Source organism: Corythoichthys intestinalis, chromosome 17, assembly GCF_030265065.1.
Source record: "Corythoichthys intestinalis isolate RoL2023-P3 chromosome 17, ASM3026506v1, whole genome shotgun sequence".
NCBI lineage: Eukaryota > Metazoa > Chordata > Actinopteri > Syngnathiformes > Syngnathidae > Corythoichthys > Corythoichthys intestinalis.
In genome coordinates, this window is record NC_080411.1 from 17,713,187 (window position 1) to 18,714,487 (window position 1,001,301).

General features: G+C 41.9%; 44 protein-coding genes, 1 long non-coding RNA gene and 2 other non-coding genes across 78 annotated transcripts in view; 22 read left to right on the forward strand and 25 right to left on the reverse strand.

The window, feature by feature from the left end:
• The window catches only part of LOC130905580 (zinc finger protein 382-like), an 8,676-nt gene extending 1,737 nt beyond the window's left edge, over window positions 1–6,939 (forward strand). The window contains exons 2-4 of one of the 2 annotated variants that reach the window (XM_057819117.1): window positions 24–377; window positions 4,586–4,990; window positions 6,472–6,939. In XM_057819117.1, coding sequence (XP_057675100.1) covers window positions 24–377; window positions 4,586–4,990; window positions 6,472–6,509 — 797 coding nt within the window. In that variant the 3' untranslated portion in view covers window positions 6,510–6,939. Of the gene's footprint in view, window positions 1–23; window positions 378–4,585; window positions 6,005–6,471 lie in introns of those variants that run through there. The other variant, XM_057819116.1, reaches the window with a different exon arrangement.
• Window positions 6,940–10,239: 3,300 nt separating this feature from the next.
• LOC130905578 (gastrula zinc finger protein XlCGF57.1-like) lies at window positions 10,240–14,111 on the forward strand. Of its 2 annotated transcripts, none has more exons than XM_057819114.1 (2): window positions 10,240–10,533; window positions 11,505–14,111. In XM_057819114.1, the coding sequence occupies exon 2, from the start codon at window positions 11,521–11,523 to the stop codon at window positions 12,940–12,942; it is 1,422 nt and encodes a 473-aa protein (XP_057675097.1). In that variant the 5' UTR covers window positions 10,240–10,533; window positions 11,505–11,520; the 3' UTR covers window positions 12,943–14,111. The 2 variants fall into 2 exon arrangements, with proteins under 2 accessions (XP_057675097.1, XP_057675096.1); XM_057819113.1 differs by having other exon boundaries at window positions 11,546–14,111.
• Window positions 14,112–62,216: 48,105 nt separating this feature from the next.
• On the forward strand, window positions 62,217–198,891 carry LOC130905559 (collagen alpha-1(XXVII) chain B-like). 2 transcript variants are annotated; one of them, XM_057819088.1, is made up of 61 exons: window positions 62,217–62,695; window positions 67,529–67,599; window positions 84,402–85,876; window positions 88,429–88,482; window positions 107,500–107,553; window positions 109,901–109,954; window positions 110,023–110,076; window positions 118,007–118,051; window positions 121,166–121,219; window positions 121,445–121,489; window positions 128,008–128,061; window positions 129,586–129,630; window positions 142,883–142,936; window positions 144,228–144,272; window positions 147,234–147,287; window positions 147,364–147,408; window positions 151,467–151,520; window positions 151,602–151,655; window positions 156,013–156,066; window positions 156,131–156,184; window positions 156,253–156,306; window positions 156,371–156,415; window positions 156,595–156,648; window positions 156,719–156,763; window positions 158,962–159,015; window positions 159,091–159,144; window positions 160,960–161,013; window positions 163,917–163,970; window positions 167,976–168,029; window positions 168,093–168,137; window positions 168,208–168,252; window positions 168,324–168,377; window positions 170,458–170,511; window positions 173,779–173,832; window positions 173,923–173,976; window positions 177,136–177,189; window positions 177,258–177,365; window positions 177,924–177,977; window positions 181,892–181,999; window positions 182,081–182,134; window positions 182,207–182,260; window positions 183,790–183,846; window positions 183,907–183,960; window positions 184,027–184,080; window positions 184,150–184,203; window positions 184,292–184,345; window positions 184,426–184,533; window positions 186,359–186,466; window positions 187,721–187,828; window positions 187,898–187,951; window positions 188,019–188,081; window positions 188,162–188,215; window positions 190,814–190,849; window positions 190,936–190,953; window positions 191,033–191,068; window positions 191,139–191,165; window positions 191,224–191,274; window positions 191,342–191,510; window positions 191,581–191,690; window positions 191,808–192,029; window positions 197,233–198,891. In XM_057819088.1, the coding sequence occupies exons 1-61, from the start codon at window positions 62,643–62,645 to the stop codon at window positions 197,365–197,367; spliced, it is 5,250 nt and encodes a 1,749-aa protein (XP_057675071.1). In that variant the 5' UTR covers window positions 62,217–62,642; the 3' UTR covers window positions 197,368–198,891. The 2 variants fall into 2 exon arrangements, with proteins under 2 accessions (XP_057675071.1, XP_057675070.1); XM_057819087.1 differs by having other exon boundaries at window positions 181,892–182,134.
• A 3,643-nt stretch (window positions 198,892–202,534) lies between these two features.
• Window positions 202,535–288,649, forward strand: cdk5rap2 (CDK5 regulatory subunit associated protein 2). 5 transcript variants are annotated; one of them, XM_057819077.1, is made up of 49 exons: window positions 202,535–202,727; window positions 209,781–209,839; window positions 213,351–213,412; window positions 215,434–215,544; window positions 217,875–217,951; window positions 218,025–218,148; window positions 218,301–218,449; window positions 218,515–218,641; window positions 218,719–218,766; window positions 223,014–223,130; window positions 225,937–226,056; window positions 226,136–226,228; window positions 226,298–226,516; window positions 226,589–226,759; window positions 228,904–229,014; window positions 229,080–229,217; window positions 230,612–230,791; window positions 230,859–231,053; window positions 233,223–233,396; window positions 233,553–233,661; window positions 236,237–236,376; window positions 236,447–236,563; window positions 237,558–237,680; window positions 237,754–237,866; window positions 240,059–240,198; window positions 242,323–242,463; window positions 242,545–242,633; window positions 242,874–243,002; window positions 245,131–245,202; window positions 245,314–245,444; window positions 247,533–247,770; window positions 253,591–254,569; window positions 255,696–255,797; window positions 258,454–258,611; window positions 258,675–258,928; window positions 260,323–260,558; window positions 261,218–261,269; window positions 266,400–266,551; window positions 266,816–267,001; window positions 267,229–267,354; window positions 272,372–272,488; window positions 272,549–272,717; window positions 276,772–276,884; window positions 276,969–277,276; window positions 283,260–283,373; window positions 283,431–283,566; window positions 283,969–284,015; window positions 284,101–284,140; window positions 287,542–288,638. In XM_057819077.1, exons 1-49 carry the CDS (start codon window positions 202,675–202,677, stop codon window positions 287,598–287,600), a joined length of 7,218 nt encoding a protein of 2,405 aa, XP_057675060.1. In that variant the 5' UTR covers window positions 202,535–202,674; the 3' UTR covers window positions 287,601–288,638. The 5 variants fall into 5 exon arrangements, with proteins under 5 accessions (XP_057675060.1, XP_057675055.1, XP_057675056.1 ...); XM_057819072.1 differs by lacking the exons at window positions 202,535–202,727; window positions 209,781–209,839; window positions 213,351–213,412; ... (4 more) ...; window positions 218,515–218,641; window positions 218,719–218,766 and adding an exon at window positions 221,303–222,902 and having other exon boundaries at window positions 287,542–288,649; XM_057819073.1 differs by lacking the exons at window positions 202,535–202,727; window positions 209,781–209,839; window positions 213,351–213,412; ... (4 more) ...; window positions 218,515–218,641; window positions 218,719–218,766 and adding an exon at window positions 221,303–222,902 and having other exon boundaries at window positions 245,134–245,202; window positions 287,542–288,649.
• Window positions 287,715–333,710, reverse strand: nup188 (nucleoporin 188). The gene is made up of 43 exons (XM_057819090.1): window positions 333,110–333,710; window positions 332,608–332,662; window positions 331,108–331,181; window positions 330,954–331,038; window positions 330,812–330,892; window positions 330,699–330,743; window positions 327,550–327,642; window positions 327,341–327,460; window positions 325,888–326,099; window positions 325,197–325,311; window positions 324,926–325,126; window positions 324,768–324,848; window positions 323,335–323,427; window positions 323,150–323,269; window positions 322,607–322,733; window positions 322,379–322,537; window positions 322,178–322,304; window positions 320,039–320,126; window positions 319,882–319,958; window positions 318,987–319,101; window positions 316,980–317,100; window positions 316,847–316,916; window positions 315,753–315,878; window positions 315,438–315,678; window positions 314,103–314,309; window positions 312,524–312,693; window positions 312,377–312,446; window positions 312,247–312,314; window positions 309,620–309,818; window positions 309,465–309,542; window positions 309,304–309,389; window positions 306,039–306,184; window positions 305,787–305,968; window positions 304,324–304,524; window positions 302,041–302,133; window positions 301,824–301,976; window positions 301,251–301,388; window positions 298,143–298,217; window positions 295,648–295,866; window positions 295,446–295,577; window positions 295,302–295,375; window positions 288,056–288,185; window positions 287,715–287,994 (listed from the first exon to the last, which is right to left on the reverse strand). The coding sequence occupies exons 1-43, from the start codon at window positions 333,133–333,135 to the stop codon at window positions 287,836–287,838; spliced, it is 5,232 nt and encodes a 1,743-aa protein (XP_057675073.1). The 5' UTR covers window positions 333,136–333,710; the 3' UTR covers window positions 287,715–287,835.
• A 664-nt stretch (window positions 333,711–334,374) lies between these two features.
• Window positions 334,375–341,863, forward strand: slc25a46 (solute carrier family 25 member 46). The gene is made up of 8 exons (XM_057819123.1): window positions 334,375–334,777; window positions 335,461–335,503; window positions 335,565–335,622; window positions 335,686–335,763; window positions 340,052–340,152; window positions 340,221–340,277; window positions 340,349–340,406; window positions 340,643–341,863. Exons 1-8 carry the CDS (start codon window positions 334,537–334,539, stop codon window positions 341,255–341,257), a joined length of 1,251 nt encoding a protein of 416 aa, XP_057675106.1. The 5' UTR covers window positions 334,375–334,536; the 3' UTR covers window positions 341,258–341,863.
• Window positions 341,049–359,013, reverse strand: ugcg (UDP-glucose ceramide glucosyltransferase). 3 transcript variants are annotated; one of them, XM_057819126.1, is made up of 10 exons: window positions 358,264–358,989; window positions 357,652–357,784; window positions 350,504–350,606; window positions 350,339–350,440; window positions 350,170–350,282; window positions 349,916–350,094; window positions 346,926–347,012; window positions 346,750–346,857; window positions 346,589–346,667; window positions 341,054–346,517 (listed from the first exon to the last, which is right to left on the reverse strand). In XM_057819126.1, exons 1-10 carry the CDS (start codon window positions 358,359–358,361, stop codon window positions 346,347–346,349), a joined length of 1,173 nt encoding a protein of 390 aa, XP_057675109.1. In that variant the 5' UTR covers window positions 358,362–358,989; the 3' UTR covers window positions 341,054–346,346. The 3 variants fall into 3 exon arrangements, 2 of the variants coding, with proteins under 2 accessions (XP_057675107.1, XP_057675109.1); XR_009061119.1 differs by having other exon boundaries at window positions 341,056–343,847; window positions 345,951–346,517; window positions 350,339–350,606; window positions 358,264–359,013; XM_057819124.1 differs by having other exon boundaries at window positions 341,049–346,517; window positions 350,339–350,606; window positions 358,264–359,013.
• Window positions 359,014–359,359: 346 nt separating this feature from the next.
• Window positions 359,360–364,371, reverse strand: LOC130905606 (molybdopterin synthase catalytic subunit). Its single transcript, XM_057819162.1, has 5 exons — window positions 364,256–364,371; window positions 360,175–360,427; window positions 359,953–360,109; window positions 359,760–359,883; window positions 359,360–359,700 (listed from the first exon to the last, which is right to left on the reverse strand). Exons 2-5 carry the CDS (start codon window positions 360,299–360,301, stop codon window positions 359,596–359,598), a joined length of 513 nt encoding a protein of 170 aa, XP_057675145.1. The 5' UTR covers window positions 360,302–360,427; window positions 364,256–364,371; the 3' UTR covers window positions 359,360–359,595.
• Window positions 364,372–368,179: 3,808 nt separating this feature from the next.
• On the reverse strand, window positions 368,180–383,993 carry wu:fi75a02 (uncharacterized). The gene is made up of 9 exons (XM_057819121.1): window positions 383,845–383,993; window positions 377,571–377,967; window positions 377,229–377,480; window positions 377,128–377,151; window positions 375,177–375,303; window positions 375,020–375,108; window positions 374,887–374,958; window positions 372,741–372,871; window positions 368,180–372,681 (listed from the first exon to the last, which is right to left on the reverse strand). Exons 1-9 carry the CDS (start codon window positions 383,927–383,929, stop codon window positions 372,530–372,532), a joined length of 1,329 nt encoding a protein of 442 aa, XP_057675104.1. The 5' UTR covers window positions 383,930–383,993; the 3' UTR covers window positions 368,180–372,529.
• A 213-nt stretch (window positions 383,994–384,206) lies between these two features.
• apc (APC regulator of WNT signaling pathway) lies at window positions 384,207–416,382 on the reverse strand. Of its 3 annotated transcripts, none has more exons than XM_057819079.1 (18): window positions 416,174–416,382; window positions 409,068–409,226; window positions 407,706–407,793; window positions 401,895–402,075; window positions 401,710–401,818; window positions 401,515–401,628; window positions 401,391–401,453; window positions 401,269–401,325; window positions 400,022–400,108; window positions 399,781–399,958; window positions 399,514–399,714; window positions 399,353–399,448; window positions 397,892–398,031; window positions 397,749–397,826; window positions 393,921–394,037; window positions 393,629–393,843; window positions 384,454–392,386; window positions 384,207–384,348 (listed from the first exon to the last, which is right to left on the reverse strand). In XM_057819079.1, exons 2-17 carry the CDS (start codon window positions 409,203–409,205, stop codon window positions 388,174–388,176), a joined length of 6,075 nt encoding a protein of 2,024 aa, XP_057675062.1. In that variant the 5' UTR covers window positions 409,206–409,226; window positions 416,174–416,382; the 3' UTR covers window positions 384,207–384,348; window positions 384,454–388,173. The 3 variants fall into 3 exon arrangements, with proteins under 3 accessions (XP_057675062.1, XP_057675061.1, XP_057675063.1); XM_057819078.1 differs by lacking the exon at window positions 416,174–416,382 and adding an exon at window positions 412,064–416,129; XM_057819080.1 differs by lacking the exon at window positions 416,174–416,382 and adding an exon at window positions 411,603–411,937.
• A 112-nt stretch (window positions 416,383–416,494) lies between these two features.
• On the forward strand, window positions 416,495–428,477 carry fktn (fukutin). Its single transcript, XM_057819120.1, has 10 exons — window positions 416,495–416,842; window positions 417,430–417,480; window positions 419,247–419,435; window positions 419,493–419,639; window positions 419,724–419,854; window positions 420,156–420,288; window positions 420,351–420,480; window positions 422,697–422,830; window positions 422,969–423,093; window positions 423,702–428,477. Exons 1-10 carry the CDS (start codon window positions 416,741–416,743, stop codon window positions 423,913–423,915), a joined length of 1,356 nt encoding a protein of 451 aa, XP_057675103.1. The 5' UTR covers window positions 416,495–416,740; the 3' UTR covers window positions 423,916–428,477.
• On the reverse strand, window positions 425,191–431,532 carry pbdc1 (polysaccharide biosynthesis domain containing 1). The gene is made up of 6 exons (XM_057819163.1): window positions 431,411–431,532; window positions 430,520–430,585; window positions 430,395–430,454; window positions 430,180–430,320; window positions 425,422–425,533; window positions 425,191–425,356 (listed from the first exon to the last, which is right to left on the reverse strand). The coding sequence occupies exons 1-6, from the start codon at window positions 431,438–431,440 to the stop codon at window positions 425,265–425,267; spliced, it is 501 nt and encodes a 166-aa protein (XP_057675146.1). The 5' UTR covers window positions 431,441–431,532; the 3' UTR covers window positions 425,191–425,264.
• Window positions 431,533–435,388: 3,856 nt separating this feature from the next.
• On the forward strand, window positions 435,389–455,496 carry dmtn (dematin actin binding protein). 5 transcript variants are annotated; one of them, XR_009061120.1, is made up of 17 exons: window positions 435,389–435,463; window positions 440,215–440,249; window positions 440,358–440,442; window positions 442,729–442,756; window positions 442,840–442,905; window positions 442,973–443,116; window positions 443,174–443,218; window positions 443,280–443,391; window positions 443,464–443,508; window positions 443,565–443,693; window positions 446,872–446,975; window positions 447,048–447,156; window positions 447,226–447,281; window positions 447,439–447,469; window positions 447,543–447,680; window positions 451,683–451,763; window positions 451,830–451,894. XR_009061120.1 is itself a non-coding variant. In XM_057819134.1 (17 exons), exons 4-17 carry the CDS (start codon window positions 442,748–442,750, stop codon window positions 451,941–451,943), a joined length of 1,143 nt encoding a protein of 380 aa, XP_057675117.1. In that variant the 5' UTR covers window positions 435,389–435,463; window positions 440,215–440,249; window positions 440,358–440,442; window positions 442,729–442,747; the 3' UTR covers window positions 451,944–455,496. The 5 variants fall into 5 exon arrangements, 4 of the variants coding, with proteins under 4 accessions (XP_057675117.1, XP_057675113.1, XP_057675115.1 ...); XM_057819134.1 differs by having other exon boundaries at window positions 447,583–447,680; window positions 451,830–455,496; XM_057819130.1 differs by lacking the exons at window positions 451,683–451,763; window positions 451,830–451,894 and having other exon boundaries at window positions 447,226–447,469; window positions 447,543–447,664.
• A 5,217-nt stretch (window positions 455,497–460,713) lies between these two features.
• LOC130905868 (mucin-17-like) lies at window positions 460,714–498,032 on the forward strand. The gene is made up of 6 exons (XM_057819616.1): window positions 460,714–460,982; window positions 461,051–461,161; window positions 461,245–461,354; window positions 477,840–478,112; window positions 478,186–496,996; window positions 497,198–498,032. The coding sequence occupies exons 1-6, from the start codon at window positions 460,829–460,831 to the stop codon at window positions 497,977–497,979; spliced, it is 20,241 nt and encodes a 6,746-aa protein (XP_057675599.1). The 5' UTR covers window positions 460,714–460,828; the 3' UTR covers window positions 497,980–498,032.
• Window positions 498,033–506,283: 8,251 nt separating this feature from the next.
• On the forward strand, window positions 506,284–525,510 carry cfap53 (cilia and flagella associated protein 53). The gene is made up of 8 exons (XM_057819107.1): window positions 506,284–506,584; window positions 506,882–506,954; window positions 510,926–511,169; window positions 515,396–515,569; window positions 515,635–515,938; window positions 518,932–519,150; window positions 519,581–519,797; window positions 524,219–525,510. Exons 3-8 carry the CDS (start codon window positions 510,958–510,960, stop codon window positions 524,587–524,589), a joined length of 1,497 nt encoding a protein of 498 aa, XP_057675090.1. The 5' UTR covers window positions 506,284–506,584; window positions 506,882–506,954; window positions 510,926–510,957; the 3' UTR covers window positions 524,590–525,510.
• Window positions 525,511–526,072: 562 nt separating this feature from the next.
• myo5b (myosin VB) lies at window positions 526,073–561,165 on the forward strand. Of its 4 annotated transcripts, none has more exons than XM_057819085.1 (37): window positions 526,073–526,133; window positions 533,793–533,903; window positions 533,966–534,137; window positions 536,705–536,849; window positions 536,919–537,075; window positions 538,623–538,766; window positions 538,826–538,907; window positions 538,984–539,091; window positions 539,437–539,546; window positions 539,620–539,967; window positions 540,557–540,697; window positions 540,775–540,897; window positions 540,988–541,071; window positions 543,261–543,392; window positions 543,465–543,562; window positions 543,636–543,722; window positions 544,699–544,810; window positions 544,876–545,087; window positions 545,694–545,850; window positions 549,235–549,474; window positions 549,533–549,781; window positions 551,334–551,427; window positions 551,498–551,628; window positions 551,707–551,826; window positions 551,892–552,026; window positions 554,616–554,699; window positions 554,761–554,994; window positions 555,073–555,173; window positions 555,328–555,526; window positions 555,607–555,700; window positions 555,764–555,895; window positions 556,242–556,393; window positions 556,462–556,548; window positions 556,609–556,759; window positions 557,538–558,007; window positions 560,221–560,301; window positions 560,374–561,164. In XM_057819085.1, the coding sequence occupies exons 1-37, from the start codon at window positions 526,104–526,106 to the stop codon at window positions 560,545–560,547; spliced, it is 5,481 nt and encodes a 1,826-aa protein (XP_057675068.1). In that variant the 5' UTR covers window positions 526,073–526,103; the 3' UTR covers window positions 560,548–561,164. The 4 variants fall into 4 exon arrangements, with proteins under 4 accessions (XP_057675068.1, XP_057675066.1, XP_057675069.1 ...); XM_057819086.1 differs by lacking the exon at window positions 526,073–526,133 and adding an exon at window positions 528,362–528,642 and having other exon boundaries at window positions 560,374–561,163; XM_057819083.1 differs by having other exon boundaries at window positions 555,607–555,895; window positions 560,374–561,165.
• capslb (calcyphosine-like b) lies at window positions 560,929–564,586 on the reverse strand. 3 transcript variants are annotated; one of them, XM_057819152.1, is made up of 5 exons: window positions 564,418–564,586; window positions 563,852–563,988; window positions 563,610–563,787; window positions 563,348–563,542; window positions 560,929–563,239 (listed from the first exon to the last, which is right to left on the reverse strand). In XM_057819152.1, exons 2-5 carry the CDS (start codon window positions 563,986–563,988, stop codon window positions 563,087–563,089), a joined length of 663 nt encoding a protein of 220 aa, XP_057675135.1. In that variant the 5' UTR covers window positions 564,418–564,586; the 3' UTR covers window positions 560,929–563,086. The 3 variants fall into 3 exon arrangements, with proteins under 3 accessions (XP_057675135.1, XP_057675134.1, XP_057675136.1); XM_057819151.1 differs by having other exon boundaries at window positions 562,085–563,239; window positions 563,348–563,557; window positions 564,418–564,580; XM_057819153.1 differs by having other exon boundaries at window positions 562,186–563,211; window positions 563,348–563,557; window positions 564,418–564,580.
• A 324-nt stretch (window positions 564,587–564,910) lies between these two features.
• Window positions 564,911–584,084, forward strand: lmbrd2b (LMBR1 domain containing 2b). Of its 2 annotated transcripts, XM_057819102.1 has the most exons (17): window positions 564,911–565,074; window positions 566,767–566,990; window positions 567,079–567,170; window positions 567,234–567,332; window positions 569,705–569,872; window positions 569,943–570,153; window positions 570,396–570,470; window positions 570,529–570,639; window positions 570,693–570,876; window positions 577,223–577,404; window positions 577,830–577,963; window positions 578,034–578,139; window positions 578,195–578,292; window positions 582,590–582,693; window positions 582,758–582,804; window positions 582,884–583,107; window positions 583,316–584,084. In XM_057819102.1, the coding sequence occupies exons 2-17, from the start codon at window positions 566,817–566,819 to the stop codon at window positions 583,380–583,382; spliced, it is 2,076 nt and encodes a 691-aa protein (XP_057675085.1). In that variant the 5' UTR covers window positions 564,911–565,074; window positions 566,767–566,816; the 3' UTR covers window positions 583,383–584,084. The 2 variants fall into 2 exon arrangements, with proteins under 2 accessions (XP_057675085.1, XP_057675083.1); XM_057819100.1 differs by having other exon boundaries at window positions 567,079–567,332.
• Window positions 584,085–584,289: 205 nt separating this feature from the next.
• LOC130905599 (protein phosphatase 1 regulatory subunit 3B-like) lies at window positions 584,290–594,091 on the forward strand. 2 transcript variants are annotated; one of them, XM_057819148.1, is made up of 3 exons: window positions 584,290–588,636; window positions 591,486–591,554; window positions 592,018–594,091. In XM_057819148.1, exons 2-3 carry the CDS (start codon window positions 591,545–591,547, stop codon window positions 592,686–592,688), a joined length of 681 nt encoding a protein of 226 aa, XP_057675131.1. In that variant the 5' UTR covers window positions 584,290–588,636; window positions 591,486–591,544; the 3' UTR covers window positions 592,689–594,091. The 2 variants fall into 2 exon arrangements, with proteins under 2 accessions (XP_057675131.1, XP_057675132.1); XM_057819149.1 differs by lacking the exon at window positions 591,486–591,554.
• Window positions 594,092–595,649: 1,558 nt separating this feature from the next.
• On the forward strand, window positions 595,650–607,692 carry mfhas1 (multifunctional ROCO family signaling regulator 1). The gene is made up of 3 exons (XM_057819095.1): window positions 595,650–598,765; window positions 599,013–599,175; window positions 606,936–607,692. The coding sequence occupies exons 1-2, from the start codon at window positions 595,837–595,839 to the stop codon at window positions 599,165–599,167; spliced, it is 3,084 nt and encodes a 1,027-aa protein (XP_057675078.1). The 5' UTR covers window positions 595,650–595,836; the 3' UTR covers window positions 599,168–599,175; window positions 606,936–607,692.
• Window positions 607,693–609,733: 2,041 nt separating this feature from the next.
• On the reverse strand, window positions 609,734–614,901 carry rpl17 (ribosomal protein L17). Its single transcript, XM_057819158.1, has 7 exons — window positions 614,834–614,901; window positions 614,379–614,428; window positions 613,941–613,981; window positions 613,736–613,870; window positions 613,564–613,662; window positions 610,001–610,192; window positions 609,734–609,811 (listed from the first exon to the last, which is right to left on the reverse strand). The coding sequence occupies exons 2-7, from the start codon at window positions 614,416–614,418 to the stop codon at window positions 609,764–609,766; spliced, it is 555 nt and encodes a 184-aa protein (XP_057675141.1). The 5' UTR covers window positions 614,419–614,428; window positions 614,834–614,901; the 3' UTR covers window positions 609,734–609,763.
• LOC130906066 (small nucleolar RNA SNORD58) lies at window positions 609,885–609,952 on the reverse strand. The gene has a single exon (XR_009061205.1). It is a non-coding gene; the product is annotated as a small nucleolar RNA SNORD58 (small nucleolar RNA).
• LOC130906060 (small nucleolar RNA SNORD58) lies at window positions 614,055–614,120 on the reverse strand. Its single transcript, XR_009061200.1, has one exon. It is a non-coding gene; the product is annotated as a small nucleolar RNA SNORD58 (small nucleolar RNA).
• A 3,626-nt stretch (window positions 614,902–618,527) lies between the features above and the next one.
• On the forward strand, window positions 618,528–622,347 carry LOC130905869 (homeobox protein Nkx-6.1-like). Its single transcript, XM_057819617.1, has 3 exons — window positions 618,528–619,125; window positions 619,820–619,995; window positions 621,944–622,347. Exons 1-3 carry the CDS (start codon window positions 618,528–618,530, stop codon window positions 622,190–622,192), a joined length of 1,023 nt encoding a protein of 340 aa, XP_057675600.1. The 3' UTR covers window positions 622,193–622,347.
• A 59,279-nt stretch (window positions 622,348–681,626) lies between these two features.
• Window positions 681,627–683,076, reverse strand: LOC130905592 (radial spoke head protein 3 homolog). The gene has a single exon (XM_057819135.1). It carries the CDS (start codon window positions 682,867–682,869, stop codon window positions 681,883–681,885), a length of 987 nt encoding a protein of 328 aa, XP_057675118.1. The 5' UTR covers window positions 682,870–683,076; the 3' UTR covers window positions 681,627–681,882.
• Window positions 683,077–684,182: 1,106 nt separating this feature from the next.
• On the reverse strand, window positions 684,183–691,410 carry actr1b (actin related protein 1B). The gene is made up of 11 exons (XM_057819127.1): window positions 691,185–691,410; window positions 689,575–689,639; window positions 689,426–689,501; window positions 689,233–689,358; window positions 688,977–689,101; window positions 688,569–688,785; window positions 688,411–688,503; window positions 688,169–688,343; window positions 688,045–688,106; window positions 687,876–687,916; window positions 684,183–686,048 (listed from the first exon to the last, which is right to left on the reverse strand). Exons 1-11 carry the CDS (start codon window positions 691,230–691,232, stop codon window positions 685,946–685,948), a joined length of 1,131 nt encoding a protein of 376 aa, XP_057675110.1. The 5' UTR covers window positions 691,233–691,410; the 3' UTR covers window positions 684,183–685,945.
• Window positions 691,411–692,046: 636 nt separating this feature from the next.
• Window positions 692,047–694,793, forward strand: LOC130905596 (E3 ubiquitin-protein ligase MARCHF5-like). The gene is made up of 6 exons (XM_057819142.1): window positions 692,047–692,195; window positions 692,989–693,080; window positions 693,154–693,356; window positions 693,546–693,842; window positions 693,904–694,064; window positions 694,239–694,793. Exons 2-6 carry the CDS (start codon window positions 693,046–693,048, stop codon window positions 694,365–694,367), a joined length of 825 nt encoding a protein of 274 aa, XP_057675125.1. The 5' UTR covers window positions 692,047–692,195; window positions 692,989–693,045; the 3' UTR covers window positions 694,368–694,793.
• Window positions 694,794–698,147: 3,354 nt separating this feature from the next.
• LOC130905567 (volume-regulated anion channel subunit LRRC8A-like) lies at window positions 698,148–708,769 on the forward strand. The gene is made up of 3 exons (XM_057819098.1): window positions 698,148–698,281; window positions 702,331–704,440; window positions 707,865–708,769. Exons 2-3 carry the CDS (start codon window positions 702,338–702,340, stop codon window positions 708,138–708,140), a joined length of 2,379 nt encoding a protein of 792 aa, XP_057675081.1. The 5' UTR covers window positions 698,148–698,281; window positions 702,331–702,337; the 3' UTR covers window positions 708,141–708,769.
• A 1,162-nt stretch (window positions 708,770–709,931) lies between these two features.
• On the forward strand, window positions 709,932–735,316 carry phyhd1 (phytanoyl-CoA dioxygenase domain containing 1). Of its 2 annotated transcripts, none has more exons than XM_057819139.1 (10): window positions 709,932–710,050; window positions 718,670–718,828; window positions 725,190–725,265; window positions 725,331–725,434; window positions 725,510–725,572; window positions 729,480–729,501; window positions 729,568–729,696; window positions 729,764–729,880; window positions 730,218–730,344; window positions 735,083–735,291. In XM_057819139.1, exons 1-10 carry the CDS (start codon window positions 710,018–710,020, stop codon window positions 735,129–735,131), a joined length of 879 nt encoding a protein of 292 aa, XP_057675122.1. In that variant the 5' UTR covers window positions 709,932–710,017; the 3' UTR covers window positions 735,132–735,291. The 2 variants fall into 2 exon arrangements, with proteins under 2 accessions (XP_057675122.1, XP_057675123.1); XM_057819140.1 differs by having other exon boundaries at window positions 709,991–710,050; window positions 718,583–718,828; window positions 735,083–735,316.
• On the reverse strand, window positions 735,081–742,435 carry dolk (dolichol kinase). Its single transcript, XM_057819106.1, has 2 exons — window positions 742,321–742,435; window positions 735,081–737,609 (listed from the first exon to the last, which is right to left on the reverse strand). The coding sequence occupies exon 2, from the start codon at window positions 737,545–737,547 to the stop codon at window positions 735,982–735,984; it is 1,566 nt and encodes a 521-aa protein (XP_057675089.1). The 5' UTR covers window positions 737,548–737,609; window positions 742,321–742,435; the 3' UTR covers window positions 735,081–735,981.
• Window positions 742,436–747,206: 4,771 nt separating this feature from the next.
• Window positions 747,207–752,275, reverse strand: atp6v1g1 (ATPase H+ transporting V1 subunit G1). Its single transcript, XM_057819161.1, has 3 exons — window positions 752,075–752,275; window positions 747,645–747,745; window positions 747,207–747,559 (listed from the first exon to the last, which is right to left on the reverse strand). The coding sequence occupies exons 1-3, from the start codon at window positions 752,154–752,156 to the stop codon at window positions 747,386–747,388; spliced, it is 357 nt and encodes a 118-aa protein (XP_057675144.1). The 5' UTR covers window positions 752,157–752,275; the 3' UTR covers window positions 747,207–747,385.
• A 2,782-nt stretch (window positions 752,276–755,057) lies between these two features.
• Window positions 755,058–779,810, reverse strand: xpo7 (exportin 7). The gene is made up of 26 exons (XM_057819094.1): window positions 779,663–779,810; window positions 777,997–778,143; window positions 777,775–777,868; window positions 777,306–777,538; window positions 777,143–777,247; window positions 776,551–776,716; window positions 776,400–776,473; window positions 776,217–776,336; window positions 776,005–776,151; window positions 775,763–775,935; window positions 773,335–773,528; window positions 773,164–773,269; window positions 772,722–772,857; window positions 772,562–772,635; window positions 772,407–772,487; window positions 768,261–768,324; window positions 768,084–768,192; window positions 764,979–765,085; window positions 764,811–764,899; window positions 764,437–764,544; window positions 764,271–764,353; window positions 763,532–763,885; window positions 760,741–760,898; window positions 760,581–760,679; window positions 755,797–755,924; window positions 755,058–755,736 (listed from the first exon to the last, which is right to left on the reverse strand). The coding sequence occupies exons 1-26, from the start codon at window positions 779,693–779,695 to the stop codon at window positions 755,643–755,645; spliced, it is 3,276 nt and encodes a 1,091-aa protein (XP_057675077.1). The 5' UTR covers window positions 779,696–779,810; the 3' UTR covers window positions 755,058–755,642.
• Window positions 779,811–782,940: 3,130 nt separating this feature from the next.
• dusp11 (dual specificity phosphatase 11 (RNA/RNP complex 1-interacting)) lies at window positions 782,941–791,118 on the reverse strand. 2 transcript variants are annotated; one of them, XM_057819138.1, is made up of 9 exons: window positions 790,465–791,118; window positions 789,084–789,159; window positions 788,763–789,018; window positions 785,379–785,439; window positions 785,240–785,286; window positions 784,404–784,479; window positions 784,160–784,267; window positions 784,019–784,090; window positions 782,941–783,591 (listed from the first exon to the last, which is right to left on the reverse strand). In XM_057819138.1, exons 2-9 carry the CDS (start codon window positions 789,138–789,140, stop codon window positions 783,381–783,383), a joined length of 888 nt encoding a protein of 295 aa, XP_057675121.1. In that variant the 5' UTR covers window positions 789,141–789,159; window positions 790,465–791,118; the 3' UTR covers window positions 782,941–783,380. The 2 variants fall into 2 exon arrangements, with proteins under 2 accessions (XP_057675121.1, XP_057675120.1); XM_057819137.1 differs by having other exon boundaries at window positions 783,030–783,591; window positions 790,353–791,115.
• Window positions 790,570–799,336, forward strand: LOC130905575 (protein phosphatase 3 catalytic subunit alpha-like). The gene is made up of 14 exons (XM_057819110.1): window positions 790,570–791,075; window positions 792,966–793,166; window positions 793,230–793,354; window positions 793,422–793,533; window positions 793,599–793,744; window positions 793,816–793,955; window positions 794,014–794,091; window positions 794,165–794,259; window positions 795,378–795,503; window positions 795,570–795,647; window positions 795,728–795,812; window positions 795,883–795,980; window positions 796,050–796,076; window positions 798,199–799,336. Exons 1-14 carry the CDS (start codon window positions 791,027–791,029, stop codon window positions 798,309–798,311), a joined length of 1,473 nt encoding a protein of 490 aa, XP_057675093.1. The 5' UTR covers window positions 790,570–791,026; the 3' UTR covers window positions 798,312–799,336.
• On the reverse strand, window positions 798,353–805,034 carry hsdl2 (hydroxysteroid dehydrogenase like 2). Its single transcript, XM_057819122.1, has 10 exons — window positions 804,871–805,034; window positions 801,829–801,992; window positions 801,668–801,766; window positions 800,957–801,071; window positions 800,795–800,898; window positions 800,623–800,721; window positions 800,300–800,566; window positions 798,792–798,938; window positions 798,603–798,731; window positions 798,353–798,493 (listed from the first exon to the last, which is right to left on the reverse strand). Exons 1-10 carry the CDS (start codon window positions 804,885–804,887, stop codon window positions 798,384–798,386), a joined length of 1,251 nt encoding a protein of 416 aa, XP_057675105.1. The 5' UTR covers window positions 804,888–805,034; the 3' UTR covers window positions 798,353–798,383.
• Window positions 805,035–807,132: 2,098 nt separating this feature from the next.
• Window positions 807,133–814,636, reverse strand: LOC130905582 (transcription factor 7-like 1-A). The gene is made up of 11 exons (XM_057819119.1): window positions 813,161–814,636; window positions 813,024–813,096; window positions 810,115–810,230; window positions 809,792–810,017; window positions 809,683–809,728; window positions 809,551–809,616; window positions 809,389–809,466; window positions 808,902–809,076; window positions 808,729–808,836; window positions 808,593–808,644; window positions 807,133–808,040 (listed from the first exon to the last, which is right to left on the reverse strand). The coding sequence occupies exons 1-11, from the start codon at window positions 813,317–813,319 to the stop codon at window positions 807,781–807,783; spliced, it is 1,359 nt and encodes a 452-aa protein (XP_057675102.1). The 5' UTR covers window positions 813,320–814,636; the 3' UTR covers window positions 807,133–807,780.
• On the forward strand, window positions 812,735–821,809 carry LOC130905571 (drebrin-like protein B). The gene is made up of 14 exons (XM_057819105.1): window positions 812,735–814,984; window positions 815,059–815,114; window positions 815,176–815,288; window positions 815,361–815,435; window positions 815,518–815,664; window positions 815,741–815,818; window positions 816,179–816,330; window positions 817,195–817,249; window positions 817,377–817,442; window positions 817,517–817,622; window positions 817,689–818,045; window positions 818,872–819,050; window positions 819,121–819,193; window positions 819,260–821,809. Exons 1-14 carry the CDS (start codon window positions 814,902–814,904, stop codon window positions 819,394–819,396), a joined length of 1,677 nt encoding a protein of 558 aa, XP_057675088.1. The 5' UTR covers window positions 812,735–814,901; the 3' UTR covers window positions 819,397–821,809.
• Window positions 821,810–821,891: 82 nt separating this feature from the next.
• LOC130905562 (electrogenic sodium bicarbonate cotransporter 4-like) lies at window positions 821,892–862,905 on the forward strand. 2 transcript variants are annotated; one of them, XM_057819092.1, is made up of 27 exons: window positions 821,892–822,011; window positions 823,185–823,252; window positions 826,887–827,093; window positions 836,947–837,076; window positions 837,147–837,307; window positions 837,432–837,584; window positions 837,682–837,786; window positions 838,436–838,491; window positions 840,456–840,613; window positions 842,158–842,245; window positions 842,317–842,471; window positions 842,546–842,671; window positions 842,745–842,919; window positions 842,993–843,126; window positions 843,199–843,379; window positions 845,874–845,964; window positions 849,028–849,080; window positions 849,138–849,329; window positions 849,603–849,716; window positions 850,349–850,510; window positions 850,582–850,760; window positions 850,839–850,911; window positions 850,990–851,058; window positions 851,127–851,300; window positions 851,377–851,544; window positions 857,580–857,632; window positions 860,863–862,905. In XM_057819092.1, the coding sequence occupies exons 2-27, from the start codon at window positions 823,186–823,188 to the stop codon at window positions 861,017–861,019; spliced, it is 3,381 nt and encodes a 1,126-aa protein (XP_057675075.1). In that variant the 5' UTR covers window positions 821,892–822,011; window position 823,185; the 3' UTR covers window positions 861,020–862,905. The 2 variants fall into 2 exon arrangements, with proteins under 2 accessions (XP_057675075.1, XP_057675076.1); XM_057819093.1 differs by lacking the exon at window positions 849,603–849,716 and adding an exon at window positions 849,865–849,978.
• Window positions 860,486–882,081, reverse strand: LOC130905565 (seizure 6-like protein). 2 transcript variants are annotated; one of them, XM_057819097.1, is made up of 17 exons: window positions 881,837–882,081; window positions 870,677–870,787; window positions 870,447–870,580; window positions 870,182–870,380; window positions 868,442–868,627; window positions 868,206–868,377; window positions 867,981–868,147; window positions 867,519–867,713; window positions 867,239–867,377; window positions 866,876–867,072; window positions 866,210–866,410; window positions 865,742–865,933; window positions 865,322–865,516; window positions 862,178–862,213; window positions 862,005–862,113; window positions 861,825–861,933; window positions 860,486–861,752 (listed from the first exon to the last, which is right to left on the reverse strand). In XM_057819097.1, the coding sequence occupies exons 1-17, from the start codon at window positions 882,072–882,074 to the stop codon at window positions 861,723–861,725; spliced, it is 2,610 nt and encodes an 869-aa protein (XP_057675080.1). In that variant the 5' UTR covers window positions 882,075–882,081; the 3' UTR covers window positions 860,486–861,722. The 2 variants fall into 2 exon arrangements, with proteins under 2 accessions (XP_057675080.1, XP_057675079.1); XM_057819096.1 differs by having other exon boundaries at window positions 870,447–870,787.
• Window positions 882,082–890,537: 8,456 nt separating this feature from the next.
• On the reverse strand, window positions 890,538–917,200 carry LOC130905556 (unconventional myosin-XVIIIb-like). 2 transcript variants are annotated; one of them, XM_057819082.1, is made up of 42 exons: window positions 916,967–917,200; window positions 911,885–911,985; window positions 910,664–910,807; window positions 910,246–910,563; window positions 910,111–910,174; window positions 909,939–910,051; window positions 909,713–909,877; window positions 907,107–907,320; window positions 906,860–907,002; window positions 906,692–906,792; window positions 906,491–906,560; window positions 906,279–906,423; window positions 906,041–906,199; window positions 905,887–905,977; window positions 905,631–905,823; window positions 905,479–905,559; window positions 905,302–905,419; window positions 905,099–905,246; window positions 904,859–905,036; window positions 904,644–904,797; window positions 904,470–904,579; window positions 904,342–904,407; window positions 904,136–904,264; window positions 900,550–900,693; window positions 900,379–900,468; window positions 900,199–900,318; window positions 899,963–900,074; window positions 896,768–896,892; window positions 896,546–896,700; window positions 896,367–896,490; window positions 896,111–896,305; window positions 895,880–895,990; window positions 895,694–895,798; window positions 895,458–895,628; window positions 895,284–895,397; window positions 893,993–894,109; window positions 893,846–893,929; window positions 893,626–893,763; window positions 893,210–893,395; window positions 892,997–893,130; window positions 891,494–891,616; window positions 890,538–891,422 (listed from the first exon to the last, which is right to left on the reverse strand). In XM_057819082.1, exons 2-42 carry the CDS (start codon window positions 911,921–911,923, stop codon window positions 890,570–890,572), a joined length of 6,144 nt encoding a protein of 2,047 aa, XP_057675065.1. In that variant the 5' UTR covers window positions 911,924–911,985; window positions 916,967–917,200; the 3' UTR covers window positions 890,538–890,569. The 2 variants fall into 2 exon arrangements, with proteins under 2 accessions (XP_057675065.1, XP_057675064.1); XM_057819081.1 differs by having other exon boundaries at window positions 910,246–910,566.
• Window positions 917,201–923,473: 6,273 nt separating this feature from the next.
• On the reverse strand, window positions 923,474–956,197 carry grk3 (G protein-coupled receptor kinase 3). Of its 2 annotated transcripts, XM_057819103.1 has the most exons (22): window positions 954,831–956,197; window positions 953,135–953,211; window positions 950,861–950,934; window positions 950,682–950,783; window positions 945,497–945,571; window positions 945,362–945,423; window positions 945,242–945,293; window positions 944,943–945,034; window positions 944,768–944,867; window positions 944,616–944,694; window positions 935,295–935,425; window positions 935,136–935,230; window positions 934,942–935,049; window positions 930,192–930,258; window positions 929,644–929,744; window positions 929,125–929,191; window positions 928,962–929,057; window positions 928,730–928,892; window positions 928,424–928,560; window positions 928,290–928,331; window positions 926,438–926,551; window positions 923,474–926,302 (listed from the first exon to the last, which is right to left on the reverse strand). In XM_057819103.1, exons 1-22 carry the CDS (start codon window positions 954,941–954,943, stop codon window positions 926,138–926,140), a joined length of 2,112 nt encoding a protein of 703 aa, XP_057675086.1. In that variant the 5' UTR covers window positions 954,944–956,197; the 3' UTR covers window positions 923,474–926,137. The 2 variants fall into 2 exon arrangements, with proteins under 2 accessions (XP_057675086.1, XP_057675087.1); XM_057819104.1 differs by lacking the exon at window positions 928,290–928,331 and having other exon boundaries at window positions 923,477–926,302; window positions 954,831–956,195.
• crybb1 (crystallin, beta B1) lies at window positions 952,483–967,308 on the forward strand. 2 transcript variants are annotated; one of them, XM_057819146.1, is made up of 7 exons: window positions 954,473–961,075; window positions 961,367–961,439; window positions 962,858–962,992; window positions 963,748–963,866; window positions 963,989–964,121; window positions 964,259–964,401; window positions 966,942–967,308. In XM_057819146.1, the coding sequence occupies exons 2-7, from the start codon at window positions 961,374–961,376 to the stop codon at window positions 967,123–967,125; spliced, it is 780 nt and encodes a 259-aa protein (XP_057675129.1). In that variant the 5' UTR covers window positions 954,473–961,075; window positions 961,367–961,373; the 3' UTR covers window positions 967,126–967,308. The 2 variants fall into 2 exon arrangements, with proteins under 2 accessions (XP_057675130.1, XP_057675129.1); XM_057819147.1 differs by lacking the exons at window positions 954,473–961,075; window positions 961,367–961,439 and adding an exon at window positions 952,483–952,487 and having other exon boundaries at window positions 966,942–967,307.
• Window positions 957,363–972,199, reverse strand: cryba4 (crystallin, beta A4). Of its 2 annotated transcripts, none has more exons than XM_057819156.1 (6): window positions 970,768–972,199; window positions 959,516–959,559; window positions 959,316–959,434; window positions 959,086–959,227; window positions 958,809–958,951; window positions 957,363–958,710 (listed from the first exon to the last, which is right to left on the reverse strand). In XM_057819156.1, exons 2-6 carry the CDS (start codon window positions 959,552–959,554, stop codon window positions 958,563–958,565), a joined length of 591 nt encoding a protein of 196 aa, XP_057675139.1. In that variant the 5' UTR covers window positions 959,555–959,559; window positions 970,768–972,199; the 3' UTR covers window positions 957,363–958,562. The 2 variants fall into 2 exon arrangements, with proteins under 2 accessions (XP_057675139.1, XP_057675140.1); XM_057819157.1 differs by lacking the exon at window positions 970,768–972,199 and adding an exon at window positions 959,993–960,620 and having other exon boundaries at window positions 957,364–958,710.
• A 177-nt stretch (window positions 972,200–972,376) lies between these two features.
• Window positions 972,377–976,414, reverse strand: LOC130905608 (cytochrome c oxidase subunit 5B, mitochondrial). Of its 2 annotated transcripts, XM_057819165.1 has the most exons (5): window positions 976,231–976,414; window positions 972,968–973,038; window positions 972,799–972,898; window positions 972,597–972,737; window positions 972,377–972,475 (listed from the first exon to the last, which is right to left on the reverse strand). In XM_057819165.1, the coding sequence occupies exons 1-4, from the start codon at window positions 976,370–976,372 to the stop codon at window positions 972,625–972,627; spliced, it is 426 nt and encodes a 141-aa protein (XP_057675148.1). In that variant the 5' UTR covers window positions 976,373–976,414; the 3' UTR covers window positions 972,377–972,475; window positions 972,597–972,624. The 2 variants fall into 2 exon arrangements, with proteins under 2 accessions (XP_057675148.1, XP_057675147.1); XM_057819164.1 differs by having other exon boundaries at window positions 972,419–972,737; window positions 976,231–976,413.
• Window positions 975,089–976,211, reverse strand: LOC130905616 (uncharacterized). Its single transcript, XR_009061122.1, has 2 exons — window positions 975,433–976,211; window positions 975,089–975,300 (listed from the first exon to the last, which is right to left on the reverse strand). It is a non-coding gene; the product is annotated as an uncharacterized LOC130905616 (long non-coding RNA).
• Window position 976,415: 1 nt separating the features above from the next.
• On the forward strand, window positions 976,416–978,133 carry prpf38a (pre-mRNA processing factor 38A). Its single transcript, XM_057819136.1, has one exon. The coding sequence runs from the start codon at window positions 976,873–976,875 to the stop codon at window positions 977,848–977,850; it is 978 nt and encodes a 325-aa protein (XP_057675119.1). The 5' UTR covers window positions 976,416–976,872; the 3' UTR covers window positions 977,851–978,133.
• A 1,520-nt stretch (window positions 978,134–979,653) lies between these two features.
• On the reverse strand, window positions 979,654–998,886 carry scarb1 (scavenger receptor class B, member 1). The gene is made up of 13 exons (XM_057819111.1): window positions 998,527–998,886; window positions 988,608–988,768; window positions 986,694–986,835; window positions 986,414–986,617; window positions 986,254–986,349; window positions 986,064–986,179; window positions 985,829–985,995; window positions 981,652–981,770; window positions 980,724–980,797; window positions 980,586–980,637; window positions 980,357–980,506; window positions 980,230–980,293; window positions 979,654–979,894 (listed from the first exon to the last, which is right to left on the reverse strand). Exons 1-13 carry the CDS (start codon window positions 998,644–998,646, stop codon window positions 979,887–979,889), a joined length of 1,473 nt encoding a protein of 490 aa, XP_057675094.1. The 5' UTR covers window positions 998,647–998,886; the 3' UTR covers window positions 979,654–979,886.
• Window positions 998,887–1,001,301: the final 2,415 nt, after the last annotated feature.

A 1,001,301-nucleotide genomic window follows, 5' to 3' on the forward strand; every position in this document is an offset into this window, starting at 1 on the left:
GTGTGTGTGTGGGTGTTTTGCAGACAATGGAGAAAAATATGATCCTGAGCAGCAGGAGCCACATTCTCCAGACATTAAAAAAGAGGAGGTTCCCCTTCAAATTAAAGAGGAGAAGGACACGGAGCTCCTTTGCGTTAAAGAAGAGCAGCAGCCGCCTTCCTTCAACATCAAAGAAGAAGCACAGCTCTCATACATTAAAAAGGAAGACGATTTCACAGAATTGCCGGTGACTGATGTCCCTTCGAAGGCTGAAGATTCTTCAAATCACCACCTGAAAGTAAAAGACAATGAACTATTGCTCTCCGATAGCGACCGTACCATGTCCAACTCATCTGACTTGGACAACAGGGAGAAATCTTTTTCCTGCACATATTGCGGTAAAAAATTTTACCGTAAATGCCGCTTAGAAAGCCACACCCGAATGCATACCGGCGAGAAACCTTTCGCCTGTTCAGTTTGCGGTAAACGATTCTCGACCAAAGGGTTCTCCAAATTCCACACCCACAAAGACGAGAAAGCGTTCGCCTGCCTGGCGTGTGGTCGCCGGTTCTTTCAAAAATCGCACCTCTTAGCCCACACGAAAATGCACAACGGCGTCAGACCTTTCGCCTGCTCATTTTGCGATTGTCGATTCACCACAAACTGGAATTTGAGCAGGCACACGAGGGTACACACCGGTGAGAAACCATTCGTCTGCGGCGTTTGCGGTACGAGCTTCTCGGAGAAGAGCGTTTTAACCGCGCACGTCAGAACGCACACCGGAGAGAAACCGTTCACCTGTTCCGACTGCGGGAAAGCCTTCTCAAATAGGACAAACTTAAAGATACACACGCAAAGGCACACCGGTGTGAAACCATACGCCTGCTCCGACTGCGGGAAACGCTACTCGTCAAAGAGAAGCTTAAAAAAGCACACGCCAATGCACGCTGTTGATAAACCGTTTGCCTGCTCTCAATAGGAGCACCTTGACAATGAACGCACACTGGTTAGAAACTGTTTCCTTGTTTAGTGTGCAGTCAACGATCCTCACAGGTGGGAAACTTAGCCACACCCAGCAGGGTTTTTTTTAAACCAAGGATCCTGCCCTTATACGTTTGGAAAAAATAACTACTGCTACACCACCACGTTTGTGGGGGGAAAAAGCATCCACAGCCAACGGCATTCATTTGTTTTTAAGTACATTCATAACAATGCCAGACCTAAAGGTGCCAGCAGTTTCCCAAATCCCACCTAATCAGAGTAAGCCTCCATCTTGCGATGTCACTTCCTCAAATTGTTAAAAAAAGAATTACTTCTAAACTTAGTTTTTCAGAATATTTCGACTGAGTTAAAAAAAAAAAAAAAAAAAAAGGACTACAAGATTAAAGTCGTACTATTGCTACGAGAGAAAAAAAGTCGTACTATTACGAAGGGGTAATGTAACTGTAAGCCGCTACGCGCGTTACGTGCATGTACCTTCGCTGGGAGCTGGAAGCATTAGCTCCCTCTATCGATTATAATTTGATGTAGATGAGTCAAAATATTAAGGATTTTCCTTATTTGTAAAATTGATAATAATACACAAGATGCTTTCAATATTGTTGATTTTAACAGAGGGGGCAACGCGCTGTAATAATGACTTTTATTCTTGTAGCAATAGTTTCCCTTTTTTCTCGTACTTTTACTATTGCCCACGAGAATAAAAGTCATAGTATTGCGTACTTGGCGCGTTGCGGCCTCCATTAAAATCAACAATTTTGCAGGTATCTTGTGTTTTAGAATTGGTTTTACAAATAAGGAAATCGGTAATATTTTGCCTCATTTACATCAAATTATAACCAATACAAGGATTTATGCTAATGCTTCGTTGTGGCTTTCAGCTAAGGTAGATGTACATAAAGTTCATATTACGTAATAATATGACTTTTTTTACTTTTTTTTATTTCGTAACAATTGTTCAACTGTAATTTTTCCTCTTTTCTTGTTTTGGCACTAGTACTCCGTCATAGAATATAAAACCAACAACACAAGCAAAAATGCCGACTAAATCCACTGCGAAGGTATCCATGTTGACTCCAAATGTTAACATTGGTCTCGTGTGACGGAGGAACAACATTTGTCGCAGACAGTGACATTTCCACAGTTATAATAATCTTAGGTTATGAGTGTCTATATGATGGCGCTAGGACCGCAGAATTCACATATTTTAACTTTTTTTCAATTTTTAAAAAAAAATCCTCTCCTGTAATAATGCAATGACTAACTGAAAGTGTTTTTGTTGCACCACTTTTGTGTAAAAAAAAAAAAAAGTGACTTTCCCAAAAAACGTTTGACAATGTATTTATATAGCCTTTGCCGTGTATAGGACTCTGCCAGGGACTTAAACAAATACATAAATAAATTGTTGACTTTGAAAGTGTCGTTGTTAGTCCTTTTACGGAAAAAGGAACACGCAAGGAACCCAGAGGATTAAAGTGTTAACAGGACATTTAAAACACAGGTTCCTTTAATAACAATGTTGACATGGCTTTTTAATTTGATTATTTTCTTATTTTTTTTTTGTTTTTATTTTTTTGACCAAAACTATATGTCTGACTTCAGTTTTACAAAAGTGTTTCAATGTTGATATGGCTATTTATATACTGTATATAACAATTGACTGCATCTTCAGTGAAAAAAACTCAAATATTTTATATAACTATAAAAACGAAATACTTTTCAAAGTGTATTTTTTTGCTCAAATTATTTTTTAATGAAACAAATATATTTCTATTAAAACAATTTACAAATTACCTTTTTTGTTGAAAATAAAAACATTTTCTGTATTTTAATAATAAATATAATTTAGATACTGCTTATTGTGTTTAAAACTCACTAACTTTTGTAAAATGACTTCTGGACATTTATTTGATCAAAAATTGTTTCGAGTTGAGTAGCCGTACATAGTTTGTGTATACTTTTGCACAATAGGTGGCGGTATACACCTAATAGTTGCTTGCAACCCCGCCATTCAATCAAAAGAAGAAGCTGTAGCTCTCCTTACTTGTGCATGTTTTGGGCGTTATTGAACGCGCTTTTGTAAATATGTCCTCCTTATGAATGCATAACTATTATTATTATTGAGCACACTGAAGCAGTGACACGTTACGTCCGTTAAATGAAGCAAAACTTTGTCTTCCTGCAGAGAAGGACGGCCTCTAGCTTCTCGGCCTAGCCTAGCTTAGCTTCGCTTAGCTCGCCGCTAACAAACGAGCTCATGTTCAAGGGATTTAAGTGATTGTCGGCTGAAAATGTCTGCAAGAAGGACACCCAGGCAGAAGGAGGGGCAACGAGTTGTGCTACATGATGCAGGTTAGGTCACGTTTATGTTCATTCTGGTTTTGTTTTCAACAAAATTTATTTTGTGAATAGCCTCTACTACAGCCGCCTTGCCCGGTGTTCGGCCATTCCTCCTTACTTACTACGCGGCACGCTTGCGCATGCATCCATACGCATGCGCACATCGGTTAGAAGCGGCGAGTACTCACTATTTTTGTTTTTATTTAGTTATTTAGAACCTTTTCACTGCCTCAAAGATACTTTTTGCATGTATTATCATCTCATACTTTTAACCATTGTGTTTTTTTGTGTTAGCTTTGAAGCAGTTGACCACATTAGTCACCGTCCTTATTTGATACAACTACATTTAAGTATTTTCTGCAGGCAATTTTTTTTAGTACGTTATTCCTGTATGCAGCTAAACAAAACAAGTTTAGAGCGCACGGTAATACTTTGGGTGTCAAATTCGACTAATGTAGACGTTCCGCCGATGTAGCAGATTTTGGCAGAACACTGGCGCATTAGTGTCACTGGACCCATCACTACTAAACCCCAAGTTGCTCCTGGTGCTGCGTCACAAGTAGGTACATGAGCATCTAGTGTGAAGTGTCTTAAGGGCCTTAAAAAGGTGGAAAGGCGCAACGCAATTGTAACTCCATTTATCATTACCATTTAACCAGTCAGAGGACTGGGTGAATACTAATGCAGGAGACAGCAGGCAGGAGGGAGAGCCGAAATAACCCAGTTTTATTTTTATTTTTTTGGTCAGATTTAAAACAAACCAAAAAAAAAGCAGATACCGATATTCGTCAAATTTCCAAATATCGGTGCTGATAATCGGCCTGGCTGGTAATCGGTCTGTCTCTAGAAAGAACAAAAAGAAAACCGGTCTAATTCCCCTGATGAGACATATACCATAAGGTTAGCTGCTGTTAGCTGTGGGCAGGGCGGCACACTCCTGCAATGGCGTACGGGATACTTCAGGTCATTTTGCTCGGATTAGTCTATACGTCAAATTTAAATGGCATCTTCCTCCTGGTACGATCCAATGTTACGTTGCTTAACCAATTATTTTCCACTGCTGGACATTAGTTTTTGGATTTGAAGCGGGTTCTCGCTAGCTAGTTAGCTTTCAGTGGGTGGACAAACTTTTAAAAATGTATTTTCATCAAGATCAACTGTCGAATAGTCGCTACTATAGTGACCGCTTGCCTTGAAAGTGTTAAGGAAAAAATGCGCCTAGTCATATTTAATTCACACTCCGTATTTGTGTGTGTGTGTTTTGCAGACAACGGAGAAAAATATGATCCCGAGCAGCAGGAGCCACATTCTCCGGACATTAAAAAAGAGGAGGTTCCCCTTCAAATTAAAGTGGAGGATACAGAGCTCCTTTGCGTTAAAGAAGAGCAGCAGCCGCATTCCTTCGACATCAAAGAAGAAGCGCAGTTCTCATACATTAAAAAGGAGGACAATTTCACAGAATTGTCGGTGACTGGTGTCCCTTCAAAGGCTGAAGATTCTCCAAATCACAACCTGAAAGTAGAAGACAATGAACTATTGCTCTCTGATAGCGACCATACCAGGTCCAACTCATCTGACTTTGACAACAGGGAGAAATCTTTTTCCTGCACGTATTGCGGTAAAAGATTCTCCCGTAAGAGCCGCTTAGAAAGCCACACCAGAACACATACTGGTGAGAAACCTTTCGCCTGTTCAGTTTGCGGTAAACGATTCTTGACCAAAGCGTTCGCCAGATTCCACACCCACAAAGACGAGAAAGCGTTCGCCTGCCTGGCGTGCGGTCGCCGGTTCTTGCAAAAAGCGCACCTCGTAGCCCACACGAAAATGCACAACGGCGTCAGACCTTTCGCCTGCTCGTTTTGCGATTGTCGGTTCACCACAAACGGGAATTTGAGCAGGCACACGAGGGTACACACCGGCGAGAAACCATTTGTCTGCGGCGTTTGCGGTACAAGCTTCTCAGAGAAGGGCGTTTTAACCGCACATGTCAGAACGCACACCGGAGAGAAACCATTCACCTGTTCCGAATGCGGGAAAGCTTTCTCGACAAAGACCAACTTAAAGATGCACGCGCAAACACACACTGGTGTGAAACCGTATGCCTGCTCCGACTGCGGGAAACGCTACTCGTCAAAGACCAACTTAAAGAAGCACGTGCGAACACACACCGTTGAGAAACCGTTTGCCTGCTCCCGGTAGGAGCGCCTTGACAACGTACGCAAGAACGCACACTGGTTAGAAACTGTTTCCCTGTTTAGTGTGCAGTCAACAATCCTCACAGGTGGGAAACTTAGCCACACCCAGCAGTTTTTTTTTTTAAAAACAGATGATCCTGCTCTCATACGTCTAAAAAAAATAACTATGGCTACACCACCACGTTTGTGGGGGGGGGAAAAGCATCCACAGCCAACTGCATTCATTCGTTTTTAAGTACATTCATAACAATGCCAGACCTTAAGGAGGCACCAGTTTCCCAAATCCCATCCAATCAGAGAAAACTTCAATCTAGCGACGTCTCTTCTTCAAATTGGAGAAAAAAATTACTTCTAACGCACTTCACGTACATGTACCTTAGCTGGGAGCTACGACGAAGCAGTAGTATAAATCCCTCTATTGATTATAATTTGATGTTGTTGAGTCAAAATATAAAGGATTTCCTTATTTGTAAAACTGATTTTAAAACACAAGATGCTTTCAATATTGTTGATTTTAACAGAGGGGGCAACGCACTGTAATAATATGACTTTTATTCTCGTACTATTAATTCGACATTTATTTTTGTAGCAATAGTTTTGACCTTTTTTTCTTGTACTATTACTACTAGAATAAAAGTCATATTATTACGTCCGCGTTGCCGCCTCCATTAAAATAAACAATATTGCAGGTATCTTGTGTTTTAGAATCGGTTTTACAAATAAGGATATCCTTAATATTTTGCCTCATCTATATCAAATCATAATCAATACAAAGATTTACACCAATGCTTTGTCGTGGCTTCTAGGTAAGATACATGTACATAAAGTTCATAGTGGCGTACAGGTACATTATTTCTACGCGATAATATGACTTTTTCTTTGTAACAATTGAACAACTTTAATCTCATCCTTTTTTTCCCCTCTCTTTTCTTTATTTGGCACTAATACTCCATCATAGAATATAAAACCAACAAGGCAAGCAAAAATGCTGACTAAACCCACTGTAAAGGTAAGCATGTTGACTCCAAATGTTAACATTGGTCTCATGTGTGACGGAGGAACAATGTTTTGACGTTTCCACAGTTAAATCTTCGGTTATGAGTGTCCATATGATGGCGCTAAAAACGCAGAATTCGCATATTTTCACTTTGGTCTGAGTTTTTAAAAACCCTTGTTTTTAGCACCCAAAATGTGCGTCTGCGTTTGGATGATAGGCAGAACTGTAGAAAAAGTTATTTTTGCCAAATACCCTGCTACGTGTAGACATGCCCTTAGTGTCACACATAGTTGAGAGAAATACGGTTGCTAAGTGTTAACTTACAGAAGCCAAACTGGGGGCCGTAATAATAACAAATCAGTAAATTTTTGGTTTTTTACTTCAAAACAAATTTAAAAAATAATAAAATGTAAATATATATATATATATATATATATATATATATATATATATATATATATATATATATATATATACACACACACATACAGTTGTGGTCAAAAGTATACATACACTTGTGAAGAACATAATGTCATGACTCTCTTGAGTTTCCAGTTATTACTACAAATCTTATTTTTCTCCGATAGAGTGATTGGAACAGATACTTCTTTGTCACAAAAAACATTCATGAAGTTTGGTTCTCTTATGACTTTATTATGGGTTAACAGAAAAAGTGATCAAATCTGCTGGGTCAAAAATATACATACAGCAACACATACATTCAGTATGGATCTGAAAAAGTGAATCATTGACTTGAACAAGTCAGGAAAGTCACTTGGAGCCATTTCAAAGCAGCTGCAGGTCCCAAGAGCAACAGTGCAAACAATTGTTTGTAAGTATAAAGTGCATGGCACTTTTTTGTCACTGCCACGATCAGGAAGAAAACGCAAGCTATCACCTGCTGCTGAGAGAAAATTGGTCAGGAGGGTGAAGATTCAACCGAGAATCACCAAAAAGCAGATCTGTCAAGAATTAGAAGCTGCTGGAACACAGGTGTCAGTGTCCACAGTCATGCGTGATTTGCATCTCCATGGACTGAGAGGCTGCCGTGCAAGAAGGAAGCCCTTGCTCCAAAAGCGGCACCTGAAGGCTCGACTGAAGTTTGCTGCTGATCACATGGACAAAGATAAGACCGTCTGGAAAGTTCTGTGGTCAGACGAAACAAAAATCGAGCTGTTTGGCCACAATGCCCAGCAATATGTTTGGAGGAGAAAAGGTGAGGCCTTTAACCCCAAGTACACCATGCCTACCGTCAGTTACGTTAGTGGTAGTATTATGCTGTGGGGCTGTTTTTCTGCCAATGGAACTGGTGCTTTACAGAGAGTAAATGGGATAATGAAGAAGGAGGATTACCTTCAAATTCTTCAAGATAACCTAACGTCATCAGCCCGAAGATTGGGTCTTGGGCGCAGATGGGTGTTCCAACCGGACAATGACCCCAAACACACATCAAAAGTGGTAATGGAATGGCTAAATCAGGCTAGATTTAAGGTTTTCGAATGGCCTTCCCAAAGTACTGACTTAAACCCCATTGAGAACTTGTGGACAATGCTGAAGAAACAAGTCCATGTCAGAAAGCCATCAAATTTAACTGAACTGCACCAATTCTGTCAAGAGGAGTGGTCAAAGATTCAACCAAAAGGTTGCCAGAAGCTTGTGGATGGCTACCAAAAGCGCCTAATTGAAGTGAAAATGGCCAAGGGACATGTTCCCAAATATTAGCGCTGCTGTATGTATATTTTTGACCCAGCAGATTTGATCACTTTTTCTGTTCACCCATAATAAAGTCATAAAAGAACCAAACTTCATGAATGTTTTTTGTGACAAAGAAGTATCTGTTCCAATCACTCTATCAGAGAAAAATCAGAGTTGTAGAAATATCTGGAAACTCAAGAGAGCCATGACATTATGTTCTTCACATGTGTATGTAAACTTTTGACCACAACTGTGTGTATATATGTATATATATATATATATATATATATATATATATATATATATATATATATATATATTGGACTTAAAAATGAATTTGAGGAAGAAGAACTCTAACTTTATAGCAACACTTGGTAACTTTTCAGTTTTGGTCGATTTTGGCAACGCCGGTGAACAATATCGGTAGTGTTTTGCCTTAAGGAAGACTTCGTTTCCCATGAGGACCAGCGCTGCTTTTCCCATGAGGACCGGCGCACACCGGCATGGTGTGGTAAAATCATCAGTCAAAAATCAATCTCCCGGTCGTCTGAAGATGGATTAAACAACATTTCTGTTTCCAGCGGCTGTGTGAAGGATAAATAGTAATAAGGCAATGAATACAGTTGTGGGTAAACAATAGCATATGACGGTTAACAACTGTGTGGTTTAGTGTGGCTAACCCATCCCACCCGAACTGGTCATCGCTGACGAGTTCGGTTGGGCAGGGCTGATGCTGACGATTTCGGTTGGTGGTGGGGTGGCGTCACACCACCAGTGAGTAAAAGCCGGGCCAATGTTTATTCTGTATATCCTGATAGCCTCCCACTTTTTTCCTCCTGAGACTAAACTTTATGTCTCTTTTGTTGCTCTGCCATCATTGCAGAATTCACCCAAAAGCGTTCACATCGACTTCCGTCTTTATAATAAATAGGAAAAGGGGGGAGTGACATTAGCCGTAAAGCAGTCAGCACATTTGTAGTTTTTTTTGTGTGTGTCAGGGTTCTTGCTACCCTCTTCATAGTTAATTAGTGCCGGTGAAAGTGATACAGACTCCTGCAAGATATAAAAGAGGTGTCATTCAACTAGTTGTCAGTTGAATTATCACAAATATTATGGAAATATTTCATAAAGGTTGAAAAGTTACCTAGTGTTACTTTAAAGTGAGAATTTTGACTGTTGTTTTTGTTTTTGTATTTTTAATTGTCTCCTGTAATAAGGTAATGACTAACTGACAGTGATGTTATTGTACCACTTTTGTGAAACAAATGTGAATCTCCCCAAAAACGTGTGACGATGTATTTATATAGCCTTTACTGTGTATACTACTCTGCCAGGAACTTAAATAAATAAATTGCTGACTTTGACCGTGTCGTTGTAATTAAAGTCCTTTTACGAAAAAGAACACTCAAAGAACCCAGAGGATTAAAGTGTTAACAGATTATTTTAAAACAAAGGTTCCTTTAATAATAATGTTGATATGGTTTTTTGATTTGGCTATTTTGTGTGTGTGTGGGGGAGGGGGGGTTTTCTAGAAATAATTTTGACCAAAACTAAGAAACATTGTTGAAACATCTTTGTGTAAATTTAAAAAAATAATAATAATGTTGATATGGCTTTTTTATATACAGAATATAACAATTGACTACATTTTTACTGAAAAAACCTAAATGTGTTTTATAACTGTATAAAATCAAAACACTATTCTCAAAAAAGAAGTGTATTTTTCTTTGCCCAATGTATTTTTAATGAAACATATTTCTATACAAAAACAAATAACCTTTTTTGACGAAAATCAAAACATTTTTTTCTAGTTTAATAGTAAATATAATGCAGATAATGCTTTTTGTGTTTTAAACTCACTATAACTTTTGTAAAATGACTTCTGGACATTTGATCAGAAATTGTTTTGAGTTGCCGTACATAGTTTCTGCACACTCTTGCACAATAGGTGGCGGTATACACCTAATAGTGGCTTGCAACCTGCCATTCAATCAAAAGAAGAAGCTGTAGCTCTACTTGGACATGTTTTCGGCGTAACTGAACGCGCTTTTGTAAATATGTCCTCCTTATAAATAAATTACTATTATTATTATTGAGCGCACTGAATCCGCGACACGTTACGTCCATTAAATGAAGCAAAACTTTGTTTTCCTGCTGGGAAGGACGGCCTGTAGCTTCTCGGCCTAGCCTAGCCTAGCTTAGCTTCGTTTAGCTCGCGCTGACAAAGGAGATCATGTTTAAGGGATTGAAGTGATTGTCGGCTGAATATGTCTGCAAAAAGGACACCCAAGCAGACGAAGGGGCAACGAGTTGTGCTACATGATGCAGGTTAGCTCACTTTTATGTTCATTCCGGTTTTGTTTAAAAAAAAAAAATGTGAATAGCCTCTAGTTGAGTGGTTCTTAACCCTACTAAAGATACCGAACCCCTCGAGTTTCACAGGTGTATTCACCGAACCCTTTAAAATTTCAATGTTGAAGCCATTTTTTAACGAATTCAAAACCTAGAAAGCTAACATCTAAGTCACAGGTGTCAAACCGATTCCAGAAAGGGCCTAGTGGTTGCCGGATTTTGTTCCAACTGATAACGCGCAGAGAGTTTAACCAACGAATTTCCTGCTGAAACAAGCAGCACCTGACAAAGTTTAACTGATTACACATGTAAAAGATCTAATTGATGAAAAGGTGTCCTCTTCATTGGTTGGAAAGCAAGCCTGCACCCACAAGGCCCTTTCTGGAATCGGTTTGACACCTGTGATCTAAGTGAATTCCTGTTAAAATTTCTTCCAGATTTCAAATTTACTACAAATAACAGGTGGGTGATACGGGAGGATGCAGGTATAAACAAGGAGCAGTCACAACAGGTGAAATCAATGGGCAATCACAGGGACAATTCACAGTAGGAGGAAAAAAACAAACAAACCCTAACAGCATTTTAAAGAGATGTAGTAAAAAAAAGTGAAACAAAAACAAAAACAAAAAAAACTGTAAATTGAGGGCAAACCAAACCAGGTCCAAAACCTGGTCTAAAATGCCACTTTGCCTAGATTGAGTCAGCGTACAAAATAGGGCTGTGTGTTTCTCAACCTTCACTCAACCCCTGAGGCTTACTCACCAAATCCCTGGGGTTCGATCGACCCCCAGTTAAGAACCACTGCTCTAGTTAGTACATCCGCCCGGCCCGGTCACTGTATTAGTGTTGCCTTCACATACTCAGGGTAAGACGAGCGAAAGCATCCCAAAGTTATGATGAAAAGAAAACTTGATCACCACTTTAAATAAATGTTGAAACTTTCTTAGCTTTTCCTAACCCTGAATGTTGGCCGGCTTGTGTGTCGCAGACTTGAGTGAAAGCTATTTCCCTCCTTCCATCAAAGAAGAGGAAGTGGACCTGGAAGTCTTTCACATTAAAGAGGAAGATCATCCGCAACGTTCTCATGTCCTAAAGGAGGAGGAGCCTTTAATCCCGAGTAAAAAGGAGGCAGATTCAACCGAGTCGCCGGTGACTTTTGTCCCTTTCAAAACCCAATGCGAGGAGAAAGTGGCGAAAACAGAAGGCGACGCGGACGGCCTCCTTGCGCCGCTTTCAGATAGCGACGACGTAACGTCTCGCTCTCCCTACACGGATGAGGACGAACTGTCTGACGACAAACGCTGGAAATGCTTCCGCTGCGGGAAAAGTTTCGCCTACAAATCTCTCTGGAAAACGCACATGACGGTCCACACCGGAGAGAAAGCCTTCGTCTGCTCTGTCTGCGGTCGAAGATTCTCTCAAAAAGGAAGCTTGAGAAGACACGCCGCCACGCACGCGGGGAAGAAAGCCTTCGACTGCTCCGTTTGCGGCCAGCGTTTCTCGCAAAAGGGAAGCTTGAGACGACACGCCGTCTCGCACACGGGGGAGAAAGCGTTTGCTTGCTCCGTTTGTGGCTTGCGATTCTCTTACAAACACACGTTGGCCAACCACTCGCTGACACACACGGGGGAGAAGGCGTTCGCCTGCGCCGTGTGCGGTCGCCGATTCTTCCAAAAGGTCCACTTGATATCCCACTCCAGAACTCACACGGGAGAAAAACCTTTCGCCTGCTCGTTTTGCAATCGCCGCTTCTCCATCAAAGCCAATTTAAGAATACACACGCGAATTCACACAGGGGAAAAACCCTTCGCCTGCTCCGTGTGCGGCCAACGCTTTGCAGAGAGCCGCACGCTGACCACGCACGCCATGAGGCACAGCGGAGAGAGACCGTTTGCTTGCTCGGACTGCGGGAAAAGCTTTTCGACTCGAGCCAATATGAAAACGCACACCCGGACGCACACTGGTGAGAAACCCTTCGCCTGCTCAGTTTGCGGTCAGAAATTCTCCGCCAGGCGCACTTTGATTACGCACGCTAGACGACACACCGGAGAGAAACCCTTCCCCTGTTCCCTATGCGGCAAGAAATTCTCCTCGCAGAGGTACTTCAAGTCTCACATGAGGACGCACACGGGCGAGAAACCCTTCACCTGCTCCGTGTGCGGTCAAAAATTTGCACACCAGGGCAACTTAAAGCGTCACATCAGAGCACACAGCGGCGATAAACCTTTCACCTGCTCCGTTTGCGGTAAAAGATTTCCAAGAAAGGAAACATTTAGAGCGCACGCTAAAACGCACACTTCCTGTTTGGTTTGTGGGCAAAATTTCTTTCGCAAGGATCAGGTGAAAAGACATATTTGTCCTGGGGAGAAAAGTAGAGACCAGTAACATTTGAATGGAGTTATTACAGTTGTGTTCAAAAGTTTACACTTGTAAAGAACATAATGTCATTGCCCTCTTGAGTTTCCAGTCATTTCTACAACTCTGATATTTCTCTGATATTGATTGAAACGGATACGTTCTTGTCACAAAAAATATTTATGAAGTTTGGTTCTTTTATGATTTAATTATGGGTTAACAGAAAAAGTGACAAAATCTCCTGGGTCAAAAATATACATACAGCAACACTAATATTTGGTTACATGTCCCTTGGCCATTTTCACTCCAATTTTGCGCTTTTGGTAGCAATGTACAAGCTTCTGGTTGAATCTTTGACCACTCCTCTTGACAAAATTGATGCAGTTCAGTTAAATTTGTTGGCTTTGTGACATGGATTTGTTTCTTCAGGATTGTCCCACATGTTCTCAATGAGGTTTAAGTCAGGACTTTAGAAAGGCCATTCTAAAACCCGAATTTTAGCCAGATTTAAACATTCCATTACCACTTTTTTATGTGTGTTTGGGGTCATTGTCGTGTTAGAACACCCAACTGCGCCCAAGACCCAACCTTCGGGTTTATGATTTTAGGTTATTTTGAAGAAATTGAAGGTAATCCTCTTCCTTCATTTTCCAATTTACTCTTTATAAAGCTCCAGTTCCACTGACAGCAAAACAGCCCTACAAATTTGAAAATAATGCCAGAAAACAGTGGATAGGCTGTAGAGTGAGACACCTTTTGTATAACCTTTACCAGTTGGCGGTGACGTAAGGAAAAATGCAGAATAAACCTTAGGCATCAGTCGATCTCGCGTCTCGTCACTCAGAGGGGCTGCTGCACTCATTGGCTGCCATTGACAACGATATACGTCAAATCCAATTCAGCGTATGTGGAGAAAATGGGTTGGACACTTACTGCCGCAATGGGTGCTTTTTTGTTGTTGTTGTTCAGTAATAATTAAAACTAACTTACACATACTCTGGGATGGCAGTGAATGAGTCAAAGACTGCGATAGACGTCCAATCCATCTGATCTGTGAGGGCTGAAAGTCAGTTATCATGTTGCTGACCCAGAGGGGGACAAATAACGTTACCAGATGGACATGAGGTATTCCATTTCCAGAGAAGGGTGCAGGGTAGGTGGCTGGCCACATAGGGGCGCTGTCGGCACACATTTAAATCTATTAAAAAAAAAAAAAATTTTTTTTTTTTAAATGCTTTGAAATAAGATTCATACAATGTACATACTAGTAGTACATGTATAGATAAATATAATGTTGGAGTTAATTACTTTTTTTACCAATATATTATACATTTAAATATTGCTCTCAGAAATCGTAATACCTTATATTTATTATTCAATGAAGAAAGTTATTTTACCAGTTTTAATTTTTCCCCCTCAATTTCATATACTATATATATAATATATATAATGTGGCATGGCAAAAATTATTTGTATAGGACAATTTAACACGGTGATTCTAATGTGATTCAATATACTTATGTATGTATGTGTGTATAAGTAAATATATATGAATACACTGCTAAAAAAATAAAGGGAACATTAACGTAACACATTGTAGATGTAAATGAATAAAATATTTTTATTAAATACTTTGTCCGTTCCATAGTTGAATGTGCTGACAACAAAATCACACAAAAATTGTCAATGAAAATCAAATGTATCAACCCATGGAGGTCTGGATTTGGAGTTATACTCAAAATGAAAGTGGACAGGCTGATTCAACTTTCATGTAAACGAGTCAAAATGAGGCACAGTCGTGTGTGTGGCCTCCAAGTGCCTGGATGACTTCCCTACAACGCCTGGGCATGCTGCTAATGAGACGACGGAGGGTGTCCTTCGGAATCTCCTCCCAGATCTGGACCAGGGCATCACTGAGCTCCTGGACAGTCTGAGGAGCAACCTGGCTCTGCCAGATAGACCTAAACACAATGTCCCAGAGGTGTTCTATTGGATTTAGGTCAGGCGAGTGTGGGGGTCAGTCAATGTTATCAATTCTTTCTTCATTCAGGAACTGTTGCATACTACAGCCACATGACGTTGGGCATTGTCATGGACCAGGAGGAACCCAGGTCCCACTGGATAAGCATAGCTTATGGCAATGAGTCGAAGGATTTCATCCCAATACCTAATAGCAGTCAGGGTGGCATCATCTAACCTGTAGAGGTGTGTGTGTCCTTCCAGGGATATGTCTCCCCTGACCATCACTGACCCACCACCACACCGGTCATGCTGAATGATTTTGCAGGCAGCATAAAGTTCTCCATGGGATCTCTCGACCCTTTCACGTCTATCGCATCTGCTCAGATTGAACTTGCTTTCTTCCGCATAGTTGCAAATTCTGGTGGTCTATGGCAAATGCCTCTTAAGCTCTACAGTGATTGCCAGTGAGCAGAGGGCTCTCTACAGGATGTCTGGCCCTCAGACCATCCTCATTGAGCCCATTTCTGATTATCTGGTCAGAAACATTGACGCCAGTGGCCGGCTGAAGGTCATTTTGTTGGGCTCTGGCAGTGTTCATCCTATTCCTCCTTGAACAAAGGAGTGGATACCGATCCTGCTGAGGGTTTAAGGATCTTCTATGGCCCTGTCCAGCTCTCCTGGAGTAACTACCTGTCTCCTGGAATCTCTTACAGGTTGGTCCTCAGACTGTCCAGGAACTCGGTGATGTGCTGGTCCAGATCTGGGTGGAAATTCCTCAGGAGAACATCCGCCTCCTCATCAGGAGCATGCCCAGGTGTTACAGGGAGGTCATACAAGCATGCAGAGGCCAAACACACCACTAAGCTTCATTTTGACTTGTTTAAAGGAATCAAAGTTCATCAAAGTTGGATCAGCCTGTAGTGTGTTTTTCCACTTTCATTTTGAGTATAAATCCAAATCCAGACCTCCATGGGTTGAAACATTTCATTTTCATGGATAATTTTTGTCTGACTTTGTTGTCAGCACGTTCAACTATGTAAAGAACAAAGTATTTAATAAAAATATTTCATTCATTCAGATCTACAACGTGTTATGTTAGGGATCCCTTTATTTTTTGGAGCAGTATATATTTGCAGTGGCGTTCCTAGCCTACATGGTGCCCTGGGCGATCACCCGACCGTGGCAGGAACCGCCATTGTAAATTAGCTCCTCAATCTGAATTGATGGGACATCAAGCACCGTCAATAGCAGCCACTGAGTTAACAAGGGATTGACCCGAAAATGCCATAAAATGAGTAGAAAATCACTCATGGGAGAGCAAAAGCTCCCTAATCAACTTTTCTTTTGAAATGGATTTTTTTGCCATAAGGCAGGCGCTCAGTGTGTTTCCTTTCGCCTTCCTAAAACATGCATGTTAGCTTCTCTGAAGACTCAAAATAGTCTACAGTTGCGAATTTGAGCACGAATGCGACTTTTTCTATATGTGTCTCGCCATTTGCCCATGAGTAGTCCGGGGTTAGCGTGCCTTCATTTCACAAGTGTGTGCGTGTCAACAACGCTGCTCTCTAACCTCCAAATGTTCTTATGTGAATGTCGGTGTCAGTTCGTAAACTACAATCTGGCCTAGTTGTGCACGCACACATGCATGTGAATGCATCCGTTGGCAACTAAATGTTTCTCAGTATAATGGGGGAGGGGGGAAAAGTTTGTTCTTGGTTTCCGATAAATTAAGAAAGCCCCCCACCTCACATCACTAACCTTATTACTCCAGTGCAACTTAATTTTTACCTCTTTATTACACTTTTTTGGGGGGGCTGGTAGTATTTATACTCAGGCGCGACCTATATAAAATACGGTAAATAAAGGTATATTTGTTCATGATTAAACAAACCATGTATCAATACAAATCTAATAAATAAAATTAATGAAATGTAATATGTAAAATAAAGAGGAAAAATGTAACGACTAGTGTCGCACACGCATGCTGGATAGTTTACATACTACTAGGCTACTACAAAGACAGCGTTCTATTTTACTTTTTTATTTTTTTGTATTGGAAATAAAAGCGCCCATGTATTATAATGCAAATCCTCGCAGCTAGACTGCGCAACGACACCCAAAAAAATCTGAAAAGTAAAAGGTCCAATAAGCCTCAGTTTAACACCCACTTTTCACAACACTCAAATATTAATTGCACATGAATGTCCAACAGTGCTGTGCACGGTTGCAGCTCAACAGCAACAACATACAATATCTTGGCTACAATACAAGCCATTTGAAGTTCTACACCAGGGGTCCCCAAACTTTTTTCTGTGAGGGCCACATAACTTTTCCCTTCCCTGATGAGGGGCCGGGGTCAGTTTGTAACAGAAAAGGTGTGACGATTGCAGGAGTGCCTAAATGTAAACATTTATTGTTTTTCAGAAAGCCACATTCAAATAACCCTTTCTGGATTCTTCACGGAACAAAAGTTAAAAATATATACATATAATATAATATGATATAATAACACTATTATATAAATAGATAATAACCAAATAACCCTCTCTGGGTTCGTCACAGAAAAAAAGCCAGGAAATAAATAACACAACTGAGAAAAAAAAAGGGGGGGGGAAATCAAAATGGTCTCTGGTATTGTTCAGGGGGCCGGACCAAATGTGGAGGCCGGCCCACGGGCCGTAGTTTGGGAACCCCTGTTCTACACGGTCTAAATCTGCAGCTAACTTTTCCTCACTAGGCACTATTATAATCTATTGTAATAATCTTCATTTTCGACCTAAAATTTATTTTTAGAAAATTTCGCAGTTTTTTTTTTTTTTAAAGGAAAAAAAAAAAGTGAATTCCTTTTTGCGCCATGTGCGTGTCTTCTGTCAACAGTTGAATTTTCCGTTCCAATAGTGCCTTCTTCAATGTGACCTGGCTGCAAGCGAGGTGTCAGGTGGTGACGTTATCAACAACAACAACAAAACTTTTTCAACATATATATTTAATCTCCAATGTTAAATACACTTCTGTTTCAAATTGTTTAATTTATTGATTAAAAAAAAAAAAAGAATCTACCAAAACTTTTTTCTCCCCAACACCAGGGGGTGCTGCAGCACTTTCACCATTCCTGCGCCACTGCACAAGCTTTAGCACTGTGTGCAGAGGACCACAAATTTGGAAAGAATTTCATCTCCATTTTCAAAAAAAAATTCAAACCTCAACACCAAGCAATGTCTGTCTAATGTGCTGATTCTCTGGATAACACTACGTCTGTACCTCGCATCGAATCCACTTTAACCTGAATGCTGAAACTGACGATAATCAATTGTGTGTATCTGTATGCGGTCCATATTTCCAAAAAATATTTGTCCAATATCTTATATATCTGGAAAAATGGGGCCCCTACTAAAAGCTTTAAATAGCTTCCTTGGAGTGTCATTTTCGTGCATCTAATTCTATAAACATATAGTGTATCTGTTTGTATATACCATGTATTTTATACTTAAATGATGTGTGAATAAAACTGGTCAAAAGTAGCCCAAATTTGATCAACCCATTTTTCTCCCCTAACCTGCTCAATCTCGCAACACTGGACGTGAAAGCTCTAGAAGAGATCCAGGACAATCGAAATGGATCGAACATCGATCGCCGTCAATGCCACCGAAAACACGATGGCCGACTGACCGACGAGCTGTTTTGAATGATGCCTTTTCTCCCAAAAAGTCCCAGCTCACGATATGCTCTAACTCCGCTTCCTGCGCAAATCCAAACAGGTCGCAAAGAGACACACGGACTTTTGAGCATGAGAACAGCGGACCTGTGTCGGCACCAGAGCCCCGAGTCTCGGCCCGTGACTGAGGCCCGTTTGACTGGCGTGCTCATCAAAAGGCTTCATTTAAGCGTGACATGAAAGCGTGGCCTTTTAACTCCTTCCTCTGGCCAAAATCTGTTTGCGTCGTTCCCAAAAGCACCTACTGTGCCATCGCTGGTAGACGCCGCGAAGTCCTCGCACGAGTAATGAAAAGAAAATCATCTACTGCCGTCAATTTGCGCTCCTTAAGCCAGGGGTGACCAAACTTTTTCTCCGAGGGAGGGCCGCTTTCAGACAAATCAAAGGAGGCGACTTGAAATCCTTCCATTTTTATTTGTTATACAGAGGAATGGAATCGGGCTTTTAAAACGTGTATATTTTTTATGTACTGTATTATCTCTAGGGCTTATAATCGATTAATCGGGCAAGTATCTGAACGATTGATAGATACATTGGATGAATGTCACTTTTTTCAATGACCTTCACAATTGAAGTTGTTTTAGGCATGTTGTAAGTAGCAATGAACACAAAATGGATGACTATTTCCTTCAAAATCTTTTATTACAGCTTCCTGATTTAACTGTAGTCTACAACTGTACAGTTTTAAGTACATAAAACTTTTAAAAGTTTTTGATAAAGATTCTGAGCAAAAAACAATTTCTCAATACACAAATAAGACAAAAGTACTGTTCATTTAAATTTTGTGTTGAAAGGACACTGCTATGTGAATGGGTTTATGTGTGTGGTTTCTTTAATTAAAAAAAAAAGAAATGGGAGAACTTTACTATCTAGCAATAAGTCAAGTGCTAATATGTTTCTCCAAATCACAATACAAACGGAAACTTAAGACACTGATTAGCATAATTGCGAACTCACTTAGCGCTCCGTGCTAAGTAGTAACGTCTCATCAACAAAGAAAACAAACAATTGGCTTCACTTACTCACCTATAACAGACGCACACTGATCTAACAACGCAAAAGACAATCTAACTCTCGACACTTCATAAAGTTAATGATACAGCAATCCAACCTGAGTGTAGCAGTGAACTCTCTCTCTCTCCTGCTCTAACACTGGCGTGCGCAGCCTCACATTGCACACAAAGAAAGACCCAAACAGGGCTGCTCATAGCTACTGGCAAAAATCAATTATCAAATTCCTTAGCAATTAATTTATTAATCAGTTTCTATCGATTTAATTAATTAATTCTTGCAGCCTTATTTATCTCATTGGCTGGCATGACAGCCCCCCCCCCCCAGTCAAAATGGATGGGACACCATCAATAGCAGTGTATCATGATCGCTCAATGTCCTTCTATTATTTTCCTTTCGGCTTTTCCCTTGTATATATATTTCTATTTGCACTACTACAAAACTTTTAAAAAAGTGTTCAGAGACAGCAAAAAATGCAGAAAATCACAATCAAGATGGCTCCATTCATCACATTGCATAATTTTTTAGACTTCTGTCAAATGAAATACTGAAATTCTACAGTTTCCTACATTTATTTCACCAAATTGTCAGGTTTTGAGCTAATGGAAAGGCACTGTTTAAGTGACTGGCTTTATCTAGTGTTGAGGCTGAGATGTGCAACAGAATGTAGGCTAAACTCAAGTTTCTTGTGTGGGCTTTATTCAATCGCATTTGCCGCAGGCCAATAAAAACTGTGCAGTAGTTTGGACTAGAAGTCAACCGATATAGGATTTCAAAGGCCGATAATGATATCTAAAAATATTTTCAGCCGATTGCCGATATTTAAAGCCTATTTTGTAAGCAGATATACTTTTTTCGTAAAGCACGTAGCTTATCAAGGCAATTTTTACAAAATTGCTTTGTGTAAAAAAGGCTTACACCATAGCGAGGAGAGTGCCACCTGTTGTTGTAGATGTGGAATTACAGTGTTACCTTTACTCACGAACATTTCTACAAACTTTATTTTCAGGTCACGACACATTTACAGGAGAAAAATAATTGCTTCTTGTTCAGAAAGAAATTTCAGGTCACGAGAGGCAAAAAAACTGTACAATACTGTAAAAGATACGAATGTTCTTCTTGCTTTTAAATGCCGCACCATAAGGTCCTGCTGTCTTATTGCTCATAATATATCCCATCATACCTCCGTAAAGGAATTTTGCTCTTCTAATTTCCTCTTGTTGATGTCGTTTTAATTTGGGTGTTGTAGTATGATGACATGCACAGGCGCAACGTTGTTATTGTTGCTACAGCGGGTGGATGTCTGAGCCAAATGAGCACAAGTCTCCTCGCGATTTTGTCTCACAAAGAGTTCTATCAAGCCTACAGACAGTTCATCACATTAGTAGCACATTAGAGCATAGGTCTCCTCGCGTTTTTGTGTCACAAGAGTGAGCTACGCGATAGGCACCATCGATCTCATGAAAGAGGACATTGCCTCACTCGACAGGTAAGATACTGTATGTTTTTTTCTTTGCATTTTGTTCTACTATCTCCTTCATTACAGGTATTAACTGTGAGGTTAGGTATATGGAATGATTCAAATGTGTTTGGCTGTTGTTTTATTCCATTTTTACCCCAAATATAAAAATTAATTTGGTGTGTCACGAGTGCTTGGAATGGATTAGGGCAGGGTTGGCCAAGTCCGGTCCTCAAGATCCCCCATCCAGCTTGTTTTTCATGACACCCTCCTTTGAAACACCTGCATCAAAATATCGTCAGCAAGCTCTGCAGGAGCCTAATAACGATCCTGATTATTTGATTCAGGTGTGTTGGAGGAGGGAGACATGGAAAACAAGCTGGATCGGGGCTCTCCAGGACTGGACTTTGGCAAAACTGGATTAGGGCATTTACATATAAAACACGTCTCTATTTACTAAATTTTTATGTTACGAGACAACTTCCAGAACCAATTAAGGTCGTAAGTAGAGGTATTTGTTCAGGACCATCCTTCCCAGCTCAAATGGATTTGACGTCTAGAACCTGTAATGGCAGTCAATGACTTAAATAACTGATCTGTTTTGCAATAATGATGCTATTTAATTGTTGATTTTATATATGTATATATGGCGGAAAACACTCAGGTGACTTGAAGTTCCCCTATGAGACCTCAATTTGGCCAAATTTGTGATATGTGGTACATCTTTGAAAAGCTTAAAATCTCAATTTTATGAGGGAAGAAAAATTTTGAGCAGGAAGGCATTTTAAAAAAAAAAACATTTAAACAGCAAAATCCTAACTGGAGGTGAGAGCATGCCAGAGGATAATTAAAGAAAACATGATTTTAACGAGATATTATTGCGCACTTAACACTTTTCGATCCAAAAACTCCATGTAGCATGTATCACCGAGTGTCAAGGCACAGCTGTGAATGGCCACAGCCGGATTTGGGGGGATTTTATTGGTGAAACATGGTAATATAACAAGGGTCACAATGTAGAAATCGCAGACATCAAGGAGTGGTCGAGATTTGATTTTGATATATTTACCCTTTAAAATGTTTTTTTTCTCTTTCAATTTTTCTTTGTTTGGATTGATTATTTATCATCTAAAAAATTGGGGAAAATGCGACAGTAACAAAAAAAAAATACAATTACAAGCAATAGTTATGAGGCAGATATCCGTGACTTATTTACAGACAATTTTTTTTGTTTGTGAGGTAAATTGTTCAAAGTTTAAAAAATGCGAGTGAAAATTGTTTTAAGTTATTTTTTTTAAACTAAATATTAGACATCAATTAATGATTCTGAGCTGAAAAATGACAGACATTTTGAATAATAAATAAAAATACTTACCTTCTTTTTATGGCTTGATTGAAACAAAAGCGGTTGCGCGACATCTGTAAATGCGGTCTCTCGGGTAAAACGGACAAATTAAAAATAGTTTGGGGGTTTAATACGCCATTAACCTGCTATGGCAGCATATAGACATATTGTTCTATAAAACACAACAGTTGTTTTAGCTTAAAATACAGCAGTTTCTTATAAAGAGGAGTGCAAGAGCAGAAACAGCTTTTTCAGTCTTGTCTGTGTTTTCCCCCCTATATATATATGGACAACAAACAACTGTTGTGTTTGATTGAACAATATGTCTAAATGCTGCCATAGCAGATTCGTGGCACATTAAGCTCCCGAACTATTTTTAATTTGCCCGTTTTACCCTGAAAACCCCCGTTTATAGACATCGCACAACCGTTTTTGTTTCAACCCAGCAATGAAAACAAGTAATCATATTTATTATTCAAAATGTCTGTCATTTTTAGCTTAGAATCATTAATTGATGTCTAATATTTCGTTAAAAAAAAAAAAAAACGACTTAAAAAAAATTATTCACTCGCATATTTTAAACTTTTACAAAAATTACGTCACAATGAAAAAATTGGTGTCTGTAAAAAAGTCACGGATATCTTCCTCATAACTATCGCTTAATTGTATTTTTATTGTTACTATCGCATTTTCTCCGATATGTTAGATGATAGATAATCGATCCAAACAAAGAAAAATTGAAAAACAACATTTAAAAAGGTAAATATATGAAAAATAACATCTCAATTACTCCTTGATGTCTGCGATTTCTGCATCGCGACCCTTGTTAGATTACCATGTTTCACACATAAAATCCCCCAAAAATCCAGCTTTGGCCATTCACAGCTGTGTCTTGACACTCAGTGATACATGCTACGTGGAGTTTTCGGATCAAAACAAGATAAATACGCGATAATATCTCGTTAAAGTCATGGCGTCTGTAATTCTGCTCTCGCGTGTCCTCACCACCAGATAGGGTTTTGCTGTTTAAAATTGTTTTTTTTTTTAAATGCCCGCCTGTTCAAAAATTTTCTTCCCCAAGAAAATTGAGATTTTAAGCTTTCCAAAAATGTATCACACGTGCATATCGGACAATTTTGAATTCTGGTCAAATTGGGGGTCTCAGAGCTGAACTTCAAGTCACCTGACTGTTTTCCGCCATATATACAGTATATATATGTATATGTGTATATATATATATATATATATATATATATATATAATATTATATATACTATAGTATAGTATAGTCGATACAATATTTACAAAATTAGCGAGTCTGACGCTTACCTGTAGCAGCTGTGGTGTCTTGCATTCAGTCAGCGACAGCCGCCGTTACCCTCACTGATGCTTGATCAAAATCATTTTTTGTCGACTTTTTTTTTTGTTTGTTAATCGGCCAATGGCAGATGTTGGGGAAAAGTCCATATATCGGCCCGATATATCGGTCGACCTCTAGTTTGGACATCACTGGTCTATTGTTTCATTTGCTAGTCTCCGTGCTTACATTATCACAAACTGCATTGGCTGCCATTGACCGCAAGGATTGGACGTCTGTCGCCGTCAATGGCAGTGAATGAGTTAAGGAGTTCCAGGCGCAGCTAACCTCAAACTCGAACTTTAGACAAGCTTGTCATTAAGGTTGTCTTTCGTGGCCCGAGTGAGGCGCTCAGGAATCGGACGTCTTTGTGCAGCTGCTGGCACCCGAAATATACAGCTGGGGAATGCCACGAGAAACACACAAGTGAAGTAGAGCTCCAAGTAGGAGAGGTGGTTTGTCATCAAAATTCTACCTCCGGCACTTCCGCAGAGGCAAACGTTGCTTCAAACACTGAATATACACTATTTAAACAGCTTGTATATACAACACATACTGCATATACAGTATATATACACACACACACACATTTCATATTTATAAACTAATTATTGTACATGCTGAGAGAAAAATACAGGACGCATGTCTAGAGCTACTAATTTTCCTTCCGTCCTTTGACAGAAGTTCTGCTTTGCTCTGCCGGTTTGCATGGAAATACAGACCGCTTAAAAGTTTTCGTGCATGGCAGCCACAACTTTTATGTTTTTTTTCTAATAATTTGTGTGATCACCAAGGTCTTTGGTGTCTGCGCCCTGCCTGTACTACAGCACACATCCACCAGAGAGAGTATTATTACTTCCTCAGAGCTCTGAAGTGACGATTTGTTGTTTTTTCTTCCTTTTTTTTTTAGGGACATCTGAATGTTTCCCTTGGGTGAACGCCCTCTTGCCTCGTGCCTTCCTCACTATTACTCTTTCAGCCAAATCAGGGATATTCAACATGTCAAAAAAAAGTGCTCATGCTGATTTAGTTAACATAATGTTGGAAAGTTGTGGGTGAATAGTACAGAAACCATTTTAAAGTCATACATTATAATACTAATGTGAAAAAAAAGTCGCTATATTACGAGAAAAAGTCGTAATAACACCAGATTAAGGTCACATTACATGAAATGTAATAATAATAATATGTAAGGATTAGGGGTGTAACGGTACACAAAAATCTCGATTCGGTACGTACATCAGTTTTGAGGTCATGGTTCGGTTCATTTTCGGTACAGTTAGAAAACAAAATGCAAAATATAAATGTGCTAGTTGTTTATCACACACCTTTGCGCTTTCAACGATAGGAACATTATCCTATACAAAGCTAGAATTCTGCTCAAAAAGTAGCGGGCATTTAAAGATAATCCTACAACAATTTGCCTTTCAGACCCCGCGTATTGGTCAGCTTTCTTTCTGAAAGAAAGAAGAAAAAAGCAGTCCTGCGCTAAAGAGAAAAGCAATCCCAATGACAAAGATTTTAACATGTATTTTACAAATGAAATGCCTCAATGAATTTTTTTTTTTTCTTATGAACGATTTTCAAAAGCTTTATTGGTGGATTTTCTCAAGTTAAAGCGCCACACAGCAATTAATAAACTTAATTGTTTAAGCAGGATCTGTGTATTATTCTTATTATTTAATTACAGATGTTTTAGCTCATTTTATTTAATTTAAATGGGCTATTATTTATTTTATAGTGTGTTTATATTTTACAAATGTGATGTAGTATTCATTTATATTGTATATTTTATATTGTATAACTTTAGTTCCTATGTGAATATTAGTTCCTACTTGTTTTGTTGTGGTAGGAGGGTTTTGTATTGAACACGGGGCCGTGTTGGTTATTAATATAGCAGAGAAGACAGCAGTAAATCAACAAAGACAAGTCAATTGTGCCCCGATCTACCACTCAAGAGATCTGATGGACTCAAAAAGTGGGTTACGATTGCATATTAGTTTGAAAATCGACCGGCTCCACCGTATTTTTACACGAGTGACTTCCGGTTTGCCCGATCCTAGCTACCGGTAGTAGTATTGACGCAGGAGGGTCGAGTCTCGCGTCAAATAATAAACTCTGCCGTTCTTTTCGCGTGCGTCGTGTTGAGCCGCTTCTGGGACGCGTCTAACACTCGGCCGCACTGCGACTGGTGTGCATTGGCTGATTGACCTTAACGCCCGTGTTTCACTGCGTTCTCACGGCAGCCACGTTGTCGCGCCGTTGACGTTTCTGGGTTATACTGTCGTACTGTGTTGGTCCTCATTATAGTAGAGAAGACGGAGTAAATATAATCTACACAAAGAAACTGTAACCCGATCGACTCACAGCCTCGAAAAGTAAGGGTTACAATACGTCAGAAACTCGTTCGGTATGCCTCCGTTCCGAACCGAGCACCACGTACCGAAATGGTTCAATACAAATACACGTACTGTTACACCCTTAGTAAGGATGAAGTACGGCTAATTTAGTTGAATTACATACATTTGGACAAAGTGTAAGTATAAATCGTTATATTAATTATAATTTGATGTTGATGTGCGAAAAGATTAAGCATTTCTTTATTTGTGAAATTAATTGTAGCCTCACCAGATTGCTTCGAAACGCTACGCTAAGTACGTAGCAGCAAAATTAGCCGCAATGCATCCATACACATTATGTAAAGATACGGAATATAACGACTTTTATCTTTTAATTTTATGTATCGTCACGACTTCTTTCTTGTAGTATTAAAATATTTGACTTAGATAGATATTCATAAGACTCAGACTATCTATATCTATATCTATATATATATATATATATATATATATATATACAGTATATATATATATATATATAGATAGATAGATAGATAGATAGATAGATAGATAGATAGAGAGAGAGTTATTGTATATAAGAATATATCAATGTAATCTTGTAATTGTATGACTTGATTCTTGTAGTCCTGTTTTTTTTTTGTTTGTTTTTTTTTTTTTTGGCTCTAATACTCCATCGCGAAATACAACTCGGACACCATAAAAATGTCTTTAGAGAAATTTAAACCATCATAACATCAAACAGTCACCATCGGCTTGAACGCTTTCTAGAAATTGCACGGGAACGCTTTGTAGTTGATGGGAGCTTTGCATGTAATGCAAAAATTACATTGTTATTGTTTTTTTTTTCTTCTTCTTCTTCTCCATCCACTGACACTGTTGAAATACATCAGAATGAGCGGAATTTTCATGCGACACAGGCTCTCTTTCGTTTGGCACCCAAAAAACGTCCAATCGCCCCAAAAAATTTTTTTGGGGGGGGTTCTTGTTTTTTAAAAGTCTTGTTTCAAAACTTGTCCGACAAAGTTTGTCCAAATCACATCATTTATATATAAAAAAAAATCAGGGCGCTAAGATGCACAAAAATTCTAAGTTTTTGCTAAATGCTAAAAAAAAAAAAAAAAAAGTACACTTCGGCTCAGATTTGCCAAAAACATGCCCTTTTAGTTCTAATGGGCAAAATTTCCCATTGATTTCCAATGGCCTTATTCGCCATTCATTTCAATAGCACAAAAACTTCCATTCAATCTTATTGATTTTCCAAACCAAGTGACTGAATTATCAACAGGAATCGACCCAACATCTACAGGAAGTCCTCAAAGCCAACAGGAAGTTACCCGTAAATGCCCCAAAATCAACAGGAAGTGATCGTATATGAAGAGGAAGTGACCCTGAAATGCCCCAAATCAAAATGAAGTGACCCCGACATCCCAGCATATCAACAGGAAGTGACCCAATAGAAACGGGAAGTTAACCCAAATTGCCCAAAAGTCAATAGGAAGTAACCTGATTTCTACAGAAAGTCCAACATGTCTCAAAATCAACAGAAAGTGACCCTGAAATGCCACCAAATCAACAGGAAGTGACCCCGAAGTCCCCTCATATTAACAGGAAGTGACCAAATATTAACAGAAAGTGAACCCGAAATGTCCCAAAATCAACAGGAAGTGACCTGATATATCAACCATCATGGTAAAGCTACCTTCGCAATTTCTCCAGAAATTATATTTCCTAGTTCGTATATGATATCAAGGTTTGATGGTGTTTGAGTGGTTTGTACGTCTGCCTCACAACTCTGAGATCAAGGGTTCAATCCCGTGCTCTGGAAGTGCGTCAACAAAAATTGCATTCTACAGTGTCATTCGGAGAACTTCACCCCCACCCAACAGTCAGAAATGCTCTTGCAATCGCTGCGCCTCTTAAATTTTGCATTCATCGTACCTCACAATTTTGCTGCCCCCTTCATTTTCCATTGGAGAGCGCACTTTCGCTCTATTGTGCTTTTGAAAGCTGCGGTGTCACAAGGCAGCAGCCGCAGTAGCCACACTGGGCTTTGAGCGCCACCTGATAGCGCAGAGTAGGGGGTAGATAGGCGGAAAGTAAGGGTTCTAAAAAATGAGGAGGCGGAAAAGGAGCGCTTGAAGCAGGCCAGACAAAATGGCTCGAAATGAAAGATGAAGTGTGAAAGGAAGCCACGCTTGAAAATAGAAGGAAGAGCACAAGAGTAGCTTCCATGTGGCCCCTTTCGGATGGGCTTAGCATGAATCCTGCTTTTGTGACGTAACGGGAGGCGGGGTGGGGGTGGCTGAACTCGAACATGCAAGACGGTTGAAATGTTTGGGCTCTGCTTGTTGAGCGCCACTGGAAATGGCACCGAAATAGACGGCCTTTACTGGCCGGGTTCCGCCGGCCGGCCGCAGAAATAACACAGGCGCATAGAGGCTGCATTCAAAGCGAACGATGAGCCGGCCTCACGCAGCACAACGTGGCCCCCCCGAGCGGCCTCTGTGAAGAGCGATTCTTCCATTCCCTTTAGGCGGCAGATTGTTAGACCTTAGCGAGTGGCGCGTTGAACTCCCATTAATCATGGCGGATATATTTCCAAAGCCAAATAGGTGAAAATCCACCATACAGAGAGAGAGATTGTTCCCGTCTTGAATAATCCTCCGAAATGAATCGTTTTCAGAGGCGGAAAAATCTGCCATCTTGCTTGAGTTACCAAACACCATATCGTTCAAATCACGGTTTTAGCAAGTTTGGCGATCGTTCATTGACATTTATTGCTGTCAGTGGCAGTCAATTAGTTCATTATCATGTAAACCAGGTCTGTCAAATGTAAATTCTTTTGCCAGATAGGCACCTTGTAGCTCATTCGTACTGTACACCAGTGTTGGTATTCCTTTATCATGTCCAAATTCAAGCACTTTTTAAGGACTTTCAAGACCAATTTTCCAGTTTTTCCAGTAACTTTTTAAACACTATTCCAGTGTTTTGTTTTGGTTTTTTTTTACAATGAGGCAGAAAAAAATATGGTAAACATCTTCCAAAATGTTCTATGACCCCCGGAGGCTCGAGAAATTTATTTGAAAGGCAGAACACATTGCGTATCTAACACTTCCAAGTACATATTATCAAGGACTTGACGCAAAATTCAAACCCTGAAAACACGACCAGTCATTCCAATTGATCAATCCAATCATTTTCAAGGATTTCAAAGACCTATATGAACCCTGTGTACATACTGTGGGGCAAATAAGTATTTAGTCAACCACCAATTGTGCAAGTTCTCCTCCTTGAAAAGATTGGAGAGGCCTGTAATTGTCAACATGAGTAAACCTCAACCATGAGGGACAGAATGTGGAAAAAAAAAAACAGAAAATCACATTGTTTGATTTTTAAAGAATTTATTTCCAAATTAGAGTGGAAAATAAGTATTTGCTCACCTACAAAAAAGCAAGATTTCTGGCTGTCAAAGAGCTCTAACTTCTTCTAACGAGGTCTAACGAGGCTCAACACCTGTATTAATGGCACTTGTTTTAACTCATTATCGGTATAAAAGACACCTGTCCACAATCTCAGTCAGTCACACTCCAAACTCCACTATGGCCAAGACCAAAGAGCTGTCGAAGGACACCAGAAACAAAATTGTAGAGCTGCACCAGGCTGGGAAGACAGATTCTGCAATAGGTAAAATGCTTGGTGTAAAGAAATCAACTGTGGGAGCAATTATTAGAAAATGGAAGACATACAAGACCACTGATAATCTCCCTTGATCTAGGGCTCCAAGCAAGATCTCACCCCGTGGCGTCAAAATGATAACAAGAACAGTGAGCAAAAATCCCAGAACCACACGGGGGACCTAGTGAATGACCTACAGAGAGCTGGGACCACAGTAACAAAGGCTACTATCAGTAACAAAATGCGCCGCCAGGGACTCAAATCCTGCACTGCCAGACGTGTCCCCCTGCTGAAGTCAGTACACGTCCAGGCCCGTCTGCGGTTCGCTAGAGAGCATTTGGATGCTCTTCAAGAGGACTGGGAGAATGTGTTATGGTCAGATGAAACCAAAATAGAACTTTTTGGTAGAAATGAGGTTCTCGTGTTTGGAGGAGAAAGAATACTGAATTGCATCTGAAGAACACCATACCCACTGAGAAGCATGAGGGTGGAAACATCATGCTTTGGGGCTGTTTTTCTGCAACGGGACCAGGACGACTGATCTGTGTAAAGGAAAGAATGAATGGGGCCATGTATCGAGAGATTTTGAGTGAAAATCTCCTTCCATCAGCAAGGGCATTGAAGATCAGACATGGCTGGGTCTTTCAGCATGACAATGATGCCAAACACATAGCCAGGGCAACAAAGGAGTGGCTTCATAAGAAGCATTTCAAGCTTCTGGAGTGGCCTAGCCAGTCTCCAGATCTCAACCCATTAGAAAATCTGTGGAGGGAGTTGAAAGTCCATGTTGCCAAACAACAGCCCCGAAACATCATTGTATTGAGATGAACTTTTGGTATTGACCAAATACTTATTTTCCACCATGATTTGCAAACAAATTCTTTAAAAATCAAACAATGTGATTTTTTTTTTTCCCCACATCATGTCTCTAGTGGTTGAGGTTTACCCATGTTGACATTTACAAGCCTCTCTAATATTTTCAAGAGGGAGAACTTGCACAATTAGTGGTTGACTAAATACTGCCCCACTGTACAAAATCACATTTGTGCCGTAAAACCGTAGAATTGGGTGATCGAGGCCGTGCACTACAGCACTTGGCTCATTTTCGTGTCTGCAGTTACAGTACATTTGCCCCCTTCCAGTTAAAATGTAATGGACGTCTAACACCGTCAAAGGCAGCCAATGTGATAACAAGAAAGTCACCCAAAGCCCGTAAATGCCCAACAGGAACTGATCCAAAGCTTACAGGCAGTTTGCCTGTAAGTATCTTAAAATCACATGAGTGAGCCAACATTTACTAATTGCCTGGCATTGACAACTATAGACGTCCAATTCACTTATACTGGAAGGACTGGCCTTGAATGCTCATCTTTCAGTGCCATTGCCAATCCATTTTGACTGGGAGGGGGCCAATAAGCGAACATTCACTGGCCCCTCTCAGTAAAAATGGATCGAACGTTGAGTTCTGTCAATGGTCGCCAGTGAGTTCACTTATTTGGGCAAAAATAAACTAGTCCGTCCTACATGAGATCTAATTAGCATAAATGTGGCCCGCCAACCAAAATGAGTTGGATACCCTTGATGGAAACATTTAGAAACCCTCAATTAAAGATTAGATCGCCTTCTTTTTTAATTGAACTCATTGTCTTCCAATGACGGTGATGGATGTCCAATCCATTTTGATTGAGAGGGGCCAATGAATGAACATTCCCAGTCAAAATGAATTGGCAATGGCACTGAAAGATGAATATTTTACAGCCAGTCCTCCCAGACCATCACAAAATATGTGTTGGCAACACTAATACTACAATGGAAGCTGGAACATATTTGGTTTTGAGACCCATGTCCTATATGGATGAAATAAACTCATTTAAGAAGGAAAAAAAAAAATCATCAATGGTGAATGAAAGGGATCATGTGGTTCCGTTTGACGGCTCCTATAATTGTGACGTTAGGAGGTGGATTAAGTCTGCTCTCAAAGCCCGAGTACCAAATGCACCGCTAGCCACCGAGCGGCTAAATTTAATCCACTTGGACCTTAGCTGTTTTGAACTAACAGTTGGCGATTATGAACAAACGCTCCCATTTTCCAATCATTAACTCATTCACTGCCACTGATGTACGGCTCGCCCATCCGGCCCCCTGAGGGGGTTCTGCCTGACAGGTACATTGTAGCTCATTCATACTGTCCATACAAAATTACATGCTTTTTTTTTTACATTGGCGTCATAAAAGTGTAGATTTGTGTGATCGAGTGCGTGCATAACTGCACTTGGCTCTCGTTCGTGTCCATAGTGACATTCAGTTCTTTTAATCGCCCCCTCCCAGTCAAAATGAATTGGACGTCTAGCACCATCAATGGCAGCCAATGAGTTAACAAGGAAGTGACCCAAAAATGCCCCAAAACCAGCGGCATGGGGGGTGGGGTACTAAGGGTGCCGCAGCACCCCCTGATGTTAGGGAGGGAAACAAAAGTGCATTGGTTGAATTTTTTTGTTTGGTTGGTTGGTTGGTTGTTAAAAATAAATCAATAAATAAAACACATTGAAACAATCGCATATTTAACTTAGGGATTAAATATATATGTTGATATACCGTAATGGCCCGAATATAAGACGGCCCTGATTATAAAACGACCCCCTCTTTTTCGAGACTCAAGTTTGAAAAAAAGACTTTTTGAACACCAAATTAATTTTTATACAGAAAATAATTGTTTTATTGTTTTTATTATCATCATCGGTATCATTGATAGTTACAAGATAGCAGTGTGATAAGATTAACCCGAAGAAAACCGAAGAAAAGACCAGGGCTGACGGGAGAAGCTTAGGCTTATTAAATCCCGTCCCCATTAGACCAAGGACACACATCATTACATGATAGAGTAGGCAATTACAGTACATCTGAAACAAATATTATAACAATATATTTGAGAGAAAAAGCATGTTATTTTGCCTCATTCAAATCTTAATATCTGAACATTTAAATATTTAAACTAAAGTGCAATCACATTTGTAAATGAATGGCTTCTGGTTTTTGAAATGTAAATAAACCAATCTATTGTGATAAAACAACAGAATTGCAATAACTGCATTAACCATCAAAGTGAAGTCTAACTGTAACTGTAGTCTTGAAACAAATCTGAATAAGGAAAAACATTGCAATAAAATAATGCAAACTGGTTAAACTTGAGAGTAGCTGAGATCTGTCATGACAGAACCTCGCTTCTATGATATCTGGCGCCATCTAGCGTCGTGAATGGGTATAACGTCTAGACCACGAATATAAGACGACCCCCACTTTTTCAGTCTTATTTCAATGCAAAAAAACACAGACTTTATGAGGGCCAATACGGATGTTGAAAAAGTTTTGTTGTTGTTGTTGATAACATGGTCACCACCTGACACCTTGCTTGCTACCAGATAACATTGAATAAGGTGCAATTGGAACTGAAAAGTTAACTGTTGACATATGAGGTGTTAACATGGCGCAAGAACGAATTAGCGAGTTGTTTTTTTTCTACCCAAAAAAGCTACATTTCCTAAAATTCAATTCGCGGTCCAAATGAAGATGATTTTGATAGTTTATAATAGTGTCCAGTGAGGAAATTAGTTTTAGACCGTGTAGAACTTCAAATAGCTTGCGCTGCAGCCAAATTATTGTTTGTTGTTGCTGTTGAGTTGCAGCTGTGCTGAGCGCTGTTGGCTATTCGTAAACCGAAGCTTATTGGACCTTTTAGTTTTCAAATGTGTTTGTGTGTCATTCCACTGTCTAGGTGCGGGGGTTTATTATAATATATACATTATATTATAATTAGGGCTGTCAAAATTAATGCGTTAACGAGCAGTAATTATTTTTTTTAAATTAATCCCGTTAAAATATTTGACGCAATTAACGCACAAATGCCCCGCTCAAACATATTAAAAGGACAGCAAAGTGAAAGGTGTACTTGTTGTGTTTTTCGGAGTTTTGCCACCCTCTGCTGGTGCTTCGGTGCGACTGATTTTATAGGCTTCAGCATCCATGAGCATTGGGTAAGTAATTATTGACATCAACAATGGCGGGCTACTAGTTTATTTTTTGATTGAAAATTTTACAAATTTTATTAAAATGAAAACATGAAGAGGGGTTTTAATATAAAATTTCTATAACTTGTACTAGTTATTATCTTTTATTTATTTTCTATATTTTTTAAAAATAAATATTTATATATTTATTTATATATTTTATTCATTATTTTTATTTATCTTTTAAGACCTACAAGTCTTTCTATCCATGGATTGCTTTAACAGAATGTTAATAATGGTAATGCCATCTTGTTGATTTATTGTTATAATAAAGAAATACAGTACTTATGTACCGTATGTTGAATGTATATATCCATCTCGGTCTTATCTTTCCATTCCAACAATAATTTACAGAAAAATATGGCATATTTTATAGATGATTTGAATTGCGATTAATTGCGATTATTTACGATTAATTCATTTTTGAGCTGTAATTAACTCGATTAAAAAATTTAATCGTTTGACACCCCTAATTATAATATATTATAATACGTGGCGCTTTTATTTCAAATACAAAAACTCCAACACACACTGTAGGTGAAATAGAACTCTGCCTTTTTATCAGTCTAGTATGTACATAAACTATCCAGCATGCGTGTGTACTGCCATTGTGCATGCCATGTATGGAGAAAAAGCGCGAGCATGACAAATTCGGACAGAAACAGCTGTTGAATGGGAAAAACAAAATAAGATCCTCAGCACCCCCTGCTGTGAGTGACTTCCAGTGCTCCTGCACAAAACCAACGGGAAGTGACACTAAATAAACAGGAAGTTGCCTGGAAATGCCCCAAAATCAACAGGAAATGATCCAAAATTGACAGGAAGTTACCTGTAAGTATCTTAAAATGACATGGAAGTGACCCAACATTTACTCGTTGCCAGCCATTGACAACAGTAGACGCATAAATATGGCCCACAAACCATAATGAGTTTGACACTCCGGTCTATTGCATATCAATAGCAGCCATTGCGTTCATTTATGACATAACATACAGGCAGTGAGCACAGTTGGAAGGTTGTTGGAGTGTTTTCTTTGAGTGTTTTAAGTTTGTATTATATATCATTAAGTGGTAAAATGCTAACGTTACAGTGTGGTCAACGAAAAAAAAAAACATTCATTTTTAGGGCAACTCACAGTTTATGTCCTCGAGTCTGATGCAGTCAACTTTGCTGTTAGATCATATATACAGTATGTACATAAATAAACTTTGGTTGGATTTTTTTTTTTCTTTCCTCGGCTCTGAAGAAGTAACGCTGAATGACGAGCATTTTTCCGTCCCTGCTTCTGCTCCTTTTTAACATCACAGAGGCCTTCCTATCAGCCAGAGGAAATGAAATGTTTATTGTGAAGTCCTGTGGGCTTTCGCTGAGGGACTGCAGTGTTTTTAGTCTTACGGCGGGCGGGGACGACCCCAAACGTGGCGATGGTAGAATGATGAAAATGGTGCGAAAGGCCTACGTGTCGGTCGGGTCAGGTTGGGGTGCGTATTGGTCCTCATTGGTTTCTGGGTCCGGACGAGAATCGCCAGTGTGGATGGATGTCGTCTTGCCAGATGACTTCTGTCAAAAGGGAAATTCTACCAATTTCCTGCAGTGGGATGTCCCCACAATCTGGACCATCTGAAAGTCATTCCCAGGCAAAGGGACCTGGCACTCCAAACTGGAGCTAGCACTAGACATACGAGCACACGACTGTTTGATAGATAGTGTTGTGCTTTAGACCAGGTATACCCAAACTGGGGATTCCGACCCCAAGGATCCACGGGGGTTCGCAAAGCACTCTCGATTTTAAAGGTTATAATTTTACTATATTGGCACATTTATTCAGATTAAAAACATGATTTGAAGAAAAATGCTTTGTAGAATATTCTCTTCAAATCAAACCCGTTACAATCAAGATTTTATTCCAAACAAGAGGGGTTGTTTATGTCTGTTTATAATCCAGTCTGCTTGCATCAAAACAGTCATTGCCAAGTAACGGAACGACCTTCTTTACCACGCAAGTCTATGACGTCAGTATATGCGTCTGTTACTACAAGAAGCTAGACACTAGTAACACACTGAGCGGAAGACCGAACGGGTGCAAGACTGAATTGCTGTGTATCCGAGACGAACACATTATTGGAGATATTTAATTGATATTACAAATGTTGAAAGATCTGACTGTAGAAAAACGGGAACAAAGTTTGAAATAACGCTAAAATTTAAGTAGAAAGGGACGAGCAGAAGTTTTGTTGATACGTAAGTTGCTACGGTTTCTTCTTCTTCTACTATTTCCAGTACATTTAGTGAAATCTACGCACAGAATAATTTGTCCTGCATGTCTGAGTGTCAGCGCTCTCATTAATGGCGGAGTTGCCTGTCCTTTGTGTGGACAACTTAGGCAATATACAGTGTGGTAAATAAGTATTTAGTCAACCACCAATTGTGCAAGTTCTCCTACTTGAAATGATTAGGGAGGCCTGTAATTGTCAACATGGGTAAACTTCAACCATGAGAGACATAATGTGGGGGAAAAAAACAGAAAATCACATTGTTTGATTTTTTAAGAATTTATTACCAAATTAGAATGAAAAATATGTATTTGGTCACCTACAAACAAACGAGATTTCTGGCTGTCAAAGAGGTGTAACTTCTTCTAACGAGGCTCCACTCGTTACCTGTGTTAATGGCACCCGTTTTAACTCATTATCGGTATAAAAAACACCTGTCCACAATCCCAGTCAGTCACACTCCAAACTCCACAATGGCCAAGACCAAAGAGCTGTCGAAGGACACCAGAGACAAAATTGTAGACCTGCACCAGGCTGGGAAGACTGCAATAGGTAAAACGTTTGGTGTAAAGAAATCAACTGTGGGAGCAATTATTAGAAAATGGAAGACATACAAGACCACTGATAATCTCCCTCGATCTGGGGTTCCATGCAAGATCTCACCTGGTGGCGTCAAAATGATAAGAACGGTGAGCAAAAATCCCAGAACCACACGGTGATGGGGGGCTCAAATCCTGCACTGCCAGACGTGTCCTCCTGCTGAAGAAAGTACACGTCCAGGCCCGTCTGCGGTTCGCTACAGAGCATTTGGATGATTCAAAAGAGAACCAGGAGAATGTGTTATGGTCAGATGAAACCAAAATAGAACTTTTTGGTAGAAACACAGGTTCTCGTGTTTGGAGGAGAAAGAATACTGAATTGCATCCGAAGAATACCATACTCACTTTGAAGCATGGGGGTGGAAACATCATGCTTTGGGGCTGTTTTTTCTGCAAAGGGACCAGGACGACTGATCTGTGTAAAGGAAAGAATGAATGGGGCCATGTATCGAGAGATTTTGAGTGAAAATCTCCTTCCATCAGCAAGGGCATTGAAGATGAGACGTGGCTGGGTCTTTCAGCATGACAATGATCCCAAACACACAGCCAGGGCAACAAAGGAGTGGCTTCGTAGGAAGCATTTCAAGGTCCTGGAGTGGCCTAGCCAGTCTCCAGATCTCAACCCCATAGAAAATCTGTAGAGGGAGTTGGAAGTCTGTGTTGCCCAATGACAGCCCCAAAACATCACTGCTCCATAGGAGATCTGCATGGAGGAATGGGCCAAAATACCAGCAACAGTGTGTGAAAAGCTTGTGAAGAGTTACAGAAAACGTTTGGCCTCCGTTATTGCCAACAAAGGGTACATAACAAAGTACTGAGAGGAACTTTTGGAATTGACAAAATACTTATTTTCCACCAATATTTGCAAATAAATTCTTTAAAAATCAAACAATGTGATTTTCTGTTTTTTTTTTTTATCCACATTCTGTCTTTCATGGTAGAGGTTTATCCATGTTGACACTTACAGGGCTCTCTAATATTTTCAAGAACTTGCACAATTAGTGGTTAAATAAATACGTATTTACCCCACTGTAATAAAATATAGAGAAAAATGTACATGGGGGGGGGGGGGGCAAGTTTACAATGGTCATTTTGATACGCGGGTCCACTTTCATGGCAATTAGTTCTTATGTGGGCTGGATGACTTCATTTATGGCCAAATAAGTTAACTGGCTCTCTAGCTGCAATTGAGCCTGATAAGCGTCCTATCCATTTTGTCTGGGCTCCCCCTCAAAATAGATTGGATGTCTAACACCGTCAATGGCACTGAAATATGAACAATCACAGCTAGGCCACCCACGCAGTATACTTTAATTGGACGTCTATCCTTGTCAATTGAAGCCAAATTGCCAAATCTGATGACTTCTGTTTTTAGGGTCACTTTCCGGGGTGACACCCTGCATTTTTGGGATCATTTCCTGTTGATTTAAGGGCATTTACGGGCCAGGTGAAGTCGTGCACACACTTAACCAGACAAATGACAAATCTCCGGTGTTATGGTGCCCGCCGATGTCAAAATGAAAGCATGTAATCTTTATGTACAGTATGAATGAGCTACAGCGTGGCTGTCAGGCAGAACAACCCTGCTAGAGGGCAGGACAAGTGATTGACACCACAGCATCCTCCCGATACGATTTGCCATACGAGGCTCGCGATGATCTCACAATATGGCGATACAATTATTTATAAGTGGTCCGGCAAATCAATCTACGAGAAAAACAAGCAACCTTGAGATCCGAAAGCTTCGGTACATGAAAAATTCTCTTTACGAAGAGTTTTTCAAAGCCTTTTTTTGCTTCATATTATGACAAATTATTCATCCTACGAAAGATAATACTTATCGTAATACATCATTCCCGCTCGCAGCAATTAAGTACCATATTGGCCGAAATATAAGACGGCCCTGATTATCAGATGATCCCCTCTTTTTCAAAACTCAAGTTTGAAAAAATACTTTTTGAACACCAAATTAATTTTTATATAGAAAATAATTACAGTACATCCGAAACAAATGATTATAACAATATATTTTAGAGAAAAAGCATGTTATTTTGCCTCATTCAAATCTAAATATCTGAACATTTAAATATGTAAACTAAAGTGCAATCACATTCGTAAATGAATGGCTTCTGGTTTTTGAAATGTAAATAAACCAATCTATTGTGATAAAACAACAAAATTGCAATAACTGCATTAACCATCAAAGTGAAGTCTAATTGTAACTCTAGTCTGGAAACAAATCTGAATAAGGAAAAACATTGCAATAAAATAATGCAAACTGGTTAAACTAAAAGAGTAGCTGAGATCTGTCATGACAGAACATCGCCTCAATGATATCTGGCGCCATCTAGCGTCATGAATGGGTATAATGTCTAGACCGCGAATTTAAGACGACCCCCTCTTTTTCAGTGTTATTTCAATGCAAAAAACACCATATTATATTCGGGCCAATGTGGTAACTATGTTTGACTGTAAGTGTAAACGAAATATACACACCACAATGTGCCACACAATGTTCATGTACGTATATGAATCAAAAGAATATGTTGGCTAAAGTGAGCTGGTCATTTAGCACGCCGTGTTTGCTATGAACTCGAGTAGTCATGTGATAACGTCTGTTGAATGAGCCTAACAAACTGGTTACACTTAAGCGCCACTAGGGAGAGACAAAGTCTTGCAAATAAAGAGGACATGACTGCAATTTTTATGTGGTGTTTCAGTGGAGTGTGGGACGACGAATTAGGCCATTCACGTGTAAAACTCGATTCAATATATGAAAAAAATCATGATACCAAAGCCATTCCGAAACAAATTAATTTCGTATCCAGAGCTACCAATGTATTTCTAAAGGGAAAAATAAAAAAACGAGTAAGAACAGTTGATTTGTAGAGCAACTCTGGTTCTTCTATCAGTGTCAATGGCACCCAATGAGTTGAACAAAACATTTGAACTTGATAACTTCCCAACACTGACAAAACCTTGACGTATACGTTTACCGAGGATGGGGGGGTGCTTTTTAGTTATATACAAAGCCCTCCTCATGAAGGGGGGAAAAAGTGTCTCACTGGTTATTGGTGGAATGCGCACTAGTTGTGTGTAGAGGAAGGTGGGAGTGAGGGCAGTATATGAGACATCCGAATGAAAGACCATCTGTTTGGAGGGATGTGGGGGTCTGAGGGACTCGCACTTCCTGACCACTTCTGAATTATGTCAGAACCACGGCAGCGCGCGAGCGACCCCGCGTCCCCAGAGGGCAAAGCCTTCTGTGCCGACACCCTGCCGGTATTGCCGTAAATCTCCATTTTGAATGCTGCGATAAATTGGACGGATTAGTTCGCATTTCTCCAGAGGCCCGGGCTTCCTCTCTTTCTGCGAGAGGGGGCGGGGGGGCGAAGGCAGAACACTGAGCCCGGTGTAGGACCACGGGGGAGTGGATACGGCATCATAATGACCAAGCCAAATATTTGTCTAGTCTATATTCTGAGAGCATAATGAAGTCCTTTTACACAAGGCATCGCTGGAATCTGGACGCGGATTTTCAGGCGCAGGGAGGAGCAGGTTTCACTCTGCAACGTAACCGCGTACAAATACTTTGTGCTACTCAAATCATCATCGTTTTCTGTGTTTTTCCATCCAAAACAGGTGATTTCGATGAATCTGAAAAACTTTTTTGTGTGATGAAAGAAGAGTTTAATCTTTCGTTTGGTAATTATCGTGTTTGCATAATCTTAGTCTTTGGATGCCATTGGCAGCGATTGACGTCCGATTAATTTGGAATGGGAGAGAGAATCTAAGTTGCTACCCCATGTATGAGATACAGTTTAGTCATTTTCTAAAGGAAAAAAAATGCTTTTGGGGAGAATATTCACTAGATTGACGTTGTGTCGTTCCATTTGGTTTAACTAATTCAGTGGGGCAAATAAGTATTTAGTCAACCACCAATTATGCAAGTTCTCCTACTTGAAAAGATTAGATAGGCCTGTAATTGTCAACATGGGTAAACCTCAACCATGAGAGACAGAATGTGGGAAAAAAAACTGATAATCACATTGTTTGATTTTTATTAAATTAAATTAGAATGGAAAATAAGTATTTGGTCACCCACAGACAAGAAAGATTTCTGGCTGACGAATAGGTCTAACTTCTTCTAACTTGGTCTAACGAGGCTCCACTTGTTACCTGTATTAATGGCACCTGTTTTAACTCATTATCGGTATAAAAGACACCTGTCCACAAACTCAGTCAGTCACACTCCAAACTCCACTATGGCCAAGACCAAAGAGCTGTCAAAGGACACCAGAGACAAAATTGTAGACCTGCACCAGGAATGAATCTGCAATAGGTAAAACGCTTGGTGTAAAGAAATCAACTGTGGGAGCAATTATTAGAGAATGGAAGACATACAAGACCACTGATAATCTCCCTCGATCTGGGGCTCCGTGCAAGATCTCACCCCGTGGCGTCAAAATGATAACAAGAACGGTGAGCAAAAATCCCAGAACCACACGGGGGGACCTAGTCAATGACCTACAGAGAGTAGTAATCAGTAACACAATGCGCCGCCAGGGACTCAAATCCTGCACTGCCAGACGTGTCCCCCTGCTAAAGCCAGTACACGTCCAGGCCCGTCTGCGGTTCGCTAGAGAGCATTTGGATGATCCAGAAGAGGACTGGGAGAATGCGTTATGGTCAGATGAAACCAAAATAGAACTTTTTGGTAGAAACACAGGTTCTCTTGTTTGGAGGAAAAAGAATACTGATTTGCACCATACCTACTATGAAGCATGGGGGTGGAAACATCATGCTTTGGGGCTGTTTTTCTGCAAAGGGACTAGGACGACTGATCTGTGTAAAGGAAAGAATGAATGGGGCCATGTATCGAGAGATTTTGAGTGAAAATCTCCTTCCATCAGCAAGGGCATTGAAGATGAGACATGGCTGGGTCTTTCAGCATGACAATGATCCCAAACACACAGCCAAGGCAAAGGAGTGGCTTCGTAAGAAGCATTTCAAGGTCCTGGAGTGGCCTAGCCAGTCTCCAGATCTCAACCCCATAGAAAATCTGAGGAGGGAGCAGAAGTCCGTGTTGCCCAATGACAGCCCCAAAACATCACTGCTCTAGAGGAGATCTGCATGGAGGAATAGGCCAAAATACCAGCAACAATGTGTGAAAAGCTTGTGAACAGTTAAAGAAAACGTTTGACCTCCGTTATTGCCAACAAAGGGTACATAACACAGTATTGAGATAAGTATTTGGTCAATACCAAAAGTTCATTTTCCACCATGATTTGCAAATAAATTCTTTAAAAATCAAACAATGTGATTTTCTGTTTTTTTTCCCCACATTCTGTCTCTCATGGTTGAGGTTTACCCATGTTGACAATTACAGGCCTCTCTAATATTTTCAAGTGGGAGAACTTGCACAATTAGTGGTTGACTAAATAGTTATTTGCCCCACTGTAGAACATTTCCGAAAAAGAACACCGCAGTGAGTTAGCAACGGTCAAACATGCTGCTATGATGCTGCAGGACGTGGACAACTAACCACGGTAGACGTATAACTCAGTATGTGACCCCAAAGAGAGAGTAATTGAAGCTTCTTTGACAGAGGATTTCAGCTCATCAAAGTGTTTCAATAACTAGCCTTAGTTTTGCAAGTTGGTTCCATTTCTAAGCTTTGCGGTGCCATTTCTGATGGGATTTTTCCAAATCCGCTTGAATATGTTCGAGCAAAGCAGTAGAGAGGGGGTGCGGAGTTGCCAGAGTAGACACATTTTTGGCTGGCGTTAAAGAGTACTGACAAATGACCAAGTTGGCAGAATCTAAAAGGGAAAACATGCGGAAGTTAACTTGTACCTGTACAGGAGATGTACTGTGTTCACACAGCGGACGTCTGTGCACGTGTAGGTATGTGTGGATGGAGAACTATTGCATGTATAGAGCCGTGAAAAAGTATTTGCATAGTTGTTCGATAAAAGCATTTAAAATAATATCGCGGTATTGGTTTTTCCGCAGTATGTATGCTGGGTTATAAATTAAAGTACAAGCCTGCAGCCTTTGTGAATGGGCTGGTCAAATCATAGCAAATCAGCTATGCTAAGAGTAACCTCTAGATGTCTGCAAACTAAGATGCTTGGCATTTGTTTTGTCAAGCGGCAGAGGCGAGGTGGAACCAAACGCAGGAAAATAACAGGGAGGCGAGGCATGGTGGCGGAAAACTCAAAAATGTTTTAATGATCGTAACAAAAAAGAAAGTTCAAACACAAGCTCAGGGAATCCAAAAACACAGAGGCAAACAAAACTCAGTGTACTAATAAACAGTGTTATAAATAACGCCGTTATTTTTTCAGTAACGGGGTAATCTAACTAATTACTTTTTCCGCCGTTACAACGCCGTTACCGTTACTGACAGTCAAAAGCGGTGCGTTACTTACTCTGAATAAATTGAAGAAACTACCAGCCGTGTCGAGTCGACTCTCTGCTCTGTTGATTTGTCATCCAAGACTTGGGGTGCGTTCATGTTCGAGAATAGCTCACGTACTTCTGACTCCAAGCTGTTTGTCCCTGCTCATTCAATTAGACAATGCTTTCCAAAGTTTGGTAACGTTTCTGTGTTTGCTACACCTGATGCTAGCCTTGTTCCCATCTCCCACTGTCAGCCAGCAATAATTCTGCTTCCATCTTGAGGACGGCAGACGCTTTGAAGGTGACGTGAATTGTCGGGAAACGAGCTACCTGAATGCAGCCCCTCGAGAGATGCGATGGAAGTGATTGTGATTGGCTGAGGGTTAGAGTCATGTGTCGTGGAAAGCCAATCAGAGCCGGTGATTTCACAAGCAAACCGGAACAGCGCGTGCAGCAAACACACACGCAAAACAGATGCACAGGGTCGGGATGGCAGAGCATTCAGAAGAAAAATTGTCCTTTAAGAGGTGGAGATATAGACACTATTTCAAGTTTGTCGAAATTAAAGGAAAGAACCTGCATGTAATGTGTAATTTATGTCCCGGGGCAAAGCTTTTGTCGACATCTGTGGTAAGCAATTCAAATCTGCTGAAGCACCTAACAAGTTAACTACCTGTCTTTTCTTCTCTATTTCACTGACTTGAATACTGATCAGAAAATTTCAAATTTTTTGACATACAACAAGTTCTTTTTAAAGTAACGGAAATAGTTACTTTCCCTGGTAACTAGTTACTTTTACTATAGAGGAATTCAGTTACTAACTCAGGTATTTTTTGGAAGTAGTAGTGAGTAATGTAATTAATTACTTTTTTAAAGTAACGTGCCCAACACTGCTAATAAAACACTGAGTATAAAAACTTTTCTTAGTCGAAGAGACAGGAACACGAGGGCTTGGACGCAGAATTAGACAGTGAAGGAACAAGGACTGACAGCACATAAGGTAATGAGACAATGAGGCACAGGTGGGTAACACAATAGGCAGCAGATTGGTCAACACAGAAAGAGCAGGCACAACAGGTGAAATCAATGGGTAATCACAAGGACAAGAAACATGAGGGCAAATGTGATAAGACTTAACTCAAGGCATGACATGTTAAATGAGGGAAAGACCCTAAACACTCATGGTGCACATAAAAATTAACAATAAATGAATGAATAATAAACTCATCAAATATAACTACTGCATGATCAAATAGAAACAGTAACTAAGAAAAGTAATGAAACACATACTTATAATTAAAAATCTGTGCAAAATCCCAGAAAAATGCATCTTGAGAATCGTCACTGCATTGGCATGACCTATCATGCCCTGCCTGTATTTGTTGATTGCTTTGTCACCCCCTAGAGGCTCTTTTGGGTAATTAGTTTAAACGTGATTAGTTGTTCTCTTATTTTTCACAGAATGTTTATTTTATTTGCAAAATCTTGAAGTTGTTACATTTACCATTATTAAAGCATCCAGTGGGGCATTGCAATCCAATTAGCAAAAATATGTTAAGTCCACGAACCCGTATATTGGTATCGGTTTGATATCGGTATCGGATTTTGGGAGTTGGACAACATCGGATTATCGGTTGTCAATTAAAAATTCATTATCGAACAACTCCTGTATGTACCTCTTTTTGAGTTTATTTGTTTGCATAGTTTGCCCACTTTTGATGTTTAAGATGAACAAACAGCTATACACAGTATTAGACATAGATATTGTGATCCAAGTATACCAGGCAGTGGTGTCCAAACTTTTTTCTCTGAGGATCAAAATCAGGTAAGAAAAAGATCAGGCTTAAAATAATGTTTAAGTACAACGTCATTGACGACGATAGACGTCCAATCCGTTTTGATTGGGAAGTCTGGCAGCGATCGTTGGACACCACTGATCTAAATATTGGTGTTAATAAATTTATCGGAAAGTTTCGATGGGTTATTTTTGGGTCAAGACTGTTCTTTTTTTTTGTTCTTTTTTTTTTTTTGTTATCAACAGGAAATGTCCCAGAAATGTCCCCAAATCAACAGGAAGTGACCTGATATCAACAGGAAGTCAAGTGTCCAAATAAAGAGGAAGTGACCTGATGTTAACAGGAAGTGTCCCCGATATGTCCCAAAATCCACAGAATGACCTAACATCAACAGGACCTAAGTATGTCCATGCCATTGACGGTCATGTATGTCGATTCTAATGATGCCGATATACCGTATTGGCCCAAATATAAGACGGTGTTTTTCGCATTGAAATAACACTGAAAAAGAGGGGGTCGTCTTATATTCGCAGTCTAGACATTATACCCATTCACGACGCTAGATGGCGCCAGATATCATTGAAGTGATGTTCTGTCATGACAGATCTCAGCTACTCTTTAACCAGTTTAACCAGTTTGCATTATTTCATTGAAATGTTTTTCCTTATTCAGATTTGAAGACTACAGTTACAGTTAGCCTTCACTTTGATGGTTAATGCAGTTATTGCTATTTTGTTGTTTTATCACAATAGATAGGTTTATTTACATTTCAAAAACCAGAAGCCAATCATTTACGAATGTGATTGCACTTTAGTTTACATATTTAAATGTTCAGATATTAAGATTTGAATGAGGCAAAATAACATGCTTTTTCTCTCAAATATGTTGTTATAATCATTTGTTTCGGATGTACTGTACTTATTTTCTGTATAAAAACTAATTTGGGGGTTCAAAAAGTCTTTTCTCAAACTTGAGTCTTGAAAAAGGGGGTCTTCTTATAATCAGGGCCGTCTTATATTCAAGCCAATACGGTACTTGGATTCCATTGACACATATGTAAGTCGATGCCATTGACAGCCATGTACGCCGAAATATCAACAGGAGCTCCGAGATATCTCAAAACCAACAGGAAGTTACCTGCAAATGCCCCAAAATCAACAGGAAGTGACCGTATATGAAGAGGAAGTGACCCAGAAATGCCCCCAAATCAACAGGAACTGACTCCAAAATGCCTCAAAATCAACTGGGCGGGTCTTATATTTAAGTATCAACAGATTCTGCCACTGAAAACTAGGGGTGTCAAACGATTAAAATTTTTAATTGAGTTAATTACAGCTTAAAAATTAATTAATCGCAATTAATCGCAATTCAAACATCTATAAAATATGCCATATTTTTCTGTAAATTATTGTTGGAATGGAAAGATAAGACACAAGATGGATATATACATTCAACATACGGTACATAAGTACTGTATTTCTTTATTATAACAATAAAACAACAAGATGGCATTACCATTATTAACGTTCTGTTAAAGCGATCCATGGATAGAAAGACTTGTAGTTCTTAAAAGATAAATGTTAGTACAAGTTATAGAAATTTTATATTAAAACCCCTCTTAGTGTTTTCGTTTTAATAAAATTTGTAAAAATTTCAATCAAAAAAATAAACTGATAGCCCGCCGTTGTTGATGTCAATAATTACACAATGCTCATGGGTGCTGAAGCCTATAAAATCAGTCGCACCCAAGCGCCAGCAGAGGGCGACAAAACTACAAAAAAATTACAAAAAAAAATACAAGTACACATTTCACTGTGCTGTCATTTTAATCTGTTTGAGCGGGGCATTTGTGCGTTAATTGCGTCAAATATTTTAACGTGACTAATTTAAAAAATTAATTACCATCAGTTAACGCGATAATTTTGACAGCCCTACTGAAAACAAATGGGATTGTTTGATCAAAAATGGGGAAAATGGCAAATCTACCAAAAAATATATCAATGGGAATAGTTCCGCGTAGGCATGTGCCGGTATGATATTTTGACGGTACGATAACCGTGAGCAAAAATACCGTGGTTTCACGGTATCACGGTATTGCAATTATAGCTCAAAAAATTTTTGAGATGCATGGGATAAAAAAAAAAAATACTTTTTTCCATTGAATAGGATTTTTTTTTCAGACCATAGTTGCAAATTGGAACATGAATATATTGTTAAAATAAATAAATTATCAATAAAAAAATATTTTAAATAAAATTAAACTAAATATAACTTATAGACTATACTCACAGCCACAGCTCAAGTTGCTCAAGATTAGAGCAAGAACAAAATAATTTCTATAAAAAAGGAAAAACACTTCTGAGTATTTTTTTTTTTTTAATTTATACTGCATGACTTTTTTTTTGAGGGTGGAAAAGCTTAAGTGAAGTTTCGCCATTTTCAGCCACTGTGTCAACTCTAGTCTACATGATGTCATGCCTTTGTATTAAAAAGAACATAAAGATTTCATAAGTTAGTTAAAAATGTATAAGTTAGTTAAAATGTCAATATTGTTGTGGAAAGATTTCATCAAAAAAAAAAAAAGAAAAAAAAAACATTTGGAGTAAGACCTCTCCTTGATCCAGCGAACGTGGATTTGTGCTTAGGGCAAGATCTATTTTCTCAATTAGCGATCTTTGACGCTATCACTTTTTCCCCTTCATTCAAGCGAATCAAGCTTGTTTTCTCACTCTGCGGCTGTCACACTCAACGAAGTTGCTCTCCCAGCTACACCTAGGCTAATATTCATCTTTGTAAGCTTTTAGTTAGTTTGTATATTGAATTTGAAAGGAAAATGTGTGTTTTGTTTTTGGCGAACTTTTTCCATGGTGCTAATCTGTTGAAGCTACTCACATGGAAAAATCTAATTGTACAACATTGTAAATGTATTCATTTTGTATATTACACTTACCACGATTTAAGAGCTCAATAAATTGAAGAACAGTACGCCTTATGTTTGGAGTATTTGTTTTGGGGTTAGTTGGCTGGCTAGCCGATAGCGTCACTTTCACGAAGAGCAACAAACGGGAGGGGTTGAGCGCTGCTGCGCCAAGCCGCTTCTGGCTGCATTTTTGACACAAGAAAAATAGCGAATACCGTACTACGGTCTGACGGAAAATTTTAGTGGTTTTGAAACCGCGACTTTTTCACACCACGGTAAACCGTGAAACCGGTAACCGGCACATGCCTAGTTCCGCGTGAATTTTTGGAACATGTTGAAATTGGAAAAGGGTCGAGATATAAAATAGGGACGCAATAAAGTCAAATTACTGTGGGAATGACGGCACTGATGCAACATTCAAACACTGCGGAAAACAAACAGCAGAAAATGCACACACTTTACTGTAACTCCACGCAAGCGCAACTTGTTTGGCTTCAGTGTTGTCAGGTTTGAGAGCCCCAGCCCTGAACGTGCTCATCTTTTTTTCCCCCCCCGGTATTATTATGAGAAATGAACATACTCATTATGGTTGTGGCACTGCCGCTGGGTGGCTTTGGGCTCTGGTGTGTCAGCACTGGAAATGTTTGTGGTGGAAGAATGACAGGGCTCCTGAGAAGACAGAGGCGGAAGGAGGAGCCGGGAAGGATTTAGCATACAAACACGGCCCAGAGCCCGAGAAAAAAGCGCTAGCTAAAAGCGTAGGGGCGCGTGTCGTCGTCTTCATTGAGGAGGGCGTACACATTGCCACTTTCTTGCTATGAACGCTCTACTTGTGCACCCAGAGAGACGCCACTGTCTGCTTGAGCGCCACCACCCCTCTGGCATGAAAACACATCCACACACACTGAGCGTGACTGTCTTTTACCGTCTGTGTTTATTTGTCCTGTGACGGCAGCTTGTTTTACGTCAACACTCGGCAGCTAATCTGAAATTTGGCTTTGATGCGTAGGTGAAAGTTTCCAGTGGGGTCGCCGTGTGCCATACGGACAGATTTGGTATCAAAAGTTAGCCGATAGACAGACGCTATGGTGGACGCGTCATTCAGTAGAAGCAATAGTCCGGGGCTGCTTCGATGCTTCACAACCTGGACAACCTGCTGTGATTGAGGGATCGCAGTCACTCTCTTTGATGATTGACACTGGTACAAGGTACCTTGGAGGCGATACCGAAGGTTTTACTATCGTTTAAATACCACGACAATACATGGAGAGTATTGCAAATATACTTACTATGGTATCAAATTGCTAAAACTGAACTAGGAGTTGACAGGAAGTGATTATTTTTCAGGGCTATTGAGTTAAATGTGCACAATGTAGGAGTGATGGCCAAAAATAGTACTTCAACTCGAAACAAAGCATTGACGAGCACAGAATACTGCTTCACACTGAAGAACCTGCAGGAAAAGAATAAGTGGCAAGTGATGAGTCCTCTGCAGAAGGTATATGGCGGAAAACACTCAGGTGACTTGAAGTTCCACTGTGAGACCCCCAATTTAGCCAACTTTCAAAATTGTCCTTTTGAGCAAGAGGGCTTTTTTTTTTTTTTTTTTAATATATATTTTTTAAACTGCAAAACCCTATCTGGAGGTGAGAGCACGCGAGAACAGAATTACAGACGCCATGACTTTAACGAGATATTATCGCGTACCTGCTTTGTTTCGATCCAAAAACTCCATGTAGCATGTATCACTAAGTGTCAAGACACAGCTGTGAATGGCCACAGCTGGATTTTGGGGGGGATTATATGGCTGAAACATGGTAATATAACAAGGGTTGTGATGCAGAAATCGCAGACATCAAGCAGTGGTCGAGATTTTCTTTTTCATATATTTACCCTTTTACACGTTTTTTCCAACTTTTTTTTTTGTTTGGATCAATTATTTATCATTAACATATCGGAGAAAATGCGACAGTAACAAAAAAAAAAAAAAAAAAACAATTAAGCGATACTTAGGAGGTAGATATCCGTGACTTTTTTACAGGCGCCATTATTTTCATTGTGACATAATTTGTTAAAAAGTTTAAAATATGTGAGTAAATAATTTTTTGAAGTCTTTTATTTATTTATTTTTTAAAACAAAATATGAGACATCAATGAATGATTCTAAGCTAAAAACGACATTTTGAAGAATATAATTACTTACAGTACCTTCATTTTATGGCTGGGTTGAAAGAAAAGCGGTTGCGCGACGTCTGTAAACGGGGGTTTTCAGGGTAAAACAGACAAATTAAAAATAGTTTGGGGGCTTAATGTGCCATGAATCTGCTATGGCAGCATATAAACATATTGTTCAAGTTGTTTTAGCTTAAAATACAGCAGTTTCTTTCAAAGACGAGTACAAGAGCAGAAACTGCTTTTTCAGTATTGTGTGTTTTCCGCCATATCTATATTTTTATTTTCATGCAAGACGTTTGAAATGTAATAATGCCAACATTTAATAATGACAATTAAACGAGTCATGATACGAGGTCCTAGTTAGTTTATGTCACCACGACCGAAGTGAGGGAGGGCTATTTTTCCTCAATGTATAAGCACACTGGCAAAGAAATACATCATTTCATAACAGCATCCACATAACTGATTTAATTGCCCCATCCTTTTAAATTTCAATTACTGACTAAATATACCACGCTAAATGAATGCATATCCTTGTTTTGCTTCTCTTGTTGTGTTGAATCATTTGAGATTGGTAACAACGGTTTTTGCTTGAGTGGTGGACATAATTCAGACTGTAGACACCCGTAGTTTAAAGGGCGAAGACTGGAAACTGCTCTTGTGATTGGTGGATGATAAACTCGGAAGCAAAACAGGAACACATTTGCGATGCGTAACTCGTCTTTTAACCCCTTCAGACCTGAGCATGCTGCTGAAGGACATGACATGTTTGATCAAATCAATAAATACACTCAATTTAGTTGGTATTGCCACTTTTGGGAGATGATTAGACGAGACTTTACCCATCGAAATCAAATAATCTTTACTATTTTTAGGGTTGTCAAAATTATCGCGTTAACGGGCGGTAATTAATTTTTAAAATTAATCACGTTAAAATATTTGACGCAATTAAAGCACATGCCCCGCTCAGACAGATTTAAATGACAGTACAGTGAACTGCCCACTTGTTAATTGTGTTTTATGGAGTTTTGCTGCCCTCTGCTGGCGCTTGGGTGCGACTGATTTAATAGGCTTCAGCACCCATGAGCATTGTGTAAGTAATTATTGACGTCAACAATGGCGGCCAGTAGTTTATTTTTTGATTGAAAATTCTACAAATTTTATTAAAACGAAAACATTAAGAGGGGTTTTAATATGAAATTTCTATAACTTGTACTAATATTTATCTTTTAAGAACTACAAGTCTTTCTATCCATGGATCGCTTTAACAGAATGTTAATAATGTTAATGCCATCTTGTTGATTTATTGTTATAATTAACAAATACAGTATTTATGTACCGTATGTTGAATGTATATATCCATTTTGTGTCTCATCTTTCCATTCCAACAATAATTTACAGAAAAATATGGCATATTTTATAGATGGTTTGAATTGCGATTAATTACGATTAATTAATTTTTAAGCCGTAATTAACTCGATTAAAAATTTTAATTGTTTGACACCCCTAATATATAACATTAACATCAACCAATAAATGCATTAAATATCCCTGGTATTTGAGTAAAAATATTTAGTAAAGATTTTTTTTTTTTTTTTTTGCCCAGCAGACAAAATTCGGGTCTGAAGGGATTAAAAAGGGTAAAATCTCCACTTAACCATTGAGATTCGGTGTAGAAGTATTTTGAAAAAACATGTGTTTTTAAAAAAAAAAATTTTTTTTATTGAAATATGGCCATTTCATGAATAATCGAAGTGCAAATCCAACATTGTGCACTTTTAAGGGGCAACACAAAAAGAAGTTCATTGTTGGACATTTTGAAACTTTTTAAAAATCACAATAATTCCCCTCCTGTTTGTCCCCAGATCCCAAAAATTGGAGAACCCCCCAGAACCTGGTGCCACTCCTTTAAATGGTGTCTAATTTTGATGAAATGTCACATTTTATTCTGCCACAATTTCCCTCACTTAAAGGATTAGGCGCATGGGAACAATTTGAAACATGCTACTTATGTAATGGCAGTGACAGCCAGATAAATATAAACCATGAGAAACACGGTTGCACCCAAAGCCAAAAATTGCGTCTCGGTAGCACCATGTTGGTTGGCAGTTTATGAGCATGTAGAACAGGGGTGACCAAACTACAGCTCGCAGGCCAACTGTGACCAGCTGCCCAGTTTTGTTACAATGTGAATGTTAAGAAATGTCACATTCTGCTGCTATTCTGATTGTGTTTTGTTTCAGAGCTGTGAGCGGAGTTCCCGGCGTTGCACTTGCATCCCGTCCCAGCTCATCAGCAGTATATTTAAACACAGGCGATACAGGGCAGAATTGCCAAGATATTGACTTGCTGGTCTGGAGCCCTTTATTACACAGGGTGGGGCAGAGCAACTTGCTTATTTAAATTTGGCGCCCTGAAGCAATAGTTGCTCTGAGGATGGTAGGGATGAACTTATTTGAGAGAGCAGGGCTTAAAGTTTGGTTTCTAACGTGCGTTATTTATTTTGAGTTTATTTTCCAGGAACCCCAGTGAGCATCATGTAGTGGACGAAGTTTTCAAGCGGTCGCTCAATCGTCGCAAAGTAATGTGCATTCTTCATGGAGGATTTGTCTCACAGAACAAGCAGATAACCCAAGAGCAGATGCGTGTTTGGAGGCAGACCGTCGGGAAGATCTCAAAACAGATTTTCTCACCACGTCAATGTTTTGGGGGCGTCTTTGCTGTTCGTGGGAGGCCAGGTTTCTTTTACTTTACATCACACGTTTCCCTGAAGTTGTTTACCCATGAAACAATCGACTGCCGGACAGGAACACGACAATAGGGGGCAATATTGAAATGTCTATGGAATGCACGTTGCATTGCGACGATTGAGTGACCGCTTGAGAAAAATCCCTCAAGAGTGAAAGCGCTTTCCAACTTCCGCTCCATGATGCTCACTGGGGTTCCTGAAAAATAAACCCAAAATAAATAACGCACGTTTGCAACCAAACTTTAAGCCCCACCCCTCAAATAAGTCCATCCATAACATCCTCAGAGCAACCATCGCTTCAGGGCGCCAAATTTAAATAAGCAAGTTGCTCTGCCCCACCCTGTATTTAGCTACTTGCCTTGGTTTTGTTTGTCTAGCCCCCTCGTTTTGGAATCCTCTACCTTGGGCAGGTATGCGTTTTATTGATCCACATCGACCTGCAGTCACCGACCTTTTTTCCTATCACTGTTTTCGCGACTGCGTGCTTTTTTTGTGTGTGTTTAAATAGACCTTTGGACGCAATCCCTCGGTTGTTGTTGTTGTGTGTTTTGGGGTCCAACCTAGCTTCTGCATTCATGGACCGTAACAAAAATATCACTGAATATGGCCCACACAAGAAGCTTAAATTCAGCCTGCTTGTTTCACTAATATCAATCGGAGGCCCTTGAATTGAAATTGAATTGTGTTCGACTTTGTAATATCAGCTAATATCGTACTGGCGCCATGACAAAGCGATATCTTAGGGTCTTGACTAAGGGTGGGAACCTCTTGGTAGCTCACGATACGATTTGCGATACAAAGCTCATGATAATGAGGATCTCACAATAAGGCGATACAACGATTATCGATACATTGATCAGGAAATCATTTTACGATACAACTAATAAACATAAATACAAACAATTTTCATCCTTCTGCTGTGAATTTAATTGAGTTTATCACTGATAGACGTCAAATTTGTTTGAAGAGGGAGGGATCATTCTCTGCCATCCCTCCCACTTCAAACGGATTGGAACTCTATGGCGGTAAATGCATACCTGTCAACCCAAGGCCGTTGGCAATCTTACAAATAGTGACGTATGCCCTTACAAATTGGAGACTAATCTTACAACGTTGTATATAGCGTGCAATATGAAACAAAAATAAAACTTAATTTTTAAAATAATATTAATTTATTGGTAATATTGTAACATATAACCTGGTGCAATCAAAGAACAATATCTTCAGCTACATCATGATTACTAAAATTTAACAGTGACTTTTGTAATAATTGTATGTAGCACTTTTGGTCATTTCTAGAGATGTCCCGATCGATCGGGTCCGATCACGTCATTTTCAAAGTATCGGAATCAGCAAAAAAATATCGTCCGTGCCTTTTTTAAATATATATATATATATATATATATATATATATATATATATATATATATATATATATATATATATATATATATATATATATATATATATATATATATATATTTTTTTTAAATTAAGTCGTTTTCTAATTGTATTTAACGTTACAGACATAATGCATTACACTCATCCAGAGTCTTTAGTTTAGGCTTAAGGTAGGGTTATCAAATTTATCCCGATAACGGCGGTAGTTAATTTAAAAAAAAAAAAAGTATCACATTAAAATATTTAACGCATTTATTGCATGCTTTGCACGACCCACTCATGCATTGTCACGCTCAATCTGTAATGGCGCCGTTTTACCTATATAGAGAGATAAAAAACAGCGTAAAATGAGTAGAGTGAATTTTGGCAGCCTTTGGAGCCTTTTTTTAATTGGCTAAAGCCTTACAATCCCTCTCCCTACGATTAGAAATATCTTGGGAAGCAATGTGGGGAAGCAAGGTAGCAACTGATCTTTTTCTTAACACCTTCCCATCTTAACCACTTCCCATCATGCATTTGGGCATGGCTACAGTATCATTTACTGAAAGCTCAACAAATACACTAGATGGCAATATTTAGTCACAATATACAAAGTCACAAGTCTTTCTATCCGTGGATCCCTCTCACAGAAAGAATGTTAATAATGTAAATGCCATCTTGAGGATTTATTGTCATAATAAACAAATACAGTACTTATGTACTGTACGTTGAATGTATATATATTCGTCCGAGTTTTATTCATTTTTTTCTTAATGCATTGCCAAAATGTATATGATCGGGAAAAATTATCGGGAATGATTGGAATTGAATCGGGAGGGAAAAAAAGCAATCGGATCGGGAAATATCGGGATCAGCAGATACTCAAACTAAAACGATCGGGATCGGATCGGGAGCAAAAAAACATGATCGGAACAACCCTAGTAATTTCTATCATGTCTTAATGGCTGCACTTCATGGCACTTCAGCTCGCAATTCAGTTTGCCTTGAAGGTAGTTCGTTAGTGTGTCCAATAATAAATTTAAAAGATCAATTGATAGAATTAGCTCACCGATGCAATCTTTCAGTCAGGAAACATTTCTTTTGCTAATTCTGAGAAGTGATCAGCAATACTTGCAGGCAAATTGTGTTCGGCAACAAATTGGCAGTATAAAATCTCCGTTTTCGTTACAGCATTGCTTTTCATTCTGCAGACTGCATCTTTATGATCAGTGTTTTTAATCTTACTTTTAAAAAGTAATTTGTTACAAATTACTTCTCCCAAAAAGTAATTGAATTAGAAACTCAGTTACCTGAAGGTAAGAGTAATTAGTTACTTAGCAAAGTAACTGGTGTTACCTTTCATGTTTTTTTTTCATGTGAAAAAAATTAATACATAAATAAAACATAGTAACCTTTGCTATGTTTGGAAATCATTTAATGTTGTGAATCAACTGTTAAAGTTGTTAAAATTGCTACCGTTTTTGCATTAGTACCCTTCCGTCTACTTTCGACATGTTAAAGTTTTAAAACTGTTTCATCATTTAAAGATAGATTCAAGTCAAGATTTTGCCTATTTAGGAGTATTTTAGATAAAAAGTTACTTAAATTCGCTAGGAAGGTTCACTACAATAGAACCTTTCTGAGAAGTATAAGCATTTGACATCTAGGCGTAGATTGTAGGCTGTCGGCTACAATCAGGAAATATTGGAGTCACCTAGCCTAGCATCGCGTTTGCTACAGCTTCACATCACTCTTCTATCTCAGTGTCTCTGACTTTTCTCGCGTCATTCAGCCAACGTAGTAACGCAAACTGTCTCGTTGCCGAAACGGTGACAAAATCCGAACGGAGAAAGAAAAACGTAATGTACGAAAAACATACAGATTTTACACATTTAAAAATCAGTGCTCACTTGTACAAATTACACCGAAACCGTACAACTTGACAGGTATGTAAATGGCAACCAATGAGTTTAATTTTGGGGGCATTTCAGGTTAACTGCTGTTGATTTTGGGACATTTCAGTGTCACTTCCTGTTGATTTTGGGTTAGAGAATAGCAAGTGCTCCGGGGATATCCCCATATTAATAGGTAGTGACTCAAACTCAACAAGGAGTGACCTATAAATGCCCTAAAATGAACAAAAACTGACCTATATATGCCCCAAAAATCAGGAATGACTGGGTGCGAAGGCTCTTTCGAATTAATGAACGTTCATTCGCCCCTCCTAGGCTATAAGGATTGGGCGTCTAGCGCCGGAAGGAGCAGCCATAGATTTAACAAAGACACTATTATAGTGGAAGATTTTGGTAGCAACTTGTTGGATCCTTTTTTTTTCCCAAAGATTTAAACTAGGGTTGTTCCGATCATGTTTTTTTGCTCCCGATCCGATCCCGATCGTTTTAGTTTGAGTATCTGCAGATCCCGATATTTCCCGATCCGATTGCTTTTTTTTTGCTCCCGATTCAATTCCAATCATTCCCGATAATTTTTCCCGATCATTTACATTTTGGCAATACATTAAGAAAAAAATGAATAAAACTCGGACGAATATATACATTCAACATACAGTACATAAGTACTGTATTTGTTTATTATGACAATAAATCCTCAAGAAGGCATTTACATTATTAACATTCTTTCTGTGAGAGGGCTCCACGGATAGAAAGACTTGTGACTTTGTATATTGTGACTAAATATTGCCATCTAGTGTATTTGTTGAGCTTTCAGTAAATGATACTGTAGCCATGCCCAAAGGCATGATGGGAAGTGGAACCATGACTGTGCGTAGTGCTACCAGTTGATATATCTTCTCTGCGTTGGGAAATAACATAAGGTGTTAAGAAAAAAATCAATTGCTACTTTGCTTCCCCACATTGCTTCCCATGATATTTCTGATTGTAGGGAGAGGTATTGTAAGGCTTTAGCCAATTAAAAAAAGGCTCCAAAGGCTGCCAAAATTCTCTCTACTCATTTTACGCTGCCTTTTATCTCTCTATATAGGTAGAACGGCGCCATTACAGATTGAGCGCGACAACGCGTGAATGGGTCGTGCAGCGCATGCATTAATTGCTTTAAATATTGCAATGTGATACATTTTTTTAAAAAATTAATTACCGCCATTATCGGGATAAATTTGATAACCCTACCTTAAGCCTAAACTAAAGACTCTTCATGAGTGTAACATATTATGTCTGTAACGTTAAATAAAATTAGAAAACGATTTAATTTAAAAAAATATATATTTATATATATTTAAAAAAAGGCTTGGCCGATATTTTTTTGCCGATTCCGATACCTTGAAAATGACGTGATCGGACCCGATCGATCGGGATATCGATTGGGAAATCTCTAATTTAAACCTGTTTCAAACAACATATCGTAGTATCACGATATATCACTATTTCGATATTATGTCACAACACAAGGTCGTAATATATACAACCACTGGTCCTAATATACCAATTTATTAGCACGTCAACAGAACGTTTTTAAAAACCCGAATATTGGCTACCTGCAAACACATATTGATCCAGTATCAATAGGAAATATTTCAAAATCAACAGGAAGTGACCCGTTATTGCCCTGACATCAACGGGAAGTGACCCCAAATCAAATGGTTAGAAAGAGCGTTTCAGCAGCGCGTGTGAGAACGCTCGAGTAGTGCACGAGATGTAATCCTGAATGACGACCCTTCATAAAAGAGCATGCTTGTTTCCACCTCTCTCGGCCCAGTCTGCAATTTAGTCTCTAGGCGTGGCCGTGTCCCCATTGGGTTGTGTCCGCCCTGCGCTCCAGTAATGACCCCTTCCCCGTAGGGATCGTTTGATCTGGGCTGCCCGTGTGCCTCGGCTGGGCCTATTTCTGGAGGTGGGAAGGTGGGATAAAGGGAGCTTTCAGACTCTGTGCCAACGACCATAATTAAGCAGCTCCAATGGGTGGCAGCGAGCGCAGCGGCCAGTGCGGACTTTGTAATTTGGACCAAAGGAGGCAGAGTCGGCCCCGCTCATCCCTGCTACCAAACACAAGGCAAGAGCGTGCAGGTAGGGGCGCAGGTCGTAAAAGGACGTTAATGACTTGTGTCCATTAGGGCTGGATTGACCTGGCGTGGCCTCGGGCTTTAACTGCACAGTGGACACACGACCGAAATGAGTCATCTCTCCGCGGACCTTTACTAGCATCTCTTATGTTGACGCATGGCAGTGTGTATGCTCAACTCTGTCACAAGGTCGAAATGTGAATGTCCCATGGTTGAAGTGTGTTACTGCGTCGTTTCTTTTAATTTGATTGCAATTACATTTGCAAATGAAATTGTTCTGTTAAGTTGGGCACTGTGGGACGTCACACCGTGCCCGATTATGCAAGTGCCTGCCCTTTTTGTTCTTCCTTCTCAATCACTACTATCAAAAGCGCTGAGCAACGAGAAAGCCATCTGGAGGTAGCCACTTCCTGGTTCGAAAATGTGACGGATTAAGCGTCGATAAATAAAGCTTTATTTAAATCTATTACATGTGCGTTCGCTGTTGTTTAGTTCCATTTTTTTGTCGGACTATCAGTTTCTGTCTTTCCTGCCACCTTTCAGCTTGCTTGCAGCCTGCTCGCCTGGTTCTCAGTCGACTTTTTTTTCTTCCCTCTAGGTCCTGTGTGTCACCTCTAGTTGCCTGCAATATGACCTCCAGCCTTGATGCACCAATTGAGGGAGTGAATGTTTTCTTGAAGAAGAAATATTAAAGGAATATCTAAACATTTTGGAACCAGGAAGTCCTAGCAAAAAAGCATTCTGGCAGCTGAAAAGCTAATGTATCTTTATGGATGCTCATTACTAAACTTCAAGACAAATTAAAAACAAATTTTGTTATGTGATTCATTTTTTTGTTTACTTTTTTTTAATTTAAAAAAAAAAAATCTGATCCTAACAACTTTAGAATTAAAAATAATCTTCAACTTTTCAATTTATGTCTAGATTTTGGCAGGTAAAAATTACTTTTGCGTGTTGAATTTTCTGCAAATGTAGCAAAGGCTTGACTTTGAGATATGGAAATAAATGCCCCAACTTAAGACTCTTTTAGCAAGGTCAGCTGTCTAAATCCAGCCTGAAAGCTAGCTATCACACTAACTAGATTTCCCTATAGAATGAAAACAAAAAACGGTTACCAAGATAAGAAAAAAAGCCCTATCATTTGTCACTTGGCGAGAAATGAGTGTCAACACTCAAATGTCAGCCTGTTAAACCGCTAAAATGGGCCTTTTTTGCCAGCCATTTTGTCTTCATTTCCCGCAGTTGGGCCCACAGTGGCGCCCCCCCACCCCCACCCCAGGACAGGGGTGTCGAAACTTTTTTTCCTACGTGGGCCGCTTTCAGGCAAATCAATGGGTGCGAGGGCCAACATGAACATTTTCCACTTTCTTCTGGAATCGGGTATTTTTGAAATGTATTTATTGGTTTTCATTTTGAAGTATTTACGATCGTTCACTCATTCTTTATTGGCAGACAGTAAGTAATGAAAATATCATTGGAGGGATCACCAGTGGCCCTCACATCAACTCGCCCCAAGTAATTGATAAACAGTTCAAAAAATTTTAGTCAATGCCCCTGGAAGCTTCAAAAGCCCGCAAACAGTTTGCTGAAGACATGTCAACAAAGTACATTGATTACTGGAACCATGTCCTATGGTCTGATGAGACGGGCGGGCTTTCTTGTGTACCGTCTTCAGAAGAGACTTCCTCACGGGGTGACAGCAGATTTGATGTAGAGTACGGCGTATAGTCTGAGCACTAACAGGCTGACCCCCCCACCTCTTCAATCTCTGCAGCAATGCTGACAGAACTCCTGTAATGAGTCACATGACATTTTGGAGGGAAAATGACAAGCAGTACTCAATTTGGACATTTAGGGATGTACGTAGTTTCTAAGGGTTGTACTCACTTTTGTTGCCAGGGGTTTAGATATTAATGGCTATATTTTGAGTTATTTTGAGGGGAAAATAAATAAACTCTATTATATATGCTGCTCACGGACTACTTTTCATTGTGTGAAAGTGTCATTTTGTCAGTGTTGTCCCATGAAAAGATATACTTAAATATCTGCAGAAATGCGAGGAGTGTACTCACTTTTGTGATACACTGTATATTTAGAGTGTGACAATATCTCAATACAGCGATATATCGCGATATTTTGCAACCCGATTGGTTATCGATATGCTGCTGCCAAGTGTCGATACTTTTATTTGACATATTGGCCATTGGATACTGTAAACTGCTCAATGTTTGTTGAACAATTCCTTGGCGGTCCACTAGGGGCGCTCAAGAATGGCGGTGAAGGTAAAGTCCGCACAAGTCGTCTAGAGAAGAAGAGAGGAAGCTCCAAGTGGGTTGAAAATAAAAAAGCTTCGTGGGAATGGTGGAGAAAAAGTGACAAAAATATTGCTACAAATCACACATGTGGACACACTTTAGATTTTACACCAACAAGAAAGGAAGTAAGGTGAACAAGGACTTTGCTGTTTGCAAGAATTGTCTAACAAAAAATAAGGTTCACTGGCAGCTGGTGACTAAGTGGACGCGGATTTCTTCACTGCTTCGCTTTCATCACTTGAGGTAAGAAAGTTTTGCAATGTAATTGATTTTTTAATTTACATGTATAATTTTGATGATATTTGGTGTTGAGTGACATAAAATAAACCAGGACCCTAAACTGGATGAAAATGAATATCGAACAAGCCTACGTGAATTTACTGATTTGATATTATTTGAAAACCACTTTCCATCTAGTTTACTACACAAACTGTTATTACTGCCATTTTGATGCAATAAGCTATAAAAACGGTTTGAATAGCTTCCAAAATATATAAGGTTATGTGTATGATAATTAATGTAGCCTACATTTAAAAATAGATAATTATTGCATTTTTAATTTCTATACATTCAATTCATATATATTTTTTAATTCACTCAATACTTCCAACACAAAAAAATCAGGATTTCAACTCATAAGCTATTAAGTAACTAATATTTTTTGTTTTATTTTGTTGTTTTTAAGGTGAGGAAAATTGTGAGTCCGACATCTCAAATGCTGAAGCAGATGGTGGAAGTGCTCAAACCAATGCTTTTGGCAACAGATTTGGTGTGGTAAAAATGTGGGGGGCTACCTTGGCTGATTTACGTAGAACAATATATTTAAACACATTTTAGCAAGCCTTTCTGTGTGTCACATTTGCTTTATTATAATTTTTTTAATTCATAATTTCAACAATCTCGCCTTTGTGGCGTTCTCTTTCGACACTTGGGCTCTTGCGAAATACTGCTGCTGTGAAAACTAGCTTCAAGTTGCTATAATTTCTCGCTGCGTATCTTCCCTGTAATGTACATGTCAGCGTGTCTTGTTTGGTAATATTGCGTTACATCGAACTCTTTGAAAACAGCGACTGTCTCTTTGCAAATGAGGCAGACACAGTTGTTGCGTATTTTATTGAAAAAATAGTCCAATATCCACCTATCCTTGAAGTGTCGGCCATCGCAGTCAACTTTTTTTTTTTTTGATTGTCGCCATTTTAGAAAATTGGAAGTAAAGGGTTACACGGGGTAATGTTGCTTAGAGTGCTGCTCTTAAAGTTTTTCAAATAGGCTGAGTTTCTGTGGACAAGATAGTTGTAGATATCAGGGTAGCAGATGTCAGGCAGAGACGGCGAAGACAGCGGGTCGAAAAATATCGATTTAGGCATCAAATATGGACCTGGCGAATGGCTAGACTGAAGTTTTTCCACATAAAGCCTTTTATGCAACGCATCCAATGAGTTTACAGCGTCTGAAAGCACCGGGGCTTCCATGAATTGCACTATAAATTGCATGACAAATTGAAACCATTGAGAATACGGATAAAAAATGACGGACAATATGGCGGCACAATACAGCGATCACGTGATTGTGTGACGTTGGTGTTGGGGTCTATATTTTCAACATTTTCTTCGGGTCGCAGTTGGCCCGCGGGCCATATTTTGGACACCGCTTGGGCCTAAGAGGAGGAGGAGGAGGCGGCAGGCAGGCAGGCGCGCAGTTGCATCTTGCCACCGCTGGGCCGTGAAACTCGACACCTCGGCGGCGGCCGGAGCTACGCGGACGAGCCCCCGTTTAAAAGGGAAAGCGACGGGAGGAAGGCTCCTTACTCCGAGCGAACCCCCGGCAGGCAGGCAAGCAGGCAGGGCGGAGCAGCCTCAATGAATGAAACACTGGGGGAATATCCGCACGCACGTACGCACGCACGCCAGTTTGGAGTCTCTTGCGTCCACACGGATTGTACATCGGCCTTGACAGGCTCTAGTCAACATGCTTGTTGTTTTCCTTCCCGGAACTCCAACCCAGTGTCAAGTGCCAAGTGCCAGCATGTGTGAGTGACTTGAGTGACCGGCCGCCGGTGTGTCTTCTTCATGCCAAGCAAGTCACGCTGTGATTGACGGATCCGGTTTTTGACTGCCAGGACAAATGAATACAAATGAATTTAGGCACCCAAAGGAGAGATTGCAAAACCTCTCATCCAGACACAAGGTGAGTTTGCCTACATGTGGTCTACACCTGGCTGGCATGGGGATGGGACTGGACTGGATTGGACCACCACAGATGTGGCAAAAGTACTCACAACTACTTCACTACCTGTAGGAAACAATACTAAATCGAAAATGTTTTTGTGTTGAGCCAGGTGCAACTGCAAGCTGTTTTTTCTCTCTCAAAATAGGACAATAGTCAATAGGCGGAAAATGACAAAAATTGGCAGTGATTAAGTAATTAATATGTTTATTTAAAAAAAAAAAAAAAAATCCCAGAAACTCAAAATTGTCAATTTTGCCAAATAAAACATCAAAATCGATTTTGTTTTTTAAATTGGGCACTTTATTATGACAACGTGCAATCTTTTGTCTACCTATTCAACGCCTTTTTAATCTGTATAGACCATTATTTCATAATCATTTTTAAAAAAAAATCAGAATAGTATAACTATTTTAATTCTACACTTAATCTTACAATGACAGTCTACTAAGGTCGTCAAATCCGTGCCAGACGTGCTTTGACGTCTTCCCCCACAAGTATGCTTTTGAAACAGGGTATCCGCGGGGTCTTAAAAAGTCAAGAAAAGTCTTAAATCCAATAATTTGTATTTAAGGCCTTAAAATGTGTAAAATTCTCTTAAAATCTCAATAACGTCCTAAATACAATTTTGGCCTCCAATTTTCCTTTAAATATTTGTACGTTTTTTGCCAGTATTGATGTGAAATGTGTCTTAAATTTTATTCATTATGATCTTTAAAAAGTCTTTGAAAGTCATAAATTTAGCTTGTTGAACCCTGCAAAGACTGTGGAATCGGTTAACCCATTGGCTGTCATTGACAGGGATAGACATCTGAGCCATGATGATCACTGCCAACTCTCCCAGTTAAATTGGATTGGACTAGGGCTGCAGCTATCGATTATTTTGGTAGTCGATTAATCGATGAACTAGTTAGTTCGAATAATCGAGTAATTGGATAAGGAACATAAAAAAATTAAAATACCTGAGCTGAGCCTCAAACGGTATAAAAAAAAAAAAAAGAGGATGTATGTAGAACAAAAGAATATTTAGCTAACTTACATAGCAAAAGGCCGCTATCTTAAATGCTATAAAACGCTAATGTTTTTTTTTTTTTTTTTTTTTTTACTATGTTCTTAATAGTTCAGACACATATTCCCACAAAAAAACGGCTAAATATACCTATAAACTACTTTACGAATGCATTAAAAAAACATTAGCTCAAACAAAAACTTAGCTTATGTTGGTCTTAACAAGGAGCAGCAGGATTCACTTAAAATGAGGCAGACTACAGGGCAGTGTATCCACCCAAATCAATAAAACTAAATGCAAACACTTTCAAAACAAACCATTAGAATGCCACTTTAATTAAACGAATACTTAGAGCAGCAAAATTTTATCCGAATATTTTTTTCTAATCGAATACTCGAGTTAATCGATTAATCGTTGCAGCGCTAGATTGGACATTTATCCCTGGCAATGCGTGTTTTTATTATAAATGTCCTCCTGTTGCTAACTACAACAAGACATACTGTGTAAATATTGTACATATACACGATTTAAAGACACTGACACTGCATCGTGAATGACCATTACCCCAAAATATTGATTTAACATCCATCGCCGTCAATGGTGCTGAAACATGATATTTCTTTGCTAAGGCGGACACTGTTGTTGTTGTTTTTTTTTTTCCGGGATCGTACAGTAATGGCAAAAACACTCGGCGTCCGCAGAGGGGGGAGAATGTAGGAAGTGAATCAAAGATGCTGATTGCACAATGAGGATGTTATCATCATTACATTCTCAGTTGACTGGCCGTCAGTCATCCCTTTGCGCCTTTTTTCCTCCCCGGCGTTCTGTAGTTTTGCTAATGTCATACGCAGTATATGTTAGGACACTGATTTCTAACCAATTTGCAGTTTTCTGACACTGAGAACTGCCAGTGTTTCATTGTGGTTGGCAAAATCTTGATTGTGATTACAAATTGACTGATTGCACTTCCGCCAGCCAGCACTGGAAGGCTTTGGGTTTACTTTTTTTTTCTGGAGTGGCGAAAGAAAATACCAACTGTACACATGCAGGTTTCTTGTGATGGATGAAATATTGTTAGGGGATGCTCTCGGCCAAGGGTGTAGATTTGCATAGGGACGGTAGGGACATAACACCACCAACTTTTCAGGATGCTCAAATTGTCCCCACCAACTTATAAGCAACCTTATTTCATTATATAAACAGTTCAGTTATTTAGGTAATTTAGATTGTCTTCCCATATGTTGTAATGATAGAATATATGCTACCATTATTAAGTGAATTATTTTCAGACTTACATTTATTCCTTTTCACTTGCTGAATGTGCCGGTCCATTTTTTTCCCTCCTCATACGAACGTTTGATTGGCTGATGACTTCAAGCCCTCCATCCCGCCACAAAGACACACACACATACTCACACAGCCCCGACAGATTCATGTCGACAATAAACCACCTCCTCCGCCTCCTTCAGAGAGGAGAGATATTAAAGTTTTTTATCGGCCAGCAGGAGCCACTGTAAGTCACGTAAAAAAGACGTCAATGTCGTAGAAGTGGGGGAAACACACCTAATTTTGCTACTGAAAGTCCGACCTGCATCAGAGTTAGCATAATATTAAACTTGCTAACTTGCAAAACTACTGCGGTCAGGCCAGCCTCCACAAGGAACAAGGAAGTTCAAGCTAGCCGTCCCTTATTTGGATCATTGGATCATATCGTCCCTACCAATGCTGAGACCAAACGTACGCCCTTGCTCTCAGCTGAACACATTGATGATCAAAGTCGGCCACAACTATTTTTGATAGTCCGTCAAATGTTTAGAGACATTGTTGATTGAAAAACTGCCCTCAACCTCTTTTTTTGAGCCTGTGAAACTCTCTTAATTTTGATATATATTAGGGCTGTCAAAATTATCACGTTAACGGGCGGTAATTAATTTTTTAAATTAATCACGTTAAAATATTTGACGTAATTAACGCACAAATGCCCCTCTCAAACAGATTAAAATGACAGGACAGTGAAATGTGTACTTGTTGTGTTTTACGGAGTTTTGTCGCCCTCTGCTGGCGCTTGGGTGCGACTGATTTTATAGGCTTCAGCACCCATGAGCATTGTGTAAGTAATTATAGTAATTATTATATCAACAATGGCGGACTACTAGTTTATTTTTTGATTGAAAATTTTACAAATTTTATCAAAATGAGAACATTAAGAGGGGTTTTAATATAACATTTCTATAACTTGTACTAACATTTACCTTTTAAGAACTACAAGTCTTTCTGTCCATGGATCGCTTTAACAGAATATTAATAATGGTAATGCCATCTTGTTGATTTATTGTTATAATAAACAAATACAGTACTTATGTACCGTATGTTGAATGTATATATCCATCTTGTGTCTTATCTTTCCACTCCAACATTAATTTGCAGAAAAATATGGCATATTTTATAGATGGTTTGAATTGCGATTAATTACGATTAATTAATTTTTAAGCTGTAATTAACTCGATTAAAAATTTTAATCGTTTGACACCCCTAATATATACAGTATATATATTTTTTTAAATAAGAAAAGTGAGTGGTTTTAATATTTAAATAAATAAATAATAACAAAAAGGCAAATAACACTAAACATTCTATTATTAATTGAAAACTGAAATCTTTACTTCTGCGGGCCACGCAAAATGATGCAGCAGACCGGATCTGACCCTCGGGCCATGAGTTGAACACCTGTGCACAAGCTCATCATTGGCTACCATGAAATTCAATAGGTCCTCTCGATATCTTTTTTTCCCTTTGATTCACTATCACGGCACTTACTTTATAAGTCCTACACCAGTGGTGTCAAATGTACGACACAGGGCCACTACAAGCGGCCCGCCTGGGGGACCATTTTGGCTTGCGGGGTTGTCTTGCCTGATAGGCATGTTGCCATTCATACTGTACGCAGGGTTTGTACACATTTTGATGTCCAAATTCAAGCACTTTTTAAGGACTTTTAAGACCAGTTTTCCAGTTTTTTTCCCCAGTACCTTTTTAAACATTATTCCAATGTTTTTTTTGTTGTTGTTGTTTTTTTTTCACGATGAAGCATTTTCAACGACTTTATGCAAAATTCAAGCATTTTTCCAAACCTTGAAAACACGACCGTAAAATCCAAGCGTTTTTTTAAGGATTTCAAAGACCCGTATGAACCCTGTGTATATACAAAATCACATTGGTGCCGTAAAACTGTAGGTTTGCATGATCGAGGGCGTGCACTACCGCACTTGGCTCACTGTCGTGTCTGCAGTTACATTCGTTCACCGCCCCCTTACAGTTAAAATGGATTGGACGTCTAGCTCCGTCAGTGGCAGCCAATGTGTTCACAAGAAAGTGACAACAGGAAGTAGCCCGGAAATGCCCAACATATAACAGGAACTGATCCAAAGTTTCCAGGAAATGTGCCTGTAAGTATCTTAAAAAGACATGGAAGTGAGCCAACATTTACTCATTGCCTGCCATTGACAACTTTAGACGTCCAACTCACGTATACTGGAAGGACTGACTGTTAATGCTTGTCTTTTGGGTCATTGACGGCGCAGCCAGTGAGTTCACTTATTTAGCAAAAAAAAAAAAAACTAGTCCGGCTGGCATGAGTTCAAATTAGCATAAATGTGGCCCGGCAACCAAAATGAGTTTGACACCCCTGTCCTACACATATATTTTACCTGGTCTACACATACGTAAAAGTCATGATTTGCTTGGAAGGGATCTGACTGAACCTGCCTCTTTTCTTTCATCCGTAGGAGAGCCCTACTGCTCTGCACCATTTTCTTCTGTACTTGTTACCTGGGACTTACACAAGTACACTCTGAAGGTAAGACCTCGTAACAAGACCAGAGCAGCTCGAGTGGTTGCACAACGCACATTGCGACGGGAATTGGGGCAGAGGTTGCCGAGCGCAAAAATCGCTTTCTATTTTCAGGCCCCAAAATGATACGCTGTTGTTTTTGCAAGAAGTACAGTCGGAGAACTCCGTTTATGTGACTGCTGCAGAATGAAGCGGATGACTCCCAATTTTGCGTGAAGGCCCACAAAATAATGGGTTATCCTAACGACGGTCCGCGGGCCGACTGCTACTTTTAAATCTTTTCCTCGTGACCTGCGGATTTTGCTGCTGCTTTTGATAGAAATACTTTTCCCTGAATGCACTTTGGAATCTGCTTTGGAAAACATTGTCAAAGTTGTACCAATGCAGTCATTTCTAATGACAAACATATCAACCATACAGCCCTCCCAACTAGGCATGTGCCCAAGTGTATGACTCGTATCATTATTTACACATTATACGCACACCCACCCTCTTTCAATACAGAAAGTCGCCAGAGAGAAAAAACACCACTGGCTGTATTATAAAAATGTTATTTTGAAGAGATGGCGGAAGACTTTACAAAAGTAGGCTAATGGAAGAAAGAAAACTAGTTAGCCGTCTTGGCATGCTAACCAGTCACGTTATCGTTAACAAGCTTACGCTATAGTACTTGTTTTACCATCGCTAGACACACGAAACACGCTGGAGTGAACTCTCGTAGCTGGTGGAAAACTTGACTCATGACAGCATTTACTTACCTTAAATTGTGTGTAAAGTCATGTAAATGTGAAATCATGTTGGAGGTGTTGCCTGCACGTCAGCTGTCCTTCCTCATCTAAGCCGCGGCTGTCTGTTTCTTTGGTAGCCGAAATACTCCCATAGTGTACTAGACTTTTTTGAGGGGGTTTTAAAGTAGTTTGGTGTAGTTTTAGGTGTAGTTTTAACAGCATCAATAGTGCCACCGACAGAGCAAAAACCGAAGGGGGGAGGGGGGAGCGCTGCCGCTCCGATCCATTTCTCGCTGCATTTTTGGGACATAAAAATGGCTAATACCGTACTATAACGTTATGGTATGACAGTAAATTTTAGTGGTTATGAAACCGTGACGTTTTCATAACACGGTAAACCTTGAAACCGGTAACTGGCACATGCCCACTCCCAACCACTTCAAATGGATTGAGTGTCGAGCGCCATCAATGGCAGAAAATGCCTTAACATGGACCCGCATTTTGCTAGCAACCACATTGGTTCCTTTCATTTAACAGTGACACCTTTTTAAAAGGATATATGTAGAGTTGTCCGATAATGACTTTTTTTACCGGTATCCCGATATTTTCCAACTCCAACGATCCGTTACCGATATCAAACCGATATATGCGGTCGTGGTCTTAACATATTATGGATAACGGTATTGTGATGCTGCACTAGGTACTTTAATAATGATAATGCTCAGATAACAAATCCAAAACATCTTCGTTTGGAGACAGCTAATGGTCAATAAGCATAACTGCTGTTGTTAGATGCGACCAGCCCTTGTACAAAGGCAGAAGGCTTCTACATTCACTTTAAAGGCAACATGCATTATGGCTCAAAACCGATGTTGATATTATCGGATATCATTTTAAAATCCTTTTATCGGCCAATATTATCTGCTAACCGATAATATTGGACATCTCTAGATATTTGGATTCTTGGCGGGAGCATGTTGAAAACCTATTGGGATCACCATTTCGTTATGTTGTCATCACCTCTAATTTTTTTGGCAAACATGTATTTTTTTACATTTAATAAATGAAAAAGTACACAGTTATTTTTTCAAATGTTGTGTTTATTGAAAGGAAAATAATACAATACCTTTTCTAATTGGCGAAATGGCAACGATTCCACTACAATGAGTCCACCACTGCTGGCTTATTTTTTTCTGGTTATAGTAATACGAAAAATATACATAAGAATAAGAGTTACTGATTAAAAAAGGGAAACATCTTATCTTGAACGTGATTACCATGTTATTGGGCTGGATATTGTCCAACTTTGCCCATGTACTAAGGCCTTGTTCAGACTAGCAGCCAAAATCCGATTTTTAGCCCATCCATCCTTTGTGTGGATTGAACAGTCATAAAGCACAGAAATCCTTTTTTTTGCAAGACTGATTGAAACCCCATAAAAGAAGTAGTTTCATATCTGATATGGACAAGATGCTTCTCACACTGCAAATTTTTTATGTCTTTGTCAGAGTCTTAAATCTAGTCAAATAAATTTTCTCCTTCTGGTTTTGAGTGTTAAAGACTTAATAGATTTATGCGTCAGCTTATTCCACCTATTTTAAGTAAATATTCCTGTAGCCCCTTTCACCTTCACTTGAACACCGTTTAAATCCCAGGATTTAAACAGGCAGGCCTTGTTGTGACAGCAATTTCGCGGGTCAACTGACATGAAGATTACGCGGACATTTAGCGGGTCGTGACTTAGTATAATGTCCGGGACTTTCCTGCGACGAGGCATATGAGAAAGCAAGCGTTAAATTCCCAGGTCCTAGCACGATGGCTGATGACGTAAATATCATGGCGGGCCGATCGTCAAAATCCTCTTTCTTCGCAGTAAGACGAAAAGCGGTAAACAAACATCGCAATTATCAGCATAGCAAGCTGGAAAAAGCTATTAATTAAGTTAAACTAAAACATAACTGAATTAAATTGCTACTGGTTCGAAGAACCGAGGAAAAGAGTCCATTGTCCATATTTGGAAATGTGTGGTTTATTTCGTTGCCGATGTTAGGGTCCGCAACTGCAGAAACAAGGTTATACCTCAAAGCAGAAAACAACGGAGGGAAGCGTTCAAGGGTTTATTAAATACAAGCAAAAATACACGCGATCGCGGAAAATTGGGAATAACACAATGGGTCCGTGACAGTAGGTCTACGAGGATCACTAATACTAACCTAAGCATAGGCAGAGAGCCGATAAGACAGCTAAACAAATACACTCAAATAAACAACAAAAAACAAGGGCGGCAGACAAACAAGCTAGCAAAGGCACGAAATTCTAGAGTACAAGGTATTGAATGGTTCCCAGCAAGTTAATATCTCGGCACCCTTCTCTTGGATCACCTGGGCGTAAATACAGTCTTAATGAGCTTGAATTGGCTACAGTTACGATGTTGGGAACGCGAGTAAATCCCACGTCACCTTACACGGGAATTTACCCGGATATGTTTGTTAAAGGGGCTTATTTGTTTTTATTAAGCCCAGACATCTAAGAATGCTTTCAAATAATGTTTTGAACAATATCTATTCTTGAATTGAGAGCATTTCTGACAAACAAGCTTTTTACAATCAAATATAGTCATTCATTGCTTAAAATAAGTCTGTAAAACCCATTTTCAACTATGGTAGCTATTTTTCTTATTTCAAGAAATCCGAGTTAAATTTACTTGAAGCACTGGCAGATAATTTCACTTATTTCTAGTAGACTTACACTGAAAACAAGGGAATTTAGCTAGTTTTCAGGAGGTGTGTTTTTGCAGTGCAGTCTGAACAGCTCAGATGGGTTTTGACTTGTCAGTGACATCAACATACATTGAATGACAGACGCCTTCCTTGCCACAGTGACCTGTCAGATGGGTCAGCAATGTGGCCCAGTCTGAACAGGCCCAGATCCGATTTGGTTACTTGCTAAAAAATGGTGTGAACAGTCAGCCCTAAAAATCGGGTTTGAGGAAGAATCCCGTTGCAATGGGATGTACCTGCAGTCTGAACGCAGCGTATGACCCACGGGGTGTTACAATGGAGAAAAACCCGTAGGAAGCACGGGCGATTCCACCAGCAAGAGCGCCGACCCTAGCGTCATTCCGAGTTGATCTCTCAAACCCACTGTGCGTGGGTGTGCGTTGTCACATCTGCGCAACACACCGTACGTCTGAATCCATATGGCTAATGCACATCCCAGTCATAATAATAGCAAGTCAAATAAAGACAACAGAAGTCGTATGTGCAGCGCAGATACAGTACGTGTAATGCGACCGCTGTATTCGTGCCAAAGGCAGTTGTCTTAAACCGCAGGGGCGACCACACAGACAGGAGAATGTGGATTGGTATATATTATACTCCAACTAAATCTCACTACGTCTATTTCATAAAGCCGCACAGTTTTTGGTAAGCGTTAAGGCTGTCTTTAGAAAGTGGAAAAAACATAAATAGCAGCCGATGGAGAGGCGCAATCTTACTCCCAAACATTTTCTTAAGTTCTCAAGTTAGTAAAGAATCATTTAGTATGACTCCCTTGATTAACCGTATTTTGTCATCATTTGGATAGACTTGCAACTTAGAAATGCGGCAAATACTGTATATCTGGGGTGTGACAAAATATCGAAATGTTGATATATCGTGTTACTTTGTATGCCAAAAGGTAATCGATACGCTCCTGCCAAGAATCGATATATCGTTTTTAAAAGATGCCAATGTTTAGAAAAAGAAAACCACTCCATGTTAACTCCATGGCTGCCATTGACGGCGCTAGATGCCCAATCCATTTAGACTGCGACGGTCAAATGAACGTTCATTCAAAACCGGAGTGTTCGCAGTCAGTTTTTCCGATTTCTGGGGCATTTACTGGTCATTTTTTATTTATTTTAGGGCATTTACAGGTTACTTCTTCAATCTGTAACTCAAAATCAACATGAGGTGAGCCACAAATGCCCCAAAATCAACAGGAAGTGACCCTGAAATGCACCCAAAATCGACAGGAAGGGGCTGAAAATCAACAGCAGATGACCTAAAATGCCCCAAATATAACTCATTGCTTCCCATTGACTGTCATAGACGTCCAGTCTGTTTGAAGTGGGATGGATTGGACATCTTCTAGTGATGAACTCACAGCAGAAGGATGAATAGCTTGTTTTTCTGTTTATTTGTTGTTTCATAGAATATCCTAGAATGATTTCCTGACCAATGTATTGATAGGCGTTGTATCGCCATAGCGTGAGATCACCGTTATCGTGAGCTTTGTATCTCAAATCGTATTGAATCGTGAGGTACCTACAGGTTCCTCTGATATATATACTGTACTTTATCTATTTTCCACTCTGATGTGCCCTCTACTTCTAGAGCTGTTCAGAAGTGAGAATGAAGATGAAGACTTCATTGGATTAGTAGCGATGAGAAGTCTGACTGAAAGTTTGATTTAAAAAAAGTTATGCTGTGTTGTATAGGCTAGAGTTATTAGAATAACTGTCGCTGATAAAATCAAATTTGACCTAGAAATGCGATTTATCATTGTACCAGAAGCTGTGACCCCCTGTGATCTCACTCCGGGTGGTCACGTAGGCCTGCATAGCTCCAAAAGTGGCGCCTCCAGAAATTTTTTATCGGGGTGTTCAGCTGGGGCCACTTAAAATCTTGGGGTGGCACACCAAAATTAAAAGCCATAATTTTAGGTGTAACATTATATTATTGCAGTAAAAAGGTCAGGGAAACCAATCAGAAAGACTTAAGGACTCGTGATGGGATGAAATGCATAACTGATGCTATAACAATCTAACGATAGACTGGCAAGCGGGGTGGCCAGTGGAGTGGCCAACAAATTTATAGGGGGGGCCGCGGCCACCCCTAGCGACCCTCTGGGGGCGCCACTGAGCTCCAAGCAGCGCTGTAATGGTTGTCGATGGAACTGTCAGTGGTAATAGCAGCATTTCTGGTAAAAATTGATAAAATCACACATCTAAGTACAGGTAGTGCCCGTGTTACGACGTACCCAACTTAGGGGAAGTTTACATGGCGACTCTGCAACACGAAGACGCAATGACTGTGTTGCGGAGTGGCCACGCGTGCATATGGTGTCGGCGAAGACGAAAAATTCTGAATCCTGCCTTCAAAGTGGAAGAATTCGATTGCGGGTGATTGAAGGGGGCTTCCTTGGCATGCATACCAAAGGCTCCCGCCGCGCGAGACCGCGCCGATAACGTCAGCACTCGCACACGTCACATTGGACGTGTGCAGCGGTGCTACTAAATGTTAAAAACGGCAAATATGATGGCTTTAATTTACCGTTTTAATAATATTTTGAAATTAAATATGTTGAATGTTTCCATTTTTGTGCCTTTTTGAACAAAAGAAAAATGCCATTGCTTCGAGTGGGCGGGCATATTTTTTTCCGGGTTGAGGGAGCTTGTTGGGGTCAAAAAACATCATTCTCTGTCGCCCTGTAAATCTGCACTGCCCTCGAGATCCTGGCATGAATACTACATCGTTTTCATGCGGAATTGCGACATTGTTCGGATGGAGACGCAAATGCAAATGCAAATTTGAAATTTTTCGTATTCTCGGAGAGTCACCATGTAAACGGCCCCTTACATGATTTTGACTTTACGACACCGGAGTCTCGTCCGCCACTTTGTCTCTAGTAGTTTTTTCTTTTCTTTTTAATAATGTTGACTTTTGTTTTGCAATGAATGCTTTTATTTTGCTGCAGGAAGCATAGAGCAGTTAGTACTTTCACTCGCGAGTAAGAGGGCATGTACACACGAAGAAGAAAGTATTTGCTCCAACGAAGAAGTCGCGCAGCCGAGTGAGAGAGAGAAAGAGGGGAGGGAGGGGATGACAGCTGCAAGCCTGTTCGCACATTAGTTGCTTGTGCAGCATCCATAGAGGCAACACCTGCATATAACACCTTTTGTACTGTTTATTGTGCGTTTTCAATTGTGGTGAAATACTTACAGCGAGTTTATTTGATTGATAAATGATGATGTGCGGATGCTAACTGATACATGCTAATCATTTGTGTGGATTGTTATTGCTCTATCAGCAGCTAGTTATTAAGTTAACGCAAATTTGAATTCCGGTTATTGAAGATGAAAGGGATTTAATTTCATTTTTCTTTAGTTTCATTCTGCAAGTGTTGATGTCATGAGCAGCTGAATAAAGTCAGCAAACCACACGGACATCTGACATCGTCATTTTGGAGCTTAGCTCGCTGTCTAGCTAGGACGTAGCTCCAGTGTCTTGGCGAGGACAGTACAATAAAGTCTAATACATGTTTTTGGGTATAGTTTTTTTAGATTTTGGGGTATTTAGGGGTGTTTAAAGGGTTAATTATGATTTACGCGGAAATTTGGGTTATGTCGCCAGTGTGGGAACGGAACTCATACTTAACCCATGAACTGCCTGTACTTGTTTGATTATCGGATTGGGGTCGGTCCTCGTCGAAATGATGTTTGGAACTATTCGAGGATCTATTACCCGGATGCCCCTGGAAGTAAAATTGTATAATCAATCCCTATGGGAGTGTCGCAACTCTCTGGGCAAGGGATGCTCATAGTTTTTTGCTCCAAGGTCTACTTTTCAGGGAAACAACCTCCCGCGATCTACCTTAACAGGGGGAGGGTGTTGCATAACCACATATGTTGCTCACACAACATAATTAACAACGTACATTTATAATAAATAAATGACTACATATATATATTAATGCTGTGATTAACCCACACAGCCCAGCGCTAGCCCAGCGCTAGCCCAGCGCTAGCCCAGCGCTAGCCCAGCGCTAGCCCAGCGCTAGCAGCGCTGCCCAGCGCTAATGAGCTCTGGGCTGTACTAAATGCAGCCACACAAACTCAATATACACATATGCATACACACACAAAACTCCGGTTGAACGAACACTAACACGCTACAATGGAGCAACTTTTGTTTTGAAGTTCTTAAAAATAGAGATGCCTGTCCAAATTTGTGTGTGTTTTATTGTTCCATTACATTTCATAGTGTTAGGAGGGAGTTGTCTTTTGTCTTACTATTCGACAACAGCAAAAACACTTTTTGAATTGTTTAAGTCATGTGCCTGGCCCTTCTCTACTAATTGTCAGCAATATTCCATCACACTCATGCGTCACAAAGACTGCGTCACAAAGACAGTGTGCTCCTTAATGCGTCACAAAGAACAACTGAGAACACAAACATGTCATAGAGAATAACTGAGAACAAAAACATGACAGTTACCAGCTGTGTATCTAAGGCACGGACGCATAGCATTCAGTGTCAGGTCGTCAGCGAATCAGCACACTCCTGCATGTCGACTGTCCATTAGCGCTTGACCTGATTGTTTACTTTGCCTGTCAACTTCAATCAATCAATCAATCCTGTGTTCGCGATACACAACTGGTTCCTCCGTCTCGTACCTGATATATATGGCGGAAAACACTCAGCTGACTTGACGTTCCGCTCTGAGACCCCCAATTTGGCCAATTTTCAAAATTGTCCGATATACATGTGTGGTACTTCATTGGAAAGCTTAAAATCTCAATTTTCTGGGCGAAGAAAAATTTTGAACAGGGGGGCGTTATTTTTTTTTTTTTAATGTTTTTTAAACAGCAAAACCTATCTAAGCTATCTGGAGGTGAGAGCACGTGAGAGCAGAATTACAGACGCCATGACTTTAACGAGATATTATCCTGTACTTACCTTGTTACGATCCAAAAACTCCATGTAGCATGTATCACTCAGTGTCAAGACACAGCTGTGAATGGCCAGAGCTGGATTTTTTGGGGATTTTATGGGTGAAACATGGTAATATAACAAGGGTCGCAATGCAGAAATCACAGACATCAAGGAGTGGTCGAGATTTTCTTTTTCATATACAGTATTTACCCTTTTAAATGTTTTTTTTGCAATTTTTTTTGTTTGGATCGATTATTTATTATCTAACATATCAGAGAAAATGAGACGGTAACAAAAAAAATACAATTAAGCTATTGTTATGAGGTAGATATCCGTGACGTATTTACAGACGCCATTTTTTAAATTGTGACATAATTTGTTTAAAAGTATAAAATATGTAACTGAATAATTTTTTAAAGTCGTTTTTCTTTTAAAACGAAATATGAGACACTAATTAATGATTCTAAGCTAAAAACAACAGACATTTTGAATAATGGATATAATTAATTCCCTTTGTTTTATTGCTGGGTTGAAGCAAAAGCGGTTGCGCGACGTCTGTAAACTGGGTTTTCCAGGGTAAAACGGACAAATTAAAAATAGTTTGGGGGCTTAATGCGCCATGAATCTGCTATGGCAGCATACAGACATACTGTTCTATCAAACACAAAAGTTGTTTTGGCCTAAACTACAGCAGTTTCTTTTAAAGAGAAGTGCAAGAGCAGAAACTACTTTTGCAGTCTTGTCTATGTTTTCCGCCATATATATATTTTAAGTAGATACTTTCATAACTGAATAACTCGTAAAGTAATTAGTTACTTTTTCAGAGAGGAACTATAACTCTTTACTTTTCAAAAGTAACTCGAACAACACTGTACAGTATATATATGACATTGTCCTTTAATGGTTCCACTGGAAGAAAAAAAAGCCCCCTGAAAATCAATAATTTTTATTCATACGTCAGGTCACAACACTCACAGATGTTTTTTTTGTCCTGTTAGCTAATCTGTGGAATGTGTGGAACTGATTGTAGGTTTTTCCATCCAATGTGATATGTTTAGCTTTATATGACGAATGAGTATGCCTTATTTGAAACTTTTGGTGCTACTGAAACATTCGAGAACCCTTTACAATTATAGAAAATAATTTGAGGACCCTTCACTGCATACTGCAAGCGTTTTTATCTTCTGGCATCGCGTCAACAATGACCACCAGGTTCTCAGTCTTTTTAAAAAACAAATCTTCCATACACATGTCCCTGTTAGACACAGTCAAACGATCACAGGTCAGGTCAGACCAAGACAAAAAGCTGCGCAGGGGCCAGGCTGTGACATCGGAGTTGACGCCGAATGAGCGCCGTGACCCTCGGCGACCAAACTTTGAATACAGTCACAGCGGAGTGCAATTACGCTTTACTCGCTGGAGACGTGATGATGGAAGTTCTGTACGCTTTACCGAGTAGAGGGTCGTTTCAGAGGGAAAATGGGGGAAAGGTGATGTTGATTGTTAACCTCTGCTCAAAGAGACTGCTTATTGAGTTCAATTTGCAAGTAGCCAATCATATTGCAGACCGTAGATTCCAATGTAGCTCAACTAAGGCCAATTTCAGCAGTATCTGATAGCTGGACTTGAACTTGAGATTTTAAAATCACCAATTAAACAAAGATATGACATCAAATATTTGAACAACAATACAATATTTGCCACAATTTTGATTCGATTGAAGGTCCTTCGGTCGATTTATTATGATGTACAAAGCTAGCACTAAGGTTGTCCGATAATGACTTCTTAACCGATGACCAATATCCCGATAATGTCCAACCCCAAAAATCTGATACTGATATCAAACTGAGACCAATATATGCGATTGTGGACTTAACAAATTTTTATTTTTCAATCATTTATTGTTCATTTAATTTTTGCACCATGAATGCAAATGGTCTGCTCACATAACAAATCCCAAGCATCTTTGTTTATAGACCTCTAATGGTCAATAAGCATACAGTAACTGCTGTGCTAAGCTTTGACCAGCCCTTGTGCAAAGGCAGAAGGCCTCTACATTCACTTTGAAAGCGACATGTATATTGGCACTAAACCGGTCTAGAAAAACTAATGTCGATATTATACGATATCATTTTAAAATGCTTTTATCAGCTACCCAATAATATCGGTCAACTCTAGTTAACACCAGCATTTAGTTCCATCTCGCCCAAAGCAGGGGTGTTGGAACTATGGCCCATGTTCCAAATAGCCTGAACATTTTGCACAATCTGCCTTATTTTGCACTTTTTGTATTTCTCGCTTATTTTGCACACTGCATACTAAGCCTGTCGCAATATGCAATAATTCCATTTATCGCACGATAAATAAAAATGAAGGCGGTAATTTTTCCACTGCGATTTATCGCCACGCGTCTCCGGCGTGCCGGTGTTGTTGACGTGTGGGCGCTCCCGTCAGGGGTGACATTTCACGCGGGGCGGCTATTTTTCGGCACAACACCGGATATTTGAGTGGCAAATTAAGAGCGCTGTGCTTTAAACTCGTCCTGTTTATGAAAGTCGATTGTCATATGCTGCTGTTGTGCAGTAATGAGCAGACGTGACTTCTGTGGCGTTTGCTAACTTTTTTAATGCGCGCACACACTAGATATCATGAAATAGCAAACTAGATGTGCTACGTCTCATGCTATTGGCTACGTGAGCCAAGAGTGATTATGGGACACGTAGTCCATATACTACATGGATGAATTATAAACTGCCATAACTGAATGGAAGTTAAGAAGGCCAAATCAATCCATACCAGTGACTATAGATAATGCTGCAAATATTGTTAATTCAGTACGTGACACAGATGGATTCGGACCACAAATAGGATGTCTTGCTCATGTAGTAAACCTAGCTGCTGAGAGAGCTGTAGCAATCAACAGTCTGCCCCGCCTCACTTTACAAACAGTAAAGATTGTTCTTCAGCACTTTTATACTAAATTTCTTCAGATCGGAAGAAGCACATAGATATTATGCACTAAAATGCATGTTTGTATGATGGCAATTTAATTTTTGCTCGATTGCAAAAAAAAATAAATAAATACAGTTGTTATTATTTTTTTTCAGAGCATCAAATGTGTTAAATCAGATCAAAAATCGTGTCCCCTGTATCGAAAATCGTACCGAACCGTGACTTAACTGTATCCTTGCATCCGTATGGAACACCATTGCAGAAGCTATGACAGGAAAAGTTTTCATTTGCCTAAATGCTTAAGTTATTACTGCAATTGTATTTTTTTTTTCTTGAAAAACACATTTTATTTATTCCGTGTTTCTATGCGGTATTAATATTGTTGTCTTTTACTTAAGAGGCATGGTCTATTGTTGTGATTTCTTATCGCGTTTAAATGGGTGTACTTGATCTATTAATATATACTGTATTCTCACTGTGTTATTGTTAATTGGTTTAAAAAAAAAAGTTGGGGGGCGCAATATCGCAATAATTTATGAGATAAATTACCGCACACTAAAATTTGTTATCGCGACAGGCCTACTGCATACCACGTGTACTTGTATGTTTTACTAATTTACATTTTAGGCTGTATACATTGTATGTACATTCATATTTTTATTTCTATTTGAGATAAGTACTAGTATTCTTTTTCTATTTTTATCTTGATTGTGGTGTGTTCCTTTTGCACTGTTATTGGGATTGAGCGATACACTGCCAAGTTGCTTCATGTCAATTTTAGAATGTGACAATAAAACTCTTGAATCTTGAACTGCAGCATATAGTTTTTATTGGCGCAACAAATGTTGAAAATAAATGTAAACATCTGCACAAGAAGCTTCAATTCAGCCGACATTCAGTGGCACTTCTGAGTTTTAACTGAAGATCGACTGATATATCGGTAAGCTGATATATCGGGCCAATATGTAGACTTTTTTTCAAGATCGGCTAATATTTAGCCGATATAATAGAAGAACTTGTATTAGCTGTTTGGGTGCTAATCTATCCGATATGCTGTATCGGTCAGCCGATATATCGGGCCGATACATAGACTTTTTTTCAAGATCGGCCAATATATAGCAAATATAATTTTAAAAAAAACTTGTGTTACCTGTTTGGGTGCTGATCTTTCTTATAAAGGTTGACCGATATGTTGATAGGTTGATAATATATCGGGCTGATATATGGAGGTTTTTTTTGGTTTGTTTTTTGTTTTTTCAAGATTGCCCGATATCAGCCGATATAATAGGATAACTATTGTGTTCACTGTTTGGGTAATAATCTTTCGTATAAAGGCCGACCGATATATCGAGCCGATAGACTTTTTGCAAGATCAGCAGATATCAGCTGATGGATAGCTAAAATAATAGAATAACTGTTATGTTCACTATTTGGGTGATGATCTTTGTTAATTGTAATTTTGCACCTCCTAGTGGTCAGTGTTACAAAAGGAATCAGCAGAAGAAAAATTCAACCTCTATTATAGACTAGGGCTGTCAAAAGATTAAAATTTTTAATCGAGTTAATCACAGCTTAAAAATTAATTAATCGCAATTCAAGCCATCTCTAAAATATGCCATATTTTTCTGTAAATTATTGTTGGAATGAAAAGATAAGACACAAGACGGACATAAACATTCAACATACGTACATAAGAACTGTATTTGTTTATTATAACAATAAATCCACAAGATGGCATTAACATTATTAACATTCTCGGATCCACGGATAGAAAGACTTGTACTCAAAATTATCTTTTAAGAACTACAAGTTAGAATAATTTTATATTAAAACCCCTCTTAATGTTTTCGTTTTAATAAAATTTGTAAAACTTTCAAACAAAAAAAAAATAGCTCGCCATTGTTGACGTCGCCGAGCGGGACGACACATGGGCTCCCTGCCGTTCTTCCACAGTGTCTTTAACTACGTAAGGTAGTGATTGAAATACACCACAAGGTGTCAATGGCAAGTTTTAAATTAATTAGAGATCAAGCCAAGGCAAAGTCTGAGTAAGTTTTATGTGTATTTTGCATAGCTATTTTGATTGGGAATGCCAGACATTATTTTTTTGAGAGATAGGAATATTATTTTTGTTGTGCTTTCACGAAATAATACTGTAGCGACTTAACTGTTCCGCCCAAATGCATGATGGGAAGTTGGGCAACCATGACTGTCAGTGGTGAATGCAAATGTTATACAATATGTTCTGTGTTGTGTCAATTAAGTGTGATAAGAAAAAGATCGTCTCCTGTGAGAGATAGAAATATTATTTTTGTTGTGCTTTCACTAAATGATACTGTAGCGACTTAACTGTTATGCCCAAATGCATGATGGGAAGTTGGGCAACCATGATTGACAGTGGTGGCTGCAAGTGGTATACAGCATGTTCTGCGTTGTGTTCAATTAAGCGTGTTAAGAAAAAGATCGTCTCCTGTCATTCTTCCCCACGTCTTTCGGACTTATATTTGTTGTTAAAGAGTTGCCAAAGCTTAAGCCAATAAAAGGCGCGGTCCAATGAACGCCTGTGTCTACTCGCATTTCTCTGCCTTTTCGCTCTCCATGTGCTAAAACGGCATCAACTGTTTGAGGCAACGCATGAACGGGTCATTCCTTGCATGCGTTAATTGCGTCAAATATTTTAACGTGATTAATTTATTAACCGCCCGTTAACGCGATAAATTTGACAGCACTATTATAGATTTATAGAATGAGTGTTTCAATTACTTTTCATTATCAACCTATTTTTGTTTGTTTGTTTGTATGTGTAAAAGCATATTGGCCTCAGATATCAGCTTACAAAATTGGCTATAGACATCGGCAATCGGCTGAATTAATTTTTTTAGGAATCTGCATCGGCCTTTGCAAATCCCATATCGGTTGACCTCTAGTTTTAACACTAGATGGAGCTTAAACAGTGCCTCTCCATTAGCTCAGGGGTCAAAACAAAAAAATGTGTCGCTCTCGCTAGACATTTTCAAATTATTCTGCAAAGTTTGTTTTAGTAGTGTAAATACTTGTATAAATATATTATTGCAAAAATATTGGATTGTGTTGACCGGGAGGGCTGCGAGCCCTGCCAATCAAATTGGATTGTATGTCTATCGTCATCCGTCAATGGCAGCCAACGAGTTAATACGTTTTGACAACCTGACCTTTTTGCCCTTGGCCCTTTCATCCTGTGATTTGTCTGGAAGTGGCCCTCGGAGAAAAAGTTGAGACACCCCTGACCTACAATCATTACAAATTGCAAGCCATTTAGAACAATTTTGTTGCTGTAACATTACAAAACTTTGATTGAAAAGCATTCTTTTCAACAAAACGTCATATCTAAAAGATGACTGTGTTGCTCCAGATCGGTTTATTGTTAGACAATTTCAGAATTTCCTGAATACTGTACAAAGCTATATTTAAATAAAAAAACATCCCTTGAAATATTGACTCTAAAGCGGGTGTACAGATTTGTCATTGTCCACAAAATATATCCAAGGGGATCAATGTTGCATGGTTGTATACTTCTTGTTTGCTTAGCTGCTTAAATTAGAGGCTGTTGAAAGCTGGCACTGGCAAAAATGTCTATTAGTGCAGGATCACTGCAGGAGAAGCATGAACACGAGCAACCAACCGAGGCCACCCATCCACCACCGGTGTAGATATTTTTCTCTTAGTCATTTGGTTTGGCTCGGAATCCTAGCGGACTTCGACTGCTGACCAACACTTTATTTTGGTCTCTTGCAAATACATTTGTCTTCAAACTGCACTGTTTACAAAGCGCTTTACAAAGTAGCCACATCTACACTCTTGTATGCCCGTTCTGTCATTTGTCCATATTGAAGCTTCAAAGAAATGAGATGTACAAAGGAGGCGACCAGATGATAACAAATACAGAAAACTCCTCTTTGTCATGGGCCACATTGTGGGTTTTTTTTCTTTTACAGCTGCTTAAACACGGAGAAACTGGATCTGGGTGTCCTTATTGTCTTAAAAGTTTTAATGTACCACATGGGAGTTTGATATACTCCCATTGTGGTTGTTTATTATGTTTTATTCATTAGGAGAAAACAGCGAAAGGGAAGGAATTTGCTATGGGGGACAGAAAGGAAGGAAGCAGACAGAAGAGGGGAAAACCAAATAACAAGAAATACATTCTTACATGCTTATACTTCCTATGAATATAGTGGTGCTATCGTTAGCTATATTTACCCGTGGACACCATGTGGGTGGCCTGATAACCGGGGAGAAAGAGGAGGGGAGGTAAGTCAAAGGGGACGTGATTAGGTGGGGTGGAGCGTACACAAATTATTAAAGTGAGGTGTGGAACTCCGCATTATGTGAATCACATGCAATTGTGGATATATTGGCAACCTATTCTATGCTACCTGATCGCTAATCCTGGCACCCACAATCTTTACCTGAGTGTGTTGAATTGCACCCAGTCGTGCATGAACCCACTCAGTGTGATAATCCTACAGAAAAAAGGAAGTGCTTCGCGGGGGCCGCCCATTAATTGCTAGTTCTCATATTTGGTAACACTTTATTTGACATTGGCGCCAGAAGAATGTCATGACACAATCATAATTATGACATGACACTGTCATGAGCGTTACTGAACGCTTATAAGAGATGTCATTTAGTCTTATCTGGCAAAACATCACTTTTGAATGGATGTAAAAAGGACCGAGCTTAACATAAATGGAGTGACTTAATATGCCGGTCTTATGACGCTACTGTCAAATAAAGTGTTACCCTATAACCCAAATAAATCAACAAATAAGCCGCATCAACAAATAAGCCGCACTGGACTATAAACCGCAGGATTCAAAATGAAGGAAAAAAATTAACGGCTTTTAGTCCGAAAATTACGGTACTGTATAGATTTATATAAAAAGATAAATAAATAAATATTCGCTTCATAATTTTTGGGAATTGAAAAAGCCAAAACGTAAATATTCTCTGATGCTGCATTTACAAGCCAAATATTATATGCAAACCATGTTCAACCTATATTCAGTTCAATACACTGCAGAGACAATATATTTCATGTTCAAACTGATAAACCTTATTGATTTAAGCAAATAATTATGTACCTGGTATTTTATGGCTGCAACATGTTACAAAAGGGCTTATGTTGAAATCCCCTTTTCTATTGGGAAAAATCTTTGGGAACTGATGTGAATCATTTTTGATGCTTTCTAGATGGAATTCTTTTCCATTCTTGCTTTAGCTGTTAAACAGTCCGGGGTCTCTATTGTCATATTTGAACAATTCCTAAAATTTCACTTACTCCAGATGGAGTTGAAATACATACTTGGCGAATAAAAGGGTTTCCGAGGAATGTTATTAATTTTTATGCTGTTTTGGATACGACACTAAACATGTCTTTTCATCTGTGCAGATGTGGACATCCTCCAAAAGTTGGGGCTTAAGGGAGACAAGCCATCACGCTCCGCACCAGCAGGGGTCATTCCCTTTAGATCTGGAATCATCCTCAACCAACTGGCACACGTCGAGGGTCCGCTGCGCTCCGTCTGGCCGACGGCCGTCTGGAACGACACGGTGCTGGTTCTGAGCGTGCGCTCGCACAGAGTGAACAGCGCCTTCCTCTTTAGCGTGCTCTCGGAGAAGAAGAAACTTCTCCTGGGGCTGCAGCTTGTACCGGGCAACCTAGTCCTCCACGCGGGACCCAACACCTCTGCGGTGCTGCCCTACGAACCCCACGATGGCCACTGGCACCAGCTGGCGGTGGGAATTAAAGGACAGAAAGTGACTCTATATGCCTCCTGCGGAGAGCAGAGTGTTCATGTGGACTTTGGGTGGGACAATGAGGAGGGATTGTCCTCGGAGCGGCGGGGCTCCTTCCTGCTGGGCCGGTCGAGCCAACAACAATCTTGGGCTCGCTTTGAAGGAGCCATTTGCCAGTTTGACCTGATCCCGTCTGCCCAGGCAGCTCACAACTACTGCGAGTACATTAAGAAACAGTGCAGGGAAGCCGACACGTACAGGCCTAAACTTGCGCCCTTACTGCCAGTCTTGGCGCGACAAACCCACGTATTGTCTACGGCTGCTCCAAAACACGGCAGGCTGACAATAACTAGGAAGGCCACCGGACAGAGTCTGGCCCGGAGTGTGGCGGCCGCCGCTTCCGCTGTCAGATATGTAGCCTCAACCCAAAAAATAAAGCTCCCCCTTGGGACCACTCCTACACCTTTGCCGGAAACCGCGACGCCGGTCGCCGCTCAGCTCGGCCCGGCTTCCCCTCCTCCGACCAAGACCGTGACTGAAACCGTCACCGTTCCGCTCAGGACGGCGGCATCCCCGACCAAACCACCTGCTACCAGATCGTTCACTTCTAAAACATTACTTCCGAAAATTCAGACGGCATCCAGACTAAATCCTCCAAAACCAACTTGGCAAAGCAAAAAGACCATGGCGGTGACGGAACAGAAGAAGAAGAAAGCCACTCCCACGGCAAACCCTTCCAAGAAAAAAATGGACTCTCCATTTTCTGATCAAGTTCCAGCACCAAGGAAACCGCAAGTGACCATCGCTACGAAAACCCCCGCTAAGACCAAAGTCATACCATCCAAAGCCACTCTTTCAAAGTTCAATCCCTCTAAACCTGCTGTATCCAAAGTGAACCCCTTAAAACCGAGCATCCGTAGCAGCGTCAAGCCTAACACGAAACAGGTCGTTAAGCCAACGAAGCGAGCCCAAACCACCGAGATCCCGTCAGTCCTGCGACTTAGCACGCCTCGCTACAACGTTGTAACATCACCTGCGACCGACAGCTTCCAGAGCTGGGAGGTGGCACCCACTCAATTCTCCCTGCTAGCCGGACCCGGAGGACTAAAAGGAGAACCTGGCCCTGCGGTAAGAACTTTTTTTTTTGGGTCTCGATTTGAATCTGTGGCTTTCTTGTCCTCGGGCCTACAAATCATAGTTAGCATATTGAAGTTGGTTGTAGACACACCCCATTTCCCACACAGGTTAGAAATCCTCTCCCGCCATTTTCTACTTGCTGAGTGCCCTCCGGGCTGGGCGTGACATGTCAGTTCTGCCTTGCCGTCTTCACACCAGATTCCTCTGTCTTAGGAGGAGAAGGGAGGTCAGGCGGCCTGCCTTCAAAGCCGGGTCGAGGGTCGAGGCAGTTAGTAAACACCGTCACTGTGTAGCTTCTCGATGCATGTGGGAAAGGTGGCAAAAGGCTCGTATCACTATGAGCACAAATACCGAAGCGGACTGATGACTTTACGCCTTGTCCTGCTGGCTTGATGCTAAGGTTAAGGTTAGGCCCATCTCCAAGGATTTCCATCAAATCACTGGGGAATCACATGTCCTTGTCCCAAGGGCCGCCAAAAGAGCAAACCGCTTCCATTAACTCATTCACTCCAGCCATTTGCACCGGAGCAAGGCCCTTCGCTCCCGGCCGTTTTACTGGATTTTGACTGATTTTGCGAGGCCCACAGAAAAATCTGTTCTATTGCTATATAAACATGGAACCCACCAAAAGAGAGATTAGACCAGACATGTCCAAAGTCCGGCCCGGGGGCCAAATGCGGCGCGTGGACAAATTTCATCCGGCCCCCAGCATCTGTCATAAAATCAATAACGTCTGGCCACACACAGACTTAATAAATTGGTCAGCAGTACTGCTACCAGCATATGAAGTATCTTACACACTAAATGCTGCTCCTCATTTACCCACAAAAAGGCAGTAGCACTCTAAGCAACATTACCCCATGTGATCTTTACTCCCAATTTTCTAAAATGGTGACAATCAACAAAAAAAAAGAACGTTGACTGCGACGGCCGACGCTTCAAGGATAGGTGGAAATTGGACTGTTTCTTCACTAAAATACGCAACAACTGTCTGCCTCATTTGCAAAAAGACAGTTGCTGTTTTTAAAGAGTTCAATGTGAGGCGATATTACCAAACAAGACACGCTGACATGTACGACAAGATTACAGGGAAGATCCGTAGTGAGAAATTGAAGCAACTTGAAGCTAGTTTAATTTCACAGTAGCAGTATTTCGCAAAAGCCCGAGAGTCGAAAGAGAACTTGGCATTAGTTAGGTTAGGTTAGTTGCGAGATTGTTGAGATTATTAATTAAAAAAATAATAAAGCAAATGTGACACACAGAATGGATTGCTAAAATTAGCTTAAATATATTGTTCGACATAAAGGACGTCAGTCAACGTCGGCCTTTGGACACCCCTGGATTAGACTCTATTGTTTCAGCAGGGAAAAAAAGTAAATTCATATCGTTTTCCATTCTTTAGAAATCAGCATTAGAAAGTAGCTTAGCTTGAGCAATTTTCCAATTTCTAATGAAAAAACAGAGAAATAGAGCTTTTTGTGAAAGCATACATTTCAAACATAACTTTAACACAGCTGTTTTTTGCGTTAGTTACGTCCCCAACATCTGAATGTTTTTATTTTACAAAATAACATAAACAACAAGACAAATAGAGCTTTTGATAGCAAAGTAACAATTTATTTACACATATCTAACTGAGAGATGACGCTGTTGTCGCCGAGATGACACTGTTGTAAACTTTTCCCTCATCGCTGCCTGTCTCATAAAGATGTATTTTTTTGAGTCTCTGCGGGGTCTGCTCGGTGAGCAGCATGGACTCAACGGCATCTTCCGCTGCATTGATGGTCCCGGTTGTTCTGCTTGGTCGCCCAGCGCCTGGCATCCCGGGCGTCCTCTCGGGTGTTCTGCTCGGTCGTCCGCCGCCTGGCAGCCTTCCGCCGGCGCGCTGACCGTGCGGCCCGGCCGTTCGTTGCCGTTAAATCGGAATTGGGTTGCAGGTCTTACCAAATGTGCTACTGTCCTCCAGTGGCCAGTTTTATTGCTTTAAAATGTAAAGCTTTGTGCTTTGGAGCTCAGTTGAATCAGAACCCAGAGATGTCTCTTATGAAAAAAAAAACGTAAAAGATGTATATACGTCTTTGGGACGCTGAAACAATTGAATATAGAGCGTATTTATACGTTTTTGGGAGCAAATGAGTTAATAAGGGTGGTCTCGAGCCTAGAAGGCAATTAGAACCATCAGAGTGACTCAAGAAGCGGGAAAACGGACATTTCAGATATGGCAAGAAGCTCAGCATTGTTTTAAGTGTCTTGAAATGAAAAGATTTCCTGACTGTTTATGCCAAGCCTTTCGAAAATTTGCCGAACAAAAGCTGGCATTGAGAGCCTGTCGTTGATTTCCCTGACCTCCTCTTTTGATGAAAAGAAAACCATCGGGCATGATAACGCCACACAGGCGCATTCAGTGGCACAGGAAATGATATGTTATTTCTAACGTTTCCTGCTCAGAATAATCCGACGAATACGCCTCAGCTCTCATCACTTTCAACAGGCATTAGCTCAGCCTTCAATGCATTTGTGGCAACACTTTCCTTTTTCTGCAGGGACTTCAAGGACTTCCGGGGAAGCCAGGCCTGCCGGGCAAGAGAGGCGCTCGGGTGAGTCTTTTGACGACCTCTAGCTTTGATAAACCCAACGCGTGCTTTATGGAGACATATAATGCATCGTGTCTTGTATTACATGGGACGCGGTTCCGTTCCATTCGGCTGTTTTTACCGAGGCGACCATTTAGCGTAGCAATGACTACCGAGCAGTGGCGGATGCTGATCTTTCAATGAGGAGACGCTCAAAGTGTGTCCGCTTGTGAGCGCTTTGTGACGGTAGAGTGGCTGCTTGGTAGGGAAAGAAATTAGAGTGCCAGAAGTCAAGTCTCCAAACACGAGCAGCTACAACAGAAAGAAAATGATTTTTCGCTAGCCGTTTTTAGCAAATGCTTATGAAAGTCTTCAGTTCAACAGAATGAAAATTGAAATATAATACGACAAGCTACCTGATTCTTCTGTCATTTTGCTGTCAATCTAAAAGGGATTCAACGTCAAACAGATCATCCAATTATCATGCAGCGAAGCAAATTGCCAGCCGAGCCCCGCCCACTGCCCGTAGACCCCCAGAGATGCACAGCGTCCGATGGGCGGGAGAAACCCAGCTTTTATCTAATGACTCGTCCCGTTTCGCTGTCGTGAAACAACACACGCTCGACTGTTGAGGAGCACAGCTTCCATGCTGTTTAAAAGGCCGTAAAGCTGTGCGAATGAATGTGAGCAAGTGATAAGCTAATTCTGAACAAAAGTTGTAGCGCATATTTCCTCAATTCAAGACCATACATTTGATCACTTATTTTTGGACATTTTAGGGGAAGCTGAGCTTCCCTCGCAGTCTTACCAGGGGTCCCCAACCTTTTTGCACCACGGACCAGTGTGATTTGGGTCTTTTTTTCACGGACCGGTGTTCCGTCAAATTTTGCACCCTTATGAAATTTTGCTCCCAAAGCTTTTGTGGCAGTGAAAAAAGCCCTCTTTTACTGTATATTCAGTTGGACTCTCAATGTTATCCAACGGTGCTAAAAAACTATTTACATCATAAACATACATGTGCAACACGAAAATGGCATATATTAATGCTAACGACACGACAAGGTTGTTAACTGAGAAAGCTGCGTGCAGTTGTTGTGTGCAGCTAACATGGCAAATGTAAGTTAATATTCCTTTCTTTAAAGAAAGTTTGTAGTGTGTACTTTGGAATCACTGCATTCGCGGTCATTTTTAACGTTACGCGGATGCCAAATTTGTCAGAACACCGGCAATGTGCGGCAGAAAAATATAGCAATATAAAATAACATTTGTTTTTAGCCTCGTGGTGTTAAGTGCAGGGAAAATACAACTCACCCGCTGAATCAGTGGGAGGCCTGAGCTTGTTTCGTTGAGACAAGATGCTCCCGAGATGGGAGAGTAGGAGAAGCCCGCTTCACAAAGATACGATGTTGGAAATTGTTGCACAGTTTTCAGTGGCTTCCTAGCGATGTCAGGATATTCCGAAATGACTTTAATCCAGAAACTCAGTAGAGTCTCAAATGTACGTTTAATGTCGTCGTGATTTGCGATCTCTACAAGCTTATATTCCTGTTGCACATACATGCTCGAATCACTCGGTTTATTCACATACGGGTCACGAATTCACTCCTTCGCAGTTCATGGGTCTTTAGTGATTGGGAAGTAGCATAGATTTTGTTTTCTTCGAGGTTGTAGGCTCGTCAGATTCCCTTTTCCCCGTCAAAAATCTGTCCAGAGACGTCCGTTTTTCAGTCATTCTCATGTGGGGCTAATTATTTCTGGAAACAAATGTGATGGGCGAGGACCCGAGGACCTACGTCATACGTTATTATCGAGGCCAAGCGCACATAGATATACAAAACAAGATGTACTGCTAACAGTCCAATCAATGCATTTCTATCACTAACTCCTATCCTGTAGTTGTATATCAAGAGTAGACAGGGATATTGGTGTGTTAAGCGACACAGGCCAAAGTCAATCGGCCAGAACGCAGTCGTTAATAAATTATTTATTATTTCTGCGCGGCCCGGTACCAAATGCGCCACGGACCGGTCCGCAGCCCGGTCGTTGGGGACCCCTGTTTTAGAGCAATCGCCTCTGCTACCTAGTGGCTGAGAACTCTGTAACAGAGAAGCCTCTGTCCCGTTCCACTCGATTAAGAAGTTAAACTCCCGGATTGTCGTCAAAATAATAACCTATAAAGCCCGAATCCTCACCAATTCCTCGCAACTGACACGCAAGGTTTCCTATGAAGGCAAATTCAGCATGGGGCTGCCAGTGCTGACCTTCCTCCCCCCTTCCCTCCCACCCACCTACCCAGTCACCGCTAAGCATAAACAGGAAAGCTCCCATAAAGACGGCCTTTCAAAAGCTGCCTGTGCCACAGGATGCCTAATAAAAGCACTGTAAACAGACAGAGAACACATGGCTGTGCCGGACCTTTCTCTGCCGCCTCAGCTTATGCTTATGCCGAGCGGCCTCTTTGCGTTTTAAAGGGATTCCCTTTCCGACCGGAGAGGTGAAATAATTAGAATTTGCAACTTCGTGATTAGCATTTAAGTCGAAGGAATGAATCTCATTTTTTTTTGTCCATTATCAGGGAGGAAAAACTTAACGTGATAGGGAGTTTGTGTTCTAGTAAGTCGCAAAAAGTGAGAGGTGTGCATCAATATTCATGTATTGAAAATGAACACAAAACAAAGAGAATGTTTACTGTATGTTTACTGAAATCTCGAATTTGCGTCCTGTACATAATGGGTCACTTCCTGTTGATTTTGAGGCATTCCAGGGTCACTTTCTGTTGATTTGGGGGCATTTCAAGTTCACTTCCTGGTTATATTGGGTCACTTCCTGTTGATTCGGGGGCATTTAGGGTTCACTTCCTATTCGTATTGGGTCACTTACAGGTGATTTGGGGGCATTTAGGGTTCAACTCTTGTTGATATCGGGTCAATTTCTATTGATTTTGGGGCATTTCAGGGTCACTTTGTTGGTTTGGGACTCAGCATTCAGGGTTACTTCCTGTCCATATCGGGTCACTTGGGTTGGAAATTAATAGGATTTTGGCACATTTTGGCCGAACCGTACCTAACTATATAGAAATTAGGGCTGTCCCAAACGACTAATTTTCTCCCGATTAGTCAGCCGACTATTTTTACGATTAGTCGACTAATCTTATAATAAAAAATTTATTTATTTTTTTTTTACTAATTTAGCAATGACATTTTTTTTTACGCTTGTCAACTCACAAAAACATTTTGGAACACTTAAATTTTTGATTAAAGTACAAATAAACAGATAAGTAACAATAATAAATCACAAATAAACAATGAGTTCAAATGCTGATAGAATTAAATTGTGCAAAAGAGTGGAATGTAAACAGATTCAGAACACTGACTTCACCTTTACTATACTATATACAGTGCCTTGCAAAAGTATTCGGCCCCCTTGAACCTTGCAACCTTTCGCCACATTTCAGGCTTCAAACATAAAGATATAAAATTTTAATTTTTTGTCAAGAATCAACAACAAGTGGGACACAATCGTGAAGTGGAACAAAATTTATTGGATAATTTAAACTTTTTTAACAAATAAAAAACTGAAAAGTGGGGCGTGCAATATTATTCGGCCCTCTTGCATTAATACTTTGTAGCGCCACCTTTTGCTCCAATTACAGCTGCAAGTCGCTTGGGGTATGTTTCTATCAGTTTTGCACATCGAGAGACTGACATTCTTGCCCATTCTTCCTTGCAAAACAGCTCGAGCTCAGTGAGGTTGGATGGAGAGTGTTTGTGAACAGCAGTCTTCAGCTCTTTCCACAGATTCTCGATTGGATTCAGGTCTGGACTTTGACTTGGCCATTCTAACACCTGGATACGTTTATTTTTGAACCATTCCATTGTAGATTTGGCTTTATGTTTTGGATCATTGTCCTGTTGGAAGATAAATCTCCGTCCCAGTCTCAGGTCTTGTGCAGATAACAGGTTTTCTTCCAGAATGTTCCTGTATTTGGCTGCATCCATCTTCCCGTCAGTTTTAACCATCTTCCCTGTCCCTGCTGAAGAAAAGCAGGCCCAAACCATGATGCTGCCACCACCATGTTTGACAGTGGGGATGGTGTGTTCAGGTTGATGAGCTGTGTTGCTTTTACGCCAAACATATCGTTTTGCATCGTGGCCAAAAAGTTCAATTTTGGTTTCATCTGACCAGAGCACCTTCTTCCACATGTTTGGTGAGTCTCCCAGGTGGCTTGTGGCAAACTTTAAACGAGACTTTTTATGGATATCTTTGAGAAATGGCTTTCTTCTTGCCACTCTTCCAAAAGGCCAGATTTGTGCAGTGTACGACTGATTGTTGTCCTATGGACAGACTCTCCCACCTCAGCTGTAGATCTCTGCAGTTCATCCAGAGTGATCATGGGCCTCTTGGCTGCATCTCCGATCAGTTTTCTCCTTGTTTGAGAAGAAAGTTTGGAAGGACGGCCGGGTCTTGGTAGATTTGCAGTGGTCTGATGCTCCTTCTATTTCAATATGATGGCTTGCACAGTGCTCCTTGAGATGTTTAAAGCTTGGGAAATCTTTTTGTATCCAAATCCGGCTTTAAACTCCACAACAGTATCTCGGACCTGCCTGGTGTGTTCCTTGGTTTTCATAATGCTCTCTGCACTTTAAACAGAACCCTGAGACTATCACAGAGCAGGTGCATTTATACGGTGACTTGATTACACACAGGTGGATTCTATTTATCATCATCGGTCATTTAGGACAACATTGGATCATTCAGAGATCCTCACTGAACTTCTGGAGTGAGTTTGCTGCACTGAAAGTAAAGGGGCCGAATAATATTGCATGCCCCACTTTTCAGTTTTTTATTTGTTAAAAAAGTTTAAATTATCCAATAAATGTTGTTCCACTTCACGATTGTGTCCCACTTGTTGTTGATTCTTGACAAAAAAAATTAAATTTCATATCTTTATGTTTGAAGCCTGAAATGTGGCGAAAGGTTGCAAGATTCAAGGGGGCCGAATACTTTTGCAAGGAACTATTACTATTATTCATTGCCAATCAGAATTTTCATAAAGGGTGTCATTTTAAAGGTATTCTTAGTGTAGAATCTGAAGTATGGGGGATTAACTCCAGAAATCGTTATTTATATGACGAACATTACATGCTTTTATTTTGAAATGTTCACCGGAAGTACGTTCGCTAAACCGCTAATTTAAGCTTTACACTCCGCAAAAAAGCAGTTTTTGTCATTGCATGTGTTGTCAGTAATAGATTTTTTTTCCTTTTGCAAATGCTGTTAACCAGCGATTTTTCATGTTTGAAGTGTCACCTTTTAACTGCAAGTTTTGGAGCAGGCTGCCTGTTTTATAGCCGGCTAAAGTAGGTCGTCTTTTTTCCCCATTCACCTCACTGTAGCAATGCTAACGTATATAGTGTTTAATATAGATGTGTTTTCTTATTTTGTATTTCTGAACTTTAAGTCTGTAGCGTGTTGATGAGAGAAAAGAACTGGAGTCTCATATGCCGTCAGCACGCACGCACAAATGTACGCACGCACTCGCGCGCAGCGATAAAACGCAGCCGTGAAAATGACCGCCCTCATTTTTATTTACCATGCGATAAATGGACTGATTGCATTTCGCGACAGGCTTAGCAACTTCAATAAAACATGTCATTAGTTAGTTAGACTGACTTACAATCTCGTGTCGTTATCATTCACGGCCAACGTGCAGCCAAGCTTGGCATTGAAGAGACAGGACAGTGTACCCTCCTTTGTTTCTTTAAAAATAAGTCAATGTTTTGAACTCTGGTGCGCTTTTTTGGCTTTGTGCCGCTTTCCCCGCTTGCATACCAAGCGACTGACATTCTGAATTTTCCACACATATATTTTTTTAACCCTCCACTAACCGTCGACGGGATGTTGTGCTCGTCGACGGATTTACGTCATCGATGACGTCGAGTCGACGTCATCGATGACGTCGACTATGTCGACTAGTCGGGACAGCTCTAATAGGAATTGTGTGCCCCTTAGCGTCCTGAATTTTTTGATGTGAAGATGATGTGTTTTAAATAAAATTATAGGACAAGTAGCCTTTTGAAAACCAGTGTTTTATGGCAAATGGTCAATTTTGGGGTATTAAACGAAAGAAAGCCCGCGTCGCATGAGAATTCCGGTCGTTTTGGTGCATCAATGGTTCCAGTGGCTCAAACGCTTTTGAGATTATTTGGTAAAAGACTAAAGGAATATGTGATCATTCATTACGCGTTTAAAAATGCTGCATGAAACCAAATAAATGAAGCTGTCACTTACAGAAATGAGATTCTGCTGGGGATTTTTCAGCCAAAGCATGCCCAATATTGCCAAAAATCATTTGTAAAAACCCACAGTGGCTAGAAATCAATGAAACGTGATATACATACACTACTGGGGAAATTGAGTGACATCCACTGCTAGCTTGCAACATACTTCAATCTCATTTCTTGAGTTTCCTGCTGCAGACTGGCTTTTTTTTATTTTTATTTTTTTATCCTCGCATTACGGGAAACGCACGTGATGACACACAGAGCGCCATTGAGCCCGGCCGACAGACACCCGCGTAGCTCGACCCTTGACCTCCCACACGTGAGTGCGAGACGCCGTCGCCAGGGCGACCCATCTCCGCACAGACGCATCCGTTTGAGGGCGTGTGATGAAGGCGGCGCAAAGAGTGAACCCGTTTGTTCGGAGAGCTGCCCCTGAAGGAGCCTGTTTCAGTGCCGTTGACTGCAGTAGACGTCCAATCCAATTTTTCCCAGTTGGACATCTAGCGCAACCACTGATAAATGGTTAAATAAAAGCCGGGGAAGGGTTAAACATAAATAAATCATAATTCATACATGAAACTAGGGTTAGTTAAAGAACAGAATTATTTTTAAAAAAACGTACTATAAATTGATCTTGAGTGAATGTCACACCAGCCAATGAATGCACAACTTAGAGGGGAACAAAGTATATATATCGCACTGGAGTACAGTAATCCATTATTTTTCGCGGTTAATGGGGACCAAAACCTGCCGCGAAAAGTGGAAAAACTGTGAAGTAGGATTTGCTCCCCCATCCCTAAAATAAATAAATAAAAAACCTCAAACAGTATTTATTTACTTGTATTTACATATTGTATACTTCACAGATACTGTAAAGTACGGTATTTAAATCTATTTACAGTAATTATTCGAGTTGTCCGATAGTGACTTTTTAACCGATTTTCCGATATTGTCCAACTCCGAAAATCAAATACCAGTATAAAACCGATTCCAATATATGCGGTCGTGCACTCAACGTGTTATTGCTAATTGTATTTTGATGCCCCACCGGATGCTTTAATAATGATAAATGTAACAACTTCAAGGTTTTCCAAATAAAACATTCTGTGAAAATTAAGAGAACAACTTCAACTGAAATTTTAGAAAATAAATGTCCCATATGAATAATATAAATTGAAATGAGCCAAAATGTCCATCATTAAATAAAAGGAATCATTCACTATTAAATTACGTTCACAGTAGTTACCCCAAAAAGCCACTGAGGGCAACCAAAGCATTACAAATACAGGCAGACAATCATAGGACATGCCAATGCAATGACAATTCCCAAGATGCATTTTGCTTGGCTTTTCTACAGATTTTTGTATGTTATCATATTTCTAGTTTTCTTAGTGACTATTTCTTTCTGGTAACGCAGTAATACAGTGGGGCAAATAGGTATTTAGTCAACCACTAATTGTGCAAGTTCTCCCACTTGAAAATATTAGAGAGGCCTGTAATTGTCAACATGGGTAAACCTCAACCATGAGAGACAGAATGTGGAAAAAAAAACAGAAAATCACATTGTTTGATTTTTAAAGAATTTATTTGGAAATCATGGTGGAAAATAAGTATTTGCTCAATACCAATAGTTCACAATACTTTGTTATGTACCCTTTGTTGGCAGTAACTCTTCACAAGCTTTTCACACACTGTTGCTGGTATTTTGGCCCATTCCTCCATGCAGATCTCCTCTAGAGCAGTGATGTTTTGTTTCTGTTTTTGGGGCTGTTGTTGGGCAACACGGACTTTCAACTCCCTCCGTAGATTTTCTATGGGGTTGAGACCTGGAGACTGGCGAGGCCACTCCAGGACCTTGAAATGCTTCTTACAAAGCCACTCCTTTGTTGCCCTGGCTGTGTGTGTGGGATTATTGTCATGCTGAAAGACCCAGCCACGTCTCATCTTCAGTGCTCTTGCTGATGGAAGGAGATTTTCACTCAAAATCTCCTGATACATGGCCCCATTCATTCTTTCCTTTATACAAATCATTCGTCCTGGTCCCTTTGCAGAAAAACAGCCCCAAAGCATGATGTTTCCACCCCCATGCTTCACAGTGGGTATGGTGCAATTCAGTATTCTTTTTCCTCCAAACAAGAGAACCTGTGTTTCTACCAAAAAGTTCTATTTTGGTTTGATCTGACCATAACACATTCTCCCAGTCCTCTTCTGGATCATCCAAATGCTCTCTAGCGAACCACAGACGGGCCTGGACATGTACTTTCTTCAGCAGGGGGACACGTTTGGCAGTGCAGGATTTGAGTCCCTGGCGGCGCATTGTGTTACTGATAGTAGCCTTTGTTACTGCGGTCCCAGCTCTCTGTAGGTCATTCACTAGGTCCCCCCGTGTGGTTCTGGGATTTTTGCTCTTGTTATCATTTTGACGCCACGGGGTGAGATCTTGCATGGAGCCCTAGATCGAGGGAGATTATCAGTGGTCTTGTATGTCTTCCATTTTCTAATAATTGCTCCCACAGTTGATTTCTTTACACCAAGCGTTTTACCTATTGCAGATTCAGTCTTCCCATCCTGGTGCAGGTCTACAATTTTGTATCTAGTGTCCTTCGACAGCTCTTTGGTCTTGGCCATAGTGGAGTTTGGAGTGTCACTGACTGAGGTTGTGGACAGGTATCTTTTATACCGATAATGAGTTAAAACAGGTGCCATTAATACAGGTAACGAGTGGAGCCTCGTTAAACCTCGTTAGAAGAAGTTAACCTCTTTGACAGCCAGAAATCTTGCTTGTTTGTAGGTGACCAAATACTTATTTTCCACTCTAATTTGGAAATAATTTCTTTAAAAATAAAACAATGTGATTTTCTGTTTTTTTTCCCCCACATTCTGTCTCTCATGGTTGAGGTCTACCCATGCTGACAATTACAGGCCTCTCTAATCTTTTCAAGTAGGAGAACTTGCACAATTGGTGGTTGACTAAATACTTATTTGCCCCGCTGTATGTAATGAGTTTATAATTCATTATTTTTCATTTATTGTTCATATGTTTTTTGCACAATGAATGCAGATTGTCTGCTCACATAACCACTACCAAGCTTTTTAGTTCGTAGTCATCTAATGGTCAATTAGCATAACTGCTGTTAAATGTTGACCAACCCATGTATAAAGGTAGAAGGCAGAATTCACTTTGAAGGCAACATGCATATTGGCCCAAACCTGATAATGAAAAACCGTGATCAATATTATCCGACATCATTCAAAAATGCTTATATCGGCCGATATTATTGGCTACCCGTTAGTTTCGGACAACTCTACTATTTACTGTAATTAATAGAGATCGGGATGCCGATCACGTCATTTTCAAAGTATCGGAATCGGCAAAAAAATATCGGCCATGCCTTTAAAATTTTTTTTTTTTTTTTTTTTTTTTAATTAAATCGTTTTCTAATTGTATTTAACGTTACAAACATAATATGTAACACTCATCCAGAGTATTTAGTTTAGGCTTAAGGTAGGGTTATCAAATTTATCCCGATAACGGCGGTAATTAATTTTTAAAAAAATGTATCATGTTAAAATATTTAACGCAATTAATGCATGCGCTGCACGACCCACCCACGCATTGTCGCGCTCAATCTGTAATGGCGCAGTCTTACCTTTATAGAGAGATATAAGGCAGCGTAAAATGAGTAGAGTGAAATTTGGCAGCCTTTGGAGCCTTTTTTTAATTGGCTAAAGCCTTACAAAATCCCTCTCCCTATGATTAGAAATATAAAGGGGAAGCAATGTGGGGAAGCAAGGTAGCAATTGATCTTTTTCTTAACACCTTATGTTATTTCCCAAGCATAGAAAATATATCATTTGGTAGCACTACGCACAGTCATGGTTCCACTTCCCATCATGCATTTGGGCATGGCTACAGTATCATTTACTGAAAGCTCAACAAATACACTAGTTGGCAATATTTAGTCACAATATACAAAGTCACAAGTCTTTCTATCCGTGGATCCCTCTCACAGAAAGAATGTTAATTTTGTAAATGCCATCTCAAGGATTTATTGTCATAATAAACAAATACAGTACTTATGTACTGTATGTTGAATGTATATATTCGTCCGAGTTTTATTCATTCATTCATTCATTTTCCATGCCGCTTATTCATTTTTTTCTTAATGCTTTGCCAAAATTTATATGATCAGGAAAAATTATCGGGAATGATTGGAATTGAATCGGGAGCAAAAAAAAGCAATCGGATCGGGAAATATTGGGATCGGCAGATACTCAAACTAAAACGATCGGGATCGGATCGGGAGCAAAAAAACGTGATCGGAACAACCGTAGAAATTACTGTGTTTATGCAGACACGCTGGGATGCGTGGGGGAAACTTGGCACACTTCCTGGTTTGCCACTAACGAACATGCAGTGGGCATATGATGGTTCATTTGCTGGTAGTAAAAAAAAAAGTTAAAATTTCCCTAGAGATTTTGGAGCTTTGGGTGCTGTCAAAGCAGGTAAAAATGATATACGCTAGGTATGTCATTGAAAGGGAGCCACAATCATCCGTCTTACGGGGCCCCCCTTCAGCAGTCTCCAGCCCAGCCGCGGTGAAACCAAATTTGTGTTAGTAGCAAATTGAAGCGGACCGTCGGTTCCGCAGGGTGGAAATAAGGCTTTGAAATCCTTCCCTCCGGCTCCCATCTGGCTCAACATGATGAATCAAATGCGTTTTGAGGGAGACTGTATATTAAGTGGCTTTTACAAGCCAGCGCTTCAAAGTCCGACGCTAGTTTACGCCCATAATGGAGCTCGTCAAAAATATTCGACATGTCATGTAATGTCCGGCAACCGCGTTTCACCAGCGCATATGGAGACAAGATGCAATTTGCTCGATATTTATATACCTGAGCGTGACGTGCCGTCGCCATAACAACCAACCAAAAACGCAACAGTTCTTTCAATCCATATGATTTGGGCCCGAGCTGAGGTAGGACCGCAGTGACGCCCTGCCAAGCCGCCGCCTGCCGTTAAGGGGCCCCCGCGTGCGCCCCGCCCTCCCTCGCCTTCTCTAATTAGGCACCTGCTTCGGGCAAGGTCGCCGTACCCAAAAACAAAACCGATATAAAAAAATAAAAATAAAAAAAAACGTTCTGTGCCAACCCATGTCTGCAAGTTTACTCCCCAAACCACACGTCGAAACATGTAATTCAGACATGCCTGCTGCTGTGCGTCGGTGTATTTTGGGCACGGCAGCATCCAAAGAACACTGTTCGAATGTGCGCAAACACAGCAAAAGACTGCGTGCAGGGCGGCAACGACATCTTAAAATTTGAGAATCCCTGGAGGAAAAATGCTTTACAAGCGTTCTCTATGTGAGCGTGTGCTACTCCAGGGGTGTAAAACTCATTTATGGTCACATTCATGGCAATTGCATCTCATGTTAAGTCACTGGCTGCCATTGACAGCGCTTGACATCCAATCCATTTGGACTGAGAGGAGCCCCTCGCAGTATAAATGGATTGGAACATATACTTCATAATGATATTGACGGGACACTAGGTGCGGGGCCGATTAATAGGGGGCCTCCGTCAAAGCTGACCAAGTGGAAACACAGACAAAGAGCTTTTTACGTTGCAAATTCTTGTGAATAAATGCTTAAATCCCTAAATTCTATATAGATATAGACGTAAACAGTCTCGATTATTGGTTAAAAGCAAAAAAAAAAAAAAAAAACAGGCCGTTAGCATTTATCTTACGTAAGTAAATATAGCGAATGTGCTGCTAGTCTTGAAGCCACTGTGGCGCCGCCTAAACACAACAAAGAGGTTTTTACGTTGAATTTTTTGGGAATAGATGCTTAAGTCCCTGAATTCTTCATAGATATGGACGTAAACAGTCTCGATTCCTGGTTAAAAGCAAAAAAAACGGGCAATTAGCATTTATGTTACGTAAATATGGCAAATGTGCTGCTAGTATTTAAGTCACTGTCGCGCCGCATTCTCACATCAAAGAGCTTTCTACGTTGAAATTTTTAGGAACAAATGCTTAAATCCCTGAATTCTTTATAAATACGGACATAAAATAGTCTAGATTCTTGGTTAAAGGCAAAAAAATGGGCAGTTAGCATTTATCTTACCTAAATATGGCGAATGAGCTGCTAGTCTTGAAGCCACTGTGGCGCAATCCCTGAATTATTTATAGATATGGACGTAAAACAGTCTTGATTCTTGGTTGAAAACAACAACAAAAAACGGGCAGTTAGCATTTATTTTACGTAAATATTTTCAATTTGCTGCTAGTCTTTAAGCCACCGTGGCGCCGCCTAAACACAACAAAGAGCTTTTTACTTTGAAATTTTTGGGAATAGATGCTTAAATCCCTGAATTCTTCATAGATATGGATGTAAAACAGTCTCGATTCTAGGTTAAAAGCAAAAAAAACGGGCAGTTAGCATTTATCTTACGTGAGTAAATATGGCAAATGTACTGCTAGTCTTTAAGTCACTGTGGCGCCGCATTATCACAACAAAGAGCTTTCTACGTTGAAATTTTTGGGAACAAATGCTTAAATATCTTAGTTCTTTATAGATATGGACGTTAACATCAGAGAAAACAAAATCGCTTGTATAGGAATACTTCGGTTACAGAAACGTTGCAGATGGCCGCGGCTTTGAGGAGGAGGGGCAACCGACATGTAAAACATGTATGCGGAGGGTGGCTGCCGAGGAGGCAATAAAGCCAATATGATTTCTTATTTATTCAAAATTAAAGGTTAGGAAACACTGCCATGAACGTTTCCCACCAGCTATGAGAGTTAACTCCAGCATGTTTAGTGTGTCTAGCGGTGGTAAAACGTGTTTTTTTCTCTCTGGCAACTTCCTGTGTTGAGGAAGAGAGTGTGTGTTTAATGTCAACATGATACCAATCATACACACGTGCTTTTTATGGAAAATAATTAAATTCTTTTTGTTCTGATGGTAATAATGTTGAGCTGTGGCTGTTGGTTTCGGTGCACCTAAAGGACTGCATTTATTTTAATTATTTCGATTTTTTTATTATTCTTTCTCAATAAATTAAACATTGTAGTTTTGTTACAATTTGCTAATATGTTTTGAAAAATAAAAATCCTGTTCAATGGATTTTTTGAATTTTTTTTTTTTTTAAACCCAGATATCTCAAAGTAACACATTTTAGAGCTGTTATTGCACTACCGTGAAACCGTGATATTTTGGCTTAAGGTTATCATACAGTCAAAATATCATACCGGCACATGCTTACATTCCCGGGTCACTTCCTATTCTGTAACCCAAAATCAACAGGAAGTGACCCATAAATATCCCAAAATCATCAGGAAATGACCCAGAAATGCCCTAAAATCAACAGGAAGCGATTGAAAATCAACAGTAAATGACCTGAAATGCCCTAAAACTAAACTCATTGGTTGCCGTTGACCGCCATAGACTTCTAATCCGTTTGAAGTGGGAGGGATGGCAGCAAAGGAAGTAAAGATTATTTCGAACCCAGAGCCAGTTTTCCCGATTTTCCGGACACTTTTTGTTCATTTTTGGGAATTTACAGGTCACTTCCTGTTAAGTTTGCGTCACTGCCTAGTCATTCCCGGTTCAGTTCCTGTTCTGTAACCTAAAATTAACAGTAACTGACCCATAAATATCCCAAAATCATCAGTAAGTGACCCAGAAAAGACCCAAAATCAGCAGGAAGTGACTGAAAATCAACAGCAAATGACCTGAAATGCCCCAAAATTAAACTCATTGCCAGAAACGTCTCATCCGTTTGAAGTGAATGTTCATTCGCTGCCACCTTCCCAGTTCAAACGAATTGGACGTCTATTAGTGATTAACGCAATTATAATTTTTTTCCTGACCCGATACCGATAATTGTCATATCGCCATATCGTTGGATCATCGTTATCGTGAGCCTTGTATTGCAAATCGTATCATCTCGTGAGCTACCCAGAGGTTCCCACTCCTAAGTGAAAAAAGAATATTCACAGCCACTCCTTCCAGTTCAAGTGAATTGGACGTCGATGATTGTCAATGGCAGGCAATGAGTTCATTTGGCATCACTTCCTTGTCATTTTAAGATACTTAGTAAATTTTGGATCAATTCCTGATGATTTCTCGGGTATTTCCAAGCTGCTTCCTGTTGATTTCTGGGCACTTCCTGTTGGTTTTGGGGCATTTTTGGCTCACTTCTGTGTGATGAACTCATTGGCTGCCATTGACAGTGCTAGATGTCCAGTCCGTTTTGTCTGGGCAAATGAGCAGCCCACACGAAAGCGGGCGAAGTGCAGTTAGCTATGGTTTTATGGCACCAATGTCAAAATAAAAGTACTGTATGTGATTTTGTACGTACAGTAAGGTTGAGCTACAGCGTGTCCGGCAAGCAGAACGAATGCTTCCGGCCCGCGGGCCAAACATTTGAAATCCATGTGGTGCGCCATGGATGTTTAGTATGTCCAATAAGCCTGTACCGTACTTTTTTGGACACAACAAACTATAGCGAGACGCTTTCAGCACCTGAAATGTAAATCTGTCACTGTGCAGTGTACATTTAATCTCCGTGACGGATGTAGGACACATGTTGAAAAGCAAGAATGGACAGGGAGCTTAAAGGAAAGTCAATGTTCATAAATGATTCATGTAAAAAAAAAAGTTTTTTTAAAAAGTTTTTTAATAAACCCGAGAAATTTGTGAAATTCATGAAATATTTTGCTCACTATATTGAATAATGTGGAAAAATAAGGCCGGTCTACATTTTTCCAACCCGCCCAATCTATTTTTTTCTCGCTCCAGTCTATGAAAATAGCCAATTTGAGTGGAAACACTGCCAATCTGGCAATACTGCACGGATGTACTTTGTTCAAATGTGTCTTCGGAACTCATCTAGCATGCCAGCGAGGTTTTGTGAACAACGCAGCTCTAATGTCGGTACATGAATACTACCGTGCGTACTGAGTACTGAAGTACAATTAGTAGGGGTATAGCAGTACACTAAAATGTCATTTTGTTTGAACTGAAGCTAGGTTTATGTACACATAGCTTGACTAAAAAGAACACGCAGGAAGTCGACGTAGCTTTTGTGGAGGTTGTTAGCTGTTCTCCCAGTTGCTGTAATGGCAACTCTTTTATTTAGGGGAAAACAAAAGGATGGGAGGGGCAGGAAAGCAACATAGAACATAGAATAGAATACATAGACAACGTCGGGGCCACATGGCCCTGGGCAGAGGAAAGGCTCACTAGACAGAAGTTATCCTATCTGGTGACTTAAATATGGAAAGCGTAGACGTTAACTGTTTGCACAACAATTCTAACACATTTCCATTGAGTTTGGTTCATTTTCAAAAGAAAAAAAAATACTGAAAATGCTTTTGTTTTTACAAATGTGAACAATAGAATTTGTGTAAATAAATTTTTAAAAAAGTGACCCTTTTATGTGATTTGAAAGTAATAAGTATGATTAAAACATTAATAAAACAATTGTTAACAATTATGAAATCTTAAATTACAATTGTAATTTGTAATGGCCAAATTTTCCTCTTCATGTTTAATGGCAGGAAAACATAGGTGCTTGTGATCTTTGACCACTTACCATTACAGCCCATTGACATTCAACTGGTGCCCATGTAAGTCAATGTCATTGACAGCCATGTAAGTCCAAATTTCCCATTCATTTTCAATGGCAGAAAAACATGTGTGGTTGTGATTTTTGACCAAAAAATTACCATTACAGCCCATTGACATTAACTGGTGCCCAAATAAGTCGATGCCATTGACGGCCATGCACGTCCATGCCATTGACGGCCATGTACGTCCATGCCATTGATTAACTTAAGTGAAGCGTTATGCCCTTAAAGGCAAAGTTCGGAATTTAGCGAGGGTTTAATTAGTTGGTGGAATTGGTCTCAAAAAAAGTTTTTTTAGTTATTTGTTAGTTGGAGTGGCTAAGCTAGCGTGAGTCAATGGTGCTTGCTAGCATGCCAATAAAAAATAATATTAACAGATCTAACTGTTCAAGCAAAACTGTAAGCTTTGAATTCTTTGCAGCAACAACCTGAACTGTTTTTTGCTAGCGAGATGAACATTTTCTCCAAAAAGATATCTGGTTGCAGTGACAATATCTAGCTGATTTTCTTACATGTCGATTCGGCATGCATTTTCTGATTTATTTACTTGCCTTCGTCCATCTGTAAGTTTAACGAAAAAAAGCCAAAGATGTTCAACAGCGCCAGCCGCACTGCTCAAGGCTAGCTCAAGCTTCTCGCTCACGTGATGATGCCATCATTATACACGCCCGCAAACAATAATTTTCAGTGCCCCGAGTGTTCGACATTTAAATCGTCCGTGCGGGGTTCAGCGCTTAGCTTGTGCTAATAAGTAGTTTTATGGGGAAAAAAATGCACAAAACAAAACTGAAACGGTACACAAGTGGAAAACAGAACACGTAAAACCGAAATAGTTCACGTGAAGCGGTACACCCTTAACAATTTGTATTACCGTAATTTTTGGACTATAAGGCACACCTGACTATAAACCGCAACCCAACAAATTTGACATGAAAACGGCGTTTGTTCATAGATAAGCCGCACTGGACTATAAACCACAGCTCTCCTTACCATATTATGGGGTATTTACACCAAAAGATATTAACCGGGAACACTATATTTGACAGCGACGTCATAAGACCACCATGAAGCTTTGAACCAGTTGGCTTCAAAGCTTATCTGCTTCAAGAAGCTACATTTGACCATCACTGTTCCCTTGGGGGAGACAGTCAACCTCTGCTGCCACCTGCTGTCAACAGTGTTGTCATCCAACATGCCTCCTAACATGCATTGCAGCGCAACGGATGTAAATAACAATCAAAATGCATCTTTTGTGCGAATTATTTCTTCAGTTACTGTTCCAGTTGTTTTATTATTTGCTAGTTATGGTATTTGGTAACACTTTATTTGCCAGTAGTGCCATAACACTATCATAATTATGACATGACTGTGCTATGAACATTAATGAATGCTTATGACGTATGTCATTTTGTGTCATCTGGCAAATTTTCTCACTTTTGAATGGATGTAAAGATCCGAGCTGAACATCAATGGAGTTAGTGATATAAATCAAAATGTCATCACTGCCCATGAGTGTCATGTCATAAATATGATGGTCTTATGGCAGCCTTATGACGCCACTGTCAAAGAAAGCATTACCTATTAACCCAAATAAATCGATAAATAAGCCGCGCTGAACTACAGAGTGACCCAAAAAAAAGTTTACACTCAGTTGACTGCTTGTTTAACTGCCATTGAAACATATCTAAATAGGTTGTCATGCTTAAGTGATTCATTAAGGTCAGTCAATGCAGCTGGTAATCTCTCGTCTCTACAATTCCTGTGCTTCTGCTGAAAATGAAGAAAACTTTAGCTGTACCTGAATTGTTGCGTGCCGGTCTGACACCTACTGAGATTGCAGCAAATCTGAGAAAATCCAGATGTGCAGTCTACAAAGTTAAAAAGAAGCTGAAAGATACTGGAACAGCCTCACGAAAACCTGGGTCTGGAAGTGCCGATCTGTGCGGACCAAAAAGTTGATTGACAAGGTGATATGTGGCCACCCCAGAGTCCAGATCTAAATCCCCTGGATTATAGCATATGGGCAACTGTGGAGGACAGTGCCTGTAAGAAGCCACAAACTTCTGTGGCAGCCTTGGAGAGGTCCATTGTTAGATCTTGGGAAAAGATGACAGTATCCTACATAAAGAAGACCTGTCAAGCGTTCCGCAGGCGCCTGGAGGCTGTTGTGACACTTAAGGGAGGACACATTGAAAAATAGAGTGTTCTGTACATGTTCTTTACAATAATGTATAATTTGTGATTCAATTCTAATTCTAAACTGAATAAACATGGCATTTAAGTTGTATTATGGCAGTGTGAACTTTTTTTGGGGTCACCCTGTATAATCCGCAGGATTCAAAATGAGGGGGGGAAAAAAGTAGCGCCTTATAGTCTGAAAATTACGGTAAATGTCACTGAAATCGGAGGTCCATAGCCGTCAATGGCAGCTAACGAGTTAAAGCACCAGCCACCGAAAGAAGGCCGGCTTGTTCCGACTGACCTCAGTGAACCTTGCACGGCAGGCCTCTTTAAAGGCAATTTTTTTGCTCTCTCTGACTCGCCCGACCCTTAACCTTCAACCGGGGCGGCGGTGGGGGTAGGTGGGACGAGGCGAGAGATGCCCCACCACGTGGAGAACCAGCCCCTAGGTCACACACACGCACACACAAAAAAAAAAATTCCCTTGGCGAGACGAGAAAGCCAAAAAATACTCACGTCAAAGCCTATAAATTAGAAACAAATTGTTTAGTCTTCGCGCTTCCGGTGAGCCAATCAATCCCGTGGCTACTACTGCTACGACAAGAACAGCTGATCCAGACATAAGCACTTGGCAGAGGAATCCACAATGTTTTGCAACGAGGTGATCTGGATTACTCGTTTAGATTCTTGACAAATGTGTGTGTTGGGGTCCGTGGAGTTTAAGGTAACAGGAAAACCACATCCATATGGCTGCGCAGCCCCATTTTCCATACGACCCCCACCACACACACACTTGGAAAAATGGGTTAAAATAGCATGACGTTTACTCCAGACAGTGTGACCCCCTTCACCGCTACTATCACAGTGTGGTTGCAGCAGCAGTAGCTAAAGTGCTGTGGTGTGTGGCATTTTAGTCACTTTGCTCTTTTTTTGGCACAGGGTCCACAGGGTCCCCATGGAAACCCTGGCCGACCCGGTCCGGCCGGCCTCAAGGTACCGTAAAGTTCACACAACAGAGCGCACCTGGATATAAGCCGCACCACCCCAATTTCAGCAAATTTAAGAGAAAATACACAAGACGGAAAACACAGACAAGACTGAAAAAGCAGTTCCTGCTCATGCACTTCTCTTCAAAATAAACTGCTGTATTTTAAGCCAAAAGAATTGTTGTGTTTGATAGAACAATATGTCTATATGCTGCCATAGCAGATTCATGGTGCATTAAGCCCCCGAACTATTTTTAATTTGTCCGTTTTACCCTGGAAAACCCCGTTTACAGACATCGCGCAACCACTTTTGTTTCAACCCAGACATAAAACGAAGGTAATTAATTATATTTATTATTAAAAATTAGGGCTGTCAAACGATTAAAAATTTTAATCGAGTTAATCGCAGCTTAAAAATTAATCATAATTAATCAGAATTCAAACCATCTAAATATGCCATATTTTTCTGTAAATTGTTGGAATGGAAAGATAAGAAACAAGACGGATATATGCATTCAACATACTGTACATAAGTACTGTATTTGTTATAACAATAAATCAACAAGATGGCATTAACATTATTAACATTCTGTTAAAGTGATCCATGGATAGAAAGACTTGTAGTTCTTAAAAGATAAATGTTAGTACAAGTTATAGAAATTTTATATTAAAACTAGGGCTGTCAAAATTATCGCGTTAACGGGCGGTAATTAATTTTGCTAATTAATCACATTTAAATATTTGACGCAATTAACGCACAAATGCATATATATATATATATATATATATATATATATATGGCAGAAAACACTCAGGTGACTTGAAGTTCTGAGACCCCCAATTTGGCCAAATTTCAAAATTGTCCTATATGCATGTGTGATACATCATTGGAAAGCTTAAAATCTCAATTTTCTGGAGGAAGAAAAATTTTGAGCAGGAGGGCATTTTTTTTTTTAAACTTTTTTTTTTTAAACAGCAAAACCCTATTTGGAGGTGAGAGCACGGGAGAGCATAATTAAAGACACCATGATTTTGACGAGATATTATTTAGTACTTACCTTGTTTCGATCAAAAACAAACAGTTGTGAATGGCCACAGCCAGACTTTTGGGGGATTTTATGGGTGAAACACGGTTTTATAACAAGGGTCGCTCGCAATGCAGAAATCCCAGACATCAAGGATTTTCTTTTTCAAATATTTACCCTTAAACAATTTTTAATTCAATTTTTCTTCTTTGAATCAATTATTTATCATCTAAAATATTGGAGAAAATGTGTATCAGTAACAAAAAAATACAAATAAATTAGTTATGAGGTAGGTATCCTTGACCTTTTTGCAGACAGTTTTTTTCCATTGTGATGTAATTTGTTTAAAAGTTTAAAATATGCAAGTGAATAATTTTTATAAAGTCTTTTTTTTTTAAACTAAATATTAGACATCAATTAATAATACTAAGCTAAAAATGATCGACATTTCGAATAATAAATATAATTACAGTACTTGCCTTCTTTTTATGGCTGGGTTGAAACAAAAGCGGTTGTGCGGCGTCTGTAAATGGGGGTCTCCAGAGTAAAACGGACAAATTAAAAAAAAGTTTGGGGGCTTAATGCGCCATGAAACTGTTATGGCAGCATATATACACATTGTTCTATCAAATACAACAGTTCTTTTAGCTTAAAATACATCCATTTATTTTAAAGAGGGGTGCGCAGAACAGAAACTGCTTTTTCTGCCTTGTTTGTGTTTTCCGCCATATACCGGTACTGTATATATTAGCAATTATTATTGTATTATATTTTTATGACTAATCATTATTGTCTTTATGATTTTTATAAATTATAAATATATATATATATATATATATATATATATATATATATATATATATATACGTAAATTAATACAATGGTAACAAAAACTAAATTAAATTGAAATCAGTACACACTGGTATGAATGATTGTCTCCTTGTGACCTGTGATTGGCTGGCAACCACGTCAGGATTGGTACCGGCACGAAAGATGAATACACACTTGTCGAGGCCCCAAGTAACATTCTAAAGTTGTTGTTATTGTTTTGGTTTGTTTTTTTTTCTGTAATTTCATAGTATTGAACTAATTGCCTGCCATTGTCAACGATAGACAGCCATTTCATTTTAACTGGAAGGATTGGCATTAATGAGTGCCCTGTAAGGGTTAAAAAAACAAATTCATCATTCGGCATTCTTCTTTCTCAAGTAAATGCATTTGAGCAAGTTGTAAAGAACAGGGAGTTCATTTCCAGGTGACGGTCGCAAGGTCTTTGTTCTTCTAATCTCGGTCCAGGTTATCCGAGTGACATTTTCTTTATCCCCTTAGGGTCACAAAGGAGACCCCGGCATCTCACCTGGGCCAGCCCCTAAAGGCGAGAAGGTACCTTCCGCACTGTGCAACGGTCGGACATTTTTGCCATTCTTAACTTTTACCACCATGTCTTCAAGGGCGACCCGGGAATCCTCGGCCCGGCCGGCATGGGAGGTCAAGAAGGACGAAAGGTAAATTATTTGAGTCTAAAAGAACATCCAGATGGATAGAATGCTTTTGATGACTACATAGGGAGCTTGTTAAAAGGACCGACCACAAGAACTTGCAAAGCACTTATTAACCCCTCTGCATCCTGCTGTAAATGATGTACTGTACATAGTTCTCAGCTGGTGGTAGCGCCATCTTTTAGCCTAGCATGGTGCAGTCTGATGAAACATGAACTCGTTGATAACATAAGATGAGTTTAATGGGGGGCCAGGGGGGCGAGGCTCCCCTTGGTGATCGAAAAGTGTCATTGCATGTAATTGAATTTCCTATATATAAAAGCTGTAAAGCAAGAAAACAAACAACAAAAATGAATGAAATGAACAAAAAAAGACATTTTTATAGTGGGTCAAAATTGTTTTTCGAACAGATCATGTCACAAACACCTTAGGCGTTCATTTGCTTTGCACGCTATTTTCAAAAATAAAAAAGAGAGGAGGGCAATTTTATTTTTCAAATGATTTTTTTTCTTTGATTGAAAATACATATATTTTTTTATTCAAGCAACTTTTTGGGGGATTAAGTGATTTAGACACAAATGTCCTACCCATAATATGGCCCAAACACAAAAAGGACTGCGAAATTCAAAGAAAACTTTTTAAATAAAAAAATTAAGTGTTCAAATGCAAATTTTTGAGTCTCAAATATTTTTTTCGCATTCAAAAACTTTTTTTTCTATGATTCAAATTTTTCTTTTTTTGATTGAAGTGATTTTTCTTTTGAAAATATATATTTTTTGTATCGAGCAACTTACTTTCTGATTGAATAATAAAGACAAAAATGTCCAAGCCAAAATGTGGCCCAAACATAAAACAACATTACTTCAATCAAAAAAAAAAAAAAAAATGTCAACAAAAAAATCAAAATTCTAATAAAAATAGCTTTCAAATGCATTTTTTGAGTTTCGAAATTATTTTTGCATTCACTTTTTTTTTTTTTTTGATTGAAGTGACTTTTTTTACTGAAAATATATATTTTGATTGAAACTTTTTTTTTTTGATTGAAGCAACTTTTTTTTGATTGAATAATTTTGATCGAATAATGACGACAAATCAGGGGAAACAATTTTTGACTGAGGGTAACTACATTGGCACGACAACGGCGGGCGTACCATATTCAATGGATGATTATCTTGGTTAAAACTATAGCTGTCCTGCCAGCAGCCTGATTTATAATTCCCCTCAGGAATAATGGGAAACAAAAAAAAAAAAAAAAAACGCTCATTTTCAACTTATTATTATAAATATTCTTGTAAGTTAATTTTATTGCTGACACTGCGTTTCGGGGTCATCAACATGTTGTGCACCCCCCCCGACGCAAAAGTCAAACTGTCCACACGGCACTCCCTAAATATCCATATACCTCTGGATTATTTTGAAGCTCGTAGCGCTATTAAATGGTGACCATGTCAAAAATGAGTGCATTCATTTTAAAAATCTGGCTGTTTTTTTGCCATTTCCTAGTTAGCAAAACTAAAACGATCAAGCATAAGGGAACGCCCACTTTTTAACAGCATTTTTGGTTGTGACATCACAATCAGAATTGATGATTTTGTCTAGCTTTCTAGCTAGCAACGTTGACTGTATGACAGAACTGTCACACAGCGGGCAAGAGAATAGCACGCCTATGGATAGCACGCTAGGCCAAGTTAGCTGAGAAAGGAAGACCAATTAGAATCAAATTTGAAGCTCAAGTCTTTTCTTGTCACTTTTTTCTGATGTATTTGTGTCCAAACTATGTTCTGCTCTCATTTTGAAGTGACTTGTCTTAGCATTTCACTCTTTACCTCACCCTTACCTCAACGGCTGCCATTAACGGTGATAAACCTCCAGTCCAGCCCTTTTTCTTGTCTGCCGTTGACAATTATAGACATTAAATTCATTTTATCTGGGAACATTGAGTGATCATTATCTCAAAAACCCGATCTTTGACCCTCGGAGTAAAACGTTTTGTCATAGGCTATGTCTACACGTAGCATGGTATTTCGCAAAAAAAAGAACGGTTTGGCCTACCATCCACACGCAGACGCACATTTTGGGCATTAAAAACGAGGGGTTAATAAAAGCTCCGACCAAAGTGAAGATTTGCGAATTCTGCGTTTGATGTGTCGTCATGTGTACATTAATAACCGGAGATTTGTGTTTTTTTTAAGTTGAAATGTCACTAAAACCTGCTTCTTTTGACAAAAAATGTCGAAATGTCATATGTGCGTACATCACGAATGTAAAAGAAATAAGACATATCTAACGGACATATATAAACACATAAGCGACCGCGCGCACGATAGTGACTTGTGCTAGCATGCTAATGGTTCGAGAAGACAAAATACGATCGTTAAACCATCTTATTAGTGCTGCAACGATTAATCGATTAACTCGAGTATTCGATAAGATATTCGATAAGAAAAAAAGATTCAAATTAAATTTTGCTGCCTCGGGTATTCGTTTAATTAAAGTGGCGTTGTATTGGTTTGTTTTGAAATTATTTGCATTTAGTTTTATTGATCTGGGTGGATATACTGCCCTCTCGTATGCCTCGTTTTACATGGCTGAATCCAACTGCTCCCTGTTAAGATCAACATAAGCTAAGTTTTTGTTTGAGCTAATGTTTTTATAATGCATTCGTAATTTACTTTATAGGTATACTTCACTTCATGCTTGAATGCACATCAAGAAATATGCAAAAAAAACAAAAAACATTGCACTTAAGCGGTTGGGTGTAGATGATATTTTTCCTACAAACGAGGTAGCATGGACAATTAGTTGTTTTTTTTGTGATGGATGGGGCAAAATACTTGTTTTTAAATAGCCCTTCCAAGGGGTAACAACTGGTTTTCCGAATGACGTTCAGCCACCCCCAAACACAATCGCTCCGTCTCGGTCAGGTCGGGTCGTGTCTGCTCGTCACGTGCCGGCCAGCGGCGGTTTAGGAAAACTAGAGAGCTGCTCACCACCTTCCTCGTCAGGAACACCTAAGCACACACAGACGTGCAACACGCACACTCTAAATCAACCTCTGACTGACACTTCCATCCGGAAATTTTGGCCGGGCCGCCTATCTACGGCCGCCGACACAAAGGCAAGCCCAGCATGTTTGAGTTCTCAGTGCGATATTTGTTCTCTCGAGCAGCCGCCGAATGGCTTTTCAGTATGTTGGGCCGGGTCACGGTGAGGCCAAACCTCACCGAGGCATTACGAGCCGTCCGTCTCACCTTTCCGACGCCGTCCGCTCCTTCCCACCGTCACCGTTTCCGTTTTATGTCGGCGCCGGCTGGATTTGTCTCTGTGAAAAAAAACATTCAGTGGTTTCCTGATGTACACCTTTGTCTGGAACGAACAGATTTCCAACAGTTTCGTGATTTATTTCTGTCAAAGAGTGTTCCAGAGCATGCTACAGATATTGCACACTTCAGTTTTTCTTCTGTGCTACTTACGTTGTATGACTGGCCACTGGATGGTGCTAAATCGCAATTAACAAAGATATAATACAGTGGTAACTCGACAGACGGTATTTTACACACGATCTTTTCGACATCCGACGTAAAATTTGAGTCGCCATTTGTTTCTACATCTAACAAAATGCTCGAAATCCGATGATTTATGACAGCGTCGCAATTTTGCACACATGGCGGATTTTCTTGTGAGAGAAATCAACGTGGGTTCCAAGAATGTTAAAGCAGGTGGCGAAAAAAAAGGAAAAAGGTAAGGCTTACCAATGGATAAATATGAGCGTGGGGTGCGCGTCCGAGAACTGCTTGACAATCCTCCTCAGACAACTGTTTGCCAGTCTTTATAAGTAAAGATGACAACCATCGCCAAAGAGATCGCCAGATTTGTCAGGTTTTTAATTATTTATTTCAGAACTTGTGCAACACAACACGGCAACTGCCCACAACAATAAGACGTTAAAAGTGAAAGGAATATCTAAACTGCACTCTCTTACTCTGCCGTCAGCCCCGCGGTGCGTTCAGGTACATCACACAAAATACGACTGCCACATTAGAACCCGATTTGTTACGCTATTACAGGTATTATTATTATTATTATTACTATTACAGTATTAGATTATTTTTCTGATTTTTATACATAATGTATTTGTTTTGCTCTTTGTAATTGCTATTTGCAATAGTAATAGCAGTATATATTAAGGATTTAGTGTAGGTTTTCGTGCTGTGGAACGAATCCATGGAATTATAATGTATTCTTATGGGAAAATCCTGCTCGACATACGACCATTTCGACTTACAAACAAGGTCCTGGAACGAATTAACTTCGTGTGTAGAGGTACCACTATATATCGGCTGACATCAGCCGATCTTGAAAAAATTTGGCCCGATATATCGGCCGGCCATTACATTCCGGTCGTAAAGAAAGATCATCACCGAAGCGCGAACATAAGTAATCCTATTATATCGGCCAATCTTGAAAAAATTCCATATATCAGTCCGCTATATCAGTCGACCTTTATAAAGATCATCACCCAAACAGTTAATATACCCGTCATTCTATTATATGGGCTATTCATCAACCGGTGGCCGATCTTTAAAAAAGTCCATATATTGGCCCGACGTATATTGGCCGACCGACATATTGATCGACCTTTAATATGTACAGTATATTTGTAGTATGCAAAACAAACAAACAAAAGAATGCACACACAAATTAACACAAAACAAAATGGCAACATGGGGAGTGTTTTATTTCATTTCTTAACAACCTGTGAACTGTGTTTTTGATCATTTTCCAATATATTTTTAAATATTTATTAATTATTTTAGACTTCATTGTTTTTTTGGGTTTTTTTTTTGCGAGTAATGACCATTAATCCGAGCGTGCCTCCACAGAGACTTCCCTAATGACGGCGTCGTTTCCCACCCGTCTACGCGTGTTTACGACGCATACTTCACAAACACGTGTGTTCAATCAGTTCCAATAGCCAGAAGCTCGCTAGCACCCTTTAACCTGCCATCGGACCCTTTTTCAAGCTAAACCCATGGCCTAGGGACTCAGAATTAAAGGCCCATTTGATAGGCGGTCATACAAATGAGCACGTATGGCTCTTCAGAATGCGGTCAGGTGCTCTTCGGCTTGCCCGGAGCGGTCGTCTGGCCGCACGCACACACGTCTTGGGCACAACATGTCGGCCATACTTCAAGTATTTCCTGTTATTCCTTGTGTTGAGTTTTTTTTGTGTAATTGGAGCGATGGCTCTGTAAAGTTTGACTGCAACAACTACGCTAATGAATTTCCAGCACTGCCTCGATAGCATATTGACATTGTGCTAGAGGAACGTTCTTAAAATGAAATTCAACGTTTTAGTGATTGAATAGGCAATGATCAATTGTCGTTTCTCGTTGACTTCCATTGACGGTAGCAGTGTTGTTTCTAGCGGCTCTTTTAATTTCCGTCTTCGTCTATTGGACAACATACTTGTTCATCTTCGTCGTACTTTAGTCATTTAGTCAAAAAGGCTTAGTTTTCGTCGACGAAAACTCAAGTTGTTTCCGTCTGCAAAAATTCAAAGGTTTTGACAGCATATGTTTTGAAAAAAGAGGAAAATCAAAACCAGGTTCATATCAGCACTAAATCAGAAGCAGGGCTGTTGAAAACTACGACCTTTGGTGGGGTGAGGGTGTCATTGAAAGACCGGCCCACTTCATAGACGGTGTTGGAAGCCATTCAGCCAGCAACACAGAGAAGTCCACTACGAATATTCACTAACCTTGGCCAGAAGCTATTCATAACTGTGGATTTACAGTTCCGCAAAAATAACTGTAACCTGATCAAAGTATGCAGGTTGGACTTTTAATACAAATTTTCGTCTCGTAAAAATGCATAGTTTTGAGTATGTGAGTAGTCTGAGAGCTCCACTACTAAGATTCACCAACCTTTGCCAGATCTTATTCAATATAATGTATTTACAGTTCAACAAAAATGAGAACTGTAACCTGTAACCAAATCAAAATTCACATGTAAGAATTTTAATTCTAAATTACAAAATATTTTTACAGTAAAAATGCATAATTTTGAGTATGTGAGTAGTTCGAGAAGTCCACTACTAAGATTCACCAACTTTGGACAGAACTTATTGAGTAAGGTGGATTTACAGTTCCACAAAAATGAGAACGGTAACCTGTAACCAAATTAAAATACACATGCAAGACTTTTAATTCAAAATTACTAAATATTTGCACAGTAAAAATGCATAGTTTTGAGTATGGGAGTAGTGAGAGAGGTCCACTACTAATATTTACCAGCCTTGGTCAGAACTTATTTAGAATTGTGGATTTACAGTAGCATAAAAAGTACAACTGTACCCTGATCGAAGTTCACATGCAGGACTTTGAATTCATTTTCCAAAATATTGGTACAGTAAAAATGCATAGTTTTGAGTATAGAAGTAGTCAGAAAGTTCCACTGCTAATATTTACCCTCCAGTACTTATTCAGATTTGTGGATTTATAGTGTCACAAAAATGACAACTGTAACCTACCATCTACTAAAACGACCGTAATATTGTACTGACGTGACAGCGCAAGTAACGCACGTGTAGATGGAGCAGTTTTAAGATCAGGCGACTATATTTCCTTTTTAAATGATGACAGTGGTGGCGTGATATACTATATTTCAGAGTGTTGAGTGTTTTTAAGAGTTTGGAACAACACCAGCACCCTGAAGTCAACTGCCTAGCTGCTTGGTTGGAATACATTTACCGTAATGCTTGGATTACGTGGGTGCACTAATTTTAGGCTCCGCTCATTTGACCACGGGTCCACTGGCCCACAAGTATCTCCATATGCCAGTCCGCCCATGACCATTATTACAAACCAAATGTAAACTGCTACCAAGATGTCCAAACTACCAAGAGCAGCAATTCTTCCTATGTTAAAACACACTCAGCAGGAAAACATGACATCATTTTCAACTCATTATACCCACTTGGACGCCACGGAACGCAAAGATTACGCACATCAAGCTGAAGTTAATGATAATGCAAATGTGAATGCTATGCTAACGCTACGAGTTACATTTAGTGTGTTATGATCGCTCCGCACAGACCTTTAAAGGCTAAAGCGACATTGCAAGATAAGAAAGCAAATCTTACCATGTGTTTCAAAAGAAGCAAGCCTGGAGGTGAAGCCTAGCTTGAAGGACAATATTCAGTGTGGGGAGTCGGTGAAGCAAGTCACATGGGTGACATAACCAAACACTGCTACGATGCAGGCTAACTACACATATAATAGGATAATGGCACACATTGTAAACATACACCGAAACGGGTTGTCGTCTTTTCAGACAAAATTGGCCTTTGTCTCGTTATATTTTAGTCTCCAGAGTCACGTTTTCAGCTCGTTATCATCTTATCATCATGAAAAAAAAGCTTTGTCGATGAAATATTTTCGTTCACGTCATCATTGACAAAAAAAAAAAAAAAAACAATGGACAAAAGCCGTCAATGGCAGTGAACGAGTTATCCAATTTCCACTTTTCCATAAAGCAAACATCTCTCGAGTGAGTGATTTGTACTTCCTTACTTCTGAGCACTATTCCAGATCAAGATGCAAATCCAGGAATTTACAAGAAGCTACATGAAGCTTTTTTTCCCCATGTTCTGTATTTGGTTGTATATTCCGATTGTTTGGCCGCCGAAGCCAACGCTCCTGTTTTTATGCCGTCATGGGAAATTCTGATTCCTTGACAGCAGCGTGGGATTTGGACTCCTCACACATAGCTCCAAACTGCTTTGACAGGCCTGCCGGCGAACAAGAACAAACTCTTTGCTCGTCATCCGTGCATGCGTGCGCGTTTTCTTCCACTTTCCTTTTTCCACTCCTGTGTTTACGCTTCAATGTCTGGATCTCATTCATGTCTTTTTTTTCTTTTTTTTTGTCTTCAGGGACAGAAAGGTCACCCGGGTCCACCTGGACTCCCTGGAGAATCTGTGAGTCAATTTCTTTGTGTAACCCTTTATAGGGCACTAATTGAGCTCATTGACTACCATTCACTGCGCTAGACGTCCAATCAGTCGCTGCCAGCCTCTCTTTCTCCCACCCACGTCTATCGTCAGTGGCGGGAAATTTTGGTTAATTAGTTCAAGTTAATTTTGGGTCACTTCCTTGCAGTGCTGCAACGAGTAATGGATTAACTCAAGTAATTCGATTAGAAAAGAGCTTCTAATCAAATTTTCCCACTTGGAGGATTCGTTTATTTAGGGTGAATCCCATTTCATCCCTTGGCCCTCCCCCTTACCCCTTCCCCCTACCACTTGGCCCTTCAAACGGAGCAATAAGGGGTAGGGGCTTGAAACGTTAGCCCTACGAATTGGGACACCCCTTCACACTCACGTACGTCATAAGTCCATTCCGCCAGTTGTGACGTCATCAAAAAGCGACAGAACCAAACAGACACGCCTACATCAGTTATCACAACTTAAAACTGTTAAAATAGTTAAATTAGGGATAAACAGAGCTACTTACATTTGTGTACTTCTTTCCTTGGCTCCGCCATTTTGGAAATGATTCTCGGGGTAATCGCTTTGCACCCTGGGAAATTTCGCGTAACCCTCCGTTTGGAGTGAGGGTAGTCATGGCCCTCCGTTTGGAGGGGTGGAAAGCCCTCCCCCTTACCCCTACCCCTGCACATTAGCGTGAATTGGGACAGCCCTACCCCTACACGTGAACGCGCAAAACGGAGGGGAAGGGGTAAGGGGTAGGGCCAAGGGGTGAAATGGGATTCACCCTTAGAGTGATGGTTTGTTTTGAAAGTGTTGCATTTAGTTTTATTGATTTGGGTGGATATGTTTTTGCTTGAGCTAGCATGTTTGTTTATGCATTCGGTATTTAGTTTAGACATATATTTAGCTGTTTTTTGTGGGAGTGTGTGTTTGAATGATTTGTAAAGAGCATTGAAAAAAAATCGTTAGCATTTTTTAGCTTTGAAGCTAGCGGACTATTGCTATGCAAGTCAGCCAATTGTTCTTTTGCCGTACTTTGATCCTCATTCTTTTTTTTTTTATTAATATCGTTCGAGGCTTAGTTATTTTAATTTATTTTTAAATGCATTTTTTGCTCTTGTGAAATGAAAGTGCAATTCTGCATAGTTTGAAGGAAAACACCGGAATTTTATTTTGTAATCTGCCTTTAATGTTCTTTTGAAAGTGTAATCTTAGCAAGGCAAAATCATAGACTTCATAATGATATTGACGGGGCGAGGGGCATATTAATAGGGGGGCTGCATTGTTGGCGTGGCCGTCAAAGCTGACCGAGTGGAATCACAGACAAAGAGCTTTTCCGGTGAAAATTCTTGTGAATAAATGCTTAAGTCCCTGAATTCTTAATAGCCACGGACGTCAAACAGTCTCGATTCTTGGTTAAAAGCAAAAAAAAAACAAAAAACGTGCAGGTAGCATTTATTTTACGTAAATATTGTGAACTATGAGGCTACTCAGTAAGGAAATTAGTGGCCGCCATAAGTAAACAAAGAGCTTTTTCTGTTGAAACTTTTTTTGAATAAATGCTTAAATCCCTGAATTCTTTATAGATATGGATGTAAAAGAGTCTCGATTCTTGGTTAAAAAAAAACGTGCAGGTAGCATTCATTTTACGTAAATATTGCGAACTATGAGGCTAGTCAGTAAGGAAATTAGCAGCCGCCATATGTAAACAAAGAGCTTTTTCCGTTGAAAATTCTCGTCAATAAATGCTTAAATCCCTGAATTCTTTATAGATATGGACGTAAAAGAGTCTCGATTCTTGGTTAAAAGCAAAAATAAAAAAAGTGCAGTTACCATTTATATTACGTAAATATTGCGAACTATGAGGCTAGTCATTAAGGAAATTAGCGGCCGCCATATGTAAACAAAAAGCTTTTTCTGTTGAAATTCTTGTGAAGAAATACTTAAATCCTTGAATTCTTTATAGATATGGATGTAAACAGTCTCGATTCTTGGTTAAAAGCAAAAAAAAATGTGCAGGTGGCATTAATTTACGTAAATATTGCCAAGTTAATGCCAATGCTGTAGCGGCTAATTTCTCCCATTGATTTTTTTCCCCAAAGTTTCAAAATGCATGCATGGTACGAAAAATATAGTAATTACCTTGAACCCTCGAACAAATCACTCCTGAGGCAATCGTTCCTGTTTGTATGCGGTACAGCTTTCGTACTTTTTCAACATAAATCCAGCGTTGGATCGCTGCATGTGTCGCTGTAACCGACAGCGAATAACTGAAGTGGATTGTGGGATGGCCCCGTTCTTGAAGGCCTGGCGCACTGAAGGTGGAATCTGACCTGTCAATATCATTATGAAGTCTATGGCAAAATAAATATTATTGCAAGCATAAACACTTGTTTGTTTTACAAATCCTAAAATTGATTCTGCAACACATTAAATGTTTGTAATCCGACTGTTCGAACTAACTAGTTGATTGATTAATCGATTACCTCAATAATCGATAGCTGCAACCCAACTAGTTAACTTTAGGGTATTTTCAGGTCACTACCTGTTGTTTTTGTGTCACTTGCTGTACATTTCGGATCTTTTCCTGTTGAATTGACAGCATTTCCAATTCATTTCTTGTTGATTTTTCAGGTCATTTTTTTCCCCATTGGAAATGCGTGGTTCCATTGGAAACTTAAAATTTTGATGTTTATGTCAAATTTTGGTGGACCCATACGTTTTTGGCCAAAATTATACAACTTTTGTTAGTTTGATTTTTTTTTTTTTTTTTAATTTTTAATGTTTAAATAATGTGTAAAAAAAAAAAAAAGGATGACATACATTTTGAAAATGTTTTAGCCATTAGAAATGATTGTCAAAAGCTGTCAGGGGCAAATCTAACCAAACGCTGTCTCGTGTGAATTTTTGGAACTTTTCCCCTTTGTCATGGTGTGAATCAGAAATAATACCAATGTTATACTGCATGCTTTGCAAAGCAAACCCCTACGAGGTCGTCGAGTCTGTGCCGGTGTTGGATTTTTCAGTTGAACAGACAAGTTGGCAGACGTGTCATCACAACAATCCTTCTGACTCCCCTGTCTTTTTCTCCCTCCCCTGCAGGGGGAGCAAGGTCCAGTCGGGAGCCAGGGTGCCAAAGGTTATCCTGGCAGGCAGGTGCAGTAAATCCTCTGCTGTTGCTGTGACTGGTACAGTTGTAGTCAAAGCCAAGTGCAATTAGCTTGTGTTGAACAGCTGAGCCTCTATGCGCGTGTGTAAATAGCACATAGCGCCAAAAAACACAACACAAGCTAGGTTATTCCTCGCATTGACATAACATTTTGTTGGATACGAGCAAACGGCAATTGTTTGAGGACTAAAATGCCAATCTTCTGTTTTCAGGGTTTACCTGGCCCAATAGGACCGATGGGGCCCAAAGGCGTGCGGGTGAGTCAGTGAGTCCAATGACTATGTATATGGCGGAAAACACTCAGGTGACTTGAAGTTCCGCTCTGAGACCCCCAATTTGGCCAAATTTCATAATTGTCCGATATGCACGTGTGATACATCATTGGAAAGCTTAAAATCTCAATTTTCTGGGGTAAGAAAATTGTTGAACAGGAGGGCATTTTAGAAAATAAAATAAAATTGCAAAACCCTATCTGGAGGTGAGAGCACGCGAGAGCAGAATTACAGACGCCATGACTTTAACGAGATATTATTGCGTACTTACCTTGTTTTTATCCCAAAACTCAAAAAGCATGTATCACTGAGTGTCAAGACACAGCTGTGAATGGCCACAGCTGGATTTTTGGGGGGATTTTATGGGTGAAACATGGTCATATAACCAGGGTCGCGATGCAGAAATAGCAAAGAGTGGTCTAGATTTTGTTTTTCATATATTTACCCTTTTAAACGTTTTTTTCCCCCCCATTTTTTCTTTTGTCTTGATCGATCATCATATAAAATATTGGGGAAAATGCGACAGTATCGAAAAAATACAATCCAGCGATAGTTATGAGGTAGATATCCGTGACATCAATGAATGATTCTAAGCTAAAAATGACAGACATTTTGAATAATAAATATTAGGGTTGTTCCGATCATGTTTTTTTGCTCCCGATCCGATCCCGATGGTTTTAGTTTGAGTATCTGCCGATCCCGATATTTCCCGATCTGATTGCTTTTTTTTTTTTTTTTGCTCCCGATTCAATTCCAATCATTGCCGATAATTTTTCCCGATCATATACACTTTGGCAATGCATTAAGAAAAAAATGAATAAAACTCGGACGAATATATACATTCAACACACAGTACATAAGTACTGTATTTGTTTATTATGACAATAAATCCTCAAGATGGCATTTACATTATTAACATTCTTTCTGTGAGAGGGATCCACAGATAGAAAGACTTGTAATTCTTAAAGGATAAATGTGACTTTGTATATTGTGACTAAATATTGCCATCTAGTGTATTTGTTGAGCTTTCAGTAAATGAAACTGCAGCCATTTACCTTCTGCCCAAATGCATGATGGGAAGTGTAACCATGACTGTGCGTAGGGCTACCAATTGATATATCTTCTCTGCGTTGGGAAAGAACATAGGGTGTTAAGAAAATGGTCAACTACTACTGTTCTTGCCCACATTCCCACGTTATATTTAATTGCTGAGAGAGGTATTGTAAGGCTTTAGCCTCTTAAAAAATGGCTCCAAAGGCTGTCAAAATTTTCTCCACTCATTATATGCTGCCTTTTAGCGCTATCTATAGGTATAACGGCATCTTTATAGATTGAACGCGACAATGCGTGAGTGGGTCGTGCAGCGCATGTGTTAATTACGTAACGTGATTAACTTTAAAAAATTAATTACCGTCGTTAACGCAATAAATTTGATAGCCCTACTTTAAGCCAAAACTACTCTGGATGAGTGTAAGACATTTTGTCTGTAATGTTAAATACAACTAGAAAACGATTTAAATTAAAAATATATATATTTTTTTTTAAAAAGGCATGTCCGATATTTTTTTGCCGATTCCGATACTTTGAAAATGACGTGATCGGACCCGAACGATCGGGATGCCGATCGATTGGGACATCTTTAATAAATATAATTGCTTACCTTCTGAAACAAAAGCGGTTGCGCGACGTCTGTAAACGGGGGTTTTCAGGGTAAAACGGACAAATTAAAAATAGTTTGGCGCCGTGGATCTGCTATGGCAGCATACAGAAATATTGTTCCATCAGACACAACAGTTCTTTTGGCTTAAAATACAGCAGTTTATTTTATAGAAGGGTGCGAGAGCAGAAACTGCTTTTTCAGCCTTGTCTGTGTTTTCCGCCATATGCATTCGCGTGACTGTCTCTGGAGACTTTTACTGCAGTGTTGATCAAGCACAGGTGTCTAACTCGAGGGCCCTGGGGGCCAGATCCAGCCCGCCGCATCATTTTGTGTGGCCCGCGGCAGGAAACCATGTGCTGTGTTGATTTCATTTTCCTTGCTACAGAAATTGGGAATATTTACTTTTTCCATCCCCATCGTTTTTTTTTTAAACAAACATAATAATAAGTTCAATTTCTTTTTTTGTGAACGTTCATTGGCCCCTTCCAGTATAAATGGATTGCACGTGGAGTGCCGTCAATTGCGCAAAAGCTTGAGCATTGAGAGCCAGTCCTTCCAGTCTGAATGACTTGAGTATCTATTAGGGTTATAAAGGTGATATATCGCGATACTTTACAGCTCAACAGTTTATCAATATGCTCCCACCAAGAATCAATATATCGTTTTAAAATTATGTCACTGTTTAAAAAACAAACAGAACCAACGGGTTGCTAGCAAAATCTCCCATTACAAGAATAGTGTGTACATTAGCTAAACATCCAATTTATTTGGATTGGATTGGATTGGATTGGATTGGATTGGATTGGATTGGATTGGATTGGATTGGATTGGACGTCGACCTCCGTCAATGGCACACAAACCAGAGCACATTGTGGGCATTTACATGGTCACTTCCTGTTCATTTTAGGGCATTTACCGGTTACTTCCTGTTCATTTTGAGTCACTTCTATTCATTTTGGGGACATTCTTGAGTCACTTCCTTTTAGGTAACCCAAAATCAACAGGAAGTGACGTGTAAATGCCGCAAAATCAACAGGAAGTGACTCGTAAATGCCACAAAGGATAAAGAAAATGACCAATGATCAACAGGAAATGATGTGAAATGCCCAAAATGAACTCGTTGCCTGGCATTGGCTGCCACTGATGGCCTTAGACGTCCAATTTATTTGAAGTGGGGGAGGGTGGCAGCAAACCACCCTCCGACTTCAAATGGGTTGGACGTCTATTAGTGACAAAAGCATTCCATTACACAGCAAAAGGATGAAAAAACGCTTGTTTTTCTGTGTCTTGGTTGTCGTAGAATAATTTCCTGACCAATATATTAATATTTGTTGCATCGCCATATCGTGAAATTATTGTATTGTATCATAAGGTATCCAGAGGCTCCCACCCCTAATGTCTATCATTGTCAATGTTAAATCTATGGTTAAATACCATACAGAAAAAAAAAACAATTTCATATGTTGTGGGTATTTGTTTCTATTCCTTTAAATTCTAGTCATTTATAACAATATTAATTGCCTTTTTTTTTTTTTTATTGCCCAAAAATAGTCACTTGCTGTATAAAGTGTTGGAGTGTCAACTGTCCACTGTAGTGACCGCTGTCCCTAAAAGGGTTAAAATACATGTCAATTCATTTGATAACCGACGAGTAACCCTAACTATAATGGAAAGGAACCCTAACTATAATGCGACAAAAATGAGTTTGTTATACAGTAGAGGGAGGCTGTAAAAAATGCCCAGCTATGGTAGCTTTCCATACAGAGGTTATGTAATGCACCTCTGCACACAAAAAGCACATTCTATTGACACACGCCCGGCATGGAACTAAGGTATTAATAGCGTCGTCAACATTGTGCTGCTATTTTGAGGCCTCGGTCCATTGTAAATAACGGCGCTCGTCCAATCCGGCCAATAAGACAAACAGCCAGTTGGACGTTTCGCTAAAACGTCTTTATCAGCTCCTCTCGGTGGCTCCGCCCCCCCCGCCCCCACCGGATGGAATTTCCTGTTTGAGGCCCGGCTGTCTTAAGGAGGCATTTTAGTCCTCTTTTTTTCTCACCTACGAATTTTATCCACTGGGATTGCCGCAAACCATTATTCTGACCGTGGATGAATCACTTATTTTTTGCCACGATTCGACGCGTCGGTTCATATAAATCTGAGATTATTGATTGTTTAGCTTTACACTTGAACTGGAAATGTGCATTGGAACCAAAAACCATGCATTGAGAAAAGCGTTTTTTTCAAGAAAAATCTGATATTTGTGAATATTTTATTTGGACAATTAATCAGCTTTCATGAAAAACTAGACAAATTGGACAATAGCTACATTTTGTTTAAATTTTGTGATAGCATTTCATGGCAAAAAAAATTCAATTTAAAACATAAATACAAATAATATTTATTGTTTCAAAACAAATTTTGGACAAAATTTCAATAAATTGAAGAGAGATTTTTTTTTTTTAAATTGAAAACATTTTTCAAAAAGAATAAATCAATTAAAAAGTCGACAATATTTCTGAAGGATTATTTGATCATCAATTAGTTCTCAATTCAATGGTCAATAGCGGCCTCTCTAATATCTACTAGATATGGGCTACTACTACCAGATGGTACAGGGATGATAAACATAAGCACACCATGTCACGGTACTGTATTTTATTTTGAAATGTTTAGCTAAGGAAATACAACTTGCTTACCATGTATGTGGAAATGAACTGGCAACAAATCCAATTATAGTACAAGATTTCATGACCTCTTAGCGGTATTACAGAAAGAAGCTGATGTACGCTTCAGTGGCGATGCCTTGCAATAGGAATAACTCGACCTAGATTTTCGAAATTCAGACCGTCGTCTGAACAATTTTATACCTGGAAGTTTGACTGAAAGTAGGAGGTGTGAGCACTTATAGCGGCGGTGAACTTAACTACTGTAATTTTCGCACTATAAGGCACACTTGACTATAAGCCGCCACCCACCAAATTTTCACTAAACGGCATTTGTTCATACATAAGCCGCACTGGATTATAAGCCGCAGCTGTCCTCACTGTAGTATGGGATATTTACACCAAAAGATATGAACTGGAAACACTTTATTTCACAGCGGCATCATACGACTGTCATAAAACCAAATGAACCACCAAGAAGCTTTGAACCATTTGGCTGCAAAGCTTAATTTGGCCATCACTGCTCCTTTAGGGGAGATAGTCAACCTCTGCTGCCACCTGCTGTCAACACTATTGTTGTACAACATGCCTCCTAGCATGCATTGCAGTGCCACAGATGTAAATAACAATCAAAATTAATGTTCTGTGCTAATTATGTCTTCAGTTACTGTTCTAGTTGTTTCTTTAAGTGATAGTTATGGTATTTGGTAACAATTTATTTAACAGTGGCGCCATAAGACTGTCATTAGACAATCATAATTATTGTACGACCTGACAACGTCATAAACAGTAATGAGTACTTATGACAGTTGTCATTTAGTGTTATCCGGATCTCACTTTTGAATGGATGTAAAAGATCCAAGCTGGACAAACCGTATTGGCCCGAATATAAGATGGCCCTGATTATAAGACGACCCCCTTTTTTTCAAGACTCAAGTTTGAAAAAAGACTTTTTGAACACCAAATTCATTTTTATACAGAAAATAATTACAGTACATCTGAAACAAATGATTATAACAATATGTTTGAGAGAAAAAGCATGTTATTTTGCCTCATTCAAATCTTAATATCTGAGCATTTAAATATGTAAACTAAAATGCAGTCACATTAGTAAATGAATGGCTTCTGATTTTTGAAATGTAAATAAACCAATCTATTGTGATAAAACAACATAAGTGCAATAACTGCATTAACCATCAAAGTGAGGTCTAACTATAACTGTAGTCTTGATACACATCTGAATAAGGAAAAACAATGCAATAAAATAATGCAAACTGGTTAAACTTGAGAGTAGCTGAGATCTATCATGACAGAACATTACTCAAATTCAGCATTCGCTTCAATGATATCTGGCGCTATCTAGCGTCTTGAATGGGTATAATATCTAGACCCCGAATATAAGACGACTCCCACTTTTTCAGTCTTATTTCAATGCAAAAAACACCGTCTTATATTCAGGCCAATACGGTAAATGGAGCTAGTGACATAATTTGCCAGATGACACTTAATTACATCTGACATAAGCATTCAGTAATGCCTACGATTGCTTCGTGTCACAATTATGACGGTGTTATGACAGTCTTATGACACCGCTGTCAAATAAAGTGTTACCTATTAACCCAAATAAATCAACAAATAAGCCGCACTGGACTACCAGCCACAGGATTCAAAATGATGGAAAAAAGTAGCGGCTTATAGTCCAAAAATTACACTATACAATTTGACAAAAGCTGTCCCTCAAAAACACATAAAAAAACAGCAACCTGCTAATATCACGCTAATTCTTAATCCACAGACTGAACTGAAAGTCACATATTCTTTAAGCCATGCATAGATGGTGTCGTAATGATGAGCATAAAGAGGCGTGAACGTCTCAATGAAGTTCTTCCGAACCCCTGTTTGCGTTGTGGTGTTTGTGTCTCTGTCCCCTTGCACAGTGCGACATCCTGCCCGACCGTCTTCAGAGATCCCTGGCGTGAGGGTATGTGCCCTTGGACTACATCGTGGAAGCCAGCACCATGCAGTCCATGGGCATATACACTTGCCTCATGGCTTGGTTCTTCACGGAGTCCTTCCCAGTGGAGCCGCTCAAATCAAAGCCTTTATCGTGTTGAAATAACTCACTGGCTTTTTTTTTTTGTCTTCTCTCCTCTCGCCTCTCTCTTCTCCTGCAGGGTTTCATTGGAATCCCCGGGCTTTTTGGTCTCCCTGGGCCTGATGGAGAACGAGTGAGTGCTAGCCAGTTTAAATTAAAACAATAAACAAAACCATCATCAATAGGTGAAACGGCAACTTTATATAACACTTCTTTCCAATAGTTTTAAACCTTCCGTATTTATCACAATACACTTTTTAAAATGTTTCATAGTTGTGACTCTTCCGCCACTATGAAATAGGACAATTTGGCATATCGTGGCTTCGAGGAAACGAAAGTCGCTCACAATGCTCTTTGTATACAAAAAGTTTACAATAATCAGTGTTGTCACAGATCACTTGAAAAGGTAATTTAATTACTGATTATGCCTCAAAAAAGTAATCTAGTTAATTTACTGATTACTTTATGATCAAAGTAACTAAGTTACTTTAAAAGTAATTTATCGGTTACTTTTTACACATTTTTCTTCCTTTGCTGCCTCGACATAAGAATGACAACAGAAAAATGTCATCGCATGTAATTGACTTTCCGATAATTTAAAGGGGAAGATCAGAATTTTTCACATAAGACTTAATCTTCGAGTTAGCGGGGGTGTAATTAATGGATAGAGTTGATTTCAACCACCAGTGACTCACGCTAGCTTAGCCACTCTGGAACCCAGAAAATAATAAATAACTGACAAACTGCATGGAATTTGTTGAAATCAACTCCAACGATTAATTAAACCCCCACTAAATCGAAGATGAATCTTGATGTCAAAAACTCTCCTGAAATTCGGGTTAGGGTTGCGGGGTTAGGGTTAACAGCATATCAGTACCAATGTAAAACTATGCAAATTGACTGCACAATAATCAATAATACACAAACACAAAAGTGGGGGCGGGCACGAATGCACGCGCACAACCTGAAGTACGCCGTTCACACGCGCCGTCAATTCGGCCAAAAAACATGGAGGCAATTAAGCACTTTACACTCAATCAGCCTAACAACACATCCCAAAGATGCTAAACGAACACTTCACCGCACAGCATAAATGTACAACAAAAATATGATGTAAACAATGCTCGCCTACATAGCGAAGACAAGCAGGAGCAATGACTACCCGCATGTAGCAGCTCCAACCTATTGCTGGAACCCTCCAGAATGAAGGAAAAATACTCACGTACATTCATGGACACACAGAGATCAACATCTCACCAGGTGGCTGCACTTGACTCAAATGTTCACCCGCGATCCTCACGCCTTTCTCAGTCCCAAAACACTGAGCGCGTGTGACTCGAGACCAAAACAGGAAGTAACTATGAGCGGTTACCATGGAAACGAATGCATAGTTGGAAACTTTCTAGCATTTTCTATTCAAAATGCTCTTCGTACAGGACTACAATATTCTTCATTAAACATACATTATGAGGGAATAACAAAATAATAACGCAGACACTTAGGAACCTAATCAGATTACTAAAAGGTACTGTATGTACTAAATCTATTTGCCGTAATGTTACACTCTGTCCACAGATACCTATTTTTTGTTTTCTTTCAAATGAAGAGTGTTAAAATGAAGTAAAATCTTCCACCGTGTTTTGTCTCTCTTTTTCAGGGTATTCCAGGCGAACCAGGCAAGAGGGGCAAGATGGGTAGGCCGGTAAAGTTTTTTCTCAACATACTTTACAAACAATATGCCGTACGAGCAAATGTGTTTAGGCGAGTTGGCCGACGGTCTCGCGCGACCGTTCAAAGCCGCCTGCAATCAGCATTGCCAGATTTTCAATGACTTTGGGCGAGAGAAATGCATAAAATTTGTGCAACGTTTGACAAAATTGGGCAGTTTTCAGAAAGAAGTGTTTTGATTAGTTTTAACAGGTGAACACTAAAGTTGGGCATTGTTTGAATTTGAACAGTTCCGATTCCACGTTTCGATTCCGGTTCCAAACGATTCTCGATTCCAATTATTTTAATAGGCAGGGTCAAAAAAATTACATAGTTTATATTAATTGCGTAACTTTCCTTTTTTAATGAACTTTCAATTAACTATGAATTTCTCACATGGCTATTTTTAACTTGTATATAAATATCGGTCTTTGAACTTGAATATGATGAAGTTTCTTTCCACAGGAGTGCACTTTCACAAAGATGTTTATTTTTCAAAAGCTCACGGAGAAAACATTTACACATATTCTTTTGCCTATGTTTTAGAGTGTCTTATGCTGCAGGCATTTTTACATGTTATTGAACTCCCACTAATAGGCTAACCTGGTGCAGAATATCAAACAAACATACAAAAAAACCAACCCAGTCCAGAATAGCAGCGGGTACAGTTTCAAATCAGAAACAGTTTTTGTTGAGGAAAATGATCATATCTGCCTTCGCAGGCAGTAAGCGTGAGCATTCTGGACAGATAGTGTCTCCAGCACATACGTTCATTGGGGGAAGATGAAGCTTGAATGCATAAATATGAGAAAGCAAGAAAAAGTTGCAAATATGAAATAGGGGCAAAATAGCTGTGAGCCGCTACGCGCTTTACATACATGTACCGTAGCTGGGAGCTGCTACGAAGCATTAGTATAAATTCTTGTATTGATTATAATTTGATGATCTTTTAATACTGTTGATTTTAACGGAGGCGGCAACGCGCTACATAAAGTACATACTGTAGCTGCCAATATAGGCTTTACAGACTGAGAAGTCTACTGCTTTAAGATGGTGGCTGTTTACTAATGCATTTCACATCTAATTCTATATACATGTTATATCTAACATAGCTCGACGGAATAATAAATCGATTTATCCTCATAGTATTCATCCATCCATTCATCCATCCATCCATCATCTACTGCATAATCAGGGGTTGGGCCGTAGGGACAGCAGAACACAAGCGTAATTTATTGTTCTACTTACCTAGTTCTGACTGGTTAGAGGACTGGCGCAGCGTGTCAAATACGCGGCACTCAGCTATGCACTACTCGGCATTCGTATTCCATGAAACCAGAGGTATTTAATCATATTGTTCATGCAGCCACCTTTGCATGATGTAGCTGTGTTACAAATGTTGCACTGAGCTGACTGGTCATTTTTCTTTGTGAAGTTGCTGAACCAAACCTTTGAGCACCGCCACGCCGGGTCCATGGTTGAAATCAAGATCAATGCACAAACACACACTTCATGCGGCTTCTTCGTCGTGGTTTTCGGCAGCTGTTTTTTTTCCTATCGGCAGTCAGGGCACCGAAACATGGAATCGAAATTTTAAAATTCGAACGGTTCCAGGAGCATCGGAATGTTAGTCCCGGATCCCATCGATGCGCGATGCCCAACCCTAGTTAACACCTTGAAGTTCAGGTTGAACTAGCATTTTAGCACCTCGCAACACATGATCTGTGAACAGGCATGTCTTTCCTGGTTTGTGGCTACAGGGTCAAATTCAATGAAATAATTCCATTACTCCCAAAATGACGTGATACTAAAATACGTTTTTTGGGGGGATTCGCTTCTGCACCAATCTTAATAGAAATAATTTTCCCAGAATGCCCTTCGGAAGCTGTTCTGGAAAAAGTTATACATCGGCAGTGATTTCTATTGTCAAACATGTTTTTGACATTAGATAATGAATAAATATATGGTTAATTTTTAATGAGTTGGGTTATCAAAACAAAATACAAGTTTGCATCTTCTCCTTGGAGAACTACATCTACCCATGATGCTTATCGGCAAAACATTCAACTATAATGTGTCCACCACTATTGACTTATATTTTTCTGCATATAATACAAAATTATACCTAGGATTTAAAAGGGAAACATCTTGTCTTGAATGGGAGCTTGTCATTTGGGCTGATTTTGAGTGAATGGAGCGGGTTTTACATTGTGATCGTCTTTCCCATCTGGCAACCCTGCCTGGGATGTGCTTTTATTGTACAGTCCCTGACAAAAGTCTTGTCGCTTATCCATTTTGTAGAAACAATTGCTAATAACCTGGCTTTTAATGATTCAATTGGTTTCAGAAATGGCTCATATGAAAGCTAAGACCCTCCCAAATGATGTTGAATTTACAAAAATTATTTGTTTCACTGAAAAAAGATTTATCATTAAATGAAGACATAAAGGTCAAATTTTGGCAAGACAAAAGTTTTGTCGCTTACAGAAAGTAGTGTGAAAATTGAACAAAAAATACACTTCAAATAGAAAAATATATTACATAACAAACAAATTAAGTAGTGGTGCTGTGAGATCCAAATTCAATATTTTGTATGACTTCCATGGGCTTGTAGGACTGCATTCATGCAGTTTGGCAAGGATCCACACAATTTATTGATGAAGTCATCAGGAACATCAAAGAAAGCAGTCTTGCATGCCTCCCAGAGTTCATCAACATTCTTGGGTTTCGTCTTCCATGCTTCCTCTTTCCTCCTGTTCATGTCTGGTGACTGGGCTGGCCAGTCCTGGAGGATCTTGATCTTCTTTGCCTTGAGGAACTTTGAGGTAGAGATTGAAGTATGCAATGGAGCACCATCCTGCTGCAGAATTAGTCCCTTTTTATGGTTAGGAATGTAAGAGGCAGCTAAGATTTGTTGATATTTCAGACTATTTATGTTACTTTCCACCCTGCAGATCTCTTGCACACCCCGATACTGGATGTAACCCCAGACCATGATTTTGCCACCACCAAACTTAACTGTTTTGTGGCAAAAGGTGGATTTTTCAGATAAATCTTCCATTGAGTTACACCACAGTCACCGCAAATATTGCGGGAGACCTACTGGAGCCCGCATGGATCTGAGAGTCACTCAGAAAACAGTGAAGTTTGTTGGTGGCAAAATCATGGTCTGGGGTTACATCCAGGGGGTGTGCGATAGATCTGTAGGGTGGAAGGCAACATAAATAGTCTGAAATATCAACAAATCTTAGCTGCCTCTTACATTCCTAACCATAAAAAGGGACACATTCTGCAGCAGGATGGTGCTCCATCGCATACTTCAAACTCTACCCCAAAGTTCCTCAAGGCAAAGAAGATCAAGTTTCTCCAGGACTGGCCAGCCCAGTCACCAGACATGAACAGGATGAAAGAGGAAGCATGGAAGACGAAACCCAAGAATGTTGATGAACTCTGGGAGGCATGCAAGACTGCTTTCTTTGATGTCCCTGATGACTTCATCAATAAATTGTATGAATCCTTGCCGAACCGCATGGATGCAGTCCTTCAAGCCCATGAAAGTCATACAGAATATTAAATTTGGATCTCACAGCACCACTACCTAATTCACTTATGTTATGTAACATATTTTTCTATTTCAAGTATATTTTTTGTTCAATTTTCACACTACTTTCTGTAGGCGACAAAACTTTTGTCTTGCCAAAATTTGACCTTTATATCTTCATTAAATGATAAATCTTTTTTCAGTGAAACAAATATATTTTTGTACATTCAACATAATTTGGGAGGGGCTTAGCTTTCATATGAGCCATTTCTGAAACCAATTGAATAATTAAAAGTCAGGTTATTAGCAATTGTTTCTACAAAATGGATAAGCGACAAGACTTTAATCAGGGACTGTACGTCGAAAGATACAAAGTCTGCGCGCTACGTCATTGTTTCAGCCTGTCGGGTGGCTTAAGCGGGGTCGAGTCCCAGCAGCCATGCGGCTCGCGTCAAGAAAAAAAGACTTTTGTGGGGAGTATAGGGACTCCACTGTGTGTGTACGTCGCTCAGATAGATCACTTTGACAGCGGCTTTCAAAAGGTTTTGAACCCTTAAACAAACGCCGTCAGATGTTTTCACTTAAAACCAACATTTATGGAGCAAAACGTTGACTCACGATGGCTGCGTCCCCCCTCGTTCGCATTTTTATTTGGATCCTGCTCAAATTTGGTGCGTCTGGAACCGTACTTGAGAGCTACTCATGGGCCAAAAATGGTGGCTCTTGCTTAAGTTTTGTTGGTGTTTTACTCAGAGAATTAATGGAAGACAGTGAGTGCTGCTTGAGTCATCTGTTGTACGGTACAAATCACAGGTAGCAAAATTACTCTGCTGCCACAAACAGGGTTAGCAGCCACATGTAAAGTGGCCATACGTAGTGGGAAATGTCCCAATTTTTCATCAACGAACAATTTTTGTTTTCATGACGATGAGGAAACCATTACGAGCTAAAAACGTGATTCGGGATACTAAAACCTAACCTACGGTAGCTGGCTTGTTTTGAAACACATGGTAAGATGTGCTTTCTTATCTTGGCAGTACAAACTATACAATGTTGCTTTTCAGTGCATAGGTATCATCACACACTAAACTCATAGCGTTAGCATAGCATTCGTGGTCGAATTAGGATTAGCTCTGAAAGTTTATAGTCTGTGGCCACCAGGTGGGCTTAATTATTTGAAAATAATGTACTGCTTTCCTGCTAAGTGTAAACTGTCATAGGGAGAAGTGCTGCACCCTAACTTGGTAGCAGTTTACATCTGTTTTTTAATAATGGTAGTATTTTAGACGTGCTCTTGATTTAGTGCTGGTATGAACCTGGTTTTGATTTTCATCGTTTGCATATTTTTTTCAAAACGTATGCTGTCGAAATTGTTTGAGCACTTTATTATTTTAGACTAAAACTTTTGGTTTTTGCAGATGAAAAAGGCTTGAATATGAGCAAATGTTCATTCACTGCCAGCCTTCCACTTAAACTTGTGATAAACTCATTTCAATTCACAGCAGAGAGAGGAAACAGCTTTTTGTTTTCTCTGTTTCTTAGTTGTATCATAGAACATTTTACCGTATCGTTAATTGCTTTACGGCCACATTGTGAGATCGTTATTATTGCGCGTCTTGTACCGCATATCGTATCGTGAGGTTCCTTCCTCTTGTCACCAGATCCCAGAACCAATTTTCCAAAACGTTAACGGCATTCTCTTGTATGGCGTGGCGAGAAGCTTCCACTACATGGGAATCAATCTTTGACCCACATTTTTTATGAGGTTGTCTGCTGACTTGATGTAAAAGCAGAGATGCACTTAATCCCCGCTGGACCATGTTCAACTAATAGTTTCAAGCGCAGTTCTTGGAAGCGTCTCTTTTTTTCCGCCACCTCTTTTTTACAGCGGCAGTGACAGCTACGTGAGGTTTTTTTTTTGTGCGGGTGAACTATGCGTCATCTACATCAGCCCGCAGATGTTTGGTCTGTACGACGGCCGTTAGCGCTGACGCGACCTTGATAGCTTGTTGGAAAACTCCCACGTAGTCATGAAAAGTACAAGAGATCATTCAAAATGGTTGCATAACATTATTCCGTTGAAGTATAGTCAACTCCCGTCATGACCAAATGAAGCTCCTGTCTTTACTTCAACATAGCTCCAGACGCTAGCTTAATATTTTCAGAGTTGCAGACAGCATGGCTAATAACTAGGGTTGTTCCGATCATGTTTTTTTGCTCCCGATCCGATCCCGATCGTTTTAGTTTGAGTATCTGCCGATCCCGATATTTCCCGATCCGATTGCTTTTTTTGCTCCCGATTCAATTCCAATCATTCCCGATAATTTTTCCCGATCATATACATTTTGGCAATGCATTAAGAAAAAAATGAATAAAACTCGGAAGAATATATACATTCAACATACAGTACATAAGTACTGTATTTGTTTATTATGACAATAAATCCTAAAGATGGCATTTACATTATTAACATTCTTTCTGTGAGAGGGATCCACGGATAGAAAGACTTGTGACTTTGTGTATTGTGACTAAATATTGCCATCTAGTGTATTTGTTGAGCTTTCAGTAAATGATACTGTAGCCAAGCCCCAATGCATGATGGGAAGTGGAACCATGATGGGAAGTAAAACCATGACTGTGCGTCGTGGTACCAAGGGATATATCTTCTCTGCTTTGGGAAATAAATTGAGGGGTTAAGACAAAGATCAATTGCCACCTTGCTTTCCTACATTGCTTCCCATGATGTTTGTAATCCCAGGGAGAGGGATTGCATGGCTAAATCTAATCGGAGAAAGACTCCAAAGGCTGCCAAAATTCCTTCTACTCATATTGCGATGCCTTTTATCTCTCTATATACAGTGGGGAGAACAAGTATTTGATACACTGCCAATGGGTTTTCCCATTGGCAGTGTATCAAATAACTTGCTCTCCCCACTGTAGGTAAAACGGAGTCATTACAGATTGTGTGCGACAATGTGTGAGAGGGCCGTGCAGCGCATATATTAATAGCAATAAATATTTTAACGTGACACATATTTAAATAAATTAATTGCTGCCGATATCGGGATATTTTTGATAACCCTACCTTAAGCCTAAATTAAAGACTCTGGATGAGTGTAGCATATTATGTCTGTAATGTTAAATACAATTAGAAAACGATTTAATTAAAATATATGTATATTTAAAAAAGGCACTGCTGATATTTTTTTGCCGATTCCGATACTTTGTAAATGACGTGATCGGACCCGATTGATCGGGATGCCGATCGATCGGGACATCTCTACTAATAACAAAAGCAAAAATGAAATTCTTGAGAAAAAAAAAATGAAAAACTTTGAAATTCCACCTACATTTTCAGAATAAGTACGTCACGAGGATTTTATTATTAAAACCCGTACGAAAAGGGACTCCATCGAAAAGTCACGTCCTCCAAAATCAAAGTCAAAAACTTGTACAAGTGAATCCACAAGATACAACTTGCAAACACTGTCAAATGTCTGTTTTTAGTCTGACATGATTCCGAAATTTGCGCATCGAGGCAAAAACCCGTGCGGGTCAAAATTTGACCTTCATTTGGCAAAAAATGTCGCCCAGTGTGACCTTTTGTGGCATTCTGACATATTCCGACCAGCACAAAGGTGCATGGTGAGGTAATATCTGACAGCAGGTTTTGTCTCATTTGAGCTTTTCATTTCTGTGTTCGAACACTATTTTCTTCTGCCTTATGTTGCCTTCACGTGGTGTCGTTGTGATGGTAAATACGACTCTTCGAGTCGAAAATTGCATGTAAACGCCCCCTCAAGTTGTATTTTCTACCGGAGAACTGGGATTGGGCCTGTATCCATGGGGCTAGGCCGGGCACAGCCCGAAAAGGCACCATGGGTCCCCTTAACATGGGCTTTCTGCCTGTGGGAGGGGCCAAAGGAGTCTGGTGCGGAGCGAGTTGGGCGGCAGCCAAAGGCAGTCCGACCCTCAGCTACAGAAGCCAACTCTTGGGACATCACGGACTCTGTACCCGTACATTGAAGTGAAAAAGGAGCTGAGCCAAAAGGCGATGCTCTCGATTTACCAGTCGATCTATGTTCCTACCCTCACCCATGGTCACGAGCTGTGAGTCGTTACCGAAAGAACAAGATCCCAGGTACAAGCGACCGAAAAGGGTGTCCGACCTCTCCCTTAGAGAAAGAGACTCAGGGTCGAGCCGCTACTCCTCTGCGTTGAGAGGAGCCAGCTGAGGTGACTCGGGCATCTGGTTTAGATGCCTCCTGGACGCCTCCCTGCAGAAGTGTTCTGGGCACGTCCCACCAGTGGGAGGCCCCGGGGACGACCCAGGACACGCTGGTGAAACTGTCACTCGGCTGGCTTGGGGACACCTTGGGATCCCGCAAGAGGAGCTGGTTGAAGTGGCTGGGGAGGGGGAAGTCTTTGCTTCCCTGCTACAGCTGCTGCCTCTGCGACCCAACCCCAGATTAAGCAGTAGAAAATGGATGGATGGCAGTTAGGCCGTGTACAGGGTTACTACTTCAAGACATGTTTTAATGTCCACGTGCACTGATGTCATCAGTATCTTCACCCCCTTCACTGACAAATGTTGGAGCATTGTTGTCACCTACTTTTCCGGAGTACGGAAGTCCGTTGTCTCCCAAAATTCACTTTTGTGTCGTCAACTGTTTAGACGGCGACAACAGGGGGGAGCATTTTCAAGATTTCTAGAAGCTATTTTCAGCCCCTCAAAACGCTGTTGCCATATAAACGGCAGCTATGTTTTTAAAGAAGATTTCTCGTCAATTTGCACTTTTGCGCATCGTAACGTAGTGTACACATTTAACACAACAATCATTTTTGAACCAAGTGTTTGCTAAAATTTTCTGTTGCAAACAAAAATCTTACCGTTTGCATTTTGATGAATTCTCTTCTTGTATAAGTAGTTTTTTTAGACCGTTTCGCCCATGCAACAAACCAAAATGACTTCCGTGTCTGCTGTTTTTAACAGCACATGAACAGGACGTGCTGGTAATCGCCAATTAGCAAGTGGTCATCGGTCATCTTTCCCAGAGTATGTGAAGGCAGTAATAATATGTGATTTGCATGTTTTGATTCTTTGAGCAACCTTTTTTCACATGAAAGGCGTGTATACAAGGGCGTAGGTTTGCATAGGTGCGGTCACTACCAAATCACTACACACTTTTCAGGGTTTGCTGAAATTGTCCCCACCAACTTTTAAGCAAACCTATTTGCATTATATAATTTCAATTATATAGGTGATTTGCATTGTCTTCCCCTGTGTTGGAAAGATAGAATTGACCCTACCATTATGAAGTGAAATCTTTTCATTATGTTAAGGGGCAGTTTACATGGCGACTCTGCGACACAAAGACGCAATGACTGAGTAGCGGACTTGCCTCGCGTGCATATGGTGTCGGCGAAGACGAAAAATTCTGAATCCTGCCTCCAAAGTGGAAGAATCCGATTGCGGGAGGTTGAGGGGGGCTTCCTCGGCATGCATATCAAAGGCTCCTGCGGCGCGAGACCGCGCCGTTAATGTCAGCACTCGTACACGTCACATTGGGCGTGCGCAGCGGTGCTACTAAACATTAAAAACAGCAAATATGGCGGAATGTCAGCTTTGATTTAATGTTTTAATAATATTTTGAAATTAAATATGTTGAACATTTCAATTTTTGTGCCTTTTTGATTAAAAGAAAAATGACATTGCTTCGAGTGGGCGGGCATTTTTTTTTCCGGGCTGAGGGAGCTTGGTGGGGTCAAAATGCATCATTCTCTGGCGCCCTGTAAATCTGCACTGCCCCCTAGGGCCTGGCATGAATACTACATCGTTTTCATGCCGAATTGCGACATTGTTCAAATGGAGACGCAAATGCAAATGCAAATTTGAAATTTTTCGTATTCTCGGAGAGTCACCATGTAAACGGCCCCTAAGACTTACATTTATCCCTATTTACTTGCTGAAGGTGCCGTTCCATTTCCCCCCCCTCAATTGCAAGTTTGATTGGCTGATGACTTGACTCTGCCCCCTGCCACACAGAGACACACTCGCACTGCCCCGACAGATACATGTTGACAACATACCGCCTCCTCCACCCTCTTCGAAGAGAAGGGATATTAGAAGTTTTTTTTTCGGGCAGCAGCAGCCACTGTAAGTAATATAAAAAGACGTCAATGTTGTGTGGCGGTGGGAGAAACACCACTAATTTTGCAACTGAAAGTCTGAGCTGCATCAGAGTTAGCATAACATTAAGCTGTGTGAACTTGCCAGCCTGCAAAACTACTGTGGTCAAGCCAGCCTCCACAAGGAAAAACAAAGTAAAGCTAGCCGTCCCTCATTTGGATTATTGTGTGCATTATGTTTATTACAGTAATGCACTTTAAAATGTTCATAGTTTTTGAAAACAAACCTTTGAATCGAACGTTGTATCACCTTAATCAATGCACATGAAAGTTAGTGTAAGTCAATACAGATTTATTTTGCATTGATCATTTAGCATATTAATTAATTAGGTTAATATTCGTGAGAAATGTAGCCCTGAAACCCGTTCAATAGTCTGTTTGGTCTTACTAATGTCTCGTCCCCAGCAAGTGTACAATTAGGTTAGGCTGTTACAGTATATCGTTCCTACCAATGTCGAGACCAAACCTACGCCCTTGCGTGTATACTAAACCTAATGACCCTTTCTTTCCTATAAGGTAGCACTTCAGATCAAACACACTGCAATGAGTTTGGATGTTAAACTGTACACTTCTGAACACCATCATCTGAGGTTTTTATATAGAAAGATGATAGATGATTTGAAGTTGAAAACCTCTATTGTTACAATAAGCTGCCACTTTTCGCGACTATTGACGGTAATTAGCATTTTTTTGTAACAATATGCGAGGCTCCAAATAGCCCAGCTCGGCCATAATGAGCCTCTTTGGACTTTCTGCTGTGAGAAGGCATTGTTTCTTTTTGTATGAAGCATGGTGGAGATTAGCCTGCATTTAGTGCTAAATGGACGCAGTCATGCTGGAAAAGTATAATAAACCTCAATGGGGTTGTGCATGCTTGAGTGGCGCTTGCTTACTTTGTCCCGTGACCAGAAGGCCAACTCTCCTTCAGTGACAAACCAGTATTTGTCGTTTTTTTCCCTTCAACTTACTGCGCTGTCAGGTCTGAAGTCAAAATAGATTAGACAGCAGTCACTGTCAATGGCAGTCAATGACTTCATGCCTGTTTTACTAACTACTACAGCACAGCAGTGAATGAGTTAACCCTTTCATGGACGAATTATGTTTTTTTTTTTCTTCAGTGATTTTTTTGACATTCTTATATGACAAGGGACTCAATTTTAGGGCCCAATGGTGGCCCACAGGACAATATTTTGCGGCCCATGTTTAACATCCAATTCCAGTTAAATTAATTTAAAATATGTATCTATACACGGTGATCATTGGCGCTTCAAACATTGCGACCTCAGTCCATCGTGGATTTTTTAATTCAAGTTAAAAAGAAAAATACAATATTTTTTAGAGATGTCCTGATCCAATCATGTACAGCCGCTAACTCTCCCTCCTGCTGCTTTTTCTTTCTCAGCAGGCAGCTGCAGCTTGTTAAAGTTAACGATGAGTGTCAAGGGTGCTGCTTTGATCTTATCAGAGAAGCTCAGGAGCGCTGCCTTTCAAAGGCGCCGAGTTGTATAGCTTGTTAAACACTAGCGATAGTGTGTTGTGTGCTGTTCTGAGCAGTGTGAGTTGATTTGAAAGGACTCACTCAATTAAGCATTTAATAAAGAATTATACTTTGGGGAGAAAAGGGAAAAACATGTCTTATATGTCTCTATTTCCAATGCTAAATCTGAATAAATACATTGAACAAAACAAAAATTCTCTCTTTAATGTAAATTGGCTCCGGCTGTACTTCACGAATGTTTAATTATTTATTACAAAACATGACATTTTTTTATTTCTTTTGACAATATTGTCCATCTTGAATACTTTGTTGCTTTGTAGCCATGAAAAAAAATCCTTTTTCCACTCGATAATGATCTTCTAAAAATGTTGCATGGTACAAAACACTTTTTTTTTTTTTTGGTTTCTTTCTTTTGACAAATTCTTTGTACATCTTATTTTGTTGTTTTTTAGTCCTTAAATTTCAAAAATATGAAAACCCAATCTTTTTCCACCCCAAATTACGTGCACAAGCCCGATTTCCGATCACATGATTGGATCGGGTATATCCCTAATCGTTATTCCTCTAGATTACTTTTGTTGCTTGTAGCCCTCAACTGATTCACTGCCATTGACAGCGATAGACGTTAAATTTATTTGAACTGGGAGGGCTGAAATTGAAGGCTAAAGTGTTCATGTTTAACTCCCACTGATGGCGATAGATGCCAACCCTCCCTGTCAAAACGGGTTGGACGCCTTTCGCTGTCAATGGCAGCCAATGAGTTAATACTTCAAAATAAAAATTAAAAATACATTTTAAAACCCATCTTTTTTGCCCATTTCCAATCTTTTCAAAAAATGACGTGACCAGGCCCGATTTCCGATCACGTGATCGGAAAGGGGACATCCCTGATATTATGTAATTATAAATACACTATATAATATTAATAAAATTGTAAATGAAATAAACTTTAAAAAAGCAGAAAAAATTGTAATAAATTGAAAAAAGAAGAAGAAATACATAAATTCAAATCAGCATGACCTAGCCCGTGTGTATTTTGGCTTTTTTTTTGTATGATTGTTTTTTGTTTTATAAAGCTCTTGTGTCCTCACACAGCTTAACTTTTTGGGTGCCGTTGACTGGAATAGATGTCCAATCCATTTAAACATGGAGGGGCTCAAAGCGATCGTTCGATCCCAGTCAAAATAGATCTGACGTGTATTGCCGTCGGTAGTTGTTTTCCATGTCAATTTCCCTCTATTGCTAACTACCACAACACCTACTCTAATGCTATTTACAGTAAGGTTTATGTTTCTGTTCCTTTGAAAAATGGATTTGCTCCAGCAGAACATGGAGACAAATGAGCAGAGGTGGGTAGGGTAGCCAAAAATTGGACTCAAGTAGTGTTACTTCAAAATTAATTTTAAAAGTAGTCATCAAAAATGCGCTTGATTACAAGTAAAAAAGTATTTGTTGAAAATAGTACTCAAGTAATGAGTAACATTGCGAGTAACTGCTTACAATGTCTGATTTTTACAATAACAGTATATTTTTTTTTGTCAGCACAACTTCATCTATATGAACTATTATCACACTGTACTATAACCTATGACATGACCATATTAAGCCAAAAAGATGACATAAAAAAATCATTGAATTCAGACCATAATGACACTATAAATAAAACGTCACCCGTCCAAAGAGCATTAGTGGCCTCTAGTGGAGAAAAAAATGTTACCTCTAATTGGTATCATGGAGTCATGTGGTTATTGTTGCGACATCTCATTTGTGAAACTGAGACAGCCCCTGTCGGCATATTTCCCAAAAATAAAGTATGTATTTAAGAATAAAGAGGAAAAATGTAACGACTGTAGCCCAAAGTAGAGGAGTAAGAGTACTGTTTCTTCTTCACAAATCTACTCAAGTAAAAGATAAAAGTATTGTTTGGTTAAACTACTCTAATAAGTACTACCCACCTCTGCAAATGAGTTGGAGTCCTGCTGTTTGTGTGCATCCATCATCTGTGTGTGTGCGCTTTAGGGCTTTCCGGGGGATTTTGGAGAACGGGGACCACCTGGAGCAGACGGAGAACCGGTAGGTCACCCGCACAAAGACAACGACGCTGCTGTTTTGCTTGGAACACACTATTTTCATATTTGTTTGAGTCAAACAGCGGTGTCAAATGTACGGCCTGCAGGTCAGAAGCTGCCCGCTAGGGAGTCCAGTCCGGCCTCCTGGCGGGGTTGTTTGTTGTTGCTTTACAGGCACCTTGTATCTCATTCATGCAGTAAATGCACCAAAATTAACAGGAAGTGACAACTGAGCCGTAAATGTCCCTCGAATCAACATTATTTAACCCAAAATAAACAGCAATGGACCCAGAAATGCCCCAAAATCAACAGTAAGCGACAAGTGACCTGTAAATGCCCCAAATCAACAGTAAGTGACCCAAAACCAACAGAAAGTATCTGAAAACAGTAACTGACCCGGAAATGTCCCCAAATCAAAAGTAAGTGACCCTTAAATGCACCAAAATAAACAGAAAGTAACCAGGAAATAGCCGCAAAATCAACAGGAAATGTTTCAGAATTTACTGGAAGTGACCTGTAAGTACCCTTTGATTAAAAGGAATTGACCCAAAATTAAAATTTGGCTTCCACTGACAACGATAGATGTCCAATTCCCTTAACCTAGAAGGACTGGCTCTGAAGGCTCCTGCTATTGACAGCGTTCGACGGATTGGACGTGAAGCGTCGTCAATGGCAGCGAGCGACTTCACTTATTTAGCCAAAAATAAACTAGTCTGGCCCAAATTTCCAATTATAGTTTTTCCGCAGCCTCCCCAAATATATATGCTAACTTTGCTAACGTGCTAATCTACCGTCAGACCTTTGTCACAAAGCAATTTTATTTTCAATAAGAGTTTTAATTATCACTTCTTTGGAATAGTGTCACCATGGTACCACGTATTTCTTTAAAAAAAAAAAAAAAAAAAAAAAAAAGTTTTAATCCAAGTAGATTTGAGGACTGGCACTGAATGGTCATATTTTAGTGCCACTGACAGTCATACACGTCCAATCTATTTGTTCTAGGCGGCTTCCCCAAATTCAAATGGATTAGAAGGTGACATCCAACACTTCATTTGGAGTCACTTTTTAATCATTGTGCACTTATTAAAGACTTAACAAAAAAGTGACAATAGTGCCAAAATCCAATCAATCGACTTCACGAACGTTGAAATGAGTTTTTGGAACTCGCCTCACCAACACACAGCCACAAGTGTCCCTCAACACTGAGCCACTATTCTGGGCATGTTTGTGTTGAAAAAAAAAATAGAAAAAGGCTCCTTCACGTTTCAACTCACTTGCTCTTTCTGTGTTTTTAGGGCCAGATGGGCGCCCCCGGTCCAAATGGAGTTCTCGGACTAATTGTGAGTCGTTTTTGTAAATGCCGGATTGAAATGAAACGGGAAATGCGTAAATAGAATATAACTTCCAGAGGTTTACATGCGTTCAACCCACCCACCCACCGACCAATAGCCACATAATACAAGAGCGTGATCATCTCTTGTCGCGAGCGGTCGCTCCTCCCGGTTTATTCTGGGCAGGCCTGTAATTGGAGGCGCGTGATTATAGCTCTCTTTCCAGGACTTTTTGTCCACGGCGACATTGGTGTGACCAGATCGAGTCTGCGCATTTAAATATATGCAAAACAAAATTTGGATTAACTCATTGCAGGGTGTCTACAGGTATCAGCAAATCACATTTATTGTTTTTTAATGCCACTAATTTAATGCCCATGTCCAATTACAGATAGTTTCACACACACAAATTGTAAGTACAGTTGTTCGATAATGACTTTTTAACCGATATCCCAATATAATCCAACTCTGATACTTATATGTCGTTGACTTAACATATTATGGCTAATTGTATTGTGATGCCCCACTGGATTCTTTAATAATGATAAATATAACAACTTCAAGGTCTTCCAATTAGCATTCTGTGAAAACGGAACGACTCTGGAACGACTTCAACTGAAATTATGGAAAAAGTACCTATATCGCACCACTGTATTTATTGTTGAAATCAAAATAGTGCAAACATCAGTTTTTTGGATCCAGTGCAAAGGGCCAGTAAGGCACTGCCATATCACATATGGCTCACTTAGTGCTTCTGGCTCAAAATAACAACAAAGGCACACAGCTTCAGTACATTGAATGAGGTGCAGTATGTAATGAGTTAATAATTCATTATTTTTCAATCATTTATTGTTCATTTAATTTAGCTCCATGAGTGCAAATGGTATGCTCAAATAACAAATCCCATGCATCTTAGTTTGGAAACATATAATAGTCAATAAGCATAACTACTGTGCTAAGCTATGACCAGTCCTTGTACAAAGGCAGAAGGCCTCTACATTCACTTTGAAGGCAACATGCATATCGGCCCAAAACCAATGTCGAAATAATTTTAAAATGTGTTTATCGGGTAGCCATTTAAGACAATGTAAACATTGGCCTTTATTCTTAATCATTATTGTATTTTTAAAAACAATAATTATAAATACACACTATAAGGCAGTGGTCCCCAACCACGTGGCGCATTTGCTACCAGACTGCAGAGAAATAAATTAAATTATTAAAGACTACAATCTGGCCTCTTGACACATCAATATCCGTCTACTCTATAGACTAATCTGAGTAAAGATTTGTATAGGTCGCCATCTAGTGGTTGGAAGCAATTACTATGATGTTTGCACATCTATGGTAGCCCAGCGCCAGTCAATGTAAACAGTAACTTAAGCTGCTGTTGGCTGTGTGACGACGTCTTTGGACAGCTTTTTTACAGGGAAAAGGCCACCTGCTGAGCCAAGTCCATTCTGCATAATATGTGGCTAAAAGCTAGCAAACGAATCAACAAAAGCGAATGCACTGAGAGCATCATACCTCATGGCAAACCGTGTTGCTAAAGCTAAGAAACCTTTCACGAATAGAGAAAAACTCATTATGCTTCCTAGCGCAGATATTTGCCAACAAGTTTTAGGAGAGGCCTTTTTAAAAAAAAAAGGTTGATTCAGTGTATGGCGAGTGACATTTTCCCTGCACTTAATATTCGTTTTTAGCCTCGACGTGTTATTTCAAATTTACGGTGCCACACATTGCCGGTCCGTGAAAAAAAGGCCAACATTACACCGGTCCGTGGTGCAAAAAAGGTTGGGGACCACAGCTATAAGGCACATCGGAGTATAAGACGCACCTTGAGTTCAATGGCTTATTTTAACACAGTTTTTACATACAGTGATCCCTTGCTATATCGTGCATCAAACTTCACGCACTCAGTCCATCGCGAAATTTTTTTCAATTTAAAAGAAAAAAAAAGACTATTTTATTTCTGATTTATTTATTTACATGAATACATATACAAATCATTGTTTTCTTTTATATATATATGTCTCCTTTATATCATATCATATATATATTTCGTTTGCAGTGCTTAAAAAAACATTTATTAAAATACACATATAGAGATAAGATATAAAGATATATATCTCTTTACAATGCTGTTAAAGCTGAATAAATACTACACTGAGCACACCCCCATTTTTTTATTTTTTATTTAAATAGGCTACGCCTATACTTCGCAGATTTTCACAGTTCCCCATTAACCGCGAAAAACGAGGGATCACTGTATAAGGCACAATAATAGTAGTAGTAGTAGTAGTGATTGATGTTGCGTTATGCGTCCACTAGACGGAGATGCACTAAAGAGAATGTCATACCGCGATTAACCAACATTGATCCATATATGTATATGTATATATATATATATATATATATATATATATACTGTATATAAGGCGCACTAATGACTCAATTAATAGAATAAAAATGGGGGGGGGGGGGACACATGGCAAGTAATGCTCTAAAGTTGACCCCCACACACAGTATTTAACTCATTGCATGCCATTGATGACGAAGAACGTCCAATTCATTTGAAGAGGGACTACTGGCTGTGAATGCTCATGTTGCAGTGCCATTGACGGTGTTTGACGTCCAACCCGTTTTGACTGGAAGGAGCGAATGAAGGAACATTCATTCGTTCCTCCCAGTTGCAATGAACGGATGTCTCACGCTGTCAGTGGCAGCCAGTGAGTTAAATGAGTGCCCTGTAAGGGTTATATATATATATATATTTTTTAAATTATAATTAGTCGAAAAGTTAACGACAACAGTTTTCTGTTTCATTACAGTACTTCACTTACATTGGCAAAAATAGACTTGGCCCACTATTGTTCTCAGTGGCTCAATTCAAAACTATTACGCAATTGATCTTTGCTAGCTAGCGATTTGCGGATATTCTGACTATTATGTTGTGTCTGTTTGCGAAAGGGTGACATGGGACCTGTTGGCGAGATGGGCCTTCCTGGACCCAACGGACTGAAGGTAATCTTCATGCTATTGACAAAAAAAGAGCAACAAAAACAGAGCCTCTCAATCCTTGGCTTTGTGTTTCTCTCAGGGGGTGCCTGGAAATCCCGGCGAACCAGGACTGAAAGGTGATAAGGTGATCTGAATATTCCTGTTATTGCATGTCTTCCGAGCATGCTTTCTCTCAATGTTTCGTCACGCGAATAAAAATACACAAGGACATCACCGTTAAATGCGGTTGTGTAATAACACTGTGAGCTAGGGTTTTCATTCATTAGTAAAACCGTAAATACCACGTGGCTCATCACCAAATTGAGTTTGACAGACACCCTTGCCAAAACAAACAGAAATTTGACATAAGCCGTTAAATCCCTGTTTTGATGCAAAAAATAATAATTATCGTCATCGGAGCACTTAACTTCACTGACGTCAATTCCATTTGAACTGGTTTTTCAGTGCTGCTGACGGCGATAAACAGTCAATCAATCTATCTGGATTGGATGTTTCTCACTGTCAATGGCAGCCGTTGAGTTGGAGTTGGAAAGAAATGCTGCAACAAGTGACTTTACAATGGTAGCAGAGCATGGTTTAGACAAAAAAATTGACAGAAAGAAGGAGTAGTGAAAGTACATCCTAATAAGTCTGCTTTTCTCAGCTAACCCACTCAAAAAAATTTCCAAAAAGAGGACGATGTCACGCCGAAAATGAGCGGCAGATTTTCTGCTAGCTTGCTATGGGGGGCCAGCCCCACCCCCACCCCCGGTGGCCGAAAAGTGTCATTGCATGTAATTGATTTTTCTATATACCGTATTGGCCCGAATGTAAGACGGTGTTTTTTGCATTGAAATAAGACTGAAAAAGAGGAGGTCGTCTTATATTCGCGGTCTCGACATTATACCCATTCACGATGCTAGATGGCGCCAGATATCATTGAAGCGATGTTCTGTCATGACAGATCTCAGCTACTCTCAAGTTTAACCAGTTTGCATTATTGTATTGCAATGTTTTTTCTTATTCAGATTTGTTTGAAGACTACAGTTACAGTTAGACTCCACTTTGCTGGTTAATGGAGTTATTGCAATTTTGTTGTTTTATCACAATAGATTGGTTTATTTACATTTCAAAAACCAGAAGCCATTCATTTACGAATGTGATTGCACTTTTGTTCACATATCTATATGTTCAGATATTAAGATTTGAATGAGGCAAAATAACATGCTTTTTCTCTCAAATAATTTGCAAAAATCATTTGTTTTGGATTTGTTTTATGAATGAAGCAACTCTTTAAGGGAATTGAATGATTTAGGCACAAATGCCCTACCCATGATATGGCCCAAACACAAAGAGGATTGATAAAATCAAAAAAACATTTTTTTAAATGAAAAATTAAGTGTTCAAATGCAAATTTTTGAGTCTCAAATATTTTTCTTTTTCTTTTTTGATTGAAATTATTGTTGTTTTGAAAAAATATATATTTTTTGTATGAAGCAACTTATTTTTTGATTGATTAATAATGACACAAATGTCCTAGACAAAATGTGGCCTAAACGCAAAACAACATTACTTCAATCAAAAAAGTTGCTTCAATCAAAAAAAAAAAAAAAAAAAATCAAACTCAAATTAAAAAAAAAGCTTTCAAATGCATTTTTTTGAATTTCAAATTTATTTTTGCATTTAAACACATTTTTTTGATTGAAGTGACTTTTTTTTATTTTTATTGAAAATATATATTTTGATTGGAGCAACTTTTTTGGGGGGATCGAATCATAAAGACATAAATCTACTTCCATATGGCTCCGCCCAAGGGATACAATTTTTGACTGAGGTAACTACATTGGCACGACACCGGCGGGCATACCATATTCAATGGAGGATGATCTTGGTGAAAAGTATAGCTGTCTTGCCAGCAGCCTGAGTTGGAATTCCCCTCAAGAATAATGGGAAACAAAAAAACGCTAATTTTCAACCTATTATTATAAATATTCTTGTAAGTTAATTTTATAGCTGACACTGCGTTTCGGGGTCATCAACATGTTGTGCTACCCCTGCCCCAAAAGTCAAACTCCGTCTATGATCCATAGTCGCGCTATTCTCTTGTTGCTGTATGGCCGTTTTGTCAACATGTAGAATTGGAAAATGACTTTAATGAAATCTTTTTTGACACGTTCGCTATTTTGTCGGGCCTTTAATGGTGGAAAAACTTTTCCGTCGTTTGTTAATACAACAAAATTCAAGAGAGACCATGACTGCCCTCATCAGACCATAGGACATGGTTCCGGTAATCCATGTGCTTTGTTGAGATGTCTTCAGCAAACTGTTTGCGGGCTTTCTTGTGTACCGTCTTCAGAAGAGGCTTCCTCCTGGGGTGACAGCCATGCACACCAATTTGATGTAGAGTGCAGCGTATGGTCTGAGTGATAACAGGCTGACCCCCCCACTTCTTCAATCTCTGCAGCAATGCTGACAGCACTCCTGTAACGAGTCACATGACCTTTTGGAGGGAAAATGACAAGCAGAACTCAATTTGGACATTTAGGGATTTACGTAGTTTCTAAGGGGTGTACTCTCTTTTGTTGCCAGGGGTTTAGATATTAATGGCTATATTTTTAGTTATTTTGAGGCGAAAATAAATTAACTGTATTATATAAGCTGCACACAGACTATTTTTCATTGTGTCAAAGTGTAATTTTGTCAGTGTTGTCCCATGAAAAGATATACTTAAATATCTGCAAAAATGTGATACACTGTACATAGATGTTACACAGAAATATTTGATTGATCAAATATACATTTATTAACTAGATAAACACGCATCAACGTCACCAACTCGTGTTGTCTGAATGCTAAAAAATAAACTAACTTTAAAAAACAGGTCACTACATTTGCAAAGATATATAACCCACTTTACCTTGCCTCATAAACTTGAGGTGGATGAAATCCTCTTAAAAACGTTTAACTGCTAGCCTTAGCCTTTATATAGCAGCTCTGTTGTAGCACACTGTGGCAATAAAGTTCTCCAAGTGCTATTTGAAAATGGTTAATCAACGCTAGCATCACATTCTTTTGTCGTAGCCAATAGTGGATGCCCATACAATTAAATTTGTTCTTTGGTAGCAGCCTATATTGCAGATGGAGCCATATTCATCTATAAAATCCTGAGTTTCTGAGTATGCCTGACGAGTTTCTGGCAAGCTTTATCGGTGCTTGTGTAGAGACTGAGAGTTATGTCATGGTAAAATTTGGAAAGCCATTCTTTAAACTATGTCTAATTACCCATTTTTTTAAAAAAAATTAGCAGGAAAATATAAATCTCGTTTGTAAAAAAAATAAAATAAAATAATAATAATAATAATAATAATAATAAAAATCCATAAATAGCCGCTTCCATATACCGTATTGGCCCGAATATAAGACGGTCCTGATTATAAGACGAACCCCTCTTTTTCAAGACTTTTTGAACACCAAATTAATTTTTATACAGAAAATAATTACAGTACATCCGAAACAAATGATTATAACAATATATTTGAGAGAAAAAGCATGTTATTTTGCCTCATTCAAATCTTAATATCTGAACATTTAAATATGTAAACTAAAGTGCAATCACATTCTTAAACGAATGGCTTCTGGTTTTTAAAATGTGAATAAACCAATCTATTGTGATAAAACAACAAAATTACAATAACTGCATTAACCATCAAAGTGAATAACTAACTGTAGTCTATAAACAAATCTGAATAAGGAAAAACATTGCAATAAAATAATACAAACTAGTTAAACTTGACAGTAGCTAAAATCTGTCATGACAGAACATCGCTTCAATGATATCTGGCGCCATCTAGTGTTGTGAATTGGTATACCATCTAGACCGTGAATATAAGACGACCCCCTCTTTTTCAGTATAATTTCTATGCAAAAAACACAGTCTTATATTCGGGCCAATACGGTAATAGCCGCAGGGTAGAAACGGTGAGAAAAAGCTACTCATAGTCCGGAAAATACGGTAGTAATATGCTACTTACTTAGTTACACAGTAACTTAATAGTTACTGTGTGCTCAGCGTAAAAACGTTCCGTTTTAGAACAGAGCTGGATTGTCTATTGGCAGCCAATGAAATTGCGTTTCTGATGACGCGCCGAATGTTCATTGTGTCACTTTGGTCATATTTCCTGCTGTTTCTCTCCATTTAATCAGGGTGATATCGGGCTTCCTGGTGAGCAAGGCGAGATCGGGTTCAAAGGAGATAAGGCGAGTGCTTACTATCATTCACTCACAAACAAAACAAAAAACACACAAGGTTGTTTTGACATGCTTCTGTTTGTTTTTCAGGGCATCCAAGGTGCTTCAGGACCACCTGGCCTCCAAGGGAAACCAGGTCCACAGGTTAGTTTAGAATTATGATCACTATTTTGTATTTTATTATCAGAAACTTTTACAAGTTAACCTTCCATTAGTCTCTTATTTTCTGAACTATAATTTATTTTGCATGCATTATTTTGCATGCATTTCGTTAGCCTAATTACGGAGCACTAAGGGGACACGAGATAAGAAAAAAAAGAAACGGGGGGGAAGTTGAAGTTGGGGAAAAAAAAAAAAGTGCCCCAATAGGGACACGGGGAAAAAAAAGTGCTCCTCAAAAAAAAAAAAAAGTCAAAAAATAAATAAATAAATAAATCTTGGAAGCAAAAGTATTTAAAATTTAAAAGGTAAATAAAATAAATTTAAACCATCTGTTGCGCACCAGATAGTATGTGATGCGCACTAGAAACTATCTGATAAACATCAGCATTATATAGCATTTAAGCTAGGAGACTTTTGCTATGCAAGTTAGCCAATTGTTCTTTTGTAAGATCCTCTTTTTTTTTTTTATATATATATATCGTTTGAGGCTAAGCTCAGGCGTGCATGGGACACCAGCAATTACGGCGGGCTAAAAATGATAATACAGGATTTAATTGAGCTTTATTTCAATCTTGAACTCAACTAGCGCCTGAGCTTAGCCTCAAACGATATAAGATAAATAAATAAATAATAAAATAAAGGATCTGAGTTAGGTGAACATATTTTACTTTCCAAAAAAGAGGACACTTGTCCCGACCTCATGGTACTTGCATTTTTCAACTTTTTCTTTGCTTCTGTAGACTTTTCTTTTACTTCAATGTAAAAAAAACAGGTTTTTTGTAAACTTTTTTAAATTATGTTTTTTGCGCTTCCGAATCATTTTTTTTTTCCCTGAGGCATTTTTTTTTTTTTCTTCGACAGAAAAAAAAAAAGTTCCTTGAAAGGGACACGGACCATTTTTTTCCCAACGTCAACTTTTTTTGTCCTGTCTTTTTTTTTCCTCTATGTTTTTTTTCTTTCAACTATGTCACCTTAGGGGCTCCGTAGCCTAACAGCATCATTGCCTAACTCGTATTTGAACATTTTTGGATGAATGGTAAAAACATTTTATTTTTATTTTTATTTTTTGCAATTCACATTGATATTTTGATGACAAAGGCAGAAAGTAATTTTGAACAGTTCTGATTAGGGGTGGAGCTAGAAAAATATTTTCACGGTGCCAAGAAGGAGGCAGGAGCTTTTTGAGGATGGCAAATATTCTTTGGGCAATGATAAGACGATTCCATTCAAAGGCCTTCGATTTATTTAATACAAAATGATGACGATATCTAACATAATCAGTTCCAATTTAGCAAAAGCAATAAAAAATACAAATTAGTTTTATGTTAAGCTAATGCTATGCTAAGGCTATGAATTACATTTAGTGTGTAATGATCATTCAGCACAGACCTTTAAAGGATAAAGCAACATTCCATATTCTCTCTTGCCAAAATAAGAGAACAAATCTTACCATTTGTTTCAAAACGAGCTTGAAAGAAGCCATACTAGTCACCGGGGGGGGGATGAGGCGCAGGACAATGAGAATTTTTTTTTACATTTTATTGTAAAATGCATTAATTTCGTGCACTTTGAGAGAAAAATGAAGCGGCTATGAAGAACTACACATAGCATTATTATACATTTTAACTTGAATACTCACTGAGAAATCAACTCAACACTCTCAGGATCTCTATGTAGAACCAGAAAAAGGCAGGAGAAAATATTTCTTCTGAATTAATATTGCTACTGCGTGTGTATACATTGTTTTACAGCTAAAATATTTTTTCTTAGGAGAGGGATAGTAGGACTAGCATACTGTAACTTGACACAATAGCAAACGTAGACATGGACTAGCTGGCACTAACCCTTTAATTGCCATTTATTTCAATTAAAATGTACAGTAGCTACCTGGTGCATAACAATTGCCAATATACCTAGCAAGTAACCCTCTTCATCCCTACTTACTTGCCCTGCGCTTGTCTGTGGAACCAGCTCATTACCCTCTCCCTCGTCTGTTGTTTCTCCCTGCACCGGCTGCACGTGAGAGTGGCTGCCGCTCCCACTCTCACCATCGCCGGGGGCTGGGCTGTTGCTAGCCGGCATGGGCATTGCAGCCAGACTGCTGCTTGCGAACATGTGTGTCAGCTAGGGATGGGAATCGAAATCCGATTCCAATTCCGAGTGTTTCGAGGCCTCGACATCACAATGAAAAAGCCTTAACGATCCCTTTAATGATCCCTAAAGACGCATATTGCGTCGTGACGTGTCTTGTTGTCCAGACGCATCAAACTAGCATGGCGCCAAGAACCACTCGCTCCAAAGTTTGGCTACACTTCACCAGGAAAAAGGGTGAAAATGAAAGGTTACGATAGTTTAGCACGAGCGTTGACGCCGTAAACATAACAATGACGTAGGGTCGATCGCTCGAAAGTGTGTCTTCACTTCACGAGGAAAATTTACAACAAAGCTACTTGCAGTCATTGCGAGATAGAAATAACTGCATCGGGAGGGAATAGACTGCACTGTCCTCACCGAGACGCAAAGGCTCAGTCCTAGCTATACAGCTAGCTAAACTCCCAAATGACGATGCAGAAGACGTTGGTATAATTTGCTGACTTTATTCAACCATCACTTGAAGAGTGAAACTAAAAATAGAAATGAAACAAATCAATTTCGTCCCCAATAACAAACAGGTTTGCATCAACGTAAATCAGCAATGATTAGCTGCTAACACAGTCATAACAAACAGTTAGCATGCGTTCGCTAGCATTAGCACATCGTTTAAACCACTACACAACTGGATTTAAGTGTCCGATCGCGAGTGGAAACACACAACAACAACACAGAAGATGATGCATACAGGCGTTGGCTCTGTGGATATTTTACAAACATTAACAAAGAACGTAGGCTCGTGGCAGTGTTTCCCTTTCTCACTAACTCGCTCACTGGCTTGGATGCGGCATTTCTTCTTCTTCGCGCTCTTCTTCGCGTGAGGGAGCGCAAGGGCGCCACCACTTGAGCGTGAAAGCGCCATAAAAACTAAAAGGCATGCATTTCAATATACTGGTAAATAAAAACAGGGGTCCCCAAACTACGGCCCGCGGCTCCATATTTGGTCCGGCCCCCTGAACAATTCCAGAGAGCATTTTGAATTTTTTTTGTTTTTTTTCTCCCTCAATAGTGTTATTTATTTCCTGGCCTTTTTCAGTGAATAACTCAGAGAGGGTTATTTGGTTATTATCTATTTAATTAATAGTGCTATTATTATTTATTATTATTATATTATATTATTATTTTTATTTTATTTACTTTTGTTCCGTGAAGAATCCACAGAGGGTTATTTGATTGTGGCTTTCTGAAAAACAATTTTTTTTTTTTACATTTCGCACTCCTGCAATCGTCACACTTTTTCTGTTACAAACTGACCCCGGCCTCTCATCAGAGAAGGGAAAAGTTATTTGGCCCTCACAGGAAAAAGTTTGGGGACATTGCCAAAGGCAGAACAACGACCTATATGCCAAAATATACCAATATTTTTTTATTTCTATTAGAAAAATGTTTCAGTAAAATGTTACACATTCTTGTGCATTTGCCACTTATTGCCACAGTTAACATTGAGGCTTTGGGCCTCTTTTGACCTCGTTGTGAGTTTGTAAGGTTGTGACTTCTGATTAAACAAACTTGATGCCAATCAAAATGTTTGTTATTCTTTTTCCCGAAATTAGAATCGATAAGAGAATCGATAAAGAATCGAATCGTTAAGCAATATCGATAATGGAATCGGAATCGTAAAAATCCTATCAATTCCCATCCCTAGTGTCAGCATGTGACATTTCGATGCTTCGCTCTCGAGTTTCTTGAGTTTTTTCTCTCTAACCTTCTCCGCGCCACCCTTTTCTTTTTTTGCCACCATCATCCATATTATCTATCCACGCTCGTCGCTATTTTGCTTCCACAAGGAGTAAGGCTTTACCAAAATAGGCTACTCTGTGGTTTCCTCGTTCTTCTCCTATCAGATTGGCGGTTAACAGCCAGGCGCATTGCTGCCACCTGTCGGATTGGATGCAAACTGTAGATAATTATAGAGGATAGGGGGGATACAAACAGTGATCTAAGTATGGCGGCCGCCGGCCGTCCAGAGCACCAGCCGTTATGTGATCCTCCAGAAGCTACAGATTACCAGTCCGCCCCTGCACCAGACCAATACTGGGATTCATCTCGTTATGTTTTAGTCCCCCAAGGCCCATTTTTAGCTCGTTATCGTCATGAAAAAAATGTTCGTCGACAAGATATTTTCATTATCATCATGGTTTGGAAGGAATCCGTCATTGATGCATGGATTGTTGTCCCCCTTTGCCAGGGCAGTCCGGGGGACAAAGGCCCCGATGGTGCACAAGGACCGTTAGGCCCCGAGGTTTGTGTTTACCGATGGCGCCTGACAGAATTGCAGAAATTTATCTAATCATGGACCGTCGTAGGGGTTCCCCGGCGACATGGGACCACCTGGAGAGAATGGCCTTGAAGGACCAAAGGTATGAGCGGTCATTTTGTGAAGATGGTGAATAGAGAAAGCTTATCAGCTATGTTTTTTCTCGCAAAGGGAAAACTGGGCGCCAGAGGTTTACCGGGACCGCAGGGCTTGCCTGGCTTGGAGGTGGGTGAGACGATCGTTTTTCAAAAAGGACTGAAAGCAGAAGAGCAAAATTGTCTTCTTTCAGGGAGACGAGGGCCCGATCGGACCTCCGGGACCGACGGGATTTGAGGTGAGTTGTGATCACCGTGTCGCTTTTTTGCTATTTCCCTTATGGAGCGTTCTCAACGGACTGGAACAATGCATTTGTAACAGCATGACAACAAACATAGGTGGTCCTGTCTGGCTCATGGGGTTGTCCTGACTGACCTTGTAGCTCATTCATGTATGGATAACGTGTATCCCGTCTAGGGTCAAATGGGCAGGAAAGGATTCCCTGGGAAGGTCGGGCCTGAAGGAGTGAAGGTGTGTTTTTTTGTCTTTTTGAAGCCATGAGCTTTACTCATGTTAACGGAGAGTTTTTCGCTCTGCGCAGGGAGAAACGGGAATCACGGGAAAGGTCGGCGCCATGGGAGAAAGGGTAAGTAACTTTGGCCCTTTTTTGCTTTGACTTGAAAGTGAACTCATTGCGAAAAACATTGCGAAACAGCAAGCATTAATTATTGCTGTAACGTTTTATGCAAAGGTTATTTCAGATAGGCCTGCGACAAACCTTTATTTCGATAGGCAACGCGTTATCTTTGTGACGAGCAGTGTTGTCAATCTTACTTTAAAAAAGTAATTAATTACAGTTACAAACTACTTCTCCCAAAAAGTAATTGCGTTAGTAACTCAGTTACCTGAATATAAGAGTAATTAGTTACTTGGCAAAGTGACAATTTTCATGTTTTTTTCTCAAAAAATACAAAAAAAAACATAAAACAGGCTACACAATGTGAAGTTTAAAGGGTTTTTATGACAATTGGCCCTAGCCCAATTCTTTACAGTAAACTTAGACACAGGGGTATTGTGGATATTGCGATAACTAGATAGTAACCTTTGCTATATGTGGAAGTCATTTAATGTTGTGAATCAACCGTTAAAGTTGTTAAAATTGCTCCCGTTATTGCATTAGTTCCCTTCTGTCTATTTTCGACATGTGTAAGTTTTAAAACTGTTTCATCATTTAAAAATAGATTTAAGTTAAGTTTTGCAAATTTAGGAGCATTTGAGATAAAAAGTTACTTAGATTCGCTAGGAAGGTTCTCTACAACAGAGCCTTCCAGAGAAGTCTACTGCTTTAAGATGGCGGCTGTTTACTACCGCATTGAATTCTTTATTATACATGTTGATAATGCAGCTGTGTCTGTCATTTGCATCTAGTTCTGTATATATGTGATATCTACTGTTGAAATTGATTCCCCCCCCCCCCCCCCCCCCCCCGGCCAAGACGCACGGAAACAGTGACAGCCAAAACAAGAGCCGCTCGGCCGATGCTGCCTCGCGTGCGCCAACCGGGAAGGCGGAACTTCGCGCGTTCACCTCTGATATTAACCCTTTGTACTGACTCCATGTTCCAAAAGTTTGAAAAAGACTCGCCAAAAGCAGGTTGACAATTTATTCGTCGACAATGGTCAAAAACAAGGCAAAAACAGACGACGGAGGGACAATTCTGGATCCAAAACAAGGCTACATGTTTCTGAGCAGCAAAAATCTGTGTTATCTCAGTGTCCAGTCTTTTTAAAGTCCGTGGTGAAGCGGGCCGTGCCGAAGGTGTGTCCGAAGGTGTGTCTGGGCGTTGCTTTTGGGTCTTGCCCTCTGTGGCCGGTTTTGGGCGGTTTAGGTTCGTGCGCGGATGGGACGCCAGCTATCAACTTTGTTGTCCGGGCTGTCTCTACTTGTTTTAGGACAAAGCGCTTTGTCGTTGGAGTTTGCTGGGAGAGCTGATTGCAAGAGTTGGTGCGTCAATCTTGTTCCTGACGCACGCGTTGGGCTTCTGTGATAAGACGGCATTGTGTATCTCTTCTATTTCTTCTCATTAAACTATGGTGTGCTATTTATTTTATATTAGTAGTGCAGTCATACCGTAAATATGAAAATGATACTATTTCCTGATTAATTATATTACGTGTGTTAGAGTAATGCAAACAGTTAAACGGTGCCTATGAGAAACTGTACCATTTTTCTCATCTCTATGAGAAACTGTTCCATTTTTCTCATCTCCCCCTCATTAGCCCGGATAAGGTGATTCACTTTACTGTGTCAAAGGGCATGTAGTGGAGTCTGCTTAAACAAAAGTTAGATGAATGTGTTAGACTAATGCAAACAATTATATGGTGTGTGCGATGACGGTACCGTTTCCCTTCAATACCGAAGCATCATGTGGGCGTAGTTTGTAGGCTATCGGCTACAGTCAGGTATTATTGGAGCCACCTAGCATAGTAGCATCGCGTTTACAACGGCGTCACACTCCCTTGCCTCCTCCCCACTCCTCCTCTTCTCTCTCGTCTTCGTGAGTCTCTTTTTTTCAGATTTTTCTCGTGTCAGTCAACCAACATCGTAACGCATAGTAACGCACGCCTTTCCCGGCTCAGTAACGGCGTTGCCAAGATGAGAAAAGTACTTAATTAGTTTCTCACTACTGAAGAAAATAACGCCGTTAGTAACGCCGTTATATTCTAACGCCGTTATTAACAACACTGGTGACGAGTCAACTCATCGGCTCCTGTGTACAGTCGGGAACTTATGGAACTTCGTAACTGTGGTATTGTTTTCTAAAGCAAAATGTGTTTATTTCAGGGCTTAGTCGGTTTCATTGGACCAGTTGGCGAGGTGGGAATGGCAGGAGAGAAGGTGATTTCCCTCTCGGACAAAAAAAAAATTCTCTCATCACAAAGGTAGCTTATCTAAACTCTGTGCTTTTTTTAGGGGGACCGAGGGACGATGGGTCTTCCCGGACCACCTGGGGAAAAAGGCTCAGACGTGAGTTACAAGGATGGGGAAGAGTCATTTTGTATGCATAGGGCTCAAAGGCAAGCCTCACTTGTAGTATAAGGAGGGTATTCCCATGGGAATACTGTACCTTGACATTTGTTGATGAGTGTCCACTCAAGATCTACTTGCTGGAAAACTCTCAAATATCCGTGACTGATCACTTCCAATGAGTTTTCCTCATGGATGCTACTTATAGGAGCATTAAGCAGTCATTGGAAAGAGAATTCCGCACCTGACTAAAAGTCACACTGACCAAATTTAGAACAAAAACATAGCCACAAGTTAAAAGTCAATAAACATCAAAAACACGACGAGTGGCATCTTCCTCATTCGTATGTCGTGTCCCAAACATGTTTACGTGGACTTATTTATTCGGATTCAAATCCTGATTGGAATAAATAGAATATCATTTGTTCTGACTGCAAGTGTGACGCCTGAACAATCGGATCCATATTTTTAGTGTCTCCGAAAACCAGTCAGCATTTTGTAACTTTGATCCGGATTAAAGAAATTTTGTCCACGTCAACGTAGCCAGTGTCAGAAGTCCACGGGTGTATTCACAGCCCGAAGCAATTCACTTTAAAAAACAGGTCGCAACAAATACCAGCAAGTAAGAATTTAGAGGTCAAACGATATGTTGGATTTTCTATGGCCGATACCGAGTTTTAAAAAATAATTTCAGCCGATTCCCAATGTCTAAATTCGATATGGCAAGCTGAAATTTGAGGCCCATATGCTTTCTTGTTTAAAAAGTTGATTATGAATGATAATTGAAACACTTATATCAGGTTAAATTTGTCTTCTGCTACTTTCCTAACTTTGACCACTAGGTGGTGCAAAATCACAATTAACAAAGATCATCGCCCAAACAGATAACATATTACTTATTCTATTCTATTGGCTACATATCAGTTTATATAAGCCGATCTTCAAAAAAGTGTCTATCAGCCGGCCAATATATCGGTCAGTGGACATAACAGTTATTCTATTATATCAGCTGATATCTGGCAATCTTGAAAAAAGTCCATATATCGGCCCGATGTATTAGCCGGCCAACATATCTGTCAACTTTTATAAGACAGAACGGCACCCAAACATTTAACATACTGTATGTTCTTCTATTATATCGGCTGTATATTGGCCGATGACCAATCTTGAAAAAAACGCCCGATATATTGGTTTACCCATGTATCGGGCCGATATATCAGCTTGCCTGTATATCGGCTTACCGATATGTCAGCTCAATATATCGGCTTGCCCATATATCGGCCCAATATGTTGGTTTACCAAGATGTCGGTTTACCAATAGGTCAGCTTACCCATATGTCGGCGTACCAATATGTCAGCTTACCCATATATCGGCTCACCAATATGTCGTCTTACCCATATGTCGGCTCACCGATATGTCATTTTACCCATTTATCGGCTTACCGATATGTCGTCTTACCCATATATCGGCTTACCGATTTGTCGTTTTACTGATATGTCGTCTTACCGATATGTCGGGTCACCCGTATATAGGCATACCGATATGTCGGCTCGCCCGTATATCGACTTACCGATATGTCGGCTTGCCCGTATATCGGCTTACTTATATATCAACCTTTAAATCAAATCCATTCGACATGAATCAACCCTGATGCAAAAGGTTTTTTTTTAAATCTCAAAAAATAGGGGAATAGATCTTTTTTTTTTTTTTTTTTTTTCCCCAAGTGTACATACTCCCCAAAAACAACATCATCACCACCTCATTTGTTGTTCATCAGTAAAGGTGATTAGAATACTCTGAACTCTGTTGCACAGGGTCACCCAGGCACACCAGGGGAGACCGGGCCTCCAGGACCAATAGGAAGACCAGTAAGTCGCCAACTGTTCAAGTACTCGCGTCAACTCATTGAATTTTATTGTGTAAAAAAAACTGTTTATTTTATTATTTTTCATTTTCTTTTTTAAATGACCCAAAATAGTCACTTGCTTTATAAATGGTTAAGTATCTTGAATAGCTGTTCACTGTACCTGAAAGGGTTATAAAGGCAGTGTTAAAAAATGAGTTACTAATTTAGTTACTAAGTTGTTACAGCCCCAAATAACACTCTAAAGTTGAGGTCATTGCATTCCGTTGACGGCAGAGGTTGCGCTAGACTTTTTCGTTGTCTGTCATTTTGACTGACAGTGTCATAAAAATCCGGTCATAATCTATTTTTACCCGTCACTTACATTTTTAAAATGATAGTAATGACATATTCAATATTATTTAGTTTTCGTTCATTTTTAATTAATATTCTGTCCGAACAAGCTTAACAAGAGGCAAACAGACAGCGGAGTGCACCAATCAGCGACGGGCAGACGTGCCGTTAGCGACGAGGGCAGGACGAGGGACTTGCGCGCGGAAGTAAACATACGAGGAGAACGGAGTTTATTCAACATGGCTAGCGCGAGACAGACTGTTGTCAATGTCTCGTGTCGATGTGTTGTAGCTAATTTAAAACTGAATTTACCGCGGATTGGAACATATTGTCGGCTCTCCCGCCATCGGTGTTGTTGTAGAGACGACTTTCGGCGCGCAAGAGTGACGTTGCTCGTGAAGAACACGTCACGCAAATAAACAAATCTGATTTGTCGATTAATTTTGTACCTACTCGAGAGGCTGTGTCCCAGACTTTTCTCTCAGTGTTTGAAAAATACAGGGAGAACAGTCTGGCCCTGCCAGGCAAACACTCAGTTGCCTTGACATTTTTCCGAGTAAGGCCAACGACGTCATGCATCAAGAGAGACAATGGCTAATTAATATGCTCACTCGCCCCCCTGTGGTCTGGGGTGTGAATTGCAACCTGTCAAAATGACGGATGGACTTCAGTTTTTTCCGTCACCGTTTTAAAAAACCGGTCAACGACGGAAAATATTCGGTTAACGCGACCCCTGGTTGACGGTAATAGACATTGGAGAAGAAAAAGTCGATTTTCTCTTTTTACATGTTCTTTTATTCTCTTACTGAACAGGAGATGACGACACACAGTTCAGGAAGAAAAACAAAGCAATCATCACAGATAAATACATTTATTTAGAAAAAAAATATTCAAAGGCAAGGACAAATGTCCCCAAGAGCCCCCTTCGAGGATCGTACTGTTTACATTTATCGTTATAGCATGCGGCAGACTACTGCCAGCCCCTTCATGGGAAAACAGTAGAAAAACACTAGTGAATAAAATGCGGACATAAGGGAAAAGAACGAAAACAGAAACTCACCGTCCATCTCTATTAGAGCTGCAACGTTTAATTGATTAACTTGATTAGAAAAAAATTTCGAATCAATTTTTTCTGCTTCGAGGATTCGTTTAATTAGAGTCGCGTTGCAATGCTTTGTTTTGAAAATGTTTGCATTTAGTTCCATTGATTTGGGTGGATACACTGCCCTCAAGTGGCAAGAGTGAATATTACACTCATGTAACCAGGCTGGATCCAGCTGCTCCCTGTTAAGACCAACATATGGTTGTGAGGTTTTTTTTAGCTAGTATGATTGTTTATGCATTCTTAATTTAGTTTAGAGGTATATTTAGCAGTTTTGTGGGGGAATATGGGTTGTTAAAAAAAAAAAAAAAATTGCGCTTTATAGCATTTAAGCTAGCGGGCATTTGCTATGCAAGTTAGCCAATTGTTCTTTTGTTGATCCTCATTTACTGATTTTTTTTTTTTTTATACCGTTTGAGGTTAAACTCAGGTATTTCAATTATTGCTCTTGTGAAATGAAAGTGCAATTCTGCATGGTTTGAAAAATCTTGGGAACTTTTATTTTTTATTTGCATTTTGAAAGCGCAATCTTAGCAAGCCTTTATTTTACATTTGCCAAAATGTATTCTGCCACTCATTAAATGTTCCCAATTTGATTACTATAACTAATTGATCGAATAATCGATTACTTAAATAATCGATAGCTGCAGCCCTAATCTCTATCAATAACCTTGAACAAGAAAGACACCTTGTAAGCAAAACAGTACTTGTCCCCAGTATCCATAAAGTAGACAAAACATAATGCTAGGGGAATAATAAATGATTATGTGTGACGAAGTGAAAATGAATAAATATACATTTATGTGAATAAAAGGAAATATATCTATGTACAACGTCCAATTCATTGGGACCATTTGAACGTTCCTCATTCATCAAGCACCAGCAAATACCGCCAGTAAGTTCAAGGGGGGGAAAAAACAATAAATTGTGCACGAAAGGGTTAAGCGAGAAAATAATCGATTTTTTTTCACCTAAAATGAGTTTGAAAAATGAAAGTGAGGTAGTTTGAATTGACGAGACTTGATTCAATTGAGTGATTTTACAATGTTTTCATTCAATACGATTCTCAAATCGGAAGCAGAAGCTTGCTAATCCCTCTGAAGTGATTGTTTTGATTGCCCCTGTCCCCAAACATCTTTACTGAGGGTCTACAGCCAAACTGCTGAACCCACCTTGACCTCCTGTCACTCCAAATCCAAACACCCAAAACTAATTAGAAGCCCCCCGGCCCCCCGTCACTGCGACCTTGGCTCAGGCCAACCGGGAGCTCGCCCGCGAGCATCGGCTGCAGCCGCCGAAGTGAACGTAAACAAAGAGTGCGCAGCATTTGAACCAGTGCGAGTGACACATTTCACAACAAACCCCGAGGTCATGCTTTCATCCCTCAGGGTCAACGTAAACGCCGGAAGGAGGGGCGCTCTTTGCTGTGGGTTGTTCTCTTATTCTCCTTTTCTGTGTCTTTTGTGTCTCAGGGACCCCCTGGGGCGTCGGGGCCCGCAGGTACCAGAGGAACCAAAGGCTTGCGGGTACGTTTTTTTGGAATGCTCAACTTCAATCTTTTCCAGATCAACTCACGGCTCCCAAGTGGCTACGTTTACATCACAAAAATCGTCCGATGCCCAATTTTGATTGGCAAATGATGAAAATCGCATTGAATTTGGCCCGCACAGGAAACTGCAATTCATTCTGATGCACTTCTCAGGTTCAACACTAGATGAAGCTAGTCACTTAAACAGGGCCTCTCCATGAGCTCAGGTGTCGAAACCTGACAAATTCAAATGTAGGATTTCAGTATTTTCTTTTACATGAATATAAGACATAATCCAATATGATAATTGAGCTATCTTGGTTGCGATTTTCTTGATTTTTGTTGTTGTCGTCGCTGTACACTTTCTCTTCCTTTTGCAATGTTTGTTTCTGTAGTGTAAAATAGAAATATATATTTGCAATATCGGTATACCTATTAATTATTTTGTTGCTTGTAAGACTTAACTCATTCAAAGCCATTGACAGTTGTAGACGTCTAATCCATTTCACCAAGGAAGGATCACGTTTCACTGTCATTTGCGGCGATAGACTTCTAATCCTATTGGACCGGGAGGCTGGCGGTGATCAAACGATCGCTCCGTGAATTTATGTCTTTATTCTTTTTCTTTTGTTTTCAATTGATTCCAATTTGATTTCATTCATATTTTTGTCTATTTATTCATTTATTTGGTACTGGCGTTTCTTCAGCGCGCCGCCCAGCCAAACCCATTTGACCCCCGGCACCGTTCATACACCAAAAATGACTGGGATTCTCATGTGACGGTGGCTCTCTTTTGTTTGATACCCCATAAATGATTGGTCAACCAAAAATGCAGGTTTTTCGGGGAAAAAAGAGTGACATTTCAAAACACTACATGTCCTACAATTTTTGTCCAAATCATGTAATTTATACATTACAAAAATCAGGGCGCTAAAGAGCACAAAAGTTATGTTTATTTTTTTGCTAAAAACATACGGTTTGGCCAAAATTATGTTCATTCATTACTAATGGCCCAAATTTCCCATTCATTTCCTATGGCCCTCTTCGCTATTCATTTCAGTTACACAAAAACTTCCATTCTCTCCTATTGATTTCCAGCCCAAGTGACACAAAATCAACAGGAATTGACCTCAAAATGCCCCCATATCAACAGGAAGTTACACCGAAATGCCCCAAAATCAACCGGAAGTGACCTGACATCAATAGAAAGTTATCTGATATGAACTGGAAGTTTCCCGTCACCCCTAAATTCCTGTAAATCAACAGGAAGTGACCCAATATGAACAGGGAGTGACCCTAAAATGCCCCCAAATCAACCAGATGTGACCTGATATCAACAGAGAGTGATTTGATATCAAATGGAAGTTTCCCCCGAATGCTACAAAAATGAACAGGACGTGACCTAATATGGACAGGAAGTGATGCCGAAATGCCCACAAATCAACCGGAAGTGATCTGATAACAATAGGAAGTGACGCCGAAATGCCCTCAAATCAACCGAAAGTGACCCGATATCAACAGAAAGCGACCCCGAAATGCTCCGAATTAAAAGGATGTCACTTTTTTACTCATCTTTTTTAAAAATCATGGCACAAACACTTATTCTTTTTTCTGTTTGTTTACTAATATTTTTCAATGTATTTTTTTCCATTATGGATCCTTGAATTTATTCATTGATTTTATAAGAGCCCGAGTACCAACTGGCACGAGACACCTATTGGAATGCAAAGCATTATTATTATTATTTCTACATGGTAAATGAAAATAGCCAATGTGGAGGCCTTAACATGCACGATAACTGACCAAAAGTTATTGGACCAATTAGAAGATTAATTTTCATTTTGAATAAGGGCCTGACTGCACAGCTCAGAAGCACCTCCTTTTTTGTAGGACCTTTCTTCAATAGGGTTTTTTTCTCTTAGGTGTGTGAATGTATTTCTAATCCCCCAAAAAAGAGGCGAGTTTCGGGGAAGTTAGGTTCACATGAGATGATGAGAGGAGGACGATCTGGTACTAGCTGCTGTAGGACCCTTCTTCAATAGTATTTTTTTCTCCTAGGTGTATGAATGTTTTTCTAATCCCAAAAAAAGAGGCGGGTTTCGGGCAAGTTAGGTTCTCATGAAATGATGAGAGTGGGCCGATCTGCTACTGCCCCGACCTGACTTGCGCCAAACTGCGATGTCCCGTTAAGTCCTGCTTGCAGGCCTAGTTTAAATTATTTCTAAAAAAAATTTTTTTAATTGCCCTTTGCAAAATATGTGCACGTAACACTAAGGCTACAATTGAAGGTCAAATGAGAGCCACAAAATATCATCCCGAATGATACCTTAACTCATTCACTCTCAGCCATTTTCACCAGAGCAAGCAAGGCCCTTCGCTCCTGGCCGTTTTGCTGGATTTTGACTGATTTTGCAAGGCCCACAGAAAGTTCTGTTCTATTGCTATATAAACATGGAACCCACCAAAGGAAAGAATAGACTCTTTTCTTTCAGCAGAGAAAAAGTTAGCTCATATCTTTTTCCATTCTTTAGAAATCAGCATTAGAAAATAGCTTAGTTTGAGCAATTTTCCAATTTCCGATGAAAAAACGGAGAAATTGATCTTTTTGTGAAAGCATACGTTTCAAACATAACTTTGACTTATACACAGCTATTTTTTGCTTTAGTTACATCCCAAACATCTGTATAATGTTTTCCTTTTACAAAATAAGATAAACAACAAGACAAATAGAGCTTTTGATAGCAAAGTAACAATTTATTTACACATAACTAACTGATAGATGACGCTCTTCTGGCCACGACAGCCGGTTAAACTTTTCCCTCATCGCTGTCTCATAAAGATGATTTTTTTTTTTGTCTCTGCGGGCTCTGCTCGCGAGCAACTCTGACTCAAAGGCATTGTCCGCTGCACTAGTGGTCCCGGTCGTTCTGCTCGGTCGTCCAGCGCCTGGCATCCCTGGCGTCCTATCGGTTGTTCTGCTTGGTCGTCCGCCGCCTGCCATCCATTCGGTCGTCTTCCGCCGGTGCCCAGCCGTGTGGCTTGGCCGTTCGTTGCCGTTGAATCGGGTTGCGGGTCTTACTAAATGCACTACTGCCCTCCAGTGGCCAGTTTTATTGCTTTAAAATGGACTTTCAGCTTTGTGCTTTGGAGCTAAATTGAATCAGAACCCAGAGATGACTTTATTGGAAAAAAAAACGTAAAATACGTATAAATACATCTTTGGAACACTGAAATAATTAAAAATAAAACGTATTTATATGTTTTTGGAAGCAAATGAATTAAATTAATGGGCCCCTGGGCTGCAGGTTTGACACCCCTGTCCTATGTGAATGTCGTCAAAACATTTCTGACTAAAAAAAAAAAATCGTAATTTGTGCTTGAAAGGGTTGGAGGTTTGTCACTGCTAGTGACAGCTTACCGCATTAAAAAGACTTTTTCCTTTTTTGTAGCTGTGCCAACGCCTTACTTAATGTCTCCAGATGATATTAACTGACTGGAGCGCATGACGTGCCAAAACCCACTAAATCAGCCGTTCGGCAGGCAGGCATCCAACAGCGCGCGCGTGCCAGCTACTGTACGGAACCTGACTTTTGCAGTCATGTGGGAATTGTAACCACAGAGCGTGTAGAACAAGACACCTAGATAATTTGTTATGTTTTGGAGAAGATCCAAAATGTGCTCAAAGCCTCGCAACGTTTTCTTTTGTCCGGTAATCGGGCTCTTGTATCTAGTCATACAATTTTGACTCAAATCACATAATTCATACTTTAAAAAAGGTCAACCTTCTTGTCTGGGCCAGATTCAGTGATATTTTCTTCTTTTGCTGCAGGCCAAACAAAAACTGGGCAGCTTGCACACCACTGATATACATACATATTCTTCTTTTACCAACGAGCTACTATGCTTGAATACTATCTAATTCATATTAAAACGTCAGGCACCTTTCATCGGCCGGCTGCCTTGGATGCCGATTGACGTCTGATCCATTTGAACTTGTTTTCAGGGCACCCTGGGACCCGACGGTCCATCGGGAGAGACTGGGTCAGAGGGCAAGAAGGTAAAGTTCGCCCAGTTATGAGTTGGAACGCGCCCTAAATCATGTCGCCTCTCTTGTTCGCAGGGTCCAGACGGTCCTCCGGGAAAAATGGGCTTCCCCGGACCTCAGGTGAGAATGGATAGACGCTCGTCCTGATTTTTCACTTGTCTTACTCCCTCTTTGCTCTGTCACCCTCCAGGGGAAAATTGGGGAGTCTGGGGACAGCGGGCCGAAAGGTTTTCCCGTGAGTTTTGACCACACTTCAGAGCGTGCGGACCGAAAACCTGTTTCACAATTTTGCTCTTTCGTCAAAAGGGGATCCAAGGGCCTTCCGGGGCACCAGGCGACAAGGGACTGGCGGGTGAGCAGGTAACTGCTTCTTCTACGTGATATCAATTCATCGGCTGCCATCAATGGCGAAAGATTAACTTTAAAGGCCACGTATTTGGAAAATCATCAAAATATATGACATTGTCCCAAGGGCGTAGGTTTGGTCTCAACATTGGTAAGGACAATATAATAGCATAACTTGCGTCCCGTCCCCAGCAAGACCAAACACATTGGATGAACAGGTATCAGGGCCACATTTCTCACAGATGTGAACCTAATTAATTGATTGGCTAAATCAGGGGTATCCAAACTTTTTGCAAAAGGGGCCAGATTTGGTGTGGTAAAAATGTGGGGGGCCGACCTTGGCTGATGTCCTTTACGTAGAACGATATATTTAAGCAAATTTTAGCAAGCCAATTCTGTGTGTCACATTTGCTTTATTTTTATTTATTTTTTTATTACCGGTAATAATTTCAACAGTCTCGCAACTAGCCTTTGTGGCGTTCTCTTTCAACTCTCGGGTTCTTGCGAAATACTGCTGCTGTGAAATTAAACTAGCTTCTTGCTGCGTATCTTCCCTGTAATTTTGTTGTACAGGTCAGCGTGGCTTGTTTAGTAATATCTCCTCACATTGAACTCTTTAAAAACAGCGATTGTCTCTTTGCAAATGAGGCAGACACAGTTGTTGCGTATTTTAGTGAAAAAATAGTCCAATTTCCACCTATCCTTGAAGCGTCGGCCGTCGCAGTCAACTTTTTTTTTGTTGTTGTCGCCATTTTAGAAAATTGGGAGTAAAGGGTCACACGGGGTAAAGTAGCTTAGAGTGCTGCTGCCTTTTTATGGTAAATGAGGAGCAGCATTTGGTGTGTAAGCTACTTCATGTGCTGGTGGCAGTACTGCTGACCAATTTATGAAGTCTGTGTGCGGGTCAGATGTTATTGATTTTATGACAGAGGCTGAGGCCAGATGAAATTTGACCAAGGGCTGCATTTGGCCCCCGGGCCGGACTTTGGACATGTCTGGGCTAAATGATCAATGCAAATTAAATCTGTATTGACTTATAACGCAAATATAATAGGCAAAGAAAGGCAAATAAATTTCTATTGTACATTTGAAGACAAGGTCATTTAAAGTGCTTTACATCACATGAAATCCACAAACACTAATAAAAATGATACACAAAAGTCACATTAAATCAATAGAAGGAATAGAAATAAAACAAAAAAATCATTAAAAGCAAAAGGGCAGTTACTAATACGCTTTGGTAAACAATAGTGTTTTTAGTATACAGTAGTATAATTGTGGAAATTGCACCCAATGATGAGCCAGACTTGAGGAGCATTCTCTGATTTACCAGCCAATTTCTTTTGATTTTCCCATTCTATCTAACAAGAAGGAAGAGCGTTTGGGCCTTTGTAGCCTTAAAAACCTGCAGTATCTGACTTCCCTATGTTCTCGAAAGACATGGTACCTAAGCTAAATTCAGCTCAAATTTCCAAAATTTCAGACTTATAAAAGGACTAATCCTAGCAACCACTAGAGGGCGACGTATACAAATCTCTACTAGAATTAGTCTAATGTTGTTGTTATTTCAGCTGACTGTGAGGTAACGCTTCTTTATGCTGCTAACTACTGGACGGGAGTAGAAGTGCAGCCACTGAATTGTTTATTTTCACCAAAAACACGAGTGTAAGGATCGATACAAATGGATTTTGAATCAATACGAGAATTGCGTGACATTATATTGATATATCGCAGAATCGATTTCTTTAACACCCCTACAGCTGATATTACCCAGAGCAAAAATAAAAAAATGTATTAATTTTTAAAATGGTTTGGCATGGTGTACTCTGAGTTAATGTTGCTAATCAATTTGAATGTATTATTTATTAATTTTATTCCATTTTATTTTTCAGTATCACATGGTCAAAAATGTACCTTGAGTGTATGTTTACAGTTTGAATTAGACTTTTTTTAAAAATTCAGGCAAATTGATGCGCTGTAAGACTTTTCTGTTACAAACAAACGTTTACGTATTCCTGGGGTGTGGGGGCGGAACAGGAAAAAAATATTTGAGAAGCACTGTACTATACTAAAGCACTGTGTGTGTCGTCCACAGGGGCCACCCGGGCCGCCCGGAACTCCGGGATTGTTGGGAGAAATTGGTCCAAAGGTGAGACACTTTTGCCACATTTGTAATCATAAGTGGAGAAAATACTGGCAATGTATTTTTCCACAAGAATGTACTGATTCAGAGTTGTTTCCTCATTTTTAATGAAGCAGTCCTTCTGGCAACCTATCTGTGTCTGTTTTCAAATGTAAATGCAAAAGGTCGTCAGATGACATGATGAATGGACAATTGTTTAGAGCAGGGTTGTTTTTGCCAATTTTTGTTTTAGTCGTAGTCTTTTGGATGAAAATATTTATTAGTCTAACTCATATTTTAGTCATTTCAAAATGTGTTCGTCTAGTTTTAGTCGACAAAATCGCACACAAATTTCGTCTAATTTTATTCGATAGTTTCTAAAAATGTTTTCGTCTGTAAAATTCAAAAGTTGAAGTCCAAGAATACATAAAATTTCGAATGAACATAGACAGATGAGCACATATTGTAGCGTCTACAAGGACAATTCTCAACTAGGTGATGATGAAACACACTCAGCAGGAAAAGCAGTACACTATTTTGAATTAAATCCTAGAAGCCACGAACTGTTTGTAAAAAAAGTTGTCCAAGCGTTTAAGAGGATGCTCGCCACGTTAAATTTGATCATGACAAGTTACATTTAGTGTGTGATGATCACTCAGCAAAGACCTTTAAAGGCTACAGCAATATTGCAAGATAAGAAAACAAATCTTACCATGTGTAGGGTGACCATGTATTGATTTCCAAAAAAAAGGACACTCGGCCCGGCCTGGAGATACTTGAATTTTACTCGAAGTTCACTCAAAGATGCCTATATCACTATATTTAAAGTGTGCCTCCTCCGTCTGGATAGACAAATTCATAAGAAAAAAAATATAGTATATCATATATATTGCCATATAGTATGTTTTATACACTATATGGAAATATTTTGTTACTCAACAGGTTACAGGTTACTCAACAGGCTTCATTCTTTCTAAAAAAAAAAACAAAAAAAATCAAACAATAAAAACACACAAAAACAAACAAACAAAAAATTAAATAATGACAAAAATAACATAATGCAGACTACACGCACATAGTAGGATATTTGCCAACCAAACATTTTTTATAAATTACTATCAGGACAATTGTCGTTGACAAATTGTTATTCCTACTCAATTGTTATTCTCATTCAATGTTCTAGATTGTACGCAAACAATAACCGAAACAAACAAACAAACTATTCAACCAGCATGTTTCCAAACGCAGCAATTCAAAACTACATTTCCCATTATGCCCAGCACGACTTAGCTCACTGATAGCTACCCTATTAGCGAGCACCGGTAGCCGAGAGAAAATCAAACATTGCTATAAAAGTTTACAATCATCGGCAGCGCAACATTGCGACACCATTCGGGATTTTACAGATCACGCCAGTAAAAGCTCCGACAGAAGTCAACAGTTGCCATTATATGCTTATTGATCGTAAAAAACTCTTAACAACTGGGCAGGCTCTCTGGAAACACGTCACAGACAGCACAGTACCATAGTATTCTGTGCGAAGTGTCAATTTCAACACACACTAATTGTGAAGAAATACTCCTCCGTGTCAATTTGGAATTTCCTTTTATTAACATAGATGACGGGACACTGAGGTATTAGAAACACATCTTCTTAGAATATAATACTTACATTCAACCAAATACACAAACGCAGAACAATTAATACAAGATTAATACAATATATTGTATCTCCGTGTACACATATAACCCAATATACAACAGAAGACACATGATCGACATTAACAGGAGATAAACTTACAGAAAGGTGTATGGAGCACTATGAACACAATACAACAGCATAAACGTTTGTTAGAACTACTCCTTGTCCCCCTACTAGTAGGAGCCACCTCAACGCAGGCAGACGCTGCCCCCAAGCGGCCGGAGGGATTCTATTAAAATTGGTCCCGTGAAAAATCATGAAAACCGGACATTTTTATGAATTTATAAAACCCGGCCGGACGCCATGTAGAGGACGTGAAAAGTGAACTTGTCCGGGCAAAAGAGGACGTTTGGTCACCCTAACCATGTGTTTCCGAACAAGCAAGATGGACTGCAGCCTCGCTTGAAACACATCATAAATTCCAGTGTGGAGAGTGAGGGAGAGGTGCATCACATGACAAATGAGCAGTGTTGGGAGTAACGCCGTTATTAATAACGCCGTTACGTAACGGCGTTATTTTTTCAGTAACGGGGTAATCTAACTAATTACTTTTTCCGCCGTTACAACGCCGTTACCGTTACTGACGGTCAAAAGCGGTGCGTTACTTACTCTGAATAAATTGAAGAAACTACCAGCCGTGTAGAGTCGACTCTCTGCTCTGTTGATTTGTCATCCAAGACTTGGGGTGCGTTCAGGTTCGAGAATAGCGCAGGTATTTCTGACTCCAAACTGTTTGTCCATGCTCATTCAATTAGACAGTGCTTTCCAAAGTTTGGTAACGTTTCTGTGTTTACTACACCTGATGCTAGCCTCGTTCCCATCTCCCACTGTCAGCCAGCAATAAATTTGCTTCCATCTTGAGGACGGCAGACGCTTTGTAGGTGACGTGAATTGTCGAGAAACGAGCCTACCTGAATGCACCCCCTCGAGAGATGCGATGGAAGTGATTGTGATTGGCTGAGGGTTAGAGTCATGTGTCGTGGTAAGCCAATCAGAGCCGGTGATTTCACAAGCAAACCGGAACAGCGCGTGCGGCAAACACGCACACGCAAAACAGATGCACAGGGTCGGGATGGCAGAGCATTCGGAAGAAAAATTGTCCTTTAAGAGGTGGAGATACTATAGATAGACACTATTTCAAGTTTGTCAAAATTAAAGGAAAGAACCTGCTGAAGCACCTAACAAGTTAACTACCTGTCTGTTCTTCTCTATTCCACTGACTCGAATACTGCTCAGAAAATTTCAAATTCTTTGACATACAAGAAGTTCTTTTTAAAGTAACGGAAATAGTTACTTTCCCTGGTAACTAGTTACTTTTACTATAGAGTAATTCAGTTACTAACTCAGTTACTTTTTGGAAGAAGTAGTGAGTAATGTAACTAATTACTTTTTCAAAGTAACGTGCCCAACACTGCGCATGAGTGACACGACCATAATACTGCTACGACGCGAACTAACGTATTCCACGTACAATATGGAAATGTCACGCATTGTGAACATATGACAGAAACGATGTCGCATTTTCATCTCGTTAGACATTAAAAAGCATTAGATTGTGTGTGTGAAAAGCTCCATCACTTTTGTGTCCATCAGGGTCCTCCAGGCAGTTTGGGAGAACCAGGACTGCCAGGAGAGCCAGGAAACAAGGTACTCTTGTCGCACATCCTTTTTTTCACCCCCTCGGTTCTTACGAGTCTGACAAGGGAAAAAAAAATCCCACTTGTCCATGCGTCACAGGGAGCCATCGGAGCAGACGGGAACATCGGAGAACAGGGACTCATCGGTCCTCGGGTATGTAAACGAGCAAACGCCGGTTAATCCCATAAAAAGGATTTCATTTTGGAACATTTCACTCATTTAAAGCAACATTAGGTAACTTTTCAACCTTGTTATGTTATTATATTTTCATAACATTTGTGATGATAAGTCGACTGACAACTAGTTGAATGACACCTCTTGTATATCTTGAAAGGGTCTGTATCACTTTCACCGGCACTAATTAACAGTGAGGAGGATAGCAGGAACCCTTCCACACCCAAAAAAAAAAAAAGATGTGTGCCGACTGCGACGAAATGTGCCGACTGCTTTACGGCAGTGTTTTTCAATTGGTGTGCTGCGAGAGATCGTCAGGTGTGCCGCGAGAAATTATCCAATATCGCTTTTTTTTTTTTTTTTACGTTGTTGGGCGGAGTTGCAGTAGGAAGGAAGGAGGAGGTAGAAGGTTGTGGACGTGTGCAGATGAGCGAGATATTGCTCATGTCACGTTCAATAACTGATCGGATTTCTAGCCATCAGCTACCTTGCTGTCAGCGACAATGGGGACCCTAGCACGTCTACTGTACATCATTTGTCATTTAGTCACAAAAGTGTCCTTTTCATTTTATCCATATGTGACGACAGTCAATCCTCCCACTGTGTTTTATTCCAACACATTGTCAAGGGCAGCAACGTGGCTGACGGCTAGAAATCTGAGCAGTTCTTGAACGCGACACGAGCAGCTATCCTAAACGTCATCCCCAAACGAAACACCCGCCGCTTCAAAGTCGATGGACTATTTTGTTCGCCTTAGTGAAAACACAGGGAAAAAGGCAACTTTTATGAGAAAAGCTAAAAAGGTAAATGAGAAAGCCCTCAAAGCCAGTTACCTTGTTGGTGAACTTGTTGCTAAATCTAAAGTCCCACACTGTGGCAGAGACCTTAATACTACCTGTTAATACTACCGCTATTGTCAGCGAGCTGCTCAGCCCTGATGCGGTTAAAGACATTGCTAAAGTTCGTCTGTCTGATAATTCTGAGCTTTTCAAGCCTAACTGCTATAAAAAATAAAAACAGAGACTAAGAGCTGCTGATGAAGATTCCTGCCAGGATATCAGCTTTGGGTTCATCTAAACAGGCTCGAGTTTTACACTGTGCAAGTAAAAATATTGAGAAACTATTTTATAAATAAATATACTGTACAGAAAGAAATTTTGGAACAGTTTTGGTTTGTCGTGTGCCACGAGATTATTTCCAATGTAAAAACATGCCGTGACTCAGAAAAGGTTGAAAAACACTGCTTTACGGCCAGTGTTGTTAATAATGGCGGTACACTATAACGGCGTTACTAACGGCGTTATTTTTTTCAGTAGTGAGAAATCTGATTAATTACTTTTCTCATCTTGGCAACGCCGTTACCGTTACTGAGGATGGAAGGGCGTGCATTACTATGCGTTACTATATCGGTTGAATGACATGAGAAAAGTCTGAGGGAGACGGACTCACCGAGACGAGATGATGCGTTAGTAAACAGCCGCCATCTTAAAGCAGTAGACTTCTTAGGAAGGCTCTATTGTAGAGAACCTTCCTAGCGAACGCAAGTAACTTTTTATCTAAAATACTCCTAAATCGGCAAAATCTTGACTTGAATCTATCTTGATGAAACAGTTTTAAAACTTACACATGTCAAAAGTAGAGCAATTTTAACAACTTTTAACTGTTTATTCGGGGTAAAGGGTAAATTAGGGTAAAGATTTGGGCTAGGGCCAATTGTCCCAAAAACCTTTTAAACTTCACATAGTGTGACCTATGTTTTTTGTTTTTTTTGTGTGTGTGGGGGGGGGACAAAACATGAAAATTATCATCAGTTACTTTGCCAAGTAACTAATAACTCGTACATTCAGGTAACTGAATTACTAACGCAATTACTTTTTGGGAGAAGTAATTTGTAACTGTAATTAATTTTTTAAAGTAAGATTAACTACACTGTTTACGGCATACGTCACTTTCCCCTTTCTCCGTTCATTATAAACACGGAAGTCGATGCTAACTCTTTTGTGCGAATTCTGTAAAGATGGCAGCGCAACTGAGACAAAAAATTTTGTCAGAGGAGGAAAAAGAACGGGAGTCTAACAGGATATACAGAATAAACATTGGCCCGGCTTTCACTCGCTGGTGTAGCGCCCCAACTGAACTCGGGGTAGGGGGCTTAGCCACATTAAGCCATGCAGTTGCTAACCGTCATATGCTATTGTTTAGCCACAAATGGATTCATTAGCTTATTAGTTTTCATCCTTTACACAGCCGCTGGAAACAAAAGTGTTGTTTAATCCATCCGCAGACGACCATCATGACTTTACGACACTATGCAGGTGTGCGCTGATCTTCATGGGAAACACACGTCTTCCTTAAGGCAAAACACTACCGCTTTTGTCCACCAGCGTCGCTAAAATTGACCAAAACCGAAAAGTTACCAAGTGTTGCTTTAAATAGGATATCAAATATAAAACAAAATCAGCTTTGGTGTTTTTCGGGGCCAAAATCAACAGGAAATGTCCCGAAAATAATCCAAAATCAACAGGAAGTGACCTGGTTGATCGCTGCCATCCCTCCAGTCATATTGAATTGGATGTCTAATAACATAAATGGCAGGCAATGAAACATGCCTTGTCAGTTTAAATGAATTTTGATTTGTCTATCACTGTCATTGCTAGTGAATGAGTTGATCATCTTAAAGGGTTTTTTTGGTAACAATTTATTTGCCAGTCATACTTATGACATGACCTTGTCATGAGCTTGAATGAACGCTTTTGACAGATGTCATGAAGTGTCAAATTTTGTCACTAATTCCATTTATGTCCTGTCCGCCTCATTTACATTCATTCAAAACTGAAATCATTGACACTTAATGACATCTGTCATCAGCATTCATTCATGCTCGTGACAGTGTCATGTCATCATTATGAACCCACTGTCAGAGTGTTAACCTTTTTGTGTGTGTGTGTTTTTTAAATATATTTATATTTATTTTTATTCATTTATTTATTTATTTATTTATATATTACCAAAATACCAAACTTACCCGATGAAAGATTAATAGAGACCTTGACTTATTGTGAAATTCAGGGATATTTGGATTTCCTGAAAAGTGATGGATTTGGAGACAATTTTCTGAGAGTGCTCTTGTCTGAACAGGGCGAGCCAGGTTTAGAAGGGGAGGCCGGTCCTGCCGGTCCTGATGGAATGAAGGTGACCGACTGACTGGCATACGCGACACCTGCAGTGGACTCCTAAATAATGTCCTGTGTGGACGGCAGGGTGAAAAGGGCGACTTGGGGCCAGAGGGCGACGACGGTGAAAAGGGCCAAAGCGGATTAAAGGGAAAGGAGGGCCCACCCGGAAGTCCCGGAATCCCCGGCGTTCGAGTAAGCGACATCCCTCACCCACTCATTCCCTGCCGTTGACGGCTAACAAACCATCACTGTCCAGATGGTTTGGACATCTATAGCCGTCAATGGCAGCCAATTACTAGATAGTAAATATTCACTTATTTATATGTTTATTATTTTTAAAACTTTTTCAGAATAATGTCTTAGCAGCCAATTAGTTTATTGTATGTATCTACAGTATATTTTCTCTTTTATACTTTATTTAATAATATAGTTTAAATCATGGACAAAAACAAGAAAATAAAAAGTAAATAGATGGCTAGAGGGGTTTAAAAAATCATAAATTGTGCAAGAAAGTGTTCATTTTTAATTTGCATTTATTTTAAGAATGATAAAAAGCAACTGTAAATCTTTGTCTCATATTCATTGTATTTATTGTAAAAATAAATGTTTAATTTTAAACACGAGGCAAAATAATGAAACATTCTTTTGTTCCCCCCCCCTCCCCCTTTAAAAAACAAAAAGAGTGTTTTCAAGATCACTTTTCTTCTTCTTTTACTAACTAACACTTTTTTTTATTTGTTTGCTTTTCAGGGCCAGGAAGGGAAATGCGGTAAAATTGGAGAAAAAGGCAAACTGGGACCAAAGGTTAGTCGTCCGGCATGCATTCATTCACTAAAGGTCGACCGATATATCGCGCCGGTATACAGACTTTTTCCAAGATCGGCCGATATAATAGGATAACTCTACTGTATTGTAAACTTGTCTGATAACTTTATTGTTTGGGAGATAACCTTGTCATTTTGCACCACCTGGTGGCCAGTGTTTCAAAAGTAAGTAGCAGGCAAAAAATGTCACTTCTAACACCTCGACATACAAAATGAATCCCGTTCCAGAGTTGCTTTTGTATCATGATTTTTTTTCTCCATATTTTGAACCGCATTTTACATGTAATTGGTTCCAAGCACTCCATGAAATTATATTATCAGGATTAAACCAGAATAAAAGAATTTGAATCATTCAATATACTGTTATTTACCTAACCATTAATACATACAGTGAGGATCAGACGTATTTGCACCTCTTGTGACTTTGCAAGTTTACCCACTTACAAAATAGGTAGAGGTCTAAAATTTCAATCATAGATGCATTTCCACTTATAGAGACATAATCTAAAAAAAAATTTTAAAAATTTAAAAAAACGGAACTCTCATTGTATGAATTTTCAATAATTTAGTTGTAATTTACTGTCGTTAATAAGTAATTGTACCCCTGAGAAAATCAGTGCTAATATTTAGTGCAGAAGCCTTTGTTTGCAATTACAGAGGCCAGACGCTTTCTGTAGTTCTTCACCAGGTTTTCACATATAAAAACAGGAAATTTGGCCAATTCCTCCACACAAATCTTCTCTAGATCTGTCAGGTTTCGGGGCTGTCGTTGAGGAACACAGAGTTTCAGCTCCATCCAAAGAGTTTCTTTTGGTTGTGGTTGTGACTCAAAATCTGATGATACATTTCACCATTCATCCTTTGCTTTATAGAGTCGTCCTGTCCCCTTTGTTGAAAAGAAACCCCATACTTCACAGTAGGGATGGTGTTCTTGGGATTGTATTCATCCTTCTTTTACCTCCACACACTACGAGTAAAGTTTGCACCAAAAAGTTCTGCTTTGGTCTCATCTGACCACATCACTTTCTCCCATGATGCCTCTGCTTCATTCAGATGGTCCCTGGTAAACTTCAGACGGACCTTTACGTGTACTGGCCTTGACAGGGGAACCTTCTGAGCAATGCATGATTTTAAACCATTGCACCGTATTGTTGTACTGACAGTAGCCTTTGAAACAGTGCATCCAGCTCTATTCAGGTCATTGACCAGCTCCTGCCATGTAGTTACTGGCTGAGCCCTCACTTACATAGAGCCTCATTCTCAGTCATGTTTAGCTTTTTCCATTTTCTAACAATTGCTGCAATTGTTGGTCTATTCTCACCTAGCTGCTTTCCAATTGTCCCATAGCCTTTTCCAGCTTTGTAGACCGCAACATTTTTTTTTTCTCTCGTGTCTTTCGAAAGCTCTCTGGTCTTGTGCATGGTAGCAGTTGGATTATGACTGACTGTTGGGTGAACAGGTGACGATAAAGAACTCAAATAGGTGATGGGTGGGTGGTTACTCATGGAGTAAAGGTGGACTTTTTTTTTAAGGTAGACTGACAACTCTTTGAGTGTCATAATTATTGCTGATTCTCGGGGGTGCAAAAACCCCAGTAAGTTACAAATAAATTTATGAAAAATCTAGTCTATGATGGTCAATGGCAACCAATGAGTTCAATTTTGGAGCATTTCAGGTCATTTGCTGTTGATCTTCAGTCACTTCCTATTGGATTTTGGGACATGTTTGGGTCACTTCCTGTTGATTTTACGCAAGGCAAGGCAAATTTATTTATATAGCACAATTCAACACAAGGCAATTCAAAGGGCTTTACATCACATGAAGATCATAAAAATCACATTTAAATCAATACAACGTAAAAACCAAGACAATCAAAACAGGAAATAAAATTATACATAAAAATCGCATTTAATCACAAATAGAATAAAAATAAATAAATAAAGATAAAACAAAAACTACTACAATAATAATAATTTAAATCAGCAATGGAGGAGCAAGAGGAATAGAAAGCAAGTATATAGACAGTTATGGATATGCAGTGCTAAACAAAAACATTTTTAGCCCTGATTTAAAGGAGCTAACAGTTTGAGCATACTTCAGACGTTCACGTAACTTGTTCCAGAGGTGAGGAGCATAATAACTAAATGCTGCCTCACCCTGCTTGGTTCTTGTTCTTGGAACATGCAGGAGACTGGTTCCAGACGACCTTAGGGGTCTAGATGTCTCATAGGAATCTAACAAATCAAGCATGTATTTTGGTCCAAGGCCATTAAGTGTTTTGTAGACGAGCAGTAGTATTTTATAGTCTATCCTTTGACTCACTGGAAGCCAGTGTAGCGATTCCCGAACCGGTGTAATGTGGTCCAGCTTCCTTGTATTTGTGAGGACTCTGGCTGAAGCATTCTGTACTAGCTGCAGCTTCCTGACTGATTTTTTTTATCAAGACCCGTAAATATACCGTTGCAATAGTCCAATCTGCTGAAAATGAATGCATGCATATGTTTTTCCATGTCTTGTTGAGTCAGAAGCCCCTTAATTCTGGTGATATTTTTTAGGTGGTAATAAGCAGATTTAGTGACGGACTTTAGATGGCTATCAAATTTTAGGTCTGAGTCAATAATTACGCCAAGGTTTCTGACTTGATTTGTAGCTGTAAGTGAGGTTACAAAACAGGAATGAACAGACGGCGACTCAAACTCAACAGGAAGTGACTTGTAAATGCCCCGAAAATCAGAAAGACTGGCCGCGAATTCATTCGCCCTTCTCCGTCTAAATGGATTGGGCGTTTAGGGCTGTCAATGGCAGCCATTGAGTTAAAAGAGACACTATTCTAGCGGAAGATTTTGGTAGCAACCTCTTTCTTTTATTTTTATTTTTATTCTTTTAACAGTGCACCTTTTTTAAACACTTTTCGATTCTTGGCAGGCGAATGTCGATAACCTTTTGGGATACTAAGCATCACAATATATAGCAATTTCGATATTTTGTCATACGTAGGGGTGTGACAAAAATCGAAATGGTGATATATCATGATATTTTGTATCCCCAAAGGTTATCGATATGCTCCTGCAAAGAATCGAGATAACGTTTTAAAAAGGCGTCAATGTCTAAAAAAAATACATAAAAAGGAACCAAGTAGTTGCTACCAAAATCTTCCACTATAATAGTGTCTTACTTAACTCTAAGGTTGCATTGACGTTGCTCGACGCCCAATCCATTTAGACTAGAAACGTTCGTTCATTCGAAACCAGAGCATTTACAGTCATTCTGTCCGATTTTCAGGACATTTACAGGTCACTTGCTCTTCATTTTAGGGCATTAACAGGTCATTTCCTGTTGAGTTTGAGTCCATGTCTATTCATTTCGGTGATTCCCAGGTCACTTCCTGTTCTGTGACTTAAAATTAACAAGAAATGACCCATAAAATACCCCAAAATCAACAGGAAGTAACTGAAAATCAACAGGTAAATGACCTTAAATGGCCCAAAATTACCTCATTGCCTGGCATTGGGTGCCACTGACGGCAATAGACGTTCACTCCGTTTGAAGTGGGAGGGATGGCAGCGAATGAACGAATGTTCATTCGTTGCCACCCTCACAGTTCAAATGGATTGATTGAACGTCTAGTAGTGATAAACTCATTCCAATTCACAGCAGAAGCTTGTTTTTCTGTTTATTAGCCGTTTGTAGAATATCATTGAATGATTTCCTAACCAATGTATCGATAATCGTTGTATGCCATATCGTCAGATCATCGTTATCGTGAGCTTTGTATCGCAAATCGTATCGTATCGTGAGGTACATTAGCAATTGGGTAGAATTTTTTATTAAAATCTGAATCGACCTTTGCAAATCCCATATCAGTGGACTTCTAATCGTCACTGCGTATTTTAGGGCGCCAAAGGCCAGCAAGGTCACCTGGGGGAAACCGGGACCGTGGGCAAGACGGGACAGCAGGGCAGCGTGGGGCCCAAGGGCTCCAGAGGCACCATCGGACATGTGGTATTGCTTCATCGGGACATTTCTGACCATTTCTGCTTAACTTTTTGTTCATGGATCTACGGGCTGTTGTGTTTCTCGAAGGGAGCTCCGGGGCGAATGGGTCAACAGGGGGAAACGGGCCTTTCGGGATATGAGGTAACACTTGCAGCCAACGATTTCAAAATTGATGAAAAGTGTTCTAGCCGTCGCATTTTCTTGTCACGACAGGGTCACCAAGGACCTTCCGGCCCAATGGGACGTCCAGGACCAAAAGGCGAAAAGGTACTGTAATTTTTGCACTATAATGCGCACAGGAGTATAAGCCGCCATTCAACAAATTTGACACGAAAACAGCATTTGTTCATAGATAAGCCGCACTTGACTATAAGCCGCAGCTGTCCTCACTGTATTATTGGATATTTACACAAAAGATGTTAACCGGTAACACTTTATTTGACAGCGGCATCATACGACTGTCATTAGACCAAATGAACCACCATGAAGCTTTGAACCAATTGGCTGCAAAGCTTTGGACTAGGGCTATCAAAATTATCACGTTAACGGGCGGTAATTATTTTTCTTAATTAATCACGTTAAAATATTTGACGCATTTAACGCACATGCCCCGCTCAAACAGATTAAAATGCCCGCACAGTGTCATGTCCACTTGTTACTTGTGTTGTTTGGTGTTTTGTCGCCCTCTGCTGGCGCTTGGGTGCGACTGATTTTATGGGGTTCAGCACCATGAGCATTGTGTAATTATTGACATCAACAATGGCGAGCTACTAGTTTATTTTTTGCTTGAAATTTTTACAAATTTTATTAAAACGAAAACATTAAGAGGGGTTTTAATATAAAATTTCTATAACTTGTACTAACATTTATCTTTTAAGAACTACAAGTCTTTCTATCCATGGATCGCTTTAACAGAATGTTAATAATGTTAATGCCATCTTGTTGATTTATTGTCATAATAAACAAATACAGTACTTATGTACCGTATGTTGAATGTATAAATCCGTCTTGTGTCTCATCTTTCCATTCCAACAATAATTTACCGAAAAATATAGCATATTTTATAAATGGTTTAAATTGCGATTAATTACGATTAATTAATTTTTATGCTGTAATGAACTCGATTAAAATTTTTAATCGTTTGACAGCCCTACTTTGGACATCACTGCTGCCACCTGCTGTTAACACTGTTGTTGTCCAACCTGCCTCCTAGCATGCATTGCAGCGCTACGGATGTAAAAACAATCAAAATTCATGTTCTGTGCTAATTATTTCTTCAGTTATTGTTCCAGTTTTTCATTAATTTCTAGTTATGGTATTTGGTAACACTTTATTTGACAGTGGTGCCATAAGACTGTCATGAGACAATCATATTTGTGACATGACACTGTCATGAGCATTAATGAATGCTTATAACAGATGTCATTAAGTGTTATTTGGCAAATTATCTCACTTTTGAATGGATGTAAAAGATCCGAACTGGACATAAATGGAGTTAGTGACATAATTTGCTGGGTGACACTTAATGACATCTGTCATAAGCATTCAGCAATGCCTATGATAGTGTCATGTCATAGTTATGACGGTCTTATGACGCTGCTGTCAAATAAAGGGTTATCTATTAACACAAATAAATCAACAAATAGGCCGCACTGGACTATAAACCGCAGGATTCGAAATGAAGGGGGAAAAGTAGCGGCTTATGTCAGAAAATTTCGGTACACTTCAGGGCTCACTGTCCAGCGGCGACGACAGCAGCACTCGGCTTAGCGTTTGTCGGTCTTGTGTTCACGCAGGGCGAGCAAGGCGATGACAGCAAAAAGGAGGGTCCCGTGGGTCCCCAGGGTGAAATTGTAAGTAAATTGGGTTGGGGTCGCCATTTTTTCTCTGCTCCCACGTTACGCTTCTCTTAGGGTCCTCCCGGCGACAGGGGAGAGAGGGGCGAACCGGGCGACCCAGGTTACAAAGTAAGTACGCTATACTGCCACAAAATGTATTCCTAATGACGGTACATCAGCGGCTGGTTTTGACAGGGTCAAGTCGGCGTGGACGGTGAACGAGGCCAAGCGGGCGCTCCCGGACTTCCCGTGAGTGTGTCGTCGTGCATTCTGCCTCAAACGGTGAGCAGTTTTTAACATGTCGGCCGTTCCACGCAGGGCCATCCCGGACCGCGAGGCTTTCGGGGACCCAAAGGCGCCAAAGGAGATCAGGTAAGACCAGATTCGCAGCAGGGCTGGCCCGGCCCACTACAAAGCTTTATTTTTCAGAAACTTCTCAAACAAAACTTTCTCTGTCAAGGGTCAAAAAGGCAAAAGAGGTCAGGTGGGAGCAAAAGGCGCCCGAGGAACCGAAGTGAGTCTGATCCGCCGTTTCAATACAAATCATGGTGTCAAAGTCATTGAAAGCAAAACCTGATCCGTTCTGCTCCGCAGGGGACAGCCGGGCCTATCGGGCCCAGAGGCGTGGTTGGCAGAGAAGGACAGGAGGGAGTGCCCGGAATGGACGGAGCTCTTGGAAAGGACGGAAGCAAAGGCACGCCGGTAAGTGGGTATTGGATATTGATCGACCTTTTTATGCACTTGTATTGTTTTTTTTTTTCTGGCATTGAAGTCATCGGCTGCCATTGACAGTGGATTGAAACAGGCATTGACATCTATCACCCTCAATGGCATGCAATGAGTTCAGTACTCTGAAAAAATGTATATTTTTTAGAGCCTTTACCACAGTGTATTTCTATTTTTATTCTTTTTGCTTTGATTTATTTAGGTTTTAATAATATTGTTTTCATTTATAAATGTATAAATAGAATAACAATGACCGTATTTTCCGCACTATAAGGCGCATCGGCGTATAAGGCGCACATTCAACTTATAGCCTATTTTAAAACTGATTTCATATATATATATATATATATATATATATATATATATATACACAGTACTGTGCAAAAGTTTTAGGCAGGACACCTGCCTAAAACTTTTGCACATTACTGTATATTTTTATTATATTATGTATATACAGGATATACTGTATGTATATATTTTCCCCAAGTGGAAGCTTCCATGATCCTAATAAATTAAAAAAAAATATATATATATATATATATGGCGCAGTAGTAGTACTAGTGGTAGTGGTTGCGTTATGCATCCACTACATAGAGCTCTGCCAAAGGAAATGTCACACCATGATTAAACAATATCGATCCATATACAGTGATCCATTGATACTGCACGCTTCAAACTTTGCGCCCTCAGTGTCCGTCGCAAATTTTTTTCAGTTAATAAAATATATATACAGTGATCCCTCGTTTTTCGATGCCAATCCAACCCCCTGCGATAATCGAAATCCACAAAGTAGAGTTGTAGCTTTTTTACATTAAAAAAATAATAATAATAATTAACGGCACACAACACAATGAGTTACTATAGCACACTACAACCAATGTTTAACAAGTTAAACAAGTCGGTGCCTTTGAAAGGTAGTAGTCTCAAGCTCCTCTGGCAAGTTCAAAGTACCTCCCTTGTCACTCATCGTTAACGTTAACAAGCTGCACTTGCCTGGTGAGAAAGAAAAGCATCAGGAGGGAGAGCGAGAGGCTGTCCGTGAACCGATGGGACATCTGTAAAAAATCCTGTATTTATTTATTTTTATATTGAAAAAAAATCCACGATGGACTGCAGGCGCGATGTCTGAAGAGCGAAGTAGCGGGGATATCTGTATATATTCCTAAAAAATTTAAAAGTTAAGAAAATATAGAGTAAAAGCTGCCCATTAGCGAGCAAAAAAAACTGGAAAAAAAATGGGCCGTGGGGGCGAAAAACAAGGGATCACGGTATAATACGCATCGGATTTTTGTCTTATGAGACAATTGAAGGCTTTTGGGTACGACTTATACAATGGAAAATACTCTATATGTACTGTCCACAAAAGTTATTATCCGTGTCCAAGCAGCTGGACACGACTGATAAAAAAAAAAAAAAAAATTTTTAAATGGGCTGTGGGGGCGCTTCTTCGTAGTGCTTCACTTTTCACAAGGGGTTCTGGTCCCCATTAACCGGGAAAAACGAGGGATCACGGTATAAGACGCATTGGATTTTTGTCTTTTGAGATAATTGAAGGATTTTAGGTACGACATATTGTGGAAAATATGCTATATATAGCTAATATTAAAAAAAAAAATGAATGACCAAAAATAATCACTTGCTAAAGGTCTTAAGTGCCAACTCTTGAATGACTGTCAACTTTTTTATGTTGATGTTTTCATAAAAATGAGCAGCAACTATAATTCTTCAAAGCACCTTTTTTCCTGTTGGATGCAGTGGAGCACTGTCACACTTGCCCTTAACTCATTGAAATTGTGTCCAGGGAGAACAGGGAAACGACGGCGAGACGGGCATCCCGGGTAAAGCTGGTTCTCGTGGCAAAACCGGTGTTACGGGACTCCCGGGAAATCAGGGAGCCTTTGGACCTAAGGTAAGACACTTCGACTATAGCTGTAAAGATAATTTTAAAGATGAACATTAAACGTACAACATTAACATTAAACATAAAATTCTATTGTTGTTTAGAAACAGGCTGTCAAAATCGAGAACAAATTTGAACGGGAATATGCTTACATTAGCTGGTTAGCTTAGCTACATGGGTTTTAAATTTGAAAAAAAAAAAAAAGATTATCTACTGCCGGAGGGTTGAATTTGGTGAATCCACATTTGAAAGTCCTGGGTTTCAGTGGAGAACCACTCTAAGGCTACGTTCAAACTACAGGTCTTAATGCACGAATCCGATTTTTTCGTGTTTTTCCGACTCGAGTGAGGCATTAACTTGACGGTCTGAACGTGACAAGTCGCATAGAACAGGACCATTTCAAATCCGATCTGGGTCACTTTCGTATGTGGTCTAAATCCGATCTGGGCCACATTTTTCCAGACTGTCGCGGCGGTCTGTACTGTCCAGTCCCGCAAATCGGATTTCATGCAGCAATTACGTCATCAAATAGCGAGAGAGTCGTTACCGTAGCGATGCACCTGTGCGTTATTAGCGCCTAGCTTGCAGTGAACAGGGCTTTTGAGGAAGGGCTGAGCTTGACAACAGTCATAAAAAATAAAAATGGGTTGAGGATAAGCCTGAGAATGCTCAGTTTTCTCTCTGTTCCAAGTGAGCAATATTTCAACATTGCCTCCACGGCCGAGAGTCGGGACAAACTGCCCGTATGTGTGTGTGACGTGCACGGACAGTGCGTGCATGCTATCGATCCATATAAACTTTGAATATAAGCCTAAACGGGGATTATTTATGTCTGTTATTTGTGTCCACCTTTTGAAAAGCAAAATATGATATCCCTGGAATGACGGATGACGTCTGTCATTTGTTTTGATGCTTCTGCGCATGCGGGTCTTCTTGCTTAGCGCGTGTCGGACTGCGAATTAGTGCGCATGCGTAATACTTGAACGGTCTCAATGGATAAAGGCAGTCTGAACGGGCACGCCAAAAAAACGGATATGACAAAAAATCGGATTCGTGCATTAAGACCTGTAGTATGAACGTAGCCTAATAGAGGTCTGTCACTCTCAACGAGCGCATCTGTCTCCACATTTCAGTATTTACGTGATGAGATGTTGATCGGATTGATGTGATTGAACAAAAATGAGTTGTTCACAGCCAGTCTGAAACCACAAAGGCACTTTACGTCCAAATTAAAAGTTCAACATGCTGGTCTTTTATGTCCAGGGGGAACGAGGTCTTCGCGGACAGAGCGGACCTCCAGGCAAAAGAGGCTTTCGGGGTGGAATGGGACTTCCCGGGACGCCGGGAGAAGCCGGTCCCAAAGGACAACCTGTGAGTCTCATCGCAGAAAATGGATTAAGTACAACTACCGATTTATAAAAATACTGAATTCTCATCCAGGGTGACGTCGGGGAATCCGGTTTTCCTGGAGTTTTCGGAGTTTTTGGTCCAAAGGTATGGGGGATATCACGTTTGTGGTTCAGCGTGAAATTTTAACTGCTTATCTCTTTGTTGTTTTCAGGGTCCTCCTGGAGACTTGGGTCCCAAGGGCATACGAGGACCAAAAGGGCCTCAAGGCGCGACGGTAGGAAGATGAGAACAAGATGAAATGGAAGTCTTCCTCTGTCTTTTAGTCTTTGGTTGAACGCATTTTCTCCACTTCAGGGAAGGAGTGGTGTCGTGGGCCCAGCGGGAATTATCGGCCCTAGCGGAAACGCGGTACGTAAGACGCAAAATCATCATCCGATCAAAGACAATTTAGTATTTTGTCGCATCTTTCGTAAACAATCATTTACCAGGCAATTGTATGAGTCACTATGATCCAAGTCACAAGTACCGTATTTTCGCGACCGTAGGGCGCACAGTGTTAAAAGGTGCAGGCTCATTTTTGGGTGATATTTTTATATTTAACACACACACAAGGCACACCGCATTAATGAGCGCATGAATAACCTAAGCTAGCATGTGCGCTAACATGCATGTTCTTTTTATTAAAAGGCAGTGGGAGCAAAAAGAATTTAACAAAGTACTCCAATGAATCTCAATCAATACACAAATCCATCAAAGTCCTCATCTTCTTTATCTGAATTGAACAGCTGGGCTAGGTCTGCATCAAACACGGCAGGTTCGCTTCCCATGTTGTTCACCATAACGCGCATACTCGATCTCTATAGCTACTGGGGGCACACCCCCTATCACATGCAGCCTTATCCCTTTAAGGTTCTCATGCCGCTCTAACTTACGTCCACCTTTTCAAAAACTGGTCAGTCAGACAGAAATATTTCAATACTTGGTCCACACAATAGGGGCACAACATTATTAGGCACACTGTCCAGGTAAGTCCCAAGTCTTACCTGTTGTTGTGGAGTCTAGTCACAAAGTTATGTCGAGTCGAGTCGAGTCACGAGGTTGTGGTCGAGTCGAGTCACGAGGTTGTGGGCGAGTCGAGTCAAGATGGTGTGGGCGAGTCGAGTCACGAGGTTGTGGGCGAGTCACGAGATTGTGGGCGAGTCGAGTCATGAGGTTGTGAGCGAGTCGAGTCGAGGTCGTGGTCGAATCGAGTCACGAGGTTGTGGGCGAGTTGAGTCACAAGGTTCTGGGCGAGTCGAGTTGAGTCACAAGGTTGTGGGCAAGTCGAGTTGAATCACAAGGTTGCAGGCGAGTCAAGTCACGAGGTTGCGGGCAAGTCAAGTCGAGTCACGAGGTTGCGGACAAGTCGAGTCGAGTCACGAGTAGGGTTGTTCCGATCATGTTTTTTTGCTCCCGATCCGATCCCGATCGTTTTAGTTTGAGTATCTGCTAATCCCGATATTTCCTGATCCGATTGCTTTTTTTTGCTCCCGATTCAATTCCAATCATTCCCGATAATTTTTCCCGATCATATACATTTTGGCAATGCATTAAGATAAAAATGAATAAAACTCGGACGAATATATACATTCAACATACAATGCCTAAGTACTGTATTTGTTTATTATGACAATAAATCCTCAAGATGGCATTTACATTATTAATATTCTTTCTGTGAGAGGGATCCACGGATAGAAAGACTTGTGACTTTGTATATTGTGACTAAATATTGCCATCTAGTGTATTTGTTGAGCTTTCAGTAAATGATACTGTAGCCATGCCCAAATGCATGATGGGAAGTGGAACCATGACTGTGCGTAGTGTTACCAATTGATATATCTTCTCTGCGTTGGGAAATAAAATAAGGTGTTAAGAAAAAGATCAATTGCTACCTTGCTTCCCCACATTGCTTCCCATGATATTTCTAATCGTAGGGAGAGGGATTGTAAGGCTTTAGCCAATTAAAAAAAGGCTCCAAAGGCTGCCAAAATTCACTCTACTCATTTTACGCTGCCTTTTATCTCTCTATATAGGTAAAACGGCGCCATTACAGATTGAGCGCGACAATGCGTGAGTGGGTCGTGCAGTGCATGCATTAGTTGCGTTAACTAGTTTAACGTGATACATTTTTTTTTAAATTAATTACTGCCGTTATCGAGATAAATTTGATAACCCTACCTTAAGCTTAACTAAAGACTCTGGATGAGTGTAACATATTATGTCTGTAACGTTAAATACAATTAGAAAATGATTTAATTAAAAAAATATATATATATTTAAAAAAGGTATGGCCGATATTTTTTTGCCGATTCCGATACTTTGAAAACGACGTGATCGGACCCGATCGGGATGCCGATCGATCGGGACCTCTCCAGTCACGAGGTTGCGGGTAAGTCGAGTCGAGTCACGGGATTGTGGGCGAGTCGAGTCACGGGGTTGGTTCAAGTCGAGTCGAGTTTCGAGCTCAAGTCGAGCCGTGCCGAGTCAGAAGGTTGTAAAGACGAGTCGTGTCAAGTCAAAAGGTTGTCAAGTTGAGTCACAGGTTAGTCAAGGCCTTCACCATTGTTCCTCAGCCCACCCACAAAGCACTCAGGTTTATCTTTGAGGAAAACCTTACTGTCAATGTAAAAAAAAAAAACAATGCAGTATAGTCTACAGGAAAATAACTAGCATTAAGGTGTTCATTTATCTATTCCAACGTTACATATCATCTTCAGACCGAGGTATATAGGAAAGATTCAAGAAATAACTCAAGTTTCGAGTCATTGTCTTACGAGGCAAGTCGAGTATCGAGTTATTGCCTCACAAGTCTAGTGGAGTCTGGTATCGAGTTATTCCCCCACTAGTCGATTCTAGTTCGAGTCTGTGTTTTTTTTCTGTGTCGAGTTGGAAGTCATCAAATTTGCGACTCGACTCGAGTCCAATTTTTTATCATTTACACTCAACAAATATCATGTTTGTTTCCAGGGCCCTAGAGGAGAGAAAGGCAACCGTGGTGCAATGGTAATGATCTTTCTCACGAAACCGTCCTACTTCGTGTTCTAAAAAGTCACCTCTGACATTTTTTTTCTTGTATTTCCCCCACGTAGGGAGTCCAAGGACCTCGGGTATGTTCTACTTACTTTTCAGTTGATATTTCATGTTCACTTTGAGGATCAAACCTTATGTGGTTGTTGTCTCTGTCAGGGAGCTCCCGGACCTCGCGGACGTCGCGGACCACCGGTGAGCTGTTTAAATTCATTTCAAACCAATGATTTTGGTCTTCATTTTGGGTGTTTTTGCTTCCTTCTAGGGTCCCATTCGAGTCCCTCCATCCTTTGTAAGTCAACATTCTGACAAGTGATAAGCAAAGGAAACTTGACTGCTTTTCTCTTTAGAAAGAGGACGGTCTTTTGTATATGGATTCACACAGCCATTTGAGGAATGAGGTTCGTGAGTAATATCGAGCGTGTGAAATTTCCAGAGCCTAACAGGCCGACTATTTCTTGTGGTTAGAATAAGCTAGTGATGGACCTGCCCATGCTGGACCAGGGCGCAGAGATCTTCAAGACCCTCCACTACCTCACTAACCTGATCCAGAGCCTTAAGAACCCATTGGGCACCAGGGACAATCCTGCCCGCATCTGCAGGGACCTGCACAGCTGTGAACACAAGTTAAAAGACGGTATGTGAGGTCGTTCCTCAAAGACGAGGAAATGTTCCACAACTTGTTGTTCTCCGCGTCACCATTTCAGGCACTTACTGGATCGACCCCAACCTCGGCTGCACATCCGACACCGTTGAAGTCTCCTGCAACTTTACGGGTGGCGGACAGACTTGCCTGAAACCAATAACTGTTTCCAAGGTACAGGAAGACATTCCACAGTTGAATGTACTGTAGAGCAGGGTTGTCAAAAATGCGAAAAATACAGCACTTGATTTACTGGGAGTATTTCTCCCTATTTTGGTTGTTTATTTGCAGCCGGCAGTCAACGTAGGCCGCGTGCAGATGAACTTTCTCCACCTGCTGAGTGCCGAGGCAGTCCAGCACGTGACCATCCACTGCCTGAACGTCTCCGTCTGGACCACCTTCCAACATTCGCCGGTTTCCCGGGAATCCTCGGTGGCATTCAAGGCATGGACCGGCGAGGTGTTTGAGGTCGGCGGAGAGCTGGAGCCCTACGTGGAAGAGGATTCTTGCTGGGTATGTTCACATTTGTCACCTGGCATTAGCAAAAAAAAAACGGAGAGGTTCCCTGATAAAAGGCAAAAGAAAAATGGTGAACCTCTTTTATCCATGAAAAGTTACATCAGCATGTAAATTGAATTTTGCCAAAGGTACAACACTGAACAACAGAAATCACCCCAGAAGCAATCACTCATTTCTTCAGTGTTTTCGAAAATAAACTATTCTGAAAATGTCCATGGTAAGGTTAACCCTCCCAGTCAAAACAGATTGGTCCCCCGTTAGATTTAGGACAGAATATCTCAGTACGAAACGTCACGATACACATCAAGTTCGGATAAAAAATGGATCTTGAGATATACACTGGAAGCACTGCTACATGACTTGGGCGAAATAGCTCATGAATATTTTAGTCAACATAAGTTTATTTGGATTTGTAGTGTAGTGGTGGTTCATTTGCTCTATGGCGCTATCAAGCCCAAGAGGCCAACAGTGTTAAGAATTCTATGGTTATTTGTTTAACAAAAATAAATGAATGTGCTTGTGTTAACTATAAGAACAAAGTGCAACAAGTGACATAAGAATCATTTGTTATTCATTTTTATTTGTGTCAAATTTGCGGCCTGCAGGTCAGACGCAGCCCACCAGGGGTTACAATTTGGCCCGCGGGGTTTTTCTGCCTGACGGGCACGTTGTAGCTCATTCAGTACAGTACATACAGAATCACATGCTTATATTTTGACTAGGGCTGTCAAATGAATAAAATTTTTAATTGAGTTAATCACAGCTTAAAAATTAATTAATCGTAACTAATCGCAATTCAAACCATCTCTAAAATATGCCATATTTTGTATTAACATTCTTTCTGTGAAAGTGATCCACGGATAGAAACACTTGTAATTCTTAAAGGATAAATGTGAGTTTGTATATCTTGACTAAATATTGCCATCTAGTGTATTTGTTGAGCTTTCAGTAAATGATACTGTAGCGACTTAACGGTTTGGCCCAAATGCATGATGGGAAGTGGTGCAACCATGACTGTGTGTGGTGACTGCAAATGCTATATCTTCTCTGCGTTAGATTCAATACAGGGTGTTAAGAAAAAGACCAATTCCTAATATTCCTCCCCATGTCGCTTCCCCCAGTAATTACAGTTGTTGTGGGAAAGATGTCAAAGGTTTTGCCAATTAAAAGCACGGCCCTAATGAATGCTTGTATCTACTCCACTCGTGTGATGCTGCCTTTTAGCTTTGTATATAAGTAAAACGGCGCCATTGTAGGCTGTTTGCGGCAATGCGTGAGTGGCTCGTCCCGCGCATGCGTTAATTGCGTTAAATATTTTAACGTGATTAATTTAAGAAATTAATTACCGGCCATTAACTCGATAAAATTGACAGCCCTAATTTTGACATTGCCACCGCAAAACCGGAGATTTGAGCACCACTGTATTTGACTCCCTTTTGTGTCCTCAGTCACATGCGTTCATTTGTCCCTCCCCTGTCAAAATTGAATTGACATCTAACGTGAATGCTCATATTTCAGTGCCGTTGAAGGCGCTAATAATCCAATCCATTTTGTTCATTTCTTCATTCATTGCTTCCCGTCTAAATGCAATTGAAATCAATTCAAATCAATGAATCATAGGCAGAATTTGACTTTTGGGGCAGGGGGGCACAACATGCTGATGACCCCAAAACGCAGTGTAAGCAATAAAATTAACTTACAAGAATATTTATAATAATAATAAGTTGACAATGAGCGTTTTTTTTGGTTTCCCATTATTCTTGAGGGGAATTCTAAATCAGGCTGCTTAGGCAACACTTTTTGCCAAGATTGTCATCCATTGATTATGATACGCCTGCCGGTGTCGTGCCAATGTAGTTACCCCAGTCAAAAATAGTATCCCCTGGGCAAAAAAAAAAATTTCAATCAAAAGAAAAAAAATCATTTGAAAAGTAAGACTGCCCTCCCCTAATTTTTTTTTTTTTTTTTTTTTTTGGAAAAATATATGCAAAGCAAATGCCCGTCTATGGTGCTAGTCACATGATCTGTTCGAAAAATAATTTTGACCCATTATAAAAAATATTTTTTTTGTTCATTTTATTCATTTTTGTTGCAATTTTATTGCTTTACAACTTATATATATATATATATATATATATATACAGTGCCTTGCAAAAGTATTCGGCCCCCTTGAACCTTGCAACCTTTCGCCACATTTCAGGCTTCAAACATAAAGATATAAAATTTTAACTTTTTGTCAAGAATCAACAACAAGTGGGACACAATCGTGAAGTGGAACTAAATTTATTGGATAATTTAAACTTTTTTAACAAATAAAAAACTGAAAAGTGTGGCGTGCAATATTATTCGGCCCCCTTGCGTTAATACTTTGTAGCACCACCTTTTGCTCCAATTACAGCTGCAAGTCGCTTGGGGTATGTTTCTATCAGTTTTGCACATCAAGAGACTGACATTCTTGCCCATTCTTCCTTGCAAAACAGCTCGAGCTCAGTGAGGTTGGATGGAGAGTGTTTGTGAACAGCAGTCTTCAGCTCTTTTCACAGATTCTCGATTGGATTCAGGTCTGGACTTTGACTTGGCCATTCTAACACCTGGATACATTTATTTTTGAACCATTGTATTGTAGATTTGGCTTTATGTTTTGGATCATTGTCCTGTTGGAAGATAAATCTCCATCCCAGTCTCAGGTCTTGTGCAGATACCAACAGGTTTTCTTCCAGAATGTTCCTGTATTTGGCTGCATCCATCTTCCCGTCAATTTTAACCATCTTCCCTGTCCCTGCTGAAGAAAAGCAGGCCCAAACCATGATGCTGCCACCACCATGTTTGACAGTGGGGATGGTGTGTTCAGGGTGATGAGCTGTGTTGCTTTTACGCCAAACATATCGTTTTGCATTGTGGCCAAAAAGTTCAATTTTGGTTTCATCTGACCAGAGCACCTTGTTCCACATGTTTGGTGTGTCTCCCAGGTGGCTTGTGGCAAACTTTAAACGAGACTTTTTATGGATATCTTTGAGAAATGGCTTTCTTCTTGCCACTCTTCCGTAAAGGCCAGATTTGTGCAGTGTACGACTGATTGTTGTCCTATGGACAGACTCTCCTACCTCAGCTGTAGATCTCTGCAGTTCATCCAGAGTGATCATGGGCCTCTTGGCTGCATCTCTGATCAGTTTTCTCCTTGTTTGAGAAGAAAGTTTGGAAGGACGGCCGGGTCTTGGTAGATTTGCAGTGGTCTGATGCTCCTTCCATTTCAATATGAAGGCTTGCACAGTGCTCCTTGAGATGTTTAAAGCTTGGGAAATCTTTTTGTATCCAAATCCGGCTTTAAACTTCTCCACAACAGTATCTCGGACCTGCCTGGTGTGTTCCTTGGTTTTCATAATGCTCTCTGCACTTTAAACAGAACCCTGAGACTATCACAGAGCAGGTGCATTTATACGGAGACTTGATTACACACAGGTGGATTCTATTTATCATCATCGGTCATTTAGGACAACATTGGATCATTCAGAGATCCTCACTGAACTTCTGGAGTGAGTTTGCTGCACTGAAAGTAAAGGGGCCGAATAATATTGCACGCCCCACTTTTCAGTTTTTTATTTGTTAAAAAAGTTTGAATTATCCAATTAATGTTGTTCCACTTCACGATTGTGTCCCACTTGTTGTTGATTCTTGACAAAAAAATTAAATTTCATATCTTTATGTTTGAAGCCTGAAATGTGGCGAAAGGTTGCAAGATTCAAGGGGGCCGAATACTTTTGCAAGGCACTGTATATATATATATATATATGTAGGAAAGTCAATTTCATGCAATGACACTTTTCGGCCACCAAGGGGGGTTGCCCCCCCCTTAAAATCCGCTTATGCAATGAGTTAAAAGAAGTGACCCAAAAATCCCCCAAAACCAACAGGAAGTGACCCAAAATCAACATGAAGTAACCTGGAAATGCCCCTAAATCAACAGGAAGTGACCAATGAACAGGAAGTGGCCTGAAAATACCTTAAAATCAACAGCAAATAATTAATAATGATACATTTTATTTCTAGAGTGCTTTTCATGACATGCAAAGACGCTTCACAAGAAAGATGGGAACACAATAGCTCAACAACAGTGACAAAAAAACAATCATAAAATTATATTAAAAGCAGGATAAAAGTTAATGAAAAATTAAGAGGTCAAGAAAGGAACTGAGATAAGGATCATGGTGGGTAAGAAAGCGTAAACAGGTGTGTTTTGAATCTGGATTTGAAAAGTGAGAGGGTAGATATATTGCGAAGATTGAGGCGTAGGGAGTTCCAGAGCTGGGGGGCACAGTGACTAAAAGCTCTGGAACAGAAGGTGACGAGACGGACACAGGGGACCCAAAGGTGGAGGATAGAGGACGAGCGAAGTGAAGTGGGGGGTGGTCAATACAGAGGGGATTGCATAGGTCGGGAGGGGCCAGGCCATGAAGTGCTTTGAATGTTACAAGGATCTTGTAGTTGATTCTTTGTTTGACTGGGAGCCAGTGAAGTTGACGGAAGATGGGGGTGATGTGGTGTGTGGTGGGGGTCTGAGTGATGAGGGTCCGAGTGATAAGGCGTGCTGCTAAGTTGTGGAGGAGCTGCAGTTTCTGGAGGGACTTATTTGGGAGACCGAAGAAAAGTTAGTTACAGTAATCAAGCCGGGAAGTGACTAGACTACAGGCAAATTATCCAAAATGTATAGGAAGTGACACTGATATGCCCTAAAATAACAAGGAAGTGACCCAAAATGAACTCTTAGGCTTACACTGACAACGACAGAAGTCCAATTGGCGTAAACTAGGAGGCCTGGCTGTGAATGCTTATATTTCAATTGCATTGAAGACGCTACACGTCAGATCCATTTGGACTGGGAGGATAATTCTTTCACAGCCAGAAATCATGACGACAGGCAATCGCCATCGCGTTTTGTGCCCACTTCATACTGTCGTGTGTACTACACTTGCATGTGCAACTGATACAAAAAACAAGTTTTAATTTGTTTCATTTATTTATTTAATTTTATTATTTTTTTATATCGTATCGTACTGTGACTCTGGCATTGTATCGTGAGTTTAAGCGTATCGTCCCATTCCTAATGTCTCCCGCCATCAATGGGATGTGAAGCTGATTTCTGACTGACTGCCATCACAGGTCAAATAGATTTGACAAAATACAACCCACGTGCTTGCAGATGAAAGACGGGCGCTGGCACCAAGCCCGATTTGTGCTCCGCTCCACGGACCCGTCCCTGCTCCCCGTCACCGACGTGCTGCGGCTCCCGGACACCGGCTACCACTTGGAGATGGGTCCCGTCTGCTTCAAGTGAGCCGGCCGGCATTCCCGCTTCTCACAAAGGGAGAGCAGGCAGAGTTCTTGCACTAATATCCTCTCAATAGCTTCTTCCTGCTCCTCCGTTCAACAAAAAGTCAAATGATTAGGCACACACCATTTCCCTGGAACATTTCCAAGTGAAGGGACGACTGGTGGGCCAATCCATTGGATTCTCCAGATTCGAAACGTAACTTATTTTTGCATTCCAAATCCATTTTGAAATCATACTAGAAAAAAAAAATAGAGAACAATGTATATATGTCTTGTTATTCATTGATATATGTTTATCCCATCTTCAAGTGCAATAGAAAAGGAGAAAATAATATTGCAGGTTGAATTTGATTTGATTTTGGTGCTCATCTCCTTCCAATAGGGGTTTATTTTTATGTTTTTTTTTTTTTTCTTGTTCAGGCTGAAATTACGTGTATTTATTATTAGTGTGGGCTCCGAAAGGGAGATTGTAAAACTCAGTGGTGTAAGAAAAGACTTATTATAGATGCCACTGATGTGAATATCTGCAGCTTTAGACAGAAAAAAAATATCCCAAAATATATGGAGCGTTTGTTGATATACATACGTATATATATATATAAATATAAATATTTAAAATAAAATAAAATAAAAAACATATTTGGGGGCGTGGGGTCATTTTTTTTCCATACAAATCCTTGTGGGCTGGCAGCGCCCACGCAATTTTAATGACTTAAACGTCTATTGCCGTCAATGAGTTAAGAAACAAATGAAATTAAGGTGCTAATCATATTGCTGTAATTACACCACTCTGCTCGCGTGCGTATTCTGTGGTTCATAGTGCAGGCTCGCTTGGATTCATTTCAAATTTTTTTTTTTTTTAAAGTATCCTTACACAGTCATTACAGGTTCAAATATTGTATTTTTGTTTTTGTACAAAGTTCCCCTTTCAGCAGCTGTGTATGTAATAGTCACCAAATAAACATGTTTGTTTGTGTATCGTGGATCCCTCTTTTTGCTAATTTAATTTTATTTAATTTGTTGAGCAGCAAATATATTTGTCAGATTTTGCAGAATATCTATACCATTATATATATATATATATATATATATATAAATACATATATAAATATATATATGTATGTTAGTTGGCCCAACTGGTCTTGGAGTATATATATAAATATATATATTTTTTTCTTTTTCATATGTGTACATTTTGGGTCGCCAGAGAACAAATTTATTGCAATATAAAAATGAAAATGTTTCTCTATAATAATCCACCGAGTACTGTATCAGGAAAAACAAAATGCCATTATGTGAATTGTGTTTGTGTTTCGCTTTTGTAATTGTGTTGTAACCATGAAAGCCAGTTGCCAAAACCTGACATTTTTGTGCACGACCATCAAGCAAAGGGTGAATATGGTTTTCCTTTTTGAATGCATATTTTGGGAATATATTAATATGGAGTGAAACTGTCTCACGCTGCAAACGTTATTGGTCTCTGCTCTCGACTTGGTGTTGCATTTGTTCAATAAATACTTTCAATTCACGCATTGCTGTCTATTTGAGGCATTTCTGACATAAAAGGTCTTCACAGCCCTGTTCAGATCACGTTTTCAGTGTTCAACAAAAAATTTGGAAGAAAATCCTTTCCCATCATTAATTTGACCCAACTTATTTAAGTTATTTGTAAAAAAAAAAAAAAAAATGAAGACAATATGTACATATACTGTAATTTTCAGACTATAAATCGCTACCTTTTTCCCCTCATTTTGAATCCTGCGGTTTATAGTCAGGTGCAGCTTATTTGTTAATTTATTTGGGTTAATAGCTGACACTTTATCTGACAGCGGTGTCATAAGACTGCCATAACACTGTCATAATTATATGACATTATCATGGGCATTAATGGATGGTTATGAAGGTGTCATTAAGTGTCATCCGGCAAATTATGACACTAACTCCCATTTATGTCCAGCTCGAAACTTTTACATCCATTCAAAAGGGAGATAATTTGTTGGATGACACAAAATGACATCTATCATAAGTATTCATTAATGCCCATGGCAGTGTCATGTCATAATAATGATGGCAGTCTGATGACGCCTCTGTCAAAGTGTTACCAAATTCTCTAACTAGCAATTAATGAAACAACTAGAACAGTAACTGAGGAAATAATTAGCACAGAACATGAATTTACATCTGTAGCGCTGCAATGCATGCTAGGAGGCACGTTGGATGACAACAGTGTTGACAGCAGGGGTAGACTGTCTCCTCTAAGAGAACAGTAATTGGTGTAAATATCCCATAATACAGTGAGGACAGCTGCGGTTTATAGTCCAGTGCGGCTTATCTATGACCAAATGCCGTTTTCGTGTCAAATTTGGTGGCTGGCAGAAATGCAAAGAAAACTGCTTTTGGCAGTTATACATATAACACACAATAAAACATAACAGGTTTTTACAAATGCATTGCTCTACTGCATTACACTTACTGTAACAAGGCATACATGAGATACTAATTTTCATTCAAAATTGTATTTTTTTCAATGATGTGCAAAATAACAGTTAACAAAAACACCATAGTTACCCCAACCTCCATCTCTTCATTTTCATTTTCTCTCATTTCCTCACATCTAAATGCAAAACCTCAATTTTATCTACAGTACTTATAGGATGTACAGTACATTAAAATTGAAGATAATGTAAACATTGACTTATATATTATTTTTAAAGAAGTAACACTAACAAAAATAAGTAAAAATGACTTACATTATGCACAGTGAAATGGAATTATTTTCAAGATAATGCGAACATTGGCCTTTTTATATTATAAATGGTAATGGTAAATAGAGTTATAATTGAATAGCGCAGTCCATCTTTAAGGCCCTCAAAGCGCTTAACACTTTAAGGAAATAAATAAGGAGCCTAACATAGGTAAATGAACAAAAATAAGTCCAAATTAATTGACTATATTTCCAAATGCATCACATTTGAGACAAGCATTTCTGGACCTCATTGCTGTAAAACAATTTTGTTTAAAACCTTACTGTGTTAAATCTCACTTTAGTTATATTTGTTTTACCACAAGAACTGCGTGTAATGCTTAGCGTATCATTTATGATAAAAATTAGATAACATACTGTATATACAAATTATTATTTGTCAAAAAAAGTAAGGACCACATAAAGCCTTAAAAAAAAAAAATATATATATATATATATATATGTTCATTATTTCTGAGGTCAGGCCTTATAGGGCAAACTTATGGATGTTCTGAACTTTCCAATCAGAGCAAAAATAAAATAATAAAATAAATCTCTTCAACTCTTTCCTTTCTCATAAAAAGCTGATCAATTTTCGATTGCTTTGCCCTTTTTTTATCGCATTAATTCAACAAGCTTGTTCTTTTATTTATTTTGTTGTTGTCCTCAGAAACATGTGCATTTGAACCAATCAGAGCTAACTATCCATGCTGATCACATGTAAGTATGTCAGCCAATTCAACAGACAACTGGAGTCCAGGGTGGTTTGCGAGTCAACTGTCTCGTCGGACTCAGATACACACGCTGGGAATAATCCGTGGAATAAATAAATAACAAATATCAGTGGAAACGGATGACACTACACAATCACTTTATTAGACTTGTTGTGAACACTTGTGTATGTAAATCTGACGTAAGTAGATTGTTTTCTTCTTGGAGATGCATGTGCAATTAATAACATTTCAACTCTTGTTTTTGATATATTTAGTATTCACAGAGTATTTGTTGTAATTAGTTTATCTCAGGGCTGTCAAACGATTAAAATTTTTAATCGAGTTAATTACAGCTTAAAAATTAATTAATCGTAATTAATCGCAATTAATCGCAATTCAAACCATCTATAAAATATGCCATATTTTTCTGTAAATTATTGTTGGAATGGAAAAATAAGACACAAGATGGATATATACTGTACATTCAACATACGGTACATAAGGACTGTATTTGTTTATTATAACAATAAATCAACAAGATAGCATTAACATTATTAACATTCTGTTAAAGCGATCCATGGATAGAAAGACTTGTAGTTCTTAAAAGAAAAATGTGAGTACAAGTTATAGAAATTTTATATTAAAACCCCTCTTAATGTTTTTGTTTTAATAAAATTTGTAAAATATTCAATCAAAAAATAAACTAGTAGCCCGCCATTGTTGATGTCAATAATTACTTACACAATGCTCATGGGCGCTGAAGCCTATAAAATCAGTCGCACCCAAGCGCCAGCAGAGGGCGGCAAAACTCCATAAACACAACAAGTGAGCGTTTCACTGTACTGTCATTTAAATCTGTCTGAGCGGGACATCTGCGTTAATTGTGTCAAATATTTCAACATAATTAATTTTTTTAAATTAATTAATGCCCGTTAACGCGATAATTTTGACAGCCCTAATATATATATTATATAAGTTAAAAATGAACAATCACCCAGCTCGTTCCCTAAACGTCTCATCGGCATCTGCAAGAGTTTGCATGCCTTCTACTGGCTAACTCGGAACCTAAATCAGTAATTAATTTATGTAAGTAATCAGCCCTGAGACAAAAAAAAAATTTTTTTAATGAGATATCAGTCTCTGAGGATAAATGCATGTACATCCTCAGAATATACCTTCCAAATTTCATTATGATCCGTCCACGAAGAACGAAGGAGTAGCAATTTTAGTAGAAATGACAACAGGAACGAAGTAAGCGAGGTTTTGAGACCTCCCTACAGGCTGGTCTGGGAAGAAAATCTTGGGTTTATGCAATAACCTGGATTGAAAAGGGTGCACAGACATTCAGACTTTTGCAGCCTGACAGTGACGATAATTTAATGTAAGTCAAATTATTTATCTGACAGTTTGTTTTTCACTCGGTCGGCCACGACCGCCCAGACTTGTTTGTTTGAGCCAATAATTCGTTGCTAGTTACACGACGCTTTCCAGTGCCCACGAAAATTTGTGTTTTCTAAACTTGTACCTCTACTTATCATTAAATGTTCAAGAAAATATCATATCAAGGGTGGTTTTTTCCTTCCCTATAAAACATAAAATTTCGTTAAATCATTCTAATTCTATTTGATCGCCATGAAGTTCACCTTAAATTTTGTGCGGTTCAACAAAATCCGACGTTCTATGAACGCACCGCCAGTCTCCAACGTACACAACGGTGACGTTATCGTAGCATGATGGCGGTAGCCTGGAGTATTTTGAATCCCGTTGCGCTTTTCCTTCTTTAACGGGAACATTTCCCACAACATTAATGCCACGCAGCGGCTCGGGGAACGCAAACTAGCCAGCAAATACTGCCATGGATTCGGTAGTGGGCGAAGACCAGACGCTCCCCGTTGACTTCAACGGAAGGTAAGAAAAAAAAACAGGAAAAAAAGTCTGGAGCTTAGCTGCTAACGATTAGCACGTCTGGGCTCTGCCTTACTTTTGGGAGGCTTGTGAAGGGAACGCTAATATTGTGTAATCGAGTTGACAGGGCGCCGTCTATCAACTGGAGACATTGTGTATTTACTATGCCATGTATATTGAGCTATGATTCGTGCGCCACGTATGATCGATAGATACAGACAGTGCTTTTTATCAAATATAGCTTACCAGCCTGTAAATAACATATAGTGACTCAACATATAGCGTGTGTGCAGTGCATAATACTAACATTTCGTATGTTTTTCTTACTGCTGTTTTAAAGTGGAGCAATGCAGTTATTACTATGTGCCAAAAAGAAAATGTCAATCATACTGGGCCGGATACTGATTGGCTGGCGCCCTTGTGCATGACAGCGGAAGTAAGGCAAGGGCAGCGAGCTGCCACTATGTGCGCCAATTCATACGTCTTCCTAGCCGCCATATTGGATGTGATAGCGTGGTACGATCTGCTGGGGTTTGTTTTTTATTTTGCTATTCTCTTCACTCGAAGAAAAAATAAAGATGAGCTGTCCCAAGCCGGTCTCATAGTCTCACGCTCCCTCCCTCCCTCTCCCTGCTCTTTGTTCTTAAGAGAGTGAACTGGAGTTGCTTATTAAAGTAACCAATGACTTACAGACGGTTCAGCTTTGATCTTGCCAGAGAATCGACCTTCAAAGGGGCGCATAGGTCAATCATCGTTTAACTTGTTAAACAGTTGCTGTGGCAACTCATTGTGTGTAAGTGAGCAGCTGGAGCGGATTTGAGTGGAAACTCAATGAAGCATTTAATAAAGACAAGCCATAGACATCATAATTCTATTGACAGGTCAATTCGCCAAGCCACTGCACAAGTCCTTCAAGCAGGGGGCCACCCCACAATCCGCTTCAGTTATTCGCAGTCAGTCGCAGCAACACATGCAGCGATTCAACGCCGGATTTCGGATAAAAGTACAAAAGCTGTACCGCATACAAACAGGAAGGATTATCTTAGAAGTGATTTGTTCGCGTATTCAAGGTAATTAGTATATTTTTCATATCATGCATGCATTTTGAAACGTAAAAAAATCAAATGCTAAGTGTACTTTTTTTTTTTTTTTTTTTTTTTTTTTTTTTTTTTGCTTGTAACCAATAATCGAGACTTTTACGTCCATATCTATAAAGAATTCAGGGATTTAATCATTTATTCATAAGAATTTCAACGTAAAAAGCACTTTGTTGTAGTAAGGCGGCGCAACAGTGACTTGAAGAGGAGCAGCACATTCGACATATTTACGTAAAATAAATGCTAAATGCCGGTGTTTTTTTTTTTTTTTTTTTTGCTTTTAACCAAGAATCAAAACCGTTTTAAGTCCATTTTTATAAAGAATTCAGGGATTTAAGCATTTATTCACAAATTTCTCTACGTAAAAACCTCTTTTTTGTGGTTAGGCGGCGCCACAGTGACTTAAAGAGGAGCAGGACATTCGACATATTTATATAAAATAAATACTAAATGTCCGTTTTTTGTTGTTGTTTTTTTTCTGTGCTTTTCACCAAGAATAAGAGAAAGAGTGTTTTATGTCTATATCTATATAGAATTTAGGGATTGAAGCATTTATTCACAAAAATTTCTACGTAATAAGTAGGGCTGTCACAATTATCGTGTTAACGGGCGGTAATTAATTTTTTAAATTAATCACGTTAAAATATTTGATGCAATTAACGCACATGCCCCGCTCAAACAGAATAAAATGACAGCACAGTGTCATGTGCACTTGTTACTTGTGTTTTTTGGAGTTTTGTTGCCCTCGGTGGTGCTTGGGTGCGACTGATTTTATGGCTTTCAGCACCATGAGAATTGTGTAATTATTGACATCAACAATGGCGAGCTACTAGTTTATTTTTTGATTGAAAATTTTACAAGTTTTATTAAAATGAAAACATTAAGAGGGGTTTTAATATAAAATTTCTATAACTTGTACTAACATTTATCTTTTAAGAACTACAAGTCTTTCTATCCATGGATCGCTTTAACAGAATGTTAATGTTAATGCCATCTTGTTGATTTGTTGTTATAATAAACAAATACAGTACTTATGTACAGTATGTTGAATGTATATATCCGTCTTGTGTCTTATCTTTCCATTCCAAAAATAATTTACAGAAAAATATGGCATATTTTATAGATGGTTTGAATTGCGATTAATTACGATTAGCACATTCGACATATTTATGTAAAATAAATACTAAATGTCCGTTTTTTTTTTTTTTTTTTTTTTTTTTTTTTTTTGCTTTTAACCAAAAACCGAGACTGTTTTACGTCCATATCTATAAATAATTTAGGGATTTAAGCATTCATTCACAAGAATTTCAACGTAAAAAAGGTCCTTGTTGTGGTAAGGCGGCACCAGAGTGACTTAAAGAGGAGCAGCACATTCGACATATTTATGTAAAATAAAAGCTGAATGCCCGTTTTTTTTTTTGCCTTTAACCAAGAATCAAGACTGTTTTACTTCTATATCTATAAATAATTCAGGGATTTAAGCATTTATTCACAAGAATTTTCAATGTAAAAAGCTCTTTGTGTGTTTCCACTCGGTCAGCGTTGACGGAGAATGGCCCCGTGTCCCATCAATACCATTAAGTAGTCTATGGACAAGTATTTTTTTAAAATCCTTTTTTAAATGGATTCTTGTTTTAAAATAATTCTGTGGGACAGTGACATGTTTAAAACTTATAATTATTACATTTAAAGTGCTTAAAAACATTTATTAAAGTATATATCTACATAAGTTTTTTTAATTTTACTTTGGGGGAAAAAGGTAAAAAAAAAAAAAAAAACATGTCTGATATGTATCTCTTTCCAATGGAATAAATACATTGAACAAAAAAAATAGTAATTTTTTTTTTGGGGGGGCGCTACTTCGTGGTTTTTCACTTATCATTGGAAGCTCTGGTTCCCATTTACCGCAAAAAACGAAGGATCACTGAACTTTTCATCCCGGCTGCTAGATGTCACGGTATTGTTGCGGCCGCCACTGTAGCGTAGGCCAGCATCTATCGGTGCTGTGGTCTGATACTTTCTTTTTTTTGGGGGGGGGGGTCGTCAGGGTTGATAAATTAATTAATTGCAGACTTAATTTTTGAAGCTGCGGAATGAAGAATTGCTCTCTGCAGAATCAGGAATCTTCTCTGTGAAATCGGCGCTTTTTTGCCATCAATTTTTGGGGGAGACTAGTAATTTGATATTTGGAAATTCATCATAACTATTGCATTAAGAGCGGTAAACACTGGAAAAGGGTCTTCGGTTAACGAGTAAACAAGCAACTGCGGTTCTCCTACAGCTGATAGTCCAATCCTGACTGTTCTCTGCCCCACTCAATATGGAGGATAGGGTCCTTTAAGACAGGGCTGTCTATGTTTGTATGTCTACGCCTGCCGTCACAGTAACATCCACTGTGGTGCACTGGCTTGTCATGTTGCTTGTCAGCTTCCCGCTTACTCGCAACAACATGGGGAGTGTGTGCATTCCTGGTAGGTGAAATTGCCTTATTAGGCCTGCTGTAGTACTAAACTGATGCTGTTGTACTAGCTTATTGTCTTCTTTATAGCCTCAAAGATCCCTCCTACTGTAATCTAGTACAAGCATCCTTAACCTTGGCCTTAGGAGGACATCCAGGTGGCGAGCGCTTCGCCGGAGTAATCCAAGATGTTAGCCGATAGGCAAGACTTGAATTACGACAAATTGCCTCACATTGTGAACCGCTGGTGGAGATTCGGATAGGACAGCCGACTAGTTGTCAGTAGCCAGATGAAAAAGAGGAAGTCAGTGTTTTGCAGTTTCTTGTTTGCAGGGGTGTTTCTGCCAAAATGTGTCAATAACTGTGCATGTGCTGGGTCTGTTTTGCATTGGTGGTCTTTAATATGCAAGTGTGTATTTGTCAATGTTCTTTTTAGGTCTTTTTTTGTGTTTTTTAACCAGATGTGTCACATGCACTGGCACGCTTCCTCTACATCTGCTCAGGAAGTGTGTGACAGCTGACTTTTTTCAAAAGAGATCTAAGTAGTGCATTGAAATTTGATGGTAAATACCTGTAAGGTTTCTCTCAGAAGTTAAGCTGGGTGCAGCAACAACATGTGCACTGACAGTATACAGCAGATCATGAAATCTACAACTCGACAAAACTGCATTGGAACCAGGGTTTTATTTATTATTTTAATTTTGTCTTAGTCTTTTGGACGGAAATACTCATTAGAGTTATTTCAAAATGTGTTTGAGAAATTTAGTCTGGTTTTACGTAGTGCTGCAACGATTAATCGAGTAATTCGATTAGAAAAACGCTTAGAATCAAAGTATGCTGCTTTGAGGATTTGATTAATTAGTGGTGTTGCAATGGTTCATTTTGAAAGTGTTTGCATTTAATTTTATTCATTTGGGTGGATATGACCCAACTTCTCTAACATGGCTGGATCCAGCTTCTCCCTATTAAGACCAACATAAGGTTGTAAGTTTTTCTTTGAGCTAATGATTGTTTATGCATTTGTAGTTTAGTTTAGAGGTATATTCTGCAATCTTTTTGTGGAAATATGTGTTTGAACAATATAAAGTTAGCTTTTTATAGCATTTAAGCGCGCAGTCGTTTGCTATGCAAGTTAGCCAATTGTTCTTTTGTTTTACTTCAATCTCATTAATGAATTTTTTTTTACCGTTTGAGGCTAAGCTCAGGTATTTTAATTTATTTTTGAATGCATTTATTGCTCTTGTGAAATGAAAGGGCAATTCTGCATAGTTTGAAAAAAAAACTCAGGAATTGTATTTTGTATTCGCATTTAATGCTCTTTTGAAAGTGCAATCTTAGCAAGCTTTTGTTTTACGTCTCCTAAAATTTATTCAATCAATCAATCAAATTTATTTCTATAGCCCTTTATTTAAAAAAAAAAAAAAAAAAAAAAAAAACGAAAGGTCCTCAAAATGCTTTACAACAAAGACAAACATGGTTTGTGATAAATTAAAGCCAGGAAAGTACTATATTATGACATTAACAAAAACAACGCATCGCGATAAAAGTCAAAGTCTGCAACACATTAAATGTTCCTAATCCGATAACTCGATTATTCAAACTAACTAATGGCTAGATTAATCAAATACTTAAATAATCGATAGCTGCAGCCCCAGTTTTAGACAATGCGTACGCAAAATGTTTTTGTCCCCCAAAATTCTGAAGTTTTAGTCAAGAATAAATCAATAAATAAAGTTTTCCAACAATACAAGGACAAAACCGACTGGGTGATGATAATGTACACACTCGGCAAGAAAACAGTACATTTTCAATGAATTATACCCATCTGGATGCCACGAGCTGTATGTAAAAAAAAAAAAAAAGTCAGAGATTAAGATGACGCTCGCCACGCTAAATGCTAAAGCTAACGTGATTGTTTTGATAACGCTATGAGTTACATTTAGTGTGTGATGATCGCTCAGCACAGCCCTTTAAAGGTTAATGCAACATTGCATATTCTGTCATGCCAAGCTAAGAAAACAAGTCAATGTGTTTCAAAACAAACCAGCATGGAGCTAATCCCAAACATCCTAAACACCGTTGAGGATGAGGGGGTGCAGCAAATACTACATGAGTGACACGACCAAAACACTGCTAAAATGCAGGTTGACGTACCACATGTACAATAAAAAAATGTATTATAAATGTGCGCATTGTGAACATATGACGGAAACTATGTCACATTTTTGTCTCGTTGTCGTCTCGTCGGACAAAAACTGTCTTTCCTCTCGCGATGTTTTAGTCTCCCGAGACGCGTTTTTGGCCCGTCACGTCATCGTCATGAAAAATCGACAAAATATTTTCGTTATCGTCATGGTTGACAAAAACAACGATAAAAGTAACCAATTGTGTTCCATTGCTTGAGGGACACCATCATTTTATCATTTCTTCAGGGGTCAAGGGTCACGAGCGTGAAAGCAAACACTTGAGCCGAAACCAGTCTAACCGGATAAAAATAAAACAAAGGAAAATGAAAGCAAATGGTGTTGTTGTAGTTGTGTCGTCCCAGTGTAGTCAATTCATGAGATGAGCTCATGTATGAATCACATTATTGACTGTTCTAATTACATCCGAGGTGGACATCAAAATGGGTGTCAATTAATTTGATAATTGATTAGTGGATTCGTCGCTCAGCACTGCCCCGTTGTGAAGTGACACCCTCACAGTGGTCTTCTTGTTCGCTCAACAAAGCCATGCCCGTGTCTTGAATTTGATGGCGAGGCTGCCACTGGCACATGCTGTGTCTGTCACACACAAACAACGAGAGAGCGAGAGCGCTCTCGCGTCAAAGAAGCGGAGAGTCGTTCCGGAGCTATTTCTGGAGTGTCCGGAGGGCTCTGCGCAAGAGGTCCGCGTGAGTAATGCGTAAACATCGCTGGGCTGGGATGTCTTTTCAAAGAAAATGACTCTAAGCGCGGTGGGCGGACGCAGCTGTGATGACTTTTGATTAGTTGCTCAATGACTCATGAGTAGGGGTGTGACAAAATATCAAAATGGTTATTATATCGTGATACTTTGTATCCCAAAAGGTTCGATATATCGTTTTGAAAAGCTGTCACTGTCTTTCTGTTCATTTTACGGCATTTACAGGTCACTTCCTGTTGAGTTTGGGTCAAGGCCTATTCATTTGGGAGATTTTAGGGTCATTTGCTGTACTGTAACCTAAAATCAACAGAAGGTGACCCAGAAATTCCCTCAAATTAACAGGAAGTGACCAAAAATCAAGAGCAAATGACCTGAAGTGCTATGGGTGTCCAATCCGTTTGAATTCCTAGTTCAAACAGATTGCACGTCTACTAGTGATAAACTCACAGCAGAATGATGAAAATAGTTTGTTTTTCTGTTTATTAGTTGTTTTTTAGAATATCCTAGAATCCATGTACCAGTATTGATGATTGTTGTATCCTATCATGATTTACGCAGAGGTTCCCACCACTATTTTATTTGTGATTTTCTCCTCAGCTGTTGCCTTCCCGACTCGCTGAACTGTGGCGATCGCTCCGCCCCGGACGTCATGACAGGTACAGTACTCGGTTCTTTTTTGTTTGGCGGTCTCTTGTGCGCTCATTAACGCCAATGCGGTTGTCATGTTTTGCAAGCAACACCAGAGTTGAATTCAACAGTCCCGCTGGTATTTCTCTCATCGGGCTGCAAATATGACAAGGAAGCATTGGGACTTTTTGTACTAATTGCCACTAGGGCTGTCCCAAACGACTAATTTTCTCCCGATTAATCAGCCGACTATTTTTACGATTAGTCGACTAATCTTTTAATTAATTTTTTTTTTTTTTACTAATTTAGCAATGAAATTTTTGTTGACGCTTATCAAGTCACAAAAACATTTTGGAACAAATTCTTTATTAAAAAGTACAAATAAACAGATAAATAACAATAATAAATCACAAACAATGAGTTCAAGTGCTGATGGAATTAACTTGTGCAAAAGAATGGAATGTAAACAGATTCAGAACACTGACTTCACCTTTCCAGCATGATTCAAAACAATTCTTAAAAAAATACCTAGCATTAATATTATAGTATACTGTAGTACTATATATAATAGTATTATAATAATTATTCATTGCCAATCAGACTTTTCATAAAGGGTGTCATTTTAAATGTATTCTTAGTGTAGAATCGGAAGTATGTGGGATTAACTCCAGAAATCGTTATTTATATGACGAACATGAAATGCTTTTATTTTGAAATGTTCACCGGAAGTACGCTCGCTAAACCGCTAACCCTAACCCTGCTTTACATTCCACAAAAAAAGCACTTTTTGTCATTGCATTTGGTGTCACTAATAGATTTTTTGTCCTTTTGCAAATGCTGTTAACCAGCGATTTTTCATGTTTGAAGTGTCACCTTTTAACTGCAAGTTTTGGACAAGGCTGCCTGTTTTATAGCCAGCTAAAGTAGGTCGTCTTTTTTCCCATTCACCTCAATGTAGCAATGCAAACGTATATAGTGTTTAATATAGATGTGTTTTCTTATTTTGTATGCCTGAACTTTAATTCTACAGCGTGTTGATGACAGAAAAGAAATGGAGTCTCATATGCTAGCAGCACGCACGCACAAATGTACGCACGCATGCGCGCGCAACGATAAAACGCAGCGACAGAGAGACAGGGCACAACAGTGTACCCTCCTTTGTTTCTTTAAAAATAAGTCAAGATTTTGGACTCTCTGGTGCGCTTTTTTGGCTTTGTGCCGATTTCCCTGCTTGCATACCAAGCGTCCGACATTCTGAACTTTCCAAGCATATTTTTTTTTAACCCTTCATTAACCGTCGACGGGATGTGCTCGTCGACAGATTTACGTCATTGATGACGTCGACAATGTCGACTAGTCGGGACAGCTCTAATTGCCACCCACAGCACATACTCAATTGTCTATGATGTTGAGTTTCAGTGAATTCTCCAAATGTTTTTTAGATGTGTACAAAAAACTTTTTTTTTTTTTTTTAAATGCCAAAACTACAAACCAACCAGTTTGCAGATGTAAAACATAACTATAAATCAGTTACAATATGATCTTACCATACTGAAACCTAGAAAGACATTAAAAAATGATTTTATATATATGCATTTTTTCCAACAATATTTAAAGATTAATAATTGTAAAAAAACAAAAAAAAATACAAATAATAATTTAATTAAAAAACGGTCATAATCGTTTTCACATCCGATCGTCAAAACAAGATTTAGCACTAATGGGGCAACCGTAAAGCAAATTAGTCACATTTTCACGTTCAGTCTTACAAGTAGGACAATTATTTTTTTTTGTCAACATCCCTAAAACCTTCCAGGTATACATTACGTGTGTATATATTTTGCAGAATCGTCAAATGCATTTGCCTTACTTTGTTTGAAACAAAAGGAGCAAGTTACACCTCATTCCATTTGAAAATGGCTTTCCAGGTTTAAGAAGGGGAAAAAAATGGTACCTTGGAATCTTTCACGAGTCAAATCTTGGTTGTTTTTTTTTACACAACAAGTCACATTTGTGTTTTCTGGGGCAGTCTGAAACCTTAAAAAAAAAAAAAAAAAGTCGAAGAAAAGATAAAATCCACTATACATTGGCTTCTGAGATCGAATCGGACAAAGTCCTCTGAAAAATCCTAGCCCTAGCACAGAGGTCGGCAAAACGTGTTTTAAGAGCCGGATGCGGCTCTTTAGCGCTGCCCTAGTGGCTCCCTGGAGCATTTTCAAAAATGTTTAAAATGGAAAAAGATGGGGGAGAGAAATATATATATTTTGTTTTGATATGGTTCCTGTAGGAGGACAAACATGACACAAACATTCTTAACGTTTTCCAATGCTGTAAAAATGTGTAGAATAAATATTAAATTTTAACATTTCTGTCAACGAAAATTTGCGTCATAGCCTGCGACACACGTTTCTATCAGTAGAGCGAAATGCCATGCAAGTGGCTATTGTAAACAAACTGGCAGCCTAGTACCAAGTTGGGAGTGAGAGAAAAAGTGTGATCCCATTACTTCTGAAGAACTTAGAGAGCGCAAAAATATAATTTAGAAGTGGATTTCATCGCCAAACTCCACTACTGCTGCAGTAGAGTACAGTTTTGTTGTAACCAGGGAGATAATAAAGTGTGGAAAACCGTTCACAGATGGTGAGTACATGAAGGAGACATTAATCAACATTTCAGAACACCTATTTGCAGACTTCAAAAACAAAACCGAGATAATACAGAAAATCAAAGACATGCCCAGATAAGGGGCATGTTCCGTACATTCCATTTTGTTGTTTTTCAAAAACCTCAAAATAAAAATGACATCAAAAATCGGATTTCTTGATTGCATTTCTTTAATTTCGTAAAAGCAAAGAAACAATTTATCAATATTGTAATGAAGTTAAAACTTGAGGTGGCATCATACAACATAGCAGTCACATGGTGCGTTGGATGCACTGCAGGGAAAATAAACATTAAATCATGGATGATCATTATGTATTTTTAACCAACTTAGTCATTTTGGTAGTAGGCTAATATATCTACCGGTAATACAGATACATACAGCATGTGTTACCTTCATTATAAGGCATAGGAAGGCTTTTAATTTTTTGCGGCTGCAGACATATTTCTTTTTTGTTTGTTTTTTGGTCCGATAGGGCTTTTTCAACATTTTGGGTTGCCGACCCCTGCCCTAGCATCTGATGTACAAAGGGCTAACAGCTATCAGTGCTAGCCCAAGCATAGCAGCTGTGTGGCAGCCCATTGTGGCAATCCGTCCTCTTGATGTTTTTTTTTTTTTTAATAAATACGTTTATTAATTGTTAATAAAAACAAAATTACTTAAAGTGTTATAATATTGTAAAGTTGATTTAGTTTTGTTGTTGTTGTTTTTTTTTTTTTTTTTTTTTTTATTTTATAGGATTTAACTCACTGTCTGTCACTGACCTGGCTGTGAACGCTTATCTTTCATTGCTAAAAAGGGCTAAAAGAAGATGACAGATGACTTTGTGTTAAATTAACTTTACAATCCACGATGTGACTAATGTGTTGCTGTTACAGCGCCATCCTTTCCCGGCAAGATGTCCCCCTCAAAAGCCCTCACTATGAAGGACTATGAAAACGTGAGTGCTTTCTATTTGACTGCTTTATACGATCTACTCATCCCAGATTATTTTTGCCATGATCTAACTAGTCGCCTCACCTCAAAATTAATATAAATCCTTTTATTAAAAAGGAAAATACAGATAATAATCTTTATATTTCTTTGATCAGATTTATTTTTCTTTATTAATTAATTTCAAAATAATATTAAAAAAACAAATATTTTTTAAAATTGTTTTTCTTCAAATAAACAAACAAAACAAAAGGGAAAAAATAGCAATTTCTTTTTTAATTTTAGGGAAAGTTAATTTATATATTTTTTTCAATAAAAAAGGGGGGGTCGTAAATATTCAAATTTCTGTATTCTTGATCTTTTATTGAGGGCTACAGAAACGTATTTACATTTGCTCTGAGTGAAAATTCAGATGATTTACTTTGACAAAATGGCATGGCCTCAAGTTTGACATCTGAAAAGCACACGAAAGGAAATGGGTGATTCTCATCAAAGCTATGCATTACAGTAATGAGCGCATAGCTTCAAATAGCAAGCAGATGCTATGATAACTCGGTCATTTTTTGGAGCTCCCTAATGTTTTACTGACAGTCAAATATCTCAAATATCTCATTAATTCATGTCATGTCATATTAAACAAAGACATGCCCAGATAAGGGGCATGTTATGCACATTCCGTTTGTTGTTTTTCGAAACCTCCAAAATAAATGACATCCAAAATCGGATTTCTTTATTGCATTTCTTTAATTTCATAAAAGCAATGAAACAATTTATTAATGTTGTAATGAAGTTTAACTTCATCACTTAATCATCACCTATGGAGCGTGAGGAAGTAGGCGTATGCAGTATAAAAACATAAAGCTAAGAGTCAACAATATCAAAAAAATTCCCAACAATCTCTGTCTTGCTTTCTTTGGTGCATAATGGGTCAGAAGAACTTTGGAAAAAAAAAAAAAAAAACACTTTGATTATGATGAAGCAATGCAACAGTCATTAAAGCTGCGTGCTTTAATTCAAAGCAGGAAACTATGATAACATCATCTGCGAAATGTTATTGTTTCAAACAAATGTACATATTTTTGATGAAATGGATTGAATATTTTTGATGCCGTATTGCGTTGAAAACATCCAAGCTTTTCATGGATATTGACGCATTACGGTCATGAATTTACGACTCTTAAATCACTTAATAAACATACAAAATACTATTTTGGTAACAAATGGGCCACACGATAGACAAAACCATCTTTCAACTGAAAATGAACGATTTCAGGTTTGCATGACTGTACCCCTAAAATGTTCAAGAAGATGGTATAGGTTATGAGAATCACCCATTTAGCTTTTTTAATTTGTTAAATTAAGCAAATTTAAAATGAGGGTGGCGAGTAAGTGTGAGGCAGACGTGTGCCAGTACAACGTGATGACCCATTTCACGTTATGCTAGTGTCCAGAGTACGGCATCCTCCTCTGTGCCCTGCCCACTCTTCCAGATGGGCGCTGCTCACAGCCCCGTGGCACAGTGATGCACAGTTGGGCTCACTCTCACAATGAAAGCCTTCATTCACTTAAACAACGAACGCACGCCAGAATCATTGATGGCGTTAATAATGTACACACAAAATCACATGATTTTATTTTACATTGGATTTTACATACAAGGAAGTGACCCAAAATGAACTCTGTGGCTTCCACTGACAACGTCCAATTGACTAAGACTGGGAGGATGGGCTATGAATGCTCATATTTCAGTGCCATTGGCACTCATATTCCAATCAATTTGAACTGGGATTCTAAATTGATTGGACATCTAGCACACAATGGCAGCTGTAAGTTAACTTATTTGGCGACAAATAAACTGGTCCAGCCCACATGAGATATAATTGCCAAAAATGTGGCAACACCACTGCCTACAGTACATGATTCCCAACTTGTAGTGACATTGTTAGCGTTTCATGGTCAAATCAAGACAATTTGATTGGGAACAACTACAACAGGACATTTTTGTGATCGCTACTGTTTCTTTCGCAGCAAATCACCGCCTTGAAGAAGGAGAACTTCAACCTGAAATTGCGCATTTACTACATGGAGGAGCGTATGCAGCAGAAATGCGACGATTCAACGGAGGACATCTTCAAAACGGTGGCATATTTATTAACTTCTACTTTCATACTGTGTGGTAATGAGAAATTATACTCCTAGAAACATTATTTCAATAAAGAAAAAGTCCACTCTGAAACTAAAGAAAGAAATCCGAGGTCGACGGATATGGGATTTTCAAAGGCTGATGCCAATTTAAACAAACAAAATTCAGCCGATTCTCGATGTCTTAAGCCCATTTTATAAGCTTTTTGAGGCTGATATACTTTTTTTGAAACGCACATTGATTACAAAAGGCAATTAAAACACACACTGATTACAAAAGGCAAAACACACACTATATAAATGTATCTCTATCTACTGGGTGGAGAAACTGGTTTGCTCAGTGGAAGGTTGACCCGCACTTGGTATGAAGAAGTATAACATACCTACAATAACTGTGCAGATATTTGCGTCACACTTTATGCCATGAAAATTGTACGTGATGCAAGGATGCAACAATAAAATGAGAACGTAGACATGAAAACAAAAAAAGGAACCACGTGAAATGGAGTGAATGTTTCATTTTCCAATGTGAAAATCAACAGAAAAGGGCAAATTATTGTAATAAATTTGAAGAAATTTGAATGGGAATTCACTTCGATATTAGCTTCGGTGAATGAACATGTAAAACTTGGGGTGGCTAAGAACCAATGGTCTAGTGTGACTTCTTTCTTAAAAATACAGTACTCCTCTTTTAATTGCGTATGTTGAAACTCAGTATAGCTCAGCACTGCCTGGTAGAGGTGGGAATCTTGGGGCACCTAACTATTCGATTACGATTCAGAGGCTACAATTCGATTATAAATCAATTTTTGGTGCATACTATTTCAGTATCAAGTTAATGGTTCAAAACTGTAAATAAAATACTCAAGTCCCCATTCTGTATCAGCAGCTTTAAGCTACATTCAATTAATTTAATATTATGAATCAACTGTTAAAGTTGTTAAAATTGCTCCCGTTATCACATAATTTCCCTTCTGTCTCCTTTCAACATGTGAACGTTTTAAAACTTTCATCATTTAAAGATAGATTCAAGTAAAAATTTTGCCGATTTTAGGAGTATTTTAAATAAAAGGTTAATTAGGTTCGCTCGGAAGGTTTGCTACAACAGCCTTCCAGAGAAGTCTACTGCTTTAAGATGGCAGCCGTTTACTAACGCCGTTGTAGGTACACTATCCACTCGCCCTCACTATCCCCTCGGGGGGCCTGCGCTTGACAGTGACGCAGGTGACGTTCTGTTATTCTTGCTATGTGATTGGCCAAAGAGTCGAAATGCCATAAAATGTCTGTTTAAAAATGAAACATCGGTCACAACAACGCTTGCACAAACTGTTGGGTTCTTTTTTTTCTATAACCATGGACGATTTTGAGGACATTTTCCTCTACTTAAAGACACGAGAATATAGCATCAGGCCACATTCGAGAGAGACAGATGTTTGCGCACATTTTTATATAACTTTAACATTTGTTAACAATACTCTCTGTGTGTGATATCGGCACGGTGGCCGAGTGGCTAGCACATCCGCCTCACAGTTCTGAGGTCAAGGATTCAATCCCAGGCTCTGGCCTTCCTGCGTGAGTTTCCTCCGGGGAGTCCAGTTTTCTCCCACATGCGTGGTAGGCTAAATGAACGCTGTTGTCCGTGGGTGAGTGTGTGCATAAATGGTTGTATGTCTCATTGCTAGCAACCAATTCAGGGTGTACCCAGCAGAGTTAACTGGGATAGGCTCCAGCACCCTCCGCAACCCTCGTGAGGAAAAGCGGCACGGAAAACTAATGAATGAATGCGCGTGATATCATCACTCGCTTTACATACTCATTTTTAAATTGGCACTTTTAAGCGAATGCATTCATGAACAACAACGACCATTTTTAACCCTTTCGACTCTTTGGACAATCATATAGCAAGAATAACGGAACGTCATTGTCGAGCACAGGCCCCCCGAGGGGATAGTGAGGGTGAGTAGACAGTGTACCAGCACCGGGGAGTCTGTCATTTTGCATCTAGTTCTTTATACATGTGCTATCTACCGTAGCATTATGTGACCGTAGTTTGCATCGGCTGTCGGCCGCAGTCAGGTATTATTGTTTTTCATTTAGTGGCATGAGTTGAGCCAGAGCCATGAGTTGAGCATGATGTTTGCTCTCGGTCCGTTCCTCATTGCGTTCTGAAGATCACGCTGACTGTGTTTTAGTTCCGCTTTACTTGGCATATTTCAATAATCGGAATTTTGATGTTTGTGAATCGTTCTCGAATCATCCACGGCCGAATCGTGAATAATCTAAGAATCGGAAATTTCGGAAATAGATGGCACGTCTTTTCTTGACAGAACATCGAGCTGAAAGTGGAGCTGGAGTCGATGAAGAGGGACCTGGCCGAGAAACAGGAGCTGCTCGTCTCGGCGTCGTAAGCACTTCTCTGCCATCAGAGTTTGCAAACACCGCTTCGAGCTAAGTCACTTCGGCGATTGTTTTGGCAGCAAAGCACTGGAGAGCCTGGCCGGTCGAGACACTGCAGAGCCGCAGCGCATCAGAGAGCAAGCGCAGCGGGACATGGACGCACTTCGCCACTCGTTCAACACCAGGATCGCCCAACTAGAAGAAGTGAGAAGCGTACTGTCATGTACAGAAGGGGTGTCAAATGCAGGCCACATTTATGGTGACCCCATAGCAGGCCGCACATTTGACACTGCTGAACTACAGTACTGAAGACAGATTAAAGTTGATTTTGGTTGTCGTCGTTTGTCTCGCGTCAGTGCCTGCGAACGAGTGAAGAAGAGGTGGAAAAGATGGCGACCATCGCCGAGCAAGAGAAACTCAAAAACATCCAGTTGGAGAAACGGCTCCAGTCGGTCGCTGTCACCCCATCGTCAAGCAACACTTTGCAAGACCCACAGAATGACAAGTAAGCTCGAGAAACTGACATTTCCCAGTTTGTAGATATCTCCATTTTGTTTTTTTTGCCAATAGCATCATTGAGCAGTTGAAGGTCACGTTAAAGAAGCGGGAAGCGGAGATCAGTCAGAGAGACGACAGGCACCGAGAAATGGAAGAGCTGTCGTCTGAACGAGTCAAGCAGTTGACAAACGAACTTGAGGTTCTTACGACGGGCCCGTGTCGCTGCACTTCTTCCACCATTTGCCATACAGCCAATTTTGTTTGTTTTGACGGCAGGCCTTGAAGGACCGACTACTCCGAGAAGAAGAACAACCTGACCACCAGGTTGGTGTCTTTTTTAATGTATATTTGTTCTATCCATTTTGTATTAGGCCATATTTTCAAGCATTCTTTTCTTTTTTATTATTATTGTTTTTTTTTTAGATTTGTTTTGGTCTCAGGACAAGTAAAAGTGTTTTTGAAGTACAGTGTTTTTCAACCTTTTTTGTGCCACGGCACACTTTTTTTCTTTGAATAAAATACAAAAGCACATTGCCTGCATTAACAATACAAGGTTGTGTATTTAATAAGAATCAAACAGCACATTATATGGTCATATTTTTACTCACTCATAGTGTGATACCTTTGCTTTTTGTATTGGAGTAGGTATCATTGCATTCCTCATTCAAATGAATCCCACAATGGCCGGTTCTTCTTCATAGTCTAGCGTAATTCCACTGAAAGATGGCTTTTGCTTATTGCCTCGCACCAGAGATTCTCCGAAAAGAACAGGTTTTTGCTTCCTTTTGACAGCCTGAATATTTGTTCTGAGTTAACATTGTTCCTTTTAAAAACCTTTCCCATCGCATTCACCGTTATAGTTTCACTAGCTAGTCGCAAGCCCCAATGCTAGCTGATAGCTTCTTAGCTCTTAAGGCTAAGTTATGCTTCTGCGGCAGACCTACGGCGTCAAGGCAGACCCGATTTACGACCCACCACTGTAGCTAGACGTGCAGCTCCACAAAATGCTGACTACGCGACGCGTCAATGTGTGGTGACGTGACGCAAATGGACTGTGATTGGTCAGCTCAGACTGTTGTTTCCGGTTCAGCGCAAAATCACTGCCATTTACAAATATTCTTGCGCTAACAACCACCTCCGCAACAGTCTTCTACGTTGCCTGCGCCTCAACATTTGTATGATCAACATTTGTTGTTCAATGTTGATGAGCTGAAGATCCACATTCAAATGTTCCATATCCGTTGGCATCGTTGTGTAAGTGGAAGAAAACTAGAGGAAGTCGAAAAGAGTCCCCCAAAACCGTGCAAACACAACGCCACACCCCTCTAGTGGCTAGGCGGTGAATTATAGAGCAACGCGTTCCCTTGCCACAGAACTATCGAATGCTCATTGACGCCGTAGTCGCTATGCCGTCACTGCAACGCAGAAGCATAACTCAGGCTTTACACGTCACTAAACAATTAGCTATCCATCGACACTTACTGATATTGAAGAGTATTGCATGATGGCTACCATTAAACAGAACAAACACCAGATTTTGCGCATTTGCGGATTCATTTTCCAAAAACATTTTGACATCTATTAGGTGTAAGTTAATGATTTTCTACGGCACACCAGACACTCACTATGCCATGTCACAGTAGTTGAAAAACACAGTTTTAGCATATTGCATGTGGATTATTTCAAATTCGAAGGGTAGTTTGTAAAATGTTCTGGTGTGACCCATGTGATGAGCTTTAAAGACAGCGGTGAACGGCCGGACACACAAAACGGCCAATCCCTTGTCCTGCTGGGAGAGCATTCGCTCTTTAAAAAAAAAATCCACTTAAGAGAGCTGTCTTTGGGCAATCACTGTTGTCACAGATCCCATTACACCTCAATCCCAAGGAGGCAACCAGATGAGCCTCCCACGACTGCATCTCACTTATAACCACCATCAAAAAGTCAAGGTAGACGACAGGAACGCCCAAGTGTTCTTAGTTGTGAGCTGGGCTGCTTTTCATAAATGGTCGACCATAAATAACTAACTCCAGACAGCTTGGTAATCTGGTTTTAACTCTCTGGCTGTGGACCCGCTGCCAAGACCTAACAAGGGGCCGTGAACTCTGAGTTCACCATGCCAAGTGGTGACAAGTTGTTGCAGGGAGTGCGTAGCTAACAAAGCTAGAATTTCTTATATGATATTCAGGGGGTTTCTGGTCGCTTTTTGGCATGCCGTACAGCCCTTGAACTTTGACCAACCGATCATCCTGGCTGGCTAGCTAGGGCTAACCCTAACCCACTGAAAAATATGGGTTGGTTAACCTAAAAGTGGAAAGATTTCAAGTCGACTCTATAATCCTTTGATTTCTCTGAAAGCGGCCCTCGTCATGAGGATATCATAAAGGCAGTATTGTTTCTCCTAAGGTTATGTTGACCTCATAACAGACAGACAGAAATGAGAGAAAATCATTTAGTTAAATGTCATTCAAACCTGTGGGTTTAAAACAAAGCTAAGATGATCACATAACAAACTAGCATAACTAGCAAGTGATGAAACAACTTGAACAGTAACTGAAGACATAATGATCACAGAACATGAACTCTGAACGGTACTTTTACAATATTATTGACATATTTTGCTTTGCAGTGAATTGGGGTAAAGCTTCATGGTGGTTCATTTGCTGTTTGGCACCATCAAGTGGTTTTGAAGCCAAAGAGGTCAACGATATTGAGAAGATAATGATGTTACTTTATGAACAAAATGCAATAAGTCCTTTTTTTTTTTTTTTTTTTTTTTTTAGAAATGATAGCTTTACAAAAGTGTTTGGCTTTAAATGGTTTCTTTTTTTGAGGGGGGGCATCTTTCACTATCAAAGATATTTGACTAATATTATCTACATGCATGCACTTGTTTATCTATGTCACAATTAAGAATGAGAAAAGTGAGGAGAGAACAGTCATAGTATGCTGTTTTTTTTCTCATCAAATGATTCAAAAATACATACTATCGTGGCATATCGCTATCGTGATATAAAATAGCCCATAATGTGATAAGGGATTTTACCCATATCGCACACCACTACCCCTGAAATAGCACAAAACCAGAGAAGTGAAACATTGAAGCTGAAATGTTCTCCGATTCTGGACCGGCACACATATACTTGCTTTGCTACACCCGGGAGGAGCCGCTCAAGAAGTGGGTGGGCGGGCAACAGCCATAACAAAGATTACTACAGTAGCCTCAGAGGATTTGACCTGATCGGTTGCGTCGGATGCGAGTGGAACAGAGGCAGGAGCGGGGATTATTTAAGGTTTAGGATTTACAGCGCTCTGTAATCATTCATTCTCTGCTTTGCTTCGCCAAATGATGGGACGGGATCTTTAGGAATGACTCTTTTGGGCCTCTTTTACGCGGACCAACCTGATTCGCGTCAACCGAAGGCGGCATGAAGGACTGTTGCCGTGTATGTGGCGGGCGTCTGATCGGGAACCAGTGTCGCTGGATATTCAGCTCGTCCGCCAAGAGGAAGCTACAGATCATTTTGTCACACGTGCTCGGCCGGGAGGTGACCCGCGACGGTCGCGGCGAGTTCCTCTGCGGGAAATGCGTCTTCCAGCTAGAGAAGGTGATACAGTGCGACGTGAACCTCAGCCAGCTGCAGGAACAGCACAACCACCAGGTGCAGAAACTACAAGCGGAGAAAGCGCACCTGATTCAATGCATCATCCACGTCTACAAAAAACACAACCCCGAAGAGGAAAGGAGCGATGAGGAGAGTGTCCCTTCCAAGACTCCGCTTAGATCGTCCGGGGCGGGCAGTTTCGACGACGAGGTCACGAGCCTCCTGCCAGATGACGCGCAATCGCCGAGAGAGAGCGGTGGCGGTCACCGCATGAGAAGATGCGTTAGTCTGGATAGACTTGCGGGCAAAGGAGTGTTCCCGGTACGTTCCAGTCTCAAGAAATGGAGGGCGGGATCGGCCGTGGGACTGGACAGTCCCATGAAGAACTTTACCTTGCGAGGATCGCGTGGCAGCTCTCAGAGCATGTATCTAGACCTTGTACACTACAAGGGCACCTTTCCTCGATCCGGATTCAAGGGCCGATCTGCATCCCTGCAGTCTCTCAATCGAGACTTTGAAACTCCGGAATCCACGCCGCTTAAGAAAAAAAGCAGAGAAGCCACGGTCCTCAGGAACGCCGCCGTTGACGATCCCATCGGAAAGGGGCGAGCCAAAATGCTCCTCCGCAGTTCCTCGTGCCAGCCCTCCGTGATCTTTGACTTGATACAGCTCCTGCGGTGCCTCGGCAGGAGGGGGCTTTCTGTCTCGGCCGGGAGCCGCATCCCCGTCCTGAAGAAGTTCAGTGTCGTTCATCCTCTCGTATGTACCAAGCGTGTACGCAAAGATGCTCGTTGGAAGTCTCTGCACGACCTAACGGAGGAATTTGACGACCAATACGCGCCCGCCACGGCGGAGGTAGTTTGAAACTGTGGCGGAACTGGACACGCTGTCACTGGTACTATATGTTAGTGAAGGTTAATGATCATAGTTTCTTTCCCTTTCTGTCTTTTGTGAACTGTTGCACAGAGCAAGATTCATCGACTGGAGTCTGTAAACAAGCTGCTCACTGAAGAACTTGCACAAGCAAAAAGCACCCGCGAGAATCTGACAAAGATGCTGGAAGAAACGCAGAATGAAAGCAAGGTATTCGTCAACTCCCCAGACACGCATGTAATTGGTAAAAAATAGGAAATAGACCAGGTGTGCTCATGACGTCCATCGCGACGCTAGTGTGGGTTGAGCGCGTCATAAAAAAATACATAAATAATTATGGTATGTGTGCAACATGTTGTTATGCAACATACATCGCGGTAAGTTGTAAGAATGCAGATCATTTGAACCTGGTCATTTCATTAGGAGCTGTACAAATAAAGTTGAATTAAAAAAAAAATAGATACAAGCCATTCACCCATCATATCACTTGTTTGATACACAGTCAAAAGCAGAGGTGGGTAGAGTAGCCCAATTTTACTATGGAAGAGTAACATTACTTCAAAATAATATTACTAAAGTAAAAGTGATCACCTAAAAAAAAGCGCAAAGACCGATGATGTATAAATATCATGGCAGGCCGACCGTCATTTCCTTTTTCTTCGTAGTAAGACGAAAAGCGATAAACAAGCATCTGCATTTTAACCATGGCAAAGTGATAATGGCTAAATTAATCTGGAAACATAACTAAATTAAATTGCTACTGGATTTAGAGCCGAGGAAGAGACAGTTCATCCTCCATCTGTGGAAATGTGTGGTTTATTTTGTTGCCGATGCCGACCAAAAATGACGTAATGTCCGGGTTATAAAATCCCGCTCCCGCCCTCCCTGCGCAGAGAGTGTCGAATCACCAACACAGGACAAGTCTGAAAGTGTCCAACCCGGGTAATTCCCGGGCCATCTCCCCATGTTTGAAAGCCATGACACGGGTAAATCCCACGTCACCTTACACATGAATTTACAGGGATATACTGTAAGTCTGAAAGGGGCTTTAGAAGTACATTTTTCTCAAAAAGTTACTCAAGTAAATGTAATGCATAACTACCCACCTCTGGTCAAAAGTCTATAAATATTATATATACATACAGTGGGGCAAATAAGTATTTAGTCAACCACTAATTGTGCAAGTTCTCCCACTTGAAAAGATTAGAGAGGCCTGTAATTGTCAACATGGGTAAACCCCAACCATGAGAGACAGAATGTGGGGGAAAAAAAACAGAAAATCACATTGTTTGATTTTTAAAGAATATATTCGCAAATCATGGTGGAAAACAAGCATTTGGTCAATACCAAAAGTTCATCTCAATACTTTGTTGTGTACCCTTTGTTGGCAATAACGGAGGCCAAACGTTTTCTGTAACTCTTCACAAGCTTTTCACACACTGTTGCTGGTATTTTGGCCCATTCCTCCATGCAGATCTCCTCGAGAGCAGTGATGTTTTGGGGCTGTCGTTGGGCAACACGGGCTTTCAACTCCCTCCACAGATTTTCTATGGGGTTGAGATCTGGAGACTGGCTAGGCCACTCCAGGACCTTGAAATGCTCTTACGAAGCCACTCATTTGTTGCCCTGGCTGTGTGTTTGGGATCATTGTCATACTCAAAGACCCAGCCACGTCTCATCTTCAATGCCCTTGCTGATGGAAGGAGATTTTCCCTCAAAATCTCTCGATACATGGCCCCAGTCATTCTTTTCTTTACACAGATCATTTTTCCTGGTCCCTTTGCAGAAAAACAGCCCCAAAGCATGATTTTTTTCACCCCCATGCTTCACAGTGGGTATGGTGTTCTTCGGATGCAATTCAGTATTTTTTCTCCTCCAAACACGAGAACCTGTGTTTCTACCAAAAATTTCTATTTTGGTTTCATCTGACCATCACACATTCTCTCAGTCCTCTTCTGGATCATTCAAATCCTCTCTAGCGAACCGCATATGGGCCTGGACTTGTACTTTCTTCAGCAGAGGGACACGTCTGGCAGTGCAGGGTTTGAGTCCCTGGTGGCGCATTGTGTTACTGATAGCAGCCTTTGTTACTCTGGTCCCAGCTCTCTGTAAGTCATTCACTAGGTCCCCCCGTGTGGTTCTTGGATTTTTGCTCACCGTTCTTGTTATCGTTTTGACGCCACGGGGTGAGATCTTGCATGGAGCCCCAGATCATTTTCTAATAATTGCTGCCACAGTTGATTTCTTTACATCAAGCATTTCACCTATTGCAGATTCAGTCTTCCCAGCCTGGTGCAGGTCTACAATTTTGTCTCTGGTGTCCTTCGACAGCTCTTTGGTCTTGGCTATAGTGGAGTTTGGAGTGTGACTGACTGAGGTTGTGGACAGGTGTCTTTCATACCGATAATGAGTTAAAACAGGTGTTATTAATACAGGTAACAAGTGGAGCCTCGTTAGACCTTGTTAGACCTCGTTAGAAGAAGTTAGACCTCTTTGACAGCCAGAAATCTTGCTTGTTTGTAGGTGACCAAATACTTATTTTTCACTCTAATTTGGAAATAAATTCTTTAAAAATCAAACAATGTGATTTTCTGTTTTTTTCCCACATTCTGTCTCTCATGGTTGAGGTTTACCCATGTTGACAATTATAGGCCTCTCTAATCTTTTCAAGTAGGAGAACTTGCACAATTGGTGCTTGACTAAATACTTATTTGCCCCACTGTATATAAATAAATCAAGTCTAATTTTTATCTATTAATCATTTCATTAGTAGCTCGCAACATAGTTTGCTGCTGAGCTTTCTAGCAATTAAAAAAATAGGTAGATCATGGTATGTTGTCTCCTTGAAAAGTAGATCTCGGAGCAATAAATTGTGACAAACACAGAAATAGACGTTATTAAAAAAAAAAAAAAAAAACGCTTTTTAAATGCTTTTAAACACACTACAACTTAATACGCAGGATTTGAATATTTCTTTAGCACCTTCCTAACACTAGCTTTAACTGTTTGTCCATAGATGCTGTCAGAAAGGCTGGATGAGAAAGAGGGTGAACTCCTCGCAGAGAAGAAAAACGGCCTTAAAAGGGACAAAACCATCCAAGGGCTCACACAGGTTCTCAAGGAAAAAGAGAAAGAGGCGAGTCTATAAAAAACAACTTGTACCTTCTTTGGAGGTCCGACTATGTTTTTATTTTTATTGTTTTTGCTTCACGCAGATTTCGGAGTTATGTCATGAGATCGAAGACCGAGATGATGCGCTCTCCAAAGCTCGTGAGACAGCGCACAAAGCCCAGATGCAGAAATATCAGGCAAGCTGTGTACTTACTTGCCATTCAGGTCTTTGCAGGACCATTGAAACCTTGCATTTTCTCCCACAGGGAGCAGAAGAGCACCAAACTCTATTGATGGCCAAGCAAATGGAGCTAGTCCAGCTGCAGGGTGAGCACCACGGGAAGGTACTGGAAGCTCAAAAGCTGCAGCGGGCCCTGGAAAGGAGAGAACAGGAACTGGCTGACTTACAGCAGTCAAAGGAGCAGCTGGAGGTCGAGCTGGAGGATCTTCAACAACAGAAAAAGAAGGGAGACAAAGCCCTAAATGTGAGACTGTCCATCTCAAAAGAAAAAACTATACCTCATATCACTGGATTTCAATGTTGTCATCTCTGCCAGGATCTGAACAACCAACTGAAAAAGCTCAGTGGCGAGATCGCAGAGCGGGAAAGTTCTCTTGAGCAGCAGTACCAGGATCTGTTAGACCAAACCCAAAGAAAAGTCTTGGCGCACGAAGTCACCATCCAGCGGTTAACATCCACACTGGCTGACAAAGAGCAGCAGTTACTGGTAAAAACAGATCTAGTGTCACAAGTAAGGAGCAATGAAATGTCATTCGAGTTCCAAGAGTGCAGTAATGACAAGTAGTGCTGCAACGATTATTCGATTAACTGGAGTATTTGATTAGAAAAAAAGATTCGAATTAAATTTTGCTGCTTCGAGTATTCGTTTAATATAAAGTGGCGATGTAATTGTTTATTTTGAATGTTTTTGCATTCAGTTTTATTTATTTGGGTGGATACACTGCCTCTGGTCTGCCTCATTTCACATGGCTGAATCCAGCTGCTCCATGTTAAGACCAACATAAGCCAAGTTTTCGTTTGCGCTAATTTTTAATTTTTTTTTAATGTATTCGTAATTTATTTATAGGTATATTTAGCCGTTTTTTTTTTTTTTTTTTTTTTTTTTGGTAATATGTGTCTGAACCATTTGTTAAAAGCATTGTAAAAATTAAAAAAAGTTTGTGTTTTATAGCATTTAAGCTAGCGGACTTTTGCAATGTAATTTAGCCGATTGTTCTTTTGTTGTACATAGATCCTTATTTATTTATTTATTTTCATATCGTTTGAGGCTCAGCTCAGGTATTTGAATTTTTCGTGCTCCTCATCCGATTACTCGATTATTCGAACTAACTAGTTTATCGATTCATCGACTACTAAAATAATCGATAGCTGCATTCCTAATGACAAGCACGTACTTGGGAGGACGGGACAGGAAGCCTGCTGGGTCAGTCATGAAGGTGCCCCAAAATGTTAGGTGGGGGCGGGAATTGTGCAAGGATGGGGGAAGAATGAGGAGGAAGGGAAAAAAGCTTAATCATGTCACTGTCGTGACAGAAAAGTGTGAAATCCCGAAAAAAAACCTGAGTCATATTTTAGCTGTGATGGATTAAGTACAGTGATCCCTCGTTTTTCACGGTTGATGGGGACCGCCCCCCCCAAAAAATTGAAAATATTATTACATTTAAAAGAAAAATGTTTTTTTTTTTCCCCAAATTAAAAACAAAAAAAACCTTATATGTATATTTTAATAAATGTTTTTAAGAACTGCAAATGTAATCATTTTGATATAAATGAGATATATGTAAAAGAAAACTATGATTTGCACGTGTATACATGTGCAAATTTTTAAATGAAATACTGTGGGGGGGAGGGGGGGGGGTTATTGAAAAACAATCCGCCATGGACTGAGGGTGCGAAGTTGAAGCGCGGTATAGCGAGGGATCACTGTCATCACTTTTTTTTTTTACTTCAGTAAAAGTACAGATGCAGGTGCAAAAAATTACTTAAGTAAAAGCACAAGTATCTAAGAAAATAAATACACAAGTAAATGTACAAATATACTTACTTTTCGTCAACGAATACTCAAGCAATTTTATTTGACGAATATTCAAGATGTTTTCATCAAAGGTTTTTGTCTTACTAAACAAAGTTTTCGATTATATATTTGTATATGTGTGCATGTATATATGTATGCACATTTTCCTCCTTATTTTATAGAATCAGTTTGACCTGAAACACAAAGAAATGACATTTAACAAATATTTTCTGCATAACTAGGACGTAAAATCGGAAACTTTGAATATAGCCTCTAATTTTTGCAATCTTTTACCTTTTTATTGGCAGTTTTTCCATTTACTGTAGTTTGGACCCAAGAAACACAAACAAAATGATTACATGCAAAGAACAATTTATATTCTGTAACATGGTGTAATCAAACCAGGTTCATACCAGTACTAAATCTGGAGCAGGTCTCTCCAAACTACTACCATTAATAAAAAACAGATGTTCGCTATTACCAAGTTATGTCAAAACCACCAAACGCGTGCTGCACCTCTTCTTATGATAATACACATTCATAGGCAAAACAGTACAATATTTTTAATTAATTATACCCACATGGATGCCACAGACTTTTAACTTTTAGAGGATGCTCGTCGCTTGCCATAGTGAAGCTAATGCTAACACGAATGCTATGCTAACAGCGCGAGTTACATTTAGAATGTGATGATCACTCAGCACGGGCACATTTTCGTCGTGTTTGGTCATGTTACAGTCACCCAAGACCCGTTTTTTGATTGTCGGTCAACAAAATGTTTTAGTCACCGTTGACGAAAACAACAACGGCCCTAATCATTTGCGCTTCTTCTTTAGGAGTACATGAACACACTGAAAGATTTGGAGCAAAACAAGACTCCGGCAGGAAATGACGGCATGCTCGCCAAGCTGCGCCAAAGGCTGAAAGAAAAGGAGCGAGCGCTGGAGGTGAGCAAAGTCATTTCCATTACATTTCGAGGGATGGAGAGGATTTGAGCCGACTCTACCCTCAGCGAGCGCTGGACGAGAGGTTCGCGGCCATCGAGGAGAAAGACAACCTAATCCACCAGCTGCAGCTGTCGCTCAGGGAGAAAGAGAGAGACATGGAGAGGCTCCAGAACTTGCTATCGCACAACGAGGAAACTATCAGCGTGAGTAGATGAAAGTGGAAAATCAAAGCTAAAATGCTAAATTTCAGAACATAATACAAATCAGTGGTAAACTTTTTATTGCGTGCTTTGAAAAAAAAAAAACAGCATTTCTTCGTATTCAGAGATCTTCACACCTAAAGACTACTCTTGTCACAATACTGACAATAACTCGATATCAATACTCCCAAAAATTCTCGGGACCATTTTCAATACAGTGATCCCTCGCTTCTTTGTGTTTCAAACTTTGTGTCTTCAGTCCATCGTAGATTTTTTTGAATTTAAAAAAAAAAAAAAGTACAGGACTTTATTTAAGAATGTTAAGATATTTGCAGGTATACATGTACAAATCATTTTTTTTCTTTTATATCTATACACCTCATATATGTCATAATTATTACATTTGCGGTGCTTAAAAAACATTTATGAAATTATACATATATGGTAAATGGTGTTATACTTATATAGCGCTTTTCTTACCTTTCAAGTTTTTTTTGTTTATTTTTTAATTATACTTTTGAGGGAAAAAGTGATAACACGTGTTATACTAGTACATCTCAATAGTACATTGAACACACCCGTTTTTTAAAAAAAATGTAAATAAGCTCCACCTATACTTTGTGGATATTTTATTTTCGTCAGTGGTGCGGTCCCCATTAACCGTGAAAAACGAAGGATCACTGCACTATTTTTTTTTTTTTTAAATCAACTTTAGTATATTATATACTCTAAGTAATTTCTTTTTATTAACAATGTATAAACATTCTTACGGTATTTGGGGAAAAAAATCAAGAGGACAGATTGCCTTAGTGTGGTACTACAAAGTTGCTATGCTTGGGCTAGCGCTGATAGCTGTTAGCCCTTCATACAAATGCTATTTTTTTTCCTGAATGTAAATAAGCTCCGCCTCTACTTCGCAGATTTTCAAATATCTTTTCAACGATGCTACGAAAAACGAGGGATAACTGTACTGTACTACATCAATAAAACACCCAAAATTAAATGTTATATTTTTTCTTTCAGTGCCCTTGACGATGATAGACGTCCAACAGACTTAATTCAAACTCTTTAAATGAGTTTATCACTCGTAGACGACCAATCCATTTGAACTGGGGTGCTAGCATTAAATGAAAGACCCTCCCACTTGAAATGGTTTGGGCATCTAGAACGGTCAGTGGCAGCCAGTTTAAGAAAAATAACTTCCTCTCTCCCTCCGAGCAATTGGTTTATCACTGGTAGACGTTCATCACTAGTAGACTGGGTGGGTGGCAGCGAATGAACATTCCAATTGCAAGAAATATTTTCAAGTATTCATTTTTTTTTTTTTTTTTTTTTTTTGTGGACAAGTCAATTGACCACTCAGAAGAGGGATGTTTCTTTTCAATTTTGCGTTCCAGAGTTTTGATAGCCTCATTAAAGAGAAGGACGTGGAAGTGGAGCACCTCACCAACACGCTGAAGAACCTGCAAAGGGCCAAGCAAGATGCGGAGGACAACCTGAACAGGTCGCTGCGGGAAAAAGACTCCATCATCAGCCAGCTGCGGCACTCTCTAGACACCAAGACCAAAGATTTGGAGGTAGCAATGCGTCAACGTGTTTTATCATCCGTCCTCTCGTCGTAACGCCAACATTCCCTCTGCTCAGGAAATGTCCGAATCGGTGCTGAGCCAGTCGCAGAGTCAAGCGCGCGATTTGGCTGAGCAGATGAGCCAGAGGTTAAAGGTGAACGAGGCCATGCTGGCCGAGGCGGTGAAAGCCAGGGAAAGGCTCGTTGCCGACAACGAGGGCGCCGTGGAAGGACTGCTGGCTACCATTAGCAGCAAGGACCAGCTTATTAAGGTCAACTTCTGATAAAGTCGCCAAAAAACTCCCATTCATTTGTAATGGGATGCCATTGACGGCCATGTATGTCGTTCCATTCATTTCTAATGGCCATAATTTCCCCTTTATTTTCAATAGCAGAAAACTGCGGAAAATACGGTATCTTGATGCCATTTACAACCATGTACAGTATATCCTTGCCATTGACGGCCATGCTTGTTGATTCTGTTGATGCCAATGTACTTGATTCCATATACGTATATGTAAGTCGATGCCATTGATGGCCGTGTACGTTAAAATAGCAACAGGACGTGACCTTGAAATGTCCCCTAATCAACAGGAAGTGACCTGGTATCAACAGGAGTGACCCTGAAATGTTCCCAAATCAACAGGAAGTGACCCTGACATGTCCTCAAATCAACAGGAAGTAACTCCAAAATGCCCCAAATTAAACTGCAAGTCTTATGTCTGTCTGTACCAACCACAGCAAAGCTCCCATCGCAATTTCTCCACAAATTGCAGTTTCTTGTATTACTGACACTACGGCCCCCGCGGGAGAAAATGAATGAATATTATAGATGACCTAAATGAAATTACATCAATAATAATAGAGTAACCAGATGTGAAGTTCTAGAAATAAATAGCCTTCTAGAATGCAATTTATTTGCAAGTAAGGTATTGTATGTCCCTCTTGGGAAAAAAAAGAAAATAATTAGTTGGTTTTTTTTTTAAAGCTTTATGGGGCAATTGACAATTGGCAATTCGCGAATTTAAAAAAAAAAAAAAAAAAAAAAAAGCAAATTTTGGGTCATGTCGATCACGCGGCTCCACCAAATGTGAATATTTTGGCCTACGTGACTCAAAATGTTATGTACACAATGTGGACACCAGGTCTCAATTATGACTATAAATATACTATTTTTAATGAAATTTAAAAGAAATAATCAATTTTAAAAAACTTCAAATTTTGTTAAATCTTGGCTGTGCGGCATTTAGTCAGGTGCACTCCTTAAAATATATATATATATATATATATATATATATATATATATATATATATATATATATATATATATATTATTTGTCTCCTGACTAGGCATGTGCCGGTATAAGATGCTGACGGTATGATACCCTTAAGCAAAAATATCACGGTTTCACAATATCACAGTATTGCAATTACAGTTCTAAAATGCTATATGTTGAGATATCTGGGTTTAAAAAAAAATCCATTGAATATGATTTTTATTTTTCAAAACATATTAGCAAATTGGAACATAAGTATAATAAGTTAAAATAAATAAATTACTGAAATATTCTCAATAAATTAAAATAAATTCAGTGCTCTAGGTGAGCGTAAACCCACAGCTCAACATTATTACGGTCAGAAAAATAATTTAATTAGTTTCCATAAAAAGAATGTGTATATGACTCGTATCAGGTTTACATTATACCATACACATACTCTCTTTCTTAACACAGACAGTTGCCAGCGAGAAAAAAATACATGTTTTACTACCGCTAGACACACTAAACACGCTGGAGTTAACTCTCGTAGCTGGTAGGAAACGTTCATGACAGTGTTGCAAAATCATATTAGAGATATTGCCTCCTCTAAGCCACAGCCGTCTGTAACATTTCTGTTGCCGAAGTATTCCCATACCAGTGATTTTGTTTTCTTCGATGGGGGAAAAAGTTAAGGAGTCTCACCTCCTCCAGCCATCGTGTAGCACAGCTGACTCACTGACACTGAGCAACAACCGGTGGGGCCTAGCAGCTGCAAGCGAGGGATTCCTCATTCATTTTTGGGACATAAAAGATAGCTAATACCCTAGGGACGGTATAACGGAAAATGTTTGCAGTTTTGAAACCTTGACGTTTTTATACCACGGTATACCTTGAAACCGGTATTCGGCACATGTCTACTCATGACAATGATGACTTTTCAATTGCTAAGAAAAATTCGCTTTATTTAGAAATGACAATAAAAATGTACATAAAATGCTCATATGAGACAAAATAATTTACGAACAACGCAAGAAATGGTTTTCGTACTTATGCATGTATGTGCATGTCCCTTACAAAAACAAGATCCCCCCCTCTTTCAAAAAACTTTTTTTTCTTTACATCCTTTTAGAAAATATTTTTTTCTTATTTTAAAAAAAAAAAAAATCAAAAAATTGTCTCCAGGAGTCCGCCGAGCACTACAACCGCATGCTCTCCGAACGTTCCCGTGAGATTCAGGAGCTGAAGAGGCAGCTGTCTGAGCGGCAGCTCGAGCTTGTCGCCACGGCGGCCCAGAAGGACTCCTCGGAAAGCGACGAGCTTCGAAAGCTCCTGGATAAAAAAGACAGCCTCATTGACGTAAGACCCCCGCGGGGAACAAATTTGCTTGACTCAAAAGTCTAAGGAATTTAGAACACCAACAGTGCCAGTAATCCTGTCCTACATTTGGACTCTCTTGCCTCTGTGGTTACAAGTTTGTAGTTTGATTACTTGTGTTGTGGTTGATTTTTACAGCAGCTTCTCCAGCGCGGGCAGGAGACGGAGCACCATAAGGAACCAGATTACGTGCTGGATCTCAGACAAACCATCCAGATCATGCAGGAGAAGTTAGACGAGCGAGAAGGTGAGTTTTTTTTTTTGTTACTTGACATTGTTGGCGACTGACTTCTAAGCCAAACGCAATGAGTTCGTATTGTTGTAACTAGGAGTGGAACCTCTGTGTACCTCACGATACGACTTGAGATACAAGGCTCACAATAACAATAATCTCACTATATGGCGGAATGACAATTATCGATATTTAGTCAGGTAATAATTATAATTGCGTTTATCACTAGTGGACCTCCAATTTGTGTGAACTGGGAGGTCTGCTCCCACGTCAAACAATTTGGACGTCTATGGAGGTCAACGGCAACCAATGAGTTAAATTTTGGGGCATTTCGGGTCATTTGCTGTTGATTTTGGGACATTTTAGAGTCACTTCATGTTGATTTTGGGTTACAGAACAGGAAGAGACCCAGGAATGACTAGGCATTGACTCAAACTCAAAAGGAAGTGACCTGTAAATGCCCTAAAATGAACCGAAAGTGTCCAGAAAATTGGAAAACTGGCTGCGAATGCCCTGGTTTCAAATAACCTTTTGTTCATTCGCTGGCATCCCTCCCACTTCAGATTCGATGTCTATGAAGGTCAACGGCAACCAATGAGTTTAATTTTGGGGCATTTCAGGTCATTTGCTGTTGATTTTCAGTCACTTCCTATTGATTTTGAGGCATTTCTGGGTTACTTCAAGTTGATTTGGGGACATTTTAGAGTTACTTCCAGTTGATTTTGGGTTACAGAACAGGAAGTGACAAAGGAATGACTAGGCATTGACTCAAACTCAACAGGAAGTGACCTGTAAATGCCTTAACATAATCGAAAGTGTCCCGAAAATCGGAAAACTGGCTGCCAATGCCCAGGTTTTGAATGAATGTTCATTCGATGGCATCCCTCCCACTTCAAAAAGATTGGACTTCTACGGCGGTCAATGACAATCAATGAGTTTCAATTTGGGGCATTTCATTTAATTTGTTGTGATGATTTTTTTGGTACTACCTGTTGATTTTGGGGCATTTTGTGGGTCACTTCCTGTTGATTTTGGGTTACGGAATAGGAACTGACCCGGGCATGAAAAGGCAGTGACTCAAACTCGACAATAAGTTGCCTCTAAATGCCCTAAAATGAACAGAAAGTGACCCGCAAATGCCCCAAAAATCGGAAAGACTAGCTGCGAATTCTTTCGCCCCTCTCTGTCTAAATGGATTGGTCGTTTAGAGCTGTCAATGGCAGCCATTGAGTTAACAGAGACATTGTTCTACAGTAGTGGAAGATTTTGGTAACAACTTGTTGGGTTTTTTTGTGACAACTTTTTAAAACGATTCGTGATTCTTGGCAGGAGCATATCGATAACCTTTTGGGATACAAAGTTTGATATTTTGTCACACCCCTTGTTGTAACCATAATCTCACTCCAAGAATGCTAACGTTGATCATCTGAAGAAAAGTTCTAATGGTGACTTTCCAAAACGTTGACAATTTATCCATAAAAAAGTCAAAACAACGAAGATCAAGCAAGGGAAACTGACAGGCTATCAGAGGAAAAGAAAAAACTAGGCCCAGGGTCCTTTCTAGCAGCATGCCCCTTGGCATTCACAGAAGTGATGACGTCCGGAGAAATTGTTCAGTTTATTTAAAGGGGGCATTGTCCGAAGGTGGCGTCAGTCTCGGAAAAGAGTTTGTGTGTCTCTGCGGTTAAGGCAACGCTGATTATCTTCCGTAAGCGTGGGCACGACTGGTTGACTGGCTGCACGATGTCAGCTCAGAATGTTATGTCCGGGGGCTGCAGCTATCGATTATTTTAGTAGTCGATTAATCGATGAAGTATCTAGTTCGAATAATAATCAGATAAGGAACATAACAAAATACCTCAGCTGAGCCTCAAACGGTATAAAAAAATTAATGAGGATCTAAGTACAACAAAAGAACAATTGGCTAACTTAAATAGCAAAAGTAGGCTAGCCTAAATGCTATAAAATGCTAACATTTTTTACAATGCTCTTAACAAATGGTTCAAACACATATTCCTTACAAAAAACATTTAAAAAAAACATTAGCTCAAAACAAAAACTTAGCTTATGTTGGTCTTAACAGGAAGCAGCTGGATTTAGTCATGTGAAAAGAGTTATATCATATTCACTGTTGCCAGTAGAGGCAAACACTTTCAAAACAAATCATTACAACACCACTTTAATGAAACGAATACTCAAAGCAGCAAAACTTAATTCAAATCTTTTTTTTCTAATCGAATTACTCAAGTTAATTGATTAATCATTGCAGCACTAATTATGTCCGTCAATTATCACATTTTTATGAATGCATTCATATTTTAGATGTATGCTATTGTTGGTTGCTCAGTGTTTTTAATATCTTCATTATGTTCTAAAACGATAGAAGTAGGCATGTGGTTATATATGAGCATTTTAGCAAAAATACGGTTTCCCTTTACAGCTTAATCAAACTAAATCCAAAACTTTACAGGAAATAAGAGTCTGGGCTGTATCAGCACCGTCCTCTGGTGTTCAGCATGAATGAAGTAGAACTAAGTTTTAAAAGAGTTAGCAGTGACTCGTGTGACTCTTCTTCTTCCCCATCCCGTAGGCTCACTTTCCAGGAGGAACAGCGACGACAGCATGGAGAACATTCCACTCTCCAAGAAGACTTTTGTGGTCCTTAAGAAAGAATTGGCACAGAAAACAGAAGCTCTCAACAAGGCACTGAAACGGGAAAATGAACTGAAGGTGTCGTTCCGCGCCACGGGACACTCTTATTCGTTCCTGTTTTATAGCCACTGCCACTTTATCCATTTAGATGGCTTTGGCCGAGCTTCAGTCGTCACTATCGGAGCTGGAGGGGCGCAGCGAAGGTCAGGCCGCCAATATTGAGTCCCTGACTGCCACTCTGGAGACCAAAGATGAAATTATCCATGTAGGTTTTGCACAGATAAAACATTTTCTTATGAATTTTATCTTATGAATCTAGATTTGCTGGTAACACTTTACAATAATGGTCCCTTAATTAACATTAGTTAATGCATTTTTAGACAGAAACTCATGTTTAAGTAACATGACAATAATTCATTTAATCCCTAATCTAACATTTATTAATATATTAATTAACATGAGTTAACGCATTAGTTAATGCATTTTAAGACAATAACTAATGTTTAAATGACATTACAATAATTAATATAATTGCTTATCTAACATGTATTAATATGTTCATTAACATGAGTTAATGCATTAGTTAATCCATTACTTATTGCATTCGTTAATGCATAACCAGACATTAACTAAAAGTTTGGTAAAATTAAAAAAAATATATAGGCCTATATAGAGTTAGGGTTAGGGTTTGTTAACTTAAGCATTTATAATTTCTCAGTTAAAGGACACATGTGGTACACTTTACAATAACGGTCTAAAAAGCATTCAGTAATGGTTAATAAAGGTTAAGGGGGTAACTTAAGCATTTATAATTTCTTAGTTAAGGGATACGTGTGCCACACTTTACAATAAGGGTCCAAAAAACATTCAGTAATGGTTAATTAAGGTTAAGTAATACTTAACTAAGAAATTATAAATGCTAAGTTAACCAGCCCTAACCCTGAACCCTAACCATATATAAGCCTATACTCTATATATTTTTAATTTTACCAAACCATTAGTTACTGTCTGGTTATGCATTAACTAATGCATTACCTAATGCATTAGCTAATGCATTAACTCATGTTAATATATTAATAAATGTGATGTTACTTAAACATTAGTTATTGTCTAAAGATGCATTAACTAATGTTAATTAAGGGACCCTTATTGTAGAATGTTACCGATTTGCTGGTTTTTCGTCAGCTTATTCTCGCCAGTTCCCACGCAAAGTTTGCAACCCTCCGAGCAAAATCATTTGCTTCCCGTTGTCTGAGCAGGATCTCCAGCAACGCCTCGGCCAGCCGGGACACCAGGTCCGAGATGGCGGCAGTACGGACCGATCGCCTTCAGGACTTCCTCAAAGAGAGAGGACCGTGATCGGTGGGGACAGCCAGCCAGAGGTAAAATTTAAAAATAGAAGGCACTATTGTGCTTGACGGGAATATCAAATTTAATTGTCTTCCTGGCTTTCAGGTGTTCCCCGGCTTGACGGCTTTGCAGCAAGAGCACGAGGCGCTGAACAAAGCTCTGAGGGCCGAGCAGCAGCTCTACTCCAGTCTGGTCAGGACTGTGAAAGAACAGGACAGGTGCAAAATAGCATTAAGATGAATGTTTCTAATAGCGACACACTATGCTCTCTACCCTACTATTTGGAGTGGGAGCTTCCTTTTAGCCAGTGTTGTTTTTGGCAGCCCTTTTAATTTTCAAGTTAGCCTTTTAGACTACAATGCTTATTAGTTTTAGTCATATTTTAGCAGGGGTGAAAGTGGTCCGGTAGAAGATTCGGGACTGGAACGGTGGTTTGATCCCGAAAATATGACGGCAACTATCAAAACCCTATGTTAAAAAAACCAAAAACAAAAAAAACTGCCAGGCTGCCACGTACACATCTCCAAGATTAAAAATTTGGCAGATTTACCTAAGATTTACATACACACGTGTTAACAACAAGCCTAATTAAGTGCTTGTGTTGCGTCATTCGTTTCCACCGATATTATTTATTTATTCCAAGTAGTTCTTCTCTGTCTCAGAATGAGTGTGACGAGTTGAGTCGATATGCACATACGCGCAGCAAACCACCCTGGATTCTGCTGTCTGTTCAATTGACTGACATGTGATCAGCATGGATTGCTAGCTCTGATTGGATAAATGCACGTTTTTGTTTTTTTTTTTTTTGTTTGTTTTTTTTTTGAAACAACAAATAGAGGGGGTGGAAAATTGATCAGATCTTTAAGAGAAAGGAAAGAGTTGAAGAGGCTTATTTTTATTTTATTTGCCCTTACTTGGAGGTTCAGAGCATCTTCCATGTTTATGTGCACTTTGGACATGTTTTTGTTCATTTATGTTAGGCTACTCATTTATTTCTTTATCATTTAAAAAAAAAAAGTCAATGTTTGCATTATCTTCAAATATATCTTCATTGTGCATAATATACAATATTAACAGTAAGTAATTTGTACTTATTTTTGTTAATGTATGTTACTTATATCTTTAATAATGTACAGATTGACTTTTAACAGTAAGTAATTTGTACTTATTTTTGTTAATGTATGTTACTTATATCTTTAATAATGTACAGATTGACTTTTTAAATTATCTTTAATTTTAATGTACATCCTACGTTCTTAAACAGTTAAAAATTCAGGTTTTGCATTTAGATTTGAGGAAAAGAGGAAAAATAAAAAGTTTTAGATGGAATTTTGCAAATCAGTGGAAAAAAATAAAATTTTGAATTAATCTGCCTCGTTTCAGTGTAATGCAGTAGCCTAATGCATGTGTAAAACCTGTTGTGTTTTATTGTGTGTTATATGTTTAACTGTGCCAAAAGCAGTTTTTGCATTTCGGTGGTTTTAGGAGGTTTAAACCCCAACACTCAAAAAAAAAAAATCAGGCTCCGTGCCAACCTTTATGTCAGGGAGTTCTTGCAATAAATTCTAGTCGCTTTCACCCCTGTATTTTAGTCATCTCAAAATGTGTTAGCCTTCGTCTAGTTTTTGTTGACGTTTACTAAAAAATGTTTTGTCTGTAAAATAATTATTCCGTAAATAAATAAAGGTTTACAACTATTTAGAATGAACATGGACAGATGAGCACATATTTTAGCGTCTTTAAGGAAAATGCCAACTTGGTGATAATACACACTCGGCAGGAACACAGTACATTTTCAATGACTTATACCTGCCAGAACCCAGCAAACTATGTAAAAGGAAAAAAAAAAGTTGACTGCGAGTTTAAGAGGGCACTTGCTGTTAGCATTGGCCTAATGCTAATGTAAATGCTATGCTAATGCTACGAGTTACATTTAGTGTATGATGAACACTCAGCACAGACCTTTAAAGGCTAAAGCAACATTGTATATGCTCTCTGGTCAAGATAAAAAAAAACAATCTTACCCTGTGTGCAATCTGGATTGACTGCAGACGACACTGGTGAGTCGGAGGGGGGGTGGGGCGCAGCGCGTCACGAAAGACACAACCAGACACTGCTACGATGCAGGGTAACAACACATAAAATGTCACACATTGTGAACATGTGACAGAAACTATTGCGCATTTTCGTCTCGTTCTCGCTTCATTAGACGAAAACTGGCATTCAGCTCATTATGTTTTAGTCTCTCAAAACACGTTTTTAGCTCATTATCATCTCGTCATCTTCATGAAAAAGCGTTCGTTGATGAAATATTTTCGTTATCGTTGACGAAAACAACACTGCTTTCAGCCAATTTGGCCTTTAAGACATGATATAGAAAGAAAAAGGTGTTTTTGTTTTCTGTTTGCAGCGCCCAACGTCTCCATGCGCTGCAGCTGGAACTGACGGCGGTGCAGCTTCTCCGGCAGCAGCTGGAGGACGGCGTGAAAGCCAACGAGGAACTCAGGGATGACTTGGATAGAGAACTAGACAGAGCCAAAGCCAGAGAAGGTGCAGTGCCAATGCATGAGGGTCACACATAATCTTCAGGATTGTCTAACGCGCGGTTTGGAAATTTAGAATCCAGTAAAAACATTCACTCCATTTATTTCAAATGGCAGTATAGTTGCAAAAATGACAACAATCTGAAAACTTTTTGGTGAGAAACATGAAGTCACACAAAATCGTGTGGCAGACCAGACATCTGCAATCTAAGAGGTTAGCTAATGCACCAAAACCGAAGATCTGTTAGAAAATGAGTTTAGCGACCAACTGGAAATTACGAATAAACCCGTCTTCTTTGCCCTCTGTCTTTCCTAGCTGTGTTTGCTCTTGCTAAAAAAAAGCCATTTTATGCTCATTTTCATGCCGACTTTCTCTTTGTTTTGTCTTTCTCTCACCTGTGTCACTCATTCTCTGCATGTAACCATCCCCCTGACTTGTCTTTATGTTCAAAATGTGAATAAAGTCTTTGTTTCATCTATCTTTTCATTTTGCTTGTCCACATTTCCCATGCAACCACTCGTCTTTGTCAGTGACGCCACAACGGACGGCGGGTATTAATCGGGCCGCCACGCTCAGTTGGTTTAATCTCGACTGGCGTCAACGTGTTGTTATGTAACGAACCAAACTGCTCGCTATGTTTAAGTAAAACCACTTTCCACTTGTCTAATCTCGGGTCAGGTCAGGGCACCATGTTGAGACGGATTGAAAGTGGCTCTGTCTGTACCTGCATGTACTTCTGTATTCACAGTAAGAGAAAAATTACAGTGAGTTCTGGTTCGCCATTTTGTAGAGGAGCTTGCAAACGGTACTGTTGTAGGCGTTCCTTTCATCTGCGTCTATCATATCTGCTTTAATCAGAGGACTGGATGTCTACAATTTGAATGGCAGCCACAAGGAGCAGTACAACTATAGAACTGAAGGAAAAAGTGTGACATGGATTTAGATTCAATTAAATTTTGACAGCACTGCTGCCATTTCCCTCATTAGAACACAATTATTAACATTATTAATTTACATTTAATATTTTTGGTCATTTTTGATTGTTTTTTTTTTTTAAACATTTGAACGCAAAATTGTGTTTAATTTTGTCATCGCTATCACCATTTGTTTTTATATAAATATTATTTTTATATATATAATTTACATATTATCTGAAATATTTTTTTCTAATTGTTTTGGATAGTTTTTTTTGTTTTTTTGTTTTTTTGTTTTTTGGTCCAAAATATTGCGTTACATTTTTTTCATCACGAACATCATTTTGGACCGCAATTGTGGCTTATCAAACAAACAAATCCTTTTTTTTTTTTTTTTTAAATAGTTGTTCAGTAATGGCTTTTTAACCAATATCCAGATATTGTCCAACGCCAAAAATTGGCTGCCGATATAAAACCGATTCCGATATATATGGTCGTGCACCTAACGTGTTATTGCTAATTGTATTGTGATGCCCCACTGGATGCTTTAATAATGATAAATGTAACAACTTCAAGGTTTTCAAAATAAACATTCTGTCAAAATTAAGAGAACAACTTCAACTGAAATTTTAGAAAATAAATGTCCACTATGAATAATGTAAATCAAATGAAATTAACAGTTAACAATTAAATCACGTTTACAGTAGTTACCCTAAAGAGCAACTAGGGGCGACCAAAGAATTATAAATATAGGCAGGCAATCATAGGACATGCCAATGCAATGGCAATTCCCAAGATGCATTTCGCGGGGCTTTTCCACACAACTTTTTAATTTTATTACATTTCTAGTTTTCTTGGTAACTATTTCTTTCTGGTAACATAGTAGTTATCTAAAATGACTTTATAATTTATTATTTTTCATTTAATTTTAGCACCCTGAATGCAAATGGTCTGTAACATAACAAATCCCAAGCATCTTAGTTTGGAGACCTGTAGTAGTCAATTAGCATAACTGCTGTGTTAAACTGTGACCAGCCATTGTACAATGGCCTTCACTTTGAAGGCATGCATATTGGCCCAAAAACCGATCATGAAAAATTTATGTTGACATTATTCGATATCATTAAAAATGCTCTGATGATATCGAACAACTTTTGTATTATAAACTTGTAAAGCAGCACAATCCAAGCCTGTAACACTCAATGTTTGTGTTTAGGTGCCAGTGGCGTCGACCCCAAAGAACTGGAGAGCGTGCGGCACCAGCTGGAAGATACCCAGCGCTGGAATGCCTCTCTACAAGCCCGCTTGGGGGCCATCCAGAACCGCGGCGGCGGCGTGGGCGGGACCAACGACTGCGGTATGAACTGCAAGGTTGCGTTTCTACCACTTTTCATTGGGAGGAATTTTTAGTTCAACATTGGCTTTTTTTTGGTTCTAGGTGACACTCTAAGTTTCATCGGAGACCAGACCTCATACATGAGTATCTGTGTGGGCGAGGGGCACGATGATGAGATTTCTCCGCAGAAGGTCCGTTCGTTTGAAAAATTGACCGTAAATTCTGAACTGTCGAATGCACTTGACGCGGCCACAATGTGGATTAAGTCTTCCTCATTCATATGCAGTCTGTTTGTTTTTCCACTGCTGTGTTCACAGACAGTTTGAATGGGTTGATTCAATCCACAGGGAGAGAAAAAACAGATTCACGTTTCAAAAACAGACTACTCTTGCAGTGGCGTTAAAGACCAACTGCGACATTTTTTCTGCTAGGTACTCGAGCTGCGGGACTGTATCAGCAGGCTCCAAGCTCTCAACATGGAGCTCCAAAGCAAAGTGGCAGCACTGGAGAAGGCCGACCAAGAAGACAAAAACACAGCCCTCGCTCGTCCATGGAAACAGGTTGGAGGCCACAAAAACACAGTGGTTTTGCACTTGTCTTTTTGGTTTCATCAACTGAAGCGGGGGTGTCCAAACTATGGCCCGCTGCCCACTTTTTATTTGCCTGTAGCAAACATGATTCAATATAGAACGCTCAAGAAGCTTGACTTCTAAAGCACTTCTCATCTTTAACACTAGATAGAGCTAGTCACTCAAACAGTGCCTCTCCATTCGCTTAGGGTTAAAACCTTTTAACATGTTGAAATTAATGTAGGAAACTTTCAAATTTTCAGGATTTTGTTATATATGAATAAACATATATACATTTCCAGTGGTACCTCCACATACGATCGCCTCGACACATGATCTTCTTGACATCCAACGTAAAATTTGATGCGCCATTTGGTTCTACATCCGACGATATGCTCGAAATACGACGATTTATGGCAGCACCGCAGTTGGTTTTCCCGCAAGACGGACACACGGCAGACTTTCTTGTGAGAGAAATCAACATAGGTTCCAACAATGTAAGTGCAGGTGGTGGAAAAAAAATAATAAAAGGTGAGGATTAGCATTGAAATGAAGCTGGAAATGATAAAAAAATATATATATACTAGTATATGAGCGTGGTGCGCGCATCTATGAACTGGCTCAACAATACAGCAGTAGACAGTCTATGATCTCCGCGGTCCTTTTCCGTTCGCCAGTCTTTTAGAAGTTAAGGTGACAATTATTAATATTGTGACATCGTCAAAGAATGTCAGGTTTTTAATCATTTATTTCAGAACTTGTGCAACACAACATGCCTAGTGTCTGCGCAGCTGAACAAGTGAAGTGAAAGTAAAAAGTCCTCCCTCACTCTGACACGGCAGCCACGCGGTGCGTTCAGGTACACCATTCAAAAATACATCTGCCACATTACAACCCGATTCGTTACATTATTACAGGTATTATTATTATTATTACTATTATATTATTATTCCAATTTTAATTCATAATGTATTTGTTTTGCTCTGTGTAATTGCTATTTGCAATAGTACCAGCTGTATTTATTAAGGATTTAGTGTAGGTTTTCGGGCTGTGGAACAAATTCATGGAATTATAATGTATTCTTATGGGAAAATTCTGCTCGACATACGACCATTTCGACTTACAAACAAGGTCCTGGAACGAATTAACTTCGTATGTAGAGGTACCACTATATATATATACAATATTTTTAAAAATCCAAAGTGATAGACTGACATTGGCTGTGATTTTCTTGACTTTTTTTTAAGTCGTTGGACATTTTCTCTTTGTTTTGCAATGTTTGTTTCAGTATTGTAAATACATATATCATTACTATTAATTATTTTGGATTATTTTGTTGCTTGTAGTCCTTAACTCATTCACTGCCAATGACAGTTGTAGATATCCATTTGGAACGATCGCTGCCTTCCCCGGCAAACTGGATTAGACGTCTATCACCGGCAATGGCAGCCAATGAGTTTATACTTAAATACATTTTTGGGGAAAAAACAATCTTAAGTTAGCCGATTCCGCTTCTCTGTTTAACAAATGGAAGTGGAAGAAATAAAACAATATGAATAACCACAAACGTCCATTTGGCAAATTAAAACGTTTCAGTCCATCGGACACTCTTATTCCCATTCTCCATGTGTAAGCAGCGAAACAGGACAGGGGGATAAAAAATATTCGATTTTTCTAAAAGCAGCCATTCCTCGGAGAAAAAAAGTTTGGACACCCCAGAGCGAAAGTGTGTTCACGTCTAGCGAAAAACAACCATCATAACAGTCGCTTTAGTTGTTTCCGTCTAACCTTTGAACCCGACTTAACCTCTGCCGTGTCATATAATGCTGCTTTGGAGAAATTGTGAGTTTTTTTCCAATAGTCTACAATGCAGCATGGTTGATTTCTTTAATGTGTCTTTTGTAGATGAAATCCTCCTGACTCTTTTCCTCCATTGTTCCTAACCAAGTCCGTCCGTCTCTCTTATTTCTGTGTCCCATGAAACGGTCTCATGCCACATTAGACACGTCACGCCATCCCGCTGTCGCTTTGCACACTTTTTTGGCTTCTGTTGCCTCATTGAATTTTGTTTTTGGAGTCCCGTATGTCATACTCGCCGCCTCACATCCCATTACTCTAGCAGCCGGACACCGACTGCCGGACGCCAAACTCTCAAGACCGAGCCTGCCAGACGGACGTCCCGCCAGGGCAGGTAAGTCACTTCTCGGTTTGGACGGCGATACGCTTCAATCCGTGTGAAAGTTTAAACCGCGTGACCCGTCGGTCATTGTTCAACGATGACGTTTCCTTTCCTGCCTTCCAGTCCGGAGGTAACGATAGTGTGGACAGTGGTCTGGGCCAAAGCCGAGAGCACGCTCAGTGTGCCATTGCAGAGGTCGAGTCTTTGAAATGTCTGCTGGCTGACACTAGTGCTGCTTCACTCCTACGCCTCAGGTGGGACCCCCCCCCCCCTTTAAATTTGATATATAATTATTTCCACATACACCAGAACGTACAACATTAGGGCAAGTGACTATTTATAAAAAAAAAAAATTTTTTTTAAACACTCAAGCGCTGTAGTATTTTTGCCTTACTTTTAAAGGATAAATACATTGAAAAGTGAAGGAATGTTTATAAAAAACAAAGTTATTCAGATGAAAATGAATAAAATCAAATACTGGTTAGGCCATATTAAGACTATAAAGTTGATTTTAATAAATATAAAATTATACATACAATGATATCTCCTTTTCGCGGTTAATGGGGACACCACCCACCTCCCCGCGAAAATCCACATTAAAAAAAGTCTATATAGACTTTTTTTTTCTTGTTGTGTTCAATGTATTTATTCAGATTTAACAGCATTGGAAAGACATACATATAAGACATGTTTTTCCCTTTTTCCCCCTCCAAAGTGCTTATATGTATATTTTTACACTGCAAATGTAATAGTTATGATATAAATTAGATGTATATAAAAGAAAACAATGATTTGAACATGTATACATGGCAGCATATATCTTAACTTTCTTAAATAAAATAATGTATTTATTTACAGTATTTTAACATTTTTAAATGAAATACTGCATTTATATATTTTATTTTATTAAAAAAAAATCCGCCATGGACTGGGCAGGGAAGTATGAAGCGCAAAGTAGGGAGGAATCACTGTATATGAAGAAAAAATTGATTCAGAATAAAATATTTATAAATTTTAAAAATGTTAATTAAAACAAATAAATAAAATCCAAATGGGAAAAAACTCTGGATAATTCCCCCAATAACATTCTAAAGTTGCTTTTAAAGAATAATAAAATAAATCAAAATGACTGACTTCAAAACATGTATAAAATGGTAATAAAAATCAAATAAATCATATCAAAATGAATGATAACAGAAGTACACTCTGTTTATGGCCCCTAATGACACTCTAAAGTTGATTTTTTTTTTTTCTTTTCAGAAATTCAGATGTATTGATGTATCCTTTTACAAAAACCTGAGATGTCCTCAAAGTGCTTAACAACAAGGCAAAATACACTACATGATAAATAAAAAGTACTTTACAGTAAAAATTTGGGAGGGGGTGGGTTGCATCACACTAAAAATCATTATAACTAATAAAACCTAAAATCCGAACACATTAAAACTAGGGCTGTAGCTATTGATTATTTAAGTAATAGATTAATTTGTTGATTAGTTAGTTCAATTAATCGAGTATTCGGATTATGAACAAGTTATGCCTTGTAGAATACATTTTAGGAGATGTAAAACAAAGAACAAATGTTTATGCTTGCAATAATAATTATTGCACTTTACAAGTGCAATAAATGCATTTAAAAATAAATGAAAATACCTGAACTTAGCCTCAAAGTATATATTAAAAAATATCTAAATAAGGATCTAAATAAAACAAAAGAACAATAGGTTAACTTGCATAGCAAAAGTCCGCAAGCTTAAATGCTATAAAAAGCTAACTTTTTTTATTTATTTTTTTTACACAAAGCTCTTCACAAATTGTTCAATCACATATTCCCACAAAAACTGCTAAATATACTTCTAAACTAAATAACGAATGCATAAATAAACATATTAGCTCAAACAAAAACTTACCTTATGTTGGTTTTAACAGGGAGCAGCTGGATTCAGCCATGTTCGTTATGGCGTATTCACCGTTTCCACGAGAGGGCAGTATATCCACCCAAGTCAATAAAACTGAATGAAAACACTTTCAAAACAAACCATTACAACGCCACTCTAATTAAACGAATCCTCGAAGCAGCAAAATTTGATTCAAAGCTTTTGTCTAATCGACTTACTCGAGTTAATCGATCAATCATTGCACCCTAAAAACCAGGCTACCCTAGTCAGTGGTGTTCATTCATAGTATTTAACTCATTGCCTGCCATTGATGGCGCTAGACATTCAATCCATTTTGCTGCATGCCAATCAAAATGAATTGGACATCTTAGCATCTTTAGTGGCAGTCAGCCAGCCAATGAGTGTCTTATAAAAGGTTAATTGATAACAATCCCCTTGCGACAGAGAGGCGGTCCTCAAGCTACTGATGGAAAACGGTCAACTGCCAAAGGAAGAAAAGTCCAGTGGCCAGTGCAAAGAGAAGGGAAGCACAGAAGCGTCCGGGAACGGCAGCGTTCAGTCGGGACGCAGCCGGGAAACTGGAGAAAAGCGCAAAGACGCTACAGATCGGACTTTCCTGGCCAACGCATCGGAAGCAGAATTGCTTGAAAACGGGCAGCGCAGCAAGATTTCAAAGCGCAGGGTATGTTTTGTAACACAGGAAAGAATGTTTCATGTGAGCATTGAAGCGTGTATGGTGCAAGTACCACCAGGGCTATGCAAAGACTGACTGAAATGTTCAAACAACCTTTTTCAATCCACTGCCATCCTTAAATACATTCTGAACACGAATGTCCGTGACCAAATGCTAGCGGGCTAATGTGACTAGGTGACTCTAGATGCGCTCGGCGGAGAAGATGGGTAATATTTCTGATGATGGACTGGTCTTCCAAAATGGATGAAATCCACTCCTATCGATGGGTGCGCCTTAAAACTGGACTGTAAGAGACGTCCAGTCCCTCTGGACTATTCCAGACAAATTGGATCAAATGTCTAATTGGTTTAGTTTGAAACAAATGTATATATTTTTGAATGAAATTGAATTATGATGGTGTATTAAGGTAAAAACAACAAAATTTTCATGGACACATTACAACAGAGCGATCCCTCGTTTTACATGTTTACAGTACAGTACACACTGAAGGTGGGCTCTACGACCTTTGTAGCGGAAGTTACGCCCGAAAATGCCCCTAATTCCCCCGAAATGGCTGAAACACACTCTTCTGGTGGTCGGACGGAGTCTTTCGCGGCAGCAGACAACGCGGGAGAGTCAACTTTCATTCAGAAGTGTCGTCGGAATTCATCCGCGATCCTCCCTTCCCCAGTTACTTCCGCTTGAAGCGTGGGCTTCAGTGTGCTTGGGGACTCCAATGTGTGCTCTGTACTTTTGGGCTCCTCATTCAAAATCTGTATACTTCTCGGCGAGAGGTTTCCCGAATGCATATTTCGACGCCCAAGACGCTGAAAGCGGTCCCGAGTCTGTACGACCTCCCGTTCTCGAGTTATTCCCACTTACGTCAAAACCGCTTGGAATGGAATTGTGCTTATGTGCCCCTAAGGCTAGGTTCATACTACAGTTCTTAATGGACAAATCTGATTTTTTGCCATATCTGTTTTTTTGGCGTGCCCGTTCAGACTGCCTTTGTCCATTTAGGGGCCTCCTCCCACGTCCATTTAGACCAGGGTTCACTAAATCCGGACCTCGGTGCCACTTTTCCTGTCGTGTTTTCCATGTCTCCCTCCTCCAACACACCTAAATCAAAATAATCAGGATCATTATCAGGCTTCTGGAGAGGTTGCTGATGACATAATCATTTGATTCAGGTGCGTTAGGGGAGAGAAACGTGGAAAACACGACAGGAAAAGTGGCACCGAGGTCCGGATTTAGTGAACCCTGATTTAGACCGTTCAAGTATCACGTACGCACACTAATTCGCAGTCCATGATGCGCTTAGCAAAGAGATCCGCATGCGCAGAAGCATCAAAACTAAGTACACATGCTGGCTGTATGTCATTACAGAGTGATCATATTTCGATTTCCAAAAGAAGGACACAAATAACAGACATTAATAATCCCCGTTTAGTCTTATATTCAAAGTTTATATGGACTGATAGAACGCATACACGCACACACATGAGCCTTGCTTGACATGTGTACGTGAAATGACGTGGGTGCGTCAGTTTGCCCCGACTCGGCCATGTGTGCAATAATGAAATATTGCTCATTCGGCGCACAGAATGAAAATCGAAAATTGTAAGGCTTAGAGGCGTGCGAAATTTCCGATTCTTAGATTATTCGCGATTCGTCCGTGGAAGATTCGAGAATGATTCACAAATATCCAAATGAATTATACGAGGTAAAGCGGAAGTAAAACACAGTCAACGCGGGCTTTGGGACGCAATGAGGAACGGACCGAGAGTAAATATCATGTTCACCTCATGCCGCTAGATAAAAAAAACAATCATACCTGACTGGGGCTGACAAACAACGCCCAGTTGCTAGTTGCTACAGACAGACGGCTACAGTAAATATCATATACAGTGGTACCTCTACATACGATCGCTTCGACACACGAACTTTTCGACATCCGACGTAAAATTTGACTCGCCATTTGTTTCTACATCCGACGACATGCTCGAAATACGACGACAATGGCAGCACCGCAGACGAATGCACGGCGGATTTTCTTGTGTGACAAATCAACACAGGTTTCAGAAAAGGTTGGTACAGGTGGTGAAACAAGGAAAAAGTTGATGCTTACCTTCGAAATGAAGATGCAAATGACAGAAAAATATGAGCGTGGGGTGGGCATCCGTGAAATGGCTCAACAATACATCTCCACGGTCCTCCTCCGACCATCGTTCGCCAGTCTTTATAAATTAAGCTGACAATTCTTATTGTCTCCAAAGAAATCGCCAGCTTCGCCACGTTTTCATCATTTCTTTTACAACTTATTCAACACAAAACGCCTGCTGTCTGCCTCAAATGATGGTGTTCTCAAGAGAACATTCAAAGTGAAAGTGAAACTCAAGCTCACCGGTCTGTTTCTGGCACGTGAGCCCCGCGGTGCGTTCAGGTACACAAAAAAACGTCCGCCTTATTAGAACCCGATTCATTACACTATTACAGGAATTATTATTATTCTTTTTATTACATTATTCCAATTTTGATTTATAATTTATTTGTTTTGCTACGTGTAATTGCCATTTGTAATAGCACCAGCAGTATTTTTTAAGGATTTAGTGCAGGTTTTTGGGCTGTGGAACGAATTAATGGAATTATAATGTATTCCTATGGGAAAATCCTGCTCGACATACGACCATTTCGACTTACAAACAAGGTCCTGGAACGGATTAACTTCGTATGTAGAGGTACCACTGTATATGTAGAACTACATGCAATTAGTGATGCACGATAATGCATTTTTCAGCCGATACCGATAACCGATAATTTCCTCCTCGTTCCAACCGATAACCGATAATGTCAAGCCGATAATTTTATTTAAAAATTTATGTAAAATTTTAAAGTATACACAAGAGAAAATATTACTGTGCAAATATATTATTGCTCTTTTTTTCCAACATCAAATGTGAACAAGTAGTAAATTCCAACATCTAAATAAAGACAGATTGTCTGACATTGTGTAATGGTAAACTTTTGGCAACAATTACTTACAGAGTAAATACATAAGTTGCACAAAAATGGCTTTAAAAGTAAGCCATTCCTAACGTATAACATTATTACACAGCAAAAACACAACTTTTCAAAACTAGCTAAATTCCCTTGCTTTCAGAGTAAATCTATTGGAAATAAGTGAAATTAACTGCCAGCACTTAAAGTATATTTCACTCAGATTTCTTGAAGAAAAATAGCCAGCTGAAAATAAGCTTAACAGTCTTATTTTAAGCAATAAATTATCATAAATAATCCTAAGGGAAAAAAAACTTGTCAGAAATGTTCTTTATTCAAGAATATGTATGGTTCAAAACATTATTTGAAAGCAATTTTTTCTTGATTTAGGTGAAAAATTACATTTTTTAGATGTTTGGGCTTAATAAGAACAAATAGCAATATTTAGTTCAAGTAAGTGGAATAATCTGGCGCATTCATCTGTTAGTCTTCAACACTCAAACAAGCGGGGGGAAATTATTTGACTAGATTTAAGAAGAATGATCTGATTAAGACGTCATAAATTTAAAGCGTACTGAATGCAATACTGACTGGATGACTTCTTTGTGTGCATGTTAAAATTATCGACTAACCACTGCGCCGTCATGATAAACATGCTTTCTTGACATCACTTGTGTAAATGTCCTTGGTAAAACTGATGTGATCGGCATGTCTTTCACGAAGAATCGTGGTCGTATAAACTGCATTATTTTTTCATCCAGGGGTTTGGCTATCGGGTCATTTCGGGAATTTCCTCCCGCTTGTGCCCTTCAGTCCGCCCGGCTGCCAAATTAGCACCCACGCCAGGCCTCTGTCTTGAACCGGAGTGGCGGCGGGAGCTAAATTCGTACCGGATATCCGCCCGCCCCGGCCGGCTCGCTGCGGCGTATTCGGTGCATGGCTCTTCTCTGCCCGTCAAGGGCGAGGCGGCAGCGGCGGCCTGCGTGACCGGACCGGCGGGCTCTGTCGAAAGACAGCTATTTGTCGACTATCGGTCTCGTGAGGTGTTTAGCCATAGATGGGAGTTTACCACCCGCTTTGGGCTGCATTCCCAAACAACCCGACTCCGGGAGGACCGCAGCGTCTCTGTATCGTCACTAGCCCCGTAGCTTCCTTTATAGTTTATTTGTGTTTACAATAGCTTTAGCATTCGCGCTAGCAGCAGCCTCGTATTCGTTCCAAAAATCCTTGTGATGCAGTTTTAAATGGCTGCTGGGTTAGTGGTAGTGGTGTTCAATGAGGACGCTTTCTTTACGCCTCGTGGAACTGTTTTGTAGATGGCGAGAGCATTGTTTATTTCATTTCACACACGGGAAGAGCAACACACGCTAGTGAGAGCGCCTCAACACTGATGTGTCACCGCCTCCTCTATGACGCCGTACTCCTCAACCCCTCCTCCCACAGGGGCTTCAGAGAGGGGAGGGGTTGAGCAGGCGGCGGTGGAGAAGTGGAGAAAACTGCTTGGTTGCGCACATTTGGAGGCTAAATCAAGTATATAATTATCGGATTGCATTATCGGTTGATTTTTTTTTTATCTGTATTATCTGTGTGACGTCATAATTGCCATTATCGGCCGATAATTATCGGTAACCGATATTATCGTGTATCTTTACATGCAATATAACAGACGACGTTGGTGTTAGAACATGTAGTATTGAACAGAGATGTGAAATGACAGACTTTCCGGTGTAAGTAAACAGCCGCCATCTTAAAGCATTAGACTTCTCTAGAAGACTCTTTTGTAGCGAACCTAATTAACTTTTTATCTAAAATACTCCTAAATCGGCAAAATCTTGTCTTGAATCTATCTTTAAATGATGAAATTGTTTTAAAACTTTGACAAAAGTAGACAGAAGGGAAATTATGAAATAACGGGAGCGATTTTAACAAGTGTAACAGTTGATTCACAACATTAAATTAATTGAATGTAGTTTGAAGCTGCTGATACAGAATGGGGACTGGAGTTTTTTATTTACTGTTATTTTTGTATATTTGTTTACTGGTATATGTTAACTTGATACTGAAATAGTAGTTTGGTTTAGCCTGAGAGGATTTTTGAACAATTTTGGAACTAATGTACAAAACAAAACAAAAAAAAGGGAGAGGGGTGCATCAATAATCGTTTTATAATCGAATCGAAGCCTCTGAATCGTAATCGAATCGTTAGGTGCCCAAAGATTAGTAAGGCTTATTCTTTTCTTCATTTTATTTTTTTATGACTGTGGTGAAGCCCGCTTTGTGCTTAAAAGCAGAGTTCAAGCTAGGCTTCAAGCTAGGCGCTAATGCCTCCATGGCTGCCGTCCTCCGTGCCTCTTGCTCTTTGCTGAAGTAATTGCTGCACGAATTCCGATTGGGGAGTCTTGACAGTTCAGACAGCCAGTCACGTTCTGAAAAAATGTGGCTCAGATCGGATTTGAACCACATACGAAAGTGACTCAAATCGGATTTGAAATGGTCCACTTCTATGCGACTTGTCCCGTTCAGACCGTCAAGTTAATGCCTGACTCGAATCGTAAAAACACGAAAAAATCGGATTCGTGCATTAAGACCTGTAGTATGAACCTAGCCTAATTCAGAAACTGTACACATTTTTACGAGGGCGTGGGGTTCCCCGGAACGGTCTTTCCATGACTGCGACAAATCAGAGATTTAACCGTCTTTCAAGTCAAAATGAACTACTTCAGCTTTTCATGACTATATTCCTAAAGTCTTCAAAGACATTGTTTAGCTTAGCTTCATGAAAATCACCCGGGTATTCTACTTAAGTATTTTAAACGTTTGTTTCTTTTGTAGGCCTCCGCCGTCCGGTCCCGCTTGCCTGTTCCAATCGGGCTGAGAACGGAAGCTTGTCGCGCGGGCCTGGCCCAATCTGCTCTTTTGACCCAGCTGGAGCTCCTCCACCAGGAATGCCAGGAGAAGGAGGAATTGATCAACAAGCTAAGTGAGCGCTTGGCTGACCTGGAAGAACTCCAGAACAAAGAGCCACTCGACAGCGAGTGCACGGACGCTGCTGAGTCCACCGTCGCACAGTCTGCTTCTGTGGACTGCCGAAGCAGATTTGTTTGTTTGCAGAAAGAGGATCTCAAAAAGCAACTTGGGCAGATTTTCAAGTTGGCAGAGAAGCACTTCCAAGAGGCAGAAATCAAAGATCTGCTTCTGGAAATAGATGCGGTGAACGCTGCATTACACAGAAGAGGTTCAGAGGACGCACGGAACATCTCTACGCAGACGGCGTTGGAATCTCTCGCTGAGAAACGAAAGAATCCGCAAGGGGAAGAAGGAACTTCGGATCTCGTCTCAACTCTGGAGATGACCAAAGTTCTTGCTCGATGCCTGAACTCGGCGGAATCTCTCATTGCTTCTCTGGCAGCGGCCTGTAAGAGTAGCGACTCATTCGCCGACCTCGACTTACGGGAACATTTGGACAATCTCCAAGGAGCGCTGCGAGAGCGACGAGAGTTGGAGCGTTGGTCTCAAACCTCTCGGCAGAGTGATCGCTGTGAGGAGATTCCCCGCTCAGATCTACGTGGCGATCTGGGATTCCTCTGTGAGGTCCTCGCCGAGCGCTCTCGGAAAATTTGCGAGCTCCGAGCCTCCCTGTGGGAGGAGAGGGAGGCCCGTGCCGCGCTACCGGACGCTCAGGGATTAGCACCGAGTGTTCAGGCTCAGCTGGAGGCTCTGCACAAGGCGCTGAGGGAGAAGAAAAAAGCCTGCGAAAACCCAGAAGAGAAACCCGCCGCCGCCGCGTCGCCGAACGACACGGCTCGCAAAGGTAAGAGCGTCATCTTGTACGCTTGTTTGACGTTGTGTGCAAAGCTTTGCAATGGTACCTTGACTCAGGAGTGTTCAACAGGAATTGGGCTGTTTTTTTTTTCTTTCTAGAGTTGTCCGATAATTACTTTTTAACCGATATATCCCGATGTTGTCCAAAAGTCCAAAAATCCAACACCGATATCAAACCGATATATTCGGTCGTGGACTTAACATATGATGGTTACCTGTATTGTGATGCCCCACTAAATCTTTAATCATGATAAATGTAACAACTTCAGGGTTTTCCAAGTAAACATTCTGTAAAAAATAAGAATAACTTTAACCAACTATATTTATTATTCAACTCCAAATAGTGCTTACATCCATATTTTTTGGATAATGTTTTCTCTGAAATCATCCTGGCAATTGCAATGGTTCAATAAGGCACTGCCATGTCACATATGGCTCACACAGGCAAGCAAGCATAGGAACAGAGTCCAGACGATGCCAATGAATGACAATTCCCAAGATGCAGTTTGCTGGGCTTTTGCGCAGATTTTAAATGATAAATTATGTGTTTCGTGGCTTTTCTTAGTCACTATTTCTTTCTGATGAAGCAGTAGTTATATGTGATGAGTTTACAATTCATTATTGTTCATTTTATTTGTGCACCATGAGTGATGAGGGTCTTTCCCTCAATTGACAAATCCCAAGCATCTTATTTTAGAGACATCACTCTGTGGCCAGCCCATGCACAAAGTCTCCAGGCTTGTACAGTTAATAACCCAGCATACATACAAAACCGATACGGTGCAAAACCGATACTGATATTTTAGTTTAAATGCTTTTATCAGCCGATATTATCGGACAACTCTACTAAAAAAAAAAAAAAAAAAAAAAGAAATTTTTTAATGTTTTAGAAACGCCATTTCAAATTCAAAAAATGGGGTAAATCATCAGTAAATCTTTCTGCAATCTTTCATTGAGAACTACAGACATGAAATCAATACATACGATTTACACAAAACGGTGGACGCCCGTATAGTTGAATAGAGTTACCGATTTGGAATTCAAGTCAAGGTGCCAATGTGCTCGGGCGTTTCACATTGAGACGGATCTAACGTGAACGTTGCCTCCAATCCCAGCTCTGGATCAGGATGACAAAGGCGTGCAGGTGGATTTGCAAGACCTGGGTTACGAAACCACGTGCAAGAGTGAGAACGATAGGGAAGAGAGCAGTAGCACAGGTCAGACGCCTTCCAGACGGATGCTGCACGTCCGTCCGCTGAGTGGAGATTAATCTCACACGGCTACGGAGATTAATCTCGCGTGGCTTGGGTTGGAGTATAACACAGTCTCCACGTTTGGGTCTTCTAACCTCACAGCGTCACAGATTTCCTCTTCTGGTTCTTACTAGACATATTGCAGACATCCCAAGTTTTCCCTCATATTGATAGTGGTTCCCTGATGCCAGTGTGTCAGATAAAATATCACAGATTTTGCGACTATGTGAGAGAGAGCTCAACTCTGCAAGACAGAGAGCTCACTGACTGGTTTAGTCTGCAAAATTTGCCAATAAGCTTTACAGTGTGCATGGGGCGGGATTTGATTTATTCTCCCATTTTCACACAGTCACGGGAGCTCGCGAGATGGCAGAGGTCGAATCCTCCAGTAAGAAATAAAAATATCAAACTTGCTTCACAGGGTGGTATTTATGTCAGTTACAGACTGCCATAAAGCGTAGGCTAAAATTAATAATATACCTTTAGTTAAATCATAATGCCTTTCTTCATTCATTCAATCATAAAACGAAATCAGATGGCCTTCAATGTGTATGTATGGGGCACAAGGGGGTCAGTTGTTGGAACGGATGGATGGAAAGACTGATGTGTGTGTTTGCGTGTTGTTGGTTGGATAGGGTCGATAAACATCTCCCTGAAATGAGTTTTTGGAACTTGGGATGTCTGACTTTGACTGCCATGGATGGATTCTTTGCATGTCTTTTCAGCACCTAACAATCTTTACCGGTCATTCTTCATCTTGTAAAGGTCTCGTTTCCACCAAGTCAGTGATAGTTTGACAAACAAACATCAAATACTGTCATTTCCGGACTGTAATGCGAACCTGATTACTAGCCACCCGGCCCAAATTTTGAGAAGAAAATCGATATACCGTATTTTGGCGACCTTAGGGCGCACTGGATTAAAAGGTGCAGGCTCAATTTCGGGGTTTATTTTTGTATTTAACACACAAGGCGCACCGTATTATTGGGCGCATAAAAGCTAGCATGCGCGCTACCGTATTTTGTAAAATAATGCAGTGGGAGCAGAGTACTCACGTCAATCTTAGGCCATGTCTACACCTAGCAGGGATTTTTAACACCGAGGATCCTGCCCAATACTTCATGAAAGAATAATTACGTCCACACTAGCACGTTTGTAGAAAAAAGAAAGAAAAAAAACTTCCACAGCCAGTCGCATTCATTCCTTTTTAAGTACATTCATAACAATGTGTGAAAATGTTCTTGAATATGAAGCACTGTAAGAGTTTATTAATAAGTATAAGCAAAAAAAGCACCTGTCACAAAGTTTGTCACATTCAGTGACATTTCCACAGTTAAATCTTCGGTTATCAGTCCCCACATGATGGAGCCACAAACGCAGAATTCGTACATCTTCACTTTGGACAGTGTCTTGAAGAACCCTTGTTTGAATGTGAGTGTTGTGTGGATGATAGGCCTAAATTTAGAAAAAGTTCTTTTTGCAAAATGTCCTGCTACGTGTAGACATTGCCTTAATCAATCCGCCGCGTTGTGCCTATCGCTACCATGCTGGTTCCCTTCTTTTCTACAGTGTTGCTCGACAGGGTTTCAAAGTGAGCGGCACCTTATCCATGTGGTGATGTGTTCGGAGGCTATCTTTTTACTGTTGTAGGAGCGGAAGATGGCTAGCTTTTCCTTGTAATCCACTGGAATTTTCTGCACCACGTTGGTCTTTGCCCGGATGGATAGATGTCGCAGTTTCATGAAATGGAAGCACCACGACAGACTTCCTCGAAAATGTTCAATTTTCATCTCTTCTGCAAGCATGTTTGCCTTTAGTCGAATGGTGATGGTAGAGACTCTTCTCCCGGCTGTTCTCTGATCGTGAATCAGTTGCTCGAGTTTGTCTTCTAGCTCGGGCCACCTCGCTTTATTTCCGCGGAAACTAAGCTTGGTTTTCTTAACTTGGCGAAGCTCGTTTTCCTGCTTTCTCCACTTGCGAACCATCAACTCGTTTATATGCAATTCTCTCGCAGCAGCTCGATTCCCATGTTGCTTCGCGTAGGTGATAGCCTGAAGTTTGAACTGGGCTTTGCAAGCATGTATCTTCGCAGTAGATGCCATTTTCGGGGTACCTTCACCGAACTGATGTTGTTTTGCCCAATGCACAAACTCTTAACTTTATAACTACTTTATAAGTAAGTAATAACTTTTTTTACTTTAACTGGGCGCACGCCTCCTATCACATGCAACCATCTCCCTTTAAGGTTCACCTGTGGCTCTCACTTACTTGGTATTCGGTCCACACAATAGGCGCACCGCACTATTAGGCGCTCCGTCCATTTGGAGAAAATATTTGACTTCTAGGTCGTGAAAATACGGTACATGCACACTTGAGTGGAGGTGTGCATGTCTCAATATAGCATATCTACATTGAGAGGTGATGTAAACTGTTGATTTTTAGGGTAACTCTGGTTAGTTAGCCTCTCCTTAAAAACAGCCAAATCAATCTGGGCTGGTACAACTGGTGGAGACATGGCTTTTATAAATCTTCTGATTATGATTAGGATTAGTTTTGTCCTCACTGGCCATGTTTCAATCTTGCTGGTTTTATTTTCCTTTCCCTCCACGGCTGGATCCAGACCTTGACGTTTGCGTCAAAGCGAGCGGAAGCGCTTCCGATATCCCTTCACTGCCGATTCACGAGCAGGCGCGCTTTTCCCCCGGTGCCGGTGAACATCTGGACTCCTCCAGCTCCGGCACTCCGTACCCGAGTTCCCCCACCTTGAGCTCAGCCAAGGTATTCGGTGGCACCCGCTCCCATCGAGTCCCGGACGAGTCTCACGAGGCGCCGTGTTTTCAGGTCAGTCTGAGAAGCCCGCAGACTTCTGAGGAATACGGTCTCTCCGAGGACCGGGCGAGAGCGCGGGTGCCGAAGGTCCAGATCCAAAGAAACCGTATGGACCCGGCGGCTGGCCACCCGTCGAGCATCGGAGACGGGACGCAAAGACGTCACACTCGAGAGAAAGAAGACGAGGGAGAGGACGGTGATGTGAGGAGTGAGGCGGAAAGGATTCAGTTACAGCACGCTCGCAGCCGTTCTACATCGCCTGCCAGGTCTGAATTCATTGCAGACACTGTTTCATTGCTGCTGTCAAAGAGTTTGTCAGCACCCACCCACCATGGGACTTCGGTGAAGCGCTTAGCAGTGTTGTTTTTGCCAGCCCTTTTCATTTTCGTCTTAGTCTTTTGGACAAAATATTTATTGGTCATATTTTAGTCAGTTCATAATGTGTTTACTTTTCTTCGCCGAATACTCAAAAAATTTTCGTCTGCAAAAATTCAAAGGTTTTACTCCAAAAATTGTTTCCAACAATTTGGAATCAATATTGAGAGATGAGCACATATTGTAGCATCTACAAGGACAACAGCAATTTGGTAAGGATTGTCCAATGCTTGTATTTTCAACCAGAAGCACGGACCACGACTACCGTAAGCCGTAGCCGACGCCGACAAAACCAAAATAAGGGAAGCTCGCTATGCTAAAGTTATTGCTAATCCTAACGTGAATTGTTTGCTAACGCTATGGGTTAAGTTTAATGTGCGATGATCAGTCAGCACAGATCTTTTATAGGCTAAAGCAACATTGAATATTCTTTCTTGACAAGATAAGAAAACAAATCATATAAACGTTGACCTATATATCAGTCAGCTGATATATGGCTTTTTTTCAAGATCGGTCATAGGCCAATACATAGCCGATATAATAGAGGAACTTAGGTTACCTGTTTGGGTGCCGATCTTCCTTATGAAGGTCGACACATATGTTGGCTGGCTAATTTATCAGGCCATTATATGGACTTTTTTCAAGATCGCCCGATATCAGCTGATATTATGGGATAACTGTTATGTCCACTATTTGGGTAATGATCTTCCTTATATTTGCACCACCTAGTGGCCAGTGTTAGAAAAGTAGCATAAGAAAAAAAATAATCTTATATGAGTGTTTCAATTACTATTCAAAATCAACCTACTTTAAAAATAAATAAATAAATAAACATTTCGGCCTCAAATATCAGCTTGGAAAATCAGCTTTAGACATTGGGAATCGGCTGAATTTATTTTTTTTACATACGGTTTCGGCATCTGCCGCAGAAAACCCCATATCGGGTGACCTCTAAAACCGGACCATGTGACCAACAAGTAAGCCTGGAGGCCCGAGAAGACACTGCTTGGATGCGGGCTTACTTACACATACAATTAAAAAAAAATGTCACCGCTTGGAAACTATGGCACAGTTCCGTCTCGTCAGACAAAAACTGGCATTTGTCTCGTTATGCTTTAGTCTCCTAAGACATATTTTTAGCTCTTTCATCTCGCCATCGCCACGAAAAAATTGTGACATAGTTTCATGATCATCATTGTCGACGAAAACAACAATGCCATTTACAGTGCCGGGAAGGATTTCGAAAGGAAATTAGAATTGAGTCATCAATCTGTCCGTCCCGCAGTTTGGACTCCCTCGTGCAGTCACAGGCCCGGGAACTGTCGCGACTCCGTCAACAAATTAAGGAGAGCCGGCGGCTGGGGGGCCCGCACCGTCGACAGCTGGCGGAGCTGAGCGCAGCCTTGCGAGAGCTGGTCAAGGCCGGCCCGGTGGACTGCTACGTGGGCCACCAAGCGGTCAAAGAGCAGCTGGACAGGAGTCTGAGAATCCTGGATCGACTGGAGGGACGACTGGACGAAGGTAGCTGAAAACGCATGGTTGATTAAATACGGCGACATCATCTGTCCGTGTGTCTGACATACCGTATTGGCCCGAATATAAGACGATGTTTTTTGCATTGAAATAAGACTGAAAAAGTGGGGGTCGTCTTATATTCGTGGTCTAGATATTATACCCATTCAAGACGCTAGATGGCGCCAGATATTATTGAAGCGATGTTCTGTCTTGACAGATCTCAGCTACTCTCAAGTTTAACCAGTTTGCATTATTTTAACGCAATGTTTTTCCTCATTCAGATTTGTTTCAAGACTACAGTTACAGTTAGACTTCACTTTGATAGTTATTGCAATTTTGTTGTTTTATCACAATACATTGGTTTATTTACATTTCAAAAAGCAGAAGTCATTCATTTACAAATGTGATTGCACTTTAGTTTACATATTTAAATGTTCAGATATTAAGATTTAAATGAGACAAAATAACATGCTTTTTCTCTCAAATATATTGTTATAATCATTTGTTTCAGATGTACTGTAATTATTTTATGTATAAAAATGTGGTGTTCAAAAAGTCTTTTTTTCCCAACTTGAGTCTTGAAAAAGAGGGCGTCGTCTTATAATCAGGGCCGTATTATATTAGGACCAATAATGTACTTTTCTGTTTTTTGCTGTGTTTGCTAGGAATGACTCGTCAGGATGTTGAAGACGTGGCAGCTCTGGAACTTTCTCGCAGGTACTTCTTAACCTTCCGCACCGCTACTTCATATTTAGCGACTAATCGATACCCAAAACTGCACAGCTTCAACTGTGTCCGCCATTTTTGAAGTCCATGTGCACCAAGACTAAAAAGTGTACGATTTTTATGGTTAAAAGCAGCTTCCATTTATTCATTTTTTGCCTCATGGCCCCAGAGGCAAGCCTCCCCCTCTGCCATTCACCCTAATTGCCTTGTGACCCCGTCTGGCTTGCTGGGCTTGAATGGCGCCCGGCCGGCCGCTGTCCTAGTTTCATCTGTGTGTCAACAAAACAACAAATGCTACAACTGGGTCATCACCGGTAGGGCTGCCACAAAGGATTATTTTCATTGTAGACTCATCGTCAATTATTTGTGCGATTTGTCGGCTAATCGTTTCGTTTCTGGGCTGCAACTAACGATTTTTTAAAAAAATTTATAATCGATTAGTCAGGCGATTAATTAAACGATTAATCAATCGGGTAAATGTCACTTTTTTTCAATTACCTTCACAATTTAACTTAAAGTTGTTTTGTTTTAAATATATTGTAACAGCTTCCTGACTTGACTGTAGTCTACAACTGTACTGTTTAAGGTACATAAAACTTGTTAAAGTTTTTAATAAAGGTTCTGAGTAAAAGACCCAAAATAATTTCTCATTACACAAATAAGTCCTGTTCATTCAAATAAAAGTAGTGCTGTTGATAGACATTTTTATCTTGTTGGCAATGCGCTGATATAAATTGTGTCAATGACTTTCATTTTCTTTAAACGAAACAACAAAATCCAATAAGAAGTAAGCAGACTATCATGAATCCCTTTTATTAATCAAACAGTTGTTCATAAATACAATCCAAATCCAATTTCAAAGCACCCTCTCGTATGACAATTTACAGTTTAAATGGGAGTTTGTGTTGAAAGGAGACTCTAAGACTAGATTCAGACTGCAGGTCTTAATGCAGAAATCTGATTTTTCTACGTATGTTTTTTTGGCGTGCCTGTTCAGACAGCCTTTTTCCATTGAGCCCGTTCAAGTATGACGCATACGCACTAATTCTCAGTCCGGCACGCGCTGCGCAAACTGACCCGCAAGCATCAGAACAAATGATTACACATGCTGAATACATGCCATTCTAGGGCAATCATAATTGTGTCTTCTTTTTTGGAAATCAAATTAACAGACATAAATACCGTAATCCCCGTTTTGTCTCATATTTAAAGTTTATATGGATTGATAGAACGCATGAACGCACTGTGTGTGGTCAGTTTGCCCTCACTCATGGCCACTTAACTCATTCACTCCCAGCCATTTTCACCGGAGCAAGGCCCTTCGCTCCCGGCCGTTTTACTGGATTTTGACTGATTTTGCCAGGCCCACAGAAAATTCTGTTCTATTGCTATATAAACATTGAACCCACCAAAAGAAAGATTAGACTCTCCTCTTTCAGCAGAAAAAAGTTAGTTTATATCTTTTTCAATTCTTAAGAAATCACCATTCGAAAATAGCTTAGTTTGAGCAATTTTCCAATTTCTGATGAAAAAAACAGAGAAATTGAGCTTTTTGTAAAAGCATATATTTCAAACATTGACTTTCACACATCTATTTTTCGCTTTTGTGACATCCAAGACATCTGAATGTTTTCGTTCTACAAAATAACATAAACAACAAGACAAATGGAGCTTTTGATAGCAAAGTAACTATTTACACATAACTAAACTATCGAACTGTTGAACTATTTGCGCACATAATAACGAGGAAGGCTCTCGGCTGCTCCCCATTGAATGAGGTGGCTCCCTGTAATCTGATGAGTCCGGATCAAGATGGGTCTCACTTTTTTCATCATCTTCATCGTTGGTTTCAACCTCAGGCTCAGGGGTAACGCAATGAGAGCTCCGCAGAACGCGTGTGGAACCTGACGCTGTTGTGGTCGTCACCATCTGTCTCATCAAGATAAATTTTTTTTAAAAATCCTTCTGTGATGATGGTTTCGTTTTCTTTTCAAAACACTCCTCCAGTTTCGTTTGCCTTTTTTTCCCAATTGTTCTCCACATTTTTCTCAAATTCTCACGCATCTTCACAAGATCCCACCAACTTCCGTTTCCTGACTATTTTTCTTCATGTCCTTTCTTGGCCCGAGATTAGTTCTTACAAAATACGCTACTGCCCTCCAGTGGCCAGTTTTATTGCTTTAAAATGAGTTTTGAGCATTGTGCATTGCAGTTTAGGTGCAACAGAACCTAAAGATGTCTCTTGTCAAAAAAACGTAAAAGACGCATAAATATGTTTTTGGGACACTGAAACAATTAAAAATAGAACATATTTATACGTTTTTGGGAACAAATTAGTTAAGCAATATTGAAATACAGTACTGCTCCTTTGGCGCACAGATAGAAAACTGAGCATTTTCAGGTTTATCCCCCAATTTATTTTTTTAAAGACTTGTTAAGCCCGCCTCTTCCCTAAAAGCCGAGTTCAAGCTAGGCGATATCGCTAATGTACAGCTCCGTCACTGCCGTCCTCCGTGCCTCTCGCTCTTTGCTGACGTAATTGCTGCGTGAATTCTGATTTGGGAGACTTGGCAGTTCAGACCGTAGCCACATTCTGGGAAAATTTGGCCCAGATCGGATTTTAACCACATACGAGCGTGACCTAGATCGGATTTGAAATGGTTCACTTTTATGTGAACTATCCCGTTTAGATGGTCAAGTTAATCCCTCACTCGAGTAGGAAAACACAAATTGTGTATCAAGACCTGCGGTATGAACCTAGCCTAAGCTGCAATATGGATGTGGTTTCTTTACAAAAAGAAATGAGACAACTTTACTATCTAACGATGACTCAAGTGCTAATATCCTTCTCCAAAACTCAATACAAACGGACACTTAAGACACTAATTAGCATAATTGCTAACTAGCTTCATGCTAAGTAGTAACGTCTCATCAACAAAGAATACAAACAATACAATTGGCTTCATTTACTCACGTCCGATAGAGGCACACTGGATCTAACAACACAAAAAACTTTTTAACGTGATTGATTCAGCAACCCAACCTGAGTGTAGCAGTGAACTCTCTCTCTCTTGCTCTAATCACTGGCGCATGCGAGCAGCCTCACATTGTACACAAACTAAGACCCAAACAGGACTCCTCATAGCTGCCTGCAAAAAATCAATTATCAAATTTGTTGCCAACTAATTTATTTATCGATTTTAATGGATTAGTTGTTCCATCCTTAGTCTCTAAACAATCCATCAACTATCAAAATAGTTGCGGTCTCATTAGATCATTGATTAGTTGTCGATGAATCGTGGCAACCCTAATAAGCCGTATCATCGGAAAGCGGGTGGACATAGAGAAGAATGTTCACTCTACGCTGCAGTCATCTATTTAAAGGAGAAAATCAGTTTGGAAATGTGATGTTACATAGACGGGTTGTTTTTATGGGCAGCTTGGCTTGGATATGAGCAGTTTCCTTTAAAAAACAATTTTGAGCGTATTAAACTAACAATGCTGTTGTGCGCAACAACACACCTTCCAGCAAACTGATTATTTTGCCTCGCTCACAGCTAAACAGCAGCAAATATTATTTGTAGAGAAGGCGAGGCCACAGACGGCTCCGAAATCTTGATCCAGCAGGAGCTGGAAACGCTGCGCCTGGATCTAGAGGGCGAGAGAGAGCGGCTGCGGTGCCATGTCAGGCAAACTATTGCCGTGGCCGAGCGCGCCGGCGAGCGCTTGGATGCGTGAGTTGAAGCATGATGTTTGCAGTGGACTTTTTAGCATCAATACACGTAGTATAGCCGGGTGACATTTTTTGGTTTTAAACGTCCACGATCGGGGCCTTTTCACTTCAATAATTTGAGCGACCGTCTTTCCTAATTACGGTATGTGTTTTCCAGTGGTGGAATGTAGCAAAGTAAAGGTACTTTGTTACCGTACTTAAGTACATTTTTGTTTATCTCTACCTGAGTACAAATGTGAAGTTTTTCTTTTACTTCACTACATTTTACAGCATGCATCTTTCCTTTTACTCCACTACTTTTCAAATTGTCAACTGCGTGACGTTTTTTTTTTTTTTTTTCTCATTGTGTATTGACAGTTTCATTTTCATGCCTCCGGCGCATCGATGAGCCCCGCACAAGTACTCTATACCGTAATTGAGCACTAGAGACAGCAACACGAGTACAAGCAAGATTAGGCAGGTGAATAAGATATTGACCAATCAAAACCAACAGTGAGAGGAGCGCACCTTCAGATGAGTGCTGCACACTCTTGTACAGTAGGTGGCGGTATGCACCGAATAGGTCCTTGCAATCAGCCATTAAGATAAATTCTTGGGAGTTTTTTTTAGCTTGTTTAGCTTATAATTTTAAATACAATTGTGCAATCAATGAGTTTTCTGGTTCTTTCTTTGAATATTGGTTCAGATCTCTGTGTGTGTACATTTTTTACATATGGCGTAAAACACAAAGGTGACCTGAAGTTTCGCTCTGAGACCCCCAAATGGCCAAATTTCAAAATTGTCATATATGCATGTGTAATACATCATTGGAAATCTTAAACTCTCAATTTTCTGGGGGAATAAAATTTTTGAAGAGGAGGGCATTTTTTAAAAACATTTTTTTAAACCCCTAAACCCTAACTCGAGGTGAGAGCATGAGAGAGCATAATTAAAGACACCATGATTTTAACGAGATATTATCGCGTAGTTACCTGTTTCAGTCCAAAAACTCAGTGTAGCATGTCTCACCGAGTGTCAAGACACAGCTGTGAATGACCACAGCCGGACTTTTGGAGGATTTTATGAGTGAAACACGGTAATATAACAAGGGTCGCAATGCAGAAATCGCAGACTCCAAGGAGTGGTTGAGATTATGCATCTGCAGGTGCCATGAGAAAAAAAAAAACAGGATTTAGCAAGATATCAGAGCGCTTATTACACATATTCATTTTGACTTTTCTATTTTACAAATGTGAAAAAAAGGTTTCATTAGGACCTTATTTTTCAAATTTTGGGATTCTCTGGTAATTGCTTCATGTTTAAGGGTTTTAAGCAAAAAAGTGAGTACTTCATCCACCACTGGTGTTTTGTTTCCCTTTATTGACACACTTGATCGTCTTTTACTTCAGATTGTCCAAAGAACTGCAGGGGAAAAACCGTCTCATCGAGAACCTGCGGGCTCAAGTCCGAGTCCAGACTCCCGGGAGCCCCTGCGGCCCTTGCTCCGATGCGTACCTCTCGGATAAGGACTCCTGCGGCGGCGGCAGCCCACCTACGCAAGGTAGTCTGCGTTGGCGAGCTACCACAGGTTTTACCAAAAAAAAAAAAAAACTTTCGGTGAAAATATCATCAAATGAAATTTGAATCAAATTTGGAAACCACCATTCTCGATAATGAAAGTACCCTCACGTGACATCCATTCTGCCTCGTATGGCATGATGTTTCTACGGCGGGTGTCCTCTTTCCCTACTGCTTCAAAGATGCATTATTCAGCGGCACCTCTCCGGTTCCGCTCGAAAATAAACCCCAACTGCGCCACCCGCAGGGGGAGGAGTGGAGGCCGAGCGCACGTCGGACTTGCTGAGGGAGAACAGACTTCTTGGCGAGCGGTTGAAGAACAGCGAGCAGCTCAATGCTAGCTTGCGCGGCGAGCTGGACGTGCACCTTTCTGTCATGTCCCGCGCTTCCTCGACGCAAGAGGACGGACGTTCGGCGCCGACGCTTAATTCGGGTAAGCGTAACCTATCGGGACAATCGGTCGGCTCGGGTCTCTGTGGAACATCTGTCGCTGGCAATGACAGACAGTGAGCTCATTTGTGACATAGTAACATTAAAGCCGTCAAATGTGTTTGCCAACTTCAAGTGTTGTGTAAATAAATGACTAATTGGCTACCGTCGACAGCGGAGTTGAACGTATCCGTCTTGAAGTTTATTTGATTGTATACGAAATGTTCTCAGAGCTACTGGCTGAGCACCTGGAGGAGATCCGAGCTCTGAGGCGGCGCCTTGAGGAGAGTATTTGCACCAACGACCGCCTCAGGGAGCAGCTAGAGAGGCGGCTCGCCGAGGTGGAACAAGACACAGGTCTCAACTTTTTATTGACATTTTAAACATCTATTTGCTGCCATACACATTTCGGCACCCCATTTGCACTGACTTGCAACATGGATGGGATTCCATATGCTACTGTAATACCACCTATCAGCCTCAACTTCAGCCATATGAGAGGAATGCATACAAGACGGTTGAAAATTGCAAAAAACACAACATAATTCCTTCCAAGATAAAATATGAATTCATTTAATATGAATGTTATTATGCTAACTTTATAGACAGAAGTCAAAACAACTCATCGCAAATATTAGTAGATCATTTTAGGGCTGCAGCTATCGAATATTTTAGTACTCGAGTAATCGATGGACTAGTTAGTTCGAATAATCGAGTAATCGGATAAGGAACATGACAAATTCAAAAACATGAGCTGAGCCTCAAACGGTATAATTTTTTTTTTCTAATGAGGATCTATGTACAAGAAAAAAACAATTGGCTAACATAGAAAAAGTTCGCTAGCTTAAATGCTCTAAAATGCTAAAGTTTTTTTTACAATGCTCTTAACAAAATTTTCAGACATATATTCCCACAAAAAACGGTCCAATATACCTATAAACTAAATTATGAATGCAATAAAAAACATTAGCTCAAACAAAAACTTACCTTACTTTGGTCTTAACAGGGAGCAGTTGGCTCATTTGTTCAGCCATGTGAAAAGAGGCAGACCAGAGGGCAGTGTATCCACCCTAATCAATAAAACTGAATGTCAACACTTTCAAAATAAACCATTACAACGCCACTTTCATTAAACGAATACTCGAAGCAACAAAATTTAATTCGAATATTTTTTTCCAATCGAATACTCGAGTTAAATCGATTAATCATTGCAGCACTAGATCATTTGGTATCATTGCATTTAAGCAAAAATATGTGCTGCTTCTGTTTGCATTGGGTAGTTTTAGGTTGCAGCACTACTTGACACATTTAACATTAGTGGCAGGTCAATTTAAATTAAAGTGAGTGAGGGAAAGGCATTTTTCATCAAATAATTGAAAAAACAACAGCCACGTCGTGATATGAAAATGGCCTAGCACAGTGGTTCTTAACCTGGGGTTCGGTGAGTAAGTCTAAGGCAGGGGTGCCTAAGTCCGGTCCTCGAGAGTCCCTATCCAGCTTGTTTTCCATGTCTCCGACCTTTATCACACCTGAATCAAATGATCAGCTCATCAGCAAGCGCTGCAGGAGCCTGAGAATGATCCTGATTATTTGATTTAGGTGTGTTGGAGGAGGGTAAAAATGGAAAACAAGCTGGATAGGGGCTCTCAAGGACCGGACTTGGGCACCCCTGGTTTAAGGGGTTCGGCAAAGGTTAAGAATACACAGGATCCCATTTTCATACTCTGACTAAAGGCTAAGTGTCATTTTAGACAGGTTTGCGCCCGATTTAAAGGCTTTATTCAGTTTCTTTCAACTGCTAGCCCTCTAGCTAATGCAGTGCTTCTCTATTATTTTCTGTTAGCCCCCCCCCCCCTCGGGTAATGCCAATGCTCAACTCACGGCTCTAGCTCAACTCATGCCGCGAGATAAAAAAAAAACAACAACATACCTGACTGCTGCCGACAGCTGCTACAATGTACGTCCACATAATGGTACGGTAGATATCATATTTATATAGGACTAGATGCAATATAGACTCGGTGGCGTTAGCAGCACATGTACAAAAAGCTAGATGCGGGAGTTAGTAAACGGACGCCATCTTAAAGCAGTAGACTTCCCTGAAAGGCTGTTGTAGCGAACCTTCCAAGCGAACCTAATTAAGTTTTTATCTAAAATACTCCTAATTCGGTAAAATATTGACTTGAATCTATCTTTAAAATAGTTTTAAAACTTTCACATGTCGAAAGTAGACAAAAGGGAAATTATGGAATAACTGGAGCAATTTTAACAACTTTAACGGTTGATTCACAACATTAAATTAATTGAATGTAGTTTAAAGCTGCTGATACAGAATGGGGATTTGAGTATATTATTTATTGTTTTTAGCTGTTAACGTGATACTGAAATAGTCGTTTGTTTAAAGTGCCTGTGACACGAAAAAGCATGTTTATTTCATAATACACGCAGTATTTTATGCTCCTGAATGATATGGACCGCTTGGATGTGTGTGGAAGCGATCGCTATATTTATTTAGTTTTTTGAATCCCGCGCCAGGAAAATGAATGACTTCCGGCTTCGGTCTTGCATTGAGGAGGAGGGCGCTGTGACGTGTACGGTAGAAGACGTCCTCTTCACGCTACAGTGTACTGTTGTGTATGAGGATGAAGGATTCAGCTGATTTTGCGGATTAATACGTTTATTTTTCGCATCACACCAGCCAAACGGCTGCAGAAAAATCATTCTGTATGAGGGAGAGGCGTATGCGCCTTTTTGGAGTTTCAAAAGGTTCCCATTCACCGTAGATATTTACTGTGGGACCATTGGATTTACGAGGAAGTGAGTAAACATCTTGTTTTGTATTATGTGAAATACGAAGACAGCGATTACAAAGTAAACACTACAAACTTCCTTTAAATGAAGGACTACTTACGTTTGATCATTGATAGGCATGTAAAAAGCTCTCCTAATGCATTAGCAGCAGCACGTTAGCTGCACAACAACTCCAGCCACCCTCCTCCGGGGAACGAACTGTAAATTGCTCTCCGCCGGGCGGTTTGCCGATCCGCTAAGACATTCGACAACCGGGTCGTCATGTCAAATAATCCAGGATAGCTATGTGTGATTTTCCGCTTTGAAGACTTTGAAACATCACTCGGTTCGGGTTAGCATGTCGGCTAGCTGTCACTCCTTCTGGTTTGTTTACATTCTCCGAAGCCGGGGAAGGGAAATGACATATGTCCGATTTAGGTGTCATAAAATATCGTTCGGGAGGTGCGACAGTAAAGGTGAAGTCGACAGTTTTGACCATTATGGAGTAATTTTGCCATGTCGTCCTGAATAAATGCATTTTTATTATTTCATATTCCATTCAGCACAAGACTGTTATTTGTCATGACTATGCCATTTATTTAGCAATTGGGGAAAATACTTGGATAAAAAGAGTATCCTGTAAAAATATTGAAGTAAAGAGACAGAAACAATGACATTTTGCCGCTTTCTTCGTCGCGTTTTCCTCGTTGTGAATAGTTCCCCCTCAACGGGCTGACTGGTCCTTCTCAAGCCATTTATATAGCTATTGGGGAAAAAGACTTGGGTAAAAAGAATATCCTGTAAAAATATTGGAGTAGAGAGACTGAACCAATGACATTTTGCGGCTTTCTTCGTCGCGTTTTCCTCGTTCTGAATAATTTCCCTTCAATGGGCTGAATAGTAAAATCGATGAGCCCAGTCTACCGCTGACGTCATCCACCTGTTGGGGACGCTAAAGCCCTATAATGGTAGGCGTGGCTAACCGGCAGATTAAAAGACTAATTTCTCGTCATCTGTGCTTTGCTAAATTGTTGTATATAGTCGAATCGTCTCAAAATATGATTCTAATTCACATAATAATGCCATTTAAGACTTTTTTTCTCGTGTCATATGCTCTTTAAGCCTGCTAGGCTTTTTTTTTTTTTTTCACAGTTTTTGTAACTAATGTACAAAACATTAAAAGCAGCTAATAGCAGGGGGGTCATCAATAATCGATTTATAATCGAATCGTAGCCTCTGAATCGTAATCATAATCGAATCGTTAGGTGCACAGATTCCCACCTCTAATTATAAGTACGCCTCTGCCTAATGTGTCCATTTTTCCTTTATTAAAGAAAAAAAGTAACAGATAAACTTATAATAAAGTAAAGCTTTGTTAACATTGTTTTGTTTGTACCAGAAAAGACTTAAGGCGCATGAATTTGCCTGAATTAAAAAGAAAAAAGTCACATCCAAACTGTAAAAGTACACTCAAGGTACATTTTTGGACCATTTGATACTGAAAAATAATAAATAATAAAATCAGTAAATAATAGCAAATTCAAATTGATTAGAAACATTAACTCATGAGGACAATATGCCAAAAAATTGAAAACTGAATATAAGAATAAAAATAGAGTGCCTTTGGACAGAAGGATAGTTTTTAATTTCGCTGCTCACAGTATCACCTTCTTTGCAATGGTGTGGGGTTATTTTGTACTGAGCATGCTAACAGTTCTCACTGGTTTACTGATATAACACTGACAAAGCGGGACGATTGTTGGCAATATTCGGCACGTTTTCGCTGAAAAACTATCAAGCGGCTTATCAATGAAATTGGGGTCTAATGTCTTTAAGTGGCGTCTTAATTGATTTGGCTTCCGGCTGTCCGCTATAATCTTTTTTAGTAAAATGAACACAAAAACACAGTAAAATGTGGTCTTTCCTTATCTCCCACTGTATTAAAAGTCAAAGCCAAAAGGCAAACGGCCCGAAAAAAGCGAATTCTCGGCGGCCGAGGGAGAACCGTAGGTGAAGGCGGTTGTCGTGACGTTCCCAAGCCGAAAATGACACGTGAGAACCGGAGAACAGAGTGGGTTGCTGCGTGAGTCCGGCCGGAAAAAGGCTTTTGAAAATAGCGCACAGCTCTTCATATATCTTTTATGTGTGCTCTTGCTTAGTTCAAAATTACTGCGCGCACTCTGAAAATGAAGGCGCCATTGACACCCATTGAGTGGATGTGCAAGTACACTTTAGTACGGCAAAAAAAAAAAAACATGTTCCCCGAGGTCACATACGCCACCCCTGGCATTGCTCTGCGAGGGGGGCGCGCCCCACTATTTGAGAAGTACTGAGCTAATGGTAGGAGAACGTGGTTTGCTCAGTTGAAGGTTGACACTCGGTATTCGGTATGGTAAAAGTATAACAGACCTACAGGCAGCGTAGGGTTAAATTTCGAAGGGTTTGGTGACTATACACGTGAAACTCTTGGGGTTCGACACTTTTAGCAAGGTTAAGAACCACTGGCGTAGCATATGAGTTTTTTCCGTCTAATCGTCTCGACTGACGTCACCGTCATTTGTGCTCGCGGCTTGTGTCGTTACAGCGGCCACCAACATATTCATCCACGGCAACGAGGATCAAGGCCAGCTGGTGAAGGAGGTACACTTCCTGCGGGGTCAGAACCAAGCTCTAAAGGAGCAGCTCATCCTGGAGTCTAAAGGTACAGATACGAAGGCCACGCTTGACGTCACCTCACGTCACGTCACGTCATTCCTTCCAGACAAAGAGCGGGACGACGAGCGGCTGCGGGACAACCTGGCCAGGTGCGCGGCCAAGTTGGAGCAGAGCGAGAAGGAGAGCGACCTCCTGAGGCGCGAGAACGCGGGACTGCGGGAAAAGCTGGAGCTGGGCGGCCAAGAGAAGGCCGGCCTGCTCCGCTCGCTGCGCGGGTATGCTCAGACGACAGTGGGGCCGCCGCCAACAAGTCCCCATTTTGTACACTGCAAATTTATCACTTCTTAATCTGATTATTTTTCTCCATTGTTTTGCGTGTTAAAGACTACTTAACAGATTAATGCGTCATATTATTCCACTTTAAGTAAATATTGCTATTTGTCCTTATTAAGCCCATACATCTAAAAGTTGGTCATCTTTCATCTAAATCAAGAAAAGTTTGCTTTCAAATAACGTTTTGAATAATATCTATTCTTGACATTTCAAAGTTTTTTTTAAAGATTATATACACTCGCATGGTGGCTGAGTGATTAGCACATCTGCCTCACAGTTCTGAGATCAAGGGTTCAATCCCGGGGTCTGTGTGGAGTTTGCATGTTCTGCGTCCTGCGTGGATTTTGTCCGGGGACTCCGGTTTCCAGACCAGATGCGGTCCAAAATCCCATTCCGTTATCAAACGGATACCGTTATGTGCGGTCATGGAGTCAACATATGATGGCTAAATTTTAGTGTGGTACCTTTGATAATGATAAATGTAACAACTTTGAGGTTTTACAAATAAAATAAATATTCTGCGAAAAATAAGGGAACTGAAACCGTAGACTAAAAGGGCCAAAATAATGTCCCAAATAAATAAAATAAATTGAAATGAGCCAAAATGTTCACGAATAATCAGAGGTGGGTAGCTAAAGATTTCACTCAAGTAAGAGTACCTTTACTTCAAAATAATATTACTCAAGTAAAAGTAGTCATCCATAAAATGTACTCAAGTACAAGTAAAAAAGTATCCAATGAAAAGAATACTCAAGTACTGAGTAACATTGTGAGATTTTGATTTTTTAAAATTTATTTTATTTTATTTTTTTTACACAATGGTATTTTTTTCCCCTCAGCGCAAACTTATCTATATGGACTGTTGTTATAATGTTAATATACAATAACCAATTACCCTATTGGCCCGAATGTAAGACGGCGTTTTCTGCATTGAAATAAGACTGGAAAATGAGGGTCGTCTTATATTCGCGGTCTAGACATTACGACGCTAGATGGCGCCAGATATCATTGAAGCGATGTTCTGTCATGACAGATCTCAGCTATTCTCAAGTTTAACCAGTTTGCATTATTTTATTGCATTTTTTCTTTATTCAGATTTGTTTCAAGACTACAGTTACAGTTAGACTTCACTTTAATGCAGTTATTGCAAGTTTGTTGTTTTATCACAATAGATTGGTTTATTTACATTTCAAAAACCAGAAGCCATTCATTTACGAATGTGATTGCACTTTAGTTTACATATTTAAATGTTAAGATATTAAGATTTGACTGAGGCAAAATAACATGCTTTTTCTCTCAAATATATTATAATCATTTGTTTCAGATATACTGTAATTATTTTCTGTATAAAAAATAATTTAGTGTTCAAAAAGTCTTTTTTCAAACTTGAGTCTTGAAAAAGAGGGGGTCGTCTTATAATCAAGGCCGTTTTATATTCGGGCCAATACGATACATAACCACATTAAGCCAAAGAAATACAAAAAAAAAACAACCATCATTTAATTCTGGCAAGAGAGAAAAAAAAAAGACGTCTTAAGGAATGAGTGCCCTCTTGTGGAGAAAATAGTTTCCTAGTTTGAATAATGAATAGTGTAGTTCCTTCTTTCATAGTTACTATTACGAAATAAAAAGGATCATATCTCCGGTTTTCCATGGTCAATCAGTGCCAAATAAAAACTTTTACAGAGGTTTAAATCTGCGCTTTCGAGTCAAAGTGAAGGCAGCGTTCTATGTCAAATACGTCATTTTTTTATGGTGTTTTAAAGACGCCACGTGATTGAACAGGCTGGTGTGATCATAGAACGGCAAGCTTGCGTGATTATTGTTGCGACGTCTCATTGGTAAAATTAGTAGCAACATTCTTGGCAATGGCATCGCTGGCAAAAAAAAATTAATATGTTGAATAAAGAGGGAAAAATGTGATGACTCTTGTGTAGCCCAAAATAGCGGAGTAAGAGTAGCGTTTTTTTCTTCACAAATCTACTCAAGTAAAAGTAAAAAGTATGGCTTAGTAAAACTACTTTAACGAGTACATTTTTCTCAAAAAGTTACACAAGTAAATGTAACGGTTACGGAGTACATGAAATGCGTTACTACCCACCTCTGCAAATAATTTACAGCACATTTGCACTAGTTACCCCAAAGAGCCACTAGGGGGCCACCAAAGCATTACTAATGCAGGCAGGCGATCATAAGACAAGCCAAGGCGATGACCAGTGTTGTTAATCTTACTGAAAAAAAGTAATTAATTATAGTTACAAATTACTTCTCCCAAAAAGTAATTGCGTTAGTAACTCAATTACCTGAATGTAAGAGTAATTAGTTACTTGGCAAAGTAATTGGTGATAATTACTTTTTTTTTTTTTCCCTCAAAAAAACAAACAAACAAACAAAAAAAAAAACATTGGCCACACTATGTGAAGTTTTTTGTGAAGGTTTTTGGTACAATTGGCCCGAGCCCAATTCTTTATCCTAATTTACCCTTTACCCTGAATCAACTGTAAAAAGTTGTTAAAATTGCTCCCATTATTGCATTTGTTCCCTTCTCTCTACTTTTGACATATGAAAGTTTTAAAACTGTTTCATCATTTAAAGATAGATTCAAGTCAAGATTTTGTCGATTTAGAAGTATTTTAGATAAAAAGTTACTTAGATTCGCTAGGAAGGCTCTCTACAACAGAGCCGTCCTAAAAAGTCTACTGCTTTAAGATGGCGGCTGTCTACTAACGCATTTAGTGCCATGCAGTGTTGTTAATTTTACTTTAAAAAAGTAATTAATTACAGTTACAAATTACTTCTCCCAAAAAGTAATTGCGTTAGCAACTCAGTTACCTGAATGTAAGAGTAATTAGTTACTTGGCAAAGTAACTAGTGATATTTTTTTTTTTTCTCAAAAAAAAAAAAAAAAAAAAACACACACACACAGGTCACACAATGTGAAGCTTAAAGTGTTTGGGGGACAATTGGCCCTAGCCCAATTCTTTACCCTCCACTTAACTAGACACAAGGGTATTGCGATAATTAGCTAGTAACCTTTGCTATGTGTGGAAGTCATTTCAAGTTGTGAATCAATCGTTAAAGTTGTTAAAATTTCTCCCGTTATTGCATTAGTTCCCTTCTGTCTACTTTAAACATGTGTAAGTTTTAAAACTGTTTCATCATTTAAAGATAGATTTAAGTTAAGATTTTGCCGATTTAGGAGCATTTTAGATTTTTAAAAATTACTTAGGTTCGCTAGGAAGGATCTCTACATCAGGGCCTTCCTGAGAGGTCTACTGCTTTAAGATGGCGGCTGTTTACAAACGCATGTAGTCCTTAAAACATGTTGGCAGTGCAGCAGTGTCTGTCATTTGCATCTAGTTCAATAATATGATATCTACCGTGTCATGTGGGCGTAGTTTGTCGGCTATGGCTGCAGTCAGGTATTATTGGAGCCACCTAGCATCGCGGTTGCAGCGGCGTCTTCCCCACTCCTGCCCTGCTCTCGTCCCCGTGAGTCCATTTCTCTCAGACTTTTTTTTATTCAACCAACTTAGTAACGCGTAGTAACGCACGCCTTTCCCGCCTCAGTAACGGTAACGGCGTTGCCAAGATGAAAAAAGTAATTAATTAGATTACTCATTACTGAAAAAAATAACGCCGTTAGTAACGCCGTTATATTGTAACGCCGTTATTAACAACACTGGCGATGACAATTCCCAAGATGGATTTTGCTGGGCTTGTTTATTATAGCGATGTGTTTTATGACTTTTAATCAGTAACTTTTTCTTTCTAGTTACACAGTAATGATATGTGATTAGTTTAGAATTCATTTTATTTATGCACCATGAGTGACTAGGGTTTTTCAATTCCAAACATCTTAGTTTGGCGGCATCTAGAGGGCACTCTTGCGAACATACTGACTGCCGCAATACTGATATTTTTTCGCTATTATTCGAAATGCTTTTATTGGACAACTCTAATGAAAACTAAATCCGCCGGTGTTTTTCCCTTCAGTTTGCAGTGCGAGGTGAAGCTCCAACGGCAGCAAATGACCGACTCGCAGCGCCTCCTGCGGTCGCTGCGCGTGGAGCTGCAAGTTCATGCCAAGATGGAGGCGGAGAATCAAAGTCGGTATTTTATCATTTTTTCATAGGATATTGCCTCTGATTTTTAAAACGTACACAATAGTGACTCGGCCTCTCTCCCGCCAGAACCCGGTTCGGACGCGGGCGACCTAGCCGGGCTTCTGTCGGAGATTCGCCAACTGCGGACGGAGCTGGAGAGGAGCATCCGTGCCAACGCGGCGTTGCGCCAGAAGCCGGAGGAGCGGTCGGGAAGGGTCGACCCGGTGGCTGACGACGACGGCTCCGGCGAGAGCGCTCCTTCCCGCCTGGTGCCGGGCCACCGCCTGTGGGCCGACCGCAACGGGCGCCACGTCCTGGCGCTGGTGGAGGACTACGACGCGCTCCGTGGGCGCATCTCGGAAGGGCGACGGTTGGCGTGCGGCCTGGACAGCGAGGTATTTTTTCATTTTATTTCATCAAGTCATTAGTTGAATTAGTGGCGATGGACTTCCAATCAGTGTCGTTTTGACGTCAACGCTGACTTTAACGAAAATATTCGTCGACAAACTTTTTTTGATGACAATGACGAGACGATAGGGAGCTAAAAACGTGCCTTGGGAGACTTCAACATTACATGAATGCCAGCTTTCATTCAACGAAACGAAAATGCGCCATAGTTTCTGTCACGTTCACAATGTATGACATTAATATGGCTACGTTCATCCTACAGGTCTTAATGCACGAATCCGATTTTTTGTTATATCTGTTTTTTTGGCGTGCCCGTTCAGACTGCCTTTGTCCATTGAGACCATTCAAGTATTACGCATGCGCACTAATTCGCAGTCCGACAAGCGCTGAGCAAGACGACCCGCATGCGCAGAAGCATCAAAACAAATGACCACACATGCTGGCTGTCATCCGTCATTCCAGGGATATCATATTTTGCTTTTTAAAAGGAGGACACAAATAACAGACATAAATAATCCCAGTTTAGGCTTATATTCAAAGTATATGGATCGCTAGCATGCACGCATTGTCCGTGCATGTCACACACACATACCCCGACATACCCGACGTTTGCCCCGACTCGCGGCCGTGTAAGCAATGATGAAATACTGCTTATATGGAGCAGACAGAAAACCGATCATTCTCAGGCTTATCCTCAACCCATTTTTATTTTTTTTATGACTGTTGTCAAGTCCGACCCTTCCTAAAAAGCCGTGTTCAAGGCAAGCTAGGCGCTAATAATGCACAGCTGCACCACTACCGTGGCGTCTCTCTCGCTTTTTGATGACGTAATTGCTGCATGATTGACTGCCGCGACAGTCTGGAAAAATGTGGCCCAGATCGGATTTGAACCACATACGAAAGTGACCCAGATCGGATTTGAAATGGTCCAGTTCTATGCGACTTGTCACGTTCAGACCGTCAAGTTGATGCCTCACTCGAGTCAGAAAAACACAAAAAAATCGGATTCTTGCATTAAGACCTGTAGTATGAACGTAGCCTATGTGTAGTTAGCTTGCATCGTAGCATTGTCTGGTTGTGTCTCTTATGTGACATGCTGCGCCCCCCTAACTCACCCACCTCGTGTCCTCTCCAGTCTCCCTATTGCTTGTTTTGAGATACACATTTACTATGTGACTTCTTATTTTGGCAAGAAAGAATATGCAATGCTGCTTTAGGCTTTAAATGTTTGTGCTGAGTGATCCTCACACGCCAAATGTAACTTATAGCATTAGCATAGCATTCACGTTCGCGTTAGCATTAGGCTATTGCCAACAGCGAGCGTCCTTTTAAACTCGGAAAACTGTAGTTATAATGATTGAAAATAATATACTGTTTTCCTGCTGGGTGTGAATTATCACGTGATAGATTTGCAGATGCTTATGTATATGTGCTCGTCTGTCAATGTTAATTCGAAATAGTTGGAAACCTTCATTATTTTTATTTTGTGTGAAACTCTCCAATTTTACAGACACAAATACTGCGTAAAAGTCGACTAAAACTAGACGGAATTAGTTTTCGTCAACAAAAAATAGACGAAGACAAACACGTCCACACAAGACTAACAAGTATTATGGTCCAAAAGACTTAGAAAAAAATTTAAATGGCTGCCAAAAACAACACTGCTTCCAATCCATTTGCGGGCCAGCAGCCATCAAGTAATACAATATTGTTTTTACTTTACTTATATATATATATATATATCAATATTAATATATTTTTGTATTAATATCTTCATTAAAGCAAAAAAAAGTCTCAAGATGTTAACTCCACTCTTGTTGAAATCAACTGCAACATTAAACACACATTAAAAAAAATTAACACGTACTAAAGATCAATATACACAATATATTTCCTTTTGTGAAGATACCAGCCATTGACTTCATAATGATATTGACGGGGCACGGGGCCGATTAATATGGGGCCTGCATTCTTGGCGTGGCCGTCAAAGCTGACAGAGTGGAATCACAGACAAAGAGCTTTTTTTTGTTGAAAATTCTTGCGAATGAATGCTTAAATCTCTGAATTCTTTATAGATATGGACGTAAAACTGTCGCGATTCTTGGTTAAAAGAAAGAAGAAGAAAAAACGTGCATTTAGCATTTATTTTACGTAAATATGTCAAAGTACGATACTAGTCTGTTAGTCAATGTGGCGGCAGCCATATGTAAACAGAGCTTTTTCGGTGAAAATTCTTGTGAATAAATGCTTAAATGCCTGAATTCCTTATTCATATGGATGCAAAACAGTCTCAATTATTGGTTAAAAGCAAAAAACCGGGCATTTAGCATTTATTTTACGTAAATATTGCGAATTATGACGGCAATGCCGTAGCGGTTAATTTCTCTGTTACGTGCCAAGGATGGCTCGCGAAGGGCGTAACATAAAACAAGCCATACAAATGTACGAGTGGACACAAATTTATTTACACAACAATGAATATGTACAGAATGCCGACGAAGCGTGACTTCAGGGTAAGCCCAGGCCAAAACAACAAACAAAAGGAGCTACACTGAAACCCCACACGCTAACTAAACCCTGATCATGTAAAAGGAACAAAGAAAAGACAGCTTCTAACCTAACTTCCTACTCTACACAAAACAGGAGAAAACGGGTTGAACAGAAATGGCGACTTACCCTTACTTGCTTCAGTGCTCTTATTTACAGTGGTGAACAAAAACGATCCAATAACGAATAAACGCAAAAGACCTCACCGAAAAAACGGGAGTTTATCAAAGTAGCGATCAAATGCAAACGAGAGTGAATGGCGAGCAAATAGCTGGCGAGGAGGACCGCGGCAGAATGCTGTCAAATGCGACCTCCTACAGCGTTGACAGCGGCAGGTTTAAGAAGCTTGGCGCCTTTTCCCTTGGCCAATCAGTGGTGGTGACGTCGTCGGTCCGTCCTGCGTCGATTAGCTGTCGTCACAGTGGGAGGGGAAGCTGGTGGAGGCGACTATCAGCTGACTGGAAAAATCTCAGAAAATTAACTATTAAGTGGCCAGGGCCGTCACATTCTCCCATTGATTTTTTTTTTTCACAACGTTTCAAAATGCATGCATAGTGCGAAAAATATAATGATTACCTGTAATCCTTGAACAAATCACTCCTGAGACAACCCTTCCTGTTTGTATGCGGTACAGCTTTCAGACTTTTTCAACCAAAATCTGGCGTCGGATCGCTACATGTGTTGACTAACTGCGACCGACTGCGAATACCTGAAGCGGACTGTAAGACGGCCCCCTACCAGCCATTTTCACTGGTGCAACCCTCTTCGCTCCCGGCCGTTTTACTGGATTTTGACTGATTTTGCTAGGCCCACAGAAAAATCTATTCAATTGCTACATAAAAAAGATGACTCTCTTCTTTCAGCAGGAAAAAAAAGGAAGTTCATATATTTTTCCATTCTTTAGAAATCAGCATTAGAAAATAGCTTAGTTTGAGCAATTTTCCAATTTCTGATGAAAAAAACAGAAATTGAGCTTTTTGTGAAAGCATACATTTCAAACATAACTTTGACTTTAACTCAGGTATTTTTTGCTTTAGTTACATCCAAAACATCGGAACATTTTTTTCCTTTTACAAAATAACATAAACAACAAGAAAAATAGAGCTTTTGATAGCAAAGTAACAATGTATTTACACTAGGGCTGTCAAAATTATCGCGTTAACGCGCGGTAATTAATTTTTTAAATTAATCACGTTAAAATATTTGACGCAATTAACGCACATGTCCCGCTCAGACTGTATTCTGCCTTTTGGTAAGTTTTGCAGCAAGGTTTTTTGTGCTGTGTAACAGCGAACTCTTGTGGTCGCTTTGCGACATGTTTTATTACTTTCTTGCCAGTTCAATATGGCTGCACGACGTCTCGGGCTGACGCCTACGTTGTAATGTTGTGCTTATATGATCCTTGGACAAGATTTGTCCGTAAGTATGGTTGTTGCAAAGAATGTACATATTATGTTAGTAAGCGAAATGTTATATTTTTTGTATGAGACGCTTTTTGTTTATGTTTAGTGAACCTGTATAGCGTGCTAAGCTAACGTTGTTGCTAATGCAATGCTTGTGTACTTTTTTTTGTAGTTTCACTACGGTGTAAAGAGGACAGTGGTTTGAGGGCATTTTATTAATAAATCAAATGAAAAAGGAATAAGTCTGATTATTAAGGCGTCGTTCACTAGCTGTCTAGCTTTGGACAAAGTAGACGCTTCGGAGTGAGGACAGCATTGACAGATTTAAATGACAGTAGAGTGAAATGCCCACTACAGTCCTTATGTACCGTATGTTGAATGTACATTTATATATATATGTCCATCTTGTGTCTTATCTTTCCATTCCAACAAATTATTTTACAGAATATGTATAATATACAGAAAAATATGGCATATTTTATAGATGGTTTGAATTGCGATTAAATGCGATTAATTACGATTAATTAATTTTTAAGCTGTAATTAACTTGATTAAAAATTTTAATCGTTTGACAGCCCTAATTTACACAAGGGGTGTCAAACGATTACAATTTTTAATCGAGTTAATTACAGCTTAAAAATTAATTAATCGTAATTAATCGCAATTAATCGCAATTCAAACCTTCCATAAAATATGCCATATTTTTCTGTAAATTATTGTTGGAATGAAAAGATAAGACACAAGATGGATATATACCTTCAACCTATGGTACATAAGTACTGTATTACTTTATTATAACAATAAATCAACAAGATGGCATTAACATTATTAACATTCTGTTAAAGCGATCCATGGATAGAAAGAGTTGTAGTTCTTAAAAGATATATTAAAACCCCTCTTCATGTTTTTCGTTTTAATAAAATTTGTAAAATTTTCAATCAAAAAATAAACTAGTAGCCCGCCATTGTTGATGTCAATAATTACTTACACAATGCTCATGGGTGCTGAAGCCTATAAAATCAGTCGCACCCAAGCGCCAGCAGAGGGCGGCAAAACTCCGAAAAACACAACAAGTACACCTTTTACTCTGCTGTCATTTTAATCTGTTTGAGCGGGGCATTTGTGCGTTAATTGCGTCAAATATTTTAACGGGATTAATTTAAAAAATTAACGCTCGTTAACGCGATAATTTTGACAGCCCTAATTTACACATAACTAACACAGAGATGACGCTGTTGTGGCCGTGACAGCCGAGTAAACTTTTCCCTCATCGCCGCCTGTCTCATAAAGATGAATTTTTTTGAGTCTCTACGGAGTCTGCTCGGCGAGCAGCACAGACTGAACGGCATTGTCCGCTGCACTGGTGGTCCCGGTCGTTCTGCACGGTCGTCCAGCGCCTGGCATCCCGGGCGTCCTCTAGGTTGTTTTCATTAGGTCGTCTTTCGCTGGCGCCCCGGCCGTTCGTTGCCGTTGCATTGATTGCGGGTCTTACCAAATGCGCTACTGCAATCCAGTGGCCAGTTTTATTGCTTTAAAATGGATTTTCAGCTTTGTGCTTTGGAGCTAAATTAAATCAGAACCCAGAGATGTCTTTTGTTGAAAAAAAAAAAAACGTAGAAGACGTATAAATAAGTCTTTGGGACACTGAAACACTTAAAAATAGAACGTGTTTATATGTTTTGGGGAGCAAATGAGTTAAAGGCGTTGCGCAGTGGCAGATGGAAGTGACCCATCAGTACAATTATGAAGTCGATGCACCAGCTATCCTAACCCTAATATACAAAGGAATTCAAGTGCTAACAAAAATGAGCATCTCTTGGCCTTGTTTAACTCTGAGAAGAATGAATATCAATACACAAATGCCACAAGCATCATAGAGATAATCATATCTAATATTGAAGTGTTTTTAAATGACTAAAAGGGTTAAAGGTCACGTCAACTTTTAAATAGCTGTCCACTGCAGTCAGAGTGGACAAAGTTAAACAAATGTTTTTTTGTTTTTAATTAAAATGTATTTGAGGCGGCGGACGAGGAGAGCGACGTGAGCGCCCTGCGTCAAGTTCTGGACGAGGCCGCCCGCCTGCTCAAGCTACCGTGGAGGGTCTCGCTGCCGGCGGGGTTCCACGACCGACAGGTACGCTGCCGCCGCTGACTTTACAGCCACCTCGATCGACCTATGCGTCTCCCGCAGGATCATCTGAAGAAGGAGATATCGCGTCTGAAGAGCCGACTGTCGCAACAGGAGAGGATGCTAAGCGGCGCCGTCAAACGTCTGCGGACCACCAACCAGCTCAAGGAGGGCATGGAGAGGGTCATCATCGATCAGCGTACGTACCGCAAAAGGAAAATCTTTTCATGATTAGTTTTTTTTTTTTTTTTGCTTTGATTTTGCTTTCAGTTCTGTACATTTTCCATCACCATTTTGGGAACGGCGATAGACGTCCAATCCATTTTAAGCTGGAGGGGCCGGAAGCAAAAAAAAGCAATGGTTGAAATAATCATAATTTGCATTTTTTTAAAAAAACGATCGCTTCCACGTTGAAAATGATTGTCTTTTCAAGATCAGTTTTCCTTTTACCAACGACTGCAACACATACTAGGTGACCTTGACCTAACCTGAGCTTGCAGTCAATGAGCTATGCTAATGATAACTTTTGAATTCACTGTCCTTGAAAGCGTGGGAGATTTTGACGGTCGTCCAATATTTGCGTTTGTTTGTTTTACTGCAGTGTCCCTGACGCACGGCGTGTTGAAGAAAGCCCGCGGAAACTTGGAAGTAAGTGTGTGGCACAAACGCAGAGCAGACAAACGCAGACGTGTCTTTGACTCATTACTATTTTGTTGTTTATCCGTAACATTAGAGAAGTCACTCTTACCACTTCGGGCCAAGCGGAGGACATGGTAAAAAGCAATGGCATGAAGCTTTGTTTTGCATGAACAAAGTTGCACTTTTCTCCATTGTACTATGACAGAAAAACCCCTAAAATATGTCAAAATGAAAAATACCATACGTTAGCAACACCGGCATGCCGGAGATGGTCCTAAGTCAATCTGGAGCACTGACGCGGCCGGTATAGACCCTACTCACATGACGTCACAACCACGCCCCCGCGCCATATTGTCCGTCAACTCGTCACTGTTGATGCATTACTGCTACGTAAATTCCTCCTATTATGGCGTGTTTTTCTGCTCGTTAACATTAATAATCAAAATGGTGAAGGCGTGTGTGGCGGTCGGTTGCAGTAACAGAGAAGATAGACTGAGAGACTTGAAGTTCGACCGGATTCCGAGAGACCCGGAGAGGAGAGCGAGATGGGCTGCTGCAATTCGACGAGAAAACTGGGCTCCAAACGATTAACACAGATTATGTAGTAGTCATTTTATATCTGATAAGATGCATTTAATATATATTTAGAGGGTTTTGGGCTGACAACCACAATTAAAGATCATTGCTAGGCTAATCGCCGACAACATACACTCAGACGTTGTGAATGAACTACCTGAAAATATATAATTATAAGGGGATAATAAGACAGTTGTCATACAATTAATATACAATTTCACTATTGAGGTCAAAAGCCAAAAAATAAATTCAACTAGGGACAATCTGGAGTAGTGCTATCGCACTTCATATTTATTACATATTATATATGTATGTAGTGAGAGTGCTATCGCTAAACCATATAAACATTAAAAGCCCTAGCTCCTTTGATAAATGACATGAAATACATTAGACTTGACAGTGGATGTTAGCAAGAACAAAAGATTTTGAATTGAAAATTTCGTAACTCGCCTTCCCGAGCACAAGATAGATTCCTGCCGAATTTTTGTGGACGACGACCTGTTTCACCCAACCAGCAACGAAGTATTTATAAGCCTCCAAGCTCTTAGTTTTTCAAACTTTCGTGAGAATAGGCTGATTTTGTGTGGACAAGATAGTTGTAAATATCAGGGTAGCAGATGTCAGGCAGAGACGGCGAAGACAGCGGGTCGAAAAACATCGATTTAGGCATCAAATATGGATCTGGCGAATGGATAAACTGAAGCTTTTCCACATAACTCCTTTTATGCAACGCATCCAATGAATTTACAGCGTCAGATAACACCGGGGATTCCATGAATTGCTCTATAAATTGCACGACTAATTGAAACCATTGAGAATAAGGCTAAAAAATGACTGACAATATGGCGGCCGGATACAGCGACACGTCATTTTGTGACGTAGGTGAGTAGGGTCTGTACGTTGAACAATAGGTTATAATGGGAACGATTGGCTCCGGCGCTATTTTTTGCCGGACCTGGTACGAAGATGCATTTTGTGTAGTTGGTAACAAGGAATCCGAACTTTTAACAGCACATCTGCCACACGCACACACGTGCATGCGAGGCGATAAATCGCAGCGAAAAAATTACCGCCTTCATTTTTATTTATCGTGTGATTAATGGAATTATTGCATATTGCAACAGGTTTAAACACACATACACGTATACATACAGTACATGCACGTAGCATGTAAAGATACACATATACCTACATACATGCACGTATGTAGCACGCATACGTACATACACGCAACACATTTACATACATGGATACATACATTCACGCACGCAGCACATATACGTACATATTTACATGTCTACAAACATGCGCACACACATACACGTATATATACATGCGTGTGCACGTACATATACATACAAGCATGTACACACGTAGCACATGTATGTATACGTGTACGTATCTATATACAGCATGTAAACATACATACACGCAGCACGTTTACATACATGGATACATACAAACATGCATGTATACATACATACATTCACGCACGCACACAGCACATATATGTATATTTACATAAATACAAACATAGTGTAACGGGTACACGCAGGTCCATTGTGGAGCGTGGAAACCTCCCTGCCGATTCCTTCATGTAAGGACGCTAGCGGTTGTGCCGTTGGCTCGAGCTTTCGTGGCGCAGTGGTTACCGTCCTTGCCTGCCGGGTGGAAGCGTCGTGGCGCGCGGGTTCGTGTCCCGCCCTGATCAGAGGTGGGAGCGGAACGCGGGGCGGCGCTGACACACCGGTTACAATGGTGCCGTGACCTGGATCGGCAGCGAAGGTTTCGGGGGATGAGTGTAACGGGTACACGCAGGTCCGTTGGGGAGTGTCCTTCATGTAAGCACGCTAGCTGCTGTGCCGTTGGCTTGAGCTTTATTGGCACAGTGGTTACCGTCCTTGCCTGCCGCATGGAAGCGTCGTGGCGCGTGGGTTCGCGTCCCGGCCTGGTCAGAGGTGGGAGCGGAACGCGGGGCGGCGCTGACACACCGGTTACAATAGCACATGTATGTATACGTATCCATATATAAGCACGTAGCGCGTAAACATACATACATGGATACATACATACATTCATGCACGCAGCACATATACGTACATATTTACATGTGTACGAACGTGCATGTGCATGCAGCACGTTTACATATGTGTATACAAACATGCACATATACATACACACATGCATGAATTCACGCACGTACACATACAAACATGCACGTATACAGCTATACAGTACATGCTTGCATATACACATACATACAGGGGTTGGGGGAAAAAACATGGAAACACCTTAAAAAATGGTACAAGTCCACCTTTTGCAGTAATTAAAGCCTTAATTACCCGAGGTATTTATTCATACAACTTGTGAATTGTTTCCAAAGGAATTTTAAGTCATTCTTCAGTTAGAATATCCTTTAACTCTTTTACTGATGGTGGTGGAAATTGATGTTTTAATTGAATCTCTAAAACTGACCATAAATGCTCAACGATTACAAAGCCATAATGTTAGGTGCTTCCATTATTTGGTCTGACCCATGTACATACACGAAAAATTTATCGGATTTATATAAGTAGTATATATTAGACATATTTATTGTATGTAGGTAGATATTTTACTCTAAACGAAGGAATGAGCTTACCACTTTATGCCTGCCTCACGAATTCATGACACCTTCTTTCTCAAGCCACAACATATTTTTGTGTGTGTGCGTCAACATTTGAGTCAGTCAAATGTTCAGCTTGCAGCACAGCATGTCATTTTATTGGCTGGCGTATCATTTTTCTTTCGGCTCAAAAACCACCATGTGTTTTGAGCGTTTTCTCCCCTCCTTGTAAAAAAAAAAATCTGAAACATCAATATGTTCAGCATTTTTCTAAAAAAAAAAATTAAAAAAAAAAAAAGTCCATGAATAGTAAGGTCTTTTACCTGTCACCCAAAATGCTATTTTCTTTTTCAGGAGGTGCCTTTAAATGGACAATAGGGGGCGTTGAAGTTTACTCGTCAGATGAGCCGTGATCACGTTTCCCATCAGCATTTTTCTACTTATTTGTACAAAAGTAATTTTGAGGTACTGTTGTCTTTTACCCAAGTGTGTATATTTTGTTTGACTGTCATGTTGATTGCAGTTAAAAAAGTTTTAAACCTGAATCCAGAAACATGTCTTTATTAACATCGGCGTTATAAAAACAAAAAAAGCACAATTCCGTCACATCGGCACTTGAACGCGACCTATAAAATTAGGCCGAAGTTTTCATCGCTGCAGCAGTCGCACGAAGGCTTGCGCCAGCTGGATGATGGGTTCCTGGCCCTCGTGGGTGCCCTTGGAGCCCGGCGTAGGTGGCTTTGCCTGCGCAGGGGACGCCGGAGATCCTCGCCGGAAATGTCGTGACAGGCTGGACAGAAGAGTGCTCTGCAGACGGAGGGGAAAAAAATCAGCTGTGAGGCCATTTTCAGCAGCGGCGAATCCTCACCAGCTCCGAGCAAAGTTCCTGCTTGAGCCGCTGCTTGTCTCGCGGCGGGATGGCATTATCTTTTAGGCAGCGCAAGGCCTGAGAGACCAAAATGTAGAAGCAGTTCTCCATGGTAAACATCAGCAAGGACCTCCAAAAAAACAAAGACAAACTTTTTAAAATGAACACTGAAACACAAAGTGTGTGCTATGAAATGGTGAAAACTTGCATGTCATTTTACACATTGAAAATTTTGGCACTCAAATCTGGCCGTTTTTTACCATGTCATACTTATTACGCCCACTCATAGACTTCATAATGGTATTGACGGGTTAGATCGGTCATGCACTGCGCCTCGCCTTAAAGTAGGGGGCCACCTACATCAAGAGGAGCTATTCACAAACACGCACGATCTAACACCGGATTTCTGTTGAAAAAGTACAAAAGCTTTACCGCATACAAACAGGAAGGATTGTCTCAGAAGTGATTTGTTCGAGGATTCAAGGTAATTGTTATATTTTTGCACCATGCATGCATTTGTAACTGCACTTTTTTTTTTTTTTTTGCTTTTTAACCAAGAATAAAGACATTTACATCCATATCTATAAAGAATTCTGGGATTTAAGCATTTATTCACAAGACCTTTCACCAGAAAAGCTGTTACATAAGGCGGCCGCAAGCTACATTCACTAACTAGCATTATACTTCGACACATTTACATAAAATACATGCTAACTGCATGTTTGTTTTTGCTTTTAACCAAGAATCGAGACTGTTTTACGTCCATATCTATAAAGAATTCTGGGATTTAAGTATTTATTCACAAGAATTTTCAACGGAAAAGCTCTGTTAACATAAGGCGGCCGCTAGCTACATTCACTAACGAACTAGCGTTATACTTCAACATATTTACGTAAAATAAATGGTAACTGCATGGTTTTTTTTGCTTTCAACCAAGAATCGAGACTATTTTATGTCCATATCTATAAAGAATTCAGGGATTTAAGTATTTATTCACAATAATTTTCAACGGAAAAGCTCTGTTAACATAAGGCGGCCGCTGATACATTCACTAACAGACTAGCATTGTACTTCGACATGTTTACCTAAAATAAATGCTAACTTCAGTTTTTTTTCTTTACTTTTAACCAATAAACGAGACTGTTTTACGTCCATATCTATAAAGAATTCAGGGAGTTAAGCATTTATTCACAAGAATTTTCACCGAGAAGATCTGTTTACATGTGGCAGCCGCTAGCTACATTCACTAACACACTAGCATTGTGCTTCGATGTATTTACGTAAAATAAATGCTAACTGCACGTTTTTTGTTTTTTTTTTTTGTTTTTTTTTTTGCTTTTAACCAAGAATCTAGACTGTTATACGTCCATATCTATAATGAATTTGGGTATTTAAGCATTTATTCACAAGAATTTTCACCGGAAAAGCTCTGTTTACATGAGGCGGCCACTAGCTACATTCACTAACAGACTAGCATTGTACTTCGACATATCTACCTAAAATAAATGCTAACTGCACTTTTTTTTTTTTGCTTTTAACCAAGAATCGATACTTTTTACGTCCATATCTATAAAGAATTCGGGTATTTAAGCATTTATTCACAAGAATTTTCACCAGAAAAGCTCTGTTTACATAAGGCGTCCGCTAGATACATTCACCAACAGACTAGCATTGTACTTAGACATAATTACGTAAAATAAATAAATGCTAACCGCATCGTTTTTTTTTTCTTTGCTTTTAACCAAGAATCGAGACTGTTTTATGTCCATATCTATTAAGAATTTAGGGATTTAAGCATTTTCACCGGAAAAGCTGTTTACATGAGGTGGCCGCTAGCTACATTCACTAAAAAACTAGCATTGTACTTCGACATATTTGCCTAAAATAAATGCTAACTGCACAGTTTTTTTAGGGCTGTCAAACAATTAAAATTTTTCATCGAGTTAATTACAGCTTAAAAATTAATTAATCGTACTTAATCAATTCAAACCAACTATAAAATATGCCATATTTTTCTGTAAATTATTGTTGGAATGGAAAGATAAAGACACAAGATGGATATAAACATTCAACATACGGTACATAAGTACTGTATTTGTTAATTTTTACATTATTAACATTCTGTTAAAGCGTTCCATGGATAGAAAGACTTGTAGTTCTTAAAAGATAAATGTTAGTACAAGTTATAGAAATTTTATATAAGAACCCCTCATAATGTTTTCGTTTTAATAGAATTTTCAATCAAAACAAACTAGTAGCCCGCCATTGTTGATGTCAATAATTACACAATGCTCATGGGTGCTTAAGCCCATAAAATCAGTCGCACCCAAGCGCCAGCAGAGGGTGATATAACTCCAAAAAACACAAGTAACAAGTGGACATTGCACTTTGCTGTCATTTTAATCTGTTTGAGCGGGGCATGTGCGTTAATTGCATCAAATATTTTAACGTGATTAATTTTTTAAAAATTAATTACCGCCCGTTAACACGATAATTTTGACAGCCCTATTTTTTTTCTTTGCCTTTAACTAAGAATCAAGACTGTTTTACGTCCATATCTATAAAGAATTCGGGAATTTCTGAAAAAGCTCTGTTTACATAAGGCTAGCTACATTCACTAACAGACTAGCATTGTGCTTCGACATATTTTCCGTAAAATAAATGCTACCTGCACGGTTTCTTTTGCATTTAACCAAGAATCGAGACTGTTTTATTTCCATATCTATAAAGAATTCAGGGATTTAAGCATTTATTCACAAGAATTTTCAACAAAAAAACATCTGTCTGCGATTCCACTTGGTCAGCTTTGACGGCCTCACCAACAATGCAGGCCCCCTATTTATCGGCCCTGTGTCCTGTCAAGACATTATGACGTCTATGGCCCATTCTGGTTGTGACATCACAACCAGAATTGGTCAGGTCTAGCTTTCTGGTACATGACATCAGAATGCTCACATGGCAACAAGAGGATAGCGTAGCTATGGATAGAATGCAAAAATCTGCTGCTCATTCTGGGTGTAACTTTAGTGGGCGTGGCCACACAGAAGATACAGATCTCATTTCATTTTGAAGCCTTTTCTGTCACTTTATTGGATCAAAATATGCTCTATCATTTTAAAGTCACTTGTAGGACAATGACTTTTTGGTGATTCAAAAAAATATATATTTTTAATTCATAATTTTAAAAGTTCAAATGGACGTATAGTCAATGCCAATGCTAGGCGTTTAGTGGTGCCCTGTCCAGGTTATTAAAGACAAAAAAAATACTACTGTATTTTCTGCACTACATGGAGCATCGGAGTATTAGGCGCACTTTAGATGAATGGCCTATTTTAAAACTTTTTATTTAAATGGATCACTAGTAGTACCATCATGCATCCACTAGATGGAGCTGTGCCAAAGGGAATGTCATGTAAGGTGCAATTTTGAGAAAATGGTGTGCCTTCCAGTGCAGGAAATAATCACCCAAAATGTTACACCACATATTTTTCTTCCTTCCTTTCATTGATTAATTACCATTTTTTCCCCCCAACCCTTACAGGGAACTTATTTAACTAAATATGTTTGCCACTGACGGCACTAGGCGTCCAAATTATTTCTAAATCATACAGAATAATGTAAGAAATACCTTAACAACGAAAAAAATAATATACAGTGATCCCTCGCTACTTCGTGCCCTCCGTCATCGCGCATTTTTTTTTTCCATTTAAAAAAATAAGTAAATAAATACAGTTGATCTTTGTTGGTCAGGCAGCACACTCGAGTTGCTTATCAAATTTAACGATGATTGACGGACGTTTAAAGAGCATATGACACCAGAAAAAAAGTCTAAAATGGCATTATTATGTGAATTAGAATCATATTTTGAGACGATTCGACTATATACAACAATTTAGCAAAGCGCAGATGACGAGAAATTAGTCTTTTAATCTGCCGGTTAGCCACGCCTACCATTATAGGGCTTTAGCGTCCCCAACAGGTGGATGACGTCAGCGGTAGACTGGGCTCATCGGTTTTACTATTCAGCCCATTGAGGGGGAATTGTTCAGAACGAGGAAAACGCAACGAAGAGAGCCGCAAAATGTCATTGTTTCAGTCTCTCTACTCCAATATTTTTACAGGATATTCTTTTTATGCAAGTATTTTTCCCCAATAGCTATATAAATGGCTTGAGAAGGACCAGTCAGCCCGTCGAGGGGGAACTATTCACAATGAGGAAAACGCGACGAAGAGAGCGGCAAAATGTCATTGTTTCTGTCTCTTTACTTCCATATTTTTATAGGATATTCTTTTTATCCAAGTATTTTCCCCAATTGCTAAATAAATGGCATGGTCAAGACAAATAACAATCTTGTGCTAAATGGAATATGAAATAATAAAAATCCATTTATTCAAGACGACATGGCAAAATTACTCCATAGAGGTCAAAACTGTCGACTTCCCCTTTACTGTCGCACCTCCCGAACGATACTTTATGACACCTAAATCGGACATATGTCATTTCCCTTCCCCGGCTTCGGAGAATGTAAACAAACCAGAAGGAGTGACAGCTAGCCGACATGCTAACCCGAACCGAGTGATGTTTCAAAGTCTTCAAAGCGGAAAATCACACAAAGCTATCCTGGATTATTTGACATGACGACCCGGTTGTCGAATGTCATAGCGGATCGGCAAACTGCCCGGCGGAGAGCAATTTACAGTTCGTTCCCCGGAGGAGGGTGGCTGGAGCTAACGCAGCTAACGTGCTGCTGCTAATGCATTAGGAGAGCTTTTTACATGCCTATCAATGATCAAACGTAAGTAGTCCTTCATTTAAAGGAAGTTTGTAGTGTTTACTTTGTTATCGCTGTATTCGTATTTGACATAATACAAAACAAGATGTTTACTCACTTCCTTGTAAGTCCAATGGTCCCACAGTAAATATCCACGGTGAATGGGAACCTTTTGAAACTCCAAAAAGGCGCATACGCCTCTCCCTCATACAGAATGATTTTTCTGCAGCCGTTTGGCTGGCGTGATGCGAAAAATAAACGTATTAATCCGCAAAATCAGCTGAATCCTTCGTCCTCATACACAACAGTACACTGTAGCGTGAAGAGGACGTCTTCTACCGTACACGTCACAGCGCCCTCCTCCTCAATGCGAGACCGAAGCCGGAAGTCACTCATTTTCCTGGCGCGGGATTCAAAAAACTAAATAAATATAGCAATCGCTTCCACACACATCCAAGCGGTCCATATCATTCAGGAGCATAAAATACCACGTGTATTATGAAATAAACATGCTTTTTCGTGTCACAGGCACTTTAATGTTTGAAGTTCGCTATTTAACTGGTTAAATAGTTGCATTATAGTTGAAGAACAATGTCATGGCTCTCTTGAGTTTCCAGTTATTTCTACAACACTGATTTTTCTCCGATAGAGTGATTGGAACAGATACTTCTTTGTCACAAAAAACATTTATGAAGTTTGGTTCTTTTATGACTATTATGGGTTAACAGAAAAAGTGATCACATCTGCTGGGTCAAAAATATACATACAGCAACACTAATTAGCAATTTTGGTGACTTAGAAAGTTGTGTCAGTGAAATGAGCTTCATAGCATGGCCTCTTAACTTCTTGTGAGTGATTATGAGTGACTAACGCTGGTGACTTCTCTGAGGCCATTTAAATAGGGCTCATTGGATGCAAACGCCCACAAACGCTACAATGGGAAAGTCAAAGGACCTCAGCATGGATCTGAAAAAACGAATCAGAACAAGTCAGGAAAGTCACTTGGAGCCATTTCAAAGCAGCTGCAGGTCCCAAGAGCAACAGTGCAAACAATTGTTTGTAAGTATAAAGTGCATGGCACTGTTTTGTCACTGCCACGATCAGGAAGAAAACGCAAGCTATCACCTGCTGCTGAGACAAAATTGGTCAGGAGGGTGAAGATATAACCGAGAATCACAAAAAAGCAGATCTGCCAAGAATTAGATGCTGCTGGAACACAGGTGTCAGTGTCCACGGTCAAGCGTGTTTTGCATCTCCATGGACTGAGAGGCTGCCGTGCAAGAAGGAAGCCCTTGCTCCAAAAGCAGCACCTTAAGGCTCGACTGAAGTTTGCTGCTGATCACATGGACAAAGATAAGACCTTCTGGAGGAAAGTTCTGTGGTCAGACGAAACAAAAATCGAGCTGTTTGGCCACAATGCCCAGCGATATGTTCGAAGGAGAAAAGGTAAGGCCTTTAACCCCAAGTACACCATGCCTACCGTCAAGCACGGTGGTGGTAGTATTATGCTGTGGGGCTGTTTTGCTTCCAATGGAACTGGTGCTTTACAGAGAGTAAATGGGATAATGAAGAAGGAGGATTACCTTCAAATTCTTCAAGATAACCTAATGTCATCAGCCCGAAGATTGGGTCTTGGGCGCAGTTGGGTGTTCCAACAGGACAATGACCCCAAACACACATCAAAAGTGGTAATGGAATGGCTGAATCAGGCTAGAATTAAGGTTTTCGAATGGCCTTCCCAAAGTCCTGACTTAAACCCCATTGAGAACTTGTGGACAATGCTGAAGAAACAAGTCCATGTGAGAAAGCCAACAAATTTAACTGAACATCACCAATTCTGTCAAGAGGAGTGGTCAAAGATTCAACCAGAAGCTTGCTAGAAGCTTGTGGATGGCTACCAAAAGCGCCTAATTGAAGTGAAAATGGCCAAGGGACATGTTACCAAATATTAGCGCTGCGGTATGTATATTTTTGACCCAGCAGATTTGATTACTTTTTTCTGTTCACCCATAATAAAGTCATAAAAGAACCAAACTTCAAGAATGTTTTTTGTGACAAAGAAGTATCTGTTCCAATCACTCTATCAGAGAAAAATCAGAGTTGTAGAAATAACTGGAAACTCAAGAGAGCCATGACATTATGTTCTTCACAAGTGTATGTAAACTTTTGACCACAACTGTATATATATATATTTTTTATTATACTATGCGGGGAAAAAAGTGAAAAACATGTCTTCTATGTATGTCTTTCCAATGCCTAATCTGACTGAATATATTGAACAATATATTAAAAAAAAATTTTTTTTTTAAATGGGGGGCACTACTTCGCGGTTTTTCACTTATCACGGCGGGTTCTTGTCCCCATTAACTGCGAAAAACGAGGGATCAGTGTAGTCATGATTGCTAATATTCAAGCTCGAATGACTAAAAATATTCATTTTCCCAAGAAAGGCTTATTTTGTGAAAAGTTCTCACTTGAGCGCTTGTATCTCCTCCGAAGATGCCAGCGCGACGACGCCGAGCGAGGCAGCGTCTTTTTTCTTCTCCATCTGCCGCCGTGACAAACAAATGACACTCGGGATGGGTTTTAACAGCGGATTTGGTGCGGAGATGAGTTACCTCTGCGAGCGTCCCGAGCGCCACATTGACGGTGGCCAGGAGGGTCCCGAAGGACGGCGAGGCGTCGGGATCGAAGGCCGGCGCGGTGAAGCTCAGCGCGAACAAGGTTTGGTAGGACGACAGGTCCATCCGCTGTAAAAATCACAGAGTGGGGGATGAAGACACCGGCGCGCGGCGGACGCGGTCAACATTTCTGACCCACCTCGTCCAGAATGATCTGACAGCAGTCGGGCGTGAAATGGCGCAGGCTGGCCAGCGTCTTGCTGAGGATCTTGAGCAATCCGCACTGCACGCTAAGCGCCACCTTGCGCTCGGCGTCGTCCGACTCGCCGCCGCCCGTCGCCGACTCCTTGGAGGGCGTCGTCGGGGCGTGCTGGCTTTTGCCCGAGGGTCCGGCTGGCAACGACTCGCCATTTTTTGCCTACAGATGGAACATGCGAGTCCAGCATTAAAAAAATCAATACAACAAAAATGTAATAAGCAGAGAATTTTGAAAGAGCAGACCATTGCCTGAGGAGCCAAATTCAAAGCATGGCTATATTTCTGACCTTTTCTCTACTTACCTTGCAAATGTAACCCAAAAGTCATTTTCTGACCTCTAAAAGCCATCATCACAAGTTTGATCATCATTTCAGGTCAATATATATACAGTGATCCCTCGTTTTTCGCGGTTATGTGGACCAGAACCTCACGCAATAAATGAAAAACTCCGAAGTAGCTCCCCCCCACCAAATTACAATAATTTATCTATGTCTTATATTTTTTTAATAAACAGTTTTTAACTCATTTGCTCCCAAAAATGTATAAATAGGTTCTATTTTTACTGTTTCAGTGTCCCAAAGCTTTTTTTCACAAGAGACATCTCTAGGTTCTGATGCAAATTAGCTCCAAAGAACAATGCTGAAAATCCATTTTAAAGCAAAACTGGCCACTGGAGGGCAGTAGCACATTTGGTAAGACCCGCAACCCGATTTAACAGAACGAACGGCCAGGCTGCACGGCCGGGGCGTCGGCGGAAGACGACCGAATGGACGACCAGGACGCCAGGCACGGGAAGTCTGAGCAGGACGACCGGGACGCCAGGCGACAAACGACCAAGTGCGACGACCAGGAGGACATCCAGGACGCGAGGCGGCGGACAACCGAGCAGAACAATCGGGAGGACGCCTGGGATCCCAGGCGCTGGACGACAGAGCAGAACGACCGGAACCACCAGTGCAGCGGACGATGCCGTTGAGTCAGTGCTGCCCGCCGAGCAGAGCCCGCACCGCCGTGCTCAGCCGCTCACGTCCCCCGCTACCCTCCAGTGTCCCACAACTCAGCCGGAAATGCGCACGGCCAAACCACTTCCCCCCTAGGAACACAACATGCCCCACACAAATCCCCAGGTGAACTCCGCCACGAGGCAGTGGTCACCACAAGAAAGACTCAAAAAAATCCATCTTGATGAGACAGGCGGCGATGAGGAAAAAGTTTACCCCGGCTGTCGCAGCCACAACAGCATCATCTCTCAGTTCAATAGTGTAGTTATGTGTAAATAAATTGTTACTTTGCTATCAAAAGCTCTATTTGTCTTGTTGTTTATGTTATTTTGTAGAGGGAAAACATTCAGATGTTTGGGATGTCACAAAAGCAAAAAAACAGCTATGTGCAAGTTATATTTGAAATGTATGCTTTTACAAAAAGCTCAATTTCTGTTTTTTCATCAGAAATTGGAAAATTGCTCAAACTAAGCTATTTTCTAATGCTGATTTCTTAAGAATGGAAAAAGATATGAACTAACTTTTCCCTGCTGAAAGAAGAGAGTCTAATCTTTCTTTTGGTGGGTTCCATGTTTATATAGCAATAGAACAGAATTTTCTGTGGGCCTTGCAAAATCAGTCAAAATCCAGTAAAACGGCCGGGAGCGAAGGGCCGGTGAAAATGGCTGGGAGTGAATGAGTTAAGCACTTCAAATGTAATAATTATGATAAGTTACTGTACCACCAAATTATTTTTAAACAAAAATAACGTAGAAAAATGCTCGTCTTTCTTAAATACTTCATAGAGTGAGTCCGCTCAAACATACTCATGCTGCTCACTTACACACAATGAGTTGCCAGAGCATGTTTAACAAGCTAAATGATGATTGACACATGCGGCGCCTTGAAGTTTCTGCTTCCAAGCTTCTCTGCGTGTCAATCATCTCCCATGCACTGCCTGACCAAGAAAAGCGGCAGGAGAGAGAGTGAGAGACAACATGAATGGATCAGGACAGCTCTATAAAATACTGCATTTACTTGTTATTTATTTGGGGGGAAAAAAGTCCGTGATGGACTGGGGGCGCGAAATTTGAAGCATGATTTAGCAAGGGATCACTGTATATATTTTTTATTGACGTATCAATGAGGGTGTGAGATAATGAAGGTGTTGAACAATCAAAAAATAAAGTAAAAATAGCTATTTTCTTTAACAAATTCTATCCATTCAACAGTTTAAAAATAATCCACAATAAGTATTAAAAAATGTAAATTAGGATTAACGGGAAGGATTGGCATTGTCATCAGCACACTTTAATGATTAATAAAAATATATAGAAATAAAAAAATCTTAACTGAGGATAACAGCGTTTTTTTATTATTTTCATCTGACAACTGTCGACCTTAAAGGGTGGCAAATGATTGATTGCTGTCAATGGCACCGAAAGGTGACGATTACCTGGAGGTAGTGATGCAGCATCTTCTTGCTGTGCAGCAGATACGTGCACGTCTGACACAGGTAGCACAAATTGACCTGGAAGCAAAGACAAAGCCTAATTCACTTCAAAAGGTACGGACCGCAAAAGGTGTCCAATTCATTTGAACTCCCGCTTGAAATGAATCGGACATTTGCCGTCAATGGCTTTTATCACTCTTCATTTTTACTAAGGACCACCATATCACATACTCCGTGGGAGTCGGCACTAACTTATCAACAGTCGTTGATGTCCCCGCCACAAAACCTTCATGAAGTTAGGGTTAGGTCAATTAGGGCCAATCGCAGCCCCTGTGTCGCGGCTGACGGAGCTACCAACTCTCTCAATAACGGGGGTGTCCCAACGACTAGCACAAACTAATAGCAATCCTTCAGGTCCATTTTGCAAGAAATGGGGGGCTGCTAGTCGCATAATCAGATTAATCACTGAAATTTAATATATCTCAATTAGGGCTGTCAAAATTATCGCGTTAATGGGAGGTAATTAATTTTCTGAATTAATCACGTTAAAATATTTGACGCAATTAATGCACATGCCCCGCTCAAACAGATTAAAATGACAGCACAGTGTCATGTCCACTTGTTACTTGTGTTTTTTGGTGTTTTGTCGCCCTCTGCTGGCGCTTAGGTCCAACTGATTTTATGGGTTAGTACCATGAGTGAGCATGGTGTAATTATTGACATCAACAATGGCGAGCTACTAGTTTATTTTTTGATTGAAAATTTTACAAATTTTAATAAAACGAAAACATTAAGAGGGGTTTTAATATAAAATTTCTATAACTTGTACTAACATTTATCTTTTAAGAACTACAAGTCTTTGTATCCATGGATCGCTTTAACAGAATGTTAATGCCATCTTGTTGATTTATTGTTATAATAAACAAACACAGTACTTATGCACCGTATGTTGAATGTATATATCCATCTTGTGTCTTATCTTTCCATTCCAACAATAATTTACAGAAAAATATGGCAAATTTTATAGATGGTTTGAATTGCGATTAATTACGATTAATTAATTTTTAAACTGTAATTAACTCCATTAAAAATTTTAATTGTTTGACAGCCCTAATCTCAATTTACTGCAAAATGAACCCGAAGGGGTGCCATTTGTTTGTGCTAGTTGTTGGAACACCCCTCTGTTATTGAGAGAGTTGGTACGCTCCGTCAGACGCGGGAGCTGGATGCGGAAAAGCTGCGATTGACGTCATCACTCGAAATTATGTCAATATCTATGAAACGATAGAAGCACAAACAAACCTTTTAACAGCACAAATTAAGGCTAAAGAATTAGTGCTGCAACGCTTAATCGGTTAACTCGAGTAATTCGATTAGAAAAGAGCTTTGAATCAAATTTTGCTGCTTCGAGTATTCGTTCAATTACAGTGGCATTGTCATGGTTTGTTTTGAAAGTGTTCGCATTTAGTTTTATGGATTTGGGTGGATACTGCCCAGTAGTGTGAATAATGAATATGACATAACTTATTTAACACGGCTGAATCCAGCTGCTCCCTGTTAAGACCAACATAAGCTAGGTTTTTGTTTGAGCTAATGTTTTTTTAATGCATTTGTAATTTAGTTTAAAGGTATATTTACCATTTTTTGTGGGAATATGTGTCTGAACCATTTGTTAAGAGCATTGTTTGAAAAAAAAAAACACAAAAAAAAACGTATCACTTTATAGCATTCAAGCTAGCGGACTTTTGCTATGTAGGTTAGCCAACTGTTCTTTTGTTGTACTGAGATCATCATTTATTTTTTATACCCTTTGAGGCTCAGCACAGGTATTTTAATTTTTTATGTTCCTTATCCAATTACTCCATTATTCTAACCAGTTCGTCGAATAATTGACTCAAAAAATAATCGATAGCTGCAGCCCTAAAACATTTTATAGCATTTTGTTTGAGCTAATGTTTTTTATGCATTCGTAAATTAGTAGTATATATAATACAAGTATATTTAGCAGTTTTTTTTGGGGGGGGGGGGGGGGGGGGTTGAACTAGGGCTGCAGCTATCGATTAATTTAGTAGTCAATTAATCGATTAACTATTTAGCTCGAATAATCAAGTAATCTGATAAGGAACATAAAAAAAATTAACATTCTTGAGCTGAGCCGCAAACGGTATAAAAAAAATAAATGAGGATCTATATACAACAAAAGAACAGTTGGCTAACTTACACAGCAAAAGTCCGCTAGCATAAATCCTATAAAATGCTAACATTCTTTTTACAATGCTCTTAACAAATGGTTTAGACACATATTCCCACAAAAAATGTCTAAATACACAAATAAAACTAAATTACGAATGCATAAAAAAAAAACGAGCTTAAACAAAAACTTATGTTAGTCTTAACAGGGAGCAGATAGATTCAGCCGTGTGAAATAAGGTAGACTAGAGGGCTGTGTATCCACCCACATCAATAAAACTAAATGCAAACACTTTCAAAACAAATCATTACAACGCCACTTTAATTAAACTAATACTCGAAGACGCCAAATTTAATTCGAATCTTTTTTTCTAATCGAATACTTGAGTTAATCAATTAATCGTTGCAGCGCTAGTTTGAACGATCTGTTAAAAGCACTGCATTTACGCTAGCGGACTTTTGGCCAATTGTTCTTTTGTTGAACTTAGATCCTCAATTATTTAAGATCAGGTAATTTAATATATTTTTAAACGAAAGTGCAATTCTGCATAGTTTGAAGAAACATTCTGGAATTTTCTTTGTATTCCCATTTCATGCGCTTTTGAAAGTGCAATCTTAGCCAGCCTTGGGTTTACATCTTCTAAAATTGATTCTGCAACGCATTACTTGATTATTCACACAAACTACCGTAGTTGATAGATTAAACAACTACTAAAAACATCGATAGCTGCAGCCCTATAAACAATTGACACAATTTTTGGCCATTTTTAATCAAAATGGAGGGCTGGTTGACCTATAAAAGAATTTTAAATATCTTAAAAACGATAGCAGCACTCTATACAGCACAAACGATTGACATAATTTTGATATAAATTTGCATCTGATGGGGGGCCAACTTGAAATAAAGGCGCAAAGACTCGCCTGCACATCCCGGTGCAGATCGGGCAGGTGGAAGCGCCACTCGGCGGAGAAGCTGGAAAGCTGCAGCAGGAAGCCCACCGTGTGGTCCGCCTCCTCCAGGCACGCCAAACTCTGCGCGGCGCTCACAGCATTCAAGCACTGAGCGGGAGCGACGAGTCAGCATTTGGCACAATTTTTTTTTTTTTTTTTTTAAATGTATTCTTCAGACTATAACTCGCACATGTCAAAAAATGCATCATTACAAACAATAAAAAGCAGATGTCGTATCGGAGTATAAATGATAAGGAAATTTAGTTGATGAAATACAACATTTTAAGGATAACTTCAAATAATGTGCCGAGAGACTCCAGTTGTTTTTTACCCATCAACCTTTGTGGGTGGAACAAACAGACAAGAACAGCTTTTTGCCTCCCAGCATGCATTGTGGCACTAGGGATGTAAATGACGTTTACGTGTTCTGAGCTCGTCAGCTCTTCCTATTGTTTCATGACTTGCTAGTTATGCTATTTACGCCAAACTATGAAATGAAACACGACTTCTAGTCCGAAAAATGGGTCGTTGTCTTTAAGATACCTGCAGGATGCGCTCCCGGTGCACGCCGGCAAAGTCCAGCGCCTCGTGGAGGAAGTGGTAACGGAGCGTCTTGAGCAGACTCTCCATCAAGGACAGGCACAGCCGGTAGACACCCGGCCAGCAGGCGCCATCCTGGGCCTTGCGGCTCAAACTCTGGCAGGGAAAGAATGGACACGGGATCACGTCACGCCCCTGACGATGATGATTAAGCTCTCACCTGGGACGCGCCGTTGCCGGACATTTCGTAGACACTGAGCAGAGGCAGACAGATGGTTTGGATGATGCCGGTGCCGGCCACGGCCGCCGCCCCCTAAACGGCAAGTGGCGATGACAAAGGGAACATTTCCACATTTAGACGTACAGTTGCTCTGAAAATGAACTTGTTCTGCTCAGTCAACTTTGGCATACTTGCAACAGTGACATATTAACAACCTGCTTACACTGAAAATATATAAATATATATATATAAGTAAAATAATAGATTATTTTACTTATAGCATGTGACTTTTCAGTTTTGGTCGATTTTAGCGACGCCTGTGGACATAAGCGGTAGTGTTTTGCCTTAAGAAAGACACCGTTTCCAATGAGGACCTGCGCACTCCCCGTACAGAGTCGTAAAATCATCATCAATGAAAAAAATCAATCTCCCGGTCACCTGCAGATGGATTAAACAACATTTCTGTTTCCAGCGGATGCGTGAATGAGGAATAGTAATAAGGTAGCATAATAATGCCATTAATCGTCCCTCTTTGTCAATGTTACAGCAGTAAGCCAGCATGCACTGTTAGCATGCTCAGCAAAAATAAAAACTGTCCCTGTGTCCAATGACACTGTCGTTTAATTTGAATTTATTATTGTTGATTTTTTTTAAAGTTTTATTCTTCTGTATCAAATGGTCAAAAAATGTACCTTGAGTGTATTTTTACAGTTTGGATGTGACTTTTGTATTCAGGCATATTGATGCGCCTTAACTCTTTTCTGTTACAGACAAAACAATGTTAATAAAGGTATACTTTATTCTAAGTTGATTTATATTACTTTTTTCCTTTGATATAAAAGGACAATGTTATGAAGAGGTGTACTTATAATTAAAGATGTCCGATCACGTCATTTTTAAAGTATCGGAATCGGCAAAAAAATATCGGACATGCCTTTTTTTAAATAAATATTTTCTAATTAAATCGTTTTCTAATTGTATTTAACGTTGCAGACAAAATTGTCTTACATTCATCCGGAGTTTAGTTTTGGCTTAAAGTAGGGCTATCAATTTTATCGTGTAAACGGCGGTAATTAATTTTTTAAAAATTAATCACGTTAAAATATTTAATGCAATTAACGCATGCGCTGCACGACCTCCTCACGCATTGTCGCGGTAAATTTTTATAATGGCACCGTTTTACCTATATACAGAGCTAACAGGCAGCATAAAATGAGTAGAGAGAATTTTGGCAGTCTTTGGAGCCTCTTTTTAATTGGCTAAAGCCTTAAAATCCCTCTCTCAACAAATAGAAATATTGTGGGAAGTAATGTGGGGAAGAACGGTAGTGGTTGATCTTTTCCTTAACACCCTATGTTACTTCCCAACGCAGAGAGGATATATCAATTGGTGCCACTATGCACAGTCATGGTTGCACTTCCCATCATGCATTTGGGCAGAACAGTTAAATGGCTACAGTACCATTTACTGAAAGCTCAACAAATACACTAGATGGCAATATTTAGTCACAATATACAAAGTCACATTTATCCTTTAAGAATTACAAGTCTTTCTATCCGTGGATCCCTCTCACAGAAAGAATGTTAATAATGTAAATGCCATCTTGAAGATTTATTGTCATGATAAACAAATACAGTACTTATGTACTGTATGTTGAATGTATATATTCGTCCGAGTTGTATTCTTTTTTTTTTCTTAATGCATTGCCAAAATGTATATGATCGGGAAAAATTATCAGGAATGATTGGAATTGAATCGGGAGCAAAAAAAAAAAAGCAATCGGATCGGGAAATATGGGATCGCCAGATACTCAAACTAAAACGATCGGGATCGGATCGGGAGCAAAAAAACATGATCGGAACAACCCTACTTATAATAATAATTTTCAAATCAAATGGTATTATTTACAGTGGTGGCAGAGAGTTTGGGGGAGGAGGGGGCGCGAGACGTTTACGTCTTCGTGGGACAGTGGGGGGCAGAAAATAATTTAGAAGCACTGCCCTAAGGGATCACTCCGTGATTTAACACTGCTTCTAACGGTCAGCAGGGATGAACGCATTATCAAACTTCCCGCTGTCCTAACAGCTTTAATACTACTAACATTAATGATATACTGAATGTCCAATTCATTTGGACCGGCAGCCATCAGAATGATCGCAGCCAGCCAGCCCTCCAAAACCATTGGCTGTCCCGCCATCAGTGGCGCCGAAATGTGACAATTCAATGCCAGCCGGCGAGTTCAGCAGGATGTTTTGTTTGTTTGGTTGTTTTTTTTTTTTTTACCTGAGGCGAGCGCGCCAAAGTGAGCAGCAGATGGAGCGCGGCCTCCGTGAAGTAGAGGTTCTGCTTTGAGCGCAGGCTGAGCTCCACGGCGCCGAGCACGGACGGCAGCACGGGGATCTTCCTCATCACGGCCCCCCAGTGCTCGCCGTCCTCGTCGGTGAGACACAGCTCCTTGGCCAGGTGCAACGCCAGCACACTCACCTGAAAACAAAGAGCGAGGAGCGAAGAGTGAGAAGCGGAAAGCTCCGAACGCCACTTCATTTTGTCCGAACAATTTCAGGCAGATTTCAAACGAAGTGGTTCAAACCTGGAGGAAATGGAGCTTGGCAACTTAACTAGAACTTAAAAATAGCTTGACACAAATGGAAATTCAATTGAAACACGTGGGGAAAAACACCTAACTTTTAAGTTATGTGTGTTATCACGCGTAATGACATTTTTAGGTGAGTATATATATATATACACACACTTTTTTTATATAAGATCTAGAAGTTTTTTGAGTGAAAGCAGTGAACTAGTCTTTTTTTTCTAGTCACATCTGAGATTCAATTGTTGGCCGTTTTCAACAATGTACATCGAAAATAACGACATTGACTGAAAATGGTTCAATATTTGATGAAATGTCTTGCTTTCTCATGTATGTTCATAATTGCTCTTTACCTAAAAAAAATATGTTTTATCCCCGATTAATCTTTAGAATTTTCAGTCGAATACTCGATTACTAAAATATTCGATGGCTGCAGCCCTAATGGTGACTCTGGATCCAGCTTGCCTCCTCGCCTGGGTCTCTCTGTGCTGTATGATTGCTGCTGACTTGGAATAAATGGTCATCTTGTGTTTCGAAGCCTTTTTCCAGCTTTTAAAATGAAGTTAGTACAAGGGATTAAGATGAAAGTTTGGCCTTTTGGCCGGGTTGTCGGGGTTCCGCCGGCCTACGTCCCGCCGGCCTGGGTCGTTGGAATTGCGCGAGTGCGGCTCCGGCAATCTGGCAAAAAGGTCAGATTCCTTCAAAGCCCATAGACGTGCAATCCAAAATTCTCATCGCGTGCCAGTATTGAACGGTCAAAAACCCTCAGGAAATGTTATCCATAATAGAACAACTCACTCAGGTACTCAGTCTTCTTCTGCCAAACACAAATTATAGCAAGAACACGTCATCAGCACTTCTACTACTGTATGTTACTGTCAGGGCTAGTATTTTGTCAGCCATTGTCATTTGATACATCCCTTGCATTGAGTGGAACTTTATTTTTTTTAAACATATTATTGCCTATGTATGTTTGTCATTTGGAGTGCTGTTTCACATATTAGACGTGACAAGTATTGATGGCGAGAAGCACGCTCACTTACTCTGTGGGGGGGGAAAAAAAGTTTCATTTCCAAATGATTGGAAAAAATATCTAAATCCGACAATATTAAAAAGAAAATAGCGCTCATTTTTCGGGGCTCACTAGCGGACTCACCCCATCCCGCTCGTCCTTCTGAGGTCCGAGGGGGAAGTCCGTTTCCATGCTTTCGTCGTCCTCCTCCGTCGGCTCGACAGCACGGCGTGTGTGACGGGTGCTGTTCATCAGCGCCAGCGCTTGGTCTTTGGCCGTCTCGCACACCGCTGCCAGCAGCTGTGGGAGCTGGGAAACCTCGCCGCCTGCGTGCGGGCGCATTTTTCCGTCACCCCGGAGTCTTACGGCACAGCGGAGGAGGTCAGAGGTCCCTACTGTCGAGTCCTTGGATCTGGAGCGCGGAGATGAGCGCCGAGAGGAGTTTGGCTTTGGTCCTCTCAATCATCTGCGGGTCAGCTTGAAGGACGCTCTCCAGCATGAGCGAGAGCGGCGACAGGATGTCTGGAGCGCCGGCCACCACGCTGAGGAGGAGCAGGAGCAGTGAAACACTGCACTATAAGACGCACCTTCGACCAATGGCCAAATTCAAAACAGTTTCCATCGTTGGAATAAAATGGAGTCCTATCTCGTAAATTTTTTTTTTAACTCTACATACTGTACATGCGTATAATGACAGTATTAACATTAATCGTATGATGATAACACTTTGATTTAAATGTACTCGATATTCTATTAATCAGCATTAATTGCATGAACACATTTTTAGTAGAGGTCCACTCAGCAGAACGTACCACTTAGTCACATGCACGCTGTCCGACTTTGTAAGACAGTAAACGTTGTCACTTCAGATTAGTGCTGCAACGATTAATCGATCAACTCGAGTATTCAATTAGAAAAAAAGATTCGAATTAAATTTTGCTGCTTCAAGTATTCGTTTAATTAAAGTAGCGTTGTAATGGATTGTTTTTGAAAGTGTTTGCATTTAGTTTCATTGATTTGGGTGGATACACTGCCCTCTAGTCTGTCTCATCTTACATAGCCAAATCCAGCTGCTCCCTGTTAAGACCAACATAAGCTAGGTTTTTGTTTGAGCTAATGTTTTTTTAATGCATTTGTAATTTAGTTTAAAGGTATATTTACCATTTTTTGTGGGAATATGTGTCTGAACCATTTGTTAAGAGCATTGTTAAAAAAAAAAAAAAAAAAAAAAAAAGGTGGTATTTTATAGCATTTAAGCTAGTGGACTTTTGCTATGTAAATTAGCCAATTGTTCTTTTGTCATACATATATAGATCCTTATTTATTTATTTTTCTTTTTCCGTTTGAGGCCCAGCTCAGGCATTTTGAGTTTTCCATGTTTATCCAATGACTCAATTATTCGAACTAGTTCATTGATTAATCGACTACTAAAATAATCAATAGCTGCAGCCCTAGTGTGTTATCAAGCAAAATGAATTTTTTAGGTAAGAAATAAGATTTATTTTTTAAATAAAATTTAGAAGTTTTTGAGTGAAAACAGTAAAAAAGTTTTTTTCTGTCACTTCTGAGAGGCAATTTTTGGCTGTTTTCAACAATGTACATCGAAAATAAAGACATTGATTCACTGAAAATGGTTCAATATTAGATGAAATGTCTTGTTTTCTCGTGTATATTTATAATTGCTCCTTACCTAAAAAAATGTTTTATCCGATTACTCGATTAATCGATAGAATTTTCAGTCGAATACTCGATTACTAAAATATTCGATAGCTGCAGCCCTACTTCATATGACTTCATATTTTGCTCATAATAAAGTCTTAAGGGTTTTACTTCCCTAAGAATACGTCTGGGACTTATCACACAGAGTCAGGGTACAATAAATGGTTAAGCTTAGCAAACTAACAGGTCAACACGTCACAACTCCCCCAGGCGGGACCCTGGAAAACGGGAACTGGGATGATGCCGACGTCTCCACGAGACCGGCAGAAGACATCACTTCGTCTGTGACTCGAAATTGAATGCTGATGTTTCCACGCCTCTGTAGTATGGTAACACACTGGCTGGGGGACTTTACAATCTCTGGAATTAATATACTCTGATCAAATTACTGCATCAGTTCTGTGAGTCTCTTTCATTGAATCAATTATTATTTAGTAAATACTCCCTCTCTTGGTAACGGCAAAAAGGTTTTGAGAAGATGGATGGCTTTTGGTGCACCTTATAGTGCAGAAAAGACTATTTGGACACTCGACGAATCACCGACTATTTTTGCCATTAATCGGCTCAAATATAAATTTACTGTTGAATAATTCTCATTGTACATCTGCACGCGAGGCGAATAGCCAAGTCAAGTTAAAAAAATTAAAAGCCATCATGGATAAATTCAGGGTCTCTGCAGGGTTAAACAAGCCAAATCTACGAGTTTTAAAGATTAAGATTTTGACTGACAGGGTCATAAAAATCCGGTCATAATCTATTTTTACCCGTCACTTAAATTTTTAAAATGACTATCTTGATACAGTCACTATATGTATATACACAATAATACAATAATACTTTATAATATAAAGTAACTAACATTAGTGCAGTCATGGGTTACAGTAAGCAGGCCAGTACTGTGTTTCCATATAATATTTTTATTATATTATATATATATATATATATATATATATATATATATATATTACCCCCCCCAAAGTGGGACCTTCCATGATCCGAATACATTTAATAATAATAAAATATTGTATAATTCCATTATATATATATATATATATATATTTTTTTTTTTTTTTTTTTTTTTTTTTTAATATTATTAAATAAAAATGCACGTTGATACGACGCACATAAAGGCAACTTCCAATTTTTTAAAAAATCGTTAGAAAGTTGTATGGACTTACAATCCGCTAGCTTGTTGTTTCCTGTTGTCTTCCGAAATACGCCTGGGTGACGGCGCGTCAAGTGTTCGTTCATAGCCGACGTGCTACCGTGGTATGTGAGCTCAGCTTGGCAAAAAGAGTACACACAGTGGTAGCACCCTCCATATTTTCCTTGGAATAATTTCAGGCTCTGGCTAGTGTGGTCCGCTTTTTTGGCTTCATGCCGCTTTCATTGTGTTACCAATTCTGTCCTTCTTGGTAATTGGCGGCGTTTTCAACTGCTCGCCGCAGTGAGGAGTGAACCAGCGATTCACTTGATTCGTTGTCATCCTTCACTGCATCAGTCCCTCTTTTTTCACCTCTTTTATCAACACCATCGTCGTTTTGGGGCTTTTTGAAGAAACTTCGGACACTCAGTTGCCTTGACATTTTTCCGAGTCAGGCCAACGACGTCATGCATCAAGAGATACAATAGCTAATTAATATGCTCACTCGCCACCCTGTGGTCTGGGGTGTGAATTGCAACCTGTCAAAATGACAGATGGACTTCAGTCTTTTCCGTCACCGTTGTAAAAAACCGGTCAACGACGGAAAATATTCGGTTAACGTGACCCCTGACTAGTAGTAGTAGTAGTAGTAGTATTTAAGAACTTTCATGAGGTTTTAGGAGAATTTTAGACATTTTAAGGCATTAAATTCAAATTATTGGATTTAAGACTTGTTTTCAGACTTAGTAAGACCCCGCGGACACCCTGAAATTTAATAGTGAATGAGGGGGTTTGTACCTCCTCCATTGCTTGAGGAGAACGAGAAGCAGCGTGGCCGTCGTGGAGCCGAGCCGGAGACACGGCACGGACCCGGATCTGGTCAGCTAAAAGACAAAGGCGGTGGCGATGTTAAACTCGGCCGCCGGCCGGGGAACCATCGAGGAGGATCGGAGACTCACGGCAGCTTTGGTGGCGTCCAGCGCATCCATGAAGAGCTTCAGTTTGGTCTGGTTGTCGGTCAACTGCATCACGTCGGACTGGAAAAAAAAAATGAAAAGTTCCCTTACTACTTTCGTAACGCGGCTGGCCGGCCTTGGCGACGACAGGCACGCACGTGAGCGGTGGCGAGGACGAGCAGCATCCGCCAGGCGAGGATCAGCAAGTGCGTCTGTTGCGGGAAGTAGGTCACGCCCTCGTCCTCCATCTCGGCCACGTGGCACGCCAGCGACTTGACGTACTGAGACCAGTACTCGTAACGCCGTGCGTTGCCGAACCTCCGCAGGGCGTCCTGAAGAGATGGCTCCGGCGAGCCGCTAACATGCGCGGACGTGCCCGGTCAGGGGTGATGTTTCGGGATTGTGTTTCGATGCCAATGACGGTGATAGAAGTCCGAACCATTTGGATGACTCTTTTTCCTTAAAGTGTTTTATTATTTCCTATATTTCTTTGAGATACAATAACCCTTTCATGCACCAATGATGTTTTTTAATATTACATTCAATTGTAGTACTGTATTCATGTTTGCAAATATTTTGCAATGGGCAATAAAAAAAATACTTTTAAATAAAATCAATTCAAGATTCAGTGAAAATATTTTGGGGGGTGGTGGGATCAATTACTTAAAAAGTAAACAATAGTCCATTTAAAATAAATAAATAAAACTGAGTCCTTAAAAATATACTCAACATAAAATAATTTGAAAGAAGAAAAATAAACAAGTGTGGCCCATGTGTATTTTGCTCTAGGAATTTTATCAATTCATGATATGTTTTGTTTTATAACTCTTGTGAGCTCACATAGCTCAACTACAGTGGTTCTTAACCTTGCTAAACGTACCGAACCCCACGAGTGGATTCACCGAACCCTTCGGAATTAGATAATAAAGAATTTTTTTTTTCAAATTCAAAACCAATATATCTAAGCTAGCAAGCTAATAATTTAGCAAATTCCCATTCAAAATTCTTCTCATTTTGACAGCTTTTTTATAAACAGGTCAGAATTTGAGACCATGTGTCCCATTGGGCTGTTGTATTCTCTCATACCCAGTGTGAGTCACCCTTCCACTGAGCAAACCAGTTCCTCCTCTCATCAGATTGTGGACTAGCAGTTAAAAGAAATGGATTAAGCATGTAAATTGGGAGCAAACCAGTCCATAACCCGGTCTAAAAAGCCACTTTGCCTTGATTTAATCAGCGTACAAAAATAGGGGTCTGCGTTTTTTACCTTTGCCGAACCCCTTAGACTTACTCACCAAACCCCTGGGGTTCGATCGAACCCAGGTTAAGAACCACTGCTCTACTATTTGGCTGCCAATGACCAGTGCTGATAAAAACGGCGTTAGAATATAAAGGCGTTACTAACGGTGTTATTTTTTCAGTAATCAGTAATCTAATTAATTACTTTTCTCATCTTGGCAACGCCGTTACCGTTACTGAGGCGGGAAAGGCGTGCGTTACAATGAGTTACTAAGTTGGTTGAATAAAAAAAGTCTGAGAGAGACAGACTCACGGAGACAAGAGAGCAGAGCAGGAGTGGGGCAGACGCCGTTGCAAACGCGATGCTAGGTGGCTCCAATAATACCTGACTGTAGCCATAGCCTACAAACTACGCCCACATGATATGGTAGATATCACATATTATAGAACTAGATGCAAATGACAGACACTGCTGCATTGGCAACATGTTTTAAGGACTACATGCGTTATTAAACAGCCGCCATCTTAAAGCAGTAGACCTCTCAGGAAGGCTCTGATGTAGAGATCCTTCCTAGCGAACCTACTTTTTTTTTTTTTTTAAATATAAAATGCTCCTAAATCGGCAAAATCTTGACTTAAATCTATCTTCAAATGATGAAACAGTTTTAAAACTTACACATGTTGAAAGTAGACAGAAGGAAACTAATGCAATAACGGGAGCAATTTTAACAACTTTAACGGTTGATTCACAACTTTAAATGACTTCCACACATAGCAAAGGTTACTATCTAGTTATCGCAATACCCTTGTGTCTAGTTAAGTGGAGGGTAAAGAATTGGGCTAGGGCCAATTGTCCCCAAAACCCTTTAAACTTCACATTGTGTGACCTGGTTTTTTTTTGTTTTGTTTTTTGAGAAAAAAAAAACATGAAAATTATCACTAGTTACTTTGCCAAGTAACTAATTACTCTTACATTCAGGTAACTGAGTTACTAACGCAATTACTTTTTGGGAGAAGTAATTTGTAGCTAATTAATTACTTTTTTTAAGTAAAATTAACAACACTGCCAATGACAGCAGTAGACGTCTATTTTAACTAAGTCAACGTCTATTTTAACTAAGTCAAAATGAATAGGACCTCTCTTGCCGCCAATTTTCTTTTCAATTAGGACAACAACACATACTTTGTGGACTGGTAGGCAGTCAATGAGTTCAACTCATGAGAACTTTGAATAGATGTCCACTGTAGTTATTTCACTTATTGGTTGCTCCTGACGGCACTAAATGTGCAATTCATTTGGGCTGGGAGGGGCTGGCAAGAGTAATCGCTAGCTTGTGTTCCCAGTCACAGTGAATTGGAAGTTTAGCCCGGTAAACAGCAACGAAAGGTTCTCTGGCACACCTCCTAGTTTAAATGAAGTGGACATCTATCATTGTCAATGAGTTTAATACTATAAATCAACGATCGCCAACTCTCAAAGTTCAAATTGTTTGGATGTCCATCATCATTTGTAGCAGCGAAAAACGACGACCCTTCCCCCACTCACCCGTGGACATAGAAGATTTCCAGTCCGACAATTTTCATGACAAAGGCACACGTTTCCAGAACGCATGGCTGCAAGAAAGGAAACTTTTAGCTTTTAACAAGTACACCGTTGAGCCTTTTGAAATTCTTACCTCAGTGATATCTGAAGGTGGCGCCAACGCTCCAAAGAGGGGCGTCGTAAGATTCTCCCAAAACTTTTCCCTGTGTTCAGAAAAAAAAAATGTTGCTCAAGTGCTTTTGTTACAGATCACTATGGTGGATTTGGTGCGTCTTTTTACTGCGTGCGCAGGACGGAGATGGCGCTGTCCCTTCGGTCCTGCCACAGCGCCAGCAGGAAGGCCACGGCAGCACGGTGGAGTAGCGGAGGACACCAGTACTTTCCCTGTTGCTTGGAGTCAATCAGCTCCAGCACCCCGTGCAGGCAACTCCACTCGCCCACCAGGAACTCCTACAGGAAAACGGAAAATGTTTGCGAACCGACTAGGCTTGCCATCGACACTTCAGGGACAGCTATTGAAAAGTGATCACTGACCACGAACCCAGGTCATAGGGTTTGTGTTGTAGTCATTAGCAAAAAGAGGGGAAATAGATATTGACGGTAAGAGACATTACCCAGTCGCTTCCAGCCCCTACCAGTTCAAATGGACTGGATGTCCAATACCGTCAACAGAGGTGAGTGACTCAAGTAAAAGTAGTATTACCTCAAAATAATATTACTCAAATAAAACTACAGTCCCTAACAAAAGTCTTGTCGCTTATCCATTTTGTAGAAACAGTTGCTAATAACCGGACTTGTAATTTTTCAATTGGTTTCAGAAATGGCTCATATGAAAGCTAAGACCCTTCCAAATGATGTTGAATGTACAAAAATATATTTGTTTCACTGAAGAAAGATCATTTAATGAAGACATAAAGGTCAAATTTTGGCAACACAAATGCATTGTCGCCTACAGAAAGTAGTGTGAAAATTGAACAAAAAATGTACCGGACTTTTGTCAGGGACTGTAGGTGTGCCTTATTATTTCATTTTTTAAAGGGACTTGGCAACCCTATTTTGGCCCCAAAAATGATCAAAGCCTAAAATCATCGAATTTAAACAAGAAAAATGAAACATAACGGCAAAAGACCACACGTGCCCTCTAGTGGAGAAAATACATTTCCCACCATGAATTGAAAACGAGTCTTTCAAATAAATCACTGCCAAATAAAAGCTGGTTCAAACAAATCCACGCTTTCAAGTTGATTATGTAAAATAGTTTCATTTTTATGGCGCTTTAAAGACGCCACGTCACTGAACAGGCCAGTGTGATCATATGACTTCCGACTGCATTGTTACGTCTGATTGGTATCATGGAAGCGTGTAAATATTGTTGCAACATCTCATCTGAAACTGTTTGAGCCACTGTGAGCATCTCTGGCAAAATAAAGCCAAATATTAATATAAAGAGGAAACAAGTCTTGTGTAGCCCAAGTAGCGGAGTTAGAGTAGCGTCTCGTCTTCACAAATCTACTCAAGTCAAAGTGAAAAGTATGGCTTGGTAAAACTACTGTGAGGTACACTTTTCACAAAAAGTTAGTCACTTAAATGTAATGGAGTAAATGTAACGCGTTACTACCCACTGCTAAGTGCTGACCGTCAATGGCAGTCAAGGAGTATGCGAAGTCAGAAAAGATTTATAAAACAATCATATTTCCAGAGCTACTACACTTATTTGAATTGATGTCTTTTTAAATTAACTAAACAGTTTCAATTGAAATCTAAATTTAGAATTATTGTTACTCGCAGCCTCAATATACAAGTCACACCAGAGTATGAGCACAAGGGGGGGAAAAAATTGGGCAATGAGTTAAAATGACCTTAGAGCCTTCGTTGCAGTCTTTGGCCTCCAAGTTGAGGAAGAGTTCGATGAGGCCCGGCTGCGTTTCCACGGCGACCGTCAGGAACTCCAGAATCATCACCTTGATCCTCATGTCCTCAGTCTTGCTCTGCAGACGCGTGAGGAAGGCGTCGCGGATGGCAGGTGCGTCGCTGCCAAGACAGGCGTACACGGACATGGGGGCCACCTGGCGGACCACATGCGGGGTGATGATTAATGTTGTGCCTGTTACATTTTTTGCTCAAGATTCCGATACCTGGCTCGCGGTATCGCCTATATGAAATGACTGCATACTCGTAGATAAAAGACGTATCAGACAATGCTTAAATCAATATTTTATTGCAACACCCATTTGCACGTTGTTACCGTCAGTACCCAATCTTTCCTGTCCCGTTTATGGGGGCGCTAATATGGTAAACTTTCGTAACGTTGGGTGGTCACCCAGTGATGTTTTGACTAGAGGTTGATGGATAAATTGACTTTTTTCCAACATCAGCCGATTAAACAAAAAAAACATACAAACAAAAAAGGATTTTGATCAGGCATCTGTCTGGGCAACTGTGACCACCGCTGACTGACAGTAGGACCCCGGAAGGACCCTGCAGCAGGCTGAAGGCAGACTGCTACAGGAAGCTTCCGGCTTGCCTGTTTCGTAAATATTTTAGGATTAAGATTTTTTATCTTGCACGAGACAATATGCAATGTTGCCTTAGCCTCGTAAGGTGTTTACCGAGTGATCCTTACACTCTAGGTGTAACTCGAAGAGTTAGCGTAGCATTCGCGTTAGCATTAGCTTTAGTATGGCGAGCATCCTCTGAAATTTGACGGTTTTGTAGCAATATTTTATAAAATGCCTTTGATAATCTATGTGCTTTTCAAAAAAGTGTATCGGCCTCAAGTATCGGCTTTGAAAATTGGCTTTGGATATCAGAAATCGGATTAAAAGTTTTTGTTTTTTTTTTAAATATCGGTATCAGCATTTAAAACTCCCATATTGGTCACCCTCTAGTTTTGACAATAGAAGACATTCGAAAAACATGCAAGAATGGTGGAAAAATGCCAACAAAAAAAAAGTAGGTTGCAACTGACGTTTTGGCATTGACTAAAGGCATAATTACCATGGTTTTCCTTTTTATGTTTTTTTTTTCTTTTTCAGTCACATATATTGTTGAAATTTCATACAATCTATCCTAGATACTGTGTATTGGGATATGATCTTGATTCCGGGGCACAAATTGTCACAGAATTGAATGGTGAGTTACCGCCCTTACGTGTGACATCACGAAAAAACACATTTTAAAAAGCGGCAACTTACAGAGGCCAGGCGCTTGAGGAGCTGGATGGCGAGCCTGGGCAGCGCGGGGTCGTGCTTGTGGTAGATGTACTTGGCCAGCACGGCGACCAGGTTGGCGCCGTGGCCGCCGTGCTGCGTCAGAGCCCGTTCCAGAGGCGAGGCCGTGTCCGAGGGCCCCTTGAGCCGGATGGCGTTGTTGGTGACGGATAAGGCCAGCTTGATCATCTGGGTCAGGACTTGGCCTGGTCCCTCTGAGCCGCAGCTGAGCGGGGGACACAAAATACGTTTGAGCGAGCAAGCGTACTGAGCGCGTCAAGTCGCTTGTCGTCAGTCGACCTGCTGGGCTGCGCGGCCAGAACCATGTCGATCTTGTCCACGCCCACTCCCATGATGTTGACCACCGCCTGCCCGGCCTCCGAATTGGCCAGGCTGTAGATGCAAAGTGACTGCAGAGTAGGAATGCTGAAAAGAGAAAAAAAAAAAAGAAAAATCATCAAGGGTACAGAGAATTCTTTAACTGGTTTTCATTTTAAAATTCTAATATTTATGGGATATTTGGAAAAACATCTTTTTAAAAACTAAAAATGGTAACACATCATTTGACATTGGTTTCATAAGACCAGTGATGAGTAGCCAAAATATTTACTCAAATAAGAGTACCATTACTTCAAAATAATATTACTCATGTAAAGTGTTGTTTTCGTCAACGATGACGATAACGAAAATATTTAGTCAAAGAACAATTTTTTCGTGACGATGACGAGCTAAAAACGTGTCTTGGGAGACTAAAACATAATGAGATGGATGCCAGTTGTCGTCTGACTAGAGGAGAACGAGATGAAAATTCGCCATAGTTTGCTAAACTTTGTTTTCTTATCTTGGCTAGATATTCCATGTTGTTTTAGCCTTTAAAGGTCTGTGCTAAGTGATCATCACACAGTATGTAACATGTAGCGTTAGCATACTGTTCGCGCTAGCATAGCGTTCACGTTAGCGTTTAGTGTGGTGAGTGTCATCTTAAACTCTTCGAAAACTCTTGAGTGGGGAAAAAAAAAAAACACTGAACTCCGGCAAAGAGAAAAACCTACAGAAATTAAGCATTATTCGTCCAAAGAGCAGGCGTGCCCTGCAGTGGCGATTACTTCATTGTTTACAGTATTTTAAAGAATGCACGTGATTGAACAGGCCGACATGATCGTAAAGCGACAATCTCGAGTCTAATTGGTATGATGGACTAATGTGATCATTGTTGCGACATCTCATTGGTGAAACTGGTAGAGCTACTGATGGCATCGCTGGGAAAAAAAAGTAAAATCTAATATATAGAATAAAGAGGAAAATGTAACAATTCTACGAGAAACGCCGGAATAGACCTCTATGGCCGTCGATGGCACTCAAACGTGCCCTGGCGTTTCAAGTGAATGTCATACCTGCTTTGGTGGTCATCGCACTCGGGACTCAAGTTAAGGATGGCGTGGATGAGCTCCAAAATGAGACAGCCTGGAGGGACACATTTGACTTTTAATTTCTTATGGCAAGAAACGGTGTGACTGACCGGCTCACCGATCCTTTCTCGGACGCCGTAGGTGTTGTAGCGCCACTTGTGGTAGGTGGGTAGCATCTCCTTCAGCACCAGCAGCACGCAGGGGATCAAACCTTTGTTCTGAGTGCTGCCCAGCTGACCCTGAAGGCAACGCCAGTCTCATTACTGTACTTCAGCCCTCAATACGATTTATACGCCGCTATGTCTTATATCACGGTAAAATGTAGAATTTGAAAACTTGTGAAATATGACAATGGCCGACCACGGAGTAAACATGACCTACAAGAAGCTGAGACATGCTCATGCGCCAACAGTATTGAGGAACTAAAGTAATTTCCCCATTTTGTTTGTATTTTTTAAGAAAATAAATCCACTTTGCAACAACCAAGTTGCTCTGCCCAAGATCGTAAGGCACTACGGGGAATTTATTGTCAAAGAAGGCTTAGTGCGAGAAATGTTGCTGCTTCCAGTATTCGTTTAATTAGAGTGATGTTGTAATGATTTGTTTTTAAAGTATTTGGATTTAGTTTTATTGATTTGGATGGATACGCTGCCTTTTAGTGGCAACAGTGAATATGCCATAACTAACTTAGCTGAATCCAGCTGCTCCCTGTTAAGACCAACATCAGGTATATTTTGTTTGAGCTAATATGTTTATGCTTTCATCATTCAGTTAAGAAGTACATTTAGCAGTTTTTCGTGGGAATATGTGTTTGAACAATTTGTTAAGAGCATTGTAAAAAAATAAATAAATAAATAAAAATTCGTAATCGATTGATTCGAGTAATTCGATTAGAAAAAAAAGATTCTAATTAAATTTTGCTGCTTCGAGTATTTGTTTTTTAAGGTGGCATTGTAATGGTTTGTTTTGTGTTTGCATTTAGCTTTATTGATTTGGGTGGCAACTGTGAATATGACATACAGTGGGGAGAACAAGTATTTGATACACTTCCAATGGGAAAACCAATTGGCAGTGTATCAAATACTTGTTCTCCCCACTGTAACTCATTTCACATGGCTGAATCCAGCTGCTCCCCGTTTTGCTTGAGGTAATGTTTTTTTTTAATGCATTCGTGATTTAGTTTATCTGTAAATGTAGCCGTTTTTATGTGGGAATATATGTTTGAACCATTTGTTAAGAGCATTGTTTAAAAAAAAAAAAAAAATTTTTTTTTAAAAACGTTAGCATTTTATAGCATTCAAGCTAGCGGACTTTTGCTATGTAAGCTAGCCTATTGTTCTTTTTTTGTACTTAGATCGTTATTTATTTTTCATACCGTTTGAGGCTCAGCTCAGGTATTTTAATTTTTTATGTTCCTTATCCTATTACTCCATTATTCGAACTAGTTCATCGATTAATCGACTACAAACATTTTATAGCATTTAAGCTGGCTGACGTTTTGGCAAGTTAGCCAATTGTTCTTTTGTTGTCTCATTTTTTTTTTTTTAATACCGTTTGAGGCTAAGCTCAGGTATTTGAATTTAGTTTTAAATGTCTTTAAAACGCTTTTGAAAGTGCAATCTTAGCAAGCCAAAAATAAATATTGCAAGCATAAACGCTTGTTTATTATGTTTTACATCTCCTAAAATTTATTCTGCAAGGCATTAAATGTTTGTAATCGATGACTCGATAATTCGAATTAATCAATGGAATATAATTGATTATTTTATATAATCGGTAGCTGCAGCACTAGATTTTACATGAATAGGCATTCACTCACCCACTGACAGCTGTTTGTCCCGAAATTTTAAGAGGACCTGTCCACTAAGAAGTCAAGGTTAAGTGCATTTGATTGTTTTTCTTCTTGAATTGTTTTTGAAAGCAAAGCGCTTTTGTGATTTCAGACTGGGTGTGTGAAATTCATGATACAGTTGCATATGAATGATGAGGATGCAAGTGTTGACATTCATTTGATTAATAGAAGATTTTTAATAAATCCAATCTTCACATACATATATATTTGGATGATGCGGCTTATAGTCAGGTGGCAAATGTATAATCTGGGCCAAGAAAACAAGTGCCTCACCTTGACTAGAGTGGTGACAAGCTTGAGGAAAGCTGTGGTGACGGCGTACTCCCCTCTGGGCTGTTCCATCTGGACCAGCAGGTTGCCGTAGTTTCCCGCTTTCATGCCTTCCGCACTACAGGACAAATATCCAGCACATTTTCACACTGCTGTATAGGTGTCAAACTGGCGGACCGCGTCTTGACCCCAGCCCACACAACATTTTGTGTGGCCCACAAAAGTCGTCTCCATTGACTTGGTGTTTTTGCTTTTTTTTTTGCTGTAGAAATATTTCCTTTTTTAGTTGTTGAAATGTGAATCATAACATTGAAAAAAATTCAAAAATACTCATTTGTTGCTTTATTTGCAATTTAAAACATGAGTTCAAAAAAATTGCGTTTTGCCCCTTTATTGTGTTTACATGAATATAAACATTTTTTATACACTCACGACTGTGACCTTTATGAAACAAAAAGTAAAAATATTGACAGCTTTTTTTCTATATCATATTTTTATTTGAGTTAGAGCTCAAGCATAACATGATATACACAATGAACAACATTTCCTCTATTTTTGGGGTTTTTCGGACCAGAGATTTCCTTTATCCGTTTTATTGCCTAATATCTTCTTCCCCCCAGTAGAACATACACACACAAAGCTACCATATCGTAACATCGCAATGTCTCTGCTTGACCATGTTCAAAGTTTGGAAGACAAAAAAATGAACTACGTATAAATGAGAAAATGTTTGTTCTTGAGGATTTGGACAATTTTGCTGTCTACAATGTCTCCAATTTCGAAATATTTATCGACTCATTTGATCCTAAATTCGATATACCGGCCCTCCGAAGGAACCTGTAACTACAATGTGGACCGCCCGTGACAAAAAATGGTTTATATCATGAGCTCTACGTACCTGAGACACTGGGCCAAGTTGTTCACTGGGTTGGAGGTGTAGGGGAGGAAACCCGTGCGCTGTAAACTAGACCACACCTGGGGGAGGGGGAAAAAATAAGAAATGGTGAGGAGAATACCATGGGTTCTGTCCGCCATGCGGAGCGACGAACTGGCACCTTGCTGGGCATCCTGGCGGCCAACACCGACAGACAGTTGACGCACGAGGCGATCACGTCCAGTGGAGGGTTGATGACCGAAGTTAACCTGATAGAGGAGTAAGATGTCATTTTAGGATTCCTTCATTCACTTGTCATTTGTCACCAATTCAATTTTTTTTTTTAAATAATATATATATATATATATATATATATATATATATTAGGGCTGTCAAACCATTAAATTTTTTAATCGAGTTAATTACAGCTTAAAAATTAATTAATCGTAATTAATCGCAATTAATCGCAATTCAAACCATTTATAATATATGCCATATTTTTCTGTAAATTATATATATATTCTGTAAAATAAATTGTTGGAATGGAAAGATAAGACACAAGATGGATATATACATTCAACATACGGTACATAAGGACTGTAGTGGGCATTTCACTCTACTGTCATTTAAATTTGTCTATGCTGTCCTCACTCCGAAGCGTCTACTTTTTCCAGAGCTAGACAGCTAGTGAACGACGCCATAATAATCAGACTTCTTTTTCATCTGATTTATTAATAAAATGGCCTCAAACCATTGTCCTCTTTAGAGCGTCGTAAAACTACAAAAAAAAAAAAAAAGTACACAAGCATTGCATTAGCAACAACGTTAGCTTAGCACGCTATACAGGTTCACAACACAAACAAAAAGCGTCTCATACAAAAAATATAACATTTCGCTTACTAACATAATATGTACATTCTTTACAACAACCATACTTACGGACAAATCTTGTCCAAGGATCATATAAGCACAACATTACAACGTAGCCGTCAGCCCGAGACGTCCTGCAGCCATATTGAACTGGCAAGACAACAATAAACCATGTCGCAAAGCGACCACAAGAGTTCGCTGTTAGACAGCATAAAAAGCCTTGTTGTAAAACTTACCAAAAGGCAGAATACTGTCTGAGCGGGACATGTGCGTTAATTGCGTCAAATATTTTAACGTGATTAATTAAAAAAATCAATTACCGCGCGTTAACGCGATAATTTTGATAGCCCTAATATATATATATGTATATATATATATAAATGGTATTTTGTGCAAACATGCTAATCGATAATTGTAAACTATCGTCTAAAACAGTGTTTTTCAACCGTGCCGCAAGAAATTATCCAATATTGCATTTTTTTTTTTTGTTTTTTACTTTTGTCGGGCGGAGTTGCAGTGGGAAGGAAGGAGCAGGTAGAAGGTTCCGATCGTGTGCAGATGAACGAGTTATTGCTCGTGTCACATTCAAGAACTGCTCACATTTCCAGCCATCAGCGACCTTGCTGTCCGCAACTATGTGAACCCAGCACGTCTACTGTACATCATTTGAAAAGACTTGTCATGTGTCTATATGCATTAGTGTCTTTTCCATTTTATCCATATGTGACGACCATCAATGCTCCTAAGAGATAGGAACAGGCCAATATGCGGCTAGTTGATGATCCACGTCACACCCTTGGTATATGATAACGGACGGATAGATAGTTCTAAGCTAATGTCTCGCGCCAAGTCAGCTCACTCTTGGCTGACGCTGACAGAAGATAATCGGCGTCGCCCCAACAACAGTGGCAACCAAATCTTTTGCCCGATCCAGGACTGGAGACACACCTGGGCACCGCCCCGACAGCCCCTTCATAAAGACTGAGCATTTCCGTCAGAGGGCGTGCTGCTAGAATGGGAACCTTGGCCCAGTTTTCTCCCTCTGTTTGACTCACAGGTTTCATTGTTGTTCTCAGGGATGTCCCGATCGCATATTATTGCACCCCAGTCACCAGATTTTGAGAATCTGCCGATGCAGAATCTTGATCAGAAAATGTTTATTTTAATTTATTGATCTTTTTATTTGAACAAAAGTTCGAAGCATGTTTCAGGCATGAAAATGGGTCAGGGGTTAAAAAGATGAGAAAAGTTGTGAAGGAAATATGTTCCGGTATACTGTACAAGTGATAGAAAAAAAAATATGACCAAAAAAATACTCACATGCCCTAGCTATAGAAAAAATAAATAACAGAATGTGGACAATTTTTAGGTCAAATATCAAAGTACTGTCAAATCATCTGATAATGGAAGAAGTAGAATCATTTCATCTGACTTTTGCAACGAGCTTTACCTCTGCAGCAGCATGTAGATGCGCGAAGTGAGGGGCAGCAGGCAGTCCGACAATGTCCAGTCGGTGCTGATGATCTTGTGCACCAGGTCCAGGACTGGCTTGACGCGCGCGCACTGCGCCATCACGTCTACTCAAAGGGAGCGCCCGCCAAGAGTTAGCGGCGAGGGATAAAAATGGATAAAAGACGTGTGGCGGGCGCACCTGCAGTGGAAACCGCGTGCAGCAGCATCTCCACCTCACATGTGAACAGCGTCCACGAGCTGTACGAGTAGTCCCAGCGCACCACGTAGCCCGGCTCGCCGCCGAGCACCACCTGGCCCAGGATCCCTTGCGGCATCCACAGGTTGGTCTGGCCGGTACCTGCGGGGCGAGTAGGAGAGCAAAGTCAATCCGACCGTCTCGGGATGAAAGAGAGCAAAATCTACCCACCGAGTGGGTAAAGAAGTTTGGGAGTCTGTCTCCTCCATAACGTCTCGTCCTCTTTGGCGATGATGTCGTTGGGCTTGTGTTTGTAGGCTTGCGTGTAGAAGGACATCTTATCCAAAAAGTTGTAGACCTGAAGCAACAAAATAGCTTTTTGAAGCCTAACTGTATTTACTTGACACTAGATTACACTCATTTTTGGGAAACCACTCGCACGATCATTCTACAAAACAACAAATAAACAGCTAAAAAAAAAAAAAAAAAAAAAAAAAAAAAAAAAAAAAAAAAAGCTTTCATCCTTCTGCTGTGGTTTATCACTAGTAGACGTCCAATCTGTTTGAAGCGGGAGGGGATGGGATATTTTACTCCCAAAGACATGCTTCTCATTAGATGATATACATTCATAAATCATAAGAAGGCATAAAAGCTGGTGAAAAGGTCGTGGTTTACAGTCCGAAAGTGACCTACTGATAACAATCTAATGAATGGCAATATTCCACATGTTCTAAACTGTTCTTTGTCCTATAGATACCAATGCAACCACGTTACCCTCTTAGCAGTAGACTTGTTAGACACGAGCGCCGTGAGGAGCTGCAAAAGCGGTGCCATCTTGTAAGGGAACATCCCGACGGCACCGTCCAGGATCATTCCCAAACCCATGTCGGGTTTCTGTGACAAATGTACAAAATGATTAACAACCCTTCCAACATTTAGTAGGCCAAGTATGCGCTCACCATTTCCCAGAAGACTTCGGCAAGGCTGGGTGCGGAGAGGACTTCGCAGGCGACGTCGATCAGGTGAGGGCTCTGTGACCCGGCACTGCCTGTCTGCAAGTATGGCGAGTACATATTACGGCATAGAGCTGCGTCACCATGTCAAAAAACAACATCGCCATTCATTAAACTTTTAACCTTCATTTGGGTTCTTGCGCGGTTATTCAACAGTATCATTAGTAGTGCTGAATCGATTAACTCAAGTAATTCAATTAGAAAAAAGCTTCAAATCAAATTTTGCTGCTTTGAAGATTCCTTTAATTAGTGACGTAATGGTTTGTTTTTAAAAGTGTAGCATTTAGTTTTATTTGAGTGGATACACTGCCTTCTAGTGGCAACAGTGAATATGACATAACTCATCTAACATGGTTGAATGTAGCTGCTCCCTGTTAAGACCAACATGAGGTATGTTTTTTGTTTGCGCAAATGTTTGTTTATGCATTCGTTATTTAGTTTAGAAGTATATTTAGCTGTTTTGTGGGAATATGTGTTGGAAACTATTTGTTAAGTGCATTGTTTAAAAAAAATTTTTTTAAAAACGCAGCATTTTATAGAATTTAAGCTAGCGGACGTTTGCTGTGCAAGTTAGCCAATTATTCTTTTGTTGTACCTCATTTATGTTTAACACTGTTTGAGGCTAAGCTCAGGTATTTCACTTTCGTTTTAAATGCACTCAGGAATTTTAGTTTGTATTCTCATTTAATGCTCTTTTGAAAGTGCAAGATTATCAAGCCAAAATAAATGTTACTGCAGGCATAAACACTTCGTTGTTTTACATCTTCTAAAATTTATTCTGCAACGCATTAAATGTTCGTAATCTGATGACTCGAGTAATTGAACTAATCAATAACTGATTACGTTAATAATTGATTGCTGCAGCCCTAATCATTTGAACGGGGAGACCATCTCACATCATTTGCAAACAAAATAAACAAGTATTTCTAGTAAACAAATACTCTTAAGACTAATTTTTGGGGGGCTATCATCAAAACGGCATCACTGAACAAAAGCATGCCGAGTGCAGAAAAGAGGTGGCCTCAAGATTGACCCTTGAGGAATACCGTTAGGTTTATCTACACCTAAACACTGGCAAGACCACATTCGGGTGTAGTTTCTTGTGTGGAGAGATGCTGGCTGGCTGCTTGGTGCCCAAACCAACTCTGAGCCCCATACTCTCCGCTTCATTGAAGATAAGATACTCCCGCTATGGCTGGGAGGTCCTCAATTTACATATTTATATGATTGACGTGACTCTAAAGGACCTCAGTCTTCTTTGTTGAAATGTTTATGACTCAATACGGCAAAAATCAATCATGCAACTTCAACCTATCAGGAAACATCAAAACCTGTGTCTCTAACAAAGACCAAAGCGCACAAGGGTGAGGAACACCTACCTGCAGGCTCTCCTCTTCGAACGACGTGATGACGAACGACAGGAGGCCGTACACACACATCTTGGCCGTGCTGGCTGTGCACTACGGCCCAGAAAAAGTAGTTAAATCTCACCCAAAGGAAGGCGCAAACAACGGGACGCACACGCCGACCGCTTTACATTGTTTCCGGTCACTCCCAGGCCTTTCAGCATGGCGGCCAGGTACTTGAACACCTCCAGCTGCAAGGCGGCGCTGCCGATCCTGCGGACCACAGGGTTGGATTCATCAGGTCTGAGCGTGTGCCGTAGCAGGACCCAGGCCACCAGAACCGGCCCGTGATGTGGGATGTCCCCGAAGGTCAAGAGAAGCTGGTCCATCTCCTGAGAGGAAAGCAGACACCCGGGTTAAAATCTAAAACGAGAGCCAGCGGCGTTTCGGTAGCGGTCGGACCTTGACAATGTCGGGAACACAGGAGAACTGATGCTGCTCCGTGCAGTCCTCCAGCGCGCATTTGTGAAGGAAGTCAACGTCCATGCCCTCCACCAGGATCAGAGCGCTCAAGTAGCTGCCATCACACCAAGGAAGAATGGCAGAGAACCATATTTAAAATGCATCCATGAAAAAAATGAAGTCAAACGTATTTCAGCGACCCGCTGCTGAAAAAAAAATTCATTCTGAATTTCCGAAAATTATTGATGTCAAAACTTAAATTTCAAAAGGAGTTCATCGATGAATAGTCAAGCGGTTTTGGTCTGTAAAACAAATGTCTTAGTCCAAAGATAAAGGTTTCCAACAATTTGGAATGAACATTGACAGACGAGCACATATTGTAGCGTCAACGACATGGACAACGCCAACTACAGGAGTTTTCCAGTGGGGTGAATCGCAACGGTGAGCACGACTGCCGCAAGCTGTAGCCGACGCCAACGGAATTAAAAAACTGCGACGACAGTTTAAGAGGACGTTGGCCATGCTAAGGGTTAATCCTAATGCTAACGCCAATGCTATGGTAACACTGAGTTACATTTAGTGTGCGATGATCACAGACACAGACCTTTCAAGGTTAAAGCAACATTATTTCCGCTATCGTGGTCATTGACGAAAAATTCAGTGGAACAAACAAATAAAAGTATCTTCATACCCGATGCGATCCACCAGCACGTCCATGCTTCTGTCCACCAGGTGTCTGTTGGTCTGCCGCAGACCAAAGCCCTGCTCCTTGAACATCTTGGTGAAGGCCAACAGGTCGGCCGGCGTCATTTCAAAATAGGCGTAGTACAGGAAGACGATTTCTAGCAGCAGCGACTGCTCACGCAGGCACTGCAGGTACCAGCGCGAGACCTGCCGCTCCGTCTTGGGGGGGAAAAGCCACAAAATATTTCGTTTTCGTCTAGGGCTGCAGCTATCGAATATTTTAGTAATCAAGTAATCGACTGAAAATTCTATCGATTAATCGAGTAATCGGATAAAACAAATATATTTTTAGGTGAAGAGCAATTATAAATATACATGAGAAAACAAGACATTCATCAAATCTTAAACCATTTTCAGTCAATCAATGTCTTTATTTTCGATGTATATTGTTGAAAACAGCCAACAATTGCATCTCAGATGTAACTAGAATTAAAAAAAAAAGACATTCACTGCTTTCACTCAAAAAACTTTTAGATCTTATTAAAAATATATACATATATTACCTAAAAATGCCGTTATGCTTGATAACACACATCACTTAAAAGTTAGGATTTTTTCCCACGTGTTTCAATTGAATTTCTCTTTGTGTCAAGCCATTTTTAAGTTCTAGTTAAGTTTTAAGTTAGTCTAAACTGTAAGTCCTGATAGGATTTTGAGTTTTTGCAGTGTTCAAAATAAATGTATGATACAGGCTGTCTTGGAGCACATTAGGGACCAGTGCTACTTGGTGTTTTATCCAGCAATGACTACTGAGCTAAAATTGATAGTTAGCATGATTAAGTTTTTATTTTACACCCTCATCACTCCACAATGCTATTTAATGTTAAAGCCTGTATGTAAGACACATTAGACACGCATCGACATTGGTCATAATTAATTGAAACCTAGCCCTCCACAGGGCTAACGTTACGTGAGCTAGTAGCGACAGTAATGTTAATCCTATTTATTAGCGCTTAGCGCTCTTTATTAGCGCTTAGCGCTCTACTGCTTTAAGATGTCGGCTGTTTACTAACGCTGCCCAGACGCGGCCGAGTCTGTCTTTTCGCATCTACTTCAACATACATGTGATCTCTATGAGACGCATCAGACGGTACCTGTTACCAACGTAGCATCGTGCGGGCTAGTATTTAGCAACGTCGGCATCCTTTGTGGTGGCTGTCGGCTGCAGTAAGTTTTTTTTTATTTCCTTCTTCCTCTCCGCACGTGACAGCGCGTTGTCCCGCATTAAAAGTAGTCCGAGCAAAACGTGATGCTTAGAGCTGTCAAAATAAACGATTACTCGAGGTGAATAAAATTACTCGGATCAGTTTTTAAACTCGAGTTACTCGAGTTGCTCGAGTACTCGTTTCAGCTCTATTTTCGTCTCTTTCTGTGATGGATGCGTGGCGGCAGAGCATCACCATGAGGTTCCCGTGGGTTTCCCACGTGGGCGCCTCGGCTCGGAAGAGGCTTTGGAACTGCTGCTGGTAGTTGCTCACTAGGTCCTTCTCCAGCTTGTTGACGCAGTTGGAATACTCGGCCTGACCGGAGAAAAGTAACGCTGATGCAAAACCAATAAAAGGAGCCCAGGCGACACATTTTCATTCAAAAAAGCTTTGCTTTTCCCAACCCTGTAGGGGTGGCGATCATCTTGGAAGTATGTCAGCAAGAGGAGGACGCAGCGGAGGAGACACATCCGCTCCTCGTAGTAATAGTCTGCCACCTGTAGAAAAACAAGACTCAAATTGATTCACAAAAAACTGAGAGGTACTCAAAGTGCTTTATTGTTTGGCCGATGCATATACTTCGGTGCGGCTTAAAGCCTAGGGCTGCAGATATCGATTAGTTAAGCAATCGATTAATGTATCAATTAGATCGAATAATCAAGTCATCAGATTAGGAACATTTAATGCTCTTCAGAATAAATTTTAGGAGATGTAAAACAACGACTTGGTCAGATTGCACTTTCAAAAGCGTTAAATGTGAATACAAAATAAAATTCTATTTGAAATTACTAAGTTGTACATTAAGCTTTTTGTAATAAAAGATGTCCACATGAGGACAGTGGGTTTAAGATATATCATAGATTCCACCATCCGTTGACAAGACAGCTCCCACAAGCATTGCGCCACGCCTTCCAGTAGGGGGCCGACCCAGGCAGAACGTTGAGTTTAGGGCTGCAGCTATCGATTATTTTAGTGGTCGATTAATCGATGAACTAGTTAGTTCAAATAATCGAGTAATCGGATAAGGAACATGAAAAATTAAAATACCTGAGCGAGCCTCAAACAGTACAATTTTTTTTTTTGTTGAAAAATGAACAAAAGAACAATTGGCTAACTTACGTAGCAAAGGTCAGCTAGCTTAAATGCTATAAAATGCTACCATTTTTTAGAATGCTCTTAACAAAAGGTTTAAACACATATTCCCACAAAAACAGCTAAATATATCTAAAACGAAATTACGAATGCATTAAAAAACATTAGCTCAAACAAAAACTTGGTCTTAACAGGGAGCAGTTGGATTCAGCCATGTGAAATGAGGCAGACCAGAGGGCAGTGTATCCACCCTAATCAATAAAACTAAATGCAAACACTTTCAAAATACACTATTACAACGCCACTTTAATTAAACGAATATTCGAAGCAATAAAACTTAATTCGAATATTTTTTTCTAATCGAATACTCGAGTTAATAAATTACTCGTTGCAGCACTAGTTGAGTTGGCTTTCACTGTGATAAAGTCAAACACATGCTGCGTTCTAACGCCGGATTTAGGTGGAAATAGGACGAAGGTTTTACTGCATACAAGCTGGCAGGAGAGTCTCAAGAGTGATTTGGTTGAGGATTCAAGGTAGTTATTATATTAAATAGCACCATGCATGCACTTTGAAATTATGTGTGTGTGTGTGTGTGTGTGTGTGGGGGGGGGGGGGGGTCAATGGATAAAATTTGTGTAACTTCGGCTTGAAATATTTGTGTAAAATTAATGATAACTGCCTGTTTTTTGCTTTCAACCAAGAATCTAGACTGTTTTACATTCATATCCATAGAAATTCCGCCATTTAAGCACTTATTAACAAGAATTTTAAACATAAAAAGCTCTGTTTTGTGACGGCCGCCACATTGGATTACACAATACCCTAACTTAGGCTTGAAATAATTACGTAAAATGAACGATAACTGCCCGTTTTTGCAATTAACCAAGAATGTAGACTGTTTTACGTTAATACCTACAGAAATTCCGCGATTTAAGCATTTATTTACAAGAATATTCAACTTAAAAAGCTCTTTGTTTTGTGACGGCTGCCATGTTGGATTTCGTATCTCTACACAATATACACAATAGCGGAATTCAACCTAAATAAATTGTGATTGTATATAGAAAAATGCAAATTTTGCTTTTGTTGAGCAAAATTAAGATGATTCTGCATGCTTTCCTCAAGTATTAAGTTTCCGATGTGAAAATTGAGTGATTTATTAGCTGTTGAAAACTTGCAGTAAATAAAAATTTATATATAAAAATATGAATAAAATAATAAAATAATATTTTTTTTTAATTATAAATAAAAAAAGCACTAAATTAGAAAAAAAAATTAAGTTGCTATTTTGGTTAAAAACGTCTGAATGTTAAATATGGCTATTGATCATTTTATATATATATATATATATATATATATTATCCGCGACCCTCGTGAGGAATAAGCGGCATGGAAAATGAATGAATGAATGAATGAATATATATATACACACATAAAATATCTGCATTTGGTGATTTTTGTGCATGTAGCGTAAAATTTGAGAATTTCATAGGCATTTTAAGTTTAGCTATATTTGTATAAAAAATAATTTATCAGGATTTTTTTAGGGAACGACTGAGTTTTTTGATGTCGCTGCTCATGGAGACTCATATATGCATAAGTGAGGTGACTGTTTTAGTTTTAGGTCGCGAAAGGCTTTGGTTTTTAAAATATTTGAATTTTAAGTTTTTGAAAATAGGCCCCCTACGGATCAGCCCTTTGTCCCGTCAACTGATAGTGAAGTCTATGGATATATGTATTTGCTTCTTGGGACCAGAAAGATCTAAATGGTCAATACTTACAATTTTAGCCTCAAACAATAAGTGGTTCTCATAAATTTCAAAAGCGAGCACAAAATTGTTCATGCCCACTGGATTTAGCGTCCAAATTCAAATAAATTCATATCGGAGACATACAGTATACCTGTAGTTTGCAAACAGTGTAGTTATTTAGCCTGTTAGCTAATTAGCCAACAGATATGGTCAAAAACCTTTTATTTTTTTACTTTTTCTTTCCTTGTTTATTTGATCACACAAATAAGCAAATCCGACACTTGAGAGACTAGAACTGTGAATCAAATTAAATGCCAGGATAAGCGAACTACTTCACCCATCAAAATTGTTAAATACAGGGTAGTGTAGACACCACAAGAGGGTGCTGATAACGTCCCTGAATATTCCCAAGTGGTCAAAGAATTAAAAAATGCCATTTAACTGCTCTCAGAGGCAGACATCTAATGTCATCAAATGAGTATGCATGGTCTTAGGAGGATGCATATTAAATATATACATATATACAAATCGTGATATTACGAGAAATAAGTCATACATTGTAATATTATATTTAAGTTGTAATATTATAACTTTTGACGATGGTAGGGTCAGTGTGAACATAAAAAGGAATTTGGCGTCAGGCGAACGACCGGTCTGAACGCAACATCAAGGCTGATATTAGGCGATTTTTCTTTAGGTTTGCCCACCTTGAGCAGCAATGCTTGACTTTGCCGCTCATCCTTGAGAACAATCTGCACACAAACAACAAAACATAAATATCCCTCCTATCGTGTCTTTATTCCACTTAGTCATGGCTTACTTTTAAAGAATCCCGGGTTCCTCTGTAGTCCTCTTGAAGGTAACACTGCAAAAGCTGCACACTCTGCAGCTCATCTAATCCCTGCCGTCACAACAGGCCGGTCGCATCCGAGCAAAACTGACAATTTGGAAAAAAATCTTACCAGGAGTTTACTGAGCCTCAGACCAAAATCCTTAAGGGGTTGTGCCACATCTTTCTTCTCTTTCACTTTGCCGGCCGAGGAAGCGCTAAACAAATACAATGGCGGTTATTTCTTCCGAGCTGGCTCTAAAAAAATAACAAATGATGAGCCCTACCTGGGTGGCTTGTAGTAGCTCAGGCCTTGATTCAGTCGGTCCCAATGTGTTTCCAGCTCTGATTCTATCTGAGCCTGTAGAGAATAGCATGTATGTATAATGTTTGTGCTGAATGGCTCAGGTAACGCAAATATATATGGCAGAAAACACTCAGGTGACCGGAAGTTCCACTCTGAGACCCCCATTTTGGCCAAATTTCAAAATTGTCCTATATGCATGTGTGATACATCATTGGAAAGCTTAAAATCTCAATTTTCTGGGGGAAGAAAAACTTTGAACAAGAGGGCATTTAAAAAAAAAAAAAAACATTTTTAATTAAATAGCGAAACCCTATCTGGAGATGAGAGCATAAAAGAGCAGAATTAAAGACACCATGACTTTAACGAGATATTATCGCGTACTTACCTTGTTTCTATCAAAAAACTCCATGTAGCATGTATCACTGAGTGTCAAGACACAGCTGTGAATGGCCACAGCTGGATTTTGGGGGGATTTTATGGGTGAAACATGGTAGTATAACAAGGGTCGCGATGCAGAAATCGCAAACATCAAGGAGTGGTCGAGATTTTCTTTTTCATATATTTACACTTTTAAACGTTTTTTTTTTCCGATTTCAAATATTTACCCTTTTAAACTTTTTTTTTTTTAATTTCTTTATTTGGATAGATTAGTTATCATCTAACATATCGGACAAAAATGCGACAGTAACAAAAAAAATACAATTAAGCGATAGTTATGACGTAGATATCTGAGACTTTTTTACAGACACCATTTTTTTGCATTGTAATGTAATTTTTTTAAAAGTTTAAAATATACAAGTGTATAATCTTTTAAAGTTTTTTTTTTTTAAATGAAATAATAGACATCAATGAATGACTCCAAGCTAAAAATGACATTTTTAATAATAAATATAATTAATTACCTTCGTTTTATGGCTGGGTTGAAACAAAAGCAGTTGCGCGACATCTGTAAACAGGGGTTTCCAGCGTAAAACGGACAAATTAAAATTAGTTCGGGGGCTTAATGCGCCATGAATCTGCTTTGGCAGCATATAGACATATTGGTCTATCAAGCACAGCAGTTGTTTTGGCTTAAAATACAGCAGTTTCTTTTAAAGTGAAGTCCGAGAGCAGAAACAGCTTTTTCAGTCTTGTCTGTGTTTTCCGCCATATATATATTTTTATTGGGGGGGCTCCGTTAAGCGCCAGCGGACATCTACTCAAAAGTTATTCTGATTTCACTCAGGTCACCCAGTATGTGTTGAGGTAGCTAGTAAAAGAGGGAAATTTATATTAAAAACACCCATTGACGTCCAATCCATTTCAACTGGGATCCCTCCCCCTCCACCCCTCCCTATTTAAATAGAGTTTTAAAAGCTCTGTGAGGTCACAACAGATTTCCAAAATAAAATTTTAAATTGTAAGTCGCAATGATAACGAACAGGACGTCAACTGTGCTGAAACCTGAATATTCACTGGCCACTTGGACCTGCATACATACGGGTTCTCTCAGCGCAGAACGTCCCAGCAGAATGATCCATAACTCTCGACAGCTCCTACACAAATAAACAAGAAAAAGTATTTGATCACAAAGGCAATCAAAGCACAAAACTTCAATCAAATGTGGTCAGCGTCGTAGAAAATTGGAGACGAAAGTGTTAAACGATAACTGGCAATCCTCCCAGTCGAAATGAATTGGACGTCTAGCGACGTTAATGGCAGTCAATTAGTCCCTATAAATACTCAAAAGCTTTCATATTCTCCTAATGTTCATAAACTTTTGCCCACTGAACCATTCAAAACAAGGTTGGTATTGTTGCTAAGCTAGTTAGCGTGGCGCCAAAAGCCCAGAAAGCTGACAAACACGACAAACTGGAGGTGAAAAGTCATCAAATCGGTGAGGTAAAGGCTTCCTTTTAACCTAGTGTTTGTGTTTTGCAGTTTATTATAAGGGCGTAAATAGAACGAGAAGACTTTTTTTAAGTTTGTGGCTAATTGCATACCTGAAACTCATGGCCGAGTCAGCCATCTTCAATGCTGCCTTGTGATTGGCTGGCACATTATGAGGTCACATCCTACTTCGACGTTCTCGTCGTCGCGTTCGACTGGTCGGACTGCTTTGCTGCCATCTTGTGGACGCAAAACAATCATCAACGGCCTCGAAAATGGTATTTGTTGACATTTTTTAATGCAAAAAATAAATACGGGAAATATTTTTTTTTTTTCAATCTTTTACATTTTTATCAAGAGGTGAAAAAGTAAACACTTTTCATTTTACATCAAAAAAGGACAAAACAAAATATTTGCATTAATTTTTAAAAAATGTATTCTTGTCTTCATTCATTAAAAAAACAGTAAATATTCTCTAAAATTTGTTTTGAATGTCATTTTAGTGAGGGTAAAAAAATGAAAAATTACTGACTTTCGCGGGCTACGCGCTGGCCACATTGAAATAAGAAATCATTAAAAAATCGATTTTAAAGATGTGGTTCAAATTAAAAACCGACACAAAAATACAGTACATGGATTAAATAAGTCATTAAACAAAATGACGTGCTTTAGAATTGTAATGGTTAAAAATAATTGCTTGTGAGAAGAAATCCAGCCGCCCATCGGGTCACAACCTGCCAACATGGCGACTTTTTTTTTTTTTGTCAACACCGACTGCCGACAAATCATATGTATATATATATATATATATATATATATATATATATATATATATATATATATATATATATATAGTATATATATATATGTATAATTTTTTTAAACTCATTTGTGAAGAACGTGTACAAAAAAAATTTAACTTATTTAGGGCTGCAGCTATCGATTATTTTAGTAGTCGATTAATCGATGAAGTAGTCAGTTCGAGTAGTAATCGGATAGGAACATGAAAAATTAAAATACCTGAGCCTCAAACTTTTTTTTTTTTTTTTTTTTTTTTTTACAATGCTCTTAACAAATGGTTCAGACACACATTCCCACAAAAAAAAACGGCTAAATAGACCAATAAACTACATTACGAATGCATTAAAAATAAAACATTAAATCAAACAAAAACTTTGCTTATGTTGGTCTTAACAGTGAGCAGCTGTATTTAGCCATGTAAAATGAGGCCAACTAGAGGGCAGTGTATTCACCCAGAGCAATAAAACTCAATGCAAACACTTTCAAAATATACCATTACAACGCCACTTTAATTAAACGAATACTTGAAGCAGCCAAATTTTTGATTGTTTTTCGCCAGTCCGCTAGGTGGCAACATTGTCTTTCGTCACCATGACAATAGGCAGCAACTTTCGGGTGGGAGTTCGCGCGTGACCCTTTGAGATCCGTCTGTACGTCCATCGGTCTGTCCCCCTTCGTCTGGGTCACCCGAGGAGGTTTGCGCTTTGACGCGGCTCGTCCAACCCGCCCTTTCCGTGAAATGGCGTCCCGGCGACCGGACAGCTTCGACGGACTCGGATACCGTCACGGCGGCGGGAGTGAGGCGCCCTACTCGATGCAGCAGCCACAGCACCTCCACTGGGTGACCACGCCACCGGACATCCCTGGCAGCCGAAACCTGCACACCGGAGATCGGACGCCGTTGTACGAGGGAGGAGCCGCGGGGGAACGCGACTGGGACACCGGCCCGCAACAACCTCCGCCACCGCCGCCCCCTCCTGGTGGGTCACCCTCGCTTTCCTTGCATTAGCTTAGCTTAGCGTAGCTTATTTGAGTGTATTTTAGGCTCAGTTGAGGTTGAAAACGAGGCCTACATGTTTGTCTGTCTGTCAAGGTAGGATCTTTAGGGTTACCTAACCTAAAACTAGACATAAATACACATCATTTAGTCAACACATGATTAACCCTTTGAGGGAAATTGGTGACTGACTACACTTGACAGCTATTCAGCTAAAGTTGCCACTTTATAGATAATATAGAGCAACTAACTAGTTTAGGTCATTTATTAATTGTCACTTACGACCTTTAACCCGTTATTGGCCCATTGACTATTTTTGGTAAATTCTAATAATTATACTTTTATAATTACTTCTAATATCCCTGTAAATGTATACAATGGTTAAGCTTTGTTCTGTAAGGATTTAAAACAAAATAAGGGCTCTAATCAAGCCAACAAAAGAAAATAAAAGTTAAAAATTTCAGGAATGCTTTATGAACTTGGCGGGGCAGGTCTCTTGCCCCTCTTCACCAGGAGCCTGAAAATACAGATTTGAAGTGATTTGCTTTTAAAGTGATGATCAATAGGTAAAGCTCTCTGCCATCGCACCCTATTTTGGATTGGGTCAAATGTTCTCCAGTTATCCTATCACCTTGAAAGTTGTTTTGCTTGCTTTTGTGTTCACAGAACAGCTGAACCGACTCACCGGTTTCGGGATCGGACTCGTCAGGTGAGCCAGCCGTCGCGCGGCGTCCGTGTAGGACAGCCGTTCACGTGTGCGCCTCGTACAGTCTGTTTGCAGAGAATGTGCTGACCCATCCCTGCGTGGTCTTTCGCCGCCAGTGTCAGGTGAGCTTTCCTCGGCCTCGACTCTGCCCACTACGCTCACATCCGTCCCCTCCTGTCTCGTAGGTCAACTACCACGCGCGCTGCTACCACCTGACGCCCTTTGGCGCCCTGGCCGTCATGTACGCCATCAGCAAGGCGCAGGTATTTAAGGCCATTTTTAGTAGTCCTGCAGCATTTTTGGGCTCCCTGTTCCGCCGTGTGGTATCGATACCTTGATTTTTTGAAAAAGTACAACCATTATTTTTCCTTTGAGTACTCAATCACTGCATTGGAGAGGTCGACCCATCGACCGAACGGCCGATATATGAACATTTTTCAAGATTGGCCAGTATAATAGGAGTGTGCGTTATGTTCACTGATTATCTTTATTATCATTTGGCACCACTTAGTGGCAATTATTACAAAATGGAGCAGCAGCAGGAGTAGTTAACGAGCGTTTCAGTATTTTAAAAATCAAGTACCGTATTGGCCCGAATATAAGTTAAGTAATGTTTTTTGCATTGAAATAACACTGAAAAAGTGGGAGTCGTCTTATATTTGGTGTCTAGACATTATACCCATTCACGACGCGAGATGGCATCAGATATCATTGAAGCGATGTTCTGCTATGACAGATCTCAGCTACTCTCAAGTTTAACCAGTTTTCATTATTTTATTGCAATGTTTTTCCTTATTCAGATATGTTTCGAGACTACAGTTAGAGTTAGACCTCACTTTGATGGTTAATGCAGTTATTCCAATTTTGTTGTTTTATCACAATAGATTGGTTTATTTACATTACAAAAACCAGAAGCCATTCATTTACGAATGTGATAGCGCTTTAGTTTACATATTTAAATGTTCAGATATTAAGATTTGAATGAGGCAAAATAACATGCTTTTTCTCTCAAATATATTATGATCATTTGTTTCAGATGTACTGTAATTATTTTCTGTATAAAAATTAATTTGGTGTTCAAAAAGTCTTTTTTTTTTTCAAGCTTGAGTCTTGAAAAAGAGGAGGTCGTCATATAATCAGGGCCGTCTAATATTTGGGCCAATATGGTATATCGGCTAGAGGTTGACCGATGTGGGATTTTCAAAGGCCGGTAACGGTTTGCCCCCCCCTCCCCCAAAGTGAAGCTGATCACCAAAGTCTAAAGGCAATATTTGAGACCGATATAGACGTGACGTCACAGCTCCGCTCTCCTGAATGGTACCGCCCACTTGTCCGTCAAAACATAGTGTTAACCTGTTACGGCTACGTATATTTCTCCTATTTACGGCGTGTTTTTCTGCTCCTTAACATTAATAATCAAAATGGTGAAGGCGTGTGTGGCTGTTGGTTGCACTAACAGAGAAGATGGAAAGAGAGACTTTAAGTTTTACCGTATTCCGAGGGATCCAAAGAGGAGAGCGAAATGGACAGCTGCAATTCGACGTGAAAACTGGGCACCAAAAAAATCACCACAGACTATGTAGTAGTCATTTTATATCCGGTAAGATGCATTTAAGATATACTTAGAGGGTTTTGGGCTGACAAATAACCACAATTAAGATCATTGCGAGGCTAATCGCCGACAACATACGACGTAGTACGACATAGTTTCAAATTCAAGATGTTTGTGACTTCCCTTTCTTCCACCATCGTTATTTTTTGAATAATATTTAGCTGATACCAAGTGAAAGAAACTGGCCTCGTCTACGGGGCTGACAAATAACCACAATTAAGATCATTGCTAGGCTAATCGCCGACAACATACACGTATTTATGTAGTGAGAGTGCTATCGCTAAACCATATAAACATTAAAAGCCTTAACTCCATTGACAAACGACATGAAATACATTAGACTTGACAGTGGATGTTAGCAATAACAAAAGATTTTGAATTGAAAATTTCGTAACTCACCTTTCCAAGCACAAGATAGATTCCTGCCGAACGAGGACCTGTTTCACCCAACCAGCAACAAAGTATTTATAAGCCTCCAAGCTCTTGAAGTTTTTCAAATTTTCGTGGGAATAGGCTGATTTTGTGTGGACAAGATAATTGTAAATATCAGCGTAGCAGATGTCAGGCAGACAGGGCGAAGACATTGGGTCGAAAAACATCGATTTGGGCATCAAATATGGATCTGGCGACTGTATAGAACGAAGCTTTTCCACATAATGCCTTTTATGCAACACATCCAGTGAGTTTACGGCATCAGAAAACACCGGGTCTTCCATGAAATGCATTTTAAATTCCTCGATCAATTGAAAACAATGCTAATACAGAGACAAAATGACGGACAAGTGGGCGGAACCACACAGCGAGCACGTGGTTTTGTGACGTCGGTGGGTAGGGTCTATACCAATTTTATAAATGCACGTTGAATATTGGGCAAATGCAACACTCATGATGTAAATATAGAGTAAAGGTCCATTTTTTCCACTAGGTGGTGCAAAATCACAATTAACAACCATCATCACCCGAACATAGAACAAAAGAGATGTACCTCTATTACAGTGGTACCTCTTCATACGGAGTTAATTCGTTCCAGGACCTTGCTTGTAAGTCGAAATGGTCGAATGTCGAGCAGGATTTCCCCATAAGAAAACATTATAATTCCATTAATTCGTTCCACAACCCGAAAACCTTCACTAAATTCTTAATAAATACTGATGTTACTATTGTAAATATCAATTTCAAAGAGCAAAACAAATAAATTATGAATAAAAATTACAATAATAATAGAAGTCATAATAATATTAATACCTGTAATTATGTAACAAAACGGGTTTTAATGTGGCGAATGTGTTTGCGTGCTATACCTGAACGCATCGCGTGGCTGACTTGACGGAGTGAGCACTTGCACTTTGTTTACTTGCTGCGGGGGACACTAAGCGTGTTGTGTTGCACAAGTTGATAAAGACTGGCGAACGGAGGAGGACCGCCGAGATAGACAGTCTATGGCTGTATTGTTGAGCCTTATAACGGATGCGCACCCCATGGTCATATTTTTCTATCAAATCTATCTTCATGTCAATGGTAAGTATCAGAAGAGTGCGAAATTTCCAATTCTTAGATTATTCGCAATTCGGCCGTGGAAGATTCGAGAGCGATTCACAAACATCCAAATTCCAATTATTGAATTATACCAGGTAAAGCAGAACTAAAACACAGTCAGCGCAGTCTTCGGGACGCAATGAGGAACGGACCGAGAGTAAATATCATGTAGAACTCATGCCGCTAGATAAAAAAACAATAATACCTGACTGCTGCCGACAGCTGCTAGTTGCTACAAACATACTGACACATACGGCTATAATAGATATCACATATATGTAGAACTAGATGGAAAATGACAGACGACGCCGGCGTAAAAACATATAAAGAGAAGATGTGAAATGACAGACTTGCCGTTTAGTAGTTGCCGCGTTGTAAACAGCCGCCATCTTAAAGCAGTAGACTTCTCTAGGAGGCTCTGTTGTAGCGAACCTAAATAACGTTTTATCTAAAATACACCTAAATCGGCAAAATCTTGACTTGAATCTATCTTTAAATGACGAAACAGTTTTAAAACTTTGACATGTCAAAAGTAGAGAGAAGAGACATTATGGAATAACGATAGCATTTGTAACAATTTTAACGGTTCATTCACGTCATTAAATTAATTGAATGTAGTTTAAAGCTGCTGATTCAGAATGGGGACTTTATGGGGACAGTATTTAATTGACTGATTTTAACAGTTAACTGATTTTTACTGATTTTAACAGTTAACTTGATAATAAATATTAGTTTGGTTTAGCCTGAGAGGATTTTTGAACAATTTTGGAACTAATGTACAACACATTAAAAGCCGGGGGGGGATCAATAATCAATTTATAATCGAATCGGAGCCTCTGAATCATAATCGTAATCGAATCGTTAGGTGCCCAAAGATTCCCACCTCTAGTAAGCATCACCTTTTTCCTTATTTTCCACCACCTGCACTAACATTGTTGGAACCCATGTTGATTTCTTTCACAAGAAAATATGCCGTGCGTCCATCCTGCGGGAAAACAAAGAAACTGCGGTGCGGTCATAGATCGTCGTATTTAGAGCATGTTGTCGGACGTAGAAACAAGTGGCGAGTCAAATTTTACGTCAAATGTCGAAAAGATCGTGTTTCGAAGCGATCACATGTCGAGGTACCACTGTATATCGGATGGAATCAGACTGTCTTGAAAAATTCATTTGGCCCGCCTTTGTAAGGAGATTATCACCAATACAGCGAACATAGTTATCCTGTTATATCGGCTAATCTTGAAAAATGTCCTTAATATCGGCTTTAGACATCGGCTGAATTTGTTTTTCAAAAAATGGACAGCCATCTTAGAAATATCAGTTGACCTCTACTTCTCGTCGGCGGATCAGGGCCCAAGTGTCGTTGCGCGTCCACTACAGTAGATGGGGCTGTGGTCTTTCAGGGTCCCCGGGCGCTGTGGAAGGGTCTGGGCAGCACCTTTGTGGTCCACGGCGTGACGCTGGGAGCCGAGGGAATCATCGGCGAGTTCACGCCCTTGCCGCGGTAAGATGCCGTCGAAACAACGGTGATGAACGTGGTACGGCCTGTAACCTGGATGCCTGTCCTGGCAGGGAGATGCCTCAGCGCTGGAACGCCAAAGAGCTGGCCGCTCACTTCCTGCTGAAAGGGTGGGTTCCTTCCCGCTTTCATTTTGCCCTCTTCTTTGGACAAACGTGACCCACCTCTCGTTTCCCGGCAGTTTGGCGGCGCTGGCGGCACTTCCTTTCTATTGCGCCAGCCTCATCGAGACGGTCCAGGTGAGGCCACTAGGGAGTCAAACTCCAATCGGATCTAGTCTTTATTTGTCAATGACGCTCAATGAGTCAATCCTCCCGGTGATTCCAAAGAGTTAATTTTGGGTCACTTCACGCTTGGATAATTTCCTGTGAATTTCAGAGCTATTTGTTGGTCATTTCCTGTTGATTTTGGAGCTTTCTGTCATTTGCTATATAGCAGCGACTCCCTTTCATTCTCCTCCCTTTCATTCTGACAGAGCGAGATCGTGCGCGACGAGTCGTCGTCGGGGCTGCTGGACTGCGTGCGAGAAGGCGCGGCCCGCCTGCTGGGCGCCGGCGCCCCCCATAGCCGACGTCTGCTGCCCCTGAGCTGCCTGCTACTGCCGGCGGCGGGCCTGGCCGTCCTGCGCTACGCCGCGGGTACCGCCGTGCAGCGCGCAGCTCTCTGGCTGCATCGGCGCCGGCGGAGGAAGGACGAGGAGGAGCGGCGGGGGGAGCCCGGCCCGAGCCCGACCGAGACGCTGGATGCCCACTTCCCCGAGCTGGCGGCGGCCTGGCTGGGCTCGCTGGCGGCCGAGGCGCTGGCCTTCCCGCTCGAGACCACGCTGCACCGGCTGAGCCTGCAGGGGACCCGCACCATCATCGACGCCACGGACGGCGGCGGCGCCGACGGCCCGCTGGTCCTGCCCGTCAACACGCAGTACGACGGCACCGCCGACTGCTTCCGCACCATCCGGCGCAAGGAGGGCCCGGCCGGCTTCTACCGCGGCTTCGGGGCGCTGACTGCCCAGTTTGCGCTGCACGGCGCTCTGCTGGCCGCCGCCCGGACAATTTTCCGCCTGCTACTGCTGCAAAGGGCCCGGGCCGCCTAGAAGACTGCTTTTTCCCCACTTTTGCCACCCGACTTGTCGTCCGCCGGAAGCAGAAAACGCTGAAAATATCCCTTCCAAAGGGCAGGTATCATCATTCGGAACACAAAAAAAAGAATCTGCATAGTTGTACATAGCGATTAATAGGATTAGTTTGGTGGCAAACCTGGATGATGACACTTCCTGTGTGTGTGCACGCATGCCACCTTGTTATTTGTACAAAGCTGTTATCTGACCAAAATAGAAAAGTAACATTAAATTATTGTCTGCTGGAAAATATTCCAATTGAAAACGATGTGTCTGGCTTTCCATTTTGTTGCTTACATGATGTCACTAGAAAATGCCATTTCTGGAGAAGTGTTGGTTGGTATATCGGGTCACTTATTGATTTTGGGGTCACTTCCTGTTAATTTTTTGGAGATCTTAATCGGAAATGATAGGCGTGAATGGAAGTTTTTTTTGTGCAGTTACCGTAATTTTCGGACTATAAGCCGCTACTTTTTTCCTTCATTTTGAATTCTGCAGCTTATTTGAAGAGTTATTTGGGTTAATAGGTAACAATTTATTACAAAAGGCCATCATAACATTGTCATAAAACCGTCATTCATACTTATGACAGTATCATGGGCATTACTGAATGCTTATGTTGTGAAGTGACATCTGGCAAATTATGTCAACTCCATTTATGTCCAGCTTGGATCTTTTACATCCATTCAAAAGTGAGATAATTTGCCGTATACCACTTAATGACATCTGTTATAAGCATTCATAAATGCTCATGACAGTCTTATGGCACCACTGTCTAATAAATTGTTACCAAATACCATAACTAACAATTAATGAAACAACTGGAACAGTAACTGAAGAATTTTTTAGCACAGGACATGAATTTTGATTGTTATTTACATCTGTAGCGCTGCAATGCATGCTTGGAGGCATGTTGGACAACAGCAGGTGGCAGCAGAGGTTGACTGACAGTGATGGTCAAATTAAGCTTCTTGAAGCAATGAAGCTTTGCAACCAATTGGTTCAAAGTAATTGGTATGACGCCGATGTCAAATAAAGTATTACTGGTTAATATCCTTTTCGTGTAAATATCCCATAATACATACTTAATGACATACATACAGGACAGCTGCGGCTTATAGTCCAGTGCAGTTTATTGATGAACAAATGCCGTTCTCATGCGAAATTTGGTGGGTGGCGTCTTATAGTCAGGTGCGCCTTATAGTGCGAAAATTAGGGTAAAATGAATGGCGGTCGAATAGGGCCATTTTAGCCATTAAAAATGAAGGTTTTGGCAGAACTGTACATTGCAAGAAAAAATGGCCTATTCTGAAAATGACAATACATGATGAGGTACAAAGTTTCACATGAGCTATTTTCATATATGTAATTTATGTGGCAGTATCCAAAGCCAGTCCCCCCCCGTTTGTCTCAATTGGATACCTAGCCTTGTCAATGGCAGGCAGTGAGTCAAGTACAATCATTTCCTTTTCGAGGGAGGGGGGGCATAGTTTTCATTCATTTTAATATTGTAAGCTGACATCCATATGTATGAAGTAGGCCAAACCCAGAGGTAGGTCGTAACGTGTTACATGTACTTGAGTAGTTTTATTAAGCCATACTTTTTAATACTTTTTAGTAGATTTGTGAAGCAGAGACGCAACTCTTACTCCGCTACTTTGGGCTACACTAGTCGTTACATTTTTCCAATTTTATTCTACCTAATAGATTTTACTTTTTTTTTGACATAGCCCAACAATGGATGATCACACCGACCATTTCAATCACGTGGCGTCCGTAAAGCAACATTTAGAGAGGGGAAAAAAAAGTGACGAAGCGCTGCTGTCAAGCACTGATTTTAACCTCTCTCCCAGTTTTTAGTTGGCACCAATTGATCACAGAAAAAGATGATTTTCGTAATAGAAAATGTTTTCTCCACTAGAGGGCACTCATGCTCTTTCGACAAATGATGCTTCATTTCATTCTCTCCGGATTTTTTATTTTTATTTCTTTGGCTTAAAGTGGTTAGGTTATAGTCTTCACAATAAGAGTTTATATAAAAAAAATAATAAAACATCATAGGCAGTCACAATGTTACTCATTACTTGTGTATTATTCTCCCCAAATACTTTACTTGTACTTGAGTACAATTTTTGGGATGACTACTTTTACTTGAGTAATACTACAGTATTTTAAAGAAACGCAACTTCATAGACTTCAAAATCTATCAACCCCCAACATGGTCGCCGGGCTGAAGCTCCTTGCCATGACCACGGGCAAGGAGGAACACAGGGCCGACATCCTGGAGATGTTCCAGAGGACAAGGGAGAGCTGGAGACAGGCCAAGCGGCCATCTCTCCCCATGGCCCACACGGTGTCCTTCGGAATGTCGCTGTGGGACTCCCTGTTGTGCAGAAGCACAAGAGCACCTGCTGGAGTTCCTGGCGGTCCCGCTTCAACTGTTTTGGTGTGAACTTCTTCAAGGATGTGACTTCAGAAGCGAAGAAGAACAAGGCCTTACAGTGGCCGGCCGGCAGGAAAAGGAGCAGAGTCGAGGAGAGCAGAAAGGGACTTGTAAAAGTCGAAGCTGACCAGAAAACGTAAGGCATAGAAAAAGGCTATGTGATTGTTGAAAGACGGGGCTCAAATCCTGGTAAAACCACATCAATTATTTTCACTTCCTGAATTACAGGACCATCTCATACGCATTTTATGTTTATTTAGATTTCATACTTTATACTTGCAACTCACTGTTTTAGATTTTAACTTATCCTGCACTGTAAAGGGAGATGCTCCACATTTTCATTGTACAACTGTATAATGACAATAAGGGGCTATTCTATTTTATCATTGTGATTGTATGTAGAATTTTTTAATATTCTATTCATTCTATTATTTATAATTGATTCTGCATGTTTTCCTCAAGCATTGTTTCTGATGTGAAAATTGAGTGATTTCTTATCTGTTTACAACTTGCAGTAAATATACTGTATATATATATATATATACACACATATATACACATCCACATATATATATATATATATATATATATACACATACATACATATACACACACACATATATACACATATACACACACACACACATATATATACATATACATAAACACTCACCAGCCACTTTATTAGGTACACCTGTCCAACTGCTCGTTAACACTTAATTTCTAATCAGCCAATCACATGGCGGCAACTCAGTGCATTTAGGCATGTGGACATGGTTTAAGAATCTCCTGAAGTTCAAACTGAGCATCAGTATGGGGAAGAAAGGTGATTTGAGTGACTTTGAACGTGGCATGGTTGTTGGGTGCCAGAAGGGCTGATCTGAGTATTTCTGCTAATCTACTGGGATTTTCACGCACAACCATCTCTAGGGTTTACAGGGAATGGTCCGAAAAAGAAAAAATATCCAGTGAGCGGCAGTTCTGTGGGCGGAAATTGCCATGTTGATGCCAGAGGTCAGAGGAGAATGGCCAGACTGGTTTGAGCTGATAGAAAGGCAACAGTGACTCAAATAACCACCCGTTACAACCAATGTAGGCAGAAGAGCATCTCTGAACGCACAGTACGTCAAACTTTGAGGCAGATGGGCTACATCAGCAGAAGACCACGCCGGGTGCCAATCCTTTCAGCTAAGAACAGGAAACTGAGGCTACAATTTGCACAAGCTCATCAAAATTGGACAGTAGAAGATTGGAAAAACGTCGCCTGGTCTGACGAGTCTCGATTTCTGCTGCGACATTCGGATGGTAGGGTCAGAATTTGGCGTCAACAACATGAAAGCATGGATCCATCCTGCCTTGTATCAACGGATCAGGCTGGTGGTGTAATGGTGTGGGGAATATTTTATTGGCACTCTTTGGGCCCCTTGGTACCAATTGAGCATCGTTGGAACGCCACAGCCTACCTGAGTATTGTTGCTGACCATGTCCATCCCTTTATGACCACAATGTACCCAACTTCTGATGGCTACTTTCAGCAGGATAATGCGCCATGTCATAAAGCTGGAATCATCTCAGACTGGTTTCTTGAACATGACAATGCGTTCACTGTACTCAAATGGCCTCCACACTCACCAGATCTCAAGCCAATAGAGCATCTTTGGGATGTGGTGGAACGGGAGGTTCTCATCATGGATGTGCAGCCGACAAATCTGCACCAACTGTGTGATGCCATCATGTCAATATGGACCAAACTCTTTGAGGAATGCTTCCAGCACCTTGTTGAATGTATGCCACGAAGAATTGAGGCAGTTCTGAAGGCAAAAGGGGGTCCAACCCGTTACTAGCATGGTGTACCTAATAAAGTGGTCGGTGAGTGTATAATTATTTTGGTCAAAAATGTAAATGTTAAATATTGCTATTGATCCTGAAAATATAGGTGATTATCTCTGCATTTCGTGTTTTTTGTGCATTTAGTGTAAAATCTGGTAATTTTATAGCCATTTTAAGTTTTGTCATTCTTATACAAAAAAAAAAGAATCGGGATTTTATAAGGGAATGACTTTGAATTTTTTGATGCCGCTGCTCATGGAGACTCATATATGGCACTAAGGTAGGTGCCTATTTTGGTTTTAGGTCGGTAGCAGCTTTGGTTTTGAAAATGTTTTAAGTTTTTGAAAAACCGGCCCTGCGCCCCGTGTCATGTCAATATATTAAATAGTCACTCACCCTATCGACGGCAACGGACATCCGATCCGTTCGAAACGGTGGCAAACGGTTGTTTGGTCGAGGCCGCGTGGCATGGGAAAAATGAAACCTGCGCAATCCAGCTCCTTTGAAAAGATCCAACTTTATTGTCGCGTCTTCGGCCCGGGCCGAAACGGCGCGCGACGGTCTTCATCCGACGTCACGGGCAGGCGACGTCATCAAGCGAAGGCGGGGAGGCGACGCTAAGAGCTAACGGCAAAATGGAGGAGGAAATGTCGCGACGGAACACTGATGAGAAGACGGCGTTCTGTCACGCTCGTAACACTGCGTTGGGGGACCGTTCTTGGCTTACATCGGCACCAAAATGAAGATAAATAAGCGTTTTTTTTTAAAAAAAAGAAAAAAAAGACAGCGGCTCTATACGTCCAGGATCTCCTCAGCGGTGCCGCCGCAGCGGAGCCGGTAGCGGCCAGTCCGCCAGCTGATGGTGGGGTCCCACAGCGCCGACAGGAAGATCTGCACCGCCATAGACTCGCGGATGAACCAGGCCACCGCAAAGTCCAGCTTGGAGAAGCTGGGAGGACCGCCCTGTCCGAGAAAAACCACATTTGTCAGACCTCAGGCCGGGAACACGCCTATGTACCGGAGCGCCCACCTACCTGAACGCCGGTCAGCTGGATGTAGTCGGCGATGAACCACGCCAAACAGTGACACATGAAGAACACCATCATGTCCCACCTACGCATGCACACGTGAGAAGAAGCCGGTTCGTTTCATCGATGGTACTTTTTAAGAGTCGGACTTGGTGAAAAGGCCTGACCTGAAGACGTAATGCGCGGCCCACCCGATAATGAGGCTGGCCAGGAAGCACTCGGACACCGGCTCCAGCACCGTGCCCGGAAGCATGTTGATGCGCAGTTTGGTCCACCTGGACAGGACGCGGGGGACTAAGATTTCTCACCCGTTCGCCGGTGGACGACAAGGACGCTCGCTCACCTGATCAAGCGGGACTGGAACTGCCCGATGGAGTAGGAGCCCGAATTTTGCAAGGCCACCTGCGTCGCCATGGAGAACTTCCAACCTCTAAAGGGCCAGCGCAAAAACCTTTCTTTAGCTCATCTTTCAGCGCCATATGTCCAATCCATTTAGAACGGTTCAAATGGATCAGATGTCTAGCGCTGTCATTCGTGCCCAATGAGATTAAGACATTTTTTTTCTAAATATTTATCTTTTAGCCCAAATTGGATTGGACATCTATTGCCATCAACGGCAGTCAAAGAGGTCATGGAAAAGAAACTTGAAACTTGAAAAATTTATCCAAAAAATATTTTCCTTCTGTCAACAAGTTTTGGCTGTCTATTGCTGTTAGTGGCTAACAATGAGTTGATACTTAAAATGAATTACATTTTTTTAGGGCTGTCAAACGATTAAAATTTTTAATCGAGTTAATCACAGTTTAAAAATGAATTAATCGTAATTAATCGCAATTCAAACAGTCTATAAAATATGCCATATTTTTCTGTAAAGTATTTTTGGAATGGAAAGATAAGACACAAGACTATGCTATATGCTATGCTATACTAGGGCTGTCAAAATTATCGCGTTAACGGGCGGTAATTAATTTTTTTAAATTAATCACGTTAAAATATTTGACGCAATTAACGCACAAATGCCCCGCTCAAACAGATTAAAATGACAGCAAAGTGAAATGTGTACTTGTTGTGTTTTTCGGAGTTTTATCGCCCTCTGCTGGCGCTTTGGGTGCGACTGATTTTATAGGCTTCAGCACCCATGAGCACTGTGTAAGTAAATATTGACATCAACAATGGCGAGCTACTAGTTTATTTTTTTGATTGAAAATTTTACAAATGTTATAAAACCGAAAACGTTAAGAGAGGTTTTAATATAAAATTTCTATAACTTGTACTAACATTTATCTTTTAAGAACTACAAGTCTTTCTATCCATGAATCGCTTTAACAGAATGTTACTAATGGTAATGCCATCTTGTTGATTTATTGTTTATAATAAACAAATACAGTACTTATGTACCGTATGATGAATGTATATATCCATCTTGTGTCTTATCTTTCCATTCCAACAATAATTTACAGAAAAATATGGCATATTTTATAGATGGTGTGAATTGCGATTAATTGCGATTAATTACGATTAATTAATTTTTAAGCTGTATTTAACTCAATTAAAATTTTTAATCGTTTGACACCCCTAATATATACATTCAACATACTATATATAAGTACTGTATTTGTTTATTATAACAATAAAACAACAAGATGGCATTAACATTAACATTCTGTTAAAGCGATCCATGGATAGAAAGACTTGTAGTTCTTAAAAGATAAATGTTAGTACAAGTTATATAAATTTTATATTAAAACCCCTCTTAATGTTTTCGTTTTAATAAAATTTGTAGGGCTGTCAAACGATTAAAATTTTTAATCGAGTTAATCACAGCTTAAAAATTAATTAATCGTAATTAATCGCAATTCAAACCATCTATAAAATATGCCATGTTTTTCTGTAAATTATTGTTGGAATGGAAAGATAAGACAAGATGGATATATACATTCAACATACGGTACATAAGTACTGCATTTGTTTATTATAACAATAAATCAACAAGATGGCATTACCATTATTAACATTTTGTTAAAGCGATTCATGGATAGAAAGACTTGTAGTTCTTAAAAGATAAATGTTAGTACAAGTTATAGAAATTTTATATTAAAATCCCTCTTAATGTTTTCGTTTTAATAAAATTTGTAAAATTTTCAATCAAAAATTAAACTAGTAGCCAACCATTGTTGATGTCAATAATTACACAATGCTCATGGGTGCTTAAGCCCATAAAATCAGTCGCACCCAAGGGCCAGCAGAGGGCGACAAAACTCCAAAAAACACAAATAACAAGTGGACATTGCACTGTGCTGTCATTTTAATCTGTTTGGGCGGGGCATGTGCGTTAATTGCATCAAATATTTCAACGTAATTAATTAAAAGAATTACCGCCAGTTAACGCGATAATTTTGACAGCCCTGAAAATTTGTAAAATTTACAATAAAAAAATCAACAAATACGTCGCTATTGTTGATGTCAATATTTACACAATGCTCATGGTGCTTAAACCCATAAAATCAGTCGCAACAAAGCGCCAGCAGAGGGCGACAAAACTCCAAAAAAACACACAACAAGTGTACATGACACTGAGCTTTAATTTGAATCTGTTTGAGCATGTGCGTTAATTGCGTCAAATATTTTGATGTGATTAATATAAAAAATTAATCACCGCCCGTTAACGCGATAATTTTGACAGCCTACAAAATTTGTAAAATTTTCAATCAAAAAATAAGTAGCTCGCCATTGTTGATGTCAATAATTACACAATGCTCATGGGTGCTTAAACCCATAAAATCAGTCGCATCAAAGCGCCAGCAGAGGGAGACAAAAAACAACAAGTGGGCATGACACTGTGCTGTCATTTTAATCTGAGCGGGGCATGTGCGTTAATTGCGTCAAATATTTTAACGTGATTAATTTTAAAAATTAATTACCGCCCGTTAACTCGATAATTTTGACGGCCTTAAAATATGTATCTTTTATTCAAATGGATTGGACATCTATTGCCATCAACGGCAGTAAAAGAGGTCATGAAAAAGAAACTTTTTTTTTTTCTTTTTTTTTTTTATGATTGAAAACTGATCAAAAAAATATTTTCCTTCTGTCAACAAAGATTGTTGATTGATTGGATCTATTGCTGTTAGTGGCAGCCAATGAGTTGATACTTAACATGAATTAAATATTGATTCTAAAAAGCAACAATATGAAAAAAATAATAACAAAATTGATTGGATTGCCAGCAATGAGTTTTTCAAAAATGATTATCAAACTGAATTAAAAACAGAAAAATTTGAATAAAATAATGCGACTTATAGTCCAGAAAATGCAGTGAGTGGTGAGCGCTACCTGTCGGCGATGGCTTTGGCCATGAAGTAATCTTCGGCAATGTACTGCGCGAAGGCCACCAGGCCGCCCGCCTGGTCCAGGACGTCCTTGCGCATCAGGCACGACATGCCCGTCACGCACTTGATGCCCATCACGTTGGCCGAGATGTACGAGCGCGGGTGCGAGGTCCCGAAGTAGACCTAAGGCGGACGGGACGACGAGCCCGTTAGTCAACTGTCGCCGGGCGCGTCAAGTCGGGTTGGGTCGGGCCTCACCTGTTCCAGCGTGGCGGCGAAGCCCTGCCGGTCGGCCACGTACGGCAGGCCGTGCACCAGGCCCACCTTCTCAGTCATCCGACCGGCCATATCCGTCAGCGTGTCCGCCGTCACTGCGGACGAGCGCGGTTAGCGGAGGACTGATGGACGAACGTTCGGTCTGACTCACCTCGGATGCCGCTGTCGCAGATCCACACCAGGCCGTACTTAGCGCCCTCATAACCTGGCATCAGGTTGTTGATCTTGGGGTTGATGCCCACTTTCTTGCCGCCTGCCGGACACGGCGGCCGTGAGCAGGCCGCGACAGAACCGACGCACGTTTGCGAGAGCTTACCGACAAAGAGTCGAGCGTCCACGTTGGGATATTTTGCCAAGAGTTTCTTACAGACGTCCACGGCCGGATCGTCCGCGTCCTGAACGCACATCAGCACCTCATACTGCACGAGCGAAGGCAGGCGGGTCAAGGGTTAGCGGCGTACAGATATGTGCGCATGGGTGAAAGTGGCTAGAATTTCTTGCCGGAACTCCCCGACGTGAAGGTCGCCACGGAGCCAGAAATTTTATTTATTTATTTATTTATCTATTTTTTCAGTTTTTTGGGGGGAGAGGGGTCAAACCTCTTAAACTACTGAAATGCAAAGAAAACTGTTTTAGGACAGTTATTTCGATAACACAGACAAAAACTGATTTTCATTCAAAATTGTATTTTTTCAATGATTTGCAAAATAAAAGTTACAGCAATAACCCCAACCTTCATCTCCTAATTTTTATTTCCCCTCATTTCCTCACATACTAAATGCCAAAACTCAATTTTAACTACTTAAGAACATAGGATCTATATTAAAATTGAAGTTAATGTAAACATTTACTTTTTTTTTTATAGACATAAGTAACATACATTCAGAAAAATAAGTACAAACGACTTATATTATGCAGAGTGAAATGGGATATATTTTGAAAATCGCGCAAACAATGACTTTTTCAAATAATAAAGAAATGAATAAGTAGCCTAACATAAGTGAACAAATATAGGTCCAAAGTGCACATTGACGGCTAAGATCAGGGGTGTCCAAACTTTTTGCAAAGGGGGCCAGATTTGGTGTGGTAAAAATTAGAGCTGGGAATCTTTGGGCACCTAACGATTCGATTACGATTACGATTCAGATGGTCCGATTCGATTCTAAAACGATTATTGATGCATTTTTGTAAAATATTTTGTACATTTGTTCCAAAATTGTTCAAAAATACTCTCAGGCTAAACCAAACTACTATTTCAGTATCAAGTTAACATATAGCAGTAAACAAATATACAAAAATAACAGTAAATAAAAAACTCCAGTCCCCATTCTGTATCAGCAGGTTTAAACTACATTCAATTAATTTAATGTTGTGAATCAACCGTTAAAGTTGTTAAAATTGCTCCCGTTAATCCATAATTTCCCTTTTGTCAACTTTCGACATGTGAAAATTTTAAAACTATTTTAAAGATAGATTCAAGTCAATATTTTACCGATTTAGGAGTATTTTAGATAAAAAGTTAATTAGGTTTGCTTGGAAGGTTCGCTACAACAGCCTTGCAGAGAAGTGTACTGCTTTAAGATGGCGGCCGTTTACTACGTCTGCATCTAGCTTTTTGTAGATGTGCTACAAACGCTACCGCTACCGTAGTGCATCTAGTCTTATATAAATGATATCTACCGTAACATTATGTGGATGACGTACTTTTATAGCAGCTTCAGGTATGTTGTTGTGTTTTTTTATCTCGAGGCATGAGTTGAGCTAGAGCCGTGAGTTGAGCATTGGCATTACCCGAGGGGCCGGGTAATGAGAAGCATGATGTTTAGCTACTCTCGCTCCGTTGCTCATTGACCACGCGGCGCGCTGAGTGTGTTGTACTTCCGCTTTACTTGGCATATTTCAATAATCGGAATTTGGATGTTTGTGAATCGTTCTCGAATCTTCCACGGCCGAATCGCGAATAATCTAAGAATCGGAAATTTTGCACACCTCTAGTAAAAATGTGGGGGGCCGACCTTGGCTGACGTCATTTACGTAGAACAATGTAGTTAAGCAAATTTTACCAAGCCATTCTGTGTGTCTCATCTGCTTTATTATTTTTAAAATTAATAATTTCAACAATCTCGCAACTAGCCTTTTTGGCGTACTCTTTCAAATCTCGGGCTCTTGCGAAATACTGCTGCTGTGAAATTAAACTAGCTTCAAGTTGCTTCAGTTTATTGCTACGTACAGTATCTTCCCTGTAATCTTGTCGTACATGTCAGCGTGTCGTTTGGTAATATCGCCTCACATTAAACTCTTTAAAAACAGCGACTGTCTCTTTGCAAATGAGGCAGACACAGTTGTTGCGTATTTTAGAGAAGAAAAAGTCCAATTTCCACCTCTCTTGAACAGTCAACTTTCTTTTTTGTTGTTGTTGATTGTCGCCATTTTAGAAAATTCGGAGTAAAGGGTCACACGGGGTAATGTTGCTGAGAGTGCTGCTGCCTTTTAGTGGGTAAATGAGGAGCAGCATTTAGTGTGTAAGCAACTTCATATGCTGGTAGGAGTGCTGCTGACCAATTTATTAAGTCTGTGGGTGGGCCAGACTTTATTGATTTTATGACAGAGACTGGGGGCCGGATGAAATTTGTACACGGGCCGCATTTGGCCTTACTTTGGACATGTCTGGCTAAGATGTTCTCAACTTCTCCATCAGAGCAAATAAAAGTAAATATGATAAATAAGCCTCCACAACTCTTTCGTTGCTCTTAAAGATTTGATCAATTTTATGTTGAATTCCTCTTTTTTGTCGCAACAATTCAACAACCTTTTTTTTTTCTGCTCCAGAAAACATGTACATTTGAACCAATCAGAGCTAACTATCTCTGCTGATCAAATGTCAGTATGTCAGCGAGAGCTTTCCCGACGAGTAGACGTTGTCGACGTCATCGATGACGTAAATGCGTCGACGGGCAAAATATACCGTCGACGGTAATGACGGGTTAAAAAAAAAATTAAATGCGGATAAAGTTTAGAATGGCGGGCGCCCGCGATGCAAGCAGTTGTTACTGGCACCCCCAAAAAGCCGCTGTTATTTCAATATGACCGGTAGGGATGGGCGGATCGATTCCAAAATATCGATATTTCGATCCAGCGCGTTGATTTTTAGGTATCGATCCCCAAGCAAAAGTATCGATATTTGGAATTAATATATTATATTTTCTTTGTCTATTTTTTGGGTATATTTTTCTGCACACTTTTTGTACTACTTTTCCCTCAGGCTCCCACAAATTAGGAATTATTACTTTCCTGTCCAAACTCAAAAATACATATACATATTTTATCTTATTCCACAAAAAAAATCAGGTATAGGGACTTTAATAAAAGTGTTAAGTGAATGGTTTGTTAAATATTTAGAGATTTAAACTATCCTGCTGCAGACTTCAAGATTCTCAAGGAAACTTCCTGACCTAATGCTTTACTTGACCTTAATATTATTTCTTATTCATTCATTATTATTTCTTGTTAATTCATGTTTAGTATTTATTTTGTTTAATATTTTATTTATTTTTCTGTGAAATATATTTTTCCATATTGTTTTGTTTCAAACAATTAAATGCTTGATTTCCTATGTTTTGTTGCTATTTATTTTTATTTTGTTAAAGGTCTGTTTCAATTATTTCAAAATCAGTTTGAAAATTGTGTTAGTAGAATAAAATTCATAAACGGCAAGTGACTATTGTTTATTGGATTTGTTTTTAATGATTTACCATTAGAGGGAGGTAACATGCTACTATTAATTCGTTCTTTAATTAGATAAAAAATATTTAACTTGGGTAGATTATAATTGGATCAAATACAACGTGTAGCAGGGAAATGTTCTGTGCATATGAATTTAAGGGTCATGGTTAAAGAGTGAGATGACTAATCAGATTTAGTTGATAATGGATTGGTTTGTGAGTTTGTAGGGAAACTGCTTTGCTAGTTATTAAAAGCAGCAGTTTTTTCATTGCAATGCATATTTGACACAAAGAGACTTTTAATAGTTTTTGACTGCTTGCTGCAGTTGTACACTAAATATCATCCGCCGGTTCACTCCTCACTACGAAGAGGAGTTGAAAACACCGCCAATTACCAAAAAGGGCAGAATTGGTAACACGTGAACGAACAGCTATGAACGAACACTTGAAAACGCCGTCACCCAAATGTAATTTTCGAAGACTACAAGAAACAACAAGCTAGCGGATGGTAAGTCCATACAACTTTCTCACGATTTTTTTTAATGGAAGTTGCCTTTATGTGCGTCGTATCAACGTGCATTTTTATTTAATAAAATAATTAATATATGTATAATTATATATATATATATACAGTGCCTTGCAAAAGTATTCGGCCCCCTTGAATCTTGCAACCTTTCGCCACATTTCAGGCTTTAAACATAAAGATATGAAATTTAATTTTTTTGTCAATATTCAACAACAAGTGGGACACAATCATGAAATGGAACCAAATTTATTGGATAATTTAAACTTTTTTAACAAATAAAAAACTGAAAAGTGGGGCGTGCAATATTATTCGGCCCCCTTGCGTTAATACTTTGTAGCGCCACCTTTTGCTCCAATTACAGCTGCAAGTCGCTTGGGGTATGTTTCTATCACTTTTGCACATCGAGAGACTGACATTCTTGCCCATTCTTCCTTGCAAAACAGCTCGAGCTCAGTGAGGTTGGATGGAGAGTGTTTGTGAACAGCAGTCTTCAGCTCTTTCCACAGATTCTCGATTGGATTCAGGTCTGGACTTTGACTTGGCCATTCTAACACCTGGATACGTTTATTTTTTAACCATTCCATTGTAGATTTGGCTTTATGTTTTGGATCATTGTGCTGTTGGAAGATAAATCTCCGTCCCAGTCTCAGGTCTTGTGCACATACCAACAGGTTTTCTTCCAGAATGTTCCTGTATTTGGCTGCATCCATCTTCCCGTCAATTTTAACCATCTTCCCTGTCCCTGCTGAAGAAAAGCAGGCCCAAACCATGATGCTGCCACCACCATGTTTGACAGTGGGGATGGTGTGTTCAGGGTGATGAGCTGTGTTGCTTTTACGCCAAACATATCGTTTTGCATTGTGGCCAAAAAGTTCAATTTTGGTTTCATCTGACCAGAGCACCTTCTTCCACATGTTTGGTGTGTCTCCCAGGTGGCTTGTGGCAAACTTTAAACAAGACTTTTTATGGATATCTTTGAGAAATGGCTTTCTTCTTGCCACTCTTCCATAAAGGCCAGATTTCTGCAGTGTACGACTGATTGTTGTCCTATGGACAGACTCTCCCACCTCAGCTGTAGATCTCTGCAGTTCATCCAGAGTGATCATGGGCCTCTCGGCTGCATCTCTGATCAGTTTTCTCCTTGTTTGAGAAGAAAGTTTGGAAGGACGGCCGGGTCTTGGTAGATTTGCAGTGGTCTGATGCTCCTTCCATTTCAATATGATGGCTTGCACAGTGCTCCTTGAGATGTTTAAAGCTTGGGAAATCTTTTTGTATCCAAATCCGGCTTTAAACTTCTCCACAACAGTATCTCGGACCTGCCTGGTGTGTTCCTTGGTTTTCATAATGCTCTCTGCACTTTAAACAGAACCCTGAGACTATCACAGAGCAGGTGCATTTATACGGTGACTTGATTACACACAGGTGGATTCTATTTATCATCATCGGTCATTTAGGACAACATTGGATCATTCAGAGATCCTCACTGAACTTCTGGAGTGAGTTTGCTGCACTGAAAGTAAAGGGGCCGAATAATATTGCACGCCCCACTTTTCAGTTTTTTATTTGTTAAAAAAGTTTAAATTATTCAATAAATGTTGTTCCACTTCACGATTGTGTCCCACGTGTTGTTGATTCTTGGCAAAAAAATTAAATTTCATATCTTTATGTTTGAAGCCTGAAATGTGGCGAAAGGTTGCAAGATTCAAGGGGGCCGAATACTTTTGCAAGGCACTGTATATATATATATTTTTTTTATTATTATTATATTTATTAGGATCATGGAAGCTCCCACTTGGGGAAAATATATACATATATCCTGTATATACATAATATAATAAAAATATATATATGGAAACAGCACTGGCCTGCTTACTGTAATCCATGACTGCACTAATGTTAGTCATTTAATATTATAAAGTTTTACATATAGTAGTATACTATCAAATTAATACTATATATTTAATTTTTGTTACTGTGAGTATGTGAGCCTTTCATTCAAAATAAGTGTGGTAATATTTCAGTGTGCCCTCTACTTTATCTATTTTCAGGTTAAAACAAATAAAAGTTGAACAGTTTTTCCCCTCCCCCAAAAATGCGGAATGCACACCAGAAAGAGCATCTGAACTTACACAAAGTATTCTGAAAATGGTTGTCCAGGACATTGCAATTCATTTTAACATTTAGAACAATATAGACAATGACATACCACAAAAAGAGTAAGAATGGTTTTGACTCCTGTTAAAAAGGTGAAGTCACAGTGTTTCTGTTTACATTTTTTTTTTGCACTAGTTAATGCCAGCAGCATTTGACCTCATTGTTTATGAATTATTATTGATATTTGTTATTTATACGTTAATAAAGAATTTAGGTGTTCCAAAATGTTTTTTGTGGATTAATAAGCTTCAACAAAAATTTCATTAGTAAAGAAAAAAAAAATTTATTAGTCAACTAATCGTAAAAATTGTCAGCTGACTAATCGGGAGGAAATTAGTCGTTTGGGACTGTTGAGAGAAATGGTGGAGGAAATGTTTTGTATTCAGAAACGTGTCCTCAGTTGATGTTGAAATAATGTTCCTATTGCTTGTTATGATTGACATATTATCTTTTCGCCACAAGATGTCAGGATGGGACTTAATTGTCTAAAGTGCTACTTTTATTACTTCTTTGTGTTTGACTTTGATGACTTTGATTTGTGGGATTGCCTGTGAAGATAGCAATGAGAGAGGATGTATCCGCATGTCAGTGGAAATTAAACACGCTGAGTTTTGGCTAAAAGACAACTTATTCACCGTCAATTCTTCCTACGAATGCAACGTTGAGCTGCAACCACCTCAACAGGGACAGCCCTAATATCAGCCAATTGAACAGATAAATGAGTCCAGGCGTTTTGCTTTGCTGCGTGCATTCGCACATTGAGGTGACTCATCATCGTCAGATTTGAATAACTGCAGCAGCTGCGGAAACCTCCATGCCGTCGGTGGAATAAAATAAATAATAAAAAAATTGGTGGAAATGGATTACGCTACACAAGCACTTTATTATGCTTGTTGTTAACACTTGTGTATGTAAAACTGACGTTGGTAGATGAATTTTATCTTATCGGCTCTGAATCTTATACCGGAACTGCGTTCTGGCCCTGAATCTTATACCGGAACTGCGTTCCTGACTGTTCTGGCCCACTTTCACCCCTGTATGCGCGCTCATTCACTCACTCACCTTGGGGTAGTCCATGGTGAAGAAGGTCTCCAGGTTGGAGACGAGATTGGGGTCCACGCCCTTCAGCGGCTTGAGCAGAGACACGCCCGCCGGCTGCTTGACCTCCGACCTCTTCTTGTGCAGATGCAGGCGCCTGAGAACGGATGGGAGAGAGGGGTCAGAGATCACCTGATAGGAAGTGCCTTCTTCCTGACGGGAATCAGTCACCTTGGGAGAATGTGCGTCTTGCGTCATCGCGTGACGTACGAATAAAAATTTCGGATTGGGAAATGGAGTCGATAAAGAATCCAGCTAGGCCGAAAGGATTACAGCACTAAAACGTGTGGTTTCGGTCGCGATGAAAATAGTGGGCGAGCACATGACTAGCCATTCCACTGGTTCAAACAATAACGTGCCGAGCTAAACCGGCGGCTAGCTAATACCGCTAAACGAATGGAAGCCCCTGTCTCGACTTTTTTCGTATATTAAATGAAACCATTTTACTAGTCGAGCTCGGTTTAGAGCGAACGGCGTCCGAGTTAAAGCCCGCGGGACTTTGGGAGCAGGAAGCTCGTTTGCCCGTTAGCCGTGACGCGACGCTAGGCTAGCTAACGACCACCCTCGACCACTTACACGTAAATGATGGACATGAAGTGCATGAGCCACAGCACCGCGAAGAGCAGCAAGCCGAAGACGGCCAGGCCCTGCATGGCGATCTCCGCCAGGGCCATGGTGCTGTGCTACGCCTGCCCGGCGGCCCTCTCGCCGGCCAAGTGGCCGGCCGGCCGGCCGGCAGGGGTCCCGGGAGAGGAGGCCCGAAGATCCAGCCGAGAGATCCGCTCGACACTCGAAGCGATCCGGTCGCTCCTCGACAACTGGTTGCGACGACGACGAGCACCGAAAAGCTGGCGGGCCGCCCGCAGTCCCACCACGGAAAACAGCCACTTGAGAGTCAGCAGACCGGCCGACGGTCAGCTGACCGGGGGGCGGGAGCCTGGGCCGGGGCTCCGCTCCGTTCCGCTTCGGGGGCTTCTTCGCTTGACGTGACGTGACCGGAGGGGAAGGGAAAGCAGGGGAGGGGCGCCGCTCCCGATTCTGGTCAGCGGGCGTGATGAGGAAGCATCTCTCTTTCGCTCGCTCCTCGTCAGAATGACTCCCTCGCGCACCAAAAACGCCTCCGAAACTGCCGCTCGTTCTCCGAATCCGGAGACGGACGAAGGCACACGAACAAAGCCGAGCCCGATGATAAGGGGAAAAAACACCCAACCTACGAAATGGCCGCTCGTTCTCGTAATCCGAAAGCAGCCGAACAAAGCCGAGTCAGATGACAAGAAAAAAGAAAACGCCCACCCCGTCGAAACTGCTGCTCGTTCTCGGAATACGGAAAGAGCCGAACAAAACCGAGTCACACTACTGCTTCAACGTTAGATTCACCAGTGCTACGTAGGTGTAATCTGTTCTTTGAACCTTTTATAGGTACTCACCGGCTGCCATTGACGTTGCTAGACGTGCAATCCTTTAGGACCGGGAGAGGCTGGCAGCAATTGAGAATTAACTCTATCATTGTCATTGGCAGCCAATGACTAAAATACTATCGAGGGGAAAACAACTTAAGAGTGTTATTTGGGGGGGGTGGCACATCAATTTAATTTTTTTTTTTAATTTATAGTTCCATTTATGATCACGGAAAAATATTAAGATATTTGAATGTCACTTGTTTCTTTAGCGTGTTATTGTGGGCAATAACATTTGCATTTCTGTTTTGATTCATTTGAATTTGATTGTTTTAATTTATATTCATTTAAAAATGTATAAAAAATAATGATTGACGATGAAAAAAGTCAGAGATAAGTAGATGTCACATTTTAGGCCACAGTCACAGGACATGAGTAAATTCAACAGAAAGGAAAGGCTAGATAGATTGCAGTGAATGAGTTGACATCACGCACGGCAGGTTTACAGCATTTATTGGAGCGACGGTTCTTTTTGCGTGCAGTCGTTTCCACGGCAACGGGCCCAGGCGCACTCAGCGTTCTCCTTCCAGGCTGTCCCGCGGCCCTCGTACACCTCCTGTTGACAAGAGGGCGAGGTGAGCACGTGAGAGTGAGTCTCTTGTCCGACGATCTGACCTTCTTCCAGACGGGGACGCTGGCCTTTAAGCCGTCCACTAGGTGAGCCAGGGCACGCTGACCCTCGTGGCGGTGAGGCGACGAGACGGCCGCCACAACGCTGGCCTCACCCACTCCTACCCACCTGCAGGGCGAGCGCGCGCCAGTTAACGGTGCGCTCCGTTAGCCCAGTGAGCGCGAGCTCCCACCTTACCCGAGTCGGTGGTGCACGTACACGCGCGCCACGTCGGGCCAGCGGTCTCTGACATCACGACACAGCCTGGCGAGCTCAGACAGGACCATGGGCTCGTATGCCTCGTACTCCAAACCGATCACCTTCCCATGTTCAGAATGGTCCTCGCGCGTGGTCCCTGCAACCGGCACAGAGCGTAATGAGCGTAGGCCGACGAAAGGGCGGGCGTGACCTCGACAGTACCTACGAAGAGAGAAATGGCTCCGCAGGACGCATCGCCCACCGCCGCCGCGGCCTCGTCCGTCGACGGCCGATCGCGGCTCAGCTTGAAGATGTCCCGCCCTTTCTCCGCGGTCGAAAGCGAGTTCATCCTCCGCTGAGCGGCGGCACCACGGCGACCTCGTCTCCGTCCCGCAAGGTCAGCGGCCGGGGGTCGTCGACGGCGACGTACTGACGGCGCACCGCCAACACCACGTGACCCTGCAGCACGTGCAGTCTGCACACAAATCGAGTGCCATCGAGGCGAGGTCGGGTTCTTACTAGTGTCGCCTTGTTACCTATATTAATACCAGTACTAATACGATGTCATCGGTACTAAGAAATAACACACCGCCGCTGCACAATACGTGCGCTTCAATATCTAGTTACCGACCGACAGTCGCCCTACCCTGGATGGCCGCCGGCTCCACAAAAAGGAGCGCTCTTCGCCCTTCCCGAGGGGCCGATGTCCAATCATCCTTCTGCTGTCAATTGAAATGTGTTAAAATTTGTTTGTTCGCTGCCACCCTCCTACTTTAGATGAATTGGACATCTAGCACCTTCTACAGGGCCACGCAGTGAATAGCAGATGATTTGATATTGATCAAATCATTTTTGGTTGAGAAATAGGCTAATATACGACTTCATTTTAATGTTAACCAGTGTTGTTAATCTTACTGAAAAAAAGTAATTAATTATAGTTACAAATTACTTCTCCCAAAAAGTAATTGCGTTAGTAACTCAATTACCTGAATGTAAGAGTAATTAGTTACTTGGCAAAGTAATTGGTGATAATTACTTTTTTTTTTTCCCTCAAAAAAAAAAAAAAAAAAAAAAACACTGGCCACACTATGCGAAGTTTTTTGTCAAGGTTTTTGGTACAATTGGCCCGAGCCCAATTCTTTACCCTAATTTACTCTTTACCCTGGATCAACTGTTAAAAGTTGTTAGAATTGCTCCCATTATTGCATTAGTTCCCTTCTCTCTACTTTCAACATATGAAAGTTTTAAAACTGTTTCATCATTTAAAGATAGATTCAAGTCAAGATTTTGCCGATTTAGAAGTATTTTATATAAAAAGTTACTTAGGTTCGCTAGGAAAGTTCTCTACAACATAGCCGTCCTAAAAAGTATACTGCTTCAAGATGGCCGCTGTCTACTAACGCATTGAGTGCAATGTCTGTCATTTTGCATCTAGTTATATCTATATACAGTACATGTGATATCTACCATGTCTACCATATCTACCATAACATGCGGGCGTAGTTTGTAGGCTATCGGCTACAACATGTATTATTGGAGCTACCTAGCATCGCGTCTGCTCGGCATCACAACTTTCTTGCCTCTCCCCACTCCTGCTCTGCTCTGTCGTCTCGGTGAGTCCGTCTCCCTCAGACTTTTCGACCAGTATAGTAACGCATAGTAACGCATGCCTTTCCGTCCTCAGTAACGGTAACGGCGTTGCCAAGATGAGAAAAGTAATTAATTTGATTACCCACTACTGAAAAAAATAACGCCGTTAGTAACGCCGTTATATTGTAACGCCGTTATTAACAACACTGATGTTAACGCGTGGACTTTATGGCTGCAGCTATCGAATATTTTAGTAATCGAGTAATCGACTGAAAATTTTATCGATTAATAGAGTAATCGGACGAAACATTTTTGTTTTTGTTTTTAGGTAAAGAGCAATTATAAATATACATGAGAAAAAAAGACATTTAATCCAATATTGAACCATTTTCAGTTAATCAATGTCTTTGTTTTCGATGTACATTGTTGAAAACAGCCAACAATTGCATCTACGGTGTGACTAGAAAAAAAAATTCACTGCTTCGCCTCAAAAAACTTCTAGATCTTATTTTTAAAAAAAAAAACATATTTCTTACCTAAAAATGTAATTACGCTTGATAACACACATCCCTTGAAAGCTACGTGTTTTCCCCACGTGTTTCAATTTAATTTCCATTTGTGTCATGCTATTTTTAAGTTTTCGTTAAGTTTTAAGTTAGTCTAAACCAGACATGTCCAAAGTCCGGCCCGGGGGCCAAATGTGGCCCGTGGTCAAATTTCATCCGGCCCCCGGCCTCTGTCATAAAATCAATAACGTCTGGCCCGCACACAGACTTAATAAATTGGTCAGCAGTACTGCAACCAGCATTTCAAGTAGCTTACACACGAAATGCTGCTCCTCATTTACCCACTAAAAGTCAGCTGCACTTTAACCCTTTATTGCCAAATGTATCACATTTGATACACCTAAAATTTCATGATTTTGAGACTAATTTAGAATTTTGACATTTCTTTAAAAAAAAAAAAAAATGATGGATGCAAGTCAACACATGCATCTGCAGGTTCCATGAGAAAAAAACATGATTTAGCATGGGTTATAGATATTAGCGCGCTAATTACACATATTCATTTTGACTTTTCTTTTTACAAATTTGAAAAATAGTTTCATTAGGACCTTATTTTTCAAGTTTTGGGATTCTCTGATAATTGCTTCATGTTGCAAGTATTTAAGGGCTAAGCAACATTACTCCATGTGACCCATTACTTCCATTTTCTAAAATGGCGACAATCAACAACAAAAAAAGAAAGTTTACTGTGACGGCTGACGCTTCAAGGATAGGTGGAAATTGGACTATTTCTTCACTAAAATATGCAACAACTGTGTCTTGCCTCATTTGTAAAGAGACAGTCGCTGTTTTTAAAGATTTCAATGTGAGGCGATATTACCAAACAAGACACGCCCACATGTACGACAAGATTACAGGGAAGATGCGCAGCGAGAAATTGAAGCAACTTGAAGAGCCCGAGAGGCGAAAGAGAACGCCACAAAGGCTAGTTGTGAGATTGTTAAAATTATTCATTTAAAAAATAATAAAGCAAATGTGACACACTGAATGGCTAGCTAAATTTTGCTTAAACATATTGTTCCATGTAAAGGACGTCAGCCAAGGTCAGCCCCCCACATTTTTACCACGCCAAATCTGGCCCCCTTTGCAAAACGTTTGGACACCCCTGGTCTAAACTGTAAGTACTGGTAGGATTTTGAGTTTTTGCAGTGTTCAAAATAAATGTATGATACCTACTGTATTGGAGCACATTTATTCAGTACTTACTACTGAGCTGAAACTGACAGTTAGCTTTATCATGTTTTAATTTTACACCCTCATCACTCTCCAGCGCTGTGCTTTTACAGATTAAATAAAGCCTGTATGTAAAACACGTTAGCCACGCATTGACAGTGGTCATAAACTCATAATCAATAGAAACCTAGCCCTCCGAAGGGCTAACGTTACGTGAGCGAGACAGTAATGTAATATTTATTAGCGATGAGAAGTCTACTGCTTAAAGATGGCAGCTGTTTACTAACACTGCCCAGACGCGGCCGAGTCTGTCATTTCGCATCTAGTCTTAAATGCATGCGATATCTATGAGAGGCATCGGACACTACCTGCTACCAAGGTAGCATAGTTACATGCGGGCGTAGTTTTTAGCAACGTCGGCATAGTTTGTAGCGGCTGTCGGCTGCGGTACGTTTTTTTTTTTTTTTTTTTGCTTCTTCCTCTACGCACGTGAAGTCAGCGCGTTGTCCCGCATTGAAAGTAGTCCGGGCAAAATGTGATGACCGGCAAAATTAAACGATTCCTCGAGGTGAATAAAATTACTCGGATCAGTTTTTAAACTCGAGTTACTCGAGTATTCGTTTCAGCTCTAGTTAACTTTGATAGTAACGTCACCTCAGGGCGGCCACGGGGCAACGAAAGGTCTTTTTGCGCTTCTATCGTCGATCAAGTTCATCACTGGTAGACCTTCAACCGGTTTCAAGTCCGTTTATCAACCGTCAACCTTCCTGCTTCAAATGGATTGGACGTCTAGCGGTGTCAACGGCGGTCAATGAGTAAAACGGTGTTTGAGCAAGCCTTGACAGCAATGACTTTACATTTGCGTATGAAGTCATTTAGTATTAAAAGCAAAAAAAATAAAAAATCAACAGGCATCGGCCGGGTATCGGGAGCCAAAATGGGTATCAGTGCAACACTAGGTTGTAAGCGCCTACCCGGGGTGTTGCTGTAGTAACCGAGTCCAAAGGTCCTGGCTGCTGATGGGCGTGTCCACTGGCAAAAGCTCCTCCCGTAAGCCGCTCAGCTCGGCGCTCTTCGCAAAGTACAACACACACACCTACAAAACACACTCTGTTTAGTAACGGTTCATTCATCGGCAGCCGATAAAATCTGTTCTTCTTCTAGTCGAGATTATCACGAGTAGACGTGCAATCCGTTTGAAGTGGCAGCGTTTGTTCCAAGGGCGTAGGTTTGCATAGGGACGGTAGGGACATAACACTACCAACTTTACAGGATGCCCAAATGGTCCCCACCAACTTTTGAGCACCCTTATCTGCATTATATAATGAGTTTGGTTATATAAGTAATTTAGATTATCTTCCCATACGCTGTATAGATAAAATTGAACCTACCAATATTAAGTGAATTATTTTCATTATGTCCAGACTTACATTTACACCTTTTCACTTGCTGAATTTGCCAGTCCATTTTATTCCCTCAAACGCACGTTTGATTGGCTGATGACTAGACCCCCCCACACACACACAAACTCAACAGAAGTACATGTCAACATGCCGCCTCCTCCGCCCCCTTCAAAGAGGAGTGATATTAGAAGTCTTTTTTTCCGCCAGCAGCCACTGTAAGTAATGTAAAAAGATGTCAATGTTCTGGAGGTGGGGAACACACCACTAAGTATGCTACTGATTGTCTGACCCGCATTCATTTGGAAATGTCACTTGCCCTTCTACGTGTTACATGTACATGTCTACATTAGGGCTGTCAAAATTATCGCGTTAACGGGCGGTAATTATTTTTTCTAATTTATCACGTTAAAATATTTGACGCAATTAACGCACAAATGCACCGCTCAAACAGATTAAAATGAAAGCACAGTGAAATGTGTACTTGTTGTGTTTTTCGGAGTTTTAGCGCCCTCTGCTGCCGCTTGGGTGCGACTGATTTTATAGGCTTCAGCACCCATGAGCATTGTGTAAGTAATTATTGACATCAACAATGGCGGGCCACTAGATTATTTTTTGATTGAAAATTTTAATAATTTTATTAAAACGAAAACATGAAGAGGGGTTTTAATATAAAATTTCGATAACTTGTGCTAATATTTATCTTTTAAGAACTACATCCATGGATCGCTTTAACAGAATCTTAATAATGGTAATGCCATCTTGTTGATTTATTGTTATAATAAAGAAATACAGTATTTATATACCGTATGTTGAATGTATATATCCATCTTGTGTCTTATCTTTCCATTCCAACAACAATTTACAGAAAAATATGGCATATTTTATAGATGGTTTGAATTGCGATTAATTGCGATTAATTACGATTAATTAATTTTTAAGCTGTAATTAACTCGATTAAAAATTTTAATCGTTTGACACCCCTAGTCTACATTCATCTACCTTCTATATGTTGACACGACGGGTGTCACAATGAATTGATGTGGATCAATATATCCATTAGTTAGCACAATGGAATGGACTTTGATTAAAAATGCAAAATGATTATTATTTCAATATTCCATTTCGTTAGAAAAAGTCACGTCTCATCAACAAAATGGTCATTCACATAAAAACTGATTTGTATTTCTTTGGGTAAACTGGAATGGATTATGTTAGACGTGTTCATCATTTTGTATTAAATCGATGGAAGGCTACGGAGTCGATTCGTCGCAGAATCAGAGGCGTAGCAAGGGTCTCTGGGGGCCCCAGGCAACAAGCAACATGGAGCCCTTCGAGCGTGTGCAAGTAAGGGGGACAGTTGGACTTGGAGCAATAGCATGATTAATAAAAGTATAATAACACCTCGATCTCATAGAGCGCTTTTTAGGACACTCAAAGTGCCCGGCTTCTACTACATTAGGACATAAAACTACAGTAACATAATACACTCACCACTGTCTTGCTTCCTTTTCTCCTCTTCAGCTTTTTTTTTCTTCTTTTGGCGCTTCCAGAAGGATAACTTCTCTTCATTTTGGATATACGCCAATTTAAAAAAAAGTCAAATCACCGCTCACTCTGAGTCACGTAAGGGAGGGGTGGGGAGTGTAGAGCGATTGAAGGGGCCCCATCATGGAACTCAGACACAAGGCTTTCGCTGGCACTGTCGCACTTGTCGCTGCGACAGTGCAGTAAAGCTGTGTGTGCTAAATCTGTTGGCCCTCTGGGGGCCCCTGCTGGCTGGGGGCCCTAGGCAATTGCCTGGTTTGCCTAATGCAGTACTTCTCAAATAGTGGGGCGCACCCCCCAGGGGGGCGCAGAGCGATGCCAAGGGTGGCGCATGTGACCTCGGGAACATACTTTTTTTTTTTTTTTTTTGCCGTACTAGAATAAAGTGTACTTGCACATCCACTCAGTGGGTGGCAGTGGCGTTCTCATTTTCAGAGTGCACACAGTATTTTTGAACCAAGCAAGAGGACAGAAAAGAGATGAAGAGCTGCGCGCCGTTTTCCGGCCGGACTCACGCAGCGACCCACCGTCTTCTCCGGTTCTCAGGTGTCCGGCCGAGAAGTGCCATTTTCGGCTTGGGATCGTCGCGACAACCGCCCTCAACTACGGTTCTCCCTCGGCCGCCGAGAATGACCATTGCCTTTTGGCTTTCACTTTTAATACCGAGGGAGATGAGGAAAGACCACTGTTTACTGCGTCTAAAAATTAAGACGCCACTTAAAGACATTAGACCTCAATCTCATTGATAAGCCGTTTGATTGTTTTTCAGCGAAAACGTGCAGAATATTGCCAACAATCGTCCCGCTTTGCCAGTGTTATATCAGTAAACCGGTGAGCACTGTTAGCATGCTCTGTGCAAAATAACCCCACACCATTGCAAAGGACTAAGGAGGTGATACTGTGAGCAGCGAAAATAAAAACTGTCCTTCTGTCCAAAGACACTTTTTCCCCCCTTCTTCTATTCAGTTTAGTTTTTTCGGTCAAATTTTTTGGCATATTGTCCTCATGAGTTTATGTTTCTAATCAATTTGAATTAGTTATTGTTTACTGATTTTATTACATTTTATTTTTCAGTATCCAATGGTCAAAAATGTACCTTGAGTGTATTTTTAGTTTGGATGTGACTTTTTTTTTAATTCAGGCAACAAAACAATGCTAATAAAGTTATACTTTAGTATAAGTTGATCTATGTTACTTTTTTTCTTTAATAGAAAAAAAAGGACATAATGTTAGGCAGAGGCGTACTTATAATAGTCATATTATAGACAAATTATATTATTTACAGTGGCGGCAGAGTTTGGGGGGGCGTGAAACATTTAAGTCTTCTTTGGGGGGGCGTGACAGAAAATAATTGAGAAGCACTGGCCTAATGGGACGCGACGCCTCTGCACAGAATAACGTATTGTTGTCAAAAGAATCGATCAAGTATCATAATAGCGTCCTGAAATATTTGCCTCACACCCCCAAACACCACCAAAGCGTTCTCTCGCCAGTCGCCACCCATAAGTATTATCTTTCTAGATGGCAGCCAATCTAGAGTATTGTTAACGGTAATCATTGCTTTATGACATGTTTTATCTTGTTATTGATAGCATCTTTTTTTGATAGCATGATTTATTGCGGAAGGTCAACCTAAAACGTATGTACGTGCACACGTGACAGCCTCGTCATTCGCTTGTGACTGTCAAGTGTGCGCGTGCGCGTCTCTTGCGCTGGTCTTGTGACAAGTCGGTTAGCTTAAGCAGAAGTTAATTTGCAATAGTTTAGTCGGGGTCAAAGGTTCTTTCAAGTTCCATACGTCAGTCCGTTCAGCTAGCATACAAGAACCAAACAGTTTCGATTGATGTTAGTCATTTGCAGGAAACGTTTGTTCCCTAGCGGCTTCAAATTGGGAGTACGAGTGCATTTTGGTGACGTTAAAACGAAACGTTAACTCACCTGCGCGGTCATTGAGGGAAACTAGCGCTTCCGGTCATCTAAGCACTTTTGAGAAATACCTTTTCTTGCAACGAAACTTTTTTTGCATACGTTTCTGTTCAGCCAGCGTCAACTCTTGTGACGTCATGTGTCGCCTCCTATTGGCTCGTTCTTCTTCCTTGTCGCTTCGTGACAAGAGTGCAGCAGCGCCGCGAGCTGGTCAGTTGCCTTCAGAACTGCCTCAATTCTTCGTGGCATAAATTCAACACTGGATCCAACAAGGTGCTGGAAGCATTCCTCAGAGAGTTTGGTCCATATTGACATGATGGCATCACACAGTTGGTGTAGATTTGTCGGCTGCACATCCATGATGCGAATCTCCCGTTCTACCACATCCCAAAGATGCTCTATTGGATTGAGATCTGTCTACTGTGGAGGCCATTTGAGTACATTGAACTCATTGTCATGTTCAAGAAACTAGTCTGAGATGATTCCAGCTTTATGACATGGTGCATTATCCTGCTGAAAGTAGCCATCAGAAGTTGGGTACATTGTGGTCATAAAGGGATGGACATGGTCAGCAACAATATTCAGGTAGGCTGTGGCGTTCCAACGATGCTCAATTGGTACCAAGGGGTCCAAAGAGCGCCAAGAAAATATTCCCCACACCATTACACCACCACCACCAGCCTGAACAGTTGATACAATGCAGGATGGATCCATGCTTTCATGTTGTTGACGCCAAATTCTGACCCTACCATCCGAATGTCGCACCAGAAATCGAGACTCGTCAGACCAGGCAACGTTTTTCCAATCTTCTATTGTCCAATTTCGATGAGCTTGTGCAAATTGTAGCCTCAGTTTCCTGTTCTTAGCTGAAAGGAGTGGCACCCGGCGTGGTCTTCTGCTACTGTAGCCCATCTGCCTCAAAGTTCAACGTACTGTGCGTTCAGAGATGCCTACATTGGTTGTAGTCAAGCCCGGCCCAGCCTATACGCAGACTATGCAGCTGCTTAGGGCCCCTGACCACTAGGGGGCCCCCAATCTGGAAACCTAATTTATACGTTGTTAAGAGAGCATCGTGAATAATGTGGCGCACATTGTCGTTTATCAATGCAAACATCAGTTTTCTACAGTTTGCCCTATTTTACTTTTGTGAGTTTTGATACTTGATTACAAGCTTAAAAAAATAAAAGTATTCCTTCTTTTCCTCTTTCAGAAAAAGGTTTGGCGCCATCTACTGTAAGTACTGACAGTCATTTGGGATGAGAAGTTTGAAGTATGCAGTTCAGCAAAATCTGATTAATATACAAAATATGGACGTATTGGTTGGATTGCATATATGAGTTTCACAGTACACTGTGACGAAATGGTGGGACAAAAATATGGGCCCCTTGTCATTATTTTGCTTAGGGCCCCCAAATGGCCTGGGACGGCCCTGGTTGTAGTGGGTGGTTATTTGAGTCACTGTTGCCTTTCCATCAGCTCGAACCAGTCTGGCCATTCTCCTCTGACATCTGGCATCAACAAGGCATTTCCGCCCACAGAACTGCGGCTCACTGGATATTTTTTCTTTTTCGGACCATTTGCTGTAAACCCTAGAGATGGTTATGCGTGAAAATCCCAATAGATCAGCAGTTTCTGAAATACTCAGACCAGTCCTTCTGGCACCAACAACCATGCCACGTTCAAAGTCACACTGCTGAGGTGTTATGGAGGCCCAGGATGCTTCGATAGCAGCCTTAAGCTCATCCACAGTGTTGGGTCTGGTGTCTTTCAACTTCCTCTTCACATATGGTATGGGGCCGCTCCTCCCACCGGACCCAAAGTTCATATTGAATGTTGATTTTTTTGGGAGCACTGTGTGGGGCTATCTGGTGCTGTTAAACTGCATTGGCCTATTATATACTGGACTGTCTCAGGAAATTAGAATACACAATATTCTAATTTTCTGAGACAGTCCTGTACATTAATCCACCATTTAAAGCAGGGGTGTCCAAACTTTTTGCAAAGGGGACCAGATTTGGCGTGGTAAAAATGTGGGGGGCCGACCTTGGCTGACGTCCTTTACATAGAACAATATACAGGACTGTCTCAGAAAATTAGAATATTGTGTATTCTAATTTTCTGAGACAGTCCAGTAGTATATTTACAGATGATGAGGTGCTGTTTGTGTTTTTTGGTTTGTATGTATGTTTATACGTCAAGGTCACATAGTGTGTAAGTTGGATTTCATTATTGAGGAATGTACTGTATGTCAAATTTAACTTGTGACTGGAAAACAATAAAAATAATTATATATATATATATATATAAGAGAAACTTCCTCTTCACAATATCCCCGAGATTCTCTTTGGGGTTCAAGTCAGGAGAGTTGGCAGACCAAATGGGCACAGTAGTGCCATGGTCAGTAAACCATTTACCAGTGGTTTTGGCACTGTGAGCAGGTGCCAGGTCGTGCTAAAAAATGAAATCTTTTCAACAGATCGAAGCATGAAGTGCTCCTGATAGCTAGCTGCATTGACCCTGCCCTTGATAAAACACACTAAAACAACACCAGCAGCTGACATGGCACCCCAGACCATCACTGACTGTGGGTACTTGCCACTGGACTTCAGGCATCTTGGCATTTCCTTCTCCCCAGTCTTCCTCCAAACTCTGGCACCTTGATTTCTGAATGACATGCAAAATTTGCTTTCATCTGAAAAAAGTACTTTGGACTACTGAGTACCAGTCCGGTGCTGCCTCTCTGTAGCCCAGGTCAGGCGTTTCTGACGCTGTTTCAGGTTCAAAAGTGGCTTGACCTGGGGAATGCGGCACCTGTAGCCCATTTCCAGCACACGCCTGTGCACGGTGGCTCTGGATGTTTCTACTCCAGACTGTGTCTACTCTTTATGCAGGTCCCCCAAGGTCTGAAATCGGCCCTGCTCCACAATCTTTCTCAGGGTGCGGTCACCTTCTCTGGTTGTGCAGCGTATCCTGCCACCCCATAGACTTCTGAGGTGCCTTGATACAGCACACTGGGAACAGCCTATTCGCTCAGAAATTTCTTTGTGTCTTAGCCTCTGGCTTGAGGGTGTCAATGATGGCCTTCTGGACAGCAGTCAGGTTGGCAGTCTTGCCCATGATTGCGGTTTTGAGTAATGAACCAGGCTGGGAGTTTTTAAAAGCCTCAGGAATATTTCGCAGGGGTTTTGAGTTAATTTGGTGATTCAGATGATTAGGTTAGTAGCTTCTTTAGAGTACCTTTTATGGTATGCTAATTCTTTGAGATAGGGATTTTTGTTTTTTCTTTGTTTTTTCTTGACTTTTTTGCCAAAATCATCAATATTAAAACAATAAAAGGCTTGAACTACTTCAGTTGTTTGTCATGAATCTACAATATATGAAAGTCTGAAATGTTTGTATGAAATGTTTATCAGTACATTACAGAAAATAATGAACTTTATCACAATATGCTAATTTTTTGAGAAGGACCAGTATATTCTGTATGTTCTTTTTCATATATTTACCATTTTAAACGTTTTTTTTTTTTGTTTGTTTGGATCGATTATTTATCATCTAAAATATCGGAAAAAATGCGACAGTAACAAAAATAAATAAATAAATTTAAAAATTAAGCGATAGTTATGAGGGAGATATCCGTGAATTTTTTAGACGCCATTTTTTTTCATTGTGACATAATTTGTTGAAAAGTTTAAAAATATGTGACCGAATAATTTCTTTTTTTTTTTTTTTTTTAATGAAATATGAGACATTTAATGATTCGAAGCTAAAAACGACAGACATTTTGAATAAATATAATTAAATACCTTTGTTTTATGGCTGGGTTGAAACAAAAGCGGTTGCGCAACGTCTTAACTGGGGTTTTCAGGGTAAAACAGACAAATTAAAAATTGTTCGGGGGCTTAATGCGCCATGAATCTGCTATGGCAGCATGTAGACATATTGTTCTATCAAACACAACACTTGTTTTAGCTTAAAATACAGCCGTTTCTTTTAAAGAGAAGTGCAAGAGCAGAAAGTGCTTTTTCAATCTTGTCTGTGTTTTCCGCCATATACATATTTTTTTGATTAAACATTCTCTCTCCTCTGATGATGATAATGATGATGATAGACGTCCAGTCCGTTTGGGATTGCGCGTGCAATCCATTTGGACAGGGAGGAGACCCGGAATCAAAAGGAACTGACCTACAAATGCCCCAAAATCAAAAAGAAGTGACCATTAAATGTACCCAGATCCTCGCTGGATGGACGGTGCGTCATCCGCCACTGACGGCAACAGACGCCCAATTCTTGAGACGTTTGTCGGCGAGCACCGATTTCAACTTTATTTGTGCCAAAATGGCTTCAATTTGTTAAGAACTAAATGTGGAAGTGTGGTCACACGTCGGTGCCCTGAGCGGCCAGGAAGCTTTCCAATGCGCTCAGCCTCTCCACGAGCATCACGTCCAGGTCCGACCCGTCGTCGGCCCCCGCGCGGTACTGGCGCCGGGCCGCTCGCTTTCTGGGCACGACGGCGGCCACTCCCGCACCTTGAAACGGACACAAATCTTGATTGGTGTCGCATTTCGGGCGTTGCATACCCACCTACCTAAAGCCCTTTTCCTTTTCCTGGGCTGGGTGAAGTCAGGAAAGAGAAGGAGCCGGCGGCGTCTCTGCTGGCCAATCAGAAGCAAGGTTCCGTCTTTCTCCTGCGGCTCCTCGAAGATGGTCTCCAGACTCCTGCGGAAAAAAGACGCGCTGGGCTCACTTGGAATCTTTCAGTGCAGTGTCCGATCGTCCTTCTGCTGATAACCTTAGTATAAGTCACTAATAGAAGGCCAATCCATTTGAACCGCGAGGGTTGGCGGCAAAGGAACATTTTTATATTTACAGACCATTATATAGACCCCACTCACCAACGTCACACAATGATGTGTCGCTGTATCCGGCCACCATATTGTCTGTCATTGTTTATCCGTATTCTCAATGGTTTCAATTTGTCGTGCAATTTAAAGTGCAATTCATGGAAGCCCCGGTGCTTTCAGACGCTGTAAACTCATTGGATGTGTTGCATAAAAGGCGCTATGTGGAAAAGCTTCGGTCGATCCATTCGCCAGATCCATATTTGATGCCTAAATCGATATTTTTCGACCCGCTGTCTTTGCCGTCTCTGCCTGACATCTGCTACCCTGATATTTACAACTATCTTGTCCACAGAAACTCAGCGTATTCTCACGAAAGTTTGAAAAACTTCAACAGCAGCACTCTAAGCAACATTACCCCCATGTGACCATTTACTTCCAATTTTCTAAAATGGCGACAATCGATAAAAAAAAAGTTGACTGCGATGGCCGACGCTTCAAGGATAGGTGGATATTGGACTATTTCTTCAATATAATACACAACAACTGTGTCTGTCTCATTTGCAAAGAGACAGTCGCTGTTTTCAAAGAGTTCGATGTGACGCAATATTACCAAACAAGACACGCTAACATGTACAACATTACAGGGAAGATACTCAGCGAGAAATTAAAGAAACTTGAAACTAGTTTAATTTCACAGCAGCAGTATTTTGCAAGAGCCCGAGGGTCGAAAGAGCGCCACAAAGGTGAGATTGTTGAAATTATGAATTAATTAAAAAAAAATAATAATAAAGTAAATGTGACACACAGAAGGGCTTGCTAAAAATTTGTTTAAATATATTGTTCTACGTAAATCACCCAAGGTAGCCCCACACATTTTTACCACACCAAATCTGGCCCCCTTTGCAATAAGTTTGGATACCCCTGTTTAACTGATGATCCGTAGACGAGGCCAGCTTCTTTCACTTGGTACCAGCTAAATATTATTCAAAAAATAATGATGGTGGAAGAAATAAACATCTTGAATTTGAAACTGTATGTTGTCGGCGATTAGCCTCGCAATGATCTTAACTATGGTTGTCAGCCCAAAACCCTCTAAATATATATTAAATGCATCTTACCAGATATAAAATGACTCCTACATAATCTGTGGTAATCGTTTGGTGCCTAGTTTTCTCGTCGAATTGCAGCAGTCCATCTCGCTCTCCTCTCCGGGTCTCTCGGAATACGATAGAACTTCAAGTCTCTCCGTCTATCTTCTCTGTTACTGCAACCAACCGCCACACACGCTTCACCATTTTGATTATTATTGTTAACGAGCAGAAAAACACGCCATAAAAGGAGGAATTTACGTAGCGGTAATGCGTAAACACGACGAGCTGACGGACAATATGACGCTGAGGCGTGGTTGTGACGTCATGTGAGTGGGGTCTATAGAAATTTATCATTTTAAAAATTAGAACAAAACCAAAAATGATCAATATTAATTAAAAACATGTATGCATTTTGACTTATTTCTAATGATAGTGACAATAATAATTAAAAACTGGCACTGCAATTACTGGAGAAGCTGTGGTAGCTTTGCTGTTGTAGGTACAAACCTAAACCTGCAGTGATTTCGGTTAAAATAAAAAAAGGAAATATTATAGACATTAGCTTTTTCATAACATGCAAAGCTCCCATCCATCAATAATATGAAAATAATTAGTAATTGAAAAAAAGTCACTTAAATGTCAAGTAGTTTTGAGACACTCATCCGACTGAATGGTGAAGTGTCTTAAAATTTTTGTCCACAAAAGGGTAGATTGATGGACTATGAATTGTAACAATCCCTAATCCACATGACATAGCAGTGAGTGAAGCATGCTGGGCATTGTAGTTTACACCTCTTACCTGTTGTTGCTAGGACTTTTGTAGTTTTTATTAGTGTAAATTTCTTCCACGCTGAACTCCTTCTTCTTCAACCTGAAGAGCAAGAAGACGCTGCGTGACCCACGGCCCGTCGCCGCGCTCCGACCGACCTTACCTTTTGACCTTGGGAAGCCCCATGGGCGTCAGCGGCGTTTCTCGTGGGGACGCTCGGCGGATTCGGATCTGTGATACGCGCTTGGCTTTCTGTTGCAAATGCATGCCGCGTCACTCACGCGCCCACCGGGTCGACGACACGCGACGCGCACGCTAACCTCCCTGGAGCCGGCGGCCGATGGGCCGGCCGGGAGCAGAGCGGAGGAGGGAGCGCGGGGAGGGAGAGGCAGGGCCGGTAGCCGCTTCCGAGCGGAGGGATCAGCTCTTCTCTTGGACCGTCGCAGTCTGCCGGTCCCGACATTCGTGGTTTTCGGCACATGTAAAAAAAAAAGTCAAACACTGAACTAAAAGACAAAATAAGTTTCATTTTAAAAAATTAACTCATGCTTTGCCTGTCATGCAAAAGTGACCATCAATTGTATTCCAACAGGAAGTGACCTGATATCAACAGGATGTGACCCCAAATCAACAGGAAGTGACCACGAAATGATCCTAGCTCAATAAGGCTAGGTTCATACTACAGGTCTTAGCGCACAATTCAGATTTTTTGTCATATTTGTTTTTTTGGCGAGCCCTTTCGGACTGCCTTTGTCCATTAAGCCCATTCAAGTATTATGCATGCCCACTAATTCGCAGTCTGACATGCGCTGAGCAAACTGACCCGCATCCACAGAAGCATCAAAACAAATAACTATGCATCGTACGTGCATGATACAAACACATTATGTGTGTGATTCAGTTTGCCTCGACTTGACCATGTAAGCAATACTGAAATATTGCTCATTTGGCGCACAGTAAGAAACAGAGCATTATCAGGCTTATCCTTTTCTCCCTAGTATTTTTTTATGACTAGTCAAGCCAGCCTCCTGTGTCGTAAAAGCAGAGTTCAAGCTAGGCGCTATCGCTAATGAAGTGTGCTGCTCTCGCTCCTTGTTGACATAATTGCTGCATGAATTCCGATTTGGGGGACTTGACAGTTCAGACCACCGCCAGATTCTGGAAAAAAGTGGCCCAGATCAGATTTAAACCACTTACGAAAGTGACCCAGATCGGATTTCAAATGGTCCACTTCTATGAGACTTTGCGACCAAAAACATACTAAATATACTTCTAAACTATGTAACAAATGCATAAACAAATATTATTAGCTAAAACATAAACAGACCTGATGTTGTCTTAACAGGGAGCAGCAGGATTCAGCCATTGTTTATGTATATGTAACACCACATCACCCAATGTCCAATATTCATTTACATTCAATATACGATGTGCAACACTTACAACGTGCAATATTCAATGCCTCACTGTCAACTGCTACTTCTATACACAGATATTCTATGTGCAATACCTATTTATGTGCAATATTAATGTGCAATATTCAATGCCGTCACTGTCAACTGCTACTTTAATTATTTGCACTGTGTGAACATAGGACTAGCTCATGCACATTTTATATTTATTTATATTTTATACTTTTATACTTGCAAGTCACTTTTGAGATTTTTGTCCTGCACTGTAAAGGGAGATACTTCACAATTTCATTGTACAACTGTATAATGACAAAAAAGGGCTATGCTATTCTATCCTGTTAGACGAGTTATGGCATATTCACTGTTGCCAGAAGAGGGTAGTGTATCCACCCAAATCAATAAAACTAATTGCAACACTTTCAAAACAAACCATTACAATGGCACTCTAATTAAAGGAATCTAAAAATTTGATTCAAAGCTTTTTTCTAATTACTCGGGTTAATCGATTAATCGTTGCAGCACGAGATGCAATATCAACAGGAAATGACACCGAAATCAACAGAGAGCAATCCAATATACCAAACATCTCAGCAAAGCAACTTTCGCAATTGCTTCAGAAATCGCACTCTCGTTCTCGGTTTAAGTCAATTCCATGTCACTCCCTAGTGATTTGGTGGTATTACCGTTATTCATTGTATCTGAATGCGTACAGGTTAATAGTGTATAACCCCCCGCCGCTAATTTTTTTTTTTTTTTAAAGGCAACAAATCTGAGTGGTGACGAGAAATCGAGAAAACCGATTCGAAACAAAATAGCACGCATTCCCTTCAAAATAAAACGTGACATCGTCGGCACTGACCTGAGCTCGGCAGCTTGGAAGTAACTGCGGACAAAAGCAAAGTGGACCCGAGTTAAAGAAGCGGCATCACGCCTAAGCAAGTCAAACAGGCGGTGACATACCAGTGATCCGCCGCTAGGCTGGGTGGGGCCGTCCGGTCCGCCAGGGGCCGGCGGGGACCACCGTCCGTCACCCCGGCCAGGACTGCGAGCGCCGCTGGCGACAGGCGCAGAACGAAGGCGGCGGAGTGCCGGAGGGGCGGTAACTGAGCCCGATCGGAGAATCCCCATTGGCTGCGGTAGGGAGCGGGGCGGCCCCGCCATTGGTTGCCCATGGCTCGCAGAAAATCCAGCCAAGTGTTCTGCGACCAGGCGCTGCAAAAAGTTTAAGCCAACTTTACGCTTCCCAAAAACTTGACTTTGGAGCACCTCGTCGTCAACCGGGACAAGCAATTTTCTTCCAACCTGTAACCGTTGTGCCCGACGACGACGGCTTTCGGCGATCGGCCGCCTTCTTCCCGCCGTGTCCCGGGTTCAAAGTTGAAGAGCGTGAGCGGCACGCGCTCGGCAGCTCCGCCTCCCGTCTGACAGACGACCATGCGCCCGACGAACCTCTCGTAGGTTTGGACCGCCTCCTCCTCCTGCGGCCGCTCCTCTTCTTCTCTCCCTCTGCGGCTCCGCCTCGCACTCTTTACGACCCTCCTCCTGTTCCTGCCGCCGCCCCTCTCCAGGGCATCCACCCGTCGGCCCAACGAGACGAGGGCCCCGCGCAGGAGACGGCGTACCTCCATTCTGTGGGCGGCCAGGAGGCGGGGCAACAACGAGGCGCAAGAACAGTTGCACTGAGGATGAGGAGGGGGAACTGAGAAAGAAGCAATCGGGAGGCCCTTTCAATCAGTGGCTGCCATTTTAAACGACAGACAAACCAGAGTTGTCGTTTTCACATTGAGCGCACTTTTCTAAATGGCCAGCTACACTGCTGGCCAAAAGTATTGACACCCCTGCAATTCTGTCAGATAATGCTGAATTTCTCCCAGAAAATGATTGCAATGACAAATGCTTCGGTAGTAATATCTTCATTTATTTTGCTTGCAATGAAAAAACACAAAAGAGAATGGGAAAACTCCAAAATGGGCCGGACAAACGTAGTGACACTAGGGTTGTTCCGATCATGTTTTTTTGCTCCCGATCCGATCCCGATCGTTTTGAGTTTCTGCCGATCCCGATGCTTCCCAATCCGATTGCTTTTTTTTGGCTACCGATTCAATTCCAATCATTCCCGATAATTTTTCCCGATCATATACATTTTGGCAATGCATTAAGAAAAAAATGAATAAAACTCGGACGAATATATACATTCAACATACAGTACATAAGTACTGTATTTGTTTATTATGACAATAAATCCTCAAGATGGCATTTACATTATTAACATTCTTTCTGTGAGAGGGATCCACGGATAGAAAGACTTGTGACTTTATATATTGTGACTAAATATTGCCATCTAGTGTATTTGTTGAGCTTTCAGTAAATGATACTGCAGCCATGCCCCAATGCATGATGGGAAGTGGAACCATGATGGGAAGTAAAACCATGACTGTGCGTCGTGCTATCAATGGATATATCTTCTCTGCTTTGGGAAATAACTTAGGGTGTTAAGACAGCTTAAGTGCCACCTTGCATCCCCACATTGCTTCCCATGATATTTCTAATCATAGGGAGAGGGATTGCAAGGTTTTAGCCAATTGAAGAAAGGCTCCAAATGCTGCCAAAATTCACTATACTCATTTTGCGCTGCCTTTTATCTCTCTATATAGGTAAAACGGCGTCATTACAGATTGAGCACAACAATGAGTGAGAGGGTCGTGCAGCGCATATATTAATAGCGTTAAATATTTCAACGTGACACATTTTTTTAAAAATTAATTGCCGCCGTTATCGGGATATTTTTGATAACCCTACCTTAAGCCTAAATTAAAGACTCTGGATGAGTGTAACATAGTATGTCTGTAACGTTAAATACAATTAGAAAATGATTTAATTAAAATATATATATTTTAAAAAGGCATGGCCGATATTTTTTTGCCGATTCCGATACTTTGAAAATGACGTGCCGATCGATCGGGACATCTCTAATTGACACCCTTTGAAAAATCATGTGATACTTCTCTAATTTGTGTAATTAACAGCACCTGTTACTTACCTGTGGTGTTGGAAATAGCCAGTTATAATGGATTAAAGTTGACTAAAGCTATGTCCTGTGTCCTTGTGTATACCACATTGAGCATGGAGAAAAGAAAGAAGACCAAAGAACTGTCTGATGACTTGAGAACCAAAATTGTGAGGAAGCATGGGCAATCTCTAGGCTACTAGACCATCTCCAAAGACCTGAATGTTCATGTGTTTACTGTGCGCAGTGTCATCAATAAGTGTAAGATGTAGATGTAGACGGAAAAGCTAAACTGTGCTGGTGGTGGATAAAGAACCTTGACTAACATCCAAACAAGTTCAAGCTGTCCTGCAGTCCGAGGGTACAACAGTGTCAACCCGTACTATCCGTTGGCATCGGAATGAAAAGGGACTCTATGGTTGGATACCCAGGGAGACCCCACTTCTGACCCAGAGACATAAAAAAGCCAGGCTGGAGTTTGCCAAAACTTACCTCAAAAAGCCAAAAACGTTTTGGAAGAATGTTCTCTGGTCATGTGAGACAAAAGTAGAGCTTTTCGGGAAAAGGCATCAACATAGAGTTTACAGGGAAAAAAGCGTGACTTTCAAAGAAAAGAACACTGTCCCCACAGTCAAACATGGCAGAGGTTCCCTGAAATATTGGGGTTGTTTTGCTACCTCTGTCACTGGACTGCTTGACGGTTTGCATGGCATTATAAAGTCTGAAGACTACCAACAAATTTTGGATCATAATGTAAGGCCCAGTGCGAGAAAGCTGGGTCTCTCTTAGAGGTCATGGGTCTTCCAGCAGGACAATGACCCAAAACACACTTCAAAAAGAACTACAAAATGATTTGAGAGAAAGCACTGGAGATTTCTAAAGTGGTCAGCAATGAGTCCTGACCTGAATCCCATAGAACACCTGTTGAGAGATCTGAAAATGGCAGTTTGGAGAGGGCACCCTTCAAATCTCAGACACCTGGAGCAGTTGGCCAAAGAAGAATGGTCTAAAATTCCAGCAGAGCAAAGTAAGAAACTCATTGATGGATAGCGGAAGCGGTTGTTCGCATTTATTTTGTCTTTAGGTTGTGCTAACAAGTATGAGCAGAGGCATAGCAAGGGTCTCCGGGGGCCCCAGGCGACAAGCAACATGGGGCCCTTCGAGCGTGTGCAAGTAAGGGGGAAAGTTGGACTTGGAGCAATAGCATGTTTAATAAAAGTATAATAACGCCTCGATCTCATAGAGCGCTTTTTAGGACACTCAAAGTGCCCGGCTTCTACTACATTAGGACATAAAACTACAGTAACATAATACACTCACCACTGTCTTTTCTCCTCTTCTGCTTTTTTCTTCTTCTTTTGTCACTTTCAGAAGGATAACTTCTCTTCATTTTGGATTTACGCCCATTTTAAAAAAAGCCAAATCGCCGCTCACTCTCACTCTTAGTCACGTGAGGGAGGGGGTGGAATGTAGAGCGATTGAAGGGGCCCCATCATGGAACTCAGACACAAGGCTTTTCACTAGCTGCTAGTAAAGCTGCGTGTGCTAAATCTGTTGGTCCTCTGGGGGCCCCTGCTGGCTGGGGGCCCTAGGCAATTGCCTGGTTTGCCTAATGGGATGCGACGCCTCTGAGCCTGAGGGTGCCAATACTTTTGTCCGGCCACACTACTTTTGCGAGTTTTGTGTAAAATGATTATTTAATTTTTGTCATTCTCTTTTGTGTATTTTCATTGCAAGCAAAATAAATGAAGATACTACTACCGAAGCATTTGTAATTGCAATCATTTTCTAGGAGAAATTGGGCATTATCTGACAGAATTGCAGGGGTGCCAATACTTTTGGCCAGCAGTATACTCAAACTACTATTCATATACCGTAAACCCTTTATAGATTCAGATCATTTAGAGAAACTTTATTAGTAATTGACATGGATGCAATTTCAGGAGAAATTGTTACTTCCTGTTGTTTTGGGGACATTTCCCAGTCACTTCCTGTTGACATCAGATGACTTCCTGTTGATTTGGGGACATTTCCAAGTCACTTCCTGTGCACATCAGGCTACTTCCTGCTATTTTCATTCCCTACTGTTATTGGGTCACTTCCTGTTCATTTTGGGAGATGGTAGGCTCACTTCCTGTTGACATCAGGTGACATCCTGTTGATTTGAGGCTCTTCTTATTGATAGTGGGTCACCTCTTGCTCATTTCGGGACATTTCAGGTCACTTCCTGTACACATTAGGCGACTTCCTGTTGATTTTGGGACATTTACAGGTCATTCCCTATTGATTTCGGTCACTTCCTTTTCATTTTGGGACATTTCCGGGTCACTTCCTGTTAACATTAGGCGATTTCCTATCCATTTTGAGAAGGGTCTGAATGTAGCCGGAGCCACGCTACAAACCACGCCTCATACAAACTACGCCCCTCCGAACCATACCTGCTGTTGGTACGGTGGCGCGAATAATTCGTTAACTGTAATATGTGACGTTAGAGGGTTTTGGGGACAATAGGCCCTAGCCCAATCCTTTACCCTAAAAATAACTAAACATAGGGGTATTGCAGCTATTGCGATTAGATTACCGTAATTTCGGGACTACAAGCCGCTACTTTTTTCCTTCATTTTGAATCTTGTGGCTTATTTGTTGATTTGGGTTAATAGGTAACACTTTATTTAACAGCAGCTTCATAAGACTGTCATAATTATGACATGACACTATATATAAGCATTACTGAAGGCTTATGACAGCCGTCATTAAGTGTCATTAAGTAGTCTTGCATGCCTCCCAGAGTTCATCAACATTCTTAAGTTTCGTCTTCTATGCTTCCTCTTTCATCCCACCCCAGACATGCTGAATGACGTTCATGTCTGGTGACTGGGCTGGCCAGTCCTGGAAAATCTTGATCTTCTTTGCCTTGAGGAACTTTGAGGTAGAGACTAAAGTATGCGATGCAGCACCATCCTGCTGCAGAATTTGTCCCTCTTTATGGTTAAGAATGTAAGAGGCAGCTAAGATTTGTTGATATTGCAGACTATTTATTTTGCCTTCCAACCTGCAGATCTCTCAGGGTGCAGACAATTAAAAAACAGTATGGCATTTGCCAAGGCCCACAGCATGTCAAAAGGATGGACCCTGGAAAAGTGGCAAAAGGTGGATTTTTCAAATGAATCTTCCATTGAATTACACCACAGTTGCTGCAAATATTGCAGGAGACCTACTGGAGCCCGCTTGCATCCGAGATTCACTCAGAAAACAGTGACGTTTGGTGATTACATCATTTCCAAAATCATGGTCTGGGGTCACTCCAAGTATGGGGGTGTGCGAGAGATTTGCAGGGTGGAAGGCAACATAAATAGTCTGAAATATCAACAAATCTTAGCTTCCTCTTACATTCCCAACCATAAAAAGGGACAAATTCTGCAGCAGGATGGTGCTCCATCGCATAATTCAATCTCTACCTCAAAAGTTCCTCAAGGCAAAAAAGATAAAGATCCTCCAGGACTGGCCAGCCCAGTCACCAGACATGAACAGGATGAAAGAGGAAGCATGGAAGACGAAACCCAAGAATGTTAATGAACTCTGAGAGGCATGCAAGACTGCTTTCTTTGACGTTCCTGATGACTTCAGTAAATTTTATGAATCCTTGCCGAACCGCATGGATCCAGTCCATGGAAGTCATACAAAATATTAAATTTGGCTCTCAGAGCACCACTACTTTATTCACTTATGTTATGTAACATATTTTCTTATTTGAAGTACATTTTTTGTTCAATTTTCACACTACTTTCTGTAGGCGACAAAACTTTTGTCTTGCCAAAATTTGATCTTTATCTCTTCATTAAATGATAAATCTTTTTTTCAGTGAAACAAATATATTTTTGTACATCAAAAATCATTTGGGAGGGTCTTAGCTTTCATATGAGCCATTTCTGAAACCAATTGAATAATTAAAAGTCAGGTTATCAGCATTTTTTTCTACAAAATGGATAAGCGACAAGACTTTTGTCAGGAACTGTATATATCTGAGACATATCAGACGCTACCACCGTAGCATCATGGGGCATAGTTTGTAGCGCTGCCGGCTTTAGTCAGGTATTGTTGTTTATTTTGAGACATTCCCGGTGACTTCCTGTTGAATTTTAAGCATTCCTTATCGATATTTGGTCACCTCCTGCCCATTTCAGGACATTTACAGGTCACTTCCTGCACATATCAGGCGACTTCCTGTTATTTTGGGGAAATTTACGGGTTAGTCCCTTTTGATATCGGGTCACTTCCTGTTCATTTTGGGACATTTTAGGGTCACTTTCTGTTGACTTCAGGTGACTTCCTGTTCGTTTTGGGGCATTCATAGGTCATACCCTATTGATACTAGGTCACTTCGTGTTCATTTTGGGTCACTTCCTTTACACAGCAGGTAACTTCCTGTTATTTTGGAGGTCACCGCCTGGATTTGGAGGGTATTTCCTTCCTGCTCGTTTATGATTGATTTGCGTACATTGTTTTTTCCTATTAGGCGTACATGTTATTTCATGTATAAACGGACTGAACATTGATTTTGTCACATACGTGTTTGTGCGGCTCTGTCGACATCTTTGTCAGCCAACGAGAGAGGATGAGTCGGAGTCGGTCCAGATGGGGGGCGGGACAACATGACGACTGCCAAAATCAATACAAATAATCAATGACGTCAAACAATCAACATGACACGGCGTTGGCATCAAGTTAGCGAGATTCGGGGGCCACAAAGCCTCAGAGTGGCGTTGAAGCTCATGCTAGAAAGAAAAGAAGGCAGCAGTAAATGTTGGCGCTAGCATTCGCAGCTTTTAGCATTGGACGACATAAGCGTGGTAAACGGGACTTGGAGCGACAAACGTTCTACCTTGCTCCCTTGTGGAGGGTCAGCAAACTTCCCGAATTGTCCCGAATGTCATTGGGGCTCAGTCGGAGCCAGCAAAACGTCAACAGGAGAAGGATTTGTAATATTTTTGCCCCAGAATCATCCAAGCGGCAACCGGCCGGATAAAAGCAACGTTAATCTCTTCCCAAGAAACTACTTCCGTTATGCATTTTCTAAATAAAAGATTCAAAACGGATCAAACGAGAAACTGTTAGAGCTCACATATTTGACGATAACACTAAAATTGAACTACATTTGCCAACCGAGACCCACCTTACCTTACAAAGGATGTTTGAAAAGGGTTCGTCTGGAGGCAGGAGGGCAGCTTTCCGAAATGGCGGCTTGGTACTCGTCTGCGCAGTCCAGTACCGTCAGCCTGTGCTGGACCCTTCGCAGTTCAAAATGATTAGACGTCAACAGACGTCAACGGCAGTTAACATAAATCACTATCCCAGATTACTAACGAGACCGTTTATGAAAATGTCCATTTTAGATATACAGCGGTTTTACAAAATAATGGAAACACCTTAAAATCAACAAAAACTCATTTAATAGGGTAAAGATCCACCTTTTGCTGTAATTACAGCCTCAATTCTCCGAGGCATTAATTCATACAACTTGTGAATTGTTTCCAATAAAAACAATCACCAACCTTAAATGGTGTTCCTCCTGAAATCCACCACGCGGTGGCGCTGCTTTATTTATATTGAATATGTTCTTCTTCTGTTCATCTGCGAACGCGCGTTTACTTAGTTTTGGTTAATAAAAGTGCATAAGTGGAAGCCCGCCCCCTTTTTGTTACTTTTATGCACGCATCCTACCTGTAACTCATTACAAGCTATATTAGCTTACTATCAAAATGACTAAGCTGGCTACGTTCTTCATGATTACCGTATTTTCCGCACTATAAGACGCACCTGAAAGCCTTCAATTTTCTCAAAAGCTGCCAGTGTCTTATATATGCATAGGATCTACTATTCAGGCGAAGTAGGCGATCGCCTTAGGCCCCCAACCTGTAGGGGGCCCCCAACCAGCTGCCCTTGCACTTGCCCCAACGAGCAACAGCTTGGGCCACTATTCGTCATGTATGATTATGTCAGCATACCAAACAAACAAATAACAAAACAAAAAAGAAAGCCATTTGAATGCTGCATTTATATTATCTCTCCCCCACACACACGCACTACAATGGACTGTTCCACGACAACGAACTGAGTATCAGTCGCTTAGCTTCATTTAGCACCGTTTAGCTTCGCTTAGCTGTTCGTTAGCTTCACTTAGCTCTCCCGTGTTTTTCACGCCTCTAAGATCGCTATTTCTACAGCTCACTTGCTACTTTGCACGTCGGCTATCGTTTATTTCGAACACATCTCAGCGAACGTGCTCTCCATGAGAGCCAAAGTGCAGTGAGGGAGAAGTTGAGAACAGGCCGTTAATGCCTCTTTTAACTTTTTCTTCTTCTTCACACCGAACATAAAATACACGACAGCACACCCTGTGGCGAAATAATGCAGTACAGTTCCAATCAGTCATAGAATAACCCTCAACAGCTGGTTAACAGCATTTGCTAACGAAAAAAAAAAAAATCTATTAGTGACACCACAAGCAATGACGAGGTTTTTTTTACGGAGTGTAAAGCTTTCGGTTAACGGTTTAGCGAACGTAACTCCGGTGAACATTTCAAAATAAAATGTTTGTCATATAAATAACTATTTCTGGAGTTAATCCCACATACTTCAGAATTAATATTATAATATGTTGAGTAATTACTACAGAATACAGATTCTACACTAAGAATAGCTTTCAAATGACACTTTTTATGACAATGACTGGCAATGAATAATTATGATTATGATATTACTATTATATATAGTAGTATACTATAAAAAAAATTCTAGCTGTATTATTAAAGAATTGTTTTGAATAATGTTGGAAAGGCAAAGTCACTGTTCTGAATCTATTTACTTTCCATTTTTTTGCACTAGTAAATGCAATCAGCATTTAACCTCATTGTTTGTGATTAATTATTGTTATTTACATGATTATTTGTACTTTAATAAAGAATTTAAGTGTTCCAAAATGGTTTTGTGAATTAATAAGCATCAACAAAAATTTCATTGCTAAATTAGTAAAAAAAAAGAAAAGAAAATTATTAGTCGGCAAATCGTAAAACTAGTCGGCTGACTAATCAGGAGAAAATTTGTCGTTTAGGACAGCCATAGTGTACTGGAGCATATTTCCTCCACACCCTTTTCACCTTTTTAACCCCTGACCCATGAAGAGGGCCCCTGGGTATGTTCGCCTTAGGCCCCAAGATTGCAAAGTCCGCCACTGTATATAAATTTGTATATTTGTATTATAAATAAATGTTTTAAATGACGAAAAACACGGACAAGTCTCTTGCGCTAGCCATGTTGAATAAACTTCTCCGTTCTCCACTCGCGCTAGTTTCTTGTCGCTTTACCAATGTCACGTTCACCCGTCACTGATTGGTCCACTCCGCTGTTCATTTGCTGTGGCTTGCGCCACCATGGGAATTTGCTCCGCGGGACCGTCGCCAGACTCAATCGCTGGAAGAGCGGTGAGTCTGGAGTTCCAGGCTATCTATCTTGTGGATATATAACGCAACGCCAACCATTACTACTACTAGTACTGTACCTTATAAAGCAGTGTGCCCTATACATGAAAAACTGTTTTAAAATAGGCCATTCATTGAAGGTGCACCTTATACTCTGATGCGCCTTAAGTGCGGAAAATACAGTTAATGTTCATTTTCCCTGCCGTGAATCCTATAATGACGCACCATATGACTACTCTGTTGTACAATGCCGCCTCAAGTTTAAATTCATCCCAATATGAATGAATTAGAAGTACAGTATGTTCTTCCTTCAAAAACAGCATCTTTTTCCATTTTCAAGCATTTTTGAAAAAGCTCCAGGGAGCCATTAGGGCAGTGCTAAAGAGCCGCTTGTGGCTCTAGAGCCGGGGGTTGCTGATCCCCGCTCTCTTTTAGAGACGATGGCGGTGGAAATTGTCGGCTTAATTTTATCTCTAAAATTGACCATAAATGCTTCATAATGTTGAGGTCTGGGAATTGTGCTGGTCAGACGAGATACTCAACTTTATTAGAATGTTAAAGAATAGCATGAGGAACAATCACGTTCAATGATGATGCCAAAATGTTAGTGGAAAAACCTATTTTGTCCAACCCCTGTAGCATTAGCATAGACACAAAAAGCCCATTTTGTCATTGGAAAGTTTGACAAAAACCTTTTTGTCTTCTATTGCTACAATCTTTAATTGGCTTAGTTTCTCACGACGTTATAGATCACTTTGGACTCATTCTAAAGTCGGGAAAGTATGGACAGCCAATTAACTGGCGGCCATCTTGCGACAGAAGACATGTAAGCTCTGCCCAGCTATTTTACGCTTAATTGAAAGCTTGACAGATCTACGAAATAATAACCCTAACTATAATTTCAATATCCATCCCGAATTAAAATATATTATTTTAAAGTATGCTGTCAATGCATTGCCTCTCTGTTCATAAAACTGGAGCACCACTATTGAATGATATGTCTGGAACGAGCCTGTCCTTAAAATGGCTCACTGTGTGCATTAGATATCTTCCTTTTTTGAGATGTTTTCAGGATTTGGCTCAAATCCATAAGCAAAATACATGGTAAACAAAAAACAGGATCATATAATGTTTTAAATATAAATAAAACTGATCGTTTTGTCCTTTTTGGACTGCACTTTCAGGATGCATTGACAAAAGTGTTGCGCTAAAACGTTGACTTTTATTCTTGCATATAATGCCAAAAACATTTAAATTAATAAGTTATGCGTTACAGTGTTTGTCAGTGAAAACATCAATAACGTCCACACGAGCGGGCTGAGCTCAATGGCGTCTTCTGTGGGGGCGGGGCGGCCATGCGGGGACACGAGCTAAGCGCTACACATCATTAGTGGTAGAAAAAGACGAACGTGAGTGGCTTTCATACGGATGTGACTATGTAGGAGCCGCCCCCGCCACCGTTGCCACTGCCTTCGCCGCCCTTGGGCTCCCGCTTCTTGGTCACCGGAGTGGGGATGAGGGAGGGGCGCGGGGCCGACGACACGCCGGGGGCGGACGAGGCGCCGTTGTCAGCGGGGTTGCTCTTCCTGGGGCTGGGCGTGTAGTTGAAGGGGCTGACCCTGGCGGCCACCGCACCGCTACGCTGCGCCGGCCGCTGCCCAGGCGCTTTCTCGTCCAAGCTGTCGCAGCTGCGGCGCAGGTTGAGGTTGGAAGAAGAGGGTATTTTGGAGATGACGGGCGGCGCCTTGGGGGACGGGGCCGAGCAGGAGGATGACGAGCGCGGGTTGTTGACGGGGCAGTCCTCCAGACGCACCCACACTTCCTGGCTCTCTCCGGCACCGGCACTTTTGGCCCGCCGCCAGGCACCCCGGGGTGCATCTTCCTCGCCGGGTCCCTTCTCGCTGGACTCAGAGGAGGCCGAGAGGACCGAGGATGAGCTGCCCGTCCGCTTCCATGTTCCCACGCGGGGCAGCGAGCCCGAGTGTTTGCTCTCGCGCTTCCAGGTTCCAGTGCGACTCAGGCGCGAGGACGCGGCATCTGGAGGCCGCGAGGGACTCTCCGATTGAGAACGGGTCGCGTCCTGGCGACCGGACGTCGCACCGGACTCTTCCAGCTTCCTCTTGAGCGTGGGACTGGGCGCCTCCTTGATAAAAGTGGACTGACGCACAAGCGCGGGTTTCTCTGCTTCCGCTTTGTCCTTCTTTGGGACGTTGGCCACAACCCGGGCCGCCGCCCCAGTTTTGCCGCCCGCTTTTTGGTTGGCCGGCGACACTGTACGCGGCAGCTGCGAGGGCCTCCCCCCTCTTTGAGAGGAGCGAGACGGCGTGGAATCCCGAGAGGATTCACCACTCCCCGGTGCTTTGGCGGCAGCGGGGGGCGCTCTGGGCTTGCTCCTCCCCCTGGCAGCTAGATCAGGTCTGGGCTTGCCGGTGACCAGACTCCGGTACACCTTTTTCCCTCCTCTCACCGCCTTGAGTTCCTCCCCTTCCTCCTTTTTGTCGTCCGCGGAAGGTTTGACCACCCTGGCGCCTCGCTTGGATTCCGCCCCCTCGTCAGGGACGTCGCTAGCGGGCGGTGGCAGGCGGAAGGGCGAACCCACCGATTTTAGGGACAGCACCGAGTCAGAGTCAGACGAACCTTGGCGGGACAGCGATGGGGAGGCAGCGGCATTGAGGCTGCTAACGATGGAGTTGGCACCTTCTTGAATGGCCTTCCAATCGAATGATTCCGAGTCTGGGGAGGCGGGGCTTCGCGGGACCGTCGGAGGCTCCTCTTCGGCCAGAATGTCCGTGTCCTCTTTGGGCGTGGGGACTGGCGGGGTCACGGTGGCGGGAGGCAGAATGGGGGCGGCGGTGACGGGAGGAGGCGCAGCGGGGGCAGCCGGAAGCGGCGCAGGGGCGGCGGCATTCTTCTTCTTCTTCTTGGGCATGGCAGAGCTAATGCATTCCTGCAGGAGGTCGTCTTCGGAGTCGATACTGAGTGAGCTAAGCGATGAGTTTCTGGAGAAGCAGACGGGCGTGTCCTCCACGTGGAAGGCTTTGGGCGCGTAATTGCACACGCGTGCTTTACTAGGAAGCGGCTCGGCCTGGTTGCCGCCGTCGTCACGGGGAGCGGCGAACTCGTTGTTGTTGTTCTCCTGGTCGATGTCGCTCAGCGAACTGAGGGAAGAGTTCCTGGAGAAGCAGACGGGCGTGTCCTCGATGGCAAACTTCTGCTTCTCGTCCATGACGGGCGGGTTGGCTGGGGCTCGGCTCTGAGGGAAGACTGCCGCTGCTTTTTTCTCCCGCCGCTTGCCGTCCTCTTCGCCCTTGTCGTCGTCGTCAAAGTCCAGCGAGCTGAGCGAGTCGTTGCGGGAAAAGCAACACGGCGTTCCCTCAATAGGCGTGTAGCGGTGCGGGGAGTCAGAGGCGAAGCCCGGCTTGACCTTGGCCGCGCGTTGCGTGGGCTTGACCGGCGATGTGGGCTTGGCCGCTGCCCGTCCGGTGGGTTTCTTGAAAAGAGACGGGGCTGCTGCAGCCGGTCGGAGCGCCTCCTTTCCGCCGGCTTTGGGTTTGGGCATGGCGGCACTGATGCACTCAGCCAAGATGTCGTCGCCATTCTCCCCCTCCGGGTGTCCGCCACGGGGCGCTTCCACATCGGGCGGCGAGTCTATGGTTAGGTCGCTAAGAGACGTGGCAGTGGAAAAGTTGAGCGGCGTTCCCTCCACGCAGTAGACGCGCGGGACCTCTTCGGCGGGGGGCGGCTCCTTCCTCTGTTGGGGGAGGAGCTTATAGACGGGCAGTTGCCCGCCTTTGCCACTTCGCGGCTGCTTTTCGGCTTTGCGCGGCGGCATGGCCATGTTGATGCACGCCTCCAGGATCTGAGTGTCATCATCGTCGTCGTCGGACTCCCGCAGGGTCTGCGGCGCCGCTTCCTCCCGGCGCTCACCGTCCTCCCGTTCAGGCTCCTCCAGACTGAGCGCACTCAGGCTGGAGGCATAGGAGAAGCCATGTGGCGTGCTCTCGGTAGCAAAGTGCAGCATGACGTCGGCGCCGCCGCTTTCCTCCGTCTCTTTCGTTTCCTCCCGGGCGCTCTCGGTGGGGAGAGGAGGGGGTGGCGGCGGTGGGAGGGGCGTCTTAGCGCGGCTGGGGGGCATGGTCTGCCCGGGGCTGTCTGGCAGGTCGCTGGGGCTGACCACGCCACTGGGTGTGCCGCTGCACGGCTCGCTGGAGCGCACCGAGCTGGCGATGGACGAAGTGGAGAAGCTGTCAAGGGAGCTGACCGAAGTGCAACGACTGAACATCAGCGGCGTCTCCTGAGCATACGGCTGCTCTGGCGGACTCTTAGGGGTGCGGGCGCCCGACGTCCCCTGCTGGTGGTGGCCGTGGTGAGCGTGGTGGTGGGCGCGACGTCGTGCGGGTGGTGCAGTGGCGGCCGTCTGGCTCTCCACTTCCTTGCGCTGTCGCCGCCGGTGGTCGGCTCCGCCCGGCGTCTTCCTCGCCTCGTCCTCCTCTTCTTCGGGCGACAGCGAAGAGAGCGAACTTCCACCGGAGAAGCAGATGGGTGTGTCTTCCACGCAGTACGTTTGCGTGGACTCCCGCTGCGCCTTGGGTGGTGGGCGAGCCTTACCAGCCGAGGAGGCCGGGGGCGGGGCAGAGTCTCGCGGCTCGCCGAATTTCAGGCTGTAGTCGACGGGCCGATCAGCAGCATCTCCGTAGGCGGGCGCGGCGGGCGCATAGCGCAGTGGCGGTGTGGGGGGAACACGTGCGTCCTCACCCCTCGTCCCGGCCCGCTCCCTGTCCTCGTCTGTCTCAGCCCCGCGGCGGCGGCTAGGACTCTGCCGCCCGGAATTCAGCTGCTCGTCCGAATACTTGAGACTGTAGTTGATGGGTGTGTCCACCTCAGCGCCGTCGTCGTCCTCCATGTGGTTGACGCTGCGGATCTTGTGCGCCAGGTCAGCTGGATACTTCCTGTAGACGCAGCACCTGTCGGCGTCATCCGAGGAGTAGAGCGGCTCTGATGAGGGTTCCGTTTTGCCGCGGTTGCCGTAGCCGTCGGCGCTGGTAACGCTGTTGAGGCTGTCGCTGGATGCCCGCACACCGGCGGCGAAGATGGGCCGCGCGTACCCTGTCTCTTTGGCGCTCCGCTTGGCCCCATCGCCGTTTTTGGGAGCCGACAGCACGGGTGTGTTGGCGTAAGGGCGCCCCGGGCTGCCACCCGCCGCCGCAACGCCATTGCAGCCCCGCCCCTTCCTGTGCGCCGCCTTTGGGCTGAGGTTATCGATGTTGTCGAAGGTCTCTGACAGCTGCTGGGTTTCCTCTAGCTCTTTATAGAGATTCTTCTGTTTGCGGGCGTGCAGCGAGGGCGCCCCGGCCCCCGGCGACAGCACGCTTGCGTCCTTGTAGCGGGCCGGCCGGTTGGCCGTCAGGTTGCGCAATGCGGCGGCGCTGCCCATGGCGATCATCTTGTGGCGGGAGTGGATGAGATTGCGCAACATTCCCACGGCGCCTAGCTCCCACAGAGCCTCCTGGTCCTTGGCGTCACGCGCCGACAGGTTCCACAGTGTCCCGCAAGCGTTGGAGACGATGGTCAGGCTGTGGGACTTGAGGTGCTGCAGCAGCGTGGGCAGGCAGCCGTGCTCGCGCAGGACGTGTCTGCCGGGAGAAGATGTGACCCGGTTAGCCGGCATGAAAATTTGTGTTGCTGTTCCTTATGCGTCATGTGAAAGAGAAAACGTTTTACGCACGCGGTACGTGCACCAAACCATGTTTTCTGGTATAAATTAGAGGTGTCCATGCCACGTTTTTACTGGCCAGCATCAAATGCTGGAAATATCACTGAATATGGCCTGCACAAAAGCTTAAAGGTGCTATGAAATACAGTGGGAAAACACGCAAGAGGCTTAAAATGCAGTTTGTGGTCTTGCATACGATTTTTGTGTTTAAGCCCAAAAAATTGTTGCGTTCGATAGAACAATACGTCTCCGTGTTGCCCTGGCAGTTTTATCGCGCAAGCCCAGGTCATGATTTCCTACCGCATGTTTTGTGTTGCATATTTTTTCAATTATTTCTGCATGTATAAAAACTTATTTTATACATGCTTCTTTACCCCTGCTGGTTATGAAATGACAAGGATGGGGGACTTCCTTTTTCAGATCAAGTTTATATTTGCTTCCCTGAATTTGTCGTTTTCAAGTATTTGTTTTTAAATAAATTTAAAAATGACTTCCTCTGCTTCAAAATTTCCCAGTGATCTTGCCTTTGTTGATTGAAAAAAAAAAGATTCTGTTGCTAAATGGTTCCCTTAAGTGCTGTTTGTTTAATAAGTACCATTATGGGTGTCCAAACCTTGATACAACTTTGATTTAGTAACTTCTAGAAATTAAAAAAAAAAACTTCTGAATTAGCTCACGGAATTTGACCTACTTTTAAGTTGTCCAAAAATGGCCCAATTTTCCCCCCCCTAAACAATAGAGATTTGAAGCTTTCCAATGATGTATCACACAGGCATGTTGGCCAAATTGAGGGTCTCAGAACTGAATTTAGGTTTTCCGCTATGAAATCAAGTGACTATCAAAAGAAAGCATTGCATATTTTGGACACCAATCCATCCCTAAAATTGACAGAAAAGGCTGAATAATGTAATGAGATTAAATTAGTCTTGCTTTCTCAGCAGCCTTGGCCCCACCCACAACATTTTTTTTTTTAAATCTGATGATGTCACACCTAGACTACAGAACTCTGCTAGCATACTATACATTGGGTTTTGCAACGTCTCCTGTTGCCATGTGACCGTTCTGTCACCATGCACTAGAAAGCTAGACGCGATCATCGGTTCTGGCAGCAATCTTAAAAAGCCAATTTTTTATGTACGCGCTAATCGGCTAATCGACTCACCTATAGGCCTCGTTAGTGGCGATGAGGCTGGAGACGTTCCTGAGGATGCCGCCCCCGCTCTCAATGATGGCCAGCGTATTAGTGTGGCTGCGGTGCGTCAGTGTGCCCACCAAAAAGGCCAGCGCACCGCTCACTGAGCAGATGTCGGCTTTGTTCTCCGTGCAGTGCGCAGACAGATTCCACAGCGCGCTTAGCACAGATTTCAGAGTGGACTCCTGTGGGGTCATAGGGCCGGGTGAGCGCTGTAGCATCCGGGTGACGACGGGGATGGTACTGATGACGGGACGCTCACCTTCTGGACGTCCAGGGCGCAGCCTGTGAGCGCCCGCACGCTGCCCACCTCCCGCAGCGTCTTCTTGCTGTTGACGTCGGCTCGCCACGACAGGTTCCTGAGCACGCTGGCGATCACCTGCCACGCAGATATCAGATATAGCGTAAGATGTCTTGAGGCGGAGTCGGCGGCCGGACAGACGGGCGGCCATCTTGGGGCGGGCGTATCATTCAAACTCTTTCCTCGATGGATTCATAAATGGTTTGGTTTAAAACATACCATATTAACTCTGTCATTGCCATTGAGTGCAGTGGACTTGCAATTAGGGTTGTTCCGATCATGTTTTTTTGCTCCCGATCCAATCCCGATCGTTTTAGTATCTGCCGATCCCGATATTTCCCGATCCGATTGCTTTTTTTTTTTTTTTGCTCCCGATTCAATTCCAATCATTCCCGATAATTTTTCCTGATCATATACATTTTGGCAATGCATGAAGAAAAAAAAATGAATAAAACTCGAATATATACATTCAACATACAGTACATAAGTACTGTATTTGTTTATTATGACAATAAATCCTCAAGATGGCATTTACATTATTAATATTCTTTCTGTGAGAGGGATCCACGGATAGAAAGACTTGTGACTTTGTATATTGTGACTAAATATTGCCATCTAGTGTATTTGTTGAGCTTTCAGTAAACGATACTGTAGCCATTTAACTGTTCTGCCGAAATGCATAATGGGAAGTGCAACCATGACTGTGCATCGTGGTACCAATTGATATATCTTCTCTGCGTTGGGAAATAACCTTGGGTGTTAAGAAAAAGATCAACTACTACCTTTCTTCCCCACATTGCTTCCCACGATTATTCTAATCGTTGGGAGAGGGATCGTAAGGCTTTAGCCATTTAAAAAAAGGCTCCAAAGGCTGCCAAAATTCACTCTACTCATTTACGCTGCTTTTTAGCTCTATATGCTGTATGGGTAAAACGGCGTCATTATAGATTGAACGCGACAATGCGTGAGTGGGTCGTGCAGCGCATGCATTAATTGCGTTAAATATTGTAACGTGATAAATGTAAAAAATATTAATTCTCGCCGTTGACGCGTTAAATTTGATAACCCGACCTTAAGCTTAAACTAAAGTCTCTGAAAGACTAACACATTATGTCTGTAACGTTAAATACAATTAGAAAACGATGTAATTAAAAAAAAAATATATATATATATATATATATATATATATATATATTAAAAAAAGGCAAGTACGATATTTTTTTGCCGATTCCAATACTTTGAAAATGACGCAATCGGACCGACATCTCTAATTGCAATCCATTTATACTGGGAGGAGGCCAGATAAACAGAAAATGACTCGCAATCACACCGTAATATGACCTCGTTCAAGGGTGTCAAATGTACGGCCCGCTGGGGGTCCGATCTGGCCCCCTAGCTGGTTGTTCTGCCTAACAGCTAGCTCATTCAGAGGTGGAATGTAACCAAGGAAAGTACTTTGTTACTGTACTTCAGTACATTTTTGTGTATTCGTACTTGAGTACAAATATGAAGTGGTACTTTTTACTTTTACTTCACTACATTTTATTGCACCGGTCTGTACTTTTTACTCTACTACTTTTCGAATTGTCGCCTGCGTTACACGTTACTTTTGTTTTGTTTTTTTTCCCCTCTTTGTGAAATAGTTTCGTTTTCAGGCAACCAGCGCAATCGATAAGCCCCGTGCCACTATACCATAATTGAGCACTAGAGGCAGTAACACGAGTACAAGCACGATTAGGCAGGTGAACGAGATATTGACCAATAAAAATATACGGTGAGAGCAGCGCGCCTTCAGATGGGTGCTGCACACTACGCTACAGTAGGTGGTGTTATGCACCTGATCATTGCTTGTGCAGCTTCTGTTTGCAGTGCAGTGAATTTTATTGCTTGTTTTTTCAGTTCTGCACAGTTCTGAATAAAACTGGGCGGTCATTGAATTTTCTTGTTCTTTGAATATTGACTTAGATCTTTGTATTAAAAAAAAATATATATATATATATATATATATATATATATATATATATATATATATATAAACCTAATTGCATTTTTGCATTGGGAGAAAATACTTTTATTTGTAAAATTTTAAGGAAGTCCTTTTGTACTTGATATTTTTTCTAGTTTTTTTGCACTTATATCTATTCTTTAAAGTTTAAAAACTACTTCATTCACCACTGAGATCATTCATACAAAATCGCATGCTTTCGACATTGGCACCGTAAAACCAGAGATTTGTGTGATTGAGTGTGTGCTCGAGACTGCACTTGGCTCACTTTGGTGTCCGCTATAACATGGGTTCATTCTCTCCCGATCAAAATGGATTGGACGTAAAACGTCCTCAACGGCAGCCTGGGCATTACACTTATTTAACCAAAAATAAACTAGTCCGGCCAAGCAGTGTGCCAAAAAAAAGGGGATTATTAGATGCATCAGGATTCGACACGATTAAAATTCATGAATATTCAAAAACAATCATTTTCTCTAGTAAATTTATGACAATCGCTAGTAGTGGAACGAAATTCAAGACACGTCTGCTGCCCGCACACCTTTAACGGACGCACAACGTTATGATGGCTGCAGCTGAAGTTACTGAGATTTAGTCCTGTTCAAAAGACTCGAAAATAAATTTGTGCATGAGCCAGGCAGGGGCCCGGCGGTCGCACTTTGGGGTCCTCTTCTGTGCGCAACTTATTTTTTAGAGCGAGAGGGGAAGAGAGAGAGTTCGATGCTCTTTGTCTTTCAGTTGTCCAGCAGTAGGTTCAATTTCTATGTCAATTTCTGCGTTATTTGGTGGTGTACAAAAGTTACTCCAGATACAGAATGTGTAAAACCAGGATTAAGAACAGCTGTAACACAACAAACATGCGAAATAGTACTGAAATCTGTGAAAACAAAGTATATTGGTTAAACGTAGTCTTATTTTTAAAGACACTTTGTTTCCAGAAAATGTGAAATTCATTCCACCAGCGTAAAGTTTATTGTATTGTTGAGAGCAATAAGTACGGCCTTTGAAACAGCTAATATTTTTGCACGTTCTTGAGAAAAAGAGCATCTCAAGGTCAGCGCTTTTGTTGTATAGGCATGTTGAGAAATAAGAAATGACTTTAAAATGGTAAATGTTTTTGCACTTTCTTGTTTAAAAAAAAAAAAAAAAAAAAGCAGCTTAAGGGCAGCTTTTTGTTGTATGGGCATGTTTCCATCGATCCTGTTGAATCATTAGGATATTTAAAATAAATTATGGACATCAATTTGTTTGGCTACTTTATCATTTAATAATGTATGATGCATCGATAATCGTGATCATTGTGATCATCGTCAATACTCATCGTTCAATAATCGAATCGTAATCGAATCGAATTATGCGCCTAAGATGGTACACCCCTAGTCCGGCCCGCGTGAGATCTTATTGACATAAATGTGGTCCACCGACCAAAATTAGTTCGGCACCCCTGACCTTATTAAGTATACTTAAATTTGTTTGGATTCAAATTTTATTCAATTATAGATGTAGTCATCCATGCGTATTTTTTAGGACGTAAAATAGTGGCCCAATCAAAGGTTGACTTTTAGAGCAACTCTGGATTGTCTAATCATCGTCAATGGCAGTGAATGAGTTAACATACCTGGATGTTTATCAATTTTTAAATGTTAGAATGACACCATATGGAGCAGTTTCAAAGTACACGCTCCCGTCCTTAAGATGGCCAACAAGTGACATCCGTCCCCTCCCCGCACATGACAGCTAGCTTTCCGAATACGCTATCTCCGGTCGACGGGAGAGACGCCAACCTGCTGCAGGTCTTCGCTCTCGGATTTGAGTTGGGTGACCATGGCGCGCATGCAGCCCTTCATGGAACACAGCGTGGCCTGGTGCGGACAAAAGGCGAGCGTTAGGAGCCAGGAAAAACATCGAGACGTGGCAGAAAAGGCACCTTGTTGGCCACGTCTCCGAAGGTCAGGTTGGTGAGCGCCATGCCGGCGTATCGCCTCAGCGTGACGCTGTAGTGGTCACCGCTCAGACCCAACATCTCGCAGTCCACCTGCAGCAGCTCCGCCACTGCCTGCAGACCACCTAAGTGGGGCGATAGACACGCCGTTCTCATTTGGGACAAGGAAAACTGAATTGACCGTGGCGGGCGGATAGATACATTATGACCCTAAATAGTCGCTTGCCCTGTAAAGCCACCAAGCCCGTTTTATGGAACCAGCTTCCAGCTAATATTAAAGAAGCCGAGACAGTCTGCACATTTAAGATTAGATTAAAAACGTTCCGATTCAACAAAGCTTACGGTCAGGCTAGTTGAAGTCGGAGTAGACTCAAAGTTTAGTCTAAGCTGCACTAGAAGCTATAAAGCTGGGGGAAGTACAGCCACTGAGTTCTATCTCCTTTTTCTCACTCTACCTACCACTTATCTTACTTTATTTCTATTTTACAATGTTAATATCTAGTGGTTTAGTCTCTTCATCACTAGTCACCCGGTGTCCCCTTTCCCCCCCTCCCCTCTGGGGAGGGGCTATTTTTCAGCTGCAGCCTCCTGACTGTCTGGACCCCAAGCTGGATGGACGTCCTCGTGGCTACCCCAGTCTCATCTGGCTAGATGGACCCCTTTTTGTTCCTTTACTCCACTGCATCTTTACGGACTGTAACATCGCCTGCTAATTCCCATTAGCGGTCCTGGGGTTCCTGTCTATCCGTCCTGGGAGTGGATCTCTCCTGACTGTGGTACTCCCCAAGGTTTCTCATTTTTCTCCCGAAGACTGGAGTTTTTGGAGTTTTTCCTACCGGACATGGAGGGTCTAAGGATGGGGGATACCCAGGACTTGAATTTATTTATTCATCTCTGTTGCTTCATTTGCTGTTTCTGATTGTGTATCAAATTGCCTCTGCAAAGCCTTTTGAGACAACCTTGTTGTGATCCAGGGCTATACAAATAAAATTGAATTGAATTGAATATAGCCCATCGTTTTTAACAGGGTCTTTGCAGGTTTCAACAGGTCAAATTTAAGACTTTTTTTTTTAATAGACCATATTGGATACAGTTTAACCCACAACCCATTTCAAATCAATCCCGGCAACAAAAAAAGACGAAGGAAAATGAGCAGGCAGCACAGGTAGTTCCGCTTTGTAGTTAGGTTTTGGGGTCCTCAAAAATCAAAACATTTAAAAGTAAGACTGAAGTTTACGCATGGCCTTAACAAAAGTAACAGCAATAGATTTTTTAAGACCTTTCAAAATCGTATATGTGAGATTTTAGGAGAATTGAGACATGTTAAGGACTTAAATTCAAATGATTGGCTTTAAGACATTTTTAGACTTTTGAAGACCCGGCGGATACCCTGTTTAAGGACATACGGATGTACTGTTAAGCCGGTCCTTTTGGGTAGCTGCTCACCGAGTTCATTCATGGCGTGGCGATGTTCTTCGTCGAAGGACAACTTCATGAGGACGCAGACGGCGGGACAGATCTGATGGTCGACGGGCGAGGGCACTGCAGGGAAAGAGAGATGAGCTCGGGTTCGGCCCGGACAGAGGCCGGCAGGCTTGCTCGCTCACTGGGGTTTTCTTCCTGGTCCGCGCCCCTCTCGTGGTTCTCTTGCCAGCTCCAGCAGGCCTCGCAGTAATGGCGCACCTGCTCCAGCAGGTGGAGCACCCGGATCTCCCGCCGTCCCCGTTTGTCGTCCGGCTGACTGTGCACAATGTTGTGCAGCGCGGCTGAGGCACGGGCGCGAGCCTCCTTGCTGCCACGTGAATTTCCTGGGCCACGGAAAATAGGAATTCAATGAGCGCCCGCTTGAGCCCTCGAGGACCGGCAGGCGTTACCTAGCAACAGCGAGTCCTTGTCGTTGCCATGCAGCAGCTGGATGAGCAGCGGCAGGCAGCCGGACTGCCGCATGGCAATGCACGAGTCCTGCGAGCTGGACATTGCCAATAGCGTGCGGGACATGTCGTCCTTGTCGTGCGTCCCCAGCATGGACAGGAGGCTGTACACCATCTCCACCTGAAGACGGCATCGTTAGCCGCGTCGACGCCATGCGCCGCCGCCGGGCCAGCGGACACTCACCTTTGTTCCAAGGTGGCTGGTGATTCGTCGAGGCACTGAGTAGGCAGTATCGCCGGCCGGCTCATGGTCCGATCGAGCGGCGGGGCTCTGCGTGATCACAATGAGCGCGTCAACACTTTAAATAATTCCATCAATCCTACCTAGAAATCTATCCTTCACGTATGCATATAAGACTAGCTTTCTCTGGGCATAGTCTAACTGGTGGCCAGCTCATCATTTTCTAAACTAAAATCCCCAAAACACTTTTCTCCTGTGAAAACTCAGAAATAACACAGAATTTCACTTTTCTGATGTGTAATAGTGCAGAAAAGTGAATAATGCCATATTTTCCAGCAAGCGGTCATTGTCAGCCGCTAGTCAAATGATCAGTGCGCATTAATAACCCATGTCACCAATGGCTCCACCAAGGGGTGGCCAGGGGTGGCCACGGCCCCCCCTCTATAAATTTTTTTAACCACCCCAGTGAAGTGGGGTGTTGAGGGTGCTGCAGCACCCCCTGTGGTTAAACCGAGGTTTATTGGACCTTTTAATTTTCAAATGTGTTCATGTGTCATTGCCGTCTAGCTGCAGGGAATTGCATCATAGTACACGGGCACTTTCATTTCTAATACAAAACTCCAACAAACACTGTAATAGAACGCTGCCTTTGTAGTAGCCAAGTAGTTGTGCGTAAACTATCCAGCATGTATGGAGAAAATGCGTAATCATGACAAATTTCTACCAAAACGGCTCTTCTTGGATGGGGAAAAACTAAAAAAGCTGTGAGTGACTTCCAGCGCCGCTGCAGTATAATGTCAGATTGTAGTAGCTGTGGAACTCAAAATGTTGACTGTACTGTTATGGGTTATGCACATTAAATCATTAGTAACATTAAATATAGCACAATACACCAAAGTATATCAGTAGGCGTGTCCTCAAGTCTTTCTGATAGTTTTTTTCTGGCCTTTTACCGCAACAACATAATAAAAACCTGAACATATGGTTTTTAGTTTTGGTGTGCCACCCCAAGATTTCTGAAGCCGCGACTGCATGTCACAAAATAACTGCGCTTGTGTCAATTTTGGTCTTTAGGTATCAATCTTGTCCATATCAGACGTCCAAGATATTTGACATTTGCACCATATCAAAGTGGCAACATTTCAGGCCAAATGCTGAAATTCTTTGGCCGCCATTGACATCCAGTCCAATAAAATATTTGGCAGCAAAAAGAAATATACCCAATACATACAGTCGGCGTCCACACTGACCTGCGAGGCCGCCGGCCCTCCTCCGACACTGTCGCCGGAGACTTGAGTGGCGTCCGCCTGCGCAAAGGGGAATTGGCACGTGAGCGCATCGCCTCCGAAACGCGAGCGGCCGAAAAAATTACCTGCAGTCGAGCCCGCAACTTGACGACGTCCTTTTCGATCTGGTGAATTCGAGACGTCCGAGCCTGCGGAATCGCGCAAAGTCAGAGTTGCGCGTGAGTGAGCGAGACGGCCGGACGCATTTACCTCGGCTCGCTTCTCCATTTCCTGACGGGAGCCCAGCTGCTCCTCCATGGCGGCGTGGATCTGGCGAGCCTCGAACTCCAGCTGGCGTCGACTCATGTCTGTCTGCAGCGTGAACTGAGAAGGCGCGAGAGTCATTTCTCCGGGAAAAGGCGGGGGGGTGGGCAGGCGGTTGAGAGACCGGCTCACTCGGCTTACGTTTTCGCTAAGAGGCAGACTGTCGATCCTCTTGGTCAGGTTGAGGAGCTGAGCATAGTACCAGTCTTTCTCCTTCTCCTCCTTCTCCAACTCGGCCAATAGGAGAGCTCTGTCGCGAGCACGACAAAAAGTCAAGTCATTTTAAGGTGGTTTGAGATCAGTTTCAGAGCGCTAGCCACAAGTACCTCTCCTTCTCCAGCTCCTCCAGGCAGCGCTCGTGACCGTCTCTGGGTGCGGACGGCGGCGGCCCTCTGCGACTGGCCGACGCGCCCGAAACCCCGGGAGCAGCGGCCGCCCCGCCCGACGAGGAGGGTGGCGGCGGAGGCCTCGCCCTAGCCTTAAATCCGCCAGCTTCCAGGCTCATCTCTGCAGGACAGAAGGCGGTTGCCGTGCTCATCTTAAATATATGAACCGATTGGCTGCCACTGACGGCAATAGACAAACCAGGCATGAAAATGGGTCAGGGGTTAAAAAGGTGAGAAGGGTGTGGAGGAAATATGTTCCAGTACACTGTACAACTAGGGCTGTTCCAAAGACTAATTTTCTCCCGATTAGTCAGCAGTAGACATGTGCCGGTTACCGGTTTACCGTGGTGTGAAAACGTCGCGGTTTCAAAACCACCAAAATTTTCCGTCATACCTTAGTACGGTATTCGCTATTTTTCATGTGCCAAAATGCAGCCGAAGTGGCTTGGTGCGGCACCGCTCACCCCTTCCCGTTTGTTGCCGTGAGCGTCACTAAACAGCCAGCAAACCCAAAGACAAATCCTCCAAACACAAGGCGTACTTTTCTTCAATTTATTGAGCTCTCAAATCGTGGTGAAATATACAAATCAATACATTTAAAACGTTGTACAATTGTATTTTTCCACGTGTGATTAGGTTCAACAGGATAGCAGTAGCACCATTAAAAAGTTCGCCAAAAACAATACACACATTTTCCTTTCAAATTCAACATACAAACTAACTAAAACTTACAAAGACGAATGTTAGCCTAGGCTAAACTGGGAGAGCAGCTTCTTTTATGTCTCACAGCCACTGAGTGAGAGAAAAGCTTGAATGAAGGGGGGAAAGAAAAAGAATCGCGTCAAAGATCGCTAATTGAGAGAGGAGGTCTCACTCCTCACTTTTTTTTTTTTTTTTTTTTAGATGGAACCTTTCCTCAACAATATTTACATTTTAACTAATTTATAAAACTAACATACATTTTTAACTAACTTATTAACTTATGAATTCTTTGTTCTTTTTAACACAAAGGCATGGCATCATGTAGACTAGAGTTGACACAGTGGCTGAAAATGGCGAAACTTCACTTGAGCTTCCCCCCTCAAAAAAAAAGTCACACAGTATATATTTTTAATTTTATTTAGAAGTGTTTTTACTTTTTATAGCAATTATTTTGTTCTTACTCTAATATTGAGCAACTTGAGCTGTGGCTGTGGGTATAGTCTAGGTTCTATTTATTTTAATTCTATATAATATTTGTTATTTTTTGTTAATTTATTTATTTTCACATTATATTCATGTTCCAATTTGCAAATATGTTTTGAAAAAATCCTGTTCAATGGATTTTTTTTTTTTTTTTTAAACCCATACATCTAAAAATTTTGGAGCTATAATTGCAATACCGTGATACCGTGAAACCGCGGTATTTTTGCTCACGGTTATCGTACCGTGAAAATCTCATACCGGCACATGCCTAGTCAGCAGACTATTTTTACGATTAGTTGACTAATAATCCCTCCCCCTTTTTTTTTCCCCTAAGTTAGCAATGAAATTTTTGATGACGCTTATTAATTCACAAAAACATATTGGAACACTTGAATTCTTTATTAAAGAACAAATAAACACGTAAATAACAACAATAAGTCACAAATAAACAATGAGGTCAAATACTGATAGCATTAACTAGTGCAAAAGACTGGAATGTAAACAGATTCAGAACACAGGCTTCACCTTTCCAACATGATTCAAAAAAACTCTTTAAAAAAATATATCTAGCATGAATATTATAGCATACTACTATATATAATAGAAGTATAAAAATTATTCATTCCCAATCAGAATTTTCATAAAGGGTGTAATTTTAAATCTAGTCTTAGTGTAGAACTTGAATTCTGAAGTATGTGGGGTTAACTCCAGAAATCGTTATTTATATGACGAACATGACATGCTTTTATTTTGAAATATTCACCGGAAGTACATTCGCGAAACCGCCAACATTGAGCTTGAAACTCCGCAAAAAAAAAGCTCTTCTTGTCATTGCAAGTTGTGTCAGTAATATTTTTTTTTTTCGTTTTCAAATGCTGTTAACCAGCGATTTTTCATGTTTGTAGTGTCACCTTTTAACCGCAAGTTTGCGTTTTGGAGAAGACTGCCAATGTCTTATAGCAGGCTAAAATAGGTTGTCTTTTTTCCCCATTAACCTCAATGTAGCAATGCTAACATTTACAGTGTTTAATAAAGATGTGTTTCCTTATTTTGTATGTCTGAACTTTAATTCTACGGCGTGTTGACGACCAATAAACATCTGTGAAAGGAACTAAAGTCTCATATGCCATCAGCACGCACTCAAAAATGTATCCAGGGATGGCAATAAAACAGCCGTGAAAATTACCGCCCTCATTTTTATTTAACTTGAGATAAATGGACTAATTGCATATCGCGACAGGCTTAGCAACTTCAATAAAATGACGTTGGTTAGTTCGATGGACTTACAATCTGCCAGCTTGTAATTGTCTCCTGTCGTCTTCCAAAATTACAACTGGGTGACGGTGTTTTAGGTGCTCATTCACGGCCGACGTGCAGCCAAGCTTGGCATTGAAGAGACAGGACACAACAGTGTACCCTCCTTTGTTTCATTGAAATAAGTCAATGTTTGGGCCACTGTGGTTCGCGGTTTCGGCTTTGTGCCGCTTTCCCCGCTTGCATACCAATCGTCTGACAAAATAAAAAAAAAAAAAAAATCTACCGACCCCCCCACCCTTTAACTCATTTGCTCCCAAAAACGTATAAATACGTTCTATTTTTAGTGGTTTCAGTGTTGACGTATTTATACGTCGTTTACGTTTTTTTTTCTTTCCAAAATAGACATCTTTGGGTTGTGATTAAATTTAGCTCCAAAGCACACAGCTGAAAATCCATTTTAAAGCAATAAAACTGGCCACTGGAGGGCAGTAGCACATTTGGTAAGACCTGCAACCCTATTCAACGGCAATGAACGGCCAAGCTGCTGTGTGAGTTAGGAAAATTGCGCCATATATAACTGCGTTTATCCGCATTCATTCTTATTACGTTATATTTTAATCTACAAGTAAAAGTATCTTAAATGCCCTTTCCTGTTAATGTTAACGCAGCAGAATAGTCACATCCCTGTTTTGCAGACACAGGGAAACCCTAAGTTTCTAAAGTTTGGTGAAGTTTCAATACTTCAGCATTATTTACTTCCCTATAAGTGAGACACTCACCCGGTTAAACATAGCACAAGGGTAAGTACGCATTGTTTAGAGGAAGGGCGCTAGGGTCACAAGGGGCCACAGGTTGCGCCAAAGGCTGACCAAAGCGTCTAGGCCGGATTTGCTGAAGAGGCCTTTTCGTCTGGACACCTGCTCTTCACGTCATCCAGACATCACATCACCCCATGTTCTTAGTATGCTAATTTTCTTACGAATGGAGTATATAAAGAAAGTGCCTGGCCGGTGGGTTTACCGATACTTCTGCTTTTCTGTAATTGCTCAGACTAGAGAACTATCTGCTAGATATCTGTAACTGTTGATTGCTTTATCTCTGGAATCAATACATTCGGATCAAATTGCAACTCAAGGCCTGTGACTCTTTTTATTAGATTAGCACTCAATTATTAGAATACAGTGGTACCTCTACATACGATCGCTTCGACACACGAACTTTTCGACATCCGACGTAAAATTTAACTCGCCATTTGTTTCTACATCCGACGACATGCTCGAAATACGACGACAATGGCAGCACCGCAGACGAATGCACGGCGGATTTTCTTGTGTGACAAATCAACACAGGTTTCAGAAAAGGTTGGTACAGGTGGTGAAACAAGGAAAAAGTTGATGCTTACCTTTGAAATGAAGATGCAAATGACAGAAAAATATGAGCGTGGGGTGGGCATCCGTGAAATGGCTCAACAATACATCTCCACGGTCCTCCTCCGACCATCGTTCGCCAGTCTTTATAAATTAAGCTGACAATTCTTATTGTCTCCAAAGAAATCGCCAGCTTCGCCACGTTTTCATCATTTCTTTTACAACTTATTCAACACAAAACGCCTGCTGTCTGCCGCAATTGATGGTGTTCTCAAGAGAACATTCAAAGTGAAAGTGAAACTCAAGCTCACCGGTCTGTCTCTGGCACGTGAGCCCCGCGGTGCGTTCAGGTACACAAAAAAACGTCCGCCTTATTAGAACCCGATTCGTTACACTATTACAGGAATTATTATTATTTTTATTACATTATTCCAATTTTGATTTATAATTTATTTGTTTTGCTACGTGTAATTGCCATTTGTAATAGCACCAGCAGTATTTTTTAAGGATTTAGTGCAGGTTTTTGGGCTGTGGAACGAATTAATGGAATTATAATGTATTCCTATGGGAAAATCCTGCTCGACATACGACCATTTCGACTTACAAACAAGGTCCTGGAACGGATTAACTTCGTATGTAGAGGTACCACTGTACCTCGCTTCTGAGTAACGAACACAAGTAAAGTTAGGACAGAGGAGTAGTCCGGTGTCTTTACCCTTAATAGGGGCCCGGACCCTCACAACAGGTAAAATTTTTAAACCTAACACCGCAAAGCCGGAGCGCCAGCGGAAGACGACCGAAAGGATGCAGATTTCTAAAGAATGAAAAAAGATAAAAATGTACTTTTTTTCTGCAGAAAGAAGAGATTAATCTTTCTTTTGGTGGGTTACATGTTTATATAGCAATAGAACACAATTTTCTGTGGGCCTTGCAAAATCAGTCAAAATCCAGTAAAACGGACGGGAGCGAAGGGCCGTGCTCCGGTGAAAATGGCTGGGAGTGAATGAGTTAAAAATGTTCTCCTCGGATCTACACAATTCACGTAGGTCACCTTTGAGAGATTTTCATGCCTGACAAACTGACTGCACTGTAAATGTGTAATATTACTGATAATATCGCTACTAAAACAAGGAAACGCGTGAATGATAGGCATGTGCCGATGACCGGTTTCAAGGAATGCCGTGGTATGAAAACGTCACGGTTTCAAAACCGCAAAAATTTTCTGTCGTACTGTCCCTAAGGTATTAGCCATTTTTTATGTACCATAAATGCAGGGAGAAATCCCTTGCTTGAAGCGGCAAGGTTGAACCCTCCCCCACTGTTTTTTTCTCAGTGTCAGTGAGTCAGCTGTGCTACACGATGGCTGGAAGAAGTGAAATTTTTCCCCCATTGAAAAAAACGAAATTGCTGGTATGGGAACACTTGGGTTACAGAAAAGTTACAGACACCCACAGCTTAGAGGAGGACGGCCAACCGACATCCAATATAATTCTCATTTATACAAAATTAAAGGTTAGTCAACACTATCATGAACGTTTGCCACCAGCTACGAGAGGGAACTCCAGCGTGTTTAGTGTGTCTAGCGGTATTTATTTTAATTCAACATTATATTTATGTTCCAATTTGCAAATATGTTTTGAAAAATAAAAATCATGTTCAATGGATTTTTTTTTCTAAATCAAGATATCTCAAAGTAACACATTTTAAAGGTATAAATGCAATTCCGTTATACTGTGAAACCATGATATGTTTGCTTCAGGTTATCATACCGTCAGAATCTCATACCGACACATGCCTAGTGAATGACTTCCCTATCCTTCTTACTGCTTTATTGAACACGGAGGGGCTCAAACTGGCACTGAAACATACTCTTTGGAAGTCAGCCACCCCGGTTCAAACAAACGGATCGTTGAGTGAAAAAGAAAAAAAGACCAAAACAAACCTTTCAGTCTGACGATGAGCTCCAGCTGAGAGCCGGAAGCCTCTTCCGAGTCTTCTTCTATGGTGCCCTGAAGTTGCTTCAGCACCTCCTGTTCGGGAGGTACAAAACAGACATCCCGTCAGATTTGGATTCACGCTCCGAGCGTGCGCGGTCTGTCCACCGGGGGAGGTGGGCAGATGTCATCATCACGAGACAGGAGGAAAAAAAGAACACCCAAAAAAAATTTAACTAAAATTTAAAGCAGCAGACCTGTGTTTATCGTACGGCACCGACAAATGTCCGACGAGCCTGTTTTTGACTCACGGCACCCTTTTCGAATCTGTTTCTATATTCCGCGTGTTATCACCGGTTCCTCTGACAACTTCTGACGAGCGACTAGCGAACGCGTGGCCTAGGAGCGTGTCATGAGAGGGAACGGCTGGAGAAGATGACGTTAGGTAGAGGAGACGCACCGGTTTGTACAGCGCCATGACGGCCGGGGCGTACGGGAAACGGGATGTGCGTGTGCAGGAAGCGGGAGTAAATTCCAGGAAGTCACCAGGAAAAGCCGGAAACTCAAACAATGCCTGAGCGTACAGTCTCTTTATGGGGGACTCGTTGGCTAGCAGCTAATGAGTCAACAAAGAAGTGAGCCATCTTTGTACTTTTGGTCTATGTGGAAAAGTATGGCGACATACACTACCGTTCAAAATTTGGGGTCGCTCTGACCCCAAAATTTTGAACCGGATTGTACATAATGAAAAATCCCATATGATACACTACGGTTCAAAAGTTTGGGGTCAAAGCGACCCCAAACTTTTGAACAGTAGTGTATTTGTTTGTTTATTCTGAGCGAGCAATTATAGATTTTGAGCACAGAAAAATATAGTGAGCGAGCAATTAAATATTTTGAGCAAGCAATAGAAAAGAAGAATAGAAAATAATATTGAGCAAAAAAAAAAAAAAAATCTACTCTGTGCTCCATAATTGTGTTTGCATGTTAATTTTATCCACTCAATTCGACTGATTGTTTCCAAAGAAGTTAGCCTTCTCCTTTCCAATTCACCCAATCAGTAGACTTCCGCCAGCTCTCTTATTGGTGGGCTTCGTGGCACATTTGTAACGAGTGTACCAAACTGAGCGCGCAGAGAAAACAAATCGGCCAGCTCAGGGGTCGAGAGATTGAGCGAGAGCAGGTCGGGGGGAATTGAGCAGATAAAACCACAATTATGGAGACCAGATTACATTTTTTGCTCAATATAATTTTATGTGCTCAAAATCTTTAATTGCTCACTCAAAATAGTGGCACGAATATAAGGCCATAGAAAGGTAGGTGGCAGAAGAAAAAAATGAATCCAATTTTGACTGAATAGTATGAATGACCTTCATGTTGGAGGCCTCGGTCTCCAGTTTGGTGAGGTGGTTGGAGTTGTCCTGCAGCTCCTGTCGCAGGTTGGAGTTCTCCATCTTTAGCACCTCCACCTGCCTCAGCAGCTGATCATACGATGCCCCCGCCGCCATCTTGTAGCGCCGGCCTCTGACCTGACATACCCACACCGTATCATCATCATTAACGCTCAGAAAAACAAAAAAAAATCCTGACTTTATGATGTGTTTTTGCAAATGAAAACACATCTTTTCAAATTGAAATAGAATATTCACAGTTTGTCCTTTTTTATTTGATGCATTAAAGGGTTTAAATAATGTTTTCTTTTCATGTCATAAAAAGAATATTAACTTTTATTACAAAAAGGGGAGAAAGTTTCCATTTAAAATCAGTTGGACCCAAACGCCAGCAGAGGGCGCCAAACACCAAAAAACAAGTAACAAGCGGACATTACACTGTACTGTCATTTTAGTTTGTTTGAGCGGGGCATGTGCGTTAATTGCGTCAAACATAAATTCCATTTCAAAGGGTAATATTGATAATTACTATTTTTTTTATCACAATGTAAAAACTAGAAACTGTCCTTATTAAAACAATAATGAATAAAAAGAGAACATATATAGGGTCTCTGCAGGGTTCAACAAGCCAAATTTAAGACTTTTAAAGATTTTTTAAACACCATAATGAATCAAATTTAAGACACATTTCACATTGATATGGCCAAAAACCTACAAATATTTAAAGGAAAATTGGAGGCCTGGAATTACAGGCAACATAAATTAATTTATTCCTCGTTCTTTCCCACTGTGATACAAATTGGCACCAATTACAACTAGCAGTAGTAGTAGTGAAGTAGCAAAGTAACGTCAATAGATTTTTAAGACCTTTCAAAATTTGTATTTAAGACCTTTATTTTAGACATTTTAATGCCTTAATTTCAAATTATTGGATTTAAGACTTTTTTTTTTTTTTTAAAGACTTTTTTTTGTTGGAATGTATTCATTTATATTTGACCAAAAAAATTACAGGAAGATCCATATACGACACTTTTTTATCCCCTCCCAACAGAAAAAAAAAAAAAACATTTCCCCACTGTCACATGCATATACATCAAACAAATATTTTAAGACCATTAGGATATAACAGCATTGATATTGAGTCTGCGTTTATCCTACAGTTTTCTCATTTCTCTATATTTGTTGAAGGATGGCCAACGTACTTCAGAAAGACCAACCATACTAGATGAAATTTTTGTTCTGAGCCACTCATCACTTATCTGATTTTTTCAAATCTCAGATGAAGTGTTTTTTTTTTTTTTTAAACACTTTTTAAGACCCCGCAGGTACCCTGATCTGCTAGGTTTTTTTTCTAACAAAAAACATTTAAACATTTAAAAAAATAAATAAATAAAATTCTAACTCGTTTTTAAAAATCATTAAAAATTGTAATTTCTCTAGGAATTGCAAGAATTGTTTGGTTTTCAAATTATCATCATTTAGAAAGAAAAAAAATCATTCTAAATTAATATACAGTGGTACCTCGACGTACGATCGTTTCGACATCAGACCTAAAATTTGATTCACCGTTTGTTTCAACATCCGATGACATGCTCGAAATATACCATAACAGCGCCGCAGACGGACACACAGCAGATTTTCTCGTGAGAGAAAACAAAACAGGTTCCAAGAAGGTTAGTGCAGGTGGTGAAAAAAGGAAAAAGGTGACGCTTACTATGGAAATGAAGACGGAAATGACAGAAAAATATGAGCGTGGGCTGCGCATCCGTGAACTGGCTCGACAGTACGGCCGTAGAATGTCTAAGATCTCGACTTCCGTTCGCCAGTCTTTATAAGTTAAGGTGACAATTATTATTGGGGTAACATCGCCAAAGAAATCGCCAACTTCGTCAGGGTTAAATAATTTATTTCAGAACTTGTGGAACACAACATGCCTACTGTTTGCCGCAGCTGACGACAACAAAAAAACATTAAAACTTAGAGAAAAACGTGCGGTTGAGATTTTACTTGTCACGTCAGCCACACGGTGCGTTCTGGTACAGCACGCAAAACACGTCCGCCACATTAAAACCCGATTCGTTACATTATTACAGGAGTAATTATTATTATTACTACGGCTTTTATTCAAAATTTGTTTGTTTTGCTATGTGTAATTGGCATTTGTAATAGTAACAGCAGTATTTTTTAAGGATTTAGTGCAGGTTTTCGGGCTGTGGAACAAATGAATGGAATTATAATGTATTCTTATGGGAAAATCCTGCTCGACATACGGCCATTTCGACTTACAAACAAGGTCCTGGAACGACTTGACTTCATATGTAGAGGTACCACTGTATATAAAAAAATATTTGGAATTTAGGAAAATTGTTGTGGTTTCACGTCATCATAGTAGCCCTACTCCCCCCGTACACATGACATATGCATGAAATATTTGCAGTTTAGCCTGTTTTTTTCATAAACAGAAAGAAAAAATGCTTCTCATGACAGCACATCCTCATATGTATGGAAACCTACCTATATTGACCTAAAAATCCTATTTCATCGCCATCGATAGACATCAGACCCGTTCCGACCGGCAGGGCTAAAGATCGCCCTCCCCGGTTCATTATTCGATTACTTATTATCGGCTGATCAGATCGTCGGGCCGAGGAAGCGCCCCGGGGTCCATGTATAGCTTGCGGAGATCACCGATGCTTGATGCCGAACGTGAATTAAAAAACGGACGCGGCGTCGATAACAAAAGAACGTCGTCGTCCTCCTCCGTTTGCGCTCGGCCATTTTCTGGGCCCGCCCCTCCTTCCCGGCTTACCGAGACCCTCACAAAAGCCCAGAAAACGGAACGGAGACAATGACGGGAAGTCGCGCGCCCCCCCTGCCCCGATCCGCTTCCCGCCCCCCCGCCGCTTCCTCCTTAGAACAAAGGGCAGGCGGCGGGTGCACGGAAAAGAGAATAAAGGGAGAAAATGGCAGCTCACCCCATCGCTGTCGCCTCCATCAGCTCCTCGTCCGCGTCTGACAGAAGCGTCAGCTGGGCGGAGTGGCGACCAATGGGGAGAGAGGGAGGGAGGGGCTCCCCCGCCCGACCCCCGCCGCTTCTGCTTTTCCTGAGCCGCAGCCTGCGCGCTGACCGGGTTACCAGAGCCTGACACCCCGGGGGGCATCAGCATCTCAATATTTGCCCGTTCTTTACAGATTGGTGACTTTGAATTTGCCTATTTCCAGTATCTTGTCAATTGAAAAAAATACATGACTGTTTTACCCTTCGAAATAATTTTCAAGTACAAATAGTGAAGGGAATGAAATGCATTTATCATGAGCATTGTTGTCGATATGGAAAATATTCCATCGACGAACAGTTTTTCTTGACAACGACATGACAACAAGCTGAAAAATGTGTCTCGGGCAGGGGTTAATTTGAGCCAGATCATGCCAGAACATGTTCCGGTACCTCTTGATTTTGGGCTCCATGTGTTCCGGGACTTATTTAGTCTGATCCGGCACCTCTTGTGTAATAATATTGATGATAGTATCGTGGCGAGCAACGTGGAGAGGAATGACAGGTAAAGATGCCGATCGATCGGGTCCGGTAACGTCATTTTCAAAGTATCGGAATCGGCAAAAAAATATCGGACATCCCTTTTTTTAATATATATGTATTTTTTAATTAAATCGTTTTCTAATTGTATTTAACGTTACAGACAAAATGTCTTACACTCATCCAGAGTCTTTAGTTATGGCTTAAAGTAGGGCTATCAATTTATCGCGTTAACGGCAGTAAAAAATTTTTTTTTTAATTAATCACGTTAAAATATTTAACGCAATTAACTCATGCGCTTGCACTCACGCATTGTCACGTTCAATCTATAATGGCGCCGTTTTACCTATATATAGAGCTAAAAGACAACGTAATATGAGTAGAGTGAATTTTGGCAGTCTCTGGAGCCATTTTTTAAATGGCTAAAGCCTTACAATCCCTCTCTCAACAATTAGAAATAGCGTGGGAAGCAATGTGGGGAAGAAAGGTCGTAGTTGATCTTTTTCTTAACACCCTATGTTATTTCCCAACGCAGAGAAGATATATCAATTGGTGCCACTACGCACAGTCATGGTTGCACTTCCCATCATGCAATTGGGCAGAACAGTTAAATGGCTACAGTATCATTTACTGAAAGCTCAACAAATACACTAGATGGCAATATTTAGTCACAATATCCAAGTCACATTTATCCTTTAAGAATTACAAGTCTTTCTATCCGTGGATCCCTCTTACAGAAAGAATGTTAATAATGTAAATGCCATCTTGAGGATTTATTGTCATAATAAACAAATACAGTACTTATGTATTGTATGTTGAATGTATATATTCGTCCGAGTTTTATTCATTTTTTTACTTAATGCATTGCCAAAATGTATATGATTGGGAAAAATTATCGGGAAAGGTTGAAATTGAATCGGGAGCAAAAAAAAAAAAAAAAAGCAATCGGATCGGGAAATATCGGGACCGGCAGATACTCAAACTAAAACGATCAGGATCGGATCGGGAGCAAAAAAACATGATCGGAACAACCCTAATGACAGGTGAAGAACTCATTATCATCACTTGCTACGCTAGCGCCCCCTACAATAAATAACGCTAAGAATCAGTGCGTTTTAACGAACAGAGCACACACTGGATAACACTGGAAACCACCATTCTAAGTCATGGTTGCCCAAACTTTTCATCAAGCATTTGGGCTGCACAGAAAACAGTCGCTTTAAATTGTAACGCTTGCTCAGTGAAAGCTTGGCAGCTAAAATAACACCGGAACCTTGACGCTTTTTACCCCGTCATTTTATTCTTCTTTCCGCCACCCAAATGCAAAACAAAAAACAAGTCACTGACGAGCGGCTATGCAGTCCAAGAAGCATCGGAGCGTCGCGCTGGCGCAATGAAACACCAATAAGAGCCCCACGTTGACGCAGAAATTACCGTATCGATTACAGCCCCGGTGATGCGGCAATATAAAAACCTTTTTTAAAAATATATAAAATAATAAGATGAAAAGATTCATTTACAGAACATATCACAAGAATTGCATGTTGTTTCCAATCTGCACTTTTGGTTAGCGGTGCTATCAACTCCGAACCGTAGTTAAAGTCAACACCGCGCTTCCCTTCTCTCCCCCATACGCTGACCCACTTCTTCTTCTACGCCAAATTGGCAATGCCGGTCACACTGAAACGGGACAGCGGCCCCTTGGAAATACTGGTAACAATAGCCACGTTTACATGCTGACTTTTATTCATACCGATTCAAATCATTCCGAATGGAAATTTCACATCAGCTGTTTACATGTCACTTCATCTATTCCGATCCAGCGTTTGCATGTGTCTGCCTTTATTCCGAAAGGACGTTTGACAACTGACGTCTGACATATGCAGATTAATCAAAACAAAGCGTCACGTTGCAAAACATGGAGATTGATCGTCAGATCAGCTGCTGTTTTAACTTTTCGAGTGGAAACAAAACTTCAGAATGACACGCCGTTCATTTAAAAAGTTGTTGTTATTTGAAAGAGTCAGAGATTTGTTGACACGCTCAGAAGCTGGACCAAAAACTCAGCCACTGACATAAATTACAAAAAAACTTTAGGATCAAACGGTATTTCAACATGCCTAACAGACAGACAAATGAGTCAGAAAAGCAACAATGCCAACTCGGAATGTTTTGGACAACTAAATATGGTAAGCTAAATAGGCGTGCCAATCTTTTTTATGTTTTACAAGTGAGATCTGTTGAGAGACTAATTGCTGACTGTCAGTCCCACCTGTTGTTATGTGGGCAATTTCCCATGCTGTGCAGAGTATAGCCTAACTAATTCTAAATTTTTGTCACAACATTTATTCCATGGATATTATGCTTTTAATCTTTTTATGATTGTTTTCCTGGTACTATGATTCCATCTCTCTTGTGAAGCATCTTTGTATGGCTTGAAAAGCGCCCTAGAAATAAAATGTATTATTATTATTATCTGAAATTGAGGAGTGTAAGTCCCACAGCAGGGCAAGTGGGCATTTGCATGTTGTTTCAGCACCATTTTCTGCTTATGTTCCTGGACCTGTGCCCGTCTCGTCATCCCTGTGCTGTCATATGTACTTTGCATTCCGGCACCTTATGATTTAAAAATTAAGCACTGGTCTCCGGAGACTAAAACATAACGAGACGAATGCCAGTTTTTGTCTGACGAGACAATAACAAGACAAAATTGTTGGCGTCCTGGTGGGTATCACCAATTGAAAATAATGTACCGTTTTCCTGCCGAGTGCATTATCATCAGACGAAGCACTGTGCTCAGTGGTTTGGACATAACTTGGTAGCAGATGACATCTCGTTTTTTAATAACAGAAGTAGTTTAGACTGACGACTACAAACTAAACGAAAACTGCTTCAATATCTTCAAAGAAGACTAAGCCATACTAAAATGACTAATAAGTATTTTCATCCAAAACACTGACTAAAATGAAAAGGGCTGACAAAAAAAAAACACCGATCACGATAGACGTCCAATCTATTTCAAGTGTTTTCGTTCATTCGCTGCTAACCTCCCTCTTCGAATAGACTGGACGTCTACCAATGATAAACTCAAGGAGGGTGCATATTGACCAGAGGAAGAATAAGCATGTTTTAACTCCTTGCCTGCCAAAAATTTGAAACGGGTGTTGAATTTAACGTCTATCGCTGTCAATTGCAACAAAACAGGATGACTCCTTTGAAATAGAATTGATGTAGATCACTGCCAATGGCAGTGATTGGGTTCAGAACTAAACCAAGCAGTAAACAACTATTTAGCCACGGTAACGTCACGAGGATGGCAACAACAACAACAACACTTCTTAGCATCCCCTTGAATCGGGCGGAAAGAAAAAGAAATACAAAAAAAACCAAAAACCACTTGAGTTACTCCGTGTACGAGTCAGTCGTAAGGTGCGACGCCTTTTCTTTCGTCCAAATTCATTTCGAACATTAACACGGGCGCTTAACACCAAACTATGCCTCCCCCGATGCTAATGCTCATGCTAAGATAAGAGCATATGCTTCTTCTTACCTTACGTGTCGTCGAAAAGCATCAACGAGCGCTTCGCGGGCGATACATTGACGAGCAGGCCGGCGACGGGAGACGGAAAATGTGCACGGACAGCGGCCGAAACGGCGGCGACATGCCAGGCCGCCACAAAAGGGCAACTCCGCCAACTTCTCTGGCCCAACTTTTCACTTTTTAACTCGGCCTCCCGACCAGGAGGCGGCCCGCCATCTTGTTCTTCTGCGCATGCGCGAGGAGCGTGGTGACGCGTTTGGGTAGTATTTTTTTGTCTTTCGGAAGCTTTATTGAAATACTGTACCTCCGTTGACAAGAAAACAAATGACTCGACAATGTGATGTGATGTGTGAAGCTTTTTTTTTTTTATTGCTGTTCTTTTTTTATCTGTTCATGCTAAGGCATTGCACTTTGAAATTGAAACGACCGGAGGCGGAAGTGACCCCTTTCTTGTTGACATTCTACAGACAACCCTTTGGGCAAGATGGAGGCAGGCTGAAGGAACGGCGAGGCCGACTTTGAAGGACTTTTTCCCCATCCCGGCCGCTGTTCGGCTTCGGCGGCCATGAAACGCGAATGGCTCGCGTCAAGCGGACAGCGCTGCTGTGGCTGCTGCTCGCCAGCAGCTGTCTTTTCCTGCTCTTTCAGCTCCTCCACTACCGGAAATACGACAGCAAGGTAAGGCGCCCGTTCGGAATCATTTACAGGTGACAAACGTTCAAGTCGGTGGGTAAGTAGTTGACTTGGAACTTTGCAGGGCCGGCCCAGCCTATACGCAGACTATGCAGCTGCTTAGGGCCCCAGACCACTAGGGGGCCCAGATAGGGGGCAATCTGGCAATTGTTTAATTTATATTCTATTTTGTTTACTACAGTTTGCTTTATATGACTTTTGTGAGTTTCGATACTTGATTACAAGCTTTTAAAAAAAAGTTCTTCCTTCTTTCTTTCCTCTTTTAGAAAAAGGTTTGGCGTTATCTACTGCAAATACTGACAATCATTTGGGGTGAGAAGTTTGAAGAATGCAGTGCAACAAAATCTGATTAATATACAAAATATAGACATATAGGTTGGATTGCATGTATGGGTTTCACAGTACACTGTGACGAAATGGTGGGCCAAAAATATGGGCCCCTTGGCATTATTTTGCTTAGAGCCCCCAAATTGCCTGGGCCGGCCCTGCAGTTGGAAGTGAAATGAAAACAAGTTTTGGATGACTACTCGGGTGCCGTTGATGTGTCGTCATTAAATGTCATGTTTCCCCAGCCGCTCCTGAGGCGCACGCCGGGTCACGTGACTGCCAGCGACCTCCAATGGGTGTGTATTATTTATATTCTACTTTTATGTTGAAATTAAGAATGAACTCAATTTTTTAAAAAAAGCAGAAATGCAATTTGGTTATAGACCCCAATAACACGCTGAAGCTGATTTTTTTTTTTAATCGTAACAAACGCATTGCCTGCCATTGACAACCTGGGGTAGCTTGGTATTGATTTTAGGGCATTTCTGGGTTGATTTTCCAGGTCACTTCCTGTTTATTTTCGGCCATTTCCGGATTAATTTTTTGTTGATTTTTATGAGTCTCGCATAGGCGGAGTTTTACTTTTGGGGGGGGGGGACATGTTGAAGACCCCGAAACGCAGTGTCAGCAATAAAATTAACATACAAGATATATGTGCGGATAGTAGCTTAGCTTAGGAGAAGTAGACGCCGCATCCTTGACTGAATATTCCAGCCAGGAATATTTATAATCATATGTTGAAAATTTGCATTTTTCCCCCATCATTTTTGAGGGAAATTGTAAATCAGGCTGCTTAGGACAGCTATGCTTTTAGGCAAGATCGTCCGACATTGAATACGGTGCACACAGTGGTGGCTCTGTTGTATAATTAACATCTTTAGTTGGGCAAACTTAAACTCCGCTCACCATTTTGGCAGTGCTCTCTGGCGTTTCATGATCCACATCTTCAATCCTTGGTTCTCGCTCAGTAGTTGTTGTCGCGTTTGAAAGCTTAGGTTTGGGGGGGAAAAAAACATCTTGCATCTTTTCTCTTCAGGTGGCTAAGCAAAGCAAATGACCGTCTCTAAGGTGCTAGTCACATTATCTGTTCGAAAAAATATTTTTGACCCATTATAAAAAATATTGTTTTGGTTCATTTCATTCATTTTTTATGTTTTATTGCTTTACAACTTTTAGGGACAACATTTTACCGGCAAAGTCTTAATTTTAAATTAATATACATATATATATATATATATATATATATATATATATATATATATATATATATATATATATATATTAGGGCTGTCAAACGATTAAAATTTTTAATCGAGTTAATTACAGCCTAAAAATTAATTAATCGTAATGAATCGCAATTAATCGCAATTCAAACCATCTATAAAATATGCCATATTTTTCTGTAAATTATTGTTGGAATGGAAAGATAAGACACAAGATGGATATATACCTTCAACATACGGTACATAGGGACTGTATTTGTTTATTATAACAATAAATCAACAAGATGGCATTAACATTATTAACATTCTGTTAAAGCGATCCATGGATAGAAAAGATAAATGTTACAAGTTATAGAAATTTTATATTAAAACCCCTCTTAATGTTTTCGTTTTAATAAAATTTGTAAAAATTTCAATCAAAAAATAAACTAGTAGCCCGCCATTGTTGATGTCAATAATTACTTACACAATGCTCATGGGTGCTGAAGCCTATAAAATCAGTCGCACCCAAGCGCCAGCAGAGGGCGGCAAAACTCCATAAAACACAATTAACATGTGGGCATTTCACTGTACTGTCATTTAAATCTGTCTGAGCGGGGCATGTGCTTTAATTGCGTCAAATATTTTAACGTGATTCATTTTAAAAATTCATTACCGCCCGTTAACGCGATAATTTTGACAGCCCTTATATATATATATATGTGTGTGTGTATAGGAAAGTCAATTACATTCAATGGCATTTTCGGACACCAGGGGGGCAATGCCCCCCCTTAATCTCCGCGTATGGTCACTCTCTGTTGATATTAAGATGAAAATATTCCAATGGCTTCCAATTCCAGCAAACCGTCAAGACGTTCCTGCATCTGGTGCGGCGTTTCCGGCTCCCGCTCTTCCTTGCCGACCCTTTCGCGCTCGGGCTCCTGACGGCGGATGGCCAGCGGTCGTCGCCCGAGTCCGGCTGCGCCATCCTGTGTCGCGGCAGAGCCGTCACCGCGTTCGGGCTGCTGGCCGATGCGTGGACGTACAACGTGAGTGCCGCGGCTGAGCGAGCATGCGGTCCCCCACTGAGCGTCCTTTCCCCGCAGACCGCCTTCCTGTCGGCTGCCGAGCAGAAAGGCTTCGAGGCACTGGAGCTGCGGGGCGACGACCCCCGATTGGCCGGCTTGGACCTACTGTCCGGAGAGGACGTCCCCTTGCATCTTCTGCTTCGCCTCCGCGGCCACGTCATCCAGGTGGGCGTGGCAAATGGCAAGCCGTCGGTCCTTTACGACTCTGGTCAGTGTGATTTTTTTTTTTTTTTTTTTTTTCCGGCGCAGGTGGTTTTCCTGTACAAGCGTAGCGGCAACTACCTGTGGCATGGACCAATGCGCCTCAAAGCCGACACGGATCGCGATTTCGCACCCTTCGCAACGATGGACTTCGGACGCTACGCCGGCGCCTACAACAGGTGAGCAACGCCGGTGTAGGTAACTCTTCAGTGCTACAGTATGTCGCCATACTACGTATGCCGCTGGGTTTTCCGTACGCTGCCGCTAAGAATTGACTTTTTTAAAAAGGTGGCACTGTTAAACAAAGGAATGGGTTGCTAGCTAAATTTTGTCTATGTTAAATCACTGACTGCCATTAACGGCGCTAGACGTCCGATCCATTTTGACCGAGAGGGGCTGTCAAATGTTCGCCCACCCCGGTCAAAACAGATTGGAGGTCTTGCGCCGTGAATAGATGACCATCTCAAAAATACCCCTTAGGCCGCGGCTGGTACTGACGGTGGTGGACGGCTTGGATGTGGCAGTCCCCCGGAACATCTCGGGCTTCTTAGCTGAACGTGGACGCGCGCGCTTCCTGGAGTGCCGCTACCGGGACGCCCGGCGCTTCCTGCAGGTCTGGCTTTCAGACTTTCTTTTGGAGTCTCGCCACGCTGACGGAAACACGTGTATTTGCAGCTCTACCCGGACGACAACACTCCTCAGGCGCTGGATTTTGGGAACAAAGCCAAGTCTTTGCTTCGGTTGGCCGCGGAGACCCTGGCCCGCCTGCACGTCCCCTTCTGGATCAGCAGCGGAACCTGCCTGGGTAATTTCGCCCCGCCGACCGAGGCTAGGTCCTTAGGGCTGCCGTGATTCATTTTATTTGCAAATTAAATCATCTTTTTTAAATCTACTTCAAAAGGTTTCATTTCCAATTATTTTAGAACAACCCACACAGTTCAAACACCTAAACAACCGAAATGGGACGCAGGCTCTTTCGTTTGGCATCCCAAAAATGACACAGAAATGCAAGTTTTATTTTTATTTCAAGGTGCTACTTGTCCTACAGTTTTTGTCCAAATCACATAAAAAAATTAAGGACGGCAAGCTGTATAAAAGCCCGATTCAGTTTTTGCTAAAAACGTTAAGTTCGGCCAAAATTTGCCAAACACATACCCATTCATTTCCACTGGCCCTATTCACCAGTCATTCATTTCAATGGCACTCGATATCAACATGAAATGACCCTTACATGCCCCAAAATCAACAGGAAGTATCTTAGGCGTTTACTTACAACAATAAAGCTACCATGCTCATTTCTCCAGAAATTTCAATTTTATTTAAAGGGATCTTTGTATAGAAAGACTTGTAGTTCTTAAAAGATAAACGTTATTATGTGTTAAATAATTTGATATGAAAACCCCTCTTGATGTTTTCGTTTTTATACAATTTGTAAAATTACTTTAACTAGTAGGTCGCCATTGTTGTTGACGTCGCAGGGCGGTGACGTCACAGTTAAGCTGCTGGACTACCACAGTATGACTCTAGCGACAGAAACATGTCATCTGTTCAGCCCTTTCAATTTGAACCCGAGAGGAACATTAATGAGCATGACAGCTCTGTCTGTATTTCAAAAAACGTGCAGCAAAAGCAAAATGAACAGGAAAGACTGGACGAGACGAGAGTAAAAAGGACAAAACCGGTGTTCTGCCAAAATGTTCTACACCTGTGAAACGTCTACAAGAGGCAAATTTCACACCCAAAGTACTACTGTGCGCTTTCAGCTTGTTTTGTTTAGATGGATACAGACAGAACATACTAAAGATGACTTAAGAAAATACTCAAACTAGAGCTGCAGCTCTCGATTATTTTAGTAGTCGATTAATCGATCAATTATTTAGTTCGAATAATCGAGTATTAGGATAAGGAACATGAATTAAAATACCTGAGCTAAGCCTCAAACAGTATAAAAAAATAAATAAATGAGGATCTATGTACAACAAAAGAACAGTTGGCTAACTTACATAGCAAAAGTCCACTAGCTAGCACAATGCTCTTAACAAATGGTTCAGACACATATTCCCACAAAAAAATGGCTAGATATACCTATAAACTAAATTACGAAAACATTAAAAAAAACATTAAGTCAAACAAAAACTTAGCTTCTGTTGGTCTTAACAGGGAGCAGATGGATTCAGCCATGTGAAATGAGGTAGACTGGTGGGCCGTGTATCCACCCAAATCAATAAAACTAAATGCAAACATTTTCAAAACAAACCATTACAACACCACTTTAACTAAACGAATACTCAGAGCAGCAAATTTTAATTTGAATCTTTTTTTCTAATCGAATACTCGGGTTAATCGATTAATCGTTGCAGCACTGACTCAAACGTAATAATATCAAATAAGGGTAGTTTAAATAAGCTGTGTGACTAATGTGGTCAACAGATCAACAATCTGCTTTAATGCTACCACAAGAAAACACATTGCTTGAAAGTATGAGAGGGAAACATGCAAAAAGTATTTTGAGGCAATGAAATGTTAATAAAAACACAAATAGTAAGTACTCGTCGCTTTTAACCGATGTGCGCATGTGTTGGACTTTTCGACGCATAGAAGGAATTGCAGAACACCAGAAGTGTTCGTAAAGTCAAGTGACAGTGACTATGTCATCACCCAGAGCGTCCATTGCGTGCATAAAAATTGACGCCCTCAGTAGGTCAAAACATGTACTAAATATTATAGATTTTTAAATCAATGGAAATATTTTATGCCTTTCTATACCATATTTTAGTCAAAGAGAACAATTGTGGCTTACTAGATACAAGTCTTTAAGTCCGAGGTTTCTAATTATTTCTAGTCAAGAAAAAAATAAAGTTCTCTATTTTCTGTGTTTATATAAAAAGTCAATAAAATCATTTCTACATGAAAGGATTAGTGGAAATATCCCGTTGACAATGCTTTGCCGCGACCTTAATACAGTAACCAGGCATCATTATGCATGATCGAGCTCACACGTACCGTCGTCTCCCCCCGCAGGCTGGTTCAGGCAGTGCAGCTTCATCGCGTACAGCCGCGACGTGGACATCGGAATTTTCATCGACGACTTCCGCCCCGACATCATCTCGGCCTTTCAGGAGGCCGGCCTTTCGCTCAAGCACAAGTTTGGAAAGGTCTCCCACTCTTATGTCAACGGGCAGACTATTTGACGGTTCAAATGGCGATTCATTTATGAACTGTAACGTGGCCGGGCCGAGCCAATCGGACGGCGGCGAAGAAGTTAACCGATCGGCTTTTATTTTGCCGGGCAGGTGGAGGATAGCCTGGAGTTGTCCTTTGTGAGGGACGGCGTCAAACTGGACATCTTCTTCTTCTACCGGGACGGTGATCTGACCTGGAACGGGGGCACGCAGGCCAAGAGTGGCCGGAAGTTCAAGTAAGCGGAGGAGAGGCGACGGTGACATGGCCGCTTTATTACCGTATTGGCCTGATTATCAGACGACCCCCTCTTTTTCAAGACTCAAGTATGAAAGAAGACTTTTAGAACACCAAATTAATTTTCATACAGAAAATAATTACAGTACATCTGAAACAAATGATTAGAAATTGAGAGAAAAAGCATGTTATTTTGCCTCATTCAAATCTTAATATCTGAACATTTAATTATGTAAACTAAAGTGCCATCACATTCGTAAATGAATGGCTTCTGGTTTTTGAAATGTAAACCAATCTATTGTGATAAAACAACAAAATTGCAATAACTGCATTAAAGTGAAGTCTAACTGTAACTGTAGTCTCGAAACAAATCTGAATAAGGAAAAAGATTGCAATAAAATAATGCAAACTGGTTAAACTTGAGAGTAACTGAAATCTGTCATGACAGAACATCGTTTCAATGATATCTGGCGCCATCTAGCGTCGTGAATGGGTATAATGTCTAGACCGCGAATAGACGAAAGACGACCCCCACTTTTTCAGTGTTATTTTAATGCAAAAAACACAGTCTTATATTCGGGCCAATACAGTATTTTTTGGCCCATCCAGGTACTGGTTCCCCGGATTTTCGCTGTGCTGGGCCGAGCTGGCGGAGGTCCGAGTGGGAGTCCCTTGCGAGACCCTGGACTACGTGACGGCCAATTACGGAGAAGCGTGGAGCGTCCCGCAGAGGACGTGGGACTGGAAGACCTCACCCAGTAACGTACAAGAAAACGGAGTGTGGCCTCCCTCCCAGTGGGAGGAGCTCATTCAAGTCTACTGACTGGGAATCCAAATGTTCCGTCCCTCAACTAGACGTGCCGATTACCAGTTTCAAGGTATACCGTGGTATGAAAACGTCAAGGCTTCAAAACCTCAAAAATCTAACGTGATACCGTCCCTAAGGTATTAGCTATTTTTTACGTCTCAAAAATGCATGGAGAAATCCCTCGCTTGCAGCTGCAAGGCTCAACCCTGCCCGACTGGTTGTTGCTCAATGTCAGTAAGTCAGCTGGCTGGAGGAGGTGAAACTCCAGCTTTTTCCTCCATCGTAGAAAACGAAATCGCTGGTATGGGAATACTTTGGCTACAGAAAACTTACAAACGACCGCAGCTTAGAGGAGGGCCAACTGACATGTTAAACATGTTTGCGGAGGGTGGCTGCCGAGGAGGCAATACCTCCAATAAGATTTTGCATTTATCCAAGGTTTAGAAAACACTGTCATGAACGTTTCCCACCAGCTACGAGTTAAACACGCTGGAGTTAACGTGTATAGTAGTGGTAAAACGTGTTTTTTTTTTTTTCTCCCTGGCAACTGTCTACGTTACGAGTGTATAATGTAAACATGATGATCATCATGCACACATGCTTTTTATGGAAAATAATTTTGTTCTGATGGTAATAATGTTGAGTTGTGGCTGTGGGTTTAGGCTCACTTAAAGGACTGCATTTATTTTAAGTTTATTTAGAATATTTCAGTTATTTTATATTTATTTTGACTTAACATTATACTTATGTTCCAATTTGCTAATGTTTCTTAAATTCTGTTCAATGGGATTTTTTTATTTTATTTAGATTTTAGAGCATTTTGGCTCAAGGTTATCAGAATCAGTCAGAATCTCATACCAGCACATGCCTAACCTCAACCCGCGGCGCTGAAAGATGAGCCTTCACAGCCAGGTTTTCCAGTTGAAAGGAATTGGACCTCTGTCTTTGTCAACCGTGGCCAATGACAACAATTCCATCAAAATAAAATGTTATTGGGGTGTCATAACCGGAGTATATTTCTGTTTGGTCATTTTCTTTTTAATGATCCAATGCTCCAAAATTAACCGGTAGTGACTCCAAAAAGTTGAACAGGAAGTGGCCCAAGTCCTCCAACATCAACAGGAAGTGACCCAGAAATCAACCAAAATCAACAGGCAGCCCCCCCACCAAATCAGATAGGAAGTGACGTTGAAATGCCTGATGTTCAACAGAAAGTGGCCCGAGTGCCCCAGAATCAAGTCCGAGTGCCATTAGGATGGGGGAAAAAAATTAGGATGGGGAAAAAAAAACAAACATTTCGTAGCAAAGAATAACAAGACACTTTAATGATCACTCGGGGTCAGCAATAAAACACATTGGCAAAGTTAACTTTTGGAGGACTTGGCCGCAAACACAGCATCGTTGAGGCCTTCTCGGTTTCGGGCGATCTCCACGGCGAAGAACTGGATCCTGGTGGCTGCGACCGCAAGCAACACGTTATATATAGTGGACCTTCATTCTTCCTAAAATTTGGGAACCGACCGAAAATACTGTTCTCTTCCGTGTAGTCCTCCCGGCAGTCCAGTCGCAGCAGAGTCCCGAAGTTGAAGTCCTCCACCAGGCCTTCGTAGCAGTTGCAGAAAGGGCGCCACCTCTGGACACATTCGCTCTTTTAGCGCCAGTGACCGAGATATTCGAGTCAACATGCTACTGTCAATTTAGTGAACGTTCGATCAGTTTGACGCTGTTCTTTCGTAGCCTGGAACTCCAGACTCACGCTGTTCCAGCTATAGAGTCAGGCGACTGTTCCGCGGATCAAATTCCCAGGGCGGAGCAAGCCACAGCAAACAGACAGCTGAGTGGACCAATCAGCGACGGGCGGACCGTTGTTAAAGCGACAAGAAACTCTAGCGCGACGATGTACACATACAAGGAGAACGGAGAAGTTTATTCAACATGGCTAACACGAGACAGACAGTTGGTTTTAGCGACTCAATGTGTTTTTGATAGGGGTGTAACGGTACACAAAAATCTCGGTTCGGTACGTACCTCGGTTTTGAGGTCACGGTTCGGTTCATTTTCGGTACAGTAAGAAAACAAAATGCAAAATATAAATGTGCTAGTTGTTTATCACACATTTTTGTGCTTTCAACAATAGGAACATTAGCCTATATAAAGCTAGAATTCTGCTCAAAAAGTAGCGGGTATTTAAAGATAATAATCCAACAACAATTTGCCTATAAGACCCCGCGTATTGGTCAGCTTTCTTTCTGAAAGAAGAAAAAAGTCCTGTGCTAAAGAGAAAAGCAATCCCAATGACAAAGATTTTAACATGTATTTTACAAATGAAATGCCTCAATGAATCTTTTTTTTTTCTTATGAACGGTTCTCAAAAGTTAAAGCGCCACACAGAAATTAATAAATTTAATTGTGTAAGCAGGATCTTTGTATTATTCTTATTGTTTAATTACAGGTGTTTTGGCTAATTTCAATTTATTTTATTTAAATGGGCTATTGTTTTATTATGTGTTTATATTTTACAAATGTGATGTAGTATTCATTTATATTGAATATTTTATGTTATATAACTTTTATTCCTATGGGAATATTAGTTCCTACTTGTTTTGTTGTGGTAGGAGGGTTTTGTATTGAACACGGGGCCGTGTTGGCTATTATTATAGCAGAGAAGACAGCAGTAAATCAACAAAGACAAGTCAACTGTGCCCCGATTTACCACTCAAGAGATCTGATTGACTCAAATAGTGGGTTACGATTGCATATTAGTTTGAAAATCGACCGGATCCACCGTATTTTTGCACGGGTGACTTCCGGTCTGCCCGATCCTAGCTAGTAGTATTGACGCAGGAGGGCAGCGTCTCGCGTCTAATAATGTTTTTGTCGCGTTGAGCCGCTTCTGGGACGCGTCTAACACACAGCCGCACTGCAACTGGTGTGCATTGGCTGATTGACTTTAACGCCCGCATTTCACTGCGTTCTTGCGGTGGCCACGTTGTCGCGCCATTGACGTTTCTGGGTTATATACCGTCCGTGTTGGTCCTCATTATAGTAGAGAAGACGGGAGTAAATATAATCTTACACAAAGAAACTGTAACCCGTTCGACTCAAAGCCTTGAAAAGTAAGGATTACATTACGTCAGAAACTCGTTCGGTACGCCTCCGTTCCGAACCGAGCACCCCGTACCGAAACGGTTCAATACAAATAAATGTACCGTTACCAGTGTTGTTAATTTTACTTTAAAAAAGTAATTAATTACAGTTACAAATTACTTCTCCCAAAAAGTAATTGCGTTAGTAACTCAGTTACCTGAATGTAAGAGTAATTAGTTACTTGGCAAAGTAACTAGTGATAATTTTTTTTTTTTCAAAAAAAAAAAAAAAAAAAGGTCACGCAATGTGAAGTTTAAAGGGTTTGGGGGACAATTGGCCCTAGCCCAATTCTTTAACCTCCACTTAACTAGACACAAGGGTATTGCGATAACTAGATAGTAACCTTTGCTATGTGTGGAAGCCATTTAAAGTTGTGAATCAACCGTTAAAGTTGTTAAAATTGCTCCCGTTATTGCATTAGTTCCCTTCTGTCTACTTTAAACATGTGTAAGTTTTAAAACCGTTTCATCATTTAAAGACAGATTTAAGTTATGATTTTGCCGATTTAAGAGCATTTTAGATTTAAAAAAAAAAAAAAAAGTTACTTAGGTTCGCTAGGAAGGATCTCTACATCAGAGCCTTCCTGAGAGGTCTACTGCTTTAAGATGGCGGCTGTTTACTAACGCATGTAGTCCTTAAAACATGTTGCCAATGCAGCTGTGTCTGTCATTTGCAACTAGTTCTATAATATGATATCTACCGTGTCATATGGGCGTAGTTTGTCGGCTATGGCTACAGTCACGTATTATTGGAGCCACCTAGCATCGCGGTTGCAACGGCGTCTTCCCCACTCCTGCTCTGCTCTCTCGTCTCCGTGAGTCCGTTTCTCTCAGACTTTTTTTATTCAACCAACTTAGTAACGCATAGTAACGCACGCCTTTTCCGCCTCAGTAACGGTAACGGCGTTGCCAAGATGAGAAAAGTAATCAATTTGATTATTCATTACTAAAAAAAATAACGCCGTTAGTAACGCCGTTATATTCTAACGCCGTTATTAACAACACTGACCGTTACACCCTTAGTTTTTGGTCATTTAAAACTGAATTTACCGCGGATAGGAACATATTCTCGGATCTCCCGTTCGCCATCTGTGTTGTTGTGGAGACGTTTTCCGACACCCAAGAGTGACGTTGCTCGTTAAGAACACGTCACGCAAATAAACGAATCTGATTGCACGGACGATTTCGTTCGGGCTCTTGAGGCCAATAAGGAGGTGGGGTCCCAGACTCCATAGCTGGAACAGCGGTGAGTCTGGAGTTCCAGGCTAGTTCTTTAGCCTCTACCTCAAACGGATGAGATTTCTACCACTGTCAATTTGTAGCATGTGATGTGATGCTGACTACATATTGTTTTGTTGCAATGGCCACGTTTGTGGTCACTTTGTTTTATCTTTTGTGGTAGCACTGTCGTGGTGGCCATGTTTGTAGTGCTCTATTGGTCCAAAAAAAAGCATATTGTAATAAAGTTCATTATTTAATGTACTGATAAACATTAGACTTTCATATATTTTGGATTCATTACACACAACTGAAGTAGTTCAAGCCTTTTATTGTTATAATATTGATGATTTTGGCAGAAAAGTCAAGAAAAACCAAAAATCCCTATCTAAAAAAAATAGCATATCATGAAATGTACTCTAAAGAAGCTACTAACCAAATCAGAGAAATAACTCAAAACCCCTGTGAAAGATTCCTAAGGCTTTTAAAAACTCCCAGCCTGGTTCATTACTCAAAACCGCAATCATGGGCAAGACTGCCGACCTGACTGCTGTCCAGAAGGCCATTATTGACATCCTCACGCAAGAGGCTAAGGCACAGAAAGAAATATCAGAGCGAATAGGCTGTTCCCAGAGTGCTTTATCAAGGCACCTCAGCGGGAAGTCTGTGGGAAGGAAAAAGTGTGGCAGGAAACGCTGCACAACCAGAAGAGGTGACCGCACCCTGAGAAAAACTGTGGAGAAGGGCCGATTCCAGACCTTGGGGGACCTGCATAAAGAGTGGACAGAGTCTGGAGTAGAAACATCCAGAGCCACCGTGCACAGGCGTGTGCTGGAAATGGGCTACAGGTGCCGCATTCCCCAGGTCAAGCCACTTTTGAACCTGAAATAGCGGCAGAAGCGCCTGACCTGGGCTACAGAGGAGCAGCACTGGACTGTTGCCCAGTAGTCCAAAGTACTTTTTTCAGATGAAAGCAAATTTTGCATGTCATTCGGAAATCAACGTGCCAGAGTTTGGAGGAAGACTGGGGAGAAGGAAATGCCAAAATGCCTGAAGTCCAGTGTCAAGTACCCACAGTCAGTGATGGTCTGGGGTGCCATGTCAGCTGCTGGTCTACTGTGTTTTATCAAGGGCAGGGTCAATTCAGCTAGCTATCAGGAGATTTTGGAGCACTTCATTCTTCCATCTGCTGAAAAGCTTCATGGAGATGAAGATTGAACTTTTCAGCACGACCTGGTACCTGCTCACAGGGCCAAAACCACTGGTAAATGGTTTACTGACCATGGCGTTACTGTGCTCAATTGGCCTGCCAACTCTCCTGACCTGAACCCCATGGAGAATCTGTGGGATATTGTGAAGAGGAAGTTGAGAGACACCAGACCCGACACTGTCGATGAGCTTAAGACCGCTATCGAAGCATCGTGGGCCTCCATAACACCTCAGCAGTGCCACAGGCTGATTGCCTCCATGCCACGCCGCATTGAAGCAAAAGGATTCCCGACCAAGTATTGAGTGCATAGCTGATATAATTAATTGAAGGTTGACTTTTATTTGTATTAAAAAACACTTTGTTGTATTGGTCGGATGAAATATGTTTTTTTTTTTTTTTTTTTAGATTTATGGTTTTTCTTTACTTTTTTGCCAAAATCATCAATATTAAAACAATAAAATGCTTGAACTACTTCAGTTGTGTGAAATGAATCTAAAATATATGAAAGTCTAATGCTTATCAGTACATTACAGAAAATAATGAACTTTATCACAATATGCTAATTTTTTTAGAAGGACTAGTATAGTAGCAGGTGATGCCGTGGCCATTTTTGCAGTCAATTTGTAGTTTTTGTCGTAGCTTGTGATGAAGGAGCCATGTTTGCAGTCAATTTGCAGCTATGGTCAACGCCCCAATATTTCTCACCTCTTTGGCGTCGGCCGACTTGAGTAGCTCCGGGTTGAGCACCTTGACGTCCAGGTCCCGGAAGGTCTCCCTGAAGCTGGTGTAGATCTCGTCGTCCATCTTGGTCAGCTTGAGGAATTTGGGATCCACCGACGAAATGAGCTGAAGAACAAAAAGGAGACCCTTCCAGTCCGGTCGACGGCAATTCGGGACCAAATTCAGGCTGAGATGCTCACGTTGAAGTAAACCTCGGCATGGTTGTAGGCCTTCATGGCCCACATGGCCTCCAGACGCTCCTGAAACGCATAGTCCGCATCAGCTCGGCGTTTGCCGACCTCCACCGACCTTCGATTTTACTCACATCGTTGCCGTAAGCCTCGGCGGGGAGAGACAGAGCCCTTGCGGCGGCCGAAGCTCCGTCCGGACCCTAGCGATACAAAATATTTGAGTGCTGTTGACAGCGATAGACGTCCGCCCCCCGTTGCTGTGGATAGTTTAGTTCACCTGTTGACAAGTTAAATCGTGGGAACTTTTCAAAATGATCATGAAAATAAAAAAAAACATTTGATTTTAGGTTGTCAATTACATCTTATATGACTCGAATGTGAAATTGGAAGTTGCACGCCTTGTCATAATGGCTAGTACAAGCACTGTGCCTAAATTAGGTCAAAGGTGAAGTTGTCGGGTCAAATGTCAAGTATATGAAGTTCATGTCACAAAAATTATGTACTGTACATTTGATTAAAAAATATATAAATATGGACTGAGATGGGTCTTTAAACATCTCCAATTTAGACCCTAAAAGTCAATGGGAATGAATCAAAATTAGCCATCAATGGTTCTGTGAGAATGTAAAGGTTGTCGATCCGTTTCCTGATTTTAATAGATGTAAAAAACAAAATAAAATAGATGGTAGGTTTTGCATTAAATGCAAAGCTACCGTCAGATATGTCATTTTTAAAGCGTGGTCAATTTAACTTCAGTTTAAAAGTCTTGTTCATCGCTTACGGCCAGTGGCAGCAAATACAAAACACTCAAAAAAAACATTTAATAGAGCTTCGGCGGTGACAACACGTGTTTACGTCCTAGCTTGTTAGCATTAGCCGCGTTAGCTGCTTTCTGCTCGCCGAGACCTCACGAGATGATTGACAGGCTTTGCGTGCGCCCGTGACAGACCCACGCGTGTATTTGCACGTTTAGTCGATTACGAATCCATCTTTCATGATGTTTTGTTGGCGTTTAAAAGTCTTACCAGAGACGAGAGGCCGTCGCTGGACGCCATCTTGCCCCCACAAAGATCGTCTATTATGCTGCATTCGAGGAAGGTGGGAAGTTGTAGTTTTCCAACCTCCGACCAGGAAAAATATCATTAGAACGCCACTCGAACTGCGAAGTCCTAGTCGCAAAGTCGGAAAAAAGTACCCCGACTTCACGAGTTGCTTCAATCTGATTGGCGCTCAAGACAACGTATTGTTATTATTATATATCATATGTTATTATAATAATATAATTATGTATACAAATAATGGAAGGTGTGTCTGCGGAGCTGCCGCAAAGCACCTGTCATGAGTCCGCAAATGTAAACAAAGTGCAATGCATACATTTGAACAATAATGAAATTTAGTTTCTTTGCGAGGCCATGTATTTTTTTCTCATACAGTAAATTATCTTAAAGAATTTATTTATGTTTTTGATATTAACTTTTAGCAAAGATGTAACTAAAGAAGGCAGTTTACAGTGTGTGCTTTACCTCAAGCCGTCGTTTTTCCTCCACTATTTGATCGCTTACGAGAAGGCAGGTTTTGTGGATGTCAAAAAAAAAAAAAAAAATCGTCCCGATCAGCCATCTTTGCTGTTTACATTCGCTTGGAGTTGGAAGGCAGCTGGTACCATCCACGTGGGATAAGTCCGACTTCCCATCCCCCTCGAACGCAGCATGGTCTTGGTCTTGGCCATAGTGGAGTTTGCAGTGTGACTGACTGAGGTTGTGGAGAGGTGTCTTTTATACCGATAATGAGTTAAAACAGGTGCCATTAATACAGGTAACGAGTGGAGCCTCGTTAGACCTCTTTGACAGCCAGAAATCTTGCTTGATTGTAGGTGACCAAATACTTATTTTTCACTCTAATTTGGCAATAAATTCTTTAAAAATCAAACAATGTGATTTTCTGTTGTTGTTTTTTTTCAACATTCTGTCTCTCATGGTTGAGGTTTACCCATGTTGACAATTACAGACCTCTCTAATCTTTTCAAGTAAGAGAACTTGCACAATTGGTGGTGGACTAAATACTTACAGTGCCTTGCAAAAGTATTCGGCCCCCTTGAATCTTGCAACCTTTCGCCACATTTCAGGCTTCAAACATAAAGATATGAAATTTAATTTTTTTGTCAAGAATCAACAACAAGTGGGACACAATCATGAAGTGGAACAACATTTATTGGATAATTTAAACTTTTTTAACAAATAAAAAACTGAAAAGTGGGGCGTGCAATATTATTCGGCCCCTTTACTTTCAGTGCAGCAAACTCACTCCAGAAGTTCAGTGAGGATCTCTGAATGATCCAATGTTGTCCTAAATGACCGATGATGATAAATAGAATCCACCTCTGTGTAATCAAGTCTCCATATAAATGCACCTGCTCTGTGATAGTCTCAGGGTTCTGTTTAAAGTGCAGAGAGCATTATGAAAACCATGGAACACACCAGGCAGGTCCGAGATACTGTTGTGGAGAAGTTTAAAGCCGGATTTGGATACAAAAAGATTTCCCAAGCTTTAAACATCTCAAGGAGCACTGTGCAAGCCATCATATTGAAATGGAAGGAGCATCAGACCACTGCAAATCTACCAAGACCCGGCCGTCCTTCCAAACTTTCTTCTCAAACAAGGAGAAAACTGATCAGAGATGCAGCCAAGAGGCCCATGATCACTCTGGATGAACTGCAGAGATCTACAGCTGAGGTGGGAGAGTCTGTCCATAGGACAACAATCAGTCGTACATTGCACAAATCTGGCCTTATGGAAGAGTGGCAAGAAGAAAGCCATTTCTCAAAGATATCCATAAAAAGTCTCGTTTAAAGTTTGCCACAAGCCACCTGGGAGACACACCAAACATGTGGAAGAAGGTGCTCTGGTCAGATGAAACCAAAATTGAACTTTTTGGCCACAATGCAAAACGATATGTTTGGCGTAAAAGCAACACAGCTCATCACCCTGAACACACCATCCCCACTGTCAAACATGGTGGTGGCAGCATCATGGTTTGGGCCTGCTTTTCTTCAGCAGGGAAAGGGAAGATCGTTAAAATTGACGGGAAGATGGATGCAGCCAAATACAGGAACATTCTGGAAGAAAACCTGTTGGTATCTGCACAAGATACCCAGGACTTGAACTGTATCTATTCATCTTTGTTGCTTCATTTCTAATTGTGTATCATATTGCCTCTGTAGAGCCCTTCGAGACTTCTGTTGTGATTGAGGGCTATACAAATAAAATTGAATTGAATTGAAGACCTGAGACTGGGACGGAGATTTATCTTCCAACAGGACAATGATCCAAAACATGAAGCCAAATCTACAATGGAATGGTTAAAAAATAAACGTATCCAGGTGTTAGAATGGCCAAGTCAAAGTCCAGACCTGAATCCAATCGAGAATCTGTGGAAAGAGCTGAAGACTGCTGTTCACAAACCCTCTCCATCCAACCTCACTGAGCTCGAGCTGTTTTGCAAGGAAGAATGGGCAAGAATGTCAGTCTCTCGATGTGCAAAACTGATAGAAACATACCCCAAGCGACTTGCAGCTGTAATTGGAGCAAAAGGTGGTGCTACAAAGTATTAACCCAAGGGGGCCGAATAATATTGCACGCCCCACTTTTCAGTTTTTTATTTGTTAAAAAAGTTTAAATTATCCAATAAATTTTGTTCCACTTCACGATTGTGTCCCACTTGTTGTTGATTCTTGACAAAAAAATTAAAATTTTATATCTTTATGTTTGAAGCCTGAAATGTGGCGAAAGCTTGCAAGGTTCAAGGGGGCCGAATACTTTTGCAAGGCACTGTATTTGCCCCACTGTATGTATGTATGTATCTGTCTGTCTGTCCGTCCGTCCGTCCGTCCGTCCGTCCGTCCGTCTTTATTTCCTCATCTTAGCTCTTCATATCTCCAGCTCTTTGCTGTGTGCTCTTGTTTGGTATTTTCGAAATGATTAAAACCAACTCATTGGACAGAAAAGCTTGTTAAAAAAAAAGGGGGGGGGGGATTACAGATGGGGTAACACAACTTTGATTCCGTGGATCAGAATTGATATTACAAATGAATGTACATTTATAATGATTTTAAATAAACGACAAAGATTTTTTAAATTAAATTCTATAAGCTTCATAAAATTAAACATAAGTAAACGAGCCTAAATTGAACTCTTTAGCTGGCATTCTGCTGAATTAAACGACTCCAAAATGAACTGTTTTTACATTCAGCACACAACACTGAAACTAACAAAGCAAATCAACAACGCTCTTATCAGCATCAGTGTTATTTCACAAATGACGGCTAAAGACGTCCAATCCAGGAATGCTAGCAACGAGTATTTTTTCGTGTTTTGCTTTTTCTTTTTATTGAACAATAAACATACATACAGATATACATATAAACATACATATCAAACAACAGTAATACAGAAAAACCAGCTCACCTAGAAAAAACCCTTATTAACAGTATTTATTTCCTCTTAGACATACAAAAATAAATAACACATTATATATATATATATATATATATATATATATATATATATATATATATATATATATATATATATATATATATATATATATATATATATATATATATACAGCATGTTATATACCAAACAATTTTGCATAAGATTCTAGAACAGACTTTTTTAATTTTTCATTCTGTATCATATTAAGTGAAGTGAAAAACGATTCAATTTCAACCAAAAATAATTTAAAGTTCGGATTTACGTTTTGAAATTTAGATTTATGAATGTGATATTCCCCCAACAATATAAAAAAGATTTAATATTGTATATACATATATTTATCTTTGGATTCAAATACGGTAATAATTGTTTTTCCTTTTAATCCAACCTTTTGTCTAGTATGAAATAAAATATATTTCCAAAACTTTGCACAAATGGGGCAACCATAAAATTCGTGTTTTGTAGAAAACCCCACTTGGCTGGCGTGACGTCATAGCCTCCGCCCGCGCCTCTGGAAGCGGTCACGTGACACCTGCCCGTCGCGTCGCGCGTGCACGACGTCGACGCGCCTTGTTTTGGCTCAGGTGAGAACGCTTTCATGCAAACCTTTTTTTCATGTTTTCACCTTAATTGGCGTAAGTGCGTGCGAGCGAGCGACGTGCTCAAGGTCACGTGTGATGCTCCCGCGATGCTCTTGCCTAGGCGCGTGCGTACTTTCTCTCGGTCGCGCGCGCGCGCATGATTCATCCTTCCTGCTGAGCCTCGATTGTCCCGTTTGCCTTCATTCGATTCGATCATGCAACGATTTTTATACGAATACTTCATTTTTCTATAGCTGTATGTACAGTTTGTGTTTGCGTACTTGTGCAAAAGTAACCGCGTGCACGTTCCAATCAAGTGGTGATGTTAAAATGTCGAGAAACACAGAAGAGATGAGCGTTTACACCTTTAATGCGTGGAATTTTTTTTTTCATTGCAAACCTTTACATGGCACTCAGTAGCTACCATTAACGGTCCTAGACATCTGGGATGGTTGGCAGCGATCCAGTCAAATTGGATTAGACGTCTGGCGCCGTCAATGGCACTGAACGTTCGCGGCCGGTCTTCCCTGTTCAAATGAATTCATCATAAGAAAAAAAATCCACGACTTGGGACTGTAGCCAGAGTGTACAGTAGTTGTCTTTTTATTCATTTCAATGCCCATAGTAGGCATGTGCCGATTACTGGTTTCAAGGTTTACCGTGGTATAAAAACGTCACGGTTTCAAACCACTAACAATTTTCCGTCATACCGTTGTATGGTATTAGCTATTTTTTATATCCCAAAAATGCAGTGAAAAATCTGTGGCTTAGAGCAGCAGCACTCACCCCTCACCCTCCATTTGTTGCTCTGTCCTGTGTCTGCCGGTGACACTACACCTGGGCTTTTTCCCCCTCAAAAAAGACAAAGTCGCTAGTATGGTACTTCGGCTAGCAAAAAGAAACAGACGGCTGCGGCATAGAGGAGGAAGGACAGCCGACACGCTCACGGAGGGTGGTCGCCACCTCCAAAATGGTTTCACATATACGTGACCATCATCCGTCACTTTACACAAAATTTAATGTAAGTAAATAATGTCATGAACGTTGCCAACCAGCTATGAGAAGTTCACTCCAGCGTGTTTAGTGTGTCTAGCGATGGTAAAAAAAAAATACTATAACATAAACTTGTTAACGAGCTAACGATAATGTAGCTAGTTAGCATGCCAAGACGGCTAACTAGTTTCCTCTCTACCATTAGCCTGCTTTTGTAAAGTCTTCCGTAGTGCTGCAATGATTAATCGATTAACTTGAGTAATTCAATTAGAAAAAAGATTCCAATTCAACTTTGCTGCTTCGAGTATTCACTTAATTAAAGTGGCGTTGTAATGGTTTGTTTTGAAAGTGTTTGCATGTAGTTTTATTGATTTGGGTAGATACACTGCCCTCTAGTGGCAAAAGTGAATATGAGATAACTCATTTCACATGGCTAAATCCAGCTGCTCCCTGTTAAGACAAACATAAGCTCAGTTTTTGTTTGATGCTAATGTTTTTTTAAATACATTCGTAATTTAGTTTATAGGCATATTTACTTATTTTTTTGTGGAAATATGTGTTTGAACCATTTGCTAAGAGCGTTGTAAAAAAAAAAAAAAAAAGTTAGGATTTCATTGCAATACCGTGAAACCGCGGTATTTTTGCTTAAGGTTATCATGCCATCAAAATCTCATACCGGCACATGCCTAGCCCATAGTTAGCTGGGATTGGCTCCAGCACCCCCATGACCCTCATGACAATAAACGGCTTGGAAAATGAATGAATTATATTGATAAAAATATCATCATGATTTCAGTTTGTTTTAATAAATGACCGACCGCTCGCTCTACAAAGGGTGAAACGAGGCCGTCCACTGTTCCTCAAAGGGAATTAGACATCTGTTGTTGTCAATGGTAGGCGGGAAATGACTTCAATATTATAAAATTCAATTCCAAAAATAAAAATCAAGTAGGGGAGGCAGGAAACACGCACTCACGGCTGTGGCTCATTTTGTTATTGTTAACTTTACAACAAAACCAAAATATGGGGATGTTTGAGAAAATTGAGGAGGATGAAAAATGGCATCAGTGGTGCAACTACATGTTGAGCAGCGAATGCGCTGCATATGGGCGCGAACCGAAATGGGGCGCCATCATGAGGAATCAAAATTTGTTAGTTTCAGGGTTCTGGAGTGGCTAAGCTAGTGCGAGTCAATGGTGCCTGCTTAGCATACCAATAAAAAACAACATATATACAGTATATGAGCAGTGTATGAGCAATTTTATTTTCAATGCATTTATTCAGATTTAGCATTGGAAAGAGATACTTATAAGACATGGCTTTTCATCTTTTTTCCCCAAAGTATAATTAAAAATAAACATTTATGTATATATATTAGGGCTGTCAAACGATTAAAATTTTTAATCGAGTTAATTACAGCTTAAAAATTAATCGTAATTAATCGCAATTCAAACCATCTCTAAAATATGCCACATTTATCTGTAAATTATTGTTGGAATGGAAAGATAAGACACAAGACGGACATAAACATTCAACATACTGTACATAAGTGCTGTATTTATTATAACAATAAATCCACAAGATGGCATTAACATTATTAACATTCTTTCTGTTAAAGGGATCCACGGTTAGAAAGCCTTGTAGTTCTTAAAAGATAAATTTGAGTACAAGTGATAGTAATTTTATATTAAAACCCCTCTTAATGTTTTCGTTTTAATAAAATTTGAAAAATTTTCAATCAAAAAAAATAAATAGCGCGCCATTGTTGACGTCGCCGAGCGGGACGTCACATGGGCTCCCTGCCGCTCTTCCACAGTGTCTTTAACTACAAGGTAGTGATTGAAATACACCACAAGGTGTCAATAGCGAGTTTTAAATTAATTAGAGATCTAACCAAAGCAAAGTCTGAATAAGTTTTATGTGTATTTTGCATAGCTATTTTGATTGGGAATGCCAGTTCTCTTTGCACTGAGCGCTTTTCTTTTTGTGAACATTATTTTTTTGAGAGGTAGGAATATTATTTTTGTTGTGCTTTCACTAAATGATACTGTTGCGACCTAACTTTTCCGCCCAAATGCATGATGGAAAGTTGGGCAACCATGACTGTCAGTGGTGGCTGCAAATGGTATACGGTATGTTCTGTGTTGTGTACAATTAAGCGTGTTAAGAAAATGATTGTCTCCTGTCATTCTTCCCCACGTCGTTCGTCATAATACTTATATTTGTTGTGAAAGAGTTGCCAAAGCTTAAGCCAATTAAAGGCACGGTCCAATGAACGCCTGTGTCCACTCGCATTTCTCTGCTTTTTGGCTCTCAATGTGCTAAAACGGCGTCATTGTAAACTGTTTGAGGCAACACATGAACGAGTCATTCCGTGCATGCGTTAATTGCGTCAAATATTTTAACGTGATTAATTTTAAAAATTAATTACCGCCCGTTAACACGATAAATTTGACAGCACTAATATATATGTATATATTTTTTTTTAATAAATGATTTTTAAGCACTTCATATGTAATATTTATGATAAGTTTTAAACATGTTACTGTCCCACCAAATTATTTTAAAACAAGAATAAAGTAGAAAAATGCTTGTCTTTATTAAATGCTTCATTGAGTGAGTCCACTCAAATCCTCTCACGCTGCTCACTTACACACAATGAGTTGCCACAGCAAGTGTTTAACAAGTTAAAAGATGATTGACACATACGCCGCTGTGAATTTAGGGCTTCCAAGCTTCTTTGGCAAGATCAAACCTAAACATCTGTCAATCATCGTCAACTTTAACAAGCAACTCCAGTGCACTACTTGAGAAGGAAAAAGAAAAGCAGCAGGAGGGGGAGTGAGACTGTGATCAGATCAGGACAGCTCATCTGTATTTTTTTGTTTTTTGATTGAAAAAGATTTTACGATGGACTGAGTGCGCGAAGTAGCGAGGGATCACTGTATATTGCAAGCTAATTTGATTGCTGACACTTTATTTCACCTTTCATTCTAATTTGAATATCATTTATCAATGAAAATACAATGAGCTTAGCAGATCAGCTACACTTTTCATTCTGTATACACAACTCATCGCCTGCCATTGACGGCGATAGATGTGTTTGTGCCAAATATTCTCTAAGTACTGTATAGGGCTGCAGCTATCGATTATTTTGGTAGTTGATTTATCTATGAACTAGTTAGTTCAAATAATCGGATTAGAAACATCAAAAATTAAAATGCTGTACCTGATTTTAGCCTCAAACGGTATAATAATAACTCAATGAGGATCTAAGTACAACAAAAAATTGGCTAACTTGCATAGCAAATGTCCGTTAGCTTATATGCTATAAAATGCGCTCTTAACAAATCGTTCAAACACATATTTCCCACTAAAACAGCTAAATATACCTATAAACTAAATTCCGAATGCAATAAAAATCCACCCAAATCAATAAAAATAAATGCAAACACTTTCAAAACAAACCATTACAACGCCACTTTAATTAAACAAATACTCGAAGCAGCAAAATTTAATTTGAAGCTTTTTTTCTAATCGAATTACTCGAGTTAACTGATTAATCGTTGCAGCACTAATGCTGTATACACAACGGGAGAAGACGACGACGATGGTGCACAATATTAAAAAGTCTGCAATTGGATTGGCTGCACTTGACGTCCAATCCGTCGCTGCCAACCTTCCAAGTTCAAATGGGTTGGACAAGTACTAGCGACAAACTCATGGGTGGGAGAAGTCTTGACGCTTCTTTTTATCCCCAGGGACTCAGTGGCGGGCGCCTCCACACGACTTTAGAGTAAGACACCCAATGGCCACTTCCTGTTGCTCCTCCCTCCTCCTCTTTGTCATCTCTGTCTTCTGCCCCTCCCCTTTTGTCTTCTCCCTCCATTTCTGTTTTTATCAGCTGAGCCAGGGCGACCGACGCCCTCCGCACCTATCGCCGGCTGGCCGTCGTCACGCTCAACTCATTTCTACAGTGCTTTGACACAGTAAATATTCTGCTATTTATTTTTTCCAATGTTTTTTTTATTGTGATCATATTTTCAATTTTCAATTAATCTTTTTTTTTTTTTAATTAAAAAAGAAAAATAAGAAAATATCTTTTTTTTTAATTAACAATATTTTTAGTTTAAAAAAGGGTGGTTAAAACAGTCAACATTTACTATCTCGATTTTGAATTTAAAAGGGCATTAGTGACCCTGCCCACAATTTATTCCTAAAATGCTTTCATTTAGTAAATATTCTCCAATTTATTTGTTTTTCTTTTTTTTTTCTATTATAAAAGAGGAAAAAAACAAATATGATTTTTATTATGATCTCATTCGTATTATTATTCTTCCCTTTTTTAAACATTTTGTAAAAGACATTTTAAATATCAGATTTTATTTCATTTTTTTATGTTTTATTATAAAAGGGAAAATGGTCAACTGTTTTTTTTTGTTTAATTTAAAAATATTTTAAATGAATAACAAAAAAGGAAAAAAACAAATTGTCTTCGTCTAATGTCAAACATTTTTAATAGAAAAATAGCATGTTCTATTGTGTAAGATATGATATGATAGAACAGATACAGTGGGGCAAATAAGTATTTAGTCAACCACCAATTGTGCTAGTTCTCCTACTTGAAAAGATTAGAGATGCCTGTAATTGTCAACATGGGTAAACCTCAACCATGACAGACAGAATGTGGGGAAAAAAACAGAAAATCACATTGTTTGATTTTTAAAGAATTTATTTCCAAATTAGTGTGGAAAATAAGTATTTGGTCACCTACAAACAAGCAAGATTTCTGGCTGTCAAAGACAACTTCTTCTAACAAGGTCTAATGAGGCTCCACTCGTTACCTGTATTAATGGGACCTGATTTAACTCATTATCGGTATAAAAGACACCTGTCCACAACCTCAGTCAGTCACACTCCAAACTCCACTATAGCCAAGACCAAAGAGCTGTCGAAGGACACCAGAGACAAAATTGTAGGACCTACACCAGGCGTGGAAGACTGAATCTGCAATAGGTAAAACGCTTGGTGTAAAGAAATAAACTGTGGGAGCAATTATTAGAAAATGGAAGACATACAAGACCACTGATAATCTCCCTTGACCTGGGGCTCCATGCAAGATCTCTCCCCGTGGCGTCAAAATGATAACAAGAACGGTGAGCAAAAATCCCAGAACCACACGGGGGGACCTAGTGAATGACCTACAGAGAGCTGGGACCACAGTAACAAAGGCTACTATCGGTAACACAATGCGCCGCCAGGGACTCAAATCCTGCACTGCCAGACGTGTCCCCCTGCCGAAGAAAGTACACGTCCAGGCCCGTCTGCGGTTCGCTAGGGAGCATTTGGATGATCTAGAAAAGGACTGGGAGAATGTGTTATGGTCATATGAAACCAAAATAGAACTTTTTGGTAGAAACACAGGTTCTTGTGTTTGGAGGAGAAAGAATACTGAATTGCATCCGAAGAACACCATACCCACTGTGAAGCACGGGGGTGAAAACATCATACTTTGGGGCTGTTTTTCTGCAAAGGGACCAGGACGACTGAACTGTGTAAAGGAAAGAATGAATGGGGCCATGTATCGAGAGATCTTGAGTGAAAATCTCCTTCCATCAGCAAGGGCATTGAAGATGAGACGTGGCTGGGTCTTTCAGCATGACAATGATCCCAAACACACAGCCAGGGCAACAGAGGAGTGGCTTTGTAAGAAGCATTTCAAGGTCCTAGAGTGGCCTAGCCAGTTTCCAGATATCAACCCCATAGAAAATCTGTGGAGGGAGTTGAAAGTCCGTGTTGCCCAACGACAGCCCCAAAACATCACTGCTCTAGAGGAGATCTGCATGGAGGAATGGGCCAAAATACCAGCAACAGTGTGTGAAAAGCTTGTGAAGAGTTACAGAAAACGTTTGGCCTCTGTTATTGCCAACAAAAGGTACATAACAAAGTATTGAGATGAACTTTTTGTATTGACCAAATACTTATTTTCCACCACGATTTGCAAATAAATTCTTTAAAAATCAAACAATGTGATTTTTGGTTGAGGTTTAGCCATGTTGACAATTACAGGCCTCTCTAAGTGGGAGAACTTGCACAATTCGTGGTTGACTAAATACTTATTTGCCCCACTGTATGTATGTTTTTGTGTACGTGTTTTTTGTGTACTGTGTTATTTTGTGTCAGTGTGCATCATGTGACGTGTGTGTATTTTGCGTCATCACATGTCATGATGCATGCGCGCGCCACGTAAGGTGACATGTATGTTTTGATTGCAGATTGGCGTCGCTGGCCGATATGGACAAGGTAAGGAGTCGTGCCCGAGTTAGCCAATGAGCATTGTGAGCGTGCGTCGACGTGTGTGTGTGGGTCACGTGACTTCCCGTCAGAGCCGCGCGGTGGCGGACGTTGATGCGGTGTCCTTGCGAGGTCCTGGCGCATCTACCCCCATCCTGGTAAAGGGCGACTCGCTAAGCTAGCTGGCTTGAACGTGAGCGCCGTAGTCAAGTTGAGGCTCTGCAGGCACGTGCGGACGAGCGGGTGGCAGCGTACCGCGATCTGGCGGCTCTCCCCCGCGACAAAGCCATCCTGGAGGTGGAGCGACCCGACCTCATGACCTACCGACCTCACCTGAGCTTCTCGCCGCTGGATGGACCGCGTCGACAGGTGAGGTGGAACGTCCGGAGCGTGACGTGAGTAGTAACTTGTCCGTCTCCCCCTCAGCGCTCTCTGTCACCCCCGGCTGTCTCGCCCGCCTCGTCTCCCGAGGTGAGAGCCGCGCCCACCTGACGACAAGGAAGCGCGCGCTTGAGCTTCTTACCTGTTTCAGGCCAAAGGACGGCGTGCGGAAAGCGAAAGTGGCTCCCCCGGAGGCTCTGTGCTTCAACTGCAGTCGACCGGACGCAAGATGAGCGCCAGTCTGCAGCACTTCCACCGTCCAGGTACGCGCCATCATGTCCGTGCATGTGCGCGCTCATGCTAATGCACCGGCTTGGCACTGCATTGCGTTGCAGATAATGGGACAAACATCTATAGAAAGCCTCCCATTTACAAACAAGGTAAGTTCTCCATTTCCACGTCCACTCCATGATGTTCTCACCCCATCCCCCGGAAGGTTCAAAACCCGCCGCCGACGGCGTCGTCCAGGCGGCCAAGTTCCCTGCCGCTCAGCCTCCGGATCCCGACCAGCCGTCCAAAATCGAAACCGACTTCTGGCCGTGCCCCCCGTCGCTGGCTTCTATGGGTGACTTCCCGACTCGAGCTTTCACTTACTTAAGCACCTGACATTAACAACGATGGCTCACTTGTTTCTGGGGCATTTCTGGGTCACCTCCCGTTGATTTGGGGGCATTTCTGGGTAACTTCCAGTTGATTTTGAGGTAAAATATGTTGAAGGACGCCGTTTTCCCTCTTCGTCCTTTGCGTGTTTGTTGAATTTCGGGTTGTGAGAATGCTGGTAAATTAGAGGCTGGAGATGAACAGTTTTCCTTCGAAGGCTTTATTACAGAGTATTCTGGGCACATATGTGATACAGGCAAAGGCTGAGATCTAGCAAAAGTGCAAGGAAAAACAATACAAGTCTTTTATACCAGGGGTCCCCAATGACCATTTGGCACCGGGCCGCGCAGAAATAATAAATGATTTATTAACAACTGCGTTCTGGCCGATTGACTTTGGCCTGTGCCGCTTAACACACCAATATCCCTGTCTACTCTAGATATACAACTCCAGAATGGGAGGTCGTCATAGAATATAATGGAATTGGACTCTTAGCAGTACATCTTGTTTTGTACGTATATTTATGTGCGCTTGGCCTCGATAATAACGTATGACGTAGGTCGTCGCCCATCACATTTGTTCCCGGGAATAATTAGCCCCCACACTAGAATGACTGAAAAACAGACGTCTTTGGACAGATTTTTTTACAGGGAAAAGGGAACCTCACGAGCCAGAAGATGAGCCTGCAGCGATTCCAAAGTACACGTTACAAACTTTCTTTAAAGAAAGGAATATTAACTAGGGCTGCAGCTATTGAATATTTTAGTAATCGAGTAATCGACTGAAAATTCTACCGATTAATCCAGTAATTGGATAAAACAAATATATTTTTAGGTGAAGAGCAATTATAAATATACATGAGAAATCAAGACATTTTCATCTAATCTTAACTATTTTCAGTCAATCAATGTCTTTATTTTCGATGTATATTGTTGAAAACAGCCAACAATTGCATCTCAGATGTAACTAGAATAGAAAAAAAAAAAAGACTAATTCACTGCTTTCACTTGAAAAACTTTTAGATCTTATTAAAAAAAAAAAAAATTCTTACCTAAAAATGCCGTTACGCTAGATAACACACATCACTTAAGAGTTAGGATTTTTCCCCACGTGTTTCAATTGAATTTCTATTTGTGTCAAGCCATTTTTAAGTTCTAGTTAAGTTTTGAGTTAGTCTAAACTTTAAGTCCTGATAGGATTTGGAGTTCTTGCAGTGTTCAAAATAAATGTATGATACAGGCTGTATTGGAGCACATTAGGGAGCAGTGCTACTTGGTGTTTTATCCAGCAATGACTACTGAGCTAAAATTGATAGTTAGCATTATTAAGTTTTTATTTTACACCCTCATCACTCCACAACGCTATGTTATGTTAAAGCCTGTATGTGAGACACGTTAGCCACGCATCGACAGTGGTCATAATTAATAGAAACATAGCCCTCCGCAGGGCTAACGTTACTTGAGCTAGTGACAGTAACGTTAATCTTATTTATTAGCGCTAAGCGCTCTCCTGCTTTAAGATGGCGGTTGTTTACTAACTGCTGACTCTGTCATTTCGCATCTAGTTCAACATACATGTGATCTCTATGAGACGCATCAGACGCTACCTGCTACCAACGTAGCATCGTGCGGGCTAGTATTTACCAACGTCGGCGTCGTTTGTGGCGGCTGTCGGCTGCAGAAAGTTTTTTTTGTTTTTTTTTTTGTTTTTTTTTGCTTCTTCCTCTACGCGCGTGACATTAGCGCGTTGTCCCGCATTAAAAGTAGTCCGAGCAAAACGTGATGCTTAGAGCTGTCAAAATAAACGATTACTCGAGGTGAATAAAATTACTCGGATCAGTTTTTAAACTCGAGTTACTCGAGTTGCTCGAGTATTCGTTTCAGCTCTAATATTAACTTACGTTTGCCATGTTAGCTGCACACAACAACTGCACGCAGCTCTGTCACTTAACGACTTTGCCGTGTCATTATGCATTAATTTACGCCATTTTCGTGTTGCACATGAATGCTTATGATGTAAATAGTTTTTTTAGCACCGTTGGATAACATTGAGAGCCCAACTGAATAAAAAAGAGGGCTTTTTTCACCGCCACAAAAGCTTTGGGAGCAAAATTTTATAAGGGTGCAAAATTTGACAGAACACCAGTCTGTGAAAAAAAAAACCAAATCACACCGGTCCGTGGTGCAAAATAGGTCGGGGACCCCTGTTTTATACTGTTTAAAGGGCGACACCTAAACCATAGCGCAAGCTGGGGATTTTCCATCAGGAAAACATCTTACGTTGAGACCTTGAGAACTGGGCCTACCTGGTTTGAACTAGTGCTGAAATGATTATTCGATTAACTCGAGTATTCGATTAGAAAAAAAAATTTCGAATTAAATTTTGCTGCTTCGAGTATTCGTTTAATTAAAGTTGTGTTGTAATGGTTTGTTTTGAAAGTATTTGCATTTAGTTTTATAGAATTGGGTGAATACACTGCCCTCTAGTCTGCCTCATTTCACATGGCTGAATCCAGCTGCTCCCTGTTAAGACCAACATAAGCTAAGTTTTTGTTTGAGCTGTTTTTTTAATGGATTTGTAATTTAGTTTAAAGGTAAATTTAGCCGTTTTTTTAAAATGGGAATATGTGTTTGAACTATTTGTTAAGAGCATTAGTTTAAAGGTATATTTGGCCATTTTTTGTGGGAATATGTGTTTGAACGATTTGTTAAGATTATTGTAAAAAAAAAAAAAAAAAAAAGTTGGCATTTTATAGCATTTAAGCTAGCGAATTTTGCTATGTAAGTTAGCCAATTGTTCTTTTGTTGTACATATATCCTCATTTATTTATTTTTTTTATACCTTTTGAGGCTCAGGTCAGGTATTTTTTATGTTCCTTATCCGATTACTCGATTATTCGAACTAACTAGTTCATCGACTAATCGACTACGAAAATAATCGATAGCTGCAGCCCTAGTTTGAACAGTGAGCCATCTACAGTTTCTGATAAGCGCAGTCAACAGATGCCTATTGTGGTTGTTTAATGTTATATTGAAGCACACAAACATGGCCAAATATGGGCATGGCACAATATATGCTATGATACTTTTCAAGGAGAAGGGAAGCGGGCGACGGCGACTTCCATGTCGTTTTTCTTGTTGTAGAAATCGAGTGGCGGAGGAAGAAAGCAGAGGAAGAGGAGGACGACGACGACTTTGAGGACCTGACAGCCGAAGCCAAGGCACTGCAGGAACAGGAGCTGGAAAAGGTTTGAGCTAGAGTGCTGCCCTCCCTCCGTGACCATGAGCGAGACGATAGAAATGCAAAATGACATGTCCAGATCAAGTCCAACCTGGGTCGTCTCATCCTGCGCGAGGAGAAGGAGAAAGGTGGCGGCGACTTCCGGCGAAAGACACGATCACTGCCCGACAGGACGCACGCGCACAGCAGTGAGCAGAGCAGGCCCGCGTTCTTCTTCGGGTCTCGGAGGAATCACCGCCCCCCTTTCCTGTCTGCAGGTCTGTCGGCGAACGCATCCAAATCACCGTCACGTTCTAATTCTGGGCTGAGCAGAGTAAGATCTTCGCCTTCCTTGTCCATGCCATCTTCTCCTATTGGTTGCCACCACTTCCTGTTGTTTCCGTTTCCTGCTGGGTTTCGGCGCCTCCTGTTCGTTCCGCTCACTAACCACTTGCGTTTTGATGCCGTCGGACAAACACCGTCACTTCCAGAGGCAGTCGGCCGAGTTTTCCGCTGAAGCAGGTGGGTGTCCGCTGCCCGTCTCGCGTCTTTGCGGCGACTTTTCTCCAGTGATTGCCTATTTATCTCCCCACAGCAACTCAGGTGAGCAACATCCAGTCGGCTTACGTGTGGAGATGTCACCAATGGTATGCGTGTGTACGGACAGAACGGCGCCACCCAGCGTGATCATCTGGACCGTGGGACATCGCTGCCAAGCATCTTGGAGCAGAAGGTCAGATGTTGCACGAGGTTGCCATTTGAATTCATTTGGGTTAGGCGTTAAAGTGCGTACGACAGGAGAAAAAATGTCTTAAATAGCTTTATTGTGTGAATTAGAATCATATTTTGAGACGATTCGACTATATACAACAATTTAGCAAAGTGCAGATGATGAGAAATTAGTCTTTTAATCTGCCGGTTAGCCACGCCTACCATTATAGGGCTCTAGCGTCCCCAACAGGTGGATGACGTCAGCGGGAGAATGGGCTCATCGGTTTTACTATTTAGCCCATTGAGGGGGAATTATTCAGAACGAGGAAAACGCGACGAAGAGAGCCGCAAAATGTTGTTTGTTTCAGTCTCTCTACTCCAATATTTTTACAGGATATTCTTTTCATCCAAGTATTTTTCCCCAATAGCTAAATAAATGGCCTGGTCATGACAAATAAGAGTCTTGTGCTAAATGGAATAAGAAATAATAAAAATGCATTTATTCAGGACGACATGGCAAAAACTCCATAATTGTCAAAACTGTCGACTTCACCTTTACTTTCGCACCTCCCGAACAATATTTTATGCCACCTAAGTCGGGCTTATATCAGTTCGCTTCCCCGGGTTTGGAGAATGTAAACAAACCAAGAGGCGTGACAGCTAGCCGACATGCTAACCCGAATCGAGTGATGTTTCAAAGTCTTCGAAGAGGAAAATCAAACATAACTACCCCGGTCATTTCACATGACGACTGGGTTGTCGATTGTCTTCGCCGGTCGGCAACCCGCCCGGAAGCGAAGAAGTTAGAGGTTGTCGTTCCCCTTCTGAGGGCAGAGGGCTCGTTTGCCGGCAAGCAGCTGGACAATGACTGCCGGACAAACCGGCTGACGTCGGAGGAGCTTGTAGCTGCCAAATGGTTAAAACGAACATGGCAAAATAATGCTTTAGTACACGGCGAAGTCGTAAACCGCGAGAGACTCATAGGAGGGCGGCTGCAGTTGTTATGCAGCTAACATGACAATACAGTGGGGTAAAATAAATATTTGGTCACCTACAAACAAGGAAGATTTCTGGCTGTCAAAGAGGTTTACTTCTTCTAACGAGGTCTCACGAGGGTCCACTCGTTACTTGCATTAATGGCACCTGTTTAACTCATTATCGGTATAAAAGACACCTGTCTAAAACCTCTGTCAGTCACACTCCAAACTCCACTATGGACACCTCTCCACAATCTCAGTCAGTAACACTCCAAAGTCCACTATGGCCAAGACCAAAAAGCTGCCGAAGGACACCAGAGACAAAATTGTAGACCTGCACCAGGCTGGGAAGACTGAATCTGCAATAGGTAAAACGCTTGGTGTAAAGAAATTAACTGTGGGAGCAATTATTAGAAAATGGAAGACATACAAGACCACTGATAATCTCCCTCGATCTGGGGCTCCATGCAAGACCTCACCCCGTGGCGTCAAAATGATCACAAGAACGGTGAGCAAAAATCCCAGAATCACACGGGGGGACCTAGTGATTGACCTACACAGAGCTGGGACCACAGTAACAAAGGCTTCTATCAGTAACACAATGCGCCGCCAGGTACTCAAATCCTGCACTGCCAGACATGTCCCCCTGCTGAAGAAAGTACATGTCCAGGCCCGTCTGTGATTCGCTAGAGAGCATTTGGATGATCCAGAAGGGTACTGGGAGAATGTGTTATGGTCAGATGAAACCAAAATAGAACTTTTTGGTAGAAACTAAAGATGTCCCGATCGATCGGCATTGGGGACCGATCACGTCATTTTCAAAGTATTGGAATCGGCAAAAAAATATCGGACATGCCTTTTTTTAATATATATATATATATATATATATATATATATATTTATTTATTTATTTATTTAAATCGTTTTCTAATTGTATTTAACGTTACAGACAAAATGTCTTACACTCATCCAGAGTAGTTTTGGCTTAAAGTAGGGCTATCAAATTTATTGCGTTAACAGCGGTAATTAATTTTTTTAAATTAATCACGTTAAATAATTAACGCATGCGCTGCACGACCCACTCACACATTGTCGCGTTCAAATTATAAAGACGCCGTTTTACCTATAGATAGCGCTAAAAGGCAGCGTATAATGAGTAGAGAGAATTTTGACAGCCTTTGGAGCCATTTTTTATGTGGCTAAAGCCTTACAATACCTCTGAATTGAATTTGAATTTATTGTCATTGTCATCATCATCATCAACATTAAAATCAATGTCACAAGAAAGGAGAGAGAAAAAAGAAAGAAGGAAATCATCCCGTATGTTTGTTTATCCAAAGAAGATGAGAATAGACATGACAAAGGAGACGGAAAAAAAGCAGAAGCTTATCGGGACCCGTCCCCCAGCCACCAAGGACGCACAAGCAGCATGCTCTGGATCAGTCCAATGACAGTCTAACACATTTCGTTCAAAAGTCATTAATTGCCATGGAGATTTCACATATAGTAATTTAAGTATATAGGATCAGTTCATGTCCAAGTAGGTGAAGGGTGAAGGCCTGGGGTGCTTTGGAGTCTCTCATGTGTTGTATCCACCGTAGAAGATTTCTAGTCAGCGTTCTCTCAGCAATTAATAACAACGTGGGAGGCAATGTGGGGAAGAAAGGTTGATCATTTTTTAACACCCTATGTTCTTTCCCAACGTAGAGAAGATATATCAATTGGTGCCCCTGCGCACAGTCATGGTTGCACTTCCCATCATGCATTTGGGCAGAAGTTAAATGGCTGCAGTATATAATTTACTGAAAGCTCAACAAATACTCTAGATGGCAAATTTAGTCATAATTTACAAAGTCACATTTATCCTTTAAGATTTACAAGTCTCTCTATCTGTGGATCCCTCTCACAAAAAGAATGTTAATAATGTAAATGCCATCTTGAGGATTTATTGTCATAATAAACAAATACAGTACTTATGTACTGTATGTTGAATGTATAATTGTATAGTTTTATTCATCTTTTTTTCTTAATGCATTGCCAAAATGTATATGATCGGGAAAAATTATCGGGAATGATTGGAATTGAATTGAGAGCAAAAAAAAACAATCGGATCGGGAAATATCTGGATCGGCAGATACTCAAACTAAAACGATCGGGATCGGATCGGGAGCAAAAAAACATGATCGGAACAACCCTAGTAGAAACACTGGTTCTCGTGTTTGGAGGAGAAAGAATACTGAATTGCATCCGAAGAACACCATACCCACTGTGAAGCATGGGGGTGGAAACATCATGCTTTGGGGCTGTTTTTCTGCAAAGGGACCAGGACGACTGATCTGCGTAAAGGAAAGAATGAATGGGGCCATGTATCGAGAGATTTTGAGTGAAAATCTCCTTCCATCAGCAAGGGCATTGAATATGAGACGTGGCTGGGTCTTTCAGCATGACAATGATCCCAAACACACAGCAAGGGCAACAAAGGAGTGGCTTTGTAAGAAGCATTTCAAGGTCGTGGAGTGGCCTAGTCAGTCTCCAGATCTCAACCCCATAGAAAATCTGTGGAGGGAGTTGAAAGTCCGTGTTGCCCAACGACAGCCCCAAAACATCACTGCTCTAGAGGAGATCTGCATGGAAGTATGGGCCAAAATACCAGCAACAGTGCGTGAAAAGCTTTTGAAGAGTTACAGAAAACGTTTGGCCTCTGTTACTGCCAACAAAGGGTACATAAAAAGTATTGAGATGAATTTTTGGTATTGACCAAATACTTATTTTCCACCAGGATTTGCAAATAAATTCTTTAAAAATCAAACAATGTGATTTTCTGTTTTTTTTCCCCACATTCTGTCTCTCATGGTTAAGGTTTATCCATGATGACAATTACAGGCCTCTCTAATATTTTCAAGTGGGAAAACTTGCACAATTAGTGGTTGTCTAAATACTTATTTGCCCCACTGTATAAGCAGGCCTATCTATGATAATCGACTAGCATGTTAGCAAATACCATTTTTCTTCAACACACTCTTGACAAGTCTGTTTCCTGCTGTCAGGTGTATCCATACGAAGCGCTGGTGGTGACCCACAGGGGGCGCTGCAAGCTGCCTCCCGGCGTGGACCGAAGCAGATTGGAGGTGAGGGCCGGGGCCTGGGAAAGGGCAACCGCTAAAGGTGCTAACGCCACGAACATGTTCCGGCAGCGACATCTGGACCCCGAGCAGTTCCTGCAAGTTTTCGGCATGAGCGCGTCCGAGTTTGAACGCCTGTCGCTATGGAGACGGAACGAACTCAAGAAGAAGGTGTCGCTCTTCTGAGAGGAAGCGACATCGCGGCGGAACGACCGCGTCATTTCCTCACCGGCCTAGCGCTTACATACCGCCGCCACCGAAATACTCGCGGGAGCCAAATATTGCTTGCTATCCACACACATGGCACGCAAACATACACACCACGGCACGTCACACACTAGAAAACAAACGCACAAAGATGCTCACGCCGACAAACAAACACGCACGGACAAAAACACAACTGGAAAACAAACACACAAAAAGGATCTGTCAGATGCAAACATAAAACGATGGACAGTCACACAAATATGCAAAAACACACATCCAAAAACTGCACTCTGACAAAAACACACACACCAGTACAAATACACACACGCAAAAGGAAAGGGGAAGTTCAGAATTTTTGACATCCGGCTTAAGCTTCGAGTTAGCGAGGGTTTAATTAATCGGTGGAGTTGCTTTTAGCAAATTCCATGTATTTTGTTCATTATTTGTTAGTTTTAGGGCTCTGGAGTGGCTAAGCTAGTGCTAGTCAATCAGGCCGACTTAGCTTACCAATAAAAAAACAACATATGCACACATGATTATCGTCGATGACCCATGCAATCAATAGTGTTCGCTATGTTTTTGGGATAAAATTATTAAAACTTACCATTGCATGTCAATAATTGCAGCATGAACAGCAACATTTGTAATCCAGAAGCTCTGCAGAGGAGCAGGGCGGAGTGAGATCACATCGTTTTTTTTCACCGCTCATTTTTTACGTCGAAGCTAGCAGCAACCAGTTAATATTGTTCCTCGTTCTTCATAGGGAGTTTGTGGAAATTTTCCTTTGCCCATTTCTTCTGTCTGTTTCCACAGCCTCTAAATGCACATTTCATCACGTTGCCGGCTGTCAGTTAACTCAGCAGACTGATGCTGTATTCGAGAAAAGTGGGAAGTCACAGTTTCCAACCGCCGATCTTGAGAAATATCAATGAAGCGCCAGCACTATTTGATCACTTACAGGCAGTGTTGGGAATAACGCCGTTACATAACGGTGTTATTTTTTTAGTAACGGGTTATCTAACTAATGACTTTTTCCACCGTTACAACGCCGTTACCGTTACTAACGGTCAAAAGTGGTGCGTTACTTACTCTGAATAACTACCAGCCGTAGCGAGTTTACTCTGCTGTTTATTTGTCATCCAAGACTTTGGGTGCATTCAGGTTCATGGCAATGAAAATAGTAAACACACATAGCCTACCTTTGCAAGAACGATGTAGTTGCCGTTTGATACGGTCGTAATGTGCAGGTCCTGCACCCATCCGCAGCAAAACTGTTCGTAGCTTTGTAGCGATTTGTAATTTCGGAACCGCTGATGAGTTTAGTAACCTACACCAAACAATAAATACAGCAGAATGTCCATTTCGCGTAATTGTGGAAGCCCGTCGACATCTTTACTCCATTTGTCTTCGGCTTGCTCGTAAGGGTCAACATTGTTCACATCCTTAAGTTTGGTCACATATCTGTTCTTCGCCTAGTAACGAGTTTGTCTCTTTATCGAACTGGCAAGTTAAGGTTTAATGTCCCGCGAGCCAGACCTGCTTCCAATATGGCTGCGTTGTTGTCAAATCTCACGTGATTCCCCCATTCTGTGACATAAACGCTCGAGCCTAATAGCGCACGTACTTCATAGCCGGTGTTTTCACACACAAACCGGAACAGCGTGTGCGGCAACCACACACACGCAAAACAGATGCAGAGGGATATGATGGCAGAGCATTCAGAGGAAAATTTGTCCTTTACGAGGTGGAGATAAAAACACTATTTCAAGTTGGTCGAAATTAAAGGAAAGAATGTGCATGTAAAGTGTAATTTATGTCCCGGGGCAAAAGCTTTTGTCAACATCCGTGGTAAGCTATTCAAATCTGTTTATTTTTGTTTTACTTCAAGTGTAGGATAAATCTGTTGCTGGTGAGGTGCAATAAATATTACAAGGTTCAACTACCTGTCTGTTCTTCTCTATTCAACTGACTCGAATACTGCTCAGAAAATTTCAAATTCTTTGACATACAACAACTTTTTAAAGTAACGGAAATAGTTACTTTCCCTGGTAACTAGTTACTTTTACTATAGAGTAATTCAGTTACTAATTCAGTTACTTTTTGGAATAAGTAGTGAGTAACTATAACGAATTACTTTTTTAAAGTAACGTGCCCAACAGTGCTTACAGGTTTGCTAGTGGTCAAAATGTCTTTTGATGGCCAAGATAAAAAAACAACTTGTAAAAACAGTCGCTTTACAAGTGGCTTGGAAAGCTTTGAGGTCACAACTGGTACCTTCCTCGAATGCACCGTCAGCATGAGTGGCCAAAGCACTCCTCAACAGATTGAGGTCTAGGTATTACGCATTTAAATTTTTTTTTTTTTAAAGTCCAGCAGAATAAAACTAATAACGGCAGTTTTTTTGTGACATTGTTTTGGAACAATGATTGGCATTTTGAAATTTTTTGACTATGTTGGAGCTCTTCGTAGATCTGTATCGTTTTTTTATTGGCATGCTTAGTCGGCCCCATCGGCTTACGCTAGCTTAGCCACTCCGGAGCCCTAAAACTAACAAATAACTTCCAAACTGCACGGAATCTGTTGAAATCAACTCCGCCAACTAATTAAACCCCCGCAGACTCGAAGATGAACCCTAATGTCAAAATTTCTGAACTTTCGTTTTAACCACCCAAAGAACACTCAGAAAAATTACACACAGTCTGAAATTTAGACACACCGCAATCACCTAAAAAAAAATAACACACAAAACACCCCTGCAAAAACAACCAATAAAAGAAACACATTCCACACACAAGCAGGCAAATGAACATGAAACACCCTAACAAAAACGCACGCACCTTAACCCCTTCAAAAATACATAGAAAAATCACTCTACCCCAAAAAAAAAATACAATCACTCAGAAAAACAAACACATTAAACGACGCAAAAAGACACCTAAGAATACTTCCAACAAACATGCAAACACCATGACAAAAATGCAAAGACACACACCAAGAAACACCCACAAAAGTCGCACTCTTAAAAAAACATACACTGACATAAACACACTCCAAAACAAACGCACACATACGCATTGACTCACGTCATGGACAGCTATGCACACAATAGGTCGCCATTGTTACCGCTGCATGTGACGTCATCACCTTTTAAAAGAGGAGGAGACATGTCCACGCTCTTAGTTTGAAAAGCCCGTCTTTTGCCGTATTCTGACGGGTCTGTCATTTTGGTCCATAAAAAGCCGGCCGCCTCGTCACGATAAAACCCCCGCGCGCCCTCGCTCGTCATTTACGTCATCAAAATAAAGACTTTTATCGTGAAGGCTTGTGTGCATTTTTTCTCGGTGTTTTGCGGTCAGGCGCTTTACAGAAGTGGACGTCTGATCCATTTGAAGTGGGATGATTGGCATGTGATATTGGACGTTTATCTCTGTCAGCGTCTTAATAAAGTGCTGAAATTGACAATAAACTTGGAGTTAAATATTCCTCCAAAAAAGTTCAAAAAATTCCAATGTGGACCTTTTTTTTTTAATTTTTAAACCATTTGACGTTGGCTTACAGATCGACAACCATGGGAGAAAACTGGCATTAGCCATGGTCACTTATTCTGTAGTGATGAAGAACATTGGGGGGGGGGGGGGGGGGTAACACAACTTCAAGAAAGTGGCTTCAAAATACTTCCCTGTGTTGGACCACTATTGGCCCCCGGGCCACAAGTTGGAGACCCTTGCAATCACGTCAACATTGCAATGGTTTTCAGCAGGAAGTGGGCAAAAATAATCAGGAATTGATCCAAAATGTACCCTAAAATGAACAAGGAAGTGACCTAAGACTTTATCTTTTTTAAATCATGTCACAGATAAACAATTGAAAACTTGGGCTGTCAAACGATTTAAATTTTTAATCGAGTTAATCACAGCTTAAAAATTAATTAATCGTAATTAATCGCAATTCAAACCATCTCTAAAATAGGCCATATTTTTCTGTAAATTATTGTTGGAATGGAAAGATACGACAAGACGGATATATACATTCAATATACTGTACATAAGTACTGTGATGGCATTAACATTATTAACATTCTTTCTGTGAAAGGAATCCACGTGTGACTTTGTATATTGTGACTAAATATTGCCATCTAGTGTATTTGTTGAGCTAAACGAAATGTTTGAATTGAGTTTGGCCAAAGTCTGAGCATTATTTTGCATAGCTATTTTGATTGGGAATGCCAGTTCTCTTTGCATTGAGCACTTCTCTTTTTGTGAACATTATTTTTTTTGAGAGATAGGAATATTATTTTTGTTGTGCTTTCAGTAAATGATACTGTAGCGACTTAACTTTTCCGCCCAAATGCATGATGGGAAGTTGGGCAACCATGACCGTCAGTGGTGGCTGCAAATGGTATACTTTCTGTGCGTTGTGTTCAATACGAGGTGTTGAGAAAAAGATAATCTCCTATCATTCTTCCCCACGTGGCTTGCCACAGTTGTTATTATTGTTGTGCGACTCCAATGAATGCCTGTGCCCACTCCACTCTCAATATACATAAAACGGCGCCATTGTAGTATGTTTGCAACAATGCGTGAGTGGGTCGTTCCGCGCTTGCGTTAAATGCGTTAAATATTTTAACGTGATGAATTTTAAAAAATGTATTACCGCCTGTTAACGCGATACATTTGACAGCCCTATTGAAAACAATAAAGATTGTGATGTTTTAAATCAATTGGACGTCTATCATTGTCCTTGGAAGCCAAAGAGTTCATTCGGGGTCACTTCCTCGTCATTTAAGTGCACGTTTCGGATCATTTCCTGTTGATTTGGGGGCATTTCCAGGTGACTTCCTCTTGATTTTGCGTCAGTACCTGTTAGCATTTTTTTGTCCCTTTTTCTGTCTGTTCACCGGCTGCCATGGACGGCGCTAGACGTCAATTCCATTTTGACAGGGAGGAAATGAATGTGACCGAGGACACAAAAGTGAGCCGAGTGCAGTGGTGCACAAATCTCGATGTCAAAATAAAAGCATACGTTTCTGTAGGCACAGTATAAATGAGCTACAGTTGTGTTCAAAATTATAATATATATTTATATTATATTATTTATTATAGTAGATAAGTGTTTTTGCAAGTTTGACATTTATTTTTCATCCTGTTTATAATCATATTAAATGATGACAATGTCAAATAAACAAATACTACTGAATTAACCAAAAATACTTTTACGAATATTTCAAATTTTAGGTCTTTCTGTGATTACTTCATTGACAAAATTATTCAACCCCTTAACTTACTTTAGTACTTAGTACAACATCCTTTAGCCGTGAAGCATAGCTTGACACAAGTTTCTTGCAGTGATCCACAGGTATCTTTGCCCATTCCTCATGTCCACCCACAGACACTCTCTGCCCACCCAAAGAAAACTGGATGTACAGTAGTACTAACGGCAGTCTGGGCACCGCGTATGGTGTCCCATTCATATAGTACTGATGTGTTCTAAGTTTTAACCTTTGTGTTGTTACCTCCTCTTTCACCTTAAAAATAAAATAAAAAAAGAAATGAAATGTTGATTTTGTTCCTAGGGGGCGCTAGATACATTTACGCATATTTTGTTTTATTTATTTATTTATTTATTTTTACATTTTATCAAAATTTTCACCACTGTTCACCTGGCTGTTGAGTTTGGTGAGTTTTGAAGCATTCCGAGGTGGTCAAAGTAGGGCTCAAAGCGTCGGCGGGAAAAGAATGACTGCTAGGGGGCGCTACATAGTGTATTTGGAATTTTCCTTTACACCAGACATGTCCAAAGTCCGGCCCGTAGGCCAAACGCGGCCCGTGGTCAAATTTCATCTGGCCCCCAGCCTCTGTCATAAAATCAATAATGTCTGGCCCACACACAGACTTAATAAATTGGTCAGCAGTACTGCTACCAGCATATGAAGTATCTTACACACTAAATGCTACTCCTCATTTACCCAGTAAAATGCAGCAGCACTCTAAGCAACATTACCCCGTGTGACCCTTTATTCCCAATTTTCTAAAATGGCGACAATCAACAACAACAAAAAAGTTGACTGCGACGGCCGACGCTTCAAGGAAGAATAGGTGGAAATTGGACTTTTTTTTGTGTGTTTTTTTTTTTCGAGGATCAGAAGCAAGTGGGACAATCCACATTAAAGAGGCAAACAGCAGCAGATGTGCCCATCATCAGGTCATCAAATCCCCCTTAACTTTTATTTTAATATATCAAACCGAACAGAACAACCAACTCAAAAAGAAAATGGAGGGAAAAAAAAACATGACGAAAACCTCCCCCCCGTCCCCCGAAATCCCCAGCACATATCTCCGAACCCATGTATGGTTGTTATAGTTTCCTTTAAAGGGGAAAGGAACAAAGGCTAAATAACAAAAGTGTACATCTATATTATGAGGGGTTTCAGGCATATTTCAAAAATGTATATCAAGATGACAATCTGTGCTCCTAACATATAACAAAAAAGGGTTCCAAGTATTCTCAAAGCACCCAGACGATCCACCGAGTGTCAGTCTAATTTTACTATTCTTCACTAAAATACGCAACAACTGTCTGCCTCATTTGCAAAAAGACAGTCGCTGTTTTTAAAGATTTCAATGTGAGGCGATATTACCAAACAAGACACGCTGACATGTACGACAAGATTACAGGGAAGATACGTAGCGAGAAATTTAAGCAACTTGAAGCTAGTTCACTTTCAGAGCAGCAGTATTTCGCAAGAGCCCAAGAGTCGAAGAGAACACCACAAAGGCTAGTTGCGAGATTGTTGAAATTATTGATTAAAAAAATAATAAAGCCAATGTGACACACAGAATGGCTAGCTAAAATTTGCTTAAATATATTGTTCTACATAAAGGACGTCAGCCAAGGTCGGCCCCCAATTTTTACCACACCAAATCTGGCCCCCTTTGCAAAAAGTTTGGACACCCCTGCTTTACACAGTATCAAACATTGCACCTGTCTTGACCTGCCTGCCGATTTTGGTGCATTTTGAAGCATTCTAAAGGGGTCAAATTGAGCTCAAAGGGGCTGTGGAACAAAGAATAACTATAATAATAATAAAAACGAGGAACCACAATAGGTTATCTAAAAAAACATTTTCACTTGCATGTCGATACTGTTCAGTTATGGATGTGTTCTAAGTCAAATAAAATCAAATCAACTTTTATTTGTTTAGATCACATCACAGCAACAGTTATCTTAAGGTCTCCTGCATGTTCCTAGAACAAGAACCAAGCAGGGTGAGGCAGCATTTAGTTATTATGCTCCTCACCTCTGGAACAAGTTACCTGAACGTCTGAAGTATGCTCAAACTGTTAGCCCCTTTGAATCAGGGCTAAAAACCCTTTTGTTTAGCACTGCATATCCATAACGGTCTCCAGCAGCTGCTCACTGTGTGTGCCAGGTACGGGGAGCTACACGATATAAAATATAATGATGCTAAGAGTGTCGTCATGACCGTAAGATCAAATGGGGATAAACATATGGTCTTCCCTGACTTTAAGTTGGCTGGTCAAGAATTAAAGTCCTGCAGTCAGGTGAAATATCTCGGCCATATGATCACCGACACGCTGACAGACAATGAGGACATATTTCGCCAGTGCCGTTCGTTATATGTCCAAGCTAATATCCTTTCCCGTAAATTTGGTCACTGCTCGGATGAGGTCAAGGTGGCCCTTTTTAAGGCTTATTGTACACCACTCTACACTGCGCATCTGTGGTCTAATTATAACAAAGGACATTTCCAGAGACTACAAGTGGCATATAATGATTCACTAAGAATTTTGTTAAAAAGGCCCAGATGGACCAGTGCTTCAGCAATGTTTGTAGCAGCTCGGGTGAATACCCTCCAGTCTGTTTTAAGGATATACATGTTTAAGTTTATCAGTCGTCTGAATGGTTCAGAAAATGTGATTGTGTTGGGCCTGACCAACATTTTGTACAGCTTTACACGCTACTTGTCTCGGTTTTGGAAGCACTGGTATACGTGCCTTTTAAATGTAGGTTGTTAGGAGACCCAGTGCTGTGTTATTGTTTTACCATTTCTTTATTTTATTTTGTCTTTTAATCTATTGTTGTGTTGTTTTGTTGGACCTTGAGTCTGTTAATAAAAATCTATCTATCTATCTATCTATCTATCTATCTATCTATATATTTCAATCTACTTGCTTTCTATTCCTCTTGTGCTTATCTCCATTGCTGATTACAATTATTATTAGTAGTAGTAGTTTTTGTTTTATTCTTATTTATTTTTATTCTATTTGTGATTAAATGCGATTTTTATGTATAATTTTATTTCCTATTTTGATTGTCTTGGTTTTTACATTGTATTGATTTAAATGTGATTTTTATGATCTTCATGTGATGTAAAGCACTTTGAATTGCCTTGTGTTGAATTGTGCTATATAAATAAATTTGCCTTGCCTTGCCTAAGGAGAAAACAAAACATGTTTTAAGGTGCAGTAGCCCTACGCTGGATTTCGCCCTACTTGAGCATTGTAACCCCCCAGGTAAGACGCCCACCCACAAGTGGCCCACCCACACCTGGCATCCTGGTAACACTGCATTTCAACAAGTCAACATTGTGATGGTTTTCAAAGAATGCTGCCGGGGTGCCTAATCAAGTGGCCACTAGGGAAATTGCCTAATTGGACTCGCCGACTTCTAATGATCCAATCAGGACAGACGGGCACTTTTTTAAAAATCCCAGGTCAGGGGTCGATCTTCTTCTTCTTCTTTGCTTTTGCCGAGCAAACCGAACCCAGCAGCAGCAGCAGCAGCACCGTTCGACCCGAACCAAAGCAAAGCAGAGCACTCACCTGACCCGACCCGACCGGACCATGTCGGGACCTTCTGGGTGGACGGAGGTCTGGCTTTGGGTCACCGCCGTGATTCTAGTCGGCCTCGGCACAGCGGACGGAACCGGCAGGGATAGGGACGCGCGATCAGGTGCTTCGGGGTTCTTCCCGGTCCCCGTGTGGAAGTTTACGGCAGGTAAAAAAGAACTAACGCGGCCAAGTTGTCTCCCGAGTTTTCTCGCCGAACCCGTTTGTGTGCTTCAGTGTCAGGACGTGAAGGTTCTTTGGACCTGGCCCGGCCGCAATTCCGCTGCAGCAACGCGACGCTTTGGCTCCGTTTGTCACTGGTGAGACACGCCAAAGCAAGACTCTCAGGTGAGTCCGGTCTAATCCAGTGGCGGACTTCCGCTTCGGTCGTGAGCGGGATTGAGCAACTCTTTGCTTCTGCCCGCATGCAGACGGGATTCGGCTGCTGGCGCTGCCCGACGGCTCTGACGCTTCCGTTCGGAGGTTCGGTCCGGTGCTGCTGCTCCGACTGCCTTACAGCAGCGAGTACCTGCGCCTCCAGGTACGTGCGTGGGTTTGTTCACGTCTTCACCTCCATTGACGGCGATAGACGTCCAATCGCGTGGCGTCATCCAAGGGTGTAGGTTTTGTCTCAACTTTGGTGGGGACTATAAAACGGCATAACCTGCACGTACACTTTTTGCTGGGGACGGGACATTAATAATACCAATTGGGTGAACTGGAGTCAGGGTTACATTTCTGACAAATATGAACCTAATTGCATAGGCGGAGTTTGACTTTTGAGGCAGGGGGGCACAACATGTTGATGACCCTGAAACGCAGTGTCAGCAATAAAATTTACAAGAATATTTATAATAATAAGTTGACAATGAGGGGTTTTTGTTTCCCATCATTCTTGAGGGGGATTCTAAATCCGGCTGCTTAGGCAATACTTTTCGCCAAGATCGTCATCCATTGAATATGGTACGCCCGCCGTTGTCGTGCCAATGTAGTTATCCCAGTCAAAAATTGTTCCCCCTGGATGGAGTTATATGGAGGTAGATTTGTGTCTTTATTATTCAATCAAAAAAAAAAAAAAAGTTGCCTCGATCAAAATATGTATTTTCAATGAAAAAAAATCTTCAAACTAAAAAAAAATCTGAATGCAAAAATAAATTGGAAACTCAAAAAAATGCACGTGAAAGCTATTTTTCTTTGAATTTTTTTGATTGGGGTCAAGTTTTTTGTTGTTGTTGTTGATTGAAGCATCTTTTTTTGATTGAAGTAGTATTGATTTGTGTTTGGGCCACGTTTTGGCTAGGACGTTGTCTTTATTCAATCAAAAAAATAAGTTGTTTCAGGCAAAAAAACAAAACAAAAACAAAAATTTTTTCAAAAGGAAAAATCATTTCAATCAAAAAAAAAAAAACTTTAAAATTTCAAATATAGAAAACGTTTTTGAACGCGAAAAAATATTTGACGTTTCAAAATTTGCATTTGAACACTTAATTTTTCATTGAAAAAGTTTTATTTGATTGAAGCAATCCTTTTTGTGTTTGGGCCATATTATGTGTAGGACATATGAGTCTAAATCATTCAATCCCAAAAAAACTTGCTTCAACCCAAAAAAATGTTTTCAATCAAAGAAAAAAAATTTAAAAAATAAAATTGCCCTGCCCTAATTTTTTTTAAATTATATGCAATGTAAATGACATTCTAAGGTGCTAGTCACATGATCTGTTCGAAAAATAATTTTGACCCATTATCAAAATATATTGTTTTGTTCATTTCATTCATTTTTGTTGCAGTTTTATTGCTTTACACCTTTTATATATGTATATAGGAAAGTCAATTTCATGCAGTTATTTTTCAGCCACCAGTGGGGGCCTTGGCCCCCCTTAAAATCCGCTTACGCCCAATTGATAGGCTAAACGATCAATGCAAAAATAAATCTATTATACTAACGTTCATATGTCTTAATTCAATTACCGTACACCGTTCAAACTTTTGTTTTCAAAAACTACTAAAGAAGCATTTTAAAAACCAGAATAAATGTCTTGATTTTATTTGTGAATTTTAAATTGCAATAATTGAACGCAAGTTAAATTATATTAACACTCGCAATAAATACAAACTTGTTAACTATCCAGGAATGCAAAAAAAAATAAACATGGTCAGGGAATAACCAAAATAAAATGTAGCCTTCCTTTAGGTAAAACGCTAATGCTTTTGTCGACAAGCACTGCAAAAATAAAATAAATAAATAAAAAAATTAATTAAAAAAAAAAAAATTAAAGCTCGTTTGGGCTGCTTTAAGACCACATAAGTAAAATAAAAAGTGATAACAACTAGGCCTGTCGCGATAACAAATTTTAGTGTGCGATAATTATTGTCATAAATTATTGCGATATGCGACATTATTGGCCCCCCCAATTTTTTAAAAAAACTAATTTACAATAACACAGTGAGAATACAGTATATATTAACAGATCAAGTACACCCATTTAAACGCAATAAATATTTACTCTTAAATTCAAAAATACTTTTTAAGAACTCATAACTAAAAACAATAGACTATGCCTCTTAAGTAAAAAACAACAATATTGATACCGCACAGAAACACACAATAAATAAAGTGTGTTTAAAAAAAAAAAATTGCACTTAATAACTTAAGCATTTAGGCAAATGAAAACTTTTCCCATCATAGCTTCTGCAGTGTTCCATAGGGTTGCAACGATACAGTTAAGTCACGGTTCGGTACGATTTTTGATACGGGGGACACGATTTTCGATCCGATTCAATACATTTAATGCTCTGTAAAAAAAAAAAAAAAAAAAAAAATTGTTTCGGGTTTTTTTTTTTTTTTTTTTGCTAACGAGCAAAAATTAAATTGCCATCATATAAACATGCATTTTAGTGCATAATATTTGTTATGCTATTTATTTACTTCTTACTGATCTCAAAAAATTTGTATAAAAGTGCTGAGAACAATCTTTACTGTTTGTAAAGTGAGCCAGGGCACACTGTTGACTGCTACAGCTCTCTTAGCAGCTAGGTTTACTACATGAGCAAGACATCCTATTTGTGGTCTGAATCCATCTGTGTCACGTACTGAATTAACAATATTTGCAACATTATCCATAGTCACTGGTATGGATTGATTTGGCGATTTCATCGATGTAGTATATGGACTATGTGTCCCATAATCACTCTGGGCTCACGTAGCCAATAGCATGGGACGTAGCACATCTAGTTTGCCATTTCATGATATCTAGTGTGTGGGCGCATTAAAAAAGTTGGCAAACGCCGCTGAAGTCACGTCTGCTCATTACTACACAACACCAGCATATGACAATCGACTTTCATAAACAGGCAGAGTTTGAAGCACAGCGCTCTTAATTTCATTCAGCTGTTCGTTGTCAAAGCGAGGTTGTTCGTAGCAGCCAAGTCGGTAACAATGTTTAGGCGGACTTCGTTGTAAATATCCGGTGTTGTGCCGAAAAATAGCTGCCCCGCGTGAAATGTCACTCCTGACGGGAGCGCCCACACGTCAACAACACCGGCGCGCCGTAGATGGTCCACAGTCACTCCGGAGCACTGACGCTGCCGGTATACGTTGAACAATAGGATATAATGGGAACAATTGGCTCCGGCGCTAGTTTTTGCCGGACCTGGAACGAAACGAAGATGCATTTTGCGCAGTTGGTAACGAGGAATCCGAACTTTTAACAGCATGCTTGCTGCACGCGCGCACGCACGCGAGGCGATAAATTGCAGCGGAAAAATTACCGCCTTCATTTTTATTTATCGCGCGATAAATGGAATTATTGCATATTGTGACAGGCTTAATAACAACAAAAAAGTGGCTGCTGCTGCTGCTGGCCGGAAAAAAAACCTAATATCACTGCTCTTCGAAAGGGGCGGAGGAGGCGGCATGTTTCTGACATGTTGTATAGGTCATCAGCCAATCAACTGTATGTTTGTGTGTGTGTGTGTGGGGGGGGGGGGGGGGTGGACTGCACATTCAGCAAGTGAAAGGGGTAAATGTAAGTCTGAACATACTGAAAATGATTCCCTTAATAATAATAATAATAACTAAAAATGTAAATTACCTATATAACTGAAGTCATGAAACATGAAATCATGCAAATAAGGTTGCTTAAAAGTTGGTGGGGACAATTTGAGCTTCCTTAAAAGTTGGTACTGTTATGTCCCTACCGTTCCTATGCAAACCTAAGCCCTTGGCGTCATCTCATTCCTGTTGTGAACTGACACGAGTTTCCCCACTAGTAGACGTCCAATCCAGGGGCGTCACTAGGTTTTAAGAACGGGGGTGGGGGGGCTTTAGCTCTCAGGAGATGACCAGGATGTGAATGAATGTAGCGTACAAGCACAAAACTTCACCAGCTAACAAAGACTGATAATTTTTTTTTTTTTTTAATTAAAAGGGATACAATTGCAAGTTAATTGGTAGATGGAAGCATCAAACCATGCAGTCTATTTTTAAAGGGAACCTCGGACTTCGACTTGTAGGCTCTAATAAGCCACATTTGTTCTTATACTAAAATGTTTTTAGAGAAGCATAAAATATTGCCATTGATTTAAAAATCTATAATATTTAGTACATGTATTAACCTACGGAGGGCGCCATGTTTTATGCAGGCCAATGGACGCTAGGGATGATGACGTAGTTTTTCACTGTCACTAGACAAACACTCCCGGTTTACTCCAATTCCTTCTACGCAGCGAGACGTTCAACATGTGCGCACATCGGTTAAAAGCGGCGAGTGCTTACTATGTGTTTTTATTGAGTCTTTTATTACATTTTCATTGCCTCAAAATACTTTTTGCATGTGTTTCCCTCTTATACTTTTAAGCACTGTTGTCTTGTGGCAGCTTTAAAGTGGATTGATCTGTTGACGTAGCATATTTAAACCACCCTTATTTGATATTACGTTTAAGTATTTTCTTAAGGCATCTATAGTATGTTCTGTCCAAGGACGTAGGTTTGGTCTCAACATTGGAAGGGACGATATAACAGCATAACCTGCATGTACACTTTTTGCTGGGGAATGGGACATTAGTAAGACCAAACGTTTATGATTAAATTATTGAAAAGTGGTCAAGGCTACATTTGTCACGAATATGAACCAAACTAATTGATAGGCTAAATGATCAATGCAAAATAAATCTGTATTGACTTATCCTAACTTTAATGTGTATTGGTTCAGGTGATACAACGTTCAATTCAAACCTTTGTTTTCAAATCTACTAAAACATTTTGAAGTGCAAGTCGCTTTATCAAAATAATGGGAAGTTATCCAAGAATGGGTCCACTTCTGGGGGACACTGGAGCACCCCAAGACTCAAAGTAAAATATTGTAATATAAAAGTGAATGAAAAAACGAAAAAGAATCAGAAATCCAAGGGCCGATCTTACTTCTGAGTCATATTAGACTACCCCAAGACTTGAACCAAAGTACTCTCATAAATTCTGATGTGTGATTTAATTTCAGTTTTTCTTTCATGTCAGTTCATGTTCATGTCAGTATCCTTTTGAAGTGGACCCATTCTTGGATAGCTCTTTTAATAAATGGACTTGCACTCTGAGGTCACTGCATTGCATTACCGTAATGCACATAATGCAAACAATGATCCAAATGAGGGACAGCTAGCTTGACTTCATTGGCTGGACTGACCGCAGTAGTATAGCAGGTTAGCAAGTTCACACAGTTTGTCATTCTAACTCTGATGCTGGTCGGACTTTCAGTAGCAAAATTAGTGGCGTTTCCCCCCACCTCCACAACATTAACGTCTTTTTACATTACTTGCAGTGGCTGCTGCTAAGCCTGTCGCAATATGCAATAATTCCATTTATCGCACAATAAATAAAAATGAAGGCGGTCATTTTTCCAGTGTGATTTATCGCCTCGCGTGCGGCAGGCGTGCTGTTAAAAGTTCGGATTCCTTGTTACCAACTGCACAAAATGCATCTTCGTTCCAGATCTGGCAAAAAATAGCGCCGGAGCCAATCGTTCCCATTATATCCTATTGTTCAACGTATACCGGCCGCGTCAGTGCTTCGGATTGACTGCGCCCATCTCCGGCGCGCCGGTGTTGTTGACGTGTGGGTGCTCCCGTCAGGTGTGACATTTCACGCGGGGCGGCTATTTTTTGGCACAATGCCAGATATTTACAACGAAATCTGCCAAAACATTGTTACCGACTTGGCTGCTACAAACAACCTCGCTTTGACAATAGACAGCTGAATGGAAATGAGGAACACTGAGTGGCAAATTAAGAGCTCTGTGCTTCAAACTAGTCCTGTTTATGAAAGTCGATTGTCATATGCCGGTGTTGTGCAGTAATGAGCAGACGTGACTTCAGCGACGTTTGCTAACTTTTTTAATGCACGCACACACTGGATATCATGAAATAGCAAACTAGATGAACTACATCTCATGCCATTGGCTTCGTGAGCCCAGAGTCAGGGTACCCGTGGGTTATTAAAAGTATTAAAAAAGCATTGAATTTAGTTTTCCATTATTAAAGGTATTAAAAGTATTAAATTAGCTGTCGTAAGTCTGGAATTTTTTCACCGTGGTTTTAATTTTCAAGAACATCTCAGTGCATCCTAAATAATATCCGTGACGATTTTTTTTTTTTTTTTTTTTTAAATCCATAACGAAGATGACGTGTAGAATTTTTACGATGCACTGCACCTCGTGCGTGCGCGCCGTTAGCATCATTAGCATCAACATCATAACAGCAGGCAATCGCACAGTACTGTGTGCTAACGCAAGGAACTGCTCAGATGCCTTAGTTGTTATGTTCGACGAAAGCCTCAACAAGACAACCAAGTCCAAACAGTTGGACCAGCATGTGAGGTATTGGATCGGCGACCAAGTCGCATCCAGATACTTTGGGTCGCAGTTTATGGGTCATGCGAAGGCAGTGGACCTGCTTAACATTTCAAAGTAAGTTGCCAATTTCTCCAATTAAAATGTGTTAGATGCAATAATGTATTTCTGCACGGTTTGCCTTTCGAATGAATGTGAATTTCGTAGTTTTAAATCAAGAGTTAGCCATGTTCAATGGGGTATTGGCAGGTGCGCTAGCCTTAGCATGGATAAACCGGAGTCGTAGATTCATCATCACTCTCAGATACACAACACGATTGACACGGTCTATTATTGGAACAAGTGCGGGGTAACGTTGATCTGAATAACATGGCATGGTGATAGGCAAATTATAATGTAGGTGATAGTAAAACACCTCCTGGTATATTTAAATGTTTTTCTTGATTAAATGAGAGTATGGATTTTCTGTATCTGATTAAAAGAAATGTCTTCAATAGCTAACAAAGGATTAACATGTGTTTTGTATACTTCTTGTAATGTGATTCGAAAAAACGATTACCAAGGGAAATGGTCATGTGTAGCTTTTTTATTTTGTGGTTATTAATGGTAAACTACCTACATTTAGTGGCTGTTTTTTAAACTTTCACTGCCAATTGCAAGCACTTTACAGTTAAGGTGGCCAACTTGAAAGTCACCTATCTACCACTTTGACTAGGTCCTCTTAAAAGAGAAACCTGTTGTATTGCAAATGTAATTTCTGAAGTTGCTTTACAATAACAGTGTAAAATCCATTTTATCCTGGGAAAAAGAATTCTGAAAGACCTTATATTTAAACGTTTTAATTGTATCTTCGATAAATGTGCATTCTTTTGTCAAACACACTTAGTAATTGAGGTTAAATTTGATGTTCAGTACTTTATTTTTTTAATATGATTCAATATTATCTAAATAATGGGTGCGAGAAAAGTATTAATTTTCAGTTGAAATGGCATTAAAAAAGGTCTTAAAATTCTTGAATTTAGATTTATCAATCCTGGGGGGACGCTGTAGAGTGATTATGGGACACGTAGTCCATATACTACATTGATGAATTCTAAACTTTCATGACTGAATGGAAGTTAGGAAGGCCAAATCAATCCATACCAGTGACTATAGATAATTTTGCAAATAATGTTGATTCAGTACGTGACACAGATTGATTCGGACCACAAATAGGATGTCTTGCTCATGTAGTAAACCTAGCTGCTAAGAGAGCTGTAGCAATCAACAGTGTGCCCCGCCTCACTTTACAAGCAGTAAAAATTGTTCTCAGCCCATTTATGCAAAACTTTTTCAGATCAGCAAGAAGTAAGCACATAAATATTATGCACTAAAATCCATGTTTATATGAGGCAATTTAAGCGTTGCTCGTTGGCCCAAAAAAAAAAAAAAAAAAACCCGAAACAAAAATATAATTGTTTTTTTCTTTTTTTCAGAGCATTAAATGTATTGAATCGGATCGAAAATTGTTTCCCCGTATCGAAAATCGTACCGAACCATGACTTAAGTGTATTGTTGAATCCCTATGGAACATCATTGCAGAAGCTATGAGGGGAAAAGTTTTCATTTGCCTAAATGCTTAAGTTATTAAGTGCAATTTTATTTTTTTTTTCTTGAAAAACACATTTATGCTGTGTTTCTGTGCGGTATTAATATTGTTGTCTTTTACTTAAGAGGTATGCTCTATTTTTTTTATAGTTGTGATTTCTTAAAAAGTATTTTTGGATTTAAGAGTAAACATTTATCGCGTTTAAATGGGTGTACTTGATCTATTAATATATAGTGTATTCTCACTGTGTTATTGTAAATTGGTTTAAAAAAAAAATTGGGGGAGCGCAATAATATCTCATATCGCAATAATTTATGAGACAAATTATTGCACACTAAAATTATCGCGACAGCCTGGCCTAGCTGCTGCTGGCTGAAAAAAAAAAAAAAAATATCCCTCCTCTTCGGAGGAGGCGGCATGTTGTCGACATGAATCTGTCGAGGCTGTGTGTGTGTGTGTCCGTGGGGGGGGGGGGGGTGTCTAGTCATCAGCCAATCAAATGTGCACTTGAGGGGAAAAAAATGGACCGGCACTTCTATCAAGTGAAAAGGAATAAATATGAGTCTGAACATAATAACAAAATAATTAACTTAATATTGGTAGGGTCTATTGTATCCTTACAACATATGAGAAGACAATCTAAATTACCAATATAACAACTCATTATACCATGGGCGTAGGTTTGGTATCAACGTTGGTAGGAACGATATAACAGCACAACCTGCATGTACACTTTTTGCTGGGGACGGAACATTAATATGACCAAACAGACTGGGTGAACGGCGGTCAGGGCTACATTTCTCACCAATAAGAACCTAATTAATTGATAGGCTAAATGATTAATGCAAAATAAATCTGTATTGACTTATATTAACTTTCACACTTTAAATTTCCTGTATAACATAATTTTAAATCTAGTCTAAATATTTTGTAATCTTGTTTTGAGTTTTAAAGGCTAGTTAGATTAATGTGTCAGATTCTTCCACTTACTTTTAGTAAATACCATTTGTTCTTATTGAGCCCAAAAATTTTAAAATTGGTCATTTTTCTCCTAAATCCCCCCCAAAATGCTTTCAAATAATGTTTTGAACAATATATATTCTTGACACACAAGTTTTTTAATATTAAATAAAGATTTTTGCTTAAAATAAGTCTGTTAAGCTTACTTTCAGCTAGCTATTCTAATTTCAAGAAATCTGAGTAAAATTTACTTGAAACACTGGCAGATAATTTCACTTATTTCTAGTAGATTTATACTGAAAACAAGGGAATTTAACGTTTTTTTCAGTTTTAAGGAGATGGGTTTTTGCAGTGCATATGTATAGGTTCAGGTGATACTGTTCGATTCAAACCTTTCTTTCCAAAACTACTAAAACATTTTTAAAAATTTTACTTTTATTTGCAAATTTAAATTACAATATTTGAACACAAACTTGGGTATTAACATACTAAGAAATACAAAATTGTTAATCATCTCTTAACTCTCCAGGAATGCAAAATAAATAAATAAATAAACATTTGCCTTAATCCCACTCAAAATTGTTTACCAAAAATAGATAAAAATCAAGTCTTCATTGAGGAAAAACACGACTGCTTTTGTCCACAAGCACAGCCAAACTCAACAAAAAATGAAATCTCCTTTGGGCTGCTTTAAGACCACATAAGCAAAATAAAAATGAAAACTGGGGAGAAGGGGGCAAACCTTGGTTCACTACATTTCTTACAATTGAGCAGAGGACACTATTTTCCTCAGTTTAATTAACATTGACATAGTGGACGACACTTTTGTTGAAGCAGTTTCCTATTAAGGCTTTCACATTACTTAGAGTGGCTGCTGGCCGAAAAAAAAAAACTTCTAATTAGGCCTGTCGCAATAAGAAATTTTAGTGTGTGATAATTCATCTCATAAATTCTTGCGATATTATTGCGCCCCCCCCCCCCAATTTTTTTTAAAACCAATTTACAATAATACAGTGAGAATGCAGTATATATTAATAGATCAAGTACACCCATTTAAACGCGATAAGAAATCACAACTAAAAACAGTAGACAATGCTTCTTAAGTAAAAGACAACAATATTAATACCGCACAGAAACACAGAATAAATGTGTTTTCCAAGAAAAAAAAATACAATTGCAGTTAATAACTTAAGCATTTAGGCAAATGAAAACTTTTCCCCTCGTAGCTTCTGCAATGGTGTTCCATACGGATGCAACGATACAGTTAAGTCACGGTTCGGTACGATTTTCGATACTGAAAAAAAAATTTTTTTTGCAAATGAGCAAAAATTAAATTGCCATCATATAAGCATGCATTTTAGTGCATAATATCAAGGTGCTTACTTCTTACTGATCTGAAGAAATTTAGTATAAAAGTGCTGAGAACAATCTTTACTGCTTGTAAAGTGAGGCGACACTGACACTGTTTATTGCTACAGCTCTCTTAGCAGCTGGGTTTACTACATGAGCAAGACATCCTATTTGTGGTCCGAATCCATCTGTGTCACGCACTGAATTAACAATATTTGCAGCATTATCTATAGTCACTGGTATGGATTGATTTGGCCTTCTTAACTTCCATTCAGTCATGGCGGTTTATAATTCATCGATGTAGTATATGGATGTCGTGTCCCATAATCACTCTGGGCTCACGTAGCCAATGGCATGGGACGTAGCACATCTAGTTTGCTATTTAATGATATCTAGTGTGTGCGCACATTAAAAAAGTTAGCAAACGCCACAGATGTCACGTCTGCTTGTTACTGCACAACGCCAGCATATGACAATCAACTTTCATAAACAGGACGAGTTTGAAGCACAGCGCTCTTAATTTGCCACTCAAATATCCGGGTTTGTGCCGAAAAATAACCGCCCCGCGTGAAATGTCACCCCTGCCATTACCACAGTGTATTTGTTTTGACATCTTTCAGTTCCATTGACATCCAATCCATCCAATCCTTCTGCAGTGCTGTATTTAAAATGAACTTGTCGAACACTCAGAACGAGAGTGGCCACCAAACGCCGCTAGTTGGCAATATTACCCTTTATCTGTCTTCACAACCGGTTGACGGCTAGAACTGCCAAAATGAATAAATAATTCATAATTACTCAATTCACTGTGTCACTGAGAACAACTTTTAACGGGAATACAACCCCTGGCAATAATGATGGATTCGTTGGTCTCTAAAGACGTTCATGCAGTTTCATTTTGGAGAAAAAAACGTGACCCAAAGCGAGTCATTTTGAATGGCAACTCAAAGAAATGAATCAATATTATCTCATAAATTAATTTTTAGTCTCTCATCGCCAACATTAAATACAAAGCCACATTACACCGTAATAGATTTGATTTTGAAAAAGATAAAGCAAAAACCGGCCCATACAGGGTTAATCGTGGGAGGCTAATGTTTTGAAAAATAAAAATCCTGTTCAATGGATATCTCAAAGTAACACATTTTAGAGCGTTAATTATAATATGTTGCTCTAATATAATACCGCATACCTATAATATTTTGGGTTAAATTTATCATACTGTCAGAATCTCATATTCCCAGCTATATATACTATTGCTGTCAAATTTATCGCGTTAACGGGCGGTAATTTTTAAAATTAATCACGTTAAAATATTTGACGCATTTAACGCATGCACGGAATGACCCACTCATGCATTCCCTCAATGCCTCAGATTACAATGATGACGTTTTTTGTACATTGAGAGCTTAGAGGCAGAGAAAGGCGAGTGGACACGGGCGTTCATTGGACCGCGCCGTTTACTGGCATAAGCTTCGGCAACTCCTTCACAACAAACTTAAGTATCATTTAGTGAAAGCACAACAAATAATATTCATATCTCTCCAAAAAAAATGTTCACAAGAAGAAAAGCGCTTCAATTTGTATTAATGAGGCCCTATTCTCACACAGTCAAACAACAATGCAAAGAGAACTGGGATTCCCAATCAAAATAGCTATGCAAAATACTAGGGCTGTCAAACAATTAAAATTTTTAATCGAGTTAATTACAGCTTAAAAATTAATTAATCGTAATTAATCGCAATTAATCGCAATTCAAACCATCTATAAAATATGCCATATTTTTCTGTAAATTATATATATATTCTGTAAAATAAATTGTTGGAATGGAAAGATAAGACACAAGATGGATATATACATTCAACATACGGTACATAAGGACTGTAGTGGGCATTTCACTCTACTGTCATTTAAATCTGTCAATGCTGTCCTCACTCCGAAGCGTCTACTTTTTCCAAAGCTAGACAGCTAGTGAACGACGCCTTAATAATTAGACTACTTCCTTTTTCATCTGATTTATTAATAAAATAGCCTCAAACCATTGTCCTCTTTAGATTGTCGTAAAACTACAAAAAAAAAAAAAAGTACACAAGCATTGCATTAGCAACAACGTTAGCTTAGCACGCTATACAGGTTCACTAAACATAAACAAAAAGCGTCTCATACAAAAAATATAACATTTCGCTTACTAACATAATATGTACATTCTTTACAACAACCATACTTACGGACAAATCTTGTCCAAGGATCATATAAGCACAACATTATCAGCCCAAGACGTCGTGCAGCCATATTGAACTGGACTGAAAACAATAAACCATGTCGCAAAGCGACCACAAGAGTTCGCTGTTGGACAGCACAAAGAGCCTTGCTGTAAAACTTACCAAAAGGCAGAATACTTTCTGAGCGGGACATGTGCGTTAATTGCGTCAAATATTTTAACGTGATTAATTAAAAAAATTCATTACCGCACGTTAACGTGATAATTTTGACAGCCCTACAAAATACACATAAAACTTACTCAGACTTTGGTCAAACTCTATTCAAACATTTCGTTTGCTCAACAAATACACTGGATGGCAATATTTAGTCACAATATATAAACTATCACAAGTCTCGTATGTTGTGAAGCCAGCACTCAAATGACCGTGAAGCACTACGCATGGACCAGTAAACAGAGAACTACGGTGTCAGTCGAGGGACAAAACACACCCATTGGCTTGATTTCTAAGTAATTTTAAACTCGCCATTGACACCTTGTGGTGTATTTCAATCACTACCTTACGTAGTTAGACACTGGGAGAACGGCAGGGAGCCCATGTGACGTCACCGCTCGGCGACGCCAACAATGGCAGGCTACTAGTTTATTTTTTTGATTGAAAATTTTACAAATTTTATTAAAACGAAAAAACATTAAGTGGAGTTTTAATCAGGACTGTCAAAATTATCGCGTTAACGGGCGGTAATTAATTTTTTAAATTAATCACGTTAAAATATTTGACGCAATTAACGCACATGCCCCGTTCAAACAGATTTTAAAAAACGACAGCAGTGTCATGCCACTTGTTACTTGTTTTTTGTCTCCCTCTGCTGGCGCTTTGGTGCGACTGATTTTATGGGTTTAAGCACCATGAGAATTGTGTAATTATTGACATCAACAATGGCGAGCTACTAGTTTATTTTTTGATTGAAAATTTTACAAATTTTATCAAAACGAAAACATTAAGAGGGGTTTTAATACAAAATATAACTTGTACTCACATTTATCTTTTAAGAACTACAAGTCTTTCTATCCATGGATCGCTTTAACAGAATGTTAATAATGTTAATGCCATCTTGTTGATTTATTGTTATAATAAACAAATACAGTACTTATGTACAGTATGTTGAATGTATATATCTGTCTTGTCTTATCTTTCCATTCCAACAATAATTTACAGAAAAATATGACGATGGTTTGAATTGCGATTAATTGAGATTAATTTTTAAGCTGTGATTAACTCGATTAAAGATTTTAATCGTTTGACAGCCCTAGTTTTAATATACAATTAGTATAACTTGTACTAACATTTATCTTTATTCCTCTAAGTCTTTCTATCCGTGGATCCCTTTAACAGAAATAATGTTAATGCCATCTTGTGGATTTATTGTTTTAATAAACAAATACAGTACTTATGTACAGTATATTGAATGTATATATCCGTCTTGTGTCTTGTCTTTCCATTCCAACAATAATTTACTGAAAAATATGGCGTATTTAAGAGATGGTTTGAATTGCAATTTATTACGATTCATTCTTAAGCTGTGGTTATCTCGATTAAAAATTGTAATCGTTTGACAGCCCTAATATATACAATGGTGGTGTAGTAAGTAACCTACCAATGGGAGTGTCGTGTTGCCGTATGGAACGCACCAATAGGAGTGTCACGCTGACATATCACTGCGGCGCTGACGGTAGTCCTAGTGACGCTACAATAAGTTTCTGTTGAATTTTATTTTGTGCACTGCATAGATTTTTTTGTGCGCTGAGTATGCAAGCAGTGCGCAATTGCGCACGTGCACAGCTTAGAGGTAACATTGGTTGTCGGTAACTGTTATCTTTTGTCAAAAAAAATGATTGAATCAATTGTTAAGGGGGAAAATCATGAAAACGCAACACTACAACAAGAGTACTTTGTAGCACCACGTTGGTCAACCATTATGCTTACCTTTAACAGTGTTGTTTGTACTTGGTCGAGATTTTAGAGACTGTTGACTCTGAACAACCCATCTATTGCAACACTGCATGATCGTTTACCTTCTTGAAGAAGTTTGATAATAAAAATTAACATGGTGATTCTCTCATTTTTTTCCTTTCGGCTTGGTCTAAAAATAACTGTTTCCGACAACCACATCTTTTTTCTTGTTTTGTTTTAGTGTTTCTTCAAGCCAGAAAGTTGCCATTTGAAATGAATTTAGCTTTGTAACGTGTCTGTTTTTCTACAAAATGAAACGACTGCCTGCACGAATCTCCTCAGAGACTGCCGATTCATTTTTTCCTGGGTTGTATTCTAAATGGACTTGGAGACCTGCGGCCCATACTACGAATACAGTTCAACCTCCTCAGAAGTAATCCTGCTTACCAGCGGGTAACCAGAGTTGACAAAACCTGGTTATCTAGTTTGTGGTCAATCTGTGCTACGACGCTGATTATGAGGTTGATTAGTCGAACCTGTGTCAACCCAGTCAGAGTTACTGCGCATTCACATAAAAGGGGGCGGAGACCAGAGTCAAACACGACTTGTGACGATGGCACGGGCACCTTACTTCACGGAGGAGGAATGCGCGATAATCATGTGGCGTTATGAGGAATTAAAATCCACCCTCACCGCTAAATCCAACACCGCTTCGGCGAGTAGAGCGCGACGTGTCTGTAGACAGCGAATTTACAGATCGTGTGATTTGTGAATGCGTCAATATGCCAGTTTACTTATGTCCATGAAAAGAAATAAAGCCTGCTGTCAGGACAATAAAATAAGATTTGGTACGTTAACAGTAAGAAATGATTTATCGCGCATCACCACATGAAGCAGGATGATTGTATGTTTAGTCCCGTTGACTGTATGAATACGCATGTCCTTTTTTTTTTTTTTTTTTAGTTTGGGCCTAAAAAATCCAGCCCGACCAGACCCGAGCCCGATCAATTAACTTGATTTGCAAGCCCGAGCCCGACCCCCCAAATTTTGTTATATTTGTGAGGACTCAGGAGAGGGAAATGCGGGGATGCCATATTGTTGCGTAAATTAAAGCCAGTCTTTTGAAACAAATTTTCACAGTTAAACAAGACTGTAAGATGCATATTCAATAAACATGATCTTTTATATTTGTGTGTCTGTCCCATCAGTGGATTTGACATTTAATTTAATCTCTTCGAGTTGGCAGAAAAAAATGCAAGTTTTCTCAATGGTTAAATACAATACATATTTCTATGATTATTATAAATGCATTTACACAATGAAATAACGCTGGAAAAGTTCGTTCAATATATTTCTTGTATGAGAGCAAAGCTCCGCATTAGTTTACATTCAGCGATTTCAACAATCAATTTGAAGCGTTTCCATACCCCACTCCGAATCGCACAGCAGACAGTGTTCTTACGCATTCAGCATCACCGATGGAATGCATATATTGTCCCTGGCGAAAGAGCGCACGGACAGGCACACAATCTGCGTGGTTGTGAGCGCCTGACTTCGGCGGGTTACATTAGTGACGTCTGCCTCGATCAATTGGCACAGGTAAAGATTCCCTCAGCTGAAAATCTATATCTTTCATGGAGAACATCTTCCGGGTACGCCAGCGGATTCTGGCGGTCTCCAAAAACCGGTGCCCTCCGAAGAGAGCCCCTCACAATCCACGCGCCAATGTCGTATGGGTCGTCCAGGTATACGCTGTCATTGTCAGGAGGACACATCCACGGAGGAGTGCTGTATAAATGTAGCTTGGTTAACTAGAATTCTGGGGTTAAGCAAGATCTAACTCTGAAACGACCAGGTTTGGCGTGTGGCGTGTGTTGCCATGGCAACACTCCTTGGTTCCAACATATCCACCTTTCGTAGTCTCGCTTAGCTGTGAACTTAGGTCACACGTGATGAAGTTACTCCCGAAGTTACCCTGCTAAGCCAGAAAACCGGCTTCGTAGTATAGGCCACTGGTCTTTTTATGATGATTCAATTAACTGTTTTCTATAAGTATTGCTGTTCTCGCAGTAAGTGATGAGTGATGATGGATTTCTTTCGTGGCTCGGTCGCAGGTGTCGAATGGAAAACGCTTGCGCCAGTTGGAGGTCTTTTATTTTGACAGTCTGCTGCAAAGCAGCATGGTTGCGGTGGCATCTTGCGAGGATCCCGCCGCCGCACCTCCGCTGACTTTGGTTCTCTGCGGAGCCACGCAAATCCTGGTCCGTTTGCATTTTGGCTCCAAAGTGCTGAGAGTCAAAGATGTTGGCGGAGCTCAAATCCACCCCGTGGTTAGCACGATGGACGCTGGTTCCGTGCATGTGATCGTCTCCACTCCGCCCAACACGGTAACAAAACAAAAGATCCACAGCTAGTCAGGTCTACAAGGCTTAGTGTTTTCTTGTTTGCCTTCTTTGCCAGGATTCTGCGGTCGAAGTTTATTTCGAATCTATGGGGGAGATGTCTGTTACGCTAGCAGCTTGCGACAACACTGTTGCACAAAGACGACACAAAGTTTGGCCTAGATCTGTCTTGGACTCTGACGAAGAACCGCCTTGCTGGACCACCTTGCCGCCGCCGCCAGCATCGTACAGTCACTCCCACATCTTCGAAATGTGGGGATATGACGACATTCCCGCAGGTCCGTTGGAAGAGGATAACAGCGAGGACATTTTAACGACCGCTGGTCCTGCTTGTCCGGACGATCTAGACCAAGATCTTCCTCCAGTTACTCCAGTACCATTTGCTGATAGTAATATTGCATTGTCTGCAATGACTACATCTACCAGTGTTGCTCCTCTCACCAAATCTACACCTGCCCCAACCAAAACTTCTTCAGCCCTTTCTGCAACCACAAGGAAAACTCTACCAGTCGCCGACACTCTGCCTACCGTCACCGTAATCACTCCAAGCACAAGTCTTGTACCCCAAACCACCTTAACTCAGACCTCAACATCTACCAGAAGTTCAATTGGACTTTCTAGAGCAACAATGCCCACACCCGCAAGTCGTCCTATACTCAAAGCAATCTCTACTCCTTCAAGAGCTCCATCAACCTCTCCTGAGTTGGTCAACACAACCCTTACTTTGCCCATGAAGACTCCTTCGACCAGAAATGCAATGCCCACAATCTCATCTCCTGTGGTTGACCTGAGCGCAAAAATGGTCACTCCAACCAAAACGTTACCTACCTCTGAAAACATTTCTGCACTACGAACCTCCTCCGCCCCTTCACAAACCACATCAACCACAGCTTCTGAATCAGTGCCAAGAATATCTTCCTGGACCCCAACTGCTGCAATAGCCAAAGCCGCTCCTGCATTTCCTCCAACCATAAAGACTTCAGGTATCGCTTCAACTCCGGCGCCTGCTTTTGTCACAACTACGCCTTCAACCAGGACTACTGCAATGCTGACGACAACCCAATCTCCTACAAAAAACTATTTGGTCTCAACTCCCACTCTTCCTGAAAAGACTTCAGCTCGTACAAATCTTGTACGGCTCACAACCCATGCCGCTTCTACCGCTGAGATCACTCCTACTACCTCAATGACTAGAACCAGAAGTGCTGCAACCACTCCAATTATATCTACAAGCACAATGTTCTCTCCTGCTCCAATTGCAGGCATTTATGTTCCAACTGGAAGACTCGCAACTTCAGTCTCTCCAACCACACCAGGCAATCTAGCCACAAATCCAATAAGCTTTCCAACAACCAGCTCGGACTCTTTAACTGCCTCCACCAACACTCCACCGACTTCTGAATTAGTCTCATCAATCTCTACGAGCAAGCCTGTTGTAATTTCATCAACTACTACTCTAGTTTCTAACGCAACACAATCTATTGCGACGATGGCTCCAACAAGTCCTGTACATTCAACCACCTCCACTACTGAAAGTGCATCTCCTGCAGCCACTGTGACATTTTCTACACCCTCAAGCATATCTGTCACACCTTCACAGGCTCATACTACACCTGCTTTGGACAGACCAATCTCAACTGGAGTATCCACAAGCACCCCTGCTGTCTCAATGACACCTTTGACCACGACTGCTGCTCTGTCTTCAGCCACCTCATCTCCTACGACAACTACAAAACTGACTACTGGAGCACTGACGCCAACTATGAATCCATTTTCAGACATGTCCCGAGCTACGCCTGAAAATAATCCATCTCCTTGTGCTTTTACCAAACCCCCATTGCCTACAACCGCCACCTTGCCTCCAATTCTTGCTACAGTGTCCACATCTGCCAAGACTACGCCACCTCTAACCAATACTACCTTGACTTCTGGAACCAGTACTGCAACCAAAGTCACACCTTCAGTCTCTGCAACCACAAGTCCTGCACTGGTCACACCAATCTTATACACCGTTTCTGTAACTGCTCTTGCTAGCTCACTAGCATCTCTGACCACGACTACAGCGGTGCCAACAGCCAACATGTCTCCCACAGCTACAGCCCAAATTCCTTTAGCCAAAACTATCTCTTCGACTTCAGGCACAACTAAAAGTACGACTGTGAAGGCTACTCCTGCTCCGATTAGAAATAGAGTACCCATTACCAGCGCTTCTCCATTTACAATGATGACATATGCTGATTCCACAAGTACAACTCTTACTGAAACCACCTCTTCATATCCTGCTGTACCCACAAACACTTTTACCCTGTCATCACAGTCTAATGAAACACTTTCTACAATTATGTTTCCTCAAACCACAAGTCCTGTACTAAAAACTACTTCAAGAGCCACATCAACATCTCCTGAATCGAATAACGCACGCATTACTTCGATTACCACCACTACAGTGTTGAGAGCTAAACCTACTTCAAGCACAATTCCCAGACCCACTTCAGCTTCAGTTTTTACAAACACGATGATGACTCCGGCTACAACAACAATAACTGTACCAACATCTACTACAACCTCAACTTCTGGTGAACCTATGATGCCAGAGTTGGCCACGATTACTACCAAAACAGTTTTAGACCCGTCCCGAGCTACGTCTGAAAGTAACCCAGCTCCGTGTGCTCCAACTAATCCTAAATTTACCACGACCAGACCAGACCATACTAGGCTCATTCAACACCCAACTTTTGCTTCAACCACAAGCACCTCTACGACTTCTTCTGTGGCCTTGTCTGTCTTTTATACAACTGCAGCTACAACCACTTCAGCTCCAAGCACAAGTCCCGTACTAAAAACAAGAAGTCCTTCTGAAAACATAGCTACGATTCCTCCAACTACCTCATCTCTGGACGTACACAAAACTCCTGCAGGGAAAACTGCAGTCAAGCCAACCACCACTACCTCTACTACTGGAACCACAACTGCTTCAGCAGCTTTGAGACTTTTTATAACCACAATGAGAACTAGTCTTCCAACCATAGCCACCTTTGCTGAGACCCCATCTGCTGCTGTACCCATAACTCCATGTCTTTCAGAGACTATATCTACCACCAGTTCTCCTATATTGTTTGGACTAACCTCCATTTTGACAAAGACTGCATTTCACAAAACTACAACGACCTCATCCTTCCCTGCACCGGCCATGACTTCAGTCTCTCCAACCACAAGTCCAGAACCTTTAACCAGTGTAGTCCTATCAAAAACCACATCTCCGTTATTGGTTTCAGAAACTACCCCTGCAGTATTTGAAACACCTCCTGCACCTACTCCAGAGACTTCTCTTACTTCAACCACAACTATGCGGGAGATGAGCGCCTCATTCACCTCAACTTCTAGGACAAATGCATCTTTAACCTCAATGACTGCGGTGGCAAAAACCATCTCATCTTCTACCACAGGAACAACTCCTGCTCCAGCTGCAAGTCCTTCACTTGCATCCACCCATACTTTGACCTCAACTACCCCTGAAACCACAACTGCTGCAGACTCATCTCCACTTTCTACAACTACTATGCCCATAACCAACTTATCTCCTACCAGAATAACCACTTCTCCTCCAAACACAAGTCCTGGATCCACAACCTTTCAACAACCCACTTTGACCTTAACTCCAACCAAAACTTCTGCAAAATCTACAAGTCCTCCTGATTCCTCGATCATGACTCCTTCAACCACAGCTGATCTTCTTAGAAAGCCCTGTGCCACGACCTTAACATCTGATGTATCCACATTACCTGCTATTATCCCAATTTCTTCCTCTTCAGAAACTCTGTTAACCTCTGCTTTTCCCACATCTCCTGAAGTGCATACGATCTCTGCTCCAGCTACCGCAAAGCCTCCTTTTTCCATTGCAAATACAAAGCCTACAGCCCCCCCGTCCCCTACTGCAACAACTTCTGCGCCAACAGTCGCAAGCATGAGCCCTTTTGCTCCAACCACAAGGCTTTTACCCACAACCACCTCAACTACTGGTGGTACAACTGTTGCAGCTAGTGTCAAGGCTCCTGTGACAACACTTGCTCAAAAAACAACAATGATGGCCTCAACTGTACATGCAGCGTCCTCACCTGCAACTCAAAAGATCACGTTTTCAATAACCTCAACTTCAGCTGTACCCCCAGTGGATGCTTTTGTCAGAACTACATCTTCAAGCTTAATGACAACTGTTCCAACAACTAGCTCATCTCTTCCAATAACCTCTCCTGCCTCTCCAATCGTGAGGATGCCCACAACCAGCACATTAGGTATCACCACTTCTGCTCCAGACACGAGCCCTGTATCCACACCAACCTGTATTCCTTCACAAACTATATCCTCTATTGCGGTTCCCACAAACACTGCAGTGACAGCTGACCTAAGTAAGAGTCCATCAGATATTACTCCACTCTCTCTTAACACAACACCACCAGTACCTTCACAAGCAACGTCAAGCCACAAAAGGACCATGCCTACTCCAACAATTATGGTGCCCACAACCTCTGCTTTTACCTTATCTGCTGTACCTACAACTCCGAATTTAACAGTCTCACCCATCATAATTTCTTTGCCTTCATCTAATTTGCCTACAACCAAAACAAACCTTTCTGCAGTCTCAACAACACCTACAGTCTTAATGACCTCTCTGGATCCAAGCACCTCTGCTACAATCTTTAATCCGGAACCCACAACGATGACGACTCCTGTCACAACTACCTTGACCACGATGGCTACCGTATTGACAAACCCCACATCGTTCATGCCCACAAGCTCTTCTGCAACAATGACCACCTCTACTGCAGCTATCGGAACCATGCCTTCTACCACAACTACGGTACCCAGAAGCACCTATACTGCAACAATGGGCCTAACCACCTCATCCAGGCCTGGAACCACCACAGTTGTTGCCACTACTGCACTTTCTACAAGCCCAGTACAAACCTCTGCCACATCTCCTGCTCTACATACAACTTCTAGGATGAGCACTCCGACCAAAGGTCCTGTAGCCCCAAGCAACTCTACACGGACCTCAACGACACATCCAGCAAATACAGTGACAACTGTTATTCAAACCACAAGTGCTGTCTCCTTGAACTCTGCCCCTTCAAGAACAACTGCTGCAGCACGGGCCACTGTTTCAGTACTCCCAACAGTCTCGGCCCTGCTCCCGAGCACATCAGTCTCTCCGCCATATCAAACCTTACCAGCATCAGCAACTATTTCTGCTATGACGAGCTCTACTGCACTGTCCACACCCCATGATGTGCTGAAAATAAAAGCAACTCTTGTGCCAACCACATCTCCGTCTGTATCCACAGTTCCACCCGCATTTCAAACAGTCCCTCCAAGCACAAGTCCTGTTCACCCGTCTTCAATCACTCAGGTACACACAATGACACCTGATTTGCTCAGTGCTTCTTCTGAAGCGCCAACAACCACCTCATCTCCTATGATAACCACTCTTGCTCAAACCAAGAGTCCTGAACCCCCAACCACCTCTGGTAAGGCATCAACCTTTGTTATACCCGTGATGACACCAAATTTCGTCTCTACCCCTTGTGCTGGACCACCAACGCAAATGGCCATTACGATCTCTCCAACCATCAGTCTAGCACCCACTTCTACTGTAATTACAACTACTGCATTCACTATGACTACAATGACAGGTTTTGTTCCAAAAGCAACTGCAATGCCATCAAGCAGCACGAGGACTTCGACTGCCGTGGCCACACCACCACAAAGCACTACCTCAGTCCCTCTCAGCATAAGTAGAGAACCTGCAAACTCAGTCCTCTCACAAGCCACATCAACTGCAGGTCTTCATGCATCGGTTGAAGCATCTGCTTCGACTTCATCAAATGCGGCACCACTAGCTCTTCCTGCACCAACAACCAAGTCGACTCTTCATTCTGCAACTGCTTCCCATTCTCTACCCACCTTTTCTACAGATTCGACTCGACTTTCTACAACTGCAATGTCCACAAGCTCATCTGAAACGCCTACAACCATGTCTCCAACTACTTCTGGTCTACCCACAAAGATGCCCTTTTTTGTCATAACTACCCCTTTGACCACTCCTACTTTTAGTCCAACAACCACTGTACGCAAAATACACAAAGTCTCAACTAAACCTTCTACAATCCCCGTGACTGCCTTTACCACAGCCTCCAATTCTCCAGTACCCAATATGACGCCTGCTTTTTCCAGTTCTTTGACCACTACTGCTGGAGTGTCGACACCCTTATACCCTACTACGATAACTTCTGTACCCCCTAAAATCATGTCTGCAACTAGCTCATCTACTACAATAAATAGTTCGACAAGTCCAGCACCCACAGCAACTGCCACACGTTCAAAAACCATGACTACAATTCCTACAACCAGTCAGACTAGAACGTCTCAAACTAGCTCCAGTGTGATGTCTACAGCTGTACCCACGACTCCACCAGCCATTATTGCCGTATCTCCAAAAATAAGTCCTGCACCCACAAGCACCTCTTTTGCCTTGTTCCCAAAGACACATTCTGTAACGATGACAACTCTTGCTCCAACCACTTCTGTGACTCAAGCTACCTCTGCGACCATCTCTTTAACCACAACCTCATCTGCTGTACCCACAACGTCACCCGTTTTAATCATACCTAATCCATTGATCATGACTACTTCAATTTCAACATCCACCTCATCTCCCATTATGCCCAGCACTGCACAAACCACAAGTCCTTACTCCACAACAACCACTAGTGTGAGCGCAACTACCTCTGAAACCACCACTTCTGCACTTTCTTCGACAAGGCTGCCCACAACCAGCTCATCTTTTTCTAGGATGACCACTTCTGTTCCAAAGAAAAGTCCTCTATCCACAACCACATTGGCCCCTTCACAAACCAAATCAACCTGTAGTGGCGCACCCACAACTCCACCAACCATTACTACTATCTCCCCAAACAAAACTATGCTACTAACTATCGCCTCAACTACTGGAACCACAAGCACCGGCACCACAATGATGCTTTACACGACCACAATGCCAGCTCTTGCACCAACCACAACTATTGATGCAGCATCCTCTACTGCAGTACCCACATATCTATATCCATCTACAACTCTTCTACCCACAACCGTATCTGTTCCCTCAACCTCTGCGTTGGTGACATCTACTTTAGTGCCTACCGCAAAGAATACCTTTACTCCAACCATTACCTCAACTGGACCTGCCATTATACAAGTCTCTCCAATTACAAGAACTACACCAAAAAACACCTTGACTCTAGCTGGAAATGCTATTTCTAAGATGGCATTATCTCCTCCCATGAGGACTTCTTCACCAAGCACAAGTCCTGTGCCAAAAGCTACATCAACCTTTCCTGAATTGGTCACAACATTTGCTTTGACCAAGACTGGGGTGCTAAAGACTGCTTCAGCCGCATCCATTACCTCAGCTGCAACAATGTTACCAACAGCAACTTTGACCTTAACTCATACGGAGACCCCTGCAGCCTCAGCTGAACTTTCTACCATTGCAATACCCCCAGTAAGCTCTTCTCCCAATAAAGTGAGCATTTCTGCACCAACTGCACTGCCTGCCTCTAAAACCACTTCCACTACTTGTAGAAAATCTATTAAAGCCACCACGGGAAGTACTATAACTACAAACAAGAACCTTGATCAAACTGTGACTACAATGTCCACAATCACCCCTGCTAGTAGTACACCTACTGTTGAACAAACACCACCAGATGCCATTGCTTCAATCCCCCAAACCACAAGTCCTGAAGCTAAAACCAACAGGGTCTTTGCAGAAACGACATTGTCTGCTGCAACTATACCCATGATGCCTGCTTTTAACTTGACTACATCCCCTGTTGCTCACACAAGCACCTCATGGACCACTTTGGCTCCACCCACTCAACCTATTGTCACATCATCATCATCAGCCCCTTCACAAACCGCGTCTGCTGCTTTACCCACAAGTCCTTCTTCTCTATCATCAACCACCGTGCCAAAGATGACTCCTGCTTTTGGGAAAAGGACTGCTGCAATGCCGGCAAATTTGTCTCCAGTCACAATGACCACAATTTCTCCAACCACAAGTCTGTTCATATCTACCCCAGCTACTACTGAAACTTCAGTTCCAACCAGAAATCCAGGATCAAAACCCCCTTCAATAACCACATCAACCATTCGTTTGACTGCGATGCCAATGACCACTCCTATTTCATCCATAACAGTACCAATAAGCACATCTGGTGTACCCACAACTACAACTTCTCTACCAAAACCAACTTTTACTTATCCTTCAGCTACCACCGAACCTGAAACATTATCTGTTGCCAGCATGGCAGCAAGTTCTGTGCATACAAGCACATCAGCCCCTCTGCAAACCACATCAAGCTCCTCCCCAACTTCTGTGTTGGTCACACCAGTCTCTGCTACTGCAGTATTCACCATCACCCCTCACTCTACTGAAAGAGAGAAGTCTCCTCTGGTCACAACTACGTCTTTGACCTCCACTACAGTCATATCAACATCCATCTCATCTCCAACCACAAATCTTTTTCCTACAGCCAAGTCTTCTTTGATCTCAACTACCACTAAAACGTTAGGTGCTGCCTCAACTAAACGTTCTCCAATGTCCACTCCTGCACCAATTACCAAGTCATTTTCAACCATGATGAGGTCTGTTCACAAAACCACCTGGGCACTTTCACAATTGTCAACAACCTCAGAGGCAGATCCCACAACTTCACCTACAAGTATCACCATTAGACCAATAACCACCTCTGGTGAAGAGTCTTTTGCTCACCCCACAACTCAACTAGTCACCATCTCTCGAACCTTGAGTCCTGTTCACAGAACCACAACTGCTTCTGCAACCACTTCTCCAACAAAAACTGCCACCCTCACAAATCTACCAATCCCTCAAACAAGCCCCTCTACTACTGACGCCGCTATGTTATCAGCCACTTCAACACATTCTACTAGCCCAATAACTCTCGGACCAACGACAATGACCCTCACTACATCATCTATTGCTGCAACCACAAGCGCACAGGCAACTTTAGTACCATCAAAAACACATTCCGTTCCGAGAAGCTTAGGCCCTTCACAAAGCATTCCAACCTCTTCTCCTTCAATGGTCACACCAACTTCTGCTTTGACCATATCTACTCCATTAACCACCACCCTTCCTGTACCCATCACAAAGACTATCGCGCCAACCATGTCATCTCCTGCTCCAAGCCAGAGTCCATCACTCACAATCACCTCTACTAAAATTACATCAACTAAAACCACAAGTGCAGAAATGAGCACTCCTTCTTCAACCTCGACTATAATGTACCCCACCACCTCTACAATTGTACCCTTAAATGTGCAGGTTACTACTTTAGATTCTCCAAGCATAGGTCCTGAACCCCCAACCACTACAGATACCTCTGCTCCAGCCACAACTCAACTTGTCACAAAAACCTCTGCTATGAGCCCATCATCTCTAGTAGCCACAACCCCTTTTGCGTCTACCACAAAAATGACTTCTGCGCCAACAACCTCATCTCCTGCTGTACCTAAAACGACATTGACAGTTCTTGAAAATACAAATCGTATACCTACAGTAACCTCTTCCTTAGTGCCAGTTACAACTGGAACCACCTCTGCAGCAATTACAATGCACGCAAGCACCTCTCTTTCTACTACAATGACCCCTTTTCCTGCAACCTCAAGTCCTTCAATGTTGAGGCAACCTCATCCTGAATTGGTCACAATCTATTCAACTGAGACTGCTGTTCCGACAACTGGTCCTACTTCAAGCCTTACCACATTGCCCTCAACCACATATGTTTCAACATCCTCAACTCCACTGACTACAAATGTTTCTCCACACCCCACAACCACCTCTACTCTGACTTCATCTACTTCAGAGCATGAAACATTTTTTTCTACAACCACAGTGACCTCTGTGTCTTCAACAGAAAGTCTTATACCCGTAAGCACCTCTTCTATGACCTCACCCCCCACTGAAAGCACAACTGCAAAGGGCTTAGCTACACTTTCTACAACTATGATGCACACAACCAGCTCATCTTTGAACTCTATGATCATTTCTACGCCAGGTGCTGTACCCACAACTCCATTAGCAATTGCTACCATCTCTTCAAGCACCTCTTCAACTGAAACTACAGCTGCTGCTGCCTTAACAACACTTGCAAAAAGCACTCCTTTGACTGCAACTACAGAGCCAACAACCATCTCATCCGCAAGCAAGCTCACTACATCTGGCCCAAACACGAGTGCTGTATCCACAACTCCATCAGTCACTGATAAGATCTCGCCTCCTACATTGACTATGACATCTGAGACTGGAACCACAACTGCTGTCGACACTGTGCTACTTTATACAACCACAGTGACAAGTCTGAACTCGTCTAATATTGGATCACTACCTCGATTGGTCACTACTTCAGTCTCTCAAACCGCAGCTCGTGAGCTCCCAACTGACCCATCCCTCTCACAAACCGCATCAACCTCTGCACCAACTTTAACTGCTCCTGCCATGATCACAACAACTGCGGGGCCTAGAACTCTTGTGCAAAAATCAAAGACTACTCTTGCGTCATCTGCAACAGCTACAAACCCATCTGGTCCTTTAAGCACAACAGTCCTTCCAACTGCAATGCCTGTTCTCAGAACCACCTCAACTACTACTGGAAAACCAACTGTTGCAGCCTCAACTACGCTCTTTGCAACAGTGATGTCTGCAACCACCTCATTTTCTACCATTTTAGCCACAAGTCCTCGACCAAACATTTCCCCAGTACCTTCAACCAAAATACCCTCAGAATTGACCACAGTGTCGACGAAAACTCGTACGGTAACCATAACTCCAAAGCGAACAACCACCTCTAAGGAATCATATACTGTTGTAGGCACTGCAACAGTCTCGCCCACAAGTCCTTTACCTACAGCCACCTCTACTATCCTTTCAACTTCCACTGAGAGCACATATCTTCCCTTCTCTCCCACCGTGACATCACTGGCTTCATCCACAAGCGCCTCAGCCCCATCAATCTCTACTCAAAACGCAACTTCTCCTGCACTGCAAACTCCCATTTCTACTGCAGAACCCGCCACTCTGTCTTACACAAAGACAAGTCCTCTACCCATGTTCACCTCAACATCTGCTGCGTCCATCACAACACTTCCTACAACCATGAGATTTTCCTCAAGCGCAACATTGCCCATGACTTCTTCCACTATTGGATACACAAATGTCAAAGCCACTACTTCTGTCTCTCAAGTCGCAAGTCCTAAAATCAAATCTGACATAACAAGTTCTACATTGTTCACAACTACTGCAGTCGCTATGTCTCCTACTACAAAGACCATTAATGCCAAAACTATGAACCCCACAACTCCAGACTCCCCAACTGCAATTCTGACTACACTCAATCTTGGAATGACTATTCCCTCTTCAGAAAGGACCAGTACTCCAGTACCAACGAATGTAATTAAGTCAACCACCTCTACTTCAGCAATGTCAAGTGCCCAACTGCTAATGACCACACCTGCTCTGGCTCCATCCACTGCAATCCATTCGAGGTATCACCCAGTTGCCTCTACAGCTCAGACATCAAGTCCTGCTGGTGCAGCATTACCCGACACATCCGCTTCAGCAACGACTACCTCACAAATTGCATTAACTTCATATGGGACTGCCATATATGGAATGACCATTGGTCCAACTCCACTTGGAACGGCTTTTCCAAGCAACGCAGAACATGGGGCAACCTATGGTCCGACTCTTTCCAAAGCAATCCAGCCTTCAACCCCTCCTGAAATTGAGATTTCCTCTGCAGTGACTTTAGTAATCATGACTCCTTCCCAAGTGCTAGCAACAACCTCCCCAGTGATGGCAACATCTGACATGACTTCTCCGGGCCCGTCAACACCAGGTATAATATCTCTGGTGACTGCAACATCTAGGATTTATCCATTGATGGAAAGACCTCAAACAACCAGCAGTCAGCCTCAAGCCATTGTGACACCATCTACAACATTTACTTCTGGAAAAGGAACTGACCCACAAGCTCCAAATAAACCCTCTACAGTGACTGTATCACCAAGAACAACTGTTCCAATACCAGTATTGCATCAGGCAGCCCAAAGTCTGGCTTCTACTGCTATAATCGGGCATACACCACCTTCTTCAGGCAACCCCATTTCATCTCAAACTCTGTTAACAACATATCCAACAAATGCAACACAAGGAACATTTTCATCAACCAGTATTCAGACTACAGTCCAGTCTATGCCCTATCCAGAAACTGCAATTCTCCCCGCAAGAAAAGTAACACCCGAAACAACTCGTCATCTGGCCCAAACCAATGCAATGCTGTCTTCACCCCCTCCTGGGGTAAATATTCCCTGGGCGATTCCAGTAACATCAATACCCAAAGCATACAGTAATCTGGCTCAAACCGCTGTGGTACAGTCTACAACATACACTTCAGAAACGATAACTCCTTCCCAAGATCTAATGACTGCTCCTCCAATGGCTGCAACACCATTAGCAACCACAAAGGCATTTCCACCTGGAATAATTCCCTCAATGTCACTGACTACTACTTGGCGAAAGTCCAGCAATAGTTATATTTGTGGACAGGGACAATTTCGCAAGGGCAGCCGCTGGGGTCAAGGGCACCGCTGGGGTCAGGGGCACCGCCGGGGCAAAGGTCGTCGCCGGGGTAATCGCTGGGGCCAACGCTGGGGTCATCAGGGCTTTTTCCAACCCTGGGGTTATGAGTGCCAACCTCCAGAGGTGCCCTCCCAATCACATGAGACATCTTCTCCCGTCTCAACACCAAGGACAATAACCCTTCAAGCTTCAGTCACACCTATCCCTTATGCAATGTCTGCTTCTGAAACAGTTCCTTCCCCGTCACTGACTACTACATCTACACGGACTACAAATCGTCGTACTTTTGGAAAAAGACCGGGTCAGAAAGGCCACAGCCACCGTTGGGGTCAAAAGGGTCAAGTTGGTCAGTGGGGACATAAAGGCCACGGTCACCCCTGGGGTAACAAGGGTCACCGCTGGGGTAATAAGGGCCAACGCCAAGGTCAGAAGGGCCACAGTCAAGGTCAAAAGAACTATATGAACCGTAAATTTCTCAAGGAAATTCGGAGGGGTACCAAGAACCGGGGCCAAAAGACTCGGCCTGCAGGGAACTCCAAGACTGAGACAAAAATTTCTTCAGCCTCGGCAGACCTAACACCGAGTAGTTCCGCCTCTGGTCCTGCTACAAAGCAAACAATGGCCCCTTCAGAAACCATAGCTTACCCATGGCTAATCTGGAATTCAGGGAAACAAAGGGAAGGTGACCCCTACCACCACCCAAAGAAAGATCCCGTTCAGGGCAGCCGTGACGACGATGAAGATGACAAAGAAGGCAGTCATGTCCACCCCAAGAAAGACCAAATTGAAGGCGGCCGGGATGATGACGACAACAAGGAAGACACCCGTCACCACCCCAAGAAAGACCCAAATGAAGGCGGCCGGGACGACGACAATGATGATGATGACGACAAACAAGGCAGTCGTGTCCACCCCAAGAAAGACCGAACTGAAGGCGGCCGGGACGACGACGACGACAAGGAAGACATCCGTCACCACCCCAAGAAAGACCGAACTGAAGGTGGGCGGGACGATGATGACGACGACAAGGAAGACAGCCGTCACCACCCCAAGAAAGACCGAAATGAAGGCGGCCGGGACGACGACGATGATGATGATGACGACAAACAAGGCAGTCGTGTCCACCCCAAGAAAGACCGAATTGAAGGCGGCCGGGATGATGACGACAACAAGGAAGACACCCGTCACCACCCCAAGAAAGACCCAAATGAAGGCGGCCGGGACGACGACAATGATGATGATGACGACAAACAAGGCAGTCGTGTCCACCCCAAGAAAGACCGCATTGATGGCGGCCGGGATGATGACGACGACAAGGAAGACGTCCGTCACTACCCCAAGAAAGACCAAACTGAAGGCGGCCGGGACGATGATGACGACAAACAAGGCAGTCGTGTCCACCCCAAGAAAGACCGAATTGAAGGCGGCCGGGACGACGACGATGATGATGATGACGACAAACAAGGCAGTCGTGTCCACCCCAAGAAAGACCGAATTGAAGGCGGCCGGGATGATGACGATGACAAGGAAGACACCCGTCACCACCCCAAGAAAGACAGAACTGAAGGCGGCCGAGACGATGACGACGACAAGGAAGACACCCGTCACCACCCGAAGAAAGACCGACCTGAAGGCGGCCGAGACGATGACGACGACAAGGAAGACACCCGTCACCACCCGAAGAAAGACCGACCTGAAGGCGGCCAGGACGATGACGACGACGAGGAAGACGTCCGTCACTACCCCAAGAAAGACCGAACTGAAGGCGGGTGGGACGATGATGACGACAACAAGGAAGACAGCCATCACCACCCCAAGAAAGACAGAACTGAAGGTGGGCGGAACGATGATGACGACGACAAGGAAGACACCCGTCCCCACCCCAAGAAAGACCGAACTGAAGGCGGCCGGGACGATGACGACGACAAAGAAGGCAGTCATGTCCACCCTAAGAAAGACCGAATTGAAGGCGGCTGGGATGATGACGACGACAAGGAAGACACCCGTCATCACCCCAAGAAAGACCGAACTGAAGGCGGCCGGGACGATGACGACGACGACAAGGAAGACAGCCGTCACCACCCCAAGAAAGACCGAACTGAAGGTGGGCGGGACGATGATGATGACGACAAACAAGGCAGTCGTGTCCACCCCAAGAAAGACCACGGTGAAGGCGGCCGGGATGATGACGACGACAAAGAAGACAGCCGTCACCACCCCAAGAAAGACCGAACTGAAGGCGGCCGAGACGATGACGACGACAAGGAAGACACCCGTCACCACCCGAAGAAAGACCGACCTGAAGGCGGCCAGGACGATGACGACGACAAGGAAGACGTCCGTCACTACCCCAAGAAAGACCAAACTGAAGGCGGCCGGGACGATGATGACGACAAGGAAGACCGAACTGAAGGCCGCCGGGACGATGATGACGACGACAAGGAAGACAGCCATCACCACCCCAAGAAAGACCGAACTGAAGGTGGGCGGGACGATGATGACGACGACAAGGAAGACACCCGTCATCACCCCAAGAAAGACCGAACTGAAGGCGGCCGGGACGATGACGACGACGACAAGGAAGACAGCCGTCACCACCCCAAGAAAGACCGAACTGAAGGTGGGCGGGACGATGATGATGACGACAAACAAGGCAGTCGTGTCCACCCCAAGAAAGACCACGGTGAAGGCGGCCGGGACGATGACGACGACAAAGAAGACAGCCGTCACCACCCCAAGAAAGACCGAACTGAAGGCGGCCGAGACGATGACGACGACAAGGAAGACACCCGTCACCACCCGAAGAAAGACCGACCTGAAGGCGGCCAGGATGATGACGACGACAAGGAAGACGTCCGTCACTACCCCAAGAAAGACCGAACTGAAGGCGGCCGGGACGATGATGACGACAAGGAAGACGTCCGTCACTACCCCAAGAAAGACCGAACTGAAGGCCGCCGGGACGATGACGACGACGACAAGGAAGACAGCCATCACCACCCCAAGAAAGACCGAACTGAAGGTGGGCGGGACGATGATGACGACGACAAGGAAGACACCCGTCCCCACCCCAAGAAAGACCGAACTGAAGGCGGCCGGGACGATGACGACGACAAAGAAGGCAGTCATGTCCACCCTAAGAAAGACCGAATTGAAGGCGGCCGGGATGATGACGACGACAAGGAAGACACCCGTCATCACCCCAAGAAAGACCGAACTGAAGGCGGCCGGGACGATGACGACGACGACAAGGAAGACAGCCGTCACCACCCCAAGAAAGACCGAACTGAAGGTGAGCGGGACGATGATGACGACAAACAAGGCAGTCGTGTCCACCCCAAGAAAGACCACGGTGAAGGCGGCCGAGACGATGACGACGACGACAAGGAAGACATCAGTCACCACCCCAAGAAAGACCGAAATGAAGGCAGCTGGGACGACGACGATGACAAAGAAGGCAGTCGTGTCCACCCTAAGAAAGACCGAATTGAAGGCGGCCGGGATGATGATGACGACGACGACAAGGAAGACAGCCGTCACCACCCCAAGAAAGACCGAACTGAAGGCGGCCGGGACGATGATGACGACGACAAGGAAGACGTCCGTCACCACCCCAAGAAAGACCAAAATGAAGGCGGCCAGGACGATGACGACAAGGAAGACGTCCGTCACGACCCAAAGAAAGACCGAACTGAAAGCGGCCGAGACGATGACGACGACGACAAGGAAAACATCCGTCACCACCCCAAGAAAGACCGAACTGAAGGTGGGCGGGACGATGATGATGACGACAAGGAAGACACCCGTCACCACCCCAAGAAAGACCGAAATGAAGGCGGCCGGGACGACGACGATGACAAAGAAGGCAGTCATGTCCACCCTAAGAAAGACCGAATTGAAGGTGGCCGGGATGACGACGACAAGGAAGACACCCGTCATCACCCCAAGAAAGACCGAACTGAAGGCGGCCGGGACGATGACGACGACGACAAGGAAGAACGCCGTCACCACCCCAAGAAAGACCGAACTGAAGGTGGGCGGGACGACGACGATGACAAAGAAGGCAGTCGTGTCCACCCTAAGAAAGACCGAATTGAAGGCGGCCGGAATGATGACGACGACAAGGAAGACACCCGTCATCACCCCAAGAAAGACCGAACTGAAGGCGGCCGGGACGACGACGATGACAAAGAAGGCAGTCGTGTCCACCCTAAGAAAGACCGAATTGAAGGCGGCCGGGATGATGACGATGACAAGGAAGACACCCGTCATCACCCCAAGAAAGACCGAACTGAAGGTGGGCGGGACGATGATGATGACGACAAGGAAGACACCCGTTACCATCCCAAGAAAGACCGAACTGAAGGCGGCCGTGACGATGACGACAAGGAAGACGTCCGTCACTACCCAAAGAAAGACCGAACTGAAAGCGGTCGGGATGACGACGACGACAAGGACGACACCCGTCCCCACCCCAAGAAAGACCGAACTGAAGGCGGGCGGGACGATGATGACGACGACAAGGAAGACACCCGTCACCACCCCAAGAAAGACCGAACTGAAGGCAGCCGGGATGATGACGACGACAAGGAAGACGTCCGTCACCACCCCAAGGAAGACCAAACTGAAGGCGGCCGGGACGATGACAAGGAAGACGTCAGTCACTACCCCAAGAAAGACCGAACTGAAGGCGGCCGGGACGATGACGACGAGAAAGAAGGCAGTCATGTCCACCACAAGAAAGACCAAACTGAAGGAGGGTGGGACGATGATGACGACGACAAGGAAGACACCCGTCACCACCCCAAGAAAGACCGAACTGAAGGCAGCCGGGACGATGACGACGACAAGGAAGACGTCCATCACCACCCCAAGGAAGACCGAACTGAAGGCGGCCGGGACGATGACAAGGAAGATGTCCGTCACTACCCCAAAAAAGAACGAAATGAAGGCGGCCGGGACGATGATGACGACAAGGACACCCGTCACCACCCCAAGAAAGACCGAACTGAAGGCGGCCGGGACGATGACGACGACAAGGAAGACACCCGTCACCACCCGAAGAAAGACCAACCTGAAGGCGGCCAGGACGATGACGACGACAAGGAAGACGTCAGTCACTACCCCAAGAAAGACCGAACTGAAGGCGGCCGGGACGATGACGACGACAAAGAAGGCAGTCATCTCCACCCCAAGAAAGACCAAACTGAAGGTGGGCGGGACGATGATGACGACGACAAGGAAGACACCCGTCACCACCCCAAGAAAGACCGAACTGAAGGCCGCTGGGACGATGACGACGACAAAGAAGGCAGTCATCTCCACCCCAAGAAAGACCAAACTGAAGGTGGGCGGGACGATGATGACGATGACAAGGAAGACGTCCGTCACCACCCCAAGGAAGACCGAACTGAAGGCGGCCGGGACGATGACGATGACAAGGAAGATGTCCGTCACTACCCCAAAAAAGAACGAAATGAAGGCGGCCGGGACGATGACGACGACAAGAAGGACACCCGTCACTACCCCAAGAAAGACAGAACTGAAGGCGGCCGGGACGATGATGACGACAAGGAAGACAGCCATCACCACCCCAAGAAAGATCGAACTGAAGGCGGCCGAGACGATGACGACGACAAGGAAGACACCCGTCACCACCCGAAGAAAGACCGACCTGAAGGCGGCCAGGACGATGACGACAAGGAAGACGTCCGTCACTACCCCAAGAAAGACCAAACTGAAGGCGGCCGGGACGATGATGACGACAAGGAAGACGTCCGTCACTACCCCAAGAAAGACCGAACTGAAGGCCGCCGGGACGATGATGACGACGACAAGGAAGACAGCCATCACCACCCCAAGAAAGACCGAACTGAAGGTGGGCGGGACGATGATGACGACGACAAGGAAGACACCCGTCCCCACCCCAAGAAAGACCGAACTGAAGGCGGCCGGGACGATGACGACGACAAAGAAGGCAGTCATGTCCACCCTAAGAAAGACCGAACTGAAGGCGGCCGGGACGATGACGACGACGACAAGGAAGACAGCCGTCACCACCCCAAGAAAGACCGAACTGAAGGCGGCCGGGACGATGACGACGACGACAAGGAAGACAGCCGTCACCACCCCAAGAAAGACCGAACTGAAGGTGAGCGGGACGATGATGACGACAAACAAGGCAGTCGTGTCCACCCCAAGAAAGACCACGGTGAAGGCGGCCGAGACGATGACGACGACGACAAGGAAGACATCAGTCACCACCCCAAGAAAGACCGAAATGAAGGCAGCTGGGACGACGACGATGACAAAGAAGGCAGTCGTGTCCACCCTAAGAAAGACCGAATTGAAGGCGGCCGGGACGATGATGACGACGACAAGGAAGACGTCCGTCACCACCCCAAGAAAGACCAAAATGAAGGCGGCCAGGACGATGACGACAAGGAAGACGTCCGTCACGACCCAAAGAAAGACCGAACTGAAAGCGGCCGAGACGATGACGACGACGACAAGGAAAACGTCCGTCACCACCCCAAGAAAGACCGAACTGAAGGTGGGCGGGACGATGATGATGACGACAAGGAAGACACCCGTCACCACCCCAAGAAAGACCGAAATGAAGGCGGCCGGGACGACGACGATGACAAAGAAGGCAGTCATGTCCACCCTAAGAAAGACCGAATTGAAGGTGGCCGGGATGACGACGACAAGGAAGACACCCGTCATCACCCCAAGAAAGACCGAACTGAAGGCGGCCAGGATGATGATGACGACGACAAAGAGGGCAGTCATGTCCACCCCAAGAAAGACCGAAATGAAGGCGGCAGGGACGACGATGACGACAAGGAAGACAGCAGTCACCACTCCAAGAAAGACCGAATTGAAGGCAGCCGGGACGACGATGACGATGACAAAGAAGGCAGGCGTTACCCCAAGAAAGACGAAGCCGAGGGACGACGTGACGAGGAGAAGGAAGGCGTCGTCAAATGGTCCCACAGCCCCTGGCACAAGGCCGACGGCAAAGGCTGGCAAAAGAAGCCCGACAACAGAGGCTGGCGAAAGGCGACGTCCAGGTGGCGCGGCAGCAGGCGTCGCAAGAACAAACACACTAGCCGACGCGGTCGTCCTAGCTAACCGTTCCGCTTCTCTCTTAAATATTTTTCTTCCAATAAATTCAGTTGAAATGACTTCCATCTCTGCGTATCCTTCATATTTTGTAAGGCAGATAAAAATAGCTCAATACCAAAAGGTTCAGTCGGTGGCGTTCGTAACTGGCGACCATCTTGATGCAGAAGACTTCTATGCTGGGCAGCTGTCTGGTTTCCCCACTCTATACTTTTAATTTGATAGAGCAAAGAGTTTGGAAATCTATCTTAAACCACATGGTAATGATTCAGGGTGGATTTGTTAAAGAATGCTGTTAAATCACTGCCTATCTAAATTTTCATAACTGCCAAGTGAATTACAGCACTTTAATTAATGTTCAGATTTACGCTGGTCCACTTTTTCCCCCTCAAACGCACGTTTGATTGGCTGATGACTTGTATTTCTTTAAAATGTATTTACTGCACAATTTATTTGCTGCCTGTGCTATTTTTTCGGATAATCCTAATCGAGGTAAAAAGTCAATAGATCAATTTACAATAGTGTAGAAAAAAAAACAAACACATCCATTCTATAAAAATACACGATACATTTTTGACCGTTTGATGCTGAAAAACTAAATTTAATAAAATCAATATATGATAATAAATTCAAATTGATTAGCGACATTAACTCATTAGGACAGTATGTCGAACAATTAGACCGAAAAAACAAAAATTAACACAGCAAAAGGACAGTGTAATTGGAGAGGGACAGTATTTTTGCTGCATGCAGGATTAGATCCTTTGCTATGGTATGGGGTTATTTTGCACTGAGCAGCTTGGTATGCCACCTTATATGATGCTGACAGTGCTCGCTGGTTTACCGATCTAACATTTATAAAGCGGGAGAAATGTTGGCAATATTTGGCACTCGCTGAAAAAATTCCTGCTGTCCGCTGCGAAAGTAAACCGTCTGGTCTTTCCTCCTCTCCCACTGTACTAAAGTCAAAGCCAAAAGCTAAATGCTACATATGCTTCGTCATATTTCCTTGTCTAAGCTTTTCTTATCCCCAGAGCTCTTTGCTGTGTGCTCGTGTTTTGTTCAAAAATACTGCGCACACAGTTAAAATAAGTGTGAAACTGCCACCCACTGAGTGGACGTGCCATTACACTTTATTCGAGTAAAACAAAAATGTATGTTCCCCAAGGTCACATGCGCCACCCCCAGCATCGCTCTGGGCCCGCCCCACTATTTGAGAAGTACTGGTTTAGACAGACAATGTTGAGTTGTCTTAAGACATTTATTTTGTTGCATTCCTGAATAGTTAAGAAATCATGTATTATGTAAATATAATTTATTCAAATATTGCAATTTAAATTTGCTAATAAAATCTAGATCAGTGGTTCTTCACCTTGCTGAGGGTACCAAACCCCACAACTTTCACATGTGGATTCACCGAACCCTTCAGAATTGTATAAAGCAATTTTATTCAAATTCAAAACCAATATATCTAAGCTAGCAAGCTAATAATTTAGCAAATTCCTGTTCAAAATTCTCATTTTGACAGCATGTTTTATAAACTGGTCAAAATTTGAGACCACGCTGCCCATTGGTCTCTTGTATTCCATGATACCAATTGGGAGTCAACCTTCCACTGAGCAAACCAGTTCCAACTCCCATCAGGTCAATGACTAGCAGTTAAAGAAATTGATTAAGCCTGTAAATTGGGAGCAAACCAGTCCAAAACCTGGTCTAAAAAGCCACTTTGCCACGATTGAATCAGCATACGAAAATGGGGCCCTGTGTTTGTTTACCTTCGCCGAACCCCTGTGGTTCGATCGAACCCAGGTTAAGAACCACTGATCCAGACATTTATTCTGGAAGTTTTCAAAAAGTTTCTTTGGTAGCTTTTGGGAAAAAAAAAAAAAAAAAAGTTTGAATCGAATGGTGTATCACCTGAACCAATACACGTGAAAATATAAATCATTCATCTTCTGAGCTGCTTATATACGGATTTATTTTGCATTGATCATTTAGCCTATCAATTAGTTTGTGAGAAATGTAGCCCTGACCCCTGTTCACCCAATCTGTTTGGTCTTATTGCTGTCCAGTCCCCATCAAAAAGTGTACATGTAGGTTTTGCTGTTATATCGTCCCTACCAGGGGTCAGCAAACCGTGGCTCTAGAGGCGCATGCGGCTCTTTAGCGCTGCCCTTGTGGCTCCCTGGAGCTTTTTCAAAAACGTTTAAAAATAGAAAAAGACCGGGGAAGGAAATGGATCTATTGTTTCGTATGGTTTCTGTAGGAGGACAAACATGACACAAACTTTCTAATTCATTAATATTGAAATGAAGTTAAAACTTGAGGCGGCATCGTGCAGCAAAGTAGTCATGTGGTGCAAGGCGTATCTTCAATGAATGGCCCATTTTAAAACTTGTATATGGCGGAAAACAGGTGACTTGAAGTTCCGCTCTGAGACCCCTAATTTGGCCAAATTTCAAAACTGTCCTATATTTATGTGAGATACATCATTGGAAAGCTTAAAATGTCCATTTTCTGAGGGAGGAAAACTTTTCAACAGGAGGGCATTTTAAAAGATTTAAACCCCTAAACCAGGGGTCCCCAAACTTTTTCCTGTCAGGGCCACATAACTTTTCCCTTCTCTGATGAGGGGCCAGGGTCAGTTTGTAACAGAAAAAGTGTGACGATTGCAGGAGTGCCTAAATGTAAAAATTTGTTTTTCAGAAAGCCACAATCAAATAACCCATTCGGGATTCTTCACGGAACAAAAGTAAACAAAATAAAAATGATTATATAATATATAATAACACTACTAATTAAACATAATAACCAAATAACCCTCTCTGGGTTCTTCACAGAAAAAAAACAGGAAATAACACTATTGAGAGGGAAAAAAAAAGCTCTCTGGCCGGACCAAATGTGGAGGCGGGCTGTATTCGGCCCGCGAGCCGTAGTTTGGGGACCCCTGCCCTAAACCCTAACTCGAGGTGAGAGTATGAGAGCATAATTAAAGACACCAGGATTATAACGAGATATTATCGCGTACTTACCTTATTTTGATCCAAAACCTCCGCATAGCATGTAGTACCAAGTAAAGATGTCCCGATCGATTGGCATCCCGATCGATCGGGTCCGATCACGTCATTTTCAAAGTATCGGAATCGGCAAAAAAATATCAGACATGCCTTTTTTAAATATATTTTCATTGAATCGTTTTCTAATTGTATTTAACGTTACAGACAAAGTATCTTACACTCATCCACAGTCTTTAGTTTTGGCTTAAAATAGCGCTATCACATTTATCGCGTTAACGCCGGTAATTAATTTTTAAAAATTAATCACGTTAATATATTTACCGCATGTGCTGCACGACCCACTCACACATTGTCGCGTTCAATCTATAATGGTGCCGTTTTATCTATATATAGAAGTAAAAGGCAGCGTAAAATGAGTAGAGTGAATTTTGGCAGTCTTTGGGGCATTTTTTTAAATTGGCTAAAGCCTTAAAATCCCTCTCTCAACAATTACAAATATCGTGAGAAGCAATGTGGGAAACAAAGGTAGTGGATCTTTTTTTAACACCCTATGTTATTTCCCAACGCAGAGAAGATATATCAATTGGTGCCACTACGCACAGTCATGGTTGCACTTCCCATCATGCATTTGGGCAGAACAGTTAAAATGGCTACAGTATCATTTACTGAAAGCTCAACAAATACACTAGATGGCAATATTTAGTCACAATATACAAAGTCACATTTATCCTTTAAGAATTACAAGTCTTTCTATCCGTGGATCCCTCTCACAGAAAGAATGTTAATAATGTAAATGCCATCTTGAGGATTTATTGTCATAATAAACAAATACAGTACTTATGTTCTGTATGTTGAATGTATATATTTGTCCGAGTTTTATTCATTTTTTTCTTAATGCATTGCCAAAATGTATATGATCGGGAAAAATACACAGCTGTGAATGGCCACAGACACTTTGGGGATTTCATGGGTGAAACACTGTAATATAACAAGGGTCGTGATGTAAAAATCGCAGACGTCAAGGAGTGTTAGATTTTCTTTTTCAAATATTTACCTGTTTAAACTCCCCCCCCCCCCCCCCATTTCAATTTTCCGCCCCCCTTAATCTCTGCGTATGAAACCTCATTTTCACCATGATCGGAGGTCGAAGACATTTTCATTCTGAATCATGATGAATCCATTTGTAGTTTGCAAGGGCGTAGGTTTGGTCCCAACTTTGGTAGGGACGCTATAACGGTGTAACCTGCATGTACACCTTTTGTTGGGGACCAGTTCTGTTTAATAAGACCAAACAGATTATGTGAACGGGGGTCAGGGCTACATTTCTCACGAATATACTGATTTGTTTCCAGAGGTGGGTAGTAATGTGTCACATTTACTCAGTTACATTTACTTGAGTAACTTTTTGAGAAACATGTACTTCTTAAGTCATACTTTTTACTTGAGTAGACTTGTGAAGAAGAAACGCTACTCTGACTATGCTACTTTGAGCCAGGGGCGGACTGGTAATCTGTGGCTTCTGGAGGATCACAGAACGGCCGGTGCCCTGGACGGCCGGTGGCCGCCATTCATTATACATCACTGTTTTAATCCCCCCTATCCTCTGATTATGTACAGTTCGCATCCTATCCGACAGGTGGCAGCAATGCGCCTGGCTGTTCACCGCCAATCTGATAGCGACGAGCGTTAATGCACAATATGGATGGTGGTGGCAAAAAAAGAAAAGAGAAGGGTGGCGCGGAGAAGCAGGTGGTAATGATAAACTGGTGGAAGCTCCCCAAAACAAGCGCAGAGCAAGTAAGTAGGGATGAAGAGGTTTATTTGCTCGGTATACTGACAATTGTTATCCACCAGGTAGCTCCATTTTAAATGAAATAAATGACAATTATAGGGTTAGTGCCAGCTAGTTCATGTACCCGTTTTAAATCGTGTCAAGTTACAGTATGCTAGTCCTACAAAAAAAATATTTTAGCTTTAAAACAACGAATGCACACGCAGCAGCAATATTAATTCATAAGAAATATAAAATATTAATGAAATGAATGGTTTTACTTTAAAGTTTAGGTAGCTAAATTGATATATATTTTTAATCATTTATATATCGTTGTTTTCTGGTTAATACTTTTCCCAATGAAGGTTATGTATAAAGGATTTGTCTTCAAATGTTTATTGTATTTTCATTTAAATTTATTATTTGTGTGGTAAGATTAATTATGGCATAAACATTGAAGTCATTGTATAGACACGGGGGATAGGTGCTATTATAATCAATTGGATACATAAAACTTGCTTTAAAAAATATAAATTCTTTGTTTATTCAGGTTGATCACAGAGCTAGGGCAGAAGATGAATCCAATTCCAGTTCAGCCTTGTAGTACTTTGAGCGCCCCAAGTCAGTCACAGTCTAGACACATTGTTTACTTACCACCCTCAGAAGACAAAAAACCTGACTGTACAAAGAGTATTCATACGCAAAGATGGCACAGATAGAAAATGGCTAACATACTGCGAAGAAAATAATAAACTATATTGTATATGTACTATAACAATGCAATGTGTAGTTCTTCATAGTCGCTTCATTTTCTCTCAAAGTGCACGAAATTGATGCATTTTACAATAAAATGTAAAAAAAAAATAATAATAATTCTCCCAGGGGGCATGCCCCCGGACCCCCCTAGAGGGTCTGTTTCCCTTCGTACAGCGATTCTTGTGGGCTGGGCTGAGTCAAAGTCCAGGGCTGCTTTTTGGTCCCAGTCCGCCCCTGCTTTGAGCTACACTAGTCTTTACGTTTTTCCTCTTTATACTACATGTGTACATACGTGAAGATTAAGGGAGAGGGCCATGCCCCCCCGGTGACCGAAAAGTGTCATTGCATGTAATTGATTTTCCTATACATGATTTTAAAATGAAGAGTTTTCCGGTAAAACATTGTCTATAAAAGTTGTGAAGCAATAAAAAAAAAAAAAAAAAAACAATGAAATGAACAAAAAAAGTAAGGCTGTCAAACGATTAACATTTTTAATCAGTTAATCATATCTTAAAGATCAATCGTAATTAATCGCAATTCAAACCATCTATTAAATATTATGTATTTTCCCTTCAGGCATGACAAATCCAAGCATTTATATGTGTTTACAATTAATTCAACCCGAAAAGAAAAGGGCTTGACGGGAGAAGCCGAAGCTTATTGAAACCAGTCCCCAGTATACCATATAGGACGCAGAAAATATCGAATATCAATTTTTGACATTCAGATTTCGTAATGATTACAAGCTGCTCTGCTACAATTCAGGAATTCAGCCATAATTTCCTCTAATTTTAGCTCTAATTTTTGCATAGAAGACTTCAAATCTTCCATTTCTTCAGTCTTGACAGTCTTTTCTCTTTTTGGTGCATTAGGCATATTTGGGAGGTTTTCTCTTCCAGCTGGCGCCTGAGTTATCAGAGACCGATAACAGAGCTCAGGAAAATGCGTCCTTCGAGTGTCTGAGTGTTATAAATATGCCATATTTTTCTGTAAATTGTTGTTGGAATGGAAAGATAAGACGGATATATACATTCAACATACCGTACATAAATACTGTATTTGTTTATAATAACTATAAATCAAGAAGATGGCATTAACATTAACATTCTGTTAAAGCGATCCATGGATAGAAAGACTTGTAGTTCTTAAAAGATAAATGTTAGTACAAGTTAGAGAAATTTTATATTAAAACCCCTCTTAATGTTTTCGTTTTAATTTATAAAATTTTCAATCAAAAAATAAACTAGTAGCTCGCCATTGTTGATGTCAATAATTACACAATGCTCATGGTGCTTAAACCCAAAAAAAAAAAAACGGTCGCATCAAAGCGCCAGCAGAGGGAGACAAAAAACACAAGTGGACATGCCACTGTGCTGTCATTTTAATCTGTTTGAGCGGGGCATGTGCGTTAATTGCATCAAATATTTTAACGTTATTTTAAAAATTAATTACCGCCCGTTAACGCGATAATTTTGACAGCCCTAAAAAAAAGATTTTTATCACGGGTCAAAATTATTTTTCGAACAGATCGTGACTAGCACCGTAGACGGTCATTTGCTTTGCTTAGCCAAAACCACCTGAGGACAGAAGAGGCAAGATGGTTATTTGTAATTTTGCAAACCTAAGCTTTCAAACGTGACAACTACTGAGCAAGAACCAAGGATTGAAGATGTGGACCAAGAAATGCCTGAGAGCACCGCCAAAATGGTGAGCAGAGTTTCAATTTGAGCATTCTGAAAAGTTGATGGTATGTTATTTTCAGAGGCGTAGCAAGGGTCCCCGGGGCCCCCAGGCAACAGGCAACATGGGGCCCTTTGAGCATGTGCAAGTAAGGGGGACAGTTGGACTTGGAGCAATAGCATAAATATAAGTCTAATAACGCCTCGCTCTCATAGAGCGCTTTTTAGGACACTCAAAGTGCCCCCCCCAATTGCATTAATACATATTTGCGCAGTAAGATGAACACGAGGGGGGGGGGGTTTCGAGTGCGTGCTGCGTGCTGTCATTTTGGCCATAAAAGTGGTGAAAACTAAGCACTTTACACTCATATGGATGTACAACATCATTTTAAGATGCTATACTAACACCTTCCCTCTTAAAGCAAATGTGCAATGCGAATATAGCAGCAGGAACGAGTGGGATCAACCAGCTGACGTAATGGGAAAAACAAAACGGTCGCGCTGATAACGGCTCTAACTTATAAGAACTTTATGGCATGAAGAGGAAATACATTCGTTCATGGACTCACAGATTAATCCTCTAACAGGTGGGGTGGCCGTCCTCTGCTCGAAATGCGCACCTTACGCTTACGCCTATTCTCGTTCTCAAAATATGCAGCGCTTGTGACGGAGAACAATAACAGGACTGGTTGCTATGGGAACGTACGCAGCGGCATACCGCATACCCAAGGAACCTTGCTAAAAGGAGTATTAAAATTGCTAATAAAATTGTTTAGGATTATTTTAGTTGCATATATGTTATATTTTTCTTATAGGGTATTCAAGGAGGAATACGAAAGACCCATTAATAGACTTTCTTGGAAAAATTACCATTTCTTTAAGTAGTCACATGAATAATGAGGTGGCCTGTGAAAACCAACATAGAATTTTACAGCAAGGACTTATCATAAAGATATCACTCTGCATATACACTTAAAACTGATTAGACTTGCTTAAACATGTATGCTAATTGGGACTCATAACAGAATTGTTAGATAATCTGCCAAATGATTCCATGGTATTGAATCACTCCCAATACTTGTAGCTACGATAGTGCGGTGAAGCTGATTGTGCTAAATCTTTGTGTGCCAAATCTGTTGGCCCTGTGGGGGCCTCTGCTGGCTAGGGGCCCTAGGCAATTGCCTGCGTATGCCTAATGGGACGCTACGCCTCTGGTTATTTCCCTGCTGTCCCTATGCAAACCTACGCCCTTGGTAGTTTGTCATGATACTTTTCATTTTGACATTTATTACAGAAGGAAACTGGAAGAATGACATATTTTCAACAAGTAGCCTTCCACCCTTCAACTTCGAACTTCTCTTGCTGTCAATGTCAACCAATGGCAGATGTGGGTAAGTGCGATGAAAGCTCGATCTTTATGCTTATGCAGTCAATTGAAAGGAGTTGATCACAATCCGTTTGAAGTGAATGGGAGGCGCTCCCGCTTTAACTGGACGGATCGGACGTCCAGCGCCGTCAGCGGCAGCAAAAGACTGCGCTTTCATGATTCCGTGTCGTCTGCGGTGCTTTTGTTTTGAGTCAGTCTTGCCTGACGTGAAGAGGGTTCCCTGCGAGTCACGTGGCTGACACGCAGACGAGCGTCTTTGGCTCGGAGGTGACGTCGACATCCTTGTTTGTCCGTCACCTAGGCGACGCGACGCAGCGAGGGGAAAAAAGGGACTCAAACCAAAATCCGAGCGACTCAACTCGCAGCGGTAGCAGGTGAGTCAATCTTATTTCTGTGACATGATTTTGCTTTTAATATGTGCGTTTGCCGACTTTTATTTGTTGTTATTGTATAGTGAGTGGTCTTGGGTGTTTAGAAAAGCACCTTGAAATAAAATGCAATATTATTATTATTATAATTAATCTTCTTTCTTTTGATTTTTGGGAAGCAAAAAAAGTGAGCAGCGTTAATTTAGCAGTTTGTGCCAATAAAAAGCAGGCAAAATACACACCAGACAAGGACAAAAAAACGTCTTCCTTAAGCTTTTGTTGATATAATAGCCAGAGGCGTAGCGTCCCATTAGGCATACGCAGGCAATTGCCTTGGGCCCCCAGCCAGCAGGGGCCCCCAGAGGGCCAACAGATTTAGTACAGACAGCTTTACTGCACTGTCGCAGCTACAAGTGCTTGGAGTGTTTCAATACCATGGAATTATTTGGCAGATTATCAAACAATTCTGTTATCGATCCCAATCAGCATTAACCATGTCATGTAGATTATACATGTCCAATCAGCTATTAATACCACATGATTAAAGAGTGACTCACCAAGTACCCTCTGGAAAGTCCTTGCTGAGGTGTTTTACGTTGATTTTCACAGGCCACCTCATTATTCATGTGAAGAAACGGTGATTTTTCCAAGAAAGTCTGTTAATGGGTCTATCGTATTCCTCGTTGAATACTCTATAAGAAAAATATAACATATATGCATCTAAAATAATCCTAAACGATTTTAGTAGCAATTTTAATACTCTGTTTAGCAAGGTTCTTGGGTATGTGAGCATTCCCATAGCAACCAGTCTTGTTATTGTCCTACGTAACAAGCGCTGCGTATTCTGGGAGCGAGAATAGGCGTAAGGTGCGCATTTCGAGCAGAAGACGGCCACCTGATGTGTGTGTCCATGAACGAATGTAAGTACATCCATATGAGTCAGTGTAAAGTGCTTAGTTTTCACCACTTTTATGGCCAAGATGACCGCACGTGCACGCAGCGCGCACTCACCCCCCCCCCCCCCACACCTTTGTGTTCATTATACTGCGCAATTGACGTGACTCAGAGTGAGAGTGGGTGGCGATCTGGCCTTTTTTTAATTGGCAAAATGAAGAGAAGTTATCCTTCTGGAAGCGAAAAAAGAAACAAAGCAAGACAGCGGTGAGTGTACTACGTTACTGTAGTTTTATGTCCTAATGTAGTAAAAGCACTGCAGACTAGTAGTATTTTTATGTCCTAAACCAATTAACTGCCTTGACTTGTTGTAACTAGTTTGTTAGCGTTTGCTAACAGCATTGCAGCATGCTAGCGTTTCTTCATACATAAAGATGTTACCTAGAACATAAAATCAGTGTTTAGAATCAACATACACACTGATCGGCCAAACTGATAAGATGTTACATGATTCACTTCTGTGCCAGAATGTTATCCTTACTAAGTAAAAGCAATATAACTTACCATCAAGTCAGTAGAATACGCTATGTGTAAAGCCCTTACACATACACATGTGCAAGTAAGGGGGACAGTTGGATTTGGAGCAATTTGCTCCAAGTCCAACTGTCCCCCTTACTTGCACACGCTCAAAGGGCCCCATGTTGCTTGTTGCCTGGGGCCCCCGGGGACCCTTGCTACACCTCTGATAATAGCTAACATGACATGGATACTGGATGAGAAAACTATCATTTTACAAATAAACCTTTTGGAATCATTCATTTCTTTGATATCAACAGATTGTCCACAAAGCAGCATAGGCGGAGTTTTACTTTTGGGCCGTGGGGGGCACAGCATGTCGATGACCCCAAAACGCAGTGTCGGCAATAAAATTAACTTACAAGAATATTTATAAGAATAAGTTGAAAATCAGTGTTTTTTTTGTTTCCCATCATTCTTGAGGGGAATTCTAAATCAGGCTGCTAAGGACAGCTATACTCGCCAAGATCGTCATCCATTGAATATGGTACGCCCGTCGGTGTTATGCCAGTGTAGTTACCCCAGTCAAAAATTGTATCCCCTAATAAATTTGAAACTCAAAAAATGCATTTGAAAGCTATTTTTCTTTGATTTTTTTTTTTTAATGCAGTCATGTTTTTTAATGAAGCAACTTTTTTGATTGAAGTAATGGGGGTTTTTTGCATCTGGGCCACATTTTGGCTAGGACATTTGTGTCTTTATTATTCAATCAAAAAACAAGTTGCTTCAAACAAATAAAATATATTTTCAAATGAAAAATCAATCCAAAAAAACAAAAAAAATCCATCAGAGAAAAAAACGTTTTAAATGCAAAAAAATTAGGGCTGTCAAACAATTAAAAATTTTAATCGAGTTAATCACAGCTTAAAAATTAATTAATCGCAATTAATCGCAATTCAAACCATCTCTAAAATATGCCAAATTTTTCTGTAAATTATTGTGGTAATGGAAAGATAAGACAAGACGTATATATACATTCAACATACTGTACATAAGTACTGTATTTGTTTATTATAACAATAAATCCACAAGACGGCATTAACATTCTTTCTGTGAAAGGGATCCACGGATAGAAAGACTTGTAATTCTTAAAAGATAAATGTGAGTACAAGTTATAGTAATTTTGATAGTTTGTATATTGTGACTAAATATTGCCATCTAGTGTATTTGTTGAGCTAAACTTAATGTTTGAATAGAGTATTCTTTTGCATAGCTATTTTGATTGGGAATGCCAGATGTCTTTGCACTGAGCGCTTTTCTTTTTGTGAACATTATTTTTGAGCGATAGGAATCTTATTTTTGTTGTGCTTTCACCATAATGTAGCGACTTGAATGTTCTTAACTGCCCAAATGCATGATGGGAATTTGAGCAACCGTGAGTCACAGTGGTTGCTGCAAATGGTATATCCTCTCTGCGTTGACTACAAGACTTGTTGTTAAGAAAAAGATAATCTCCAGTTACTATTCCCCATGTCGCTTGCCACAATAGTTATAAGCGTTGTGGAAGAGATGCCTCTCAATGTGAAACATTGAGAGTATGACTTACCCCCATTGTGATCATTCAACATATCTCGTTTATTCTGACAAAGCAGCGAACAGGAAGGGGTTATGGGGGGACAGAATAAAAGAAACACAAGCAACAACAAATACAATGAGCGCCTACAGTAACTCTTTAATATGTTGATACTATCGTCAGATGTGGGGGGCCTGTTGACCAGGTAAAGAAGGGGAGGAGGGTGAGGAAGTCTATAAGCTAAGTTATTGGGAGGGGTAGAATGTATACAAATCTGCTCTGTGATCTAGAACCCAGTAATCGTGTGAATCTCTTGTGAGTGTAAGCCAGTTGGCAACCGACCCTACGCTGCCCCACCGCCAATCCCGGCACAGGGACCCCCGACCCTAAGGATGTTAAAATGGGGATCCAAAGTGATATTATGGAAAGGTGTTTAAGATAGTGTCACTTCAGCATGAAGCCATGACCTTGGTGAATGTACCTTTAGGTTTGAATATTGCAAACTTTGTGTGAGTGTTTTTACCTGCCATTACATATTTGTTGCATCTTTATAGAATCATGTTGGTTGTACATATGTCGATTTAGTCCGCCACACACATAGTGATGTAAAAATACAAAATTATGTTCATCTCACATGTTAGCTAAGGACACAATTGCTAAATGCTGAAGGACATCCATTTAATCGTATGGCAAATGGTTTCCATCCTTGTTTTTCCGTCAGTTTTTATTTTTCGGAATGTGTAACCCCTTCCAGTTAACTGGATTGGACGTCTATTGCCGTTAGGTGTTTTGAATATCAATTTCTCTCTTGCTAACTACCACAACATATATTCTGTGACTTGGGCTGGCAATGAGTTAAGCTCATGAAAACTATTGAATAGACAAAAAAACTGAGCCTATTGAGGTTTTCCTCCACGTACACCTAGAGGGAGCCCACGGGTCACAAGATGGAACCGCTCTTGATCCGTGTGTTTTTCTTTTTGTGGCTTTTTAGCAGCTGGGCTGTCGACGTGAGAAGTTTTAAGGATGCTTCCCGCCCGTCGCGCCATGGTGCTGCGTCACAAGCAGGAAGAGCTGCGGGAGCGCGCCACCGAGGCCGCCAGGGAGGTCCAGGCGTGCGGCATCACCAACAAGTGGCTGCGGGACACCGACGACATCTACTTCGGACGACTCGTCCAGAAGGACGTCGACGAAGTCATGATGCAGCAGCTCTTCTCCGTTCAGGAGCGCAGGGACAGGTCGGTCACCGTTTAAAGGGCACTCATTGCATTGCTGCCATCGACGACACCGAACGTCCAATCCGTTTGGCTGGCCTGGGAGAGATCCTTTTCCCTTCTGCATTGTTTTGTTTTATATTTTTAAAATTGTCCTTAGTCAATATGAAAAAGAAACTAGAAAACGTTAAATTTGCGACCAGAGCTTTGCCTTGATGGTTGGTATATCGGGTTACTTCCTGTTGATTTTGAGGCATTTCAATGTGACTTCCTGTTGATTTGGGAGATATTTCAGGGTCACGTCCTGTTGAGTTTGAGGCATTTCAACGTGACTTCCTGTTGATTTGGGGGCACTTTGGGTCACTTCCTGTAGATATCGGGTCACTTCATGTTGATTTGCAGGTATTTTGAGGGTCACTTCCTGTTCCGTGTCCCTCGGGGATTCCTGTTGGGGGAGCTTCGGGAGTACGGGGTACTGAGCCCCTTGTTAAGGGCTGTTCGGTGCCTGTATGACCGGTGTCACAGTTTGGTCCGCATTGCCAGCAATTAGACATGTGCCGATTTCTGGTTTCAAGGTATAGACCCTACTCACCAACGTCACAGAATGACGTGTCGCTGTATCCGGCCGCCATATTGTCCGTCAGTGTTTGTCCGTATTCTCAATGGTTTCAATTTGTCATGCAATTTATAGTGCAATTCATGGAAGCCCCGGTGCTTTCAGACGCTGTAAACTCATTGGATGCGTTGCATAAAAGGCGTTATGTAGAAAAGCTTGTCTATCCATTCGCCAGATCCATATTTGATGCCTAAATCAATATTTTTCGACCTGCTGTCTTCGCCTTCTCTGCCTGACATCTGCTACCCTGATATCTACAACTATCTTGTCCACACAAAATCAGCCTATTCTCACAAAAGTTTGAAAATCTTTAAGAGCAGCGCTCTAAGCAACGTTACCCCGTGTGACCCTTTACTTCCAATTTTCTAAAATGGCGACAATCAATAAAAAAAAGTTGGCTGCGATGGCCGACGCTTCAAGGATAGGTGGATATTGGACTATTTCTTCAATAAAACACGCAACAACTGTGTCTGCCTCATTTGCAAAGAGACAGTCGCTGTTTTCAAAGAGTTCGATGTGGCGCGATATTACCAAACAAGACACGCTGACATGTACAACGACATTACAAGGAAGATACGCTGCGAGAAATTATAGCAACTTGAAGCTAGTTTAATTTCACAGCAGCAGTATTTTGCAAGAGCCCGAGGGTCGAAAGAGAACGTCACAAAGACGAGATTGTTGAAGTTATGAATTTAAAAAAATTATAAAGAAAATGTGACACACAGAAGGGCTTGCTAAAATTTGTTTAAATATATTGTTCTATGTAAATCAGCCAAGGTAGCCCCCCGCATTTTTACCACACCAAATCTGGCCCCCTTTGCAAAAGGTTTGGACACACCTGTTTAACTTCTTTCACTTGGTACCAGCTAAATATTATTCAAAAAATAATGATGGTGGAAGAAATAAGCATCTTGAATTTGAAACTGTACGTTGTCGGCGATTAGCCTAGCAATGATCTTAATTGTGGTTGTCAGCCCAAAACCCTCTAAATATATATTAAATGCATCTTACCAGATATAAAATGACTACTACATAATATGTAGTGATCGTTTGGTGCCCAGTTTTCTCGTCGAATTGCAGCAGTCCATCTCGCTCTCCTCTCCGGGTCTCTCGGAATACGGTAGAACTTCAAGTCTCTCCGTCTATCTTCTCTGTTATTGCAACAAACCGCGACACACGCCTTCACCATTTTGAGTATTAATGTTAACGAGCAGAAAAACACGCCATAATAGGAGGAATTTACGTAGCAGTAATGCTTAAACCCGACGAGCTGACGGACAATATGGCGTGGAGGCGTGGTTCTGACGTCATGTGAGTAGGGTCTATACCCGGGGATAAAAATGTCATGGTTTCAAAACCGCAAAAAAATCCGTCTTACTGTCCCTAAGGTATTAGCTATTTTTCATGTCCCAAAACTGCAGGGAGAAACCCCTCGCTTGCAGCTGCAAGGCTCAAAGCTCCCCCAACAGTTGTTGCTCAGTGTCAGTGTGTCAGCTGTGCTACACGATAGCTGGAGGAGGTGAAACACCTGAATTTTTCCCCCCCAATCGAAGAAAACAAAACCGCTGCTGTGGGAATACTTCGGCCACAGAAAAGTTACAGATGGCTGCGGCTTAGAGGAGGAGGGCCAACCGACATGTAAAACATGTTAGCGGAGGGTGCCTGCTGAGGAGGCAATACCTCCAATATGATGTTGCATTCATACAAAATTAAAGGTTAGTAAACACTATTGCGAACGTTTCCCACCAGCTACGAGAGTAGATATCGGGTCACTTCCTTTAGATTTGCGGGTATTTCAGGGGTCACTTTCCTGTTGATATCAGGTCACTTATTTAGGGGTCACTTCCTTTTGATTTTGAGGCATTTCAAAGTCATTTCAAAGTCATTTCCTGTTGATTTGTGGGCATTTCAGAGTCACTTCCTGTAGATATCGGGTCACTCCATGTTTATTTGCAGATACTTCGAAGGTCACTTCCTGTTCTTGTTCTGTTTTGAGAAGGCGTTCAACAGTGGCGGTCGGGGAGTACTGTGGGAGGTGCTTCGGGAGTACGGGGTACCCAGCCCCTTGGTAAAGGTTGTATTGTCCCTGTATGACCACTGTAAGAGTTTGGTCCGCATTGCCAGCAGTTAGACATGTGCCGATTACCGGTTTCAAGGTATACCGGGGTATAAAAACGTCATGGTTCCAAAAACGCAAAAAATAAATTCTCCCTTCCCGTCCCCAAGGTGTTAGCTATTTTTCAAGTCTCTAAACTGCATGGAGAAATCCCCCGCTTGCAGCTGCAAGGTTGAACCCTCCTGTTAGGTCTAAACTCACTTTTGTAATTAATTAAAGACCCAGAGAAGGACGGGAGAAGGATCGGACCAGGAACGGAGATAAGTTTTCACTGGTGGCCACCAGGGAGAGGACTGACAGTGCTGTACGCTTTACTCGCAAGTCAGTGATTCTCTCTCAGCCCCCTCCCTGGGGTTGCGCCTTTTATTGAGGACTATTGATGAGCAGAATACAGTTACAACACTGTTGTCCAACGTGGCAGGTTCGGTCGGGCAAATTCCTTATTCTAGTCAGTGATTGAACAGTCACACTTCCTGATTTAACCTTCCTGATTGAATTACCTGAGCAGGCAAGATATCTTTGTTTTGAACCCACATTTTGCACTCAAAATACTGTAGCTTGGTGGAAAAGAACTGAGACGTTGTGTGTTGAATCAACATATGTGTGTGTATCTACTTATCAGCAGGTTGTGATCAATCACCGGTAAGCACATGATTATGGACCAAAACTGTATTCTTCATAATAGCTTGGGAGTGCACGTATAATAGCTGTGGGAGAGCAATATATTTGGCACCCAAAAACAAGCTTATCTTACACCTCCCCCGCCGGTTGTTGCTCAGTGTCAGCTTTGCTACACGATAGCTGGAGGAGGTGAAACTCCTACATTTTTCCCCCCATCGAAGAAAACTAAACCGCTGGTATGGGAATACTTCATCTACAGAAAAGTTATAGATAACCGCGGCTTAGAGGAGGAGGGCCAACCAACATGTAAAACATGTTAGCGGAGGGTGGCTGCTGAGGAGGCAATACCTCCAGTATGATTTTGCATTCATACAAAATTAAAGGTTAGTAAACATTATCATGAACGTTTCCCACCAGCTATGAGAGTTGATATCGGGTCACTTCTTGTTGATATCTAGTCACTTCCTGTAGATTTGTGGGTATTTCAGGGGTCACTTCCTCTTTATTTGCGTGCATTTAGGGTCACTTCCTGTTGATTTTTGCAGGTGTGGATTGGAAATCAATAGGAGTGAATTTGTTTTGTGGCATATGGGGAGGCGTAGCTCCGTGGTGGTGTAGTTGCTCCCCAACCGAGAAGTTGTGGGTTCAATTCTCCACCCTGATGAACACGTCTAAGTAGCCTTGAGCAAGATACTCAACTCCACCTTGCTCCTGGTGCTGCATCACCAGTAGGTAGATGAGAAAATAGTGTCAAGCGCTTTGAGAGCCTTAATGGTGAAAAGGCGCTACACAAGTGTAACTCCATCCATTGAACTGGTGAATAGAGCCAATGGAAATGAATGAGAAATTTTGCCCATTTAAAGTTTCTAAGTTTTTGGCAAAAACTTCTCTCCTCAGGCTGCGAGGGCTTCTAAACGAGGAGGAAAGGCGCCTGGTGCTGATGGCTCGCCGCGATGCGAACACGCCGGTGGGGAGAGAGGCGCAGATGCGAGAGCGGGCTAAAAACCTGCATGAAACCAGGGAGGCGCTTCGCAGGAAGACTGTGGCGGAAAAACTGGAACAGCAGTTCAGGTCGTCCACCCCGCGTCTCCACCATCCGTCTCCGCCGTCACTCACCTCGGAACGTTGGTCTTCAGGGCGCAGTGCCAGGAACTTCGCGAGGCGCAGAGCAAGCAGCGCCTTTTACAGGTGTGTCATGAGCGGGCGGCGCAGCTGCGCGAACGAGAGGATGACGAGCGCCTGCGCCGGCTGGAGGACGACATGTTCCACCGGCTGTGGCGTGCCGACGCCCGCGCCAAGGAGGAGCGGGAAATGCGCGAGGAGGCTGAGATGCGAGACCGCGACCAGCTGCAGGTGGACTGCCTCCGCCAGCAGATGGCGGCGGCTGAGGCCAGACGCCAGCAGGAACTCCGGCGCCGACAAGAGGAAACGAGACAGCTGGTGGGTGGCCGTCTGCCCGCCAAAAACACACCCAAAAAATAAAAAAAATAAAAAACAATCAAATTGGGAAAAACTGCCCAATGAAGACCACCACCCCACCAAAAACCTAAACCAGAAAAAACGCCAAAAAATCTGAGAAAATGGGTGATTTGATATTTTAATCTATATACAGTAGGGCTTACAGTGGGGCAAATAGGGATTTAGTCAACCACCAATTGTTCTCCTACTTGAAAAGATGGAGAGGCCTGTAATTGTCAACATGGGTAAACCTCAACCATGGGAGACAGATTGTGGGGGGAAAAAAAAGAAAAGAAAATCACAATGTTTGATTTTTAAAGAATTTATTTCCAAATTAGAGAGGAAAATAAGTATTTGGTCACCTACAAACAAGATTTCTGGCTGTCAAAGAGGTCTAACTTCTTCTAACGAGGTCTAACGAGGCTCCACTCGTTACCTGTTTTAATGGCACCTGTTTTAACTCATTATCGGTATAAAAGACACCTGTCCACAATCTCAGTCAGTCACACTCCAAACTCCACTGTGGCCAAGACCAAAGAGCTGTCGAAGGACACCAGAGACAAAATTGTAGACCTGCACCAGGCTGGGAAGACTGAATCTGCAATAGGTAAAACACTTGGTGTAAAGAACTCAACTATGGGAGCAATTATTAGAAAATGGAAGACATACAAGACCACTGATAATCTCCCTCGATCTGGGGCTCAGTGCAAGATCTCACTCCGTAGCGTCAAAATGATAACCAGAACGTTGAGCAAAAATCCCAGAACCACACGGGGGGACCTAGTCAATGACCTACAGAGAGCTGGGACCACAGTAACAAAAGCTACTATCGGTAACACAATGCGCCGCCAGGGACTCAAATCCTGCACTGCCAGATGTGTCCCCCTGCTGAAGAAAGTACACGTCCAGGCCCATCTGCGGTTCGCTAGAGAGCATTTGGATGATCCAGAAGAGGACTGGGAGAATGTTGTATGGTCAGCAGTGTTGGGTACGTTACTTAAAAAAAGTAATTAGTTATATTACCCACTACTTCTTCCAAAAAGTAACTGAGTTAGTAACTGAATTACTCTATAGTAAAAGTAACTAGTTACCAGGGAAAGTAACTATTTCCGTTACTTTAAAAAGAACTTGTTGTATGTCAAAATTTGAAATTTTCTGAGCAGTATTCGAGTCAGTTGAATAGAGAAGAACAGACAGGCAGTTAACTTGTTAGGTGCTTCAGCAGATTTGAATTGCTTACCACAGATGTCGACAAAAGCTTTGCCCCGGGACATAAATTACACATTACATGCAGGTTCTTTCCTTTAATTTCAACAAACTTGAAATAGTGTCTATATCTCCACCTCTTAAAGGACAATTTTTCTTCTTAATGCTCTGCCATCCCGACCCTGTGCATCTGTTTTGCGTGTGTGTGTTTGCCGCACGCACTGTTCCGGTTTGCTTGTGAAATCACCGGCTCTGATTGGCTTACCACGACTCATGACTCTAACCCTCAGCCAATCACAATCACTTCCATCGCATCTCTCGAGGGGCTGCATTCAGGTAGGCTCGTTTCCCGGCAATTCACGTCACCTTCAAAGCGTCTGCCGTCCTCAAGATGGAAACAGAATTATTGCTGGCTGACAGTAGGAGATGGGAACGAGGCTAGCATCAGGTGTAGCAAACACAGAAACGTTACCAAACTTTGGAAAGCATTGTCTAATTGAATGAGCAGGGACAAACAGCTTGGAGTCAGAAGTATGTGCGCTATTCTCGAACCTGAACGCACCCCAAGTCTTGGATGACAAATCAACAGAGCAGAGAGTCGACTCGACATGGCTGGTAGTTTCTTCAATTTAATCTGAGTAAGTAACGCCGGCTTTTGACAGTCGGTAACGGTAACGGCGTTGTAACAGTGGAACAAGTAATTAGTTAGACTACCCCCTTACTGAAAAAATAACACCGTTACATAACGGCCATATTTATAACGCCGTTACTCCCAACACTGATGGTCAGATGAAACCAAAATAGAACTTTTTGGTAGAAACACAGGTTCTCGTGTTTGGAGGATAAAGAATACTGAATTGCATCCGAAGAACACCATACCTACTGTGAATCATGGGGGTGGAAACATGCTTTGGAGCTGTTTTTCTGCAAAGGGACCAGGACGACTGATCTGTGTAAAGGAAAGAATGAATGGGGCCATGTATCGAGAGATTTTGAGTGAAAATCTCCTTCCATCAGCAAGGGCATTGAAGATGAGACGTGGCTGGGTCTTTCAGCATGACAATGATCCCAAACACACAGCCAGGGCAACAAAGGAGTGGCTTCGTAAGAAGCATTTCAAGGTCCTGGAGCGGCCTAGCCAGTCTCCAGATCTCAGCCCCATAGAAAATCTGTGGAGGGAGTTGAAAGTCCGTGTTGCCCAACGACAGCCCCAAAATATCACTGCTCTAGAGGAGATCTGCATGGAGGAATGGGCCAAAATACCAACAACAGTGTGTGAAAAGCTTGTGAAGAGTTACAGAAAATGTTTGGCCTCAGTTATTGCCAACAAAGGGTACATAACAAAGCATTGAGATGAACTTTTGGTATTGACCAAATACTTATTTTCCACCATGATTTGCAAATAAATTCTTTAAAAATCAAACAATGTTATTTTCTGGGTTTTTTTCCCACATCCTGTCTGTCATGGTTGTCTGTTGACAATTACAGGCCTGTAATATTTTCAAGAGGGAGAACTTGCACAATTAGTGGTTGACTAAATACTTATTGGCCCAACGTAAATCGGCTGCCATGGGCTGCGCGGGACCTCCAATCTGTTTGGAGTTGAGGGACGTTCATTGCGCCCCACCCACGGTCAACATGAATCGGACTTCTCGTGCTGTCAATGCCAGCCAATGAGTTCACGAGGAATTGAGCTGAAAACCTATAAGAAGTGACAGAATATCTACGGGAAGAATCCCAAATGGTAACTTGTCTTTGTTATATGGCAGGAAGAAGATTTACGGTCCCTGCAGAAGATGGCTCGCGACGACCGTCAACGGGAGCAAGAGGCACAGGTGGCCCGCCGTGCCATGCTGGACGACAGTTTGCGCTTGAAGTTGGAGCGCGTGGCCAGAGAGCGGCAGGAGGAGCTTCAGGTGGACCTTGCCATTGTTCAGCGGATGCTGCAGGACGAGATTCAGGCCCAGCAGGACCACGCCGACAAGAGGGTAACCTACCTCCCTTATCGCGCTTCAAAGGGGATCTCATATTTGTAGTCCCTTACTTGATCTCGAACTGAAATGCATGTGCCCGTTATTTTTGATTCATCTCTACAGGACAAGCTAGCGTAGCTCAGGCTCATGTCAGTTTTAGGTCATCGTTGTGTATTTGTTAGCTTAAATCAATACAATAGCCAGAGTCCAATTTTCTAGGGACCTAACAATAGTTCATCACTACGGGACAAGCTAGGATAGCTCCTGCTAATGTCACTTTTCATCAATGTTTGACAATTTGCTAGCCAAAATGAGTTCCTTTGCCAAAGTCCAATCATGGCGGCCATGTTGGTAGGGGCGACGAAAGCTCTTTTTCTGATTGTGCCGTCAATTGAAAGGAAATGATCACAGTAGACGTCCGATCCTATTTTTTGGGTGGCGGCAGGCGGACCTGAGGGACGAGCAGCTGCGTTTTTGTCAGTACTTGGCCGATCAGTCGGCGCGGCGCAAAAAGGATGAGGAGGAGATGGAGCAAATGATGGCGGACAAGATGAAAGAGACGTGGGACAAACGAGAAGAACACAACCAGATGCAGCAGGACGCCAGGAACCGTTTGATGAACGAGTGCAAGGAGTCGCGACGCCTGCAGACTGCGCAAAAACGTAAGAGCGACGTCTTGAAGTTTATATTTTGATTGTTTTACATTTGAAAGAAAAAGTTTTAACCCTTCGTAGGGCACTCATTGAAATATATATAAAAAAAAAAAAACTCAAAAAACATGCCGCCTCGTCAATCCCCTTACAAGAGGAAGGATGTTATTTTTTTTCGGCCAGCAGCAGTCACTGCAAGTAGTTTAAAAAGACACTAATGTTGTGGAGGTAGGGTACACACCACGAATTTTGCTACTGAAAGTCTGGCTTGCATCAGAGTTAGCATAATATTAAACTGTGTGAACTTGCTAACCTGCAAAACTCGAGTAGGAAGCTGCTTAGTGTCGTTCTGTTTGTGTTTTCTACTGATAACATTAATTGAACTGTGAGAAATGTAGTGAGCTCTGCTGGAAACTACACTACTGGCCAAAAGTATTGGTACCCCTGGAATTCTGTCCGATAATTCTCCCACAAAATGGGTAGTAATTTCTTCATTTATTTTGCTTGCAATGAAAAGACACAAAAGAAAACGAAAAAAAAAAAATTATTAGCATTTTACACAAAACTCCAAAAATGGGCCAGACAAAAGTATTGGCACCCTCAGCCTAATACTTGGTAGCACAACCTTTAGACACAAATAACTGCGAACAACTGCTTCCAGTATCCATCGATGAGTTTCTTGCAATGCTCTGCTGGAATTTTAGAAATTTCTTCTTTGGCCAACTGCTCCAGGTCTCTGAGATTTGAAGGGTGCCTTCTCCAAACTGCCATTTGCAGATCTCTCCATAGGTGTTCTATGGCATTCAGGTCTAGACTCATTGTTGGCCACTTTAGAAGTCTCTGTGCTTTCTCTCAGACCATTTTCCAGTGCTTTTTGAAGTGTGTTTTGGGTCATTGTCCAGCTGGAAGACCCATGACCTCTTAGGGAGACCCAGCTTTCTCACACTGAATCGTACATTATGCTGCAAAATTTGTTGATAGTCTTCAGACTTAATAATGCCATGCACATGGTCAAGCAGTCCAGTGCTAGAGGTAGCAAAGCAACCCCAAAACATCAGGGAACCTCCGCCACGTTTGATTGTGGGGACCGTGTTCTTTTCTCTGAAGGCCTCGTTTTTTTCCCTGTAAACTCTATGGTGATGCCTTTTCCCCCCAAAAAACTTACTTTTGTCTCATCTGACCAGAAAACATTCTTCCAAAACGTTTTTGCCTTTCTCAGTTTTGGCAAACTCCAGCCTGGCTTTTTTACCTCTGGGTCAGAAGTGGGGTCTTCCTGGTATCCTACTACGGAGTCCCTTTTCAGTCAGACGTCGACGGATAGTGCGGACTGACACTGTCGTACCCTCGGGCTGCAGGACAGCTTGAACTTGTTTGGATGTTAGCTGAGGTTCTTTATCCACCATCAGCACAATCTTTCGTTGAAATCTCTTGTCAATTTTTCTTGGGACACAAAGCCACATTGCCATTATTGATGACAGTGCGCACGGTAGACACAGGAACGTTCAGGTCAGGTGAGATTGCCCATGCTTCCCCACAATTTTGCTTCTCAAGTCCCCACACAGTTCTTTGGTCTTCTTTCTTTTCTCCATGCTCAATGTGTTACACACAAGGACACAGGACAGAGGTTGAGTCAACTTTAATCCATTTTATCTGGCTGCAAGTGTGATTTAGTGATTGTCACCATCTGTTATGTGCCGCAGGTAAGTAACAGGTGCTCTTAATTTCACAAATTAGAGAAGCATCACATGATTTTTAAAAGGGTGACAATACTTGTCCAGCCCATTTTTAGAGTTTTGTGTAAAATAATTATTTTTTCCCCCCATTCTCTTTTGTGTTTTTTCATTGCAACCAAAATAAATGAAGATATTACTACCAAAGCATTTGTAATTACAATCATTTTCTGGGAGAAATTTAGCATTATCTTGACAAAATTGCAGGGGTGGCAATACTTTTGGCCAGCAGTGTATATAGAACTAGAATAACGTGACCAAGAAGCTGCTTAGAGAGGGGTGCTGCATAACCTCATATGTTGCTCACACAACAGAATATGCACACAATATAATCATAATTAACTGTACATTAAAAAAAGCAAGGTTTTTTTGGGATTCCGCAAGCTACCCACACTAGCGTTGTGATCGACTGATCGACGTAATGAGCACCCCTGATTTAGCATATCAAATAATTAAGTATTCGTGAGAAATGTAGCCCTGACCCCCGTTCACCAAATCTTTTCGGTCTTATAAATGTCCCATCCCGAGCAAAAAAGTGTACATGCAGGTTATGCTGTTATATCGTCCCTACCAATATTGAGCCCAAACCTACGCCCTTGGTTAAATCAACAGGAAGTGAACCATAAATCTCCCTCAATGACAAGGAAGTGACCTGAAATCAAAAATGTTCCAAAGGTAACAAAGTGAGGTGATATCATAAGCGGATTTTAAGGGGAGGCCAGGGGGGCCAGCCCCCCCCCCCCCCCGCCGGTGGCCTAAAAGTGTCATTGCATGAAATTGACTGTCTGTCTGTCTGTCTGTCTAAGATGTAAAGCAATAAAACTGCAACAACAATGAATGAAATGAACAAAAAAAAAAATTCTATTCGAACAGATCATGTGACTAGCACCTTAGATGGTCATTTGCTTTGCATATAATTAAAAAATAAATAAATAAAATTAGGGGAGGGCAATTTTATTTTTCAAATGATTTTTTTCTTTGATTGAAAATACTTTTTTTTTTTTTTTTAATTGAAACAACTTTTTTGGGAATGAATGATTTAGACACAAATGTCCTACCCATAAATGGCCCAAACACAAAAAGGATTGCTTCAATCAAACTTTTTAAATGGAAAAAATTAGGTGTTGAAATGAGGGCTGTCAAAATTATCGCGTTAACGGGCAGTAATTATTTTTTAAAATTAATCACGTTAAAATATTTGACGCATTTAACGCACATGCCCCGCTCAAACATATTAAAGTGACAGCACAGTGTCATGTCCATTTGTTACTTGTGTTTTTTGTTTTGTCGCCCTCTGCTGGCGCTTGGGTGCGACTGATTTTATGGGTTTCAGCACCATGAGCATTGTGTAATTATTGACATCAACAATGGCGAGCTACTAGTTTATTTTTTGTTTGAAAATTTTACAAATTTTATTAAAACAAAAACATTAAGAGGGGGGGTTTCAATACAAAATTTCTATAACTTGTAATAACATTTATCTTTTAAGAACTACAAGTCTTTCTATCCATGGATCGCTTTAACAGAATGTTAATGTTAATGCCATCTTGTTGATTTGTTATAACAAATACAGCACTTATGTACAGTATGTTGAATGTATCTGTCTTGTGTCTTATCTTTCCATTCCAACAATAATTTACAGAAAAATATGGCATATTTTATAGATGGTTTGAATTGCGATTAATTACGATTAATGATTTCTAAGCTGTGATTAACTCAATTAAAAATTTTGAAAGCCCTAGTTGAAATGCAAATTTTTCTATCTCAAATATTTTTTCGCATTCAAAAATGTTTTCTATTATTGAAATTTTTCTTTTTTTGATTGAAGTGATTTTTCTTTTTTGAAAATATATTTTTTTGAAGCAACTTATTTTTTTGATTGAATCATAAAGACAAAAACATCCTAGCCAAAATGTGGCCCCAACACATCAACATTACTTCAATCAAAAAAGTTGCTTCAAACAAAAAAACTCCAATCAAAAAAAAAAAAATAGCTTTCACATGCATTTTTTTGAGTTTCAAATTTATTTTTGCATTCAAACATTTTTTTTTGATTGAAGCAACTTTTTTTTTTAACTGAATAATAAAGACACAAATCTACCTCCATATGGCTCCGCCCAGCAGATACAATTTTTGACTGGGGTAACTACATTGGCACGACATCGGCGGGCGTACCATATTCAATGGATGATGATCTTGGCAAAAAGAAAAGTATTGCCTGAGCAGCCTCATTTAGAATTCCCCTCAAGATTGATGGGAAACAAAAAAACGCTCATTGTCAACTTATTATTATAAATATTCTTGTAAGTTAATTTTATTGCTGACACTGCGTTTCAGGGTCATCAACATGTTGTGCCCCCCTGCCCCAAAAGTCAAACTCCGCCTATGGGCGATATCAACAAGAAGTGACATAGAAATGGCCCAAAATCAATAGGAAGTGACCCGGAAGTGCCGCAAAATGAACCATAAGTGGTCAACAGGAAGTGACACTAAATCAATAGGGAATGAATGCTGATCTTAGGTCACTTCTTGTTGATTTGGGGTCATTTCCCATTGATATCGATTCACTTCGGAGCATTTCGGGGCTAGGAAGTTCCGTTTTTTTAAATGACAAAAAAGTCATTTGACCTATACAGAGGGTTATTAAGTTGCCAGTTTTGGATCTCAGTGTTTTTTCTTTTGTCTTTTGGGGGGCACGTGTAGAGCATCATGAATTGCAGAGACGCGCCGACCTGGTCAAGGAGCGGGCGGAGATTGACGCCGCCGCGCGGGACAACAAGCGCGCTGAAGAAGAGTTGGCCAGGAAGCGGCGTCAGGCCTACGTGGAGTACCAGGCAGAACTGCGGGCACAGATGGAGCAGCGTCGCCGTCTGAAGACGGAACTGCATGATGAGGAAATGAGGGATCAGGAGAAGCTGAGGGAGATGGAGCGGCAAAAACTGGAGAGGAAGGACCGAGTTATGGCCCAACCTGATGAGGGCGCCTCACACCCCTTTAGGAAAGCGGCCCAAGCCCAAGCCCAGGCCAAAGCTAAACCCAAAGCCGGAGTTAAAGCATCGCCTGCCGTTCCGTAAAGTAAAAGAAACGGCTCTCAAGCAGTATTTGACAGCTTCTTACTTGATTGCTCCTATGTGTGGACATGTTTTATTTTAGCGTAGCTCAGGCTAATGTCAGTCATCTTTGTGTATTTGTTAGCTAAAATCAATTCATGAGCCAAAGTGTGTAAAGACCTAAAAATGGTTCATCACTAAGGGACAAGCTAGCATAGCTTCTGCTAATATCACTTCTCAGTCATGTTTGACAATTTGTTACCCGAAATCAATTCAATTGTTTAAGACTTAAGAACAGTTCAGTGCTTTAGGACAAGCTAGCATAGCTCAGGCTAATGGCAGTTTTCAGCCATCTTAGTCAAAGTCCAATTGTTTAAAGCCCCAAAAATGGTCCAAATCCTCATTTTGCACTGCCATTGATGGTGCTGGATGTCCAATCTATTTGAAGCGAGAGGGTGGCGGCGAATGAACATTGTTTCATTCTGGTGTTTTTTTTTTGGCACCCCTTTGAATTTTCGTCTTTAGAGCAAAAATAGTTTAGTCTTCATTGGCAGCCAGCACTTCAAATGGATTGGACATCTACTAGTGATCGACTCATTGAAAGAGTTAGAATTTAGTTTTTAAGAGCAGCATGATCGTCAAACGAAAGATTTCACTGCGACAGAATGAGTTAGCGTAGCTCAGGCTAATGGCAGTTTTCAGCCATGTTTGTTAGCCCATATGTCTCTTAATAGCAAATATTTCTTTTTAATTGAAAAAAAAAATTAAAATGAGGTAAAAAACAGTGCACTTTTTTATTTTTTTAACTTTTATTTTAATTTTAAAAATAAATCCGTATGTATATTGAAATGTATTTTAGATTTAAAACAAAAATCAGTAAATATTCTCAATTTTTATCAGATTTGTCAAATTTCATCTCAAAATTTACATATTTGGTTTATTATTATTTCAAAAAAATGATAAAGTAACATAAAATAGGGAAACGAATATTCTTTTTCAATTTTTTAATAACAAAAAGGAATTTAAAGTTTTATTTTAAATATTCCCTCATTTCTTGTCATTTGTCATGTTTTTTAATTTGTAATTCATTTTACTACTACTTTATGTTTCTTAAATAAGTGATTAATAAATGAAAATAGTAAATATTCTTTTTAATTTTGTTTTAAAACCAAATAAAAGGAATTTTTTTTACAACTCAAAAATGGAAGTAAAAATAAAAAAATAATACCTCATTACTTATCATTGGTCATTTGATTTTTCAAATTTGATGAAATGTTATTTTAGTAACAAATAAAGTCGATGGCCCCTATCTAGCCCATGGGCCATCAGTTTCACCCCTGTGATTGACAAGATTGGCTGAGTAGTACTTTTTGGAATATTTGAAACTTTTTGTTGTTGCGGATGCCATCCAGCGGTCGTTTTGCGCTTGTGGGCGTGACCTCTGGGAAGCGACTCATACCTGCCCGGGGAGTGTTCAGGGAGGGACCTGATTTCCCACATGTCATGCACTCACTCATCAAGAGCACAAATGAAGAAACATGAGTATGCGTGACCACCTTTACACAAAGGTAAGCGCTAATTTTTTTCCCACGCCAACCCTCATTGACGGTCGCGGGCGCCCGGTTGGGGCTGAATAGCTCGGACGTATGTCGACCGACCAGTTAAGTTTTGTTAAAATTGAATTGATAAAAATCCCGGATGGCGAGCGATGAGGAAACGGTTGTCAAAATTTGTTGCAATGGCGGTTTGGCAATTAGAGATATTTTTAAAAAACAATAGAAAATGCTCAGGGAAAAAATGAGGAGGCCGTACTTTTTTTCTGGAAGGGGGTGGGGTGAAAAATCTTTTTGTAGTATTTGTTTTTTTTAGATAAATTAATTTAGATTTTTAAAAACATTTTTTAAAAGTCGCCTGGGCATAAAAATGAATGATTGATATATATATATATATACTGTACATTTATTTAATCATTTTTCATGTTTTTTTAATGGTCCAGGACAAAAAAACTTCCTGTACTTTAAATTATACTCAACTGGGGCCGCCAACTAATGTAACGTTGGCATCAATTGGCCCGCAGGCTTCACGTTTTAGACCTCTGCCATGAATGGTCCCGATGCAAAATGGCCGACAGGTGACGACACTCGTCCCCGTTGGCCCACAGAGCGCATAATACGTATACGGTATACCTGACATAATTTTTTTTAATTAAAAAAGAAAATCATAAACGTACAAAAACATACTTTACAAACAAAAATAAAGGAGGCACATTGTACACACTGTACTGCAGAATTAATTTGAATGCCATACCGCAAGCAACACGTCACTTTTGCTCATTAATATTCATTACGTTAGCAATTGTGGCTTGGCGGGTCAACCTCCCGTTTGTCCTCAATAGTAAATGAATGGAAATAGTTTACAAACGAGATGTTTACGGAGCTAGACCTACCAATTCTGTCTGGAAATGATGTCCCTGGTGCCAAATTCACTGGTGGTCTGTGGAAGAACATACAAATGTTCAGTTAAAGAGATTGCTTGAGTGTCGAGGGCTGAAAAAGACTGGAAAAAGAGCCGACTTCATCCAGAGTTAGCTTTTTTTTATCAACATCTTTTTCTTGTGTGCATTGCCTTACCCCACTGACAATGATGTTCTCCTGTTTCAACAATCTATCTTTTACCACCATATCCCCTGTCTTTCTTATATATTATTTCCTCTGGTTGTCTTACGTCTCTGACCGTTCTTGGGGGCAATTTACATTGCTATTTTTGTGAAGCGATCGCAAATGCTACTCAGTGACAGCCAACGAACACTTTTATTTTTTTTCATTGATAGCATATCTTAATTCTATAATTTATTTACACCTTCTCCTTACTAAAGTTTTTTTTTTTTTTTTTTTTTTACAATAGAAAAGGTAACAGTAGCAGTCCGATACCATTTAAATTTTTTTCAGACTATTCATTGTCAGACAAGCAGCACAGCAAAACGCCACGCTAAAAATAAGTAAAAATATCCCTCTGAAGGACCATGGCCCCCAACAAAAATGTTTACTGCATATGAAATGTGAATGGTTTTACCTGGCTGGCATTAAACTGGTCTTTTATACGTCCACACAAGTTGATCCATTCTTCACATTTTTTCCTCAGAGTTTTTGGTTTTAGGAAAAGTATGAAGAAAGCATCCTTCAAATCTCGTAATGTCTAGAGTTGTTTCTACAAGTTCAATAGCAGCAGTGTTTGATCAGCATGTTCTTTTTTTGAAAGATTTCCAGAGAAAACAAGCAGAAATAATTGTATGCAAGGGTGTGTCGAAAATGTCCCACTTCTGCGTTATGATGGCGACGTCACAATCTAAAAATAGCATTGGTGCGGTATGCTATTGTCATATATACAAAACAAAAATACATATACATACCCAACACTAGGGGTCAGTCAAAGACACCTGCCTGTGAAATTGCAGTGTACAAATACTTTTGTTATTCGTATGCTTAAGAGTATTTACATATTGAAAACTTAAATAGCTGAAAATATGGTGTGGACTTTGAGACCATCATTTTGTGTTTTGTTTGTTCCCAAACAACAAAATCAGCTTATCCACAAAGGACAATATTTTAACATCAGATTTAAAACCTACAACGATCAATGACAATAGTATGCACAGTCATTTCATAAAAAAAAAAAAAAATGCCCAAAATATCTTCAAATCACAGGGCAGAAGTCTACCTAAGGTAAAGGTCGCGTCGTTTTGCAATGACGTCACAGCTTTCCTCCAATCGCAGCGCACTCCTATCGAGCACCTGGAGGCTAGCGGATGCGCTGTACTGTCGCTTTAAGTTTTGCGCGTGCACGTCAAGAAAAACAAAGACTAGGGGGCCCACTAATCAACCTCTGCGACCCAACTGACCGCAGCAGGCTGACCCTACAGCCTTTCCTCTCCAACTTTTCTCTCTCGGAGCGTGGGAAACGTTTGCGGAAGTACCTGCTATGCACCTGTCGTAAGCGGTTGCCGCTTCCGGGTTGGCGCGTCTGGACTTTGGCGGTTCTCAAACAAGGAACATGTCCGTCACCGAGCTCTACACGACGGTGAGTCGCTCCTGCCCTAGTTGACTTAAGTTTAGCTAGCGAGCAAATGTGACACTTGGCTCAGTTAGTGGCGAGTGACGGACGGACGAGCGTGGGAGTACACCTGTCGACAGGACAGGGAAGCGGGATGACGCCATATTTCTCGCTTCGCTTCGGTTCGGCTCGTGCCTGTGTTGACTAGGAGTGCCCCAAATAGGACGAGCAAGAATATGCGACCCCTCCTATCAGTAGACATGTTTCAAAACAAATGAAACGTGTTAAGTCGTTCCAAAACGAAAAGACGTCAAAAGCTTGCAATTTGCTTGGATTTACGGGAAAGGAGTCCAATCCGTTCAAACTAAGTGAATGGACTAGTCCAATTGATGTGGACTGTCAAAGGAGCGTCCTGCCTTGACTTGGCAGGGACCACCACATCTCCCCAATTTTCATTTTTTTCACGAGTTTTTCTTAAACTTGATTGGTATGTTGTCTGTTTAAAAAAAATACAAATTAAATATTTTAATTAAATATCTATTAAACATATATTTTCTTAGCTGAAGTGAACATAGAACTACAAAATGTTAATTAGAATAAGGTCATAAGTAGGGTTGGGCAATCATATTACAGATGCAACAATTAATCGACAACTATTCGATTATCAAATTAATCGACTACTATTTTGATAACCAATTAAACCTTTAGAACCTTCATCATCTTAAACTTGCGTAAATTCTTGAAATTATAACCTACATATAACTTGACATTTGTAAATATTGTCAGATGTCTTCATGATGTTTTTGTTAAGTCAAAGTAGGACATGCACAAAAATCTGCTTTTACTTTGGAAAACAATTCACATTTTCGGACATCTTACTGTCTATACTAGCTACTAGGGCTGCAGCTATCGATTATTTTAGTAGTCGATTAATCGAGGAACTACTTTGTTCGAATAATCGAGTAATCGGATAAGTAACGTAAAAAATCAAAATACCTGACCTGAGCCTCAAACGGTATAAAACAATGAATAAATGAGGATATATGTACAACAAAAGAACAATTGTTTAAATACTATAAAATGCCAACTTTTTTTTTTTTTTTTTTTTACAATGCTCTTAACAAATAGTTCAAACTCATGTTCCCACAAAAAATTGCTATAAATACCTTTAAATTATGAAAGCATTAAAAAAGAAAAAAATAGCTCAAACAAAACTTTAGCTTATGTTGGTTTTAACAGGGAGAAGCTGGATTCAGCCATGTGAAATGAGGCAGACGAGAGGGCAGTGTATCCACCCAAATCAATAAAACTAAATGCAAACACTTTCAAAACAAACCATTACAACGCCACTTTAATTAAACGAATATTTGAAGCAGCAAATTTAATTTGAATATTTTTTTCTAATCGAATACTTGAGTTACTCGATTAATTGTTGCAGCACTACTAGCTTCATGATAAGTTGCAACAACTAATCGATTAATTTAAATTAGGGCTGCAGCTATTGATTCTTTTAGTAGTCGATTAATCGATGAACTAGTTGGTTCGAATAATCGAGTAATCGAATAAGGAACATAAAAAAAATAAAATACCTGAGCTGAGCCTCAAACGGTATAAAAAATAAATAAATGAGCATCTAAGTACAACAAAAGAACAATTGGCTAACTTTTATAACAAAGGTCCACTTGTTTAATGCTATAAAATGCTAACTTTTCCTTTTTATTACAATGCTCTTAACAAATTATTCCCACACAAAATGGCTAAATACATCTATAAGCTAAATTACAAAAGCATCAAAAAACATAAGCTCAAACAAAAACTTTGTTGGTCTAAACAGGGAGCAGCTAGATTCAGCCATGTGAAATGAGGTATGCCATGTTCACTGTTGCCACTAGAGGGCAGTGTATCCACCCAAATCAATAAATTAAATGCAACGCTACTTTAATTAAATGAATATTCACAGCAGCAAAATTGAATTCGAATCTTTTCTAATCGAATTACTCCAGTTAACCGATAAATCGTTGCAGCACTAGATTAAATCGAGTAATAAATTAGTTGCCATATTGTCTTCGTTACTTACAACATGCCTAAAACAACTTCAAAGTAAATTGCGAAGGTAGTTGAAGAAAGTGATATCTGATTAATCGTTTAAGTAAATACCCGAACAATTGTTAATCGTTAGTTGCAGCCCTAAATCATATTGTCTGATTTTGATTCGGGGTTTTTTTATCTTTAAAACTTGGCTAAACTATTTCTTTGTATTGTCCAACTATAGGGCTTGGCGATCTCGATTCTTTTCACGGTTTTTGTTCGTTCGTGTTTTTTTTTTTTAAAAAAACTGGTAGTTCTCATAACATCTACTTTAGCATTAAGCTAGCAGGTGTTGGAAAAATGTTCATTTAGGGGTATTTCTGGGTCACGTCTTGTTGATTTTAGGGCATCCCCCCCCCCCCCCCCCCATTCGTTTTCATTGATCATGCAGTAGCGTCTTTCCAACCTCTTCCCCAGTCATCTGACGTTCAAGCCAGTCAGGAGAAAGAGGCTTGCCAGGTTCGGCATTTTATATTTTTATTTTTTGCAATTGATGTCAGTCAATAAGTGAGACCAAAGACCAAAATCGGGAAGCGAAATTACCCTCAGGTGACATGTGTTCCCGCATCTACGGAGTCCGTGGCGGAAACTGCACGCGTGGCGCCATAAGCTTCCTCTCCAGTCTAGCCACCTCCTGCAGTGCCGGATTAACCCTTTCCAGAGCACTCATTGGCCACCATCTACGATGCCGGCCGTTTGAACCGGGTGGGGTCTGTCGACGTTCGTTCATTCCTCGGCCCCTCCCGGTCTGAATAGGCATGTGTCGGTATGATAACCTTGAGCCAAAATAACCTGGATTTCGCAGTATGACGGTATTGCAATTACAGTTTTAAGATGTGTTACTCAGATATCTAGGTTTAAAAAAGAAAAAAATCAATTGAACTGGATTATTTTTCAAAACATATTAGCAAATTGGAGCATACTGTAACTTTAATTTTAAAATAAATAAATATACAGTGGGGAGAACAAGTATTTGATACGTTGCCAATGGGTTTTCCCATTGGCAGTGTATCAAATACTTGTTCTCCCCACTATATATGGCGGAAAACAGACAAGACTGAAAAAGCAGTTTCTGCTCTTACCCTCCTTTTTAAAAGAAAATGCTATATTTTAAGCCAAAACAACTGTTGTGTTTGATGGAACAATATGTCTATATGCTGCAATTGCAAATTCATGGAGCATTAAGCCCCCAAACTATTTTTAATTTCTTTTTACCCTGGAAACCCCCGTTTACAGACATTGCGCAACTGCGTTTGTTTCAACCTAGCTATAAAACGAAGGTAATTAATTCTATTATTCAAAATGTCTGTCATTTTTAGCTTAGAGTCATTAATTGATGTCTAATATTTCGTTTAAAAAAAAAAACGACTTTAAAAAAATTATTCACTCGCATACTTTAAACTTTTAAACATTGCGTCATAATGAAAAAAATCGTGTCTGTAAAAAAAGTCACGGATATCTACCCCGTAACTGTCGCTTAATTGTTTTTTTTTTTTTTGTTACTGTCGCATTTTCTCCGATATGTTAATAATAAATAATGGATCCAAAAAAAAGAAAAATTGAAAAAAACATTTTAAAAGAGTAAACATATGAAAAAGAAAATCTCGACCTCTCCTTGATGTCTGCGATTTCTGCATCGCGACCCTTGTTATATTACCATGTTTCACCCATAAAATCCCCAATAAATCCAGCTGTGGCCATTCACAGCTGTGTCTTGACACTCTGTGATACATGCTACATGGAGTTTTTGGATCGAAAAAAGGTAAGTATGCGATAATATCTCGTTAAAGTCATGGTGTCTGTAATTCTGCTCTCGCGTGCTCTCACCTCCAGATAGGGTTTTGCTGTTTTTTTTTTTTTTTTATAAAATGCCCTCCTGTTCAAAATTTTTCTTCCCCAGAAAATTGAGATTTTAAGCTTTTCAATGATATGTCACACATGCATATAGGACAGTTTTGAAATTTGGCCAAAATGGAGGTCTTAGATCGGAGCTTCAAGTCACCTGAGTGTTTTCCGCCATATATATATATATATATATATATTGTATATTCTAAATAGAATAAAAATAAATGCAGTCCTTTAGGTGAGCGTATATACAGCAACATTATTACCATCACAACAAAAATTATTGAATTATTTTTCACAAAAAGCACGTTTGTATAACTCGTATCATGTTTACATTTTACACACTCTCAACACAGACCGTTGCCAGAGAGGAAGAAACACATTTTACCACCGCTAAACACACTAAACAAGCTGGAGTTAACTTGTAGCTGAAGGGAAACGTTCATGACGGTGTTTACTAACCATTAATTTTGTATAAATGCGAAATCATATTGGCGGTATTGCCTCCTCGGCGGCCACCCTCCGCAAACATATTTTAAATGTCGGTTCGCCCTCCTCCTATAAGCCACGGCTGTCTGTAACCTTTCTGTAGCCGAAGCATTCCCATACCAGCGATTTCATTTTCTTCGATGGGGGGAAAAGTTCAGGAGTTACACCTCCTCCAGCCATCATGTAGAACAGCTGACTCACTGACACAGCGCAACAACTGGTGGCGGAGGGTTGAGCCTTGCAGCTGCAAGTGAGGAATTTCTCCATGCATTTTTGGGGCATAAACGATAGCTAGTACCTTAAAGATGGTATGACGGAAAATTTTTGCGGTTTTGAAACCTTAACGTTTTTGTACCACGGTATACCTTGAAACCGGTAATCGGCACATATGTAGGTCTGAATGGATTGGACGTCAGGTGCCGTCAGTGGCACTGAAAGATGAGTAGTCCTCCCAGTTGAATTGAATGGGATGTCTTGTGTGCTCTACATGAGCCACAATCAGATTAAAATGTGTTTAAAATAGTATCGGATCCAAGGGACGGTATGATGTCACTCGCCTAGTCCCTCCCTCTTGAGTCTATTAGAGCTAAAGTCCACTTCCTTATCTGGCCCCGCCTCCTGATCAAATGACAGCGTTCCTCTCCATCTGTGGCCCCTCATCCCGCCGCGGATGCTCTCAGCAGGCCGGCCGACCTATGACGCGTACCCTCAACCCCATCCGCCTTGACGTTGACGTTCTCCCTTTTGCTTTTCAGTACACGCGAGTATGGATCCCAGATGCAGAGAACGTGTGGCAGGCGGCGGAGATCGACCGAGACTTCCGGCAAGGAGATTCCACGCTGCGCCTCCGGTTGGAGGACGGCACGGTAAGCGCTTACTTGATTCATTGGCGGCTCCTCCTTTAGCCTGGATGTTGTGTGTCCGTCAGGCGCTGGAGTACCCGGTGGGCCCCGATGGCAACCCGTTGCCGTTCCTCCGTAACCCCGACATCCTGGTGGGCGAGAACGATCTGACGGCACTGAGTTATCTTCACGAAGCGGCCGTGCTGCACAACCTCAGGGTCCGATTCCTGGAGTCCAATCACATCTACACCTATTGTGGTCAGTGACCAGCCTTGAAAGTAACCAATTACATTGAAGTATTTTATATTTTTTTTGCCTCAACTTGACACTTTTGAAGCCCATTTTATTATATTCATTTTTAACTACAAAAAATGTCCAAATTGCGATGTTATCTTGGCTGTGATGTTCGGTATATTGGGTCGATTCCTGTTGATTTTGAGACATTCCAGGGTCACTTTCTGTTGATATTGTTTCTTCCTGTTAATTTTGGGGCATTTCGGGGTTGCTTCCTGTTTATATTGGGTCACTTCCTGCTGATTTGGGGTCATTTTGGTGTCCCTTCCTGTTGATATTGGGACACTTCATTTTGATTTTTGGATGCCCCAATGTAGAATTTTTCAGGTATAGACCCCACTCACCAACGTCACACAATGACGTGTCGCTGTATCCGGCCACCATATTGTCCGTCATTGTTTATCACTATACTCAATGGTTTCAATTTGTCATGCAATTTATTGTGCAATTCACTGGAAGCCCCGATGCTTTCAGACGCTGTAAACTCATTGGATGCGTTGCATAAAAGGCGTTATGTGGAAAAGCTTCAGTCTATCCATTCGCAAGATCCATATTTGATGCTTAAATCGATATTTTTCGACCCGCTGTCTTCGCCGTCTCTGCCTGACATCTGCTACCCTGATATCTACAACTATCTTGTCCACAGAAACTCAGCCTATTCTCATGAAAGTTAGAAAATCTTTAAGAGCAGCACTCTAAGCAACATTACCCCGTGTGACCCTTCCAATTTTCTAAAATGGCGACAATCAATAATAAAAAAAAGTTGACTGCGATGGCCGACGCTTCAAGTATAGGTGGATATTCGACTATTTCTTCAAAAAAATACGCAACAACTGTGTCTGCCTCATTTGCAAAGAGACAGTCGCTGTTTTCAAAGAGTTCGATGTGAGGCGATATTACCAAACAAGACACGATGACATGTACGACAAGACGGAAGATATGCAACGAGAAATTAAAGCAACTTGAAGCTAATTTAATTTCACAGCAGCAGTATTTCGCAAGCGCCCGAGGGTCGAAAGAGAACGCCACAAAGGTAAGATTGTTGAAATCATGAATTAAAAAAAAATAATAATAAAGCAAATGTGACACACAGAAGGGCTTGCTAAAATTTCTTTAAATGTATTGTTCTACGTAAATCAGCCCAGGTAGCCCCCCACATTTTTACCACACCAAATCTGGCCCCCTTTGCAAAAAGTTTGGACACCCCTGTTTAACTGATGATCCGTAGACGAGGCCAGCTTCTTTCACTTGTTACCAGCTAAATATTATTCAAAAAATAATGATGGTGGAAGAAATAAGCATCTTGAATTTGAAACTGTATGTTGTCGGCGATTAGCCTCGCAATGATCTTAATTGTGGTTGTCAGCCCAAAACCCTCTAAATATATATTAAATGCATCTTAGCAGATATAAAATGACTACTACATAATCTGTGGTGATCGTTTGGGACCCAGTTTTCTCGTCGAATTGCAGCAGTCCATCTCGCTCTCCTCTCCAGGTCTCTCGGAATACGGTAGAACTTCAAGTCTCTCCGTCTATCTTCTCTGTTACTGCAACCAATCGCCACACACGCCTTCACCATTTTGATAATTAATGTTAACGAGCAGAAAAACACGCCATAATAGGAGGAATTTACGTAGCGGTAATGTGTAAACACGACAAGCTGACGGACAATATGGCCGGAGGCGTGTTTGTGACGTCATGTGAGTGGGTTCTATAGGAAACTTTGACCTTTAGGAATGAATGGGTATGTTTTTGGCTAAACCATACATTTTGAGCAAAAACTTTATACAACTTTTGTGCCCCTGAGTTTCCTAAAATTTATAACGTATGTAGGGCTGCAGCTTTCGATTATTTTAGTAGTCGGTTAATCGATGAACTAGTTCGTTCAAATAATCGAGTAAACAGATAAGGAAAATAAAAATACCTGAGCTAAATAAATGAGGATCTTAGTACAACAAAAGAACAATTGGCTAACTTACATAACAAAGGTCCACTAGCTTAAATGCTATAAAATGCTAACTTTTTTTTTTTTTTACTACGGTGTTTTTACAAATGGTTCAAACACATATTCCCACAAAAATGGCTAAATATACCTATAAACTAAATTAAGAATGCATTAAAAAAACATTAGCTCAAACAAAAACTTTGTTGGTCTTAACTGGGAGCAGCTAGATTCAGCCATGTGAAATGAGTTATGCCATATTCACTGTTGCCATTAGAAGGCAGTGTATCCACCCAAATCAATAAAACTAAATGCAAACACTTTCAAAACAAACCATTACAACGCCACTTTAATTAAACGAATACTCGCAGCAGCAAAATTTAATTTGAATCCTTTTTCTAATCGAATTACTCGAGTTAATTGATTAATCGTTGCAGCACTAGATGTATGTATGATATAATTTGGATAAAAATTGTCGGACTCTGTACATTTTGTCACACAGTAATTGAATAGTTACGGACAGGACAAGAAGACATCATTTCCTGTCCGTATGTAATTCAAATACGGCGCATTGCACGGCATTGCAGGCATCGTCCTAGTGGCCATCAACCCGTACGAGGAGCTGCAGATCTACGGCGAGGAGGTGATCAACGCCTACAGCGGCCGGAACATGGGCGACATGGACCCGCACATCTTCGCCGTGGCCGAGGAAGCCTACAAACAGATGGCCAGGTAGGGAGTGCCGGATGTCTCGCCCGCCCGTCTGTTGGCTCACGAGTACAGCCGTCTTTTCTGCCTCAGGGACGACAGGAATCAGTCCATCATTGTGAGCGGGGAATCTGGAGCCGGCAAGACTGTTTCCGCCAAGTACGCCATGAGGTTCTTCGCCACTGTGGGAGGATCTGCCAACGACGCCAACGTGGAGGAGAAAGTTCTGGCCTCCAATCCCATCATGGAGGTCAGTCTAATTCCCTCCCACTCTTAATGAATTGGATTTCTATCTATTGGATGTCTATTTCTAAAACTTTTTTTTCAAATGAATTTTTTTGTTTTGTAAAAATTAGGGCTGTCAAAATTATCGCGTTAACGGGCGTTAATTAATTTTTTAAATTAATCACGTTAAAATATTTGACGCAATTAACGCACTTGGCCCAGCTCAGACAGATTTAAATGACAGTAGAGTGAAAGGTCCACTTGTTAATTGTGTTTTGCGGAGTTTTGCTGCCCTCTGCTGGCGCTTGGGTGCGACTGATTTTATAGTGCAAGTAATTATTGCCCTCAACAATGGCGGGCTACTAGTTAGAGGTTAGATTTTGTGCCCGAACCCGACCCGACCCGACCCGAATGTCGGGTCGGGCCCACAATTTTAGCATTCACGTTCGGGTCAGGTCGGGTCGGGCCGCCATGCCGGACTAATAAATTATTTAAAAAAAAAAAAAAAATGGAGAGCATGCTCTCTGTATTGCGCTTTTGCTTGTGCGTGTGCACGAACGCCGTGGCGCCGGCCGCTTTTGCTTCTTGTCCTCCCGCTGTAGTTTGCGCACGGCCGAGGCGCCGCCCTCTCTTGTTCCCTCTCCTTGTCAGAGAGGCGCGTCCATGTGAGAACAATGTCCCACACACTCAGAAATATGTTTAACAAACTTTCCCAGCGTTATTTCGTTGTGTGAATGCTTTGATAATTCTAAAAAAAATATGTAGATTATTTAAACATTAAGAAAACTTGCGTTTTTTTCTGCCAACTCGAAGAAATGAAAATAAATTGCTGCAGCTGCGTTTTTTCCGCGTCACTCAAAAAAAAAAAAAAAAATCGGGTTTTTCGGGCTCGGGCCTGCAAATCTAGTTAAGTGATCGAGCTCGGGCCGGGTCGGGCCTCAATACCAGTGGGCCGTGTCGGGTCGGGCTGGATTTTTTAGGCCCGAACTAGGCTCTACTACTAGTTCATTTTTTGATTGAAAATTTTACAAATTTTATTAAAACGAAAACATTAAGACGGGTTTTAATATAAAATTTCTATAACTTGTACTGACATTTTTCATAAAGAACTACAAGTCTTTCTATCCATGGATCACTTTAACAGAATGTTAATAATGTTAATGCCATCTTGTTGATTTATTGTTATAATAAACAAATACTGTCCTTATGTACCGCATGTTGAATATATATATCCATCTTGCGTCTTATCTTTCCATTCCAACAATAATTTACAGAAAAATATGGCATATTATATAGATGGTTTGAATTGCGATTAATTACGATTAATTAATTTTTAAGCTGTAATTAACTCGATTAAAAATTTTAATCGTTTGACAGCCCTAGTAAAAATTGATGTCAGAATATGCAGGGATACGCTACTGCTACACTTTGTCCAGTAGGGTGTGCAAAATATATCCTTAGACTCCCCGGACTCGTTGTCTGTCATCACGTTGAGTGGTACATTTGGGATGCTGAGCGTGCGGAGCTCTTTTGGTGACTTTTTTTGTTGTTGTTGTGTGTGTGTGGGATCAGGCAATCGGCAATGCCAAGACCACCAGAAATGACAACAGCAGTCGTTTCGGGAAGTACATCGAGATCGGCTTTAACCGCAGCTACCACATCATCGGCGCCAACATGCGAACGTACCTGCTGGAGAAGTCCAGGGTGGTCTTCCAGGTGGGTCGGACGCGCGTAGCGCAGGCGGGCGGACTTTCTCACCTTGTGCTTTACGGCAGGCTGAAGAGGAGCGCAACTACCACATATTCTATCAGCTGTGCGCGGCCGCCTCTTCGCCGGAGCTGCGGGACCTTTGCCTCAGTCAGTCCTTCTCCTCTTACCCTCTGAAATCAGATGAAATGAGATGGGTGACTCCGCTCAATGTATTTGCCGGCAGCCAGCGCAGAAGACTTCCTGTACACGTCCATGGGCGAGAACATCTTTATCCAGGGGGTCAGTGACGCCGACGACTTGGAAAGGACCAGGCAGGCCTTCAGGTTGCTCGGTGAGTCGGCAAGCGAGCGGCCCCATCCCTATTGACGGCAAGAGACGTCTACCAATTTCTTGATTTTTTTTTGTTTTTTTTGTTCTATAAATTTTGAATTTTGTTTTTTCAATTTTAAATTCATTTTCATAAACTACAACATTCCATTTTTTGAGAAATTGCAATGGTAGATTAGCTGTCAACCTAAGATGTTTTCTGTTGATTTGGGGGCATTTCAGGGTCACTTCCTGTTGATTTTTGGTGCATTTAAGAGGCATTCCCTTTTGGAAAAAAAATACCTGGAACAAATGTTTTTAAAAAGGATTTTAGTTACATTTGATCTAAAGATTTTTCTTTTGTCTGCAGGCATCAAAGACGGCAGCCAGAACGCCATTTTCAAGGTACTGGCGGGCATCCTGCATTTAGGCAACATCGAGATCTACTCCGAGAAGGACGGCGAGTCCTGCCACGTCTCGGTGCGTTCCAGTCGGGGTCGTGCTCCGTTGCGTCGTCTTCCGTCCGGAGACTGAGCGCATCTTTTGCTTTCAGAGCGATGACGTCCACCTGGCTCACTTCTGCAGGCTCCTGGGCTTGGAGGCGCCTCAAATGGAGCACTGGCTGTGCCACCGGAAGTTGGCCACAGCCTCCGAGACCTACGTCAAGAACATGTCAGCCCGGCAGGCGGCCAACGCCCGCGACGCCCTGGCCAAGCACATCTACGCCCGCTTGTTCGACTGGATCGTGGCACGCATCAACGCGGCGCTGCGCGCATCCTCCAAGCAGCACTACTTCATCGGCGTCTTGGACATTTATGGCTTCGAGACCTTCGAGGTCAACAGCTTCGAGCAGTTCTGCATCAACTACGCCAATGAGAAGTTGCAGCAGCAGTTTAACTCGGTGGGCGAGGTCGCTCGTGTTCACGCGGCCGGCCGGGCTCTTCTAGACAACGGGACATTGTCTTGTCGGTGGGGTTCTCAAAATGGTAGCCCACGGGGTAGTATTTTGTTACATGATATCTATGTGAAGTGTTTTTGCATGAATTGCTACAAAATGAAATAGTGTAGCACAGGCTAACATCAGTTTTCGGCCATAATAGTCAAATCCTTAGCCAAAGTCCATTATAAATAGTTCATTGTTAGAAGACAAGCTAGCCAGGCTTAGGCTAACGTCAGTTTCAATCAATGAAAATGAAAAATAAGAAAATATTTGCTATGAAAAACCATGACCATTTTTAGATCTCTTTGGCTAACAAATGGACAAAAATGGCTGAAAACTGCCATTATCCTGAGCTATGCTTGCTCGGACTGTAGCGATGAATCAAACACACAGGTCTGCACCAACGATTTGATATCAAGTACGGGGCCGCAAAATACTGTCCCGCGGCCCGCCATAGGGGACCAAGTTTAACAGCCCTGCTCTAATTGCTTAGCTTTTTCCATTCTTTGACATTGAGCAGTAGAACATGAACCACTCAATTGGTGTGCAGCACGTGTTCAAGCTGGAGCAAGAGGAGTACATTAAGGAACAGATCCCGTGGACCCTCATCGACTTCCACGACAACCAGCCTTGCATCGACTTGATCGAGGCACGACTGGGCGTGCTGGACCTTCTGGACGAGGAGTGCAAGGTGGGTCCTTGCCCGCGGCTGCCGCTGTCGCCTGCCTTCCCTTATCTCACGTTGACCTACTCGCCGATCCGCGGCAGGTCCCCAAAGGCACGGACCAAAACTGGGCGCAGAAGCTCTACAAGCGACACGAGGCCAGCCCCCACTTCCAGAAACCCCGAATGTCCAACACTGCCTTCGTCATCATCCATTTCGCCGACAAGGTCTGTCCGCCCACCCGACCGGGTTTATTTTATTTTAATTTATTTTTTAGGGGACTGTCAAAAAACAACTGATGCCTTTGCGGACCCCAGGTGGAGTACGAGTGCGCCGGCTTCCTGGAGAAGAACCGGGACACAGTTTACGACGAGCAGATCAACATCCTCAAGGCCAGCCAGGTGACAAAATTCCCTCAACGTTAGTGTTGCACTGATACAGCACTGAAAATGGTGTCATCAATATTGGGAAGTACTTAGATATATCGTGCCTGTGCTGTGCAACGCGTACTTTTCCAGATCTCGTTTCCAACCCCCACCTGAGATGATAATCTTTTAAAAAATCAGTTAAGAAGTACGCCAGTTATGACTTCATTTTAATATGCATTGACTTTAAGGCGAACGTTGCCCCTAGCAAGATGGCCAGTGTGAGGGTACATTGGATCAAAGGTCTTTTCACGCATCTGCTGTGAATAGTTTATCACTAGTACGGGTCAAATTTATTTGAATTGGGAGGATGGGAGCCAATGAACGTTCCTTCATTGGCTGCCAACTCTCCCTCTTCAAACGGATTGGACATCTTGCGCCGTCAATGTTATACAATGAGGTATAAAGTGTCATTTATCCGGACTTTATCTCTAGTAGATGTTCAATTCATTTGAAGTGGGAGGGTTGGCAGGGAATGAACTGTCAGTGGCAACCACTAGTAAATAGTAGACACTTTAAAGCAGCAGTCTGCAAGTCCGGTCCTTAAGCGCTGCTATCCAGCTGGTTTTCCATGTCTCCCTCCTTTAACACACCTGAATCAAATAATCAGGATCGTTATCAGGCTCCTGCAGAGCTTGCTGATGAGCTGATCATTTGATTCAGGTGTGTTCAAGGAAGGAGACATGGAAAACCAGCTGGATAGCGGCTCTCGAGGACCTGGCTTGCAGACCCCTGCTTTAAAGGGAACCTTGGACTTAAAGACTTACAGGCTCCAAAAAGCCACAATTGTTCTCGTTTACCAAAATGTTATTAGAAACACATAAAATATCGCCATTGATTTAAAAACCTATAATATTTAGTACATGTTTTGACCTATGGAGGGCGCCATGTTATATGCGCGCAATGGAAGCTCGGGTCTGGACGTAGTTTGTCACTGTCACTAGACGAACACTATGGGGTTACTGCAATTCCTTCTACGTGGCGAGACGTCCAACACATGCACACATCGATTAAAAGCGGCGGGAACTGACTATTTGTGTTTTTATTGAGTCTTTTATGACCTTTTTATTGCCTCAAAATACTTTTTGCATGTGTTTCCCTCTCATACTTTTAAGCATTGTATTTTCTTGTGGTCGCTTCAGAGCGACCACATTAGTCACGTAGCATATTTAAACCACCCTTATATGATATTACGATGTTGAAGTATTTTCTTAAGGCATCTTTAGTATGTTCTGTCTGTATGCATCTAAACAAAACAAGCTGAAAGCGCATGGTAGTACTTTGGGTGTCAAATTCGCCACTTATAGACGTTTCGCCGGTGTAGCACATTTTGGCAGAACATTGTCCCCCCCCCCACTCCCGTCTCATCTCATCTCATCCCGTCTTCCCTGTTCATTTTGCTTTTGCTGCTCGTTTTGTAAAATTTCGACAGTGCTTTCAGGCTCATTACGTTCCTCTCGGGTTCAAAGGGTTGGACAGATGACATGTTTATGTCGCTAGAGTCATACTCTTTAAGCCCGGCAGCGTAACCATGTGACGTCACCGCCCATTGACGTCAACAACAATGGCGACCTACTAGTTAAACTAAATTTACAAATTGTATAAAAAAAAAAAACATCAAGAGGGGTTTCAGTATCAAATTATTTAAAGTCATAATAACGTTTATCTTATAAGAACAACAAGTCTTTCTATCCGTGGATCCCTTTAACATTGAATCAGTTGACAAATGAGCTTCACATAACTTGATGGGAATGTGGCCTCAGGGCGGCCATGTTGGTAGGGGCGATGAAAGCTCTTTTCCTCCTTCTGCCGTCAATTCCAATAAATTTATCACTATTAGACCATTCAAAGTGAGAGGGTGGCTGCGAATGAACGAGTCGTTTATGCGCTGCCAGATCTCCTGCTTAAAATAGATTGGACTTCTAGCGCCATCACGGCGGACAATGAGTTAAAGCAGTGTCTGACCAATCAATGATAGAATTATTTTACATTTAAGTGAGTATGCAGACATTTAGCATTGAAAGAAAGCTTTAAAAAAAAAAAAAAAAAAATGATAAAACGAGCCAAAAAATGCTATTGGTGCAACACTAGTTGGTATAGAATTTAATCTGGCAAGACGACGACGCTGTGGGAAAAGTGATATATTGGGTGTGGTTTGACATCAGCTGGAACTGGTGGCCGACCTGTTCGGTGACCAGGACGCGCACGGCCCCAAATCGGCCAAGGTCAACTTGCGCCCCGCAAGGTCGGCGCCGAAGCCCCCCAACAAAGAACACAGGAAGACTGTTGGCCTGCAGGTGAGTGCGACCCGGTGCGGCAAGCGAGTTGTCTGAGCGGCCCGAACGCCCCTTTCAGCGTTTCCGCTTTAGTTCCGCAGCTCTCTGCATCTCCTGATGGAAACGCTCAACGCCACCACGCCCCACTACGTGCGCTGCATCAAACCCAATGACGACAAGGAAGCTTTCTCGTGAGTCCCGCCCCTCCGCCCGTCGCCGCTAACCTCCAGACACCCGTCTGTCATTTTGTGTACCTGCGTGCAGGTTCGACTCCCATCGAGCCGTGCAGCAGCTGCGTGCGTGCGGCGTCCTAGAGACCATCCGGATCAGTGCTGCCGGATACCCCTCCAGGTTGGTGCGCTTTCTTCTTCTTCTTCTACTTCCACTCCCTGGTGCCGCCGTTGCAGGGTTGGATGGTCTCCTCTTCAGCCCAATCTCACCATAACCCCGCCCAGTTCCATAAAAAGCAGGCCAAATGACAACCTCCCGTTCGATATGAGAAAATGCCACTTCTGGAGAAATTGCGATGGTAGCTTTGCTTTAGCAGGTAAATCCAAAAGTCACTTCCTGTCCATTTGGGGGTAACTTCCTGTTGATATCAGTTCACTTCTTTTAGATAATGGCTCACTTCCTGCTGATTTGGGGGCATTTTTTTCCTGGTAACGAGTTCAACTGTTAAAACCAGGGATATCAAACTCTGTTTGGTCCGCAGGCCACATTAATTGCAGTAAGATCCCATATAAATACGTTAATTTCATCCACCAACCCCCCAGTCGAAATGGATTGGACATTGATTTCTGTCTACGGCACTGAAATATGAGCATTCTCAGCTATTTGACGTCAATCGTTGCCAATGGAAGCCAAAGTGTTCATTTTGGGTCACTTCCTTGTCATTTTAGGTTACTTGCGGGTCACTTTCGGTACGTTTCGGCCAAGTTCAGTAGTGCATGCACTCGATCACACAGATCCAAAATCTCAGATTTTACGACGGCAATGTTGTACATACATTGTGAATGAGCTACAACGTGCCTTTCAGCCAGAACAACCCCTCAGGCCGAATTGCCATAGGAGGGACCCCACTTCTGGCCGGTGGGCCGTACGTTTGACACCATCGGTTAAACTAAAAAAAAAAAGGGTTCCTTCCAAAATTGCTAAATTTTGTCAAAACAAAAGTAGCCTAAACTTGGTCAGAGCATTTTTCTTACGCTCTGCGTCTCTGGCCAATCTGGCAACACTGCTTTTTATGAAACGATCGGACTGGAGAGAAGACATCTTTCCCATCCGGCAACCCTGTAGGCAAAAGGCCGATGGACGTTCTCTTGCCCAGGTGGACGTATGGCGACTTCTTCAGCAGATACCGCGTGTTGATGCGCAAGGCAGACGTCTCGTGTCCCGACAAGAAGTTGGTGTGTCAGAGGGTGTTGGAGACGCTGATCAAGGTGAGAGGCGGGCGGAAAGTCCGGCGAGACAGTCCATGCTGACGTTCGGGGCGGGTCCTGGTCAGGACGCCGACATGTTCCAGTTAGGGAAGACCAAGATCTTTTTCCGAGCGGGCCAGGTGGCCTACCTGGAGAAGTTGCGTGCCGACAAGTTCCGCTCTGCCTGCATAACCATCCAGAAGACTGCGCGCGGATGGCTGCAGAGGCTCCGTTATCAAAAGATCCGTAAATCCGTCATCTTGTTGCAGAGATACGGGCGTGGCTACTTAGCGCGCAGGTCAGTACTATTTAGCTGATAAGAATTCCCTGGCAAAATGCACTTTTGTTTTCATCTGTGTTTGTCTTTTCAGCTGTCTTTGTTATTCAAATGGATTCATTATTCTTATATTTTCAAGTTTATTTTATTTAGTATTATTAACACATTATATATAATACATGCATATCATTACATTCGTCAACCTGCTGTAACAACAACAACAACACTGTCACGCCTGTGCACGTCGTCATATTCCGACACCCAAATTGGAACGTAATCAACAATAGCCCAATAAGAGAACAGAATCCCATTATGGAGGCACGATGGGAAAGATTATGACCAATAGGGCAGCAGAATCATAGGGAACTACATTTAAAACCAGGAAGTACATATGTATCTTTTACAGTACTGTATAGTATTTATTGCCTCTCGTAACCTGAAATTTCTTAGCGAGAAGCAATATTTTCCCGTTTAAGCGTGTTGTAACCTGAACATTACATTTGTAGAGATGTTCGTAAGTAGAGGTACCTATATATTTTAATTGCCAGTGTTTGGTTTTTTTTTTGTATATGTTTTTTTTGTATATGTATTGATTACTTTTTTTGTTTTGTTGCCATGGCTGGCCAGGTATGCGGAATACTTGCGGCTGACGCGTGCCGCTGTGGTCTGCCAGAAGAACTACCGTATGGCCAGAGAGCGCCGCGACTTCCTGGCGGTGCGCCGGGCCACCGTCACCATCCAGGCCTTCGCGCGAGGGATGTTCACGCGCAGAATCTACCAGGAGGTAATCAATACGTATGCATTCATGCACGCACATACACACACACCCTTCACTACAACCGTTAGTATAGTAGGAAGCTGGATGATGTCTTTCCTACCATTAAATACAAACAATTACAACTTTAGAGTGTTATTGGGGGGCAGAACCAGAGTTCATATCCCCAAATCAACAGGTAGTGTAACGGAAATACTCCAAAATCAACAGGAAGGGACCCAAAAATCAACAAGACGACACCTGGAACTGTCTCGAACAGGAAATGCCCCAAAACTGACAGGGAATGACTGAAAATGTCAACTAAATTACCAGAAACTGACCTGCATTGGCCCATAAATGCTTCAAAATGAAAAGGAAGGGATCTGGAAATTCCTCTAATATATCAGGAAGTTACTGACCATCAGAGCTGAGCATCCCCATGTAGTTTCTCAAGAATTAGCATTTTCTAGTAAAGTTTTTATTCGCATGTGAGTAATTTATAAATTAATTTATACATGTCATCATTGTAATTAATGGTAATAAATTGTTGTTGTTTTTTTTAAAGGGCAGGCGAAAAGCTTTTCGGATTTCGGTGTAATTTTACTAATATAAACTTTGGACGAGTTCGTCAAAACAACCACATCATTTCTAATGCGTAACTGCAAGGGTAATTTGCGATTTTTAAGTTTTTTAGCACCCCATCAATACTGCATTCCCAGACACGGAAGTGTCACGTGAATTCCCGAACACAATGGAAGACACAGCGAGTATAGCAGCAGCAACAATATCATTGATTATTTCCACCGAAAGTAACCATTCAGGAACGCTCTTTTGTGACACTAACAATGGCAAAGGCTCCCTGGAAAGATTATCTACAATAATCCCTACATGTTTGAACCTGAAGCGTGAGATGATGACGATTTACTCGGCACAGCAGACGTTGGTGATGATGATGGTTGGCAGCTAGACAAAAGGAAGAGTGGTAGGCCTATGTTTAGCATTGTGATTTCTCTCAGAACCTTTTTTTCCCCTGTCAAACGAGTAGTTATATAAATCTAGTAGTAAATGTATCAAATTCACATGAATAGACAACCTGTCAAGCTGTCTTATGACAGCCAAGCAACAAAACAAAACAAACAGGTCACACTTCAATGACCAGGCAGTTGGTTTTGCCCTCCTATATTAACAAAATTGCATCAAATTTTTTAATTACACTGCTGGTCAAAAGTATTGGCACTCCTGCAATTCTGTTGGATAATGCTCAATTTCTCCCAGAAAGTGATTGCAATTACAAATGCTTTGGTAGTAATATCTTCATTTATTTTGCTTCCAATGAAAAAACATAAAAGAGGATGAAAAAATGATCATTTTACACAAAACTCCAAAAATGGGCCGGACAAAAGTATTGTACCCCCTCAGCCTAATACTTCGTAGCACAAGCTTTAGAACAAAATTAATGTGAACAACCGCTTCCGGTGTCCATTAATGAGTTTCTTACAAAACTCAGCTGGAATTTTTGACAACTTTGGCCAACTGCTCCAGGTCTCTGAGATTTGAAGGGTCCCTATTCCAAACTGCCATTTTCAGATCTCTCCGTGGTGTTCTATGGGATTCAGGACTGGACGGATTGCTGGCCACTTTAGAAGTCTTCAGTGCTTTCTCTCAAACCATTTTCTGGTGCTTTTTGAAGTGTGTTTTGGGTCATTGTCTGGCTGGAAGACCCATGACCTCTGAGGGAGACCCAGCCTTCTCACACTGGGCCCTACATTATGCTGCAAAATTTGCTGATAGTCTTCAGACTTCATAATGCCATGCACACGGTCAAGCAGTCCAGTGCCAGAGGCAGCAAAGCAACCGCAAAACATCAGGGAACCTCCGCCATGTTTGTCTGTGGGGACCGTGTTCTTTTCTTCAAAGGCCTAGTTTTTCTCCCTGTAAACTCTGTTGATGCATTTTCCCAAAAACCTCTACTTTTGTCTCATCTGACCAGAGAACATTCTTTCAAAACGTTTTTGGCTTTTTCGGGTAAGTTTTGGCAAACTCCAGCCTGGCTTTTTTATGTCTCTGTGTCAGAAGTGGGGTCTTCCTGGGTATCCTACCATAGAGTCCCTTTTCATTCAGACACCGACGGATAGTACGGGTTGACACTGTTGTACCCTAGGACTGCAGGACAGCTTGAAATTGTTTGGATGTTAGTTGAGGTTCTCTATCCGCCATCAGCATAATCTTTTGTTGAAATCTCTCGTCAATTTTTCTTTTCCGTCCACAACTAGGGAGGTTAGCTATAGTGCCATGGGCTTTACACTTATTGATGACACAGCGCACGGTAGACACAGGAACATTCAGGTCTTTGGAGATGAACTTGTAGCCTTGAGACTGCCCATGTTTCCTCACAATTTTGCTTCTCAAGTCCATAGACATTCCTATGGTCTTCTTTATTTTCTCCATGCTCAATGTTGTGCACACAAGGACACAGGACAGAGGCTGAATAAATTTTAATCCATTTTAACTGGGTGCAAGTGTGATTTAGATATTGCCACCAAACTGTTATGTGCCACCTGTAAGTAACAGGTGCTGCTAATTACACAAATTAGAGAAGCATTGATGATTTTTCAAAGGGTGCCAATACTTTTGTCCGGCCTATTTTTGGAGTTTTGTGTAAAATGATAATGATTTAATTTTTTTCCCATTCTCTTTTGTGTTCTTTCATTGCAAGCAAAATAAATGAAGATAATACTACCAAAGCATTTGTAATTGCAATTATTTTGTGGGAGAAATTGAGCTTTATCTGACAGAAATGCAGGGGTAGAAGCCAAAAAGGGTCTACTTACGTCTTTGAAAAACCAAGGTTGTATCCTCCTAGGCTTTCAAAGCTGTTGTCGCTAAAATGTTGAAAACAAAGACCCGATTGAGGAGCTGGGGAGTTCTTTCGCTTGACTCTCACGAAAGATGTCCAAATCCTTGCAGAAGAAGGTTTTGTGAGCCACTCAGAGTCTCGAGCCTTCGTGTGAGCAATTCATCGCTACACATCGAGACGGCATGACAAATCTTACGAGTTAAATCCAGAAAATGTTTGCAATATATGGCGGGGATAGAGTGATGCTATACTTTCATATTGGAGTGCTGGCAAGGTCTTCGGGAAATGACGTCATCAGGTAGCGTCCGGCAGCTGGCGCATCCCTCGTTGTTAAGGTGTTGCTGTTGCTGTAACTCAAAAAAAAAACTACGAGGTCTATTTAAAAAAAAATTGTTAATATGAGGTTTGAGATGGCAAATGATGCATTTAATACAATTTAACCTAGTAAAACACTCATGAATTGAAGTCTTCACCTGCCCTTTAAATTAGCCAAAAATGGTCACTTGTTTGTGGCGCGTTTGTCTGTCATTTTGTTCAACGAGATGTTCTTCCTTCAGTTCCTACTGCACCACAAGGCCCTGATCATCCAGAGCTGCGTCCGCGGCTGGCTGCAGAGGCTGAAGTACCGGCGGATGCGGCGTGCCGCCGTGGTGCTGCAGTGCGCCTACAGACGCTGCCGGGCGCTGCGCCGCTTCAAGGTGCTCAAGACCGAGGCGCGGTCGGCCGAGGGCCTGAAGAAGCTCAACACGGGCATGGAGAACAAGATCGTTCAGCTGCAGAGGAAGATGGACGAGCAGGTTGGTATCCAAACAGACGTCAATCCCGCATCCTCCATCCTGACACCTCCGCTTTTAGGGGAAGGACTACCGCGAGCAGAACGACCAGCTCCTGCGTGCCAACACCACCCTGGGGACGGAGCTCAGTCGGGTCCAGCAGCAGCTTCAGCAGCTGCAGCAGCAGCAGCAGGCCCACAGCCAGCGGGGCGGCGCCGATTCACCGGGGCAGGTCGAGCTTGAGGCGCTTCGGACGCGGCTGGAGGAGGCCCGGGTTCTCAAGGACGAGACTGATGGCCGGCATCAGAACGAGAAGACGCAGCTGATCCAGGTCAGGCCGTCATGTTGTAAATAGTCAGGAGTTTATCGCGAGTAGAACTTTGATCCATTAGAAGTGGGAGGGTTGGCAGCGAATGAACGAACGTCGGGCACAGTGGCTTCAAATGAGTAAATAGCAGACTCTTTGCATTAGATAAAATACCTTTTTAAAGAAATAAGCGAATCATTATAACATCAGTGCATTGACTTTGGCGGGAACGTCAGCCCTACAGGCATGGCTGCCCTGACGCCATTTTGCTAGAGTTGAAGAAAGCAGAGCTGCCAACTTTTAGAAAAACCTTGGAGTGAGATTTTGTTGGGGGTGACCAAAATTTTGCGTGAGAAATTGGATGTGTGGCGTGTGTGCGTGAGAAAACAGGCAATTGCGTGTGTCTCATGCTCAAAGCGTGAGAGTAGTCAATGACGATGGACTACGTTAGCCTATTTGGTTGACCAACGTTACTAACCGTTATCTATGGTGACGTTTAAGATAGAATCCCGTTTAGAATACTCGCTCAAATGGCGCTAAAAAAAGCGCTCAGTAGGCACAGGAGGCCAAGTGTGAACACGGCCTAAAACTAAATAAACAATGCTATATGAGCTGATGTTTTGAGCATGCTTGCAGTAGGTAATACTACGAGGCTAACAAGGTGATCTCCTGCTGCTTGTTATGGGAACTGAGTTTACATTTACAACACAAAATCAAGTTCACACGCACAAACACAAACAAATTTCTTTCAAGATTTAAAGTTTAAAAGATTGGGTACTTAATTGACGATATATGTCACTAATTATACCTAATCTCTGTCTGTAATCTTCAGATTGGATATGACTTTCTTCAGAGATTCTTTCTCCATTCCAGTTTCTCCCGCGATTGTCTTCTCGAAGGTCTTCTTCTGTCGCAACTAGGATGTTTATGCAGCGAATAGGGTTACAGTGGCGAGTAGCGTCATCTGCTGTCGGAGAGTTTGAAAAACAAACGAACGAGTCTCGGCCCAAAATCGGATTTTTTTTTTTTTTTGCGTGAGACATTGGGCGTGTGTGCATGAGAAAACAGGCAATTGCCTGTCTCACGCTCAAAGCGTGAGAGTTGGCAGCTCTGAGAAAGGTCATATTGTGCTCCTGCTGTCAGTTGAAATGAGTTCATCATGAGTCAATGTCCATCCATTTGAAGTGGGAACCAACGTTTAACACTCCCACTTCAATTTGATTGGTCGTCGAGTGCCATTAATGGCTGCCAATGAGTAAATAGCAGACGCTTTGACATTTCAGTAGGGGCAACGGAAGGTCTTCGGCCGCGAATTGAAACGTAGTTGTCCAATCCATTTGAAGCAGGAGGGCGGCAGGCAGCGAATGAACGTGCCCGGCCCCTCCCGCTTCAAACGGATCGGACAGCTAGCGCCGACAATGAGTTGAGCGGTGTCTGACTGAGCCGTGATAGGATCACATTAGATTCAAATTGTGTGTGCAGAAATGTAATATTAATCGCACATGGTATCAGGAGCCGTGAAAACAGTATGGGTGCAACAGTCGTGGTAAGCCCGTGTTGTTTGCTCACCGATTAGAGGGTGGCCGAACTGGAGGAGGAAAACGCGCTGCTCAAGAGCGAGAAGGAAGAACTCAACCAGAAGCTGAAACAACAGTCCGGCCGCTCCTCAGGTCAGTAGCAAAATGAGGGCAGCTTTTTGCTTAGTTTAAATCCTAAGCGCGCATGTGTGTCCGGCTCCAGAGGATGTGGGAAGCGCCTTGCTGCGTGCCGAGATGGATGCCGAGCGACGTCGCTACCAAAATCTGCTGAAAGAATATTCCAGACTGGAGCAGAGATATGACAATTTGAAGGAAGAAGTTTCCCTCACCAAGGTTAGACTCGTCACTTTTGCTTTTTTGTTTTGTTTTTTTTTTTTTTTTAAGTTTTGTTTTGACGCCCAATCTCCGCAGTTCCAGCCGGGTCACCACCGGAACCTGTCCAATCAGAGCACCCCGGAGTCTGATTCCAATTACACGTCCATCTCCACCTCCGAGGCGGGAGACGCCGACGATGCCCTGCACCTGGTCGAGGTTGGCAGACAGACATAATTCTCCATCGGTATGCATGAGGTCACGTGACCTTTGTGTGACGGTAGGAAATGGGCGTCGACAAGGCGGCCATGGACATTGGCATCTTCGTCAAGCTTCAGAAGCGCGTGAGGGAGTTGGAACGTGAGAGGAAGCGACTGCAGGACAGCGTGGACAAGATGGAGGAGACGGCCAGGAACAAGGTTAGCGCATAGCGAATGGACTCCTCTTTGGTATTGAATGCTAAAACATAAGAATGAAATCAATTTTATTTGAGCAAACAGTTTTTTTTCATGATCACATGGCAGTCATGTTGGTCTAGGGGTGATGCTAGCTGAGTGACCATACTCATCGTTGATACTTGACGTGTCAAAATTAAGAACAAATTCAATGTTATTTGAGCAAACAGATTGATTTCATGATCACATAGCTGCCATGTTGGTAGGGGCGAGGCTCAATGTGTTACCGTTCTCATTTTTGGTATTGCTTCAAAATATAAAAGAAATACATATAATTTAGGGCTGCGGCTATCGATTATTTTAGTAGTCGATTAAACGATGAACTAGTTAGTTGGAATAATCGAGTAATCTGATAAGGAAGATACCTAAGCTGAGCCTCAAATGGTATTAAAAATAAATAAATAAATAAATAAATGAGGATCTAAGTACAACAAAAGAACAATTGGCTTACTTACATAGCAAAAGTCATCTAGCTTAAATACTAATACTTTTTTTTTTTTAATACAATGCTCTTAACAAATGGTTCAAACTAAGCCTGAACGATATATCGTTTAAACATCGCCATCACGATGTGCGTGTGCGCGATAGTCCCATCGCAAGCACGTGCGATAGTTTTTCTTTTTTTTGATCCACATACGCCTCACTTTCTGGTCTGTGCACAGCCTCCTTAGCCTGGTACACCAGACTCAACGCTGTTCCAGCTATTGAGTCTGGCCACCATTCCCACGGAAACAATTTCCAGGGCGGAGCAAGCCACAGCAAACAGACAGCGGAGTGGACCAATCAGCGACGGGCAGACGTGACGTTAGTAAAATGGCGACCCCAGGACGATGGACTTGCGCGCGGAAGTAAACATACGAAGAGAGCGGAGTTTATTCGACATGGCTAGCGCGAGACAGACTGTTGTCAATGACTCGTGTCGATGTGTTTTTGGTCATTTAAAACTGATTTTACCGTGGATTGGAACATATTCTCGGCTCTGCCGTTCACCATCTGTGCTGCTGAAGAGACGACTTTCGACGCGCAAGAGTGACGTTGCTCGTGAAGAACACGTCACGCAAATAAACGAATCTGATTTGTCGATTGATTTTGTACCTGCTCGAAAAGGCCGTTAATGGGATGGTTTCCAGACTATACTATCAGTGTTTGAAAAATACAGGGAGAATAGTCTGGCAGAGCCAGGCTACAGCCTCCTACCCTCCCTCTCCCAGCCTTTTGATCCTCTCAGTCACTGCAGCACAACGATGGCTTTGATCTGGCCAAAGAAGCAGACTTCACACGGGCATCTGTCAATCATCGTTTAACTTGTTAAACAGTTGCAAGGAAGCCGCGCTGGAATGAATGTGTGTACTGTGGGGACGTTGGAGACATTTAAATGCCAGAAGTGATCATGAGGAGTGTGAAATTTCTACATGTCACTTCAACGGTCACAGCTAAAGTAGATAAACAGAAGCATTTAATAAAGCCAAGCATTTATCTGCTACAGTACTTTATTCTTGTTCAAAAATGATTTGGTTGGACAGTTATGTTTAAAACTTATCATAATTATGACATTTGAAGTGCTTAAAAACCATTTATTTATATACATTTTTTAAATCACTTTGGGGGGAAAAGTGAGAAAAAAACATGTCTTATATGTATCTCTTTCCAATGCTAAATCTGAATAAATACATTGGGCACAAAAACACACACACACAAAAAAAAAAAATAAATAAAAAATGGGGGGGTGCGCTACTTCGCGGTTTTTCACTTATCGCGGCGGGTTCTGGTCCCCATTAACCGCGAAATACAAGGGATGACTGTACACTGTGGTGATGGTGAGTCATCTAAAGTCTTTCCAAACAGCTATTTAAGTCATCTTGTGAAAATTTCCTGAAAAAAAAAAAAAAAACATTTTTTTTAATATCGCAATATAATATCGCAATATATCGAAAACCCCAAAAAAATCGCAGCAATAGTTTTTTCCAGTATCGTTCAGGCCTAGTTCAAACACATATTCCCACAAAAAAAACGGCGAAACATACCTAGAAACTAAAATACAAACGCATTAAAAAAACATGAGCTCAAACGAGAACCTAGCTTATGTTGGTCTTAACAGGGAGCAGCTGGATTCAGCCATGTGAAATGAGTTATGTCAAATTCACTGTTGCCACTAGAGGGCAGGGTATTGACCCAAATCGAAAACACTTTCTAAAACGAACCATTACAACGCCACTTTAATTATACTAATACTTGAAGCAGAAAAATTAAATTTGATTTTTTTTTTCTAATCGAATTGCTCGAGTTAATTGATTAATCGTTGCAGCACTAATACAATTTGAACACTTTTTTTTTTTTTTTTTTTTTTAATGACAATGTGGCAGCCATGTTGGTAAGGCGGACATTTGGCGCTTTACTGTACTTCAATTTGGTTTGAATGCTTCAAAAAATATATATGAAATGAATATTTGAACACACCCACACATTTTTCATGATACGAGCTGTCTGTTTGAACTCCTCGGCCACCATCAGTGGCGCTTAAATGTCAAATAAGCACTCCGCTATTGCATTTAGGCCTGCGAAGAGGAGGAGGCAAAGATTCTCAAGAGCGCTGCCGCCGAGCAGGAAGCAGCAGACTTGGCCTATAACACCCTGAAGGTACAGTCTATTGTTGTCACCGACCGGCGCAAAAGGCGTCACCGTCCCCGTCGACCTGCAGCGTGAAGAGCTGGAGTCGGAGAACCTGCGGCTGAAGAACGATCTGAACGAGCTGCGGCGCGGCGTGAGCGAACGGGCGGCTGATGACGACGCCTCAAAGGAACTTCGGGAGGGCTACGACATCCTGATGAGTCAGCTCAAGGCGGCCAGTGAGGAGCTGGATGCGCGCAAGGAAGAAGTGGTCATACTCAGGACGCAGCTCGCCAGTGCCACACAGCAACGGGCTGACGCTTGGGTAAGCTCGTCGGGGGGGGGGGGGGGGGGGTCATAGAAAGAGTTGTCCTGCAGGTGCATGTGTGTTGTCACCATGTAGGACGAGGAGGGCGCAGATGAAGTGGATGCAAACGTGGCCGAGTTGCCGTCGGATAAATCCCAGGCACTGGAGGTCTACCGCAGCGTATGCCAGTCTAACAAGTACATCGATGTCATATTTATATATGTGTTTATGTATACTAGTGTTACACTGATACAGGGAGTCCAGCTTGCAAACCCCTCCCTCTCTGAACAGTTCGGACGTCTGAATCTTTCCTGATGGCATCTTTTTTTTTTTTTTTTTTTGACTGGGCAGGCATCTGGAGCGTGAGCTTCAGTCTCAAGCGAGCCAACACGCCGAGGAGGCCCGAGAGCTGCGGGCCGAGGTGGAGACGCTAAAGGAGGACGTAGAGAAGAAGCAGGAGGCACTCAACTACGCCACGTCCCTGTCGCCGGAGGCCCTGCTGGAGTACAGCGTGCAGCTTGAGATCACCAGGCTCACCGACGACAACCTGGTCAGCAAAACGCCACGTTGCGCCGAGCTTTGTCGGCTGCCGCCTTTGTCGACTGGCGTTTTGCGCGCTTTGCCTTGTAGGACCTGAAGGAGTCGGTGGAGAAACTGGAGAAAAACGAGCGGAAGCTGAAGAAACAGCTGAAGATCTACATGAAGAAAGTCCAGGAGCTGGAAGGTAACGCGGGTAAAGCGATGCTAACGGCGAGGTGCGCTAACCTCGGCCGATCTCCCTCCCTAGCAAGTCGCGGCGGTCGCGGCAAAGCCGAACTGGGTCGGCACGTGACGCTTCAGCGCAAGGAGAAGGACTTTGAGGGCATGCTTGAGTACGACCAGGAGGATGAGTCTCTGCTCATCAAGACCCTTATCACAGGTCGTACTGCGCTTCCTGTCTGCTGTTTCGTTAGGTTGTTTCGGGTCACTTCCTGTTGATTTTGGGGCATTCACTGGTTAATTCCGTTTAATTTCACATCAATTGGACTTCCGCTTGAGTTTCGTTCAATTCATGCTCACTTCTGTTGATTTGGGGTCACTCCCAAATGATGATGGTGTACATCAGGGTCACTTCTTATTGATTTGGGAGCATTCCTGAGTCAACTCCTGTTAATTTCACATCAATTTGATTCAAATTGAGGTCACTTCCTGTTGTTTTTGGGCAATTTGTGTGTCACTTCTGGTCGATTTGCACTCCCCCGACGGATAACTCCTGTGTTTTGCAGACATGAATCCTAACTTGTTGTCCGGCACAGTCCCGTGCCTGCCGGGGTACATCCTGTTCATGTGCATCCGCCACGCCGATTACGTCAACGATGACCGCAAGGTGGAGTCTCTGCTCACCGCCACCATCAACGCCATCAAGCGCGCACTCAAGGTGAGACGCCGTCCCCAAGTGAGCAAATGATAGGCGGGAGCGTGACTTTCTGCCGTTGTCGCAAACAGAGGAACGAGGATTTTGAGACGACTTCTTTCTGGCTGGCCAACACGAGTCGCCTCCTGCACTGCCTCAAGCAATACAGCGGAGACGAGGTACGAGCGCCCCCCGGCGGAGACGCCCCGGAAGCTGAGCGCGTGCGTTGTGCTCCTCAGGCATTCATGGTGCAGAACACGTCCAAGCAGAACGAGCACTGCCTGAAGAACTTCGACCTGGCCGAGTACCGGCAGGTTCTCAGTGACCTGTCCATTCAGATCTACCAGCAGCTCATCCGCGTCGCCGAGGCCACCATCCAGCCCATGATTGGTCGCTACTCCGTACTACTTACTAATTCTACTGCATTCCTTTTCTTCCTAGTACTCCTTAGTACTTGAGCTTCTTCCTAGTACTTCCTCTACTTGTGAGTACTTCTCCTCTTGTACTTGACTTCACAATAGTTGCTTTGGTACTTCCCCAATTCCACGTATTTTTAGTCCTTCCTTCCTTGGAGTTTGAAGGAAAACGGTTCCTAAACCTCCTAGAACTACCTGTTCGCACTTATTATGCATTGTTGTCAACTTGAGTACTTCCTGTAAAAGGAAAGGAGAAGCATATTTTCATACACCTTTTTCTTTTTTAACTTATGCACGACCTGCATTTTTCAGTTCATTTCTGGTTTTTAGGGTATTTACAGGTCACTTCCTGTTGATTTGGCGCATTCTGGGGTACTTCATGTTGGTTTCACACGACTAAGTTCCTGTTGATTTTAGGGCATTTATGGTTTGCGTCCTATTCATTTTAGGTCACTGCCAGTTGATTTGGGGGCATTTTGGGTTACTCCCTGTTGGTTTCCCTTCACTTCCTGTCGAATTTGGGGCATTCTGGGTCACTTTCTGTCTATTCAGGTTCAGTTCCATGTCTATTTGTTTATTTTGGAGCTTCTCTCATGTTGATTTAGGGGCATCGTGACTCCCTGTCTATGTGTCTGTTCACTTCCCGTTGATCCGGGGGTATTTCAGCCTTTAATGTCGAGTCTCTTTCGGGGCCGAAAGCCGTCCCTTTTTCTGTTTTTCTCAAGATAACAGTCTGCTGCTCTGCCCTTCAGTTTCGGCCATGTTGGAGAGCGAGAGCATCCCAAGTCTGGCGGGCGTCAAGCCAGCCGGCTACCGTGACCGCTCGTCTAGCCTTGACGGCGACGGGGGACGCGGCGGCGGCTACACGCTGCCGGCGCTGATCCGGCAGCTGAGCCGCTTTCACTGCGCCATGCGGGACCACGGCCTGGACCCCGAGATCGCCGGGCAGGTGGTGCGGCAGCTCTTCCGCTGCGTCAACGCCATTACGCTCAACAACATCCTGCTGCGTAAAGATGTGTGCTCTTGGAGCACCGGCATGCAGCTGAGGTACAACACCAGTCAGATGGAGGAGTGGCTGCGCGCAAACGGCCTATACGGGACAGGGGCTGCACAGGCGTTGGCGCCAGTCATTCAGGCCGCTCAGTTGCTGCAAGTTAAGAAAAAAAGCCCAGAGGACGCAGATGCCATCTGTTCGCTCTGCACGGCGCTCAACCCCCAGCAGGTCAGCCAACCGCTCGGTCTGAGGTCATGCTCTTACAGGGATCCCTCGCTACTTTGCGCTTCAAACTTTGGACTGTCAGTCCATTGCGGGTTTTTTTTTTTTTTTTCAATTAAAAAATATATACAGATGAGCAGTCCCATTCCAATCACGTGGTCTCACTCTCCCTCCTGCTGTTCTTCTTGGTCAGGCAGTGCACTGGAGTTGCTTATTAAAGTTTACAATGACTGACTTACAAAAGTTTACAGTGATTGACAGACGTGAAAGTTTGATCTTGCCAGAAATTCTTGGAAGTCGAAACTTCAAAGTACCGCATGCATCAATCATCATTGAACTTGTTAAACAGTGCAGTGGCAACTCTTTGTGTGCAAGTGAGCAGCTTGAGCGGATTTGAGTGGACTCATTCATTTAATAAGGACAAGCATTTTTCTACTTTGTTTAAAAATATTTCGGTTGGACAGTAATATGTTTAAAACTTAATAATTATTACATTTGAAGTGCTTAAAAGTCATTAATAAAAAAAAAATATATATGCATTTTTTTTTTAATACTTTGGGGAAAAAGTGAAAAAACATGTCTTGTATGTATCTCTTTCCAATGCTAAATCTGAATAAATACATTTAAAAGAAAAAAAAAAAAAAGATTTTTTGGGGGGCTACTTCACGGTTTTTCACTTATCGCGGCGGGTTCTGGTCCCCATTAATTGCGAAAACAAGGGATCACTATTAGCAGCATCGCTTGTCGGCAGTGTTACATCGGTGTCATTTGACAATAGATCATCTAGTTTGAAATAACTATCAATTGCTCAACTTTTTTATAGACGTCAGAAATCCATTCATGAGTGATTCTCGTGAAGCTAACCTAAAATATGTCTCTGAAGGGAAATAGTCAAGAAAACGTGAAATAGTTGAAGGACTGTTTTGTCTACATTGTGAACCCCCGAATCCACCATTTCTGACCAAGATATGTAGAGTAGTCAAAATGCATGACTGTAATGCATTCATGAAAGATTTTCACCTTAATACAGCATCGTAAATCCAAAAAAAAAAATCGTTTTGGTCATTTGGCAGATTATTATGAAATACAGTGGTACCTCTACATACGAATTTAATTTGTTCCAGGACCTGGTTTGTAAGTGTAAGTGGTCGTGTGTCGAACAGTATTTTCCTAGAAGAAAACATTATAATAATAGAGTTTGCATGTTCTCCCCGTGCCTGCGTGGGTTTTCTCCGGGAACTCCTGTTTCCTACCACCTCCCAAAAACATGCATGGTAGGCTGATTGAAAACTCTAAATTGACAGTAGGTATGAGTGTGTGCGTGAATGGTTGTATGTCTCCTTGTGCCCTGCGATTGGCTGGCAACCAGTTCAGGGTGTACCCTGCCTACTGCCCGTAGTTAGCTGGGATAGGCTCCAGCACCTCCGGGACCCTTGTGAGGAAAAAGCGGCATGGAAAATGAATGAATGAATAATTACAAATAGCAATTACACAAAGCAAAACTTATACATTATAAATGCAAATAGAAATGATTAAAAAGTGTAACGAGTCCGGTTCTAATGTGGCGGTTGTGTTTCTTATGCTGTTCCTGAATGTGTGGCTGACGACAGAGAAGTACGGAAGAGTTTTTACTTTCTCTTTTCATGTTGTTGTTAGCGTCGTCTACGGCGGACAGTAGCCGTGTTGTGCTGCTCAAGTTCTGAAATTTGATTAAAAACCTGACTAAGCTGGCAACTTCCTTGCCGATGCTATAATGAGAATAATCGGTGCGATCGTATGTCAAGGTACCTCTGTAATGATTTGTATATAAAATATTGAAGGAAAATATAGCTGCAGTACGTCCTAATCAGTGTTATTCAAGTCAAATCAAGTTATTATGACCCCAAAGGCAAGACAAAAGATGTCTACAAGCTAACATTGTCTGGCATTGTTAATAGTTATGTTTATATGCCAACTTCCCCACGTACCATAGGTGACCATTATCATCATGTGTAATATGACATGTTTTTAGATATTTGACTGTCAATCAAATATTAGGGAGCTTAATAATAATTAAAAAAAAAAAAAAAAAGATTGACGCATTCTGCTATTCAAAGCTAGCGTTGGTGAGTCTCCATTACTGTGATGCATAGCTTTCCTGAGAATCACCCTGTTGTCTGGCAATTCATCCAAAAGCATGTCCGCACATATTAAGTAAGTGGTTTTGAACTAACCCGCAGATCGTCAAGATCCTCAACCTGTACACGCCACTCAACGAGTTTGAAGAGCGGGTCACTGTTTCCTTCATTAGGAACATCCAGGTCAGATGCCAAAGGGAACCAGTAACGGAAAAAGTGTCATGTTGTGACATATCATGTCGTATCCTTGTGCAGAAGCAACTCCAAGAGCGAGGTGCGGCTGACGGGGGCGACACGGCGGCCCCTCAGCTGCTGGTGGACACCAAGCAGACATTCCCGCTGCTTTTCCCGTACGCGCCGTCCTCTCTGGGCCTGGAGACGGTCCACATTCCCGCCTCGCTAGGCCTCCACTTCCTGGTCCGGGTGTGAGCTGGCTTCCCGTGCTGCGCTAGTCATGAATCCAAATATTTAAGCGGATCAATTTGAACTGTGGCCTCTTCCGTTTTTGCGTTTCGTTGGCACAAAACGCAGCGTTTGTATTAGTTTTGTTGAATGAAACACGAGAGTCTTTTAACCCTATTCATTGGCTGCCGTGACAGTGCTAGACATCTAGCGCCGTTGATTGTGCGGAACCATGAGCCATTCCTCCCAGTTGAAATGAATTGAACGGATGTCGTTTTCAATGGCAGGCGATGAGTTAAATACTATGTAATTTCAAACAAAATAAGTTAAGTCTTTTGGGGGCCATACCGGAGTGCATTTCTGTTTTTATTCATTTTGTTTTTATTACAATTCATTTATAATTCATGTATAATTTAATAAATAATTTAATATTATTTCAGCAGACCATTTTTTCATGATTGGGTGGCGGCCATGTTGGTAAGTGTGACACTTTCTTGGATACTGGACTCATCTTTGGTATCGATCCATCCATCCGTTAACTACCGCTTAATCCGGGGTTGGGTCGCGGGGGCAGCAGCTTTACCAGGGAAGCCCAGACTTCCCTCTCCCTAGCCACAGCAACCAACTCCTCCAGGTGGGATCCCAAGGCATTCCCAGGCCAGCCGAGAGACATACTCTTCAGCGTGTCCTGGGTCATCCCCGGGGGCCTCCCGACAGTGGGACGTGCCAGGAACACCTCACCAGGAAGGCGTCCAGGAGGCATCCAAACCAGATACCCGAGCCACCTCAGCTGGCTCCTCTCAACGTGGAGGAGTACCGGCTCAACCCTGAGTCCCTCCAGGATGATCGAACTTCTCACCCTATCTCTAAGGGAGAGCCCGGACACCCTGCGGAGGGAACTCATCTCAGCCACTTGTACCCGGGAACTTCTTTCGGTCACGACCCACAGCTCGTGACCATAGGTGAGGGTAGGAACATAGATCGACTGGTAAATCGGGAGCTTTGCCTTTTGGCTCAGCTCCTTCTTTACCACAACGGACCGGTGCAGAGTCCGCATCACTGCTGAAGCTGCACCAATCAGTCTGTCGATCTCCCACTCCCTCTTGCCCTCACTCGTGAACAAGACCCCAAGATACTTGAACTTTTTCACTTGGGGCAAGATCTCATTCCCGACCAGGAGAGAGCATGCCACCCTTTTCTGACTGAGGACCATGGTCCCGGATTTGGAGGTGCTGTTCTTCATTCCGACCGCTTCACACTTGGCTGCGAACAGCTATTGAGAGTTGGTGATCACGGCTTGATGAAGCCAACAGCATCTGTCCATAAAAGTTATTAACAGAATCGGTGTCAAAGGGCAACCTTAGCGGAGTCCAACCTTCACTGGGAACGAAGTCGACTTCCTGCCGGCAAGGTTGACCAAACTCGGTCATCGGTCGTACAGGGACCGAACAACCCTTGCCAAGGGACTCAGAACCCCATACTACCAAAGTACCCCCCACAGGACTCCCCGAGGGACATGGTCAAACGCTTTCTCCAAATCCACAAATCACATGTAGACTGGTTGAGCGAACTCCCAAGCACCCCCGATGACCCTGCAGAGGGTGTAGAGCTGGTCCACTGTTCCACGGCTGGGGCAAAAACCACACTGCTCCTCCTGAATCCAAGATTCGACTTCCCAACAAACCCTCCTCTCCAACATCCCTGAATAGACTTTACCGGGGAGGCTGAGAAGTGTGATCCCTTTATAGTTGGAACGCACCCTACGGTCCCCATTCTTAAAAAGGGGGACCAACACCCCGGTCTGCCAATCCAGAGGCACTGTCACCGATGTCCACGCGATGTAGAGGCGTGTCACCCACAACAGCCCCACAATATCCAGAGCCTTTAGGAACTCTGGGCGGATCTCATCCACCTCAGTGACTTCAACCCTAGAGATAGGAGAGCCCATCTATGAGGCCCCAGACACTGCTTCCTCACAGGAAGGCGTGTCTGTGGAATTGAGGAGGTCTTTGAAGTATTCTCAACACCGACTCACGATGTCCTAAGTCAAGGTCATCAGTACCCAATCTCCACTAAACACAGTGTTAATGGCGTACTGCTTTCCTCTACTGAGACACTGGATGGTAGACCAGAATTTCCTCGAAGCCGTCTGGAAGTGGTTTTCCATGGCCTCGCCGAACTCCTCCAATGTTTTTGCCTCAGCTACTGCCGAAGCCGTATTCCGCTTGGCCAGCCGGTACCTGTCAGCTACCTCCGGAGTCCCACAGGCCAAAAAGGCCTAGACCTCTTTCTTAAGCTTGATGACAGCCCTTATTGCTGATGAATGCAAATCAAAAATAGGAACGAAGTCAGAATTTGAGCAGTTTTATCATGATGGCTGCGGCGGCCATGTAGGTAGGGGCGAGGTTCGCCGGGTCACTGTACTCATTTTTTGTTTTGGATGCATCAAAAATAAGAATTAGAACAATATTTAGGCAGTTTTCTCATAAAAATGGCGGCCATATTGGTAGGGTAATTGTTAAATCAATTAAAAATGATAACATTAATTCCAAGTAATAAAAGAATTTTAGTGATCCACAGCGACTGAATTTAAAGCTTCCACGCGTTCCTCATCATGAGGATGAAGAAGGCGTCGTTGTCGATGGAGGCGCTGACGCCGCTGTAGTAGTTGATGAACTCTTCTTGTGTCACCTGCGAGAAGAAGCGGTGGCTCGTCACTCTAAAAAACAAATGTACCGTACTTCGAAAATGCAATTGGGATGGTAGCTTTGCTGTGGCAGCTAAAACGTGGGCGTCATTGGCATGGACGCACACAGCTATAGCGTACCTTTCCGTCTTTGTCGTAGGGCGAGTCGAAGTTGTCCAGGAAGGTCCTGAAGACCTGCTCCTCACTCCACTCTCCGTTCTGGTACTTTGGGTGGTACTTGGGGTTGTAGACACCCCTCAGGTCGTCGACGGTGATCACGCCGTCTTTGCTCTTGTCCAGTTTGCGGAAGGCCTGTGTCACCACATCCCTGCGGGCCTGGGACATGGCAGGCTGCCAAGGACGTTAGCGGCGGGAGAGCCGGCGATTGCCACGCAACGTTTACCCTGAGACTGAGCAGGAATTCGTCAAAGTCGATGGTGCCGTCGGCGTCGCGGTCGAAGCGCCGGAAGATGGCCGCCGCTTCCTCTTTGTCCATGGGGAGGCCGAAGTCGTGGACGCCCTTCAGGAACTCCTTCAGGTCCAGCGAACGGTTGGCGTCATCGTCCATGACGCGGAAGACTCTAAGCGAAGAGTGGGGGATCCGTGACCAAAGGAGACTGCGGCGCCACACCGGCGAAGGCTCACCTTCCGAGACCTTTGATGCCGGCCGAACCTCTGGCCAGGCATCGGAGGCGGAGTCTCTCCACCGGGTCGGAACATGATGCCAGTTGACGTTTGGCCTGGAGCGCCATCTCCCGGTCGTGCCGAGAAGTTCCCGCCATCTATCGCGTCGTTTAGTCATATGATATTTTGATTCATCATACAGTACCATTTTGTCAACCTCAATTGTCCAATCACTTCATCTGATGTTTTAGCTAATCATAAGAAAGAGGCGGGAGCTATGCTACAGACATGGCCAGTCGGTTACTCGCTGTCAATTGCACTGAAAATGAATTATTTAATGCCAGCTATCCCAGTTCAAACGGATTTTCGTGTTTCGCTGTTATTGACAGTGAATGAGTTAACTTAGTAAGGGGGTGCAAAATACTCCTCCTTGGGCCACAATTGGCCCCCATACCACAAGTTTGAGACCCTAGGGTTAAACAAAAACGACATTGGAAAAAAAAAAAAAAGACCAGCTATTTGTAACGTGTTTGATCTTTCCAAGCTAGCTTCACGTTTAAGCACAATTTTAGCTTAGTTGAACTCACCTGACGTGCACAACGTACACCGGAAGTAGCTCACGCTAGCCAAAACTCAAAGGTCAAGCCAAAAAATGGGCGAACTTTCGCAGGAAAACGTAACGCGAATAGCAACAAGCGCAAACACACCACTGTTGCCATGGGGAATTTCCCTCCTCCCCTTCCATTGGTTGTAAATCTGCTACTCGCTGATTGGACGAAATTTTCCGTGACGTTTTTTTTCTTATATTTTATTGGCAAACGTTCTAGTCAAGCACGGACTATTTGTCATTTTAAGTTAACAAAATTAAATAAGTGAAGGTTGAGCCGTTTTGGCAGTAGAAAAGGTGTTCATGAGTTTTTTTCGGTTCATATTCGTTCAAATTCAAATGGTAACATGCCGAAGTCACTGCACTCAATGTAAAATGAGTAAAAAAAAACAAAAAAACAAAAACGTGTTTAAAGCAACGCTTGTTCGTCCGTCAATGACAGCCATTGACAGCCGTCTCTACTGCGCATGCTCGACTCATCTCGTCCGAAACATTGACGTCATGGTCCTAGTCTAGCAACCCGGATGTGACTGCTGCAGCCGACAATGTTTTGGTGCTTCAAATTGCTTTATTAAAAGGCCGCTCGATTAGATTGAAGAAGCGTAAAGTCGCGAAGTAAAGGCACGATTGAAGAGCGGTAAGAGTCTGAATATTGTCGCTTTCTATTCTCTTCGCTGGTGTTAGTTAGCTTGGGTGCTAGCGGGAGCGAGTCCTGAGCGTGACGTCGGTCTTGTAATCATTAGCTTAGCTATTGTGTGCTTGGGAAGAATGTTAATGAGAAGTTTGCTCATTAGTCGTGACAACATCAACACAAGCAGCTCATCCACTTGATAAGCGCAACTCATGTCAGCGAACCGTGCGTGCTAACTATCTGTCAATCATAACTTTAGCTAGCCTGTTTTATTTCTGGTGGACTATGAGCAAATCCATGACCAAATTAGTTATGCGGCTCCTAAAAACTAAATTAACACTTGGAATGAGTTTCTCACTAATAGACGTTCAAACCATATCAGGGTGGCAGCGAATGAATGATCATTCTCCCTCATGCAATCCTTCCACTTTAAATGGATTGACGTCTAGCGCCGTCAATGGCAACCAATTAGTTAGAAAAAAATAAAGGTTCTTCCTCTGAACAAGATGCACCCTCCCTGCATGGGCGGAGTTTGACTTTTGTTGGTTGGGGGGCAAAACATGTTGATGATCCCGAAACGCAGCGTCAGCAATGAAATTAACTTACTATAGGTACAGGTAAATACATACTAGTGCTGCGACGATTATTTGATTAACTTGAGTAATTCGATTAGAAAAAAGCTTCTAATCAATTTTGCTGGTTCGAGTATTCGTTTAATTAGAGTGGCGTTATTATGGTTTGTTTTGAAAGTGTTTGCATTTAGTTTTATTGATTTGGGTGGGTATATTGCCTTCTAGTGGCAACAGTGAATATGACATAACTAACATGGCTGAATACACTGCTCCCTGTTACCAACATAAGGTAAGTTCTTTTTTTTTTCTAATGCATTCATAATTCAGTTCATAGGTGTATTTAGCAGTTTTTTTTTTTTTTTTTTGTGGGAATATGTCTGAACGATTTGTTAAGAGTATTGTAAAAACAAACGTTCGCATCTTATAGTATTTAAGCTATCGGACTTTTGCGTGCAAGTTAGCCAATTGTTCTTTCATTGTACTTAGATCCTCATATATTTATTTTTATACTGTTTGAGGCTAAGAGCGGGTATTTTTTAAGTTATTTTAAAGGAATGTGCAATTCAAAAAAAAAAAAAAAAGCTCGGGAATTTTATTTTGTATTTGCATTAAATACTCTTTTGAAAGTCCAATCTTAGCAAGCCTTTGTTTTACATCTCCTAAAAAATTTTTTGCAACGCATTAAATGTTCCTCCTAGTCCGATTAGTTGATTATTCGAACGAACTAGTTGATAGATTAATCGACTACTAAAATAATCTATAACTACAGCCCTAATATATATGAACCATTGACTCGCGCTAGCTTAGCCATTCCGAGCCCTGAAACTAACAAATAACTAACAAACTGCACGGAATTTGTTGAAATCAACTACACCAACTAATTAAATCCAAGCTAACTCGAAGATGAAGCCTTATGTCAAAAATTCTGAATTTCCCCTTTAAATTAATTCATAGGATAGTCAATTACATGCTACGAGTATGACATTTTTCGAGCCACCGGGGGGGCACTGCCCCCCTCAATCTCCCTGAAAAGCCCTGAAAAGCAGCCGGATATTTCAGTTTATTGAAGGAATTTTGGCCCGTCATTCGTTTTTGATGAGACGTTTACTTACACATTATTTTTTAGGCTGTTTTATTTTTGCCGGCGCGGGTGGCGCGGCACAGCCGGGCGTCAAAATGAGCGGGGCGGCGCTTGGCGTGGAGATGGTGGTGGTCTTTTTCCTGGCCCTTTTCCTACTGCATCGCTACGGAGACTTCGGCAAGCAGCAGCGCATGGTTCTTTTCGGGACGCTGCTGGCCTGGTACCTCTGCTTCCTCATTGTCTTCACCCTGCCGCTGGACGTCACCACGGTCAGCCCCGCCTTTCCCCGGGCTGGCGAGTTACTTTCCTCTACGCGTACGCGCGTTTTTTCAACGGGATTCTTCATATACATTGCAGACTATCTATAAGCAGTGCAAGAAGGACCACGGCGCGGGCTCGCTCCCTTCCAACGGGACGCCAGGGAATGATTCAGCTGCGCCCTCAGCGAGGTGTTTGCCCTGGACGGCTCGGCTGCGAAGGCACAGGCGCCTAACAACACTTTCTCCCCGCAGCGCACGGAATCCCTGTCAAGAGCCGTGGAGCAACATCCCGGACGGCGTCATGCCCGTGTACTGGCGGGTGGTCTACTGGACATCGCAGTGCCTCACCTGGTCAGTACGCGCCGGTCTTGAAATCTTAACTCATTGGCCGCCATTCACGTAATTTCGTGGTCAAGTTGCTAGGGGCAACGCTCGGTGGCTTACTGTACTTGTTTTGGGAATTTAGTGAGTGAATTAATCATACGCTATGATCTCATCATAGACCCTACCCACCGACGTCACAAAATCACGTGATCGCTGTATTGTTCCGCCCCCTTGTCCGTCATTTTGTGTCTGTATTATCAATGGTCTCAATTGATCGAGCAATTTATAATGCATTTCATGGAAGACCCAGTGCTTTCGGATGCCGTAAACTCACTTTATCCATTCGCCAGATCCATATTTGATGCCTAAATCGATGTTTTTCGACCCGCTGTCTTCACCGTATTTGCCTGACATCTGCTAGCTACCCTGATATTTACAACTATCTTGTCCACACAAAATCAGCCTGTTCTCATGAAAGTTTGAAAAACTTTAAGAGCTTGGAGGCTTATAAATACTTCGTTGCTGGTTGGGTGAAACAGGTCCTCGTCCACGAAAATTCGGCAGAAATCTATCTTGTGCTTGGAAAGGTGAGTTACGAAATTTTCAATTCAAAATCTTTTGTTCTTGCTAACATCCACTGTCAAGTCTAATGTATTTCATGTCATTTGTCAATGGAGCTAGGGCTTTTAATGTTTATATGGTTTAGCGATAGCACTCTCACTACATACATACGTGTATGTTGTCGGCGATTAGCCTAGCAATGATCTTAATTGTGGTTGTCAGCCCAAAACCCTCTAAATATATATTAAATGCATCTTACCAGATATAAACTGACTACTACATAATCTGTGGTAATCGTTTGGAGCCCAGTTTTCTCGTCGAATTGCAGCAGCCCATCTCGCTCTCTCCTCTCCGGGTCTCTCGGAATCCGGTAGAACTTCAAGTCTCTCCGTCTATCTTCTCTGTTATTGCAACCGACCGCCACACACGCCTTCACCATTTTGATTATTAATGTTAACGAGCAGAAAAACACGCCGTAAATAGGAGGAATGTATGTAGCCGTAACAGGTAAACACGATGTGTTGACGGACAATTGGGCGGCACCAGTCAGGAGGGCGGAGTTGTGACGTCACGTGGGTAAGGTCTATAGGCGGCGTTTGACTTTTGGGCCGGGGGGGGCACAACATGTTGATGACCCCAAAACGCAGTGTCGGCAATAAAATTAACTTACAAGAATATTTATGGTAATAAGTTGAAAATGAGTGTTTTTTTTTTTGTTGTTTCCCATCATTCTTGAGGGGAATTCTAAATCAGGCTGCTTAGGACAGCTATACTCGCCAAGATCGTCATCCATTGAATATGGTACAGCTGCCGGTGTCGTGCCAATGTAGTTACCCCCGTCAAAAATTGAATCCGCTGGGCGGAGCCATTTGGAGGTAGATTGGTGTCTTCTTTATTCGATCAACAAAAAATGTGTTTGATTGCAAAAATAAATTTGAAACTCAAAAAAATGCATTTGAAAGCTATTTTTCTTTGATTTTTGATTTTTTTTTTTTTTTTGCATTCAATTTTTTTGAATGAAGCAACTTTTTTGATTTAAGTAATGTTTTTTTTTTTGCATTTGGGCCACCTTTTGGCTAGAACATTTGTGTCTTTATTATTCAATCAAAAATAAGTTGCTTTAAACAAAAAATATGTATTTTCAAACGAAAAATCACTTTGATCAAAAAAAGAAAAATTTCAATCCCAGAAAAAAAAATTTGAATGCGAAAAAATATTTGAGACTCAAATATTTGCATTTGAACACTTAATTTTTATTTTAAAAAGTTTGATTTTAGCTATCCTTTTTGTGTTTAGGCCATATTATGGGTAGGACATTTGTGTCTAAATCATTCAATCCCCCCAAAATATGCTTCAATCAAAAAAAAAATATTTCCAAACAATAAAAAAAATCATTTGAAAAATAAAATTGCCCTCTCCTAATTTTTTGTTGTTGTTAATAATATGCAAAGCAAATGACCATCTAAGGTGAGGTCATGATGTGTTCGAAAAATAATTTTGACCCATTATAAACATCTTTTTTTTTGTCAGTTTCATTCTATTTTGCTTTACAACTTTTATATATATACTGTATATAGGAAAGTCAATTACATGTAATGACAATTTTCGGCCACCAGGGGGGCCTGGCCCCCCCTTAAACTCCACTTATGGATCTGATCTGTTTATTTGAACTCATGGCTGCCAGCGGATTGGACGTCTATTTCCGTCAACACGTATTAGATGTTTCTCGCGTGTCAACGGCAGCCGATAAGTTAAAAGTCAGGGAGTAAATGACAATGAAGAGTGAGCGGCCAACTTTGTCAGACACGGCGCCGTCCGTCCTTCTGTCCTTTGCTCAGGTTGCTGCTGCCGTTCATGCAGTCGTACGCTCGCTCTGGCGCTTTCTCCATCACCGGGAAGGTCCAGACGGCCCTCATCGAGAACGCCATCTACTACGGGACCTACCTGCTCATCTTCGGCTCGCTGCTCATCTACGTGGCCGTCCACCCTGAGTGGCGCCTGTCCTGGTGAGCAGGGGTCGCATGCGTGCACATGTGCCCTTGCAAAAAAAGGACCAAACGGCGTCTATCGTTGCAGGTCCGAGCTGCAGACAGTAGGCATCACGGCGGCCAACACTTGGGGTTTGTTCCTGCTGGTCCTGCTACTGGGCTATGGTTTGGTGGAAATCCCACGCTCTTACTGGAATGCCTCCAGGCACGGACACATGCTCCTCAAGACCTACTTCAAGGCCTCCAAGCTTATGACGGAAAAAGCGGACGCTGAGGAGAACCTGGAGGACGTCATGGAGGTGCGTTCGTTCATGTGGGAAAATATAAAAAGTAACATTTCTAAACAGTACTTGTCCTACAGTTTTGGTCTAAGTCACGTGATTTACAGTACACATCAGAAAATTCAGGAAGCACAAAAGTTGTTTTTGCCCAAAACGTACGGTTCGGGCAACATTGGCAAAAAACCTTCCCATTTAAATTCCAATATGAGAGTAAATAGTGAATTGAAACACTCATTTGGTACCGTCCATCCTGTGACCAGGAAGTGAGGAAGGTGAGCGAGGCCATCAAGTACAACCACCCGCTACGCAAGTGCATCGACACCATCCTGAGAAAAGTGAGTCCAATCCCGCCGTGTGCAATATGCCGATTTTGACACGCCCGCCCATCCGCAGTGCCCTACGGACTACCAGGACAAGATGGGCCGCAACATGGACGATTACGAGGACTTTGAGGACCGGCAGACCTTCCCCGGCGAGAAGAGTCTGGTCAAGCTTCACAAACAGGTTGAAAGTCGCGAAAGTGCTCCGTCGGTCTGTGCTAACGCTGGCACTTGCAGGTGATCTACGCCGTTCAGCGCCACAATCGCACGCGCGTGCAGTGGCACATGCTCCTGCAGGAAGCCTTCCACCTGGAGGACGTGGCCAAGAACGAGAGCAGCTCCGCGCGACGCTTCGTGCGCAGCTTTCCCCCCCCGCGACCTCCGGGATGGATCTGCCGAACGCTCTACACGCCCGCCGTGGGTACGCCCCTTTCGTCTCCCGACGCTCTCGTTCGGCGGTCACCGAGGGAAGGAGAATCGCGATAGCTTGACCTCTAAAGGTTGGGCATCGTTTCAAATGTTCCAAAAAGTACAAAAACGAACGGTCTGATCAGTAGCATTGTGGAAACTTGAAACGATTTACATGTAAATGGCCTAATTGGTTCCAAAACACCTCATAGAATTTGCCTTAATGACCTCTGATTGCCTGTCTTTATTAGTAATGCTTTGTCGCCCCCCCCACCCCCCCACGTGGCGCTTAAGTGTAACTCGTTTGTTAGGCTCCTTCTCCAGACGTTATCGCATGACTACTCGAGCTCATAGCTAACACGGAGTGCAAGAGGCGAGCTAACTTCGGCAGCCGTCGCTTGCTAGCCACTTCATCTCGCTCTTTGTAAGTTCTATTCTTTTGTTTCATATACACGAGCATTAGATTTCCTTCATTTACATTTTATCGGAAAACGTAGTTGTGGTTTCAGGAGTTTCATTATTTCATTACCCGGCGTGCAATGGCATTACTCATGGAAATGTACTCACTGCGTGACTGATGGAGCATAAACAAACATTTGAGCATGATTTTCCATGCCCCGTCTGCTTATTAGAATAACAAGAACACAGTAGTTAAATGATTGCATTGCTGCGAGCGAGAGTGATGTATGACAGTACAGGAAATCATATTTCGTAATATGAACAGAGGCGTAGCAAGGGTCCCCGGGAGCAACAAGCAACATGGGGCCCTTCGAGCGTGTGCAAGTAAGGGGGACAGTTGGACTTGGAGCAATAGCATATTTAATAACAGTATAATAACTAGGGCTGTCAAACGATTACATTTTTTAATCGAGTTAATCACAGCTTAAAAATTAATTAATCGTAATTAATCGCAATTCAAACCATCTCTAAAATATGCCATATTTTTCTGTAAATTATTGTTGGAATGGAAAGATAAGACAAGACGGATATATACATTCAACATACTGTACATAAGTACTGTATTTGTTTAATATAAAGATAAATCCACAAGATGGCTTTAACATTATTAACATTCTTTCTGTGAAAGGGATCCACGGATAGAAAGACTTGTAATTCTTAAAAGATAAATGTGAGTCTAGCCAAGTTTTTCTAGTGCGTTTTGCGACTGACGCCGTAGTTTCCGGGTTCATTGTACCTTACGTTCATTTGAGTGTTGACTGTTGACAACGTACGTACGAGACCTCTGATAGTTTGTATATTGTGACTAAATATTGCCATCTAGGCTATTTGTTGTGCTAAACGAAATGTTTGAATAGAGTTTGACCAAAGTCTGAGTATTATTTTGCATAGCTATTTTGATTGGGAATGCCAGTTCTTTTTGCATTGAGCGCTTTTCTTTTTGTGAACATTTTTTTTTTATAGAGATAGCCAAGAATATTATTTTTGTTGTGCTTTCACTAAATGATACTGTAGCGACTTAACTGTTCCGCCCAAATGCATGATGGGAAGTTGGGCAACCATGACTGTCAGTGGTGGCTGCAACTGGTATAGCTTCTCTGCGTTGTGTTCAATACAGGGTGTTAAGAAAAAGATTATCTCCTGTCAATCTACACCACGTCGCACGCCACAATAGTAATAATTGTTGTGGAAGAGATGGCAAAGCTTATGCCAATAAATAGCGTGGCCCCAATGAATGACTGAGTCCACTCCTCTCGCTTGTCTCTCCCTCTTAGCTCTAAATATACATAAAACGACGCCATTGTAGTCTGTTTGCGGCAATGCATGAGTGGGTCGACCCGCGCATGCGTTAAATATTTTGATGTAATTAAAAAAATAATTACTGCCCGTTAACACGATAAATTTGACAGCCCTAATAATAACGCCTTGGTCTCATAGAGCGTTTTTAGGACACTCAAAGTGCCCGGCTTCTACTACATGAGGTCATAAAACTACAGTAACATAGTACACTCACCACTGTCTTGCTTCCTTTTCTCCTTTTTTCTCTTTCTTTTGTCGCTTTCAGAAGGAGAACTTCTCTTCATTTTGGATTTACGCCAATTAAAAAAAAAGCTAAATCGCCGCTCACTCTGACTCACATGGGGGGGCCGCAAGTGAAGGGGCCTCATCAGGGAACTCAGACACAAGGCTTTCACTGGCCTTTCAAAGCAGCGTGTGCTAAATCTGTTGGCCCTCTGGGGGCCCCTGCTGGCTGGGGGCCCTAGGCAATTGCCTGGTTTGCCTAATGGGACGCGACACATCTGAATATGAAGCAGAAAAAGTGTGGAAAAACCTTTTGTAAAATGAGTTCTTAGTGAACTGAAGCATACAATGGTATGAAAAAGTATCTGAACCTTTTAGAATTTTTGACATTTCTGCATAAAATCACCATCAATTGTGATCTGACCTCTGTCAAAATTACACAGATGAAAAAAACTCTGCTTTTAACTAGAACCACCCAAACATAGGTTTTCATATTTTAATGAGGATAGTATGCAAACAGTGACAGAAGGGGGAAAATAAGTACCGGTAAGTGAACCATCACATTTAATATTTAGTGCCCCCTCCCTTTGGGGGCAGTAACTTCAACCAGACACTTCCTGTAGCTGCAGATCAGTCTGGCACATCGATCAGCACTAATCTTGGCCCATTCTTCTCTGTTGTAGTTCAGTCAGATTCCTGGGATGTCTGGCATGAATCGCTGTCTTTAGGTCATGCCACTGCCAAGTCTGGACTTTGACTTGGCCTCTCCACAATATGTATTTTGTTCTTCTGAAAGCATTCTGAAGTTGATTTACTTCTGTGTTTTGGATCGGTGTCGTGTTGCAGCATCCATCCTCTTTTTAGCTTGAACTGTCTGACAGAAGGCCTCAGGTTTTCCTGCAAAACATCATGATAAATCTTTTAATTCACTCTTCCATTAAGGATTGCAAGTTGTCCAGGCCCTGAGGTAGCAAAACAGCCCCAAATCATGATGCTCCCTCCATGCTTCACGGTGGAAATGAAGTGTTGATGTTGCTGAGCTGTTCCATCCTCCACACATGACGCTGTGTGTTACTCCCAAACAATTCAACTTTGGTTTCATCAGTCCACAAAATATTTTGCCAAAACCTCTGTGGAGTGTCTCAGTAGCTTTTTGCAAATATTAAACGAGCAACAATGGGTTTTTTTTTAGACTGCAGTGGCTTCCTCCGTGGAGTCCTCCTATAAACACCATTGTTCGGCATAGTTTTATATATAGTTGTTGTGTGCACAGAGATATTGGACTGTGCCAGTGATTTCTGTAAGTCTTTAGCAGACATTCTAGGGTTCGTTTTTTTTTTTACCTCTCTGAGTATTCTGTGCTGAACCCTTGGCGTCATCTTTGGTGGATGGTCACTCCTTGGGAGAGAAGGAACAGTGCAAAATTCTCCATTTGTAGACAACTTCTCTGACTGTTGATTGATGAACATCCAGACTTTTAGAGATGGGTTTGTATCCTTTCCCAGCCTAATACAAATCAACAATCCTTGATCGCAGGTCTTTAGACAGCTCTTTTGACCAAGCCATAATGCATATCAGACAATGCTTCTCATCAAGACAGTTCTTACCTGGTGTGTGTTTTATACTGGGCAGGGCAGCTTTAAATCACTCATCAGTGTTTGAGCACAGACCTGACATAAATTGTTTGGTAAAAATTGGTTTCAATTGCTCTTTAAGTCTCCTTAGGCAGAGGGTTCTCTTACTTATTTTTCCCCCCTTCTGTCATTGTTTGCATACTATCCTCATTAAAATATGAAAACCTATGTTTGGGTGGTTTTAGTTAAAGCAGACACTGTTGTTTCATCCGTGTGATTCTGACAAAGATCACATCACATTCATGGTCACCGCTGGACTGGCCATCGGGCATACCGGGCATTTGCCCGGTGGGCCGATGGCGATTTTGGGCTGGTCCTGAATTTTTTTTTTTTTTTTTTACCTAACGGCATTAATCACATTGGTACACAAAACTGGTAGATCGGCCCATCAGTCAAGATTGTTTATGGGCTGGACCAATTATAAACGAGGGCCGATGCCCCTTCCCTCTTGTACAGAGGTATCAGATATACATTAATCAGACATACAGAGAGAGGAGATAAACAAAATGGATAACTACAAGAAAAGGAAAGGCGTGGAAAAAATTAGAGATAGAAAGAGACAAGCCCTTCATGCGGATGCCGCTAAATGTTGCCGGTGGCGGAGCTTCCTCTTCAGCGACAGCAGCAACCGCAGGTTACGATGGCGGGGGTGGCCGTCAGGTGGATGAGGGGAAGGGGAGGCAGGAGGAGAGACCCGCGGCCGCCGGCGGTCCGAGTGGAGGGGAATCTGAACTTCAGGTAAGAAGTGTTGAACTGCAGTCTATCTGGTTCAGATATGAATTAAGCGTGGGTGTAGTTTATTTTCATTGCGCTCGCTAACTCTTAACACCGCCAGTAGTTATAATTAGGCCGTTAAGCAATTTAGTGCATGCAAACTAACATGATGGGGTTTCTCTAATGCTGGACGGTTTCTATGATGCTATTCTAGTTGTAATTATGTTAGTGCTTAAGTAAATTAATTTTATTAATTTAGTTAGTTAAGTATTATCTCTATTTGTTAGGTAGTTAAAAACTTTATAAGGTCGAGCGGACGCGCCGGCGCGTCCGAGCACATAACTTTTTTTTTTTTTTTGTAAGACAACACAGGCAAGATCTAGCCTGGTAGTTTCCATTCAAACTTCTGTCAAAAGTGCGAAATCTCAACTATATGACAGTTTATGAGTGGTCTCAATTGGCCAAGTTAAACCATAAGTCGATCACTCCATGCAGACTTTTGGATTCCTCTAAGTACTGTATAGAATACGTGATTCAACTGAGTAAAAATACCAGCACTGTGATCATCAGAGTAAGTCCATCAGGTGACATTCTTTTTCACCTCTGTCTCCTTTCACTTTGAAGGTTCCCATGTTTGAGGAAGCATTTGGTGTTGCTGTGCAAAGTGTTGCTGCAGTGGAGGTTCAAGGTTACTGTTTATTGATATGGTAAGTACATTAGTCTGTGAAAATATCACTTAATTACTTCTGCTAAGTTGGTTTGTTTGTGTACGGTATAATTCAAAAAGTTATGGACGGATCTTAAAGAAATTTTCAGGAAATGTCCACTCTGGGACAAGGAAGAGATGATTCAATTTAGATTTAGAGGTGATCCGGATCACTGTCTTGATCCAGGATTTCTTTGAAGGATTCTTTATCATTGCAGGATAGGGCGATTTTCAGCATATGTGTATGCAACTCCAAGAAAATTGCCCAGATTGCTTGTAAAAAAAAAAAAAAAAAAAAAAAAAAACAGGACATGGCCATGGTAGTTGCTATGAAATGACACATTATGATTTGAATTCTGCCAATATTCTGGGTACTGTGATCCAGTACATGAGAAAAATAGGGGCTTATCACATTTTTTTGACACAGTGAGGTAACAGATGAGGGTACAGACATACAAACAGGTCTGTGCTCTCTGAGTGTTTTTATAGTTACAGTCTGTAATTTACACATTTTAATATTCATCTCAACTCTGTGTCCTATTTTTCAGGATCCCATCATACTTTGTTCATTGTTTGTTCAGGATTTTGCCCTAAGTAAGTACTATATGGAGGATATGATGCAACTATTTTCCCAGATTTTTCTAGAAACCAGTACTGTGATCATACAAGTCCTTAAAGTGTTATTCTTTATCACTTATCTTCCTCTGTCTCCTTTCACTTTTTAAAGATCTCCGTGTTTGAGGGCCTATTCTGTGGATATATTTATTTGCACTTTTATTGATGCAGTAAATAAATAGTCTATGAAAAAATCACTAAATCTGTCATTTATTCATTTTAATATGTTCATCAATGATCATGTCTCACCTCTATTCCGTATTAATCCATGTCCTAATTTCAGGATCCCATCATACGTTGTACATTGTTCAGGAGGTTAACTAGACCATGCAGCCTTTTGATATCCGCTAAGTACTGCATAGAATATTGGGACTGGAAGGATGGTGTATGTTTAAGTCTATGTTAAAGTATATATACACCAACAAGACAGTGTGAAAGCATTGTCACAACAAAGTTTGTTTTCATTCATAGGCTTAATTGTCTTTCCATCAATACCTGGTGGGCCGGTCTCGGCTCAAAATGCCCGGGCCGATTTTTTGTCCCAGTCCAGCCCTGTTCATGGTGATTTCATGCAGAAATGTGAGAGGTTCAGATACTTTTTCATACCACTGTATATTGATATCGCGTCCAAATAAACATTGGAGTGAATGAAAAGGGAAGGAAATGAATCCTAACGGCGGGGGGAAAAATTGTTTTGTCCCTCTTGCTAGAGTGGTACTGGGAGTGTGCGCTGAAGCGCGTGTTCTACCGCGTGCTGGCCGTGGCGCTGGCCCTGCTGAGCGTCGCTGTGGTCTGGTCCGAGTGCACCTTCTTCAGCACCAAACCCGTCCTCTCGCTCTTCGCCGTCTTCGTCCGGCTGGCCGAGCGCAGCTACAGCTACGTCTATATACAGGTCGGACGCCCGCCCGCCAATCCTGTGTTCAAGCCCGCGTTACAATATTTTGCATTATATTCTCTATTTGGCATCACGTGTGGGCACTTTTAAAAAGTAAAAAAAAAAAAAAAAACACAAAAAGTAACAAATTTTTAAAATTATGTACAGAAATAAAAATATTTTGAATGGCTCAATTTAAATTAAATTTCATAAAAAAATTTTTTTTTAAAAAGTAAAAAGTCATGAAATTGAACAAAAAAAATATACAGAACAACAACAAAGTGTGTCCCACATACTAAAAAAAAGATGTAAACCATTTCAGAATATAAATTCAGGATTTTTTTCGCTGCATGTTTTATTGCATTTTATATTTTTAGTTTTATTCCTTTAATCTGTTCTGCTAAACTTTTTTAAACGGATGGCTGCTCTTTTACGTCCACCAGGTGGCGTGCTTCGTCACCATCTTTTTCCTGTGCACGTGCGTGTACTCCACCGTCTTTCGCATCCGCGTCTTCAACTTCTACTACCTGGCGCCGCACCACCAAACGGACGCATACAGCCTGCAGTTCAGCGGCATGTGAGCTTTCCCGAGCCGCTTCCTTTCTCCGCTCGCGCCGCCTCTGACTTCGTCCCGCATCACGTCACAGGCTCTTCTGCCGCCTGACGCCGCCGCTGTGCCTCAACTTCCTGGGGCTCATCCACATGGACGCCACCATCTCGCACAACGACAAAGAGCAGACGGCCTACACCTCGGTAAGCCAGCACGTGCTCTTTGTTTGGCTAGTTTGACGTGCTTCTCGTGCGGCAGATCATGGGCTCCATGCGAGTGCTGCCCATTGTGGCCAACGGCTTCTACATCTACTACCCCATGCTCATCCTCATCTTATGCATCGCCACGTACTTCAGGTAAGGTTTTTTGGCAACACCGTGCCCTAAAAAGCCCCTGTTGTTTTTGGTATCTTTTAGACAAAAATACTTAATAGCCTTCGTCATGATTTAGTCATTTTAGAATGGCTTAGTCTTCATCTAGTTTTTGGCGAAGAATGCTCAAGAAAAAAGTTTTCAACAGCGTACAGTGGGGCAAATAAGTATTTAGTCAACCACTAATTGTGCAAGTTCTCCCACTTGAAAATATTAAAAAGGCCTGTAATTGTCAACATGGGTAAACCTCAACCATGGGAGACAGAATGAGGGAAAAAAAAAAACAAAATGGAAAATCACTTTGTTTGTTTTTCAAAGAATTTATTTGCAAATCATGGTGGAAAATAAGTATTTGGTCATTACCAAAAGTTCATCTCAATACTTTGTTATGTACCCTTTATTGGCAATAACGGAGGCGAAACCTTTTCTGTAACTCTTCACAAGCTTTTCACACACTGTTGCTGGTATTTTGGCCCATTCCTCCGTGCAGATTTCCTCTAGAGCAGTGATGTTTTGGGGCTGTCGTTGGGCAACACGGACTTTCAACTCCCTCCACCTATTTTCTATGGGGTTGAGATCTGGAGACTGGCTAGGCCACTCCAGGACCTTTAAATGCTTCTTACAAAGCCACTCCTTTGTTGCCCTGGCTGTGTGTTTGGGATGATTGTCATGCGAAAAGACCCAGCCACGTCTCATCTTCAATGCCCTTGCTGATGGAAGGAGATTTTCACTCAAAATCTCTCGATACATGGCCCCATTCATTCTTTCCTTTACACAGATCAGTTGTCCTGGTCCCTTTGCAGAAAAACAGCCCCAAAGCATGATGTTTCCACCCCCATGCTTCACAGTGGGTATGGTGTTCTTCGGATGCAATTCAGTATTTTTTCCTCCAAACACGGGAACCTGTGTTTCTACCAAAAAGTTCTATTTTGGTTTCATCTGACCATAACACATTCTCCCAGTCCTCTTCTGGATCATCCAAACGCTCTCTAGCGAACCGTAGACTGGTCTAGACGTCTACTGGCTTTAGCAGGGGGACACGTCTGGCAGTGCAGGATTTGAGTCCCTGGCGGTGCATTGTGTTACTGATAATAGCCTTTGTCACTGTGGTCCCAGCTCTCTGTAGCTCATTCACTAGGTCCCCCCGTGTGGTTCTTGGATTTTTGCTCACAGTTCTTGTTATCATTTTGACGCCAAAGGGTGAGATCTTGCATGGAGCCCCAGATCGAGGGATTATCAGTGGTCTTGTATGTCTTCCATTTTCTAATAATTGCTCCCACAGTTGAGTTCTTAACACCAAGCGTTTTACCTATTGCAGATTCAGTCTTCCCAGCCTGGTGCAGGTCTACAGTTTTGTCTCTGGTGTCCTTTAACAGCTCTTTGGTCTTGGGCATAGTAGTTTGGAGTGTGACTGACTGAGATTGTGGACAAGTGTCTTTTATACCGATAATGAGTTAAAACAGGTCCCATTAATACAGGTAACGAGTGGAGCTTCGTTAGACCTCGTTAGAAGAAGTTAGACCTCTTTGACAGACAGAAATTTTGCTTGTTTGTTGGTGACCAAATATTTATTTTCCACTCTTATTTGGAAATAAATTCTTTAAAAATCAAACTATGTGATTTTCTGTTTTTTTCCACATTCTGTCTCTCATGGTTGAGGTTTACCCATGTTGACAATTACAGGCCTCTCTAATCTTTTCAAGTAGGAGAACTTGTTCAATTGGTAGTTGACTAAATACTTATTTGCCCCACTTTATATCGGCCTGATATAGTAGCCAGCCGACATATCGGCCATCCTTTATGGGAAAGATCAGCACCCAAGCAGCTAACATAAGTTCTATCATATTAGCCAATAGCCTGTCTTGAAAAAAATAGTCCATATATCGGCCCGATATATTGGCTGACCGATATATCGGTCGACCTTTAGTGATGATGACTTAGTGCATACCTTTAAAGGGTAAAGCAACATTGCAAGATAAGAAAACAAATCTTATCATGTGTTTCAAAACAACCCTGGAGTGAAGCCTAGCTTGAAGGACACCGGAGAGTGTCGGGGGCGCTGGAGTGTAGGCTGACTGTCACTCATTGTGAACATGACAGAAACTATGTCGCTTTTTAAAGTGATCCTCGATTTTAAAGACATGTAGGCTCTAATAAATCACAATTGTTCTCTTGTATTAAAATATGTCGTTAGAAACACATAAAATGTTAAATCAATGGAAATATTTTATAATATTTAGTGCATATTTAGACCGATAGTTGGCGCCATGTTCTGCGGGCGCAGAGTGATGACGTAGATGATATTTTTCCAATCGTGTAGCGTGTGTACAACAACTGTGTATTACTGGCTTAACTCGCGAAGTAAAATGCCACGATGTGCTGCTTATGGATGCAATTTCGAGTCAAATGGAAACAAGGAGAGTGATGCGAGTCTCCACAAATTTCCTGTTGACAAGAAGAGGAGAAAGGTTTGGGAAAATGCCTGTAGACAAGCAAATCTTCCCAAACAACCAAGGCTTTGTTGTCGCCATTTTTCTCCTACCGCGTTTGAGGATTTTAGTAGATGACAACTAATGAAAGATCTCACCGGAGCGGCTAGATATAAGCGCAGACTAAAACCAAATGCTGTTGCAACTATTTTCCCGCACAAGAAGCCTCAGCCTGCTCGGATATCGAGTGAAATGCGCGCAATGAAGCGAGACGGACGAGACACTCTGGCTGCCCTCTTAAGCACCCAAGCCGCTCCTGTCGCTACAGCGGGAGGCGAACCTTCGGGCGTACCGCTAGTCACAGAGGAAGCTAATAATTCACCTCTACTGTCAGTTCATCAGGCAGTGTGTGTTCAGTATTCAGCTAATATGAGTGATGCTGCCTCTCAAACTGATCAAAGCACGTCCAATGCAATTCATTCAATGCAACACAAATGTCCCAACCCCATTGATAAAGCAATAAATTCTCATCGCCGGAATGGCATACATGTGAAGTCAAAATCCATTTTAGGGGACTCCCTCTGAAAGCTCATCGCGAGAATGGCAAGAGTGCCAAACAGTAATCAGAGAAAAGGGTGGCTACTTTGAAGATACTAGAATATCACACGTTTTTAGTTATTTCACCTTTTTTCTAAGTACACAATACACACGTGTGCATTTGTAGCAATTTATAACAGAATTCACCGGCGGAAATTATGTTGGCACGTTGTGTGGTTGGGGGGGGTACTTTGTGAAGGGAACAGCTGGAAATAACTGTTACCTTCCGCGGGTCGCATGCCAGACAGACATTGCTATTTCTTGCAGCCTAAATGTCAATAAAACAACGCGGATTAGCTCCGTGGTTTGATACTCCGCATCCTTCCCTAGCTCGCCACACATTCATAGTTTTATTGCCTTCAGTGAGAGTTTATAATGTCAATGGTCAAGAAAATAAAAAGGCACGAATGCCAATGTGTTTTGGCCTGTACTGTATGTAAAGCATACGACAGCTCTGGATGCTAACAATCTACACAATTATATTGGAATGAGTTTGATGACGCAATAACTCACCTTGAAGATCTGCTGACAAAAACCTGAGTTCTCGACAACATACGCTCTCTCGCTCCGTTGTCATCGAGATGCACTTGCCGCAAGTACACCAGAAGTTTAGCCCAACTCTTGCCTCATCAGGTATTTCTTGCTCTGCATTTTGCCTTTGCTGCTCGTCTTGTGAACGACCGACAGTGCTGTCCTGCTCTTCACTTTTCCGCTCTGGTTCAAATTGGAAGGGACGAACTGACGAGATGTTGCTAATGAATGACACGCTGAAGTCCGGCAGCGGGATTTGTGACGTCACAGCACTGCGACGTCAACAACCATGGCGAACAATCAGTTAAAATAATTTTACAAATTTTATTAAAACGAAAACATTAAGAGGGATTTAATGTCAAATTATTATAACTCATACTAAGATGTATCTTTTAAGAATTACTTGTCTTAAAACTAGAGGATCACTTTAAGACTTGTCAGATGAAAATTAGCCATCGTTTCGTCATGTTTCAGGCACCCAAGAAACATTTTTTACTCGTCATCGTCACGAAAAATATGTTCGTCAACAAAATGTTTTCGTCATCGTTGAGGAAAACGACAATACTTTTTTTTTTTTTCTCCAAAATTACGATCCACGCTCCAATGATTCAAATGTTACGTGACTCCAATGGCCCTGTATCACAATGGCCAACATGTGACGCTGTCCAGACAACTACCCTCATAGTTCTGTAATTTTTTCTCATCTTGCGGGGCGTCTCTCTCAGCCTGGGGACCCGCCTGCTCAACCTGCTGGGATTCCAGCAGTTCATGGGCGACAGCGAGCTGACGTCGGACCTAGTGGACGAGGGGAAGGAGCTGATTCGCCGAGGTGGGTGCCGTGCCGCCGCCGCTCTGGCACGGGGCTAACTCCAACACCGGCCTCGCTTTCGCAGAGAAGCGAAAGCGGCAGAGGACTGAAGACGGCGAGAACCGTCGACGCGTAAGTCACATGTCATCCGATGAATTTTCAAAATCCGCCGATGGTTGGGAGACATCGCCCACTGGAAATTTGTCTTCAGGAGTGGAAGGAACGCTACGGGAACGCCAGAGAGGAACGCTTCGGGAACGCCAGGGAGGCGCGCGACGACCACGAAATGAAGGAGACGGCCTACTCGGGTGACAAGAGAGCGCCAGCCAAGTATTGCCGTTCGGCCGATGGAGGGCGCGACCGCGTGGAGCTCCTCCAGGACCAAGAACCTATGGACTTTAACGCCGACGACGCGCCGGAGCAGGAGGGCGGAAGGTAAAGAATTGATGGGTGCTTTATTTTTGCAGTGATTCATAATGATTTGTGACCCTGGAATTCCCCAGAAATTATCTGGTAAATACCTCCAAAATCAACAGGAAGTAATACGTAAATGCTTAAAAACTAACAGGAATTGACCTATAAATGCTCCATAATTAAATTTGAAAGAAAGACGTATTGATTGGCTTTTGTTGTTGTGGTTCAGGTTGGGGCCGGGCGGCCGCTACTTGTCCATGTCGTCATCTCGCAGTCGCATTTTTGACGACGTCTAACTGAGAAGACTGCGCGCCGCCGCCGCGGACGACGACTCCGGCGCCCGATTTTTCCTCCCTGCCCTTCCTTCTATGTAGTTACCGCCCCCAAACCTGCAGAGGGCGCCACACGTGCCACACACAAACATCCTCTTGTTGTACTTTGTGTTATTTATATGAATTCTCTGCGAATGTGCTAGTTTGTCCTTTGCGCTGTCAATAAAGTTGCCGACGGACAGATGAATGATCGACAGCCGTCATCGATCTGTGGCTAATTTTGCCGGCCGGTGGCGCGTTCAAGGCCAGTGCAGATGCACGTGCACCTGGACTTCAACCCGTGTGCAAATATTGACGAATCCCGCAATTTGCGCTGATTTGGGCTGCCCTTGCTGTTAGCTTTTTTTTCCTTTTAACTCATTCACTGCAATTGCTGGCGTTAGACGTACAATGTTTTTGCAGTAGGCGGACTTTAAATTAATAGATCCCATAATACCAATTTCTGTTCAAATTCTTGCTCTTGATACATTCAAAAGCAAAGATGAGCACAGAAACCCACTGAGTGTTGCCGCTACCTACCAATAATGAGAAAATATTCACTCATTAACATACGTTTTTAAATGATTTAACTTTTAAATTACCCTACCAACATGGCCGCCAAAATATTTTCTTGATACTCCTTCATAGGGCTGCAACTAACGATTATTTTCATAATCGGATAAATGTACCGTTTTTCAATTACCTTCATAATTTATCTTGAAGTTGTTTTAGACATGCAAGTAACAATGAAGACAAAATGATGACTATTTTAACTCTAGTCTACAATTGTATTGATTATGAAGTTTGTTGGCAACTATTAAATCTTCTATGGGAAATGTCCAATAGAATTTACATTGCATTGTTGCCATTGACGGCCATGCATGTCAAATCTATTGATGCTAATGTACTTGGATTTCATTGACGGCCATGGACGTCCAAATTTTTTCCCATTCATTTTCAATGGGTAAAAAAAAAAAAAATGTCCCCAAATCAACAGGAAATGACCAGATATCAAAAGGACGTGTCCCCCAGATGTCGCCGAATCCATTGACGCTTATGGAGGGTGCTGCCATTGACATCCATGGACGTCCAAATTGTCTCCCATTCATTTTCAATGGGTAAAAAAAAAAGATGTCCCCAAATCAACAGGAAATGACCAGATATTAATAGGACGTGTCCCCCCAATTGTCCCCGAATCCATGGACGTCCAAACTTCCCATTCATTTCCAATGGCATTTAATCATGTTTTTTTATTCTATTGATGCTAATGTACTTGGATTCCATTGACGCCTATGTAAATCGATACCAATGATGTCCATGGACGTCCAAAATTTTTCCCATTCATTTTCAAAGGCAAAAAAAAAAAATGTCCCTAGATCAACAGGAAATGACCAGATATCAGTACGACATGTCCCACAAATGTCCCCGATTCCATTGACGCTTATGGAGGGTGCTGCCATTGACATCCATGGATGTCTATATTTTTTCCCATTCATTTTCAATGGGTAAAAAAAAAAGTCCCAAATCAACAGGGAATGACCAGATATTAATAGGACGTGTCCCCCCAATTGTCGCCGAATTCATGGACGTCCAAACTTTCCATTCATTTCCAATGGCATTTAATCATGTTTTTTCATTCTATTGATGCTAATGTACTTGGATTCCATTGACGTCCAAAAATGTTCCCATTCATTTTCAAAGGCAAAAAAAAACAATTTCCCCAGATCAACAGGAAATGACCAGATATCAATACGACATGTCCCACAAATGTCCCCGATTCCATTGATGCATATGGAAGGTGCTGCCATAGACGTCCAAATTTTTTCCCATTCATTTTGAATGGCAAAAAAAAATGTCCCCAAATCAACAGGAACTCACCTGATACTGTCCCCGAAATGTCACCAAGCCAACCTGGGCGGGGTTAAGATCTGTATCACCACAGAGCAAAGACCCAGTCTTTAGTAATTTCTCCAGAGTAATTTCTCCAGAAATTGCAATTTCTAGTTATTATTAGTTGTTGCAGCCTTTTTAAGAAGCTAGTTTAAACAGATGTTTGAAAATTGGCAAAAATGTGAATTGTTTCCAGTAAAAGCAGATTTTCATGTCCTACTTTGACTTAACAAAAATATAAAGAAATCTGATAATGGAGTACTTAAATAGCACATTTATCTACATTGTTAAATTGCCCAATGCGCTTTACATTAGCACACATTTACCCTTTCACACACACCAATTATGCTGCTACCATGCAAGACGCTGTCAACCCATTAGGGGCAAATTAGGGTTCAGGGCCTTGCCCAAGAGCAAATCAACAGTGGGCAGTCATAGCCGGGAATCGAACCGCTGACCCTTCGGTCCCAAGATAGCTGAGCTACCAACTGCGACACAGCCACATATCTATGTATAGTTTCAAGAATTTAGACAAGTTTAAGGTGAAGAAGGTCCTAAACGATTAATTGGTTATCAAAATAGTGGTCGATTAATCTGCTAATTGATTAGTTTTCGGATGAGCACAGTAAGCCACTGAGTATTGCCCCTAAGCCCATAGTCAGAGGTTGACTTTTGTGGCAGTGGGGCAAAACATGTTGATGACCCCCAAATACGGTGTTAGCAATAAAATGAACTTACAAGATATATGCTCGGTCAGTAGCTTGGCCCGTGCTCGTAAATACAGGCATCCCAGTTATGCATGTGTGGGTGTGGGTGCATGTGTGAGCGTGTGCATTTTCTGTGGAGGAGCAGACGCCGATGTTTGCATTCCGCGGAGATATGCAGTTTTTCCAGTCATTCACAACCTTGAATATGGTGGCTCTATTGTACAATTAGCATCTTTAGTGGACAATCTGAAACTCAGCTCACGATTTTGAGGTGCTCTCCGGCGTTTCATGGTCCACATCTTCAATTCTTAATTCTCGCTCAGTAGTTGATGCTTTTGAAAGCTTAGGTTAGAAAAAAACTACGTCCTAGGTAGCAGACCGACGTTGAAAAGATGTTGGATCAACATTCCGCTGTCGATCTTATATCGTTGCAGCTTCAATTAATGTTGTTTCAACGTTAAAATCCTTACAAAACCTGAACGTCATTTCGATTAGTATTAACAATGGAAAAACGCTGAATCAATGTTGTTTTCGACCAAACGCCCGCTCATCCATAATTCAATGACTTTTCAATCATATTTCCTGGTCAATCATAAATCATAAAAATGTGACAGTGCCAGTGAAAGCCTTGTGTCTGAGTTGCCTGATGAGGCCCCTTCACTTGCTCTACACCCCCCCCCCCCCCCACGTGACTCAAAGTGAGCGGCGATTTGGCTTTTTTTTTAATTGGCATATATCCAAAATGAAGAGAAGTTCTCCTTCTGGAAGCGACAAAAGAAAGAAAAAAAAAAAGAAGAGGAGAAAAGGAAGCAAGACAGTGGTGAGTGCACTAAGTTACTATAGTTTTATGTCCTCATGTAGTAGAGCCGGGCACTTTGAGTGTCCTAAAAAGCGCTCTAATGGACCAAGGCGTTATTATTTGGGCTGTCAAATTTATCGTGTTAACGGGCGGTAATTATATTTTTAAATTAATCACGTTAAAATATTTAACACATGCGCGGGTCGACCCACTCATGCATTGCCGCAAACAGACTACAATGGTGCCATTTTATGTATATTTAGAGCTAAGAGGCAGAGACAAGCGAGAGGAGTGGCCTCAGTCATTCATTAGGGCCGTGCTATTTATTGGCATAAGCTTTGCCATCTCTTCAACAGCAATTATTACTATAGTGGCGTGCGACGTGGGGTAGATTGACAGGAGATAATGTTTTTCTTAATACCCTGTATTGAACACAACGCAGAGAACATATACCAGTTGCAACCACCACTGACAGTCATGGTTACCCAACTTCCCATCATGCATTTGGCCGGAACAGTTAAGTTGCAACAGTAAAGCACAACAAAAATAATATTCCTGGCTTTCTCTCAAAAAAAAAAATTCACAACATTAAAAGCGCTCAATGCAAAGAGAACTGGCATTCCCAATCAAAATAGCTATGCAAAATAATACTCAAACTTTGGTCAGACTCTATTCAAACATTTCGTTTAGCTCAACAAATAGACAATGGCAATATTTAGTCACAATATACAAACTATCAGAGGTCTCGTACATTGTGACGTCAACACTCAAATGAACGTAAGGAACAATGAACCCGGAAACTACGGCGTCAGTCAAGGGGCAAAATGCACTAGAAAAACTTGGCTAGATCTCCAATTAATTTAAAACTCGCCCTTGACACCTTGTGGTGTATTTCAATCACTACCTTCCACAATAGCGAGCTATTAGTTTATTTTTTGATTGAATATTTTACAAATTTTATTGAAATGAAAACATGCAGAGGGGTTTTAATATAAAATTACTATAACTTGTACTCACATTTATCTTATAAGAATTACAAGTCTTTCTATCCATGGATCCCTTTCACAGAAAGAATGTTAATAATGTTAATGCCATCTTGTGGATTTATCGTTATAATAAACAAATACAGTACTTATGTACAGTATGTTAAATGTATATATCCGTCTTGTCTTATCTTTCCAGTCCAACAATAATTTACAGAAAAATATGGCATATTTTATTCATTTTTTTTCATTTGACAGCCCTAGTTATTATACTTTTATTAAATATGCTATTGCTCCGAGTCCAACTGTCCCCCTTACTTGGACACGCTCGAAGGGCCCCATGTTGCTTGTTGCCTGGGGTCCCCGGGGACCCTTGCTACGCCTCTGAGCCCGCCTACTGCCCATAGTTAGCTTGGATTGGCTCCAGCACCCTGGTGACCCTGGTGAGGATAAGCGGCTCGGGAAATGAATGAATAGATAAAAAAAATGATCTTTTCATTTATATTTTAGGCGCATTTAATCCTAAATTCAAGTACTGTAAACCGCCGAGCGTCTCCCCTACCAAGATGGCCGCCAAGTACTCAATAGTACTGTATTCATTTCAGTCTCTGTGTATTTTGGAAGAGCTGAAAATGGAAGTAGGGCGTGACCCCAAAGCCCCCCTTTGACCCGGGCCTGACCCCTTGAGGACACAGGTGGCGCAACGTCACGATCACTCGTTCACGCCTTCTTCTGATTGGTCGATGAGCTCTGTTCACGTGGAGGACGAGTGGCGGCGGCAGCCGTCGAAGGTGCTCGAAGGCGACTATTACATCGGTTGAACGTCGGCTGGCGGGGAGCGTCACCTTGTCGTCGCTCAGGTAAACAGAGTTTTGTTTTTTCACCCCCCCCCCCCCCATTTTATTTGTTTGTTCGTCGGACGCGTCTAGTCGTCAAAAGTGGAACGGCGAGCGTGCATTAGGGGTGCAAAAGTTTCACTCGCGTAAAAGTAATCCCATATTATGTTACTGCAAAAAAATGTGCTCCAAAGTAGCTCATATAAAATGTACTTAACCCTTGAACACCTGAGCCTATTTTGTCTGAATTTGCATGCGTTTGATGTTGCCTTTATGTTTCAATGAAAAAAATTGTTCACAATGGCTTGGTTGGGTCCCTTTTTTCAGGACACCATAATCTACATGTCCAAACTGTTGTTTTCTTCACTGACCAATTATAATCAACATTTTGGACCCAAAAAAAAAATCTGTGATATTGATGTTCCATTGACAACCAAACATGCTCAACAAACGGTTTTGAAGCTTAATGATATTTAGGGCTGCAGCTATCGATTATTTTAGTAGTCGATTAATCGATGAACTAGTTTGTTTGAATAATCAAGTAATCGGATAAGGGACATGAAAAATTAAAATACCTGAGCTGAGCCTCAGACGGTATTAAAAAAAATAAAAGACCAATTGCAAACTTACATAGCAAAAGTCCGCTATCTTAAATGTTATAAAACGCGGACTTTTTTTTTTTTTTTTTTTTTTTTTAAACAGTGCTCTTAACAAATGGTTCGGACACATATTCCCATTAAAAAAACGCTAAATACACCAATAAACAAAATTACGAATGCATTAAAAAAAAAAAAAAAATTTTGCTCAAACAAAAACTTGGCTTATATTGGTCTTAACATGGAGCAGCTGGATTCAGCTAGCTTAAATGCTATAAAATGTTAACTTTTTTTTACAATGCTCCTAACAAATGGTTCAGACACGTATTCCCACCAAAAAAACGGCCAAATATACCTAAAAACTAAATTATGAATGCATTAAAAAAAAACATTAGCTCAAACAAAAACTTAGCTTACATTGGTCTTAACAGGGAGCAGTTGGATTCAGCCATGTGAAATTTGGCAGACCACTGTGTATCCACTGAAATCACTAATACAAAATACAAACACTTTCAAAATAAACCATTACAACGCCACTTTAATTAAACGAACTCGAAGCAGCAAAATTGAATTCAAATCTTTTTTACTAATCGAATACTTGAGTTAATCGATTGATTGTTGCAGCACTAATAATATTTATTCAACTTGTTAAGATAAACATTCAACAGAAAAAATATGACTAAATAGTTTTATATTTGACAATTCAACGCAAACAGCGGGTATGGTCAAAGGCGTTTTTGGACTTTACACATACAATGGTCAAAACGGGTTATATGCAGTAGACCAACAGTGTAAACTAGTGAAAATATACATACATAAATATATATGTGGCGGAAAACACTCAGGTGACTTGAAGTTCAGCTCTGAGACCCCCAATTTGGCCAAATTTCAAAATTGTCCTATATGCATGTGTGATACATCATTGGAAAGCTTAAAATCTCAATTTTCTGAGGGAAGAAAAAAATTGAACAGGAGGGCATTTAAAAAAAAAAAAAATTAAACAGCAAAACCCTAAAACGAGGTGATAGCCCGCGAGAGCAGAATTAAAGACGCCACCATTTTAACGAGATATTATCGCATACTTACATTGTTTCGATCCAAAATCTCCACGTAGCATGTCTCACCAAGTGTCAAGACACAAAAGTGAATGGCTACAGCTGGATTTTGGGGGGATTTTAATGGTGATACATGGTAATATAACAAGGGTCGCGATGCAGAAATTGCAGACATCAAGTAGTGGTCAAGACTTTCATTTTCATATATTTACCCTTAAAATGTTTTTTTTTTTTTTTTTTTTCAATTTTTCTTTGTTTGGATCAGTTATTTATAATCTAAAATATTGGGGAAAATGCAACAGTAATGAAAAAATGTATAAAAGTTTAAAATATGCGTGTGAATAATTTTTTAAAGTCGTTTTTTTTTTTTTCAAACTAAGTATTAGACATTAATTAATGATTCTAAGCTAAAAATGACAGACATTTCTAATAATAAATACGATTACTTAGCTTCTTTTTATGGCAAGGCTGAAACAAAAGCGGTTGCGCGACGTCTGTAAACGGGGGTTTTCAGGGTAAACGGACAAATTATACATAGTTTGGGTGCTTAATGCACTTAATGCAACCGATTTTGTTTCAACCTAGCCATAAAAAGAAGGTAAGTAATCGTATTTATTATTTGAAATGTCTGTCATTTTTAGCTTCGAAGCATTAATTGATGTCTAATATTTAGTTAAAAAAAAAAAAAAACGACTTTAAAAATTATTCACTCGCATATTTTAAACTTTTAAACAAATTACAGTACGTCACAATGAAAAAATTTGCCTCTGTAAATAAGTCACGGATATCTAACCCATAACTATTGCTTAATTGTATTTTTTTTCGTTACACACCGATCCAAACAAAGAAAAATTAGGGGGAAAAAAATGTTTAAAAGGGTAAATATATTAAAAAGAAAATCTCGACCACTCCTTAATTTCTGCGATTTCTGCATCGCGACCCTTGTTATATTACCATGTTTCACCCATAAACCCATAAAAGTTAAGTAAAAGTTACTTTTAGTGTGAAGGTGGGGGCGGGCTGAACTCATTCACTGCCATCGACAATGATTGACGTCCAATCTAATTGGACTGAATAGAATGGCTGTCAGCCCTCCATGTAAAAACGAATTGGACGTCTTTCATCATCAACGACAGAATACGAGTTTGATCTTTAAAATAAACATTTTAAGTATTTTTTCAAAAATAATAATTGGATCAGCTTTATTTCATTTTAATTTTAGGATGGTCCAATCTCCGTCAGAACTCCTAGTCAAATTGGATTGGATTTCTATCACTGTTGATGGCAGCAAGTGAGTAAATAGCAATCTTGTTTTCATTTTATTCATTTCTTTTTTTTCCCCTAAAAATGGAGGAAAACCACAGTAAATGTTCTCTTTTTAATTAGTTTTTCAATGTTTTGTTGAAAAAAAATGACTAAAAAATGGGGGGAACAGTAGATATTCTTAAAAATAAATTTACCGTACTCTATCCCAATCAAAATGGATTGGAGGTTTATCACCGTCAGTGACAACCAAAGAGTGAAGAGAGAATATAGATAATTTTTTGCTAGTTTTTAATTCATTTTCTAATAGATTGGCGGCGTCTCTACTGACAAGAAATGAAATCCAATCCATAGGTCAGTTATTTGATTCAACAATGCAAAGAACACTGGCTCGCTTTTTTTATCATGCTAGCGAGCTCGTTAGATCGCTGACAGAACTTGCATTGAATTCTAATGAGCAGAATTGCTAAACAATGGCCGTTGTTCCGCAGGGCCCCCCCATGCTAAGCTAAGACGCCAGGCGAGTGTCGAGATGCCGACGGACATGGCGCCGTCCCTCTTCCTGTCGCAGGAAGACTTTGCGCACCTGGGTTGTGGACGTAGTCCCGCCCCCCAGAAAACCAAGAAGCAGGTGACCTTCGCCGACCACCTGGGCCTTCCCCTTGCCAGGGTCAAGGTCTTCTCCCGATTCAAGGACGTCATCCGCATCCCCGCCGGTGTTGACCGGCCGGCCCCGGTCTTCCCCCCGCCGGCGTCTGACGACGGGACGTGCGTGCGGCTGGAGACGTGCGTGCTGATGGAGCAGACGTTGGCGGGCACCGTCAAGGTCAAGAACTTGTCCTACGAGAAGCGCGTGGCGCTGCGCGTCACCTTCGACGCGTGGGAGAGTCATTCGGACGTGGACTGCGAGTACGCGGGCAGCGACGGCAACTCCTTTGACACCTTTGCCTTTAGACTGGTCCTGCCAGCGGGCCGGCGGCCTGAGTTCGCTGTCCGCTACCGGGTGGCCGGCACCGAGTACTGGGACAGCAACCGCGGACGCAACTACCGCCCGGTCCCGGCCGTGGACGAGGGGTACCCGCGGCGGGACCGGGACCCGGGGGAGCTGACGCCTGAGTGGCCCGCCTACGCCGGCTACGAGAACGTCGGACCCTACTACTGACTGAATGGTTTCCGTCCGAATAAAGACAAAATGTGTGTCGATGAGGCCGCTATTCTCATGCCTTTGATTGGATGCGAACAATTGACTGTCACAAGACTGAGGGGTTTCCTTTTACAGTAAGGCTTTTCCACCACCGAACCCCAAAAATGTTTATTTTCCTCAAAAAAAGAACATGTACAGTAAGGCTTTTTTTTTTAACAAAACATCCATGTATTATAAGACGTTTATTTTTCTATGTCCACAAATAGCCCTGTATCGTCAACAACCGCCCCCTCCTTAAAAACGGGTTAGGGTTGGTCTCATAGTCCATATTTGTAGTCAATTTGTAGTTTATGTAGAAGTATGCATAGGTTTGTTGAGTGTGCATATTTGTAGTTGATCAAGTAGCATGTATGCAGCTACAGTTTCATTGTAGTCAATTTGTAGTTTTTTATGTGGTGCTGCGAAGAAAGTCATCTCTCTTGGAGCGTCCTGACGCCTGCCCCAACCTCCGGTTCTTCCCTGGCCGCCAACAATGCGCCTTTTTCTGATTTCCCACCTCCTTGTTCTTATGCTGCCTGCTGCTGCTGCTCCTTTTCCCCAGGCAACGACTCCTCTTGCGAGTCCTGATCCGTTTTTTTTTTTTTTTAGTTCGGGCGGCGGATTCTCATTAAGAGAGGCGACCAGAGCGGCCATGATATCCCTTTTCTCACCTTCACAGCGCCCTTTTCTCTCCTCAAAACGACTCACTCACTAGTCAAGCCCGGTAGTTTTTTTTTAAAAGTCTGTCAAGTTCAAACCACAATCCTTGGGTAGACATTTATAATATTACCAGAAATAAGGACAGAAGGCACTCAGTTTTTGTTTTCTTGCGCAAGGAGAACAGGAGGGACTAGACAGTGAAATGCTAGATTACACTATACGGTCACCAAAGTTGTTCTAAACTAAACCCTCCTGCACCCTTTCTTTTTATTTAGAGGTTGGCCCTAGCAACAGATGGGTGTCTCCCTTAAAGGGAAGGGAAAGCAAGCTGGAGACACCCCTTGGACTTGTTTGTATGTGTGTGCTGACTATGTGTGTGTGCATTTAGGTTTACGTACATATGTGCTAATACATTTCATGATGCAATGGCGTCTAAGTAAAAACGGCACATCATCCTTGATTTCTTAAATGTACCAGACAGTCTAATTTGCTAATGTCTGCTTGTCCTGGAAGATGACCTGTGGAACTCAGACCGGCCTAAACCGGTCTAAAAGGCAAGGCAGTTTTCATCATGCGTTACACATCTCTGGCGTAATCAAACACTGTAATATTACTTCAAACATTTCCTATTCTAGCAAGAATATATCATTAACTATGATTATATTGGTTAAATGAACTGAAATCAAATGATTATATTGGTTATATATGAGCACAAGCAATTATTTAATAAACCCTCGATAATTATCTCAACAAAGCCCCAAAAAAATCATTTAATATAATGGCATTTAACACAACGTACCTCACAGTATCTTATTTTTTACTTGACCTTCTCAATATGACGTATAATACATGTTTTTGGACAGCTATTTTGTATTTAGAGGTACTCAAAGGGTTAAATCCGACTTTCGCGGAAATTCGGGTTACATCGCCAGCCTAGGAACGGAACTCGTTCGTAACCCGGGGTACTACCTGTATTTGACTTATTTTCTAAAGCAAAATAGTCTGTCATACGGTTAAGTGACATCACTTCCTGCTTGACCTTTTTGTAAATTATTAACATAATAAACAGACAAAGATGAACAATCAGCAATACAAATCAAGAACAAAACAACACAAATATGCCTGGGAGAAAAAAAAAACAATGAATAATGTTACCATTCAATTATTCACAAAAAAATTTGTTTTCTGAAAATATTTTTTCTGCTTTCAGATTCTTTGATTTAAAAAAAAACATTTATGTAGCACAGTCTCATTATGAAAGTGAGAAAAAGATGGTGTAACAGCTTGCTAAATTTAAGTTTGTGGAGGTAGAATTTCGATGACAAAATAAGTACATTAATAACAAAAACATTCTCATTTTTGAGGTTTTTTATGGAAGCAAAAAATGACATTTTGAATGAATGAATGAATGAATGCTTTATTTTGGACATGAGGAAATAAAAATTCAATTTTATTTGAATAGCCCTATATCACAACAAGGTTGTCTCAAAGGTAGAATAAAAGTAGTCAAAGGTAGAATAAAAATAAACGACGAAAGAAAAAAATCAGAACCAATGATATTCTCGAGATAACAGCAACAACCGTTAAGACAATAATAATAATGATATTAATAAATAAGATCTGAATGTATTCATGGTGTCCAAAAAGGAGTAGGATGAAGCATTTGCTTATTTCCCATTTGAGTTTGAAGTCCACATGCAAATTCCTGATGATGAACTTGCAAAAATTCCATCCAAAATTTATTGGAAAAAGAGCAGGTCCAAAAAAGGTGCTGAACTGTCTCTGGATGATTTCCACAGAACGAACAGTTCGTATCAACGTCCCGTTACTTTCCGCTTGACCTACTTTTGAGATGCAGTGACGCGTATCTGACACAAGAGGGAGCCAGTAAGCCATTTCGATTTCAACATTTATTTGTATTTTCTTCTTTCTTTTCATTTATTCCAATTTTCATTAAAAACGAATAAATAATAGATTATTTATAGACACAAACTACGAAACCTATGAATCCACATTGTATGAAGACTGATAATTATTTGTGATGATTTAATTCTACTACTCCGTGGGAGCTGCCAATGACAGCAATTGTTGTCCAATATCTACTTTTTCGTCGTTTTTTGAGCAAAACTCGTCCGCGTTGATATAGGTCACGTGACACGTCACGCGTACAAAGTAGAGAAAAGCGCGCCACGGAATCGATAATCTGAATCACGAGGAGGTAAACAGGAAGTGGACTTTCGCTATCCCCTCCCCCTGCTGGGTGGGGCGGGGCGGAGAGAGGTGATGACGTCGATTTCCTTACTTTCTCCGCAGCAGCAGTAGCAGGAAGAGAAGAGAAGAGAAGCGGAGGCAAAGAGCGTCCGAGTTGGCGCTCGTCCGTGCGGCCATGTCGGATTCTTTCCTTCGTTGAGCCGGACGTTATGAAGGCCGTCCACCTCCTCGCGGGCACGGAGATGACGGGCGACCCATGAGGACTTTGAATGGCGAAAATAAGGAGCGGGAGAGCGGGGAGGGAGAGCCCCCTCTGGAGAAGGACGTGGACGTGGCCCGGCTGTGGCGAGACGCCGCCCTCCGGTCCCGGAAGCTGCGCAGCCACCTGCGCCAGGCGCCACCCCGCCCCGAAGAGCAGGACCTGTCGCAGGTGGAGACCCTCAACCTGGGCAACAACCTCTTGCAGGATCTGCCCCAAGGCCTGGCGTCCAGCCTGGACAACCTGCGCGTGCTGGTGCTGCGCCGGAACCGCTTCTCCAGCGTGCCGCGTGCCGTCCTGGAGCTCCCGCGGCTGGCCGAGCTGGACCTGAGCCACAACCGGCTGAGGGGCGTGGCCGACGGCCTGGCCGAGAGTTTGCCCGCGCTCAAGAAACTCAACTTGGCTCACAACAGTATCCTCCAGCTACCCGAGCGCATCGCCGCCTTGGCGCTCCTGGAGGAACTGGACGTCAGCTTCAACGAGCTGCGGAGCCTGCCCGCCTCGTTCGCAGACCTGGCCGGGCTTCGCGCGCTGGACCTGGACCACAACCGGCTGGCCGGCTTCCCTCCTGAGATCCCGGCGCTGGCCGCCTTGGAGGAACTGGACTGCTCGGGGAACAGCTTTGACGTCCTGCCCCAGGACGTGGCCCGGCTGAACAGTGTAAAGATCTTGTGGCTGAGCAACCTGGAGCTTAGCTCGCTGCCGGACGCTTTCTGCCAGCTGCGTCGCCTAGAGAGCCTGATGCTGGACGGGAACCACCTGGCCACGCTGCCGCCCGCTTTCGGCACCCTGCGCACGCTGAAAATGATCAACTTGTCTTCCAACAGACTTGACGACTTCCCAGATGTTCTGCTGGACATTTCGGGGCTGGAGGAGCTTTACCTGAGCAGGAACCGACTGACCCGAGTGCCGTCGGAAATCGCCCGCTTGCGCAACCTGGTCAATCTCTGGCTGGACCACAACCGCCTGACTTACCTGCCCGACTCGCTGGTGGACCTGGCTAAGTTGGAGGAGCTGCTCCTCCAGGGCAACCAAATCGCCGTCCTTCCCGACCGCTTTGGAAAACTGTCGGGGCTCAACGTTTGGAAGGCGGAGGGCAATCCACTGGTCCAGCCTCCGTATGAGGTGTGCGCCAAGGGGATTGCGCACATCGCCGCCTATCAGCGGGACCTGGCCCGTTCACGCCCGGAGGCCCGGCCCAGACTCAACGTGGTCCTGCTGGGGCCGAGGGACGCCGGGAAGACGTGGTTGCGACAGATCCTGCTCGACGGCGGCGGCCCGGACGTTGGTGCCGAGCGGGGAATCCACGTCTCTGACTGGGCGGCGGCGGAGGGCGACCCGGCCTTCCGGCTCTACGACGTGTCCGCGGAGTCTGAGCTGGACCCGGTCCGGCCCCTCTTCCTGTCCCCCGCCGCGCTCTACATCCTGGCCATCAACCTGCGTTCGTACTCGCCGCGTGACTTCTACGCCAGGGTGGGCTACTTCCTCCGCTTGCTGGGCTCCAAGGTGCCCCGGGCCGTGGTACTGCTGGTGGGCACGCGCACCGACCTGTGCGTGGAGGCTGAGCTGGAAGAGAAGAAGCTGGACATCCACCGACAGGTGGGCATGCAGGAGACCGGGGACGCGCGGGTTCTGAGGAGCTCGGCGCTCAAAGCGGAGCGGGCACTGCGGCGGGGTTACCCCGCCCGTGCTTCCGGCCCGCGCGGCTACTTCTACGCTGTGTCCGATGGCAACCTGCGGCGGGAGGTGGCCCGGCTGCGTTCCCTCCTGGAGAAGCGCCCGCAGATCCTGTCCCCGCTGCTGAGCGACGTCCGTCGACTGAGGGAGAAACTCGTGCGTCTGGCCCGGAACACAGAGATCTTCCCTGAGCTCCAAAGGGCACCGCCCGGGTCCTGGCAGACACTGGAGAAGCTGCACCTGGACTCCAAAGAACCTTGGCTGACCCGGAAGGACTCTGCCCGGCTGGGCCGTCAGGCGGGGCTGACTGAGGATGGCCTGCAAAGCGCCTTGTCCTACCGGCGCCGCGCCGGGACGCTGATGCACTGGGAGCACGACCCCGTCCTGGAGGACTACATCTTTCACGATGTCCCGCGCTTTATCGGCATCATTGACGCATTCCTCCCAAGGGAGCGCCGGCAAGGGGAGGACCCGGAGCTGGACGCTTTTCGCTACCGTGGACTGTTGCCGGCCGGCGCAGTCCACCGGCTGCTGCGCCCGGTTCTCCCGGAACCAGGGGACCCAGACAGTGTCATGGACCTTCTGGAGAAGATAGGTTTCTGTTATTGCGTCAACAAGCCCCGCGACGGGGAACCCCCGAACGGCGGCGCCGAGCTCTGGTACAAGTTTCCCGGATGCGAAGGCTCGGGAGCAGAACCCGGCAACACTCGCTCTGAGATGGAACTCAACGACGGGAGCTCAGACCGGGAACTTCACGGTAGCTCTGATTCAGAACCCGAAGACGGGAGCTCCAACTCTGACCTCGGCGGGATCTCTGAGCCGGAACCAGATGGGAGCTCGGACCCGGGACCCGACGCCAGCCGCGCTTGTCCCTTGTCTTCGGCCGAGCGGCTGGAGATCCGCTACAGCTTCCCCTTCCTTTTCCCACCCGGACTCTTTGCCCGCTTCTGCGCCCGTATTAACAGACATGTGGCACGGAGGTGGGATGGCCGGCGCCGTGTCCTGGCCTATCGGGGAAAAGTCCCAGTGGCGGTTAGCCACCGGCTCCCGGCGGGCGGGCGCCCCCACACCCTGTCGGTCGGCAGCCAAGCGGCGCTGCCCAACATGTGGACGGCGTGGCAGGCCGTGGCGCCGCTGCTCAGCGAGTTGGACGCCCTGCTGGGGGACTGGCCTGGTTTACACTACCAAAAACACATCCTGTGCGCCAAATGCCTGCGCAGAGGCTCGGCCAGCCCGCACGCCTTCCCGGGTAAGAACTCCGCGACGGGTCTTTAGCTTGTAGCGTGGGAATTGTCCAAAAATATAGTAACCGCGTCTTGCTGAGGACAGGAGGTCAATCTTGTTACATAAGCACGCATTGACTTGTTGCTCAATCCTCTTAAGTGATCTCAAACTCGTGGTCCGGGCGGGGTCTAATCACAGGATTTATCATCGGCAATTGTTTAATGGGGGATTGAACGTCTATCGCCGTCAAAGAGCTAATGTATGTTTTTCAGGGGAGCTTCTATCTCAGCGCCGTCCCGAAGGTGTGAGTGAGCTGATGTGTCCCAAACATTTGTCGGAGCGGGTCAACGTGGCTTTGATCTACCCGCCCACGCCAGCAGACACGCCCCCAACTACGCCCACGGCTGCTCCGATTGGCTCCGAATGAGCCTGCTGGTAATTTCACACGATACAAGTCACACTATAGGGTTTTTTGGTAGTGTTGCACCGATAACATTTTTTGGGCCCGATACCAATACCGATACCTGGTTGCGCAGTACCGGCCGATACCAATACCATTCAGATAGCACTCTGTTTGCAAAAAAAAAAAAAAAAATATATATATATATATATATATATGTTACGGTTCGGTATGATTTTCGATACAATTCAATACATTTAATGCTCTCAAACAGAAAATACAACTGTTATTTTTTTATTGTTGATGTTTTTTTATTTGCTATCAAGCAAAAATAACAATGCCATCATATAAACAAGCATTTTAGTTAGGGCAGTCAAACGATTAAAATTTTTAATCGAGTTAATCACAGCTTAAAAATGAATTAATCACAATTAATCGCAGTTCAAACCAGCTCTAAAATATGCCATATTTTTCTGTAAATTATTGTTGGAATGGAAAGATAAGACACAAGACGGATATATACATACAACATACTGTACATAAGTACTGTATTTGTTTATTATAACAAATCCACAAATGGCATTATTAACATTCTTTCTGTTAAAGTGAGTTCAAAGTGAGTTAAAGTAGTTCTTAAAAAATAAATGTTATAGTTACAAGTTATAGTAATTTTATATTAAAACCCCTCTTCATGTTTTCGTTTTAATAAAATTTGTAAATTTTTTAAATCAAAAGTAGAGTTAATATAATAATAAGAAGAATAAAAATAACAAGAATAGAGTGACTAAAGTCTGAGTAAGTTTGATGTTTTATTTATTTTATATAGCTAGTTTTATATGGAATGCCAGTTCATTTTGCATTGTTGTTTAACTGTGTGAGAATAGGGCCTCATTACTATAAACTGAAGTGCTTTTCTTTTTGTGAACATTATTATTATTTTTTTTTTTAGAGACAGGAATATTATTTTTGTTGTGCTTTCACTAAACGATACTTATGTTTGTTGTGAAGGAGTTGCCGAAGCTTATGCCAATAAACGGCGCGGTCCAAGGAACGCCCGTGTTCACTCGCCTTTATAACGTATATATCTCTGTACATATCTTACCCAAAATACTATAAGAGACACATAATTGCCAATAAAAGAAAACTTACAGAAATATGTGTGGAGCACAAATAGCACAATGCAACAACATAAACGTCTCACAACTACTAAGTCTCCCACGTTTAGAAGGAATAACATTAGTACGGAACGGCGCTGCCCCCAAGCGGCCGGTGGCATTCTCTTCACTCTTAGTGTCTATAAACGGCGTCATTGTAATCTGTTTGAGGCAATGTGCGAGCGGGTCATTCAGTGCATGCGTTAATTGCGTCAAATATTTTAACGTGATTAATTTTAAAAATTTATTAACGCCCGTCAACGCGATAATTTTGACAGCCCTAATTTTAGTGCATAATATTCATTTGCTTACTTCTTACTGATCTGAAGAAATTTTGTATAAAAGTGCTGAGAACAATCTTTACTGTTTATAAAGTGAGGCAGAGCACACTGTTGATTGCTACAGCTCTCTTAGCAGCTAGGTTTACCAAATGAGCAAAACATCCTATTTGTGGTCCGAGTCCATCTGTGTCATGTACTGAATTAGCTTATTTAGCTAGCTTATGAATTAGCCAGCTTAACTTCCATTCAGTCATGGCGGTTTTTTAATTCATCAATGCAGTATATGGACTACACGTCACTCACGCAGCTAATGGCATGGGATCTAACGTAGCTCATCTGGGTTGCTTTTTGATGATATCTAGTGTGTGCGCACGAGAGTTGGCATGAGATCTAACGTAGCACATCTAGGTTGCTATTTGATGATATGTAGTGTGTGCGCGTGAGTGTTTTCTGGGACATAAGAAAGAAAGAAAGAAAGAAAGTTAACAAACGCCACAGAAGTCACTTCTGCTCATTACTGCACGACACCAGCATGTGACAACCGACTTTCATGAACAGGACGAGTTTGAAGTACGGCGCTCTTAATTTGACACTCATTGTTCATCATGAAACCGTGAGTTTGCTTAGTTTCCGACAGTCTTAACTAGGGTTGTTCCGATCATGTTTTTTTGCTCTCGATCCGATCCCGATCGTTTTAGTTTGAGTATCTGCCTATCCCGATATTTCCCGATCCGATTGCTTTTTTTTTTTGCTCCCGATTCAATTCCAAGCATTCCCGATAATTTTTCCCGATCATATACATTTTGGCAATGCATTAAGAAAAAAATGAATAAATTTCGGACAAATATATACATTCAACATACAGTACATATGTACTGTATTTGTTTATTATGACAATAAATCCTCAAGATGGCATTTACAGTATTAACATTCTTTCAGTGAGAGGGATCCACGGATAGAAAGATTTGTAATTCTTAAAGGATAAATGTGACTTTGTATATTGTGACTAAATTTTGCCATCTAGTGTATTTGTTGAGCAGTAAATGATACTGTAGCCATTTAACTGTTCTGCCCAAATGCATGATGGGAAGTGCAACCATGACTGTGCATAGTGGTACCAATTGATATATCTTCTCTGCGTTGGGAAATAACATTGGGTGTTAAGAAAAAGATCAATTACTACCTTTCTTCCCCACATTGCTCCCCACGATATTTCTAATCGTAGGGAGAGGGATTGTAAGGCTTTAGCCAATTAAAAAAAGGCTCCAAAGGCTGCCAAAATTCACTCTACTCATTTTACGCTGCCTTTTAGCGCTTTATATTGGTAAAACGGCGCCATTACAGATTGAACGCGACAATGCGTGAGTGGGTCGTGCAGCGCATGCGTTAATTGCGTTAAATATTTTAACATGATAAAAATTTTTTTAAACTAATTACCGCCGTTAACGGGATAAATTTGATAACCCTACCTTAAGCCTAATCTAAAGACTCTGGATGAGTGTAACATATTATGTCTGTAACGTTAAATACAATTTGAAAAGGATTTAATTAAAATATATATATATATTAAAAAAAGCATGTCCGATATTTTTTCGCCGATTCCGATACTTTGAAAATGACGTGATCGGACCCGATCGATCAGCATGGGGACATCTCTAGTCTTAACCTTTCTGATCCCGACGTCGTCAGAATAGCAGACGCTAGTAAACGCATGTCAACGGTTTGTGAGTGCCATATTTGTATGAGCAGCATATCATTGCGGATATGCGTTGTTGAGAACACACTTATTACTGAAGACAAAGGTGTTTGGTAAAGTAGAGACAAAACCACACGGATGTCATGCATCGGGATATGGGAAGTTAGCTCAGTAGGGGAGGGCGGTACAGTTGCGTTCAAGCGATGCCAGTGGATGGTATCGGCGCCCTAAATGTTGGTACTTTTCGATACCGATACCATCAATTTGGGCCGGATCGGCGCCCCCTGCCGATACTGGTATCGGTATCGGTGCAACTTTAGTTTTTGGGTGTCTTCCTGTAAATTTTGGACCATTTCCTGGTGATTTTAGGGCACTTCCGGGCTACTTCCTGTTCATTTGGCACTTCCTGTTAATTTTGAGGGTTTTCCAGGTGACGTCCTCTTGCTTTTGGGTCACTTTCTGGGTACATTCTGGGTTATTCCGGAGTCACGGGTGCATTTTTGATCATTTCCCGAAGACCTGGCGGCATTGGTAGTAGTCAGCTGTGCCCGCCCTGATCTAAAAGCACAAACTTTGTGTTCTTTGTTCACTTGCAGACATCATGTCACAAGACATCCCCTCCTTTTAAGCGTCACAGAATATTGTGTCGAACGGCTACACGAACACAGAACTTGTAGAAAGAACGATTAGATTCCCATCTTTCAGTAGAAAAAAAGTTTTTTTCCTCTCTTTCGTTCTCTGGTTATGAGCAGTTTAACACAGGGGCGTAGGTTTGCATAGGGATGGTAAGGGGCATAACACTACCAACTCTTCAGGATGCTCAAATTGTCCCCACCAACTTTTAAGCAACATTATATGCATTTTATAATGAGTTCAGTTATATAGGTAATTTAGATTGTCTTCCCATATGTTGTAAGGATAAGATTGACCCTACCATTATTAAGTGAAATATTTTCATTATGTTCAGACTTATATTTACCCCCTTTTCACTTGCTGAATTTTATAGTCCATTTTTCTCACGTTTGATTGGCTGATAACCCCCCACACACACTGCACTGACCCGATGAAAATACAACATGTCGCCGACATGCCGCCTCATCCGCCCCCTTCAAAGAAGGAGGGATATTGGAAGTTTTTTTTTTTTCAGCCAGCAGCAGCCACTGTAAGCAATGTAAAAAGACTAGGGCTGTCAAACGATTAAAATTTTTAATCGAGTTATTTACAGCTTAAAAAATAATTAATCGTAATTAATCGCAATTCAAAGCATCTGTAAAATATGCCATATTTTTCTGTAAATTATTGTTGGAATGGAAAGATAAGACACAAGACGGATATATACATTCAACATACGGCACATAAGTACTGTATTTGTTTATTATAACAATAAATCAACAAGATGGCATTAACATTATTAACATTCTCTGAAAGTGATCCATGGATAGAAAGACTTGTAGTTCTTAAAAGATAAATGTTAGTGCAAGTTATAGAAATTTTATATTAAAACCCCTCTTAATGTTTTCGTTTTGTTAAAATTTATAAAATTTTCAATCAAAGAATAAACTAGTAGCTCGCCATTGTTGATGTCAATAATTACACCAAGCACACTCATTGTGCTTAAACCCATAAAATCATTTGGACCCAAGCGCCAGCAGAGGGCACCAAACACAAAAAAACAAGTAACAAGCGGACATTACACCGCTGTCATTTTAATCTGTTTGAGCGGGGCATGTGCGTTAATTGCGTTGAATATTTTAACGTGATTAATTTAAAAAATTAATTAACGCCAGTTAACATGATAATTTTGACAGCCCTAAAAAAAGACGTCAATGTTATGGAGGTGGGGAACACACCACTAATTTTCCTACTGCAATTTTGCTACAGCCTGCATCGGAGTTTGCATAACATTAAAATGTGAGAATTTGCTAACCTGCAAAACTCGAGTAGGAAGCTGCTTCGAGAGACGTGTCCTCCACTTTTGTATGTATTTTCTGCTGTTAACGTAAATTAAACTGTGAGAAATGTAGTGAACTGATGTTTACCCCTTTCTACCCAATGTTCATTTTTGTTTTGTTTATGTGGTCTTAAAGCAACACTTGGTAACTTTTCAGTTTTGGTCGATTTTAGCAACGCTGGTGCACAAAAGCGGTAGTTTTTTGAAGACTGCGTTTCCCATGAGGACCAGCGCATTAGCCCATAGTGTCTTCCTATGAGGGGCGTAACAGAAAATAGCGTTGAAAAAGCGTTGTTATAACACAATACAGATCTATTTTCAATGATCAGTTAGCCTATCAATTAATTAGGTTCATATTCGTGAGAAATGTAGCCCTGACCCCCATTTACCCAATTTGTTTGGTCTTATTAATGTCCTGTCCCCACAAAAAGTGTACTTGCATGTTATGCTGTTATATCGTCCCTACCAATGTTGAGCCCACACCTACGCCCTTGGTTGAACATCAAAAACAACATTGTTTATACGTCGTTTGTAGTCAATGAATTTAATGATACTTTAGTGCCTTCTTTGTTTTTGTATCATTAGATGGGAGCTTTTCAATGGAAATAAAATTCCTCATTTTAATGTCTGCTTTTTTCGGCACGCCGCACAGCTCAAACCGTTGTGCCCATCAACGCCGTCCAAATACCGAAATGACCAGAATCTTTTGAATTACCCCACAAAGATGACTGTTTGTACCAAAATGTAGGTTTTTAAAGCAACACTATGTGACTTTTCAGTTTTGGTTGAGTTTAGCGACACTGGTGGACAAAAGCGGTAGTGTTCTGGCTTAAAGGGTACCACGAATTGAAAGACGTAGTTCTCAAAAGATAAATGTTAGTACGAGTTAAAATAATTTGATATTAAAACTAGGGCTGTTAAACGATTAAAATTTTTTAATCGTGTTAATCACAGCTTAAAAATTAATTAATCGTAATTAATCGCAATTCAAACCATCTATAAAATATGCCATATTTTTCTGTAAATTATTGTTGGAATGGAAAGATAAGACACAAGACGGATATATACATTCAACATACTTTACATAAGTACTGTATTTGTTTATTATAACAATAAATCAACAAGATGGCATTAACATTAACATTCTGATAAAGCGATCCATGGATCGAAACACTTATTCTTAAAAGATAAATGTTAGTACAAGTTATAGAAATTTCATATTAAAACCCATCTGAATGTTTTCGTTTAAATAAAATTTGTAAAATTTTCAATCAATAAATAAACTAGTAGCTCGCCATTGTTGATGTCAACCCATAAAATCAGTCGCACCAAAGCGCCAGCAGAGGGAGACAAAAAACACAAGTAGTTTTTGATTGAAATGTTACATGAAATAAAACACGTAAAAGCCGATTTTTTTTTGTATGGATGCATAAATGTCTAAATTACTAGTTTGGTTTTTTTTTCTGCCAAAAAACGAGCAGTTGGCCGAAAATGACCTGATTATTTGAATGTAAAGTTATGCTATCGTGTATGGATGCAAAATCAAACATGGCGGCTATCACAAAACAAATTTAAAACAAATTTAATGACATATATCTTTATAATTTGAAAATTGTATTGTTATTGTAAATAAATAAGTAAATCCCGGAATATGAACGGAAAACAGTCTAGATTCCGTTTAAAAGCAAAAAAACGGGCAGTTACATTTCATTTTACTTAAATATTTCAAGCTAAAGTGACGCTAATTTTTTCCACCAATTACATTTTTTTCTACAACGTTTCAAAGTGTATGTATGGTGCTATTTTTATATAATAATTACCTTGAATCCTCGACCAAATCACCCCTGCCTGCTTGTATGCACTAAAACCTTCATCCTGTTTCCACCTAAATCCGGCGTTACAATGCAGCGTGTGTGTGAATTTATCACAGTGAAAGCGCTCAGCCCCGACGAAAAGTCAACTGTCAGTCAACTGATCGTGAAGTCTATGGTTTATGACAGATTATGTGTCATGTGGCCAATGATCTCACTTTTGAATGGATGTAAAAGATCCGAACTGGACATAAATGGAGTTTGTGACAAAATTTGCTGGATGACACTTAATGACATTTGTCATAAAAATTCATTAATGCCCATGACAGTGTCATTTCATAATTATAACATATGTCATATGACGCTGCTGTCAAATTAAGTGTTATCTTTAAACCCAAATAAATCAACAAATTAGCCGTAATGGACTGTAAGCTGCAGGATTCAAAATGAGGGGGAAAAAATAGCCGCTTAATGTCCGAAAATGACAGTAGATGCCATTGACGGCCATGTATGTCAAAATAACAACAGGAATTAACCCTGAAATGTCCGCAAATTAATAGAAAATGACCTGATATCAAGAGGAAGTGACCCGGAGGGGTTTCCCCGCCAAAGCAAAGCTCCCATCGCAATTTATTTTGGGTCACATCCGTTTTTTGGGGCTTAAAAATAATGACATGTATGGACAGGTTTTTGTCCAAAATTGGCGGAATGGTACTTTTTTTTGACAAAAACTGCCCGGTGACAACTTGAATTTGTGAATGTTTGGATGTATGAATTTGACGAAAGCTAAGACAAGTCGCCATTTGAAAATTTGATGTCATTTTGTCACTGGAAATGAACAAATAAAATAAGATTCCAAATTTTAAATGACATATTGACTGAATTTTGTTCTTCCACGTTAGGGTTTTGGAGATGAGACGTAACCTCTCAGGAAGACGATGTGGACGTCCCACCATGCGTCTCAGATGACGCTATTTATTCTCCAGCTGTCAATTCATCCACCGGTGATCAGCTGTTCCTTCCTACCCCATGAGCAAGCAAGATGTCCTACCAATGACCAGTGTTAATATTTTGGTATTTATGGAGCCTTTTTTGACCTTTTCTTCGCCTCAGAATACGTTTTCCTCCCATACCCTTTCAAACATTGTTTTCTTGAAATCAGAGTGTTATCTGTTGACCGCATTAATCACGTTGTGTATGTATCTATACCACCTTTATTTGATAGGACTACATTTTAAGGTATTTTTGAGTACCTTCTTCCTGTATGCATCTAAACAGAACAAACTAAAGCGCACGTTAGGACTTCAGGTGTCAAATTGGCCTCTGGTAGGACTTTTGACAGGGGTAGGAAGGACATTTTGGCAGAAGGCCGGTCATATTTGTAGCCAAAGATGAGCATTGGTTATCGTTTTCGCGGGATGACATCACTTTTTCATGTAAATGAAACCTTTATTTTTCTACACTTGGAAAAGTGAGGTAAGGCACATGACAAATAAATGATGAACATGATCACCGAGCATCTTTTTTTTTTAACTCGATCGTCGCCATCTTTCATTGGCTGCCACTGACCTTGCTAGACGTCCGAGGCGGTGGGACTGGGACGGCCCGCTCGCAGTCCAAATGAATTGTTTGTTGCCGTCAATTTCTAATTTCTACCATTAGCCTTTACAAGGGCAAGTTTTTGGTCTAAAAAAGCGATAGAAGTTTTTTTTTTTCCAATTTAGATCGATTATCTAAAATTTCAGGGAAAATGCGACATTAACAAAAAAAAACAATTAAGCGATAGTTATTAGGTACATATCCCTGACCTATTTACAGACACTATTTTTTTCATTGTGACTTATTTTAAGTTTAAAATATGCGAGTAAATAATTTTATAAAGTCGTTTTTTTTTAAGCTAAATATTAAGACTTCAATTAATGATTCTAAGCTAAAAATGATTGACATTTCGAATAATGAATAGTTACTTACCTTCATTTTATGGCTGGGTTGAAACAAAAGCGGTTGCGTGGTGTCTGTAAACGGGGGTCTTCAGGGTAAAACAAACTAAAAATAGTTTGGGGGTCTAATGTGCCACATAACTGCTATGGCAGCATATAGACATATTGTTCTATCAAACACAACAGTTCTTTCGGCTTAAAATATATTTTAAAGAGGGGTGCAAGAGCAGAAACTGCTTTTTTAGCCTTGTCTGTGTTTTCAGCCAAATATATAAATAGAGCTACAGCCACAGCTATTTGCACCCAACGATATTAACCGGTAACTTTTATTTGACAGTGGCATCATAAGACTGTCATAAGACCAATTGGCCGCAAAGCTTCATTTCTTCAAGAAGATTCATTTGGCTATCACTGTTCTCTTAGGGGAGACAGTCAACCTCTCCTGCCAACACTGTTGCCGTCCAACATGCCGCCTGGCATGCATTGCAGCGGCACAGATGTAAATGATCAAAATTCATGTTCTCTGCTAATTATTTCTTCAGTTGCTGTTCCAGTTGTTTCATGAATTGCTATTTATGGTTTAACACTGTATTTGACAGTGGCACCTTAAGACTGCCATAAGACCATCATAATTATGACTTTGCCGTATGAAGGCTTTTGACATGTCATTTTGTGTCATCCAGCAAACTATCTCACTTTTGAATGAATGTAAAAGATCTGAGCAGTACATAAATGGGAGTTACTGACACAAAATGCTGGATGACAATGACGGATGTCATAAGCATTCACTTATGCCCATTATAGTGTCATGTCATAATTATGACGATCTTACGGCAGTCTTATGAGTGTTACCTATTTACCCAAATAAATAAGCCACACTGGACTATAAACTGCAGGAATCAAAATGAGGGGGAAAAAAATAGCTGCTTATAGTACAAAACTTACTTCAATGGAGTAATCGTGTTAGGAACATTTAAGCAATGCAATTAATTTTAGGAAATGTAAAAGGATTGCACTTTCAAAAGAGCATTAAATGCGAATACAAAGTAAAATTCCCGAGTATTTTTTCAAACTACTCAGAATTGCACTTTCATTTCACAAACAATAACTGCATTTAAAAATACTGAGCTTAGAGGTATATAAAAAAAATCGAAGTACAACATAAGAACAATTGGCTACCTTGCATAAGTCCGCTAGCTTAAATGTTTTTTTTCCCCAAACACGTTCCCATAAAAAACGTCTGAATTGCCAATGCATAAACATTTACATCTGTACGTTGGTCTCAACGGGGAGCAGCTGGATCCAGCCTTTATGAGTTGTCATATTCACTGTTGCCACTAGAGGGCACAGTATCCACCTAAAACATTACTTTCAAAACAAACCATTACAACGCCACTTTAAACAAATCCTTGAATCAACAAAATTCGATTGTTTTTTTCGAATATTTTTTTCTAATCTAATTATTCGAGTTAATCGTTGCAGCACCACATTGACGTATTGATGCGATGAACTGCAGTTAATGGCAGTGTCATACACAAACAGTACAGTAAAAATATGTATTTTAACTGAATGTGATTCACGTCAGTTTCATCTTGTGGAATTGAAATCATTACCCAGCGAGTCCTACTAATGACATTTATTCAATTTTTCATCTTTATAATTTTTATTCAACATGAACAAAATGGTGAAAATATGTAAATACTAACATGGAAGCATCTTTTTATTGAATAGTCGTTTTGGTTTGAAGAAATTCACAACAATGCTGAGAAGGGGACTTTTTATTCCAACTTTTATTCGCGTGACATCAACTTTTGCTTCTTCAGCTTCTTCTGCGACACCTGTGCACACACAAAAGAAAATACATTTAAGCGCGGTGGGCGTGGCCCGTCGACGCGGAGCCCGGTCACGACTGTCGCTCAGAACTTTCATGTTCTTTTCATCAGTTGATCCAAAGGTGTCCTAAGAAGTCATCCTGGCGACAGAAACCCACCCAGGAGGCCGGGCCACACCCCTCTCCGCCAGCTCACCTTTTTCTTTTGAGCCACCTCTTCCTCGGGCTTGGGGACGATCTGCTCCTTCTCGGTGAGGATCATCTCGATGTGGCACGGCGAGCTCATGTAGGGATTGATGCGTCCGTGGGCGCGGTACGTGCGCCGCCGCATCTTGGGCGCCTTGTTCACCTGGATGTGCTCGATCACCAGGGAGTCCACGTCCAGGCCCTGACGGAAAACAAATCAATCTGTCCGACATGTGTGCATTTACTATTTTATCCCCTTTTCTTAATTGAAATCCTCTCATTTTCAACAAGTACCATCATTTTTGGACTTTAAGCCGCTGTTTTTTCCCCCTTCATTTTAAGTCCTGCAGCTTATAGTCCAGTGTGTTTTATTTGTTAATGTATTTGGGTTAATAGGTAACACTTTGGCAGCAGCGTCATAAGAACCGTCATAATTCTGACATTACACCATCATGGGCATTACAACATACTTATGTCATTTAAGTGTCACCTGGCAAATTATGTCAAAAACTCCATTTATGTACAGCTTGGATCTTTTTCATCCATTCAAAAGCGAGATAATTTGACGGATAACACGAAATGACACAGTGCCCTCCATAATTATTGGCACCCCTGGTTAAGATGTGTTTTTTGGCTTCTAAAAAAGCTTCCCAGGCTTCAACTGGGACTGTGTGCTTTGGTGAGATGAGACCAAGATTGAGCTTTTTGGCAAAAAACACTCTAAGTGGGTGTGGCATGCCACGAAAGATGCGCATGCTGAAAAGCACCTCATACCCACTGTGAAGTATGGGGGTGGGTCAGTGATGCTGTGGGGCTGTTTTGCTTCCAAAGGCCCTGGGGACCTTGTTAGGGTGCATGGCATCATGAATGCTTTGAAATACCAGGACATCTTAAATCAAAATCTGTTGCCCTCTGCCCAAAAGCTGAAGATGGGTCGTCACTGGGTCTTTCAGCAAGATAACAACCCTAAACATATGGCCAAATCTACACAGAAATGGTTCACCAGACACAAAATCAGGCTCCTCCCATGGCCATCACAGTCCCCAGACCTTGTTTTGTTGGCAAAAGGGGGCTGTACAAAGTATTAACACCAGGGGTGCTAATAATTGTGACACACATTATTTGCCGTCAAATAATTATTTATGTGGGATTTTTTCCCCCACTGAATAAATGCACTTGTATTGAAGGTTGGATTTTTCCTCTTTTTTCCATTAAGGTCCCATATTATTGGAATTTTAAAAAATTATTAGTAGCTAAAAAACACACCTTAACCAGGGGTGCCAATAATTATGGAGGGCACTGTATGTTGTAAGTGGGGTTGGGCATCGAACATCGATGGGACCGGGTTCCAACACGCTGGTTCTCCCGGAACCGTTTGAATTTTAAAATTTCGATTCCATGTTTCGATGACCTGACCGCTGAGCGGGTAAAAAAAATGTTGCCAAATACCCCGTAGAAGCCACAAGAAGTCCGTGTTTGTGCATTGCAACTTGATGACTATGGACATATATAGGACAAATATAGGCCATGTCCACACCAAGCAGGGTTTTTTTAAAAACCGAATATCCTGCCCTCATACGTTGAGAAAAAATAATTGCGCCCACACCTGCGGAGAAAAAAAAAAAACTCATTCACTCCCAGCCATTTTCACCGGAGCAAGGCCCTTCGCTCCCGGCCATTTTACTGGATTTTGACTGATTTTGCAAGGCCCACAAAAAATTCTGTTCTATTGCTATATAAACATGGAACCCACCAAAAGAAAGATTAGACTCTCTTTCAGCAGAAAAAAAGTTCATATATTTTTCCATTCTTTAGAAATCAGCATTAGAAAATAGCTTAGTTTGAGCAATTTTCCAATTTCTGATGAAAAAACTGAGAAAATGAGCTTTTTGTAAACGCAAAAATTTCAAACATATCTTTGACTTTAACACGGCTATTTTTTGCTTCAGTGACATCCCAAACATCTGAATAATGTTTTCCTTTTGCAAAATAACATGAACAACCAGCCAAATAGAGCTTTTGATAGCAAAGTAACAATTTATTCACACTTACCTAACTGAGAGATGACGTTTGGTGGCTGCGACAGCGGTTAAACTTTTCCCTCATTGCCGACTGTCTCGTAAAGATGGATTTTTTTTTTAGTCTTTTTTTTGTGACCACTGTCTCGTTTGCCTGGGCAACTTATGTTCCTAGGGGTGAACTGGTTTGGCCATGCGTGTTTCCGTGCAGGACACTTGAGCATGCGGTGAACCTGAGCAGCAAGCCGCGGAGGGGCTCTGCTAACTTCCCTAATAAAGTTGTACTGTTTGAATTGGGTTGTGAGGTCTTAACAAATGCGCGACTGCCCTCCAGTGGCCAGTTTTATGGCTTTAAAATCGGTTTTAAGGCTTGTTTTTTGTTTCGGCGATAGGTCGGAAGCTCTAGATGCTTCTTGTACAAAAAAAACGCAAAAGACGTATAAATACGTTTGTGGGACAGTTAAGCATTTAAAAATAGAACGTCTTTATACGTTTCTGGGAGCAAATGAGTTAAGAACCTTGGTTTAAATGCGCGTGTGGCTGATAGGCCAAACCGTAGAAAAATGTTATTTTTGCTAAATATCCTGCTACTTGTGGACATGGCCATAGTGTTACCAAATGCCATAACTAGCAATTAACAATACTGGAACAGTAACCGAATAATTAGCACAGAACATGAATTTTGATTTTTACATCTGTAGTGCTGCAATGCATGCTAGGAGGCATGTTGGACAACAACAGTGTTGACAGCAGAGGTTGACTTACCCCCCCCAGGGAGCAGTGATGGCCAAATGAAACAATGAAGCCAATTGGTTCAAAGCTTCATCGTGGTTCAATTAGTCATGTGACAGTCGCATTATTCCGCTGTCAAATTAAGTGTTGCCGGTTAATATCTTTTGATGTAAATATCCCATAATACAGGGTGGATAGCTGCTTGCCTGGTATACCAGACTCACCGCTGTTTCAGCGATTGAGTCTGGCGACCGACCGGCGGATCAAATTCCGAGGGCCGAGCAAGCCACAGCAAACAGACAGCGGAGTGGACCAATCAGCGACGGGCAGACGTGACGTTGTTAAAGCGACAAGTAATTAGCGTGAGCGGAGAATGGAGAAGTTTATTCAACATGGCTAGCGCGAGCCATGTTGACTGTTGTCAATGACTTGCTTCGATGTGCTTTTGGTAATTTAAAACTGGTTTTACCGCAGATTGGAACATATTCTCGGCTCTCCCGTTCGCCATCTGTGTTGTTGCAGACACGACTTCGGGCGCGCAAGAGTGATGTTACTTATTAAGAACACATCACGCAAATAAACGAATCTGATTGGGCGATTGATTTTGTACCTTGCTCGAGAGGCCGTTAATGGGCTGGGTCCCAGACTATTTCTCACAGTGTTTGAAAAATACAGGGAGAATAGTCTGGCTGTGCCAGGCAAGATAGCTGCGGCTTGTCTATGAACAAATGCTGTTTTCGTGCCAGAATTGGTGGGTGGCGGCTTGGAGTCCAGTGCGAAATTTACAGTAATAGAAAATGTCCATTGAAGTTTAGCAACCCACCTTAAGCTCGGCGTTGCTCTCAGCGTTCTTGAGCATGTGAAGCAGGAACTCTGCGCTCTTCTTGGGCCAGCGCCCTTGCGTCCAGCCGTGCTGTTTGGCCTGAAGTCAGATCATAACGGGGTCAGGAAGCAAGCCCGCTCCTTTCGGCCTGGTCGGTCGCTCGCTCGCTCACCTGGGCGCACCTGCCCACGCCGCCGTTGTAGCGCCTGAAGGGGACGCACTGCTTCTTGACCACCACGTCCCGCAGGTACTTGTTAGCCTTGCGGATGTGCATGCCTTTGATGGCCTGAGCCGTCTCACGCGTGTTCTGCGCCAAACAAACCGGCTCTTAGCTTCAGTGTTCACACCTTCACCCGGCAGAGCGGGCGGGCACTCACCTTGAAGTGCACGCGCAGGTTGGAGCCTCGCGACTTGCATGCTGGGGGATTAAAAATAAAATGGTGGCGTTAGCCAGCAGTTTACCGCATTTAACGTACAACTCATCATGGGAAGGCGCTCAGCCGTTGAGGTTGTTTTCATGAGGTATCCAAAGGTGTCCTAAGTAGTCATCAGCACGCCCCCGTAGAACGAGCGTCAACTCGCTCGCTGCCATTGACGACAATAAACGCCCAATTCGTTTAAACTAGGTAGACTGGCTGCAAATGCAGCACTTTCAATGTCATTGACGTCTAGCATTCAATGGTAATTTTTTAATTCCAATGAATAGCATAAGAGACTTACAATGTATTTGTATAGTCATTCAATCTAATATTTTGAGATACCACTTTGGTTCGTCAACGGCAGCCAATGAGTTGAAAGCTTTTATACATACTCACACTTTGTAGGGTTCTCGGGGTCCAGAGAATAGCGGACCATTTTCACACTTCTGAAAGAAGAAAAAGAAACGTCAATATTTCCGTGGTTGGCTACAGTTAGCTCCCGGTAGCTAAATTCGCAGCGTTTCAACACGACAAAAGTGCTCGAAACGAAAAACGCCGACGTTCTGGTGAGTTTCTAGCTTTTAGTGACAGGCATAGCCTCGACGAAGTACAACTTGAAGCTGTAACGTGGAACAAATCGAGCAAATGTGGACCCTAGCCAACATGGCGGCCGGCGCTGGATTAAATGTGATATTTAAGCCACAATTTCAACATTTCGCACAAACTAGCAGAATTAAATTGTGTGCGCGCGTCCAGAAAACGAATTAGAAGGGATTATAAAGATGGATGACGACAATTAAGGAGAGATTGAAAGCGGATTGTGCCGCTGCTCGATAGATAGCCATCCTTACCGAAGAGGCCGCGGAGGGAAAGAGGAAGTGGCGGAGGCACATCGAGGCTCTTGTGCATCGCTTAAGTGATAGCGCTTCCTGGTGGCCGGAGGAGAACACTACTTCACTGAAAAATCAGCTTTCACAGCCAACGGTTGGGAAAATGAGTTTATACCAAGGGCGTAGGTTTGGCCTCAATATTATGGAGGACCAGGAGTGCAAAAATTATAAATAAACACAAAATTAAATAAATTATTATATGTGTCATTAAAATGCATCTATTTCAATATTTATTTATTTCAACATTTATTTAGTTATTTCAATATCTCATTATTTCATTTTTTTCTAATTTATATTTATTTATTTAAATTTTCATTTATATATATATTTTTTTACTTTTTATTGATTTATTTTAATTTATATCTATTTTAATATTCATTCATTTATTTCACTTTTAATTCATTTCAGTTTTTATTCAATTATTTCATTTATTTCCATTTTTTTAACATTTGTTTATTTATTCAAATATATATATATTTATTTATTTAAACATTTAATTCTGAATGTATATATTTATTTCAATTTTTATTTATTTATTCCATTATTTATCCATTTATTTCAACATTTATTTATTTCACTTTTGATTTATTTCGTTCTTCCACTCTTGCTCCTCGTTCACGCCCACCCACTGAGTTTGATGTGCCAATGACAGATAAAATTATTTCATGTGGCCACAGGGGGAACAAGACTGCAAGAATGAAATAAATAAATGAATCATGAAATAAATAAAAACTATAATAAATATATAAATGTTGAAAAAAAAATGTTGTATTAAACAAATACATATTGGAATAAATAAATAAATGTGTAAATAAATAAATAAAAATGGAAATAAATGTTTAAATAATTAAGCAAAAATAGAAATGAATAAATAAAAAGTCAAAAAATAAATACTGAAACAAATAAATCTAAATTAAAATAATCAAATAGAGGAAAAAATTAATAAGAATTGAAATAGATAAATATGAATTGAAATAAATAAATGAATCTTGAAATAAATAAATAAATATTGAAATAAAAAGCATTTTAATCACACAGTTAATAATTTATTTAATTCTCTATTTATTTATTTAATTTTTGCACTCCTGGTCCTCCATACAATATTGGTAGGGACGATATAACAGCATAACTTGCATGTAAACATTTTGCTGGGGTCGGGACATCAATAAGACCAAACAGACTGGGTGAACGAGGGCTACATTTTTCACCGATATGAATCTAATTAATTGATAGGCTAAATGATTAATGCAAAATAAATCTGAATTGACTCATACTAACTTTCACACTGCAAATTTATAACATTTTAATCTGATATTTTTCTCAAATCTAGTCGAATAATTTTCTCCATCTTGTTTTGAGTGTTAAAGGCTAGTTAACATATTAATGCTTTGGATTTTTCCACTTGCTTTAAGTAAATATTACTATTTGTTCTTGTTGAGCCTGTACATCTAAACCTTGGTCATTTTTTTTTTTTTTTACCTAAATCGAGAAAAATGCTTTCAAATAATGTTTTGAACAATATCCATTCTTGAATTAAAAACATTTCTGACAAACAAGATTAAAATAAGTCTGTTAAGCTTATTTTCTTTCAGTTGGCTATTTTTATTATTTCAAGAAATCTGAGTAAAATTTACCTGAAGTACTGGAAGTTAATTTCACTTATTTCTAGAAGATTTACACTGAAAACAAGGTCATTTATTCATTTATTTATTTGATTTGATTTATATATTAGCTGTTTAAAACTTGCACTATATTTAAAAAAATGTTGCTATTTGGGGCAAAAACGGCACGGGAAAAAAGTTTTCTTTGGCGAAATATATCCGTTGTCGTCATCGTTGACGAAAACACTTTACTCTACCCACCTCTGCACCTAATCAATAAGGGGTAGCCCATAAATACTCCAACACCAACTGGAAGTGAACCCAAAATATCCCATGTTCAATAGGAACTGACCCGATATCAACAGGAAGTGACCTGGAAAAGCCCCAAAATCAACAGGAAATGAACCTCAAGTCGTTATTAGAAGCAGATTGAATGCACACATAGTTGATGATTCAATCAATAAACTTTATTACACCCAGGGAATCACTTGAAATTTTGCACACATTATGAGCTGAAAGGCGCTCTATTCAAGATTGGACATGGAAGGAAGCTAAATTGTTAGAGCTGTCAAACCTCATCTTTATTCCATTGTTGTTTGTTGCTTTATTTGCATTTGTTGGTCATGATTATGTCCATCATTTATAGTTTCATAAGCTCAGGTTTGTTTTATTTGTTAGTGTTGACGGCATCGTTATTCTGGTTTGTTGAAATTGATATACGTATATCAAAAAGAACCATTTTAAATAAATGATGAACTGTATGAATTCATATATTTTTAAAGTATGATTTTGGATAAAGAAATGGTCAAATGCTAACTCAGTGACGGGGAGAGACGTCCAAACTGTTGGAACTGCATGGGAGATTGGATTGGACGTCTCTCTCCGTCATTGGCTACCAATGAGTATTTCGTGGTTGCTTTGACCTGCAGTGGTGCCAAAGAACCACTAGATAGCGCTAACCTCTTTGAATTGCCTAAGTGACCAGCAGATGGAGGCAGGTTAACATTCCCAGGTGGGCAAATGGTTTACAAACTCATTTCATGATTTCATGTCATCCTTGTTGACCGTGTCCACACCTTTTGACGTTTTATTTTGAAGGGATTGTTTGAAAGGGCGTGACTTTTATTTTGGAGAAACCTCAACTTACAATGACCTGTAAAAAGAATCTGTAGATTCATGATTCAAGTTGTTTTGGGTGATGATTATTATGCAAGAAACCAGGTAGAAATGCCCATGCATTTTGCAATGAACTCTTTCATTGCCATTAACGCTGATAGACGTCCAAACATGTGGCGTCCAATCATTCTACTGCTTGAATTGAAATGACTTTGTTCCAACGTCCAATCCATTTGAAGTGGTAGGCTGACAAATGTTCCTCCAACTTCAAATGGATTGGACGTTGGAACAAAGTCATTTCAATTCATGCAGAAGAATGAAGGTCCAATCCATTTGAAGTGGTAGGCTGACAAATGTTCCTCCAACTTCAAATGGATTGGACGTCTATGGCGGTCAATGGCAGCCGATTGAGTGCGATAGACATCCATATGGAATCATATGAATCGGTGGAGATAAGTTGTGGAAAATGTGCATTTGTTCCTGGTTCTTCCTGGAATAAATGTCTAAATGAAGTCCCCCCTCAAAAGTTTAATCGATGGATTAATCACGATTAATTTTGAAGGCATCATGATTTGATGCCTTGGAAGCGAGGAAGCGTGTCCCTACCGCCTGCCTAACTCCCTGCCTGTAGCGCATTAATTCCGGAACAAGATGCGATCCGGAATGTATCTTGAGCATGGCGTCACGAGGAGGCGCTCCAATCAGGGCAGAAGAGTGAAAGAAGTTTCCCCCCCAGGCTCCGGGACGTCACTTTGCCAACTTGTTGGAGGAGGCCTCATCTCCTCTCGGTTCTTTTGCTCCTCTCCGTCCCCCACCCCGAGTGCACCCCCCACCCTACCCCACCCCTTCCCTCCCCGTTCCCGGTATCCGCCTCCAGCAGGAGCAGCAAGCAGCAAGCAACAGCCGCGGCGGTCGCGCGGCGGGGCCGGGGCGCGGGCATGCAGGCAGCAGAGTTTCCCCCCGCGGCGGTGATGTTCGCGGCGGCTCCCGGAACGGACGGCTTCTCGTCTCGCCTCAGCCCGCCGCTGGCGGCCCTGCGCAGCGCGGCGTCCGACGCCAAGATCCCCGCGACCCAGTGTCACTACCCGCTGCCGTCGAGCGGGGCGCCCGCCGCCGCCGCCGCTTCCCCGGCCACCACCTCGCCCAACCCGGGCGGCATGGCGGCGTCGTCTTCGCCGGGCCTCAAGACGTCCGGTCTGGGCTCGCCGCAGCTGTGCTCGTCGGCGACGCCCCACGGCATCAACGACATCCTCAACCGGCCTCGCGCGGCCCCTTCCTCGGCTCCGGCTTCGGCATCGGCCTCCCTGGGGGTCCTGAGTGCCCTCCAGCCGCGTTTCGGGAGCCTGAGCCCGGCTCCCCCGCCACCTCCTCCGCCACCGCCGCCGGCCGGGCTCTACTTCTCGGCCGCAGCCGCCGCAGCCGCGATGGTCCGCTACCCCAAACCCCTGAGCGAGCTACCCGGCAGGACCCCCATTTTCTGGCCGGGGGTCATGCAGGGGACGCACTGGAGGGACGCGCGCTTCGCGTGCTCGCCCCGTGAGTCTATTCTTCCACTACAACATTTTCTACCCGTTTTCTTCTGACTTTTTCAAGTGTTTTCAAAATTTTGCCGTCGTCGTGCATCGAAAGGGACATTTTTCCACTTGATACGGATTTTCCCATATTTTCCGGGAGCTTCTGTTAAAGCCAAAGATATCAGAAATATGTAGAGTTACTCTTGGACAATACCAACTTTTTACAATTTAATTATGGGAATCAGGTCCATGATTAACGACGGCAATAAAGGCGTTTGCTTAATAATACCACAACGACGCGATATTGGATTTTTTTTTGTGTTGTAAATTCTGGACAGTACATGCGTTGGGGGGCGTGCGGAGGGAAAAGAGGAAAGCTCAAAATCCTATAGTTATTTTAAGGACAAAAACACTGTAGTAATCATTAAAGTTGAGTAGTAATACAAATTGGGATGAAGAGAGTTAATATAACTGCGCTTTTATTAATGCACATATTGGAAAAAAGATTGTTCAGACTTCAAGTTTTTCTCGATTTGTCGGATGTATGAAAATTTATCAATAATAATAATTATGATAACGACGGTGAAGGGTATCAATTCATTCTCAATAACAAGAATGATTTTTTTGGGGGGGAGCAATTCTTTTTATTGCGATGGTTTTTGTTTTTTGCCGATGAAGCACGGGGAAAAACAACCTATTTTTTTTTCTTTTTCCAGAGCAGAGTTGCGTGCTGGTGGAGGCCAAAGACGGCAAACGCAAACACACGCGACCGACTTTCTCCGGTCAGCAAATTTTCGCTCTGGAAAAAACTTTTGAACAAACCAAATATTTGGCGGGACCCGAACGGGCCAGGCTGGCTTTTTCTCTGGGCATGACGGAGAGTCAAGTCAAGGTAAAGCAAAAATCCTCCTTTTCATGTGTCCAAAATAAAAATGCATGTTCAAAAATGTTCCAATTTGCATGAACATGATTAGAAAGTGGCTGAGAATCCACATGACGTCATTAAATGTTGTTCAAGACAGACAAACGATGCACGCATCATCAAAAATATCACGTGACAATTAAAACAGGTTGAACGCATCATTAGGTCACCTGTTTGCTAATCATTTTAATGAGTATAAATGACGTCACAACGCATTTCTGGTCAGAAAATGACGACTTCGCTGTTCATTATTTTAATAAGTGCTTCATTGAGATTATATTTTTCAAATATGATTTTGCAAAAATGCCATTTCATCAGAACATGCTTGAAACGAATTTTTAATGTCTTCATGAAGAGCTGAAATATAATTTCCTTCAAAATTTGGGACCAACAAGAGCCATCATAAAACTAAATCAACATGTCATGTTATTATTGCTATTATTATTATTTTAAAAACTGTGTTTTGCCCGTTTATGATATAAACAGTGATTCGTGTTTTTATTGTTATGACGAGGAGACATCCAAATGAATAATGAGCACTTTATAGGGCACTTATTCACTTGATTGGTTGCCATTGACGGCGTTAGACGTCCATCCATTTGAATTGGGAGGGGCGAATGAACGAATTTTTTCCTTTTTTTTTTTTTTTTTTAAAATTCAGTTTTTTTCTTTGTTTTTAGTACTTTACATTTAAGAAAAAAATATACCTTTTTTTTTTTAAACTCACACTCTTGTCCTTTTTATTTTTTTATATTTGTTTTTTTTATATATATAAGAATATTCATGTATTTTCTTTCTTGTTTTTAAAAGTAAAAAAAAATATTTATATATATATATATATATATATATATATATATTTTAAATCAGATTAAATAAAAAGATTATTTATTGAGGGTTTTCCTTTTACTATTTTTTAAAATGAACACATTGGCTGTCATTGACGCCGCTAGATGTCCAATCTATTTAGACTGGTGGAGTTTATTTGCCCCACCCATGAAACCAAATGGATTAGACGTCCAGCGCCGTCAATGGCACTAAAACATGAGCACTGACAGCTACTCCTCCCAGTTGAAATGAATTGGACGTGTGTTGTTGTCATTGGCAGGTCATGAGTATCATTACGATTCTATTGGATATTAAAATATAACTTTATAACAGGGATGAAAACAGTAAATATTATCTTATGTATGTATGTATTTATTTATTTATTTCAAAGCATTTCCCATTTCATTTTAAATGGCTAAAATAATAATAATAATAATAATAATAATAATGATAAAAAGTGATAGCCATTATAAGACGCATGCATGCAAGTTTCATAAGGCGCACCTGATTATAAGGATGCCCATTGGTGCGTCAATGTATACTATATTTGTCATTTCTTTTAAATGGTTTTAACATTGTTCTAATTGTTTATTTATTATTTGTTGAGTGATAAATGAGCACCTTACTGAACATTATCATACAATGAAATAGGATCCAGGTCATGACGCAGAACCATAGCTCATATCTCAGATTATAAATAGTACTGTCAATTAGGGGGGAAAAAATAAGTGAGTAAAAAAAAAAAAAAAAAAAGGCCATTTAAAATTTTTTATTTGTTATGATTGCCATTTGATTTATTATTTGTGAACTTTAGATTGACCATAACCATGACTGTATTTCTGTTTATTTTGTTTTTATCAACTATAAAATTGTATTGATTCATTAAAAATATATATTTAATAAAATATATATTTACACGTGGACAGTAGTTTTTTTTATATGACAAAAAAAGTTACTTACCTTATAAAGGCTTCATGATACTTGCATGTAGAAATATATGAAAATTTTCCACTTTTTGTGAAATCCATCCAATTTAAATGACGTCAGTGCGCGTGTTTTATTAGTGATGTGTTTAATTGTGTGTGTGTGTCAGGTGTGGTTCCAAAACCGTCGCACAAAATGGCGGAAGAAGCACGCGGCCGAGATGGCCTCCGCCAAGCAGAAGCAGGACTCGCAGACCGAGAGGTTAAAGGTCAACTCGGACTTGGACGAAGACGACGACGACGACTACGACAAACCTTTGGACCCTGAGCACGAGGCGCACGCGCACCACAACGGCGGCCTCCTCCGCCAGCACGCGCTCGTCGTCGTGCACGCGCCCGAGCCGGACGGCTCCTCCTAAAAAACAAAACAAACAAACTCTTGTACACACTGTAAATATAAAGCAGCCACGCCTCCTCTTTTATTATTCGAGACGTCATTTCATTTAATTTAATTCATGTAACGTCAGCACTTTCACTCAATAAACACTCTTTACTATTACTAACATTATTTTTCTGGAGATGATTATAGCCTGCAGGATCGAAATATTATTTTTCAGTTCTTCAGCTCAACATGCATGCATGACGGCAATAGACGTCCAATCCATTTGAACCGAAACAGGACAGTCGTTTCGTTTGAATTGATTTAGATCGATCTATTTCATATTTTGAACTTCGCAAAAAAAAAAAAAAAAAAAAAAAAGGCGACGCTGTCATGACGTCATCACCAAAACCAAGTGGAAAGTCAGCGATGTTACAGAAATGACGTCATCAAATGAAGTTGGAACAAATAAGTTCGACTGTTTCTTTTATTTAAAAAAAAAAAAACAACTTTTTCAATATTGTGCCGTTTCTGCGCAACTCATTCATTGCCATTGACGGCAAAAGACGTCTCATATGAACCGCGAGAAAAAAAGGAGAACTTTTGTCGAACGTTTTCGTTTCACGTTCAAGTTTTTTTTCGATGATCTTTATTATTCTAACAATTTCTTTTTAATTTAGGGCTATTCTTAAGCCTTTATAGACCGCCATTGACGGCGCCAGACGTCCAATGGCATTGAACAAACGTTCATTCTGTCCAATAGATTGGATTTCTAAAGAGCCATCAACGGCCCTGACTGTCTTAGAAGTTATTTCATATATAAGTATAAAAAAAGTTTTTATTTCATTCTATTTTGTATACAATTTATTTTAATTTAGTATCCTTTTTTAAATGGTGTTATACTTATATAGCGCTTTTCCACCTTTGAAGGCGCTCAAAGCGCTTTAAACTACATCGCCATCTTCCTACTGGTGATGCAGCTTTTTTAACACTTTATAGTGCTGCCATTGACGACGCTTCACGTCCATTTTGACCGACTCACATACATGAATGGGTTGGACGGCTAACGTCGTCAATGGCATTAACACAGGCATTCTTCTGGTTGAAATGAATTGGACGTCTATCCACGCCAATGGGTTGCTTTTTTGATTTTACATATCATGTCAAATATGATTGATTTAGAATCAATATTTTCCCCATGATTTCCACATTTCTATACCTTATATTTTTGAAAAATTAAAAGCAAACAGCGTGAAAAAAACAACCGATTTTTACTAATTGACCTGAAATAATTGTATTTGTTAAATAGGTGTTTTTATGAAGGCTGGCTATGGGCACGTTCACTCACATTTTAATGAACATAACCGCACATTAAATCAGTGTCTCATTTTGGGTTGATATTACATTAATATGACAGTACATTTAAAATAAAAGTGTGCTAATTAGAATTCGTTACTATAAATTCGCAATTCATTTCACAGTTAATAATTGGAGCTGCGCAAGAACTGAGTGACGGTGATTGGCGGCCAATCCATTTGAACTGCTCTCTTCACTTCTCTCCCAAAGTGAATGAATGAATGAATGAATGAATGAATTTATTGTCATTGTCATCGTCATCAGTATCATTGACAGTTACAGAGTGTAGGATAGTTTGGCCAGAAAGGAGAAACATTGACACAGATTATGAAAAAATTTGCCCGAAAAAAGACGATGACAGACAAAGGAAGACGGGAAAAAAGCAAATTGGACCTCTATGTCCGTCAATGGCGTTTAATATTTCGGTCATTTAAAATAAAAGAGCACTCACTTTGAATTCATGATTATACAGAATGGAATTAATTTATCTCACGTGATTGATCACGATTCAAATTTACCCAGCTCTGATTTTTAGTCGTTTTTGTAATTGTTTTACATTTTTTCCTTTTAATGTTGGAAAAGCAAGCCTTAAAAAAATGAGGACACCTGATATATCTTGACACTTTTTGGCCACGTTGTACTTATGAAAAACATTTTAATGAAAAAGTCATTTATTTAATGACTTTCGGTGGAAACATAATAATCTGATTCAGTTTTTTGTTTTCCTGCCACCTGTTAGCGGTTAACTCTTAGCGTGCGGCACCTGTTGGCTTGCATTGGGGAGGCGGGGACAAGGGAGGGTGGGGGGGCGTGCTCAGGCTCTTATCTGCCTTCATTGTTGCTTTTGTGTCCATCTTGTCACATGATCTCTGGGCCCCCCCCGCCCCCGGCAGTGAAAGTGACGGATGGCGGCGTCGGCGACGCCGGCGGTCGCGGCCTCTCGGTGACTGATGAAGGGCGTGGGGAGGGGGCGGGGCTATGTCACCAAAGGTCAGCGCAGTCTTTTGTGCGCGACGCCGCTACAATAACCTGTTAGCGGAGTCGTAATCACGTCGTCAATCATCTTTTAAAAGTCGCGTCCGGATGCTGCTGTCGTTGCTTTCTATGCTAATGCGACCCCCGCGCCGTTAGCGCCTTTTTATTAAAATGCTAAGCGCGCGAAAGCCTTTAACTCGTCGCCCGCCGTCGACGCCTCCGGACGTCCGATCCGTTCAGACGGGACGAAGAGTTCCGTAACGTTAGCGTTAGCTCACGTTTCCTTTGTCGCGTGACCCCGGGTGACGTCACGGGTGCCGCGGTCTGGCCGTATCGATCGGGCGATTGGTAGAAACTCTCAGCGTTGACCTCGCGCGAGAGGCACTCATCGGGATCGATAAGCTCCGCCCACGTTGCCGTGGCCTGACCCCGCTTCCCGATGCTTTCCGAGAACCACTTCCTGTAGCTGGTCGTCTACTTCCCGGGTCGCGAATTGTTCTTATTAAGTCTTTTGGCGCCATTGACGACGATAGACGTCTGTTGTCCAATCGTCCATTTATCAATAAGTTAATCAGTAGTCGGCGTCCAATCCATTTGACGTGGCGGCGAATAAGCTCTCCTGCTTAAAATGTATTGGACGACTAGCACTGTCAATGATTTGATTGTTGATGACATCAAAGACACAAATGAAAGTACACGATCGACGCACTAACGTACATACAAAATACCGTAATTTCTGGACTATAAGGCGCACCTGACTATAAGCCGCCACCCACCAAATTTGACATGAAAACGGCATTTGTTCATAGATAAGCCGCACTGGACTATAAGCCGCAGTTGTCCTCGTTGTATTATGGGATATTTACACCAAAAGATATTAACTGGTAACAGTTCATTTGACAACGGAATCATAAGATAGTCATGAGACCAAATGAACCACCATTAAGCTTTGAACCAATTGGGTGCAAAGCGTTATTGTTTCTAAAAGCTTCATTTGGCCATCACTGCTCCCTTGGGGGAGACAGTCAACCTCTGCTGCCACCTGCTTTCAACACTGTTGTCATCCAACATTCCTCCTAGCATGCATTGCGATGTTACAGATGTAAATAGCAATCAAAATTCATGTTCTGTGCTAATTATTTCTTCAGTTACTGTTCCAGTTGTTTCATTAATTGCTAGTTATTTTATTTGGTAACATTTTCTTGGATAGTGGTGCCATAATACTTTCATATGACAGTCATAATTATTAGATGACAATGTCATAAGCATTAATGAATGCTTATAACAGAGGTCGCTTAGTGTCATCCAGCAAATTATCTCATTTTTGAATGGCCGTAAAAGATCTGAGCTGGACATAAATGGAGTTAGTGAAATAATATGCAACATGACACATATTGACATCTGTCATTAGCATTCAGTAATGTCCATGATAGTGTCATGTCATAATTATGATGTTCTTATGACAGTCTTATGATGCCGCTGTCAAATAAAGTGTTACCTATTAACCCAATTAAATCAACAAATAAGCCGCACTGGACTATAAACCGCAGGATTCAAAATGAGGGAAAAAAGTAGCGGTTTATAGTCCGAAAATTAGGGTAGATGCAAACAGATGCAGAAAATAATCACACAATGACACAAATGAACACAAAGCACACAAACAGACTCAAAAATACATATAATCGAACTCAGAGAAAACACAAAGACACTAACACAGACACAAAAAAAACACTAACTTGCACAAAAATGCTATAAGACAAAAACTTCTACTTGCAAGTATGCACAATACATAAACACACTCCAGCACTGACACAATGTGTCTCATGACACACAAAAACCCTATCACAAAGACATAAACAAATACACAAGCTCACACACACATTTGCAGAGACAAAACAAAGACACGTACGCAGACAAAAGACACACGAGCGTATCCATGACGTTGGCCCCGCCCATCTAACGCTTTGTGAGCGCCAATGCATTTAATGCGCGCACGATTGTTGTTCTTACTTGAGCGCATGAAAAGCTCGTTAGCGTCGTCGTTAACACGCGCGCGTCAAATGCTAATGTTTGACGAGGCTCCTGTCAAGCATCCTTATTGCGGGATCAATGTCTGCTCAGATGGGATGACTTCCATTTGCTAAGTGGAGGATTTAGTCAGAAGGCGTCAGGGGAAGAAGGTCGGCCTTCCCGGCCTCGTCTCCTCTCCCCCTTCATGCAATTAGCCGCTAATTGCATAGGATAGCATATTAAAACACGGGCGTCAAACCGGTAGCGCAGGGGCCAGATCTGGCCCACTGCAGCATTTTGTGTGGCCCGTGAAGGTAAATCATGTGCATAGACCCCATTTTTTAAAACAGAATAAATTTAATATATTGAATATTTACTGTTATATTTATTAGGGCTGTCAAACTATTAAAATTTTTAAGTGAGATAATCACAGTTTAAAAAATAATTAATCGTAATTAATTGCAATTCAAACCACCTCTAAAATATGCCATATTTCTCTGTAAATTATTGTTGGAATGGAAAGACAAGACACAAGACAGATATATACATTCAACATACTGTACATAATTACTGTATTTGTTTATTATAACTAGGGCTGTCAAAATTATCGCGTTAACGCGAGGTAATTAATTTTTTTAAATTAATCACGTTAAAATATTTGACGCAATTAACGCACATGTCCCGCTCAGACAGTATTCTGCCTTTTGGTAAGTTTTACAGCAAGGTTTTTTGTGCTGTCTAACAGCGAACTCTTGTGGTCGCTTTGCGACATGGTTTATTTTTTTCTTGCCAGTTCTATATGGCTGCACGACGTCTCTGTTGTGCTTATATGATCCTTGGACAAGATTTGTCCGTAAGTATGGTTGTTGTAAAGAATGTACATATTATGTTAGTAAGCGAAATGTTATATTTTTTGTATGAGACGCTTTTTGTTTATGTTTAGTGAACCTGTATAGCGTGTTAAGCTAACGTTGTTGCTAATGCAATGCTTGTGTACTTTTTTTTGTAGTTTCACTACGGTCTACAGAGGACAGTGGTTTGAGGCCATTTTATTAATAAATCAGATGAAAAAGGAAGAAGTCTGATTATTAAGGCGTCGTTCACTAGCTGTCTAGCTTTGGAAAAAGTAGACGCTTCGGAGTGAGGACAGCATAGACAGATTTAAATGACAGTAGAGTGAAATGCCAACTACAGTCCTTATGTACCGTATGTTGAATGTATATATCCATCTTGTGTCTTATCTTTCCATTCCAACAAATTATTTTACAGAATATATATATAATTTACAGAAAAATATGGCATATTTTATAGATGGTTTGAATTGCGATTAATTGCGATTAATTACGATTAATTAATTTTTAAGATGTAATTAACTCGATTAAAAATTTTAATCGTTTGACAGCCCTAATTATAACAATAAATCCACAAGATGGCATTAACATTATTAACATTCTTTCTGTGAAAGGGATCCACGGATAGAAAGACTTGTAATTCTTAAAGGATAAATGTGAGTTTGTATATTGTGACTAAAAGGCACGTGCCAGTTACCGGTTTCACGGTTTACCGTGGTGTGAAAATGTCGCGGTTTCAAAACCACTAAAATTTTCCGTCAGACCGTTGTACGGTATTTGCTATTTTTCATGTGTCAAAAATGCAGCCAGAAGTGGCTTGGCGCGGCAGCGCTCACCCCCTCCCGTTTGTTGCTGTGTGTGAAAGTGACGCTATCGGCTATCGGCTTCAATTTATTGAGCTCTCAAATCGTGGTAAGTGGAATATACAAAATGAATACATTTAAAACGTTGTACAATTGTATTTTTCCATGTGTGAGTAGCTTCAACAGATTAGCACCAAGAAAAAGTTCGGCTAAACAAAACACACATTTTCCTTTCAAATTCCATATACAAACTAACTAAAAGCTTACAAAGACGAATGTTAGCCTAGGCTTAGCTGGGAGAGCAATTTCGTCAAGTGTTACAGCCGCAGAGTGAGAAAACGAGCTTGATTCGCTTGAATGAAGGGGAAAAGGGGATAGCATCAAAGATCGCTAATTGCAAAAGATATTTGCCATAAGCAAAAATCCACGTTCGCTGGATCAAGGAGAGGTCTCACTCCCAATGTTTTTTGTTTGTTTGTTTGTTTAGATGAAACCTTTCCACAACAATATTTACACTTTAAACTAACTTATACAATTTTAACTAACGTATTAACTTAGGAATTCTTTGTTTTTTAACACATAGGCATGACATCTTGTAGACTATAGCTGACACAGTGGCTGAAAATGGCGAAACTTCACTTGAGCTTTTCCATCTTAAAAAAAAAGTCATGAAGTAGAATTTTAAAAAAATATATATTCAGAAGTGTTTTTACTTTTTTATAGAAATTATTTTGTTCTTGCTCTAATCTTGAGCAACTTGAGCTGTGGCTGTGGGTATAGTCTATAAGTTAGATTTATTTTAATTTTATTTAAAATGTTTTTTTATTGATAATTTATTTTAACAATATATTCATGTTCCAATTTGCAACTATGTTCTGAAAAATAAAAAAAATTCTGTTCAATGGAAAGAATTTTTTTTTTAACCCATACATCTCAAAATAACACATTTTGGAGCTATAATTGCAATACCGTGATACCGTGAAACCGCGGTATTTTTGCCCACGGTTATCGTACCGTCAAAATCTCATACTGGCACATGCCTAGTGACTAAATATTGCCATCTAGTGTATTTGTTGAGCGTTCAGTGAATTATACTGTAGGGACTTAACTGTTCTGCCCAAGTGCATGATGGGAAGGGGGGCAACCATGACTGTGTATGGTGGCTGCAAATGGTATATCTTCTCTGAGTTGGGCACAACACAGGGTGTTAAGAAAAAGATCTTCCCCACGTCGCTTCCCACAATAGATATAATTGTTGTGGAAGAGATGTCAACGCTTATGCCAGTTTTAAACACGGTCCCAAAGAATGCTTGTATCTACTCCATTCAATTGACGCTGCCTCTTAGCTCTGTATATACGTAAAATAGCAACATTGTAATCTGTTCGCAGCAATGCGTGAGTGGGTCGTTCCGCGCATGCGTTAAATGAGTTAAATATTTTAACGTGAATAATTCAAAGAATTAATTACCACCTGTTAACGCGATAAATTTGATAGCCCTAATATTTATTGATTATTTGTTTTAGTTTTTTTTATAAAATAAATGCCAAAATAAAGAGTTAAAAATTGTGAATAAATAAATAAATATTTGTGGGATGCCGGAATGCCCTGAAATGTACAGGAAGTGACCCAAATTCAATATGCTGTAACTCTGGAAGGCCCTCAAATGTACATGAAGTGATCTTGAAAGGTCCTGAAATAATCAGTAAATGAACCAAAACCATAGGTATAGATTGGGGGGGCAAAGGGGGCGGCAGTGCCCCCCCAGTGGTACTCATTGCATCCTATTGACTTTCCTATAAATGAGTTTTAAGGGGAAGTTCAGGATTTTTGATATAACGCTTAATCTTCGAGTTAGCAGTAAGGGTTTAATCAGTCGGTGGAGTTGATTTCAACAAATTCCGTGCAGTTTTTTGTTCGTTTCAAGGCTCCCGATTGGCTAAACTAGTGCGAGTCAATGGTGCCTGCTTAGCATAGCAAAAAACAACAACATAGGCACGCATGAGATTCACCGATGACCCATGCAATCAATACTGTTGGCTATATTTTTAGTATGAAGTTATTAAAATATACCATTGCATGTCAATAATTGGAGTACGAACAGCAACGTTTGTAATCCAGCAGCTCTGCAGGGAACAAGCTGCTTAGGCAAGCAGGGCGGAGTGATCACAGCGTTTTTTTCAACAATTTTTTTTTTTTTTTGATTGAACGAAAGGGATTCCCCAGTTGAGTGCGCACAATTGGCCGAAGCTCCTCTCTATTATGGTCGCATTACGCATCTTAAAAAAAATAGTTCCGCAGAATGTAATGAATTACGGCAGTTTGGCGTGACATTGTTTTGGCCGCATGGGTATTTCAAACAATGATCTGCATTTGAATTGACTATGAATTTGACTATGTTAATTTTTTTAATATTGTTTTTCACTAGCATGCTAAGCAGGCACCATTGACTTGCGCTAGCTTAGCCACTCCTCAGCCCTGAAACTAACAAATAAATGACAAACTGCGCAGAATTTTTTGAAACCAACTCCACCGACTAATTAAACCCTACTAACTCGAAGATGAAGCCTAATGTCAAAAATTCTGAACTTCCGCTTTAAATTCATTAATAGGAAAATAAAGATGTCGCCGTTAAAATGTTGTCTATAAAAGTTGTAAAGCAATGAAACAAACAACATAAATGAATGAAATAAACAAGAATCCTACAAAGTATTTTATAACGGGTCAAAATGATTTTTCGAACAGTTCGTGTGACTAGCAACTTAGAGACGGTCCTCTGCTTTGCTTAGCCAAAACTACACCTGAGAAGGCAAGATGGATATTTAGAATTTCTTTAAACCTAATCTCTCAAAAACTTCAACAACAACTGAGCTTGAATTAAGGATTAAAAACAAACAGTGTCAATATACAGTGGTACGAAAGAGTATCTGAAACTTTTGGAATTTCTCACATTTCTGCATAAAATCACCATCAAATGTGAGCTCATCTTTATCAAAATCACACAGATGAAAAAAAAACAGTGTCTGCTTTTACTAAAACCACCCAAACATTTATCGGTTTTCATATCTTAATGAGGATAGTATGCAAACAATGACAGACGGGAAAAAAATAAGTGAACCATCACATTTCATATTTTGCGGCCCCCTCAATAACTTCAACAAGACGCTTCCTGTAGCTGCAGATCAGTCTGGCACATCGATCAGGACTAAACTTGGCCCATTCTTCTCTTCAAAACTGCTGTAGTTCAGTCAGAGTCCTGGGATGTCTGGCATGAATCGCTGTCTTTAGGTCATGCCATAGCATCTCAATGGGGTTCAAGTCTGGACTTTGACTTGGCCACTCCAGAACGTTTACTTTGTTCTTCTGAAACCATTCTGAATTTTGTGTTTTGGATCATTGTCTTGTTGCAGCATCCATCCTCTTTTTAGCTTCAACTGTCTGACAGACAGCCTCAGGTTTTCCTGCAAAACATCCTGATAAACTTTTGAATTCATTCTTCCATTAATGGTTGCAAGTTGTCCAGGCCCTGAGGCAGCAACACAGCCCCAAATAAGGATGCTCCCTCCACCATGCTTCACTGTGGGGATTAGGTGTTGATGTTAGTGAACCGTTCCATTTTTCCTCCACACATGACTTTGTGTGTTGGTTTCATCAGTCCACAAATTATTTTGCCAAAACGTCTGTGGAGTGTCTAAGTGCCTTTTTGCGAACATGAAACGAGCAACAATGTTTTTTTTAAGACAGCAGTGGCTTCCTCAAACACTCTAGGGTTATTTTTTACCTCTCTGAGTATTCTGCGCTGAACCTTTGGCGTCATCTTTGGTGGACAGCCACTCTTTGGGAGAGAAACAACAGTGCCAAACTCTCTCCATTTGTAGACAACTTCTCTGACTGTCAAGTGATGAACATCCAGACTTTTCGAGATGGTTTTGTATCTTTTCCCAGCCTTATACAGATCAACAATCCTTGATCGCAGGTCTTCAGACAGCTCTTTTGACCGAGCCATGATGCACATCAGACAATGCTTCTCATCAATTTTATTTTTAAATTTGTTTTTTTTGTACCAGGTGTGTGTTTTACAGTGGACAGGGCAGCTTTAAACCACTAATCAGTGATTGGGCTCACACCTGACTTAAAATGTTTGGTAAAAATTGGTTTCAATTGCTCTGTAAGTCTCCTAAGGCAGAGGGTTCACTCACTTATTTTTCTCTCTTCTGTCATTGTTTGCATGCTAGCTTCATTAAAACATGAAAACTTATGAATGTTTGGGTGGTTTTAGTTAAAGCAGACACTGTATTTCCATCTGTGTGATTTTGACAAAGATCAGATCACATTTGATGGTGATTTTATGCAGAAATGTGAGAAATTCCAAAAGGTTCAGATACTTTTTCACACCACTGTATATATGAGTTAGTTTAATTGCTCAGTCTGTGTTTCGGGGTCATCAATGCTTTGCAACCCCCTCACACAAAAGTCAAACTTCGCCTATGACCAAAATGTAAAGGAAGTGGCTCCAGAATGCCCCCAAATGTACAGGAAGTGAGCCAAAATCCACAGGAAGTGACACATAAGTACCCTAAAATTCAATTAACCCATTACCGAACACTGACAACGAAAGACATTGAATTCATTTGAATAGGGAGGACGCTTATCTTTCAGTCCCATTAACATCGCCGGTCCTCCTAGTTTAAATAAAATGGTTGTTCAGAAGTTCAATAAGTGCCCTGTTCAGGGTTAATTTAGCGTATTGCTTTCATTTTTCTGAGAATCAGCTCCAACTTGACTTTGTCCAAAAGTGGACAGGTCACAAAGGGAGTTTTATTTTGAAAGGAAACCACGTGACAGCTCGACTGGTATTGAGCAGCGTCGATGACGCGTTGCCACGGTGACAAAGTCATCGGGACGGGGCCGCGTAGCCATTAAAAAGGATGTCGGGGGTTCAGAGGTCGCGTCGTGCGTGAGAGTGAAAAAGGCAATGAATAAATGAGTGCCGTTAACAGGTTTTGGCTGTGGGTGCGGGAGAATAGCGGGGGCGGGGCCAACAGCTGCCCGCACAAAAGAAGTGGCACAGATGGCCAGTTTGAGAAAGTGGGCGGCGGCTTAGTTAAAGGAAGTTAAGGCAGATGGCGGCGCACGCTTTTACAAAGCGGCACACGTCGGCATGACAACGTCGCTAATTGAGGCTAATGGAGGCTAATAGAGGCTAATTGCCGGGCGGGTAGTCACGTTTGTCCACTGTGGACGACGACGGACGTTCAAATCCGGTTTAAATAGATGGGACTCCATTTAGGACGCAGGTTTGAATCGTCGACGCGCGGCCACGTTCGGCACGAAGAAGAAAAAAGTCGATTTACTCTTTTAACAAGTTCTTTTAATCCTTTAAAATGAACAGGTTATGACGACAACATTCAGGAGCAAGAAGAAAGCAAACTATATACATTTAGTCGTTTATGAAAAATTAAAAGCGGGCTGGCCTGAACCCAAGTTTCGAAGGTTCGGTCCTCGACCTTTTAAATCATACACTTTATATTAGTGCTGCAACGATTAATCGATTAACTCGAGTATTCGATTAGAAAAAAATATTCGAATTAAATTTTGCTGCTTCGAGTATTCGGTTCGGTGGTGTTGTAATGGTTTGTTTTGAAAGTGTTTGCATTTAGTTTTATTGATGTGGGTGGATACACGGCCTTCTAGTCTACCTCATTTCACGTGGCTGAATCCATTTGCTCCTTGTTAAGACCAACATAAGCTAAGTTTTTGTTTGAGCTAATGTTTTTTTTTTTAATGCATTCGTAATTTAGTTTATAGGTATATTTAGCCATTTTTTGTGGGAATATGTGTCTGAACCATTTGTTAACAGCATTGTAAAAACTTTTAGCATTTTATAGCATTTAAGCTAGCAGACTTTCGCTATGTAAGTCAGCCAACTCTTCTTTTGTTGTACATTTATGATTTTTGAAGCTCAGCTGAGGTATTTTAATTTTTTATGTTCCTTATCCAATTACTCGGTTATTCGAACTAAATAGTTCATCGATTAATCGACTACTAAAATAATCGATAGCTGCGGCCCTACTTTATATTATGGTTACGCTAATGGGCAAGTCAGTGCTTTTTACAGCACAAAACATTTTACAGCACAAACGTAGCACAAACAATTTACATTTTTATATGAAATTGTATCTGATGGGGGGCCAACTTCACGGAAGTGAAAAACATCACTAGAATGGAAATTCAGCAAAGCTATGACTGAAAAAACTGATCTATTGGATGACCTCGGTCTGGTCTCCCAGACCACCTTAATAAGAAAAAAGATTAGTAATATTATATGAAATGAACAAATATGCGTAAATAAATATTGGAAATAAAATTGGAAATTGAAATTGGACAAAAACTGTCGGGCAAGTAGAATTTTGAAAATTTGATATAATTTTGCTATTCTTTGTCAAAAAAAAAAACCAACAACTACGTGTTTTTGGCGGAACTGTGAACGTGAGGGGCAAAATTCAAAGAGATGCTGCGTCACGTGAATTTTGCCAATCGGTCAAAGCCAGTGGGTGGCGCCGCATTACGGAGGGCCGAAGCTGCCAAAATTTAAACAAAATCAATAAATAAATCCATTCACTCATTTTCTGAAGCACCAATCCTCATGAGGGTTGAAACCAAAACAACTGTTGTGTTTGATAGAACAACATGTCTATATGCTGCCATGGCAGATTCATGGCGCATTAAGCCCCCGAACTATTTTTAATTTGTCCGTTTTACCCTGAAAACCCCCGTTTACAGACATCACGCAACCGCTTTTGTTTCAAGTCAGCCATAAAACGAAGGTAATCAATTATATTTACTATTCAAAATATCTGTCGTTTTTAGTTTAGAATCATTAATTGATGTCTCATATTTTGTTTAAAAAAAAAGACTGTAAAAAATTATTCACTCATACATTTTAAACTTTTAAACATATTATCTCACAATGAAAAAAATGGCGTCTGTAAAAAAGTCACGGATATCTACCTCATAACTATTGTTTCATTGTATTTTTTTTTGTTACTGTCACATTTTTGCCAATATGTTAGATGATAAATAATAGACCCAAAGAAAAAAAAATTGGAAAAAAACGTTTAAAAGGGTAAATATATGAAAAAGAAACTCTCGACCACTTCTACATGTCTGCAACTTCTGCATCGCGACCCTTGTTAAATTACCATGTTTCACCCTTAAAATCCCCCAAAAATCCAGCTGTGGCCATTCACAGCTGTGTCTTGACACTCGGTGATACATGCTAGACGGAGTTTTTGAGTCGAAATAAGGTAAGTACGCGATAATATCTCGTTAAAATAATGGTGTCTTTAATTATGCTCTCTCATGCTATCACCTCCAGATGGGGTTTTGCTGCTTAAAAAACATAAAAAAAAAAAAAAAATGCCCTCCTGTTCAAAATTTTTATTCCCCCAGAAAATTGAGATTTTAAGCTTTCCAATGATGTATCAGACATGCATAATGGACAGTTTTGAAAGTTGGCTAAATTGGGGGTTTCAGAGCAGAACGTCAAGTCACCTGAGTGTTTTCCGCCATATATATTTTAATAAATGTTTTTTAAGCATTTCAAATGTATTAATTATGATAAATTTTAAACATGTTACTGTCCCACCGAATTATTTTAAACAAGAATAACGTAGAAATTGCTTGTCTTTAATAAATAATTAATTGAGTGAGTCCACTCAAATCTGCTCACGCTGCTCACTTACACACAATGAGTTGCCACAGCAAATGTTTAACAAGCTAAACAATGATTGACACATGCGGGACTTTGAAGTTTTGTTCCAACCATCTCTGGCAAGATCAAACCTTAACGTCTGTCAATCATCGTTAACTTTAATAAGCATCTCCAGTGAACTGCCAGACCAAGAAAAGCAGCAAGAGAGAGAAGGAGACTACTTGATCGGTTCGGGACAGCTCATCTGTATTTATTTATTTTATTTTTTAATTGAACAAAAAAATCCGCGATGGACTGAGGGCACGAAGTTTGAAGCGCGAAGTAGCGAGGGATCACTGTATATAAATTGATTTAAATATCAACCAGTTCAGGGTTTACCCTGCCCATAATTAGCTGGGACAAGCCCCAGCACCCCCGCGACCCTCGTGAGGATGAGGCTTCAGAAGATAAATGAATTAAATTCAACTACTAAACAAAAGCACTTTGCTCTCTCTTGTATTTGTTTTTTTTATTGTCAGTGAACATTAACATGACAAAACTAATTGAAATGAGGGGGCGCTTTTTTGTGTGTACAACTAGTGCAGAGAGCGCCTGCCTGTACACGACCAAGTAAACGGCTAACGAGCTAGTCATACCAAATCCATCGAATTGGCAATGGCAGCTGCTGCAGATGACGATTAGCATTAGCTGTTAGCATTTGCAGTTAACATTAGCGAATACTGTACCTATAAGCATTAGCGTCCACGTTAGTGTAGCGCTAGCTGTTAGCATCTACAAAGGATTAGCCTCGACATCATCAACCAATAGTTTTGTCTTGTTCTTATTATAATTTAGCATTTATTTTGCATTTTTTAAAATCTCATTTCTTATTTTTTTTTATTTGTAGTCGTTTTTATTTACACTTTCATTTATTTATGTTAAATTTTGGCAGCTTTGCTCCTCCATGCGGCGTGCCGAAAAAACAGACGGAAAATAAAGACAAATTCGAGACGTTGCCAAGGGAGCTTTTCCTTGCTAATAATCATTCGCGTCGGCACATTCATTTGCGTCATACTCGAAATACCGTACATGTCTTTTCGAATAAAGAGCAAACGTTTGCGGCCTGCGGTGTGACCTTGCGGCGGCCATATTGGATGCAAATGAGCACGGGTGAGTTTCAAAGATTCTTTTCAAATCCAATTGAGGCGCTCATCACGGCGGCTAATCCGCCAGCGCTGCCGCACTCTGCATGTCGTTAGCGGAAGGCGGCGCTTCTCTTAATCACATTGCGCTCAACTAATTGACTTAAGCGCGCTACCGTTAAAGGAAGGCGAGTTTGCGCGCGGCCGCCGACCTTCAGACAACGCCCTCCTCGTCGTGTGCCTAGCTAATGCTAAAGCTAGCGTCTCAGAACGGCGCGCTCCCTTCATTGGTTTATTTGCTGCCGATCCTCCCGTTTCAAATGAATCGTTAAGCACCCAGAACTCATCGTTTTCAGTAAAGTGGACTCAAATTGAACTATTATGAAGTTAAACCAAGGAAATTCAAACCTGGGTCGCTTCAGCGAAAGCGCAATGCGTAGTGAGCTAAACAGTCTGGTTAGCTATGCTGTTGGCAAGGCACTGTTTTCAAGGTATCAGGAGTGCGACTGGCGCTAAGATCACACATATCAAGTTAGATAGCATAACTTAACATTTCAAGATGGCACCATTTAGCATTGCAAGTCAGCACAAGTTAATGTATGTTCCGCCCTGAAAATAGATCGTTCAAGTTATCGCAACTCATTTGAGCAAGCTAACATTGTGAACTTGACGAGTTATAAATATTTAAAATACAACACATAGACTTCATAACCTATTGACATGACACAGGAAACGGGGCTGATTCGTAGGGGGCCTATTTTCAAAAACTTCAAATTCAAATATTTTCTAAACCAAAGCTGCTACCAACCTAAAACCAAAACAGGCACCTACCTTGGCCATATATGAGTCTCCGTGAGCAGCGGCATCAAATAATTCAAAGTCATTCCCTTATAAAAATCCCGATTAATTATTTTTTTTATATCGGTATAACACAACTTAAAATGGCTATAAAAGTCTCAGATTTTACACTAGTTGCACAAAAATCACCAAATGCAGAGATAATCACCTATATTTTCAGGATCAATAGCAATATTTAGCATATAACATCAAGTTTTTGACCAAAATAGCAACCTATTTTTTTCTATTTACTGCAAGTTTTCGACAGCTGATAAATCACTCAATTTAACATCAGTAACTTAATACTTGAGGAAAACATGCATAATAAATTATAAATAATATGTAAATAGATTATTAATAAATTCCATATACAATCACAACTTATTATAGAATGGAATAGCCCTTTATAATCATTATACATGATATACGTTAGGGAATGAGGCTAGCGGCCCCCTGACGTAAACAGAGCTTTTCTGGCAAAAATTCTTGTGAATAAATGCTTAAATCCCTGAATTCTTCATAGATATTGACGTAAAACAGTCTCGATTCTTGGTTAAAAGCAAAGAAACCATGCAATTAGCGTTTATTTTAGGTATATTGTCGAAGTACAATGCTACTCTGTTAGCGAATGAGGCTAGCGGCCGCCTGACGTAAACAGAGCTTTTCTGGCAAAAATTCTTGTGAATAAATGCTTAAATCCCCAAATTCTTCATAGATATGGATGTAAAACAGCCTCGATTCTTGGTTAAAAGCAAATAAACCGTGCAGTTAGCGTTTATTTTACGTATATACCGTATTGGCCCGTATAAGACGGTGCTTTTTGCATCGAAATAAGACTGAAAAAGTGGGGGTCATCTTATATTTGCGGTCTGGACATTACACCCATTCATGATGCTAGATGGCGCCAGATATCATTGAAGCGATGTTCTGTCATAACTAGGGTTGTTCCGATCATGTTTCTTTGCTCCCGATCCGATCCCGATCGTTTTAGTTTGAGTATCTGCCGATCCTGATATTTCCCGATCCGATTGCTTTTTTTTTTGCTCCCGATTCAATTCCAATCATTCCCGATAATTTTTCCCGATCATATACATTTTGGCAATGCATTAAGAAAAATAATAATAAAGCTCGGACGAATATATACATTCAACATACAGTACAAAAGTTCTGTATTTGTTTATTGTGACAATAAATCCTCAAGATGGCATTTACATGATTAACATTCTTTCTGTGAGAGGGATCCACGGATAGAAAGACTTGTGACTTTGTATATTGTGACTAAATAGTGCCATCTAGTGTATTTGTTGAGCTTTCAGTAAATGATACTGAAGGCCATTCCCAAATGCATGATGGGAAGTGGAACCATGACAAGTAGACCCATGACTGTGCGTAGTGCTACCAATTCATATATCTTCTCTGCGATGGGTTATAACATAAGGTGTTCAGAAAAAGATCAATTGCTACCTTGCTTCCCCACATTGCTTCCCACGATATTTCTAATTGTAGGGAGAGGGATTGTACGACTATAGCCAATTAAAAAAAAGGCTCCAAAGGCTTCCAAAATGCACTCTACTCATTTTACGCTGCCTTTTAGCTCTCTATATAGGTAAAACGGCGCCATTACAGAATGATTGCGACAATGCGTGAGTGGGTCGTACAGCGCATGCATTAATTGCGTTAAATATTTTAACGTGATACATTTTTTAAAAAATTAATTACCGCCATTATCGGGATAAATTTGATAACCCTACCTTAAGCCAAAACTAAAGACTCTGGATGAGTGCAACATATTATGTCTGTAACGTTAAATACAATTAGAAAATGATTTAATTTAAAAAAAAAAAAAAATATATATATATATATATATATATATTAAAAAAAGGCATGTCCGATGTTATTTTTTGCCGATTCCGATACTTTGAAAATGATCGGACCCGATCGATCGGGACATTTCTAGCCATAACAGATCTCAGCTACTCTGAAGTTTAACCAGTTTACATTATTTTATTGCAATGTTTTTCCTTATTCAGATTTGCTTCAAGACTAAAGTTACAGTTAGACTTCACTTTGATGGTTAATGCAGTTATTGCAATTTTGTTTTTTTATCACAATAGATTGGTTTATTTACATTTCAAAATCCAGAAGCAATTATTTACAAATGCGATTGCACTTTAGCTTACATATTTAAATGTTCAGATATTAAGATTTGAATGAGGCAAAATAACATGCCTTTTCTCTAAAATATATTGTTATAATCATTTGTTTCAGATGTACTGTAATTACTTTCTGTATAAAAAATAATTTGGTGTTCAAAAAGTCTTTTTTCAAACTTAAGTCTTGAAAAAGAGGGGGTCGTCTTATAATCAGGGCCGTCTTATTTGGGCCAATATGGTAGACGAAGTACAATGCTACTCTGTTAGCGAAAGATGGTAGCGACCGCCTGGAGTAAACAGAACTTTTCTGGCGAAAATTCTTGTGAATAAATGCCTAAATCCCCAAATTCTTCATAGATATGGACACAAAACAGTCTCGATTCTTGGTTAAAAGCAAAAAACGTGCAGGTAGCATTTATTTCGCGTAAATATTGCCAACTATGAGGCTAGTCAGTTACGAAAATTAGACGCCTCCATGTGTAAACAAAGAAAATTCCTGCAAATAAATGCTTAAATCACGCACGCATGGTATGAAAAATATAATATTTACCTTGAATCCTTGAACAAATCACTCCTGAGACAATCCTTCCTGTTTGTATGCGGTACAGCTTTCGTAGTTCTTCAAAAATCCAAGCTTAAATCCGACATGAGCTTGTGCAGTCTTCGGCTGTTACAAAATGAAGCTCGGCCCCCTCTGATAAGGCTCTATGCAAAGAATGACGAAGTGTTACGTCAATAGGTAAAGACGTCTATGTATAACGATATAAAGTAATAAATTGCATTTATTTTGTCTAGAGTGACCAAACGTCCTCTTTGGCCCGGACATGTCCACTTTTCACATTCTGTCCGTGGCGTCCGGCGGAGTTTTATATATTCATCAAAATGTCCATATTTCATTATTGTTCACATGACCAATTAGTGTGTGTTGAAATTGACGGGCGCTTTGCACGGAATACAACGGTACAACATGTTGATGACCCCGAAACGCGTTGTCAGCAATAAAATTAACTTACAAGAATATTTATAATAAATTGACAATGAGAGTTTTTTGTTTCCCATCATTCTTGAGGGGAATTCTAAATCAGGCTGCTTAGGCAATACTTTTCGCCAAGATCGTCATCCATTGAATATAGTACGCCCGCCTGTGTCGTACCAATGTAGTTACCCCAGTCAAAAATTGTATCCCCTGGGCGGAGCCATATGGAGGTAGATTTGTGTCTTTGTTGTTAAAAAAAAAAGTTGCTTCAATCAAAAACATATTTGTGCTTCAATCAAAATATATATTTTTAGCCAAAAAAAATGTAATTTCAATTTTAAAAAAATTTTTTGAATGCAAAAATAAATTTTTCAAAAAGAAAATCACTTCAATCGAGAAAAGAAAAATTTAAATCAAAGAAAAAGTTTTTGAATGCGAAAAAATATTTGAGATCGAAATATTTGCATTTGAACACTTAATTTTTCATTGAAAAAGTTTTCTTTGATTGAAGCAATCAGTTTTGTGTTTAGGCCATATTATGATTAGGACAATTGTTTCTAAATTATTCAATCCCAAAAAAAGTTGCTTCAATCAAAAATCATTATTTAATTTTTTTTTTTTCCTAATATATATATATATATATATATATATATATATGAAAATTATATGCAAAGCAAATGACCGTCTAAGGTGCTCGAAAAATACTTTTGACCCATTATAAAAATATATCATTTTGTTCAATTTATTCAATTTTGTTGGTTTTGTTGCTTTACTACTTTTAGATATATAGGAAAGTCAATTACATGCAATGACACTTTTCGGCCACCCCCCCTTAAAATCCGCTTATGCTTCTGTTGGAGCTTTGTACTGGTGGGATCTGTAAAATCCCATTTGGTATTGCATCGTTGAGCCGCCGATGATTGTAAACTTTTATAGCGATGTTCTATTTTGGCTCAGCTACCGGTGCTCGCTAACTGTCAGTGAGCTAAGCCGCGCTAGGCATTATGGGAAATGTAGTTTTATACTGCTGCGTTTGGAAACAAGCTGGTTGAATCGTTTGTCAGTTTATTTCAGTTTTTTTTTTTTGCGTGCAATCTCAAACATTGAATGAGAATAACAATTGAGTGGGTATAACAATTTGTCAACGTCAATCGTTGTGATAGTAATTTATTAAAATTTTTAGTTGGCACGTTGCCTACTGTGTGTGTGTGTGTGTATTGACTGGACTATATTTCCATTGTTATACTATTTTTTATCATTATTTAATTCCAGTTTTTTTTTTTTTTTTTTTGCATTTTTATTGTTCGATTATTTTTTTTCGGAATCATAAAGCCTGTTGAGTAACCTCTGAGAATTTGAATTTGTGGTTTGGTTTGATTATATACTACATGGCTATAATTCTTTTAAACAAAACAGATTTTTTTCTATCCAGACAGAGGAGGCACACATTAAATATGGCAGAAAACACTCAGGTGACTTGAAGTTCCGCTCTGAGACCCCCAATTTGGCCAAATTTCAAAATTGTCCTATATGCATGTGTGATACATCATTGGAAAGCATAAAATCTCATTTTTCTGGGGGAAGAAACATTTTGAACAGGAGGGCATTTAAAAAAAAGTTTTTAAACAGCAAAACCCTAACTGAAGGCGAGAGCACAATTAAAGACGCCACGATTTTAACGAGATATTATAGTGGACTTACAGTGCGGAAAATAAGTATTTAGTCAACCACTAATTGTGCAAGTTCTCCCACTTGAAAATATTAGAGAGGCCTGTAATTGTCACCATGGGTAAACCTCAACCATGAGAGACAGAATGTGGAAAAAAACAGAAAATCACATTGTTTGATTTATTTAAAAATTATTTGCAAATCATGGTGGAAAATAAGTATTTGGTCAATACCAAAAGTTCATCTCAATACTTTGTTTTGTATTCTTTCTTGGCAATAACAGAGGCATAACATTTTCTCTAACTCTTCACAAGCTTTTCACACACTGTTGCTGGTATTTTGGTTCATTCCTCCATGCAGAGCTCCTCTACAGCAGTGATGTTTTGGGGCTGTCGTTGGGCAACACCGACTTTCAACTCCCTCCTCACCCCGTGGCGTCAAAATGATAACAAGAACGGTGAGCAAAAAATCCCACAACCACACGGGGGGACCTAGTGAATGACCTACAGAGAGCTGGGACCACAGTAACAAAAGTTACTATCAGTAACACAATGCGCCGCCAGGGACTCAAATCCTGCACAGGCCAGACGTGTCCCCCAGCTGAAGAAAGTACACGTCCAGGCCCGTCTGCGGTTCGCAAGAGAGCATTTGGATGATCCAGAAGAGGACTGGAAGAATGTGTTATGGTCAAATGAAAACAAAAAAGAACTTTTTGGTAGAAACACAGGTTCTCGTGTTTGGAGGAAAAAGAAAACTGAATTGCACCATACCCACTGTGAAGCATGGGGGTGGAAACATCATGCTTTGGGGCTGTTTTTCTGCAAAGGGACCAGGACGACTGATCTGTGTAAAGGAAAGAATGAATTGGGCCATGTATCGAGAGATTTTGAGTGAAAATCTCCTTCCATCAGCAAGGGCATTGAAGATGAGACGTGGCCGGGTCTTTCAGCATGTCAATGATCCCAAACACACAGCCAGGGCAACAAAGGAGTGGCTTCGTAAGAAGCATTTCAAGGTCCTGGAGTGGCCTAGCCAGTCTCCAGATCGCAACCCTATAGAAAATCTTTGGAGGGAGTTGTTGTCCGTGTTGCCCAACGACAGCCCCAAAACAACACTGCTCTAGAGCAGGTCTGCATGGAGGAATGGGCCAAAATACCAGCAACAGAGTGTGAAAAGCTTGTGAGGAGTTACAGAAAACGTTTGGCCTCCGTTATTGCAAACAAAGGGTACTTTTGGTATTGACCAAATACTTATTTTCCACCACGATTTGCAAATAAATTCTTTAAAAATCAAACAATGTGATTTTCTTTCTTTTTTTCCACATTATGTCTCTCATGGTTGAGGTTTACCCATGTTGACAATTACAGGCCTCTCTAATATTTTCAAGTGGGAAAACTTGCACAATTAGGGACTGACTAAATACTTACAGTATTTGCCCCACTGTACCTTGTTTCGATCCAAAAACTCCATGTAGCATGTATCACTGAGTGTCAAGACACAGCTGTGAATGGCCAGAGCTGGATTTTTTGGGGATTTTATGGGTGAAACATGGTGATATAACAAGGGTCGCGATGCAGAAATCGCAGACAACAAGGAGTGGTCGAGATGTTCTTTATCATATATTTACCCCTTTAAACGTTATTTTTCAATTTTTCTTTGTTTGGATCGATTATTTATCATCTAACATATCGGGGAAAATGCGACAGTAACAAAAAACTACAATTAAGCGATGGTTATGAGGTAGATATCTGTGACTTATTTACAGATGCCAAATTTTTCATTCTGACATAATTTGTTTGAAAGTTTAAAATATGGGAGTGAATAATTTTTTAAAGTCGTTTTTTTTTTTTTATCCTGACCTAAAAATGACAGACATTTTAAATAATAAATATAATTACCTACCTTCTTTTTATGGCTAGGTTGAAAGAAAAGTGATTTGCGTGACGTCTGTAAACGGGGGTTTTCAGGGTAAAACGGACAAATTAAAAATAGTTTGGGGGCTTAGTGCGCCATGAATCTGCTATGGCAGCATATAGACGTACTGTTTTATCAAACACAACAGTTCTTTTGGCTTAAAATACAGCAGTTTATTTTAAAGAGGGGTGCAAGAGCAGAAATTGCTTTTTCAGACTTGTCTGTGTTGTCCGCCATATAATAAAGCGATATAGGCATTTTTGAATGAAGTGCGAGTAAAATTCAAGTATCTCGAGGCCGGGCCATGTGTTTTTGGAAATACCTGTACAAACATGGTCACCCTGACATTGTCACTATTTTTTTGAGTAACTTAAAATTTTTTGAGTACTTGCTTTACAAAGTGAAAGAAAGAGAAAAACAGCCCTAGCTTCACTGTCATTGAAGTAACTAGACATCCTGGAAATGCCCCAAAGTCAACAGGAATTGAGCAATAAAATGGAATCAACCCAGAAATACCCTAAAATCAACAGGAAATGATCCAAAATGTACAGAAAGCGACCCAAAATCAACAGGAAGTGAACCAAAATGAAGTCATTGCCTGCCATTGACAACAATAGATGTCCAATTCACTTAAACTGGGAGGTGTGGCGATGGCTGTTCATCTTTTGGCGCCACCGGCAGCGCTTGACAATTGTTCGCGACGGCGAGGCCCGCCACGCGCCGGGGGAAAAGGCGGCAGGTGTCAACCTTTGGCAATCGGATGAGCCGAAAGGGGGGCGTCGGTGAGCCACAGATGGGTCGTCGGCGCTAGTGCGCGACAAGCGCACGCTTCCAATTTGGAAGCCGTCTTTTCATTAGCGAGCGCCGCCGCTCACTTGATTAAAGATCACATGGCGTGACTGTGACCGCGCGCCGACACGCCGACGACGACGCGTGACCCCGCCCCCGCGTCCCCCGCCGCCGTTATTAATGGCCGGGCTCGCATCGCTCGCTCGTCTACGTCGGGCGTCCACCCCCCCCAACGCCCCCTATTAAGAACCATCCGTCACTGTCGCCGCTGCCGAGTGATGAATGGACCCGCCGCGCGTTTGCGTGCGTGCGCGTCATTAACAATCGATTGTCGGGATCGGCGCGGCCTGCAGGGGGCGCCGCTCGCCCCAGCTTAATTAACGGCCGCGATGAATATGCAAATGCAGCGAAAGGTGGAACCGTGTCGGGTCGGAACATGGCACCGCGTCGGCGCCTCTTAATTAAGACGCGCGGGCGCTCATTAAGGAGCACGTGTTAATGACGGCGCGTTAATTAATTGACGACTCACCTGAGACGCCGTCGCCCAGACGAATCCTTTGCAATATTGACTTGACCGTTAGAGCTTGTAACAGTAAAACTATAATAAGCCATCAGGCTTTCCACTGTTGTTAGCTGTTCTAAAAACCTATTTTTGAGCTTCTTCATATAAATATTACTCATTGGGTTAGGGTTTACGTTTATTTTTGTTTGTCCATTGTTTGTTTTTATTTTAAAAAAAACAAACAAACATTTGAAACATTATAAAATGTGTTTTTATTCATATTGGTTTGAAATGTTAATGTGAAGTATCAGAAAATATTGTAGTTATTACTTCACCCCAAAATTGTCATTTTATTTTTTGGACTGATTCAGTTTGACTGATTTACAGTGATCCCTCGCTACTTCACGCTTCAAACTTCGCGGCCTTAGTCCATCGCGGATTTTTTTTTCAATTGCATAAAATAAATAAATATAGATGAGCTGTCCCGATCCGTCTCCCTCTTGCTGGTTTCTTGGTCTGGCAGAGCATTGGACTTCCTCATTAAAGTTAATGATTGACAAACGTTAAGGTTTGATCTGGCCAGAGATGCTTAGAAGCCAAAACTTCAAAGCGCCACATGGGTCAATCATCGTTTAGCTTGTTAAACAGTTGCTGTGGCAACTCATTGTGTGTAAGTGAGAAGCTCGAGGGGATTTGAGTGGACTCATTCAATGAAGCATTTAATAAGGACAAGCAATTTTCTACTTTAATCTTGTTTTAAAATAATTCGGTGGGACAGAAACATGTTTCAAATTTATCCAAATTATTACATTTGAAGTGCTTAAAAACATTTGTTTTTATTAAAAAAAAAAAAAAAAAAATTAATTAAAAAAAATATATACATTTACTTTTTATTTATTTGGATTGCAATGTCAATATTTTAATGAGAAAAATTAATGAAACATTTTAAAATGTATTATTAATTTATATCGGTTTGAAATATTAATGTGAAGTAACAGAAGATATTGTAGTTATTACTTCACCCCAAAATTGTCATTTTATTTTTTTGGTTGATTCATTTTGTCTGATTTACAGTGATCCCTCGCTACTTCGCGCTTCAAACTTCGCAGCCTCAGTCCATCACGGATTTTTTTTTTCAATTAAAAAAAATATATATACATAGATGAGCTGTCCAGATCCGTCTTGGTCTGGCAGAGCATTGGAGTTCCTTATTAAAGTTAATGATTATTGACAGACGTTAAGGTTTGATCTAGCCAGAGATGATTAGAAGCCGAAACTTCGACGCGCCACATGGTTTCAGTCATCGTTTAGCTTGTTAAACAGTTGCTGTGGCAACTCATTGTGTGTAAGTGAGAAGCTCGAGCGGATTTGAGTGGACTCATTCAATGACGCATTTAATAAGGACAAGCAATTTTCTACTTTAATCTTGTTTAAAAATAATTCGGTGGGACAGTAACATGTTTCAAATTTGTTATAATTATTACATTTGAAGTGCTTAAATATATTTTTTAAAATACATATACTTTTTTTTTTAATTTGGGGAAAAAAAGGAAAAAATAAATACATTGAACACACATACACACACACAGACACACATTTTTTTCTTTTGGGGGGACGCTACTTCACGGTTGTTGACTTATCGCGGCAGGTTCTGGTCTCCATTAACCGTGAAAAACGAGGGATCACTGTATTTTTATTGTCATTTTATGAATGAATATCACAAGGTATTCTTTTTATTCTTTAAATTTCCCAAAATGTTCAACCCCTAAAGCCAAAATCTTACGTAATAATTTCAAATATAACATTTAAAAAATGATCCATTTGGTGATTTATATTTTAAAGTATTTGATATAGAAGTATGAAAAAGTACACTGAAAAAAATAACTGGCGGATTTACTTGATAAAATCATTGTAGCAATTTTCACTTACTTCTATTAAGTAAATTTTACTGCTTGTGAACTGAACTTAATAATGCAATATTAAAATCATTGTAACAATTGGCACTTAGTTTTATTAAGCAAATTTGACTGCTTCTGAACTGAACTTAATATTGCAGCTTGTGAACTGAACTTAATATTGCAAGCAGTAAAATTCACTTAATAAAAGTAAGTGCCAATTGTTACAATGATTTTATTTTGATTTTTTTCAGTGTAAGAGTAAATATTATACATTTTTCTTTTGCAAAAATGGTATCATTCCATTCCATTCATTGACTTTTTCTCCCATTTATAAGTGACACAAAAAAGAAATAAAAACAGGCATTTATTATTATAATTTTTTTTTTTGGTTTTCACCAACATTTCTTTTAAAAAAAATATTTTTTTTAAATGGAAACATTATAACCTAAGAATCAACTTCTCGAAACTTGCACACTAACTTCCCTATTGATAAACAGCTTTGCTGCCTCGTGGATTGGATGCCATTGATGAAAAAAAGCCAAATTTTTGTTTGAAAAACATCAACAAACATGTCATGTCGTCAACTGATGTCCATCAAAGTCTGACGGGCCAATCCTCTTACTCCTCGTTCTCATCATCAGCGCGTGTCACGTGCAACCGCGCATCGCATTTGGATTCTAGCTTGAGAAGAAGCTCCATTATTCATGCGTTCCTCATCAGCGTGACCTCTGACCTCCGACCCCAGGAGGGCCGACCGCAGTCCAAACATTCAATAAATAAGCCTCGGTCTCGGCGCGGCCTATTTTTTCCACGTTCGGCGGCGATGGCTGACATCTGGACGGTGCGTGCGCGCGCGTGCAGCGTGACGCTAGTTTGCGTGATGAATGTGCAATTAAGGAAACGTTGATGTACGTGGCGCGGGTCGCCATGGTAATTGTAAAGGAAGTCATATGCATAAAATTAATTATGCGGCGCAAAAAGGCCCATAAATCAGGACGCCGTCTATTCCGGCGGGAAAGCCGCGACAGCGGGGCTAGCTCGCTCGGGATTTCTCGCCAATGGGCAAAGTCATTGCACTCGTCTTCAAACAGGATATGAACTTTTCTTCATTTGGATTCGGACGTGATCGGCTGCCGTTGACAGGGATGGACGTCCGAGCTGTGTGAAGCGGGATGGTCGGCAGTCAATGAACAAACAAGCTAGTGGAGGCTAGCGGATTAATGAAGTGAAGTTAATTGGAAACTGAATGAAATTTAATTGGAAGCTAGCAGAAGCTAACGAAAAAAATAGAATAGAATTTTATTGGAAGCTAGCTGAGGCTAGCGGAAGCTATCGGATAAATAGATCGAATCGATAATTGGTGGCATGAAAGATGAATTAATGAATTAATTTAATTGGAAGCTAGCAGAGGCAAATGGCAGCTAGTGGAGGCTAGCAGATAAAATATGTGAAGTGAATTTAATTTAATTGGAAGCTAGCAGAAGCTAACAAACAAATGGAATAGAATTTTATTGAAAGCTAGCTGAGGCTAGCGGAAGCTATCTGATAAATCCAGTGAATTATACAGTGGATAAGTGGCATGGAAGATGAATGAATGAATAGATCTAATTTACTTGGAAGCTAGCAGAGGCTAATGGCGGCTAGCAGAAGCTAGTAGAGGCTAGCAGACAATGTGAAATGAATCTAAATGGAAGCTACTGGACACTATCAAAGTCAAGCGGATAAAATAAGTGAAGTGAATGTAATTCAATTGGAAGCTAGCAGGAGCTAACAAACAAATCGAATAAAATTTTATTGGAAGCTAACTGAGGCTAGCAGAAGCTATCTGATGAATTAAGTGAATGGATAATTAGTGGCATGGAAGATGAATTAATGAATGAATTTTAATTTGATTGGAAGCTACCAGAGGCTAACGACAGCTAGCGGAGGCAAGTAGATAAAATAAGTGAAGTGAATTTATTTTAATTGGAAGCTAGCAGAGGCTAATGGCGGCTAACCCTAACCCTAACCCTAGCAGAAGCTAGTGGAGGCTAGCAGACAATGTAAATTGAATTTAACTGGAAGCCAGTGGAGGCTAGCGAAGTCTAGCGAATAAAATAGGTGAAGTGAATGTTATTTAATTGGAAGCTAGTGGAAGGTAACGAAAAAAAATAGAATTTTATTGGAAGCTCGCTGAGGCTAGCAGATAAATCTAGTGAATTATACAGTGGATAAGTGGCATGGAAGATGAATGAATGAATGGATTTAATTTACTTGGAAGCTAATGGCAGCTAGCTGTAGCTAGTGGAGGCTAGCAGACAATGTGAATTGAATTTAATTGGAAGCTAGTGGAGGCTAGCGAAGTCTAGCAGATAAAATAAGTGATGTGAATGTAATTTAATTGGAAGCTAGCAGAAGCTAACAAACAAATGGAATTGAATTCTATTGGAAGCTAACTGCGGCTAGCGGAAGCTATCAGATAAATAGAGTGAATGGATAATTAGTGGCATGGAAGATGAATGAATGAATGGATTTAATTTACCTTAAGCTAGCAGAGGCTAATGGCAGCTAGCAGAAGCTATTGGAGGCTAACAGACAATGTGAATTGAATGTATAGGAAGCTCGTGGAAGCTAGTGTATAAATAAAGTGAATTGAATTGAAAGCTAGCAAAGGCTATAGGACGCTAGCAGAAAAGGGTTCATGTTCATTCGCCCTATCACAGTTCAAATGGATAGCATGAAAACTTTTAGTAGGAAGGTTGTTGATGTGTGTCAAAGAGTTCATGAAAATGCCAAAACAAGTGAAAAAAATCCTTCTTCAAACGTGTCAAGCGGGACTGAAGCACATCTTTGTGGCCAAGCTGGGAACCTTCGAAACCTTGACGCCGACCCGCCGCTGACCCGCCGAGCGTGACGCGGGCGGCGTGTCAGGAAATGACACGCGTGTAAAGACCCGCGCCCCCTTTGATGTCCGCACGGCGTGCCGCTTCCTGTCTGGGACTTTGAAAACTTGTCCAAATATTAGAATTGGCTGCGACCCACCGCCAAGCTGTGTCAACCGCACACAAAGACGCTCCGGCGAATACGTGGGAACGGTTGCGAACGGCAGAAGGCGGCTAACGCGCTTAACGTGCCGGGCGTCATGTGACACGCGCCGACTTTCTCAGCGTTTAACGCTTGGGAGGTCACGACCCCCGAACGAGAACGAGACGGAAAAGAGAAAGGACAGAAAAGTCAGCTCGCGTTGCTCTGCCGAGGCTCTCAAACATCAAAAATGCAATTTCTGGAGAAATGATGCTTTCTTCCCCTGATCCGTAAAGTCCCACGGGGTCACTTCCTGTTCATGTTGGGGTATTTACGGCTTCTTTTCTGTTGATTTTGGGGCATTCAAGTGTCACTTTCGCTTCATTTTTGGCCACTTCTTATTATATTTGTCAATTCCTGTGCATTTTGGGACATTTACAGATCAATTCCTGTTAATTAGAGACATATTTTGGTTGGGTATTTCTGGGCCACTTCCTGTTCATTTGGGGGGCATTATGGGTACATTCCTGTGGATTTTGGGCATTCAAGTGTGACTTTGTTTTCATTTTAGGCAGCTTCTTATTATGTTGTTTGGGTCACTTCCTTTGCATTTTGGGACATTTACTGATCACTTTCTGATTATTTTTTTGTTGGTTTTGGGGCATTTTTGGGTGACTTCCCATTGATTCGGAGTCACTTTCTGTTTATTGTGGGGCATTCAGGTGTCAATTTCTTTTCATTACAGGCAGCCTCTCATTATCTTATTATTTGGGTCACTTCCGGTGCATTTTTGGACATTTACAGATCACTTTCTGATGATTTTTTTGGTTGGTTTTGGGGCATTTCTGGGTCACTTCCTGTTGATTCGGCATCACTTTCTGTTGATTTTGGGGCATTCAAGTGTCACTTTCGCTTAATTTATGGCCACTTGTTATTATCTTATTATGTTTGTCACTTACTGTGCATTTTGGGACATTTACAGATGAATTCCTGTTCATTTGAAAAATATTTTTGTTGGGTATTTGTGGGCCACTTCCTGTTCATTTGGGGGCATTATGGGTACATTCCTGTTGATTTGGGGGCATTCAAGTGTGACTTTCTTTTCATTTTAGGCAACTTCTTATTATCTTATTGTTTGGGTCAGTTCCTTTGCATTTTGGGACATCTACAGATCACTTTCTGATGATTTTTTTTGTTGTTTTTGGCATTTCTGGGTCACTTCCCATAGATTTGGAGTCACTTTCTGTTGATTTTGGGGCATTCAAGTGTCAATTTCTTTTCATTTTAGGCAGCTTCTCATTATCTTATTATTTGGGTCACTTCCAGTGCATTTTGGGAAATTTACAGATCACTTTCTGATGATTATTTTGGTCGGTTTTGGGCATTTACAGGTCACTTCCTGTTGATTCGGCGTCACTTTCTGTTGATTTTGGGGCATTCAGGTGTGAATTTCTTGCCATTTTAGGCAACTTCTCATTATCTTATTATTTGGGTCACTTTCTGTGCATTTTGGGACATTTACAGATCACTTTCTGATTATTTTTTCAGTTAGTTTTAGGGCATTTTTTGTGTCAATTCCTGTTGATTTTTGGGGTAATTCCGCACCACTTCTAGTTGACGTTGAGATCATTTTGGGGCATATAGCCGGATCACTTCCTGATAATTTTGCATCACCTACTGCTGATTTTAGGGCATTTCCAGGTCAACCCATGATAAATTTGGGTCACTTCCTGTCCATCCTGTGGCACTGAAATGTGGGTCCCTTTCAATTTTTGGGGGGAATTTCAATCTTTTCAATGAATTGTTTTACAAAAACATGACCAAAATCCTTGTGGATTCGAGCAATATTTGGTTTAGATAATGAGTGATTAAAAAAAAAAAAAAATCTAAATTCAAAAACAAGTAGAATAAGGGGAAAAACTTTGCAGGCCGTGAGGCGGCGCGTGTTGCGGGCGCTCATGCTAATCCCCATTTTGATTTATGCGCCTTTGTGGAGATGAAGGCAACATTTAATTTCATTTTCATCCTCGCTCGCTCGCTGCCGCCGCGCAGGAATTCATTACTTCCTGCGCAATCTGCGCCAAGCCCATTTCAATAGCACATTTGTCTCCTTCACAAACGCCACAAAACACTCGCCGGCTCAACGACTTCTTCTACTTTGTGTCATGTGAGCGAGCATGTGACTCTTTGTCATCATCATCATCACCGTCGCACATGCAACCTTTCAGAATAGAGACGCACGTTACGCTGTTGACCTCAAAATGGTCCAAATATTCTCCTAATTGTAATTCATTTGAACTAGGAGGGCCTGCAGTGAATGATTATTTTTCAGTGCCAATAACAACGATGGATGTCCAAACCCTAACCCTAAACTGAATGACATTGAATAAATTTATGATGAATATTCGTCATTTCATTTTCATTTATTCTTACCCTTACTTTATAAACAGTGATCTCTCGCTACTTCGCGCTTCAAACTTAGCGCCCTCAGTCCATCGCGGATTATTTTTTTCAATAAAAAAAAAAAAAAAACAATACAGATGAGCCGTCCCGAGCCGATCGCATAATCTCACTCTTGGTCCCTCCCTCCCTCTCCCTGCTCTTTGTTCGGCAGGCACGTCACTGGAGTTGCTTATTAAAGTTAACAATGTTGACAGATGTTTGTGTTTGATCTTGCCAGAGTTACGGTCTTCAAAAGCAACACATGCGTCAATCATCGTTTAACTTGTGAAACAGTTGCTGTGGCAACTCATTGTGTGTAAATGAGCAGCTTGAGAGGATTTGGGTAGACTCGTTATGAAGCATTTAATAAAGCCAAGATATTTCCCTTCTACTTTATTCTTGTTTAAAAATAATTCAGTGGGACAGTAACATGTTTAAAATTTATCATAATTATTACATTTGAAGTGCTCAAAAACCATTTATTGGAATATACATAAACATTTTTTTTTTTAAACTATACTTGGAAAAAAAAGTGAAAGAACATGTCTTATATTGTATGTATCTCTTTCCAATGCTGAATCTGAATAAATACATTGAACACGCACAATTGGGTGGGATGCTACTTTGCGGTTTTTCACTTGACGCGGTGAGTTCTGGTCCCCATTAACAGCAAAAAACGAGGGATCACTGTATTACTTGTAAAATATCCAAAAATTGCTTTTATTTTTTTTCTTTATTTTATTTAGAAAGAAACACTAAATAAAAACACTGGAAATATTTTCTGTTTTATTATTTTAAAAAAGTCCATCCAACTTATTTCTATACTGTATTAATGTGTGCGTATGGTAAATATATGTAATATATACATTCCTATATGTACGTGTAATATAAACATATTTGTAATAATATAGCTAATATATGTTAAACTCCAAACCAAAATGGGTAATAACAGTAAATATGCTTCTATGTTCATCTTCATTATTTTGGAGTTTTCATATCAATTTGTAGTCCTAAGGAAAAAAAAAAAAAAACTATGCTATTACTAGGCATGTGCCGGTATGAGATTCTGACGGTATGATAACCATTTTTTTTAAAAAACTTTTTTTCCATTGAACAGGATTTCTATTTTTCTAAACATTAGCAAATTAGAACATAATTATAATGTTAAAATATATTTTAAAAATAACTGAAATATTCTCAATAAAATTAAAATAAATGCAGTCCTTTTAGTGAGCCTAAACACACAGCTCAACATTATTACCATCAGAACAAAAATAATTGAATTATTTTCCATAAAAAGCATGTGTGCATGAATCTATCATGTTTACATTATACACACACTCTCTTTCTCAACACAGTTGCCAGAGAGAAAAGAAAACACCACGTTTTACCACAGCTAGACACACTAAACACTCTGGAGTTAACTCTCGTAGTTGGTGGGAAACGTTCATGACAGTGTTTACTAACCTTTAGCTTTGTATAAATGTGAAATCATATTGGAGGTAATGCCTCCTCAGCAGCCACTCTCCGCAAACATGCTATACATGTCGGCTGGCCAACCTCCTCTAAGCCGTGGCCGTCTGTAGTTTTCTGTAGCCGAAGTATTCCCATACTAGCGATTTTGTTTTCTTCAATGGGGGAAAAAGTTCAGGAGTTTCACCTCCTCCAGCCCTCGTGTAGCACAGCTGACTCACTGATACTGAGCAACAACCAGTGGGGGAGGGTTGAGCCTTACAGCTCCAAGCGAGGGATTTCTCCATGGATTTTGGGACATAGAAATAGCGACAATGGGGCAAATAAGAATTTAGTCAACCACGAATTGTGCAAGTTCTCCCTCTTGAAAATATTAGAGAGGCCTGTAATTGTCAACTTGGGTAAACCTCAACCATGAGAGACAGAATGTGGGGGAAAAAAACAGAAAATCACATTGTTTGATTTTTAAAGAATTATTTGCAAGTCATGGTGGAAAATAAGTATTTGGTCAATACCAAAAGTTCATCTCAATACTTTGCTATGTACCCTTTGTTGGCAATAACGGAGGCCAAACGTTTTCTGTAACTCTTCGCAAGCTTTTCACATACTGTTGCTGGTATCTTGGCTCATTCCTCCATGCAGATCTCCTCTAGAGCAGTGATGTTTAGGGGCTGTCGTTGGGCAACATGGACTTTCAACTCCCTCCACAGATTTTCTATGGGGTTGCGATCTGGAGACTGGCTAAGCCACTCCAGGACCTTGAAATGCTTCTTACGAAGCCACTCCTTTGTTGCCTTGGTTGTGTGTTTGGGATCATTATCATCCACATCTCATCTTCAATGCCCTTGCTGATGGAAGGAGATTTTTACTCAAAATCTCTCGATACATGGCCCCATTCATTCTTTCCTTTACACAGATCAGTCGTCCTGGTTGCTTTGCAGAAAAGCAGCCCCAAGGCATGATGTCTCTACTCCCATGCTTCACACTGGGTATGGTGTTCTTGGGATGGAATTCAGTATTATTTCTCCTCCAAACACGAGAACCTGTGTTTCTACCAGAAACTTCTATTTTGGTTTCATCTGACCATAACACATTCTCCCAGTCCTCTTCTGGATCATCCAAATGCTCTCTAGTGAACCGCAGACGGGCCTGGACATGTACTGGTTTCAGCATGGGGAAACGTCTGGCAGTGCAGGATTTGAGTCCCTGGCGGCGCATTGTGTCACTGATAGTAGCCTTTGTTACTGTGGTCCCAGCTCTCTGTAGGTCATTCACTAGGTCCCCCTGTGTGGTTCTGGGATTTTTGCTCACCGTTCTTGTTATCACTTTGAAGCCACGACGTGAGATCTTGCATGGAGCCCTAGATCGAGGGAGATTATCAGTGGTCTTGTATGTCTTCCATTTTCTAATAATTGCTCCCAATGTTGATTTCTTTACACCAAGCATTTTACCTATTGCAGTTTCAGTCTTCCCAGCCTGGTGCAGGTCTACAATTTTGTCTCTGGTGTCCTTCGACGGCTCTTTGGTCTTGGCCATAGTGGAGTTTGGCGTGTGACTGACTGAGGTTGTGGACACGTGTCTTTTATACCGATAATGAGTTAAAACAGGTGCCATTAATACAGGTAACGAGTGGAGCCTCGTTAGACCTCGTTAGAAGAAGTTAGACCTTTTTGACAGCCAGAAATCTTGCTTGTTTGTAGTTGACGAAATACTTATTTTCCACTCTAATTTGGAAATAAATTTTTTAAAAATCAAAGAATGTGATTTTCTGTTTTTTTCCACATTCTGTCTCTCATGGTTAAGGTTTACCCATGATGACAATTACAGGCCTCTCTGATCTTTTCAAGTAGGAGAACTTGCACAATTGGTGGTCGACTAAATACTTATTTGCCCTACTGTAATACCTTCGGGACGGTATGACGGAAAGTTTTTGCGGTTTTGAAACTTTGACGTTTTCATACCACGGAATACCTTAAAATCGGTAATCGGCACATGTCTAACCACTACGTTATGGTTTTTGTTTTATTGAAAAGGAAAAAAATAATTTCGTCAAATTTTAGCGTCATCGAAAAGTGCAGGTCAAGTAGCGTTTTGAAATGTTTAAATTTTAAATTTGATATTATCATTTTGTTCATCAGTTAAATTATAATTTCATAGGTCTATATGTGTTATATGCATTTAGGCATTGGAAATGAATGGGGTATGGAGGTTTTTTTTGTCAAAAACCCGTGAACGATAGTGGCCAAATTGAAAGAGAGCCTGCATTGCGTCAAAATTTTCTGAACATTAGAAAGTTATGACATGAATCCATCTGGCCGTGTGACGGTGAAAAAGGATATGGTACTAAAAAATATAAATTTTACATGGGTTTGCTTAGCACTAGCTTGATTCGCACACGAACCAAAAAGTGGATTCGTAGCAAAAAAAAAAAATTGACTATCAAAACAACCCTTTGTGGCAGTACAGTGCCTGACAAAAGTCTTGTCGCTTATCCATTTTATAGAAACAATTGCTAATAACCTGACTTTTGATTATTCAATTGGTTTCAGAAATGGCTCATATGAAAGCTAAGACCCTCCCAAATGGTGCTGAATGTACAAAAATATATTTGTTTCACTGAAAAAAAGATTGATCACTTAATGAAGACATAAAGGTCAAATTTTGGCAAGACAAAAGTTTTGTCGCCTCCAGAAAGTAGTGTGAAAATTGAACAAAGAATGTACTTCAAATACAAAAATATGTTACATAACATAAGCGAATTAAGTAGTGGTGCTGTGAGATCCAAATTGAATATTTTCTATGACATCCATGGGCTTGAAGAACTACATCCATGCGGTTCGGCGAGGATAAGCTGCCTCTTACATTCCTAACCATAAAAAGGGACCAATTCTGCAGCAGGATGGTGCTCCATCGCATACTTCAATCTCTACTTCAAAGTTCCTCAAGGCAAAGAAGATCAAGGTCCTCTAGGACTGGCCAGCCCAGTCCCCAGACATGAACATCATTGAGCATGTCTGGGGTAGGATGAAAGAGGAAGCATCGGAGACGAAACCCAAGAATGTTGATGAACTCTGGGAGGTATGCAAGACTGCTTTCTTTTATGTTCCTGATGACTTCATCAATAAATTGTATGAATCCTTGCCAAACCGCATGGATGCAGTCCTTCAAGCCCATGGAAGTCATACAAAATATTAAATTTGGATCTCACAGCACCACTACTTAATTTGCTTATGTTATATAACATATTTTTGTATTTTAAGTAGGGCTGTCAAAATTATCGCGTTAACGGGCGTTAATTTTTTAAATTAATCACGTTAAAATATTTGACGCAATTAACGCAGATGCCCCGCTCAGACAGATTTAAATGACAGTTCAGTGAAACGCCCACTTTTTTGTGTTTTATGGAGTTTTGCCGCCCTCTGCTGGCGCTTGGGTGCGACTGATTTTATAGGCTTCAGCACCCATGAGCATTGTGTAAGTAATTATTGACATCAACAATGGCGGGCTACTAGTTTATTTTTGAATTGAAAATTTTACAAATTTTATTAAAACCGAAACATTAAAAGGGGTTTTAATATAAAATTTCTATAACTTGTATTAACATTTTTCTTTGAAGAACTAAAAGTCTTTCTATCCATGGATCGCTTTAACAGAATGTTAATAATGTTAATGCCATCTTGTTGATTTCTTGTTATAATAAACAAATACAGTCCTTATGTACCGTATGTTGAATGTATATATCCATCTTGTGTCTTATCTTTCCATTCCAACAATAATTTACAGAAAAATATGGCATATTTTATAGATGGTTTGAATTGCGATTAATTACGATTAATTCATTTTAAAGCTTTTTGTACATTGAACATCATTTGGGAAGGTCTTAGCTTTCATATGAGCCATTTCTGAACCCAACTGAATAATTAAAAGTCAGGTTATTAGCAATTGTTTCTACAAAATGGATAAGCGACAAGACTTTTGTCAGGGACTGTACATGTACGTTGAGTGGTCATCAGCCGCTTGGCGCTGTCACCTTATCTCCAGGCGTCCCCCGGGGTCCCCACTGGCCGCCGAGGATGCCGGCTGCCGGCCGGGCGACCTGCTCACGTACGTGCACGCGGATGCTAACGACTTTGCAAGGTCGCCGGCTCATTAAGTTTCTGTGAGCGCCAGCCTTCACTTTATTATTGACTACACAGAATACACAACACGCAACCTCTGACACGCACACTCCATCTACACACACGCCGCAATGACAAACAGCCAAAAAGGAGGATGAATCTTTAAAGAATTTCTTGACCTAAAAATCTCTTTTTAACTCTTTACCTGCCGCTGATGGCGCTAGATGCCCGAGCCTGTTCATTTTGGGGCATTCCAGGGCTACTTCCTGTACATTTTGGATTATTAGGGTTTATTTTAGGGCATTGCCAGGTCATTTCTTGTTGGTTTTGAAACACTTGCAGATCACGTCTTGTTGGTTTCGGGTATTTTCGAGTCAGTTAACTGCCAATGTTGGCGCTAGATGTCCAATTCTTTTTGACTGGGAGCGGCAAATGACCCAATGAAAACACAATTTTCCCCCCTCTTTTGATTTTAGGATATTTTTCTTTAATTAAAAAAATTGTAAAAATCGGATCAAAGAAGACCTTGTCGGTGCGGCGTACCGTCGCTGACGCGTGAAGGTCGACGGCGTCACGCTAATGGTCTCCGAGTCGAGCCGAAGCCTCTTCCTGCCACTTCCCTTCGCTGCGATAAAAACCGACGCGGCGGCGGCCCCGTCGGAGCGCGTCCGCCGGGACCGCCGCTCCGATCTCATCGTCGTCACGCGCACCCCATTATTACGCTGACCTGCTCACACAATACAAGGTCAGAAGCGTGCAGATTAAACACACACACTCGAAGACAGAAGTTTCCATTTTTTGGTTCCCGGTGCCAATTCTGATACCGGCTGTGTTGTATCGGCCGATGCTGTACATATGCCACGTTTTTTTTAAAAACTATATACAGCGGTACCTCGACATACGATCGCATCAACATACGATCCTTTCGACATCTGAAGTGAAATTTGACTCGTCATTTGTCTCGACATGCTCGAAATGTGACGATTTATGACAGCGTCGCAATTTCATTGGTTTCCCACAAGACATGGCGGATTTTCTTGTGAGAGAATTCAACATGGGCCCTAAGTGACGCTTACCACTGAAATTAAGAAGGAAATCCGCCCTTTCCACAAACGACAACAACAGAAGAACATGAAAAGAAAAAGCAAAAACTTTCCACTCTTTTGCATTTCTCTCACTCTCAGTCAGTCACACAGTGCATTCAGGAACAGCATGCAAAACACAAGTGCCACTTTAGAACCTGATTCTTTACATTAATTTATTATTATTACCTGTATTATTATATTATTATTATTCCAATTAATATTTATAATTGATTATTATTCCAATTTGCATTTACAATTGCTATGTGTAATTGCTATTATCGTAATTTTCGGACTATAAGCCGCTACTTTTTCCCCTCATTTTGAATCTTGTGGCTTACAGTCCAGTGCGGCTTATTTTTTTATTTATTTGGGTTAATAGGTATCATTTTTTTGGGGCAGCGGCGTCATAAGACTGTCGTAAGTCTGTCATAATTATGACATGACACTATCATGGGCATTACTGAATGCTGATGACAGATGTCATTGTCATCCGGCAAATTACGTAAACTAACTCCATATATGTCCAGCTTGGATCTTTAACATCCATTTAAAAGTGAGATAATTTTCCGGATGACATAAAATGACACCTGTCGTAAGCGCTCATTAATGCTCTTGGCGGTGTCATGTCATAGTTACGATGGTCTTATGACAGTCTTATGACGTCACTGTCAAATAAAGTGTTACCAAATACCATAACTAGCAATTAATGAATCAACTACAACAGTAACTGAAGAAATAATTAGCACGAAACATGATGTTGATTGTAATTTACATCTGTAGCGCTGCAATGCATGCTAGGAGGCATGTTGGACTATAACAGTGTTGACAGCCGGTGTCAGCAGCCGTTGACTGTATCCCCCAAGGGAGCCATGATGGCCAAATGAAGCTTCTTGAAGCAATGAAGCTTTGCAGCCAATTGGTTCAAAGCTTCATGGTGGTTCATTTGGTCTTATGACAATCGTATGATGCCGCTGTCAAATAAAGTGTTCCCTGTTAATATCGTTCGGTGTAAACATCCCATAATACAGTGAGGACAGCTGCGGCTTATAGTCCAGTGCGGCTTATCTTTGAACAAATGCCATTTTCATGGCAACTTTGGTGGGTGGCGGCTTAGGTGTGCCTTATAGTCCGAACCTGTACCTGTTGTATTTATGAAGGATATAGTGAAGGTTTTTGGACTGTGGAACGAATTCATCGATTTATAATGTATTCTTATGGGAAAATACCGCTCGACATATAACCATTTCCACTTACAGGTCCGTTGTGCACGATGCATTGGAAACCTTCCCGATGTCATCAAGAGAGCACAAAAGCTGCTAGCCCAAAGCTTTTAGCCTAGCGGTTAGCACGCTCTCCCGCCGCGCTGGACTGGGTTCAAATGTGGACAAGGACAAGGTCGACGGATCATGTCGTGCGCCGCAGTTACTTGCAGAATGTAAAGCAATTGCAACCATGGCTTGGATAGATATTGCTTAAATCATTGATGGCGCTAGACATCTAAACAGCACGGACCGGTTACATTGGTGCCGTGACCCGATCTGCAGTGAAGGTTTTCAGGGGGTGAGAATGTAACCTGTCCGTGCCGCACCGACCGCGTTCCTATCCCCCTCGTTCAGGTCAGGACTTGAACCCGTGCCGCATGACGCGTCCACACGGCAGGCGGAGACACTAATCGCTAGGCCATGAACTTGAGCTGACAGCCTAACCGCCAGCGCACCCACATAATGGCATCTGAGGGAAGGTTTTCCACGCACACGGACCTGCGAATACCCGTTACATTTGCAAATTACTTCTCCCAAAAAGTAATTTGGGTTAGTATCTCAGTTACCTCAACATAAAACTAATTAGTTACTCGGCAAAATAACTGACTTTACTTTTCCTTTTCTACATGTTATTACATGACCCATTGAATAACGTCTTTCACATCAAATATGTTTTTATTAACTGATTGAATTGAGCTGTCTTTTTGATTCCATAAAAAAAATAGGTCACCCCTTTTACATTTTCTTAAATTTAACCTACTGTATATAATAGTGTAATGGTATACAAACTAACTTTTAAATACTGGGAGGAAAAAAAGCCTTTTTGTTTCTCCTGTTGTATTGACCCTACCAGACCAAACTGTGACACCCATGGGTACGTACTGAACCGCGTGACGTGTGTACCGTCACACCCCTAATATATATAGAGATATATTTTTCAACATACAGGTGACTCTCTGAATCTCTTCCTTCTTCTATTTTTGCTCTCAAGTCGTCGTACGCCGTAAAAACTAATTATTATTGTAATGTAGCATCTACAAGGACAACACCCACTTGGTGATGATAATGCATATTGAACAGGAAAACAGTCCATTATTTTCAATTAATTGTACTAGGGCTACAGCTATCGATTATTTTAGTAGTCGATTAATCGATGAACTAGTTAGTTCAAATAATCGAGCAATCGGTTAAGGAACATGAAAAATTAAAATACCTCAGCTCAGCCTCAAACAGTATAAAAAAATTAATGAGGATCTATGTACAACAAAAGAACATCTGGCCAACTTATACAGCAAAAGTTCGCGAGCTTAAATGCTAATGTTTGCTAATGTTCTTAACAAATGGTTCAGACACATATTCCCACAAAAAAACGGCTAAAATCAAACTAAATTACGAATGCAAAAAAAGTTGGCTCAAAACAAATACTTAGCTTATATTGGTCTTTACAGGGAGCAGATGGATTCACCCTTGTGAAATGAGGCAGACCAGAGGGCAGGGTATCTGCCCTAATCAATAACACAAAATGCAAACACTTTCAAAATAAACAATTAAAACGCCACTTTAAACGAATACTCGAAGCAGCAAAATTTAATTTGAATCTTTTTTTTCTAATCGATTACTCAAGTTAATCGATTAATCAATGCAGCACTAAATTGTACTCACCTGAACGCCAGGAACTGTTAGTAAAAAGTTGCCCGAGAGTTTAAGATGACGCTCGCCACACTAAAACACTAATGCGAGCAAGAACGCGAATGTTATGCTAACACTCCGAGCCAACTATCGCATTTCCAACGGCGTCACAACCCCCTTCACTCCTCCACACTCCCGCTCTGCTCTCTCCGTGTCTCCCGCATCATTCAATCAAATTGTAGTAATACACGCCTTTACATCGTCAGTAACGGTAATGGCGTTGCAAAAATGGGAAAAGTAATAATTATATTACTCACTATTGGCAAAAATAACACTGTTAGTAACCCCGTTATACTCTAACGGCGTTATTAATAACACTACTTCTACCAGTGACAAACTCAGTTTAGTTGACAGCAGAAGCATGAAAATAGCTTTCGTCGTTCCTACCAACATGGCCGCCTTGAGGCCACGTTCCCATCAAATGCATTGGAAAATAAAATCATATCAAGTCATATCAATCAATCAAGTCATATATTGCTTTTTTTCTCAACCGATTGTTAAAAGACTGGTTTTTCAATGTAAGAACTATCCGGGACTGTTGGCCACCCTCGTCAGAACCTTTACTATCTGCTCAGTGGCTGCCATTGACGGCGGTAGACGTCCAATCCATTTGACATGCGAGAGTTGACAGGGAATGAACGAACGTGACAAACTCCTTTAAATTTAGAGCAGAAGAATGATTGGACGCCCTGCAATTGGATGTCTTTTATCATCTCGGGAAGGGTGATAAGTGCTCATTTTTTAAGGACAGCCATCTTGAGTAGGGCAAACTGTAAATGAGAAAAAGGATATTCATTTTTTGATTTTGTAATTGTGAATGAAAATTATAAACGGAAAAAATGAACTAAATGCAACTAGTGTTTAGGTGTATGTGTGTGTTGTGTGTTTGGTTGCCACGGTTGCCATGTTTATCAGTGTGGCGCAGGCCTTTAGTGCCTACAATGTACTTGTTGTCGCGGCTAATTAGCGGCAGGACAAACGCTGACGGATGGCGGCCATCTTTACTGCCCTCCTGGCGGGGGCGGGACAAAAAAGCCATCAATCAATGCGTGTCCCTCTTTGTGCGCCGTCCCGTCACTCCGGCAACACTTTCTTATCTTGTACACGACACCGGTGTGTGCGCATGTCGTCAAAACGGTGACTCGGGCCAATAATGAGCAGCTTAATGGCAGCAGCTCGCTCGTCGGCTGTGATCGCTTGCTGATTGCGAGCGATAAAAGAGGCGGGGCCAGAAGGCGGCGAGCGGCCCCCGCCGCTAGCTCGAGTGTCGAGCGTCGTTCGCATTAGCTCAAACCAGAGACGAATTAGCTTTTAAGCCCGCGCCCGTACTTGCATTAAGGCGCCGTCCGTCTTCATTAGCGTCGCGCTTGTTCATTAGCGCCTCGGCGCCGGCCCGTCAAGGTTGAAATAGACGCACGGGGGACGACCGGGCGCGAGTCCCGCTCGGCGTTAATCGACGTCTTGTAGATGAAAGATGGCCGCCGGGAGGACGTTAAATGCCGGCCACGCCCCCCCGGGCCACGCCCGTTGCGCTTTGCCAGCCGCCATTAAGCAAAATGGAGCCGGGCCGGCTCTCGTCACCTTTGGCCCTCGGATGGCACGCTTTTAAAAGGTGTCTCCACTTATCACACCTGTTAGTGAAACGCCATGGACGGTGATAGACGTCAATTGATCTCTAGGGGACGTTCAATCCATTTGAAGCTTCAAATAGATCGGATCTAGGTCTAGCGCCTCCAATGCCAATGAAAGACTAGAAAATGCCTTTTCTGAAGTTATCGCGACAGTTGCTTGAGTGAGGTAGTTGAACACCGAAGACACGTCCCGCTGATTTTGGAAAGTTTTAGAATCACATCCTAGTGATTTTGTGGCATTTCGGGGTCACTTCCTGTTGAATCGGGTCATTTCCTATTGATATTGTGTCACTTCCTTTTCATGTGGGGGCATTTCGAAGTCACTTCCAGTTTATATTAGGTGGCTTCCTGTTGATTTGGGGGCTTTTCGGTGGTGAATTCCTGTTCCTGGCAATGGAATTTACCGTAATTATCGCACTATAAGTCGCACCAGACTATATGCCGCCACAAATTTGACAGGAAAACAGCATTTTTGATCAGATTAGCCGCACTGGATGATAAGCCGTAACTGTCCTTACTGTATTATGACATATTTACACCAAAAGATATTAACACTAGTAGTCCCAGAGAATTCTGGTACTCCTTATAGTCCCAAGCAATGGCCGATTTGGCCTATCCTCTGAAAAAACCTAGAGGTGGCCCAAATGACCCAAATGCTTTTGAATTAGCAAGTCGTGTTCCGACAGACAACAGCCGTTCGTATAGAAATGCAACCACTAGACATACATTGTGTTGGGATGCGGCCCAAATGGTAGTACTATTCATGTGATAGTTTGTGTCAGTTTAAGTCAAGCTACATTTATGAGGTTTTGCACATTTTATTAATGTGTGTTGTTGTTTCGAGTCCCAAAAATGGTACCACACAACAATAGTCTGAGGAACAGACAAAAGTGAATTGATTTCCGTTTTATTGAGTATGAAGAACAAACTGGACCTTTTACTCAAAGGTTTTCACACGTTTTCTTGTAGTAACTTCAGAACAAATGACCACAGTTTATGCTTCATGCCCCTGATCCAGTCATTCTAAACTATATACACGATCCTGCTTTAAACTCAAATTTCAGTTCTAAAACGCTTTTTTGCAAAACAATGTATACATTTGGGCCATTTTTTCTGTTTTTCTGTGTGGAGTATAGGAGAAGTGAGTTAAAATTATTAAAAAAGCGTAAAACTCCATAAATAAATGTGAATAAATATTTGTAGCTTGACTTGAACTGACACAAACTATCACATGAATTGTGCAGCCGTGGTGTGTTCCCCTCCTTTTGGGCCGCATTCTAACACAATGTATGTCTAGTGGTTGTATTTGCATATGAATGGTTGCTGTCTGTTGGACAACGGCTTGCTAATTCAAAACCACTTGGGTCATTTGGGCCACCTCTGGGTTTTTTAGGAGGAGAGGCCAAATCGGCCATTGCTTGGGAATATTAGGAGTATTTGTCTTTGGGCAAGGCCAAATTGGCCTCTGCTGGGTTTTCTAGTGTTAACGGTAACACTTTTTGTGACAGCAGCATCATATGACTGTCATAAGACTAAATGAACCACCATGAAGCTTTAAACCAATTGGCTGCAAAGCTTTGGCTATCACTGCCACCTGCTGTCAACACTTTTGTTTACCAACATTCCTCCTAGCATGCATTGCAGCACTACAGATGTAAATAACAATCAAAATTCATGTTCTGTGCTAATTACTTCTTCAGTTACTGTTCCAGTTGTTTCATTAATTGCTAGTTATGGTATTTGGTAACACCTTATTTGACAGCGGCGCCATAGGACTGTCATTAGACAATCATAATTATGACACCACACTGTCATGAGCATTAATGAATGTTTATAACAGATGTCATTTAGTGTTATCCAGCAAACTATATCACTTTTGAATAGATGTAAAAGATCTGAGCTGGACATAAATGGAGTTTGTGACATAATTTTCTGGATGACACTTCATGACATCTGTCATAAGCATTCAGTAATGCCCATGATAGTGTTGTCATAATTATGACGGTCTTATGACGCCGCTGTCAAATAAAGTGTTACCTATTAACTAGAGATGTCCCGATCGATCGGCATCCCGTTCACGTCATTTTCAAAGTATCGGAATCGGCAAAAATATATCTGCCATGCCTTTTTAAAATATATATATATTGTATGCACTCATCCAGTGTCTTTAGTTTAGGCTTAAGGTAGGGTTATCAAATTTATCCCAATAACGGTGGTAATTATTTTTTTTTAAAAATGTGTCACGTTAAAATATTTAACGCAATTAATGCATGCGCTGCATGACCTTCTCACTCATTGTCACGCTCAATCTGTAAGGACGCTGTTTACCTATATCGAGAGATAAAAGGCAGCGCAAAATGAGTAGAGTGAACTTTGAAAGCCTATGGAGCCATTTATTTATTTGCTAAAGCCTTGTAATCCCTCTACCTATGATTAGATATATCATGGGAAGCAATGTGGGGAATCAAGGTGGCAATTGATCATTGTCTTTACACTTTATGCTATTTCCCAACGCAGAGAAGATATAGCACATTGCACAGTCATGGTTTCACTTCCCATCATGCATTTGGGATAGCCACAGTATCATTTACTGAAAGCTCAACAAATACACTAGATGGCAATATTTAGTCACAATATACAAAGTCACAAGTCTTTCTATCCGTGGATCCCTCTCACAGAAAGAATGGTAATAATGTAAATGCCATCTTGAGGATTTATTGTCATAATAAACGAATACAGTACTTATATACTGTATGTTAAATGTATATATTCGTAGGTTTTATTCATTTTTTTCTTAATGCATTGCCAAAATGTATATGATCAGGAAAAATTATCGGGAATGATTGGAATTGAATCGGGAGCAAAAAAAAGGAATCGGATCGGGAAATATCGGGATCGGCAGATACTCAAACTAAAACAATCGGGATCGGATCGGGAGCAAAAAAACATGATCGGAACAACCCTACTATTAACAAAAATAAATCAACAAATAAGACACACTGTATTAGAAGCTGTAGGATTCGAAATGAATGAAAAAAGTAGTGGCTTATAGTCCGAAAATTACAGTACATACAGTATATGACGGTCATTGGCTTGGGCGGACATGGGCATCAATGGTGTGGCCGGTTATATTGCTATGTGCTTTAACAGTACGTTTTTGGTCAAAAACCAGAATCACCAATAGAAATAAGTTTTGGGGTGTGCCAGTGTAAATTTTTGCATTGGAAATCAATCGGCGTGAATGGAAAATTCTGTGCCATGGAAAAGAATGGCGATGAGGACCACTGGGTGAAGCCCGCTTTTTGCAAAAAAAGCAACAACAAAAAACTTGCCAAAATGATCTTTTGAATCACCCGCAATAGAAAAAATAATACCTTTAATCGTGTTGATAGCTGTTCAACATGCAGTCAAATTCCAAGAGCGAACGTCCTGACCGCGCCGCCTGCTTATACAGTTGAAAGTTTATTTGTCTTTCTTTTCCAACTGTCGTGCGTTTCGCTCCACTAAAAGGCTTTTGCGGGTCTGACGTCAGGCTCGGCGTGAAGCAGAGTCAACACAGAACAGCCGGCGTGCGTGGCGGCCGCCCACACGGGCGCGACGGGACACGTGTCAACAAAAATGGCCGCCCGCGCATCGCCTCTATGTACTCTTGCTGTCGGTGGACTTTAATGGCCGCATTAACAAGCTGTCCCGGTCCAGATGGACCAATCGGAACGCACGCGCACAAAAGCACAGACGCGCCAAAAACAACAACACACGCAGTCATCAATTCCATTCTGACCACACACACGCGCGCAAATAGAGACACACATGGAAACACGTGCTCTGACACAAAGATGAGAGCGCGCACGCCACCAGGAGGCGGCAGGCGTCTTAGCACGTTAGCCATGTACGGTGGCGGTATTTGTAAAAGGGCCGGTGGGCAGGGAGGCGCACGCCGGTTAAAGCGCGATGATGTCATGGCCGAGTGGCGGCGCGGCGCTCGTTAGCGGCCATCAATCAATTAAGAAGCACTTAGCGTGATTTAATAGAATTTGCCCGCTTTGTTAGCACGCTAATCTGATTAGCCGCTAGCTTCTGGGAAACCGGAGGTCGACGTTCTCGATCGGCGACCTCTCGCTTTTTGCGATTGGCCGCACGCGGGCCGAACTTTCACCTTTGCCGACCTTAAAAAAAAAAAAGCCTCCGTTGTCCCGGCGACCGGATGATTCAATTAGCCATTGATTAGCCATCACGCCGTTGAGCCCGATCGATAGCGCGGCTAATGTGGCTAACGCTAAGGCGTCCGCGGCGAACGCGGATCGATCCATCGGCGGATTCGTCATCCGTCAATCAATGGGAGCGGAAGCGTTTGCGCCATCGATCGTGAGGACGACGAGCGCGCGCGGGCGTGCTATTATTGTGGCGGCCGGCGCGCGTGGGCGGCCAATGATGGGATGACCCGGCGGCGCTCTCGAGGGGCAACATGTCTGCCGGCAGACGCTAAGCGATTAGCGTGCTAGAAAAGCAATAAGGTCATAAAAATTGCATCTCGCTCCGGAACGCCGCCGTAAATCCGCGCTGGCCGGGCGGCGGCGGGGACGGGGGAATGACTTTGAAGAGCTCGTCATTTTCAATCTATTTTCCCCGCCGCCGCCGCATGTCGCCGCATAGCCGCACTTCATTACAGGCCGCGGACGGCGCGGCGTGGTGCGGAGCGGCCCTGCCCTCAGGCCCGCCCGCCCCCCCGGGAGCGGCCGGCTTAAGACCTCATCAGAAGCTTCATTGAACGCTCGAGTCTCCTCATCGATCGCCCCTCCAAATTAAAAGCGCCATTTGCGCTGATCCTCGCTCTTAATGCGCCGCGTTAAGGGCGCGCTACACCCACCGCGTTGAAAATGACAACAATATTGCCCTTTTTTCAGCCACAATTTATTCAAGGCCCCTCAAAGCGCAAATGGACAGCATACTTTGGAGTGTAGCTATTCTTTTGCTTTCTTGACAGATCGCCACAAAAATGCTTACTCCTGCTGTAGATTTTTCCACGCAGAATAAAGCAAAACAACACAACAGCCGTTTCAGAGGTCGCGCGCTATGCTAAGGTTAATGCTAATGCTAACGAGAACGTTATGCTAACGCTACGAGTTCTAATTTAGTCTGTGATAATTACTCAGCGCGGACATTTAAATGCTAAAGCATAGACTTCACTATCAGTTGACGGCTCGGGCCGATCGGTACGGCGCCGCTAGTGACCTTAAACCCAAACAGACACCTCCATCATGAGTCTCCATGAGGAGCAACATCAAAAAATTTGTTCTGTAATGAAATCCCGATTCATTATTTTTTTTTTAAACAAGTATAACAAAACTTAAAATGGCTACAAAATTCTCAAATTTTATGCTAGATGCACAAAAATAGCCAAATGCAGATATAATCACCTATATTTTCTGGACCAATAGCAATATTTAACATATATATGTTTTTTGGCTAAAATAGTAACTTTTTTTTTTTTAAATTTGGTGCAAGTTTTCAACAACTAATAAATGACTCAATTTTCACATCACAAACTTAATACGCATGCAGAATCATCTTAATTTTACTCAACAAAAGCAAAATTTGTATTTTTCTATATACAGTCACAACTTATTTAGGTTGAATTCCGCTATTGTATGGAGACACAAAATCCAATATGGTTGCCGTCACAAAACAAAGAGCTTTTTAAGTTGAAAATTCATGTAAATAAATGCTTAAATCGCAGAATTTCTATAGATATGAACGTAAAATAGTCTAGATTCTTGGTTAAAAGCAAAAATGGGCAGTTATCGTTCATTTTACGTAAATATTTCAAACAAAAATTATGGTATTGTCAAATCCAACATGGCGTCCGTCACAAAACAAAGAACTGTTTAAGTTGAAAATTCATGTAAATAAAAGCTTATATAGCCGACTTTCTATAGATGTGAACGTAAAACAGTCTAGATTCTTGGTTAAAAGCAATAATGGGCAGTTATCGTTCATTTTATGTAAATATTTCAAGTAAGAGTTACTGTATTATGTAATCCAACATGGCGTTTGTCACAAAAGCTTTCTAAGTTGAAAATTCTTGTAAATAAATGCTTAAATCGCAGAATTTCGATAGATATGAACATAAAATAGTATAGATTCTTGGTTAAAAGCAAAAACAGGCAGTTATCACTCATTTTATGTAAATATTTCAAACCGAAAATTACGGTATTGTGTGATCCAACATGGCGGCCGTCACGAAACAAAGGTTTTTAATTTGAAAATTCTTGTAAATAAATGCCTAAATCGTGGAATTTCTATAGATGTGAACGTAAAACAGTCTAGATTCTTGGTTAAAAGCAATAATGGGCAGTTATCGTTCATTTTATATAAATATTTCAAGCAAAAGTTACTGTATTATGTAATCCAACATGGCGTCTGTCACAAAACAGAGTGCTTTTTAAGTTGAAAATTCTTGTAAATAAATGCTTAAATCGCGGCACTTCTATAGATATGAACATAAAATAGTATAGATTCTTGGTTAAAAGCAAAAACAGGCAGTTATCACTCATTTTATGTAAATATTTCAAACCGAAAATTACAGTATTGTGTAATCCAACATGGCGGCCGTCACAAAACAAAGGTTTTTAATTTGAAAATTCTTGTAAATAAATGCCTAAATCGTGGAATTTCTATAGTTATGAACGTAAAACAGTCTAGATTCTTGGTTAAAAGCAAAAAACAGGCAGTTATCGTTCATTTTACGTAAATATTTCAAGCTGAAGTTACACTAATTTTATCCATTGATTTTTTTTTTCCACGTTTCAAAGTGCATGCATGGTGCTATATAATATAATAATTACCTCAAATCCTTGACCAAATCACTCTTGAGATACTCCTGCCTGCTTGAATGCAGTAAAACCTTCGTCCTGTTTCTACCTACCGTATTTTTCTAACTATAAGTCGCATTTTTTTTCATAGTTTGGCTCGGGGTGCGACTTATACTCTGGAGCGACTAATGTGTAAAATAATTAATATATTATTATATCATTTCACATGTTATTTAGGTGTTTTGGAGTGACACTGATGGTTTGGTAAACTTGTTAGCATATTTTTTATGCTATAGTTATCTGAATAACTCTTAATAGCTATGTTACGTTAACATACCCACCACGTTCGCATTTTCGTTCGCATTTTGTTGTCCATGCATCATGTAACATTATCGTACTGTACACTTATTCAGCAGGTTGTTCTCTATTTTTATTTTAAATTGCCTTTCAAGATGACATTCTGTTCTATGTGTTGGATTTTATCAAGTAAATTTCTCCCAAAAATGTGAGTTATACTCCGGTGCGACTTACAGTATATGTTTCTTTTTTTTTTTTTTTGTCTTCATTGCACTTTTTTGGGCTGGTGCGACTTATACTCAGGTGCGACTTATAGTCCGAAAAATATGGTATGTCCGGTGTTAGAACGCAGCGTGTGTTTATCACAGTAAAAGCCAACTCAACGTTCTGCCTGGGTCGGCCCCCTACGGGAAGTCGTGGCGCAATGTCTGTGGGAGCTGTCTTGTCAACTGATGGTGGAGTCTATGGCTAAAGAAACATTGCATATTCTCTCCTGCTGACAAATCTTACCACGTGTTTCAAAACAAGCAAGCCTGGAGCCGGCCCAAAGGACAACGGTAAGTGTGTGTGTGAGGAGTAGAGGGCGCAGCACGTCACATGAGTGACACAACCAAACTCTGCCACAATGCAGGCTAACTACACATACAATAAGAAAATGTCACACATTGCAAGCATATGCGGGAAACTATAACTAAACATTTTCGTCTCGTAGGACAAAAACTGGCTATCGTCTCGTGTTTTTAGCTCGTCATCTTCACGAAAAAATATTTTTGCTATCGTCATCCTTGACACAAACGGCAATCGTTAAATTTTTTTACTATCCTGACAGTACCAAAGATGTGAAACCAGCGTTACCTCTACCAACATGGTTGCCACATCCTCATGAAAAATGGTAGAGGTCTTGGTGGAGAGTCTCCTTATGCCCCGCCCTCGCACCTAGAAAGTGTCAAATGGAAGATGGAATAAATATGTCATGAAGGGATCGACACAGAGTGATTGTAAAATGAAATGTTCCAGGCTGCATCAAATTCAATTACACGCTGCTCACTCGCTCTTGCCGACACACCATCGCAACAACACAAAAGAACGCGGCGTGTGTGAGACCCTCCCGCTGAAGTCTGATCCATTAAGACTAATCATGGTTAAGTGACAAATACGAGAAAATGTCAATCGACACCTTGACTATGATAGTTGCTCTAAAAACCGGAAAAGGCCATTTCTGGTCTGTAAAATCCTTTGGGTCACTTCCCGTTGAATTTTGGGGCATTCCTGTTCATTTTTGGGATTTTAAAGGTCCCTTCCTTTTGATATGTTGACACAAACATGACCGTTCACACATAGGTGGTTTGACTTTTGTGGCTGGGAAGGGGGCAAAAATGTTGATGAACTTTTTTCCCCATCGAAGAAAACAAAAACGCCAGTATGGGAATACTTCAGCTCCAGAAAAGCTACAGATGGTCGCGGCTTAAAGAACGAGGGCCAACCAGCAAGTAAATCATGGTTGCGGAGGGTGGCTGCCGAGGAGGCAATACTTCCAATATGATTTCGCATTAATACAAAGTTAAAGGTTAGTAAACACTGTCATGAACATTCCCCACCAGCTCCGAGTGTTAACTCCAGTGTGTTTAGTGTGTCTAGCAGTGGTGAAATGTGATGTTTTTTTCTCTCTCCAGCAACTGTGTTGAGAAAGAGAGTGTGTGTGTAATATAAACTTGTTACGAGTCATACACACGTGCTTTTTAAGGAAAATACTTCAATTTTAACCCAGATATCTCACAGTAAAACATTTTAGAGCTGTAATTGCAAAACCGTGATACTGTGGCTTAAAGTGCCTGTGACGGCATACATTTTTTTTTAAATACTGTAGCTTTATTATGTGAATTAGAATCATATTTTGAGACAATTCGACTATATACGACAATTTGGCAGATGACGAGAAATTAGTTTTTTAATCTGCCGTTTAGCCCCGCCTGTCATTATAGCGCTCTAGCGTCCCCACCTGGATGATGACGTCGGCAGGGTCATGATTTCATCTAATTTAGAATTCAACCCATTGAGGGGGAACGAGGAAAATATGACGGAGAACAGCAAAATGTCATGATTTTGTCTAAGTATTTTCCCCAATTGCTAAATAAATGGTATAGTCATGACAAATAACAGTCTTGTGCTAAATGGAATATGAAATATTAAAAATGCATTTATTCAGTACGACAGGGCAAAATTACTGCATAACGGTCAAAACTACCGACTTCTTTCTCTCCCGGATGGTATTTTATGCCACCGGAGATAGTCCGGCTTTTGTCATTTCCCCACCCCTGCTTCAGAGACGGAGGAAAGAGGGTAAACAAACAGGAAGCGCAACAGCTAGCCGACATGCTAACCCGAACGGAGCAGCTTTTCCAAGTCTTATTCTCGCCTTTCGAAAATGAAAAATCACACAAAACTACCCCAACTCATGTCACACACGGTGAGGGGGTTGATTGTCTTCCCCGATTGCCCAGCGCCTGGCGGCGAGCAAGTTACGGCTCGTCGTTCTGCTGCAGCAATGGCGGGCTGGCAGTGCTCGTCGCCGGGAATGAACGCCGAAAATAGCCCATTCTCGGTGGACAAACCGGCCAACAATCGGAGCGGGGGGCTGCCCGATCCCAAGCTGAGGATAGTGGTCTATTGGCGGCCATACGAAGTGGACCGGGGGGGTGTTAGTGACCATGGTGTGTGACAAGCTTCCAGTCGTCGGCTGAGTGGCCTTCTCGGTGGACATGGAGCATTGTCAACCACAAAATGCAAGCCACCTCCTTATCAAAACGTGTGCCATGATCCCAGTATTTGACATAATATTAAACTCATAGCTCACTCACTTCCTCGTCAGTCCAACGGTCCCACAGTTGTCGGACTTGTTTTGGCCATAATCCGCGGTAAAAGGGAACTTTTTGAAACCCAAAATGCTAACATCCCTCTCCCTAGTGCAGCAACATAAGCCTGCAGCACATTGGGCTGGCGTGATGCGAAAAATAAACGAAATAATCCGCAAAATCAGCATATCCGCGGTCATTCTGCATACTGTATTATTAACTGTATACTGAAGATGATTATCCCGCTACGTCACATTCGCATTCTTCGTCGATCCAAGAAGTTACTCATTTTCATGGCGCAGGATTAAAAAAATTTAATAAATATATTGATCGCTTCCACACACATCCAAGTGGTCCACTTCATTCAGGAGCATAAAATACCACATGAAATATGAAATAAAAATGCTTTTTGCTGTCATAGGCTTTTTAAGGTTCAGAATCTCATACCGGCACAGGCCTAGTTTTCTTCTGGCTCAGCAAGTGGCCGTTCCCCCGTAAAATAAACCTGAACAAAGATGTCGTCGGCCGCAGCACACATCCAACAGCAGCTAATGTTACTGTTTACATTGACTGACGCTGGGCTGCTATAAGTGTGCAAACACCCCAGTAATGGCGGCCAACCACAAATCTCTGATTAGCCGCAGGCCAGATTGCGGTCGTTAACAAATGATTTATTATTTTTCTGTGGCCCCGTGGCAAATGCGGCCCAGTGGTTGGGGATCACTGTTCTACGGCGAATTAGGGTTTTTTGAACGGTGTCATTGGATCAAATGCCATTGAAAAAAAAAATTGTAGTATGTATAGTAGGTGGTAGCTTTTGCATTATATGCAAAACTAACATCAATAATTTCTAGATTTCCAACAACACTGGAATGAATTCATAACACGGTTTTATCGTTGTTTGTTTCCACGCGACATCGTCATCGCTCGACCGCGACGTCGTCGGTCAAGTGGCTGCAATCATCTCCGACGCCTCTCGGGGCTGATGGATGAGACGCGGCGCAAACAGGTATAGGAAACGCCGCAAACAGGAAGTGAGAAGCTGTGTCTCATATTAAAAAAGGGAGGGGTCGGCGCTACCCTCGCCGCTTTCGCGCGCGCTTCCGCCGACGTCAAGTGGACAAAGTGGCAGAGGAAATTGGAGATGCCATCTGGCCGTCTGTCTGTCTGGCGTCAAACGCCGGCGTGCGCGTCATCCATCTACTCGCGGGTGACATTTGAGATTGCTTCCTCGACACGCCGACACACAGAGATGGACGCAGATAGACGCGCGCAAACATGAACAGGAGGACACGCGAGGGAGGATCATTCACACGCAAATACGCAACACAAGAATCTACAGAAGCACCCACACACACATACAAACACACACTAATAAAAAAAGGGCAAAAACTGGAACAAGGGTTGCTGCCACTCTACCGGTTTAAATAGATTGGACGCCTGCGCCATCAGTGATGGCCACTGAGTTAGTGGCAGATGCTTTTAAAAGTCGGTTGACAACTAAGCTTGTGATGACTTCATTTGAATGTCGATGCATTGACTGATGGGAATGTTGCCCCTACCAACATGGCCGCCATTTTATCTGTCAGGAACAACGGAAGCTCTTTTCATGCTACTGCCATCAATGGAAAAAGTTTATCACCACGTCCTATCCATTTGGACGTTCGTTTATTTGCTGCCAGCCCCCCCATTTCAAATGGATGGGACGTCTATTGCTGTCATGTTGGCAACTAAGTAAATACAAAATGCTTAGAAATAAGATGAAACAAAATAGTTAAGATTTCATTTGAATCTCATTGCATGGATTTGGATGGGAATGTTGCCCCTACCAACATGGACTCATGGCAGCCATGTTAGTAGGGGCAATGAAATGCTACTGCTGACCAATCCATTTGAAGTGGGAGGTCGGCAGCGAATGAATGTTGGTTTATTGGACGTCTAGAGTCTTCAGTGGCTGACAATGAGTTAAGCAGTGTCTGACCAAGCCACGATAGCACATGGGGTTCACTACTACTACAACTACACATCGATGTCAAACAGGGGGCCTCATATGGGGCGCCGTTTGTAAAGCAGCACATGCTGAAAATTATGACAACATTTTCTCATACTTAGCGCCACCGTGTTTAAAATGGTGTGAAATTTTTAGAGTCAATGGGTTTTGTCGTTGTTGCACATTTACAACATTATTTAGCAACTTAAATATTTATTTTTTAAATAAGAAGTTTTGGACCTGATTCTTTAAATCCAGAACTAAATATCTAATTTAAATCTTAAATTCATATCCTATATCCTAAAAGTTAAATCAGGTAACATTCGGAAATAAATATTTAGCTTAATACACAAATTCACATGACTGGAGACCGGAAGTAACAAAATAAAAGCTGGTGGAGCAGCTCAGACTGTCTGTTTACGTCGCTTGAAAATGAATAAAACCTACTCAACGGTGGCAGTCTGCTCTTAGACATGAGTCATTGTGATAATAACAATATAAAGGCAAAATACATATTTAGGAGCAACTATTTATAGAGTATTTTGTGTGCTCCAGCTTCTATTTTGTTACTTCCGGTCTCCAGTCATGTTAATTTGCATATTAAGCTCAATATTTAGTTTCAACTGTCTCCAGATTTATCATTTAGGATATAAATTTAGGATTTAAATTAAATATTTAGTTCTGGATTGAAACATTCAGGTAAAAAAAAAACCTCTTATTTAAAAATAAATATTTAAGTTGCTAAATAATTTTGTAAATGTGCAAAAAAAGTGACTCTAAAAATTTCACACCACGTTTTCAACAATGTGTGGCGCTAAATGTGAGAAAATGTTGTCGTAATTTTCAGCATGTGCTGCTTTACAAACGGCGCTCCATAGCTTCAATGGGTCCTCCGGCCGCAGGTTTGAGAACCTTGCTCTAATAAGCGCGTTTGACTTTTGAACCTCCCTCCAACAAGCTCCGCCCCCGTAAAACTCGCCCCATCCACAAGCGTGACGGTTAACGAGGTGGTCTTTTGTGTCGTCTTCTTCTTCTCCTTCCTGACCGTAAGTGCGGGTCGTGTCGGGCGGCGCCCCCCGACCCGTCGGCGGCGTGCCGACACGATTGCTTTTGTTCTGTCAAAAATATTTAAAGCGTGTTCATAAAAGGCGAGGCGCGGGTCGGGCCGGGGTTAACAAAGCGGGTTAACCGTCTCGGCGGCGGCCGCCGAGAGGGAGGTCGCCGGGGTCACGTTCAATTTCCACTCCCGCCGGCGGAAAATGAAAAGTCGTCATTTGCACAAATCTGAATAATTCACTGGGCCCGCCGCTGATGAAAACGCGCCGGCCGGCATAAAGGACGTTCCCCTCCCCCTCGACGAATCCGGCGCGAGAATGAATGAAGCGTCCTTCCGCCGGCCGCCGCTTTTCGCCCGGCCTCAATTAAGAAGGCTGACGGCAAAGGCCTTGTTAGCGCGCGGTTGGACCGCCTCCGTACGTGTAGCTGGCCCGCAGGCGGGCATACACGTTAGGCAAAGCCGCGGATGAACGAATGAATCTTTTGAATGGCATTAAAACTTCATCCATCAGCAGAGCCCGCACGGTTTGCCTCTTGATACTAGGGCCGCACTGTCAATTCAAAAGTCATTCCTCAGACGCCAAAGCTAATGTTTTTTGTGCTTTGACATACACTTTACGCATCGTAAAAAAAAAAAAAAAAAAAAGCACTTCAAAAACACCATTGAATTTACGGTAAAGTAGAAAATGCAATTTCTGAGGAAATTGCGTGGGAATGCTTTGCTCTGCGGGTCACTTCCTGTTGATTTGGCGGCATTTTCAGGTTCACTTCCTTTTGATAAAGGCTACCAAGACTACCTGTTGATTTTGGAGCATTTCAACGTCACTTCCTATTGTCTTTGGAGAATATCAAGGTCACTTCCTATGATATCGGGTCACTTTCTGTTGATTTTGGGGTCGTTTCCTGCTGGTCACGGGTGACTTCCTGTTGATTTTGGGTCATTTGGGGTCACTTTGTTTTGATTTTGGGGTCACTACCTGTTGCTTTGGGGGAATTTCCATCTCACTTCCTCCCTAACCTTGACGTGGACACTACATGTTGATTTTGGAGCATTTCCACATCACTTCCAGTTGTTTTCGAGCCACTACCTACAGTGGGGAGAACAAGTATTTGATACACTGTCGATTTTGCTGGTTTTCCCACTTGCAAGCCATGTAGAGGTCTGTAATTTGTATCATAAATTCTCTTCAACTGTGAGGGACGGAATCTAATACAAAAATCCAGAAAATCACATTGTATAATTTTTAAATAATAAATTTGTATTTAATTGCATGAAATAAGTATTTGATACATTACCAACTAGTAAATATTTCGGCTCTCAGTTCTTTTTTAAGAAGCCCTCCTGTTCTCCACTCATTACCGGAAATAACTGCACCTATTTGAACTTGTTACCGGTATAAAAGACACCTGTTCACATGCTCAAACAAACAAACTCCAACCTCTCCACAATGGCTAAGACCAAAGAGCTGTGTAAGGACATCAGGGATAAAATAATAGACCTGCACAAGGCTGGGATGGGCTACAGGTAAATAAGCAAGCAGCTTGGTGAGAAGGTAACAACTGTTGGAGCGATTATTAGAAAATGGAAGAAGTTCAAGTTGACGGTCAATCTACCTCGTTCTGGGGCTCCATGCAAGATCTCACCTCGTGGGACATCACTGATCATGAGCAAGGTGAGGCATCAGCCCAGAACTAAACGGCAGGACCTGGTCAATGACCTGAAGAGAGCTGGAACCACAGTCTCGAAGGAAACCATCAGAAACACATTACGCCGTCATGGATTAAAATCCTACAGCGCACGCAAGGTCCCGCTGTTGAAGCCAGTGCATGTCCAGACACGTCTGAAGTTTGCTACTGACCATCTGGATGATCCAGAGGAGCAATGGGACAAGGTCATTTGGTCGGATGAGACCAAAATGGAACTTTCTGGTCTAAACTCGGCTCGTCGTGTTTGGAGGAAAAAGAAGGATGAGTACAACACCAAAAACACCATCCCAACCATGAAACATGGAGGAGGAAACATCATTTTTTGGGGCTGCTTCTCTGCCAAGGGTACAGGACGACTGCACCGTATTGAGGGGAGGATGTATGGGGCTATGTATCGCCAGATCTTGGCTGACAACCTCCTTCCTTCATTGAGAGCCCTAAAGATGGGTCATGGCTGGGTTTCCAGCATGACAACGACCCAAAGCACACAGCCAAGGCAACTAAAGAGTGGCTCCGTAAGAAGCATCTTAAGGTCCTGGTCACCAGATCTGAACCCGATAGAAAATCTATGGAGGGAGCTGAAAGTCCGTGTTGCACGGCAGCAGCCCCGAAACCTGAAGGCTCTGGAGAAGATCTGCATGGAGGAGTGGGCCAAAATCCCTGCTGCAGTGTGTGCAAACCTTGTCAAGGACTACAGGAAACGTTTGGTATCTATAATAGCAAACAAAGGTTTCTGTACCAAATATTAAGTTCGATTTTTGTGATGTATCAAATACTTATTTCATGCAATTAAATGCAAAAATTTTTATTTAAAAATCATACAATGTGATTTTCTGGTTTTTTTGTATTAGATTCCGTCCCTCACAGTTGAAGAGAATTTATGATACAAATTACAGACCTCTACATGCTTTGCAAGTGGGAAAACCAGCAAAATCGGCAGTGTATCAAATACTTGTTCTCCCCACTGTATAGTCTTTGGGTAATACTTAAGTCACTTCCTATTGATAAGGGATCTCTTTCTGTTGACTTTGGGGTATTTCCAGGTCACTTCCTATTGGTCACGGGTCACCTCCTGTTGATTTTGGGTCATTCGGGGTCACTTCCTTTGATTATAGGGTCACTGCCTTTCAGTGTTGTTGATAACGGCGTTAGAATATAACGGCGTTACTAATTGCGTTATTTTCTTCAGTAGTGACTAATCTAATTAATTACTTTTCTCATCTTGGCAACGCCGTTACGTTACTGAGGCGGGAAAGGCGTGCGTTACTACGTTGGTTGACTGACGTGAGAAAAGTTTAAGAAAGACGGACTCACAGAGAAGAGAGAGCAGAGCAGGAGTGGGGAGGAGGCAAGGGAGTGTGACGCCATTGCAAACGCGATGCAGCTATGCTAGGTGGCTCCAATAATACTTGCCTGTTGCCGATAGCCTACAAACTACACCCACATGATGCTACGGTAGATATCACATATATACAGAACTAGATGCAAATGACAGACACGGCCGCATTAACAACATGTATAATAAAGAATTCGATGCGTTAGTAAACAGCCGCCATCTTAAAGCAGTAGACTTCTCAGGAAGGCTCTGTTGTAGAGAACCTTCCGAGCGAACCTAAGTAACTTTTTATTTAAAATGCTCCTAAATCGGCAAAACTTAAATCTAGTTTTTAAATGATGAAACAGTTTTAAAACTTACACATGTCGAAAGTAGACAAAAGGGAACTAATGCAATAACGGGAGAAATTTTAGCAACTTTAACGGTTGATTCACAACATTAAATGACTTCCACACATAGCAAAGGTTACTATCTAGTTATCACAATATCCACATTACCCCTGTGTCTAGTTAAGTTTAGGGTAAAGAATTGGGCTAGGGCCAATTGTCCCAAAAACCCTTCAAACTTCACATTGTGACCTGTTATTTTTTTTGTTTTTTTGAGAAAAAAAACCATGAAAATTATCACCAGTCACTTTGCCAAGTATCTAATCACTCTTTCATTCAGGTAACTGAGTTACTAACGCAATTACTATTTGGGAGAAATCATTTGTAACTGTAATTGATTACTTTTTTAAAGTACGATTAACAACACTGCTGCCTGTTGATTTGGGGCATTTCGAAAGCATTTCCTGTTAATATCGTGTCACCTTCTGTGGCAGAATGATTTTATTTGGCCAGAAAGATTGAATAAGTCTGTCAATCATTTCTTAATCAGAGTGAAAATAATATTATTCTTATTTTAAGTCAATTGACGCTCAAAATAGGTGATGTCGAATCCTGTCATTCACTGCCACTTAGGTAGTAGTGGGAGATTATGCGTTGTGGTACTTCGGGGTTAATAGCGTGTTCCTAAGCAAATCAAGCCCCTAAAAGCACGTATCACCATCTTGCTTGGATCAGCCGGATACGGGCGCTTCAAATGAATCATGTGTTGTGTTATGGCGCCCCCTGTTGATAAAAAATAACCGCACACTCCCCAACACAAAATAGCAGTTCGTTTATTTTTGCTTGTCACATTAGTGTCATTTGATGCTGCTTTCGAAGGATATGTTTTACAGAATGTCATCAACCCATAAGGATTAGCCAGTCTTTATGTGCCATTGACGATAACAGACGTCCCGTCACGTGGCTCTTAAAAAATGACAACTCTGGAGTTTATCACTTAGTAAACGCGCGTCCACTCCATTTAAATTGGGAGGGCGGGAGTGAGAGCTAAGGATTTGGAGCATTTTTCTTCCTGTCCCATCCGATCTACTTGTCGGCTTTGGGCGCCTGCTCCTCCAGATCCGCCCCGAAGAAATCCCGTCTGGCCAGTGCGATGTCGTGGATAATGGTGTCCAGCAGCAGCCTGGCTGAATTCCTCTTCTCCAGCGTGTTGTTGACCTCGGCCATCAACCACTGGAAGAAGTTGATCTCGATATCCCTCTCCACGGGGTCGTAGAAGTAGCCGTGTCTGCGGAGCGAGGCGAAGACCGCGGGGAAGAGCTTGGACAGAAACTGCTGCGCGCAGGCCTGGGCTGCGATCATCTCGGCCGTCTCCTTCTCCTTGCGGACCGCCTCCTTCTGCTGCCCGATGCGACACTCCTTCTCCTCGGCGCGACGGCGCTCCTGTTCCTGGAGCCGCTGGACTTCGGCCAGCTCGGCGTTACGCAGCTGCTGGAAGGCCCTCTGCTGGGCCCGCAGGCAGGCCAGCTCCTCCTCCTCCATCACCTCCAGCAGAGACTGCTCGATGGTCTTACCCACCAGGACCTCCAGCACCGGCTGCACCTCCCGGTCAAAGTCGAAGAGCTCCCCCTCCAGGATCTGGGTGGCCACGTCTTCGCCCGACTTGGCCGGGATGAAGAGCGGAGTGGCCGGCCTGTCCAGGAAAGGGTCGGTTTGCGAGTCGGCGTCCTTGGTCACCAGCGCCAGACTCAGTTCCTCCAGATAGGAGTCGGTTTGCACGTCCACGTGCTTTCTGCCGGGCAGGTTGTTGTGGTCGCCGCGAGTCTTGAACCACAGCTGGTCTCTGGAGCGCAAAAAGTCCACAGACCTCCGGCGGAAGCCGTGCTGCTGCAGGACGTCGGCCGCCTGCGCCGCCGTCTTGGCGGCATTCCCCCGGATCACCCGCCGATCGTACATGATGTTGCCGTACTGAGGCTTCTCCGCGCACGGGCCGTCCACCGGCCGGGGACGGCTGGAGTACACGTACGTGGAGGAGGGGTTTTTGTTTCCTTGAGCTTGGGAAACGGAAGCCATCGCGCGGATCGGATCGGCTTCCGTTCGGGACCGGCGCTTGCTTTTTTCGGGGAGAGAGAATGAGCGCTTTGTCAACTCGATTCCATCTATTTTCTTCACTTGTACGTTTGGCTGATCGGAAAATAACTTGACTTCTTCACAGGCGCGAATCGTGTCATCACCGCGTTAATCAAAGCTTTGTGACATGATATCATCACACGTACTATAGGCGAAGTTTGACTTTTGGGGCGGGGGCGGGCACAACATGTTGATGACCCCGAAATGCAGTGTCAGCAATAAAATTAACTTACAAGGATATTTATAATAATAAGTTGACAATAAGCGTTTTTTGGTTCCCTTCATTCTTAAGGGGAATTCTAAAGCAATACTTTTATCCAATATCGTCATCCGTTGAATATGGTACGCCTGCCGGTGTCGTGCCAATGTAGTTACCCCAGTCAAAAATTGTATCCTCTGGACGGAACCATATAGAGGTAGATGTGTCTATTCAATCAAAAAGTTGCTTCAATAAAAAAAAAAGTTGCTTCAATCAAAATATATATTTTCAACCAAAAAAAGGCCGCGTCAATCAAAAAAAAAAAAAAAAGTATTTGAATGCAAAAATAAATTTGAAACTCCAAAAAATGCATGTGAAAGCTATTTTTCTTTGATTTTTTTTTTATCTACGTTTTGTTTTTGATTGAAGTAATATTGATTCGTGTGCAGGCCACATTTTGGCTAGGACATTTTTGTCTTAAAAAATAAGTTGCTTCAAAAAATATATATATATTTATATTTGATATATTTTCAAAAAGAAAATTCACTTCAATCAAAAAAAAAATTCAATCATGGAAAAAGTTTTTGAATGCGAATAAATATTTGACATTGAAAATTTTGCATTTCAACACAATTTTTCATGGAAAAAGTTTTAATTGAAGCAATCATTTTTGTGTTTGGGCCATATTATGAGTAAGACATTTGTGTCTAAATCATTTAATCCCCCAAAAAGTTGCTTCAATAAAAATAAATACATATAATTTCAATGAAAGAAAAATAAATCATTCGAAATATAAAATTGCCGTTTCGTAATTTTTTATTTTTGAAAATTATATGCAAAGCAAATGACCGTCAAAGTTGCTAGTCACATGATCTGTTCGAAAAATATTTTTGACCATTTTTTGTGTGTGTTCATTTCATTCATTTTTGTTGCAGTGTTATTGCTTTACAACTTTTATATATACTACTATATAGGAAAGTCAATTACACGCAATGACACTTTTCGGCCACGGGAGGGGGGGGGGCTAGCCCCTGCCCCCCCTTAAAATCAGCTTATGTGTACTAAACTTGGACTTGTTGCTGTTTTTATCTAGTCGATTCACCAATGACATTAATAAGGCTGACCGAGTGGCATCGTTAGGGCTTCATAAAAAAACACCAGCTTATGTTGGTCTTAACAAGGTGCAGCGGGATTAAGCCATGTTAAATGAGTTATGTCATATTCACTGTTGCAACTAGATGGCAGTTTATCCACCCAAATCAATAAAACTAAATGCAAACGCTTTCGAAACAAACCATTATAATGCCACTCTAATTAAACAATACTTGGAAGCAGCAACATTTTATTCGAAGCTTTTTTTCTAACCTGGGCCGGTCACCGATTAAACATTTGCAATCAGTCAAGTTATACATATTTCTATTGGGTTTTCATAATAAACATGCCAAATACGACTTTTGGATTGTATGACAATGCAATTCAAAATGTTTCATCCTTGCTCAGCCTTAATAAATGTAGACGTATATATGAAATGTACAGCCTTGGTCAAAAGTTTTGGGACTCTTTTTCATTCAGCTGAATAATGAAAAACCTCAAAACCTATTATTACAGGTGTATCCTCATAAAATATCTCTTTTTCCTCTTAACGTCTTATTAAAATATTAAATATAAAATATTTTCTCTTAAAAGGGACATCAATGAGCAGATTAGCTAGAACAACAGATCCCAGCTCAGTTAAGTTTATATGAAATGCTGTAAATGGCGGCCTTTCTAGTTCCTGGTCACATGACTCACAGCAACACAAGCCTTTGAGCAGCAGACATATTTATTTCTTCCATATAATACCAAGATGATAATCATAATAATAATAACAACAGTATCGACCGGAGCAAAATCGTTAGCGAACAAAGAATTTTTCGGGCATCGGCCGTGATTTCGAAAAGGTCCTGGGGCTTCGCTTGCCACCGTCCCAGCGATTTCTTCCGTTCAAATCAAAAAAGCCCTCTATTGGTTGGGACTGGACCAATCGTCTGCAGACTGTCAGCTTCACCGTTTACTGCCGTGCTCTTTGACCTCCGTTGTAGGACAACGGCGTCTTACGAGTAAGGTAAAACGCCACCGCTAGTACTCCTAGCCAAGTGCTCGGCGTTAACTCGTCAAATGCCGTTGACGAAGATGGACGTCTGTCGACGTCGATGGCGTTGAATAGTGACCATTTGTGGTAGGAATGTTACCACTACAATGGTCTACAAGTGAATACAAGTATGAGATCGACCTGCATTCACTTTGATGGAAACATTATTCCTACCGACATAGCCGTTGGTTCATTCGCTGCCAGTCCTTCCACTTCAAATAGATTGGACGTCAAGCGCCGTCAATAGCGGCCAATGAGTAAATACCAGATGCATTAACATTGATAAAAACTTTTAAAACTAGTTATGACTTCATATTAATGTCAATGGAGTGTGTTTGATGGCAACGTTGCCATTACGGCCACATTGGTAGGGAAGATTTTCAAGCTTCTGTCGTCAACTGCCGTGAGTTTCAATTGAGTTTTTAAGAGCTGCGCGATAGGACGTCCATCATCGTCAACGGCGGCCAAAGATTTAAGGTCTAAAGTGTCGTAAAAGAAAACTTTGGAATGGAACCGTAGCAAAACAAATGAGAAAAAAAGTGTTTTTGTTGACACGTGATGTTATGAACACCTTCATGTGGCGGCAGGAGTCCTCGACGGCGAGCGCCATTGGCCAAAGGCGAGGATTTGGAGGGGAGGGGCGAGGCTTAAGGGAGAGGGCGGGCGGGTCAGTTCAGGTCAGAGCCATTCTAGAAGGTCTTCCTGTGGATGGCGCGTGCTCGGTCTTCTTCGTACTCCCGCTTGGACACCCACATCTTCTTAAACGTGTCCAACGACGCCAAGATGGAGCCTCTGCGGGTGGGCGTGGCGTTAACCGGCGCAGCGATACTTTGAACCGTACATATCACACATATACGGAGCTAGACACGCAATACGAGACGTGAGTCAATCGCGGCGGCCATTATCGCTTGTAAGCCATATTGTGTCAGTGCCATTGGATAAACATGATGTACCTTGAAATAGCTCCATTTTCGAACGAGTTTTTCAACATCCAGCCGGAGTAATGGCCACATTAATACAGTTTGTTATAAAAATATTTTAAAATCTTTCACCGAGTAAATAGTATTTTGGTGGAGAAAAATCACTCACCTAAGGTTGGCTCCAAAAGAAACGTCCACTACTTTACGATGGACGCAGACTTTTTTCATCTACTAGTAGCTCACTATAGATGTGATATCCAGTGTTGTTAATTACAGTATTAGAATATAACGGCGTTGCTGACGGCGTTATTTTCTTCAGTAGTGAGTAATGTAATTAATTACTTTTCTCATCTTGGCAACGCCGTTACCGTTACTGAGGCGGGAAAGACGTGCGTTACTACGTTGGTTGACTGAGCGAGAAAAGCCTGACGGACTCACAGAGACGAGAGAACAGAGCAGGAGTGGGGAGGAGGCAAGGGAGGGTAACGCCGTTGCAAATGCGATGCTACTATGCTAGGTGGCTCCAATAATACCTGACTGTAGCCGATAGCCTACAAACTACGCCCACATGATGCTTCGGTAGATATCACATATATACAGAACTAGATGCAAATGACAGACACTGCTGCATTAGCAACATGTATAATAAAGAACTAGATGCGTTAGTAAACAGCCACCATCTTAAAGCAGTAGACTCTTCAGGAAGGCTCTGTTGTAGAGAACCTTCCAAGTGAACCTTTTTATCAATCTATCTAACTTTTTATCTAAAATGCTCCTAATTCGGCAAAATCTTGACTTAAATCTATCTTTAAATCATGAAATAGTTTTAAAACTTACACACGTTAAAAGTAGACAGATGGGAACTAATGCAATCACGGGAGCAATTTTAACAACTTTAACGATTGATTCATAACATTAAATGACTTCCACACATAGCAAAGGTTACTATCTAGTTATCGCAATATCTGCAATACCCTTTACAGTTACTCTGCCAAGTAACTAATTACTCTTACATTCAGGTAACTGCGTTACTAATGCAATTACTTTTTGGGAGATGTGTAATTAATTAATTACTTTTTTAAAAGTAAGATTAACAACACTGGTGATATCTACTTTTGGGCAGTGAAAACTAAGTAGTTTATTCATCTATTTTCTTTTTTTTTTACTTTCAAAATGTTCAGTGGTGTTAAATCTATCTTATGTAGTTTTTTCCCCCTCCTATAAGGACAACACAAGTCAAAAAAATTATATTCAGATCTTAGTTCTCGTCATCTAGCTAGGATCTTAGTTCTCGTCATCTAGCTAACGTCTTGTGCCTAAAAATCATTGGACAACTATCTAGTGTTTACAAACTTCTTGTGCCTTAAATTCATTAGCCAACTAGCTAGTGTCCGCTATGTTCTTAGCCTAAAAATCACTGGCCTACTAGCTAGCATCCGCAAGGTTCTTTGCTGAAAAACTATTGGCCAACTATGTAGTGTTCATCAAGTTCTTGTGTTTAAAAATCATTAGCCAACTAGCTAGCTTCCGCTACAATTCTCGTTGATGGGGGCGTGGTCGTCAAGGTTAGGTTTACGAATACCGTTAGATCAAATGGAAGCGACGCCCCCTTCTCAAAGGAGGGAAATTGAGAAGCGGTTACCACCCGCTCATGATTTAGCTAGCAGTCCACGAAATGGAAAAAAGGAAAAATTTATACCCGATCCAAGTGGAGTAGAGTCGCTCCTGGGGGGCGGAAATCTGCACACACAAAATCACACATGCATTAGTCTGGAAGTAGAAGGAGGAAGCAGAAGATGAAGGAGAAGAAAAAGGAGGCAAAAAGGGGAAGAAAACAGACAAAAGGACAAATTTGAATATACAGACACCTTGATCTTGACGTCTTTAGGTGCAAGCTTCTTGACTTCAGTCAGTAACCTCTCTCCAAAGCCTGAGGGAGGCGACAGTGAGTCAACAAACGGGTGGCCTCCCGGAGCGAACGCTAGCCCCCACCTTTTATGAGCGTGGACCCGCCGCACAGCACTATGGTTGAGAAGAGCGTGCGCCTCAGGTCCATGTCGGATTTCTGAATGGCGTAGGCCAGCACTTCGTGGATGCCCGAGCTCTCGTCGCCCACCAGGTCGGGCCGGAAGAGCAGCTCGGGGGCACGGAAACGGGCCGGCCCGATCTGAACGACAAAGGATGGGAAGGGTCACGGCCGGATGGGGACGGGACGGGGCATCGTGGTCGCTCACATTTAAGGCGCTCCCGTCAGGGAGGACGTACTGCGCCCTCTCTGTCTCCAGTGTCTCATCCTTTTGAGGGTTCAGCGACAGGTAGCAGGCCCTCTGCCGGTGGTGAGGAACATTTAGACAGTCTTGGCGTCTGAAGGCGAGCGGGGCACGGTCCTCACCTCCTTGATGGTGCGTACCACCTCGAACTCGGCCGAGGTGTTGAAGTTATAGCCCTCCTTGCGCAGGAGCAGGCGCAGGTAGCGAGACACGTCCCTGCCGGCGATGTCCACCCGCATGATGGAGTGCGGGATGGCGAAGCCCTCGTAGATAGGCACCACGTGCGTCACGCCATCGCCTGAGTCGAGCACCACACCCGTGGTGCGACCTGTGGCGTACCTGGTGACAAGTTGAGTATTCATTTATAGGCTAGAATCAGGGGTCTTAATTGCGGCACGCGGGGCAGAGAACTGTCAAAGTTGAAGTGTTTGGAAACTTGCAAATTGTCCAAACCCTCTTTTTTGAGCCTTTTAATTAGGTAATATTTTCTTCGTTTTTCTTGGGAAAGTTGTTCACAGATCAAAACTTACAAGCTGAGCACGGCCTGCATGGAGATGAAAAGCGCAGGGACGTTGAAGGTCTCGAAAAAGACCTCGGCGGCCTTCTCGCGGTTCTTGCTGGGGTTGAGCGGTGCTTCCGTCAAAAGCACTGGATGCTGAGAACAAAGGTGAGGCGCCGTTAATGGTGTTTAAGGAAACTCTCACTCTAAAAATTACCTCTTTTCAATTAGCGCACAGAAACTTTAGCACGTGAATCGATTGGCTACCATTGCCGTCACCCACTCACCTCCTCGGAGAAGGTCTGCAGCTGCTCCTTGGAGTAGACATATTGCCAGATCCTCTCCATGTCGTTCCAGTCCTTGACGATTCCGTGCTCCATTGGGTAACGCACCGACAGCAGCCCGCGGTGCTCCTAGCGTGACGACCGGCTCGTTATGCTAACGGTTGAGGGAAAAAAACAAATGCCTCGTGGAAATTACCTCTGCTTTGGGGCCAATAAAGAGGTCACCCTCCAGCGCCCCCGCCATGACGCGAACATGTTTGGGACGTCCAACACTGAAACACGGAAGGTATTCCCATTGGTTTGCCAATCTGTGCGTGTTCGATATCAAACGTGAAGATGACTTACTAGTTAGGAAAACAGTATTTGGGGATCTGGTCTCCAGCGAAGCCAGCCTTGATGACCCCTGAACCCTGAACACATCAAACACAGAAGGATGATTTTTTTTTTTTTTTAATGTAGCACCATGAAATGCGTATTGAACAGAAGCATCATGTGGCACGGCTGGAGGCCATGCAAACAAACAACTGCTTTGTCCCACTGCAGTTGAACATAGCATGAGATGTGGCGGTGAAAATATTTCTGAACTATTCTAATCATTTTTCAACTTCATACTTAAGTATTCCCATCACGTAATGATACACTGTGAGAGGCATCGATGCATTTTTTAAGAGTCCGACTTTCGTCCGATTTTTTTTGTTAACACTTTTTAACAATCTTTGAGGTCACTGGCTGCAATTGATGGCGCTGGACCAATTCATTTTGACTGGAAGGGGCAAATTAGCGAACAGTGCCGTCAATGGCACAGACAAATACGCATTCACAGCCAGTTCTTCCAGTTTAAATGAATTGGACAGAGTAAATATGATTTTATTTATTCCCAAAAAAACACAACAATTTTTTTTTAAAATTAAAATAAAAGCGGGAAACAGGAAATATGTTCTTATTTCTTTTCATTTTTGAATGGCATAAAGAAACAAAACTGCAATTATTCTCTTTCATTAATAAAAATGTTTATTTCAAATTTACGAAAAACAAAAGGGAATTTTAAAAAAATTCTTATCAATGCTATTTTAGTTATTATTTATCGACTTTAGAGCCTTATTTGGGGCCATAAACAGTGCATTTCTGCTTTGTTTTATTTTGGTTTTCATTAAGATTTTACTAATGTATAATTTTATTTATTCATTAAAAAAAATTGTAAGGATTTTATATATATATATATATATATATAATTTGTTTTTAATTTTTTTTTTTTTTTAAACTATCGTCAACATATGTGAAGATGACATTTTGGGTCATGCAAGTAGTTTTTAAAATGACCTAAAGTACTCACTATAAAGGGTTAACAGCCAAATCATGTACTGTACAGGTTTAGATTTAGCAGAAGATGTGTTGTGGTAGTTAGCAGGAATATGTGCGTGTCACGATTGTGACAAACTGTTTGTTTATTGACGGTGATAGATTAAATCAGAATTCACCAGGGTTGACCTCAATAAAGTTTTTTTTTTCCTGAATGGCTGGTATTTTAACGAAATTATAAGAAAAAGCATCTGCTATTGTCAATTCTTTCTTTGAAATATCACATAGAATTGGAAAAAAACAAGCGACAGAACGTAAATGTACCCAACCCCACTCTTAGTCAATTGTAATTAAGAGCATTTGAGCAGTAATAACATTAAAAGTCGACTAGCGTCAAATGTAGCGAGCAGCTAGCAGCCGGAGCTAGCTTGCGACAATGGGCTCAATCAAAACAAACTCGCGCTTGGCCTTCCAAATGCGTTTGTGGTGAGTTATGCATAAATTCGATAATAATACCAATAATGATAACCACAATGTGGCCGAGTGAGGAAGCCGAAAACTGCGGTTCCACCCGGAGACAACAGCCTAAGCTAAGCTAGCAACCCGCCAGCAACGGCCCGGGTTTGGGTGTGGGAGACTGACGTCATTATACTCACGTTATCGATTACCACGGGCTGATTAGCTAAAATGTCATAGGATTCCATGACGGACAACGATGCAGAGGAGCGCGTTTCTCGAGGTCCACTTTCGGTGCTGAATGGCGTCCAAAGTGGAGGAAAAAGAGATAGTTGAGCAGAACCACGGCGAGGCGCGAGCCCTGCTCTTGTCCAGTACACACACAACGCTCCTCTCCTCTCCTCGCTTCTTCCTAATCCCGCCCCACACCGACGCCGGCAGCTCTTCTGACAGCTACTCGGGCCAATTGTGGCGAACTATTTTATGACGGGCAGGAGATTGAACCAATGGGGATTAAGGACACTTTGGACCGGCTCTTCAATCCCACCCAGTTAGTAAATATTACTTGCTTTACCTAAATGTTTTATTTTCTGACACCTTTGCTATTGTCTTTACTGAGTTTTTTTTAATTACTAAGTTGTTGTTTTTTTCAATTATGACTTACTTACCCTCGGAACCCTCGCATTTGTGAAAACAACCTTTTTCCCGAGGTCATATACTAGTATGTTTGGAGGTGCTTATTTATTGCCAGTATTTTTTCACATTTTTTTCAGTATTTTTTTCTGAGGGGTTTTCACTTCTCTCAAACTTTTTGGGGTGGCGTACCGATTTCTAATAGTCGGATTATTCGAAAGAAGTATTTTACAACAAAACTATTGTGCGCCAGATGTTTATTTAACAATGTTCATTTATTTATATGATTATAACTACTTTAATTAAACATTAAAAATTCTGGTATAGTTAATGTACGTACTTAAACGCAACGGTCTTTTTGTGTGTTTGACGTGTTTCACATTCGATTGTTCCTTTTCCTACACTTTTGCAGTACCCTGAATGTACGCATTGACCAATCAGAACGAGACGACGAGAGAGGGGGCGTAGTTTTCGAGAAAGTCCGTGAATCCACAACACCCCAAAACTAGCCCTAGAGCGTTACTTTTATCATAAACTCCAAATATTGTACAACTATTTGGATGTATCGCATTTTAAAGGTGAGTTTTGTGGGGACGGTGGCAAGCCACTTTTTTGTATTCGTGCTGTTTGTTTGTTAAGACGTCGTTGTAGTAATCTTAGCCAGCTAGCTAAAATAGCTTAGCCGTCTGCTCTGACACCTTCAAGTTAAAACCTAAACCTTTGGGTGTTAAACCTATTTTTCATATTTAATTTTGGCTCTCATGCGAGCGAACGAGTGACGTGCTTGTGGAGCCAAGTTGCTTTCACTTCGCAGGAATTGTCAAATCCATGATTTCTCAATTTCACTTTGGGGTCAGGAAGAAAGAATAAAGACTGAGAAATGCTGCTCAAGAGGTTACTGGTGACTGTTTGTTAGTCATTCACTATCAGCTTTGACGTTAATTGATATCTCACTCTTGAACAAAGTGCCATATTTAAAAGATGACCATATAAAATTGATGTTGAGCTTTTACAAATCTTGAAATAAAAATAAACAGTAGGAAGTGTGATCATATTCTAATGTCAGTGGTGTCAAACTGGCGGCACGGGGGCCAGAACCGGCCAGCCGCATCCTTTTGTGTGGCCCATGAATGGGAATGAATGTTCATTCACTTCTCCCAGTCTGATTGGAAAATAATCATTCACTAACACTCCTCACGTTTCAATGAATTGGAAATAGTAATATTCTCTTATTTATTTTTTAAAAAAAATCTTGTTTTTATATAAGCAAATCTGGTTCGTCTATCACCGTCAGCGGTTAAGAAATCGATGCATCGATCTAGATCAATGCATCGCTATAGCCCAAATTGATGACTCTGCTGTTCTTAATAGGTGATCAATCCACAACGTTACTGATGGACTCTAGCTAATGCTCCGAAGAAAAGCATCATGGCGGCTGCGCTGGAGGAGGATCAGCCGGAGAAGTAAAATTCCCCATCCATGTAAATATTCGTATTAGTGCTCAGTACTAGCTTGACTGAATCATTTTCGCACCAGGCACTGTTGGGTTTGTTTCGCCACGGAGAGCGACGATCACAGCGCGCAGTGGCTGAGTCCGTGCCGGTGTCGTGGTTGCACCAAATGGATCCATCAGTCTTGTCTTCAGCGTTGGTTGGACGAGAAGCAGAGAGGGAGTGGCGATGCAGGCGTCTGCTGCCCGCAGTGCGGGACGCGTTATCATCTCGTTTTTCCTAAGATGGGTAGGGAAAATGTCGTAAGGAGCGGCTGCGACAGGGAAACCAAACCACTAACTTATTTCTCAACCCATTTTTAAAAAAAACTATGAATTGATATTACCAAACCTTTACTCAATTTTCAAAAAGCTGCTATCACTGCCGCTTCGGATCGTCTGCCACTTTGCGAGCAAATAATCTTTTTGTCGGCGTCAGGTCCGCTGGTGTACTTCCTGCAGCAGGCGGACCGCGCGCTCTCCCGGGCAAGCCCCTTCGCCGCCTTGGGGGCGCTGGTGGGCACGGCTTACTGGTCGGCCGTCACGTACGGCGTCGTGGCTGTCATGCAGGTGGTGGGACACGAGAAGGGTCGGAACATGATGAAGCAAGCCGACCCGCTCTTCTTGCTTGTGAGTCTCCCGGCCATCCCCGTGGTCCTGGTCCTGGCCAAGATGGTGCGGTGGGAAGACTACCTGGTGCGCCTCTGGCTCCGAATTTCCCACCAGCGCCAACACGGTACGCACGTGGATGTCGCATTCGCCGTTTCGGGCAGTGTTTTGATTGTCGTGTCCAGCAGCTCTGAGCGGTTACCTACGTCCTCTGCCGCCGCCGGCTGCCGGAGACCACCTGTCGGTGTCGCGGACCCTTTGCGGCGCTCTGGTTCTCCCGTGGATCTCCAGCATGCTGGGACGGCTTCTCTTCCGGTGGGTCGACTCCAACCTGCAGCAGACTCTCTTGGTGAGTGGTGACCCCGCCTACCTATCAAAATGAATTGGACGTGTAGCACTGTCATTAGCACAAAGATGAACATTCACAGCCAGTCCTTCTTGTTAAAATGAATTTGATGTCTATGGCAATGACTGCTGTCAAGTTGCTCCTTCAAATGCTGTGCGCACGTTCTTCCATCCACAGGGGGGCGCTACCTTCGTGCTGCTGAAGGGCTCTTTGAAGGTGTATGTCAAACACCAGCAGCACATCATGCGGACCAAGCGAAACATCCTGGACTATCCGGACACTCGTGATACCGCCACCAGTCCGTGAAGGACCACGGTTTAAAGGACAAAAAAAAAACCTGACTTTATACAATTACAGTTGAACTTGGTTTTTCCAGATGAGATTATTGATCATTAATGGCGAATCCATTTTAACCTGGACTCGCTGCCAGCCCCTTTAAGGCCAAAATGGATTGGGCATCAGTCACTGTTTATTGCAGCCAATGAGTTAATTTGCTGCTGTGGGTTCAACAGAAAAAAGTTATATTCCACATTTAAAAAAATAAATAAGTGGGGATTCTATGTAATAAGTTACAAAAATTTTTTTTTTTTTTTTTTTTTTTGTAGATTATACATTTCGTTTTCCTTTGGGTGTTCATAGTTCATATGAAAATCGTTTGTGGTTACTTTTGATTGTTAATTTGTGCTTTTTTTTTTTTAAATTGTATTTAATAAACTCGCAACAAAGGATGAATTAGAGTGCCCTGATTGGTTGATATGGTAACATTCTGGAATCCCATTGGCTGGGAACTTCCTACTGAAAAGGCGGCGGGAATCAAGATTCTTCTGGGGCACAAAAGCTGTCACGTCGCCTTAATGTTTTAATGAGAACTTCACTGGAATCTGTATGTATCCTTATAAAGAGTTGATATTTTTGTATTGTGCAACTTCAAAAAATTGTGGCGAGACTATGGAGGTAGATTTGTGTCTTTATTATTCAATCAAAAAAAAAAGTTGCTTCAATCAAAATATATATTTTCAATCGAAGAAAGTCACTTCAATCCAAAAAAAATGTTTGAATGCAAAAATAAATGTTGAAACAAAAAATGTATTTGAAAACTATTTTTCTTTGAATTTTTAAAAAAAATTTAAGTCGTTTTTTTTGATTGAAAAAACATTTTTGATTGAAGTAATGTAACACATTTTGGCTAGGACGCGTGTCTTTATTATTCAATCAAAAAATAAGTTGCTTCAAACAAAAAATATGTATATATTTTCAATACAAAAATCACTTCAATAAAAAATTAATGAATTCCATCGTAGAAAAAAAGGTTTGAATGTGAAAAAATATTTGAGACTCAGAAATTCGCATTTGAACACTTCATTTTTCATTGAAACTGTTTTCTTTGGTTAAAGCAATCCTTTTTGAGTTTGAGCCATATTATGGGTAGGACGTTTGTCTAAATCATTCAAACCCAATAAAAGTTGCTTCAATCAAAAAAAACTATTTTTAATCGAAGAAAAAAATTATTTGCAAAAATATTTTTTGAAAATATTTTTTGTATTTGAAATATATTTTTGATTGAAGTGTCACTTTTTTGAAAAGCAAAAATTTTTTTTTAAAGTGGAAAAAGTTTTGAACGCACTTACCCGCGACGGCACACTGGTGGGACCCCGATATCACCCCCCAGGTGTGGAGGCCGGCTGTCGAGTGGACGGCCCGCGAGTGACACGACACTCATTCAAAGCTGAAGCGACCGGGCTCCCGACAGGGCTCCCGGCGCGGACGCCGGCGTCTCGCCGGTAGTCCACTCGCTTACTGGGCAGGCTAGTGTCAGGCCACTCGCTGGCCACTCCCGTACCGGTGCGTCGCAGACACTCCGGTTGGACGCAATTGCCAACCGGGCGGGCAGCGGGTGAAGTTCCCCGTGTTGAATCACATTAAGCAGCAGGGCACCGTACCATCACGGGCACTCCGGTGAGATGCCGATGTCACACCCCCGTACCGGTGCCCCATTTTTGGCTTGGACTTGAGCAGAGTCCGATGGCTGGATGGAGCCCTGGTGGCCATAATTCTTGCTTTATACTTTTATGCCATTGGCGTAGTCACCTGCCACGCAAACATGTCGGAAGTAGCGTTGAAGTTGAATCTTTGTGTCAAAATGATTCACTCGAACAAAAGTGTGTTCAAAACTTTTTCCACTTAAAAAAAAGAAGAGTTTAAAACTTTTGGCTTTTCAAAAAAATTGACACTTCAATAAAAAAAAATATATTTCAAATAAAAAATATTTTCAAAAAATATATATTTTTGCAAATGATTTTTTTCTTTGATTAAAAATAGTTTTTTTGATTGAAGCAACTTTTATTGGGATTGAATATTTAGACCAGGGGTGTCCAAACTTTTTGCAAAGAGGGCCAGATTTGGTGTGGTAAAAATGTGGGGGGCCGACCTTGGCTGACATCCTTTACGTTACCTAGAACAATTTTTTTTTTTTTTTTAAATTAATAATTTCAACAATCTCGCAACTAGCCTTTGTGGCGTTCTCTTTCGACTCTCGGGATCTTGCGAAATACTGCTGCTGTGAAATTAAAGTAGTTGCTTCAATTTCTTGCTGCGTATCTTCCTTGTCATCTTGTTGTACATGTCAGCATGTCTTGTCTGGTAATATCACCTCACATTGATCTTTTTAAAAACAGCGACTGTCTCTTTGCAAATGAGGCAGACACAGTTGTTGCGCATTTTTGTGACGAAATAGTCCAATTTCCACCTATCCTTGAAGCGTCGGCCATCGCAGTCAATTTTTTGTTGTTGTTGATTGTTGCCATTTTAGAAAATTGGAAGACAAGGGTCACACGGGGTAATGTTGCTAAGAGGGCTGCTGCCTTTTAGTGGGTAAATGAGGAGCAGCATTTAATGTGTAAGCAGTACTGCTGACCAATTTATCAAGTCTGTGTGCGGGCCAGACGTAATTGATCTTATGACAGAGGCTGGGGGCCGGAGGAAATTTGACCACGGGCCGCATTTGGCCCCCGGGCCGCACTTTGGACATGTCTGATTTAGACACAAATGTCCTAACCATAACATGGCTCAAACACAAAAAGGATTGCTTCAATCAAAGAAAACAGTTTCAATGAAAAATGAAGTGTTCAAATGCCAATTTCTGAGTCTCAAATATTTTTTCACATTCAAACCTTTTTTTTCTTTGATGGAATTTTTTCCCTTTTTGATTGAAGTGATTTTTCTTTTGAAAATATTTTTTTTTTTTGTTTGAAGCAACTTTTGATTGAATAATAAAGACACAAATGTCCTAGCCAAAATGTGGTCCAAAGGCAAAATTACATTACTTCAATCAAAAAAGTTTCAATTAAAAAAAAAAAAAAAACTTAAAAAAAGAAATTTCAATCAAAGAAAAATAGTTTTCAAATACATTTTTTTGAGTTTCAAATTTTTGCATTCAAACATATTTTTTTGATTAAAGTGACTTTTCTTCGATTGAAAATATACATTTTGATTGAAGCAACTTTTTATTTGATTGAAGCAACTTTTTTTATTGAATAATAAAGACACAAATCTACCTCCATACGAGACAAGCCAACACTGACTACCAGCAATTCTTCCTCGAATGAGATGGTAACATGTCTGTTCAAATTAGCAACAACTGTCGGTATATCTACTAATTCACCTTCAGTAGTCCTCTACAGGTGTGTTCAAATTAGCAACAACTATCGATATATATACTAATTCACCTCCAGTTAGCCTCAACTATTATTTGAAATGCAAAATTGAAAGGGGTAAACCAAACTTTACGCTCATGAATATCAACAACGAGTGAATTCCTGTCAAACTACAACGCTTGTTTACAACGATGGAGTGTCGTGACGTCACGAAAACGTCACGCGTTGTCAATATTGTACACTTCCGCTGAGAAGGCGTGTAAAAGTAAAAAAACGGTCTTTCCGTGGCAATGTAGTATTTTTTTTTCTCGACTATCGGTGGCGGACCAATCAGCGCCGTTCACGGGGCGGACGCTTCCGGAGTCCACCGCCTTTGTTCCTCCCTTTCCCCAAGCTGCTGTCACTCAGTGTCGCCGCCTACCGAACCGGCGTCGCCAGGGCGACTTGGAAATGTTTCCATGGCGTGTGGGAGAAATGAGAGACAGTACTGTCTATAAAACTGATGAGTTTTATCCCTCCGAAACGAAAGAGACAGTGAGTCACAGTGAGTTTCAGCATCTATTCGAGGTACTTAATTTCCAGGGTCATTTGACAACTGACAGTAGGGAGTAACCTAATATGTATATTTTAACTACTACCTAGTAAGATGTATTATCATATCTGGGCCATATATGATTATTAATGTAGACAAAAAGCAGACTAATATGGAACGAACGCTAAAATATGTCAATTACACCCACTGTTATATTGGCAACCAATGCTTTATACAAAGTGTATATTCTCAAATTAGGAGTGATTAACATTTTAAGAAAGAAATCTTTTACTTTGAAAGGCATCACATGGGAATATGACATCATCTGCTTGAAAAGAACCAGTTTGACCTGGTAAAAAAAAAAAAACAGATAATTGTGTTTTTGCTTACTTCTAGTTATCAACTGATGACAGACAGAAATTTGACTGCCACCTGCCTTTTTTGTGACGGGATGCTAGCAGTTTTCTGCCCGCAGAGGTCGTATCGTAGCCATTCACTCGTGTGCCACGCAGGCACTTGCGTCTCATAACGAGGCGCTCTAAAAGCGGCCGCATCACAAGAGCGTGAAACGTTGCGAACGAGGGTGCTCAATATCTTATATGATGGGAAAGGCGCCTCATATATATACATATATTTAATAATATATGTATTAGGGCTGTCAAACGTTTAAAAACTTTTAATCGAGTTAATTACTGCTTATAAATGAATCGTAATTAATCGCAATTAATCGCAATTCAAACCATCTATAAAATATGCCATATTTTTCTGTAAATAATATATATATTCTGTAAAATAAATTGTTGGAATGGAAAGATAAGACACAAGATGGATATATACATTCAACATACGGTACATAAGGACTGTATTTGTTTATTATAACAATAAATCAACAAGATGGCATTAACATTATTAACATTCTGTTAAAGCGATCCATGGATAGAAAGACTTGTAGTTCTTAAAAGATAAATGTTAGTACAAGTTATAGAAAGTTTATATTAAAACCCCTCTTAATGTTTTCGTTTTAATAAAATTTGTAAAATTTTCAATCAAAAAATAAACTATTAGCCCGCCATTGTTGATGTCAACAATTACTTACACAGTGCTCATGGGTGCTGAACCTATAAAATCAGTCGCACCCAAGCGCCAGCAGAGGGCGGCAAAACTCCATAAAACACAATTATCAAGTGGGCATTTCACTCTACTGTCATTTAAATATGTCTGAGCGGGACGTGTGCGTTAATTGCGTCCAATATTTTAACGTGATTAATTTTAAAAAATTAATTACCGCCCGTTAACGTGATAATTTTGACAGCCCTAATATTTATATGAAAGAAAATACTCAGGTGACTTGAAGTTCCGCTCTGAGCCCCCCAATTTGGCCAAATTTCAAAATCGTCCTATATTCAGTGTGATACATCATTGCAAAGCATAAAATCTCAATTTTCTGGGGGAAGAAACATTTTTGAACAGGAGGGCATTTTAAAAAAAACACACAAAAAAAACATTTAAACACCTAAACCCTTTGCCTGGTACACCAGACTCACCGCTGTTCCAGCTATTGAGTCTGGCCACCATTCACGTGGATACAATTTCCAGGGCGGAGCAAGCCAAAGCAAACAGACAGCAGAGTGGACTAATCAGCGACGGGCAGACGTGACGTTAGTAAAATGACGAGGGCAGGACGAGAGACTTGCGCGCGGAAGTAAACATACGAAGAGAGCGGAGTTTATTCAACATGGCTAGCGCGAGACAGACAGTTGTCAATGATTCGTGTGGATGTGTTTTTGGTTATTTAAAACTGATTTTACAGTGGATTGGAACATATTCTCGGCTCTCCCGTTCACCATCTGTGTTGTTGTCGAGACGACTTTCGGCGCGCAAGAGTGACGTTGCTCGTTAAGAACACGTCACGCAAATAAACAAATCTGATTTGTCGATTGATTTTGTACCTGCTCGAGAGGCCGTTAATGGGCTGGTTCCCAGACCTTTCTCTCAGTGTTTGAAAAATACAGGGAGAACAGTCTGGCAGAGCCAGGCAACTAAACCCTAACTCGAGCTGAGCGCATGAGAGAGCATAATTAAAGACATCATGATTTTAGCGAGATATTATCGCATACTTACCTTATTTCGATCCAAAACCTCTGTGTAGCATGTCTCACCGAGTGTCAAGACACAGCTGTTAATGGCCACAGCCGGACTTTTTGGTGATTTTATGTGTGAAACACGGTAATACAACAAGGATCGTGATGCAGAAATCGCAGACATCAAGGAGTGGTCAAGATTTTCTTTTTCAAATATTTACCCTTTAAAAAAAAAATCCAGATCTTTCTTTGTTTGGATCGATTATCTAAAATATCGGGGACTTATTTGCAGACACATTTTTTTATTGTGACTTAATTTGTTTAAAAGTTGAAAATATGCGAGTGAATAATTTTATAAAGTGTTTTTTAACTAAATATTAGACACCAATTAATGATACTAAGCTAAAAATGCTAGACATTTCAAATAATAATTATAGTTACTTCCCTTCTTTTTATGGCTAAGTTGAAACAAAATCCGTTGCATGGTGTCTTTAAACAGGGGTCTCCAGGGTAAAACGGACAAATTAAAAATAGGGGCTTAATGCGCCATGAAACTGCTATGGCAGCATATAACATAGTGTTTTATCTAACACAACAGTTGTTTTGGCTTAAAATACAGCATTTCATGTTAAAGAGGGGTGCTAGAACAGAAACAGCTTGTTTTTTGTTTTTCAGCCATCAGAATTCAGAATTCAAAATCAAATTTGGGACATCCCTCCTCGATGGTCAATTAATCTCTGCTCATGCTCATTAACTTTCAATCTCTCCTACACTCTGCTGCTCTACTTTGTCTGGACAGAAATGGTGGCTATATCAGTGTAACTGTTATGCAATTAATCAGTGTTTCTTAACTGGAAGGTTGTGACGTAAAAGTGGTCTATGTTGCCTTGGTGGGTTACCTAGCTTGCCTCTTTCATTCCTCCATGCCGATTTATCCTTGCTGTGAGCAAATAACTCGTATTCTTAGCCATTTAGCTAAAAGACGACAGCTAATCTGCTACTCCAATTGTGTCATTTGCACCGTTGACTGTAAGACAGGCAATTTGGAACATGCACCGTAATATTGACGCTGCGTTCGGGTGTTATTGGAGTCATCGAAAAAATTTTTCTTTATTATATGGTGTCGATAAAAAGCGCCAAACAGTCACTCACTATCGTTGGAGCATTAATATAGGCTACTCTTCTTTGTAGCAACAATGTTTTTATCCCACATGACAACTTTACAACACAGAATTATTTTTCAACTCGGGAACTCCGATTTCCTGACACACATGAACACAGCATATCTCCTGAAGGTGCTTCGCGGAAGTATCGACTCATATGCCTATCACAGCCAAAGTTTCGTGCATAAATGACCATATTTAGGTGCCATTTGCAGGTTGTGTTTATGAATTGAATAGAGTAATATGACCATATTAAATAGCCAAATTCTGTAGATTATACTATGTAGACTTAAAATTACAAAGTTTTTTTTTTTTCTTTCTTTCTTTTTTTTTTTTTTTTACACCGGTAAAATTTATATTGTGCCACTGCAGATCAATACTGGGGCACGTGCCCAAATGAAATATTTCTGGCGATGCCTATCTAGTGTTAAAGCTGAGAAGTGCAATGAATGTCTGCTGAGTTTAAGATTCTCATTCGGGCCAATATTCATCATTTTCCGTGGGCTGATAAAAATTGGACGACAGTCCGCAGTCGGATACGCCTCAGTCAACATCCTCATGATTCTGAGATGACGATATATATCATCAAAATGATATAAAATGATATGTCGTCATGAGGATCTCATATTGCCAATATCGTGATATGTTGGCAAGAAAGTCAACGTGCAAGCCTGCAGCGCTTATGGACTTCCTAATTTCCTCCAAGTATTCAAGTGTAAGTACTTGTAGTCGTAGTGGACGTGACAATTAGTGGCCAAAAAGTTAGCCAGTTGTCTTTAGCTAGCGTAACGTGCAAAAAGGCTCTTCCGAGGGAGGCTAACCAGGTGCTCATCTGCGCAGGTAAACCATGATGTTCCCCATCGCGGAGTTCCAGTACTTAACCGGAGCCCAGCAAACCTACCGTATCCTCAAGCCTTGGTGGGACGTCTTCAACGATTACATATCGGTGGTAATGCTGATGATCGCCGTGTTTGGCGGCACGCTGCAGATCACTCAGGACAAGATGATTTGCCTGCCGTGCAAGCGTGCGGCCAACGAATCCTGCCAGGCGGCGGCCAGGGTCCCGCATTCGGCGGGGCAGTCGCGGGGCATTCAGAACGAGCTGGACCGCCACCAGTACAGCTACATCGACGCCGTGTGCTACGAGAACGAGCTGCACTGGTTCGCCAAGTACTTCCCTTACTTGGTGCTGCTCCACACACTCATCTTCCTGGCCTGCAGCAACTTCTGGTTCAAGTTTCCGCGCACAAGCTCTAAGCTGGAGCACTTTGTCTCAATCCTGCGGAAGTGTTTCGACTCGCCTTGGACCACCCGGGCTTTGTCCGAGACGGTGGCGGAGGAGCGAGACTCCAAGTCGCCTCGAGGGAAGAATAACAACAACAGCTCGGTGGACAGGAACCCGTCGGTGCTGGCTGCCGAGGACGTGGAGGCCAGCGTGCCGGCGGTTCAGCGGATAAAAAGCCGCATCGAGCTAGGGCTCTTGGATCAGACGGACGCCGGGGTTCTGGACAAAAAGGAAGGGGAACAGGCCAAGGCGCTTTTTGAGAAGGTGAAGAAGTTCAGGATCCACGTGGAGGAAAGTGACTCCATCCACGGTCTGTACATGTTTCAGACCCTGATCAAAGTGGTGATGTTTTTGCTGATCATCAGCTACGCCAGCTATTACGTGGGCTACATCCGCTTCAGCGTGGTGTGCGAGGCGGAGACGGAGAATCTGACTGGCTTCGGCACATTCTACTGCGCCCACCCGCTGGCCACGCTCCTGAAAATCCTGACCTCCTTCTATATCAGCCTGGTGCTGGTGTATGGCCTGATCGCCATGTACTCGCTGTGCTGGATGCTGCGGCGGACACTCAAGCTGTACTCCTTCGAGGCCGTTCGCGAGGAAAGCCGCTACAGCGACATCCCCGACCTGAAGAATGACTTTGCCTTCATGCTGCACATGCTGGACCAGTACGACCCGCTCTACTCCAAGCGCTTGGCAGTCTTCCTGTCGGAGGTGAGCGAGAACAAGCTGCGGCAGCTCAACCTCAACAATGAATGGACGGCGGAGAAGCTGCGGCAGCACATCTCCGAGAACTCCCAGAAGAAGGTGGAGCTCCACCTCTGCATGTTAAGCGGCATTCCCGAAACCGCCTTCGACCTGCTGGAGCTGGAGGCCCTCAAGATGGAGTTCATCACCAACGTCACCATTCCGCCCATCGTAGCCAAGCTGTCCAACCTGCGCGAGCTGCGCCTCTACCACACACCGGCCAAAATCGAGTCGGCCGCCCTGACCTTCCTCCAGGAGAAAATCAAGTGCCTGCACGTCAAATTCGCCGACATCAAGGAGATCCCTCTGTGGATTTACAGCCTTAAGAACCTCAACGAGCTGCACCTGACCAGCAACTGTTACATCGTCCCCGACCGGCTGCGGGAGCTCAAGAAACTGAAGGTCCTCCGTCTTAAGAACAACCTGCACAAGCTGCCTCAGGTGGTGACCGACCTCAGCCCGCACCTCCAGAAGCTGTCCATCAACAACGAGGGCACCAAACTTTTAGTGCTCAACAACATGAACAAGATGGTCAACCTGATCGAACTGGAGCTGGTGCGCTGCGACCTGGAGCGCATTCCCCACTGCATCTTCAGCCTGCACAACCTGCAGCAGATCAACCTGAAGGACAACAACCTGAAGACAGACGACGAGATCGCCGGCCTGGAGCTCCTGCGCCAGCTGGTGTGCCTCAAGCTGTGGTACAACCAGATCGCCTACATCCCCATTCAGATCGGCAGCCTGGCCAACCTGGACAAGCTCTATCTCAACAAGAACAAGATCGAGAAACTGCCAACCCAGCTCTTCCTCTGTCACAAGTTGCGCCTCTTAGACTTGAGTCACAACAACCTGACCGGCATACCGCCCCACGTGGGCTCGCTCCAGAAACTCCAGCACTTTGCCGTCGCTGAAAACAGAGTAAGAACTTGCGCTCGGTAGCTCGGAGAATCTCAGTCGGCTAGAGCTTCAAATGTACCGACTTGACGACATCCCATCCCTTTTGACTGGGGAGGGAGGCGGTGAAATATGATCGGTCAATGCCGGCTTCCCAGTTAAAATGGATTTGATGTCCGGAACTGTCAATGGTAGTGAACAAGCAACAAAATAATCCAGAGGTGTCGGGATCTAGAACAACAACAAAAAAGTTATTCGTCACAAGTTATTGTGCACCGATAGACCACGGAAAAAAATGGAGATTTGATCAGTTTCATTTCATGGTAGGAAATAGGCCTCAGACCGCAATGTGCGGATGCGCAATAGTCCTATCACAGGACGTGCAATTCTGCACATGGCTTCCTGGATCCTTTTTATATACGCCAGTCTTCATCATTCGCAGATAAATCCCCTTAGCCTGGGTTATACGGTATTATATGAATACTAGGAGTCCGAGCCACCTGATTTTGAGAATCTGCCGATACAGTCACGATCCGATACTGAAAAAAAACTTTGTTTTTTTGGGGAGGTGGGTTTGCCTTGACACTCACGCTGGCGAGAACAGCCTCTTGCCTACACCAGTGGTCTACAACCCGGTCCTCAAAGGCCCACTGTCTGTGCAGGATTTCATTCCAACCAAATAAGATGACTACATTTTTTCACCAATCTGGTGTTTCACTAGAGCAATCAATTGATTGCAGTCAGGTTCTGCTTGTTTTGGCAGAAACCTCATTGGGTCAACTATCTGTGCTGGATCAGCAGGAACAAAAACCACGACCCACAGCAGGCCTTTGAGGACTGGGTTGTAGACCACTGACAGACACAATGATTGAGTTGCCACAGCACACTGTAGAGCAGTGGTGTCCAAACTATTCCACATAGGGCCACAGTGGGTGCTGGATTTCGTTCCTACTAAACAAGACGACATCTTTTCACCAATCTGGTGTCTCATGTGTAATCAGTTGACTGCAGTCAGGTGCTGCTTGTTTTAGCACAAACTTCATTGGTTAAACCACAGGTGTCAAACCGATTCCAGAAAGGGCCGAGTGGGTGCAGGTTTGCTTTCCAACCAATGAAGAGGACACCTTTTCACCAATTAGATCTTTTACATGTGTAATCAGTTAAACTTTGTCAGGTGCTGCTTGTTTCAGCAGGAAGTTCATTGGTTAAACTCTCTGCGCGTTATCGGTTGGAACAAAATCCAGCACCCACTAGGCCCTTTCTGGAATCGGTTTGACACATGTGGGTTAAACTGTCTGTGCTCGATTGGTCGGAACAAAAACCGGGACCCACAGCGGCCCTTGAGGACTGGTTTGGACACCCATGCTGTAGAGCACTGGTGTCAAACTGACTCCATAAAGGGCCAAGTGGGTGCAGGTTTTCTTTCCAACCAATGAAGAGGACACCTTTTAACCAATCTGATCTCTTAAATGGGTAATCAGTTAAACTTTGGCAGGTGCTGCTTGTTTAAACAGAAAATTAATTGGTTGAACTGTTTGCGCGGTGTCCGTTGGAACAAAATCCAGCACCCACTTTGCCCTTTGTGGAACTGGTTTGACACCTATGCCATAGACCTACTGAGTCGTCTCTGGCCAGCTCAAAGTTACAAACCTGTCAATCATGATTAACTTTAAGTACCAAACGCGAGTGACACTGGACAGTTTGGCCGCTCTGCTTAGCAGGAGGGAGGGTGAGACGCTGTCTGAGCATGAAGCAGAAAAACACATTTATTTTTTAAAATTAAAAACGCGATCCGCAAACACTCCTAAAAATTGCAATGTCTGTTTTTTTCCAATATTGTATTCGTTTTCTCCACCAGAGGGCACTCATGTGCTTTGGACAGGTGATGTTTCATTTCTGAGGATTTTTTTAGATGCAATCCGATGATTTTTGGGGTCTAATACGGTCATGTCATAGGTATAATAATAATATATAATAATAACAGTTTATATAGATGCGGAGAAAAAAAATATACCATAGTTTTCAAAAATCTGACATTGTAAGCATTACTCACAATGTGACTCATAATTTGAGTTTCTTTTCCCCGAATATTTTTTTGCCGTGTACTCGAGATCTAATTTATGGATTACTACTTTTACTTGAATAATTATTATTAAAGTAACGCTAAGCTTACTTGAGCCCAATATTTGGCTACTCTACCCAACTGTATATATATCAGGGGTGGGCAAACCGGTCATAAAGGGCCGTAGTGGGTCTTTGTTCCAACTGATCCAGCACAGACAGTTTAAACAAAGAGGTTTGTGCTGAAACAAGAAGCACCGGACTGTGATCAACTGATTGCGCTAGCAAGACACCCGATTGGTGAAAAGTAGGGCTGTCAAAATTATCGTGTTAACGGGCGTTAATTAATTTTTTAAATTAATCACGTTAAAATATTTGACGCAATTAACGCAGATGCCCCGCTCAGAGAGATTTAAATGACAGTACACAGTGAAACGCTCACTTGTTGTGTTTTATGGAGTTTTACCACCCTCTGCTGGCGCTTGGGTGCGACTGATTTTATAGGCTTCAGCACCCATGAGCATTGTGTAAGTAATTATTGATATCCACAATGGCTGGCTACTAGTTTATTTTTTGATTGAAAATTTTACAAATTTTATTAAAACGAAAACATTAAGAGGGGTTTTAATATAAAATTTCTATGACTTGTACTAACATTTTTCTTTTAAGAACTACAAGTCTTTCTATCCATGGATCGCTTTAACAGAATGTTAATAATGTTAATGCCATCTTGTTGATTTATTGTTATAATAAACAAATAGTCCTTATGTACCGTATGTTGAATGTATATATCCATCTTGTGTCTTATCTTTCCATTCCAACAATAATTTACAGAAAAATATGGCATATTATATAGATGGTTTGAATTGCGATTAATTACGATTAATTAATTTCTAAGCTGTAATTAACTCGATTAAAAATTTTAATCGTTTGACAGCCCTAGTAAAAAGGTTTCCTCTTGATGGGTTGGAACGGAAAGCCGCACCCACTGCGACCTTTTGTGGAATAGTTTGCCCACCCCTGATATACAGTATATGTACTGTGTATACAAACTCACACACACTGTATTTTCTAGTGTATTAGTTACACTTTTATGGTAGTTTGGCTGGGTCTGCGACCTATACTCAGGTGTGGCTTCTATATTATTTTTTGCACTTTGACAGCTGACAGTTTAGGCCAGGGGTGCTCATGACGTCGATTGCGATCTACCAGTCGATTGCAGCGCTAGCGTGAGTAGAGGGCGACATCAAGAATATCTATACGTAGTTAATTGTAATGCAACATACATTGACATAGGTCGTAAGAATCCAGGTCAGAATCTGTACATATATTGCTGCTGAGCTCTTTTTCTCCCCATTTTTTAAAGCACTACCACTTCCTCCCCCAGATCGAGAAGCTGCCGGTGGAGCTTTTCATGTGCAAGAAGCTTCGCGTGCTTCAACTCACCAACAACTGTCTGGAGACGCTACCGTCTCGCGTAGGGGAGCTGGTGGACCTGACCCTGCTGGAGCTGCGCGGCAACGACTTTGTGGTCCTGCCGCCTGAGCTGGGCGAGTGTCGTCGTCTGCAGCGCAGCGGCCTGGTGGTGGAAGACAAGCTGTTTAACACGCTGCCGCCCAAGATCAAGGATCAGCTGATGGGGATCGTCAGAGAGAGAGCGTGACGCCCATTTTTTATAATTTTTAATTTTTTTTATTGCCTTGCTGAGGTAAGTTTAGTTTTTTTCCGCTGTGGCTTGAGAGTCGCAGGTGGACATTTAGAAGGTTTAAATGTTCCAATTTATTTCCAATGTATTTCTGGTTTGGCCTCGAACACTCAAAAGTCCATTGTTGGTGCGCCGCCCGCCCCGGGCTCTGTGCCGAGGCCCTTTTTTTTCCCCTGTCGATTGTTACGAGGACTTTTTCTTCTCGTGTGTTGTCACCACTGAAAATAGCAAAGCTCGTTATGTCCATTTGCTTTGTGACGCGTTGGCTTTTCTTTCTCGGTGGATGTGTTTTCTTAGAATGTCTTTTTGAACTCCTTCCTACTTTCAACAGAGGATTGGAATTAGGAACTAGAGATGTTCCGATCTGATCACGTGATCGGAAATCGGGCCGATTGCGCCATTTTTCAAAGGATCAGAATCGGGTGAAAAGGATCGGGTTTTTAATTTGAATAAATATATATATTTCTTTTATTTTTTTACCTCATGCTCGTACGGCCTCCCACTCTCCCGCCTGCTTTTTTTGGTCAGCAGAGTAGCCGGAGTTTGCTAGTTAAAGTTAACAGTGATTGACAGGTTTGTAACTTTGAACCGGCATGTGGAAGGCTCTCTTGCTCTACGATCAAAGGCACAAATGTGCCATCGTTTAGTAAATCTTCGTTGTCTAGAGCTTCAAAGTGTGAGTGAATTTGAGTGGACTCACTCATATATGGTGTTAAAGGTGATGCCATGAAAAATGTGGGCGTACCTACATTTTGTGCTGGTGCACCTTAAGAAAAAAAAGTGAGGCGCACCAGTGCAACCAATGCAAAAAGTAAATGCGGAGCCTTGGCAATATATATCTCAATGTTCATTTTTTTCCAATATCGTTCAGAACTAATTCATATGTATTTTTTACTCTTTAAGGGCTAGAAAGTAACAAAATAATACAAAGGCAGTGTCAAAACATTAAAAAAAATGTGTACGTTTTATACTCCGCAACACTTCCAGAAAAAGCGGAAAAGGAAGTACTGTAAAAAGTACAGTACAGTACTGTAACATGTTTGGAACTTTAGCTCAAATTAAAAAAAAAAAAAAAAAATGGTATCGGATTGTGACTTGATATTGGCAGTTTCACAAAATCAGGTGACTGACTCAGGTGCAAAAATGCGATCGGGACATCCCTAATTTGTACGCATTGCTGGCTGCATGTATTTCAAGGACGTTTTACAATGCATTCAAGGTTGGTGACGTCTGACGAAGCCTTGAAGCCAACGGCCTTAGCCCTGGCCTTAACTTTTTAATTATCAAAACTTCGCAAGGTCAAGGTTTTCCCACGCATGTTACGGACTCTCACAATTGTCTGACTTTTGTATTTTATTATTAAACATTTGCCATGTTTGAGTTCAACATGTCCTTGTGCATTCATAGATGCCCCCTAGCATTTTTAAAATGCAAAAAATAATGGATGAAAAGAGAATATTTGTTTTATTATCTATTAGCTTTGTGAGTGCAATGTACAGTTGTTATTCATCAATTTCTTTTTCATAGTTTTTTTAGTTTTTTTTTTTTTTTTTTTTTAACTTTCCACTGTCCATCTTTTTCCAAATCTTGTTTTCGTCATTTCATTAACAACCAGAACCTTGCTCTCCAGCCAGACTCATGTAGGGACGCCTGATTTCAAACGCGCTTCCGAGAACCCCCGCAAAATGGCCACCAGAGGGCGCGATACAATCAAATTGTGTGTCTTCGCGGGGGCGGACCGCCAGATATCATGAGGCTATTATGTCACTGACTCCTCCCAGTCCTCCTCTGAGGAACCTCAAATTTGATTTTTCTTTACGAAACCAGAAGGCAAAATGGAGTTTTTAAGCGACCGACATGTGCAAAAGGTGAGCATTGCAGCCCTCGTTCTAACAATTAAATTAGGGCTAGGGTTAGCTGTTAATTTTGTTTGCTTTCTTCTTTGCCACTGGGATTATACCATGGGGGATTACAAAATCCTTCACTGATTTCGGCCATGTGTGAGTTCGTGGATTGAATAGGAACAAAATAATCGATAGAAACCCTGAGAAATACTCACACAACAAAAAACGTGAAACTGTTAATTTGATAGTAAAGATTCAGTCGTAGCAATCAAACAAAATCAGTGATAACAAAACTTTCTTTAGAAAAATAATACAACAAAAAGAACAACAAAAAAAATGAATTCCATAATTAATAATATGGATTAGGGCTGTCCCAAACGACCAATTTCCTCCCGATTAGTCAGCCGACTATTTTTATGATTAGTCGACTAATCTAATATATATATATATATATTTTTTTTAAACTAATCATGAAATATTTGTTGAAGCTTATTAATTCACAAAACCATTTTGGAATACCTAAATTCTTTATTAATGTATAAACAACAAAAATATCAATAATAAATCAATGAGGTCAAATGCTGCTGGCATTAACTAGTGCAAAAAAATGTAAATGGAAACATTGTGACTTCACCTTTTTAACAGGAGTCAAAACAATTCTTACTCTTTTTGTGGTGTGTCTATATTAGAGGTGTGCAAAATTTCCGATTCTTAGATTATTCGCGATTCGGCCGTGGAAGATTCGAGAACGATTCACAAACATCCAAATTCCGATTATTGAAATATGCCAAGTAAGGCGGAAGTACAACACACTCAGCGCGCCGCGCGGTCAATGAGCAACGGAGCAAGAGTAGCTAAACATCATGCTTCTCATTACCCGGCCCCTCGGGTAATGCCAATGCTCAACTCACGGCTCTAGCTCAACTCATGCCACGACATAAAAAAACACAACAACATACCTGAAGCTGCTACAAAAGTACGTCATCCACATAATGTTACGGTAGATATCATTTATATAAGACTAGATGCACTACGGTAGCGGTAGCGTTTGCAGCACATCTACAAAAAGCTAGATGCAGACGTAGTAAACGGCCGCCATCTTAAAGCAGTACACTTCTCTGCAAGGCTGTTGTAGCGAACCTTCCAAGCAAACCTAATTAACTTTTTATCTAAAATACTCCTAAATCGGTAAAATATTGACTTGAATCTATCTTTAAAATAGTTTTAAAACTTTCACATGTCGAAAGTTGACAAAAGGGAAATTATGGGTTAACGGGAGCAATTTTAACAACTTTAACGGTTGATTCACAACATTAAATTAATTGAATGTAGTTTAAAGCTGCTGATACAGAATGGGGACTGGAGTTTTTTTATTTACTGTTATTTTTGTATATTTGTTTACTGCTATATGTTAACTTGATACTGAAATAGTAGTTTGGTTTAGCCTGAGAGTATTTTTGAACAATTTTGGAACTAATGTACAAAACATTTAAAAAAAAAAAAAAAAAAAAAAGGGGGGGGGTGCATCAATAATCGTTTTAGAATCGAATCGGACCATCTGAATCGTAATCGTAATCGAATCGTTAGGTGCCCAAAGATTCCCAGCTCTAGTCTATATTGTTATAAATGTTAAAATGAATTGCAATGGGTCTCATGTCCCAGACAATCATTTTCAGAATAATTTGTGTGAGTTCAGATGCTCTTTCTGGTGTGCATTCCGCATTTTTTTGGGAAGGGGAAAAAACTGTTCAACTTTTGTTTGTTTTAACCTGAAAATAGATCAAGCAGAGGGCACACTGAAATATTACCACAATTATTTTGAATGAAAGTCACACATAGTCATAGTAACAAAAGTTAAATATATAGTATTAATTTTATAGTGTACTACTATATGTATATACACAATAATACTTTATAATATAAAGTAACATTAGTGCAGTCATGGATTACAGTAAGCAGGCCAGTGCTGTTTCCATATATATTTTTATTATGTTTTTACAGGATATATTTTTTTCCCCCAAGAGGGAGCTTCCATGATCCTAATAAATTTAATAATAATTAAATAAAACATTATATAATTATATATATATTATATATTAATTATTTATTAAATAAAAATGCACGTTGATAACGACGCACATAAAGGCAAATTCAATTTAAAAAAAAAAAAATCGCTAGAAAGTTGTATGGACTTACAATCCGCTAGTTTGTTGTTTTTTGTTGTCTTCCAAAATTACACATGGGTGACGGCGCTTCAAGTGTTCGTTCTTCGCCGACGTGCTACCGTGGTATGCAAGCTCAGTTTAGCAATGAGTACACACAGTGGCATCCTCCATATTTTCCTTGGAATAATTCCTGGCTCTGGCTTTTCTGGTCTGCTTTTTTGGTTTAATGCCGCTTTCACTTCTTGGTAATTGGCGGTGTTCAACTCCTCGCTGTAGTTAGGAGTGAACCGGCGATTCACTTGGCTCGTCGTCGTCGGTTCGTCCGATTTCCTCCTCAGGAAGGCGGCGGCGTGCATAAAAACACCAAGAGGTGTCGGATGGCTTTTTATTGATACTTTTATTGACCAAAACAAAAACGTGGGGAATGCACCCATTTAACTCCGCGCTACCCGTGTACTTTCCCTACTCTCACCTAACTCGCTCCCTCTCTCTCGCTCGCCCACTTTCTTCCCCTCCGCTCAATCTGACAATGCCGGTCAAATTGAGAATAACAGCGGCCGCCTTGGGGGTGCCGGTAACAACCGCTTGCATCGCGAGCGCACGCCATTCTAAACTTTATCAGCATGTAATTTTTTTTAACCCGTCACTACCCGTCGACGGTATGTTTTGCCCGTCGACGCATTTACATCATCGATGACGTCGACTAGTCGGGACAGCTCTAATATGGATTTGAACTCATGAAAAAAATAACAATAAACAAAGTGTGATTAGAGGGACTATACAGGATTTGTAGTTTTTTGATGGTAGTCTTGCATTGTACAGGGAGACCCAAAAAAAAGTTTACACTGCCATAATACAACTTAAATGCCATGTTTATTCAGTTTAGAATTAGAATTTAATCACAAATTATACATTATTGTAAAGAACATGTACATGCACTCTATTTTTCAATGTGTCCTCTCTTAAGTGTCACAACAGCCTCCAGGCGCCTGCGGAACGCTTGACGGGTCTTGTTTATGTAGGATGCTGTCATCTTTTCCCAAGATCTAACAATGGACCTCTCCAAGGCTGCCACAGAAGTTTGTGGCTTCTTACAGGCACTGTCCTCCACAGTTGCCCATATGCTATAATCCAGGGGATTGAGATCTGGACTCTGGGTGGCCACATATCACCTTGTCAATCAACTTTTTGGTCCCCACAGATCGGGCACTTCCAGACCCAGGTTTTCGTGAGGCTGTTCCAGTATCTTTCAGCTTCTTTTTTAACTTTGTAGACTGTACATCTGGATATTCTCAGATTTGCTGCAATCTCAGTAGGTGTCAGACCGGCACGCAGCAATTCAGGTACAGCTAAAATTTTCTTCATTTTCAGCAGAAGCACAGGCACTGTAGAGACGAGAGATTACCAGCTGTATTGAGTGACCTTAATGAATCACTTAAGCATGACAACCTATTTAGATATGTTTCAATGGCTTTTAAACAAGCAGTCAACTGAGTGTAAACTTTTTTTTGGGTCACCCTGTATGCAAAAGCTTTTTGTCCAATAGCGTTTCTTCCCAGCCAAAACCGTTGAACCTACTAACACCGCTGAAACACCAAAACGACCGGAATTCCCAGGTGACGCACTTTTGTTTGACACACACAAAAAAAGAACATGCTCCCATGAATTTTTTTTTTTTTAATATAAAAGTAAAGTAAAATTTCAGAATATATCTAGTCCTACATTTTTTATCCAAATTACTTCATTCATACTTGAAATCAGAGGAGGGTAGCGTAGCCAAAAATTTGACTCAAGTTAGAGTAGTGTTACTTCAAAATATCATCACACACGAAATGTAACTTGTAGCATTAGCATAGCATTCACGTTAGCAATAGGCTTATGCTAACTGCGAGCGTCTTCTTAAACTCTCTGACAACTTTTATTACATACAGTCCGTGGCATTCAGGTGGGTATCATTATATTACTATACACAATATATACAGTATTATATAATAGTTTTCCTGCTGAGTGTGTATATAATTGTTGTCATTGTAGATACTACAATATGTGCTCATATGTCAATGTTCAAAAATTTGAAATACAGTGGGTGGAAACCTTTATTTATTTTTAAGTAAAATATGTTGATTTTACAGACGACAACATTTCTAGTAAACGTTGACTGAAACTACACGAAGACAAACACATTTTGAGATGAGTAAAATATGATTAAGACTGCCAAGAACATTGGTAGAGTAGCGAAAAATTCGACTCAAGTAAGAGTAGCATTACTTCAAAATAGTATTACTCAAGTAAAAGTCATCCAAAAAATGTACTCAAGTACAAGGAAAAAAGTATTTGGTAAAAAGAATACTCAAGTCCTGAGTAACATTGTGAGTAACTGCTTCCAATTTTTTTTTTTTAAACAATGTTTTTTTTTTACTCAGCACAAAGTTATCTACATAAATTGTTTCATGTTATATTGTACTATAACCTATTACATAACCACATTAAGCTAAAGAAAAACAAAATTTAAGCAAAAGTAATAATAATAATCCGGCAAGAGAAAATAAATCTTCAGAAAGGAAGCATCATTCGTCCAAAGAGCATGAGTGCCCTCTAGTGGAGAAAATAGTTCATAGTTTGAATAATGCACAGTGCCTTGCAAAAGTATTCGGCCCCCTTGAATCTTGCAACCTTTCGCCACATTTCAGGCTTCAAACATAAAGATATGAAATTTAATTTTTTTGTCAAGAATCAACAACAAGTGGGACATAATCGTGAAGTGGAACAACATTTATTGGATAATTTAAACTTTTTTAACAAATAAAAAACAGAAAAGGGGCGTGCAATATTATTCGGCCCCTTTACTTTCAGTGCAGCAAACTCACTCCAGAAGGTCAGTGAGGATCTCTGAATGATCCAATGTTGTCCTAAATGACTGATGATGATAAATAGAATCCACCTGTGTGTAATCAAGTCTCCGTATAAATGCACCTGCTCTGTGATAGTCTCAGGGTTCTGTTTAAAGTGCAGAGAGCATTATGAAAACCAAGGAACACACCAGGCAGGTCCGAGATACTGTTGTGGAGAAGTTTAAAGCCGGATTTGGATACAAAAAGATTTCCCAAGCTTTAAACATCTCAAGGAACACTGTGCAAGCCATCATATTGAAATGGAAGGAGCATCAGACCACTGCAAATCTACCAAGACCCGGCCGTCCTTCCAAACTTTCTTCTCAAACAAGGAGAAAACTGATCAGAGATGCAGCCAAGAGGCCCATGATCACTCTGGATGAACTGCAGAGATCTACAGCTGAGGTGGGAGAGTCTGTCCATAGGACAACAATCAGTCGTACACTGCACAAATCTGGCCTTTATGGAAGAGTGGCAAGAAGAAAGCCATTTCTCAAAGATATCCATAAAAAGTCTCGTTTAAAGTTTGCCACAAGCCACCTGGGAGACACACCAAACATGTGGAAGAAGGTGCTCTGGTCAGATGAAACCAAAATTGAACTTTTTGGCCACAATGCAAAACGATATGTTTGGCGTAAAAGCAACACTGCTCATCACCCTGAACACATTATCCCGACTGTCAAACATGGTGGTGGCAGCATCATGGTTTGGGCCTGCTTTTCTTCAGCAGGGACAGGGAAGATAGTTAAAATTGACGGGAAGATGGATGCAGCCAAATACAGGAACATTCTGGAAGAAAACCTGTTGGTATCTGCACAAGACCTGAGACTGGGACGGAGATTTATCTTCCAACAGGACAATGATCCAAAACATAAAGCCAAATCTACAATGCAGTGGTTCAAAAATAAACGTATCCAGGTGTTAGAATGGCCAAGTCAAAGTCCAGACCTGAATCCAATCGAGAATCTGTGGAAAGAGCTGAAGACTGCTGTTCACAAACACTCTCCATCCAACCTCACTGAGCTCGAGCTGTTTTGCAAGGAAGAATGGGCAAGAATGTCAGTCTCTCCATGTGCAAAACTGATAGAAACATACCCCAAGCGACTTGCAGCTGAAATTGGAGCAAAAGGTGGCGCTACAAAGTATTAACGCAAGGGGTCCGAATAATATTGCACGCCCCACTTTTCAGTTTTTTATTTGTTAAAAAAGTTTAAATTATCCAATAAATTTTGTTCCACTTCACGATTGTGTCCCACTTGTTGTTGATTCTTGACAAAAAATTAAAATTTTATTTTTTATTAGTTTGGCGTGGTAAAACTACTCTAGAAGTAAATTTTCTCATAATCAAAGGTTTGGCGTGGTAAAACTACTCTTAGAAGAACATTTTTCTCAAAAAGTTACTGAGGTAAATGTAACGGAGTACACGTAACGGGTTACTACCCACTTCTGCTTGAAATAATTTTTGCCAAAAATTTTCCTATTCATTTTTAATAGCCAAAATTTCCCATTTACTTCCAATTGCTTAATTTGCCATTCCATTGACAGTAAATTGCCTGAAATGCCCGCAAATCAACAGGAAGTGACCCGATATCAACAGGAAATGACTCCCAACATACCCCCAATTCAACAGGAAGTGCCCCCGAGATTTCCGAATATCAACTGGAAGTGACCTGTATCAACAGGAAGTGATCCCGAAATGCCCACATACCAATAGGAAGAAATTGAATTTTCTAGTGTAAAATACTTTTCTACTAATGCTTGCATGTACAATGTGGCAAATAAGTATTTAGTCAACCACCAATTGGGCAAGTTCTCCTACTTGAAAAGATTAAAGAGGCCTGTAATTGTCAACATGGGTAAACCTCAACCATGAGAGACAGAATGTGGAAAAAAACAGAAAATCACATTGTTTGATTTTTAAGGACGTTATTTCCAAATTAGAGTGGAAAATAAGTATTTGGTCACCTACAAACAAGCAAGATTTCTGGCTGTCAAAGAGGTCTAACTTCTTCTAACGAGGCTCCACTCGTTACCTGTATTAATGGCACCTGTTTTAACTCATTATCGGTATAAAGGACACCTGTCCACAACTTCAGTCAGTCACACTCCAAACTCCACTATGGCCAAAGGACACCAGAGACAAAAATGTAGACCTGCACCAGGCTGGGAAGACTGAATCTGCAATAGGTAAAACGCTTGTTGTAAAGAAATCAACTGTGGGAGCAATTATTAAAAAATGGAAGACATACAAGACCACTGATAATCTCCCTCGATCTGGGCTCCATGCAAGATCTCACCCGTGGCTTCAAAATGATAACAAGAACGGTGAGCAAAAATCCCAGAACCACAGGGGGGGACCTAGTGAATGACCTACAGAGAACTGAGACCACAGTAACAAAGGCTACTATCAGTAACACAATGCGCCACCAGGGACTCAAATCCTGCACTGCCAGATGTGTCTCCCTGCTGAAGCCAGTACACGTCCAGGCCTGTCTGTGGTTCGCTAGAGAGCATTTGGATGATCCAGAAGAGGACTGGGAAATGTGTTATGGTCAGATGAAACCAAAATAGAACTTTTTGGTAGAAACACAGGTTCTCCTGTTTGGAGGAGAAAAAATACTGAATTGCATCCGAAGAACACCATACCCACTGTGAAGCATGGGAGTTGAAACATCATGCTTTTGGGCTGTTTTTCTGCAAAGGGACCAGGACAACTGATCTGTGTAAAGGAAAGAATGAATGGGGCCATGTATCGAGAGATTTTGAGTGAAAATCTCCTTCCATCAGCAAGGGCATTGAAGATGAGCCGTGGCTGGGTCTTTCAGCATGACAATGATCCCAAACACACAGCCAGGGCAACAAAGGAGTAGCTTCGTAAGAAGCATTTCAAGGTCCTGGAGTGGCCTAGCCAGTCTCCAGATCTCAAACCCATAGAAAATCTGTGGAGGGAGTTGAAAGACCGTGTTGGTCACTCACTGGTCTAGAGGAGATCTGTATGGAGGAATGGGCCAAAATACCAGCAACAGTGTGTGAAAAGTTTGTGAAGAGCTACAGAAAACGAAAAAGTATTGAGATGAACTTTTGGTATTGACCAAATACTTATTTTCCACCATGATTTGCAAATAAATTGTTTAAAAATCAAACAATGTGATTTTCTGTTTTTTTCCACATTCTCTCTCATGGTTGAGGTTTACCCATGTTGACAATTATAGGCCTCGCTAATATTTTCAAGTGGGAGAACTTGCACAATTAGTGGATGACTAAATACTTATTTGCCCCACTGTATGCATGCTCCCTGATGAATACGTTTGAACTGGGACTGCCCCAAAAAGCCCAAGTTTTTCTTCCCTTCCATCGAGTCGAACACTCTGGGCGAACACACGCCTGTGCACATCCCCGCTTGGCAAGAACACATTTCTAACCCACTTAACACTTGCTACTAACAATAAACAATCACATTCCCAATGGGCCAAATGCTTATCTCTTTACGCTTCACACAGGCTTCGGCGAGGTTTTAGGCCGGAGGTAGCCGCCGCTAAAAGTCACAAACTATTGAATGTGAAAAATGAAAGCTTACTCTCGGTCAGTACATGGAGAACGGCTACGTGGTGGTGGACGAGCTCCTGACGTCTCTGGAGTGCGACGAACTGCGTCGGCGGATGTCGGAGATCGTGGAGCAGATGGATGTGCCGGCGCACTGCAGGACCACCTTCTCCACGTATCACCACGAGCAGCTCAAAACGCAGGTCAGCGCAAGCCGCCGATACCCCAAAGGCCTTGTAGCTCTTATACCCGAATACTGAAACGTGATCATTTCATGTCAGCCGTCTCGGTTGAAATGGATTTGATGATTTGTTTTTCATGCCTACATTTTGCAGATGCAGGTACAGTATGCTACTGCTTATTTTCACTTGTTGCTAGGCAGACTTTATAAGGACAGAGATGTGGAAAGTTGCTAGTAACAGTCTAAGGGTAAAAAGGTTGTCTTTCTTCTCATGCTGTCGGAAAACATAGCTAACTATGTTTTTTTTTACTCCCTCCTGTCACTTGTTACTAGGTAGAATTGTTGGGTCACAGTCATTAGTGCCCCAAAAAGGCAGTATGTTTTCATAGAACAGGAGCATCACAATGCTGTCGTGCGTGTGTTTGTATCCCATGTGCTTACATTTTTTTCACATTTTTTTCACACAATGCTGTACATTGGTGGATGAAGTACTCACTTTTTTTTACCCAAGTAAAAGTAGATACAGGTGCAAAAAATGACTAAAGTAAAAGTACAAGTATCTAAGAAAAAAAATAATCAAGTAAAAGTGCAAAAGGTTTAAAATTTATAAGAATAAAAGTATTTTCTCCCAATTATTTTAGTAGTCGATTCATCTATCAACTAGTTAGTTCGATTAATGGAGTAATTGGATTAGGAATATTTAATGCGTTGCAGAATAAATTTTAGGAGATGTAAAACAAAGCTTGCTAAGAGAAAGAGCATTAAATGCGATTACAAAATAAAAATCCAGAGTGTTCTTCAAACTATGAAGAATTGCACTTTCATTTAAAAATAAATTAAAATACCTGATCTTAACTTTAAAATGGTGTAAAAAAAAAAAAAAAAAGAATAAATGAGGATCTAAGTACCACAAAAAGAACAATTGGGTACCTTGTCCGTTAGTTTAAATTATATAAAATCCTAACTTTTTTTTTTTTTTTTTTTTAACAATGCTCTTAACAAATTGTTCAAACACCACTAAGAGGGCAGTGATAACCCTATAATATATATATATATATATATATATATATATATATATATATATATATATATATATATATATATATATATCAGGGGTTGCGTTAACCGAATATTTTCCGTCGTTGACCGTTTTTTTAAAACAGTGACGGAAAAAACTGAAGTCCATCTGTCATTTTGACAGGTTGCAATTCACACCCCAGACCACAGGGTGGCGAGTGAGCATATTAATTAGCTATTGTCTCTCTTGATGCATGACGTCGTTGGCCTTACTCGGAAAAAATGTCAAGGCAACTGAGTGTTTGCCTGGCACGGCCAGACTGTTCTCCCTGTATTTTTCTAACACTGAGAAAAAAGTCTGGGGCGCAGCCCATTAACGGCCTCTCGAGTAGGTACAAAATCAATCGACAAATCAGATTTGTTTATTTGCGTGACGTGTTCTTCACGAGCAACGTCACTCTTGCGCGCCGAAAGTCGTCTCCACGACAACACAGATGGCGAACGGGAGAGCCGAGAATATGTTCCAATCCGCGGTAAATTCAGTTTTAAATGAGCTAAAACACATCGACACGAGTCATTGACAACAGTCTGGCTCGCGCTAGCCATGTTGAATAAACTCCGCTCTCCTCGTATGTTTACTTCCGCGCGCAAGTCCCTCATCCTGCCCTCGTCGCTTTGCTAACGTCACGTCTGCCCGTCGCTGATTGGTGCACGCCGCTGTCTGTTTGCCTCTGTTTAAGCTTGTTCGGACAGAATATTAATTAAAAATGAATGAAAACTAAATACTATTGAATATGTCATTATTATCATTTAAAAAATGTAAGTGACGGGTAAAAATAGATTATGACCGGATTTTTATGACACTGTCAGTCAAAATGACAGACAACGAAAAAGTCTAGCGCAACCTCTGATATATATCTATAATAACCCTAACCCGAAGCAGCAAAATTTGATTCGAAGCTTTTTTCTAATTACTCGAGTTAACTAATCATTGCAGCAATAACATATATACATACATACAGAGATCTGAGTAAATATTATAAGGAAGAAAATTCATTGACTGTTTAGTTTTATTTAAAACTGAGCAGAATGGAAAAAAAAAACAAGAAATAAAATTGACTGCACTGTAAACAGAAGCTTAACAACCTCAAAAATCTCCAAACTTAATGTCTGATTGAAAGCAACTATCAGGTGCATACTGTACAAGAGTGTGCAGAACTCATCTGACGGTGAGGTGCTCTCACTGTTGGTTTCTATTGGTCAATATCTTGTTTTTCTGCCCAAGCCCGTCGACGGGGGGGGGGCAACCGGGTATGTTGTCCCGGGCCTCAGGGCCATAGGGTGCCCTGAATGACCCTTGATTTATTTTACTTTACATTCACATATTTCTTTTTTATTTAAATCATTTTCTGATTAAATATTATGTTCTACTCGATATATACTCAAAAACTTTAACATATTAAAGATTTCAAATATGTACAATGCCACCCCCACCCCTTCTGTCTTAACAGAGAATGGTTTGACCCCGCCCTGGCGCACCCAAGGCTACACTACGTACTTGCCCTGAAGCGGGAAATTAAAATCTGTCATTGTTACAAACTATAAACATGGCGAGTCGTCATAAATCGGGTGCTCAGAAAAGAAAAGATAAAAGGAAAAAAAATGACGATCATACAGGTGAATGAGAAAAAATGATGAAGTTTTTAAAAGGGGGATACGAAGCCAGAGAATTAGGGCTAGAGTTCGCTGTGGACGGTGATGTTGGTAAGTGAACAACAGCCGCTAACACTGAACGTTTACATTCGCGATCACCGTGACCAAAGTCCGATTCGAATCTGTCACCGGCCGCTTGTAGCCTATTGAGCTGCGGTATGACAAGACATGCTGCTCACGTTGAGCTGAGGAGAGAGAAGGTGATTGGAGATCAGGGATATATGTTAGTTTGTGGGGAGCAGGGCTGAACAAACTCTGGTCTGGCGACTTGATGTTTAGTTAATACTGTTTTGTTGCTTAGTTGTATTGTATTGTAGCCTACATGGGACAATAGATCAAAATTGTTTGTTTATATTGTGTCACATCACATTACAGTCTGTTAAATTTAACTGTCCATCTCAAATAATTTTAAAATTTACACTGTCATTTGCAAAGCCTTAAAAGTACTGCATATGTTGTCGTGACAAGCCAGTGGCAGGGGTGGGGGTGGGGGTGGGGGCCTTTAATGGTCTCTTGTCCCCGGGCCCCTGTAAGTCTGTTGACAGACCTGTACCCGCCTAATCTTACTTGTACTCGTGTTACTGCCTCAACTGCTCAGTTATGGTATAGTCGCATGGGGCTTATCGATTGCGCCAGACGCATAAAAATGTAATTGTCAATTCACAATGAGGAAAAAAACAAAACAAACAAAAAACAACGTGGAACACATGCGACAATTTGAAAAGTAGTCGAGTAAAAAGCACAGATACGTGCTGTAAAATGTAGTACAGTCAAAGTAAAGATGGCCACTTCATATTTGTACTCAAGTAACGTACAGATACACAAAAACAAGGGCGTAGGTTTACATAGGGACTGTAGGGACATAACACTACCAACTTTTCAGGATGTTCAAATTGTCGCCACCAACTTTTAAGCAACCTTATTTGCATTTTATAAGGATTTCAGTTATATAGGTAATTATTTTTATTACGTTCAGACTTATATTTATCCCTTTTTCACTCGCTGAATGTGCTAGTCCATTGCCCCCCCAAACTCACGTTTGATTGGCTGATAACTTGACCCCCCACCCCACACACACACACACGCACTGACCCGACGAAAATACAACATGTCGCCAACATGCCATCTCATCCGCTCCCTTCAAAAAGGAGGTACAGTGCCTTGCAAAAGTATTCGGCCCCCTTGAATCTTGCAACCTTTCGCCACATTTCAGGCTTCAAACATAAAGATATGAAATTTAATTTTTTTGTCAAGAATCAACAACAAGTGGGACACAATCGTGAAGTGGAACAACATTTATTGGATAATTTAAACTTTTTTAACAAATAAAAAACTGAAAAGTGGGGCGTGCAATATTATTCGGCCCCTTTACTTTCAGTGCAGCAAACTCACTCCAGAAGTTCAGTGAGGATATCTGAATGATCCAATGTTGTCCTAAATGACCGATGATGATAAATAGAATCCACCTGTGTGTAATCAAGTCTCCGTATAAATGCACCTGCTCTTTGATAGTCTCAGGGTTCTGTTTAAAGTGCAGAGAGCATTATGAAAACCAAGGAACACACCAGGCAGGTCCGAGATACTGTTGTGGAGAAGTTTAAAGCCGGATTTGGATACAAAAAGATTTCCCAAGCTTTAAACATCTCAAGGAGCACTGTGCAAGCCATCATATTGAAATGGAAGGAGCATCAGACCACTGCAAATCTACCAAGACCCGGCCGTCCTTCCAAACTTTCTTCTCAAACAAGGAGAAAACTGATCAGAGATGCAGCCAAGAGGCCCATGATCACTCTGGATGAACTGCAGAGATCTACAGCTGAGGTGGGAGAGTCTGTCCATAGGACAACAATCAGTCGTACACTGCACAAATCTGGCCTTTATGGAAGAGTGGCAAGAAGAAAGCCATTTCTCAAAGATATCCATAAAAAGTCTCGTTTAAAGTTTGCCACAAGCCACCTGGGAGACACACCAAACATGTGGAAGAAGGTGCTCTGGTCAGATGAAACCAAAATTGAACTTTTTGGCCACAATGCAAAACGATATGTTTGGCGTAAAAGCAAGACAGCTCATCACCCTGAACACACCATCCCCACTGTCAAACATGGTGGTGGCAGCATCATGGTTTGGGCCTGCTTTTCTTCAGCAGGGACAGGGAAGATGGTTAAAATTGACGGGAAGATGGATGCAGCCAAATACAGGAACATTCTGGAAGAAAACCTGTTGGTATCTGCACAAGACCTGAGACTGGGACGGAGATTTATCTTCCAACAGGACAATGATCCAAAACATAAAGCCAAATCTACAATGCAATGGTTCAAAAATAAACGTATCCAGGTGTTAGAATGGCAAAGTCAAAGTCCAGACCTGAATCCAATCGAGAATCTGTGGAAAGAGCTGAAGACTGCTGTTCACAAACACTCTCCATCCAACCTCACTGAGCTCGAGCTGTTTTGCAAGGAAGAATGGCCAAGAATGTCAGTCTCTCGATGTGCAAAACTGATAGAAACATACCCCAAGCGACTTGCAGCTGAAATTGGAGCAAAAGGTGGCGCTACAAAGTATTAACGCAAGGGGGCCGAATAATATTGCACGCCCCACTTTTCAGTTTTTTATTTGTTAAAAAAGTTTAAATTATCCAATAAATTTTGTTCCACTTCACGATTGTGTCCCACTTGTTGTTGATTCTTGACAAAAAAATAAAATTTTATATCTTTATGTTTGAAGCCTGAAATGTGGCGAAAGGTTGCAAGGTTCAAGGGGGCCGAATACTTTTGCAAGGCACTGTATATTAGAAGTTTTTTTCAGCCAGCAACGGCCACTGTAAGTAATGTAAAAAGATGTCAATGTGATGGAGGTGGGGAACACACCACTAATTTTGCTACAGAAATTTTGCTACAACCTGCATCAGAGTTTGCATGACATTAAACTGTATGAATTTGCTAACCTGCAAAACTTGAGTAGGAAGCTGCTTAGAGAGAAGTGTCCTCCACTTCTGTATGCGTTTTCTGCTGTTAATGTTAATTAAACTGTGAGAAATGTAGTGATTCGAGGTTTACCCCCTTCTACCCAATTTTCATTTTTATTTTGTTTATGTGGTCTTAAAGCAACACTTGGTAGCTTTTCAGTTTTGGTCGATTTAAGCGACGCTGGTGAACAAAAGCGGTAGTTTTTTGAAGACTACGTTTCCCATGAGGACCAGCGCATGAGTGTATCGTGTCTTCCTATGAGGAGCGTAACAGCAAATAATTGAGAAGCACTGGTATAACTCAATACAGATTTATTTTGCAATGATCGGTTAGCCTATCAATTAATTAGGTTCATATTCGTGAGAAATGTAGCCCTGAACACCGTTCACCCAATCTGTTTGGTCTTAATATCCCATCCCCAGCAAAAAGTGTACTTACATGTTATGCTGTTATATCGTCCCCGCCAATGTTGAGACCAAACCTTAACCTTTGCACAAAAATATACTTCAGTATAGTACTGTACATTCCACCACTGCTACTATGTACGGAAAGGTTGTTTTTCATGAGTGTGCCATCTATTGGTAGTGTTCACATGTTACTAAGTAGAATCGGTCGATCAGGGCAACAAAAAAAAAGTCACGTTTTGTGAGTTGTGTTTATTCATCAGCAGTCCCTTTTGACCTGTAGGGAAGCACCGACTATTTCATCAGCAGCGGTGACAAGATCCGTTTTTTCTTCGAAAAGGGAGTTTTTGACGAGCGAGGTCAGTGACCTTTCTTACTGGTGACCGACTCTGCTTTTAACACTTCTATCCTCTCTTACTTTCAGGGGAATTTGTGGTCCCCAAGCATCGATCTCTAAATAAAGTGGGACACGCGTTGCATGCCTACGAACCTTTGTACAAAAAAGTTACGCATTCAGACAAAGTCCAGGTAAGAGGAGGCCCGGCCGTGCGTGAGTGAGAAACCGGACCACGTGAGTCGCTTTGCTTCTTGTTCTCCTTATAGGGAATGGCCAGAAAGCTGGGACTGGTTCACCCCGTTGTTCTGCAGAGCATGTACATTTTTAAGGTGATTGATGAATCATTAAATAGGTCATAAAACAGGTTTTCGGTCATTATAAGGCTTAATCTTCTAGTTAGCAGGGGTTTAATAATTAGTCGGTGGAGTTGACTTCAACAAATTCCGTGCAGTTTGTTAGTTTCAGGGCTTCTGAGTGGCTAAGCTAGCACGAGTCAATAGTACCTGCTTAGCATACCAATAAAAAACAACATATTCACGCATGATAATCACCGATGACCAGTGTTGTTAATCTTACTGAAAAAAAGTAATTAATTATAGTTACAAATTACTTCTCCCAAAAAGTAATTGCGTTAGTAACTCAATTACCTGAATGTAAGAGTAATTAGTTACTTGGCAAAGTAATTGGTGATAATTACTTTTTTTTTTTTCCCTCAAAAAAAAAAAAAAAAAAAAAAAAAAAAAAAAAACACTGGCCACACTATGAAGTTTTTTGTGAAGGTTTTTAGTACAATTGGCCCGAGCCCAATTCTTTACCCTAATTTACTCTTTACCCTGGATCAACTGTTAAAAGTTGTTAGAATTGCTCCCATTATTGCATTAGTTCCCTTCTCTCTACTTTCGACATATGAAAGTTTTAAAACTGTTTCATCATTTAAAGATAGATTCAAGTCAAGATTTTGCCGATTTAGAAGTATTTTATATAAAAAGTTACTTAGGTTCGCTAGGAAGGTTCTCTACAACAGAGCCGTCCTAAAAAGTATACTGCTTCAAGATGGCGGCTGTCTACTAACGCATTTAGTGCAATGTCTGTCATTTTGCATCTAGTTATATCTATATACAGTACATGTGATATCTACCATGTCTACCATATCTACCATAACATGCGGGCGTAGTTTGTAGGCTATCGGCTACAACATGTATTATTGGAGCTGCCTAGCATCGCGTCTGCTCGGCGTCACAACTTTCTTGCCTCTCCCCACTCCTGCTCTGCTCTGTCGTCTCGGTGAGTCCGTCTCCCTCAGACTTTTCAACCAGTATAGTAACGCATAGTAACGCATGCCTTTCCGTCCTCAGTAACGGTAACGGCGTTGCCACGATGAGAAAAGTAATTAATTAGATTACCCACTACTGAAAAAAATAACGCCATTAGTAACGCCGTTATATTGTAACGCCGTTATTAACAACACTGCCGATGACCCATGCAATCGATGGTGTTGGTTATGGTTTCAGGATGATACCATTGCATGTCAATAATTGGAGTATGAACTAGGGCTGCAGCTATCGATTATTTTAGTAGTCGATTAATCGATGAACTACGTAGTTCGAATAATCAAGTAATCGAATAAGGAACATAAATAATTAAAATACCTGAGCTGAGCCTTGAACGATATTAAAAAGAATAAATGAAGATCTAAGTACAACAAAAGAAAAATTGGCTAACTTGCGTAACAAAAGTCCGCTAGCTTAAATGCTAACTTTTTTTTTTTTTTTTTTTAAACAATACTCTCAAATCATTCAAACACATATTCCCACAAAAACGGCTAAATATACAGTGCTTTGCAAAAGTATTCGGCCCCCTTGAATCTTGCAACCTTTCGCCACATTTCAGGCTTCAAACATAAAGATATGAAATTTAATTTTTTTGTCAAGAATCAACAACAAGTGGGACATAATCGTGAAGTGGAACAACAATTATTGGGTAATTTAAACTTTTTTAACAAATAAAAAACTGAAAAGTGGGGCGTGCAATATTATTCGGCCCCTTTACTTTCAGTGCAGCAAACTCACTCCAGAAGTTCAGTGAGGATCTCTGAATGATCCAATGTTGTCCTAAATGACCGATGATGATAAATAGAATCCACCGGTGTGTAATCAAGTCTCCGTATAAATGCACCTGCTCTGTGATAGTCTCAGGGTTCTGTTTAAAGTGCAGAGAGCATTATGAAAACCAAGGAACACACCAGGCAGGTCCGAGATACTGTTGTGGAGAAGTTTAAAGCCGGATTTGGATACAAAAAGATTTCCCAAGCTTTAAACATCTCAAGGAGCCATCATATTGAAATGGAAGGAGCATCAGACCACTGCAAATCTACCAAGACCCGGCGTCCTTCCAAACTTTCCTCTCAAACAAGGAGAAAACTGATCAGAGATGCAGCCAAGAGGCCCACGATCACTCTGGATGAACTGCAGAGATCTACAGCTGAGGTGGGAGAGTCTGTCCATAGGACAACAATCAGTCGTACACTGCACAAATCTGGCCTTTATGGAAGAGTGGCAAGAAGAAAGCCATTTCTCAAAGATATCCATAAAAAGTCTCGTTTAAAGTTTGCCACAAGCCACCTGGGAGACACACCAAACATGTGGAAGAAGGTGCTCTGGTCAGATGAAACCAAAATTGAACTTTTTGGCCACAATGCAAAACGATATGTTTGGCGTAAAAGCAACACAGCTCATCACCCTGAACACACCATCCCCACTGTCAAACATGGTGGTGGTAGCATCATGGTTTGGGCCTGCTTTTCTTCAGCAGGGACAGGGAAGATGGTTAAAATTGACGGGAAGATGGATGCAGCCAAATACAGGGACATTCTGGAAGAAAACCTGTTGGTATCTGCACAAGACCTGAGACTAGGACGGAGATTTATCTTCCAACAGGACAATGATCCAAAACATAAAGCCAAATCTACAATGGAATGGTTCAAAAATAAACGTATCCAGGTGTTAGAATGGCCAAGTCAAAGTCCAGACCTGAATCCAATCGAGAATCTGTGGAAAGAGCTGAAGACTGCTGTTCACAAACACTCTCCATCCAACCTCACTGAGCTCGAGCTGTTTTGCAAGGAAGAATGGGCAAGAATGTCAGTCTCTCGATGTGCAAAACTGATAGAAACATACTCCAAGCGACTTGCAGCTGTAATTGGAGCAAAAGGTGGCGCTACAAAGTATTAACGCAAGGGGGCCGAATAATATTGCACGCCCCACTTTTCAGTTTTTTATTTGTTAAAAAAGTTTAAATTATCCAATAAATTTTGTTCCACTTCACGATTGTGTCCCACTTGTTGTTGATTCTTGACAAAAAAATAAAATTTTATATCTTTATGTTTGAAGCCTGAAATGTGGCGAAAGTTTGCAAGGTTTAAGGGGGCCGAATACTTTTGCAAGGCACTGTACATATTAAAATGATCCCAGTATTTGACATAATACAAAACACAATGTTTACTCACTTCCTCATAAGTGCAATGGTCCCACAGTAGTAGGGCTTGTTTTGGCCAATATCCACGGTGAATGGGAACCTCTTGAAACTCCAAAAAGGTGCACACTCCTCTCCCTCATACAGCAAGATTTTTCTGCAGCCGTTTGGCTGGCGTGATGCGAAAACTGAACGTATTAATCCGCAAAATCAGCTGAATACTTAGTCCTCATACACAACAGTACGGCTGTATAGTGAAGAGGACACCTTCATCCGTACACGTCACAGCGCCCTCCTCCTCAATGCAAGACCGAAGCCGGAAGTCACTCATTTTCATGGCGCGGGATTAAAAAAACTAAATAAATATAGCGATCGCTTCCACACACATCCAAGCGGTCCATATCATTCAGGAGCATAAAATACCGCGTGTATTAAGAAATACACATGCTTTTTCGTGTCACATGCACTTTAAGAAGCTAGTTTAGATAGTAAGATGTCTGAAAATTTGCAACAATGTGAATTGTTTTCCAAAGTAAAAGCAGATTTTTTTCATGTGCTACTTTGACTTAACAAAAATATAATGAAAAAAATCTGATAATATTTACAATTGAGAAGTTATATACAATTTCAAGAATTTAGACAAGTTTAAGGTGAAGGTCCTAAGCGATTAATTGGTTATCGAAATAGTTGTCGATTAATTTGGTAATCGATTAATCGATTAATTGTTGCACCTCTAATTGTAATATATTTCTTTCCCTCCTGCAGCAACCCGGGATTGGTGGAGAAGGTCAGAAGACGTGCTCGTGTTACGCTTTGATGTTTTAATACAGTAGGTATGGTTTGCGCCCCCTAGTGACGCCCCACCAGGACGCCACCTTCTTGTACACGGAACCTCTTGGGAGGGTGACGGGTTTTTGGGTTGCCCTGGAGGACGCCACCGTCCACAACGGCTGCCTGTGGTTCATCCCGGGCTCGCACAACTGTAAGCAAGCATTTTAGTAGCAGCAGCCACGCCCACGCCGTCTAACGCCCCGCCTCCTTGCTAACAGGCGGCATAACCCGAAGGATGGTGAGGACGTCGCCGGGCAGCGTCCTGCAGACTGACTTCATCGGCACCGAGCGGGACTACGACGGAGACCGGTTCGTCCCGGCGGAAGTTAAAAAAGGTGATAAACGGATCGGAGAGCGACTCGTTGATGGCGATAGACATTCGATCCCTGGAAGCCAATGGTTAAAAAATATTTTGAAAGTAGATGGATGGTTGATGACTAAAGTCTAAACACAATGTTGACCTTAAAATTGTCCAAGCAAATTCTCTGTTTTTGCGTCTCTCAATTGTTCTCAGTTTGATTCATTGAATGAATGCTTTCATTGCTATTGCACAATTGAACGACAAAATGGAGGTGCCATTACCGTGCAGATAGTAAAAGTGCAAAGTAGTAAATAGAAAATATTTCCCTCCCCAAAAAAGGACACACTGATTTGTTTTGTTCTTGTATTTAGGTGGCGTGGTCCTGATTCATGGCCAAGTGGTGCACCGCAGTGCGGAGAACGTGTCGTCGGACTCGCGCCACGTCTACACCTTCCATCTCATGGAGGCTCAGGACACCCATTGGAGTGCCGACAACTGGTCAGTTCACTTACCGCGCCGCTATATTTCAGCATTTTTTGAGAAAAATCACTCATCAAGTGCAAACAAGGGCGTAGGATTGGTCTCAACATTGGTAGGGACGATATCACAGCATAACCTGCATGTACACTTTTTGCTCGGGATGTGACATTAAAGCAGAAATATGAAGTAATTTCATAACATGCCAAAAAGGGTCACAATTAAAGTAATTAAACATTGTCCAACAAATAAAGCATGAAAAAATAATTTATATGTTGTATATTTGACAAAATAATCGCGTTTCCGAAGTTCGAGCCTGAAAGGGGACGAACCCGGAAGTCATACGTCACACCGGGAACAGCGATGGCAGCTCCATACATACGGCCGCCATGCAAAGCCCTTCAAACAATGATTCAAACAACGATATAAGCGATAGATTGAGCGCAAGGGAGGAGATTCAAGTTTTTGAAGAGTTGGAGTAAGAGGAGGAGCTTGGAATTTTATGTTGGACCTAACATGTATTAGCCAGACGCTAATCAGGATGCAAACAATGTGCCTAGACTACCGGACATGGAATGGATACAAGACCCATCGAGATTACAAGATTGGTAAAATATAGGCTGTTATTATTTTCATGATTTGAAGATGCAGGCATTTGCACATAATTTTATGTTTTTGTCTATCTGATGACATTGATAAAAAAATTAATAATCAGACTTCATGTTGATTTTGGCAGATCCGGCAGCTCTCGTGCATATAAAATAATAATATAAAAACATTGGGGGGAAAGAAGGAGATGAGTCGTTGATGGCTTTCTCCACTTTATTGTGGCAACAATAAGAAAACAAAATAACAGCGGACTGCCGCCACATTCGACTGCGAAGTTTTGCTTCTCGCTGATCTCCTCCTCGCCTCCTACTACTCTTAAACGGATCGTGCATAGTGTCTTGTTATGAGCTTTTTGTTTACAAATGTATTGAACAAATGACGTGCTGACAACTTTGTTTCTTTATTAACACATGGAGCTAACAGTACGAACACAGCTCGGGGCTCTCGGCAGGAAGTGGCGTCTAATGGCGTGAGGAAATGTAGTTTTTTCACACAAGCGGACAGATTACAAAGCACCACTTCAGTGTTGTCCCGAGACTACATTTCCCATGATTCACTGCGCGACCTGCGCGCTCGCTGATTCACTGCCAGACATTAAAACCAACATGCTTGTTGTTGTCACCTGTCAGCGGCTCTCGTACGTAAAACACAAACTAGAAGGCTATCAAGCGATCACCGTGAAAGAAACGCCGAACCGTACAAATGCAATGCAATGCTTGAAGCGTGAAGGTGGAAATACATAATACAAATAAATGTGCACAAACTCACCGGCGGTGTGTGTCTCTTACGGCAACGTGACCGTGAATTACCGCGACGCCGACCCGCTTACATGCACATCCACACCCCTTTCCCGATTGACAGTGGATTAACCCTTTCGGACAAGATCGTAGATGACACACAATTTAAACACGCTTAACCTAGCGAACGCAACATCAGCTACTGTATGATCGGGGATTGCCACGAGTTAACTTTCGGCTAACACTGCTAGCTTATACTGTTCATTCCACAACAGTTGGCAGCTCTGCTTTGACAAAGTCATCAGCCATCTATCAAAAAATCACACTTACTTTTTGGCAAATCCTTGATCATAAGCAGACCGGTTAAGGAAGCAGGCATCTTCGAAGTGTTTGCAGCAGAGAACACTACTCGATGATGGCGTGAAATTCATTCGCTTCGTGCGAATGAAAGATGTCCATTTACGTGCCCTGCTACGTGGCCACTCATACAACTTTTCATTTGAGTGAGAAGAAAACATCGCCACACACCACCGTGGCATCTTACCGAGAAGCAATGCAACAAACAATACTGTTCTATGGCGGACTTCCTTCGCACTTCCCGGTGTGACGTAATTTCCGAAGATTTCCGAAGATTGATGAAGAAAAGCATTTTTGTTGTCAAGGGCGTTGCTATGGGTTAAACAAAGAATCTGGAAGGGTTGCGTTAAAAAAAAAAAAAAAGAAAATATGCTTATAATTGTTTAGCCATTGATATTATTCAAAAACATGGTTGGCTAACCTTAGTTTCGCTTTAATAAGACCAAACAGATTGGGTGAACGTGGGTCAGGGCTACATTAAAGCTTTTTACATTGAAAATTCTTTTAAATATATTCTTAAATCCCTGAATTCTTTATAGATACGGACGTAAAACAGTCTCGATTCTTGGTTGAAAGCAAAAAAAAAAAAAAAAAAACAAAACCTGCAGTTAGCATTTGTTTTACGTAAATATGTCGAATGTGCTGCTAGTCTTTAAACTACTGTGGCGCCGCCTTATCGCCACAAAAAGCTTTTTACGTTGAAAATTCTTGTGAATAAATGCATAACTCCTTAAATTCTTTATAGATATGGACGTAATACAGTCTTGATTCATGGTTAAAAGCAAAAAAAAAACAAAAACAAAAACGGGCAGTTAGCATTTATTTTACGTAAATATGTCGAATGTGCTGCTAGTCTTTAAGCCACTGTGGCGCCGCCTTATCACCACAAAGAGCTTTTTTCGTGATAAATTCTTGTGAATAAATGCATAAATCCTTGAATTCTTTATAGATTTGGACATAAAACAGTCTTGAGTCTTCATTAAAAGAGCAAAGAACCATGCAGTTAGCATTTATTTTACATTAATATGTTGAATGTGCTGCTGGTCTTTAAGCCACTGTGCTTTTTACGTTGAAAATTCTTGTGAATAAATGCTTAAATCCCTGAATTCTTTACAGATATGGACGTAAAACAGTCTCGATTCTTGGTTGAAAGCAAAAAAAAAAATCGGGCAGTTAGCATTTATTTCACGTTAATATTGCAAATTATGACGCCAATGCCGTAGCAGTTAATTTCTCCCATTGATTTTTTTAATGTTTCAAAATGCAAGCATGGTATAAAAAATATGATAATTACCTTGAATCCTCGAACAAATCACTCCTGAGACAATCCTTCCTGTTTGTATGTGGTACAGCTTTCGTACTTTTTCAACCTAAATCCAGCATTGGATCGCTGCATGTGTTTGAGAATAACTGCGACCGACTGAAGCGGAGTGTGGAACGGCCCCCAACTAGAAGGCATGGCGCAGTGTCTGGGGAATGTGTCCCTTGAAGATCATTATGAAGTCTATGGATTGGGTAAATCAGGGGTGCTCGTTACATCGATCGTGATCGACCAGTCGATTGCAACGCTAGTGTGAGTAGGTCTTGGCATCCCAAAAAAAAAAAATGTACAGCTAATTATGATTATGTTGTGTTATGTAACAACATTTGAGGTTATGCAGCACCCCTCTCTCTTTAAGCAGCTTCTTGCTCACGTATTTCTGGTTCTGTAGTTTCCACTAGGAGAGTTCACTACATTTCTCACAGTTTATTTAACGTTAACAGTAGAAAACACAAACAGAAGGATACTTCTCTCTAAGCAGCTTCCAACTCAAGTTTTGCAGGTTAGCAAGTTCACACAGTTTAATGTTAACTCTGACTAGGTGGTACTTTCAGTTGCAAAAATCAGTGGTGTGTTTCCCACCTCCACAACATTGCAGTCTTTTTAAATTAATTTCAGTGGCTGCTGCTCGAAGAAAAACTTCTAATATCCCTCCTCTTCCAAGGGCAGTGGGCACGGTGGCATGTTGTCGACATGTGTTACTGTCAGGGTTGTGTGGGGGGGTACGTGTGCGTGGCGGGGGTGGGTCAAGTCACCAGCCAATAAATTGTGCGTTTGACAAAAAAATAAAATGGACTGGCACAGCAAGTGAAAAGGGGTAAATGTAAGTCTGAACATAAGATATATATAAGAACTTCTTTAACTATTGTTGTTCGTTGGGCAAATCATAGCATAAGATATGATAAGCATGTCAATGGCCGTTCAATTCGGTCATTTGCCCCCCAGAATTCAAAGCACATTCTATGATATAAATGTGTGCATTTCATTTCATTTAATCTAATCTTGTACAGTGTCATGAAAGGCAATTTGAAATCAATGTATTCTTATTCTTAAAAAATATCAAGGCTGCAGAAATGGATTATTTTTGTAGTCGATTAATCTATCAACTAGTTAGTTCGAATAATCGAGTAATCGGTTAAGCAACATTTAATGCGTTGCTGAATAAATTTTAGATGTAAAACAAGGGCTTGCTAAGATTTCACTTTCAGAAGAGCATTAAATGCGAATACAAAGTAAAATTCCCTGAGTGTTTCTTCAAATTATACAAAATTGCACTACAAATAAATTAAGATACCTGAGCCTAGCCTCAAACGGTATAAAAAAAAAAAGACCTGAGTACAAGTGAACAATTGGCTTGCTTTCCTAGCAAAAGTCCGCTAGCTTAAATGCTATAAAATGCTTACGTTTTTGTTTTCCCTTGCTCTTAAATCGTCCAAACTTTTTCCCACAAAAAAAAAAAAAAACGCCTAAATTATGAACGCAAAAAAAAAAAACATTAGCTCAAACAAAAAAAGTACCTTATGTTGGCCTTAACATGGAGCAGCTGAATTCAGCCATGTTAAAGTCATATTCGCTGTTGCCACGAGAGGACAGTGTATCCACCCAAATCAACATAACTGAATCAAACACTTTCAAAACAAACCATTACAATACCACAATACGAATTACTCGAGTTAATCGTTGCAGCACTAATATCTATTTTATATTGCGCCTCCTTTTTGTTGTTGTTTTTCAGGCTGCAACCCAGCGAAAAACTTCCGTTCCCGGCTCTTTACACTGAATGAGGTGGCGGATAGAAATGCTTCAAAAGGAACGCAAGTCATTCTTTTAAGCACATACTTTAATTGGTGTTTGTTTGCAAGTACTATCACACACATACAAATGCATTCAACTGCATCACCATAATAAATCATATTTCCAACAAATAGTGCTATTTTTCTTTCACAAGCAATACGACACGATTCAAAATGCATCACAAAGCTTGGAGGTGACATTCAATTGGGGGGAAAAAATGACAACCAAACACTTCTTGTTCAGGGAAGATATTAAAATGGGCCTTTTTTGCTGCCATGCTGTCATCTACAACTAACTAGTACTATTGATCAACAGGTAATGATTTGAAGTCATTGGCCGCCATGATCGGCGGGCGATAAGACGTCCGTTCCATCGGATCTGGGAAGCCCTCCCACTTCAAATGGATAGGACCTCTCTGAGTGACACTTATTTCAATTCATAGCAGTATGAAAAGAAGCACATCATTGGATGGCTATCATTGTTAAAGGCACAGAGCTAACGCTATTTTAATAGTTGATCAGTTGTTTGTTGACCTAATAATTATCCAAATGCTCTTTGAGAAGCACCTCTTCAGGAAAAAAAGCTTATTTTGACATTATTAGTCATTATTGCTTTTTTTTTTTTAATTAATAAATACAATGGAAACAAAAAGAATCCTATTAAAATGAATACAAATAACAGAAATACATTCCGCCTATGACCACAATAACATGTTGAATTTCATAGTATTCGATTCATCGCGTGCAGTCAACAACGATTGACGTCCAATTCATTTAAAGTGGGAAGACTAACCGCGAATGCTAATTTTTTAGTGCCGCGGCCGACGAGTTCCCTACGATATCAGAGCATGAGCAGGACGAGCAGGTAGAGCGGTAGCAGCAGGTTGTCGATCTGAGCGGTGTAGGCCTCCAGCACGGCCACCAAAGTCACTGAGGCCAGGACCCAAGAGAAGGCGCCGTCCAGGTCCACCTCCGCGTCAAAAATCAGCAAGAGGGCCACGGCGGCCACCTGAGCCAGCACCGAGGTGGCCGTGCCCTCGACAGTCTTGCGGGTGCCGGGCCAGCGGAGCTCGCCCAGCGCGGCGCCGAAAACGGCCGCCACCGCGTCGCCAACGCCCACTGCCAGCACGCCGGCGTAGGGCGCTAGGCCGCCCGCCCCTGCTGACGCACACGCCGTCGGCGAAAGCCAGACGGGCAGCGCCATGCCCAGCAGGAGGTAGACGTGGGTGAGGATAAGCGGACCAGAATCCCGGTCGTCCAGGAATGAGGCGAGGAGCCGGCGGAGCGGTGTCCCAAGCGGCTTAATCCGGAAGTAGCGCACGTATTCCAGAAAGAGGAAGACCGCCAGGCACCCCGCCGACGCCACGTGCAGCAAGCGCCGGTCGTAGAGGAGCCCCGGCACAAAGGTGGCCACGGCAATGACGTGGAAGTACTTGCGCACGGTGGTGGAAGCCTGGCGCTTCTCTGAGCCCGCCGGGCGCCGTCGGTTCTGCAGCAGGACCACGCCGGCGGCCGCCAAGCACAGAAAGGCCCAGTACGCCACCAGTTCCAGACGCCGGCGGTCCAAAGTGACAAAGTCCCACAACCAGGTGAGAGGATGGCGTCCGATGAAAAGCGATAGCCACGGCGCCAGGACGCCCAGGGCCAGCACGGCCGTCACGGTGTGGAAGAAGAGCGAGGACGCCCACGTCTCCGACTCCATGAAGCGGAAGAGCAGGGCGAAGAGCGCGCCCAGCAGGAGCAAGCCTACCGACAGCACGGGCAGCAGATAGGTGAGCGGGTCGCCCCCGCCGTCCGCCTCGGTCCGGCTCAGCGAGCGCTTGATCAGCTGGTTAAGCGCCACGCTAACAGCGCCCACCACCAGGAGCGCCTCGCCGGGCGTGAAGCATCGCGGCAGCAGGTACAGCGCGATCAAGCTGAGGTAGACGAAGATCAGGAGCACCTCCAGGACCTCGATCACCTCCGACACGGTCAGGGTCCGCTTGGCCGCGTAGGCCACGGAGGCGGCCGACAGCCCGGCCGCCGCGCAGGCGTGAACTGGCGCCGGCCGCGTGACGCCCAGCGCGATCAAGGACACGAAGAGCGCTAGGACCATGCCGCTCACAGTCACCACCATGAAGAAGCGCTCCAGGTGCACTTGACCCGCCGAGGCGCACTGGGCCCGCAGGACCAGACCCAGGAGAGGCATCACCAGCGAAGCCGGCACCACACCGCTGCTGCCGGCGGCCGGCCGGAACTGAAAGACGGCGCCGTCCGACTTGAGCAGGCGGTCCCACTTGCGCTGCGAGTAGAAGGCCTGGACCAGCAGCCCCACCGCGCACCACGAGTGCTGGTTCCACAGTGCCGCATGGACACAAAGGACCACAGTCGACACCGTCGCCGACTCCACCAGAACCGGGTCGATCATCACTGCGGAGGCAGGTCGGCGTCTCTCACTTCTTCATCTGGGTGGTACCTTGTCTCTCTGCGCTGTAGGGAAACCAAACTCTTAGGTTGCGAGATGAACGAACCTCCATAAAAACCCAAATTTTTCCTCATTCTCCACTCATAAACCTGCCCCTTGCTGACTGTTCTAGACATCAAATCCATTTCAACTGGGAAGGAAGGTACCTCGGTACCTCACAATATACAACGATTATCGATACATTGGTAGAATATCCTAGAAGGATTTTCTGACCAACAACTAACAAACAGAAAAACAAGCTTCTGCTGTGAATTGGAATGAGTTTATCACTACAGTCCCTGACAAAAGTCTTGTAGCTTATCCATTTTACAGAAACAATTGCTACTAACCTGACTTTTAATTATTCAATTGGTTTCAGAAATGGCTCATATGAAAGCTAAGACACTCCAAAATGATATTGAATGTACAAAAATATATTTGTTTCACTGAAAAAAAGATTGATCATTTAATGAAGACATAAAGGTCAAATTTCGGCAAGACAAAAGTTTTGTCGCCTACAGAAAGTAGTGTGAAAATTGAACAAAAAATGTACTTCAGATACAAAAATATGTTACATAACATAAGCGAATTAAGTAGTGGTGCTGTGAGATCCAAATGTAATATTTTGCATTGCATTGCACCACTGATGAAACACAGTGTCAGCAATAAAATTAACTTACAAGAATATTTATAATAATAAGTTGAGTGTTTTTTGTTTCCCATCATTCTTGAGGGGAATTCTACATCAGACTGCTTAGGCAATACTTTTCGCCAAGATCGTCATCCATTGAATATGGTACGCCCGTCGGTGTCGTGCCATTGTAGTTACCCCAGTCAAAAATTGTATCCCCTGGGCGGAGCCATATGTAAGTAGATTTTTGTCTTTATTATTCAATCCCAAAAAAAGTTGCTTCAATCAAAATATATATTTTCAACCCCCAAAAAAGTCACTTCAATCATTAAAAAAAAAAAAAAAAAAAGTTTGAATGCAAAAATTATTTGAAAGACAAAAAATTGCGTGCGAAAGCTTTTTTTTTTTTTTTTTTTGATTGAAGCAACTTTTTTGATTGAAGTTATGTTGATTTGTGTTTGGGCCACATTTTTGCTAGGACATTTTTGTCATTATTCAATCAAAAAACAAGTTGCTTAAAAAAAAAAGTATATTCATTCATTCATTCATTCATTTTCCATGCCGCTTTTCCTCACGAGGGTCGCGGAGGTGCTGGAGCCTATCCCAGCAAACTACGGGCATATATATATATATATATATATATATATATATATCAGAGGTTGCGCTAGACATTTTCGTTGTCTGTCATTTTGACCGACAGGGTCATAAAAATCCGGTCATAGTCTATTTTTACCCGTCACTTAAATTTTTAAAATGATAATGATGACATATTCAATAGTATTTAGTTTTCATTCATTTTTAATTAATATTGTAACGCTTGCTTGGCGGCGAAAAATTAGACACGGAAGTCGTGGTATTTTTCTCCCTTTTTACTCTGCTTACCGCCAACAACTCCGCCCCCAAAGAAAAGGAGGCAACGATATAGACCCCAATCACCAACGTCACACAATGATCTTAATTGTGGTTGTCAGCCCAAAATCTTCTAAATATATATTAAATGCATCTTACCAGATATAAAAAGTCTACTACATAGTCTGTGGTGATCGTTTGGTGCCCAGATTTCTTGTCGAATTACAGCAGTCCATCTCGCTCTCATCTTCGCGTCTCTCAGAATACGGTCGAACTTCAAGTCTCTCCGTCTATCTTCTCTGTTACAGCAACCAACCGCCACACACGCCTTCACCATTTTGATTATTAATATTAACGAGCAGAAAAACCGTAATAGTAATAGGAGGCATGTACGTAGCGGTAATGTATAAACATGACGGCCTGACACACAATATGGCGGCTCCGGTCAGGGGGGCGGAGTTGTGACGTCATGTGATTGGGGTCTATACACAGGCGGCAATCTTGTCCATCAATTGGATGACGCGCTGGCACACCGGGTGCACCAATAAGAACCTCGCGTTGATGTGTCAATCACGGTGCCGCCGCCAGACCCCGGTTACGCTACAATATTCTGACAGAATAGCCAACGACGTCATGCATTAAGAGAGACAATAGCTAATTAATATGCTAACTCGCCACCCTGTGGTCTGGGGTGTGAATTGCAACCTGTCAAAATGACTGACGGACTTCAGTTTTTTCCGTCACCGTTTTAAAAAACCGGTCAACGACGGAAAATTTCCGGTTAACGCGACCCCTGATATATATATACATATATATATATATATATATTTTTTTTTTTCAAAAAGAAAAATCCCTTCAGTCAAAAAATGAAAAAATTCAATGATGGTAAAAAATTTCGAATGCGAAAAAATATTTGAGATTGAAAAATTTGCGCTTGAGCACTTAATTTTTCATCGAAAAAGTTTTCTTTGATTGAAGCAATCCTTTATGTGTTTGAGCCATATTGTGGGTAGGACATTTGTGTCTAAATCATTTAATCCCCCCAAAATGGTGTTAAATGGTGTTATATAGCGCTTTTCCACCTTTCAAGTTGCCTCAGTCAAAAAAAAAAAATTATCAAAGAAAAAAAAAACACTTGGAAAAAAAAAAAAATATATATATATATATATATATATATATATATATATATATATATACATATACTCCGTCTAAGTTGCTAGTCACGTTCTGTTCAAAAAATAATTTTGACTCATTATAAAAATATATTTTTTGTTCATTTCATTCATTTTTGTTGTAGTTTTATTGCTTTACAACTTATATACACTCACCGGCCACTTTATTAGGCACACCTGTCCAACTGCTCGTTAACACTTAATTCCTAATCAGCCAATCACATGGCGGCAACTCGGTGCATTTAGGCATGTAGACATGGTTTAAGACAATCTCCTGCAGTTCAAACCGAGCATCAGTAAGGGGAAGAAAGGTGATTTGAGTGACTTTAAACGTGGCATGGTTGTTGGTGCCAGAAGGGCTGGTCTGAGTATTTCAGAAATTGCTGATGTACTGGGATTTTCACGCACAACCATCTCTAGGGTTTACAGAGAATGGTCCGTAAAAGAAAAAATATCCAGTGAGCGGCAGTTCTGTGGGCGTAAATGCCTTGTTGATGCCAGAGGTCAGAGGAGAATGGCCAGACTGGTTCGAGCTGATAGAAAGGCAACAGTGACTCAAATAACCACCCGTTACAACCAAGGTAGGCAGAAGAGCATCTCTGAACGCACAGTACGTCGAACTTTGAGGCAGATGGGCTACAGCAGCAGAAGACCACGCTGGGTGCCACTCCTTTCAGCTAAGAACAGGAAACTGAGGCTACAATTTGCACAAGCTCATCGATATTGGACAATAGAAGATTGGAAAAACGTTGCCTGGTCTGATGAGTCTCAATTTCTGCTGCTACATTCAGATGGTAGGGTCAGAATTTGGCATCAACAACACGAAAGCATGGATCCATCCTGCCTTGTATCAACGGTTCAGGCTGGTGGTAGTGGTGTAATGCCCCCCCCCCTTAAAATCCGCTTATGGGCCAAAGTAAGTTGTCTTTTTCCCACATTAGTCTCAATGTAGCAATGCTAACATTTACAGTGTTTAATATACATGTGTTTCCTTATTTTGTATGTCTGAACTGTAATTCTGTGGAGTGTTGATGACCAATAAACATCTGCGAAATGAGTCTCATATGTCATCTACACACACGCACAAATGTATGCACGCACGCACGCAAGCAGTGACAAAACGCAGCCGTGAAAATTATCGCCCTCATTTTTATTTACCTTGCGACAAATGGACTAATTGCATATCGCGGCAGGCTTAGCAACTTGAATAAAACATGTCGTTAGTAGTTAGATGGAATTACGACCACCCCCCGCCTTAAAAATTTTCTCCTCGGATCTACACAATTCACATAGGTCACCCTTTTCTACTTCAAAACGGCAAATTTTGCCGAAAGGTGAGTGATTTTCATGCCTGAATAAATGCCCTAAAATGAACCGCAAGTGACCTGTAAATGCCCTGAAAACCCCCAGTCTAAAAGGATTGGGCATCGTGCACAGTCAATGCAGCCTTAGAGTTAACTAATACATTATTATGGTTGAAGATTTTGGTAGCAACTTGTTGGTTCCATTTTAGTTATTTATTTTTTAGATATTGACAACTTTTTAAAACGATATCTCGATTCTTGGCAGGAGCATATCGATAACCTTTTGGGATACAAAGTATCACGATATATCAGCATTCGATATTTTGTCACACACCTAGTTGGCAGTGTGTCAATGGCAGCTAATACTTAAAAAAAAAAATCAAACCCCCCAAATTTTAACACGGTTCCAATCTTCTAAAAATGATGTGAGCGGGCGATTCTCAATCGTGTGATCGGGTCGTGGGACATCCCTAGTACTAATGTAAATCAGTTTATTTTGCTCGTCTAGAAATCCTAGATTGAATCTTCACACAATCACATGCTCTTTGCACACTAACCCTTTGTTTCTTTGTTTGGGTTGCAAGTTGGAGTTTGAACCCACATACAGCTGAGGATGACTTCGTTATCCACGTTATCAGGATGTGTGTCAGAATGACGAGAAAAATCAGCTTTCAATGATGGTGAAAACCAAAAGGTATTTCTTTAAAAACGGCCGATAGAACACAGTAGCCACTGCGTTATGGTCAATTCTGCGCACCGAGTGTGACAAAATGATACTTACCGCTTTATTATGTTCTCATGCAGACAGGAGGATCAAGTCTAGCTTTCTTTCCTTTGTCAGAGATCGTTCGTCTCTCCCAGGCAGTCGGAGGCCGCCATGTTTTGACAGCTTGGTCACATGGGCAGAAGCTCAATTTCAATCGGTTGATATTTTTCTTTTTTTTTTTTCTTTTAATATTTTGTCATTCCTTATTTGGCCATTAATATAGATATCAAGACATGAAAAAATAGCAATGATAGCATCATTAAAAATAAACTATTCACGGCGCTATGTGATTGGCTGAGAAGTGAAAATACACTCGTGTAAAAATGCCTGATTAAAAATGCGTCGTGAAAGTATGACCACCCAACAAAACAAAACAATACTATAGATTGAGCATAACCAAGCAGACAATAGCAACAACAACCAAAGAACAACAAAAAAATAAAAAACACAAAGGGTGTAAAAAAAAAAAAAAAAAATTCTGAGAGAAATCTGTCAATCAAATCAAATCTAAATCCAGATCTATCCATCTATCAAATTTAACGCTTTGCAAAAGATAAATCATTTCTCCAATGAGCCAAACATAGTATGGTTTTTAAATAAGCGACACTTATGAATGCAAAATCTCCCCACAAGCATGATCTCTTTTAAAACAAATTCTAAGTTCTTATCTCTTTGATAAACATCGGGGAAAAAATGGTTTCTTCAGGGACGTCTCAATTTTTAGATTGCAATCAAGTCTTTGACTGCAGAAGGAATTAACTACATTGCAGTGAAACAAAATCAAGGTTAATACAACTTAAAAAAAAAAGTTATTAGGGCTGTCAAACGATTAAAATTTTTAATCGAGTTAATCACAGTTTAAAAATTAATTACTCGTAATTAATCCCAATTCAAACCATCTATAAAATATGCCAAATTTTTCTGTAAATTATTGTTGGAATGGAAAGATAAGACACAAGACGGATATATACATTCAACATACTGTACATAAGTACTGTATTTGTTTATTATAACAATGAATCAACAAAATGGCATTAACATTATTAACATTCTGTTAAAGTGATCCATGGATAGAAAGACTTGTAGTTCTTAAAAGATAAATGTTAGTACAAGTTATAGAAATTTTATATTAAACCCCTCTTAATGTTTTCGTTTTAATAAAATTTGTATTATTTTCAAACAAAAAATAAACTAGTAGCTCGCCATTGTTGATGTGTATAATTACACAATGCTCGTGGGTGCTGAAACCCATCAAATCAGTCGCACCCAAGCGCCAGCAGAGGGTGACAAAACACCAAAAAAAAAAAACACGTAACAAGTGGATATGTGACTGTGCTGTCATTTTAATCTGTTTGAGCTGAGCATGTGCTTTAAATGCGTCAAATATTTTAACATGATTAATTTTAAAAAATTAATTACCACCCGTTAACGCGACAATTTTGACAGCCCTAATAAAAAACCTAAGTGTGGTACAGTGATGACGTGACGAAAGGCGCTCGGGCGTCTGTCGCAACCCAATGTGAGTACCGACAGGACGTTAATATATTAAATTGTGCCTGCATGTATGAGATTATTAACACGTTTTCAAACAATATAAACAATCGTGTACCCTCCTTACATTTCCGCCATAGGTGGAGTTTGACTTTTGGGGCAGGGTGGGGCACAACATGTTGATGAGCCCGAAACGTAGTGTCAGCAATAAAATTAACTTACAATATTTACAGTATAATAAGTTTAAAATGACCATTTTTTTTGTGTGTGTTTGTTTTCCGTTGTTCTTGAGGGGAATTCTAAATCAGGCTGCTTAGGACAGCTATACTTTTCGCCAAGATTGTCATTCATTGAATATGGTACACTCGCCGCTGTCGTGCCAATGTAGTTACCCACGTCAAAAATAGTATCCCCTGTGCAGAGTGCTGCACTGATTTGGTTGATTTCCATGTTTTGGTGATGTAGTTTTCTACGAGGTTTTAAAATGGGGCCCATGCATTAAAAAAAAAAAAAAAAAATTCTGTCGTATAACGTAACATCGAACTGAACATAAAAAAAGGCAATGTTTTGCTGTTTTACTCGTAGGATGACCTATAACTGTTAATACTGTAAATAAAGTAATGTATAGAGTTTGTCCAGTTTAATAAATGTCCAAAATGTATAACTCTGGTTCTTTTCTGGCTTCAATTAATTGTTTAACTCGACAAAACTCATAAACTAATGTGTCTGTGTGTTTGTGTGTGTTTGCGCTCGAGCAGACAGGGGATATTTTTTGATGGGGGTAACTACATTGGCAAGACACAGTCTTTAGTGGGGCAAACTGAAACTCCGGTCACCATTTTGTCTGCCGTTTCATGGTCCAAATTTTCAAATCTTGGTTGTTGTCACTTTTGAAATCTTAGGTTTGAAAAAATTACATATATCCATCTTGCCTCTTCTGTCCTCGGGTAGTTTTGGCTAAGCAAACCAAATAACCGTCTAAGGTGCTAGTCACATGATCTGTTCGAAAAATAATTCTGACCCATTATAAAAATGATTTTTTTCCCAGTTCATTTTTGTTTTATTGCTTTATAACTTTTATTGACAATATTTTACCGGAAAACTCAAATTTTGTAATCATATATAGGAAAGTTAATTACATGCAATGACACTTTACAGCCAACAGGAGGGGCCTGGCCCCCCCTTGAACTCCGCTTATGATTTCCACAGATATTTATATCTTTTAATGGGACCACACTGAAGATATGAATCACACAAGTACAGCTTATATAGCAGCGTAAATTTATGGTTCCCTCAAAATACAGCCATTACTTTTAGTAATAGTATTTTAGTCAAGTATGGATTCCAAACAAATCCCCAAAACACATCACATACCCAAACTGTCGTAAAAAGGTCGCAAATCAACGCATGCGTTTAGCTTGTGCATTATTACGTATGTGCCACTCACATCATATGTATACACTGATCATGTCAATGATTCTCACAACTTACAGCAAGGATGTCAAACTTATTTTGGTTCACGGGCTACGTACAGTCCCTTGCAAAAGTATTCGGCCCCCTTGAATCTTGCAAACTTTCGCCACATTTCAGGCTTCAAACATAAAGATATGAAATTTAATTTTTTTGTCAAGAATCAACAACAAGTGGGACACAATCGTGAAGTGGAACAACATTTATTGGATAATTTAAACTTTTTTAACAAATAAAAAACTGAAAAGTGGGGCGTGCAATATTATTCGGCCCCTTTACTTTCAGTGCAGCAAACTCACTCCAGAGGTTCAGTGAGGATCTCTGAATGATCCAATGTTGTCCTAAATGACCGATGATGATAAATAGAATCCACCTGTGTGTAATCAAGTCCCCGTATAAATGCACCTGCTCTGTGATAGTCTCAGGGTTCTGTTTAAAGTGCAGAGAGCATTATGAAAACCAAGGAACACACCAGGCAGGTCCGAGATACTGTTGTGGAGAAGTTTAAAGCCGGATTTGGATACAAAAAGATTTCCCAAGCTTTAAACATCTCAAGGAGCACTGTGCAAGCCATCATATTGAAATGGAAGGAGCATCAGACCACTGCAAATCTACCAAGACCCGGCCGTCCTTCCAAACTTTCTTCTCAAACAAGGAGAAAACTGATCAGAGATGCAGCCAAGAGGCCCATGATCACTCTGGATGAACTGCAGAGATCTACAGCTGAGGTGGGAGAGTCTGTCCATAGGACAACAATCAGTCGTACACTGCACAAATCTGGCCTTTATGGAAGAGTGGCAAGAAGAAAGCCATTTCTCAAAGATATCCATAAAAAGTCTCGTTTAAAGTTTGCCACAAGCCACCTGGGAGACACACCAAACATGTGGAAGAATGTGCTCTGGTCAGATGAAACCAAAATTGAACTTTTTGGCCAGAATGCAAAACGATATGTTTGGCGTAAAAGCAACACAGCTCATCACCCTGAACACACCATCCCCACTGTCAAACATGGTGGTGGCAGCATCATGGTTTGGGCCTGCTTTTCTTCAGCAGGGACAGGGAAGATGGTTAAAATTGACGGGAAGATGGATGCAGCCAAATACAGGAACATTCTGGAAGAAAACCTGTTGGTATCTGCACAAGACCTGAGACTGGGACGGAGATTTATCTTCCAACAGGACAATGATCCAAAACATAAAGCCAAATCTACAATGGAATGGTTCAAAAATAAACGTATCCAGGTGTTAGAATGGCCAAGTCAAAGTCCAGACCTGAATCCAATCGAGAGTCTGTGGAAAGAGCTGAAGACTGCTGTTCACAAACACTCTCCATCCAACCTCACTGAGCTCGAGCTGTTTTGCAAGGAAGAATGGGCAAGAATGTCAGTCTCTCGATGTGCAAAACTGATAGAAACATACCCCAAGCGACTTGCAGCTGTAATTGGAGCAAAAGGTGGCGCTACAAAGTATTGACGCAAGGGGGCCGAATAATATTGCACGCCCCACTTTTCAGTTTTTTTGTTAAAAAAGTTTAAATTATCCAATAAATTTTGTTCCACTTCACGATTGTGTCCCACTTGTTGTTGATTCTTGACAAAAAATTAAAATTGTATATCTTTATGTTTGAAGCCTGAAATGTGGCGAAAGGTTGCAAGGTTCAAGGGGGCCGAATACTTTTGCAAGGCACTGTACGTGTGCCCGACAACCATTTTTTTTTTTTTTTTTTTGGGCCAAATAAGTTAAATCACTGGCTTGCATTGCGACGCCTAGACGCCAGTGGATTGTTCGGACCAGATGAACGAATGTGACTGCGGACACAGAAAACTCTGTAGTATGATCCCATGTGCTACCGGAACCACCAAAGGGCAGCTATTGGTTTAAGTAGGACCACCTTGCAGGCCACATGTTTGATAGCCTTCACAGAAATGAAACCAGTAACTCTTCTTTTGACACCGATCATATTTATTGAAACCACTAACACACACACACAAAATGTCACACTTGGCTACATAGAGGACGTTACTTTCACAATAAAAGCCTCCAATCAGAAGAGAGCACGAGGAAAAAGACCAATAAGTTAACGGGACGCCAACCGCCTTCCCTTTCCCGAACAAGTCAGCCTAGCCGGCCACGCGATAGTTGGCGTGAAACTCGGGCTGGATGTCGCAGACGCGGCGCAGGAGGTCGCCCAGCACGACGTCCCGGTTGCCGCGGTAACTGGCCTGGATCCGACCCATGCGCTCGGCGGTGTCGCGGTCCACCTCAACCGCGCTGTTGCCGTGGGAACCCAGCGCCTGAACACAAACAAATACTCACATCGGCATATTCCAGAACAACATTGGCCGCCCGTCGCTATCAAGTTGTCTTGCAAGTCCTCACCGCCGCCTCTTTGGTCTTGAACTCTTTGTCCCTCTGCAGTCGATATTGTTCGATCTCAGCTTGCGCTTCTTCTTTGGCTTGCTTCAGACGCCGATTTTTACCTGCGACGAAAATTACACAGCGACAGGAGCAGTGTTGTCAATAATAGCATTAAGAGTATAATGACCAGTGTTGTTAATAACGGCGTTAGAATATAACGGTGTTGTTTTTTTCAGAAGTGAGTCATCTAATTAATTACTTTTCTCATCTTGGCAACGCCGTTACCGTTACTGAGGCGGGAAAGGCGTGTGTTACTATGCGTTACTATGTTGGTTGAATGACGCGAGAAAACTCAGAGAGACGGACTCACAGAGACGAGAGAGCAGAGCAGGAGTGGGGAGGAGTCAAGGGAGTTGTGACGCCGTTCCAAACGCGATGCTCGGTGGCTCCAATAATACCTGATAGTAGCCGATAGCCTACAAACTACGCCCACATGATGCTACGGTAGATATCACATATTATAGAACTAGATGCAAATGACAGACACGGCAGCATTAGCAACATGTATAAAGAACTAGATGCGTTTGTAAACAGCCGCCATCTTAAAGCAGTAGACCTCTCAGGAAGGCTCTGTTGTAGAGAACCTTCCTAGCGAACCTAAGTAACTTTTTATCTCAAATGCTACTAAATCGGCAAAATCTTGACTTAAAATTTTAAATGATGAAACAGTTTTAAAACTTACACATGTCGAAAGTAGACAAAAGGGAACATTAGCAATAACGGGAGACGTTTTAACAACTTTAACAGTTAATTTACAACATTAAATGACTTCCACACTTAGCAATGATTACTATCTAGTAGGGGTGTAACGGTACACAAAAACCTCGGTTCGGTACGTACCTCGGTTTTGAGGTCACGGTTCGGTTCATTTTCGGTACAGTAAAAAAAAAAAAAAAGAAAAAAAAAAAAAAAAAAAAAAAAAAAAGCACAATATAAACATGCTAGTTGTTTATTACACACTTTTGTGCTTTCAACAATGGGAACATTAGCCTATACAAAGCTAGAATTCTGCTCAAAAAGTAGCGGGTATTTAAAGATAATCCAACAACAATTTGCCTTTCAGACCGCACGTATTGGTCAGCTTTTATTCTGAAAGAAAGAAGAAAAAAGAAGTCCTGTGCTAAAGAGAAAACAATCCCAATGACAAAGATTTTAACATGTATTTTACAAATGAAATGCCTCAATGAATCATTTTTTTTCTTATGAACGGTTTTCAAAAGCTTTATTGGTGGGTTTTCTCAAGTTAAAGCACCACACAGAAATTAATGAATTTAATTGTGTAAGCAGGATGTGTGTATTATTCTTATTATTTAATTACAGGTGTTTTAGCTCATTTCAATTTATTTTATTTAAATGGGCTATTATTTCTTTTGTTATGCGTGTATATTTTACAAATGTGATGTAGTATTCATTTATATTGTATATTTTATGTTGTATAACTTTAGTTCCTATGTGAATATTAGTTCCTACTTGTTTTGTTGTGGTAGGAAGGTTTTGTATTGAACACGGGGCCGTGTTGGTTATTATTATAGCAGAGAAGACAGCAGCAAATCAACAAAGACAAGTCAACTGTGCCCCGATCTACCACTCAAGAGATCTGATGGACTCAAAAAGTAGGTTACGATTGCATATTAGTTTGAAAATCGACCGGATCCAACGTATTATTACACAAGTGACTTCCGGCCCGATCCTAGCTAGTAGTATTGATGCAGGAGGGCCGCGTCTCGCGTCAAATAATAAACTGTGCCGTTCATTTTGCGTGCGTCGAATTGAGCCGCTTCCGGGACGCATCTAACACTGTGACTGGTGTGCATTGGCTGATTCTAACGACCGCGTTTCACTGCGTTCTCGCGGCGGCCATGTTGCCGCGCCGTTGACGTTTCTGGACTGTCCTACCGTGTTGGTCCTCATTATAGCAGAGAAGACTGAGCAAATATAATCTACACAAAGAAACTGTAACCCGATCCACTCACAGCCTCGAAAAGTAAGGGTTATAATACGTCAGAAACTCGTTCGGTACGCGTCCGTTCCGAACCGACTACCACGTACCGAAACGGTTAAATACCAATACATGTACCGTTACACCCTTACTATCTAGTTATTGCAATATCCGCAATACCCCTGTGTCTAGTTAAGTTTAGGGTAAAGAATTGCGCTAGGGCCAATTGTCACAAAAACCTTTTAAATTTTAAACTCATTGTGTGAACTGCTTTTTTTTTTAAAAAAAAAAACAACATGAAAATTATCACCAGTTACTTTGCCAAGTAACTAATTACTCTGACATTCAGGTAACTGAGTTATTAACGCAATTACTTTTGGGGAGAAGTAATTTGTAACTGTAATTAATTACTTTTTTAAAGTGAGATAAACAACACTGGTAATGACGTTACTAACGGCGTTATTATTTCCAGTAATGAGTAATGTAATTACTTACTTTTCTCATCTTTGCAACGTCGTTACCGTTACGGAGGACCTAAAGGCGTGTTATTATATTATACGTTACTACGTTGGTTGAATAACGCGAGAAAAGACGCGAGAGTGGGGGGAGGTGGAGGGAGTTGTGACGCCATTGCAAACGCGATAGTAGGTGACTCCAATAATACTTGACTGTAGCCAATAATACCTGACTGTAGCTGATAGCCTCCAAAATACGACCACATGATGCTACGGTAGATATCACATGTATATAGAACTAAATGCAAATTGGTGGTGGAAACTCAGCGGCGTTAGTAAACAGCCGCCATCTTAAAGCAGTAGACTTCTCAGGAAAGCTCTGATGTAAAGAACCTTCCTAGCGAACCTAAGTAACTTTTTATCTAAAATACTCCTAAATCGGCAAAATCTTGACTTGAATCTATCTTTAAATGATGAAACAGTTTTAAAACTTTCACATGTCGAAAGTAGACAGAAAAACTGGAACAATTTTAACAACTTTAACGGTTGATTCACAACATTAAATAACTTTCAAACATAGCAAAATTTACTGTCTAGTTATCGTATTATCCACAATCCCCTGTGTCTAGTTAAGTTTAGGGTAAAGAATTGGGCTAGGGCGACTGTCCCAAAACGTTTTGAACTTCACAGTGTGACCTATGTTGTTGTTTTTTTAAAAAAAATTTCAATGGAAAAAAAACATGAAAAGTAAAACCAGTTACTTTGCAAAGTAACTAATTACTCTTACATTCAGGTAACTGAGTTACTAACTCAATTACTTTTTGGGAGAAATAATTTGTAACTTTAATTAATTTATTTTTAAAGAAAGACTAACAACACTGGACAGGAGTCAACGCAGCCCGATGCGCAGTTGTCCATCGTCACGTGGAGCATGTCAAAAACACTTGACGTTACAGGACTGCCTGTCAGGCTAGGACGAAACAATGTACATACATAGGGGCAGCTTACATGGCGACTCTGTGACACAAAGACGCAATGACTGAGTAGCGGATTCGCCTCGCGTGCATATGGTGTCGGCGAAGACGAAAAATTCTGAATCCTGCCTCCAAAGTGGAAGAATCCGATTGCCGGGGAATGAGGGGGGCATGCATATCAAAGGCTCCCGCGGCACGAGACTGCAACGTTAACATCAGCACTCGTACACGTCACATTGGGCGTTCTCAGCGGTGCTACTAAACATTAAAAACAGCAAATATGGCGGGATGTCGGCTTTAATTTACTGTTTTAAATAATATTTTCTAAATTAAATATGTTGAATGTTTCAATTTTTGTGCCTTTTTGAACAAAAGAAAAATGCCATTGCTTCGAGTGGGCGGGCATATTTTTTTCCGGGCTGAGGGAGCTTGGTGGGGTCAAAGTGCATTATTCTCTGTTGCCCTGTAAATCTACACTGCCCCCTAGGGCCTGGCATGAATACTTCATCGTTTTTATGAGGAATTGCGACATTGTTCAAATGGAAACGCAAATGCAAATGCAAATTTGACAGTTTTCGTATTCTCGGAGACTCACCATGTAAACGGCACCATAGTCTCGTGGGGTGGTAAGGAAAGCACTATGGCGACATCTTATGGTCGATATGTGAAATGAGCTGTCCCAGCTCTCTGCCATTGCACGGAATTTGTCTTGTACTCTTAAGATGCCAATACTTTCCTTTTTGTGTGACTCTACATGTAAGTAACTTTTGATAACGCACAATAGACATCGTGTAACGCTGGTCAAAAGGGAGGGTAATACCGTCTCCCGGGGTCACGTGACTGCACATAAAGAGAAGCCGTCTCACGTGACTCAAAATTAAACTTGACTTCGACAACCGAAGCTAACGCCAAAGAAATGAGCACTTTCTGCTCTTGTCGCATTGATGAAAAACGCTACGATTTGCAAAGAAGGAAAGGCCTCGAGGCCGGGCTACGCTATGCTAGGCTAACGAACAGACTCACGTTTGCGGGCTTCCGCCACCTTCTCGGCGGCTCTCTTCTCTGCCTGCAGCAGCTGCTGGATTCCCTGCGACTGACTCGCCATGGCGACAGTGGAAGAAAAGAAAGACGACGACCTCGAAGAGCTCGACAAACGGACGTACGCGGCGAAGCTCTCCTCGACGGGGTACGTGACGTAGTTGGCGTAGTCAGCTGACTCGAAGCACGTCATGTGACCACTCACGAGAACGTGATGGGGCCTAAACTCAAGCGTAGAAATCATATAAGAGGCTAGAGCCCAAAAAGTCACTTGTCGACCATTTTGCGTCGAGGCCGTTCCAGAAACAACTTCTTGGAGCCAGCGCATACTTTAAAAACGGCCGCAAACGTAAATTTGAACCACGAACTCAATTATACACACGCTTATTTTCATGAGCCATAGCGTTTGTAAAATAACGGTAGAAATCAGGTGGAAATCCCCCGATGCAAGATGGCCACCTAATACTTCCACCGTCTTTTGACATATAGCCGTAAATATGCAATATCTATGAAATACTCTCACTACCAAGTGTAATTCATTCCGTTCGAATATCAAAATGACCGGAATTTTCGCGCGACGTACGGAATTTTCCGAACGACCGCCCCCCCCCCCCCCCAAAAAAAAAATTCCATTCGCCCGTAAACGCAGCTCTTTTGAAAAAATATATATGGCGGAACACATTCATTCATTCATTTTCCATGCTCAGGTAAAATCTCAATTTTCTGGGGGAAGAAACATTTTGAACAGAAGGGCATTTAAAAAATAAACAGTGAAACCATAGGACTTTTGGGCCGGGGGGGGGGGGGGGGGGGGGCGGCACAACATGTTGATGACCCCAAAACGCAGTGTCAGCAGTAAAATTAACTTAAAAGAATATTTATAAATTGAAAATGAGTGTCTTTTGTTTTGGTTTCATTCTTGAGGGGAATTCTAAATCAGGCAGTTTAGGACAGCTATACTTTTCGCCAAAATCATCATCCATTAAATATGTTACGCCCGCCGGTGTTGTGCAAATGTAGTTACCCCAATCAAAGTGTATCCACTGGGCGGAGCCATATGGAGGTAGATTTGTGTCTTCATTATTTGATCAAAAGAAATGTGTTTGAATGCAAGAATAAATTTGAAACAAAAAAAATGCAATTGAAAGCTATTTTTCTTTTGATGAAAGTTTTTTTTTTTTTTTTTTTTAATTGAAGCAACTTTTTTGATTGAAGTAATATTGTTTTGTGTTTGGGCCACATTTGCTAGGACATTTGTGTCTTTATTATTCAATCAAAAATTAGATGCTTCCAAAAAAATGTATATATTTTCAAACAAAAAAAATCACTTCAATCAAAAACCAAAAAAAAAAAAAATTTTTAATCATAGAAAGTTTTTGAATGCGAAAAAATAAGACTCAAATATTTGCATTTGAACACTTGATTTTTAATTTTAAAAGTTTTGATTTTAGCGATCCTTTTTGTGTTTGGGCCATATTGTGGGTAGAACATTTGTGTCTAAATCATTCAATCCCCAAAAAAGTTGCTTCAATCAAAAAAAAATATATTTTCAAAGAAAGAAAAAAAATCATTTGAAAAATAAAATTGCCTTCCCCTAAATTTTGTTGTTGTTGAAATAATATGCAAAGCAAATGATCGTCTAAGGTGCTAGTCACATGATCTGTTCGAAAAAGTTTTGACCCATTATAAAAATATCTATTTTTTTGTTCTTTTCATTCATTTTTGTTGTTTGCTTTGCAACTTTTATATAACAGGGAAGTCAGTTACATGCAATGACACTTTTCGGCCATCAGCCCCCCCCCCCCCCCCCCCCTTAAACTCCGCTTAGGGTTTCACTCCTATCTGGAGGTGAGAGCATGAAATAGCAGAATTAAAGACGCCATGACTTTAACGAGATATTATCGCGTACTTACCTTGTTTCGATCAAAAAACTCCATGTAGCATGTATCACCGAGTGTCAAGACACAGCTGTGAATGGCCACAGCTGGATTTTTTTTTGGTATTTTATGGTTGAAACATGGTAATATAACAAGGGTCGCGATGCAGAAATCGCAGACATCAAGGAGTGGTCGAAATGTTCTTTTTCATATATTTACCCTTTTAAACTTTTCTTTCAATTTTTCTTTGTTTGGGTCGATTATTTATCATTTAACATATTGGAGAAAATGCGACAGTAACAAAATAAATAAATAAAATGAAGTGATAGTTATGAGGTAGATATCCGTGACTTTTTTTTACAGACACAGTTTTTTTCCATTGTGACGTCATTTGTTCAAAAGTTTAAAATATGCGAGTGAATATTATTTTTTTAAACGAAATATTAGACATCAATTAATGATTCTAAGTTAAAAATGACATTTTGAATAATTACCTTCGTTTTATGGCTGGGTTGAAACAAAAGCAGATGCGCGACATCTGTAAACGGGGGTTTCCAGGGTAAAATGGACAAATTAAAAATAGTTCGGGGGCTTAATGCGCCATGAATCTGCTATGGCAGCATATAGACATTGTTCTATCAAACAACAGTTGTTTTGGCTTATAATACAGCAGTTTCTTTTAAAGAGGAGTGCAAGAGCAGAAACTGCTTTTTCAGTCTTGTCTGTTTTCCGCCATATACAAACTAAGGGACACCAGACCACCCCCAGTGATTTAAATATCAATATTAAAAATGCATAGATGCCCTTAAACAATAAATTCTCTTCAATGTACCGGAAGTAAACTATAAATACCCTAAATTTACACTGATGCGACCCAAAATGAACAGCTTCCATTGAAAAGGAGAGAGATCAATTCGCTGTAAACTGGAAGGACTGTCTATGCTTGTATGTCAGTGCCATTGACGGTGCTAGACGTCCAATCCATTTTGACCAAAGAGGCCAATAAACCAACGTTCCCCTACCTACTCGGAACCAAAACTAGTTTTAACGTCTTGGGTTGGTCTTTTTGTCACATACAGTAGAGACGCGTCTTATACAAAGAATGAGGTTTATTTGCAGTCACAATGCTGAGACAACACAGCTGCTACTCCACATTCACGTCAGTCACAAACGCATCTCCTCAGCGCCTCTAGGTGGCGCCAAACACTCACCAACATACACACGCACACCAAACAGGACCACAACCTGGTCCCTGGAATCCAGAAAGTAAACAAAAAGTTGGAAGAAGCACTCTCGGGTAGCCACGCGCGTGTCCGTCCGTCGTTGCGGAAGCGCCTGGTCCGGTCCGGCCAGCCTTTGTGGAATCTCATTTACTTTTTGTATCTTTCCAGATTGAGTGCAAAGTGGACGCGCCTTTGACGACTATTTACAGGTGAACGCTTCCTTCCTTTTGTCTTTTCCCGCTTCCGCCGGCGTAAAAAGCTGACCAATTCCGTCCGCGTAATATAAACACGGTGGAAAATGTTAGCAAAGGAAACGTACGCTCCGGCAGTTCGTCCGGCGGGCGGGGGCCTCGAACCTTCCCGCCCTCCTGCCGACGGCGTTAAAATAGATCTGTATATATTTATAGAAGCTCGTATCAACACGGAGGGGGCGGGACGGGCGGACGTGGAACGTCAGCTCATCATGTCGTTACTGTTGACGCCGCACGTGGAGTTCTTCATGCTGTCGTTGACCTCTCGCCGAAACACCGACAAGTTCTGCGTGAACCTGGGGCAAAATGTCCGTTAGCACCTGTTGCGGCGGGGTTAGCGGGCAGGCGGGCGGCACCTGTCTCTGTTCTTGGTGAGGAGGTTGCGTTCGATTCCTTCCATCAGGTTCTCGAAGCACAGATGCATGGCCTGCTGCTTCTCCGGAGGCTGGCTATTCACGATGCTGTTGCGCAGGTCGGCAAAGTACTGAGGATTCAAAAAAAGAAAAAGCACACCATCATTCCCGTGTGACTCAAACACCTTGCAATAGGATTAGACGTCTACCGCCGTCCAATAAGTTCAGTGCCATTTGAGGAGAAATGGCATCAAACCACCTCCATGAAGTTGGCCCCCCATCAGATGCAAATTTATAGAAAAATGAACATTTTTTTAGTTTGTGCTATCATTTTTTTTAGCCATCTTTAATCAAAATGCAGGGCTTGTTGATCTAAGATTGACCTATAAAAGAATTGTTAATACCGCAACAGCACAAACCTAGTACAAATGAATGATATTTTTGCATAAATTAGCCTCTGACGGGAGGCCAGCTGTTCACAGAGGTCATGTAAACCCCAAATATTGGCTCAGCTATTGAGAGAAGTGTGGTACACTAGGTACCTCTAGTTCTATGCCAAAGAATGACAGAATTCAATGCAGCTGCCTCTCTAGTGAGGGTAACTAGTATTTTTGGTCATTTATAAATAGGGGTGGGACAAAATATCAAAATGGTGATATATCGTGATACTATAGGGGTAGGGCAAAATATCGAAATGGTGATATATCGTGATACTTTGTATCCCAAAAGGTTATCGATATGCTCCTGCAAGAATCGAGATATCGTTTAAAAAAAGGTGTCAATGTCTATTTAAAGAGAATGATAGTATAGTACTAAGGGGCTGTGAGATATCTTGCAACATAACTGTTCTATTGATAACAAATATTGATAAAGTTAACAAAAAAATAAATCACATTCATGAGTAAGTATCGAAAATAGATCGAAAATTATGAACATTTCCGAAAGTATTCTGGTAACAGCCGAATGGGGCTTTGACGTCACAGCCAGAAAAACAGAAGGTCGAGGCAGGTGCCATCGTTGTTCATCGACGAGAGAGTTGCGTTCGTGTTTTATCAAAAAATCGCTAAAATGGTTCAAACTTGTCATGCTATGTGGTGTACAAATAGCCGTTTGTCGCAATGTAGAACCCATGAGTTCCCAAACGCGACAAAAAGAGCTGGACTACGCAGAAAATGAATAAAGTTTGCCCGTGCAAAGAGGGCTAATTTTGCAGACCCAGCCTCCGGCACAGTTTTGTGTGGTGCGCACTTTTTACCTGAAAGCTATTCGAACTGTGGACAAATTAAAACAGGTTTTGCGAAGAAATTGCTGCTGAAAGCAGATGCGGTGCCCACCATACATGCGCAGCCACCTAAATGTCCCGAGATATCAAGAAAGAGGATGATGACTGGCTTGATGAGACCACCCCACCACCCCAGGCTAAGCAAAGGAGGGGAGCAGCCAAGCTCGAAATGGCCCGAGTGAGTAGTCTTTTATAATAAAAAACATATCACGCATTGGATATAGGACTGGACACATGTATAAATTATCGCTCGTAAAATATATACAAGAAATCCTCTAATCCCATTCATATTTGTGTCTGTTGGCAGAGCGGAAACCTATGATAGCACAATAAATGATAATTATTCTATACATTACTTTATTTTGCAGTCACGGTGTATTAGCTTCACAAAAAGTGCAAAACAAACCATTCGGTGTTTCCCACACGGTGTTTCATCAGTGTGATTGCTCCCCTCAATGATCGTTTCATTAGGCTGCATTGGCTTTCGTTTGGGCTCAAACTGATAACCCAAAACACCAAAGAAAGGTTCATGACTCTCCTCGTCACCATTAGAAGAACGTTCGTTACGTCGGATTCGTCACTGCAACTAGAAACAAAATTGTCCGCCATCATCACCACCATTCAGTAGTAAGCACTGAGCCGGGTGTTTCCTAGTTGTGACGTCACGCACACAATATGCTAGATTTCCGGGATCTCGGGCGCGGGTCGTTTTAGCTTGACAATCGATCCAAATTTCTATCATTTTCTTGGTGTTGCGATGTGTGTAATTACACGAAGTGGCATGATATGAATCCAAAAGGCATGCGTTTATGGATAAATGATGGAATATTAGCATTTCCCCAGGTGTTTTCATACTCTTTATAAAAAAAAAAAAAAAAAAAGGAACCAACAAGTTGCTACCAAAATCTTCCACCATAATAGTGTCACAGTTAACTCTAAGGCTGCCCAATCCATTTAGAATGGGAACGTTCCTTCATTCTAAACCAGAGCATTCACAGTCATTCTGTCAGATTTTCAGGGCATTTACAGGTCACTTGCTGTTCATTTTAGGGCATTTCCAGGTCATTTCCTGTTGAGTTTGAGTCACTGCCTATTCATTTGGGTGATTCCCAGGTCACTTCCTGTTTTGTAACACAAAATCAACAGGAAGTGACCCATAAAATACCCCAAAATCAACAGGAAGTAACTGAAAATCAACAGGTAAATGACCTTAAATGTCCCAAAATTATCTCATTGCCTGGCATTGGCTGCCACTGACAGCCATAGACGTTCAATCCGTTTGAAGTGGGAGGGATGGCTGCCATCCTCCCAGTTGAAATGGATTGGACGTCTACTAGTGATAAACTCATTCCAATTCACAGCAGAAGCTTGCTTTTTTGTTTATTAGTTGTTTTTAGAATATCCTAGAATGATTTCCTGACTAATGTATCGATAATCGTTGTACCGCCATATCGTCAGATCATCGTTATCTAGAGGTTTGTATCGCAATGTTCGTATCGTGAGGCACCAAGAGGTTCTCACTCCTATTTATAAAAACTTAAAACTCATATGTGGACATCACATTTTGGCTGATGTAGGCCACAATATCAACATTTGCTCTAAAAGATATCCATTTTTTGTTTTTGTAATGAACAAAATGTTAGTAAAAGCAAAATTAAAATGAAAACTAACGGAAGAAAACACTCAATGGCCGCCAAAAACATTAAAGTTCATCTTTATTTATCAGGCATGAAAACGGGTCAGGGGTAAAAAAAAAAAAAAAAAGGTGAGAACGGTGTGGAGGAAATATGTTCCGGTACACTGTACAACTTGGGCTGTCCCAAACGACAAATTTTGTCCGATTAGTCAGCTGACTATTTTTACGATTAGTCAAATTTCTCTCTCTCCCTTTTTTTTTTTTTTAAAAAACAAATTTAGCAATGAAATTTTTGATGACGGTTATTAATTCACAATAACATTTTGGAACACTTATACTCTTTATTAAAGTAAAAATAAACACGTAAATAACAATAAATTGCAAATAAACAATGAGGTCAAATGCCCATAGCATTAACTAGTGCAAAATAATTTAATGTAAACAGATTCAGAACACTGACTTCGCCTTTCCAACATGACTCAAAACAATTCTTAAAAAGAGTAGCACTAAAAAATATCTAGCACTAATATTATAGTATACTACTATATATATATATATATAATAGTAGTATAATAATTATTCATTGGCAATCAGATTTTTCATAAAAGGTGTAATTTTAAAGCTATTTTTAGTGTAGAATATGAATTCTGAAGTATGTGGGATTAACTCCAGGAATCGTTATTTATATGATGAACATGACGTGCTTTTATTTTGAAATGTTTGCCGGAAGAACACTGGCTAAAACGCTAACCGTTAGCTTTACGCTCTGCAAAAAAAGCGCTTTTTGTCATTGCATGTGGTGTCAGTAATCGAATTTTTTCCCCATTTTTTTCGTTTGCAAATGCTGTTAACCAGTGATTTTTCATATTTGAAGTGTCACCTTTTAACCGCAAGACTGCCAATGTCTTATAGCAGGCTAAAGCAGGATGTCTTTTTTCCCCATTAGCCTCAATGTAGCAATGCTACAGTGTTTAATATAGATGTTTTTCCTTATTTTCTATGTGTGAACTTTAATTCTACGGCTTGTTGATGACCAATAAACATCTGGGAAAAGAACTGGAGTCTCATATACCATCGACACGCACCTGTACACGCACGCACAAATGTATGCACGCACGCACGCGATGATAAAACGCAGCCGTGAAAATTACCGCCCTCATTTTTGTCTACTGTGCGATAAATGGACTCACTGCATATCGCGACAGGCTTAGCAACTTCAATAAAACATGTCGTTAGTTAGATGGACTTACAATCTGCCAGCTCCTGTCGTCTTCCAAAATTATTATGGGTGACGGCGCTTTAAGTGTTCATTCACGGCCGACGTGCAGCTAAGCTTGGCATTGAAGAGACGGGACACAACAGTGTACCCTCCTTTGTTTCGTTGAAATATGTCAATGTTTTGGCCACTCTGGTGCACTTTTTTGGCTTTGTGCTGCTTTCCCCGCTTGCATACCAAGCGTTCGACATTAAAAAAAAATTTCCCCGAACCCCTCCTTAAAAATTTTCTCCTCAGATCTACACAACTCATGTAGGTCACCCTTTTTGACTTAAAAACGGCGAATTTCGCCGAACAGTGAGAGATTTTCATGCCTGATTTATTTTTAGTATTTATTGCCAGCCATTGGAAACAACAGACGTCCAATTCATTTAAACTGGCAACACCGGGAATTTTGATGAAGGTGTTTCAGTGCCACTGACGCCCCTGTCCAAACGGATTTGGATGTCCCGCACATTCAATGCTAGCTAAGGAGAGCCCGATTTTAAATTGCCATCATTTTAAAAATTCCAGTCAACGTTACAACGTTTTTGCTATGAAACAGTTGAAAAGCTTAAAGGAGGGCAAAACGGCAATCAAGCAAGCAGCCTTACCTTCTCGTTGAGGAGTATGAGTCCCAGAAGGGGTCGGGACATGGACCACTGGTTGCGGCAGTCCTCAAAGATGATGATATTGAGCACGGTGGACAGCATCTAAAGAGGCGCAGAGGGAGAGTCAGCAGGCGGACAGACGGATGGACTTTACGCTCCTCACCTGCTGGATCATCTCCGGGTGCTGCTGCATGATGTGCAGGAAGCGCTCGTCGGCGGCCAGGGGCGTTGCCCGCTTCTTGGTAGAGCGCGACAGCTGCTTGAAAAGGTACGTCACCATGTGGTCTAGGCTGGAGCAGCAGCCCGTGCACACCATCGTGTCTGACCACCCACCCAAAACATTTCACATTCAAATCACAAAGAAATAGTGTCAGCCGAGCCAGGCCGTTAGCATTAAACCAAAGCCGCCCCACCGAACGGCGACGCCCGGACGTTTTCGTCGACTGATATAATTCAAAGTGGGGAACCTAACAGAAACTGTTCACGCTACAGGAAGACATGTGCCAATTACCGATTTCAAGGTATACCCTGGTCTGAAAACGTCAAGGTTTCAAAACCGCATAAATTTTCTGGCATACTGCGCCTAAGGTATTAAGATATTTTTATGTCCCAACAATGTTGTTGTTGCTCAGTGTCAGAGAGTCAGCTGTGCTACACGATGGCTGGAGGAGGTGAAACTCATGAACGTTTTCCCCCATTGAAGAAAATGAAATCGCTGGTATGGGAATACTTCGGCCACAGAAAAGTTACAGACGGCCGCGACTTAGAAGAGGAGGGCCAACCGACATGTAGAACATGTTAGCGTAGGGTGGCTGCCAAGGAGGCAATACCTCCAATATGATTTCACATTTATACAAAATTAAAGGTTAGTAAACACTGTCAAAGAGTTAACTCCAGCGTGTTTAGTGTGTCTAGCGGTGGTAAAACATGTTCTTTTCTCTCTGGCAACTGTGTTGAGAAAGTGTATGATGTAAACATGATACGAGTCATACGCACGTCCTTTTTATGGAAAATGAATCAATTATTTTTGTTCTGATGGTAATAATATTGAGCTGAGGCTGTGGGTTTAGGCTCACCTAAAGGAGTGCATTTATTTTTATTTTATTTAGAATATTTAGTTTCTTTTTTTATTTTAACCTAACATTATACTTATGTTCCAATTTTCTAATGTTTTGAAAAATAAAAATCCTGTTCAATGGAAAAAACTTTTTCTTGTTTCTTTTGTCAAAATAACACATCTTAGAGTTGCAATCGCAATTACGTGAAACAGTGATATTTTGGCTTAAGGTTATCATACCATCAGAATATCATACCAGCACATGCTTAGGTGGACCGAGATGGGATTTTTGAAGGCCAATAATGATTTTTAAAAAATAATTAAGCCGATTGCCCCCGCCCGTAACACTTAAATCGGCAAATAGAAATATTCAAATACTGTATGTATATATTATTAGAGTAGTCCGATAATGACTTTTTAACCAACAACCCGATGTTGTTCAACTCCAAAATCCGATGCAGATATATTCGGTGGCGACTTTTCTTAGTGACTACTTCTTTCTGGAGACGCAGTAGTTATCTGTGATGAGTTTAGAAATTCATTCATCATTTCTCATTTTATTTTTGCACCATGAGATATTAGGGTCATTTAGCAAATCCCAAGCGTCTTTGTTTGGAGATATCTAGAGGTCACTCTAAGCACAGCTGCTGTGACCAGCCCATGCACAAAGGCTGCATGCTCGTACATTCACTTCAAACACCACATACTGGTGATTAGTGTTGCAAAGACTAATTGACTAACTCGAGTAATTCTATTAGAAAAAAGCTTTGAATCAAATTTTGCTGCTTCGGAGATTTGTTTAATTAGAGTGGCGTTGTAATGGTTTGTTTCGAAAGGGTTTCATTTAGTTTGATCGAATTAGGTGGATACATTGCCCTCTAGTGGTAAGGGTGAATATGACATAACTTATTGAACATGGCAGAATCTAGCTTCTCTCTGTTAAGACCAACATAAGTTTTTCTTTGAGATAATGTTTTATATATTCGGAATTTAAAGGTATAATTAGCCGTTTTTTGTGGGAATATGTGTTTGAACAATTTAAGAGCATTGTTAGAAAAAAAAAAGTTTGCATTTTATAGCATTTAAGCTAGCGAGCAGCAGATGACGGATGGATGGACTTTTGCTGTGCAAGTTAGCCAATTGTTCTTTTGTTGTACTTAGCTCCTCACTTATTTTTTCATACCATATGAGGCTAACCTCAGGTATTTTATTTTTAAATGAAAGTGCAATTCTGCATCATTTGAAGAAACACTCAGGAATTTTGTATTCACATTTAATGCTCTTCTGAAAGCGCAATCTTACCAAGCCTCCGTTTTACTACATCTAACATTTATCCTGCAATGCATTAAATGTTCCTTATCCGATTATTCGAATGAACTAGTTGATAACCAACTACAATAATCGATAGCTGCAGCCCTACTAGCGATAGTTTCCCATGTTAATTTAAATGTTTATATCGGCCAATATTGATCGGGCAACTCTATATTACACGCATAGTTTACATGCATGTTGACAGGCATTCGCAATCAAATTGTTCTTCTGCTACTTCCTTTTGTAAACTGGCCACTTGGTGGCGCAAAATTACAATGAACAAAGATCATCACCCAAACAGCAAACACAACACTAATGCTAATGCTAATACTGGTCCGTATCGGATGATCTTGAAAAATCGGGTGAACTTTGGTTCACATTTTTAGGAAAAACAAAAAAACTATAATTTAGATTCTTTTTTTAACCACTTATAGGGCACTCATTGGCAGCCATTGACAGCGCAATTTGTCCAATCTATTTGGACCGGGACCCACTCAGAACATTCTTTATCTCTCAAGCATCCTCCAACGATTGGAGAAATGTCATCGTCCCGGAAGAGAATATAGGGCGGGCGGGGCTTACGTACCCAAGGCGGTGAGTCCTTCGGATATGGACGAAAGGATGTACATGACCATGTGCGGCTCCAGGCTGGCGATAAAGTTCATATGGTCTTGGGTAAGGACCTCTAGCAGCGAGTAGAAAGACTGGCTGAGCTTGGGGTAGTCCAGCAGGTCGCTGTGAGGGATGGACAGCAGCAGCTTGACGAAGGTCTGCAGTGCATTGTCCAGGGCGTCGTCGCCGTACAGGCGGAAGACGCCGAAGTTGACGTAGTTGCCGCTCAGCACCGCCTTCAGCATGGCGAAGCACACGCTTACGCCCTTCAGCTTCACGCCGTACGCTTGCTCCTTGGGAACGTCGCCCAGCGTTAGTATGCGGTTGCCTTAGCAGAGGGGGAAGGAATTTTTTTTAAAAAAAAACCCCGGCCAGCCCGACTACATTTCTGCTGCCCTGACCCGGAATTGCCCTAAAAATCAACATGAAAATGACCCGAAATACAAGGTGAGACAGAATTGCCCCAAAATCAAGCGCAAAGTGTCACAAATTCAACTGAAAGTGATGCACATTATAGCAAATGACCCTAGAGTAACTTGGATTTGACCCAAAAAAGGCGGACAAAACAATTTTTTTCTGACATTTACGGATCTACATTTATGATTCACACATGTACAGTGGGGAGAACAAGTATTTGATACACTGCCAATGGGTTTTCCCATTGACTGTGTATCAAATACTTGTTCTCCCCACTGTAGCAAGCCCTGACTCACCGTAGGTTGTGATCATCTTGCTGGTCTCTCGGAAAAGCAGGATGCCGTTGGGCGACGACACGTCAAATTGTAGCCTCTGCGACCTGCAACGTAAACGGTGGTTCAGACCAAGGCCGCCGCCGAACAACGGGAAAGAAGCAAAATGAAAGATATCCGGAGAGCCGACCTGTTGTGAACCAGCTCGGCCATGAGCTTAAGCACGGGCGTGGTACAGGCCGGGTCGTGGTACCACAACTCCACTGCCCGCTGCAGGATGGGCACATAGGCCGGGTATCTGGCGGCTCTGGTCAAGGAGCTAAACAGAGTAGAGCTGAAAAGATTACTCGAATAATTCGAGTAACTCGATTTTAATAATTGATGAAGCTGGGGACCAAGGTGAACAGGGTTTCATGTATTCACTGTAAGTACTATCACTGTATGTTCTCATCTGTATTTTAGAATTGCTCTTCACCAAAAAAAAAAAAGTTTTTTATCTGATTACTCAATGGAATTTTCAGTAGAATACTCTTACTAAGAGCCCGCGTTAGAGGCGGAGGATACATCCAGTCGAAGAGCATCATGAAGCTGGTCTTGGCGTTAAAGGCGAACGCAATCCCTCTCAAGTCTCGGACCAGACCCACCAGAGTCCTCTGTCGGAACGGGGAGCAAAGTTAGCACCGTTCTCTCCGCCATCGCACGCGCGCCTGCCAGACAGTCCAACCCACCGACCTTGGCCTCCTGCTCATTGAAGGTGTTGGTGCTCAACATCTGGGCCACTGCTTCGAAGGCCACAGTCAGCGGTAGCATGAACTGTTCGAACTGCTCCTCGTCCTCTCCTAAAGGTCAGACGACACTCATTGGCTACAGTTGACGGCGTTAGACGTCAGATTCATTTGTAGCAGGACAGTTCTCCCGATTCAAATGGATCGGACGTCTCTGCGTGATAAACCCATTTCAATTGAAGGTAGAAGCATGAAAAGGAGCTTTCATCACCTCTACCTACAAGGCTGCCCTGAGTCAATGTATTGAAATGATTTTAAAAATCTTGTTTTATCAACATCAAAGAATCTATTAACGACTCATTGTCTGCCATTGACGGCACAAAAAAACCCTTTTTTTCCAGCGATGTGCATAGCCGGTAGCCATCATGGGTAAGTCGACCAGATACTGGAAACTATATCATGAAGAGTTAATATATTGCGCAGCATCGGTCCGATACAACGCTAGTAAAAAGTAGGGTTGGGAATCTCTGGCATGAAGCAGATTTGGTATGTATCTAGATACACAGGTCACGATTAAAAAATGATACATTTTTAAGGCAGAGCGATTCGATACAATTTAAGAACGATACAGTTCGATACAGTGTGAAAACGATACGATAGTAAACATTTGCGGTTTGTTCTTAAAGTATTTTAAACTGATAAAAAAGATCAGATTTTTACAAGCAAAATTAAACAACAAAATTTCATACCAATGTATGTTTATTTTTGAGACATGAAAAAAAAAATAAATAAATAAGGCCAACTAGATGACCATCATTTTGTTGGATGGGACTGATAATAAAAGTCCAGTGACAGACAACAATAAAGTGCAGTAATTCAATCTCTGTATTACCTGGCGTTTTGAACACATGAGGTAGGTAATTTAAATGCAACTTTTAAACGTAAACATCTTACAAACTAAAATTATATGCAGGAGCTCTAGGGAAAAAAAAAAAGAATTAAACCTGCTTGTGTTACCATAATAAATAATAAATAAAGCATAATGCTATTATTGTTTACCTCTGGTATAATTGGGGGAATAAAAACATGGCATTTTATCCAGATAGGTCAATAAACATTATTTTAATCTTATACACAGCAAAGTCCTTCACTTATGCCTGTGATTCCACATTTTTATTCCTCATCCCTGTCCATATCTTTTTTAAAGGGCAGATTTTTCTTGAAGATCAACTGATCCACATGTTCATGTTTAAGTAGACATTATCTCCAGCAGGACGCGCCCCTGGTAGTGGGTTATTTTTCAGGGTTAAAAACTCACGATCTCTCTGTCCCATATAAATCTGGCTGCCGTCTTCACTTCAAAGTCCGACTTTTGTTTCCTGGTGCGTTGAAAATCCATCGCTGTCATTTACAACTTCTGCCTGGCAAGCTGGCGTCAGCGCTCGTGTTGTTTGTCCATTGTTTTAGCATGCGCAACTGTGGTTTCATTTGCTCTCGCATAGTTATGACACGCCAGTCACGATCGAAATGCATGAAGTTGAGGCAACCACGACTGTGAGTGGTGGGTGTCCATGTTATATGATGTGAGCTGTCTCACTCCAAGTGCGGCGATCCTTGGAGTAGAGTAGGCATGTGCCGGTATGAGGATTTTCACAGTACGATAACCGTGAGCAAAAATACCGCGGTTTCACGGTATCACGGTATTGCAATTATAGCTTCAAAATTTTGAGATGTATGGGTTTAAAAAAAAAAATTTAAAAAAAATTCCATTGAACAGTTTTTTCAAAACATATTTGCAAATTGGAACATGAATATAATGTGAAAATAAATAAATTAACAAAAAATAACAAATATTTTATATAAAATTAAAATAAATAGAACCTAGACTATACCCACAGCCGCAGCTCAAGTTGCTCAATATTAGAGTAAGAACAAAATAATTGCTATAAAAAGTAAAAAGACTTCTAAATAAAATTAAAAATATATACTGTATGACTTTTTTTGAGGGGGGAAGCTCACGTGAAGTTTCGCCATTTTCAGCCACTGTGTCAACTCTAGTCTACATGATGCCATGCCTTTGTGTTAAAAACAACAAAGAATTCTTAAGTTAATAAGTTAGTTAAAAATTTATAAGTTAGTTTTATGAATTAGTTAAAATGCAAATATTGTTGAGGAAAGGTTTCATCTAAAAAAATTAAAAAAAAAAAAAGTGAGGAGTGAGACCTCCTTTCTCAATTAGCGATCTTTGACGCGATTCTTTCCCCCCCCCCCTTCATTCAAGCTTGTCTCTCACTCAGCGGCTGTGAGACATAAAACCTCGACGAAGCTGCTCTCCCAGCTTAGCCTAGGCTAACATTCGTCTTTGTAAGTTTTAGTTAGTTTTTATATTGAATTTGAAAGGAAAATGTGTGTTTTCTTTTTAGCGAACTTTTTAATGGTGCTACTGCTATCCTGTTGAACTTAATCACACGTGGAAAAATACAATTGTACAATGTTTTAAATGTATTCATTTGTATATTTCACCCCGATTTGAGAGCTCACTAAATTGAAGAAAAGTACGCCTTGTGTTTGGAGGATTTGTTTTTGGGTTTGCTGGCTATTTAGCAGAATAGCGTTACTGACACTCACGGCAACAAACGGGAAGGGGTGAGCGCTGCCGCACCAAGCCACTTCAGCTGCATTTTGGCACATGAAAAATAGCGAATACCGTACTAAGGTATGACGGAAAATTTTAGTGGTTTTGAAACCGTGGCGTTTTCACACCACGGTAAACCGTGAAACCGGTAACCGGCACATGTCTAGAGTAGAGCAGTGGGGAAGGCACTGCGCAGCATGATTGAAGTAAAAGCTAGATATGTGTCATTCTTACACACATTACTTGGTTCATAAAACTAGCAAAGCGATGGTATGAACGCTGATAGCAAATTCTTACTCTTGCGGTAGCCGAGTCCTTGTTCTACTATCGATACATTTAAGATTTACTGGCCATTTACTGTCGATTGGTTAGTTTGCTATTGATACAGCCGTATCGCTCGCCTGTAAAACCAGATATCCGGTTGTATCGGTTTATCATTCTCAATCTTAGTAAAAAGGCCTTCGAGCCGGGTCTTACCTAGGTCCACCATGAGGAGGCGCCCCAGCGCCGTGTAGAAAGTGGTTCGACACCTCATGTCGCTCAGGTTGGATTGGTTATTGACGCCCAGGAAGGAGAAGTGTTCGCTCTGCGGAACAAGCACATGGTCAGGCGGGGGGACGGGCGACCCGACGGGCGATCGGCCACCGTACTCACGGTGTGATTGTTGAGCATGAACTGCACTGCACTCAGCTTGACCAACTTGCGCACGCTGCTGTACGTGGACACCGGCCGACCGCAGTCAAGGATATAACCAAAGCGGACAGACATCCTAACTGTTCGGACCGCGAGGGCCCAACAGATTGGACCAGAGGTCTCCTATGTGCAGTCCAAATCTGGCCCGCGGGACAATATTTTGCCGCCCCTTACTTGACAGCTAGGTTAAATGTTTTTGCAGACCTGTTTTTTGATTCATCGCTACAGAATGAGCTAGCATAACGAGGGCTAATGGCTGATTCTCCTGAAGCGAAACCTTGAAGATTCGAGGGATATAGTCATGAAAACCTGAAAAGCCCGAGCTGAAAGATGGTCATGTCCATGATGTGGTAGGATCCATCATTTGTTACTAAAATGTCTTTTAACTGATTTTACAGTGGTAAATTCATGACTAAAATTAGTCCATATAAAGCTTTGTTTTCACCTCAATACAGCATCACAAATATTCCCAATCTTTTAAAGGGTATGAAAACACCTGGGGAAATGCTAATATTCCATCATTTATCCATCAACGCATGCCTTTTGAATTCATATCATGCCACTTGTAATTACACACATCGCAACACCAAGAAAATGACAGAAATTAGGTCGATTGTCAAGCTAAAAGGACCCGCCCCCGAGATGCCGGAAATCTAACATATTGTGTGCGTGACGTCACTATAGGGAAACAACCGGGTCAGTGCTTAGTACTGAACGGCGTACAATTTTGTTTCTATTTGCAGCGACGAATCCGACGTAACGAACATTCTTCTAATGGTGACGAGGAGGGTTATGAACCTTTCTTTGGTGTTTTGGGTTATCAGTTTGAGCCCAAACGAAAGCCAATGCAGCCTAATGAAACGATCATTGAGGGGAGCAATCACACTGATGAAACACCGGCGGCAACAGAATCACCAAATGGTTTGTTTTGCATTTCTTTTTGTGAAGCTGATACACCGTGACCGCAAAATAATGTATAGAATAATTATCATTTAATATACCATCATCGGTTTCGCTCTGCCAACCGACACAAATATGAACGGGATTAGAGGATTTGTTCTATATATTTTATGAGCGATAATTTATACATGTGTCCAGTCCTATATCCAATGCGTGATATGTTTCTTTATTATAAAAGAGTACTCACTCTGGCCATTTCCCTCCTTTGCTTTGCCTGGGGTGGTGAGGTGGTCTCATCAGAGCCAGTCATCGTCCTCTTTCACCGGGCACCGCATCTGCTTTCAGCAGCAATTTCTTAGCAAAACCTGATTTCATTTGCCCATAGTTCGTATAGCTTTCAGGTGTAAAATGCGCACCACACAAAACCGTGCCGGAGGCTGGGTCTGCAAAATTAGCCCTCTTAGCACTGACGAACTTTACTCATTGTCTGCGTACTCCAGCTCTTTTTCTCGCGTTCGGGAACTCATGGGTACTACATTGTGACAAATGGCTATTTGTAAACCACATAGCATGACAGGTTTGAACCATTTTAGCGAGTTTTTGATAAAACACGAACGCAACTCTCTCGTCGATAAACAACGATGGCACCTGCCTCGACCTTTTGTTTCCTTGTTATGACGTCTCCGCCCTATTCGGCTGTTTCCGGAACACTTTCGGAAATGTTCATCATTTTCGATCTATTTTCGATAATTGCTCATTAATGTGATTGATTTTTTGGTTAACTTTATCAATATTTGTTATCTTGGCACATAACGGTTCTATTGATGTCTCACACCCCCTTTGCGTTCTCATACCCTTTAACACTGTCACCCGTTTTTAATATTAGCTTTTTTTCATTACCATAATGCAGGGGTGTCCAAATGTTTTGCAAAGGGGGCCAGATTTGGTATGGTAAAAATGTGGGGGGCCGACCTTGGCTAACGTTCTTTACATAGAACAATATAGTGACGCAAATTTTAGCAAGTCATTCTGTGTGTCACATTTGCGCTATTTTTTTTTTTTTATTAATAATTTCAACAATGTCGCAACTAGCCTTTGTGGCGTTCTCTTTCAACTCTCGGCCTATTGCGAAATACTAATGCTGTAAAATTAAACTAGCTTCAAATTGCTTCAATTTCTCGCTACGTATCTTCCCCGTAATCTTGTCGTACAAGTCAGCGTGTCTTGTTTGGTAATGTCGCCTCACACTGAACTCTTTAAAAACAGCGACTGTCACTTTGCAAATGAGGCTGACACAGTTGTTGCCTATTTTAGTAAAGAAATAGTGCAATTTCCACTTATCTTTGAAGTGTCGGCCGTAGCAGTCAATTTTTCTTTTTTTGTTTGATTGTCGCCATTTTAGAAAATTGGGAGTAAAGGGTCACACAGGGTAATTTTGCTCAGCGTGCTGCTACCTTTTAGTGGGTAAATGAGAAGCAGCATTTAGTGTGTAAGCTACTTCATATGCTGGTAGCAGTACTGCTGACCAATTTATTAGGTCTGTGTGTGGGCCAGACGTTTGTGATTTTATGACAGAGGCTGAGGGCCGCATGAAATTTGACCACGGGCCGCATTTACGTTTATAGACATTAACAAATGAAGACATTTTACTGTAAATAAAATATTTGGGAGTCGATGCCAGTGTTTTCGTCAACGATGACAATAACGAAAATATTTCGTCAACAATTTTTTATGGCAATGACGTCACGATTACGAGCTAAAAACGTGTGTTGGGAGACTAAAACCTAACAAGATGGCTGCCAGTTGTCGTCCGACGAGACATGAAAACTCGCCATAGTTTCTGTCATAAGTTCACAATGTGTGATATTTTGTTATCGTATGTGTAGTTAGCACTCATCTTTGCAGTGTTTGGCTGTCACTGACATGACGTGCCTCCCTCCGCCCCCATTTTGAAATAGCTAAAATATGACTAAGACTAATAAGTATTTTTGTCCAAAAGACCAATACGGAAATTAAAAGTGCGGCCAAAAACAACCTTTGTTGATGCACGATTTGACTTTTCGGGCCACAGAAAATGTCTCAGGCCATATTTGGCCCTTGGGCCACACGTTTGACACCTGCCATTAAAGGGAACCACGGATAGAAAGACTTGTAGTTCTTAAAAGATAAAACGTTACTATGAGTTAAAATAATTTGGTATAAAAACCCTTCTTGATGTTTTCGTTTTTATGCAATTTGTAAAATTAGTTTAACTAGTAGGTCAACATTGTTGTTGACGTTTGCAGGGCGGTGATGTCACTGGGTTACGCTGCCGGGCTTCCAGAATATGATTCTAGCGACATGAATATGTCATCTGTTCAACCCTTTCAATTTGAACCCAAAAGGAACATTCATGAGCATGACAGCACTGTCGATATTTCCCAAAACGAGCAGCAAAAGCAAAATGAACAGGAAAGACGGGATGAGACGAGACTAGAGTAGGACAAAACTGGTGTTCTGCCAAAATGTGCTACACCGGTGAAACGTCTACAAAAGGCGAATTTGACACCCAAAGTACTACCGTGAGCTTTCAGCTTGTTTTGTTTAGATGCATACTGACAGAACATACTAAAGATGCCTTAATACTCAACATAGTAATATCAAAGAAGGATGTTTTAAATATGCTAGGTGACTAATGTGGTCAACAGATCAACAATCTGCTTTAAAGCTACCACAAGAAAACACAAAGTTTAAAAGTATGCGAGGGAAACGCATGCAAAAAGTATTTTGAGTAAATGAAACGGTAATAAGACTCAAAAACGCAATAGTAAGTACTCGCTGCTTTTAACCGATGTGCACGTGTTGGACGTCTCGCCGGGACAGTGACAAACTATGTGATCACCCCGAGCGTCCATTGCATGCATAAAACATGGCGCCCTCCACAGGTCAAAACGTACTACATATTATCGATTTTTAAATCAATGGCAATATTTTATGTGTTTCTAATAACATTTTGGTAAAAGAACAATTCTGGCTTATTAGAGCCCACAAGTCTTTAAGTATGAGGTTGCCTTTAAGAAGATTGGATTAACTTTGACGTTTTTCTTTTTATATTTGAAAGATTTTTGTGGAATTTGTCAAACGGCCCCCAGATAAACAGAGTTCGAGACCCCTGGACTTTTTTTTTTTTTTTGGAGTCCCCTAAAATTGGTGCATAGCCAAGGATATCCCAAGGACAGGTCGTTGAGGAGTTGCAGAGTCTTGGAGGTGATGGGTTCACACTGGCCCCAGTATTTCAAGTTTGTGATGCTGCACAGAAGAAGAAAAAGAAGAGAGGTCAGAAAGTGCTCAGTACCCGGCCACCGGCTACGTTTCTCACCCACATTTTCCCGATGAAGACGCTGAGCACCATCGTCTCGTCGTTCAGGCCCAGCACCTCCGAGAGACGGCGGTAAAGCTGCCGTCAAACACAACGCAATCAGCTTATTGGCCGGCCATTTGACAGTTGGCCAACAGCGTCATTCTACTTGACCAAAATCAGACCTTGGAGGACTTCTGAACCTGGTCCCCGATGTAGATCTTCCTGAACTGCTCGAAGAAGCTGAGCATGGCCAGCTCCAGCCTCTCGTTGCCGGCTTGAGCCAGACGCGAGTCGGTCAGGTTCATCAGCTGCAGGACCCTGAGGAGGACCCGCCCGCCACAAGATCAACTCGAAGGCTACGATCGACCGCGACAAGAAAAAAACAAAAATGGAGGAGCGACAGTAGGGGAGCGCTGAGAAAGAAGGAGATGGACGAGGAGCAGAACCCAAAGGATGGCAGGAATAAAGCGCAAATAAAGACTAAGCAACCATAACTTGAAGACAAGAGGAGAAGGTGGGACAAAAACCTGAGGAAGGAGAAAGTAGCGGGGCGACGAGATGAACGCAAAGACGTGACAAAATGGGAACGAGAGCAAGGAGAGGAAAGGCGGGGGGCCCGGGTACCGGCAGACCAGCTCCCCGTCCATGGCGTCCTGCTCGTCCGTGCTGGCGAAGGACACGCGGCCGCCGATCACCGCCCCGATGATGTACACCAGCCACGTCAGGCGACCTGTCGGGACGAGGGGGCAGGTCAGCGGTGCGCCCCACTCTCTGGCTGGCGGGCAGGACACTTACCCTCCTGCACGGTGATGTCGGCGGCACTGGAGTTTGTGGACTGCAGCAACTCCTGGTAACTCTGTGCCGCCTGGTCGAAAAGCTGCACCAGGAGAGCACAGGTCTTCTCGTACTCGCACCTCCCGATGGTGGACAGCTGGTCCAGCTGCTGCTGAACCAGGCCCGCGTCATCCAGAGGGTCTTCTAGCCCGTCCCTGAAAGAAGAACTTTTAATTATGTATCTTCACATTCTTAAAGCCTTCACTTTAAATCCGGCTATGAAATGCTACATGTGACTTTAAAATGATAGAACATATTTCTGACACAAATTCATCCAAAAAAGTGATAGAAAAGGCTTCATAATGAAATGAGATCCTAATTAATCTTCCTTTCCCTGTCTTGGCGCCACCCACTAAAAAAATCTACACAAATGACGTCACACCCAGAATGAGCTGCAGATTTCTGCAGTCTGCTAGCAATCCATCCAAAGGTGTGCTATTCTCTTGGTGCCATATGACCATTCTGTCCTCCTGTCAACATGTCTTAACTAACTAACGCAGTACAGTGGTACCTCTACATACGATCGCGTCGACACACGAACTTTTCGACATCCGACGTAAAATTTGACTCGCCATTTGTTTCTACATCCGACGACATGCTCGAAATACAACGACAATGGCAGCACCGCAGACGAATGCACGGCGGATTTTCTTGTATGACAAATCAACACTGGTTTTAGAAAAGGTTGGTACAGGTGGTGAAACAAGGAAAAAGTTGACGCTTACCTTCTAAATGAAGATGCAAATGACAGAAAAATATGAGCGTAGGGTGGGCATCCGTGAAATGGCTCAACAATACATCTCCACGGTCCTCCTCCGACCATCGTTCGCCAGTCTTTATAAGTTAAGCTGACAATTCTTATTGTGGTAACATCTCCAGAGAAATCGCCAACTTCGCCACGTTTTTATCATTTATTTCACAACTTATTCAAAACAAAAACACCTTCTGTCTGCCGCAATTGACGGTGTTCTCAAGAAAACATTCAAAGTGAAAGTGAAACTCAAGCTCACCGGTCTGTCTCTGGCACGTCAGCCCCGCGGTGCGTTCAGGGTCAGCAAAAAACGTCCGCCACATTAGAACCCGATTCGTTACATTAATACAGGAATTATTATTATTCCGATTTTGATTTATAATTTATTTGTTTTGCTATGTGTAATTGCCATTTGTAATAGTACCAGCAGTATTTTTTAAGGATTTAGTGAAGGTTTTTGGGCTGTGGAACGAATTAATGGAATTATAATGTATTCCTATGGGAAAATCCTGCTCGACATACGACCATTTCGACTTACAAACAAGGTCCTGGAACGGATTAACTTCGTATGTAGAGGTACCACTGTACTAGAATGCTAGTTCTGGTTGTGATGTCACCACCAGAATTGCAGGGGGAAAAAGTGGCCATTCCCTGACAGATTGTTTTGGGTGGAATAACAATAGCCACGTTTACATGCTGACTTTTATTCATACAGATTCAAATCATTCCAAATGGAAATTTCACATCAGCTGTTTACATGTCACTTCATCTATTCCGATCCAGCGTTTACATGTGACTGCCTTTATTCCGAAAGGACGTTTGACAACTGCCGTCTGACATGCGCAGATTAATCAAAACAAAGCGTCACGTTGCAAAACATGGAGATCGATCGTCAGATCAGCTGCTGTTTTAACTTTTCGAGTGGAAACAAAACTTCAGAATGATACGCCGTTCATTTAAAAAGTTGTGTGGGTGCGCTGTGCGTGTGCTTGGAAGCCATGTTGCAAGTGACGTTACTTACGTCACCAAGTGACGTCACCACGTCAGTACGGAGCATGCGCAGAAAGAACGCAACCAGACACCATTCCGCTTCCCTGTTTACATGATATAATTTTACTTCTAATCGGTTTGGGAAAAGGAATATTCCACCCCTGTGAATCGGAATGAAATTCCATTCGGTTTGGGCCTGTTCATTCCGAATGAGGTGTTTATATGGAACACATTTATTCGGTTTGAACAAATATTCCGATTGTAATTGGAATATTTGGCTCCATGTAAACGTGGCAAATGAAATGGTGCCAAATTTGTTTTCCACACTACCGTACAAAGGTTTATGGTCAAAGCAACCCCAAACTTTTGAACCATAGTGTATCATATTGGATTTTTCATTGTGTACACTACGGTTCAAAAGTTTGGGGTCGTTTAAACCCCAAACTTTTGAACCGTAGTGTAAATGTAAAATGACATCAGTGGAGTTGTTTCACCATTTAATAGCACCTTTAAATCAGGGCTGTCAAATGACAGGAAGTGACTAAAGAATGCCCCAAAATGTACAGGAAGTGACCTAAAATCAAAAGGAACTTCTAGCAAAAGTGATTAGCCAGAACTAGGAGCTTTTTCGGGGTTACACAAACCCACCTGAGGATGACGTGAACCGACTCCAGTCGCGAGGTGATGTAGGCCTTGGTGACCTCGGGGGTGTAGGTCTCCAGCAGGTGCGGCTCGGTGGCCTTGACGTAGGGCACTGACGCCGCCAGACGCTGCCACAGGCTCAGCAGGTAGTGCACGCTGTTGGGCGCAAACTCCCAGTGCTGAAACGGCAACGGCTCCAGATGAAACGGTGCCGGACGCTGGCCCGGCCCCCGGGCTCGCCGGCCTACCTGCAGGCTGGTGACGGTGAAGTTGGCGATGAGGCGGATGACTTCGGGGTAGTTCTCCACCTTGACCAGCTCGCCCAGCTGGTAGTTGCTCTTCAGCCGCGCCAGCAGCCGGCAGAACTCGTGGTAGTTGTTGGGGTCCGGTAGACACTGAGGGACGGGGCGCGACAGCAGAGTCACACACCGACCCGACTGACCAGACTGCCGGGACCCACCTGAGGGTTGGCCAGGATCCTCTTGACTCCATCCACCAGGTGCGACAGGAACTTTGCTCTCTCGGCGTTGTTGAAGAGGGACCTCCTGACCGAAGCGATCTGGACCAGGCAGGACAGCACCTGCGCGCGCAAAGCGTCAAAATGGCAAAGAGAAGCCGCTCGCCTGTCGGGCAGCCCACTCACCAGCGGGGACAGAGAAGGCGGGATGGAATGATAAAGGTTGAAGAAAAGCTGCAGCGTGGAAGAATCCAGGAATGCTGCCAGACGCACCCAGATGGAGGATTTCCAGTGAGTACCGAGATGCCGTACGGGGCAGGGCGGACGGTCGGGCTACCTGATCGCCAGGAGGTGGGGATCTGCACGGTACACAGGTCGTCAGACGACTCGTCGGTGGACGTGCCGATGAAGTCGTAGTTGAGGCAGTTGTAGCTCAGCTTCAGCAGCTGCATCAGCAAGCCGTGCTGGGACTCGTCATTCAGGTTCAGGTTCTTCCCGGAGGCCTGAGGACGCAAAAACCGGAGCGTCACTGTCGTCGCCACCCCAGGTCCACCCGCAGTCCCCAGAGTCCGCCCGTGCCGCTACCTCAAGAGTCTGCCCACAGCCCCCGAGTCAGCCAGCACCCACCCCGACTCAGCTGATTGTGCTCACGGCCCCCCGGAGTCAGCCGACACCCCTGAGTCTGCCCACAGTTCCAGAGTCCACCCACGGTTCACCAGGTCTACCCATATAGTTATCCGACGATGCCCCAAGTCAGCCAATATTTCCCCGAATATCTCCACGACTTAACCGACAGTGCGCCGGGTCCACCAATGGCCCCCTCCCAGTAAGTTGACCCACCCCACCCAAGTCAACAGATGGTCCCGTGCTTCCACCTACGGTCCCACGACAACTCCCACGGCCCACAAATCCGCCCACGGCTGACCCACCTGCTTGAGGAGGTTGCAGGAGAGCGTGAAGATGTCAAAAAGGGACGCGTCTCTGAAGGACGAGGCGATCTTCCTGTGTTTGGTCAGCGGGTGGGCCGTATCCGCCTGCAGAGACTGCGTTTAGGTGCGGGAGGGCCCCCGAACGCCTCGCCCCGGACCCTACCTGGTTGATCTCGTTGGTGAGCTGCGACAGGATGGTGACACCGATGATGCAGTGCTCCACGCTGTCCTGCAGAAAACGCGTGACGTCGGCGATGACGTTGCGGAAGACGTAGTCGTCCTTCTGCGAGTCGAACCAGCCCAGCTTGGTGATGCGCGCGTACAGCTGGATCAGCGCCTGCGTCACGAAGGCGGCCAACTTGGGCCGCGTGGCCAGATAATTCAGCACATAATTCCCTGCAGACACATCGCTCAATTCAAAAATGGGGGAAAAAAACTAGATTTTCTAACAAAAGTTTTTTTTAATTAATAAAATTGACAGTTTTTTTTCTCTTAATATAAAATGTTTAAATAAGACTTTTTTACAATATCATTTTTAGGTAAAACGTTTTTAGAAAAAGAACATTGACTTTTCAATAATTTTTAAGTTTAAACAGACTGGACATCTAGCGCTGTCAAGTCGGTGCACTCACGGATGTCGATGCGCTGCTCCAGAGGCAGCGGGTTGCTGGTCCGAGACACCAGTTTGGACAAGCAGGTGGCGGCCAGCAGCTGCGAGTACGACGACTGCCCACAAGCAAATGAGCTCCGTTAGGACATTCTCATTTTCACTCCTCGACCGCCGCGGATGGCGGCCATCTAATCCAATCTTAAAAGCGAAGCAAGAAAACGCGTGCTCGGCGGCGGGTACTCACGCTTCCTCTCTCCAGCAGCAGCTGACACTTGCTGAGGCAGTCGGGAGCGTTGGTGAAGTCCACTAAAGCTTTCTCGGCCTGGTGGCGCACGGCCGTGTCGGCCGTCTCATACAGTTGCTTGCACAGGATCTCCAGCTGGGCGAGGCCCTGCGGCGACACAGTTCGCTTATCAGCGCAAAACACTGGCATTGTCACAGCTAATCTCTACCCCCCCCCCCCAAAACACGAATGTCGAGAGATATTTTTGGCCAATAAAGTTAACGCACAGGCCGCCATTGTCGGCGCCACACGTCCAATCCATTTTTACTGGGAGAGGTTAGACACGAGCTGTCACAGCTAGTTCTCCCAGTTTAAGTGAATTAAACATCCATTGTTGCCAACGAAAGACAAATCATTCATTTAGGGTCACTTCCGTGTAATTTTAGTGTACTTACAGGTCACATCCTGTACATTTTGGATCACTTTGTTAAATCTTTGGCTGCCATTCACGGCGTTAGACGTCCAATCCATTTAGGCTGGGAGGAGGCAGATAGAGGAATGTGACCATGGCGGTACAACGCTCGCGGGCCATATCTTTGACACCCCTGAATAAACAACTAAATAAAGTGCGCTTAACTAGCGCTTGTTCTATCCCCGCGGTCAGTCAAACCTGAGCATCCCTTAGCATAGACGCTAATACAACAAGACAGGTGTCCCGGCTGCCCATCGAGTGGCAGATGTGAATTGATAACCGAACGCTGTTTTATCGACAGCCATGTTTGGTGACGAGAAAGAGCACACGACGAAGCCAAGTTCATTCAAGGGAACGAGGGAACCGACAATTCAAGCCCGACCCAAATAACGAGTAACACATTGCAGGCAACGGCAATTTCGGAACAGAAGCGAGCGTCAGGTGGAATAAAGAAGCGGTTAGTTTAGCCGCCTCGCTGGCGGCTAACTCAACAACACACGGCGCTGCTTGGTAACCAGCATAAACAACAAGGCAGGAAATGGGAGATTTCCCGTCGTTTCGAGCTCAACCGCCGGCGACTAAATAAAAGGAAACACAACAACAATTAACACGTAGCGGCTTGTTTACAATCGGGCGGGAGATGACGTCTCGGCTTGTGCTAACGTTAGCATTGCTAATTCGCGACTTTGAAAGCACCACAACATGTCCCGCCAAAAGAAAAACCTAGCTGCCTCCCCTTCCCGAAATAGAAATTTTTGGGGAGGGAAATACGGAGCTGGCTCGGAAAGTGCCGGTTGAGCGGCCGCCCAGCGTTTGTCGTGGGCTGGCCGGTGAATGAGCGGGCGGAAAGCATTTAGCCGCCCGCTCAGCGGTCCGTCGCGTTCGGCCGTCATTGTCGCGTCCCTCCGGCAGGCGCTGAAAGGGAGAGCGTAGGCTGGCGAAAGACAGCCTCCTCGTCCCGAAGGAAGGCCGGTCCTTGCGGAGCGCGGCAGCGAAGAGCGTCAAATCCCCACGCGAACGAGCTAACGCTTTGACAGCAGGCCACGCAGCGACGGCAACATTGGCGTCGTTCGCCGTTCGGGCGGGCCTAGCTGCGCCGCCTCGTTCCGCCGGCGGCCTCCCCGTCGGTCCCCTCGACGCCCGTGGCGGCCACGGGGCCCTGCGGTTGGCGCGGCGGCGTCGCGACGGGCGCAAACACGCCAAGCTCCCGCTTACCTGCACATGATCCGCCATTTTTCTCCATTTCATGCACCTCTCACTCCGCTTATGGTTATTCAAGTGCGCGACAGCGCCCCCGGCGGCGGCCCCGAACGGCGCAGGTTGTTGAAATCACCCGACGGACGGATTTCTAACCGTTACAATTCTAGCACCGACGCGTTATGTTTCATGACTTCATTTGATGCATGAACTCTATTTTTTTGTCGGCTTGTAATTTGTTCCACATCTCATGCATATTTCAATGTGGCCAGCCATAGGCGGAGTTTGACTTTTGGGGCACAGGGGGCACAACATGTTGATGACCCCGAAACGAAGTGTCAGCAATAAAATTAACTTACAAGAATATTTATAATAATAAGTTGACAATAAACGTTTTTTGGTTCCCTTCATTCTGGAGGGGAATTCTAAATCAGGCTGCTTAGGCAATACTTTTCGCCAATATCGTCATCCATTGAATATGGTACGCCCGGCGGTGTCGTGCCAATGTAGTTACCCCAGTCAAAAATTGTATCCCCTGGGCGGAACCATTATTCAATCAAAAAAGTTACTTCAATAAAAAAAGTTGCTTCAATCAAAATATATATTTTCAACTAAAAAAAGGCCGCTTCAATCAAAAAAAAAATGTTTGAATGCAAAAATAAATTTGAAACTCAAAAAAAAATGCATGTGAAAGCTATTTTCTTTGATTTTTTTTCTTTGATTGAAGTCAAGTTTTTTTTTTTTGATTGAAGCACCTTTTTTGATTTAAGTAATGTTGATTCATGTTCGGGCCACATTTTGGCTAGGACATTTTTGTCTTAAAAATAAGTTGCTTCAAAAAATACATATTTTTATATTTTATATATTTTCAAAAAGAAAATTCACTTCAATCAAAAAAGAAATTTCAATCATGGAAAAAGTTTTTGAATGCGAAAAAATATTCGAATATTTAATTTTTCATCGAGTTTTCTTTGATTGAAGCAATCCTTTTTGTGTTTGGGCCATATTATGGGTAGGAGGACATTTGTGTCTAAATCATTTAATCCCAAAAAAAGTTGCTTCAATCAAAAAAAAAAAAAAAAAAAAAAATTCAACGAAAGAAAAAAAATCATTCGAAAAATAAAATTGCCCTCCCCTAATTTTTTATTTTTGAAAATTACATGCAAAGCAAATGACTGTCTAAGTTGCTAGTCACATGATCTGTTCGAAAAATAATTTTGACCAATTATAAAAAATGTTTTTTGTTCATTTCATTCATTTTTGTTGCAGTTTTATTGCTTTACAACTTTTAAATATAGATATAGGAAAGTCAATTTCATGCAGTTACATTTTTCAGCCACCGGGGGGGCTGCCCCCTTAAAATCCGCTTATGTGGCCTGCGCTTGGCCCGCGAAAGCCAATCATGTGCATTGAAAACGTTTTTTTCACTAAAATGACAGTCATACCAAATTTTAGAGAATATTTACTGTTTTTTTTAAATTAGTAAATTAGTAGTGCAACAATTAATCGACAACTATTTTGATAACCTATTAATCATTTCGACCTTCTTCCCCTTAAGCTTGTCTAAATTCTTGAAATTGTAACATATGCTAGTATATAAATTCTCAGTTGTAAATTTATCAGATTTCATCATTTTTGTCGTCAAAACACAAATAAGGTTCAAAGCTATAAAAAATGTATTACCTCGGAATATTCAGCAGTTTTTTCCAAACGATGAAAAACGTTTACGGGGATATTGGGGCTTCAAATAACCCAGATTTCGGACGGCAAGGAAAAGTTTTTCAGTATGTGGGGGTGAGACTACTGAAGAAACTTAGTGTGGATTTAAAAGAATGTACAAATACGGGACAATTTAAGAAACTGTATAAATATATGATTTTCAAAAAATATAAGGATGAGGGAGATATGGATGACAATTAGGGTGTGTTTATTGTGATATGGGATATCGCTGTTATTTGTTTTTTTGGGCTGATTTATGGACTGGAATTTTGCAACATTTGTGTATAGGTAACATGTAGTGTTATATGGTGGGATTGTATATGTGTTAAACAAGAATGTATATGTTTAAATGTAAGGACTGGAACTGATATGCCAGGACTTAAGGACAAGGGGTGGGTGGGAGTAAATAAGTTTTGCTTCGTCTCACTCCTTTTCGAATACTCATATTTTGTTCTTTTCTTTTGATTATTGTCACCGATTATTGGTACCTATGTATTGACTATTCGAAATAAACATGTTTAACCAAAAAGTAGGACACGAGCAAAAATCTGTTTTTACCTAGGAAAACAATTCCCATTTTTGCCAATTTTGAGACACCTTACTGTCTAAACTAGCTTCTTAAGGCTGCGACAACTAATCGATTATATTAATAAATAAGTTGCCAACAAATTTGATAACTGATACAGTTGAAGGAAATAGTCATCCATTTTTTTTTCATTGCTACTTACAACATGCCGAAAACAACTCTAAGGTAAATTATGAAGGTAATTGACAGAAATGACATTTATCCGATTACCTTAATTTTCGGACTAAGCACACCTGACTATAAGCCGTGAGCCACCAAATTTGACATGAAAATGGATATTTACACCAAAAGATATTAACCCGTAACACCATATTTGACAGCGGCATCATAAGACTGTCATAAGATCAAATGAACCACCATGAAGCTTTGAACCGATTGGCTGCAATGCCATTGCTTCAAGAAGCTTCATTTGGCCATCACTGCTCCCTTGGGTGAGGCGGTCAACCTCTACTGCCAACACTGTTGTTGCCCAACAGGCCTCCTAACATGCATTGCAGCGCTACAGATGTAAATAACAATCAAAATTCATGTTCTGTGCTAATTATATCTTCAGTTACTGTTCCAGTTGTTTCATTAATTGCTAGTTATGGCGTTTGGGAACACTTTATTTGACAGTGGTGCCATAAGACTGTCATAAGACCATCATAATTATGACATTGCCATGAGCATTAATGAATGCTTATGACAGATGTCATTTTGTGTCATCCGGCAAATTATCTCACTTTTGAATGGATGTAAAGATCCAAGCTGGACATAAATAGAGTTAGTGACATCATTCATAATGTCATTAATGCCCATTATAGTGTCATGTGATAATTATGACAGTTTTATGGTAGCCTTATGGCGCCTCTGTCAAAGGAAGGGTTATCTATTAACCCAAATAAATCGACAAATAAGCCACACTGGACTATAAACCGCAGAATTCAAAATGTGGGAAAAAAGTCCAAAAACTACAGTAATCCCATAATCGCCCGATTATGAAAATAATCGTTAGTTGCAGCCTAGAATACAATACAAATATTTAAATTTGTCCTTTTTAATGCAATTAATAAGTATTTCCGTTTTCCCCTCTTGGTTAAAAATGTAAAGAAAAGTTTCTTGAAAAAAAACAAATATTTGCTGTATTTATTTTTGGTATTAAACATTTCTATAAATGAAAAGAAATACAATTTTAAAAAATATTTTGTATGAGTGGAAGATAATGAATGAATGGATGGATGGAAGAGATTTGCAACGAACAAAATAGTTGATGATGGTGCTAGAAGTGGGAAGGATGGCGGCAAATGAACAAACGTTCATTCGATGTCAACCTCCCGCTTCAAATAGATTGGTGGTCTACTAGTGATAAACTCATTGGTGGAATTGCATCCTGGCTAGAAGAAGAAATTTTATTTTTGAATTGGCAAGTAAATAAAAGGGCCAGTGAGGGCTTTAAAACCAACAATTTTCACGTTCCGTATGGGCCTCGGCGCCTTGCCCTTCGGCCCACCTGGGGACGTAGCGGTGAAGGGTGGGGGGACGCACGGGCGACTGGCGATGCTCCAGGTGGGGGCGCTGGAAATGTTGGGGGCGGGGGCGCTGGGAATATTGGGGGCGGGGCCACATACATGGGCGGCTCTCCTCAGATCCCAGTGGGGAAAAGCTGACAAAAAGAAAAGACAAACTTGGACACACATCTAAAGAAATATACCCGATACACCAATGGTTTTCAAACATTTGAGAGCAAGTGGCGATTTTACAATGGTAAAGTACTGATGGGAAAGTGACTTCTTTTTAAAAAAGGAGGATGCTTGAATTTACATGAAAAAGCATTGGACTACAACCAAATAGTTCAATTATTGTTTCTTTCAAAAATGACTATAGAAAATTAAAAATCAAAAACAAATTTCAAAAACAAAAAGGAGGAATTGATTTTTTTTTCATGTACCTCCCTTAAGTGAACATTAAGGGCTTTATTATTATTTCTTTATTGTATGTATTTGTAATTGTTATCGTATTGCTATGTGTTTTTTTTTTTTTAAGAAATGTTAAAATTGGACCCAATGAAAATTAATGAAAACAATACACACCCATACTGCGAAGAGGTATGTTGGCGGGGCCACTGAAGCGGATAAGGTCTCGGGTCGCCCAGGGGGGGAAACCTGCAGGCGAAAAGAAACAATTGCATTTTGCCAGAGCCAACGTGAGGCGTCGCGAGTCGACGGCCGTACCCGTACGTGCCGTCGTCAGCGCGGCACCAGTTCCTGGGCGACCGCTCGGCGCCGCTTCGGACATCCGCTGGGCTTCCGGACGCACACTCATCATCCACGCCTTCATTGCTGTAGATGCCGAAAGGGCCAGAAGGAAGGTCCGCACGAAGTGTGGTGACAAATAATAGATTTTAAGTGCGCCTTATAACCCACAAAATACGTGAGTCTCATCCAAAAGTAAAATAGGTCCACCCACGTGCCTTACCTTCTGGTGGGTCCTCGGAGAAGGTCGTTCAGGTAGTTGCTTCTCTCAATGTTGTGACCGCGACAAGAGTTAAACCCTGAAAAGACACACGTGTCACTCGCAAAAGTTGTTTTTATTGACAAGGAGGAGCTAAAAACGTGTCTCCGGAGACAAAAGATAACAAGATGAATGCCACTTTTCGTCGGACGAGACAAAAAGTTTCGATCATAAGTTCATTTTCTTCTTGTATGTAGTTAGCATGCATCGTAGCAGTGTTTGGGTCGTGTCACTCATATGCTGCCGCCGCCTGGTATGAAAGCTAGGCTGCTTTCCAGGCTTGCTTGTTTAGAAACACATGGAAAGATATGTTTTCTTATCGTGCAACATTGTTTCAGCCGTTAAAGGTCTGCGTTAACTTGTTATCATCTTCACACACTAAATGTAACTCCAACCGTTAGCACAGCATTCGCATTTAGCGTGGCGAGCTTCATCTTTAATAACTCTTGGACCACTTTTTTGGCATAGTATGTGGCATCCAGGAGAGTAGAATTCATTCAAAATAATGTACTGTTTTCCTGCTGAGTGTATATTTTCATCACCAAGTTGGCATTGTGACGCTACAATATGCGCTCGTTTCTCAATGTTCATTCCAAAATGTAAGGCGTTTGAATTTTACAGACAAAAACATTTTGAGCCATCGTTTACTTTAATTAGACGATAACAAACCCATTTTGAAATTACTAATATATGAAGTATTTTCGTCTAAAAGACTAATTTGAAATTGAAAGGGCCCGCCAAAACTATATTGTTTGCAAATGTACATGCTGTGCGTGCATGCGCGCGTCGGTGCCACTCACGACGGATGGCCTCGCCGGGATCCATCCCTTCCATGTCGATCAGATACCTGACAAATAAACGCAAGTGCAGTGAGACACGTTTAAACGGATCGGACGTCTGTCGACGTATAGGAAAATAAAAAGACAGTTGGCCACCCACCTGCAGATCATGTAGCCCGTCCTGTTGAGTCCGTGCGTGCAATGGACACCGATCAGCTTGTCTGCAACAGCCATAAGTCTGGATTAGAGCTGAAACGAATACTCGAGCAACTCGAGTAACTTGAGTTTAAAAACTGATCCGAGTATTCGAGTATTTTATTCACCTCGAGGAATCGTTTAATTTTGCCAGCTCTAATCATCACGCTTTGCCTGGACTACTTTTAATGCGGGACAACGCGCTGACGTCACGTGCGTAGAGGAAGAAGCAAAAAAAAAAAAAAAAAAAAAAAAACCTTACTGCAGTCGACAGCCGCTACAAACTACGCCGACGTTGCTAAAAACTACGCCCGCATGATGCTAATGTGGTAGCAGGTAGTGTCCGATGCGTCTCATAGATATCGCATGCATTTAGAACTAGGGCTGCAGCTATCGAATATTTTAGTAGTCGATTAATCAATGGACTAGTTAGTTCGAATAATCGAGTAATCGGATAAGGAACATGAAAAATTTAAATACCTGAGCTGAGCCTCAAACAGTATAAATTTTTAAAAATTAGGATCTATGTAAAACAAAAGAACAATTGGCTAACTTATAGAAAAAGTCCACTAGCTTAAATGCTATAAAATGCTAAAAGTTTTTTTTTTTTTTTTTTTTTTTTACAATGCTCTAAACAAATGGCTCAGAAACATATTCCCACAAAAAATAGCTAATTATACCTATAAACTAAATTATGAATACATTAAAAAACATTAGCTCAAACAAAAACATAGCTTACGTTGGTCTTAACAGGGAGCAGTTGGATTCAGCCATGTGAAAAGAGGCAGACAGAGGGCAGTGTAGCCACCCTAATAAATAAAACTAAAACCAAACACTTTCAAAATAAATTATTACAACGCCACTTTAATTAAACGAATACTCGAGGCAACAAAATTGAATTCAAATATTTTTTTCTAGGGCTGCAGTTATCGAATATTTTAGTAATCGAGTAATCGACTGAAAATTCTATCGATTAATCGAGGAATCGGATAAAACAAATATATTTTTAGGTGAAGAGCAATTATACATATACATGAGAAAACAAGACATTTCATCTAATCTTGAACCATTTTCAGTCAATGAATGTCTTTATTTTCGATGTATATTGTTGAAAAACAGCCAACAATTGCATCTCAGATGTAACTAGAATTAAAAAAAAAAAAAAAGACTAATTCACTGCTTTCACTCAAACAACTTTTAGATCTTATTAAAAAAAATAATATATATATATATATATATCTTACCTAAAAATGCCGTTACGCTTGATAACACACATTACTTAAAAGTTAGGATTTTTTTCCCACGTGTTTCAATTGAATTTCTCTTTGTGTCAAGCCATTTTTAAGTTCTAGTTAAGTTTTAAGTTGGTCTAAACTGTAAGTCCTGATAGGATTTTGAGTTTTTGCAGTGTTCAAAATAAATGTATGATACAGGCTGTATTGGAGCACATTAGGGACCAGTGCTACTTGGTGTTTTATCCAGCAATGACTACTGAGCTAAAATTGATAGTTAGCATGATTAAGTTTTTATTTTACACCCTCATCACTCCACAATGCTATGTTATGTTAAAGCCTGTATGTAAGGCACGTTAGCCATGCATCGACAGTGGTCATAATTAATTGAAACCTAGCCCTCCGCAGGGCTAACGTTACGTGAGCTAGTAGCGACAGTATCGTTAATCTTATTTATTAGCGCTTAGCGCTCTTTATTAGCGCTTAGCGCTGTACTGCTTTAAGATGGCGGCTGTTTACAAACGCTGCCCAGACGCGGCCGAGTCTGTCATTTCGCATCTAGCTCAACATACATGTGATCTATATGAGACGCACCAGACGCTACCTGTTACCAATGTAGCATTGTGCGGGCTAGTATTTAGCAACGTCGGCGTCGTTTGTGGCGGCTGTCGGCTGCGGTAAGTTTTTTTTTTTTTCCCCCTTCTTCCTCTCCGCACGTGACAGCGCGTTGTCCCGCATTAAAAGTTGTCCTAGCAAAACGTGATGCTTAGAGCTGTCAAAATAAACGATTACTCGAGGTGAATAAAATTACTCGGATCAGTTTTTAAACTCGAGTTACTCGAGTTGCTCGAGTACTCGTTTCAGCTCTATTTAGAACTAGATGCGAAATGACAGACTCGGCCGCATCTGGGCAGCGTTAGTAAACACTAGCCGCCATCTTTAAGCAGTAGACCTCTCAGAGCTAATAAATATAACGTTACTGTCACTCGCACACGTAACGTTAGTCCTTCGGAGAGCTAGGTTTCTATTGATTATGACCACTGTCGATGCGTGGCTAACGTGTCTTACATACAGGCTTTATTTAATCTGTAAAACACAGCGCTGTAGAGTGATGAGGGTATAAAATTAAAACATAATAAAGCTAACTGTTAGTTTTAGCTCAGTAGTCATTGCTGAATAAAACACCAAGTAGCACTGGTCCCTAATGTGCTCCAATACAGCAGGTATCATACATTTATTTTGAACACTGTAAAAACTCAAAATCCTATCAGTACTTACAGTTTTGACTAACTTAAAACTTAACTAGAACTTAAAAATAGCTTGACTCAAATGGAAATTCAATTGAAACACGTGGGGAAAAACACATAGCTTTCAAGTGATGTGTCATCAAGCGTAATTACATTTTTAGGTAAGAAATATGTTGGTTTTTTTTTTGTAAGATCTAGAAGTTTTTTGAGTGAAAGCAGTGAATTTTTTTTCCTAGTCACATCTGAGATGCAATTGTTGGCTGTTTTCAACAATGTGCATCGAAAATAAAGACATTGATTGACTGAAAATGGTTCAATATTGGATTAAATGTCTTTTTTTCTCATGTATATTTATAATTACTCTTTACCTAAAAAAAAATGTTTTATCCGATTACTCAATTAATCGATAGAATTTTGAGTCGATTACTAAAATATTCGATAGCTGCAGACCTAGTCTGGATGCTGCGATTTCAAGGACCTCGTAGGACAAAGCCAGCACAAAAAAAGTGCGTGCACGAACCCATTTGTGGTGTTTTTGGCATAAACTCCCAATTGTATGTGCTGTCAATTTGACACTGATAAAATAAAAATCCAATGTGAAATAAGCTAGTTATGACTTAATTGGAATGACATTGCATTTGAAAGCTAAGGGCGCCGAACAGCGCTTCTGCCGTCAATTAAAATGCGTTTATCACTGGTAGAGGTCAAATCCGTTTGAGGTGGGTGGCCGGCGTTCGTTTCACCACCAACCCTCCCTCTTCAGATGAAATGGAGGTCTATCGCCGTCAACGGATTTAAAAAATATGAGCTTTCGAATCGTTATTAGTGCATTTTGTGCTGGCTTTCTTCAGAAACGGGCAGGACGCTCACCATTGTCGGCATTGTCCCGCAGGAATCGGCGCGCGGCTCGCTTGAAGGCCAGGATGGCATCATCGGCAGGGATGACCTGACCCGCGGTCTTGATTTTCACCTGCTCCAGCCACGGCGGGAGGTCCCCTGGTCCGTAGTAGCGCGTGGTGTAGGTCAGGTCCAAGATCACGCCCAGCTCATGACCTTCTTGTCGGACGGCGTCCAGGAGCTCCCGCGGTCCAAAGACCTGAGAGGGCGCTAGCATCTGGTTGAACGACTGTGCGGAGCGGGATGTCGGCTGTTAGTCTGCTTTTCCAGGCTCAGTTGGACGTTGGCGCTCACCTCCTTGAGAGGAACCTTGAAGGCCAAAAAACGAGTACCGTGGATTCGCCTGCCCATCGCTTTGTAGTGTGTCCACCTGGACACACAGCGTCAGTCTTAACTGCGGGCTCCGCTCGCTAACTTGTTTTCACTCAAGACAAAAGACAACAGTTCATTCCCTCCTCCCAGTCAAATTGGATTGGAGCAGAGGAGACTGCAAGCCAAGCAGAGCTTCCCCAAAATTGTCCAAAAATAAGTGATTAAATGTATACGTGTACATGTTATGATTAAATATACGCCACAACGCGCTCAAAGTTTGTTCAGAATCAGCGACGCAGCTTGCTTTTCAATCATTTGCGCAGCTTCTTATCAGTGCTTTAAGCAGTGTTGCGAGTGCGTCATTACACTACAGCGAAACGAGACGAGTCATTAGCTAAAGGCTGGGTTCGTCCCGCCCATCGGACACAGTGCGTCTCGGCTGACCCGGCTGAATCGCTTTTTGATTGACAGCTAAATCGACAGCAAATCTGTTTGTCACGTCAAGACGTTTTTCCATTTTCATTCCTTGTTCTAAGTTGAAACTGAAATTTTCCTAATCATCCTAGTGACAACTTCTTTCTTAAAAACGACTAGCGAAAATTCCAGCTTCCTTTCAGGTGTTTTATTCTTTTGAAGCTGCTTGTGTTGGAGAAGGACGGTCACGCGACAGTTTAGCCCCTCTATCGTCACAACTCACAAACCACTCACAGGCGGACACACTTTGAGCTTTCGGTCCTTGAAAAACCAGCATCCGTCACCGGACTGGATGACTAACACCATCAACGGCACTGTAACATGAGCATTCGGAACCAGTCCTCCCATTATAAGTGAATTGGACGTCTATCGTTGTCAACAGAAGCAAAGGAGTTCATTTTGACTGGGTGCGTGCAGATGATCGAATGTGACTGCGCAAACAAAAATGAGCCAAGTGCGGTAGTGCACGCACTCGATCCCCTAAATCACAATTCTCTGGTTTGAGGCGCGGATGTCCAAATAACTGCATGTGATTCTACATGCACAGTTCGAATGAGCTACAACGTGCCTGTTCGGACCCCCTGGCGGACCGAAAGTGGCCCGCGTGCGGTATGTTTGACACCTAAAGTATAACTTAAATCTATAATGACATTTCCCCCCACCCCTAATATATGATTAAAAAATAAACAGTGAGGAGTCTCCCAGGTCAAAGTCCCCCCATTTGAAATGATCAACGTCAACAATAAATCGCAGGGCTTGTTGACGATGTCTTCTCACCTATCTGGAATTCCCCTTTTCCGGTTGTTGCGGCCTGACATTTCCGATTGCAAAAGGGGTCTTTCTTCGTCGACGCTCACTAAAAGTCAAATAAAAAATATTTAAAACTAACTTTAAGTGGTCTTCGCCGTCTTCTCGGGGCAGTCGCCGTTTTGAGTTTCATTTCTTCATCGCGTCGCGTGTTGGTGACGTCAGGTAGCACTGGAGGAGGTGACGTCACGACGAAGCGCTATCATCATAGCTGCTTTTGTCAGATTGTTTTGTAGTTCAAAGATCGACGTCCTCGGTATTTAAAATGTGATTTTATTTATTCTTTAAATGGAACAAAGGAACTTTGGTCAGTTCAACCGGGCGAGAAATTGAAAGTCGCTTGGACCCGCGTGATTGCGCATGCGCTGGCACCGCGTCCCACTTCCACCTCCCTTCCTTCCTCCTTTTTCTGCGCTCGCCGTGTACGTTAACCACCACCACCGCCACCGTCACTAGGAAGTCAAAGACCCCCGCCCTTGCCGCTGTCCTCTCTGGACTCTAGCCGACCTGCAGCCCGGATCGGCGGCGTCAAAGTGCAGCGAGACGCGCGGAAGAACGGCTAGCTAGCTAGCCAGGGCTAGCCCGGGCGGGCGAGCGCGAGCGGGCGTCCGCTCCCGCGTCGTCTCGATTGGTTCGGTGACAAAATGTCCGCTAAAGAGCACAAAGTGTCCACCACGGAACGGCCCGTCAAAGGTGAGCCGAATCGTCCTTTTTTATCATTTCCGTGTTTGTTTTCGTCAACCGCTATTCTCTTTGACACGCACGGTGACGTCACTGACATCACGTGACATGCCAGTCCCACCGTAGGTATCAAATAAATATAACTAGATGTGATGGCCGTGAAATCAATACTCTGCAACTGTAGGAGTGGGAACCTCTTGGTAACTCACGATACGATACAATTTGCGATACAAAGCTCACGATAACGATGCTCTGACGATATAGCGATACAACGATTATCGATACATTGGTCAGGAAATCATTCTAGGATGTTCTACAAACAACTAATCAACAGAAAAATAAGCTTCTGCTGTGAATTGGAATGTGTTTATCACTTGTAGACGTCCAATCCATTTGAACTGGGAGGGTGGCAGCGAATGAACATTCGTTCATTCTAGTACTGCAACGATTAATCGATTAGAAAAAAAATATTTGAATTAGATTTTGTTGCATCAAGTATTCGTTTAATTAAATTGGGGTTTTAATGGTTTATTTTGAAAGTGTTTGCATTTATTTTAATTGATTAGGGTGGATGCACTGCCCTCTGGTCTACCTCTATTCACATGGCTGAATCCAACTGCCCCTGTTAAGACCAACGTAAGCTAAGTTTTTGTTTGAGCTAATGTTTTTAAATGCATTCATAATTTAGTTTATTGGTATTTTTAGCCATTTTCTGTGGGATAATTTGTCTGAACCATTTGTTAAGAGGATTGTCAAAAAAACTTTAGCATTTTATGGCATTTAAGCTAGCGGACTTTTTCTATGCAAGTTAGCCAATTGTTGTTTTTTTGTAGCTAGATCCTAATTTTTTAAAAATGTTTTTATACCATTTAACCCTCAGCTCAGGTATTTTAATTTTTCATGTTCCTTATCCGATTACTCGATTATTCAAACTAACTAGTCCATTGATTAATCGACTACTAAAATATTCAATAGCTGCAGCCCTAGTTAATTCGCTGCCATCCCTCCCACTTCAAACGGATTGAACGTCTATGGCCGGTAGTGGCAGCCATTGCAAGGCAATGAGGTCATTTTGGGCTATTTAAGGTCAGTTTCCTGTTGATTTTCAGTTACTTCCTGTTGATTTTAGGGTATTTCATGGCTCTCTTTGTTTATTTTGAGTCACAGAACAGTAAGTGACCTGGGAATCGCCCAAATGAATAGGCATTGACAAAAACTCAACAGAAAATTACATGTAAATGCCCTAAAATGAACAGCAAATGACCTGTAAATGCCCTGAAAATCGGACAGAATGACTGTGAATGCTCTGGTTTCGAATGAATGAACGTTCCCAGTCTAAATTGATTGGGCGTCGAGTACCGTCAATGCATCCTTAGAGTTAACTGAAACACTATCATGGTGGAAGATTTTGGTAGCAACTTGTTGCTTCATTTTTATTTTTTTTTTAGACATTGACACCTTTTTAAAACGATATCTCGATTTCTGGCAGGAGCATATCGATAACCTTTTGGGATACAAAGTATCACGATATATCACTATTTCGATATTTGGTTACACCCCTACTCAACTGCCTGTATTATCCATCAGTAGGAGAAGGGGAAATTTCTATCTTCTATGTAACATGGGGGATAATAAACGCTTTGGCTGCCATTGACGGCGTTAGACGGCCGAGCCATTTGAAGTGGGACGTCTGGCTGCCAATGAAAATGGATCGAGAAAGAAAAAAAACTTTCATCGCCCCTTCTTACATTATGGCCGCCTTGAGGCCACTTTCCCAACAACGTTCATGCATTGACATTAAAATCATTCAATTAAATTAAATCAATCATTGAAGTCCTAACTAGCTTAATACTGGTTCTCCGTTCCTAAGTCAAATAATGGAACTTGCATGTGCACCGGCAGGGGTGCCGTACCCCCCGGGGGCTCGACTGGGTGTGTCGGAGGTGTATGACGCAGACGGGCGTCCCCGCGTGGACGTGCTGAAGGCACACCTGCTGAAGGAGGGCCGTCTGCAAGAAGAGGCAGCCTTGCGCATCATCAATGAGGGCGCCGCCATCTTGCGCGAGGAGAAGTGCATGCTGGATGTGGATGCGCCCGTCACAGGTAGCTTTGGCCGGCCCTTTGGTGTTTGGACCTAAGCCCAAGCGCTCGCTCGCTGGTTTTTAGTGTGCGGTGATGTGCACGGTCAGTTCTTTGACCTGATGAAGCTGTTCGAGGTGGGGGGCTCCCCCGCCAGCACCCGCTACCTGTTCTTGGGTGACTACGTGGACAGGGGCTACTTCAGCATCGAGGTAAGACACCGCCTCGGTAAAAAGCTGGCCACACGGTCTGGTGACGCCACCGCCGCTTTCTTCTCAGTGCGTCCTCTACCTGTGGGCTCTGAAGATAAACCGTCCGGATGGCATCTTCCTGCTCAGGGGGAACCACGAGTGTCGCCACCTGACTGAGTACTTCACCTTTAAACACGAGTGTGAGTACGGCCGGCCGGCGCGGACGCGTCTACGGGCGGTCACGGCGCTAATGGTGCGATCGTAGGCAAGATCAAGTACTCCGACGCGGTGTACGAGGCGTGCATGTCAGCGTTCGACTGCCTCCCTCTGGCGGCGCTGCTCAACCGACAGTTTTTGTGCGTCCACGGCGGCCTGAGTCCCGAGATCAGCAGCCTGGACGACATCCGCAAGGTCAGCGCCAGCCGCTTCTGCGCGGGACGCGCTGCCTTCCACCCTTGTGAAACGCCCATCTCTCGTTCCAGTTGGAGCGCTTCAAGGAGCCCCCGGCTTTTGGGCCCATGTGCGACTTGCTGTGGTCGGACCCCGGCGAGGACTATGGCTCTGAGAAGACCCAAGACCACTTTGGCCACAACGGTGTGAGGGGCTGCTCCTACTTTTACAGGTAGCCTAGCTTAGCCTAGCGTGGGTTAGCCTCTTCTTATGGGCCCTTTTTTGCCCAGTTACGCCGCCGTCTGTGACTTCTTGATGAACAACAATCTGCTGTCCATCATCCGGGCGCACGAGGCTCAGGACGCGGGGTGAGTGCTCATCTACCCGGGGGCCTCACGTCCACCGTAGCCTGTCTCTGACGCCTGCGCGGTGGTGTTTCAGGTACCGCATGTACAGGAAGAGCCAGGCCACCGGCTTCCCGTCGCTCATCACCATCTTCTCCGCTCCAAACTACTTGGATGTCTACAACAACAAAGGTTATAAAATGATATCTAACAGTAAAAATAAACAGTGTTGGGAATAATGCCGTCATAAATAACGCAGTTATTTTTTCAGTAACGGGGTAATCTAATTATTTTGTCCGCCGTTACAACGCCGTTACCGTTACTGACGGTCAAAAACGGTGCGTTACTTACTCTGAATAAATTGAAGAAACTCCCAGCCGTAGCGAGTCTACTCTGCTCTGTTTATTTGTCATCCAAGACTTGGAGTGCGTTCAGGTTCATGGCAATGAAAATAGTAAACACACATTTGCTACACCTGAATGCTAGCCTTGTTCCCATCCCCCACTGTCAGCCAGAAAGAATGCTGCTTCCATCTTGAGGACGGCAGACGCTTTGAGGGTGACTGGATGAGTAGGGGGACGAGGCTATCTGAATGCGCCCCCAGGATAGATGCGATGGAAGTGATTGTGATTGGCTGAGGGTTAGAGTCATGTGTCATGGTAAGCCAATCAGAGCCGGTGTTTTCACACACAAACCGGAACAGCGCGTGCGGCAAACACACACACGCAAAACAGATGCAGAGGGATATGATGGCAGAGCATTCAGAGGAAAATGTCTTTTACGAGGTGGAGGTATAAACACTATTTCAAGTTGGTCGAAAATAAAGGAAAGAACGTGCATGTAAAGTGTAATTTATGTCCCGGGGCAAAGCTTTTGTCGACATCTGTGGTAAGCAATTCAAATCTGTTTATTTTTGTTGCACTTCAAGTGTAGGATAAATCTGTTGCTGGTGAGGTGCAATAAATATTACACATTTCTATAACACCAACTACCTGTCTGTTCTTCTCTATTCAACTGACTCGAATACTGCTCAGAAAATTTCAAATTCTTTGACATACAACAGCTTCTTTTCAAAGTAACGGAAAGAGTTACTTTCCCTGGTAATTACTTTTACTATTGAGTAATTCAGTTACTAACTCGGTTACTTTTTGGAAGAAGTAGTGAGTAACTATAACTAATTAATTTTTTAATGCCCAACACTGAAAATAAAGCAATAGAAATTAAATCGCGGGAGTTCGTGTTGATTTTGGGGCAATTCCGGGTCACCTGCTCTTGATTTTACCCTTTTGAAATATATGTTTTCTTGTTAGCGGCAGTGTTAAAGTACGAAAACAACGTGATGAACATCCGTCAGTTCAACTGTTCCCCGCATCCGTACTGGCTGCCCAACTTTATGGACGTCTTCACGTGGTCGCTCCCCTTCGTGGGAGAGAAAGGTCAGGCTGATGACCGCGCACGTTCACTTGTTTGCCATCCACTCACGAGTCCGCCTCTGCCCATAGTTACAGAGATGCTGGTCAACGTGTTGAACATCTGCTCTGACGACGAGCTCATGACGGACGCCGACGACGTGGGAGAAGGTGACGCTCACCGAAAATGCCCGCCCGCCCAAGCGGGAAGCAGCCATTCCGCTTTAACTTGCGCTCTCCATCAATTACAGGCGGTGTCCCCGCTGTGCGCAAGGAAGTGATTCGGAACAAGATCCGCGCCATCGGGAAGATGGCCAGAGTGTTCTCCGTGCTCAGGTGAGTGCACCCAAAACCGCCGCCCTTGACGTCCGCTCGCCGCCTTCAACGTTGGCTCGCCCGCCCGCAGAGAGGAGAACGAGAGCGTGCTGCAGCTCAAAGGGTTGACACCTTCCGGGACTCTGCCACTCGGAGCGCTGTCGGGAGGACGCCGTACGCTGATAAGCGGTGAGTGTCCGCGCACGAATGTGTTTAACCGCGCCCCGCCCTTTCTGACCTTTGACCTTCTCGCCGCAGCAACGGAGGAGGCGGAGGAAGCTCGAGGTACGTACGCTCCACTCGCCATCGACCATCGAGTTATTACATGCGCATTTAAAGCAGATGGGCAATGCCAAAGCCAAAATTGATCAATCACAATTGACCACTTTTCCAAAGAAAAAGCTCTGCCACGATTTAGTTACGGTCGCTAACCTGACAAGCTTCATCACTATCGGCACGGCCTTCGCGGGCAGACGTATATACCGCAGTGTTTGAAGGGATTAATTTTGGCGCGAAACCAGTGCCATGTCCTCCAGATTGAGGCAAAAGGCTTCACGATATGCAGCGGAAACTTCTATTTATGATCTAGCCAGCTAGCTATTGAAGCAAGAAGATACAGCTTCAACACTTGGTTGGGGTACTATAACAAAATGTTACATATAAAATAGGGCTGTCAAAATTATCGCGTTAACAGGCGGTAATTTTTAAAATTACGTTAAAATATTTGACGCAATTAATGCACATGCCCCGCTCAAACAGATTAAAATGACAGCACAGTGTAACGTACACTTGTTAGTGTTTTGGGGAGTTTTGTCGCCCTCTGCTGGCGCTTGGGTGCGACTGATTTTATGGGTTTCAGCACCCATGAGAATTGTGTAATTATTGACATCAACAATGGCGGGCTACTAGTTTATTTTTTGATTGAAAATTTTACAAATTTTGTTAAATCGAAATATTACGTGGGGTTTTAATATAAAATTTCTATAACTGCCATTTATCTTTTAAGAGCTACAAGTCTTTCTATCCACGGATTGCTTTAACAGAATGTGAATAATGTTAACGCCATCTTGATTTATTTTTATAATAAACAAATACAGTTTATTATAATACAGTGTTGAATGTATATATCAGTCTTCTTATCTTTCCATTCCAGCAACAATTTACAAAGAAATATGGCATATTTTATAGATGGTTTGACTTGCGATTAATTACGATTAATTTTTAAGCTGTAATTAACTCGATTAAAACATTTTAATCGTTTGACAGCCCTAATATAGAAGAAAAATACAGTGGCCTGAACTTCTATTTCAAAAAATGAACAGACTGCAAATGAAGACATGAAGTTAGTCACTTAAGCTAATAATTTAACTGACACTCTTTTAATGATATGGTAAGATATAATATTACGTAAGAGTAACTACAACGTTGATGTTCAGTTTTATGAATCTTCTTGCTTCTCCAAAAGCATATTAGTTGTTAGTTAGCCTCTGGAGTTGGCTTAAGGCAGGGGTGTCTAGGGTTTCCCAACAGTCCTGGATTGGGCGAGACACCATGGAATTTAGCATGTTCTGACTGGTACCGCTGCCGCCCTAGAAGTGTCCAAACTGGTCCTCAAAGGCCCGCAAAGGGTGCAGGATTTCATTCCAACCAAACCAGATAAATACCTTTTCACCTATCTGGGGTCTTACTAGGGTCGTCAGTTGATTGCAATCAGGTGCTGCTTGTTTTAGCAGGAACCTCATTGGTTGAATTGTCTGTGCTGGATCTGTTGGAACAAAGACCAGGAACCACTGCGGTTCTTTACGGAATTGGTTTGAAACTCCTAGCTTAAGGGAACGCACCTGCAGGCTTGCTTTTTTTGGAGACATTTAGCCAGGAGTGACGCCGTACATCCCGAATTCATCCTGTTGTCTTTTCGGCTTCGGGAAGGGAAAGAACCGCATTTATACCCCTCGTGTTTGATTTCGATATTCCATAGGCGGCGGCGCCATTTCGTCTTCATCAGGTTTTATGCCAGTTGGCGATCTCAAAACTACCAAATCAATCAGATAACGAACTGAGCATCTGAAAGCTTGTTAGAGCTTGCTCTCTTATCAATGGTCAAGGCAGAGTTGGCGAAAGTTCAACTGAAGTCAATTTTGGTAATGGTAAAAGGAGTTAGTCTTATAAATCACACTTCTTTGGCTAACCAATTCACTTTAGCTAATGTTGCTGAAAAGTGACATTAGCTTGTTCTGTAATTATTCAAAATTTTAAGTCTGCAATTTACATTTCATCTAAGTGGCGGAACAGCACAAAAACAGAACATAGCAAAAAAGTTTCGGCACTGCTGATCCCGGTTTTGTCACAAAAATCTCAGTGAAACTCTGCGAGATGAGTGAAAAATCTAAGCGGCGTCTCCTTATAGGTGGCGGCGACTTCAAGCCGCCGCGCAGGATCCAAAGTTTCGAGGAGGCACGAGGCCTGGACCGCATCAACGAGAGGATGCCGCCCAGACGGGATGGCCCCGCCCACGCCTAGCCCGGCCCCACCCTTCCCCCAATAAAGCAAGGGAAAACACGTGAGCTTGGCTTTGCCTTTTATTGACACGCGTCACAGCTTGGACACGCGCGCCATCATCTTCTCCAGCTTGATAGCTGCCGTCATGTCGCCTTTGATGCGTAGCTTCCCCGACATGAAGGCCAGCGTCGGCTTTAGCTTACCTGCGTAAAACGAAAATGTTGCTTGTTAGCACGGCGTGGGTTTTAGCCTACCTGCGCGACGCGCTAACCAACGTCCGATCCAAGAGGGCGAAGGAACGTGCGCGCTCACCGGCAAACATTTTGCCAAAGACTTCAGAGTCCATGGTCATGACCACATCGGGTGGGTCTCGAGGCTCGCCTCGCCCCACGCCACCCGAGCCGCTCTTTAAGTCCAGGAACCACACGCCGGTGTGCTCTCCTGCAGAAACCAAAACCAGGGTCAGGCACCTCGCCGTTCCCGTCCCGGAAGGCGACTCACCTGAGAGGTCGAAGCGGTAGAGCGCTTGAGTGGACTTGACCAAGTCCTCGCTGAGAAGGCCTCGGATCACTTCGAAGGTGCTTTCCACGGGGCTGCCCGGAGAGGGCGGGGCCGACGACGCGGATGGCTTAAAGGCGGGCGTGGCTCCTGCCCACCCAGGGGAGGAAAAAATAAATGAACCACAATGCATCCATATATATTGCCTTCATCTTCGATATCACGACTTTAATTTCGTCACATTTCGCATCATTTTTCCTCATAAAATTGTCAAATTTTTAAAAATAACATGACTTTAAACTGATGACTATTCTCGTTTGGCCCCAATATCATAGTGACGTTATTTCTCATAAAAGTTTGCATGATGGCAATGGAGGAAGGAAATGAACCAAAGGTGCTTCAGATAGCAGAATGTGCAGTCATTTTTTCTTTTGGAGTTCCCTAAAATTTTTAAGTAACAGTAAAAGATGTCATACAACACATGGTGATGATTGGTCACCTATGGCATGCGGGCATGTAGTCATATATAAACCAAACTACTAACAATCTTTGCTTGTAGCGTGCTTTTTGTATTTGTGGTGAATTATGGGTCAGAATAACTTGATGGATGACAGGACCGTGAACAGTCATGAAAGTCGCATGCTTGGACACTAGATTTTTCCATATTTAAAAAAGACCATTAGAGCTGATTAGTGCTGCAACCATTAATCGAGTAACTCGATTAGAAAAAAAGCTTCGAATTAAATTTGGCTGCTTCGAGTATTCGTTTAAAGTGGTACAATGATTTTGAAAGTGTTTGCATTTAGTTTTACTGATTTGGGTGGATGCACTGCCCTCTAATGGCAACAGTAAATATGACACAGTTAAATCCAGCTGCTCCCTGTTAAGACCAACATAAGCTATTTTTTATGTATTTGTAATTTAGTTTAGATATATTTAGCTGTTTTTTGTGGGAACATGTGAACGATTGAAGAGTATTGTTAAACGTTAGCAATTTATAGCATTTAAGCTAGTGGACTTTTACTATGGAAGTTACCCAATTCTTTTGTTGTACTTAGATCTTTTTTTTTTTTATCGTTTGAGGTTGAACCCAGGTATTTTAATTTAAAATGAAAGTGCAATTCTGCATAGTTTGAAAATTTTATTGGAAATTTTGTGTTCGCATTAAATGCTCTACTGAAAGTGCAATTTTAGCAAGCAATTGTTTTACATTTAAATTTATTCTGCAACGCATTAAATGTTCCCCATCCGATTACTCAAACTAACTAGTTGATAGATTAATCGACTAAAATAAGCGATAGCTGCAGCCCTAGAGCTGATCCTTTGCTAAATGACATAGTCCAGTTTTGGATGCAGTATTGAGTTGGAAACATCCAAGCTTTTCACTCATGAATTGACCACCCTAAAATCAATTGGAAAAACATTTTTGGCGAACTGCATTATAGACATGTCAAGTGAAAATCAACTCTTTCAAAGACTGCGGGCCTATTTTTCAGTTGGCTCTCAGTTACCGTGCTGCTCCATCTGTCGGGCTAGGGCCTCGGGGTCCTCATCCAGGAAAAAGTCGGGCAGCAGCGGGTGACCCGGCTGAACGGCGTAGGGCTCCATGTCGCGCACACCCTCTTCCCTCAGGACGTCCTCATCCACCAGGAAGTTGCCGGTAAAAGTCTTGGGCCGCGTCAGGACGGCGTAGGCGGCGTCTGCCATGATGTCGGCCGTGCGGCACTGCTTGCCAATGCCCTCGCCGCCCAGCATGTCCATGGCCGCCGTCTGGATGGCTGCCAAATGGCGGCGTCAGCGATGATGATGAAGGCGGCGGCGACGACTTGCTCACCTGTGCGGGGCCACAGCGCGTTGACGGCAATCTGACCTCGGAACTCTTCGGCCATACCCAGGACGCACATGGACATGCCGTATTTGGCCATGGTGTACGCTGAAAAACGGACATCCCGCTTTTAGCTCGTTTGCCAGCTCTCGTGGGGAAGAGGCCGGCGAAAGCACTTTACCTGTGTGATTCTTGAACCAGATGGGGTTAAGGTTGAGAGGCGGAGACAAGTTGAGGATGTGCGGAGATGAACTCTTTAACAGGTGCGGAATCACCAACTTCGACCTGGCAAAAACAGCGCTTCAGAACCGGCCGCGAACAGGTCAAGTCCCTGTGGACGTACGTCATGTATGTTCCTCTTAGGTTGATTCCCAGCATGAGGTCCACCTTCTTCATGGGGGTTTCCAAAGTTCCCGTCAGGTTGATGGCGCTGGCGTTGTTCACCAAGATGTCAATGCCTGCCGATGCCAATTCTCATCAGCCCTAGCTGGCTTCATTGTTTCGGTCGCTAGGGAACAAGCTAGTGTCGCTCAGGCACGTCTGTTAGCTCATTGTTTGGACCTAAAAATGCTACCAAATACTCTTTTTTTCTACCCTCTTAAAAGCAAATACTTCATTTCCAATTTTTTTCTTTTTTTCCCCCATTTTAAAACCGTTAATATTGTCTTTTTTAAAAACAGTTTTCCATTAAAAAACTAAAAAAGGGGAGAATATTCTCATTTATGTCATTTCAAACCTTTGCTTGAAATTGTATTTTAGTGAGAAATGCACGATTTCATTGTCCAAATCCTCAATTTTGAGCCTTTTAAAAGCAAATATCTTTTTCATTGGAACTCACTTTAAAAAACAGTCAATTTAATTTTTATGAACAAAAAAACGTAAATGTATTATGATTTGAAAGATTTTTAAAAGAGGGCTTTTTTCCTGTTTGGTTTTAGCGAGAAAGGTGAACCGAGTAAGCAATGGACTTTGTCGGGCCAGATCACCTGCGGCGCCGTTTACAAGATTCTAACTTTTAGGCTGAAAAAGGAATGTTTTTGTGAGTAAGCGTGACCTCCGAAGGCGTCGACGGCTTTGCGGACGGCGTCTTCCACTTGTTTCTCGTCTCTGATGTCGACCACGCACGGCAACGCTTTCCCGCCCAGGTCCTCCACTAAAAGGGGCAAAAGAAAAGCTTGGGCATGTCCGTGACAGCGGGCGACGAGGCGGGCGCACCTTCCTTTGCGGCGCTGAAGATTGTGCCGGGGAGTTTGGGGTGCGGCTGTGCCGTCTTGGCAGCGATGACCACGTTGGCGCCGTCTCGGGCCGCTTTCAGGGCGATGGCTTTACCGATGCCACGGCTGGCGCCCGTCACGAACAATGTTCGCCCTGCCAATTTTCTGTGCCCGCAAAAAAAAAAAAAAAAAAAAAATTTATACAGAAAAAGATTTCTAATGACTTAAAAAATGAATGTGCCTGGACGTTGACTGGGGAATCATGCGGTCTATTTTTCATGTGCCCAGTTATGGGGCGCCGTTTGTAAAGCAGCAAATGCTGAAAATTACGACAACATTTTCTCACATTTAGCGCCACACAGTGTTAAAAACGTGTAAATTTTTTGAGTCACTTTTTCTTGCATATTTACATTATTTAGCAACTTAAATTTTCATTTTTAAATAAGTTATGTACCTAAATATTTAATTTAAATATTAAATTTATATCCTAAATGCTAAATCTGGAAACGGTTGGAACGAAATATTTAGCTTAATATGCAAATTCACATGACCGGAGACCGGAAGTAACAAAATAACAGCTGGCGCACACAAAATGCTCTTTAAATAGTTTCTCCTAAATAGGTATTTTACCTGTATATTGTTATTATCACAATGACTCATGTCTAAGAGCAGACTGCCACCGTTGAGTAGGTTTTATTCATTTTCAAGCAGCGTAAACAGACAGTCTGAGCTGCTCCGCCAGCTTTTATTTTGTTACTTCTGGTCTCCAGTCATGTGAATTTGCATATTAAGCTAAATATTTAGTTCCGACCGTTTCCTGATTTAACATTTAGGATATACATTTACGAATTAAATTAAATATTTAGATCTGGATTTAAAGAATCAGGTCCAAAACTTATCTAAAAATGAATATTGAAGTTGCTAAATAATGTTCTAAATGTGCAAACAGCAACAAAACAAAAAAAAAAAATGACTAAAAATTTCACACCATTTTAAACACTGTGTGGCGCTAAATGTGAGAAAATGTTGTAATTTTCAGCATGTGCTGCTTTACAAACGGCGCCCCATACCAAGACACGCATTATGACGCCTTGCAACCAGTCAATTTGCATAGATCTACACTGAAATGGCGACCGCTCACTTATCTCTCTCTCTATATATATGTGCCCTGACAATGACACGTCTATATTTGTCTTGACATTGACTGACTTCGCATTTCTTTGTTCCTGAAAATCAGTTCACTTTATGCTAATACACAATGGAAGACGCCATTGGTATGCTAATGAAAATTAGCATCACGTTCTGGTATTTAACTAGCAAGATAATGAATATTGATAGACAAACACCTCATGAACATTTATGTACTAGAAATAGCTGCCAAAAACAAGTTATAAATACGTTTTGTAAGTTTTTGTCTTCTACCACGCTTCTACTATACCAGGGGTCAGCAACCCTGGTCCTCGAGTGCCACTATCCAGCTTGTTTTCCATGTCTCCCACCTTTAACACACCTGAATCAAATAATCATATCGTTATCAGGCTCCTGAAGAGCTTGCTGATGAGCTGATCATTTGATTCAGGTGTGTCAAAGGAGGGAGACATGGACAACAAGCTGGATAGTGGCACTCGAGGACCAGGGTTGCTGACCCCTGTACTATACTATACTCAGTGCTTCTCTGCAAACATTACACTGCCTCTGAGTGGTCAAGGAGCGCACACTTTGATGGCATTCTTTTTAGAAATTCCTTACATTGTTGGATTTTTTAAAGTTGATTTTGATTTGATTTATAATTTTATTATTGACTGTGGGGCTGCAGCTATCAATTATTTTAGTAGTCGATTAATCAATGAACTAGTTTGTTCCAATAATCGAGTAACTGGGTAAGTAACATAAAAAAATTAAAATACCTGAGCTGAGCCTCAACCGGTATAAAAAAAAAAAAGGATCTAAGTATAACAAAAGAAAAATTGGCTAACTTACATAGCAAAAGTCCGCTGGCTTAAATGCTACAAAATGTTGTTGTTGTTTTTTTTTTTTTTTTTTTTTTTTTTTTACAATGCTCTTAAATGATTCAAACACGTATTCCCACAAAAAAATGGCGAAATATACCTATAAAATGAATTAAGGATAAAACATTGGCTCAAACAAAAACTTAGCTCATGTTTGTCTTAACAGGGAGCAGCTGGATTCAGCCATGTGAAATGAGTTATCATATTCACTGTTGCCACTACCACTAGGGGGCTGTTAATAAAACTAAATGCAAACACTTTCAAAACAAACCATTACAACGCAACTTTAATTAAACGAATACTCGAAGCAGCAAAATTTGATTCGAAGCTTTTTTTCCCTAATCGAATGACTCAATTGATTAATCGTTGCAGCACTAATTGACTGTATATTGACGTCACAGTCAAGCACTTGTTATTGAGTATGCACATTTCAAATTTTAATGGTAAAAGTTTGGCAGCTTTTGGCTTTGAAACAGAAATTTTCTCCCTGTCACGATTAGAATTCATGTTTTCTCCTCCTGGCTGGTCGGCGGCCACATCTCCTGGATGTGCTCCGATCATGCCTTGCGACCAGTCCATTTGTTTAAATCTACCCTGACATTGCGACCAGTTTTTGTTTGAGCAAATGGGCCATTAAAAAAACAACTTGCAAGCAGTCCTATCAATTGTGCCCTCATAATGACTTGCATTAAGTCCACTAGACTAGAACTGCATGTGTTGATATCTGAGCGGCGACCAGTCACTCTTCGGGATGTGCCCTGATCATGCTTGCGACCAGTCAGTCTATTTGTCTAGCCTGTACCCTGACACTGCGACGGGTCCCTCCCTCCCTCGTTTGTCTACGTTTCTTAATCAGTCCGCGCTAGCTTTAGCTCGCGGCTAACAGTAGCGGAAGAGCAAAATATTCGGCCAATGTTTTCAAGATGAATTGATGGTCTGTTGCTACGACGCGAAGGAGCAAGTGATTGGTCGCTCGGTGGGTCGGTTCGACTCGTGCATTCATTAGAACGACTTTAGCGAAGTAACGGACTCACCCGCTGTTTGGAAGCATGACTGACTGTTGGCAAAAGGACGACAGGGCACGGAAAAAGAAGCTGAGTGGGACAAAAACGGCAAATGCAAGGACACTTGGAAGTTAGTTGAGTTGCGGCTTCGGGCCACCTTTCACCCACTTAAGGCAAGCGGAAGTTCCCAGCGCCGACCGCGCTCTTCTTCCGGTACGGGATCCAAGATAGGTGGCAGAAGGGAAAGTCGCACACTCGGTGTAGAAAAAAAGTTTTCAAATCTTTTTGACATGATTAGCAATCGTTGGCTGTCCACCGAAACAATATTTCATTAAAAAAATATTTGTTTGGATGTCCATTGGCAGCCAATGAATTCAGTTAAACAGTATACATGGCGGAAAACACTCAGGTGACTTGAAGTTCCGCTCTGAGACCCCCAATTTAGCCAAATTTCAAAATTGTCCGATATGCATGTGTGATACATCATTGGAAAGCTTAAAATCTCAATTTTCTGGGGGAAGAAAAATTTTGAACAAGAGGGCATTAAAAAAAAAAAATTAAACAACAAAACCCTATCTGGAGGCGAGAGCAGAATTACAGACGCCATGACTTTAACGAGATATTATCGTGTACTGACCTTGTTTCAATCCAAAAACTCCATGTAGCATCTATCACCCAGTGTCAAGACACAGTTGTGAATACCCACATGTTGATTTTTTGGGGGGGATTTTATGGGTGAAACATGGCAATATAACAAGGGTCGCGATGCAGAAATCGCAGACATCAAGGAGTGGTCGAGATTTTCTTTTTCATGTATTTTCCCCTTTAGACTTTTTTTCCCAATTTTTCTTTGTTTGGATCAATTATTTATCATCTAACATATCGGAGAAAATGCGACAGTAGCAAAAAAATACAGTTAAGCGATAGTTATGAGGTAGATATCCGTGACTAATTTACAGACGCTATTTTTTCATTGTGATGTCATTTGTTTAAAAGTTTAAAATATGAGAGTGAATAATTTTTTAAAGTGTTGTGTTTTTTTACGAAATATTAGACACCAATTAATGATTCTAAGCTAAAAATGACATTTTGAATAATGAATATAATTAATTACCTTAGTTTTATGGCTGGGTTAAAACAAAAGCGGTTGCGCGATGTCTGTAAACGGGGGTTTTCAGGGTAAAACGGACAAATTGAAAATAGGTCGGGGGCTTTAAAGGCTGAAAAAGCAGTTTCTGCTCTTGAAACCCTCTTTAAAATAAACTATTTTAAGCCAAAAGAACTGTTGTCTTTGATAGAACAATATGTCTATATGCTGCCATAGCAGATTCCCTCCAAACTATTTTTAATTTGTGCGTTTTACCCTGGAAACCCCTGTTTACAGACGTCGCGCAACCGCTATAGTTTCAAGGTATCCATAAAAAGAACGCAAGTAATCGTATCTATAATTCGAAATGTCTGTCCTTTTTAGCTAAGAATCATTAATTGATGTCTAATTTTTACTTAAAAAAACAACTTTAAAAAATTATTTACTCGCATATTTAAAACTTTTAAACAAATTACATCACATTGAAAAAATTAGCGTCTGTAAAAGTCACGGATATCTACCTCAGAACTATCGCATAATTGTATTTTTTTTGTTACTGTCGCATTTTCCCTTGATATGTTAATGATAAATAATCAATCCAAACAAAGAAAAATTGAAAAATAATGTTACCTGCGATTTCTGCATCGCGACCCTTGTTATATTACCATGTTTCACCCATAAAATCCCCCCAAAATCCGGCTGTGGCCATTCACAGCTGTCTTGGTGATACAAGCTACATGGAGATTTTGGATCAAAGCAAGGTAAGTACGTAATAATATCTCGTTAAAATAATGGCGTCTTTAATTATGCTCCTTTGTGCTCTCACCTCCAGTTAGGGTTTCGCTTTTTTTTAATTTAAAAGCCTTCCTGTTCAAAATGTTTCTTCTCCTAGAAAATTGAGATTTTAAGCTTTCCAATGATGTATCACACATGCATATCGGACAATTTTGAAATTTGGCCAAATTAGGGATCTCAGAGCGGAACTTCAAGTCACCTGAGTGTTTTCCGCCATATAGGAATGGGATTAAAGTGAATTCAAAACTGGAAAAAAAAATCCTAAATTTGAAAAATAATCTAGTGGGGAGGGGGGGGTCTAGCATTGTCAATGGCAGCCAATGAGTTCATCACAAAAGTTAAAGATCACTTTAGCAATTGAAGAAGGAAAAAGTCTAAAAACGTTTTTCAATTAAAAGAGGTTGGATGTTTAGTGCTGTATATATTTATTAGATAATGAGAAAAAGAAAAATTCAAAATTGCAAATTTATCCAAGTTTAAAGGGCACTCATGGGCTGGGCTGCCAATGACGGCGCAAGACGTCCAAAACCGGACTGGGAGGGGCAATGAACAAAGATGAGTTTGCCCCGCCCAGTCAAAATGGATAGGATTTCTAGCTCTGGACACACATTATATATATATATATATATATATACAGTATATATATATTCACACTTAGCATCATGTAAAAACGTGATCACTATCAATATATGATAACGGAGGACCAGTTTTCACGTCTTTACATTTTGACATGATAATGATTCCTTTTTTTTTTTTGCATGGTAGTACCATGAGAGCATGTAAAATGTGATACTAGAGCTATTTTTCAGGAGAGAGGGCTATTGACGGCACTTGACCACGAATCCATTTGGACGTTTCGCGCGCTGAAAAGCTAACTCGTGCCTCGTGTGCTTTGGTTTGTGAATGGACCGAGCGGTATAGGATTCACTTATTTATTGGGAGTTTAGAAAAGTTTGCCATTGAAAACTCGTGAAAAGGCGTCACTGTCGAGTCCAAAATGTGAGCGTGAACACATCGCTCGCTGGAAAAAAAAAAACAAAAAAACACTTCCGTCGGCGTTAGGAGAGTGGCGGGTCCAAGGAGGCCGGGCGCGGCCGCTTTGTCGCCAAGTCCAGTGGCCGGTCGGCGTACAGCGGCGACGAGGAGCGCGCCCGCGAGTGTTCGGTGCGCGTGGGGGCCGGCGCGGCTGGCGACGCCAGCGCCGCACCGGGCGTGGCGGGCGAGTCCGCAGAGGAGGCAGGGCTCGCCTGGGACAGGTGCGTGTGCGTCAGATGGGAGACGGGGTGCGGGCGAGACAGATCGGGCGGCAGGGCCTCGGCTGAAAAACAACAAGTAGGCACCCACAAAGTTATGCTGCTTTTGTTGACATGTCCTTCTTTTCATAGTTTCCTATTTCAAACATATCACACTATACATTTACTCTTTTTATTTAAAATGGACAAATAATATTTCTAAAAAAATCTTTCAATTATCATAAATTGGGAAAAAAAGACGAATAGTGTGTATTTTGCTCTAGGAATTTGATTCAAGTTTATGAATAAGTCTTTGGCCTGGATTGCCAACAATAGATATCCGATCGCCGTCATAGGTGTCATCCATATCGATTTCCCTCTTTTAGCAACCACCGCAAGACATACAGTACATGTGACGAATTCCGGTAATGAATGGATGTCGACTGTCGTGACTGAAAAGGTTTGTTATTCCATCTTATTTCTTCAAATTTTGACATGTCACTTCAAATGGATGTATCGACATCAATGGCGGCCAATGAGTCCGTAAAAGACCCCCAATAGTCCCCACGACACTAAACCTAAATATCAAGTTATACTAATAATAATCTAATTTGATGTCTGCTAGGAAAAGTTGCTACCTGCATCAGTCTGGTTGTCGCTCTTGCTTTTCTTCCTCTTCTTCTTCTTGCCCTACTTACACAAAAACAGAAACAAATAGGTGGGTGGGGGGCCGACAACGGCGGTTGCGGTCGTTTGGGGGTGGGGGCTACTGACGTAGTTGTCTCTCGCCGACCATCCCGGGTAAAGCTGCGAGTGGAGCAGACGCTCCTTGCGGGCCAGCTCGTAATACGAGGCCTGCCGCTCCTTGCTCAGTGAATGCCACTGTAGGAGAGATGCAAAGGCGTCAAGACGTACCAGAGGACGCGGCGTGGCGCCGAGCGACTCACCCGCTGTCCAAGGATCTGGTTGATGGTGGCGCTCTCCTTGACTTGACACTGTGCCACCACGTTGGGCCTCTCGTCCCTCATGAACAACATGAAGGCGTTGAGCGGCTTCTTGATATGACCTTTCGCCTTCTCCTCCGCTTCCCGCGGAGCAGCTGCCGCCACCGGCGACGACTTCCTGGCGGGAGAGGGGAGGACGTCGGGCAAAGTTAACGCCGATCGGACGGGGGAAAGTTAGGCTAGCCGACTTGTCTAGTCCACTATAAACTTGTATAGGCCACTATCAAAAGTGATTAACGCGCGAGCTGAGCCAACGTACTCATGTGCTATAATGGCATTGACTGTGCACTCAATACATTCAAGTGAGCATGCAGTCCTTTACTATTAAAAGTATAAAGAATTTGATTCTTGAAGAAAAAAAAAAAAACAGGTAGATTAGCCAATACCACACGGCCGGGTCTTATTGTAATGACATTCGTTTCTACAATACCTCTCTCCGTGCTCCCGGGGTTCCTGCTTGACGGACACAGGTCGCGAGCCGCTCGCCGGAAAGCCGCTCGCCGCCCGCCTAAGGAGAAAAAACATATTGTCCGCAGGGGGTCGACATCATCGGCGGATCCAACGAACAAAGGCGACCCCTTCCGTCGCTTACCCCGACGAGGTGTCGAGGGCGAGGGGTGACTCGCCTCCTGTCATCGGGTGCGCCGACCGAGCCTCCCTGCACACCGACACGGGCGAAGTTACGCGCGTACGTACGCAGACACGCGCTCAACTTTGTACTCACGGCCAATCGACAGTGCGCTGCGTCCGAGAGGCTGTGTGTGACGATCCTGCCGGGGGCACAGACACGCGTCAAGGTTTGCAAGCGTGCAAGGGCGTGCTGTCTGACTCACCTGCATCAGGGGAAAAGTCGGGTGACGGCCGCCGGGGCGCAGAGAACGCCTCGGGGCGGTGGGACAGCAGCGGGTGGTGACCCGGGTGGACACGAGCGCTGCTAGACTGTGCGTGTGCAGACACCGACGTAATGGCGGTCGCCAGGGCGGCGGCCCGGCTTACCGGCGAGTCTCTTGCCGCCGTGCCGCCTGGAAGGTCCAGCGAGGGCCACCGGAATGGGAGATACTGCACACAGACGCACGGATGCCGATCATCCCACTCGGAACGGTAGTCCACACCCTACCTTTCAAAAGTGACGTGAGGGAGGAAACAAGCGACTTACCGCGCCCGTCGCCAGTCCACCCGCCAGGTAGGAGGCGTACATCTCCGGGATCACAAAGAAGGGGTAACCCAGGTAGGGCGAAGGCTGGAAGAAAGCCCCGCTCTGCCTTCTCAGTGCTGAATCAATCAACAGGAATGAAACTGGATGAAACAGTTCTTTTGGAAAATATTTCGTCGATGAGCCATTTTTTCGTTACGTGACGATGACAGGCTAAAAAAGCGTCTCCAAAGATTAAAACATTACGAAACGACCGCCAATTTTCGTCTGACAATACCAAAATGCAACATCGTTTCATTCACAGCACGTACATGGAGTACGGCAGCCTGCATCGTAGCGGTGTTTGGGTTGTGTCACTTGAGTGACATGTGCTGCAAATCCCCCTTACTGGCGTTAGGATGTGCTTCAAGCTAGGCTGCGCTTCAGGCTTGCTTGCTTTGAAACACATGATAAGATTTGTTTTCTCTTGCCATGTTTTTTTTGCCTATAAAAGGTCTGTGCTAAGCGCAGCATTGCTAGCATATCATTTGCATTCGCATTTAGCGTGGCAAGTGTTGTCCTAAACATACTCTTTGAGGGGTTCATGTGGGTTTAATTTATTGAAAACAATGTGTTTTTCTACCGAGTGTGTATTATCATCAACGAGTTGGTGTTGTCCTTGTAGACTCTACAATATGCACCCGTCTGTCAATGTTCATTCCAATTTGTTGGAAACCGTTTTTTACAGGATAAAACTTTGACAGAAGAATTTTACTGACGAAACCATTTGGAGTCATGTCAAACTAGTCAAAGACTGACACATTTTGAAATGACGAAAATATGACTACTATTTTCGTCCGAAAGACAACGACGAAAATGAAAAGGGCTGCCGAAAACAACACTGGATCAAACAAAATCTGTAAGCTGTGTTTTAAAATTAGCCTTACTGTACTTTTGTTTTCTGCAATGCACATTCTGACCAAGCGTTCAATCCCCTTGTTCTCTGTACAATGAGAATAAAGGCATTCTATAGACCCTACTCACATGACGTCACAACCACGCCTCCGCGCCATATTGTCCGTCAACTCGTCATGTTGACGCATTACCGCTACGTAAATTCCTCCTATTATGGCGTGTTTTTCTGCTTGTTAACATTAATAATCGAAATGGTGAAGGCGTGTGTGGCGGTTGGTTGCAATAACAGAGAAGATAGACAGAGAGACTTGAAGTTCTACCGTATTCCGAGAGACCCGGAAAGGAGAGCGAGATGGACTGCTGCAATTCGACGAGAAAACTGGGCTCCAAACGATTACCACGGATTATGTAATAGTCATTTTATATCTGGTAAGATGCATTTAATATATATTTAGAGGGTTTGGGGCTGACAACCACAATTAAGATCATTGCGAGGCTAATCGCCGGCAACCTACAGTTTCAAATTCAAGATGCTTATTTCTTCCACCGTCATTACATTTTGAATAATATTTAGCTGGTACCAAGTGAAAGAAGTTGGCCTCGTCTACGGATCATCAGTTAAACAGGTGTGTCCAAACCTTTTGCAAAGGGGGCCAGATTTGGTGTGGTAAAAAAATGCGGGGGGCTACCTTGGCTGATTTACATAGAACAATATATTTAAACAAATTTTAGCAAGCCCTTCTGTGTGTCACATTTGCTTTATTATTTTTTAAAATTCATAATTTCAACAGTCTCGTCTTTATGGCGTTCTCTTTCGACAACTCGGGCTCTTGCGAAATACTGCTGCTGTGAAATTAAACTAGCTTCAAGTTGCTATAATTTGTCGCTGCGTATCTTCCCTGTAATGTTGTCGTACATGTCATCGTGTCTTGTTCGGTAATATCATTATCGCGTCACATCGAACTCTTTGAAAACAGCGACTGTCTCTTTGCAAATGAGGCAGACACAGTTGTTGCGTGTTTTATTGAAGAAATAGTCCAATATCCACCTATCCTTGAAGCGTCGGCCATCGCAGTCATTTTTTTTTTTTTGATTATCGCCATTTTAGAAAATTGGAAGTAAAGGGTCACACGGGGTAATGTTGCTTAGAGTGCTGCTCTTAAAGTTTTTCAAACTTTCGTGAGACCAGGCTGATTTTGTGTGGACAAGATAGTTGTAGATATCAGGGTAGCAGATGTCAGGCAGAGAGGGCGAAGACAGCGGGTCGAAAAATATCGATTTAGGCATCAAATATGGATCTGGCGAATGGATAGACAGAAGCGTTTCCACATAACGCCTTTTATGCAACGCATCCAATGAGTTTACAGCGTCTGAAAGCACTGGGGCTTCCATGAATTGCACTATAAATTGCACGACAAATTGAAACCATTGAGAATACGGATAAACAATGACGGACAATATGGCGGCCGGATACAACGACACGTCATTCTGTGACGTTGGTGAGTAGGGTCTATTGTATTCTATAAAATAACTCCATTCAATGAATTCAGATGGAACTTGATGGCTGCGAATGCTGCTAGCTACTTCCCACCACAAACGGATTGGACGTCTACTAGTGCTAAACTTTCATCTTTACCAGAGGAAGAACAAAATGAAATTCCTGAACTCTTTGACGTCCAATGCATTTGAAGCCAGAAGCATTCGTTCAAACGCTGCCACTTCAAATAGGCTTGGACGTTTACTAGTGAAAGACAAACACATTTGAATTCACAGCAGAAGAGATGCTCGGGCGTCTATCATCGTCAACAGCACTGAAGTCAATCAAGCTAGCATAGCTCAGGCTAATGTCAGGTTTTGGGATAAATGACAGTTGGAAATGGAGAGCAAGAGCACCGCCCGAGTACCATTAGACCTGTTGGCAGGTTTTTGCGTCAAAACTTGTGGGCTGCGTTGACGGCCCTCGTCACCACGGTGACGTGTCCGTCCAGGATAAACAACAACAACAAAGTGACTCGTACCTTCTGCAAAGAGCTGGCTGTGCCTGGCTCGCTCGGCCTCGTCCGGTTCGGGTCCCGCTCGCCTGCTGGCCGCCTGCACGAGCCCAACAAGTCGAGAAAAGTTGGACGGCGACGTCGACGGCGGGCGAACGACTCACCTGCGCGCCGTTGTCGCTCTCGGACTCGTGGACGAGGGACGACTTGACATCGTCCAGGTCCCGCTCGGCGTCCCCGCTTCTCTTGTGCTCGTCCTCATCCTTGAAGCGGATGAGCTCGTCGCTGGCGCCCAGGTCGCCGTCGTCGCTCAGCTGCGGCATGCTAGCAAGCGAGTTTAGCCGCGGAGGGGAGGGATGGAGCGGACGTTCACCTGGCCGCCCCGCCACCCGGACGAGCTTCTTCTCAGCCCCGGGGCGAGGGCGACCGCATCTGCCGCTCGAACGAATCGCCAAACGGCCGCAAAAAATGCGTGGCCAACAGTTAAGAGAGCTGCTAGCCGTTAGCTAGCTTCCTGCCTGGCTGGCTGTCTGCGGCGTTCACGGTCGGTCGACGCCGTGGAATTTCCCGCGTCGCCGAATAAGTTACGCCGTGTACAAATCCACTTGAACCGTCGATGAAGGCGCACTGCGTCCGTCCGACGTCGGTGTCGCGACGCAGCTGAGTGCAAAGTTCCGCGAGCGCTTCAAGTTCTCCCAAGGAAGAAAAGTGCTACTTTCCTACATCCTTCACGCCGTGTGAAGCTCTCGCGGCGTACCCGCTAGCGCCTGAAAGCCATTAAAAAAAATGAACGGCCTGGCGTGTACTGACCCGGGATCAGCCTCCTTTGTACTTCCTCTTCTCTGCGTACGGCTGCCGCTGGCGGTCGGGTCTGACCTGAGGTCAGTAACAACAAAGTTTGAACGAGCAGCACGAAAAAAGACCTTTCCACTCGCAAATGAGTAGTTTTTTTTTTTTTATATATATATATATAAATATCCCCAAATGAACTGAAGTGACCTGTCTCAACAGGAAAAGACTTCGAAATGCCCCAAAATCATGTGAAAATCCTCATGCAATTTCTCTGGAAAGGACATTTTCCATTTGTCCATGATAATTACGGTTCACTATTTGATATTTTATTTGTATGATTACTCTTCGTAATATTTCACTTTAGCTTTCCAATTTTCCGCAACCCGGTTGACTTCTCTTCTCACCTCAATGGGGGGGCTAGCGGGCAGCAAACTAGCCAGTTGCTTTGGGCCCCAGCCAATAAAGGGGCCCCAGAGTGCTGCCAATACATACTCCACAAAAACGACAAAAATCGGCCATTTAAAATGACACCGCAGTGGCAAACCCCCCTTGGGGGACTCCATCCCATCTGCTGCAGCAACCTGCGCTTGATGCATATTTCTTGAGAAGTGAAACTTGCATTGCTTTATGAGTTTATTCTATTGATTGTTTTCCCATTAAATGTTTTCAATATGTAGTCTGACAACTCTTTTTTCAATGCTGCCTTATACATTGTTTACTTATTGATTGTGCATTTATGTGTGCAAAAAAAAGCAAATTTTTGTGGCGCGCACGGGTGTGGTGAGGCCAAAGGAATTTCTTGCTTGGAGCCTGGAGAAAAGTTTCTCTTGATGTTCCACACTTCCTGGAAAAAGTGGGCCGTGTAGTGCACGTTGCACCCATCAAATAATCATTTGATAGTGAGGGCCTGCAATCAACTCATTCGCTACCGTTGAATACTCACAGTACGTAAGGGGAAGTGTGTTCGCAGGAAGCTGATACGCTCCGCCAAGAGAGAATGCGGCCCGGCGGGTTCTCCCCAAACCGGTCCGACTCCGCCCGCGGGACTGGCGATTCCGCGGCGGCCGAGAGGTAAGAAAGCTAGAGAGGCCTTGGTCGGTTGACTCTGAAGGCATGGCGGTCAACATGAGCAAAAACGGCACTGAGCTGATGGCAGCCTACCGAGACGTTGTCGACGCGCGCTCCGATATCAACTGGTGGGTCGCCGCACTGTGCCCCGCTTTTCCCGTCCATCCGCTTCTGGCTTTGTCTACGTGTCTGTGCGTTTCAGGCTTTTGTTGACCTACGAGGGTAACAGCAACGCCATCCGCTTAGCGGGAAAAGGAGGTAAGAGTGGCCGTCCGCTCCGTTTGGGAAAAGGTCACGTGTCTGACCTCTGGGGTCGCAGGCGGTGGTCTGGAGGAGATGGTGGACGAGCTGAACAGCGGCAAGGTCATGTACGCCTTCTGTCGAGTGCGACACCCCGACTCGGGTCTGCCCAAATATGTGCTGGTCAATTGGGTGAGGCCGATCGTCCGCTCCAACTCGTCCGACCCCTCGTTATGGTGTTGACTTTTGTGTTGTGTATGCCAGACGGGTGAAGGCGTGAAGGACACGCGCAAAGGCATGTGCGCCAACCATCTGAGCACCATCGCCAACTTCCTGAAGGTGAGTCTCGCCCGGCTTCCGGTCACTGTCTTTTTCCCACCACGATCATGGTGGCGTGACCTTCATGTGCGCGTTCGCGCAGGGGGCCCACGTGACCATCAACGCTCGCGACGAAGACGACGTAGACCCAGAGCTCATCCTGTCCAAAGTGTCCAAAGCGTCAGGGGCCGACTATGACTTCCGGCGGGGCGCTGCCCCCCAGCCTGGGGACATCCCGCGAGGGGTAGTGGTGAGGGCCTGCGACCGGCAAAAATTCGGGCGCTCGCTCCAGGCCGAGGCTGACCGGATGGTCGTGTCTTTGGCAGGGGTCGGTTTATCGCAAAACAAACGCTCGGGAGGAAATTCAGCAAATCGATAAAGATTCGTTCTGGAGCCAAACGCAGGTAAGCGCAACGCTACAACGTGCATCCAATATACTCTACGTAGATCAGGGGTGCCAACCGTACGGCCCGCCAGGGCATCCGATCCGGCCCGTGGGGCTCATTCTGCCCGTTGTGGCCTGTTCGTACTGTAAGTACAGAATCGTGTGTTTTCATTGATTTAAGGCCATCGATTGGACACCCCTGCTGTAACTGGTCACTCAATGAAGGCCATCTCCGCATGGTTACTTGGTGGTAGCGCTCTAGTCTGCCGGTGAAACAAATCAGACCGGTTCACCGGCTCGGAAACGCCTCACCGGTTGGCTTAGCGTCAGCTGGCTAAGATACAACGACCCGACCCGGGTTTTATCTTTGTGCATTCAGAGGGAGGAGGAAGTGCGGCGTAAGGAGGAGGTAAAGAAGGCGGAGCTCCAGAGGCGAGCGTTGGAGGAGGAGCGGCGCAACCTGGAGGAGAAACACGCCAAGGAAAGAGAGCAGAAAATACAACAGAGAAACAGCGCCATCGACCACAACAGGTCTGCGGACACGCGATAGCTAAAAGTGGGAACCTCTTGGTACCTCACGATACAATACGATTTGCGATACAAAGCTCACGATAACGATGATCTGAGGATATGGCGATACAACGATTATCGATACAGTAGTCAGGAAGTCATTCAATGATATTCTACAAACAACTAATGAACAGAAAAACAATCTTCTGTTGTGAAATGGAATGAGTTCATCACTTATAGACGTCCAATCTATTTGAATTTGGGGTTGCTGCCATCCCTCCCACTTCAAACGGATTGAACGTCTATGGCCGTCAGTGACAGCCAATGCCAGGCAATGAGGTAATTTTGGGCCATTTAAGGTAATTTACCCGTCTATATTCAGTTACTTCCTGTTGATTTTGGGGTATTTTATGGGTCACTTCCTGTTTATTTTGAGTTACAGAACAGGAAGTGACTTGGGAATCACCCGAATCAATAGGCAGTGACTCAAACTCAACAGGAAATGCCCTGTAAATGCCCCAAAGTGAACAGCAAGTGACCTGTAAATGCCCTGAAAATCAGACAGAATAACTGTAAATGCTCTGGTTTTGAATGAACAAACGTCTAAATGATGGGTGTCGAGCACCATCAATGCAGCCTTATAGTTAATTGAGACACTATTATGGTGGAAGATTTTGGGAGCAACTTGTTGGTTCCATTTTAAAAAAAAATTTTTTCAAACAGTGACACCTTTTTAAAACGATATCTCGATTCTTGGCAGGAGCATATCGATAACCTTTTGGGATACAAAGTATCACGATACATCACCATTTCGATATATTGTCACACCCCTAGCGCTAGCCGGTCGAATGTGCGCAGAATTTGAACGTTTCCGTCCTCTGCCAGACTTCTGCAGAAGCAGAGAGACAAAGAAGAGCGAGAAATAGAGGAGCGACGACAGGTAAGGGCAATCTTCACAGCAAGTATTTGTCCGCTTAAGTTACGCTAACCCTCATGAAGCAACGGTTCATCTTTCCTTTTGGAGCTTTGAAGCCAGGGTTGACTTTTTGCTACGGTTTGTGTCGCAGAACCTGGCACGAGACGACGACAGAACCGCGGCTGTCTCGACGCCCACGTCAGTACGAGTCGCCAACGTGAGTGCTAGCTGGCGCGTTTACTTTTGTGGGTCGGTGACCGGCGTGCTATAACGTGCCGACTTGCGCCTCAGGAAGCCAAGGCCTTGATTTCTCAGCGAGCCTTCGACCCTCGCGATGTCTTTCAGCCCCACAAGTCCATTTTTGACGGTGGCGACGGAGGCTCCGCCCCAGCAGTGGGTAAGATGGCGCAGAGTGAGCGGCTGGACGAAATTCCGGTTGACGTCGTCTCTCTTCCTCCCTCAGGGAAGCTGCGAAGCCCCTTTCTGTCCCAGCAAGCTTTCGACAGCCCCTTCCCTCCGCTGGACCGCCCGCGATTCGAGACTCCACCCTCCCGGGAAGACCTCCGGCCTGTCGACTTTCCCGTTGGCTCCAGGTCTCCGCCCTCCCTGTCGCCTCACATAGGCGCACCAGCCGAAGACTTCGCCTCGCGGGCCGACGACTTCGCCTCGCGAGCCGACGACTTCGCCTCGCGGGCCGACGACTTCGCCTCGCGGGCCGACGACTTCGCCTCGCGGCCCGACGACTTCGCCTCGCGGCCCGACAACTTCGCCTCTTCCGCTTTCTCTTCCGTGTCACCCGCCGGAGCGGCCCGGGATGCGGGTGCGTGCTTTACTTGTATTGAGGAACCGGATGGGGATAGCCCAGAGGACCAGACAGACAAGGGTGGAGTCAGACACAGTATGAAGGGAGGGGGCACATCAAAAATAGTCTACTCCAGCCTGTTCTATAGACTAATCGGGCAAAAGGACCGTAAGTACCCCGTCCGCCATTGCTGAGGTGTGCCACCCGCAGCACACAGCCAACAGCAGCTAATGTTTCTGTTTGCATTGATTTACACTGGGCTGCCATAACTGTGTTAACACCTCAGTCGTGCTACTAGAGGGCGACGTACACAAGTCTTACTCAGTTTGTTCCAAAACACAGGTCCACTTCATCGAGATTTTTTTTCTTGAATTAATTTCATATAGGACAGAGGTCTCAAACTTGAAAGCCAATCATGTGCGGAACAATATTTTGCAGCTTCCTTTTGACATCCATTTGTAATATTAATGTGGCACGCAGTTGCATTTTTTTTTCAATGGGGGGAAAAAAAACAAATAATTTGAAATAAAATGAAAAAAAATATTCGAGGAACCAATTTTGGGGAAAAAATTATTTTAAAAGGTATATTTGAAAAAACGAAAATTTAAAAAATCACCACAAGTCATGAAAAATAAAAAAATTCTAATAAAATGTTATTAAATTGAAGAAAAAAAAAATAGACATCAATTGAAATAAGTGCGGCCTTTTTTGTGACCTTATCTAGCTGAACTCTTTTGCTGCCATTGACAGCAATAGACGTACAATCCGTTGTAAGAAAAGGAAGGCAAATGAGCAAACGGAAGCAGGTAAATCAATATAACTCGTCTGTCCTGGCTCTACGCAGCAGAGGACGACGACTGGTCGGACGAGTATGACGAAGAGCTGTACCAGGTGCCCGGCCGCGAGCACCTCAAGTCGCTGACGGAATCAATGTTCCCCACGCCTGTCGAGGAGAACCAATATGCAGTACCGCGACCCGTGGACGCCGAACTCTACAAGGACGTAGGGCAGGACGCTCGTGCGGTCAGTCACCCGCCAAGCACAAAACTCGCCTTTAGTTGCGTGCTCGCGCTCACCTCGCATCCCTTTTCAGGCCCAAGGAGACGAGGAGGAGGTGGAATCCCTACAAAACCTGTCCGCCAGAGCTGTGTATGACTACCAGGCCGGTATGCCAGCACGCGCTGCCGAGAACAAACACAGACGCTCTTTTGACATTACTCTTTTGTCCTCAGCTGACGACACGGAGATCACCTTCGACCCAGATGACATCATCACATGCATTGAGATGGTGGACGAGGGCTGGTGGCGAGGTTACGGCCCAGACGGCCGTTATGGCATGTTTCCCGCCAATTACGTCGAACTCTTGTAAACTTTGTCTTAGGTGCCGAGTTACTAAAATAAACAAAAGGAAAAGCGTGTCCAAACGCCAGCAAAAGAAAACCGCAAGGACGAAAATCGTCGGGAGTCAGGGAGTCGCGGACCCGAGCCTAGCGTAGCAACGAAGAGGCGTGATGCAAAAATGTTAAGCCCCTTTCAGACTTACAGTCATGTGAAAAAATGAGTACACCCCAATAAATATTCAGTTCTTTATCAAGAAATGTTCACATATCAATGTCTGATCTTGTTTTTCTTTATCTCTGGTAAAGAATGTGATTTAATTGCAAGAAAATAACAAAAATTTACATGTTTTACTCATTAAACCAAATTTATCAACAAAAATGCATATTCTAACTAAGGAAAAAGTTAGGACACCCTATCACCTAATAGCTAGTTTTACCCCCTTTGGCTAAAATAACTTCAGTGACATGCTTTTTTGTAGCCATCGACCAGTCTTTGACATCGGTCTGAAGAATGTTTGCCCCTCTCCGTAACGCAGAATACTTTCAACAGTGACTGATTGTTGAAGTGAGGGAAACAATGGTGAGATCAAAGGAGCTGTTTGAAGCAATTCAGAAAGAAGATTGTATCGACTTATGAGTCTGGCAAGAGTGAAAAATAAGTATTTGGTCACCTACAAACAAGCAAGATTTCTGGCTGTCAAAGAGGTCTAACTTCTTCTAACGAGGTCTAACGAGGTCTAAAGATGTTCCACTCGTTAACTGTATGAATGGAACCTGTTTTAACTCATTATCAGTATAAAAGACACCTGTCCACAAACTCAGTCAGTCACACGCCACAATCCACTATGGCCAAGACCAAAGAGCTGTCGAAGCACACCAGAGACAAAATTGTAGACCTGCACCAGGCTGGGAAGACTGAATCTGCAATAAGTAAAACGCTTGGTGTTAAGAAATCAACTGTGGGAGCAATTATTAGAAAATGGAAGACATACAAGACCTGATAATCTCCCTCGATCTGGGGCTCCATGCAAGATCTCACCCCATGGCGTCAAAATGATAACAAGAACAGTGAGCAAAAATCCCCGAACCACATGGGGGGGGGCTAGTGAATGACCTACAGAGAGCTGGGACCACAGTAACAAAGGCTACTATCAACAACACAATGCGCCGCCAGGGACTCAAATCCTGCACTGCCAGACGTGTCCCCCTGCTGAAGCCAGTACACGTCGAGGCCCGTCTGCGGTATGTTAGAGAGCATTTGGATGCTCATCAAGAGGACTGGGAGAATGTGTTATGGTCAGATGAAACCAAAATAGAACTTTTTGGTAGAAACAGAGGTTCTTGTGTTTGGAGGAAAAAGAATACTGAATGCATCCGAAGGACACCATACCCACTGTGAAGCATGGGGGTGGAAACATCATGCTTTGGGGCTGTTTTTCTGCAAAGGGACCAGGACGACTGATCTGTGTAAAGGAAAGAATAAATGGGGCCATGTATCGAGAGATTTTGAGTGAAAATCTCCTTCCATCAGCAAGGGCATTGAAGATAAGACGTGGCTGGGTCTTTCAGCATGACCATGATCCCAAACACACAGCCAGGGCAGCAAAGGAGTGGCTTCGTTAGAAGCATTTCAGGGTCCTGGAGTGGCCTAGCCAGTCTCCAGATCTCAACCCCATAGAAAATCTGTGGAGGGAGTTGAAAGTCCCTGTTGCCCAACGACAGCTCCAAAACATCACTGCTATAGAGGAGATCTGCATGGAGGAATGGGCCAAAATACCAGCAACAGTGTGTGAAAAGCTTGTGAAGAGTTACAGAAAACGTTTGGCCTCCGTTATTGCCAACAAAGGGTACATAACAAAGTATTGAGATGAACTTTTGGTATTGACCAAATACTTATTTTCCACCATGACTTGCAAATAAATTCTTTAAAAATCAAACAATGTGATGTTTTGAGTTTTTTTTTCCACATTCTGTCTCTCATGGTTGTATTTTACCCATGTTGACAATTACAGGCCTCTCTAATATTTTCAAGTGGGAGAACTTACAATTAGTGGTTGACTAAACACTTATTTGCCCCACTGTATATGCATTAGGGAGGTGCCTGTTTAGGTTTTAGGTCGCTAGCGGTTTTGGTTTTGAAAATATTTGAATTTTAAGTTTTTGAAAATATACCCCTATGCGGATAGGCCCCGAGCCCCGTTAACTGATAATAAAGTCTATGGAACATATGGCAAAAGTGGCGACGTCTTAGCGTTAGCGGCGTACATATGGTCATTCCTCTGTCAAGACAATTTATAAAAGAAGCCAAATGCTCTTTCTCTCCAAGAAAATCACACCATCCCCAAAATATTTCTTTGGAGTGCAGGATATTAGAATATTTTCTTTTTTTCCATGAGGGAGGTGCTGGCCGCCGTCGTCATCTCTGTGTAGTGGAAAGAAATATCAGCAAATCCCAAAATGGAAAGTGGACATCGATGGGATGGATGCCCTGCAGCCGTTCAGCCAGCGAGCGAGCCAGCCAGCCAGCCAGCGAGAGAGAGCTCAGTTGGGCTTTGTCCTTTCTGCGTGGTAACCTCCAACTTACTCCGTGGCTTTCTCTTCTTCTACTTTGACTTTCACGCATCTTCACCTTTACCATCTTTGGGTAAGCCTCATCATTTTTTCAACAACCAACGTCTTCTTTGGAGTGGACTTTTCTCGCCCGCCGCTCACGTCAAACGGGCCAAGGCTTTCCTTCCTTTTTGGAGGTTGGAACTCAATTGCCCGCCGTGCGGACATCTAAATCCGTTCGGACCGAGAAAGATTGCTGCCGGTCTGAATGGATCGGACGTCTGGTGCCGTCCATGGCAAATGAACTAGGGCCGCCACCACGAATTAATCGAATCGTCGATGAGCAAATGAATCGTCATTTATTTTGAGACATCTCAAAATTGTCATTTACCTTTTATTTTTCATATTTTAAAAAACGAAGACTATTCTTTTTTTCAAAGGTATTTTTTTTTTTATTCAAAAGAAAGGGAATAACATCATTCGTCTCTTTTGATTAACCTTTCATGACGCGCTTTTATTTATTTTTTCGCAAAAATCACAATTATTTCGCGTTTCAAGAAAAACTTCAATACTATATATAATATATATATATATTTATATAAAGTCCATTTTTTTTCTCATTTTTTTTTCCTGCCGGGATAGGCTCCAGCACCGTCTGTGAGTCTTGTGAACGTAAAAATGAAAAAAAATGAAATTATTAGATTAACAAAAAAAGAAAAAAAAGAAGAAGAGTAGAAAAAAAACTGTCAATATTTAATGATTTCTGGACTACATAAATTTGAAAAACAATTTATTTTGAGCTAAAAACACCAAGTGCAGGCTCGTGATGGACTTTTTGCAAGCGTCTGGGCTTATTGCCTCTGGTCGTCTCCGGAACTGTGGTGCGCAACTCCCACCGCTTTCGTTTTTTTTTCTGCCATGAGCGAGCACACCACCCCCTACCCCGGGAGGGCAACAAGCGATCGACAAGAGGTCAGGCGACAGGAAGGCCGGCCCGAAGCCACGGAAAGGCGCGCGTGACCTTCACGGTCAGCGATCGGCTTCGGCGGTCATCCCCGATGACATCTATCGATGAGCCCCGCCCCAGCTCCTTTGGGAGCATTTCTGCTAAATGCTCTCAAAAACAGCTTGAGATAAAATGTGATAGCGCTCAAAACTGTTTCAGACGTTAAATAAAACATGTCCGGTGGGCAAAAACGACGGGCCGAAGAAACCCGAGCGCCGGCGAGATGATTCTGTTCCGATGAAACGTGTCAATCTTCTTCAGGATGGATCGGCACCGGTGGCGGCACGCCAGGGACAGGGGTCACCGTTGCTATGACGACCACGAGGAGGGTGAGCGCAAACTGATCATTGATTTCTTCTGTCGTCACACGTTTGCTCCCTTCTTTTACGTACGATCAAGCAGGGCTACGACCAAAAATCGATCTATCGTTTCAAAAGAATGTCACTCTTTAATTAGTAAAGAAATCCCTCCACTAGAGCAAAGTTTTCCACTGCAATAGTAAACTCATTGGTTGCCAGTCAAAATGGATTGGACTCCAACATGAGCATTCAAAGGCTCTCCTCCAAGTTGAAATCAATTGTTTTTGGCAGCCCAGTCCAAAATACTTCGTTATATTTTTGTCATTTCAAAATTTGTGCGTCTCGTTTTAGTCGACGATGACTCAAAATGTTTACCTTGTAAAACTCAAAAGTTTTAGTCCAAAAATAGAAGATTTCCAACAATTTCGAATGAAGATTCACCGACGAGCACATACTGTAGCATCTACAAGCATGACGCCAACTCGGCAGGGGCGCTAGAAGTCACTCACAGCAGAGGGTGCTGATGATCCTATTTTGTTTTTCTCCATCCAAAAACAGTCATTTCAGTCCAAATTTGTCATACTCACGTTTTTTCTCCATAGAAGGTGTGCACAATGGTAGTACACACGCATGCAGGATAGTTCACGTACTACTGCTAAGCTACTACATAGACAGCATTCTATTTCACCTACAGTGTGTGTTGCAGTTTTTGTATTGAAAATAAAGGGTTTAGGGTTAGGGCTTGTGTATTATAATGCAAATCCCCACAGCTAGACGGCGCAATGACAAAGAAATTTGAGAACTAAAAGGTCCAATACGTCTCAGTTTAACAACTTCTTTTCACAACACTCAAATAAACTGCACACGAATAGCCAACAGAACTCTGCACGGCAGCAGCTCAACAACAACAACAAACAATAATATGGCTACAATGCAAGCTATTTGAAGTTCTCCACTGTCTAAATCAGCAGCTAACTTTTCCTTCCTGGGCACTATTATAAACGTTCATAATCATCTTCATTTTCGACCTCAAATTGAATTTTAGAAAATGTAGCTGTTTTTGCAAAGAAAAAAATAGCTAATTCGTTATTGCGCCATGTTAACTTTTCCGTTCCAAAAGCGCCTTTTTCAATGTGACCTGGTAGCAAGCAAGCTGTCAGTTGTTGAACATGTTATTAACAAAAAAAAAAAATTTTTTTCAAAATACTATATATTTAATCCCCAAAGTTAAATTGGCTATTGTTTCAATGTTATAATTGATTAAAAAAAAATAAAAAAATCTGCCAAAACATTTTTTTCTCCCCAACACCAGAGGTTGCTACAGCACCCCACTTCCCACACCACTACAACTCAGTGATAATACCCACTTGACAGGAAAATTGTACATTATTTACGTCACCGACCTCATGTCCAAAATGTTACCCTAGAGCAGTGGTCTCAAACCGGTCCTCAAAGGGCCGCAGGGGGTACTGGATTTCATTCCAACCAAACGAGACAAATACCTTTTCACCAATCTGGTTTCTTACAAGTGTAATCAGTTGATTGCAATCAGGTGCTGCTTATGTTAGTAGAAACCTCATTGGTTGAACTGTTTGTGCTGGATCTGTTGAAACAAAAACCAGGACCCACTGCGGCCCTTTGTGGAGTCGGTTTGAGACCGCTGCCCTAGAGTTTAGGATGACACACGCAACACATGCGACGCTAAATGCACATGATAATGTGAACGCAAATGCTATGCTAACGCTGCAAGTTACATTTAGTGTGTGACGATGACTCAACACAGACCTTTAGAGGCTAAAGCAGCATTGTAAGATAAGAAAACAAATCTTATAATTTGTTTCAAAACAAGCATGCAAGCCTGGAGGGAATGCAGCGTAGCTTGAAACACATGCTAACACCGGTGAGAAAAGGGAGGTGCAGCACATGTCACATGAGTGACACCTCCCAAAGACTGCTATGACTATGCCTAACTACAGGGGCACCATATAGGGGTGAAAAATGATGTTGATTCTAAGGGCCCATGCCGTGACGGGGCCCACAAAGAAAATTAAAACATTAGGTAATCCTTTGCAAATTTAAATATTAATCATTATAATTTTAATAGGAATAAAACGAAGGGTTTCTTTTTCTTGTTTTGTTTTTGGCAAAAAGTAAACACCCAGAGAGCATATGTATTACCAGCCCCCCCCCCCCCCCCCCCCCCCCAACCCCCGTGTTTTCATTAAACGGTTTGGTCCGCTCTTCCTTCGATCAGACCGGGAGCAGCGGTGCACATTTACACTACTCAATGACTCGGAGAGCGCAGGACTGCAGAAATGTTTTCAAAACAAAAATCGGGTTATCAAAAGAGGAAAGACAAGAAAGCAAAACAGGAGAGGGGTAGAATAGGCCAACAGGATGTGACAAAGTACTTCACAAAGGAAGGTTGGTGTCTTGTGTCAGTGTAGTGATGAAAATTAACCTGTTATCTTAGCCCACTCCAGCCCCATCTGGAACCTCGCGATGTCTATTACAAAGCTCCAAAGCGAGATCCCAGCTCACTCGGTAAGAAATATTGGATTTTCCCGGCCTCAATGAGCGACATTCACCTATTCAAAAACATGAATTCCAAATAACGACGGCATTTTTTGGCATCCTACAGATGTTGAAAGTTGGTGTGGAAATTTTCTTTTTTAAAATCTGCTTGAATCCAGTTTGTCAAGAATTTGTTGAATTTAGTTTATCATCAATTGAATTTAGTTTGTTAACAAGGGACGTCACTTCAGAGCTGTAGCCTATAGTGGAGATCGCGAGTTTCCAGATGGGGCTAAGCCTACTTCATGATGAAATACTTGTTTATAATGAAATAATTGTTTGTTAGCTAGTGTTTGCGCCACTTTTAGCTTGCATTTAATCAGTACAGCAGGCAAACCCTTAGCAAGCTCTTCATACTAAAACAGTTGTAAACTGTATACTTTAATGTATACTGTAGTATTGGTAAGTTAAAACATAACATTTATTCTAAGTCATTCATTGTGGTATTTGCTTTGAGAATATTTCAAATAAAATATATTTAGATTGTAAAAGATGGCCTTCAGTACATTTCTTATTGATGATATCAGTCTATTCATTATTGCTCTACACGCTGTACGTGTAAATAAATATAAATTCATCATAAATTAATGCGGAAAATGCGCAAATTAGTGTGTAAAGATTCACCAGAATGCAGGAAATTACGTAGTTGATACTCTAAATGTGTGTGTGTGTCCCGGCACTGGTGGTGGGACCCAAAGTGATATGTTTTCATGGGGCCCAAAATCCCTGGCAGCACCCCTGCCTAAGTACAATTACAATAAGAAAATGTCATGCATTGTGAACATATGACGGAAATGTTGTCGAACTATTGTCTCGTCAAATGAAAACCAGCATTGGTTTCGTTACGGTTTAGCCTTCCGAGATGTGTTTTAAGCTCGTCATCGTCATGTCGTCGGCGTGAAAAAATAGTCTTCTGAGGAAATAGTTTCATGATCGTCATCGTCGATGAAAACGACAACGACCGGACGTCTGTCGCCGTTAACGGGTTCACGAATCGCTCTAGTTACACAAAGGGCTTTTTCCATGTTGTCTGTTGCCACAAAGCAGAAAAAGATTTTTTGGCCCCGCATTGTATTTGTGTGGCTTGCAGACGCGGAGGCCCGTTCGGCGGACATCGCGCCATCTCACCGGCACAGGCGACGGCACCACCGCTCGGCCGAGCGCCAGCACGATGACGAGCGTGAGTATGAACGCCGCCCCCACCGGGACCGCCGCCGCCACGGTCCTCCAGAATTCTACGCCGACAGCGACGACGATGACGACGGCGGCGAGATCCCGGACCGCGCCGACCCCTCGGGTGAGCCGCACTCTTTGGTGCCTTCTTGATAATGAAAATTTAAATGAAAGCAAAGTATGGATGAAGAAAATGGAGGAATGGCCCCTGAATGGCGTACCGCACTCAGGCTATTTTTAGACCGTGACGTCGCATCGTAAAGCGGAAGTAAAGCCGAAGTGGGACATTATAGACCCGCCCTCGCATAGACTCAACGTAAAAAGTGCTACTTTTCGCCGGTAATCTTTCAAAAACGAACGTGCCGATCACGCATTGCTTTTTTGGAACTTGTAGAAACGACTCTAGACATTACGACAATGAAGGATGTTTTCTTCATACGTTCCCGGAAACCAAAAACTCGGGAGGAAAAAAATGTGAAAACCGAATCAACTTGCGCGGACTTTAACACCAGCTCGGTGAATCCATTCACGTTTCATATGCAGTAAACATTATGTTGGGTTGGCATGGTCTTTCAGAGGACAAAGAGGTAAGCCATTTTCATATTTTTACTTTATTTTTTTAGCGTAACGTTGTGCCGTACTACTTCTGTCTGACAATTAATGACCTGAAAAAAATTACAATGGTATCTGACTGCCACTGTTACCGTTTCTGTTACATATATATATATATATATATATATATATATATATATATATATATATATATATATATATATATATATATATATATATATTTATATATTAAAAAAAAAACAACTTTAGTAAGGGGGAAGTGTAAATAAACTATAGGATTAAGATGTGTTATCAATGAAAACATTAAAAGTGTTAGTTGGCTGTCACTGAGTAGCATTTGCGATCGCTACACAAAGCTAACTAAATTACCCCCAGGAACGGTAAGAGACGTAGGACAACCAGAGGATATATAAGAAAGACAGGGCTGATGGTAAAGGATAGCTTGTTGAAACCGGAGAATGTCATTGTCAGTCGCGTCAATAAAAAAAAGCTAAAGCTATGCTTACGTCGGCTCGTTTTTTTCCGTCTTTTTCAGCCTTCGACACTCAAGCCATCTTTTTAACTGAACATTTTATGCTCTTCCACATCTATGCCAGTCAATTTGGCACCAGGCACATCATTTTCGGAGAGAATTGGTAGGTTTAGCGCTGTAAACATCTCCTTCGTACACGATTTCCATTCATTTCCTATTAGGGACAAACGGTGGCTTGTCCTTGCTTTAGCAACAGTAGCTCATGCCGTGAATATTAATGAGCGGAAGTGACGTGTTGCTTGCGGTACGCCATTCAATGCATCCGCTCCACCCACAAAGCCACTGGTGCCACTGGCGCCAAAAATTAAATTAAAAAAAAAATCAGCACATCGATTATGGAAGCTGTGGCTCCCTCTAGCGGCGCGCCAAAGAAAACTTGTCTCTCGCCTTCACTAAAAGCAGACTGATGACTTCTCAAAATCCAATTTGTAGCAAACTACAGATGCAAAAGCAAACAGGTTGAACCACAGGCGGAGTTTGACTTTTGGGGCAAGGGGGAAAAAACATGTTGATGACCCCGAAACGCAGTGTCAGCAAATAAAATTAACTTACAAGAATATTTATAATAATAAGTTGACAATAAGCGTTTTTTGGTTCCCTTTATTCTTGAGGGGAATTCTAAATCAGGCTGCTTAGGCAATACTTTTCGCCAATATCGTCATCCATTGAATACGGTACGCCCGCCGGTGTCGTGCCAATGTAGTTAACCCAGTCAAAAATTGTATCCCCTGGGTGGAACCATATGGAGGAAGATTTGTTTCTAACAGTGGCGCCACCAGGGGGTGGCCAGGGGTGGCCACGGCCACCCCTATAAATTGGTCAGCCACCCCGCTTGCCAGTATATCGTTACATTGTTGTAGCATCAGTTTTTGCATTTCATCCCAAATGAATGCATTTATTGTTTTGTTAAAAGGCTGTCAAATTTATCGCGTTAACGGGCGGTAATTAATTTTTAAAAAATTAATCACGTGAAAATATTTATCGCATTTAACGCATTCGCAGTACGACTCATTCACGCATTGCCACAAACAGCCTACAATGGCGCCATTTTACTTCTATACAGAGATAAGAGTCAGAGTGGAGTAGGTACAAGCATTCATTGGGGCCGTGCTTTTAACTGGGAAAAGCTTTGTCATCTCTCCCACAGCAACATAAATATTGTGGGAAGCGACGTGGGGAAGAATGACAGGAGTTGATCTTTTTTCTTAACACCCTGTAGTCTACCCAACACAGAGAACATATAACATTTGCAGCCACCACACACAGTCATGGTTGCACCACTTCCCATCATGCATTTGGGCAGAACAGTTAAGTCGCTACAGTATCATTTACTGAAAGCTCAACAAATACACTAGATGGCAATATTTAGTCACAATATACAAACTCACATTTATCCTTTAAGAATTACAAGTCTTTCTATCCGTGGATCCCTTTCACTGAAAGAACGTTAATAATGTTGATGCCATCTTGTGTATTTATTGTTATAATAAACAAATACAGTACTTATGTACAGTATGTTGAATGTATATATCCGTCTTGTCATTTCTTTCCATCCAACAATATTTTACAGAAAAATATGGCATATTTTAGAGATGGTTTGAATTGCGATTAATTACGATTAATTAATTTTAAAGCTGTGATTAACTCGATTAAAAATTTTAATCATTTGACAGCCCTAGTTAAATGTACACCTTATGTGTAATATATACTGTATACATCACACAATAAAACAGAATTTATGTGGAACTCAAAATGTTGACTGGACAGTTACGGACTATGCACATTAAATCATTAGTAACATCAAATATTACACAATACACCAAAGTATATCAGTAGCCGTGTCTTTCTGATAGTTTTCCCCTGACCTTTTTACTGCAATAATATAATGAAAACCTGAAATTATGGCTTTGAGTTTTGGCCACCCAAAGATTTTAAGTGGCCCCATCTGGCCACCCCTATGAAAAATTTCTGGAGGCGCCACTGATTATTCAATCAAAAAAAGTTGCTTCAATAAAAAAAAAAAAAATGCTCCAATCAAAATATATATTTTCAACAAAAAAAGGCCGCTTCAATCAAACAAAAAAGTGTTTGAATGCAAAAATTAATTTGAAACTCAAAAAAATGCATGTGAAAGCTATGGGTTTTTTTTTTTTGATTGAAGTCAAGTTTTTTTTTGTTTTTTGATTGAAGCAACTTTTTTGATTGAAGTAATGTTGATTCGTGTTCTGGCCATATTTTGGGTAGGACATTTCTCTCTTAAAAAATAAGTTGCTTAAAAAAATATATTTATATATTTTTATATTTTATAAATTTTCAAAAAGAAAATTCCTTTTAATCAAAAAAAGAAAAATTTCAATCATGGAAAAAGTTTTTGAATGCGAAAAAAATATTTTAGATTTAAAAGTTTGCATTTGAACACTTAATTTTTCATCGAAAAAGTTTTCTTTGATTGAAGCAATCCTTTTTGTGTTTGGGCCATATTATGCGTAGGACATTTGTGTGTAAATCATTTAGTCCCCAGAAAAATTGCTTCAATCAAAAATATATATATATTTTCAATGAAAGAAAAAAAATCATTAGAAAAATAAAATTGCCCTCCCTTAATTTTTAATTTTTGAAAATTACATGCAAAGCAAAATGACCGTCTAAGTTGATGCATGATCACATGATCTGTTCGGAAAATAATTTTGACCAATTATAATTTTTTTTTTTTTTTTTTCATTCATTTTTGTTGCAGTTTTACTTTTTTACAACTTTTATAAATATATATAGTCAGGGGTGCACATAAGTAGTCCGCATGCGCGCATGCGTCCTGGACGTAGACAAACGCGCTGGCGCTCGACGGCTTCCATATGCTTTTGCGTACCGATGGCTAACCACTGTATTTGCGGCGGACACGAGAAAATCACTTCTGAAAATGTCAGAGGCAGGCCCCACTGAGTAATTATTTCCGTGTTCCCCCACCCCCGTCAAAAGACAGACAGACGACAGAGACGTCACCGGAGCTACCGAGAAAAAAGGACTTTTGCTGAAAAGTGGCTGCAGGAGGTACCATGGCTAATGATGCTCGCAAGGAAATGTGGTACAAAATTTGCCGTGACAATCCCAATTTCGCTGATAAGAGCAGCGCATTTTATGTAAGGTCAAAGAATTTCAGCCATCCAAACTTTGAAAAGCACGAAAAAAACAGTATTTGGCAATTAAGCAAACTATCGATGTCGGACAGGACCCCACTCGCCCTATGGACAAGTGGCGGAATAAAGTTTAATGAACAGCGCCATGCACTGACAAACGTGTTTTTGCTCGCATTTCACAAAGCTAAACATGCACGTTCAATGAGCTCTTATGAGGAGGACATCCCACTTTTACAAAGGCTTGGAGTTAATGTGGGAGTCGCATAATGTCCTTTATTTTGAATGAGTGCTTTTATGTTTATTTCTTTACATTTCACTTCAGAGTAATGGCAATTTTGTTGTGCCAGTTGATGTTAATCAAGCAGTAATTGTTAATATAATTATTTAAAGGTAATTGGCTCTAAGTAAAGCTTGTCATAATTTTATCGCATCAGGTGGGTCGGCTCTCAAGCTCAATGAGGACCAAGTCACATCTCCAGGTCCTCTTCTGAGAACCTGGGCAAAAAAATTATGTGCACCCCTGTATATAGTATTGAGTATATATAGTCAATTTCATGCAATGACACTTTTCGGCCACCGGCCCCCCCCCCCCCTTAAAATCCGCTTATGGGTTCAACACTCACACCGTGCAAAGGATTGGGATACTAAGGTGTCCATTCAAAAAATCTTACACCAGAAATAAAAAAAGTTTGTTGACTTCAAAGCATCGCTCCAATGTTAGCGCACTCACTCAAAGAACGATGACAAAAAGTAAACTAACTTTACATCATGAAACAACTATACTTCTAAACGTTATAGCGATCATATTCTATTCAACAGCAGTGACTACACCTTTGATATCCAGTTTTACGAATGTTCTTGCCTCTCGTAAAGCAAGCTGCCAAGGTAGTTAGCCAGCCTCTTAAGCAAATTTTAGCAAGCCATTCTGTGTGTCACATTTGCTTTATTATTTGTTTTAGTTAATAATTTCAACAATCTCGCAACAGGCCTTTGCAGAGTTATCTTTCGACTCTCGGGCTCCTGCAAAATACTGCTACTGTGAAATTAAACTAGCTTCAGGTTGCTTCAATTTCTCGCTGCGAATCAGCCCTGTAATCTTGTCGTACATGTCAGCGTGTCTTGTTTGGTAATATCGCCTCACATTGAACTCTTTAAAAACAGCGACTGTCTTTGCAAATGAGGCAGACACAGTTGTTGCGTATTTTAGTGAGGAAGTAGTCCAAATTCCACCTATCCTTGAATTGTCGGCCGTCGCAGTCAATTTTCCCTTTTTTTGTTGATTGTCGCCATTTTACAAAATTGGAAGTAAAGGGTCACACGGCGTAATGTTGCTTAGAGTGCTGCTGCCTTTTAGTGGGTAAATGAGGAGCAGCATTTAGTGTGTGAGCTACTTCATATGCCGGTAGCAGTACTGCTGACCAATTTATTAAGTCTGTGTGCGGGCCAGACGTTATTGATTTTATGACAGAGGCTGGGGGCCGGATGAAATTCCACCACGGGCCGCATTTGGCCCCCGGGCCGGACTTTGGACATGTCTGCCTTACAACATAACTTCCATTTTAGCTAGCTTTATAGTATAATTGGCTGTGACTGTGACAGACTTTAATTGGGAGGGGGGAATATTGAATAGAAATCAACACTGTCATCAACACTTTCTGGCTGTGACTTAATCAGTCTTTGCCTCTTTTCTTCATCAAAACTTCCTTCCTCAACTTCTTGTTAACCTGAGAACAAACCACATCAGATGGTCATTGAGCCACTATCAGCAGTTTTTTTTTTTTTTAAACTATTATTTCATTATTATCCATATTTGACAACTCTATATATAATAATATATATATTCATATATATAATAATAAAGTAATGACACAAAATATTATAGAATTATAGCATTGTAATTGTTTATAATAGTTGTGTTATACCTGAATATACTTGCAAACGTTGTTATTCTTATTCTTATTATAAATTGTGCTATTCACCCAGCTGATGAGGGATCCACTGCCTTTAGCAGCCTCATCCAGCCCCCCCCCCCCTTTTTTTAATCCCTCAACCTCCTTTCATTATGAGGCATGTCTACATAATACAATGTAAATCTTAAATTTAAAAAATCAGATTCCCTGTTGGCTTTTATTTTTAAAGCTTTCTTAATTTCTTTCTCAATAACTATGGAGGTAGATTTGTGTCTTTATTATTCGATCAAAAAAAAAGTTGCTTCAATCAAAAAAAAGTTGCTTCAATGAAAATATATATTTTCAATCAAAAAAAGTCACTTTAAAAAAGTGTTTGAATGCAAAAATAAATTTGAGACTCAAAAAGGAACAACATGGTGCTTCAATCAAAAAAAAAAAAAAATTCAAAAATAAATTCATATGCAAAAATAAAATTGACCTCCCCCAAAAATGGATTAAAAAAAAAAAATATTTGAAATTATTAGTTTTGATTGAAGTGCAAAAAGTTTTGAACACGCTTTTTTTTTTTAAGTGCAAAAAGTTTTGAACGCACTTTTTAAAAAAAATTGAATCATTCCGAGACAAATGTTGCACTTCGCTATTGACTATTTGCTACTGTTTCACTACAAACATGTTTGAGTGACAAGCGGCTACACCAATGGCTTATTTCTGATAAGCTTGAAGATGCCCACCAGTCTTCGGGCTGGTGTTGTGCCGGAAAATAGCCACCCCGCGTGAAATGTCCCCCCTGACGGGAACGCTTTATTGAGCGTTTATTTTATTTCATTTATTTATTTATTTTATACGTCACTCGTACAAACGCTTTTTCTTACCAATTGATGGACATGGAAACAATTTTCTTGTACCTTGAATATGTATTATTTTACTCTGTTTGAACTAATAAATGTCATACGTGTGTGATTGTCATTGGGTTATGGTGGTGAAAACCTGTAGACTAATACATTTCTGTTCAAAGATGGTTATGTGACCCAGTCCACGATTTGTTACTAAAATACAGTACTAGTATTTTGTTTAATTTATTTATTCAAAACTGATTTTACAGTCGTAAATCCATTACTGTAATGCGTCCATGAAAACATTTGATGTTTTCACCTCAATAAAGCGTTATAAATAAGCGTTCCCGTCAGGGGGGACATTTCACGCGGGGCGGCTATTTTTCGTCACAACACCGGCTCGAGCCATCGAGCCCCAGCCGAAAATAGGGCACTTCAGGCGGCCGACGGGCTCGATGTGAGGTGCGCCCCTCTATCTAAGAGCCTGCCGCTTAATTTGACTCAACACGGCAAATCTCACCTGCGCGGCTGCCGGTGGCCCCCATCGGCCTCGCGCAGACTGCCTGCTTGCAGGCCTGACGGCTGGCTATTGGGGTCCCACCGGAGTGCCGCGATGCGGAAGTGATCGGCGGCCGGCCTCAGTGCCGTTGCGAGGGTGTGACATTGGGGTCCCACCAGAGTGCCGCGATGCGGGAGCGACGGAGCTGTTACTCCCTGCTAAGCCTGAACGATATATCGTTTAAACATCGCCATCGCGATGTGCGCATGCGCGATAGTCGCATCGCAAGGACGTGCGATAGTTGTTTTTTTTTGCCCAATCCACAAACCTTTGTTCTGCTTCATTCGCTCGTACAGCCTCTTTCCCAGCTCTCAGTCACTGCGGCACTTGCTTATTAAAGTTAATGATGGCTTTGATCTGCCCATAGAAGCCGGGCAGCAATCTGTCAATCATCGTTTAACTTGTTAAACAGTTTCTGCAAGGAAGCACGGGCTGGAATGAATGTGTGTGTCTGTGGGGGGAAAATATGGAGACGTTTGAGACATAAAAAAATAAAAGCCAGAAGTGATCATGAGGAGTTTGTAATTTCTACATGTCACTCCAAGAGTCACAGCCATGTTAGGTAAACAGAAGCATTAAACTTTATTCTTGTTTAAAAATTATTCAGTGGGACAGTTATGTTTAAAACCTGATCATAATTATTTCATTTGAAGTGCTTAAAAAGCATTTATTAAAATATATATATATACATCATTTTTTAAAAATCATACTTTGAGGGAAAAAAGTGAGAAAAACATGTCTTATATGTATCTCTTTCCAGTGCTAGATCTGAATAAATACATTGAGCACACACCAAAAAAAAAATGGGGGGGTGTTATGCGCTACTTCGCGGTTTTTCACTTTTGCGGCGGGTTCTGGTCCCTATTGACCGCGAAAAACGATGGAATACTGTACACTGTGGTCATGATGAGTCATCCAAAGTCTTTCCAAACAGCTATTCAAGTCATCTAGTAAAAATTTATTTAAAAAAAAAAATATATATATATATATATATATGTATATTTTTTTCATATTGCAATATAATATCGCAATATATCGCAAACCCCCCAAAAAATCGCAGCAATAATTTTTTCCAATATCGTAGCACTGAGGCCGGTTGGGTGGCCGACACTAGCCGGGCCAACAAGCAAGCGAGTGGGCATGCAGGAGGGAGGAGGAGGGTGTTTATGGCGGCTTAGTGGCACGCAGACAGTTTCTTTCTTTCTTTCTTTCTTTTTTTTTTTTTTTTTTAAATTGTTTTCGGCGTTCAAGTAAAGTGGTGTGTCGGTGGCGTGTCTGCACAGTCGGCCAGCACACACATATGCAACAAAAAAAATGCCAGTCAAAAGGGGCACTTTGGGCATGTAGGGGCAAAGGGGCAGTTGCTGAAGCAACCCCCCCGCACGTGCCTGGAAGGCAGTTGTGTTTTTGGCTTTGGAAATGGAAAGAACCGCACTCCCCCAAATAAAATAGTTGGCGACCTCGTGTTCAGTGGTTGAAGTGGGATTTGACAGGCCCTAAAATTGGGTTTTGCGGCACTGTCGATGGCCGCTTTGGGGACAGAGCAAATTTGTGAAAGGTCAACGACGGTGCATTTTTGTGGATTGCCGTTGCCACACTTTTAATTCCAAATATCACAAATGACTCAGGTTGACTCGTGGAAATACGTGGGAAAGTTCTGACCCGGAGCTAACGCCAAGAAAATCCTTCCCGACGCGGTCAAAGTTCGCCATCAGAAAATTTGTAGCCTCGCCGATTGGCAAATGTCACGTGCGGAAAGTTTGGCGGGTGCGGGCTCAACGCATTCCCAAGTACCTCGGGGGTGGGGGGCCCAAAAGTCTTAGCTTCTAAGCTGATTAGAGTTGTGTGTGTGTGTGTGAACTGAAGAGGAGGAGAGTGCTCCAGAGCTTGGCGGTGCGTGTCTGCTGGCCAAATGAAACTTTTTTGTTTTCTCCGCGGACACTCGCGCACCATTTTGGAGGGGCCAGTGCGTTAGTAGCGGGCCTGGACATAGCGTCGGTTACTCGAGCTATAGCGAGCGGCTACGGGCGTCTTCTCGGGCTCGGCGGCTTTTCGCCGTCATGGCTTCTTTGCGCCGGACACCGTCTGCTGGCGGCGATGAGGAACCGGGAAGCTCCTGGAACCAGCTGAGCAATCGTAATAGTCGTTTTGATTTTTGGCTTCGGAGAAACTACAGTACAATGATTTTGGCCAGGGGTGCTCATGATGTCGATCGAGATCTACCGGTCGATCGTAACGCTAGTGTGGGTGGATTGAAAAAAAACTGTTTTAAGGCCAGAAAAAAAATTATGTTTTGTTGAGCAATATTGCTGCTGAGCTCTTTGTAGTTGCACCAAAAAACAAAAAACTGAATGCCAAAAAAAGGCTCTGGAACTTAAGGGCAAATAGGGTTTGGAAGGATTGAGGTTCGCTAACCCTAACCCGTCCATCGTGCAGTGTCGCCAGCGGCGGAGCGCCTCCGTCACATTCTGGGAGAGGACGACGGAGGCCCCACGCCCACCATCTTCACCGAGATGGACACCCTGCAGCAGGAGGGTGGAGAGCTGGAGTGGAAGGAGTCGGCCAGGTGAGGCGGATGCCAGGGAAGGGGCACCCTTGCTTTCGACGGGCCTTGACGGGCCGCTTGCCGTCGACAGGTGGGTGAAGTTCGAGGAGAAGGTGGAGGAGGGCGGCGAGCGCTGGAGCAAGCCTCACGTGTCCACGCTGACGCTGCACAGCCTCTTTGAGCTGCGCACGTGCCTGCAGACAGGCAGCATCCTCCTGGACCTGGAAGCCTTCTCTCTGCCGCAGATCGTAGGTGAGACCGAGACGCAAAAGAGACTTTTAGCAAGACACAGTTGGGAGGATTTGACACCGTGCGGCATGTGCGACTTTGAACGTGTGCCTGCCGTGTCGTCCCGCCGCTAACCGCGTCTCTGCAGACGAGGTGGTAGAGCGTCAGATCGCTGATGGCCTGATCTCGGAGGATGTGAAGGAAAACATTGTCTTTGTGCTGCTGCGTAAACATCGTCACCAGACCAAGAAGCCCATCCACCGCTCACTGGCCGACATCGGAAAGTCCACCGCAGCCGCTGGTAAGCGCGTCTCGCTCGCGGCGACCGGCTTTGCGCTTCGGCCTAACATGCTACCGCTTGGTCCGCCTCTCCACGACTCCGCCCCCTGTGTGCTCAGATCGTAGTCCTCGGGCACTTAGTCGTAGCACTAGCTCCGCCTCCGCCGTCCATCGTTCCACCGACGACCTGCAGACGCGACGCTCCGGAAGCTTGGGACGCCTGCGTGAGTCGCACCAACATCCGCGCGCACACAGAGGAGCTGGAACTGTGGAGTCGGCGGGGTCAAATCTGGTAGATTTTAGGGGGCGGGTCATCTTCATGTAGCTTTTTATTTGGGAGTAATGCCAACGCCACCCTTCAGAGTACAAGTTCAGACTCTGTGGGCGCGTGTACACAAACACACGCAATCACTTCCATCCATCAGTCACCCTAGCTTTAGCATCCAATGCTAACACACTAACGCTTTGCTTGTTTCACTAATTGGCAGGTGTGTTTGAGGTCCCATCTATTTGAAAGAATCAGGATTTTCTCTTTGGGTATATTGTACACCAGTATCCATCTCCTTATACAGTATTCATCTCTTTGATAAAAGTCAAAGAGTTTATTCAAGGTCTATTTGCTATTTTTCACCCATTGGCCGCAAGTAAAATCATCAATGTTTTATTTTTTAAATGTAGTGTTTTTCGTATAAATGTGCGGGGCCATTTTTGTGTTCCTGCGGGCAGAGCAACTCGTGAGTGGGATTAGACGGGAATTTGCGTTCCCTTCTTTTTGTTTGCCGTCCGTCCAGCCCGAAAGGATTGAGAACGTAATCCTGGCGGGTCAATGCTTTCTTTGTTGAACGTTTGCCTTTGTGTCTTTTGCATTGGCAGATCACGCGCACAGTCGCAGCATGAACGACATTTCGGAAACACCCAGCTCTGACCAGGTAACTCCGTTGCCGCGACGGTAGCCGGACGGGGACGTTCAACTCGATCCTTTTGAATACTTTTAGCAGTAGGAGCTTGTTTACCTTGATTCCAAAAAGACACATCACTAGATGATATTGTGGCAACGTCAACTGCAAAGCATCACTTGCTCTCGTTTTAACACGATGGGACGGTTGAATATGCGCGCGGTTTTTTTTCATCTTGAAACATATTCCGTGTATTTTAAAAGCAAATCCTGAAAACGGCTAGACTTTAGCTTCCCGAGGAATGAAAATCCCAAATATCAGAGGTGCAAAATGGCTGGGAGGCCCCGAGCGTGACCTCGCCCCCACGTGTTAAGAGCCTGAGATTTCCCGGCAGCTGACCGGCGCCGTTAATCTCCCTACGGCTGTGGGAACCAAAACAAAGCTCACCCGCGCCAGTCTCCCACTTTTCAACTGTCGCGCGTCAAGAGGCGTGGCCTTGCTCATGGTCATATTTAGGGTTGGGCATCTTTTGAAATTGAACGATTCCGGTTCCAATTCCGATTCCATGTTTCGATTCCGGTTCCGAAAGATTCTCGATTCAGATTCTTTTAAGAGGCAGGGTCAAAAAAAAAGAGGCAGGGTAAGAAAAAATTGCGTGGTTTATATTAAAGTTATAACTTCTCGATGATTTTTTAAATTATATGGACTTCTCACAGGGCTAATTTTAACTTATATGTAAATATCAGTCTTTGAACTCTGGCAATTTTTTTACGCTCACGGTCAGGGCATCGAAACATGGATTCGAAATTTTAAAACTCGAACGATTCCGGGAGCATCGGCGTGTTAGAACCAGTTCCCATTGATACTCGATGGCCAACCCTAGTCGTAGTAGACCTGGGGTCATTAATAAGAGCTTCTAGAAAGGACTGACAAGTCTAGTGCTACAACGATTAATCGATTAACTTGAGTAATTCAAATAGAAAAAGGCTTCGAATCTAATTTTGCTGCTTCGAGGATTCGTTTAGTATTGTAATGGTTTGTTTTGAAAGTGTTTGCATTTAGTTGTATTGAGTTGGGTGGATACACTGTCCTCTTGTGGCAACAGTGAATATGACAACTCATTTAACATGGCTGAATCCAGCGGCTCCCTGTTAAGAGCAATATAAGCATAAGTTTTTGTTTGAGTTAATGTTTTTTTAATGCATTCATAATTAAATTTATAGGTATATTTAGCCGTTTTTTTGTGGGAATATGTGTTTGAATGATTTCTTAAGAGCATTGTAAACAAAAAGTTAGCATTTTGTAGCATTTAATCTAGCTGATTTTTGCTACGCAAGTTAGTCAGTTGTTCTTTTTTTCGTACTTAGATCGTCATTTATTTATTTTTTCATTTCGTATGAGGCTAAGCTCAGGTTTTTAAAATTTATTATTAAAGGAAAGTGCAATTTTTATTTTGTATACGCATTCAATGCTCATTTCAAAGTGCAATGTTAGCAAGCCTTTGTTTTACATCTTTCGAAAATCTATTCTACAACGCATTAAATGTTCCTAATCCGATTACTCGAACTAACTACTTAAATAATCGATAGCTGCAGCCCTACACAAGTCAGAAAGTCGCGACAAGTAGTGTTGCACTCGAACTAGTATCGGTATCGTTACTGAAAATGATGTCATCGGTATCGAGGCAAACAACGCGCCGATACTGCGCTATATATAGTTTCAAACCGCCGACCGCCATACACAGCCGTCTTAAAAAAAAAGAAGAAAAAAAAAAAGCCCTTTCTGAGACAATGACGGATGTCCAATCCAATCCGTCCGACGCCCTCTACCGGTAGGCGACACGACGGGCAACAATGAGTCACAGCGTAACGGAGGAGTAGCAGTTTAAATTAGTGGGAGCAACAACAGCGAGCGAGACACGCACGGTCTGCGAAAGAAAGGGGTCGGTCTGGCAGAGGTACGATGGCGGCCAAGTGACAAAGTTATCCCGCACGCAGCTGAAGAACAAATTCATGAAGAAGATTCCACGCGACGCAGAGGCGTCCAATGTGCTGATCGGCGAGGTGGACTTCCTGGACAAACCCTTCGTCTCCTTCGTGCGTTTGGCGCAGGCGACCACGTTGGGCGGCCTCACCGAAGTCCCCGTGCCCACCAGGTGGGTCAGCCGCGTACCAAAGGACTTGAATGGAAAGCAATTTGCTCCATCGCGGAGATTCAGTGTCTATAATTTCTCACACATGGCATTGAAATTTAGTGGCAAAATTCCATTGGCGCAGGTTTCCATCCATGTACTGTCGAGAAAAAAATTTGATTCCAAGAGTAAACGTTTAGCATATGGGGCGCCGTTTGTAAAGCAGCACATGCTGAAAATTACGACAACATTTTCTCACATTTAGTGCCACAGTGTTGAAAACGTGGTGTTAAAATTTTTAGAGTCACCTTTTTTTTGCACATTTACAACATTATTTAGCAACCTAAATATTAATTTTTAAATAAGAAGTTTGGGACCTGAATGTTTGAATCCAGAACTAAATATTTAATTTAAATCTTAAAGTTATATCCTATATCCTAAATGCTAAATCTGGAAACGTTTGGAACTAAATATTTAGTTTAATATGCAAATTCACACGACTGGAGACCGGAAGTAACAAAGTAAAAGCTGGAGCACACAAAATACTCTTTAAATAGTTTCTCCTAAATATGTATTTTATCTATATATTGTTATTATCATAATGACTCATGTCTAAGAGCAGACTGCCACCGTTGAGTAGGTTTTATTAATTTTCAAGCAACTTAAACAGACAGTCTGAGCTGCTCCACCAGTAATTATTTTTTTACTTCCGGTCTCCAGTCATTTGAATTTGCATATTAAACTAAATATTTAGTTCCGACCGTTTCCTGATTTAACATTTAGGATATAAATTTAATATTTAAATTAAATATTTAGTTCTGGATTTAAACATTGAGGTCCAAAACTTATTTAAAAATAAATATTTAAGTTGCTAAATAATGTTGTAAATGTGCAAAAAAAAAAAAAAAAAAAAAAGTGACTCTAAAAATTTCAAACCATTTTAAACACTGTGTGGTGCTAAATGTGAGAAAATGTCATCGAAATTTTCAGCATGTGCTGCTTTACAAACAGCACCCCATAGTAGCACGGAGGAGACCAAACTACGACCAACTGTGTGTGTCCCGCCGCCCACTTTTGATTGGCCTGCAGTAAATGATACGGAGCATTAATTCAACACACATTCCCTTGCACTTCTCAACTCTAACACTAGATAGAGCTATTCACTTAAACAGTGACTCTCCATTAGGTCTGGGGTCAAAACCTGACAACATGTTGAAATCAATGGGAGAAACTTTAGAATTTCTTTTGGACAAATCAATTGATGTAAAATGGAGCGGTTCTCTGGATTCTTTTTTCAAATGGGAAAGCTGGCATTGAGTGATCATCTTCCACTGCCTTTGATAGCAATAAACATCCAATCCAATTTGACCCATCCTGGTCAAAGTGGATCGGAGGTCTACCGTTCATACTTCAAAATAAATACCCTTCTTTTGCTCGATTTCGATCCTCTTATTTAACAAATGAAGACAGAGCCATTGATTTTTCTGAAAGCTAAAACACTTTGGACACCCCGACGTAGTGGCTCGCCTGCTTTGAGCTTCCGTTTGTGAGCGCGGTGTTTCTCGCAGATTCCTTTTCATCCTGCTGGGTCCTCCCGGCAAGACCAAGTCTTACAACGAGATCGGCCGCGCCATAGCCACGCTGATGGTGGACGACGTAAGTCCGCCCAGGCACGACCACGGTACAGCTCCCCCGTCCAGCCCTTTTGACCTTGCGTGTGCCACCAGCTCTTCAGTGACGTGGCATACAAAGCCAGGGAGCGTGAAGACCTGATCGCCGGCGTGGATGAGTTCCTGGACGAGGTCATTGTCCTGCCTCCTGGGGAATGGGACCCCAAGATCCGCATAGAACCCCCCAAGAAAGTCCCGTCGGCAGAGATGAGGCAGGAGCCGCCACCACCGTGACCGGCCGCTCTCTCGCTGACTCACTCACGGCGTCTGCTCGCGTGGCTCACAGGAAGTCGGTGCTCAACCTGGAGGAGCCGGCTCAAGCCAATGGCTCGGCCGGAGGGGCGGCTGGCAGTGGAGACGAGCCGCTTCCCGTCCAGCACGAGATCGGCGAGGAGCTCAAGTTCACCGGCAGGTAAGACGTCCTCATCTGGCGGGCGCAACGTTTGGCGGTGCCCCCGGTTCACGTTTTTTCTTCCCATCCATAGGCTGGCCGGCGGCTTGTGGTTGGACATCAAGAGGAAGTTGCCGTGGTATTGCAGCGACATTTACGACGGCTTCCACATCCAGACCGTGTCGGCTGTGCTCTTCATCTACTTGGGCTGCATTACCAATGCCATCACCTTCGGCGGCCTGCTGGGCGACGCCACTGACAATTACCAGGTGAACTCCGCACATGGCTTCCGGTCAGATCCGGTCCTCACCGACCTCACCGCCTCTCCCTCATCGTCCTCAGGGCGTGATGGAGAGCTTCCTGGGCACGGCGTTGGCGGGAACAGTCTTCTGTTTGTTCGGCGGTCAGCCGCTCATCATCCTCAGCTCCACCGGACCCATCCTCATCTTCGAGAAACTACTCTACGAGTTCTGCAAGTAAGGCCGAGGCCGAGTTCCCTCAGTCGTAGAACGGGACGGCGAGAAGCTCTAGCGAGGGTTTGTGCACAGAAACAACGGCGTGGACTACATGGAGCTGCGCCTGTGGATCGGGATCCATTCCTGTCTGCAGTGCCTGATTTTGGTGCTGTCTGACGCCAGCTACATCATCCAGTACATGACCCGCTTCACCGAGGAAGGCTTCTCCAGTCTCATCTCCTTCATCTTCATCTCAGACGCCATCAAAAAGATGGTCTGACGCATACAAAACACAACAATAATAGAACGGAATAGCCATTTAGTGTCATTGCGAATATTTTAGAGCGACCAAATTGATTGCGGGTTGGCTACCCTCCGCCAAAGGGAATAGATCCAACAAACACATACGTGGGTAAACAGAACCCATCGAACACCTCGCTTCTCCTCTAAAAGTAGAAAATTGAGAGATCTGAAAACAATACACATAAAAGTCATCGCATCGCACCAAATCGCTGGACAGCTCAAGGTTGAAGGTGGTAGGGACGGACGGGGAAGGGCACACCACACCACTGGGTGATTCTCATTAAGCTAACCTAAACTATGTCTTGGAATGGATATACTGTCGTCAGGAAAACCTGAAAGATGGTTATGTCTATTATGTGCCCTATGCAGTCCTCCATTTTTTTTTTTAACCAAAATTTTACTTTTTGGAAATGATTTTAAGGTCGTCAATTCATGCATAGCTCCCCACATACCATAGATAATCATTACCATAATTTGTAAAATTACATTTTAACACATTAATCAATGAGATATTTTATTGTCAATCAATTAGGGAGCTCAAACTGTTGATGAAAATCATGACCGAATCACAGCACTGCTATTTTAAGCTAGTTTTGTTAAATGTCCTTCATTACCTGAATGTATGGCTTTCACAAGAATCACTGATCACTCCTACAGTGGGGCAAATAAGTATTTAGTCAACCACCAATTGTGCAAGTTCTCCTACTTGAAAAGATTAGAGAGGCCTGTAATTGTCAACATTGGTAAACCTCAACCATGAAAGACAGAATTTGGGGAAAAAAAACAGAAAATCAGATTGTTTGATTTTTAATAATTTATTTCCAAATTAGAGTGGAAAATAAGTATTTGGTCACCTACAAACAAGCAAGATTTCTGGCTGTCAAAGAGGTCTAACTTCTTCTAACAAGGTCTAATGAGGCTCCACTCGTTACCTGTATTAGTGGCACATGTTTTAACTCATTATCGGTATAAAAGACACCTGTCCACAACTCAGTCAGTCACACTCCAAACTTCACTATGGCCAAGACCAAAGAGCTGTCGAAGCACACCAGAGACAAAATTGTAGACCTGCACCAGGCTGGGAAGACTGAATCTACAATAGGTAAAACGCTTGGTGGAAAGAAATCAACTGTGGAAGCAATTATTAGAAAATGGAAGACATACAAGACCACTGATAATCTCGCTCGATCAGGGGCTCCATGCAAGATCTCACCCTGTGGTGTCAAAATGATAACAAGAACGGTGAGCAAAAATCCCAGAACCACAGGGGGGGACCTAGTGAATGACCTACAGAGAGCTGGGACCACAGTAACAAAGGCTACTATCAGTAACACAATGTGCTGCCAGGGACTCAAATCCTGCACTGCCAGACGTGTCCCCCTCCTGAAGCTAGTACACGTCTAGGCCCGTCTGCGGTTCGCTAGACAGCCTTTGGATGATCCAGAAGAGGACTGGGAGAATGTGTTATGGTCAGATGAAACCAAAATAGAATTTTTTGGTAGAAACACAGGTTCTCGTTTTTGGAGGAGAAAGAATACTGTATTGCATCCGAAGAACATCATACACACTGTGAAGCGTGGGGGTGGAAACATCATACGTTGGGGCTGGTTTTCTGCAAAGGGACCAGGATGACTGATCTGTGTAAAAGAAAGAATGAATTGAGCCATATATCGAGAGATTTTGAGGGAAAATCTCCTTCCATCAGCAAGGGCATTGAAGATGAGACGTGGCTGGGTCTTTCAGCATGACCATGATCCCAAACACACAGCCAGGGCAACAAAGAAGTGGCTTCTGAAGAAGCATTTCAAGGTCCTGGAGTAGCCGAGCCAGTCTCCAGATCTCAACCCCATAGAAAATCTGTGGAGGGAGTTTAAAGTCCGTGTCGCCCAACGACAGCCCCAAAACATCACTGCTCTAGAGGAGATCTGCATGGAGGAATGGGCCAAAATACCAACAACAGTGTGTGAAAAGCTTGTGAAGTTACAGAAAACGTTTGGCCTCTGTTATTGCCAACAAAGGGTACATAACAAAGTATTTAGATGAACTTTTGGTATTGACCAAATATTTATTTTCCACCATGATTTGCAAATAAATTCTTTAAAAATCAAACTGTGATTTTCTGTTTTTTTTTTTTTTTTTTCCACATTCTGTCTCTCATGGTTGAGGTTTACCCATGTTGACAATTACAGGTCTCTCTAATATTTTCAAGTCGGAGAACTTGCACAATTAATGGTTGACTAAATACTTATTTGCTCCACTGTATGTCTGCCTGCCTACCTATGCCGCCCCAACATTTTGAACGGGGGACAGAAGCGGAGCCGAGACATAGAACTCCATACCTGATTCCTCTCGGTCCTCTCCGCTGGCCGCTTTTACGCCTGCTACGAAGCACTTAGCTAAGCTTTCCTTCCACCAAGTTGGCACAGCAACATTTCAGCTTGCTCTGCTGTTTGCATTGTGCTCAGGTGGGCGCCTTCAAGTATTACCCCATCAACCGTGCCTACAAGCCAGACTACGTCACGACCTACAAGTGCGACTGCATCCCTCCGGACCAGGGTGAGTTTTCGTTACGGCTCCTGAAGACTTGCTCTTCTTTGTCTTTGCGCTGCTGAGGATTTTGGTAAAAGATGCACTTGCAAAATGCCCCACAATAGAGTTATCCAGTAATATGGGCCGAATAAAGCATTTAAAATAATCTGGGGAAATATCTCCTGCGTGCCAGGACGTATGCTGGTTAATAAGTGAATGTATGTGTACCTGCGGCCTTTGTGCACGAGGTGGTCACTCACAGCTTAGCACAGTGGCTGTGCTTAAGAGTGACCATTCGATATCTTAGCTGCTAGGGATTTGTTAACTGAGGGAAAGACCCTCATCACTCATGGAAAAAAATAAAATGAAAAATAATGAATTCCAAACTCATCACATATAACTACTGCATCACCGGAAAGAAATAGTCACTAAGAAATGTAATAAACAATAAAAAATTTGTGCACAAGCCCAGAAAAATGCATCTTTGAAATTGTCCTTGCTTTGGCATGTCCCATTATTGCCTGCCTGTATTTCTAATGCTTTGGTTTCACCCCACCAAGTGACTCTTTGGGAAAACTAGTGTTAAATTAAAATATAACACAATTATTCCTTTAATTTAATGACAGACATTTTGGCTCAGTTCAATGTATTCGATTTATAGGGGACATTATTTTGGCACTTTTTCGACTATAACTTGAGTTATTTGTCGCGGAATGTTTCTTATACATGGAAAACTTTAAAGTTGTTACATTTATCATGATTAAAGCAACCAGTGTGACACCAAAATACAATCAGCCATGATACAGTGGGGCAAATAAGTATTTAGTCAACCACTAATTGTGCAAGTTCTCACACTTGAAAATATTAGAGAGACCTGTAATTGTCATCATGGGTAAACCTCAACCATGAGAGACAGAATGTGGAAAACCCCCCAGAAAATCACATTGGTTGATTTTTAAAGAATTTATTTGCAAATCATGGTGGAGAATAAGTATTTGGTCAATACCAAAAGTTCATCTCAATAATTTGTTACGTACCCTTATTGGCAATAACGGAGGCCAAACATTTTCTGTAACTCTTCACAAGCTTTTCACACACTGTTGCTGGTATTTTAGCCCATTCCTCCATGCAGATCTCCTCTAGAGCAGTGATGTTTTGGGGATGGGCTGTCGTTGGGCAACACGGACTTTCAACTCCCTCCACAGATTTTCTATGGGGTTGAAATCTGGAGACTGGCTAGGCCACTCCAGGACCTTGAAATACTTCTTACGAAGCCACTCCTTTGTTGCCCTGGCTGTGTGTTTGGGATCATTGTCATGCTGAAAGACCCAGCCAGCCCAGCCTCATCTTCAATGCCCTTGCTGATGGAAGGAGATTTTAACTCAAAATCTCTCGATACATGGCCCCATTCATTCTTTCCTTTACACAGGTCAGTCGTCCTGGTCCCTTTGCAGAAAAACAGCCCCAAAGCATGATATTTCCATCCCCATGCTTCACAGTGGGTATGGTGTTCTTCGGATGCAATTCAGTATTCTTTCTCCTCCAAACACGAGAACCTGTGTTTCTACCAAAAAGTTCTATTTTGGTTTCATCTGACCATAACACATTCTCCCAGTCCTCTTCGGGACCATCCAAATGCTCTCTATCAAACCGCAGACGGGCCTGGACGTGCACTTTCTTCAGCAGGGGGACACGTCTGGCAGTGCAGGATTTGAGTCCCTGGCGGCGCATTGTGTTACTGATAGTAGCCTTTGTTACTGTGGTCCCAGCTCTCTGTAGGTCATTCACAAGGTGCCCCCGTGTGGTTCTGGGATTTTTGCTCACCGTTCTTGTTATCATTTTGATGCACGGGGTGAGATCTTGCATTGAGCCCCAGATCGAGGGAGATTATCATTGGTCTTGTATGTCTTCCATTTTCTAATAATTGCTCCCACAGTTGATTTCTTTACACCAAACGTTTTCACTATTGCCAATTCAGTCTTCCCAGCCTGGTGCAGGTCTACAATTTTGTCTCTGGTGTCCTTCGACAGCTCTTTGGTCTTGGCTATAGTGGAGTTTGGGGTGTGACTGACTGAGTTTGTGGACAGGTGTCTTTTATACCGATAATGAGTTAAAACAGGTGCCATTCACACAGGTAACGAGTGGAGCCTCGTTAAAAGAAGTTAGACCTCTTTGACAGCCAGAAATCTTGTTTGTTTGTAGGTGACCAAATACTTATTTTTCACTCTAATTTGGAAATAAATTCTTTAAAAACCAAACAATGTGATTTTCTGTTTTTTTCTACATTCTGTTCATCATGGTCGAGCTTTACCCATGTTGAAAATTACTGGTCTCTCTAATCTTTTCAAGTAGGAGAACTTGCACAATTGGTGGTTGACTAAATACTTATTTGCCCCACTGTATGTCACAAGTCCAGCATCTCATCGCACAATATCGATGCGCGGCTCACTGGTAGAGTAGCCATTTCCCCAGCCAAAAGGTCCTGGTAACCGTAATGAAGTATTCCTGAGAAAGATCCTTATTACAACCCAGCAGGTAGATAAGAGACCCTTTAGCCCTGAGCTAGAGCCCCTATCAGGGCAAAGAAAAAGTCGAGGCTTTTTTTTATTTTGCGGAGATGGTCAGGGAGAAACCTCGTCGACAGATAAAATTCTAGGTTGAGATTAAATGATGGTTGCCCTCATGGGTGGGGGACTTACAGCGGTAAAACAGACCAAAATCCAGATGTCACAGAGGGGCTGGCTGCTCACTTTGTGCGCTTTGACCAAATGAAATCTTTCCACGGAGCTGCCGTCATTCCTGTGGCCATTCAGGGAGGGGAGAGCGGGCGGTCTGTCGGGCAGGTGCTTCGCATTCATCTTTTGGTCTTCATCTTTTACTTTTGTGTTCCTGCTTCCTGGTGGGGGCGTGGCCCAAAAACGTGAGTTTCCCCGCCTGCCGTTTAGTTTTGACTTCCTGTTACCTCAATGACACTTTCCGGTTCCTGTGCTTTCACTTCCCGTTTCTTCGTTCCTGCTCCTCAGTTCTCCCACCATCATAGTTTCATTCCCCGTTTGCTGTTGCGTGACATGCAGATTCTTATTTCCCCAGCTCTCCCCCGGAACATTTCAGCTCCTCTGGCTGACGACAATGCGTCCCTTCTGGTGAGTGAGCTTTTCTAGCCAGACCGTCATGAGCGTAACACAGCGCTCATCCCGTAGTTCAACGTGAGCGACGTGGACTGGGCTCAGCTGAGCAAGAAGGAGTGCCTGAAGTACGGCGGTGCTTTGGTGGGCAAAGCCTGCAAATACGTGCCCGACTTGGCCCTCATGTCCTTCATCCTGTTCTTCGGCACATACTCCATGACAGTCACGCTCAAGAAGTTCAAGTTCAGCCGCTACTTTCCCACCAAGGTGAGGACCGGATCGGACTTTCTTTTCCCTGCAGTCGACTCGCATGGCGTTCCAGAATTTACCCAGAATGTGCTAAGATGAGAGTCCTATGCATTAGATGTGTCCTAAAATGTGTGAATTGCGGCCGTTCACCCAAATTGTCCCACTTCGTAAGTGACGTGCCACCGGCGCAGACGATACCGCTAACATAAACCTTGCCGTGTTAACTGCGGTAAGGCGTATCTGCATGCTCGTTGTCCCCTACCCTGATTCCGCCCCTTTCACCTGCCGCAGTCGCGTCAGTTGATCAGCGACTTCTCCATCGTCATCTCCATCCTGCTCTTCTGTGGACTGGACTTCCTCCTGGGCCTGGATACCCCGAAACTGCATGTTCCCATGCACCTGAAGGTCCCGGCCGGCACGCTTCCCTCGCTTTACCTTCTTCGGCCTGCATACGCTCCTTCGCTAGAATGCAAAATGGCATTTCTTGTTGGAGATTTAAACAATCGCTCTTGCCTTTCTCCTCTCCTCTTCACTGTCTCTCTGTGACGCTAAGCTAAGGAAGCTAATCAGTGATTTTGCCATCTTCATGTCAATCATGTCCTTTGTGGGTCTGGATATGTTGATGGGATTAGACACGCCCAAATTGATCGTTCCCACTGAGTTGAAGGTAATCTCCCTCTCTCACTTTAGCCATCTTGGCAACTCCACTCTAGCATCCCCAGAGGAATCACGCCGCTTCACTTTTTGCACCTGTCTTACAAACGATTGAATAATCGGTCGGTCTTTGTTTTGTGTTATGGATTCGACAAAGGCGCGACCATGTCAAAATAGATGAAATTGGATATCACCGTGACCGTTTTGAATACGGCGGGTGCTGCTCTAGAGCTGTTGAGCGCTCCCCAACAAATTTGGAGCCGTGAGCGCGGGCCACCTATCAACGTGTGAAAATTTTGGTTGCAAGCCAAAGTGTAAAAAGTGAAGCCGCGCGAAAGCTTTTCCAGACGCTTTGCGCAAACGGCAAACTGGGTGTTTTGCAGCCCACCCGCGCCGACCGCAACTGGCTGGTGATGCCGTTCGGCAAGAACCCCTGGTGGTGGTACCTGGCTAGCTTCGTGCCGGCCCTGCTAGTCACCATCTTGATCTTCATGGACCAGCAGATCAGCGCCGTCATCGTCAACCGCAAGGAGAACAAACTCAAGGTTGTCCGGATGCCATTTGGAGATCGTGTTGAGATCGGCTCTACGAGGCGCCTTTATCTTGTGCCCCGCAGAAAGGTTGCGGCTACCACCTGGACCTGCTGTGGGTGGGCGTCCTGATGGCCCTGTGCTCCTTCATGGGTCTGCCTTGGTACGTGGCCGCCACCGTTATCTCCATCGCCCACATTGACTCACTCAAGATGGAGAGCGAATGCAGCGCCCCCGGGGAGCAGCCCCAGTTTTTAGGGGTCCGGTAAGATGCCGGCCGAGCACCTAAAGCTGAAATTTCTTTGTCCGTCAGTGCACCAGGCCACTCTCTTCTCTTCCCCAGCGAGCAGAGGCTGACCGGAACGCTGGTCTTTGTCCTCACAGGACTTTCCATCTTCCTGGCTCCCGTCTTGCAGGTTGGTCTCCGCGATCGACCGTCGCCTCGGCTTTCTAGTCCGGCGAGTGGGCAGCTAATGCCGACCTCGCTCTCGCAGTACATCCCCATGCCGGTGCTGTACGGCGTCTTCCTCTACATGGGCGTGGCCTCGCTGAGCGGCATTCAGGTCAGCGTCAGCGAGGGCTTCGGGCGAGCGTCTTGGGGTGCGCGTGCATGACGGCCTTTGTTCCTCAGTTCTGGGAGCGCATCAAGCTGTACCTGATGGCGCCTAAGCACCAGCCGGACTTCGCCTTTCTGCGTCATGTTCCTTTGCGCCGGGTCCACCTCTTCACCCTTGTACAAATCACCTGCCTGGCTGTCCTCTGGGTTCTAAAGTCCACCTTCCTGGCCATCATCTTCCCTGTGATGGTGAGCGACAGCGTCCTGCGCGCTTCGTGGCTGATCCCAACCACGCATGTGCACATGTTTGTTGTGACCTGCGCAGATCCTGGGCCTGATGGTGGTGAGGAAACTCCTGGATCTGATGTTCTCTCAGCACGACCTGGCTTGGCTGGATGACATCCTGCCTGACAAAGACAAAAAAAAGAACGAGGACGACAAGAAGAAAAAAAAGAAAAAGAAGGCAGCGGCCGACACGGAGAGCGACGAGGAGGTGAGCGCCGTTTTGTTTAAAACGCATTGTTTTTGGCAGCCCTATTTCATTTCGTCTTAGTCGTTTGAACCAAAATACAAGTATCAGTCATATTTAAATCATTTCAAAACGTGTTGGTCTTTGTCTCGTTCTAGTCAACAATGACTCAAAATGTTTTCATCTCTAAAATTCCAAACCGATTCCAATTCCCAAAATAAATAGATAAATTAAAAAAAAGATTTCCAACCATTTGGAATGAACGTTGGCAGACAAGCACACAACGCCAACTCGGTGATGATAGTTCACAATTAGCAGAAAAACAGTACAGTATTATTTTCAACTACCATATTGGCCCGAATATAAGACGGTGTTTTTTGCATTGAAATAAGACTGAAAAAGAGGGGGTCGTCTTTTATTCGCGGTCTAGACAGTATAGACCCTACCCACGTGACGTCACAACTCCTTCCTCCTGACTGGTGCCGCCCAATTGTCCGTCAACACATCATGTTTACCTGTTACGGCTACGTACATTCCTCCTATTTACAACGTGTTTTTCTGCTCGTTAACATTAATTATCAAAATGGTGAAGGCGTGTGTGGCGGTCGGTTGCAATAACAGAGAAGATAGACGGAGAAGACGGAAAGACTTGAAGTTCTACCGGATTCCGAGAGACCCGGAGAGAAGAGAGCGAGATGGGCTGCTGCAATTCGACGAGAAAACTGGGCTCCAAACGATTACCACAGATTATGTAGTAGTCATTTTATATCTGGTAAGATGCATTCAATATATATTTAGAGGGTTTTGGGCTGACAACCACAATTAAGATCATTGCTAGGCTAATCGCCGACAACATACACGTATGTATGTAGTGAGAGTGCTATCGCTAAACCATATAAACATTAAAAGCCCTAACTCCATTGACAAACGACATTAAATACATTAGACTTGACAGTGGATGTTAGCAATAACAAAAGATTTTGAATTGAAAATTTCGTAACTCACCTTTCCAAGCACAAGATAGATTCCTGCCGAATTTTCGTGGACGAGGACCTGTTTCACCCAACCAGCAACGAAGTATTTATAAGCCTCCAAGCTCTTAAAGTTTTTCAAACTTTCGTGAGAATAGGCTGATTTTGTGTGGACAAGATAGTTGTACATATCACGCTAGCTAGCAGATGTCAGGCAAATACGGCGGAGACAGCGGGTCGAAAAACATCGATTTAGGCATCAAATATGGATCTGGCGAATGGATAAACTGAAGCTTTTCCACATAACGCCTTTTATGCAACGCATCAAGTGAGTTTACGGCATCCGAAAGCACCGGGTCTTCCATGAAATGCATTATAAATTGCTCGATCAATTGAGACCATTGATAATACAGACACAAAATGACGGACAAGGGGGCGGAACCATACAGCGAGCACGTGATTTTGTGACGTCGGTGGGTAGGGTCTATACCCGTTCACGACGCTAGATGGCGCCAGATATCATTGAAGCGATGTTCTGTCATGACGGCCCTCAGCTACTCTCCCCATTCACAACGCTAGATGGCGCCAGTTATCATTAAAGTGATGTTCTGCCATGACAGATCTCAGCTACTCTCAAGTTTAACCAGTTTGCATTGTTTTATTGCAATGTTTTTCCTTATTTAGATTTGTTTCAAGACTACAGTTACAGTTAGACTTCACTTTGATGGTTAATGCAGTTATTGCAATTTTCTTGTTTGATCACAATAGATTGGTTTATTTACATTTCATAAACCAGAAACCATTCATTTACGAATGTGATTGCACTTTAGTTGACATATTTAAAGGTTCAGATATTAAGATTTGAATGAGGCAAAATAACATGCTTTTTCTCTCAAATATATTGTTATAATCATTTGTTTCGGACTGTACTGTACTGTACTGTAATTATTTTCTGTATAAAAATTAATTTGGTGTTCAAAAAGTCTTGTTTCAAACGAGTCTTGAAAAAGAGGGGGTCGTCTGATAATCAGGGCCGTCTTACATTCGGGCCAATACGGTAATTAAACCTACCCGGACTACCGACTACCCTACCGACTATATGTGGAAAAAAGATGTCCAAGAGTTTAAAATGACGCTCACCACTCTAAATACTAAAGCTAAAGCGAATGCGAGGCTAACGCTAAGAGTTTAGTGTGTATTTAGTCTGTAATGATGACTCAGCACAGACCTTTAAATGTTAAAGCAGTATTGCAAAGCGAGAAAAGTGTTTAAAAACAAGCAAGCTATGGAGTGCAACCTAACACGGTTGAGGATGGGGGGTGAGTGGGGGTGGCGCAGCACATGACACGACACGCATTGTGAACACATGACAGAAACTGTGGCATTTTTGTCTTGTCGTCGCCTCGTCAGACGAAAACTGGCATTTGTTTCGTTATGTTTTAGTCTCCCGAGACTCGTTTTTAGGCCCTCTTTGTCACATCGCCGTCATGGAAAAATGTTCACCCACCAAATATTTTCAGAATTTCGTATAAACAACAAACAGTGTCTTCAAAGTTGTGTTGAAAGGTCACGACTATCGATCAATTTAATCATCTGTCGGTGACTTTTGAAGAACTGATGAGCGGACAACAATACACAACCGTATTTGCCGTGACATCATCATACTGTGACGATACCCAACTGTGAGCATTAAATACTCCTACTGATAAGTTTTACTAGAAATTCATGTCGTAAGGTGAGAGCAAAATTGACTTTCTGCGGGGAGGATTCTCCCCCAAGGGCATGGCGACGGCGTACGTACGTACGCACACATGCACGCTCTTACCTCTTGTTGGTCTCGGCCTTGCTGCGATAGCGCCTACTTGCGTGGAAATGTTAGATATGCTATGAGTGTTGGTCATCCGTGTATCTAACACGAATTTTGTCTTCTCTGTCCTGCAGTGTTGCTGAAGTTAGCGCTCCGTGCCTGGCTTTTCTTCTTCTCCTTCCTGCTCGCTCACCTCATCTCTTTAACGCCTCGCGCCTGTCTCACTAACAACAACTGTGGCGACAAGCAAATGGACCACAACTATTAGCACAATGACAGTAATTGAAGTTATTACAACAACGACAACGTGCGTCTTGTTTCCGCTAAAACTTCATTGGTTAAACTGTCAGTGCTGAATGATTTGCAACAAAGACCAGGACCCACTGTGGCCCTCGAGGACCGTTTTTTTCCACCCTTGGTCTAGAATATGAAATAGGTGGAAAACCCAATAACATTTTTGTGTTTTGCCAGTTATAGCCCATCAAGATCATTGATTTGGTTTAAATAGGAGCAGAAATGATGAAGTCGAAAAGTGAGCTAGAGAAACACAAGGGGGTTTCTTGTACTAAGTGATACATACGTACAAGAAAAACAAGTTCTAAATTTCTGCACCTGTTGCCGCTCCCCGCGTAAGGCCGGCCTAAACAACAAGCTAAATTCAAACCTATTTGACAACAATTTCCCTGATAATAACAAAGATAACAACTATTAGAAAAGTGCGACTATTACAAGAACTATAAAATTGATGTCAACAAATATTAAAGCAACAACAACAACTATTATTTGCACAAGAATCACAAGAAGGTATTTGAACAAGGTGCCGCGATAGCGCTTTCGATGGACTCTTTTTCTACAAGGAACCCATTTTGACTCCTTTTCTTTGTGTGGCCACGCCCCTTCAGATCCCCACAGAGCCCGACTTCGCCCACGCTAACCGTCCTGCCCCCGCTACGGCCTGTGAGTAATACCCGCTACGCCCTTCCCCGCACCTCTCCCTTTAGCCGTCAATAAATTGTTAAGATGAAAACAATTGTTTTTGTTTCCATATCACATAGCAACGCTAGCATCACATGGTATCTACTGAGCCAGATCAACTGACACGAGTGTGATGATTTAACGCTGAATGACATCATTGCTAACATGTAGCTAGCGACTAACGTGGATTAGTACAGTGTTTTTCAACCAGTGTGCCGCGGCACAGTAGTGTGCTGTGAGAGATCGTCAGGTGTGCTGCAAGAAATTATTAATATTTATTGGATTTTTTTCCCCTTAATGTCATCGGGCGGACTTGCATTAGGAATGAAGGAGTAAGTAGAAAGTTCTCGGTTGTGTGCAGATGAGCGAGGTACTGCTCAGGTCGCGTTTAAAAAACTGCTCGGATTTTTAGCCATCAGCTACCTTGCTGTCCACAACAATGTGGACACCAGCACGTCTACTGTACGTCCTTTAATTAGACTCGTCAAGTGTCGATATACAAAAAAAGTGTCCTTTCCATTTTATCCATGTTATACAAAGGTATATGAGAAAGCCCTCAGAGCCAGTTACCTTGTAGCGGAATTTGTTACTAAATCCAAAAAGTCCCACACTCTGTAAGACAGAGGTCCCCAACCTTTTTTGCACCACGGACCGGTGTGATTTGGGTCTTTTTTTCACGCACCGGTGTTCTGTCAAATTTTGCACCCTTATAAAATTTTGCTCCCAAAGCTTTTGCGGCGGTGAAAAAAGCCCTCTTTTATATTCAGTTGGACTCTCAACGTTATCAAACGGTGCTAAAAAAAACTCTTTACATCATAAACATACATGTGCAACACGAAAACGGCGTTAATTAAATGCTTAACGACATGGCGACGTCGTTAAGTGAGAGAGCTAGGTGCAGTTGTTGTGAGCAGCTAACATGGCAAACATAAGTTAATATTCCTTTATTTGAAAAAAGTTTGTAGTGTGTACTTTGGAATCGCTGCATTCGCGGTCATTTTTAATGTTACGCGCATGCCAAATTTGTCAGAACACCGCCAATGTGCGGCAGAAAAATACAGCAAATATAAAATAACATTTGTTTTAAGCCCCGTCTTGTTAAGTGCAGGGAAAATACAACTCACCCGCTGAATTAGTGGGAGGCCTGAGCTTGTTTCGTTGACACGAGATGGTCCCGAGATGGGAGAGTGAGAGAAGCCCACTTCACAAACATACGATGTTGGAATTTGTAGCACAGTTTTCAGTGCTCTCTTAGCAATGTCAGGATATTCCGAAATGACTTTAATCCAGAACCTCGATAGAGTTGTTGTCTCAAATGTACTTTTAAGGTCGCCGTTATTTGCGATCTCTACAAGCTGATATTCCTGTTACACAGACATGCTCGAATCACTAGGTTTATTCACATACGGGTCACGAATCCACTCCTTCGCAGTTCGTGAGTCTTTAGAGATTGGGAAGTACAGATTTTGTTTTCTTCAAGGTTGTAGACTCATCTTCTAGAGCAGGGGCTAATTATTTCCGGGAACAAATGTGATGGGCGACGACCTACGTCATACGTTATCATCGAGGCCAAGCGCACATAGATATACAAAACAAGATGTACTGCTAACAGTCCAATCAATGCATTTCTATGACGACCTCCTATCCTGTAGTTGTAAATCTAGAGTAGACAGGGATATTGGTGTGCTAAGCGGCACAGGCATAAGTCAATCGGCCAGAATGCAGTCGTTAATAAATTATTTATTATTTCTGCGCGGCCCGGTACCAAATGCGCCACGGACCGGTACCGGTCTGCGGCCCAGTTGTTGGGGACCCCTGCTGTAAGAGACATTAATATTACCTACCTGCAAAGCCATTGTCAGCGAGATGCTCGGCCCTGATGCGGTTAAAGAGATTGCTAAAATCCCCCTGTCTGATAATTCTGAGCTTTTTAAGCCTAACTGCTAGAAAAATAAAAATAAAAACAGAGAGACTGACAGCTGTTGAAGAAGATTCCTGCCAGGATATCAGCCTTGTGTTCATCCAAACAGGCTCAAGTTTAACACTAAGTAAGTATAAATATTGAGAAATTATTATTAAATATACTGTATAGAAAGTCATTTTGGAACATTTTTGGTTTGTGGTGTGCCGCGAGATTTTTCCCGATGTAAAAACGTGCCGTGACTCAGAAAAGGTTGAAAAACACTGCATTAGTACTATGCGTGTGTGTACGCGTTTTGCCTATTTGCCCGAGACCAATGGTGTTTGTGTTATTTGTCAGTTTTTTGTGATTATATATATATATATATTCTACTTGTGCGTGGCAGGAGGCATACTTGAGGTGGCGTGCGGCGTTCGACGAAGAGGATTCTTGTCAAAGGTAGCGCATGTTGACCTTCCCGACAGCGACTTGACATTCTCTCCCGACACTGGTGCGGTGCGGCGCGACTTGACCGATGCCGCCGGCTTTCAATCTTCAACTCATAACCAGAGTCTTTCAAACGTCCATCATTCCTTCTCAGAGCAATTATTCCTAAGTGGATTTACACATTCATAAATCAGTGTCCAGCGGTACCTCGAGGTACGAATGATCCCGTTCTGAGGACGAAAGTATTTTTGGCGCTTTTTTTCAGTTTTGTATGACGAATAAATAGTCAATATGGGAAGGATACGACGTACTGCAAAAGTTACGCATGTACTTCTGCTTTCAAAAGTGGCGACATCAGATTTTGCTGCCCGATTGGTCAGAATCTTTCCCATCGTGCTACAGTCACACAACTCTGCTATCCTATTGGCCTATTATTGATGTTGTAATTTGGGTGTCACAGTGCAACGACTCGCACCGGCGCGACGGTCTTGTGGTAGCGGTCTCGACGCCGTTCTTCGCCAAAAGAACACAAGTCTCCTTGTGTTTTTGTCTCACCAAGACGTCTTTTTAGGCCCACACATAGTTCCGCACATTTGCTTTCAGACATGGCCTCATTTGTAGACTTCACTATCAGTTGACAGGGCTCGGGGCCGATCCGTAAGGAGCCTATTTTCAAAAACTTAAAGCGAGCTGGCGACCTAAAGCCAAAACAGGCACCTCCCTTAGGCATATATGAGTCTCCATGAACAGCGACATCGAAAAGTTCAAAGTCGTTACTCAATTAAATCCTGATGATTTTTTATACAAGTATAACAAAACTTGAAATGGCTATAAAATTCTCAAATTTTAAACCAAATGCACAAAAATTACCAAATGCAGAGATAATCACCAATATATTCAGGATCAATAGCAATATTTAACATAAACGTTTTTGCCCAAAATAGCAACTTTTTTTTTTTTTTTTTTTAAATTTAGTGCAAGTTTTCAATAGCTAACAAAGCGCTTGATTTTCACATCAGAAACTTAATACTTCAGGAAAGCATGCAAAATCCTTTTCATTTTACGCAACAAAAGCAAAATTTGCATTTTTCTATATACAATCACAGCTTATTTCGGTTGAATTTCGATGTTACTATTGCTTCAGCATGGAGACACGTCTTGCCTCGTTGTTTTTAGATTGAAATGTTACATAAAATAAAATGTGTAAAAGGCCAATTTTTTTGTATGAATGCAGAAAAGTCTAAATTATTTCTCTTTTGCCAAAAAACAGGCAGATGGCCAAAAATTACCTGATCATTTGAATGTAAACTTACACTAATGTGTATGGATACAACATGGAGGCCATCACAAAACAAAGAGCTTTTTAAGTTGAAAATTTTTGTAAATAAATGCGTACATCTCGCAATTTCTATAGATATGAACATAAAAAAGTCTACATTCATGGTTAACAGCAAAAACAAAAAAACGAGCAGTTATCATTCATTTTACGTAAATATTTTGAGCTAAAATTACGCTATTGTGTAAATCCAACATGGCGGCCATCACAAAACAAAGCGCTTTTTAAGTTGAAAATTCTTGTAAATAAATGCACCAGGAGCAATGTGGGGTTCAGTGTCTTGCTCAAGGACATTCCGAAAATATGATGGCAATTGTCACCACGCTATGTAATTTTTTATTTATTTTTTTATGCTAAGCTGCCACACATGCATTTCATCTCCAAGAAGAAAACAATCTATGAACATCAGATTTACATACACAAGTCTTAACAACAAGCATAATAAAGTGCTTGTGTAGCGTAATCCGTTTCCACCAATATTTATGATTGATTTTATTCCACGGATGGCATGGAGGTTTCCCCAGCTGCTGCAGTTATCTGAGTCTGACGATGATGAGTCACGTCAATGTGCGAATGCACGCAGCAAAGGAAAATGCCTGGACTCATTTATCCGTACAATTGGCTGACATACTGACATGTGATCAGCAGAGATGGTTAACTCTGACTGGTTCAAATGTGCATGTTTTCTGGAAAAGCAAAAAAAAAAAAAAAAAAAGCTTGTTGAATTGATGCGATAAAAAAGGGCAATGCAGCATAAAATAGATCAAATCTTTAGTAGTTTAATTTGCTCTGATGGGGAGGTTCAGAACATCTTAGCTGTCAATGTGCACTTTGGACTTATATTTGTTCATTTATGTTAGGCTACTTATTCATTTCCTTATGATTTAAAAAAGTCAATGTTTGCGCGACCTTCAAAATATATTCCATTTCACACTGCATAATAAAAAGTCATTTGTACTTATTTTTCTGAATGTATCTTATATGTTTATTATTAAAAATAAAAAGTATTTTTTTACATTAACTTCAATTTTAATATATATCCTATGTTCTTAGTTAAAATTGGGATTTGGCATTTAGTATTTGAGGAAATGAGGGAAAATAAAAATTAAGAGATGGAGGTTGGGGTTGTTGCTGTTTTTGTTAACTTTTTTTTTTTTTTTTTGCAAATCATTGAAAAAAATACAATTTTGAATGAAAAAAAAAAACCCAAATTCTGGCTCCGTGGCAATCTTCACGTCGGGGAGGTCCGGCAAGAAATTCTAGTCACTTTCACCCATGTTAATACCTTGAATCTTCGACCAAATCACTCTTGAGACACTCCTGCCTGCTTGTATGCAGTAAAACTTTCATCCTTTTCCCACCCAAATCTGGCATTTGAACGCAGAGTGTTTATCACAGTGAAAGCCAAACGCTATGCCTGGGTCGGCCCCCAACGGGAAGACGTGGCGCAATGTTTGTGGGAGCTGTCTTGTCAACTAATGGTGAAGTCTATGCCTCACTCTTAAAGTAAGGTACTTTTTTTGGGGGGGGGGGGGGGGGCATGATGTTCTATTATTTGCTTAATTATAAGTATTAACAGTTAGGTTAGGTATTGTATATTGAATGATTCAAATGTTTTTTTATTCCAGTTTTACCCTTATCATATAATTTAACGCGCCGTGCTATGAACCAATAAGGCCATTGGCGTTTTGACGCAGTTTAAAACGGGAATAAAATCCTGATACGAAGGAAACTCTAGAATGGCTTCGTTTGGTATGTCAGGGTACCGCTGTACTTACTTTTGTCTGTAGTCGTATGAAAACATGACTCGGCCCACGGAGCTTCCGTACGGGAACGTCCGCTTTTTGCGGGAATTGTCTCTCAGTCGGGCTATTATTTTCAAGTTCCCCACTCTCTCCACGCTCAGCATCACTCTGCACGTGAGAATGGGCCCGCCCCCGGCCGTCGCAGTCCCCGCCCACGCACAGCGGCGGCCCCTCCCAGAGGTGCGCGTCCAGGCCGACTCGGACGAGGAGGCGGAACGTCGCCGCGCGGCCTCAAAGCTCACAAAGCCTCACCGATAGGTCAGGCGAGAAGGGGCGGAGCCGACAAAATGGTCATCAAAAATGGAATTGTCTGCAGTTTGTGAGGTGTTCTCTGCTATGCCAGTCATGTCTGTCATTTACAGTATATAACAGTCATGAAATCTTTCTTTATTTACATCACCATTTAGTCAATCCTTGATGTCATTCATGACGCTTTTATTCATGGACTTGATGTTATAAATGAATCTACTTGGAGATTTTTGAATTTGTTTGATTTAGTCTCCTGTAATGACATGAATCATCGTCACGCGATATGAATGTTACATCAGTATGAAAGAAATACTCATTTGCTTTACATATTTACACTACATACAACATGAGGAGCACACTAACACATGATGACTTGGCAGACTGAAAAAAGTGATGTGTTTGTGGCCCAAAAAAAAACACAACAAAAAAAAGCTCCATGCGGGCGTTCATGCTTGTATTCAACGTTAGCTTAGCATTCCTGTTACCGCTTGGTGAGACTTACTAGACTCATAAAAATGATATCATCAAAGGGTCATAGTTCTGTCATCGAATATGTCCTCTTTGTTCTTCCTGTCTCTCCTCCCACAAAGACGATGAGAATCTGGTAGCTTAGTTGCGGCTCCGCCCACCCGACCGAAGTGCGTTGAGACATCATCTAGGGCTATTTACATGAGCACCTCGGACGGGACGGGGTTCGGCCAGCCGACATTGTTCAGATGGAAACCTCATATTCTCGAGAATCCTGTACATCAAGTAGACCAGGCAGCTGAAGCCAAGCTAAAGCTAATGCTCAAGTCGCCGCTCACTTACTCACCCCACCGCCTGCCTCATAGATCGGGTTGTCGAATTCGGCCTCCGCGGTGATCTGTCGGTATGGGTGAGGGTACGCCAGCGGCAGACCGAGGTCGGAGCTGGGGCGGCACCTGACGGGAATCAAGTAAGCGTGACGTTAAGTGGTTCTTGCCGGCTGGTTGGCCATTAAATAACATCCTACCGCGTTGCAAGCACGTAAACGCCTCCAAGCAGAGCGGACGTCAGAAGAACCAGGACAAAAGCGGCCAGTGCCAAACTGCCCCCGTCCATCTCGCCGCCGGCGTGCGACACTGGCACACGAACTGTCGTCAACAAATGTGCGTGCACACTAGCCGCTGACGCGGACACACTCACCTTCCAAGGCATGGTTGGCAAAGCAAGCGTGGTCAGCTGCAAGACATATGAAGGAGAAACGATATCGTCATCGCACACACCATATAATTGTCTGCATTAGTCTAACACATATATAGTCTAACACATACATATGGTACAGGTTGGCACTGTCTAACTGTTTGCATTACTCTAACACACGTAATATAATTAATCAGGAAATAGTATCATTTTCATATTTACGGTAGGACTACACTAATATAAAATAAACAGCACACCATAGTTTAATGAGAAGAAATAGAAGAGATACACAATGCCGTCTTATCACAAGATTGACGCACCAACTCGTGTAATCAGCTCTCCCAGCAAACTCCAAGGACAAAGCGCTTTGTCCTAAAACAAGCACACCCAGCCCGGACAGCAAAGTTGATAGCGGGCGTCCCAATCCGCGCACGAACCTAAGCCGCCCAAAACCGGCCACAGCGGGGATGGCCCAAAAGCAACGCCCAGAAACGCCTTCGACAAGACCGGCGTCAGCAAAGACTTTAAAAAGACTGGACACTGAGATAAGACAGATTTCTTCTGCTCGGAAACATGTAGCCTTGTTTTGGATCCAGAATTGTCCCTCCGTCGTCTGTTTTTGCCTTGTTTTTACCATTGTCGACGAATAAATTGTCAACCTGTTTTCGGTGAGTGTTCTTCAAGCTTTTGAAACATGGAGTCAGTACAAAGGGTTAAAATAAGAGGACGCGCGAGATTTGGCCTTCCCGGCGGGCGCGCGCGGGGCAGCGTCAGCCGAGCAGCAATTGTTGTGGCTGGTGCTGTTCTCGGGTGCGTCTGGGCCGGGGGGTGGGGAGGGAGGGGGCGACTCACAACCCCTTCTCAATTGCCGTCTCTCGCAATTTAATCGGATTCCAGAGGACACCATGCTTCCTAATCTAACTTGTCCTTTTATTTTACTTTTTTTTAAAAATTATTTTTATTTTTTTAAAGTTTTTTTTGTGTGTTTTTTTTTCTTCTTTTTTTTTCTATCTTTCGCCCAGCCTAAACTACTCAATGGATGTTGTACTTCATGCACAAATCTATAAAATACCCCTCTAGTGTTAAGACTACTGTTACCAAACTAATTCCCCATATGCCAGAATGCAACATTCACCGTTAGACAAAACACAAAATGGTCGAAGGTCGCTTCAAGTCAACTTTCACCCGCCTTAAATTATGACAAAACGTATTTGAACCTTTTCGGCTTTTGACGGTGCACCTAAAAGGGCTCCAGTTGACTCTTCCGCAGCCGTTCGTCCATCCCCTCCGTTGTCTGGGCCTATCACGTCGTCAAACCATCACGTCGGGTCGCCAACTGTTGAAATTTGACCCCCCCGGCCCAGACGCACCCGAGAACAGCACCAGCCACAACAATTGCTGCTCGGCCGACGCTGCCCCGCGCGCACCCGCCGGGAAGGCCAAATCTCGCGCGTCCTCTTATTTTAACCCTTTGTACTGACTCCATGTTTCAAAAGCTTGAAGAACACTCACCGAAAACAGGTTGACAATTTATTCGTCGACAATGGTAAAAACAAGGCAAAAACAGACGACGGAGGGACAATTCTGGATCCAAAACAAGGCTACATGTTTCCGAGCAGAAGAAATCTGTCTTATCTCAGTGTCCAGTCTTTTTAAAGCCTTTGCTGACGCCGGTCTTGTCGAAGGCGTTTCTGGGCGTTGCTTTTGGGCCATCCCCGCTGTGGCCGGTTTTGGGCGGCTTAGGTTCGTGCGCGGATTGGGACGCCCGCTATCAACTTTGCTGTCCGGGCTGGTTGTACTTGTTTTAGGACAAAGCGCTTTGTCCTTGGAGTTTGCTGGGAGAGCTGATTACACGAGTTGGTGCGTCAATCTTGTGATAAGACGGCATTGTGTATCTCTTCTATTTCTTCTCATTAAACTATGGTGTGCTGTTTATTTTATATTAGTGTAGTCCTAACGTAAATATGAAAATGATACTATTTTCTGATTAATTATATTACGTGTGTTAGAGTAATGCAAACAGTTAGACGGTGCCAACCTGTACCATATGTATGTGTTAGACTATATATGTGTTAGACTAATGCAGACAATTATATGGTGTGTGCGATGACGATATCGTTTCTCCTTCACATACGACATCAAGTCACACACCCCCTGTTAGCTGTCCCCATCAGCCCATGACGATATTAAAATGATTCATGTACACCTACTATCAAGCCGCTCTTTTTAAAGGTATCGCGATAGGAAAACCTCTTCACTGTAGTTCGAGAAACTGTCTCTAAACAGGGTTTTATCTGTTTTGGCGAGCGTGCTTCCACTGAGGCTGGCAGAGTTAAAAAACGGATTGGTATCAGGCGTTAAGGGAAATGGAATAGTCAATCTGAAAAGCAGCATCAGAAGGTGGGGTACGGCACCTAATTATGTACGGTATGTGGACCTGGACAACGAGCCTGAGCCAGTGTGGGCGGTTGCCGAATGAGCAGCCTCGAATTGTTCTCGCACAGCAGGAAAGCAAACACAGCCCTATAGGGAGGGTGCTTGAAGGAAGAATGCAGGCAGACTATATAGAGTGTAGAAAAGAGACAAGAAGAAACCCCAGAAGGTGAATCCGAGACCTCTCTTCAGGACAGTAGCCGTCCCAGTCCACGAGGGTATAGAAACCTCTTCCTCACAAGTCCTCCCTGAAAAATCTGGACATCGGCGAACGCCGTCAGGCAAGGGCAAGAGAAGCAGGTGCCTAGGTCTCGGCCAGAAAAGAGTGGAGGCTTATAGCCATTTAGAAGCATGTTGAAAAGTGGATCATCTTTGGAGCTACCGAGAGGAGGAGGAGAGGAAAGCTCATTTCTCGTCAATCAGGAGGCGGTCTGGTGACGTCCTCGTTGGCCTTCTTCAGGAGTTGACCTGAGCTGGCCCTACCAGTCGGAACACCGCCCTGCGCCAATCTTGAACGGAAGACAAACTGGTGGAACTCTGACTCAGGCTGAAATTTGACCACTACGGGCAGTCTGCTGCAGCGGGGGTCAATCCAGATAGCGTCCATCGAGCTAGCTGAATTTCAGTGGTTTAAATTATTCATTCTTAAGACATTGATTGGGTCATTGTATGTACATATTCATTCTCATGTCAAGAAATCGATTTCCATCTCACCCCTGCAAATGGGCAGCGGTCCGCTCCAGTAGGAGGGGCTTCCCTGGACGCACTTGATGGCCGTGTCACCTACTAGCTGGTAACCATGGTAACAGACGAAGGCCAGGGTCTCCCCGGGCAGAAAGACCCGCTTCGACGTCACCTGGTAACCGTTGTCAGGGACGCCAGGATTGGCACACGACAGAGAGTCTTCGGCTGCAAAATCAACACACCTCAAACATCGGATCTCTTTTGCATTCCAAATACTTCATCGCAAACAACTACACACACGTGAACGATACGAGTTGCCAAGTATCACAAGTTGCTACGGCTACGATGTCTTACTAGACGCCATGTTGCGTTTGGTCTTATCTTGCGGGTGAGTTTACGGTTCCAGTCAAACACGAAGTGACTACAAAATGGACACGGGAAGTGACTCACCGATGCATCGCGGGAGATGCGAGGTCCACACGGGTGTCCCCGGCTCGCGGCCGTAGCAGCTGATGGTGGCGCCCCCCTGTAGGATATACCCGGGACCGCAGCGGTACCGGACGGTGGTCCCCACCAGCAACTTGGGGTCTGACAGAGAGCGAGCGGCGTGTGCCACGTGGCCCGGGTCTGAGCAGTACATGACTGGCAACCACAGAAGGAGAACATCAGCGACACTGTTAAGAGACGTGTTGCTCGGTGACACGAGCGTCGGAACTGTTAGCGAGGTAAGAGAGCTTCTTTTTACACTGAAAATCTGTCAAAGTACTACATGGATAATATTTCCGTTTTTTTAACAGAGAAATGAGCGGTATATATCATATGGCGTGTTCGCGTTGATCTCCCCAGGCCACCTGAGGCGCAATGAAAAGACGATTTTGACAAGTGAGTAGGCACAATAAGAGCAAGGAGGCGACTGACTCTTCTGACAAAACGGCGGCTGCGCACTCCACGAGAGGTCCAGCTGACACGTGAGGGTGGCGCCGCCCTGCAGGTCGTATCCCGGGTCGCACTGGTAAGTCACGCGAGCTCCGCGTACCGCCGTACCGTCATTGCCGCTGCGCGTCTTCCAACCGTTTTGGATCTCGGGCAGGTCGGCGCACGAATCGTTTCGGGAAACCTCTGAGAAGAACACACGCACGCCCTGTTAGTGGGTTAGCCTCTGGGCTAGTCTTTGTCTCCACTTTAATCAATAGTTGAACAAGTTAGTCTGTGTGTGTAGTGGCGTTCATTTCAAAACCATTTGCGAGTTTGCAGTCAGTTTGCACGACAACTTAGTGGGACAGCTCGGCTAAAGTGAGGCGGCCGCTTAAGCGGAAGCGCGGGGAGATGAGCGTGAAGCAAAGCCAAAGTGACACAAGGGGAGAGGAAAGATGAAGACAAATAACAAGTTGTGTTCAAGTGTCACTGTACTCTAGGCTTGCTCTTGTGTTGTTTTCTAGCTGCCATGAGCTGCTAATTAGCATTGATCAATATTAAACCTCATTGGATTAATGGCCGAGTGATCGGTTATTGCAAATCTTTTTCAGTCAGGCACTAGTTGCCAGCGACGTGGTGAGTACATTCTTTTAGTTTTGTGTGTCTCACCCATGTAATTGATGATGAAGCCCTCCCCTTTGCCCAACACCAGTCCAGACGGGTCAGAGTGGAAGGTAACGCTAAGGTCGGGAGTGCTAGAAAAGAGTTTAAAGGGGGCGCGCCCCCCCGAGTAGCGGCCTAGCAGGTGGGCGGCACCCTCGTCGCCGTCCGTCACCGTCAGTAAGTCTCCTTCGGTGATGTTGAGACTGGACAGCAGAGAGAAGCGGGGAGAGAGAGAAAGGTTATGCTAAGATACACGCTAATGCTAATTGTCATACACAGGCTAGCAACATTAGTCAGGGTCGAAAGTGTCAGATGGGTCGGTAACTGTCAGTCAGTGAGCAGAACATTGAATGTTATTTGTGGTCTCACAGCTGTACATCGACGAGCACTCTCTTGTCTTCTCCGACGTGGACACTCCACGTGCACTCCTCGCCCTCACCGTACCACTCGGGCCAGTTGGGCGACAGGATGACGCCGCCCGGGCCGCTCAGGTCGCCCCCGCACTGAGCTAAATTGGCACCAGACAAAAACAACACTTACCGCAGGTGGTGACGCTAACCGTTTGCATGGGATGGAATCACATTAGTCACCGGGCGGCCTTGGTCGCTGACTTACGTTGGTCGGTGGGTGAGTTACAGTTCAGGCTCACCTTTACAAATCGGTTCGGTATCGTTCCAGTACGGGTCCCTGGCGCTGATGCACTCGATGACGGGCGGGCCCTGTTCCAGGGCGTGACCGGGGTCACAGGTGAACTGGACCACCGCACCGACGCCGTACAGGTGGTCCGACGTAGTGAAGTTGCCATTCTGGAGGTACGGCTCGTAGCAACGACCTCGCTCGAATGCTGCGTGCATGTGTGGGGGTGAAAGAGGACACGGGGGTTTGTCTTCGCAACCCTTCTTTCACTTCTATGGCAAAAGTGTGACAGGCAAAAGTGCGACATCTGAAACAGACGAATTTTTCCAGAGAGACCCAACTCTTGAGCGCGCAGCCAAATGACAAATCAAGACTACCCTAGTCACGGTCCATCAATGACCTCACCACACAACGGATCCAGTCTGCTTGTAATAAATGTTTGGGCACGGGTCTCAAAGTTTCGGACCGAACTAACCTTCGTAGCGAATGTTGAAGCCCGTATTCTGGGCCGGCTGCTCTGTGGAGAATTGGACCGTCACCGCGGGACCCTCGCTGATCACCCCCTCGAAAGGAACGTGTCGGCTCCGACCGGAGTCAAACAGAACCAGGGAAGCGGTGTCCAGGCCGCCCAGCAGGACCAGCCTGACCGATAAAAAACACCGTCGGGCGCCGCCGTTCCGAGGGCGGGGTTCCCACCCACCTGTCTGAGGGTCCCAGCAGGAGGCGCTCCAGGTGCAGGTGTAGCCTCTGTCCCTCAGCAGCCTCCAGGGACCATGAACAGCGGAGCTCCCGAGGGGCATTGGACCCGTGCAGGGGCGAGGGTGACAGGACCCGGCCCAGGGTGGCGTTTTTCACCGTGCCGCCACAGAGGGCTAAAGTGGCCACCGCCAAATGAATTCCGGGCCCCCGAAGGCCGCCTCCCCGAGCGAAACCCACCTCGGCACACGGGCTCCTCGTGGCTCCATGCCGGCCGCGAGGCGTTGACGCAGGTGAGCAGATGTTCCCCCTGCAGGTGGTAGCCCATGTGGCAGTGGAAGCGGGCCGTGCCTCCCGGCAGGAGATCCAGCACCGACACCTCCCCGAAGTGGGGTCGCTTCGGGAACGGACAGCTCAATCGGAAGACTGACGGGGCCACCGAAGCAAACTGTTAGCGTTACGTTAGTATACGATGACCACTACGATACGAAGGCCGCTGGAACTTATTGCACACATCTTGCCGTGTTATGTCAGTCGTACGGTATGTACAGTATGTGGGTTGCTAGGTTGATTTGGTGGTTGTTTTCGTCAGTTTCTGTCATGTTGCCTATTGGTGGTGTGGCTGCTTGGTCGCCGTGTTCCGTTTTTTCATGTTATGTCAAAGTATGTATGCCAAAACAGTATGACCAGTCGACAACGTTCATACACCAAAACGACCGGATTTCTCGCACAACGCAGGCTGACACACAAAAAATGACCGTTCAGCCAAAAAAAGCGTTTTTTTTTGTTTTTGTTTTTTCCAATAAAGAGGGACATTTCAAGATGCTACTTGTCCTCTAGTTTTTGTCCATATCATTTATACATCAAACATTTCAGGATATTGAGGTTCACCAGTTCACCAGGCAATTTTTTTCTTGTGGCAAAAACGTATGGTTCCGTCAAAATTTGCCAAAAACGTTCCTATTCATTTCCAGTTGCCCTTTTTGCCATTCCATTGACAGGGAAGTGACCCAATATCAACCGGAACACTCTATAACAGGCACGTGTGTGTGTGTGTGGGGGGGGTGCTTGAGCACTTGCCCCTTTGCCCCTACAAGTGCCCCAAAGTGCCCCTTTTGACTGGGCTTTTTTTTTGGTGTGTATATGTGTGCTGACAGACTGTGCAGAAACGCAGTACTTTACTTGAACCCCGAAAAAAGGCAAAGCTGAGTCACAGCCAGAAAGTGTTGATGACAGTGTTGATTTCTATTCACTATTTTCCTCTCCCAATTAAACTGTCTCACAGTCACGGGAAATTATAGTGTAAGGCTGGTTAAAGTGGAAGTTATGTTGTTGTAAGGTGTATTAAATTTTTGTTCATGTGCCCCTTTTGATCTATGAGCACCTGCCCCTCTAGCGGTCTCTACACACCCCTGCTCCAAAATGCTGCATAATCAACAGGATGTGACCTGATATCAACAGGAAGTGACCCTGAGATGCCCCAAAATCAACAGGACGTGACCCAATATACCAACCCTCACAACAAAGCTACTGAGAAATTGCGATGTTAGCTCATATCTAGTTTGTGTTGCTAGCCTGTTGTGTTAGTTGCAAAGGAATGACACTCGCGAAGGTTCGCCTGTTGCCACGTCGCGTCAGATTCCAGCTTGTGTTACTAGGTGACTTTGGTTGCTATGATGTGTTGCTAGGCAACCAGCTTTCTTATTTAACTGTATTATAGTTGGGGACATTGCTATGTTTTGATCTGTTCATCTTGTATCTACTAGTATACTTGTGTTGTTTGTACACTGAATCACATAGCTGCTACACACACATACACATACCCATCCACACACGCCCACAGGGGAAGCGTTTCAAGAGCGTCAACTAATGAAGGCTGTAATGTGCTCATTAAGAAGCGTGTTAAGTCATGTGTTGATTGCAGCTAATTAGCACATTGGCATGAACAGAAACATCATTTTAATGTGTGTGTGCGCTCACTCTGGTAGTGCAGCAGGAAAGCGCCGACATGATCTTCGTCGCCCGAGGAGCAGAAGAAGACGCCGAGCGTGTTGCTGGGGCTACGGATGACCTGCCCCTCCACCAGCAGGGTCTGGTTGGCCAGCACAAGCCAGGCCCCACCTTCAGCCACGCCCCTGATGGACAACTGCTCGCCATCCGACAGGTTGACGCTCTTCACCTGAAATCGCCGGCGGGAATTTGGGTCAGGACGTGGTCGTATGCATGGACGCACACCCTGGCATACCTCCAACTCCACGCCGTACCCTGCGTAGACAGAGATGGTGTACGTACAGCCGACTTTGCCGGCTGAGGGGAGCGCGTCCAACGAGTCGATGTAACCTTCTGGTTGCGTGAGGGTCACGGAGCAGCTGGAAGCTTCTGGAAGAATGACAAGACCGAGAAAGATGCAGGTAGATTGGACCTGCCTAGTTTCCACCGCGTCAGCGGGCAGGGTGTTTTCAAGCACGTTCGTACCCGATGACGACTCGTCCGCATCGGTGGGCACGGGGCTCGGCCCCGGCGTCGGGAGGATGGACCAGGGGACGATAGCACCGGCCCGCTGCTGAGCGCCCTCCGACAGCCAATCTGCAAACCGCACCGAGGAATACGCCCTTACCTCACTTGTTCCTCCGACACACCAAATAATGTTTTTTCTATGAAGCCTTTCAGTGGTCACTAGTCTATTCAAAAGCTACCGATAGCTTAACTCAGAGTACATGTTGGGGTAGTTAGTCTAAATGGATATCCAAAAGGCCTACTGACGGCAATAGACGTCCAGTCCAATTGACCTGCTGGGTGGCTCAAATCTTGTAGGTTTTTGCCCTCAATGGCAGCCAAAGAGTTACACTATATGACCTCAGACGACATTTATGAAAAAAATCCAATAAAATGAAAATCCCACCCCCACACACACACTTGTTTGAATTTGTCGTCTTTTTTCCAATTTATTTTCATTTAGTCTTTTAAGTTTTTTATTTGATCTCCAATTTATATGTATACAATGGTACCTCTACTTATGAATGTCTCTAAATACATAATTTTGAGGTTAAGACACGCCTCAACGGGAAAAAGCTGGTACTCGCAGCTCCCAGAATTTACTGAACGTAACATACTTATAGTTACTTTGCCATTGGCTATTGCCTAGCATTCCTGGCCATCCAATTGGCTAAGAGGGACCTCTCCAGTATGTGCATATCACAACGTCCTCTTCATTCACCCCTCATGTTCCGACAGCTTTACTTGAGTGTTTAAACTTTTTATTCTTGGTTTTTTACAACATGCACAACTCGGATTTTATGTTTATTGTGCAAAAATCAAATTGTAACATATATTTCTGACATGTTTTGATTGCATTTTTATGCATTATAAAAGATTTATGTTTGTGTGTAATTGTAATTTTGTGGGGTTTGCAACGGATTTCGGAATTATAAAAGATTTATGTTTGTGTGTAATTGTAATTTTGTGGGGTTTGCAACGGATTTCGGAATTTACGTGGAAAACGCGTCTCTACTTACTGAATTTTCAAATTACGAAACTACTTCCAGTACCAATTAATTTCGTAAGTAGAGGTACCACTATAATTTATAACTCGTGGCTTTTAAAAAATGCGATTACTTACTGTTATTACTATTTCAATAATTGTTTTTTTCTCGACCTCAAAACATTCATTCATTATATTTCAAATGATTTCATTTTTATTGCCCATTGAAAAATACATGGGGGCAACACCAGTATGACAATTGGAAGACAAATGGGTTAGGTTAGGCAGTGTTGCCAACTTGACGACTTTCCTCGCTAAATTTGGCGACTTTCCAAAGCCTCTTGGCAATTTTTTTTGTCAAAAGTGAATAGTGACAAATCTTTTTTTTTTTTTTCTTAACTCAGTTTTTGCTTCTCCCACGACGTTATTCCTCTCTCCTATGGCGTCCATAAAAGTTAGATGCAAATTATTATTTTATTTATTTATTTATTTTTTTAAAACTTTATTTACACAAAAACAACTACAAATAATGGGCGAACAATTCACATACAATCAACAGATTTACAACAACAACAACAACAAAATAATAAATAAAATGGTCGGGGTCATTTTTAATACAAGCCGTACTGTTTGCAAAGTCTTTTGGTCCTTATAACTTTGGGGTTCAAAGAGGAACTTAAATCATCCAAATATAAAGAAAAACATTTTCCCAAAAACATGAAAATTTGGTCTTTGATTAGCATATTTTACAAAGTGAATGTGAAATTTTGCCAATATTAAAATAAGATTTACAACATATCTTTTATCCATTTCTGGTTCTTCAACGTCAGATAGGCCACACAAAATATGTCTAAAAACAATTTTCAATGATGGCACAACTTTTGAATTAATATAATTGTTCAGGTGAACCCAAAAGATGTGGGAGTAAGTTACATGCAAATTGCCAGTTATGAAAATTAGATGATGATGATGTCATGTAGCTACTTTTAGGACAGCCAATAGACCCTACTCACATGACGTCACAACCACGCCCCCGCGCCATATTGTCCGTCAACTCGTCGTGTTGATGCATTACCGCTACGTAAATTCCTCCTATGATGGCGTGTTTTTCTGCTCGTTAACATTAATAATCAAAATGGTGAAGGCGTGTGTGGCGGTCGGTTGCAATAACAGAGAAGATAGACGGAGAGACTTGAAGTTCTGCCGTATTCCGAGAGACCCGGAGAGGAGAGCGAGATGGACTGCTGCAATTCGACGAGAAAACTGGGCTCCAAACGATTACCACAGATTATGTAGTAGTCATTTTATATCTGGTAAGATGCATTTAATATATATTTAGAGGGTTTTGGGCTGACAACCACAATTAAGATCATTGCTAGGCTAATCGCCGACAACATACACTCAGACGCTGTGAATGAACTACCTGAAAATATATAATTATAAGGGGATAATAAGACAGTTGTCATACAATTAATTTACGATTTCACTATTGAGGTCAAAAGCCCAAAAATAAATTCAACTAGGGACAATCTGGAGTAGTGCTATCGCACTTCATATTTACTACATATTATATATGTATGTAGTGAGAGTGCTATCGCTAAACCATATAAACATTAAAAGCCCTAGCTCCATTGACAAATGACATGAAATGCATTAGACTTGACAGTGGATGTTAGCAAGAACAAAAGATTTTGAATTGAAAATTTCATAACTCACCTTCCCGAGCACAAGATAGATTCCTGCCGAATTTTCGTGGACGAGGACCTGTTTCACCCAACCAGCAACGAAGTATTTATAAGCCTCCAAGCTCTTAAAGTTTTTCAAACTTTCGTGAGAATAGGCTGATTTTGTGTGGACAAGGTAGTTGTAAATATCAGGGTAGCAGATGTCAGGCAGAGACGGCGAAGACAGCGGGTCGAAAAACATTGATTTAGGCATCAAATATGGATCTGGCGAATGGATAAACTGAAGCTTTTCCACATAACGCCTTTTATGCAACGCATCCAATGAGTTTACAGCGTCAGATAACACCGGGGCTTCCATGAATTGCTCTATAAATTGCACGACTAATTGAAACCATTGAGAATAGGGCTTAAAAATGATGGCCAATATGGCGGCCGGATACAGCGACACGTCATTTTGTGACGTAGGTGAGTAGGGTCTATAGCTTCTTTCCTTGCTGGGGAGTTGGCAACACTGAGGTTAGATTAGATTAGGTGAGATGTGACTTCAGATATTTTGTATGAAATAAATATACAGACACACACTTAAGCTGAGTAAGAAGTGATGGAGCATGAAAGAGGAACACATCCACTTTGCTGTGTCCTAGTTTGGAGGAAAGCTCACACCTCCTCCACACCGCCTCTACGAAGAGAATCCGTTGGCGGGCAAGCGACCGAATGGGTTCCATTCATACCATAGGCGCTGTCGCCAGCTCACTCGTTTCGCCAGAGCTCCCCCGCCACCAGAGGATAAGTGGTATGAATACCGGACTCATTTCAATGACGTCTCTGCCGGTCAGGGTTTCTTCTTGGGTCCCGGCGCCTAAGGCGGACAATGACCCGAAGCGGTCCCTGGGTCCAGTGCCAGAGATGGTTGCGTTTTTGAAACACACGAGCATGTACGGCGGTGGTCGAAACCGCTCCCCCAGTGTTTTGACAGCCAGAGGAAGACAGAGGCAAAAGTGCTTTTTGCTTCTTGGAACTGCTGGCTTCCAACTTCTGTCAAACATTTTAATCCTCTCGGGGATTACGGTCCCAAAAGAGAAGGAAATATCCACTCTTCATGCGCGCGTGCGTGTGAGCCCAGATTAGTGAGGATTAAAAAAAAAAAAAAAAGTGCCAATGTCACTTTTAGTGCCACTAAAGTTTGGGATGAGCGAGAAGCCAAGATGCAGCAAAAGTGCGCGTTTCTCGGTCACGACACCTCCCTCCTTCCCTCCCTCACTGCTGTCCCCGAAACCTCCGAGGCTCAACACGGGACTGTGTCGCCGAATGTTTTGAACACAACTTGAAACGCATTTCCACTACGCAAGCGCGTACGCTGATGAATTTGCAACCGTTAAATTAAGGGGAAACACTCTTGGCATCACGCCCGTCTGCGTGGTTAGCATCGGCCGCTTATTTTTACGAGGTGCTAAGACTGTACCGTCGAGCCATCGGTTCCCGGGGCTTTACCTTAAAAAAAGAGCTACAATTTGCTGTAAATGTTCAATTAGTACTTTTGAACCGTGCCGCGTACGAGAGCCAGTGTTCTGACAAATTTTGCAACCCCATCAGTAGCAGTGAATAAGCCCTCTTTTACATTTAGTTGGACTCTCACTGTTATCCAAAGGTGCTAAATAAGCAAGTTACATCATAAAAATACATGTGCTACATGAAAATGGGGTAAATTAATACCTAACGACAACGCGAAGACGTTAACAGTAAGAGAGCGGTGTGCAGTTGTTTTGTGCTGCTATCATAGCAGAATGTGTCCGAGGAGAACTTTTGTACATGTCCCTCCATGATCAAACATAAGTAAATATTCCTTTCTTTTAAGAAAGTTTGTACAGTCCCTGACAAAAGTCTTGTCACTTATCCATTTTGTAGAAACAATTGCTAATAACCTGACATTTAATTACCCTCACAAATGATGTTGAACGTACAAAAAATATACTTGTTTCACTGAAAAAAGATTTATAATTTAATGAAGACATTAAGGTCAGATTTTGCCAAGACAAAAGTTTTGTCGCCTACAGAAAGAAGTGTGAAAATTGAACAAAATAAGTACTTCAAATACAAAAAAATGTTACATAAACATAAGCGAATCAAGTAGTGGTGCTGTGAGATCCAAATTTAATATTTTGTATGACTTCCATGAGCTTGAAGCACTGCATCCATGCGGTTCGGCAAGGAGTCATACAATTTATTGATGAAGTCATCAGGAACATCAAAGAAAGCAGTCTTGCATGCCTCCCAGAGTTTATTTACATTCTTGGGTTTCGTCTTCCATGCTTCCTCTTTCATCCTACCCCAGACATGCTCAACGATGTTCATGTCTGGTGACTGGGCTGGCCAGTCCTGGAGGATCTTGATCTTCTTTGCCTTGAGGAACTTTGAGGTAGAGATTGAAGTATGCAACTGAGCACCATCCTGCTGCAGAATTTGTTCATTTTTATGGTTAGGAATGTAAGAGGCAGCTAAGATTTGTTGATATTTCAGACTATTTATATTGCTTTCCAACCTGCAGATCTCTCGCACACCCCCATACTGGATGTAACCCCAGACCATGATTTTGCCACCACCAAACTTCACTGTTTTCTGAGTGAATCTCAGAAAAGACCCAGTAGGTCTCCTGCAATATTTGCGGCGACAGTGGTGTAATTCAATGGAATATTCATCTGAAAAATCCACGTTTTTCCACTTTTCCAGCGTCCATCCTTTTGACCAGTTGTGGGCCTTGGCAAATGCCATACAGTTGTTTATTTGGCTGCACCCTGAGAGATCTGCAGGATGAAACATCAACAAATCTTAGCTGACGCTTACATTCCTAACCATAAAAAGGGACAAATTCTGCAGCAGGATGGTGCTCCATCGCATACTTCAATCTCTAACTCAAAGTTCCTCAAGGCAAAGAAGATCAAGATTCTCCAGGACTGGCCAGCCCAGTCACCAGACATGAACATCATTGAGCATGTCTGGGGTAAGATGAAAGAGGAAGCATGGAAGACGAAACCCAAGAATGTTGATGAACTCCGGGAGGCATGCAAGACTGCTTTCTTTGATGTTCCTGATGACTTCATCAATAAATTGTATGAATCCTTGCCGAAGCCCAGGGAAGTCATACAAAATATTAAATTTGGATCTCACAGCACCACTACTTAATTAGCTTATGTCATGTAAAATATTTTTGTATTTGAAGTACATTTTTTGTTCAATTTTCACACTACTTTCTGTTATGCGACAAAACTTTTGTCTTACCAAATTTGACCTTTATGTCTTCATTAAATGATAAATCTTTTTTCAGTGAAACAAATATATTGTTGTACATTCAACATCATTTGGGAGGGTCTTAGCTTTCATATGAGCCATTTCTGAAACCAATTGAATAATTAAAAGACAGGTTATAAGCAATTTTTACAAAATGGATAAGCGACAAGACTTTTGTCAGGGACTGTAGTGTTGACTTTGGAATCACTGCATTCGCAGCCATTTTTAATGTTACGCGAATGCGCAGAACCGCAAAGTTGCAATTTCTGATGGGTTGCAAAATTTGGCAGAACACCAGCTGGCGTTCCGTCGATTTGCGCTCCCGATTTAGACTCGTTGTTCACAATGGCGGTGGCACAGACTATCGATGCCAGCTGTCCTGTCGAACAATGCTACCTTACGTTTTGACACACACTTCCCCTATCGAAACACTCTTATTTCGACTGTGTAAGATCCTGGTTAGAGGTGGGACAGTGTAACAGTCTTATAACGTCCTGGAAATACCATTGCGGTAGTGTTGGTATAGTGTATTTTGACAAGCTTATAACGTCCTTCAAATAATACTCTCACTATATGTAGCATTTTAAACAAGTTAGTTTAAATAATGTTGTACTATAAGTAGGTACTACATAGTACTATAAGGGAAACAATAACATTTCTTTGTTTTCCAAATGTAACCGGTTTGCATGGTGTCCATTTATTTAGTTTCAACAAAAAAGCAATTGCCTTTAAAAGCTATGTGACCCTATGTATACCACACAATGTTAACTTCATTATGTTATTATCTCGCTATAATGTCAATATTCTAACTTGAACAATAACCTACATGCCATTAGACCCAGTTGACCAAAGTGTTTATTGCTATATTACAATGTTAACTTCCTCCTTATGCTATTATCTCTATCACAATATCATCACATCATGGCATATGCGGGATAGTGGTCAAAAGGCACTAGAAACACTTTAAAAATTGGACTCACTCGCAGCGGCGGTGTCGGAGTCAAAATGGTACTTCGTATGGATGGACATTTGTCCCCTGATAACTCTCGTGGGGCGCTCACAGCAGCGCAAATCTACTGAACGCCGGGCCTCTTACTCCGCTGACGACCCGTCGGGTCCAGGAAACTTTCAAAGTCCGTCACTTTCCCGCCCGACTTGACCGGCCGGCCCGGTGGTCGCATCACTCTGCCGTTTTGCGTTGAGTCTAGGTCTTGCATAAAAATGTCCTTTCGAATGCGACCTCTACAGCTAGCTTGGAAAAATGCATCTTTCGCAGAGTGAAAGCAAAGTTAGTACGTTGAGCTCATTTGTTGCAAACGTCCATATGTGCACGTCAGAAGTTGTAGTAACGCGTTACATTTATTTGTTTTATTTTATTTGTTTATTTGTATGTTTTTGAGAAAAATGTACTTCTAAGAGTGGTTTTACGAAGCCATACTTTTTACTTTAACTTGAGTAGATTTGTGAAGAAGAAAAGCTACTCTTACTCGCTACTTTTCTTCATATTAGATTTTACTTTTTTTTCCAGCGGTGCCAAATGTACAGTTGTGGTCAAAAGTTTACATACACTTGTGAAGAACATAATGTCATGGCTCTCTTGAGTTTCCAGTTATTTCTACAACTCTGATTTTTCTCTCATAGAGTGACTGGAACAGATACTTCTTTGTCACAAAAAACATTCATGAAGTTTGGTTCTTTTATGACTTTATTATGGATGAAAAGTGATCAAATCTGCTGGGTCAAAAATATACATACAGCAGCCTTATATTTGGTAACATGTCCCTTGGCCATTTTCACTTCAATTAGGCGCTTTTGGTAGCCATCTACAAGCATCTGGCAAGCTTCTGGTTGAATCTTTGACCACTCCTCTTGACAGAATTAGTGCAGTTCAGTTAAATTTGATGGCTTTCTGACATGGACTTGTTTCTTCAGCATTGTCCACAAGTTCTCAATGGGGTTTAAGTCAGGACTTTGGGAAGGCCATTCGAAAACCTTAATTCTAGCCTGATTTAGCCATTCCATTACCACTTTTGATGTGTGTTTGGGGTCATTGTCCTGTTGGAACACCCAACTGTGCCCAAGACCCAATCTTCGGGCTGATGACGTTAGGTTATCTTGAAGAATTTGAAGGTAATCCTCCTTCTTCATGATCCCATTTACTCTCTGTAAAGCACCAGTTCCATTGGCAGCAAAACAGCCCCACAGCATAATACTACCACCACCGTGCTTGACGGTAGGCATGGTGTACTTGGGGTTAAAGGCCTCACCTTTTCTCCTCCAAACATATTGCTGGGCATTGTGGCCAAACAGCTCGATTTTTGTTTCGTCTGACCACAGAACTTTCCTCCAGAGGGTCTTATCTCTGTCCATGTGATCAGCAGCAAACTTCAGTCGAGCCTTAAGGTGCCACTCTTGGAGCAAGGGCTTCCTTCTTGCACGGCAGCCTCTCAGTCCATGGAGATGCAAAACACGCTTGACTGTGGACACTGACACCTTTGTTCCAGCAGCTTCTAATTCTTGGCAGATCTGCTTTTTGGTGATTCTCGGTTGAATCTTCACCCTCCTGACCAATTTTCTCTCAGCAGCAGGTGATAGCTTGCGTTTTCTTCCTGATCGTGGCAGTGACAAAACAGTGCCATGCACTTTATACATACAAACAATTTTTTGCACTGTTGCTCTTGGGACCTGCAGCTGCTTTGAAATGGCTCCAAGTGACTTTCCTGATTTGTTCAAGTCAATGATTCGCTTTTTCAGATCCATGTATGTATATTTTTGACTCAGCCGATTTAAACACTTTTTCTGTTAACCCATAATAAAGTCATAAAAGAACCAATCTTCATGAATGTTTTTTGTGACAAAGAAGTATCTGTTCCAATCACTCTATCGGAGAAAAATCAAAGTTGTAGAAGTAACTGGAAACTCAAAAGAGCCATGACATTATGTTCTTCACAAGTGTATGTAAACTTTTGACCACAACTGTAGCTCTACCAGTTTCACGAATGAGATGTCGCAACAATAATCACATGACTCCATTATACCTATGAGACTCAAGCTTGTCGTTGTACGATCACGTTGGCCTGTTCAATCACGTGGCGTATTGGAAGCATTGGACATAGAGCGCTGCCCTCGACATGACTCGAAAGCGCGGATTTTAACCTCTCTCCCAGTTTTTATTTGGCACTGATTGACTACAGAAAACCAGAGATATGATCCTTTTAATTTTATAATAGGAACTATGAAGGAACTATTCACTATTCAAACTAGGAACTATTTTCTCCACAAGAGGGCACTCATGCTCTTTGGACAAATGATGCTTCAGTTCTGTAGATTGTTGTTTTTTTCTCGCGGGTATTCAATGAGTATTTCTTTTTTATTTTTTTACTGTATTTTTTACTGTATTATACTGCAGTATAATAATACCAGTTCATATCAAGGGCATAGGTTTGCATAGGCACAATAGGGACATAACATTAACAACTTTTGAGGATGCTCAAATTGTCCCCACCAACTTTTAAGCAACCTTATAAGCATTATAAATGAGTTCAGTTATATAGGTCATTTAGATCGTCTCCCCATATGTTATAAGAATAGAATGGACCCTACCACTATTAAGTGAATTATTTTCGTTATGTTCAAATTTATATTTACCCCTTTCCACCTGCTAAATGTGCCAGTCCATTTTCTCCTCAAATGTAACTTTGATTGACTGATTACTTGTACGACATGTTGACAACATGCCGCCTCCCACGCCCCCTTCGAAGTTTTTTTTTTTTTAAGCCAGCAGCAGCTGCAGCCACTATAAGTCATGTAAAAAACATCAATGTTGTGGAGGTGGGGAACACACCAAAAATTTTGCTGCTGCAAGTCCGACCTGCATCAAAGTTAGCATAACATTAAACTGTGAATTTTCTAACCTGTATAACTCAAGTAGAAAGCTGCTTAGAGAGAATTGTCCTCCTATATGTGTTTTCTACTAGTAACGTTATTTAAACTGTGTAAAATGTAGTGAACCGAGGTTTACCTCCTTCTCCCCAATTGTCATTTTTATTTTATTTACGTGGTTTTAAAGCAGCCCAAAGGAGCTTTCATTTTTCGTTGAGTTTGGCTGTGCTTGTGGATAAAAGCAGTAGTGTTTAACCTGAAGAAAGGCTCCATTTTTTCCCCTTTTAAAAATTTTTGTTATTCACTGACTAAGAAGTTTTTTTTCAGTTATATTTTAATTTCTTTATTTAGACAGACAGTGTTGAGTAACTTAAGACAAATTTTTATTATTATTATTTTATTTTATTTTTTGCATTCCTGGATAGTTAAGAGATTATTAACAAGTTTGTGTATGTTAAAATAATTTATGTTCAAGTATTGCAATTTTAATCTGCTACTAAAATCCAGCCATGTATTCTGGAAGTTTTCAAAATGTTTCTTCCCTCGTTTTTGAAAACAAAAGTTTGAATAAACGATGTACCACCTGAACCGATACATATGAAAGTTAGTATTAGTCAATACAGATTTCTTTTGCATTGACTAATTAAGTTCCTATTTGTGAGAAATGTAGCCCTGATCCCCGTTCACCCAATCTATTTGGTCTTATTAATGTCCCAACCCCAGCAAAAAGCGTGCATGCAGGTTATGCCGTTATATCTTCCCTACCAAAGTTGAGACCAAACCTACGTTCTTGGTTCATATAGATATAAAAATCTAACATCGTAAGCAGTTGCTCACATTGTTACTCACGATTTGAGTATTCTTTTCACCAAATACTTGTTTACGTAAACATTTTTTGGAAGACTACTTTTACTTGAGTAATATTATTTTGAAGTAACGCTACTCTTACTTGAGTAACATTTTTGGCAACTCTACCCACATCTGGCGCCCACGCACTCGAATAGGTGTTTGTACGTATATGACGACCGACCGATCACTGACGGACGAGTGGCCCGGGCTGTAGACGTTGGCTTTTCCACGGTGCCGTCCCGAACAATGTGCGCGGTGGAGTTTTTGTCCCTCATGCATCGATGAGCTGACGTCACCCCCCCAAGCGTCTGACTGCTGTGGCGCGCGTGTTGACATGTAGCGCGCACGCACATCCCACGCACACGCTGCGGCGAGCCCGCTGCGGAGCGCACGGCGGGGGTCCTCCCCCCTCCCGTTATAAAGCAGACAAAAGCATCGACCTGCGCGTCTCACCTGCACGAGCCGTGACGCGGGTGCACGCCAACCACAGCAACACGCACGCGCAGCGAGACATGGAGACGGCGGCCGGACTCCGCGGAGGGGGCGTCGACGGACGGAGGGCGTCCTCGGGACGGAGAGTCCGCTGGCACGTGCGACCGGAACTGGAATGCCCTCGCGCCGGTGCGGCTTCCTGTAGACTCTCTCCTTCTCTCGCGAGCCCAGCCCACCACACAAGGCGTTCACTCTCCATCCCTCTCACTCTCTCTCTCTGCCTCTTTTTCTGTGTCAGCCTAAACCTTTTTATTTTTGTCTTTCTTCCTTTCCTTCCTTCTTTGCCATTCTTTCCCTCCCTCTGACTGGCATCTCTCTGATAATATTTCACTCATGTGCAGAAAGAAAAGGTAACTTCAAAAAGAAGCATCCAAGAAAAGAGGAAAGAAAAAGGATAAGGAAAATGGACAAAAGTAAAGAAAAAACAATAATAAAGTTCATCGTGCCAACGTGCCCCCCCCCAAAAAAAGCTATTAAAGGGAACCTCGGACTTAAAGGGGAAATGTGAACTAAGGTTGGCCAACCATGTTTTTAAATAATATCAATGGATATTTTCATTGTTTTTTTTAACGCAACCCTTCCAGATTGTTTGTTTAACCCATAGCAACGCCCCTGACAACGAAAATGCTTTTCTTCGGCAATCTTCGGAAAGTACGTCACACCGGGAAGTGCGAGAAAGTCCGCCATAGAACAGTATTGTTTGTTGCATTGCTTCTCGGTAAGATGCCACAGCGGTGTGTGGCGATGTTTTGTTCTCACTCAAACGAAAAGTTGTATGAGTGGCCAAAGGATAGCAGGGCATGTAAATGGACACCTTTCGTTCGCACGAAGCGAATGAATTTCACGCCATCATCGAGTAGTGTTCTCTGCTGCAAACACTTCGAAGATGCCTGCTTCCTTAACCCGTCTGCTTATGATCAAGGATTTGCCAAAAAGTAAGTGTGATTTTTGGATAGATGACTGATGACTTTGTCAAAGCAGAGCTGCCAACTGTTGTGGAATGTAGAGTAGAAGCTAGCGACGTTAGCCGAAAGCCAACTCGTGGCAATAGTCGTGGCATAGTTGTTGTTGTGTTCGCTAGTGTTACGTCCCAAGGACGGCTCGCGAAGGGCGTAACATAAAACGAGCCACACAATTTCACAAGTGGCACAAAATTTACACAACAAACTCGCAATGAATATGTTAAATGGTAAATGGTGTTATACTTATATAGTGCTTTTCCACCTTTCAAGGCAATATGTACAAATTGTAGATGAAGCGCGGCTTCAGGGTAAGCCCAGGCCAAACAAACAAAAGGAATCTACACTTGAATCCCAACCGCTAACTAAACCGTGATCATGAAAAAGAACGAAGAAAAGACAGCCACTACCCTAGCTTCTTACGCAAAAAAAAATACAGGAGAAAAAGGGTTGAACAGAAATGGCAACTTACCCCTTCTTGCTTCAGTGCTCTTATTTACAGTGGTGAACAAAAACGATCCAATAACGAATAAACACAAAAGACCTCATCGAAAAAGCGGGAGTGTATCAGACTAGCGATCAAATGCAAACGAGCGTGAATGGCGAGCTAACAGCTGCGAGGAGGACCGCGGCAGAATGCTGTCAAATGTGAACGTTGACAGCTCAAGTCCCGCAGTGAATCATGGGAAATGTAGTCTCGGGACAACACTGAAGTGATGCTTTGTAATCTGTTCGCTTGTTTGAAAAAACTACATTTCCTCACGCCATTAGACGCCACTTCCTGCCGATAGCCCCAGGAAGTAGTAGTAGCTGGAAGTACGAGGCGAGGCGGAGATGAGCGACAAGCAAAACTTTGCGGTCGAATGTGGCGGCAGTCCGCTATTATTTTGTTTTCTTATTGTTGCCACAATAAAGTGGAGAAAGCCATCAACGACTCATCCCCCCCCCAACGTTTTTATATTATTATTTTAGATGCATGAGCGCTGCCGGCTCTGCCAAAATGAACATGCAGTCTGATTATTATTTTTTTAAACAATGTCATCAGATAGACAAAAACAGAAAATTATGTGCAAATGCCTGCATCTTCAAATCATGAAAATAATAACAGCCTATATCTTACCAGTCTTGTAATCTCGATGGGTCTTGTCTCCATTCGATGTCAGGTAGTCTGGGCACATTGTTTGCATCCTGATTAGCGTCTGGCTAATACATGAACGATCCAACATAAAATTCCAACCTCCTCCTCCTCTAACTCTTCAAAAACTTGGGTCTCCTCACTTGCGCTTGATCTATCACTTATATCGCTGTTTGAAGCATTGTTTGAAGGGCTTTGTAGGGCGGCCGTATGGAGCGCTCCCATCGCTGTTCTCGGTGTGACGTATCACTTCCGGGTTCGTCCCCTTTCAGGCTCGAACTTCGGAAATGCGATTATTTTGTCAAATATACAAAATATAAATTATTTTTTCATGCTTTATTTGTTGGACAATGTTTAATTACTTTAATTGTGACCCTATTTGGCATGTTATGAAATTACTTCACATTACAGCTTTAAATACTTGTAGGCTCTAATAAGACACAATTGTTCTCTTTAACTAAAATAGGTTATTAGAAACACATAAAATATTGCCATTGCAATTAAAAATCTATAATATTTTGTACATGTTTTGACTAGGGCTGTCAAAATTATCGCGTTAACGGGAGGTAATTAATTTTTAAAATTAATCACGTAAAAATATTTAACGCAATTAACGCACATGCCCCGCTCAAACAGATTAAAAAGACAGCAGCAGTGCAAGGTCCACTTGTTACTTGGGTTTTTTTTAGTTTTGTCGCCCTCTGCTGGCGCTTGTTTGCGACTGATTTTATGGACTTCAGCACCCATGAACATTGTGTAATTATTGACATCAACAATGGCGGGCTACTAGTTTATTTTTTTATTGAAAATTTTACAAATTTTATTAAAACGGAAACATTAAGAGGGGTTTTGATATAAAATTTCCATAACTTGTAGTAACATTTATCTTTTAAGAATTCAGATTCAATTCAAAAGATTCATCCTTTACACAAATCAGTCGTCCTGATCCCTTTGAAGAAAAACAGCCCCAAAGCATGATATTTCCACCCCCATGCTTCACATTGGGTATGGTGCAATTCAGTATTCTTTTTCCTCCAAACAAGACAGCCTGTGTTTCTAACAAAAAGTTCTATTTTGGTTTCATCTGACCGTAACACATTCTCCCAGTCCTCTTCTGGATCATCCAAATGCTCTCTAGCCCTGGACGTGTACTTTCTTCAGCAGGGGGACACGTCTGGCAGTGCAGGATTTGAGTCCCTGGCGGCGCATTGTGTTACTGATAGTAGCCTTTGTTACTGTGGTCCCAGCTCTCTGTAGGTCATTCACTAGGTCCCCCCGTGTGGTTCTGGGATTTTTGCTCCCTGTTCTTGTTATCATTTTGACGCCACGGGGTGAGGAGGGAGTTGAAAGCCCGTGTTGCCCAACGACAGCCCCATAACATCACTGCTCTAGAGGAGATCTGCATGGAGGAATCGGCCAAAATACAAGCAACAGTGAGTGAAAAGCTTGTGAAGAGCTACAGAAAACGTTTGGCCTCCGTTATTGCCAACAAAGGGTACATAACAAAGTATTGAGATGAACTTTTGGTATAGACCAAATACTTCTTTTCCACCATGATTTGCAAATAAATTCTTCAAAAATCAAACAATGTGATTTTCTGGGTTTTTTCCACATTCTGTCTCTCATGGCTGAAGTTTACCCATGTTGACAATTACAGGCCTCTCTAATATTTTCAAGTGGGAGAACTTGCACAATTAGTGCTTGACTAAATACTTATTTGCCCCACTGTATACGTTTCCCTAACTCTTGCGATGGAATTCCTCTGCAGCTCTTGGCATCGCGAATAGGTGTATTTTCCCCATGTGAAGGATTCTCATTTTGCACGGATTGTATGTAAATCCACGAAATGCGCCCTTCTCGACGGAGATCTTCCTGATGTTATTAAAGCCATTTCGTTGCCTCACAGTCTCTGCAGACAGATTGTCTGTGAAAAAGAGCCTGTCTCCATCATGAGTGATCCCGTGTTTTTTTGGCTGAGCGGAAAACCAGCTCTCGATCTTGACATCTCAGGAATCGAACGATGATCGCTCTGTTCTGGCCTGGTCAGGGGGGCGCCAAGGTTCGGTGAGATCTCTCCAGGGTGAACGCTCGATTCGCGTCCAGATTCAACCAGACCGGTAGCATGTCACCAGAGGTTGCGCTAGACATTTTCGTTGTCTGTCATTTTGACTGACAGGGTCATAAAAATCCGGTCATAATCTATTTTTGCCCGTCACTTAAATTTTTAAAATGATAATGATGACATATTCAATAGTGTTTAGTTTTCATTCATTTTTAATTGATATTTTAACGCTTGCTTGGTGGCGAAAAATTAGACACGGAAGTCGTGGTTTTTTTCTCCCTCTTTTTACTCTGCTTACCGCCAACAACACCAACAAAACAACAACTCCGCCCCCAAAGAAAAAGAGGCAACTATATAGACTCCAATCACCAACGTCACACAATGATCTTAATTGTGATTGTCAGCCCAAAATCTTCTAAATATATATTAAATGCATCTTACCAGATATAAAATGACTACTACATAGTCTGTGGTGATCGTTTGGTGCCCAGATTTCTTGTCGAATTACAGCATTCCATCTCGCTCTCCTCTTCGGGTCTCTCAGAATACGGTATAACTTCAAGTCTCTCCGTCTATCTTCCCTGTTACTGCAACCAACTGCCACACACGCCTTCACCATTTTGATTATTAATGTTAACGAGCAGAAAAACACGTCGTAATAGGAGGCATGTACGTAGCGGTAATGTGTAAACACGACGACCTGACACACAATATGGCGGCTCCAGTCAGGGGGGTGGAGTTGTGACGTCATGTGATTGGGGTCTATACACAGGCGGCAATCTAGTCCACCAATTGGATGACGCGCTGGCACATTGGGTGCACCAATAAGAACCTCGCGTTGATGTGTCAATCACGGTGCCGCCGCCAGACCCCGGTGACGCTACAATATTCTGACAGAATAGCCAACGACGTCATGCATTAAGAGAGACAATAGCTAATTAATATGCTCACTCGCCACCCTGTGGTCTGGGGTGTGAATTGCAACCTGTCAAAATGACAGACGGACTTCAGTTTTTTCCGTCATCGTTTTAAAAAACCGGTCAACGACGGAAAATATTCGGTTTACGCGACCCCTGCATGTCACGTATATAATCCACCGTCGAATTGCTTCCCTCTGCGCCCTCCCGGAGTCCAAACAGTCGCAAATCGTTTCGCCTGCTACGGTTCTCCAGGTCATCTGTTTTCGTCTCAAGGTAGGCTATATGCTGCATAGCTTGGAAGAGCTCAGTTTCGGCCTTTTCCAGTTGCTCCTCCGCCGAGACAATTCGGTTTTCTGCTTCTTCCATCTGCGTAGCATTCGCGGCAACATTTCTTTTCACCTCCGACAAGCTGCACTCCAAAGCACCGACTGAGAAGGCCATCTTCTCCAGGCGGTCACTTATATTGTCAAGTTTAGTGCCGAGTCCACCGAACTCAGCATGGACTTCTCTTCGCAAGCTTTTTAGTTCTACTAGCACTGTTCCTAACCCCGCCATGCCGCCGTTGGCCTCTTCGTCTCGCTTACATGACGATGAGCTTTATTTTCGACTTTGGAGGACCACGTTTTCTGGCTGTGCTTGTTTTAGACATATTTCGCTGTGGGTTAGGGACGTGAATGTGGGTTTTAAAGTCGATTTCGTGCAGGGTTCTCCAGAGAGAAAAATCTAAGCTGCCATCCTGGATCGCAGCCCCACAGTACCCCCATATCTAATTATTTTAACTCATAATGTTTATCTTTTAAGAACTAAGTCTTTCTATCCGTTGATCCCATTAAGAACCAAAAACAAAGAACTAAGAAGAAGTTGCGATGGTAGCTTTGCTGTGGTAGGTAAACACCTCAGACCTCAGATAGCAGACCGACATTGAATAAACGTTGATTTTCAATCATAATCATCAGTATGGTTGACATCGAAATTTTCGACGTCAAGTGACGTTGAAACAACGTTGTTCTATGGTATGTCAGGAGATGGTTGGGTTAACATTGTTTTATAGTTGATGAACTAATGTTGACAATTAGTTGATTTATGATTGACCAGGAAATATGATTGAAAAGCCATGGAATTATGGATGAGCTGGCGTTTTGGTCGAAAACATAACATTGAAATATTATTAATAATCGAAATGTTTAGGGTTTGTAAGGATTTCAACGTTGAAACAACATTAATTGAGGGTGCAAAAGTGACGTTGATTCAACGATATAAGATCGACAACGGAATGTTGATCCAATGTCTTTTCAACATCGGTCTGCTATCTCGCACACTTCTTGTTGATTTTAGGGCGTTTTGGAGTTACTTCGTGTTGATATACTATATGCTCACTTCCTGTTGGTTTTTCGGGTGTTTTAGGGACACTTACTTAAGGCCGAGTTATACTTCAGACCTGCGCCGTCAAGGAAGACCCGAGTTACGACCATGCGCCGTAGCCTGACGCGTTTCTCTCGAATTTTCTAACCTTCGCGTCGTATAGACGCGTATGACGTGGCAGAAACGGACTGTGATTGGTCTGCTCAGACTGTTGTTTCCGGTTCAGCGCAAAATCACCGCCACCGAGACGTGTGTGTTCGGAATCGAGTGGCCACACGAAGCGGTGACCCAGTCGGCCAAAAACTGCCAACTTTTTATCACTTTGTCGTATTTTTGGTTGGTGCACGTCATCATTTATTGTGTACATATGTTTGCTGTGAGTCTGTGACTTATTTACGTGTCACACTTCAAGTATATGAAGAATAAAGCACAGATTTGGTGTCAAAAGAGTTGTTTTGATCTTTAATTTTCAATAACAGACAGTTCACACACGATACATCATCACTGATTGAGAGTGCTTCGGTGCTTTTTATGATAACGTTAAAATCAAGGCTCCCAACACAATTTGGGAAGTTCCTAGACGCCAGAAATCTGCTATGGCTTCCCACTGGCTGGTTGTAGGACACGGCAAACAAATCGGGCTGGAGGGCTTTGCAGACTGAACACAGTGCTCGACGCCAGTTTGAAGCTAGCCGCCACAGCTAGCTCTCTCCACCCGAGTCTAAAACTCTCTGTGTGGCATCAAAAGTCGGCCAGACCGCCTTGAAACAGTCTTCTGCGTCCCCTGCCCCTCAACACTTGTATGTTCAATACTTATTCAATGTTGATGAGCAGAATATTTACTTTCAAGAGTTCCATCTTGTATTGTTTTTTTTTTCTCCGTTAAACTAGACTAGTGGAAGTCAACAACCATGCCCCAAAACCGTACAAACATAACGCCACACCCCTCTAGTGGCTTGGCGGTGAATTACAGAGCAATGCGTTCCCCGCAGAACTATCGAATGTCAAATGACGCCGTGGTCTCTGCCCCGTCACCGCAATGCGGGAGTATAACTTTAGGCTTTACTGTTGACATCAGGTAACTTCCATTTGATTTCTGGGCATTTTTAGGTCTCTTCCTGTGGCTATCAGGTCACTTCCTATTGATATCGGTTCACTTCCTCTTCCAATGAAGCGCAAACGGTCATTCTTGGGGTGTCAAACGAAGGACGCTACGCAAGAAATCCGGTCGTTTTGGTGTTTGAATGGTGTTGGTGGGTCAAAAGATTTTGCACTTAGTATAAACATACATGTCATAGTTGGTCGCTTTTGAATGAATGAATGAATGAATGAATGAATGAATGAATGAATGAATGAATTTATTGTCATTGTCATCATCATCAAAATCATTGACAGTTTCAGAGTGCCCGAAAGAAAGACGAAGACAGACAAAGGAAAGACGGGAAAAGCAGATGCTTATCGATACCCGTCCCCCATCAGCCAGGGACGCACAGACAGCATATTTGTGTTACAGACCAGTTATAATCTTCACATATCATTCAAAAGTCATTGATTGCCATGGAATTTCACATATTGTCAATTTAAGTGGGTTCATTGTATCAGTTGATGTCTAAGTAGGTGTAGGGAGGGAAGGCCGGGGGTGCCATGGAGACTCGCGTTTGTTGTATCCGCTTTAGAAGATTAGTCATCATCCTCCCTTGCCCGGTTTCCTCGAGCGAGCTTTTCGTGATCCCGGAGCTCCGTGTTGATTTTTGTGACCATTTGAGCGGCGGCATCACTTAGCACTGCTTGTTCCTCCGTCACCTGTGACAATTTGTTGCCGTTGTTACGAGCAACCTCCATTATCTCGTTGAGTTGATTCTTCATCTTCCTCGAGAATCGGTGAACCCAGAGGGCACCAAGAAGCAACAGGAAGGCGAGCGCCATCAGAGAGCCGAAGATAAAGAGGTCCTCGACGTCCTCAATCTGGAGAGACGTTAAGCATAATGGCCTCCATTTTCCCCAGGCATCCTCCACATAACCAGACGTGAAAGTGTTGGCCGGACATGGTCGTTGGCTTGGTGTAGGTCTCATCGTCGCTTTTGCGTTACATGCAAAGCTACTATCAGTGAAAAGCAAAAGCAAACGCAAGTGACAAAGAACTTCATGCCAAAAGAGTGAAAAAGTAAGGATACAAATGGTCAAAGTGAAAGTTTGGTTTATTGCAAACAAAATGACATCACTTGGACTTTCTTCTAGCTATCCAAGGCCGCCGGCTCACTGGCGTTCTTTGTTGAGGTACTTCCTCATGACGGCGGCCACGTCACCGCCTCCCTCGCTGCCCTCGGCTTCGAGCCTGTCCCCCCGCGGCCGCTCCGCGCGTCGTCGGAGCCGCGCTGACTCGCCGCTAGCCGCCGAACCCCGAGATCCGGATGACTCGGCGTCAGAGCTCCCGCGCCGCCGCGGGGAATGCGGCAGGTCTCCGAAGTGGACGCTCAGCGCTCGCCGCCCGGACGCCGAACGGGGCCTGCGGATGGCGGGGAGGATGTCAGACGTCGCGTCTGCATCCATCAGGCGGCGGTTCTGGAACACCACCCCCTCAGTCGGTGGGGGGACCTCGGACGGGTCTTCGGAGAGCAAGCTCGCTCGCACGCAACGGCGGGGCGCCCGCGGGGATCGGCCAGGACTCGACGGGGGACACAAAGATTCCTCTTCCATGACGGCGGGGGAAGGGGTGCGCCGGGCGGAGGGGCCCTCGGTGGAGGGGAGCTGCAAAGACGAGAGGCGGGGCAGAGACGGAGGCGACGTCAGCGAGTCGCAGGAATTAAAGCAGGATGGCGCCGGCTGCGATGCAGCGTTGACGGAAAGGGCGCTGGCGGCGCGCGGCAGCAAAGGCGAGGACGGCTTGAGGATGCCCACTGGCTGCTCCGGGGCCAGGGAGAGCGCCGAGGCCCGGCGCCGCAGGGTGGATGCCGCCGTGGTTTGATAAACGGGAAGCGACACTGTGCCACCAGCCTCTCCGCCCGCTCGCTGCTTGCGGAGTCCTTCCAAGAGCTCGGAAAGAGCTGACGAAGACGCCGCACGGCGCGGGCCCTCCGCGGCCCACTCGCTGTCACCCGGGTCCGGGGAGCTGCGCGAAAACACGACACTCCGCCTCAGGTGCGCTGTCGACCGGCGCCCGCAAGAGTGACGTCATCTTACCAGAAACTGCTGCAGGAGTCGGCCACAGACCGGCGCCCCTCCTGGACACTCTGGTTCCTTCCCTCAGTAGGTTCTCGCCCGCTTCTTTCGTCCTCTGTTCCAACAGAGCCGACGCTGGATTCCCTGCCGACGCGACAAACGTGAATGCGCCCACATTTTTTTAAAAAAGGAAAAGGAAAACTTAAAGGCCTCACTGGCCACAAAGAGCCTTCGTCTACTAGCGCTACTCGAAAGCAGGAGACAACGCAGACGTTCCTCGTTCTAGTTTGTTGAACACAATTAGCAAAAGCGGATCAAATTATTAGCGCGTCCGCATAGAACCGGCATACAGCTAATAACAAAAATAAGCGCGTGTTACTTATGCGCTCTTTGTATAGCGCATGCCGCCAAGGTGCACGAGCCACGTCTACACACGTTCACACGGTCTTACGGCTGTTTGCGGGCGCCGGCCGTCATCCCGTGAACGCTGTGGCGGAAAAGACGAGACGTTTTTGGAATGCGGTCCATTGGCGGGCGCGGCCTATGGGGCGCCGTTTGTAAAGCAGCACATGCTCATAATTACGACAAAATTTTCTCACATTTAGCGCCAGACAGTGTTTAATACGTGGTGTGAAATTTTTAGAGTCACTTTTTTTTTTTTGCACATTTACAACATTATTTAGCAACTTAAATATTTATTTTTAAATAAGAAGATTTGGACCTGATTGTTTAAATCCAGAACTAAATCACCGTGTACAGACGCACTCAATCGAGCTGCTTGACTGGACGCTGAGTTACTAAACCCAGATTGTTGACTGTGTTATTTTACAGTTTTGATGTATGTTCCATGCCTGAATGTGCGTCTTTAGTTGTATGGCGGACGGGAAACTGATGAGCATCTGCTTCATCCCGTCCGCCTTTGTCTTCTTCTTCGGTTCCTTCGGGCAAATCATATCACATTTTGTAATTGCAATGATTGTCAATGATACTGATGATGATAACGGAAGTAACAAAATAACACAAAATACTCTTTAAATACTTTCTCCTACATATGTATTTTACCTATATATTGTTATGATCACAATGTTGTCCAAGAGCAGACTGCCACCGTTGAGTAGGTTTTATTCATTTTCAAGCAACGTAAACAGACAGTCTGAGCTGTTCCACCAGCTTTTATTTTGTTACTTCCGGTCTCCAGTCATGTCAATTTGCATATTAAGCTAAATATTTAGTTCCGACCGTTTCGTGATTTAACACTTAGGATATAGGATATAAGTTTAAGATTTAAATTAAATATTTAGTTCTGGATTTCAACAATCAGGTCCAAAACTTCTTATTTAAAAATAACTATTTAAGTTGCTAAATAATGTTGTAAATGTGCAAAAAAAAAAAAAAGTGACTCTAAAAATTTCACACCATTTTAAACACTGTGTGGCGCTAAATGTGAGAAAATGTAATTTTGAGCATGCGCTGCTTTACCAACAGCGCCCCATAGCGGCCGGGCGGGGGGTGTCGCATCTTTACCTGTCGGTGTCGCTGTCGTCGCTAGACCGGACCTCTTCCAAGGCAGCCTGCAGGTCCACAATGCGACGGATGGACGTCTCCAGGTCGGCCTGCAACGTCTGGCGGATTGCCATTAGTTCCTCCACCTGCATCTCCTGCGCACACAAAGCGCCGTCACAATGTCACGTTTTTGCACGCCGGCTAGCGGGCGGTCGGTCAGGAATCTCATCTCACTAGCTCTACGCGGCGTCGGGCGGCGTCCTGATGCCGCTGGCTCAGCTCGTCCATTTCCACGCGGGCATCCTGCAGACGTTGCTGGAAATAACGTGCGTTCTCGCGCTCGCGAGCCTCCGACTGAGCGCTCTGCTCCAGCTCCGCCCCCAGACGCACCACACTGTCGCGCAGGCGCACCACCACCACCTGCCCGCACACACGAGCGCAGTCAAGCCCACCCCAGTGCCGGTTCTAGTAGTAGTTTCGGTATCGATCTGGGTAAGGTACTCGCTCCAGTACGATAGTTCTTTCTGGCTCTAGGTCGGATTGCGATGGCAGTAGGAATAGTTTTTTTAGCGGTTCTGTTTTCGTTACTGGTTTGTGTTGTACTAGCACTGTGCCACGGTAAAGAGAAGAGGCCGCGGGCGTCGGCTTACCTCCAACCTTTTGACTTGACCTTTGGTGAACTCTAGCTTGTTCTCCAGGTCGCAGACACGCGCCTCCTGCTTGCTGACAATGCTGCGCCCGACACTGGACGACTCCACGAACTGCAGCCTGGACGCCTGCCGCCGCAGCTGCCGCAAAAGGGACACTGAGCCGAGCCGGGTGACGGACAGAAAGCGGCGATATGACGAGCAGGGAGGATGGGGGTGTTACCTCCTCCTGGAGGGCGTGTCTCTGCTTCTTGGCATCCTCTAACTCTGCCTGCAACTCGCGGATCTGACCGATGTCGCTGGAGGACTGAAAGGACAAATAAAGAGTAGAATTGTGAAAGGATCAGGAAAAAACGGGAAAGGAGGCCACCTGCGCGATGAGCGCTTTGTGTTTCTTCATGAGCTGGTTGAGGTCGTCCTGGTCCTCGTCCAGCCGCTTGAGCAGGTCGCCGTTCTCGCGCCGCAGGACGGCCAGCTCGTCGTCCGCCTGCCCGGGCACAAATGCGCTTGTCACCGATCGTTCGGTCTATCTATAATGGGAGATCTATGACCGCTACTGGTTGTTACCACGAAGGAAATAGCATCTTTACCCGTATTTACTGTTTGACTGTTTGTATTACTCTAACACACCCAATAGGTAGCATTTAAATCATAGTTTAAGAAAACAAGTAGAAGATATTTGAAGTATGATGGGTTGGAGTGATTGGAATTTGCAGCTCCAAGGCAACAGGCCAATATGATAACCACTACAGGAGGCTGACTGGGAAAAACCCAACGCGCAAGTCACATACGTAGCTGACTGAGCGACATCTGGACCACCAAATCCCACCATCAGCTCTTCTGGTAGCCAACAATGGACAGTCCAGAACAATGAAAGGACATCCTCTCCTCTCACAAGGAACATCTGATAACGGAGGAACCCGTTGGACACTCATCACTCACGTTGTGCTGTGGCTGGCATAATCCTCAACTTTCGTTGCCCTGACAGCAGTAACGCCCGAACTCTCATGCCCAATCTACAGACAATAACCCTAAACAACACCCAAACACACCCTTCTTCTGGACCACAGCCCGCCTCCCGAGAGCCTTTGAAAGACTGAATGCTTAACTAATTGCTGTCATTTTTCTCTGGAATCTTTTGTTCACCTGTTGATTGTTGACCCTGGATCCCGGCTTTCTCTTCGTCTGGGTATGTTTGCTGTTTTTGCCTGTTGACTCGAATTGTCAACGTGTGTGTCAAAGCCTTTTTCCAGCTTTTAAAATGGAGTCAGTACAAGGGGTTAAAACTAAGATGAACACGCGAGTTTGGCCTTTTGGCTGGGATGTGCCGCACCCGGTCGCTGGAATTACGCTAGCGTTGTTCCGGCGGTTCAGCTGGAGTGATTCTGGCAATCTGGGTAAAAGGTCAAATTCTAACAGTTTCTGTTTTTGCTGCCCATTCTGGTCAGATTTCTACCAACTTTTAGCGTTCGGCCCAGCCTGTGGAAACACGGGTTCGATCACCGTGCGGGTGGTACAGAAAAGTGCTAGACGTCATCACCCGATATGCTACACCAGTTTTCCCACTAACCCTAGACAGAGCGGCTAACTGAATTGCTACTAGAAGCGGTAGTAGCTGTTTTGGCTCAATGAGCATTGGCAGTTGTCATGCTAGTGTGTACCAGGTTTTTCTGCTTGCAAATGTTCTCCAGTTGAAGGTGAAGATCCTCCAGCTCTTGCGTCAAGCCGCTCTGGGCATTCTCCATCTCGCGCCGTCTTGATTCACTTTCCTCCAACTACACGTGGCCGTGTGCGTGAGCAAAAGAATATCAAGGGCGGGTGCGGCGGCGCCTGACCTGACAGTGAAGTCTTTCCAGTTGCTCCTTGCCGGCGGCTTCGGGGCCAGCTCCGTCTCCTCGCCCGGCACGGACCGATTCCAGCATCGTCTGGGCGTCCGCCAGCAGGGCGTGTGTCCTCTTCAGGTCTCTCCTCAGTTTCTTCTCCACGTCGAAGTCACGGTGGCCCACCTGAAGCATGAGGCGCGCGTGACTTTCCCGCGACCAAGACATTCGACGGCATGAATGCATGAGACCTGTTCGCACAGCGTGGCCACCAGCCCTTCCAGGTCATGCTTCTCATGAACCAGCATCTGCTTCTCTTCGTATTCTTGCTCCAGCTGCATCTCTAGCTGTCTTAGCTATCGCGGTGACAAAAAGACATGCTAAAGATGCAGCGCTCGCTCGTGGGTGGGCGGGCAGGCAGTCGGTTGCCTACATACCCGTCTCTGAGAAGATCGGTGCACGTCCTCCAGCTCTTCGTCCTTGTCTTCCAGCTCCTTCTGGTGCATCTGCTTGACTCTCGCCATCTCCAACTCCGCACGTACGTGAACCTCCATCCCGGAAACCAAAAAGCGGCCATCACTACTAGCGATTAACCTCGACGACTACATCTGTCGTTACCGACAAACTAATTCTCTACAGTCTGCGTCAAGACGACTCGGCATACTGACCTGCTGCTGCCGCTCGACGGAGGCGGTCAGTTCAGCCGCACGTGTCGTGCTTTCGGTGGCGGCGGCCTCCAGGTGGCGCACTTTCTTCTTGAGTTCGGGCAGCGAGTTGTCGCCGGGGCGAACACTGAGGTCCCGGATCTGACAGCACAGCTCGTCCTTCTGCTCGCGCAGACGGTCGGCTTCCGCCCGACTCTCCTGCGTGCGTGTGACACACCGTGAGTATTAACGTCCTGGTGCCGCGGCCCGGGGGCCTCACCTGGAGCTCCCGCCGCAGTGTGAAAATCTGGACGCCCAACGCGGCGTTCTCCCGTAGGGTTTTGTCCTTGGACTCCCGCTCGGCCTCGGCTTCCTCCAGCGCCGCTGCCAACTCCCCGTCGAAGCTGAAGGGGGCGTCTCGTTAGTCGGCGGAGCCCATTCTTTCAATTCTCAACTCACCGTCGTCGTTTGCGTTCCAGCTCGTGTGTGCGATTGTGCAGGCTGTCCATCATCACCTTGGCATCGTGCAGCTCGTCGGCGACGCGCCGGTTGTGACGTTTGAGCTCCACAGCGGCACGTTTGGATTCATCCAGTTGGGTCTGCAATAACGCCGCCTGCAGGAGGGCAGAAGGGTAGGACGCGTCACAAGTGGTCGTTTTGTTGGATGGCTTGCTCGGTCACCTTGGCGTCTGCCTGTTGCCGCGCCTGGCGCTCGGCCTCTGTTTTCTCCTCAGTCTGCTGCAGGCGCCGACGGAGGAAGTCCACCTCCGTCTGGCAGCACTCCAGTTGCAGGGCCAGCTCACTTTCTGTGCGCAGGTGACAAAAAAAACAAAAAAAAATCAAGCCAAGATTTGCAAGCCTATTTGTTTGTCTCAAACAGTTAATTTCTGAGGGAAGAATTTCTGGAGAAATTGTGATAGTAGCTTCACTGTAACGGGTGGCATGGTCTTTTCCTTTTGATTTGACATGGAGGTACATGGCCGTCAATGGCATCGAGGGTCCCAGTCAAATATCAATGGGTTTTAATGGAAAAGTTTTGGTCAAATATCCACCAAAAACACCAAAAAGATATGTATTACATATTGGTTCTGATATAGTAGATTTTTGCCATTGAAATGAATAGAAGGCGAAAACGGTCATTGGAAATCTATGGGAAATTTGGACCATTAGAAAGCTTTTGACTAGGTTCCTGTGCAAATGATGTGATTTGGAAAAAACAGTAGGATAAGTAGCATTTTGAATTTTTTGGGCCCAACGGTCACGCGAAAATTCCGATCATTTTGGTGTTTGAACGGTGTCAGTGGGTCCAAAGGTTTTGGCAGGGCCGGCCCAGGTCATTTGGGGGCCCTAAGCAAAATAACGCAAAGGGGCCCATATTTTTGGCCCACCATTTCGTCACAGTGTACTGTGAAACCCATACATGCAATCCAACCCATACGTTCATATTTTGTATATTATTCAGATTTTGTTGCACTGCATACTTCAAACTTCTCACCCCAAATGATTGTCAGGACTTACAGTAGATAGCGCCAAACCTTTTTCTTAAAGAGGAAAAAAAGAAGTTAAGGAAGAACTTTTATTTTTTAAAGCTTGTAATCAAGTATCAAAACTCAAAAAAGTCAAATAAAGCAAACTGTAGGAAACAAAATAGAATATAAATTAAACAATTGCCAGATTGGGGGCCCCCTAGTGGTCGGGGGCCCTAAGCAGCTGCATAATCTGCGTATAGGCTGGGCCGGCCCTGAGTTTTGGCTGGGAAGAAACACCACTGAAAATTTAAAAAAAAAAAAAAAAAAAAAAAAAAAAAAAAAAGCCGTAATTTTCAGACAATAAGCCGCTACTTTTTTCCTTCATTTTGAATCCTGCGGCTTATTGTCCAGAGCGGCTTATTTGTTGCTTTTTTTTTGTTTTATTGGCAACACTACGTTTGAAAGCGGCATCATATGAATGCCATAAGACTACTACTTATTTACTTATTTCTTTCTACCACGATTATGGGCATTAATTAATGCTTATGGCAGATGTCATTAAATGCCATCCGGCAAATTAGGTCACAAATTTCATTTATGTCCAGCTCGGATCTTTTACACCCATTCAAAAGTGAGACAATTTGCCAGATGACACAAAATGAGATCTGTCATAAGCATTCATTAATGCTCATGGCAGTATAATGTCGTATTTATGATGGACTTATGACAGTGTTATGGGGCCACTGTCAAATGTATTCCGAAAATACCATAACTAGCAATTAATGAAACAACTGGAACAGTAACTGAAGAAATAATTAGCACAGGACATTAATTTTGATTGGTATTTACAAATGTAGCGCTGCAATGCATGCTAGGACGCATGTTGGACAACAACAGTGATGACAGCAGGTGGCAGCAGAGGTTGACTGTCTCTCCCAAGCAGGGGTCGCGTTAACCGAATATTTTCCGTCGTTGACCGATTTTTTAAAACGGTGACGGAAAAAACTGAAGTCCATCCGTCATTTTGACCGGTTGCAATTCACACCCCAGACCACAGGGTGGCGAGTGAGCATATTAATTAGCTATTGTCTCTCTTGATGCATGACGTCGTTGGCCTTACTCTGAAAAAATGTCAAGGCAACTGAGTGTCCGAAGTTTCTTCAAAAAGCCCCAAAACGACGATGGTGTTGATAAAAGAGGTGAAAAAACAGGGACTGCACAAGCGGGCACGCAATTCAAGTCCATGTGCACCAGGAGGAAAGTGTGAGACTACGTTCAGGCCACAGCAGGTGAACTGTTAATTTCATTGTTCCATATGCTACATATGGTAGGCTACCTACTTAATGGGGCCTCAGTGACGTTTCTTATTCTCGCTATATGATTATACAACTTTAACATTTGTTAATAATACGCTCTGTGTGTAGTATCATCCATCGCTTTTCCTTTTTAAATGGGCACTTATAAGCGAACGCAAGAAGTAACAACGGGAACATTTTTAAACAGGCATTTCACGGGAGAGCATTTCGACTCTTCGGCCAATCATATAGCGAAAGCGAGTGGATAGTGAGGGGACCGCGCGCGGCTCTTAAGTGTCTCTGTCACGTGACTATCGTAGCCGGTGTACGCGCTTGAACCTACACCGGTAACGCGCTCGGCCAAATGGACACACAAGTACGGAAGGTGAATTATGCCAAACAAAGGGTCACCACAATGTCATTATCATCATTTTAAAAATTTAAGTGACGGGTAAAAATAGATTATGACCGGATTTTTATGACCCTGTCAGTCAAAATGACAGACAACGAAAAAGTCTAGCGCAACCTCTGCTCCCAAGGGAGAAGTGATGGCCAAAAGAAGCTTCTTGAAGCATTGAAGCTTTGCACCCAATTGGTTCTAAGCTTCATGGTGGTTTTATGACAGTCTTATGATGCCGCTGTGAAATAAAGAGTTCCCGGTTAACATGTTTTGGTGTAAATATTCCATAAAACAATTAGGACAGCTGCGGCTTGTAGTCCAGTGTGGCTTATCTATGAACAAATGCTGTTTTCCTGTCAAATTTGGTGGTTGGCGGCTTATAATACGGTGCGCCTAATAGTCCACAAATTACGGTAATAGATGGTAGCTTTTGCATCACATGCAAAGCTACCACCAATTTAGGAATACTCTAGGTCGTCGAATTAGTCGACCGAAGAATTAGAAGAGTGTCCTCGGATGTATTTCAACCCTGACCCGGACAGCTAGTCGGCGTCAGTCTGTGCCGCTGGAGTTTGACTATGAATTGAATTATAGACAAAAAAATTCTACAGAATATATTTGCAACAGAATTTCAGTGCTGATCCCCCAAAGCAGAAGGTCTACACCCAGCGGGGACATCCCATTGGTGCACATACATGAAGAGATGACATACCTGTTCCCGTCCTTGCCACTCGCTGACTCTCAAGCGTGCGAATCTTTTGAGAATCCTCCTCCAGTTTTTTCTCCAGCGTCTCCATCGCCACCTTGCACTGGCTTAGCTGATCCTGAGGGAGAAGAAGTTCCTGAAAAGCTCAGTCGTCAGCGCTCCGACGGGTGCCGCTTGGGGAAAAGAAGCGCGGCCGAAGCTCGGGCCCCGGGAAGGACAGGAAACCTCGCTGAGGGTCTCACCCGCAGGTCCTTACTCTCCTTGCCGAGTCTCAGTCTCTCGGCTCTCTCCGCGTCTAGAGCCTGAGCCGCGGCATCGCCGCGGAAACGCTCGTCGCTCAGCTCCGATGTCACCGCTGTCAGCTACGCGAGCGACAAGTGCATCATTGCGCGTGCCCGTGCAAGGCGCAGGCGACTACTAACTTTGGTCTCGCAGGCATCCGCCGTTTGTCTCAAATCGTTGCGTTCTTTTTCCGACTTTTCCAAACGTCTTCTTAGTGCAGACACTTCATCCTGAAAGAGTTGGACAAGTAAGGTCGCACGCTTGCCGCTTTGTGCGGAATCGCGGCTCCTTCAACGAGTACGACGGCGTACCTCTTTGGCACGCAGCCTCTCGTTGTCCATGTTGACGTCCAGCAGTGGGCGCGCTCGGCAGAAGAGCTTCCACCAGCTCCATTCGGACACCGCACGCATCACTCGTAGATTCCTCTGCAGGCAGCGCACCGCCATGTGCTGCACCTACGCCAGTGTGCGAACAAACACCAACAGCAAGTCACAAGCGACATCTAGGATTGCCACCTTTCCCTTAAAATATGGAACAATCCGTAATTGGGAATTAAAAATGCTGCGTTCTGTATTGAACCAATATGGAATATATATGAATAGATACATTAGGGCAAATAAATATTTAGTCAACCACCAATTGTGCAAGTTCTCCTACTTGAAAAGATTAGAGAGGCCTGTAATTGTCAACATGGGTAAACCTCAACCATGAGAGACAGAATGTGTGTGTGTGGGGGGGGGGGAGGGGGGGGGGGAATCACATTGTTTGATTTTTAAAGAATTTATTTCCAAATTGGAGTGGGAACTAAGAATTTGGTCACGTACAAACAAGCAAGATTTCTGGCGGTTAAAGAAGTCTAACTTCTTCTAACGAGGTCTAACGAGGCTCCACTCGTTACCTGTATTAATGGCACCTGTTTTAACTCATTATCGGAATAAAAGACACCTGTCCACTACCTTAGTCAGTCACACACACTCCAAACTCCACTATGGCCAAGACCAAAGAGCTGCCGAAGGACACCAGAGACAAAATTGTGGACCTGCACCAGGCTGGGAAGACTGAATGTGCAATAGGTAAAACACTTGGTGTGAAGAAATCAACTGTGGGAGCAATTATTACAAAATGGAAGACATACAAGACCACTGATAATCTCCCTCGATCTTAAGCTCTATGCAATATCTCAGCCCGTTGCGTCAAAATGACAACAAGAACGGTGAGCAAAAATCCCAGAACCACAGGGGGGGACCTAGTGAATGACCTACAGAGAGCTGGGACCACAGTAACAAAGGCTACTATCAGTAACACAATGCGCCGCCAGGGACTCAAATCCTGCACTGCCAGACGTGTCCCCCTGCTGAAGCCAGTACACGTCCAGCCCGTCTGCGGTTTGCTAGAGAGCATTTGGATGATCCAGAAGAGGACTGGGAGAATGTGTTATGGTCAGATGAAACCAAAATAGAACTTTTTGGTAGAAACACAGGTTCTCGTGTTTGGAGGAGAAAGAACACTGAATTGCATCTGAAGAACACTATACCCACTGTGAAGCATGGGGTGGAAACATCATGCTTTGGGACTGTTTTTCTGCAAAGGGACTAAGACGACTGATCTGTGTAAAGGCAAGAATAAATGGGGCCATGTATCGAGAGATTTTGAGTGAAAATCTCCTTCCATCAGCAAGGGCATTGAAGATGAGACGAGGCTGGGTCTTTCAGCATGACAATGATCCCAAACACACAACCAGGGCAACAAAGGAGTGGTTTCATAAGAAGCATTTCAAAGTCCTGGAGTGGCCTAGCCAGTCTCCAGATCTCAACCCCATAGAAAATCTGTGGAGGGAGTTGAAAGTCCGTGTTGCCCAACGGCAGCCCCAAAACATCACTGCTCTAGAGGAGATATGCATGGAGGAATGGGCTAAAATACCATCAACAGTGTGTGAAAACCTTGTGAAGAGTTACAGTAAACGTTTGGCCTCCGTTATTGCCAATAAAAGGTACATAACAAAGTATTGAGATGAACTTTTGGTATTGACCAAATACTTATTTTCCACCATGATTTGCAAATAAATTCTTTAAAGTGATCCTCTGACTTAAATACATGTAGGCTCTAATCAACCACAATTGTTCTCTTGAACTAAAATATGTTGTTAAAAAATACATAAAATGTTAAATCAATGGCAATATTTTATAATATTTAGTCAATATTTTGACCGTTAGTTGGCGCCATGGTTTGCAGGCTCGCAGTGATGACGTAATTGGTATCGTTCCAAATTTGTAGTGTGTTAAACAATTGCTTATTGCTGCCTAAACTCGCGAAGTAAAATGCCATGATGTGCTGCTTTTGGATGCAATTTCCAGTCAAATGGAAACAAGGGGAGTGAAGTGAGTGGTCGAGGTGGAATTATTATTTTTAGTGAATAAATGTGCATAAGAGGAAGCTTCTCCCCCTTTTTGGTCCCTGTATGCACGTACCCTACCCACCACGCATTACAACTGGCGCATGTTTCCTGGATCCTCAGTCAAGTAAGGGATCCGTCTATTTTCTGGATCCGACGGTCCCACCACGTCTGCAATATTGGTTCGGATCTGTCCATTTTTTGATTCGTCGGTCCCACAACGGCTTTTCGGATCAGTCTATTTTGTGGAATCGATGGCTGCGACATTGCCGTGGGATCGGTCTTATTCCTGGATCTTCGAGTGAGTAAAAAACGCGGATTTGTATTACTATTGCTATCTTTTATGTTGACTATTCTTGGTAGGAGTTATCCCCAAATCGTACTAAATAATTAAAGCACTATGGCACGCTACAGTGACAACAGTGACTCAGACGTGGACCTCACAACAATGTTGGGAGTTCGTCAGGGAACGCTTGTTTGCTTACTGCTGAGCTCCCGATTGAAGAGTGGTCAGGGTGGAAATATTATTTTTTGTGAATAAATGTGCATAGTCGAAGCTTCTCCCCTTTTTGGTACTTTTATACACGTATCCTAGCTACCACGCGTTACAATGTACAAGACATGGATTACACAAGGTGTGCCCTTTGGCCTGTACTGTGTGTAAAGCACACGACAGCTCTGGATGCTAACAATCTACATAATTATATTGGGATAAGTTTGAAAACGCAATATGCTTACCTTGAATATCTGCTAATAAAACCGGACAGCATACACTCTCGCATCACCAGTTTTGCCCAACTTTTGTCTTATCAGGTATTTGCTGCACGCATTTTTCCCTGAAGCTCGTCTTGTGAACGACCGACAGTGCTGTCCTGCTCTTCACTTTTCAGATCTGGTTCAAATAGGAAGGGTAGAACTGAAGACATGTTGGGAAAGCTAACGAGTGACACGCTGGAATTTCGGCCTCGGGACCAGTGACGTCACGCGCTGCGACGTAACAAGAATGGCGACCTATCACTTAAAATCATTTTACGAACTTTATTAAAACAAAAACATTAAGAGGGGTTTTAATATCAAATTATTATAACTCATACTAACATGTATCTTTTAAGAATTACTTGTCTTAAAAATAGAGGATCCCTTTAAAAATCAAACTGTGATTTTCTGGGTTTTTTTCCACATTCTCTCTCTCATGTTTGAGGTTTACCAATGTTGACAAATACAGGCCTCTTTGATATTTTCAAGTGGGAGAACATGCACAATTAGTGGTTGACTAAATATTTATTTGCCCCACTGTACATTTCTATGCATTTTCGGAGTTTTAGGGATGTCCCTTTTTCTGCCTGTACAGCGTCCCGTGTTTCTATTTCTGAAAGGTGGCAACCCTAGTGACATCTCAAACTTTGACAGTGCGCTTTTCAGCCGTGGCTCTTGGAGACATGGTGACTCTGTAGTCCAGTCGGTGCGGCTTTGGCTTTGGTGTCGCTAGCGGCTCGGGCACTGACCTTGAGCGTCCGGTACTTGTGTCTAGCCAGGTGACCCACGCAAGCCGCCTGAAGGCGGACCAGCCAGCCCGTCACCCGCAGGTCCCGTTGGGCTTCCAAGTGGCGCAGCACGCCACGCTTCATGAACACCTGATGCGGGACGGCGGGTCAAATCGCGAATAGGCGGGCGGAAGGTGCCGCGGTAGACTATCGGCGAGCACTCTGACCCGACTGGCGCCGACCACTGTACTCTTAGGGTCCTGGTCCAAGTCGGCCAGCAGCTCGTTGACGGCCTGAAACCACAAACGGCGGAGTGAGCGGCGGATCCCAGGCTTCAGAGGGCGTTGTGACCCACCTTCCTCTCGTCGTGGCTGACGAAGACAGAGGCGTAGCGTTCCATGACGGGCGGAGATAACGCCTGGAAGCGGCAGCGGAAGTCGCTGAGGGTCATGTGATCTGGGTAACCTGACGGGAAGCACACTGGCACGTCGGACGCTTTGCCACATCCGACACGGCCGCACGCACGTACCTGCGCGGTACGCGCGCAGAACGGCCAGCGTCTGTGCGGCCTTCAACTGTGTTCTGAGCTCGTTTATATCAAAAGCTCCAGCACCGTCCATCTTGGCGCTGACGCACTGCAGGAAGATGGGCCTCGCGCGGCGGATCACGTTGACCATGGCGTCCTGGGTGGGGTGCAGGCTAAGACAAACAGGAGGAGGGCTCGGGGCGGGCGTTGACGCTTACAGCCTGCAGCTTGATGGCCACGCAGGGCGAGTGCCTGCGAAGTGCCGCCGCGCCGCCGCTCAGGGTCTTGCGGATGGTGCTGCTCCTCTGCAGCGATCGCTGGCTCCACCCCTCTAGGCCGCACACGCCCGCGAGAGAGGCGCGCGCGCTGGCGCCAAACATCGACTTGATGCAAGCGCTGCGGAACACCGGCATCAATGCGTGTTAACAGCCGCAGATATTGCTCTGGCGCGCACTCACGTGTTCGAGTCTCGTAGCAGCGCGGCAGCGTTGCTGGCCGCCGGGTTGTCACGCAGCACGCCAAACCAGCCACTCAAGTCGTAGCGGACGGCGTCGTTTCCCGTCAGGTGCCCGACCTCGCAGTGGAGAGCTTGCTCACACTGGCGCACTGTGCGGGGACAGGCGTCACACGACTGCCTTCGTCACAGTTATCGTCGCCTTACCCGTCTTGTCATAGTGGCGGCACACGCGCTCCAGGGCGGCACCCTCGTCGGACCCGGCCGTCGACATCTCTTCGTCCAGCGCCCACAGGAGACCACGAGGGGCGTCACCCGCCGCCACCTAACAGACGGGACAAACATTTGTGACGTCGGTGGAAAGAGCGGACAAGGGGAGCGCACCTGAGGGGGCGGCTGGTCAATGGCTGCCACCGTATCGGCGGGATTCACGTCCGGACACTGAAACTCCACCGGAACGTTCTCCTGCACAAACGAGCGTATTGAGTGCGTGTGCGCCCGCTGGTCTGTCCGTCGGTGAGCGTATCTATTCGAACCTGAGCGTATCTCTCCACGCTGTGTACAAACGCGTGTGCATATCGATGTTCCAGGAGTCGTTCTTGTAGGTAGTTGTGACAAAACTCGCCCAGTTCGGCTGCTCGTTCTTGCGCGGAGTGGCGAGGGTTCCTCAAGCCCGGCGTGTCCACCACCGTCACCGACGCCAGGGCCAGCTGCTGACCACCTAGAGATCTGCGTGACCGCGGACATAAAACGAATGCCTGCGTTCAGACACAGCGGACAATGGTCGCGCACCTGTTGATGAGTGACACGATGGCAGTGAAAAGTTCTTCGTAGAGACCGGACGCCATCCCGTCAACACACTGAGCTGCCGTCAGCCTGGGGCCTGATCGGGCGATGGTCATTGGTCAAAAGTTAAGCCAAGGTCGCGCTTGCCGGGCGGCCTCACCGTCTCGGGTTCCGTCGTCGCGCTCTCTGCCGGTAGACTGCCGTAGCAGTCGCCCCAGGTGATGCTTGAAGACAGCCGTCTGAAGCTCCTCCCCCTCGCAGCCCAGCACGGCACTTGCCGCCTGAGCGCTGTCAAAGTTTAAAAACTGTCTCCGCCCAACTGACGGCACAAACGCATGTCAAAACCCAGCAGTGGGGCAGTCCAGGAGGCTGGACTTCCCGTGTTTGGCCGGCTTTACCTTTACAGGCGCTAGCAGCTCCCAGGTGGTAAATACCGGCTAAGACATGCCAAATGGACTTCTGCTCGCCAGCGCTGAAATCCAGTGCATCCATGGCGGCCGACAGCTTTGCGAAGGCTGTCGACGCCCTCTGTTTTTCCTCTGCCTGGGGACGAATGGACAGACGCACAGGTGGACGTGCGGATGACGGGCTGCGCCATGTACAAACTTACCTTGGTGGGAGGCACCATACCAAAAGAATGGTGCTCCGGAAGCTGATGAAGGTGAAGCTGAAGCTCCGTCCTGACGGGCGAGCCAATGTATTAGCATCATAGCTAATAGTATTTGTTAGCATTATTTGAAGCGTCATCAATGTCATCGCCGTTAGAGTAACCCTTAGCATGGTCGTTAGAATTGTCATCCGCATCCCCTACCTCAACTCCGTGCCGAGTCCCGCCAGCATCTGCGAGAAAACCAGGAAGTTGCTCTCTCCCGGCGTGGTGTGACAAACGCGCCATTTCTCCAACATCATTGTCTGAAAAAGGCGATCTGGTGACAATGGGTCATCAAAGCCTAGGCAGCGCGTGCGGGCGGGTGCCTGCCTGCAAGTGTCCGGCGGCCACGCGTCCGGCATGGTTGAAGTCCAAAGAGAAGAGTGTGGCGAAGCGTGATGACGCGTCGCTGTGGGGTGAAGTCACGCAGCCAAAAGACTTTAACACCGTAAACGTGGCCGCAACGCGTTTCACTGCAAGCAAACGCAAATGCATCCTCGTGACTTCCTGTCTGTTATCATCTGATTCCTTATCAAGAATGTCCAAACCGTGAAGACTGAAAGGCCGGAAGACTGACCGCTCACATTGGGTCCGGCGGTTCCGGCTTGCTGGAGCAGTGCGACAGCGAAGGCCTGACAGGCGGCAGTTTTGCCAGTGCCGCTGCGACCTATGGCGCAGATGCAGTGGTCCCGCCGAGCGTCCACCGCCGACACATACGCCTGTTTGGCCAGTGCGGCCAGAGCGGACGGCGGCGTGTCCCGCCATGACTGACCGCGCCGCCACCTGGGAGTCTGCCAAAACGAAGGGGCCGAAGAGAAAAAGTCAACTTTGGATAATCCACACAGCGAACCTTGCACGAGGCATCCATTGTATGTCAACCTTCGAAAAGGACACGACCTTTCACTCTGGAAGACCTTACCTCGGACCTATGCCATTCTCTTAATTCCAGATCTACTAAGATCTCACCTCAAGACGAGAACCGTCCCTGCAGACTAAAACCTCCTCTCAGGAACAAAACATCATAAGAGGAGAATCTTTTCTTAAGATGAAAAACTTGCCTTTGGGCTGCCATTTCCAAAATAACTTTTCTCAGGACCAGAACCATCGACCGGGACCTGAGCATTCACTCCGAATCAGAGCCTTCATTAAGAGCAGTTGACAGGAACTGAACTCCTTGGAAACTTTTTCTCTGAACTTAACTGAAATCTTTCAAGACAATAATTTCCCCCTCTGGATTAGAACCTTTGCTCTTAACAACAAATAAATCTCAGGATCAGCGTCTTCTCTTGGGAATATTAGACCAATCTTCATGGACTGAAATCTTTCAAGACGAGTAGGTTCTGACTGGATTAAAACCTTTGTTTAGGACAACTATATTTCCACAGGGAACAAGATGCTTCTCTTTCGTTTAATGTCTTCTTTCTAGACTGAAGTACACCAGTCTTTCAGCGTACAGTGGGCAAATAAGTCAACCACTAATTGTGCAAGTTCTCCCAATTGAAAATATTAGAGAGGCCTGTAATTGTCAACATGGGTAAACCTTAACCATGAGAGACAGAATGTGGAAAAAAAGAATTTATTTGCAAATCATGGTGGAAAATAGGTACAAGTATTTACTGTATATACAAAAGTTAATCTCAATACTTTGTTATGTACCCTCTGTTGGAAATAACGGAGGCCAAACATTTTCAGTAACTTTTCACAAGCTTTTCACACATTGTTGCTGGTATTTTGGCCCATTCCTCCATGCAGATCTCCTATAGAGCAGTGATGTTTTGGGGCTGTCGTTGGGCAACACGGACTTTCAACTCCCTCCACAGATTTTCTATGGGGGAGATCTGGAGACTGGCTCGGCCACTCCAGGACCTTGACATGCTTCTTACGAAGCCACTCCTTTGTTGGCCTGGCTGTGTGTTTGGGATCATTGTCATGCTGAAAGACCCAGCCACATCTCATCTTCAATGCCCTTGCTGATGGAAGGAGATTTTCACTCAAAATCTCTTGATACATGGCCCCATTCATTCTTTCCTATACACAGATCAGTCGTCCTGGTCCCTTTGCAGAAAAACAGCCCCAAAGCATGATGTTTCCATCCCCATGCTTCACAGTGGGTATGGTGTTCTTAGGATGCAATTCAGTATTCTTTCTCCTCCAAACACGAGAACCTGTGTTTCTATCAAAAAGTTCTATTTTGGTTTCATCTGACCATAACACATTCTCCCAGTCCTCTTCTGGATCATCCAAATGCTCTCTAGCGAACCGCCGACGGGCCTGGACGTGTACTTTCTTCAGCAGGGAGACACGTCTGGCAGTGCAGGATTTGAGTCCCTGGCGGCGCATTGTGTTACTGATAGTAGCCTTTGTTACTGTGGTCCCAGCTGTCTGTAGGTCATTCACTCGGTCCCCCTGTGTGGTTCTGGGATTTTTGCTCACCGTTCTTGGTATCATTTTGACGCCACGGGGTGAGATCTTGCATGGAGCCCCAGATCGAGGGAGATTATCAGTGGTCTTGTTACTTGTATGTCTTCCAGTTTCTAATAATTGCTCCCACAGTTGATTTCTTTACACCAAACGTTTTACCTATTGCAGATTCAGTCTTCCCAGCCTGGTGCAGGTCTACAATTTTGTCTCTGGTGTCCTTTGACAGCTCTTTGGTCTTTGCCATAATGGAGTTTGGAGTGTGACTGACTGAGTTGTGGACAGTGTCTTTTATACCAATAATGAGTTAAAACAGGTGCCATTAATACAGGTAATGAGTGGAGCCTCGTTAGACCTCGTTAGAAGAAGTTGGACCCCTTTGACAGCTAGAAATCCAGCTTGTTTGTAGGTTACCAAATACTTATTTTCCACTCTAATTTGGAAATAAATTCTTTAAAAATCAAACAATGTGATTTTCTGTTTTTTTTTTTTTCCACATTCTGTTCATCATGGTCGAGGTTTACCCATGTTGACAATGACAGGCCTCTCTCATCTTTTCAAGTAGGAGAACTTGCACAATTGGTGGTTGACTAAATACTTATTTGCCCCACTGTAAGTACCCTAAACAAACTCCCAATAGTTCAATCTCCCTGGACTAGAGCCATCACTTGGGCGTAGAACCCTATTTCAGGACTAGACTAGCTTTCACTTCAACATTGAGGGACAAATCATCATTGGATTTTGGATTTCCCAAATGAGCATCACCTTGCCGTGATTCTGCGGCGGCCAGAAGTTGACGAGGTCGGGTCCGGCCCGCGTTATCGGCATGTTGGCGTTAGCGCGGCCAATGAGCGTGTGCAGGACGCTGCTCTCGTTGACGCTGTGGAGCTCGCTTAGGTCCTCGCAAAGGTCCAGGTGGGCGGGATTACACTAAGAGGAGGAGCGGCCGTTAACCAGAAAGCTTTTCAAAAATGAGCGTCATTCGACCCACCTTGTCGACTTGGCTTTGGGGAACGTCGAGCCGCGAGCCATCGGCGAGGAGCCGGAGTCTCACCAGGTCTTGGGGAAGTTCGGGCGTGCCTTCGTCGGGCTTCAGCAGTGTGGCTGAAACACGGGCCATCGTTCACGATGCGATTCAGACGCCGGCTGAGGTGTCCACTTACCCGCAGCGAATCCGTCCTTGTGCGCGTACCAAACGGGGCCCGCCTCGTACCATACGTCCTTCACCTGACGAAGACAGCGCGTTGCGCTCCTATTACGGGTTTTCTAGTTTGATTTCTGGGCGGGACAAAACATACCTCGGCCCCTCGTTCCTCTGTCACGCCGGCGTCGGCTTGCATTCCTTCGGGTTCCTGACGTTCCTCCGAGGAATTTTCCTTCTGCGTCACTTCCTGCAGCCTGGCTTGTGCCCCCTCGAGCTCATCTGGCAAGCTGGGGCTCGGCTCCGCCGCGAGCTCCCTCTGGATTTCCAGCTTTTCGGGGAGGGCGGTGCAACCCAAGGGTGATTGTGCGGGGCCCCGCTTTTCGGCTCGCAGCAACATCTCCGCCTCCAGGATGGGCGGAGTCTGATCAGGAAGGAGGAACTGCTGCACCAGGTTGTCGCTTAGCTTGCTAGGCTGCTGAGGAAAAACAAGCGAGTGGACGTGAGGACCTATCACTAAACTCCTCTTGGCTTGACATGGGAAGCCGTTAGCTACGGAAGCAAAATCCACTCACTGTTTTTTCCTCTTTGATGTCGGGCTCCTTTTGTCGGGTTTCTTTTTCGGAATCCCGTACCAGCTGCTTGAGGAAACCGCCCGGGACAGTGGATAGGGGCGGCGGAGGGACAAGGGCCGCGACCGGATGGTTCTCCTCTTGAATCTGAGGTCATGTGACAGGTTGAGACCACAAACCACTACTTTCGTTCGTCACTAATACTGAAGGAGAGACAATCTAAAGCAGAGCTAGTTACTCATTAACTCAAGATGTAGGAGGAAAAAAAGGAACGACAATCAGATTTTCTATGTCGACTAATGTTAAACATTTGAGTGCAAGTAGATGGCTAGGGCAAGCTAGTTCTCATTCCAAAACAGATGACAAACAAGGAAGATCTGAAGCATCAGTTCCAAAAGCAAACAAGTTAGATCGCCATTTTATGGGGATTGGAGGCCTGTCAGTTGTTGTAAATTCCAATCTTTGTTTTGTCTTGTGACTTGACGATTCGGGACACTGACTGATGCTCGGAACGGAAGACATTCGGGGCTCAGGCCTGATGATGTCAGAATCAGCGATAGGGACCTCATGACTTGTCGCAGACTCAAAGATAACAACTTGCTCTATGACTCTAAGACTTTGATGGATATTTAGAATGGAAGACTCGAGACAAAGGATTGGTACTCCGGAGCTGGAGGTTAGAACTTAATCACAGACGACTAGTCCGCGATTGGAATTTAATGACTTCATCTAGGTGAGACTAAACATTTGACAGGAGACTGCGATGACCGGAGACTCACGACGGGAGGTTTGGACGCCGTGACTTGGAAGGAGGGATTTAGGCCAGAGAAGCTGAGAGGAGAACGTAATGATATGAGACTCAAACCAACTGACGGAGACTTGAACCGATTGGCCGGAACTAAACTTTTGACTCGAAAACAGAGACCTGAAGACTTTACGCTTGTTTGGGACGCGGAGGCTCGATGATCCCACTTGTGACTCGGATTAGGACTTGGAACAGAAGACTAATGGACCGCAAAACTCAGAAAATCGAGACGACTGACTACATATTCCCACCAAGTAACTCATAATTCACCGTCCCATTTTGGCATTTGTGGCGCCAACATTTATCAAGGCGTCAGGCTCGGAGATCCTTTCTCATTCACACACATGCAAGCGAGCAATCGCATTTGCAGGTAGGCTGGCACGGCACACAATCCGCGCATGCATCATGCGCACGAGCACCTTCTTCTCCCAAAGTTTTAAGCGTGACGACAGCGCCATGACGGCAGACGGGACGGATTGGCTCAGAGTGACAGACAGCAGCCCGGTGTGGTGTCACAGACCTGACGGGAAGTCACATACACACACACCTCTTCATCATCATCGTCGTCGTCTACGTGCCGCTAAAGTTTCAGTCAACAGAAGGCAGTTAAAAGCGTGACGGCGGAACGCAGGATGACAGGAAGGTGCCACTGCACTGCTAAAACACCTCCTTAAAACGAGTTAAATTCCCTTGTTTTCAGAGTAAATCTACGCGAAAAAAGTGAAATTATCTGCCAGTGCTTCAAATAAATTTGACTCATTTAGATGTCTTGAAATAAGAATAATAGCTAGCTGAAAATAAGTTTAATTTATTTGAAGCAGTAAAGGAGTATAATGTTTAAAAAAGCTTGTTTGTCAAAAATGTTCTGAATTCAAGAATAGATATTGTTCAGAAATTACTTGAAAGCAAATTTTTCTTGATTTAGGTGAAAATGAATGAATGGTCTTCCTAAAGTATCATATTGGCCCGAATATAAGACGGTGTTTTTTGCATTGAAACAAGACTGAAAAAGAGGGGGTCGTCTTATATTCGCGGTCTAGACATTATACCCATTCACGACGCTAGATGGCGCCAGATATCATTAAAGCGATGTCACTCACGACGCTAGATGGCGCCAGATATCATTGAAGCGATTTTCTGTCATGACAGATCTCAGCTACTCTCAACCATTTGCATTATTTTAGTGCAATGTTTTTCTTTATTAGATTTGTTTCAAGGCTACAGTTACAGTTAGACTTCACTTTGATGGTTAATGCAGTTATTGCAATTTTGTTGTTTTATCACAACAGATTGGTTTATTTACATTTAAAAAAAAACAGAAGCCATTCATTTACGAATGTGATTGCACTTTAGTTTACATATTTAAATGTTCAGGTATTAAGATTTGAATGAGGCAAAATAATATGCTTTTCTCTCAAATATGTTGTTATAATCATTTGTTTTGGATGTACTGTAATTATTTTCTGTATAAAAATTAATTTGGTGTTCAAAAGTCTTTTTTCAAGCTTGAGTCTTGAAAAAGAGCGGGTCGTCTTATTATTAGGGCCGTCTTATATTCGGGCCAATACGGTAAATGGAATAATCTGACACATTAATCTGTTAACTAGTCTTTAACACTCCAAACTCAAATGGAGAAAATTATTTTACTAGAATTAAGAAAAATAATCCGACTAAGACGTTATAAATTTCCAGTGTGGAAGCCCGCCCGCTGTCACGGTGACTCATGGATCCCTCCAACACATAAGGTAGGGCCAGGGGCTTCTTTCCTCTCTCTCTGTGGTGTCAAAAGCATGCCACTCTGTTTTCTTTTGACTTTGTTGCTTTTACAAATGTTATTCCAAATGTCTAGTGATTTCGGACCAGAAGACACATAAGACCTTTAGGCAGGACACGTGTCTTTTGAGCTAGCAAAGGTGGGTTCCGTAGGTGCGTGGCCGACAAGAAAACGGGTTCAAAAAACAAGACAAAAACCATAGCGGTACAACGTCAAACAATTATGACAAGAGAACCGGGAATAACCTCACATATAGTGGGGCAAATAAGTATTTAGTCAACCACCAAGTGTGCAAGTTCTCCTACTTGAAAAGATTAGAGAAGCCTGTAATTGTCAACATGGGTAACCCTCAACCACGAGAGACAGAATGTGGAAAAAAAAAACAGAAAATCACATTGTTTGATTTCTAAAGAGTTTATTTCCAAATTAGAGTGGGAAATAAGTATTTGGTCACCTACAAACAAGCTAGATTTCTAGCTGTCAAAGAGGTCTAACTTCTTCTAACGAGGTATAACGAGGCTCCACTTGTTACCTGTATTAATGGCACCTGTTTTAACTCATTATCGGTATAAAAGACACCTGTCCACAACTCAGTCAGTCCCACTCCAAACTCTACTTTGGCCCAGACCAAAAAGCTGTCGAAGGACACCAGAGACAAAATTGTAGACCTGCACCAGGCTGGGAAGACTGAATCTGCAATGGGTAAAAAGCTTGGTGTAAAGAAAATCAACTGTGGGAGCAATTATTACAAAATGGAAGACATACAAGACCACTGATAAACTCCCTCAATCTGGGGCTCCATGCAACGTCTCACCCCGTGGCGTCAAAATGATATCAAGAACAGTGAGCAAAAATCCCAGAACCACACGGGGGGACCTAGTGAATGACCTACAGAGAGCTGGGACCACAATAACAAAGGCTACTATCAGTAACACAATGCGCCGCTAGGGACTCAAATCCTGCACTGCCAGACATTTCCCCCTGCTAAAGCCAGTAAAAGTCCAGGCCCGTCTGCGGTTCGCTAGAGAGCATTTGGATGATCCAGAAGAGGACTGGGAGAATGTGTTATGGTCAGATGAAACCAAAATAGAACTTTTTGGTAGAAACACAGGTTCTTGTGTTCGGAGGAGAAAGAATACTGACTTGCATCCGAAGAACACCATACCCACTGTGAAGCATGGGGGTGGAAAAATCATGCTTTAGGGCTGTTTTTCTGCAAAGGGACCATGATGACTGATCTGTGTAAAAGAAAGAATAAATGAGTCCATGTATCGAGAGATTTTGAGTGAAAATCTCCTTCCATCAGCAAGGGCATTGAAGATGAGACGTGGCTGGGTCTTTCAGCATGACAATGATCCCAAACACAAAGCCAAGGCAACAAAGGAGTGGCTTCGTAAGAAGCATTTCAAGGTCCTGGAGTGGCCTAGCCATTCTCCAGATCTCAACCCCATAGAAAATCTATGAAGGGTGTTGAAAGACCGTATTGCCCAACGACAGCCCCAAAACATCACTGCTCTAGAGGAGATCTGCATGGAGAAATGGGCCAAAATACCAGCAACAGTGTGTGAAAAGCTTGTGAAGTTACAGAAAACGTTTGTACTCCGTTATTGCCAACAAAGGGTACATAACAAAGTATTGAGATGAACTTTTGGTAATTGACCAAATACTTATTTTCCACCATGATTTGCAAATTCGCTGCTCAGCCTCCAACGTGTACAGACGCACTCTGAAGCACTCTCTTATCTTAACCCCGACATGTCCAAAGTCCAGCCCGGGGGCCATATGCGGCCAGTGGTCAAATTTCATCAGGCCCCCAGCCTCTGTCATAAAATCAATAACGTCTGGCCCGCACACAGACTTAATAAATTGGTCAGCAGTACTGCTACCAGCATATGAAGTAGCTTACACACTAAATGCTGCTCCTCATTTACCCACTAAAAGGCAGCAGCACTCTAAGCAACATTACCCCCTGTGACTCTTTACTCCCAATTTTCTAAAATGGCGACAATCAACAAAAAAAGAAAGTTGACTGCGACGGCCGACGCTTCAAAAATAGGTGGAAATTGGACTATTTCGTCACTAAAATAAGCAACAACTGTGTCTGCCTCATTTGCAAAGAGACAGTCGCTGTTTTTAAAGAATTCAATGTGAGGTGATATTACCGAACAAGATGGTAAATGGTGTTGTACTTATATAGCGCTTTTCCACCTTTCAAGGCGCTCAAAGCGCTTTACACTATCTCGCCATCTACCTACTGGTGACGCAGCACCAGGAGCAACGTGGGGTTCAGTATCTTGCTCAAGGACACTTAGACGAGTTCATCAGGGCAGAGAATCAAACCCACAACCTCTGGTTTGGGGGGACAACTACTCTACCACTGAGCCACGCCACCCCAAGACACAAGACACGCTGATATGTACAAGATTACAGGAAAGATACGTTGTGAGAAATTGAAGCAACTTGAAGCTAGTTTGATTTTACAGCAGCAGTATTTCACAAGAGCCCGAGAGTCGAAAGAGAACGCCACAAAGGAGATTATTAAAATTATTAATTAAAAGAAATAATAAAGCAAATATGACACACGGAATGGCTTGCTAAAGTTTGCTTAAATATATTGTTCTACGTAAAGAACGTCAGCCAAGGTCGGCCCCCCACATTTTTACCACACCAAATCTGGCCCCCTTTGCAAAAAGTTTGGACACCCCTGTCTTAACCGATAAGCGCTCAGGGCCAGCAAGCTCGACTCCCAGTATGGCTCCAAAGAATTTGAAACCTGGAGACTTGGATGAAATAAAATCCTCCATACAGAAGTTGGAGGTCTCCTTGACACAGTTTTGATGTATGTTCCATGCCTGAATGTGCGTCTTTAGTTGTATGGGGGACGGGAAACTGATAAGCATATGCTTTATCTCGTCCGCCTTTGTTGTCTTCTTCGGTTCCTTCGGGCAAATCATATCACATTTTGTAATTGCAATGATTGTCAATGATACTGATGATGATGACAATAAAATCCATTAAAAAAAAAAAAATAATAAATAAATAAAAATAAAATCTTTAAAAATCAAACAATGCGATTTTCTGTTTTTTTCCCCCCAAATTCTGTCTCTCATGGTTGAGGTTTACCCATGTTGACAATTACAGGCCTCTGTAATATTTTCAAGTGGGAGAACTTAGTGAACAATTAGTGGTTGACTAAATACTGATTTGCCCCACTGTAGGTCAAAATGTTTCGCCGGCCTTTCGGTTGTTTCTAAAAAACAAAAACGATCAAATGGATCCCAAATTTTCTGTTTTGATAGCACACACTTTGGGGGCATTCCAAGAATAAATCTCACACCATCGGGTCAGAGAAGGCGAAAAGGTCAAAGAAGAGGAAACCGACAGCCATCTGAGAAAAAAAAACTTAGGACGACACCAAAATCAATTCAAAAGAACGCTGTTGACGACGAGCAACCACCGTCAATCCGCACTGGTTTCCTTGCGACGTAAGGCCAGTCGTCGTGCTGTGCTGACCGCGAGTAAGGACGCGCTCTCGTTTTCTTCCGTCAAATTCACACAGCTCCTTCGGGGGCCACCAGCGATGTTGTTGGGCCGCTAAAAAAATCCCAGAGGCCGTGCCGGTGGACCAGACGAGACTAAATGATGGGACGTACGCACCTGCTGTCCAAAAGCGGGCCCTTTCATTGTAACTCCAAACATTTCAAGGCAAATGGAAAAAGAAAGTTACCTGACCGGAGTGAGTTGTGTGCACTTAGACAAGGACGAGTGCTGGCTGGCGCGTCGGACTCTTGACAAGCGACACATGCTCGACCCTATAAATAACAAAAGTGGGGGAGGGGGCCACCGACTGCCTGGGGGGTTCCAAATGGGAACGCGTGCGACAACATGGTTCTAACAAATGTCCTGGAATGTTCTCGATGGAAAAGAAACTGATCCAACCGCGTTTTATTGTGTCAGTATCAGTCATTTTTATTTTGGAGGGGTGACAAAATGTTTTTTTCTTTCTTTAGCAGCATACCCAAGCTTTCGCTTGGATTGACAGCTACAGCTGAGAAGAGTCATGCCAGCCAGCCAAGCATAGAGTGGGAAAAAAAAACCAACAACACAGACGCACACACGTGACATCGACTATCTCGAGTTGCCCACTTGACCGAACTTCCACGAGTGGCTCTTTAAAAAATAAAAGCAGCCGGAAGCGGATCAATGCTCGAAGAAGAAATCAAACAGGAGCTCAAAAAAAGAGACTTCAAAAAAAATAAATATATAAAAATAAATATATATCTATATACATTGTATATCAAAAGGAAAAAAAAAACGTTTTAATTGAAAAATAAAATTGAGACAAAAAAAAAAAAAAAGCATTTTCCTGACTGGGTGGCAATGGAGTTGAGATCAGAAGACGATGTATCCCTGGCTGCATTGATTGGCTCCTCTCATCCACTCTCAACCAGATCTTTAAAGAATCCAGTGGTTAAACACTCAGTGAGGATCTGGTCGCAGTTCTGAAAGTTTTTCATTTTACATGACTTCTCACCATCAAGCTCAATATTACGTAATCATTTTTTCAAACCTTCACTCAATGACCCCGCCTTCAAAGAGTGGAGTCAGAGGGGAATAGAACACTTCAGAGATTTATTGATAATAATTTGGCATCATGTCAACAATTACGTAACAAATTTGCACTTCCACAGCCAAATATCTTCCGTTATCTACAAATTCGACATTTTATACTTTCTAATTTGTCCACCACGCTAAGCTCTGACTGGACTATTGTTGACATAGTTCTTTCCTCAAATCCAAAGCAGAGGAGGCCTATCTCTGTGTTTTGCAGCATGAAGTTGGCTCTGAATACTGCATCTATGGATAGAATCAGGGCAGAATGGGAAGAGGACCTTGGTAACCCTTTTCTGAGGTAATATGGTTATCCGTTTTAAAACGAGTCAATTCCTCATCTCTGTGTGCTCGCCATAATTTAATCCAATTCAAAGTGGTCCACAGAGTTCACATCTCCAAAACCAAACTGGCCACTTTTTATCCTGACATCAGCCCACTCTGTACCAAAAAATAACATCTCAGACGGCTCAATCTTTCATGTTTTGGACTTGTCCTAAACTTAGCAAATTCTGGACAGATGTTTTTCACTCCCTCTCACAGATCTTGACAGTGAGGGTGGAACCGAACCCTCTTATTGGCTTATTCGGAGTTCCAGAGGACTCTCGACTATCTTCTGATCAGCGCCGCACTCTAGCGTTTGCCTCCCTCCTGGCCCGTAGGTCTGTCCTCCTCAGGTGGGTGGACCCCCTCCCTCCCACACACATCGAATGGCTGACGGCCTTAATGAGATGTTTGAAAATTGAAAAGATCAGATACTCTCGCCATTATTCTAATGGGAGAGTCCTACGTGCCTGGGGACCTTTTTTAAACAGGTGTCAGTCCTCTTAAGCCCTTGGCATTCCACAATTTGGCATCTCTTTTAATTTATTGTATTGACACTTATTATCCAAAACCATAACTAAAACTCAATGTGCAATGGTCATGAAGCTCACTGGCAGTGACGGGGATTAATTTTATGGTTTATTATGGTTGAGTTTTTATTTTATTTTATTGTATTTATTATTATTTTTCTATTGTGTGTGTGTTGGATGTAAGTCCCGTTTTTCATCCCATTTTGTCTTTTTTTTTTTAAAACTGGAAACCCATGCACTACTATTGCGAAAAACAAATAAAGAGATTTTGATTTTGAAAAAAAAATGCATTTGAACAGTACTTTTCTTTGATTATAAATGTTTTTATTTATTTTATTGAAACAGGTTTTTTGATTGAAGTGATGTTATTTTGTGTTTTGGCCACGTTTTGGGTACCACATTTGTGTCTTTATAATCAATCCAAAAATGAGTTGCTTCCAACAAATATACAGTGGTACCTCTACATACGAAGTTAATTCGTTCCAAGACCTTGGTTGTAAGTCAAAATGGTCGTATGGCAAGCAGGATTTTCCCATAAGAATACATTATAATTCCATTAAATTGTTCCATAGCCCAAAAACCTACACTAAATCCTTAATAAATACTACTGGTACTATTGCAAATAGCAATTACACAGAACAAAACAAATAAATTATGAATAAAAATAGGAATAATAATAATAGTAATAGTAATAATACCTACAATAATGTAATGAATCAGGTTCTAATGTGGCGGATGTGTTTTGCGTGGTGTACCTAAAGGCACCACATGGATGACATACCGGAGTGAGAGAGGGCTTTTTACGTTCACTTTTCATGTTCAACTGCGACGGACAGTCGCCATGTTGTGTTGCACAGGTTCTGAAATAAATGATTAAAAACTTGACGAATCTGGCGATTTCTTTGCCGATATTACCACAATAATAAATGACAACTTACAAAGACTGGCGAACGGAGGTCAGAGGAGGACCGTCGAGATGGTAGACATTCTACGGCCGTGTTGTCAAGCCAGTTCACGGACGCCCACACCATGCTCATATTATCCATCTTCATTTCAATGGTAAGCTTCAAGAGGAAGTTCAGGATTTTTGATATTAGATGTCATCTTTGAGTTAGCAGGGGTTTAGTTAGTTGGTGGAGTTGATTTCAACAAATTCCATTTCGTTTGAAAGTTATTTGTTAGTTTCAGGCCTCCGGAGTGGCTAAGCTAGCGCGAGTCAATGCCACCTTCCTAGCATGCCAATAAAAAAAAAAAAAAAAACGATACAGATCAACGAACAGATCCAACATAGTCAAATAAATTCAAAACACAGATCATTATTTGAAAACACCCATGCGGCCAAAACAATGTCACACCAAGCTGCCGTAATTCATTTCATTCTGCAGGACTATTTTTTCTAGATGCGTAATACGACCCCAATAAGAAGGAGTGCTTCGGTCACTCGTTCTCACGCTGCATTCGAGAAAGGTGGGAAGTCGGACTTATCCCGCTCGGAGGGTACCCGTTGCGACCTTAAAGCATCCCATGCGAATGTCAACAGCAAAGATGGCTGAATGCAACGGGGGTTTTTTTTGGCCTTCAAAAGACATTTTGACCTCCAGCAAACCTGACTTCTTATAAGCGATCAAATAGTGGAGGCGTAATAATGATATTTTTCCAGATCAGAGGTTGGAAACTCTGACTTTCCACCTTTCTCGAATGCAGCATCAGTCTGCTGAGTTAACTGACGGCCGGCAACATAGTGAAATGTGCATTTAGAGGCTGTGGAAACACAAAAGAAACGGTCAAAGGAAAGTTTCTACAAATTCCCTATGAAGAACGAGGAAAAATATAAACAGGTCACTTGCTGCTGGCTATGACATAAAAAATTAGAGGTGAAAAAAAACAAAACAATGTGATATCACTCCGCCCTGCTTCTCTGCAGAGCGTCTGGATTACAAATGTTGCAGTTCATACTCCAATTATTGACATGCAATGTTAAGTTTTAATAACTTTATCCTGAAAACATAGCCAACACTATTGATTGCATGGGTTATCGATGATTTTCATGTGTGCATATGTTGTTTTTTATTGGCATGCTATAATGGTGCCTTTGACTCGTGCTAGCTTAGCCACTCCAGAGCCCTGAAACAAACAAATAACTTGCAAACGCAACGGAATTTGTTTAAATCAACTCCACCAACTAACCAAACCCCTGCTAACTCAAAGATCAAGCCTAATGTCAGAAACCCTGAACTTCTGCTTTAAGCTTCACCTTTTTCCTTTTTTCGACCACCTGCACTAACCTTCTTGGAACCCATTTTGATTTCTCTCAAGAAAATCCGCTGTGCATCCGTCTTGCGGGAAAACAAAGAAACTGCGGTGCTGTCAGAAATCATCGTATTTCGAGCCTGTCGTCGGATATAAAACCAAATAGTGAGTCAAAACTTATGTCGGATGTCGAAGCTAACGTATGTCGAGGTACCACTGTGTATATATATAAATATATGTTTATATTTGCATCCCAAACTTTTTTTAAATCACTGGAGAAACGTTTTTAAATGCAAAAAAAAAATATTTAAGACTCAAAAATTAGCATTTGAACACTTCATTTTTCGTTCATAGGACATTTGTGTCTAAATAATTGAGTCCCAACAAAAGTTGCTTCAATAAAAAAAGTATTTTCAAAGAAAATGCAAAAATAATCCCCCCCCCCAAAAAAAAGCATTGATTTTTTTTTTAAATTATGTTTTGGGGGATTCCAGTGAAAAAAGTTTTGAAGTCTTTTTTTTTTTTAATTGCAGTGAAAAAGTTTTGAACTCCCCGTTGTTGTTGTTGTTGTTGGTGGTGGTGGTGGTGGCGGCGGCGGCGGCTGTTGTTGTTGTTGTTGGTGGTGTTGTTGTTGTTTACTCCACCACTGATCGACGGCTTACTGGGCCGGGGAGTGGTGGCCAGGATTTTTGCTTCTTCATGCTTTACAGAAATGCGCCATTGGTGTAGCCACTTGTCACTCAAACATGTCTGACCAATAGCAAAGCGCTAAATTATAGTCAAAATGATTCAATCAACAAAAAAACAAACAAAAAAAAAAGGGGTGGGGGTACAAATTTTTTTTTCATTTCAACCCCCCACCCCCCCCAAAAAAATCATTTCAAATCGGGGAAAAAAAAAAAAAAGTTTTTTTTGTAGGGCAGGGGTATTTTTCCATAAGAGTTTTTTGATTGAACATATTTTTTGTGATTGAAGTAAATTTTTATTTTTGCATTCAAACACTTTTTTCCTTTGATGGAAATACACATATTTTTTTTTCTACTGAAATGACTTTTTTTGATTGGAAATCTATATTTTGATTGAAACAATTTTTTGGGATTGAATAATAAAGCCACAAGTCTACCGCTAGAGCGCTCATGTTTAAAAGTAGCATTTTAGCGCCTCGCAACGCGTGAGCTGTGTACTGCACAGAAATGGAAAATTTCCACTTAGGTAATAAGTCAAATTCGACAAAAGAATTTTCTTTTCTTCAGGGACAATGGACACATTTAACACTTTAAAGGGCAAGAGACGTTTTTTGAAATTATTATTCATTACTTTATTTCTTTGAATACATCGAATTCAAAATGGATTGGACGCCTAGTGTCAAATGAGTTCAACGAGTGCCCTGCTATGTTTAAAAAAGAAATAAAAAATTGTGCATAAAAGTGTTCAAATGCATTAGACACGCTGTCATAAAAAAAGAAATTCCCCATATTTGAATATCGTTCATTCATTTTCCATGCCGCTTATAACCCAATCACAAGGGTCGCAGAGGTGCTCATCAGCCTCCGGGCAGTAGGCAGGGTACACCCTGAATTGGTTGCCAGCCAATCGCAGGGCACAATGAGACAAGCAAGGCCGCTTGACGTCACCATCGTAAACCGGAAGTGGGTCAACATAGAAGCACCCTATCAAAATTCTACCTCCACAAATGTAAATTTAGCAAGCTGTGACCATCTTTTTTCACTTTCATAATCAGACTCTGTGGTACATAAGTATGTTAAAAAAATCTAAGAATCTGAAAAAACACTATATTTGTGAAAAACAAACTTTTTTTTTGTAAGTAATTGCTTACAGTATTCATTTTTTTTTTCTCTGATGTGCAATACTTGGAATGTTTATACCCCCTTGCATATTTGTGTTTCATTTTGTTTTTCAGTTTGTATTGCTGATTGTTCTTCTGTCCGTTTTTGGTTTCTATTGCTGATTGTTCTTCTGTTTATGTTTTAATAAAAATTTTAAAAATTTAAAAAAACTGCACTCGCATACAACACATGCAAGAACTGCATGTTTTCTGCCAGTATTTTTTAAAAAAAGAACAAGCTGAGTAAACACTGCTGCAACGGAATTTGTAGAAATGACTCTAGACATGACGACCGTCCACAAATAGGGGAAAAAATGTGAACAATGGATCAACTTGCGCGGACGTCCAAAAGACCGGTTTAACACCAGCTAGGTGAAGCCATTCACCTTCATATGCAGTAAATATTTTGTTGGGCGGCCATGGTCCAACAAATGACAATCCAGATCCATTGCCTGCCACGAAGAGGTAACCCATTTTGATATTTTTACTTATTTTTTCAACATGGTGTTTTGCTATGCTGCTTCTGTCCGACAATGAATAAATATTTATATATCACAACAGTCATGTAGGCCTATTTTTCTAAAATACAGATATTTAAATAAATTTGCCGTGTTTGGCCTTAGGTCTTTTGTAGTAAGCCTGTTGATGCCTGCAGGTAGGCTCTAGATTTAACAGCTTAACTTTACAGTTGTAAAGAAATAACCTTAGTAAGGGGGAAGTGTAAATAAATAGAATTAAGATTTGCAATTAATGAAAAAATTAAAAGTGTTTGTTGGCTGTCACCAAGTAGCATTTGCGATCGCTACACCAAAATAGCAATATAAATTACCTTCAAGAACGGTCATAGAGAGACGTAAGACAACTAGAGGACATAAAATATAAGAAAGACAGGGCATAAGGTGGTAAAAGATAGCTTCTTGAAACAGGAGAATGTCATTGTCAGTGGCCTAATGCAATGCACACAAGAAAAAGGTATCGATAAAAAAATGCTACCTCTGGATCAGGTCGGCTATTTTCCCCATCTTTTTCAGCCCTCGACACTCAAGCCATCTCTTTAACTGAACATTTGTATGTTCTTCCACATCTTTACCAGTTAATTTCACTCCAGGGACATCATTTTCGGACAGAATTGGTGGGTTAAGCTCAGTAAACATCTCGTTTGTACACCATTTATATGCATCTAGCATGAGGGACAAACGAGTTTGACCCCCCTAGCAACAGTTGCTAATGTCATGAATATTAATGAGCAAAGGTCGCGTGCCGTACGCTATTTGGAGTTTTCAATCAGCCTACCACGCATGTTTTTGGGATGTAGGACCAAATCTGATTTCCCAGGGGAAAACATGCTAACTCCACACAGGAAGGAAGGCCAGAGCATGGGATTACACCTTTGATCTCAGTACTGTGGCAAGTGTGCTAACCACTCGGGCACCGTGGCGCACTATTTGAATATCGATAGCTGGAAATATAGGAATGTGATCATAGGAAAATCTATTCTGTATTGGTGGTAAATGTGATTTGGGCAGCTCTTTATTTGAGCTAGCGTTTCTGTCTGCAAGCAATCAGATAAAACCAAAACATTTCTATTTTGCTGGGGTTTCCTTCCTTCAGGCATAGCGTGTCCCAATGAAGAGAGCGGAGACAGCTTTTCTTTTGAAATTTTTTTTTATGTGCAAGATTGTTCACCACAAACATTTGAAAGAAAATCACAATAAAATTCCCCCATTTTTTCCCTGCTCTTTCTCTACATGAAATCTTTTAAATAAACCTAAAGCTTTCTTATACACATATATTTCTTCCTCGGATTGACTTACAATTTGATTTTGTCGCCGTGACGTCCGAACGGCGGAAACTGGAAGTGGCGAGCGGCGGGGCGGCCGGCCGCGTCTCAACGGGTCACAGTTTCTCTCCCCTTCCCTGGGGAGAAAAGTCTCGTCCGCCGCCGCCCCCGCCCCTTCGTTTGGCACATTGAGACTAGCGTGTCGCGAGTTAGCACATGGTGCTAAAAAAGGTGCACAAACTTAAAAATGATTTCATTAAAAAAAAAAAAAAAAAGACGACCTTTCCCTCACCCACCGCCACCCCTAAACAAGCTATCAAGCAAACGCAACGCGGTTAACTCTCAACCGCTAGCGCCGACATGAACTCACCAGGCGTTCGAGAAGCACTTTGAACAACTTTCATTCTGGAATGACGCAGAACAGAACGACATTAGAACACCCAAGGTCAAAGACTTGACAACTACTCTCTCTGTCCACCCATCCTGCAGAACACTGCCTTTATTGCAAAACAGTTTGCTTCTTATGTAGTTTTAGTCTACGACGTTTACTCTTCTGAAAAAGGTTCTCGCAAACCTCAGGCTTCCTTAAGAGGGGTTTTAGAATGTTGCTTTAAAATTTCAGAAAAAATGACATCGTCCTCATTTTAATTATCCTTCAGGAATGCTTTAATGCCGACGACTCCATTGTTCTCGCGACGAGCGATCCGGAACGTCTATCCAACCTTTCCCCCCCACACTTTAGAGGGAACGTTTTTCTTGTGGTCGCACCCTTGGAGATCATACTTAAAAGTCTTAGAATGTTGAAAATCATAGAATGTTTTTAGAATAGAATTAAAGATTAGAAGGCTCTGTGAATCTTCTGGGAATGTTGGAGTCACTTTAACCATCCGACTCTGTCTGGAACATTGCCAAGTATCGCATCCGCCCACCCGCCTCTAAACCCTATTTCCTCGGCTTTTCCCTATCATTCTAGGATGAGCTTTCTCGCGCACGCGTTTCTCCTGCATGTTGTCCTTAGCGTTAGCGTGGCTCATGTCGACGGAACTCGTCTCCTTCAGAGAGCTCAACTTGCGAGTGGCCGGATTCCCGACCCGCTCCAAATGAGGCGCCGCGTGCGGTATCCCACGACCGCTTCCCGTTCTAGCTCCCCCGTACAGATGTGGATGCAAACACTGAACACAAATATATATATATATTTATATATATATACACACTAACCCTAACCCCCGCCACGCCCCCTTTGCCAGGGGCCATCTTAGTCCATTTGCCCGTCGGAGGCGAATCTGTCCGTCCGGTGTCTGCGCCCCTTTCCGGCGCGGAATGTTCGGACCTCCTCGATAAAGAGCCCGCGTTGGCACTTGACGCACTCGGGAGAGGAAGAGAGATCGGGGTGGGGTCCTCGGTACGGCGGGGGGTGCTCAGGGGGTTCATGCAAAGTTCTTCACATGCTCCACTGAGGTCCCGAAAACTACCATTGGTCATAATTTATGTGTGTGTGTGAGTGCATGTGTGCGTGCATGTGTGTGTGCGTGAACGCGTAGCATACGTGGCGTGCGTTCACAGGCCGTTGCTGTTGCGGTGCGTGAGGGGGGGTTTGGAGAGCTCCACCACGCCGCCGGTGCGACTCTTGCCGATGACTTTGGGAGCGCGCCGCAACAACTTCTGCGCCTCGCTGAAGGCGTCCGTCAGCTCCTTTTTCCACTGAACCAACTCGGGGTCGCTCTGCGCGCCGATCAAAAAATACAGAAGTCAGCGACCGTACTGAAAGCACCAAAGGCGAAGCGGCGCGGACGACATCCCGCGGGCGTCAACGCGCAATCGTCTTATCGCTTCGGTCAAACTGTGCGTGTACGCTACCTCGCACTGCAGCACAAACTGTTTCCCTCCTTTGATGCGCAGCAGGATGCACTTTTTGTCTTTAATTTGCGTCTCCTCCACAGAAACGATCTGCTCCATGGTCAGAAGGTTTTGCTGGGACATAAAAAAGACAGCGCGTCACCTCGAGCGGGCCGGGATATCGCTCGGGAGTATGGGGTTATATTGCTGACACGATTCTGAGTGAGCAACAATGGATATTGAGCACATTAACCTAGATCTGAGCAAGCAATGATGGATATTGAGCACATTAAACTACATTTCGAGCATAAAAAATATATACTGAGCGAGCAGTTGAAGATTTTAAGCGAGCAATCATAGATTTTAAGCACAGAAAATAATATTGAGCAAAAAAAAAATCTACTCTGTGCCGCTCAATTCCCCCCTCCTGCTCTTGCTCCATATCTCAACTCCTGTGCTCGTCGGTTTGTTTTCTCTGTGCGCTGAGTTGAGCACACGCATTACCATCGTGTCACGAAACCAACCAATCAGAGAGCTGGCGGAAGTACACAGGTTGGCTGTTTGCCCTCCAATTAGATCACTTGTTACATTCGCCCGGAAAAAGCAAAGGTGACTGACTTTAACGGGAGAACGGCGACTTCGTTGAAACAACTTATGACACTATTTATCATCATAATTATTGTCTCGTGTACTTTAGTGATGTAATATTAGGCCTGCCTTATCTGTGTTTCCTCATATTTTAAGACAGTAGCTTCAGCCTGTGACTGACGAAGTGTACTTCTGCCAGCTCTCTGATTGGTTGGCTTCGTGACACGTTGGTAACACGTGTGCTCAACTCAGCGCACAGAGAAATCAAACCGACGACGAGCACTGGAGTCGAGATACCGAGCGAAAGCAGGAGGGGGGAATTGAGCGGCAGTGTAGATTTTTTTTTTTTGCTCAATATTATTATCTGCGCTCAAAATCTACGCTTGCTCGCTTAAAATCTTTGACTGCTCGCTCAATATATTTTTTTGTGCTCGAAATCTAGTTTAGTGTGCTCAATATCCATTATTGCTCGCTCAGAATAGTGTCAGCAATATAACCCCATACGGTAGTAGCTAGCTTAGCGTTGAGCTAACTCAACTGCGTGCGGAGCTACTCTGGTGCAAAAGTAACCGGGGAAAAAACAAACCAACTGCGATCATCTTGAAAATCGCTAGCACGTCCGTCCGTCCTCGTAGCCCAATTTTGATTTTTTGTATCGGGGCCGATGCATTGATTATGGTCCAATGGTTACCGTAGGTTACAATTTACCACGCAGTGTGCCGTATCAGGCTCCTGCTGGTTTTTCTTAAGTTTTGAAAACTAATGACTTACTTTCTTCCCCGAGGAAAATAAATGGAATGGACACTCCTCATGGACAAATTAGATTGGATTTTGTCGTTACCACAAATCAAGGCAAGCAAATGTATTTTGGGCAATTTTCCAGTTACTTTTGCACCAGATTACCTCTGTAGCGGAGCGAGGCTAAAGCCAGATGAGCCGTGACACAGCACTGCCTACGGTCGGGACTCGGCGTCAGTTTGGGCCGATCCTCCCCGGGCGCTTCCGCGCAAAAGATTGGGACTCTGCGAGAGCACACATAGAATCGGGGCTCGAGCTTCGAGAGCGGATTCGGGACCCGAGGTGCCGACCCGCCGTGGCGGCGCACGGAGGCGACACGCTCGACGGGGCAGTTCGCGTAGCGATGGGACAGAGAGCGAACCCGCGTCGTTCCGCTTTGCGCCGGAGGCGGCAAAAGCGGGCCGGCTCGGAGAGGTCAAAGCGCACGAGACGGGCGACGTCTTTGGGCGGGCGGAGTCTACGAAGCTACGGGATGGCCGCCACTCACCGAGTCCTTGAGCTGAGTCAAATGTTTGGCCAGCCACGTTTCCTTCGCGCGTTCGACGCACACACAAACAAACACAGTGAGACGCATGCATGCGCCCGCCCGTTACCCCGCCCGAACGCCGTGCGGCAACTGACCCGTGATTCCCCCTCGCCCCTCCACTCCACTCGGTTGGGGAAGAGGTAGAAGTAGCGCCTCTGCCACTGCGTCAGGAAGGGATTTCCCAACTTCAGCATGTAGCCGTGCATGATGCAGTCTTTGCCCAGGGCGTAGTCTGAAAGACAAAATGTCAGCGCCATGTCAACGTTTGCCGCAAAAATCTCTTTGGGGAACCAAAACGGCGCACGTGACTGCCACTACAAGCTAGTATAAAAGCATGTCCAATTTTAAGCTAGCGTCCCGGATTGGATAGAAAAGAGTGCGGGCTCAAAAGGTTTTGTCACCTTCCTCGTGTCCCAGCTGCTTGTTCTTGGCCCTCTTACGGGCCTCGTTCTTGTCCGTGTCCGAGTTGACGGCGTCGTAGACCGTCTCGGCCACTTCCTGCTGCCAACGCTCAGAAATCACCAGCGGGAAGTTCTTGTACAGCTCCTGGTCGCTGTCCAGAAGCTACAAAAAAAAAAAATAAATTAGTCGGGACACGCAAGCGGACCCCATCCGACCGGCTGGGAGACGTACCTTGATGCCCTTGGTGTCCTCCTCGTCAAAGGAACCGATGTCAAAGGCGTCGGCAGCGTTTACTTCCCCTCTGGGCGGGATTAACGGCGGCGAGTACTGCGGACGCACACGCATAGCGGTTGAGTGAACCGCCTCGTAAGGGTGTGCCATTCTACGTGCTGACCTTCTGCAAGTAGACCTGCTGCCAGTCCATGCCCTTGAAGAACGGGTGCTCCTTGACTTCGCACGCTCTGATGGACACACAGGTAATAAAAGCATCAGTCTCATCATCGTCCACTCCAAAAAAAACAATTTGGCTAAGATGCTACCTTTGAAAATGACTTGATTTAAAAATGAGGAGGGCGGACCCTTTCATTTTGAACTCTTTACTGCGCACTCATCGTCCGCTGGGCAGTATCAAGTATTACCCCGAAAATGTTACTTTTGTTCAAAAACACCAGCAAAAACTATTAGATCGAGATATTATGGCTAGCACATAAAAAATAACAAAATAATATTCCCCCTGTCAAATTATCTGTGGGCAACACTTTTCTTGACTATATATCTGTTTTTTATATTTGTTTTCACATTACTTTTTTAATATTACAGGAATGGCATATAATCCGCAGGTCCAACACAAAAAAAAAAGTATGATTTTATTTTGTCCATGGGAAAATCTGCTATGATGTCAGTGATAACCCACCCCCGTCCCTGGCAACCCAGCCGCTTGGCCACATCGCGCTGCAGGAGACCTTCCAGAAGTTCTTTCAGTTCGCTGGTGAACGAGTCGGGCAGCTCCACGTTCTGACCAACGGCAAGACAAGAACAGAGCAGAGCAGTCATTTGCCGTCTTTTTACACCAGGAGACCATTCATCACATCCGTGTTTACTGGAGAGCTATTTTTACCCCCCCCCCCAATCAGGCGGATTAAAGGATGAAGCAGATCAAGTGGCCAGATTAAAGCATTACATGGAATGGGATTGGCGACCGAAGCCAGAGATCACACTTTCCCTCTTTTGCACGGACGCGCACGTGCAAAAGACTCCATGGACAGCGTCATTTGCGCAAAAAGGAGGCCTTCTCAGCGAGAGAAATCCCAGAAGTCACCACCCTCCATTGAATTCGTGAATTAAAATGACAAAAAAAATAATCATTTCACAACTTCTTTTTTTCTTTTTAATGTGGCAGTCAAAACATTGGGGGATGACAATATTGCCCAAAGTAAAAGCGGGTCGTCGGGACGTTCTTACCATGGTGAGCGTCATCCTGTCGATCTCGTGTTTGTCTTTGGTCTTGTGCTGCCTGAACGGGCTGTGCCTGAAGGGGGCGCCGGCCGCCCAAGGGGAGAAAAGACAGCGCACCTTTTAGTTCCGCACACCCGAAGCATTTGCGCACATCAAAGTCGACGTCTGGATGAAAGATGGGAGCGCCTGAGGCCCACTTGTATTTTCCGCACGTGCGGCAAAAATCATCCGTCCAAAAAGTCAGGACCTCCGCAAACCTATCCGGTGATGGAAGGGGCTAAACCAGGGGTGCCCATTACGTTGATCACAACGCTAGTGTGGGTAGCTCGCAACACCCCCCTCACCCCAAAAAATGTAATGTACATAATTATGTTGTGTAAGCAGCATATGGCGGAAAACACAGACAAGACAGAAAAAGCAGTTTCTGCTCTTGCACCCCTTTTCAAAATAAACTGCTGTATTTTAAGCCAAAAGAACTGTTGTGCTTGATAGAACAATATGTCTATATGCTGCCATAGCAGATTCATGGTGCACTAAGGCTCCGAACTATTTTTAATTTGTTTGAATTTTAATTTATTTTTTAAAATGTCTGTCATGTTTAGCATAGAATCATTAATTGATGTCTAAATTTTAGTTTAAAAAACAAAAAAACAAAAAACGACTTAAAAAATTATTTACTTGCATATTTTAAGCTTTTGAACGAATTACATCACAATGAAAAATTTGGCATCAGTAAAAAAAGTCACGGATATCTACCTCATTACTATCGCTTAATTGTATTTTTGTTGTTACTGTTGCATTTTCCCTGATACGTTAGATGATGAATAATCGATCCAAACAAAAACAAAAACAAAAAAAAGAAAAATAACGTTTAAAGGGTAACTATATGAAAAACAAAATCTCAGCCATTCCTTGTTGTCTGCGATTTCTTCATCGCGACCCTTGTTATATCACCATGTTTTACCCATAAAATAAAAAACATCCGGCTGTGGCCATTCACAGTTGTGTCTTGACACTCAGTGATACATGCCACATGGAGCTTTTGGATTGAAACAAGGTAGGTATGCGATAATACTTTGTTAAAATCGTTGGCGTCTTTAATTCTGCTGTCACGTGTTCCGCCTCCAATAAGGGTTTTGCTGTTTGATTAAAAAATAATAATAATAAAAAAATTTAAAAAAAAGCTTTTTTTGTTTTTTTGTTGTTCCCCCATAAAATTGAGATTTTAAGCTTTCCAATGATGTATCACACATGCATTTCGGACAATTTTGAAAGTTGGCCAAACTGAGGGTCATGTAACGAGCGGTAATTAATTTTTTCAATTAATCCCGTTAAAATATTTGACGCAATTAACGCACAAATGCCCCGCCCAAACATATTAAAAGGACAGCAAAGTGAAAGGTGTACTTGTTGTGTTTTTTGGAGTTTTGCCGCCCTCTGCTGGCGCTTGGGTGCGACTGATTTTACAGGCTTCAGCATCCATGAGCATTGTGTAAGTAATTATTGACATCAACAATGGCGGGCTACTAGTTTATTTTTTGATTGAAAATTTTACAAATTTTATTAAAACGAAAACATTAAGAGGGGTTTTAATATAAAATTTCTATAACTTGTACTAGTTATTATCTTTTATTTATTTTCTATAAATGTTTATAAATATTTATATATTTTATTTATTTATATATTTTATTTATTATTTTTATTTATCTTTTAAGACCTACAAGTCCATCTTTCCATGGATCGCTTTAACAGAATGTTAATAATGGTAATGCCATCTTGTTGATTTATTGTTATAATAAAGATATACAGTACTTATGTATTGTATGTTGAATGTATATATCCATCTCTATCTTTCCATTCCAACAATAATTTACAGAAAAATATGGCATATTTTATAGATGGTTTGAATTGCGATTAATTGCAATTAATTACGATTAATTAATTTTTGAGCTGTAATTAACTCGATTAAAAATTAATTAATCGTTTGACACCCCTAATATATATATGTATTAGGGCTGTCAAAATTATCGCGTTAACGGGCGGTAATTAATTGTTTTAATTAATCACGTTAAAATATTTGATGCAATTAACGCACAAATGCCCCTCTCAAACAGATGAAAATGACAGGACAGTGAAATGTGTACTTGTTGTGTTTTACGGAGTTTTGTCGCCCTCTGCTGGCGCTTGGGTGCGACTGATTTTATAGGGTTCAGCACCCATGAGCATTGTGTAAGTAATTATTGACATCAACAATGGCGGGCTACTAGTTTATTTTTTGACTGAAATTTTTACAAATTTTATTAAAACGAAAACATTAAGAGGGGTTTTAATATAAAATTTCTATAACTTATACTAACATTTACCTTTTAAGAACTACAAGTCTTTCTATCCATGGATCGCTTTAACAGAATGTTAATAATGGTAATGCCATCTTGTTGATTTATTGTTATAATAAACAAATACAGTACTTATGTACCGTATGTTGAATGTATATATCCATCTTGTGTCTTATTTTTCCATTCCAACATTAATTTACAGAAAAATATGGCATATTTTATAGATGGTTTGAATTGTGATTAATTTTTAAGCCGTAGTTAACTCGATTAAAATTTTTAATCGTTTGACACCCCTAATATATATATATATATATATATATAGACTGTATATATATAATATATATCCTGCGATGCTATTCTGCAATGTTATTATGTTATGTATATTTTGCCCACACAACATCATTAACTATGTATATCTAAAAATGTGTATGTATATATATATGTGTGTATATACATATATATGTATATATGTATACTGGACTGTCTCAGAAAATTAGAATACACAATATTCTAATTTTCTGAGACAGTCCTGTATATTGTTCTATGTAAAGGACGTCAGCCAAGGTCGGCCCCCCACATTTTTACCACGCCAAATCTGGTCCCCTTTGCAAAAAGTTTGGACACCCCTGCTTTAAATGGTGGATTAATGTACAGGATTGTCTCAGAAAATTAGAATATTGTGTATTCTAATTTTCTGAGACAGTCCAGTATATGTTGTGTGAGCAAAATATGCCTAACTATATATATATATATATATATATATATATATATATATAGGCTCTGGATGTTGTAGGGGTGTCGTGGCTGACACGTCTCTACAACATCGCGTGGACATCGGGGACAGTGCCTCTGGATTGGCAGACCGGGGTGGTGGTCCCCCTTTTTAAGAAGGGGGACCGGAGGGTGTGTTCCAATTATAGAGGGATCACACTCCTCAGCCTCCCTGGTAAAGTCTATTCAGGGGTGCTGGAGAGAAGAGTCCGCCGAGAAGTCGAACCTCGGATTCAGGAGGAGCAGTGTGGTTTTCGTCCCGGCCGTGGAACAGTGGACCAGCTCTACACCCTCGGCAGGGTCCTCGAGGGTGCATGGGAGTTCGCCCGATCAGTCTACATGTGTTTTGTGGATCTGGAGAAGGCGTTTGACCGTGTGCCTCGGGGATTCCTGTGGGGGGTGCTCCGGGAGTACGGGGTACCGAGCCCCTTGGTAAGGGCTGTTCGGTCCCTGTACGACCGGTGTCAGAGTTTGGTCCGCATTGCCGGCAGTAAGTCGAATTTGTTCCCAGTGAGGGTTGGACTCTGCCTAGGCTGCCCTTTGTCACCGATTTTGTTCATAATTTTTATGGACAGAATTTCTAGGCGCAGCCGAAGCGTTGAGGGGGTCCGGTTTGGTGACCTCAGCATTGAATCTCTGCTTTTTGCAGATAATTTAGTGCTGTTGGCTTCATCAAGCCGTGACCTCCAACTCTCACTGGAGCGGTTCGCAGCTGAGTGTGAAGCGGTTGGGATGAAGATCAGCACCTCCAAATCCGAGACCATGGTCCTCAGTCGGAAAAGGGTGGAGTGCCCTCTCCGGGTCGGGGATGAGATCCTGCCCCAAGTGGAGGAGTTCAAGTATCTTGGGGTGTTGTTCACGAATGCCGGTAAGAGGGAGCGGGAGATCGACAGGCGAATTGGTGCAGCGTCTGCAGTAATGTGGACTCTGCACCGGTCCGTAGTGGTGAAGAAGGAGCTGAGCCGAAAGGCAAAGCTCTCGATTTACCAGTCGATCTACGTTCCTACCCTCACCTATGGTCACGAGCTTTGGGTCGTGACCAAAAGAACAAGATCCCGGACACAAGCGGCCGAAATGAGTTACCTCCGCAGGGTGTCCGGGCTCTCCCTTAGAGATAGGGTGAGAAGCTCGGTCATCCGGGAGGCACTCGGCGTCGAGCCGCTACTCCTCCGCGTAGAGAGGAGCCAGCTGAGGTGGCTCGGGCATCTGGTTCGGATGCCTCCGGGACGCCTCCCTGGAGAGGTGTTCCGGGCATGTCCCACCGGCGGGAGGCCCCGGGGACGACCCAGGACACGCTGGAGAGACTATGTCTCTAGGCTGGCCTGGGAACGCCTTGGGATCCTGCCGGAGGAGCTGGTTGAAGTGGCTGGGGAGAGGGAAGCCTGGGCTTCCCTGTTAAAGCTGCTGCCCCCGCGACCCGACCCCGGAACAAGCGGAAGATAATGGATGGATATATATATAAATATATATACATACATACATACACATTTTTAGATGTACATAGTTAATTATGTTGTGTGAGCAAAATATACATAACATATAATAACATCGCAGAATAGCTTCGCAGGAGGTTTTCTCCTTCAAAAGTAGATCTTAGAGCAAAAAACAATTAGCACCCCTTGGCTAGATGGAAAGCTGGACGCTCTTACCCTCGCAGCAGCTTAAAGAGCATGCAGCCCAGCGAAAACCAGTCGGCGCTGCTGTCGTAGGCCGTTCCCTTCTGCAGAACCTCGGGGGCCATGTAGCCGTGGGTCCCCCTGAAAACAAGGGCCAAATCGTTGGTGGGACATCGACCGTGATGTGTGTGCGTGCGGTGGGGGGAAGGAAGGCGCATGCGTCTTACACGCTGGCGTGAGGTTTCTTCTTGGAGAAGTCGCAGGCCAGTCCCAGGTCAGAGATGCGAACGTGCCCGTGCTCATCCAGCAGGATGTTGGCGGGCTGAAGGGCAGAGGCAGACGGCGTCAGCACCTCCGTCTGACTAGCCGGCCAGGCGAGTGCCTACCTTGAGGTCACGGTAGACCACGAAGCGGTTGTGCATGTGCTCCAGGCCCAGCACGATCTCGGCGGCGTAGAAACGCATTTCCTTCTCGCTGAACACTCCGTGTTGGGACAAGTGGTAGTGAAGGTCGCCGCCTGCCACACACGCATTAAAAGTGTTTTTTTGTTTATTTTTTTTAATCATACTTACTGATTTAAGCATTATTCAATACAACTGAAAATGATTTTGTATATACCCAAGGTATATGTATATGGTTGTTATGTCCTCTGGTCTTATGTTGACTACTTTTTGGGTTTAATTTCTTTCTAAGATTGTACATTGTTCATCCGTCCACAGGATGTCGCTATTCTAACTCAGAATCTTAAGTTTTTCTTTGGTATTGCTGTTTGCGCTCGGCTTCCCCTAGTGGCGACTTGCTGTAAGCAGCAGGCAGAAAGAACTTTTTATTTCAGTTGGAAAAGAGGCCTTGAGGTGTTAAGACGTTGCACACCTCCTCTGCACCATACATCGTTGGGAACCCTTGACAAAACAAAATCTGTAAGTTTGTACGTTTTAACAGTGGGTTAGATGTAATTTTGGTGTGTCTATTCTGTTATTTTGTTGTTATTTATGTGGCGCGAACCCACACGTTTTTGTGCTAAGCTAAAGTAGCCACTTCATTTCATTTGCTCATAATGGAGCCAGTTTTCTGTTATTTACATAAACATGTTATTGTATAGAACCTTTTATTTTGTGTATAACATTGGTGTTTTATGTATGTTTCAGTTTTACCACACACACACACACACACGCACACGCACGTTCACGCGAAGAAATAAATGAGAGGAAGGAGTTTGGGCCTCCATTTTTCTTTGTTGGTTTAGCTCGCTGCCAAAGTCGAGTAGCCATACGCTCGGCTGAGGGCAGAAGAGTAAAAAGATTTTCAACACATCAAGCACCCAAGATGTCTCAACAAGAAGTTTCACCACCTATCAGCCAAGTGGTCACCAGGTCGGAGGCCAGTCATTCTCATTCTTCACGCCGGTCCAGAACGAGTCAAGCTGCTGCACAAGCACGAGCAGACGCCGAAGCTGCCTACGCCAGAGCACGGTACGCCAAACGCCAAATCGACATGGAGGTCGAGAAGGCACGCATCGAGGCAACACTACACGCTCTGAAGACGGAAGGTGAAGCAGAAGCAGCGCTCGCCGCAGCTAAAGTTTGGGAGGCGACTTTCGAAGAAGAGGAGCGCGCCAAAGTCGACCTCAGCGAGCAAGGGGTATTTTCCAAGACACCCCCCTCCATCAGGCGTGCACAAGAGTATGTGCATGCTCACTTTGACGACCAGCGTGTCCAAGCAGATGGCACACAAACGCCAAACAATGAGCACCTGGTTAGGCACAATGACTCTCAACAACCAGAAAATAGCCCAAAATCAGCTGGTGCTTTCCCACATGTGCGTCACATCGACATCGCTGACGAAGAGCATCTCCAATCTCATCGTGGGAGAACGGACATCTCACACCAGCCTACACCTTCAGCAACCCCACAAAGTGAACTGTCCAATTTAGCAGCCTATCTAGCACGGCGTGATCTGCTGACATCGGGGTTCAAGGTTTTCGACAACCGGCCAGAGTCCTACCTGTCCTGGAAGTCCATGTTCTGCAACGCGACGGAAGGCCTCAATCTCAAGCCCAGCGAAGAGCTCGACCTTCTCACCAAGTGGCTCGGCGGGGAGTCTCTTCAACACGCTCAGAGGATCAGGGCGGTCCACGTGAGTAATCCACAGGCGGGTCTCCAACGTCTGTGGCAGCGGCTAGACAAGACTTATGGCTCTCCAGAGGTAATTGAATCCTCACTCTTCCAACGGTTGCAGACTTTTCCAAGAATCTCCAACAAAGACACTCACTTACTGCAGGAGCTTGCTGATCTTCTGTTAGAGCTATCGTATGCCAAAAGTGAAAGTTATTTGCCGGGTCTTAGCTTTCTCGACACACCAAGGGGCATAAACCCGATAGTTGAAAAACTCCCATATGGACTCCAGGAGTCATGGGTTACACAAGGTACCAAATACAAAAGGGAAAACGGTGCAGTCTATCCACCTTTTTCGTATTTTGTGCGGTTCGTAAATGACTACGCTGAAATGAGAACAGACCCTAGCTTTATGTTACAGTGTTCAAACGTAATAAATCCAAGGGTTGGTAAGACATCAGTAAGACGAGACAAATACAGAGTTCCATTGGCGGTGAATAAAATAGAGATCAGTCCGGCTAAATTGACAGCACTCGATCCAGACAAACAATGTCCTATCCACCAAAAACCACATTCACTCGTCAAATGCAGGGGGTTTAGAATGAAAACACTAGACGAAAGAAAGAACATTCTCAAAGAGCACGCCATTTGTTTTAAATGTTGTGCGTCCACAAATCACAGGGCTCGAGACTGTAAAGCTATTATCCAATGCTCAGAATGTGATAGCGATGCTCATGTGTCTGCCATGCATGTCGGTCCACCTCCATGGACACCTCAAGACTTTAATCCCCCAACCCAGAGTCACGGCGGGGAGTCTGAGGGCCCAAATCCTGTGAACACAGCCAGTTGCACAGAAGTATGTGGGCAAGGCGTAAAAGGAAAATCATGCTCAAAGATCTGTTTAGTTAATGTATATCGCCGAACTTCTCCAGAAAAGAAAAAGAGGGTATATGCCATGTTGGATGATCAGAGCAATTCATCCTTAGCCAGATCTGCGTTTTTTGACATGTTTAATGTGCAAGGTACCATATTCCCATACACCATGAGAACATGTGCAGGTTTATCAGAGACACAAGGTCGTAAAGCTGATGGCTTTGTTGTAGAAGATGTAGATGGTAAGGTCTCCATGATGCTGCCTACAATAACAGAATGTGATCAGATTCCAGATAATAGAGACGAAATTCCCAGCCCTGAGGTAGCAGCAGCTCACCCTCATTTGCGATCAATCGCTTCACAGATTCCTCCTCTCGACCCATCGGCAGACATTCTTCTGCTCCTGGGAAGGGACATCATTCAGGCTCATAAAGTTCGTGGTCAGGTAAATGGGCCAAACAATGCACCTCATGCCCAGCGTCTCGATTTAGGATGGGTTGTCATAGGTGATGTCTGTCTCTCTGGAGCTCATAAACCCACATTGAACTCATTTAAGACGAACGTTCTAAACAGTGGACGTCCCACGTTCCTCAGTCCTTGCGAAAACACAATCGTTATCAAAGAGAAATACACCAAAAACGATCCACTAAACACACAAGCGGAACTAGGACAACATATTTTCCAACAAACAACAAATGACGACAAAGTTGCACTTTCGGCAGAAGATGCGTTGTTCCTAGACATTATGCACAACAACTTTGCTAAAGATGAGGCGAATAACTGGGTAGCTCCACTTCCATTCCGCTCACCTAGGCGGCGCCTACCTGACAATCGGCAGCAGGCCTACAATCGTTTAATGTCGCTCCGCAAAACGCTGAGAAGAAAACCTGAAATGAGAGCGCATTACGCTGAGTTTATGGAGAAAATATTCAGCAAGGGCCATGCCGAACCAGCGCCCGCACTGGCGCCAGATCAAGAGTGCTGGTATCTCCCTAGTTTTGGCGTTTACCACCCGCAAAAGCCAGAAAAAATTAGGGTAGTCTTTGATTCGAGTGCTCAACTTGACAATGTTTCTCTCAATGACGTGCTCCTCAAGGGACCAGATCTTAACAACACTCTCGTAGGAGTTCTGATGCGGTTTAGGTCCGACCCATACGCCGTTATGGCAGATGTGGAGCATATGTTTCACAACTTTGTAGTACGAGAAGACCACCGTAACTACCTTCGTTTCTTGTGGTTCCAAAATCATGACCTTGATGGAAAAGTGCAAGAATTTAGGATGACTGTCCATGTGTTTGGTAATTGTCCTTCCCCATCAGTCGCCATCTTTGGACTGAAAAGAACAGCCATAGAAGGAGAAATGGAATTTGGCAGTGACGCAAAAGAATTCATTGAACGGCACTTCTATGTAGATGATGGGCTAAAGTCATTCTCTTCCATAGAGCAGGCCATTGATGTTCTTAGTAGGGCACAGAAGATGCTGGCTCAGTGTAACATACGCCTGCACAAAATCTCATCCAATTGTCCTCTCATAACAGGAGCCTTTCCAACCGAAGATCGTGCTGTAGGCATGCAAGGTCTTGACATTGGGCAGACTACCCCACCAATGCAGCGCAGTTTGGGCTTAGGATGGGAGCTGTTGACTGACCAATTCAAGTTCCAAGTAAGAGTAAATGAAAGGCCGTTCACAAAAAGGGGAGTTCTGTCAGTTATCAACAGTGTGTTCGACCCACTTGGTTTTGCTATTCCAGTAATCGTAGGGGGTAGAACCATACTCAGAGACATTTCCACAAATGTTTCAGAGTGGGACACTGAACTGCCAAAAGACAAATTAGAACAGTGGCAAAAGTGGAAAAGTTCCCTCGGACACCTACAACATCTTGAAATTCCCAGAATGTACACTTCAATACCGCTGTCTGCAGCCCAAAGAATAGAGATTGACGTTTTTTGTGATGCTTCCACAAAAGCCGTAGGTGCGGTAGCATACCTCAAACTCACAAATGAGGACGGACACAGCGAAGTGGGATTCCTCCTCGGCAAAGCACGTTTAGCTCCTAAACCAGACATCACCATACCCCGACTTGAACTCTGTGCAGCAGTCCTGGCCGTGGAAGTAGCAGAGTTGGTTCTAGAGGAGCTGGATGTCACAGTCGATCAGGTGAATCTTTACACAGACTCAAAGGTAGTGCTTGGGTACATCTCAAACACCAAGAGACGCTTTCACGTTTATGTGCACAACAGAGTCGAACGCATCAGGCGCTTTGCACAAACTCACCAGTGGCATTACGTGCCCACACACTTAAATCCGGCAGACCATGCCACACGAGCGTTGCCCGCTGAGCAGCTCTCCAGCTCCACCTGGCTCAGAGGCCCAGCTTTCCTCTCCAGGTTGGACCAAAGTCAAGTTCGAAGTCAAACCTTCGATCTCATAGACCCAGAGACTGACTGTGAGTTGCGTCCTGAGGTAACAACTTGCACTACCACCCTATCAAAAGGCCAGTTTAATAGTGCCAGATTTGAAAGGTTTTCAAGTTGGAAGGTGCTGCAAAAGGCTATTGCCAAACTCCAACATATAGCTCAATCATTCAAGAACAACTCTGAGGTTTCCTGTCGTGGCTGGCACAACTGCAACAAACATTTAACTGAAAAGTCACTGCAACTAGCCAAGACCACGATCATTCGCACCGTTCAAAGAGAGGTCTTCGCAGAAGATATTGGATGCATTGAAAAAGGCACAGCTTTAAAAAACTCAAGTCCACTCAGCAAACTGAATCCATTTGTTGACACGCAAGGGCTCCTTAAAGTTGGAGGCCGACTAAAGAAAGCACAGTTGTCTGCAGAAGAAACCAATCCCATACTAATCCCTGGAAAGCACCATCTTGCTCAGCTCATAATAAGACACTTTCACGAAAAATTATGTCACCAGGGAAGGCATTTCACGGAGGGAGCAGTCAGAGCAGGGGGCTTTTGGATTGTGGGAGGAAAAAGAGCAGTAAGCAGTGTGATTTTCAAGTGCATCACATGCCGCAAATTAAGGGGCAGGCAACCTGAACAGATAATGGCTGAACTTCCTGAGGACAGGCTGTCCACGGACCCTCCTTTCACAAATGTAGGCCTTGATGTGTTCGGTCCCTGGTCCGTTACAGTGAGAAAAACGCGTGGTGCTAATGCAGATGCTAAAAGATGGGCAGTCATATTCACCTGCATGAGTACACGTGCAATTCATATTGAAGTGATTGAGTCAATGGACACATCGTCGTTCATTAATGCACTGCGTCGTTTCTTTGCCATCCGAGGTGGTGCCAAACTCTTGAGATCTGATTGTGGGACAAATTTTGTGAGTGCCTGCAAAGAGCTCCAAATAGACAAACTAGGCTGTCACAATGACAAAATAGGCACATTCTTGAAAGACAGTGCGTGCAAATGGCAGTTTAATCCTCCACATGCATCCCATATGGCCGGTTCCTGGGAACGCATGATCGGCGTCACCCGAAAAATCCTCAATGCAATGCTCCTTGAACATCCATATGGGAAGCTCACACATGAAGTACTCGTGACATTGTTAGCTGAAGTCACCGCAATTGTAAATGCACGCCCACTAACGGCTGTTTCTACAGATCCCGAAAACCCAGTCATTCTTACTCCTGCGATGCTACTCACGCAAAAGGTTGGCACACCACCGATTCCACCAGGGCAGTTTCAGTCCGGTGACCTATTCAAAGCCCAATGGAAGCGCGTGCAGTACTTAGCTAATGTTTTCTGGAGTCGTTGGCAGAAAGAATACATCGCAGGCCTGCAGGTTCGTCACAAGTGGAAAACAAAAAAGCCAAACCTTCAAATGGGCAACGTTGTTTTAATGAGGGAGTCTCTAGAACATAGGAATAATTGGCCACTCGGACTGATCACAAAATCTTTCCCAAGTGAGGACGGTAATGTCAGAAAAGTTGAGGTTAAGATTTGCCGAAACGGCGAGAATAGGTTTTACATTCGCCCAATTCGTGAAGTTGTGCTTTTGATGTCTAAGGATAGCATGTAAAACGAGTTGTTGTTTTGTATCGTTCATTAGTTAAGGGCTGACATCTTGCAGATGTCAGGCGGGGAGTGTTATGTCCTCTGGTCTTATGTTGACTACTTTTTGGGTTTAATTTCTTTCTAAGATTGTACATTGTTCATCCGTCCACAGGATGTCGCTATTCTAACTCAGAATCTTAAGTTTTTCTTTGGTATTGCTGTTTGCGCTCGGCTTCCCCTAGTGGCGACTTGCTGTAAGCAGCAGGCAGAAAGAACTTTTTATTTCAGTTGGAAAAGAGGCCTTGAGGTGTTAAGACGTTGCACACCTCCTCTGCACCATACATCGTTGGGAACCCTTGACAAAACAAAATCTGTAAGTTTGTACGTTTTAACAGTGGGTTAGATGTAATTTTGGTGTGTCTATTCTGTTATTTTGTTGTTATTTATGTGGCGCGAACCCACACGTTTTTGTGCTAAGCTAAAGTAGCCACTTCATTTCATTTGCTCATAATGGAGCCAGTTTTCTGTTATTTACATAAACATGTTATTGTATAGAACCTTTTATTTTGTGTATAACATTGGTGTTTTATGTATGTTTCAGTTTTACCACACACACACACACACACGCACACGCACGTTCACGCGAAGAAATAAATGAGAGGAAGGAGTTTGGGCCTCCATTTTTCTTTGTTGGTTTAGCTCGCTGCCAAAGTCGAGTAGCCATACGCTCGGCTGAGGGCAGAAGAATGGTTGTACCGTGGTATGAAAAAGTATCTGAACCTTTTACAATTTCTCACATTTCGGCATAAAATCCCTATCAAATGTGATCTGATCTTTGTCAAAATCACACAGATGAGAAAACTGTGTCTGCTTTTCCTAATACCACCCAAACATTTATAAGTTTTCATATTTTAATGAGGATAGTGTGCAAACAATGACAGAAGAGGAAAAATTAAGTAAGTTAATATTTTGTGCCCCCCCCCCCCACCCTTTGGCAGCAATAACTTCAACCAGACGCTTTCTGTAGCTGCAGATCAGTCGGGCACATCGATCTGGACTAATCTCGGCCCATTCTTCTATACAAAACTTCTATAGTTCAGTCAGATTCCTGGGATGTCTGGCATGAATCGTTGTCTTTAGGTCATGCCACAGCATCCCAATGGGGTTCAAGTTTGGACTTTGACTTGGCCACTCCTGAACATGTATTTTGTTCTTCTGAAACCATTCTGAAGTTGATTTACTTCTGTGTTTTGGATCATTGTCTTGTTGCAGCATCCATCAACTGTCTGACAGACGGCCTCAGGTTTTCCTACAAAACATCCTGATAAACTTTTGAATTCATTCTTCTATTATTGATTACAAGTTGTCCAGGCCCTGAGGTAGCAAAACAGCCCCAAATCACGATGCTCCCTCCACCATGCTTAACGGTGGGGATGAAGTGTTGATGTTGGTTAGCTCTTCCATTTTTCCTCCAAACATGATGTTGTGTGTTACACTCAAACAATTCAACTTTGGTTTCATCAGTCCACAAAATATTTTGCCAAAACTTCTGTGGAGTGTCCAAGTGCCTTTTTGCAAACATTAAACGAGCAACAAGGTTTTTTTTTTTAGACAGCAGTGGCTTCCTCCGTGGAGGCCTCCCATGAACGCCATTCTTGATCATGGTTTTACATATAGTTGATGTGTGCACAGAGATACTGGACTGTGCCAGTGATTTATGCAAGTCTTTAGCAGACACTCTTGGGTTCTTTTTTTACCTCTCTGAGTATTCTGCGCTGAAATCTTGGCGTATTCTTTGGTGGACGGCCACTCCTTGGGAGAGAAGCAACAGTGCCAAACTCTCTCCATTTGTAGACAATTTCTGTGACTGTCGATTGATGAACATCCAGACTTTTAGAGATGGTTTTGTATCCTTTCCCTGCTTTATACAAATCAACAATCTTGATCGCAGGTCTTCAGACAGCTCTTTTGACCGAGCCATGATGCACATCAGTCAATGCTTCTCCTCAAGACATTTCTTACCAGGTGTGTGTATTATAGTGGGCAGGGCAGCTTTAAACCACTCATTAGTGATTGGGCAGACACCTGACTTTACCGTTCCTCACTTACCGTTACTTATTTTCCCCCTACTGTCATTGTTTGCATGCTATCATTAAAATATGAAAACCTATAAATGTTTTGGTGGTTACAGTTAAAGCAGACACTGTATTTTCATCTGTGTGATTTTGGCAAAGATCACATCACATTTGATGGTGATTTTATGCAGAAATGTGAGGAATTCCAAAAATTTCAGATAATTTTTCAAACCACTGGACATATGGTAATATGTCATCTAAAAGAGCTTTTTTTTTTTCAAATTAAAGAAAGCGCTCATCTACTCAAATTTTTCACTGCTAGTCACAGAGTACGTGTTGCGCTGATTAGTAAAGGGAAATTGCTATTGAAAACACATATTGACGGCCAATCCATTTCAACTGGCTCCGTCCGCCCAGTTCAAATGGATCGCCCTGAAAATAGTTAATCTATGTCAGGTCAAAAAAATAAAATAAAATACAATGGCCAGGAAAAAATTCACACTAATTTGAATTTCGGAAAATCACATTTTCAAGCCATAATAATCAAAGAATGAACTATTTTCTGGGGAAAGTTCTATGCTTCAACTAGTGATGTCGAAGGCAGTTATGGTGTGCGCGTCGTTGGCAAGTTTACCGTTCATGAGGTCGAGGATGAAGCAGAGCTTGTCAGGCGTGTGGAAGGCGTACGTCATGCATACGATGAACGGGCAGTCCTGCCACACACGCGCTCACACGTTAGCGCTACGCGACCGCACACCCGCTAAGGCCGAGGCGGTGACTGCTCACCCCTGTGCTGACGAGCGACAACATGATCCTCTCGTTCAGCGCCAAGGTCTCACCCTGCTTCATTTTGATGCGCTTCTTGTCCAAACACTTCATGGCGTACCTGCATGCAAAAGCAAATACGCGATAACGCACGGCGGCAGAAACGCAGTGTGACGGACGAGGGGTTGACGCTCACATCTTTCCCGTGTCGGCTTTCCTGCATCCGTAAACTTCGCCGAAGCCGCCGCGTCCGATGATGCGGTGAACGCTGAAGTCGTTCATGGTCAGCTGCGCATAGCAAATCCGCATGTGACTTTCTAAAGAACGGCATCCATCCGGCGGAGGCTAGCTAGCTCGCCGTACTCAGCCACTGACCGAGCCAGCTTTCTTTTTTTTTCTTTTTTTCTATTGCTACCATCTATCACGTCACAATATTGCAATGTCTCTGCATTGTTATCAAAGTTTGTCAGGAAGGCGACCAGTGGCGACACTCACATGTATGTTGAGCTCCACGTTCTTCCACTGGCAAAAACGGGTGAACTTGTCGCTGCGCACGAAAGGAGGCGGCCCGGGTCAGCCCGTTAGCAACTAACCAGTGAGCGGTCGGCGTCTTACCTTTCGATGAATTTCAGGAAGATCTTCCCTCGCAGACTGTCGCAGATCTCCACGATGTAGGGCTGTCGGGGTTGAGCGAGGGTGGATTAGCGTGTTAGCTTGCCCTAGCTGAGCTGAGGTTGGGAAGATGTGTACCTGGAAGAGGCTAGGAGGCACCATCTTCTTGGCCAGATGACTCTGGACGTGGTCCACAGCTTTTTTGGAGAAAGGCTGGGACAGAAACCAAAGCGGATCGGTCACTAAGGACCAATCTAGAACCTCGAGACGCGCAAGGGAAGACCAGGAGAGTAAACGGGATTAGCGAAGACCAGAACCGGGCAAGGATTTGGGACCAAGAAAGGGGCAGGAATAGAGCTAGGGCTCACACAGGGACTAAACAAGAGGATAAGCCAAGGGGTAAGGGCTAAGACCGAGTCCGGAAGCAGAGTTAAGCGGCAAGGACTGGTGTAAAGACCGAGACAAGGGCGACGACCACTATTCTGTCTTGGATCTGCTAAAGAGCAGGACACAGGCTAGGATCGTGACATAGGGTTAGTGAAAAAGTCAAAGCGTAGACACTAAGGCTACGTTTACACTAGGACAGATAATGGCCTCAAATGTGTAATTAGTTAGACTATACGGCATGTCGGCTACAATAATGTACCTCTTATCCGTTTAAGTTCTTGCACAGAGTAGTTAGCCGGCTAATATTACCCGCTGCTTAATATAGACGAGTGTCTCCGTACAGCAATCGGATAAAAAAGGAAGTGACGTCATGGAGCTTACCATTGCCACTTTTAGTGCGGAATGTTGGCATTGTAAACAATAGAGGCGGACAATCAAGACGTGGCATTCCTGTTCCTCTTTTGTTTTCCACAGCCATTGTTTACAGATTACCGTAATTTCCCGATATAACGCGCACTCCCCCCCCCCCCCCCCCCCCCTAAAATCAACTTGTAAAATCATGGGTGAGCATTATACAGGGATAGAGAAAGAAATATATATACATAAAGACAGATTTTTTTTTTTTTATTGACACGGCCATGCTGTGTTGAAGAAAACGTATGCGGCGATCCGTTGCTGACCATTACGGAAACATGACGTCACCATTTTGTTCGGTAATACTTCACTGTGATTGGCCGAATGATTTCGTCTGTGTTAAATTCTGCTTTTTTCACGCTTCATAAAGCACAGAATTTAGTTTCTTGAACTCATTTGAGTCAACGTTTATTGCAACTCGGACCATAACAAACGTAACACAACATAAACTTCCTGTGTCCGTCAACTATATCTGTCCCTCGGGAAAGTCAAACCCAAACAACAATAGTTCCTCTTGTTACAGTCTACAGCAGGGGTGTCGAAACTTTTTGCAAAGTGGGCCAGATTTGGCGTGGTAAAAATGTGGGGGGCCGACCTTGGATGACGTCCTTTACGTAGAACAATATATTTAAGCAAAATTTAGTAAGCCATTCAGTGTGTCACATTTGCTTTATTATTTTTTTAATGAATAATTTCAACAATCTTGCAACTAGCCTTTGCGGCGTTCTCTTTCGACTCTCGGGCTCTTGCGAAATACTACTGCTGTGAAATAGCTAGCTTCAAGTTACTTCAATTTCTCGCTGCGTATCTTCCCTGTAATCTTGACGTACATGTCAGCGTGTCTTGTTTGGTAATATCGCCTCACATTGAAATCTTTAAAAACAGCGACTGTCTCTTTGCAAATGAGGCAAGACACAGTTGTTGCGTATTTTAGTGATGAAATAGTCCAATTTCCATCTATCCTTGAAGCGTCGGCCGTCACAGTCAACTGTTTTTTGTTGATTGTCGCCATTTTAGAAAATTGGAAGTAAAGGGTCACACGGAGTAATGTTGCTTAGCCCTTAAATACCTGCAACATGAAGCAATTATCAGAGAATCCCAAAATTTGAAAAATAAGGTCCCATTGAAACCCATTTTTTCAAATTTGTGAAAAGTCAAATTGAATATGTGTAATAAGCGCTCTAATAACTATAATAACCCATGCTAAATCATGTTTTTTTCTCATGGAAACTGCAGATGCATGTGTTGACTTGCATCCATCATTTTTTTTTCCCAAAAAGAAATGTCAAAATTCTAAATTAGTCTGAAATCATTAAATTTTAGGTGTATCAAATGTAATACATTTGGCAAAAAAGGGTTAAAGTGCTGCTGCCTTTTAGTGGGTAAATGAGGAGCAGCATTTCGTGTGTAAGCCACTTCATATGATGGTTGCAGTACTGCTGACCAATTTATTAAGTCTGTGTGCGGGCCAGATGTTATTGATTTTATGAAAGACGCTGGGGGCCAGATGAAATTTGACCAAAGGCCGCATTTGGCCCCCGGGCCGGACTTTGGACATGTCTGGTCTACAACAATGCACTCTTTCCGATTTCCGACTTCAGTCCTCACTTTTATTTCACCGTATCAATCCATGGATGAAACATTTATTCATCATGATGAAACGAACAAGTTATACAGCAGCCTTTAAAAGAAAAGTCACATCTGTTTTGTTTTCTCCTGGATTCTGGTAAGTTGGAGAAGTTGTCAAATTATATTATTACCGTACATATTGTCAGTTTACGGTAATGTTTTGAACTACCAATGTGCTATTTGTGCTGTGTTTCACTAGTTAGTAAAATGACATTTCTGTATCTGTACACGAGCTCTGTTTTCTTGTATTCTTCTATTTATTGGTACTAAAATTCGGGGTGCGCGTTATACACGGGTGCGCCTTATATTCAGGAAATTACGGTATCCTATAGAATGTAGAACATGTGTAAGGAACCTATGTTTCCTCGGCTACTTTCATACTACAGGTCTTAATGCACGAATCCGATTTTTTCGTGTTTTTCCGAATCGAGTGAGGCATCAACTTGACGGTCTGAATGTGACAAGTCGCATAGAAGTGGACCATTTCAAATCCGATCCGGGTCACTTTGGTATGTGGTTCAAATCCGATATGGACCACATTTTTCCAGACTGTCGCGGCGGTCTGTACTATCCAGTCTCCCAAATCGTAATTCATGCAGCAATTACGTCATCAAATAGTGAGAAAGACGCTACGGTAGCGATGCAGCTGTGCGTTATTAGCGCCTAGCTTGCAGTGAACATGGCTTTTGGGGAAGGGCCGGGCTCGACAAGTCATAAAAAAAATAAAAATGGGTTGACTATAAGCCTGAGAAAAATCTGTTTTCTCTCTGCTCGACATGATCAATATTTCAAGATTGCTTACACGGCCGAGAGTCGGGGCAAACCGCCCGTACATGTGTGTGACATGCAAGAACAGTGCGTGCATGCTATCGATCCAAATAAACTTTGAATATAAGCCTAAACGGGGATTATTTATGTCTGTCATTTAAGTCCTCTTTTTGAAAAGCAAAATATGATATCCCTGGAATGACGGATGACAGCCAGAATGTGTGGTCATTTGTTTTGATGCTTCTGCGCATGTGGGTCCTCTTGCTCAGCGCGTGTCGGACTGCGAATTAAGTGCGCATGCATAAAACTTGAATGGTCTCAATGGACAAAGGCAGTCTGAAAGGGCACGCCGAAAAAAAAAAAAAAAAAGATATGACAAAAAAATCAGATTTGTGCATTAAGACCTATTGTATCAACCTAGCCTTAGCCATATCTGGCGCTTTTTTTAGTGAGTGCATTTGTGTTCCCGCTGTCCCGTTGTTTTAAATGTGGTACCGGCCGGCTCATTCGACAGGTACGGGCTGTGATGAGCTGATAATGCATTCACACATTTTTCTTGTATCTTCAAACGTACATCGCAATACAATGCTTCAATTCAGTGCCATTGGTGGTCCTCCCATCGTGGATTACACGCAGATGAGCATTACAGAGCCCGTCTCGCGCGTTAAGTCTCCGATCAGCCAGCAGCGGCGCACAACTCGGCAACTGCTTGTAAAAGCCGTGCGTGCCTTTCCCCTCACTCTAGCTCCCGCGTGATGCGTTTCATTGCGTTCGCCCGAATAAAAAAAAAAAAAAAAAAAAAACTGTGATCACAAAATGGGAGTTCCTAACCCCTGGTCTAGAAGATCACCCTTGTGCTCCAGGCCCTTCACTGGCTTCCAGTTGAGTTTAGAATTAAATTTAAAATCCTCCTTCTTACATTTAAGTAATTTACCATTAATGGTTTGGGGCCATCTTATCTCACCGATGGTCTGGTTCCATACCGCCCCAACAGAACACTCCGTTCTCAGAATGCAGGTCTACTGGTAGTCTTATGGAATCAGCTTCCAGCTAGTATTAAAGAAGCCGACACAGTCTGTACATTTAAGATTAGATTAAAAACGTTCCTATTCGACAGTTTATGGTCAGGCTAGTTGAAATCGGACTAGACTCACAGTTCAGTCTAAGCTGCATGAGAAGCTATAATGCTGGGGGAAGTATAGCCACTGAGTCCTATCTCCTTTTTCTCACTCTACCTACCACTTGTCTTACTTTATTTCTCTTTTATAATTTTAATATCTAGTTGACTAGTCTCTTCATCGCTAGTCACCCGGTGTCCCCTTTCCCCCCCTCCCCTGTGGGGAAGGGCTATTTTTCAGCCGCAGCCTCCTGACTATCCGGACCCCTGGCTGGATGGATGTCCTCGTTGCCCCCATCTCATCTGGCTAGATGGAGCTCTTCTTGTTCCCTCACTCTATTGCATCTCTACAAACTGTAACTCTGTCTGCTAATTCCCATTAGCAGTCCTTGTGCATCTTGTCTATCAGTCCTGGGAGTGGATCTCTCCTGATTGTGGTTCTACCCAAAATTTTATCATTTTTTCCAAAGGGTTTTTGGAGTTTTTCCTTGCTGACATGGAGGGTCTAAGGATGAGGGATGCCCAGGACTCTGACTAGAACTTTATTTAATTCATCTACTGTTTCTGACTGTGTATCATATTGCCTCTGCAAAGCCCTTTGAGACAACCTTGTTGTGATATAGGGCTATACAAATTAATTGAAAACAGAAGATGCAGTTCTTTTAAATTTCCCGCCGGCGAGTAATGAGTTTCCGGTTCAGAGGTAAACATAGCGGACGATGACATAACACATGAGGCTGCTCGTTTCTACGCATGCGTAGTTTGAGCAAATGCAGTCGTACCTTGCAGAAGAGGGGGAAGCCTTGAAGCCTTAAACGTAGTGCAGAAAGGTATAAAAAAGTCACAAAAAACCCCGAGAGAAAATTATCTGTCCTAGTGTAGACGAAGCCTAAGGGAGCACTTTTGCCATCGCACCGAATCGAACGAGACGAGGCGCGTGGCTAGGCTCGGCGCTAAGGCCAAAACCAGAGCATTATGAAGGCGAGAAACAGGATCGGCTCGGCTCACGTGCGAACACGACAGCAGTTCCTTCATGATGTAGCCGTCGTAGATCTGCCGGCTGCGACCGAGTCTTTCCTCCTCAGAGTCCAGCTTCTCGTAGTCTTTGATCTGCCGGGAAGAGACCGGATGGAAGGTCAGAGCCCGGCGGGCGAGCGGAGCAACCTAGCGGGAGCGTGACCACCCACTTCTTCGTAGAACTTGAGCTGCGGGACCGCCTCGTCGATCTCGTTCAGGCAAAAGTCCTTAAACAGCAGGAAGCCTGAGGACGGGTCACACCGCATCAGGTTACCGCGATGGTTCGACGCCGGCAAAAACATTTCCGTCAAAAACACTAGCGTGCAAAAACTAACACGCCTGCGAGCAAGCGCACGCATGCAAAATACACACACAAATGAACACGCAAATTCATACACCTTTGCTAGTCTAAGATGCTGCTTTTTACTATAGTAAGTGATTTGCTATACTAGTACTACTACTGTACAAGTTGTTACTATACTAAGTAAAATACTTGCTTGGACCTACGCATTAAAAAAAGATTGCTTTTGTAATAAAAACAGGCATAAAAATGTCGAGCAGAGCTCATCTGGGAGAAGGAGGCGGGACTAATAAAAAGATCACACGTTGCCGACAGAGATGAGACGTGCTGTTTCCATGGCGACTGCCTCCACGGGAACGGGGAGCGCGCGGACGTGTGAGCTTTCTCCGTCCGCGAGCGTCCGACCTACATCACGCATCCCGTCCTAGGTCGTGTTGGCGGTCGCGCCCGAAACTCGCCAATCAAAACTCGCTCGGCCGAAAAAGTTCCCCGTGGCCTCGAGAAAAGAAGCGCATTTCCTTCTCGCGACTCAAAGAGGTGCGCACGAGTCAAAAATGACAGCTCTGAGTTTGGACGCACCATCGGTCGGCTTCTACTCTTTGCTATCTTCTGCCCGGCGTGATACGTATGTAGCAGGTTAGCCGCTAGCCCCAGGCGGCTTCCCCTAGGGGTGGGCCAAACAAATACCCAAAAGCTCGGGCAGACGCGGCCTGTATGCTTGTGTTGGAGATGACTCAAGAAAGAAAAACGGGATCATCGTCAAAATTGCCAGATGTGTTTGCAATGTGAAACATTTTGGGGTTGAGAGGTTAAAGGTCACAGTAAATAGTTTCCATGTGGATTGTGAAAAATTGCTGTGCTTTGTGAAGGAGATAAACACTTTTTTTAATGAAAGCAATAGGAGGAATTAGGGGAAGAAAAAATACAAAAGACCCACTTTCTCTCTCTTCCAATACGTCCGCGCTGAACATATGCTGACGATGGCGAAAAAGCCCATAGATTAAAAAATAGACCTATTTGCGGAAGAGCAGAGTTCCCCCTCCCGCCCGGACGGCCACAGTGACCAATGGCGCCGCCCGTCTGTCCCAGGTGCGTCGCAGAAAACTCGGGAGCAAGACGCGGCGCCGCCGCAGTCTCTTTCTTTCCCTCCTTTCTCCCTCTCTCACCGGATTTCTCTCAACATCCATTTCCATCGGCACGTTCATCTGCCGACGTCGCCATGGCAACCGCAGTTGCCCGGCAACACGCGACTCCGTCGTCCGACAGATGGAGGGGGACTGCGCCGAGGCCGAGTCCGGACAAAAATGAGCGGAAGAATTTGACGGCTGGTGGAATTTGCCCCCCAAAAGGGAAAATTCCACCATTCGTCAGACCGGCTAACCTACGCAGAAATAGAAAAACAATGAATAAAAAAAAAAAGAGATGAAAGCAGCAACCAGAGAGGCAGTCAGAGAGAGCAGATCTTTGACGGGAACGCGGCCCCTATCAACATGTCGGTAGGGGCGATAAAAGGTCTTTTCCTGCTTCTACCATAAATTGAAAGTAGTTCATTATGAGTAAACGTCCGATCCATTTGAAGCGAGAGGGTGGCGCCGCACGAGCATGTGTTCGTTCGTTCACCAACAATCCATCTGCTTCAAATGAATCGGACGTCTAGCACTGAGACAATGGGTTAACCGGTGTCTGAACGAGCCGCGATAGCAATGACTTTACATTTGGGTGAGTATGCGCTATTTGAGTATTAAAAGAAAAACATTGAGTCAAAAAAATGGTTTCAGTGCAACCCTGCAAACCATGTATTTTTGCTCTCCTTTTCCTAACTTTGTGTATCTGCAGCAGCCCGTATTCCCGCGTGAGAATTGTTCGACGGACGATCGGGTTTAGCACCTCATCGTCACGGCGGTTCTTTTTGTTTCAGAGCGGGCGTCGAGAATCCGGGCCGTCCCTCCTCAGAGGAGTAAGCGACGACCGCGGCTTCCCCGGCACTGACGTAGGCGTCCGCCGAAAGCGCTCGTCGCATTTGCGTGGCGCCGGATCACTATCGCATCGTCATGTAGAACAAGAAGCCAGCGTCGGGCTTGCTTTCCAGCGCTCGCGGTAATACTTCATGACCGTTATAATGTTCGGCTGGCGGCGTACTCACCGATCTTCTGGTTGAAGATCTTGTCGAAGGCCAGCTCGTCGCGCTCCTCCAGATATTTTTGCATCACGCTGCGGATGCTGAGGACACAAAGCAGGAAGCGCGTGAGTGCAGTACAATATTTGATAAGAGCTCCCTCAAAGTAGGCATCTGCAAATGTTTGGCTTCCCCAGAGGAGGACACAAATGGCTGCAATTCCAACATGGTATAATAAGAACGGCGGGGTTTACTTTAATTTAAAAAAATAGGATTCGTCATTTGCCGCTTGCATTCTCTTCAATTGTCGAGTAACATAGTATCAGAATGGGAAAATGGGAAATCATAAATATCTGTATTGGGGTATCGACTCCACACGGGCCTATTTTTTGGGCCTTGATCAAGAGCGTACCGCGGAGGTGCCCCCGGATTTTTTCTGTCAAAAACCTCATTGACGGGAGTGGACCCATTGTTATGCGGCCACTGTTTCCGACCGAGCCCCCGTTAACAGGTCGGCTTAGCAAATAACGCGAGTCCTCCCCTCTGCTCCCGCTCTCCTTCTCGCGAGTTCATTTTTGGCAGAGCAAAAGCAAGACGTCGAATGTCAACAACGAAGGAGGGAGCGGCCCGGACTGCACACAGCCCAAAGCCAAAAGAGTGCGGAATGACCGGTCGCTGTGTAAACGCGTGCCGGCGGGTGACGTCGTCTTTCAATATTGACACGATTGACACAAACAAGCTTACATGACGTCAACTTGTAAGTCGACGTGCCTTTATCGACGCTTTCTTAGAGCGCCGGCCCGGACAAATGTCCCCGATCCGAGCCTAATGCAGTCATTTTCAGGGAATCGAAAACAGCTTAAAAAAGATCCGGTTCTTAAAATGACTTTATTCATATGTAGGAACTAATAGACTGGGCGCCATGGACCGAATTTTGACCGGATCCAGCAGTCATTTGAGGACGGCAACCCTCAATCATAACGCCCTTTCCCCTCAGTGGTGCCACATTAAATGAGTTGTGCAGAGCGCCATTTTTTGGGGGCAAAAAATGAGCGGACTTCAGATCACGGTGACTTGCTTCCCGTCAGGAGCAGCCGACGCGATAATCGGCCCGCTAATCTTTCGTCGACACGCGGCGCCTCGTGCCGGCCCTGGATTAACCTTCGGCGCAGGGAGGGGTCAATTAACGGCGGGCGGACGAACGGGCCTTTTCGGGCGACCGGCCTTGCCCGAAAAGGCTCGGCGTCCGACCGCCAGATCCGCCTGGCTAGCGTGCAGGATACGGGGGCTTCTCGCGAGCTTGTTTTGAAACGTCGAACTGAAGCGAAGAGCGGCGGCTGACAGCTGGAAACTTTTTGCTTTCCGACAAAGTCAGTTGCGGCTCTATTAACTTCTACAAACGGATTCCTTCACAGTGCGCGAGATCACCTCTCGCCTCTGTGTGAAAAAGCAACAACAGAAGAAAAAGGTTAGACAAAACCCTCCATGACTTCATGCAACAACAGTGAGGCACGTGTTTGTGTATGCTAGGGGTGAAAATGTCCAATATGTAGATGCAATACGTCAAAGACTAACGGCGACGGGAAGTCCCACGTCCATTGAAACTAGTGACGTCACAAATGCCCAAGGACCCCGGCACTTGACCGGCACGACGTCTGCACGCCTCTGCTTCATAAAAGAATCGACCTATACCACACGTGCCGATGCTGATCCGACGGCGTACCTGGGCTCCGGCAGGATAATCTTCTTGCTGGCCCTGGCGGCGGGAGTCGACTTGCTCTTCTCCATCGCCATCAAGTAGCTGACATCGGCCAGCACAGCCTCCAGATCCGCCATCTTCACTCGCTCGAGGCTCGTTCGCCAACAACGCCAGATGGGAGCACCATCAACCGCCCGGGTCGCTGATGGTGGTGGTGCCGCAGCAGCCTGTGATGGGGCTTCTGCCTTCGTGCGTGCGAAAGTGAGCGTGCGGACGCCGCCTCACGGTGTCATAGTGCCGCTGGCTGGCTTCAGCAAAGGTTCAATCGGTGATCTCGTAATCCCATTAAGCGCCCCGAGGGATCCCCCCGGCTCGATGCGGCATCTACGTCCCCCTCCCCGCGAAGACGAGCGAGCGAGCGAGCGGGAGCCTTCACATGCAGCGGAGAGGAGTCCTCCGGATGCCGCTGCTCGCTCTTTCGCCCGCGTCCGCAAGATTCTTGTCGCAATGCAAATGTCTCCTGGCGAGCAAACACAAACCAACCAGCTTCGTTTGCATTCCACGCAATTCGCGCGCGCGCACGCACGCCAGCCGAGGCGCGATCCCACTCCCAGTCCCGTTCCAAGTCCAAGTCCCAGTCCCGACGATCAGCTACTGTGAGCGGAGACGACGAGGCCGCTTGCCGCTGATGTCCTCCGGTGCTAAATGCTAACAACGTTCCTTAGCCAGCAACAAATTGTCAATAAAGTTGAACGGGGAGGGGGGAAAAAAACAACAACGAGGTAGCCCTGTGGCTAACGGGCTAGGCTAGCGAGCTAGCCGGCAGGTTGACGTGTGCCGCTCCGGAGGGGAAGTCGAGCAGCTTCACTTCCCCAAAAAACGGACGAGTCGCTGGCTTCCGAGGCCGCGCTAAACGGGCCCAGGGGCTTCCGTGGCGGCGGCTCGCGGAGTTTCGGCTTTAGGGGAGCCCCCTCCTCTCGTCGTCGTCGCCGTGGGAACCAGTGCGGGGGGCGAGGAAGAAGCCACGGGCGGGGAAAGGGGAGAGGGGCCCGCGGCCGGTCAGGCAGCTAGCCAGCCGGGGAGCAGCGCTTTTCTTCCGCGAGAAAGAGCAGAAACGGGCGGATGGCCGCACCGAGGCCGTGTCGGGCGGGCGGGCGCGGAAGCCAACAGGGGATACGGGGGGCTCCTCGCGAGCGCTTCCGTGCGTGCTGGCGGAGCCTCCGTCCGGAAGGCGGCCTGACACCGACGCGATGGCTTGCAGGAAGGCTGCCTCGGTGGCTTTCTCTCCTCCTCGGCTCGAAGCTTTCGGTGACGGCGGCTTTCGTTTGTGTTTTTGTCGAGTTTTGCTGGATTGCGCTGCACTCGCCTCGGCTGGCTCCACTTCCTCCCACTGCGGCGAGCGGGAGAGGCCGACAAAACCCGGAGCGGTGGAGCCGGAACCGGAGCCAAAGCGACTCTCGCCAAATGTGTCATGTTGCCGTGCGCTCGCCACTCTGGATTGGAAACATTATTTGATTACGTCACTTTAAAAAAAAATGTAAAATCCAAGTTGATGTTGTGAACGCTGTGCGGTAAGCGTTGATGAGGCCTTTGTCATCCGAGTTAGCAGCACTCTTTTACGTTCCAGAAATAAGCAACAAAACACAGGATGACCCTATTTGCGAACCCGTGAGGGACAAAAAAATTTCAACGCCAAATGAACTGTTGGCAAAAAAAATTTTGCCAGTCAATGTGGATAATTTTTCAAACAATAAATGTCTGCAAACGATCAATCGATGTTAAGGCAGTTGCTAAAAATCTAATAGTTTTTTAAAGGCCACCAAAGTCAATGATCGTCAGGCACGTGCATGTGCACCTGCTCCTTTGCCCCTACATGCCCAAAGTGCCAACTGTGCAGACACGACACCGAAAACTCCTTAAAAAAAAAAAAAGGCGTCTGTCTGCCACTAAGCCGCCGCATAACACCCTCCACCCTGCACGTTGTTCCTCTTTGACCTGGGTGTGTGATGGTGAGGAGTCTGAGGACATGTGGTGGTTGGAAACGGTGTTACCCTTATAAACCGTGTTTGAGCAAATAGTGAAAATTCTTACACCAGGTTAAAGTGGGGATTTAAAAAAAAAAAATCTGTAATTTTCTCTTATATAGTTTTCTACTTTAGTAATTAATATCCATGTGTGTCTACTCTGAATAGGCAGCCATATTTGTCTGTTCCCTTCACAACGTTATCTAGAAGGTACACATCTTAAGGTTAAGTTCTCGTTTTCATCTCAATTTAATGTTTGCAATTCGTCCCTTTTTTCATTTTCTGTGATTCCGGTGTTTCTATGGATCTTAATGTGATAATTTGGTAATTCCATTTCTTTGTATTATGTAGTTAAATGTATATTTTTTATTGTTCCTGCTAATCACCCTTGTTAAATGCTCTGTCTTCTCTCTTTCTTCACAACGTTATTGAGAAAGAAAGAAAGAAAGAAAGTTTTCAAAATAAAAGCGACCGGACAATCTGATTTATTAAATTTAAGATTTATATTTTATTATGTAGATATGCCTCGTATGGAAAGGTTGAGGGATAAAAAAAGGAGCTGGATGAGGCTGTTAAAGGCAGTGGATCCCTCATCAGCTGGGTGAAGAGCACAATAGGTAAGAATAACAGTTTGCAAAGATATTCAGGTATAAAATCCAACAATTATACACACAATTACAATGTTATTGTTCTATAACATTTTATGTAATTACTTTATTAATCATTTGGTGCTATAGTTGTCAAATATGGATAATAATAAAATAATAGTTTTGGAAAAAAACTGCTGAAGGTGGCTCAGTGAACATCTGATGTGGTTTGTTCTCAGATAAACAACAAGTTGAGGTTTTGATATAGAGGTTGAAAGAAGAAAATAGGCAAAGACTGACTGAGTCACAGCCAGAAAGTGTTGATGACAGTGTTGATTTCTATTCGCTATTCACAGCCAAGTATGCTGTAATACTGGTTAAACTTGAAGTTATGTTGTTGTAAGGTCTATTAAATTCATATTCATTTGCCCCTTTTGATCTATGAGCACCTGCCCCTCTATTGGTATCTGCACGGTCCTGTTGATCGTACACTGTATCGATTCTCAATATCCTTTTTACTATCGGCATTTCTACAGCGATATCTTGGATTGTTTTGGTCAAAGTTGCAAAGTGCCCGGATACTCGGCAAAGGTTATATAAACCAAACAGGAGGGTGCCGGAATGACTCTGTCGCCGACAGTACAGGGACCCGAGCGAGCGTCGGGGGCTCAGTCGGCCCGTCCTGGTGCGCTCTCCACAGGACTCCCCGCCAACCTTGCGCTCCCGGAGATGTTAGAAAATTGTGCGAGTTCTGTTATTCTGTTGAAAGAAAATTCTACACCAAAGTTTGAGTTTTATGTTTCAATTTCATTTGATATTTCATTCATTTAATTGTTCTTTTATTTGATAGTGACACGTTGCTTCATGATGAGTTAAGGACGGAAGAAAGCACTTTTGGGCAATTTGCATTGGGAGAGAGAGAGAGAGAGAGTGCTGTTGACATTTTATATTTTCTTGAAAAAAAATATGTTATAAAAAGTTTATTGAGAGATTTGCCAAGGACACGTTCATTCTGGTCAATGACCATCCGAGAGCCGCGTTGTCATGTTTAACAAAGACATTTTTATTGCGATGGAGGGTCGGGCCGAGGTCGGCCATCTTCCGAGCGGGGGGTACGGAGAAGCCATTTTGGCGGGTCGCGTCGACTACTGCTGGATGCGCCTGATGGACTGGATCTGCGGCGTCTGGCAGTGCGAGCCAAACTCCTTGAAGTGTTTGTACTCGCCGCAGTGGCGGTCGCACTCCACGATGTACTGGTAACCACGGTAACCAGGGTACTGGTAGCACACAAAGCTGTCGACAGACGGCAGGGTGGCAAATTAGGGGAGACAAAAAGCGGGTCGGCCTACCGAGTGTTTTTCTACTCAGGGGTCGGCATTGGGGCCACTCACGCGCCAGACTGGACCTTGAGGGATCCCACCTCGTTGTTGCACCAGCCCATTGCTTGCAAGGAAGGGTAGTCGTCGCTCAGCTCGCCCTTGCGAGCCAGGAAATTCTCGCGCTCAAAGATGGTCATGCGGCACTCCCGGTGGTTCTGCCATAGAGAGAGGTCACGAGTGCGTGCGCCCATCGGGGTCAGTCGGGGCTGTCACGGAGGGGCCCGAGCGCGCGAGACAGGGTAGAGCTTGCTTTGGGAGACGTTACGTCTCGTGGGCGCTAGCGACTCACCGCGCAGGCCACGGGCCTGAAGGAGGTCAAGCGCTCCACATGGTAGGCGTTGCTGCCACCGAAGGCGTCGCACTGGGGGTACTCGCCCCGCTCCAGAACAAATTGCTGCCCCTGGAAGGAAGCGTGCTCGTAGCCCACCCAGCTGCAAAAGAGGAAGAAGGGAAGCCGCGCCCCACCCCCGTCAGGGTGCGCCTTCACCCATGCCAACGGTTATCCGCGCGCACACTCACGCGCCGCTCTCCACGCGCAAGGAGCGCACCGTCTCCAAGCCCAAGTCCATCACGTTGACGCAGTCCGAGGTGAACTCGTGACGCCGGCCCTGGAAACACTCCTCGTCGAAAACCACGATCTGCCGCGGAGACCGCCTCGTCAACTTCCTCGTGGAACGGCGCGGCAAGCGTCCCGCTAGCTAGCAGAGTTTGTCACTCACCTTCCAGTGGCCGGAGAACTTGGTGCAGTGGTGCGTCATCTTGTCTGTGAGGACACGCCACACGTTGGTCACGCACGACACGTGGTTATTAGACCTTCTACGACACGCTTCCAAATGTTATTTATGGTTTAGCGCGATTTGATGTTCTAGGATGCCGTCCCACGGTTTGGGAAAAGTCACTGTGGTGCAGATGACACCCAGCTCCGGCTCACTAGCCCGCTCTTGTGCCCGCCTCCCTCCGAATAAACCTCAGGTTGAGTCCAAACTCCCTTAAATCAAAGCTAACAAAATTAAGCTCCCCGTGGCCTGTCCAGCCCAAATTGATCGTTTCTCAATCAGCCCAGGGCAAGAGCCAGGGCGTCATCATTCTGAGGCCGCGTCCGCGAGAATACCACCTACTCCCATCACAGACCTTCGCCCCATGCTGCCACCCGCCTCCCAAATCAGGGTCGAGCTCCTTTGGCGCCAGGGACTCACCTTGCCGCGATGCTCTTTGGCGCCGGTAAGAGAGAGTGAGAGCGGCGGGGTGCCGCCCTCTCTTTTAAAGCCTCCCCTGGAAGGGGGGCCACAGCAAAAGGCCCCGCTCAGCAAGAGGGGCGGCCTCTGTTTTTATTGTTTTCCCCCGCCCCTGACCAAAGCGGCTCTAATCCGTGCGGACGCCACATTACGAGGGAGAGGGCGCTTGCGAGTCAAAGCAAAAACAATCATCGCTACAGCGGCAAACCGGAAATGGGGTCATTCTCTTCTCAAGGGGCTGGCGCTTTACTTGACCTCGAGGCTTTCTAGTAATGACCGAGGTATCAGAGGCTACTCGTACCGCACTTAAGAACTAGCGGGAAAGACAACCTTGAAGCCTCGCTTCAAGCCAGCGTCGTTATGGCGCTAAACGCAAATGTTGGATTGCGGACAGATTAGCGGGGGATGGCATGGTCCCGTTCAAAGACAACGAGCAAGCGCTAAGACGATTTCGCACGTGGCGACCGAACCGGAGGCGCGAGCCCATAGACCGAAATGGAGTTTACGCCCAAATGTGTTGCTGTGCCGTCTGGCGCTCGAAATTTGTTGGCCGCGTCCAGGCTGCCGCAGATTTGGGAAGGCCTTCGCCTGTGCGCCAATTTGGGATTTCCCTTTACAAAACCAGACGTTCTTTATCTCTAGATAATGACGAAAGAAGGCGTCACCTCCATCTTCAAAGTCATCAATCATCTTTCAATGCAGTGAATTAATTTCAGTCCAATTAAACATGACCGTGTATACAGAAAGGCCCCTCAAACTCTGGTTTCACTTTCACTCCTTCTGTTTTTTAGGGTCTTTTCTTCTCCTGCTTTATATTTTGGTGCGTCAAAGTCAATTTAACTCTGAGCTACACTTAGTTCTGCATCCCTGTCGTCTTCCTATCCTGCTAACGGCCGAAGATCGAGCTTCCGACTGAAGGAATGGAACCCGGGTTTTCGCTATAAACAATCGGGCCGACGAGGTCTTTTCATATCAGTCGTGAAGGTTGTTTGCTATTTGTGCTGTTGAAAGTTGGAGGATCCTAAAGCGGATATTCTCACAGTGGTACGTTGGGAGTGAGACAATATCACACCTTTGGTTGGACCTGTTGAGTTCTCATTGGTGCGCGAGAGACAACATTTGTCTTTTGGTTATGGCTTAACTGATGGCGCACGCACCCACCCACCCCTGACGGGCCTTTAAATTCCATCCCCGCACCAAAGGCGATGTCAGCGTTTTCTTTTGCCGCTAAAGTGCTTACAGGGGGGCTTTAGGGGGCCGAGCGGGGCTTCCAGAGCCGCGTGATGACGACGCTCTTCTTTTGTGGCGCCGGCCCGGCCTCTCGGCCTTTGCCAGCCTATAAATGCAGGGCGGTGGCCGGGAACGTGACCGACGCCGACGAGCCCGCTTCCACGCCACACGCACTCAGGTAAGAACCCGCGCACGCCGTCGAGAGTGGCAAAACCCAGCCCGTACCACAAAAAGGCCGCCTTTCGCCATAAACCGTGAGGTACACGTTTCCGACAAGTGGACAATAAGTGAGAATTTTGAATCACGTTTGTGCCTTCCCCGACCAAGTGGGAGACTGAAATGACTTCTGCTTTGAACAGTCCTTCAAATAAGAGGCAAAGCCACCTGCTGACTTACTTCACAGTAATGAAGTTGTCACTCCCAGCAGAAATGAAGTCTAAAAGCCAGAGACTTTCTGAATGGCAAAAACGTTCAAACGAGCCAGTCCGTCAACGTTGACGAAGTCAGATGTTCTTTAAGCACCAAAATACTGTTTACTTGACCAATTAACCTTAGGAGAGCATTTCTGCAGTTTAGAGCGGTTCGAATGTTCTGTTGCGTCTGTTTGGTCCATTTTTATTTCAATTTATTCGGACAAATCGGTTCATCGGATTCAAAACATTTATTCCCGTCCTTTCAAGTTTAAAATGGATGAGGGGGATTGAGTCAAGGTTTTTCAAAGATGTTTGCCAATGTCGTATTTTTGAAGCTAATGAGTCGGCAGGTTTCAGAAATTTGAGATTTTCTCTCGAGGGTTTCCATTTGGACGATTTCACATGTTCAACTGGGACTGACATAATAATTCCAAATTGACGGTTACATCGTTGGACTCTTCTTTACACCTAAATGTATTTGGTCAATGTGAGCCTTCTCATCGCATCGTAATATAGAAGTGAAAGACATCCATCCATCCATTATCTTCCGCTTAGTCCGGGGTCGGGTCGCGGGGGCAGCAGCTTTAGCAGGGAAGCCCAGACTTCCCCCTCCCCAGCCACTTTAGCCAGCTCCTCCGGTGGGATTCCAAGGCGTTCCCAGGCCAGCCGAGCGACATAGTCTCTCCAGCGTGTCCTGGGTCGACCCCGGGGCCTCCCGCCGGTGGGACATGCCCGGAACACCTCTCCAGGGAGGCGTCCAGGAGGCATCCGAACCAGATGCCCGAGCCACCTCAACTGGCTCCTCTTAACATGGAGGAGTAGCGGCTCGACACCAAGCCCCTCCCGGATGACCGGGCTTCTCACCCAATCTCTAAGGGAGAGCCCGGACACCCTGCGGAGGAACCTCATTTCGGCCGCTTGTATCCGTGATCTTGTTCTTTCGGTCGCTACCCACAGCTCGTGACCATAGGTGAGGGTAGGAACGTAGATCGACCGGTAAATCGAGAGCTTCGCCTTTTGGCTCAGCTCCTTCTTCACCACAACAGACCGGTGGTGAAGAAGGAGTGAAAGACATGAACGTGGAATGTACTTTTGAGCATTCAACAGTCAGGTTTTTTTTTGCGGTGAAATTGAATTGTTGGCATCATATGTGCATGACGTCTAATGGTGTTCCTGTCGACAGCCCGCCCTCGCCATGTCTCAAACCGCCAAGTCCGCTTCCGGCCAGGGCGCCGACGCCAAGGACAACAAGGGAGGAGCGCCAGCCGCCTCTAGCAAGGCCACCAAGACCGGCGAGCCCAGCCTTGGGACCTTCAAGGTGACTTTCGATCCCGCTCCCCGTTAATACTTCCCTCGTCTCATTGCATTTTTAAGCGGTTTGAAGTTGGCATGTCACGTCCGGTGGGACATTGACTCCAAACTTGTTGGTAAGGTTGTCCGCAAAACTTTTCCAACTCAAAAACAATTGCTTTTGAATTCATCTTATCCCGCAACATGGCGTCAAGCTCACGGGTTCCACGTCGTCACTGTTATCTTAATACTCAGCGAAACTGAGCACTCGAGTATTTCAGGACGTGTCGCCCCGGTGTCCGTTTTGCAATGTACAATGAGTTAACGTGCCAAACCGGGACGGAAATCATGTTTAGATCGTTAGAGAAATACAAGGGAGTGCTCATATAAAATGGCAGACAGGAGCTCGCATCTCATCGAGTCTTTCCCGCCGAATACCCTCAAAGGGCTCGACGGGCCCTCCCGCTATCAACAAAAACAAACGACATACATAATCGGCCAGGAAAAAGCCAAAACCCAGTTGAGAGGAAAAAAAGATGTGGACGGAATACTGAGTATGCGGAGCAGCTGTAAAAATGCAGCTCCCGGTAAATGGCTGTCGCCTTTTACGGGGTCCATCAAATGGAGGTTTAACGACGCGTCGAAAGTCACCGTGAGCGGATGCCTTCCCGCACGCCTTTTCGCCTTTTGTCATTACAGTTCCCGCGATCGGGAGTTACAGTAGTCTTGAGCCAAGCTGTGGGAATCCCGGAAATGGGAGCCATAACGCTGTGTTTGTTTCAGCTGACGCTGTTCGACCAGGAGAACTTCCAGGGCCGCTCACTGGAGTTGGAGAGTGAATGCTTGGACGTCTGCGAGAAAGGCCTGGAGCGAGTGCGCAGTATCATCGTGGAAAGCGGCCCGTAAGACGCGCCCCGCCGTCTGCTGAGCTTTCGTCGCTCATACCTCCCCGACCCACGTGCTCCCCACCCACGACCCTCGTGCTACTTCCTACCCCCACCCCTGTACACCCCCCCTCTTCCAGCTTCGTTGCCTTCGAGCAGACCAATCTCCGAGGGGAGATGTTCATCTTGGAGAAGGGAGAGTATCCTCGCTGGGACACCTGGAGCAACTCATACCGCAGCGACTGCCTCATGTCACTCAGGCCCATCAACATGGTACGCGCACCGGCATCAAGTTCCCTTAGCGACAGTGCTTAAAACGTAGGGGCGAATAGGTGATGGGGCGAGACCCGCAATGGTCCGGTCGCTCGCAGACATTAGCCCGCCGCTAACGCTGACGTCGGTTGGGACAGGACAGCTCGGAGGCCAAAATCTGCTTGCACGAGCTATCTGACTTCAAGGGCAACAAGATGGAGATCCAGGAGGACGACGTGCCCACCCTGTGGGCGCACGGCTTCGGCGACCGAGTGGGCAGCGTGAAGGTCCCGGGCGGAACGTAAGTAGCCGCCCGCAAATATCCGCACCGCCGTCTATCGTCACGCGGGCTCTGCTGCTGTTTGTTCACAAATATTTAATGTTACTCGTGACCCTTTAATCCTTCCTGACATGGTGTTTGCTGTTCTGCCACAGGAAAAGAAAAACACGCCCCGGGCTTGTTTTGCTCACGCTAATGGTGCTGGGTTAGCGTGACAGCGCGCGATGCGGCTGCCGTACATTAGCTTAGCGTGATTCTATCCCTAATAGGAGTGGGAACCTCGTTACCTCACGATACGATTTGCGATACAAAGCTCACGATAACGATGATCTGACGATATGGATACAACGATTATTGATACATTGGCCAAGAAATCATTCTAGGATATTCTACAAACAACTAATAAACAGAAAAATAATCTTCTGCTGCCAATGGCATACCGCAAGCAACACGTCACTTCCGTTCATTAATATTCATGACATTAGCTACTGTTGCTAATTAGGGACAAACCACCGTTTGTCCCTAATAGGAAATGAATGGAAATTGTGGACGAAGGAGATGTTTACAGAGCTAAACCTACCAATTCTCTCCGAAAATGATGTGCCTGGTGCCAAATTCAGTGGCAGAGATGTGGAAGAACATAAAAATGTTCAGTTAAAGAGATGGCTTGAGTGTCGAAGGCTGAAAAAGATGAAAAAAACGAGCCGACCTAAACATAGCCTTAGATTTTTTTATCGACGCGACTGACAATGACATTCTCCTGTTTCAACAAGCTATCCTTTACCATCAGCCCTGTCTTTCTTATATATCCTCTGGTTGTCCTACCTACGTCTCTGACCGTTCTTGGGGGTAATTTAGTTAGCTTTGTGTAGCGATCGCAAATGCTACTCAGTGACAGCCAACGAACACTTTTAATTTTTTCATTGATAACAAATCTTAATTCTATATTTACACTTCCCCCTTACTAAAGTTGCTATATATATATATATAAAACAAACGGTAACAGATACCATTGTAATTCTTTTCACGTCATCCATTGTCAGACAGAAGCAGTACGGCACAACGTTACGCTAAAAAAATAAGTTAAAAATATAAAAATGGCTTCCCTCTTTGTCCTCTGAAAGACCATGCCAACCCAACAAAATGTTTACTGCATATGAAATGTGAATGGAATCACTGAGCTCGTGTTAAAAGTCAGCGCAAGTTGATTCGGTCTTCACATTTTTTTCCTCCCGAGTTTTTGGTTTCCGGAAACGTATGAAGAAAACATCCTTCATGTGTCGTAATGTCTAGAGTCGTTTCTACAAGTTCCAAAAAAGCAATGTGTGATCGGCATGTTCGTTTTTGAAAGATAACCGGCGAAAAGTAGCACAAATTACGTTGTTTCTATGCGAGGGCGGGTCTATAATGTCCCACTTCGGCTGTACTTCCGCTTCACGATGCGACGTCACGGTCTAAAAATAGCATGCGTGCGGCACACCATTGGAATGAGTTCATCACTAGTAGACGTCCAAACCATTTGAACTGGGAGGGTGGCATCGAATGAACATTTGTTCATTCGCTGCCATCCCTCCTACTTGAAACGGATTGAACGTCTATGGCCGTCATTGGCAGCCAATGCCAGGCAATAAGGTAATTTTGGGCCTTTAAGCTCATTTACCTGTTGATTTTCAGTTACTTCCTGTTGATTTTGGGGTATTTTATGGGTCACTTCCTGTTTATTTTGAGTTACAGAACAGGAGGTGACCTGGGAATCACCCAAATGATTAGGCAGTGACTCAAACTCAAGAGGAAATGACCTGTAAATGCCCCGAAAATCGGACAGAATGACTGCGAATGCTCTGGTTTCGAATGAACGGACGTTCCAAGTCTAAATGGATTGGGCGTCGAGGACCGTCAATGGCAGCCTTGCAGTTAACTGAAATACCATCATGGTGGAAGATTTGGTAGCAACTTGTGTTTTTTGTTTAAAAACATTGTCACCTTTTTGGGATACAAAGTATCATGATACATCACCATTTCGGTATTTTGTCACACCCCTAATCCCTAACAGTAATATATGATTACGGGCAGGGTTTGCCACATCTTTTCAATTGTGAGTGGTGGCAAGGTAACGATTGTCACACAGAGCTAATTCTAATAGAGATTTTAATGCATTCTTCGCTAAGAAATCTGCCAGCATATGCAGCATATGCCACTTTCTCGAGCAGCGAAATACAACAAATCCAGCAGAACCTTGTTGAATTTGTCGTTTTGCTACAAGTTTGCAGTTTTGCTGCCGGCTTTCTTAGCAGGATTGGGTAAGCGGGATTGCAGGCTGCTGCCACACCAATCTAGGGATGACAGTCTTGCCCAAAAGCACTAAGACAGCAGTAGTTTGAATCCCAGCGCAAGACTGACCCTCCCCCGAGCGGAAAAGCCGCAATAGTGACAGCACCACAAGTGTCAGGCTGGCGTCACGCTAACCCTAGTAGTAGGCAAAGTTCTCGGGGTAGGCACAATCTACCCCTCACAACCTCCCTTTCCTAAGCGAGGTGTTTGACGCGAACGTTCCGCCGCAGGTGGGTGGGCTACCAGTACCCGGGGTACCGAGGCTACCAGTACCTGCTGGAGAGCGGCGACTACCGGCGCTGCGAAGACTTCTCGGCCGTCCAGCCTCAGATCCAGTCGGTACGGCGCATCCGCGACTCGCAGTTCCACCAGAGGGGGTCCCTGGCCCTGGCGCCCGCCGCCGGCACCAAGTGAGACGGACCGCCTCGCAAGCCCGCCCCTTTTTACTGCCCTCTTCCGGGAGATTGGCCGTCATCTCGGTTCGCTGACTTTTTATGCTGCGAAACAATAAAGCTTGGGGGGAAAAAACCCCTCAAAAACACATGGATGACGGCCAACGGGTTTTGTTTCCGATGCCGCCTTGCGCGTGAGGCCCTTCCAGTTTTCTTGTCCTTTGCGGTTCCCAGAAATCTGTCGCTCTCCAAATGAGCGGCGTCCGATCTGGAGCGTACCCGACACTTCGATTCTCAACGAAGCAGAATCAGAATGACCAAAGTATCCCCGAACGCCAGCGTCTGGCTGCGAACGAGCGGTTGCCGATGTTTCTCGTCAAAACTAACTCGCTCTTTAAGAAAGACTTATCATCCATAGGCGTTCATATGAGTGGAAATGTCCGTTCATCTCCTATTGTACTCTGTGCCGGAATAGCGACACCTCCGGTTTTCCCTCAAGTCCTTCCGGGTTCTATTGCAAACGGGTCAAAGGTGCACACGCGGCAAGCCCGTATGCCGGACTCGTGACGGCTGCTCAGAATCCACCCTGCGGTCCTGGATTCTCGTCGCCCCGGACACAGACGGCTTGGAGGTCCAAACAATGACATCTATCATCTATTTGTAGCCATCCATGGGATGTTTTTTTTCTTTTTAATCATCTTTGATATACGTTTCTATGTCTTTGCGCGATTATTTGCATAGAAAAATGCTACTTATATCACGTATATCAGTGTTTTTATCAACCTGTGTGCCCCGGCCCGCTCGTGCACCAGGAGAGATCGTCAGGTGTGCCACGAGAAATTATACAGTATCGCTTTTATTTTTACGTCGTTGGGCGGAGTTGCAGTAGGAAGGAAGGAGTAGTAGAAGGTTGAGGTTGTATGCAGATGAGCGAGCTATTGCTAGAGTCACGTTCAAGAACTGCTCAGATTTCCAGCCATCAACCACCTTGCTGTCCGTGACAATGTGGAGCCAAGCACATCTACTGTACATCATTTGATCAGACTCGTCAAGTGTTGATATACACAAGTGTCCTTTCCCTTTTATCCATGTGAGACGACCGTCAATCCTTCCCATGTTTTGTTCCAACACATTGTCGAGGATAGCAAGGTGGCCGATAGCTAAAAATCCGAGTTCTTGAACGCGACATGAGCAGCTCTCCCACAGCGCCGTGGTGCCAAACAAGCTTAGAACTCATCTTCAAACGAAACACCCGTTGCTTCAAAACAAGTCCAACTATTTCGTTTGCCTTCGTGAAAATACAGAGGAACAGGCAATTTTTTGAGAAAAACTACAAAGGTAAGTGAGAAAGCCCTGAAAGCCATTTACCTTGTTGCTGAACTTGTTGCAAAATCCAAATACTCCCACACTTTGGGCAAAGAAATTAAGGGGCAGTTTACATGGCGACACGAAGACGCAATGACTGAGTAGCGGAATAGCCTTGCGTGCATATGGTGTCGGCGAAGATGAAAAATTCTGAATCCTGCCTCCAAAGTGGAAGAATTTGATTACGGGGGTCGCAGCGCATTTAAATGAATGGAAACCGCCTTCGCTTCTATGACGTAAGCACTCGCGCACGTTACATGGCCGTGCGCAACGGTGCTATTAAACATTAAAAACAGCAAATGGCGAAACGTCGGCTTTAATTTACTGTTTTCATAATATTTTTAATTTAGATAAGTTGAATGCTTCCATTTTTGTGCCTTTTTGAACAAAAGAAAATGCCATTGCTTAGAGTGGGCGGGCATGTTGCCTTCCGGGCTTAGGAGGTCAAAGTGCATCATTTGCTGTCGCCTTGTAAATCTGCACTGCCCCCTAGGGCCTGGCATCAATACTACATCGTTTTCATGCGGAATTGCAACATTGTTCGAATGGAGACGGAACCATATAAATGCAAACATGACATTTTTCGTCTTCTTGGAGGGTCACCATGTAAACAGCCCCTAATAGTACGTGCCTGCAAAGCCATTATTAGCAAGATACTCGGCCCTCATGCGATTAAAGTAAGGCTGTCAAACGATTACAATTTTTAATCGAGTTAATCAGTTTAAAAATTAATCGTAATTAATCGCAATTCAAACCATTTTTCTGTAAATTATTGTTGGAATGGAAAGATAAGACGAATTTATACAGTCAACATACTGTACATAAGTACTGTATTTGTTTATTATAACAAATCAACAAGATGGCATTAACATCAACATTGTTAAAGCGATCCATGGATAGAAAGACTTGTAGTTCTTAAAATATAAATGTTAGTACAAGTTATAGAACTTTTGTATTAAAGTCCCTCTTAATGTTTTCGTTTTAACAAAATGTATAAAATTTTCCAATCAAAAAATAAACTAGTAGCTCGCCATTGATGATGTCAATACTTACAAAATCAGTCACACCCAAGCGCCAGCAGAGGGCGACAAAACAAAAAAACACGTAACAAGTGGACATAACACTGTGCTGTCATTTTAATCTGTTTGAGCGGGGCATGTGTGTTTATTGCGTCAAATACGTAATTTGTGTTTAATTTAAAAAATTAATGACCGTCCGTGAACGCGATAATTTTGACAGCCCTAGATTAAAGACATTGCTTAAGTCCCCCTGTCTGATATTTCTGAGCTTTTCAAGCCCAACTGCTATAAAAAATAAAATCAGAGAAAGATTGAGAGGTGTTGAAGAACATTCTTGCCAGCATATTGGCTTTGTGTTCATCTAAAAAGGCTCAAGTTTCACACCAAGTAAATATAAATATTAAATTATTATATAATTAAATATACAGTACAGACAATAATTTCGGAACATTTTTTGTTTGTGGTGTGCCTCAAATTTTTTTTCCGATGTAAAAACGTGCTGTGACTCAGAAAAGGTTGAAAAACACTGACGTACTGTATATTGGTTGGGGTCGCCAGGGTAAGCAGAAGGGAAGCGCTAGCTCACATGACGGGACATTTTATAAACTATAACAAAGCGGCACCGACTCCACGCAGCAAATCTTCCATTTTTAACCACATGTCAAAATGTTATTTTGGAAAAAATTGTTTGCACACTGCACTGTTCTGTCATTGTTTCAGCTGTGAACACATCAGCAACAACTTCAGAAAATATATTTAAAATTTATCTGGGGCACATAGGAAGAGCAAACTTGCAATGGCTTTGCCAGGAAAAATACTATATCACTTTAAAGCAGCGGTGGTCACCAAGTCGATCGCGATCAACCAGTCGATTGCAACACTAGTGTGGGTAGATCACCGCACCTCCCCCTCCCTCTCCCTCTCCAAAAAAAGGCTTAATTGTTTTGTTGTGCAATATTTCTGCTGAGCTTTGTAGGCGCTATACAAATAAAGTTTCATTGTATTGAATAAAAAAAAAAAAAAAAAGATCGGCTTGGATCTACCATCCATCGCATCACACTCGATACCCAGGGCAGCCAGTCAAATGCAGTGTTGTTAATAACGGCGTTACAATATAACGGCGTTACTAACGGCGTTATTTTTTTCAGTAATGAGTAATCTAATTAATTACTTTTCTCATCTTGGCAACGCCGGTACCGTTACTGAGGCGGGAAAGGCGTGCGTTACTATGCGTTACTAAGTTGGTTGAATAAAAAAAAGTCTGAGAGAAACAGACTCACGGGGACGAGAGCAGAGCAGGAGTGGGGAAGACGCCGTTCCAACCGCGATGCTAGGTGGCTCCAATAATACCTGACTGCAGCCATAGCCGACAAACTACGACCACATGACATGGTAGATATATTATAGAACTAGATGCAAATGACAGACACTGCTGCACTGCCAACATGTTTTAAGGACAACATGCGTTTGTAAACAGCCGCCATCTTAAAGCAGTAGACCTCTCAGGAAGGCCCTGATGTAGAGATCCTTCCTAGCGAACCTAAGTAATTTTTTAAAATCTAAAATGCTCCTAAATCGGCAAAATCTTAACTTAAATCTATCTTTAAATGATGAAACAGTTTTAAAACTTACACATGTTTAAAGTAGACAGAAGGCAACTAATGCAATAACGGGAGAAATTTTAACAACTTTAACGATTGATTCACAACTTTAAATGACTTCCACACATAGCAAAGGTTACTAGCTAGTTATCGCAATACCCTTGTGTCTAGTTAAGTGGAGGGTAAAGAATTGGGCTAGGGCCAATTGTCCCCCAAACACTTTAAGCTTCACATTGTGTGACCTGTGTTTTTTTTTTTTTTTTTTTTTTTTTTTTTTGAGGAAAAAAAAAATATCACTAGTTACTTTGCCAAGTAACTAATTACTCTTACATTCAGGTAACTGAGTTACTAACGCAATTACTTTTTGGGAGAAGTAATTTGTAACTGTAATTAATTACTTTTTTAAAGTAAAATTAACAACACTGCATGGCACTAAATGCGTTAGTAGACAGCCGCCATCTTAAAGCAGTAGACTTTTTAGGACGGCTCTGTTGTAGAGAACCTTCCTAGCGAACCTAAGTAACTTTTTATCTAAAATACTTCTAAATCGGCAAAATCTTGACTTGAATCTATCTTTAAATGATGAAACAGTTTTAAAACTTTCATATGTCGAAAGTCGAGAGAAGGGAAGAAATGCAATAATGGGAGCAATTTTAACAACTTTTAACAGTTGATCCAGGGTAAAGGGTAAATTAGGGTAAAGAATTGGGCTCGGGCCAATTGTACCAAAAACCTTCACAAAAAACTTCACATAGTGTGGCCAATGTTTTTTTTTTTTTTTTTTTGAGGGGAAAAAAAAAAAGTAATTATCACCAATTACTTTGCCAAGTAACTAATTACTCTTACATTCAGGTAATTGAGTTACTAACGCAATTAGTTTTTGGGAGAAGTAATTTGTAACTATAATGAATTACTTTTTTTCAGTAAGATTAACAACACTGGTCAAATGACATCCTAATTTTGCTCAAACAACAGCTCAAAGTGCAGCAAAACTAAAAAGCACCTCAGCACCGAACCTCACAACATACATCGCTGCTGAGCTTTTCAGGCCCTTCTCCACCCCCCAAAAAGATAGATTGTGGGAGGTCATCTCCTTGAAAAGTAGATCTTGAAGCCAAAAATGTTGAGCAGCTTTTGAGTAACTTTTTTGCACAAAAAACAATTTTGAATGACAAATAGTCAGGATAATCTGTTGGCTTTGTAAATGAATATTGGCGCCATTGATCCAACAATAGGAAAATGTGGTCCTCGATGAGGAGAATGACACACACATCGAGACAAATGTTTACTATTTTAGATTTTATTGAGGATACATTTTAAGGGCACGCATCACTCGACATCTAGAGTGTGAAATGCATCAAACGAGTTCGAGATGGAAAAGCCGCTTCTACCGTCGGAACGACATTGACGAGCGAGTTCCGCCGAGGGTTCGGATGAGAAAAGAGGAGAGGGCGTGAGTGCAGAAGAACTAGAGGGATGTTGCTCATGGGCGCGTTAGCGGGGGTTACCGGAGCGACGCCCGAAGGATGGCGCGTCCTAGTGGGGGAGCTCGTGTGCCACCAGTTTGTAGTGAGAGCCACACGAAGGACAACGCTGAGCTTCGCCCTGGTGGAGCCAGAACCAAACCACGGCTGTGTTGTCTTCCTCACCTGCCAAAAGACACGTACCTAAGTCAAGGGTACCCGGAAGTGGCGAACCAGTGTGACTTACACACGCATCCCACAATCCTCTTATTGGTGATGGAGGGCACCAGGTGAGGGTCGGCTTTGGAGCCGGCGTACTCTTTGGGCTTCATCATGCTGTATGGGTCCTAAAAGACACGTCACCCGCTTACTAGGGATGAAACTGCGAGCGAGCGAGCGTGCGACAGCGTTCTTACGGTGCCCTCCTTCATGGCCTTCATGATGATCTTCTCCAGGCCTGTGGCTTGCTCCTCGTCCGTGGGAATTCCTGCCGCGCGCACAGAGGAACGAGCGCACTCTGTCAGAAACAACGACTCTGCCGACACTTTGAAAACCAGCTAATCCGTTCCAATTTGTTGTTAAAGCGATCAACGTCTCGAAAATCCCACCCAATATGACCTCCAACTCGGGGATCCAGACTAACATACTTCATTAGGAGCACAGTGGCCCCTAACTAAAAATGTTAGGGGCGCACACTGTAAAACGAAATGCTCGATGACAAGTTTTCCTCTAACTATCACCGTTTATCCGATAAATACTTTGAGAACAAATGCATAAAACTAAAAACTTATGCTTAGACATTTGGTTAACATTTTGCTCACTGGTAATTTGACATTTTATTCTCGTAGTAATACTAGTTTGACTTTTCTCTCATACTATCACGAGAATAAAAATCATATTACGTAGGAGTAATGCATCCCAATGAGCAGCTACGTACTTTACGGAGCACGTTGCCGCCTCTGTTAAAATCAACAATATTGAAGGCATCTTGTGTTGTAGAATCGGTTTTACAAATGAAGTAATCCTTAATATTTGGGTTCTACATCAAATTAGTATCCATAGAATGATTTATAATCTAATGCTTCAACGTAGCTCCCAGTTTACATGTAAATAAAGTGCTTAGCAGCTTACCCCCAAGTAATATTACGATTTTTTTTTCATATATTTTTTTCCTCATAGCAAAAGTACGACTTTAATCTTGTCTTTTTATTTATTCATTTACTATAGGGAATGGGACGTACTATGTCACTGTTTGGACGCGCCTCCATGCTGGCAATATGATTTACTTCCGGTTCGGCAGAGTCAATGCGGATTGTAACGTGTGGTAGTGCTAAGCTAACTCTTTCGGTGTTTTAGAAAGAAAATATGGGTGCTTATTGTTGCATTACCGGGTGCAACAGCATCTCCTACGACAAAAAAAGGGGTTAGGAAAAATGGACTCACTTTTCACCGTTTTCCTGCATGGAGGACCAAATATCAGATCACGAAGGTACGACGGATGGCTGGATTGCAGCGGTTCGTCGGAAAAGCATTTCTTATGATCATATTTCTGCTGGAATGAGAGTGTGTTCCTGTCATCTCTACTCTTGTAAGTTGAACGATTTATCCACTTTTGGTTTCAATACGTTTTTCTTTTTTTACACCGTTGTGTAAATCTGCCTCGGTAGCAATGCTCGCCTACTACGACTCACCTACCTGTTGTATTCCTAGGTAAACCTGCTGACAACACATCCCGATTTGTCACCATCTCTCTTCTTGGATCATTTGACAAAGAAAATTTGTTCAATGGAGTGGTTCCATTTGTCCTGTGTCGGACTCAAACAAGCCCCTGCTGCAGACGCCATCTGGGTCTGCCCTTCTCGTCGATGAACTGCGGGCTTTTAACTTGTGAAAATGCAAGAACTGTAATGCACATATTTATTCTGCCTGGCTATTTAACTATGGCCAGTGACGTATTATTATTATTATTTTTTAAACCACTTTGACAAAGACACGTTTCATTGTAATGTTGAATTTATATATTCTATTATTATTTTTAAATTATAATATTCTTATTTGCACTTATGGAGACTTTAGACTGTCAATTCAAATAGTGTTGGAAAAGTTGCAATACCTAAAATAGAAATGCAAGAACTGTAAAGTACATATTTTTACACCTTTATTTACCTAAGGCCACTGGATGTTTTTTAACTGCTTTGAAAAAAATACAGGTTTTGTTGTGATCTTGTATTTGTGTATTACTTATAATTATATAATATTTGCTGCCACCGTCAGAGGGTGGGCCTTGTTTGCACTAATTTAAAGATTTTAAACTGTCAATTAAAATATCGTATTGGAGAAATTGCATTACTTGAAATAAATCTATTGCAACTTATCAGTCCCAGTTCTTGTCTACAACACTGTCCAAAAATTGTCAATGCATATTCCAAATAGAATAACAAAATAGAGTCACCTGACTTTGTAATTATTACACCTGTTTATTATGAAGACCTGAAGTAAACAACAAGCAGTTACAGTTTGTCAAGAAGTTGTTCAAGTCATGTTTTGGTATTCATATTTTATTGACTTTTCACAACAACACTTAGGATCGTGTTTGTAAGAGCAGAGCAAACTGAAGTTTCAGCGTGCACTCTTCGCCTTTCCAACCTCTCATAACGCTCCGATGTGGTGCGCCTGACCTCAGAATAACCCAAGAAGAGATATGGTGACCAATCGGGATGTGTTGTCAGCATTTCATATGCAGGTTTTCCTAGTAACACAACAGGTAGGGGAGGAGGAGTAGGTTAGCATTGCTACCGAGGCAGATTTACACAACAGTAAAAAAAAAAAACACACAAAAAAAACCGTATTGAAACCAAAACGGATAAATCGTTCAACTTACAAGAGTAGAGATGAGGGGAATACTCTCATTCCAGCAGAAATATGATCATAAGAAATGCTTTTCCGACGAACCGCTGCAATCCAGCCATCAGTCGTGCCTTCGCGATCTGATATTTGGTCCTCCATGCAGGAAAACGGTGAAAAGTGAGTCCAGTTTTCCTCGCCCTTTTTTTAGTCGTAGGAGAAGCTGTTGCACCCGGTAACACAACAATACACACCCATAATTTCTTTCTAAAACACCGAAAGAGTTAGCTTAGCACGACCACACGTTACAATCCGCATTGAGTCTGCCGACCCGGAAGTGAATCATATTGCCAGCATGGAGGCGCGTCCAAACAATGACGTAGTACGTCCCATTCCCTATTATTGGTTTTTATTTTGGCCCTTATAGTCTGTCGTACTGGTCGAGCATGTGCATGTAGATGAAAAATAGTACTCGTACTGGCTTTTAGTCGCAAAATGCGACCGTTTGGTCGCAGGCTGGCGCCCTGTAAGTGTGACCTTACTAGACACTACGAAATTTTCCTGTACAAACGCAGGTTTCAATCAAATATAATCATCATTTCCTGAAGGTTTAATGAAAAACATCCGCCAATGGAATATAATTGCTTTTAGTTAGCTTAATCCCAACACGCCCCCCCCCAATAAAAAAAAATCTTACGTGAAGACGGGCGTGTAATGAAAGTGGTAAAGTATTGTTTTTGTCATGCAAAGACTTGACGGCTTCGGCCGCGTCCTTGTAGGCGGGCGGCCGTCCGTCAAGTCCCCGTTCTTTTGTCATTCGCGTCTCGGCACTCACCTCCAGCCGCCATGCCGCGGCTGAGCGGTACCACCGGCGGGACTGGGACTCGAAGGGGACCGAGGTGAGGGCCCCCCAGCACCCGGGAGGGCAAGGAGGACGCTCTGACAGCCGAACGCGCTAGTAACCTTGCAGCAGCCATTTTGATTATACTCTGAACGCTCGCCGCACCCGTAGAAGAAGAGCAACCCACGAAGAAGAAGGACACACGAAGAAGAGCGTCCTAACGGATTCGAAAGTAATTTTATGTTTAAATAAAAAAAATAAATAAGTAAAGTCACATGGTGAAAACCCATTTCAGCTGGACTGACGACGAATGTGCGTTTTTTTTTCATTGTTTTACATTTGACGAGCGAACCCGGGTGGGCGTCGGTCGCCGAACCGGAAGTGCGACAAGATGAAATGAAACAAGTTCACGTGAATTCGGCGGTGCGTGTTTATTCTGACTATGGTGACGATATACTATGTTCCGATCGCTAACGCTCGTCGTTCTATAACGAGGCGAAGGAAAATGGAATTTGTCGACTCCGGAAAATAGACATTGGTTGACTACGGACCAGTAGGCGGCGCTCCATTCGACACGAGGCGGAAGTCCGAGAAGAAGAGGACGAACAGTTTCCTTCCGTCGGCTCCGGTAGCAAAATGGCGAACAGGACGGTGAAAGACGCTAATAGCATCCACGGGACCAACCCGCAGTACCTGGTGGAGAAGATTATCCGCACGCGCATCTACGAGTGCAAGTACTGGAAGGAGGAGTGCTTCGGGCTGACGGCCGAGCTGGTGGTGGACAAGGCCATGGAGCTCAAGTACGTGGGCGGCGTGTTCGGGGGCAACATCAAGCCAACGCCGTTCCTCTGCCTGGTGCTCAAACTGCTGCAGATCCAGCCCGAGAAGGACATCATCGTGGAGTTCATCAAGAACGAGGACTTCAAGTACGTGCGCCTGCTCGGCGCCATGTACATGCGCCTGACAGGCACGGCCGTGGACTGTTACAAGTACCTGGAGCCGCTCTACAACGACTACCGCAAGATCAAAAGCCAGAACCGCGACGGCGAATTCCAGATCGTGCACGTCGACGAGTTCGTCCACGAGCTGCTCCACTCAGAGCGCGTCTGCGACATCATCCTGCCGCGGCTGCAGAAACGCCAGGTGCTGGAGGAGGCCGAGATGCTGGAGCCGCGCATCAGCGCTCTGGAGGAGGACCTGGACGAAGTGGAAAGCAGCGACGATGAGGACGACGATGAAGACGACGAGGACGAGCGCGACCCGGACGACAGACTCCCAGAGCCGCACCGGCGCGGGACCTACCGCCGCTCCTCGCCGCCGCCAGCCTCTTCGCCGCCGCCCAGCCGCCACCGGCGCAGCCGTTCGCCCCGCAGGAGGAGCAGCCGCTCCCCCAAGGCCAGGCGGAGCCCCCTCGAGTCCCGCCGGGAGAGAGAGCGGGAGCGGCGCCGTGGCAGCAAGAGCCCCAGGCGCCACCGGGAGCGCCGGCACCGCTCCAAGTCGCCGCCCGCCGCTCATCACCGCAGCAGCGGCGGCCACCGCCACCGCAGCCACTCCAAGAGCCCCGACAAGAGCTCCAAGAAGAGTCGCAAGAAGAGTCGCAGGAGCAACCAGTGACTCCTGTCTCGTTTTTCTTATCCTTGATTAAATATCTGACGATCGACTCTTTAGCTTTTGTTGGCCCTCACGTTCAAGCAAATTGTCCAAGTACTTTAGCGGTGAGATTTCTAAAACTGGAGGGTATAAAAAACAACTTTTTTTTTTCCTGAGAAGACGAAATTAGGGAGGTCCAGATGCCGATTTTTTCCCCCTGACTTCGAGATCATTCAAATGCTTGTGTTTTTACACTGATAAATGACAATTTCTATGTTTTTTGTATTAAAGTGAGCCCTAGTAGAAATGCTGTTGGCAAATATTGCTGTTGCTGTCATTAATTTTAAAAGAGAAGTACCTCATTTTTGGAATATGATGCTACTTTTATCCTAGTTTTGAATCTTTTGGCTTTTATAGTCCAGTGCGGCTCATTTGTTGATTTATTTGTATTAATAGATAACCCTTTATTTGACTGCAACGTCATGACACTCATGGGTATGAGTTATGACAGATGTCATCTGGCAAATTTTGTCACTAACTCCATTGATGTCCATCTCAGCGGATCTTTTAATTCCATTCAAAAGTGAGATCATTTGCCGGATGAGGCTAAATGACATCGGTCATAAGCATTCATTCATGCTAATGACAGTGTCATGTCAAAATAATGACTGTCTTATGATGCCGCTGTCAAATTAAGTGTCACCGGGTTTATATCTTTTGGTGTTCATTTCCCATAATACAGTGAGGACAGCTGTGACTTAAAGTCTGGTGCCATTTATTGATGAAAAAATGCTATTTTCATGTCAAATTTGGTGGGTGGCACCTTACAGCCTGAACATTACGTATACTGTCGTCCCACACTCGTACTCAGAGCTGTTGTCATATTCTACCCCGAAGAAAAAGGTCTGTTGACATCTCATTCCATGAAACCCCACTTTTTTCATTTCTAGTTTGCCTATTGGGTGCCCAATAGTTTGAAGGAGTTTTTCATTTGATCTTGAATGGCACTGTCATCTTCAAATTTAAAATTTGCACTTAAAAATGGAACCTCTAAATTCAAATCAAATACTCATAATGTGCCATTGACAGCGCCAAACATCTTATCCGCTAGATGTGGGAAGGCTGGTGGCACTCTCCCACTTCAAGTGAGTTGGAAGTCATAAGTGATGAGATAAACTCATTTCAATTAGCATCAAACTGATGAATGGATGCCTGCCCAGCATTGTTAAGAGTTCCACAAGCCATGTGCGCTGATCCCTCGTCCGGCGCTTTCATTTATGGTGGCCAAAAAGCAATACTCCAAAATAAATAGCTGTATGGTATCAGAGAATAAATGACACTCCTATGAGAGTATTTAGTGTTACTAATTTATGCGACACCTAATCATTGGCAAAATCAAATTTAAAGATCAAAAACATTTTGTCAGGCCACACATACTTATAAGACTAGCTGTAAAAATGGCTACGGATGAATGTATGACCATTTGATTGGCTAAAAAATGGTACTGGCATTGATAAAGTGGCTACCGTATCACAGCCACTTGCTGGTAATACTGTATTGCCTTTTATTACTTTTTCTCCCCAGTCATACATCTGAAAAATGAAAATGGGCTTTTTTTCAATGGATTCTTTCCGCCAGACTAGTGATATGACGGCAGCCCCTAAGTTTGGAACTGTTAATGAACGATTGACTTATGTGACGGTCAGACTTCCGTTCCGTCAAAGCACCAAGCGTCTCCTTTTTCTTCGACTCGTGACATAACGCGGACTTTGACCTACAGGCGCTAATCTGCATTGATAACAAGGACAAATTCCTTCTGTACATTTAACAAGTTTATTGATCGTCATAAACATCATCCTGAAAAAATAACACAAACACAGCACAGCATTGTCGAGACCACCTTTCTGTTTTACTAACATGGATTCCAAAAGCGGCCCCCGGTTTAAAAAACGGGAAGCTCGACATGAAGGTAGAAGGCCGCCGGAATTGCGTGCGTGAGCGCGGGCCGGCCGGTCGGTCCGCGCTTTTGTCCTCTGGGAGCGTTCCACGTGCTGCCCTCTTCACTTTTCTGCAAAGAAAGAATGTGGCCGTTAGGACGAGGCTTATTTATGCACTTTTGTTGTCATTCGCAGCTTCTGTTCTTTGCATTTTTTAAGTACGACGGGCAAAAGAATTTTTCAAACAGGGCCGCCGCTGACGAAGGCCTTCCGGGGAAAAACTACCAGACGTCTGTTTTGCCTTACGTTTCCGTCACATTAGCCCACAGGAAGCGAGCGGGGAACAGTTTTGGCCTTACCCTCGATGACTTAGTGCCGGACGAAAAGGGCGCACGCCGGCTTCCAAAACACGTCGACCGCCAATAAGCGGAACGATTGAGACAGGTTAGAAAATGGAGCCACCCACCTGACGGCCCCTGTGTGCTCTTCTCCGGAGCACCGTTGCCCTGGTGCGACGCTTTATAAGAAGCCTGCAAGACAAACGCACGTGAGCCGAAGCGGGCTTTTTGGCGCGGAGTGAGCGGCGTGCCTGCCTTCTTGAGCAACCGCCTGACCAGCGCGGCGACAACAACCATCACCACGCCGACGGCAATGAATCCGTACTGCGTGGCCTCCATGATGGCGGGCAGGACCACCAAGTTGGTGTGGAAGGTGTCCAGGACTGGCCCATCGATGTAGCCGCTCTGAAGAGGAAAAAGCCGTCAAAACGCAGCGAGAATACAAAGTGGGGAGGGAAGCGTTTCCCGCTGTTCAGGTGCCCACCTCCTCAAACCAGATCATGGGCATGATGGTCTCCGGGAGCTTCCCCGTCTCGCTGCCGCATGCGAAAAAAAAGAGAAAAAATTAGGCGGCGAGCTGGCAAACAGGAAGTCTTTGAAGACAAGAGGGAAAGGGTCGTACGTAATTCCTGACACCCGCTTGATGTAAAGGTTGAGCTGCAGGCGGATGGACACGTTAAGGGGGACGCCCGTGAGCTGAAAGCAGACAAAAGCGCCCCAGGGTTAACGACGCACGCGGGACAGACAAAAGGAGACAAAAGCTGCCTACGACACACAATTGTGAGATCGGAAGGCACTCGATTGCCACTTCCTGTTTTGCCCGCCGCTTTGCACATGTTTCGCTCGTCAACGTGACTTCTGTTCCGCGTTCGGACCGTTGTGAAAACATACCCGGGTTTCAAAGAGAGTCCTCGTCCGTGCGCAAATCTCACCGTGGAGGTGTTCCCGTCGTCCACATTGGTACGCCGTCTTTTTGATCGGTCGGCTAGTGACTTTAGGGCATTCATTTGACTGATTCGTGTTGTAGCCAAATCCTAAACGGAGTCTCGACACGCTGCTTACAGGTGACTGGCTTCCCCTCCTCCATAATAACCAATGTCCTAACATGACTTTGCACGCCAATTGGTCGGACTAAAGATAAATCATCATCGCGGCCTCTCGGAATTGTCCGGCCATTTCATTGAAGTCATTAAATGGGAATGAGGCAGTAAACGCATTAACCAATTACCTTATCAGACATCTCCAAACACGGAGCGCAAGCGTGCGTGTTGAACGCCACCATAAAGTCAGCCTTTGGCTCCCTTTCAGCTGGTGGCGACCAGTCGCTCACTGTTGTTTTTATTTTGGCTGGCCCTTAAGGTGCTCTTGTACAATTCGAGACACTCTATGTTTACCTCATGATGATTGGAAAGAAACAAAATGGCCCTGACCTAAAACACAAAGTCGACGAACAACGCGGCCTAATTATCTGCTGACACATTTTAGGGCAGCGCCATAAAGCGGACGCGTTATCTGGACGGCGATAAAAGCGGCCGGCGGACGGGCCTCACCGGATGGATGTCGATGAAGAGTCCGTGGCGGTCCTCGTCGGGATCCAGTCCTCGCACAAAGTCCAGCAGGACGGGGTCGGCGTTGTAGAAGTGAGGGTGCGAAATGAAGACCGGAGAATCTGAAGGATGACAAGCCATCAAAAGCCCGGCTAGTGGAAAAAAAGCTGCTTTTTGCAATGGTCCGCTTTGACTTCGTCGTCAATATACAGTGAGGAGCAGAAGTATTAGTAACCCTTGTCATTCTGCAAGTTCACTTTTTAAAAAAAATCCAGAACTCACATTGTATGATTTTTCAATAATTTATTTGTAATTTACTGGGGTTCATAAGTATTTGTACCCCTGAGAAGATCAGTGCTAATTAGAGATGTCGGGTCCGATCACGTCATTTTCAAAGTATCGGAATCGGCAAAAAAATATCGGCCATGCCTTTTTTAAATATATATATATTTTTTAATTAAATCGTTTTCTAATTGTATTTAACGTTACAGACATAATATGTTACACTCATCCGGAGTCTTTAGCTTAGGCTTAAGGTAGGGTTATCGAATTCATCCCGATAACGGCGGTAATGAATTTTTAAAAAAATGTTTCATGTTAAAATATTTAACGCAATTAATGCATGCGCTGCACGGCCCACTCACGCATTGTCGCGCTCAATCTGTAATGGCACCGTTTTACCTATATAGAGAGATAAAAGGCAGCGTAGAATGAGTAGAGTGAATTTTGGCAGCCTTTGGAGCCTTTTTTTTAATTGGCTAAAGCCTTACAATCCCTCTCCCTACGATTAGAAATATCATGGGAAGCAATGTGGGGAGGCAAGGTAGCAATCGATCTTTTTCTTAACACCTTATGTTATTTCCCAACGCAGAGAAGATATATCAATTGGTAACACTACGCACAGTCATGGTTCCACTTCCCATCATACATTTGGGCATGGCTACAGTATCATTTACTGAAAGCTCAACAAATACACTAGATGGCAATATTTAGTCACAATATACAAAGTCACAAGTCTTTCTATCTGTGGATCCCTCTCACAGAAAGAATGTTAATAATGTAAATGCCATCTTGAGGATTTATTGTCATAATAAACAAATACAGTACTTATGTACTGTATGTTGAATGTATATATTCGTCCGAGTTTTATTCATTTTTTTCTTAATGCATTGCCAAAATGTATATGATCGGGAAAAATTATTGGGAATGATTGGAATTGAATCGGGAGCAAAAAAAAGCAATCGGATCGGGAAATATCGGGATCGGCAGTTACTCAAACTAAAACGATCGGAATCGGATCGGGAGCAAAAAAACATGATCGGAACAACCCTAGTGCTAATAGTTCGTGCAGAAGCCTTTGTTAACAATTATAGAGGTCAGACACTTTCTGTAGTTCTTCACCAGGTTTTCACATATGGAAACAGGGATTTTGGCCCATTTCTCCACACAAATCTTCGCTAGATCTGTCAGGTTTCGGGGCTGCTGTTGAGAAACACGAAATTTCAAGTAAATCCAAAGATTTTCTATTGGATTGGGTTCTGGAGACTGGCTAGGCCACTCCAGAACCTTAATATGCTTTTTATGCAGCCACTCCTTGGTCAGCTTGGCTGTGTGCTTCGCATCATTTTCATGTTGGAAGATCCAACCACGACTCCTCTCCAAGTCACTGACTGAGGGAAGCAGGTTGTGGCTCGAAATCTGACGATACATTTCACCTTTCATCCTCTGCTTTATATAGTACAGTCGTCCTGTACCCTTTGCCGAAAAGCAGCCCCAAAGCATGAAGTTTCCACCCCCATATTTCACAGTGGGGATGGTGTTCTTGGGACTGTACTCATTCTTCTTTTTCCTCCACACACGACGAGTAAAGTTGGGACCAAAAAGTTCTACTTTGGTGTCATCTGCCTACATGACTTTCTCCCATGACCCCTCTGCATCATTCAGACGGTCCCTGGCAAACTTTAGACGGGCCTTCACATGTACTGGCTTCAACAGAGGAATCTTCTAAGCAATAAATGATTTTGAACTATTGCACCATAGTGTTGTACTGACGGTAGCCTTTGAAACTATACATCCAGCTGTCTTCATGTAATTGACCAGCTCCTGTCGTGTAGTTCTAGGCTGAGCCCTCACTTTTCTCATCATGAGTGATGGCCCATGAGGAGAGATTTTACCTGGAGCCCCAGTCCGAGGTAGACTATTCTATTTTCTAACAATTGCCAAACTGTTGATTTATTCTCTCCAAGCTGCTTTCCAATTGTCCCATAGCCTTATCCAGCTTTGTGGAGCACAACAATTTTTTTCTCGGGTGTCTTTCGAAAGCTCTTTTCTTACCAATGGTAGCAGTTGGATTATGACTGACTGTGGGGTGCACAGGAAACAATAATGAGCTCAAACGGGTTGTGGGTGGGTGGTTACTCATAGGGTAAAGGACTTTTTTTTAAGGTAGACTGACAACTCTTTGAATGTCAAAATTATTGATGATTCTCAGGGGTACAAATACCTATGAACCAGAGGTTGCGCTAGATTTTTTCGTTGTCTGTCATTTTGACTGACAGGGTCAAAAAAATCCGGTCATAATCTTATTTTTACCAGTCACTTAAATTTTTTAAATGACTATATCTTGATGCAGTCACAATATGTATATACACAATAATACAATAATAATTTATAATATAAGGTAACTAACATTAGTGCAGTCATGAATTACAGTAAGCAGGCCAGTACTGTGTTTCCATATATATTTTTATTATATTATATTTATTTATTATATTTTATTTTATTATATTATGTATATACAGGATATATATATATATATATGTATTTTAAATTTATTATTATTATTAAATACAAATGCACGTTGATACGACGCACATAAAGGCAACTTCCAATTTATTTTTTTTTTAAATCGTTAGAAAGTTGTATGGACTTACAATCCGCTAGCTTGTTGTTTCCTGTTGTCTTCCGAAATACATCTGGGTTCAGTCATAGCCGATGTGCTACCGTGGTATGCGAGCTCAGCTTAGCAAAAAGAGTACACACAGTGGTGGCACCCTCCATATTTTCCTTGAAATAATTTCAGGCTCTGGCTAGTCTGGTCCGCTTTTTTGGCTTTATGCCGCTTTCACCGTGTTACCAATTCTGCCCTTCTTGGTAATTGTCGGTGTTTTCAACTGCTCGCCGCAGTGAGGAGTGAACCGGCGATTCACTTGATTCGTTGTCATCCTTCACTGCATCAGTCCCTCTTTTTTCACCTCTTTTAACAACACCATCGTCGTTTTGGGGCTTTTTGAAGAAACTTCGGACACTCAGTTGCCTTGACATTTTTCCGAGTAAGGCCAACGACGTCATGCATCAACAGAGACAATAGCTAATTAATATGCCCACTCGCCACCCTGTGGTCTGGGGTGTGAATTGCAAGCTGTCAAAATGACAGATGGACTTCAGTTTTTTCCGTCACCGTTGTAAAAAAAACGGTCAACGACGGAAAACATTCGGTTAACGCGACCCCTGCTATGAACCCCAGTAAATTACAAATAAATCATTTTAAAAACCATGCAACGTGATTTCTGGATTATTTCTAGATTACGTCACGATGAGTGGAAACGCATCTATGATTGAAATTTCAGACCTCTACGTATTTTCTAAGGTGGTGAACTTGCAAAATCACAAGGGGGTGCAAATACTTCTGCTCCTCACTGTATTAGCAGCCCCAGCCCCGCCCGATATCTCAGCCATTTTCCATTTAGTGGCACTTGGCTGACCGATAAAGTTTAACCCCCCCACGTTTTGATTTGTGATAAACTGACTTTTGGCAAATCAGCAAACCTCCGCCTATTTGCTAGATCTTTTGGGACTTAAAGTTTGAAAAGCAGTCTAATTTTTTCCCCTCCGTCATTGGAAAGAAAGAAATCCAATGCATTTTCAATAGGTGTCAGTCTTTCACAGATTTTGGAGCAAAGCCAAAGAAGAAGGGGGGTTGGGGTGCAACGGAGCTAGAGTGTACAAGAATGTGGGGAGATTGAGGAAATGAGGGCCTATAGCCATTTCCTTCCTCTCCATTAAAGCAATCCTCATTAAATTGAAAGGAAATTCCATCGACTTTGGAAGCGACAGGCACGCCAGCCTCCGACCGGTTAGGGGTTAGGAGGGAGCACGCTCCAATAAGACGGCCGCTTACTCTGTCGACAGCTGCTGACGTTGAGCAAACCCGACTGGCGGCAGGGACAGAATCCCTCGTTGGGGGCGTAGTCGCTGCTGTTGGCGAAGAGCGTCTTGGGCGCCACGTACCGGTACAACGGGATGCCCTTGGTGTTGCCCGAACGCTGGTACACCAGCTCCATGGACCTGGGAGGGTCAAAGGAGGAGAGTCAGTGCGTCGGTAGGGGTTAGGGTGACCCCGCCCGCACTCCCACCTGCAGGCGTCCGGACTGTAAAATGGCAGCGTGGAGCGCCGGGTCATGAAGGGGGGCCACATCTGACCGGCCGTGCCGTTGATCATGTTGCACTGAGGCGTGCGCCAGTAGTTCAACTGAAAAGCCAGCCCAAATGGAACGGATCATAAGAAGGTGTCGCGGACCGCCGGCTCTGGCCGTCGACCCCTACCTGGGTGAGTCCATTCCACGAGTCCACCTTGTGCACGTTGCGGATGTCGTCCCTTCCCGTGAAGATGGTGAAAAGGCCTGTGTCCGAGTTATTGAACTGTACAGGCAAAAAAGAGCATTGGTCGCGTGGCCCTGGGCTGGCGGACGGACAGACAACTCACCTCGCTGAAGAGGCCGAACTTCCCAGAGGCGGGCAGCGTGCCGGGCAGGTACTTGTTGAGGAAGTCCACCAGGTCGCTGTCGTAGCCCCACATCAGCTCGCCCACGGGCTTGGTGAGGAAGGGGCCCTCCTTGAAGGTTTTGAAGGTGGCGCTGATCATCAGACGCACGGCGAACGGCAGGTTCTCCATCATTATCGCCGCGCCCTGACCGGCGTGGGGAAAAAAAAAGCAGTGGGCTCCGGCCAAAGTCGCCCAGCACACACGCACGCACGCTACCTACCAGCACCAACATGTTGGGGATGGTGACCACGTCCGACTCGTTGCCCGCCGACATGCCAGGCTCAAAGAAGTAACTGCGCTTCTCTCGGTACGTCACCGTGTGGTTGGCGTGGAACGTAATGTTCTCCTTCTGGCAATGTTTCCTACACACGCACAGTTTTATCACGTCACAGCCACACATTTCCTCTTGTATAAATTAGCATTGCACCCATCACAGTTTCTGGCAGCCAAATCAGATACCGGGCCGTCCAGTATCGGCCGACGCTGCGCCGTTAACGCGATTTTTAGTAAAAAAAATCTACATTCGTTTAAGACTAAATCTCTGCATACTCACTAGCTGCCATTAGATGTCCGATCCATTTGAAGCGGGAGGGTGGCAGCCGACGAACCGCCCTCCCGCTTCAAATGGACTGGACATCTACTAGTGATAAACTTATTTCAATTCACATCAGGAGGATGATTGGACACCGTGCATATGGATGTAGGGCTGCAGCTATCGATTATTTTATTAGTCGATTAATCGATGAACTAGTTCGTTCGAATAATCGAGTAATCGGATGAGGAACATGAAAAATTAAAATACCTGAGCATCAAACGATATAATAAATAAATGAGGATCTACGTACAACAAAAGGACAATTGGCTAACTTAAATAACAAAAGTCTGCTAGCTTAAATGCTATAAAATGCTCACTTTTTTTTTTTTTTTTTTACAATGCTTTTAACAAATGGTTTAGACACATATTCCCACAAAAAAAAAAAAACGGCTAAATATACCTAGAAACTAAATTACGAATGCATTAAAAAAACATTACCTCAAACAAAAACTTAGATTACGTTGGTTTTAACAGGGAGCAGCTGGATTTAGCCATGTGAAATGAGGCAGACTAGAGGGCAGGGTTTCCATCCAAATCAATAAAATAAGGCAAACACTTTCAAAATAAACCATTACAGCGCCACTTTAATTAAACAAATACTTGAAGCAGCAAATCTTAATTTTAGGGCTGTCAAACGGATAAAATTTTTAATCGAGTTAATTACAGCTTAAAAATTAATTAATCGTAATTAATCGCAATTCAAACCATCTATAAAATATGCCATATTTTTCTGTAAATTATTGTTGGAATGGAAAGATAAGACACAAGATGGATATATACATTCACCATACTGTACATAAGTACTTTATTATAACAATAAATCAACAAGATGGCATTAACATTATTAACATTCTGTTAATGCGATCCATGGATAGAAAGACTTGTAGTTCTTAAAAGATAAATGTTAGTACAAGTTATAGAAATTTTATATTAAAACCCCTCTTAATGTTTTCGTTTTAATAAAATTTGTAAAATTTTCAATCAAAAAATAAACTAATAGCCCGCCATTGTTGATGTTAATAATTACACAATGCTCATGGGTGCTTAAGCCCATAAAATCAGTCGTACCCAAGCGCCAGCAGAGGGCGACAAAACTCCAAAAAACACAAGTAACAAGTTGGCATTGCACTGTGCTGTCATTTCAATCTGTTTGAGCGGGGCATGTGCGTTAATTGCATCAAATATTTTAATGTGATTAATTTAAAAAATTAATTACCGCCCGTTAACGCGATAATTTTGATAGCCCAACTTAATTTGAATCTTTTTTTCTAATCGAATACTCGAGTTAATCGATTAATCGTTGCAGTACTACATGGATGTTTATCATTGTCTTAGGAGGTGCGATGCGTGCTCCTTTTTTAACGGCCGCCATCTCGGGTAGGGCGACCGACCTCTAGAAACTACATCTTGAAGAGTATGCGCCACATGGCATCGGCATGTTTATCGATAATACTCACAACGTCATTTTAGGGCCGTATCGGTGAAACGCTAGCAAGGATATCAAATGAGGATTTGGCGGAAAAGGAAAGGACCTCTGACCTGTACACATAGGGCCCCCGCTGCTCCAGCATGGGCTTCTCGCCTTGGAGGACCTCCTTAGGGTTGAGCACATTGAAGAAGTAGACGGACATGTAGAACGGCACCGGCATGTCCTTCCACATGTGGTACGACATCTCATTCTCGGGGTCGATCACCGTGTTCTGGAGTCACAAGAGCGCTCTCGTTGCCACTTTTTGCATTTTTGACACAATGTCAAATAAGATTAGATGGTGAGCCCGCGCCGAAGCTTTTCCTTTAACCATGGGCTTCGCCAGATATATTTCATTTGGGCATATGCCCCAGTATTGATCTGCAGTGCCCCAGTACAAATTTTGCCAGTAAAAATGGTAATAATAATAAGTAAAGTAATAAAGTTTTGAATTTTAAGTCTACACAGCATCATCTTCAGAATGGACCTATTAAACATGGTCATATTACTCTATTGACTCCCTATTACACAATCTGCACATGGCTCCTTAATATGGTAATATGTGCACATAACTTTGGCTGTGATAGGCATATGAGTTGACACTTCCGCGTAGCACCTTCGGGAGATATGCTGCATTCAACTTTGTCGGGAGATCAGAGTTCCCAAGTTGGAAAATTGTTCTGATGTGTTGTAAAGTCGTCATGTGGGATGAGAACATGGTTGCTACAAAGAAGAGTAGCCTATTTTAACGCTCCATCGATAGTGAGTGACTGTTTGACGATTTTTATAGAGACCATATAATAGAGAATCATTTTTTTGGATGACTCCAACAACATGTGAATGCAGCATCACTATTACAGCGCGTGTGCCAAACTGCCAATCATACAGTCGACGGAGCACATGGCATCTTCCCACCCGCTTTACAGATTAGTGCCAGATAAAATGCCCATCCTTGTTGTTCGTTTTTACCTCTGTGTTGTTGTGTGTTGGACACCTATGCCCATGAATTGTAAATTTAAATGGTTCAACTTTATGTATCAGGCAAGTTAACTGAGGTAAACTACTCTGGTTGCAAATTGAAGTAGCAGATTAGCTGCCGCCTTTGAGCCAGCTGGCTATGAATACAATGACAATTAAATGCGAGTGACAGGCTCTCACTCAAGAGCTATGTCTAATATTGTGTTTAGGGCTGCAGCTATCGAATATTCTAGTAATCGAGTAATCGACTGAAAATTATATCGATTAATTGGATATATATATATATTTTTTTTAGGTAAAGAGCAATTATAAATATAAATGAGAAAAAAAGACATTTAATCCAATATTGAACCATTTTCAGTCAATCAGTGTCTATATTTTCGATGTATATTGATGAAAACAGCCAACAATTGCATCTAAGATGTGACTAGAAAAAAAAAAAAATCACTGCTTTCACTCAAAAAACTTCTAGATCTTATAAAAAAAACAACAACAACATATTTCTTACCTAAAAATGTAATTACGCTTGATAACACACATCAATTGAAAGCTACGTGTTTTTCCCACGTGTTTCAATTTAATTTCCATTTGTGTCAAGGTATTTTTAAGTTTTAAGTTAGTCTAAACCAGATATGTCCGAAGTCCGGCCCGGGGGCCAAATGCGGCTCGTGGTCAAATTTCATCCGGCCCCTAGCCTCTGTGATAAAACAATAACGTCTGGCCCGCACACTGATTTAATAAATTGGTCAGCAGTAGTGCTACCAGCATATGAAGTAGCTTACACACTAAATGCTACTCCTCATTTACCCACTAAAAGGCAGCAGCACTCTAGGCAACATTACCCCATGTGACCCTTTAATCCCAATTTTCTAAAATGGCGACACTAAACAAAAAAAAGAAAGTTGACTGTGACGGCCGACCCTTCAAGGATAGGTCAAAACTGGACTATTTCTTCACTATAATACGCAACAACTGTGTCTGCCTCATTTGCAAAGAGACAGTCGCTGTTTTTAAAGAGTTCAACGTGAGGCGATATTACCAAACAAGACACACTGACATGTACAACAAGATTACAGGGAAGATGCGTAGCGAGAAATTGAAGCAACTTGAAGCTAGTTTAATTTTACATACAGCAGCAGTATTTCACAAGAGCCCGAGAGTCGCAGGAGAACGCCACAAAGGCTAGTTGAGAGATTGTTGAAATTATTAATTACAAATAATAATACAGCAAATGTGACACACAGCTGGCTTGCTAAAATTTGCTTAAATATATCATTCTACGTAAAGGACGTCAGCCAAGATCGGCCCCCCAAATTTTTACCACACCAAATCTGGCCCCCTTTGCAAAAAGTTTGGACACCCCTGGTCTAAACTGTGAGTACTGGTAGGATTTTGAGTTTTTGCAGTGTTCAAAATAAATGTATGATACCTGCTGTATTGGAGCACATTTATTCAGCAATGACTACTGAGCTAAAACTGACAGTTAGCTTTATTGTGTTTTAATTTTACACCCTCATCACTCTACAGCGCTGTTTTTACAGATTAAATAAAGCCTGTATGTAAGACATGTTAGCCACGCATCGACAGTGGTCATAATCAATAGAAACCTAGACCTCCGAAGGGCTAACGTTACGTGAGCGATGGACAGTAACGTTATATTTATTAGCGATGAGAAGTCTACTGATTAAAGATGGCGGCTGTTTACTAACGCTGGCCAGACGCGGCCGAGTCTGTCATTTCGCATCTAGTCCTAAATGCATGCGATATCTATGAGACGCATCGGACACTACCAGTACCAAACTAGCATCATGCGGGCGTAGTTTTTAGCGATGTCGGCGTAGTTTGTAGCGGCTGTCGGCTGCGGTAAGTTTTTTATTTATTTTTATTTTTTATTGCTTCTTCCTCTACGCATGTGACGTCAGCGCGTTGTCCCGCATTAAAAGTAGTCTGGGCAAAATGTGATGCTTAGAGCTGGCAAAATTAAACGATTCCTCGGGGTGAATATACTTACTTGGATCAGTTTTTAAACTCGAGTTACTCGAGTTGCTCGAGTATTCGTTTCAGCTCTAATTGTGTTCATATGATATGTGGTACTTGAACTGTATCATTATTGACGCTAGTTATTGCTATTTAATAGAATGTATATTTTTATAACAGAATCAATGTTTGAATTATCTTATGGGATAAAACCCCTAATAATTGTATATGTGCGCTCATCATAATTTACAGCATTTTAGCAAGCATTTTAATTGTTATTGCTGTCCCTGTAATCTGTAACAAGATGTGTATATATATATATATATATATATATATATATATATATATATATATATATATATATATATATATATATATATATATATATTATATTTGACTCAAACATCATTACTTTTGCAAATGGATATTAGAAAGTTATGTGCTCGCAGAAAGGATAAATCGGCAAGGAGGAATGACAGAGGTAAACTGGGTTACCTACCTAGGCAACATAAACAACTTTTAGGTCACAGCCTACCAGTTGAGAAACACAGACTAATTGCATAACAGTTCCAGTGATATGTCCTCATTTCTGTCCAGACAAAGTAGAGCAGCAGAGGTGAAGGAGAGTTAATAGTAATAATAGTAATAATAAAAATAATAAATTTTATTTGACGGCGCCTTTCCGGCACTCGAACTCGCCGTACAATTATTGAAAACAAACAAACAATGAGACAAATTAAAGACTAAAAACAGTAAAAATAATTAAGTATAGAACGTTCAAATCAATAAAATACTAATATATGAAAATAATTAGCAGAACAATAAAACACAATGTAATCAGGGATTATAATGGATATGCGGGTCTGAGCAGGTGAGTTTTGAGTTTGAATTGAAAAAGGGGGAGTGAGTCTGTGTTTCTGAGGTCGGGTGGTAGTGAATTCCAAAGCCGGGGAGTAGAGCGGCTGAATGCTCCGCTCCCCATGGTGCTGAGGCGAGCGAGGGGGACAGACAAGTGTATGGAGGTGGAGGAACTATAAGGGGACGGGAGGGAGTTGTAAGTAGATGAGCAGAGGTGAATTGACTATCAACCAGAGGTGGATAGTACAAGTTACATTTACTGAAGTAATTTTTGGAGAAAAAATGTACTTCTAAGTATAGATGACCCGATCGATCGGCGATCATGTCATTTTCAAAGTATCGGAATTGGCAAAAAAATATCGGACATGCCTTTTTTTAATATATGTATATTTTATAATTAAATCGTTTTCTAATTGTATTTAACGTTACAGACAAAATGTCTGAGTCTTTAGTTTTGGCTTAAAGTAGGGCTATCAAATATATCGCGTAAACGGCAATAATAATTTTTTTTTTTTTTAATTAATCAAGGTTAACGCATGCGCTGCACGACCCACTCACGCATTATCGCATTCACTCTATAATGGCGCCGTTTTATCTGTATAGACCCTACCCACGTGACGTCACAACTCCGCCCTCCTGACTGGTGCCGCCCAATTGTCCGTCAACACATCGTGTTTACCTGTTATGGCTACGTACATTCCTCCTATTTACGGCGTGTTTTTCTGCTCGTTAACATTAATAATGAAAATGGTGAAGGCGTGTGTGGCGGTCGGTTGCAATAACAGAGAAGATAGACGGAGAGACTTGAAGTTCTACCGGATTCCGAGAGACCCGGAGAGGACAGCGAGATGGGCTGCTGCAATTCGACGAGAAAACTGGGCTCCAAACGATTACCACAGATTATGTAGTAGTCATTTTATATCTGGTAAGATGCATTTAATATATATTTAAAGGGTTTTGGGCTGACAACCACAATTAAGATCATTGCTAGGCTAATCGCCGACAACATACACGTATGTATGTAGTGAGAGTGCTATCGCTAAACCATAGAAACATTAAAAGCCCTAGCTCCATTGACAAATGACATGAAATACATTAGACTTGACAGTGGATGTTAGCAAGAACAAAAGATTTTGAATTGAAAATTTCGTAACTCACCTTCCCGAGCACAAGATTCCTGCCGAATTTTCGTGTACGAGGACCTGTTTCACCCAACCAGTAACGTAGCATTTATAAGCCTCCAAGCGCTTAAAGTTTTTCAAACTTTCGTGAGAATAGGCTGATTTTGTGTGGACAAGATAGTTGTAAATATCAGGGTCAGGCAAAGACGGCGAAGACAGCGGGTCGAAAAACATCGATTTAGGCATCAAATATGGATCTGGCGAATGGATAAACTGAAGCTTTTCCACATAGCGCATTTTATGCAACGCATCCAGTGAGTTTACGGCATCCGAAAGCACCGGGTCTTCCATGAAATGCATTATAAATTGCTCGATCAATTGAGACCATTGATAATACAGACACAAAATGACGGACAATGGGGCGGAACAATACAGCGATCACGTGATTTTGTGACGTTGGTGGGTAGGGTCTATATAGAGCTAACAGGCAGCATAAAATGAGTAGAGAGAATTTTGGCAGTCTTTGGAGCCTCTTTATAATTGGCCAAAGCTTTAAAATCCCTCTCTCAACAATCAGAAATATTGTGGGAAGCAATGAGGGGAAAAACGGTAGTGGTTGATCTTTTCCTTAACACCCTATGTTACTTCCCAACGCAGAGAAGATATATCAACTTGTTTCACTACGCACAGTCATGGTTGCACTTCCCATCATGCATTTGGGCAGAATAGTTAAATGGCTACAGTATCATTTACTGAAAGCTCAACAAATACACTAGATGGCAATATTTAGTCACAATATACAAAGTCAAAGAATTACAAGTCCTTCTATCCGTGGATCCCGCTCACAGAAAGAATGTTAATAATGTAAATGCCATCTTGAGGATTTATTGTCATAATAAACAAATACAGTACTTATTTACTGTATGTTGAATGTATATATTCGTACGAGTTTTATTCATTTTTTTCTTAATGCATTGCCAAAATGTATACGATCGGGAAAAATTATCAGGAATGATTGGAATTGAATCGGAAGCAAAAAAAAAAAAAAAAAAAAAAAAAAAAAAAAAAAAAAAAAAAAAAAAAAAAGCAGTCGGATCGGGAAATATCGGGATCGGCAGATACTCAAATTAAAACGATAGGGATCGGATCGGGAGCAAAAAAAACATGATCGGAACAACCCTACTTCTAAGAGTACTTTTACTAAGCCAAACGTTTTACTTTTACTTGAGTAGATTTGTGAAGAAAAAAGGTTACTCTTACTACGCTACACAACAGTCGTTACATTTTTCCTGTTTATTCTACATATTGGATTTACATTCTTTTGCCAGCGATGTCAAGAGTAGCACTAATTATTTCACCAATGTGACGTTGCAACAATAATAACATGAATCCATTACACCAGTCAGACATATTCATTATTCAAACTAGGAACTATTTTCTCCACTAAAGGGCACTCATGCTCTTTGGACTAATAATGCTTCATTTCTGTCTTGCCGGAATTCAATGTTTTTTGTTTGTATTTCTTTGGCCTATGGGTTATTGTACAGTATCATTATAACAGCAGTTCATATAGATAAGTTTGTGCTGAGAGAAAAAAATACCATTGTTTAAAAAATATATATATATATCAAACAAAAATAAGCATTTACTCACAATGTTACTCATACTTGAGTATTGTTTTCACTGGATACTTTTTTACTTGTAATTCAGTACATTTTTTTGGAAGCCTACCTTTACTTTTACTTGAGTAATGTTATTTTGAAGTAAGGCTACTCTTACTTGAGTAACATTTTTGGCTACTCTGCCCAAATCTGCTATCAACAAGGGATGTCCCAATTTTGATTTTAAATACTGATGGCTGAAAAACAAAAACAACCCCCCCCAAAAAAAGTAAAAGTGACTTTTTTTTCTTTACAGAAACATAGTTTAAAGTGCTATTTGACTTTTTATGATAGAAAGTGATGAAAAAAAGTTTTTGCTCGCTCGCCAGTGCCCCAGTATTGTATAATAAAGTCTAGTGACGCGCCTGGCCTCAACTCGATTGTTATGAACACCAGGGGGGAAAGTGGGCCAGAACGGTCAGGAACGCAGTTCCGGTGTAAGATTCAGGGCAGGAATGCAGTTCCGGTATAAGATTCAGGCCGGAAATCTGTTCCGGTACACGGTGCTTTGATTCCAAAAATATGACAGCAACTGTCAAAACGCTACCTTAAAAAAAAAAAAAAAAAAAATGCTAAGCTGCTGCACATGCATTTAATCTCCTAGAAGAAAAAAATCTACCATTATCAGATTTACATACACAAGTGTTAACAACAAGCATGATAAAGTGCTTGTGTAGCACAATCCGTTTCCACCGATATTATTTTATTCCACGGACGGCATGGAGGTATCCCCAGCTGCTGCAGTCATATGAGTCTGATGATGATGAGTCACATCAATGTGCGAATGCACGCAGCAAAGCAAAACGCCTGGACTCATTTATCTGTTCAATTGGCTGACGTACTAACATGTGATCTGCAGAGATGGTCAGCTCTGATTGGTTCAAATGTGCATGTTTTCTGGAACAGCAGAAAAATAAAAGTTTGTTGAATTGATGTGACAAAAAAGGGCGATGCAACAGAAAAATCAGAAAATCTTTAAGCGCAAGGAACGAGTTGAGGAGGCTTATTTATCATATTTAGTTTTATTTGCTCTGATGGGGAGGTTCAGAACATCTTAGCTTTCAATGTGCACTTTGGACTTATATTTGTTCATTTATGTTAGGCTACTTTCCTTATGATTTAAAAAAGTCAATGTTTGCGTGATCTTCAAAATATATTCTATATCACTCTGCATAATATAAGTCATTTGTATTTATTTTTCTGAATGTATGTTACTTACAGTAACATACATTTGATACACTGCCAATGGGAAAACCCATTGGCAGTGTATCAAATACTTGTTCTCCCCACTGTATATCTTTATTATTATTTAAAAAAAAAAAAAAAAAAAGCAGAAGCAAAAGTAAATGTTTACATTAACTTCAATTTTAATATACATCCTATGTTCTTAAGTAGTTAAAAATTGAGATTTGGCATTTAGTATGTGAGGAAATGAGGGAAAATAAAAATTAGGAGATGGAGGTTGGGGTTATTGCTGTTTTTGTTAACTTTTATTTTGCAAGTCATTGAAAATATACAATTTTGAAAGAAAATCAGTTTTGTATGTATTATAGACATAACTGTGCCAAAAGTTTTCTTTGCATTTCAGTAGTTTTAGGAGGTTTGGATCCCCCCCCCCCCCCAAAAAAAAGAAAATAAACAAAATTTCTGGCTCCGTGGCGACCTTTACGTCGGGGAGTTCCGGCAAGAAATTCTAGCCACTTTCACCCCTGATGAACACCCACTAGTGTTTTTGCAGCTGGGACGGAATAATGGGGGGAAATCATCCAAATGAACAGCGCTGCTCTTTTGGCTGTCAAAATAGGAATGATTTTCTTCCCTGTTGTCACGTCTTTTCATTTGACATTTTTTTATATGTCTTTGACGATAATTGGATTTCCTATTGTCGGGGGTTTCCTTCACCCAACTGGGCAGACAAATATCGGCCAAATCATATATATACAGGGGTGAAAGTGGGCCAGAACGGTCAGGAACGCAGTTCCGGTAAAGATTCAGGGCCAGAACGCAGTTCCGGCATAAGATTCAGGGCTGGAATGCTGTTCTAGTATAAGATTGAGGGCCGGAATCCTGTTCCGGTACACAGTGCTTTTATTCCGAAAATATGACGGCAACTGTCAAAACGCTATGTAAAAAAAAAAAAAAAAAAAAATGCTAGGCTACCACACATGCATTTCATCTCCAAGAAGAAAATAATCTACCAACATCAGATTTACATACACAAGTGTTAAAAACAAGCATAATAAAGTGCTTGTGTAGTGTAATCCGTTTCCACCAATATTTATTATTTATTTTATTCCACGGACGGCATGGAGGTTTCCCCATCTGATGCAGTTATCCGAGTCTGACGATGATGAGTCACGTTAATGTGCGAATGCACGCAGGAAAGCAAAACTCCTGGATCCGTTCAATTGGCTGACATACTGACATGTGATCAGCAGAGATAGCTCTGATTGGTTCAAATGTGCATGTTTTCTGGAACAGCAAAAAAAAAAAAGTTGAATTGATGCGACAAAAAAAGGGCAATGCAACATAAAATGGATCAAATCTTTAAGAGCAATGAGAGGGTTGAGGAGGCCTATTTTGTCATATTTATTTTTATTTGCTCTGATGGGGAGGTTAAGAACATCTTAGCTGTCAATGTGAACTTTGGACTTATATTTGTTCATTCATGTTAGGCTACTTATCCATTTCCTTGTGATTTAAAAAAGTCGCGATATTCAAAATACTAGTATATTTCATTTCACTCTGCATAATATAAGTAATTTGTACTTATTTTTCTGAATATACATTACTTATATCTTTATTATTATTAAAAAAAGTAAATGTTTACATTAACTTCAATTTTAATATAAGTCCTATGTTCTTAAGCAGTTAAAATTGAGATTTGGCATTTAGTATGTGAGGAAATGAGGGAAAATAAAAATTAGGAGATGGAGGTTGGGGTTATTGCTGTTTTTGTTACATTTTATTTTGCAAATCATTGAAAAAATACTATTTTGAAAGAAAATCAGTTTTTGTATGTGTTATAGAAATAACTGTGCTAAAACAGTTTTCTTTGCATTTCAGTAGTTTAAGAGGTTTGACCCACCCCCAAAAAAATAATGAAAAAAAAAAAAAAAAAAATTAAATACAATTTCTGGCTCCGTGGTGACCTTCACGTCGGGGAGTTCCAGCAAGAAATTCTAGCCACTTTCACCCCTGTATGTATTTATATTGATTGATAAATGACGGGGGGGAAATATGTCGTTTTCCTTCAAAAAGCAAAAATACACGAGGCAGCGAAGGGAGGAGAGATTGAAGGAAACAGGCTTGAGTAGGTGGACTTGGTGAGTTGACGTGTGCGTGCGTCCGTCAGGTCCAGGGCAGTTCGCACGACTAGCGCAAGCAAGACTCACCTTGACAATCTGGTCGTCAATGATGATGGGACCCACGATGGCCAGGACGATCCCGCACACCACCATGAGGACCCCTGCGACCACGAAGCCCATTGCCACTCTTTCTTTACTGGCCACCATGGCCCCCTTTCTTTTTTTTAAGTCTGTTGTTGTTTTGAGCTAAGCGTTAGCCAGTTAGTTGCAGAGCAGAGCTAGCGGTCGTGCTGTCACTCAAAGTGTCCCGAGGAAGACTCGCTACCGGCGGGGCACTCCAGCTGAGTCTGGGAGCAAAATTTTGAAGCGCTTGGACGTCCGCCATCTCCTTTATAGCACTTTCTTCATCGTTGAGTTTGGCGCGCTCGCTCCGCCTCCGAGTCTGCCTCCTCCAACTCCCCGACTCCGCCTCCCTCTTCCCTCCCCGCCATGCATTGTGGTAAATGGAGTCCGCTCCGTTGCGCAAAGGCCACGTCGGCCCTTCGACCTTAACTAGTAAAGTGATGAGGGAGAGAGAAAGCTAACCTTTTAGTCTCCAACTAAATAAACAATTGACTCGACACTCACGAAAATCCAATCATGACGTGCAGGGCCGGCCCAGGTCATTTGGGGGCCCTAAGCAAAACAATGCCAAGGGGCCCATATTTTTGTAAAAATGTACCAAAATTGTAACTTTATGTGCATCTTTCTTAATTGTGATCTCATAACTATGTACACGACATTGGCAAGCATTACCTTGAATAGACCCTACTCACGTGACGTCACAGCCACGCCCCCGCGCCATGTTGTCCGTATACTCGTCATGTTAATGCATTAGCGCTTCGTAAATTCCTCCTATTATGGCGTGTTTTTCTGCTCGTTAACATTAATAATCAAAATCATGAAGTCGTGTGTGGCGGTCGGTTGCAAAAACAGAGAAGATAGACGGAGAGACTTGAAGTTTTATCGTATTCCGAGAGACCCGGAGAGGAGACCGAGATTGACTGCTGCAATTCGACGAGAAAACTGGGCTCCAAATGACTAACACAGATTATGTAGTAGTCATTTTATATCTGGTAAGATGCATTTAATATATATTTAGAGGGTTTTGGGCTGACAACCACAATTAAGATCATTGCTAGGCTAATCGCCAACAACATACACTCAGACGTTGTGAATGAACTACCTGAAAACATATAATTATAAGGGGATAATCAGACAGTTGTCATACAATTAATTTACAATTTCACTATTGAGGTCAAAAGCCAAAAAATAAATTCAACTAGGGACAATCTGGAGTAGTGCTATCGCACTTCATATTTATTACATAATATATATGTATGTAGTGAGAGTGCTATCGCTAAACCATATAAACATTAAAAGCCCTAGCTCCATTGACAAATGACATGAAATACATTAGACTTGACAGTGGATGTTTGCAAGAACAAAAGATTTTGAATTGAAAATTTCGTAACTCACCTTCCCGAGCACAAGATAGATTCCTGCCGAATTTTCGTGGACGAGGACCTGTTTCACCCAACCAGCAACGAAGTATTTATAAGCCTCCAAGCTCTTAAAGTTTTTCAAACTTTCGTGAGAATAGGCTGATTTTGTGTGGACAAGATAGTTGTAAATATCAGGGTAGCTAGCAGATGTCAGGCAAAGACGGCGAAGACAGCGGGTCGAAAAACATCGATTTAGGCATCAAATATGGACCTGGCGAATGGATAAACTGAAGCTTTTCCACATAACGCCTTTTATGCAACGCATCCACTGAGTTTACAGCGTCAGATAACACCGGGGCTTCCATGAATTGCTCTATAACTTGCACGACTAATTGAAAACAATGAGAATAAGTCTAAAAAATACGGACAATATGGCGGCCGGATATAGCGACACGTCATTTTGTGACGTAGGTGAGTTGGGTCTATAGTACATTTGGGGAAATAATCATCTTGTGAAGAGTACGGCACTCCACCTCCACCTCCACCAAAATACTTCTCAATAGCTCCTTTGAATCATCCAAAGTAAAAAATATGATTACATGGAACAAAATTCAGCCCAGGAAAATATTCGTCAACAAAACGTGTACTGTGGGGAGTGCGCAACGAATTAAGTAGGTTCACCATAGGCTGATATATGGCATACTACTTGATGATAATGTCAGTATATCTACGCTCTCCAGTCCAAATGCATATTATGCCAATATTTCGTTTTACTACAATCAGCGGAAGACGTACATTTGCCGTTGCCGACAGCACAACTTGCTCGGCTTTACTTGATTCGCTCCGGGCCTTCGCCCTGCGGCTAATGGCAATTACCAGTATGACATATTGACAAGCTCAGCTGACGACAACGTTCAAGTCGGAGTGTCTTGCACAACAAAAACAACAACAACAACAACAATATCAACAACATGCTCTATTACCTTGATACTGTTGTTTCTTTTCTTCTCCGATTTTCTTCTTCTTTCGTTTCTCTGCTCCAGAAGGATAAATTCTCTTCGACGTATTCGCGCACCTAATTTCCAAGCAAGTTTGAGCACCAATCATCGCAAAGCAGGTTCAACGTCACTTCCCAGGTTGCCAGATTGTAATGACAAGAAAATGGATGTTTGCATAGATAAATGGCAATGCACGCCACATTATTCACGATGCTCTATTAACAACGTATAAAATGAGGTTACCAGATTGGGGGCCCCCTAGTGGTGGCCCTAAGCAGCTGCATAGTCTGCGTATAGGCTGGGCCGGCCTTGATGTCGTGTACACTCTGAGGCAAGGGCGTAAGTTTGGTCTCAACATTGATAGGGACCATAGGTGGAGT

Coding starts and splice junctions, on each gene's coding strand:
- LOC130905578 (XM_057819113.1), top strand. CDS start 10,473: ATGTCTGCAAAAAGGACACCCAAGCAGACGAAGGGGCAACGAGTTGTG. Junction 10,534..11,545: donor AGTTGTGCTACATGATGCAG/GTTAGCTCACTT, acceptor TGTGTGTCGCAG/ACTTGAGTGAAAGCTATTTC.
- LOC130905559 (XM_057819087.1), top strand. CDS start 62,643: ATGAATTTAGGCACCCAAAGGAGAGATTGCAAAACCTCTCATCCAGAC. Junction 182,261..183,789: donor CAGGACCAAAAGGCGAAAAG/GTACTGTAATTT, acceptor GTGTTCACGCAG/GGCGAGCAAGGCGATGACAG. Junction 192,030..197,232: donor TGGAAGAGGATTCTTGCTGG/GTATGTTCACAT, acceptor ACGTGCTTGCAG/ATGAAAGACGGGCGCTGGCA.
- cdk5rap2 (XM_057819072.1), top strand. CDS start 221,871: ATGAAGGACTGTTGCCGTGTATGTGGCGGGCGTCTGATCGGGAACCAG. Junction 231,054..233,222: donor GCAAGGACCAGCTTATTAAG/GTCAACTTCTGA, acceptor AATTGTCTCCAG/GAGTCCGCCGAGCACTACAA. Junction 243,003..245,130: donor TCGCTCGTCCATGGAAACAG/GTTGGAGGCCAC, acceptor CCATTACTCTAG/CAGCCGGACACCGACTGCCG.
- nup188 (XM_057819090.1), bottom strand. CDS start 333,135: ATGGCTGACTCGGCCATGAGTTTCAG. Junction 295,867..298,142: donor TGCTGCATCACTACCTCCAG/GTAATCGTCACC, acceptor TTCCATCTGTAG/GCAAAAAATGGCGAGTCGTT. Junction 287,995..288,055: donor AGGAACTTTGCTCGGAGCTG/GTGAGGATTCGC, acceptor CTCCGTCTGCAG/AGCACTCTTCTGTCCAGCCT.
- slc25a46 (XM_057819123.1), top strand. CDS start 334,537: ATGGCGTCCCGGCGACCGGACAGCTTCGACGGACTCGGATACCGTCAC. Junction 334,778..335,460: donor GCCACCGCCGCCCCCTCCTG/GTGGGTCACCCT, acceptor TTGTGTTCACAG/AACAGCTGAACCGACTCACC. Junction 340,153..340,220: donor GAGTTCACGCCCTTGCCGCG/GTAAGATGCCGT, acceptor CTGTCCTGGCAG/GGAGATGCCTCAGCGCTGGA.
- ugcg (XM_057819124.1), bottom strand. CDS start 358,361: ATGGCCCTGGCGGAGATCGCCATGCAGGGCCTGGCCGTCTTCGGCTTG. Junction 346,858..346,925: donor TTCCAGTCCCGCTTGATCAG/GTGAGCGAGCGT, acceptor CGTCCTGTCCAG/GTGGACCAAACTGCGCATCA. Junction 346,518..346,588: donor TCCAGCTGACCGGCGTTCAG/GTAGGTGGGCGC, acceptor TTTCTCGGACAG/GGCGGTCCTCCCAGCTTCTC.
- LOC130905606 (XM_057819162.1), bottom strand. CDS start 360,301: ATGAACTCGCTTTCGACCGCGGAGAAAGGGCGGGACATCTTCAAGCTG. Junction 360,110..360,174: donor AGCCATTTCTCTCTTCGTAG/GTACTGTCGAGG, acceptor TGCCGGTTGCAG/GGACCACGCGCGAGGACCAT. Junction 359,884..359,952: donor TACGTGCACCACCGACTCGG/GTAAGGTGGGAG, acceptor CTCGCCCTGCAG/GTGGGTAGGAGTGGGTGAGG.
- wu:fi75a02 (XM_057819121.1), bottom strand. CDS start 383,929: ATGTTGTCCCGCCCCCCATCTGGACCGACTCCGACTCATCCTCTCTCG. Junction 377,968..383,844: donor CGACAGAGCCGCACAAACAC/GTATGTGACAAA, acceptor CTTCTTTCTCAG/TTCCCCCTCCTCATCCTCAG. Junction 372,872..374,886: donor AAAAGTCCTAGCAACAACAG/GTAAGAGGTGTA, acceptor TTTTTTCCGCAG/GAGTCTGGAGACCATCTTCG.
- apc (XM_057819078.1), bottom strand. CDS start 412,255: ATGCTGATGCCCCCCGGGGTGTCAGGCTCTGGTAACCCGGTCAGCGCG. Junction 401,629..401,709: donor GTCTGCCTCTTAGCGAAAAC/GTAAGCCGAGTG, acceptor GCGCCTTCTCAG/TTCACGCTGCAGACAGACAT. Junction 401,454..401,514: donor AAATGGAGAAGCGAGCCGAG/GTAAATGCGTCC, acceptor GCGATTCCGCAG/GCTCGGACGTCTCGAATTCA.
- fktn (XM_057819120.1), top strand. CDS start 416,741: ATGGCTCGCGTCAAGCGGACAGCGCTGCTGTGGCTGCTGCTCGCCAGC. Junction 416,843..417,429: donor ACCGGAAATACGACAGCAAG/GTAAGGCGCCCG, acceptor ATGTTTCCCCAG/CCGCTCCTGAGGCGCACGCC. Junction 420,289..420,350: donor ACGCCCGGCGCTTCCTGCAG/GTCTGGCTTTCA, acceptor GTGTATTTGCAG/CTCTACCCGGACGACAACAC.
- pbdc1 (XM_057819163.1), bottom strand. CDS start 431,440: ATGGCGTCCAGCGACGGCCTCTCGTCTCTG. Junction 430,586..431,410: donor GCGACGGCCTCTCGTCTCTG/GTAAGACTTTTA, acceptor TTGTATCGCTAG/GGTCCGGACGGAGCTTCGGC. Junction 430,455..430,519: donor CCGAGGCTTACGGCAACGAT/GTGAGTAAAATC, acceptor TATGCGTTTCAG/GAGCGTCTGGAGGCCATGTG.
- dmtn (XM_057819134.1), top strand. Junction 443,392..443,463: donor GCAGCACTTCCACCGTCCAG/GTACGCGCCATC, acceptor ATTGCGTTGCAG/ATAATGGGACAAACATCTAT. Junction 447,681..451,682: donor CAAGCATCTTGGAGCAGAAG/GTCAGATGTTGC, acceptor TCCTGCTGTCAG/GTGTATCCATACGAAGCGCT.
- LOC130905868 (XM_057819616.1), top strand. CDS start 460,829: ATGTCGGGACCTTCTGGGTGGACGGAGGTCTGGCTTTGGGTCACCGCC. Junction 478,113..478,185: donor TCTCCACTCCGCCCAACACG/GTAACAAAACAA, acceptor CTTCTTTGCCAG/GATTCTGCGGTCGAAGTTTA. Junction 496,997..497,197: donor CAAGAAAGACCGAACTGAAG/GTGAGCGGGACG, acceptor ACCGAATTGAAG/GCGGCCGGGACGATGATGAC.
- cfap53 (XM_057819107.1), top strand. CDS start 510,958: ATGCTTCCCGCCCGTCGCGCCATGGTGCTGCGTCACAAGCAGGAAGAG. Junction 515,570..515,634: donor AAACTGGAACAGCAGTTCAG/GTCGTCCACCCC, acceptor GTTGGTCTTCAG/GGCGCAGTGCCAGGAACTTC. Junction 519,151..519,580: donor AGGACCACGCCGACAAGAGG/GTAACCTACCTC, acceptor GGGTGGCGGCAG/GCGGACCTGAGGGACGAGCA.
- myo5b (XM_057819083.1), top strand. CDS start 526,104: ATGAGTATGCGTGACCACCTTTACACAAAG. Junction 526,134..533,792: donor GTGACCACCTTTACACAAAG/GTAAGCGCTAAT, acceptor TTTGCTTTTCAG/TACACGCGAGTATGGATCCC. Junction 541,072..543,260: donor ACATCCTCAAGGCCAGCCAG/GTGACAAAATTC, acceptor GTTTGACATCAG/CTGGAACTGGTGGCCGACCT.
- capslb (XM_057819151.1), bottom strand. CDS start 563,988: ATGGCGGGAACTTCTCGGCACGACCGGGAGATGGCGCTCCAGGCCAAA. Junction 563,788..563,851: donor GGCATCAAAGGTCTCGGAAG/GTGAGCCTTCGC, acceptor CTCTTCGCTTAG/AGTCTTCCGCGTCATGGACG. Junction 563,240..563,347: donor CCTACGACAAAGACGGAAAG/GTACGCTATAGC, acceptor TTTGTTTTTTAG/AGTGACGAGCCACCGCTTCT.
- lmbrd2b (XM_057819100.1), top strand. CDS start 566,817: ATGAGCGGGGCGGCGCTTGGCGTGGAGATGGTGGTGGTCTTTTTCCTG. Junction 578,293..582,589: donor TGCATCGCCACGTACTTCAG/GTAAGGTTTTTT, acceptor CGTCTCTCTCAG/CCTGGGGACCCGCCTGCTCA. Junction 582,805..582,883: donor ACGGCGAGAACCGTCGACGC/GTAAGTCACATG, acceptor ATTTGTCTTCAG/GAGTGGAAGGAACGCTACGG.
- mfhas1 (XM_057819095.1), top strand. CDS start 595,837: ATGAGGACTTTGAATGGCGAAAATAAGGAGCGGGAGAGCGGGGAGGGA. Junction 598,766..599,012: donor CAGCCCGCACGCCTTCCCGG/GTAAGAACTCCG, acceptor TATGTTTTTCAG/GGGAGCTTCTATCTCAGCGC.
- rpl17 (XM_057819158.1), bottom strand. CDS start 614,418: ATGGTCCGCTATTCTCTGGACCCCGAGAACCCTACAAAGT. Junction 613,871..613,940: donor ACCTGCGCGTGCACTTCAAG/GTGAGTGCCCGC, acceptor TGTTTGGCGCAG/AACACGCGTGAGACGGCTCA. Junction 613,663..613,735: donor GCGTGGGCAGGTGCGCCCAG/GTGAGCGAGCGA, acceptor ATCTGACTTCAG/GCCAAACAGCACGGCTGGAC.
- LOC130905869 (XM_057819617.1), top strand. CDS start 618,528: ATGCAGGCAGCAGAGTTTCCCCCCGCGGCGGTGATGTTCGCGGCGGCT. Junction 619,126..619,819: donor GCGCTTCGCGTGCTCGCCCC/GTGAGTCTATTC, acceptor TTCTTTTTCCAG/AGCAGAGTTGCGTGCTGGTG. Junction 619,996..621,943: donor TGACGGAGAGTCAAGTCAAG/GTAAAGCAAAAA, acceptor TGTGTGTGTCAG/GTGTGGTTCCAAAACCGTCG.
- LOC130905592 (XM_057819135.1), bottom strand. CDS start 682,869: ATGGCTTCCGTTTCCCAAGCTCAAGGAAACAAAAACCCCTCCTCCACG.
- actr1b (XM_057819127.1), bottom strand. CDS start 691,232: ATGGAATCCTATGACATTTTAGCTAATCAGCCCGTGGTAATCGATAAC. Junction 688,107..688,168: donor CGGGTCCACGCTCATAAAAG/GTGGGGGCTAGC, acceptor CGCCTCCCTCAG/GCTTTGGAGAGAGGTTACTG. Junction 686,049..687,875: donor CTCTACTCCACTTGGATCGG/GTATAAATTTTT, acceptor GCCCACCCGCAG/AGGCTCCATCTTGGCGTCGT.
- LOC130905596 (XM_057819142.1), top strand. CDS start 693,046: ATGGCGGCTGCGCTGGAGGAGGATCAGCCGGAGAA. Junction 693,081..693,153: donor GAGGAGGATCAGCCGGAGAA/GTAAAATTCCCC, acceptor TTTTCGCACCAG/GCACTGTTGGGTTTGTTTCG. Junction 694,065..694,238: donor ACCTGCAGCAGACTCTCTTG/GTGAGTGGTGAC, acceptor TTCCATCCACAG/GGGGGCGCTACCTTCGTGCT.
- LOC130905567 (XM_057819098.1), top strand. CDS start 702,338: ATGATGTTCCCCATCGCGGAGTTCCAGTACTTAACCGGAGCCCAGCAA. Junction 704,441..707,864: donor TTGCCGTCGCTGAAAACAGA/GTAAGAACTTGC, acceptor TTCCTCCCCCAG/ATCGAGAAGCTGCCGGTGGA.
- phyhd1 (XM_057819139.1), top strand. CDS start 710,018: ATGGAGTTTTTAAGCGACCGACATGTGCAAAAG. Junction 718,829..725,189: donor ACGAGCAGCTCAAAACGCAG/GTCAGCGCAAGC, acceptor TTTGACCTGTAG/GGAAGCACCGACTATTTCAT. Junction 729,502..729,567: donor ACCCGGGATTGGTGGAGAAG/GTCAGAAGACGT, acceptor TGCGCCCCCTAG/TGACGCCCCACCAGGACGCC.
- dolk (XM_057819106.1), bottom strand. CDS start 737,547: ATGATCGACCCGGTTCTGGTGGAGTCGGCGACGGTGTCGACTGTGGTC.
- atp6v1g1 (XM_057819161.1), bottom strand. CDS start 752,156: ATGGCGAGTCAGTCGCAGGGAATCCAGCAGCTGCTGCAGGCAGAGAAG. Junction 747,746..752,074: donor GGTGGCGGAAGCCCGCAAAC/GTGAGTCTGTTC, acceptor TTTTCGTCGCAG/GTAAAAATCGGCGTCTGAAG. Junction 747,560..747,644: donor TCAAGACCAAAGAGGCGGCG/GTGAGGACTTGC, acceptor GTTTGTGTTCAG/GCGCTGGGTTCCCACGGCAA.
- xpo7 (XM_057819094.1), bottom strand. CDS start 779,695: ATGAAATGGAGAAAAATGGCGGATCATGTGCAG. Junction 776,474..776,550: donor CCCCACCTCCTGGCGATCAG/GTAGCCCGACCG, acceptor TGCGTCTGGCAG/CATTCCTGGATTCTTCCACG. Junction 772,636..772,721: donor AGGTTCAGAAGTCCTCCAAG/GTCTGATTTTGG, acceptor GTTTGACGGCAG/CTTTACCGCCGTCTCTCGGA.
- dusp11 (XM_057819137.1), bottom strand. CDS start 790,393: ATGTCAGGCCGCAACAACCGGAAAAGGGGAATTCCAGATAG. Junction 785,287..785,378: donor ACGGGCTACATGATCTGCAG/GTGGGTGGCCAA, acceptor TTTATTTGTCAG/GTATCTGATCGACATGGAAG. Junction 784,091..784,159: donor GCTGACGACGGCACGTACGG/GTACGGCCGTCG, acceptor TTTCGCCTGCAG/GTTTCCCCCCCTGGGCGACC.
- LOC130905575 (XM_057819110.1), top strand. CDS start 791,027: ATGTCCGCTAAAGAGCACAAAGTGTCCACCACGGAACGGCCCGTCAAA. Junction 794,092..794,164: donor CACGAGGCTCAGGACGCGGG/GTGAGTGCTCAT, acceptor GTGGTGTTTCAG/GTACCGCATGTACAGGAAGA. Junction 795,981..796,049: donor ACGCCGTACGCTGATAAGCG/GTGAGTGTCCGC, acceptor TTCTCGCCGCAG/CAACGGAGGAGGCGGAGGAA.
- hsdl2 (XM_057819122.1), bottom strand. Junction 800,722..800,794: donor CTGGTTCAAGAATCACACAG/GTAAAGTGCTTT, acceptor TCCGTTTTTCAG/CGTACACCATGGCCAAATAC. Junction 798,732..798,791: donor CTACCGCTTCGACCTCTCAG/GTGAGTCGCCTT, acceptor TGGTTTCTGCAG/GAGAGCACACCGGCGTGTGG.
- LOC130905582 (XM_057819119.1), bottom strand. CDS start 813,319: ATGCCGCAGCTGAGCGACGACGGCGACCTGGGCGCCAGCGACGAGCTC. Junction 810,018..810,114: donor GTGGACTGGCGACGGGCGCG/GTAAGTCGCTTG, acceptor GTCTGTGTGCAG/TATCTCCCATTCCGGTGGCC. Junction 809,729..809,791: donor CGACTTTTCCCCTGATGCAG/GTGAGTCAGACA, acceptor TGCCCCCGGCAG/GATCGTCACACACAGCCTCT.
- LOC130905571 (XM_057819105.1), top strand. CDS start 814,902: ATGGCGGTCAACATGAGCAAAAACGGCACTGAGCTGATGGCAGCCTAC. Junction 818,046..818,871: donor CGGAGCGGCCCGGGATGCGG/GTGCGTGCTTTA, acceptor GGCTCTACGCAG/CAGAGGACGACGACTGGTCG. Junction 819,194..819,259: donor TGTGTATGACTACCAGGCCG/GTATGCCAGCAC, acceptor TTTTGTCCTCAG/CTGACGACACGGAGATCACC.
- LOC130905562 (XM_057819092.1), top strand. CDS start 823,186: ATGGATCGGCACCGGTGGCGGCACGCCAGGGACAGGGGTCACCGTTGC. Junction 823,253..826,886: donor CTATGACGACCACGAGGAGG/GTGAGCGCAAAC, acceptor TGTGGCTTGCAG/ACGCGGAGGCCCGTTCGGCG. Junction 840,614..842,157: donor GAAGTCCCCGTGCCCACCAG/GTGGGTCAGCCG, acceptor TGTTTCTCGCAG/ATTCCTTTTCATCCTGCTGG.
- LOC130905565 (XM_057819096.1), bottom strand. CDS start 882,074: ATGGAGAGTGAACGCCTTGTGTGGTGGGCTGGGCTCGCGAGAGAAGGA. Junction 867,378..867,518: donor TACCGAACCGATTTGTAAAG/GTGAGCCTGAAC, acceptor GTGCCAATTTAG/CTCAGTGCGGGGGCGACCTG. Junction 865,517..865,741: donor GCATCTCCCGCGATGCATCG/GTGAGTCACTTC, acceptor TTGATTTTGCAG/CCGAAGACTCTCTGTCGTGT.
- LOC130905556 (XM_057819081.1), bottom strand. CDS start 911,923: ATGGCGCTGTCGTCACGCTTAAAACTTTGGGAGAAGAAG. Junction 906,200..906,278: donor AGCTGCTAGCGCCTGTAAAG/GTAAAGCCGGCC, acceptor TTGTGCCGTCAG/TTGGGCGGAGACAGTTTTTA. Junction 893,131..893,209: donor CCCGACGCCGCGTAGAGCTA/GTGAGATGAGAT, acceptor TTGTGTGCGCAG/GAGATGCAGGTGGAGGAACT.
- grk3 (XM_057819103.1), bottom strand. CDS start 954,943: ATGGCGGATCTGGAGGCTGTGCTGGCCGATGTCAGCTACTTGATGGCG. Junction 935,231..935,294: donor TGGTCTACCGTGACCTCAAG/GTAGGCACTCGC, acceptor TCTGCCCTTCAG/CCCGCCAACATCCTGCTGGA. Junction 926,552..928,289: donor TGACTCAGCTCAAGGACTCG/GTGAGTGGCGGC, acceptor TTTATGTCCCAG/CAAAACCTTCTGACCATGGA.
- cryba4 (XM_057819156.1), bottom strand. CDS start 959,554: ATGACGCACCACTGCACCAAGTTCTCCGGCCACTGGAAG. Junction 959,435..959,515: donor AGTTCTCCGGCCACTGGAAG/GTGAGTGACAAA, acceptor TCTCCGCGGCAG/ATCGTGGTTTTCGACGAGGA. Junction 958,711..958,808: donor CTCAAGGTCCAGTCTGGCGC/GTGAGTGGCCCC, acceptor GTCTGTCGACAG/CTTTGTGTGCTACCAGTACC.
- crybb1 (XM_057819146.1), top strand. CDS start 961,374: ATGCAGGGCGGTGGCCGGGAACGTGACCGACGCCGACGAGCCCGCTTC. Junction 961,440..962,857: donor TCCACGCCACACGCACTCAG/GTAAGAACCCGC, acceptor TCCTGTCGACAG/CCCGCCCTCGCCATGTCTCA. Junction 964,122..964,258: donor CACTCAGGCCCATCAACATG/GTACGCGCACCG, acceptor CGGTTGGGACAG/GACAGCTCGGAGGCCAAAAT.
- LOC130905608 (XM_057819165.1), bottom strand. CDS start 976,372: ATGGCTGCTGCAAGGTTACTAGCGCGTTCGGCTGTCAGAGCGTCCTCC. Junction 973,039..976,230: donor CCGCGGCATGGCGGCTGGAG/GTGAGTGCCGAG, acceptor TGCGCGCGGCAG/GAATTCCCACGGACGAGGAG. Junction 972,899..972,967: donor AGGCCATGAAGGAGGGCACC/GTAAGAACGCTG, acceptor CGTGTCTTTTAG/GACCCATACAGCATGATGAA.
- prpf38a (XM_057819136.1), top strand. CDS start 976,873: ATGGCGAACAGGACGGTGAAAGACGCTAATAGCATCCACGGGACCAAC.
- scarb1 (XM_057819111.1), bottom strand. CDS start 998,646: ATGGTGGCCAGTAAAGAAAGAGTGGCAATGGGCTTCGTGGTCGCAGGG. Junction 981,771..985,828: donor CGTCAGCAGCTGTCGACAGA/GTAAGCGGCCGT, acceptor GTCATCCTTCAG/ATTCTCCGGTCTTCATTTCG. Junction 980,798..981,651: donor TCTTCATCGACATCCATCCG/GTGAGGCCCGTC, acceptor GTCTGCTTTCAG/CTCACGGGCGTCCCCCTTAA.